The sequence below is a fragment of the Chiloscyllium punctatum genome, chromosome 2, assembly GCF_047496795.1.
Source record: "Chiloscyllium punctatum isolate Juve2018m chromosome 2, sChiPun1.3, whole genome shotgun sequence".
Classification (NCBI taxonomy): domain Eukaryota; kingdom Metazoa; phylum Chordata; class Chondrichthyes; order Orectolobiformes; family Hemiscylliidae; genus Chiloscyllium; species Chiloscyllium punctatum.
In genome coordinates this window covers 118082097-119235529 of record NC_092740.1, presented here as the reverse complement: position 1 = coordinate 119235529, position 1153433 = coordinate 118082097, and the positions used below count along the sequence as shown (strand labels likewise).

Genomic DNA, 1153433 nt, shown 5'->3' with positions numbered 1-1153433 from the left:
AAAATCCTTCATTCAGATAATGATAAAATGTGAAACTCTCTACCACATAAGGCAGTAGGAGACAAATTACAGAATATACTTGGGAATGAAATCGCTAAGTACCTAGTCATTACAAATGTCTAGGGTGTGGGGCGAGTGCATTTGTATGATATGATGTATGATGGAGAAACAGTCATGATTATGCTGAAGGTGAAGCAGACTTGATCTACTGAATGATCTACTCCTGCTCCTATTTTCGATTTCTAATCAAACATAAAATAAAGTCTCCAATATGTTTCCACACAACTGATTTTCGTTATAAAAATTCTTCATCCTTGGTGTGGCTTCACAAATTACTTCTGTTCAGTGTCGCTGAAAGGAAAGTACATTTTGTTGAAGCTTTTCATTTTGCTTTCATCAGGATATTTGCAAGAATGTACTGTGGAAGATATTGTATCTGGTATCTAATGAGAGAGGAAAATGATCAACTAGTCATGAGACGTTGCACCTATAATGTAAAAGAACATACCAGAAGATGAAGCAACCATGTATATCCAGTGGTACCAAATTAGTGTCCTTAAAGGCAACAAAAGGGGTTTCATTTAAAATGAAAGGATAAAGCTGGCAATTAACTGGTAGGAGTACTTGACTGTTAGACTTTCTACTGTCTATAGGCAATTATTTATAATAGCTAACTGAATAAAAGTACAGAAAGTTTTGAATAGTATTATTTCCTTTTACAATTGTATTCTTGCAAAACCACCAGGGAGCAGCTCTTTTTGCATTAGCTTGGCACATGATTGATTTTCACATGTGAGCTCAATAATGGATTGTACCTGAATTTTCTTTAGAAGATCACAGATGCTCACACCCTTTAAGATCTCTTCACATCTATAATTGTTTGAGCATTTTTGTTTTTAATCACAACACCATTAGTGATAATTCAACTATTTAGCTAGTTCATCATCAGCTAATAAGCTCTGGAAATTCCTCCTTAAACCTCTTTGCCTCTCTATTATCTTTTAAGACGCTGCTTAAAACTTGCTTCTTTGACAAAATGTTTGGTCATCCGCCCCCTAATATCAGAGAGTAGTAGGGGCATTAAACACATTGCTTGCAATAGTTGTAGACTCACCAACTTTATGGGTCATTTGATAGGCATATGGACGAGAATGGAATAGTTAGGTTAGATGGGCTTCAGATTGGTTTCACAGGGCAGTGCAGCATCATGGGGCGAAGGGTCTATACTGAACTGCAATGTTCTATGTTTTATATTCCATCTCTTTATGTAACTTGGTGTCGTAGTGCTCCACTGAAGGGAAGTTTCATTATGTTAAAGGTGCTGTGTAAACACAGGATGCCATTGAGAGTGGAGACAATTCTCACTTTCTAAATGAAATATTTGTCTAAATCAGAGAGGAGAAAACACAAATAAGGCTCAGATTTACCATTTATTACAGAGCTGAAAGTTACAAAAAGTATCTCTAGCCACTTTATCTTGTGTCTTCTATTTTCCTGTAATCAATAATATTTAACTTTAATCATTGCAGCATTGAGGATGTACTTGTAAATATTTATTCTCTATATCTCTTATTATTCAGTACTTAACCCAAAGCTTGTCTGATCACAGTTTCTTGTATAGTGCTTGACTGCTTTAGGTTGTAGTTACATTTAGCAAGTCAATTTTCTGACTATGATCATTCAGAAAAATAATTATAGAGAGGGACTAGACATGTTGCTCCTAGATATAATCTAGTTGGTGTATTGAAAATTATTTAGAATTCTAAGATGCTTCACGTAAATAAACTTATTGAATTTAGAACTTTTGTTGAATTAATCTGAGATAAATGAAAAATAACTCAATTAAAACATAATACTGGGCCTGTCTATATCCATCGTTCTCAGAATCTTTTGGAAAATGGCATTAGAACTGACTTTGCAGGCTTCAGGAGGGCTGTTAAGCAATTAGCTGATCAGAGCCATCTCCTCAAAAGACAACTATGGCCAACTTGCTTCATGAGGATCACATTGCCAATAACAGGCAAGGTCATCCAACAATCACCCTTCTTTCCATCATGTTCTTCTAGACACCTTTGTAATCTAGGGTGGGTGTCCTGGAGTGCCAACAGGGGATGCCATGTACTATATTGTGACATCTTCACTTTGCAAATGATAAAGTAGAGAGTTTGGGTGTTGTATTACTCTAACACTTGCTTCCAGTCACTACTACCTACCTCTGTTTATTTTGGACAAGCCAGGCAAAATCAGGAAGTGGAGAAGTCAACATTTCGGGTATAACCCTTCTTCAGGAATCAGAGTGGGGGTTGGTGGGGGGGAGGTATTGCAGATAAAGAGAGGGAGAAGAAGGGTTATTTTGCCAGTCATTCATTTTAATTAGCTACTTATCCTTTCTTCCATTGAAACTATGTTTTGAAAAGCTGAATTGGAAATTTTTTCCACCTTTCTAAAAGCAAATTTGTTTTGGTCCTCACATGTGGACAGTTACCTTGAAGTAATTGTGCACCTTTGAGTTTTTTTCAAGTTGCTTTTCCAGCTCACCTTCACCATTTTCCATTTCCCTGTCATCACGTTTTCACCTACACTTTGTATAACTTCCAGGACTGAATTCATATGTAATAGGTACTTTTTGGAATACTTAATTAGACATTGATACAAAGGGATAGCACAGCTTGAATTAATGTGTGTTAAACTTACCTATCTAGTAGATGGTTGCATCTTGTAAATTAGATTACTTACAGTGTGGAAACAGGCCCTTCGGCCCAACAAGTCCACACCGACCCGCCGAAGCGCAACCCACCCATTCCCCTACATTTATCCCTTTCACCTAACACTACGGGCAATTTAGCATGGTCAATTCACCTGACCTGCACATTTTTGAACTGTGGGAGGAAACCTGAGCACCCGGAGGAAACCCACGCAGACACGGGGAGAATGTGCAAACATCACACAGTCAGTTGCCTGAGTCAGGAATTGAACCCAGGTCTCTGGCGCTGTGAGGCAGCAGTGCTAACTACTGTGCCACCGTACTGCACTTAAATAGCCTCAAAGAATCTAGGGAGTGAAGTAAATCTTTTCTTACAAATTCACGTCCACTTTAGATTTCGGTTCTCCACTCAAAGGCCATTTTATCAATGTTCGTACTTGGATAGATATAAGGAAATTTAACTAGTCCTATGGACTCCTACAAAAAAAAGTACTTGCTTCAAAAAAAAAAGTTCAAATCTAGGTTGGCAGGAGTGTCATTCATCCAAGAGAGTGAACGGAAGACAAATGTGATTATAGATAAAATTTGTTCTATATGATGCCCTGGTTTCATTTTGATTGTTTGATGCCAGGTCAGAAATAATTTTCAAGAATATTTTCTTCCTTACTGGTTCTGGGCTTTGGCCTCTCCATGGAGTTTATTTGGCTGCACGGTGGGTGTATGATGATTGAGGAAGGAGGGGAAGGGAATATATCTTTACATATAATGTTCAAAGTTTGTGAGAAGATCTGAACTGACAGCCAGACTACTGCGACCACTAGGACTCATAACAGCACACAAACCAACAGCCATTCTCAGACAACAACTCACCAGGACGAAGGACCCGATACCCAGCATGAGCAAAACCAATATAGTGTACAAAATCCCATGCAAGGACTGCACAAAACACTACATAGGACAACCAGGAAGACAGCTAACGATCCGCATCCATGAACACCAACTAGCCACGAAACGACACGACCAGCTATCCTTAGTAGTCACACACTCAGATGACAAGCAACATGAATTTGACTGGGACAACACTACTATTATAGGACAAGCCAAACAGAGAACAGCCAGGGAATTCCTAGAGGCATGGCATTCATCCACAGATTCAATCAATAAGCACATCCACCTGGACCCAATATACCGGCCACTGCAGCGGACAGCTGGAACTGACAACCGGAAGCAGCAGATACAAATCACTCTAAATGCTGGAGGAAACATCACAGGAGCGTTTCACAGGAGGCTCCCAAGCACTGAGGATGTCACCTAGACAGGGAACGAATCGTCTGCAACACAAATTCCCAGCTCGGCGAACAGAACCACCAACAATTACATATAATGTCCTAACCAACTTGCGCTGGGGTCTACTTAATTTACCAGCTTTATTTTTCTGTTCATCAATCATGTGTACTGTATTTATCTATTGAGATCTAAGGCATTTCAATCCATTTGTCTGGTCAGGGGTGATGTAATGATTTAGCGGTTAGCACTGCTGTATCACAGCACCAGGAACTTGGGTTCAATTCCAGCCTGGAATGACTGCATTATGTGGTGTTTGCACATTCTCTGTGTGGGTTTCCTCCAGATACTCTGGTTCCTCCCATGGTACAAAGATGAGCAGGTTAGGTGGATTGGTCATGCTAAATTGCCCATCATGTCCATGGATGTGCAGGCTAGGTGGATTAGCCATAAGAAATACAGGGGTGGATCTGGAACGGATGCTCTTTAGAGGGTTTTGTACTGAGGGTTGTCATTTACTTATTTATTAGGGACTTCATATAAAAGCATGAGGGAAAATGGAATCTTTGTAACTCAGTAGCTGTAAAGGACATTTGTGAATATATTACAGAGATGCTTTACAATGGTACAGAGGGATGGTTTCAACATTAAATCTTTATTATCACCATATGTGAAAACAATGACAACAGCCATTTGTTTCACTGAAATTGAATGAAGGCACATCAATATCAGGTCAGATATTTGTGCTGTTGCTAGAGCATATTGGGAGACTGCAATACGGAGAGTTTCAGGTGATATCAAAGAGCAAAAATCAAGAGACTTTACAACAGTTTCTGGAGCTCAAGATGAATTTAACTTTAAGAATACACATGTTGACCTATATAATAGAAATAAAATAGAAATTTGATAGAGTATAGTAATTTTATGCGATTTTTCATGACTTTTTTCATTGGAAGTGAATGTCACAGTGGATAATCATGGATTACAGAATTTGAATCACACAAAATCTTTCATGTTTGCTTTTATCTGCTTTGTTGTTGTTATTTGTGCAAGTTATACCTGATAAAATTGAGTTATTGTACTCAAACAGAGATCAGGTGGAATCCGTGACTTTGCAAGTCAGTGGAAAAAAGATCATGCAACTATTCACTACATTTCACCATAGTAACATGTCACTTAGAAGTCACATAGCATTAGTTATCTGTGCAGCTGGTTTTGGTGTCCCAAAATCCCTGGAAGTTGATAGAAATATTTTATGGCAGCCACAAAATAATTAGATGGAAGCCAGGTGGGAAAATGCGAATGCGGTCACCACATGTGCTGTGTACAATGGGTTGGTTGTCACATCCAGCAGGACAATGCACATGGTGACCAACTATAAATTGTGGCAAAGATCACAGATAGACCTCTACCTTCTCACCCTTCTCCCCATCCCACCTCCCTCACCAGTTCCTAAGGCTGAGAGACAGATGTCTGGCTTTGTGGTCACATGATCAAACTGCTTCTGTTATTAGAGTTGTCAGATGGCTTTGTTATGAATGCTTGGTTGTGCTCCAAGAACAAAAAATAGACTTAGTTCTTTAAGGAATAAGGGAGTGCTACCTTTGTTGGCTGACTGACACTTTTATGAGGTTGCAAGGACAGCTTTGTTTTTCAAGGGAACGTTTCAAAAGCTCTTTACTTGATGTGGCAAGTTGAGGAATATTTCAAAGAATTATCAGTCTTACGAATGATTCATTAGCTTTTAGCAAAGTGAATAAAGAGAAAATGGCCATGGAAAATTTGCATGAGCAATGGAGCAAATAGAAGGAAGATAGTAAGGAATGGGAGAGTTGAAGGAACACGGAGAGATTTTAAGGGATCAACAAAGAATGATTGAATGTGGAGGAAGCTTCAGAAAATATTTTAAAATTGCTTGTTAACATGTTCCTATCAACATGGCCAACATTCATGACCTGCTTTACCTGATTCCATGTCACTTCCATTCAACAAAAGCAGCAAGATGGATGGACTTCAAGTTTCCCCAAGGCCTTTATAGAGATAGCGCTGACACCAGAGGATGTGTGTATAAGATTGCAACCTGACATCATGGGCACATGAAGACATACGATAGAGTAGTGAGATTGAAATTCCAGCTTAATGTGCCTGAGTTTACCCATTCCCAACTTCATTTCAGGAAAGTGCAGGAGGGAAAATTCCCACCCCAGCTTTTTACTTTTACATTTTAAAAACCAAATTAGCTGAATGCTGTGATAGTTTTGGAGCATGTGTAGATTATTAACCAAAGCCTCTGATTTGCTAGTTCAGTGATGTAATTGTTATATCACATGAAGTGTTAGAGATTTATTTGGTAGTTCTAGGTGATATACAAACTCCTGCACATACCACTATGTGTGATATGCTCTCATGGTCTTTTTTTTAGGAGGAGGATTGTTCAGTGCAAGGATCCAAATGAGCAGCAAGTTCACAAGTGGAGACCTAGAAATAATTTATCTCCAGGCTCCATTTTAATATGCAGGCCAAGGTCTCCATCTGAACCCATCAGTGAAAATCAGGTGGTTACAAGCTCCAGTTAAAATGGCAGCTCAGTTCCTATACATAATAATAATGTCACTGGAGCCTGATTTGCACAGTCTTGGCAACTTGGGATTGCTATTCTTTCTATTTGTACTATAAAATTGCAGTTGGTTAGATTGCATTGGATAATTAATGTGTAAGTCCCAAGTCTCTTCTAATTGCCTGGCTTCTGACTGGCAGGGAGTGTTAAAGTTGGAATGCTGGATTTTGGTTATTGTTGCATAATATAATCCAGTCATGAAAGTCTAAGGCTTACATCAAATATTTAGCTTTTATGCTCACCATTACTCTTTCTTTTACAGTTCATATTCATTGCATGTACCAAATTAGTTTTGAAGACAGTTTCAGGTCTGGAAGAGAATATACAGTTCATACAGTTTATACACATGATACCCTGCAGGCAATTTTCACGCTGTAGAACATTGTGTGGGACTAAGCAGATAATTATATAACGTCAAAAGCTAAAGACAAAATTCATTGTACACCTTCATATGCAGATTTGAGGGACAGATAAAGATAAAGAGCGGAATAATAAATGTGAAACTAAACAGAGTGCCTAAACAGAAGCTACCCCAAAGCTGAGAGCTGATTCTTAGTTGATGATTGTTATGTTCAGATGAGGAGAGATGAATCGACTCCCTTCTTTCTTGCCCCTTCAGTTGGCCACAGCAATTATTTTTCACCCTTTTGTCAAGCGGATATATCCCTTCTTAAGACGATTTATTTATTTACCAATCCTGTGAAAAATAATGAGATACAGCATTTAACACAAATCCAAGTATAAAGTTTGAAAGGAGGAGAGCATCTAGTACAAAAAAAAAGAAAAAAACTGTATTCTTAAAACGTCATTAGGCTACTTGGGGTGTTAAGTTTTGCCTGCGACCATGGTTAATTAACTAATAATGTATATCCTCCGCAGTAGCTAACTTAGTAGATATCTTTAAACTGCTGGTGAATGGATGTTTGCCTGATTCGCTTTTCACCAGGAATTGTCATCTGAGCTGCTGAGAGAAGTAGGATAAGGAGAAGAGGCTTTTCAAGTCTGCTGCAAAAAATCCATTATTTTTCACTCTTTGTCCAGAAGTAGTTACCTGAAGTACAGTTCCTTTGTGTATTTAAATATGAGACAATTGTCCATTACTAAATGAGTTCCAAACTAACACCTTGCCAAGCCAGGTCAAAACTTATAGTGTCTTTTTAAAGGAAAATAACCATTCAGTGAAGTCTTCTGGATTGGATTTTCATTGGCAAAACTTTGTCAACTATTGATTCCTTAGATCTTCTAAGGCTTTGTCTATTTTGTTTCTTTTTCTTTTTGCACTGGAAATTAACCTGACAAGCATCTACCTGGTTAATAACAACAAACACCCATTCACTACTTCTCCACAGCATTATTTTCTTTGTTCTTTTTCAGTGAAATGATTGAAAAGGTATCATTATTAATATTATCCTCTATCCATAGCACCAAGATCATACAAGCATGTCTCTGAGCCAAGGTATTCCCAGAAGCTTCTATTCTACCTGATTTGAGAGGGGATGTTTAAACATAAGCTTTATGTAAAGTCCAGTATTTGTATCAAGAAAAGTTTACAAAACCAAAATCATGTAACAGACAAAATGAACAGAATTTTAAGTGTAATATGTATTGGTGCATCTCAAGTTGATCTATTGAAGTCGTTTTAAAAACATTGCTAGGTCCCATCTACAAAATTAACTATTCTAATTCACGAGCCTTCTGGCATGGTTTTAAATTAAAGCAATTCATAGATAATATTGGAAATATTTTAAATTTATTTGATTCCTTTTTTAATTCACTGAGAAACTGAATACTGAAATAAGGGCTTATATTTATGAGAACCCTTTAATGATCTCAGGTTGACCAAAACCATTTTCAACTGATTAAGTAATTTTAAAGGCTAGTCACCGTTGTGGTAGAAGAAATGTGGAAACAAGTAGACACAACAAGTTCTCATAAACATTATTATTTCTTCTTGTCAGATGTATCTAGGTACAGTGAAATATCTTGTTTTGCGTGCCGTAATAGTAGATTGTGCCATGCAAAGTGCTTTAAGGTAATAGAACAGAACAAAGAAGAAAATGTTATGGCTGCAGAGAAGTGCACAAAGAGCGAGAGCAACATTAAATTTAAAATTTGAGAGGTCCATTCAAAAATCTCATCACAGCAGGAAAGAAGCTGTTGTTGAATCTGTTGCTATGTGTTGCAGAGGGTTATAACTCTATGGAATTCCTTGCTCAGTGAAGTAGTTGACACTTCTTCAGTAAACATTTTTAAAGCTAAGATAGATATTTTTGTGAACAATAAAGGGATTAAGGCATATGGAGAGAGTGCACGTAATTGGACCTGAGTCCACAAAAAGATCAGCCATGATCCTATTGAGTGACAGTGCAGGCTCGAAGGGCCCAATGGCCTATTCCAGCTCCTACTTCTTATGTTCTTATGTTTAATCTTATGTATCTTCTGTCTTATGGTGCAGGTTGGAAGAGAGTATAACTGGGGTGGGAAGGGTCTTTCATTTTGTTGACTGCCTTTCCAGGGCAACACGAGGTATAGATGAAGTCAATGGATAGATGGTTGGCTTGCTTGATGAACTGGGCTGTGTTCACAATTCTCTGTAGTTTCTTGCGGTCCTGGACAGATGCATCCAGGTAGAATGCTTTCCATGGTGCATCTATAAAAATTGATATGAGTCTTTATGGACATGCTGAATTTCCTTTGTCTCTTGAGGAAGGAGAGGCATTGTTGTGCTTTCTTGACTGTTGCTCAACATGAGTGGATGAAGACAGCTCATTGTTGATCATCACTCCTAAGAACTTGACGCCCTCGACCATCTCCACCCCAACACCATTGATGTAGATAGGGGCATGCCTTCCTTCTTGTTTCTTGAAGTTAATGACCAGCTCTTTAGTTTTGTTGGCATTGAGGGAGAGTTTGTTATCTTTACATTATGCCAGCAAGCACTATTTCTATTCTATCTTGTCCTTGTTTGAGATCTGGCAACAGTGGTGTCATTAGCAAGCATGTAGATGGAGTCAAATTGAAATTTGGCCACAGAGTCATGAATGTACAAGGTCTATAATAAAGCATTGAGTACACAACCTTGAGGGGCACCAGTATTGGGGATTATCATGGAGGAGGTGTTGTTGCTTATTCTCACTTATTGTCATCTGTGGATCAGGAAGTTGAGGCTCTAGTTACAGAAGGCAGAGCAGAGACCAAGGTCCTGGAGGTTGAAGATTAATTTGGTTGTAATTATGGTTTTGAATGTGGAGCTGTAGTCAATAAGTAGAAGCCTGATGTAGGTACCCTTGTTATTCAGGTGTTCCAGAGATGAATGCAGAGATGGTGCCTGCATGGACCTGTTATGACGGTTGACAAATTACAAGGGATTGAGGCAGGCTGGGAAGCCAGAGTTGATATGAGCCATGACTAAATTCATAATTATGGAGGTCAGAGCCACTGGGCAGTAGTCATTGATGTACTCTGCATGGGATTTCTTTGGTACTGGGATAATGGTAGTCTTCTTGAAGCAGGCAGAAATTTCAGATTGTAGCAAGAAGTTAAAGATGTCAGCAAATACTCCCGCCAGGTGGACAACACAGTATCTGAGTACACGGCCAGGGACTCCATCTGGGTCAATCACTTTCCTCGAGTTTACTCTCAAGAAGGCCAATCTGACATCTGCAGCGGTGACTGAGGGAACAGGTGTGTCCAAGGATGTCAGGCAAGTGACATCATTTCACTGACCTACTGTTCGAAATGAGCATAAAATGCATTGACCACATCAGGGAGGGATGTATTTTTGTCTGCTATTCTGTTCTGCCTCATTTTGTAGCTCATCATATTGTGTTTTAATGACCAGTTATTTTCTTTAAAGCCAAGTTGATCAAGAAATAAATATTTACGAGGGCACTGGTGTAGGCCCCCTTTGAGACAGAGCCATGGAATATTTCCTACCCACCGGAAAGGACAATCTTAACCAGAAGTGCAACATAACCTCATTATTGCATTGGAAGTAATAGACTACATTTTTAAGGTCTGGAGTGTGATTTGAACTAACAACGTTTTGATTCATAGACTAGAGTGCTGGTAACTGAGTCAATGCTGACACTGCAGACCCTGTCACCTGCTGGCAGTGCAGTTGAATTGTGCCCAATTTTCCCTAATGTCTGACATGTACCCTCGTCTAGGATATAGTATTGATTCCCCTTCAGGTATAAAATTATAGTGAAAGACCAGGCACTTCGGGATTTTCTTAGCAAAACTCAACCTGAACCTATGTCTGTAATGTAAAAGTAAATGTTAGATTTTATCTAATTCTGTTATGACATTTTATTTTAATTTAGAATGTCCATAGGAGACTAAACAGCTGGGAGCATCCTTCCTGATATTTACTTGGTCTGTGCTTTGAAACTGGGAAACAGACCAACAACTACATTGGTTATAGTTGAGTGAAACTTAAATTGAAGCGATATTTCCTTGAATGCTGACTGTTAAAGCCAAATTTGTACCTTAAATTGATTGTTTTTGGACAAAGCAAGCAGCCTGTGTTAAGTAGTTTCAATTTGCCCTCTATTTAAATTTATTTGCATATAAATTATGCATTTGCACATGAATAATGTCTTTTCTCTCATGTGGTTTTGAAACCCATGAATATTGTCTGCATGCATATTTCAGCTCAACTGCTATCAGTACAAGTGTTACTGAAGTACTACATCTCATAACTTCATTATCAAGAATATATAGACATTATGAATTGAAATGCGAACCATCTCCCTACAGGACAATCCACTATCCTGTCCTTGACACAAACTGTACCTTCCAAAACCTCTCTTTGATGGCCTCTCCTTATGGTTAGTGCTCCTGTACTATTGCATGTGGTTCCTATTGATGACAGTTTATTGTTCCCCTGTGATGTCTCCTTTAAGTGGATCAATGGATTCTTCTTTATTTGCATAACTTCATGACCAGGTTCACCTTATGACATATCAAACTTGTAATTATGATGCGTTGCCTTCTTTAGAAAAAGAGATAGATCCAAGAATGCAGATGTAGGTACAATGACTGTCTGGAGAGAAATTTTGGAATCTTGCAACAGTGCAGAGTCATGGAAACTTCAAACAAAAAGACTAAAAAGACAAGATAATGAGAAGCTGATTATCAAATGGAAGCTATCTCCTGCAGAAATGTTTTTGTTGTACACTTCTAGGGTCAGAATAAAAGGATTTAAAAATGACAGCTACAAATCTGTTTGGGGTAGTGGCTTGACATCCAAGTATATGGACTTCTTCCTTGGTCTCTTCATACATAATTGGTGTGCTGTACATTGGTCTGAGTTCTGCTGTTCCTTCACAGTGTAATACCATAATCAGTGGCTTCACATAAATTGACTGCCTGCAGATTTTAGAAAACATTGTTGGCATTCTCATATCTTTGAGAACCATCATTAAACATACTTGTACTTTGGGTAAAGTAAGGAGAAAAATTCTCTCTAACTTTGAATAGTGCCATTGAAGAGGACTCAAAACATTAACTCTTTGTTTCTGCCAAATGTATCAAGTTTCTCCAGCATTCTTCTTGTTTGTTCCAAATTTCCAGCATCTGCAATATTTTGCTTTTATTCAACCTTTTTCCAGATGCATATTTAATAAGTAACAAATATCCGCAAGCTTCAGAGCATATAAGGTCTTCTCTGCACATCCTCACAATCTCCAAATATTGTGACAACATTTGTTATATGACAGATATAAAGGCAAACTTTTAGGTGAAGAAGTTCCATTTTGATGTTACACCATCGTCATTGCAAATGTGCAAATAGGTTTTCAGTTGGTGTCAGGAAGCAGAGTGTTAAAATTGTTAAGGAGTAATGTTCCACTCGCTGAAGTGTTGAGAATAATGTGGAGCATGTGACTTTATCAGCCTAGACTCCAAAAATTAGATTCTCGCTGTTGAGATAAATCTGTGCAATTAAGTTTTTATCCCTAGAGGATGAAATTTTGTTTTCACCATCAGATGGAAAGAAGCCTAAGTTGCACAAGAAAGACAAAGTTTTCAAGATTAACAGTTCAAACTTAAGTTTAATATTTCTGAGATTTGACAACTCATCCTCGTCCAGTGATTTATATTTGCCTGGAGAAGTGTATGTGGCTGTCTGTTGCATTTTTTGACAAGTTGATGATCTTGCTTTTCATTGCTGTCAGTTAGTTTTAATACACCAGCATCATTGGAGTGTTCTTCCTTGGTCTCTTCATACATAATTGGTGTGCTGTACATTGGTCTGAGTTCTGCTGTTCCTTCACAGTGTAATACCATAATCAGTGGCTTCACATAAGTTGACTGCCTGCAGATTTAAAAAAAAATTGTTGGCATTCTAATACTTGTATTTCTTACACACACTCTGACTCATGCTCAGTTTTGGTTATTCCTCACCTGCTCTCTTATCATATATCCTTTTCCTTTACTTCCTCTCTTTACCACTACCCCTGGGCCCCAAGGTCTGAGATCAGAATCAATTGTCATAACATCTATTAAGAGATTGTTTAAAAAATGAGGCTTTTGTGTTGCAGTATTAGTAACCATAATTCTGACTTAGAAGGTATGGGTTCAAGACCCACCTGCCATGGATGTGTATACACAGACAGACAGACACACAATTCTTGTTCAAATCATTGCAAAAGCTTTGTAAGGGTCTTTTCATGTAGTGACAACAATATCCTTACCAATGATTGCAAAAACATTGTAAGGGTCTTTTCATGTAGTGACAATAATATCCTTACAAATGGACTGGAAGGTCCATGTTCAAATTATGTTATGATAGCCCTGGAGTGTGTCATAATATGCATGAACAAATGGATTAAAAGGATACTTTACCTCATAATAACCCAAGGACTTGTGGTGCTGTGGTGCACTCCCTAAATTTAGGCCAAAAGGCTCTAGTTTAAACTCTCACTTCAGGATGCAACAACTCTGAAGGTAAGTCATAATTGGTTCATCATTCCTTTTTTAATGTCATAACATCTACCAGAGGGCTCTTTTGGCACTGCTGAAGTGTCCCTAGCTCTGGACCAGAAGTTATGGGTTCATGTTCCACCTCCCACAGTGATGTATCAGTACATATCCAAACAGGTTGATTGGAAGTTAACTAAGTCTCCAGTTATTCAGCCGCAATGATACTTGCATTCAGGGGAAGCAGCCAATTACTGTAAATTAACCTCACAAGCAGCAAACCAGGAAATAAAACCACTAAAACCCTTTAACTTAAATTTTACTGATTATGAAGTAACTGAGTATGATTGAATTAATGTAGAAGGTAAAATATTTCTTTAAAATATTTTAAATAAATTTTAAAAGGATTATTTTAAAACCCATGGATTGCATATAAATTTTCATGTAAACACAACGTTGCACAAATAAAAAAACCTAGTTTTTTCAGGTTAGTAAATACCTTTAGCAGTATTTATGAGCTCAATTTACTGTTAAAACTTCAGTTACACCTTATTTAACAAGCTGGCAATTTCTCAAGCATTTTCAAAGCAAGAATACAACGTTAAAATTGATCAATCCATTGATCATTTGGGGATTCTACCCAAAAGGAGCTCAGCGGTGCACACTTTGGCAGAGAGTAGAATCACTGACAGGATTTTTACATTATTCTGCACATATTCCGAATCTTTCAAAATTGCTGTGAATTTTAGTAGAGTAATGATGGCAAGTGCCGACAGTTTTTCATCATCACCTCCACAAGACTTCCATTATGTAACAATTTTCCATTCACTTCAATTTGCTGGAGAAATTGGTTTGCTTTTATCAGGAAATGGTGCTGCATTTTCAGTTGTGACTTGTGCTAGCTGTAGTTTCTAGTGAATCTGCTGAGCAAATAGGTTGCCTGATTTCAATAGACTCTGTTACAAAGTGGACTAATTGGTGTGACTCTTCCCGACAGAGTGGGGATGGGGTGGGGGAAATGCAGTTGTAGCTTAACCACTCTGCAAGGAATAGAGAGGGGGATATTTTGAGGAAAAAAGGCCGGTTAGATGTATTGAACCTGGAAATCAGGGCTTCTTCATGCAATAGAACGTAGAATCGTACTGCACAGGAACAGGTCCCTTAACTCACACATGTTGTGTGGAACATGACACCAAGTTAAACTAATCCCTTCTGCCTGCCCTTGATCCATATCCCTCCATTCCTTGCATATTCATGTGCGTACTTAAAAACCCTTTAAAAGCCCCTATTGTTGTGGTTCTGTTCGCCGAGCTGGGAATTTGTCATGCAAACGTTTCGTCCCCTGTCTAGGTGATATCCTCAGTGCTTGGGACCCTCCTGTGAAGCGCTTCTGTGATGTTTTCTCCGGCATTTATAGTGGCCTGTCTCTGCCGCTTCCGGTTGTCAGTTCGAGCTGTCCACTGTAGTGGCCGGTATATTGGGTCCAGGTCGATGTGTTTGTTGATAGAATCTGTGGATGAATGCCATGCCTCTAGGAATTCCCTAGCTGTTCTCTGTTTGGCTTGCCCTATAATGGTAGTGTTGTCCCAGTCGAATTCATGTTGCTTGTCGTCTGTGTGTGCGGCTACTAAGGATAGCTGGTCGTGTCGTTTCGTGGCTAGTTGGTGTTCATGTATATGGATCGTTAACTGTCTTCCTGTTTGTCCGATGTAGTGTTTTGTGCAGTCCTTGCATGGGATTTTCTACACTACATTGGTTTTGCTCATGTTGGGTATCAGGTCCTTCGTTCTGGTGAGTTGTTGTCTGAGTGTGGCTGTTGGTTTGTGTGCTGTTATTAGTCCTAGTGGTCGCAGTAGTCTGGCTGTCAGTTCCGACATGAGCAAAACTAATTTAGTGTACAAAATCCCATGCAAGGACTGCACATAACACTACATCGGACAAACAGGAAGACAGTTAACGATCCGTATCCATGAACACCAACTAGCCACGAAACGACACGACCAGCTATCCTTAGTAGCCACACACACAGACGACAAGCAACATCAATTCGACTGGGACAACACTACCATTATAGGGCAAGCCAAACAGAAAACAGCCAGGGAATTCCTAGAGGCATGGCACTCATCCACGGATTCTATCAACAAACACATCGACCTGGACCCAATATACCGGCCACTACAGCGGACAGCTCGAACTGACAACCGGAAGCGGCAGAGACAGGCCACTATAAATGCCGGAGAAAACAGCACAGAAGCGCTTCACAGGAGGCTCCCAAGCACTGAGGATGTCACCTAGACAGGGGACGAAACGTTTGCAAGACAAATTCCCAGCTCGGCGAACAGAACTACAACAACAAGCACCCGAGCTACAAATCTTCTCCCAAACTTTGAGCCCCTATTGTAGCTGCCCCCCCGACAGTGCATTCCAGATATGTACAACTTTCTGTGTAAAATTGAACCCCTTCACATCTCCTTTGAACTTTCTTTCTCTCACTTTAAGTACATGCCCTGTAGTATTAGACATTTCAACTCTGGGAAAAAAGATTTTGACTGTTATCCCTATCTATGCATCTCATAATTTTATCAACTTCTATCATGTCTACCCTTAACCTCTGCCGCTGCAGAGAAAACAACCCAGGTCTTTCTAGTCTCTCCTTATAGCTCACACCCTCTAATCCAGGCAGCATCCCAATCAACCTCTTCTGCATCCTCTCCAAAGCCTACACATCCTTCCTGTAATACTGTAAGAGCAGATTAACCAAAACCTTATAAAGCTGCAACATAACATCCTGACTCTTGTATTCAATGCTCTGACTAGTAAAGGTAAGGATTCTATATGCGTTCTTTACTACCCCATCTGTGGGCACTTTCAGATAGCTATAGACTTTAACGCCAACATCTCTTGTTGCATCAATGCATGTTCAGAATCCTGCTAATGTAACGTTTTCAGTGCCACAATGAGTATGACACTACAAGTACTTGTCACACTTGACAGGCTGCCTAATTGAAAGACTTAGCATGCTATCGAATAGCATGGAGGCTGCTAGAACCGTGGGGGGACTATAAACTCGCCAAGTTCTTGAGAAATTCAATAAAGGTTCAATCTAGAATGTAAAAGTCTAATGTGGTGTTTTTATTGTTGTTTGGCCTTCAAGGAAAAGGTCCCATCCTATTCAGTTTTTCCTTGTAACTCAAACCCTCCAGTCTGGTCAATAGCCTTGCAAATTTTGTTCTGTACCCTTTCTAGTTTAACAACGTCCTTCTGTAGGAGAGCAACCAGACTTGTGCACAGTATTCCAAAAGTGTCCTCACAAATCTAGCCATCAGAATTTCTGGGCCAATACTTATTAAAGGAGTTGTGACTGACTAATGTTGAAAATGAAGACATTTGACAAAACTTCTTGTCTTGCAGTCATCAGAATAAATGCAGGAAAGCCAAATTGATCTATCCATGGAAGACGCAATAGAAACAGTTGGATGTCCCAGGTCCCAAGTAATTCAAAAAGGTTCCAAGCCTTGAATACATTCCTTTTGATTGCAGAGAATGGGTTGCATATGTTTATGTATTTTGGGCCAAACAACAATAAAAACACCACATTCGGCTTTTACATTCTAGCCTTGAAGTGACAGAGGCTGAAGAGTGACTTTATAGAAGTTTATAAAATCATGAAGGGCATAGATGAGCTGAATAGCCAAAGCCTTTTTTCAAAGGTAGTGGAAGCCAAAATTATAGGGCATACATTAAAGGGAGAGGGGAAAGATTTCAAAGACACTTGTGGGGTATCTTTTTCATAGAGACAATGGTGCGTGTATGGAATGACCTGCCAGAGGAAGTGGTAGAGGGTACAATTACAACATGTAAAAGACATTTGGATAGGTACTTGAATAAGAAAGGTTTAGAGGGATATAGGCCAAATGCAGGCAAATGGGACTAGTTTAGTTTGGGAAACTTTGTCGACAGGAACAAGTTGGATCAAAGGGTCTGTTTCTGTGCTGTATGATGCTAAAACTGTAAGACTCCAAACTCTATGACTTCTTTTGCAGGTAGATTAGGATTGCACAGCAGGAGTATGTGGAAATCCCAATGAGCTGACTCCATGGGAATTATCTGGGAAACCAACATTTCCTTGAAACAATTACCCTGCATCTGGAAACCTCCAAATAGGTTCCACACTGTTGGAGATTTTACACGTGTTATGGACCAGGCCCAACCCCTCAAAACTTTTAAGCAGGTAGCCCAGACCGTAACTTTGCTATTTGTTTCAGGTAAGTGTACTGTGGATACTCCTGGAGTGAATCACTTGCCGCCTGCAGAGTTTTAAACAAACACAATTGATTTACAATGTCATGGAATTAAACACAATGAACCAAAAATATAATACCCAAATAATTTATCCTATCCAAACCTGACAGGCTATTCTAACTTAATGATGCTGTTCCAAAATACTTGCAATAGTCTGAATAAACAGACCCCTTAGCACAAAGAGTAAAAATGACACAAACAGCTTACGGGGTTATGATGTCAGAAGGGCAGAAGGAGGGGGAGAACATTCAGTTTCAACTGTGACTGACTCAACTAACTCCTGAACTAAAGTGACCTGCCCAGCTAGAGAGGTGGCCACGCTGCCTTGACTATACCAGTTTTCTTAAAAAGACTTTAAAGCTTTCAGCCTGAAGCATTATTTGTTAGGTTTAAACAAAAGTGAACCAATGAACCATTCAGACTTCAGACATGTTGGAACCTTGGATCATTAAGAACTCTCTGAAAAAAAATCAAGGACAACATAACCTTGCAAAAGGACCAGCTTTGGGAGACAGGGTTCTGATTCATTTAAGTCTAATAGTCACCCATCAAAATTTAGAGGATTAAAATCCTACTCTACCTCTTGCACAACTGTTAAACTAAACCCCATGACTCACCACTGACCTCTTCCAATTTTCCTAACCCCTGATAATCCACACCACTGATCCAACCCAACACCCTGATCTGACTCCCCCCCCATCTGATATTCCCTGACCCCCACCCATGGCCTGAATTACCCCAGAACTTGCTAAACTTGACATTGCCTCAATTCAAACCAAAATCCCCCCCTCCAGAACCCCCCCATGCCCCTTAACCCATCTCTTCCTCTCACCAGCCACTTGATTCCTCTACTCTAAGCACCCATGCCCTTACTTAATGGCCTACTCTCCTGACTTGCCTGGCACTATTCCCTAACCTGTTTGTTGACCTCACCCATCAACCAGCAGCCACCCTACTGATCTACCTGCCATTGTAACCCCCATCTGTTACCCTAACTTCTTACCCACCTCCCTCCTTTACCTGCTCACCTACCTTTACACATATTGAACTTACTGACTTTGCTGGTTGACACTTAAATTGCAGAGTATGATGCATTTACTGTTTCAAAATAGGGCATGATTTCCCGAATTGCCCTCAGTCCCTTCACAACAGGAGCCTCCAGCCCAGATCATTCCAGGGCAGAACTGATCAAAAGCTAAGTGTATTTTTAAAAAGTCTGACCAGTGTTGGAAGTAAGATTTATGACCCCAATCGGTAAAGCTGCACCAGTGAATATTTAATTTCCCATCTGGTGGATTGTTCACCTGGTTACTTCATAATCTGCAGACTGTGTTGCTGAAAAACAGATCCAAATTAATATGTTTTCATCAATGGGTCAGATAGAGGTTGGTTTTACCATGTAACACAAATGAATGTGAAAACTAAGGGCAGCCTGGTACATTGCCAAAGTTCCAATGTTGCAATTTCAACAATGTTCGTGATACAGGATTGACTCTGAATTAGTTGCCAATAAAAATAGACCGACAGCATTATTCAGTGAACAAATAATTGTTAGATCTAGGGGCAGACCCAGCAATAAAAATGGCTCAACACTCACAGCAAAAACATTTTAGCAGCACATCAAACACACTGGTAGTGCTGTATAATTGCTTTCCATTTTTCAATGGTGTGCACTGATGTTAAAATAAGTTCCACAGCAGGGAGCCAGTTATTGGTTTCACACTTAACCCTCAAGTTTGGATTAACTGAGCTGTGCGCCTTGCACTGTCTTGTCTTGTTAAAATAAAATCATTGAACACTTTCGAAGTTATGTAACACGGAAGGATAAAAGGACACTTGTGGACTGAATTTAAAAGAAATGCCAATGACCCCAATGAATTGCCAACAACCCTGCCATGAACATTCCTGCAGCTTCCATGGAATGAATCTCAATCAAGGTCTTGCATTCCTGCCATCAGGATTCTAGGGGTCTTCAGCTTGAGGAGTGCACCGCCTCTCCCCTTATCATAGGGCTGGTAACGTTTAGATCTGGCAGCACTAGCAGGAAGAGTAGCCACTGTGAGAAATTATAGCTATTCGGGGACTAGGAACAGGTGTAGAGGGCCCAGAGTGCAGCAAGGTGGTGTTGTCTCATTGGGGCTATCTAGGCTGATCCAGGTGAGTGGAGAGGGTTGTGAGTGGGACAAGTGAGCAGTATCAGCTATTGCTCATAGGAAGGACCTTCATAGGGCACAGGATACCTGAACAACATGTCCACTTGACACTTGGCTGCACTTGTTCCCAAGAGGACCGGTTCCATCACAGAATATGACCGACTCAACACAGACATCTTCTACAAACCCACCGACTCCCACAGCTACCTGTGACCCTTCCTCCTGTAAAAACGCTATCCCTTATTCCCAATTCCTTGGCTTCTGCCACGTCTGCTCCCAGTTCCACCACAGAACACCTCCCTCCCCTTTTTGGACCTCTCCATCTCCATCAGTGGTGACCGACTCAACACAGGCATCTTCTATAAACCCACTGACTCCGACAGTTACCTGGATGACACCCCGTCCCACCATGCCTCCTGTGAAAAAAACACTATTCCTTTTTCCAAATTCCTCCCCCACTGCCGCATCTGCTCCCTGGAGGACCAGTTACACCACAGGCTACCTTCCTCCCCTTCCTGGACCTCTCCATCTACATCAGCGGTGACCAACTGACATCTTCTATTAACCCACTAACTCCCACAATGACCTGGACTACTCCTCCTCCCACCCTGCCTCCTGTAAAAATACTATCCCTTATTCCCAATTCCTCCGTCTCCTCTGCATCTGCTCCCAGGAGGACCAGTTCCACCACAGAACACACCAGATGGCCTCCTTCTTCAAAGACCACAATTTTCCCTCCCACGTGGTTGATGATGATATCCTCCAGCGCACCTCATCTATGTCCCACACCCCAGCCCTCAAACCCCATCCCTCCAACTGCAACAAGGACAGAATGCCCCTGATCCTCACCTTTCACCCCAACAACCTCTGTATACATCCCATCATCCACTGCCATTTCCTCCAACTATGAATGGACCCCACCACTAAAGATATATTCCCCCCCCGCCCCTATCCACATTCCTTTTGTAACTCCTTTGTCAGGTCCACGGCCCTCATCAACCCACCCTCTCCTCCTGGCACTTTACCAAGCTATTGCAAGAAATGCAACACCTGCACTCACACCTCCTGCCAAAAGGAGCCTTCCGCATTCATCAGATTTTACCTGCACTTCCTCACATGCCTTTACTGTATATGTTGCTCTCCTTATGGTCTCTGCTACATTGGGGTAACTACTCACCTACACCAACCAACTCCACTGCCCCATGGCTGAACTCTTCAATTCCACACCCCCACTCCGCCAAGGACATGCAGGTCCTGGGCCTCCACCATCACTACTCCCTTACCACTCGATGCCTGGAGGAAGAATGCCTCATCTTCCGCCTCGAGACTCTCCAACCTCATGGCTTCAATGTGGATTTTATCAATATTTTCATTTCCCCTTTCCCCACTATATTCCAGTTCCAAACTTCCAACTCAGCACTGTCCTCATGACCTGTCCTACTTGCCCATCTTCCTTCCCACCTCTCCAATCCACCCTCCTCTCTGACCTATCACCTTTACCCCCACCTCCATCTACTTATCGCATTCTTAGTTACCTTCCCAACAGTCCCAATCCACTCACATTTATCTCTCCACCCCCTTGACTCATAGCCTCATTCCTGATGAAACTCTTTTGCCCGAAATGTCAATTCTCCTGCTCCTTGGATGCTGCCTGACCTGCTGTGCTTTTTTGGTACCACACTGTCGACTCTGAACTCCAGCATCTGCAGAACTTACTTTCTCCAGAGGGACCCCTGCCCTGAGCCACAGACCGAAAAGCACTTTATTGGTCTCCGTGCAGGAAGGCTGCCCTCAGCCATCCCTGTTCGTGACCTCATCGGGTGAGATAGGAAGGTGACAAGCTCCACTCTGCACTGATTAGTCAGTAGCCAATTCTTCCTAGCCAACTCCAAGAACTGTGATAGTATTGAACACCCCGCATCAGATTTGAATTCTGAAGGCAGAACCTAAAGAAATAACAAAATCACAATTCATTGGAAAAACTCAGCAGGTCTGGCAGTCTCTGTGGAAAAAAATTCTAGATTAGAGTGGTGCTGGGAAAGCACAGCAGGTCAGGCAGCATCCGAGGAGCAGGAAAATCAATGTTTTGGGTAAAAGCCCTTCATTCATCAGGAATATTCCTGATGAAGGGCTTTTGCCCAAAGCATCAATTTCCCTGCTCCTCGGATGCTGCCTGACCTGCTGTGCTTTTCCAGCACCACTCTAATCTAGACTCTGGTTTCCAGCATCTGCAGTCCTTGTTTTTACCCTCTGTGGAAAAAAGCTGAGTTAATGTTTTGGGTCCAGTTGACCCTTCTTCAGAACTGATTGTAGCTCGGAAAAGGTTGATATACATTCTAGAGAAGAGGTTGGGAAGAGGGTGAAGGAGTAAATGATAAGTGGAAATGGAGCCCAGCGAGAGAGAGATAAACCTTGAGCAGACAAAAGAATGGGCAAAGGTCAGCTTGAGAGAATGAATGGCTAATGGGTCCATTAGTGACTGAAAATGGATTGTTTATGGAAGTAACCCATGTGATGATAAGGCCTGGTGTGTGTGGCCATTGGGTGTGGACGTAGGAGAAGATGCTCAGGCCCTAAAATTATTGAACTCCCTGCTGAGGCCCTCAATTGCATAGTAATTTATTGTTACATGTGTTTATGAAAATGCAGTAAAATATGTATAAATTGCCGTAATCCAACACTACTTTAATTACATGAATCACAAAAAGGCATATAAATTACATTTCGGACAAATTAGACTTTTTTTGTTCCATTCACAGTTTCTTGATTTCCTGAGTGGCTATTGAATGTTTCCACACTCCACAGCCACCAAAGCCATCTCTGAAGAGGCAACAACAAGGAGGGACCACGCTGAAGCAGCCCTCACTGCCACTGATCAGGCCCAGAACGGCACCTCTGCCAACGCTGCCTCATCGCCACTGATACTCCAGCGGTCACCATTACCATGAGACTGTTCCCAACTCTCAAAGACTGAGGCCCATTTCAACTTTCGAGAATCAAATGATTGTCTAAATTACTTCCTGAGAACCAACTGATCATTCACTCCACTGCCATTGCAGATGCTGCCAAAACATCAGAGAGAAAAAGAACAGACTCATCAACACAGGAACAATCCCTCAAGCCATGACAACCATGGCCATTAGGAATGGACCGGATCCCTCTCTCAACAGCTCCCTGCAACTTGTCTGCAATATCGCAGCTGCAGAAGAGAGAAAAGATGAAGTTATTCAAAAGTTAAATGAAGAAATTGAATTGCCACTTGAGTGAATGGATAGTTACTAATGGAGATTATTTGCAGAGTTCCAAAATGGAACATGAGGTGTTATTCTTCCAGCTTGCGCTCAGCGTCACTGGAGAACTGCAGCAAGCCCGAGGCTGAGATGTTGTCCAGGCAACACTGTAGTGTGTTGATGTGGCAGGCAACAGGAAGCTCAGGGTCTTTTTTGCAGACAGATCAAAGATGCTCTGCAAAGTGGTCACCCAGTCTGTGCTCCGTCTCCCCACCTCAGAGGAGACTACATTGTCAATAGTGAAAATTGTGGATTAAATTGAGTGGAATACAGTTAAATTACAGTGTTCACCTGGAAGGTGTATCTGGAGCTTTAAGTACTGAGGAGGTAAGAAATAAACAGGCAGGTATTACACCTTCTATGATTGCATAAGAAAGCGTCATGAGGCTGTGAGGAGATATTGGGAATGGAAGAGGAGTGGATCAGGGTGTCCCAGAGGGAACATCCTCACAGATGGGTAACAAAGGAGAGGAGGGAAATATGTATGTGTCTCATGGTAGAATCCTTCTGGAGGTGGGATAAATGGTGGCTAATGACCCTTTGGATGTGGATGCTGGTGGGATGGTAGGTGAAGATGAAGGGAACCTTACCACTGTTGTGGAAGGAAAGAGAAAAGGTAAGGGCCAAAGTTCGGGAGATTGATCAGACATGGCTGAGGGCCTTGTCAACCATTGTGGTAGGGAAGCCTTGTTTGAGGAAGAAGGTGGATATTTCATAGCCCCATTGTCAAAGTTGGCATTATTAGAACAGATGCTACTGAGACGGAAAAGCTAAGAGAATAGAATACAGTCTTTACAGGAAGCATGGTATGAGGATGTATAGTCAAGGTAACTGTGGAAGTACTATAGGATATTGGTGGCCAGCGTATCCTCAGAAATGGAAACAGATATCAAGGAAAGGAAAGGAGGAGTCAAAGGTGGACCAGGTGAAGGTGAAAGCAGGGTGGAAATTGGAAGTGAATTTTTCCAACGTGGGACAAGAGAGGGAAGGAGCACCGATGATGTTATTGATGTACCAGAGAAAAAATTATGGGTGGGGTGCAGATTAGGACTGGAACAATGAATGTCTCATATACCCTAGCAATTTCTCATTTTGTTTGTGATTTCCAGCATCTGCCGTTCCTTGGGTCTTTTTTTAAGCTAAGGGGTTGTTGAGGTGGACCTTACAAGTGGAAACCAGTGCTGGGATAATACTGTATCCTGCACACAGGCTGAACTGGAGCAGTTCATTGACTTTGCTCACAACTTCCATTCCGCCCTCCAAGTCACTTGATCCGTCTTGAACATCTTCCTACCATTTCTTGACCTCCCCATTTCCATCTCTGACAACAGTCTCCAGATGGACGTTTACGATAAACTCACAGACACCCATAATTACCTGGACTACACTTCCTCCAACCCAGTATCCTGCAAGAACTCCATCCCGTTCCCCCAATTCCTCCGCCTCTGCTGCATCTGCTCAGATGAGGAGACATTCCAATCAGGAGCTTCCCAGATGTCCACCTATTTTGAACAATGTGCTTTACCCCCTCTGCCATCCAGACTGCCCTCCACCACACCTCTTCCATTCCCTGCTCCACTGGTCTAAACCCATCCCCTCTAACTGCAATAAAGACAGGGTCCCCCTTGTCCTCACCTACAACCCTACCAGTCTCCACATGCAACGTATTATCCTTAAACACTTTTGCCAACTTCAATTACACTCCACCACCAAGAACATCTTGTAGTCCCCACCTCTCTCTGCATTCTGCAAGGACCACTCCCTTCGCCATTTCTCGGTTCCTGCCACTCTCCCCACCAACACCCCATGAATCCCCAAGTACCTTCCCCTGCAAGCGTAAAAATGAAAAATCTGCCAGTATGCCACTGCCCGTCACCTCCATCCAGGGTTCCAAACAGTTCTTCCAGGTAAGACAGAGGCTCACCTGCCTCTCCTCTAACCTAGTTTACTGTATCTGGTGTTCCCAATATGGTCTTCTCTATATTGGGAAGACCAAACATAAACTCAGGGCACATTTCGTTGAGCATCTCAGTTGGGTCCACAGGGGTCAACCTGACCTTTTAATCACCACCCATTTTAATTCCCCTTCCCACTCCCTTTCTGACATGACCATTCTTGGCCTCCTAAATTGCCACACTGAATCAGACTGCAAATTGGAGGGACAGCACCTCATCTTCTGCCTGGGCAGCCTACAGCCTGGAGGATGCAACACTGAGTTCTCCAATTTCAAAAACCTCCCTTCCCATCCCCAGACTCCACCCTCCTCTGATCGACCCTTCCTTCCAGCTACCAATCAGATTCAGTCCTCCCATCGGCAAACCAGGTCGTACCCTTTATCTGTATTCACCTATCCCCACCTCACCACCCCAATCCCCCCTCAACCAGACCCTCTCCCCCACTTTTTCTGCAGCTTCTCTTACACCCACCCCCAGTTCTGAAGAAAGGTTACACCTGAAACATTGACTTCTCCACCTCCTGATGCTGCCTATCTTACTGTGTTCTTCCAGCTCCTGCTTGCCTACCTGGGATAATACAGCAAAGAAGAATAATTTTGGAAGGTTTTACCTGGTGTGGCAATGAGAAATGAGCTTCAGGGAGCTCAGTGTACCTTGAGACTTAAATTTATATTGTTCCTCATCTGTCAGAAATACAATGCACAGCAAAAAAGCAGTTGAAAGATGCTTGTTGATTAAGTAAAATCATTAATATGAAAGTATTATTTTTAAAATGTGATATATTGACTGCTTGCAACATTGTTAAGTAATATTTAACCTGTATTGATTTTTATTTGCTAAGGTATAAGTATGAAGACTCTGAAATTCCTACCTTTAATTATTTCTGCTGGATGCTAAGAAATTCATCTCTTTTTGGAAAAAAATATTAGTCTCTACGTCAATCATAACAAACCATACAGAATTACCAATTTGCAAGTGCTGTCTGTGCTTAGCAGGTGCTGGGGCAGGATACTGAGAAACATAATTCACTCTGGAGGCAAAATGGGCAAACCTCTGGACCCATGTGACCACAAAGTCACATTGACTTATTTCTTCCACCTTCAGGAGAGTGGCAGCATTGAGTGCCATATATCTTTCTTAACCTGAAATCAGTAGCAGCATAGCAAAGGCAAGGAAAATAACAGACTGGCCTGTCTCCCTTTTCTTCCTCAGTCACTCTGGGCAGTATCACATTCTTTGATTCTTAAAGCAACATCTACTGGACTAAACTTCCATGAGTATACGAAAGTACCAAGCCTTCAGGAATATGCTAAAGTACTAACTAGGAGAAAGCCAACACATCTGTCAAGCCAGTTGGTTACAGTCAGGAAGCAAGATATTGTGATATTCCCTAACATCACTCCAATCCCCCAGCTTGTCAGGGATCTCCTGTGGGACAAAGAAGCTGAATAGATCCTTGGCCACAGGGAAACAGTGGAGAAATTACCTTCCGACCTGCAAAAGGTGATTGGAACGTGTTCAAGATATGTCGCTGAGCAGGAATCCATTAACAAATCTGTGTTATATTAGTGATATATCTATAATATAAACATAGTTAGGAAATTATCCAACTCTCTGACTGGAGTCATGCGGAATAGATGGTTGACATTCTATAGTAACATTCAATAAGGCATTGGATAAATACTTGAAGAACAATATTTGGGATAGTAGGGCTTTAGCAAAAGAGTAGGGCATTGGAGCAAAATGGATAGCTGTTTCAGAGCTATTAAAGTCATAATAGCCAAATGGAGTCAATGAGTATTGGTTTGGATGCAAGCTTTCATTATTTGAAAGACCTTATTCTGATCTTCCTGAGGTTTTGAATTGCAAAAAGGGGAAAAAAAAGAACAATGTTCTAAGCATTATTTGATAACCAAAGGCTTTTAACTTTATTAGTAGATGACATTTGAATCTTTCCCAAAATTTTTGCGTTAACCGATATAAAGAAAAAAGTAGGCAATGTATTCCAAATGATGTCTAACCAGTAATGATTTTTGATTTGTATTGAATTATTCGAACAATATACCCTGTTTGCTCTGTAGTTGCGAATTTTCCAGGAATCATTTGCCATAACAGAAATACCATAACAGCTAGATCTCTCTTCTGCTCACTGGACACTGCATGGCATGTACATAGCATTACATAGAGTTGCATGGAATTTTATAACTCAGAAATTAGGCATTAATCTCAACATGTTAAGTTGGCCTTTATTCTCCACATTTATCTCACACCTTGCTTCATCTTACCCTACTTTATTTGGATGAAAAAGTGCCCATGAATTTGTTCTTTAATATTTGAATCTAAATAACATTAGTTTTTTCCTCATCCAAAGTTCTAATACTTGCACAAGTTTTTTCAACATTTGAGAGCAGTTCTCCCAAAATCTTCATCTATATTATTAATGAAAATTTTCAACTGGAAGGATCCTAACAATAATCCTCAGACTGAATCTTGTGAGATTCCAGCAGTAACCATTTTCAATGCTACCATTAGGAACAATCCTTTCCCTGCAAAATACGAGCAAACCTTTATCTAATTCATGATCTCAACTCTAATTTCATTTGACACCAGCATCTTCTCAAATATCCAAATAATTAATATTGATTGAGGTACCTTCATCCCCCCAATATAATAACTTACTCAAAAATACCAACCCAATTCGTAAGATGTCCTTTTCTGAAAACAATGTTGAGAATCTCTAACAATCTCCTCCTATCCAGGTAACCTTGCAGAATATCTGTAAATAGTCCTTTCATCAAACAGCAGCAAGACAACTGAACAGTAATATTCCAACCCTGATTTGCAGCCAGTTTTGAGTAATTTAATTGTTGAGAGTTATCCCTTCTTCCTCATGATGCTTAAAAATTTATACTCAGTAATAAAAATAGCATCACCTTTAGATGAAATGTTAAACTGAGCCCATTTAGCTCTCTCAGGTGAACGTAAAAGATCCCATGGCGTTATTTCAGAAAAGAGCAGGGGAGCTCTTCTCTATGCTCTAGTTAACCAATGAGCTAGTTAACCAAATAAATAACAGTTGATCTTGTTGTGGGAGCTTGCTGTATGAAAATTGACATCTTGTTCACTCTGAGAACTGGCTGTGAGCAAGCTGGATCAATGACAAGGACTGTCCGCGTGTCATTAAAGGATGACTTGGTGATGGGATACCAGCATCTGTGAGGTTATTTCATTAACAATTCTGTGTTTTGTGAGTACAATACATGGTTCCAATACAGAATGGCATGGCATATATGGCAAGGAAATTTGCTATTTGGCTGAACTTGCAGTGGTGTTTATACTCTACACAAGCTTCACTACATTCCGTCTCTCTCATCTCAGCCTTTCAGTAAATATCTTTCTATTTCCTTTGCTTTCATATCCTATCCAATTTCCCTTTGAAAGCATGTAAGTAATTTGTGTCTGTCATTTCCTTTGGTAGTAAGTTTCACATTCTAACCACTCTCTGAGTAAAGAAATTTATCTTTGTTTCCCTAATGGATTTATTGGTAATTTGATACTCTATATTTACTAATGTTTAGCAAGTAACTGATTTGTTCATAAAGTGAAAGACAAGAATTACAATTGATACAGTCCCATTCATTTTACTTGAGGTTTCCTGAAAGCATAAATCATTTTGATTTAATGGAGCACGCAATACAATTTCCATAATTGCTACAAATATAAAATGCTGTCTTACAAATACAGTGCCATTATCGAAACAATCTTTATCATATATCTAAATATGTTTCAAGACACTATGGATTGTGCCTCCACCAATATTTTGGTGAGTTTCTCCCCCAAATAGTTGAATCTTGCAGATTTGAATGTGCTATGGTGAGTTCCACACTTGACCTAGTTTTAGAAGTTACTGCTTTGTATTGGTAAGATCACTAAATATGGCCTTGTTGTCATTGGATTAGAAAGGGGCAAAGAAATTGTGTCCATCCAACACCAAATCCAGCTGACAATTCTTTCTCGAGAAATTATACATAGGTGTCAACAATGGCTTGCATTTGTATAGTGCCTTTAACATGGATAAAGTTGATTCACAGGTACATGCCCAAACAAAATTTGACCCAGAACATCGTGAGATCAAGTAGGCAACTGATTCCTTGGAAAATCAACTAAAGGGGGCAGAGAAGCAAGGGATCTAGGACAATGCATACATGAATTACAAAAATAAATGAAATTTGATAAGGTTATAAACAGCATAAACAAAGTACAAGTTAGAGGTCTAGAATTTAATATTCATCCATGTTTGGAGTGCTGGGGCAGTTCCACTGTCTGTGCTACAACAAGGATATAGAAGCATTTGAAAGCATGAAAACAGTTCCAAGATGTTAACTTGAATTGCAAGCATGCAACAATATGTGAAATGATTAACAGGCTGGTATATAGATTTACAAAAAAGAAGACTAAATAGATCTGCACTCATTGTGAAATGATCTTACTAAACGAATTCTTTGAAACATAAAAGCAACAATATGGTAGTTAGAAATTGATAGCTAAAGTGTAGAGAATCCAACATTCCCTGATGTTTGCAATGAAATCAGCTTGATCTAAAATAGGGTTTGTGGATTGCCAAAGGAATTGTTTCTAGTGAGTTGTAAATCCTACTTGGAAAATAATGAAGCAGGCAGGAAATGTGGAGCTTCTCCAAGGAGCAGAAGCACAGTTTCTATTACTCTGAGGCTTTCCTGGAGGAGTATGAGTTCTACCTTTGTACTTGGAGAGCTGTCTCTGAGGATTGCTGTTGTAATAATTTCTTTTTGCTTTGTCGGAAACCAGTGCATTGGGACCTCAGTGGAAGTGAAGCTTAATTGGCTTTTCAGCTTGCAGGAGTGCATTGTGAGCAGCTGTGAATCTACCTGACTGGTGAACCTAATAAAACTGAGGATCTGCTGCATTTATCTTGACCTTCATTAGAAGCTAACATAAGGAGAAGCTCTGGGAGTTTCTAAGTATCAGTGTCTTCAGCTGGGACAATATATAATTTTTGTTTATTAGAGTCTTAAGACCTCATAAATGTTACCAATAGACCTGAAGCTTCTCCAACTTTTTTTAAAAAACACATTTTAAACCTACTTTCATTCTAACATGTTCATGTGAACACTGTCCATTTAAATCAAATCCTTTCCTTACAATTAAACAAGTGGAATATTTATTAAAGCAGGCCGAACAAATATCTGTATAAGGAAAGTTTTACTTGGTTTCAGGGCACTGTTTGGAGCCAATGAAGCATATAGTCCATTGTCCTTATAAATTAAAAAAAGTTTATTGAGCAGTGGAAGCCATTTAACTCTTCAATAAGGAACATTTAACTCTGAACTAGCCATAGAAATATACCTTAAATGAATCAAAATAATGCAAGGTTTCAATTTATTTTTGAAATAACTCAGGTAACTCACTGAGCTTGTTCTTTTCGGGAGCAGCCTCATTTGCCAGAATTGCTCATCAGACCTTCAACTTCAGATGCCTAATTTCGTGATCAACCAATTGTACCATGCACAGCTCCACCATGCCAACTGTGCAAAAGACCAGATAACTGCATAAAATTGCTTTATGTTTTGTCATGTGGGAGTGCAGAAACAGAGAGACTTGGGAGGATATGTACATGAAAGTAGTAAGGCTGGTTGATAAAGTGGGTAATAAGATGCATAGGCTTAATTAGTACAGGCATAGATTATAACCACAAGGTTGTTATGGTGAACTTTGAAAAGACACCAGTTCGGCATCACCTGGTATATTGTATCTTGTGACTGCAGTAAAGCTTTATGAGAATAGTTTCTGTGATGAGGGATTTCAGGAACATGGAAAGATTGGAGAAACTGGGTCTGTTCTTCATGAAGAAGAGGAGGCTAAGAAGAGATTTAATGTAGATGGTCAAAATCATGAATGATCTGGAAAGTCTCGAAAGAGAGAAAATGTTTCCATTGTTACAAAGGTCAAGAGTCAGAACATCAACATTGAATAGAGGGCAAAGGCACCATAAAGAAAATACTTTTTGGACAACACGTCATTTTGATCTAAAATGTACTCACCAGTGTGGTGGCAGCAAATTTATTATGTTTTCCTAAGTGGGATAGTCTAATTAAATGAAGAGAAAAATAAGTTAAGAATTATTCGAAAAGATGGGGTTTGAAACTAGCTAATTTGCTCATGCAGTGAGACAGCATAGACATGGCCAACCAAATAGCCTAATCTGCTGTAACCATTCTATAATTCTATTTTAGTAGCATTAAAATTAACTAGTTGGAAATAATTGGTTTATGTCTCTGCTAAATTAGTAAGGAAATTAATTTAGCAATGCTCACAATAATGTCATAAACTTCATTTAAAGATTTTGCAAAATATTTTAAAACTGCCTGTGAAATTCATAGTTTATATTAAATTCTCATAATTTCATGGATCCATTACTTGTGCCTTGTTTTTGCTGATTGAAACATTCACATAAAGACAGTTATGTGTAACTTTTTATTCATAGTTGGTTATTTCATTGGTTAAATTGTTTTCACAGATGGTGGGTTTACTTCACCACTCACAATTATTAAATTCTGCTTTTGCTTCACTGTTTCACAAGATGCAAGTTAACTATATGGAGTGAAGGTAACATTGCCATTGTTCGAGAGGACCATAGAGTTTCTCTCTCGTGAGAGTGAGAGATAATTGATGGTGAGTTTAGCTTCAGAATCACCATACTTCAAGCAAGGGTTAGTTGAGAAGATTATGGTGACCTCAGCTAGAGTGTGAATTCAACCTGTGTTGTTGATGTTACTGTGCATCGCAAAACTGCTATTCAGCCAATTGAGCTAAACAAATCTTATTACATACAAAAACTCTTCATTAGAAGTAGGCAAAACCTCAACACCAGACAAAAGGCTAGATCTATTGTTAGGGATGCTCTAATGAGGAATTTAGAAAAATCATAGAATAATGAAATAAATTCAATAATGACTCATGAATAAGAAATAATGTTTGATAAATTGTTTAGAGATTTATTGACAATGTCACTAGTTGATTGGATAACAGGGAACCAGTTGCTGTGGTGTATTTACATTTTTACCAATGCTGTTGTTGCAAACTCCATGTGGGTCTGACTGTATCTACGCTCCCTTTTGCATGTTGATGGGTGTGTATGTGTGTGTGTGTGTGGGGGGGGGGGGGGGAGGAAATGAGTCCTCCCCAGATAACAAGTACTTCTGAGGTAGAATCAGAAAGCCTAGGAAGCAACCTACCTCACCTTACTGTTATTTTCTTTGACCTTCAGTGCTCTGAATCTATTGTCTGAGAGTACTGCAGTTTTAATGAAACCAAAGAAAGCAACACAGTCAGATTACAAATTGAGATCCCTGTACCCAAAACCAAAGCAGTGCAACATTGAGTACAAAGCATGCTATAATGTATTATTTCCATATTATTGGCATTTCTCCTATCGCCTAGCTCACAGTTGCTCAGAGATATGCCATTGCAAGGGATTGTATTTCCCGGAAGAGAACTTACAAACTGTGTACGTTAAATTTGGCCAGAGACAGAGAAACAGCACTTTTGTAAGATTGCTGTGCTCAGACAATGGAGTTAGATAAAAATGTAAAAGCTTATTTTGATACAAAAATAAAGCTTAATGTGAGCAAGTATTCTTTTAGAATTTGTGATGTGACCAAACATGAGGTGCACTAATCATTCCATTTTCATATTATTTTCCTCTCTTTATGATTTAGCAGCCTTGTTTTCTGTCATTGCGAAAATATGGTCTTCCTGTCAAACTATATTTTTAAGCAGTTGTTTTGAAATTATTCCTCCACTTTTTAAAAAATTATTTGATGAGAAGCCATGTTTATTCTGTCACAGCTGAATGACATTTTGGTCATAACATTTGCACTATCAGAAAAGAAAAACTCACATTGATAGAAAACACTTCACAATGCCCAATGTCTTGAAGTGTTTTATAGTATGTGTTGAAGTCTAAAAATTGTTGAAACAGAACAAACATGATAGACTGAGTAGTCCATGCCCAAATTCAGCAAGATCCCAATTTGGGCTGACATGTGGCAAGTAACATTCATATCACACAACTGTTGGGTAATAGCCACCTCTGACAAGATGAATTATAACTATCACCCCTTGACTTTCAAAAATATTTCCATCATTGAATCCTCCTCTATTAACATCCTGGGGTAATCATTGACAGAAATTGAAATGGACTAGCCAAATAAAGACTGTGGCTACAAGAGCAGGTGATAAGCTGGGAATCCTCCAATAAATAACTAATGTCTCCCCAGCTTTTCCAGCACCACACTCTCAACTCATGACTCCTCAGAGCCTATCCACCACCTACAAGGCACACCTATTATGAACAATGTGCTTTTCCTCCCACTGTCATCCAGACAGCCCTCTACCGCACTACCTCCATTCCTCATTCCACTGCTCTAACCCTCCCAATGTGATAAACACAGACTCCCCCTTGTCCTCACCACCAAAGCCATCAGTCTCAACATCCAACGCATCATCCTTAAACATTTCCGCCACCACCAAGAATATCTTCCCCTCCCCACCCCTATTTGTCTTCCACAAGGACTGTTCCCTTTGACAGTCCTTGGTTTGCGCCACTCTCCCCACCGACCCCTGAACCCCCAGGTACCTTCCCCTGCAACTGGAAAAAATGCAAAACCTGCTAGTACAATACCCCCCCTCACCTCCATCCAGGATCCCAAACAGTCCTTCCAGGTGAAACAGAAGTTCACCTACCTCTCTTTCAAACTAATTTACTGCATCAGGTGCCACCGATGTGATTTTCTCTAAATTGGGGAGACCAAATGTAAATTTAGGGAACAGTTCACCAAGCATCACAACCGGGCCCACAGGGGCCAATCAGACTTCCCAGTCACTGGTCATTTCAATTCCCCTAATGACTCTCTCACCGATATGACCATCCTTGGCCTCCTCCATTGCCACAACAAATTTCACACTGCAAATTGAAGGACCAACACCTTACCTTTCTTCTGGGCAGACTACAGCCCAGAGGACTCAACATTGAGTTCTCCAATTTCAAATAACCTCCCTTCCCATCCCCCGACTCCCTTTCCAGCCCCTCCCCATCCCTTCCACTGCTCCCTGCCATCAACCAGATTCATTCCTTCCATTGACCAATCTCATCGTACCCTTTACCTATCTTCACCTGTCCCCATTTCACCACCATGCATCTGTGAGCCCCTTTATGTGCAGCTCCCCTATATCCAACCCAAGTACTGAAGAAGGGTTACAACCGAAACATTGATTTCTCCACCTTCTGATGCTGTCTGGATTGCTGTGTCCCTTCAGCCTCCTGGTTGTCTATTTTGGATTCCAGCATCTGCAGTTTTTTTTTGTCTCTATATAACTGAGCCATTCACACAACATGAAGACAGACAAACTTGTGATTACACTGGTAGATTTGCTTTGTTCAGAAATTCACCACAGTGTACAGGTCAATTTCCCACAACTTGAAGCTTATGGCTGATAATTCTTCTAGTGATAGGAAAGGAGACCCTCATGTTAATAATAATGCCAGTGTTTAAAGTGCGAAAGATAATTAAGCATGAATTGTTGATCATGTTATTGTGAAATACAGATTTAATATGTTTTACTATTAATAGAAACTTACTTTGAATCTGGAAGGAAAATGAAAATTAATGTTTTTTTTACATGTCAAGTGACTTGATTGGATCAGTTCTTATTTCTTTAAAGATGATTTCATTTTTTTTATTGAATCGCACTTGATTGCTGAACATGAAATTTGAATGATTGAAATGAATGTCTGGCACAAAGATCTGGCTCAATTTCAGGATGATGCTCAAATTTAACGAGTAACTTGTACTTAACAACAGGAGGTAAGAGGTGTATCATTTATAATGGATTGATGGATATAAGTAAATGCTTTAAGCTGGGTCCTTTGAATTTCTGAGACATATAAGGACAATCTAGTTAAAAACAGGTCAGTTGAAAACCTATGTGAGTTTACAACATGTAATAAGATTGAACTGGATCCATAGTGTGTCCTTGGGAGCCATTTGGTCAATACGACTAAATTAGTTTGACAATGAAAAGTGTACACATCATGTAAATAATATGCGTGCAATATGTCCACAGATTAACTGGTATATACTGTAATCACTTACTAGATTTATATACGTTTTACCTGAAATTCTGTTCTAAAATGTTAATTAAATGGTGATGTATAAATTAATAATGAGTCACTAAAGATTTGAAAATGTCACTTATCTGCCACTTGAACACGCCAGATGGAATTTAATGAAAGGAGCACAGCTCCTGGCTATGAGCACTGTTTCCACTCAGATGGTGAAAGCTATCACACACAATTGTAAATGTGAATAGAAACTTTGGGTGCCATGTGCAATTACATGGCTGAGGCAGACAGCAAATGTCTGTCCCTGCAGTCACCAGGTTCAAAATAGTTCAGGCATTACTATAAAAGAGCAATCCAACGGGCTACCAAAGTATTGATTTTGCAATCATAGGATGAAGCTTTTGCAGATTTTGATAATTTAACCTCATCACTCCCCAACCACCCTTCCCACAAAGCATGCTCTGGAATATCCATCCATACTGTAATCCAAGATGGAGGGTGGGAAAAAATTGTGGCTGTAAGAGCTGCTCCTTTTTTGAGAAATTTTAATTGTTCGAGGTGATTTCCTCAAATTCCAGTAGCAGTAATTACTGTTTTATAAGCTGTTGCATTGTTTTGGAATTTTTGGGGAAAAATACTCAAAATGATGATGCTCTAAAGAGAAGGAAGACAGCCCACATCATCAGGGAAAAGGCAAAGACCACATTGTCAGAGAAAGAAAGCTACACAGATGTCTGACACAGCAGTGAATCTGCATAGCTACTGTCTTTGCTGTTTGAGTTCAAGTGTCTCTGACCATTGAAATGTGTCGAAGAAAAAATGAACAGTGAAACTCACAGCTGACCTTGGAGAAACCTGTACGGGAGAGCTCACAGCACTGCAAAAGCTGAGTGCATAGTGTTTAAGTGTAATCTTGCTGCAAATCTACAATACTGGGTAGAGTAGGTTCTTTTTTGATTGTATGTTTTATTAAGATCTGTCTCTTGATTAAAATTTACAAATATAAAACATAGGTACTAAGTTAACCTGGAGCAGTGTTTGTTAGATCAGTAAGATAGTGCTATTTTCTGGGTCTGTTTATTGTTAACTTGCAAAGATGACCTGTAGTAGAGTGACGAGGTCTTCCTATCGGATGTGGGATATTAGGGAGTATTTCCATGCTACTGATGATTATGTCTATCGTAAGTCTTTGTTGTGAATCCTGTCAGATCGCATGGATCAGTTGGAGTGGCAGATAGAGGCAATGAGGAATTACAGCGGCTAGGGGATTTGATGGATGGCAGTTTTAGGAAGGGAGCAAAAACGTTCGCGAACCTTCAGTCTTCTGGCACCTCACCCGTGACTATCAATGACACAAATATCTCAGCAAGGGGCCCAGCAATCACTTCCCTAGCTTCCCACAGAGTTCTTGGGTACACCTGATCAGCTCCTGGGGATTTATCCACCTTTATGCATTTTAAGAAATCCAGCACCTTCTCCTGTGTAAAATGGAAATTTGTCAATATGCCACCATCTATTTCCCTACATTCTATATCTTCCATGTCCTTCTCTAAGTAAACACTGATGCAAAATACTTGTTTAATCTCTCACACTTCCAGCCATCACCCTTGATCCAGTGCGAGTGATCCCAAAACTTGCAACTCATTCTCTTGACCCACATTGGGTAATTGGGAGAAAATGGCATGCTGGTATTATCACTGAACTGTTAACCCAGAGACCCAGGTAACATTTTGGGGCCTGAGTTTGAATCACTGCCAAGGCAGATGGTTGCATTTGCATTCAATAAATATCTGGAATCAAGAGACCAACGGCCATGTCATTTGTCAGAAAAGAAAACATCTGATTCCCTAATGCCATTTAGGGAAGGAAACTGCCATCCTTACCTGGTCTGGCCTTTATGCAATTCCAAACCCTCAGCAATGTGTTTGAGCCTTACCTGTCCTCTGGGCAATTCAGGGTGGGCACTAAATGCTGGTCTAGCCAGCAATGCCTTCATCCCATGAATGATGTTTTTAAAAATCACCTTTGATGTATTAGACCTCATCCTGGGGCCTCCATGCAACAGCCTTGACCCGTACTTGGTATCCCTCAATCCTCCGTCTGAGAACCCTGACCTGACCTGACCTGTCCTCCCTCTGGATGCACTAAACTTGATTCTGGTCTCTTGGGTGTCAACCTGTCATTTGTAGTTAAGCTGCCTCCTTTGGGCACAAAAGACCAGCACTCACAAGTGCCAGACTCTAGCCTATAGACCAGAGCTTGTTTCTGTTCCTTTCCTCACGGACCCCAAACATGCCACTGCCTTTCTGCACTACCATTTAGTGTCCCAACTATAAGTGTCCACCCTATACTTGCCATTACCAAACTGTCCAGCTTCTCCTGCTTCATTCATCTGTACCACTTGGTTGTTTAAGGCAATGGTTCTGAAAAAGCCAAATGTTGGAAATGACATGTAACTCCACTTAATCAAATGTTGTCACATAGACTGGGATGGAAAAAATGAAATTGAAAGTAAAGACATATCTTCTTGGTCTCTTCGTAGTCTTGGTAATAATGTCTAACTTACTAATAAGTCATAAACAGTGCATCCTATTTAAGATAAGAAACTCTTCTCATTAAAGCTTGCCTATGGTTTTCCTCTCCCATGTTGAAGCAAGTAAGCCTTTAAACACTGTAAAGAGGGTAGTGGCAGCATGCAAGCCTAACCACAACTGGTAGTGATTGGCATCACAGCAAATACAATACAGTGCCAACAGTGAGCATCATTGCTTGAGACCACTTGTTAATAATGGAGACAATTCCAGAAGACCTAGGAGCATACAGCTTTAAAGACTTCAAGGCTTTAAGAGTTATGATTAGATGGTAGCTACAGCAGGTGATCAATGAAGCAACTGAATGGAGAAATCAGCCTGCAGAGAAACTTATGAAGGTCATTAAATGAAAAATAGCACTTAATGGTTAAGCCTTTTACTTCAAATCTGGTAAGAAGAAGGGCAGAAACAACTGTAAGCTACAAGTTTGTCATACCAGCAGTTAGAAATTTGTCAGAAAGTGAGTATCTGCAGGAGCAGTCCCAAATACAGACTTAGCGAGGAGCAAACAGGCATTGGATCTCCTTGAGTCCAAGCGGAAATCTTTAAATTAAAAGCACACAATGGACTGAGAAGGCAAGAAATTAAAACTGAGTACTTCGAGGGTCACTATGAGCCTTGCTGCCATAGTAAGCAGACACTATGAGGCACATTCACAAAATGTAAACTAGAGGCCAATTCTTTTACATTCATTCGTGGGATGTTGGCTAGGTCAGCATTTATTGTGCAGAGGGCAGTTAAAGTTTAACCACATTGCTATGGGTCTGGAGCCAGGTAAGGATGACAGATTTCCTTCCCTGAAGGACATAGTGAATAACATTTTCCTTTTAATAGCACTGATTACATGGTCTCATTGACAAAGTTTTTAAAATAAAATTCAGATTTCACCATTGTAGGCTTTGAACATACACATTCAGCTTGGAAGAGTACTAGTCATGTGACATGACCAATACACCACTGCTTCCTCATTGAAGTAACTGGAACCAAAGTCAAAACAATGGTAAATTTGCAAAGTTAGAACAAAAGTGAAAAGGGGGAATTTAGAACAGACGAAATCTAGCAGATGAAGAAAGTAAAAAGAGGATTTAAGGTGATTTATGACACTAAGGTCGGTGGAGTTGTGGATAGTGACGAAGGATGTAGTAGGTTGCAGAAAGACATAGATAGCATGCAGAGCTGGTCTGAGAAGTTGCAAATGGAGTTTAATGTGGACAAGTGTGAGGTGATACACTTTGGATGGAGTAATCAGAATGCAAAGTACTGGGCTAATGGTAAGATTCTTGGGAGTGCAGATGAACAGAGAGATCTCGGTGTCCATGTACACAGATCCCTGAAAGTTACCACCCAGATTGACAGGGTTGTTAAGAAGGCATACAGTGTTTTGGCCTTTATTAATAGAGGGATTGAGTTCTGGAACCAGGAGCTTATGCTGCAGCTGTACAAAGCTCTGGTACGGCCACACTTGGAGTATTGTGTACAGTTCTGGTCACCGCATTATAAGAAGGATGTGGAAGCTTTGGAAAGGGTGCAGAGGAGATTTACTAGGATGTTGCGTGCTATGGAAAGAATGTCTTACGAGGAAAGGCTGAGGACCTTGAGGCTGTTCTTATTAGAGAGAAGAAGGTTGAGAGGTGATTTAATCGAGACATATAAGATAATCAGAGAGTTAGATAGGGTGGACAGGGAGAGCCTTTTTCTAAGTATGGAGACGGCAAACACGAGGGGACACAACTTTAAAGCGAGGGGAGATAGGTATAAGACAGATGTCAGAGGTACTTTCTTTACTCAGAGAGTAGTAAGGGTATGGAATGCTTTGCCTGCAATGTTAGTAGATTCGCCAAGTTTAAGTGTATTTAAGTCGTCATTGGACAGGTTTATGGACGTACATGGAATAGTGTAGGTGGGATGGGCTTCAGATTAGTAAGACAGGGCGGTGCAACATCGAGGGCCGAAGGGCCTGTACTGCACTGTAAATGTTCTATGTTTTATGATTGAGGCTATGATAAGAGTGGCAGCTCCATAATTCAAACTATAGTCCAGGTGGGAAAAATGCAGAAGGAGTTCAACCAGTTACAATGGACAACAGTCAGGTCTAGAGAGTTGGTCCACTTATACACAACAGTCAGGTCCACTTATACCAAGCCAGTCACAGAACAATGGATCCAAGAAGAAACAATTCTTTAATAATCAGCTAAGAGACAACCAGTAAATTAATTTTTTGGGCTTAGAGTCATAGAGTCATAGAGATGTACAGCATGGAAACAGAGCCTTTGGTCCAACCCGTCCATGCCGACCAGACATCCCAACCCAATCCAGTCCCACCTGCCAGCACCTGGCCCATATCCCTCCAAACCCTTCCTATTCATATACCCATCCAAATGCCTTTTAAAGGTTGCAGTTGGACCAGCCTCCACCACTTCCTCTGGCAGCTTAGTCCATATATGTACCACCCTCTATGTGAAGAAGTTGCCCCTTAGGTCTCTTTTATATCTTTCCCCTCTTACCCGAAACCTATGCCCTCTAGTTCTGGACTCCCTGACCCCAGGAAAAAGACTTTGCCTATTTATCCTATCCATGACCCTCATAATTTTGTAAACCTCTATAAGGTCACCTCCTCAGCCTCCGACACTCCAGGGAAAACAGCCCCAGCCTGTTCAGCCTCTCCTTATAGCTCAAATCCTCCAACCCTGGCAACATTCTTGTAAATCTTTTCTGACCCCTTTTAAGTTTCACAACATCTTTCCGATAGGAAGGAGACCAGAATTGTACACAATATTCCAACAGTAGCCTAACCAATGTCCTGTACAGCCACTCAATACTCTGACCAATAAAAGAAAGCATACAAACACCTTCTTCACTATGCTATTTCCCTATGACTCCACTTTCAAGGAGCTATGAACCTGCACTCCAAGGTCTCTGTGTTCAGCAACACTCCCTTGGACCTTATCATTAAGTGTATATTCCTGCTAAGATTTGCTTTCCCAAAATGCAGCACCTCACATTTATCTGAATTAAACTCCATCTGCCACTTCTCAGCCCATTGGCCCATCTGATCAAGATCCTTTTATAAGTTGAGGTAAACTTCTTCACTGTCCACTACACCTCCAATTTTGTTGCCATTTGTTAACTTACTAACTGTACCTCTTATGCTCGCTTCATGTTCTCAAGGCAGAACCCAAGAGAAGATGGAACTGTGGAATGTTCTAGGGGCTTGAGTGATATGGGCATGGTGTGATTTGTGGCAGAATTGTGCAAGAAGTCCAGTGAGGTCTATCTTGACATCAGAAGCAACTTGTTGCATCTTTTATTTATCTGTTGAGCGGTACAGCGAGTTTCTCACTGGGCGGCAGTGAGTTGCCGATTAAGGGGGATTATTACTTTTTTTAGTAGCACAATTGCCTCATTAGTATGTTGTTTTCCAGCTTGCAAAACGTAATTAATATTCTGGAATTCTTGACATGTAAGGCAGATTGGATATCAGAAGACTTCAGCTGGCCGCAAGGATACTCTATATTGACCATCTCACATCAGATGGGATATAAGTGAGGACAGGTAAATTGTGTGGCCTGATGGTTGGAATGTGACTAGGATGAGACACTCTGGTCCTATGTGTGATGCAATGTCAACCAAGACAGCTATGTGCCATTAACAACATGGTTTTGGTGGCTGATATGCCTTGACATTGTCAGCAAGGAGTGCTGCTGGATTCTTAATATTTCTCTGGGCACACGGTGGTATTTTAAAGATGGTCAGGGAATATCAGTCTTTCAACTGATATTTGCTGAATGATCAGTCATTCCAGGGATGACACGTGGTAAGATTCAAATAGAATTGGAAAAGTGGGATACCACTGGGTAAAGGTCATTAGCTGATAAAGTGAGTTTGCTTAGATAAAGTGAGAAACCTAGCTAGGCTCTTTGGTACAAAAGCTCCAAAATAACTGAATGCAAGTTGCATTCATCTCTGCAGTGTGTCTCTAGAAACCAGCCACCAGTTCAACAAACAGCCTTCAACTACCACTCTCTGTCTTCTACCACTAAGCCAATTTTGGACTTAACTCACCAAATTACCCTGGATCTCATGTACTTTTAACTTTATTATTAATCTCCCATGTGGAAACTTGTCATACTGTCAACAAGATAATAATCTGTGACTACACAGGATTATCAAAAATGTTTTCAACTCCAATCATCACCAAAGAAATTCAGATGACAGAAATCAGCAACAGATACTGTTAATCAAAATTAATGAGTGTTACAACCATTTGAGCTCATCAATAAATCTTTAACTGAAATTGTTGAGGCATCAACACAGTCTGATGAACAAAGTGTACAGCAGATTTTCATTTGTTATTAGATGATGAAACCAACACAAGTTTAACAGATTTATTTCAAATCTTAATCCTGCAAGGAAGCATTATCAGCTTCAGTGACAGAGTTAAGCCAGAAACAATCTTAAAGTAGCATGACTGAGGATGTGAACACATTGGACTCAGTAGTACGGCAATCACCTGCGGGTGAATGGGACATTCAACATAATCAACAAGTGAAGTGAAGTGTTTCCATACTTCAACACAGATGTATCAGCAGGTCAAGAATGAAGATGGACTGTATAAGATTCCAAGGAAACCAAAACTGAGGTGGGAGGACCAATGTCCACAGATTCAGAACATGGTCAAGAAAATGAAACTATTGGTTCAGAAATACAAGATACTAAAGAAAAGCAAATCACAATCATCATCAAAGAAGGAGATTCAAAAGATCCTTCAGGTGATGTCATGGGTCAACGTTCTGATTCAAAAGCTAAGAATTACACTGCATACAAAATTCAGTAGATTAAGGATCTTCCAGATGAAGTAATTTACTGACTACCTGGTTTATCAGAAACAATGTTTTCTATAAAGAAATTCCAAGAGATCAATTGACCACCAATATTCAAAGACTTGACAGATCATTCAGGGTCATGAACAGACTCAAGGTCAATGGTCCTCAAGTCATAAAAAGCCAACTGGTGGATGCTCTGCCACTGACTTTATTTCAAGAACTCCATCCCAAGTTGGGTAACCAAATTTTCAGCTCCTACCTATGTACATCATCCCAATCACCATGTTCCTGCTCTCAGGGATCCTATTAAATTCCACTCTTCAATTGTTATTGTCTTGTAAACTATAGTATGGAATTAAAATAATTAATATTATGTAATATCAACTTCTGAGTTCAGAAAGTTTCTATTTCAGTTTTGCAGGACATCACAATTTTGATCAAATACTCGATTCATAATTTGATTCCCCTGACCGCCAACGTATCACAGTTACTTCAAGACAAAAGTTCATCCATGCAGTGAATAAATCCATGGAGCCAGGAAACAGACCCTTTGGTCCAACTCATCCATGCTGACCAGACATCCCAACTGACCTAGTCCATTTGCCAGCATTTGACCCATATCCCATTCAATTCTTTATACTCATATACCCATCCAGATGCCTTTTAAATATTGTAATTGTACCTGTCTCCACCACTTCCTCTGGCGGTTCTCTCCATACACGCATCACACTCTGCATGGAAAAGTTACCTCTCAGACCCTATTTAAATCTTCAACCTATGACCTCTAGTTTTGGACTCTTCTTTCCTGGGACAAAGACCTTGGCTGTTCACTCTTTCCATGTTCCTCGAGATTTTATAAACTTCTATATGGTCACCCCTCAACCTCCAATGTTCTAAGGAAAGATGTCCCAGCCTATTCAACCTCTCCCTATAATTCAAATCCTCTAGTTTTGGCCACATCTTTATCAATCTTTTCTACATCCTCTCAGGTTTGACAACATCTTTCCTCCAGAAGGGCAACCAGAATTCTATGTGGTATTCTAGAAGTGGCCTCACCAATATCCTGTACAGGCTTAACATACATCCCAATTCCTATATTCTTGTTCCAACTAATGAAGGCAAGCGTTTTTATCTTCTTCATTACCCTGTCTACCTGTGACTCCAAAATTCAAGGAACTATGCACCTGTACTTTTGGGCCCTGCCCTGGTTTACCTTACCAAAATGCAACATTGAGCCTTCAAGATTATTTCATAACAGATAAAAAGAATTCTAACAAAATAATAGACTTCTCACCTCTCAGTCAATCGGTCATGGATTTGTAGTTCCATGCTTGAGACTTGAGCACATAATCCAGACTGACACCATAATCCAATATTGAGTGAGTACTGTGCTATAGGAGGTGCCGTCGTTTGGACACTTTATGCCAAGTTACTACAGGTTCATGTGAAACATGGAAAGATAGAAAATAGGAGCAGGAGTAGATTACTCTGCTCTTTGAGCCTACTCCATCATTCAATATGATCGCGACTCATCAACCAAATCAGAACTAAGAACAGACTCCTTCTTAAAAACATTCCATGCTTTGGCCTCAATTGCTTTCTGTGGCAAAGAATTCTACAGGCTGATCATTTCTGGATGAAGAAATTTCTCTTCTTCTCTGTCCTAAGTGATCTACCTCATTTCCTTAGTCTGTGATCCTCGGTCTGGCTTTCCTGTCATCGGGAACACTCTTCCTGTTGAATACTGTTAGAACTTTATAGAATTTTATCAGATTTCCTCTCATTCTTCAAAACTCCAGTTAAAATATTCTGTAGCACTATTTGAAGGAGAATATAGATCTCACTTGTGTCTTAGTCAACATGTATCCTTCAATAAACATCTAATTCAATGGTGTGAAACTATTGTATGCTAATTGTCAGACAGATTGTCTACATTACATAACTTTCATTGGTTGTGATTGTCTTGCACATCTTTGTGTCATGAAAACTGCTTCACAAATGTTCTTTCTTTCGTTTCTTTTTTGCTTCTTAGTGAATTGCGGTAACAGGGTTCGAAAACATTGGAAGCAATTACTGCCTCATCTGTTGGGTGTGTCTGGTATCTTCTGTTTTTATTTCGGATTTCCAACATCTTCAATTTTGTGCTATTGCCTCCTGTAATCTGCGAGATTTCCACTGTGAAAGGTTAAATTGATCTTTGTGCAACATTCAGAACTCATTCTATGCTACTGCCTTTGGATCATTATTTCCATTTCAAATGTTTTTCTACAGAATAGTTGGAAACATATGGAGAAAGTTACTTGATTTGAAAAATATACTACACAATCTAATACAAATTTTTGAACCTATTGTATTCAAACATTCAAACATAAACAATATTTACATTTGTAAGCATATTTATGAATGCTGAAGGAAATAGAAATGGTGTTAAATGGAAAATGAAAATAATGTAATAGGTAGTGAGAAAGTGGGGTGGTACACAAAAAACAGCCCAAATACTCGAAGAGGAAATAACCTAAAGTTATTGAGATTCACTGCCTCATATAAATCAATGAGATTATGGACATATATTCCTCAATATTGATTCAAAAGCTTACTGAGGAGGAAAATAATGTGCTTTGTCACGTTAACTACATTGCAACATACATAGCTTTGTTAATTGACATTATAAAGCTATTATTCATGGCAAAATAGTCCCTACTGAATAAACCTTAGAGATCAATGGATGCCCTGGAAATATTTCAATGTGTTAGTGTTATCTAGAGGTTCAGTTAGATTTCTAAGTTCTCTTGAAGATAAATTAGGCACAAATTAACCTCATGATATACCCATTTAAATTTAATAGCAATGTTAACATGGGGTTTCATCTCAGATACCAATGCTAATTACCTGATAAAATACTTCTTACATTGTGTATCATAGAGTCATAGAGATATACAGATTGGAAACAGACCCTTCAATCCAACTAGTCCATGCTGAACATAATCCCAAACTAAAGTAATCCCACCTGCCTGTTCCAGGCCCATATCCCTCCAAACCTTTCCTATTCATGTACTTATCCAAATGTCTTTTAAACATTGTAAGTGTGTCTACATCTACCACTTCCTCAGGAAGTTCATTGCACTTGGGAACCACCCTGTGTGTAAATAATTTGCCAATGTGACTTTTTAAAATGTCTCTCTTCTCACCTTGAAAATGTGTCCCCTGGTCTTGAAATCCCCTACTCCAGGAAAATGACAACGATTATTAATCCTATTTATACCCCTCATGATTTTATAAACTTCTATAAGGTCACCTCTCAACGTCTTATACTCCAATAAAATAAGTCCCAGCCTACCCAGCCTTTTATTTTATAACTCAAACCTTTCATACCGACCAACATCCTGGTAAATCTGTTCTGAACCCTCTCCAATGTAATGAAATCCTTCCTGTAACTGAATGACCAGAACTCGACACAGAAACCCAGAACAGGCCTTACCACTTTCCAACCTATTGTCAACCTGAATTAAGTTGTTATGAACCTTTCATGTGCCATGAACCTTCAGAGCCAATAGGTGTTGGGTGATTTTCAATAATATTTGTGATAGATTTGTTCTGATTTTAATTAGTGGAACTCTGCTAAAATTGCAGGAATTTCTGAATTAATGAGTTTAACAGTGCAAGAAATTAATGTGGAGTTCAAAGTTTGGTAGAAGATTTGTAGCTCGGGTGCTCGTTGTTGTGGTTCTGTTCGCCGAGCTGGGAATTTGTCTTGCAAACGTTTCGTCCCCTGTCCAGGTGACATCCTCAGTGCTTGGGAGTCTTCTGTTAAGTGCTTCTGTGATGTTTTCTCAGTGGCCACTATAAATACTGGAGAAAACATCACAGAAGCACTTCACAAGAGGCTCCCAAGCACTGAGGATGTCACCTAGACAGGGGACGAAACGTTTGCAAGACAAATTCCCAGCTCGGCGAACAGAACCACAACATTAATGTGGAGTGTAACAATTAAGTTTCAACTCAACACAACATTCAAATTTCCCTCTAATGGAGCTCTGCAATCATTTAAATAAACAAAGTTGAACATAATTCTTAAGCACTGTCCCCATGACTCGTCCGGACTTGTCCTACCTATCTCCTTTTGCACCTATCCACTCCACCCTCTCCTCCCTGACCTATCACCTTCATCCCCTCCCCCACTCACCCATTGTACTCTATGCTACTTTCTACCCACCCCCACCCTCCAGTAGCTTATCTCTCCACGCTTCAGGCTCACTGCCTTTATTCCTGATGAAGGGCTTTTGCCCGAAATGTCGATTTCGAAGCTCCTTGGATGCTGCCTGAACTGCTGTGCTCTTCCAGCACCACTAATCCAGAACATAATTCTTAATTATTGCTTGCTTTTCATATTAGGCAGGAAGGCTGCAACATCACCTTTGAAATAAAATTAATGTTATCCAAGTCAATTTTCTCCATTGTAATTCTAATTTATTTATCCCTTTCGAATTTAACAATATACCCCTTATGATTAATGCATGGTGTCTTCAGTTTTGGCTTTGGATAGTTGGCATGACAACTTGAAAGGAACTTTTGAAGTGACAGATGAGTGGCCTTAGCAGAAATGTTCTCTGGCGATGATCTTGTCAGTTTCAATTTGAGTGACTGCAGAATATCAGTGATGATGCTGAAATTCAAGCTCTGGAAAAGATTAGAGTGGTTTAACAATATTTTGCGGAGGGCAATGTATTTCATATAATAACAATAACATGATTTTATTTTCAAGCTGCCAACAGTATGGGAATTTTGAGGTCAAAAGCCCTAAGAACAATATTGCACTAGCTCAAAATGTGCTCGAATGGAATATTTCAAAGAATACCCAGGAATTAAATCTTCCCTCAACTTTCAGCTTGAACAGATTTTGTGTCAAACATTGCATGAACTTTGTAAACATCTAGGCATCTGGAACTTCAATGAATAATGAGACAACAAATTGACCTCCTTAAGCATTAAGATAAAAGAATTGAGAAAGAAACAGTAGGGGAAAAGGGAGAGTAAAAGATAAATCAAGTACAGAAAATGAACTAAAGAGAAAGAAAGAGAGTAAAACTGAGAGGCAGAACTGATTAGCAAGTTTAAAAACAAATGCAGTAAGATGACTCCATTTTTCCCATTCTGGGCCAATGGGGCTGGAAGGTATCGCAAGACAATTAGTCACGGAGGCGTAGAGCGAGTTTTGAGAAGATTTGTAGCTCAGGTTGAGGTTCTGGATGTAGGTTTGCTCACTGAGCTGGGAGGTTCATTTCCAGATGTTTCGTCACCCTACTAGGTAACATCTTCAGTGAGCCTCAGGCGAAGCAGTGTACGTGATTTCTGCTTTCTATTTATATGTTTGGGTTTCGTTGGGTTGGTGATGTCATTTCCCGTGGTGATGTCATCTCCTATGGTGATGTCATTTCCTGTTCTTTTTCTCAGGGGTGATAGATGGGGTCTAACTAGATGTGTTTGTTGATAAGAGTTCGGTTGAAATGCCATGCTTCTAGGAATTCTCGTGCATGTCTCTGTTTGGCTTGTCCTAAGATGGATGTCTTGTCCTTCCTTATCTGTGTATAAGGATACTAGTGATAGAGGCATAGAGCTGCACAGCTCAGAAACAGACTCTTCAGTGTAACTCTTCTATACTGACCACATTTCCCAAACAAAAGTGGTCCCATTTGACAAAATTTGACCCATATCCCTCTAAAGCCTTCTTATTCATTTACCAATCCATATGCATTTTAAATGTTGCAATTGTACCAGACTTCATGACTTCCTCTGGCAGCTCATTCCATACAAACACAACCCTCTGCATGAAAAAGTTACCTCTTTGGTCCCTTTTAAATCTTTCCCCTCTCACCTTAAACTTATGCCCTCTCATTTTGGACTCCCTTACTCTGAAGAAAAGATCTTAACTATGTACCCTATCCATGACCCTCCTAATTTTATAAACCTCTATAAGGTCACTTCTCAGCCTCTGAAGCTCCAGGGAAAATAGGCTCAGTCTATTCAGCCTTTCCCTGAAGCTCAATCCCTCCAACTCTGGCAACATCCTTGTAAATCATTTCTGACCCATTTCAGGTTTCACAATATCTTTCCTATAGCAGGACACCAGAAGTAAATACAATATTCCAAAAGTGGCCTAACCAATATCCTGTATATCTGCAACACGATCTCCCAACTCTTATACTCAAATGCACTGATCAATAAAAGCAAGTGTACCAACAGCCTTCTTTACCATATTGTCTATCTGCGATTCTACTTTCAAGAAAAAAATAACCTGCTCCCCAAGGTGTTTCATTCAACATCACTCCCCATGACCTTACCATAAAGTGTATAAGTCCTGTTCTTATTTAGAGCTGAAAATGTGTTGCTGGAAAAGCGCAGCAGGTCAGGCAGCATCCAAGGAACAGGAGAATCGACGTTTCGGGCATAAGCCCTTCTTCAGGAATGAGGAAAGTGTGTCCAGCAGGCTAAGATAAAAGGTAGGGAGGAGGGACTTGGGGGAGGGGCGTTGGAAATGCGATAGGTGGAAGGAGGTCAAGGTGAGGGTGATAGGCCGGAGTGGGGTGGGGGCAGAGAGGTCAGGAAGAAGATTGCAGGTTAGGAAGGCGGTGCTGAGTTCAAGGAATTTGACTGAGACAAGGTGGGGGAGGGGAAATGAGGAAACTGGAGAAATCTGAGTTCATCCCTTGCAGTTGGAGGGTTCCTAGGTGGAAGATGAGGCACTCTTCCTCCAACCATCGTGTTGCTATGGTCTGGTGATGGAGGAGTCCAAGGACCTGCATGTCCTTGGTGGAGTGGGAGGGGGAGTTGAAGTGTTGAGCTACGGGGTGGTTGGGTTGGTTGGTCTGGGTGTTCCAAGGTGTTCTCTGAAACATTCCGCAAGTAGATAGCTCAACACTTCAACTTCCACCTAGGAACCCTCCAACCACAAGGGATGAACTCAGATTTCTCCAGTTTCCTCATTTCCCCTCCCCCCACCTTGTCTCAGTCAAATCCCTCGAACTCCGCACCACCTTCCTAACCTGCAATCTTCTTCCTGACCTCTCCGCCACCACCCCACTCCAGCCTATCACCCTCACCTTGACCTCCTTCCACCTATCGCATTTCCAACGCCCCTCCCCCAAGTCCCTCCTCCCTACCTTTTATCTTAGCCTGCTGGACACACTTTCCTCATTCCTGAAGAAGGGCTTATGCCCGAAACGTTGATTCTCCTGTTCCTTGGATGCTGCCTGACCTGCTGAGCTTTTCCAGCAACACATTTTCAGCTCTGATCTCCAGCATCTGCAGTCCTCACTTTCTCCTGTTCTTATTTACCCTATCAAAATGCAGTACCTCGCATTTATATAAGTTAAACTCCACTTACTACTCCTCAGCCCATTTGCCCATGGTCCCATTGTACTCTGAGGTAACCTACTTTGCTGTCCATTACACTACCAACTTGCTGCCATCTGCAACTTGCTAATGATACCTCCTATATTCACATTATAAGCATTTATGGAAATGACAAGACCCCTCAGTAAAAATCTATTGAAGCCTCATACTAGCAGTCTATGTTGAGTTTAATGGCTATTTGATGGGCAAATGCAATATTTGATAAAACACACATGAAGGTTCATGGAGGCCTACCACTTTTCAGCAACTTGTGACAGTTAGCAATTCATGAGTATGTTTTCTCTCAATTACGTGTTGCTTGGTAACATAGATTATAATAATGGAGACACCTAAAAACGCACCATTAATTTAACAGCAACATCTAGGTCATAAAACTGTTTGATCAAAATTTGTTTTGTATGTATTTGGAAGACAAAGAAAATGTATTGATTACAGGCTTGTAATCCCTAAGAGTATCTATCTTTCAGCATGCATTCTTGTTTTTTTTCTGGGAATGAACTTCTTGAGTCCTCGTGCCAAATTTAACAATGACTTCAAATCATATTTTGGATGAGTACTTTGTTTTTTTTTATGTGTCTTTTTCTAATGCCTAAATGCTGCAACAGCCTTTCAAATGAGTAAAGCAATATTTATCCAGAGGTGCAGGAGAATAATGAAATATGACATTCAGGCACACTACCAAGGTGGTGCTGTTCTCTCTGAAGTGGTAAAGTGTTAACCCTGTTTGTTCACTCAGGTAATGTAAAGGAATTATAGAGTCATGGAGTAATACAGCATGGAAACAAGCCATTCAGCCCAAACTGGTCCATGCTGACCATGGTGCCCACTCAACTAGTTCCAATTGCCCGCATTTGGTCCAAATCCCTCTAAACTCTTTCCATCCATGTACCTACCTATCCAGATGTTTTTAAAATGTTGCTATTTTATCTGCCTCAATTGCTTTCTCTGGCAGGCCGTTCCATATACATACCACTCTCTGCCTGAAGAAGTTGCTCCTCAGGTCTTTCTTAAATTTTTCCTCTCTCACCTTAAACCTTTGCCCTCTAGTTTTCAATTCCCCATCCCTGGAAAAAAAAACATATGCATTCATCCCATCCACGCCCCTTATGATTTTATACACCTCAATAAAGTCACACGTCATTCACCTATGCTCCAAGGAATGAAGTCCTATCCTGGCCAACCTCTCCCTTTAACTCAGGTCTACTAGTCCTGGCAACAACCTCACAAATCTTCTTTGCACTCTTTCCAGTTTAACTATGTCTTTCCTATAACAGGGTGACCAAAACTGTACACAATATTCCAATTGTGGCCTCACCAATTACTTATGTAACTGTAACATAATGGCCCAATTCCTGTATTCAATGCCTCAACCATTGAAGGCCAGCATTCCTGAAGAAGGGCTTATGCCTGAAACGTCGATTCTCCTGCTCCTTGGATGCTGCCTGACCTGCTGCGCTTTTCCAGCAACACATTTTTCAGCTCTGATCTCCAGCATCTGCAGTCCTCACTTTCTCCCAGCATGGTAAATGCGTTCTTCATCACCCTCTCTATTGTGATGTTCTTTTCAACAAATTATGTACTGTACTCTTAGGTCTCTCTGTTCCACAACACTCCTCAGGACCTTACCATTTGCTGTAAAAGTCCTACCTGGGTTTTACTTTCCAATGTTACCACCTCACACTTATCTGTATTGAATTGCATTTGCCAATCCTCAGCCCACTGATCATGATCCCTCTGTAATTTTTAATAACCTTCCTCACTATCAATGATATCTCCTAATTTTGTATCATCTGGAAACTTACTATTTATGCCTTGTATGATCATATCCAGATCAGTTATAGAAATAACAAATAACAAAAGTCCCAAAACTGACCCCTGTAGTACACCACTAGTCAAAGGCCTCCAGTCTGAGAAACAACCTTTAACCATCACCCTATGTGTTCCACCATCGAGCCAATTTTGAATCCAATTAGCCAGCTCTCCCTGGATCACATGCGACTGAACCTTCATGACTAGCCTGCCATATGGGATCTTGTCAAAGGCATTAGTAAAGTCCATGTAAACAATATCTATTGCCTTACTCTCATCTATCCTCTTGGTTACCTCATCGAAAAAATGTATAAGATTTGTCAGACATGACTTTCCACACACAAATCCATGCTGACTATGCCTAATCATACCTTGACCATCCAAACGTTGTTTGATCCTTTCCCTCTGCATCCTCTCCAACAACTTGCCTATCACTGATGTCAGGCACACTGACCTGTAGTTCCCTGGCTTGTCTTTGCTACCTTTCTCAAACAATGGAACAATATCAGCCTCCATCCAGTCTTCCAGAACTTCACCAGTGGCTAAAGATGAAGCAAAAATCTCTGCAAGGGCCTCTTCCCTAACTTCCCACAACATCCGAGGATGGACTTGATTATGCCCAGGGGATTTATCCACCTTAATGTGCTTTAAGGCTCCTCTCTGGTAATATGTATTTGGTCCAAAACATCCCCACTTGTTTCCCTTATTTCCTTAGCATGCATGATTCTCTCCCCAGTAAACAGGGAGGAGAAATATTCATTAAAAATCTCCCCCATTTCCTTTGTCTCCACAATAGTTGGCCACGCTGATCTTTAAGGGACCTATTATTTTCCTTTTGTTCTTAATATAGCTATAGAACATCTTTGGATCATCTTTAACCTTATCTGCCAGATTCATCTCATACCCTCTTTTAGCTGTTCTGATATCCCTCTTAAGTGTGCTCCTACAGATTTTATAGTCATCCAGGTATTCACTTGAGCCTGATAGCTTCAACCCAATGTATGCCTTCTTTTTTCTGGCCAGAACCTCAATATCCCTCGTCCGCCATGGATTCCTAAACCTGCCAACTTCTCCCTTCACCCTAGCAGGGACAGCACTTTGATATCACACATTTAAAAGCCTCCCATTTGCCAGTCATTCCTTTTCCTTCAAACAAACTCAGCCAATCGACCCCTGCTAGATCCTGATTAATGGCCCCAAAATTGATCCTGCTCCAGTTTAGCACGTTAATCTGTAGACCTCTCCTCTCTTTTTCCATAACAATGTTAGAACTAAGACAGTTATTGTCACCAGACACAAAGTGCTCTCGCATGACAGTTCAGACACTTGCCTGACCGTGTTTCCTATGAGGAGGTCCAGTGTTGTACCCACCTGAGTAGGGCCCACTACATATTGATTGAGGGAACTTTCTTGGACACCTTTGACAAATACCACTCCATATGAGCAGCCCAGTCAATACAGGGGAAATTAAAATCTCCAACCAATGCTGTAGCACAACTTCAAAGATGAGCAGGGCCATTCTCTTCAGTGTGTTGATTATTTTTCAGTGAACATCACTAACCTAGTTAATCTGATGCTTATCATTTTCTTGTTCCTGGGACCTTGCATGTTTCCTATGTTTAATGGAGTTGCTACATTTTATCATCTGTAAAACTACTTTGTGTTTGTTAACTTCACGAAAGATACTATATGAATGCTAAAGTATAAAAGTAAAAATCACACAAGACCAGGTTGTTCAGGTGAACCAGCTGATGAAGGAGCAGAGCTCCAAAAGCTAGTGCCTCCAAATAAACCTGTTGGACTATAATCTGGTGTTATGTGATTTTTAACTTTGTTCAGCCCAGTCCAACACTCCACATCAAAACTTTTAAAACATTTTTCTAACCTACTAGATGCTTATAATCTGCCTGATGTTCACAGTATTGTTTAGTACAATGCTATTTTAAAAAATATATTATAAGACTTGCAAAAAATTATTTAATGGAATGTGGTGTCACTTGCAAGGCCAAACTTTAATAGCCATCCCTACTTAGATTAGCTTAGATTACTTACAGTGTGGAAACAGGCCCTTCGGCCCAACAAGTCCACACTGATCCTCCGAAGAGCAACCCACCCAGACCCATCCCCCTACATTTACCCCTTCACCTAACACTACGGTCAATTTAGCATGGCCAATTCACCTAAGCTTGCCCTTGAGAAGTTGGCTTTCTTAAACTGCTGCAACTGGCATTATAGAAAAATTGCGTTTTAGAAACAACACTTAAAGTGTTGGCAATGTAATCACTTTGCAGCCAACAGATGTTTTCAAAGATCATGCTTTAGGAACAATGTCCACATTTCATCAATCGTGTTACAGTGATTTTCATTAACAAAGCACATGTTATACATGTTATCCTATGGATGCTGGATATCTGAAATACAAACAAAAAGTGCTGGAGAAACTCAGCAGGTCTGGCAGCAACTGTGGATAGATCAACAGAGTCAATGTTTTGAGTACCATTGTTCTTTTTAAAAATTATGCTGGTGAGTGATTTGATGAGGAATTTCATAAATATGTATCAACTATATAGTACAAAATATATAAATATGTATTAATACATGATAGCAAAATATGTGTTACCAATGCTTTGGAGTTAAGAGCAGAATTCACTTAGGCAAATGTAAGATAAATGGTACTGTAATTTTTTTCGAACAAGCTTGCCAAGATAACAAATTTGATTAACTTGTTTAAATAACTACCACTTAATCACCTTTAATCCCTACTACAGCGCAATGTATTTCACAATACATTTACGGTATTTTGCTTGGAATGATGCTTCAGGTAACTGAACAAAAGAGTTGATATCTAATTAAAATGAGTTGGTGTCATTGCAAAGGAGACAGGTCCTAAATGTTAGAATTCACTCATTCCTAGTCAGCAACTTAACAGATTGCACTGCTTACTTTAAAATTAGAACACTTAAATAACGCATGAAAACTTATCAGTGACAACATTTAACAGAGAAGGTTAGCATCAGCACAAAATCAACTTTCCCCGAATGTGTGTGTGTATGTGTGTGTGTGTGTATGTGTGTGTGTGTGTGTGTGTGTGTATGTGTGAAAGAGATTTGTTTTTCTTCTGGTGCACACTAGCAATGGACCCACAGCTAACAAAAGAGGAAGGGTAACTTTGGGTGATTTCCCACTTACAAATCTAGAAGGGGAAGTTGCCAATCATAATAAATTAATTCAGTATATGAGATTCATTTTTGGATATGATACTTCAGATTCTTTGGAATATTTAATCTAAAACATTTCATGCATGATTATATTCAATTCAATTAAATGGTCCCTTTTTATTTAATATTTATACCCAAGGGTTTACGCATCACGAGTTCTTTGAAATATGCTGCATTTGTAATAGAACAGATGGCTCTTTGAAATATTAACTTGTCAATGAATTTAAATGTTGTTACTTAAAAAGGCCAAAAACACAATAGATTCAGGTTCTAAATTTAGAAAGCACTTCAACTTCATTTAACTACACAAGAAGTGGTGATTATTTTCCCCCGCCAGGTAATTTTTTCCCTAATCTGTACTTTCAGTTATTCAGAGTCAAGTAAATGCTAACTATTTAAAGTTAATAATTGATTGTCTTATGTAAAATAAGTTTAAATGTCACGCTGATTTTTATTTTGTTCCTGTTGTTTCTCTACCAGATTTGGGTTCCCTTCACGATAAAAACTTTAATCATACTGGGATGGGAATCATATCCCACAAGCAACATATTTCAGAGGACTTGTCAAATAGCTCATTCTTAGCATCTTCGTTTAGATTAAGGCTGCTTCTCTTTGGAATACATTACATGTAAGTTGGATATCGTACTCAACAAATGTCTTCCTAGATGGACTTACCAGCAAAGAGGCTTCATCGAATATTATTTAGGACTAGGAATCTTTACCAACTTTTCTCCTTAGAGAGATGGACTGTGTCTATTAGTACTGTCCCTAGTATTGCATTAGGTCCTATTGGTGAACTCACCACAGAGTGAAATTCTCTGGTCTCTATAGTTTCAGTATGGTATGACACTGAAGTGGATCAACTTCTGTCAGATATGACTTCCCATCCCTGATAAGTTACTCTATCATTTGGACATGAGAATTACAAGAAATGAAATGGCTACTCACAAGGCTCAAATTGAACATCAATGTCTTTACTAGGTTTGAGCAATGCAACACCCCATTTTACTATACCCATTTTAAAAACTTCAATAAAACACACTCAATACTGCATATGTGTTCGTCACAAATACATTATCATAAATCATACAAGCAATCAGCTGGCAAGTGGGCAACTGCTCTGGCTCTTAAACTTTATCTTTATGACTAAGCTGTTTAACTTAAGAATCAAATTTCTTCTTGACATGATTTTAAAAACTTTCTTTCCAAATTGAACAGGATTTTCATGGAGAGTGTCATATAGTGCTATCAAATGCCCATTGTTTATTGAAGCATCTAATTTATTTTTGTAAGTCTACAATATTCAAGTTTTTTTTACCATGTCTAAGGATGGAATTTTCCCCTCCCCACTGCAGTGAGAATAAAAATAGAATGAAAAATAAGTTGAGGATGAACAAATCAGATTTTCAATGATAAGAAAATTTCCCTGATTTTCCCCTCAAGTCTTCAAACTATCAGCCAGATAGGAATTGGCAACTCAATGTTATGGAAATGTCAGGCATGCAGCATGTGCCAGCAATTTACACAACAAACACATTGTATGTGCTTTGAGCAAATGGCAGTGTGTGACAGCTAAAAGGCAAGTGTACTTATGTGGGTGAACAGAGACTACAGCCAGTGAGAGGGGTACTACTACAGTCAATCAAGAGCTTGTTCTATTCCAGTCAGGCAGTTGGTCCTACCCATGTCCTTGCAGTACAGAAATTGGATCACAGTAGATACGGGAGGACAAGTGCAAGTAGTCCCAGAATAGAGGTAGGTCAGATGGGGTGTTATTGAAACATCAGTCTGATGAAGTGGGTTTCTGGTTCAAACCGGTGGTGGAGCAGCAGTGCAATGTCTGCTTTTACTCTTTTTTTTCTCTTCCTTCATTGTTTTATTTTCTTATTTTAACCTACTTACCTTCTGTGGAGAGCTAAGTGATTTCAGCATGTTTGGCGTCAGGTCTCTTCCTGATGGTAGCAGCAGAGGGAATTGAGTTTATACTCTGAGTGTCGGCAGTAGTGGAAGAGAGAGATGAGGTTGGGCCTAGTGCTCGCTGCGGGACCCAACAGCTTCAGCAGCAACTGCATTGTTGATATTAGCTCAGTGCGGACTCATGGCGGCGAAGTCATCGGTACAGGCAAGATGGCGCTGAGGAATGGCCACACGGTTCTGCATTGGTAATGCGGTGAAAGGACTCAAAATTGGTCTACTTACTCTTCCTGGTGATAGTCTCAGCATTGGGGTGAAAGAGCCCAGATCCAGTCCCCTGAGCAAGCTCTTCAGAAGGACTGCAAGGTCGAACTTTTAACTTACTTCTTTATTTTTCTGCTTGCTACCCAAGATTTTGTACCTATGTACTTTTGTACCTAAGATGGTGCCAGGAATGGCAACTTTGTACACTTTTCAATGTATTCCAGTATCCCCATACTTGAGTACACATGACAATCAATTCTAATTCTAATCCTAATTCTAAATCTAATAATTCTAACACAACAAAAACAGAAGCTGTTGGAGAAGCTCAGCAGGTCTACAGCATCTGTGAAGAGAACTCAAAGTTAACATTTGGGGTCCAGTGACCTCTCCTCAGAACATTCATAATTCGAAGTCATGGCTTTCCACCAAGACACTCCTTGGGTGGACCATAATAAATCATGTTGGTTTGATCAGTAATGGTTGGGGGTACTTCATGAAGTCCTGGAGAAAGTGGGTAGCTCATGTCTGGGGATGTGCTTCAGCATACTATGTTTCTGAGGGAGGGGTCACTCTGAGAAGGGGAAGTTGCAGATAGTAGCATGAGGCCTGACAGTGATTTGGAGGAGGCACTGGCACTCTTACAGAAGAGGATCAAACAAGTTGTTGAGTCTCTGGCCACTACATGGGGAGGGTACAGGGTGAACAAGGGCACAGGAAGTTCCAAAATCATGGACTTTGGTATTAAAGCAATCACATTAACAATTATGTAAAAGGGCTCAACCAAAATGGAGGGAAGCTGAAAGATCACAGGGGCCACAGGCAAGATTCTGTGTGCAAAGAACATGAAATTCATTTATACCAGTTTGAATCACACCATACCAAAATCAAAAGTCAAATGCACAATAATGTCACAAAATGTCTGTGACCATGTGCAAAGGGAACAGAGTAAATTACAGATATTTTTCTTCTAGGGTGCAGTAAAAAGGGCACACTGACTCAGTGGTTACAAATGCTGCCTCATGTTGTCAGAGACCTGGGTTTGATTCTAGCCTTGGGCTACTGCCTGTATGGAGTTTGCAAGTTCTCCTGGTGCTCTTGTTTCTCCCACAATTGAAAGATATGCAGATCTGGGAATGTAGAGTTAATTGAATGGGTTTGGTGGGGTAGCTGCTAAGTTGACAAGAACCCTAAAGAAACTTCTTTTGACCCTGTCATCTTCAGTAAACCTCTGGTATTCCAGAGTGTGCACACACAATTAAGTTGCCTTGAAAGGTTTGAGCATTATTCATGACAGTGTAAACTGTTGAGAGGCAGCATTTTGTGCAGCTTTTCTGTACAGACCAATATGCTACAGGGAAGAGTGAATATATAACTGTCCATTGTACATCTCCCAGCCTTGAATCCAAGTGAGACATCTTGATAAGCTAAATGAATGTTTGCCAAAAGAGGTGTAAACCATCACTGATTCTGTACTCTCGCTCACAAGGTATATGTAAATATAGAACAATGTGTGCACAGCCAGCTTCAGTGTTGATCACATTAAAGTGTCAAAGCCTTGGCTATGGTCTTCAAAATCAAGGTCCAAGGATCCCTCTTTTCTGAAGTTACCTGAAGTTCAGGAGTTAGTTGCTTGTGAGAGGTGAACAATGCTTAGCCGTTGCAAGTCCTGCTATCTGAAGAGGGTTCTCATCTATCATATGGGTGTGATTTGACCCGTCCAACAACAAAAGTTTTGCAATAATAGACATTTTAATTATGCAAGCAAAAGTAGTAGAGGTAAGAGTGAAAGGTTATTTCCAATGATGCTACGCTTGTGCTACTTATGTGCCTCAATGTGTTTTTTTCATCCTTTCTCTCCCACTATATCTCAATATCTGACTTCCAATGCTTTGGTGAAGAGAGACTACTCTCTGTGGTTGCTTGTAGACTTGAAAGTTTTAAGTAGTCCTCCCATCATGCCTTTGGAGCTAGAGGTCCCTGAAGAAAGAGGATTCTGTGTAATCTAAGATGGAGGATGGGAAAAATTTCTGTCTGTAAAGCTGCTCCTTTTTTGAGGTATTTTAAGTGTTGGAGGTGATTTCCTTGAACTCCAGGAGCATCAATTACTGTTTTATATGCTGTTGTATTGTTTTGGAATTTTGGAGAAAAAAAAGTCAAAACAACATCGCTTTTAAAAACAAGAAGAACAGACAAAGGAAGCACGTGGTGGGGTCAGTGCAGGAGAGAGAGCAAGAAACCCACATTGCAACTGACAGAGTTAGCAGTCACTGCCTTTGCTGTTGAATTCATGTATCACTGGACATTAGAGTGCGTCTGGGAAAATTAAAAAAACAGTCAACTTCACAACTAATCTTATAGGAACCTGTCTGGGAACGGTCACAACACAGAAGCAGATAAGTGGATTTTAAGCGCGGCCTTAAAATAGGTCTGCAGTAGTGAGTAGAATGGGTTCTTTCTTGATTATATGTTTCATTGAGACAGTTGGAGGGGAAAGATGAAAGGGAACCTGAGGGTCAACGTTTTTACAAGAGGGTGGTATGCATATAGAATGAACTGCCAGTGGAAGTAGATGAGACAGTTGCATTAACAACATTTAAAAGATATTTGGACAAATACATAGATAGGAAAGGATTAGAAGGATATGGACCAAGTTCAGGGAAATAGGGTTAGCATAGATGGACATTTTGGTTGGCATGGACCAGTTTGACCCAAAGGGCCTGTCTCCATGTTGTAGAACTCTATGATTCTATAATCTGTTGAGAGTCCCCTGTCTAGATACACGTTCACTCTTTGGCTTGAACTACTGCAGGCTTCAGAATCACAGGCATGAAGGAGGCGTGCACTGCTGGAGTGTCCCCAGTGGAAACTTTGAGAGGAGTCTGAGTGGAACTCCTCCTCCTGCTAGACACTCACTAGAACCATTCTGTCTTCCTGAGAGGAAGTGTCATCTGAACTAAGCTCAAGGTTGCATGCCTACTTTTCACTTTGTCCTTGACATTAAGTGTCCATGGCTAAAGTGATAGGGCATGTTTCTGTGCAGATCCAGAAAATTCTGAATATTCCACAGGTCTACAATTGACAATTTTCCCACAAAGGCAACTTGGCGCATCCATATTAGGGGCAGAACATTCTAGCACAGCACTACTTAAGGGAGTGAGAACATGATATCTATCACTTCTGTCCCAACACCCTGGGCCAGTCTTGGACCTCTCAAGTGGTGATAGGCTAACATGTCCTGCAACAAGACAAAAGGAAGTAACGAGTTTGTTAGAAATGGATGCAAAAGCAATTAGAGACCATACTTGAGCAGGAGGGGTAGTGAGGTGTCACCGGTGAATGAGGAGGAAATGACAGAGGACGAGACATAATTTGAGACAGCAACTTTGGTGAGATATTTTATGCATGCAATACTGAGGGTTGCAGTCCATCAGACTTGGTGAGATGTGTGTGCAATGGCAAAGTTAGATTGAAAGCTGACCCTGGGAGTGTGAGGAGAGTGAAGATGGTGGAACTTAAACTTATGAAACACAGGAAATCATTGACGTTCTTTCTGCACTGCTGGTCATCCCTTTTACCTCAGGGCACAGTATTAACTCATGCAGATATTTGTGTCCGAGGTGGCTAGATCTATCAAGATGATCTCTTTTGGCAATGAGCAGGAGAAAGGACTACCCTTTCTACCCCATCCACTAGCCTTCTTTTCTGATGTTTTCAGGCCCAAGCACTGCTGTAAGGTGGTGCCTAGCTTGCAGCATCTGAATTGCTGTATAGCTGGGCATTATGTATGGCACCTGAGATGTTTGAACCAGGCAGACCCAGCAGTGGCAAGCACTTATGCCCTACTTGCCACTCAATTCTTTGGGTACTGTACCCAACGTCTCTGCTGCACAATAAATGAGGTGAAAAGTGGAAAATTGTGCCTCAGGCCAAGACTGACCAGGTGCCATGGCAATTACATGGGGCCACATTGGAAATGGAACAATCAGACCAGAGCTTACAAAACATATAACCTAAATATATCTCCAGACATTAGGTTTTCCTTTTTTTGGAAGTGTAAAACTTTTTCAAAGTTCTAACTTGGCATCAAAGTGGAATGTAAACTTAAACAAAATGGGTCTATTCATTTCAACTCATTTATTGATTTTTCTTTGAACATGCTACAGCCTGAAAGCCCATTTTGTCAATGAATGTCTATCTGTTCTGTCTCTGCTAAACCCTGCCACCACTACTGCCATCGGGCTGAAGAGCATCAAAACATCTCAACCATAAACTTTTATTAAATGTAAAACTAAGTCAGCCAAAAATAATACAGCTTCTCACGCTTTGGAGCAAACGCAGGATTCTGTAGTACAGTGGTGGAGTCTTGGGTAACTATGGAATTCTGTGGCATGAGCAGCAGGACTTGGCCTCAGTAATTATAATTATGTTTAATGTGGTTTTGCCTCCAGTAGGTTGTTTTAGCTGATGCAGCAGTCCTTTATGATATCTCCTGTAACTAAGAAACTGGGCATGGATATTGTGGTATTCAAGAATCCAACAGCTAGTTATTATATACAAACATTACATCCACAGGTAATGAACTGTTTAAACTAATGTTAAGCTGTTAGATTGCAACAGGGCAGCCTATTTTTCAATCGTGTGCCATGCCTTAAGAAGCTCTGGAGCAAGACAAGTAAGATATATTTATACCCTCATGTCACAAGCTTTGATGCAGAAATAGTATCATAAGTATGTCTCTAAAGGCATGCTGGCATGTTGACATGAGGCTTTACCCAACAGTAGCGTCAAGATATATAAACAATCCCTAATTGGTACTAATAATGTGAAGGACTACATGAAAATATAAGAAAACATAAAAAGGCTGGCATCACATTTACCTAAATGGCAAATAGTATTCAATATATTACAATATGAGGTGACTTGATTTTCCTTTTATGCTTAATGAGAGGAGAAACTAAATGGAGCAAAGAGATCTGTGAATGCAGATAGACTAACCACCAAAAATAATTAAGTAAGTTGATAAGGCCATATAAATTCCAACAAACTACAAACTGGAGGAATAGAAGCCAAGCACAGGGAAGTAACAGGAAATTTAGGTATAGCCTTGGCTCGACTGCACTGGAGATACTGGAGAACTTGCAGACAGAAGTGAAAGGGTATAATTGTGAAGAAAGATTGAACAGAGTGCAACATTTCCTTTGATGAAAAAAAAGAAGTCAAACAGGAGCAAAAACAGAAATTCCTGGAAAATCTCAGTGTGTATGGAGAGAAATCAGAGTTAACATTTCAGGTCCAGTGATTCTTCTTCAGAACTGAAGGTAGTTGGGAAAAAGTGGGTTTTTATGCTGGAGTGGGGAGGTGAGGGTTAAATGATAGGTGGAGATAGAGCCAAGATAAAGAGAATAGTTGGACAAAGGAGTGGATAACAGTCAGTTTAGGAGAGTGAATAGCTGCTAAAATGGACTATTAATGGCTAACAATGGGCAGTGTGTAATAGCAGGTCATGTGATAATAAGACATAATGTGTAGGGGGTTGGGGTAAGGACATGGGAGAAGGTACTTTAAGCCCTAAAATTATTGAACTCAGCATTGAATCTAGAAGGCTGTAGAGCTCCCAAGCAAAAAATGGGGTGCTGTTCTTCCAGTGCAATGGACTTCATTGGAACACTGCAGTAAGCCTGAGATAGAGATAAAAACAGAGGCTGTTGAAAAAGCTCAGCATGTCTGTGCATCTGTGAACAGAAATCAGTGTTAACGTTTCGAGTCCAGTGACCCTTCCTCAGAATGGAGAGATAGAGATGTTGGCTAGGGAACAAGGTGGTGTGTTGAAGTGGTAGGCCACTGGAAGCTCAGAGGCTTTTTTGTGGGCAGAACCTACTGCATAGTGTCACTCAGACTGGTGACCCACCTTATTCCCATTTTTTTATTGTCAAACAGATGAATGATGGAGTTCTTCAAAAGTATAAAAGGATTCTATAAGGTACGTTTGGAGAAATGTTTCACTTTGGGTGAGTCCAGAATATGAATGCAAATGTCTATTAACAAATGAAATAAAGATATTAGGATGAATTTATTTTTGCAGAATGGTCAATGTGGGACTCAGTGCTGTATGAAGCAAGTGGTTCTGATGGACCTAACTGCTCAATTGAACGATCAGTTTGTATATTGTGGATTTTGTTATTTCACAAAAAACAAACATTTATTTCCCTTTCCACCTTTATCACAGAACTCACATTGATCTTTCGTGTTATTTCATAATCAGTTGATTTTTGAGTCAATTGCTTTTTTGTTCATGGGCACTAAGGTTGAAAATGTGTAATTTTCCAATCAGTTCATAGCTTTGCACTGCTGCTAATGCAGACCAATCAGTGACAAGCTATTTAATGTTATTAAAATTTATTTGAAATTAGCTCATTACTGAGGCAAATGAGATCCATTACTCAAGCTTTTAACAGCTCTGACAGTAAGATTACAAAACAGCAATTAAACACATTTTTATATTCCTAAACTGGACTCCAGTAAACTGCTTAAACCCAGATGCATCTCCATATATACACTAGTTTACTTGGTACAATTGTGCTGGTCAATCCACAAGTATTATATACTTACTTGGAAAGCTTTTGGTCATTTCATAAAACTGCAAAAAACTGAGATTTTTGAAATATTCTCTAGAATCCTTGAGATACCATGGGCAACGTGAATACAGAGTGCCTATAGCTGATAGGAAATTGAAAGCTAGAAAACAATTCCAAATGCAGCCTGTATTCCATCGAGCTGAGTTATATATGTTAGTGAAAATATATACAAAGAGCTTTCTGTCATTGTTGGCACAATATCAAAAAGACATTTTGTTGACAGCTGGTAGAAATTCTGGACTACTATAGATCAATAAATGAACAAATTTGCAAATTTTAATTAAGATTCAGAGAACTGCAGAAGGCACATCAATAGACTTAAATGTGTTATTTACATAAAAATAAAACCAATCAAGGACTTAGAACACGGTTACACAGTGACACTTGATGAGCAGATAGTTCATAGGCTGATTATAGCTCTGCTTTTGTGTTGATATGAAGTTGATTCAGATGCACATCAATACATGACCATTGGGATATTTTACCAGCTATGCTGACAATCTTGGCTGCAGATATTCATAAGGATGGTTGGAAATTTTGCCTCTCAAGCCATTGCACCTTCACAACAAAAGCTTACATTTATGTAACACTTTAATGTAGAATATCCCTTCGAGTGTCACAGAAGTGAGATCGAAGACTGTTAACATCAAGTCGCACAGAAGGGATGTTGTATCAGGACAGGTTACTAGATGCACCATAAGCAAGGAGACAATGTAAGAGAGACATTTAGGGAGAGAATTTCAGAGCTTTCAGAGCTTTATTAACTAGAGGCATAGCCATCAATGCTGTATCAAGTATAATATCAGATGCACAGAGGCTAGAATGAGAACATAAGAACTAAGACCAGGAGTAGGCCGTCCACCCCTTTGAGCGTGCTCCACCATTCAACCCCCCCTCAACTCCTGAATCAGCCTATGGCCAGCACAGTGGCTCAGAGGTTAGCACTGCCGGCTCGCAGCACCAGGGACCCAGGTTCAATTCCAGCCTCAGGCAACTATCTGTGTGGAGTTTGCACATTCTCTGTGTCTGTGTGGGTTTGCTCCAGTTTCCTCCCACAATCTAAAGATATGCAGGTCAGGTGAATTGGCCATGCTAAATTGCCCATTGTGATAGGTGCATTAGTAGGGAGTAGGGGAATGGATCTGGGTGGGTTACTCTTCAGCAGGTGCACTTGTTGGGCCAAAGGGCCTGTTTCCATGCTGTAGGGAATCTAATCTAAAAGATCATGACTGATAGTTTCAGATCCACTAACCTGTGTTCTCACCATAATCCTTAATTCCTTTATTGTTCAAAAAATCCTATTTTAGCTTTAAAATGTTTACTGAAGTAGTGTCAATTACTTCACCGGGCAAGGAATTCCATGGATTAACAACCCGCTGAGTGAAGAAGTTCCTTCTCAATTCAGTCCTAAATCTGCTCCCTCTAATCTTGAGGCTATTCCTTCTTGTCCTAGCCTCACCTGCCAGTGGAAACGTTCTCTCTACTTCTATCTTATCTACTCCCTTCCTAGTTTTATATGCTTCTGTAAGATGCCCCCTCATTCTTCTGAATTCCAATGAATATAATCCCAATCTACTCAGCCTCTCCTCATAAGCCAACCCCCTCAACTCAGGAATCAGCCTAGTGAACCTCCTCTGCACCTCTTCTAGTACCAGTACATCCTTTCTCAAGTAAGGAGACCAAAACTGCACACATAACTCCAGGTGTGGCCTCCTCAGCACCCTGTACAGCTGCAACACAACCTCCCTGCTTTTAAACTCAACCCCTTCAACAATGAAGGACAAAATTCCATTTGCCTTCCTCATTACCTTTTGTACCTACAGACCTAACCTCTGTGATTCATGCTCAAGGACACCCAGGACCCTCTGCATAGCAGCATGCTGTAATGTTTTACCATTCAAGTAATAACCCTTTTTACTATTACTCCTACCAAAATGTATAATTTCACATTTATTAACACTGTATTCCATATGGCAGACCTTTGCCCACTCACTCAATGTATCTAAGTTCCTGTGCAAAGTTTCACTGTCCTCTACACACTTTGCTCTGCTACACATCTCAGAGTGTCATCTACAAACTTTGACACCATACAGGTGATCCCCAACTCCAAATCATCTATATAAATTGTAAATAATTGCAGTCCCAACACCGTTCCCTGAGGCACACCACTAGTCACTGATTGCAAGCCAGAATAACACTCATTTATCCCCACTCTTTGCTTCCTGTTAGTCAATCAATCCTCTATCCATGCTAATATTCTGCCCATAATGCTATGCATCCTTATCTTATGCAGGAGCCTCTGTGCGGCACCTTGTCAAAGGCCTTTTGGAAATCTAGGAATACCATATCCACTGGGTCCCTGTTGCCTACCGTGCTCGTAATGTCTTTATAGAATTCCAAAAGATTTGTTAAGCACAACTTGCCCTTCAAGAACTCATGCTGCGTCTGCCCAATGGGACAATTTCTATCGAGATGCTTTGCTATTTCTTCCTTGATGACAGACTCGAGAATCTTCCCCACTGCAGAGATTAAGCTAACTAGTCTATAATTCCCCACCTTTTGTCTACCTCCCTTTTTAAACAGTGGCGTCACATTTGTTGTTTTCCAATCTGCTGGGACTGCCCCAGAGTCTAGCAAATTTTGAGAAAATTACTGCCAGTGCACTTGCTATTTCTCCTGCCATCTCCTTTAGTACCCTGGGATGCATTCCATCAGGGCCAGGAGACATATCTTTCTTTAACTCCATTAGATTGCAAAACACTACCTCTTCTGTAATAATGATTGCTTCCAGGTCCTCACTGACCTTCATCTCTTTGTCACTTACTGACATGTTATTAGTGTCCTCCACTGTGGACACCGATACAAAATACCTGTTCAATGCCTCGGCCATTTCATCATATCCCATGACTAAATGCCTCTTCTCATCCTCTAAAGGACCAACATTTACTTTAGCCACTCTTTTTCATTTTATATAGAAAGGAAAAGGGTGGTCATTATAGGGACCTTTAACTTCCCCAACATTGACTGGAAATGCTATAAGTCTCATATGTCAGATAGATCAGTTTTTGTCTAATGTGTGCAGGAGGGTTTTCTGACATACTTTGTTGAAGGGCTGACAAGAGGGGAGGCCACACTAGATCTGGTACTTGGTAATGAACCAGGCCAGGTGTTTGATTTAGTGGTAGGTGAGCCCTTTGGACAGAGTGACCATAATTCAGTTACGTTTAGTTTAGCAATGGAAAGGAATAGATATGTGCCAAAGGACAAGAGTTATAGATGGGAGGAAGGACAATTATAATGCAATCAGGCAAGAATTAGGAGGCATAGAATGGGGTAACAAAATGCAGGGGATGGGGGCAATCAAAATATGAAGCTGATTTAAGTATCAAATATTTCTGTCCTTGATAGGTATGCCCCTGTCAGGCAGGGAGGAAGTGATCAGGTAAGGGAACCATGGTTTACTAAAGAAATCATGTCTCTTGTTAAGTGGAAGAGCGAGGTTTATGTGACGTTGTGACGAGATGATTCAGATGAGGGGATGGAGAGTTACAGATTAACTAGGAAGAATTTAAAGAGAGAGTTAAGAAGAGCAAGGAGGGGACATAAGCAGTCTTTAGCAGGTAGAATAAAGGAGAACCCTGAAGCTTTCTATAGGAATGTGAGGAATAAAAGAATGACTAGGGTAGGAATAAGGCCAGTCAAAGACAGACGAGGGAAGTTGTGTGCGGACTCAGTGGAGATCAGAGAGATACTAAATGAATATTTCTCTTCTGTTTTCTCTCAGGAAAATGAGAGTATTGTAGAGAAGAAAATTGAGATACAGGCTATTAAATTAGAAAAGATTGAGGTTAGTAAGGAAGAGGTGTTATCAATTCTAGAAGGAGTGCAAGTCAATTAGTCCCCTGGACCAGATCAGATTTATCTGAGGATTCTCTGGGAAGCTAGGGAGGAGATGGTCATTGAGTTATCATTGTCTACAGGTTTAGTATCAGATGACTAGAGGACTGCAAATGTTGTGCCCTTGTTCAAGAAGGGCAGTAGAGATGATCAGTTAATTACAGACCAGTGAGCCTTACGTCTGTTGTAGGAAAAGTTTTGGAAAGAATTATAAGAGATAGGATTTACAATCATCTAGCAAGCAACAAGGTGATTGGAGATAGTAAACATGGTTTCGTCAAGGGCAGGTTGTGTCTCACAAACCTCATTGAGTTTTTTTGAGTAGGTGACCAAGCATGTGGATGAGGGTCAGACAGTTGATGTGGTGTGTTTGGACGTTAGTAAAGCCTTTGATAAGGTCCAACATGATAGGCTTTTGGAGAAAATGCAGAGGCATGGGATTGAGGGTGATTTAGCCATTTGGATTATAAACCAGCTTTCTGTAAGAAGACAATGAGTGTTGGTTGTTGGAAAATATTCAGCCTGGAGTCCAGTTAATAAAGGCGTGCCATAAACATCTGTTTTGGGACTACTTCTTTTTGTCATTTTTATCAATGACTTAGACACAGGCATAGGTGGATGGGTTAGTAAGTTTGCAGATGACGCTAAAGTCGGTGGAGTGATGGACAGTGTGGAAGAATGTTGTACGTTGCAGGGAGATTTGGATAAACTACAGAATTGGGTTGAGAGGTGGCAAATGGAGGTCAATACAGCTAAATGTGAGGTGATTCACTTTGGGAAGAATAGCAGGAAGGCAGAATACTGGGTCAATGGAAAGATTCTTGGTAGTGTGGATGTGCAGAGGGATCTTGGTGTCCATGTACATAGATCCCTGAAAGTTGCCACTCAGGTTGATAGTGCTGTTAAGAAGACATACGGTGTATTTAGGTTTTATTGGTAGAAGGATTGAGTTTTGGAGCCGTGAAGTCATGCTGCAATTGTACAAAACACTAGTGCGGCCTCACTTGGAATATTGTGTACAGTTCTGGTCGCCCCATTACAGGAAGGATGTGGAAGCATTAGAAAAGGTGCAGAGGAGATTTACCAGGATGTTGCCTGGTCTGGAGGGAAGGTCTTGTGAGGAAAGGCTGAGGGACTTGGGTCTGTTCTCATCGGAAAGAAGAAGGCTTAGAGAGTATTTAATGGAGACATACAGGATGATCAGAGGCTTAGATAGGGTGGACAGTAAGAGTCTTTTTTTTCCTAGGATGAAGATGTTGGCTTGTACAAGGGGGCATAGTTGCAAATTGAGGAGTGATAGATTTAAGACAGATATCAAAGGCAGGCTCTTTACTCATAGAGTGGTAAGGGTGTGGAATGCCTTGCCTGCCAAAGTAGTTAACTTAGCCACATTAAGGACATTTAGAGAGTCCTTGGATAAGCGTATGGATGATGATGGGATTGTATAGGGGATGGGCTTAGATTAGTTCACAAGTCGGCACAACATTGAGGGCTGAAGGACTTGTTTTGTGCTGTATTGTTCTATGTTCTATATATTTATAGAAAGTTTAGTTATCTGTCTTTATATTCTGTGCTAGGTTTTTCTCATGTTCTATGTTACTTTTCTTTATAGTTCTTCTTGTGGCTTTCTGTTGACCTTTAAAGTCTTCCCAATCTTCTAGTTTCATGCTATTTTTGGCCGCTTTGTATGCCTTCTCTTTCAATTTGATAGCCTCTCTTATTTCCTCAGACACTCATGGCAGATTACCCTTTTTCTTACAGTCCTTCCTTTTCTCTGGAATATACTTTTGCTGAGCATTTGGAAAAATTGCTTTATAAGTACTCCACTGCTCATCAGCTGTCCCACCACAAAATCACATTTTCCAGTTTACTTTTGCCAAGTCCTCCCTCAGCCTATTGTAGTCTCCCCCTGTTTAAGCACAAGATCCTACTATTGAACTTTATCTTCAAACTCTCCATTTGTATTCTAAATTCGACCATACTGTGATCACTCCTTCCAAGAGGATCCCTAGCTATGAGGTCATTAATTATTCCTGTCTCATTACACAGGCCCAGATCTAGGATAGCTTTCTCCCATGTCCTTTCCATTACATACTGTTCAAGAAAACTATCGTGGATACACTCAACAAACTCCTCCTCAAAGCTACCCTGACTGAGATGGTTCCACCAAACTATATGTAGATTAAAATCCCCCATGATAATTGCCATACCATTTTTACAGGCATTAGTTATTTCCTTGATTATTGCCTGTCCCAATATGATGTTACTATTTGGTGGCCAATAGACTACACCTAGTAGTGACTTCTTCCTTTAAGTATTTCTAATTCCTACCCAAATGGATTCAACTTTATTCTCCATAGAATCTATATCATCTCTCAGGACCATCCTGATGTCATCCTTGCATATCAGAGCTACACCACCTCCCTTACCTTCCAGTCTGTCCTTCTGAGTAGTCTGGTACCCCTGGATATTTAACTCCCAGTTGTGACCATCCTGTAACAATGTCTCCATAATGGCTACCAAATCATATTCATTCACAATGATTTGTGTTATTAACTCATCAACCTTGTTACCAATATCATGAACATTCAGGTAAAGTGCCTTTATGCTAACTTCCTTATCCTTATGATTTCCAACATGTCTAATAATATCTCCTGAGTCATCCTTCTTTTTTGCCCCTATCATAGTCTGCCTTGAAGTTAAACCCTTCTGCACACATGCTAACCTGCTGCTTACCTTTTTATTTACCATCATACTCCCTGTCATTTTCCCTTTCCTTCCCCCTGACTCACTAGTTTAAAGTCCTAGTGACCACCCTATTTATCCCTTTCATTAGAACACTGGTTCCAGATCGGTTCAGGTAGAGACCATCCCATCGGTACAGAACCCCCCAATTTCAAAAGTGATGCCAGTGCCCCATGAAATGGAATCCTTCTTTCCCACACCGCTCCCTTAGCTACATGTTTACTTCCCTAATTTTCTTATCCCTAAACCAATTTGCACACTGCTCAGGCAGTAATCCAGAGATTATAACCCTTGAGGACCTGTTCCTTAATTTTGTTCCTAATGCTCGATAATCCCCAAACAGGTCCTCCATCCTAGTCTTGCCTATGTCGTTAATCCCAACATGGGCCACAACAAATGGATCCTCCCCCACCCGCTCCAATATCCGGTCAAGCCTGTCAAAGATGTCCTGCACCCTGGCACCGGGCAGGCAACACACCATGTGGGACTCCCGAATGTAGAATATTAGGAACATGGAATTCTCAGAGGGGCTGAGATGAATTAAAATAGAAAAAAGTGAGGACTGCAGATGCTGGAGATCAGAGTCGATGAAGGGCTTATGTCAATTCTCCTGCTCCTAGGATGCTGCCTGACCAGCTGTGCTTTTCCAGCCCCACACTCTTGACAAGTTAACATAGAACAGAACAAGGGATTTGAATGACGTAGCAATTAAAACTGATGCATAGTCAAATTAAGAAAACATTTGTGAATTTTGGCTTTGCATGAATATGGCTGAGAACTTGTGTTCCAATTGATTTAAGGTTTTACAGGCATTCAGAAGCTGACGTGAGACTCGACTTGGTTATGTACACATATATCTGCGGTGCCTTGTTGCCATGAACTGAAGCAACATGGGTTGACAGAATAAATCAACCTGGCAAATTGTAACACTGCTCTGAGAATGTTATCTGTAATGTAGTCGCTGCTTTGTGCCAGATTGCATTTTGTTTATTTTCCTCTATTTTTCCAATATTACTGACTCAAATTCTGATCCGATTCCATGGCTGCTAGTCATCAATTGACATCTCACACCAGTATCTAGTCTTGGTTTCGGAATCTGGATAGTGAGAAGCAACATTATTTCACCACTATACCTTAGATTGAAAAGATGTTTAAGGATAGGGTCACAGCATTTTAGAGCTACAGGGCAGATAATGTCCAGCTTCTGAATGATATGGGCACTGGCCAGTTGGGAAATAATGGTGAGGATGAAAAATATGTTTCTTGGCCAGACAAAGGAAACTAAAGAAAAATTTAGAGGGGCACAGGATGCATTCCTGCTTAGATTGTTATTAAAATCACACTCATGGCCCACTGATCACCTCATGAAGACCCATTAACCCATTTGATTTAGGTCTCAGGCTTAGGATGGAGTTTTATAGTCCCACCTCAACAAATCGAGCAAACATCTCTATTGAGGTTAAGCAGTTCATAGAATTTTAGCTACTTATTTGTATATATTTTCTGGGCTCGGGTAGGGTTTAAATCCTCTTCCAAGGAGTTGTGGATCTTTCTCAGAATAACATAAGGATCCCAATAATTTTCATATGTTGAGGAAATTAGATTGATGCAACTGTTTGAAGTGATTCATAACTTAACTAATTAATCTGGAATAAAAGGCAACATTGATCTTGAAGAGCTGCTTTAAAAAATCCATATCAAAGAATCTTGGGGCATTTTGTGTAATTTAGATTCTTCTCCCAGAGAACCAATTGAATGGAAAATGGAATAAAAGGGGAAGAAATTAGGAACTGAAATAAAGCCACCAGTGGCCTTCAAGATGGGATTCTGGAAAATTACATAAAGGAATGCCCTGACAATACACTGTGGTCTCTTCAACACAATTGTATTAACATACTGATAATTCCAAGTCATGTTCTGTTGATGGAGTGCAAGTCTTTTGAGAAGGCAATGGTTCATCACTTTTTGTATAATTGGTGAATGCTCTGATAGGAGAAATCTGTGGGAGACTCGCTTTATGCTTGAATCCCCTGTTTCATTAACATTGCAGTTTTAATTAGCTGCAAGGCAGTTGGGAATTTATTCTGATTACATAAGGTGGAGATTTGATAGTTGTGTCAGCTGCACTGGAACTGGATTGATTGTTTCTTATTAGGTTTTTGGGGTTACTTTATAAATATGAGCAATAAAATAAATTAGCCGTAGACATATCCTGGTTTTATTTTTTAATAAGCTTGTACTTTGGCTGTTTAATTTGTAAGCTGTGATTTGATCAAATTAAAATCCTTCCTCTGTACAAAGTAACATGAGATGAAAATGTATGATGGAAGACTTTAGAGCACTTTCTATGAAATGTCTGTCACTTACACTATTTTTCTAAAGTATTTGAAATAAAATAAATGTGTTATGCCTACAATCTGAAATTATTATTGCATGCTAGCAATACAGAATGGAGCTTTGCATGAAAATCATGTCTTGTTTTATTTGTTCTTAGGATGTCAGCATCACCGGCAAGGCCAACATTTATTCCCTTGAAGAGCATTGTAGCAAGTTGCCTTCATGAACTGCAACAGGTACAACATTGGTATCTACCTGACAATGTGGAAAATTGTCCAGATATGTCCTGTACACTAAAAGCAGGAAAAAACCAACCTGACCAAATTCTGCCCCATCAGTTTACTCTTGATCATCAATAAAGTTATGGAAGATGTCATCAACAATGCTATCGAGCAGCATCTACTCAGCAATAACCTGCACAGTAACAGCCAGTATGGGTTCCGCCAGAGCCACTCAGTCCTGACCTCATTACAGCCTTGGTTCAAACATGGGCAAAAGCACTGAATTCCAGAGGTGAGGTGAGATGAGGCCAGAGTGACAGCCCTTGACATCAAGGCTGCATTCGATGGAGTGTGAAACCAAGGAGGCGAAAGTGAGGACTGCAGATGCTGGAGATTAGAGTCGAGAGTGTGGTGCTGGAAAAGCACAGCAGGTCAGGCAGCATCCTAGGAACAGGAGAAGGGCTGATGTAAGGCTTTTGCCCTAAACATCACACAGACCCTGTCTCATACACAAGCTCTCTCTCATACACTCACACATACACTCCCACACTCACCCTCTCACAGATACTCAGAACCCCCCCTCCCATACATACACATACACATACGCACACACATGCACACACACATCACACACCTAAGTTTGTGGGGTGAGTTTGTACTTGCTGACTTACATTTTATTTTGCTCAAAAACTGCATGAATCCATGTAAGATTCTGTAAATCTGTTTCTTAGATTAGAATCAGTTTGAACATTGTGGCACTGACAGCCTCACACAGGGCACCTCACACCTTCAATGCATTATCTGGGCCGACACAACATCAATTGTTAAAGTTCTCTGGGGGATGTAACTTTAAAAAGGTTTTGTGATTTATATATGAAAGAGCCGAAACCAACATGGTCATTCTAACAGATGAGAGACTTAACAAACAATCCAGGTCTTTTTCAATATATAATTTCAGCTACATCACATTGTAAATATTTGCTATAAATTCCAAGTCTTATGATCTTATACTCCCCAACCACCTGATGAAGGAGCAGCAGTTTGAAAGCTAGTGCTTTCAAATAAACCTGTTGGATGATAACCTGGTGTTGTGTGATTTTTAGCTAGGTAGCTAAACACACACACTGAAATTGCGGCATTTTTTGGTTGTAATTCAGTTCAGGTTGTTTTGCCAGGTTCCAGTTGTTGTGAATGGCACTACCAGATCGAGCAATGAGTGCACTCGTACAGGACCTCAGCAATGCAGTGCTATCTCACAAGTATGGCCCTGGCATATGACCCATTCTGATTAGACACACTGGGATCTTAGCTAATCAAGGCTTCTCTTCCTTAAAGACATCAAATGGTATAGGGAGAACAGCGTATTGATTTGGATGATCAGCCATGATTATATTGAATGCTAGTTCAGGCGCAAAAAACCAAATGGTCTATGTCTACTCCTATTTCCTATTTTTCTAAACAGCAACGTTTATTATAGAACATAGAACATTACAGCGCAGTACAGGCCTTTCGGCTATCGATGTTGCGCCGACCTGTCATACCAATCTGAAGCCCATCTAAACAACACAATTCCATGTACGTCCATGTGCTTGTCCAATGACGACTTAAATATACTTAAAGTTGGTTAATCTACTACCGTTGCAGGCAAAGCATTCCATACCCTTACTACAATCTGAGTAAAGAAACTACCTCTGACATCTGTCCTATATCTATCACCCCTCAATTTAAAGCTATGCTCACCGTCACCATTCTTGGAAAAAGGCTCTCCCTGTCCACCCTATCTAACCCTCTGATTATCTTATATGTCTCTATTAAGTCACCTCTCAACCTTCTTCTCTCCAACGAAAATAGCCTCAAGTCCCTCAGCCTTTCCTCATAAGACCTTCCCTCCATACCAGGCAAATCCTAGTAAATCTCCTCTGCACCCTTTCCAAAGCTTCCACATCCTTCTTATAATGTGGTGACCAGAACTGTACACAATACTCCAAGTGTGGCCGCAGCAGAGTTTTGTCCAGCTGTAGCATAATCTCATGGTTCCGGAACTCGATCCCTCTATTCATAAAGGCCAAAACACTGTATGCCTTCTTAACAATCCTGTCAACCTGGGTGGCAACTTTCAAGGATCTGTGTACCTGGACACCGAGATCTCTTTGCTCATCTACACTACCAAGAATCTTACCATTAGCCCAGTACTTTGCATTCCAGTTACTCTGACCAAAGTGAATCACCTCACACTTCTCCACATTAAACTCCATTTGCCACCTCTCAGTCCAGCTCTGCAGCTTATCTATGTATTCCTCTGCCTGTCCACCTGCCAATCTCAACTGGAAAGAAAATTTGAAAGGGACAGCAAGAAGCAGCTGAGACAGCATGGTAGATTGGCCTGGCTTTTAAAGGCTAAAAGGTAGTCTGTCTGATGATCACCAGACTCTGTTTCTGTATGTTCTGATGGACCTTTTGATGTTCATTGTAATTATTCCATTTTTGCACGTGCAATCTACTCATTATATTTTTACCAGAATGTACCTACTTGCTAAAAATAAATGTAGCATAAAAATGTGGTGCATCTATCAGCATGTTTATTTTAAAAATTAAATATTAGCTATGAATTATTCAGATTTCCTGTTCAAAACAAGACAAGAAAGAAGTTAAAGTAGTTAAAGAGCATATGATCTGGATTGCAAAATCCATATTCCATTAAAAACATGGCTTGAAAGTATAATTGATGTACTGTATTTTCCAACAAAGAAAGATGAAAGACCATGGACTTATGTAGCACCTTTCATGGCTCATGATATTCTAAAATCAACAGCTAATCAATTAATTTTGAAGCATACCAATTGTAAGATAGACATTGTGGCAACTACTTTGTTCATGGCAAACTTTCTCAAATAGTGTTGTTCTCATGGCCAGATAATTGCTTTCAGGCATTGATTAAGGCATAAATATTGGCTAGGTCACTGGAACAGTCTCACGTACTCATTTTCAAATTAATGACATAAGTTTAAAGTCTCATCTGAATATCCACTCACTCACTCAAGGTCGCACTGGAACACCATGTGCTCAGAATCTTGAACTGGGTTGTGAGGTCATAATCGTTTTTTGTCAGAGATGCCAAAGTCACCCACTGAGCCAAAAACTGGGTGAGCAATATAATTTTCACAGATATTTCTCAGCCTTTGCTTTTCTCATGTTCTGAATAGCTTTCCCTAGTATTGGGTCTTCTTTGGACGGTAATATCTCTGATACAGTCTCCTCAGTAATGCCTACAATGATCTGGTCTCTTGTGAAATTGACCTTAAGCATCTCTCCGTTAGTCTGAGAAGATTATAAAGACATCCTTTATGAATTCTCCTGGGTGCTGTTAAATCTTGCTCTATCATGAACTTAATTTGTTCTCAGTTTTAAATAATTGTGAAATGCTTTCAGCACCTTCTTGAGCTACTGAGGGGGAAGGGGTGGGTAGAACCCACAGTTAATCAGGGAAAGTCAGTATAATTCAGGACAGGTGGGTCATGCCTGACAGACCCTACTGAATTTTTGAAGAGGTAGACGGGAGAATGTTTATGCATATTATTCGTATGGACTTCCAGAAGACATTTGATAAAATCCCCCATAAGACACTGTTATTCAAGGTAGAAAGCAACAGAATTGAGGGCAGGGTGTGACCAGTGATCTCTCAAAATGAACTGTGCTAGGCTTTCAATTTAGTCACAACTTGAATATTGACATAGAAAGTTATACGTCCAAATTTGCTGATGACACAAAGTTAGTCAGCTTATAGACCAGGTAGAAGACAGCATAAAATTAGAAGGGGATATTGATACACTAAGTGAATGAGCAAGACTGTGGCAGATGGCTTTCAATGTAAGCAAATTTGACGTCATCCATTTTGGACTGAAAAAAAATTTAGATGAGGGTACTTTATGGATAATATGCAATTAAATTCAGGGGATGCCCAAAGACACTTGAGGGTTCAGGTGCATAGATCTTTGAAATGTCATAACAGGTGCAGAAATTAATCAAGAAGGTGAATAGAATGCTGATCTTTATATCTAGAGGACTGAAATGTAGGGTGCAGAAGTTATGCTGCAGCTATATAGAAACCTGGTCAGATCCTGCTTGTAGTTCTGTGAGAAGATCTGGGCATTACACCTGAGGAAGGATACATTAGACTTGGAGAGCATGCAATATAGGTTCATATGATACCTGGACTTCAAGGGTTAAGTTATGAGGAGAGATTATAAACCGAGGCCTGTTTTCTCTAAAAGTTAGAAGATTAAGGTGCTGATCAAAAGTTTCAAGTGATTAAAAGGAAAACACATAATAAATATGATTCCGGATAATCCAAGATGGAGGACGGGAAAAGTCTTTGGCTGTAACATGTAAGGGTAGTTATGGTAGAGGATTTTAACTTTCCAAACATTGACTGGGACTGCCACAGTGTTAAAGGTTTAGATGGAGAGGAATTTCTTAAGTGTGTACAAGACAATTTTCTGATTCAGTATGTGGATGTACTTACTAGAGAAGGTGCAAAACTTGACCTACTCTTGGGAAATAAGGCAGGGCAGTGACTGAGGTGTCAGTGGGGGAGCACTTTGGGGCCAGTGACCATAATTCTATTCGTTTTAAAATAGTGATGGAAAAGGATAGACCAGATCTAAAAGTTGAAGTTCTAAATTGGAGAATGGCCAATTTTGACGGTGTTAGGCAAGAACTTTTGAAAGCTGATTGGAGGCAGGTGTTCACAGGTAAAGGGACGGCTGGAAAATGGGAAGCTTTCAGAAATGAGATAACAAGAATCCAGAGAAAGTTTTTTCCTGTCAGGGTGAAAGGGAAGGCTGGTAGGTATAGGAAATGCTGGATGACTAAAGAAATTGAGGGTTTGGTTAAGAAAAAGAAGGAAGCATATGTCAGAAAGAGACAGGATAGATTGTGTGAATCCTTAGAAGAGTATCAAAAAAGTAGGAGTATACTTAAGAGGGAAATCAGGAGGGCAAAATGGGGACATGAGATAGCTTTGGCAAATAGAATTAAGGAGAATCCAAAGGGTTTTTACAAATATATTAAGGACAAAAGGGTAACTAGGGAGAGAAAGGGCCCCTCAAAGATTAGCAAGGCGGCCTTTGTGTGGAGCCACAGAAAATGGGGGAGATACTAAATGAAAATTTTGCATCAGTATTTACTGTGGAAAAGGATTTGGAAGATATAGACTGTAGGGAAATCAATGGTGATATCTTGCAAAATGTCCAGATAACAGAGGAGGAAGTGCTGGATGTCTTGAAACGGTTAAAGTGGATAAATCCCCAGGACTTGGTCAGGTGTATCCTAGAACTCTGTGGGAAGCTAGAGAAGTGATTGCTGGGCCTCTTGCTGAGATATTTGTATCATCGATAGTCACAGGTGAGGTGCCAGAAGACTGGAGGTTGGCAAACGTGGTGCCACTGTTTAAGAAGGGCGGTAAAGACAATCCAGGGAACTATAGATTGGTGAGCCTGACCTCGGTGGTGGGCAAGTTGTTGGAGGGAATCCTGAGGAACAGGATGTACATGTATTTGGAAAGGCAAGGACAGATTCGGGATAGTCAACATGGCTTTGTACGTGGGAAATCATGTCTCACAAACTTGAATGAGTTTTTTGAAGAAGTAACAAAAGAGATTGATGAGGGCAGAGCAGAAGATGTGATCTATATGGACTTCAGTAAGGCGTTCGACAAGGTTCCCCATGGGAGACTGATTAACAAGGTTAGATCTCATGGAATACAGGGAGATCTAGTTATTTGGATACAGAACTGGCTCAAAAGTAGAAGACAGAGGGTGGTGGTGGAGGGTTGTTTTTCAGGCTGGAGGCCTGTGACCAGTGGAGTGCCACAAGGATCGGTGCTGGGCCCTCTACGTTTTGTCATTTACATAAATGATTCGGATGTGTGCATCAGAGGTACAGTTAGTAAGTTTGCAGATGACACCAAAATTGGAGGTGTAGTGGACAGCGAAGAGGGTTACCTCAGATCACAACAGGATCTGGACCAGATGGGCCAATGGGCTGAGAAGTGGCAGGTGGAGTTTAATTCAGATAAGTGCGAGGTGCTACATTTTGGGAAAGCAAATCTTAGCAGGACTTATACACTTAATAATAAGGTCCTAGGGAGTGTTGCTGAACAAAGAGACCTTGGAGAATAAGTTCATATCTCCTTGAAAGTGGACTCGCAGGTGGTTAGGATAGTGAAGAAAGGGTTTGGTATGCTTTCTTTTATTGGTCAGAGTATTGAGTACAGGAATTTGGAGGTCATGTTGTGGCTGTACAGGACTTTGATTAGGCCACTGTTTGAATATTGTGTGCAATTCTGGTCTCCTTCTTATCAAAAAGATGTTTTGAAACTTGAAAGTATTCAGAAAAGATTTACAATGATGTTGCCAGGTTTGGAGGATTTAATCTATCGGGAGAGGTTGAAAAGGCTGGAGCTGTTTTCCCTGGAGCGTTGGAGGCTGAGGGGTGACCTTATAGAGGTTTATAAAATCATGAGGGGCATGGATAGACTAAATAGACAAAGTATTTTCCCTGAGGTGGGGGGGGTCCAGAACTAGAGGGCACAGGTTTCGGGTGAGGGGGAAAAATATAAAAGAGACCTAAAGGTCACCTTTTTCACACAGAGGGTGGTACGTGTATGGAATGAGCTGCCAGAGGAAGTGGTGGAGGCTAGTACAATTGCAACATTTAAAAGGCACCTGGATGGGTATATGAATAGGAAGGGTTTGGAGGAATATGGGGCAGGTGTTGGCAGGTGGAACTAGATTGGCTTAGGATTACTGGTCGGCATGGGTGAGTTGGACCAAAGTGTAGATTAGAGTGGTGCTGGAAAAGCACAGCAGGTCAGGCAGCATCCGAGGAGCAGAAAAAGTACTTGATGAAGTACTTTTGCCTGAAATTGTAATTATCCTCCTTCTCAGATGCTGCTTGACCTGCTGTCCTTTTCCAGCACCACTCTAATCTAGACTCTGATTTCCAGCATCTGCAGTACCCACTTCGGCCGAGTTGGACCGAAGGGAATGTTTCCATGCTGTACATCTCGATGACTCTAAGATTCTATCAATATAAACTATTTTCAGCAATTGGGAATTCTAGAATTATGGGACATAGTCTCAAGATTAGTGTCAGACTGTTGAGGAGAGATGTTCGGAAGCACTTCTACACACAAAGGTTGGTAGATGTTTGGAATTCTCTTCCACAAATGGTAATTAATGGTCGATTAGTTGTTAACTTAAAATGTGAGATCGATAAACTTTTGTTAAGCAAAGACATTAAAGGATATGAGCCTAAGTTGGTATATGGAGTTAAGCCACAGATAAGCCTGTATGTCATTGAAAAGCAGGACCTGCCTAAGGGGCTGAATGGCCTACTCCTGTTCCTATGTATGCTGTTTTTTACTCCCATTTTTCAAATAATAATGTCATCCTCTATACTACCAATTGTGTAATAAAGCATACTTATTTGCTCAGATTTAAACCTCGTATTCAGTTAAGAATATTTTATACTTTATACCTTAAAAGTAGTTTTTCCCAGGATGTCATGCATTATGTGAGTCCTCTCTTGTCCCTGTCAATTCATTTATTTTCTTTCTAGCTATGCCTGATGACATCTACATGCTGTATGGCGATGTCTGATCTGACCTTCATAAGAACATAAGAAATATGAGTAGGCCATCTGGTCCCTCGAGCCTGCTTCACCATTCAATAAGATCATGGCTGATCTTTTCATGGATTCACTTACCCTTCAGCTCACCTTTATCTTTAATTCCTTTACTGTTCAAAAATCTATCTTTGCTTTAAAAAACATTCAAAGAGTTATCGTCAACTGCTTCACTGGGCAGGGAATTGTAGGTTCACAACCCTTTGGGTGCAGAAGTTCTTCCTCAACTCAGTCCTAGATCTGCTCCCCCTTATTGTGAGGCTATGACCCTATTCTAGTTTTATCTGCCAGTGGAAACAACTTCTCTGCTTCCATCTTATCTATTCCCTTCATCATTTTATATGTTTTTATAAAATTCCCCCTCATTCTTCCAAATTCTAATGAACATAGTCCTAGACTATTCTATCTCTCCTCATAAGCCAACCATCTCAATTCCAGAATCAACCTAGTGAACCTCCTCTGAACCTCCATCAGTGCCAGTACATCCTTTCTCAAGTAAGGAAACCAAAATTGTATACAGTATTCCAAGTGTGGCCTCACCAGCACCTATATAGCTACAGCATAACTCCCCCTGTTTTTGACTCCATCCTTCTAGCAATGAAGGGCCTTATTCCATTTGCTTCCTTAATTACCTCCTGTACTAGCAAGCCAACTCCTTGTAATTCATACTTCAACTAATTTTAAAATATTCTTGCATTTTCAGGCTGCAACATTTAAAGTTTCCCCTTTCTCACAGGCATTAGTAATATTAGCTCACCCAATCTCTGATGTTTATTTGTGCAGTGGCTAAACTTGGATTTGGAACCACTCTCAAAAGCACACTGACTTTCAATATTCCTTGTCTATTTGGTTTGAACCCACAGATATCTTATTTGCCAGAACTGAAATGCTTTCTGTGTCACCCATTGAAGAATTTTTCAGTGTTAAGTATTGCCTGAAGGTATATTGTGGCAAGTTTTCCTGAGTAATCAGCAATGAGTAACTCTAACCATAAGCCTATCTATTTCCTTCTGAATTAGCAGCAGTTTTGCCTCATCAGGGCTGGGGTACTGCCAAATTTCATCTTCAGATCCCACAATCATGATCATGATGATCATCATCTTGTGTGGGCTGTCTGCCATGTTATGTAAGGATGTGGTTTCATTTGGGAGTGACATGTTCTAGTGTGTATGGGGATTGTCACCTTTTGGTCTAACCGTCAGTTTTGCACAGCAAAGAAGATGTTGTTTATTGCATATCTACAACTATTTACAAGTTATAAGAATGTGTGCTATGTTACTGCAAAAACTATTGAAAGGACATCGCCTTAGAACATAGAACATAGACCATAGAAAAATACAGCGCAGTACAGGCCCTTTGGCCCTCGATGTTGCACCGATCATAGCCCACGTAACCTACACTAGCCCACTATCCTCCATATGCCTATCCAATGCCCGTTTAAATGCCCATAAAGAGGGAGAGTCCACCACTGCTACTGGCAGGGCATTCCATGAACTCACGACTCGCTGAGTAAAGAATCTACCCCTAACATCTGTCCTATACCTACCACCCTTAATTTAAAGCTATGCCCCCTCGTAATAGCTGACTCCATACGTGGAAAAAGGTTCTCATGGTCAACCCTATCTAAACCCCTAATCAACTTGTACACCTCTATCAAGTCACCCCTAAACTTCTTTTCTCCAATGAAAACAGCCCCAAGTGCCTCAGCCTTTCCTCATATGATCTTCCTACCATACCAGGCAACATCCTGGTAAACCTCCTCTGCACCCGTTCCAGTGCCTCCACATCCTTCCTATAGTATGGCGACCAAATCTGCACACAATACTCCAGATGCAGCCGCACCAGAGTCTTATACAACTGCAACATGACCTCAGGACTCCGGAACTCAATTCCTCTACCAATAAAAGCCAGTACGCCATATGCCTTCTTCACCACACTATTTACCTGGGTGGCAACTTTCAGAGTTGTTTATGTCTGTTTCCCTTGAGATCCTATTTTATTCTATCCAAATCCTCGTAACATTATCATTGTGAATAATGTTATTGCTTTCAGTCAAGTACAAATCACTTCAGACATCTTCCAGATCCATAGAAAACACTTTCTGTTCATGAATACTGAGGATTCCATGTCACTATCGATACTGCTTTTGGCCAGAAGCCAGAATGTGTCTTAATGTTGTCATGGACTTTGCATAAAATCTTCCAGTTATTTCAGATAAAACAAGGCATAATAATTTTCTAATGAACTGTGCAGTGACCAGTAGATACAATTGCTTTTGCAAAAATACATGTTGTGAAACTTACTACATATATTCTCCCCTTCCTTCATCTTATCCCAGATCCAACCCTCCAACTTGGGACAACTCTCTTGAATGTCTCCCACCTGCCCATCTTCCTTCCTCACCTATCCACTCCACCCTCTGCTCCAACTTATCACCATCACTCCTTACTTGCATCCATCTATCACCTTCTTAGATACCTACACCCTCAGCCCCAACCCCTCCTGTTTATCTCAGTCCCCCTTCCCACCCACATTCCTGAAGAAGGGCTTATGCCCGAAAGGTCAACTCTCCTGCTCCTTAGATGCTGTCTGATCTGCTGTGCTTTTCCATTGGCACACTTGTTGACTCCACATATGTACAGATAGTTAATCAAAGGTAAGATCAGGAACTTTTTAAATAAGCAATCAGCTAACATGGTCTGCAAGTAGATAAATGAACTAATTAAACATCTCTTTCAGAGCTGGCTTAATTACAATGGCCTTGTTGCTTTTTGTCTGCGTGTTAGAATGCTGCAGACATATACCCTCATTGTTGCTAAAATATCTTTGACTCAAGGAAACTCAAAACTTGAAATTCCATCTACCTCAATTATTTTAACAAAGCCATACCACGACTACAGTATCCATTTTAAGTTCCCAGTAAAGTTCAATTTTCGTGCTGTTCCTCACAGGTTGTCATTGATAGTAATTTCAATGTTCATGTGGACAAAAGGAATTAAGTCTTGATAATTTACTTTCCCGTTCACTTCTTTCAGGTGCAACATTTTGTTATGTGAACAAGAACTATTTCCCATCACTCTGTTTCCAGATCAAGCTCCATCATAATGCATTGTTTGAATACTCTTCCACATCTTCATCTTAAGGTCCAAAAATATCATTTAACTTGTAGCTCATTACAATCCAATGAATAACTCCTGCTGTCTTTCTAACTCACACATGTGGTCTTCACAATGCCAAGTGAATATACATTAACAGCTAATAAAGTGGTTCAGTTTGGAAGGACAGCAAAATACCTGCAGGTTACAGCAATGTGTAACCAATGTGCTGTAAAGTCACAAGTGAATTAACCTTTGAATCTCAAACTAATTATTATTTGCTAATAATATTTCTGTTGTCATCAAGTTGTGTGCAACAGTGTACAGAGTTAATCCAATTTTGCTGAAAACAAACCATGACCTCGACTGGAGCTGTTTTAAGATAAATAAATATCTGCTACATTCAAAACAAATCCTTAAATCATATACATTGCAAATGCTTGTATCAATGAAGCCTTAAGAAAATAACTTCTAATAGACACAGCGCCTCAGAGATTTGAACTGCCTGTATTTCAGTCCTGCAAAAGGGTTACACCCGAAAGGTTGACTTCTCCACCTCCTGATGCTGCCTGGCTTGCTGTGTTCTTCCAGCCTCCTGCTTGTCTACCTTGGATTCCAGCATCTGCAGTTTTTTTTGTCTCTAATCTAAATTTCTGCCTCTAAAAAGACAGGGCCTTTGCAAGGGCAGTGAAAATGATCTTGTTGTGAAGAAGAAAAATTTCTTATCTATGTACTGAAGAATGTCCTCAAACTTGGGACAGGAGTTTGACTGCAACATGCCATCAAGAACCTAGGTAAACAAAAGTGGAGCTTCCCAATGTCTGCCAAGTTCTCCTTCTTGATCTCAACTACTAAGGTGGGTTTGTTAGTGGAATTGTTACTTTTAGCATACAATAGGGAAACTGAAAGGCTAATTCAGGCCATTGATCAGAGCTTGGCTGACAGGAATTTTCACTTGGCTTGTTTATCCTCAAGGAAACATCACTTTTATGTTTTTATGGACTGTGGACTAAAATGAGACCAGATACCACTTTAAATAAAGAAACTGTATGAGAAAGTGTTTGCAGTTTTGAAGAAACAAGGCACTGTGGCATATTCAAAATTATATTTCTAATATTGCTTGTTTCAGTAGTGAGAAGTAAAATTCTAAATCATGTGGTGCGCTTTCGGGGCAATTTTGCCCAGAGACAGTCTTTAGATTGGCTTTTCAATTATCAACAGTTGTCTTGGGCTCCAGTGATCTCAAGATATTAACAACCATTGGATGAGTTCCCATGCAAGTGGCTCCAACCTTATATGTGCACAAGACAGCAGAAACATCCACCTACGAAGAGAAAACATCCATTTCATTCTGTTCCTTCCTTGTCGGAATGCAAAAGAAAATCTCTAATTGATTTCCCTTACCCTTCTCTGTTAGATGCCTATCTGTAAATCTTGTATTGAAAGCAAAAGGCTAGTAACCACCTTCAGAGGCACTAAAAGGTTCAGTCCTCAACCAGAGAATGAAAGACTAAGAAGTGAGATAGCCACAACCTCAGGTTATTGGCAAAGAGATGGAAAGAGTTCAAAGAAAAAATAAATTCAATGATGTCCATAACTGAAAAAAACTATGCTCCACTGATTATAATTTTCTTCTTCCACATATGTTTTCCTCTTCTGCATCTGTAGTATTTGTGTCTTGCCTTGATTTTTTGTGTTTCTGATTATGAGTGGAAAATTTATAAAGAGATGTGGTTATAAATTGACAGTTTTTCTTATGGCATTGGTTAAAAAAAAAGTTTATTTACAATAAATCATCCCTGTTCCAACATTTGATTCCAATTTTGGGGGTCTCAGAAGATCCTGCCCAAAATCTCTTGAGTCCAATATAACACAAATATCTTCCCTCCTAGAAGTATTCAGCAAAATAATGATGCCTTCAAATAAAATATATTTACATTGTATATTATATCAGAATGAATTCTGACAGCAGAACTTGCTGGAGAAACACAGCAGATCTGGCAACATGTGCAGACAGAGAAACAGAGGACAAATGACCCTTCTTCAGGACTGTCAGAGCCAGAGACAGTCACTTGGAATGAAATGTGGCTGTGGAATCCAATTTTCGCAAATACTTTGTTAAACACTGGGAGTGAAAACAAAAGTAAGGACAATGAACAATAACAAATATGTAACTGGGATTTCTGTTGAAAGAGGAGCAGGAGTTCTTTAAGGTGGGCAGACCTGGCAGAGATATGACGGTTAAAATAAAATGACAAACCGCAAATGCTGGAAATCTGGAACAGACTAATAAGAAATTGCTGGGGAAACTCTGCAGGTCTGGTGACATCTTTGGACAGAAAACAGCATTGACACTTGAAGTTCAATGACCCCTCTTTAGAACTGAAGATATCAATGACAATCATACATTCAGTGTCAGAAAGCAAACAGCTGCTACTGTGTTTCTCCAGTTATTTCTATTATTATATAGTTCAGATCTCCAACATTTGCATTTCTTTGTTGTATTTGTCTGTGTTAACCATGTAATTCTACAGAGGTTAGGGTCTTGAAGTATACAGAGTTTGTTTTACAATTTTTTATAATTATTATTTAATAATATTTTAATATAAGAATGAATACCAATTATATTTTAGTAATGATTTCTGTATTATAAATGGAAAAACAATTAGATTAGCTAATTCATTTAACCAAATTCATTTAGTAATAAATATAGGATAACAAGTTTACCTGGAAATAAACATAGCCTATTCAAATTCATATATAAATAAAGATAGTTGAATAAGATTTTAAGCTTATAGAGTCATAGAGATATACAGCACGGAAACAGGCTCTTTGGTCCAACTCGTCCACACCAACCAGCTGTCCTAAGTTAATCGAGTCCCATTTTCCAGCACTTGGCCCATGTCCTTTTAAACTCTTCCTACTCAAATACCCATCCAGTTGCCTTTTAAGTGTTGTAATTGAACTTGCCTCCACCACTTCCTCTGGCAGCTTATTCCATACATACGACTCTCTCAGTATGAAAAAATTGCCCCATAGATCCCTTTTAAATCAATCCCCTCTCACCTTAAACTTTTACTCTTTAGTTCAGGACTTCATCACCCCAGGGAAAAGACCTTGTCAATTTACCCTATCTATGCCCTCATGATCTTATAAACCTCTAGAAAGTCACCCCTTTGCCTTCGATGTTCCAGAGAAAACAGCCACAGCCTGTTCAGCCTCTCCATATAGCTCAAACCCTCCAACCCTGGCAACATCCATGTAAATCTTTTCTGAACCCTTTAAGTTTCACAATATCCTTCCTGTAGCATGAAGACCAGAATTGCACACAATATTCCAAAAGTGACCTAACTAATGTCCTGTACAGCCACAACATGATCTCTCAACTCATATTCAATGCTCTGACCAAAAAAGGAAAGCATACTGAATGCCTTCTTCACTATCCTATTTACCTGCGACTCCACTTTCAAGGAACAATAAACCTACACTCCAAGGTCTCTTTGTTCAGCAACACTTCCCAGGATCTTACCACTAAGTCTATTTGACCTCCTCTGATTTACTTTTCCAAATTGCAGCACCTCACATCTATAAAAATTAAACTCCATCTGCCACTCCTCAGCACATTGGCCTATCTGATCAGGACCCCGTTGTATTTTGAGATAAACTTTTTCGCTGTCCACTACACCTCCAATTTTGGTGTTAGAATTATATTCACATCCAAACCTTTTTTATGAATGATCAAAAGCAATGGCACACCACTGGTCACAGGCCTCCAGTCTGAAAGGCAACCCTCCACTACCACCCTCTGTGTTCTTCCTTCGAACCAATTCTGTATCCAAATGGCTAGTTCTTCCTGTATTCCATGCGATTTAAACTTGTTAACCAGTCTACCATGAGGAATCTTGTCAAACGCCTTACTGAAGTCTATATAGATCATGTCCACCGCTTTGCCCTAATCAATCCTCTTTGTTACTTCTTCAAAACACTCAATCAAGTTCTTGAGACGTGATTTCCCATGGACAAAGCCATGTTGATACCCCAAATCAGTCCTTGCCTTTCCAAATACATGTATATCCTTTCCCTCAGGATTTCCTCCAACAACTTGTTCACCACTGATGTCAGTCTCAGTGATCTATAGTTCCCTGGCTTTTCCTAACCACCTTTCTTAAATAGTGGCACCATGTTAGTGAACCTCCAGTCTTCCAACAGCTCACCTTTGACTATTGATGATCCAAATATCTCAGCAAGGGGCCCTGTAATCACTTCTCTAGCTTCCCACAGAGTTTGAGAGTACAGCTGATCAAATCCTGGGGATTTATCCACCTTTTTTGCATTTTAAGACATCCAGCACCTTCTCCTCTCTAACGTGGACATTTTTCAAGATGTCACCATCTATTTCCCCACATTCTCTATCTTCCATGTCCTTCTCCACAGTACGAACTGATGCAAAATACTCATTTAGTAGCTCCCCCATCTCCTGTGGTTCCACACATCAGCTGCCTTGATGATCTTTGAGGGGCCCTATTCTCTCCATAGTTAGCCTTATTTTCCGTAATGTATTTATAAAATTCCTTTGGATTCTCTTTAACCCTTTTGCCGAAGCTATCTCATGTCGCCTTTAGTTTAGATTAGATTAGGATATCTGGTTGGCATGGACAAGTTGGAGAGAAGAGTCTGTTTCTGTGCTGTACATATATATGCGGCATTCGACAAAGTTCCCCATGGGAGACTACTTAGCAAGGTTAGATCTCATGGAATACAGGGAGAACTAGCCATTTGGATACAGAACTAGCTCAAAGGTAGAAGACAGAGGGTGGTGTTGGAGGTTGTTTGTCAGACTGGAGGCCTGTGACCAGTGGAGTGCCACAAGGATCAGTGCTGGGTCCACTACTTTTCATCATTTATGTAAATGATTCAGTTATGAGCATAAGAGGTGTAGTAAGTAAGCTTGCAGATGACACCAAAATTGGAGGTGTCATGGACAGTGAAGAAGGTTACCTCAGATTACAATGGGATCTTGATCAGATTGGCCAATGGGCTGAGAAGTGGCAGTTGGAGTTTAATTTGGATAAACGTGAGGTGCTGCATTTTGGGAAAGCAAATCTTAGCAGGACTTATACACTTAATGGTAAGGTCTTGGGGAGTGTTGCTGAACAAAGAGACCTTGGAGTGCAGATTCATCGCTCCTTGAAAGTGGAGTCGCAGGTAGATAAGATTGGGAAGAAGGAATTTAGAATGCTTTCCTTTATTGGTCAGAAGATTGAGTACAGGAGTTGGGAGGTCATGTTGCGGCTGTTCAGGATATTGGTTAGGCCACATTTGGAATATTGTGTGCAAATCTGGGCTCCTTCCTATCAGAAGGATATTGTGAAACTTGAAAGGGTTCAGAAAAGATTTACAAGGATGTTGCCAGGGTTGGAGGATTTGAGCTATAGGGAGAAGCTGAACAGGCTGTGGCTGTTTTCCCTTGAGCGTCGGAGACTGAGGGGTGACCTTGTAGAGGTTTATAAAATCATGAGGGGCATGGACGGGATAAATAGACAAAGTTTCTTCCCTGAGGTGGGGGAGTCCAGAACTAAAGGGCATAGGTTTCGGGTGAGACGTGAAAGATATACACTTTCTCTAGTAGGTATATTCATATACTGAAACAAAAACATTTCTTGTACATACTTTACAAATTCCTCTCCATCTAAATCTCTAATACTATGGCAGTCCCAGTCCATGTTTGGAAAGTTAAAATCCCCTATCATCACCACCTATTATTCTTACAGATAACTAAGATCTCCTTATAAATTTGTTACTCAATTTCCCACTGACTATTAGGGCTTCTGTAATACAATCCCAATAAAGTGATCATTCCTTTCTTACTTCTCAGTTCCACTTGAATAACTTCCCTGGATGTATTCCAAGGAATGTCCTCCCTAAGTATAGCAGTAATGTTATCCCTTATCAAAAACACCACTCCCCCTCTTGCCTTGCTCCTCTTTTCTATCCTTCCTATCAAATTTGTATCCTGGAACATTAAGTTGCCAGTCCTGTCTATCCTTGAGCTATGTCTCTGTAATTGCTATGATAGCCCAGTCCCAGATTCCTAACCATTCCCTGAGTTCATCTGCCTTCCCTGTTAGTCCTCCTGCATCGAAATAAATTCATCAGTCCTATCATGTTTTCTGCTTTGTTCTTGTCTGCCCTGACTGTTTCACTTGCTCCTTTTCCCAAATGTACCAGTCTCAGATTGATCTCTCTCCTCACTTTCCCTGCTGCACCCCTGCCCGCCCCATGTGTGTACTTGTGTGAGTGTGTGTGAGAGAGTGTTTTTGTAGTGGGGTGTGACATGAACACAAGATCCCAGTTGGGGCCATCCTCATGGGTACTGAACTTAGCTATCAGTCTCTGCTCAGAAACTCTGTTGGTGAGTATCCTGAAGTCTGTCTCAACACAATCAGACATTTTGGAACCTGACGTACCCCTCATTACATTACAGCCAGTCCTGGTACCAGAAACTTGGCTGTTCATGATACATTCCCCTGAGAGTCCATCGCCCCTACATTTTCCAAAACAGCATACTTGTTTGAGATGGGGATAATCACAGGAGACTCCTACATTACCTGCCTCTCTCTCCTACCTTTTCTAGTGACTGTATCTGTGGCTTTTCTCCCTTCCTATAACTGTCAACCGTTATATCCCCTAACTCCTGCAAATTCCTCATTGTCCTGAACTACTGCTCCAGCTGATCCATGTGATCTGATAGCATTTGCAACCAAATCCATTGACTGCAGACATAATCACCAGTTGCGTGGAGACTCTCCGTAATCTGCCACATCCCACAGGAAGAACACATGACTCTACTAAAAGCCATCTTTGCACCTTCAGAATCTACAGACCCAGAAAATAGCAGTGCTCTAAAAAAATACTGCTCCAGGTTTATTTCGTACCTATGTTTTCTATTTTAAAATTTTAATCAGGAGACAAGTTTCAATAAAACATATAACCAAAAAGAACCCACACTATTCATTATTATAGATTTACAAAAAAAGACAGCAAAGTTACACTTAAAAACCAATCACTTCACTGCTTCCATGCTATGAGTTCCCCCATAGAGGTTCCTCCAAGATCAGCTGTGATTTTCGTTGTTGTTAATTTTTCTTCGATGCACTCTGATGTATAGAAATACTTAAACAGCAAAGGCAGTAGCTGTGCAGATTCACTGATGTGTCAGACAACAGTGTAGGTTTCTCTCTTCCTCGCTGTCTCTCTTGCTGATCATGTGATCCATGCCTTTGTCTCTCTTCCTTATTTTTAAAGTGCTATTGTTTTGACTTTTTTCCCCCCCCAAAGTTTCAAAACAATGCAACAGCTTATAAAACAGTAATTACTAGTCCTGGAATTTAAGAAAATCAGCTCTAACACCTACAATACCTCAAAAATGGAGCAGTTCTAAATCCACAACTTTCTCTTGTCTTCCATCTTGGATTACCCAGAATCCAAAACCTGAAATTTCACCATCTTCCCTGCTCAGATTTGAACCCGCATCAACAGATGATTAATCCAGATTTTGATTGATAATCCTAGTGACATTACTACGCCACAATTCAAGTATGATTGTCAGATATGAGATGATCTAATTTTAAGACTTCTACTGACTGCTCAGTTAGTGATGGCATGGTCTGACCTTGATGTTTACCTGGAAGCCAATTTAACAGAAATCCCTTGCTTTGAGAATAACATTCCTATTGTGTTTTGTCTGAGTGTGTTTTTCAGCTTGCAATAAGCATTCTCTGTCTACTAGTTTGCTCTCTATATTTTTGGTAAAGATTCAAAATTAGTATGAATTGCATTAAAACTATAACATTCTACCCTGGACAATTCTGTCTTTATGTTAGGCGCATCTGATTTTCCTGTTGAGGATATTTTGTTGCAATTGAAACTTAATCCAGACATGCTCTTCATTTAAAACATCATTATTCCATGAAGGTTGTCTAGTATACATTTAGAGTGTTTGTGGATTTTCGTTATTTTGCCCTACCCTGAATTTTTCATACTTGGCTAAGTGTAAATCACGGGGAGTTTCATGGAGGGCTTCCCCTGTGACTTTCCTCATGCAATTTTCCACAGTCCGCATTGTTAGTTATGCCTCCATCATGCCATTCTCATGCCAGCTTGCCAGTCATTAGAGGTGGAAGTTCTCACTGCTGCTAGGATCATCTGAAGTTCATGCTGTGGGCACCAAAATTTTAACCCTAACTCTGCATCATTCCAAATTTACAAATCAGGAACTGCCCCTATTGTGATGTTGTGCTATTTTGAAATGATATAGCTATGAACTGAAAATTGGCACACCAGTTCACAGTACAGGATGTGAAGGTCCTGGTGCAGTAGAAAGGGTGTCTGCATTCTTTCCTCAGGATTAACCCAGGACACTAGGGCTTGCCAGGCTCAATTAAAGAAGCCATTCAGGGACGTGTAGTTTCCATGTCTCTGTGCACTAGCAAGGCTGAATCCTACACCCTCAAGCAGTTTAGGTACTGACATATCATTGAGTTCTCTTCCAAGGTTGGGTCAGGAACATATATTGGCAAACACACCATGGGCATCTCTACAAAGCTGGCCAAAGAAGAAAATCCCCAAGCCGTTGGAACTCAGGACTGTCGGAGGCCAGGCACCTGTTCAATTCAGGCTGATTATATCCTTGTGTTGTTGGCTATCAATTTCTTTGCACACAATGCACAGACACTCGCCAGTTTGGTTCAAAGGCTGGTGGTGTCCATCAACAAACATCATGCTGGCTTTAGCACATGGGCAACTCGGTATCTCCATATTTCTGTTCCATTGATGGTTGCCATGGCATAGTCCAGCAGAAATTTCAATGGCTGCTGGAAATGGACAGAGACACACACTCTAATGCTGCAGCCATCAGTGTTCTGCACCAATGGCAAGGCAACAGGGCGGAGCTAGGGCTGCCTCTTCGTCTCAAGAAGTCACAGTGGTGCTAGCAGGCACCAACAAAGTGAAAGATTTGCATTACAGGCTCCCAGAATTCTTCTCTCAGGGTATTTCAGATGTTTCCAGTTCCTCCACATGCTGCCTTCGTCTCCAACCTAGTGTTCATTGAGGTCAAGAAGGTTGTACCTCCCTCTGGGCAGGACACACTCAGCATGTCCAAGCCCTCTGGCTACAAAAGCCCCTAGAATCATAAGATCTTACAACCATAAAACATAGGAACAAAAGTAGGCTATTCAGCCCATTGAGTTTGCTCCATCATTCAATGCAATCATGGCTGATCTGAAGATCCTCAACTCCACTTTCCTGAAGTTTTCCTCATAACCCTTGATTCCCATGGTGATTAGGAGCCTGAAACAAGCACAGAGAATGCTAACGAAATTCAATAGGTCTGGCAGCATCTGTAGAGAAAGAAACAGAGTTAATATTCCATGTCTTATGTGACTCTACTTCAGGTCGGAAAGAGTTTGGAAAATGATGGATTTTATAACTTTGACAGTTGCAGAGGGGGTGAAAGGGGAGCAAATAGTTTGGAAGCCCAATACAAAAGGAAAAGGTGTTGCTAATTGGGGTGAAAGAGAAATACAGGCATAAAATGGATGTAAATTAAAGTGTGAAGTGGTGAAACTGGGTGCTCTCTCAGCTGGAAGCAACGAAAATGAAACAAAATCAAGGCAGGCTTGTTTGTTGGACAAGGGGGGAATAGAAGGAGAAGAATGTAAGAATAATGGGGGAAAAACATCATGAGGTCATGATCTGAAGTTATTGAATAGAATACCAACTGCTCAAGGCTATAGAATACCTCAGTGAAAAATTAGGTGTTGTCCCTTGAGCTTGTGTTGAGTTTCATCGGAGCATAGTAACAAGCTCATGACAGAAATGTTAATATGAGAGCAAAATGTTTTACTGAAATGACAAGCATGTGGAAGGTCAAGATTAGTCCTCAGGCAGAATGGAGGTGTCCTGCAGAGTAGTCGCCCAATCTCTGTTTGGTCTCACCAATGTACAGGAGACCACACTGTGTGCAGCGTTCCCTTTAATTTTCTATCTGGTTGCTTGAGCCTACTAGGCCTAAGCATGGCAGCAACTTCCAGGGTAGATTGATAGAATAATAGTAAATTATTCCAGCTAATATTCCAGCTTTACCTGGAATATGTGTTTGGTGCTTTGGACAGTCAAGGAGGGAGAAGGTAATTGGGCATGCGATACAAGAGTAACATGGGGGAGTGAGGAGGTGTTAGGAATAACAGAAGAGTGGACCAGGTTGTCATAGAAGGAATGGTCTCTGCAGAAGGCTGATAGTGGAGAGGTAGGGAAGGTGCATTTGGATGTGATATTCTTTTGGAATTAGAAATCTGTCTGTCTCAGCCTTGAATATACCTAACTACCCAGCCATGACAGCCTTCGCTCTAAAATGTTTCACAGATCCCTTACCCTGAGATGAGATATTTTTCTTCATCTGTGTCTTAAATGGGTCACCCCTTACTCTGAAATGATGCCTTCTGGTTATAGACAAACTAAGATGAGGAAACAATCTTGCAGTATTTACCCTGTAAAGCCCCTAAAAATTCTATATATTGTTATAAGGTGTCCTCTCGTTCTTCTAAACTACAATGAGTACAGGTCCAAATAACTCAATCGCTCCTCAGAAGTCAACTTAGTGAACTTTCTCTGTTCTGCCTTCAACACCATTATATCTGATAAGGGGACTATAACTGTTCATGGTATTCCAACTGTGGTCTAATTAGCTCCTTACTTGTTTTAGCATACTGTCTATATTTTTATACTCTACTCCCTTTCAAATAAAGTCCAAGTATTTTACTTGCCATCCCAATTATCAGCTGAATTTGGATACTAGCTGTTAATGATGCATGCATAATTACCCCATCTCTCTCTGTGCTGCATCTTTCTTCAGTCTCCCCCCATTTAAATAATATTCAGCAATTCCATTCTTCCCACCAAAGTGCAGAATCTCGTATTTTCCCACATTATACTCTGTCAATTTTTTTTGCCCACTCGGTTAACCTGTCAATATCCCTTTGTAGATTCCGCTGTCATCCTCAGCATTTGCATTCACATCCCCCCCCCACCCCCCACCCCCCCCGCCCCCCACTTATTTTTGTGTCATCCTCAAACTTGGTGATAATATCTTTAACTTCTTACCCAGGTCATTAATATATATTGTAAATAAATGTGCCCTGACAATTAATCCTGTTGGCACTCCACGTGTTACATAGCTTTTCATTCTGCAAATGCCCTCTTCCTCCCAACTCTGTCTTCATTTAGCTAACTAATCTTTTACCCATGCTAATATAAAACTCTAATACCATTGACTCTCATTTTATTAAGTCGTCTTATATGTTGTACCTTATTGAATAACTTTTGGAAGTCCAAATATATTATATCTACTAGTGCCTTTTTATCAATCCAACCTGTTGCCTCCAAAGGGAATTGTAAAATAAAAAAATTGCCAGGCATGATTTCTTCATGAAATCTAAACCTCCATTATGACATCCGTCATCTAGCAAAACCTCAAGATCAGCAGACTCTACTATGAAAAAGATTTCTTCTTCCCCAGCCATAGATTGCATAGACATGGTAGAAAGGCAAGAAAAACAAGCACCTTTTGAGTGCATATAGGTAGCACAGGTGAGAAGTTGTTATAAACTGAATTTCCCATCTGTAAATGTATTGGCACTTTATATCTTCCCTGTCAGATTGATTGTCATTTTAGTTGTTTGTCCAAGAGTGAAGTGAAAGAAACTAACTTTACTTAGCACCATGCAATTATAGAACTCTGAAGCACAAGCAGAAATTACTGGAGAAACTCAGCAAGTCTCAAGGAACGAAGTTCTGAATTAGGGTTACGGGACCTAAAACTTTAACTGTGTTTTTCTTCATAGGTGCTGCCAGTTCTGCTAAGTTTCTTCAGCATTTTCTATTTTCGTTTCAGATTCCCAGCATCTGCAGTTCTTTGTTTTGTTTTAATAATAGAATTATATCTGAAGGAGTGTTGCTCTTTCACTAACACTCGTTGAGACGTAACATGCTGTCGTTGTTGAATCTGGGCACATCAGATATCACGAAGGCTTCAAACAGTTGAATTAAACAATAGTCAAAGCTAAGAAAGAGCAAACAAAACCTGCATTTGCATTTGTGGCTAAACAGTGGCTGTTTACCATTGGAGCAATAACAAACTTAATGACAATGAGTGATATCTTTGCCTAAGTCAGATTGACGCTAGCTTTATGAAAACTATTACTACAAATAGCTTTCAGGAGTTGAATTTAAATTCTAGCAGTTATCATAACTGATTCATATTTTTTTGGTTACTGGTCCAGTGACACTGCTAGTGAAAATGAGGTTTTTTCTTTCATTTGGAGGTAGCTGGCACCTTTCCCTGCCACCGCAGCAAGTGAAAAACCTGTGCCCACACCATTCCCCTCACCTCTGTCCAAGACCCCAGGGAATCCTTCCACATCCATCAGAAATTTATCTGTACCTCTACCAATGTCATCTACTGCATCCGTTGTATGTAGTGTGGTCTCCTCTACATCGGGGAGACAGGACGCTTTCTTGTGGATTGCTTCAGAATACATCTCTGGGACACCCGCACTCACCAATCTCAATGCCCCATGGCTGAACACTTCAACTACCCCTCCCACTCCATCAAGGACATGCAGGTCCTGGGCCTCCTCCATTGCCAAACGGTTACCACGCGATGCCTGGAGGAGGAACACCTCATATTTCGCCTTGGTACCCTGCAACCACATAGGATAAATGTAGATTTCAACAGCTTCCTCATTTTCCTTCCCCCAAATTATCCGAGTTCCAAGCCTCCAACTCGACACCACTGTCCTGACCTGTCCATCACCTTTTATATGCATTCGCTCCATTCCCCCCTCTGACCTATCACCTTCACCCTCACGTTCATCCACCTATCATTTTCTCAGCTACCTTCCCCCCAGCCCCAACCCATCCCATCTATCTCTCAGCCCTCGGCTCACAAGCCTCATTCCTGATCTTATTCCCGAAAGGTCAATTCTCCTGCTCCTTGGATGCTGTCTGACCTGCTGTGCTTTTCCAGCAATAGACTCTTGACACCACTAGTGATACTACCATCTCCTGAAACTTAACTATTAATACCCCAAGCCTCCACCAAGCCCCAAACATAAGGCATAGTAATTCTCAAAACCATTATCCACTGTTCCTACATTTAAGCCAAGTCTAAAAATCACACAACACCAGGTTATAACCCAACAGTTTTAATTGGAAGCACAGCAAGTGCTTTTCAACTTTGTCCACCTCAATCCAACACCGGCACCTCCAAATTGTTAAGCCAAGGTGGTAGTGAAGACTATCTATAGAATCCAATGCCCTCCCATGCTATATCAGCTCCCACTCCCATATCTAGGGTTGACCCTCTTCACAATGATCAAACCATCCTCATCTCAGCATATTGGCTGTCAGCCCCAAATTTAGATTGTTCCAATTTCCCTAATACTATGCAACCCACTGATAACTTCCCTTGATGTTTAGTGCCCAACTTCCCAGGACTTACCAAAGTCCACTTCTGGACTGACTTGGGAGGGCAATGTCAACTAAGGACGGATCAACCCTGACTGTCAGTTCACCCATCAGTTTGCCAGGTTTGTTGCACTTGGCTGGTAAGACTGACAACAGTTTGATCGCTGACCTATAAGGACATGTGATGCCTGATATCAGACTAAGTGCCCAACAACCATGATCAACCCCTTACTGAGACTGGATGAAGCTTTGACAGATTGTGGCAGCAGCCCTGACTGGCCATAATTGTCCCTTGACTGAAGTAAGGACTATTCCCCTTAGGCTTTCAGATATGGATATTTGGTTAAAGTGCATGCACTGTGTTTGCAATGTTAACTCCTGGTGAAATGCTGTAGTTGTAACATTTATGTAGCATGTCATCTGTATCCTTCTATATTCTGTACTGACAAGCAGCTTGGCTTTGTGTGTGCATTAAAACACAAGTTAAAGCAAAATTACTGTTAGACTATAATTACTGAATGAAGCAACAATGAACAGAATGGCAGGGTAAATCAGAGATGCTGTGGTCATCCACATAATTGCAAAACATGCTCAAAAACCAAGGTAAAAACTGTGAGATACATCCTGCTTTGATGCATAACGGGAATACCTGTCAATGCATAAAGTGGCTTTGCAGCAGTATGGAGAAAGTGAGGACTGCAGATGCTGGAGATCAGAGCTGAAAAATAAGCCCGAAACGTCAATTCTCCTGCTCCTTGGGTGCTGCCTGACCTGCTGTGCTTTTCCAGCAACACGTTTTTCAGCTTTGCAGCAGTATTGCAATGTAGGGTGTTAGTCCGCTCCAGAGTACAGTATTAAAGTGCGGAACTGTGTGATTATTTAGTCCAACGTATGCCTTGATAATGTGGTGAGGCTGGCCCTTTGCTGATGCAAACCTCTGTGGACAGAGGACACAGGTTGTCACTACCCATAGAGAGAGTCTTGAGATGTTGAGGAAATCTGGCCAAGGTGGGTGCCCAGAAAGGATGCCAGTGAGCAGAATGTCATTATGAATTCCTTGGGGAAATGGCACCTCACATTGATATGAGGTACGATTAGCTAATAATGAGATGTTAATGCATATAAACAATAATAAGATGTCAATGCATATAATTAGATATTTGCCACTTCATTTGTGAGATTCATCTCGTTGTCGAAATTTTAAGGGGAAACCCTGACATTTTTTTATTAATGCTGAGTAATTTGCTTTGTTATTCTTGCATATCCTCCTGGTTTATTTGCCAATATTCTCATCAGTCAGACACTGGGAAAATTCCACCTCAAGTGTTTCCTGAAACTCTTAGGATAACTTGCTTTGAAAGCTCTACTAAAATATTTCTGTATTGGCAAGGGATAGACACTGTGAAAATTCCACCTCAAGAGTTTCCTGAAACTTTTGGAATAAATTGCTTTGAAAACTCTCCTGAAAAGTTTCTGTATTGGCAAGTGCACTAAGTCTGTGTTTATGTTGGTTATTTTTCTGTTTCTGCACAGAATTTTATGATGCCTGTTTGCATTTCAATTTTTTTTATGCTCCTTTTCCTTCAGGCTACTTTTCACCCATTTTTCTTTTTCTATCATTAAAGGTCCCAGAAAATCTTATTTATAAGGAATTTTCCTGCTTTTCAGTGCCATGTTAACCTTATCACAATAAGCATGAATATAATTATTTCCATTTCAAAATAATGACAGACTATATTGGATTAGGTTATTGGAAACATTTGAATGACATGTCTCCGGTGCACATCAATGGATTTGGGTGAACATAGTAGAAATTTGCACACAAAATGTTTAAGCATTAATAATACATCAGACTTTGAGAATGCTATATGCTTTAAATTTCCTGTAATCCTGTCTGAAAATTGATCCATTCATCATTAGCCAAATGAGTATGAGTGGAATTTGATGCGTGACATACAGGTCTTGATGGCAGCAACATACGTGAGTGACATTTCTGCAAGTACGTCACGTGCTCATGCTCATGCATTTACATATAAGCATCAATATCTCATTGAATGATCCACCAAACTCAAGGGATTGAATAGACTATTTTGTTTACATGTATTTGTCCCTCTTTTAGAGCATGAACACCTCTTTCTACCTGTATTACCTCACACCTCATGCCCTGTTATGAAAGAGATTGGATTTAGCACAGCCAACCTATTTTCAACTTTTCATATTCCCCATTATCACCTATCTAGCTTTTCTTCTTCCCTGGCTTACTATCAGCAATCTCTTTGTCTTCCTACCATCTTTTCTCGCTCTTTCTGGGCTCCCTCCCTCTCTATTAATTCTATCCACTCACGCCCTTCATCACCACAAATGCCATCTTTTCCTAGCTGCTAACAGTTCTGAAGAAGGGTCACTGAAACTGAGATGTTAACTTTGACTTCTCTGCCCAGATGCAGCTAGACCTGCTGAGATTCTCCAGCAATTTCTATTTTTGTTTGTCTCAATTTTGTTCCCGCTTAAAATGAATTTTTTCAAGGAGTTGCTGGTGGCCCAGCAAAACCTAGACTAATAAAATTCAATACAACTACATCAAGTAGATTAGGGCAAACATGGTTCTAAGAATTTGAAACCATTATTTTCTAATTGATCAACTGCAGTGGGAATAGAACAGTTGATGGAAATAGATTTAACTCCTCCAGCCTTGTAATGTTTAGTCAGCAGTTTTTTTTACAGATCTTAATTCAAACTCCTGCTGCTGATGTTAGAATGCTACTTATTTATCTTGCCGACTGTCTCCAGCTTCAAAATCTGAAATGAAAGTTAGGTGTTTGAAACGAGATTGCCATTTAAGTACAATGTCATTGAAAGATATAATGAAAATATCTTTCCTTGTTATTGTCAGAACATTAAACAGAAAATAACAGTTCAACTTTTATTTCAATCTAAATTATATGACAAGTTTATCCAAGTGCATTTACTGTTCTATTAGCAATTTGCAGCCTCTTTCCCCTACAAACATATATATCACCTGCCTATCTTCCTCCAATATCAAATATGGATGTTTTTCATTTTCTAAATCAAGCAACCTATGAGCTGAACCTTGTCTTCATGATAAGTAGATTCCCACATGTGCATTTTCTAAAAGGAATCATTAGAGAGTGATTATATATGAGGTTCATGCCTTTATTTCTTTCCAGTTCTTAGCCCAAGACCATTGAATACTGACATATCCTGACTGAGATCAGCTAATTGATAAGCATAGGAATAACAGTTGAAGCTTAGATCTATGCAACATATTCCATTGTATCTATGCTGACGTTTTGGAAAAACTATCTAATCAGCCTTTTCCTTCAACTATACATCCAATTCTCTATTACAAGCTACTATTTAATCTGCTTCCACAGTCTTTTCTGCTTCAATTTCACACTTCTAACAGTTCTGAAGAAGGATCACTGCACCTGAGACGTTAACTTTGACTTTTCCGTGCAGATGCATCCAGATCTGTTGAGATTCTCCAGCAATTTCTATTAGCAATTAGCTTTGTATTTTTTAAATGAATTGGCATAACAGAATGAGTAGCTGCTACATTGTTAGTGAGGGAGTGGGTCTAGGAGTTTTCAGCATTCAGCCATGAAGTATCCATGAAGTATCATGACTTTAGGTAATCCATGGTTAAGTAAACTACCTTGCAATGATCACCTACCAATCTCCCTTGTCTGATAAAACAATTGTCCTCATGTTAAACATCACTTGATGAAAAATCAAGGATAGCAAGGGCACAAAAAATATGCTGTTAGGAGAATTTCCATCACCATGAGATGCTCAGTAGCACCATTATACACCAAGTTGAATGACTTTTCTGCTCCACTTAGTATGTGGTAGAAAGAGAAATAACAAAAGAGAGAATATGCTTGACTGTGTCCTTATCAATCTACCTGTCATGGTGTATTTATGCCAAATAGCATTGGTAGGAGAGACCAGCATACTGTTGATATGGAACTTAAGTCCTGAATTCACAATGAGGTCACCTTTCATTATGCCTCCTGGCCTTATCATTATGCTAAATAGTTTAAAATAAAAGGATGTTAAAAGTGGGCATCCATAAGATGTTGGAAGATGTCAGTAGCAGAATTGCATATCACCACAACATATACGTTCATGGACTCCCATATCCCCTCATTAACATCAAGCCAAATGACTTATCTAGGGTGAATGAGAAATGTAGAAGAGCACAAACATCTCCAACAAGCAAGGTACTAAACATTTTTGTTTTGTATTTTATTCTGTCATTGCAGAGACCCTACGATTAGTAGTCTGGAGTCACCATTGACTGGAAAATCAAATGAATTAACCACATACATTCTGCAAATACAGAGCTGGTCAGAGTCTGCAGAGGGTGCCTGATCTTTTGATTCCCCAGAGTCAAGAATATGATTAACTATTGTCAACTTACCTGAGCTGACCTGTTAAAATGACATTCAAAACACTTGTTGCCATTCAGGACCAATGATCAATGTTTCATCCATTAATTGAACAATCAACTATCTTCACCATTGCTCTGTGTCTGCATTTTCTATGGAATGCATTGCAGCAACCCATCAAGGATTCTTTGGCAGCACACTCCGAACCACATAAAGCTCTGTGGCTAATCTCTGAACAGCCTCTAGAAATTGGAATGTGTTCTTCATGTTGTAGCAAGCAGTGCTGGACATATTACTCAAGAAATGATCACAGCGATTACAAGTTTGATCACGACTTTGTCAGATTTATATTTTGTTGGTCAGGTGATATAATTCACTATTTTGTTGTTATTATTGAGTCGCATCTCAGTTTGCCTCAAAATGTTAAGCCTTGACTCTACTAAATTGCCTCAGTTTTTCAAAACTTTGATTTTTCCTTGGATTTCCAGTTGTATAGGGTGGGCTGAAGGGCTAGACTTGGTGATATTTGATAGCTGCATGACCCTGAGTTAATGCTCTGAACATTCCTGTACATGTTGTAGATGTCATGATTGAAACTTGTTTTCTAAAGTTGCAAGCAGCTTGATTTGTGTATCTGCTTTTCTATGCTGGCTGTTTGTTATACCATATCAGAGAGAGAGATTCGTTTTGAGTTTTTGGACTTCACCTCAGACCAGGATCGCAAATGGTACCAGGAACAAACCTAAGCCTCCAGACCAGCCTTCGCTGGAGGGCTCCCTGACAGTCAGGAGGGTGTGGAGCTCATTCCTTTCTTTTGCTTCCTTTTTCATCTTCATTTATTACTTAATAAATGTTCATGATTCAATCTTATATTTTCCTTCCTTTTCAGTCTTTTATTACTCAAGAAATGTTCATATTGAAGCAAATTGCAGCTGTCAAGTCTTCTCATAGCTACATTTAACTGAAACCGAAAAGATCCACTTATATACACCCTGTGATCCAAGACATTTTTGGCAACAAGAATGGGTTTTGGGGAAATGTTTAAGAGAAGGGAAAAGCAACCTGATCATTTGGACACCTTCTGTATTCCAGAGTGGAATGTGGCAGACTCTGGATTTGGGTCTGTAGCTAGTATGTTAGCACAATTAGAACCCCTGACAAAGAGAGAACTGGAGGCAAGGTTTCTGCACTGTACAAGTACACTGAAGCTTGTAGAAGTGTTGACTCTCTGTGGTCTGGTTTGATTGCACCTTTTGTTTATTGGTTGCTAAATGCTGTCTTGTACAATCCATGTGTTTTTTTTCTGGAACTTGAGGTCAGGGGATACTTTGACGTTAGTTTGCATTTTGGGAACGTATAATGATTTGAAAGAATGTTGTGTGCCTGTATCAGTGTGAGATATATACTATTAATATAATGCCCTTTTAAGAAACTATCAGTGGTTGTGTAAAGCAAAAATCTGCGAAATGTTGATTAAAAAAATTGGTTTGTAAAGCTTAGTAAACAATTTACCTTTTGGAATTAGCTCCGCACCGTGTTTGGGCTTGGGTAAATTTTAATTCCAGAAATTACCATGTTTGGAATTTCACTTTCTGGCCAGAGTGAACATCCAAAAGCTATTTAACATATGATTGAATCTTTAATTCCAGATGATAAGATTGACTCATTATTAATTTCCAAATGATAGGGACATTGGAAAGTGGAAAATGCAACCCTCTGTGTTGGGGAAGTACTGTGGAAATATTAATTATAGTGAGTGTCAGGAATCTCGAAACCACTGAGCCTGGGTACACTTAAGCATATCATCACAAATGTTACATGTATACTCACATTCTAAAACACTTAAATGAAATAGTTACCTGAAGTGCATGCACACAGTACATGAAAATGGTTAATGATTTGAAGAGTGTGGACAGAATATTGCATTTGGACAAATTTACATAGGAATATATCAAATATCTAGAATGAGTTATCAGATAGCTTTAAATTGTGCCTGAATCAAACAGAAATGTTTGACTTCTGTTTAAAATATTATAAGATTATGTTCATCGACTACAAATGTCTGTGGATTAGAAATTATGGTAATAGTCAAGTTGAAAAATTGGATGAGACAAAGTAATTAGGGATGGATACTCATGACAGAAGAAAAAAAAATTAGAACGATAGGTTGAAATGACAATTAAAGTTAAAATGCATTTTAATGAAAGGAAGTTTATATGAGGGCACTGAGCTAATAGTGTTCTCTTGATGATGTTTGCGTCCTTGTCTTTCTTTTTAAGCAAGATTGAACTGGTGATCAAGCCGCTAACTGAGCATTCTGACCAGATGTGGAGAGATAAGCAGAACCTCATAGATCATTTGATAACATCATGTGAAGGTCAAGAATGCATGACATGGTCTTAGGACACCCGATGTAAGTGTGCAAAAATGAATGTTACCTTGGAGGTAACAAACATGAGATGGTACACAGCATGCACTGAAGAACAGGCCTCAGACATGTACACCTACTTGACAAAAAAATAGTGTGGCTTAGAAGAGCACAAAAACATAGTTTAAACGATAAGACACTGACACAAAATCCATTCAGAAACTGAGTTTAAAACAACAAAAGTTGAATTGGTTAAAGGGATGTAAGAAGAAGTACAATCAAAATAGAAAATGTGGCTAGCTATTATATCAAAATGTTACAGAAATGAAAGAATATGGATTCTGGGAGGTGTAATTGTGTGCTGAATGAAAGGGTCCATCAGCTGTCACACAGCTTCCCCCATCTTGAACATTTGTATGACTAAATTAGTAGGTGAAATTGTAATGTGTTAGAACAGTGAGTGTATGTGAAAGAAGGCTGAGCTAAGACTCAAGTGTTGTAGGAGTCTGTAGTAAGGGAATCCTGGGGAAAATACAAGGTGGAAAGTATAAGCTGAAGCTGAAGCCTGGTAAATGTTAGGGCTGTATTTTTTGATACAGGTCATTCTGCTATAATATGTGTTTCACCAGCGCGAATTGGCTATATTGTGATTGATGAATTGTGGATGTTATTTGGATAACACAACTATCACATTATAGCAGAATGATCTGTACCATGTATACCGTAGCTCAAAGGGGGTACTTGCATGTGGAGGTAGTTACCATTCAATTATACAATTGTTCATAAAATTGGCAAGGGAGGAAACATATATTGAAGAATTATCTTCAAGATGGATACAGATGAAGAGAGCTGGAGAAAATTTGAGACCATGTAGGATGTTATTTTACTCTTATTGGGTGATCTGCAAGTAAAGAACTGGAGGATTAAAAAAATCCCCAACAAATTAAGGATCCTGAATCTGGAATACACTGAAGTTTGAAGCAAATTATGTAAATGGATTAACTGAAAAAAAAATGTAGACAATATTCTGGTTGCCTCAGTCAGCTGGCAATATCGGAAATGAGAAAGCAGCTACAGGTAAAGGGAAAAGGCAAGTGTTAGGACTATTTAAATATTGCAGGAATTTTGTAGAAAACTACAGTTAACTAGCCAGATCCCTGCAAGACCTTATGGTGGCAAAGGGTGAGGGGGGATGGGTTGGTGGAGATGGGTGGTGCTAGCTGGGAAAATTGAGTGCTGACCTGAACAAGAGAACATTTTTGTCAAAATCAAACAGACACTGGCCTTCACATCTGCATCAGGACTCTCTGACCTGAAAAAACCTTTTCACCTCTTTTGCAGTGAAAGGAAGGACAATCAATCCACAGTAATGCTACAGAGACACAGAGACAACTTTCAGCCTATGGGATACTACTCAGACAAAATGGATCCAGTTATGATGGGACAACACCTCGTATATTTGAGCCGTCCAATGCACTTTTTGACCACAAACAATATTCTCCCCTTGACACAACTTGGGGAGGCTGACCACTCCCCACGTAGCATAGTCTAGCTATTGAAAGCTGGCAAACTGCGATGTGTGCAGACAATTAGCAAGCCAAATGGGAAGCTCCATTGTTGCCAGGAGACAAGCATGTGGAAGTGATTAAAGACATTACTGAGAACCCAACTAGCTATGTGAATCAGGAAGGAGAGACACATTATCACGAGGCAGGGGAAAGAGTCAACTTAAGGAGGAGCCATTAGAGGGGCTGGATGTGAAATGTGTGTTTGTAGATGGGACATGGAAGTCCTATGATGGTGATACCTGATGGATGGGCCATGGTTAATTTGAAAGGGGAACTTTTGGCAGGAGAGAGGTTAGAAGGATACCACTCTGCATAAATAGCTGAACTAAAAGCACTGACTGCTGCCCTCCAGCCAGGAAAAGGACAAAGACTTAACTTCTACACAGACAGCAAAACTACCCTTGGTGTAGTCCATGACTACATGATGGCATGGATAAGATGAGGTTAGATTACAATTCAACATGGTAGTACAATTCAACATGAAACCCTCGTCAGGTACCCAGTAGCAGCAGTAATTAAACCTAAAGCGTATAGAAAGATCCAAATGCCAGAAAAGAAAGGAATTGACTAACAGCTGGCTAGTCTGGGGTACTCTCCGCTTTTTGCTCTCTCCTTCCTGCAGGTTTTGAGGACCCTCAGCTGGAACAGGATCCTCGACCCCAGAACAGGTGCTAGAATATATTAAATTGCGTGTATATATGTGGCACGATTGTATGGCAACTGTAATAAGGATATTACTGTCATTAGCGTAAGCATGAAAACACTAATCCTTGATGGGCTCTTTTCAACTTCGACCCCACTGGAGGCAGACAGGCAAATGGCACGATTTGCTGGCTCCATCATGGCCTTGACCGTACATCAGGGGTAGGATACATATAAGGGCTGGTCTCCAAAAGCCACTGTTATTGTTAATTTGGTGATACACTCTATTGTTGTATTATTTGTATTAGTGATGGTTTATTTTCATTGTAGTTTTAATTTTCTGGTGTAGGTTACATACTCTTAATGTATGTTATTGTGTGGCTGTCGTTGATTTGCATCTGCACCTGCAATTGTAACATGCAATAACAAATATCTTCGGGGTGGATTGTAGAGGATGGGCTGAAGGGCTAGACTTGTTGATGATATTCAAGAGCTACATGATCCTGAATGAATCTTGTGGACATTCCTGTATGTGCCGCAGACAGCACAATCAAAACTTGTTTTCTGTACCTGCTTTCCTGTGCTGGCTGTTTGTTACACTGTATAAGAGAGAGAGATTCATTATGAATTTTTGGACTTCACCTCGGACCAGGATCACGAACAGTGACAGGAACAAACTTAAGCCTCCAGACCAGCTTCAAACAAGGGGACTCCGACGTGCAGGAGGATGTGAGGCTCATTGCTTTATTTTCCTTCCATATTTATCTTCATTTATTAATAATAAATGTTCATAATTGAGTCTTTCAGTTTTCCTTCCTTTTCTGTTTTTTATTATTACTCAATAAATGTTCATATTTAAGTAAATTGCTGTTGTTGAATCTTCTCTTAACTGCCTTTAACCGAATTCGAAAAGAACCGCTTGGATATTCCCTGCAATCTCAGACACCAGCACATTTAACTCTTCTGCCATTTGCCATCACTCTAGCCACATAATTCTTGGAGTTCACTGTAATCATTGAATCCAAGTCACTGGTACAAAGTGGAATACCTACTGGTCCCAATACTGAGGTCAGATCAGTTAAGTCAGCATGGACAAGTGCTGTCAGTGACCAATGTTACTTTTTGTCTTAGTTAACTGTCAATAATGAATATCCTAAACAGCACTACAGAAATAACTGAAATCTAATTCTGCATTACATTACTTCACAAATAATATTAGCAGTCAAGATCACCAACGAGAAGATATGAAAGCATTAATGTTTTAACTGTACTGGTGTATGGGGAGGCTGAAGTATATTGAGAAAGGCATCAGATTCAACATTAATATTGGAAAGAGAATGGGATAAATATTTAAAGGGAAAGATTTATGAGGAGAGGGCATTGGATCAGTATTAATAGGACATCTCTTTCAATGAGTGAAGACAGATGTCTGAACATCTCTTTTTATGCTTTGCCATTTTATTTTTTCATAATAAATCTGAACTGGGACAAATGTACTGTTGAAGTTAGGACTGTACTTGTTCATGTTTTTTTGTGAAAGCCATTTGTTGAATGATCTGTGTAGCTAATGAAGTTTCTGATGTTTTCAAACACCATCCAAGTGAGAAAAAGAAATATGCAGTAGCAACAGGAGAGAGCATGGTTAGGAGCATAGATACTTAAACTCTGCAGCAGAGATAAATAGAACAAAGGCAGTGTTGTGCTGACCAAAACTCTGCTGCTTGATCTATTTGGGAATATTAACTCACTAACTCCAACTTCATTCAATAAAAATCAATCTTTATTCAACAAAATGCAAGTGACTGCCTCCTGTTGTAAAGTGCTGTAGTTTATTCCCCAAAAGTAAGCAATACTCATCTTCCCAAGTAGGATTAGTGAGTCAAGTCTGAGTCACACTGACCAGGTACTAACATGGTCAACTAGCAGTCTTTATGGTCTCTGGGACCTAAACTCACTACCTTTGGGGATTCAAGCTCAAGGTTCTTCTTTCTTCTTCTTGAGAACATTGTCCCTAAGTGTTCGCTCCCATTTTCTGTTTGCCAGTATATTCGTGCCTTATTTCTTAAGGAAATAACATGACATCTGCTTTCCTGCATGTAACAAACCACCAAATCCTATCATTTCAGCAAACATGATCTCATTATTCCAGTTGATCAGGTTATCTCATGGAGTTTATCTCATCCGACAAGATCTCATTACTTCAGTTAATTAAGTTATCTTCTACTGTTGAGCCTGTAGCTTGCTATGCCTATATTTGGTAAGAGCTATCGACTCTTCAGAATTGGCCATTTTCACTTGTATGCAATTTGGTCTTGCTACAGTTGCTTATGTGGTAGCAAACTTCAGGACCTCTTTTCTCAGTTAGATAGGAAGTTGGAGTAGAAGAGGGAGAATCCAGTTGCTGTGGATAGGAAGTACTAGAAAAAATGTTCAGCTGTGGGGTTATGAGGTACTCATAAATAGCAATGCCTTTTACTAAATTTAAAAGCAGAACCATGAAGATAATAATCTCTAGATTTACTACCTGAGGTACAAGCAATTTGACGATAGATAAATTAGATTAGAGTGGTGAGCAAGCAATTCAAAGAATGGTGTTGCAGAAAAGGGTTCTGATTTATGGGGCACTGGCACCAATACTGTGGATAGAGAGAACTGTTCTTTTGGGATGGCTTTAATTTGAATATGCTGTGACCACTATCCTAGTGAGTATGGGAACTAGGGTTGTAGATAGGACTTTAAACAAATTAGTTGTGGGTGGTTAATTGGAGGGAAGTTTAAAAAAATGAAAAAGAAACAAAATAGCAGATTGGCAAGGTAGCTAATAGGCGAAAGATAATCACAATGTGATAGGAAGGGGTAGAAACTATAAGCAAGAGAATGCAGAAGAAATTAGAACTGTGTAAGTAATAATGGCAAAGAGTCAAAGCTTAAGTTTCTACCTGAATACATGTTGCATTTGTAACCAGATACAGAAGTAGATGCCACAAATAGAAATAAATGAGTATAACTTGATAGCTATTATAGAAATGTGGTCACAGGGTGTCCAAGACTATCAACTCAATATTCAATGGTATTCAACATTCCAGAAAAAAATAGGCACAAAGGAAAAGGAGGTGGCAAAGCGTTGCTAATAAAGGAGAGTGTCTGTGGAGTGCAATGATGTGTAATTTGCATATTGGCTGGATAAATCAGATGAGCAAGGATAACGTGGAAGAATTAGTTGCGGAGTGCATCAGAGATTGTTTCTTAGGGCTATACATTGCAAAAACTTCCCAGTAACAGATTACCAATCTAGGAATTTGCTTTGAGGTAGGATTAATAAGAGATCTTATAGTTAAAGATCCTCTAGCGAGTAGTGATCACAACATGGTAGAATTACAAATTCACTTTGAGGGGGACAAACTTCATCTCAAACCAATGTCTTCAACTTAAGTAAGGACAATTACAGAAGTATAAAGAAAGAACTGTCTGACATAAGGTTGGAAAACTGACTAAGAGGAAAATCATTGGATGAGTAGTAGCTGACATGATGCAGATACTTCATACCATTCAGCAAATATTTATTTTGTTCTACACATAATTTAAACTGACCTTTTGTAATTGTTCTTATGATGAAATGCATTACAAATATCACAAATGTAGCAGATAAACAAAACGCTAATGGGAAGAAAAATCTTGTAACACTCTCTATCGGAAAGGACAAAGTACTTGACAAATTAATGGGACTAAAGGCAAGTAAGTTGTCAGGATTTGATGGCCTGCACTATTAGCAATTTGCCATGGCCAATCCATCTAACCTGCACATCTGTGGACTGTCACCTGAGTCACATAGACAGTTGCCTGAGGCTGGAATCGAACCTGGATCCCAGTGCTGTGAGGCAGCAGTACTAACCATGGACTGAATTAATTAGGCTGAAGACTGGCATCTGTGATGCTGGTGACATCTGAGGGAGTCCAAGATGGATTATTTAACCAACCCTGCTGTCTAAAGACTGTTGTAATTGCTTCAAACACACCTTTTCGGTTGATATTTTCAGCTCTCCCTTCACAGAGAATTGGGATACTCCTTCTCCAATGAGTTTTTTTTTTAATTGTCTAGCAACATTCACGACAGGATTTAGCAGAACTGCAGAACATTGATTTGATCTGCTCATTGTGGAAGTGCTTAGTCCTACCATTTGTTGCTGCCTGTTTGTCCTGTTTGGTAGTTTTACCAGGTTGGCGGTTCATTTTTAGGCATGCCTGGTGATGTTCCTTGCTGCTTTCGGGCAGGCATCATCGAACCAAAGTCGAATCTGGTCGAAATCAACTAGGAGAAAGTGAGGACTGCCAATGCTGAAGATCAGAATCGACAGTATGTTGCTGGAAAAGCACAGCAGGTCAGGCAGCATCTGAGGAGCAGGAGAATCGACATTTCAAGCATAAGCCCTTCATCAGGAATGAGGCTTAGGGGCCAGGGATGAGAGATAAATGGGAGGGGGGGTGAGGTTGGGGGAAAGTAGCTGGGAAAGTGATAGGTAGATGAAGGTGAGGGAGATGATAATAAGTTAGAGGGGGGAGTGACGGACAGGTCAGGAGGGCGGTGCCGAGTTGGAGGCTTAGTACTGGGGTAATGTGGGGGGGGTGGTGGGGGGGGTAAATGAGAAAGCTGTTGAAATCCACATTTATCCCATGTGGTTGCAGGGTCCCAAGGTGGAATATGAGCTGTGCTTCCTCCCGGCTTCGGGTGGTAAGGGTTTGGTGATTGAGGAGGCCCAGGACCTGCATGTCCTTGATGGAGTGGGAAGTGTTCAGCCACAGGGTGGTGGAGTTGATGGGTGCAGGTGTCCCAGTGATGTTCTCTGAAATGATCCGCAAGAATACAGGGAAATTTTTGATGGATTCTTCCACGTCCGTCAAATAATTACCTGTAATCCTTCCACATCCGTCAAAAATTTACCTGTACCTCTACCAATGTCACCTACTGTATCTGTTGCACCCAATGTGGTCTCCTCTATATCGGGGAGACAGGACACCTTCTTGCGGATCATGCAGGTCCTGGGCCTCCTCTACCACCAAACCGTTATCACCCGATGCCTTGAGAAAGAACGCCTTATATTCTGCCTTGGGACCCTGCAACCACACGGGATAAATGTGGATTTCAACAGCTTTTTCATTTCCCCTGCCCCCACATTATCACAGTCCCAAGCCTCAAACTCAGCACCACCCTCCAGACTTGTCCATCACTCTCCCCTCTGACTTATCACCTTCTCCCTCACCTTCATCCACCTACCATCCCCCCAACCCCACTCCCCTCTCATTTACCTCTCAGCCCCAGCCCACAAGCCTCATTCCTGATGGAGGGCTTCTGCCCGAAAGGTTGATTCTCCTGCTCCTTGGATGCTGGCTGACCTGTTATGCTTTCCCAGCAACACACTCTCAACCCTTGATTCTGGTTGAATTCAATTCTACTGCTACTGGTGGTCCACATCACCTCATGGATATTCAGTCTGGAGTTGCAAGATTTGTTTGTAATCTGCCAGTGGGACATACCTAACTTGGATGATGATGTTGCATGGGACATTGTAAATATGACTGTGTTAGGCATTTTGCTCAAGTAGTCTGTATGACAGATTATCAAATTTTGGCATCATCCCCAGCCGTAAGAGGGATTTTGCAATGTCGACAGGGTCATGTTTGTCGTCATAATTTCTAATGCCTGAATCAATGTTAAGTAGTGTGGACCATTTTGTTCCTTTGATACTGTTACCATAGCACCTTTCTAGGCCATTTCAAAGGATTCTAGGAGGATTCGAGAGGATTCAAAAGCTACTAATGTGATCTCCTGTTCAAGAAGGGAGAGAGATAGAAAACAATAAACAATAGATCGGTTAACCTCACATCTTGTATTGGGAAAATGCAAGAGTTGATCATTAAAAAAGAAATAGGAGACATTTATAAAAGCTGAGCATAATCAAATAGAGTCAAAGTAGCTTTGTGAAAGGAAAGATGTAAGCATTTGTAAGAGTTCTTTGAGGATGTAAGATGTAGAATTGATAAATCTGAATTTGGAGCTGTACAGTACGTGTACATTTCCAGAAGGCATTCCATGAGATCACTGCTGAACTGATAAACTTCACCTCCACTTTTCTGTCCCTTTAACTCTTGATTCCCATATTGATTAAAAATCTACCTCAGCCTCAAACATGTTGAATGACCAATGTCCAGCCCTCTGTGGGAAAGAATTCCACAGATTCACTTTGTTGTGAGAGAAGCAATTTCTTCTTCCTTTCTCCATCTTATCTGGATGAACCCTGTACTTTGAAATTGCATCCTCAAGTTCGATATTCCCCATAAGGGGAAAAAAAACTTTTCTGCCTCTACCCTGTAAAAGCCCTTAGAATCTAGTATATTTCAACAAGGTTCATATTCTTCTAAATGCTCAAGGGTACAAGCCCAACTTACTCAACCTCCCTCATTAAATAATACTCTCTATACTAAGCATTAGCCTAGTGAATCTTCTCTGGACAGACTGCAATGCCAGTATATTTTTCCTTAGATAAAGAGGCCAAGACTGTTCACAGTATTCTAGATGTGGCCTAACCATTAACCTTGGTGGAGTTTTAGCAGGATTTCCTTCTTTGTATGCTCCATTCACTTTGAAATAGAAACCGACAATCGACTCGCCTTCCCTACTACCTGCTGAAGTTGTTTGCTAGCTTTTTGTGGCTTAAGCTGAAGGACCTCAAGGTCTTTCTATCCTGCAAATCCCGCAGCCTTTGCTCATTTAAATAATATTTAGTTCCGCTATTCTTCCTGCCAAGATGTATGAATCTCACATTTTCCTACATTATATTCTATTTGTCAAATGTTTGCCCATTCATTTCATCTGTCCATATTCCTTTGCAGACCCTGTGAATCATCCTCACCATTTGCCTTCCCATCTATTTTTTTTTTGTGACAGTATTATATTCATTTCTCTCACCCAAATCATTAATATGTACAGAAAATAATGTGGCCCCAATACAGATCATAGTGGCACAGCACTAGATGTGGTTGCCTTGCTGAAAATGCTTCCCTCATTGCTTTTCTATTAGTAAGCCAATTCTCCATCTATATGCTATTTTAATACCATTGGCTGTTATCTAATTAAAAAGCCTTATGTGCAGTAGATTATTGAATTGAAAGAACAGAATTGAAAAGCAAACTGAGCACCGCACCCCAATAATGGTTCTAAATTGTTTTAAGAAGTAAGTGTTCATTGATTTAAAATTAGTTTACACCGATATTGGACTAGACACTTTGATTAAAAACAATGAAAAATTCTTATTGTATAGTGCCATATAACCCAAACCCATGCCTCTTCCCCTGGAGGTGCAGGCAGCAATATCATTGAAGAAAGCAATTTCTCCTGTGGAACAAAAACATTCTACATACCACTGAACAATTTCTTTCCCAGCATCGTTTTTGCTGTCAACAAATTTTCAGCTGTGTTAATCAAACTTCAGCAAGATGTTACATATATTAAAATATATTGTTACCTTTGCAGGCACCATTTCAGAGTCCAGGTTCATGAAAGGACACAGATAATCAGAAATGCAGGAATGAGATTTCGGTTAAAAACATACATATTCAGCATTCTCCCCGAAGATTGCAAGGGAGGCTAAACTAGTCTGAGTAATTGCAGCTGTCATTTTTAAAAACTCACTCATGAGATGAGGGTGTCACTGCCCTGACTAGCATTTATTGCCCATTTCCCTAATTGTGCTGGGGAAAGTGCTGGTGAGCTGCTTCTTGCACGAGAGCAGCCCATGTGCTCTAGTTAGACACAATGCTGTTAGGGAAGAAATTGCAGAATTTTGACCCAATGACAGTGAAGGAAAGGCAATTGAGTGGCTAAGAGTTGATCGTGTTATTGGTGGCGTTCCCTTCCACCTGCTGCCTCCTATATGGTAAAGTTTGTGGGTTAGAAGGTGCTGTCTAAGGTACCTTGGTGAGTTGTGGCAGTGTATTTTGCAGATGGCATGTACCTTTGTCACTGTGTGGTCGGTGTGGATGATGAAATTATTAGATAGCTGTGTCTCAAACAGAGTAGACAGGCAGGAGGCTGGAAGAACAAATGTTTGCCCATTCATTTCATCTGGCCATATCCCTCTGCAGACTGTTTAATTCATCATCACCATTTGCCTTCCCATCTACTTTTGTGTCATTCACAAAGGTAGTGACAGCAAATAACTTCAGCAGGTAATAGGGAAGGCGAGTGAAATGTTGGTTTCTATTTCAGTCCTGAAGAAAGATTGTTGACTTCTCCACCTCCTGATCCTGCCTGGCTTACTGTGTTCTTCCAGCCTCCTGCCTGTCTACTTTGTATTCCAGCATCTGCAGTTTTTTTTTTGTCTCTAACCCAATTGCACCAAACAAAAACAACAACAGAAATTGCTGGAAAAGCACACATCTGGCAGCATCTATAGAGAGAATTCAGAGTTAACATTTTGAATCCAATGATCCTTCCTCAGTTCAGAGGAAGGGTCTCTACATCCAAAATGTTAACTCTGATTTCTCTCCATTGATGCTGCTAACCTGCTGAGCTTTTCCAGCAATTTTGTGATTTGGTTTCTGATTTCCAGCATCCGCCGTTCTTTCAGTTTTTATTGTGAATCAAGCAGGGTCCCTTGTCCTGGATGATGTCAAACTTTTTGATTATAGTTGGAGCTGCACCCATCCAAGCAAGTATTCCATCAGACCCCTGACTTGTGCCTGGACAGTCTTTGGAGAGCCAGAAGTGAAATACTTGCCACAGAGTTCCCGGCTGAGTTTTAGAATTATTTTGTCAGTGATAACCTCACCATAATGTGCTCCTGACTCTAATGTAGAAAGAGAATCCACTGAAGCGAATGTCTCTGAGTTAGTAGAAGGTACAGAAGTTTCAGTGTTTTTTCTCCGCAGAGGATGTAGGTTGAGCTGAGCCTCTCCGGTGCTGAGTTTCTTGTTATTCAAGGCTGTTGGATCCTACTAGTAACTGCATAAAAGAAGAAAAAGAATTAGTTATGAGAAAGAGTTGAAAAAATTTTTCAGCTAAGAATGAGGTCACACTGATGTTAATGGGACAGTGGCAGAGACAGTAAAGTGTATATGGTTGGATGGTAATTGAGTCAAGAAGTGTGGCGCTGGAAAAGCACATTAGGTCAGGCAGCACCCGAGGAGCAGGAGAATCGATGTTTCAAGCATGAGCTCTTCATCAGGAATGTGGGGGAGGTCCAAGGGAGCTGAGAGATAAATCGGGGTGGGGGGTGGGGGAAGGGGAGGTGGTAGGTAGATGAAGGTGGGGAGTGATGGTGATAGTTCAGAATGGAGAGTGGAGCAGATAGGTGGGAAAGAAGATGGACAGGTAGGACAGTTCACGATGGCAGTGCTAAGTTGGAGGGTTGGATCTGGAATAAGGTGGGGGGAAGGGAGATGAGGGTACTGGTGAAATCGATGATGGTATTGGCACCACCTTGTGCTCCCGTGAGGAGGTTGAAAGGTCATCAACTTCGCAAATACTTTCCACCCTGACCTCAAGTTCACCTAGACCATCTCAGACACCTCCCTCCCCTTCCTGGACCACTCTATCTCCGTTTCTGGTGAACAACTCAACACAGACATCAACTTCAAACCCAGCGACGCCCACAGCTACCTGGACTACACCTCCTCCCATCCTACCTCCTGTAAAAGCGTGGTCAATAAGGCCCTCCAGTGCATCTCCTCCACTTTCCGCACCTCCACCTTCAAATCCCACCCCTCCAATTGCAACAAGGACAGGAACCCCCTGGTCCTCACCTTCCACCCACCAACCTCCGGACCCAACGCATCATCCTCCTCTATTTCTGCCACAGACAAACAGACCTCACCATCAGAGATATGTTTCCCTCCCCACACCTATCTGCATTCCACAGAGACCATTCCCTCTGCAACTCCCTTGTTAGATCCATGACCCCCAGAAATCCACCTTCCACTCCCAGCATCCTCCCCTTACCACTGTAAGAGGTGTAAAACCTGCGACAACACCTCCCCCCTCACCTTCATCCAAGGTCACAAACACACGAAATCAATATTGATTTCACCAGTTTCCTCATCTCCCTTCCCCCCACCTTATCCCAGATCCAACTTGGCACCATCGTCTTGAACTGTCCTACCTGTCCATCTTCTTTCCCACCTATCCACTCCACCCTCCTCTCCGACCTATTACCATCACCCCCCACCTTCATCTATATATCTTATTCCCAGCTACCTTCTCCTCAGCCCGACCCCTCTCCCATTTATGTCTCAGCCCCCTTGGGCCCTGCACCCCACATTTGTGATGAAGAGCTTTTGCTCGAAACATCAACTCTCCTGCCCCTCTGATGCTGCCTGACTCGCTGTGCTTTTCCAGCACCATACTCTTCGACTCTGATTTCCAGCATCTGTAGTGCTCACTTTCTCCTGAGTGGTAAGTGAGGTCTGAATTTCCAAGTGAACAGTCATGCTGTTCTCTAGCCACGTGTAATATTTTCTTCTGATATGGGGTGAGAAGCCTAACATCATCATCTCACCCCTAGTCTTGGCACTCTTGGCACTGTTGTGAGAGAATTCTTCTTGCAATGATAGGGAAATGTGCAGGTTGAGTTAATAGTTTGTGAGGATGAGATGGCTGTGCGATGTTGCATTCCCGAATGAGAGTTGTCAAAGAGCCATCTGCAAAATATACTGCAGTTACTCTCCAACGCTCCTTGGGCAGCACCTTCTAATCCACAACCTCTACTATCTAGGAGGACAGAGTCTGCAGATACAAGGGAATACCACCGCCTGCACGATCCACTCCAAACAATTCCACTCCTGATTTAGACGGATTCCTTCAGTGTCACTGAATCAAAATCCCAGAACTCGCTCCCTAGTGGTATTGAGGGTCTAGCTACAGCACATGAACTTCAGTAGTTAAAGATGGCAGCTCACCACCACCTTCTCCAGGTCAATTAGGAATGGGCAATAAATGATAGCCTGGCAGTGACACCCACATCCCATGACGGAAAAAAGCAGCAAACCCAATTTCTCAGATGAGGTCAGCCTCATCTTACTGGTGGTTACAGAAAACGTACATTTTTACAAATCATTCTGTCATTTGTGCATTTCTGATTCACTGTGTCCATTCATAAACCTGGACTTTGAAGTGTTGTCTGCAAAGGTAATAATATATTATTTAATATATGTAGCATCTTGCTGCAGTTTGATTAACACAGCTGAAAATTTGTTGACAACAATAACTATGCTCGGAGGGAAATTGCTCAGCGGTATGTCGAATATTTTAGTTCCACAGGAGAGATATTCTTCAATATTATTGCTGCCAGCCCCACCAGGGAAAGAAGCATTGGTTTGTGTTGTATGGTGCCATGCAGTATGAATTTTCCACTCCTTATGTTTACTCAAAGTGTCTAGTCCAATATCTGTGTGTAACCTGATTTTAAATCACTGCAGAATTACTTCTAAAGACAATACAGAACCATTACTAATTATTTTGGGGTGCAGGGGTCAGTATGCTTTTCTATTCTGTCCATTAGCATCCTATGCACAAAGTATTCACCTTAATTTTAGCATGTGCAAATGAACACAATTAGCTCAACAGTGATTAATTCAATCTGGGATGAAACCAATTTATTTTAGGGGCTGGTTTCTTGTGTCATTATTTTTATAATTAAAATTGTTGCCAAAACTAGCGCTGCATTGGTTGTAATTTCTGCCTAAACTCAGCAAAACTCTGCATGGTTCACTTTGGTTTTAAGCAAATTTTGCCAAAAATAAACCGTGTAGCTCAATAGAAATTGCATTCCATTGCACAGACTCCAGGCATTTGAATTTGCACTATTTCCCTGGCTTAATCATCATTATCTGTTTTGTCTTGGCACCAACTACCAATTATATCATTAGATACAATTACCAGCCTGTGTGTAAAACATCACATTAAGCATCTTCTTGCCTCGGATTTATGTTTTACTCTCTTGGAATTAACTTAACACTTTCACACACACCAGCCATACTTTCGCAACATACCTTAATTTCTTCCATCCTTAAAAATTCTACATCTAATAAAGCTTTTGTTGAGTACAAATTGAAACAAATGCTTCAGATTACTAAAGTAACTTCATAACAATTTAATTAATAGCGAGATTTATTGTGTTGCATTATCATGATAGAAAACTTATGTATGAACAGTATCAGCCATTAGCCATGGTAGGATACTGTGGAATTGATCATTCGGATACTGTAGATCACATCATTGTCCTCAGCAGTATTTTTAAGAGAGCAGGTTTCACAAAATGTCCATCAGATTTGAATATTGTGTCTTGGACATTTGGTTTTTGCCCTTCACTATAACATTTGCCATGGTTTTGATCTTGTGACAAAAAAAGATAGAGATGTGCATTCCTGGATGCACAGATGCTATGGGAGGAGGAGAGGCGTTGACCTGATGCAGATAATCAAGGGAGAAGAGCTGAGGATTTTTGTTTGTCTTTCAAGATGCAGGTGATCGTATTCATCATCTGGCATATTCAGTAGGATCTGATGGATGCATATCCATCGGAGAGGCAAGGAGGTCTTCCATTAATGTCTGACTCCCGAAGCTTGTGGCATAATTACTTAACAGCTTGTCTCCCAGCAGAGGGGCATCAGCTGCTGCCTGTTTTCTTACCATCTGTTGATCATCAGAGCCATGGCAGCTTGTTTTTGGAATGTGGTGCTCTGCTGCTCATTTTACATAAGAACAAGGAGCTAGAGTCAGCCATCTGGCCCTTCGAGCCCACTCCACCATTCAACAAGACCATGACTGATCTTTCCATGGCCTCAACCCAACCTACCCGCCCTCTCACCATAAACCTTAATTCGTTTCCTGTTCAAAAAATTATCTCTCTTTTGTCTTTAAAAACATTCAATGAGGAAGACTCAACTACTTCACAGGACAGGGAAGTCCACAGATTCACAAACCTCTGGGTGAAGAGGTTCCTTCTCACTTTGGTCCTCATTCAAATAACCATTTGAAGAAGGGCGGTGTATAAGATTAAGCAATTTCTTGTTCTGTGCTTGGACTACCCCTACAAGCAGGCTACAGCCTACCCCATCCTGTTGAAAGGCACAAATAGTACTGATATAGCATTAATTTTCTTTTGGACGGTAGAGATGAGCTTGAACATCCAAAATGACATGCACACAGTGTGCTGACAGTTCTAGTGTGCCCTACACAACACATCATTTTGGTAAAGGTATTCATATACACAGTGAATGTCTATCAGTTGTGTGCAGAGTAGACGGATCATGATGAAATGTATATAATACTGAATTTGATACCAGCTCTTCCATTTTGGAACTCAAAATTCCAGGGAATGCTGTCACTCATTCACGCTAATTCTTATTCACTGCCCTCATGCAGATGAAAGGACCCCCACTAGTATTATTAACAGGAATCACCCTTATGTTCAATTCAAATGGTTTTCTTTTGGCTGATGCTGTAATTGTAGGACCGTTCTTATGGAAGAAGAAGAATAGTGGAGCTTGATTTCCAGTGTACTCTCCTAGTGAGTCATTACAAATATTTATAACATTGTTTGTTTTTTTTCTGTTTTCTGTATTAAATTTATGTTCTGTTGCTAAAGGATGGGTGGCATGGTGGCTCAGTGGTTAGCACTGTTGCCTCAGAGTGCCAAGGATCCTGGGTTCAATTCTAGCCTTGAGTGACTGTCAAGAGAGAGTTTGCATGTTCTCCTTGAATCTGCATGGCTTTCTGCCTGGTGCTCTGGTTTCCTCCCACAGTCCAAACATGTGCAGGTTGGGTGGATTGGCCTTGATAAATTGCCCTGGGCTGTGCAGGCTAGGTGGAATGGCCATGGGAAATATGGGCTTACAGAGATGAGGAGAAACCTCTTCACCCATAGAGTGGTGGGTGTGTGGAATGCTCTGCCCCAGAAAGCAGTGGAGGCCCAGTCTCTGGATTCGTTTAAGAAAGAGTTGGATAGAGGTCTCAAGAATACTGGAATCAAGGGTTATGGAAATAAGGCAGGAGCAGATATTGATTGAGGATGATCAACCATAATCATAATGAATGGTGGTCAGGCTCGAAGGACAAAATGGCCTACTCCTGCACCTATTGTCTATTGTCTATTGGCTCTGGATGGATGCCTCACCTCTTTAAAGGTGTTGACTGAGTCAAATAGACTGTAATAGCAGTCATTGAAATTTACAGCACAGAAAAGGGTCCTTTAGCACATCTAGTCTATGCTCATCAAAAGCTAATATCTAAATATTCTAATCCCATTTTTCAGAACTTGGCTGATAGCCTTGTATGCCTTGATAACACAAGTGCACACCTAAAAACTTCTTAAACATTATGAGGTTTACTGCCTCTCCCGCCCATCCATCTAAAGCTCATGCCCCTTACTTGAATATATGCTTCCTGGTCATTGATCTCTCCACCAAGGGAAAATGTTTCTTTCAGTCTACCCTATATGGCAGAGCATAGTTTTAACACTCATTAGCCTATCACAATGGTGCACTTCCTGCATTGTGATGCAGCCCTTCAACAGTCTTTTATTACTGGCAATGGTACCTGGATGAGACCGGTACAATAAAGTACCTAGATTATTTCATTCATATCATGAGATGAGCTCCACCCATCAGGATGTAGGGATCTATTCCTGGGAGAAGCTAACCAGTTCCAATTTCTAAATTATCCAGTTCTTTAGGTACAACACCTTGAGAATGTACAACATAACCATTTCTGAGAGTTATTAGTTTAAGAGATGTATTGCTTTAAAAACAGCTTATGCCAATAAGCCAAAGATCAGGATGTAGACACATGACTAAGTGCCATGCTCACTCCAGTAGGAGCAAGCTAAAGTCCGGAGACATATACATTATCAGATTCTGTAAGTTGTAGTCTAAGCTGCTAAATAACTCTGCATGAGTTTTTCAAGTAAACTGAATCTGCACTACTTAGTCTGTGTTACTTACAAATGACACAAGAAGTACAGCATTTGGCTAATTGAATTTGAGCAAAGTTTAATTACTTAACCACCTGTAGTGTAGTGAATTAACCCCATGCTGCCTTAAATTTTGTATACATTGGTATTTCTAAGCAGCAATTGAGCTCTTGCTTGTTTGACATTTCTCTTCCCATTTTGTATTAACTCTTCAATTGCATACCACTGAGATCATTTCCTATTTTTTTCCAAATGTAATCACACCTCATACAATTTCCCTTTTTTTTGCTCATCTTTGTCCTGTTTTTATTTTCTTAAGCTATTGAAAGTATGCATTGATTTAACAAGCTATAAATTTATCAGGGAAAGGACTCAAAATGTTAACTTTTATTTCTCTCTACAGGTGCTGCCAGACCTGCTGAGCTTTTCCAGCAACTTCTGTTTTTTTTTGTTTTATAGCATCCTCAGTTCATTCATTTTTTAAAATAAATTTGTCAAGTTAGTTTGCAATTCATTACATCTAAACCAGGTCAGTGGTCACAAAAGAAATTATTATAATAATTCATCAAGTTAGTTAACAATTTATAGAAGTGAATATATATGACTGCAAATCTCTTTAGCAAGAAAATTAAAAAGGATTAATGTAGTCATAAACTTGTTGCTATTGATGTTGTTGATGACTGAAATCTTTTAACAATGTTTGATTTGGGCATGTTGATCAAATGTTAATGCATCTTGAAATGAGTATATTTCCTCTATGTCATTCCATTAGCGCATCATCATTTACTTACGTATTTCTAAGCCCTTGATGGACTGCAAGACATTTTCATTGCTCAAATTGCACATCTCTTTTTAGTCCCAAAAGGTGAAGTTAATTACTGTTTTCAAGCAATAAAGTAAAATTGAAAAATGTAATGAAAGTAATGGAGTCTGAGTTTCTGTCAATCAATTTTAGCAAAAGTAATGTCACCCTGACTGCAATAAGAATCATCTATTATTCTTGAGCTGACATTTATTTCTGGTGGTAATCGTGCATACACAATGTAAAATTAGAATGAAGGCAAGTGTCTTGGTTGGTAGCACATTTAGAAAGTTATGTGTTCAAACTCCATAGCAGAGATTTAAAAATTAAAATCTGGACTAATGCATCAGTGCAGTACTGAGGGAAAGTTGTACACTTTTTCAGATGAAGTGTTAAGTTAAGGCCCTATCCATTGCCCCAGATGGATGTTAAAGATTCCGTGGGATTATTTTAGTGAGAAATGGTGGAGTAATCCATGATGACTGGTCCAGTACTTATCCTTCATTTAATAGCATACAACTGGGTCATCATTGTTGTATTGTTGCTTGTAAGAGTTCACTAAGTGCAAATCGACAGTTGTATTTCTGGAATTACAATACTAATTGCATTTTAAAATAGTTTTGGTCATGAATTTGGTTCTACGGTCACGTAAAGTGTTATATAAATGCAAGTCTTTTCTAAAAATAACGCTATTAAATGCTAAAAAGAAAAAAAGATAAGTATGCAGAACTTTTATAACAGTTGTCATTCTTGTTTTGAAGAATGTGACGTTCCTTTAATTTTTCAGCTGCTTTACGTGAAGGGTTATCTTGTTTGGGGAGCCAGGCTATGCAGTAATATGCGGCTCAATGGTTAGTGCTACTTTCTCACAGCACCAGGGACCTGGGTTTGATTCCATCCTCGGGGGACTGTCTGTGTGGAATTTGCATGTTCTCCCCTCTGTCTGTGTGGGTTTTCTCTGGGACCTCCAGTTTCCTGCCACCGTCTAAATCCATCTGACCTAGACACCCCTTGACATTGTGGGCAATTTAGCATGTCGATCTACCTAACCTGCACATCTTTGGACTGTGGGAGGAAACCGGAGTACCCGGAGGAAACCCATGCAAACGTGGGGAGAATGTCCAAACTCCACACAGACAGTCACCTGAGTCTGGAATTGAACCCAGTCCCTGATGCTGTGAGGCAGCAGTGCCAACCACTGAGTCACATGCCAACTATGAACAATAAAATTAAAAGGCTCACAACATTTTGGCAGTCTTAATCCCATCATTGCAAAGTCGCAATTAACTAAACAAACAGGCTGTTGAAATATTGGCCCTGACCAAGAAGTGATTGATGAAGCAGAGTTGGAAGTTCCAAGCAATGACTTGTTAAGGAAAATAAGCTGAATGGTAAAATTAATATCAGGCCAAAATAGCAATATACAGCTCATGATAATTTAAGGATATGCTGTTTTATAATTTTGAAGGTATTATGCCATATAAAGAAGAATGAGTCATGAAAGCTATTTTGTCACTTTTGGTTCATAAAATAAATGAAACATAGGTGACTTGCAAGACAATGAATTACATTTTTACTTGGTGTTTCTTGACTTGTGTGCTTTCTGATGTATTGGAGGTACAAAGCCTGTCCACTACAAGCCACATTAAGCACAAGTTTTAAATTTTTTCATTTGCATATTGTTGTTCATTATCTGTATCTTGGACCCTGTGTGTGGATTAAGTTGTCTGGATGCTGTGATACTACACAAGTGGTTAATTCCAATCCATCTTAAGCAATGATCAATAACTGTAAGGAAGACATTTCTCTTGAACTCAAATGAATACATTCCCAGGTGCGCTCACTGTATTGATTGAAAGAAGAATGTAATAATGGTTCATTTTCTGCCCAGCTGTTTATGGCACAAGAAATGCATTTAGTAAGCACTTCTTCCACAGAATGACTGATACCTAGCCACCAGACCTCTTGTCGTACCTTCTCACAACACTTTCTAATCCCCAAATGTCTTTGGTGACATTTTAGAAGAACACCAAGCCAAAGTGCACTCGGTATGACTAATCTCTTTGTGAAGACAATATAGTCATCAATGACAGTCAGGTGTTTGTGCCACAGCTCTCTGTGGCAAGGAGTTCCAAAGACACTCAACCCTCTGAGAGAAAAAAAATTATCCTCATCTCGGGTTAATTAGTACCCCTAATTCTGAATCTATGCTATTTGATCCAAGAATCTCTCATGAGGAGAAGTGTCCTTTCAGCATTTACCATGAAAAACCCCTTAAGAGTCCTACATGTCTCAATGAGGTTTAATCTAATTCTTCTGAACTGCAGTGAGTGCAGTCTCAACCTGTTTAGCCTTTGCTCATTAGGCACTCGCTCCATTTTATTTCAATTCACTTTTGGAACATGGGCATTGCTGGCTGATCAGCATTTATTGCCTGTCCCTAGTTGCCCTTGAGGAGGTGATAGTGAGCTGCATTTTCAAATTTCTGCCGTCCATATGTTGTGAATTCCCACAATGCTGTTCGGAAGGGAATTCCAGGATTTTGAGCTAGTGACAGTGAAGAAATGGTGATATATTTCCAACTCAGGATGGCGAGTGGCTTGGAGGGAAACTTGCAGGTAATGGTATTCCCATGTATCTGCTGCCCTTATCTTTTTGGATGGAAGTGGTCAATGGTATGTAAGGTGCTAGCTGAAGATTTTTTGTGAATTTGTGCAGTGCATCTTGTAGATAGTATGGACTGCTGCTATTGAGCATCAGTGGTGGAGGGCTTGTGTGTTTGTGGATGTGATGTCAATCAAGCAGGCTGCTTTATCGTGGATGGTGTCAAGCTTCAAGAGTGTTGTTGGATCTGCACCCAAGATGCAAGTTGGGTATATTCCATCACACTCCAGACTTGTACCTTGTAAATAGTGGACAGGCTTTGTCGAGTCAGCAGGTGAGTTACCTGACACAGTAACAAGCCTCTGGCCTGCTCCTGTAGCTACTGTGTTTATATGGTGAGTCCAGTTGATTTTCTGGTCAATGGTAACCCCAAGGATGTTGATTCAGTAATGGTAACATAATTGAAGAAGCGGTGGTTAGATTGTCTCTTATTGGAGATGGTAATAGCTTGGAATTTGTCTGGTGTTGTCCCCTCTTTCTGTGCTGGTTGAAACTTCCTCAAAACATTCCAATAAGTTAGTCAGACACGGTTTCCCTTTCACGAAGCTATTCTGACTCTGCTTAATTAGATTATGAATTCCAAATGTTTTGCTATTACTTCCTTAATGACTGATTACTTTTCCAACAGTAGAAGTTAGGCTAATTAGCTTATAGTTATCCACTTTTTGCTTCCTTCCCTTTTTGAATAGGTGATGTCACAAAGGCAGTTTTCCAAATTTCTGGTACTTCTCAAGTATCCAACGATTTTTGGAAAATGACAATCAATATACACACTCTCTCTGTAGCTACCCCTTTTAGGATCCTAGTTTGCAAGCTATTAAGGATACTTATCTGCCTTTAGCCCCATTAGCTATGTCGAATGCTATGACTCTAGTGATGGCCATGGTACTTAATTCCTCCTTTGTATTCTTTAGTATTAAAGGGAAGTTCAAAGTATCTTCCAGCGTAGACTGATGTAAAATATCAATTTAACTCCTCTGCCATTTCCCCATTCCCCATAACTATCCCCCCAGATTTATTTTCTAAGTGACCTATCTTCACATTGAACTCTCCCTCTTCATATATTTAAAGAAGCTCATATTATCAGATTTTATATTCCTTGCTAGTCTACCCTCCTAGTTTACTTTTCCTGTCTTTATTGTCTTTTCATCCTCCTTTGCTCGATTCTGAATTTATCCCAGTTTTCAGGGCTATCATTTTTGCCTCCTTATGTGTTTTTCTTTCAATGTTATACTCTTATTAGATTTTTTGGTTAGCTAAGGTTGGTTTCTTTCTGTCATAAACTGTTTCCTCCTCAATAAAATGTTTTTTTTGCTGTCAGTCATGAATTACCTCCTTAAATATCTGCCACTGCTTGATTACTTCATTCCTGCTAAACTATCTGCCCAGTTCACTTTAGCTAACATTATCCTTCAACTAGTTTACATATTAAAAACACTCTACTCAGGCGTTCTTGTCAGTGAGGTGGACAAAGGGACCTAGAATTCATTTTGTGGTTAACTTGATTTTATTAAGAAAATATTCCTGATTTAAAACACCATATCAGCATTTCCCAAATTGAATTAGCTTTATTATCACATGTACTCAGATGATTATAGTGAAAGGTTTACAAGCCACAACTTACAGCACCTTCTTAGGTACAAGGTACCTATGTTCAGATTCTTCAGTTCAAGTTCTTAGGCAAAAAAAAATTAGAAAAATAAAGAAATAAAAAGTCCAGCATACAGATTGCAGGAATGAATTAGAAAATAGAAAAATAGAGAAATAAAAAGTTCAGATCAACAGTTCTTCCAACCCAGTCTCTGCTAGCACCTAGCATTCAGTTAATGCCGGGCCTTGACTCCAGACCCTGCTTGGCTTCACTTTGAGGCTGTTGAAGCTGGGAGACCGCTCTGGAATCACCTCAAAGTCAGAAGTCCATGCTGAACCCACACAAGCCTAAAGCCTGCCACGGGTCGCCGAAAGAGCTCCACGCTGCACCGCGAGACCACCACATGCTGTTGGGAGTCCACTACGTCTGGCTGTTGAGAGTCCGTGATGCCAGGTAGAGATACTATGGCTCCAAGCGGAAAGATCACTTTGCCGGGCTGAGAGACCACCACATGCCACCGAAAGACCGCCACGCCAGTCAGGGTGACTGTCATGCTGGGCTGAGAGGACGCACTGAGACTGAGAGTCCGAGACTGCTCTGATGCCAGGAATTCAAGAGATTAATGAAAAGAAAAGTAGAGAGATGAGAAAGAAAAACAGTAAAGAGAAAAATAATGAAGCAAAAGAAAAAGAAATGGATGGAGTAGACGAGCTCCAGCTGAAGCATCCTACTCCGCCACCGAGTTGGAAAAAGTTAACAATATCTGCTTACTATCCAGCTCTATCCTTATTACCTGCAACAATCGTTTTGTTTGAGGTGTGCTGTTGGAATCTCTTTCTCTCTGATATAGGATTGGCTGTCTTTCACAAAGGTGGGTCTCGCAGGTTAGGCTGGATCTTCTCCTGGGTCTTCTCAGGTTGCCACATGGTCTGACTGTGGATCTCCAGTAAGGGCATAGCCTTCAGGTGTGTGTTTTTATCCCCCACACCTCAGACCTTTCCAAGTGATCTGTGGCCTTTAGCTAATGGGAACATGAGTTGGATTCAAAACATTCAAAAGGGTGACACCATCACTGTTCCCTATTACCATGCCAGGGACGTGTTTTGTGCATGTTGTCAGGCACTGGCTGGAAGTCAAGGTGCCAGAAAATCTAACTGATACTTCTCTAATACAAACCATCGAGCTAGTTATAACTTATTCCTCCTGGGCCTTTGCAAACTTTTCAACCCTGGTTTCCATTGTCCTCTATAGCCAATAAATGCTGGCTGTTGTTTATTTGAGTTTGGCAAATTTTTTTGTCAGGCCCAATTTCTCTGTTTGTGGGTAAATTTAGAGTGTCCAATTTTAGGCCCATGGTCATTTGGCCACAATCTTCACTTCATTGCAATACCATTACTTATGTTAAACATTGTTGTTTCCATCCTGATTTTCTCTCTCAAACTAAATATTAAATTCTATCATGTTACGATCACTACTTCCAAGGGGATCTTTACTGTGAGGGGGTCTTTTATTAAACCTGCCTTATTACACATTACCAGATCCAAGATACTGCTGAGTGGTTCCATCACATATTGCTAAAGGAAACTATCTCTCATACACTCTATGAATTCATTGTCATAGCTACTCTGTCCAATTTGATTAACCCAATCAATATGAAAATTACAGCCACCCATAATTATTGTTATTTCCTAATTACATACTCCTATTATTTGTTGATGTATTGCCTTTCCTATAGAATGGTTACTGTTTGGGGTCTGTACATTACTCTTACCAATGCATTTTTTCCCTTGCTGTTTTTCACCTCCATCCAGATGGACTCTACATCATATGAGTCTAAATTGTCTCTCACAACTGGCTTCTTTAAACAGTAGTACACTTCTACTTTTCCAAACCTTCTGTCTTTCTGAAAAGTCAAATACCCCTGAATATTAAATTCCCAACTTTAATCTCCTTGTAACCAGGTTTCTGTTAATGCTAGGAGGTCATATTCATTTCAATCAATTTGTATCGTTGGTTTATCTACCTTCTTCTGAATGTTTTGTACATGAAGTTACAAAGCCTTTACAATTATTCTATTAACACATTTCCCTACAATTCTATGTTTCTTAGGTGCAATATGATACTCTGTCCCTTCCTTTTATTTTCTGATAACAATCAGCCTTATCAGTAACCTTGAATCCTATCATATTCATTACCTTACCCACATTATGCTAACTTGGATACCCACAGCATCTTTGTATTTTTGTGCTTTGCTACTTCATTCAGAAATAACAAGCTCACAGTGCTACTATTTTGCCTTGTTATTTAGTCAAGACACGAACCAAACAATTTGTCATGATTGTCAGCAATGATCAATCAAGGAGCTGGATATGTTACTTTATAGTACTATGTTCCATCAGTGTCAAATCTACAGCACGTACCTCACACAGCAAACACATTGCATGCGCTTCAGCGATATGGCCATGACTCAAAGTTAAAGACAGCATTCCATCATCAAGAGGGATTGTGGTCACACAGAGGAGGCTGACATAGTCAAAAGTAGCGCCCAATCTCAGTCCAAGGGTTTAGACCTGGTTAGTTCTGCTTGAGGTAGTCAGAGTAGGAGGCTCCATATCTCTGCAGTATGACCCATGGTCAGTCCTGCAGATCCAGTGCAACCCTTTTTGGAGCTAATGGTATGTCAGTCAGGGAGCTGCACAAATGGTGGGAACTCAGTCACTCATCTGGCTGAGTCATCCTAAATCAATCAAAGGGTGAGTTATGATCAGACTTGGATCAATGAAAGTCAAGGAGGTCAGTAGTTATCGGGGACAGTGTGGTGGGGTAGTTAGGCAATTCAATTGTAGGGATTGGAGACAACATACTGGGATGCAGAGGACCAACTGAGAGGGGAAACTCAACATATAAATATGGGAGAAGGTTATGCATTGGAGGACAGGAGTTACCATGGGAGGGGAGATCATCAGTGATAACCATCGAGTTTCCTTTAAAAGTGGAACAATGCAGCAAACTGGTTGGCATGACTAAGCTGGAGGACGGGTAATGTTGGAAGTTGAAACTTAAATGAAAGAATTGGTTGGAAATGTGTAGAAACTCAGAACTGATGGGGTCAATAGAGTACAAGCAAGAAAGCAACGTGATTTTTTGGGGGGGGGGGGGTGCGCGGTGAGGATCCCCTACATTGCTGGGATGAGCCTGTAACTCTCTCTGTGACAAGCACAATCAGTGTTGCCTTCCATCTTCATCCAAATTGCAAATGTGTAATAGAATGTGAAGTGCAATGGTGTCCAAATAAGTGAGATACAAGTCCTGGCTACATGTCACTGATCATTACAAATTATCATAGATATTGCTGTAAGGTAGATATAAAAGCGGCACTTGTGGAGCACAATTCCCAAAGACATTCCTCAGTCTCATAGGGTGCACAAGGACAAGGCAGTAACTTCCTTTCACCCTGAACTGCAAGTATATATCAACATACTCTTTCTTAGATGATGTAGGTCAGTGGTTGTGGGAGTGGGGAGAGCAAAGTTTCATTAATTTTACTGTACTTACAATCTCCTGCTGCACTTGCAGTGCATGGTTTGTGCTGCAGGCATTTGAATATGGTCCAGTCTACTAATAGTCCATGGAAAAGCATTCCACAAGCCTTCTTGTTGGAGTTCTCTATGTCTTAGTGCATGGACAACAAAACTAGCCTATCATTTGTGTGTGATGTAAATGATGACTATTCATATTACTGAAGCCTTTTTCTGTTTCTGATGGTCCCCACAAGGTCATTGGAATCACAACTAAAAGATCTAGCCACTGTGGTCATGATACTACAAAGATAAAGAGAAATTGGAGGAAGAGATGCATCAATCCTAGATGGCTGCCAAACTGACTCCACATCAAGAATTCATAGCTGAAAAGCATTTCAGACCTGAAAGGAAGAGCAACGGAGGCTCTGAGTCTACTGATCCAAATGCTATTTCTTCCATTGAATGTGGGGCATGGAAAAGGAGAAATTCTTTCATTGTGCGCAGGAGAACCCCCTGGAACAGTATGATCACCTTCCTACATTGGAGAGAGCTGTGCTGGATATGGTCCTAGGAAATGAGGCAGGCCATGTGGGGAATGTCAGAGTAGGGGAGCCTTTGGGAAATAGTGATCACAACATAAGGTTCAATATTCATTTGGAAAACGATAAAATCAGTCAATGATTAAGATCCCAGACTTGAAATGGGTAGATTTTAGGGGTCTAAAAGTTGAATTTGAAAAGGTTGCTTGGAAATGCATTTGGTTGGATCAAACAGTGAGTAGAAAATGGGAGAATTACAAAAGTGAGATGAATGAGATATCCATAAGAAATAAATATGGAGTATCCAAAGCTAGAAAACCCTGGATGACTAAGGATATTGATGAGAAACATAGGGGAGAGAAAGGAGGCATATGATGCATACCGGATTAACAATAGCAATAAAAATTAGGAAGAGTATCTCAAATGCAGGAGAGAGTTTTATGTTGAAATAAAGAAGGCCAAGAGGTAGTATGAAGAAAGGATAGCAGGCTGCACTAAAACAAACAAACAAACAATTCTTCAAACATATCAATATTAAAAGATTAGTCAAGGATAGAGTGGGGCCCATAAGGAACCAACAGGGAAAGCTGTGCACTGAAGCAAGTGATATGGCAGAAATAATAAATGAATTATTTGCTTCTGTCCTTTCCAAATCAGAAGGAGGTGACAATGGCTCCAATGAGTGTTCAGCAACTGAACAGTGTAATGATACATAAAGAAGAAGTGCTAAAAAGGCTGATAGCACTCCAGGTAGAGAAGCCATCAAGTCCAGATGGGATACATCCTAGTTTGCTGACAGAGTAAAGGGAGCAAATTGCAGAGATGTGACAGAAATTTTCCAAACCTGTCTGAACACAGGAATAATCCCAGGGTACTGGAGGATTGTAAATATGACATCGTTGTTTAAGAAAGGGTAAAAGGATAACCCAGGAAACAACAGACCTGCCACCTTTATATCAGAAGTGGGAAACTGATAGAGGCCATAACAAAGAATAAGGTAAATATACACTTACAGAAAATAAATTAATACTAGTTAACATGGCTTCCTCAAGGATAGGTCAGGTCTGACAAATTTAATTGAGCTGTTTGACAAGGTGGCATAGGCAGTAGATGAGGGTAGTGCTGTGGATGTTGTACCTTTGGACTTTTAGAAAGTATTTAAAACATTACCCCATGGCAGGTTGCTTAGCAAATTAGAAATGCTTGGGACTGATGAGCCTTGGCAGCATTGATTAGAAGTTGGCTAAAGGATAGGAAACAGAGGGTAGATATGGATGGCATTTCTCAGTGTAGAGACAGTTGAAAGTAATGATTGGTGCTGGGTGTCTTGCTTTTTCTGATTTCTATAAATGATTTGGAGATGAGCGTTGTGAGCAAAATCTCTAAATTTGCAGATGATACTCAACTAGGGTGAATAGTGAATTTAAGGATAATGCTGAGTAACTTCAGAGGGATATTGACAAGTTGGCCCAAATGGGCAGGCACCCGGCAGATGAAATCCATTGCAGAGAAATGTGAGCTAATGCATTTTGATAGAAGAAAGACCAAGTGACAATGCAAACTCAATGGTACAAAGTTGAGGGGAGTACAGGAACAGAGGGACCTCAGGGTTCACTTACTTGTCTCTCTGAGGGTGGCCAAGTAAGTTGAAACAGTTGTCAGGAAGGCTAATCAGATCCTTCAGTTTATAAATACAGGCATACAGTTTAAAAGCAAGGAAGTATTGCTACACCTCTCCAAATCATTGTCAAGCTAACTTTGGAGTATTGTGTTCAGTTCTGGACACCATATTTAAGGAAGGATGTTAAAGCCCTGGAGAGAATTCAAAGGAGATTTTCTAGAATGATATCAGGAATGAGGGACTTTAGACGCAAGGAAAGATTAGGGAGATTGTGCTTGATTTCCTTGAATTGAATTGATTCGAATTGAATTGAGTTTATTGTTACGTGTACTGAGGCACAGTGAAAAGCTTTGACTTGAGAGCAATACAGGCAGATCACAGAGTTAAGTAGCATAGATAAGTAAATAGGTAAGCAATGGCAAAAATAAAAACACAGGTACAGGTGAATGTTAAGAGTTTGTGAGTCCATTCAGTATTCTAACAAGTGTTTTGAAACTGGCTGGAGTGTGTGTTCAGGCTTCTGTACCTTCTCCCCGTTGGTAGAGGTTGTAGAAAAACATTGCCATGGTGGGTTGGATCTTTGAGAATGCTGGTGGCTTTTCCTTGACAGCAGGCCTGGTTTTTGGATTCTATAGATGGGAGGTTGGCCTTTGTGATTGTCCAGGCTGTGTTCACCACTCTCTGTAACTGTCTCTGATCTTGAATGGTACAGTTGCCATACCAGGTAGTGCTACATCCAGACAAAATGCTCTCGATAGTGCACCTACAAAAGTTGGCAAGGGTATTCGCCGTCATGCCAATTTCCCCAGTTGCCTGAGGAAGAAGAGACATTGTTGGGCCTCTGTAACAAGTGCATCCACAGGAAAAGTCCAAGAAAGCTTGTTTTGAATGACCACTCCCAGGAGCTTGACGCTCTCCACTCGTTCCACCTCTGTTCTGGTAATGCGTAGAGGGTCATGAGTAACATCCCGCCGAAAGTCAATAATGAGTTTCTTGGTTTTGCCATTATTGAGACCTAGGTTTTTCTCAGTGCACCATTTTTCCAGGTCTTCCACCTCCCGTCTGTAGTCTGTTTCATCGCCATCTGAGATACAATCGACTATGGTGGTGTCATCAGTGAACCTGTAAATGGCAGTAGTCTGGTATTTGGCTACACAGTCATGGGTATACAGTGAGTACAGTAGGGGGCTGAGCCCTGGGGGGCTCCAGTGTTGAGTGCTCGTGAGGATGAAATATTATCCCCAATCTTCACTGACTGTGGCCTGTGGATCAGGAAACTGAAGATCCAGTTGCAGACAGTGGGGATTATTCCGAGATCACAAGCTTTAGCAATCAGAGCAGGGCAGAGAACATTAAAAGGTGACCTTTTTGAGCTGTTCAAAATTATGAACAATTTTGACAGGTTAAGGAAGGATATTCTATTTCCATTCGTCAGTCATATCTTCATGATTGTCAGTAAGATAGAGAGGAGTGAGATGAGGATAAACTTCTTTACTCAGAAAATCTTTAGGATTTGGAATGCACTGCTTGGGAGAGTGGTGGAGGTAGATTCCATAGGAGGTTTCGAAACAGCTGAATATATATTCCAAAGGGATGAATTTAGAAGGCTGCAGAGAGAAGGACTAGAGAGTGGGACCAGCTGGGTGGCTCTTTCTGGACCCAGTTTATACACAATGTGTCAAATGGCCTCCTTCTGTACTGTAAAATTCTACGATTCTATAATAATGTATCCTATTCTTCTAGTAGGACCATTATGGAAAAAACGACAGACCTCCTAAAGATGTGATTATAATGTTTGGATTAGTCTGGGGGTCCTTCCAGTGTAGTTTAGGTAGAATATATTGCATAATCCTTACATGATTGCCTTGCACTACTGAAGCAGACAAAGAGGGGGTATAACAGATGATGAACATCTTGAAGAGTAACAGTAGTCTTCTGAAGAGGAGAATGAGGACACTGAGCAGGAAAAACATCATTTTCAACTGAATAGCACAATGCAACATCAAGTGCAAAAAGCCAGACAAGGACATAATTGACACCCGGTTGTAATGGATGTGATTTGAGTGAAGCGATCATTCATTGACTGGAAATTTGCTGACAAGGCAAGTGACTTCTTTTTGTTCCCTGAAGAAATTACAGCTGCATTTGTTTGTTTCTTCTCCACTAGCCTGTTCAATAAAAGTCAATATTTCCAACTGTTTGAAAGCTTTTCAGCATGTAATGCTCACACACTCATAATAAAAAGATGTAATGCTACACTGGACATTAGTTACAATCTCTTAAACAGAAATATGACATGGTATTGCACGAAGGCTTGTAGCCTGGATAGCTTGATTCTTGCAGCTGCAGTTTCAATGACCATTGATCAGACAGGTGATGATGTAATATAACATTGCATTTATAATAGTGAGCTTATATTTGCAATGATATGGCAGCCATACCACCTTTGTGCTCTCAGAAGTATTCTTTTTATTTCCGTCCCAATATATATGCTGGGAAGGGCAATTCGGGCTGACAGCAATTGACCAAATGCAGAGCTGGACTTTGAATAGGTCCCTAATGGTACGAATCCCAGAAGATTCCAGCAGTGATGAGCACTTCCACCACTGGTGAGCACATAATAGTGTGAGTGTGGGATCATAGCAGAGTTGTGCAAATATAATGAGCTGAACATGTAAAATTATTAAAGCTCATGGAAACCCTCCATGAAACTCCCCAAAGCTGACACTTAACTGATTATTGGTAAAATTCAGCTATTTCTGGATTAAAGGACATTCTGAGCTTGCCCTATCTCTTCCAGCTTTCTTTTAGTAGCTGGTAAGGGCTAAGCGATTGGGAATGTGTAGACTTTGACCCCTTTGATAAAGTCTAAATCATCCTGTTTAGTTAATTTGATGAACTTCTTGAGAGTGTGTCTCCTGTTGTTTGGTACCTTTCCTGTGCATATTTGGTTATTGAGTTGCAAGTAATGAGTCTTCACCTAAGCTGTTGAGTGCTAAATGGCTTCTTGCTATTTATTTCATGTTCAGGAGAGTAGCCAGTGGTTTGCAGTCTGTTCTGGTTTTGGTCTGTATTCTAATTACATAATCTGATGATTTTTCACATGCTCACATTACTACTAAATAATAGGGCCTCAAAGTCACACAAGGTTTTTGTGGTTTAGTTTGTTCAGGCTTAGATTACACCCATTACTTAAAGAGATTTTTTTTTAGTTTTGCATTGAGTTTTAAATAGTTTTGTGAAATCCTTTGATGAAGATGCCTGTATAAACTAGCACTCCTAAGTATACAGTGAAACTAGATTAGAGTAATGCGATAGTCTTAGTCTCAGACCAATAGAATTAGTACAAAACCCTGACAAGGGTTACCTGAATCTGAGTACATTTAAACCCAAGTGTACAATAGTTCCAGGAAGAAATTATCTGCAGTTCCAGTCTAAAAGTTAAAGTCACAAGTAACTTAAACTTACTGAGGTGTAGTGACAGGAACATGAGTCTGAGTTGAGAGTGTGGTGCTGGAAAAGCACAGCAGGTCAGGCAGCATCCAAGGAGGGGGAGAATCAGCGTTTCAGGCATAGGCCCTTCATCAGGAATGAGGCTTATGGGCCAGGGGCTGAGAGATAAATGGGAGGGGTTGCGGTTGAGGGGAAGTCACGCTCCACACTAGTATGAGTATTGTACAACTGGTGTTTTTGGTACTGTACAAGGAATTTGTTCTGATTTTTTATAACTTATATGGAAGTGTTTTGGAATTGATGGGATTGCACTTTTACTCTGTTTAAAACTCTTTTCATTTATGTTCTAAGTCAATAACTTGGCTTATTCTATTTTATCTTTATTTATTTTGTGATTAGATTTCTGTTTTATTCCTAAAATAACTCAGCTAAATTGTATGTTTCACTGAGACATCACTTGGTTAACGTTAAGATTAGTGTGGTGCTGGAAATGCACAGTAGGTCAGGCAGCATCCGAGGAGCAGGAAAATTACCGTTTCGGGCAAAAGCCCTTCATCTGGAATGAGGCTGGAGAGATAAATGGGAGAGAAGTGGGGCTAGGGAGAAGTTAGCTGAGAGTGCAGTAGTTGGATGGAGGTGGGGTAAAGGTGAAATGTCAGAGAGGAGGGTGGAGCGGATAGGTGGGAAAGAAGATTGACAGGTGGGACAGGACATGACAATGGTGCTGAGCTGGAAGGTTGGAACTGGGGTAAGGGGGGAAGAGGGGAAATGAGGAAACTGGTGAAGTCCACATTGATACCATGGGGTTGAAGGGTCCCGAGCTGAGCAGGTCTGGCAACATCTGTGGAGAGAGAAACAGAGTAAATCTTTCAAGTTCAGTTTGACTCCTCTTGATCCTCATTTTGGCAAAGTAACATTTTTCATTTACATAAACCTGTATTCCATAGAATTACGAAGACAATTACTCTTTTATGGATTCATATATTAGTGTATCATTCATGAAGCATATCACACCATGTATTTCTTATAACGTGATGGACATCATTCTCTGAAAGATTTCAAGAGTGATTAAATTCCAAAAGATATTATGTTAAAACAATAGTAATCAAGTGATATGAGAAATATAGACAGCAATCTGAAAATTTGCATTCTTCATCCAGTGGCAAAATCCACTGTACCAACCAGTTTTGAAAACAGGATGTTTTTGATTAGTTTTGTTCTGCACACATCCATTATTCATGGAGTTCAAATTTCACTGATTTGTTTAACTGTGCTAAGTTCACACAAATTCTCCTAGAGCTATTTCATTTTGGCACCATAACCATACCCGAATGCCTTTTAGTTAGTGTGATAACTGTGGCAATTGTGGTAACAATATCTTGTTCATGAACCTACTCTGTTTTGTTATTAGTTTTGTCAAAGAATAGATGAGTCTTTCTTCAGCATTAATACACTGATCGGTTTAGCAGCATTTTGAACAATGTTGTGACGTTTGTTCCTTAATTTGCCCAATTCTGAAAATCATTTTGGGAACTTACTTTGAAATGTATTTGTATGTTCAGCATTAGCAGTTCAATCAACCTTAGAGACCAAATCTTAGCTTTAAGCATGCCTTTCCACTCAACAGAGAACATTCTTGAATCTGAACGATATAGAGATGTTTAGGATTTCTCATCCTTTCAATTTGAACTTGACCATGAGCCAGCCTTAACCTTGTAATTACATTTCTGCAGAACCTTGTAATTTAATTGATGAATTTAATTTGTTTGAGCCATTTTACTTAATGTGATAATGTCAAAACAATGGCTCCTGTATCTAATTTAAACTCTGGCATGTACATCCATTTCCAGTTTAACACTCCAATAACTGTTACCAGTGTCATTTATCCCCTAGGAAGGATTTTGACTGCTCTTGTGGTTTTCAAACTGTCATATATGGCGTTCCTTTAAGAATTCAATTTCTTTGTTTGGAGGTTGTTTACATTTTCAAATGAAAGACTGCTTTAAAATGAAAGCAAACAATTGTGGAGGCTAGAAATCTGAAATAAAACAGAAAGTGCTGTAGAATCTCAGTAGTCAATTCTTCACTTCTGAAGAAGTCATGTTGAACTCAACATACTAACTTTGTTCCTCTCTCCACAGATGCTGCTAGAACTGCTGAGTTTTTCCAGCACTTTCTGCCTTATAGTGATTTTAAAGCTGTGGTGCTGTGATGCTGTCCTCCCACTGTGGATAATTTTCATATTTGTGTAGCCTGTTTTCACTAAACCAGATATATTTTAAAGTGATGCTTACTGCGCTTTATCCTGTTTCAGTGGATTAAAGATTTTGCACATTTGCTCTTTTCAAGTCAACAAATTCAAACATCCCAATTAATTTCCTCCAGGGAGGTATCACTTTTTTTTAAGAAAAACATGATTCTGTTTCCTGAGTTCTGTCTACCAGATGATTTGAACTACTTTCTCCAGTGTTAAATTGTCCGTAGCCTGCAAAATGCCTGGTGACATCTCATTTGCAAACTCGACAATGGTCCAGCTGCAAATCAACACTGTCTTCCAATCTTCATAAGCACAGTTCTCTGTTAGACTATAATGATCATCAATTAATGAATCTATACTTTCCTTTGGCCCTTATTTCATTTATTCACCTTTGCTGGTGGAATAATTAAACTCTGATGAGAATTGAAAAATGAGTTGAATGCCTGTGGTAGCACTCCTTAAGATATTATAGCTTCATTAATGCTTTGTCTTGCTCATGCTTCATGAGTGATGATACCAACAGTGTAAAGTAAAGCACTGACCTGATATGTCTAGCCTTTCTTATTCAAACCTGAAGAAGCTCAGTGCCTGTTTTTCTAACTTTCCTTTTCCTGGACCTATGTGACCCTTTAGTACCAAGAATGTTTCCAGGAATGATCACCTGGATTCTATGTTTCTTCCAAGGCCACTTAGTGTTCCTTGTCAGCCCACCTAGTGTCTGTCCAGTCTGTCCTGCTGCTCTTGGCTTTGGATCTTGCTCACTGCTGTCTGCTGGATGAGTCTTTGTTACTAATCCTGTGAAGTTCCTGACATCTTGGGTAAGTCAACATTTCACTTTTTCTCTTCTAAACCTCAAGATTCACCACAATAGTTTTAACCTTTTTTAAAATCATCTTCCGCCATGATTTGTTGTGTATTCTGGATTTTGGGACTATTATGGCGACCAAATGTTTGATAGAGATCATGGTCCTTACAACTTAACCTTTCCATAAATTTTCCTTACATGATATTAAAGCTTCTGCCTCTGTTCAGACACTTTTATGGACTCATATGACTCTAACATCAGCAGTGTTTGCAATCACCAGATTCAGAGAACATCTCCAGGATACCTGTACCAACCAACCCCACTATCCCGTGGCCGAACACTTCAACTCCCCCTCCCACTCTGCCAACGTCTTGTAGGTCCTGGGCCTCCTCCATTGCCACTCCCTAACCACCTGATGCCTGGAGGAAGAACATCTCATCTTCTGCCTTGGGACCCTCCAACTCCATGGCATCAACGTGGATTTCACCAGTTTCCTCATTTCCCCTCCCTCACCTTATCCCAGATCCAACCTTACAACTTGGCACTGCCCTCATGACCTATCCTATCATCCTTCCCACCTATCCGCTTCACCCTCCTCTCTGACCTATCACCTTCACCCCCACCTCCATCTACCTATCGCACTCTCAACTACCTTCCCCTCAGCCCCAGCCCCCTCCCATTTATCTCACCACCCCATTGGCTCACAGCCTCATTCCTGATGAAGAGCTTATGCTTGAAACGTTGATTCTCCAGCACCACATTTTCAACTTTTGTAATCACCATACATGTTACTGATATTAACCCCACTACTCTAAAATCCATATGCACCAATGGGAAGGTTTTCTAGGAACAGGTTCAATGTTAATTTTAAAACTGAATTGGAAATATGAAGAGAAATATAATGCACATCGAGGGAGAAAGTGTAGATTTGTGGACCTAATTTGACAGGTCATAGAGAGATCATTCACAGACATGGTGAGCTGAATGGCCATATTCTCTACTGTGTGACTTTCCAATACGATGCAGCTGAGAAGTGTTAGTCTGCTTGGAACCTCTTCCAGGAAAATTCAGGGTTCCATGCTTCCTGGAAGTGTAGTGAAAGCAGAGTCAATTGAGGCACTCAAGCCTTAGATGATTATTTGAATAAAAATCACGTGCAAGGGTACGAAAAAAAAAGCAGGCTATTGGCGCTAGGTATTGAAATGCATTTAAAGAGCTGGCGCAGGCACAATAAACAGAACAGCTTCCTACTACGTCACAAGACTTCTGTAATTCTAAGAATCTTACATCCCTGTCTTTTCCAACTCTAGTTGAGGAGGTGTCTCATGATCTATCTCTCTGCGTTGTCCCAATTGCTCTGTTTATACTTCTGCCTCCCCTGTCCCAAAGAGTCTGTGTCTCCTTTCCAAAGGTTATATTTCACTTCCCTCACTGACACTGTCTTTCTGCTGTCCTACTTCCCTGTTGAAAACTATGAAACTAAATCACAGGGAATGAAAGCTATTGTTCTGAAAATAAATGCCTTCTCATGGAGACAGAAGCAAGCTGTCAACAGCCTTTGTCGAAATGGAGATGGCGCTGATTTTATACAATGCAAGAAGCCTGTTCCTTCCCAGCTGGATTTCCTTAACTTTGGTGTAAACGTCACTACAATTCAGGTCTACTGACTACAGCAAATCAAAATAACACAAACGCATTTCTCCTAACATTGCTCTTTTAATTTAAAAAAAAGCATTAAAAAGGTCACAAACTATCACTTACATCTGAATGTTACCCAATTATAAAAAAAATTACTCATAAACAAAATGTATTGTTCATTCTAGTTTGTTTTACTTTTATCTGTCCCTGGACAAACATTTCACACAGATTCCTTAGATTGTTCTGGTATTTTAAGGGCATGCACTTAAGTTTGTGGTGGCAGTTCATCTGATATGTGCTCATTCCTGGACTAACATTCTTTGATATCAATGAATACAGTTTGTTTGTGTTGATGTCCTTTCTGCCTGAAAGTTTTCCAAGTCCTGTCTTGCTGGCACTACACTGTGGAATGTCTCCATTGACACATGATACCTCAGCACTAGCATTTGGTGTGAGTGAAAGCTGAGTTTTGCTCTGCGCTTTTAGCAGTGAGCTAGCGTGGAAGTTTACACCCTGATGATAAATTTGGCAGGAACATCATTAGATAGTTCACAAATCAAATGAATTATTGCAAATTTATACATCTGTTAGTTCCATGATAATGGCAAGAATTTACTTGTTGCAGTGGTGAACAGGGTGAGTGGTGAACAATAATCACTCAATTGAATGGATTATAACAGAAGAAATGATGGGAGATTGTCAAAAAGGTCTGGTAAAAATAATGGAAGATTTTAATCTGCATAAAGACTGGAAACATCAGATAGGCAAAGGTGGCCTCGAAGAGGAGTTTATAGAATATTTTGAGTGTAAAAGCTATGCCATTTTAGTTTTCTGTATTTTTAATTTTGATTTGATGTGGGAAAAGAACTGTTTTAATATCAAGAATTGATGAAGGATAATTGCATATTTCTTGAAAGTAAATAATCTAACATTAATTTTAAGTATTGTTCAAAAAGCTACTGGTTCAAGAATTCATCGGAGAAGCTGCAGCTGAGCTGGAGCCACATAGGGATTCAGCCAACAGCAAGTAGTTACCCGTCTATTAACTAGTGACCAGTTATTGATACCAAAAACTATGTGATTGGTTCTCCAGCTGTCAAACAGCTCATCAACGATGATTGAATGGAATCCCTACAGCGTGGAAACAAGCCATTCGACCCGACAAGTCCACACCGACCCTCTGAAAAGTATGTCACCCAGACCCATTACCCCACATTTCCCCTGACTAATGCACCTAGCCTACACATCCCTAAACACTATGGGGCAATTTAGCATGGGCAATCCATCTAGCCTACACATCTTTGGACTGTGGAGGAAACCAGAGTACCCATAGGAAACCCACACAGACATGGGAAGAATGCACAAAATCAACACAGATAGTGACCTGAGGCTGGAGTTGAACCCAGGTCCCTGGCAGTCAGAAGAATTTATTTTATTCTTTTTTTAACAAATTTATTTTCATTTCAGTAGTGGCTGTAAAATAATACATTGAGACCTTTTATAAGCATGAACCAGTTACTTTGCATCTGCTGTGAACCAGTGAAAGCATCCAGAGAAGGAAGATTGAGAAGCAGCATTCTGATCAGCTCAAAAACCATCTGTAGCTAGATGTTATTTACTTGTAATAAATAATAATTTAAGTACAGAATCCTGGTTTAAACTTTCTGTCAGCCTGGGTGTGAAAATCAGGTAAAAGTGGGAACTCTGCATACTCAGTAAAATCTTGAATCTGTGTCATGACTCTAGGAACAATGGGCTTGACTTCCAGTGAAGCGTACACAAGATAGTTTCTTAGGACATATATGAGCTGACCAGAAATGACACAATACTAGACCACATATCGTGCAATAAGGTAGGATTGATTAATTACCTCATTGTGAAGGGATTTCTAGTTAGCAGTTATTATTATGGGATTGAATTTTACATTCTGTTTGAGGGAGAAAATACTAGGTCCAAATTTTAGATTTAAGAAACGAATTGTGATGGTATTCAAGTAGAGCTGGCTAAAGTGACTGAGCAAGTTAGGTTATGTTAATAGCGGTGCAGTGGCAGACACTTAAAGGGAATTTCAAACTCCAGAAAATAAATATATTCCAACCAGAAGTAAAATTTCAAGCGGAGGATGTGGCATCCATGGTTTACTAAAAAAAAAGTTAAAGATTGTATCAAACTTAAAAATATCATATCATTACACAAAGTTGCAAGACAGGTCAGAAGTTCAGACAGAATGTACAAAAAAGCAGAGTGACAGAAAAAAGTAAAACATGAGAAAAAATTACTTGAAATGTAAAATCATCTAGTAAGATTAAATATAGATATTTAAAGTGGAAAATAATTAACATAGTAATTGTTGGCCCTGTGGAAAGTGAGTCTGGGGAATTAATGATTAGATTCCCTACAGTGTGGAAACAGGCCCTTCGGCCCAACAAAACCACACCGACCCACCTAGATCCATTCCCCTACATTTACCCCTGCACCTAATGCTACAGGCAATTTAGTATGGCCAATCCATGCAGACAGAGGGCGAATGTGCGAACTCCACACAGACAGTTGCCCGAGGCGGGAATTGAACCCCAGTCCCTGGCGCTGTGAGGCAGCAGTGCTAACGACTGTGCCACCGTGCCACCCAAAATGAATAATAAGGACATGGTAGATGAATTGAGCAGATATTTTGCATCGGCCTTCACTTTATAGGATAAATATAACATCTTAGAAATATATCTACATCAGAAATGGAAACAGGGAAGAACTCAAGAAAATTACAATCATCAAGGAAGTGGCTGTAAGCAAGTGTTTGGATTTGGGGGATGACAAGTGCCCAGGCACTGATGGGCTTCATCCTTGATTCATAATAGAAGTGGCTTGTGACATAATTGATGCTTGTGACATAATTGATAAATGTAAATTTAACTCACCAAAATCCTATGGACTTGAGGATGGTTTTATCCATTAGAATGTAAAATATTGAAGAGAAATTGGATCATTAGGATTATATTAATTAGAGTTAGTGAATGAGAGATAATTTCATAGAAATCTATAAAATTCTAAAAGGGCTAGGCAGGGTAAACACAGGAAGGGTGTTGCCAATGACAGGGGAGTCCAGAAACAGCCATCACAATTGAAGGATACAGAGTAAGCCATTTAGGACTTAGACAAAGAGAAATGTCTTCACCAGAGAATGGTGAGCCTTTGGAATTCTCTTCAATGCAAAGTGGTTGAGATCAAGTCATCGAGTCATGCGACATGGAAACAGGTCTTTCTGCCTAACTTGACCATGCCATTTCTTAACTGAATAAGTTGTATTTGCCTGCATTTGGCCCATATCCCTCTTAATCCTTCTTATCCATACACCTATAAAAAAAATCTTTTAAATGTTATAGTTGTACCCACCACTTCCACTTCCACTGATATTTTGTTTTATATATGCACCACCCACTGTGTAAAAAAGCTGTCCCTCAAATCCTTTTAAATCTTTCCCCTCACACATTAAACCCATGATCCCTATTTTTTGACTCCCCTGCCATGGGAATAAGATCTTGGTCATTCAACTTATCTGTGCTCCTCATGATTTTATAAACCTATATAAGGTCACCCTTCAGCCTCCTATGCATCAAGGAAAAAATCTTCAAGCCTATCCAGCCTCTCCTTATAACTCAAACCTTCCAGACTCAGTAATATTATTGTTAATTTTTTTTGCACCCTTTCCAGTTTAATAACATCTTTCTTGTAGCATGGTGACCAGAATCCAAATTAGGCCTTACCAATGTCGTGTACAGCTGTAACATGATGTCCCAAGTCACTCAATGTTTTTGAAAAGGAGTTATATAGAGTTTTTAGGGCTAAAGTGATCAAGTGGGAGAAAGTTGGAAATGGGCTACTGAGTTGAATGATCAGCCATGATCCTGCTGAATGGTAAATGCCCGACAGTTTTTTCTATTTTCTATGTTTTTGACATCAATCTTTTCTTATATGTAAAATTGCTCAGTTTTGATAGCCTGTTTATAGATAACAAACTGGTTAATTTATACTAGGTAATTCAGAATTTATGTGTGTGATATGATACATGCCATTTCTAAAGATAGAGTGTTATTCACACGGAACTAATGTTGTCCTTTATGAGAATCTGTCTTATTTGTGTTGTGGGGCTGAACTACATTCTCTTCATTTCCTGCAGGGATGAGAGTTCATGATAATTTAAATTTTTATTTTGTATTTAAACTGGGGTGGAGCCTTTGAATTTCATAACTGCTTGTAGCTGAAACCTGATTTATGTGTGCTCATCTCTCGTCCTCTAGAGAGCATGCTTTGTACTGTTGCTTAATGTAGGTGATTCCACCTACTCTAAAAATAATTCAGAATTGCACAATGCTTTCTTTCATTCCTTTCTACTTATTCCTCTGATTTAATCAGTTTCTGAATGATTTGCTCTAGTGGTTTGAACATTAAATCAACATATTTTGATTGGAGTGGGAATTAGTGTGTAGTAAGACTCAAAGAAGATCAACAAAACACAAACAGAATTAATTGGTATCAAATTCTGAACATAATAACCTCTGTAATGAGGAAATGGAAAGTAAAATAAAATCGATTGATACAATTTTTTTATTGGAATATCAGGAAATATCTGGCACTGGTTGACATGCTATTTTCTCTGAGTCAGTTTATTTTTCAACCTGGTCACTGACTGATGAATTTTGAGCATATCCCAACAAATACTTACAGTTATGTGATCTGCATTCATTTGATTGAAATTAATTCACTCATCAATTCATTTATTCAATTGCTAGGATGGATATATGGTTTCAATCCTGTCTGTCAAATGTGAAAGATGTTCAGGAGCTCCTTTCTTTGAGGAAGTAACAAGTAAGATAGATAAATGAGAACCTGAAATGGTTCCATTCCATCTCAGATGTGGCATACCAGGACTTTTAGCAGGCCTTCAATAAGGTGCCACATGAAGGGTACTTTATAAAATAAGAACTTGTGGTTTCAAATAGGCAACATATTTAACACTGAAATGTTAAATCAATTAGCCAAAAGGAGGCAGAGAATACAGATTAATGTATTTTTAGCTGGCAAACTGTAGCTAGTGGAGTGTGGGATGGAGCTGCTCCTTTAACAAGGTTATGCAGTCCTTGACTTTTTTTTTCAGAGAGGTCATAAACAATACAGACTCCAAAATGTCTGGGGGTTGAAGGATTTTAGGGCCAATTTGATAATAGCTAACAGATACTGCCTCAGGCAGAAGGTTTTCAAGTTTTAGAAAGGAACACTTACACAATGAAAGGGGAGTAGCCAGTTCTCCCAGCTTAGCTTTTCTCTGGTTTGGTCTTTAGCAGCAGTGGGGAAAAATGCTGCTGGACCCAAAGAATCAAGTCCAGGCTGGTACTCTCTCTCTGACTTCTCTCCTGTATTTGATTTTACCTTTTATGCCAAGGGGTGTTTATAGGGTTTAATGCAAATATTTGGAACAGCATCATTACGTTGGGATGATTTGTTGGGTTTTCAGAGAGGTTAAGTTATTCGGTATTCTGATTTCTGTTGTTTGTGTTTCATTCAGTAATCTTGTAAATAAATTCTGTTTTGATTAAAACTAAGTGTTTTTTTTTTCTGGGTGTTGAATTCAGTTGGTTTAAACCGTGTTTGGAATAGCAATGCATCTTTCAGTCATCAAGAGTTTTCTGGTGATGGAAGAAGTGACCTTGGGGGTTTTACAACAGGTAATTAAGGTCAAACTGCTGCTCTTCCAGCACCACTAATTCAGAATCTGGTTTCCAGCATCTGCAGTCATTGTTTTTACCTTGCTGCAATTAGCAGGCAATTTGGATTGGGAGCTGACTCTTTCTGTGAGGAAAGGAGATATAATTACAGCAATAGCTCACCATTTACATTTGCTGGTAAGGCCATCAGAATCTTTAGAGATGGCTAAAATTCAATTGAAAATGAAGCAGCTTGAGTGAGAGGCAAAAGACAAGGAAAGGGCAACAGAAATGAAAGAGTTTGAATTACAATTAAAAGCAGAGGAAAGAGATAAGGAGAGAGAAAGAAGGAGAGAGAAGACAGAAAAAAGGAAAGAGAGAGAGAAGAGAGAAAAGGAAAAAGAGAGAAGAGAGAGAAAAGGAGAGAGAGGAAAGGAAGAAAGACAGGGAATTTGAGTTTCAGAAATTGGCACTTAGACAGGAAAGTCAGTTTAAAAGTATGAAGATGAAGGCTGAAGGTAATCTTAGTGAGGAAGAGGGTGAGGATGAGCAAACCATGGTAGCCAAAGGCCTGGTGAGGATCTGTTTAAATATTCACGTGTTGCCTAAATTTGATGAGAAGGATGTGGAAGCCTTTTTCATCTCATTTAAAAAGTGGCTAAGTAAATGTGGTGGCCAGTGACCATGTGGGTTTTGTTGATCCAAACAAAAGTTGGAGGGAGAGCTAGTGCGGTATTCACTTCACTATCAGAGGAGGTATCTGCGGCGTATGGGGAGGTGAAGAAAGCAATTTGCTATGCTAAGTGCATATGAGCTTGCACCAGAAGCCTTACAGACAACATTTCAGGAAACAAAGGAGGGACCCTTGTCAAATCTATATTGAGTTTGAAATGATCAAACAAAGTAATTTTGATAGGTGGAGAAGGGCATTAAAAATAGAGCAAACCTACAATGCTCTTAGAGAAATAATTATTTTGGAGGAGTTCAAAAGTTCACTTCCTGAAATAGTGAGAATTCATGTGGAAGAGCAGAGAGTTAAAATGGCAAGATTTGCAGCTGAAATGGCTGATGATTATGAGTTGGTCCATAAAGCCAAGTCTGACTTCCAGAATCAATTTCAATCCACTAGGGATAGATATTTGGGCAAAGAGAAATCTTCACGTGGAAAGGGAAGGCAGATCTCAGTGAAGATCATAAGGATAACTTACCACAGGGTAAAAAGGAAACCTGTGAAGGGGACAGAGAAGTTAAAAAGCTCCGGAGTTTTCATTGCAATAAAGTAGGCCATACGAAATCACAGTGTTGGTGGTTAGGAGAAGCAGGAGGAAGTTAGATGTAGGAAAACAGGATAAGCCAGTGAATATTGTTGGAGTGGTAATAGAAAACAAAGTGGAGGCTAGAAAGGTGCACCAGAATGTACAAACTGGTTGGAGGTTGGTTAAGGAGGAAGTGCCAGATCTTCATAAACCATATGCCTGTGAAGGTGAAGTTTACTTGCAGGAGCAGCAGATAAGGAGGTTATGATATTAAGAGACACAGTGAGAGATCCATTAAGCTTGATTAAGGAGAAATTGGTAAGGCAGAATTCAGAGACCACATATTTGGACACTGTCAAGTTTTAGGGAACGATTGAACAGAGTTGGGTAATTGGCTAAAGTTAAAAGTATCACAGCATACAATGAAACAAGAAGCAGACAAGAAATCAGGGATAAGGTATTAGTGTTAGTTCCAGTGATAGGTGAACATTTAAAAGCAAGGTTTAGTGAATCTTATCAAGTTGAAAGGAAATTGAATGAGGTGAACTACTTGTGGTAAAATTATTAAAGTTTGGGCAAACTTTTGGGTGGAAATAATTGTTATTTCTTTGAATCATAGATAGAGTCCGAGAGATATACAGCAAGTAAACAGACCCTTTGATTCAACTTGTCCATGCCAATCAGATACCTTAATCTAATCTAATATCATTCATCAGCACTTGGTCCATATCCCTCCAAACCCTTCCCATTCATATACCTATTCAGATGCCTTTTAAATGTTATAATTATACCAGTCTGAACCACTTCCTCTAGCAGCTCATTTCATACAGACACCACCCTGTGTGTGTAAACATTGCCCCTTAGATCCCTTTTAAATTTTTCCCCTTTCACCCCAAACCTATGCCTTCTAGTTCTAGACTTGCCTGCCCCAGGGAAAATACCTTGTCTATTTACCTTATCTATGCCCCTCAGGATTTTAGAAACCCCCTCTAAGTCTATGATATATTGCCCCAAAACTTTGATTTGATTTAAAAAATGGGATAACTTGGAAAAAAACATTCAACACCAATTACTTAAGCCATTTACATTTTCTTCATCAAATCAAAAACCAATAATAGTACAAGATTAAGCAATTGAATTGCTCAAAGGAGTTAGCAAATTGTCCTGCTTGGGAAACGTTACAGAGCTAGGGAGATATAAGGCCAATTGCAAATGAAAATGAGAAGCTTGAAATCAAGACAGGAAGGATTCTGGGTAATCCGAGATAGAGAATGGGGAAAAAGTTGTGGTTGTAAGAGCTGCTCCTTTTTTGAGGAGCTGATTTCCTTGCATTCAAGAAGCAGTAATTACTGTTATATAAGTTGTTGCATTGTTTTGGAACTTTTGGAAAAAATAAATTAAAAAAAAACACTTTAAAATGCAGGAAGAGAGATAAGGGTAGTGACCATGTGGAATAATGGGCAGTGAACGTGCACAGCTGTCTTCCTAAGCAGTTAACTTGTACAACAGTGTGTCCCAACTGTAACCTGCACAGCTAACTGAATCTGTTCTCTAGTTTCAAGTATCTCTGGACATGGAAGTTTGTTCTAAGAAAAATAAATTTAAATTTACAGCTGACCTTGGAGAAACCTGTGTGGGGGAGCTCCCAGCAAGGGAGCAGGTAAGTGGTATTTTTACAGTGTAACCTTTACAGTGTTTGTTTTTGTAAATCTACAATAGTGAGTAGTTTTTTTAAAAAATTGTGTTGTATTGAGATCTGTCTCTTGATTAAACTTTAAAAATATAAAACATAGGTATTAAGTTAGCACGGATCTGTGTTTTAGAGAAGTATAACTGGATTATTTTCTGGGTCTGTGGATTGTTAAGCTGCAAAGGTGTCCTTAGGGCAATATGCTCTTAGAGTTATAGCGACGTATAGCACATAAACAGACCCTTTGATCCAACTTGTCCATGTTGACCAGGTATCCTAAATAAATCTAGTTCCACTTGTCAGCATTTGGTCCATATCCCTCTAAATCTTTCCTATTCATATACCCATCCTTTTAAATGTTGTAATTGTACCAGACTGTTATCACTACTCTGGCACCTCATTCCACATATTGCCCCTTAGGTCCCTTTGCAATCTTTCCCTTTTCACCTTAAACCAATGCCCCACCCTGGGGAAAAGACCATGTCTATTTACCCTAACTATGTCCCTCATGATTTTATAAACTTCTATAAAGTCACCCCTCAACCTCTGATGCTCCAAGGAAAATAGCCCAGCACCTAGACAGCATCTCCCTATCGCTTAAACCCTCCAAACTCGTAATATCCTTGTAAATCTTTACTGAACCCTTTCAAGTTTCACAACATCCTTCCTATTGCAGGGAGACCAGAATTGCACACAATATTATAAGTACAGTCTTCACTTGATGGATGTGGAAAGGCCATTCAAAACTGGGAGGCATTGTTTTAAAAATTAGTGGTTTCCCTTTAAGAACAGGGAAGAGAAGAAATATTATCTCAGGGGATGTGCAACTTTAGAACTGCCTCAGAAAGCAGTGGAAGTAGAGTCATTAAATATTTTCAAGGTGAAAGTGTATTGATTCCCTTACTGAACAAGCACTAAGATTATTGAGGGTAGATGGGCAAGTGGAATTCAAAGCAAAAACAAATCAATCACGATCTTATTGAGTTGGGGAGCATACACAAAATGGGCCCTCTTCCTGTCATATTTAGGGAGATGAGGGAGAGTTTCCACGTTACTGATCATTATGTCTGCAGAGGCACAGGCAGACCTTTGTGCGGCTGACAACGAGCTATCAAAATGGTGTGTTGCCTCCCTGGGTCATTGGCGCAGCAGTTCGTGAAATGAGGAATTTACATGAGCCAGTGGATGTGATGGATGGCAGTTGCAAGAAGGGAAATAAACCAAAGAGACCTCCAGAAAAGGTAGGAGAGGGAGGCAGTTAGTGCAGGAGTCTCTTGTTGCTATGCCCATGTCAAAAAAGTATGCTGTTGTGGAAAATATCAGGGATGAGGGACTCTCAGGGGAATGTAGCACTGATAGAGCCAGTCTTGGTAACAGAAACTTGGCTAATGTAATGACAGGGGACTCTCTGGTCAGATGCACAGACAGATGTTTCTACAGTCGACAGTGAGAAATCAGAATGGGGTGTTGCCCCCCTAGTACCAGGATCAAGGATATCTTGGAGAGAGTGCAGAATATTCTCAAAAGGGAGTCGGACAAGCAGGAGGTAGTTGTACACATTGGAAATAACAACATAAGAAGAGAAAAGGAGGAAATTCTCTGGAGATAATATAGGAAGTTAGGCAAGAGGTTAAAAAGCAGACCTCCAGTTTAGCAATATCTGGATTACTCCCAGTGGCATGAGCTAATAAGAGTAGGAATAGGAGGATAGAATTCTTAGTTGAGGAGCTGGTGTAGGGGAGAAAGATTCACATTTTGGATCATTGGAATCTCTTCTGCAACAGAATTGACTTGTATAAGAAGAACAGATTACACCTAACTTGGAAGAGGATTAATATACTGGTGGGGAGATTTACTGAAGCTGCTCGAGAGGATTTAAGTTAGTAAGGGGGTTGGGAGGAGTGGGACCCATGGAGATAATGAGACTGGTTGGGAAAAGGACCAAATCAGACAATCAGGGAAATTTGGAATGAAGCTGAGAACAAGATAACTGATAAATTAAACTGCTTTTATTTCAATGCAAGAGGCCGAACAGGGAAGGCCGATGAACCCAGGGCATGGTTATGAACATGGGACTGGGATATCATAGCAATTACAGAAATGTGGCTCAGGAATGGACAGGACTGGCAGTTAAATGTACAGGGTATCAATGCTAAAGGAAGGGTAGAAAAGGGAACAAGAGAGGAGGGGAAGTGGTGTTTTTGATTAGAGATAACATAACATGCAGCTGTACTTAGGGAGGATGTTCCTCGGAGTACAGAGAGGTTACTTGAGTGGAACTGAGAAATAAGAAAGGGATGATCAGCTTTTTGGGCTTGTACTATAGACCCCCAACAGACAGTGGGAAATTGAGAAGCAAATTTCTAAGGAAATCTGTTATCTGGTAGGAGACTTTAACTTTTCAAACATAGACTGGAACTGCCATAATGTTAAGAGCTTGGATGGAGAAGAATTTAAGTGTTCACAAGAAAATTTTCTGACTTAGTATGTGGATATACCTTCTTAGAAGGAGCAAAACTTGATCTACCATGTGTCTGATGTGTCAGTGGGGGAGCACTTTGAGGTTTGTGACCATAATTCTGGTAGTTTTAAAATAGTGATGGAAAATGATAGAATGGATCTAAAAGTTAAAGTTCTAAATTGGAGGCAGACCTTTCTGGACAGCATTAGACAAAACTTTCAAAAGTTAATTGGGAGCAGGTAAAAGGATGGCTGGAAAATGGGGAAACCTTCAAAAATGAGATAACGAGAGTACAGAGACAGTATGAACATGTTATGGTGGAAGGCAAGGCTGGTGGATGTAGGGAATGCTGAATGTCTACAGAAATTGAGCTTTTGGTCAAGAAAAAGAAAGAAGCATATGTGAAATGTAGATAGCAGCAATTGAGTGAATCCCTAGAAGAGTATAAAGGAATATCATCACGTTTCTGATGAAGAGGTCATGCTTGAAACATCAACTCTATTGGTCCTCAGATGTGCCCGGCTGTGCTTTTCCAGTACCACACTTTGCACCCCTCAAAGATCAGCAAGGCAACCCGTGTGTGGAACCGCAGGAGATGGGGGGAATACTAAATTAGTATTTTGCATCTATGCTTAATGTAGAGAAGGACATAGAAGATATAGAATGTGGGGAAATATTTGGAAACATCTTGAGAGATGTCCATGTTACAGAGGAGAAGGTGCTGGATGTTTTAAACTCACAAAGGTGGATAAATCCCAGAACTTGATCAGGTGTACCTTAGAACACTGTGGGAAGCTAGGGAAGTGATTGTCCCCCTTGCTGAGAAATTTGGATCATTGAAAGTCACGGATGAGGTGCTGGAAGGCTGGAGGTTGGCTTTCGTGGTGCCACTGTTTAAGAAAAAGACTAAGGAAAAGCCAGTGAGCCTGACATCAGTGATGGGAAATGTGTTGGAGGAAATCCTAAGGGACAGGGTTTACATGTTTTTGGAAAGGCAAGGATTGATTCTGGACAGTCAACATGGCTTTGTGTGTGTCTCACAAACTTGATTGAGTTTTTTGAAAAAGTAACAAAGTGGATTGATGAGGGCAGAGAGGTGGACATGATCTACATGGACTTCAGTAAGTTGTTTGACAAGATTCTTCATGATAGAATGATTAGTAAGGTTAGATCATATGGAATACAGGGAGAACTAGCCATTTGGATACATAACTTGTTCGAAGGTAGAAGACAGAGGGTGGTGGTGGAGGGTTGCCTTTCAGACTGGAGGTCTGTGACCAGTGGAGTGCCACAAGAATTGGTGCTGGATCCATTGTTTTTTGTCATTTATATAAATGATTTGGATGTGAACATTGGAGCTATAGTTAATAAGTTTGCAGCTGACTCCAAAATTGAATCTGTTGTGGATAGCGAAGAAGGTTACCTCAGAAAGTACAAATGGAGACTAGAGAAGGATATGGAAGTTTGAGAACTTGGGAAATTAAATAGCTACTTCATGAAAAATGTCTGTATTTTGGAGGAGGAGGTGTTCTATGTTTTAAAATGCATAAAGATGGATAAATCTCCAGGACCTGATTAGATGTACCCTAAAACTCTGTGAGAAGTTAGGGAACTGATTGCTGGGTCTCTTTCTGATAGCCACAGAGAGACTCTGGAAGACTAGAGGTTGGCTAACATGGTGCCACTATTTAAGAAAGTGGTAAGGAAAAGTCAGGGAACTTTAGACAGGTGAGCCTGACATTGGTGGTGGGTAAAGTTTTGAAGGGGATCCTGACGGATAGGATTTACATTATTTAGAAAGGCAAGAACTGATTAGGGATAGTCAATATGGCTTTGTTTGTTGGAAACCATGTCTCTTTAACTTGACTGTGGTTTTCTTTTGAAGAAGTAACAAAGAGGATTGATGAGGGCAGAGTGGTTGATGTGATATATATGGACTTTAGCAAAGCATTCAACAAGGTTCTTCATGGTAGACTGGCTAGCAAGGTTAGATCACATGGAATACAAGGACAATTAGCCATTTGGATTCAGAAACTGCTTAAAGATAGAAGACCAGAGAATGGTGGTAGAGGATTGCTTTTCAGACTGGATGCCTGTGACTGGTGGTATACTGCAAAATCGGTGCTGGGCCCACTGCTTTTCATCATTTATATAAATATTGTGAACGTTGTAGGTATGGCTAGTAAGTTTGCAGATGACACCAAAATTATACATGTAACTCCCTTTGTCCACTATCTTGGAGTATAGAGGGACCTTGTTCAGAAGGGCTAATGAGCCAAGGAGTGGCAAATGGAGTTTAATTTAGATAAATGTGAGATGTTGCATTTTGGAAAGGCAGATCAGGATAGGACCTAATGGTAATGTCCTAGGGAGTTCTGCTGAACAAAGAGACCTTGGAGTATAGTTTCATATTTTCTTGAGAATGGAGTCTCAGAAATACAAGTTAGTGATGAATGTATTTTGTATCCTTGTCTTTATGGTCAGTGCATTGAGTATGGCAGTTGGGATGTCATGTTGGTGCTGTACAGGGTATTGGTTAGGCTATTTTTGGAATACTGTCTTCAGTTCTGGTCTCCCTGCTATCGGAAAGATGTTATAAAACTTGAAAGGGTTCAGAAAAGATTTACAAGGATGTTACCAGGGTTGGAGGATTTGAGGTATAGGGAGAGGCTGTAAAGACTGGAGCTATTTTCCTTGAAGCATCAACGACTGACGGATGACCTTTATAGAGGTTTATAAAATCATGAGGAGCATGGATAGGTGAAAACCCAAGGTCTTTTCCACAGGTTGGGGGGAGTCCAAACCCAAAGGTCATAGGTTTAAGGTAAAATTTAAATGGGAGCTAAAGGGGCAACTTTTTCATGCAGAAGGTGGTGTGCGCGTGGAATGAGCTGCCAGAGGAAGTGGTGGAGCCTGGTACAATTACACCATTTAAAAGGCATTTGAATAGGAATGTTTAGAGGGATATGGGCCAAATGCTGGCAATAGGACTAGGTTTATTGAGGGTATCTGGTCAGCATGGACGAGTTGGATCAAAGGGTTTGTTTCCATGCTATACAACTCTGACTACATGACATACTTGACTGAGAGCAAATGTAGCTCGTTCTGCATCTGTGTGGGCTTCACCCAGTTGAACAAAAGAATTTTAAAAATGCATTTTACACTGAGTTGGATGCTAGAAGCGACTTCTGATTGTTACCATTAGATGAGTAATCAAAATTACTGACAATATTTATCATGCCCTTTGGCGATTGTTTTAATTGACAAACGTTAGGAATTGCTCCAGGCCAATATTGAACAACGTTTTGGATGGGCTTAAAGGGTTACCTTTTAATAAGGTGGTAATCAATGTTGTCAGATGATGCTGGATCACATGAGACTGGGCGTGAAGGAGAAAGGATTCAGTGAAATTCCTGCTCTGCTAACTTTGTGTACAATTACTAGTCTGCACCAATAAGATATTGGGTCATCATTTGTCAACAGTTCCCAGAACTTGCTTCTGATGTTCCTAGAAAAATCATTTATAGTTCTTATACCATATCTGCAATAAATTGAAGATCTTTTTTTATAATTCTAATTTATCATGTGTTGAATGTCAAACAGCTCAGTAGGTATTTTGAACAATTATATAGTGAAAACTGCAGTTATTTTATACTCAACTGTGGCTTGAACACCAAATTAAATCAATTTGTAAATCATGAAAGTACAGCATTTGTGTAATGTATAAATGATTTCTGTTACACACTTATAACTTTTGTACAAAAATGTGCTTGTGTACAACACATTAGCAATGGCAATGGTCTAAGATGCACAAGGTAAAAATATCAAGAGTTTCCCATACCTTGAATCTGGTTTTGAACTTTTCACTTGACCACTGACTACTGTTCAGAATTCTTTATTTTTTAATGTGCATTTTCTTCTACTGTTTCAATTATAGCATTTTCTATTTATATCCAGAGGACTCTTTAGATATTGAGGTACTTGAGCATTATTTGGCCAAAGTACCAGCTGGCTACACACAAAACATTCAGGGATTTTAATTACCTCTGCATGCTGATGAAAAACTGCACACAATTATTTCAATCTGCCCAGCTTTGTAATAGTTAATTTGTAACAATGACCTTGTAGAATCTGCACTTAAATGCTGGCCCAGTTGCCAATTTTCACAAGAGCAGTTTATATCCTTGCCTGCTAATAATATGTCAAGACAAATATAAAGTAGTGAACTACAATAATTATTTTTCAGTGAATAAAGTTCTTGCTTATCTTACAGAATGATATTGTACAATTTTAACTACCATTTTCATTTTCAAACACACATTTAACTTTGTTACTTTGTTGACCATTTAATGTGAATATACCCCTCAATTAAATTACAGCTTAATTATTAAGCAGCAGTGAGGCTCAGTTGCTAGATTAGAATGGTGCTGGAAAAGCACAGCAGATCAGGCAGCATCCGAGGTGCAGGAAAATTGACGTTTCAGGCAAAAGCCTTTCATCAGCAATTGAATTCCTAATGAAAGGATTTTGCCTGAAACATCAATTTTCCTGCTCCTCCGATGCTGCCTGACCTGCTGTGCTTTTCCAGCACCACTAATCTAGACTCCAGTTTCCAGCATCTGCAGTCCTCACTGTTGCTTGGTTAGCATTGCTGCCTCACAGCACCCGGGATCTGGGTTTGATTCCAGCCTTGGAGTTTGCACATTCTCCCCATGTCTGCGTGGATTTCCTCCGGGTGCTCCAGTTTCCTCCCACAGTCCAAAGATGTGCAGGTCAGGTGGATAAGCCGTGGGAAATGCTGGGTTACAGAGATGGAGTGGGTCTGTGTGGGAATGCTCTTCAGAGGTTGGTGAGGTCTCTGGGCCAAATGATCTGCTTCCACGCTGCCAGGATTCTATGATTATATCTCACATATGTATGTAAAGTAGATATTGTATATTAATTTTGATTCAAATATTTTAAACTATATTCTTCACTGCAGAGACTTGAGTAGTTTTTGATGCTTATTAAATTGGAATCACAAGATGGGTGTCAATAACCTGTAGCAAAACTTTGAAGAAGGGCAGCAGATATTCTCCCATATCTTGACCAATATTTACTTCTCAATTAACATCACAAAACAACTTACCTGGTCATTATCACATTGCTGCCTGTGAGGTTTTGTTGTATGCAAGTTGACATTTATGTTTCCTACATTCAAACAGTAACTACATTTCAAACAAAAAACCTTATTAGCTGTGGAGTATGTTGAGACATCTTGAGGTCATGAAAGATTCTGTGAAATACAAGTTCTGTAATAGCATAACCTCAAGGTGCAACTTAAATTGAGACCCTTAATAGCTTTTTTTTTGCTTGTACATACACTGAAAAATAAAATGACAGTTCTTCATTAAAATCACATCATTTATGAAACAGTGCCAGATAAGTGATGGAACCTCAAAATCTGTTCACTGTATTATTTCCTTTCTGGCTTTTTGGATGAATTTATTCATCATATAGATCACTGATTGGTAATCAGCATTAATCTGCTGCTTTTATACAGTAGCTAATCGGACAGTGGAATGATCATCAACACTTGACAGCAAGAAATAATTTTAAATTTAGAACTTCTTTTTGGCTACAACGTGTTTTATTATCTTCACTTCTTTTAGGCCATCCTATAGTTGGACAGTTTGAAAAAGAGAAACCGACTGCATGCCTAAAATTACAAAGCTGAGCTACGTGTGAGTTTTCACATGGGCTGGTACAGATGCTCAGAGGTTAGCACTACTGCCTCACAGTGCCAAGGACCTGGGATTGATTCCTGCCTCGGGTGACTGTCCGCGTGGGTTTCCTTCTGGTCCTCCAATTTCCCTCAATCCAAAGATGTGCAGGTCAGATGAACTGGCCATGCTAAATTGCCCATGGTGTTAGGTACATTAGTCAGGGGTAAATCTCGAGTAGGGAAATGGGTCTGGTTGGGTTACTCTTTGGAGGGTCAGTATGAACTTGTTGGGCCAAAGGGTCTGTTTCCATACTGTAGGGAATCTAATCACCTATGGTGTCCTATAAGATTTGGGCAACAGAAAAGCTGTGTGGATTGGGATCTTCTGATTTTTATTCAAAGTGGAGATGGATAATATCACATCTGAGGTGCGCCCCATCATTAGCAATAAGCAAGTTCGACGATCAAACAATATTTAGATGCTTGATTGCTGACCTATTGGACTTTATAATGGATCATTTCTGGGGACAGCTTCCTTTGCCTGAAGCTATGGACCAAATAAACCACTGAGATTCATCTTTGTTTATCTGAGTCAAGAAAGTAGTCAACTTAAAAGATAAATTAGTTAAACTGCATAAGCATGTTCAGATGTTGATGTAGACTTTCTTTGTAAGTAGGATATAGCTGATCCAGCATTAATCCTGTGGCCTTATTTGGAAATTGAATGACCCCATACCACAGAAAAGTAAGAGACTTTAGTCAAGGATGGGAATGAAGCACAAGCTTTGGAGTGGTGACAGAATAGTACCTGGGAAGATAGGGAGTGATGAGACCAAGGTAACAGGCACACTTTTGGAATGTGTGAAAAACAAGGTGTTTGACTAAAACAGACCACTTAGGAATGCACTGTCTATGTGACTTACAATGTATTGATATCTGATGAATCCACATTGAGTTAGAGTGCTACCTCAAAATCTTTTCTGGGGTGAACTTTCCAAACATTGGCTCAATAAATGATTGTTGACCTGCACCTCAAGGTTCCTGAAATTATTTCATAAAATAATCTACCACTACAATAGAAATAGTTGGTAATAATATGTAACAAACAGAGTTCACAGAAACTTAAGCCCAAAGACCGTTGTCTTCTCCTCAACTAGCCTGTCTTAAACCAAATATTTAGATAGAATAATTAAATCCTTACAGAGTGCAAGCAAGCCATTCAGCCCATCAAGTTGGCTCAGGCCCACCCCTCTACCTTACCCTGAAACCCTGCATTTCCCATGTTCAATCCATCTATCCTGCACATCTTTGGACTGTGGGAAGAAACCAGAGCACCTGGGGAAAAAAAAACCCGCACAGGGAAACTGTGCAAGTACCACACAGTTACCTAAGGGTGGACTTGCATCTGGGTAGGGCGTAAAACCACATGACAAAAGAGCAATCATTCTCAGACTCATACAGATCAAGGTCACCCGACACTCATAAGCAGCAGGCAGGCTACTCTGTGGAACAGGTCAGGGCAGGTACCAGAACACTCATCTGCTGGGAATAGGATTACTGGTAGACCAGCAAGAGGCTGGAAGAACAGAGTAAGCTAGGCAGCATCAGGAGATGGAGAAGTCACCGTTAGGAGTTGTCTCTCAAAACACTGATTTCTCCACTTCCTGATGTTGCCTGGCTTGTTGTATTCTTCCAGCCTCCTGCTTGTCTACCTTTTGATTCCAGCATTTGTAGTTTCTTTGTCGAGAACAGAACTATTAGCAGCAGTAGTGTCAAGAGGTCAATAAATGCTGCATCAATAGACCACTTAAGGGCCTTTAAATAGTGGTAGGTCAGGAAGGTTGACTTTGGGTCTGCCCTCTGTTTCACAATGAGTGATGGGTCACTTCTGAGTATCACCTTTGTGAATTAGACAGGATCCTAAATGAACTACACTGCCAACTCATAAACAGTTTGGAGTCTCTAGTCCTCCTTCAATCATAACACATCATAATTATGATAATCTAGGCCCTGAATAATACAGAAATGCATGATCTATAGCCTATGCAATCTGTGTTAGAAACCTATCTCTTTTACTCATGGCTCATTGGTGAATCTGGGTTGCACCTTCTCAACAGTCAACATATCCTTCCTGGGGTGTGATGCCTTGAAATGAATACAGTATTTCAGACATGGTCTAATCAGAGCTTTAATATAATTGTGACAAAAGTTGCATCTTTTTCCATTTCAGCTTCCTTTTTAGTCATTGTGTTTATGACCAACTGCATTTTGAGAGATGGAAGAGTTCCAAATGTGAATTTTTGTTTTAGTACAAAGTATTTGTCATGATTGTAGCTTTATGGAAACGAAAAAGAAATTAAACCATATTGTTAACTCTTTGCAGGTTTTTTAATAATTTCTACGAAGACTTGATACTCAATAAAACAGTAACAGTAAATGGCATTAAATCATAGAATCCTACACTGTAGATAGAGGTCATTCAGCCCATCAACGAGGTTAAAAACAATGACTGCAGATGCTGGAAACCAGATTCTGGATTAGTGGTGCTGGAAGAGCACAGCAGTTCAGGTAGCATCCAAGAAGCAGCGAAATCGACGTTTTGGGCAAAAGCCCTTCATCAGTAATAAAGGCAGTGAGCCTGAAGCGTGGAGAGATAAGCTAGAGGAGGGTGGGAGTGGGGAGAAAGTAGCATAGAGTACAATAGGTGAGTGGGGGAGGGGATGAAGGTGATAGGTCAGGGAGGAGAGTGTGGCGTAGATAGGTGGAAAAAGAGATAGGCAGGTAGGACAAGTCTGGACAAGTCATGAGGACAGTGCTGAGCGGGAAGTTTGGAACTAGGGTGAGGTGGGGGAAGGGGAAATGAGGAAATTGTTGAAGTCCACGTTGATGCCCATCAAGTCTGCACTGACCCTCCAAACAGCATTCGTCAAGGCCTATTCCTCACCTTATCGCCATAGCCCGGTACTTACCATTGCTAATTTGCCAATCCATCTAACCCGCACATCCCTGGACACTCCAGGACAATTTAGCACAGCCAATCCACCTAACCTGCATACAATGGACTGTGGGACAAAACTAGAGTGCCTGGTGGAAACACACACAGACACGAGCAGAACATGCAAACTTCATACAGGCAATCACCCAAGACTGGAATTGAACCTGGGTCCCTGGAGCTGTGAGGCCATAGTGCTAATCCCTGACCTACCATGCTGCCCATATTTTCTTTCTAAAGTGCCTCCCATCCAATACCACTACATTCCTGTAACTCCATGTAAGGTTTTTACCATGGTTAACCCATATAGCCTACACATTCCTGGACATTACTGGACAATGTTTAGCCTGGCCATTCTATCTAACTTGTGCATCTTTGGACTGCAGGCGAAAACTAAGGGCACCCAAAAGAAACCCACACAGATACAAGAACAACATGTGAACACCACAAAGCCACAATGTTGAGAGAAATTTGGTGTCAAGAATCTGTACACTTGTAGTCTATAAACAGAAACACCTGTAATAATTAATTGGTGTTACACCAGAAGCTATATAATTTGTTGAATGCTGTGGTGTATTGTGTGAGAGATGCAAAATACTGGAAATCTGAAATCAAACCAGAACATTCTGGAAATATTCAGCATGTCGGACAACAATTTCTTACACTTTTTTTTAATCTTCGCTTTTTTTTTAGAGCCTCTAGAAGAAAGAAAGAAAAATATTTAAACTGACAGTCACTTTTGTATGTAAGAAACTAACCTGCACACCGCAAGGTCTATCAAACATGCTTTATTTTTGCATTGCTGTTAAAGTGTTGGTTGATACTAGGCTTTGAATAGCAGCACAGGTTCTTTTACCTCTACCGAAGTGGAAAGATAGAACTTTGATTTCTAAAAGTTGCCTTCTCCAATAGCATAACACTCCCTAAGTGCTGTATTATGGATTATGTGTCCAACTAGGGAAACCAGAACACTTGATGGAAACCCAGGGAGACATGGGAGAATATGGAAACTCCATACAGAGCTTGTGCGACAAGGTACCAACCCAACTAGGTACCTACTCACAATCAAGAGTGCTATCTGAGCACTGATTTAATACAATTTAATCAAGCAGAGTCAGCGAGGCTTCATGGAAAGGAAATCATGTCAGACTAATTTATTAGAGATTCTCAAGGAAGTCTCAATAAGAATGTTGGGAACCTTGAGATGTTTTCTATTTGGACTTCAAGAAGATGTTTAACAAGGTACTTCATAAAAGTCATAAATGTCCATGGTTTTGGAAATAGTAAATTGGCATTGTTGGAGAGGGATTTTAAAGAGGAATCCTGAGTCCAGTGTTCATCAGCACAAATCATTTTTTATTCAGAGCTCCTTAAAATGCACCATAGAAAGGTCTCTGAGGTACTCAATAAAGCACAGGATATTTACACATTGCACATTACATTCAACATTGACATCAACGCATGCTGTATCCCCTCTGACCTACACATCCAAACCTGTATTTTACACAATCCATGATGGACAACTTCATGGACAAACCTGGTCTTCCAGTGATCTCATGACATTTGGTAGACATCCTTATCACTTATCCTTGGACTCTCACAATACATCTTACCCAACAACATTCCAATTCTGATATGTACCCCCATTATTCAATCTTTCTGCTGTTCAGCATCCCTAATATCATGTCTCCCTGCTTTCAGGAACACTCCAGTACTGATGTTATTCAACCCATTCTGTTGGCAGGCTGGAGGCTTCTCTATACTCCCTAAGGTTGCCTATCCATCCGAATTTAGTGAAATCTTATGATGTGAGTTTGAGAGCTGTAATTACAATTTCAATATACACATATCAACTTATTTTAAAAATCTCAGATTATTTCGGCATTGATCTTCTCTTTTCCAACTGTTGAACTAACTGTTAAAAGAGCCCCTTTCAACATTTTTTCTAGAGAGTTTCTTATCAGAACTAGTCTCTCTATCCAAGGCTACAGGAGTCCAGCTAAATTCTCAATGTTTAATACAGTAAGAAACTGTTGCAAATTTAAACTACCACTATTATCACATGAATATGTGAATATGGGTGTCTGTACTTAAAGGTTCTTAGTTAATGTTAGCCCAATTTCCCTTTCTGTCCATGTCAAATAACAACTTTTAAATTAGCTTGCTAAAAGCTTTTCATGAAAGGTTTTCTTATCAGAAATGTTTTTGATACTTAGATTCCTTCACTTCTTTTTACTAAGATTTCTATGAGGCACTTCATTATCTTACCTGGTTGCCATGAGAAAGAGGTTTGATTATAAGGGGAAGGTCATGGTACTGACTGCAGAAGCTGCTGTGTTCAACAACAACTCTTTTCAAAATAAAAACCTAAAGAATTAGAGTTCTGAGGAAGGTTTATTGGACCTGAAGCATTAACTCTGATTTCTCTTCACAAATGGTGCAAGACCAGCTGAGCATTGCCAGCAACCTCTGTTTTTGTAACAAGTCTCTTCAGCCATCTTATGTTAATATTAAAATGGCTGCCTGTAGTTTTAGCTAACTTCAACCACAGTCTCCAACAGCGTGGATGGAGAAGTGATGAAAGCACAGGGAACAATGAGTGGGGATAAAGGTTTACTTTTCAGATTTGTGATCTGTAATGAGTTTTCACAGTAATCAGTGCTGGGACTGCAACTCTTGACATATATATTGATGACTTGGAGGAAGGAAGCATATGTACTGTATTCAAATTTGCACATGACATTGAGCTAGGTAGAAAGGCAAGTTACAAGAGGGATAGAAACAGTTTATGGCGAGATATTGAAAGGTTAGTTGAGTGGGCAAGAAGTTGGCAAATAAAGTACATTGTGAGAAAATGTGAAGATGTTCATTTTGAAAGGTAGAGCAAAAGGACAGAGAATTATTTTAACTGAGAAAAACTGTGGAAAGAAACTTGCTGCACAATTGTAGCAGTAGTCAGGATGGCTTATTTCAAGGAGATTTGATTATAAGAAGAAAGAAGTCAAAAGTGTAGCGCCAGAAAAACATAGCCAGTCAGACAGCATCTGAAAAGCAGCAGAATTGATGTTTCGGGCATAAGCCCTTCATCAGGAATGCGGGGGTGGTGGGGAAAGGTAAGGGGGCTGGGAGATAAATAGAAGGTGGGGCTTGGAGCAAGTTGGCTGGGAAGGCGATAGGTGGATGCAGGTAGGAGGTGATTGTGAAAGATCTGTGGGGAGGGTGGAGTGGCAGTCTTCATTTTCTTTTATAAGAGGAAGGATAACTTACAGCAACTGTACAAAGTGCTGGTGAGATCACTTCTAGAGTACTGTAAGCAATTTTGTTCCCTTTATTTGAAGGAAAGATCTTTAATTGGAGATGTTTTATTAGGATGATTCCAAATATGGAGCGATTTTCTTCTGAGTAAAAGTTGAATTCTACTCACTGGAGTTTAGAGAATGAGTGTGATCACCTTGAAATGTAACATTCTTAATGGGCTGGACAGGGTAAATACTAGGAGAATACTTCCCCTCATGGGGGAGGCTAAAACCAGATGGCATAATCTCTGAATAAGGGGGTGCCAATTTAAGATGAGAAAGAGTTTCCTTTCAGGAAATTTGGAAGTCATTGTTACAGAGAGCTATGAGGGCTCAGTCCTTTCGTACGTTGAAGGCTGATCTTTGATAAGGGTTACAGGGAAAAGGAAAGCAAATGGATGCAAGGAATGTCAGATCAGCCACTATCCTATTGATTGGAGAGAAGGCTCGAGGGGCCGAACAATATACTCCTGTTCCTATTTGTTATGGCCTTTACATCACATAGCATGGGATGTGACTTGAATGCTTTTTTTTAAATTCACTGTTTGTAATGGTTTACGTTGTGAGGCAATTGATACGTCAGTAACCTTGTTTGCCATATTGTCAATCACGTATTGGATCAAAATGTATTGTATTAATTTGCAAAATTAAAATGGAAACACAAAGTTCAATTCTATATTACACATATATTTTGTTATTAAGTCAGTATGTTAGATTGCAAAAGAATAATGAGTGGTAGTCAAGTGGCAAATAAACAAGTATCCAAAGCTTGAGTCTTTTACTGATATTCCAAACTATTGTACCACACTAGTATTTCATTCTTAGAACATAATTTCTGGTACAAAGTGGATAGCATTGTGTGTGGAAAGTGATCACCTAAGGTTGGACACTACTTACACATTTTATTTTCATATTGTACATACTTACAGTTATGAAACTAATTTCAATATATTGACAAACCAGCTCCCACGACCCACCTATGCAGCTAGTTCAGTCAGATTACATATTACAAACTCATAGATGATTTTCATCTGATCTGTTCATAATTATATTCTTATCTATGTAGCAAAGCTTTAAAGGATTCTGCCTAAGGCAATGACAACTCCACTCATAAATATTCATCTATCTATCCATCTTATTATAAAACTGATATAAACATGTCTTCATCCTAATGCCCAGAACAAGTTCCAACTCACATTTGAGCCTTATCCTCTAATTCAGTTGATCGATGTAGCAAACATTCACTTCTGTCATTCAAATTTCATATTCATCAAACAGCAATCAAGCAGAATTTAGTAGAAATGAGAAATGAAGAATGCAAGTTGAACAAGATAGGAACAGATCCAATCAAATAATTCAAAATGTTAAGAATCATTTTAACTTCCATTCCTCTTTCTCCCAGTCTCTACATAATGACAGCAAAGTATTTAATATAGTGTGTATAATTTATTGATTGCAAATCTCATTCAATTATCATAGTTCATTAAATATTTTCATGAGCAATTTTATTTGGAGACCCAGAGTTTGAAATACAAGAGCATTATTGACTGCAAATCCCAGGATACGATAAGGTAATGAATCTCCCAGCATGCATTATGATATAGTCACCTGGTCTGTCCACATGTGTATCTGGCTTCAGGTCTTGAGAGAGCCCAGCAAACCACTCCATTGTATCAATTGCTACAAAGTCTCAACAAGGAAATAAAACCAGACCAATCCACCTACTATCGACCTAGGCACCAGAAAAGACAGGCCTGTGAACCCTGTAGAGTCCTCCATACTTACAATCTGGAGGCTAGTGCCAAAGTTAGGAGAGCTGTCTCACACACTATGCAAGCAATAACCTGATATAGTCATGCTCACAGAATCATATTTTACAGATATAATGTCAGAGATACCACCACCATTATCCCTGATACATCCCCTGAGCCGTTGGCAGGACAGACACAGTAAAGTTTGTAGCATAGTGATATCCAGTCAGGAGGGAATTGCCCAGGGAGTCCTCCACGTCGACTCTGAATCTCATGAAGTCTCATAGCCTCAGGTTGAGTGTGAGCAAGGAAACCTCCTGCTAATTATCACATACCGTCCTTCCTTGGCTGATGAATCTCTACCCTTTCATGTTGAACAGCACTTGGAGGAAGCACTGAGGGTGGCAAGGGTGCAAAATGTACTCTGACTGGAGGACTTCATATTAGCAGCAGCACTAATGATCAAGCTGGTCAGATCCTAAGAAACATAGCTGCTAGACTGAGTTTGCAGCAGGGGGGGTGAAGGAACCAGCATGAGGGGGAAATACATACTACACCAAACTTATACTCAGCTGCCAGCTGCTGATGCATGCATCCATTACAGTATTGATAAAAGTAACCAATGCACAGTACATGTGGAGACAAAGTTTTGTTTTCATCTTAAGAATGGTCTTTGTTTTGTTATGTGACTCTATCACTATGCTAAATGAGGCAGAATTCAAACAAATGTATCAATCAACTGACTATCCATGCGGCACTGCGGCAGCCGAGGCTTCCTCCGCAGTCACAATAAGGTTACACACTAAGCTGGGAGGTAGAACACCTCCTCATCTTCTGCCTCAAGAGCTTACAACCATATGGCCTTAACATAGAATTCACCAGCTTTCAAATCTCCCCAACCCCCACCTCATCCTAGGCCCAGTCCACCCAGTCCATACCACTCCTTGACCTGACCTAGCTGTCCGTCTTCCTTCCCACCCTTCCAATTTACAGATCACCATCACTGCCTACCTGCATCCACCTATCCCCATCACACCTATCTTCCCCCAGCCCCAACCCCTCCCTTTATTTATTTCTCACCTCCCTTCACCTCCTCTCTAGTCCTGATGAAGGGTCCTGCTCGAAATGTTGACTCTCCTGGTCCTCAGATGTTGCCTGATCTGTGTGCTTTTTCCAGTTCTACACTTTATCAACTCTGATCTCCAGCATCTGCAGTCCTCACTATCTCCAGGATTACTTGCATGTCTGGCCTAGGACTCAGCGCAGACTTAGTAAGGCAACTTCCCAACTTGTTGTGACGACCTCCTGACTCAGTGAGGTGGACCTTTGACCCAGCATGGTAGTCTTTCAGTGTGGTGGACTTTTGGCCCAGCATGGCTGTCTCTTGATTTGGTGTGACGATCTCTCAGTAGCCCAGCATGGTAGTCTTTTGGCAGTATGTGACAGTCTCTCAGTCCTGTGTCGCCTCTGTGTGGACTTCTAGCATTGGTGTTTCCTTGAATTGCAGTCCCATGGTGGCTACGCACATATGAAAGCCTAATGTTTGAACTTCCAGCTTTATTTCTTTTTTTCTACTTAAAAAAAAGTCTGCAGTGTTTAACTTTGAACTTTGTTCTTTCTTTCTACCTTGTTCTAAGATTCTGTACCTAAGTACTTGTACCTAAGATGGTGTCTTGTGTGGTGACATTACACAGTTTCACAGTACTCCAGTACTTTTGTTCTTGAGTATGTGTGACATAAAAATCAAAATCAAATCAAATGTCAAACAGCATAAACAGCAAGTGATAGTCAGAGCTAAGCAATCCCACAACCAAGCACTAAGCTCTGTAATCCTGACACATCCAGCCATGAATAGTGGTGAAAAATTAAACTTCTCACTTGAGAAGGACGGTGCACAAATATCTGCATTGTCAATGATGGAAGAGATTAACACATCAATGCAAAAGTTAAGGCTTAAACATTTGCAGCAATCTTCAGCCAGAAGTACCAAGTGGATGTTTCATCTTGGTCTCCTCCCAACATCACTGATACCAGTCTTCAGCCAGTTCAGTTCACTCCATATGATATCAAGAAAAGACTGGAGGTTCTGGAAACTGCTAAATCTATGGGCGCTGACAACATTCCAGCAATAGTACTGAAAAGGTGGGCTCAGGAATTTGCTGCTCCTGTAGCCAAGTTCTTAAGGTATAGTTACAAACTGGCATCTACTTGACAATGTGGAAAATTGCCCAGGTATGTCCATACATAAAAAGCTAGACAAATCCAACCCAGCCAATTGCTGTCCTAAGTGTCTCGTTCATCAGTAACCTGCTCAGTTACATCGCTTTCCTGTTCTGTCAGAGTCACTTAGCTCCTGACCTCATGACTGCCTTTATTCAAACATGGACATAAGATCTGAATTTGAGCGGTGGGGTAAAAGTAACAGCCTTTGACATATCGGCCACTTTTGATCAAGGGAGGCATCAAGGAGCCCTAGCTAAACTGGAATCGGTGGGAATCGGGGAGTAAAGTCTCCATTGGATATGTGACACAGAAATTTGCCAAAAATCCTTAGTGCCTTTCAAACCCATAACCATTTCAATCAAGAAGGACAAGGGCAGAAAATACATGGGAGCACCAACACCTGCAAATTCCCCTCCAAGCCACTCCCCATCCTGACTTGGAAATACATCACAGTTCCTTCATTATGGCTGGGTTAAAGTCCTGAAATTCCCTCCCTGAAGCCATTGTGTTATCCCTACAGCATATGTTTCAAGGAGGCACTTCACCATCGCTTTCTCAAGGGTACCTAGGGACGGACAATAATGTGGATCAGCCAGGCCCATGAATGAGTAAAGAGAAAGAACCCCCAAGGCTGCCAATCAAATGAGCAGAAAGTAAGTTGAAGGAAGAATTTTAAACCATTTACATAAAGCCAATGTTTCAGAGAATGGCATTTTGAAGCTTTTACTTTTCATTGGCACACCAAAAGTGAAAAGTATCAGAAAAGGAAATGGTTACAACAACTCAGTTTTATTTGCTTTGCAGGATCAATTCAAAAAGAGAATGATTGATTGTTACGTAAAGCTTTGATTTTGCAGAACTGCCACTAATTTATCCGGTTCCATTGTTTAAGAACAAATAGCAGTCATTCATTCCCTGCAAGTGTTGTTTCTTTGCCACTGATGAGAATTACCATAAAGTTATTTTCAAATTCTTTCAAAGGAGATGTCACTGCTTCACTACTTCCATCAATGTACAACACCACCAGCCTCCACACCATTGTCTTTTGTATGAACAGGTCCACTGACTCATTGTAAGCAATTATACAGCCAAACGAATTATAATTTAAATATGTTTTCCACTCAAGTTTCAAGATCAGGAATGCTCTACCAGAAAGATAGTGGGAGCTGCCTCCATGAATAATTGTTAAATGGAGCTGGGCACATTCTTGATGATAAGGAATTTACAAGTTTATAGATCAAGAACAGGGGCTGGGAGTCAAAGTATGATAGGCTGAATGGCTCCTTCTCTGCTATAGCTTTATGGATAGAGATAAAAGAAAGGTTGAGAGATATTGAGCTGAATTTTCCTAGGCCCTGAAAAATGTGAGCAATGAGACAGTTGGGAAAATATTGTGAGAATGGAGGAGACGTTATTCAGAGTGCCAGGTCTCTCATGGGTGGAGGTTGGTATCTGCAGAAGATAAGAAAGAGAGGGTGTTGCAAAATAGGGAAGAATTTTGAACATACTAAATATACATTTTCTGTGGTGGTCATAGGAGAGCAGTGCAGCATTTGACAATGAATCTTACTTAGTTGATAGGACATGGAGGTCTTGGCATCACCATGAGCAGTCATGCTTCTCTCTCATTAAGACATGGATTCTCTCCTCCGGATGGGTAACAAGATAGATGTTGGGCACACCACCATTTATCTAAGTTCATTCAGCCTTATTGTGGGCCATTTTCTCCTGCAATACCTCAAAGGGATGGATTAAGCAAGATGACAGAAAACTGGCCCAGCTATCAGTGTTGGTGCAGATAGAGGAATTAATAAAATGTAAAAATAGCAGGAAGGATTAATAGTTTGGCAGGATAGGGTAGTTGAGAGCCACTGAGGGAAGATGCTACATGCAACAGTGGGAATGGTAGACCAGAGATATTGGCTGGAGGTGGTGGGCAATAGAAGAGATAAGGTGAATGTGAGATTCTAAAGAGAAATGGTGGCACTTACCCTTGCAGTGCACAAAAGGCACTTTCTTCCTGGTCTGCTGGGCATTTCTCCAGATCATGGATACTGTACTGAGCCGGTGGGTAATGTCAGACCAGGCTGGCAGGTTCAAGGCCTGTGGCCTCCTCTGCTAGTCTTGAGGAAAAAAGGTAGGCCTCTTGTCCATTACCCTGACAACCAGGTCCTCCAGCTCCCTGTCAACAAATCCAACAAACCAATTTGCTTGTATTTTGCTAACTCTGGAGCAATTTCACATTCTGCATCTGTAAAGGTCTATTCCTGACTAATAGTATTTGAACTACTGCAGAGCTGAGCTTTAAATATGGTGCCCACAGAAGTTAATCCAGAAAGTCCCAGTAATAATGAGTATTTCTGCTGCTGGTGAGTGTGAGATATCTTGAGGGGAATATCATGGTGTACCTTTAAGAAAGTGAGCAGTGTAAAACTGAGATAAGTCTCTGAAACAGACAGAAACCTTCCACAAAATTCCACAAAATTGAAAATTTTGGGAAGATACAGTCCATTTAACTGGTGAAGTAGAATAATGAAGTCAGGGTAAAAAGCTGAGAGAACGTAACAAAACAAAGATTATTGACTTGCCAAAGAAGGGTGTCAGAATGAAGCCAATGGTGCAGGTCATCCTGTTGTCCATGGCTATTTCACCCATGCAGTTCCAGCATAGGGATCTGAATTGGATTGATCTATTGCCTCTTTTCATAGTTGCAATCTCATGTCCCTAAAAAATCTACCCAGAGGCAGGATAGCATCGGGGTGCTGCCCATAGCAGGAGTTTCCAAAACTTCCTCAACCTTTCCAATTGCAAAGCCGAGTTGGGAAATTTCCTCTATAAAAGCAAATCTTCATTGATTTTATTGACCGTTCGTGCTAAGTAGAATATCCTAAGATGTAAACATTTCATTCACTGAGCTACAAATGCAGAGCTAATAGACACTAACAAAATCATTTTTCTTACAACATTCACCTCTGATTCACTTAATGGACATTACAATTTCACTGCTCATTACTCAGTATTCTTAAATTGACTACTCACTTCCAAAATAATCTCAATGTTTTTCTTTCACAAATATGGACAAAAATTATTTCAGTCAATACTAACTATTTAAAAGATTGAATTGATCTGTCATGTGAGGATAAGAAAGAAATTGCACAGAGCGCCTTCAGGATTATTTATTTATATTAATCATACGAACATGAAAACATACAGATTAGGAGGGGAGGTATGCCATTTGGTACCAGAGGAAATAATAGTCTTCATGTTTTTCAAAGGGTTTAAAGGCATTGGACATTGTGCAAAAAGATTGCTAAGGTTGATATGAGAATCATTGAGATTCTGTGTGGAATTGAGGGTATTATAAATTCAATGAGTAAATTTAGAGTTTCAAATTGCTCTCTGGAGAGTACCTGCACAGTATTCGGGGAGTGTACATCCTACCCAAGCCATAGTGAAAATCTGCTGTTGGAGTTCCTTTTATAATGTGGCAGCATGGTGGCACAGCAGTTACCATTGTTAACTCTCAGTACCAGGGACCTGGGTTCGATCCCAGTCTTGGATGGATGCCTATACGGGTTTCCTTCAGGCGCTCTGGTTTTCTCCCACAGTCAAAGATGTGCAGGCTAGGTGTATTGGTTGTGTGGAATGCAAGATTACAGGGATGGTGATAGGTCTGGGTGGGTGCTCCTCGGAGGAGTGGTGTGGACTTGATAGGCTGAATGGCCTGCCCCTGCACTGTAGAGATTCTATACAGTAAAGTGACCAAATCAGCACACCAGGAATGCTTCATCATTATATAGGATTTTAAGCCTTTTAGTTACTTTTACGCCAATCCCTTTGTAATAAGAGTTAACATGCTTTTTACTTTCCTAATTGCTGATTGTATCAACATGCTAACTTTGCGATTCATTTTTAACAACGGCAAGGTTCCTTAGAACTGAAATGTTTTCCAGATCATCATGTTATGAATCAGGCCAGACCCCCACAAAACATTTCAAGAAGGCAGCCCAGACCCTAACTTTGCTGTTTTAAGCAGGTGTATCATGGCTATTCCAGAAGGGATGCAGCTGGTCAAACCATATAGTTTTAAACAAAACAGATTTTATTTACAAGATTACCAAATGAAACATGAACAGAACACCAAATAACTTAACCTGTCTGAAGACCCAACAGATTATCCCAACTTTATAATGCCATTCCAAATATTTGCAACAATCCCCATAAACACCTCTTGGCACAAAAGGTAAAATCAAGCGCAGGGTCTTACAGGAGAGAAGTCAGAGAGAGAGGAGAATCAGCCTGGACCTGATTCTTTGGGTCCAGCAGCTTCAGAACTGCCTGACTGCTGTTGGTGAATGGCCAGACCGCCAATAAAACCAAACCAGAGAAAGGATAAGCTGAGAGAACTGGCCACTCCCCTTTTATTGCACAGTTGTGTTTTTTTTTAAACTTAAAAACCTTTTGCCCGAGGCAGTAGCTATAATCAAATTGGTCCTAAAACCCTTCAACTTAGACATTTGGAGTCTATGTCGTTTACGGACTCTCTGGGAAAAAAAGAGGACAGCATAACCTTGTTAAAGGAGCAACATCATCACAATCTCCACTCCAAAAACATTTAACATTATGATTTTTCCCAGCAGATTGAAAACTTCACACTTTGCCGTGTCGTCTTCCATCCAGCATGTTCTTGTCCACATTCCTCTGTAACTAATTTGAATTCCCTGCATCATTCACTCTGCCACCTTTATCTGAACATACAAATTAGGAGCAGGAGTAGGCCATTCAGCTCTCAAGCCCAATCCACCATTCAATTCGGTTCATGACAAATCTGATTCTTTCCTCAATTCATATTTCTCCTGACCACTACTAGCTCCCTTTGGCTTCCTTTTTGCTGGTCAAGAATTTATGTACCACTGCCTCAAAAATATTCTGCAGCCAACCTCAACTGGTCTCTTGGGTAAAGAATTATAAACTCTCTGAGTGAAAAGTACTCTGCCTCATCTCTGCATCAAAGGGAGATCCCTGATTTTTACTTTATTCATTCCTTTTATTCTACATAAAAGCCAACTCCTACAACTCTTTGCCTAACCCTGTCAGCATATCTTATCCCTGATTTTTATGCTGGTTCCTCAGTATGGCCTTCCTCACTGGGGAAAACATACACTTTCAGCATCTATCTTGTCAAATCCATTTAAGATCTAATGTGTAACTGTACCAACAACACATTTGGACATGCTACACAGTTCCTTCATCTAAGTCATTAATATTGGTAAAGATGTTAGATATATTTAAGGGAAAGCAATATAAATATGAGGAAGAAAGCAATCAAAAGATATGTTGATAGGGTGAAGCAAAGAGAGGTAGGAGGAGAGTTTTATGTGGAATGAATCAGATGTCCTGTTTATTCTAAGAGTAAAAATGTAAATCTAGATTCTGATCAAAACTATAGGAAGGAGTACAATAGACACCCAAAAAAACCCAGGCATAGAAGTGACTCATGCCTTATAGTACAATAAAGATACCACTTCAACCCTTTTGTATGCATCAAAAATAGTAGTTAAAGCTGACACTCTTTCTTTTCTCTTTAATATTTGTTTTTCTTTTGGAGGGAAGATATTTTGAAAACTGATTAAACACTGCTTTCAATGGGTGGCATGATGGCTCAGTGGTTAGCACTGCTGCCTCACAATGCCAGGGACCTGGGTTCCATTCCAGCTTCAGGTGGCTGTCTGTATAGAGTTTGCACCTTCTCCCCGTATCTGTGTGGGTTTCCTGCAGGTCTTCCCAGTTTCCTCGAATAATCCAAAAATGTGCAGAATAGGTGAATTGGCCATGGTAAGTTACCCTTGGTGTTCAGGGATATGTAGGTTAGGTGCATCAGTCAGGGGTAAATATAGTGGATTGGGTTTGGGTGGGATGCTCTTCAGAGGGTCAGTATGGACTTGTTGGGCCTAAGGGCCTGTTTCCACACTATAGGGTTTCTATAATTAAAAACAAAATGATGATAATATACTCCTTGATACTCTCTTTCTCAGCAGGAATTATAGCTTATGATCTCAAATGAAAGGCATGGTATATGTTCTGTTAACTCCTCAAGGCTAATTATCTCTTTCAAAATGTAAAATCTAACTCCTGAAGATCACGCGGTTTCTTCCAAAAAATTGTATATCTCTGAATACTACAGGGGTCTGATCAACTCTTGAATAAAAATGAAAATTGTTCTTGTAGTTTGGTTGTAGCTTGAATGTCAATTGTGGCTCAGTGAGTTGCACTCTGGCTTGATCTTAATCATAAGATTCTGGATTCAAATCCCACTACAGGGCTTGAGCACAAAAATCAATGCTGACTCTCTGTCAGAGATGCTATTTCTGAGATGAGATGATAAATCAAGGCCACATCCACCTCGTTTCGTAGATTTTAAAGAAGCAATGGTGTTATTTTGAACAAAAACAGATAAGTTATTCTCAGTGTCTTGGCCAATATTTATCCCTCAACCAACATCACTAAAAAGACAATTATCTGGCCATTATCATATTGCTGTTTACGTCATGTTTTTGGCTGCCATGTTTCCCCAGTACAACAACAAATAAGGACTCTTGTGAAGCAATGGCAGTATCCCTTTAGGAAAGCCTGGTTTTAAGTCCCATCTGTTCCAGGTTGAATGGAAAATAGCTGCAACAGTAACTAACCTTCAAGAGTAAATAAGGTTTCTGGCATTGGCAACATAGTAGCCTATCAATGAAAGTCTTTGCTTATAGTTTGTCATTCTTGGAAAACAACTTTAGGAGAAAACACCTCGTTCATTTAAGAAATAGTTACATGTGCATAAGCACCTTTTTGATCTCAGTTTGGCCCAAAGCATTTTTGAGCCCCACAAATACTTTTCCTGCAAATATAGTAAAATACTGCGAATGCTGGAGATCTGAAATAAAAGTAGAAAATACTCAAGAGACTCAGTATTTCCAGCAGCAATGTGGGGGAAAAAAAGCAAAACCTGAAAAAAGTCACATTGGACTAAAACTGTTAACTCTTTGTCCCTCTCTGCAAGCATGTTTATTGTAATTACTGTTGTGTCCAGTTTGGAGATAACAAAGACTCATAAACAGCAATAAGTTAATGACAAGACAATCTGGCTGAGGACTGGTAGATGGAGTCAATTTAGATAAAAGTGATGTGCTGCATTTTGGAAAGGGAAATCGGGGCAGGACTTACACATTTAATAGTAAGCACCTGGGGAGTGTTGCTGAACAAAGAGACCAAAGAGTACAAGTTCATAGTTCCTTGAAAGTAGAGTTCCAGGTAGACAGGATCGTGAAGAAGGGGTTTGGTATGCTTGTCTTTACTGATCGGTGCATTGAGTATAGGAGTTGGGAGGTCATGTTGCAGCTGTACAGGATGTTGATTAAGCCACTTTTGGAATATTGTGTCCAATTCTGATCTCCTTGCTATAGGAAGGATGTTGTGAACCTCAAAAGGGTTCAGAAAACATTTACAAGGATGTTGCCGGCTTTGAAAGGTTTGATCTATAGGGAGAGGCTGAATAGGCTGAGGCTATTTTCCTTGGAACATCGGGAACTGAGGGGTGACCTTATAGAGTTTTATAAAATCAAGAGGGGCACAGGTAAAGTGAATAGCCAAGGACTTTTTCCTGTGGTGGATGAGGCCAAAACTAGAGGGCATAGGTTTAAGGTGAGATTTAAAAGGGACCTAAGGGGCAAGGTTTTCACATAGAGGGGTGGTGCAAATATGGAATGAGCTGCCAGTAGAAATGATGGAGGCAGATACAATTACAATATTTAAAAGGTATCTGGATGGGTATATGAACAAGAAGGGTTTAGAGGGACATGGGCCAAATGCTGGCAAATGGAACTAGATTATTTGGATATCTAGTCGGCATGGACAAGTTGGACAAGTTACAGCTCTATGACTTTATGACACTATAAATATTAACCAAGACAACAGAAGATTCATGAATAGTGCCAAAGTATCTTTTTCATTAACCTGAAAAGCCAGATAGTGCCTTGATTCAATGTCTCATCTGAAAGACCACATCACCAACTCCTTCAGTGGGTCTTGAACCTCCAAATATCCTGAGTCAGGGATCAAAGTTTCCCTCCCCGATCATGGCTTAACACTGACTCTGATGTTGCAGCTCTCTTCTGAAAGTGATGTTCCAAAGTTCCAAAAACTCTATCAAATTTTAAATTCCCGTGAGCATTGGATAGTTAATGGAAGCTGTGATCATGCCATTTGTTTGATGTTTTCTCAAGCATTTGTTTTAATGTTTGAATCACACTTCATTATTTCTGGTCAACAGCTCTGAATCACTGTTAACAGGCAGTTACCACACTGCCTTACTGGGATATCCAATGCAGAGCCAAGGTTGAGGTTTATTGCGGGCTAGGTGGAGTGGTCGAGTGAGGGATCAGTGACGGTGAAGCTTCCAGGGAAATAAAAGATGTTTTGTCAGGTCAGATGACAACAATTGTCCCAGTGTCAAAGCCTGACTCGGTTATGTCGGTGATATAAAGTTGTTGATCCTCAGATTCTGGGTATTTGAGAGCTAGGACTGTGTATTTTTAAAGTATCTGATCAGCTCCCACACAACACTGAAGAATGAAAGAAAGTGACATCGTATTGCTTTAAAAAATTCAAGGGAGAAAATAATGTTAGAGCAATATTCTACGAATGAAGAGCATTAAATTCAAAATGAGAAAAAATAGTAGGGAAGGACACGAGAATTGGATAAATGCTGGTAAAGTTGTTTTGCTTTAATAGCTTAGCGATAGGAATAAATCTATTTCTGATGTATAAATAGATGTTGAATAAATTGATTTGTTTCTGTCACAGCAATTCAGGTGCAAACAAGATCAAGCCATCGTTTTGTGCATTTTTTTGCCTTTCAATGATAAAAAAATCAACCACAAACAATTTGAATTAGATGCAGTTATTTTAAGCAATATATGAGTAAAACCAACACTAGCTGAGACTGATCATGACATTTTTAGAAGGTAATTAACAACTCCATTTAAAATGGAAAGAAAAACAGAAATTGCTTAAAAAATACCTCGGCAGGTCTGGCAGCTCCAAAGCCATAGCTCTGAAGAAGGAACACTGGACCTGAAATGTTAACTCTTCTTTCTGTCTATTGATACTGCCAGACCTGCTGAGTTTTTCTAGCAATTACTGATTTTGTTTCTGGTTTCCATCATCCACAGGTGTTTTTCCATTTAAAATAGATCCTAATTTAAATAGATATGTAGATTTTGTTTTTCTACTGGATAAAGCAGCACAGAAACTGTCTTAACCTGACATAGCTGCAGCTGCAGAATTAAAGTCAGGTTTACGGTTTCTCTTCTAAAGAATTGAAACTCACTGAATATATTTTGTGAATTTCTGTCAATGGGCAAAAACTTGGATTCTGGGAGTGACTTTGTGGCTTTTGAATTGCATCGGCAAATATCAGAAGGGGGAAAATACAGGAAAAGTGTAAACATCTGGTCTTGACCTCAAAGGAATGAATTTTGATTTATCCTAAATGTGTAAATGGTAAATTCCCAATGTCACTAATGAACAGGAAATACTTTATTTCCATGCACATCATTACTACTCATTTCACCTCAGTGCTAAGCAGATCCCAATTCTTCCTGCTACTGAAACAAAGAACTGTGAATGCTGAAGATCTTAAACAAACAAAAGCAGAAATTGCGGGAGAAAACTAATAAATCTGGCAACATCTATGAAGAGAAAACAAAATCAACATTTCAAGTCCAGTGACACTCGCCCCCCCCCCCCCACCCCCACCCCCCCAATCCCCAACCCTCCACCACCTCATCGCCCATCATTATCACTAGCAAGCCTTGTAATTAGCATAAATACCATCTTTTTCTGGCTACAATCAGTTCTATTTCTCAACACCACCGACTGGTTCTCCTACAAGCCATTCACCATCCTGACTTGGAAATAAATAAACACAACGTATATATAGTTTTAACTGGGTCAAAATTCTGGAACTGTCTCTTTATTAACATTGAGGATCTATTAGGCCAGCTTTTTATTCCAAAATACTATTAAATTTGATTTTCATATCTACCATGGTGGAATTCAAACATTTGTCCCAGAACCTTGTTGTAGAGTAATGAATTATCAGTGCTATGCCACTGACTCCCCTTATTGTGAATACCCACAATTGTCAACGTACTAGGGGCTCCCAAAAACCAGTAACTGAACTGAAATAACCATATAAATACAGTGGCTACAAGACCAGGCCAGAGGCTAGAATCCCACAGCGAGTAGCAGATTTTCTGACTCCCCAAATCCTGTTCTCTATCTATAAAACACAAGTCAGGAGTGTGGTGGAATAATCTTCACTCTCCTGGATGAGTGTAACTCCAAAAGCACTCGAGGAGCTCGACACCATCCAGGGCAAAACCGTCTACTTGCTTGGTACCACATGCACAAATATTCACTCCCTTCATACCAACATGCAGTGACAACAGTGAATTCCATCTATATGATACACTGTAGAAATTCAACAGGACTCCTAGGGCAGCACTTTAAATACCCATGATCACTATCAACTAGAAGGATAATGGCAGCTGATCCATGGGAACACCACCACCTGCAAGTTTCCCTTCAAGACACTCACCATCCTGATTTGGAAATATATGGCCATTCCTTCAGTGTCACCAAGTTAACCACCTGGAACTCCCTCTCTAAAGGCACTATATGTGTATCTACATCACAGGGACTCAAGAGCAACTAGGAATGGGCAATAAATTCTGATTGAGCTAGTAATGCTAACATCCTGTGAATTAATAGAAAGAAAACAGCCTTAAAAACATTCAATAACCCTGCTTCCGTCACTCTGTGGGGAAGAGAATTTCATAGACATACACCACTCTTCGAGAAATAAATACTCCCTTCATCTCCATTCTCAATGCAGGGGGGGGGGGACATTTATTTTTAAATTGTTACCCTTGGTGTTAGTTTCTCCAAAACACAGAGGTTATCCTTTCATCATCTTCATCCTTGTCACAAGTAGCAAGGAGGTTAACCTTCCCCTAGAGAAACAAAGTATTGAACTTGGAAAAATGAGCCTAACAGGCTTTATTTTAGACCATTTAATACCATAGGAGCAGAAATTAGGCCAATCAGCCCATCGAATATGCTCTGCAATTTAATCATAGCTGATAAGTTTCTCAACCCCATTTTTCCACTTTCCCCGTAACCCTTGATCCCCTTGATACTCAGGAACCTATCTATGTTGTCTTAAATATACTCAATGACCTGGCCTCCATAGCCCTCTGTGACAGTGAATTCTATAGATTCACCAGTCTCTTGCTGAAGAAGTTTGTCCTCGTCGCCATTCTAAAAGGTCTTCCCTTTACTCTAAGGCTGTCCTACCAATTCAAAATATCTTCCCAACATCTACACTGTCCAGGTCATTCATTATTTGTGTGTTTCAATTAGATCCCCCTTCGTCCTTCTAAACCCCATTGAGTATAGAGCTGAAAATGTGTTGCAGGAAAAGCGCAGCAGGTCAGACAGCATCCAGGACAACCAGTACATACAACAAATCCGAAGATCATCTCCCATTGAGTATAGACCCAGACTCCTCAAACGTTCCTCATATATTAAGCTTTTCATTCCTGGAACTATTCTTGTGAACCTCCTTTGAACACGCTCCAGGGTCAGTACATCCTTCCTGAGATATGGGGCCAAAAACAGTGCACAATACTCCGTGTGGTCTGATCAGAGCCTTCTAGAGCCTCATAAGTATATTCCTGCTTTTATAAATGAACGCCATAATTGTATTTGTCTTCATAACTACTGACACAACCTGCAAATTTACCTTGACAGAATCCTGGACTAGAATTAGATTACTTACAATGTGGAAACAGGCCCTTCGGTCCAACAAGTCCACACCGCCCTGCCGAAGCGCAACCCACCCATACCCCTACATCTACCTAACACTACGGGCAATTTAGCATGGCCAATTCACCTGATCTGCACATCTTTGGACTGTGGGAGGAAACCAGAGCACCCAGAGGAAACCCACGCAGACACGGGGGGGGGGGGGAATGTGCAAACTCCACACAGTCAGTCGCCTGAGGCGGGAATTGAACCTGGGTCTCTGGTGCTGTGAGGCAGCAGTGCTAACCACTGTGCCACCATGCCACCCTAAGTCTCTTTGTGCTTCAGACTTATGAATTTCCTCCCCATTTAGAAAATAGTCCACACCTCTATTCTTCCTACCAAAGTACTCTCCTAAACTGTCCAAATTATTCTGTAGCCTCCCCGTCTTCTCAATACTACCTGCCCCTCTACCTATCTATCTTTCTTTTGTTTGCAATCTTAGCCAGATTGCCCTCAGTTCCTTTATCCAGATCATTAATATATAGTAAAAAGTTGTGGTCCCAACACTGAGCCTTACAGAACATCACTTGTCACCAGCTGCCACCCATAGAAGAACCCTTTTATCCCCACTCCCTGCTTTCTGCCAGACAGCCAAGCTTCTATCCATTCTGATGCCTTGCCTTTAATGCCATGGACCCTTATCTTACTCAGTAGACTCTTGTGCAGCACTTTGTCAAAGGCCTTCTTGAAATCCAGGTAGATAACATCTATTGGCTCTCTTTGATCTAACCTGCTCAGTATGTCCACAAAGAATTCTAGCAGATTTGTCAGACATAACCTCCCCTTGACGAAACCATGCTCACTTTGCCCTATATTACCATACACTTCCTTCAGAAATCTCATACTTCACAAGAGATTTTCTGATCTTATCCGTGACTGAGGTTAGGCTAATTGGTCTGTAATTTTCAGACTTTTGCCTTACTCCCTTTTTAACCAGAGGTGTCACGTTAGCAATTTTCCAGTCCTCTGGGACTCTCCCTGATTCTAGCAATTCCTGGAAGATCACGACCAATGCCTCCACTATCTCTTCAGCTATCTTCCTTAGAATTCTGGGGTGTAGTCCATCTGGTCCTGGTTATTTATCCTCTTCAGGCCATTCAGTCTTTCTAATACTTTCTCCTTGGTGGTGGCCACCATACTTAGCTCTGTCCCCTCATACTCTTGAAATTTTGAGATATAACTTGTGTTTTCCACTGTGAAGACTGATGCCAAATATTTATTCAGTTCCTCAGCCTTTTCCTTGTTTCCCACTACTATCTCTCCAGCATCATTGTCCAGTGGCCCAATGTCCACTTTGCCTCTCTTTTACTCTTTTTATATCTAAAGAATCTCTTACAGACTTCCTTTATATTACTGGCTAACACAACCTTGTATTTAATCTTTTCCCTCCTTAGTTTTTTTTTATTGCCCTCTGCTGATATTTGTAAGCCTCTCAATCCTGGTGGCACAGTGGTTAGCACTGCTGCATCACAGCGCCAGAGACTCGGGTTCAATTCCTGCCTCAGGCGACTGACTGTGGAGTTTGCACATTGTCCCCGTGTCTGTGTGGGTTTCCTTTGGGTGCTCCGGTTTCCTCCCACACTCCAAAAATGTGCACGTTATGTTGCTAAATTTTCTGTAGTGTTAGGGGCAGGGATAAATGTAGGAGAATGGGTTTGGGTGTGTTGCGCTTGTTGGGCCGAAGGGCCTGTTTCCACTCTGTAAGTAATCTAATCTAAAATCCTGTGGTTTCCCACTGGCATTTACCACATTATATGCTTTCTCTTTTGCTTTTATGTTGTCCCTGACTTCCCTAGTCAGCCATAGTTGCCTCATCCTCATTGTACCATGCTTCTTTTTCCTCGGGATGAATCTCTGCTGTGTGTCCTGAAATACTCTCAGAAACTCCTGCTATTGCTGTTCCATTGTCTTTCCTGCTGGGCTCCTCTCCCAGATAATTCTACCCAGCTCCTCCCTCATGCCTCTGTAGTTGCCTTTATTCAGCTGTAATACCATTACCTGTGATTCTATCTTCTCCTTTTCAAATTGCAGATTAAATTCCATCATATTATGATCACAGCCTCCTAAGGGCTCTTTCACCTTGAAAATCCCTTAGCTGCCTCATTGCACAACACTAAATCCAGTATTGCCTGTTCCCTAGTGGGCTCCACCTCAAGCTGCTCCAAAATGCCACTGCGTAGACATTCCACAAATTCCTTTTCTTGCAATCCTCTCCAAACCTGATTTTCCCAGTCCACCTGCATATTGAAATCCCTCACCATCACTGTAACTTTGTCATTCCTACACATCTTTTCTATCTCCTGGTGTATCTTGTACCCCAGCTCCTGACTACTGTTTGCAAGCCTATACTTCCTCATTTCAAACACATGGATTCTACACAATCAGACCCTACTTCATTTCTTATTATTGATTTAATTTAATTTCTTACGAATAAGGCAAACCCACTTCCCCGCCCATCTGCCTATCTTTTTGATGGGATATAAATCCTTGAATATTCAGCTCCCAATCATGATACCAACCACGTCATTCCTGCCATTTTCATGTTCTTTTCCCTTATCCCTTATACTGCATGCATTGGATATAACATCTTCAGTTCTATATGAAATCGTTCCTCTTCTCACTGTCACCCATTTGTCCAGTGTGCTTGAAGTTTGATTCCTAACCCCTTCCATACACTTGATCCTATTTGTGTCAGTGCTGGAGATTTTAATAACCTCTCCTGAGTTTGGCACTCTTACCTCCTCCTTCAATTCAAGTTTTCTAACTTCCCCTATAACTGAACCCTCCCATTTAGTTTAAAGCCCTGTTTACAGTCCTATTTATGTGACTCACTGGGACTCTGGTCCTGGCACAGTTCAGGTGAAGACCATCCTATCGGAAGAGGTCCCTTCTTTCCCAGTACTGGTACCAATGCCCCATGAATTCAAACCCATTTCTCCCACGCCAATCTTTGAGCCATGCATTTACCTGATTAACCTTATTGACCATGTGGCAATTAGCTTGTAGTTTAGGTAGTAATCCAGGGATTATTTGGTTCTGCTTTTTGATTTAGCTCCTAGCCATTCAGACTGCCTTAGCAGAACCTCTGCCTTAGTTTTATCTATGTCATTGGTACCTACGTGGACCATGACCACTGGATCATTACCCTCTCACTCCAAGTTCCTCTGCAATCCAGATGAGACATCCCAAACCTGAACACCAGGCAGGCAACACAACCTTCTCCTGGTCACAGAGAACAATGTCTATGCCTCTAACTATACCAGCCCCAATTAGACAACATTTCTCTTCTCTCTCTCCACTTGAATGCCTCCTTGAACCAACACAGCATCCAGGTAACTCTCCTCCTCCCTGATGTGTTACAATGTTTGAAACTCAGACTCCAGCACCTCAACTCTGAGCTGGAGTTCTTCCAGCAACCAACATTTAGTACAGATATGGTCACTGGGAAGCTCAATGGAGTCCCTAGCTCCCACATCATGCAGAAACAACATAACACATGACCCTCCATCCTTATTTTATTTTGTTAGTTTTTAATTTTTTAAATTTTTAACTGTTTTTGTATCTCTGCTCATGCAAGTTGTAACCAATAAATTAACAAACTTCAATTTAACACCGATTCAACTTTAGCAGACCACTTATTAGCCAATCAAATCACAGCCCTCCTGTGATGTCACTTTTCAGTTTCCCCTTCAGAATCTAGAATTCTTACCTTCCCACTAACCATTTACTCCTGCTCAGCTCCGGTCACAAAGCAAAGGCACCAAATCTGCAAGATAAGTTTTGTATAATCTCTCACCTTCCTAGTCTGCTCTTCATTCGCTCCTGCGCAGCTTCAACTGCACAGATTTGGAAATTTGGGCATCACAGAGTATGTCTATAAAAGGAACTTTATTCTACACTGTGTCAGCTATCTATTGCAAGATACAAAACTCTTAGGTTGAGTTAAGTTGTTGTTCAATTTTACAAAAAAGCAGGTCTGCCCAATTTACACAAAGGCATCTCCCACAGAGGCCAATGAATATGGATTAGGTTATCTGCTTCAGTGATATTGGTACAAAAATACGGAATGGTAAGACACTGAGGAAAATTCTATTGCTTTTTTTAAATAGTCTGGGGGGGATCTTTTGCCTATCCAAAAAAAGCAGACAGGGCATTCATCTAAAAAAGTGACACCTTTGGCACTGCAGTACTACCCCATTGGGAGTAGAAGACTATGAGGACCATAAGAAAAAGGAACAGAAGGAGGTGTTCAGCCCCTTGAGCTTGCTCCACCATTCATTGGGATGCTGACTGATCTGACATTCCTCATGTCATGCCTCACATTGAGCTAAATCTCTTATGTCTGTTTTGCTACCCACAAGCTGCTAGCTGAGGGGCAAAAGTGCTATCACAGCTGACAAGGCTGTCCAAAGCACTTCACTGCACAAGTAAGCAGGTGGAGAAGCCACACTGCAGCCTGCTCTTTACCGTAAAGCAAGAACTTACCTCTGAACTATGATCTACTGTGGAACAGATATGAACTCAAAAGGCAGTCCCTGTGATAGCTCATCTCCCAAGTTCAGTTGTATGTCTTTCATGAATGCTAATGATAATATTTATGGTAACTGTGATACTTTGGAGTATTTCTGCCTTTCTAGTTCTGGTGATTTTTTTTTGCTCCCATCATTGTATAATTTAGAATTTTTAAGTTCTCAAATTCTCAACAACACCTTCCCTTTTTGATAAAACTGAGATTTTGGTTATGTGCCCAGCGTGACAAACCTTGTGAAAAAAAATCCTTTTAACACTGAATCTATCCCACCTCTCCATGGGATAATTTGAGGAGCAACAGGTCAGCTATTGAGTTATTTTTTTTTAAATGATTGCTATTCATTCACTTGTTTATCTATGATATAATGCATGTGCATTTAAAACAGATATACTTCAAAAGAAAAAGAAGAATGTTCATAATCTGTAAGCTAAGGTATCATTTTATATGCAGCCTTAATTTATATTTTCCTTTTGATGTTACCGACTGTTGAAGTGAACTAGCCTGACTGCCCTCTTTGAACATGATAAACTAAACTGATCAAATGAGGGTGATTTTCAATGGTACCGCATCCATTTCTCACATGAGAAATGAAACCAAGGCACTTGATCTATCAATGGGATTTTCAAATCTCCCGGTAGATTTGCAAAAATCGATTCCCTCGAAAAGGGCTAAAGGTTATATATCATGGATTCAAGGCAAGCTACAGAACCATATTTTCAAATTTCCCTTCCAAGTGGGCAGACTGTTCAAGGCACCACTCTGCCAATTCATAACTGATGATGTTTTCTAAGCAATTTTTTTGTGCCACTGTTCATAATGTCATAATAGCTCTCTGAATTATTGCTCACAATAAGATTGATTTGCTACCTCTCTCTGAGTAGGAATCTACAGGGCCTACTTGGTCAAATGTGATGGGAGAAAGTTACTTCATTGGCCAATGAGACAGGGTCTCAAATAAGATGTAGTTTATTAGATGACAACAACTAGGTGCACGTTACATTGATGTGATACATATTGTTACAGATACTACAAAAAACTCAAATGATAGGTCTTACTCCTTTTGAGATCATAAATTATTTTCCCACTGATTTGATACAACATCATTATAGTTGATTCTACTTAAGGCATTGTTCAGTATTAATCCTTTCAGATACTTATACCTTTAAATAAAAACTTCCCCATGTTCTTTTTCATTATGAGCATCTGTATATTTACATAATTGCTTTCATAATTACCTCAAATCCCAGCAAGTCCAACATGTTGCTAAATTTGGTAGATTGACTATTCTACCAGAATCAGTTATTTTTGGAACTGAAAGATTCAGTACTGTTGACTTTGATTCAGTTCCTAGTGTAGTGAGCCTTGAAAGTCCCTTTAGACTAGGGACCTTTTTATATTTTGGATTTCTTAACTGTAGGCATCTTTCCTGCTGATACACAGGGCTAAATTTTCAGATTCCTTTTGCAAAATCTTGTGTCAAGTCAGGTTCATGGTGGCCTTGCCACTATACTATTTTGAATCTTCCATTTTCAAAACGATAGAACCACATAGCCGTATTCTGTCGCATTACATCTATTTATCTCATTGTGTCTGTACTAGTAGAATATACGAGCCACTGATTTTGATCCCATTTTCCAGCACCTGTTCTATAAGTTTTACAATTTATAGTGGCTCATATGTGGATTCTATTTCCTTTTAAATGAGTCAATAGTTTTCACTTCAAGCATTAAACAAGATGACAAATTCCAGACAAGCATCTACTTTGGGTGAAAAAAGGTTTTTCCTCATATTCCCCCTAAATTTTCCACCAATCATGTTAAATCTGTGCTTTCCTATAACTGAACTTTCTGCTGAGGTCTTTCCTGTCCACCATATCCAAGCTTCTTCATTTTTTTTTGTATAGCTCAATTTTAAAAAAAACTCAGTCTCCTCTGTTCTGAGGAAAATAACCCTCGCCTGTTCAACCTTGCTGCATTTTTAAGCCCTGATAAAATTCCTGTAAACCTTCCCTGTACTCTATCTAGAATAATTATATTAAGAATCAGACAACACCAGGTTATAGTCCAACAGGTCTATTTGGAAGCACTAGCTTTCAGAGTGCTACTCCTTCATCAGGTAGTAGTGGAGCAGGACAATAAGACTATAGCAATAGATTACAATGTCATACAACTGAAATGATATATTGTACAAACATAGATTGTTGTTAAGTCTTTCATCTTTTAGAATGGGTTGCAGGTTTCTGTTCATTAATATGTAAATCCCTGAACTTAACTTTTAAGTCTCATTCTCGAGATAACTAAAGGTTTTTTTTAAAAAAGGTGACATCTCAAGACAGACAATGCAGTAAATGAGTGAAGCTAGAGTCTGTCTTATCCTAGTCTCGATTCAGACTGGTTCTATTTCCAGGAGAAAGTGAGGACTGCAGATGCTGGAGATCAGAATTGAGAGTGTGGTGCTGGAAAAGCACAGCAGGTCAGGCAGCATCCGAGGAGCAGGAGAATCGACGTTTCTGGCATAAGACTTTCATCAGGAATGGGGCTTGTGGGTTGGGGCGGCGAGATAAATGGGATGGGGTGGGGTTGGGGGGAAGGTAGCTGGGAAAGCGATAGGTGGGTGAAGGTGAGGGAGAAGGTGATAGGTCAGAGGGGGCAGTGATGGAAGGGTCTGCAGGGCGGTGCTGAGTTGGAGGCTTGGGACTGGGATAATGTGGGTGGATGGGAAATGAGGAAACTGTTGAAATCCACATTTATCCCATGTGGTGTGTGAGTGTGATGGAGTATAAGCCTGTGAGTGGGTGCACATGTGGAGGGTGTATGTGAGTGTGTATGAGAGAGAACATGTGTATGAGAGAGGGTCTGCCTGAGTGTGTGAGTAAGTAAAAGTGTCACACACACACAAGCACACATATACACAGTTGAAAATTGCACAACACCAGGTTATAGTCCAACAGGTTTAATTGGAAGCACTAGCTTTCGGAGCGCCACTCCTTCATCACCACAACCACCTGATGATAGAGCGGCGCTCCAAAAGCTAGTGCTTCCAATTAAACCTGTTGGACTAGAACCTGGTGTTGTGTGATTTTTAACTTTGTACACCCCAGTCCAACACCAGCATCTCCAAATCATGACACATATACACATACTCTTACATACTCACACAGACCCTCTCTCATACACATGCTTCTCTCATACACATACAATTCCCACACTCACACCCACACCCACAGGCTTATACTCCATCACACTCAGACACACACACCCACACCCAGCCCCATCCGCACTCCCACCCCCACATGGGATAAACAGCTTCCTTATTTCCCCCCGATGAAGGGCTTATGCCCGAAACATCAATTCTCCTGCTCCTCGAATGCTGCCTGTCCTGCTGCGCTTTTCCAGCATCACACTCTCGACTCTGATCTCCAGCATCTGTAGTCCTCGCATACTCCTGGAAATAGAACCAGTCTGAATGGAGACTGGGATAAGACAGACTCTAACTTCACACCTTTACTGCATTGTCTGACCTGAGATGTCACCTTTTTTTTAATTAAAACCTTTAGTTATCTTGAGAATGAGACTTAAACGAAATTTGCATATTAATGAACAGAAACCTGTAACCCATTCTAAAAGATGAAAGGCTTAACAACAATTTAGGTTTGTACAATATATCATTTTAGTTGCATGACACTGTAATCTTTTTGCTATAGTCTTGTTGTCCTGCTCCACTACTACCTGAAAAAGGAGTAGCACTCTGAAAGCTAGTGCTTCCAAATAAACCTGTTGGACTATAACTTGGTGTTGTATGATTCTTAACATAATTATTCTAGGTAGAGTACAGAGAAGATTTACAGGAATTTTGTCAGGGCTTAAAAAATGCAGCAAGGTTGAACAGGCGAGGGTTATTTTACTCAGAACAGAGGAGATTGCGTTTTTTCAAAATTGAGCTATACAAAAAAAAATGAAGAAGCTTGGATATGGTGGACAGGAAAGACCTCAGCAGAAAGTTCAGTTATTGGAAAGCACAGATTTAACATGATTGGTGGAAAATTTAGGGGGAATATGAGGAAAAACCTTTTTTCACCCAAAGTAGATGCTTGTCTGGAATTTGTCATCTAGTTTGATGCTTGAAGTGAAAACTATTGACTCATTTTAAAAGGAACTAGAATCCACATATGAGCCACTAGAAACTGTAAAACGTATAGAACAGGTGCTGGAAAATGGGATCAAAATCAGTGGCTCGTATATTCTACTAGTACAGACACAATGAGATAAATAGCTGTATTCTGTCGCATTACATCTATGTGGTTCTATCATTTTGAAAATGGAAGATTCAAAATAGTATAGTGGCAAGGCCACCATGAACCTGACTTGACACAAGATTTTGCAAAAGGAATCTAAAACTTCAGCCCTGTGTATCAGCAGGAAAGATGCCTACAGTTAAGAAATTCAAAATATAAAACGTGAGAGAGAGAGTGTATAGTGTAATGGGGTCACCTGTAGTGTGACATGAATCCAAGATCCCGGTTGAGGCCATCTGTTGGCTCTGGCAGGGACATTCGTCTTTGGATCTTCGGGTGACCGTCTTTCAAGGTGGACTCTCGGACAGGCAACAATGCCAAGTGGCTGAGCAGAGGGCTGATAGCCAAGTTTGATACCTGTGAGGATGCCCTGAAGTGGTACTTTGGATATATGTCACACTACAGGTGACCCCATTACTCTCTGGACTCTCACACACATACATGCACACTCTTATATGCTCACACAGACCCTCTCTCATACATAGCTCTCTCTCACACATGCACGCACGCACTCATGCACGCACACACACACTCCCCATACTCTCACACACACCCACATCCTCTCACAGGCTATAGCCCATTTCACTCCCACACACTTTTACCAAGCTTGCACACATGCAAAAACACACTCCCTCACGCGCACACTCACATGTACACACTCTCTCTCTCATGCATGCACGCACACACACAAGTCTAAGGGGTGAATTTGCATTTGCAGAATTATATTTCCTGATACGGTCTATTTTGCTCAAAAAAATACACAATCTGCAGGCAGTCAATCCATGTAATATTTTGTAAATTCTCCTTTGGAAATAGAACCAGTCTGACTCAAGATTGAGATACAGACGGACTCTAACCTCACACCTTTAATGCATTGTCTGAGCTGAGATGTCATCTTTTTTTTTAAATCTTAAGTTATCTCGAGAATTTGACTTAAAAGAAGTTCAGGGATTTACATATTAATGAACCGAAACCTGCAACCCATTCTAAAAATGAAAGACTTAACAACAATCTAGGTTTGTTCAATATATCATTACATTTACATGACACTGTAATCTTTTTCTACAAATTCTGTGTCTTATGGTCCTATTTCACAACGACCTGATGAAGGAGCAGTGCTCCAAAAGCTAGTATTTCCAATAAACCTGTTGGACTATAACCTGATGTTGTGTGATTTTTAACTTGGTCCACTCCAGTCCAACACTGGCTCCTCCACATCATAGAATAATTGTCTTTTCTGTAATTTGGTGGCAGAACATTGCACAAAATGCCAGCTGTGGCCTAACCAGTCTCTTATATCATTCCATCATTTATATCCCTCCACCTGTGTTCAATATCTTGCCCAATGAACAAAGCATCTCAAATGCCTTCTTTACCACCTTAGCTACTTGTTTTGCTACCTTCAGAGACCAACAAAGTCTCTCACTTCCTCTACCTCTCTCAATATCCTCCCATTTATTATGGATTCTCTTGTTTCGTTGGCCTTTCCAAATGCTGAACCTTATACTTCTCTAAATTGGATTCTATTAGTTACTTTTTTGTCCTTTCAACCAAACCATTGATATCACTGTGCAGTTAATAGTTATTCTCTTTATGATCAATTATGCGGCCAAGTTTTATGCAATCTTTACATTTCCTCACCATGAGCCTTACACTTGCGTCTAAATCATTAATTATATATGACAATCGGTAAGGATCCAAAATGGAGTCCCGTGGTACATCACTTGAAATCACTTTCCGTTTGTACAACAACTGTCAACCATTACTGTTTGATTTCTGTCCGTGAGCCAGTTTGTATCCTTGGGATTTTTCAAATACCTTAAGATTCATACAGACAATATCCAATGTACTACCTTATCAATTCTCCTTATTTCTTCCTCTCAAAATCCAATTACGTTAGCAAATTATGACCTTCCATTTACAAAACCATGATGACTATATTAGATTAATCTGAGCCTTTCTAAATTGATTCTTGTAATTAGCCACCATAGAGGTTGGACTGAGGGAGTTCAGCAGCAAAGGGTTCAGGTCTGGTGGGTGTATGTTACCAGTATGGAGCAATTTGGATAGATACACATGAAGACAACTATATATTGAATTGTTTAACTTTGCCTGAGTATTTTCTTATTTTGATTGAAGCCATCCAAAGTCTCCAATTTAAAGAGAGATTTTCTAAGGGTTCTAAGCATAATGGAATTACCCAGAGGAAAATGCAAATTCCTTTGGAGTCTGCTACAACGGGGATTCAGCAGGGTCCCATGCACAACTCTTATCTATGCTGGAATAACGTCTCACTACATTCTACAGAGGGTTCATTGAGAGTACCCTGAGCTGCTGCGTCACTGCCCTGTTCGGGAATTGCACCATCTCGGATCATAAGACCCTACAATGGATAGTGAGGACAGCTGAGAAGATCATCAGGGTCTCTCTTCCCTCCATTACAGGCATTCAATCCACATGCTGCATCCGAAAGGCTAAGAGTGTTGTGCAAGACCATACACCCCTCACTCAAATTCTTCTCCCTCCTGCCATTTGGCAGGAGACACTGGAACATACAGTCTCTCATGGCCAGACAGTGCAACAGTTTCTTCCCCCAAGCCATCAAGCTTCTTAACACTGTATTGTTGGACTCTTTCTCATTTAAATTCTTTTGTATTGCTGCTAGAAACATGTCTATTATTCATCATTCTTCTGTTACACTGTAACTTGCATGTTTTGCACTTCTTATGTACTTTTGCCATGTATAATTGTGTAGTTTGTGCTGTCCATGTAGCACCCTTGGTCCTGGAAGACACTGTCTCATTTTTACTGTATCAGTTGTATATGGTAGAAATGACAAATAAAAGCTAATCTACTCTCTACTCTACTGGTCAACAGAAACCCACCTTTCTTGAGTCTAGGAGGAAGAGACTGATATTTAGTGTTATTCCTTCGAGATCCTGAGCTGATCTCAAGCCAAATGCATGGAATAGCATCACAATGGGTGGTGTTATGACGTTTCTTGGTATTAACAGTTTTGGACCAGAACACTGTTCCAAAAGTGGCCTAACAACGACCGTTAAAGGATACCCTTGAAGGCCATACACTTCTGGGAGAGTTTTCTTGTACCAAATGTAGCAGGATCTCTTCTACTCAAATCAGTAAAATGATGTGGCCTGTGATCTCCTATCTTACCTTCCACCACATTCACCATCAATACCTCTTTGCTACTCATTTCTGGCTCCATGGGGCTACCAAATTTCTTATCTCTTCGCACAACAAGCTAGCCAATTGTATTCATGGAGTAGGGGACCCTTTACTCAGATTAGGCTGATGAGGTCCAAATATTAAAACATTAAAAAAATGTTTCAACAAATGCTTTGAATGGCTGCTTCCAGCAGGTTCACAGCCATTTTGGGTAGAATATAAATATATAGAAATATACACACAATCTGCTGTGATGTAAATGTCGGTTAAGTTGCTTAATCCCATGGGGCTGTACTCTCATTAGAGTTTCACCACATCTCAGGTGAGGGGCAAGATTGAAGAAGGACCTTCATGGGAACCTTAGCATTTTGGAAATTGAACCCATACTGTTGCTATCGCTCTGCTCTGCAGATCAGCTGTCCAACTAACTGAATGAACCTACATTAAATATGGCAAAATGTTCATATCTTTCTATCAAACATTTATCAAAACTCAATAGACAGATCTCATCATATTTGGATTTGTAAAGAAATGCAAAGGCTGCTGAATACATGTTGTTTATTAATCATAGCATTTGATAACACATTTGTACTTTATGTAAGTGACAAGATATTGTTCACAGTTGGATAGTTAAATGAATAGTTTCCAGGCAGCTGTTGTAATTTTGAATTACTGAAAAAAGAATTGCTTGTTCACAAGTGAATAGTACTTGAATCAACATCCAGCAGCACTGATCTGAATTCTTCATCTCTCATAGCACATTGGAAGTAAATAGAATTCCATTAATTTTTCAAACCTGGACATTTCTTATTAAACAAGATGACATTGAAAATCTGTATTGCAAACAGTTTTATTTATTGTTGAATATACGACACAAACCATTCAGCTTGTCACAATAGTGGTAAAACGCAGGCTCCTAATTTTCAAGTTGCATCATTTTTCATTGCTGGAACTTTCACGAACATAAATAGTTTTAACAAGGGGACAAAACATCACTTTAAAATGGCCACAACAATCAAGTGACCACACACATTAGCCAAGCTTCATGAAACCAATGTGGAATAAAGAAATTCATCTCACTGAAACTAACACAGTACCTTCATCAAAAGATGCACAAACCCTAGACCAACTAGTCAGGTATTAAAAACTTTCACCTTTTTTTTATTTGCATTCGTAAGAAAAGTTTCACATATTTCACATTTGGTACTTGCTTAATATGTTGAGGTTCTGAGTAAAGCCCTTGTTTTGGGAGTCTTGTGCTTGGCATGCAGACTACAGTACGCAGATGAACTTTCACCTGCCTGGGTGAGCACCCAAGCTGATTGAGCATAATCAATGATTTGATGCTGGCTTTAGCAAAAACACTGTTGGTAATGCGTCTGGCACGGGCAGCAATGATGGTACCTCTCAGAGTTTTGAGATGTCTGTTGTTCACAGTCCACAGTTCTGAGCCATAGAAGAGGGTGGGTATTATTACTCTGCAGACCATGGGTTTCGTGCCAGTTTGAGATATCAGTTTTCAAACACTTTGTTTCTCAGGTGACTGAAGTCTGTCCGCACTGGCACATTAATCTTCTCATTAATTTCTGTCCTTATTGACTGTATGCTCCCATGATACAGAAAGTGGTCCACATTGTCCATGGATTTGATAACTCCTGAAAGGATGGAGAGGTTGGCATAGTGTGGTGGGGGTAGGTTGTAGAGGAACTTTGTCTTACAAAAGTTAAACGTAAGGCCTTTGTTCTTGTATGCCATGAAGGCACTGACAATGGCTGACCTCTGACTATGCTCAAACACAAGGGTCATCTGCAGAGTGCAGTTCATTGTCAGAGGATGAGACACCATCAGAATTGGGGTACAATTGATGGAAGTTGGTCAACTTGCTGTCTGTTCTCTAGATTAGCTGCACTAACACTGCTTTGCTAGACTCTGGTATGAAATTGAATTGAGTCTGTGTTGCATCCCTTGCCGAAGATCATGGCTTGCATATTATTGTGGAGCAGGCAAATTAGCGAGTTTTGAGAAGATTTATAGCTCAGGTTGAGATTCTGGATGTAGGCTTACTCACTGACCTGAAAGGTTCATTTTCAGACATTTTGTCACCATACTAGGTAACATCTTCAGTGAGCCTCCAGATGGCTTTGTCTGGAGGTCCACTGAAGATGTTACCTAGTATGGTGACAAAACATCTGAAAATGAACCTTGCAGCTCAGCGAGCAAACCTACAACCATAGAGGCAAATCTTTGAGTAGTTGAATTAGAGAAAGATGCTCCGTAATTCCTCACAATGGACAATGTTAAATACCTTTGTGAGGACAATGCAGGTCACATACAAAGGCTAATGCTTGTCTACTGTGGTTGATCATGTCCAACTTAAAGGGCAATCTCCACATGCCAATTATGGAACGAGCTCTTGGAATAACTTTCTCCGTGATCACCAGTAGAGAAATTCCTTTGTAGTTACTGCAGTCAGACATGTCACCTTTCTTGAAGACAATCATGACTTCAGCCTTCTGAGAACTCCTGGTTTGCTTTCCTCATTCTAGATATGGGAAATGAAGTCATACAATGTATTAATTGTACTTCTACATCATTTGTAGTGTTTTGGTAGGGATTCCCTCTGCATCTGATGCCTTGCTTCTCTTTCCCTGTTGAATATTCTTTTCTAACTTGTACATGTTTGGGTTGTGCTGAGATGGTGGATGGGTTGAATGCTGCAGGAGAACACTTGTGCTGAGAATTGAGTATTTGTTAAAGAAATATTCATAGTGCTCCTTGCAGCAGGTGCTGATTGTCTCTCTGTCCTCAATAAACACTTCTCAGCTCTTGGCCAGCAGCTGAGTGTGTCCTTTGGTGGGTGAGCTGCAGGTAATCTTATCTGCACTAAAAAAGGATACACTCTATGGTTATCAGCTAACTCTTGGATTTTCTACGCTGCCTTCACACATCACCTGTTGTTACGGTCACAGGGTCTTTGCTGGAACTCAGCCTTCAACTGTTTGGCGAGCTGCTCAAGTTGGGTTTTAGTTTCACATTCACAAGTGCCTTGTGCTTGTAGCTTATCAGCTCATGAACCTCCTTGTCAACCTTATTGAACAAGCCTTGGTGTTTTCTTGATCGAGTGACTGAGTATCCCTTCATAAATGCTGATCATGGACACTGTGGGCACAGTAAATCTAAGTCACTGGGAGTCATCAGATTGGTTGAGAGATACTGGCTAAGTCAGGCTCTGTTATCAGAATCTTTCTCATCCTAGATAAGGGAAATAAAATCATACAATGCATTAACTGTACTTCTACATCATTTGTAGTGTTGTGGTCGGGATTCCATCTGTGTGGAATCAGTGTTGATTCTCCTGTAGCACTGTTCCTGGTGCTACTTTGGGGTAACATTGATGCTGGTAACAGAACAATGCAGCACTCATTGGCTCCCATCACTAAACCAATGCTACATTTAAATAATAATGTGGTTGAGGAGGTGTATTGAGTCATAGAGTCATACAGCATGCAAACAGTGCAACAGTCCAACTTGTCCATGCCGACCAAGTTTCTCAAAACTAGTCCCATTTCCCACCATTTGGCCCACATCCCGTTAAAGCTTTCCTAGTCATGTATCTGGCCGCTTTACTTTTAAATGTTGTCAGTGTACCTGCATCTACCACTTCCTCAGGTAGTTCATTCCTCATATCAGCCATTTTCTGTGTGAAAACATTGCCCCTCAGGTCCCTTTTAAATCTTTCTCTTCTCACTTTAATGTATGCCCTCCAGTTTTGAACACCCCCCACCAAAGGAAAAAGACCTTTACTATTCACATCATCTATGCCCCTCATGATTTTGTAAACTTCCTATGCTCCAGTGAAAAATGTCCCAGCCTATCCAGCATCTCCTTATAACTCAAAGCCTCCAGTCCTAGCAACATCCTTGTAAATCTTTTCTGAGCCCTCTCCAATTTAATAATATCCTTCCTTTGGCAACATGACCAGAACTGTACACAATACTCTAAAAGTGGCCTCAACAATGTTTTATACAGCCGTATTATGACATCCCAGCTATTATACTCAGTTGTCTGAGCAATGAAGACAAGCATGCTGAATGCGTTCTTAACCATATTGTGTATTTGTGGTACAACTTAAAGAACTATGAACTTGAACCCCCTCAGTCTCTCTGTTCAACAACACTACCTATTGCCAAAAGAACTTGCACTTATCTCTCAGCAAAGCATTGGTTATGAAGCTAAATTATTGGCATTTTCTGAGAAGAAAGCACCATTGTGCATCAGTTATTTCCTACATTGTTTTGCTCTAGTTTCCTTTTGAAAACATCTCAGCTGTCTGCTATAATCTTTTGCTATGATTGCGAATTCAACATTCTCATCAGTCCCTGAGAACTGAGATTTCTCTTCAGTTCTCTATTTGATTTGTGAATAACTACCTTATGCTTAAAGTCCCTTGATTTGGTTTCTTTCATGTTTACCCTATCCAACAAATTTTTAATTTTATAGAAAATACACAAATATTTTTAGTTAATTTTTGTAACAGGCCTCCTTTGAGACTTCTCAAATCATAAAAAATAAAAGATCTCACTTAAGTTTTTACAGTAGTGATAATCTCTCCATTCTGATGCCATCCTTGCAATCAGTTTTTGCACATCCTGAATTGGTGCTGTACTGTTTAAATGGGATAACACTTATATGTGGTAGCGTATGTAGTCTTTATTTTCTATGAATGGTTAAGTTTGAATGGCATTAATATTACTATTATACTGTCGGGGCTGGTGCAATTGCTAAACAAACTGGCTGCACCAATATTTAACATAATTTGACTTGTTAATGTCCATTCTTTCACTGAAAACAGCATGCCTGCTGTTTAGTTTCAAAACAAACCTAACTCCCTGCTCTGCAATTAAAATATTGCTGTATAATTACAGAGCTCTTCTCTAGTGAAAGATCTACTTCCTCCTTTGCAATCAAAGTTCCAGTAATTATCCATTTTTAAAACCCTGCTCTGTATCTTTGTGGCAAAGCCCACTCTATCTTCTGATCTGCCTGATATTAATCATTGAAATGCACAAGTAATGTACAACTCTCAACTCTGTAGCTGAATCTTCCCTTCCCTCTTCTTAAAGAACCCATTATCTTATCTAAAGACTCTATTCCATTCTCCTGCTTCCTCCATCACTGTCATGTCTGTTCTGATGATGCCAGCTTCATAAGGGGGCCTATGAAATTTCTACGTTCTTCCTCATCTGAGGATTCCCCTGCACTGCGGATGACAGGGCCCTCGGCTGATTCCAACCCATCTGCTGAACTACGGCTTTCATCCCCTCTTTTCCCTCCCACATCAGCAGTAGTGACCTCCTTGTCCTCAACTACTATTTCACCAGCTTCCATATCCAAGGGATCATTAGCCAACATTTCCACAACCACCAGCAACATATTCCTCTCACTTCCCTTGGCAGCCTTCTGCTAGGACTATTCCCTTTGAAACACAGTGGTCCACTCCTCAGTCACTCCCAATACCCCATCCACCAACAGCCCCATAGCACCTTCCCTTGATATCACAGAAGTTGTAACATCTGCCCATTTACTTTCTCCCACCTCACTATCCAAGGACCCAAACTTACCATCCAGATGAAGCAGTGCTTTACCTGCACTTCCCTCAATCTAGGCTGCCGTATTCACTGCTCACACTCCTGTACACTGAGGAAACAAAGTGCAGACTGGATGACCGCTGCACAGAACGTCTACAATTCTATCTACAAACAAAACCCCAAGTTTCCAGGTGCCTGCCACTTCAACACACCACCCTGCTGCCTGGCCAACATCTCTGTCTCAGGCTTGCTGCAGTGCTTCAATGAAGTTCAGCATAAACTGGAAGAACAGCACCTCATTTTCCCCTGGGGAGCCCTGCTACTTTCTGGATGTAATATCGAGTTCAACAATTTTAGGGCTTCAGCATCTTTCCCCATGCTTTCTCTCACCCCCACACACCAGGCCTTTTCGCTAACATGGGCTGCTATATCACAACCCATTGTCAGCTGTTAATTGTCCACATTAGCAGCTATTAATTCTCCTAAAATGACCTTTAACCATTCCTTTTTCTGTTCAATCATTTTTCTCTCTTTGGGCTCTATCTATGCTTATTGTTTGTTCTTGCACCCTTCCCCTGTCCCCATCTTCTGTATAAAAATCACCCTTTTCCTAGCTGACATCGGTTCTGAAGAAGAGACACTTGACCCAAAATATTAACGATGATTTCTCTCCACAGAATCTGCCAGACCTGCTGAGATTTTGCAGTAATTTCTGACTTTGTGACCCATTATCCTCTGTTAGCTACACACTTTTTCAAGTTGAGAAGAGCCATTATCTGGTTCACTTGTCTCGTCTAAGCTAAGTTCTCAGCAGAATATTATGAATGAAAGAATGAAGGAAAACTGGTGTGTGGGTTTTTCATGGGGTGTCTCCAATTACCCCCCTAGATTGAGACAATTGGTGAGTGCCTCTAACCTGGCAGAGAGGTAGCCTTGGTTTCCCAATTGGGAATCGAACAGCCTTTCTTGTCTGCCTTGAGGCAGGTGAACATAGATATGGAGGCTTGAGAGTCTTAAGTGACCATGAATTGATCCTATAAGGGCTTTAATGGGGACAAGCTGTGAAATTCCACAATGGACCTTTACACCTAGTCTTGGTACTTAAGTGCTATGTGAATAAGGTAATCCAGAGCCAACGTGTTTATTATTTCCTCTTCTCATCACCTTGAGGGAGGGGAAATAGTGCTTAACCCTAATTCTATTCTTTAACAACGGAATGATGAGGCCTGCTGTTGCATCAAATATATCAAATAATTAACATGTTGTATCTTAGAACTCCAAGCTAAACACCAACTATGTCCGAATATTTATTGGTTGTAAGCCCTTTTAACTTGTTTACCATTTCCGCCCGTAATATAACCAGATGTTAAAGTCTGAGAGGGATTATTCACTTTGGGATTAAATTTTATTTATATGTCCTCCCTTGCCAATACTTGAGGGACACAAGTATTAAAGTTATTTATAGTCTCATGTTTTGGATGTAGGTTTGCTCACTGAGTTGGAAGGTTCATTTCCAGGCGTTTCATTACCCTACGAGGTAACATCTTCAGTAGGCCTCAGGAGAAGCAATGCTGAAAATTTCTGCTTTCTATTTATATGTTTGGGTTTCTTTGGGTTGGTGATGTCATTTCCTGTAGTGATGTTATTTCTTGTGGTGAAGTCACTTCTGGTTCCTTTTCTCAGGGGGTGGTAAATGGGGTCTAACTCAATGCCATGCTTCTAGGAATTCTCGTGCACGTCTTTGTTTGGCTTGTCCTAGGATAGATGTGTTGTCCCAGTCGAAGTGGTGTCCTTCCTCATCCGTATGTGAGGATACTAATGAGAGAGGGTCATGTCTTTTTGTGGCTAGTTGGTGTTCATGTATCCCGATGGCTAGTTTTCTACCTGTTTGTCCAATGTAGTGTTTGCTACAGTCTTTGCATGGTATTTTGTAAATGAGTTAGTTTTGCTTATTGTCTGTATAGGGTCTTTCAAGTTTATTAGCTGCTGTTTTAGTGTATTGGTGGGTTTGTGGACTACCATGATGCCAAGGGGTCTGAGACCCCCTGAGAAAAGGAACAGTAAGTGACCCTTATAGGATCAATTCAGTAAGTGACTACAGGAAATGACATCACCAACCCAAAGAAAACCAAACATATAAATAGAAAGCATGAATTTTCAGCATTGCTTCGCCTGAGGCCCTTTGAAAATGTTACCTAGCAGGGTAACGAAACATCTGGAAATGAACCTTGCAGCTCAGCGAGCAAACCTACATCCAAAACCTCAACCTGAGCTACCAATCTTCTCATAAACTCATGTTGATCTTCTAAATGTGATCCTTTGCATATTTTAATTCCCTCATTTTATTTGTATTAAATAACCTCTCCTCTAACTATTTGCTCCTTCTGTAATCTTTAACATATTATTGTTTTTCTTACTTTACTCAGAGGTCATTTTTAATAAAAATGTATTTATTAATCTACTCAGAGCCAACATATATGGTTTTTAGATAGATATTTATTTCTGCTCAACATTGTCTTTTGAAGATATTCCTCATAACCCCAATGATGTAATAATCATAGACTCCAGATTGACTCACTAAGGCTGTTGCCTCATATTAGTTTAGAAACCTGCTCTTCTGAACTAATATAGAGACCTTCCTTCCCTTCTTTGCCTCCTGTATGACAATATATGAATGTAATCAGCTTGATCCCCACTATTATTTAATAATAATGACCATTATCTCTGGTGGTTTCTATAAGGTACTGGATTATGAGGCAGGTGTACAGACTAGATCCTTGCCCATGCAGTATGTGGAATGGCATAAAGGGGCATTGTGCACTGGGGTGAATAGAAAGCAGAAGACCTTATTGCATGTCAGGGGTCCTGGGCCTCGCCATACTTTCCATCTATAAGGAAAGGTTGGAAATGGCCAGTGCAGAGTAATCACTGTGATTTCAGGTCCCTCTTCTTCAGCATTCCCACTCCAGCCTGGAAAAGGAGGAAGTGGTGCCTGTGGTGCCTCTTGAAGCATTCTACAAAGTGTGGGAACCACTTTGCTTTACTTTTATTTAGTTTCTTATTTATGATACTCCTGCAAAAAGCTAAAGGGTGGGGCATACTTAAAGGAGTAGCCCATTTAGCCCATCGAGCATGCTCTGCCATTTACTGAAATCGTGTCTGATCAAACACTTTAATGCCTTTTACCCACACTTTTTACACCATTGTTAATGAAAAATACTTCAACCTCTATTTTAAATTTACTCAAAGGCTGAGTTCCACAGCCCCCTAAAATGGAGAAATCAAAATATTTACCACTCTCTGGTTAAAAAACAATTACTCTCCAGTTCTTCAAAATTGTGGCCCGGTTCTAGACTCTCCATCCAAGGGAAATGTTTTAGCTGTAGTCACCCCATCTATCCCCTAAGATTTTGTACTTTTCACTATGATCTTCAGTTTTCAAAAGTCGAAAGAATACAGGCACAATTTGCCTAATCCTCCTTCATAGGACAATGTCAGCATCTCAGGGCCAAGACTGGTGAATGTTTGTTGCACTTCCTCCATAACAATAATATATTTCTTGAGATAAGGAGACTAGTTCTCTTGCATTATAGGCTAACATTCCATTCTATAATATTCCAAAGGCTAATAGCTTGCTACACCTGCATACTTGTGGGCGGCACGGTGACACAGTGGTTAGCACTGCTGCCTCACAGCACCAGAGACCAGGGTTCAATTCCCGCCTCAGGCGACTGACTGTGTGGAGTTTGCACGTTCTCCCCGTGTCTGCGTGGGTTTCCTCCGGGTGCTCCGGTTTCCTCCTACAGTCCAAAGATGTGTGGGTCAGGTGAATTGGCCATCCTAAATTGCCCGTAGTGTAGGTAAGGAGTAGATGTAGGGGTATGGGTGGGTTGCGCTTCGGCGGGGCGGTGTGGACTTGTTGGGCCGAAGGGCCTGTTTCCACACTGTAAGTAATCTAATCTAATCTAATCTAATCTAATCTAATCTTGTCTTCAAAGGCTTATTGCTGAAAATGTGTTGCTGGAAAAGCGCAGCAGGTCAGGCAGCATCCAAGGAACAGGAGAATCGACATTTCAAGCATGAGCCCTTCTTCAAAGGCTTCTTGACAAGGACACCAAAGGCCCATTACCCAGCTGTACTTTCCAATCTCACAGTATTCTTTCCTGTTCTTCATCTCAAAATGGAAAATCTCACATTTTTCCACATTATACTCTCTCTGCCAAACTTTTGCCCAATCACTAAGCCTGTAAACAGTCTCCTGAAAATACTTTACATTTTCTTCACAACACACATTCCTGCTTAACATTTGGTCCTAATGTCCAAATTAACGATAAATATTGTGAATAGCTGGGGCTCCAAGTATTGACCCTTGCGGTATTTCACTAGTCAACAATGCAAGATCCATTTATTCCTACACTTTCATTTTCTGCCTGTTAGTTAATGCTTTACCCATGTCTGCACATGATTTCCTATGACATGTGCTTTAATTTTGCTAACTAATGCCAGTGGGGGGTGGGGTAGGATCCTTATTAAAAAAAACTTCTGAAAATCCAAATATTCTACATCCATCAACTCCCTCTTTATCAATTTTGTCAAACAGGATTTTATATTTGCAAATCCACTATTCTCATTATTTTTTATTCACAAAATGTTCATTATCATATCCTTTATCTTAGATTCTTGCATTTTATTACTACTAACAAATGGCTGACTAGTCTGTAGTTTCCTGTTTTGTCTTCTCTTGCTCCTTTCTTAAATAGCGGGGTGGCATTTGCAAACTTCCAAGCTGCAGAATTCTATTGAATTTTGAAAGATGAATATCAATACATCAATTATTTTCCATTTGTAGTTAATGTATGCTGAAAAACACATGAAGACAGAGAGTGCAACTCATAATCGGCACTGCCAGCACTGGACTTTGTCTGGTTACCAGTACTTCCACCTCCACCTTACCCTGTTCATCCAGGTCATTTTTACCCTGCACGATTGTAACAGCCCATTTCCTCCCAATCTCCAATGTGTGGACCCATCACATTGAACTTTGCCTCCAATTGTGTTTCTTGTCCCCGAGCTCCAACATTAAACCTTAATGCTGCCTACCCTGGTCCTCTATTCTCTCTGTGTGGAGGCCAAGGTGGTGATCATGGTCAATAATCCTGTTCCAATAGCCAAGCATGCCCTTCAATGCTTACTACATATGCTTCTTATACCTTGACTTTCCCACATCACTATCCTTGTACCCATCTCGAGAGCTTTCACCCCCAAGCTTCGATACCCTAACTCTTTTTGACAATGAGTTAACCTTTTACCCCTACAGCTTCCCCCTTGCACCCTTTTCAACGTTCAGTGCATGGACCCTGAGGACTGTATTCATCCCAGACCTCCAATCGACTTTGATGAACAGTTCCTCATAATTCCCCTTAATAGGCAAGTCACTGTTCCCTAGCAAGAGTCTCACCTTAATGCATGTAATGTTGTTAAAAGATGCAGCAAGTTGCTTCTGACATTGAGGTGGGTCTCTTCGGACTTCTAATGTGGTGGTCAAAGTGCATATCATTCAGGCTCCTCATAAAATTCTGCCCTTCAACACTTTTCACCCTAATAGGACATTGTACCTCAAAACTATTCATTTCATTGAGCCAGTGAGCAATTTGCATAATTCAAATTCATAAACATTTGTTCAATCATTCTAAATAATATCCATTACTTTGTTCTTTCCATCATTAAGGGTATGTTAAAAGTACATAAAAAATGAATTTGAAGTTGATCACAATTATTCTTGATAAGCATCTTTATTAGATTTTTAAGGAGAGTCTTCATCATTGACAATTGAAATCAGCAGTGCCAAAAAATAATTGAAGGGTATGGCTTTGGGATCATTCAGAAGGGTTATTGAAACTAAATGGAAGTTAAGTATTCTTGATGCTTTGGCTAATATTGCAAGACCCTATAAATTGACTAGGTGAAATACAAAAGGTTAAATTGGCTAGAAGTTTTCATTTCGACCAATGCTATACTAGTAAGCTTTTTTTTATATTTACAGACCGCATGATGAAGCCTCCATTTTTTTCTGGAGGGGTATCAGTAATTGCCTGAGGGAAGTTATATACAATCCTTCCAAGCTTTTAGCTGTGGGGATTCTGAGAAAGCAGAAAACGTTTGAAGAGGTTTTCAGAAATATTATTCAACAGGGTTACAGTAATGTTAACAACATAGACTTCTATTTTAAATTTAACATCTGCATTTAGTTACCCGTCATGTTTCTTCTCCTAAAGAACCCTCTGTTGTTTGCAATCAGATTGGATGAATGATTTGTGGCTGTTGTCAGGGAAACCATGGTACACATTGGCAATGTTACAGGCTGTAAATTAATGTTAGATTTTTCTTGTATTAAATATGCATTCTTGGTAAAGACATACCTATAGTTTTATCACTCAAGATTATGCAAAAGACATCTGGAAAAGATGAAGGAAGCTTGGTTGTTTGACTTTTTTTTATGTGGGGTATATCAAAGCTGATTCAGCATCACTGACCTGCAGATTAATAAGTGACTTGAGAAATACCTTCAGAGGCTGCTTACTGACTGCTAGCAGTTTTTGCAATATTCACATGGAATACAATCCACAAAAATAGCAGGGAGATTATTCCCTTTGTAATAGTAAGGCACAAGCAATATGTATTTTTTTTTTCTAAACACAGGTCACTGATACAAAGATTTCATATTACATTACCTAAAGTATCCAGTACAGAAGAAAAATAATCAGCCCATTTACCCATACTAATGTTTACTCTCCATATGAGCCTTCTCTCGCCTTTCCTCAGCTAACAATTTTTTTTAAAAAATCATTCATAGGATGTAGGTGTTGCTGGCTGGGCCAGCATTTATCACTATATAGAGGAACCTCGGTTATCCGAATTTCAGATTATCAAAACAAGATTGCAAGGTCCTGATGTTTGTTTGGCTAAACTGTGTTATCTGGCAATTGATTATCTGAGCATTCAATTATCTGAACAAAATACTCCCCACCCATGTCTGTTGCATCATCAAGGTTCCTCTGTAGTTGTCTTTGAGGAAGTGGTGGTGAGCTATCCTCTTGAACTGCAGCAGTCTATGTGCTGTAGGTAGACCAACAATGATATTAAAGTCAGAGTTCCAGGATCTTGACCCAGCTATAGTGAAGGAACAGGTAGCTTGGAGGGATAATTGTAGATGATGATTTTCCCATGTATCTACTCACCTTGTACTTCTAGTTGGAAGTGGTCATATCTTTTGAAGGTGCTGTTTAAGAAGTTTTGGTGAATATCTGGATTCTGCTACCGAGCATTCATGGTTGAGGGAGTGAGTATTTGCAGATATGGTGCCAAGAAAGCAAACTGCTTGGATCTAGCTGGTGTCAAGCAATGTAAACATAATATCTGCTCACCACCACCTCATCTGCACATTTAGCCTTTCCTCCATTGGATCTGAACTTTTGCTGACAACTCTGTGGTAGCAAATTGCACATTCTCATCACTCAATGGTAAATGCATTTCTTCTAAATCCTTTGTATGTTTTTTAGTGTTTATGTTGATGACCTTTTAGTAAGTTCTTCCTCGTAAGTGGAAACATGCTCTCTGTGTCTCATCTATCATAAAGTGTTCATAAATCCACAATCAGATTGCCTTTGACCTCCGTCTTCTATCAAAAGTAAAGAGACCCAGCAGAGTTTGAATTTTAAAGTAGTGGCATAAGGATGATTGTTAATTTAGTGAAATGGTTTTCTGTTTATAAAGAATGTTAAAGTCAGAGTTTTTGCAGAACAGTGAATCATACAAGTATCTATCAAAGATCAAGTATTAAGAGAAAAAAACGTTTATACTCTGACATTTATGGCAGATAGAGTAAACATTTAACATTAGCTTTGTTTTCAGTTCAGAATAAACTAGGATGACCATTTATTAAAAATTCGGCTCAAATGCATGTTTTTCAGCTCGGTTCAAAGTCACCAATGTTGAGTTTAGAAGCAAATTTCACTTGTCTCCCAGAAGCAGTTAATATGCAGATTATTAAAATCGAGAATGTTTAGGTTTTCAGAGTTGTGAAGAATTTATGTTAGCAGCTTTGGAAAGGACTCATCAAATTATCCCACAGTCCAGGGAGAAGAAGTCAGTTAAATAATATCCTAAAGGGCTATGATTCTTGGAAGTTTACGGATCATAAGGACGCCATTCAGCTTATTGTGTCATTAATAGTCAACAAAGATCTGAATACACTAATTCCATTTTCCACTTCTTAGCTCATCACTATGGCAATGTAATTGAATACCTAAATACTACTTAAATGTTTCCACAGCTTCTGACTCAACAACCCTTTTAGCATCAAGGCTGAAAAGATCTCTCTTCAACTCATCTCTTAGCTTTCTTAAGACTTCAGAGTTTCTGTAAGAGTTAGATTTTGTACAAAAAAACCCCCTTGTTTCCCTGAAGATGGCCTTATGCCACAACATCGACTCTCCTGTTCCTCAGATGCTGCCTGATCGGTTGTGCTTTTCCAATGCTGCACTTTTCAACTCTGATCTCCAGCATCTGGAGTCCTCATTTTCTCCTCGTGATCAAATGTGCCAAATTTAATTCTGGAATTTGATTTGTCTAGGAGCACTGCTGCATCTCTGCCTTCTGACATTGTCTTTGTAATCCTTTTTGTCCCTTCTCCCTGTTAGAGTCATAGAGATGTACAGCATGGAAACAGACCCTTCGGTCCAACTGACCATGTCCACCAGATATCACAACCTAATCTAGTCCAACTTGCCAGCACCTGGCCTATATCCCTCCAAACCTTTCCTATTCATATACCCATCCAGATGCCTTTTAAATATTTCAAATGTACCAGCCTCCACCACTTCTTCTGACAGCTCATTCTATACAAACACCACCCTCTGCGTGAAAAAGTTGCCCCTTTATATCTTCCCAAGAAGCTTGTGAATATTTAAGATTGAGAAAGACAGATTTTTGGTCTATCAGAAAATCAGTACATAATGGGAACCAGTGGGGAAGTGGAGTTGTGGAAGATCAACTTTAATCTTACATTTCCCTGCTCCCATTTCTTGTTACTAGATGCTTGAAGCATCAATTAATGTTTTAATATCCAATATAAAGAAACTTTAACTTTTCCCACCCATTCTCAAATTAACACTTAACTCAATGACTGATCACATCAGCATATACAATTTTAAGGACATATCAATTATTAAAGTTCCCATGCTTCAAATGTTATTACCTCTTTTGAAACTTACAAATGTAAGATAAACAGGAATTGCACTTTTGTCTTCACCCCCAAGGAGACTAGAGTATCCAGCTTACATACACTGATGTTCTGTTGAATTAAAGGGAATGAAAATTAGTCAATTCTGTAAAAAATGAGATGTGAATTAAATCCAAATATTCCCCGGGACTATCAGGGATCAAAATCTAACCCATTGTTCATTTGTTGGCCTATAAAAATATTTTTAAAATGTTTATCTGGTGAATATCTTATTGTTGCCTTTGATTTCAGTATCACACTGTAGACTATTGTTGATATTGTTTTGAAACTGATTTGTGATTTAGTGGCCAAATTGGCCATAATATCGAAAGATAATGTGGCATGATGTTGTAGTTCAGTTTTTAGACTGTGTCAATAACATTTGTAATAAACCAAAATAACTCTTGCAGTTCACAACATGACATTTAATAGCATTTGCACTGATACACATGGTCACAACATTGTGTGTTTTGAAGCAATTGACAGGGTAGATAATTTGCCACAGTTTTTCATTGTTCTTAATTCCGGTAATTAGATCCTTTCATGTCCTTACCATTTTGTTATCTCTTTAACTGCTTGCCCTTAAACAGTTACCAGTGCTCTCTCACTTGTGATCTCTTGCACATCCCTGATTTTCATTTGCCTACACACTTGGTAACTGGATTTTGAACTGCCTGGGCCCTAGTTTAGACTTCTCTCTCTAAACCTTTCTGTTTCTCTTGCATCTGATTTTTTAAATGCTCATTACATATAACCTCTTTGATCAAGTTTATGGTGTCCGGTACTGAGATTCAATTTTATTGGTGAGTGACAAATTCTGTTTGAAAATGTCACTAGAAACCACCTTGGGATGTTTAATTATGTTGAAGGCACAATTTGGATGAAAACTGTTTCTGTTATTGTCTTAGTGGATCATTGTAAGTTTGGTAATTCTTTAAGTTATTCCTGATTGAAGTGAAAGACAATGAAAAATAGTAAGGTCACCTAATATACCTCAAAAAGTGATCCATTATTAACTATTATTGTCAAGTATGTTATAAAATATCCCTCACCACATATCATGGAGATCATAATGGTAGCAAAGCAGCAAACTTGAATCAAAAATGCCTTATTAAATAAATTGCATCTCTCACAAGATGGCAAAGGAGAAAATAGCAATTTAAATGGAATGTAATGCATTTTGACGACCACAGCACTATTTGTTGGAACAATATTGTTCTGTTTTGAGTCTCCTAGAAATGGCAATGAGATTAATTGGATGTTGTCAGTAAACTCCATATGGCTATTCTTTATGATCTATATTTAATTGGTTTCCTCAGAAAGGGATGAGATATTTGTTACATCTGTGCTAACAAGTTTAAATCTGTTCTCGTGCATTCTATTACATTTACACATTCTATAGGTTTAATAGCATGCATAACAATATTGTTTCAAATTCAGAGATTTAAGATTCCAAATTCTTAAAATCCACCACCTTCCATTTAGCTATGGTGGGTCACAAAATCAAGTGGCATTTTTTCTCTCTGCTGACCACAGTGAACCCACACTGTCTGCCTTGTAGTGAGACTCATTTCTTCTGTCCCTGACCATCACTTTGTCCTTTTTCTGATAATTCAAAAACAAAAGCCGCTTGAAAAATGCACACTTCAATCCAAATGCATGAAGCAAGCTGAGGTAGCATGCATTGAAAAATAGCCTGATCACACTATTGTATTCCGTTAATACTTAAACTCCATGTAATGTTGCTTTGCCTAATGGTCTGAAAAGGTGCCTTTACAGAGGCTGCAGGATGTCCAAATGAAGGCTCTGTCCTTCCATTCAGAATCCACAAGTGGCTTAGCAAAGTGACCCTGAAAAGCCCTGGGTCTAAAAAGTCTTGCTTCAGACGGCACCAGCTTAGCAGGCTGGTTGATTGGTAAAGTGAAGGTGCCATGTGAATGCTGTCATCCTCATTGGAGACAACAGGCAGCTGTTACTTGGAACCATTGCCACTCCCTGTCAACAATATTCTCAATTTGAACTGCAAGAAGCCACCACAGGCATATTGCTGATGTGACCATTTGTTCCATGTTGGAAAATATAGGCTCCAAGTTCTGTGAAAAGCCCTGTGCCAAGCTAAGTATTTCCATACTCCTTGGTATTAAATATAAGCTTTCTGGCAGTCTTCAAGCCACAAGCTTTTGAGCCTGTGCCTACTTCTGTACCTGGCTAATTGAAATCCTTATCTGATATTTCTGCAATAGGAATAGTATGCAACCCTGCATGAACATTACATTATGTTTTCCCCTTAGCTTGGGTCCAGCACGTTAGTAACCATTGTCTCACCACATGCAGATCACTTCCCTATCTGAGTCTGATGCACAATATCAGTCTCGGAGCTGGCTTTTGTGGCTGTAGGTTCAAGGGACAGTGTTTCTTCAGCTTTGCTGTCTTTCTTTTCCTCTTCCTTCTCTGACTGGGCAAGGTCTGACTCATGGGGCATCTGAAATATAAGAAAGAAGTGTTGGCTTGTGGTGAGGGAAGAGAAGAATGCAATGAGTGCATTCTTACACCATCTGTAGGTTGAGTCAGGAGTGAAGGAGAAGTAGGCTGAAGAACAAGGATTAGATATGTGTGCACCACCGGCAGCAATTTCTTCAGCAATATTATTGGCCTTTGCTTCATTGATATCCATTCTCATGATGGTCAGCACAGTTTCCTTCATTGATGTTGGGCTGCTTGTTTTCCTTCAGTTCTTTTCTGGCTATGCACTAGTCAATATGAAAGAAGCTTATAACAATGCTTAGGGTATAAGAGTGAGGTAAAGCTTATGTAATTTAATGATTGATTGCTGAAAATTGTTGCTAGGTGGATGTTACGGGTGTAATGAATTGAATAGTTGAAGAGGTTATTGGTGAACTTGATGGGATATACTATTTGAAGATAAATGTGCTCACCTTAATCTTTCTTAAATCATTAATTCTTTTACTACACTGCATCATTTCAACAAGCAATAATCATAACATTGTCACCTATCTCTATTTATTCCTATTCTCTTTTAAGCATGCTTCTTTTGGACCTCTTGCACTGCTATTCCTCCTCTATTCCATCTTGTCCACAAAAATACATTATCAGGAAACTTAGGAGCATACTCGTTACTTGTCAGCTATCCCTCATTCTTCAATTGGACTATCAACACTTGCTGTCACAATGCAGCTTCCCTTGAAGAGGGTCAAGCAGTCAATAAGAAGTGCTAGCTACCTGCTGGTGTGTATAAGCAGTGAACAGCAGAGGCAATGCTAGCTGCAAGCAAGAATCATTTGAAACAGTGGGGAATACAAATTTACCTGCATCGCTTGTGGCTTCCATTGCAGTGAGTGTGCAAGGAGTAATCAAGTCATGTAATTTTGTGCTGTTTTCTAGTCTTAACCAAGATCTCCCCCGTTATATCTAGCTTTGATTGAAGGGTACTAATCACTTCAGGTTTCTTCAGACAAACAAAAGCTCTTGTGTTTCATTTCCAAGATCTGGCATCTACAATATTTTTTCTATTGAATGGAATCTCTCAGAATGAAAAACACAGCAAATAGTCACTTGGCTGAACAGGTACAGTGCACACGTATCTCCCCTCACCGTACCTTGTCTAACCTTTTCAATGTAAATCTCTGTTCTTTTCTCTCTCGTACTTTTTTTTATATAAAAGCTTTCCCTTCAATACCTCTATGCTTCAAAAATATAATAATGCAACAAGTTCCACATTTTAACCAATCTCTGATCAGAGTATCTTCCACTAAATTTATTACTGTATTTATCAGGGACTATTTAATGTTTATGATTGTCATTTCTGTTTTCCTTTCTAATTCCTGGCTAATTTTACATTTTATGAGTTCATGGTGGTATGAGGGGTGAATGTCTGTAAAAGTTAATACTGAAAATTGCCCAGAATTTTGGCATTTATTAATAAAAGAACAGAGTATAATTTTAAGGAAGTTTTGTAGCAACTGTACACGCATTAATGAGACCACATCTGGAGTATGGCATACAGTTTTAGCCCTCTTACTTGAGCAGGGATGTAATTACATTGGAGGCAGTTCAGAAAAGATTCATTAGATTGATTCCAGAGATGAGGGATTTGTTACATTAAAAGGGATTGTACATCTAAACTGCTCAATTACTAGTGTTTAGAATGAGAAGAGACCTAATTGAGGTACATAAGATGCTAAAACAGATTGACAAAGTAGACACAAAGAGAATATTTCCTCTTATGGGACAATCTAGAGTGTGTGGTTATAGTTCCAGGACAAAAGATTACAGATTTAAAACAGAGATGAGGAGAAATTATTCTTCTCAGCTCGTTATCAATCTGTGGAATTCACTACCCCAGAGTACAATGGACACTAATAAATTGAGTAAATTTAAGGAGGAGATAGACAGAGTTTTAATTATTAACTGATTGAAGAGCAATGGGGAATGGGTAAGAAAGTGGAACTGAGGCTGAGATAAGATCTGCTAGAATCATATTGCATGGTGGAACAAGCTGAAAGGGCTGATTTGTCTATTCTTGCTCTACTTCTTAGTTAAAAAGTAACATTGCAAATGATGTCAAATGTGCTTAGTAGAAAACAACTTAGGATCTTAAAAGATTAACTCCTTCCAGTTGCCTTTCTTCATAGTCTCTGTAACAATGTTCATCACATCATTGTAAAATGTATAGAGTTGCTATCATGTAATAAGTTTATTTTGCTTAAAACAAGGACCTCTTCTCACCACATCAGACCCTGAAAATCCTGCCCCTGAAAGAGGGTGATGACAGAAAATCCACCAATACCAACAGTGTTCATACAACGTGGACAGTAGTGATACTGATTTCTCAACTCCTCAGATTACTCCTTTCTAAGTTGAATCAAGGTTCTTGTTTAAAATCGAGCACTGCTCAAAAGGCTGCAACTGGCATTTTGTAGAAAATTGAAAACAGTTATAAATTGCAAAGATATTGTGGGAGTATTTCCACAATGCCAAGTGTTTGAGCACTTGGAAGCATTAAAATAACAAAAGAAAAGTGAAGTAGAGTCATATTGGACTCAAAAAAAATTAAATAAAAACCGAAAGAACTGCGGATGCTGTAAATCAGAATCAAAAATAGAAGTTGCTGGAAAAGTTCAGCAGGTCTAGCAGTATCTGTGGAGAGAAATCAGAAGTAGGAAATGTTCACTCTGATTTCTCTGCTTAGGTGCTGCCAGACCTATTGAGCTTTTCCAGCCGCTTCTGTTTTTTTTCAAAAAATGTTAACTCTGTTTCTCTCTCCCAAATGTTGTCAAATCAGTTAAATTTCTTCAGCACTTCCTGTTCTTATTGGAGTTGAATCTGTCCATCATTTTCTAAAATGTAATCAAGATGTAAAGTAATAGTACTGTTGAAATCAGCATAAACTATAGTTTCTAAAGTTTTTTGAGGAAGTAACAAAAAAGATTGAGGGCAAAGTGTTAGAAGTTGTTTACTTGGACTTTAGTAAAGCTTTTAATACATTTCTGCATGGTAGACTAATTAGTAAAGTTTTAGATCACATGGCATTCAGGGTGGGCTTGCTAATTGGATACAAAATTAGCTTGCTGGTCGGAGACAGAGAGAGGTGCTTGAGGATTGTTTTTTGGACTGAAAGCCTGTGACCAGCAATGTTCAACAGGGATCATTACTGTGTCCACTTTTGTTAGTCATTTATATATATGATTTGGATGAGAATGTAGGTGGCATGGTCAGTAAGTTTGTGGATGACATCGAAATAGGTGGTATACTGGATAGTGAAGAAGGTTATCTAAGATTACAAAGAGATCTTGATTAATTGGATCAATGGGCTAAGGAGTGGCAGGTGGACTATAATTTGGATAAATATGAAGTAGAACAAACAAAGGTATGACTTATACAATTAATGGTAGGGCCTTGGGTAGTGTTGTAGAAGAGACACCTGGGGGTTCAAATGCATAATTATTCAAAATTTGTATCACAGGGAGACAAGGTGGTCAAGAAGGCACCCAGCACACTTTGACCTTTGAGTATAGGAGTTGGGATGCCTTGTTGAGGTTGTATAGGATGGTGGTGAGGCCTCTTCTGGAAAACTGTGTACAGTTCTGGTTACCCTGTTTTTGGAAGGATATTATTAAACTGGAGAAGTGTTGGTGGGAAAGGTGGGTTTGAATAACAAACATAGGCTGGGATTTATTTCACTGTATTGTATGAGGTTGTGGGATGACCTTATAGAGGTTTATAAAATCATGTGGTGTGTAGATAAGGTGAATGGCAAGTATCCTTTCCCTAAGATGTGGGAGTCAAACTTGGGCATAGTTTTAAGGTGAGAGGAGAAAGAACATGAGGGGCAACTTTTTTACACAGCGTGGTTAGTGTGTGGAATGAACTGCCAGAGGAATTGATGGATGCAGGTACAGTTCCAATGTTTAAAAGACATTTGGATAAGTACATGAATACAAAAGGCTTAGAGGGATATGGACCAAATGCAGGCATGTGGACCTATTTGAGTTTGGGAACATGGTTAGCGTGGACTGAAGTGTCTGCTTCCATGCTGTATGGCTCAATTACTCTATAAATATTTTTGAAGATCAGCTGAAAGATTTTTGCCATCTGTAGAAAATTGCATTTGAGAAGATCAGCAAAGATCTTTCTGAATAGGGACCCACATTGAGGGGAACTGGGAATTCTGTCACACTGGATTGGATTGAAACTGACTGTGAGAAAAAAAAGATTCATTATTGGACTAACTTGGTTGTTAAGAGTGAATTCTATTTTTCGCAGACAAACAACTTCTCACTACTTGGATGCTTTAAGTAGTAAACTAGATCTTTTATCATGAGGCTTTTTCTCCTGACTGCAAAAAGAACAATTTACAGTAGTTCTAACAAACAATAATAGAATAGGAAACTGAAAGTAAAAGATCAGCTTTCCATTAATTTATTCTGCTGAATAAGTTGTCCACTGTAATTCCACAAATTGTCCATGTGTGGTGATTTATTGGGTTGTCTTTAGTGTCATATTTTCTTTCTCACAAAATTTTCATGACAAAAAAGGAGATTGAGAGTTAGAAAAACAACACAACCAATCTTATCACAGAATGGATCAACATTTGAGAAGTACAAATGAAGAGATTATGCTCAAAATGGCGACTCTCCTGCTCCTCGGATGCTGCCTGACTGGCTGTGCTTTTCCAGCACCACACTTTCTCACTCTGATCTCCAGCATCTTCAATCCCCACTTTCTTTTAGACAAAAGTATGAGTAAAGGTCAGCCTGGGAGAATCAGTACCTGCAAATAGGGACTACTAGTGACTGACAATGGATTGTTGGTTGGAGCAGCCCATGTGATGACAAGGCCTGCTGTGTGGCTTTGGGATAAAGATATGGGAGAAGGTGCTCAAGCCCTAAAATTGTTGAACTCGATATTGAGTCCAGAATGTTGCAGAGTTCCAAAAGGTAAAATGAGGTGCGGTACTTCCAGCTTGTGCTGAGCTTTACTGGAGCACTGTAGCAAACCTGAGACAGAGATATTGGCCAGGGAAGACGGTAGTGTGTCAAAGCAGCAGGCAACTGGAAGTCAGGGTCATTTTTGCAGGCAGAACATGGTATTCTACAAAGTGGTCACCCAGTCTGTGCTACATTTCCTCAGTGTATGGGAGATCACAGTGAATACAGAGGACTGGATTGAGTGAAGTGCAGGTAAATTATTACTTCACCTGGTAGCGGTGTCTGGAGCCTTGGATAGTGAGGAGGGAGGAAGTAAATGGGCAGACATTAGACCTTGTGCGATTGAATGGAAAGGTGCCATAGGGATTTAGGGAAGTACTGGGAGAGGAGGAGGAAAGAACAAGATATCCCAGTGGGTATGGTCCTTGAGGAAGATTAACAAGGGAGTTAGGGAGGTGAATGTGTATCTGATGGTGGCATCCTTACTAGAGGTGTCGGAAAGGGTAGCTAATGATCCTTTGAATGTGGGTGCTGGTGGGATGGTAGTTGAGGATAAGGGGGTGCCTATTGCCGTTGTGGGAGGGAAGAGAGTGGGTAAGGGCCGAAGTGTGGGAGATCGGTTGGACACAACTGAAGGCCCTGTCAACCACAGTGTAGGGAATCCTTGGTTGACGAAGAAGGTGGACATTTTTGGAGATCCCCTTGTCAAAGTTGTCAACATCAGAATAGATGCAATGGAGATGGAGGAAATGGAAGAATGCAATAGACTCTTTACAGGAAGCAGGCTGTGAGGATATATAGTCAAGGTAACTGTGGGATTCAGTGGGTTTATACTGGATATTGATGTTCAGCTTATTCCCAGAAGTGGAAACAGATGTCAAGAAAGGGAAGGAAGGAGTTATAAAAGGACCAGATGAAGGTGGAAGTGGGGTGGAAATTGGAAGGGGAATAGATAAACTTTCCCAATTTTTCACAAGGGAGGGAAGCAACACTGATGTCATCAATGTACCAAAGAAAGAGTTGTGCGAAGGTGTCGGAATATGACTGGAATAAAGAATGTTCCATGTTCCCCACAAACAAACAGATATCACTGGCACACATCCAGGTAACCCATGGCCAGTCTTTTGAGTTGAAGAAAGCAAGAGGAGCTGAAGGGGAAGTTTTTTAAGCTGAGGACAAGTTTGACCAGGTGGAGCTAGGTGGTGGTTAATGGGACTATTCAGACCTTTTCTAGTAAGAAGCAGAGTGCTCTGAGACCATCCTGATTGGGGATGGACATGTAAAGGAACAGCATATCCATAGTAAAGGGAAGGTGACTGGTGCCTGCAATTTGAAAATTCTGAAGCTCACGTAAAGCATCAGAAGGATTATGAATAATAATCTGTTGTCTTGTTTCTGCTACCAATGTGGATAACCTCCATTAACTACATTATATTTGATCTATCATTTGTTTACGCACTAACTCAACTTGTACAAATCACACTGATGCATGTCTGCATTTTTCTCACAGCTCACCCTCCTCACCAGTTTTGTGACATCTGAAAACTTAGAGATATTAAATTTTATTCCCTTTTCTAAATCATTAATATACACATGAATAGTTGGGTTCCAAGCACTAATCCCTGTGATATCTCCTGAGTTACTGACTGCCACTCTATAACAGACTGTTTATTCTTATTCATTGGTTTTTGCTTGTCCACTAGCTCTCTAACCTTGTCAATACACGACCCCAAGCCCAAATTTTAATATAACTGAAAATGGGTTTATCACCAAACATAGGTATTTTATTCTGTGTCGAATTCACGACCTGTGAGATTTTTAAAATAACTTCAATTAACCTTTGAAGACCATACAGAATAATTTGCTGACAATGGGAACAGAAGACATAGTAACTGGAAGAGGCCATTTAGCCCTTTGAGCTTGGTCCAGCATTTAATTTTCTGAATTTCTTCCTTAACTCCATATCCATTAGTCAGCGTCAGCATAAATTCATTGTAACATCGTACTCGAAAGCTTCTAACAAAGCCTGTTAGTGCTCTTGAGACCCAAATTGTCAGTTTTATTTCAAGAGCCTCCAAAAAGACTTGCCTGTGATTGCAATTAACATAATGATTAATTCACCAGGGGGTTGTGAGAAAGTCCAGCTTCTAGCACAACGTGTTTTGAATGCACAAAACATGCAGATACTTGGGTGGATTCAATTTAAATTTCAAAATGTGTAATTTTTTTTCTCTCTGGTTCAGTTAATTTCAGATGAATCACAATGAAAACACCAAGGCTGATGAACTCAAAGAACAATTGGTCTATTTTTACCCAGTATATTTAAATTCCAGATGTGTGATTTAACATAGGCAAGCCTTTTTGAAACCTCTTTCTTGCAGGGGTTAACTAAAATACTATTTACATCCAGTGAGGCTCCCCTCATCTATTGCATCAAGGTAATAGAATCTCTCCAAATTATTAATTTCCAATGGGTTAACTAATTCAAATACCCACTGTATTATTTGAGTTGTGATACACATTATAATTAACAGTTGAAAATTAAGATCACTCTGAAAGCAGTGGAGGCTGTTTTTGGGAATTATATGTGACAGTCATTTTCAGCTGGGTGAAGTTAGTAGGTGTACAGTAACCAAACACAAAATAACTTCTATATCCCTTGTGACTCCATTGACCTCATGATGGCAGTTGTGCAAGTTGTAAACCAAAGGAGCCCAACAGACATTGAACACTGAAGCATTATTTTGTGCTGAAAAATATTGTGGCAATGAAATAAAGTTCATTTTGGTTTTGAAACTCTGCAAATACCTTTCAAATAGGACCACAGAAAACTTTGTTTGGTTAAAGAAATTTGTCTCCATTTCAAGTTGAATGTTTCTAAAATTTGTTGCTCAACTCAATAGTGCCCATAATGCAGGACATTACAAGCAGTTCCAGCAAGAACAAACAAGGAGATCATGACGTAGTGTAGTGGTACTGTTGCTTCTTTTAGTTAGTCAGAGACCTAGGTATTTGTAGTCTGAACACAGATTTGAATCTTGTTACTGCACATGATGGAATTTTAATTCAATACAAGTGTGGGATTAATGTTGACTACGCAGCTGTTTTTGACTGTCATAAAAAGTCATCTGATCCACAAATGTGCTTGAGGGAAGCAAAACCTCGAGTATTACCTGATCTGGCCTACACATGACTCCATAGCAATATGCTTGAATTTTAACAGTTGTAATTCTCCTTATCAACGTCTTGGGAGAGTTGCCTCATACACTAGTTAGGCAACAGTTTGACAGAACCATACTCACAGAATAATATCTTACATAAAATGTCCCACTCAACACTATTACCAGCTCATGGTATGTCCAGAAGGAATGACCCAACAGAGGTAGTGGCACAGTGGCATTCAGTTGGGAGGGAGTTGGCCTGTGGTTGGATGCATACCAGGCACAAAGAAATATGACTTGGTTTGTTGGTGATCAGTTGTCTCAGTTCCAGGCAGTCTCTAGGATGATATCCTAGGCCCAACCATCTTCAGCTGCTTCATCAATGATATTCCCTCCCCTAGAGGGAATTAGCACCATTTGTGACTCCTCAAATCCTGAATCAGTCTATGTCCAAATGTGCAGGACTTAGAAAATATCCAGGTTTGAGCTGACAAGTGGCATAAGAACAAGTAACATTTGTACAACACAAGTGTCAGTCAATGATTATCTCCAAACAGAGATAAAAAAGAGAGAATGATTGCCCCTTGCTATTTAAAGGCACCACAATCGATGAACAACCTCCACCCCCATTACCAAGATCCTGATTGACCAGAATCTGAACTCAAACAGCCTTTTAAACAGTGGCTACAAGAGCAGATGAGAGACTAGGAATTCTGAAGTGAATAATTCCGAAGCATGTCCAACTACTCCAAGCTATGAAATACAATTATGATGGAGTCCTCCCCAGTTGCCTAGACGAGTGTAGCTTGATAAAGTCCAGAACCAGACAGTCGATTTGATGCTCGTACTTGGCACTACAACTATAAACATTCACCATTGACACTCAGTAGCAGCAGTGTGTATCATCTACAAAGATACATCACAGAAATTCTCCAAGGTTCCTGAGGCAGCATTTTCCAAACCCACAACCACTACCACCTGGAATGACAAAGGCTATATTTATCACTTGCAGATATCCTGCCAGATACTCACCATCCCGAATGTATTGCCATTCTTTCAATATTGCTGCATCAAACTCCTGGAATTCCTTTCCTCATGATGCTGTGGGTCTATGTACATAAAGTGGGCTGTGATGGTTCAAGAAAGCAGCTCCCCACCTCCTTCTCAAAAGCAACAATATATGCTGGCTCAGTCAGTGATGTTCACATCACACGAATGAGTAAAAAAAGCTTTACATTGATCCAAAATATTAAGAAATAAAGGTTGTGGTATTTAATTATTTTCCTATGTTACAGGAAAGTAAATTTCTCCTCATTATTTCTACAATGTTTTGTTTTCCTTTCCTTTCTCTCCACTGGCTTCTTCTCTCAGCTGTATCTAAGGTCACCAAACAGACTGCCTAACAGACAAGATTACTCTTTGCCTGCCTTTTCACTGTGGTTGGAAGCAAATTGGATGTCATGTATTGGGACAGAAAATCAAAGGACAAATTATAGCAGTCTAGTTTTCTGTACTTCTTAGTGGTGGGTTAGTGGCATGAGCAGAAGTTTTAAAACAAGATTTAAACAAAATTCGATTTGATTATGCATCAAGTATTGAATTCAGAGCCTCAGAAGGACCATTATATTTTCTTTTCAAGTAATTTATGGGACACACAGAAACAAGGCATTTGTTTGAACATGACAAATTTTATGCTCTGCATTTTATTGTACCCCACCCTCCCACCTTTCCCCATAACGTATTCTTAGCCTAATGATGAGCACCTGAAACGTACAATGTTAGGAGATAATTTTGTTTAAATTACATAATTTTGCCATGGACATTTTAATCACATTATCCGAGATATCCTTGAAGTTGACAAAACCACCAATTTGCTTTTAGCAGTCTTCCAAAGCCACCAATTTTCCAGTTCCCCTTTAAAACCTGATGATGCAATTGATATTCCTAAACAATTTTGTTCCTTTGGAACAGGTAAATGTTAGGCTCGCGAGTGTAATAATTAAATTGAATATACTTACAGTAAGGATACAGGGCTGAAATTTAGGTTCATGTGGATAAATAAGAGAATGCACACTAAATTTTGTGCAACTGATAAACCATTTTGCTGAAGGTAGCTAAAGTCTGGTTACTAATATGCAAATATGCGGAACATCATAGCCAAGTGACTGTACCTCACATACAGCAAGCTTCTGAAGCCCTTTTGAGTTTGGTGACAGACCCAACAAGGCAAAAATAAAACTGATTCATAACCTCTGTTCTCTTTAATACGAGGCCTAGGTGTTCCATGTTTTAGCTGGGTGCACCCTTCATTGCTCTTCTGTACGTTACACTAAATAAACAAAATTATATACTAATTAGATTCTGTGACCTGCTGATTCATGTCTGATTTATTGATGACCAACGTAAATCCACTTTGAATTATAGATTACTACTAAACATTACTCATTAAAGTCTGATGGGAGATGGTAGTTCCAAGTAGCTCAGGAATGTTGACGTTGATTCTTCAGACAAGCACGACAGGAACTGAAGCCACAATATAGTGAGAGAAGCTGACAAATTTAGAATTGCAAAAGACTGGTGGAGCTAGGAGGTAAACAATGGAATTAATGCAGACGCAAAGATAAAATTTGTTGGTCGGTTCACCGAGCTGGTTGATTTTCTTGCAAACATTTTGTCTCCCTCTTGGCTGACAGCTTCAGTGCCGTGTAGCCTCTGGATAAAGTGCTGTCATTGTAATCTTGCCCGAATTTTTACGGTTCTGTCTGCTTGTGGCAGATGGTTCTACTTTTGGTTTTGTGCTGTTGTGGTCTGTAAATGGGATCTACTTCAACTTGTTTGTTTATGGAACCAGTAGATGAATACCATGCCTCAAGGAATTCCTGAATTTGTCTTTGTTTAGCCTGTCTCAGTATGATAACATTGTCGCAGTTGAATTGGTGTCCTTCATTGTCAGTGTGTATTGATATGAAGGAGGACTGGTCGTGTTGTTTTGTTGCAAGCTGATGCTCGTGTATGCTGGTGATGGGTTTCCTGCCCGTTTGTCTGAAGTAATATTTCTCACAGTTGCTGCGTGGTATTTTATATTATCACATTCGTCCTTCATGTTGTGGGTATGGGGTATTTTGTCCTGGACAGTAGCTGGTGAAGTGTGGTTGTTGGTTTATATGCTGTCAATATTTCCAGAAGATGTTTTGGGCTGAAGGGCCTGTTTCCACCCTGTAGGGAATCTAAGCTATTTAATCATGTTTATAAACATCCATAAACAAGCACTTTGAAATAGACCCCATCTACAGGCCACAATAGTACAAAACTGGAAGTAGAGCCACTTGCCCCAACAGACAGAGCCGTATAAATCCAGGGCAGATCAGAACGACAGCGCTTCATCTGTCAGCCAATCATTTTTCTAGTTTTTTTGTTGGAATAGTACACTATCTTTACTCACATAATCCCTGGTTAAATATCTCTATCACTTTTGAATCTTTGAAATAATTTATCATTTTAATTTTTCATATTTTGAGGTTAACTTATTTATGTGTCCAGTAAAGGAGGCTCAATCATGGAACTATTTGTTTCATGATCACGTAGATTGATTACTGTCAGCGCCACTATTTGTATGAAAGGATAAAAAGAGCATGAAGGCTGGAGTTACGTAGCTATCTGATTTGAGGTTCTATGACATGCTGATTTTTGTAGTTAAGTTGTTATTCAAAATAGCACCATTTCTGGTATGCTGTAAGTTTAATGCTAACCTGTTGCTTATATTACCTCTGCTTATCCTGCTTTACTTATTCAAGTTGACTTCAAGAATGTTTCCCTTCCGTAAATGTGATCTTCTTTTGCCTTTTCAGATGTGCACCTTGTGTCATTATGTCTATCTTCTTTCTGTCTAAATCATTTCTAGTGAGAAAAGAAATTGTAAGTTTTAAAAATACTTTTGGAAACAGTTATTCAGAATGATTATCTTTAATTGTCTTGTTGTGTTACTTTGTATTATTCTTCATTCTGTGGTACCCCAAAGTCACCAATCATTTGATTTGTTTTTTTTTAGAGAACAGGAAAATCTAAACTCTTGCAAGACTGTTAATATCATTCATCAGCTGTTACAATGTTCTTGCAAATGTGCCTGGCTCTTTTAATTATTAATTTTCATGCAAATATAATTATTCACAATTGTAGAATGTTCTCTCAAATCACCTGTGATGCACATGATATGACATATCTTGATGTTTTGTGCTCCGTAAGTTGGTGTAACACATGCCCTGCTGTTGCTGAATAAAATATGTCCACCTGAGGTCTTAAAATCTTTCTTCTCCCCAAATTTACTTCAGTTGAATCTGTCAAATCATGCATCTACTTACATGGTCAACTCTTAGCTTTTAGAATAGACTATCTTGTTCTGTGGAAGGGTCATTGGACACAAAATGTTAATTCTGCTTTCTTTCCACAGATGTTGTAAAACTTGTTGAGGTTTTCCAGCAATTTTTCTTTTTGTTTTCAACATTTTCCAGATTTATTTCAGATTTCGTGCATCTACAGTGTTTTGCTTTGTTTGTTAAGCCTCATTTATGGCCTGTGACACTCTAAAGTGGGACAAATCACATCCATATGTGCAATAGCTCCTCCTTGTTGTAATGTATTTTCAATTACACCAGGTGAAGTTCCTTGTGAAGTGTTGAAGTGTTTGTAAGTGTCTTTATTATTTTTGCATTTTTGATTTTCTTACCATTGTGACTTTGGCAGATATGCTATAGACAGAATAGACAGCTTTCATTTTTTAATCACTGAAAATAAATTAATGAAAATGTATGACCTAGTGTGGTACAGTGTTTATCCTTGAAAATAATTGCATTGTTAACATGAATTTGGTGTCAAGTAACACTTAATGACTCAAAATTCAGCTACATTTTTGCACCTTAAGAGCCTTCTGGCTTTATTTTTACATGGACAGAAAATCGGAACTAGTGTGATGTCATGGTGCACTGAAAAATCTCAGTGCCGTATTTGCGCTTTGAAAATACACTTTCAATACAAGTTATTCTACTATAACGCAACACAAATTGGCTGTAACGTAATTGAATAGGTGAACGATCTTTTTAAAATGCAAACATCCTCATGCGTGTGTTGGCTATTACGCGATTCCATCCCCAGCTCTCGGTGTTGCTGTGCACTGAGGTATACAATGCTTATATTAAGAGTCTCTGCATTGACATAACGTGGTCAGTTGGCTCACGTGCTTTGTTATGACATGCTTTCTGAGAGGTACAGTACTCTGTAATTTTTCTTGCTTTTGAAGTCCAGTTGTGTTTTCCATAAATATGGAGTGTTGTCCGTTTCCCTATCCCTATATCAGTCAAAGCAAACACTCTTACACAGTATAACTTTACCTCCTTCACCTTTATTCCACGCCCTGAAGGGAGAGAGAACGATCACCCATTTGCTCAGAGACATGAGACCTTGGTCTTCTCTCGAACATCAGATTCTTAAGGAATTACATTGCATTGTCACTTATACAGAACAGCATCCAAATATGGCAACATCTATATTAATTGGGTGACTGTTGCAATCAGTGAGCATCAACAGTAAATATTAAACTATCTGGTATTATACAATGGATGTTCTTAACCTTGTTAACTAGCTACACAAATGAATGTTTTTCACCTTGTTAATTGACTTTACATAATGAATGCTTTTTCATCTTGTTAAATGGTTTTACATAAAGAATGCTTTTTCATCTTGGCAACCCACTACTCTTGCCTCCAGCACCTCATTGTTTACTACAAGTTCTTATCTGATCTTTGTCTCATACAACCCAAACCTTAACTCTTTGCCTACCTGTTCATATCTTTTACACTTTCTCAGGAGGACAAAGTAACAAGAATGTCTACAGGAAGCATCCAGGTGAAACAAATGGCAGGTGGTGACAGTATAACACCTGAAGAGAATCTAGACGTTATAAAGTGGTTTGAGCATAATGAAAGAATGTGAGATATTGTTCATGTGACAGGAATAAAGGAGTCTACGTTCTGCACCATTAGAGACAATGCAGAAAGAATTAAAGTAAGCTGTAATTCTGGAACAAGTCTGAGTGATAGCAAATCTGAGAGATCACGGACAAAGGAACATAAGGAGATGGAGTAGCTTCTAAGTATGTGGACAGAAGATCAAAGGAGAAAGTGATCTGGGAGCAGCATCCTCACCATAAAACAGGAAGCCTTATCAATATATGAAGACCTAAAGAAAAAAGCTGAAAGTCCTGTAGGTATGACTGCCTTCAGTGCTAGTTGTAGCTGGTTTGCTTGATTTAAGAATTGTTATGCTTTTCACAACATAAAGTTTTGTGGCAAAGCTGCCAGTGCAGATGAGAAACGTGTGATGATATTTCCTCCCACGGTAAAAAAATATTGATTGAGGAAGAAGGCTACAACTTAGATCAAATTTTCAATTTGAATGAGTCACATTTATACTGGAAGCAAGTGCCAGTAAGAACCTACATTTCTAAGACTAAAGCATGCACTCCAGGTTTTAATGTCACAGAGGATTATATGACTGTGCTGTTGGGTGCCAAGGCTAGTGTAGACTTAAAGCTCAACCCTGTGGTGGTGTTCCACTCTGCCAATCTGCGAGCCTTGAAGGATTACCTTAGGTCCACTCTAGATTAAGTCCAGGATGCAGCACTATGAGAGCTTTCCAATTCTCTCTCTTCTATCCTGAGCGAAGTTGAGAATCAACTCTTCGAAGTCAATTACTACATTGCAGAACGCAGCAGGATAGCAGTTCGTGGCATAAGGTCTTATTTGGCACCCTATGAAAAGCTTCTTCATGAAAGAAGAAAGATGGAAAGCAGCAAAAACTAGCTGTCTTTTTTTAAGTCAAACCTCCAAGAAACTGTCTGAGGACAATGAACCACAGCCATTCACTTCTAGACTAAGTATTTCTCATCCTAACCATGCACCCACAGCTGCACCTGCAAGTGGTGATTATGATGATGATGCTCAGCCTTTGTCTTCAGCAAACAGAAAAACTCCATCAAATATTCTTCAATTCTTTTCAAGGTAAAGTGTTAAATTTACTGTTTTATTTCATTAAAATATTTGAATTTAACATTTACTTAAACTGTGCAATCCTTTTGTGTTAGGCTAACTATTACATTTGTTTCGACTTTGAGTGATATTTTTGACGGTGTGCCCCAATCCTATTTTTTCCCCATAGGCCCTGTTATTTCTATTGCGTGATTTTCTATAGCGCAATGTCGCACAAGAAGACTGCTATCGCGTTATAGCAGAACCGACTGTATCGTTGTTATTTTAAGGTAGACATCACCCAACTTAAAATTTATGATATCTCACTTCCATTAATATCAAAGAATGGAAGTCTAATATGCATTTATGTTTATTCTCATCAGTAATTTCCAGAATTAGGGTATCAAGGTGAATTAATAAGATTTTGAAAAAAAAGTGAAACGTAAGGAAATTCTTACTTCAAAACTGTTGTTCACTCTTTAGATCACAAACTATCTGCCTTTTTTTTTGGTATTGTTCTGCTGGTTCAGCATTGTCTTTTTTTTCCCCTTTATCTGCATTCAAACTTGCCATTCATTTCAACAACAAATGCTGACCTAATCAATGACGACCATGACTGTTTCCTCCTCATCTGGACACATCATTTAATTCTTGTCCCATTACCATTCACTTTGAACTTGAACCATGAAATCTTTCATGGGTCAAACTCTTCTGATTTTATCTACTTTTTTGTTTTTCTCTGCAGCCTCAACTTTCCCTTGTCCAATACTGATTACATTCCTAACTTTTCCCAGTCCTGACCAAAGATCACAGATCAGAAACGCTAACTTGGCATTTTTCTAAACAGATGATGCGTGTGCAATCTCTTAATTTCTTTGTCTCATATCTGCTTTGCTAAAACTTGTGAGGCAACTTCTGGTGGCATTCTTTGGAATTTTGAATTCATTGAATGTGTTCTTAGCTGTTTTTTATTCACTCATGAGTTGTGGGCATCCAAGGTTTGCCTGCATTACTCTAGTTGTCCTTGAGAAAGCAGTAGTGAGCTGCCTTTTTGAACCACTATAGTCCACATGCTGTAGGTTGACTCAATACCCTGAGGGAGGAAATTCTAGGAGTTTGACCCTTTGACAGCAAGGAATGCATTTATATTTAAGGTTTTTTTTAAGGAGCTCATAAAGATAGAGAGGTGGAGGGATGAAGGACAGGAATTCTAATGGTGGAATGAATAGATGGTGTGAAGCAAACAATCAGAATTAGAGGAACACAATCTGTGTAGGTGTGTGTGGCTGAAGGAGATTAGATGGAGAGAAAGAGAGAGGGGAAGGAGGCCATAGAGAGAACTTAAAACTAAGAAGAAAAGTTTAAAAGCAATGTATTAGTTATCAAGGACACAATGAAGCTAAATGAATATCAGGGTGATGGGTGGATGGGTTTTGATGTCAATTGGGTGAGATGCTGCATCAAATTAAGATTATGGAAGATAGGAAATCAGACATGAGCCTGCAATAAGATTTTGAAGCCTGAAAGGGAGAGCCATCAGCAGAAATATCCAATGGTGATTCAACTACGCTGGGTGTTTGGGCAGTTGTGTTTGCAATGGCAATGCCTAATGCAATGTCATTAAACTAGTGCAAAAGAACTGCACAATTTCAGTTGACACTGAATCCAATTTCTACTTAAAATGCAGTGATTCTTTATAGCCTGATCATATCTGGGATCACTCGGATTTGACAATCAGTCTCTTCAATGGAAAAAGCAAAATTTGAACCCCTGGATCTTATATAAGTATTCCTAGCTGACTTGCCTCCTGTCTCTAATGCTAAACGTATGTACAGCGTGGAAACCTGCTGAGCAGTTCAGTTTGCAGACTGTTCCACAGATTTCACTGTACCAGGAGTGTCATTACATTTAAATTGTGGCAATGTGAGTGTAACTTAAAGTTTCCTTCCATACCATGGATGAGAAGGACTTGTCTGGTGGGAATCTCTCTGTCATGAACAGCTCAAACATCTCGTGTGAATTTATTTTCGGTTGCTCCTTCAAGATTGGCAATGTAACCTTTGCAATATGCAACATTTTGTCATACATTCAGTTGCTGGTCTCATTTGAGCTGTAGACTTTTTAAAATTAATTGGAGCAAAGAAGTGAAGCTTCATTCACAGATATTTCACTCACATAAAATATGCATCTCTATGTCTGTTTATTCTTAGCTGCCTGGGAAAAGCAACATCTGTGCTCTCTGTGGAACATGTGCTTGCAAAATTTATTTGCATAATGTGTAATCTATAATATATAACACTAGCATTTTTGTTTTCTTTAATAATGACTCAATGCAGTAACTATCTGTGCAGAAAGAGACTGAGCTATTCAAAATATTGGAAAATGAGATAACAGTGGAAATGTATCATAAGTTAAACATTTCCGCCGCCGCTGTCCCTTTAAAGACTTATAGAGTCATTACACATGTAATTCTCATTTTTGTCTGCTCATTGCTGATCGGTGTGACTGGATTTTAGAATTTGGTATTCTACCTCAATTTCAGCGTCAAGGCTTGGTTTGGTGGTGATGCTGTCAGGTACATCAAATGGTAGTGAATTTTAATTCTGCTCTGAGACCTAAACTGACACCAAAGCACTCCTGAAGTAGTTCCGCAGAATCAGAGTTACTGCCTTTTGGGTAATATTTTAATTAAGTCGCCTATTTCTACATGTATCCCACAAAGATATTCAACTGAAAACAGGTGACTGACTGTTCTTCTTGACATGGATTGTGTTTAACCCTTTCTCAAAATAATCAAAACAGATTAATTAATTTTAGACTGCGGAGCTCTTCTGTGTACAGGTTAACTGCTATGCCTGCCTGTAAATTTACTGTAAATTTGCACATGTACTGTTAATTGCATTGAAATCTTGGGGGTGCAAAAATATTTAAACTCGGTGCAAGTTTTTTTCTTGAAATGAGAGAAAGCTCTATGAAAGAAATATGACTTTTTATAAGAAAGCTTCTGTTTTACAATGTGAAGTAATTAGTGCACTGTTTCACAGGCTTAATTTAAATATCTCTCAGCCATTCTGTGCATCTTTACTCCTGACAAGTCTTTGCATTCACTACACATATGACAGTGTACAGTTTGCATTTTTTTCAACATTTTGAAAATTAAAATAATAAGTCTGCAGGCACTGGAAATTTGAAACAATAACAGTGATGGAGAAATAGAGCTGATCTGTCAGGTCTGTAAACAGGAAAAGGTTATGGTATTTCATTCTGGTGAAGGGTTTCCACTTGAAGTGTCAAAAATGATTCTTTTTCTTGAACGATGCTGACCCTCATGCTACACATTTTAATTTTTTTTTGCTTTCCTAAATAATTGTTCTGTTGGGTTCAAGTAGAATTTCATATTATACATCAATACATTTTACATAATTGTGGGAGTATTTCTTTAAACAAAGGCAAGTTGGAATCAAGAATTCTTTCAAGCCCTGAACCCAGAGGTCAATTCTGGGACAACTGAAATGCTCAAAATTAAATGGACAGGTTTTTGAGAGGTAGGAACATTGATCAGTGTTGGGACCACAACTATCAACGTTATGCATTTAACAAACTGGACAAAGGAACTGAGGGCATTGTTGCTATCTTTGCAGATGATGCAAAGACAAGTAGGAGCAACAGATATTGTTTAGGAGGTGGTGGAGGTTGCAGAAGGACTTGGACATGCTAGGAATGTGGGCAAAGAAGTGTCATATGGAGTATAATGTGGGAAACTGAGAGGTTATGCACTTTGGTAGGAAGAATAGAAATTTAGACATTTTTCTATATGAGGAAAGCTTTGCCACAACACAAAGGGATTTAGGATTCCTAATACAAGATTCTCTTCAGGTTAACATGCAGGTTCAGTGGGCAGTTAAGAAGGCAAATGCAATGTCAGCACTAATTTTGAGAAAGTTAGAATACAAGAACAGAAATGCAACTGCTGCATCCATATAATGCTTTGGTCAGACCACATTGGGAATATTGTGAGCAGTTTTGGGTCCCATATCTAAGAGAGGATCTGCTGGCATTGGAGGGGATCCAGAGGAGATTCACAAGAATGATCCTGGGTATGGAGAATTTGTCATATGAGGAGTGGTTGAGGACTCTGGGGTTTGTATTTAGTAGAGTTTAGAAGGATGAGGAGGAATCTCAATGAAACTTACAGAATACTGAGAGGCCTGGATAGAGTGGACATGGAGAAGATGTTTCCACTAGTAGGAAAGACTAGAACCCAAGATCGCAGCCTCCGATTGAAGGCACAGCCAATTGGAACTGAGTTGAGGATGCATTTCTCCTCATCACCTCAGGAGATCTCCCACCCACAGCTTCCAATCTCATAGTCCGGGAATGCCACACTGCCCGGTTCTACCTCCTTCCCAAGATCTACAAGCCTGACCACCCTGGCAGACCCATTGTCTCAGCATGCTCCTGCCCCACTGAACTCATTTCTACTTACCTCGACACTGTCCTATCCCCCAGTCCAGGAACTCCCCACATACGTTCGAGACACCACCCACACCCTCCACCTCCTCCAAGACTTCAGTTTCCCCAGTCCCCAATGCCTCATCTTTACCATGGATATCCAATCCCTCTACACCTCCATCCACCATGACCAGGGCCTCCAAGCCCTCTGTTTCTTCCTCTCCTGATGTCCCCAACAGTACACTTCCACTGACACACATTCGTCGGGCCAAACTGGTCCTCACCCTTAACAATTTCTCCTTCGAATCCTTCCACTTCCTCCAGACCAAAGGGGTAGCCATGAGCACCTGTATGGGCCCCAGCTATGCCTGTCTCTTTGTTGGCTATGTAGAACAGTCCATCTTTCATAATTATACTGGCACCACTCCCCACCTCTTCTTCCGCTACATTTATGACTGCATTGGCGCCACCTCATGCTCCCACGAGGAGGTTGAGCAATTCATCAACTTCACCAACACATTCCACCCTGACCTTAAATTTACCTGGATCATCTCTGACACCTCCCTCCCCTTCCTGGACCTCTCCATCTCCATTAATGATGACCGACTTGACACCGATATTTTTTACAAACCCACCGACTCCCACAGCTACCTGGATTACACCTCTTTCCACCCTACCTCCTGTAAAAATGCCATCCCGTATTCCCAATTCCTCCGCTTCTGCCGTATCCGCTCCCAGGAGGACCAGTTCCATCCAGAACACACCAGATGGCCTCCTTCTTTAGAGACCACAATTTCCCTTCCCACGTGGTTAAAGATGTCCTCCAACGCATCTTGTCCACATCCCGCACCTCCGCCCTCAGACCCCACCCCTCCAACCGTAACAAGGACAGAACGCCCCTGGTGCTCACCTTCCACCCTACCAACCTTCGCATAAACCAAATCATCCACCGACATTTCCGCCACCTCCAAAAAGACCCCACCACCAGGGATATATTTCCCTCACCACCCCTTTCTGCCTTCAGCAAAGACCATTCCCTCCGTGACTACCTGGTCAGGTCCCCCCAGCCCCCCACCCCACAACCCACCCTCCCATCCTGAGACCTTCCCCTGCCACTGCAGGAATTGCAAAACCTGCGCCCACACCTCCTCCCTCACCTCCATCCAAGGCCCTAAAGGAGCCTTCCACATCCATCAAAGTTTTACCTGTACATTCACCAATATCATTTATTGTGTCCGTTGCTCCCGATGCGGTCTCCGCTACATTGGGGATACTGGATGCCTCCTAGCAGAGCGCTTTAGGGAACATCTCTGGGACACCCGCACCAATCAACCACACCGCCCTGTGGCCCAACATTTCAACTCCCCCTCCCATTTTGCCGAGGACATGGAGATCCTGGGCCTCCTTCATCGCTGCTCCCTCACCACCAGACGCTTGGAGGAAGAACGCCTCATCTTCCGCCTCGGAACACTTCAACCCCAGGGCATCAATGTGGACTTCAACAGTTTCCTCATTTCCCCTTCCTCCACCTCACCCCAGTTCTAAACTTCCAGCTCAGCACTGTCCCCATGATTTGTCCTATCTGCCTATCTTCTTTTCCACCTATCCACTCCACCCTCCCCCCGGCCCCGACCTATCACTTTCATCCCCTCCCCCACTCACCTATTGTACTCTATGCTACTTTCTCCCCCCCCACCCCCCCACTCCCACCACCATCCCCCCCCCCCCCCCCCCTCTCCCCCCCCCCCCCCCCCCAATCCTCCTCTCACTTATCTCTCCACCCTTCAGGCTCTCTGCCTGTATTCCTGATGAAGGGCTTTTGCCCGAAACGTCGATCTTACTGCTCCTTGGATGCTGCCTGAACTGCTGTGCTTTTCCAGCACCACTCTAATCCAGAATCTGGTTTCCAGCATCTGCAGTCATTGTATTTACCTTTAAGCAGAGGGTGGTGAATCTGTGGAACACATTGCCACAGAAGGTTGTGGAGCCAAGACATTGAATGTCTTTGAGTCACTGGTAGATAGGCTTTTGATTAGTAAGGAGAGAAGCCAGGAGAATGAAGTTGAGACATATCAGGCATAATTGAATGATGGAGTAATTTGATGGGCTGAATGGCCTAATTCTGCTTCTATATTTTATGGTCTTATGACAGATATGGAGCAAAGATGGATAAATGGGGCAAGATATTTGACAGATATGAGGGGTAATAGGGAGGTGGATGGATGCTGAATTTCACAGTGCTAGCTTGTACCATCTCGCACCCAAAATATTTTGCTGGAAACCTGATTGTGGATGGGGAATGCAAGCAGTGGGCCACCTATTAAGCCAATAAAAAGCTCAGTTAAGACCCTAGATCAAACTGTGGCTGGAATGTTCCAATCCGCTGCAGGACCCCATAATGTTGGCAGCATTGCAGCTGATGGGCTATAACAACCACGTGCCCATGGAACCAGTACTCCAGAAGGTTCAAGGCCTACACATTCCCCCTACCCTCAATCAATCTGGCTAGTGCTTTGGTTGCTTTGCAGTTAAAGGCTCACAGTTGACCAACATGGCAAACATTGTAACAAGTCAAAGTTTAGTTGCAAATCAAACCATTCTCTGAGATGTCACCAATATAAAAATTGATTGAACTGCTGAATTACCAAATTCTACCTCACTGTCTAACTCAGGTAAAAAGAATATACACAACAAAAGAAAATAGCCTTTAATTGTAATCAAACTGTTTCCAACCAATGGCAAAAATAAATGCTAACTTACTAATATGTAACTTCATAAATTTAAGAAGAACACTAAAGTTGCAGAATTTGTAATCGAGGTAACTTAAGTTTTACCCCTTTCAAAACTCCCACATACATGTACAGTTGGACACAAAAAGATATAAAAAGAAAATAAACAAAAATATATGAATGCAGGTGGAAAAAAGAGTAATCATCATCAACAGCTATGCATTGTTCAGTCCAAAATCATAAAACCAGACAGTTTGGCTTCTAATCCTTTTCATTTCTTCGCTCATACCTCACTATTTGAAATCAAAGATTAGTCTTTAGTTTACCAGTTGCTTGGTGAGACCCAGGAGTCTCATTTCCAAAGTTTCCCTTTCCATGTGCTAAATGCAGTTTATTCCCCCTCTTTTGACAGATTTTGAGAGGGCAATTTTTTAGAGGAATAGAACAGACAGAAATGTGGATCCTGCCAGCTTTTGGGGCTCTGTCTTCTCCTGTTTTAATTCCTCCACCCAACCGAGTTGGTATTGGATTTAGATTTGGACATGGAGCTTTTGACTCAGAGATCGATACACTACCCACTGCTCTACAAAACCTCTTCCCTTTCTGCAACTGCAGGAATTGTAACTGTAGTCACAATAAGAAATGAATGGGTTGACACACTGCATGATAAATGTCTGATACAACATATAAAGTTGAGACCAGCTTGCTAACTTTCATTAAGCTATAGCACCTTGCTTATACACCACAGCAGGTTACAGTGTGTATGCATGCTGAGAAATAGCAGGCATCATTTCTTTGACCTTGTTGCAGACTTAACAACCATCAATTTTGTCACTTCATTGTATACACTTTTAACTTGTAAGCAGTACAATCCATTTTTCAAAAGTCCACAGTATCCATGGACCTTGGATGATTTTTATTGCATTGTTACAGCTCCCTCAGTAAAACTGTCATTAATTTTGAACTTTCTTTACATCCTGCAGAAAAAATGATAGTGTAATGTCTTGTTACTGTACTTTCCACATATTCAAACCATTAGTTCAGATAGGTAGCTGGCTTTTCTTTCTTTTCCTCACCCACACTGTTGCCCTATTACTTCCCACCAGTTTCTGGTTAATGCTTTAATCTTGGAGTGTGGAGCTTGTCTTTTTGCTGCTTCTGCAGCTGTTGCTAATTCTCTACATCAGTAACTGTTTCAGCTGCTGACTGACTATACTCTTATAATACTTCATGTAGTGAAACACTTCCCTGAAACATTTAATTTCTTCTCAGTCTTCTGAATTGTGTCTCTTTGTGGTGGGGGTCAGATCTGCACCACTGCAACCATGTGATATGTTCCCAGATGGCCACTCCTGGTAGGTTGTGATATTTGTCATCTCTACCACCCTGTGGTACTGGGTAAGGATTGTTTGATGTAGTTCACAGCACTATCTCCTTTAAAATTGCTTTGTTTTGGACCAACCCTGTGGTAGAAGAATTATCTAAGGAAGAGACACCGTTCTTACGTAATAAGGTTTACTGCATGATAGCATTATGTATAACTATGTTATATCAATCATAATTAGTGGGACCTCAAGGAACTAGTACAGATACATCTCATTCCTCTTAAAGCTTGAGTGGACCTCCTTCTCCTTCATATTAGAGACTGTGAGACTGTCATCAGTACTATAGGTGAAGCCTAAATAACAGTAATATTAACCCCTTCAAGGACTATTACCTTTGACAAAACTGACTACCACCCTGACAATCAGACTACTTTAATCTGCCTACACCCCTAGCCATGCAATTACACTCTGGATCACTTAAATACTGCTCCCCCCCACCTCATTATCTGACTAGTCTCCTAAGATTGCTTGATTCTGCCAATCACCCCAATTAATGCTTAAACCTGACTCAATCTGATTTCTCCAATGTGCAGGCCTGACCCACCTGCCTCTGCACCTGATCAGGCGCCAACACAACTATCCACCCCATCCACATTGAGTCCAACCTCAAGCTGACCTAAATGTGATGAACCCAGCCAAGCAAAACTACTCTACAACACTTCCAACTTGCTGCAACGTGACTGGTCACTCACCCACCTACACCCCTCTCACCGATTTCATTAAGCTACTCAACCTACAAACTTAAAAACCTACTTATCTACCAGCTCATACATGTGCTTGTGCTACTCAGCTCACCCAGTCACCTTCAACCTTTTTACCCACTAAGACACAATCTTTCCCATCCACTAACCAACCTATCTGGTACTCACTTACCCATTTATTAATGTTCAGACTGAAATTTTAAAATTATTATTTAGTAATCAGTGTTGTAAAAACAAGATGTGTGCTCTATTCCACTGATCCTACTCCACTCTGAATGTGTTCTGTCAGGTATGATTCATTTTATAGAGGTTTACAAAATCATGAGGGGCATAGATAAGGTGAACACCTCAGGTGGGGGAGTCCAAAACTAGAGAGCATAGATTTGAAGTGAGAGGGTAAAGATTTAAAAGGGAACTGAAGTGCAACGTTTTCACAAAGGGGGTGGTATGTGTATGGAATGAACTGCCAGAGGAAGTGATGGCGGTGGGTACAATTACAATGTTTAAAAGACATTTGAATAGATACATGATTGGGAAACGTTTTGAAGGATATGGACCGAATGCAGGCAAATGGGACTAGTTCAGTTTAGGATGTCTGGTCAGCATGGATGAGTTGGACTGAAGGGTCAGTTTTCATGCCGTGTGACTCTGTGTATTTCAATGGAGACAACATTGCTGGTAGGAAAACAGCAACATCTAGCCACAGAAATATTGGAGTTCACTGGCAATCCAGTGATAATTGCCATAAATATTTGAATGAGCAAACAAATGTTTGGTCTGAGTCAAAAGCAGGGATATGTAATTAACCGGTTTGATTTTTTAAAAATAGAAACAATTGACATCCTTTTGTCGTAGACTGGGTCCTATACAATTGTGCTATGGTTAGTTTTTTGTTAGAGAGAATAAGATTCTACACTTCAAAGTTTAATTTTCAGGACTGGAGCAGATGTTTATTAGTAATTATTTCTTAATACCCATTAAATGTTGAGTAACACTTCATTACACTAGTATTCACTTTTTCACCCCCATTTTTGTTTTGGCGCTAGTGGGTAATTATGCATTGGGATTCATTTTAGTTTCAATTCTATCAGCCAGGACTGCAATAAATAATGCACCCTGGAGATGAACCAGGTATCCCTAACAGCAACCTCGGAATACACAGATTTTGCTGTGCACATGTGGGTGGCAGAAGTCATTTTGAGAGTTATCTTGTAATAATGGTAAGTACTGTTAGTCTTACTATTATTGTTAGAGAAAAATCTAACCAATTGTGAATCTCTGAATAACAGCAGCAATTGGAAAACATTATCACTCCAACATAATTACTTCCAAAAATCAACTAGAGATTTAGGAATGGAAATACAAATGATTTCAATTATTATAAAATGTTGTCCACAAGAGTTCATTCTTCATGTAGAACACGTTCAATAATTAACTATTTGTCAAAGTCTCCATTGAATATTATGATGACAAATCAAATTAAATGCAGGCTGTTCTCTTCTGTTGAATGGTTTAGCTTGCCATGTTTTAAAAGTCTCAAGGAAAGCTTATTTTCCAGAGCAGACTTCGGTTCAGTAGATTATAAATTTTAATTAAATATATTGCTCAATGCAAGAATTGTCAGAGAAGGCAACCCTAATATTAATAGACACAGAGTAATGTATATGAGATGTAATAAGGTTTATGGAATCAATAGCAGATGTAGTATTCTAATGGCCAAAATACCTCATGCAGGCCACCAGAAGATACAGTTTACAGGGTTCAAAAAACATCAATCATTTAACAACAATTTGAGGTAAGAGCAGGTCATTTCAAAGCTGCAGTAATTTATGTGTGGAATATCTGAAGACTTTCAATTATACCAAAGTGTCATTCTTGACAGTGTTGTGCTCATTGGAGAGCCCTCATTCCTCATTAACTTCTGTCAGTGTTTATGAGAGATTATGGGAGAAAATGGAAATTAGCAGCTGTCAAGTGGCTTAGGTTGGTCTTGTCAAAAGTTGTGAGTAAGATTCAACCCAACCCTTCTGCAGAGTTGGAAAATGCAGTTGGGAAACTATGTCTAGCATGGAGAACATAATTCAATGCATCTTTTGTTTCTAAGTACAAAAACCAATAGGTATTTTGAAATAGTGAGATTCAGTGCAAAACGTCTGTCTAGGTTAAGCGTTAAAGGACAAGGACAGCATGAACATTGATGGGATGTCTTTGAATACCATATCACCTTTGGTGCAGTTAAATTGGTGAATAATCAGCTGCCTTTTATTATTGCACTTATTTGTCCTCAGGGAGATCTCTGGTAGTCCTGTTGCATTTTGGGCTAATGCCAGTTTTGATGTTTGTGTGTTCCTGCTTCAAGTAAAGATTTTCAGACATTGGAAGATTGTACAATTGATTCCTGAAGTTAAAGAGATGGTACATTAGGAAAGATTGGCAGCCATGGATATTTTGTCTCCTGGAGAAAGAAGAGTGAAAAAGTTCATAATAGAATATTATAAATTTATGAAATGTTTGAACAGTGAGTGAGATTTTCTAAGGTGGGCGGAGTTTGGGAATGGTCCAGAATTTCATGGTTTGACCAGTAGAATTCACTTGAAAATGAGTTAATTATCATAAAGGGTTGAGGAATTTTAAGCATAAGTTATCTTAACCAGTTTGTTCAATATCAAAGAATTGTGAAGAATACTGGCTGTTTCAGAGTGGCATAATGCACAGACCATGTTTCCACTTATTGCACTTGTTGGTGAACATTCGAGAAGGTTCTTCAAATGAAACAGATGTTAAGGGCAAAAACGTGAGTTGGCAGGCTTTACAAATTTTGAATCTTAAACAATATTTAATTTACTAAGTTACTGAGCAGTAAAACCAGAAAAGGATTCAATATAATTTTTAATAGATAAATTACAAAATATGCAGATGACTCCATAATAGTAAATATAATACAGAGAATGATAAGGGCTATATATTGTATTATAACAAATGGGCAGACAACTGGTCGACACAGTGCGTTACAATGATCACAAAGCAATCTACTCAGGGGACAATGAACGTATTGACAGATTTTAGGATTAGTAGGTTAATAGTGATGAAAAGAGGGATCTTGGGACCATTATAAATAAGATATCAAGTCAATTTTCAGTACTGTCAAAACATCAGATAAAATGTCAGCTGAATATAAAGGTCAAATCAAAGGAAGGTTTGACCATAATCGTGCATTGATAAGACCTTGCAAAAATGACTCAGCAGGCTAGAACTCATACCAGAGAGTTTTGAGAAGATTTGTAACTCAGCTTGAGGTTCTGCATGTAAGTTTGCTCGCTGAGCTGGAAGGTTTCATCACCATTATAGGTAACATCATCAGTGAGTCACCAGTGACGCACTGGTGTTATGTCCCGCTTTTTATGTTTAGGTTTCCTTGGGTTGGTGATGTCATTTCCTGTGTTGAGGTCATCTCCTGTTCTTTTTCTCAGAAGGTGGTAGATGGGATCCAAGTCTTTGTGTTTGTTGATAGAGTTCCAATTGGAATGCCATGCTTCTAGGAATTCTCGTGTGATGCCTTTCCTCATCTGTATGTAAGGATATTAGTGATAGTGAGTCATGTCTTTTTTGGCTCGTTGATGTTCATATATCCTGGTGGCTAGCTCACTGCCTGTTAGTCCAATATAGTGTTTGTTGCAATTCTTGAAAAGTATTTTGTAAATTACATTAGTTTTGCTTATTGCTTGTACAGGGTCTTTCAAGTTCATTAGCTGCTGTTTTAGGGGGCTATCATGATACCAAGAAGTCTCAATGGTAATTTCTGAGATGCCTTTGATGAAGAGGAGAGTGGCTAGGGTTTCTGGGTGCATTTTGTCTGCTTGTTTGGGTTTATTGTTGAGAAATCGGCAGACTGTTTTGATTGGGTACTCATTCTTTTTTGAATATGCTGTACGGGTGATTTTCCTCTGCTCTTTGTAGTTTCTCTGTACTGCAGTGTGTGGTACTTTGTTGAAATAATATTCAAATGCAGCTTTGTTTGTGGATGTTGCAATGATTGCTTCTATAGTTCAGTATTTGGTCCATATATGTTGTTTTTCTATAGAAGCTGGTTTGAAGTTCTCCATTGACTGTTTGCTCTACTGTGACATTTAGGCATGACAATTTGTTGTTGTTTTCCACCTGTTTTGTGAATTTTATGCCAATAAGGATATTATTGATGGTCTTGAATGTTTCCTCTAATTTGTTTTGTGTCGTGCTGACAAAGGTGTCATCAACGTAGTGGATACAAAGTTTGGCTTGAATGGTTGGCAAAACTGTTTGTTCAAGTCTCTGCATTACTGTCTCTGCTAAGAGCTCTGATATTGGAGATCCCATGGGTGTTCTGCTGGTTTGTCAGTAGGTTTTGATATTGAATATGAAGTGGGTGGGTGGGTGGGTGCACTAGCTTGATGATGTCCTTACTAATGAAGTTGTTGGTGTCTAGTGTATGTATCTTTGGTTCTCCTAATAGTGTAGTCAATGTTTCCTTGGTCAGGTTGGTGTTGGATATGAACATGGCTGTTATATCAAAGGAGACCATTATTTCATCCTCATCTATTTTGACATCTTTGATGGTGTTCAGAAATTCTTGGGTGGAGTGGATAGAGTGGCATAAGTCTTCGACTAAGTGTTTTATCTTTGGTGTAGTTCTTTGGCTAATCTGTACATTGATATTCCAGGTAGCGAGACTTTGGGTCAGAGGAGGGCTCCTGATTTGTGAAGTTTGGGTCATCTGTAGAAGTGTAGTGTGTTGGATCCATCTGGTTTCATTTTTTGGAAGTCAGCCTTGTATAATTCTCCAGATTTTTGAAGTGTTTTGAGTAAGGCTGTGATTTTGTTCTCTAGTTATAGGATTGGGTCTATCCCCACCTCTTGGTAAGTGCCCGTATCAATAACAAAACAAACAGACAAACCAATGGAACACCCTTAGGATCTCTGATATCACGGTTCTTAGCAGAGGCAGTAATGCAGAGACTCAAAAAGTTCTGCCAACCATCCAACCCAAACTTTGCGTCCACTATGTGGATGACACCTTTGTCATCACTACACTAAACAAATTAGAGGAAACCTTCAAGACCATCAGTAATATCATTACTGGCATAAAGTGCACAAGACAGGTGGAAAACAATAACAAACTGCCATTCCTGGATGTCACAGTAGAGCGAACAGTCAATGGAGAACTTCAAACCAGTGTTGACAGGAAAACAACATGTACGGACCAAGTACTGAACTACAGAATCAACCATTCCAACACCCACAAACAAAGTTGCATTTGAACATTATTTCAATGAGCCACCACACGTTGCAGTGCAGAGGAAAATCACCTATACCATGTATTCAAAACAAACAGGTACCCAATGAACACAGTCTGCTGATTTCTTAGCAACAAACCTAAACATGCAGACACAATGTGCCCAGAAATGTGAGCCACTCTCCCCTACATCAAAGACATCTCTGAAATGACTGCCAGACTACTCAGACCCCTTGGCATCATGATAGCCACAAACCCGCCAACGCACTAAATCAGTAGCTAATGAACTTAAAAGACCCCATATATACAATAAGCAAAACAAATGTCATTTACAGAATACCTTCTGAATACAAGAACTGTAACAAACACTACATCGGGCAAACAGGTAGCAAGCTAGCCACCAAGGTACATGAACATCAACTAGGCACAAAAAGACATGACCCACTATCACTAGTATCCTTACATACAGATAAGGAAGGGCACCACTTTGACTGGGACAACATATCCATCCTAGGACAAGCCAAACAGAGACATGCAAGAGAATTCTGAGAAGTATGGCATTCCAAATGCTACTCTGTCAATAAACACATTGACTTCGACCCCATCTACCATCCTCTGAGAAAAAGAACAGGAAATGATATCACCAACACAGGACATGACATCAACACAAGATTGCTTCACCGGAGGCTAACGGATAATGTTACCTAGTATGGTGATGAAATGTCTGAAACCGAACGTTCCAGCTCACTGAGCAAACTTGCATCTAGAACCCATACTGTTTTTTAAAAAAAGTCCTGTTGAGCAGAGACAAAAGTGTTAAAGATTGAGAAGTGAGTTTGAGAAAGACAAATACAGAGAACTTGAACAAGGGAATGAAGGATAAATGTTGGCCAGGACATAAGTCTCCTCCTGTGCTTCCAAATAATGGCATGAGATTATTTCTGTGCTCCTGAGAGGACAGATGGGTTTTAGTTTTATTTCTGGATATGATGTTATCATCCAAAGCCATGGACTTGATTGTTAAATTGTTAAGTTGTCAAAAATAATCCATTGTCCAAACTTGCTTAACCATTTCATTATCAGTGGGACTCATTGCTGCAATTGATTTGTTCATATCTTTCCTTTGACAAAGTTATAAGCCAGATTTTAAAGTATATGTGGCTGAATATAAGCTACAATGCATATTGAAATAATTTAAACAAATAGTTTGCCAGACTAATGGTTTTGCAAATTGAGAGTTGAAGAATATGTACAGAAGCTTAACAAAACTTTTGAGCATGTTCAGGTATGGCAGCAGAGTTTGGATAAATTCAAATTTATAGAGTTTTGATGATTGGAGGCTGACAGGAGAGGTACAGAAGCATATCCATACTGAAGTGGAATCAGCTTTTAATAATTATAGAACTGTTCTTAATGTATCCATACTGTCACCTTATACTGTTCTTTTAAAGCCAATGCATTTCAAAAATCTATGCATGGACCTTGCAGTGAGATGCATTGTCAAAAGAAAACAAAAATATATGACATGTAACACAGCATGAAACAGAGGATCAGCATTTAAGGTATTTGAGAAAAATGTGGAGAGAAGGATCAAGAAACAGGCAGTGAAGCAAAAGGAAGGACAACCCTGTTTATTTCTAAGAAAGATGGAACTGAACAAAATCAATAGCATTGCAGAAGTGTGGTGAGCTATAAAATAATCAACATCTATAAATAAAATGGATGTTGGAAAACTGCAATTATGTGACTCAGATGGCCTACTTTATATTGTGTAGCAGTTTGCAGAAGGTTGACAAGGCACTGTGAAGTGCACATGTGCATATTAGATTAGATTAGATTACTTACAGTGTGGAAACAGGCCCTCCGGCCCAACAAGTCCACACCGCCCCGCCGAAGCGTAACCCACCCATACCCCTACATCTACATCTACCCCTTACCTAACACTACGGGCAATTTAGCATGGCCAATTCACCTAACCTGCACATCTTTGGACTGTGGGAGGAAACCGGAGCACCCGGAGGAAACCCACGCAGACACGGGGAGAACGTGCAAACTCCACACAGTCAGTCGCCTGAGGCGGGAATTGAACCCGGGTCTCCGGCGCTGCGAGGCAGCAGTGCTAACCACTGTGCCACCGTGCCTGATGACTGCTGGTAAATGTATATGAACAACATTGTCTTCCTTTTCCATCTTAGGCATCAGACAAATTAACTGCCCTAGGCCTCCGTAGTATTTAAAGCGATTACCTTTTCCAAAAAACTGGCACCTTTTTCAGACAAAACAAACCGTGCATGCCTGCCCTGCAATAACACGATTCAAAAATCTCTTGCAGTTCTCTTTCTTCTTGGAGGTAACTTAATTAATGCAGATTCTTGATTTTCAAACAGAAGCGTTAATGACCTGCAGAGTGTAGCTTTTGAAAATTATAGGTCCCCTCTGGATTTTGGATGACAGACACTTGGTTTTTGATTAAACTGAGTTAAAACTGTTGAAAATGGAAATGCATCAATTAATTGTGCCATGAAGACAAAGTCAAATTCATGCACAGCGGCTATGGCACGCAAAATTATTTATTACCTACAGCCTAATATTTTTTCTTCATTTCAGAAAAATTGGATTGTCTGAGAACTGCTTAAAGCTTCATCTATTTTGCAGTCCTGATACGCTATCTCAGGAAGGTTTACTTTTGTTAGAGAGGATGCAAGGCAAACCAGCAAGACACTGACTGCAGAATGTAATATTATGAGGTTACATAAACTTGATTAATCTTCCCTTGATTTTATGAGATTGAAGAGTACTCTGAATGAGGTGAAAATTAAAGTTATAAAAGATTTGATTGTATAGATGCAGAAGGGGGAATCATTCCAGCTCCTGAACATTGCAGGCATTGGGGAGGAAGTTGGAAAAATAAGCAGAAATAATAAGAATAATAAGAAATTCTTGAAGTGAGAACAAGAAGTCTGATTCTCCACAAGTGTTGAATGGTGAGTTGAAATCTCATTACTGAGTGTTGAGAGATATATTTGCATTCATTCGCACGTAATAACAATTCATTTTAGCTAACCTTTCAGTCTATATATGCAAGTCCCCATTCTTCTGCTCATCTGACAGACACTAGATGGTAACAATTCCTGACATGTAAGTTACAGTTGTTACCTCACGACTTCAATTGACTGCTTGCACCTCTGGGTCTCCATCTTGGTCATCAGTCACTAATTCTCAGGGCACACTCCTGGAGCAGTGACTGCTGTGATCCCCCATCCAGAGATATTGGCATCATACATGTACCATCCTCATCACATCATCATGGCACATTTCTAATTTGTTTACAGTGTGACTCTACACCTCAAAGCTGCACTCTAGGGTTTCCTGACACCTTTCATTGTAATGCTGCTGCCAGGACACTGTGGTGGTGGGACAGATACCCATCTGCAGATTGGACCAGGGAGCATCTCCGGTTTCTCACTTGCACTCTTAGTACTCACTCACCTTGGATGCTCACAGCAGCTCTGCCTTGCCTTTATATGCTTTGTTACCTCAGCCAGAGCTTAAAGGTTTACAGTACTTCTGTCTTACCATTGCACATAGAGACAAAGTCAGGCAGCTTGTCATGGATGTAAGCAGTCATAAGTCAAAGGAGTGGGACATGTTGCTGAACAGCATGGTGATACGTCAATCTCACACCTGCACTATATGCAAGTAGCTTACGCAGCAAACACACTGTACATTCTTCAACCAAATGGCCATGTCTTAATGTCTAAGGCAAGTATCCTCAGTCAAGGGAAACAACCTTCAATCAAGAGGTCCCTGCACAGCATGTCAATGGTGTTGTCTGACACCAGTCCAGGGGTTTGGACATGGTCAGTTGACCGCTTGTGGTGTCCAGGGTCAGGTGTTGTGGGAAAATGGGGAATATGTAATGAGATGTCTCGAGTGAGTAGGCAGAACAGAGGTCATGCTGATTTAGCAGTGTGTGGGGGGGTTTAGGCTGGGTGCAATTGAATAAAGGAGGGAAGAAAGAGTGCAAGAAAGAAAGAGTGTGGTGGACATTGAGCCTGGTGAGACGTGATGCAATAGCAGAAATAGAGTGGGAGTGAGGTAGCAGAGAGAAGGGACATTTTACCTACTGACTTTCTTGTTTGTCAATTCTCTAGAATGTGAAGAATATAGTGACCTGGGTTTCAAACCCGGCTGGCAGAGTCTGGTACTGGTGGTCTACTTAAGGTCCAGGTTGACAAGGCAAGGTGCCAATCCAGGGCAAGAGACTGGGCTCATTAGGACCTCTCTTTTTGCGGTTACAAGTATTTATAAATCTCCAGAGTGGCATCTGCAGTGACCATTGAAATATACTGCACTGGGTAAAATATTTGTTGAGGCATTAAGCTATGCAATAACATCCAGCTGAAGAATGCAGAGCAGAAAGATTATGGTATTAGCAATAGTTATTTCAAGCACAATGTTTCAGATAAGGGTTTTTCTTAAACTTGCATAGCTGAAGACAGTTTTAGCAACCAGAAATACACTTCCACCAAGATAATTTAGATGGATCATTAAGTACACACAAGTTAGTTGCCAATTGCTTTTTTCTTTCCCTACAGTTGCTATGATTGTACATTTCTATTTGGCATTTTGAAGCTGAAAAGGAAGGCAGATTGTGGCATTTGATGGTCAATTTCAAAGTTGCTGCAGAAATGAGTCACTGTCAGACAATGGCAGATTCTGCCATTTAAAATACAGAATGATTTGGAGAAGAAACAGACACCCAGCAGAACAGGATAAGCGGATAAGGTAAGAATTAGGAATGGGGATTGAGTAGGACATACAACTGGAGGCCAGCCATGGTGTTCGGGCAGTAGTTTTGCTACCTGAGCCTCAAGAAGGGATAATATTTGAGACAGCTGCCCTCTGCCTAAGGCATCCTGACTGAAATATACCATCTGCTGCACTCACAAGTAAAACCTTAGAATAGGACAAGGATAGCACGATATCTGGTCATGATGGTGATTATTGCAATGAAATTTGAAACATCTGGCTCATTCCAGCCTGGAGTTTAAGATGTTGGCAACATCACCTAGCTTGCTGTCTCTGATCGCAGAAGGAATTGAGGATCTCTGCCAATGAGACTGAACTGCATTTCATTTATTCTTGCAACAAGCAACTGTCCAGAGGGAGTGCGTGGCTTCAGTATTTCAGGGATTCCCAAGGTGAGAACCAAAAGAGCTTTACTTCCCTCAATGTTCATTTTATGTATTTGTAGGCCACAAATCATGCAGATTAATTTCCAATATCCTGACATTAGTCTTGTTGTCATTAGCCTGTGGAGAGTGGAATGTTGAGTAGCAATTGCATTTGAGCTAACACTGAAAAGCTTTTGGTTGTCTAGTTTCGTGACTGACAAAACGGTTCATCACTCTAGTGAAAAACCCACACACGTGTATACAATGTAAAGCATACACTCAAATGAAAAGTAATAGAGCACACTAGTTGAATGTTGAAACAAAGGTTCCCCAGTCTAAACTGTTTAGCAGGGGTTCTGCAGTATACACCAAAGTGCATGTTAAGATTTGTGCTAGTATGCTGCAGTACTGGTAACTGTACTTATGAAAGGATGTTAATGTACTGGAAGCAATTTTGACAGTATTTACTTATGATGGTATGTGTCTTTAAGAAGGATTTGTTCTGAACTGTTTCTCTTGAAGAGATTGTCAACCTGGTGCGATGTGTCTATTCCATGGAAAACAGACTAAATAGCTTTTTTAAAAACAAATTAGACAAAAGAAGCATGAATGGGTCGAGTTAGGCTCACACAGACCCAGTGTTCTGGTTTTGCTTTCAGTTGCTGAAGTTGGGGTTTTTGAAGCTGAAACTGCTAGATACAGCTCTCTCTCAGCTGCCACAAAAAGCTTGAGTTCTCACTCTGCTGCTTGAATCATTCTGTCAGTGTTCTTTCTCCTGGACTGGAGAAGATAGCAAATGAAGGAAATCTGTTTTGCTGAATTTGCTTTGCCAATGATGCTGCTATATTAGAACAGTTAATGAGTAATAGTTAAACAATATATTATTTTGATAAGTATTTTGATAGTCAAAATTATGGCAATTCTTATTTTTTTGTTTCTATTTGAACCATGGATCAAGAATACAGTGTGTTTTGTTTGAAACCAAGTAGTTTGACTCACCAAATCACATCTGAAATGCAGCAACTTATAGTTGCCTCTAAATAAGATAAAAGTTGTGACTAGGCTATTTCCTTAACATGTTTTGAGGGGTTTGGTCTGGTCCATAACAAATTGGGGGCTTGTTTGAGATCAAGGTCTCCAGAGAGTGTTGGTTTTGGTTGGTTTAAATAGGGTGTGCCTTGTGTAATAATGGCTTTTCAGAGGCCAAGAGGTTTCTGCATGTTGAAGAAGTCACTTGCGGTGGATCACGAAAGATGAGTAAGGCAAAGCTTTTGAAATTGGCAGACAAGCTGAAGGTGAGTTTGCCTCTGCCAGGGAGGAAAGGGGAGATAATTGCAGCAATAGCTCAGCATTTGGAATAGCTGTGGGTGCAGTCAGAATCTTTGGAAATAGCTAACATTCAATTGCAAATGCATCAGTTTGAATTAGAGGATTAAAGAAAAAAGAGAGGCAGAAGCAAAAGAGAGAGTGATAATTGCAGTGGAACAAAGAGCAAAAGAATTAAAACAGCTTGAATATGAAAAGGAAATGAAACCATCTGAATTATGATAAAAGCAGAAGAAAAGGAGAAAGAGAGAGTTTTTGAACTTCAGAAATTTAACTATGTGATCTGCCTGTATTGCTCGCAAGACAAAGCTTTCACTGTGCCTAGGTACACGTGACAATAAAATCATTTCAATTCAATGCAATTCAATTCATGAAAAGTGAAAGTTGACTTAAAATGGTGGAGGTAGAGGTGAAGGAGGTAATTAGTGATGAGGAAAGTGATGAAGAGCAAACCCACTGTAGCCAATTGCCTGGTGAAAATCTGTTTAAATATGTCCGAGCATTACTAAGTAATAGCAACAAGGATAGAGAAGTCTTTTTCATTTCATTTGAGAAAGTGACAAAAAAAAGGAAATGGCCACCACCATGTGGGTATTATTGATTCAAACAAAGTTGGTATGTAGAGTTATTGAGGAGTTTGCATCACTATCAGTAATGTTATCTGGGAAATATGATGATGTGAAAAAAGCCATCTGAAATGCATATGAACGAGTGCCAGAAACCTGCAGACAACGTTTCAGGAATCTAAGGATGGAACCTCGTCAAAAAAGTACATTGAAGTTGAAAAGACCAAACAAAGTACCTTTGATAGGTGGAAAACAGCATTGAGAAGAGATCAAACATATGATGCTTAGACAGACTGTTATTTTGGAGGAGTTTAAATATTTACCTCTTGAGGTAGTGAGAACTAATGTGGAAGTGCAGAGAAAAAGCTAGGGTCTAGGTTATCTTAATATATTTTGGGAAAGTTTGTTCTGGTCCATAACAAATTGGTGGCTTGTCAGGATCAAAACCTCTAATTCCAGGTTGAGTTTAGGACTTTGGACTCGAAGGCAATGAATGGTGAGTGTTGTTTTTTTTTGAGTGTTGAATTAAGTTGCTTAATATAGGGTGTGGCTTGTTTAGTGTCAAAGAGTTTCTTGGGGCTGGAAAAGTCACTTTAGGAGTTTTACAGAAAGTGAGCAAGGCAAAGCTCTTGGAATTGGCAGACAGACTGGAGTTGGATTTGTCTTTGTCTAGGAAGGTAATTGCAGCCATAGCTCCAGATTACGAGAGATGCTATCAGAATTTTTGGAAATGGCTAAAATTCAATTGCAAATTTAGCAGCTGGAACATTAAAAGGAAATGAAATAGTGTGAATTATGATTAAAAGCAGAAGAAAAACAGAGAGAATAGCTCTATCAGAGGAAAAGGAAATAATAGCCCTGGAGAACAAAAAAAAAACAAAAGGATGACTTCAGCAGAAGGAAGGGAGAAAAAGAGAGAAGAAAGGGAGAAATAATGTTTTTGAACTCCAGAAGTTGGAACTGAAAACTCAAAGTTGACTTCAAATGGCAGAAGTAGAGGTGAAAGGTCACAGTAGTGATGAAGACAGCAATGGAGACCAAGCATATTGTATCCATAGGCATAATTCCCACCTATGATCCAGTTATATTATTATCGAGTATTTCTAGAGCCAAGAATTTCTCTATTATTCCCATCACCACTTCACCACTTTTCATCAGACTTCCAATCTCACCTTTTATATAATGAAACACTGCTCTTTTCACCATGAATTCCACATATTAACAACTTTTCTGGCAATACTTATTCTGAATACCATATCTCATCACTCATCATCAAAGAGCATCAGAAGTGTGATCTATTTTCAATGTCCTTCTCTATCAGGAAAATCAGGTAACTGAGGTATTACAGAAAGTACATCCTTGGACTTTTCATGACTGTGTTATATAAAAAAAACACAGACACATGTTGAAACAGGAGGAGGAATTAACAGGCAAAGGTAAGGAAGTTGAAGTTCAATTATTAGAAACTATCACTAATCAAATGTTGAAGAAATAAAAAAAAGGTGGAGGATAAAGTGGATACTTTTAGTTCAGAGATTTACAACAGAAAAATGAAAAAAAAAGCAGTTGTGTCAAAAGATTTATACAGAAGAATAATTGGAGTGTATCCCAGAATGTTATTATCTTAAAAAAGAAGTCTTGATAAGGAAATGGTGGATGAGAAATAGGGAGAAATTCATCAAAATGTATTACCAGTACATTATAGAAAGGTGGTATCAGAAGTACCACATAAGTTACCAATAGGAGATCATTTGGGAGTAAAGAAAACTCAAGCAAAGTACGAAAACATTTTTACTGGCCTGGACTGCATGGAGATGTAGTGGAATTTTGCCAGACATCTCACTCAAGACTATCCAGAGGAAAATCAAAATGACTTTAAAGAGTTATTGCAATCACATGGAGAAAGATGTGGAAATAAGCTGGGAAGTACTAAACTGAGTAGACATGGTGTAGATATAAGAAAAGCTGTTCCAATTAAACAACAACCTTATAGGCTTAAACCTCAAAATTTGGCTCAGGTTCAAAAAAGGATTGAAAGCATGCTCAAAGATGACATGATCAACAGGCAGTGAATGGAGCTCACCCATAGTGATGGTCCCAAAACCAGATGATACCCAATGATTATTGTCAAGTCAATGCCATCACAAAATCTGTTTCATAACCTATTTCACCTTTGAAAGGCTATATTAGGAAGGCAAAACAAACAACTCATATTCCTAAGTTAGACTTACTCCAAGGATATTGGCAAATAAAAATACAAGACTGTTTAAATGGAGTTTATTGTTGTAGCCATTCAATTGGAAAATTATACACGTGGCAGGATGAGCGAATGTAATTACCGATGCATTGATACGAATTTGATGAAGGAAGTCTAAGGTTTTTTTTGGCAGAAGAAACTGATTTAGATGGACTATAGTATTGAATGTTTGCATGCTTATGTTTAATGAATGCCTATATGTATATGTATATAAAGGTAGCATACTAATATTGTGAGACCAAAGCCTTTGGAAATGAAACCATTTTTGTAAATTGATAGTAATTTCTTTTTAAGGGGGAGGTGTGATGATATGTGCCTTTAAGAGGAACTGTTGTGTCCTGATTTTCTTGAAGAGTTTGTCAACCTGGTAGTGATGTCTCTGCTCTTTGGAAAACAGACTAAATAGCTTTGGGTTTTTTTAACATTAGGCAAAACGGGCATGTTGGGTGGAGTCAGGGTCATGTAGATCCAGAATTTTTGTTTTATTTTCAGTTGTTGAAGTTAGAGTTTTTAGGGTTGAAACTGCTTGATACAGTTCTTGTGGCAAAGGCAAATTCAGCAAAATAATTTCTCTCAACTGCTGTCTCCTCACATCTAAAACATTGAAGAATTTCTGCCCATTTCTCATCCACCATTTCCTTACCAAGACTTTTTTAAGATAATATTTGGGGATACACTCCGATTATTCTTCTGTATAAAAGCTTAAGAACTGCCTCTGCTGCTAGGTTCATTCTGTCAATCTTTAAACGTGAGGAGACAACAGTTGAGGGAAATCGTTTTGCTGAATTTGTCTTTGCCAAGCATGTGTTTGTGGGATGCTTCTATATTGGAACAGTTGATGAATTGTAGTTAAATAATGTATTATTTTGCTAAGTATTTCAATAGAGTTAAAGTTATGCCAATTCTTTTTTTGTTTATATTTTAACTGTAGTGCAAGATCTTACTGGGCGGCACGGTGGCACAGTGGTTAGCACTGCTGCCTCACAGCACCAGACACCCGGGTACAATCCCCACCTCAGGTGACTGACTGTGTGGAGTTTGCATATTCTCCCCGTGTCTGTGGGTTTCCTCTGGGTGCTCCGGTTTCCTCTCTCAGTCCAAAAATGTGCAGGTTAGGTGAATTGGCCATGCTAAATTGCCCGTAGTGTTAGGTGAAGGGGTAAATGTAGGGGAATGGGTTTGGGTGGGTTGCGCTTTGGTGGGTTGAAGGGCCTGTTTCCACACTGCAAGCAATCTAATCTAAAAATGTGTTTTGTTTAAAGCCTTGTAGTTTGACCAATTGAATCGCATCTGGAACACAGTATCTTACAATTGCCTCAATAAATAGGGGTGGCATGGTGGCTCAGTGGTTAGCACTGCTGACCCTCAGAGCCAGGGACCCAGGTTCGATTTTAGCCTCTGGTGACTCTGTGTGGAGTTCGCACATTCGCCATGTGTCTGCATGGGTTTTCTCTAGGTGCTCTGGTTTCCTCCCACAGTCCACAGTTGGGACCACAAAGCAGACTTGAAGGTCATGCAAAATTGCCCACATTGTTAGGTGTATTAGTCAGAGGGAATGGGTCTGGGTGGGTTACTCTCCAAAAGGTCAGTGTGGACTTGTTGGCTGAATGGCCTGTTTCTACACTGTAGGGAAATCTAATAAAATATCTAATAATTAAAGTTAGAATTCAAGCTATCTCTATGATATGTTTTGAGGGAGTTTGGTCTGATCCATAACATAATAGCCTAATATTTGGATTGAGCAAATCGCCTTTTGAAGATACACTAGACAGAATAGGCTTATATCCTCTCAAGTTTGAAAGAGTTAGAGGTGACTTAATTGAAACACGTAAGATCTTGAGTGGGCTTGACCAGGTGGATGTTGAATGGATGTTTCCTCTTATGGGAAAATCTAAAACTAAGGGGGGTCACAGTTTTAAAAATAAGATGGTACCTATTGAAAATAGAAATGTGGAAACATTCTTTTTCTCTCAGTAGGTTGAGAATCTTTGAAATTCCCTTCCTCAAAAGGCAATAAATGTAGAATCCTTTGATATGTTTAAGGCAGATGGAATCTTATTTAGAAAGGAAATGAAAAAGTATCTGAGAAATACACAGAGGTACAGTTGAGGTTAAAACCAAATCAAACATGATCTTATTGATTGACAAAGCAGACTTGAAGGGCAGAAGGCCTCTCTTGCTCCTTGTTTGTATGTTTGCACAATCTTGCCACCAGCTATACATTGAGCCACAGAAGAGGAGGAATGGGGGATACTTGGTCATAGCTTCTCTATTCAGAATGATCTCAACAAACTTTCCTGGTGATCTCAGCAACAATTTCTCATCCACCAACAGTCCTACATCTTCTTGCATGAGAAAAACAAATTTGGACATATCATCCACACTGCATCAATCTAATGCATTCTTGTAGTGTCTGGCTTATGAGATATACAGAAAATGACATTGGAGAGATAGTAGTGGGGAACAAGGAAATGGCTGAGGAACTGAATAATTACTTCATATCAGTCTTCGTGGTGGAAGGCATGAGTAATATCCCAATATTCAAGAGTGAGGGGGCAGAGCTGAGCATGGTGGCCATTACCAAGGAGAAGGGTGCTGAAAACACTATGGCCTGAAGGTGGATAAATCACCTGGACCAGATGGACTACACCCCAGAGTTCTAAGGGAAATAGCTGAAGAGATAGTGGAGGTGTTAGTGGTGATCTTTCTGGAATCGTTAGAATCAGGGAGGGTCCCAGATGACTGGAACATTCCTAAGTGACACCCCTGTTTAAAAAGGGAGTAAGGCAAAGAATGGAAAATTACAGACCAATTAGTCTAACCTTGGTCGTGGGTAAGATCCTTGAATCCATTGTGAAGGATAAGATTTCTGAATACTTGGAAGTGTATGGTAAAATAGGGCAAAGACAGCATGGTTTCATCAAGGGGCAATCATGCCTGACAAATCTGCTAGAATTCTTTGAGGAAGTAACAAAGAGGCTAGACCAAGGAGAGCCAATGGATGTTATCTACCTGGACTTCAAGAAGGTCTTTGACAAGGTGTTGCACAGGAGGCGACTGAGAAACATAAGGGCCTGTGGTGTCAGAGGCAAGCTGCTAGCATGGATAGAAGCTTGGCTGTCTAGCAGAAAGCAGAGAGTGGGGATAAAAGGGTCCTTCTCAGGATGGCAGCTTGTGACAAGGGTGTCCTGCAAAGCTCAGTGTTGGGACCACAAACTCTTCACTTTATACATTAACGATCTAGATGAAGGAACTGAAGGCATTCTGGTTAAGTTTTCAGATGATACAAAGATAGGTAGAGGGACAGGCAGCATTGAGGGAGGAGACGGGGAGACTGCAGAGGATTTGGGCAGGTTAGGAGAGTTAGCAAAGAATTGGCAGATGGAGTACAAAGTGGGAAAGTGTGAGGTCATGCAAATTGGTAGGAAGAATAGTGGTGTGGAATATTTTCTAAATGGGGAGAAAATTCAGAAGTTTGAAGTGCAAAGAGACTTGGGAGTTCTCATCCAGTATTCTCTCAAGGTAAACATGCAGGTTGTGTCAGTAGTTAAGAAGGCATTTATTTTGAGAGGACTTGAATATAAAAGCAGGGATGTACTTCTTCAGGCTCTATAAGGCTCTGTTCAGACCATATTTGGAGTATTGTGTGCAGTTTCGGGCGCCATATCTCAGGAAGGATGTACTGCCCCTGGAGTGGATTCAGAGGAGATTCACGAGAATAGTCCCAGGAATGTAAAGCTTAATATATATGAGGAATGTTTGAGAACTTTGGATTTACACTCGATAGAGTTTAAAAGGATGAAGGGGGATCTAATTGAAACATACAGAATACTGAATGATCTGGACAGAGTAGGTGTTGGAAAGATGTTTCCGTTGATAGGAGAAACTAGGACCTGAGGGCACAGCCTTAGAGTAAAGGGAAGACCTTTTAGAACAGAGATACAGAGAAACTTCTTCAGCCAGACAGTGGTGAATCTACTGACTTAAGCATCATAGAAGGCTGTGGAGGCCAGGTCACTGAATAAATTAAAGACTGAGGTTTTTGAGTTTCAAGGGGAGAAAATGGAAGAATGGGGTTGAGAAACTTATCAGCCATGATTGAATGGGAGAGCAAACTCGATGGTCTAATTTATGTTCCTTTCAGCCCAATGTCCTGTATTCTTATGAGTGCCTTTGCCTGTTCCAATGCAGCATGGCTGTGGGAAAGCTCTGATTTCCAGTGAAAGAGACAGCAGTTCCACCTTACAGGCTGATCTTGAGCACTGTGCACTTGGAAAGCCAAGTTGCATACAGCAAAACATCTATATGGGTAACAGCAATCAAGGTAACATAGGAACAGGACTAGGCAATTCAGACCATGATAGTCAGCTCTGCCATTTAATATGATTATGGCTCATTGAACACTTCAGGTCTTCTTACAAAATCACAGATGCAGGAGGAGACTATTTGGCCCATCAAGCCTGCCCTGGCTATTTAAATAAGAATTGTTAATTAGAGCCAATCTCCAGTTTTTCTCCATACCCTTGCACACTATTTTTACCCAAAGAATCCTCCAGTGTCCTCTTGAATGCCTCAATTGAACCTACCTCCAGCACACTTCCAAGCAGTTCAGTCTATACCCTAATTACTCACTGACTGAAAAGGTATTTCCTCACTTCACCCTTAGTTCTTTTGTAGATCACTTTAAATTTATGTCCTCTCATTCTTGTTCCTTTTACAAGTGATAATAGTTGATCTAAGTCTACTCTATCCAGACCCCTTATGGTTTTGAAAAGTCTATCAGATGTTCTCTTAAACTTCTCTCCAAAGGCAACATTTTCAACTTCTTCAATCTATCCTCATACCCGAAGTTCTTCATGCCTGCAACCATTCTCATAAAGTGGGCTTGCATTTTACATTTTACCCACATTGTCACCATAACCCTTTATTTCATTAGTAATCAAAAAAAGAACATCAACTACTACTTTAAAGATATTCAAAGACTGAACTCCCACACCCCAGTGGAGTAGAAAACTCCAAAGATTTACCACCTTATGAGTAAAACAAAATTCCTCACTCACGGTCTGAGATGGCACCCCTTTATTTTTAGAATTGTTCTCCCTGTATCTGGACTTCCCAATGTTGGTGTTGGAGAATGACAGAACCATTTTACCTGCATCCACCATGTCTAACACTTTGTATCTCGTAGAAATCTACAAAATAATATTCTTTAAAACTCTAAGAATACATGCCCAGTTTACCTCCTCTCTCTTCATAGTACAGTCTCGCTATCCCAAGAGCAAGTCTTGTGAACTTCTGTTGCATCCCTATAGCAATAAGGAGATAAGTAGGCCAAATCTGCACACAGTATTCCAGGTATAGACTAACTAAGCTCCTTTACAATTGAAGCAAGACTTCACTACTTCTGAACTCAAATCATTTTTGCAATAAAGATTATAATTCTGTTAACCCTATTGAGAGCTTGACATACCTGCGTGTTAGCCTCAGTGACTTGTTGACAAGAACACCAAAATCCCAATGCACATTTAAACATGTTAATGACTCGCCATTTAAAAAGCACATCTGTTCTTCCTATTAAAGTAGATAATCCCATATTCTTCCACATTATATTCCATCTGTCATGTTATAGCCCAATTATTATGCCTGTCCAAATCCTCTTGAGTACATTTTACATCTTCCTCATAATATACATTCCTTCTTGGTTTTGTATCATCTGCAAATTTGGAAGTATTGTATTTTATCACAGCATACAAATCATTGAGATATATTGAGAACGGCTGGGCCAAAGTACTGATCCTTGTGAGTCCTCACAATTTAAAGCCTGCTAAACGTGAAGGTAGCACATTATTCCTCCTGTTCATTGTCTGTTAGCCAATCCTTAATACATACTAGGATCTATCATCCACACTACAAGCTTTATTTTTGTTAAACAATTTCTTATCAGGGATCTTATCAAAAACTTTCTGAAAATCAAAATGTACTACATCCATCAATATTATCAATTGTCATAACAGCCTCAAAAATCTCCAACATGTTTGTCAAACACAATTTTCCATTCATAATTCCATGCAGAATATGTATAATCAGACCATTTTTAGCTTGGTTTCCATTCATTGTGAACTTTATGATAGATTCTAGCATTCTTCCTACTACAGATATGAGACTGGTGGGGTTGTAGTGCCTTTTTTCTTCTCTTGCTCCTTTCTTAACCAACGAGCTGACATGTGCAAACTTCCGATCTGTGGGGGTCATTCCAGGACCTGTGGAATTTTGGAAGATCGTTACCTAATGCAGCAGCTTTCTCTATAGCCTGGTCTGTCTGACTGGCAGCAGTAGGGCAAAATGGCATTTTTAGGAAGATGGATGCTATCTTCTTGTGAAAAGACAGTTAGTTAATGTCCTACAGCTGCCACCTACCTAAATCAGCACCTCAACAATTTTAATTTTCATAAGGAGGACAGGTTTATTGGAATTAAATAAGACACGTTCCGAACTGCATCCCATAGCTATGATGGCAGCTGTCTGCTCTCTAATGGCTACAAACTGCACTGACAGGATTTCAGTCTGAGCTTCCATTAGAATGTACAACCAAGGAGTAGTAATAGGCCATTTGGCCCCTTATGCCTGCTCCACCATTAAAGAAAACGGATCATGACTGATTTCATTGTAACTTCAAATCCCCATTCCCACCTACTGATAACACTTCACTATTTTTTAATGGTTGAGTTTCCAGCATTAATCCCTGTGGAACACCACTCATTACATGCTGGGGAAAAAATCAATTTCTGTCCATTTCCTGCTTCCTGCTAGCTAGCCATCTATCCATGTCAATATATCACTTCCTATGCCATGAACTTTACTATCCACAATAACCTTTGATATTAGACTTTATCAAATGCCTTCTGGGCATCGAGTTGCAATGCACCTATCTATAGTATATGTACCTTCCACAAAAAAAAACTCCAACACAATATTGACTCGACACAATTGCCTTGAATTTATCTAACTCCCCTGTAATGACTTATTTAATAATAGCTTCTAACATTTTTTTGTGTGGCAGATGTTAAGCTAACTGGACTGCTGATTCCTACTTTCAACCTCCTTTTTTGAAAGAAGAGTTACATTTGACATTTTTCAACACAATGGAACTTTTTGAAAATTAAGACCAATGCACCAACTATCTCCCTAGTTATATTGTCTTCAAGGGAACTAGATTGAAGTCCATCAGGAATTGAGCACTTGTCTGCGAACAGCTTCAACAATTTGCTCAACTCCACCTTTCTGAATTCCTGCCTTCTTGATTTATAGCTGCTTCTAGGATAGTACTTGCCTTCTCTATACTAAAAATTGATGCAAAATACCTGTTCAATTTATCTGCCAACTCTTATTTACCATTGCTAATTTTCCAAACTACTTTCCTATCGCACTAAAGATCACTGAATAATCATTTTATTTGTTTAAATATTCACTAACTAATTTGATATTTTTGAAAATCTTTCTCTTGCATTATAATTTTTCCAACTTCATGAATTTTTTTTTAAAAGTTCTGTCTAATTTGCAAACCTGCCACCTGTCTTATTAGAATTCTATGCCTTTTTCTTTAAGTTTGATATTGTCTTTAACATTTCCAAGTAAACACGGATGGTGGGTTTGTCACTTGAAAATTTTCACATTCGATGTAGCTGTAGTGTGCATTCTAAGATATCATTCCAAGATATCACATAAAATGCCTGTCAGTATATTTCCATTGAACAATCCTTTAACCTAGTTTTACAATTCACATTAGACAGTTCTGCTTTCATGCTCTCTTAATTGTCCTTAAGTTTAAAAATTATAATTTCAGACCTGCTCCTCATTCCTTCAAATTGAATGTAAAATTTGTTCATATTATGGTTGCTGCTACCTCGGGGTGCCTTCACTATACGATGATTAATGAATCCCTCTCATTGTACAATGAGGTCAATTATAGCCTGCTATCTGGTTGATTCCAGGACATATTTTTCTAAGTAGCTGTCTAAGACTCTCGATGAACTGCTCATCAAGGCTCCCTTTGTCCATCTGACATTTCCATTCAATACTTAAACCAAAATCTCCCAAGATTATTACTGTACTTTTCTGATCTAGCTCTTATTATTTCTTCCTTTGTGTCCAATTTTTACAATTACTATTCAAGGCCTCGACTCCAGTCCCTTAAGCAATTTTTACCTTTACTTTTATCATTTCACATCTCTGTGCAAACTGCTTTCACATCCTAGATTCCTCAACACAAGCCATCCCCCTATATTGTGCTAATACCATTATTAACTAACAGAGCCACTTGTTCATCTTTTTCTACTTTCCTATCATTTCTAAGTGTCCTTCAAGGTTTTGATGGCAATCCATTTTGATCTCCAGTCATGCCTCTAATGACTACTGGATATTACATATTTATCTCTATTTGTGTTCTCCATTCATGTTTTGTTTTGTATGCCATGCAACATTAGATATAGAATCTTTAGTTATATTATTTTGTTCTTTCTGTATCTTCTGACTTTTTAAATTATTTACTCTTGCATTATGTGTTCTCCGTCTCTTTTGTCATGATCTGTTTATCATTTTTCATGTTAATACATTTCCACTTTGCCTTGCCTCTACTTTTTGATTTCCACATTTTCCCAAATTTGATCTTTGCCACCATTATTTAGTTTTAAGTCATCTTTACTTTTTATTTGTGTAGTTTGCAAGAACACTAGCCCCACTAGGTCCAGGTGGAGACTGTACCAACAGTACAGATCCTGCTTTCCCTAATACTGGAATTCACATCTACCACACTACACTTGCATTTCTAAGCAATGACCATATCCAACAAGAGGATCTAACCATGTCCTCTTGGCTTTCAATGTCATTACCATTGATGAATCTCCCATTACCAACATCCAGGGGTAACTATTGACCAGAAACTTAATTGGACTAGCTATAGAAATTCTATGGCTACAAGAGTAGGTCAGAGGTTAGAATCCTAAAATGAGTAACTCAACTCCTGACTCCCCAAAATCTGTTCATCATCTACAAGGCATAAGTCAGGAGTGTTACGGAATACTACACATTTGCCTGAATGAGCTCAGCTCCAACACTACTCAAGATACTTGACACAATCTAGGACAAAGCAGCCTACCTGACTGGCAACACATCCACAATCACTCACCCCCTCCATGACTATGCTCAGGAGCAGCATTGCATACTATGTACCAGGATGCACTGCAGAAATTCACCAAGGATTCTTTGACACTATCTTCCAGGTTGCATCCATAAATTCTCAAAGGGTAGGGCAACAGTTGTGTGGAATACCACCGCCTGCAAAATTCCCTCAAAATATATTACTATTTTGTCAGTGTCATTGGGTCACAATACTGGAACTCCATCCTTATTGGCAAATGTCCTGGGCCAATTGGACTGCAGTGTTTCAAGATGGCAGCTCATCACAACCTTAGAGGCAACTAAAGTTGGGCAATAAATGCTAGCCCAGCCAGTAATGCCAAACATTCATCCCATGTTGAATAAATTATGATAGCCCTACTGCTTGTTGCTATACTATTTTGAATCTTAGGAATAGAATACACCTTAATCACTTAAAATATGCTTACCAAACAACTAGCCTCATTCCCCACAGCTGATTAAAAACCAATTATTTAAAACTGAAAAATAAATTAAAAGCAAAAGCAAAAACAAGTGAGTTATACCATCTTTTCCTTGCTGTTCAAATCCCAGCACTTTCTTCCGATAATTTGTTCAAGTGGGAGTACAGTAGAGTAGAGTAGCTTTTGAGTAGAATTTATTTGTCATTTCTACCATATACAATTGATACAGTAAAACCGAGACAGTGTTCCTCCAGAACAGAGGGAGCTACATGGACAGGACAAACTACACAATCACACACAGCATAGAGTACATAAGAAGTGCAAAACATTCAAGTTACAGTGTAACAGAAGAATGATGAATAATAGGCATTTTTATAAAAGCAATTCGAAGTCGAGCAAAGAATTTCAGATGAGAAAGAGTCTGATCATACTGTGTTAAGGAGCCTGTGTTAAGACACTATGTTAAGTTGCACCAAGTCATATTAAGTCCAACTGCTTCACACTTGGAGATAGTTCGTATATAGCTAATATTTTTAGAGCTAAACTGTAGGCTTCACTGTCAATTACAAACAAAATCAGTTTTGTAGAAAAGGATTTAGACTCTCTTAACCACTAATTGCCAGAATTCAGACCTCCCCTCACTCACTTCTCTGGGTGTTACTGGTTGGTAATCTCAGGATCCTCCACTCATTTGTTTCTTTAGGAGTTGCTGACTGCCTGTTTCATGGTCCACCACTCTCTTTTTCTCTTCATGTATTGCTGGCTGCCTATCCTGGTGTTACCCTTTGGCCAGTTCCTGCTTATACTACAGTAGAATCCGTGACATCAGCATCCGATGCTACATAATGGTTTGAATGGGACATGCTCAAACAGAGTTGGTCAGAAATGATGGAGAAAACACTGTTTAGTTATTTGATTCTTCCATGTTCCTCAACATTGAGCACAGGAATTCTGGCAGTTTTCCCAATGCATCAGCACTCTTTTGTGGTCTGCTGTATCAAAGCCCTCAGCAGTGGAATACCTGTGCAAACTTCCTTTGTCACAAGCTGGTAGTTGCAATATCCTTGCCCCGAGCACTAACCAATGTGTACCTAGTGTCTCACCACCTGCAGATCAATGATCTATGCTCTCCTTTAAGATAGGAGGTACAGTGGCATAGGGATAATGTCATGAATAAGTAATCTGGATGCCTATGAAAGCTGTATCGTCTTGAATTCAAATGACAGCTGGTGGAGTTGAAATTTAATTAATAAATCAGTAACTGAAAAACAGTGATGGTGACTGGGACAACCTCGTTCACTGAAGCCATTTAGAGGAGAACTATATGTGACTCTAGGTCCACAACAATGGTTAAATATCCATTCCACGCCCAGCAAACCCCTCAGCTCAGATGCAGTTAATGACAAGAAACAGATCCTGTCAGTGATACCAACAGCCCATAAAAGAATGATGCTTAGTTTTCACCAGCACCATCTACTTTCCATTCCCAAAGTGGCAGGTCATGTTGTAATATTATGATATCTGAAAGGACAAAATACCATAAGAAGAAATGGAGGGGAGAAAGAGCTGATTACATCAGGTGTAGCTTGTGAAACTGAAAAGTGTGTGACTGGATGGGAAAGTGAGATATGCGAAGGAGAATTCGGCAAGAAGGATATGATTTTCTTTGATAATCACAGCCTCATTGCTGGACACAGCCTCATCAAAGAATGCCCCAATAAAGGTTAGCACTGTCTCCTCTATGGGTGCCAGGGCATGCAGGTGCATCTGTCCCTTTCTTGTCGGGTTGTCATTCTTCCTGCTATTTGCAAGAAAGAGAGAAGTGTCAGTGAGCATGATGACATTTGGTTGAGGGGTATGCTTATTATTTTTGGACAGCAAACAGAGTGCTATGTGGGTGTGATATTTACAACAGTGATGAGTGTGTGAGGATGCAGTGAAATATTGAATGAGGGCTGATTGAGTTTGTTGGTAGATGAGTGACCAGGCATGGTGGTTTGAATAGTGACTGAGGATACTAGCTCAAACATTTAAAAATACATTCACTGGCCTTGACTAATCCACTGAGCTCACTGAGTTTCTTCCAGTGCTGCATTTAGTTCCTCATGATTGATTCTCAGCATTAGCTTCTCCAGCTATCTGACTTTTCAATCATGTCAGAAGGGCCTCATTCCTCTCATGCAGCTCCAAGGCATCTCTCCACCATCTCCACAAAAAATACCTGTACAACAAACTGAAAAACATGGAACATCTTCTTTCTTCTTTTGCACCACTCCTCTTTTTTTTAACTTTTGTGGTATAGTTTTGCATGACTTATTGCAGAGATGTACTGGATGGAACATCAAATTAAATCCTGGATTTTAGGTATTACTTATTCTCGAAAGATTGCTTTGATCTTCTCATTGAACAACATGACTGTTTGTTTGATATTTTATTTGGTGCCGTTTTCAATGTTGTGGAGTAGTCTGTAATTACTTTATGGTTAAAAGTCATGGTATTGTAACCAGATGGATATGTTTGACATTTTAATCAACTAAACCTTTTGTTTTCTGATAGCTATTTATGGAATTATCCTTTTAAACCAGACCAAAAGAACATTACATTAGGAGGTGTTATAACATCAATTGAAGCTTGCTAAGAGTGACTGAAGCACAACACTTCAAATTCCTATTCACTATGTAGCGTTGTTTGCACTGCAATACAAATGAAAATAACAGGTATGAAGCAATTCCCAATATTCAACACAAAATTTAATTCTAAAAACTATAATTTTGATAAAGAAAGAACACAGCCAATATTTACCCCTCAACCCAACATTACTCAAGAAAGACTACTTGATTGCTATTCCATTGCTTTATTGCAGAGGGGCTTTTAGGGACATTGGGGGTGGGGAGCTCAGGGTTTTAAGGTTTGATTTGTATTATTAATCAGGAAGTGTATTTGGTCTTAACCTTTCAAACAGTTTTGGGTATTTTTTTTTAAACAAAATAATAGAATTGTATGAAATCTGTAGCTCTCAGAGTAAGGTGGTGAGATCATCCTATGCCTTAAATGACATGGGCTAGCTGAAATCTAGAAGAATTGTGAGAAGAATCGAAGAGAGTTTGCTCAATGTTAAGACTGACATGTTGTGTTTTTCCAAATAAGTTCTGGGTGTCGAGATCAGGATCTCATTGGTGAGCAGCAACAAGCCTACAGAAGGGTATTACCACTCATTGTCAATCTCATTATTACTTAAACTCACCATATTAAGATGCACTCTTCTATTGCACCATCTACCAATAGAAATTAGAAATTGAGAATGCCCAGCATTGATTCCAGAATAGGTATTTGATGGCTCTAGTTTGCTGCTTGCTTCTGTGAATTTCTACAATGGACATATAGCTCCAACATCTCAGCATACACCCCATAGCAATAGCTACATGCACCCATGCCAATCCATCTTGGCATCTGACACATGCCAGCAACTCTGCATCATCATGGTTCCTCTCTGATCTACTTACAGTAGCATTCTGCCCTTGAATAATGCTCTCTGGAGCATACTGGCAATGATCATTGGAATGCTGCTGCAAGGACACTTTGCCTGCAGGATTGGGCACCCAGCCGATGACTGAATCAGGTTTGGCCTCTGAGTTCACTTACGTGTCACCTACCTGAATGCTCACAGGATCCTCAGCCAGACCTTAAATGTTTGCAGAATGCCTGCTTTGCCTTGCAGTTTAGCACAAAGCCAGACATCTTGTCATATGTTCAGCACTCATCATTCAAAGATTGGACATATTGTAAAGCATCCCAATGCCAACCTCATATACGCTCAATATGCCAGTGATGAGCACACTGCATGTGCAGTCAGTCAATGCGATGTTTCAAATCTAAGGGAAGTCAGCCAAATCCAGGAAGACACTCTTTAGTCAGTGGGTCTTCACAAGGGCAGCCTTTGATATCAGTTCAGGGGTTTGAGAAAGTCAGGATTATAGTTAGGGTCAGGATATCTGTATCTCGATAGTCCGGGAGTATATAAATACTGTATCTTTTCATTTTTTTTTCCCATTTTTGATTGTGGGCTGAAATGAGAACAGGACTGTTACAAAAGCCAAGGATTGTTGAAAGAATTGCTATAGCTTTTAAAAATAAGTTACCCAGCATTTGTTTTAAGTGCTATTTACATAGCTACTTGTACAAGCAGTAGTGGAAGTCCAGTTACAGATGAGCTGGAGCCAAGGGTGTGTACAAATGGGGATTCAGCCAGCAAACAGTAATCATTTATCAATGGACTCGTGTCTGGTTATTGATGACAGTGGCCTCTGCCTTCCAACAACCATGTGATTAGCACACACGTAGCTAAACAGGTTCGGTACGTGAGTGTTTTAGAGCAAACTTGGATTTCTGAGACAGCAAGAGCTGTGTCTCTATTTTCTGCAGTAAAGGCCAACTTAAGCCTGAAGAAAGCCACTTTATTTTACATGCCTAAAGTGCAGTAAGCTGTGATTCTAAACCAGTTGGTCAGAGATTTTAATATTGCCAACCAGCTATCCTGTATTGTCTGCAATTGAGTGAAATACTTAGAGAAGGAGAATCTGCAGGCAAGCCAAAAGAACTATCCCAGCAAACTCTGTGAACAGTGATCATTGAATTTCCTTCCAGTCATTCCTCCATTTTTAAGTTGGGGGGAGGGGAGACTGTATAGGAAAAAAGATCATGCGGGTGGGAGGTCTTTGACACTGTGCAGCACCCTCACTGATATGGAAGGAGGGGGTGTGGAGATAGTGTAGGACCAGACATAGATGCTTACTTGATTTGCCTGGCACTGTGGTTATAAAGTGGGCAAACAAAAACTGAAATAAATAGTTTAGGTAGAGACTTGGAGGAAGTATGAAGACTAGGGAGAGATACCAGTGAGGGAACCCCACAAATGCCTATGATGCCATAACAATGATTGTCTACCTGGAAATAAGGAGCTTAGTTACCAGCATCATAGGAACCTGTGATTTACCCATTGCCTGGATGTGGTGTAGGAGCTGCTCAGTTCACACTTTGGACCAGGAAACATCCAGCAACATGAAGGATGGGTGGCCTCTGTAGCTTTAATGTTGCAGTTGCAGCTCCTCACAGACTTGCACACATTGATGACTGCAAAACAGAATGTATTTTTACAAAGTTGGGACCTCACTTATAGTTATATCTCACCTCTGCCATTTCTGTGCCTTTAGAAGGTGATCATTGTTTTTACCTCCTATTAGGGCTCAGTGCCGTCCTGGGGTCCACAGCTGGGGAGGATGGAGTGTGGAATCCGTTGGTTCTGGGGTTTTGGTTGGGTAACCCTGGGGGCATTTTCATTTTGAAGGTGCAGACATGCTGAGTCTGTCCTGATGTAGGTAAGTTGTTTTCACTGGTTTGGGAGCCTGGAAACAGGGGGAAAAATTAAAAAAATAAGGGCATTGTCATTTATCTCTAAGAGGAGGAGAAATGTCTTTTTGCTCAGAAGGTCGTGAAACTTTTGAATTCTCTATCACAGAGAGCTAGGAACCCCAGACTGTCAGCATGTTTAAGGTTGAGATTGATTACCAGTGGTGCCCGGGGATGGCTAAAGGACATTGAAGTGTTTGATCAGCCATGATCATATTGAATGGCTGGGCAAATTCAATGGACAGAATAATCTACCCCTGTTCTTATGTTCTTCTCCAAGGTGAGTGCATCTTCCCTGGCATGACATCCCACAGGACTGAGGAGGGTAGGAAGGGTGGAGTGCAAAGTCTCAGATACCTCTGAAGTATTCTGGGAGGAGACTTCTTGATGCTTCTGTATGGTTCCATCTCTGGTTGGGTGCTTTTGGCACTACCCTGTTTCGTTGTGAAAAAAGGGTATAGGCAGTAAGGTCAGGGTCCCTCATCCACTCGTCACCTTGCTGTTGGCACTGTGTATGAATGGTTAGGGTCATGGAGTGTTGGTCTGTGTACATATTCAGCAAATCCCAGTGTGCTGGACCTGATTCTGTACTGCCTGCAGTAGACAGGCAGGAGGCTGGAAGAATACAGCAAGCCAGGCAGCATCAGGAGGTGGATAAGTCAATGTTTTGAGTGTAGCCCTCGGTTGAACAGGTACCTGGTTTCCGATAATTCTCAGAGTGCCAGCAATCTAGGGCATTTCATCTCAACTAGTTGTGGAAATGGGGCAGTGTTGGTGCTCCTAACTGTAATCTAGAGAAAATACTGATGGAGGTGTCAGGATCTAAGTTGGCGGCGGTGGTGGGGGGAGAAGGCGTTGCAGGAAGTGGTCTCACCATAGTTCTTCTAAGGCATCATGCTGTCTTCCTCTGAAGTGAGCAAAGGTATGTCTTTCAGGGCAGGCCTCTTCACAGTGGCTACTGTGAACATGCCAGCAAGACCTGCAGAATACAAGAGAGAAGAGTAAGAAGTTGTGGCATGTTAGCATTAAATGCTTAGTGGGGATAATGGGAGGGGTGCACAACAATGAATAGTGTTTCTCATTTGGTTGCAGTGCCATGGAGGTTTGCACGTCCTCACATGAACGGTTCTAGTCTTTGTCAGCCAGGGCCAGGATCCTCTCCTTGTTGGGGTGAGGAGATGAATATCTGGCAGCTCACCAGTGTCCTGGCCCTTTCAGCACTGTTATAGTCAGCTTTGTTCTGGAAGAGGAGAAAGGGAGATCGAATGAAATGAAAGTGGGTGGCACAGCTGTTAGTGCTTGTGTAGATGGGGTAAAGGTGGTGAGGTGAGTAGAGTTTGAGGAGACTGTTGAGTGAGTGAGTGCACGCATGACCTTGGTCAGGTATATGTGAGATAGAGTGAGTGTGAAGGAGCAGAGAGATAATGGTGGCATTTACCCACAGTAGAGAAGGTGATTCACTTCTACACTGTACAGCTGGGTGTATCTCTCGACCATGGAGACCACACTGACTTTGTTGATGAGCTTGGACTAGTCTGGCAGAGTCTGGGGGTGTGACTTGCCTTGGCAGTCCTCTGGGAAGAGGACAGGTCTTTTCAGTACCATTCTGAGCATCAGGCCTCTGATAGCCCAGCAGTTTGCCAATTTCTTCACTAGACTTGGAACTGTACGGGGAAATTCAAGACTGCTAGTGCTTGTCTGGCTGTGCAATGGCCTTTTGAGTATGGTGCCAGCACCAGGATGCCAATAGTAAGTAAGAGAGTGGTAGAATTGGGCTAGCATCAGATGGAAGGGACACAATGGAAACTTGGTAAGTAGCTAATGAAGTGAGTTTGAGGTAAAAGCATGAGAAAACTCTCGTGGACAGAATCCCACTATTAGTCCCCAAATAAAATCTGCCAAAATATGTAAATCTACAGCTGGAGTGTTCTTGTGAGGGTCCTTGGGAGCAGGAGAATGGCCTTTCAGGTATTCAAACTTTCCAAGGTCATGGGATTTCCCATGGACTCAGTGCAAGGGATCCTGACAGGTATCTCCAGTCATAGGCCCAGTCTCTGGATATCTGGAGACCAGAAGATCTACTCCATTACATTGTCATAGTGGCATAAGACATATCAGCTAGAGTTGGCCATTAGCCCTTTTCAATCCTGTTCTGCCATGTGACAAAATTCCATCACACACCAGACCTGTAGCTTATAAAACAGTAGACATGAGAGGCGGGTTTCAGATTGAGTTACTTGTTGCAGAATTCGGAGCCTCTAAACTACTCTTATAAACACAATATTTCTTTGGCAATGTTCAGTTCAGTTTTGTGATGTCTACATGGAATGAGCTGCCAGAGGAAGTGGTGGAGGCTGGTTCAATTACAACCTTTAAAAGGCATCTGGATGAGTATATGAATAGGAAAGATTTAGGGGATATGGACCAAGTGTTGTCAAGTGAGACTAGATTAGATTAGGTTATCTGGTTGGCATGGGTGAGTTGGATCAAAGGGTCTGTTTCCATGCTGGACATCTCTATGACTTTATGACTCTCGTCAATGGTAAACCTCTTTTGAAGATTCAGTGAGAGTCTTTCCCTTGAATGTCAAGAAACAATGATTAATTTTCTTTTGTTGGAGATGGTTATTGCCTGCACTTGTGGAATTAGCATGCATGTAACTTGCCAGTTCTCGCTCAAACTTGGATATTATCTATGCCTTGCTGCATCTGAGGAGTTGCGAATGGCACTGAACGTTGCGTATTCATTGGTGAACATTCCCACTTATGATGGAGAAAATGTCTTTGCTGATGCAGAAGTCATGTGGGCTGAGGACACGATCCTGAGGGACTTCTTCAGAGAAGAGAATAATAATTTTAAAGCAATATTTCCTCAGTTTTTGAAATCAAAAGTTCTTAACTGAAGGGTAGTTCTCATCCTAACTATTTGAATCGTTCAAAACAGGCTTATTTCCTAACTGATTTGAGAGTTAAGTTTGTAATCAGTCAACCTGCAATGTTTTATGGAAGAATGTTCCAGATCTTGCAATGGGAAGACAGCCATTGCTGAAGCGTAAATTGGAATTTATTATTGGGACTATTTGGAAGCCCAAATTATAGCTGACCTTGTGAAAAGTTCTCAGGAAGTTGAAACTTATGGTGGGAAATTATTCCCACTATTTGGCAGTCTCCAAAATATTCCAAACTCTAAGTTTCAGTTGCAGACCTTGAAGGTTCAGAGAGACTTTGTGCATTAGTCAGGAAAAGTTAGATAGTTTAAAGCCTGATCTAACTCCTAGCTGGTTATAAACTGAACACCCTCCAACTCACCAGTGATTCCCTCCCATCCAGATAACCAGATTCCCAACCCCCAGACATGAACCAATTCCCCCCTTCAATGCACAGACATTCAATTCTTTCTAGCTGAGCAGGACACCCCTCCCAAGTACACCTCTTGCCCAGTCTAACCAGATCCAAAATACCCTGAACAGCACCCCCAAATTAGTGTCTGAGCACAACAGACCTGACCATCAGCAAATGCCACCTGCCTCACACCTAAATACATCTGACTGCCTTATGAATCCCAACAGAACCTTCGAGGAGAAAGTGAGGACTGCAGATGCTGGAAATCAGAGCTGAAAATGTGTTGCTGGAAAAGCGCAGCAGGTCAGGCAGCATCCAAGGAGCAGGAGAATCGACGTTTTGGGCATGAGCCCTTCTTCAGGATTCTCCTGCTCCTTGAATGTTGCCTGACCTGCTGCGCTGTTCCAGCAACACATTTTCAGCCCCAACAGAACCTTCCCAAGACCCAACATTTTGTCCTCAGAACTTCCCAAAACCTCCTCATATTAGACATTCTACTGAGATAACATCTTGACATAAACTGACAAGATTCATCCACCAGTCCCCACGAACACACACTCCTGACTGGTCACCCCTTAAACTACCCGAAGCCATCAATCACTTGTAAAATTTTGTGTTTCACTTTAATTCTAAGATTTAGACTAAGTTGATAAAGTCAATTCTAAACATTTGTTAGTCCTGATTAATTACAAGACCTGTTCAATGTCCAACTATGTTTTCAAAGGTTTTATAAAATTCATTAAATTTATCATCACAGGCACAGATGAATAGACGCAGTGGTTTTCAGTTGATCCAATGTGAGACACTGGCTCATTGGACATATCCCTTTTTCTCTTTAGTTGACTGAAGTTCTCCTTCTGTTTTCAATCTTATATTATGTACTGAACTACAAAGTGTCACCGCTTATTAATCCTTGCTAGACACTATCCCCAGAGCATGACCAGAGGCAATTCAAACTTGAATTGGTTTGCTAATTCATGAACAGCACACGATCAATCTCAGATTAGTGAAGCAGTAAGTGCCCAACACATAATTGGCTTCTTGAAAAGTGATGATTATCTAACTGACAGCATCTCCTACCAAATCCTGATTTGTTCCTTGAACTGTCAAATGTCCTTAGAATATTACTCCCCGGTGATTTAATACCATCCCAAATTCCCCAACTGGAACATTTTGGAATACTTGAAAAATCCAAAGTATATCAACCTCCTTTAATGACAAAAACCAGATGTGAATTCACAATAGCAACTGTTCTCTGACTCAATTTCAAGCTCAACATATTCATAAACAAAAGTGTGTTACATCGACTCATTGAATAATACAGTACGTCAAGTCTGTATCAACTAAAATAAGCTACTACCTTTATTAGTACCAGTTTTCCACGTTAAGCCCATTGTCTTGAATGTTATGATTCTTCAATGCTCATCCAAGCACTTTTTAAGGTAGTGAGGTTTCATGCCACAACTCCCCTCCCTGACAGTGCATTCTGAACTACCCCCAACCTCAGGGCGAAATAACTTTTCCTCAAATCCCCTCTAGATCTTCTGCTTTTCACCTTTCATGTCACAAAATGAACACAGGTTAAAACATGACCGTTTATTCAGGTAAAAAAATACTTTTGAGTTTACATTAGCCTGCACCATAATAACAGCCAACAAAACATATCTCCATAACCTTGCTTTTGAACTGGACAATGTAGTTTTTCTTCCTGGTTGTAGCTAAGCAAAGAGATCTTAGAGTGCAAGTTCATATTTCCTTGAAAGTGGGGTTGATAAAGTGTGGCGCTGGAAAAAGCACAGCAGGTCAGGCAGCATCCGAGGACCAAGGGATTTGGCATTTCGAAGAGGACACTTAATCAGGACTGGAGAGGGAAAGAATGCTAAGAAATAAATAGAGGGAGAGGGGTGGGGCTGGGGGAAAGGTTAGTGGGATAAAGGTAGGATGTGAATATGATAGGTCGTTGGGAAGTGTGGAACGGATAGGTGGGAAGGAAGATGGACAGGTAGGTCAGGTCAAGAGGGCAGTGCCGAGTTGAATGTTGGAATCTATGGTCTATATGTACCAACCAACCCCACCATTGGATGGCCAACCATTTCAACCCCCCCTCCCACTTCCCCCATGACATTTCTATTCTGGGCATCTTCCACTGCCTACTCAAGGCCACCTGCAAACTGGAGGAAGAATACCTCATAATCTGCCTCTGGAGGATACAACCACACAGCCTCAACATTGAATTCAGCAGTTTCCAAATCTCCCCACTCTGTCCTAGATCCAACCCTCTGACTTGGCAGCGTCCTCTTGACCTGACTTATCTGTTCCATCTACCTTTCTACCTATCCACTCCACCCTTCCCACTGATCTATCACAATCACCTCCTACTTGCATCAACCTATTGCCATCCCACCTACTTTCCACCCAGCTCCCCCCCGCCTCCATTTATTCTTCAGCCCCCTTTCCCCTCCCCAGTCCTGATGAAGTATCCTGCCCAAAATGTCGACTCTTCTGCTCCTCAGACGCTGCCAGACCTGCTGTGCTTTTTTCCTCTCTGCACTTTTTCAACTCTGACTCTCCAGTATTTGCAGATCTCACTAGCTTCTTGAAAATGGAGTCCCAGGTAGACAGGATAGTGAAGATTGCCTTCATTGTTCAGTGCATTAAGTATAAGAGTTGGGAGGTCATGTTGCAGCTGTACAGGACATTGGTTGGGTGACTTTTGGAATATTGAGTGCAATTCTCATCTCCCTGCTATAAGAAGGATTTGTGAAACTTGAAAGAATTCAGAAAAGCTTTACAAGGATGTTGCCAGGGTTGAAGGTTTTGAGCTATAGGGACAGGCTGAATAGACTGGGGATATTTTCCCTGAAGTGTCAGTGGCTGAGGGGTGACCTGATAGAGGTTTATAAAATCATGAGGGGAATGGATATGGGGAATAGATAAGGTTTTTTTCCCTGGTGTGGGAGAATCCAAAACTAGAGGGCATAGATTAATGTGTACAAAGTTAAAAATCACACACCACCAGGTTATAGTCCAAGAGGTATAATTGGAAGCACACTAGCTTTCGGAGCGTCGCTCCTTCATCAGGTGGTAGTGGAGGGCTCAATCCTAACACACAGAATTTATAGCAAAAATTTACAGTGTGATGTAACTGAAATTGTACATTGAAAAATTGATTGTTAAGCCTTTCATCTGTTAGAATAACCTGATAGTTTCACTTCTTTCATGTGTAAATCACAAAACTTTTTTATATCAAAGTTGCATTCTCGGGTTAGCTGTTAACAATGGTGATAGCTAGACAATATGTTGAAGGTGTTGGTCCCCTGTGTTCTCTGTCTATGCCATGATGTTTAGATTGATTCTAATCTAAAAAGTGCAATAATGGAGTTTTACATGAATTCATGCAGTTTTTGAGCTCAGAGTTCGACATGAATGCACGCAGTTTTTGAGTAAAGTACAATGTAACCCTGAAAGTACAAATTCACCTCACAAAATATATGTGTGCATGTGGGTCTTTGTCTGTGTGTGTGTGTGTCTGTCTAGGTTGAGGGTTGTGAGTGTGAGAAAGTGTGTGTGTGTAGTGAGGGCAGAGTGTCTTAAGTCTGTGAGGGGATGCATGTGTGAGTGTGGGAGTGTGGGTGTCTGTAAGGGTGTGTGTGGGCATCTGTGTGCGTGTCTGCTAATATGTGTGTCCGTGTGTATAGGAGTGCCAGTGTGTGTGTGTGTGTGTGTGTGTGTAGGAGTGTCTGTGTGTATGTATAGTGCAATGGTGGTCACCTGTAATGTGACGTGAACCCAAGGTCCCAGTTGAGGCCCTCCCTATGGGTACCGAATTTAATTATCAGCCTCTGCTCGGCCACTTTTCGCAGCTGCCTGTCCCGAAGTCCACCTTGGAGGATGGTCACCTGAAGGTCTGAGGTCGAATGTCCTGGACCACTGAAGTGTTCCCCAACTGGGAGGGAACCCTCCTGTCTGTTGATTGTTGTGCGGTGCCCATTCATCCGTTGTCATAGCCTTTGCTCGGTTTCCCCAATGTACCATGCCTCCGGGCATCCTTGCCTGCAATGTATAAGATAGACAACGTTAGCTGAGGCACATGAGTACCTGCCATTAATGTGAGAAGGGAACGATTTAAAAGGAATTTAAGGGGCAACTTTTTCATGCAGAATGTGGTGCGTGTATGGAATGAGCTACCAGAGAAAGTGGTGGCGGCTGGTATAATTACAACATTGAAAGGGCATCTGGATGGGTATATGAATAGAAAGGGTTTAGAGGGATTATGGAACAAATACTGGCAAATGGGACTAGATTACTTTAGGATATCTGGTCGGCATGAACGAGTTGGATTGAAAGGTCTGTTTCATACTGTACAACTCTATGACAAAGCAGCCTTCTCTCAGTCACTGCCAAAGTGACTTTGAAATCATGGATTGAAGTGGCTATTGCTGTAAAAAGAGAGCACGGTTTCAGATGTTGCCTGGGCTAAACTGGACTACTTTAAATCTGTTCCCTCAGGGAATTTAGTCATAAAATTTTCAGAATCATGAGTGGGCAAGATTTTGTCTGAGATGAGTCAGAAATAGATGAAAAGTTTTGGATTTCATTCTCATGTTCTCAACCCTGGGAAACAACGAGTTCAAATAGTTACATTTTAACAAAGCCATTAAAATTATATATTACCTAGAAATAATAATGTTGCAATTTAGAATGTATAAGTATTGTAACATATCTCAATGTTTACACTGGCACTTGGAAGAATTTGAGAGAAGTCTTCAGCATTGTATCCTCATTTAAAATCAGTTATATTCCTTTTTGAAGCGACTGTCTGAAAATGACAATGACTGACTTAAGTGAATGAGAATGAGCAACAATGTATGAAGCAGTTATTTACAATTTGCTATTTCTTTGGTAGTTTGATTCTAATGAAGCATGAACCTTATTGTCTTATGTACATAATAATAAGGCAACATGTCAAAAGACTGAAAGAATTAAAATTTCACAAACTAAAACATTGGGAGTATCAAATATCTTTTGATAATATATTAGACTATGATCTACAAATTTGTGAATATTTTCTTGCCTTTGCCGCACTATGTTCAAGAAACTTTCTTCAAATAAGTGTGATTCTGATCGCTTTCTATAAAATGGTATTTGTAATGGTTATGGATAAATCAATTTTGGTCAGGAAATTATGTTTAATCCTAGAAAATATTCTTTTGACCTTAAAAATAAACCTTTGAGGAGTAGTCCAATTATTTAGAGGTTTTAATGATTTAAAATAATTGACACAAAGAACCAGGTGCAAAATGAAGAGGTTTATTTTAAAAGCACTGAGTCCAAAAGGGCAATGGAATAAGATTTAACAAAGTTACTTTGGGTATTGGATAGATAGCTGTGAAGCAAAAGGTGCAGAATGGTAGAGAAAGAATAAGGAGTGGATAAGTTTGATAGTTAATCCAATGAGCACAATGAATTGAACTACTGCCTTCTGTGCTTCACCAGTCTATGATTTCAGTGAGTTAAAAGGAACTTTGTTTCCAGAAAACATTTTCTTTTCCCCCTTTACAAACGTACAACATAATTTAACAGGTTGAATTTTATTGCTTTATTTCTACTGAGCTGCTGATGACAAAATTGTCTAAATTTTTACTTCCAAAATATAAGAATTTACAAACTATGTTGATGATTGAATCAGCCCATTAAGACTTTAAATGTTTGCAAATTCACTTTTATGACTCAGAAGTTCAATCTTTAAAAACTGATTTGACATCATAACAAAATTGAGGACATTCTGGCATGAGAACTTTAAAGTGAAAGATGAATGGATCTGGCAGAAAAGTTTAGAGTTACCTTATGTGTGTGAGGGGGTGTGGTGAAAGGCAAATTTTAAAAAAACTTGTATTCTCTCTGCTAATGCTCCTTCAGGCTGCTGTTATTTTCCTTCTGATGACCAGCCTGGGCACAATTGTGAATGCAGGGAGGTCGCTGATTCCATGTGAAAGGAACACTTGCTTTGCTATGACTTCAGGACTTCCAAAACTGTTGTAAAACCAATTGTGTTTGAATTGATTGGAAATGAAGGCCAGGTGGCACTTACTGAGTATGATCCTGATTGGGGTTCTTAACCTAGGCCAATAAGGGAGCGCTGGCTGACAGGAGGGCAGCACAGTGCTCAGTGGTTAGCACTGGTGCCTCACAGTGCCAGGGACCCGAGTTTGATTCCTGCCTCGGGTGACTGTTTGGGTGGTGTTTGCACATTTTCCCCGTGTCTGCATGGGTTTCCTCCGGGGGCTCTGGTTTCCTCCCACAGTCCAAAAATGTGCAGGTCAGGTGAATTAGCTGTGTAAAAATGCCCATAGTGTAAGGTGCATTAATCAGAGTGAAATGGGTCTGGCTAGGTTACTACTTGGAGGGTCAGCATGGACATGTTGGGCTAAATGGCCTGTTCCACACTTGGGAATCCAATTTGATCTAAATCCCTGGGACCTGATCAGTTGTATTCCAGACCATTGTGGGAAGTTAGAGACGTGATTGCTAAACCCTTTTCTGATAGAAAGGAAATGAAAAAGAATACATAGGAGTGGGTTGCCAAGAGTGTCTCTATAATATGTCCTGTTTTATTGTTCAGTTTGTTGGATTGTCTGTATGTAACTGTGTTTACTGTTTCTTATTTGATGATGTAATGTGGGATTCGAGGTTTGTCTTCGTTTTATGTCTTCGTCTTCGTCTTGTTCATGTTAATTGTTTGTAATTTATACTGATAATAAAATATAAATATTAAAAAAAGGAGTATCAGAGATTCTCCTCATTCTAGGGACTGTCTCTGAGCAAGCTAGTCACAGTCTATATACAATATACATGAAAATAAAGGGTTTTTGGTGACGGGATACCGGCCTCATGTGTAGCCATTAAAAGAACTGCTGAAAAGTAGGACACATTGCAGGCCAATCTAGGCACTGCAACAGTCTCTCACCATCAATGAGATAATAACAAGTAATCAGCTGTTGTCATGTTGATTGAAGGCTGAAAATTGATCAATTTAACTAGGAAAAGTATCTAGCAGTATCCTGATCTTCACTGAAATCTTGGTATTACATTCACTAAACCAGAACAAATGGGACCTTGCATTCAAAAGGGACACTTGCAACAATTTAATGCTCTTCATTTCTGACCAGGACTGTCAGTCTAGACATTATACTAAGTCTCTGGACATGGAGGAGCCAGTGTTTGACTGGGGCGGACAAAGTTAAAAATCAACTAGGCAAAAGTGAAGACTGCAGATGCTGGAGATTAGCGTCAAGATTAGTATGGTGCTGGAAAAGCATAGCAGGTCAGGCAGCATCCAAGGAGCAGGAAAATCGACGTTTTGGGTAGGAGCCCTTCATCAGGAATGCTGATGAAAGGCTCCTGCCCAAAACGTCTATTTTCCTGCTCCTCGGATGCTCTGGTTTTGACTCTAAAGTTAAAAATTACACAAGACCATAAGACTTTTGGTCCTGTTCCACAGCTACCTGATGAAGGAGCAGCACTCCGAAAGCTACTGCTTCCAAATAAACCTGTTAGACTATAACCAGGTGTTTTGTGATTTTTAACTAAGTCTCTGGAGTGATTCATGAACTTTCATTTTCTTGATACTTCCATGTTGTGGTGCTGGTATGATCAGTATTTGTTGCTCATTCCTTGAAATTGAAAGGCCATTTCATGCAGAATTTTAAAAATCTACCACATTGTTGGGCATTTAGAATTGCATGCAGGCCCAACTAGGTGAGGATAGCATATTTCCTTCCATAAAAGCATGAAAGTTTTGTTTTTCATGGGAATTGACGCACCTTTATTGAATCTACTTTTATATTTCAGATTTATTAATTGAATTTAAATTTCGCCAACTGCCATGATGGGATTGGAATCTATACTCCCAGAGCATTAAGTTTCCCGTTTGTTTTCCCGTTACACCAGTCCTTCTACCTTCTGACTCAAAGAACGACATCACACTTAAAATGTTAGTGTGTGTGTTCATCCTTTATTCTTTAAATTTCAGCATGAGGCTGAGTATTTTTTATTCTATGATTCCATTTGAACTCCCACGATCAGACACTATATAAAATATCAGAATTTACCTTGTAGGGAGCAATTGATGAACCAAGGTATTCACTAATGAAGTTTGATTTATTTTAATCAATATGTTTGGACACAACTCTGGGTAGGTGGGAATTGAACCCCAACTTTCAGGGCCTAAGACTGGGGCAATGCAGTTGACTCACAACACCCTTAATCTACACTGCTGTCAGCTGCCCCATAGCAGATCCTCAAAAATGGCTTCGGGCCCATTATATGCACTTGCAAAGCTCCCAATGCCCATCTCTCGTATGGGTACTAGACTTTCTTTGCCTCTATTCACTTCCAGCCATAAATGAGTGTGCTTCTCGACACCATTTTTGACGTCATGTAGTGGGTGGTTACCAAGGCAAAATTCTACTTCATATTCTTTGCTCCCATTGAACATTCTCGACATTGTTTGTCCACAGCACTCCGCTTTCGCCCCCTACAAATTATCATCACAATGTGAGCACTAGTATCTGCAATGAAACACCTGTATCGTGCCCAAATGCCATTTTAATGGTATTCCTCCAATCAGGCAGAGGTGAAAATCAGTTCCCTCTCTTTCAATTTAATGTCGGTGATAAGATTAAGAATAGATTAACTAACCTAGTCAAAAACTTGTTTGGAGTAGTACAGTAGTACATTGTAGTACAGAAGCATCCTGCCAATCAAAAGGTGACATAACTCTTTTCCTACCCTTAAAACACCTATACCAAACATAGATGTTTTAGTCATGAAGGCATGGTTATGATGTGGTATGAATATCTGATGTATATCCATGGGCAGTGAATTACAATCCACAAAATTGAGTGACACCAGTAGTTGCCCCATCAAGTCTGCCATCTATCACAGTAGCTGGAGCATTATCTTTCATCACTCAATCCTCTCCCCAAGACACTTCTTCTCACAACCCACATATTAGCCAAGCAATCTCCTGAGAAAGCTGGAAAATCCAACATCAATAAGAGATCTAACCATTATTCAGATAGAAGCAGCCTGAGTCGTCTTCCTCTTAGGAGCCCTCAACTATGAGCTTGAGGGCAGCAAAGAGCTTTATCCTATCTATTGGATTGGATTCAACACAGAGGCTGTTAAATCAGAAAACAAGTTAGAAGCTTTATGATAAAATACTATCACTTTATTTCATCATGCAATGAACATAATGATTCCAAAATGTTAAAAGCCCAAACACATCTGAGATTAATTTAACTTTTGATTTTTACAATTTCAACATTGATTTAATCTGGCCTGGCATCTCACTAAAAGTGATGTATGCTTCAATGAGAATGAAATTCCTCCAAATTTAATTAGGTTACAAAAATAATCAACTGTATAATAGCTTCAGTACAATTGACAGCCGGAAAAATAAGGTGAATTGTTTTTGCTGTAGTCTATGTTCATAGCTTCACTTAATTTTGTAGCAACTGTCAAACCCACATAATCCATAGATTTATTTTCTTTAAAAAGTTGCTGTTCATCTGCTTGCGATATATGGAGTTCATTGATAAATCATCAGTTAGAGGTACACAACCTCTTCTTGGAAACACACAGGTCATTATTAAAGTAACCCTTTCACGTGGATTTGTTTACTTTCATGGGATTTTCTTTGAATAAGCGAGGGAAGTAAAATAATAGATCAATTATGTGAAGGATTTTTTGCATAATTACAAAATTATATTTGGCTAGGGACATACTCAGATCTTCACTGCAAAATTTCAGATCATCTGCATCATTTAAAAACTTTCAGTGAAAGCAACTCATTTCCACCTATCCATTATTCTTGTACAATATTCCTTAACACAAAGTCCTTTGGTGGTCAAAGCTTTGGTAACCTGACCTAATACCTTTTTTATTGTGAGAGTCAACATTTTGTTAAGATGATCGTGCCACTTAATGTTGGGACATATTTGACTTGGAAAATGTTATATGATTTCAAGTAGTAGTTCTTGTAATGCCGTATGTATGGAGTGACTTTGCAGTGTTGTGTTGCTAGCGTCTATTGTTTTCATCAAGGAACAGATTTGTCATCCATGTTCTGTGGTGGTTAATTTGGCATGATGGATGTGCATCTCTTATCAAGATTTGTCATATGTGACAATATAATTTGTGTGGATCAGTCTTTCTTTTCAAAGATCAGTGTAAACCTACAATGACCAATTAACAAAAAGGTCACTGTATAAGAAAAACCCCATTAGCTGTGTTTTTGCACATAGTAGTGAGGACTGTTTTCTGCAGGCTATCTATTGATTGTACACCTTCTCTGGTTCCCTCTTGCAGTGGGCCAAAGTTTCACTGTTTTGTCTAATTTCTCCAATACTTACATGTGGCCTGCTGACCTGGTGTGGCACTCCACCATTTTACATCTCACCTTCAAGCACAGCTAAATATAACATCAGCTCAGCCTGGACTTCCTATTCATTTTGCGGACCAAGGCAATTCAAGATTCTAAGGAAATTTGAAAAGGTAAAGGACTTTAAAATGATGGAACACAGTTTCAAAATAAAGCATCTCTCATTTAAGAATGAGATAAGCTGGAATTTCTTCGCTCAGATCTCCGATGGCCATTGGTGTTATTCCCCAACAACAGAGGAGTCTGAGTCACTGACTGTATTCAAGGCTGAGTCAGACAGTCTTCTGGTTGACAGGGGGCAGCAGAAAAGTCAAGACCACATGAGATCAGTATAATCTATTTGGCTGGTTGAGCAGGTTCAGGGCTTGAATGGCCTACTCCTGCTTACTTCTCATCTTCTTAATTACAGTAATGGGTGAAAGGAGTGTGAGAATGGTAGTACTTTCAAACTCAAATCTGACTTCAATGTTACACTTCTGTTTTCACTTGATGTGTTGACGTCAAGAACTATGTTACTGGTTTGAGCTCCTAATGTCCCTAAGCAATAATCCATTTGGTTTCCTTTTTTGATTGTATGCTGCACTTAACCAGAACAGGAGGAGTTGACAACATTCATGTAGGTTCAAAATACAATAGATGAGCAATGTATTCCTCTCAGAATATTGAGATCTAAATTATGTTCCATATCTAGACTTTCTAGTCGATATTCAGACTTTAATTAATCCATAAAGGAATACAAGAATAGTTTTTAAAATGTGTTTTATATTTTGTTTTCAAGTTTGCTTAATTTCTTGTCAGATTATTTTATAATATGAGGCACCATGAGAAAGCATTTTTCAAATTCATTGGTTTGGCATAAATTTCAATCATAATTAAATTTTCTTCCAACTGATAGAACCACATATCTTTATTGTACAAGAATAATGGCAATGTTTCAATGGTTTTACTAGCAATTTGTTTTGTTTGCATTTTAACTAAGTTTAAAAATCTTGACTGGATATGGTACTTTATTTGTGGTGATCTCCAAAGAAAAGGGATGCCACAAAAACAGATCCCTAACAGAAACAACATTATTTCAATTTGCTCATGGAATAAAAATCTCAGGTTTTCCAATAAGGCCCCAACTTAGATAAGAAATCATTTTGTAATTTTATCAGAGGAAATGAATGGCTCAATATGAAATAACCCAGTATAAATATTTGCAATTAGAATTTGCATTTATGGAGCACCTTTTTACATAAAACATCCCAAAGGATGTCACAAACATATTGGCGAAAACAATTCCACTCTAAGACACATAGGAGGTATTAGGAAATGTTACCTAGTACTAGTTAATGAGGTAGGTTTCAAATGAATTACTAAAGGAAGAGAATGTGATGGAGAGATTGATGGAGAAATTGCAGAGTTCAGGACCTAGACAGCCGAAGGCACTGTAGCCAATAGTGGGGAAGAGTAAATTGCAAATGCAAAAGTTGTCATTGTACTATTGGAGGACAAGTCCCTGCTTTGTTTTTACTTCATTCTCAAGATAAAAATAAATGCCGTGGCTGATCTTTATTATTCATTCATCAGCTGTAGGTGTTGATGATGTGACCAGCATTTATCACCATTCTCAATTGCCCTTGAAAAGTTGGATGGCGAGCTGCCTTGTTGAACTGCTGCAGTGCATGTGGTGTGGATACATCCACAGCACTGTTAGGAAAAGATTTCCAAGATTTTGACCCAGCAATAATGAAGGACAACAATATATTCCCAAGTTGCAAACTAAGTGTGAATTGGAGGGGAATTTGCAGGGGGTGGTGCTTCTATGTATCTGCTGTCCCTTGTTCCTCTAATCAAGAGAGGTCAGAGGTTTGGAAAGTGCTTTTAGAGGAGGCTTGACAAATAGTTGCAGCGCACATTATGCGCACCACTACCAGTGTAAAGAAATTAATATTTAAGGTGGTAGATGGGTTGCCAATCAAATGAGCTGCATTGGCTTCTCCTCTGATTACACAAAAAAGCGATTTGTTCATTATGATTAGGAATGTAAAAGTGGAGCATGAGGCAAACTGAAGAATGTTAAGAAAGTCTTTAGACTGAATGGCATTGAATTCCCATTATCTTCATTGTGATAAATTCTTTTACATGTTACCCATTAATCAAAAAAAATTAAAAAGGAGTATTGCAGCTTGTGTCAGCTGTGGCTTAATAGCTAATACACTCTGACTTGAAAGGTATTGGGTTCAAATTGTACTCCAGAGATTTTAGAACACATAATTCAGGTAACATCAGTGCTACATGAGGATGCTAACCTTTCACCTCATTTTTCCTCTCATGCAGACACGTAACATCCTATTAAGCCCTGTTTAAAAGAGCAGAGGGCATCTCCCAAGTAGAATGGACATTTAGCCATTATTACTTTACTATGTGTACATTTGTTGTCATGGTTGCAACACTTGGAAGAAAAAAAAGTTAATTAACTATTATGTGTGATAGGGTGTTCAAATCTTGTGAAAGATGCCCTAAAAATGCAAATTATTATTTTTTTCATTATGCATTGCCACATAAATTATTTCATATTAAATCTCAAATGGACCCAAGTCCATAATGCAAACAATCATAATGTAAATTTTGGAATGCAATATGGAGTAGCTGGATTAGTCTTTACAAAGATTAAATTCAACTTAGAATAATGCAAAACCAATCAAAATATCAACAACTGACTGAATTCTGGAATGTCCCATTGGAGTCGCAGATTCTCGCGTTATACAATATTGAAGCTTGCAATAATGTTACAGCAACAAAAAATATGATTTCATCTCACATCTTATAAAGAATGAAACAAAATGTCAGAAATCTTTGTAAAATAAGTTTGTAGCATAAAAGCACAGCCAGTGAACTACATTCATGTTTTGGCACAGTTACTTGCAGTCCCCTCCAGTTGAGATAATCTGTTTGATGGTAATCTTTAATGGATGTTACTCATCATTAATTGCCTTAGAGAATACTCTGTGACATGTCTTGTCAGTGTAAAGATGGTTCAACATTTGCCTGAAAAATAAGCTGTGTGCACTTTTGGAGTAATGTTTTTTAAAAAAATGAAGACTCAATGGAGTCTAATTTCAAGAATGAGTTAATTGGATTTATATAGCATCAATGATGTGGTTGGAAATGCATAACCAGTTTCTGATGTGCAAGTATCCATGGTCACTGGTCACATAACAGTGCTCTACAACTAGCAATGAAAACAAATGGATAATTAATCTGCTTTTATTGATCTGTGTTAAGTCAAAGAGACCAGCTGTGGACGAGGAGTACTGTTGGCCATTGCTAAAACTTTTTGTTCTTCAAAGAGTGTCAGAGGAATTTTCAGTTTCCATCAGAACCTTTGGCATGGAGGGATACCCACCAACAGTACAATATTCTCACAGATCTACACTGGGGCAGAAGTCAAACGTTCATCTCCTTGAATGGGATCTGAGTAGCTGACATGGGGAGTTACATGTTTCATCAGTGCAATGAAGGGAATGTTAATACTTCCATTGCAACAAATCATTATGATGGGCCTTGGTTACATCAGCATTGTTGAGCATGGAAGGATAGGATTGGCTGAGACCATTTGGAGAGACATGGTTGTGTCTAAGAGGGTCGAGTGGAGGATGCGAAGAAGTATATAACTTAAATGTAGATGGAAGTCAATGTCTGGAAGAATTCTTGGAGTTAGATCTTAAATATAACTGAAGTTTAGCAGTAAGGATGTTGCTTGAGGGACAACACAGTGTCTCAGTGGTTAGCACTGTTGCCTCACAGCACCAGGATACCCAGGTTCAATTCCAGTCTTAGGTGACTGTCTGTGTAGAGTTTGTATGTTCTTCCTGTATCTGTGCAGGTTTCCTCAAAGGTGGTCTGGTTTCCTCCCACAGTGCAGGTGGATTGGCTATGCTAAATTGTCTGTAATGTCTAGGGTTGCACAGGCTAGGTTGACAAGCTATGGTAAATATGAGATGGGGTGCAGGAGTGCTCAGCTCTTTAGAGGGTTGGTGTGGACTTTATGGGCTGCAAGTCCTCTCTCTGCACTGTAGGGACTCTGATTCTCAAGATTCCTGGTAATTCATCTGAGTCCCTGATAATGGACATCTTAAATATACCCAAGCAAAATTTCTGGGGTCATCAATCTTCCACAGTTTTATTATGATGCTTTCGAGCCATAATATTTCAATAATGTTTTTGGCTCATTTATATCATTTCTGTATTGTTTAGGTTATAACTGGAGATTATAGTTTCATAGAGAGAGTTTATAAACAACTTGTTTATTTCTTCTATATTGCATCTGTCCTCTGCCATGATGACATTTGGTCTTGGGTCATCTGCAAATTGAAAATGCTAGCAATGCATGGGCAGTTGGTGATTTGGTCTCAATGATTTGCGAGCAATTATGGACACAGCATTCCAAATCTGAACTGCATTTTGAAAGCCTTTTTTTTTAAACAGTAATTGAAAGAGACATGAAATGATGTTTAATTTTGCCCATTATTTAATGCAAATATAGAGATTTAGAAAGTCAGCAACATGAGAAAATGGGCTTACCAGTGATTATACATTTCTTCACAGCAAGTGGTGCACAATTTGAACAGGTGTGAAACTGTAGTGTTGAACTGGTATCTTCTTTTGCAAGACTTCCAATTTATATTACGCAAAATCACATCAAATGTGTTTATCTACGGATTACCTAAGGCTTGTCTCCATTTGTGGTGAACCTGTCTCTACCTAAATTGAACAGCTTATGAACGTTTTTTTACGGAATTCTCTTATTCCCTGTGATTTAAACTTCTTGTTTTAAGGAATTTAGGGAATGAAGTTATTCAATGTGTGTAAGGTTGCCCAGGTAAGTGGGGTGAGGCCACAATCAGGTCAACTATCATCTTATCAAACATCAAAGCAGGTTCTTGAAGCTAAACGGCCCATTCCTTCACCTAATTCTTGTGTTCTCATAGAATCATAGAACCCCTACAGTGTGAAAGCAGGCCATTCGGCCCACTGAGGTTACAAGACCCACCCCATAGCCTATCCCTGTAATCCTACATTATTCAGAGCCAATCCACATAATTTACACATCCCTGGACACTGTGGGCAATTTAGAGTCAAGATTAGAGTGGTGCTGGAAATGCACAGGTCACGCAGCATCTGAGGAGCAGGAAAATCAACATTTCAGGCAGGAGCCCTTCATCAGGGCCCTTGATTTTCCTGCTCCTCAGATGCTGCCTGACCTGCTGTGCATTTCCAGCACCACTCTCGTCTTGACTCTAATCTGCAGTCCTCACTTTCGCCTATTATGGGCAATTTAGCATGGCCAATCCAATTGACTCGTACCTCTTTGAACTTTGGGAGGAAACTAGAGCACCCGGTGGAAGCCCACACAGATACTGGGAGAATGTGCAAACTCCACACAGAGGAGGGAATCAAACCTGTGTCCCTTATGCTGTGAGATACCAGTGCTCACCACTGAGCCACTACTGTGCTGCCCCTGCAGTTAGCTATTTCGCTGCTGCAGTTGTATCTGATGGCCAACAGGGTGTTTTTTTCTGAGCAGAAATGTGTGCAAGCACATAGTATTCAATGCAACACAAATAAAGTCGTCTTTTATGGCTTATGCTCTTATCTAATTAAAATGTTAAACATGATTTTTAAAATGGATTCAATGGACTAAATCAAGATAAGCTATTTGCTCTGACTGGAGAAACTGAAGTAGGAGAACATGATTTTAATATTATAAGTCATTCAGGAGTGAAACGTAGAAATACTTTTTCTGACAAAGTAGTACAAATTTAGAACTCCAAGGGAGGAATGCTGAGTCAATTCCAATCATTAAGACCGAGGTGGGTAGATCTTTTATTGTGGTAAAGTATCAAGGAATGTAGAACAAAGTTTAGAATGGGTTAAAGTATAGATCAGCCAAGATATCTATGGTCCTTTGCTGACATTGAATAATTAATTTATTATTTGCCATTCAAAATTTATACTTCATTACCTAATTTATTAATAATTACATTAATCTTTTTTCTGTTGTTTTCATTGTTTATATTCAGCAATTGTTCCTTAATTCCTTATTTTTAGCAACCTTCACTGAAAATTTACTGCTTTTGCTTTTAGGTTGAATTACCTTTTCTAGAATTAAGTTATGATTTTTTTCCTGCTTCCAGTATCATCCTCAACATGTTTCCAGACAGTTAAATGCAACTCAACATAATGTAGTTCCATATTTCTGCATTGCAAGGAGGTAGAATTCAGAATAGTTAACCAATCCTTTAGCATTATCTGTCTTATATTAAACCTTGTGAGGTGAAGCCAAAAGAACATTTCCAGTCACAATCACACAATCATGATTTGTCTGATTGGAGAGTGGAGGAAATATAACATGTGTGGTTTCCATGGGGATATTGGCTTTGGGCTGAGATGTATTTGGAAAAGTGGAAAGTGCACACTTTCCGACTCTGAAATCTAAAATAGCTGATGGCCAACACTTACCAAGTTCCAATTATCGTTTTCTACCCAGTAGCCCATCGTCTTTACAAAATGCTAAAGGACATAGATTCAATGGGCACTAATAAGCTTTTAGTAACTTTTCCAGTAGACCAATCTTCGTGCTGAAGTCTGGACACCAAGTTTTGGCAGACTACTGTTGATCATGGATGTGGGAAAATTTAAAGTCAGGGGAGAAATTACTTCTCCAGAAATGGGGCTCTGATAGGATGGAGATAGCAGAGCTATGGAATTATCAACAACATTAACCACTTTAGAATTATGTAGATTTTGGAATTTTTCTCATTCAGATACTTAGATAATCTTGATACCACATGATTTGTACCCCTCATCAATGCAAAAAATAAACCAATGTATGTATAAAATTCCAATTGTTTTAAAATTTCTTCACCAATTTTTGAAGTTTATTTTGCATTTAGATCTGATGGAGAAGTTAAGTTTTCACATTGAAATATTGTCATTGTACGATAGCCTTATGAACCTGTAGGTATACAAAGCATATAGCTTGGGCCTGTGTTTCAGCACTGCTTATTCTGCCCAAGTCCAATGCTGGCATGTCATGTACACCAAGAAACACTCCATTCATATTGCTTAAAAAAATGACTTCCATTAAAAAGTACAGCCCTACCACCTTCCCTCCCTCCCTCCCTCCCTCCCTCCCTTTATCTTTTATCATCTCCAGCCACCCACTCCAATCAATCCCCTCAGTGTTTTGCAATACAATCCACACTGATTTGGGGGCTCATCAACATTAATTTGTCCATGTGGAAATCCACTGATGCTTTACTGAAGATCTTCACCTTCCATTTCTTCTGAATTAGTACAGTTTTATACAAAATGTCAAATGATTTCCTCATTCACTTGAACAAGCAGTTTCCCAGTAAGATTAGTTATTACAGATGTGCAACATGGGCTGTCACTTAAACCAGGTTAGTGAAAGAATTCCAGTATTCACTGGTACTTCCTTCATTTCAATTCAAGGCACGGGCACTAGAAAAGCAACCCCAAATCCCCAGTTGCCGTGATGAACCATTTGTTGTACCATCAGAGGATACCAGCTCCCTAGTTGTGAGACATTCCAGGAAGCATTCTCTAAGGGAACATTTGGCCCCATAATGAGTGGACAGCATAAAGGTTTCTTGCATTTATTTTTTAAAAAGTGTAGCCTTTTGCTGTTGGTTCTATATCATCTTCATGTTGAACCTCCTTGTGCCTCCTTGCTCGGTATCAGCTGTGGCTCCGTTAGTCTTACGAGGAATGTATTCAATATCGATGTTGTTCTTGTGCTTGCCCTTCCCCCGACTCCACACAAAGAGAAGTAGGAAACAGAACAACACCACGCCAAGGAACGTGAAGCAACCCATGGCCGTGGATACCAATATAGTCTTGAGGTCCAGTGAAACTGTCATGAACACATGTGTCCCATTGGATTGGGTGTCATTTACCTCTGTCATGTACAGAGAGCTCCTGTTCCCATGCAGATTCTCAGAATGTCCCTTCACAACTAAGGTTGCTGAGAAGCTGTCATTCCCAGCAGCATTACTTGCAATACACATGTAGACTCCGCTATCCTGAACCTGGGTGAACTTGAGTTCCAGTGTGCCGTCTCCTAGCACTGTCGCCCTCCCGTTGGACTTGGGGGTGATTAGCCTTCTGTGAGGAGACTGCCAGGAGATAACTGGGAGAGGGTCACCATCGGCACGGCAAATCAATTGGGCCACTTGACCTTCATTGATCACTATATGCTGTGGACCTTTGTCACGTATTTGGGGCTTTTGGCAAGTGAAGTAGCTGGGCAGGTAAAGGTCATTGAAATCTTTAAATCGCATTCCTTTGATGTTTTCTGGTGAGGCACAAATTGGCTGCTCTTCTGAAAACCTCAGCATCTTTTTCCTTTGTAGGATCCACAGAAGCCGGCAATCACATGCCAGTGGGTTATGGTCTATACAGAGCACTTGGACGCTTTTCACAGATTGGAAAACGCTTTCCTCCAGAGTGTCCAACAGGTTATGAGACACATTTAAAACCCGCAAGATATGCAGCCCCTTAAAGGAACGAGGCTCAATGGTGAGTAACTGTGCGCTAACCAGGTGCAGTTCTTGAAGACGTATTAAGTCCTGCAACATGCCCGATTCAATGATGCTGATTGGGTTGTAGGACAGATTCAGGTATGCAAGGTAAATTAGATGCTTGAATGCCCCATAGGGTATTGCAGATAGGTTTGTATTGGTGATGGACAGATAGGTGAGATTGAGACCATGAAGACTGTTGGCAGGCAATACATCGAGCAGAGGCCAGTGATCAATCTCCAAGTATCTCAATCGATACAGCTTTTTAAAAGAATATGCATGGATGGCATTGATGTGGAGGTGGCACAGCCGGAGACGGATGAGATTGTGAAGGTGAGACAGTGCTTCTGTTGGCACTGCTGTAAGGTTACATTTCTCGAGGGTTAGCTGTTCAAGTGCAACCAGTCCACTGAAGGCTCGGTGTGAAATGTAAACCAAATCATTATCCCCCACTTCAAGAGACTTTAAGTTGTGTAAGTCCTGAAAGGTGTAGTCCAGCAAAATGACTATTTTGTTCTCGCTGATGTCCAGCATTGTCAAGTTAGACAGTCCAGCAAAAACGCCAAGGGGGATGAGTTTTAGACGGTTACTTCTGAGGCGTAGGGAGCGCAAGTTAAAAAGATTACTAAAAGATCCAGGTTCCAAGATTGTTATTATATTTTCACTAAGATCTATTACTTCCAGTAAGGTATATGATGAGAACTCATCCGGATTGATGTTTTTCAGTTTATTCTTGCTCAGGTCTAATATTTTGGTCTCAATAGGAATACCCTCAGGGATTACAGTCAAGCGTTTGCGATGGCAGGTGACGGATTTATTCTGTGCAGAACATTCACATCGGGCTGGACATCCCATTGTAGACCCAGTGAGAACAATGATGAGAGCCAGGCCTAGAAAGGGCTGCCAACACGATATCACTGTGTGAAGCATGACTTTGCTGATGCAGTCGACCATTCTGTCAATGGCCTAGGCCAGAGGAGAGAAAAGAATAAAAAAACTTTAGTTATTGAAACAAGATGTTGCCTGTTAGCACTATTAAATGATTCTGATGCAGCTTATGAACAATACGAATTAACATCTGCCATCAATAACTTGTCAGTTCAGCGATAGTAATCTGTACCATAAGCCAGATGAGTCTCTTACTTTTATGAGGTTGACTCATATAACTACTTGTAGAATAGCAGGATCTACCAATGTTACAATTAAACTTTCCTGTGATTTGGAATGGATGTTTCTTGCATTCTTTTCTTTTTAATCTCTTTGAATCAACGCAAGAGACTTAATTCAATAGACTAAGACATTCCATAGTTATAAGGATGCACAAAACAAAACAAAATGTGCTCAGAAACATTTTGGTCCATTGGTAAAATTTATTTTTGTATGTGAAACTACAAAATCAAAACACTGCTCCACATTGGTGGGTAGTCTTATTTTACATTAACAAATAAATCTTTTGACTTTTAAAAAATTTGGCTGTGCTAATGTCCTTTCACCATTGTGATCCATGTCTAAAGTGGAATTGCCTCACTGTAAAGTTTCAGTCTTTTGCTACCTGACTACCTGTAAATTGAGCTTCTTTCTTTGCATCAAAAAGTGTCTCTGTATCTAATCTCTTTCTTCATAGTCAGAAATTGCGATGGTTAAGCAAGGATTACCAGTTGCTCAAAACAGCTAATGAATAAGCATGAGGAAAATCAACTTCTGATTGTCTTGTTTGTCATCTGGCTCCTGACCCACAAGGCCTGGAATCTAACTGCATCAGACCTTCAGACTAATTAATTCCCCCTTAATTCTGCCCCCTTAATTCTGCAGTCCTTTACAGTTTTATTTTCCAAGACAAATGAACCCCATTGAAAAATATGGAATAGAATGATTCAGTGCAATTATTTTCTCATCTAGTATTAAGTAAAAGCTGCCTTCAAAGAAGCTGATGAAATGCACATGCAAAAGACACAAGGATCCAGTCCAGACTACACAGTGGCTTTCTTGCTGCAGATCTGATGCAATCAACAAGTGAATATAAACAATTGCTTCAATCAAACACTTTTTGTGCTGCTAAGTTAAAGCTTAGGAGGCTGAGGTGTAACTTGATAGAGGTTTATAAAGTCATGAGGGGCATGCATAAGGTGACAGGCAAGAGGTTTAAGAGGGACCTAAGGGTCAACGTTTTCAAGCAGAAGGTGGTGCAAATATGGAATCAGGTATCAGAGTAAGTGTCAGAGGTGAGTAAAGTTGCAACATTTAAAAGCCATTTGGACAGGTACATGGAAAGGAAAGGTATAGAACGATATGGGCTTCATGCAAGCAAGTGGGACTAATTCAGTTTAGGAAACTTAATTGACATGGATGAGTTGAGCCAAAGGGTCTGTTTCCAAGCTCGGAGACTCTGAAAATGCGAAGAAATACATAAAAGGCTAAAATTATCATCTGCTTGTGAATAATGTAAAGTAATATTGATTTTGGTTTGTTCTTATGTCACAATTTATATGCATTTCCAGCATCGCTTACGATTAGATTACTTACAGTGTAGAAACAGGCCCTTCGGCCCAACAAGTCCACACCAACCCGCCGAAGCACACCCACCCATACCCATTCCCCTACATCTAACACTACGGGCAATTTAGCATGGCCAATTCACCTAACCTGCACATTTTTGGACTTTGGGAGGAAACCCACACAGGAATTGAACCCCAGTCTCTGGCGCTGTGAGGCAGCAGTGCTAACCATTGCGCCACCATGCTGCCCACGCTGACACAGTACAGTTTCCATTGTAGACATGTGTCACCTATGATTATTAATCAATGCATGGAATAACTGGGTTAGCTTTTTTCAGAAATAGGTTAAAAACAATAACTTTACCACTTTGAGTTAGTCATATCAAACCTGAATTTCACATAAGTTTCCCATAACATGCTAATGTCTTACTTTTGTGAAGTCAACTCGCATATTAGAGATATCATTGAGATTAAATAATCAGACAAATTCATTGTACAAATTAGTTCACATGGAAGCAAATTAAATGGAGCAAAACATGTTTGCTACAGATCTTGGCTTAAAAGACCACTTATCATCAGCTGCAGCACTGAAGTAGCTTGGGACTATTAAGTTTCTAACAAATTGAAGCAAATTCAGGCCTGGGCAAGAGATCGTAAGCAGTTGGGAGAATTCAATAAATTGGAGAGGATTTTAAGATAATTTTTAAAAAATACTAAAAGCAATGTCCATTGTATTGTTATTTTTATGTACTTCATAGTAAAGCAAAAATAAATCTTTTGACTTTTTTAAAATTTGGGGCTGTGCTAATATCCATTCAAACCTACTGGTCTTGTTGAAATGACAGACAATATAGCCATGGGCTCTTGGAAGTGCTGCATGAGTGAATGTGTTCCATAATAAATCAACATTGCCTCACTTATTTGTGCTTGTGTAAGACTGACAAGGCATACTTATTGTCCATTCCTACTTGCCTATAAGGCATTTGGAACCATCTGCATAGCGTAGCAATAGAATCAAAGTAGGAAAGAAAGACTAGGTGTCAAGTTCTCCCCTCAAGCAGTTTGGTAAGTCAATTGATTCAATCAGCAGGTTTTCCTTAGTTTCTTTTATATTTTTCTATTGCTTGTCCCCAAATATTTTGAATTGAATTCAATTTCATTTCTTGCTACAGTCTGACCTGAACTTGCAACCTTTGTGCAACTAATCTAGTACTTGATACTGGAACACTTATTGGATTAACAATTACTTCTTCATTGTTAAGATAAACAAAAAACTGTCAAGCTGTGAACTTCTAATTAGAATTGATTAATATTACTACCCAATGTATATGCACATACAAAAGGCGCAACATGTGTGCAATAAGAATTAAGCATGTTTGCTTCAAAATAAAAAAAAATAGAATTTCAAGTCATCCTGGTATTGATTTTTCTCACATTTTGTTACCTGTCTTGTGTGCGCCAAGGCAAATCATTTTCCTGCTGTTCTGGTCCCTTGCTGACCTGAAAAGTTCTACCTATATAGACGTTTCAGTCCAGAAATAGGCCATGTAGCCTGATTGGTCTGTGCCTGGATTTATGATCTCTCACTCAACATTTCATCTATCCTTATCAAAGCAGTCTTCAGTTCTTTTCTCCCTTGTGCATACTATAACAGCATCTTCTTAAATATATTTTTACCATACTTCTCAATTATTCTTTGTCATAGCAAGTTCCAAATCTAATATTATCTAGGTAAATAAGTTATTTCTGAACTCTTCATGTGGTTTTTTTTGTAAATATCGAAAATTTATGGTTCTTTAGTTATGGATTCCTTATGAATAGAACCATTTCCTTCAAGTCTATCATTTGAAACCTCTTCATTTCTAATATTGAATTTTCTAAACAGAGCCTCAATATTTTCAGTTTTATTTGGTTATTATAAGCTCTGTTGCAGTATCACCTTTGGAAATATTTTTGTCACCTGTTTCAGAGCCCCCAAATGCAATTTTATAATGTGGCACTAGAAACATGCATAATACTGTAGGTTTAGTCTAACAAAGATGCTACATAAGTCTAACTTCTTTCCTTTTCAATTCTCTTGAGATGGGAATAAATGTCTGTGCTTTATCTATGTTGTATTGCCTTGCTTACCTGTATTGCTATTTTTAATAAAAACAAAACACTCTGGATGCTGGAGTTCCAAAATAAAAAAAAAGTGTGGAAAATCTTAGCAGATTGTGCACCAATTGCAGAGACAGAAAGATATTGTTTTGAGTCTAACATGACTACTCTTCCAAACCTAATCAAAAAATAGGAGTGCAGTGGCATGCTAATTGTGATTTCTACTCCTCAGAATGTCCAGCCTAGAATAATTGGACTGGACTTTCATTCTCAAGGCAGGGAGCACAAGTCATGAATTATCCTGAATGGAAAGGTGCTTGCTCCAGGTGCATGAGTATGGAATAAAGTCAGGCAGAATCCTCTGGATGAATATCAGGCTATAGGATCTGCTGGCTAAAGTAAACAATTTCAAGGCCCATCTTGGTTCATTGTGACTTTCCCAGTTTTTACTTCAATTTTAGACCCTCAAAGTCTCAGAGGTCAAAATTCATCACACATTGAAAATACCATTCTCTTTCCCACGCCCACTATGCCAACCTAGGCTTGACACATACCCCAATCACCCTTTATACCCTCCATGCTAGATTATTACCAACCCATTCCCTTCACCCACACAGCTCATAAAAATCTACACACTAATTTATTGACAACCTATACAAACCTATTTATCCTGCCCAAGCCCATTCATCCCTCTGTTCAAACTGACTCATATCCACCATGATCACACTTCAGGAGAAAATATTATGATTAAATTAAATAGGGGTCAAATATGTATTATAGCATTTGTTGTGATAGGAAAAAATAATGAAAAGCCTGAAATCTCATGAAGTTCTTAATACCTGTCAAAAGAAACAGACTTTTAGTCATAACCCAATACTGAAGACAACTATTAGTAAAGTACTTCTTTGAATTGGCAATAAAACTGTGAAGCTAGGACTCCCTACTGAGGCAATAATGTTGTAGAAATCAGCCAAGCATTAATAAAGACATTGTGTTAGCCCTGGGGTGGGGTTGGTGGTGGAATAGATCAGAATTTTTCTAACCAGGTTGTCACACATAACTCTTTTTAAACAATAATTGAAAAGCCTGCGAATTTAAATGACAGTTTGAGATCTTGTTTACTTTTCACTGATAAAGGTTAGACTGTTTCTAAATTAGTTCTAAATTGCCAATGCCCTCCGTTCTTCAAAAGCTTTTCAATCATTATAAATGCTTACAACTCCCACATTGCAGGTTAGAGTCCTTACCACACCAAGTGCAATCTGTTTAAACTCAGCACTGACTTTCGATAGCACTGCTAATTTTTGATCTCTTACTTGTATCATTCCCCTTAATTAAGAGTATATTTTTTTTGTTCACTTGTGGGATCCAGACATTGCTGGGTGGGCCAGCATTTCATTGCCTGTCCCTTGTTGCCTTTAAGATAATGATAGATCAGCTACCTTATAGAACTGCTGCAGTCCACTTGGTGTGGGTGGATGCACAACATGATTTGCCTGCTTCCTTCCCTCTCCTGGCGAAAGCAGAATTAATTATTGGGCATTTTGAGCAGGACCTCAAGATTGAAGTCTCACTTAGCAACTTCATGGGTTCTCACAATCTCCTTGACTCTCCAAAAGTGCTGTTTAATATTTCAGGACAATGACCCTCATTGGAACTTCACCACAGTTCTGTTGAATGGTCATCATCAACACCATCACAAATGCTGCCTGGCCTTCTGAATGTTTCCAGTATTTTTCACCAATCTCAGTTTTCCAACAGCTGTGGTATTTTGATTTTGAAAATGTAAGAATGGTTGGGTGAAGAATAATTGCTAGATTGCCCTACCTAGATTCAACGCAGTTCATTCATTGTCATCTGCCATAGGAGGAGGAGAAGGAAATCCTAAATAATTTTGCTGTACCCTATTACCACCATACACATGATAAAATGGGCATTGGATGAGGGAGAGGTGGAAAGAGGCTTAGTTTGATGAGAGATTATAATTCCTTGGTTTCCTCAACTATGTTACTGAGCAGGGCAGACCCCTCAAAACATTTTAAGAAGGTAGCCCAGACCATAATCTTTTTAGTTGTTTTAGGAAGATGTAATGTGAATATTCCAGGAGTGATGCAGCTGGTCAAACTGCTCATTTTTAAACAAACATAATTTATTTACAGACTACTGATTGTTCTGTCTTGTTTGTGTTTCAGAGTATAGAATAGCTGAACCTATCTGTAAACCCAACTGACTCTATCGCAACTTAATGATGCTGTTCCAATTTCCTGCAACATCCTCATAAACACAGTCCTTAGCAAAAGAGATAAATTCAAACACAGGTTCTTACAGGAGAGATGTTAGATGATGGCAAAGGGAATCAACCAAAGATTCCATCATCTAACAACCAAAGGCTGAAGCATGGAACCTCTTTTCACTGCAGCAATTTTCTTTTGCCCCCACAGTTTCTAACTGCTAAAACTAAACCAAACTGGAAAGAACTCTGAACTGGGAGAATCGGCCACTCCCCTTTCATTGTACAAGTGTTTAAATAAAACCTAAAAGTCCTTTTCCCTGTCTGTTGCCTTAAGCAGTATCTGTTAGCCGTAATAAAGTGGCCTTATCCCAGACAAATCAGAACCTCTGCCTCTTACAACCCCTTTTGAAAAAAAAATCAAGTGCAACATAACCTTGTTAAAGGAACAGCATTATCACAGGTATAATATTGTGTAAGCTGCTCTTATAGAGTTTAGTCACTAGCTTCAGTTAGAACTATGTCTTTGCTTCATCAATTCAAATTTTGTAAGCATGTGTGAGCTGTCTCCAATGATTGAGGGACAAACCACAGATTCACTCAAACATATACACAACTGACAATCCTTAAACGTAAACTGTAGTCACTACTTACATATCCATGAGTACATATAGAGCAGTGTAGATGGAGTTAGAACACATGACACTACACTGCACTCTCAAAAACACCACCAGACTGCATTAAGCTAGACTAGAAGACTCACATAAGGACACAGACATAAGCAAATGTAACTACAAGTCAGAGCCAGGTGTACCAATGGATACCAAAGTAAATTTAGCATTAATGTATAATAAATAGAGTTACTTTGAAGCCTAAGCCTGAAGACGGTTCTTGAGGTTTCTCCTCATCCAGTCTATCCCAAATGCAAACTCATAGGGCTGAATCTTACATTTTTTTTGACTAAGTTGAAGTCACACTGAGTTTGGCAGAGTGATTTTCACTCTGAGATCGAGCGAGTTTTCTCACTAAATTTTACCAAGCTTGCCATACTAATCACTGTTCCTGCTCCTATGGAAAGCATCATAGCTGATTTCCATCTTATCATACACTTTTCCCTAAGCAACTTGACATTCACTGGATATGACAGAAGTGACTGGTGTCCCTGGTGCTGGCAACTTCTTTAAAAGGAACCTTGAAAAACACCCATTTTGGACCCAAAATGTTTCGCTGTTTCTCTCTCCACAGATGCTGTCAGGGCTACTGAAATTCTCCAGTACTTCCTCTTTATGTTTTGGATATCCAGCAACTACAGTATTGGGCACTTTTCTAATTTTCTCCTACTGGAACTTCCCAGGGGAAATAGGATTCTAGTGTACAAATGCAATCATCTTTGTTCAATATTCATTTCCTTCCATTTTTTGCAGCCCAGAAAATCAAATGGCTTAAATTATAACAGCAGCTTTCCAGAAGGTTGTGAATTGAAATCTTCTGCTGTTAGAAGATAAAGCTTTGAAAAATAAATTCAAATCATTCTATTGAGGTATTGGTCAAGAAAGGATTGCCTTATATGTCAGTATATAGCATAGATATTTGCACATAAAGTACATAAAACATTTAGTAGTATGTATTAATTATTTATCAAAACAGCATTGCAGATGCCAGGGCGATAAAGAAGAAATATTGCAGATGCTACATATCTGAAATAAAAACAGAAAATGTTCGTCAATTGGCACTTTAAAAATTCTAGAGACTTTATGAGCTCATAGTCTCTGGTGCAATCCATCCTGTAGCTGCTGACAAGTATGTAGGATGCCTCCTTCATTGTCCTTTCAACAAAGTTCTTAAGCAGCATTACAGAGAGGCTTAACAGTATTGCGTTGCCTGAAGATGCCTGTGTGGAATGCTCTGTCCCAGAGGGAAGTGGAGGCCCAGTCTCTGGATTCATTTAAGAAAGAGTTGGATAGAGCTCTCAAGGATAGTGGAATCAAGGGTTATAGAGATAAGGCAGGAACAGGATACTGATTAAAGATGATCAGCCATGATCATATTGAATGGTGGTGCAAGCTCGAAGGGCAGAATGGCCTACTCTTGCACCTATTGTCTATTGAGAAATACTCATTTAGTCAGCGATGCCTTACTTCTGATATTTGGTGAATATGAAGTGCTTATAACAATTATACAGAATAATGTGGTGATAGATTGACTCATGGAATCATACCAAAGGGTATGTTATTTTAAAATGAAGTCTGCTTCGTAAATCTACCAGTCACTGCACTACACACAAAGCATGAAAGGTGCCGAGCAATCTATTTGCATTCTAAGCATTCTATTTCACTTAAATACCAATTTTAGGGAAGCTCAATCAACTGCAGTTGAGCATTCCTGAGCCACAGAAATACTTGGAGCATATCATTAAAACAGAATAAAAATTGAATTTGTGTAGAAACAATGACCTCTTCCGTTTTTAGAGATAGTATAGTGTCTGCAGGGTGATACACAATAGAAAGGAGATTTGTAGCTTCAATGCTGGCTTAACTGAAATCTGACTCTCAACCATGTAGTCTTCACCTCAAAAACTAATAAGGAAGGCTAGACAATAGTGAAGTTCTGAGAGCTCATTAAACACAAGTCTTCAGCTTGTGATGATGCTACTCCTTTAACAAGGTGATGTTGTCCTTGGTATTTTTTTCAGGAGGTTATAAAGACACGGGTTCTGAAATGTCTGGGGTTGATCTACTTGAAGAAACCTTTAAGCTTTAAAAAAAACTTGTACAATGAAAGGGGAGTGGCCAGTTCTCCTGGCTCAGTTTTTCTCTGGTTTGGGTTTTCTTTGGTTTGAGCAAGCAATCATTTGTGAAGTTGCTGGTCCCAAAGAATTAGGTATATGCTGATCCTCTCTCTCTCTGTCATCTCTCTCCTGTAAGACCTTGTGTTTGATTTTTCTTTTTTTTTTGCCAAGGGGTGTTTATGGGGATTGTTGCAAGTATTTGGAACAACATTATTAAATTTGGATAACTTGTTGGATTTTCGGATAGATTAAGTTATTCTCTTTTGTTTGTGTTTCATTCGGTAATCTTGCAAATAAATTCTGTTTTGTTTAAAACAGTGAGTGGGCCAGCTGCATCACTCCTGGAATATCTACTGTACACCTGCTTAAAACAACCAGCAAAAGTAGGGTCCGGGCTCCTTCCTTGAAATGTCTTGAGGGGGTCTGGCCTGGTTCATAACAGACTGGGGATTCTTTCCAAGATTTATTCTATAGTTCCAAATTGGGTTAGGGTTGTTGGACACAAAGGCTGCAAGTGGCAGGTGTTAGTGTCTTTTTCTCTGGGTGTTGATTTCAGTTGGTTAAACAGTGGTTGGGTTAGCAATGGCTCTTTCTGTCTCTGGTGCAAGGAGTCAAGGACGTCACAGAGCAGCTGTAGGACATTGTTCTGGGCAAGGGAGAACAGTCTGAGATTGTGGTCCATGTTCATATCAATGATAGAGTCATACAGTACAGAAACTGACCCTTCAGTCCAACTCCTCCATGCTGACCAAGTTTTCCAAACTAAACTCATCCCATTTGCCTGTGTTTAGCCCATATCTCTCTGAACCTTTCCTATTCATGTACCTGTCCAAATGAATTTAAATGTTGTAATTGTACCTGCCTTTACTACATCCTCTGCCAGTTCATTCCACACACGAGCCATCCTCGGTGTGAAAAGTTGCCCCTCATGATCCTTTTAAATCTTTCCCCTCTCACCTTAAACCTATGCCCTCTAGTTTTGGACTCCCCAACCCTTGGGAAAAGAACTTGACTACTCACCTTATCTGTGACCCTAATGATTTTATAAAGCTCTATAAGGGCACCCCTCAATCTCTTACACCCCAGTGAAAAAGGTCCCAGCTTATCCAGCCTCTCCTTATAAATCAAACACTCAAATCCTAGTAACATCTTTGTAAATCTTTTTGTAGCCTCTCCAATTTAATGACATCCTTCCTACAGTAGAGTGATCATAATTGTACCTGGACTCCAAAAGTGGCCTCAGCAACATTCCGTACAATCTCAACATAATGTCCCAACTCTTATACTCAGTGGCTTAAGTAAGGAAGGACAGCATGCCAAATGCCTTCATTAACACTTCATCTACCTGTGATGCAACTTGAAATGAACTACATACCTGAACCCTTATATTTGTGTTCTGTAACACTCCCCATGAATTATGTAAGTCCTGCCCTTGATTGTCTTACCAAAATGGAACACCTTGCATTTATCTTAATTAAACTGCATTTGCCACTCCTTGGCCTATTGGCCCAAATAATCAAGACTCCATTGAATTCTGAGATAAACTTCTTCACTGTCTACTATATCACCAATTTTGGTGTCATCTGCAAACTTACTAATCATGCTTCCTACATTCTCATCCAAATTGTTTAAATAGATACAAACAACGGTGGACCCAGCTCCGATCCCTATGGAACTCTATTGTTCACACATCTCTGAAAAACAACCCTCCACCATCACGCTCTATCTCCTACTGTCAAGCCAATTTTGTATCCATTTGGTAATTTGTCATTGAATCCCATTGATCTAACTTTACTAACCATACAGAACCTTGTCAAAAGCCTTACTAAAGTTCATGTAGGCAACATCTACCACTCTGCCCTCGTCTATCTTCTGTGACAAAAACCAAAAGGCACACTTCATTTTAATGAAGTTAAAATGAAACACTTAATCATAAAATCAGAAGTATATATTTCACTGTGATCAAGATCAGAAGAAGCATAAGCCTTGATGAAGTTGGATGAATTAAGAATGTGACTGAAAAGCATGACCTCTAAAGCTGTAATCTCAGGACTATTCCTAGTCTGACATGCTAGTGAGCATATAAACAGGAGAATTGAGCAACTCAACTGGCATAAGAGGCAAGTCATCAGATTTCTGAGGCATTGAGACCAGTTCTGAGGCAGGTGGCAACTGTAGAAGATGGACAGGATGCATCTTGGCAGAACCAGGGCTAAGATTCTCACAGGGAGGCTCACTAACATTGTTGGCAGAAGTTTTCAATTAGATTGATAGAGTGATGGGAAAATAAGAAAGAGCAAAACTCACAGAGAGAAACAAAACTGATAAAAAGTAGAAAAGTGTCAAGCGACAAAGCAAAAGCAAGTGTCAATGAGGATCAGATTAATTTAAAAAATGCTAAATTAAAAGAACATTATCTAAATTCATGTAGCCTTCAGAAAAGGTTCAAGGATTTGAATGCACAAATTGAAGTAAGCAGGTATAGTTTGCTTACCATTGTAGAGAAATGGTTACAGCATGGACAAGATTGGATACAGAGGAATAAGTTAAAAATACAAGCAGATAAGGTATCACTCTGAACCAGGGATGAGATCAACACATTAATAGAAAAGAATTTTAGAGCAAAGGATTAAGATGTTGAATCTTAGGTGATGATCTTACGTGACGATAAATGACAACCTGTCCTGGATTTCCCACATGGATGCAACAGTCAAAAAGGCTTAATGATGCCTCTTCTTCCTCAGGTGGCTGAGGAAATTCGGCATGTACACAAGGACCCCAGCAGCACCCATAGAAAGCATGCTATTGGGTGCATAATGGCCTGATATGGCAACTGCTCTGCCCAGGACTGTAGGAAACTACAGATGGTTGTGTGCATGTTCCAGACCATTACAGAAGCCAACCTTACATTCATAAACTCCACTTACACTTTTTGTTGCCACGGAAAGAACTGCCAACATCATCAAAGACCCCTCCCACTCTAGTAATGCTCTCCTACAGCCTATTCCATCAGGCAGAAGATACAGAAGCTTGAACACATACACCAATAGGCTCAAGGACAGCTTCTTCCCTACCATTATTAGACTCATGAATGGACTCTCTAGCCTCAAATAATGTTCATCTTGCTAATGTCGATGTTGCCTTGCGTACCTACTGTGCAGCATAACCTGTATGCCTCATTCTGTCTTAGCACCCTTCAACCTCAATGTCCCTGTTTGCTATGTTCTGCCTGCTTTTCACTGTATTTAGATACATGTGATAACAATAAATCAAATTGAATCAGTTTGGATCAGAGCTAAAAAACAAAAATGGCAGCAGTCATTGTTGGGAACTGTTAATTGGTCACCAAATTATAGTGCGAATGTTGGGCAGAACAAAATTCAAAAAATGAGAGATACAAATAATGTGTATAATATAGTAAAAATGGCATCTTTAACTTACACACAAACTGTTTTAACCAAATCAACACAAATACTGTTCAGGGTGAATTTTTGGAGTGTGTAAAGAGGTGGATTTCTTGAGTATTACATTGAGGAACCAACTAAGGATTGGGCTATTTTGGATTGAAGAAGGCACAATTAATAACTTCCTTGTAAAGTTTTGGGAAATAGTGATTATAATATGGTAGAATTTTATATTATGTTTCAATGCTATATAGTTCATTCTGAAAACAGAGTCTTACAGCCAAGGAAAGGAAATTGTGAAAGCAATGGAGATATTTTGACTGTGATGGATTGGGAAAATACAGTACAAGACTGTCCTGTGGATGGATAATCATTGTTATTTTCTTTAAACCAAGAGCTCAATTTCGGTTTTAAATGGCTTCATCTTATCTTGAAATGAGAAGGAATTTCTTCACTCAGTGCGTGGTGAATTGTTGGAATTCATTATCCAAGAATGTCATGGTAGCTCAATCATTAAACAGATTGAAGGCAGATACTGACAGATTTCTAGATACAAATGACATCAAGCAATACACAGATAATGGGGGGGAAATGGCATTAAGATAATGATCACCTATGATCTAACTGAATGGCCTACTCTTGTTTCCATTTTTCTATGTTTCGGACCAAGGTGGAATTTTATTAATTTTGATTGTGGAATCAAGTTGGATCGATGGCGTTAAGAGATGGATGGAGCACAAATTACTTGAATGGAGGAATAAGCTCACAATTTATGGCCACTTTAATTTTTCTGTTCCGACATTGTTAGATCCAATATAAAGTAAACTGCAACTTTCTCAATCAGCAAACACCCAGAGAAGACAATTAGGAAAGCATGGAGGATTTGGTCCTCATTTAGGGCACTGCAATGCCCTAAGATGCAATCATCACCATCTATGATCAATGTGACAGACAAATTACTTTTTTAATCATGATGTGGGCTTTTAAAGGAAAGAACCTTGACTGAATTTGAGAGGAAAAGGAAAATAAGTTCTGCTCTGTAGGCTGGTAATAATGGTCCAAGATAGGGGTGAGGAACCTGCAGCCTTAAGGCCGCATGCGGCATTCTAGGCCATTGAGGGTGGCCTTTTAAATGAATCCAAATTTTGCAGAACAAATCTTTTATTTTTTATTAATATGCTTTTTTCGTCCTTCATCATTTTTATGTTAATCTTAAAATTAATGTATTTAAAATACCAGAGAGTAAAAGAAAATTCAACAAAATAATCCTCACAGACTTTGAAATGTGTTGCTGGAAAAGCGCAGCAGGTCAGGCAGCATCAAAGGAACAGGAGAATCGACGTTTCGGGCATAAGCCCTTCTTCAGGAATGATTCCTGAAGAAGGGCTTATGCCCAAAACGTCAATTCTCCTGTTCTTTTGATGCTGCCTGACCTGCTGCGCTTTTCCAGCAACACATTTTTAAGCTCTGATCTCCAGCATCTGCAGTCCTCACTCAATCCTCACAGACTGACCGCCACAAATAAAAAAATGTGAATTTTGAAGAATCTATAATTGAAGTTTTTTGGATGAGGCCCTATTAGATTACAACTAACATAATGCAGCCTTCCAACATGAAAAGGTTCCCCACCTCTGTCCAAGAGGATGTAAAATAAGTTGTTTCAGTTGTTACAGTTTATTGGCTAGTAGACTGAAAACAGTTCCTATTTCCATCACTAATACCAATCTCACAGAAAGATGACAAGGCATTGAGTATGGCGATTAAACATTGGTGCATAGAGGGACACTTGGCTGAGGTTGGAGTTGACGCACATTGTTGGGATAAATAATAAATAGAAAACGTTATTTTGTTCTGTATTTATTTCAGCCAAGACAGGTCTAAGATTTCTTAATATTTATGGCAGGTATTTGCAACATCTCCTATTTCCCAGTACAAAATTCACATGAAAAATACCAACCAATGAAAGAAACACACATTTGGTAAAATAACCCTTCCTTCCACAAAGGCTTAATTCATAAATGTCCCCCGTCATATGATACTGAATGATGCACATCTCGAAGCCTCCAAAATTTATCCCTGGTCTATGATGAGTAGGTCAATGTCGACACTAAAAAAGATATATTGCTTAAGTTCCTGCTGCAACTGAGATATTGTCTATTATCTAGGAAACCTTCTCTGAGTACAGACATAACATGGCTGCAACAAAGCAAAGAAACAAACAGACTATTGTTACACTACTGAATGAAGCTCAATCTGGACAAAAGCCTTGCTTTTTAGCAATGCTAAATATTTTCATATGCAAAAACACAAGTGTTGAAGGAAAGTGAGAACAGAACAGACAATTCTTCTGCTTAACTGAATTTTCCACCCTGCCCCTGTTACCTCTTTTTCTGCATCGCCCCTTTATACCAACCCCCCAGGCCTGAAGAAGGGTTACACCTGAAACGTTGACTTCTCCACATCCTGCTACTGCCTGGCTTGTTGTGTTCTTCCAGCCTCCTGCCTGTCTACTTTGGATTCCAGCATCTGCAGTTTTCTTTTGTCTCTACCCTAGTTACTTGTCGCAGTGTTCTCGAGATTCATGATCAATTGCTGGAGACTCCAGGACCATTCTAGAATGTTGTCAATTCTACACAAAACATAAACATAATCCAGTTTGGTGATACTCCCCATTTGAAGCTTGCATTGAAGAATGTGTTGCGATTCAGTGACTTAGTCTTAGGCATTGTATAATTCACACTGCGATTGTGCATCATTGCTTCCCTGAATAGTCTATGCATTTACCCAGATGGAACAACATGGTTTTATGGATTTTCACATCATTTGTCCTGCTGCCGTAGCAACAGAAGGTTTTGAAGATTTTTGTTGCAAAAATAAACATGCCCAATCTTGTTGGGTGACTTGCAATTTATATTTAAAAATTACCTTTTCAATCTGTAATAAATTAGTCTGCACTTTTAAAACAGCTGCTGCCACTGTGACTGTCTGTCACAAACAGTCTTATCGAGCTGTTTTGTTTCTGCCTGGTGTTTAATAACAATTTATTTATCACCTTGTAAAACACAAGTGGGCTAAATCATGCAATTAAAAATTAATTCTTCTCAGTGTCAAACCCAGTTACATTCATTCAGCACACTGGTCTGAGTTTGAAATGTACAGCCATTTAACTGTACTTTATTAGCAGAAATTAAGTGATGCTGATGATACCTAGAAGAGTATTTAGTCAAGGACTTGGCTGACATCACTTGCAGATTTCTTTGTAATGAGCTATTATTGAGGCTGAAGGAAGACTGAGATATGATAATGCACCATGGCTGTTGTAAAATTCTCCTCGTTTTCAAAAACATTCATGGCCTTGACCTTCCGTTTCTTGTTACTTCGTCATACTCTCCTCGAAAATTTCAGTTCTCTTCCAATTTATGGTCTCTTGCACATCTCATTTCAATTGTCTCACCCTTGCTGCCCATACTCTCAGCTGTCAAAGTTCTGAGCTCTGTAATTCTCTCCCTAAACCTTTAAAATGCTCGACGTCTCTCTATCCTTTGGGATACATGTTAAAAGTTTCTTTCACCTTATCATAATAGCTCCGTGTGTAACTTAGATCCAAATGTTCATGTGCCAAACATTCACATTGGAATTCCTTTATGCAAATTTGTTGACAAACCAAGAGAGTTGAAAGCATTAAAACCTTCTGTGGCAAATGGCCATCTATTGCACAGCTTCAAAGATTCAGTACGTGGCGAGATTGTCAGTCCAAGAAATCAGCCTTCTTTTAATTTATTTTAAAGGGTCAACATTTTAAAGAAATTATGAAACCACAGGAGAAAATTGACACATTAAAATCTGAAACTCAGTACTGTCGAATGCAGAAAAATACTTTATCCACTGAAGAAATTACTCAAATGTTTTGCAAAACTTCCATCATGCTGGATGATTAAATGGTAACTTATCTTTCCTAAACAAAAGTTTTGTATTATTCACTTAAAATATCTTTAATGCTTCAGTCATTACTATATTATGCCTTAATAAACTGTCAACAACTTTTGCATGCACCTATCAAAAGGTTACTCTATCTAGACTTGGTTGTACCAGAATCCATGGCAACTCCAAGGTGCAATGAACCACTTCTGCTACAAGAACAGGCCCAGTAATATAGAAGCAGGGGTCTAAAACGTCTTCTCCTGTAAGGGAGTAGTCATGGCCACAATTGCTGTGTATAGCCTTTATTACCATTTTCCTTCATGTGTTGAAAATAGGGGTGTCCACCATGTCTAAAACATTCCAATTTCAGTTTAGACATAAACTGAGGCGTTACAATCCAGTCCTATGTCTCTATTCATAAAACTCAGGACCTGATATATTACTTGATAAGCTGCCAGTAACGACATAACAAAAAAAGGCATCCAATGTGACTAATTAGGTAATGGTTAACGAGGCAATGGTTAATTGTCCATTACAATACCTTGAAGGTCCTGTGGTGCAATGATAGTAACTCTAACTCAGGTCCAGACACTCGGGATCCAAGTTCCACCACTGGGACCTGATCACCGCAGAAGAGGTGTCATAATATGGGCAACTATCAACCTCAAAATTCTTTCTTATACTTACAGCAGGCAATAAGAGAGGAGCAATGTCGTGGTCAGCCATAACTGAGTAGTTAGTGGCAGGACAATGGCCATATTAAAAGACTCTCACACTGTTTCATAAAATGAACAAGCATTGTCACCATTCACCACACACTCCATGACACCACTTTATGGTAATCAAATGGGATCATATAGAATAGCTCCACTTTGGTGAGACTTAATATTTTGTGAAAGCATAGGAATTTGCAGCACAGAAACAGACCATTACACAGCTCTCTGTCTCTCTCTTTTCTCTCTTTGGCTTTATGAAAGAGTGGTTCCACTTAGTTTCACACGAGTACTTCATCTCCAAAATCCTGTAAGTTCTTTATCCTTAAGGATCTTTCTAACTCCTTTTCAAAATTATTTATGAAATACACTTCCACAGACTGTTTTTTTCACTCAAACTATTGCCAGGACTAGGAATGCTCAACCAGAACAAAGTGTTTTCATCTTCCTCTAGATAACTGGCCAATCGATTTAAATCTGTAACTTACAGTTATTGACCAACTTGCCAAAGGTAATATTTATCACCATTATTCAATTACTCCATTTTTAACTCAGGTTCTTATCTTATATTTTTCCATTTTCTTTCCAAATACTTGATTGTGGTCATAGACTCAAGATTAATGGTCAACTACTTAAGACAGAGATGCAGATAAATGTCTTCTTGGAAAGGGCAAAGGGATTATTAATTTACTCAACTTTAGAAAACTGTGGATACTTGGTCAAGAAATATCTTCAAGACAGATATTTATTGATTTATGGACACTGAGAGAACAAAAGGTTATGGGGAACAGTTTGGAAAGCAACTGACATAGAAGAGAAACGATTATTGCTCTGAGTGACAGAGCAGGCTCAAAAGGCTGAATTACCTATTCCTGTTTCTATCTTGTATGCTTCTGGTCTTCATATTTCTCTCCATCTCTCTATTTCAAGAGTTGTATGAATACTTTTGAGCTAAAATTACATTTCAAGGGATAACTGAGAACAACATTATTTTATTGCAATTTTATCTCAACTTCAGGAGACAAGTTTTCTGCAGCGAGATCTTACAGCTTCCAAAAACACTGCCAAGCCAATACTTGTTTCAGTGAAGACTTTTTAAAAAGTGGTATGCTACACCACAAAAGCATTTGATTTTCTCTGAAGGTTATTTTTAGTGTATTGGTTAGTGCATTCACAGATAACTATTGGTGCTATTTCTTGACAGGTGTTAAATGTTAATACATGGGTACTGAAATACAAGGCAACACCCCAGTGCAGCCAAGCAACAAGAATTGGGATCAGAGCCAGGATCAGCCCCAGGATGCCATAAAGTGCACACACCCTATCTTATTTTTTTGTGGAAAATAGGGAGAACTGCAGATGCTGTAAATGAGAAACAAAAATAGAGATTGCTGGAAAAGCTCAGCAGGTCTGCCAGCTTCGGTGGAGAGAAATCAGAATTAATGATTTGGGTTGAGTGACCCCTCCTCAGAATTTTTTAGGGCCTGATTTGTAAGGAGGAGAACAGAGAGTACCTTCAAATGGCTCCACACATCACAGGGTCACATAACTTCAGAACACCGAATGGAACATCAGTGAATACATGAGGGAGGTCCTGGTACAATTAAAGGGTTGGTGAGAGGACGTGGGGTTTTGAAGGAAACCCTATGCATTAACGTGGTGGCTTCTTTATTCTGAACCTGAACAGTTAAGCAAGAGTGTATTATAATTCACAAAATAGTTTATAAATATAGCTATTCATATGTATGAGATGTTGTAGATTTATCTTTCTTAAGGGTCACTGGACTCAAAACATTAACTATGCTTTCTCTCCACAGATGCTGTCAGACCTGCTGAGCTTTTCCAGCAATTTCTGTTCTTGTGTCTTTAATAATTAAATATTGATATAGTCATTTAATAGTGCAGAATTTGAGAATTGCTGGATACACACGTATTTCGTTGAAGGTTTTCATTCTGCACTCTTCAGGACAATTCACCAAAGTAAAGAAATACAATATTTGTACTGAAGGAGAGTAGGCTGACAAGCAGACTCTGATTGACAGAGGCACAGGGCAGTAGGTGAACATCAGCAATCACAAACACATCCTGGAAAGATTTGTTTTTTTTTGTTTTCAAATAACTCTTCAAAATCATTTCGGTGTCTCCTTGAGACATATCAGTTCTTCATTCATTCTGTTTTTTGAGGGATATCCATTGAAACTGCAAAAACGCAGATAGAACAGAACATTGAAACCTGTTTATTGTATTCCTCAAAACGAGCAGGTAAATGACACTATACTTATAAATATTTTATTTTAAAGTTTGTCATAATATTCACTACCATTTACCATCTCTTCAAATTGTCATTTTAAATAGCATTCCTTGCTTAATCTTCAGTTTGTCTGATTTCCAAGTCAGCTCAGCACTGCTGCCTTTAACAACAAGCAGCTTCTGAGACTTTTCAACAGTTTTAAAATTGAATAGTATATTGGTTACTGCTGGAGATCAATGGGCCCATCATGTCTGTGTCAACTCTTTTAAGAGCTGGTCTCAATTGTTTTTATATTAGACTCAATTGCTGATAAACCAAAAGTGAATTTCCAACCACATGAATCTCTAATTTTTCTCTGGCCAGAAGTTTGCAAGCTTTGAAGGGAAATATAGGCTTGAACTCATACCCTGCAAACATATTGTTAGGATAACCTATAATATAGGTCACCATGTCACCAACAGGTCATTAAACAGTTGAGAGCACCCTTGAGTCAAAACCAACAGGAAATAATGCAACTCTATTACACTATTGTTCAAAAATAGAGAAGGTAATTTCAGGTCTAGCCTAATGTCAGTCGTTGGGAAATTTAGAAATAGTGACCGTTGAAAATATTAATTGCCACGTGGAAAGCAGTTCAAAATTTATTTTCCCTCTTATGCTGCAGCCAAGAAAATCTGCAACTAAACCTGCCAAGACTGGAAATAAGGGGAGAGCCAAAGTCTGCGTTTTCACAAATGCTGTGCAGTTTTAACTGTGAACTACTTAAATTAATTCTATAATTGTCCTGGAATAAAAATGCCAATACATTATTTTGTTTTCCCAAAGGGTAGTAAGGAAACTTTGGACAATGAGCCTAGGGCAACCACTGAGAACATATAACTGAATATAATAAAAGTTGCATGTGCTCGCATAGTCACTGCAGTAAGCAAATCCAAACCAGCACAGAAGGAGGGATCTTCATGTCCTCAGTGTTGGTGAGAGTATTGTGAGCATTTTTAGATGTTGAGGCTGGCAGATTAGCATCAAGTCATAATCATAAATAAGTCATTCTAGATATACCATCTTGCAGTTCAAAAGATTCTCGGCCTTAACATCAAATGCCATGTGGTAGATAAGAATGTTGTTTTATCCTGGCTAAAAGTAATTTCTTCATTCTCTTTCTTTTCATTATGGTATTAATTCTTTTTTTGGAAGAAACAACACAATCAGCAGCACCATTATAGTTTGGTTGAGTGATTTTTAACCTAAGGGCATTGTATGGAATATTAAAAAAGAAGCTTCAGAGTGGTGGTGAAAGCCCTTACCATTGCCTAACAGAAAGGTACACTGAAAAATGACTGCTCTTTACCCAATTTGTGTACAAAAAAAATGATTAAGCATTGATCGTTTCCCCAAGCACCTTGGCTGAGCTATAAACCACTGAAGCCCCTGAAACTATAAAGCCACTGCTTACTTTGATAAGCAATTACTGCTTTGAAGGCACTGAAGATTGCGATGGCGCAGAGCAATGAAACTGAAGATATTTTTCAACAACAAAGCAATAAAAAAGTGAGTCCAATAAAATGCAGATGAGGCATGACAGAGGCAAAGGAGATGATTTGGCCAGATGCTTTAAGTGATAAGAAGCTTTCAAGTTATTCACAATGCAGCCTTGTTCGGAAAGGTTTAACCCACATTGAACAAGAAATGCTACGTTAATAAAGGATGGTTAATTGTTTGTCACTTAAATTGTCTATTCAAATAATGTGACTGCACAGCATTTTGATGGTCAGTATGGACTTAAAGCTTTTCCCGATAGAAGTCAGCTATTTAAGAATCATTGCAGAAGATCTTGAGCACAACTTCTGTTTTCTTCATTTGTCTGGCACACAAGGCAGTTATAGTTCAATGTCTAGGCTAATAATCATAACACCTTCAGCTAATCTAGTGTGAACAGTTGTGATGACATCAGCAATGGATCTCTTAAGGCAGGAGTTTAACGTCTGGATGATAGTCTATAGGGATGGCTACATTCACAATTCAAAATGCCTTTCATGTTCCTGTTGTGCAGTAAGTGATAAAAATATGCCCAGCTCCATCCCTCAGGTGGTTGAAGCTTGTCCATGTTACATTTGAAACCTGGGACTTGTTATGTCCATACCTCAGGTGAGGTTCCCCAATTTGTTACTGTTCCCGAGGGATACCCCAAATGATTAAGCTCTCGAGTGAGGAGGTATGAATCAGTTTCCCTTCTTTATTCACCCACTACCCTCTCGGTTGGTTGCAACAAGGTTAATTTTAAAAGGATCCCTTCCCTTCTGAATACCTTTTACCGAGGCCCAAATGAATTCATCTTTTAAAAGGAAACAACTTAACCAAGCTTTTTTATAGTCATAGAGTCATAGAGATGTACAGCATGGAAACAGACCCTTTGGTCCAACCCATCCATGCCGACCAGATATCCCAACGCAATCTAGACCCACCTGCCAGCACCCAGCCCATATCCCTCCAAAGCCTTCCTATTCATATACCCATCCAAATGCCTCTTAAATGTTGTAGTTGTACCAGCCTCTGCTAATCCTCTGGCAGCTCATTCCATACACGTACCGCCCTCTGCGTGAAAAAGTTGCCCCTTAGGTCTCTTTTATATCTTTCCCCTCTCACCCTAAACTTATACCCTCTAGTTCTGGACTCCCCGACCCCAGGGAAAAGACTTTGTCTATTTATCCTATCCATGCCCCTCATAATTTTGTAAACTTCTATAAGGTTCACCCCTCAGCCTCCGACGCTCCTGGGAAAATAGCCCCAGCCTGTTCAACCTCTCCCTGTAGCTCAGATCCTCCAACCCTGGCAACATCCTTGTAAATCTTTTCTGAACCCTTTCAAGTTTCACACCATCTTTCCAATAGGAAGGAGACCAGAATTACATGTAATATTCCAGCAGTGGCCTAACCAATGTCCTGTACAGCCGCAATATGACCTCCCAACTCCTGTACTCAATACTCTGACCAATAAAGGAAAGCATACCAAACACCTTCTACACTATCCTATCTACCTGCGACTCCACTTTCAAGGAGCTGTGAACCGGCACTCCAAGGTCTCTTTGTTCAGCAACACGCCCCAGGACCTTACCATTAAGAGTATAAGTCCTGCTAAGATTTGCTTTCCCAAAATGCAGCTCCTTGCATTTATCTGAATTAAACTCCATCTGCCACTTCTCAGCCCATTGGCCCATCTGGTCCAGATCCTGTTGTAATCTGAGGTAACCTACTTCAACCTCGACTTCACTGGTTTCCAACTCTCCCCTCCCCCAACCTCATCTCAGATCCAACCCTCCAACTTGGCAATGCCCTCTTGAAGTCCCAACCTGTCCATCTTCCTTCCCACCTATCCACTCCACCTTCCCCACCAACCTATCACAGTCACTCTCCCACCTGCATCCACCTATCACCTTCCCAGCTACTTTCCCCCAGCCCCAGCCCAACCCAACCTCCTATTTATCTCTCAGCCCCCTTCACCCCCATCACATTCCTGATGAAGGGATTATGCCCGAAATGTCAACTCTCCTGCTCCTAGAATGGTACCTGATCTGCTGTGCTTTTCCAGTGCCAAACCTTTCAACTCTGACTCTCCAGCATCTGCAGTCCTCAGTTTCCCCTTTGCTAGCTCTCGATCTATAGGGCCCATTTCTGCAGACCCAATGTCAAAATATCTTGGCGTCACTCCTGACAATATACTGCATTACCAGGAACATATTCAGAACACCAGGGACAAGACTGATGTGAGAGTGAATCTTATACATAAACTGATAGGTACCACCAGGGCAGTAGAATCAGCACCTGAAGAACTGCTTCACTTGCCCTGGTCTACCCAAAAGCAAAGTTCTGCTGTGCAAACTGTTTCAGGAGCTGCCACACGAACATGATAGATATTCACATCCAGGAAGACATAAACATTGCTTCTGGAATGTTGAGACCAACACAATGTGTGTAATTTCCAGGGTTAGGACAAAACTGGAGACATTCAAGAGGGCATTGGATGGCCATTTAAATAAAGATAATGTGCAAACATATGGAAGAAAAGCAGTAGATTGGCATGAGGTTATGATACTCATTTAATGAGCTGGTGCAGGCACAATGAGCTCACTGGCCTCCTTCTGCATCATAACATAGAGTGACAGAGATGTACAGCACGGAAACAGACCCTTCAGTCAAACCTGTCTGTGCCGACCAGATATCCCAACACAATCTAGTCCCATCTGCCAGTACATATCCCTCCAAATGCTCCCTATTCATATATCCATCCAGATGCCTTTTAAATGTTGCAATTGTACCAGCCTTCACCACTTCCTCTGGCAGCTCATTCTAAACAAGTACCACCCTCTGCATGAAAACTTTGCCCCTTAGGTCTCTTTTATATCTTTTCCCTCTCACCCTAAACATATCCCCTCTAGTTCTGGACTCCCCCACCCGGGGAAAAGCCTTTGTCTATTTATCCTATCCATGCCCCTCATGATTTTATAAACCTCTATGAGGTCACCCCTCAGCCTCCGACGCTCCAGGGAAAACAGCTCCAGCCTATTCAAAGTCTCCTTCGAGCTCAAATCCTCAAACCTGGCAACATGCTTGTAAATCTTTTCTGAACCCTTTCAAGTTTCACAACATCCTTCCGATAGGAAGGAGACCAGAATTGCACGCAATATTCCAAAAATGGCCGAAGCAATGTCCTGTACAGTCATAACTTGGCCTCCCAACTCATGTACTCAACGCTCTGATCAATAAAGGAAAGCATACCAAACACTTCCTTCACTATCCTATGTACCTGCAACTCTACTTTCAAGGAGCTATGAATCTGCACTCCAAGGCCTCTTTGTTCAGCAACACTCCCCAGGTCCTTACCATTAAGCATATAAGTCCTGCTAAGATTTGCTTTTCCAAATTGCAGCACCTTTGCATTTATCTAAATTAAACTCCATCTGCCATAGCCCGTTGGCCCATCTCATCAAAATCCCATTGTAATCTGAGGTAACCTACTTCGTTATACATTACACCTCCAATTTTGGTGTCATCTGCAAAGTTACTAACTATATCTCTTATGCTCACATCCAAATCATTTATATGAATAACAAAAAGCAGTGGACCCAGCACCGATCCTTGTGGCACTCCATTGGTCACAGGCATCCAGTTTGAGAAACAACTCTCCACCACCACCCTCTGTCTTCTATCTTCAAGCTAGTTCTGTATCCAAATGGCTACTTCTCCCTGTATTCCATGTGATCTAATCTTGCTAACCAGTCTCCCATGGAAGCCTTGTTGAACGCTTTACTCAAGTCTACTGCTCTGCCCTCATCAATCCTCTTTGTTACTTCTTCAAAAAACTCAATCAAGTTTGTGAGACATGATTTCCCATGCACAAAGCCATGTTGACTATCCCTAATCAGTCCTTGCCTTTCCAAATACATGTACATCCTGTCACTTTGATGATTCTGTGAAATGGAACCTTCTGATGTCTGCATGGCAAATGTTCTCCTCAAAAAACACAACCTGTTGAGTTAAAGGCTGATCACCTTCAACTGTTCACTTCGTGGTGAATGAGTTGTAATTTTAAAACATTTAGAAACCTTCCATACCAACTTTAGAAAAAACACTTCAGCAACATGACTAACATGTATTCTTAAAATCTGCTGACGATGTCACCTACAAAGACTAAGTTAGTTTATTGAGCACCTTATAGGAGTCACTAGGAGAATGTTTGGGTATGGGCATTTAGCCATGGGTTCCCCTTGATTCACAGGAGAAATTGGAGGTGGCTATGAGGGCCAGACAGAGCAATATCAGATGCAACAAGAGTGCAAGGTGGAAATCTGCCCATATGAATGTACTGGACATCCAGCCCCCACCTGGATCTCCTTTGACCAAGACTCCCATTGCAACATCTGATAAGCTGTTCATTCACTAACTCTGAACCATCTGAAACCTACAGTCGTGTGTGAGCCAGCATTTTCCACTCATTTGTGCTGGAGAACTAAATCCATAAGTGCCCAGTTTAGCATTTCCAGACAAGTTCAAATTATGGTAGTTGTGGCATATGATTCTTGAATATCATGATTAAACAACTGATCACCTGACTTTGATATCTGTAGGGGAGAAGACACCAGCCTAAATTGTACATGTGAATCATTGGGGTAGGGGGTTATTTTTGATAAAAGATTATGGACTGATATAAATAAAGGAGTGTTACAGTACATAGGGAGGTGAAGGTACATAAAGAGTGAGCAACCTCAAGGACAATTTGTGTGCACACACTCCACAACCGAGAGATACTCTAGGTTGGATATCTCAACATACTGGTTGAAACTAATTGGCTGAAGAGCCAGAGGGGGTGCAACTGTAGTTCACCTCTCTCATCCCTGAACCTGCATTCTCTAGGTAATCATTTTGAAATTTACAAATTTCTTATAGTGCATAGCAGGGTAGATGTAGATAGGATGATTCCCCCAGCTAGTGCATCTAAAATCAGGCAACATAGTCTCAGAATAGAGGCATGCCATTTAAGGCAGAGTTGTTAAATGTTGTCACTTGGAGCATGAAGAATTTTTGGAATTCTGTAGAGGGCTGTGGAATTTCAGCCATTAAGCATGTTCAAGATAGAATTTGATCTATTCCTGGGTACTAATTTCATCAAAGATTATGACATAGAATGAGAGAATAGTGCTGAGGTAAATGATCTGCCACGAACAGCAGAGTCGAACCAAATTATCTCATCCTACTCCCTATGTTCTGAGGTGAAATTAGCAAATTTTACATAGTTGATTGTTATGTACCATTTAAAATGGAATTTAATAATAATGTAAAGGATAAACATGTACAGAGCAACAGGAAAATAACAGGAAATGAGGAACTGAATGGCCCTATGGAGATTGGCATGGATATAATGGGCCAAATAGCCTCCTTCCATGCTGCACCAATATATGGTTCTACAATTTCAGTTACCACCTGAAATAAAAAATATCTTCAGATATTTTACTTGGGAATTAGCTTTGATATATTACCTTTTAATTGGCAGATTCTTACCGGCAACATTATAATTTTAACACTTCTACTGCCATGCTAATTAATGAAAAACACATCCTTTTAAAAAAATCTCCAATTAAACAATGTCATAACTCCTCTGGCAGGTTGAAAGCTCATTTTCTAAATTATTCCACTTTCTTTCTTACTCATTTACAACACCAATGTGTTGAAAGTTGGTTGGTTCTTTTACTCCAAATATCTGAGCTCAAATGCATTTCAACATATTAGATTGCAACAAATGTCACCTTTTCATCAGTGCTTTCACTCAACTGGATATTTAAAGGTCACATCTTTCCAGCTTGCAATCAGAGAATGAGGGGTTGACAGTATACTTCACTGATGTTTGGTGAAACAATCTATAACTTTCCCTTCTGACATTGCTTTTGCCTCACATCACACCTCTAATGCTAAGTAAATATCAATAGACAAAGATTTATTGCTGACCAGCTTGGGTGCCTTAATTAAAAAGAAGTAGGAGATTCAGGGATCTATACAACTTCATGTTAATGAGAAATATAAAGCAGCATTTCATTGGAACTCGCAAGGATTGATAACAGTATGATTTTCACAGCACTTACAGAAAAAAGTGAGAGCAGCGAAGAAGAAAAAGAAAGGAAAGTTAAGATAAGGCAACAAAAGTTCCTTTAATAGGATTAAGCACAACAAAGAAGTTGAAGATTTTGTTACTCCAGATTTGATTATTACAATGATCTCTGGTCATTCCGTCCCTTCACAAACTTGAGTTCATCCAAAATTTTGTTGCCTTAACACACACCAAGTTCCGTCATCCACTGTTAATATTCTCTCTCCACTGCATTGATTCATGGTCACAATGTTAAAATTTCCCTCATTGTGATCAAGTTCCTTTATTGTCTTGGCAGTGCTAATTCTGCCGCTTCCTCTAGCCCTGCAACAACTCTGCATCCCTTTAATTCTGGTTCCTTGTGCACCCCAGATTTCTAGTTTCCCATCATTGGTGGCTAGGCCAGCTGGGTTTGATCTCATGCTAAAAGGGAATTCCTGTTCAAATCAAATGATGCATCTGTAGGGGTTGATCACGCAGTTATTGATGTCTTACTAAAGTCAATATGGATCACAGCTACTGCTCTGCCCTCATCAATCCTCTTTGTTACTTCTTCAAAAAACTTAATCTAGTTTGTGAGACATGATTTCCCATGCACAAAGTCATGAGGACTATCCCTAATCAGTCTTTGCCTTTCCAAATACGGGATGTAAATGTATTTGGAAAGGTAACGACTGATTAGGGATAATCAATGTGACTTTGTGCATGGGAAATCATGTCTCACAAACTTGATTGAGTTTTTTGAAGAAGTAACAAAGAGGATTGATGAGTGCAGAGTGATAGATGTGATCTATATGGCGTTCAGTAAGGCGTTTGACAAGGTTCCCCATGGGAGACTGGTTAGCAAGCTTAGATCTCATGGAATGCAGGAAGAAGTAGCCATTTGGATATAGAACTAGTTCAAAGGTAGAAGATAGAGGGTGGTAGTGGAGGGTTGTTTTTCAGACTGGAGGCCAGTGACCAGTGGAGTGCCACAAGGATTGGTGCTGGGTCCTCTACTTTTTGTCATTTATATAAATGATTTGGATGCGAGCATAAGAGGTATGATTAGTAAGTTTGCAGATGACACCAAAATTGGAGGTGTTGTGGACAGCCAAGAAGGTTACCTCAAATTACAACAGGATCTTGATCAGATGGGCTAATGGGCTAAGAAGTGGCAGATGGAGTTTAATTCAGATAAATGCGAGGTGCTGCATTTTGGGAAAGCAAATCTTAGCAGGACTTATGCACTTAATGGTAAGGTCCTAGGGAGTGTTGCTAAACAAAGAGACATTGGAGAGCAGGTTCATAGCTCCTTGAAAGTGGAGTCGCAGGTAGATATGATAGTGAAGAAGGCATTTGGTATGCTTTCCTTTACTGGTCAGAGTATTGAGTACAGGAGTTGGGAGGTCATGTTGCGGCTGTACAGGACATTAGTTCGGTCACTGTTGGAATATTGCATGCAATTCTGGTCTCCTTCCTATTGGAAAGATGGTGTGAAACTTGAAAGGGTTCAGAAATGATTTACAAGAATGTTGCCAGGGTTGGAGGATTTGAGCTATAGGGCGAGGTTGAATAGGCGGGGGCTGTTTTCTCTGGAGCATCGGAGGCTGAGGGGTAAACCTGTGGCACAGTGGTTAGCACTGCTGCCTCACAGCGCCAGAGACCTGGGTTCAATTCCCACCTCAGGCGACTGTCTGTGTGGAGTTTGCACATTCTCCCCGTGTCTGCGTGGGTTTCCTCCGGGTGCTCCGGTTTCCTCCCACAGTCCAAAGAGGTGCAGGTCAGGTGAATTGGCCAATCTAAATTGCCCGTAGTGTTAGGTAAGGGGTAAATGTAGGGGTATGGGTGGGTTGCGCTTCAGCGGGGCGGTGTGGACTTGTTGGGCCGAAGGGCCTGTTTCCACACTGTAAGTAATCTAATCTAATCTAATCTAAAAAAAGTTTATAAAATTACGAGGGGCAAGGATAGGATAAATAGACAGTCTTTTCCTTGAGGTCAGAGATTCCAAAACTAGCGGGCTTAGGTTTGGGATGAGAGAGGAAAGATATAAAAGAGACCTCGGGGGAAACTTTTTCACACAGAGGGTGGTACGTGTATGGAATGAGCTGCCAGAGGAAGTGGTGGAGGCTAGTACAATTACAACATTTAAAAGGCACTTGGATGAGTATATGAATTAGAAGGGTTTGGAGGGATATGGGCCGGGTGCTGGCAGGTGGGACTAAATTGGGTTGGGATATCTGGTCGGCATGGGCAAGTTGGACCGAAGGGTCTGTTTCCGTGCTGCACATCTCTATGACTCTATTCTCAGTGGCAACATTTGTCCATTACAAAATGAAGCAATAAGAAAATCAGGTTCTGTTTGCTCAAATCAAGTAGACTCTTGCGAGTAGTTTGAGTGTGTTTGAAGGACTTGGATTTGCACTATGCATCTCTCTAGGATGAGTTTCAAAAAAATTTCCTCATTTATTAACTCCAAATGAAGTGCATCTTTCAATTAGGATATACCAACTAAGCAGTCTTTCCATGTACATAGTGGTGGTAATTCCAATTAATCCTATTTGGAGTTCAGAGTTTTCATCATATGCTCAAACTGCTCCACCCCCACAGTCCCAACAAGAGTTGCTCTACATGTTGCTTTTGCAGTATATCACCATGCCACACCAAATGGAAACCACAGAGACTTGAGATGAAGAATGATTGCCAAGCAACAATTCCCTACACCCAAATCTAATACTTTTAGCATTGAAATGTCTGAAGAAAATGGCCATTAAACCCACCACTTTTCTTTTAAATTCTGCCATGAATTTTCTTCCTATGTGTAATCCATATCAGCAACCTTGCAATTAATCTTTAAGTCGTGGAGTCAGTGTGTAAACTCACATTCTAATGATCAAGCATCTACTTAATAGATAAGGCCAATAGAGCAGTAGGGCATCAAGTCATTTAAAGTCCAGTCTTTATGGCCTCTAAGACAATGACTCAACAAACAAAGAGGAATGATTAGAAAATGGAGAGTAATGTGTCTGTCTCTCTATTTGCCTTCCGTGTTGTTTCTTCTACTTCTAGATCATTTTTACATTCACTTAATACTCTAAAGCTAAGGAATAGTCATATTTTTAGCATCTATGAAAAAGAAGTGAAAATGATTATCTGCTTTTAAAATTTCCATCAAAATTTCCATCATTTGTTTCTGAACTGGAATAATTTTCACAATCCAATGGTTAAGAAGGTGGTTAACATGCTTCCTTCATTGCTCAGATCTTTGGGAATATGAGTTGGGACTTCATGTTAAGGTTGTATAGGACATTGGTGAGGCATCCTCTGCAGTACTGAGCCCAGTTCTGGTCCCTCTGTTATAGGAAGGATTTTATTAAGCTGGAAAGAGTTCAGAAGAATTTACCAGGATGTTGCCTGGAATGAAGAGTTTGAGTTCTAAAGAGAGGTTGGATAGGTTGGGACTTGTTTCACTGAAGCATAGAGGGTTGAAAGGTGACCTTATAGGAGTTTATAAAATAATGAGGGGTATAGATAAGGTGAATAGCAAGTGTCTTTTCCCTTGGGTAAGAGTTTCAAGACTATCAGGCATATTTTTAAGATGAGTTTTGAGAAGATTTGTAACTCAGGTTGAGGTTTTGTAACTCAGATTTGCTCACTGAGCTGGAAGGTTCATTTCTGGACATTTTGTCACCCTACTATATAACATCTTCAGTGGGCCTCCAGGCGAAGCACAACTGATAATTCCGGCTTTCTATTTATATGCTTGGGTTTCTTTGGGTTGGTGAAGAGGTGGATGAGAGTACAGTTACAGCATTTAGTAGACATTAGTAGATAAGTATACGAATAACAAATGTTTGGAGGGATATGGGCCAAGCGCAAGCAGGTGGGACTAGTCTAGTTTGGGATTATGGTCAGCATGATTGGTTGGATTGTGTTTCACTGTTCTACAAATTAAAATGTGATACTTTGGTATTAGTAACTCTGATACTATACAGTTGTTATGATCCCAGCTAATGCTAATATTTGATAAGTCAGATCTCAGAATGAAACCTAGCTTGTTTGATCCAAATTTTATTAGTTTATTTAATAACAGTGATGGTCAGTTACTGAACACATGAACAAGAGTCCACCAGTGTACTCTTAACACAATGAATGAAAGGTTTTAAACAAGAAAGTTCATGAATTATATTTTTTAAAGTTTGTAAAGATTTTATTACAAACACCAGAAAAGAATTCTACCTCACTTTATTCCTTTCATCCAGCAATATCCTACCAAACACCATACCCTGGTGAAGATTTACTACTCTCTCCACATTAAAGACTTCCTGCTCACACTGGCACAACTGCAATCAGTGCCCTTCCAATGAATTTTTACTCATACGTAGTCCCATTTTCTTCAGCTGATATCTCTTCCCAAGATACTTAAAACAAAATTGCAAACTAAACACACAATTACTCAAACTTCAGAGCAACCACAAATGTCCTAAATTCAGTTTTCAGCAGGTTTGTAAGATTTTTACCATGGAGATTGAACTGTTAGGCCCACACACATTGATCAACTGACTGACTTCTTTCTGGATTTTTGTGTCCCTGTTTGCCCTGCTATTTGTTAACTGTACATTTTTTTTACTAGTCTTTATCATGCAGTAACTTACTTTTTCATTTCAAGGGTTGTAAAACCTCATTAAAATATATGTGAACAACCATGCCTCCTGATTTATCAGCAGAAGGCTCACAGGGACAAATTATAAAATCAACTTGACCATGTCTCCCCTGACATGTAAAACACAAGACATGTAATACATCTTAATATATATATATCATAGCAACTTAAAGTTGTACATTGTCCCAAACGCTATTAATGCATAAATAAGTTTACTTCCCTTCAATTGAATCTACATTGAAGAAAATTTTGTAAAACATACAGCAGATAAACTGCCCATTCAATCCAACTAGTCCATGCTGGTGTTTACGTATTATATAAAGGTCCTCCCACCTCTTATCACATAAAACTGTGAGTTCATTGTTTTTTCCACTCCTTATCATGCATTTATCTACCTTTCCCTAAATACATCAGGCTTCCCTTTAAATACCTAGGTATGTGCCATAGAATAGATCCACAAATGTGAGCAGGGACCATAACCCCACCCAGCTCGTTAGTGTTCATGCTTAACTGTGTCTCAAAACTGAAAGCTGCTCCCAGGAATCTTAGATTAGATTCCTTACAGTGTGGAAACAGGCCCTTTGGCCCAACAAATCCACATCGACCCTCCGAAGAGTAACCCACCCAGACCCATTTCCCTCTAACTAATGCGCCTAACACTATGGGCAATTTAGCATGGTCAATTCACCTAACCTGCACATCTTTGGACTGTGGGAGGAAACCAGAGCACCCGGAGGAAACCCACACAGGCATGGGGAGAAGGTGCAAACTCCACACAGTTGCCTGACGCTGGAATCAAACCTGGATCCCCGGTGCTGTGAGGCAGCTGTGCTAACCACTGAGCCACCATGCTACCCTTCTATGGCTAAGGCTAACCAGATCTTCACATAATTAAAATTTTCAGCACAGGTTACTGATAATGGCTAGTAATAAGAACCTGACTTATTTTCACCTCCATACGTGTCAACTGTAAGTATTTGGAAGCACTAGCTTTCAGAGCGCTATTCCTTCATCAGGTGGTTGGAGGGATATGAGCCATCATCAACCATCTGACGAAGGAGCAGCACTCCGAAAGCTAGTGCTTCCAAATAAACCTGTTGGACTATAACCTGATGTTGTGTGATTTTCAACTTTGTACACCCCAGTCCAACATTGGCATTTCCAAATCACAACTGTATTTATGGTTGAGTCTGAGTCAGGTGCACATCCAAGACTTGATCACAAAGGTCAAAGTTTTCTCTCCAGTGTTGTACTGAGAGACTCCGACAATATTTGGAAGAGGCATTAAAAATTGAGGTATTGTATGCTATTGCAGCTGTAGGTAAAAGATTCCATGATACTAATTCAAGGAAGAGAGGGTAAGTCACATAGTCACCCCGCCCCTCAATCCTATCAAATCGCCTAGTTAACTTTATCTCTCAATCAACATGACAAAACTGATTATCTGGTCATCATCACATTGTTGTGAGTGGGCATTTTCTGTGCACAAATTGGTTGAAGTGTTTCTTACAGCAACAATTATGTTTCCAATACACTTCATTGGCTTTAAAGCATTTGCAATGTCCAGTGGTCATGAAAGGCTCTAAATAAATCTCCTTGGGAAACATGACAGAACTCATACTGCTGCTGTATAAAGATTTGTTGACTCATAGAAAAGAATTCTTGATTTGTCTGACTTAGCAGCTTAAAGGTTAGTCTACTTTTTCCAATTTTCATTGAAGGGTTGCATGATTTTCAATGTATTAAAATACATTCAATCTTCAGCTCATGGGATTCCCCATAATGAAATGTCTTTATACAAACACCTGCTACCAATATGATTTACTTGATAGTTGGCTCACTAAAACAGCAATGACAGCTTAAAGCCAATATGTGGATACTGACTGCTTTGAACACTGGTAAAACAATTGACTCATTCACACTAACTGTGGATTGTAGAGAGTTATCATAAAAATAAATATGATTCCATTCAAACCATAGCTAACAGCAAGGGAGGAAAACTTATAGCTGAATAGAATATTGGACTGCAGAACTTATTGCATTAAAATGCAATACATGCTCATAATTAATTTGCCATCATTTTTTTCAAAAATACATCAATACAATATTGTATAGTCCAGCATGGGAACAGACCTTTCGATCCATCAAGCCTGTGCCAATTCCTAATCCTTGTTTATACCAGCTACTTATTGCCCATATGTGGTTTCTGTCTCTCTGTTCGGTTCCAATTCAAGTGTCTATCAAGATCTTAAAAGCTGCTTAACGTGCCTGCTCTCAACACCTCCAATGGTGTGTTTCCAGGCACTCACTACCCTCTGTGTGAAAAATTTTCCTCACACTTCTCCCCTAAACTTTCCCCCTCTCACTGTAGCGACCAGAACTGCATGCAATATTCCAAAATTTGCCTAACTAAAGTTTTGTACAACTGTAACATAATTTACCAACTTTAATATTCAATACTCTGGCCAATGAAGGCTTGCATGCTGCATGCCTTATTGATCAGCTTATCCACCCGCATTGCCACTTTCAAGGATCTCTCAATGAGCTAATTTGGAATGAATCCTTTAAATAACACAAACTGTGGGTGAATTTGTAGTAGAAATCCAATCATGTTGTTTGAGCCCATACTGACAAGCTAGCTAAAATGAGACCTTATTAACAGTATTTTATGAAGAACAGGAGAAGACGACAACTAATGTGTTAACAATGACACTTTCCTGACTAGTTCACCAGTTGTTACTTTGAGAAGACAAGTTAGTTTTTTTTTAATTGCAAAATGGACATATCAGCCATGATTTTGTTTACTATTAACAATTTTCTAGCAGCCATCCATGTAACTGTCACAGCTCTCAAAAACAAGCACAGTTAAACAGATTGAAAGTTATGCATTGCACTGTGCAGTTGACATATACATATTAAATGATATTGAGCAAAGCAATCACATTCGAGAAAGTGAAGGAAACAGCAATTATGATCACTCTGGGAGGAGTGGTAATGGGAATAGCTTGCAGTGCTGCATTTTGCTAACAACCAACATAACTACAGTCACAAAAGATTTTAATTGTGCAAAATGCTTCTAGACACATCACTATGAGCTATTATTTCAATGAAAGGATGTATTGTCATCAATTAAAGTTTGAAGAAAAACATGAGCAACGTTGTAATTGATGTGTGAAGAAAGTGAGAAGATCAGAGTTGAGAGTGTGGTGCTAGAAAAGCACACCAGGGGGGTTCGGCAGCATCCGAGGAGCAGGAGAATCAATGTTTTGGGCAAATGCCCTTCATAAAGAGTGAGGTTTGTTGACCAAGGGGACTAAAGATAAATGGGAGTGGGGGTGGAGTTGGGGGGAGTGGCGGTGGGGGAAGGTAGCTGAAAAATTGATAGATAGATGAAGGTAAGGAGGAAAGTGATAGGTCGCAGAGGAGGGTGGAGCGGATAGATGGGAAATGTGATGGACACGTCAGGAGGACGAGGACTCCCTTGTCAGGTCCATGCACCCACCCCCACCCCCAGCAGCCCACACCCCACTCCCGGCACCTTCCTCTGCCACCACAGGAAGTGCAAAATCTGCGCCCACACCACTCCCCTCACCTCCATCCAAAACCCATAAGGATCCTTCCACAGTTGACAGAAACTTACCTGTACCTCCACCAATGTCATCCAGTTTATCTGTTGCACCTGATGTGGTCTCCTCTACATTGGGGAGACAGGACGCCTACTCGCAGATCATTTCAAATCCATGACTACTTCCATCTAGAAGGACCAGAGCTGCAGATATATGGGAACACCATCATATAAACTTTGAAACTTACCTCTCTGGCCAAGCTGTTGGTGACTATTCCTAATTCCTCCATTTACAGCTTAAGTGGCTTGTTTGCTTTTTAAAAATTCACTTTTGGGATGTTGGAGCATCGCTGGCTGGCCAGTGTTTATTGCCTGTCCCCAGTTGCCCTTGAGAGGGTGCTGGTGAGCTGCCTTCTTGGACTGCTGCAGGCCATTTGCTGTAAGTTGACTCACACTGCCAATATGGAAGGAGTTGTAGAATTATGACCCAGTGACAGTAGAGGAATGGTGATATATTTCAAAGTCAGAATGGCAACTGGTTTGGAGGGGAACTTGCAGCTGGTGGTGTTCCCATATGTCTGCAGCTCTCATGGATTTGGAATGTGCTATTTCAGGTCCCTTGGTGAATTTCTGAAATACATCTTGTAACTAGTACACACTGCTGCTGTTGAGCATCAGCAGTGAAGGGAATACTCCTGTGAAGTATCTTAAGTATGTTTAAAGACATTAGATAAGTGTAAAGTGTTGTTGGTGATGTTGGTCTGAAAGGGTAAATCCTGAAGAGTTCCATAATTACCAACCACAATGACAATGTCATATAGATCTGTAGGCCGAATAGCATAGTATCTTGAAGTCACAAGACCTAACATCTTGGTCCTCCTTCAAATCCCTGGAACAATATCTATCTATGTATATTCACAACAGGTAACAAGAAATTACGAAAATCCTCTACTAAGATTTCTAACCTTCACTTTAACCACAGTACAGAGAGCACACTTATCGTACTCTTTTAGACAGTAGTAGTAACAAACGTCATCATGAACAACATCTAATAAAGTGAGTGGGTATGCCTCTATTTTTATTTTAATTTCACCAATTTTCTAATCAACCAGTTCAGAGATGTTAATATACACATCTGCAGCATGTAAGACTTGAACTCATGCCACTCAGTCCAGGGGTAGGAACACTGCCACTGCATCACAATAGAGCACAGATACAACAGACTTTCTCCTTTCTGTTCAATACCTCAAAATAAAAGGAATTAAATTAAAAGATTAAAATACAACCATAAATGAACATGGTTCCAACAAGTGTCAGAACTCAACCCCTCAGGTGTGTGAACATTTTAATTTTTCTTTCCTCTCTTCCCTCACTTTATAATGCCCCTGCTGACAGTGGATTCCCTACATTTGTCATTCCTTGATATTCCTTTCACCATTGGGGAGTTTAATAATGGATTATAGCTTGAGGCATTCACTAATCAACATTTGCAACTTGTGAAAATAGGGGCAAAGACATCAGTAAAGCTGAAATGAAAGACCTGTCAACTCGGCATAGCATGTACATTGGAAAAAAAAACAGGAGAGGACGAGAGAGAGTCAATGATCACTGGGTGCTTGTTTACAGCATGATAAATTCAGTGTGAGAGTGGGAATTTCTCACTGGTTTTTGATCCCAACCTTGTGAACAAATGACAGCTGCCAGAAGCCTGAAAGACAGAGTTATTTCCCTCAAGGACCTTATTAATTAACTGCCTCTATGCTCACCACGTGATTTCAGTAGAGCAACTAGCTCCTAATGCTTCCAGATCTTCTGGACCTCAGGCAACACCCACTTGGAGAGGCAGGCAGGAGACTGAAATTGCACCTCAACTTTAAGTCATGGAAAAGCAAATAAATATTTGAAATAGTGGTTAGCTCCTGTGATTGAAAGTAGATCAGATCCAATCATTAGGATGATGGGATGCCTTTGCTGTCAGAACTCCTTGATTTGGGAGGTGGAACCTCACTGCTGCAGAATCGCAGTCTCCATCATGGAAGTGGTTATATCTGACTGTGATCTATGCTATTGAGACTGCAAATGATGCAATATCACAGGATCTTGCTCTCTCCTGTACCATTTCAATATGATTTCACAGTAAGATGTTTCTTAAATGAATGTAATGCTTTTCTTACTGCAACAGATATTAAAAACTCTCTTAAGCAGCAAAACAGGACCAAGAACATTATAGGCCCTTTTGAGCTGACACACCACAATTGTGGTGGTGGGTAGGCAGTTCTTCAACTCGCAATATGTTTGAGAGATGGGAGCATTGCCTCTAATGGAAGCCTTCAGTAAGTAAACTCACTGCCTGGCTCTATGGTGTGGGTAGCTGCTTTTCATTATAGAGAAAGTGGCCAAGGGGAGATTTGAGAGAGGTTTTCAAATCATGAATAGGCTGGAGAGAGTAGTTAAGGAAAAGTTATTCCCATTTGTAAAAGAAGTAACAATGAAAGGGAATAGATTTAAAGTGACATGTGAATGAAACAAAGGGTGATAGGAGAGAAACAAAAAACTTATTCAAAACCCTGGAAATATGGTTGAGGCAGGTTCAATTTAGACAGTCAAGAGGGCATTAAATGGTTATTTGATAGAAGTAGCATGCAGGCATATAAGAAAAAGGCAGGAAATTGGCCTTTGGCAACGGAACCGGTATAGATAAGACAGGCTGAACGGCCTCCTTCAGTGCCCTATCAGTTCTGTGCTTCCTGTCTACCTATGGGACATTTCCTGCAAGCAGGAAATGTGGTAGGGCCCTGTCTTGATATGCCAACCCAACTACATTCCTCCCTTTGACACTGCCACTCTGAGATCAAGAAGATTTGCTGAGGTTCTCTTCCTGGATTTTACAAAAAGAAAGTAACATTAAATTGAATGACATTGATGAATTTCCCAGGTAAATGGGTCATTATGAGTCATTTTGAAATAGATGCTATGGGCCCCTGGGAACAGCTGATAGAAGTCAATCATTTCTGTGACAGCTGTTCCCTTAAATTTAAATGAATTTATCCTTTTTCACAATACATTTTGAAGATAATGCCTTTTCATTCTCTCCCTGCATAATTCAATGTTGATATAGAATCATAACAAAATGTCCTTTACTATCATTCTATCCGAACATGTTGGATTGATGCTGAATGCTTCCAAAGGTAAGTAGGAAAGAAAAGTTGTAAGGAGGCTACAAATCAATCCCAATAGACAAAGTGAATAGTCAACAATCTTACAAATTGTGAAAAGGGGTAAGTGTCCATTCTGACAGAAAGAACAATGAAGAAGCATATAATCTAAATGGTGAGAAACTGCACAGCATTGAGTTGCAGAGGGATCTCAGGCTCTTAGTGCAGGAATTGCAAAAGGTTAGTGCACAGGTATAGCAAGTAATTAGGAAAGCTAATGGAACATAGAGTTTATTGCAAGGGGAGTTGAATATAAGTGTTATACTTGAGTTATGCAGGGCATTGATGAGACCACATCAAAAGTATTGTGTACAGTATCAGGTTCCTTATTGTTTTCAGAAAAGGTTTCATACACAAATGCCTGGAATGTACATGTGGAAATATTGGACAAGCTACTTTAGGAGAAACAACTTGATTGTAACTTGTATAATCATAATTTATTTTTACAGAGTGGATGTGGAAAGAATGTTTCCCCTTATGGGAGATCCTAAAACAAAAGGTCAATGTTTAAAAATTAAGGTTTGCTCATTTAAGACAAAGTTAAAGAGATTATTTTTTCCAGAGAAGGTTGAGTGTCTTTTGAACTCCCCTCCACATCCCACCTCTCTCCCCACCCCACCACCCCACTGTTCTGTCAAAACATGGTGGGGGCAGAGATACTAGATACTTTTACAGCAGAACCAGATAGATTCATGAGAAGCAAGGCTGCGAAATGTTATCAGTGACAGTTGAGAATGTGGAGTAATCTGATCAGTGCTGATTTTATGAAATGGCAGATCAGACTTCAGGGGCCAAGTGGACTACTCCTGCTTCTAGTTCATATGTTTGTAGCTAGTCATGTGCTAAATATATCCTACTGATTATCACACACAAATCAGATGCTCAGCAGTTTTCTTTGAATGTTCAGAATGAAAAGCTTCCACTGCATGCATGATGTGTATTTATATGATTGGTATTTGAAGATTGAGCCAATTATTCATGTTTTACAGGTAACAAATCAATTTAGATTGTATTTGTGCATCACTTGAGGATACTGGGAATTTAAAGTCAAAGCAAGGTCATTCTAAAACACCTTCAATTCCCGTAAACCCTTTGCATCAGCCTTTCATAGTCTCCCGTATTAATCCACAGTTTGCTTGTTTAGTCAAGAACACTTTGGAGATGTACAGTACATCCCATAAGTGGCATCATCACCTCCAGGCGATGACGGTTAGCAGTTGGTTGAGTTCCATTATTCTCTGAACTCTTGAAATGTACAACGGAATGATTAAGTACGGTAGTTTATGTCTTGTACTGCTGGTGGAGTGCTTGCATGCTGGGGTTCAGTCAACAGCTGCAGGGCAAGGATGGATCCCTATGGTCCTTGTAAGAAATCATTACAGCTGGTGCTTGCAGTTGCAATAGCACTACAGATATTTGAGAGGAGTTAACTTTAAAAAACTCTCAAACCAAGTACAGGAGAGTGTTTATGTCTCCATTAAACAGCTGGATCACATACAATCCCTTTTGTAGGACAGCCAGCATCACTTGGTCAGCAATGTATCAACTTAAGACAGGGGGTTTCTGGAGGTGCAGGCCTATTTAAAAAATAAACTCAGTAAACATAATCACACACTTCTGTGGAAACCCAGAGATGGGGACACCACCATAGCATCCCAAGAGCACCAAAGAAGTACAGGTTGATTTTAACTATTCGTCTCACATGCAACTGGGCTCTCTCATGAGTGTGTAACCACAATCATGGCAATTGTTTGTTGCCCACCTTTCATCTTTAGCATGTGTGGAATTAAACATGCATTAAGCCTGTAACTGGAACTATCCAGACTTGAACCACTCATTTAGTCGATATGCTCCTTAGATCACCTGCAAGTTCCCCTCCAGGCCATTCACCATCCTGACTTGGAAATATATCACTGCTCCTTCAGTGTTGCTGAGTCAAAATCCTGGAACTCTATTCTTAACAGCATTCTGGGGCATGTAGCTCATGACTAATTTCTCAAAGATAACTCTGGAAGGGCAATAAATAATAGTCTATCCCATGAATGAGTTTAAAATAAACACCTGGATGCACCTGTGGAATCTTTTCTTTTAATGTTTAAATATTAGCATAAGGGAGGTTCATTGGGAGAAACAGTTGAGTTAGATGACCAGGGGCACAAAAGCCATAAGGAAGAAATAGTGAAAACAGAAAATGGAGAAATTCAGCTCTGCCCAAGATGGCAAGAACTTACAGAGAGTTGTGAACATAGCCCAGTCTATCACAAAACCAGCCTTCCTTCCATTGACTCCATCTATACTTCCCATTGCTTTGGGAAAGCAGCCAACATAATCAAAGACCCCTCCCACCCTGTTATACTCTCTTGCACTCTCTTCCATCGGGCAGAAGACACAAAAGTTTGAAAACATGGACCAACAGAATAAAGAACAGCTTCTTCTCGGTTATTTTCAGACTTATGAATGGACCTCTCATGTATTACAGTTTATTTTTCTCTGCATCTTTTCTGTAGCTGTATCACTATATTCTGCATTCTGTTCTGTTACCCTGTTGTACTTATATATTGAGTCATTTGTCTGGATAGCTTGCAAAACAGTACTTTTCACTGTATCTCGGTAAAAGTGACAATAATAATTAAAATCAAATCAAATATCAAACTTCCTGAGTATTTCCAGCACTTTGTCTTCATTTTGATTTTTTTTAGCATCTGCAGGGTTTGTTTTTTATTTAAGGATTATTTTTAGTTTGTATGATGTGGACTTGTAGCAGAGAGTGGAGAACGCTTTTAAAGCATAAGTCATCACTCCCGGGGTGAAAGCAAACATTGCAGATGCTCATAGGTTCTCATTGTCTTTGTACTGCAATTTGTTTACTTCTTTTTGTAGCTCCCCATAAATCTGTAGTGGAAACTTGCTCCAGTCTTCGAGTACCAAGGATCAAAGCTAAAATAAATCATTGACCTGTTCTCAGCTAAAATCCTATTTACTGTTTGGCAATCAGGAGTAGGAATCCTGGGTAATTTATTAATCAATGGAATGATAGTGCCTCAGCTGGTATAAGATTTAACTGATTAGCAAGGTTAACAGCACAATTAAAATCATTTGAGAACGTAGCGGCAGGCCTTATTTACAGTTTGCTGTTCCTTTGCAGTCTGTCCTGATTTGCAGAGATCAGAAGAAAAAGCAAATAATGAACATATGTCAGAAAAGCAGAAAGCGCTAGAAAAAAAGCAGGGAGCCTATCTTCAACCTGGGATGATCTATTGGGTAAAGAGTTCAGATTTGACAAATACTTTGTGCATATCCTTGTTGTTTTACTTCGAACACATGGCACGATATTACTTCTTTTTATGTGCAGTGACTCAATAACGAAAACAGTGAGGTTTGAAAATCATTCAGGTATGGGACATTAACAGGAATAACATTTATGTTGCACATGTACCTGTATCATCTCCAATAAGAGAAAGTTTAATCATTTTCACCTGAAATTCAGTTGTATTACCATGGCTGAATTGCTTACTGTCAACAGTCTTCAAGCTTTCTATTGACCAGAAACTTAACTGGACCAGCCACTAAAATAGTGCAACAGCAAATCAAAGATTAAGCATTCTGCAATGAGTGACTCACCTCCTGAACTCCCGAATCTTGCTCATTATCTACAAGGGACAGGTCAAGAGTGTGATCAAATATTCCCTGCTTGCCTGGCAGTTCTAACAACACTAAAATAGCTTCAAGCATCCAGGACAAAACAGCCATCATCCTCAACCTCCATCCCCTCCATCACCTGCATACAGTGCGTAGCATATACATGACAAAATGCAGGAAGTTCTTCATTGAAACCTCCCAATCTCGTGACCTGTGCCGGCTAGAAGGTCAACACACCTGAACAAGTTGATCTGAAAAGATAAAATAATTTTTCAGATAAAATTTAATGCATTTAAGTGTGAGATGATGCACTTTGGAGGGAAGTAACAAGTCAAGGGAGTACTCAGTTAATAGCAGGACACTAGGAAGCTCAGAGGAACAGAACAACCTTGGGAGTCGTGTTCACAGGTCCCTGAAGATGGTAGGACAGATTAATAGGGTAGGTGAGAAGGTATTTGGAATATGTTATGTGTTATGGGTTACATTGGAGCTGTACAAAACTTTGATGAGGCCACAGCTGGAGTATTGTGTAGTTCTGGTCAACACACAATAGGAAGGATGCCATTGTACTGGAGGGAGTACAGAGGAGATTCACTAGGATGTTACCTGGGGTAGAGCAATTTAGCTTTGAAGAGAGGCTGCATAAGGTTGGGTTAGAACAGTATAGCCCAGGAACAGGCCCTCCAGCACTAACCAGGGGTTGTTTTCGTTAGATTAGAGAAGACAGAGAGGGGACCCTGATTGAGGTGCATAAAATTATGAGGGGCACGGACAGAGTGGATAGAAAGCAGCTGTTCCATTACCTGAGAAGTTAACAATAGGGGGCATAATATTAAGGTGGAAGGCAGGAGGTCAAGAGGGGATTTAAGCAAAGAAAAAAATAATCCAGAGGGTGTTACAAAAATGAAACGCAGTACCTTGGACGATTGTTGAGGAAGAACACCTCATAACCTCAATATAGTATTTGGATGAGCACTTGAAATGGAATAACATTTAAGACAATGGGCCAAGTGCTGGCAAGTGTGACTATCGTAGATTTAGATTAAGTTTTTTTTATTAGGGAAGACTAGATGGGTCAAATGGCCTCTTCTTTACTATATGATTCTACACCATTCTACATCCAAAAAGGCACTGTGGATCAAAGACATCTATGTTGCTCTGTGGTTATGTTTGGCAAGGCACCGTAGTACTTTGATGTTCCTCCTGCACAGGAAATTGACCAGTTAACTTAGCTCTGTTTCTCTATCCACAGCTACTGTCTGTCCTGCTCACTCCTCCAGCGTTTCCATGTGCCAATAATTTGCATTTCAGGTTTCAAGTGCCTGAATCAAATACACTGCCAATTTCTTACTATTGTAGTCTCTTGTAAGCAAAGCTAACAAAAATGTCACCAAATGGAATCAAACTTCCCTTAATTTCCAGCAGCTATACAGAAAATAATACAAGCTGGGTGCTGTTTGGGCTATCCATGACTGGATGGCACAAAATGGCTGACAACTGTTCCTAACAAGTTTGCAGAACATGGTTGACAGTAGTTAGAGCATGTGGGAAAACATTTGCTTACTGTAGCTTCAGCAAATAAGCAGCTTTGTACAAATTAAGGTTACTGGATGAGAAAGAATGTGCAGCTGAAATTACTTACATAGATAAAAACATTTTACACTAAGTAGGTGTTTCTCTTGAATTATTTAATCAATCTTTTACAATATTAAAAGTAGGTTTTAGTTTAGAATCTTCAGATTATCATAGATATGGATTCAGAGGTAGTTATAGATCCACATCTATACAAAAAAAAAACACCAAAAGAAAATATTCAATCCAGTTCCAAGCACTAGATGTGGCCCGCCTCTTATCATTAAAGTCTGTGAAAACATCATGATGGGGGCTGGACCATCAGCCTGTCCATCTGTTTAAGATGCTGTAACAGACAGCCAATCACAGAGGGATAACCCAGAGCCGCTGACCAGTAGTATCAAAGGGCGGCATGTGAGCCCTAAGTTTTAACTGCATACAATCTGAATCTTTTGTCTGTCTTACTTAAAAGAAAATCTGAACCTGTAATGAAGCTGTACCACAATAATAGCTGAATCTACCACCGGACTTTGACTTCTGATTGGAAAATATGAGATTTAACAGGTGTGTTTGAAGGAAGTAGCACATTGCAAGTTTGGAATGACATTGATAAATTACTCAGATGCTGTTCTAACAATGCAAGTTATGATCTGAAGCCTTTGAAATGTTATTGTGTTGCACTAGCTTTTCATTTAAATGAAGAAAGAAGTCTTAGCAAAACATTTATTTCTATTCTTTAGTGGAATGTGATTGTCTCTGGCCAGGCAGGCATTATTGTTCATTCCCAAATGCCGTTGGGAATGGGATGATAAATTGCCTTCTTGAATTATTGAAGACTGTCTGCTATAGAAAAAAATCATAGTGATGTGAGGAAGGGAGTTTCAGGAATTTGACCCAATAACAGCAAAGGAATGGTGATAGAGTTTCATGTTCGGATAGTGTGTGGCATGGAGACAAACTTACTGGTGGTATCCCTGTGTTTCTGCTGCCCTTTTCCTTTGAAGTGGTAGAGGTTGTGCATTGGAAAGCATGGTCAAAAGAGGTTTATACATAATACTACGGCAATTATGCATGGGTAGTGGAAGGGAATAAATACTTAAAGTAATAGATGATGAAGTTCTGAAATAGTGTTTTGGTTTATCCTGATTGGTGTTGAGTTTTTTGAGTATTGTTGGAGGTGCACACATTCAGGCAAATGAGATTAGACATCCAATTCCTGACTTGCTCCTTGTAGACAGCGGACAAATTTTAAAAAGTTAGCGAGTAAGTTACTCATGCAGAATTCCTAGTCTCTGAAAGATGCTTGAAGTTACATCATCATCGATGGTCCCTCATAGACACGGATGACCCTCTTTCACTTTCAGGTTGAACCTGTAGGTGGCTGTACAGGCTGACACAGGTATCACAGGTTCTGTTACACTTGGGGCAGGTGGTGGTCGCGGGAAGGGATGGGTGGGGCATTATTGTGATAGTGCCCTGTTTTTGTCTTTTTGGCTTCCACTTTCTCCTGACAGCAAGTCTCAGGGTGTTCGACACCTTCCCTGATGCTCCCCGTCCAATTTGGACCATCTTGGGTAAGTGATTCCCAGTATCTGTGGGAATGCCACACTTCACCAGCAAGGCTTTGAGGCACTCCTGAAGCACTTCCTCTGTCCACCCGGGTTCACCCACCATAATGATATGGCTGGTTCAGTTAAGTTTCTGATTAATGGTAATACCTAGAATGTTGGTAGTAGGGGAAACAGACTGCTGAGAAGGTGCGAATGGTACAGTGTTCTGTCACCACCTTAAGAGGTAATCAATGCTGGTGACTTTTCTAATAAGCAAGGCAATGATGCAAGCCCAAGGAGAATAATGGAAGTATTTTATTTGTGACCCTGTTAACTGCTGATGAAACAGAACAGGATAGATTTTCTTTTAAGTAAAAAGCTGAAAAAAGCATTGTAGCAGCATGGTGAACTTCTCCAGAGTTATCTCATAATAGTAAGACATGTATATACCAGCTTGAGGTGCAAGTGGCAAGTAACCTTTGTGCCACACAATTACAGTCAATGACTATCTCCATTAAGAGACAATCTACAAATCACCCCCTGACATTCAATAGTGTTACCGTCACTGAATCCCCCATAGTCAGCATCATTTGAGTTCACATTGATCTGAAACTCAACTGGACTTGCCACATAAACAGAATGGCGACTAGGGAGGGTCAGAAACTAGGAATACTCTAGTGAGGACTCACCTCCTGAATCCCCACAGCTTGTCCACCACCTGCAAGTCACAAGTCAGAGATCCACACATAGCTAGATGAGTGCAGCTCCAGCAACACTCAAAAACTTGACACCATCCAAGGCAAAGCAGCCCATTTGATTGTCACCCCATCCACAAGCACCCACTCCATCCACCACAGGCACTTAGTAGATTCAACAAAGATCTTCACGCAGCACCTTCCAAACTCACAACCACTTGTATCTAAAAGGACAAGGGGAGCAAATACATGGGAACAACACCATCTGAAAGTTCCCCTCTAACTCATTCATCATCCTGACAATATATTACCTTTCCTTTATTATCGCTAGGTCAAAACCTAGAATTCCCTCCCCAAGGGCATTGAGAGTGAAGGTTATGACATTGACATGCCGCTTAAAGTCAGCTGAAAAGATGAAAGTCAGTGTAGCAAGGCACAAATCTCCAAGTAATAGGTGCTATTACCAGTACTGGCATGGTTACCAGAACACAAAGTATCTAGCTGTATAAGTCTATTGAACTCGTTGTGAAACCACCTTGCATTCCAAGATCTTCAAAAGCCATGCTGTACTGAAGGACACAAGGCTCAGAAATGCAAAAAAATCTGGTTCCAAACCCAGGACCCAGAGTCCAATAAGATTCAACTAAACAAAAAACATGTGCAGCACACCCTTAGCAACGACAGAGAGTGCATCAGAGTCCTGTATCACACAGTTATGTACATGACGTTAGCAGCAAGACTGACTAGCATTGATTCAGACTGGAAGAAGCTTCAATGAGAGTGCAAACCTGCATTCGATGTCGTCCAAATAGGGGGGGTCACATTCACAAATTCAAACAGTTAGAAGCTTTTGTCACTATTAAAACCATGAGCCTGATGAAAATTGGCAAACGTACACTCAAGAACAAAATTACCTAGTTCAAACATGCTCTCACTAAATGTCAAAGGATATTCACTCGGACTATTGAACATCAATGATGCAACCTATGACAGCAAAGTCAACCACAAATAATGGGACACCATCCCTTGCATTGACCTATTGATAACTAAAAGCACCTATGACAATTCTGCTTGGAAACCACAGGCATTTTAACTGATGAAGCCAGTAGGAACAGGATTACCAGTGTACAGGGATGTCAATACTATGACCATTCATGAAATCACCAAAATATGTAGCTGATGAGACCAAAATTACTCATGTTGAGTCAGTCCAGGACCTTCAACAGTTGCACCTTGACATATGTGATGCTATAGCAAATTTCAAAGTTGATTTTTGTTATTTGTTCATGGGAGGTGAGCAATGCTGGCCAGCAATTGTTGCCTATCTTCAAACTCCCTTGAACTGTGTGACTTGCTTGGCTATTTCAATGGGCAGTTATGAGTCCACTGCATTACTATTGGCTTGGAATCACATGTAGGCTGGATTAGGTAAGGATGCAGACTTCCTTCCCTACGGTGGCACAGTGGTTAGCACTGCTGCCTCACAGTGCCAGAGACCCAGGTTCAATTCCCGCCTCAGGTGACTGACTGTGTGGAGTTTGCACATTCTCCCCGTGTCTGCTTGGGTTTCCTCCCAAAGTCCAAAATATGCAGGTTAGATGAATTGGCCATGCTAAATTGCCCGTAGTGTTAGGTGAAGGGGTAAATGTAGGGGAATGGGTCTGGGTGTTGCGCTTTGGCGGGTCAGTGTGGACTTGTTGGGCCGAAGGGCCTGTTTCTACACTGTAAGTAATCTAATCTAAAAGAGACTCATGAAACAGATGTACTTTAATAAAAATTGACATAAGTTGCTATTAGACAAGTGATTTTGTTTAATTCCTTTTTGCTCAATTCAAATTACATCATCTGCCATGGTGGGAATTGACCCATGTGCTCAAAATATTTGTCTCATATTCTAGAATACTAATCCAGTGATGTTACAACTATGTGATCTCAGAGAAGACACAATTCCATCATTCAAGTACTTTCATCAAACGCAATGTTCACATCCAAGAGAAGCTAATGACTGAGTTGGACAGCATGCAGCATAATGGTAACATTTATTGCATACATCAACACACAGATTAGTATAGTTCTATTATATGAATATTAAAGAAAAGTGTCACAGTCAGGGTATGTTTAACATAAATCTTCCCCAAATCACAGGAGTTAACATCCTCTCCAAGCTGGTTGCCAAAAAACAGATATTGTTTGGTTCACTTAGCAAAAGAATCAGAAGAAATCACAACTTTCCGAATAATATTTGGAAAATATTGCTTCTCGAGACAACTTTTCAATCCATCAGTCAAGCTACGCTCCTGCAGCGTATGGACAGGATTACAGAAAGTATCCATGGATGTGTTGCCAATGTTATTCCAATGAAGAGCAAGACAAAAGTAGAGCACAATCAAAATCTACATTCTGCAATGGCGACAGCTTATTCCAGAGAGGATGGTCTTCAACAACAAATGGTGCCAGGTAAATGTAGGTCAGATCAACCCAATGGCTTTATCTTATCGGATCCATCTTGATCCTAGCAAATTTGAAAATGTACAATATATGTCTAGTTCCATGGCAATGAAAACCTGCAGAGGTGTCTGGGAATTTGTAACTTACCAGCAGCACATGTACCATACATTTCCAAGAAAACATTGTTGTTAAGAGATAACTAAAGGAAAGACATACCATACATATGGAAGTAGGACCATCAAGCAGCATCAGAAGAGAAGGAGAGTCGACGTTTTGGGTCAGGATCCTTCATCAACATAAAGGTCCTGGTGAAGGGTCCTGCCCAAAACATTGACCCTCCTGCTCCTCTGATGCTGCTTGACCTACTGTACTTTTTTCAGCTCTATACTTTATTGACTCTGACTTTCCAGCATCTGCAGTCCTCACGAACTCCAAGTAGGACTGTCAATGCATGCTCACTATGCCAAACGATAATTACATTGAGTATAAGAACAGGCATATCATGTCTGTAACAAACCTGGTAGCAAAATGGCTCATCTCTGGATAAGGGCTTAATGTTACTCACAGAGATCATGAGTTCTCAGAAACAAGCTTCTCAAAACACAAGAATGAGAGAAGATAGTTCTTGGCCACCATACAATTGCAAGACTGCCTAATCTGTACTTAGAAGGAAAGGTCAGAACCTTATAGCTTACAAATGGAACATCGGTACTTATAGAGGTATTCAAAATATACAACGTTATGATCTGCATTTTGAATATCAGAGAAAAATGTAGTTTTATCGTCATTTTAATCTTTTCACTTATATTATTTGAATGACTGTTTCTCATAGGTAAGAAGGAAATCTATATTTAATGACCAGCTCATTTTATATTGTGTTGCAGCAGACCAATTAAAGTTCAGTACAGTTGTAGAATAGAACTCTGGACATATGACATCCTGTGCATCAAACCACAGAAGTGCTTTAATTTCCAAATAGATGACATCGATTTAGGATTCATAGGCAGTTAAATGCCTACTTGTTCAGTAATTCCTAATTCTTCAGAAATATTTGACATTTAGAGCTATTCAAGGATGTTATTACACAGTCCTGGAGCAGGTGGGACTTCAACCCAGACCTCCCAGTCCAAGGGTAGGAACACTACCACAGCACCACAAGTGGGCCCATTTATCTATTTTGAATTGCAGCTATCTTAATTTAAATCAGCTCTGTGCCTGGCACATCACAAAGATGCTTCATTTAGGCAGAGGTTATTAAACAGACAACTATATTTTGTGTTTGTATGGCACCTTTCGCATACTAAAAAATACCACTATGCTCCACAAGAGCATGATCAGACTAAAATTGACACCAAGACACACCAAGGACTTAATCAAGCACAAAAACTTAGTCAAAGAGGTAGGTTTTAAAGACCATCTGAAAGGAGGAATGAAGAGAAAGCTGCCGACACGCAGGAATGGTTCAGAAATAAAAATTCAGAAGCTACAGCCCAGTCAACTGAAGATATGTTTGTCAATTATGGAGTGAAGATCCTGAAACTGAAGATCAGTCAGATGGCAGAATTGGATAAGGGCAAAGGTTGATGTCTTGCAAATATAATAATTGGAGATTCATGGACATTTTAGTCCTTGCATGTGGAAGAACAATGATACCTAATTTTACATGGATCAAAGTTTCAGGGTACCAATGGTACTGCAGCATATACTATAATTTGTCAATTTTCCATTGGCTGCCTCTTTCCATTTGAGAAATTGCTGCTTTCAGTCAGAACCAGACCAAAATACTGAAATGAGTTTTACTCCTTTTCAAACTCAATGTGGAGCTATAAATCATATTGCAGCCAGGTCACCAAAGGTATATCAGTATCACTATTTTACAGGCTGGTGCTGTCAAATATGAGTACAAAATATTTCTGTTGAATTTAAAGAGAGAGAGAGAGAGAGCATGTGCGTGCGTGCATGTATATGTGTGTATGTTGAAAGAGGGGGCGGGGGGGGGGGGGGGGGGGGAGCTGTACAGTAATAAGAAAGGACATGGTAATGAGATGCAGCTTGACATTATGATGGAACAGTAGCATTACCAGTTATGTGAAAGAGGCTGTGAAGAATAAATGGAACAGTCTGTGCTGGTGAGGGCTGTATGTAAAGTGAACAAGATTGTGTATGATAGTGTAAATAAAAAGAGTTTGCAAAAATCTACCAGAGACAGACAGCAGTCATTCTTAGGAAAGAGCAAACCATTCCAACTACAAATTACCAGAAGAAAGAAGGTGGTCATCTCTCCCATGTGAAAAATAGGATCCCAAGTCACAAGCCTCATGGTTACACAAACCTGGTCAATAGTCAAGAACTGTATTTCTTTCACCAAGGGTGACAGCAGAGAGGTATAATGATGTGGCATAAGAAATGATGTAAGGCATAATTTCACACAGCATTTGGATTGTAAAACAATGTCACTGTCATTGATGTACAAATGTCAATAGTGACAACAGCACAGGAAATTTCAGCCTCTTTCATTCAGAGAAGTATCTGGATGCAATAATGGCCATGCAGTTGTGCACTTATAGCAAATTACAGAAAAGACTGCGAAAACACTGATAAAACACGAAAATAGATGTGGATAATACTTTTGTAATACTAATTAGATTTCATTAAAGGAGATACCAAGGATACATTTTTCAACATTAATGCACATTTTATTTAAGCATACAGCACTGAATAAGGCCACTCATTTGAAAGAATTATCAAATCAGTCCACCTGATTGACTCTTTCCTTTTGATTCTACCACATCTCCTTTGCAAGTATATATCCAATTCCTCTTTGAAAGTTATTGAATCTGTAGCCACCATCCATTCAGGCAATATATTCCAGATCATAAAAGCTTGTTATCTTAAAAAAAGACTTCTTTTCACTCATTTGCAATTTTGCCAATTAGCTTAATCTCTGTTATGTATACGACTTACTAGTGCAACTATGAGATCTTTTACTTGGATAAGCACACATTTTGCCCAGTTTCCAGGACCCTTGTTGCTTGATACCTGCAGTAACCTGTGTTAATGAACTAGCTGTTTTAGCAAAATTCCTGTCCCATAGTCCACTTTGTGCAGAACACTATATTAAGGGGGAGGTGATAACCTAGCCATTATTGCTAGACTATTAATTCAGAAACTCAACTAACATTGTAAGGATTCAGATTTTAATCCCACGTGGTAAATCTTGGAATTTGAATTTAATTTTAAAAAGACATCTGAAATTATGAATCGATTGAAGACTGTTGATTGTTGGAAAAACCCATCAGGCTAACTAATGTCCTTCAGGAAAAGAAATCTTCCATCCTCACATGGTCTGACCTACATGTGACTCCAGACCCACAGCAATGTGGTTGACTCTTAACTACACTCTGAAATAAACGAGCAAGCCACTCAGCTGTATCACTCGCTACAAAGTCTCAAGAAAGAAATGAAACTAACAGGACCACCCAACATCAAACAAGGCACCAGAACTGACAACAGCAGAAACAGCACTGCCAACCCTGCAAAGTCCTCTGGGAGTTTGTGCCAAAATTGGGAGAGCTGTTTCACAGATTAGACAAGCAATAGCCTGAAGTAGTTACGCTCACGGAATCTTACCTGATAATGTCGCATACATCACCATCATCATCCCTGGTTATGTCCCCTCGCATCAGCAGGACAGGCCTTGCAGAGTCATAGTCATAGAGTCATAGAGATGTACAGCATGTAAACAGACCCTTATGTCCAACCCATCCATGCTGATCAGATATCCCAACCCAATCTAGTCCCACCTGCCAGCACCTGGGCCAAATCCCTCCAAACCCTTCCTATTCATATATCCATCCAAATGCCTCTTAAATGTTGTAATTGTGCCAGCCTCCACCACTTCCTCTGGCAGCTCATTCCGTATACATAACACCCTCTGTGTGAAAAGGTTGCCCGGTAGGTCTCTTTTATATCTTTTCCCTCTCACCCTAAACCTATGCCCTATAGTTCCAGACTCCCCCATCCCAGGGAAAATGCTTTGTCTATTTATCCTATCCATGCCCCTCATAACTTTGTAAACCTCTATAAGGTTACCCCTCAGCCTCTGACGCTCCAGGGAAAACAACTCCAGCCTGTTCAGCCTCTCCCTATAGCTCAAATCCTCCAACAACTCTGGCAAAATCCTTGTAGATCTTTTCTGAACCCTTTCAAGTTTCACAACAACTTTCCGATAGGAAGGAGACCAGAATTGCACGCAATATTCCAATAGTGACCGAACCAATGTCCTGTACAGCCGCAACATGACTTCCCAACTCCTGTACTCAATACTCTGACCAATAAAGGAAAGCATACTAAACACCTTCATCATTATCCTATCTACCTGCGACTCCACTTTCAAGGAGCTATGAACCTGAACTCCAAGGTCTCTTTGTTCAGCAACACTCCTTAGGACCTTACCAGAGGTGGTTGCACAGTAGTGTACAGTTGGGAGGGAGTTGCCCTCTGAGTCCTTAACATTGATTCCAGACCCTATAAGGTCTCATGGCTTTAGGTTATATATGGGCAAGGAAACCTCCTGCTGATTACCAAGCACCATCCTCCCTTACCTGATGAATCAATACTCTGCCATGTTGAACAATGCTTGGAGAAAGCAATGAGGGTTGCAAGTGTGCAAATTATACCCTGGGTGGGGGATTTCAATATCTACCACCTAGTGTGTTTCGGCAGCAGGATTACAGATTGAGCTGGTTGAGTCCTAAATAACACAGTTGCTAAGCTGGGTCGGCACCAAACAGTGAAGGAATAAATAAGAGGTAAAAACATACTTGACCTCATCCTTATCAATCTGATGGCTGCAGATGTATCTGTCCATGACAGTATTGCTCAGTGACCATTACACAGTCCTTATGGAGATGAAGTTCTGCCTTCACATTAAGATTGCTCTCCATTGTGTTGTGTTTCACTCTCACCGTGCGAAATGAGACAGATTTTGAACAGATCTAGCAACTCAAGACTGGGCATCCATGAGGCACTGTGGGCCTTCAGCATCAGCAGAATTATGCTCCAGCACAATCTGTAACCTCAGCATATCCCCCACTCAACCATTACCACGAAGCCAGGAGATCAACACTGGTTCAATGGAGAGTCCAGAGTGCCATGCAAGGAGCAGCACCAAGCATTCCTAAAAATGAAGTATAACCTGATGAAGCTACCAAATAGGACTATTCACACACCAAACAGCAGAAGCAGCATGTGATAGACAGAGCTAAGTGATTCCACAACCAAAAGATCACATCTACGCTCTGTAGTCTCACCATATCCAGTTGTGAATGGTCATGGATGATTGAACAACTCAATGGAGGAGGTGGCTCCACAAATATCCCTACCCTCAAATGATGGAAGAACCCAACACACAAGGGCAAAAGAGAAGGCTGAAGAGTTCGCAGCAATCTTCAGCCAGAAGTGCCAATCGGATGATCCAGCTCAGCCTCCTCCAGTGCTCCCGAGCATCACAGATACCTGTCTTCAGCCAATTCAATTCACTCCACGATATCGAGAAAAGATCAGAGACACTGGATACGGCAAAGTCTATGGGTCCTTACAAGATTCCGACAATAGTACTGAAGACTATTGTGCTCCAGAACGTGCTACTCCCCTAGCCAAGTTGTTCCAATACAGTTACAACACTGGGATCTACCCGACAATGTGGAAAATTGCCCAGGTATGTCCTGTACGCTAAAAGCAGGATAAATCCAACTTGGCAAATTACTACCCCAGCACACTTTCAATCATCAGTAAAGCTATGGAAGGTGTCATCAACAGGGCTATTACACAGCATCTGCTCAGAGACGCCCACTTTGGGTTTCACCAGAGCTACTCAGCTCTTGACCTCATTCCGGTCTTGGTTCAAATACGGACAAAAGAACGGAATTCCAGAGGTGAGTAAAGAAAGAGTGACGGCCCTTGACATCAGGCAATATTTGACAGAGTGGGGCATCAAGACGTCCGAACAAAACTGACATCAATGGGTACTAGGAGACAAAATCTCTGCTGGTTAGAGTCCTACCTGGCACATAGGAAGATGGTTGAGGTCGTTGGAGATCAATTATCTCAGCTCTATCATGTCTCTGCAGAGGTCCCTAGGCCCAGCCATCTTCAGCTGCTTCATCAATGACTTTCCCTCTAACATGGGGTCAAAAGTGGAGTTGTTTATCAATGATTGCACAATGTTCAGTGTCATTTGCGATTCCTCAGATACTGAAGCAGTCCATGTTCAAATGCAACAAGATCTGGACAATATACAGGCTTGGGCTAACAAGTATCAAGTAATATTCACATCACACAAATATCAGACAAGGACCATCTCTAATAGGAGATAATCTTAATCACTGTCCCTTGACATTTGATGGAAGTACCATTACTGAGTTCTCCACTATCAAATTCCTTGGCATTACCATTGACCAGAAACTCACTAGACTCATCGTATAAACACAGAGGCTACAAGAGCATGTCAGAGGCTAGGAATACAGTGGTACGTAGCTCACCTCCTGACTCTCCAAAGCCTTACCACCATATGCAAGACACAAGTCAGGAATATAATGGAATACTCCCCATTTGCCTCTGGACAACACCCAAGAAGCTTAACACCATGCAGGACAAAGAAATCCACTTTATTGGTACCATATCCCCAAGCATTCATTCTCTCCAGCACTGCCGCTCAGTAGCAGCTCTGTGTACCATCTATAAGATGTTTTGTAGAAATTCAAAGATCTTTGGACAACACTTTCCAAACCCACAACCACATGCATCTAGAAGGGCAACGGCAGCAGATACATGTAAGTTCCTCTCCAAGCCACTCAGCATCCTGACTTTGAAATATGTTATCATTCCTTCACTGTCTCTCAGTCAAAATCCTGGAATTCTCTCCTTAAGGGCATTGTGGGTCAACCTAGAGCATGTGGGTTGCAGTGGTTCAAGAAGACAGCTCACTATTACCTTCTCAAGGATATCTCAGGATGGAAAATTTTTAAAAAAGTTGGCCAACCAGTGATGCCCACATCCCACAATGAATTAAGAAAAAATAACCACTGCATCTCACTCAATAATGGAGGTAATATCGGCTTTGTAAAGTAGGTTCTAATGAATTCGCAGGGTATTTTACATCTCTGATTCTCTTTCATTTTACTCAAAAGTATCTTAAAAGAGAAATGACTGTTGGACATGCATTCAGCTACAGCAAGTAATTAGGAAGGCAAATGAAAATTTAGTCTTTATTGTGAGGAGGATGGAGTCTAAATATAATGAAGGCTTGGTACAAGTTTAAAGTAAGTTTCTGAGATCACATCTAATGTACTGCATAATGCATGGTCCCCTATAGAAGAGGTGTACTGACCTTGGAAACAGTTCAAGGATTCTCTAGAGGGGCACCTGAGCTATCCCAAAGAAAGCCACTGAGAACTGAGTCGCTCTTACCTAGTCTTATTTTTTAATTCATTCATGGGCTGTGGGCATTGCTGGCAGAGCTACTATTTATTGCACAACCCTAATTGCGCTACTACTACAAAAAGTATAAGTGAGCTACATTATTGAACCATTGCTAGACATTTGGTGTAGGTAGACCCACAATTATCTAATGTTTCTCAACCCCATTCTCCAGTTTTTACCCTGCAACTTTTCATCCCCTTACCAATCAAGAACTGCTGTGATGGGGATTCAATGATGGAAATGCCTCCAAGTGTCGAGGCTCATTTGTTGCAGGTGGTCAATACCTGGCATTCAAAGGGTACAAATATAATTTTCCATTGGTCAACCTAAACCTGGATATTGCCCAGGTCTTATTGCATTTGGACATAGATTGCTTCAGAATCTGAGGAGTCATAATAGCTTCTGAACATTGGTTTATGGATGAATGTATATCGCCACTTCTGACCTTATATGAACCGATGGTCACTGATGAAGCAGCTGAAGATGGATGATTCTAGAATATGACTCTGAGGGACTCCTGCAGTGACGTTCTGGAGCTCAGCTGACTGATCTTGAACTACCAAACTGACATCCTTCATGCCAGGTATGACTCCAACCAGTGGAGAGTGACTTCAGTTTTGCCAGAGCTCCTTGATGCCACACTCAATCAAATAAAGCCTTGATGATAAGGGCTGTCATTCTCACCTCACCTTTGCAATTTAGCACTTTTGTCCATGTTTGAACCAAGGCTGTAATGAGATCATGAGTTGAGTGGCCCTGGTGGACTCCTGTTCTGCACACTCTAGATTTCTTTTATGGTGAGTTACCAAAATTAGGATTTAAGTGGAATCAGCTGATCATCTAAATGTTTATCTGTGTCTGAAAACCATGCCTCAGTGAAACCTGAGCTAGTTTCATACTTGCCTCTGCAGAAATGGAAAATGCTGCTTCTGGGATTACAACAGGATCTTGACCAGATGGGCCAATGGGCTGAAAAGTGGCAGATGAAGTTTAATTCAGATAAATGTAAGGTGCTGCATTTTGGGAAAGCAAATCTTAGCAGGACATATACACTTAATGGTAAGGTCCTAGGGAGTGTTGCTGAACAAAGAGACCTTGGAGTGCAGGTTCATAGCTCTTTGAAAGTGGAGTTGCAGGTGGATAGGATAGTGAAGAAGGCGTTTGGTATGCTTTCCTTTATTGGTCAGAGTACTGAGTACAGGAGTTGGGAAGTCATGTTGCGGCTGTACAGGACATTGGTTAGGCCACTGTTGGAATATTACATGCAATTCTGATCTCCTTCCTATCGGAAAGATGTTGTGAAACTTGAAAGGGTTCAGAAAAGATTTACAAGGATGTTGCCAGGGTTGGAGGCTGAGGCGTGACCTTATAGAGGTTTACAAAATTATGAGGGGCATGGATAGGATAAATAGGCAAAGAATTTTCCCTGGGGTGGGGGAGTCCAGAACTAGAGGGCATAGGTTTAGGGTGAGAGGGGAAAGATATAAAAGAGGCCTATTGGGCAACCTTTTCACACAGAGGGTGGTACAGATATGGAATGAGCTGCCAGAGGAAGTGGTGGAGGCTGGTACAATTGCAACATTTAAGAGGCATTTGGATAGGTACCTGAATAGAAAAGGTTTGGATGGATATGGGCTGGGTGGGTTGGGATATCTGGTCAGCATGGACGGGTTGGACCGAAGGGTCTGTTTCCATGCTGTACATCTCTATGACTCTATGACTATGAAAGATGTGGTGAAAATTTGGATTTGCATAGTACAAATCAAGGGTTACTGCGGAAGCAAACAAGAAAGTGAAGTTGTAGCTATGAGCAGTTGAATCACAACCATATTGAATAGGAGTAGGACCAGGCTCAATGGTCTGAATGGCCTCCTCCTGATCCTTATGTTCCTCCATTATCATACTCCTTAGCACTTACCTATCTGGCCAAGTTTTTGGTCACCCGTCCTTATATCATGCAATATCTTTGTAATCAAATAATATTTGGCAGTGCTCTAGCAAAGATGTTTTACAACATAAAATGTGATTATATAAATGCAGGTTGTTATTAGTGACACAGGTGTTGCAAGTTTGATTAAAGTCAACTAATTCTGAATGGACTGGGGTCAAACTTGACTTCTATCTGATCTTTTGGCCAATCTCAGAAAAAATTGATTTGGAAGTTTTTTTTTAACTCCTGAAAAACAAATTTGAAAATACTTCTTGAGGAATAAACTTTGTTTTAAAAGAAATTAGCTTTGTGCCACATTAGGAGTCTATAACAAAATTGAAATTAGATTAAGCCAATAAAGGACAGCCCACTTAAAATGGAAACTATCAAAAACTGTTTGGTGATATCTCTCTGCTTTCCCTGTCATGTTCATCTCTAGCATATATTTTAATTAAGCTGTTATATTTAGACTAATTATGTGTTCTATAATAATTATACCTCTCAAAGATTTTTAATTTAAGCCTATTAACGCAGTGTTAGTCAAATATTAATTCACAGTTTGTCCAAATCCCTGCTGATTTCCACCACCTGCTCTCTTTTCAAACCCTCCTCCAACACACCCCCTCCTCAACTTTTGCTTTCTTCAAATATCAGTCATTTCAGTTGCTACTTTTCTTCATCTGTAAGCATACCAGTCTTCGCACAGTCTAATGGCTGAGAGAGACCAGGAAAATTGGAGACAATGAAAGGCTGAGGAAAAGAGATGAAGGTGAATGCGTAAGAAGAAACACAGTTGTAATTGATGCGAAGGAAAACTAGAAATACTAGACTCTGAGAAACTTTGAAATGACCTTTCTTGAGCTAAATTTCACCGTTAGGGCTACTGGGCATCTGTGCAGTATTCTATTTCTTTGTTTTTGTGAAATATTATGAATTCTCAACCTAACATATGAAGAAGGATAGGACCTTTATCAACTTGAGCCTGTTTTGTCCATCAGTGAGGTTTTGAATGACCAGCAATCCAACTCTACATTCACACCTCAAATGCCTTAACACTTCAATTTAAAAAAAAACATACTTCTAAAATAAATGCAAGTAAACTGGCAACAAGTGCCACTGATGGAAGAAAAATTGAAAAGAGTACGACCCTTTATGTGTTTCTTAAGTTCCTACAAGTTCAATTTTAGACCATGCCCTCCACAACTGGTAAACGTAATTTCCTTTCTTGATAATGGCAATCACATCACCCTTTAGCCTTTTAACATCCCAGGAATACAACCTTAGTTTCTATAATCACTTCTTACAGTTGGAGTTTGAATATCATTCTGGTCTTTTATGGAACTATCATGGTTAGTCAGGTAAGTTCCCCAAAACCTCTCAACTGTCATCCATTGCCTTCAGATACATGGGATCCTCCAACTTTGATGGGTAGCTCTCTCAACAGTTTTCTGGTGTGAAGGCCCTTCTGCTGCATAATACTGTAGAACATGTGGCAAATGTCCTGGATGCAATGGCAAATAAGTACTGGAATGTTCCTCCACAATATCCTCAGCAACCCAATAACTGAGTCAATGATGTTCCTTGTCTGCACATGGCTGCTCTTGCATTGAAGTAAAGCGAGTCAGCCACCATCTCCCTAAAGGGTACCCCTTGTTCTCCAGCTGTCAACCACTGACTGGTAGTATGGACTCAAAGAGCTGAGGCAGCTATGAAAGCTTCAGGATGAAAATGTCAACTAGTCTGGAAGACAGGCAGCACAGTGGCACAGTGGTTAGCACTGCTGTCTCACAGCACCAGAGACCTGGGTTCAATTCCCACCTCAGGCGACTGACTGTGTGGAGTTTGCACATTCTCCCCATGTCTGCGTGGGTTTCCTCCGGGTGCTCCAGTTTCCTCCCACAGTCCAAAAATGTGCAGATTAGGTGAATTGGCTATGCTAAATTGCCCATAGTGTTAGGTAAGGGGTAGATGTAGGGGTATGGGTGGGTTGCGCTTCGGTGGGGCGGTGTGGACTTGTTGGGCCGAAGGGCCTGTTTCCACACTGTAAGTAATCTAATCTAATCTAATCAAAACAGGCAAAAAGGCATTATTGTGATCACACACAATCTAGATGCTGACTGAGTGGAAAGCTTTCTGTTCACAAAGGGTTGCTTAATCAGGGTTAGTATGCCCTGGCTCTTGGCCCTCTACATCTCTCACTTCACATCTGTTGGAAATTGCTGTGATTCCCTTTCCTGAGCAAAGAGTGCATCTGTGACGCTGGAGATACTCTGCGGGTGAGCGATTGGAAAATGACGTAGAGATCTTTGGCAGATTCCCCCTCAGCCTCACTCCCATCAATTGTCACCACAAAGAGACTGGGTATTACAGAAAGTGAGGACAACAGTAATCTTCATCGAAACTGGCAGGACATGGGATCGAGTGTAGTGCCATATCTTGCTTCCAAGGTGCATCTCTATCTATCAAAGCTCTCTTTTGAGATTTTGTCACTTGAATCTTATCATCTTGCTTCTATCTTTTACCATATCTCAGTCTTGTTGAAATAGGATCAGTTGAGATGTCGGCACTTAAAAATGAACATAGAATAGTACCGCACAGGAAAATGCTTATTGGCCCATGATGTTGTGCCAAACATATCACCAAATGAAACTAATCCCTACTGCCTGCCCTCAGTCCATATCCCTCCATTCCTTGTATATTCATAGGCTTAGCTAAAAGTACCTTAAATGCCCTCATTGTATTTGCCTCAACCACCACTCCTGGCAGTGTGATCCAGACTTCTAACATCTGTGTAAAATAAAAACTTGACTCTTCATCTCCATCGAACTTTCCCCCCTTCTCACCTTAAATGCATGCCCCTTAGTAATAGACATTTCAACTCTAGGGAAAAAAAATTCTGACAGTTAATCCTATCCATGCAGCTTGTAATTTTGGAGACTTCTATCAAATCACCTCACAGCCTCCACCACTAAAGAGAAAACAGCGCGACTATTTCTCACCTCTCCTTATAGGTCATACCCTCTAATCCAGACAACATCTTGGTAAACCTCTTTTGCCTTCTCTCCAAAGCCTCCAAAATCATTCCTGTAATGTGGTGACCAGAATTGAATGCAATACTCTAAGTGTGGCCTAACCAAAGTTTTAAAAAGCTGCAACATGACATCCTGACTATTTTCTCTGACCAATAAAGGCAAGCATGCCAAACACCTTCTTTACAACCCTATTTACTTTTGTAGCCACTTTCAGGGAGCTATAGATTTGAACCCCAAAATCCCTCTGCACATCGATGCTGTTCAGAGTCCTTGCATTAACTGGGTACCTTTCCTTAATATTTGAACTCCCAAAATTAAGCATTCTCACTTACCCAGAATAAACTGCATCCGCCATTTCTCCACCCATATCTGCAACAGATCTATATCCTGCTGTGTCCTTCAACAATCTTCTACACTATCCACAACTCCACTGATCTTTGTATCAGCTGCAAACTTACTAACCCACCTATCTGCATTTTCATCTAAGTCACTTGTGTATGTATCACAAACTGCAGAGGTCCCTGCATGGATCCCTGTGGAACACCACTAATCATGGACCTCCAGTCTGAAAAATATCCTTCTACCACTAGCCTCTGTCTTCTATGGCCAAGCCAATTCTGAATCCATGTGGCTAAGTCTCTGTGGCTTGCATGCATCTTAATCTTCTGTATGAGCCTACCATGAGGGACCTTGTCAAAACTTCACCAAAATCCATGTAGACAACATTCACTACTCTATCTTCACCTATCACCTTTGCCACCTTCTCGAAAAATTCAATCAAGTTAGTAAGACATGACCCACTCTGTGCAAAGCCATGCTGACGGTCCCTAATTAGGCCATGCTTTTCCAAATGTGAGTAAATCCTATCGCTAAGAATTCTTTCCAATAGCTTCCCAATCACTGATATGAGACTCACTGGTCTATAGTTTCCTGGATTATCCTCCCTATTTCCCCTCTTGAATAAAAGAACAACATTAGCTACTTGCCAGTCATCCAGGACCTCTCCAGTGGCTAGCGAGGATATAAAAATCTTGGTCAAAGCTTTAGCCATCTCCCCTCTTACAGCTCTCAATAACCTGGGGTAGGTACCATTGGGTCCTGGCGACTTATCTATCTTAACACTCTTCAAGAGATCCAACACCTTTTATTTCTTGATCTCAAATTGCCCTAGAATATTAGCATGCTCCACATAAATCTCACTATTCTCCATATTCTTCTCCTGAGTGAATACTGATGTAAAGTACTCACCCACATCCTCTGCCAGCAAGCACAAATTCCCTCGTTTATTCATGAGTGGACCTACCTTCTCCCTAGTTATCTTTTTATTTTCAATGTATCTATAGAATAGCTTGGGGTTCCCTTTAACCTACTTCCCAGGGTAATTTCATGGCCCCCTCTTGCTCTCCTAATTTGCTATTTGTGTACATTCCTGCTTTCCTTATATTTCTCACGGGCTTTGTCCGATTTTAGCTTCCTAAACCTTACAAATGTTTCTTTTACCCTTTTGTCTAAATTCAAAACCTCCCTCATTATCCAAGGGTCCCTAACCTTGCCATCCTTGTCTTTTCTCTTTATTGGAACATGCTGGTCTTGAACTTTTATCAGCAGGGCTTTAAACAATTCTCACATGCCAAATATGGACTTGCCAGATAACAGGTCCTCCTAATGAACACTCCTTAGCTCCCACCTAATACTGATGTAATTTGCCTTCCCCCGAATTAGTATTTTCCTGCAAGGTCCTGACTTGTCCTTGGTCATAGCTATCTTAAAAGTTATGGAGTTTCCAAAATGCTCTCTAAATGAAAGATATCACCTGGCCAGGTTCGTTAGGTAATACAAAGTCCAGTATTGCCCCTCCTCTAGTTGTACTATCCATATACTGTTTCAAGAAAACCTCTTGTATGCACTTAATAAATTCTGCACCATCTAGGCATCTTGCCCTCATGGAGTCCTATTCAGTATTGGAGAAATTAAAGTCACCACATTGACAACTTTGTTTTTTTTTGCATCTTTCCATTATCTACCTACATATTTGTTCTTTGCTGTCTCAATTGCGGGGCTAATTGTATAATTCTATCAGAATGATTGCACCCATCTTATGTTTGAGTTCTACCCATATTGCCTCAGTGGATGAGTCCTCCAGTATGTCCGCTCCGAGTGCAGATTCAACACTCTCCCTGATTAATAATGCAACTCCTCCATCTTTTTCACTTTCCTCTCTATCTTGTCTAAAACAACAAAACCTTGGAAGATTGAGCAGCCAGTCCTGTCCCTCTTTCAACCAAATCTCTGTAATAGCCACAACATCATAGTCCCATGTACCAATCCATGCTCCAAGCTCATCTGCCTTACCTATAATACTTATTGCATTGAAATAAACACAGTTCAGCTCATTAGTACCATCGTGTTTATTTACCTGTCTCTGCCTGTCCTTTCTCTCTGATTTCCTCGTCCTAGCATCTACTTTCCCCTCAAACCATCTTCTTGCTGATCTGCTGTTCTTGTTCCCAGCCCCTGCCACTCTAATTTAAACCTTCCCGAGTAGCACTAGCGAATGTCCCTGCAAGGATAATGGTTCCCCTCCAGGTTAGGTGCAATTCATCCCTCTTATATAGGTCAAGTGCTATCTTATGTTCCTCTCTCTCTGCTGTTCTTCATGTTAGCTCTTCTCACTCTTGGCCTCATTCCATTGCTCAGAGTGATATCCCACTTCACAGGTTTATATATGGGATGATGTCATGCTCATTTCTCTTCTACTGCTTTGGGGTTTGCTGTATTTTTTCTCCCATCATCCTGGCAGTCTAAACAACCTCCAACCTGACTGCCTAAAACAAGGAATTATCCTAATGAGACAGAAGAACCCTCCATTTCCACAAGCCTCACTTACCCAATTTCTTTTGGATTAGCCACACATCTCTATCGTAAGAAACCTTCTGTGGTCAAATTCTCTGTGCTTGAGTCACAAGTGACATACTGGATAGTCAGTCATTTAAGTGATGAAAAATTGATTTGTTTGAAATCTGAAACAATATCATGGTGAATTTGGGGTCCACAAATTTGTGAAGTACATCCCATCCCCTTTCCCTTCCCAGAGAAAATAGTTCCAAAGAAAGCAGGCAGGATTAATGAATCCAGGTCCAGGTCACCATTATAAATATTCCACTTAGTCTCTGTGATTCCCCAAAAAATCCAGCCCATAGCTTCTCTTTCTCCCTTTTCAGGAAACACAAATGCTCTTGAGACACTCCTTACCAAACAGTTAATTTAATCATTCAACCTACCCCAAATCCAACCTCCACCTTAGTTTTTGCTTCGGTACTTTGCAGCCTTCAGGACCCAATACTCAGTTGAACATCTTCAAAACATGATCACAGTTCTCCATTTTGATTGTAACCCTTCCTTGCATTCTGACCACACCCATCTTTGTTTGCACCCCTCTCCAATTTTGCGTGTTTTTTTTTGCAAAACCATCTTATTTATAACTATTCACAGCTTTCATTAACACCTATTTTATCTAACAATAACTCCTTTACTGCCATTATCACCCTTTGTCTTTTGCTCGGATCATTTCCATCATGTGTACCATTCATTTCTCCACTCCCTTTGTTAACAACATAGCAGTTATGAAGAAGAATTTTTGGACTTAAATCATTAACGCTGTTTTTCTCTCTCCTGAGACGTTACCAGGCCAGTTGAGTTTTTCCAGATTTTTCTGTTTTATTAACATTATCTTTTCCCTTTGCCTAAAACAGAAACATCTTTTAGTGATCTATAGCTATCTCTGACTTACTGTGCCTTGTTTCGGGACCATGGCAACTTTTTTCGTTTCTATGACATTCTCTTCCAGAACTCTCTGTTAAAGTCCCTGCAGTCTGTTTTTTTTTTGCCTTTCTTAGTACTAAACAATTCTAACTAAAGTTAAAAACAGTATCTTTTGTGTGTTTGCTCACTTATATATTTGCCCCAAACCACGATTTCAATAAAGATGGAAACAGTCTCATCAAGCTCATATATATAGTTGCTGAGCTTCATACTTTGAGAACTTCCTCCAATTCTAAAAGTTTGCCTTCTTGTGATAATTTGCAGAAATTACTGTTAGATTATTAATGTTAGTTGGAGCTAGTTTGAATCCCTTGCATTCATAAACATTTCAGATTAAGAGTCTAATAATGACCATGAATCCATTGTCAATTGTCAGAAAAATGCATCTAATTCATTCATATCCTTTAGGAAAGGAAAACTGCCATCCTTACCATGTCTGGCCGATGCATGATCTAGGCCCACAGCAATGTGGTTAATTTTCAACTGCCTTCTGGGCAGTTAGAGATGGGCAATGACTATTGGCCTAGGTAGGGACACCACATCCTCTCAAAGAATAATCTCTCTAACACTTTTCATGTTTCAACTGTGGAGACAAATCCCTCACAGAATTTAAATCTGTGACTGATCAATCAACTGAATAGCCCTGGGTGATGGCTGGGTTCTCCCTGCATTCTGCTCAATCCTCACAGTTACATTTATTCCCATCCTCTCCTCTCACTCTTCTTAAGACTTGATACTTGCTTTCAGCCTTTCAGTCTTGTCTTGCTGTTGTGGCCTTTCTTTCTCATGGTCCCTCCTCCTTAAACTCTCAGCCTTATTCCTAATCTTTTTCACATTCACTACTATGCTTACATTCAGACTCAGACTCTTGTCTCACACTTTCTTTTGCTCTTTCTCATATACTTTCTCTTGCCTCTTGCTTATTTTTGTGCATTCTTTTACACATTCTTTTGTTCTCTTTGGTGCACTGTACTCAATTGATAAAGGTCATACTCCCTTTTATACTCAGTGTCTTATTCTCTCGTGTGTTTTATAAAGTATTGAAACCACGTACTGTCACCTTAAATATGATAAATATAATAGATGTCACAGCATTTCCAAAAATAAAATCAGGTTACACTTAGGTAATTGGTGACTGAAGAAAAGCGTCCTCAGAGGATAGAAAAGCTCATTGCGAATATATAGCCTCTGGTGACAGCTCTTTGTTTGCAGTTTCTCCTGTCAATTTCTAGATAATGGATATGATCCATGATGAACCATCTGGCATTTTTACAGATCTGTAAAAAATATTTCAGCATCTTTCCTTCTCTCTCCCGCTAACTTTATAACAGCATGTACCTTTTTGCTTCACGTCCCTCTTTAATCTCAGTTTTCATGCTTGCAGGTCCATGCTGTATCTGTTCTGCAATCTGATTTGTTGTTCTGTTTTTTTTAACTGGTTCCACATTAACTGGAAGGTTGATCTCATTGAAACATACAAAATTCTTCTGGGGTGTGACAATCATGTAAATGTTTCCTCTGGCTGATGAGTATGAAGCATAGAGCTAATTAAAATAAAACAGAACTGTGGGTGCGGGAGATCTGAAACAAAAACAGATTTCTTGCAAAGTTCAACAGGTCTAGCAACATCTGTGGGAAGAAAAGCAGAATCAACGTTTAAGTCTGGTGACTCTTCATCAAAACTGTTCGCAACTGGGAAAAAGATATTTATGCTGAAGATGAAGTTAAGTTTCTTTTTGGGGGGAGGGGGCAGGGGCTAGGTGGAAAGGGGGCAGTTGGTGGAAATGGAGCCCAGAGAAAGAGAAAGGGATATGAAAGGTAAACAAGGTTATTGTGGACAACAAGTCAGGACAGAAGCAAAGCTGAATAATTAATAATAAAAGCTAACAGTACAGGTCATTCTCCTATAACACATGTTTCATCAATGCCATTTGGCTGTAATGAGACTGGTGAATTGGGGAACTTTTTATTTACAACGTGCACTCCCGTTGGCTATTACACGATTCCATGCCCGGCACTAGTAGTTGCATGCGTGGAGGATTGGACTCCTCGTTGATATCACAGTCAGACAGCTTGCATGCTTCCTGAAAGGTACCGTGCTGTACTCTGTAATTCTCGGTCCTGTTTTATTTGCAAATCTTGCTGTGTTTTCCATGAATATAGAAGGACAAAGTTGCAAGAATGTTGACAGGAAGCATTCAGGTGAAAACATCGTGGGTGGTGACCATAAAAGAAAGGCTGTGACACTTGAACAGAAGCTGGAGGTTATAAAAGCATTTTGAGCATAATGAAAGTGCATGTGATGTTGTTCGTGCAACAGGAATAAAGAATCTATGTTCCATACTATAAGAGACAATGCAGAAAGAATTACAGTAAGCTGCATTGGATCAAGTTTGAGTGCTAACAAGTATGTGGGACCATGAACAAGGGAACTTGAGGAGATAGAGCACCTTCAATGTGTGTGCATAGAAGATCAATCAAATAAAACGATCACCTTTCTCACCATAAAACAGAGAGCCTTATAAATGGATGAAGACCTAAGGGAAAAAAGCTGAAAATCCTGCAGATGTGCCTGTCTTCAGTGCTAGTAATGGCTGGCTTGCTGGATCTAAGAACTGCTACGCTTTTCATAATATGAAGTTATGTGCTGAGCTGCCAGTACAGACAAGGAACATGCACAGTCATTTCCTACCGTGGTGAATAAAATTGATTGAGGAAGAAGGCTACATCTCAGATCAAATCATCCATATGGATGAGACAGGTTTATTCCAGAAGTGAATGGTATCAAGAACCTACATTTCTAAGAATGAAGCATACACTCCAGGTTTTAAGATCGCAAAGGATCGTAAGACTGTGCTGTTGGGCGCCAATGCTAGTGTAGACTTAAAGCTTAAGCCTCTGGTGGTGTACCACTCTGTCAATGCGCGAGCCTTGTAGAGTTACCTTAAGTCCACTCTGGGTCATTAGTTCAGGTCAAGCAAAAGTGGTTGGCTGATGGGACAATGTTTTTCTGACCTTATTGTTGATATTTTCGAGGATGTTTTTAGCAATTATTGCAGGAGAAAAAAATTGGGATTTCAAGATTCTCCTCATTCTGGATAATGCACCAAGCCATCCTCCCACCACTGTGAGCTTTCTGACAACATCAAAATGCTATTTCTATCTCTCTCATTCAACCCATGGACCAGGGTGCAATAGCAGCTTTTAAAGCTTATTATTTATAGCGCACATTCAGGAAGCTGATTGCAGCTGGTGAAGGGGATAATGAGGACAGTGTTCTTCAGTTTTGGAAGAGCTTTAACAATAAGAATGCCATTGATATCACTGTGGAAGCCTGAGGCAATGTCAGTAAGGACTGCTTGCATGCAGTTTGGTGGAAGCTTCTCGAGATCGTCTTCCTGATTTTAAAGGCACTGAACCACCAGAGGTGCTTCTAGCAATCAAAGAACACTATGTCACTCTTGCAAAACAAGTTGGATTTGAATTAGTGGAGAGTGATCTACAACTTGTCGCTGTGGGGGGGGGATTGAAGCTCAATCTGAAGATAAATGAAGTCCAGCATGCATCACCACGAGAACTTTTCACTTCCCTTGTGTCTTCTATCCTGAGGGAAGTTGAGAAGCAGTTGCAGCTCTGAGAAAACAATGACGACAATGCAGAATGCAGCAGGATAGCAGTTTGTAGCATAAAGTTTTATCTCGCACCCTATGAACAGTTTCTTTGTGAAAGAAGAAAGATGGCAAACCAGCAAAAACCAAATGCATTTTATAAACCAACCCCCAAGAATCAGTTTGAGGACAACGAACCAAAGCAATCCACTTCTCAACTAAATATTTTCTTTCATCGTAACCCCGTACCCAGAACTGCACCTGAAAGTAATGATGATGCTGATAATGATCCTCAGTCCCTGTCTTAATACCGTACTCTAACTCAGAAACCCCTCACAGCGTTAACTTTATTGTAGTATTTCATTGAAGTATATGACTTTAGCATTTACTTAGATTGTGCTATCATTGTGTTAGAGTAGCGATTATTTTTGTTTCAATTTTTACTGATAATTTTGGTGGTTCACCTTTAACCTTGTGTTTTCCACAGGGCCCGTTATTTCTCTTGCGTGATTTTCTTTAACCCTGGGTCGCACAGGAATACAACCACAACGTTATAGTAGAACAGATGTAAGAGCTGTAATTGGGTGAGCTGTAATGAAAGCAACCAATATATTGTGACAATGGGGTTAGGAGCACATAAGAAATGGTGACTATGCTGCGAGGAACTCATGTTATAACAGGACCAGGTGTGAGTGGGTAAAAGAACATGAAAGGATGGAATCAGGCTCTGAAGTAATTCAACTTGATGCTGAGTCCTAGATGCTATAAGGTCTGTTATGAAGATGTGAGTGTACTGTACTTTCAAGAGAGTTATAAGCCAGCAGAACTACCTAACACAGCACCAAGTGTTCTCAACAAGATAACAATGTAATACTTGGTCAAAAGCTAGATTAGCTTGGTTGCCTGGAGACAAAATAGATTCAAATTAGCTCAATCAGTTTAAATTATAACCCAAAAAATACCAAATTCCAAACAAGTTCGAATTTGCTATACTGACAATGTTAAAAGTCAATGACACAATCCGACGCTTTGGGGATATAAGATCAGGGAAAATTGAATAATTGAGAGGAGAACTGCCAAGCCACCGGCACGTAAAGTCTGTCCAAAAATAGCTCTCTTAAAGGTACTTCATCAATCAGTAACCTGTGAAACAGATTCCCCAAGAAGAAGAATATAAGACGAGAATACAGAGACAAATCAAAAGCTGCCAGGTTTTGAGATAAGAAGTTTTGTTTTGTAAATCTTAATCGGGATTTTTATCAGACTAGTATTGGAGAGGGGAAAGTAAAAGACAGGTTAGAGGAAGGAATTGTAAATAGTTAGTTAATTATTCTCTGTTATACTTTAAGAAATAAAGTTGTTAATTTTTACTTTAAATAGTTCTTGGCCTCCTGAATTTTCACAGATTACTGCATGGGATAAATCTTTTCTGCGTTGTTGGTTTAAATTAAGCAGGTAGGTTTACCCGGTGTCATAACTGCTTAAGGGCTCATCATTGGGATTTGAACTGGTTTATAGAGATGTGAAAAGATTTAGGGGCACGAAAAATCCCAGTAGATTTAAACACCTGCAGGTTCATGTCCTAGATTTTTAAATAAAACGTAGGTGAGGCAACTTGTTACTTTTGGAAACCTGTGGTCAATTAAATTAAAAGTGAGAGAAACAGCTCTTAAAATTGCTAAAGAGTTTCTGGGATTTGAAGATGATTTCAAAATTTGCCAAGAAAGTTTAGAAGAAAAGAAAAATGCAATACTTTTAAAATGAGCAAATAAATTAGGTTTGGGTGTAACCAAGGACGAAAATAAAGCTGAAATTGTAAGGGAGTTTCTCAAACACTTAGATGTGTCAGAGAAACAGACAAGTGCAATAGAGAGGTAGAAAAACTTAAATTACAATTAAGGAAAATGGAGTTAGAAGATAAATAAAGAGAGTGAGGAAAGAGAGAAGCGAAGAGAAAGAGAGAGAGAGAGAAGAGAAAAAGAGGAAAAAGAGACGAAGAGAGGGCTCTTGGCTGAGTAAAGAGAGAGAAGAAAGGGAGAGAGAAAGGCAAAGAGAGAGAGAAAAGAGAGTGGAAAAAGAGAGAAAAAAAGAGACAGAGAAGGTTCTTAGCTGAGTAAAGAGAGAGAAAAGAAAGTGAAAGACAAAAAGAGAATTTGAACTTGAGAAATTGAGACTTAGTTGGCAAAGTCAAATTAACAGAATGGAGATTAAAAGAGAAGGTAGTGATATATACAAATATGTCAAAGCTCTGCCACATTTTGAGAAAGATGACGAAGCCTTCTTTATTTCATTCAAAAAACTGGCTAGGCAGATGGAGTGGTCCGAGGATGTATGGGTAATGCTAGTTCATACTAAAATGGTCGGCAAAACTAGTGAGGTATTTGCTGCACTGTCAGATGAGGGGTCAAGAAATTATGAAGAGAATAAACATGCTATTTTAAGTGCTTATGAATTGGTCCCAGAAGCATATAGGCAGTGGTTCAGAAACACAAAGAAGGAACCAGGTCAGGCTTATGTTGAGTTCAAAAGAATTAAACATAGTCAATTTGATCGATGGATGCGTGCTTTGAAAATAGATAGAACATTTGAGGCTAAGAGAGATTATTTTGCTAGAGGAGTTTAAAAACTTGATTCCAGAGATGGTACGAATTCATGTGGAGGAACAGAAAGTTCAGGAAGTGAGAAGGGCAGCAGAATTAGCAGATGAATACCTGTTGGTGCATAGGACAAGCTTACAGCCAGAATTCCATCCTCTGAGGGACAGAAGTTGGGAGAAGGTGAGATCCTATATGATGAAACGAAGAGGACAGAGCATTGGGTAAGAGTTTACCACAGGTTAAAGAAGCCCAAGCGGCTCAGGTATTTTCACTGAAATGGAGTAGGACACAGAAAATTACAGAGCCGATGGTTTCAGAAGGACACTGGGAAAAGCTATTTTCACTGCCAGAAGACTGGACACGTAAAGGCACAGTGCTGGTCATTAAAGAAAGGCACTGTGGGAAAAGATGTGGAAAAAGAAGTTATGTCAGTGACGTTAGTGAAGGTAGTAAAGGAGACCCCAAAAAGAGCCGAGGAGCTGAAAGAGAGTGCACGGCCAAGGCAGGGACTGGGTATGGAATTAGTACCTGATCTCTAAAATGAATTCACCTCCATGGGTAAAGTTTACTCAGAAAGAACAGTGGGAGAAGGACAAGAAGTCATAATTTTGAGAGATACAAGATCTAACCAGTCACTGATAGTAAGGGATGAGTGAATATGAACTTTTTCTGATCTCTTACCCCGAGAGTGTGGTAATTTGTGGGATAGATTGACAAAAAAATAGCATTCCCGTATGTAAGATCAGGTTGGAGTACCAACTCAGGATAGAGGAAGTTACAATGGAAGTGATTGACAGTTCCAAGAATTCAGTTTGAGAATGATTTGGTAGGATCCAAGGTGGGAGTGATACCCCATGTTGTGGAGAAGTCCAAGGAAGACCAAGAAACTGAGGAGTTAAAACAGAAATATCCTGGTATTTTCCCAGTCTGTGTGGTAACCAAATTCCACTATTGTTAAGGTACAGCATGAAGCAAAATGTGAAGAGAAAGATGAAGGAGTTGAGGTTCAGTTAGTGGTTACCCTGTTTGACGTAATGGTGCAGGAAAAACCTCAACAGGCAGAGGATCAGACAAAAGTCTTTAATCCTGAAAGACTAAGAGACTTGCAACAGCAAGATGATAAAACATTTATGTGTGAATGTGTACTCTGGAAAGGAAGCAGAGAATATTCAATAGAGTTATTATCTGAAAGATAGAATCCACAGGTGGAAATGGAGACTACAGCAGGTTAGTGCAGAGACGAAATAGGCCGAAGAGCACCAAATTGTGTTGCCGGTAGCATACAGACAGGAGGTGTTACGGATAGCACATGAACCACCTGTAAGAGGTCACCTAGGGGTAAGAAAGACTCAGGCTAAGGTACAAATACATTTTTATTGGCCTAGAATGTACAAGGATGTGGTTAACTTTTGCCGTACATGTCATACATGCCAAATGGTAGGTAAGCCACAGGCGGTAATAAAACCAGCAATTCCCACATTTGAAGAACCTTTCATGTGGGTGATAATTGATTGCGTGGGCCCCTCCCAAGAACTAAAAGTTGGAACCAGTAATTATTAACCATAATGAATGTGCCTACCAGATATCTGGAGGCAATTCCATTACGGAGTATCAATGCAAAATGGGTAGTGGAGGTGTTAGTAGCTTTCTTCACATGGTATGGGCTACCCAGAGAAATTCAGTTGGTCCAAGGGTCAAATTTTACTGCTAGGCTGTTTAAAGTGGTTATGGATAGCTCAGGTATACAACACTTTAAATCCAGTGCATATCATCCTGAATCCCAGGGAGCTTTAGAAAGGTGACATCAGACCTTGAAGACCACGTAAAGAGCATACTGTCAGGATTACCCGAATGATTGGGATAAAGTTATCCCATTTGTATTGTTGCCATTAGAGATGCCCCAAAATGAATCTACTCAATTCACTCTGAGTTAATGTTCGGGCATGAAGTGAGAAGCCCTTTGAAAATAATTAAAGAAAAGTTGACAGGACCAAAGTCGGAGATATCACACTTAGATTATGTATCGGAGATGAGGGAGAGATTAACTCGAGTAGGTGATTTAGCTCAACAGCACCTAAAGGGGCACAGTATAGAATGAAGTAGATGGCACATAAAAGCTCTGAGACTCAGACATTTTCCCAAGGGGGTGACATGTTAGTACTGTTACCAGTGATAGATCCCTTCAAAGCCAGGTTTAGTGGTCCCTATCAAATTGAGAAAAAGTAGGTTCAGGAGAACCATCCAATAAAGACGCCAGATAGAAAGATAAGGTATCAGGTAATGTCATGTGTACATGTTGAATCCATATTACATGAGAGAGTAAGAACTGGAGACACAGATGTCAGTTACTGCCCCGCAGAGTGAGGAATCAAATCCAGATGATGTGGATTTTGATGTGCCTCAAAACAGATTAAAAAATAAAGAAGTACTTGAGGAGTGGGATAGGTTAGTAAGCTATCTGTCTCAGAAGCATAGAACACAGTTGAAAGATTTGTTACTACAGTATAAGGACATATGAAAGAATCAGATAGGGAGGACTAGTGCTATTGTACATGATGTAGACGCAGGGAATACTGCTCCAATAAAACAACATCCCTATCAGCTTAATCCTTTCACAGCCAGAAAGATCCAGGAGAAGGTGGAGGCTATGCTCGACAAGGACATCTTCGAACCAAGCCACAGCCAGTGGAGTTCGCCAATTGTCTTAGTTCCGAAACTGGACGGGACTCAATGATTCTGTGTGGATTATTGGAATATCAAAATCAGACTCATAGCCAATTCCTAGATTAGAGGACTGTATTGAGAAGATTGAACAAGCCGATTACATGGTTACATCACCAAGTTGGACTTAATGCGTGGTTACTGGCATGTACCTTTATTGGAGTTGGCGAAAGAAACTTCTGCATTTGTAACCCCAAATGGGCTACGTCAGTTTAAAGTGATGCCCTTTGGAATGAAGAATGCACCCACCACATTCCAAAGGCTCTTGAACAAGTTGTGGATGGGTTAACAAAGTGTGCAGTCTATTTGGACGATATAGTGATCTTAAGTTTAAGTCCTGAAAAGATCACATGGTACAGTTAGCAGAATTCTTTGAATGACTACAAGAAGCAAAGCTGGTGATAAATTTAAATAAAACTGAATTCGCAAAAGTAGTAGTGATGTTCTTGGGACATAACATCGGCCATGGAAGATTGACCACACGGAATGCAAAGACCAAGGCCATCAAGGAATTTCCACGACGAACCTCGAAGAAAGAGGTGCTTTGATTCTTCACACTCAGTGGATTCTATTGGAAGTTTGTTCCAAACTTCGGCAGCGTAATGGCACTGTTAACCGAATTGCTGAAGAAGAACACAAAGTTTTGGTGGACAGAACCATGCCAGGAGGCATTCGACCATTTGAAAGTAATATTAACCACCAAACCAGTTTTAGCTACACCAAACTTTTCAAAACCTTTTTAAAGTCGCCATTGATGCTAGTAACATTGGAGTTAGAGCTGTACTCCTATAGGAAGATGAGTATGGGATTGAACTGCCAGTTGGTTACTTTTTGAAGAAGAACAACATTTACCAGAGAAAATACTCCACGAACAAAAAAGAACTATTGAGTTTGATACTGACCTTACAGCAATTTTAACGGGTATGTCATGAACAATGTGTCGGAGACGGATGTGTACACGGGTCACAATCTGCTTACATTCTTAGAATGCTTTATAGGCAAGAATATGAGACTATTTTGTTTCAGAAATTAGATTACTTTCAATGTGGAAACAGGCCCTTCGGCCCAACAAGTCCACACTGACCCTCCGAAGGGCAACCCACCCAGACCTATTCCTCTACATTTACCCCTTCACCTAACACTATTGGCAATTTAGCATGGCCAGTTCACCTAACCTACACATCTTTTGACTGTGGGAGGAAACTGGAGCACTCGGAGGAAACCCACGCAGACACAGGGAGAATGTGCAAATTCCACACAGACAGTTGCCGAGACAGGAATTGAACCTGGGTGTCTGGCGCTGTGAGGCAGCAGTGCTAACCACTGTGCCACCGTGGTATGTTACAGAATTTTAATTTTAAATTTATACATGCTGTGGTTCATAAAAATGTAATTGCAGATGCATTATCACCGATTTAACTGATAAAGTTTAGATGAGATTTGCAATTATTTAATGTTATATATATGTATACAGGTATATGGGAAGAGGTTAACGTGAACTTCTATTAAACTTATCTGTATGTTAAGATAATGTGTTTGAAAATAGAAAAACAAGCCATCTTCTCATGATGATGTTCATTTTTTCTTAAGGGGGGGAGGCGCTATGAAGATGTGGGTGCACTGTAACTTAAAGAGAATTAGAAGCTAGCAGAACTACCTGACACAACACCAAGTATTCTCAATAAGGTAACAATGTAACATTTGGTCGAGAGCTAGATTAGATGGGTTGCCTGGAATCAAAAACAGATTCAAATTAGGCCAATCAATTTAAATTATACCTCAAAAAATACCAAATTCCAATCAAGTTTGAATTTAGTATGCTGACAGTCTTTTAAGCCAATGACACAATCCAATGCTTTGGGGGGGGGGGGCATAAGACTGGAGAAAATTGAACAGTTGAGAGGAGAACTGCCAAGCCACCAGCATGTAAAGTCTGCTGAAAAAATAGTTCTCTTAAAGGTACATTTATCAATCAGCAACCTGTGAAACAGAATCCCCAAGAAGAAGAAAAAGACAGGAATGCAGAGAAGAACCGAGAGCTGCCTGGTTTTGAGATAATAAGTTTTGTTTTATAAATCTTAATTGGGATTTTTATCAGACCAGTATTGTAGAGGGGAAAGTAAAAGATAGGTTAGAGGAAGGAGTTGTAAACAGTTGTTAATTAATTATTCTTTGTAATACTTTAAGAAATAAAATTGTTAATTTTTACCTTAAATATTTCTTGGCATCTCAAATTTTCACAGATTACTGCATGGAATAAATCTTTTCTGTGTTACTGGTTTAAATTAAGCAGGGGTGGGGTGGGGGGTGGGGATTTACCTTGTGTCTTACGAGGTCCACAAATGTAAAATGAGATGTTTTTCTTCAATATTATACTGTGGCTCTCTGAAACACTATAGCAGACCTGTGACAGAAATGTTGCCGCGGGAACATGATGGTGTGTTGAAGTGGCAGGCAACTGAACCAGAGTACCTTGGAACAAATAGTAATGGTGGTCTCCAACACTTTGTATTCTGAGGTTGGTGGGGTAGTAACCAGGCCACTCCTCTTACATTCCCAACATCTCCTCAGGCTCCCATAGCACCTTCCTGTGCAATCTTAGAAGGTGTAACACCTGCCTGTTTATTTCCTTCCTCCTCACCATCCAACACCCCTGACATGGTTTGATATTTAATTCAAGGAACCAAGTCAAATGTTAGCCCTATTTCCATTTTTATTTCCAAATGATTTTTACAATAATGATTTTCTTCATCTCAATTTTTATTTTCCAAGTAAAAAAGAAATGACATTATCATTTTGTGGCAGTCTTGATTCTGAAATCTTAACACATGCTCAGCAGCAGAATGCCAGTGAGCAGACAGAACTGTGCCACTCTGAAGATTATGATTGGGAATACTGACAGCACTACATGACAATAAATTAGACTGAACTAGCAATGGGAAAAATTGATGAGGTTGAGCCTTTTCCTGATGTGCATAAAGCAATTATTGTACAGAGGATATGAAAATGTTAAATCATTCAATCTGCAGACAACGCCAATGCTACTGTCATGTACTGCATCAAACAGCAAGTATCCAAAATGATGAAATCTGGTAAACTCATATAGAGCTTTGAAGCACGTTCATTGGAGAACCTGGAATTTCTTAGAAATGCAATTTCTTCAGAACTAAAATCTGGAAAAATTATATTTTGCCAACTTCTGGAATCAAATTCAAGTTTTCAGATTTTCATTCACAAGGTTATAACTTTGAGTCAAGAAATCTCCAGGTTCATGCTGTCACCTTGCAGAAGTGCTCCAAGAGTTGAGATATTCGGTCTGCGAGCAGGATATAGTCAGGCTTATCACCCCAGAGGCAGAAGTGGAGATGGACACAGGCACTATCAACAGTTGAGCTGGTCTGTTTAAAAGCCTGTCTTAATTCTCTGGGATTCAGTTAAATATTAGGCCATCAAGCCCTTACCCCTCAAACCCAGCACAACATTTATGCACTGTATTTAGTTCAGTTATAATCTCCCCATTGCTACCCAATGGCCCTTTATATCCTTCAGAGTCAACTTAATGTCAATTCATGCTAATCCATGCCCACCACACTTTGCACTTAAAAACTCCATGCCAAATTACTTAGTGTGCACTATGGGCAGAGTTCAGCAGACATGTTGATACTAATTAAAGTAATACTCCAAATATGAATTACAGCTTTCACTACAAGAAAAGACAATTTGGAGGAGGTGGCATAATGGTAATGGCACACACTTATAAACCATAAACTCAGGTGAATGTCTGGGCGACTTGGGTTCAAAATGTACTACAGCAGATAATGAAGTTCAATTTAAATCATCTAGGGCACTTAGTTTGCAATGGCTTTGTCCCTACCTCTGGGCTCAGAGGCCTGGGTTAAAGTGCCACTGACTCCAGGTGTGTGTAATAATATTTCTGAACAGATTGATTGAGAATATCTATATCAATGATGCCCTGAATGGAATTGCATGGGATGAACTGCACATTTCAAATCTTATGGGGAAGAAGTGAAAACAGACTACTGAGTTAGATGATCAGCCATGATTATATTGAATGATGAAGCAGACTTGAATGGCTGAAAGTGAAGAAGGTATTTGGTGTGTTTTCCTTTATTGGTCAGAGTATTCAGTATTGGAATTGGGAGGTTATGTTGTGGCTGTACAGAATGTTAGTTAGGCAACTTTCGGAATATTGCACTCAATCCTGGTCTCTTTCCTATCGGAAGGATGTTGTGAAACTTGAAAGGGTTCAGAAAAAAATTACAAGGACGTTGCCAGGGTTGCAGGATTTGAGCTATAGGGAGAGGTTGAATGTGCTGGGGCTGACTTCCCTGGAGCATTGGAGGGGGTGACCTTATAGAGGTTTATAAAATCATGAGGGGCATGGATAGTGTAAATAGACAAAGTCTTTTCCCTGGGGTGGGGGAGTCCAGAACTAGAGGGCATAGGTTTAGGATGACAGAGGAAAGATATAAAAGGGACCTAAGGGACAACTTTTTCACGCAGATGGTGATCCATGTATGGAATGAGCTGCCAGAAGAAGTGGTGGAGGCTAGTACAATTGCAACATTTAAAAGGGTTTGGAGGGATGTGCCCCAGGTGCTGGTAGGTGGGACTAGACCAGGTTGGGATATCTGGTCAGCATGGATGAGTTGGGCTGAAGGGTCTATTTCTGTGCTGTACATCTCTATGACTCTATGACTGCTCTAACAACTGCTTAGTCTCCATTTTCTTTCCCTTTTTCTCCTTCAAGCCTGGTCTTTTTCTACTTTCTGCTACAATGACTGGTTTTCTTTTTGCCCGATTCACAGTAGAGCACAATTGCTAGCATTTATTTCTGAAACAATTATCTTATGAGTAATTCGCAGTTCCTTATGTGTGCTGTGCAGCTTCACCTGTTTTTACCAACAAGTCATTTTCCACAGCATTGCTTTCAACTTGATGTTTCTGCAGCTACTTCTGCTGAGCTGTTAATCTGTTTTTTTTTAATTGGGTTGAGGCTATAGAACTTTTAGGAGAAAGTGAGGACTGCAGATGCTGGAGATCAGAGTGGAGATTGCGGTGCTGGAAAAGCACAGCAAGTTAGGCAGCATCCGAGGCACTCATTCCTGATGAAGGGCTTATGCCCGAAACGTCACTTCTCCTGCACCTCAGGTGCTGCCTGACTTGCTATGCTTTTCCAGCACCACACTCTAGATATAGAGCTTCTGATTCATTCTGTTTCTTTTCTTTCCCTTCCAGCTTACCATTTATCTTTGTTTGCTGAGCTGGAAGCTGGAATTCCTAAAGGATTTCACCTTTAGGTGAAATACCAGAGATGGTATTTGCAAGTTTGGATTTTGAGCTAGGCATTCACCTTCTTGTCTAGAATGTTCATTTTTCTCTTTATAATAGAGAACTGAGATTTTAGCTTCACTAATGTGAAGTGCTCCATTCTTCTTTCATTTTCAGTTCTCCAAGTGTCTCATGATATGTCTGTTGCGTAATTGACTCTACTAATTGAGTACTGTGAGATCACTATGTGCACTTTCACTTGCAATTGCAGGCAATTGTAGTGTCTACAATTCAGTCCAAGAAGTCCACACTGACCCTCCGAAGACAGACCGTCCAAAGAATAACCCCCCCCCCCCCTTCTGACTAATGCACCTAACCGCTATGGACAATTTAGCACAGCCAATTCACCTAACCTGCACACCTTTGGAATGTGGAAGGAAACCAGAGTACCCAAAGGAAACTCATGCAGACACAGGGAGAATGTGCAAACTCTGCACAATTGCCCCAGGCTGGAATCGAACCTGGGACTCTGGCACTGTGAGGCAGCAGTGCTAACCACTGAGCCACCACTGTTGTATCAAATGTTTTCCATTTGTAGGTTTCATTATGATTTCCAATGTCTGTGGGTACATGCTATTTTGTCTAGAATTTACAGGGTTAGTGTCTTAACACTTGCTCCTGTGACAAGGTTAGCTAATAACAAATAGTCAGCAGTTTTATGAAGGCATATAATTTGAATTTTTGCAAACATGTTCGGAGGTGTTAATGCTTTCCATGAGATTGACAATATGAAATATATGTTCACTAGACTTTGTCCTGTGGTGTATGCCATCAGATATTGATATATGGATCACTTAGTGTATACTACTTTGGTGACAAGCCAGATGATCAAGATTGTAGCTTAAAAGTTTTCCTTGGACAGAGTCTATTTGGATTTTTATAACTGAATTAATTGTTGTTCTCAGGTACAGCCTCTGTGGCCTTGTTATGTAAAATACCTTTTGAAATTAATTGAAAGGTAGGTGTTTACCTTGTTTCATGCAGAAGACCACACCTTCCTCATAACTTGCTGCATTGAGTTTTAGTGACTGTGTCAACTGCCGAGTTTATAATTTGCATCCATAAATTTCATTGACCTGTAACAATAGTTTCAAACTTATATCCATCATAACAAATCTTTCTGGAAAGCTTCCATGGGCATGGTTATAATTATCAATCTAACAAATCTGTTTAATTCATATCTCATCACAAAAAAAAACACAAGGGACAACTCTGCCCCTGCTCACTAAGTAGTCTGTGGATCCGAGAGGCTTCTATCTAACTAACACAAATTCTCATCAAAGAATATGGAAATTTAATCTGACTATGAATGGGCTTCTAATGTGGTCTGTATTGTTTGGGAATCTTTTAACTGTTTATCTGTTAATCCTGATACGTTACATCTGTATAGTCCTTCATCCTTAATCACTAAGCAAATATTAATGACTTATTTTCCCCTGGATCAGACACACCTGAATCTGGAAACTGTAACTTTGAACACTAGTTAAACATTTGAAATCCTGTTAGGAAGTCTGCTGTAATCCAATTTAAGCTGGAAATTTTTATGGACATTGTAACAAACCGTCGTTGACTTTTTCTTGCTGGCTATCAATCCAGCAAACACCTTGGTCATTTGCTTTTGTCATGTGAATTACATTGACCTCTCGATAGGAAATAGCTTGTTTACTAGCAGGTTTTCAACAATTTCTAAAGCTGTAATGGACAAAACCTTAAGGGTTGTCTCATGTACTTTAGCGTGACTTAAGCCCATTGATGTGTCTCGCCTATAGATTAACTTGCTTGCTGATTAAGCAAGCAACACAGACCTCAATGACAAAATGCCTTCCATCGCTGCTCATGTTAACGAGAATGATCTCATAATCAATCACATGTTAGGTCCTGATTAACTCTGTGGATTAGTTTACTTAAAACAGTCAAACACTTAAGTTGTAAAGCAGATGTTACAGTAAGCCAAGGGGCTCATAGCAGACTGACTGACCTCCAGGCTGAGTCACACAGCGGCTGGAGTCCTTAAAGGTGAACTGTTTTAAAGGCAAGGTATGCATACAAAATTCTTAGGCTTTTATCAAACCATAATGCAAGCCTTGATTGCTCTCTGCTTATCTGTCCTCACTCATTCATTTTAGCCGACCTCTTGAGACAATCTATTTTGCTCAGACCATCAGTCATCCATCACTCAGTGAATGCTTCACCTCTACTCACCCCACTCACCCGAAGTTAATAGTCACATTCCTGTACTTCCACTGTTCATGTGGCCAGCTTCATTTGCCCTGTCCTCCCTGGCTAGAAGCCTACTTGACACAGCTGGCCATTGACCACTTCAACTGACAAATTCTCAACAATTAAACTTGTTTGACCCTTTGTTCCACAATTAACTAAGGGACATTGCAATGGTAATGGAGATGCAATCCCCAATCACACTTAGATGGACAAAATGCCAGTAGTTATCCAAAGCCTGCCACTTGATGGAAAGGAGACTTGAGGATCAATGTAGGGAGACTTTCTGCTCAAGCATTATGGATGGTAATCTTTGACCAAAACAAATGTGCCTAAACTTCTAAGGTATTATGTTGTCTGTGCAATCTACATAGTTCAGGTTTGTTATGAAAGATGGGGTTTTATAATTAATACACAGTAGGCTGCTGAACTGTTGATCCTGCAGATTATTACTCACTAAGCTCCAAATAATGGCATCTTTGCATTAATAAGTTTAGATAGAAAACTCTCACTTAACATTGTGGCTTTTTTCCAATAACTGATATTTCTTCCAGTTTGAGATTGAGCTGGAAATAGTAATATTGTTTAGCACATGGGGACAGTCAACCCGGGACCAACCAACAATCTGGAAATTAGTCATCTTTTGTGAAACATTCAGGGCTTCTAAGAACAAGAATAGGGCTGCCTGCTAGCTATTGCAGTGAGCTCATCTCTCTCGTCTAAAAGGTTGGATCAAACATGCAACAGACCTCTGCTGAAAATGTGTGTTGGAACAGGATATTGTATTTGTTTCAGTGATTCAGCTCGGTATATGACATAACCTAAACTATTTTGTTTGGATTGCGGCACTACAATCAGTCCAGTGTTTTTAATATTTAATAATAAATGAGTGGGTAGGAGTGATTACAAGAACTGGTTTCAATGGGGGATTTGGATGCCATCAGAAATGAGGAAAGCAATGTTATGTACGTGGAGATAAAATAATGTTTTGATTGTAATTTGTCCCACAATTCAAGGTTTTGGTTTAGAACACAGTTTTGTTGTGGGAGTCAGAAATATCAAATCTGATGCTGTATGGCAGGTTTATGTCATTCTTAGCATTCTGCTCAGCTGATATCTGATGATATCATCACTAAAAGATTAAATCTCACTGCAAATTTAATCTGTGACTAACAATGATTCATATATCATGCTGTACTTTTGGGGGGAGTGGTACAGAACAACTCGTTCAATTTGATCTTTCCATTCACTCATTTGGCATCATTGATTCATTTGATTTGAAAGGGTGTGTTTTATATATGTCCTGAGAAATGCTTATCGTGACCTTGTATCTCTTAATCCTGACTCTCAAATGTTACTCCAATCAACCAAATGCTCAACCAAAAATAATTATTGGCATATTTATCGCTAATGTGCCCATAATGTGAGTAGGTGCAAACTTAACACTATGGATATCAAAAAGCATTTCTGTTCAGGATTTCAGAAAAGACTGTTGGCATGTAACTTTGGTGAGAATACTAGTGAAGACAGTTGTTATAGCATTAATCATAATCTTGGCTTTGGTTTAGTATTAGTGATCTTACCACTGAGTTAGAAGGTTATGGGTTCAAATCCACCACCAGGCATTTGAGATGGAGTTGAAACTCAGTCTCCAGTGCTGGACAGAAGGACTGCAGCACTGTCAGAGTGCCCTCTTATATAAGAGATTCCACAGAATTGTTTCCACAAACGGAAAATGGGGTACTTCATGGTGTCCCAGTTAATATTTATTATGAGTGCTCATGACGATGTCACTAATTCCTTGGATGGTAGTGACTGCCTATGAATAGGGGATCAGCAGGTAACAGTCATAGTCTGAAAACTGGCAGTAGAAAATATGTTCTCAGCTAGGCTTTAAAGTACAAGGATGTTTAATATTTTTTTGAAGCAAATTGGACCGTTGGAAACATTGGGCCTTACTGCAATTGTAATCTGGAGTAAGATAATAGAAACATGCTAATATTTATATTTTATTCTTATTATCAATGTGTAGCTCTTTGATGCAATGGAAGTAAAATGTAAGGAAATTGTAAAAAGTACTGGCAATTAACTCATTCATTGTATAAAATCACACAATATCAAAATTACCTCCAATTTTGTTTGACCATTGAAAACCATTTTTTGATAAACCTTTATTAAAGTACTTAAGATATTCTGATTCTGAAGACCAGAATATCTCATTGCATTGTTTTGGCAATTTTCAGCTTCTTCGTTAAATTGTCATTCTAGCATCCAAATCATCACGAAACAGTGTCTATGCTTTTCAAAGAATAATGCTTTCAATTAAAGCAATATTAAATGTGAAAACTACAATATAAGATAATATCAGTTTGGTGGCACATTGGGTAGTACTGTTGCCTTATAGAACCAGGGACTTGGGTTCAATTCCAGCCTTCGGTGACTGTGGATTTTTCACATTCTCCCCATGTCTGCATTTCTGTACAGTCTGGAGAAATGCAGGTTAGATGGATTACTCGTGGTGAGGATGGGCTTCTATTCAGAGGGTTTGTGCAGATTCAATGGGCCAAATGGTCTATTTCTGTACAGTAGGCTTTCTTTGATTCAGTAGAAGTTGGAAATGACTAGTGTGGGTTGAATCTGGGTCCAATTTGAGCTGAACAAGTTCAGATCAGTGCCAGTCATTTTCAGTTTTACTGCTTCTCTTGGAAAATGTGCTTAAATGAACATCGTGTGAGACAAGGTTGGATCTCAGCAGTAACACACTTCACTATTAAAGAAAATGTGCCTTCAGAAGGAAGTTGGCTTAAAATTTTCAGTTGACTGAGAAAAGAGATTTTTATCCTGCAGTTGAATTCTCTTGATTGCATATCACATGCTGATGGCTGTACTTGTATTTTGCTATCCCTGACTTCTTTATGCTCTTATTTCTTTCCTAAATGTGGACAATAGAACAGAAAAGTCACACTAAGCCTGTAGATGATTAACTTTGCTCAGATTTGTATTTGCGTGAGCTCAAGACACAAAATCACCCTGTGTTTTTTTGTACCACAACAGTTAATTAACATCTATAATTTTGAGGGAAACATACATGCGGTTATGATCTACCTGATCATTTATCATATACCAGTTGCATTCAGCCACATTTTTAAAAAATCCACATATTTAAAGTGACACAAAGTATGGACTCATTTAATATAGACAATAAACAATAGTTTACAGATTCTCATCGTCTTCTTGTGCGTAACACTCCCATATTTTCTTCAAGCAAAACTTCAAATTGGTATTACTTTTTCCTATTAAACAATCCTCACAGTGCAATAATCTTTGAAATTTCTGGTTTTCAGAAAACTTATATTTCCAATTTCAAGCTGCACCACAATTTCCCCCTTAGCTCCATTGCCCCCCAAAAAAGAATCCCTGTTTGATTAAACAAGGAGGAGTACCTTTTAAAAGTTCCTTGTCTTTTGTTCTAATTGTCTGTTTGTTCATCGGCTGTTCAGCATATCAGCTCCTTTTTCAGCTTTATATTCCTTTTTTTCTACTAAGCAAATGAACTGTGTAGTTTTCACAAGTCAGGCACTTTTCTCCACTATTTCCTCTGGTGGAAGCCTCCTGTAACATTGAATCCAGTAAAACGCACATTGCTCCTGTCATATTGAAGGCTGTTTGCAGAGACCTATGTCTCTGCCAACATCAGCACATCTAACTGTGCTGTGCATGACATTGTTTAATTAATACAGTGCCCAGCATTTCTCTCTTCCACAGAACTTAGTAGCTTAATAAACAATAGCATTGGTAAAACACACCACAAACACTGAGCATTTGATCATGCGACAGAACAATAGAATGCTGCAGGATTGGTGAAAAATTAAAGCGTTCTGTCTGACACACAGATTTGGGTGCTGCTTCATCCCTTAATTAACCCCCTGAGAACTGATCTGGGATGTTCAGATTCTGCAGTTTAATGGGTCTGTGTGGATACGATTGTCAACAGAATGCATTGCAAATAAAACAACTGCAGTGAATGGAACAATTTCAAGTCCTGATGGGACATTTTAATTAATAACTGAACGATTACTATAACTTACACAGGGCTAGTAGTTGTTGATTTAAGCAAATTATAAACACAGAAATGTGCATTAAGTTAAGATTAATGCAAGTCACTAGGCATCAAGCCATACAGCGAAAGCCAAAACTATGATGCATTATTAATTTCATATGGATCACTTAACTGTACCTCAATGAAAATTGCTTGTATTTGTTTTCCTGTCAGGAAATGGTCAAGATAACATTGTCAATGCATTACTGAACAGGAAAGTAATTAATTGGACTCTTTATTTTGCTGCTGAGGCACAGTTAATCTGTGCTATCTCATTGAAACCATTATCAATATATCCTTCTTTTATAGATTAATGGGTAAATACACCACACTCTGCGGGACTGACCCAGATAGAGCACAGGTGTTGCAAAAATAATTCATGTTTAGTTGATCTCAGAAAAACTCTGAATAAGGAAACCCCAGTTGGATCCCAAGCAATAGATCTTGATTTTGTGCAATTGAGTCAACTAGATACTAGTGAATCTGCATCCAATTTTACATCTCTCCTCATTTTGTATTTCCAATGTCCTGAAAGGGAACAGATGTAAACCAGATTGCTGACTCAGAGTCATAAACCACGAGATCCTTCAGTCCAACCAGTCCATGCCAAATATAATCCCAAACTAAACTAGTCCCACCTGCCTGCTCCTGGCCCATATCCCTCCAAACCTTTCCTATTCATATAACTATACAAATGTCTTTTAAATGGTGTAATTGTACCCGCATCAACCACTTGCTGAGGAAGTCATTCCATATGTGAACCAACCTCTATGTAAAAGATTTGCCTCTTGTGTCTTATTTAAATCTCCTCTCAAGTTAAAAAATGTGCCCCCTTGTCTTGAAATTCCCCATCCTAAGGAAAAGACAACTTCCATTAACTCTAACAATACCTCTCATTATTTTAAAAACTTGTATCAGATTGCTTCTCAACCTCATTCGCACCAGTAAAAAAAGTCCCAGTCTATCTACCCTTCTTTATAACGTGAACCTTGCATACCTGTCACTATTCTGGTAATCAACCATTTTAGTAGGACAGGATTTCCCATGGTCCAAAAAATAATTGGTTTCAAATATTTTCATTATTTACCCCAAGCAACTTATGTCATGCCCTTCATTTCTTGCCATCCTTTAAGATCTCTGCACACCTTTAAATGTGCCTTCTTGTGCATCCATAATTTTCTTTTTACCATTCATGGCTGGATGCTCAGCCTAGAATTCCATCAATAAGCTCCTTGTTTGTCCAACTCTACCTCTCTCACCCTTCTGTTTTAAGATGCTCCATAAAACACACAGCTTTTGCTAAGATTTTGCTCGCCTGTCCTATCAGCTCAGGTGACTCAGTTCAAATTTTGCTTGGTAATGCTCCTGTAAAGTATCTTTCAATGTGTTACTGCTGCTCTATTAATTAAAGTTGCTATAGGAATACAAATTAAAGTTGATCAGGGAGATTAAAACTGTTCAAGGTGTTTGTTCACAATCAATGTCCAATTTGTATGTTTGGGACATTGGGTTTGGTTAGGATTGGACTGAGCAGTAATGGATCCTGAATGTCTATCTACAGTTATATATTGGGTTCTCCTATTGGGAAAAGGATTGGAGCCCTAGGAAGATCCATTATCCAGCATAAATCAATGCCATAAGAGACAAGAGGAGGAATTGTTTCAAATGTTAATTCACACTGGACATAGTTGCTTCACACTATTCCAATTTTCAAGTATGTTCAAGTATAGTGTAGGAACATCTTTAAAGGAGAAAATAAAATTAAGTGAGTGAGCTACATCATATCCAAAATTTAAAATATGCACCCTAACATGCAAACACAATTTGAAAGGCACCAGTTCATCTTAAGACCACTATCTTTTTATGACCTCAGGCGCATTTTTACTTTTGAAATTATGAAAGTTGTGCTAAATTCACAGTCATTTTTTTCTTTCCACTCCAGGGATGTGGGTGTAGCGGGTTGGGCCGGCATTTTTTGGCAATATTTAGTTATACTTGAGGAGATAGAGGTAAGCTGCTTTCTTGAACTGCTTTAGTCCATTGGTATAGGTACAGCCATAATATCATGAGGGAGAGAGTTCCAGGATTTTGATCAGTATACTGAAGAAATATTGATATATTTCCAAGTCAGGATGGTGAGTGGTTTGGAAAGAACTTTCAGGTGCTGGTGTTCCATCTATCTACTGTCCTGTCCTTCTAGAAGGCAGTTGTGAAGTGGTTGGGAGATGTTGTCTAATGTGATTTAGTGAACTTCTCTAGTGCATCTTGCACATGGTACACACTGCTGCTACTGAGTACCAGCGTTGGAGGGAATAAAGTTTGTGGATGTGATACCAATTAAGTGGGATGCTTTCTTTTCAACGGTGTGAAGTTTCTTGAGTGTTGTTGGACCTGTACTCATCCAGGAAAATGGAGGGTATTTCATCATACTCCTGACCTGTGCCTTGAAGATAGTGGACAAAGTTTAAGAAGTCAGGAATCGAGTTATTCAATGCAGACTTCTGAGCCTCTGACCTGCTCTTGTAGCCATGGTATCTACATGGTTAATCCAGTTCAGTTTCTGGTCAATGATAACTCCCCAACTGTTGATAATAGGATCCCTGGATAAGGAAATGTGGTTATTAAGTGGTAAAGTCACTGGGTTGATAATCCAGATTCCCAACCAAATGTTCTGGGAACATGGATTTGAATCCCACCATAGCAGTGAGTAAAATATACATTCAGTAAAAGAACTGGAATAAAAGCTCAGTGAACTACAACTGTGTAACTCCTGTCAGTTATTTTAAATACCCACGGGCTTCGTTAATATTCTTTAGGGAAGGATATCTGCCATCCTTACCTGATTTGGTCTACATCTGATTCCAGATGCAAAGCAATGGGTTTGAATTATAAATGACTGTGGTCAATTAGGGATGGGCAATGAATGGTGTTTACCCAGTAACAAACATAAATTAATAGAGAAGAAATTCAGTTTTGGTGACGTCTCAACAGGCAATGGCTATATTCTTCCTCTTGTTAGAGATAGTCATTAGTTGGTAGTTGTGTGGCATAAATGTCACTTGCCACTAGTCAGCTCAAACCAAGATACATTCCAGGTATTGCTGTATTTGGCCATGGATTGCTCTGGTGTCTGAGAAATTGCAAATGGTGCTGAATATTGTGCAATTGTCAACTAACATCTCCACTTCTTACTTTAAAATAGACGGATGGTGACTGATGCAGCAGCTGAAGGTGGTTGAGTCAAGGATACTCCCTGAGGAACTCCTGCAGAGATATTGTGCAGCTGAAATGACTGACCTCCAAACTCCATTCTTCTTTTGTACCATGCAGAACTTCAACATGCATAGAGTCTTCCTGATTCCCATTGTGTTTGTTAGGAGTCCTTGATGTTATACTTAGTCAAATATGAACTTGATGTTAAGGGCAGTTTCTCCTGCCTCACCTCTGGAACTCAGCTTTTTTTCCATGTTTCAACCAAGGCTGCAATGAGGTCAGCAGCTAAGTAGCCTGGTAGAACTAAATCTGGGCATCACCGATCAGGCTATTCGAAGCAAGTGATGTTGATGATAAATGCCATTACATCATTGACAATAGAGAGTAGATTAAGGCATGGTAATCACTAGGTTGAAGCTGTCCTCTTTCATGTGTACAGGACTTATCTGGGCTGTTTTCCACATTGTCAGGTAGATGCCAAAGTTGTAGCTATACTGGAATTTAAGAAGAAGGAACTGTGGATGCTGAAGATCTGAAACAACCAAAAACAGAAATTGCTGGAGAAACTCAGAAGGTTAGATAACATTTGCAGAGACAGAGTAGAATTGCCATTTTGAGTTCATTAATCCTTCTTAGAACTAAGTTTCTGAAGAAGTGTCATTGCATTCAAAATGTTAACTCTCTTTTCTTTCCAAAGATGCTGTCAGGCCAGTTGAGTTTCTCCAATCATTTCTGTTTTTGCTTTTAGCTATATTGGAACAGTTCAGTTAGGGGCACAACAATTCTGGGGCACATGTCTTCAGTGCTATTGCTGGAATGCTGTTAGGGACTATATCCTTTGAATTATCCAGTACTTTCAGTCATTTAAATGAATCAAATTGACTTGATGATGGGAACCTCTGGAGAAGGATGAAATCAATTATCCATTTGGCATTTGTGGTTGAAGATTGTCGAAAATTCTTCAGCCTTACTCTGCACTAACATGCTGGCCTCTCACATCATTTAGGATGGGGATATTTGTGGAGCTTCCTTTTCCAATATGCTGTTTAGTTGTCCACCACCACTCCACTCAATAAGGTCGGACTGCAGAGTTTAGATTTGATCTGTGTTGTGAAATCACTTGGCCCTGTCTATTACTTGCTATGACATTGATGAGCATGCATGTAGCTTTACTAGGTTGACACCTATTTTTAGGTATGCCTAATGAGATATGTTTACATTTAGGATCCTGACATGCTCTCCTGCACACTTCAGTGAACCAGAATTGATTCCCTGGCTTGATGGCAATGGTAAAGTTAGGATATGCCAGTCTGCGAGGTGGCAGATTGTATTGGAATATGATTCTGCTGCGGGTGATGGCCTACAGTACCATATGTAAGTCCAGTTTTGAGTCGCTACATCTGTACAAAATCTATTCTGTTTAGTATGATGATAGTGCCACACAACTCAATGGTGGGTATCCGCAATGTGGAGATTTTTTTCTCCATAAGAACTATGTCATGGCTAGTCTTACTGATGCTATGAAGGACAAATCCATCTGCACATGGAGTTTGATGAGGTCATCTATATTTTCCCTTCAGTTTGTCCCTTCCACATGCTGCACACTTGCTCTATGCTTTTTAGTATTCAGTTAGTTCAGTCAGAAGTGATGCTGCTGAGCTATTCTTGGTCATGGACATTGAAATCTCACCAACCAGAGAACATTCTGCACCATAGAGAAAGTGAGGACTGCAGATGCTGGAGATCTGAGTCAAGAGAGTGGTGCTGGAAAAGCACAGTTGGTCAGGCAGCATCCGAGGAGCAGGAGAATCATTGTTTTGAGCATAAGCTCTTCATCATGGAGATGTTCGGAATGCTGATTCTCCTGCTCCTTGGATGCTACCTGACTGGCCGTGCCTTTCTGGCACCACACACCAACATTCTGCACCATGGCCACCCTTACTGCTTCTTTCGATAAGTGTTTGATATGGAGAACAGATTCATGAAATTGGTGAGGTGGGGAGCAAAGGAGGGTAACCAACAAGTAATTAATTTGCACATGTTTAGCTGTTGCAATCAACCATCATGGAGTCAAGAGTCAATGTTGAGGACTCCCAGGGTAATTCTCTTTGGACTTTATAATGCCATGCCAACCAACATGGCTATATCAGTCCTGCCTATAGGACATGGCAGTGTTGCCTGAGACATTGCAAGGTTTGAATTTTAACTGTATCCATGTCAGGCTGTTGCTTGAATAGTCTGTGTGAGAGCTCTCCCAGTGTTGGCACCAATATTGAATTTCACAGTGTCAACTTTGCATACTTTGCTGTTATTTCCAGTAACTAGGTCAGTGCCAGGTAGTCCATCATCAAGTTTTACATGGGTTTATTGCAATTAGTTGTTAAAAAGCTGACATTTTTTCTACTTTAGATGGAATAGTTGCCTTTGTATTAGATTTACTTGTTGGATTAAAAAAGCTAAATATAAATATCAGGTCCTGAGTTGTGAAAGAGTTCATGGTATTTTCTTATACAAAATGGCATCACAAATGACGGATTGTGGCCTCTAAAATGTTTATTAAATTAAAATTTTCAGTATCTGTTCTGTCATTAACACTTGATGGGTTATCTTCAAAAGTTTAGATAAACATGTCAAAGAATCTATTCTATCCACGGATGTCAGAATCTCGTTGTTATTCTGAATATAATTAATTTGATCAGCATTTGTCTATCAGAAGTAGATTTAGTGTGTGAAGAGGCTAATGAAAATTCTAATAAGCTATGTCCTATCTGAGGATAGAAAGTTAAGAATTTTGATTTTCCAACTGAGACATCCCATTGAAGTTAACGGAAATGGCTGCTTATGATCCTTCGGATGCAGATGTGGGGGTTGAAAAATGAGAACTCGAGGAACTTTATCAGTGTTATGGGAGGGAAGAGAAGAGCTGAGGGTGGAAGTGTAGGAAATCGATCATGCAAAGCTAGGGGCACTATCAACCATAGTTGTGTGGTATCCTCGGTTGATGGAAAAAGGTGGACATTTTTGAGACACCCCTGTAGAAGGTGGAATGTCAGAAGCTGCATAACAAAATGTGGATTTAAATATAGGGCTGGATGCTGTCCCACACAAGCTTGTCCTATTGTTTGATTATAGCATGGCTAGTCCATTTAATTACCTTGGCTTCATCATGCATTATACAACTGTATATCAAAAACAAAACATCGAACTTAGTTTTGAAATTTCAATTTGAATCAGCATTTAAAGTAACAGCTTGGAGGAGAGAACCATCACATTCAAAATCCTTCAAATAGTGAGCTCTGATTCACTCATGCTGCTGATGCAGAAAACTTCACAGGGAAGGTCATCCCCAGAAGGCCCTGATGGCCAGCTTTCAGAGTAAGGGTATTGGAAGCTGAGATCATAGAAGCCTTACAGTGTGGAGACAAAATAAAAGTGCAGATGGTGGAATCCAAGGTAGACAAACAGGACGCTGGAGGAACAGAGCAAGCCAGGCAGCATCAGAAGGTGGAGAAGTCAGTGTTTCGGGTATAATCCTTTTTCAGGACTGGGGGTGAGGAAGTCACCCAGCCTCATTCCCCTATTCTATATTTATCCCTAACTAATGCACCTAACACTATGGGCAATTTAGCATGACCAATTCATCTGACCTGCGCATCTTTGGATTGTGGGAGGAAAGAGCTGAAAATGTGTTGCTGGAAAAGAGAGCTGAAAATGTGTTGCGGGAGGAAACCAGAGCACCCAGAGGAGATCCACACAAGACATGGGGATAATTTGCAAACTCCTCACAGACAGCCACCTGAAGCAGGAATCAAATCTGGGTCCCTGGTAATGGGAGGCAGCAACACTAACCACTGAACCATCGTGCTTCCCATAAGGCTTAACTTACTGAGTGTTGTTTTATGTTTGATTGCAGTGTAGATCACATGTTTTTAAGATTATTTTGTCAATAATATCACTTTGTTAACCTTTTCACTCGCTGGACGACATACTGGAACAAGAATGATCCTTCACTTCCTAAACATATTTATAAGTTGTCAATGACAACCAATTTTAAAACTTTGCCATATACCTATGCAGGGCTCTTCTGAAGACTAATGCACACAAGCTATTTAAGGTTATATTTTTTCTTAGTAATTATTTCTTCCAAAAGCCAAATGACTTCATATCAAAGTTTTTCTGCCAACTGATAATCAGTTATAACTTTCTATCTGGGAGGAACAAGGAAGAGAATGGGCTTTCTGGAAATATGGGTTTAATTCATTTTCAAGCTTTGTCTCTCCAATGAATGTGGCTGATTTGCCTTAGCGTGTCCACTGCAGTCATCACCTGGATGTTGATTGTCTTTTCCTTCATATGAGAAGTTGGCTGCGTTTATGAACTGAATCATAATAACTCAAGCTGTCAAATACACCTGGTGGGGAAAGGCTGAATTCAAGTTTAATTCTGTTTCCATGGTCACATTAAAAAGGCTGAATGCTGCAGACAAGCATTGTGATTCAACAAATCAAATGCATTGTGTTCAGTGCTGAAATATGCTCCAGAAATATCTGAACTGTTAGCATCCGTACCTTTTCACCTTATACTAAAGGAACAAAATGCTACTGGTCTGTATAGATGAAACTTGGTCATAAATGTTAAAGGTGAAATCATTAGTGATGTCGTTCATTGTGCTTCATTAGCTCTTGTGAAGAAGCAGTAATTTCAAGATCTTTAACTGTGGGCTTTTCAGGTTCATTTTCTCATACAATGATTATTTTTCTAAAACAGTTCTTTGTCTAAAGGTTTCAAAATCCAATGCTTGTTGGAACTTTCCCATTTTCAGTTCATGTTTTGAAGACAGATTCATAGCACCTGTTCTGCTACAGCTCATGGCAATATTACTCACATAATCTTCCTCTCTTCACCATACTACGTAAATGGTCCCCCTCATCTCCTTTCTCATAGAATGGTAGAACAGCAACAGCAGGGTCCAATGTGCATGCCACCATCAGGACTTTGCAGTATATGTTGTGCTGGCTTCACACTTAAAACCCAGCTTAGATTGTGAGGGACTTTTCCTGGCTTGCACAATGTGACTCCAGAGCAATATTACACAGAAAGGAACCTTGCACCCTGCTTTGTGGGCAAGAACTCAGAGATGGAATAACTATTGCAAATGCGGGATTTCGGGGATGGGGGTGGGTATTGCTGGACGCTCTTCAAAAGGTTGGTATGGACTCAATGGACAGAATGGCATCTATCTGCATTGGAGGAACTATTTTTAAAAAACTCACCAAGGCTCACTCTGTAACTCAGAGTATTGCTTGCATCATGTCCCACTCACCTGCTTTCACCCACCTCATCCTCCCAAACTATGAATCCTCCCTGCCCTCCTTTCTTCCTATTCAGTTGATGGGGACAACTTGGTACCTCTCCTGCTCAGTCTTTACAATTAACTCTTCTGGAATCCATTTCCAGTATATTGTATCCCTCCTTCAGCACAATACAGGAAAATTTAGCCCATAACCAGGCCAAAACCGATGGGTTTGATGGATGTAAGGCTCCTCACTCCCTCCGAGGACAAAGTGCCAGAATTAGCCAGACAAAGCAGGACAGCTCATGTCAGGGATGTGGAAAACTCAATGGAGAACCAAAGCAGTAAGCTCCAGGGTGCTACACTGCTTTCCCATTAACAGTCCTAACCCATTATTATTTGGCACAAATGTTTATCTTTCTTTGACAATTAATTCCCTCGCTTCTCTTTTGCAGCCACTCACGGACCCAGCAAACTTCCAATAAGAAGAGACCAGTACCAGAGACCCTCAGCTCCATCTTCACCTCTGAGCAGGAAGCACTGAACCCTAAGAGGTTGCAGCAGCAAGGCACTGACCTGCATCTTCTGTCAGCTCAAAGACCGACAACCATCTGATGAAGGAGCGGCACTCCGAGAGCTACTGTGCTTCCAATTAAACCTGTTGGACCATAACTTGGTGTTGTGTGATTTTAACTTTGTTCATCTTCCCTGCCCATTTTCCCAAATCAAGCAGAAGTTGAAGCTTAGGAGGACAAGCTTGCATCTGTGCAAAACCCTCTCAGTAACCTGGGCTCATTGGGTCTAATCACAGGGATACTATTCTTGTCTTCCCATAAGGCCACCCACAGTGCAGGCTACCGCAATCCCAGCTACAAAGGTTGGGACTGCATCTGAACATAACAGAAGACAGAAGAAGAAAATAAACTTACTAGGCTGTTATGACACCTCTGCCAAATCATTGTACATAACATTTTACTTTTGTAACAGAATGTCACTCGCAAAATGTCTGTTAGAGTGTAACTTTTTGCTGTCAGACCTGATGAAGGCACATCCATACAAGAGATGAGCAGTGTCTTCAAACACCCCACAGTTGAAAGAAGTTGCACTGACACCTTGACTGTAGATAGATACCAGGAATTCTTAAACAGTAACATTCAGGAATCCAGACATAGTAACTGCCTGTGAGATCTATGATCTGATAATCTGTGGGAAATATCAGCACAATAACACAATTTCACTGAAGATACTCTGAGCTATGTTCTGTTTATATTTTACTGCTGCTACATGGACCTACGAGGTCCAGAGATGGAAGTTAATGTATTCCATATACCGGTTGGCATGTGCAGACCCTTCAAGTGACTGCGCAGCTGTTTAGAGGGCATATTGCTCCTGATCCTTCACATTCATCACAATAAAGCCTCATACTGTTCCCCCACATTGCATGGCAATGGAGGATTGCCAAGGAGGTCATTGTCATGCATACATAAGGAGCTATGCTGCTCGCATACATAAGGGAGAAACTACTCCTGCTTGTAGAACAACTGAGAATCAGAGGGTATAGTTATATATAGTGATTTTGTAAACAAGCAAATTTACAGTGAGAAAATTTGTTTTCACATATTTAGTGTATGGGATTGGAACGTATTGACTGAAAGTGTGGTGAACGCAGGTTCAATCGAGGCAGTAGATGATTAGTTAATATAAAACAATGTGTGACATTACAGGGAAAAGCAAGAGTTTGGCATTAGGTCAAACTGATCAGAGTGTTCGTACAGACATTATAGACAAAATGGCTTCCTTCTGTACCACGGCAATTGTATAGGTTCTGTGATATTTAGATTTCAGTGAGAGAATTTGGTAGCCGCAGAGACTATAGTGTTCCATTGCTAAGTACGAAATCTCAGAGTTTTACAGTGTAGAAAGAGGCCCTTTGCCCCATTGTGTCCATGTCAGTCATCAAGCATCTACCTATTGTAATATCATTTTACAGTACTTGGCCCACAGCCATATTATGACATGCCATTTCAAATCCTCACAAAAAGACTTCTTAAATGTTTTAATAGTTCCTACCTCTACCACACTTTCACCATCCTCTAGATTTTAAAAAAAATCCTCAAACCCCTCCAAACCTCCCACTCCTTACCTTAAAGCCAACCTGCCTAGTTATCCAACCTTCTATTAAAAGGGAAATATTTCTCCCTATTTACCTCCCCTTGGGTCTTCTCTGTTCTCATGAAAAATACATTTCTTGAAATGGGAAATATAGTCTCCACTTTTAAGTAGCCTTGGTTGACTGCAATCATTTTACTGACCTGACAAGGAGGGAATTAGTCCACACAAGTGGGTTGCTCCTGTTTGCTGGAAGCCAACATTTGGAATGTGATTTCCGGTTCAATGAATGTTAAGTCAATGCAGTGTAAATTGAAGTGAAATGGATGGTACTGTTAAATCAGTAGAGTCATTATTGTAATTTCCTCTGGTAGACCTCTAACTCCAAGAATCCTTTTTCTACCCCAAAGAAAAAAAAGCGCGCACTCTTTGAGTTGTCAGCCATTTTGTGCAATTATTGCGCAGTTGATATTTCAGCCAATATGGCATCATTCAAACTTTGGGTTCTTGTGAGCTGCTGGCTTTGCAAGATTTTCCCTTCATTCTTTATGCGTCCCATTTATATTGCTGTCCTTGGAGCTTCGATGACATATAGGATCCACCTCCCTAAACATTTCCATTGAACTCTTTCATATCATTATTTATGTGACCATTTTACAACCAGAGCCTATGTTTTTGGAAATTCCTATGTCCTTGATAGCTCTACACTTCCCAAAACAGAGGTTGGTGTGGCTATAACCTGTAAACACCCCGTTCCATCTTCCTGAAATTCCTTGTCTCTTCTGATTGTCCATGAGATCCCATTCTCCTATTGAGAATTACTCCCTAATACTGTCCATTCCCTCAGTGACCCAATGCAACAAATCCCATCCACAGATGTCAGCTGTCCACTTTTTCCCAGATCTCCATAGATTAGTCACTGATAAGAACATAGAACACAGGACATAGAACAATACAGTGCAGAACAGGCCCTTTGGCCCTTGATGTTGTGCCGACCCGTGAACGATTCTCATCTCATCTCCCGACACCATCCCACCATGTTCCATGTGCTCATCCAAGGATTGTTTAAATCTCCCTAATGTGGCTGAGTTAACTACATTGGCAGTTAGGGCATTCCATGCCCTTACCACTTTCTGAATAAAGAATCTGCCTCTGACATTTGTCTTAAGGGCAGCACGGTGGCTCAGTGGTTAGCACTGCTGCCTCATAGCGGCAGGGTCCCAGGTTCAATTCCAGCCTCGGGGAATTATCTATATGGAGTTTGTACATTCTCCCCATCTCTGTGCAGGTTTCCTCCCATAGTCCAAAGATGTGCAGGTCAGATGAATTGGCCATGCTAAATTGCCCATAGTGTTAGGTGCATTAGTTAGTGGGTTACTCTTTGGAGGGTCGATGTGGACTGGTTGGGCCAAGGGGCCTGTTTCCACACTGTAGAGAATCTAATCTTAACAAATTTATCATCCCTCAATTTGTAGTTACGCCCCCTCATACAAGCTGACGTCATCATCCTAGGAAAGAAATTTTCCCTGTCTACCCTATCTAATCCTCTGATCATCTTGTATGTCTCTATCAAATCTCCTCTTAGCCTTCTTCTTTGCAATGAGAACAGACCCAAGTCTCTTAGCCTTTTCTCATAAGACCTTCCCTCCAGACCAAGCAACATCCTCGTAAATCTCCTCTGCACCTTTTCAATGCTTCCATATCCTTCCCTAAATATTGTGACCAGAACTGTACACAATATTCCAAGTGTGGCTGCACTAACGCTTTGTATAGTTGTAGGATAATATTGTGGCTCTGGAACTCAGTCCCTCTACGAATGAAGCTGAAAATATATTGCTGGAAAAGCGCAGCAGGTCAGGCAGCATCCAAGGAGCAAGAGAATCGACGTTTCGGGCATGAGCTCCTTGGATGCTGCCTGACCTGCTGCGCTTTTCCAACAACACATTTTCAGCTCTGATCTCCAGCATCTGCAGTCCTCACTTTCTCCTAGAAGATTTTTCTCCCTCTACGAATGAAACCTAACACACTGTATGCCTTCTTAACAGCACTGTCCACCTGGGTGGCAACTTTCAGGGATCTATGTACATGGAATCCAAGATCCCTCTGTACATCCATGCTACCAAGAATCTTTCCATTGACTCAGTACTCTGCCTTCCTGTTATTCTTCCCAAAGTTAGCTGCATTGAATTCCATTTGCCACCTCTCAGCACAATTCTGCAGTTTATCCAAGTCCCCCTGCAATCCATAACATTCTTCTAAACTGTCCACTACTCCACCGACTTTAGTGTCCTCTGCAAATTTACTAATCCATTCACCTATGCCTGTGTCTAAGTCATTTATAAAAATGACAAACAGTAGTGGTCCTAAAACAGATACTTGAGCCACACCACTAGTAACCGGACTTCAGGCTGAATATTTTCCATCATTCAAACGGATAAATTACCCCCAATCCCATGCCTCTGCATCTTCTCCAACAGCCTACCATGTGGAACCTTATCAAAGGCTTTAATGAATACTACATCTATGTATACCACGTCAAATACCCTACCCTCAGCTACATGCTTGGTCACCTTTTCAAAAGCCTCAATGAGGTTTGTGAGACACAACCTGCCCTTGATAAACCATGTTGACTATCTGAAATCAAATTGTTGCTTGCTAGATGTTTATAAATCCTATTTCTTATCATCCTTTCCAGAACCTTTCCTACAACAGACATAGGGCTCACTGGTCTATAATTACCTAGATCATTTCTACTGCCCTTCTTGAACAAGAGCACAACATTTGCAATCCTCCAGCCCTCTGGTACTAAACCTGTAGACAATGATGACTCAAATATCAAAGCCAAAGGCTCTGCTATCTCCTCACTAGCTTCCCAGAGAATCCTCGGATAGATCCCATCCAGTCCAGGGGACTTGTTTACTTTCACTCCTTCTAGAATTGATAACACATGTGCGTAACTAACCTCGATCCTTTCTAGTCTGATATCTCGTACTTCATTCTTCTCCTATACAATATTCACCTTTTCCTGAAAGAAAACTGATGAAAAATGTTCATTTAGCATCTTTTGGATCTCCACAGGGTCCACCTTCAACTTCCCACTTCTGTCTTTGACTGGCCCTATTCCTACCCTAGTCATCCTCTTACTCCTCACACACCTATGGAAAGCTTTAGGGTTCTCCTTTATTCTGTCTGCTAAAGACTGCTCATGTCCTCTCTTGCTCTTCTTAACTCTCTCTTTAAGTCCTTCCTAGCTGATCTGTAACTCTTCACCATCTCATCTGAACCATCTTGCCTCATCAACAGATCAACTTCCTTCTTCCGCTTAATAAGAGATGCAATTTCTGTAATAAACTACGGTTCTCTTACCTTATCGCTTCCTCCCTGCCTGATAGGGACACGCAATATCTGTTCCTTAAACCAGCTCCACATTTCCATTGTCTGTATCCCCCACATTTTGCACCATCATTCTATGCATCCTAATTCTTGCCTAATCGCATTATAATTGCCCTTGCCCCATTGGTAACTCTTGACTTGTGGCCTTTCCAACACTAAACTGAACATAACTGCATTATGGTCACTCTCTCCAAAGTGCTCACCTACAACTAAATCAAACACCTGGCCTGGTTCATTACCAGCACCAGATCTAGTGTGGCCTCTCCTCTTGTCGGCCCTTTGATATATTGTGTCAGGAAACCCTCCTGCACACATTGGACAAAAACTGATTCATCTGACGTACTAGAGTTATAGCATTTCCAGTCAAGGTTTGGGGAAGTTAAAGTCCCTCATAATGACCATCCTGTTCCTTTCACTCCTGTCCAGAGTAATTTTGCCAATCCTCTCTTCCACCTCCCTGAAACTCTGTGAAGGCCTATAAAAAACTCCAAGCAGTGTGACCTCTCCTCTCCTGTTTCTAACCTCAGCCCACACTACCTCAGTAGACAAGTCCTCGTCAAAAGTTCTTTCAGCCACTGTTATATTATCCTTGACTAACAAGGCCACACCTCTCCCTCTTTTACTGCCTTGCCTGTTCTTATTGAAAGATCTAAACCCTGGAACCTGCAACATCCATTCCTCACCCTGCTCTATCCATGTCTCCAAAATAGCCACAACATAAAAGTCCCAGGTACCTGCTGCAAGCGCACCTACCCTATTTCGGATACTCCTGGCATTGAAAAGACACAATTCAAACCAGCTTGCTGTTTGCCCAACATTCCTGTGAACCTGAAATCCTGTCCCTGTTCTCCTTACTCTCATTCCCCTCCGCACTGCAACCTACACCTCAGATTCCCATCCCCCTGCTGAACGAGTTTAAACCCACCCAATCGTAAGTCCCTTGATAATTATTGAGCAAACCCCTGGACCTAACTGTGATCCAACTCCCTGGATTGAATTAGCAGAACAGGTCTGAATAAGTAAGTATAGGTAAAACCAAGGGCTGCAGATGCTGAAAACCAGAGTCTAGATTAGAGTGGTGCTGGAAAAGCACAGCAGGTCAGGCAGCATCCGAGGAGTAGGAAAATCAACGTTTCAGGCAAAAGTCCTTCATCAGGAATAGAGGCAGGGTGCCTGCAGAGTGGAGAGGTAAATTAGAGGGGGGTGGAGGTGGGGAGAAAGTAGTATAGAGTACAATAGGTGAATGGGGGTGGGGATGAAGGTGATAGGTCAGAGAGGAGGGTGTGGGGGTAGTAAAGAGTATGATGGGTGAATGGGGGTGGGGATGAAGGTGATAGGTCAGAGAGGAGGGTGGAGTGAATCGGTAGAAAGGAAGATAGGCAGGTAGGACAGGTCATGAGGGCGGTGCTGAGCTGAAAGGTTGGAACTAGGGTGAGGTGGGGAAGGGGAAATGAGTAAATTGGTGAAATCACATTGATGCTATGAGGTTGAAGTGTTCCGAGGCGGAAGATGAGGCATTCTTCCTCCAGGCATCGGGTGGTGAGGGAGTGGCAGTGGAGGAGGCCCAGTGGAGGAGAGAGTGACCATAATGCATGTCCTCGGCAGAGTGGGAGGGGGAGTTGAAATGTTGGGCCACAGGGCGGGGGGGTTGATTGGTGCAGGTGTCCCAGAGATGTTCCCTAAAGCGCTCTGCTAGGAGGCGTCTTGTCTCCCCAATGTAGAGGAGACCGCATCGGGAGCAACGGATACAATAAATTATATTGGTGAATGTGCAGGTAAAACTTTGATGGATGTGGAAGGCTCCTTTGGGGCCTTGGATGGAGGTGAGGGAGGAGATGTGGGTGCAGGTTTTGCAATTCCTGCGGTGGCAGGGGAAGGTGCCAGGACGGGAGGGTAGGTTGTGGGGGGGGCGTGGACCTGACCAGGTAGTCACGGAGGGAATGGTCTTTGCGGAAAGCGGAAATGGGTGGGGAGGGAAATATATGCCTGGCGGTGGGGTCCGTCTGGAGGTGGCAGGAATGTCGTCGGATGATGTGGTTTATGCGAAGGTTGGTAGGGTGGAAGGTGAGCACCAGGGAGGTTCTGTCCTTGTTACGGTTGGAAGGATGGGGTTTGAGGGCGAAGGGGTGGGATGTGGATGAGATGTGTTGGAGGGAGTATGTCCAATACCCAGACTGACGTCTCCACAGCATCTCTGTGACCTACTTGCAGTCCCAAACTACTTTCATTTAGCAGAACAGGCCTGCGGGATTAACTGTGGTTCACAACCCAGACGGCAAGGATACAGGTCCCTAGATTCTGGCAGGACACACATCTGATTGACTGCATCTAACACCTTGGACTGGAATCAAACTAGCTCTTGGAGCTACTATGGCAGTATCTCCTGATTGATTGTTGTCACCCTTGACTCTGATAAGGATTTGGACTTTCACAGACTGCTTTGATTGAAGCACATGCAGTTTACTTGCTGTGAAAGCTATTAGCATATGCTCTAGGTATGACTTGGCAGAGCATGAGTGCCATTCAGCAATATGTCCACCCTACTGATTGTACAATTCTCTATCTGTACCAAAAAGACTATTGTGTTTCAAGAAGGCAGTTTATCACCATCTTCTAAGGGCAGTTATGGATGGGCAATAAATGTTGGTCAAGCATCAATGCCCACATACCATGAATGAATTTTTTTAAAAAACTCTCATTCTTCAATATGTGTAGCCTAGCTGGCTCAACTTTCTGTCTGGTGAACCTGCTCTTAACTGCCTCCAATCAAAATTTTCCCTCCTTCAGAGACCAAACACTATACACAGTACTTTTGGTAAGGTACCTCTAATAGTACAGGTGTAGCAGGACATCTACATTCCTCACAATAAAGTCCAAATTTAGTCCATGCACATATTCTCAATGCAACATATTCATAGGTCACTCCCTCTTCAACCACTGCAATAAGCAACTTCTCATCGAACCTCAGTGTCAACTCATCATGCTCTCTCTCCCTTCTGACTCATTCCTGTCTCATCCTTGTTTAATTTCTTTCTCTATGTAAATTCCCCACCCATATTCGTGGGTTGTCCTCTCATATGGCATCATCAATCCCTCTGTCTCGATCTTTGATCACAGTACACCCACACCCCTTTCCACAACCAGATTCTACTTCTGGTCATGGAAATGAGCAGATGTACTTTCAAAATCTCAATCCACTAGCCTTTAAGCCTTCTGACCACTACAACACTGTGTAAGTTTTGTTTATTCAACTGAACCATTTCTCCTACATTTGATTCTGCAAGCTAATGAAAAACATTACATTCTCTCACTCTGACTGTTTCCCCAGGTCTGAGACTCATTTCAACTCTCTTAAGGCGAAGGGATGCAGACTTGAAAGTATATGGCGCATAGCTGGTTTGGATATTTACTGCCAGACCTAACTGGATAACATAAAGCAAGATGGATGTATTTCTGTAGTCTGCCAAATCTGATTACTATTCCACAGTCCTCCTTGAATGCAAATACACATTCTGGCTACTTTTTTTTCACCTTCCTAAAACCTTCTCTCTTGTCTCCTCCATCTGAGTGTTCAACAATAAGTGTGAGGATCCCTTGACTTAACCAACATTAATATTGAGATAACTCATTCAACTGTCTCTGTCACTTCCCTACGCTCCTCGAACTCAATGGTCCAAATGTCCTCTATGTTTCCCTCCTGCTCTAGCTCTGTACTCATATCTTTCTTCAGTTTGTGTCCCATCTACCCTGTACCTATCTAAGGTCAAGTTCTCACCTTTTTGGGGGGGCAGTGGCTCAGTGGTTAGCACTGCTGCCTCAGAGCGCCAGGGACCCATGTTCAAGTCCAGCCTTATGCGATTGTCAGTGTGGAGTTTGCATATTCTCCTCATGTCTGCGTGATCTTCCTCCAGGTTTCCTCCCATAATCCAAAAATATGCAAATTAGGTGAACTGGCCGCGTTAAATTGCTCATAGTGTAGGTTATTTATTAGTCAGTGATAAATCTCGGATAGGGGAATGGGTCTGGATGGGTTACTCTTCGGAGGGTCGGTGTGCACTTGTTGGGCTGAAGGGCCTGTTTCCACACTGCAGGAATTATAATTCTAATTTCTAATTCTTCTGATCACTCAACCAGTCCTGTTGCCCACATGTTAATTGGCACTATTCATGGCACTGGGCCTCTCTCCTTCAAATCTGCTGTCGTCACCTTCTCCACAAACAAATCTATCACCCCCATCCTCTGAATGTATTGCTCCCTCCCAAATCCATGCCCTTCACTTTTGGAAATCCACTTTTAAATCACTCCTTTCACATTTCCATTCTGCCACAGTAACAAATTAGGTCTTTCGTTGTGACAGTGACTAAAATAAGAATTCCACACTTTTCTTGATCAGTTTGCTGACTTTGACCTAGTTAACCACAGGTCCTTCTCCACTGCCTCTATACTGTTGTCCAACTGCATAAGACTACACCCATCTGAGGTCATTCCAATCTATCTTGTGATAGCCAGAGTTTCAGCTGAATAACTTCACTTCTTGCTCTCATGCTGTTACTCACTGCATCACATGGATCACTTCTGACCATTTCATGTGCATCACACCATTTAAAAGCATTGTGCTAATTTTGATACCCAAGTCTTCCTAACCTCTGTTCTGATATCCTATAATGCTTGAACAGGAAATGACTCCAGTTAAAAAAAATAGGAAATTTTGGTCCATGCTACGAAACCTGCTTCTTAGTTAATGAGGAGATGGTGAGGACTGCCAACTCTGGAGAAGTCAGAGTCGATAAAGTGTGGTGCTGGAAAAAAAGCACAGCAGGTCAGGCATTACCTGAGGAGCAACAGAGTCGATGTTTTGGGCATAACCCTTCATCAGTCCTGTCCTGCTGTGCTTTTTCCAGCACCACATTTTATCAACTCTGAGTTAATGACTCCATCTCTCTCCCTGGCAGCTATCTGAGTTTGTATTCAAGTGCGACACTGAAGTGAGCTGAATGACCATGGAGTCTGGACAGCATATTATACTTCTGTGGTAATATTAGAATATATATTTATATTAAGTGCATTCAATAACCAACATTATTATTGTTGTTTGTGTCCTGGAATGCTCGTGGACAATAACTGGGGACGATGCAGAGCTGAAATATTTAGTTTCCATTCATCTTCATATTACATACTTACCATCATATTAGAGTACTGCTGGGTGATATTCATGTAAATCTTTGAAGGAAAGCAAAATTTCCCGAGCACTAAGTTCAAACAGTGCTCTCAAATCCAAGCTTCCCTCATGGGTGAAACATGCTTCACACCTCCTCTTTCACTCCATGCCCCTGGAAAAAACGGGGTCTGTCACAAAATTATTTAAAGGTCTGCCACACAACTCCACAATATTCTAGCCCATAGTCACTGCTGTCATGTCAAATTCCAGTAGCTAAGTTACAGTGAACAAGCTTCCTCAAACAGTGATTTAATAGTCATCAGATAATCTGCTTTTACCAATGTCAGCTGAATGACAAATATTGGTGTGGGAGAACACTTACGCTCTTCTTTGAAACAGTGCCATAGGATATTTTATGTGCACTTGTGTGAGAAGGTGAGGCCTTGGTTCAAGGTCACCTCTAAAAGATGACATCTCTGATAGTGTAGCACTCTCTCAGTACTACTTCTGGAATATCAGTCCATCTTCTGATGCTCAAGACTCTGGAGTGGGACTGGAATCCACAACTTTCAGAGGACAGAGACAATATACTCCCTAAGCTGAAGCATATCTCATATTGCAGACCATGTGACTGTGTCAGTTGTCTCACTTTGAAAGTAAGCTTCTTGTGCCCAGTATAGAAGCAGCTTGGTTGAAACACAACTCCGCTGCCTTCTATTTTCTCAGCCACCCTCATTTTGCCAATTTATATTCACTGCCTGTAAGGAGGACAGTCTGCTTGCACAGAATTCCCCCATGCCTTTGTTCAGTGCTGTTAGAAGAATCTATATAGCAGCCCACTTAATTGGCATCTACAGTTTGCTCAATGAACTTGGATAAAGGTACAAGGATCTATTTTTCATCCCGAAAGGAAGCACAGCCTATTTAAAGCAGTGTAAATCTGATTAAGTAAACAACAAAAACAAAAGTCTAATAATAATTGCTACTTAACAAAGGATTTGTAATGCTAACACAGTATCAGGTTGATTTTAGAACACAGTTGCAATATCCCTAGGAGAAAGTGAGGACTGCAGATGCTGGCGATCAGAGCTGAAAATGTGTTGCTGGAAAAGTGCAGCAGGTCAGGCAGCATCCAAGGAACAGGAGAATCGACGTTTCGGGCATCAGCCTGAAGAAGGGCTGGTGCCCGAAATGTCAATTTTCCTGTTCCTTGCATGCTGCCTGACCTGCTGCGCTTTTCCAGCAACACATTTTCAGCTCTGGCATATTCCTACCTCTGGTCCAAGTCCCACCTGCCCCCGAGGTATGTCATGATATCTCTGACATGGTTGATTAAAAATCTCTCACCCATCTCCTCGGACTGCTCCAGTTGTGGTCAGCTATGTTCTACATTTTAACAGGCAGTAAATAAAATTGTTTTAAAAACTCACATACAGTTTGACTATACTTCATACTCTCACTGGAACACTGGAAAGCACATGGTTATCACTAGGCTGTAACTGACGGTTCTACTGATATTTGCTGTCCATAAACATTGTAGCAAAGCTAAGATAAAAAAAGGCTTTTGGGTTGTTTTAGTGAAAAAGAATGAATAAGCATTAAATGGATGAGTGCTAATAACAGAAAATAACATTTTGAGCATACAATTTTTCTCATTATTGCTAATTTCCTAAATGTGGAGGTCTGGAGGTGCTAAACAGATATTGAACAACAGATGATCAGATGCAACTTTCATGGAGCTGTGTAGATGCCACATTGTCACCAGAAACAAAAACAAAAATTGCTAGAAAAGCTCAGAAGGTCTGGCAGCATCTGTGTAGTGAAACCAGAGATAATGTTTCAGGTTCATTGACCCTTCCTCAGAACTGACAGGGTGGATGGAGGGAGAAGGAAGTAAATGATAGGTGGAGATAGAGCCCAAAGAGAAAGAAGAAGAATTGGACTGACAAGAGTGAATAATGATCAGCCTAGGAGAATGCATAGCTACTAATGGGGAATATTTCAATTTCTGAGGATAGGCTGGCCACCAATATATTTTACCAACTGACTCCTACAGTTACCCTGTCTAGGTATGGTCACGTCCTGCTTCCTGTAAATACTCTATTCCATTCTTTCAGTTCATTCATCTTTGTCGCATCTGTTCTGACGATGCCAACTTCAACCAGGGGCCTCCAAAATGTTTACCTTTGCCCTCAATTGAGTATTTCCCAGCATCATAGTTGACAGGGCCCTCAGCCAGGTCTGGCCCATACCCCGCGGTTCAGCCCTCATCTCTTTTCCTCCCCAAAACAGTGATTTAAGTGTTGGTGAAATCCAGATGAAGGGTTCCAGAGAGTTTCAGCAGCAAATGAATGTTAAAAAAAATTAGTATCCCTTTAGGTAATGTGTAGCCTTATAATTAGCATTTGCAGTCAACAGCAAGATGCTTTAATCTCTGAAATGGTTGGTCAATGATATGAGAGGACGTTACTTGAAACACTGGCCACAAAAATGTCATATAGCCTCTTTAATGAGTCTTAGCAGGCATTTTATGTTGAAATCTTAATTTTTAACAGCTACTTAACAAACCTGTGGCTGTGTCTACAGCAAGTTTCAATTCCTTTACCAAGACTCTGTCCTGTATGCAACCTGTGAGCAATCAACATTTCAGCTCAAGCACCCGATATCCTCCACCAGTTCCTGCCTACAGAATCCAGAGAGAAAACCACCGCCTTCATATTCTCTTCCCCTTTCAGATTTTACTTTTATAGTTTCAGTAGCTGAACCAAACCAATGGACAACCTATTTGATCAGCTAAGATATCTTATTTTTCATGAAGCCACTGCTCGTTCTTTATTAGTTCAGTCACCGTTGTTCCAACACCAATCATCCTTTCATCCCTAAAGCCCTCAATAAACTGGAAAATTCCTTATATTCTGTCCCATTACCCAGCAACTGCAGAAATAAAGAAGTAGCTGTAGAAAATATTGTTTAAGGTAATGGATCTGAAAATGTTAATCTTGGATATTGCATTAAGCTCTGCGCAATGATGTTGATGATGTTATATTGACTTGGGTGGTGATAAGGCAGCACAGTCTAGGGTCCAAAGACCTGGCCATAACTTACTAACAATGAATAACAAATTAATGTAACTTGTACCTATTTGGTTTATGTAATAACTGCATCTTGTTAAAACAAAAACCCCTTTTCATTAAGACTCAATCGTACTTTATCCTCTGCATAATAAACTCTTGGTCTTTCGACTCAGTCAAGGTTTTGAGGACTTGTGACAGCTTTCTTTTATCCACAAAGATCAAAGAAATAACCATTTCAAATAACATCTTTCTATACATGCACCTAATACCCAATTATCAATAGTAAACCAAACAAAGGATGCAAATGACTCACACATGATTCTGTTTAAGCCTCAACCTTTCACTTGCAATATCATTTGAATTGTGTGTCTCATGGACCAATCCTCCCACCATTGGTAATAAAAAGGTTGCACATCTGTAGCATCATTCATGACACTCAAAGCATTTTATTTAAAGGGTAATCTGCATTCATTGCAATGCTGGTATTTGTTACCCATTCCTAATTTCCCTTGAGTGGATTGGTGATGTCAGAAATTTCAAAGGTCAGTTACAAATCAACCACACCGGAGTGTGGAGTGACACACTGGCTGCAAGGATGTCAGACTTCCTTCTCTCAAACATGTCAGTGAACCAGATGGCGAACATTAACTGCGCCTGGAGGATCATCAACTCGGTGAAGGACGCTCTCTGGGCGGTCCGAAACCTGTTGATCTTCCAGCTGAAGGAGTTGACCCCGACCGAGTGTTGCAGACTGGCACATTCCAAGGTCCAAGACTACGTGTTGAGGGACGCGCTGAAGCTTGGGGCAGCTGCCGCCAAGGCGCGGTGGGGAAAGACCACCGTGTAAGATCGGCCTGCCTAAAGAAGAACAGGGGGCCCATGCGGATGTTTTTTTTGGGCTCTGCTGATGCCTCAGCCAAATATATGTATATGTACAAGATTGAAAAATGCACAGGATTGTAAATGCGAATGACAAGGATAAAGTCGAATCTGTGTTTGTAAATATGGACATATGTATGGCATGATCAAATGTACAGACCATAAAATCATTCTATGAATAAAGTATATTTTTGAAATAAAAAAAAAGTCAGTGAACCAGATGGGTTTCTAAAACAAACATGGTTGCCATTGTGCTTTTTTAAAAATTAATTTGAGATGTAATTAAATTCAAATTTCACCCTCTACCAGTTTGCCATGCCCCAAGACTTTTAGTCCGAGGGATGTGAATTACCTGTCTAGTGACATTACTTCCCCCTTGATAACCAACAGTTGATAGCCAAACAAATGCTATTGAAGCATGACTATTGTTATGCTGAGAGGAATCTGACACAGCATGATCTCGCTACCAGAATGTGAAAATAAGCTTGCAATCTGTTCTGATGATATCAGTTGAGGGATAAATATTAGACAAGACAGCACTTGCCTGTTCATCATCAAACTAGTGTCCTATGGGATTTCTTACATTCACTTGAAGTAATATACAGAAACTACATTGTATAAACCATCTGAAAGGTGATACATTCAACAATATTGCCAACTTTGGCAGCCCAGTGCAGCCTCAGCCTCGATTATCTGTTCAGATCTCTGGATTAATAATCTCCTGACACTGAGCCACAGCCGAAACCTAAAAGGATCAATATAAAGACCACAGTGTTGGCTACCTGAAATAAAATGAAACAGAATATGCTGGGACTGCACAATAGTTTGCTCAGCATCTTAACAAAACTAACATTTGTATCTTGATTACATGTGAAATGTTGGTCTATCATTATCTTTCAGACACAAGCAGATTTGTGCAGGTCAGGTGAATACACTAAAACACCTAATAGCTGGCTTACCTATGCACCACTTTATATGTGGAGGTGGACCAATTATCAGTACCTTTGTAAATCTATCCATATCTCTGCAACCACCTCTGCCTAAAACGCTGCAAAACTCTCTGTTCATCCTACTCTGGATCATTTTATTTCCATTTGTTCAAGGAATGTCAGCATCACTGGCTAGGCTAGTATTTATTGCCCATCCCTATTTAACTTTGAGAAAGGCACATTCATGGGTTTCTTTGACTTTCCAGTGGTGGCCAGGTCTTAGGTTACTCAAGCCATGAGCTTGAGAACTTCCTCCTTAAATTTTAGACAAGTATAAAACCTACATCTTTATCTGAGGTTTTGGCCATCTGCTTTTGTATCATTACTGTGGTCCCTTTTCAAAGTTTGTTTAATTATGTTCGGCATTTTTTAACTACGTTCATGGTACTGTATAAGTCCAAGTCATTGGTGTGGCTGCTGTACTTTAGTGGAAATGAAACCAATCTTTTTCAGCAGTTGAAAAATAGTTTATTGCAAATTGGCAGCCAATTTTTTCACTCTGCCTATTTTTATTTCCCACTGACTTGGAAAATGACGCTAAGATTTTTAATTTCAAACAAAGTGAAATGATAGTGAGACTAAATCAGACTCCAAAAAAGTGTTTGAACCACATCAGACAGGAAGAATATCAGATGTGCTGGAAATACGATTCTCTATTTGCAATGAATTCATTGCAGACTGCTGCCCTGGATGTATACACAAACTATAAGGTATTCTGTGCATTGGCTGCAAAGTCTTAAACTGAAAATCTGATAAGCAAGCATCTCCTTTAATGGGAAACATGGCCTGATGGATTTCTTAATACCATCAGTGATCTATCATTGGTTCTTCTCCCATAAACCACTGAGTTTACATGGTTGTTGCATTATAACCTGGAGCTTTGTTGGCTTGATGATAAAGATATGCTGCATTACCATCTATACCAGCACTGACAGTCCATAACTCCTGATGCTCCTGGGTGTCAAATTATGGGCAATAATTACAGACCTCAGATTGCTCAAACTGCTATAGATGGTCAAACCAGCAGCAATTAAATCTGGTGATAGACATGTAAGTTCTCCTATCATATTATCCAGAGTTCATTTCAAGAACACAATACACTATGTGCTAGGAAGATGTTGATAAATTTCTTTGCCTTTCACTTGTGATTTATGAAAGCACATCTGATTTCTTCATTACCTCATCATGTTCCATTGTGCATTTCTCTCATCTAATATTGATTTATCATGTGACTTTTTTTTAACCTATGTTGTTCATTTCAAGCATATATAGCAATAATCAATGGCATATAACAGACCAGCTTTCACAATAGATTTCATAGGAAAAAACACTTGTAAGACATTCCAAAATGATTTCCACCAATGAATTATGTTAACAAGTTGTAAGTGCTCTATTGAGACAAACAACTGCAGCCAATTTGCTCACAGCTAGTCCCCAAATAACAGCAAAAGAGTTAATAATCAGATTCTCAATGTTTGGTGTTGGTACTTGAAGAACAAATATTTTCATAGCATCGTCAAATCCCTAAAGTTTGGAAACAGGCCATTCGGCCCACCTAGTCCAGACTGAACATCTCTAGAATATCCCACCCCCTACCCTATCCCTATAAGGCTGCATCTCCATGTCTAATCTACATGGCCTGCACACTATGGGCAATTACCATTGGGCACTATGGGCAATTAACCTGCACAAATTTTGGATTATGGGAGGAAACCAGAGCACCTGGAGGAACCCACACAGTCACAGGGAGAATGTACAAACGTCAGGCAGTCACCCAAAGCTGGAACTGAACCTGAGTCCCTGGCGCTGTGAGGCAGCAGTGCTAACCACTGAGCTGCTGCCATTCCCAAGACAGTAATAGAGCTTGCTGCTCACTTTCAAGAACCTTTGTTGCACATTTTTACCACCATGTGAACTGGTATATGAGGCTTCAGGATTTCAGTGAAACAGTACTGAAACCGACACTATGATCTCTTAAGTTTTGCAAAACAGGAGCACCACTTTCTGTGACCCATCAGTCAGCACTGCTGAGACAATTATGTCAGGTATCTCCAAATAGAATCCCAACATCAAAACCAAAACAATATTACTACAGATGCTATAAATCTGAAATGAAACAGTGTTAGAGAAACTCAGCAGATCTGACAGCATCTGTGGAGAGGGAAAAACAGGATGGAATCTTCCGCTCCCTGGCATGGCATACACAATGTCAAGAAAGGTGGGAAGATACAGTAAGAATACAAAAATCAGGTTCTTGATGTTGAAAAAATTTGAACTCATTTTCCCCTCAAGCCTTAAATGGACACATCAGAATCTCGTCATTGAGTGGCGATTATATCATTTCCAGGAATTTGCATATTACAGGGAGCAAGCTGTGTGTGCTGGACCAGGTCCTGAGTGTTTCGGCTCAAGCATCACAATGCGAGAGCTTATTCTTGGTTTTCATATGTGAAGCGGTGTGCAGCTCGACTTTAACTATGATCCCAGTGTCATGAACACCAGAAAGTCCAAGCAGTGGTGAACACCTTCCTCCTCTCCTGCCACACGATTCCCTGAGGGAGGCATCCAAGGGCCAGTTTGCATCATTAATGAGGTGATGAGCAGAAGATCTTTTGTCAAGAGTCACTCAGGGCCAAGGCAAACCAGGTGCCATGCAGCTCCCTCAACAAAACAGCAACCCAAAACAGGAGACTTCCACCTTCTCATTTCAAGTTCAAGAGATGTTTTGTTTGGAAATAAGGCGAGGAGAAATTTGACAGGGTTTATACAATTGAAGAAAATAGGGAGAGGGACAAACAGAACCAAAGAAAAGGTCAGACAAACTTTAGAGTCTGTGGAAGGTTAGAGATCAAAGTTGTCAAGGAAGGTGGTCAAAGCCAGTGGTAATGTGGTGATAGTTTTATTGGAAAACAAAGTAATGGCCAAGATTAGTGGGGTGGAAATGTTAACATAATTTCTATCTCCATGTTGCTAGACCTCTGAAGTTCCATCAGCATTTTTTTTTATATCCAAATTTTCAAAAGTTTGTTTTCAGGAATGCTTACATATGTACAGCTTTTTTGCAGGACTTTTCTGCTTGTTGGTTAGGTACTCAATACTAATGTTCATACTTGTTGAACAGATGCTCCAAGATACAGTCACTAGTCAACTGAAAAGGGATGTTGTGTTTCTACAACTCCAGAAGAGAGGAGGAGTGGAAAGTTTGCATAGCCATGACAAGTAGACCATTGTAATCAACGACCAAATTCTCTTTTCTTTGTCGAAGTCAATAAAAGTTCACCTGCAGGGAAAAGGAAGCATTATTAAATCTTGACTCTGTAAGGTTCACTGATGCTGTTGTTGTTTATTTGTGGGCTTTGCCTGAAACCTGGTTCTATTGCATGTATTTTGTGATCCAAAATTATGTCAATAGCATGTTATACACACATGTCATAATGTGCATCAAGCACCATCTTTGTGAAGACATTAATGAGGGTCTACTTAATACTCAAGACTAGAATTCAAAAGTAGAAATGTACTGCTGAAGCTCTCTGGTCAGAGTGCATTTGTAATATTATGAACATTTTTTAACATCGTATCTAAGGAAGAAGGAATGTGTTAGATTTGAAAGGGGTCCAGAGGAGGTTTATAAGAATGATCCTGGGGATGAATGATTATCATGAAGGATGAAGAGCAGTTGAGGACTCAGGGTCTGCATGTGATGAAGTTTAGAAGGATGGGGGTTGGCGGGGGTGGTGAATCTCATTTAAGCTTACAGAATATTGAGAGGCCAGGATAGAGTGGATGTGGAGAAGATGTTTCCAGTAGTAGGAACGACTAGTACTCAAGAGCACTGCCTCAGAGTCATGCAACAGCCCTTTAGAACTGAGGTAAGAAGGAATTTCTTCAGACAGACAGTGGTTAATATGTAGAACTCATTGCCACAGAGGGCTGTGAAAGCCAAGTCATTGAGTGTATTTAAGAGAGAGATAGGTAGGTTCTTGATTGTTAAAGGGATCAAGGGTTAAGGGGAGAAGACAGATGAATTGGTTGAGAAACATATTAGCCATGATCAAATAGTGAAGCAGACTCAATGGGCCAAATGGACTAATTCTGCTCCAACTCAAAAAATGCGGCATTGGAAAAGCACAGCCGGTCCTGATGATCTCCAGCATCTTTTGTCCTCACTTTCTCCTAATTCTGCTCCAGGTTCTTCGGCCCACATAAGTATATTGAGCAAATGAACAAGCCACGCTGATGACATGATATTGCTGCTATTAAGGAGCTCAGGTGCCCACCATACATGCTCTTAACACTTTACACAGATAAATATGCACTCAGCAATAAAGGATGTCAAACACCACTACTATTAGTAAGCACATATTACTCGCTGACTCTATTGCTGCTTCAATTGGAAACATTTTTAATTTTCTCCATTTTTGTTTCAAGTTTCAAAGATCTGCTGGAAATGAAATCCATGCCCACAAACACTTTTCAATGTATGCCAAACTTCAGCAAAAATCTATTGCTCTAGGCAAAGGTCATTCTTCATCTGCAAGAAGCAAGACTGAGATATTGTGCAGAGGTCACACAGAGAGGACGAGCTGCTGGAAAAGAGATGTTTTTGAGTCCTTCCACATAAAGTCATGTGGATTGAGCTATCTAAGCCGTAGTGTTAACCAATGTCTGAAACTCCTGCTCTTCACAAAGTGGGTGATCAGTGAAATCTGTCAGTACTTGCTGCAGCCACAGCCACAACCTCAAAAAAGGGCAAGGATAGCACTGAAAGCAACTGTAATTCATGAAATTTCCTTTCACAGGGCTTATGCTGTAGATTGGGGCTGCTGTTAAATAGAGATCACTGTGCAGCTCTGTATTCAAAGAGAACTCATTTACATACCTAGTCCCACTATCATCCCATCAGGTACTTGACTGACTTTTTGCCCCATGAAATTTATTTAGCACATCTGTCTCCTTTCTAGCTCCACCATCATCAGAGCAGCATCATATCCCTTCAGTACACACACTCTCTAAAGTGTAGCTATTACTATGTGCTGTGCAGCACTGTGTTAAATGATTGCAGCAATTTCTAGAAGCCATAATGCATCTTCTCTTTAGGAGTTGGAGGGTAGCTTGAAACAGAGCAGGCTAGTTTATAAGGTAACAATATTGTACATTCTGGTCAAACAGCATCATATGATTAGATGGGTTAGTGTCATCTGTACATAGCAACCATTGAAATGAGAGGCACCATAAATAAAGTCAGTGCAGTATCTGTATTACATTGAATGAACATGGGGTAATTAGACATCACAATCTCCATGCCCAGTTTCAGGGTCTAAAATCCAAGTTGTCTACTCAAGCACTAGTGATAAGTGAAAAATTATTGGTCAAAATTTTAGTATATGGCCATATGCAAATGATAATGATGTAACTTATGATGCGCCTCTGCTCTCAGTAAGCAAGATTGAGAGAAGTCATACAATACATCAGAAGTAGCAAAACCAAAAGGATAAACCTCAGATGGTAGATGTATACACAGCCGCAACACAGAGATAAAGAGAAGTGTCCAAGTATGCTAACAGCAACAATAGCCCCAAGCATGGAATGAAGTGTAAATCATTCCATTATTAATATAAAAATTCTCTGATACTTGGTCTGCCAACACATTTATTGCCCCTGAATTCATAATTCTTATTCTGAGTCACTTACATCATTGTACTCTCACTGCCATGGTCAGCATACTATTATTTTGTACAGAATTGAGCACAGAGGTTATACACAGAAATCATAGAAACCCTACAGTGTGGAAGCAGGACATTTGGCCCAACAGGTCCACACCGACCCCCCAAAGAGTAATCACCCAAATCCAGTCCCCTAACCTATTGCTCTAGATTTAACCCTTACTAATGCACCCACCCTACATGTCCCCGAATACCATGGACAATTTAGTATGGCCAATCCACCTAACCTGCATATCTTTGGATTGTGGGAAGAAACCAGAGCACCCGGAGGAAACCCATGCAGAACATGGGGAGAATGTGCAAATTTCACACAGACAGTTGCCTGAGACTGGAATCAAACCAGGTCCCTGGTGCTGTGAAGCAACAGGGCTATCCACTGAGCCACTGTGCCATGATGGTTAGTACATTTTAAGATGACATCAAAATTGGAGATGTAGCGGACAGTGAAGGAGGTTACCTCAGAGTACAATGGGATCTTGGTCAGATGGGCCAATGGGCCGAGGATTGGCAGATGGAGTTTAATTTAGATAAATGTGAGCTGCTGCATTTTGGAGGGACAAATCAGGGCAGGACTTATACATCTAATGGTAAGGTCCTGGGGGAGTGTTACCTTGGAGTGCAGGTTCATAGTTCCTTGAAAGTGGAGTCACAGGTCGATAGGATAGTGAAGGGGGCGTTTGGTATGCTTTCCTTTATTGATTAGTGCATTGAGTATAGGAGCTCGGAGGTCATATTGCAGCTGAACAGGGCATTGGCTAGGCCACTTTTGGAAGGCTGTGTGCAATTCCTTCATCCCTGCTTTGGGAGGGATGTTGTGAAACTTGTAAAGGTTTAAAAAAGATTTACAAGAATATTGCCAGGGTTGGAGGATTAGATCTATAGGGAGAGGCTGAATAGGCTGGGGCTGTTTTCCCTGGAGTGTCTGAGGCTGAGGGGTGATTTTATAAAGGTTTATAAAATCATGACGGGCATGGATAAGGTAAATAGACAAGGTCTTTTCCTGGGGTGGGAGAGTCCTAAACTAGAGATAATAGGTTAAAGGTGAGAAGAGAAAAATTTAAAGGGTTTATAGGGATATGGGCCAAATGCTGGTAAATGGGTCTAGCTTAATTTAGGATATTTGGTCGGTATGGATGTGTTGGACCGAAGGGCCTGCTTCCGTGCTGCATATCTCTACAACTCAGATTATTTGACGAGCAATGACATTTCAACATTTACTTCAAAGTCCTTCAGCACTCTGATTCCTGCTAGCCTCACAAGTATTTAACTTTTAAAAAAGACAAGCATTTTGATTTGTATCAATAAAAACTTGAAGCGCTTTACTTGACTTCTTGAAACTCAGTTATGGTGTCACTTTAAAGAAATCCTGTGTATTTGTGTTTGTTCAGGCAGTTCTTCAAGTTATTGCAGCTGGATATAGTCATGGAATCATTACAGTGTGGGAGCAGGCCATTCAGTCCATTGGGTCCACATTAACCCTCTAAAGAGCATCTTACCGATACCCACTCCCTTAGTCCTGCATTTCCCAGAGCTAATCTACCAAACCTGTACATCCCTAGATACTATGGGCAATTTAGCATGATCAATCCACCTAACCTGCTCATCTTTGGACTGTAGGAAGAAACTGGAACACCGAAAGGAAAGCCACGCAGACACGGGGAGAATATGCAAACTCCACACACAGAGTTTCCTGAGGGTGGCAGCAGTGCTAATCACTGAGTGACTGTGCTGCCTAAGTTCACAGCTATGCATGGATCAGTGAAGCAGAGGGAGTCCGTCTGATATTTCGGTTGCTGTTTTTGAAATAAAGTCATTGTTATTTATTGATGTTGATCAAAAATTGCTGAAAAATGCTAACTAGTTGTCTATGAAGGAAATCAAAATGGGGAGAGATATAAAACTAGCTGCTGATTCACTGAAACCCATCTCACAATAGTACACAATATCTGCTGCCCTCAAGGAAAGCTCCTCACTAAGGTATGGCAATCTCTATGCATAGAGATCCCCTTTCTCACTATCAGTTTGAATGTGACACCAAATCAAAGGGATCTGAGTGGTGACCTAAAGCAGCCGATCACACTGAAGTATTTTCAGCGCCAGCTAACCAAACAGCAAAATTCAGTAATGTTTTCACTTCTAATTAATGTTTTATCAAGTGTAAAATAAATGATTAGGATATACATCTGGGAGTAAGGCAGAAGCATGTATACCTATAAATATCTATACACATACATATCTAAAAAAGGACTATTTGCCATCACAATGAAGAATTCTGACAGTTCACTACTTAAGCGACTGTGTAAACCGAATGGATTCTTAAAAGTCCACTTGTGCCTCCTGGAACAAGGTCTACTTTTTCCAAGATCTGTTACAGTTTGACTGATCGCATTAAAGGGCAAAAAAAATCCTGGAGAATTCCAGCAGATCTGGCAGCATCTGACATGTTGGCCTTAAAACATTCATTCTCCTTCTCTTTCCACTGATGCTGTCAAATGTGTGCAGCTCCACCTGCACTTTTCATTTTAATTTCACATCTCCATCATCTTCAATCTTTTACTTAAATATTAGCATTTAAGACCAAGTTCCTGTCAATACAGTGACATCTAATTGATTGTCATCCAATGGCCTTCAAGAGCACATCAATGGCAAAGCATTGAATCACTCACGCCAGCTTCTAGATTCCAAATTTAGTTACATGCAGAGAGGTTCTGTATTTATTTCAAACATGTTATGCCAGCAAATATTGGCAGTTGTGTCATCATTACTACAGTACAATCCAATTCATTGGTTCTTGAAGTGTGTGGCTATTTGGGTAGGGTATCCAAAAATGGACAAGCTCAAAAGAAACATAGCCCAGCAACAGTCAGCATCTTTTTGAGATTAAAGTAAAAATAAAGCAAAGCCTTCCTTTTCCCAAATCAATTACAAGATTTAGGCAATACTGACATTATTGTCTGTTCCTAGTAGCCCTTGCAAAGACAATGCTCAGTTGTCTTCTGAGCTACTGCAGTCTGTGTGCTGGTTACTCTTGGAAAGATGAAGATCAAAGTATATCTGCTGTTTGATGACATGTCACTGGCCTTTGAAAACAAATATTAAATATAACTCTTTGTTGTAGAACAGCAGAGTACAGCCAATAGAGTAGCATTCTTTCATGCTAATGCAAATACAATCGTGTTAGGGACGTGGGGTTCAGGAATTGCCTTTCTGAACCTTTTCGCATCTCGACCTTTATCTGCCCCTTTGGAAAAAGAATAATACCCATCTCGCTGATTGAGGTTTTGATTACCTGTGTTAATATCTCATTCTGTAGGTCAGTATCCATTTTGTTCGAGAACACACCTGTGGAGCACCTTGGGATCAGTGTTCTTTGCAAGCTATAGTGCCACACAACCAAAACTCCCATGGAGTCTACGGGCAAGTCAGTCCCCTTAAACTGTAGCCTGTTCACGACCACAATAAAAAAGGGTTAAGCTGTCAATGCTTAAAACAAATTGATCGCACAATCCAAAATCATAATTAAAGAGAACATTGACTGGAATTGTTTTACTACATCAAAGACACAATGCAAATTATAGATTTTTATTATTCAGTAGTTCATGAATGGTGCACAAGTTAAATATAACTCACAGCGTCAGTTCTCTATTTGTAAAATAAAACTAAATTTACTGGGGAAACACAGATGGATCTTTTTTGCTATTTTGCTCTTTGAAGAAAGTATGTCAGCTATTTATAAGAAATCATTTAGTGAGTCAAACAACCCAAAAAAGTCTCCACATTGTAAGTGGAAACCTTTGGGGACTTGCACTTGATTTTCTACACTGTGCCAGAGCCAAGTTATTGTCAGTGGTTGATACCATTTCTATTGGGTTAATTGGAAAACTTGTGTCAGTCATCAACATTCATAGCTCCTTGATGGTAGACCAAACCAAGCCTTTATTTCAGACCCTTTCAGTTGTTCTACTTTCTCCTTCAGGGAATTAAAGGCCAATGTCAAACTCTATGATGCTCCAAGTTAAATTTCAAGTTAAATCGATGTTCTTTCTCTTCCTTTTGTTGAAAAGCATCGTTTAATTTAATCAAAAGGAACACCAAAACATGTTATTTTATAACCTGTATGGTGATAGGTAGTTCCATTTCCAGGCTGTGGATTACATCTACGAGCTAGCTGTTTGGGACTTGAACCTGAAACATCTGATTAGAAGCAAGGGTATACAAGAATTAAATAATTTTACAAGTGTCCTAAGAAGCATTCATTTCTATTCTGACAGCTGGCATATTAAGCAATCGCACAGCTATTTCTGCCCAAATAAATAAATGAAGTAAGACACTATGTTTGTTAACTTTTGGAATTGGGCTTAATTTAAATTGCTCATGATCAACCCTTCTTGTTGAGATATGTTCCTGGCCATTTTAACCAGTGCGGTTTTAAGTAGTAGGAGACAATAGTTTTGCAGTCATGGCCACTGATTTTGAAATATTTTAAGTAAATTTATGTAGTGCATAATAAAATGACCAAGAAAGGTGAACAATGAAGACTGCTACTGTATTGGAAAATATCAGACTGGTGCAGCATGGTCACTAGTTCCGAGGTTGAGATTAAGATACAATTTTTGATCAGGAAAGTTTATTTTTAAAGTTTAGTTATACCATATCTGGCTTTGAAGTGGTTGATGGTGATTTTCAATACCACATGTTTCCTAAGTCACAACAGTAAGTTCAATGAAACAAGATGGAAAATGAAATGTTGTGGGTTCATGAGTCAAAGGTTTGTCTTCTTAATCTACTGGGGGAGTGGTTTCGTATTATGTCACTTATTTAAGTGTTTGCTTTTTAATTACTTTGCCCCTTATCAAGCTCAGATCTGAAGGCAATACTGATTAATTGCACGTTAAGGAAAACAAACACAGCACTGTTTCCAGTTCTGCTGATATTTTGGAAACAAACGTAAATCAGCCATTCTGGCCTTCCGAATGGACAAACCCTAGAGAGGAAATAGTTAGCATATCTCTGATGGTAAATAATTAATAAATCTCAACAGCCCTGACCAATCTCAGTTTCATTGCAATGAAATACTGCTTTAATACACCTACGGGTTAAAATCATTTCACATGTACCATGTATCTACATTTTATGATGTCAATACCTCTCCCTAGCCATTTCTAAATCACAGTAAATGCATCTCTACTATTCTATTGCAACAATAAATATTAAAAGACGAGAATTGGAAAGAATTTGCATTTTGGATCAGTAGAGATTACAATGGTCCAATTTCACATCATTGACACGAACAAAAGCAGAAGTTTGCTGTGGAAAGCGATAAGAGTTGTTGAGGTTCTGACTGCATAGCTTCAAGTAATCAGAAGGAAACTCAGTAAGATATCAGCCCCTCACATTACTCTCTCCTACACCCATCAACCAACACAAGGAAAATCAAGTACAATTCCATGTCTTTTTTTAAAGGAATTGAATATATCCGCCCTCTCATTCATCCAGGAGATTTAAGTAAATACACAAGTACGTCACCAAAAGAAATACTAGCACGTTAGTTTTACAGAATGATGGAACACCACAAATCTAAATTTTGATTAACTTTCCTTTACAATTAATGTATGAGTAGATATCAATCTTGTGTGTTATACTCCAGAAACCAAGTAGTGAAGAACAGAACTGGACCCAATTTTTGCATGCTTTTCTCAGTACTTTGCAACACATACTTCCGGACCCCATAACTAAGTTGCAGTCTATTCCTATTTATAGGGGTCCAAGTGAATCCTTAGTTAATGCCCATCAGCTGCATACAATTAAATTCATGTTCTGTGCGCAATTTTCACAGTAGGTGGTTACTAATTTCTTGATCATTTTAGGATACAACTCTGCCTCTGTACATTTCATTTTTTTCACTCTTTTGAATCAGCTTGTGTCAATTTTAAATGAGGTAACTTATTGAAGACATTTCAGTAGAGTTTAAGCCAAGAAAAAAAACCCAGAAAATAGCAAGCTTATGAATTCTATTATCTGAGATGAATAGCTCACAGAATCATACAGAGCATTCAGCCATTGTGTCTGTGCTGGTTCCTTGAAAGAGATAGCTAATTAATCCCCTTCTCTTGTTCTTTTCCCGTAACCCTGCATTACTTTTCCATTTTAATATATTTTCCTAATTTCCTTTTGAATGTTAATAATGGATCTGTCTCAACCATTCTGTCAGGCACAGCATTCTAAATCACTAGAGCTAACTACACAAAAAAAACTCCACTCATTTCTCCAGAAGATCTTTCATCATTTACTAAAAAAATTGCACCCTCTAGATATTGATCCTTCTGTCTGCATAATCGATGAAGCAAGTGTTTTTACAACACTGCTTGTGAGTTGTCAGGACCAGGAATACATTCTCAGGTCTAACAAGCTAATTAGTAAAATGCCACATCTGCCAACCTTTCAAACCCCTATGATTTGGATTCTCCCTACCCTGCAACCTTCAATCAATATCACATCTCTAATCAACATCAGCAATCCAACAAGACACCTACTGCAACCCATGGGTTCAATTTTGAGCCTTTTTGCTCTCTCTCCAAGCACCCCCTTTCCCAATACAGAAATGTTACTCCAACAGATTTTGGCCCTGTGAATCAGGTTTCCCACTACAGAAAGGCTTTAAATCCGTCAGCTCATCAGCCTGGAAGCTCAGCGAAATATTATTAAAATGGCTTGACCCTCACAACATTCCTTCACTTGACCCCTGTTAGATTCCTTAAAAATAAGGAACGAGTCCTCAATCTTTTTAAATATCCGGCGTTATTTCTTCTTAGATGTTGACCTGACAGTTAAAAGTGAGACCTCCATAGCAACAGCCTTTCTTCGTGCTTTTATGCATTTTGCTTTACGTCGTCCTCCCCAAAACCATAAACTGTTCTTCGTACCCTAACCATGAGATCGAGGTAGTCTGCGTCATTTGTTGCATACACTTGTAAGGGGTTTGCTATACTCTAACCACAAGGTCTAGGCCACAATCTATTTTTGACATACATTCATGTCTGCTTCAAACCAATTTCAACTACACCTGCAAGTTCCGTTTTTGCATTGGCATCTGCAGTTTGACCCTCGTTATGCTGTAGCTTGATCACCCAATTTCCAACAAACTCCACACCTCCAAATTTCAAGCCATGGGAGCAGATCCTCAGAACGTCTTGAGAGAATGTTAGGAAATTCAATTTCATTTTCAGCTCTGCTTACTAATAATGGGTTTTGTACGTAATCCTTCAATCGGTACTCTGTGATGTTCCAATTTAAAATTAATCAAATTTTGTTCAAATGTGCAGAAACCAAAGAATTTTGTTTTCTAGAGTATTTATGTGTTAATTTGAAGTAACTGAGCTTTACATTTTCAACTGGCCTGAAATTTAAATATCCAGATAAAAGATTTTAAAGGCAACTGGGTTATGTAAACAGTATTTTATTCCAATCATTTTTAATGGCCTCCCCATGCCACAATACTTGATTAGATTAAATTCTTTACAGCATGGAAACAGGTCTTTTGGCCCAACCAGTCCACACCGACCCTCTGAAGAGTAACCCCCTCAGACCCATTTCCCTCTGACTAATGCACCTAACAGTATGGGCAACTTAACATGGCCACTTCTCTGACTTGATATAGTATGACTCAGACTCTACCAACTAAATATACATGTACAAATCTTGTAACATCATTGGCTAAAAACTGGAGTTCTCCAAGTCCTAGACATTTTCACAACGTGCCATGTTTCATTTAAAACAAAATTGTTCTACTGTAATTAACTTACTTGGAAACTTCAGTTAGATATTGCACAGTGTTAGTGAAAACTTGTATATTGATTTCTCCGTATGCTTCAAGTGACCCAACTGTATCCATATTAACCCAAGCTGCCCATTGCCCAAAGTGCTCAATTCAAAATTTAGCAGAATCCAAGATCTGGCATGGTCTCAATGCTGAGGTTGCCATTTTTGAAAGTTTGTACTTGTACAAGTAATAGACTGGATGATTCCTTCTCCAGGTTTTCCACCCTTTCCATGGAAAGGCGGACTTTCAGTAAGTTGTTATAACAGCTCAGAGACTTGGGTCATGCCCTCAATGAATTTAACTGGTTCATCTCTGGTAAATTCCAGGGGTACATTTAACCTAATCTTTCTGACAAGCAACTGAAACGTTAGATGTACAACTCATCAAATTTTATTGCCAATTGAGGTCAACAGATGGTAATATGAGGATGTAAAACTGATGATCCATTTGATCCTCTAGGAGAGTCACCTAGTTAATTAGGTTAGCATTATCCAGCTATCTTCTCAAATATAAGTATGTTATATTATGTGTTTGAAACTTAATCACACCATTTCATGTTACTTATGTGAAAAGATTGTTGATGTTTCCTGTGCTATTAGACCACTATTGTGACACTCTGCAGTGGTCTTCTCAATTTTAATTGCATTTATTCCTCTATGTCTCATTATTTTACTTGTTGGAGCTGTCAAGACTGAAGTAGATAAATAGTTGTTGGGGAAATGAATCAAGGGAAGTGAACAAGTACAGGAATATGGAGCAAAATGAAGATAAACTGTGATCTGATTCAAAGACACAGGAAATCCAAGTAGCTGTACAGCCTCATCCTCTTCATAAGGTTCCTACATTCTTGGAGCTTGTGTTGCCCTGATGTGTTTTATTGTAAAAGCTCTGCTCTCAGTACTAGAGCTGCCAGTACAGTGAAAACCTCAGAGGGGATTAAAAGAATTAAACAAAATCAAAATGATCTCTTATGCCTTTCTTTCTCTGTGCCCCTGCAATCTTTGTATTGATTATTCTTACTGTGTATTATTCATTCCATTTTTTTTCCCCTCTATCTCCTTTCTTTTTCCATTTGTTTGGCTTCTGTATCATTTACTTCTCTATTAATCCTCTTTTTTTTGTTCAGGTGCAGATGGCATATACTGAGAGGACAGGAAAGGAGACACTAACGGCTGAAATTTGTATTTTTGCTGTGTTTATGCAAAGGTATGGTGCCTGTTGAATCCTTTCCTATTTCTTCTTCAACGATCTGTGAGTGTCTTCATCTCTGCTTCCTCAGCCCTTCCCTTTTCAATTGGTTTTGCATTCTCCCCCAACTCCCTTATAATCTGTCTCTCTTGACTTTTCAATACACATGCTTTATGTTTATATTCCCTCTGCTCACCCTTCTCTTCATCCCTGTTCCCACACTCATGTGGACAGTGTGATGGTACTGTGCCTTTAAGAGATGTGTTCTGTCCTTCTTTTTGCAGAAGGGTGCTAGCTCAGTAGCACTGAAATGTCTCCTTCACATAGGCAGTTGGTAAATAGTCTTGAGTTCTCCTTGCATGTTTTTTGTTTGAATTACGACAAAAGAATCATGAATGGGTGGGATCAGGCTTCACACAAACCCAGGAAGGGTTTTAGTTTTGCTTTTAGTGAGTTGAGAATGTCTCTGCTGGCTGCTGGAGCTGAATGTTTGCATTTTCAGCTATTTGTGTGAAGTCTTAGACAGTGAGGCTTCCTCTTAAAAACCAAAAAAGGGCAGAGTGTTTCTTTCTTCTGGACTAGAGAGGGACAGCATGTGAGAATCATAATTGTTTTGCTGAATTGCATTTTTGCCAAAGGGTGTGTTTATCGGGTCCTGCCGACATTGGAACAGTTGATAATTAGTGTTAAACAATGCACTAGCTTGTTAAGTATTTCTATAGTGTAAAGTTATGCCAATTCTTCTTTTTTGATGTATTTTAATCATTTTGTAGGAATAAAAGGTGTTTTGATTAAAGCTTAGTAGCGGACTAATGGAATTACATGTGAAACATAGCATCTTACACTTGCCTTTTAAAAATATATAAAAGTTAATGTCTAGTCTATCTCTACAATACACTTTAGGAGGTCCATAATTGACAGACCCTGAGATGCGAAAAACATCCTTCATGCTTCCTTCTCCTCTTCCTACTTCCTGCCCTAACATTTCCATTTCTCACCCACATATATTTTGCTTCAACATGTTATGAAGAATTTGTTTTCTCTGTATTTACATCATTTGATACCTTTTAGTTTATTCAAATCAAAATTAATAAGTAAAGCTACTGAACAGGAATTGTTAGAACCTAATTAAATGAAAATCCCACCAGAAGGCACACAGCACACAGACTGATACAATCTCAGAAATTATGGATGCTCCAGATGCTCAGACCACATAATGCTTTAGCCAAAAGTATCAATTTGACTGCAAGCTGTTGAGACAACTATAAACTTCAACAAAGGGAGTAGAATTCAAAAGGCAATCCAGCACTTAAGCATAATAATGTTACTGTGAAGTGAATAATTCACATTTTATTTAAGTATATATTATGTACATTTGAAATTTCAATTAAAGAGAGGAGTGCTGGATGTTTTCTGCCTTTTCCTCCTTTGTAACCATCTACTGTTTACCCATTCCTTCTCTCTCTCTGCATTTCCTTAAACTGTGATGTGACCACATGTTAACATTCGATCCACAAAGCTCTCAACAGCCTGATGTGCCACAGTAATGCCTATAGTTGCTCAAGTTCCAAAATCCATTGTGAATATGATAGTGGGGAAGTCTATATCCAGGAGTCATAGTCTGAAGATAAGGGGCAAACATTTTAGAACTGAGATGAGGAAAATTTCTTCATCAAGACAGTGGTGGGCTTGTGGATTTCATTACCACAATAAGTGGCAATATCAAAAACATTGTGGGTTTTCAAGAAGGAGGTACCTCCTGTGGCGAAAGAGATCAAGGCAGATGGGGGAAGAGGGAGATTTGGTACTGAGCTCAATGATCAACAATGATCATGCTGAATGGTGGAGCAGGCTTGAGTGGTCAAATACCCTTCTCCAGCACTTGGAATCATAGAATACCTACAGTATGGAAACAGGTTCTTCAGCCCAACAAGTCTACATTAACCCTCTGAAGAGTATCCCACCCATACTGCAACCCTATTACTCTACATTTACCCCTGACTAATGCACCTAACCTACACATCCCTAAACACTATGGGCAATTTAGCATGACCAATTCACCTAACCTGCATATCTTCGGATTATGGGAGGAAACTGGAACATCTGGAGGAAACCCACACAGACACGGAGAGAATGTGCAAACTCAACATAGATAGACCTCCAAGGCTGGAATCGAATCTGGGTCTCTAGTGCTGTCAGGGAGCAATGCTAACCACTGGGCCACTGTTATCTTCTATGTTTCTGTACTGCTGCAGCTGATGAGGCTTCCTGTACACATGGTTACCCACAATATAGGAAATACCTTGGAATTTCCACCTAGCACAGGATATGTACACACGATAGACTAATGTAGTCCTGCCATCCTGCAATTTATTTATCATTAAGCTTATTACTGTTAATGAGCATGTTTATTGTGAATTAAACTACATCAATACTCACTGTCATTTATACATTAATAAGTCATACTAATAAGCCTTACGGACAGTGATAAACCTAACAAATCCACTGTACTAATGAGAATAAGCTTTGGTTTAAAAAGATATTAAGATGCATCAGTTTATTCTGGAGTTTATATAAAATGAATAGGAAATACCAGTCGATTGCCTGCTTCATTGCTCAAGATGCTACACCTTGACTTTTTTCTTTCTGAATCTGAGATCTGACGAGCTCCAAGTTGATTAGCTTTTTCTTATCTCTGCTGCTGGTTTCGCCCATTCCCACTGCTCCAGTTGAACTTTGTCACTGTACACTGCTTCATGTGCCTGTTCCTGCTCTTGCCTGATACTCTGACAGAACTCTTGCCTTCTTCAACTGCTTTTTATGTTGGCTCATGGACTCTACATGCTTCCATACTGAGTTATATCTACGCTGCTATTCTCCACCCCATTTCCACTTATCCAAGTGAACTTTCACTTTTTCCATGCTGCTTTATATTCTTTGTATTTCATGGAATTTCATGCTGCTCCAGCTCCCCAGTTAGTGCATGTACTACTGAATGCAATGCATGGCAGAAATATGAGGATAAAGCCAGAGCCAAGCATGTGTTAGTCTTACTCATTGCAATTCATGACAAACAGTAGTGTGTCAGTGCAATATGAGGTGAGGAGTATTTTCCCTTCACATCAATACTCATTTGTGCAAGTGTGGCTTAAATAAGCTCCAGCAAAACTGGCGTTAATGGGAATCAGGGGGAAAACTGCCCATTGGTTGGAGTCACATGTGGCACAATGAATTATCATTGTTGGAGGTCAGTCAATTCAGCTGCAGGACATTTCTGCAGGAGTTCCTCACAGAGTTTCCTTGGCCCAACATCTTCAGTGGATTCATCAATGACTTCACTCCATCATCAGGTCAGAGGTGGGAATGTTTGCTAATATCTACACAATGTTCAGTACTATTTATTAATCCTCAGATACTGAAGCATTCTATGTCCAAATGCAGGAAGATCTGGACAATATTCAGGTTTGTGCAGATTAGTCGCAAGTAACAATTGCACCCCAAATCCCAGGCAATAACCATCTTCAACAAGACAGGATGTTTCAATCATCCCTTGACATTCAATGGTATTACCAACACTGAAACCCCCACTATCAATATCTGGGAGTTACCATTGACCAGAAACTAAACTGGATGAGCCATATAAGTACTGTGGCTACAAGAGCAGGTCAGAGGTCAGGATCTTGCCAAAATCTGTCCACCATTTACAAGGTACAAGGAAGGCATGTTTTGGAATTCTCCCATATGCCTACAGAAGTGCAGCTCCAACAACACTCAAAAAGCTGGACACCATCCAGGATACAAGAGCACATTTGATTGGTCTACATCTACAAAATTCACTTCCTCCACCATTGAGGTTCAATAACACCAGTGTGTACTATTCACAAGATATACTGATGACATTCTCCGAGGGTCCTTAGATAGCATCTTCCAAACTCTGTCCAATACCATCAAGAAGGACAAGTGCTACGGATATACTATTACCTGCAAGGTCCCCTCCAAATCTTCATCCTGACTTGGAAATATATTGTCATCGCTTCAGCGCTGATGCTTCAACATCCTGGAACTCCCTCCCTAATGGCACTGTCGGATTAGTTACAGCAAATGGACTGCAATGTTTCAAGAATGAAGCTTACCAGCACTTTCTCAGGGGGAACTAGGGATTAGCAGTAAATACTGTCTCAGCCAGCAATGCCCATATTCCATTAACAAAAAAATGAAAAGCTATTGTTTCTAAAAAAGGTGCTTTTCATTTTAAATCCCTCTCACACTGCCAATGTCGGAATTAGAACATATACTGTGGGTGCAGGAAATCATAAATTTCCATTGAAAATATGAATTTAATTATCCAAATCATGTTAAAGGCTTGTTACAAATGTATACATCAGCCATTTCACAAATTATGAGGTAACAAAACAAAGGGACCAAAACTGCATGTAAGTATCCACGCCTTGGTGAGACCACACCTGCAGTTCTGGTCTCCTTGGCTAAGGAAAGACATACTTGCCATAGAAGGAGTGCAGCAAAGTGCACCCAACTGATCCCTGGGATGGGAAGCTAATCTAATACTGTGAGACTGGGTCGACAGGGTATGTGTTCATGGTGTTTAGAAGAATTAGAAGGAATCTCATTAAAACACATTAAATTCTGACAGGGCTGGACTGACTGGATGCAGGGTGATGTTTCACCTTCCAGCCAGTCCAGAACACTGGGTCACAATCTCAGGATATTTGTGAGGCCATTGATATGAGGAGAAATTTCTTTACTCAGAGAATGGAATTCTCTATTACACAATGCTGTGTATGTGAAATCACTGAATATATTTTAATAAAGAAATATGTAGGAGTCTCAATGCTAAATGGGTAAGGGAAATGAGTGGGTAGAAAACATTGAGACAGAGGATCACCTATGATAGCAGTGAATTGTAGAGTAGGCTCAATGGGGTGAGTAGCCTACTCTTAATTCTATTTTTTATGTTTTTAAATTTAAGAGATATTCGATGAGGTTATGAATCTTCCCAGCTCAGGAAGAAGGGTATTATGGACTACAGCAGAAACATCTAACTTTACTTTCATTTTGCCTATCTCACTCTTAAAGTAATCTCTTTTTCCATCTCTTGAGGTCTGTTTTTCTGTATCTGTATTACTATGGACATTGGAACATTATAGTTATGATTTTGGAATAGTAATTCAGAGGCCCTGTCTAATGATTTGGGAGCACAGGTTCAAATCCCCCTGAAGCAGCTATGGAATCTAAATTTAATTAAGTAAGTCTGTTTCAATCATAACCGACAGACAACTACCATTGCCGAAATGGTTATGGAAAGAAATCAACAATATTATCTGGTCACGTCTATATATGACTCCACACCCATTGCAAGGTGGCTGACTCTAAACTGCCCAATGAATGCAATTGGGCTGGTGTAATGGTCTTTTTGATTACACACTTGTGAAGTGGCTTGAATGTCTTACAATGCTTGCAGTGTGATATAAATGCAATTTTGTTGTTGAATTTTCCAGGATTGCAAAAGTGGACTGTTATGAATCTCTCCTCCCTAATCTCATTTTCTCAGCTCTTGTGCTTGGGGGTAGATGATCAGATTCAGCTTGGCTACTCCCCACCAGAACTCAATTGAGTGTGCTCCAGGTGACTCCACAAAACAGCATATTTTCTCCTGAAACACTGCCTCTATTAAGAAAATTTAATGGCACAACAGTTTATTTTGCACGATACTTGACAGGTTATCAAACGGCACTACTAAAACATTTATTAAAACAATTGTCCCAAATCACCTTTTAAACCTGTGTGTTTTTGTTGAATAAGGTTACTTGCTGATAAACTTCATGACTTCATGAGTTAGTGTTGCTTTAATTATATAATAAACTATTGCAGTAACCCGTGGTGAATTAACTAGTCCCTCTAGTAATGCTTATCTGCCAGCTGCATTATTACAACACATAAAACATACTCTGCAGGAAGACAGACAAAAATTATAGAACATTGTTAGAAAGAGCTCGAAGCATGCTCCTTAAGTCATTAGCTTTTACATCACATTTAATAAATTTTAAAACTCTGTTGGACTGAAAAATTTATGTGTAGGAAATGCTTCTACTCATAAAAATAAGGTGCATTTATGATTTTGTTTTCATCTATCATCTCAGGTATATGCAATAGATTCTGTGGTACTACTATGTTATATTTAACTAACATCATTGAAATAGGTTATTATCACAAGGGTGTTTAAAGGACACCACTTATTTGCTGTTGCAGTTCTTACATTTCAACAGTGACACCACATAAACAGGCATTCATTGGAGATAAAGTGCTTTAAGAACCTTCCAAAAAGACATTCTTCTTTCTTTTGTACAAGCTCATTTTGCAAGTTTTTGTCGCTGACACCTTATTTCATAAATTTCCTGATTTGTATATGTGCCAAGCATCACATTAACACTTCAACAGAGAAACACTCACCAACATATTGCCAGACAATTGTAATGTTCTCGCATCTGCTTACTAATTAAATATTGCTATTTTTATTGTCTTCTGCTCACAATTTTCCCTCTTACCATCAACTCCCCACAAAAACCTTAGATTTAGTGCTTTTTGCATTCAGTGCATGGCAGACATCTTGAACAGCAACTAACCCCCTACCCACCAATGTGAAAGATGGCTGGAGCAACTACTAAACAGACATTGCTCACCAGTGAGCCTCTAAGCCTATCAGGCAACTGAGCAATGAAACCCTCCCCTGTCTGAAGTTGTTAGCTATTCGACAGGAAGCTGGAAAGCATCATTGGAGACCCAGGTTGTGTAGCCATGAAGACATGCACTGGTGGGATGACAATTTCTTTTTCTGGAGGGGGGATTCTTGGCATGACCAAAGTCAAGTCAGAGGCAAGAGGAGGAAGGTGGTTTTTGGAGGTCAGCCCTCTATCCTCCAACTGTTCCCTCAGTTGTCTCAAGACTGGGGAAAATGGAAACCACACCCACCCACCAATCTGAGAGACAGGCTGCCATTTTCTACCTGTTGAGAAGGCAGCCACTTTTCTTACAAGCCAGGAAGGCAGGCAATCAGGCCTGTGGCAGGTTAAGGCCACTCAGAAGCTGGTACTTGGCCACTTAAGGTTCTTAACTGGCGGCAGATCGGGCAAGTCACCTATGGAACTTCCCACCCAGAACTTGATCGCTGAAATGGCCGGAAGGGTATGGGTATTTTTCTAGTGCCAACCTGCCCCTTCATCTGTGCAGAACAGAAATTTCCATCTCATGTGGTTAATTTGGATTGAGTTTATATGAAAATAATGCATCTTTGTCAGTGAATATAATTTTTTTTATTGGACTGCAACATTAGCAACTAAAGTACAAAAACATCCCAAAACACATATCAGAAACAAAGTTAAAATTGGTCCATTTAATTCCTAAGAGCATTTTAATCTATTATTTTGATTGAACAAGTTATGAAAAATTGAAATAATACATTTTACTAATTATGGTGTAAAGAATGAGCTCCTCAGTGAATTTCTGCAGTTGTCTTGACATATATGTACCCATGAGAGTGCATCTCCATTATCCAGCAGTAAATCAGATTATTTAAAAGTGGATCTCAAAAAATGTTTTTGATCTTTCACCTATTAAGGGGCTAACTAAACTAATTTATGACAAGTGCTCCCTGTTAGAACCACTCTCCAATTGGAGCTCTGTGTTTTGTAACACCTCTACAATTTCTTCCTTTTCGATCATCCAACCTCTAAATGCAGATCACATTTATAATATATGCTTAATGGTCTGAAAAGACTTGTAAACCCAAAACATTTACATGGCACTAGGGAAGAAGGGAAGATATTCTTACATTTTCAGTTAGAGTGGTGCAATGAGTCATATTTTGAAATAATACCTACCCTTTTAAGAACTGAACATTGGAGATAGAAATGCCTTCAGCTTACAAAGCTAAGCAAAGACACAGTGAGTTTATGTAGAAATAAAATAATGGAAAGGCAGGTTTAATCTGAATAGCTTTGAAACTGTCCAAGAACAAGGAACAAAATAAGGACAGATGCATGACAATGCTTCACAATTGAACTGTAATGAATTGTTTTGTAGGTAAGCATGGCAGCTCAGTTATACAGCATAACGAATCACAAACAGCAATGAAATTAATGATCTGTTTTGGTGATGTTGTCTGAGCAATCAATGATAACAAGTATGAATTGGCCTAGATTAAGAAAAAGTCAAAGAGTTACAGAAAGGACCTATCACTAATTCCGTAGGATCTATCTTCTGAGATTTTTGGGTTTGCCCAGATGTTCCAATTGTACAGAATTCCAAATGCATTGATAACTATTTCTAGTATTAGCTTAGGAGAAGCATCATTCAGGACAGAGCAGCCCACTTGATCTGCAACTCATCTAGCTCCTTAACCATTTTCTCCCTCCATGACTGAGGAAGGCAGTATGTACTATCTACAAGATACGCGTCAGCAACTTGGCAAAGCTCCTCTGACAACACCTTCAACCATAACCTCTACCAGCTAGAAGAACCAGGAGAGCAATAAGATACCATCACCTGCAAGATCCCATCAAAGCCTCCTAATATCTTGCCTTAGTAGTATATCACTACTCCTTCACTGTCACTGGGTTAAAATCCTGAAACTCTATTCCTAACAATACTGAAAGTGTGCTTACATCACATGAACTGAGTGGTTCAACGTAATGGCTAACCGTCACTTCTTATGGGCAGTTAGAGATGGACAATAAATGCTGAAGTTGTCAGTGATGGTCAAATGTTGGGAAATAACACAAAAAACTGCATACCTTCAAGTTTTTACATGCATCCAGTAACTTCAGAGTCAATTTTATAACATCCCAGTTCTTATTAGAATTGCCTATCATTGTAGTCTATTTTTGCAATTTTATATGTGCAAGCAAAAGAGAACAGCTCACCTTCATCATGATACTTTTACATTCAAGCTGTAAGATGTTTACTGTCCTGGTTGATGCTTTTTCCTTATAATAGAATGCTCTCACTGGTACTGAGAAGCATGGTTAAGCCTCAATGCAACTCCGACTCGGTCTTACTTAGGAAGTGAACAAAAGTTGAGAGAAGATTCTGATGAGAAGCTGTTGGACAAAAGAAAATGTATTTTACATTGTGCCTTTCAGAACTGCAGAATGGTCCAAAACCTCTTAGAATCAATTCAGTTATTTTGAAGCACAGTCACTTGTTGCTGAAAACAAAAGAAGAAAAATGCCAACAAATTGGCAACAGCAAGCTCCAAAAAAACAGCAATGTGACAAGAATCAGATGATTCTTTTTAAAGTCAGCTGAAGAGGAATGAGTGGCCAAGACTGCAAAAAGACCTCTCATGCTCTCCTCTGACATATCATCATGAGGTGTCTCAGGTTCACTCCCGGAGACATACATGATCTTATTTCAATACATCATCCTAGATGTTTGTGCATAACTCTCTGGAATTGGACTTATACCCAAAACCTTCAAAAATGCAGAGGAGTGAGTATTACCAATTTGACCAGAAGTGAAATGCAAATAATAAAGTTTAAGAATTAGTGAAATCAACAGTAGAACAATTAGACCAGGACAACCAAACTTGTGCTGAAAACTTTTGGGATAAGTGCGTTAAATGATAATAGAAATAAGTGATTCAGAATGAGATGGCAACATTTTATTAAAGTAACATTTATCTGCACCGCAAGATGCTCAATTGAATCTTGCAAAAATGTAATATTTTCACGCACAAATCACAACAAACACATTTATTAATCATTCAAAGGAACAGAATACTCTACTAAGTAAAACAAGTTGAAATTGTCCTTTAACATGACTACAGAGGCTCAAATTAAGGCAAACACCATTCAAATATGCACCGAGTATATCACAACAAGGAGAGCATCAAAATTAACATCAATTAACAAAAATGTTTTCTGCTATTTATTATTTCTTACTGCTTTTTTACAATGACAGTACTTGCTGTTCTTTCTGAACTAAAAGGTAGATCAGCATTTATTGTAATTAGAAAAAAAAAGATGACCTTGCTAATTCTGCCCACATCCCTTGAATGAAAAATAAGAACAAATAATTTATTAGCCACTGGTCCCTCAGTGTTGACATAAGGACAATGGTGAGAATAATCTTGGCTCAGAAGACCTGGAAGTTCAATCATTAAAGATGGTGGTTAGAAATGATAAAGTGTAGAAACCACTTGTGGAACTATACCCCAAGCAGCTAAAGATGGGCAGAAAAATAGAAGGCTCTTATAGCAAGATAACCTTCCCATGGACTAGGCAAATCAAATTAGCAAAAGAGGTTGGAAGGCCAAGTTTATGGAATGCACTTGAGGCAGTTTCCTAGAACACTATATCATGGAATTAATTAACCAGGAGGCAAGTTATTTTCAACTTCGTCTCATGTAATTGGAGAGGATTAATTAATAATCTCTAAGTGAAGGAACTTCTGAGGATGAATGATTATAATACGATAGCAATTCATGTTGATTTTGACAGTAATGTACTCAGGTCAGAAATTAGAATCTTGAAATTAAAGGTAAGGCCCATTACATAAATAGAGTATGAGGTACAGATTTGGGACAATAGATTAGATTACTTACAGTGTGGAAACAGGCCCTTCGGCCCAAGTCCACACTGACCCGCTGAAGCACAATCCACCCAGACCCATTCCCCTACACCTAACACTAGAGGCAATTGCCAATTCACTTAACCTGCACATTCTTGGACTGTGGGAGGAAACCCACACAGACACAGGGAGAATGTGCAAACTCCACACAGATAGTCGCCTGAGGCGGGAATTGAACCCGGGTCTCTGGCATGGTGAGGCAGCAGTGCTAACCACTGTGCCACCGTGCTGCCCTAATAGATGAGAAAGTATTAAAGGAGCTCAGTAACAGCTAACACAAAGAAAGATTTCGTATTGCCAACCCTAGATTAATTCAGCTGAGAAATAACAATACTGCAAGAAATGTGATCCATCACTGTCTAACAAAAAGTATTGGAATGGTATCAGATTAAAAGAAGAGTCACTAAGGTTGTCAAGAATAGTATTCTGCTTGAGGCTTCCAAGAATCAGCAAGATTATGGAATGAATAAACAAAATTGTAGAGAAAGAAAACAAAAGAGCGTAAATAAACAACAAAGGTAAAAATGGATTGTAAGAGCTTCTATGATACAGAGGAAGAATGCACAGAGTCCCTTAAAAGCTGAGACAGGAGAAATGAGTCATTTTGTAACTGTCTATAGAGTAGAAGACATAAAAAGCATGTCTCAAATCATGGTAAGCAGGGGTCTAGTGAGAATGATGAATCTAAAGTAATTGATATTAGCATATTATGGAACACTGGGACTGAAGGTTGACAACAAATCCCTGGCACTGATGATCTACATTCTTAGTTTAGAAGAAGGAGCTTTTTACAATGGATACTTTGCTCATTTCTATTATATTTTATCACTTGTGTTTTTGCAAAATCTGCTAGCTTCTGAATGGTTCAAGGAGATTAGGAGGTAGCAAAGGCAACACTACAGTTCAAGGAAAGAGACAGAGAAGCAAAACAGGGAATTACTAGACAAAATGGATAGGTTAAGTGAGTGAACAAGAGGAGGCCAGATGGGGAAAATGTTGGGAGAAATGTAAGATTATTTATTTCTGTCAGTTTAGCATACTTTAAATATTGAGTACTACTAAATGTTTCCACATAGAGAGATTCATGTACCCTTTTATATGAATGGTAGAATGCTAAAATGCAAGTGCAGTAAATAATTAAGAAGGCAAATGGAATATAACAATACGGCATTCTTGCTACAATTGCACAATTTCTTTTTAGAAAATGCAGATAGCCAGTGATGTGTACTTTCCCTGCATAAGTGACTGAAAACAAATGTGTGCTGAGTATGCTTTCCAGAGTACATAGAGAGATACGTAAGAGGCAACATTTTGTGATAAGGGAATAGCCACTTAGAAATGAGACTGTAAATTCCTTAACTCAGTGGTTTATTAATCTTCACCGTTTTCAACCATGGAGAGCTTTTGATGATGAGCCATTATATATACTCAAGGGAGAGGTTAACAAACTCTTGGAAGACAAGAGAATTGAAGAAGGTGGTGATAAGGGGTGATGGAGTATCACCACATAGGAAGTAGAAATGAATAAACATTCATAATCTTCTGGAATAGATGAGCAGGCCTGAGGGGCTGTTTGATTGAGTCCTGGTCCTTCTTCAAATATTTTGTGTCAAGAATATAAAGTTTAGAATGAACCGACTGCTATATTTTTGATACATCGTTTTTATCCATATGGGGTACTTTAAAAAAAAAACTAGAAAATAAAACTTCACATTTTCATAAGTGGCACTGATATCTGTGTAGTTAGGAAGTATCCAGTCCCACTCCTAAAATGGTGTGTTTCACAGTCATTTAATACCGCAATAGTGGGCTCAAATTTCAGCTATTCACTGTCAATTGCTAAAACATTTGCTTGATTGAAATTAAATAAGTCATGAAAGAAAATATTAAGTATAAGTTCTGATCTTGATTAAGTCCTTCCTGTCATCCCAACAGAAGGGAAAAGGTCATCCTACTGGGGGACTACTCTACTCTGCTTCACAATGATGATGTGACTCAAACCATGGTGTGACTTGCTGGACAAGTTGCTGTAATTTGTACAATTAATAACGGGCTACTCCCACTCATTAATGTCAATGTTACATGCTTTATGGAAAACCTCAAAGTGTCTTTGCATTGATTTATTTGGCTTTGGCATTACATATTGGCAATTAAAACATTGAGAAAACAGGACCTGATCGGGACAAATGTTTCTCAGCCATCTGGACTCAAGTGTCCATTTTGTCAGTGTTAAGTTTTGCAGATGCTTTGCCTGAATGTTTTTGGAAATGGCTTCAAGAAACACCGTAGCATTTGTTCCATGATTTATCAACATGTAAGGAGAGATCGAGTGTTTTGCATGCAGAATTGACGAGATTAAGAGTGACTTTCAAAGTCATCGTATGTACCGAGGAAAGAAAAGAAAGCAAATCATGGATATCAGCACCAAGTGCCCAAAGATATTGAGAATCAACCTGTTCAGTCACAGGAAGACCCAAGGCAGAAACCTGCAAGCCTGAGTAGACACTATTTTTGAACTGAGATGCAGATGATGATGACAATTACATAATTGCTTAAAGTTAACTCCACAAAAACAACCAATATATTTCCAGTTCATTTACTCAGCTATGCAACATTCTGCATTGAGACTGGAAACACAACTGTTGGAGATCACAACGGGTCAGACAGCATCCTTGGAGAGAAAGCAAGCCAACATGGTAAAGTGCAGATGACTTTTCATCAGAACTAAAGTGAAGTATGGAGGGAGAAGCATTTATGCTATAATTGGAGGGGGGGTGGTGGGATCACAGTATGGGGGTGGTCGGTTGTAGGGTGCTGGTGGAGAAAAGATGTTGATGATTCAGATTGTGATCGGAATGTAAGAATGGCAGAACAACAGTGTGTCTAATTGCAAACCTTCAAAGAACAGACAGGCCCACTTGGGTGGGAGGAGGAGAGAGAGGACATAGTGCAGAGAATATAACAAGTAAAGCTAAAAGGGAAGGAATGGGAGTTCATTCACAATTTGAACATGTTGAACTCATTAAGTCTAGAAGGCTGTAAAGTTCCAAGTCTGAAGATGAGATGTTGTTGCTCCAGTTTGCGATGTCTTTGACTGGAGCATTGCAGCACGCCGAGAACAAACATGTGGGCGTGTGAGCAGGATGCTGTGCTAAAATGACCAGCTATGGGAAGATTGGGATCATGCTTGTGCTCAGACATTGAAGTGTTCTGCAAAGCAGGCACTCAGTCTGAGTTTGGTTTCTCCAATGTAGAGTAGGTAACATTGGATGCAGTGAATAAAATACACAAGATTGGAGGAGGTACAGGTGAAATACTGCTTCACCTGAAAAGAGTGTTTAGGTCCTTGGATGGTGAGCAGGGAGGAAGTGAAGGGGTAGGTGTGGCACCTTCTGTGATTAAATGGGAAGGTCTTGTGGGAAGGGGGAGTGGTGTTGGTGGTTATGGAATGGTCTAGGGTGTTCTGGAGTGAACAATCCCTGTGAAATGCAGACGGAGGAGTGAGGGCAAGATGTATTTGGTGGTGGCATTCTGTTGGAGTTGTCTTAAATTGCAGAGAATGATCAATTGAATGCGGAGGCTGGTGGGCCTGATCATGCTTTATGAGTGATGGGAAGGGGCAAGGTTGGAAACATGAGTGATAGGTCAGATACAGTTGAGGGCCCTGTTAACTACAGTGGGTGGGAAATCATGGTTATGGAAGAAGTAAGCAGCGCTGTTTTGAAAAGTGGCATCATCTGAACAGATGTGACATTAATCAAGGAACTGGGCGAATGGGTTTGAGTCCTTGCAGGATGTGGGGTGTGGCAAGCTCTAGTGAAAGCAGCTATGGGAGTCCGTGGCTTTGTAGTGGATGGCAGTGAACAGTTTATTCCCCAAAATAGAGACAGAGAGGTCAAAGGAAGGAAGGGAAGTGTCGGAAATGGATGATGACTCTTAGAGCTACCATCAGTGCAGCTCGTCATACTCCACTTGCAGCAAGGACTCTATCCCATTCTTCCAGTTCCTTCACCTACATTGCATCTGTTTGGATGATGCCACCTTCCAAAACAGCCCTGCTGACATGAAGACAAATGGGAGCTCAGATTAATGCTGCATGAATGCAGACAGCATGGGTGACTGGTGGAGTTTTTCCACAAATAGATGTACAGACCCTGAGAAAACACAAGAAATTAGGCAATGATGCTCTGGGAAGGTCATAGGGAGGAACTATAGAAATGGGCTGAAAAATGTCTGAAGTGCACCCTTAAGTTTGTCTAAGGACTACGCCTGGACCACAAAAATGGGGTGGTTTTAAAACACAAAGGCAAACCCTGTATGACAACATACACCATGAATGGGTACTGAAGGTGTTACATGTATTAGGAACTCAGCTGCCAGAATGGTACCCTTCCCAATTTCAGAGATTATACTTGTATTTGACCCATCAGTTCTTAGGATGGAAACCAGGGTTTGACATAGACAAAAGCCAGACCCAGGACAGAGATATGTTGAATGAGTTGATGACAAATCAGGAGTGTCCAGAGTCAATATCCTTATTTTAGCTAACTTAGATATTAAATTCAGACTTTTAACACAGTAAGTTAAATATACAGTGGTTACAGTTATTCTGGACAGTCAGTAAGATGCCAAAGTGGGAAATGAAAGAATCTCATGCAGACCACCACCTGATAATGATACTAGATTAGTGGTGCTGGAAGAGCACAGCAGTTCAGGCAGCATCCAACGAGCAGCGAACTCGACATTTCGGAGAAAAGCCCTTCATCAGGAATAAAGGCAGTGAGCCTGAAGCTTGGAGAGATAAGCTAGAGGAGGGTGGGGGTGGGGAGAGAGTAGCATAGAGTACAATGGGTGAGTGGGGGAGGAGATGAAGGTGATAGGTCAAGGAGGAGAGGGTGGAGTGGATAGGTGGAAAAGAAGATAGGCAGGTCGGACAAGTCCGGACAAGTCAAGGAGACAATGCTGAACTGGAAGTTTGAAACTAGGATGAGGTGGGGGAAGGGGAAATGAGGAAGCTGTTGAAGTCCACATTGATGCCCTGGGGTTGAAGTGTTCCGAGGCGGAAGATGAGGCGTTCTTCCTCCAGGCGTCTGGTGGTGAGGGAGCGGCGGTGAAGGAGGCCCAGGACCTCCATGTCCTCGGCAGAGTGGGAGAGGAGTTGAAATGTTGGGCCACGGGGCGGTTTGGTTGATTGGTGCGGGTGTCTCGGAGATGTTCCCTAATGATACTAGGAAGACACATCAGGACCTTAACCAAAATCATATGGGGAAAGATGGGTGTTAACAGTAGACAGCAGAATAGGGCTGTGTACAGGATCAATGGCCAGTGGATGATTGATCAGTTGAGGGTGAACCTTGAGCAGGCTCAGCAAGGACAGATCCCACCTTTGATGAGAGATGAACATATACAGCATTTATTCTATGAGAAGAGACACCCCAATATTTCAAATTGTCGATTATAGCAACTGACCAAATTCTATTTAATCCCAGTTGTAAGGAGACACCAGCAAAGGCCATGGGGATGCAATTCTGATCATAACATCAATCAAAATGGGTTACAAGTCTTTGAGGTGGAAAGTGTTGGAATTATCCAAAAGGGAGTACAATTAGAATACAATGACACCTTTCCATATGCTGTTCAGGAAAAAAGGAAAGGCTAGTAGGTACCACTCTGGATAAATATCAGCAGACAAAATAAGTCATTATGAGTCCCTATCCTGTATATTCAAGTAAACATGCCTTGTGTGGCTTTCAAACAAACACCATGCAAAATTGCACTGTAGAAATCAAGAGTCTGAACACTGACATCCCCACGGTAGCTCAAGGGGGAAGGCAGGATACTGCATAACAACTCTTATCAGTGGAGGACCTTCACATGTAACATTCAAAACACCACCTTGTCCATCAGGCCACATACCAGCCAGGATAGACCTAATCAAACTCACAAACATCCACAGGAGGAGTGAGATTTTTTTCTCAATGTCAGTGATGAATTCAGACAAACGTTAGAGGATCAGTGGGAGAAGTGTGACACCGCCTTTGACCAGAAAAAAAAAAGAGGTCTGGACACAATTGACAAATGCACATAAAGTTTTTCCTACTGTTATTCAGTAGACAGAGCAAATTCAAAAGTGCATCAGCAAAATCAGAGACAAACTGGTGGGAAGACATGGTTCTGGGACTCAAATATTGAGTTACATAGCTGGGTACATCTCCTCTCATACCTGACTATGTTGTTCATCTTGTTTACTTTAATCTGCTCATCATCCTGATGGTTAAGTTCACTTGCTAGAATAAGGAACTTGTCCAGAAACTAACTCTGGACACTAAGCTCCAACGGAGGAAGATAATAAATTAATAACTCAAACTGCATTGTGAAAGGACTATGTAAATTATTGTGCAGTTTGAATTTTACTCCATTGAGTGCTGCTAATTGCCAAAGAGGCTTGAGGGTGAGCCAGTGTGTGTAAATATTGGCTAATCCTCAATTTATGAATTAAATTATTGTATACAGCACTGTTAAGCTTATTAATATAAGAAGACAGTTCACATTTGGGTTTTGTTGCCTATGTATAATGTGGAAGCCACATACTCGGAATTAGGCTATCCATCTGAGACACAATATGTGTTGGAATGACAGCTAGTCACTTCAAGAGATCAACAGGAGGGACTCCTGTAGTCAAGCGACCATGAGTCCAAAGTTCGATATTCTAAATTGACCCACAGCCAGAGAAATCAGGTCTTACAGAAAATTGGTCAAATCAAATGCGAGAGCCAGCAGCTATTGACTGGAACCATGGAACTAAGATCCAAGAGGTGATAAAGTTTCAAGAGGAACGAGTTAGAACCAGCCTGAGGGTTGTGCATTAGAGAAATTACAATCAGACTTCATGGCACTTTGACTTCCAGCCAGTGCCTGAGAATGTGCACTTTGTCTCTCCCTGACATGGCAACATTGAAGGGTGTTGGCACAACCCCATTGGATGCTTTGAACCCACTCATGATCCCATTGGAAGGTCCCAGGTAAGGGGGGATAAAAACAGACATGCTTCAGCGAAGACCCACAGCAAGATACATGGCAGGAGACTATGTGACAATTCAAGATGACCCAGGAGAAGATCCAGCCTGACCTGCAAGACCCAACTTCATGGAACAGAGTCAGCCCTCTGTTGGAGAGGAAGGAGATTCCAACAATCCAGCACAAATACATGGATCATTTTGGGTAACGTCCTTTCTTAGTCGGATATAGCTAGATATAGGGTAAATACTGCTGGAATTGGGAAATGCTCACATGGTGCTTTTAATCAGGAATATTTTGTTAATAAAATAAAGTTGAACCACAAACTGAATTCTGTGTTCCTTTGTCTGCCTCACTGACAACAGTGCTTGGTAAAGTGTTTTTAAGATATAAACTGGTCAAAGTGTCCAAAGCATGGACAAATACTTCTCTGAGAAATTTAAATGCACCTCACTGGCATCATGCTTCCAAATGAGTTTCAAAGGTCACATTTAAATTTTCAAAACCTGAGGCAGGAAAGAATTTGCACTTGTGGGTGTCTACAGATGTTTTTCTTTGTTTACTGTATCTTTGAAAGGTTAGGAAAATATCAGGGGTTAGCTGTAGTTCCATTAATGTGAAACAAGAAACAAATTAACAACATGCCTTAGAAGTGCTCTGCTTTAACCTTAGTCAGCTGGCACAAAAGCACACTAATTGGTTGATTCCCGTAAAGTATTTATCTTCCTCTTTGCAAATACCTTTTGTGTCATTCTTACTTACTTAAAAGGTAATTGCACGCAGTATTCTTTCTTTTCTCCCAATTTCATGTCTAAATGAAGTGACTGATTCTGAGTGGTGTTGAATAAAGCCTTTCCATATTTTATCCCAATGGCTATTAAACCTGAGGCTGACAGGTGGTGATTAGCGTGAATCTACCAAGGCACATCCTCTACATACCCTGTGTATTTTATTACGTCTTTCTCCTTCCTTGCCCTGGAGAGGAAAATCAAGGTAACAGTCCATTCTATTTAGCTCTTGTATTCTGAAGAAGTCACATTGAAATTAAAACAATTACTCTGTTTTTCTCTCCATTGTCCTGATGAGTTTCTCCATCACTTTATGGTTGTATTCCACTTCTGCCATTACTGGCATCAAGCTTAATGGTTGTGTGCAGACACAGAATGAAAGCTGGATTTTTCTTGTGTGTACAGTTTGTGAGCAGGTTTTGATTTTAAGATTCATTGTCTCCATCTATTGAAAGGAAAGGACAGCGGGTGCATAGGAATATGTTCAAAAGTCACCCTCGAACTTAAAAGTCACATCCTGACTTGGAAATATATTGTAGTCTGTTCATTATATCCAAGTCCAAACCCTGGAACCTTTTGTCTAATAGGACTATGAAAATACCTAGATCACGCCAATCATAACATTCAAAAGAAGACTCATTACTGCCTTTTCAAAGGCAACTGTAAATGAACAAAGTTAAAAATCACACAGCACCAGGTTATAGTCCAACAGGTTTAATTGGAAGCACACTAGCTTTCGGAGCGACGCTTCTTCATCAGGTGATTCATCAGACAATCACCTGATGAAGGAGCGTCACTCTGAAAGCTAGTGTGCTTCCAATTAAACCTGTTGGACTATAACCTGGAGCTGTGTGAGTTTTAACTTTGTACACCCCAGTCCAACACCGGCATCTCCAAATCGTAAATGAACAATGAATGCTGGTCTAAACAACTCGACGCAACTAAAGCATGACAAACAAAAACCTATTAATCTGTCCTTAAGATAATTTAGATGTGGTTTTGTGTTGATCTCTTGCCAAATTTCAACACAAGATATTGTTCCATAAATACTGCAGTAGAAACTTATAAACTTTCAGGAATTTGATCCAATTTTTAAGGTGGCCTTGAAATGGATCTCCAAGCCACAATAGTGTGTGTCGTGGAAGGAGAGCATGCAGGTGGTGGTATTTCAATTTATCTGCTACTCTTGCTTTTCTATGTGCCTGAGGTAATCAGTTTTACATGTGCTGTTGAAGAAAGCTCGGCCAATGTGGGGTACAGACCATTGCTGGTGAAGGAAGTGAATTCTTCGGTCGTAGATGGAGTGCTGATCAACTGAGCTATTTTGTGCTAGATGGTACTGGATTAGTGGTGCTGGAAGAGCACAGCAGTTCAGGCATCATCCAATGAGCAGCGAAGCCCGAAACATCGATTTCGCTGCTCGTTGGATGTTGCCTGAACTGCTGTGCTCTTCCAGCACCACTAATCCAGTATTTGCTTTCCAGCATCTGCAGTCATTGTTTTTACCTTTGTGCTAGATGGTGTCAAGCTTCTGGAAGTACACTCATCCAAGCATGTGGAGAATATTCCAACACATTCCTGACTCGTGCCTTTTAGATGGGGTGCCTAGGCATTGGGGAATAACGCTAGTTACTCATCATAGAGTTCTTAGACTCTGACCTGAGTTTTTGTTTTAGGCACAGTGCTCATGTTAGGTTTAATTTGCTGGATCATTGTGCATTAAGCTCAACAATCACTTACCAACTTTTTTTTATGAACCGCTGGTCTGCTTTAGAAAGATAAGAAGCAAAAAATAAAATGGAAGCATTTTGTGCAACAAATGGTGAAGGGAATGGGTAGTTGCAGTTTGTCCAACGATTATCATAACCTATTCAAGTCTGACATGAATGAGTTCCTTTTGAATAGGCAGAAAGTAAAATCAATGGTATCAAGTCCAGGCAACCCTGGATGTCAAGAGATAGTTTAACAAAGAAAAAGAAGGAAGCATATATCAGGTCTACTGGGAAGGTTCTTCAAAAGTATAGCATGTAGAGAGTTCCTTAAAAAAAAGAAGTTGGGAAGGCAAAGAAGAGCCACAAAATACCTTTGGTAGATAGTGTTAAGAAAAACCCCAAGGTATTTAAGAGTACATTAAGAGTAAGAGGATTATCAGAGGCAGACATTGGCCTTTCAACCAGAGGATGAAAGCTAAAGATTTCAGCCAGGATTCAGAAGTTCTAAGGAGGTATCAGATGTTTCAGCAGGCATAAGGATTCAGAAAACCTTAGGGTCTAATAAGCTGTGTCCCAGGATGCTATGCATGGCAAAGGAGGGGATTGTTGGGGCTCTCGAGGATATTCTTAACACTTTGTTGGTCTCAGGTTAAGTGCCAGATGACTGAGGGATGGCTCATGTGGTTACTTTGTTCAAGAAGGGCAGCGAGGATACACTAGGTAATTACTGACTAGTAGATCTGACAACAGTGGTTGAGAAATAATTGAGAAAAGGTTCTGAGGGACAGGTTTAATCAATACTTGGAAATACATAGATTGATCAGGGATTGTCAGCATGGATCAGTTCGAGTGAGACTCTCTTTGACAAATTTAATTGAGAATTTTGAAAAGGTGACTAAATATATGAATGAAGTTAATTGGTGTGGTTACGTAGACTTCAGTAATGCCTTTGACAAGGTCCCACATGAAAGACTAATCCAAAAAATAAGAATTGATGGGATCCATGGCAAGTTAACACACTGGATCCAGAAGTGGCTTGCAAGTAGGAGGCAAGCATGATATTGGAGGGTTTTTTGCACCACAGTGACCGGTGCAGGGACCTTTCCTCTTTATTATGTATGTTAACGACTTGGATATCAATGTAGAAGGTGTGATTAGCACGTTTGCAGAAGATACAAAAATTTATGTTGTTGTTGATAGTGAGGAGAATGGTCCAAGACTGATATGGATCAGCTGGTAAGTTGGGAAGAGCAATAGCTGATGGAATCTAATCCTGATAAGTGTGATGTGATACATTTTGGGAGGTTTAATATGGAATGGATACATACAATGAATGGTAGGGTCCCTGGGAGTATTGAGGCACAAAGGAATCTTGGTGTACTAGTCTAAAGATCCCTGAAGGTGTCGGCGCAAGTAGATAGGGTAGCAAAGGTGGTAAAAGGGATACTTCCCTTCATTAGCCAGAGTGTCGAATATAGGAGCAGGGAAGCCTTGTCTCAATTTTATAAAAAATTGCTCAGGCCATAGATGGAATAATGCGTGCAGTTCTGTTTGCCACACTATCAGAAGGATGTAATTGTACTGAAGAGTGTGTAGAGGAGATTCACTGGGATGTTGCCTTGGATGGAAAGTTTCAGTTATGAAGAGAAACTGGATAGACTAGGATTGTTTTCCCTGAAGCACCTTATTTGATGGAGAAGTGGGTGGAGGGGAGGCAGGATGAAATTTTGATTAAGACATACAAAATTGTGAGAGGCATAGACACTGTTGATCATGAGAATCTTTTCACCATGGCAGATGTGTTTAGGACCAGATCGCACAAGTTTAAGGTGAGAAGTAAGAGGTTTATAGGAGATCTGAGGAAATATATTTTCACCTAGAGGGTGGTACAAAATGAAACACGCTGCCCGAGAGGGTAGTGGAGGAGTCAGCGAGGTAAAAACAATGACTGCAGATGCTGGAAACCAGATTCTGGATTAGTGGTGCTGGAAGAGCACAGCAGTTCAGGCAGCATCCAAGTAGCTTCGAAATCGACGTTTTGGGCAAAAACCCTTCAGGCCTTTATTTCTGATGAAGGGCTTTTGCCCAAAACGTCGATTTCGAAGCTACTTGGATGCTGCCTGAACTGCTGTGCTCTTCCAGCACCACTAATCCAGATAGTGGAGGAGTCAGGTACTCTCCCAATATATAAGAAGTTTCTGGATGAGTACTTTAAAATATCTGGGCATTGTAGGCTGTGAATCATCTGGAGGTGAATGGGATTAGTGTAGTCTGGTGTTTGTTGGTCAGCACAGGCATGGTGGGCCAAAGGGCCTGTTTCTATGCTGTATGACTCTGTGACTCTAAGAATTTGCATTTATATGATGCCTTTAATCTTCTCAGGTATATCAAATTTCATTACAGGAACAGGTTAATTTTGAGGATAAGTGCTGTTGCTATTTCCTAAACCATCTCCACAGCTGTTCCTATGCTTGGACATCCTTCCTCATATGGGAAGCCCAGAAAAATATTGCAGTAAATGAGTAATCTGTGATTTATAATTATTTAGTATAACCTCCCTAACCTTTGAATGTTACACATCTATACATAAAGACAAAGAGCCGAATTATCCAATCTTCTTTGGCTTATGCAGCAGATGTGAAAAAACATTGGAAATGGAAAGCCCACCATACCTTGTACCTATCAGGTATCTAAGTTATCACCAACATTTTACCGGGCCACCTCCTGGGACAGTGGTGTCCCATCCTGCCTGAGGCTATCAGATAATCGGGGCTAGTAGCCACAACAAACTGGAATGCCGCTGCAGAGGCTGAGGCTGCTGGCAGTCCAGCAATACTGACACCCAGGTATGCTAAGCCACTCCTGACTTCTCAGATGGATTTGTGGTCTAGAGGGTGAGGCAGAGGGGGCAAAGAGGGTCAATAGAAGAGCATTGAATTTCTGTGGCCACCCTCCTAGCTTCCATCTGTGTACCCAATCATCCCAAGAACTGTGCCATCTCTAACCTTGCAAGCAGGTTGCTTCATTTTTTCCCATTCACAAGCTGCCACTGTTCTCGTCTGTTAGGAACATGGTTCATCACGGCATGATTGGGCACTGAAGGCCCTCAATTGGTGATAGGGTGGGAAGGTGGTCTCTGAGACTTCTCAATGTCAAGCCACCTAATTATCTCTACACTCATCACCTTCCAATTGCTTCCCAGAAGGGGGACATTCTGCTTAAGGATACTGCATGCTTTCTTTTATATGTGAATGCATATGAACACTGCAGGAGTGATTGACAGGTTACAAAGAGCAGGAGCCCCTACAAATTGTCTTAATGTTAAAGACAAGTTTTGAGACCGTGAGATTATTATGGATGTTGCAGCTTAATTTAAGACATCAAACATGGAATTTTCCACAATTTGCTCAGATTTTTGGAACTAAACATCACTGAACTAGCTGATAAAACATTGCTTCATTCTGCAATATTTTGATATACTCAAACTAAATACCAAAGATCGTTTGCAACAAACATACACCCTTTTCTTTAAACTTTGCCCTAATTGAAGAAATTAAGCATTTTTTTTCAAAATGTGTAACCCTGTGTCACTCTCTATTTAGTGACCTGACCCCATCTATGCAATGAGCAGGAAGTAAATTGGTGCGAATCTGTACAATTAGGTCAAGTTATTTCGCCTGGTGCAGCAGCCCAACAAGATTTCAGCAATTGTTCGCATGCAACCAATCTGCAGTACGATGTGGAATAAGCCCTGGAGGAAGAAAATGCCAGTGTCTGAGAAATAAGGTAATGCACACCAAATTGGAGGGACACCTTCACAATTGTTTTATGCAAATAATGGTTGCAATTGCTTGTTTTACATCTTAAATTTGGTCATGCTCAGCCAGAATTGCAGTTTCATTAGCTGGCTGGTACAATTATCCCTTGTGGGTATTTTCTGTTCAAGTTATTTCTGAACCTATTTTCCGAACCTCCCTGCATAGCTAAAAATATCCTACAGGACACTTTTCTGATTTATCATAGATTCACTTAATGGTTCCCCAGAGTTGTAAGCGAGATGATGCAAGTCTTTACAAGCCAATATTTAACAGGCATATTATTTGAAAATATTTATGCCTTTCAACATTTTTCATCCTGTTAAAAGTATCCTTCATTTGTTCTGAAGTTTTGGATGTCCAAAGAATATCTAATAAAAAGCCTTGTTGGTCTTGCATTTGCTATGTACGATTGCTGCATTGATCATGTAATTAATGTTCTATATTGATGACTCTGAATAAAGTGCTCAATAATCATATCGCACCCCTCCTGGGGCATGATGACAATAAAAACCTGTAAATCAAATCAAATCAAATCATACTATCAACAAGTACTTTACACTGAGGGTGGTAGGTGCCTGGAATGAGTTGCCAGCAGAGGTAGTAGAGACAGGCATGGTAAATTCATGTAAGATGCATCTGGACATATGCATGATTGGTGGGGAGCAGAGGGATACAGATGCTTAGGAATTGGGCGACAGGTTTAGACAGAGGATTTGGATCAGCTCAGGCTTGGAGGGCCGAAGGGTCTGTTCTTGGGCTGTAAATTTTTTTTGTTCTTTGTTCTTTGTTCAAGTGTGACAACCAATGGTGTTAACTATCAATATTTAATATGTTTATTGTTTGGCTAACCTGAAATCACTCCTTAGCTGTTGAAAAAACTAGTAAACCGTAGATGACTGATACCAAATAACCCTGACTTGGATGTGGCATCAGCATTTGTCAAGTGTCCAATGGTGGACTCTAAATGTCTGAAATTCAGTTGTCTGGTTAAAACAAAATGACATTGTCTGCTGTTAACAACAATCACAAAGATGAACCATTTCTTAAATTACAATTTTCAACCATTATTAATACAGAAAACAAACAGTCATTCTCCGATTCAAAAGGGAAAAGAAAACACAGTTGATTCTATATATTGTTGCTACTTTTGGGAACTAATCTCTTGGACAAGGAAATAGCCATAAATGAGCATTGATTGAATAGAGTCATTCCAGTGGATTATGTAAAAGGATTCCTCCATGAATTCATTTTCTAAGAGGAAGCAAATAAGTGCAGATGAAACTTTAAAGTTTAGGGAGTTTATACATAAACTATTCATGAACTACAAGACTCTAATTATCATTTTTAAAATACAAACAAGAGAATATGAATCTGATACCTTTTGGTGGCTTAATGTGCTGCTTTTTTTCTGCGACAGTCAAGAAGTGAGGATAGATGATTAGGAAACTTTAATTACAAATTACATTCAGCACGAGCTTTTGTGATCCTTTGAAAAGAACTGCATTCACATACCGGTAACTGGCAATCACCTCAGAGTGAATCATTAAGCATCGAGATTTTCTTCTGACTTTGCTCATTTTTGAGCTTTGGAAAAACTCCAAATATCTTTTTCTTTTGTTAATGCACTTGATGTAGATGTTGCTGATGACAGCAGAATTTTTTTAGCCAAGCCTAATTGCCCTTGAGAAGGTGGTGGTGAGCCAATTTCTTGAACAGCTACAGTCCACCTGCTGTACGTACATTGATATTATTGTGAGGAAGGGAGATGCAAGATTTTGACGAAGCAACAATTAAGGAACAGTAATGTATTTTCAAGTCACCATAATGCATTGCTTGGAGAAAAATGACAAAGTTATGGTCCTTCCATGTATCAGAGAATGCTATCAGGGAACGTGGCCTTTGCAGCGTGTCCCCCCATTTCTTGATGTCACAAGGAGTGAATCAAATTGCTTAAAGACTGCTATCTAAGAGAGTCTGGACCTCTAGACAAAACCGAGATGAATCATCCACTCAGCACTTTTGGTTGAAGATGAATGTAAATATTTCAGCCTTACCTTTTGCACTAATGTTCTGGGCTCCATAGCCATTAAGATGGATAGTAATTGTGTTCATTAAAACTCCTATTTGTTTGTTTAATTGTTGACCAACATTTACCATGATGTGTCCCCAGAATGTTAGGCTAAGGTTGTGAGTTACTAATCCAATAATATTACTACTCCATCACCAGCTTCTTGTGCAAAGATATTAACTTGGAATCTTTGGGATTAAGGACACTAATGGGCATGTCTTAAAGGCTTTTGAGTTTTATTTTTAATTTGCTAAGAAATCTATGGTAGACGTGGAAAGGATGTTTCCTTTTGTGGGTGAGTCCAGATCGAGAAGGTACTGTTTTAAAAATTAATGTACGCCCATTCAGGACAGAGTTGAGAATTTTGGTTTTGGGAGCTGAGAAACTTTGGATCTCTGTGCCTCAGAAGGCTGTGTAGACAGGGTCATTGAATATTCTTAAGACAGGTAGGTAGATTCTTCTTAGGTAGAGAATCAATAGTTATCAGAGGTAGATGGGAATGCGGAATTCCAAGCTAACAGTAGCCAAGATCTTATTGAATGGTGAAGCAGAATCAAGGGGCCGCATGGTTTACTTCTGCTCCTTTATCACATTCTATATGCACATGGCACCATTGCACCTCAATATGACTAATAAATACAACATCAGGAGAAGGCTGATAGCACTGAATACAGCAAAGGTTTATGAATCCTGACAATATTCCAGCTGTAGTAATCAAAATGTTCATTCCAGAACTAACTGCGCCCTGAGGTATAATATTCCAGTTAAACACAACACCAGCATCTACCCAGCAATGCAGGAAATTGTTCAGGTGGTTCCTGCCCACCAAAAACAGGATCCAGTCAATCCAGTCAATTGATTGTTTACTCTCAATTATCAGCAAACCACCGAAAGATAGAACAAAGAAAATTACAGCTCAGGAACAGGCCCTTCAGCCCTCCAAGTCTGTGCCAATCCAGATCCTCTATCCAAACCTGTTGCCTATTTTTTAAGGTTCTGTATCCCTCTGCTCTCTGCCCATTCATGTATCTGTCTACATCATAAGTGATGCTACTCTGTCTACCTCTATCACTTCTGCTGGCAACGCAGTCTAGGCATCCACCACCCTCTGCATTAAGAACTTCCCATGCATATCTCCCTTAAAACTTTCCCACTCTCTCCTTGAACTCATGAGCCTAGTATCTGAGTCCCCCACTCTGGGAAAAAGCTTCTTGCTATCCACCCTGTCTACACCTCTCATGATTTTGCAGACCTCAGTCAGGTTCCCCCCTCAACCTCCAGCTTTCTAATGAAAATAATTCCAATCCACTCAATCTGTCTTCATAGCGAGTGCCCTCCATACCAGGCAACATCCTGGTAAGCCTCGACTGCACCCTCTCCAAAGCATCCACATCCTTTTGGTAATGTAGTGACCAGACGTCATTGATAGTGCCATTAAATGACATTGGTGCTGCAGCGGGAGGCATGATTGGCAAAGATGCAGATGACACAAAAATTGACGACGTAATTGATAATGAAGTGTATGGCTGGTGATGATATTTGAAAGATTAATGAAGGATAGAGTGGGGGCAATAAGGAACAGGCAGGATAAGCTATAACAGGGGTACAAAATGAATATTTTGCTTTTGTCTTTACCAAATTAGAAGATGGTGTCAATGGCTTATTTGCAAGTGAGGGTGTTGAATACCTGAGCAGTACAGTTAAAAAAAAAAGGATGTTAAAATGGCTGGCAGCACCCAGGTTGAGAAGTTGCCAGGTTCAGATGGGCTGAATCATAGTTTGCTGAGAGAAGTAAGGGAGCAAATTGTGGAGTGATTTACAGCAATTTTCCAGGCCTCTCTGAAGACAGGATTAGTCCCGGGAGACTGGAAGTTTGCAAATATGACACCATTGTAGAAGAAAGGGGAAATGGATAACTCAAAGCTACAGACTTGGCAGTTTGATACCAAAAGTGGGAAAACTGATAGAGGCCATAATGCAAGGTAAAATAGATATACACTTAGAGAAAAATAAGTTAACACTATGCAGTCAAGATGGATTTGTGAAGGGCAGGTCATGTCTAATAAATTTGACTGAGTTATTTAATAAGGTGACACAGGCAGTGGATGAGGGCAATGTTGTGAATGTTGGATGTTGGATGTTTGGACTTTTAGAAAGCATTTGATAATGCGCCTCATGATAGGTTGGTTTACAAATTAAAATTGTTTGGAACTGATGGTTCCTTGGCAGCATGGATTAGAAGTTGGCTAAACGATAGAAAACAGAGGGTAACATAGTTGGTCATGTTTCAGATTGGAGATGAGTTGAAAATAGGGCTTTCCAGGAATCGGTTTTGGGACCCTTACATTTTCTGATTTATTTAAATGATTTGGATAAGGCTGTTGAGGGCAAAATCTCTAAATTTGTAGATGACACTAAGCTAGGCAGAATTGTGAAGATGACACTGAACAACCTCAGGGGGATATTGACAAATTGGCTGATGGATAGACATTTGGCAGATAAATTTCAATGCAGAGAAGTATGATGTTATGCATTTTAGTTGAAGAAACACAGAAACATTATGGGTTTAATGGTACAACTTTGAGGGAATAGACTTTGGGGTTCACATGCATGATTCTCTGAAGGTGGCCAGGCAAGTTGAGACAGTTGTTAAGAAGGCTCATAGGATCCCTGGATTAATTGATAGGGGCATAGAGTATAAAGGCAAGGAAGTAATGCCATACCTTGACAAATCATCACTCAGACAACACTTGTGTATTGTGTTCAGTTCTGGGTACCTTATTTAAGGAAAGCTGTTAAAGCTCTTGAGAGTTTAAGGGAAATTTACTGGAATTATACCAGGAATGAAGGACTTTAGATACAAGGAAACATTAGAGAAATTGAGATTTTTTTCCCCTGGACCAGAGAAGGTTAAGAAGTAACCCTAGTGAGGCAATTTTGACAGGGTAAAGAATCTTTGTCTACACTAGTTGGTATGTCAGTAACTAGGGATCACAATCTCACAACTGTCAGCAAGCGAGCAGGGAGTGAGCTGAAGAGAAACTTCTTTACTCAGAAAGTTGTTAGGATTTGGAAAATGCTGAGAGTGGTGGAGATCAACTCCATAGGAGGTTTCAAAAGAGAGCTAAAAATATATTTGAAAATGATGAATTTGGAGGGCTACGGAGATGGAGCTGGAGATTGGGACTAGCTGGGTACCTCTTTCGGTAACTGGTACAGGCCTGATGGGTCAAATGATCTCTTTCTCCACTGTAAAATTCAAAATTTTTGTGACATCAATGGATTGGTGGAATGACAGAAATTTGGTAAATGAAACTGAATCCAGAGACGTGCAAGGTTATGCATTTAGGAAGGGCAAACAAAGCAAGGGAATAAATAGTAAACAGGAGTGCATTGAGAGGGTTCGTGAAGTGATAGACCTCAGAATGCAGGCCCAATGGTTCCTAAAGGTGGGAGGAGAGAAAGGTAAGGTGGTAAATGCAGAAAATGGAATGTTTTTCTTGATTGGTTCAGGTACTACATACAAACCAGGGATGTAATGCTAGAAATATATAAGACACTGGTTAAGACATGGTTGGGGTTTTGTGTTCAGTTCTGGTTACCTCATTACAAGAAGGACACAACTATTCCAGAGAGAGTATTTACAATAATATTGCCAAGGTTTCAAATTGTAGTTATAAGGAAAGATTGGGTAGGCTAGGATTGTTTAGTTTCAGAACAGTGGAGATTGAAGTACACCAGTGGAGATTGAAGAATAATTGAGTACACCAAAATAGTAAGGGACTTTGATACAGTGGACAAGGAAAACCTGTTTCCTGCAACTGAGAGGTTACTTATCAGTGGGCACAGGTTTAAGGAGATCTGAAGAAGGATCACGAGGGATATGAGGAAAAGCATTTTCACCCAGATGGGTGTTGAATTCAATAGTCAATTTAATGGTTGAGGCAGAAACCCTCAGTGTTTTTAAAATGACTTGGATCCGCACTGAAGGGCTGTAATTTACAAGGTTAAGGGCCAAATTTGAAGGTGGGTTTAGAATGGGTGGGCCACTCTACCCAGCTGATGCAAGCATGATTAGCTAAATGGCATTTTTCTGTGTTGTAACTTTTCTATGTTACCTCAGTTCCACTAACCTGTTCACTGATGGCATACTTAAGTGTCAGCCTGGCCAGTCAGTTTCAGTCCTCATTAAAATCTTTGCCCAAACAGGGACCAACGAGCTCAACTCAACAAGTGAGGTGAGAGAGACTGGTCCTGATTTCTAAGGAACGTTTGGCCAAAGGTGGTATCGAGGAGTCTAGACAAAATTGAAGTCAATGGGAATTGTGGAGACAAACCTCCACTCAGTTTGGCTCATAATAACACAAAGGATGTTTGTTGTGACTGCCTGAGGCTAATCAGCTCAGCCTCAGGACATTGTTGCAGAGATTCCTCATGGTAATGTCATAGGCCTGAACCATCTACCATTGCTTCATCAGTGAGTTTCTCTCCATTTTAAAGTCAGAAACAAGAAGAATCACGATGATTGCACAATGTACCATTCATCATTCGGCAGACACTGAAACAATTTGCACCTGCATGCAGCATAACCTGACCAATCTTTAGAATTGGACTGATAAGTAACATTTGCATTTGTCACCACCACCTTCCCAAGGGCAACTAGTGACAGGTAATAAATGCTGACCAGCCAGCGATGCTCACATCCTACAAGTGAATAAAAAAGATTGCACCACTCAAGTGGCGGGTAATGACTATCTTTCAACAAGAAAGAATCTAACCATCACCCTTGACATTCAATAATATTAACATTGCTGACTTCCCATATTAGCAACAACCTGGGGATTACCATTGATCAAAGACTGGTGTGACTATGAAAACAGGTCAGAGGCTAGGAATCTTGTACTGAGTAACGTATCTCTGACTCTCCAAAACCTGCCCATGGCACAAGCTAGAAGTGTGATGCCATTTCTTCTACTTGCTTTGATGATTGCTGCTCAAGAAGTTTGACACCATTCAAGACAAGGCAACCCATTTGATTGGCACTCCATCCATCAACTTAAGAGTTCTTTTTGTACATACTAGTACAGAGAGGTAGCAGTATATCCCGACTACATCATGCACGACAATGACTCATCAAGGTTTCATTGCCAACAGCTTCCAAATTGTGATCTCTAGCACCCAGAAACAGAAAGGCAACAGAAACATGGGAGCAGATCACACACAATCTTGACTTAGCACTTTATTTTTCCCAGTTTCTCACTGCCTTGGCCGAAATCTTGTATCTTACTCCATAAAAGTACTATGTGCACACTCATGCCACATGAACTACAACATTCAAAGTGAATTAATACTAAGAATACATTCAAAAATTTCTTTATAAGTTTGCTTAAATAACATTGAAAAAAACACTGTTCAAAATGAATTGCAGGTGAAGCAGTTTAACATGGTTGTGCACATGCCTTGGAAACATGCAGATGGTTCAAGACTCATGTATGGGTAGTCACATAACCATTTGCAAAAACAATAAGGTCTTGAAATAATTAGTCAGAAGTCCAGAGATCCTACTGCTTCTCAATTACGTGTGGGAGTGTTACATGAGAAAACAAATGATATGGACTAAATCTAGAGGGCCATGAATCAATCAAAGATTGATCATATTTCCCAGAGATAAATCAAGTGGTTCAAAAGGATGAGACCTGAGGGCAGCTGCTCTGTAACTGAAGTATGAAATCAAGTTCAAAACCATCATTGATATATGGTCATAGGGACTGAGATCATCAATGGGAGAGTTCCGACTGGAAATGGACCAGTCCAAGTCAGATCAAATCCAATCGACCTGCGGTCTGATTAACAACAGCTAACAGTAATTTGAAGTCACTGAATTGCCTTCAAGCTTAGGCTTTTGGGAATAAAGCTGGCAGATTTGCAGTTACATTGTGTTAGTTGTGAATTCTTATCTCAGAGAATACACCCCTAACATCTAAAGTATGCTCAGGGTGTCCAATAATTGCTGGCCTTGCCATCAGCACACTCATCCCAAGACTGATTATTAAAAGAAAAATTGATTTTTAAACTCTCTGTCAATCATTTAAAGTTGGGTTACTCACAATGATGGATTGACATTGTGATTAAGAATGTTGGTTAATCTACATTAAACCCATTTTTGCTTTTACTCATTGACCTGTGCCAACTTACCCTTATATATATGATGGAAATTTTTAAAAACAAATTTCTTTTTGTTTTAAAAGCTCTGTTTTGAAATGTATAATTCCATAAGCTCCTGGCAGATATGTATTGGGGATTTATAAATGAATTTAAGAAAATTAAGGGGTTAAAAACTTTTCATAAAGCTTATGTAAATATGGGTGTTATTTGTGCCAAGAACCTGCCCAAGGCTAAAATTCCATCCTGATGTGTTTACCTCCCAACACTTCCCATTTTTCTGGATTTGTCTCCAGCCTCATCTGATGAACTCAGTGGGCTGAATCATACTTTAGCTTTGGTTAAGTCCCACTTGGGTCAAGTTTTATGGACGATTTACGCTGTGGGGCCCAGTGAGGTTTTTTTATTGCATCTTTCTAAATGTACCTCATTATCCATCTACCTACCCTAATAGCATTCTTCTTGCCTGATCCTAGTCCTACCTTATCATTTGCAAATTCCAGAAAAAAAAACACCACTGAGTGGGTATCCACTGAATGGTCAGTAGCCTTTGCCTCAGCTGGCTGCTGTGTACCCAGACAACTTGGCAATCCGACATTGCCTCTCACCGACAATGGAATGGCACAGCAGCCACAAAGAGGTAAAAACAATGACTGCAGATGCTGGAAACCAGATTCTGGATTAGTGGTGCTGGAAGAGCACAGCAATTCAGGCAGCATCCAAGGAACTTCGAAATCAATGTTTCGGGCAAAAGCCCTTCATCAGGAATCAGGAATCCCGATGAAGGGCTTTTGCCCGAAACGTCGATTTCGAAGCTCCTTGGATGCTGCCTGAACTGCAGTGCTCTTCCAGCACCACTAATCCAGAAACAGCAGCCACAAAGCCATGTTGTCCATGGCATGTAGATGGCATGGTTGATGCTCCCTCACACAAAACTCCATTTGCTCACCTTTGTCTCTATTTAACTGCCTGACCACACACTTTAACTATCTTAATCTACATTCTATCGAAACAATTAGCATACTCTGTGTCTAATGCCCACTGCAGATTACAGCTTGCCCCTGTCCAGTACAGGACATCACACTCAGGCAAGTAATTGTACAATTCCAAATATGAGCTTGTGTTGACAATTAGCACAAGAAAAAGCAAAACCAAAAGCAAACATGAACAACATGAGTACAGGCAGCAGTTCGCAGTGCCAGTGCAAACCAAATACTGGCATCATGATCAAGAACTATTCTACAGTCATTGATGGTCTGCTGCCATCAGCTCTCAAATACTGGACTAGAGCATTAATCAGGTTCTCCCTGGCTTGTCGTGCCGAAAGCAGCTGAGTTCTGTCTGTCGTGCACAGTCTCCACCTCCTCAGTGTCCTCATCCTTCTTCCAGGTCTTCCACCTCAATTACATCACTTTGTTGCCTGCTCCAATGATGCAGACCAAAGCACACCAGGATGGTGCAGTACGCACTGTCCAGACTATATTGGAGAGCCCCCCACATGACAGTTCAAATTGTAGAATTGCATCCTCAGCGACCCATTATTCTGCTCCACCATAGATCTTGTTGCAGCAAATGCACCAATTTGGTGAAGGTGCCACACTGGTTGAGCAATCAACACATTACATCAGAAAAGGGGTGCCTTGTATGTGCCAAACCCCTTCCCATTCCACATCCACTTCAACTGTCAAACTTGTTATTGAAGTCAGTCAAGTCCATCATCACACTTACGCAAAACATGACACAATAACGCTCCCCTCCTCACATAGTACCCTTGGAAGGGTCTTAAATAATGGGATGCTTTTAGTCAGAATTTACCTCTTTATCAATCACTTTTGTCAATTTCTGTTGCCAAGGTTACAATCGCAAGCACCAATATCATGGTACAAATTGTTTTTGAAATGCACTGGATCCCTAAGCACTCACTTCACATGTACTTCAAATGTTTGGAGAAGCAATTGCAAAGTGGCTGAAGTACCAATGCATGAACAAAGCATGACACAGCTTGAGTTGAAAAGTGTGGCGATGAAAAAGCACAGCAGGTCAGGAGGAGCAGGAGAATCACATTTCAGGCATTTACCTTAGGGCAGCACAGTGCCTCAGGGTTTAATACTGTTGCCTCAGAGCACCAGCGACTCAAGTTCGATTTTCATCTTGGATGACCATATGTGTGGTGTTTGCACATTCTCCCCTTGTCTGTGTGGGTTTCCTCCGGGTGCTCTGGTTTCCTCCCACAATCCAAAGGTGTGCAGGTTAGGTGAATTGGCCGTGTCAAATTGCCCATAGTGTTCAGGGGTGTGTAGATTAGGTGCATTAGTCAGGGGTAAATATAGAGTAGTAGAGGAATGGGTCTCAACAAATTACTCCTTGGAGGGTCAGTATGGACTTGTTGGGCCAAAGGGCCTGTTTCCACACTGTACAGATTCTATGAAACATTTTAGGAATTTGAAAATGCCTATTTCATGTAGTCACTCATTAAATGCCCTTTTGCCCATATAACTAACACTGATCTCACCCACCCTGTATGCAGTTCCAGCCATTTTCCAGTTGCACGCAGCATCTGGAGAATGGAAAATGACAGTGGGAAACACAACTCGTGTTGGATACCATCAATGCTGGGTTCCAAGTGGTTGCCAAGGTCCACAGCAGAGGCTTAATGTCCCCTTTTATCAGCCATTTTCACTCCTCCCTCACTCGCCTGTGGACTCCCACCACATTGAACTTTGTCTCCAAGTGTTCTCCTTTCCCCCAAGCTCTGACATTCCACCTTAATGGCCGCTGATGATGGTCCAACAGAAATGATCATTGCTTACTCCCTGGATTGTGGTCAGACTGACCCTCTTGAGTTTGGGGAGGGGAGGATGGTGGGACAGGGGAAGGGGGCTGAGACATGAATAGAAGGGTTGGGGTGGGGTGCGGCTGGGGGTGAGGTAGCTGGGAAGGGTGATAGATAGATACAGGTGGGGGGTGATGGTGATAGGTTGGAGGTGAGGGTGGAGCAGATAGGTGGGAAGAAAGATGGATAGTTCAAGAGGGCGATGCTGAATTGGAGTCTGGGATAAGATGGGGGAGGGGAGATGAGGAAACTGGTGAAGTCAAAGTTGATGCAGAATGGTTGGAGGGTCCTAAGGCAGAAAATGAAGTATTCTTCCTCCAGGTGTCAGGTGTCTTGGATTTGGCAGTGGACATGCATGTCCTTGGCGGAGTGGGAGGGGAGTTGAAGTGGTTGGCCACAGGGTGGTGGGGTTGTTTGGTGTGCACATTTCCTGAAACGTTCTGTGGGTTACATCCAGTCTCCCCAATGTAGAGGAAACTACATCGAGAGCAATGGATAGTGTAGATGAGGTGTTTGGATGTGCAGGAAAATTTCTTCCGGATGCGGAAGGAGCTTTTGGGGCCTTGGATGGAGGTGAGGGGGGAGATGTGGGCACAGGTTTTACACCTCTCACGGTGGGAAGGGAAGGTGCCGGGAGTGGAGAGTAGGTTGGTTTTTTTTTTGGGGGGGGGGGGGGAGCGCGTGGATCTAATGAGGGAGTTGCGGAGAGAATGGTCTCTGTGGAAAGCTGATAGAGGCGGGGAGGGAAATATATCTCTGGTTTTGGGTGGCAGTAATGGCCGGGGATAATGCACTGTATCTGGAGATTAATGGGGTGGAAGGTGAGGATAAGGGGGTTTCTGTCCTTGTTGAGGTTGGAGGAGTGGGGTTCAGGGGCGGAGGTGCAGTAAGTGAAGGATATGTGCTGGAGAGCATTATTGATCACATGTGAGGGGAAATTACAGTTCTTGAAATAGCTGTCCTTGAAATTGGAGACCATCTGGGATGTCCTGGAGTGGAATTGTTCCTCCTGGGAGCATATACAGTGGAGAAGAAGGAATTGGGAGGAAGTGATAGCCTTTTTACGGGGGTGAGGGGAGGGGTGAGAGATGGTGTTGTCCAGGCAGCTGGGGGAGTTAGTGGGTTTGAAGTGGATGTCCAAGTTGAGACAGTTACCCGAGATGGAGATGGAGAGGTCCAGAAAGGAGAGGGAGATGTCCGAGATTGTCCATATCAACTTGAAGTCAGGTTGGGAGATGCTAGTGAAGTTGATGAATTGTTCAACCTCCCTGTGGGAGCACGAGTGGTGCTGATACAGTCATCAATGTAGCGGGGGAAAAGGTGGGGGATCATGTCAGAGTAACTGCGGAAAATGGACTATTCCATGTATCCAATGAAGAGGTAGGTGCAGCTGGGACCCATGCAGGTGCCCACAGCTACCCTCTTGGTCACCAACAATGTCACCTGCATGTACCTATCATCTTCCCAGCAATCTCACCCTCACCCTCCTATCTATCTCTCAGATCCCAATCCAGCCACCCCCACATTCATGATGAGGGGTTTATGCCCAAAACATGATTCTCCTCCTCCTCGGACGCTGCCTGACCTGCTGTGCTTTTTCAGCACCACTCTTTTCAATTCTGATCTCCAGCAACTGCTATGTTTCTTCATAACATAGCTTAACAAGGTAAGACAAGGCATGGATGCTGCCAACATGCACATGCGCTCAATGAAGTGAGAAAACAGTCCTTGTGCAATCCATGAGTTTGGTGCATATCCCTGCATTCAAAGTGGCTTTTCAGCAGTCTTTCAATGCTAGTTGCTGGTGTGCACTGCAACACAAGCCTGTACTTCCTAAGCATCCTGCAAGGGATTGACAGTGGTGTCACGAGACCTTGAGGGATTGGAAAATTTCAGATACCACGTCTCAGATTAGGAATGAGTTGACAGATGCCTATGGATTGTGCCGAGCGATACTGTTTGATGCCCAGCAACATGGGAGCTCTTCACAACCAGCAGTGAGCTGAGTCATAAATTACCTCCACACTGAGAATTCTCAACCTCTATTTCCCAAGTATATGTGATGAGGTGGGAGGCTGAATATTAATGAGACAACTTGAGCTTTTAACAAGCTAAAATCCCCTTTTACAGTCAACGTACCACTGCTGAGCAAGAAATTCACCTCACAACCTGCCAGATGCATAGAAGGTGCAGTGGCTTGCTCCTTAAGTCAAGGTAGGCCTCGCTGGATTTCCTGCACAGTTCCGTCACAAATTTGAGCATCACCTCATTCAGACTCCTATCAGGCTCCGCTGAAGATTTCTCTTCCCCAGCGATTCCACGAAATATACTCTCTTGCAATTCAGTTTCTAGGACAAGACACTGGTAAGGCCACAACTGGAGTATTGCGTGCAGTTCTGGTCACCGCATTATAGAAAGGATGTGGAAGTTTTGGAAAGGTTTCAGAGGAGATTTACTAGGATGTTGCCTGTTTTGGAAGGAAGGTCTTACAAGGAAAGGCTGAGGGAACTAAGGCTGCTTTCATTGGAGAGAAGAAGGTTGAGAGGTGACTTAATCGAGATGTATAAGATAATCAGAGGGTTAGATAGGATAGACAGTGAGAGCCTTTTTCCTCAGATGGTGAGGCTAACATGAGGAGACATAACTTTAAATTAAGGGGTGATAGATTTAGGGGACAGATATGATGGGTAGTTTCTTCACTCAGAGAGTAGTAGGGGTGTAGAACGGCATGCCTGCAACAGTAGTAGACTCGCTGATGTTAAGGGCATTTAAATGGGCATTGGACATGCATATGGATAATAATGGAACGGTGTAGGTCAGATGGGCATCCGATTATTTTCACAGGTTGGTGCAATATCGAGGGCCGAAGGGCCTGCACTGCGCTGCAATGTTCTATGTTATATGACTTCCATTCCATAATAATACGGTTTCTGGGTAAACAAAACAAAGCACTACCATCTCAAATAGATGCACAGGACAGTTTCTATGCTTACTGATCACAAAGAACAAACATGCACAACTGCATGCAGGCTGTTATTACAATTACTGCTGATATCACAACAACAATGGCTACTGAAGGTGAGGTGGGTACTACCACACTGGAGTATCATGTTATGATGCTATCGAACTGCCTTAAATGTGCACTGTTTGGTCTGAAGTCTGTATAAACAAAACTACACACACTCCAATAAAAAGACTGCTATTAAACACAACTGTACAGAAGTCGTTTGAGCTGTAAACTCATTCTCAATTCAGATCCTTGAATTGTATCCACGGCTATTCATCATATATTCTGTTTATAAAATATTTGGTAAAAAGACAGAATTGAATTAAGTGCAAATTTTAAGTGGAAAATAAGCATACATTTTTGAATACTTCCATTTACACCTTGATTCTTTCAAATTTTAGGCAATTGTTTTAATGGAAATTAATGCTCTATGTTGTATAGTATATACACATAGATAGACATTTTACATATTTCAAGTCCACCAAGCTTAACTGTAGCACTCCACTGATCTTATAATTACCTATCTTTCCAGTGATGTAGGTGAGAAAGTGAATAAGGGTAAAGGAAAATGTGGTTTTGATGTCACAAAGGGTCACATACTGACTTTACCTGATCCTATTCTTTATATTGTTATACGCTATGAGCTGAAACATCTCTGACTGCATCTGATACAAAAGGTGTTTAATTGGAGTAGAAATTCCAAACCTCCACTATGGCTTTTAATTTCTCTACAAATATTTTGACATGCATTTTCAGACACCTTGTCAACTGGTGAGAAAGTGATTATCAGACTCGGAGCGTTTTATGATAGAAGTTCTAAAGCTGTTTATCAAATGTAATCAGACTCTTTGCTCACCACCATTGGTAGATGTTAAAGTTTTTTTTGGCAAGATTGTTTGGCAATTTCTAGTGAAAGGTTTTGGATGTGTTTGACTTGAAACCTTTACATTAACTTCAATATAATGGAAAAGGGAAACTTTTACCTAATGAATTTTGGGAATAACTTTGCAAAGGTTTCAAATCTCCAAGTCTGGAGAGCATATATTCTATAATCTATAGAGGAGGGTATTCTCAAGGTCATTAATTGCTGGCTCAGCAGTGTTTATTATAATGTGAATTAATAACATGGTAGAGTGTATTTAAAACTGAAGTTTGCTGAAAACAGATAGGAAGTAGAGTACAATTTATTGAACCAACATGTTCTACTGGAAGGTAGAAATGTTTCCCATTTTAGCTGAAGAGCCATGATGTCTTACAACAAAAAATAAATCTTGCCAATGTTGTACAGAGTCCACGATATTAATTTCCCATTTTAAAGATATTTCACGTGAAGTGGTTTCTTTTTTATTTCCCCTCATATCAATTATGCAGCTATTTTTCCATTTTAAAGTCCCTTCCTTTCTGTAGTTGCATCTAAGGTTTCTGCACATTTCTTGTTATTATGTGAGTCGTGATATCTAATCAGGCTCAGGGTTGAGGTCCCCTGATTGCCCTGCTAGAGCTAGCATCATTGTGTGTGTGTGTGTGTGTGTGTGTGTGTGTGTGTGTGTGTGTGTCTAATAGTTAACAATTTTATTTCTAAACAGTTCTCTGCTCAGGTACCAGAATAAACTTGATTTTTAATCCTTGCCTGTTAACAGCTATTTGTACCTGTACCTGTAAAGGAACTTTCTGCTGTACTGTACAGTTTTCTTTTCAGCACAATAGCACTGCTGCCTCACAGCACTAGGGTCCAAAGTTAGATTCCAGCCTCGGGCGGCTGTCTATGTGGAGGTTGCACAGTCTCCCCATGTCTGCGTGGGTTTCCTCTAGGTGCTCCGGTTTCCTCGCAAGTCCAAAGATGTGCAGGTCAAGTGAATTGGCCATGCTAAATTGCCCATAGTGTTAGGTGCATTAGTCAGAGGGAAATGGGGCAGGGTGGGTTACTCTTCAAAGGGTTGGTGTGGACTTGTTGGGCTGAAGGGCCTGTTTCCACACTGTAGGGAATCTAATAAAATCTAATGAATATTGAGGAAACTACTGCACCATAAATTTCCTTAAAGACTTCTCTGCAAGCTATAAGCCTTCTTTCTTCACTGAGATTTTCTGAGTTTTGCTTTGCAAGCTATTTTGTTGAGGAATGCAAAGCATTTCAACTTTTAAATTGGCTTTGTTGGGAAAAAATGTCTTCAGGAACTTAACTCTAGCTTTAATATTGATAGTTATGAGAAACTATGCTTCACATAAAGTTGTGATTTTCAAGAATATACAGTGAGGTACAGTGAGGGCTCCCTGTACCATAATCCACAAACTTCATATGATATTTTGAAGTGAATTCAGCACTCTCCATGTTAGCCAACACTTTATTGAGCATTACTGAATGCATTTAGCCAGGAGAAATATTGATTATCTTTAGTAATCGTGGATGGCTAACAGAAATAAAGGATGTCTGCTTATAGATCAAACAACCAGCTTCTCAGTTTATACTTCCTGATACTTTTAGCTATAGAAGCATGTTGGTTATGTTACCGTGGAACTGGTAATCCAGAGAGGCATGAGTTCAAATCTCACCACAGCAACTAGGAAAGTTGCAATTAATTAATTGACCAAAAACATTAACCTTATAACGAAAAACTAGCTGTGGCAGTGAGCATGAAACTATCTACCGTTCTTACCCTATCTGGCTTAGCTAGTTAGTTACTGAACTCTTAACTGTCTTTCTGAAATTGCCTAGCAAGCCACTCACTTGTAATTAAGAATGGTCAATAAATGCAGTCAAAGCCTTGGAATTCACTAAGCGTCTCTCATTTATTATGTAATGCAGTGAATTAGTCAACAGCAAATAACCTATGTCAAACTGCATTTCTGAAAATATGATTAATAAACCTGCTTGAGGCATTCTTCAGAAGTTTATTTTTAAATCAAAAAGCAAAGTTAAAACTTATCTCTGATACTGGAGTAACGCCTCAGCCTAGATTTTGCAATGACCTGATGAGTTTCCCCAGCACTTACTATTTTTATTTCAAAAATTATCTTTATGTTCATCTTAAAGGTGGCAGATCACACTATGTCAGCTTCTCATCAAGCATTAATAAACTTATTAGATTAGATTCCCTACAGTGTGGAAACAGGCCCTTCGGCCCAACAAGTCCACACCGACCCTCCGAAGAGCAACCCGCCCAGAACCATTCCCCTAACGAATGCATCTAACTCTACAGGCAATTTAGCATGGCAAATTCACCTGACCTGCACATCTTTGGGAGGAAACCAGAGCACCCGGAGGAAACTCATGCAGACATGGGGAGAATGTGCAAACTCCACACAGACAGCTGCCCAAGGCGATAATTGAACCCAGGTCCCTGGTGCTGTGAGGCAGCAGTGCTAACCACTGAACCACAATGCTACCCCAAATTTACTGGGATTTGGTTTGGAAAAACATGCATCGTCTGTTTCTCATTGTGGTTGATTTTACCCTGGAGCTAAACTGCAGACAGTGAAAGGAGGTGGGAGGGTGGCTATGAGACTGGGAAACTTGAAAAATGGGTTTTCCAAACATCCTGCAGAACGTAACTTCAGGTCTCCTTCTCACAGGGTCATATCAAATGGGCAGCCTCATCGACAGGATGGTAGGCCTTTCATGTTAGAAACCTGCTCTTCATAAATTTTTCGATGGCAAAATAAGTATTTGTAATAGGCGAACTGAATAAGATTGGTATGGGATTCTGCATTAAAATGGAAGGAATTGGATTGGGAGTGCATCCTGATCACTGGTGAGTTTTGTGGAGGTGGTTGTTTTGATTGCTTTCGCAGCAGGGAAGGCATGGAATAGGTAGATTGTGGATATACAGTGTGTGGAGGCCTAAATGGCACTCACAAACAGTTCTAAAAAGGTTCTTTGCCTTAATGCATACAACTCTCTTTCTTCTAGCCAGAAGGAAGAAGACATCAAACTGGTGAATGAGATACACTAATGTGACTCATCTCAGATATGTCAAAATGGAGGACCAGTAAACTTCCCAATATTATTCCCTTTTACCCTTTTACTTCCTAGTGCCCCCTAATGAGTTTCTCAGTCTGGGTAAATAAAAACTGGTTCATTGTAAAAATGAAAGCATGCAGTCTCATTGCAACATTTAATTTCCAACTAACTTGCTGCAAATGTGTCAGTTTCTTGATGCCCCCTCATTCCACCTCAAGTAAAATTACAAGTGACATTTTCAAGACAGTTTGGGTTTCCTAACAAAATGATTTGTATTTTAACCTCTGACACATCAGCAATCTAACTGCTTTGAGAGCTAATATTAGTCCTTCCATTTGTAAAATAATCTTAACCCTTGTTTTGTGGTTGGTCATCACCATCCCATTGGGAGATTGACAGAATTATCACCTGTAATAACTTCCTTGAAAAGAAAGACAGACAGAAACAGAATTGCATTAGTCTTGCAACTTTCTCAACTACCCTAAAGCACTTCACAAGCATTGAAATCTCCTTGAAGTAAAGCCACAGTTATGTGGGAAATGCATTAGCCAATTTGTGCACTGGAAGCTCCTACAAACAACATTGCAACAATTACCAGATAATCAGTTTTCTACAGTGATTTTATTTGGGAGACAAGTGTTGGTCCAAACATGTATAATTTGTATCCCCTCTAATTTCACAAGCCATTGTGCAGACCTCCAATTTCCATATGTAGAAGTGGTTGAGAAACCAGAAGTGAATGCATTGACAGGGCATCAGCATGTGTAGACTCTCTGAGCTTTGCAAAACTTCACAGTTTAGAAGGAACATTCATTATAATGTTAAATAGCTATGCTATTCCAATCTACACTATTACTCTACTAAGCTGCAAATAGATCATAGAAAGACCCTCAGTAATCTTAACTACATTTGTCTGAAGGCACCATTTGTTCTTGATGACACCTCAGAGACAACATATTATGAAAATATGTATGTTTGCAAAAAACACGTTTATGAGAGCATGCACATTTTGGCGGTGTGCACAACATTGCAGCCTCACACAAATCATTTTGTATTTCCAATGGACTTTCCACTGGCAATGAAAGTTTTAAGTCATAATAAGTATTATAATTTGCAAGATTCATAACCTCTATGCATGATGTTTGGCTTATTACATAATAAAACTCCCTCGAGCCAATTTGGAGATACTGATTAGACAAATTGGTAAAGCTTAAATTTATATTAGCAGATATGTCCGATTGCTGGTGGAAACATAAATTGCCTGGTCTAATGATAACATACAAATAGTGGTCACAGTTATCTTCATATAGAAAGATCCAGGGACTTGGTAAAGCTCCTAATACTTTCAATTCACTAAAGTCTGTAAATGAGATTTAGAATATGGAAATAAACAGCAAATCACATTTACAGCAAGTGGCTCAACCAACTCGGGATGCAGCCAATTCTCCTAGACAACCTCTTGATTGAAGTTTAATAGATTAAAAACTTAGAAATATACTAATCCAGGTCAATATATGCAGGAAATGCCGTTATTCTTTGAAATTAATAAAATCAAACTCTTGATAAGACAACTGCCTAAGGACACAGAAGTATTGGGCATGAGTGTGCCCACTCTTTCCCCATATATTGAGCACTGGAGACTATGTGCAAAGGAAACTGATTTCCTAATGTCCCTGAAATTGCAGAAATCAGTTGAGTAGTGTGTTAGTCAACTAATGAATGAGGAAAAAAGCTTCTAAGTAAAATGCCACTGAAGGGCTAACTGACATGAAAAGCCAATTACTTCTCCAGGCTTCAGTTATTGTTTCAAAATTAACTGGATTTGCAGTCAAAGTATAGGACATCTTCAGAACTACAGCACAAGTGCAGTAATTATTCCCTGATACACACCATTTTCTATTGTTGTAAAGTAATTAAAAATTCTTATCCTTCAATGCTCATTCGTGATCAGTGAGAAATACGGAAGATTACATTCCATATCTTTTTGGAAAATTTTACACACATTTATTAGGTCCACCGTTTAATGAGATCATGTCTGATCTGTTTGTGTTCCAAATACAACATTCCCATTTATCTTCAATGACCTTTAATTCCCTTGTGCAGCAAGAATTGGTCAACCACCGACCCAAAAATATTCAATGATCTCATTTCCACTGTCTTCTGAAGCAAGAGTTCTAAAGCCCCACAACCTTCAGAGGAAACATCCCTTTTAAAAGACAGGCTCCTAATTTTAAAAGGGTGTTCCCTAGTTCTGGATGCATCCACAAGGGTAAACATGCTTTCATTGTCACATCATTTAGGATCTTTTCAAACGTCATCTATATCACTCCTCCTTAACCAACCTCAGCAAGTCCTATCTTTTCTCAGAAGACAGCCTACCTACTCCAGATCTGGGGAAGTTTAGGAGTGATGTCAAATGGTCATCAATTCTTAGTACTTGAACAAATGAAAGGTCTGTAACGAAAGCTTAATTCAGATATTTTCTGATTTCCAATAGTTGCATTTTGTAAAGCCCACACGTTTTTGCATCATCTTCATTCACCTTCCCGACTACCTCATTCTTTATATTGATCACTCTTCACGTGAAATTTGTAAACATTTGTCAGTAATTTGTTTATTGTCCTTTTGTATGGAAGGAATAAGTTTTATTTGTTAAAGTACTTCAGTATTTAAATCATTCATTGGTGGACCAGGAGTCACTGTAGACCAGCAAGAAAATAGCAATGAATTGTTTGGACTCTATTTGTCATCACGGAGTTAGATCATTTGAACTAATTATATAATGCTCCACATGTTTCTTGTTTGCCCCAAGGATTTAATCCTGTATTCTATTTTGCTTTTCGTTTGACATAGATGCATGCCATTTATCTACGCCCAGTTAATTTAGATTTTGTTTGCCCAGAGCAAAAGCTCTGAGTTCTTTGCTTTGATGTTTAGAGCATGGGTGGTGTTTTACCAGCTAAAAAGGAACCACTGAATAGTATAGATTACCATTAACCTGCCCACCATTTTTCAAGCTGTGATTAAGACATCCAATGGAGCACCAACTCAGAAAATTATCTTGACCTCAGTGGGAAGAATCCAATTCTTGGGCTGGTTCAATAAGTGACATTTGTTAAGCAAGATTGCCAAATTAACATCTGACTATTATATCAGTTTGCTGACTCTGTCAAAGAAAATGGACTTGATACCAGTCTCCTCATGTTGGAATACAATTTGATTCTAAGGTACTACTTGCCTCATTCTCTAGCCAGATTACAGTGGTGCTGGAAAAGCACAGCAAGTCAGGCAGCATCCGAGGAGCAGGAAAATCGACGTTTCGGGCAAAAGCCCTTCATTAGGAATGAAGGCAGGGAGCCTTCCGGGTGGAGAGATAAATGGGAGGGGGGTGGGGTTGGGGAGAAGGTAGCCAAGAGTACAGCAGGTGGATGAAGGTGATAGGTGAGAGAGGAAGGTGGAGTGGATAGGTGGGAAGGAAGATTGGCAGGTAGGACAGGTCACGAGGATGGTGCTGAGCTGGAAGTTTGGAACTGGAGTAAGGTGGGGTGGGGGGGGGGGGAGTGGAAATGAAGAAACTGGTGAAGTCCACATTGATGCCCTGGGGTTGAAGTGTTCCAAGGCGGAAGATGAAGCGTTCTTCCTCCAGCATCGAGTGGTGAGGGAGCAGCGGTGGAGGAGGCCCAGAACCTGCATGTCCTCGGCAGAGTGGGAGGGGGAGTTGAAATGCTGGGCCACAGGGTGGTGGGGTTGACTTTTGCCTCATTCTCTGACCAACAGAGTTCAGCTGTCCCTAACGAGCACACAAGATAAATACTGTGCATAGGTTTGAACACTCGTTAGATATCAGGAATGGCCAAACATTATGAAATGAAATGTGCAAGCAGATTCAACAATCTAATCAATTTAAACCCACACCATATTCTGTCAGCTGGAACTATATGGTTCTTCACAATATACTCGAAATACCTGTTCAGTTATCGCCTTGAGTGTTTATTTTCACTTTGTTTGTTCTTTGATGTGAAGGTGACCATGTTAATCATCTGAACTGTATGACAAGATTGTGGTATGTAATTGGGGGCTGCTAAACTTGATCGGCAACTGGTGGTGTGTGTGCAGCTAAATCGAGTCTGCACTTCTTCATGGGGTAGGTTTGCTGCCACCATCCTCTTTAGGTGTAGGGGACTTAAGTAGCTACTTCGTATGATGATTTATCTCAAACTGTCTCTTATGGTTAACAAGATGTAGTTAATTGCATGTACAAGTCGCTACAGGTTACATAAACAGAATTGAGTTTGAGGAAGATCTGAAGGTCTAACCCCTTTGAGCATCTGAAATATTCTGCCCACAGTCTATAGGACATCGTCATAGTAGAATATGCTTAAGACATTCCTCAGTATTAAGCCCTTCAGATCCTTACACTATTATCCCAGAGAAGCAAACAGGACAGAATATTGCTGAGAGTTTAATTTTGAATGAGTTGCTGGTTTTGAATTTGCTCTCCTGTGTCTTTGTTCTGCCTCTTTTATGCTTTGATTTTAAAGGAGGCTGCACTAAGTAAGTACCTTGGTGGTTGATATTTTGTCCTGCCAACTGAACTTCAGAAGCTTCTGGAGGCAGCTAAGCTATTCCACATGGTTTTACTACATAGTCCAAGCCTCGCAAGGGTTAAGCAGAGTGGGTAAGATTATTGCAGGGTGGTCTTTCAGTTCACTAGGCAGACTGACTTCTCTGTACTTTCAGAATGATGTTCAAATTCTGCCAAAGGCTATTTACATTGATAATTCTGGCTCCTGTCTTGTCCTCAATACGGGCAGCTTGAGAGGCTCTGCCCATGACGCTAGTGAACTTCTCTACTCCTTCCAGGTTCTGATTACAAAGTGAAACCACAGCTCGAGATACAACTTTCCTGGAGCAGGCTGGTATAAAACTTTCAGGCTGAATGTTAGAACAAAATTATTATGTATTGAGAAGATAGGCCATGTGATGTGATATTTCTAATTCTGAACTAGGTAGCTAGTGTTATTGGTGAACAGAAGACATGCACTTGGAGACCTTCTGAAATTATCTCTGAATGAGCAGCTACCTGCCCATGTAATATCTGAATACAGTTCCAGGTTCACCACCTTGAAAGCTATTAGACAGCAAATAGAAAAAAAAGCATGTTGAGTAAGGTTAGTGCTCACAGGCAGCCCTTTTTAATGCCACTAGTGACTGGGGATGGTTCCAAGATACATGCCTTCATGGAGCTATTGACCCATTGTGATGACTTACCTAGACTAGACAAACTTTTGTATTCTTATTAAAAGGCTGACCATACCAAAAGCTTTGGTTTGTCCAAAAACAGTGCTCTATGCCACATAGTTTTCTTAGCATTTCTCTTGGAGCTGTCTAGCCACAGATGCCATATCAGTGACTCCTTGACCTTTCTGAATTTTGGGCAACACATCCTGATCATGATCTTACACTGACTGGCACAGAAGGATCCTGGGGAACATTTTCCTTCTGATGGAGGGGTGTGAGATTGCCCAAGAATGACGAGTTCCTTTCTACTTGAATAGGTTGATAATCAAGGCATTTTTGTACTTGTGCGTGATGCATCCTTGCTCCCACATAGACTGAAAGAGTTTGGTGAGGTTGTTGATGAAGCATTGACCTCCACCCTTGTACATCTCAGCTGTAATTACATTGTTTTCTATACACCCCATACCCTATGTTTTAATATAAAATCTTCTGATAACATTGCTATTAAATGCCATTTCAAATCTCACATCAGTTTTCATCAACCATTTCTTAGACCTTCAGTGCAGTCACAGAATCTAACATGGACCACTTGTACTGCACCAGGTACAATGGCCTTCTAGATATACAGTTTCAATGCTCACTGCCATGCTTGAGCTTGTTGAACCATAGGAATTTGAGATTTCAATGATCTTTACCCATTCCTAATATCCAGGGAAAATGCAATTGCTCCTAATACCAAAGCAGTAAATAATTGCAGTATTTGCAAAGCAACAAAAGTTATGACACATAAGCTCAGAAAAAAAAATGACCAGCTCAGGAAAATGTTCTGTGATGTAAACCATATACCAGAATAGTTTTCCTGACATGGAACAAATCGAGAGTGTTTGCAAGTAATGTCAGTTCCTGACAGGCTGCATCACTTACATGCTGCATATTAGGTCTTTACTCAAGTTCAAAATTAATTTTGTCAGAAATTCTTTTCACCTACTCAATTTTCATTTAATGATATTGTCCAGCTCTGATTTTTTCATTAATTGTCATTTTTTTTCTGTTTTCACATGTAGTCCGGACTAATACATTAACTTTTCCTATTTTGAGGTTCTAATAGAACAGGCATAAGTTTCACCAAATACAATAAATTACAATTTTTTCTTTTCTTTTTTCTGATAAACTCACTTAGTCCTTATGGTCAAACCTAGACCCTGTTTCAATTCCTTTCATATTTGCTCAACTTTCATATAGATTACTGTTCCACTACAATACACATTATTATAAGATGGAGACAAATAGCTGAACCAAATCAGCCTTTCTACTTCAATATTCTCAATGCAATAAGATTAAACTGATAACCCCCAAATAGTCACTCCAATGGTTCCTAATCAAAATTTTGAATAACCAATCCCAGACTTTTCAAATAATTAATTTTCAGAACCAGCTTTGTATCCTAAAAAATGACATAACTATGTATTAAGTACACAATAACTTTATCAAAGAGAAAATTAAACAACGTGATAAATGTACAAATCTATGCTTTAAACTCTCATTCACACAGATAAGCAAACAACTCAGTTACAGGATAAGTAGAAAATACAAAACTGGCCAGGCTGCTTCAATGGCTTGCACATTGCATTGTTTCACACATACAAATGTGGATCCCTTGGCTGCTTTTCTGAAATATTGATCAAGGCCAACTTGTCAGTTCGTCCAGGCAAAGGCAACAATATTTCTGACTCAGTTTTCAACTCTTGGTGCTTCTGGAAGCTGCTGGAGCTTTATGTTGTTTCAGTAGCAGCAGCCCAGAATAATCTCTCAGAACATCATTTAAAAAAAAACTGCTTCCAGTCTGATAGAATGATCAAGTCTTCCTGATGCCTCAATCACCATTCAACAACTGCCATCTGCTTGAGCATAGGGTCTTTTCCAAAATTGTTGGAACCAATTCTTAGGTACTGTTTTAAGTGTTTTAATCAAGGCTCAGCCTTCAATTAGCCTCCAGGCCTGACCTCAGAAGCAAACAAAGCTTGTTTGGTCTACTCTTTTCCTTTTAGCACAAGTTGTCCCAAAGTCCTCAGGAAAGATCTACAAGGGTGTTCCCAGGGTCAGTGTTTGAGCTATAGGGAGATGATGAATAGGCTGGGGATGTTTTCCCTGGAGTGTCAGAGGCCGAGGGGTGACCTTATAGAGGTTCATAAAATCATGAGGAGCATGGATAGGGTAAATAGACAAAGTCTTTTCCCTGGGGTGGAGGAGTTCAGAATTAGGGACATAAATTTAGGGCGAGAGGGGAAACATTTAAAAGGGACCTAAGTGGTAACTTTTTCATGCAGGGTGTGGTACACGCATGGAATGAGCTGCCAGAGGAAGTGGTGCAGACTGATACAATTACAACATTTAACAGGCATCTGGATTGGTACATGAATAGGAAGGGTTTTGAGGGATATGGGCCAAGTGCTGGCAAATAAGATGAGATTAAATTAGGATATATCTACTTGGCATGGAAAAGTTGCACCGGAGGATCTGTTTCTGTGCTGTACATCTCTATGACTCTAAGTCATTTCCAGCCCGCAATTCACAATTGACAAAAGAATGAACATAAAAATTATGGAAAATCAGCAAATATTCAAACAAGATATTTTGTGATAACATACACATTATACCGATGAGCCAAATGAAATATTTGTGTATTTAAATCATAGTCACAGATAACCCCAAATAAAGTCATGTGACAATAACTGAAAAAATAGGGAGCACTGCGTATGCAAAAAAAAGGTTGAGCATGATAATTTAGCCAATAAGAATGGTGAATCTTTGCCTGTTGTTAGGATTATTGCAGTGGATCAAAATGCCAAAGGCTGCTGTGGTTCAGATATCACAAGTATTTAGTAGGGGCATCTGATAGCAGTGTTTTTTCTTTCACATTGGCAGATATTGTCTTCAATGTAACTCAGATCTATTGTTGGAAAGTGTCTATTGCTGACTATATAAGGTATCAAAATTAAGTGATATTTAGCAGTTTCACAAAGCTTCTTAACAGACAAGATTTTACAGTGCAGGTCTATGAATAATCATCATAACACTGGAAAGGGAGTCCACAAAAGTTGTGGAAGCTATGATTCAGGCTGATGCAGAATACAAGCAGCAGTAATTAATCTTTAGTTGAAAGTATCAATACTAACAATAAACATGAGGCATTTCAATTTCGTCAAAGAATGAAGACCATATGCAAACCACATTCATTAAGGAATTTGCATATCTGACTGCCAATGAGTGGGGATGCCTGGAACTTTAAAAGAAACCAAAAATACTTACTTAGATCATGTTAGCAAACTGGATGACATGTTATGCCAACTTACCAGTATTATAATGGTCACCCAAAAGTGATAATCTTTGTACGCACAAAACAAAAAGTATGTATGGTGGCACGTGTACATGAAGTCAAGAGCTTTGTTTCAGCTCTTTTTGCTACACAGCAACCAATAAAACATTTCTGCACCTTGTTCAGGCATGCAAAGAAACGTAAAAAGAGGTAAAGATTAATCAGGCCTCCAGCCTATTCTGTAGCACAATATAACATGGCTGATAAACATTATGATTCATATTGAGGCTGAACAAAAAGACAAAATCTTAGTCTTAATTCTGAAATGTTGAACTAACTTGCTATTTGACACTCTTCCATGGTAAAAGAATTCCAGACTTGTGTTATCCTTTGTATGAAAAGGTTTTTCTTGAAGTTGTCCCTGTACAGTTTAAATTTCCTCGAAACTGCATTTAAAAATAATATACAAAATCTGGAAAAGAACCCCATTTCTGGCAGATGCCATTTTTACCAGTCGTGGGAGGGATAGGGCAAAAACCTCACACAGGGGAACCCCAAACTCAACAGGGTCCTTCAGTATTAGTTTGGAGTTCAGGCAGGCCATTTCGGCTGGTCCAAGTGAATTACCTTGCAGTGGAGACTGTGCGTAAATGCTATTAACAGATGGATAAGGTCTCTACGTGACATTATTTGATGTTATTTAAATCCAAAGCCCTTTAAAGATGAAAAAGGCAGCAGATATTATCTGGAATAAAAAAAAACAGACATCTGCTGTTGTAGAGCACAGATTAATGACTCACCTAGTGCAAATTAGAAATAAAAATCGGTATGTTTGATCAATTGCAAGAAATTACATTCATTAACATTTTCCAGGTTTGAGCAAAGGAGTCAAAGTCACTTTGATTGACTGTCTTAAGAAACTGCCTTTGGTACAGTTCATGATTAAAAAGGTGTTTGATTTTCGAAAACTTATCATTTGAAATTTGAAATTCTTCAATGGCTTTCATGAAAGTCTTCATTTACTATCTCAGATGCACATGAGTGAGAGCATTCTGAGATTGTTCAAAGTTCATTTAGTTTCCATTTTCACAAGGTGCATGAAGTCTGGTTAAGTGACTATGAACATGTTATCATGGGTATAGCAGGAGACAAGGAATGAGAGCATGGAGCTTACATAGGGCTATGTAGGCAAGCAGCGTGTGGGGAGTATCAACAGGTATAGTGGTGCCAAAGGATTATGACAGCACATGGGACTGCACTGGTGTTTAAGAACAGTCTGGGAGATATAGCAGACATGGACGTGGCATGGACACGTGAAGTCCATGCGGTGTGTGGGAGGTGAGGGATAGTGGGGTTATCAGACTTTTGCACAACTGGGCTAAGGCTTCAAAGAACTTAGGCTTGAGATCCAGACAAAGTGGGGAACATGGTTCTGGAGTTGGAACCAAAAGCCCCAGGAATCAAATTTCATTATTTTTAAATGTTGCTTCCAGCCTGACTGCTGGCCAGCTCAACACATTGGTTCATTGCTGGGTGGGAAAATCTGTGGTCCAAGAACATAGCCCAGGCTGTTCGACAATGATATCTCACAAAGATAAATAATTGTCATGTAATGGTGGTATCAGGACAACAATGGTGAGGAGGAAAGGAGAAAGGCATGGATCTTGATGTACTGGGACAAGGAACAGGACTAGATGTTCACAGAGGCAAAAAATTCACCTATAGGGTGGGGCAAAAGGAGAAGCATTCCTACTCCCTTAGCTCATATTCAATGTTTTGAAACAAAACATTCAACCTGTCAGCTTCAGTTGCTCCTGTTCATTTAGTTGCTTTGTTCCTGAGGCCCTGGGAAAGCCAGTTGGTGTTAAATTTAAACCAAAATCCCAATTGCATTATGGGAATCTAACTCAAATATCATGATGAGGGTTCCTACCTCTCGAGAGTGAGTCACAGATTAGATTAGATTACATTACATTACAGCGTGGAAACAGGCCCTTCGGCCCAACAAGTCCATACCGACCCGCCGAAGCGTAGCTTCACCCATACCCCTACATTTAACCCTTCACTTAACACTCTGGACAATTTAGCATAGCCAATTCACCTGGCCTGCACATCTTTGGAGTGTGGGAGGAAACCAGAGCACCCGGAGGAAACCCATGCAGACACGGGGAGAACGTGCAAACTCCACACAGTCAATCATCTGAGGCGGGAATTGAACCCGGGTCTCTGGCGCTGTGAGGCAACAGTGCTAACCACTGTGCCACCGTGCCGCCCACTAGGTGCAACTCAACCTGTAGCTTCAGCGTGTGGATTGGATTGTGCTAAAATTTTAACCTCCCTTCACTTTTACCATCCTGTTGTGGGGTTTGAGTTTAGTGGTGTGTTCATTCAGTGTCAGACTTCCTCTGCCAACATAAACTTTTACTTAGCTGAAAATGTGTTGCTGGAAAAGCGCAGCAGGTCAGGCAGCATCCAATAACAGGAGAATCAACGTTTCGGGCATCAGCCCTTCTTCAGGAATGAGGAAAGTGGGTCCAGCAGGCTAAGATAAAAGGTAGGGAGGAGGGAGTTGGGGGAGGGACATTGGGAATGCAATAGGTGGAGGGAGGTCAAGGTGAGGGTGATAGGCCGGAGTGGGGTGGGGCGGAGAGGTCAGGAAGAAGGCTGCCGGTTAGGAAGGCGGTGCTGAGTTCGAGGGATTTGACTGAGACAAGATGGGGGGAGGGGAAATCAGGAAACTGGAGAAATCTGAGTTCATCCCTTGTGGTTGGAGGGTTCCCAGGCGGAAGATGAGGCGCTCTTCCTCCAACCGTCGGTCTGGCGATGGAGGAGTCCAAGGACCTACATGTCTTTGGTGGAGTGGGAGGGGGAGTTGAAGTGTTGGGCTATGGGGTGGTTGGGTTGGTTGGTCCAGGTGTCCCAGAGGTGTTCTCTGAAACGTTCACAAGTAGGCGGCCTGTCTCCCCAATACAGAGGAGGCCACATCGGGTGCAGCGGATGCAATCGATGATGGGTGTGGAGGTGCAGGTGAATTTGTGGTGGATATGGAAGTGTCCCTTGGGCCTTGGAGGGAAGTAAGGGGGGAGGTGTGGGCGCAAGTTTTGCATTTCTTATGGTTGCAGGGGAAGGTGCCGGGAGTGGAGGTTGGGTTGGTGGGGGGTGTGGACCTGACGAGGGAGTCACGGAGGGAGTGGTCTTTTCGGAACACTGATAGGGGAGGGGAGGGAAATATGTCCCTGGTGGTGGGGTCCGTTTGGAGGTGGACCCGAGGAGGTGGAGGTGGAGGTACACTTTTACATACATTATACCTGTTGGAACTATGGATAATGGCGACAGCTGCTCCACTTTCCTTCTGTCACATGGCTGACCAGGAATCTCTTCCCTTTTTACCTCCTGAAAATGGCACATGGTGGAAAGATTGCCTTGTTGATACGCAACTTGTTTGACTACACTGTCTATGCACCTTACACAGCTGCCAGATCCTGAGGTGGGACTTGAACCCAGATCGAGATCAGAAGAGAAATTCTAATCATGGTGTCACATGGATTCTGGAGTGGTGAAGAGACAGTATTTCACATTAATTTAATTAATTAAAACATTCATATTGGTGTTACTCAAGATTCCTATCTGGTGACCTTCTACTTGAACCCCTAAAATATGCTTCTGTATGGATGTATGGTTGGGATGAAATCTGACTTCATTGCAAGTGTATTCCTCCCTTGCATGATAAAGAAGACTAGGTAGGCAGACAGGTACAAATTTATCAATGGACACGTTGACAATTTTTGGACTTTTTCACGTGACTGGAATACAAAAAGGTGGAAGCTATGCCAGAGTTATATAAAGATCTAGTCAGATATTATTTTCAGTACCATATTCAATTTTGAAGCTACAGCTTCTGATGGGGTGTATTTCAGGTTCATCGCAATCATACCAGAGCCAAAAGAGTTAGATTTAGAAGATGGCTTCCACAGGGTTTGCATTCCCTTGAGTATTGAAGACTATGATGTGATCTAAAGGTGTTAAAAGTCGATGAAAAGATTTGATAAAACAGCGAATGACAAATGATTTCCTCTAGTGAAGTGGTTCAGAATCAGTCTATTACCTTTAAACTAGAGCTAAGGTGTTTAGGAATGACAACGGAGCAAGTTTGATGGGATAAATAGCCAATTTCTGCTCTTTGGTCTTATAGTCCAAGGACTTCTTCACACAAAGGAGAATGGAAATTCAGAGCCTGGTTACCCAACAGGCTATTGAGAGTCAATTGAACATTTCAAAACTGAGATTATTAGATTTATTTGGCAAAGGGTACAGAACCATGGTTTGAGCAGGTGAATGACCAACTCCCCTTACTATGTTGCTTTAAACAATGTTATAGGTCTATGGGACCAAATTCTTGCAGGTCAAAGGAGACAGGGGTGAGGAAAAATAAAGGATCTCAGTCACATGCGCATTAAGTTCCGATTATCATCTTATGCCTAGAAATCGAGTCCCACTCATAGACATAATTCTCCTTACACAATATAATTTACTTTTCAAATTCAAGAACCTGCACTGCATCTACAGTTAACTGTTGAAGTTCGGTCAATTTATATTTGAAGTGACTGAGAATACGGTGTGCATGCATTGAATTTCAGTGCAGTCAAACTATATAATCATTTGGCACTCGATAACTATGGCAGATTTTAATAATAGAATCAAAGAAACTTTTCGCACAGGAGGAGGCAATTAAACTCATTGTGCTCATGTTGGTTTTATAAAGAGCTACCTAATTATCCTACTTCGGAGAACTAGGAAGAAGGCTGAAAAGCAGGACGTCCAGGGTAGTTATCTCTGGTTTGCTTCCAGTTCCTCGGGCTGGAGAGGCCAGGAACCGGGAGATGATGGACTTGAATGTGTGGCTGGGGAACTGGTGCAGGAAACAAGGATTTAAATTCTTGGATCACTGGGGTATATATTGTAGTAAGCATAAATTATACAAAAGAGTCGGTTTGCACCTTAATAGGTTGGGGACCAGCATTCTGGCAGGCAGGTTTGCTACTGCAACACAGCTGCGTTTAAACTAAACAGCTGGGGGAAAGGGACAAACTGGAAGTTTAAGCAGGAAATTGAAGGGAAAGTTAGAACAAGGGAAGTCAAGAAAGACAATGGTATCAATGAAGCAGAAAACTCAAAAAGGGATCATGCTGTAAGGTTAAGTGAAATAGGGGTTGATAGGAAGGGTGAGGGCAGTAACAAATTAAAATTACTAGATATGAATGCACAAAGTATTAGAAATAAGATGGATGAGCTTGAGGCTCTTTTGGAAATTGGCAGCTGCTATATTGTGGGGATAACTGAGATTTGGCTTCAAGTGGACAGGGCCTGAGAAATGAATATTCAAGGCTATAGGTGCTATCGTAAGGACAGACTGATGGGCAGAGGGGGTGGAATGGCCCTGTTGGTAAAGGATGATATTCAGTCCCTTGCGCGGGGGACCTAGAATCAGGGGATGTAGAGTCAGTATGGACAGACTTGAGAAATTCTAAGGGTAGAAAGACCCTCTTGGGAGTTACCTACAGGCCCCCAAACAGTAGTCTGGATGTAGGGTGCAAGTTGAATCAGGAGCTGAAATTGGCCTGTCACAAAGATGTTACTATAGTTGTTATGGAGGATTTCAACATGCAGGTAGACTGGGAGAATCAGGATGGTATTGGACCTCAAGAAAGAGAGTTTGTGGAGTGCCTCCGAAATGGATTCTTAGAACAGCTGGTGCTGGAGCCTACCAGGGAGAAGGCAATTCTGGATCTGGTATTGTGCAACCAACCAGAATTGATCATGGACCTCGAAGTGAAGGAGCCATTAGGAGGTAGTGACCATAATACAATAAGCTTCAATCTGTAATTTGAAAGGGAGAGAGTACAATCGATAGTGACAATATTTCAGTTGAATAAAGGGAACTATGGAGCTCTGAGGGAGGAGCTGGCCAAAGTTCAATGGTGCAATACCTTAGTAGGGATGACAGTGGAGGAACAATGGCAAATATTTCTGGGTATAATGCAGAAAATGCAGGATCAGTTCATTCCAAAAAGGAAAAAAGATCCTATGAGGAGGCAGGGGTGGCCGTGGCTAACGAGGGAAGTTAAGGAACATACAAAGTCAAAAGAGAAAAAGTATAACATAGCAAAGATGAGTGGGAAAACAGAGGACTGGGAAGCTTTTAAAGAACAACAGAGGATTACTAACAAGGAAATACGCAGTGAAAAAATGAGGTACGAAGGTAAACTGGCCAAAAATATAAAGGAGGATAGTAAAAGCTTTTTAGTTATGTGAAAGGGAAAAAAATGGTTAAGACTAAAATTTGGCCCTTGAAAACAGAAACAGGTGAATATATTACGGGGAACAAAGAAATGGCAGAAGAGTTGAATTGGTACTTCAGATCTGTGTTCACTGGGGAAGACACAAGCAATCTCCCAGAGGTAACAGTGGCTGAAGGACCTGAACTTACGGGAATTTATATTTGCCAGGATTCGGTGTTGGAGAGACTATTAGGTCTGAAGGTTGATAAGTCCCCGGAGCCTGATGGTCTACATCACAGGGTACTGAAGGAAGTGGCTCTAGAAATCGTGGATGCGTTGGTGATTATTTTCCAGAGTTCGATAGATTCAGGATCAATTCCTGCGGATTGGAGGGTGGCTAATGTCGTATCACTTTTTAAGAAAGGTGGGAGAGAGAAAGCAGGAAATTATAGACCAGTTAGTCTGACCTCAGTGGTGGGAAAGATGCTGGAGTCAATTATAAAGGATGAAATTACGACACAACTGGATAGCAGTAACAGGATAGGTAAGAGGCAGCATGGATTTATGAAGGGGAAATCATGCTTGACTAATCTTCTGGAATTTTTTGAGGATGTAACTCTGAAGATGGATGAGGGAGATCCAGTGGATATAGTGTACCTGGACTTTCAGAAAGCCTTTGATAAAGTCCCACATAGGAGGTTAGTGAGCAAAATTAGGGCGCATGGTATTGGGGGCAAAGTACTAACTTGGATTGAAAATTGGTTGGCAGACAGGAAAGAAAGAGTAGTGATAAATGGCTCCCTTTCGGAATGGCAGGTGGTGACCAGTGAGGTACCACAGGGATCAGTGCTAGGACTGCAGCTTTTTACAATATATATTAATGATATAGAAGTTGGTATTAATAGTAACATTAGCAAATTTGCTGATGATACAAAGCTAGGTAGCAGGGTGAAATGTGAGCAGGATGTTAGGAGATTACAGGGTGACCTGGACAGGTTAGGTGAGTGGACAGATGAATGCAGATGCAGTTTAATGTGGATAAATGTATGGTTATCCACTTTGGTGGCAAGAACAGGAAGGCAGATTACTACCTAAATGGAGTCAAGTTAGGTAAAGGGGCAGTACAGAGAGATCTGGGTGTTCTTGTACACCAGTCAATGAAGGTAAGCATGCAGGTACAGCAGGTAGTGAAGAAAGCTAATATCATGTTGGCCTTCATAACAAGAGGGATTGAGTATAGAAACAAAGAGGTTCTTCTGCAGCTGTACAGGGCCCTGGTGAGACCGCACCTGGAATATTTTGTGTAGTTCTGGTCTCCAAATTTGAGGAAAGACATTCTGGCTATTGAGGGAGTGCAGCGTAGGTTCACAAGGTCAATTCCTGGAATGGCGGGACTATCTTATGTTGAAAGATTGGAGCGACTGGGCTTGTATACCCTTGAGTTTAGAAGACTGAGAGGGGATCTGATTGAGACGTATAAGATTATTAAAGATTGGACACTCTGGAGGCAGGAAACATGGTTCCGCTGATGGGTGAGTCCCGAACCAGAGGACACAGCTTAAAAATAAGGGGTAGGCCATTTAGGACAGAGATGAGGAGAAACTTCTTCACACAGAGAGTGGTGGGTGTGTGGAATGCTCTGCCCCAGAAGGCAGTGGAGGCCCAGTCTCTGGATTCGTTTAAGAAAGAGTTGGATAGAGCTCTCAAGGATAGTGGAATCAAGGGTTATGGAGATAAGGTAGGAACAGGATACTGATTGAGGATGATCAGCCATGATCATAATGAATGGTGGTGCAGGCTCGAAGGGCAGAATGGCCTACTCAAGCACCGATTGTCTATTGCACATCTTCCATAGCCCTATACTCCTCTTTTAAAATTCTGAAGTGTTTAATCAATTATTTTTCTCAAAGTTACAATTGAAACTTAATATCCTTTCAACAGTGAATTCCAAATAATAACAACTTGCTGCATAACAAATATTTTCTGCTCTCCCATCTTGGCTCCTTTGCCAAGTACCTGATACTGCTATTTTTACATATCACACACACCAACAACTCAATCTCTCACTACTCCTACAAGATATCCAAATTTTGCTAGATATTACTGCAATCTTTGTCCTTGTTATGATACTACAATTCAGCTGGGACAGGACAATCATAGTGGTGTAAATCACCAGCTTCTTTGGAGTTACTCCTATTCTGAATTCTTTCTCATGTTAATAATTCACCTGAGTGTCTCATCATTGCACACTCGGTAATCTTCCTGCACTGGTTCAGGTTCCTTAGAGATCTCCAATTTCAGACAGCTACCTCATAGAGGTCACAATTCCATTTTGTGGAGATCCTTCTTCCTCCTCACAAGGTCATCTGACCTTTTGATCAAACCCATTAAAAGATTCCAGTCTGGTTTTCTGTACTGGAGGGGTTTATAGGAGACACAAACTGATATCCCCTCCAACAATTTTCGGGCAAATTAATCATTAGATCAATTTTCTCTTTGATCATTACGCTGCACAATTCCAAGCATAATTATGGAAGATTATCTTGAAAATTACCTCTGCCCTGGACACAAACTCAATTTTTTAACAGCTTTTTTTCATCCACCCAATTCATCATCAGTTCTAATTGCGACACTGTTCCATCCACTTTAACCAATGAACCCAAACAATCAATGTCACTAAAGTGATTTGCCTCTCCGAAGGCTTCTATTCATTTGAACTCTGTTCAGCCAAACAATAATCCACATTCTCTTCTTTTGATCACTCCTCATCCATAGCCCCTCCATTGCAAGATCAATTAGTGACTATTATTAATAAATACAAGACAAATTTTGTTCCTCTACAGAATTAGGTTGAGAGTTGAAATCACACTCTATAGCCTTCAGTTCAAAGAAGTATTGCAATGCAGTATTGAGGGAATGGATGTTCACTCTCTGACGACCCTTTCTCCCACCTCCAACACACCCCATCCACTTGGAAACCCCATGCTGGCCTCTTACCTGCCCTCGATCTCTTCATAGCCAACTGCCGCCGCGACATTAACCACCTCAACCTGTCCACCCCTCTTACCCACTCCAACCTCTCACCCTCGGAACATGCAGCCTTCCATTCCCTCCATTCCAACCCCAACCTCACTATCAAACTGGCAGACAAGGGAGGCGTGGTGGTAGTTTAGCGCACCGATCTTTATATTGCTGAGGCTAAATGCCAGCTCGCGGACACCTCCTCCTACTGCCCCCTTGACCATGACCCCACCTTCCACCACCAAACCATCATCTCCCAGACCATCCATAACCTCATCACCTCAGGGGATCTCCCATCCACTGCCTCCAACCTCATAGTCCCACAACCCCGCACCACCTGTTTCTACCTCCTGCCCAAAATCCACAAACCTGACTGCCCCAGCCAACCCATTGTCTCAGCCTGCTCCTGCCCCACCGAACTCATCTCTGCATACCTCGACACGGTCCTGTCCTCCTTAGTCCAAGAACTCCCCACTTACGTTCAGGACACCACCCAGGCCCCCCACCTCCTCCATTATTTTCGCTTCCCTGGCCCCCAACGCCTTATCTTCACCATGGACATCCAGTCCCTATACACCTCCATCCCCCATCACGGAGGGCTCAAAGCTCTCCGTTTCTTCCTTTCCCGCCGACCCAACCAGTACCTTTCCACTGACACCCTCCTTCGACTGACTGAACTGGTCCTCACCCTGAACAACTTCTTTTTCCAATCCTCCCACTTCCTCCAAACCAAAGGAGTAGCCATGGGCACCCGCATGGGCCCCAACTATGCCTGCCTCTTCATCAGATATGTGGAACAGTCCATCTTCCGCAGCTACACAGGCACCACCCCCCACCTTTTCCTCCACTACATCGATGACTGTGTCAGTGCTACCTCGTGCTCCCACGAGGAGGTTGAACAGTTCATCCACTTTACTAACACCTTCCACCCCGACCTCAAATTTACCTGGACCATCTCAGACTCCTCCCTCCCGTTCCTAGACCTCTCCATTTCTATCTCGGGCGACCAACTCAACATGGATATTTACTATAAACCGACCGACTCCCACAGCTACCTAGATTACACCTCCTCCCATCGGCCCCCTGTAAGAACGCCATACCATATTCCCAATTCCTTCGCCTCCGCCGCATCTGCACCCAGGAGGACCAATTCCAATACCGAACAACCCAGAAGGCCTCCTTTTTCAAAGACCGCAATTTCCCCTCAGACGTGGTTGACGATGCTCTCCACCGCATCTCCACTTCCCGCTCCTCCGCCCTTGAACTCTGCCCCTCCAATCGCCACCAGGACAGAGCCCCACTGGTCCTCACCTACCACCCCACCAACCTCCAGGTACATCGTATCATCCTTCGTCATTTCCGCCACCTCCAAACAGACCCCACCACCAAGGATATATTTCCCTCCCCTCCCCATCAGCGTTTCGGAAAGACCACTCCCTCCGCGACTCCCTCGTCAGGTCCACACCCCCCACCAACCCAACCTCCACTCCCGGCACCTTCCCCTGCAATCGCAAGAAATGCAAAACGTGCGCCCACACCTCCCCCCTCACTTCGCTGCAAGAGATCCTTCCATATCCGTCACAAATTCACCTGCACCTCGACACATATCATTTACTGCATTCGCTGCACCTGATGTGGCCTCCTCCACACTGGGGAGACAGGCCGCCTACTTGCGGAACATTTCAGAGAACACCTCTGGGACACCCGCACCACCAACCCAACCATCCCATGGCTGAACACTTTAACTCCCCCTCCCATTCCACCAAGGACATGCAGGTCCTTGGCCTCCTCCATCACCAGACCATGGCAACATGATGCCTGGAGGAAGAGTACCTCATCTTCTGCCTAGGAACCCTCCAACTACAAGGGATGAATGCAGATTTCTCCAGCTTCATCATTTCCCCTCCCCCCACCTTATCTCAATCCCAACCCTCAGACTCAGCACCGCCTTCTTGATGTGTAATCTTCTTCCCGACCTCTCTGCCCCAACCCCCTCTCTGACCTATCACCCTCACCTTAACCTCCTTCCACCTATCGCATTCCCAATGCCCCTCCCCCAAATCCTTCCTCCCTACCTTTTATCTTAGCCTGCTTGGCACATCCTCCTCATTCCTGAAGAAGGGCTTATGCCCGAAAAGTCGATTCCCCTGCTCCTTGGATGCTGCCTGACCTGCTGCGCTTTTCCAGCAAAAGATTTTTCAGCTTTTGTGACTTGTGCAATTTACAAATGAAGGAATATTTTAGCTAGGTACAACTTACTGAAATATATCCTTTCACTCCATGTTATGTAGATTTGAGTGAGGAATGTCAGCTATGTCTTTCTTGCCTTGGTCTGTTCTTTTGAGTATCTTTTTTGTATTTGTATTTATCTTTGCTGTGGATTGGTTTGGAAGGTTGTCAATCAAAGTTAACACCTCGAATAAAATGTCACACATCTTGATGTGGAAACTTACAGCTAAAACACTCAAATAAGTGGAACAGAATTATTTTTTGTTATTTTGTTAGAATACGTCCATATTACTTTTTTAACTTGAATCCTTGAGATGTAGAAAAGGCCATGTCTGTTACTTTGGTCAATAAGTGTTGAAAACCACTAGTAAGTTAACACAGCAGGATTAACAAGACATAAGATGTGGGTGTAAAATATGGCATGGTATTAGGTTGGCATGAAGGGCTTGAGAAGCTATTTGGAGACAGGAGTGAGTGTTGGAGCATGGAGAGAGAGAGTGTGTTAGACAGCCTAACAATATACAAGACAAGTGGATGAAATACAGGGAACCAAGGCAGGTCTTTTAAACAGCAATTCTTGGTATTTACATGACACCTAGATCATCTACATTCTACTTCCATGGTCAGCAGTTATGACACTGTCACTCACCACTCTCGAAGTGAAAACTTCATTTTCTTTCTTTACTAAGGCTGGTCCAGTAGATTGGAAAATCTCCTGACTTGAACTCGTTGTCCTACAGCGAGTGTGGATCATAATATTGATACGGGATGCAGAACACAGGCTGTTTGGTTGGCAGGATGGGGGCTTGGTGGTGGAGTGGTCAGGCATTGACATTAGTGATTGTTGAACTGCAGGTGAGGGGTGTCAGCAGCAAGGAGAGAGAGGGGGTTGTTGGTGTGCATCATTTATTAAACACCCACTTAACGGACTCAACTGTCAGTGAGTCAGAAAGACCACCAAAGGCCAACCTTCCACCAGTTTAACTGGGGTGAAGTTAGAAGCTAGTGGGGTCCCAAACGCTCTTGTTACCACCAAACCTGCTACCGCAAAGGAGACGAGGTATTTCCCTTAGTACTGATTGGCTCATTTTGGTTTGCATGCAGTTCTCCAGCGAGCTGTGCTAACAAGTGTTAAGAGGCCCTGCGGCAAATACTAATATTTGTCAAGTGTTGGATTTTTGAATAGGTTCTATGTCGTGAACACTATACTTTAAAAGCACCTTTCCCTCTCTTTTATAGAACACAGAGCATAGAACATTACAGTGCAGTACAGGCCCTTTGGCCCTGGATGCTGCACCAACCTGTGGAACCAGTCTGAAGCTCACTATCCCATTATCATCCATATGTTTATCCAATGACTATTTAAATGCCCTTAAAGTTGGTGAGTCTACTACTGTTGCAAGCAGTGCGTTCCACATCCTTAATACTCTCTGACTAAAGAAACTACCTCTGACATCTAACCTACATCCATCACCTCTCAATTTAAAGCCATGTCCCTCATGCTAACCATCGCCATCCGAGGAAAAAGGCACTCATTGTCCACCCTAACCCTCTGATTATCTTGTCTGTCTCAATTAAGTCACCTCCCAACTTTCTTCTCTCTAATGAAAACAGCCTCAAGTCCCTCAGCCTTTCCTTGTAAGACCTTCCCTCCATACCAGGCACATCTTAGTAAATCTCTTCTGTACCCTTTCCAAAGCTCCCACATATGGATTATGTATATATTGACCTGGGAAGCTGTCATTTCTTAATAACCAAACACATTTTATAATTCATAACATTATAGCACAGAAATAAGTCCATCAACGTAGCAGATCTATGTTGGTTTTTTATGTTCACATAAGGCTTCTCTCACCTTACTTTATACCTCCTTATCAAATTATCAGATGAAGGACATTTTGGAAGTCTGGTTAGTGAAAATTTCTGAACATCGGAAAAACTTGCCCCATCCTGTTGATCAGTGACCAATAAAAAGTGTTTGTCTACATGGCCCCTATTTAAAGGGGCATTGGAAATGGGTTTTGTCTCCTTCAGGCTGTTTGCCTACCTTTCAAAATCATCAGTGTGACTATCGATATGAGTAAGGAAAGGATTCTCCATCAGTTTGTCAATCACACAATGCAGCTCTGGTGCATCCTCATCAAGAATTTTCAAAATACAAAATTTCTTCCTGTATCAATAAGGCCTCTGACAGCTGTCCTCTGCTTGAATAACTGACCCAATCTAATATAAAGGAACAATTCTGTGTCCATTTCAGAGATAGAGTACAACTTGGAAGGAACGTGAAGGTGATGGATTATCTATTTAAGTTCCCCTGCCCTTGTTGTGACCATTCCACCCCTCACAATCCCACACACATCTCCATTACTGCCTCAGATTTCCTTGTGTCTTTGTTTGCACAGGAGCCACCTTTTTCTTATCATTTTCCACCTATGAAAGACTATCAACTTGAAACATGGACTCTTTTCCTGAATGTGGTCTGACTTGTAAGGCATTTCCAACATTTTCTGTTCTTACACCAAAATCAGGTGAATGGGTTGTCTGTAGATGGCACAAAAGTTGGAGTTGGGGAACAGTAAAGATGGTTATCACAGGGTATGGCAGGATAGAGTTCAGTTGTAAAATTGGGCAGAGAAATGGTAGGAGGAGTTTATTCTGGACAACTGTGAAATTATACATTTTGGGAGACAAATGCAAGAGGAAAGCATACGGTAAATGGCAGAACCCTTAGGAGCATTGATATACATGGGGTTGAAGTCCATTGTTCCCTGAAAGTAGCAACACAAGTGGATATGGTATAAAGAAGGCATATAGCATGCTTGCCTCCATTAGTCATGATATTACATGTCATGTTGCAGCTGCATGAGATTTTAGTTAAGCCACATTTGAAATACTGTGTGCAGTTCTGACTACCACATTATTGGAAGGATGTGAAGGGTTTGGAGTGAAAAAGAGGTTTTGGATCATGTATAGGCAGATTGGAAGAGTTCAGAATGGCAATTTGGTTGGCACCAAAGGGCCTATTCCTAAGCTTTACCATTCTATGTTCTATGTCTGCTGTGCTGCTTGTGGGATCTTGCTTCTTGCAGAGCAGCTAGCCATGCTTGTCTACAAAGCAACAGTCAAGACACTTCAAAGCAATTTGTTGTGCAATTCTTTGGAGAGGCTTCTGAAGGATGCGATAAGGAAGCATATAAACACAAGCTTCCTTTTTCTCATTATTGAGATTAATATCTTTGGTGAAGAACAGTACGCAGAAAGAAATAAAAGACTACAATTTAGTCATGGGACGTAAATGAAATTCGGTGAACCCCTTGTGCTTCTGCCTTAGTGCTTCTGAGTCCACTCAATCCCTACGGGGATAAAAAGATTTATTTCCATTCTCCCTAATATGTATAATTGTTTCTATTTTACTGCAGTCCTTGATGGGTTAAGGAATTTATTTGTGAACATCTCAAGGTTGAATATGTGGCAATGTTGAACATGCCACTGAGGCTTTTCAAAGCTGTGTTGAGATAAAACTGATTCTGTGCTTTTGTCATTTTACTTCTCTTCAGAAGGTACAATAGGAAAATTCAGCAGAACAGAAGCACACAACACACAAACAGAGAAATGAATGGCTGAAGGAAATTAATTCCTTCTCATTATTTTGTCAGAATGCACTCTTATAGTCACTTCTCAACTCAAGCTCTTGACATAGAGGTGAGCTGTAGTAAAATACCGTGCTCACTCTTGGCCTGATGAAAATCATTGGTCACGCTGTCTTTTATTGGCTAAATTCAATCCTAATAATTCTCAGGAACAAGAAGCAGCAATGTTTGTTTCAATAACAAAACTGCTGCTCCACAATTCATAAAGCATCAAATCTGCAGGTCCCAGATTTCTTTGGCAATTTTGTTGAATTGGTTGATGTTGGTGATGTTGATGTTGAATTGGTCAGTTTTCACAGTGGAAGACATGAGTAATATCCCAAAAATTAAAGGGTGTCACGGGGCTGAGTTGAGTATGGTTGCCATTACAAAAGAGATAGTGCTAGAAAAGTTAAAAAGTCTTAAAATTGATAAATCTCCTGGCCCCGATGGGATACACCCTAGAGTTCTGAGAGAGGTTGCTGAGGAAATAGCAGAGGCATTGGTTGAGATCTTTCAAGAGTCACTGGAGTCAGGAAAGGTCCCAGATGATTGGAAGATGGCTGTAGTAACCCCCTTGTTCAAGAAAGGATCAAGGCAAAAGATGGAAAATTATAGGCCAATCAGCTTAACCTCGGTTGTTGGTAAAATTCTAGAATCCATCATTAAGGATGAGGTTTCTAAATTCTTGGAAGAGCAGAGTCTGATTAGAACAAGTCAACATGGATTTAGTAAAGGGAGGTCATGCCTGACAAACCTGTTGGAATTTTTTGAAGAGGTAACAAGTAGGTTAGACCAGGGGAACCCAGTGGATGTGGTCTATCTGGACTTTCAAAAGGCCTTTGATAAGGTGCCACACGGGAGACTGCTGAGCAAGGTGAGGGCCCATGGTGTTCGAGGTGAGCTGCTGGGATGGATTGAGGATTGGCTATCTAACAGAAGGCAGAAAGTTGGGATAAAAGGTTCTTTTTCAGAATGGCAGCCGGTGACGAGCGGTGTCCCGCAGGGTTCGGTGCTGGGGCCACAGCTGTTCGCATTATATATTAATGATTTGGATGAGGGAACCGGGGGCATTCTAGCGAAGTTTGCCGATGATACAAAGTTAGGTAGACAGGCAGATAGTACTGAAGAAGTGGGGAGGCTACAGAAGGATCTAGACAGGTTGGGAGAGTGGTCCAGGAAATGGCTGATGGAATTTAACGTAAGCAAGTGCGAGGTCTTGCACTTTGGCAAAAAGAATATAGGAATGGACTACTTTCTAAATGGTGAGAAACTTAATAAAGCCAAAGCACAAAGGGATCTGGGAGTGCTAGTCGAGGATTCTCTAAGGGTAAACATGCAGGTTGAGTCTGTGATTAAGAAAGCGAATGCAATGTTGTCTCTTATCTCAAGAGGGTTGGAATATAAAAGCAGAGATGTAGTACTAAGACTTTATAAAGCTCTGGTTAGGCCCCATTTGGAGTACTGTGTCCAGTTTTGGTCCCCACACCTCAGGAAGGACATACTGGCACTGGAACGTGTCCAGCGGAGATTCACACGGATGATCCCTGGAATGACAGGTCTAGCATATGAGGAACGGCTGAGGATACTGGGATTGTATTCGTTGGAGTTTAGAAGATTAAGGGGAGATCTAATAGAAACGTACAAAATAATACATGGCTTTGAAAAGGTGGATGCTAGAAAATTGTTTCTGTTAGGCGAGGAGACTAGGACCCGTGGACACAGCCTTAGAATTAGAGGGGGTCATTTCAGAACGGAAATGCGGAGACATTTCTTCAGCCGGAGAGTGGTGGGCCTGTGGAATTCATTGCCACGGAGTGCAGTGGAAGCCGGGACGCTAAATGTCTTCAAGGCCGAGATTGATAGGTTCTTGTTGTCTAGAGGAATTAAGGGCTACGGGGAGAACGCTGGCAAGTGGAGCTGAAATGCGCATCAGCCATGATTGAATGGCGGAGTAGACTCGATGGGCCGAATGGCCTTACTTCCACTCCTATGTCTTATGGTCTTATGGTCTTATGTCAGTCAGAGTCTGCATGTTGTCTATGTCATCCTTGGCACAGAGATTTTCCCAACATGCTTCTGATTGTTTTCCTTTTGCCCTTTCTCAGAACGCTGTGTGTGTATGAATGAATAATATTGGCCAAGGGTATAATGAATATCACCAGCATGATCCTCCCATCCAGCCAAAATATTTATGTTTTTTAGACGTGTTTAATAAAAAAAGGTATAAAATCTGGAGCCCGTTGTTATGACACACCTCAAAACAAGCACTCATAGAGTGCATTGGGAAAAAAATTGTTTCCACTGGTAGGAAAGTCAGAAATCAGAGGATAAATGTTTAAGGTGATTGGCTAGAAAGTCAAAGGGGAGGTGACAAGAAAGAGTTTTTCTCAGAGTTATGCTATGGAATCTATTGTCTGAAAGTCTGGTGGAAGCAGATTTAGCAATATTTTGTTTAAATAAAGGAAACCAGTTCCTTCGAGATGGAACAGGTCAGTGTGACTAAATGATAGCTCAAAAAGCTGGACAAGTACGACTGTCTGAATTACTGCTTCAGTGCCAATGTGAGGCCAGGTGTACAGGCTGCACATTCCAACAAGCGGCTGATGAAATCAAACTGTGCATTTCTTTGGTTGTTCCTTATAGGTAGAGTACTGATGTTTGTAAAACCGCCCTCACTGGAAAACCCAACCAAACCAAACGTTAAAGTTATTGGTTTGGCAGTGATGGAATTAGTATGTTCCAGGGCCATAGAACTGGTGATCTAATCCAACCCAGAGCTGCTGAAGGTACACTCAAGGTAAAATCAGTTCAGTTTTGTTTTTAATCTCCTGTGTAACCTATACTGTTCGAGTCTCCGTCTTATAGAGGAGTATGTTAGATTACTAGACTTACAGATTAATGTTCTCTGGCAGGTTGTTGGTGTTACTCAGCTTGGACATATCTGCAGCAGCTTTTGCAATGTGTGCTTACTTCAGCCGCAAGTGACAGATTGCTGATGACTATACAAGCTACAACTGTGAATCTAGCAATAACCTCTAGTGTTATATCTTTCTGTATTCATTCATGCAATATATGCATTGCTGGATAGGCCAGCATATCCTTCCCATCCTTAATTGCCTTGTAGAAGGTGGTAGTGAGCTGTGTTTCTGAACTGCTGCAGTTCATTTGGTGTCAATACATATATAATGCTGTCAGGGAGGGAGTTACAGAAGTTTGACCAAGCATGGTGTATTTGTGTTTCTGTGAAAAGATGACCTTATTAAAACCAAAAAAAATCTATCAAGTCAGATCTCAATCTGGGATTTGACTTGCTTAGTAATACTATCAGCTGGGATTGTAACCCTGCATATTGCTATTGCTGCATCAGTGGTGGATGGTGTGAATGGTGAAGGATTTAGCTGAGGTGCCAATCAAGCTGGTTGATTTGTCCATCTTTATTGAGCTTCATGAGTGCTGTTGGAGCTGTTGTCAAGTGGGGCATATTCCATATACTCCTGACTAGTACCTTGTAGAGTTGAGAAGTGTGGTGCTGGAAAAACACAGCAGGCCAGGCAGCATCCGAGGAGCAGGAGAATCAACATTTCGGGCATAAGCCCTTCTTCAGGAATGCCCGAAGAAGGACTTATGCCCGAAACGTCGATTCTTCTGTTGTGAGACCATTTACCCCATTTGTTGTGAGACCATTTACCCTGTCTATCACTTGCTGCTTCCACTGTTTAGCACACAGGAAGTTCTATTTTGTATCTTAGCTATCGTAAATGTGGGGTTGTGGGGTTATGGGAATAGGGTTGGAGGGTTGGTGAAGACTTGATGGGTGAAATGGCCTCTATCTGCAACGTAAGGCTTCAATAATTCTAAAGAACATTAATGAATCAGGTAAGTTTTAAGACAATCAACAATGATTTTATATAACCACTGGTCTACTTTTAATTCCAAATTATTTTACTAAGTCAACTTTTACTATCTACCATGAGCCCAGTTATAATATCCATCATCCAGCTTTGGTTCTGGATTACTGTTCCAGTAGCAAATACTATGCCATTACCTCCTCTACAGCAAAGAGAACAATATGCCATTGTGCTAGCTCCCCTGGCCAACTCCACTGTGATATCATAGATTACCTTAACCATCATTTTGGTATAACCATAATGAGCAACTTCAGACGCCAGCCTCAGTGCTCATGTTCAAATGGATTGGTGAGATCAATGGTGCAATACATAAGTCTTCTTTGTTCAGGACATTTCTCTTGAAGCCTTTGAATTGAGAAGAATATTAGCTAGTTTTGAGAAGAATATATCACTTACGGATCTTCCAGTTTGAATTCACACTGTGTTTTGAAATAAATGCATTTAGTCAAGAGTTGTAAGCTGACAAGAGAAACAAGGACAAAAATAAACTACTGGGTTTTAATACAACTGTATATATTATATCAGTTGCATTATTGGGATTTAAAAAGAAAATACATATTGCAAAGTGACAATTTTTTGACGTCATTTTAAAAAAAAATCCTTGTTTACTAATCTCACAACGTTCACTTGAGTTTCTTTATAACCCTGGCTGCCTCCCTGTCATTGGCATTTGAAGAAGTGTGGATGCAATGGTTCAACATTTTGAAAAGGAAAAATATTTCAAAACAATAGTTTGAATCTTTGAGCCCTGTGAGATGGGAGCAGTGATCAAACTGATCATGGATGTGCTCCTTTGATCAATTATGTGATGCAAAAATGCAGATAGATGAAACTCACACTGGATGAATTATTAGTCTGTGGTAAAATATTAAATTTGTCAGATCCAGGATGCAGTTGAAAAACAGTATCGGGCAAACTTGAATATAGCTCATATAAGCTTGTCTCTCACTGTCTTCCATGATCTGTTACACACTGGTCTGCCTAATTTGCTTCAGTAATCACATTACTCTGAAATGACTGGTCTCCTCCCTGCTAGTTAATGTCCAAAATGGCAGTTTTCACTTCACAAGATTGGGGTTTCTGATTATATGACACTTGTTGAAGGGTAGAGACCAATGGCAGATTATGCTACCCTAAACTACCACATGCCAGAAACTACTTTATACATGATGTTGAGGTGCCAGTGTTGGACAAAGCTAAAAATCATACAACACCAAATTATAGACCAACAGGTTTACTTGGAAGTACAAGTTTTTGGAGCACTGCTCCTTCGTCAGGCAACTAGTGGAGTAGGATCATAGGACACAGACTTTATAGCAAAAATTCATAGTGTGAAACACTGATGCGATATTTTGAACAAACCTAGATTGCTGTTAAGAATTTGATACAATGAATCGAAACTTGCAACCTATCCTAAAAAATGGAAGACTTAACAGCAATCTAGATTTGTTCAAAATATCGCATCAGTGTTTCATACTATGAATTTTTGCTATAAAGTCTGTGTCCTATGATCCTACTCCACTAGTTGCCTGACGAAGGAGCAGTGCTCCAAAAACTTGTACTTCCACATAAAACTGTTTGACTATAATCTGGTGTTGTATGATTTTTACTTTATACATGACAGTCAGACAGAACATGAACACTGGTTTAACAGCTCCCACGAAAGCAAGTGAGTAAGCTGTTCTGCCTTAAGCTTTGCCATAATTTTTGCAATGGGTTTTCTACCTTCAGCAGGGTAATGATTCCTGCTGTACTGATACATATGCTAGCTCCTATAACTTAAGAATTAGACATGATTAACGGGGTATTGAAAGATTCAATAGATCTTTAGTGGATACCAGGAACTGGTAACTTGTTTACAAAATAGTTCACATTTCCTGCAACATGACATACTACAGTAGGATGAGAACCAAGACTTTTATGCCATCAAATTACATGCCATGATTTGGAATGATGTAATGAGTAGGTCTCTTAAATGCATATTGAATACTAGCTGTGAAAAATACGATAAAATCCCCTTTTCTCCCCCAAAGAAAAAATCTCAAAGAGATGCACAAAATATAATTATTTAATTAACAAAACATACTTAACAGTAAAACATAGAATTAATCAGGTTTTGCAAGTTTGACAACTTGTCCTGATCTGATGATCATACATCCAATGGAAAGTAACATTTTATTCTCAGTTGCTGTTGGTTGACAAATTTGCCATGTTGCTCTTGGTTGCTGTCATTTAGCCTCATTGCACAATCATTATTAGAGTTTTCTTCTTCACTTTCTTTGAGTGACATGTTATACATTAGTATGAGTTGACTTCTGGTCCTTCAGCACAATCAGAAATGACTTTGTACTATCTGGACTCATCACATATTTCAGAAACCTTTACTTGTGTTCAGGTATTTCTAACTGGATTCCTGATGCACACTCTCTTCAGTGTATAGTTATTGAGTGATGGAGTCATATGGCACGGAAACAGATTGTTCAGTCAAACTCATCAATGCTGAAAATAATCCCAAACTAAACTAGCCCCATCTATCTGTTCCTGGCCCACATCCCTCCAAATCTTTCCTATTCATGTTCTTAGCCAAATGTTTTTTAAACAGTGTAGCTGTGCCCACATCTACGACTGCCTGAGGAAGTTCATTCCACACGTGAATCACCCTGTACGTAAAAAAATTATCCCTCATGTATTTTTAAATCCCTCTCCTCTCAACTTAAAAATATGCCCCCTTGTTTTGAATTCCCTATCCTAGGGAAAAGACACCTACTATTAACACCATTTATCACCCTCACGATTTTATAAATCTCTATAAGGTCACCCCTCAACCTCCTATGTTCCAGTGATAAAAGTCTCAGCCTATCCAGCTTTTCTTTATAACTCAAACCCTCCATGTCTGGCAACATTCTGGTAAATGTCTTGTGAACCCTCTCTAGCTTAATAAAATACTTCCTATAACTGAGTGACCAGAACCAGACACAGTATTCCATTAGAGGCCTCATCAATGTCTTGTACAACTGACTTCCCAATCCCTACGCTCAAAGGACTGAGCAATGAAGGCTTGTGGTAGTCCTCTGCCTGCTTGTTGGTTATGTATCTCTTTCATTCTCTTCTATCAGCGAAGTAGAAAGTCCTGTGTCTCAGGATGATTTAGACAATTGCTTGCAAGGCAATATTGTTTACACTTGTCTTCTGAGCACAGGTTGCGCTGGAGATGATGATTCCTTCTCCCAAATGTGCACATTCTACTCCTGTGTAGGACTGTTTAATGGAGTTGCATTATTTTTCAGATATAATATCACATAAACCTCAAGAGTGCTGATTATATCAAATCCATCTGGGTATAACTGTTTCAGATCACTGGCTGATTTAATAGTATTACACCTGGACTATTCAATGTATGTGGTTGTGTGTGGCTTAGATCTCATATATTGTTACTTGCTGTTGCACTTGGCTGAATGTGGCACAGTGTTGGTTTCATCTAAAGCATGTAATTTATGTTAGTATGTCACTATGGCTTCATGCTAGTGTCATCTCCTAATATCAATGATATGACCTTTTCCCTTAAGACAGAAGATCTTTACTGTAGCCTTTAATGGCAGCAGAGGTGATTATCAATTCAATTACTCTCTACATGAGATTTTCTTCACAGAAATTAACTCATGACTTTTGTGGCTTCAAGAGACAAAATCATCAATAGACTTGAAATTTCCATCAATTCTGATTTTTTAAAAAAATCTTAAGCCATTTATCAAGTACTTTCCTGATCTTCTCTCAGATATTCTCTCCATTCATCATCCTCTGAAAGACCACATTATATTCTACAAAGTCTTTCCTACCTGATATCAAGAAGGATTTTCAGGGATCTCTCCTTAGAATCCTTTATCCCTTGATCCATGAAGTTAAGAGATACACATTTTGTTTGCCTAGCTGTATTTCAGTGAAGATGTAATTTGCTCCAATCCTTAATTAAATGTTTGCCTTCCATGTGTTGTTGAAGGTTTTTTTAATTGAAGTGGATTGCAGGGATTATTTGTTGCTTTCTTTTACTTGTTTGTTGATCTGTCTTTTCTTTTTCCTTCTTTGGCTTCCACCTTAATTTCTCACTGTTGTAGCCTCTTTAATGAATGTTGATGCCTTTGCAATGGTATCGTTATGAAGTATATGCCTGAATTTCAGGCACAAGACAATACATGATAACATCACAAGATTTCTCTCACAATGCCAAATTCAAGAGACAAAATGGCAAAACCAATAGAATTCTTCTTTGTAACCAATAGAAGCTTACAAAGGTAAGCTTCCTCTGTTCAGAAAATCACATTTAAGACTTAGGAATCCATTTATTTATTTATGAACAGAAGGGCCTTGTGTTTAAAGTGAATGTGGCATTTCACTGCACCTTTTGCTTTTAAGCCTGTGTCAGGGCTTCCAGCTGGATAGAGTTGAAATTTGAAGAAGAAAAGGATTAGTCTGCCTCCTGGTCATTTAATTTGTAGAATTATACCCTCATAAATTTCTTGTTGTTAGCTTTCTAAATACTTTGATGTCCAAGAATGCTTCATCTTGAGTGATGTTTCGAATGGTCTGTAAATGTGATCTTGGATTCTTAGACCAGCAGTGACTGCTGCTTACCACCAAACTGTCACCATGATCTGTTGTATACACAGTAATGGGCTTTTAACCTTTAACAGGGAAATTTTACCTTATCAGGTACAAATAATGTTTGCTCCCACAGGATGGGCACTAGACATGGGTAAAATAATACTGAAAGATTTAATAGACTTTTATCACTGCTCCTGGTATTGACGTAAGTGTATCAAAAACATTGCCCTTTCTGGGCTAGAACTGGCCAATAGGTTTACAAACTGTTGCACACTTGCCTCAATCTCTGTCATGCTGCATGTGGCCATAATAAGACAGAGACTGTGACCTAACATGTCATGATAAAATGATGTTAACGCGAGCATGTCGCTTGAAGGTACATCTCATATTAGCTGTGGGACATAACTGAGTGTTGAGCAAGTGTGAGATTTTCTGATCAAAATTTGAGTTGTTTGCAATTTTGTAAATTCTTTGCCATTTTAATTGGATCATTTTTTTATAATATTAGTTCTGTTTTCAACTCTGGATGAAGTCATTTTAAGTGAGAGACTGGGAAATGATGAAACAGAAATGAAAAAAAATTCCAATGCAGAGACCCCAAACCACTCAGTAACTTAAGGAGACATTAAATCGTGATTAGACAGATTACTCTGAACTTCAGTAGTCGAAAGCAATAAATGATAATGTCAAACAGACTTGAAAGAATTAGCCTGACCTACTAAAAGATAAGTAAGGATCAGTGCTTGGTAAGAAAGTGCAATTTAACTTAGAAATGGGGAAAATATATATTTAGAAAGTGCAAATATTTCACAACAACTTTTGAGTTAAAGGTTTATGGGTTCTAGGCTGACATTTCTACCCACTAAAGGAGTACTGTGCTGTTAATCTGAGCAATGTTAAAATGAGATCCTGTCTGCCCTCTCATCCATACATAAGTAGTTTGGTGGCACTTTGTGAACAACGCAGGAGCCTTCCCAGAGCTACACAGTGATTACAGGCCCAGCACTTACAACCACTCTTCATATGACAAGCCCAGCAGTATCTTCTTTACCACTTCACCCAAGTTTCCCACTACCTTAAGGGTTTGGGGAAGACACACACCAAGGTCCCTCTGATTCTCAATGGCTACCATTCATCAGCTTGCTTGTTTGTCTTGCTCAAATATCCAATCACCTTATCCAATTGAAGGTGATTTGCCATTGACCTGCTCATCGACATCCCCTTGTAATCTAAGGCAACTGGGCTCACAATTACCATTGTGACAATTTTCATATCATCCACAAACATACTCATCAATCCTCCTAAATTTAAGTCTGAATCATTTATGTATAACACAACATTGATCTCTATGGAACTCCACTGGATACAGATTTGCAGACACAAATATACCCCTCAAACATTACCCTCTGCTTCCTGCCAGTCGGACAATTCATTTTCCAGACTTTTCAGTGACGACTCCTGCTATCTTGTGGTATTTGTCAACTCTGCAGTTTTTGAGAAGATTTGTAGCTCAGGGTGAGGTTCCGGTTGTAAGTTCACTCGCTGAGCTGAAGGCCTGTTTTCAGATGTTTTGTCACCATACTAGGTAACATCATCACACCTCCAGTGAAGCTGATGATGTTACCTAGTATGGCAACAAAACATCTGAAAACAACCCTTCCAGCTCAGCGAGAAAACTTATAACCTGATTTTGTCAACTCTACAAGTACGTGGTACTGGGTAAGTGTTATTTATAAGTAGCTCACTGCCACCAATCGTTTTTTTCGTCTTTGCAATGTTTTAGGCTGACTGCATGGTTAATGGCAGTATATAAACCACTGTGTAGCATCTATAGAAGGGGCACAGTTATGAAATAACAAAATAAAATTGCTGCAAAGTAGTAAGTACAACTACATTGGGTCAGGCATAAGTACTGAGACCTTAGAAGGTTATTACTGATGTATCTGCTTCCTCTGACACGCAGCTAGGAAAGTGACATGCACACCCTGTCAATTACATGACTGGGATGGACTGTTTTGCTGCTCTCATTGATAATGATGTCTCTGGTACCTGTCAATGCGTCCCTCAGCATTGCTTCATATGTTTCAAACAGTGTGTTCTCCATTGAAAAGGATGAAGACTAAGTTATAATTTTAATTAAGGTACAACATTAATCTTGTTCCATGGAAACATGGTGCAGGATTATTCTTAATAAAGAAAAGGTATGTGATTATATTGCATGATGCAAACTTCTGCTGCTCTTGATCATTTTTGTGGTATTGCATATTCCTCACAACCAAATATGAAATAGAGTTGTACTGAGATTAATGACAAAATTTCTCTTTGGCTTCATAATAATTGTATTGTGTTTAACTATTGCACCAAACCCTCTCCTTCCAACTGAGCCTTTAGAATCTCCCACTCTAATCTGCACCTCTCAGGTTGTAACCTTGTAAACAAGTTGCAGCACACTATACAAATGTGGTCTCACCAATGTCCTATAATATTGTCACTAGACTTTTTTTTATTCTTGTACTCAAATCATCTTGCAATAAAATCCAGCATGTCATTTGCCTTCCTGACTATTTGCTGTAGCTACATGCTAACTTTTTGATCTTTGTATAAAGTAAACCAAAATCTCTCTAACATCAACATTTAAAAGTTTTGTCCCTCTTAAAAAAGTTCTATTTTTCTTTCTATTGTGGTAACCCCTACAAGGATTATGGAGATCAATAATTAATCTTCCTTTAGAGGTTGTAGAGTGTGAATTCCCTTGGTAACATGCAATGGCCTGCCCAGCTAGAATACATCAATCCTTTATAAAGTGACCCAGGGATGGATCTTTAGATCTGTCTAACCCAGATTGGGACTAGTCTATGTATGCCATGTTCCTTTCCAGTTGGGCTGCCTGTGTTATTACACCTAATAAAATAAATAATCTCCCATTTAAACCAGTCTAATCTTCAACTGATACCTTCTTGCCTACTCACAGCTTGCACCGCCATATAACTTGTTTGATCATCAAATCTAAAAACCTTATCTGCATTTCCTTGTCTGTCATTATTATGGTTGGAAATAGATTAGGCCCCAGCACTGTTCTTTTAGTGTGTAATGAGTGAAAACAGCAAAATACTGCAGACAGTGGAAATCTGAATTAGAAACCAAACTGTTGGAAGAACGCAGGAATTTTAGCAGCAGCCCTACAGATTCTCCTCACTGGGCTTTTCAGCATTTTCTGTTTTTATTCAATTAGTTACAGCCTTACAACTTGAAAATAATTTCTTTTTATGCTGTCTGATGTTTGGTCAATAACTATTTTCCATTCACACTAATACATTACCCCTGTACCATTAACTCTTAATTTGATTAAACATACCTTATCCACTGCCTTTTGTAGAACAGTTACCAGTTACCCTGTAGCTACTATGCTAGTTATATTCACAAAGAATCGGAATAAACCTGTCAAATATCGCTTTCCTTGTATAAAGACATACTGACTCTACCTGCTCTTACTTTGCATTACTACAAGCTCTATAATAATAGATTGCAAGAATTTCACAATGACTGACGTCAGGTTAGTTGACCTCTTATTACATGCATCCTCTCTTCTTCCCTTGAATAATGGTTTAACATTTATAAACTTGAGATCCTCTCAGAATGTCTGAGAAGGTTAATCCTGATGTGCACTTCACTATCAGACCATTGGAAGCAGCAGCTCTAATCAGCAAGTAAGGAAAGATCTTTCTAAGTCCTAAAACGCAATTCCCAACTTCACTCATCCTGCCCCTGATAAAGCAGCTGGAAGCAAGGGGAAATATTTATTGAGGCTCAATTTTACTGAATGAACGAACTTACTTGCAAAATGAATTGGACAAATGTTCAGTGTCAACTGGAGCATGGTGAAATTGAATTTGATACTCAGCCATTAAAAGAGATGGAACTTCAGTTACTATGTGAACAGAAATGGGTATACTTTGGAGAATGCCCAGGATATTTCCACCTCCCTCCTCCCTCCCATAAATCCCTACCCACCCAACACCTTGCAAATCATCAAGATGAACTGGCAATGAAACAAAATGTAAACACATCTGATCCTAGCAACCGCAAATGGAACACTTCCAATCATAGAAATTACTTAAATAATCCATGAATTTAACAATTCTCCAACTGCTTCTGTGGAGACCTTCATCTGCTTTATGTTCCTCTTCAACAACTCGACATGTGATGTTCTGACCCTGTGCAGCGTTTACCTCTGAAATGATCTGATGCAAAGAATACTGTAACAGTGTGGCCTCATATGGTATTCATTTTGTTTATTTTCTTAGAACGGTGAACCCAGTTTGAGGATGAGGTGCCTCAGGATCAAGACTCAGCTGCTCCTGTAATAACAAGTCTGAATAGTTTTATTAAGAAGCTATCTCCTACTGTTAATGGCATGTCATACAGGTACCAAGTTGCTGTTCCTTGCTGGTATAGCAAAGTGTTTAACGTCAAAAATAGCTCTGCTCTACTTGAAAGGCTGATACTTTTAAAAAGAGTCAAGATAAAACTGAGGAATTAATAACGTTTTGTAGAATGATAGAAGCAAGTGGCTTTTTTTTTGGGGGGGAGGGAGGAAGGGACATCAGGATGGAAGAAGTGCTGAAATCATGTTTCTTGGGGATTACCATTAAACCTCCCACAAGTTATGTTACAGAAGCTCAAGCCAAAATGGCCAACTGTGAATAGAATAATACATTAGGGAACAAATGAATCAGAAAAGAGTCAAGAACTTAAACAGGTTATTCCAAAATATTGTAATATGCATATGATGAGCATTACAGCGTATAAAATGAAATAAGGAAGATATGAATTTATATTACACTTTTCATGACTGCAGATTGCCCCCAAAGCTCTGCTTAGCCATGAGATTAGTCACAGTTGTTGAGTGAAAATATGTAAGCCAGTAAGAAGAAAATGTCATGAGTATTCACTAAATGTTAAAGTCACTGAGAGAAGGTGAGAAAAAGATTGAGGTGTTTCTTTCCAGACTTGGTACTTGACATGTTTGATCAAAGATGATATTGTGTTGCTAATAAATATCAAGGGAATTAATCAACTTTATTCATCAATTTGAGAAAGGTTGAATAAGTGAGCTATGGTGGTATGTATTCCCAGGTGTGACATTATGACTTTGCCTTAATTCAAGGAGATACCTTGAACATAATGGTAAATATAAGTCAGTACAGGTTAATCTTCTGGAAAATCAAGTATGTGTCCACACAACTTAGGACAATGGGTGCACACTTTCAAAATGCATCTACTGTGTGCCGAATCTGGAGTTGAGCTGTTGGCAAGAGGGAATGTGGCTATTATAAATATCAAGACATCCATCAACAACTCTATGAGACTTTAATTAAAAATCATGTATGAGAATGTCACTTTGACATCCAACCCACAGCTATCTATCACATTTATAGTGCTTAACCAGTGATTATAGTCCTTTCCAAACCAATCTGTCTTCATTTTTCAATCCTGTCATTCCAGGAATCAGTTTGGTAAATGCTCATTGCATTGCCTCAGGACATCTTTGTCAGATAATGAGACCAAGACTGCACGCAATACAGCGTGGTCTCACCACAGCCCTATACGATTCCTGCAAGACATCTCTATCCCTATATTTGAAATGTCTTGCTATGAAGACCAACATACCATTTGTCTTCTTCACCACTTTCTACATCTGTATTCTTATTTTCAATAACTTGCATACAAGGACATCAAGTCATTGTCCCCCTTTCCCAATTTACTGCCATTCAGATAGTAATCTGCCTTCTAGATTTTGCTACCCAAGTAGATAATTTCAAATTTATCCAGATTATATTTAATCTTCCATGCACTTATCCACTCACTTAATTTGAAGATATTACAGTTATTTTCCTCATCTAAAATCATTAATATACGTTGTCTTCACTGAGGCCCAAGCATTAATCCCTGTGGTACTCTACTAGTTACTGCCTGGCACTCAGAAAAAGATTCATTTATTCCTGTTATTGTCTTCTGTCTGCTAACCAATTCTCTCTCCATGTCAGTACATTATCCCCAATCCCATGTGCTTTACTGTTATATGTTAATCGCTAACATGAGACTTGATCAAAGATCTTATGAAAATCCAAGTAAACCATATCCACAGGCTCCTCTTTATCAACTCTACTAGTTACATCCTCAAACAATTCCAGTAGATTTGTCAAGGAAAATTTCCATTTTGTAAATCTATATTGACTCTGTCTGATCCGGTCATTACTTTCCAAGTGGTCTGCGACTAAATCTTTTATCATGAACTCTAGCATTTTTCCCACTACCGATGTCAGGCTAACTAATCTCTAATTACCTGTTTTCTCTCCATCTCCTGTTTGTATTCCAATGTCATGAACTAGCTATCAACTATCTGAACCATGCAGGACTGCAATATTTCTGGTCGTTTATTATAGTTGAACCAGTCAGCATGATGTGCTTATCTAAAGTTAATAGAAGATTAGGGGTCAGCTCTCCAGTTCCAGGCACACCAGCAAAGGAATTGGACTCTGTACTGTTGAGATATGCAGTTGTAATTAGCTGAACACAAGTAACATAACTTCACACGAACTCTTGAAAAATTGCTCTATAGTATATATGGAGAGTGTGATAACTCCAAATTTAGGAAATAAATACTTACCAGGTAGGTGTGGATTTCTCGACACTCTGATTTGAAGATGACTAAAACATAGTGACGGATTTGAACTGAGTCAGACACCCATCTGATCAAACAAAATGTGCAATCACTTCAAAGCAAAAGGAATGTTCATTGTACTGTCAAAGCAGCAAGGCATAAATCTCAGTAATGCATGTCAAACTGTTTTATATTCTCATCATCACACCGCTCAAATATCAAGCTCTGCTCATCAAGATCTAACAAGTTTTGGAATTGGGATGGGGGAGGTGGTGAAGCATGGAAAAGACAAGATTTAATCCCTGCATCAGTGAACGGGATTATAAAGACTGACTGGAGTAATCAGGGCTGTTCATTTTTGAAAATAAGTGATTGAGTGGGGAATCTCAGAAATGATGTGCAATAGCAAATGGTATAAAGGGTGATATTTATTCAAATTAAAAGAAAGTCTTTCATGACATTCCAAAGCACTTTATATTTAATGAAAAGTGTTTGAAACATTGCTGTTATTAAAAGTACAGCAGACAATTTACATACTGCAAAATTTCACAAATAGCATGAAATAATGTTCAAAACATTGATTTATTTCAGTGATACTGTTGGCAAGATAGTGCCATGGGCTCTGTTACATCTATCTGAGGGAACAGACAGCGCATTAAGTTTCGTATTATCTCATCTGATGGGTAGCACTTCTGACAATACAGGATGCCTTCAGTACTGCACTGGAGTATCAATGTGCTCAAGTCTAGAGGGGGCCTTGAAGCCACCAATATTCTAAGTCAGAAGTGTCACAACAATCAGGGACACTTGGTAGCAGAGGGAAAAACATCCATGTCACTTAAAGAAAACGATGGATCCTATGATGGATCAGCTTGTTTTGTTTTCCTTGATTGAATATTTGAAGTGATGATATCTCGTGAAATCAGTTTTTCTTGGATTATGCAGATTCCTTAAGGAATCAAAAATGCAACATAGCTCAGCTTAATTGGAATCCACCCACTTTATAAATCTCTTAATTGGTGTTCTTTTTTTCTCTGCCTTGCAAACTCTGTCATAACTTGGGAGTTGCTGTCATTATAGACAGTTGCATCAGAATGCAAAGTGGTTCGGCATGTTGCCAGATTGTCAGCAGCAGCTCACAGTTCATTCCCAATGCCTTTTCAGATGAATGTTGCAGAAGAGGTCAAGGAATAGATGCTCCTATCAATTTTTCCTCTCCTAACATTGGGAAAGTAATGACCATTGTAGAGTCAATCTGTTCAATGTTTGAGACACAGGATGACTGGAAATGAAATATATTTCATTATGTTTTTAGTTGAAAGCGGTATAGTGTGGAAGCAGGTCATTCAGTCCATTGAGTCCACACTGACTCTGCAAACAGTATCCCAACAATACACTTTCACTCCCACAACCCCCCCTCCTCCACTGTAACCTTACATTTCCCATGCCTAATCCCATACCCAATCTACGCATCCCTGGACACCATGGGCAACTTATCATTGCCAATCTACCGAATCTGCACATCTTTGGATTGTGGGAGGAAACCCACGCAGACATGGGGAGAATGTGCAAACTCCACACAGAGTGGAGAGTTAGAATCAAAGTAGGCTTAAGGTAATTAGCAATAATTTTGATGCTACCTATGGAGTTTATTACTGGACAACTATCCACATTAAATGTGCCAAAAGGTTGACTGGCGTATACTTTTGTGTTTTTAATTGCTGAAAATGCTGAAAATAGTAGTTGTTCAATCTTCATACAATCAATAAGAAACAAAATCAGGTTGGGTTCTTAATAATCTAGTGATCTAAGAGAAGATGCAAAGCACAATGTGATTTATTTCACACTCAGGTAGATGCTATGCGGTGGCTTGGACATGCAGAGATTGGGGACATTGACATTTTACAGAACACATACCACTAAACGCATAAATGATGTCCAAGTGACAAGTAGGTAGGAATTTGCTGGCTCTGGTGGTACACTGGGAGGAGGCCAGGGGGAGAATGCAAGACCAAGTAGGGACGACTCTGTAATAAAGATCCACTGCCCATGAATTATCCCGGTAGTGAGACCGAGTGTATGTCAATTGCCAGATGAACGGAAGTGGGCTGCCGATTTGAACATTTAATGTGACTTTTTCAGTCAATGCTTCAGCATGTTAGCTAGCAGTGGAGAGGCTGCTCATTGCAGTAGGAAGGTCTCTAATTTCATGCATACCCCTGCGCTTGACCAGGAGAGGTTTCTCTAGAGTCAGACGGGTCTGCCTTCTTGGTCCCTTTGAAATGATTATCTACAGTATCTGCTCCACCTCTGTGTGGATGTGACCTTGCATTGTCTTCACTTTCCTGAGCAGTACTCCCCTCTCTCTGTGGATTACCAAGATTCTGGAGTTCATCAGGATCCTGCCCACCATTTTTAATTGGACAGTGAGTCTAAAAAATGGCCAAAATTGCCGTGGGCTTTTTCATCTTGAAGTCCGTCTGCTATCCTACCTCACTGCAGTCGAGTTGGAACCTCTTCTTCAAATGAAAACCTGAATGCATTGAAAAATTATTGAAGCTGGTCCATCTGCCGTTCCTTCCAAGCAGCAGCTTTGACATTGACTCCAAACTATTTTGTTTCTCACTGATTGAAGTTTTCACATTTCTAAACTGACATCTCATTTCCTGAAGTTTGGATGTTTTGATGCAACAACTCAGCTCTGTTCAGAGAATTGACTGAAATGCTTATTTTTTATTAAATTTTGATGTCAATCTGTAGTGTTCTTCTGGACCAAGCAAATTGGAAAGCAGAAGGAAAGGAAATCATGGTTGAAGAGATAATAACAACACACAGATATCCTACAGTGAAATATCTATGTTTCACATTTCCAAATGTCTTTCTACCCGCAGACTTGGGATGGTGTTTAAAGACTCACGTTAGGGAGGCAAGTAAATGGTTAATTGTACTTTTACTTGAGAATAATTATTGATCATCTGAAAGAAGCTATGGCACAGTGATAATAATTCATTTGGAACTGGACACTGATCCTGTAAGATGTCCAGTCTTGAATTCCCTGTATTTGGTTATGTTAAATAAAATCAGTTAACGTTCACTTATGAGAGTGACCACCTTATCTTACTTCATGACACTTTAATGGTTATAGACTCATTGAGTCAGAGTCAAACAGCACGGTGAGCCTGAAATGCAGCACAGTGATAGTGAGCAATGAACTCTGTGCTAACTTATCCACAAAATTTCTTATTGGTTGGGCCTCACATACAATGGACAAGGGCAGAATTGTTATAAAGGGTCCAAAGCCAATGGCACACAGCAATAGGGGAACCATGTTGAAAAGGTGCCATCTATCATTTAACAGTACTCCGGAATGGTGCAAAGAAACAGAACTGGAGAAACCATACATTGCAATCACAGCACCTCCCTTTCATTACATAAATCTATATTAAGAAAACAACAAGGCAGCCATCTTTAAATGCAAAGTTTCACACCGCTATTTTCTTACTGGGAAAATCATGGATCAGGTTGGTGAATAATAGAAGGCCAATACTGCCGTCAATCATCACCACAGCCACAACGGCTGAAATCATTGACCTATCAGGTCAATGACAATGGAAGTTTACCCTCAATGGTCATCAATCCAATTGCATAGTCCAGGAGAAACCAACCTCATAGTCAAAGGCAACACTAAAACACAAAGATAAATATACTATTGAAATACTCTTATCAGTGCTCAGCCATTTTCACTTCTCAGTAAAAGTTATACCGCTGGCATTCATCTAAGGCATCTATTCTTAAATCAAGCAGATCCATTAGAATGCATCAACTTAACAGTACAAAGGCAGTACACAAGCGATGTGTCCATTAATGTCTATGAATAAGTGGTAAGCTAAAGTGGTAAGCAGAACAATGTTCAAGTTGGATACAAACAATAGCATGCGAGACAACACCCTATTGGTCTTATTGTTTTAACTGCCTGCCTTTTAACATCACATTCACATCCAAACATTCCCAGTGGTCAATGTCCAACAAATAAGAAGCTATGGAAAGCATCATATGCGCATGGATGACATTGTCAGTGATGGGTCCACTAAAACTGCATGATGAAAAAGTAAGGGAAGCTTTTGGATGCTGAGTTGACAGTTAATAGCAAGTGTAAATTCCCAAAGCATTCGTGTGCCATAGTATTAAGGTAACAGGAGTCATGGCAGACAGAAAACATAAGCCCTCAAAACATTTTCACCAGCATTAATATGTGGAAATCCAATGGTTCATGGGGATAGTGAACCAGGTGGAAAAATCTTTACGCAACTCGGCCCGAGTCTGGTTACTTTATGCGACTCTGGTTACTTTTGAAACAAGATGAGGCATTGGGCTTGACGCCAACATCATTTAGCCAAATCAAGGACATGGGCTTTTCCTCCAAGGTCAGACAAACATGAACATATGAAATACAAGGAAAGCATTGCTTTTGTCCCCTCCAGCCTGTTCTGCTGTTCACCATGGTTATGGCTGATGCATCTGTACTTTGCTTTGCACTTTCACATTTAACCCTTGACTAATATAAATCTAATATACTAATGTGGAGAAGGTTAGGGGAAGCCAGAAGATTCGGAAGCTTTTAAAACCCAACAGAGGAAAGCAATTGGCGGTGGGTGGCAGGGAGAAAGATGAAATATAAAGGATAAGCAAGCTACTAATATAAAATAAGATTGTAAGAGGTTTTTAGATATGTAAGAGAGAAACAGGAGTGGACATTAAACCACTGGAAAATGAGGCTGGAGAAGGAATAATGGGGAACAAAGTAATGCTGGAGGAACTGAATAAGTACTTTGCATCAATTTTGACCGTGGAAGACACCAGCAGCATACCAGAACTTCAAGAGAGTCAAGGAGCAGAGGAGAGTGTATTGGTCATTACTCAGGAGAAGGTCCCAGAAGCTGAAAGATCTGAAGGTGACTAAATTACCCTAACCAGATGGACTACACCACAGAGTTTAGAAGGAAATAGCTGAGGAAACTGTGGAGGCATTGGATGATCTTTCAGGAATCACTGGAGTAAGGGAGAGCCCCAGAAGACTGGAAAATGGCTATTGTAACACTCCTGTTTAAGGAGGATGGGAGACAGAAGGCAGGCACTTAGTACCTGGTTAGCCTGGCCTTGATTGTTAGTAAGATTTGAGAGTCCATTATTAAGGATGCGATTGCAGACTACTTGCAAGCGCATGGTAAAATAGAGCAGAGTCAGCATAGCTTCATTAAGGGGGGTATCATTTTTGAAAAATCTGGTACAATTCTTTGAGGAAATAATGAGCAAGTTAGACAAAGGAGAGACAGTGGATATGATCTATTTGGATTTCCAGAAGGCGCACAGGAGGCTGAAAGTAAGATAAGAGCCCATGGTACAAGGTGCAAGGCTCCCTGGCAGAAGGCAGAGTGGTAGGATAGCATCTGGTGACTAGTGGAGCTCTGTAATGATCAGTGTTGGGACCACAACGATTCAGGTTATATATCAACAATCTGCATAAAGGTACAGAGGGTATTGTTTGTGAAGTTTACAAAGATAGGTGGAGGGACAGGACATATTGAGGAAGACAGGAGGCTGCAGAAGAACTTGGACAGACTATGTGAATAGGCAAAGAAGTGGCAGATAAAATACAATGCGGGAAAGTATGAGGTAATACATGTTAGTAGCAAGGTTAGAGACGTAGCCTATTTTCGAAGTGGGGACAGGCTTTGGAAATCTGAAGCACAAAGGGACTTGGGAATTTGAGTTCAGGATTCTCTTAAGATTGACATTTAGTAGGAAAAATGGAAGGCATTCATTTCAAGAGGGCTAGAATACTCGAGAAGGTTGTACTGTTGAGTTTGTATAAAGTTCTGATCAGAGCACATTTGGAATATTGAGAGTAATTTTTGGGCCCCATTTCTAAGGAATAGGATGTGCTGCCACTAGAGGTCCAGAGGAAATTCACAAAAATGATCCTGGGGATGAAGAACTTGTCATATGAAGAGTGATTGAGGAATCTTGATCTATACTTGATTTTGTTTAGAAGGATGAGGGGTACCTCACTGAAACTTACAGAATAGTGAGAGGTCTGGATAGTCTTGTCGCACAGATGTTTCTACAAGTATGAGAGACTAGGACCTGAGGGCACAGCCTCAGAGTGAAGGAATGACTGTTCAGAATTGAGATGAGGTGGAATTGTTTCAGCTGGAGGGTGAATCTGTGGACCTTATAACTGCAGAAGGCTGCGGGGGCCAAATTCTTGAGTGTACTTAAAACAGTGATAGATAGGTTCTTAATTAGTAAAGGGATCAAAGGTTACAGGGAGAAGGCAGGAGAATAGCATAAAGAAACATATCAGCCATAATCAAATGGCAGAGCAGACTCAATTGGTTGAATGGCCTAATTCTGTTCCTAGAACTTATGGTCTTATCCACCTTATCCAGAAAGAACAACTTGTAATTTTAGAACAGTACACTCTAGTCCACAAGTCTCACAGAAGTTCTGACTGACAAGAGAAAATGTCCTTTCCATTTCCATCTTGGAAGTGTCACAACTGAACTTGAAATGTTAACTCTTTCTCTCTTCTCAGATGCTGCCGGACCTGTTGAATTTGTCGAGAATTTTATTCTTATGCTGTCTGGTCTAGATGTGATTCCAGTCTCAGATAAGTGCAGTTGGCACTCAACAACTGTTGAAAGTGACGAGCACATCATAGAGTTGTATCTAGTCTGCAGTTGCACAAGAAGCAGATACATCTTTTCAGAGAAACCTGGGATAGGCTATAAGTGCCAATCTTGCTAGTGATGCCTGGATATCAAAAGTTTTTTTTTAAAAGTCCACAACTTGTTTCTGGATTGATTCAAAATGTCTTTTTTTGTTATAGTTTAATGAACAGCAAGTCAGAGCTTGTATCATGTTTCAAAGGTAGTGTACAGTACTCAAAAGATAAGAGCTCAGAAAGAATATATGTTCTAATCCTAAACATTTTAGCATTCGATGTCTCACTACAGAGGTTTGGAATACAGTTATCTTGCATAATGGAAGATAGCATGCAGAAGCAGCTCCAATGGGCCGAATGGCCAAGTCTACTCCTACATCTTATGGTCTTCGGTGTATTCCTCGCTAAATGAAGAAACCAAAATAAGATACTTTCCCTGGTTTATTCTTACCATTGACCTGTGAAGGCATTTCTACTTCTAATTTCCAGACTCCTCACAACAAAGGCAAGCTTTTGTTTTGTCTTTCACTTGTATTTTCTGAATCACTAATTTTCTGCTTATTGTAACACGACTCTCCGCACCACAGTATTTTGGGCACTCTCTCCTTTTCAAAAATATTTTGTTTTGTTATTTTTCCTATCAAAGTGGCCAACCTCACATTTCCTACATGATACTCATACCACAGAGCAGACAGTTACTTCTTCCAAATGCGCCCAAATACATAACTCCTATTGGAAATTAAATCCAACCTATTTCTTTTTGTCTAAGTAAAGATATCCCTTGTGTAATTAGAAAAAAGGTTACAAAAGGCTTTCCATTTTCCTTCATGAAGCTGTTCTCTTCTAACCAGTTTTCACCAAGTGTCCGAGAATCTGGTGAGTTCAGATTTAATGCAGAATGCCTTTAATTTTTACCATAGTGCGTGCACCCAGGAGATAGGCCGGGAAATGTGTTGTGTGAAAATAATGCAGCAAGGCTATGTTAACCTTTAGTGATTTACTTCTCTCTCAAGGCCATTGTACATTTGACTATGCAGTTATAAATAAATGTAGTGTGCTTTCTTCATACCCCAATATTCATTTCTATGGAATTATTTCAAGCTATTTAAGCTTCACACATTACAGCAACTCTCTATTAACCTTTAGGGCAATAAATATGAGCAACCAAACAACATGTGTAACCTAGATATTCAGCAGTAATCTTCAGCAGCTAAGATATGCTCATTAAAATTCAATGTGATACATTAACAGATACAGGTGTGATGGTTGTAAATCATTTTCCAAATGAAATTTAATTTGTTTTTTTTCATAGGATGTGGGTGTCACTGGCTAAGCCAGCATCTGTTGTCCAACGTCAATAACCCTTGAGAAGGTGATCATAGAGTCATAGAGCATAGAAGCAGATCTATCGGTCCAACAAATCCACGCTGACCATAATCTCAAACTAAATTAGTCCCACACACCAGCCCTTGGTTCAAATGCCTCCAAATATTTGTTGTTCACATACTTAAACACTGTAGCTGTTCCCATATCCACCATTTCCTCATGAAGTTCATTCCACACAAAAATTACTGTCTGTGTAAACGTATTTTTTACGTCCTTGTCAAGACTCATTCTAGGTATCAATCTAGGAAAATTCCTTTGAACTGCCTCCAAGCATTTATATTGTCCCTTAAATAAAGAGACCAATTCTGCACATAGTATTTGAAAATGAATGAGTTTTACTGATCAGGTAATGTCTTTCTTGAGTTCGAAAAATCTAAAGATCACAAGCCAAATTGCTCAGTTTTGAGGTTCTGGAAGAAAAAAGATTGAGGGGAAGACTCTGTGACGATCTTAGAATTCAGTACATTGGGTTATAATGATTCCACTAACCACTCTTTGTAATTGTGAGCTTCTCATTCTTATCACTCTATAAGGAATGACTTGGTGGTGGACAGGGTGGACAAAGTTAAAAATCACACAACACTAGATTATAGTCCAACAGGTTTATTTGGAAACACACTAGCTTTTGGAGTGCTGCTCCTTTATCAGGTCATTGTAAAGATTAAAATCATGCTCACAGAATTTATAGCCAAAGGAGTCCAGTGACATGGAGATGTGATACAGTAAACAATTTTAGATTAAAACTTTCATCTTTCTTATGGGATAAGCTGGTTTCTGTTGTTTGATACATAAATCCCAGAACATTCTCAAGACAGCTCAGGTTTTTAGATAATAGGTGTGTAGTCTGTCTGTGTCCCATGCTATGTCTGTCACACAACAATCACCAGGCAGGAGTGTTCGCCCCAGTCTGGGAACACTTCAGCAGTCCAAGACATTCTGCCTCAGACCTTTGGATGACCATCCTCCAAGGCGGACTTTGGGACAAGCAACATCGCAGAGTGGCTGAGCAGAAGCTGATAGCAAAGTTCTGGGATGGTCATGGAATGGTCTCAAACAGGACCTTAGGTTCATGTCACACTACAGGTGATCCCACTACATGATTCTCTCTCTCTCTCACACACACACACACTCCATTATACACAAGCTCTCATATGGACAAACATACAACACCACACTCACACCGACACACGTGCTCTCTCACACACACCCCATCACACTCTCACACACACACTTAGTCAAGCTCACCCACACTATATAATATATATAACACTATCACATGCACAGACAATCACATGCGCATTCAATTGTCACTCCTACATGCGCGCATATATAAACTTATGGGGTGAATCTCGTTTTGCAGAATTACATATTATTTTGCTGCATGAATCCATGTAAAACTCTGTAAAACTATACAAAGGGTTTGTCAGTCTGACATAGCATTGGGATAGAAACAGACTTCATACCTATTGCTTAAAAACCTGAGCTATCTCAAAAATGTAATTTAAATCATTCTCAAACTGGAGGCCGTACAGTGTAGAGAAAGTTTAGACATCAGAGGGAAGATGGATATACTATGAAATGAAAAACCTTCTAGACTGTGGACACAGCAAATTTCAGCTTGTGCAGCAACAAAATCCAACCTGACAGCAAGTCAGGATTCAAAATGAAACATTCACCAAGGAAGTGCACAGCAGCTCATATACCATATATGATGACTGACAAAGTAATTAATTTTATATGTAATGAAGCTGTGTTTTGCAATACATTAGCTGTCCAAGTGAAATTGTAAAATTCCCTTATTCCAATCCTTTACAAGCCTTTCTTCAAATGCATTTTTTTTAAAGAAGGAAATAAACTATTTTGTTCAGCATTATATTTGGTACAATACACATTTCCATTTACACTCCTGCATTAGACGACAAAGGCTGATTATCAGGATCAAAAGTGGGAGAAACAGACATTTAGAGCATTATGCTTTCGGGCAGGGGAAGAGTGACCTTGATGGGCACATAGCATGCTCCAAAAGATGGCTTCCTCCTCTTCACCACAAAATGAGGCAGCCTTTTGAATCCGCCTGTGCAAACTGTTTTATCGTGGGTAGCATGTTAACAATTGACTTGTTAACAAGCTCAACTGCTTCATATTTATTTTTTCCCCCAAATGGAAGTTGGGCCACTCGTCACATTTCACATAACTGCTCTTCTCCCTACTGTCACTGAAACCAGAGAGTCATAAAATCTAGCCCCATGCCACTCAAGTCTCGATGGGTTATCTTTTCTATGTTCGAACACTGCAGCATGTAAACCATTTTAGTTTATTTGAGATTATTTTATCTTACTGCTATACACCCTGCATGATCAGGAATGTGACCATCTCTCTACACCTTCTAAGTTAGATATTATGGGTCTTCGCTGAAGTATTTTGTGCTGGACTCTTCTCTGAAATTTCTTTGATGTTTCTGACCTTCTTTTGGCATTGAGGTTGCATGGCAGAAAATGGGAAGGAAATCATATGGTACATTCTGAAGCATAAACATTGTTTTGTTGGTACATACTATGTTTGTTACATTAAATAATTCAAACAGAGTGTCAGTTGACAGGTAGGAAGGATGTCAAGAAAAACGGGTTGAAGTGATCTACTGCAGAGGTCAGTACTGGGTCCATCTAATTTCTCAGGCTGTTTCTGTGACCTGAGGAGTCCTGTGGTAGTGTCTTTGCCTTTTGGCCAGAAGGTATGGGCTTGAGCCCCATTCGTCCCGGAGTGGTGTCATACCATGCCTGATCACTTACAAACAACTTGAACAGGTATTTCGTTGATGATTCAAGAGAAGCATGTTTGGCAGTGAGGAAGACTTTAAGAAAACTTAGGGTAAACATAATCTAATGTGAACATAATTCACTGGCACAATCCTAGGAGGTGAGAAAGGGAAAGTTCAAAGGAGATCTAAGGTTTTTTTTACACAGAGTGCAGTAGGTGACTCTCTCTAGTTCTCAACTAAGTTCATGAGACATGATTTCCCATGCACAAAGCCATGTTGACTATCCCTAATCAGTCCTTGCTTTTCCAAATACATGTAAATCCTGTCCCTCAGGATTCCCTCCAACAACTTGCCCACCACCAATGTCTGGCTCACTGGTCTTTTTCACGCAGAGGGTGGTATGTGTATGGAATGAGCTACCAGAGTATGGTGGAGGAGGCTGGCACAATTACAACATTTAAAAGGCATCTGGATGGATATATGAATAAAACGGTTGAGAGGGATGTAGGCGAAGTTCTCATAAATGGGTCTAGATTAGGTTAGGATATCTAGTTAACATGGATGAGTTGGACCGAAGGGCCTGTTTCCATACTGTACATCTTTATGACTATGGCATGAACAACGTTGATCTTCTTGATGCATTTGTTAATCATGATACAGTCTTTTCCTATTCTCTCCTTGCTTTATTGTGAACGCTATGGTAGTTAGGAAACTGTATAATTAATGCCTCTTATTTATATACAAACATATGCAGCCATTGTATTTGAAACATAAAAGAGCAAAAATGTGTAATATTCAAAATAATTAGGTTTTGAATCATCAATCTTCTGACTCAAAAGCAATCCATTGAGACACAATGTAAGGTGCACACAAAGAAGTCTATATCAGGTCTTTGAATACCACACCCAGTCTTATTTTTCTTTTCAATGTTCCAAAGGAATTCTTTCAGGTAGTATGTTTGAGATTTTCATAACACACTGCAAAAACAATACCCTCATTTTCTTTATCAGTCTTTTGGTAATTATTTTAAATTTATAACTTTGATTTACTGATTCATTTCCCAGAGGAAACTATTTCTGTGTATCAACTCCATCAAAATTCCTCAAAACTTTTCGTACCTCAGGTATTATTATGTCTATGAAGATCTACTGAGCTTCTTCAATTTCTATGTAATTAAAGTTCCCTGATCCTTGATATCATATTGATAAATCTCCTTCCTAAATGTGGAGCCCAGAATTGTACACAATCAACCAGCTAAGGTCTAACTATTGCCACATACAGCATCCCCTCTATTTACAAAGCCAATTATCCCATAAAATTTCCACATATAACATAGATTCCACCCTCTCAAAATTATACAATTTCATTCATTCTGCACATTTTGTACACCAGAAGAACATCACTTTGCATGTATCCACATTAAATGGTCTACCAGCTGATCATCCATTTCACCAGATTAATTCCTCCTGAAAGCTGTAGTTTTTTTCTCTTCATGAATTAATTGCCATGGCTTGTATTATATGCAGACTTCAAAATCATACTCCCTATGCATAAGTCCTTGTCCATTATGGACAAGAAAGACATTATCTGAAAACTGACCAGACACTAACCCACTGTATACATCCCGACAGTCAGACAACTGTCCATTCCCTACAGTGTCTGCATCCTATCCCTCAAGCAGTTAAGTGGCCAAATTACCAGAATCGTCTTAATCCGATGCACTTTAATATTCTTAATGAAACTATTACATGACACTCCATTGATGGTATTTAATAATTTATAAATACAGCAACAAATTAAGAACAATCATCTCTCTTTTATTATATCGTCATAAAACTTATTCAGTGTACAATTTGCTATTAAGAAATCTGTGCTGTCCATCTTGAATTGGCCAAAAATATTTTCTCTTTGGCAACAGTCTTCCATTGCTGATGCAAGAGCACTTGACCTCAAGTTATCATGCTTAAGCCTGTTGCTTATTTTCTGCAGTTTAGAGTCATCGAATCATAGTGATGTACAGCACGGAAACAGACCCTTCGGTCCGACTCATCCATGCTGACCAGATATCCCAACCCAACCTAGTTCCACCTGCCAGCACCCAGCCCATATCCCTCCAAACCCTTCCCATTCATATACCCATCCAAATGCCTTTTAAATGTTGTAATCATACAAGCCTCCACCACTTCCTCTGGCAGCTCGTTCCATATACATACCACCCTCTGCGTGAAAAAGTTGAAAATCAGGTCTCTTTTATATCTTTCGCCTCTCACACTAAACCTATGCTCTCTAGTTCTGGACTCTCCCACCCCAGGGACTTTGTCTATTTTCCTATCCATTTCTCTTATGATTTTATAGACCTCTATAATGACACCCCTCAGCCTCCGACACTACAGTAAAAACAGGCCTAGACTATTCAACGTCTCCCTATAGCTCAAATCCTCCAACCCTGACAACATCCTTGTAAATCTTTTCTAAACCTTTCAAGTTTCAGAACATCCTTCTGATAGGAAGGAGACCAGACTTGCATGAAATATTCCAACAGTGGCTGAACCCATATCTTGTGCAGCAGCAACATGACCTCCCAACTCCTGTAGTCAGTATTATGACCAATAAAGGAAAGCATACTAAATGCCTTCTTCACTATCCTATCCACCTGTGACTCTAATTTCAAAGAGCTCTGAACCCGCACTACAAGGTCTCTTTGATCAGTAACACTCCCCAGGACCATTAGTGTATTATTCCTGTTAAGAGTTACTTTCCCAAAACGGAGCACCTCAGAATTATCTGAATTAAACTCCATCTGCCACTTCTCAGCCCTTTGGCCCATCTGATCAAGATCCCATTGTGATCTGAGATAACCTTCTTCACCGTCCACTACACCTCCAATTTTGGTGTCACCTGCAAACTTACTGTACCTCTTATGCTCACATCCAAATAATTTATGTAAATGACAAGAAGTAGTGGACCGCGCACTGATCCTTGTGGTACCCCACTAGTCACAGGCCTTCAGTCTGAAAAACAACCTTCCACCACCACCCTCTGTCTTCTGCCTTTGAGCCAGTTCGGTATCCAAATGGCTAGTTCTCCCTGTATTCCATGATAGCTGACCTTGTTAACCAGTCTCCCATAGGGAACCTTGTTGACCACCTTACTGAAGTCCATATAGATCACGTCCATCGTTCTGCCCTCATCAATCCTCTTTTATACTTCTTCAAAAGACTCAATCAAGTTTGTGAGACATTATTTCCGATGAGCAAAGCCATGTTTACAATTCTTAATCAGTCCTTGCCTTTCCAAATACGTGTACATCCTGCCCCTCTGGATTCCCTCCAACAACTTGCCCACCACCGATGTCAGGCTCACTGGTGTATAGTTCCCTGGCTTGTCCTTACCACCCTTCTTAAAACAGTGGCACCACGTTAGCCAACCTTCAATTTTCCGGCACCTCACCTGTGACTATCGACGATACAAATATCTCAGCAACAGGTCTAGCAATCACTTTCCTAGCTTCCCACAGAGTTCTAGGGTACACCTAATGAGGTCCTGAGGATTTATCTACTTTTGTGTATTTCAAGACATCCAGGACCTCCTCCACTGTAATCACCATCTATTTCCCCACATTCTATACTTTCCATGTCCTTTTCCACAGTAAACACTGATGCAAAATACCCGTTTAGTATCTCCCCCATCTCCTGCAGTTCTAAACAAAGACTGCTATGCTGATCTTTGAGGGGCCCTGTTCTCTCCCTAGTTACCCTTTTGCCTTAATGTATTTGTAATACCCCTTTGGAATCTCTTTAACTATTTGCCAAAGCTATCGCACGTCCCCTTTTTGCCCTCCTGATTTCCCTCTTAAGTATACTCCTACTGCCTTTCTACTCTTCTAAGGATTCATTTGATCTATCTTGTTTATACCTGACACATGCTTTCTCTTTTTCTTACCCAAACCCTAAATTTTTTTAGTCATCCAACATTCCCTACACCTACCAGTCTTTCCTTTCACCCTAACAGGAATATACTGGGTCTGGACTCTCATTACCTCCTTTCTGAAGGATTCCCATTTTCCAGCCACCCCATTCACTGCGAATATCTGCCCCCAATCAGCTTTTGGGACTTCTTGACTAATACCATCAAAATTAGCCTTCCTCCAATTTAGAACTTCAACTTTTAGATCTGATCTATCCTTTTCCATCACTATATTAAAACTAATAGAATTATGGTCGCTGACCCCAAAGTGCTTCCCTACTGACATCTCAGTCACCTGCCCTGCCCTATTTCCCAAGAGTAAGTCAAGTTTTGCACCTTCTCCAGTTGATACATCCACATAATAAGTCAGAAGATTTTCTTGTACACACTTAAACTAATCTAAACCCTTAACATTATGGCAGTCCCAGTCTATGTTTGGAAAGTTAAATTACCCTACCATAACCACCCTATTATTCGTACAGATAACTGAGATCTCCTTACAAATCTGTTTCTCAATTTCCTGCTGATATTAGGGAGTCTATAATATAATCCCAATAAGGTGATCATCCTTTCTTATTTCTCAGTTCAATCCAAATAACTCCCCTGAATGTATTTCCGGGAATATCCTCCCTCAGTATACCTGTAACACTATCCCTTATCAAACACGCCACTCCCCCTCCTTTCTTGCCTCCCTTTCTGTCCTTCCTGTAGCATTTGTATCCTGGAACATTCAGCTGCCAGTCCTGTCCATCCCTGAGCCATGTTTCTCTAATTGTTATGATATCCCAGTCCCATGTTCCTAACCATGCCCTGAGTTCATCTGTCTTCCCTGTTAGGCCTCTTTCATTGAAATAAATGCAGTTTATTTATCAGTCCTACCTTGTTCTCTGCTTCCTCCCTGCCTGCCCTGACTGTTTGGCTGATTTTTTTTCTCAACTGTACCAGTCACAGATTGATCTCTTTCCTCGCTATCTCTCTGGGTCCCATCACCACCACCCTCCCCCAACCTTAATAATTTAAATTCTCCTGAGCAGCTCTAGCAAAACTCCCTGCCAGTATATTAGTCCCCTTCAAATTCAAGTGCAATCCATCCTTCTTGTCCCAGAAGGGTTTCCAATGATCCAAAAATGTGAATGCTTCTCCCATACACCAGCTCCACAGCCATGCATTCATCTGCTCTATCCTTTTATTCCTACCCTCACTAACTCGCAGCACTGTGAGTAATCCAGATATTATTACTCTCAAGGATCTCCTTTTCAAATTCCTGCCTAACTCTCTATATTCTCCCTTCAGAATTTCAACCTATGTCATTGGTTCCAATGTGTACAATGACTTCCTGCTGGTCCCTCTCCCCCTCAAGAACATTCTGCACCCTCTCTGAGACATCCTTGATCCTGGCATCAGGGAAGCCACATGCCATGCTGATTTTTTGCTGCTGGCCACAGAAACGTCTATCTGTGCCTCGGACTAGAGAGTCCCCCTAACACAATGGATCTCACATTGCATTAGAGCCAGTCTCGACACCAGAAACTTGGCTGTCTGTGTGACATGTGATTTAACCTTGCTAACCATCTACCATCAAGAACCTTGTCGAATGCCTTACTGAAGTCCACATAGATCACGTCCACTGCTTTGCTGTTATCAATCCTCTTCATTACTTCTTCAGAAAATTGAATGAAGTTAGTAAGACACAATTTCTCATGTACAAAGCCATGTTGACTATCCCTAATTAGTCCTTGTCTTGCCAAATGCATGTAAATCCTGTCCCTCAGCTTTCCCCCCAACATCTTGCCCACCACTGATATGAGGCCCCCTGATCTATAGCATCCTGTCTTTTCCACACCACCTTTCTTAAATAGTAGAACCACGTTAGCCAACCTCCAGAGCTCCGGCACCTTGTCTGTGGCTATCAATGATGCAAGGGGCCCAACAATCATTTCCCTGGCTTACCACAAATTTCTAGGGTACACCCGATCGGTTCCAGGAGTATTTATCCACCTTTATGCATTAAAGGCCATCCAGCATCTCCTTCTTTACAATATTAACATATTTCAAGATGTTACTATCTATTTCCCCACGTTCTATATCTTCCATATTTTCACTTTCTCTTGGGAAACTCAGAGGAGGTATACAGACAAAATCTATATAAATGAAATTACCAAGGTGCACAGTAGTCTGCCTTCTAACACATCTTGTATTAACCAAGTTGTTCAACCCTTGGTAGACCATCAAGCATCAAAGTGGCAGGACATAAATCAGAAAAGTTGGTGCAAAAGTGGCCAATGTAGCTAATGTATCAGACTGTATTTACAGGAGTCTGTCGTATATCCTTCATTTGCCATTGTGCATTTACAATATCTCAAACATTTCACCAAATCTGACATGGTTGCTTCACCAAAGAACGTAATCAGGCTAATCAAGGACTTGTTTTCAATAAGTCCTTCTTGGCTATTATTTATTACCCCATGGTCCTCTCAGGGAGAACTAATTTTGGCCTGGACAATAGACATTAATAATTTTCCTGTTCAAAATACAGGAAGCAAACATCAACGACAGAGTTCCCATTGGTCAGCTCAGAAACAGCTATTGACAAGGCAGGACTCTAATTATCAGCCTTTCCCCTTGACTGTGGATCACCAAGCAAAGGAAGACAGAACAAATTTTAACAAAAAAATTTCCAATAAATTTCACTTGGACAGGATTCTAGTTTGCTAAGGATATGAGCTAACGAATTGACGTATTTCATTATTTCTCCTTCTACTGTAGTGTCAGTTATTTTAATTTCAATATGAGGTAAATCTGATATTTTCAGTCTATTATTAATTGATGCAGCAGCAAACTATCAAGGTTCATTTGGCATCACAATTCTTATTCACTCAAAATCAATATTGGAACAGAACAGTTGCTTTCTACAGTGTGTTAAGGGTAAGGATAGCCTTCGTAGAAAACATTTTATTCTTACAGTCATGTACGTACATTCACAATAAGATCAAGACACCTCATTCAAGTGAGACATGACATTTTTGGTTCATGTGGGAATTAAAGATTTTGATTCAAGACTTTTCCTGAAGGCAGCATTGTTTTAAGTTGGGCATATAAGAACTACACTCCTGCAATTTGGCAAGTGTGAAAGAGGGAGGATAATTGGTGGCTGGAGTTGAGCTATGAGGCAGTAATTCAATCAAGGAATGCTGGTAATCTCATAAATCACATCAGCAAAGCCTGAGCAGCTATTGAATGCCAGCAGAGCAATGAGGCTGAATTGCTGCTTACATTCACAGCCAGAAATTTGTTTCAACACAGATGTAATAAAGAGTAAAAATGATATTTTCATTTTTCATTTTCATCCTGATATGACTGATGAGAACTGCACTGAAAATCAAGCCCCATTATCTTACAAGCTATACCAAACATCTGAATATCTTATTTATGATCAAAACTGTGAACTTACTTCTATTTCTTCCATTATCTAAAATAAAGGAGACTTTCATCATGCTTCTTCAATAAACTCACCAACGACTCATTTATTAAGAATAAATTTATTGTTTAAGCAAATGGCAAAATGGTTATTGGCTACATTACTATGCAGACTGAAACAATACGTTCCTTAAAAAAAAACACTGGAGAAACTCAGATCTTGCAGCATCTGTGGTGAGAGAAACAGAGTTACTTTGCAGAATCTGTACACAAACGTTGCCATACCTGTTAAGTTTCTCTGGATTTTCTGTATTTGTATCAAATTTCTAGTATTTGCAGTATTTTTTCTTTTATATGTCCTCCTTAATCCTATCACAAACATACATTCATACAATTATACAAAGACAGGGCAACAGTCAGCTTTTCAATGGTGTTCTGGTGGGAAAAATGCAGTAAATAAAATACCTTTGTAAATCAAGCACTCAAAATCAGAGAATAGAATGGGTTGACTTCACTTTTGATTTCTTGCCAATAAGATCCAATTTCTCAGAGATGCAGAATTATAGAAACTTACAGTTTAGGTTTGGCTAAAATTCTACACACTGGTGTTTCTCTCCATATTCCCTTGAATTCTACTAAGTAATCTCATTCGATTATTGCCCATGCTTTGGACACTTTGACCAGTTTTTGTATTAAAAACACTACCCAAGCGCTCTTGACAGTGAGGTGGACAAAGAGACACAGGATTAAGTTTGTAGTTCAATTTAATTTTATTGACAAAATATTTCTCATTAAGTACACCATGTCAGCATTTCCCAAATGCCCACAACATTTACTCTCTACCTAGTGTTATCCATCTAAGATATTCGTCGTATCCAGTTTCCTCCCACAGTCCAAAGATGAGCAGGTCAGGTGGATTGGCTGTGCTAAAATTGCCCATGCTAAAATTGCCCAAGGTGTCCAGGGATGTGCAGGCTAGGTGGATTAGTGATGGTAAACATGAGGTTACAGGGATAAGGTAGAGGGGTAGGATGCTCTTCAAAAGCTTGGTAAGAAACTTGATGGGCTGAATGGCCTCTTTCCTCGCTGTAGGGATACAATGATTCTATGAGGAAGGATATTACCCACAAGGATAATTATGTTTGAGCTAGGTTGTTGGTATCTCCTTCTTCTTTGGTGTAGGGCTGGTTCTCTTCTACGAAGTCAGGTCTTGCAAGTCAGGGTGGACGGTCTCTCTCTCTCCAGGTGGTCCAAGCTCTGCTGCTGGCTGAGGTTGAGGCTTCACTGAGGGGGTAACTTCCAGGTGCGTGTTCTTATCCCCTCACCTGGCCAATGGGGTCAGGATGTGGATTTAAAGCATGCCAAAACATTTCATTGTTGCTATAGTGTGTGTGGGAGAGGGAGGTGGAAAAGAGAGAGACAAAGTGAGAGAAGAGAGAGAGAATGTGAGATAGAGAGGGGAGAGATCTTTCCTTCCTGCCAGCCTGTGGCATAACAGACACCAAAATCCCAGAGACAGTTGAATTGAACATTTGCTTGGCAATCTGTAGTACAATGCCAAAGTTCAGGGTTTGTCTATCAATTAAGGTGAAATTAATTCCTTATACTTATTTTAACAAGCTCCGGCAGTTACTTTCTTTTGCAAATTTATTTGCCTTTTCATTAAATAGTGAATAACTCTCTTTTATTCCAAAAATACTTAACACATTATAAAGCTTCATCAAACCAGGAAAGTCCAAAGTGTTTCGTTTTCCACTTTTTTCATAGTCCATCAGTATATACATGTTTTTGATAATGTAGAAGTTAAAAACAATATAGATGATATGAAATAAAAAAGAAAGAAATAGTAAAGTAGACACTCAAGTTAGAGTTTCTTCTTTGGTTGCAACCAGAATGTTACATTTTAAAACACACTCAAAATAGTGTTGCTTAGTTTCCTTTGATAATTGATTTGTATAAACACAACCATTAAATCTTCCATCGTTTGGAGCAATCAAGGACCATTATAGTTGTAAATATTTCTTTGCTTCCTTTCAAGTAAGTTTAATTTCTTTATGTATTTAAAAAAAATGTTAACAACGTTACGGTTTAAATATGGATGAAAATGTGCACATCACAAAGGATGGCCAGCCCTCCAACATTGGGTAAACCAATCTAAAATCATTGAAAATGATATTAATACAAGTTATACTGAACTATTTAATAGACTCACTGGTGCATGCTAGTGCCACCTTTCTTGTTCTTAATATTTTTTTCATATCAGTAAGCATATAAAGTGTCTTCAGCCAGTGAGTGCAGGGGCAGGGGCATCCAATTTACAAATGTTCATACTTACCAATGCAATCCCACACAAAATTCAACACATGAATGTTTCCTAATACTTACGAAAGCCTCTTTTATATTGTACTGCATTGAATTCTGACTTGTGTACAAGTAGCCTTACAAACAGGCTCAAGAACAGAACATGTTTCTACCCAGTGACTGCCTATACAATTTGAAGAGATTTTCTGGCTAACACAATCTGTAGAATCTCACAAGTTTCACCTGGACAGATGGCCAATTTTGCTATCAGGCAAATCGAATCTCAAACAGTTGAAAATGTTTGCTGAAACTTGACTCAAGTGTTTTTAAGTGTGTGCCACTTAAAGTTCCCCGTTTTTATGTTGGTGTGTTGAATAGCTGGGCTATCAGCAGAAACAAGAGGAAACGCAATTACTTATGTCCACAGCACGATCACAGTGCAGCCTTATCTCGCACAGTACAACTCAGGAGTTCAAAGGTTTCAAAAGGCAACAGCTTAGAATATCACCAACAGTGGAAATGAAAAGAACAGAAGACGCTGGAAATGGACATTGACAGATTGATAGATATTCCCTATCCAACACATTTCAGTGAGTGCGTGTGTGCTGATCGAACAGATGTGCGTTTTCAGCAATTGCTTTTGCTACTTCAGGATCAGATCACTTATAATGTACAGCGTGTTGCAGGGAATTTACTGCTTGGATAAGTGTCCAGTGATCTTTTCATTGTGTTGTATGCCCTAAGGCAACCCATGTTACCACAATCCCCACCACACCAGGAAGGGGAAGAAGGAGTTTCCTAAATCCAGTCCAGCCACAACAGGGATTGTATCCCATGCTGAGATCAATTTGATCCACACCAGACATCAGGCAAACATCTTTCCCAAGGAATCCAAATTTCTGAGGCAACATGTTCTAGCTTAGAGCTATGAATAATGAGTCTAGAGGCTCAAATTTCTGTCCATCATATTACTGACCAGGAGACTTTCGCACTCTTATCACACGCCATTGACATGTGTTTGTAGGGTTTACAGGATGATAATAAGTAATCTGTTTGGTTGATAAGTAACATTACTCAATGACTTGGTCATGAAGTCTTAGAGTGGGAACTGAACCCAGAGCTTCTGGCTCAGAACTATCCAGTGAGTTGCCAGGTCTCTTCAGTGAAGCTGTAGCATGCCTAATCACTGGTCCTTATGTGTTTATGTCACTATACATTTGCATCAAACAGCAAATCTTCACTCTATGGGTGGAAATTCCTGAGTTTGCTCAGACCATCTCCAAACAAGATAGCATTTATGTGGCATGCTTCCGGCAGAGTAGACTTCATCCTGGATGTTTTGATGAACACTCACTTCTGCATAGTGTAGGACCTTCATAAAGAAGGTGCTTTTTGCTTAAGGTACAGATTGCCTGGTTAACCCAGCTTATGAGGAGTCTCATCATAACTGGTCATACAAGGCCAAAATTATAAGGGGTGCAGACAGTGCAGCTCATTTGTCCTGCCTCAGTGAAGTAGCCACATTGGCTACTACCAGCAGACATACCTGACATACCAGCTGGCTAGTCAGCAAACCTGACCAGGGCCGGTAGGTGGCATAACACAAAGAGAAAGCTCACAAGAAAAGTTAGAGACAAAGGTGAGAATGTATAGCAGAGAGTTAATCTTAAAAGGCCAGGTTATTGGAAGAGATGTTGGATCCTATGGAATAAAGGTAGGCAATGAGAGACAGAAGGGAGAGTCACAGCAGTGGGGCAAAGGGAGGCAAGGAAGAGTGGTAACTGTATATTGAGAGTGGGAAACACAATGGGGGAATGGAATCTGCTGGGGATTAGTGAAGGAGCAAGTGAATTGTGTAAGGGCCATTGTAAAGCGAAGGATGGGCATGCAGAGCTGGATGGGCATAGGTATAGGAAGAAACAGGAGGGTCAATGGGTAAGGAGTGCTCGAGGATGGAAAAGATTGATATTGTTATGAGAGGAAGAGTATAGGTTAGAGTGGGAGAATTCACTATGGAGGAATTAAAAGAAAAAAACATTACAATCTCAATTCTTTTCTCCAGTTGGGTCAATAAGGACATATAAAAGGAAAGTACAGTGGATGCTGGAGTTCTTAAGTAAAAACAAAGTGCTGGGGGATGAACTCAGCAGTCATGAAAGCATCTGCATAGGGATAAACAGTCAATATTTCAAATTCAACATGACACTCCTTTGGGTTTGAACTAACAACTTGCTGCTATCTAATCTCAACTAGGTCGTTTCAAGGATGCATAAAACACCTTCTGAGAAAAGGATGCAAGTGAACAGAGGCAATCCAATTTAAATTCTATTGCAAGTCTTTGAGGTCTGACTTGGAATTTGATTCCCTGAGCTCAGAAATTGGTCATCCAACTTGACTGTTACATAGTACGATTGTAAGGCTAAGAACATGAATATCTTAAGACTTAAACAACTATGTTATAGTAATCAAAATCTCACTTAAGCTTTGATGTACTACTACCTAGGGATGCAACCTGAGCGTAATTTGTAGTATGTTTCAGATGTAATTAGTCTTGTGTACAGTCTGTGAGAGGCATGGATGAGTGAATTCTGCTACAGTTGTATTGTACTTATAATTACTGTGGCTAAAAATATTTCAGAAAGGTTAAAGGCTAGTAGAAGATTCCCTTGAATATAATTTTCCATGCATCATCCTTTCTTCAACAGCTGTACTAATTAACATTATAACATTTTAAATGAATGATAATACATTTTGAAATAGATTTCTGCATGGACCTTGTAGTGATTCTTGAAAATTGAGTGGTTTACAAAAGTGCATACATGTGAATCAAAATAGTGTAATTATTAAATACAAAAATCTCCTTTACATTGGGGAGACTGGCCGCCTACTTGCGGAACATTTCAGGGAACACCTCTGGGACACCCACACCAACCAACCCAACCGCCTCCGTGGCTGAACACTTTAACTCCCCCTCCCACTCCGACAAGGACATGCAGGATATATTTCCCTCCCCTCCCCTATCAGCATTCCGGAAAGACCACTCCCTCCGCGACTCCCTCGTCAGGTCCACACCCCCCACCAACCCAACATCCACTCCCAGCACCTTCCCCTGCAACCGCAAGAAATGCAAAACTTGTGCCCACTCCTCCCTCCTCATTTCCCTCCAAGGTGCCAAGGGATCCTTCCATATCCGTCACAAATTCACCTGCACCTCCACACACATCATTTACTGCATCTGCTGCACCAGATGTAGCCTCCTCTACATTGGGGAGACAGGCTGCCTACTGGCGGAATGTTTCAGAGAACACCTCTGGGACACCCGCACCAACCAACCCAACCGTCCCGTGGCTGAACACTTTAACTCCCCCTCCCACCCCGCCAAGGACATGCAGGTCCTTGGCTTCCTCCATCGCCAGACCATGGCAACAATGACGCCTGGAGGAAGAGCACCTCACCTTCCGCCTAGGAACCCTCCAACCACAAGGGATGAGTGCAGATTTCTCCAGCTTCCTCAGTTTCCCTTCCCCCACCTTATCTCTGTCCCAATCCCCAGATTCAGCACCACCCTCTTGACCTGCAATCTTATTCTTGACCTCTCCACCCCCACCCCCTCTCTGGCCTATCACCCTCCCCCTCACCTCCTTCCATCTATTGTATTCCCAGCGCCCCTCCCCAAAATTCCCCCCCCCCACCTTTTATCTCAGCCGACTTGGCACATCAGCCTCAGTCCTGAAGAAGAGCTTATGCCCGAAACCTCAATTCTCCTGCTCCTTAGATGCTGCCTGGCCTGCTGCGCTTTTCCAGCACCATACTTTTCAACTAATTATTAAATAGCAAAATCTTAAAAGATGAAGTCATGTCAACTTTGGCTCATTTGTTAGTACTCTTGCCTTTTGAGTCACAGGATAGAGATTTCAAATTCCATTCCCAGATGGGAACACATGTTCAGTTATGAGGGAGTGTTGCTTTACCAGAGATGTCATCTTTCAGCTGAGATGCTAAATTTAGTCACTGCTTGTCCCTTCAGCTGACAGAAGGGAAACATCCATTTATACTATTGTACATTAAAACAGGGGACTTATTGTCAATGTCCTGTCCAATATTCATTGATCACATGAATAGATTTGCTGATCCTTATTGCTAATTGTGGAAGTCAGCAATGGACAATTTGACTCTCCTACATCAGGACAGTGACTACACCTTGAAAGTTCTTCATTGACTGCTTCACAGTGAGATATCTGATGGTCAAGAAATAATGTCAAATAAATGCAAGTCTTTCACTTTTGCATTCTATTTTTGGAAAAATGTGCATATATATCCAGTTCATAAACTACCTCCACGTCAGCCTGGGGTGATAGAATTGTTGTGATAGCTTCAGGGACTGCATTTGAAAAGATTCTTTTCCTTCAAAAAAACAAAAATTAAAGGGCCAAGACTTACAACATACGGCAACAGCTGGATTAAAACAGCATAACTGTCTGACAATGATTTATGCTGCAAAAATCTGCAGATTGGAGAAGGAAGAAATCTTAGCAGTGGAGGAATTGTGCCATATTTTAAGATTTCTTTCCCCCCACAGTCAGAGAAGTTGCTCAGTGATGTTCACCATATGGAATTCTATTTAAAACTCACTTGCACCTGAATATATCAGCCTATTCAACTCGCAGCCTCAATATCCTCAAGGTGAAACCTGTCGCAATCTGGAGCCAGGGCCCGGTGCGGACTGGAAGCTAGGTGCCAGCATGGTCTGGTTTGGAAGATCATCTTTCTGAACTTTTATTTTTGCAAGGGTGAGCGTTTTGTTTCTCTATTTTCTAAGATCTCGTAACTAAAGAAGCTATACCTTTGCACCTAAGATGGTGCTCTAAGCGGCAAAGCATCAACTTTTCACTATACTCATTGAGTATATGTGGCAATAAAAGCTAATTCTATTTTCTTAATATGAGAGTGAGTCACTGAGTAGCAACTTTTACACTGCTCCAATTGTTTCAGCATGAAATCATTGAAGAGGGCTGCAGCAGTGAAGCCTGTGGAAGTGCAGTTCATCACCAACAATGACATTTACATGTTGCTATAACATGTGCACATTCCAGGAGTTGCTGTCAAATTATAGAGCGAGAACTAATACCTTTATTATGTTGATCACAAATTTCAGGTGCTAGGTTTTGTGCAATATTGTAAAACGGCTAATATCAAGTTAGCAGCCCACTATACATCCCTTCAGAAATGGCAACAAACATGACTAAATCAGTAAAGCCTTTCTGACATTTGATTATCGTCCTTAATTCCCTTAAATAACACGACGCTATCAATCTTAGCTTTCAAATTATTTATCAAATTAGCATCTGCTAATATTTTTGATTGGGAAAAAGAGTTCTATATGACTGAAGAAGTAACTCTTCATAGCTAGGCTCTGATTTTAAAGTGTTGTCTTCTTGTCCTAGACATGTAAACAGCAAAAAGTAGTTTCTCTATCTAATCCTAACTTTTTTGATATGTAGGAAAGAATTAAAAGTCAATATTTCTTCATTTTTATTTCTATCATAGTTAGCAGAAATCAGGCAGATGGCGAATGTTTACAGTTATCTTTTATTGCATTCCTGTTTTAGATCTTAAAGGCATAGTATGGCTGCTGCATTAGTTTAACAACAGAAGTCGTTAAAATTGGTGTGTAATTCATAGTATTAAATACTTAGAGGTTAGGCATGTCTTTCAACATTTATTTCCTTCTTCATTCACTCAACGCTTTGTTGTGACAAAATATCATCAAGCTAAGGGATGGTCCAGTTAACTTGCACAAACACCATTGTCAATGCCAATTTGTAACTGGTTGCTGGAGGCTTTGGTTCAACACTCTGACAAGACTCTCTTTCTAATTATTTCCTCCTGACTTGTGACAGTGCTTCTTAATGTGGACCAGCCATGTTCCCCATGAAGAGGCAGATGATGCCTGGGACTTGCTGCCCAGAAATCGTATCTAGAAAAATACATCCATAACTTGCTGAATGAGGCACTGATTATCATATTAACTCTGCAAGACTAGAACTTTCACAACCAAATAATTATCCGACTTATAATAATAATATTTAACATTCAATTGCTTTCACTAACTGATTATAGTCAGATCATCATCCCCGAAATATATCACAATCCCAGAGTTGAAAATAAGCCTTCCATTAATGCCATCTTCCTTTATAAATTATTATGGGTTATTACTGTGGGTCAGCTGGGTGTCAAAAATATAGGCAGGGAAAAAAATGTAAAGTAAATTTTAATGAAGTCAACACTAAGACAGAATCAGAATTTGGTAAGCATTCCTCCATTTTGCTGCCACACAAATGTCAATTCTAATCCTCCCTATAATTGGAAACATAAGATTGATGTGAGTCAGCTGCTGACCCCAAAGGCATCAACTGAAGTATAAGATTCAATATGTGCCTTGCCTTTTCTGTCTTGTATTTAATTCAGCAAAGTGCTACAGCAATGAACTTTCTAGTGCAACAGAAGCAGGCAAACATTGGCAGGGGCCCTTGTGCATCCATGCTGTTACTGTAACCCAATAGGATTTCATTTTATGTCATGCTTGAATAATTTTTTTAAAAATGTCAAGGGCTTCTTTTTTAAACATGCTTCCCTATTGCAGCTCTTCAAATAGCTTTTTTAAAAAATAAAGAACATTTCACCTCAATGCAGACCTACCTATCAGTTTACCAGGCAACTTCAACTTGGGCATACTGGAATTACTATTTTAATTGCAATGTAGTTGTGAAATCAGAGTGGCCTGGGAACTAATGAGGGACCACCTGATACCTGGACTCTCTTTCCTGTTTAGTAACCAGAATACATTACAAGATACAGAAAATAAAGGCTGCAATGGAAACCTGTGCTGCAGAACACAGCAGCCTGTTTTGATTGCAGAAGAAAAAGACATGCAAGCAATCATGTGTATATTAATTAAATGTTTGCACAGAAACACTATTGCTTGAAAACTACACCCCATAATATCAACTTTATTGTTGTCTTAAACAAAAAGGCCTTCAATAGAATGTATACTTAGACTCGGATAAAATTGACACTGAACAAAGTAATTAGGAACAGATTAACAACATTAAGAAATTAAGAAATTCTAGAATGGAATGCTATGTTAAAGTAGAGGATAGAAGGACAAAGAGATTTGAAATAAAGACTTGCGTCTGACAGGAACGCTCCTTATCTCACCTGTCACTTGAGCAGGACATGAGCAAAGCGAAGGATGTCAACAATGGACCCAGATGGCAATGACAACAAATACTTGGCAATCTCGACTTTTTGAATGAGACAGCAGTAACAGCACAAGGAAAAGGAGGAATGCAAATATGAACAAGCTTTTTGTGCATCACAACTAAAGTCTTTGGTGATGTGATACCCATATTCTGCACCCCCAACCATCTGAAGTGATTTAAGTGGAATAATATCACATAACAGAAGAATTAAGGATATTCACTGAGCATTTTGGCTGCAGTCATTTAGTAACTTAACTGGCCAAAACAGGTAATGAATCTAAAGGACGCAACTACTCAGTGAACAGATGGTGAGCAATTCTGACTCAAAATGGAAGCAATAACTACTTTTATTTGCATTCAGTTCACCAAACAGTACAAAGTAGTTGGAGTTTAAGAAACATTTTACAAAATTATGAATGAACAGGTACCACTGAAGTTAAAAATACAGCAACACAGGCTAATTAGCACAATCAATATGAACAGAAGCTGACCATATTGTCCCTCAAGCCTTCTCTACCATTCAAAAAGGTTACAGCCTTAATCCCACTTTCTGCCATTCCCCACAGCCATAGATTCCCCTATACTTCAAGAATCTAAATAACTCCACCTTGAATATATTCAATGACTCAGCCTTCACAGTTCTCTGGGATAGCCCTTTCCACACATTTATGACATTTAAAAGAAGAACTCCTCTTCATCTCCAACTTAAATGACCAACTATATACTCTGAAACAATATTGCCACACTTTATATTTAATGCTGTTTGGAAGACTCAAGTTCTAAAGGATTGTGAGGTAAGGAATCAACTTCAAGTTTTACGGACACATTTGCCGTGCTTTCCTTTTGAAAAGACATCAGTCAAAGTCCACAGTCAATACTGGAGTTTATTTAAGAGAGCTTCCAGAAATCACATGACTGATGATAACTATTAACTACGCTATAGGCTCTGTTGGGTCATGGCTGAATAGTGATTGACTTGGAGAGGTTCTTCTTTTATCCAGCTGAATTAGAGGAATGCCCGCTAAGAACAAGCTGAAGTAGAGGAAAGCTTGCAATGAACAAGTTGCCCAACTGATGTCTCCTACACTGAAAAGAAAATACTGTACATCAGTTGTGGGTGAAATATGTTTGGCCTTTTGAAACTGTGATTTAAAAAAATGTCAAGGTTATTTGACTTACCAAGATGTGGCTGTGAGATCTCAGAGACAACCAACCATGCACCATTACTGATTGGATTATATGTGCCAGAACATCAGACACTTTATCCTTTTGCATTCAAGAATAACTTATGGGCTAAGTTTTTTTTTAAGAATGCCAATCTCTGCTGAGAACTTTTCTTCTTTTTAGGATCACAAAATTCCTACAATGTTGAAAGAAACCAGCCAGCCCATTTAGTCTACACCGAGCCTCTGCAATCCATCCCACCAAGACCCAGACTCTATCCCTGTAAGACTGCATGTAACATGGCCAGTCCACCATCCCTGGACAATGGGAGGAAACCATAGTGCCTGGAGGAAACCCTCACATACACACGGGGAGAATGTACGAACTCCACACAGACAGTCATCCATGGCGAGGATCAAATCCAATCCTCGACCTGTGAGGCAGCAGAGCTAACCACCCATGTGGCTGAATAGTGCCACCCATATTCAGTTGAAAAGTGTGCATGTCCGTGGGACATTTATCGGCATAATTATTTAAGTGTCTATATTACGGCTACTTATGGTAACAAGTTAATATATCTGTATTAAAATTTTGTTTTGATACAAACACACATTTTTGATCAATGCAAAATCTGGTTGATAGCTTTTATGTTATTAACAACATATTTAATTAGACTTTTTGGTATCTAGGAAAAAACAATTTTATTATGTGTTGTCATGGAAAGAGAGCAACAAAGTGTTCCACCAGCCTGATTCATAACAATATACCCCAGTGCTGGATTTTCTATAAGGTGAATGTAGCAAAAGTGAAGCCCATTTGTTTACACTGATAGTAACACCATGGATATAAGATTGGAAAGGAGACAGCGAGAAGAGAGTAGTAATGAATGGTTGATATTCATGCTAGAAGGTGATAAAAAGTGGCACTGCTCCTTTTGATATAGTGTTTATGATAATGCATCAGATCCCCAAAGTATTTATTGATATTTTTACTTTTAATTCCAATAAAGGATTGTTACAGAAAAATAAAAACTACAGGTATAAATTCATTAACTGCTTAGCAAGGTCCTGTGTGAAGTCCATGGAATGTCATATCTGTCAAGTATCAAAGACACTTCAAATAGGAAGACACCTATTAAGTAGTAGTAAGAACAGGGCTGACAATTCCCATTCCTTCTGAGCAGAAAGCCACCTCTTACAGACAATTCTGTTTTACCATCCTGGAATATACAAGAAAAGGGGTTAAAAAATGACTGCAACATTGGTCTGCTTATGCAATTGGCCAGACGTGTAAGCTTGCAGCCTGGAATGTCGAGGGTTCCACATCATTGAGAATTATAAACACCCATGTATTACAGATGAAATAAAGAAACTCTCACTCTGAATACTGTAATTCAGGAACTGTTGAAAGGAATCAGAACAAGAGAGTTTCTACCAACCTGCAAAATATAAAATCTTAAAATAGACTACTCAATTGCCAACATCATGCTACTGGTGCCATTCAATAATTATCATAACAAAATCTTATTTATTCTTCATAAACAATTCAGAAACTGATCCATACTTTGTTTTACTGTAATCATTTTGGACTCTTATTTTTCTATTATGTGTTGTGTAACTTTTACTAATTATGTTTTGTACTTAATGAAGTTACTCTCTAATTTATGAAAATCTGGTTAAATTTGCTTCTTTTAAAATGAAAGTTCACTTGGGTTAGGTGAGATATCCATAAGGGAGGGATCTTTTCAAAATTTGCCTTGTTGTGAACAACTGAGGGGGTGAGTGAATAGTCAAGGAAAGCCACTTCATTCCTCTTCATCTGGGAGATTAATGATGTGGACTACTCCATCTGGAGGTCTAAAAAACGCAGGCACCTTGCCTGGGGTCTGTTTGTAATTATATCAAAAGCCGAGATTTGTGTGTGCAATTACAAAGTATGCAGAACAGAAATATAATAAGCAATGAGAAAATAATAACAGAGTTCAGGAAAACAGTAACTAATAACAGGGAAAGAGATATGGATGATGAAATTCCATACAGACTTGTGTGAATAGAGTGCTGAGAAGAATTAGCTGGAACATTATTGATTCAATGGTACAAAAACAGAATTTGCCAGAGAGATTTGGCAGATTTGGTAGCATCAATGGAGAGAAAGCAGCGTAAATATTTCAGGTCCAGTGACTCTTCAGAGATTCAATACTGTAATTTTAAATTGGGTTCAGGAGAGAGATCTGGAAGTACATGTACAGTCATGATTTGGACATGTTGGTGTTGGACTGGGGTGTACAAAGTTAAAAATCACACAACACTAGGTTATAGTCCAACAGGTTTATTTGGAAGCACTAGCTTTTGGAGCGCTGCTCCTTCGTCAGTGACAACCACCTGATGAAGGAGCAGCGCTCTGAAAGCTAGTGCTTCCAAATAAATCTGTTGGACTATAATCTGGTGTGTGATTTTTAACTTTGCACATGTACAGTGTTTTTGAAGGTGGCAGGAAAGGTTTAGCAAGCTATTAACACATGCATATGGGATCTTTAGCTTTATTAATATGGGTATAGAGCATGAAAGCAACAAGGTTATGCTAAATGTTTATCAAAATTAAGTTTCAACCTCAACTGAAGTGCTGTGTCCATGTTTTGGATACCACACCTTAGAAAGGATGCCAGGGCTAAACAACAATTTCTGAAGTGACTCACTAGAATGGTCCCAGAGATTAGGAACTTCAATAATTTAGAAAGACTGGAGATTCTGGGGTTGTTTTCAGCAGAGCAGGGAATGTTAAGGGCAGATTTGATAAAGGTGTTCAAACTAATGAATGGTGCTGATAGATTAAATAAGTAAGTATTGTTTCCAGGTAAACGCAGCACTGTAACCAGAAGAGACAAGTTAACAACTCAGCTAAAAGCCAGATGCAGCAAGTGGGAACATTTTCTACACAGGACATTATAAGTTCCAATGCAACAACATAAAGCAAATGACTACAGATGTTGGAGCTTTAAAAGAAAAACAGAAAGTTCTGGAGAAACTCAGGAGTCTGTCTGCACCTGTGGTTAGAAAAGCAGAGTTAATATTTTGAGTCCAGTGACCCTTCTTCAGAACTGAAAGAAGGTGGGAAATGTGGTATCTATGCAGATGATGAGGGATTGGTTTGGGAGAGGTTGTGGGGGGAGTGGGGAGAAAATAATGAGACATATACATGGTGACAGAAAGAGTAAAGGGAAGTGAGTAAAGGGAAGCAAGCAAAGGAATTGCTGATAGTAAGCTGTGGCAGGAACTAATGCTGAAAAGGTGAATCACAGGAACTGTGAAGAGTTGCAAATGGGTTGGCTGTGTTCAGAGTAACCTCTACAGAACAGGACCGATGGGTGTTGGGCAGATAATGAACATGGAAGAAGGTAGTTGTGTTCTGAAATTAGGGACTTAATTTTAATTTGGAAAGACTGGAGATTGGGGGGTTGTTATCATCAGACCAACTTCATGTTGAGTCCTGAGAGCTGTAAGGTATCTAGACATTTGCTGGAGCACTGCAGCAGGCCTGAGACAGGAATGCTGGCATGGAAACACATCTGCAGGTGATATCCAAATTCCAAATTCCTCATGTTATAATGAGAAACTGCCTTTCTCTCCAACTTTTAGTCAGTCCTCCTAATTTGTCTTCCTTGTTTTGCATCCAATGTCCTTGCGATTCTTTATGAAACACTGGGCATTTTTTCATAGAAATGTGAGACATTGTTCTTGGAGGCAGTTTAGAAAATACAAAATAGATTACAAAACAGAAAATACAAAACACCTACGTCAATTGAACAGCAGGCAAAATCAAAATGAATAAGTGCAAAGTATTGCAATTAGGAACAAACATTTTAAACGTGTATGTTCTCCAAGAATGGTTTTAAAATAACTAAGGATGAAATTGGAACCAAGAGGTTTTCATAGACTCATTATTCAACATGTCTGGCTGCTGTACAGCAATGATCAGCAAAGCTATGTTAAACTATATAACTAATAAGCATTCATCAGTGTAGATTTCGGATCAGATTATACCTTGATTGAGTACAGTATCTGGTCAGTATGAATAAGAAAGACCCCTGAGACCAATCTTTAGTGTTTCAAGTCAGGAAAAACCTAAACATTTCTGTTTTAAGTTTTCTGATTACACCTTTTAATTTTTGAATTGTGAACTGAAAATTAAGAAAATAGACCTGGCTTTTAAAAGGGGAGAAGGTCTAAGGAATTGCTCATCATTTAGAAAAAGCAAGTGAAGCTAATTGATACATATGGAACAATATAACTTTTAGCAACAGAGTCCAGACAATTTGATACCATCTATTGTGGGTCCAGAAGGCCTCAGTACAATAACCTATTTTGCACTTATTCAGATCCAAGATGGCAGTAGAATAGGACTCCTCAGCTCGTGCTCATTCTTTCTCTCTTTCATTCTTATTCCCATGTTTTTTCCTCATCTGTGTTGTTTTTCCATCTGTCTTCTTGCAATATCCAGAACTCCCGACTTCAGCATTGTCATCTCTCAGCCCATTGTGGCAGTCTCTTGGACGACACGGCTGTCTTCTGGCCCAGCGAGGGGGTCTCTTGGTGGCCTAGTATAGTAATCTCTCAGCTTGGCATGGCTGTGTCTTAGCCAAGTATGGCAGTCCCTTGGTGGCCTGATCTGGTGTTTGTTTAGCCCGGCCTGGCCTCAGCATGGATTTCCGTCCTCGAGAGGATTCTAGAGTGGTCTCCCAGCCTTGAGAGCTTCAAGGTGAAGCCCAGTATGGTCTGGAGTCAAGGCCCAACATGGAAGGACTGTTATTCTGAACCTTACATTTCTTTATTCCTATGTTCTGAAATGCTGAACTTTTTATTTCTTAATTTTTACTAATATTTCTTCCCATTAAGAATTTACACTTAGGAATGGGTACCTAGGTATCTTTATACCTGTGATGATGCTGTAAATTGTGAATTGTAAACTTTCTACTTTCTACTTATTTGAGTAAGTGTGACAATTAAGCTAATTCCAATTCTAATTCGACAGTAACAAACTTGCTAATGGTTTAACCCAGACAATGTGAGGAAAAGACAAACATGAGCAAGGCAAAAACTCCAGTAGCTAGCTTAGTCAAGATTGCTCGCTCTCATGGATTCAAACAGTCTTACTGCACAGGAAGAAATCTTTGTGTCCTTCATGTCCATTTCAGTCAGAGCAAATTACTGCAGATGTTGGAACTTGCATTGAAAGAAAAATGCTGGACATCACAGTGGGTCAGGCAGCATCCATGGAGAGAGAGAGTAAGCTAACATTTAGAGCCTGGATGACTCTTCATCTGTATTCCAGCTGTAGCTTAACTAATTTTTTATACAGTTCCATCTTAACAATCCCACTCTTGTATTCAATGCCTAACTAGTAAATCTCCAATATGCCATCGTAGTCATCTTATCTACTTGTCCTGTTGCCTTAAAAGATCAATGGACATGAACATCATGATCCCGCTAATATTTTGTTCCTTCTAGAGTCCTACGTTTCAATGTTTATTCCTTGACCTCTCACTTTTCAGGATTAAATATCATTTACCATTGTTCTGAACATCTGACCAGCCATCTATATTGTTCAGCACTCTAAGGCTTTCTTCCTTGAAATTTATCACATCACCAATTTTCATGTCATTTGGCAAACCTAACAATCAAACTTCCTACATTTATGTTTAAGTCATTACTGTAGACTACATAATTTAAGGCACCCAGAACTGTAAACTGTGGTACACCACTGAACACAGGATTTCATAGAACATGGAACATAGAACAATACAGTTCAGAACAGGCCCTTCGGCCCTCGATGTTGTGCTGACCTGTGAACTAATCTAAGCTCATCCCCCTACACTACCCCATCATCAGCCATGTGTTTATCCAAGGATTGTTTAAATCTCCCTAATGTGGGTGAGTTAATTACATTGGCAGGCAGGGCATTCCACGCCTTTACCACTCTCTATGTAAAGAATCTAACTCTGATATCTGTCTTAAATCTTTTACCCCTCAATTTGTAGTTATGCCCCTCATACAAGCTGACATCATCATCCTAGGAAAAAGACTTTCACTGTCTACCCTATCTAATCCTCTGGTCATCTTGTATGTCTCTATCAAATCCCCTCTTAGCCTTCTTCTTTCCAATGACAACAGACCCAGGTCACTCAGCCTTTTCTAATATGACCTTCCCTCCAGACCAGGCAATATCCTGGTAAATCTCCTCTGCGCCTTTTTTAATGCTTCCATGTCCTTCCTATAATGGGACGACCAGAACTGTACACAATAATTCAAGTGCAGCCACACAAGCATTTTGTATTGTTCCAGCATGACATTGCAGCTCTGGAACTCAATCCCTTTTCCACTGAAACCTAACACACCATATGCCTTCTTAACAGCATTATCAACTTGGTTGTCAACTTTCAGGGATCTATGTACATAGACTCCAAGATCTCTCTGCACATCCACACTACTAAGAATCTTTCCATTGACTCAGTACTCTGCTTTCCTGTTATTCTTCCCAAAGTAAATTACCTCACATTTAGCTGCATTGAACTCCATTTGCCACTTCTCAGCCCAATTCTGCAGTTTATCAAAGTCGCCCTGCAACCTGTAACATTCTTTCGCACTGTCCACTACTCCACTGACTTTAGTATCATCTGCAAACTTACTAACCCATCCACCTATGCCTGCATCCAAGTCATTTATAAAAATGACAAACAGCAGTGGTCCCAAAACAGACCCTTGTGGCAAACCACTAGCAACCAGATGCCAGGCTGAATATTTTCCATCAACCACCACTCGCTGCCTTCTTTCAGGAATCCAGTTTCAAATCCAAATTGCTAAATCACTCTCAATCTCAGCCTCTCCTTTTTCTCCAACAGCCTAATATGTGGAACCTTATCAAAGGCTTTACTGAAGACCATGTACGCCACATCAACTGCCCTACCCTCATCTACATGCTTGGTCACCTTCTCAAAAAACTGAATGAGGTTTGCGAGACAAGACCTGACCTTGATTTCAGTCAAAGAAAAAGCCTTCAACAATCATTCTTTGTCTCATGTCACGAAGTCAATTTTCAATCCAATTTGCCAAATTTCCCTGTGTTTGAAGGACTCCCACCTTCTTGACCAATCTCCCAGACAAGACATTGTCAAACGCCTTAGTGAAGTCTATTCAGACCACATGAGCATCAACAACACACCTAGGTACCTCCTTGAAAATCTCAAAACAAATCTATCAGACACGATCTCCCCCGATAAAGCTAGGCTGACTATATTTGATTAATCCTTGAATCTCCAAGTGGATATAATTTTGTCTCTCAGAAGTTTTTTTTAAGATTAGATTAGATTAGATTCCCTACAGTGTGGAAACAGGCCCTTCAGCCCAACAAGTCCACACCGATCCTCTGAAGAGCAACCCAGCCAAACCCCTTTTCCCTCTGACTAATGCACCTAACATTATGAGCAATTTAGCATGGCTAATTCACCTAACATGCAGATCTTTGCCAGAAGCTTTAATAGCATTTATTTTCAGCTCACTGGCTTGTAGTTCTCTCTTTATGCTTACCGCCTTTCTTGAATAATGATACCACATTAGCAGTCTTCTAGTCTTTTGATACCTCTCCTGTGGTTGGAGAGGATTTGAAAATTAATGTTTGAGCTCCTTGCAAACTCCTCACTTGCACTGCACAAGATCCCAAGATAATTTTCACCTGTACCTTGAGATTTATCTAATTTTAGGATCACAAAAAGTGCTAACACCTCTTCCCTCACAATATTAAATGTATTCAAGTATATCACCATTCCCATTCTTGATTTTTACATTCTTCTTCTTTATCATGAATACACTGTAAACCTCTGCCCCCTTGCCCAGTAAATTTGCTCTCTGCAATTCTCAGTTGAGAGAACAGGAAAACTACTACAAAAAAACTGAAGAAAATAATTCTAAAACACAAAGGAAATGGAAAGACCTAGATCCACCCAAACAACTCATGGACTAATGATTGATGATCAAACATATGTAACACCATGTTCGGAGCATAGGAACAGGATCAGGCCACTCAGACCATTGAGCCTATTCCAATTTAATATCATGGCTGTTCAAACACTTCAATGCTTTACCCACATTATACTCATAACCCTTTACACCATTGGTTATCAGAAATCGACCAACCTCCACCTCTCATTTTTTCACATTATATTCCAATTGTCATGTTCTTGTCCACTCATTAAATCTGTCCAAATCCTCCTGAAGATGCTTTACATCTTCCTTACAACACATATTCCCACTTAACTTTGTAATATCCATAAATTTACAAATATTATACCTCAAAATCCCCAGCTCCAAATCATTGATTCAGACCGTGAACAGTTGGTCCTAAATACTGATCCTTGTGGTATTCCACAAATCTCAATCTGCCAAAACAATAATGAACAATCTATTCCTACTCTTACTTTTCTGCTGTTAGCCAACCCTTAAAACCAAGCCAGTACATTATGTTCTATTCCATTTTTTTTTAACTTTGCAAACTAACCTTCTGTTTGGCACCTTGTCACAAGCCTTCTGAAAATCCAGATTTACAACACTGACTGACTCTTGATCAATTTTGTTAGTAATATTTTCAAAATAATACCTGAGTTCCTCAACATAAATTCCCATTTGGAAACCCACACTGTCTATGCTCAATCAATTTATTACTAGTCTACTTCTCTCATCCTCCATAATAGATTCTCACATTTTCCCAACTACTGATGTAAGATTAACAAAATTATAGCTCCTTGTTTTAGATTAGATTAGATTACTTACAGTGTGGAAACAGGCCCTTCAGCCCAACAAGTCCACACCTCCCCGCCGAAGCGCAACCCACCCATACCCCTACATTTACCCCTTACCTAACACTACGGGCAATTTAGTATGGCCAATTTACCTGACCTGTACATCTTTGGAGTGTGGGAGGAAACCGGAGCACCCAGAGGAAACCCACGCCGACACGGGGAGAACGTGCAAACTCCACACAGTCAGTCGCCTGAGGTGGGAATTGAACCAAGGTCTCTGGCGCTGTGAGGCAGCAGTGCTAACCACTGTGCCACCGTGCCGCCCACCGTTTCTCTCTCACTCTCTTCTTAAATAGTGGGGTGACTTTTGTTAGCTTTTAAGCTGGACTATTCTGGAATCTATAGAAATTTAAAAGATGATTACCAATGCATTGAGTATCTCTGTCGCCACATGCTTTAAACTTCTGGTGCTGGGGACTCTGCAGCCACCTCCTTCAACAGTCTGGTGCTGGGGACTCTGCAGCCACCTCCTTCAACAGTCTGGTGCTGGGGACTCTGCAGCCACCTCCTTCAACACTCTGGTGCTGGGGACTCTGCAGCCACCTCCTTCAACACTCTGGTGCTGGGGACTCTGCAGCCACCTCCTTCAACACTCTGGTGCTGGGGACTCTGCAGCCACCTCCTTCAACACTCTGGTGCTGGGGACTCTGCAGCCACCTCCTTCAACACTCTGGTGCTGGGGACTCTGCAGTCACCTCCTTCAACACTCTGGTGCTGGGGACTCTGCAGCCACCTCCTTCAACACTCTGGTGCTGGGGACTCTGCAGTCACCTCCTTCAACACTCTGGTGCTGGGGACTCTGCAGCCACCTCCTTCAACACTCTGGTGCTGGGGACTCTGCAGCCACCTCCTTCAACACTCTGGTGCTGGGGACTCTGCAGTCACCTCCTTCAACACTCTGGTGCTGGGGACTCTGCAGCCACCTCCTTCAACACTCTGGTGCTGGGGACTCTGCAGCCACCTCCTTCAACACTCTGGTGCTGGGGACTCATCAACGTTTAGCCCCATTAATTTCTCCAGTACAACCTCTTTGTTCTACTAATTTTCATCAACTTCTCATTCTTCCAAATTATTTGGATCTCTGTTTCTGAGAAATTTCTTACACCTTCCTCAGTGAAAACAAGCACAAACTAATCATTTAGATTCACTGCCATTTTCCCAATCCCCATTACACATTCTCCAGACTCTGTCTGTAATGGGGCCACATTTGTCTTAGTGAAGCATTTTATTGTTGTGTACCCTCGGTGCTTCTACATTCTGTTTTAATGTTTTGTCCTTGCTTACATTCATATTCTATTCTCGTTTTCTTTATCAGTTTCATGGTCATCCTTTACTGCATTCCAGAAACCTCCCAATCATAATAGGTTTACTACTACTTCTGGTAACTTTACAAACCTTCCTGTTTACAGATGGATATGGATAGCCTAGGTGAATGGCAACAATTTGGCAGATGGATTATTGTGAGATTATCTATTTTGTTTGGAAGAATAAAAAGGCAGCTTACTATCTAAATGGAAAGAATCTTAACAATGCTTTGCCACAGAGGGCTCTGAGTGCCCTTGTGTGAAAGTCGCAAAAAAGCTAATATGCAGGTACAACAGGTAATAAAGGAGAACAAACAGGATTTTGGCATTTACTGCTAAAGGAGTGGAGTATAAAAGTAGGGAAGTGTTGTTGTAATTGTTCAAGGCATTGGTGAGACCACACCTGTTGGCCCCCTTACTTGAGGAAGGATGAAACTTCCTTGGAGATAGTTCAGAGAAAATTTGCAGATTAATTCCAGAGACATTGATGTGTAGAACCACAAGGGATGCTTGATATACTAAACAAATCTTTCATGTTAGTATTTACGGTGAATAAGGACATAAAAGTTAGGAACTTGCAGAAGTAAATAGTTATGTCTTGAAAACAGCTCATATTGTGAAAGAGGTGCTGGCGATCTTAAAATACAAGATATGTTAGTCTCCTGACCTGATCGGGTATTTCCCAGAACTTTATGGAAAGCTAGAGAAGTAATTGCAGGGTCCCTTACTGAGATAGTTGCATCATCAACAGCCACAGGCAAGGTGCCAGAAGATTGCAGGGTGGCTAATGTGGTGCCATTATTTTTAAAATGCTGTAAGGAAAGGCCAGGGAACTGTAGACCGGTGAGCCTGACATCAGTGGTGGGTAAGTTACTGCAGGGGATTCTGAGCGACATGCATTTGGAATGGCAAAGACAGATTAGGGATCGTCAACATGACTTTGTGTGTGGGAAATTGTGTCTCACTAACTTGACTGAGTTTTTTGAAGAGAAGAAAAAGAAGGTTGATGAGGGTAGAGTGGTAGACAATGTTCTATATGGACTTCAGCAAAGCATTTGAGAAGATTCTGCAGACTGTAGACTCGTTAGTAAGGTTAGATTGTATGGTATCCAGCAGGGAGCTAGCCAGTTGGATACAAAATTGACTTAAAAGTAAAGTTACTTTTAAAGGTTATTTTTTGGATGGGAGACCTGCGACCACAAAAATTGTCACTGGTTCCACTGCTTTTTTTTCTATTTATATAAATGGATTGGATGTGAATATAGGAGGCATGGTTAGTAAGTTTGCAGATGGTATAGTGAACAGTGAAGAAGATTATCTCAAGAGTACAATGGAACCTTGATCAGATGGGTCAAGGGGCTGAGGAATGGCAGATGGAGTTTAATTTAGATAAAGGTGAGGTGTTACACTTTGGTATGGTAGACAAGGACAGTTAGTGGCAGGCCCCTGGGGAGTGTTGCCAAACACAAGAGTGCAGGTGCATAGTTCCTTAAAAGTAGAGTCACAGGTAGACAGCATGGTGAAGCGCACTGGAACACTGCTTTTGTTGGTCAGACCATTGAGAGTAAGAGTTGGGATGTCATGTTGCACTGTATAAGACATTGGTAAGGCCATGTTTAGAATACTGTATACAATTCTGATCACCCTTCGATAGGAAGGATGTTGTGAAACTTAAGAAGGTGCAGAAAAGATTTATAAGGATGTTGTGGGAACTGGAAGGTTTGAATTATAGGGGGCAGACTGTGCTGGGTCTTTTTTCCCCTGGAGTGTAGGAGGCTGAGGGGTGACCTTATTAATGTTTATAAAAATATGAGGGGCATGGATAGTGTAAATAGTCAAGGTCTTTTACCTAGGGTGGTGGTGACCAAAAATGGAGGGCATAATTTTAAGGAGAGAGGGGTGAGATTTAAAAAGGACTGAAGGGTAACCTTTTCACTCAGAGGGTGGTGTGTTTATGGAACAAACTGTCAAAGGAAGTAGCGCAGGCAAGTAAGTTACAATATTTAAAAGGCACCTGAATGGACATTATTAACATGAAGGATTGAGATGGATATGGACCAAATGCTAGCAAATGGGACTAGCTCAAATTGGGATGTCTGGTCAGTATGGGCCGAATTGAACAGAGGATGTGATAGATATAGGACAGATGTCAGAGGTAGTTTCTTTACTCAGGGAGTAGTAAGGGTATGGAATACTATGCCTGAAACAGTAGTAGATTTGCCAACTTTAAGTGCATTTAAGTCGTCATTGGACAAACATATGGAAGTACATGGGATAGTGTAGGTTAGATGGGCTTCAGATTGGTATGACTGGTCACGCAACATCGAGGGCCGAAGGGCCTGTACTGCGCTGTAATGTTCTATGTTCTATGATCTATTTCTGTGCTGTATGACTGACTTATCTTATGAGAAGAGATCAAGCAGTTTAGGCTTATATTTGCTAGAGTTTAGAGGAATGGGAGAATTTCTAATTGCTGTTTATGAGATGCTAGATGAGTTGTCAGTCTGTAGAAATCACTATCCCAGAGTGCGGTAGATGATGAAACATTGAATAAATTTAAGGATAAGACAAAAGGATTTTTAATTAGTAATGGGTTAAAGAGATTTGGAGAATGGGCAGGAAAATGGAGTTGAGGCCAAAATGAGCTCAGTCGTAATTGTATTGAATAATGCAGCAGTCTGAAACGGCTGAATTACATTATCCTGCTCCTAGTTCTTATATTTACTCGTACACATTCTTTAACTTTCTTTGTCAAGCACAGATGGTGGATCTTTTTATTGAGTGTTTGCATCTTTAAGGAATTTACAGTTGCTCTAAATTATGTAATAGTCCTGCAAAGACGATCCATTGTCTATGTATATTCAATATTTTTATTGTATTTCCCAAAGCACCTGAAATTTTCATGACTTCCCTTATTAATTTTGAATATTCTTGCTTCAGATTGAAATGACTTATTTTCATACTAATGCAAAGTTCTATCAGATTATGGTCATTCGTCCCTAAGTGTTCTTTTATAACAATTGCTAATTAACCCTTTTTCATTACACAATAGTAGATCTAAAATAGCCTGTCAATTAGTCAACTCCTCAAAACATTGCTGTAGAAAACCATTCCTGTTGCACTCTAGAAACACATCCTTCAGAGTTTTTTGCTCAATTGGTTTACCAGGTATTATGGTGAAAGTGGGTACTGCAGATGCTGGAGATTAAAGTCAAGATTAGAGTGGTGCTGGAAAAGCACAGCAGGTCAGGCAGCATCCGAGGAGAAGGGAAATCAATGTTTCGGGCAAAAGCCCTTCATAAGGAATGAATGGAAGTACATGGGATTTTGCATACCAGGCATTATGCAGATTAAAGTCACCCATAATGACTGCATTGCCCTGGATATACGCTTCTCTCATCTTCTGACTGATACCAAGCACCACACCACCCCTGTTATTTGGTGGCATATAAATAACTGCAATAACATCTGCTGTGCCTTGTTATTTCTTAGATCCAACCAAACAGATTCCACATACAGTTCTTTCAAATTGATATCTTCCTCTAACTCTGTACTGACTCCACACTGCATAATACTCTGCATCACAGGCATACAATGTAGAATCTAGCCACTGCTCAAGTTGCAAAACCTGGAGCATAAGCTTGAGTAGCCAGTGACACATCTTCTGAATGTGTTTGTCTGGGATACATTGTATATCCAGGACTTCACACACATCACAGCATGCAGTCTCAACTTGGATCAGTCATCCTGTAACTCTACATATATCTGTTGCCCTTAGAATACATAAAAACTTACTTTAAAAACATAAATTTTTCTCCCTACTCCTTTATTATTTTATTTCAATTTGACATGATTTAAACATCTCTATCGTTTGATAGTGTTTCTTCTGAAATCCATGTCGCTTCTACTTCTTTATAAACTGTACTTTTTTCTAATTTTAATCTATTTAATCTCACTTCCTAACAGCAGCATCTCAAAAATCCAGACACACAAAGAGAAACAGACAAGACAAATATTATGGGTGCAGAAAAATATAAACACATATGCAAGGAAACAACATTCTGTATTGGCATGTGCAAAATGCAAGATCAAACCTCTCAGAAGCACCTTAAATGCGGAAATGGGAAAAGATCAAAAGAAAGAACTTCAGAGATTACTATCCAGATGGCTGAAAGCATGACTGTCAACTGGTGAATTGTGAGTAAATAAAGTTGACAGAAACACAAGTTAGAAAAAAGGAGTCAGCCATTTGGTCCCTCAGGACTGCTCCATAATTTCATCATGATTGATCTGATTGTGGCTTCAATCTACTTTCCAGGCTACCCTATGTTTTTGATTCCTAGCCAAGGTCTTTGTCTTGTAATGATGCTGTCACTTTAAAAAGGTTATATTATCCTACTTTTATTTGAAGTGAGGTTGTAAAGGCAGAAGTACTGATGTCACTAGGGTGCAGGCTTAAGTCAATAATATGTGAGGCCTTTCGGTTTTTTTTGAAAACAGTTGTACAATGGAAGGAGAGTGGCCAATTCTTACAGTTCAGGCTTTTTAGTTTTTTTTAGTTGTAGCAGTCATGAGACGTTTAAGTACCAGAAAGGGGTGCAAGCTTCAGTAAATGATTCTGAAATCTCTCTTGTTGTTGTTCTCTCCTGCATTGGAATCCTGCCTGTAAGAACCTGTGTTTGAATTTACTTTTTTGCCAAGGGTTGTGTTTATGGCATGATATCATATAGGAACAGTTAATTAGTAATAGTTGTTGTATCGAGTATTCAGTTGAATTTTCCAATTGTTAAGTTATCCTAAATTCCACTTTCTTTTGTTCATGTTTCAACTATAATGCTTAAAGCTAAGTAGTTTGATCAATTGCATCACAATTGGAACTTCATATCCACCTGTAAAATAAGAAAAAGTTAGGGCCTAGGCTACCTTCTTAAAATATTTTGAGGAGGTTTGGTCTGGTCCATAACAGTCTTTTTTGAAAAAAAAACCTGCCTCTTTTGCTCACAAGGGAAGAAAATGTCATCTAATTGTGTCTCTCAGAAATAATGTTTTTTTCTCTTCCATGTTTCCTGAGTAGAGTTATAGGGTCTTACAGCAAAGAAACTGGCCCAACTTGTCCATGCTAACCAGGTTTCTTAAATGAACTACTCCGATTTATCTACATTTGACCCATATCCCTCTAAATCTTTCCTATCCATGTACTGGTCCAAATGTCTTTCAAATGCTGTAATTTTACCCACATTTCCCACTTCCTCTGGCGTACCATCAATAAACGTACCATCCTATGTGAAAAAACCTACCCGTCAGCTCCCTTTTAAATCTTTCCACTCTTACTTTAAACCAATGCCCTATAGTTTTAGAGTCCCTTACCTGGAGAAAAGACTTTGGTTATTCACCTTACTTATGCCTCTTATGATTTTATAACCCTCTGTAAGGTCTCTCCCCCCCACCAAGGCACCTATGCTCCAGGGAGAAAGGCCCCAGCTTATCCAGCTTCTCCTTGTAACTCAAGCTTTCCAGTCTCAGCAACGTAGGTGTAAAGGCTCTTTGTACCTTTTCCAGTGTAATAACACCCTTCCTATAGCAGGGTGACCAGAATTGTACGTAGTACTCCAAATGTGGTCTCACTAATATCGTATACAACTGTAACATGATGTACCAGCTTCTATACTCAATGCTCTGACTGATAAAGGCAAGCGTGCCAAATGTTTTCTTAACCACCCTGTCAATCTGTGACTCCACTTTCAAAGGACTATGTATCTGCACCCTGAGGTGTCTGTTTGACAACAGTCCCCAGGACCCTCCTATTAACTTTATGAGTCTTATCCTGGTTTGTCTTACTAAAGTGCAACACCAAGCATTTCTCTACATTAAACTCCATCTGCCATTCCTTAGGCCCAGTTAGAGAGTTACAGACATGGAAACAGAGCCTTTGGATCAGTCGAGGCTCACTATGTTCCCAAATTAAACTAGTCCCATCTGCCTGCACTTGGCCCATATTCCACCAAACTTTCATATTCGTGAACTTATCCAAATTTTTTAAACGTTGTAACTGTACCTACATCCACTATTTTCTCTGCCAGTTCATTCCACACAGGAACCACTCTGAATAATGTGTCCTTTTAAATTTTTCTCCTCTCACCTAAAAACTGCCCCTAGTTTTGAACTCTCCTACCCTAGGGAAAAGACCCTTGTCATTCACCTTATCTGTACCCTTCATGATTGTATAAACTTCAATAAGGTCACTCCTCAACCTCCTATGTTCCAGTGAATAAAAACTCCCAGTTTTTCCAGTCTATTTTTATATCCGGGAGAAGAACAGTTGGGCAACCCCATGCATACCTCTTGTTTACTCCTTTCCCCCTTATCTTCTGTATATAAACCTACATTTTCCTAGCTACCATCAGTTCTGAAGAAGGGTCACTGGACCCGAAATGTTAACTCCGATTTCTCTTCACAGATCCTGCCAGACCTGCTGAGCTTTTCAAACAACTTCTGGTTTTGTTTCTGATTTACATCATCTGCAGTTCTTTCAGTTTTTATCTGGTATTTTTGGACTTAAATGTTCACAGAAACTTTAAGTGTTTATGATTAGTTTATACAATTGTCTCAAACATATTACTGGCAATATAAATTTTGAGATGCTGCAACACCAACACCAAGCACAAGGCCTCCTTCTCAATCGTGTATTATTTTTGTTGATGAGTATTCAACTTCCTGGAAAATTACTCGATAGGCTTTCTATCTTCTCATTGCCTTCTTGTAAGCATATAGCACGGACACTCGCATTGATAGCCACCCTGAATAGCTTTGGGTAATTAGGTGAGGCTAATACTGGGACAGGGGTTAACACAGCTTTCAGAGTGTTGAATGCCTTCTGACAGGCCACTGTCCACTGAACTTTTCTGCACTTCTTCAATAAGTCAGTCAGTGGAGCAACCACACTGCTAAAATTCGGTATGCACTTTGGATGAAACCACTCAGTCTCAGGAATTGTAGTACTTCCTTCTTTGTTGATGGTATGGGAAAGTCCCAATAACCTGTTTTCCCATTTCGTCAGGCCATTTGTCTATGTTCAATGACATGACCTGGAATGTATTGTGGACTTTTGCAGACTCACTCTTAGCCAATGTTATCACCAAGCCTGCCTCCTGAAGTTGATCAAACAATTCCAATAGATGCTCCAAATCTTCCTTCTTTGTATGACTAAAAAAATGACCAGATCAGCGACAAATATCACACAATTGGGTAATCCTGAAATAACATTATTGGTAAGTCTCTGGTGGTTGCTGCCCTTTTCATACCAAATGACATGACTTTAAATATTCAGTGTCACGCAAACAGAAATTTCCTTCGCTCTTTTGGATGAAGGTACCTGCCAGTATCCTCTGAGGATGACCAACTTTTAAATATAAAATTGCTTGTTCCACATTCTCAATATAGTCTTCTAAACATAGAATACGATATGAATCAGATTTTGTAACTGCATTAACTGAGCAATACTCCACATATAATCACTGGCTAGCATCTGGTTCTGGCACCATTAATATGGGTGAGGTCCAGTCACTGCAACCCACTTTGATTGTCTTTGAGCATGCATTCAATTTTTTTCCTGAACCTGTACCAACTTGAGAGTGTTACATCGATAAGGATGTTGCTTAATTAGAACAGCATCTCCTATATCTACATCATGCATAATCAGATTAGTATGTTCCAGCTTATTCCCATGTATCTCGCCATGGGATTGTGATATCTCTTTCAGATTACTTCCAATTTGCTCAATAATTTATCTGCATTTTTGAGAACTTCATCATTTTCCAATTTAATTTTAAAAATTGCTCAATTCAGAATCCTCTGAACTTAGTTCTTCCCTCTGTGTTGTAACCAGTACTATATTCTCCTTTTGCTTTCCTTCCCTATCATAATTCCTTTGAACTATTCACACGTCAAACTCTGAGATTTCTTTCTACCTGGAGTTCTTACCAAATAGTTTACCTTACTCAATTTCCTTTCCCTTTGGTAAGGCCCACTAAACCTTGCCTTTAAAGGTTCACCTACCACTGGGAGTAACACTGACACCTATTCTCCACAGCAAAATTATGAATTTTTGAATGCTTGTTTGCTTCCTGCTTTATCACATGATGTGCGACTTTCAAATTCTATTGAGCCAACTTATCCGCTGTATTTAATCTTTCCCAAAAATTTGACATACAGTCCAAATGTGTGTTCTCTGAACTCTGACTCACCATTTCTCCTTAGTTATGTTCAGTGGTTCGCTCATCTCGTGCTCAAAAACTAATTCAAATATACTGAATTTAGTTGAGTCATTAGGTGATCCCTAAATGCCAAAAAAATGTACAAATTTGATTCTTTATCCTAATCCTCTGGAGTGTTTTAACTATAAGCCCTCAACTTGGTCTTTGAAGTTGGACGCCACCATTCTAATGCTCCCTGCTTTCTGAATGGTATGCAGTGGTTTTGAATTGTTTTACTGCTAAGCTATCCACGATTTCCTTGAATAGTTCTGATGTAAAATTTGACTCTTGATGTAATTATATTTCTGTGGGTAGTCTATATCTAGTAAAAAAAATGAGTAACTTTTCTAACAATCCTTTTAGCTGTGATACTGTATAATGGAATGGCCTCTGGAAATCTTGTGGATGCATCTATTATGGTCAACAAATACTGATTCCCACTTTTTGTTTTAGGTAGGGGTCTTACCTAAATTAAAAACCTTGTAAAATGGTCCCTCAAATACAAGAATAGGTATTAAGGATGCTGGTTGTATCACTGCCTGAAGTTTTCAAATTATGTGATAAACACGATATGATTGGCAACATTCAACCACATCTCTAGGCAATGCAGGCCATTAAAAACGTTTTTGCATTTTGGCTTAAGTTTTCCTTATTCCCAAATGGCCACCTACTGATAATTCATGTGCTACCCGTAACACATCCTCTCTATAGCCCACTGGTATTAGAACTTAATGAACTTCTGCCATTTTGCATTCACTTGAAGATGTGATGGTCTCTATCTCCTCATTAAGACTTTATTTTTAAGATAGTAACTTTCTGGGATAAACTCAGATTCTTCTTCTGTGTATGCTTTTTGTTACAAGTGCTTTAGCTTTTCTTCTTTCTGTTGTAATTCAGCTAATTTCTCTGAACTAGAAATATACACTTTGTCCTCCAGCTGTTCTTGTATTTTTTTTCTCAAACATTTGCACATAAATGATCTCTGATAACTGTACTTCAACTTGCTTATCTTTACTCCTTGATTTCTCCTCCTACTTCAACTTGTGGCTTTGTGACCTTGTTACCATATAGTTAGGCAAAATCCCAGGATGCACTTTCTGTAGCACCTCAGCTGCCTGATTTTCCACTGGCTTTTCAACGACAGTAGGTATCGCTCCTATCTGTGATTCAGCTTTTTTTTTTAAATCAAGGATAAAATAATATTTCTGGAACTGAGAATTTCTCTATTACTCCCACCACCACTTCACCACTTTTTATGGACCCTTCAACCTCACTTTATGGAAGGGAACATTCCTCTTCTCACCATTAATTCCACATATGATCACTGTCTGGCGATACTCCTTTTGAAGTACAAATCTCCTCAGCTCTCACCATCAAACATTGACTTGCTCCCGTATTCTTAAAATCTTATATTTCTTTGCCAATTCTTCCTGGCTTACATCAGTAAATCTTACCCACACACGTAAATTCTTGAACTTTCTGGCACTTCCTGCTCAACCAACCTCTGACCAGTTTGTACATTGTTTTGTAGTTTTTAAGTTTCTACTGTGCTTTCCATTACAACTTCAACAAAACTCACTAGCTTCTCTTATTTTCCCACATCTGTATCCTCAATTCTTTTTCTCGGAGAAAGTGAGGACTGCAGATGCTGGAAATCAGTGTCGAGAAGTGCAGTGCTGGAAAAGCACAGCAGGCCAGGCGGCATCCAATGGCCTTTCTAAATGCTTTTTCCAGACCACCTACATTGCCTACTTTATTACAGTGAAAATATTTGAGTTCTAATTAACTTTTCTTTCTGCCTCATGAGTTTCTTGTTTTACCCTGTGGTAAACTATCTTTATTATCTTCAATGAGATCTCCTTTTCCTTTACAAGGTGAGGACTTTTCTTTTCCCCAATTTCTATTCCTCATAGATTGAAATGGATGTTGCAAGCCCAACGCTATGAACCAAAGCATTATCATGCGCCGTTTCCATCTTACAGTCTTAATTCTCTGCTCTTCCACAAGTCCTCACTACTTCAGAAGTGAATTTTTGAACTTCTCCAAAATGACTATCTAAAAGCATCATATGTTTGGTCTATTTTCAATGCCCTTATCCACCTATCAAAATTATTTTGTTTGATACTGTCAAACTCCCTGTGCATTTGAGGATGGACCCTTCTTAGATTCTGAAAACATTGTCTGTAGATTTCTTGTACTAGCTCATTTGCACTTAAAATGGCTTTTTTCACCTCATCATACTCCCCAGATACTTCCTATGATAGTGATGCAATTAACTTACAAGCTTTTTACTTTATTGTCCTTAAGCTGTCCCCTCTACACCTCTGTCTCAACCTTTCTTCATTAAAAAACACAAGATACACACTGTGGTTAGTGTGTTAAAGCCATAGTACTGACACACTAGAGTAATGCTAGATTACAGTCAGTTCTGATAGAACCCAATAGTTCCATTCTCATGTGATCTTGTGTTATAAGAAGAGTGCACAATAGTTTCATTATTTAAATTAATGGAGCCAAAATCATGTTATGGCCAAAACCAGTAAGGAAAGTTCATATTCTACAAGTAATGGTCTAAATTCTTCAATTGTGTTAAAGACAATTCACTTTGAAGAAACACATTATAGCAGAATCTACTGTAGTTGATTCTGGAGGTGACAAAGACAGAGGTGAGTAAAGCAAGTGACATTGCAGAGATGGAAAGTGGAAAGTGTATATAGTCACAAGTTCAAATCAAGGTCAAATCGGACACCAAATTTGAAAGAAGATCTGTTTAACCAGAGATAGCAATCAGGTCGGGAATGGAATGTATGCAAAAAAGCCACGAAAATGGTCACATGATTTCAAATTGACTTAAAGTAATAGGACAAAGGACAGAATTTTAAAGTTCATTGTTAGGAATTATAAAATCAATTTACTGTGCATCAGCCTGTGCTATGTATGAAATCTAGGACTGGCTGAAATGAGGGGCAAAACCGGAAAGGATTTCTCTTTTAAAGCTATTGTTGATGTTTGTCATTTTGATAAGCTTAACATGCAAATGGTTTGGTGACAACAATCATTCCCACAGAAATTATAATCATAAAAAAGGATAATCTCTCTCATGCTCTATTTTTCTATGCATAAAATATGCTAAATGAATTGTTAACATTCAACTTTTGCAAAACTGTAATGTGCTGTTAATAGTACACAACACAATTCCAATACAATAAATCTCCATGATTGCAAAGGAGAAGTCAATGATTTCTGCATCACTCCAATATGTTTCAGTGAATGGTTCAAAGGAACGTTGTTTCCACAGACCTAGGAAGTGACTGACAGATTCTATCCTCCAACCTCCATCGGTTAGAGGTAGCATGTGGCTTGAAAAAGGGAAGTAAGGGTTAAAACAAAAGAAAAATGAAAAATGTCAGTGTCTGGGGAGGTGGCAAAATCATGTTTTTGTATAATCACAGTTTTTTTAAAGCAATATGTAACTTCCCAATGCTATAGTCATTTGGAAACTAGGTAAAAAAGTGAACCTAAAAGAACCATATTTGTAATAAAACCAAAAACTGCAGATGTAGGAAATGGCTTGCGTCTACTTAAAGCATGATGTAACAAAAGGAAGGAGGAAGGAAGATATTTAACACTACAGTTAGAAATAATGCTTTCTATCTGGTTCGGATGGTTACAGATATCTTCCTGAAACCAAAACAGAAATTGCTGGAGAATCTGTATAAGTCTGGCAGCATCTGTAGAGAGAAAATAGAATTAATGTTTTGAGTCCAGTTGTAAAGTTAATGCTGTTTTCTCTTCATCAATGCTGCCAGACCTGCTAAGTTTCTCCAGCAATTTCTGTTTTCGTTTCAGGAAGATATTTGTACCATCTGAACCAGATAGAAAGCATTATTTCTAACTGTGATGTTATATATCTTTCTTCGTTCTTCCTTTTGCTGCATCATGCTTTAAGTGAGCACAAGCCAGCTGAGTACACAAAACAGACTATTTGCAGATACAGTGTAAGTGATTAACCCATTCAATGCGAATGTGGAAATTTGGGTTTCCATCTCTAGGCACTTTGCACCTTCAGCCCTATACTTACATCAGAACAAATTGAAAGAGAAGAATGCCTGGGCTAGTAACTCACGCAAAACATACTTGTCTGAAGTACCATCTTCCATTTGGAGGAGAATCTTCCAGGCAGTGATTCATGCACTTACTAGATTGCTACAAAGCACCCCAGATCTATAACATGGCCATTTTCACCTTGAAGGACAAACAAGGATCAGTAAAATGGTAAATCATGTGCAGGTAGATCTTCATGCTCCTAGCTACATTAGGAGGTTATATTCCTTGATTATTTTTTTTTAAATCTATGCTGTAGATCAGGTTTACATTAAACCCTTATTGTCAATGTGCACACTAGCCAGCATCTCCTTTGCATGTTAGTTGATAAGCAGGCATCCAGTGCAGAACAGAACAAGCACATTGCCTCATATTCTCTTTTGGTCTCCCGGGCAACCAATTCATCCATCGGCCAATGTGGCCGCTTGAGGGCATAATGCTGATTATGGTTCAGTTCTGTTATTAATTTACAACTTATCATCATGCCCAACGTGAGCCATGAACCCTTGTTATTGTCAACAAAGAAAACCATTGCTGTCTGTGCCACATGCACGCAGGAATTCAAACTTCAAAATTAATCATCGACTTAACAGGGAAGATAATAAATTGAATGATGGACAAGTTTTCTCACATTGTTTGTTCTCTTTCGACTTTTTGTTTTTCAGAACATCTGTTTTTGACTCAATATGGTATAAAGTTGAAATAATAAAGATTCTGCTCTGAGCATATATAAGAAACATAGGACAGGAAACATATTTATTTACATTCTATTTCAATTTGTGAAGTAATCTCATCTGAGCAGATTATTGTCTAAAGCACAGACCAGTGATTTATTGGAAATGCATAAAAGGGAGCAGCAGTATGTGCTACTGCATTGGAGATACCTGCCATCTTTAAAATTTAGCAGGCATACAGAGTTTGACAAATTTAACACAGAATCTGTTTGGTATATTGACTGCAAATAGCATCTCAGAGTGGGTTTTAATTATAGCAGAATGTAAGGAATCTTAAATGGGAATTGATTTTTGAATCTCCAAATTTCATAATGCTTCCATTTTACTTCTGACATGTTTATATCTATTGAACAGGACATAAAAATATTTGATTCGAGATCAGTAGAAAACCGTTTAAGCTCTTGTTAGCCTGTTTCCCAATTTGAACAGATTGTGGCTGATCTGGTTATTGTGTCAATTTCATTTTCTTGTCTGTTCCTGCATAATACTTAACTGCCTAAGCTATCAATACATACAATCAGTTCTACTATAATGCGTGTTTCTTCAACGTGAGCTGACTTTAACATGATTGAAGAATTTAGACCATTATTTGCAGACTGCAAACCTTCCTTACCTGCATCGGCTATAATGTGATTCCACCCCATTAGTTAAATGGCGTAGCTATTGCACACTTTTCTTATAATGCAAGATCGCATGAGAACGGAACTATCATGTTATATCAGAAGCAACCATATCTAAGTGAATGTTGAATAAATCCAGAGATTCCGTCTTCACTGGTTCAGGGGAAGAAAATTCAACAAGTCAAATGGGTGCCCTAGTTCTCGTCTCCCCTACAAGTTTCAAGCCTCCTCCAGGATCACTTCAGGATCTTGTATATTTCAATAAGGCTTCCTCTCATTCTTCTTAACTCCACTGGGTATCAGCCCAGCCTATATATTTATACCCAGTGGAAATGAGAGAAGCCAATACCTTCAATACCTAAAAAGCAGGATATATCAGAATCTCAAACTGATCCTGCAAAATTATCTGCAAGGCAATTATTCCCATCCCATGCTGCAATCATTCTAAACTCTATTAAATCACCTGCCTGTTATTCAAACCAAAGAGACAAACCATTCTCCTGAGTGTTAGCAATTGTCTACTATCCAGCACTCATGCATATATTTGTTACTATCTCAGAGAAGGAGAAACCTAAAATTGCTTATCATGAGCTGTCATTCTAATGGTATTCCTGACATTACAAATAGTGTAATTATGTAAAAAACTTATGTAATTAGGTTGCTCAGAGATTTTATACCTAATAATAGTAATAATATACAATAAGCCATAGTCTCTTCAACTGCTTTGTCTTTGAACCTAAGTTTTCTGGTGAAAAATCTCCTTGAGTTAACTGTGCCCTGTAGTCCAACAGCAAGGGTGTCAATTGCATTTATATGACTGTATTAACTCATGGAGAAGGCGGCAAAGAAATTTCAGATATAGCTCTTTGAGATCAGCAGGAATAGGAACCGTTTGCGTTTTACCGATATCTAAGCTGAAGATGGCTAACTTGTTGCCAATTTCCATGTTTCTATCATTCTGTACAAGGTTCCAGCTGGGATAGCACACTTTGCTGAGAGTTTGCACCATGATTGGTTCCAGTATTGAGGAACATCTATAGGTGCAAATGCAACTTAAATAGAAGAGACCACTTTGAAGTAAGCCATCAGCTGTGACAGAAAAACATGCACAGGTGAACTAATTAGTCACGAGCTATGCAAGTGTGTAAGTATAAAATCAAGTGCTCCTGTAAAGACAACAGAAGGAAAGGGATGTGGAAAGATGACCTTCAAAGTCCCTTCTCCTTTTTGAACAATAAAAAAATTGGCAATGCTACAGTATGAGGTGGAATGCCCCAGTTGGCTTTCTGTAAAAGCGCAGTGAGGTTTGCCAGGCAGATGATGGCAGCCAAGTTCAATGCTGTAAAACTTAAGCAAAAATGGTGGTAAATTTATTTAGTCGAAGGTAAGTCTGTCCAGCAGAAATATAGGCTGGGTACTTGGCATAGCCCTTCAAAGTGTGTACAAGTGCTCCCTAAAAACTTGTTATACAACTGCAAACGTACATGAATCATAGAAATATGATTCCTACAGTGTCCTACAATGAAGAAAGAGACCACTTGGCCCGTTGAAACTACACCAACCTCTGAAGAGCATACTACTCAGACACAACACCCCATTCAATCTCCATAAATCTTAATTTGCCAAAGCCAATTCATTTAACCTGCACATCTTTGTACTGTGGGAGGAAACTCATCTAGTGAAAACTCACAGGAAGAATTTGCTTGCTGGACATGATAGTCACCCAAGGCTGCAATCAAACCTGTGTTCCTGGTGCTGTGAAGCAGGGCTAACCATTTAGTCACTGTGCTGCCTAATTCATCAACCTACCTGCCTTTGAGATTTTTCATTGCTCACCATGCTTTTCCACAGTTCAGTAAGGCACATAATCAAACTGAAATTAATGTCCCTGGAAAACTAACATCTTGGAGGATGACTATATACAGCAAATTATTCTGAAACAGCCTAGTCCTTCTGCTTGCTAAAGGTGCACAGAATGGATGCACCTGAAAGTACATTCTCATAACATTTAATTTCTGATTAGTTACAGATAATCTAACATCCTAATTATACACAAGTACACATTATATACTTTTAAAATTTACAATGTCAACTGTACTCTCTGCTTTTACAGCCAATATGAGAACAGATGTGAACTGAGATACCCTAGCAGTGACAAGACACTGATTCATTTAGATGAAGCCACAATGGGTATCTCTGCCATTTTGAGGGCTGAGGAAAGATGACACCTCAGAATTACCTAGAATTGGGGGTTACCCCATCCTGCTCTTTCATAATCTTAGTATGTGATTAATGCACACAGCATGCTACACAAGTACAAAATTATCAACTGCATTGTCAACACTGCCAAAGGAGAGAACAAGAAAAAGAGCAGTCCACAGTTCTCTGTACGCTTCTCACCACATATTGACACCTAGCACCACATTCCTTGCAGGACGTAGATCGTGATGTTGAATGCTTAGTGCTGCATGAGGCATGATGGTACCAAGGGCTATTAGCAGCTGGCTGTCTAGATGGCAACAAGACTGGCATCACTGATTCATCCATTTTGCCTAACTTCCTTGTTATCTCTTTTTGAGAACCTCTTTGCAGATTTTGGGGAGAATATTGAGAAATTTTCTATTAAGATAAAGATTTTCTCCATATCTTGATTAGTAAAAAACAAATCACATAAGAAATCCATTTACACAAAAGTAAACCAGTACGAGGAAAAAAATCATCACAAATTCTTTCTGTGTTTAAGAACTTCTTCCTGAATGATATTTCCCTTATCCCTTGCTGCAAATGAGCAACTTCTATACATGTTGCAATTCCAACAAAAGGAATGGTAACTTGTGTGAAGAAAATTAAGCAGGTTCCACACCACAGACAAGGGCACAACATATAGGCTGATACTTTTGTGCAAGACTCAGCACATGACACATTGACTGAACTGCAGTCTTTCAACTGAGGTGTTAAACCAATCTGTCCTCTCCAAGTGCGTGTAAAAATTCCAATGGGACCAATTTGAAGAACAGCAGGAGAACTCTGATAAATACTTAACCCTGAAACAACTTTGCTCAAACATTATCAAATCTCTATTACAATGTATGTGACTTTCAAAGCTTTCCATGTGTAAATCAATTACATTATAAAAACAAATAAATGTCAATTGTGCTTCATTGGCTGTCAAGTACTTTGGGATGTCTTGAGATCATGAAAGGCACTATATAACTTCAAGCATTTTATGTTGGTGTAAAATTACATTAATAAGGCTCCCACACATGAAGTATGAAAGCACTTTCCATTGACCTGACAGATATAAAATCCCATTTTTATCAGACTTTAAATGCTCTGAGTTTCCAAAAAGGAAGCACATGATTGCCCAACTTTTGCACCGCAACGTAGTATTTCCACTGACTGGGCATGTACCTTTTTATTGTATCTTCCTGCTTTTTAATTTATCAAATGCCACTCCACAGTATATTAATTGCAGACATTGTTTCATTCTCTCCATCACGTTGCATTTTATCGAACACTGTTACAGCATGTCTATGTTTAAGTCTCAAGCTTATTTGGAGCACTTTGTTTATTTTTATAGCTATTCTCAACGTGAATCTGGATGCTCAATACTTATCTTTTATTGAGGATAATAAATGGGCTTGAAACTTTAGCAAATTGAAATGCTGGGTAATTAGGCAACTGATATTTCTTACATAGGATCAGAGATACATTTACCTTAGCATTGGAAAGATTCAGCATTGCAGTAGCATTAGTTGGGCTATATCAGCAAGAAGATCTTTGAAGGAAGCAACAATTCTAGCAAGTGCAAAAACAGAAAACAAGACTCGAACCCGACAAGAGATTAGAGTTACAATTGGAAACCAATCTAAATATGGACAATAGCCAGCAGCAGACTAGGTGTGTAAGATGTGTGGAAGTGTTGCTTCTGTAGAAGTCACGTACTCAGGAGTTTGTGGGCTATCAGGGGAGGAAGCGTTGCTTTAGCAAAAGCCATAATGCAGAAGTCACGTACGCAGAAGTCATAAAACTCAGCTAGCAGTGAAGGGGGATGCATGCTAACGGTTGACCACTGAGGGATGTGGTAAAACAGTTAGACTAAACAGCTGCACTTTGTCATGAACAAGGAACTGGATAGGATAAGGGGACCAATAAGGCCAGAAATAAATATGGGTAAGGGGCGCTGAAGAAAGTGTAATTGGAGAAGTAAACAAGGGCACAGAGTTACGAATATTTGTGATAGGTTTGAAGCTTTGCATGCTAAGCCAATAAAGTAAAAGGGGAAGAACCGAGAGACTCAAAGAAACTGTATAAAAATGTGCTAATCTTATTCTGGGGTGTGCTGACTTTGAGTTACCCAGTCTTGCAAGAATGTATGAATAAAAGCTGCTTCAGAATTTGACTCTGACTAAAATTATTTGGCAGTGAGCTTCATTTCTCACATATGGAAGAAAACTATGTACATTGTACATACATTTCAAGAGACATTTGTGCAACCTCAGGACAAAATGACATAGGAGATGATTTTTTTTATTCTCCCAAGAACATGCAACTGATTAATCTTTTATCACGAATTGTACTTATGAAGGGGAAAAATATGTGAATGAGAAACTACATATGAAAAAAAAATCTATCTAGCATCTAAGGTCTTTGCAGTTAGGAAACAATGTGTCTTGTTTGAATCTTAGTTTATTGTATTCTGAGCAAGAGAGAAAACCTCCAGATTTAAGGTTACTGGAAGGCTGGCTTTTTGAAATTGATTACTTACTTCACAGATTTTAAATACTACTTTGAAATCCTCCACAGTGTTTATTTTGAAGAGTAAACTGATGGCAAAACATGAAAGTTGTTGCATTTGGTAGGAGAATGCAATAATGCTTATGTATCAAAAACTTTCTGCCTGTTACTTGCTCTAATAACCCATTGGTCCTGGATAACTATCACTCTTCCCAATTGCATCACAGGTTAATGCTTGTAGTTGACTATAGTGCGGTTCATGGACAGCACACTGAAAAATAGTTTGAACCAATGTTTTGCTGCCTTTTTCTATTCACCAATTCCTCCAGTTGTGTCAAATACAATGCACAATGGAATGCATTAAAATGGTTTGTAAGTCATGGATTGTGAAAAATTGAACAACAGCAATTATCATGATGTGCATCACTTATAGTTGTTAAGAGTTTAGAAAGCAAATAGATTGATGCATCTCCTCGATTCTGAAAGTCTTTTCACCCAATACATATTCAGTTTATGCTTTATGAATTTTGCTTGCCCTCAAGTGAACAGGCTGAAAACACTGTCAAATAGTCAGGTTAATTCTACAGCATTTTTAGTTTCACTTTCATGGATCTTCAGATCATTGAATAACATTACAGGTGTGATAGTGTTTGTTATTTTCACCTCATAAAATCATTTCTGAAAGAACAGTAACACCACAGCTTTCAGTAAAACTAACAGACAGCAAGCACATCTAGTATCCAAAGCGCATCTGCACCCTTTATGTCTACTCTTATAGAAACTATTAAGGCTATTTTGTGAGTACGCTGTGAAGGTTTTACTATTAATGAGTTTGAACTGCTGTTGGAATCATAGTGAAAGCAAAGTTTAGAAATATTACAAGACAGAGCAGATGTTGGCATGTGAGTTGAATACAAAGTATTTGTCTTGTTGCTGCAAAATTTGTTCTGCTCAGATGTCAGAAGGAATGGCAGCAGATTTCCCCCCTTGATAGGGATGCAATAGCGTTTGTCAAAGTATTTGTCAGAGTTTTGATGTTGTTTGAGATGAATAAAATCCACAGATAATATTCTAAGCTGACATGAGTTCACAAAAGAATCCCAAAATGTTGCGGTGCAGTAGGAGACCATTCAGTCTGTCATGACATCCTCTGACCTTTGAATTGGCATTATGACAAAATGCAATCGATTGCTTTTTTTCCCACATTCTTGCACATCCAAATTAATTGTCCAATGCCCTCTTGAATGTCTTAAGTGAACTTGCCTCCAGCCAATTTCAAGCAATGCATTCCATATTCCAATTATTTGATGCGAGAAGTGTTTGCTCTCTTATCACTTGTTCCATTTGCCACACATGGCTCTGGGCTATATCTCTTAGTACCTTTGCTGAACAAAAAAAAGTATCAATCTTAGGTTCAAAATTAACAACTGATCTAGCATAAACTATCATTTGTGGAAGAGAGTTTCAAATGTAGAGAAGTGCTTCCTAATGTGTTGCCTGAATGGCCAAGCCCTAACTTGGAGACCACGTCCCCAGTTCTAGAATCTCCAAACAGTTTAAACAGTTTATATTTATCTACCCTGTTTGCATTGACTGTAACAAAGTCAGCCAGATGGACCTCATAGAATATCAGTTCCCTTTTTGGGGCTGTTAATCTGGATCAATCAGGGAGCCCAGGTGACAGATTAAAAAAAAGTGTCAGATCTTCTGATGTGCTGAGTTGGCTCTGAGGGAGTTGGACCAGTGTCAAGGACATTCCACATGTAATTAAAGAATCACTTTGTCATAGAATCATAGAGATGTACAGCATGGAAACAGACCCTTTGGTCCAACCCATCCATGCCGACCAGATATTCCAACCCAATCTAGTCCCACCTGCCAGTACCTGGCCCATATCCCTCCAAACGCTTCCTATTCATATATCCATCCAAATGCCTCTTAAATGTTACAATTGTACCAGCATCCACCACTCCCTCATGCAGCTCATTCCATACACGTACCACCACCTGTGTGAAAATGTTGCCCCCTAGGTCTCTTTTATATCTTTCCCCTCCCACCCTAAACCTATGCCCTCTAGTTCTGGACTCCATGACCCCAGGGAAAAGACTTTGTTTATTTATCCTATCCATGCACCTCATGATTTTGTAAACCGCTATAAGGTCACCCCTCAATCTTCAACACTCCAGGGAAAACAGCCCCAGCCTGTTCAGCCTCTCCCTATAGCTCAAATCCTCCAACCCTCGCAACATCCTTGTAAATCTTTTCTGAACCCTTTCAAGTTTCATGACATATTTCTGATAGTAAGGAGACCAGAATTGCATGCAATATTCCAACAGTGGCCTAACCAATGTCCTGTACAGCCGCAACATGACCTCCCAGCTCCTGTACTCAATACTCTGACCAATAAAAGAAACCACATCAAACGCCTTCTTCACTATCCTATTTACCTGCAACTCCACTTTCAAGAAGGTATGAACCTGCACTCCAAGGTCTCTTTGTTCAGCAACACTTCCTAGGACCTTACCATAAAGTGTATAAGTCCTGCTAAGATTTGCTTTCCCAAAATGCAGCACCTCACATTTATCTGAATTAACCTCCATCTGCCACTTCTTAGCCCATTGGCCCATCTGGTCAAGATCCTGTTGTAATCAGAGGTAACCCTCTTCGCTGTCCACTACACCTCCAATTTTGGTGTCATCCGCAAACTTACTAATTGTACCTCTTATGCTCGCATCCAAATCATTTATGTAAATGAGATAAAGTACTGGACCCAGCACCGATCTTTGTGGCACTCCACTGGTCACAGGCCTCCAGTCTGAAAAACAACCCTTCACCACCACCCTCTGTTTTCTATCTTTGAGCCAGTTCTGTTTCCAAATGGCTAGTTTGCCCTGCATTCCGTGAGATCTAACCTTGCTAACCATCTCCTATGGGAAACTTTGTCAAACGCCTTACTGAGGTCCATGTAGATCACATCTACTGCTCTGCTCTCATTAATCCTCTTTGTTCCTTCTTCAAAAAACTCAGTCAAGTTTGTGAGACATGATTTCCCATGCCCGAAGCCATATTGACTATCCATAATCAGTCCTTGCCTTTCCAAATACATGTACATCTTGCCCCTCAGGATTCCTTCTAACAACTTGTCCACCACTGACATCAGGCTCACTGGTCTAGAGTTCCCTGGCTTGTCCTCATCATCCTTCTTAAACAGTGGCACCACGTTAGCCAACCTCCAGTCTTCCTGCACCTCACCTGCGACTATCGATGATACAAATATCTCAGCAAGAATCCCATCAATCACTTCTCAAGCTTCCCAGAGTCCTACAGTACACCTGATCAGGTCCTGGGGATTTATCCATCGTTATGCATTTCAAGACACCAGCACTTCCTCCTTTGTAATATGGACATTTTGCAATGTGTCACCATCTATTTCCCTACATTCTGTATCTTCCATATCCTTTTCCACAGTAAATACTGATGCAAACTACTCGCTTAGTATCTCCCCCATTTTCTGCAGCTCCACACAAAGGCCGCCTTGCTGCTCTTTGAGGGGCCCTATTCTCTCCCTAGTTACCCTTTTGTCCTTAATGTATTTGGAAAAACCCTTTGGATTCTCCTTAAAGCTATCTCATGTCCCCTTTTTGCCCTGCTGATCTCCCTCTTAAGTGTACTCCTACTACCTTTATACTTTTCTAAGGATTCACTCGATCTATCCTGTCTATACATTACATAAGCTTCCTTCTTTTTCTTAACCAAACCCTCAATTTCTTTAGTCATCCAGCATTCCCTACACCTACCAGCCTTTCCTTTCACCCTAACAGGAATATATTTTCTCTGGATTCTCGTTACCTCATTCCTGAAGGCTTCCCATTTTCCAGTAGTCCCTTTACCTGTGAACATCTGCCCCCAATCAGCTTTTGAATGTTCTTGCCTAATACCATCAAAATTAGCCTTTCCCCAATTTAGAACTTCAACTTTTAGATCTGTGACAGGATAATTTCTATAATCTAGCTTCATAACTTAAAATAATGCTGGACTTTAGGGGTTATGTTGTACTCCCTCCAAGGCCAATATATCATTCCTAAAAGTACTGTGCCCAGACCTGCTCATAGAGCACCAAATGAGGTCTATCTAGGTTTTGTATAGTGGCAGCATAACCTCTGCATCCTGATAATCCAATCCTCTTGATATAAAGACCAGCATTCCATTAGCCTTCTCAATTATTTTCTGTTCTTGTTCATGACATTTTTAAGATCTTTGCACTTGAACCCTAAGTCTCTATAGATAACCTTTGTAGTTAACTTCATACCATCTGGAAAGTGCCCTGATCTATCCTCTTTCAGTCCAAAATGGATAACCTCATTCCTGCTTATATTAAAATCCATTTGACACAGTTTTGCCCATTCACCTAGATTCCCAATATTCCTTTGTAATTTTATGCTAATCTCTATGCTGTTGATAATCCTGCCCAACATTGATGTCATCAGCAAATTTGCCTATATGACTTTGTATGCCATTAAGTTGCTAATAAATAATGCAATTAATTGAGGCCCTAACACAGTTCCTTATGGGACACCACAAGTCACATTGTGTTCCTTGTAAAACATGAATGGTTTCATCGTCAAAATTTCTATTTTTGCTTGACATTGTTAAATGATGCAACAACCAGTAGTGACTACCATTGTATTTAATATAATTGGAGACATGAAGCTTTTGTCAAAAATATGTTGTATGCAAACAAAGAAAAATGCATTCCTTTTAACTAACATTTACATTTACAGTTATTAATGGGAACTTGTATTCATACATACAGCACTTTTATCTTTATAAAACATCCCTCAAATCCTAATGGTGGACCAATTGAACTACACTGGAACACAGTGCCTGACACTTAACTTCAGATAAAGTAATAAGATACGGTCTAGGCTATCTCATTGATATATTTTAAGGGGGTTTTGTTTGGTCCATATTAGTTACCGCAACAATTAACAATGTTAATTATCTTGTGACAGAATTCCTATTTTGATCTTGTAAAACTCGAGTTCACCCTAAATTTGGCTGCCCATATTCTAACCTGCACTAAGTCCCTTTCACTCACATCACAGTAATGTTCACAGTCTAAATTTGACATAACCCATAAGAAGAGATTACAACAGTGAGATAACTGTGTGTCAAAATAGGGAAACAAAAACAAGAGGCTAGAATTGGAGAATTGTGCAGATTTCAGAACGTTTGTGGAGCACCTGGAAATCCCAGGGATAGGGATGAGCAAGGCCAAGGAAAGACTTGAAAGTGAGGCATTACTGGACTGGAAGGCAAGGTAGGTGAGTGAATAGAAGGGACTTGGTGCTAGTTAGAATTTGGCAGTAGAGTTTAGGATGGGGTCAGATTATACAAGATTGAAAATGGGAGGCCTGCTACAGGATTTTTAGAATTGTTAATTCTCAAGGTAATTGTTCTGGACCAGACCAAACATCCTCAAAATATATCAAGGAGATATCTTTAAATAAAATAAAAAGACACACTCTATGCTAGGTAAAAGACCCTGTCTCCCGGTATGATTCCATTAGTCCACCACTAGGTTTTAAGCAAAGCACACTTCATTCTTACAACACAATTAAAATATAAACAAAAATTATGAACTGACATAGCTTTAACTCTATTGAGATACTTAATAAATTAATATACTTTTTAATAATGAATTATCATTTGTTCCAAAACAGCAGCATCCCATAAAGATAAATTCAGTAAAACAGATTGTCCTTATGCGCCAACTCCCTTCCAGTCAAGGAGAAAGGTAGACCAAAAGATATAATCTAGCAGCAGAGGGAGAAAACTCAATGTTTTTGGTGCAGTGAAGAGACAGAGCTGTATCTATCAGCTTCAATTGAAAACTCCAAACACCAACTGAAAGCACAATTAAAACCCTGAGTCTGAGATAGCCTAACTCCACCCACTCATGCTTCCTTAATTTACTTCAATAAAACACAGAAAGCTCAAAGCTGTTTACTCAGTGCTTCTGAAGCAAACATATTTCATCACCAGCAGCAATACCTTTCTGCAAGAGAAGCAGCACACAACAAATCTGTCTTAAAGGCACAGTACAATTACAGGAACAAAGACACAGATAAGGGCTTCAAATGACTGAGTCATGGATAGAGTTCGGTAATTAAATGGATTTAGAAGTTGGCAGATTTCCAACATGATGCGTATGTGCTTATTCACTGACCCAGGAATAAAATACTGTACTGAAGTTGCAAAGTGTCTCCTTCAGCATCAGACAATTACAAAAAAAGCTGGATGGAGTTTGTGACTCAGAAATGGGGACTGACAATTCTGCTGTACTAATATCAAGAGAAGGTCGTTTATGCTTATCCAGAGCTAGATATCAAACAACCAGTCTGACTACTTAGAGATAGTATAACAGTCAAGAGAGGTAGTGATGAGGCAGAGCTGCTTGTTATGTATATATATGGAACCTGACATTTGTGGTTTTGGATGATGTCACAGAAGGCTATGAGAAATGGATGGGTCACTAAGAGATGACAGTTCTCAATAACTAACATCAAAACACACACACTAGATTTAAAGCCAATAAAAGCTGAAAACATCAAAAACTGTAAAATTTAATTCTGTTTTAATGCAACCATTTTTACAGTTTTCCACCAGACAATTTAATGCAGCGTTTACCACTAATTATCTATGCCAAACTCTAGTCACTGAAAAAAGTGCCTTGGGACAGGATGCATTTACACTGGCTCTAATTATCTGCCTTGGTGTTGTGGTAGAATTCTTATTTTTGAGTTAGAAGGTCATGAGTTCAAAACCAATTCCAGGTAGCTAAGCATGTAATCTGGGTTTGCATTTTCACAAAGTCTTGAGGGAATGCTACACTGTTAGAAATACCATCTTTTTCTAAAATACCGTAAGACAATAACAATGGTAGTCAGAAGGAATACATTAGAATGTACTAAAGATTGAAATGGAAGCTATCATACTGGAGCGAATAGATCAGTTAGTTTACTAAGAACAAATGACGACAAAATATGGTAGGTTCAATGCCAAAATCAAAAGGATGGAAAAAACAAATATTTGTGAGGATAAAGAGCATATTATGAAGAAAATTCAAGATTATAATAAGGAAAGCACTCATACGTTGCTACATTCCATTCATTTACCTGTGTGCTTCAGAAATTAAAGAATAGTGAGTCATCAAGTCATCGAGTCATATAGCACAAATCATTTGGCCCATTATGCCTATGCCAACAAACAATCACCAAACTATACCAATCCCATTTACCTGCACCGGATCCTTATCCTACTATGCCTTGGCATTTTAAATGCTTGTCCAGATGCTTCTTAGATGTTGCAAGAGTACTTGCCTCTCAAGCTGCAATATTACATATTTCTACCATTCTCTAAGTGAATGTTTCCTCAGATCTCCAATAAATTACTTAATCTTCACCTTAAATATACGTGCTCTGGTCTTAGACATAACTGCCAGAGGAAAAAGATTCTTACAGATAACTCCATATGTGCCTCTCATAATTTTGTAGACCTCAATCTGATTCCCCACCCTTCAGCTTCCTCTGCTCCAGGGAAATCAAACCCAATCTATCCAGTCTCTCCCGAATCTCTCCTGCACCATCTCCAGAGCAACCATGTCCTTCCAATAGTATGGCAACCAGAATTGCATCTGTAGCCTAACTAATGCTCTATAAAGTTGCAAAAAGACTTCCCTGCTCCTATATTCTATGCTACAGCTAATGAAGGCCTATATACCTGTGCTGACACCTTCAGGGGTCTCTAGACTTATACACCAAGGTCACTTTGTTCCTAAATACTCCCTAGATCCAACCATTCATTGTGTAAATCCTTCAGTTATTATGCATCACCTCACACTGAGTAAGGATCTATGTAAGAAAGGTGGATACTAAGGCATTCTTGCAAACTCATGTAGAAACCATCGGATAATTGAAGTGGTTGTAAAATTGCAGAAGCAAAAATAACTCTTAAAAAGAGACATACAGAGAAGAAAATGCCAGTATTGCAGCCATTTGATCATAGCTAAACACCTACAAAGATCTCCTGTAAAGGCCAAAGTGGAGTACAGCAGAAAGAGGGGTCAACCATGGTGTAGTTGGATGTTGGGTCTCACAAAGAAGTTGCAAAGAAGGTATAGTGGATATGAGGATGGTGTAAGACTGACAAGCATGACATACAATGACAGCAGCAGTTAAAACAAATCCTTGCTCCTGCTCGAGTAGACATCCAAGGTTCTACTTCATTGTTCAAAGCAAAGAAGGGGACATCTGAATCGGCCAGTATTTGTTTCTCAACCACATCGATAAAGCAGACTCATGAACACAAAATAGTGCAGTACTGACAGAATGCTGCCATGGTGAAGTTTTCATCTTTAGCTGATGTTCAGTTCGACATAGAAGGTCCCATTGCATCCTTCAAAACAAGACTTTCAGCACAGGCAATATTTCATCCTCATCCAGCATAATTAGAACACATTTACTGATGATTCATATCATTGCTGTTTTTGAGATTCTGCTACATGCTAACTGGTTGCCGCGGTTCTCTGCATAACAATACTAGTATCTCTTCAAAATTAAAAGGCTGTTGAGTGTTTTAATGTATCTTGGAGTGTTATATTCTATGCTTTGGAGAATCACAAAGCTGATACCTCCCCCTTGAAGTGTGGGGGAGATCTTGTTTTGCTTTGAAAATGTGTGTTGATTAACCTAATTTCAAGGCCAGAGTTCAATCAATCCAACCATTTCTGCATTATTTCTTAGTGCTCATCTGTCAGTGCCCCCCAAAAAAGTCAATTCTGACCAAAGAAAGTTCACCTCAAGTTAATGAACTGTTTCCACAAGCAAACTAAAGTTGAATTTGGCCAGTTGTCCCAGTTGCTGTGGAAATTGCAACATATTGTGAACATTTACCTTACATTACCTTAAATTGAAAACAAACTGCATATTTGACACTTGATACAGACTATTGATGGGGTGGGAGTGATTATGAAAGAATGGCCTTATTAAAATGCTCAGATGTTAATCAATGCCAAAGCAGCCAATCTCTAAAGCTCAGAGGTGAGATTTTACACATTCTCAGTCAGCCATAATTCAGATTTTAGCACTTTTAGTGCCGAGTGTTAAAATTGTGGGTTCAAATCCCACACCAGTGTAAAAATCAAAGTTGCTACTTCTGTGCAGTGTAGGAAAAAGTGCTACACTGTTGCAGTTGCCATCGTTTGGATGTAAAATTACTCTGAGACTCTGTCTGCTTTCTCAGATGGCTACATAGGAACCCATGGCACTATTTTGAAAGAGAAGGAGCTCTTTTTGGTTTCTTCACCGATATGTATCCTTCAATCTATATCTCAAAAACAGATTACCTGGTCACTGCCACAAGGTAGAAGACAGAAGGTGGCGGTGGAGGGTTGCTTTTCAGACTGGAGACCTGTAACGAGTGGTGTGCTGCAAGGATCAGTGCTGGGTCCACTGCTTTTCTTCATATATATATAAATGATTTGGATTTGAACATAAGTGAACATATAATTAGTCAGCTTGCAGTTGACACGAGAATTGGAGATGTAGTGAACAGCAAACAAGGTTACCCCAGAGTACAACTGGATCTTGATCAGATGGGCCAATGGGCTGAGGAGTGGCAGGTGGAGTTTAATTTAGATAAATGTGAGGTGCTGCATGTTGAAAAGACAAATCAGGGCAGGACTTATACACTTTATGCTAAGGTCCTGGGGAGTGCCGCTGAACAAAGCAACCTTGGAGTGCAGGTTCATAGTTCCTTCAAAGTGGAGTCGCAGGTAGATAGGACAGTGAAGAAGGTATTTAGTATGCTTTCCTGTAAAGGTCAGAACATTTAGTATAGGAGTTAAGAGGTCATGTTGCGGCTGTACAGGACATTGGTTAGGCCACTATTGGAATACTCTTTGCAATTCTGGTCTCCCTACTTTTGGAAGGATGTTGTGAAACTTGAAAGAGTTCAGAAAAGATTTAGAAGGATGTTGTCAGGGTTGAAAGATTTGAGGCATAGGGAGAGGCTGAACAGGCTGGGGCTGTAACCTCTGGAGCGTCAGTGGCTGAGGGTGACCTGAAAGAGGTTTTAAGATCATGAGGGGCATGGATAGAGTAAATAGACAAGGTGTTTTCCCGGGGGTGAGGAGCCCAGAACCAGAGGGCATTGGTTTAGGGTGAGAGGGGAAAAATTCCAAAGGGACCTAAGGGACACCTTTTTCACACAAAGGGTGGTGCGTGTATGGAATGAGCTGCCAGAGTGGTGAAGACTGATACAATCACAAACTTAAAAGGTATCTGGATGGGCATATGAAGAGGAAGAGTTTAGAGGGAAATGGGCCAAGTGCTGGCAAATGGGACTAGATTAATTTATGATATCTGGTTGGCATGGCCAAGTTGGACCAAAGCGTCTGTTTCTGTTCGGTGCATCTCCATGACTGTCATGGGAAGAGGATGTTAGGGGAAGGCAGAGCATAGCTTTCAGAAGTAATCCACTTGTCCTCTTTCCCTACACCTCTGACTATTTCAAGCTTTGGTAATTAGAAAGATGGTGAGTTGAGTCCCTTAAGGGACAATAAGTAGAGCAGTTAAGGGCATTAACTGCGGACAATTTGAGAATTTTTCAAATGGTCCAACTCATCCAATTGATGAAATGTTGAGAAGCAGGTCTGTATATCTCTGGGACAACCTGCCCAATTGTTCACTTATCTTATCATATCCAGGAGGGGGAAATAGGGCAATTAATCTTTCCTGGTCTCCCACTTCTTCTCCTTTTGTTCATTTCTTCCTACACTCTCATCCTTTCACCATCTATCTTAAACTTTCTCTGTACTTGCTTAAAACATTTTAGTGAATTCTAGTGAAAAGTAATCAACCTAAAAAGTTAACTTTCACTGCAGATTCCACTTTCTGCTTTTATTTTAGATTTCCACTCTCTAAAACAGTTTGCTTTTGATGTTGAGTATTATTGCCGAATTCAGTATCCTCAGGTCAAGGGTGAAATATAAGCTTGAATTCCCACTATGCAAGTGATGATAACTGCTCAGCGATTCCTGTTACATGCCTACATGCGTGGGTGTTCATCAAGAGCAGAATCAGATTTGTATGTGATGGCTCCTTAAGGCAATGAAAGAAAGGCTCCCCTATGATCTCAGGACAAATTCAAACTGTTTATTGTCCATCAAATTCTTTCAATGTGCATGCTGCACTGAAGGAAACACGGGAGCCAATTTGCACGGAGTCACAGTAACAGCAATGTGATCATAACCAGATATGATTATGTGTTATGTGATATGTGTTGAGAGATTAATATTGTTTCAATTAAATATCCTCAACATAGCACCTGAGATTTTTGTGCCCACATTTGACAGCAGGTAGGATTTTAAACTATCTCTCCGAAAAGACTTTGTAAACTCCTGGACACCCCTCAGGCACTATTATCAAGAATGTTATGGCCATATCTGTTTTAATTCAGAAGCAACAGAGTTACCACTGAGCTAAAATTCAGACTCAAGCTGAAGCTAGAGCTGCCTTTGACAAGTGGGCCACATCTGCGATATCTTCATTCTAGCCAGGTGGAAGCATGCTGGAGTCAGGCCATCTACCTCCAGAGGCAGGTCAGACGTGGATGTAGAGCTAGATGAGTGCTGAGGAAGATTGGTTAGAAGGCCCACTTCAATTAAGACACTTTGGCCCAGTTATATGAAAGTCTCAAACACCATGTAGTCCCCATAAAGTCTCCATGTTTTCACACCTCCAAGTCTCCATGTTTTCACACCTCCAAGTTTTCTCAGATCTCCATGTTGCCTCCAAGCTATGTCAATAATCACCCACCCAGAATTAATTATGGGAAGAATTCAAGAGCCATGTGCCTGTAAATTGTTAGGTGATAAATTCTCCTGAGAGAATGATCACTCCAGAATCTTGATACAGAAAAGAAAGAAAAAAATCATTAAACCCAATTAAAAATTAAGTTCCTCAGACTGTTCATCTGATGGTTAAAGAAAAAAAAACTATCTTTTATTCACTAAACAGATTAAAGACAACTGGCAGTTTTAAAAGGTTATTAAACAATCAATTGAAATGTGAACCTTGTTCCCTCCCAAGCTAAGTACTTTTGGAGCTTTTGAAACTCAGCCAAGCATTCATCATTGAATGCTGTGTAATATGAACTCTTGGGAAAAGTCCCCAACAACGCTTCAGATGGCTAATCAATTAACTGTAGCGATCTTTGTCTGTTTTTTCAATCTAACAAAACTAAAAAGACTGTTATTTTGTTATATTTAATGAGTCAGTGATCTAATTTACTTCAGATCAAGACACTTAATTATATTTCATCAATCGTTGAAGAGCGGTTTTACCTATTCCATAAGATTGTGGTTCCTACACTGCAGCCCTTGGAACAGTGAAAAGGAGCTCTTTTTAAACTCAGTGTTAAGTTTAAGGGCACTGCTGAGTTCAGATGTACCACCCACATGATTTACATCCCGTGTTCTTTGGACTGCCAACATCAGTGGGATACATTCGAAATATGAGTGAGATTTCCATAACCAGGTCCCACCTGCAATTTTGAAAGTCAGCCTGACGCCTCAAAAGTCTCATCCTCCGAGTCAATACTCACACATACAAAACTGTCTTTTAAGGGACAATCACATTCCTTGTGAATATACCACCAGGTGCCATACAGAGCCTGAATGTCATTATTCACGGCCTGACATCAAGGAAACAATAAAAGGAATTAGTGTTGTCCGATGCTGCCCAAAATGTCTTATGAATAACTGCATTTATGGTGATTTATGGAGTCCAAAAAGGTGGAAAGAGCAGGTCCAGCAGCAGACCCTTCCACAATCTGTTGATTCTAGTTTGTCCCCAAACCCCATCCAGAAATCGGTGGTAAGGTGGCTAGAGATAAAGTTGGCATCTCCTCCACCCTCTTACCGCTGGCCTCCCTCCTCCCCTGCCTCACCTCCCTGGGCCATCATCAGTGGTGCATGCATTTATAGTGGCTTTACCACACATGGAACACAGTGATGTAATTGCCAGATGTGAGGTCACCTCCTCTAGCACATTCTGTCACTGCCAGGTAGCATTACTGACTGCATTAGTGTATGCATGGCACCTTTACTTCATTATAAAGAATCACTCTGTTAGAGTATAGAGCCTGAAAGTGACTCACATCTTTGGAGTTGTGCTTCAAAGGTGAGTCAATGTGTGTCATGGGCCAAAAATAGGGAGTGGGATTAATTGGATACTCCTTTGAAGAAACCAGTGTAGTCACATTGGCCTCCATCTCCATTGTCTTCCATCTGTACTGAAGGATTTTTTGATTCTATGAATCCTAGTTACTTGACATTGGTGTAGTGTAGGAAGTGCAAATGACCCAGGTCCTAAGATGTAGAAGCTACTGGTTTGCAAACATTAGCATCGGCTTTGTTAAAGATGCTCATAATTTATATTGGCTAGCCTCTGCAATCTATTAAGTTATTCTGATTTAATTCATAATCAAGTGATTATACCAACTTATAAACTGTATACCTTGTAACAAGGATACTTGCTCATATTCAATACAGAAACTGCACACTGCTAATTAATTTGAAGAAAATCATATTGTACCAATGGTATCATATGCAAATACAGCTATATAAATATCCAAAGTATCAAATACAATCCATCTACTGTAGATTCCCTTCATGCAATTTTATTTCCTAGCTGTAACAAAAAAAAATTGCTGGAGAAACTCAGCAGGTCTGGCAGCAATCTGGGGAGAGAAAGCATTCAAGCATTTCAAGCTCTGTGACGCTTTTTCAGGACTAAAGTTTCTCCAGTAATTTCTGCTTCTCAGATTTTCAGCATCCACAGTTCTTTGCTTTTTGTTTGCTATTTCCTCGCTAACTGCTGATAAAATCATGCATAGTCACCGGTATATCATAAAATGCTCAATCTCCTTTCTCACAGATATCCAGCGCCCATTCAAAAGTCCAATTTGCTGGTCAAGGACGATATCATGGCTGTGTTAAAGGAGCACACTATGGAGGTCTTGGGTGGTGAGGCATTGTGGGTGGAGCTGAGAAATAAAAAGGGTGCAGTTATATTGTTGGGGCTGTATTACAGACCTCCCAACAATGAGCGTGAGGCAGAAGAAAAAATAGGTAAACAGATTATGGAAAAATGTAGAGGCAATAGGGTAGTGGTGATGGGAGATTTTAATTTTCCCAACATTGACTGGGATACACTTAACGTCAAAGGTCTGGAAGGGGTAGAATTTGTAAGAAGCTTCCAGGAGAGTTTTCTAGAGCAGTATGTCAATAGTCTGACAAGGGAAGGGGCCATATTGGACCTGGTACTGGGGAACGAGGCAGGACAAGTGGTAGAAGTTGCGGTGGGGGATTTCTTTGGGAACAGTGACCACAAGTCTGTAAGTAGATAAAGAAAGAGAGTGGTCCTAAGGGAAGAGGACTAAACTGGGCCAAGGCCAATTATATCAAAATTAGGCTGGAGCTGGGAAATGTGGATTGGACACAGCTATCTGAAGGGAAGTCCACATTTGAAATGTGGGAGGCTTTCAAAGATAGGTTAAAGATAGTGCAGGATAGGCATGTCCCGTTGAAGGCAAAGGATAGGAAGGGCAAGATTCGTGAACCGTAGATGACAGGAGAAATTGTACGACTAGCCAAGCGGAAAAGGAAAGCATACATAAGGTCTAGGCAGCTAAGAACAGAACAGGCCCTGGAGGAATATTGCAAGAGTAGGACAAGTCTTAAACGAGGAACCAAGCGGGCTGAAGGGGGTCATGAAATAGCTTTAGCAAGCAGAATTAAGAAGAATAAAATGTTTTGGGATTCTCATGTAAGAAACAAGTGGGTAACTAGAGAAAGGATTGGTCCACTAAAGGATAATGAAGGAAGACAGTGTGTTGAACCTGAGAGAATGGGTGAGATTCTGAGTGACTACTTTGCATCAGTGTTCACCAAGGAGAGGAACATGATCAATGTTGAGATGATAAGTAGGGAAGATGTGTTGGGTAGACTAAAGGTTATTAGGGTGGACAAATCCCCAGGACCAGATGGGATCTATCCCAGGTTGCTGAGGGAGGCAAGAGAGGAAATAGCTGGGGCCCTGTGAGATATCTTTGTGGTATCCTTAAATACAGATGAAGTGCCGGAGGATTGGAGGGTTGCTCATGTTGTCCCCCTGTACAAGAAGAGTAGTAGGGATATTCCGGGTAACTACAGACCAGTGAACCCGACGTCGGTGGTGGGAAAGTTGCTGGAGAAGATACTGAGGGATCGGATCTATCTATATTTAGAAAAGAATGGGCTTATCAGTGATAGACAACATGGTTTTGTGCGGGGGAGATCATGCCTTACCAACTTAATAGAATTCTTCGAGGAAGTGACCAAGTTGATAGATGAAGGAAGGGCTGTTAATCTCATATTCATGGACTTCAGTAAGGTGTTTGATAAGGTTCCCCATGGTAGACTAATGGAGAAAGTGAAGTCACATGGTGTGCAGGGTGTTCTAGCTAGGTGGATAAAGAACTGGTTGATCAGCAGGAGACAGAGAGTAGTAGCTGAAGGGAGTTTCTCGAAATGGAGAAAGGTGACTACAGTGGTGTTCCACAGGGGTCAGTGTTGGGGCCACTGTTGTTTTGTAATATCCATAAATGATCTGGAAGAGGGCACTGTTGGTATGATCAGCAAGTTTGCAGATTGCAAGAAGATTGGTGGAGTAGCAGAAAGCATAAAGGGCTGTCAGAGAACACAGGAGGATATAGATAGATTGGAGAGTTGGCCGAAAAAATGGCAGACGGATTTCAATTCAGACAAATGTGAGGTGATGCATTTAGGCAAGACTAATTCTAGAGCGAATTATACAATGAATGGAAGAGCCTTGGGAAAAGTTGATGGGCAGAGAGATCTGGGAGTGCAGGTCCATTGTAACCTGAAGGTTGCTGCACAGGTGGATAGAGTGGTCAAGAAGCGTATAGTATGCTTGCCTTCATTGGACGGGGTATTGAGTATAGGAGCTGGCAAGTGATGTTAACATTGTACAAGACATTGGTTCAGCCACATTTAGAATATTGTGTACAGTTCTGGTCGCCACATTACCAAAAGGATGTGAACACTTTGGAGAGGGTGCAGAGAAGTTTTACGAGGATGTTGCCTGGTATGGAAGGTGCTAGCTATGAAGAAAGGTTGAGTAGGTTAGGTTTATTTTCATTAGAAAAAAGGAGATTGAGGGGGCACCTGATTGAGGTTTATAAAATCATGAAGGCTATAGACAGGGTGGATAGAATCAAGCTTTTTCCCAGGGTGAAGGATTCAATAACAAGAGGCCACTCTTTCAAGGTGAGAGGTGGAAAGTTTAAGGGGGATACATGTGGCAAGGACTTCACACAGAGGGTGGTGGGCATTTGGAACGCGTTGCCAGCAGAGGTGGTAGATTCATTTAAGATGCATCTGGATAAATGCATGAGTAGGTGGGGAGTAGAGGGATACAGATGCTTATGAATTGACCGAAAGGTTTAGACCGTGCATTTGGATCAGCTCAGGCTTGGACGGCCGTAAATTTTCTTTGTTCTTTATAAATGACACTCTGTTGGAATTTATTCTAAATACTCACTGATCAATACAAGAAATATTCTTCTGAGTCTCTATACTTAGTTGGGACTTGCTTACATTGCTCGTGTTCTCATCCACAGCTCCTTTATTAAAGTAATTGCTTTTTAAAAGTAGTATACATGTTTCATTACATTAAAAATCTATTTAGAAATACAATATAATTTTTCGCTCCATTTCTTCGTTTCATCTTCCCGCAATTCAGCAATGGTTCTGAATTTGAAATGCTTTCTAACTCTCACAAGTGGATGGAAAAAATTGAATCCAGCCTCTAAAGTCTAAATTCCAAACATTTCTACCTCTCAACCTTCAAAAGAAAGTTGTATATATAGCAAACATAAAATATTTTCCAAGTGTTTACTCCTTAGGAACTTCTTATAAGATGTACTGGCAGGAGAAAAAGTAGTTGGCAGATTAAGGAGGGATACTATCATTGGTTTAGCAAATGCCACACTTTAGCACCAGATTATAAATGCCCTCAAACTGCTGGTTCTGGTTGTGTCCCCACTAAAAGACATTTTACCTCAATCATGAGCTTCGAAATCTTTTGCACTGCAATTTGTTGAAGTGTATCTTGATTATCTAGGAAATCAGCGCAGTTGGGGATCTTAAGTATCAGCCCTACTCACATGCAACATTAAAATAGAACAAATAACTGCAAATGGTGGAAATTTGAAATATATAAAACAGAAATCGCTAGGGAAGTTTTGATTTTCCTAATCAACATGACTGAAATGGCAATTATTATGCAAATCTAGCAATGGATTTGATGACACAAAAATAAAAGTTGACATGAAACATTGGTAAATATCTATCACATGAATTCACCCTGATGCTGTGAATTTTCCAAAATTATTCTTCATGCTTTACAATGCAAAATCACACTACAGGAGGATATGTGGAACTCATGTCTAATACTGGGAGTTATTACATGAAGCTTTGAAAATATGTGAATCATCAATAAAAAAAATTAACCACTTTCACTAGCCAAGAATCTGTGTCAGATATGAGAACTAAATTATGCTTTCAAAGAAAATATGCACAGAGGAGTTATGTATTCCTACAGGTCAGTCATTACCAAATCATACACTTCAAAAAAACACTTCCTATTTGCCACTTGAAATGTTTTTTATTCATTCATGAGGTGTGGGTGTCACTGGCTAGGCAGCATTTATTACCCACCCCTAATTGCCGAGAAGGCAGTTGAGAGTCAACCACATTGCTGCGGATCGGTAGGCCAGACCAGGTAGGGATGATGGTTTCCTTTTCTAAAGGTCATTAGTGAGCCTGATGAGCTTTTCCAATAAATCAACAATGGATCCATGGTCACCATTAGATTATTAATTCCAGATATTTACTGAATTCAAATTCCACCATCTGCTGTGGCAGGATTTGAACCCAGGTCTCCAGAAATCCAGGCCTCTGAATTAACAGTCAGCGACAATACCACTAAGCAATTAGCTACTCCTAATATATCAGTTTCAATTTTAGATTTGACTCAGTGAGGATTTGAAGTTAATTTTATTGATGTTAGCCTTCATTACTGCTTGTTAATGTATTCCATATCATTTTTATCAACTTATATTTATTAGTTTTGCTGGAGTTACATGAAGAAGGATGAACAGATGCTTACATGGAGTATGTTTCTGTGGTGAAAACCTTAATTGTCCCAATCATTGGAGATAAAATTAATAATGCCAAATCAGAAAGTGTTCAAAAAAGTAAGTTCAACCAAATTGTTTTTACCCTGAAGTTTCAAAATACAAAACAAAAGCATACAAAAAATTGAGTTCAAAAGGATGGTAAAATTGGCCTCGTTGGATTGAATCTGACATCGAGAAGACTATTTACATTATTTTTATAACAATTATACTCAGCAAGCCTTCCAGCTGGGAGTACAGAAGCAATAAACAAAACCTACAGTTTTATGCCAATTCGTTCTTCCACTCTCTCCCTCCCTCTCTTTCAAACATGCACACAGATGGACAAACAAGGCCTATCAGACATCCTACCTTTGTAATATGCCAGAGAAATGGCATTTTTAAATGGTAACAGCTCACAATTATGGTATTTACTTAGGGATTTTTTAAAATGACACCGGGGAGAAATATGGGCAACTTTGTTTTTTTCAGATTCCTGTGCTAACTCAGTGTTGCCAACTGAACTCCATGTGCACTTCCAGCTAACTTGCTTTTTCCTGATTTGTTCTGCTTCTTTTTCATTTTCTTCTGGTTGCAGCTGCTTCTTTACCTCCTTTTATTTTCCTCTGTTGTGCTAAGTCTCTTAACAGACATGTCTATGATATCATCACCACACTGTAGAATGTGGCAACAAGTGTAAAGGTATCATTATACATCTTACTGTAGATAACTTGAAGCATGAAACTCTTCAGTAAGCACAGTTTTTCTGTGTAAATCTGAAAGTGACTCATCAGAGCTCGATATAAGAAAGGGATTTTTAAATCCTACAGTCAGTAAGGAACATGGTTGATGTGCTGCCGACTTTGGCTGGGTGATACAGAGGCCAAGTGTGGGTATCTGAGAACTGGGATACTTTGCTTTAGGGGGTGGTCACACCTGTCAGGTTAGGTAATTCAAATCTTTGGTCTGTAGTCTGCAAGAGAACTTTGTGACTACAAGCGAGGCTGCAAAAGGGATCTAGGGAGCAGCAAACAAAGACCCTCAGCCCAGCAATTACCCAACAGCTACAAGTTGTGTGGATGAATCCCTGAAAATGGGAGAAATTTCAAACAAACTTGTTTATCTGGAAACTTTCAGTTATGGTAATATACTTTTTTTTTGCTAAATGGAATTTAACTTGCCACTGAAATCAACAATAAGCAATATTGAGAAGATTGCAAGATTAGAGTCCCACCCTTGATACTCAAGTGAGAAAGTTTGGTTAAAACATATATATCCACTATTTTGAGCCTTCAGTACATACCATAAGTGTCCTTTTTTCCTCCATCTCCAATCCTGTATATCCCTTGATCCTCCATAATTTTCTGGATTTGTTGTTTTCACCTTTCAAGGAACATACTGATCCTGCACTCTCTCTAGTCATTGAATGTCTCACAATCCTCTTCTCCTATGTCTGCTTGACTTGACACAAACTTTGGCAGAGGACAGGAGAATTGATGGTAGGGGTTTCTTTTGTAATCACCATATGATTTTTAGGGAAAGGGTTAATAAACATATAGCTTGACCCCTTTCTATGGAATAATTAACCACATGATTCCTGAACTTGGAACAGTTTTAGAGTCACTCTGTCAGATAGGGCAAGGGGTAAGAATGTGCGCATCCATCCATCCTGCTGATATATTAATCCCATAACATTCTAGTTCATAACTTCAGCAATGGATATCATTCCATTAAAATGTTATCACAGAAGTCACATCTTTCCCAACAATAAAAGTTTTAAGCTCTAGCAAACCTAAAAGGTTTTGTGAGCAAGGTTTCTTGTACAAATTGCAATTTCACTTTTCTTGATTTGCTTTTACAAACATTGAGCAATTCATTCAAATAAACTGGATGAAAAGAAGGCAGCTGAAATAAAGACAAATGAACAATGTCCCAGGTTTGTTCAGTTGATCTAATTGGAAGATGTCACACTTCAATAAGTGTAGCATCTTTATCTGTTATGATCTCCCAAAATAACACAATGACAACACCATTAGGTTGAATCGGTACTTTTAAATCTATTCTATGTTGGCCCTACTTAAATTGGATTCCAGGAGCAGGTGTACAGACGGAAAGCCAGGATGGGGAGGGGTAAAGAAGGAAAGGGTGGGAAGGTGTCACAGCTGTAAAAGAGGGAAGGAAGAATGGAAGGGCAGTGCTGATTGGGGATTTTTCAGTTAGTGGAATAGACAGATATTTCTGCTGCCATGAACCCAACCCCAGGATGGTATGTTACCTTCTTAGTGCAAGGATCAAGGATATCACAAAACAGCAGCAGGACATTCTCCCTGGCGACACAGAGCAGCCAGAGGTTGTGGTCCACATTCACGCTAATGACATAGGTAGTGACGGCGATAAGGTCCTGTAATCAGGTTGTAAGGAACCAGGTAGAAAATCAGCAAGCTTGACATTGAAAGTAGTGAACTGTGGAATACTTTCAAGAGTGTGGTGCTGGAAAAGCACAGCAGGTCAGGTAGCATCTGAGGAGCAGGAGAATCGACATTTCGGGCAAAGCCCTTCATCAAGAATTCCTGATGAAGGGCTTTTGCCTGAAACGTCGATTCTCCTGCTCCTCAGATGCTGCCTGACCTGCTGTGCTTTTCCAGCACCACACTCTTGACTCTAATCTCCAGTATCTGCAGTACTCACTTTTGCCAACTCTGGAATTCTACCAATGCTATGTAAAAGTGAGTCTAGAAAAAGAAAGATAAGCCAGACGAATGTGCTGCTACAAAGACGGTGCAGAAGGGAGGCTTTGAAATTCTGGGGACATATACCAGGGAGATAGCACCCTATACAAGTCAGAAGGGTTACACCTGAACAGAACTGGGATGTAGGTGCTTGTGGGATACTTTGCCAGTGCTGTTGGGAGGGCTTTAAATAATTATGCAGGTGAGTGGAAACCAAAGACAGGTATTTTGGGCGGCACAGTGGCACAGTGGTTAGCACTGTTGCCGCAGCATCAGAGACCTGGGTTCAGTTCCCGCCTCAATCGACTGTGTGGAGTTTGCACATTCTCCCTGTGTCTGCGTGGGTTTCCTCCGGGTGCTCCGGTTTCCTCCCACAGTCCAAAAACGTGCAGGTTAGGTGAATTGGCCATGCTAAATTGCCCATAGTGTTAGGTGAAGGGGTAAATGTAGGGGAATGGGTCTGGGTGGGTTGTGCTTAGGCGGGTCGGTGTGGACATGTTGGGCCGAAGGGCCTGTTTCCACACTGTAAGTAATCTAATCTAATCATATTCAACAGGAATATTATGGTGTACATGATACTTGCAGAGACAGACAGCACTAGTATAGAGAATAATAAGGTAAAAGGTAAAGTTGGAGTAAAGGAGAAAGTAATGAAGCCTAAATCAGTGTATATACGTGTGTGAATATATGAAGAACAGCAAAAAAGGATTTGGAGTTATAAGTGCAGATTGGTATATAGGATTATGATGCTGTGGCAATAATACAGATGTGGTCCAATGAAGGACAGGTCTGGATATTAAATATGAAACAAAAACAGAAATAGCTAGAGAAACACGGTAAGTCTGGCAGCATCTGTGGAGAGAAAGCAGAGTTAATGTTTTGGGTCTAGTGACCCTTATTCAGAACAGATATTAAATATTCTTGTTTACACGGCATTCAGAAAAATTTGGAAAGCATCAAAGAGGAGGAGGATTTGTGGCCATATTGATTAAGGACAGCATTACTGTACTGGAGAGAAAGGACTGTTTTATCAGGTTCAAGAACAGAATCATATTGGCTAGAGCTAAGGAACACATGGGGTGCAGTTACTTTCCCTCTGTAGTCTAACAAGTGGAAAGAATACAGGAACAGATCTGCAAGAAATTTGCAGAGATATGCAAATGTGGTTATAATGGGAGACTTGAATTACCCAAATATAGACTGGGTCAGTGTTAATTTAAGAGTGGGGAGGGGCAAATGTCTTTCAATTGTCTCAAGGAGAACTGCATCCGAAATGTGCCCAGTCCTCCAAGAAAGGAGGCGCTGTTGGAACTAGTTCCTGGGAATGAGATTCACCAAGTAGAGCAAGTGACAGTCGGGGAACCTTTAGGAGAAAGTGATCACTATATCATAAAATTAAGGATGCTGCTATAAAATGGCAATGATCAATCAAGAATAAGAATAATTAAATGAAGGAGAATGGGGAAAGAATGGAATTTGGCTACATAGACTGGACCCAGAGGTTGACAGGAAAAACGATAAATGAACAATGTGGAGGTGATTCAGGTAGAATCAAGGCATTTTCCTCAATAGGTAAAAGTAGGACCATCAAATGCAAAGGAGACAGAGAATAAGATTAAAGAATAAATATCTCTATTTGTCCAGTGTCAGGTAGTAAATACAACTGAAAATCAAGCTGAATACTGAAGCTTTAGAAGGGAACAAAGAACCGGTTTGGCAGCATCTGTGAACAGAAAGCAGAGTTACGGTTTCAAGTCCAGTGATTGTTCCTCAGAGCAGTTCTCCAGCACTTTTTTTTTTGTTTGTTTTAGATCTCCAGCATCCACAGTTCTTTGTTTTATTGTAGGTTGAGAAGGGAAATGGGGAAATGTAAGTTAGAGAAGCAACCAAGGATTATTAAAAAAAACTTGAGACTAATAAAGGAAAATCCTGAAGTGTTCTATCAGCACATAAATAGGCAGAAGAGTGTAAGAAGAGGAATAAGCCCAATTAGGGATCAAAAAAAGATTTATACATGGAGGGAAGAGGCATGGCTGAGGTGTTAAATTAATACTTTGCATCCGTCTTTAACTGTGGGGCAGTAGCTGCCTAGGACATGGTGACAGAGCAGGAAACTCAGGCACTGGAAGGATTTAAATTTGACAAGGATGTATTGGATAAGCTGTTGGGACATAAATTTGAAATGATACTGCATCCCAGTGAGATGTCATCCAAGGTTATTGAAGGAAATGAGATTTGAATGTGCAGAAGCACGAGCAATAACCTTTCAATCTTCCAGGATATAGACTGGTTCAGAGGACTGCAGAATTATAGATGTTATGTTTCTGTTCAAAAAATGAAGGATAGACCCAGCAATTATAGGCCTGTAGGTTTAACTTTGGTGTTGTAGAATCTGTTAAAAAACAATTATTTGGTATGGAATTAATAGTCTCATGAAAAATAGTGCATCACTGAGGAAGTATGGATTTCTTAAGGGAAAGTAATATCTCACAAACCTGGGAGTTTTTTTGAAGAGGTATCAGAAAAGTGAATAAGGGCAAAATTTAAAAGTCTGAAAATGACAACATTTGGGAGTTCTCCAATTTCAAAAAACCTCCCTTCCCATCTCCCAATTCCCTTCCCAGCCCCTCCCCTTCCCTTCCACCCCACCCAGCCACCTACGGGATTCATTCCTCTCATTGACCAACCACGTTGTACCCTATGCCTGTCCTCACATATCCCCACTTCATCACCCTGCTCCCATCACCCCCTTTATCTGCAGCTCTCCCAACATCTACCCCCAGTGGTGAAGCAGGGTTAGACCTGAAACGTTGGCTTCTCCACCTCCTGATGTTGCCTGGCTTGCTGTGTTCTTCCAGCCTTCTGTCTACTTGTGAAAAAGTTATAATTCATGGAGTAGAAGGGTAATAGCAACATGGATACAAAATTAGCTGAGGAATAGGAAAAAGACAGTGATAGCTGAAACTATGCAAGGTATTAGTCAGATGACAACTGAACAAGTGAACAGTTTGGTACATGAATCAAGGGAAATATATAATGGCTATGGAGGCAGTTCAGAGAATTTTCATTAGGTTAATCCCAGATATAGAGGGTTGGTCTGAGGTGGAAAGGTTGAGTAGATTCTGCCTATAATTGGAGTTTTGAAGAATGAGAGGTGGGCTTATGGAAACAGAAGTTTGTTAGGGGACTTCATAGGGTAGATATGGCAAGACTGTTTTCCCTTGTAGGACAGTCTTCAACCAGAGAGCATAAACTCAGAGTAAAGAGCTGCACATTTAAGACAATGGTGAAGAGGAATTGCTTTTCTCAGAGAGTTGCAAATTCTGAGAATTCTTCACGACAGAGTGCTGTTGAGGCTGGGTCATTAAGGATATTGAAGGTTAAAATAGATTAGATAGATTAGATGGATTAGATGGATAAGATGGATAAGATGGATAAAGATAGATAGAAAAGATAGATAATATAGATAAATAGATAGATAATATAGATAGATAGATAAGATGGAGAGATAAAACAGAGAGAGAAGACAGAGAGATAGATATTTAATTAGTGAGGGAACCAAGGGTTATGGAAACCGGAAGAAGAAAGGGATCTGAAGAAAAGACACTGGACCTGAAAATGTTAATTCTGCTTTCTCTCCAAAGATGCTGCTTGACCTACTAAGTTTTTACAACAATTTCTATGTTTGTTTCTGATTTCCAGCAACCACAGTTTTTTTTGTCGGGTGTGAGAGTGGTTTCCTTGTGTATTGTCACCAAATTTAGAGGATGTTTGGAGGTCCAATAAGATAGCAGGTCTGCAGTACTATTCAAATAATCCTAAATGTCATAGAATCCCTACAGTGTAGATAGAGGTAATTTGGCCCATCAAGTCCATACCAACTCTCTGAACAGCATCCCACCCTGCATCTCTCTAATCCCATATTTACAATAGTTAACTGAACTAGCCTACATAAACCAAATACTATGGAGCAATTTAGCATGGCCAATCCATCTAACCTGTACATCTTTGGAAGGTGGGAGGAAACTGGAGCCTGGCATGATATACACAGATACAGGGAGAATGTGTAAACTCCACAGAGACAGTCACCCAAGGCTGGAATCAAACTTGGGTCCTGAGCGAGTGAGGCAGCAGTGTTAACCACTGAGCCAGTGTACTATTTCTAGGCATGACTAAGGGATTAAAAGAGGAAGATTGTTGTAAAATTAATTTGGTGAAGATATTGATTACCCCTTTGACTAAAAAAAATAATAGTGAGTAATAATGTTCTACCTCAAGGTTTTGTACAGAGAACTGTAGAAAAATATGAGAATTTCTGAATGAAAGGAAATTTGGAATGCTAGAACTGTAGTTTGTGTGAATGTATGTGAGAATTCATGAACATGTCTTTCACTAAAGCATTATGCTTTTTGAAGCATTTAATCCTACATCTTTCATTTCGGAGTTTGTCTTCAAAAATGAGATTGTTTTGATTGACAGTGCCACCCACTGTGCTCTGCACAGAATTAAAACTTCCAATCCTCCATATTCCTGGCTTTTAACATTAGAAATATACAGTCATAGAATCATACAGCAGGTCATAGAGTCAGAGATGTACAGCATGGAAACAGACCCTTCGGTCCAACCCGTCCATGCCGACCAGATATCCCAACCCAATCCAGTCCACCTGCCAGCACCCGGACCATATCCCTCCAAACCCTTCCTATTCATATACCCATCCAGATGCCTCTTAAATGTTGCAATTGTACCAGCCTCCACCACTTCCTCTGGCAGCTCATTCCATACACGTACCATCCTCTGTTCATGTAAACAGACTCTTCAGTCCAAATTGTTATGCCAACCAAATTTTGAAACCAAACTAGTCCCACTTGCCTGAGTTTGGTCCATATCCCTCTAACCCTTTCCTATTCAAACACGTGTCCAAATGTTTTTTAAATGTTGTAACTGTATCTGCATCTGACAGTTCATTCACATACAAACCTACCTCTATGTGAAAAAGTTGCCCCTTAGGTCCATTTAAATCTTTCTCATCTCACCTTAAAAATATACCTTCTAGTTTTAAAATTCCCCACCTAAGTGAAAAGAGGGTGAAATGGTATCAGAAGCGCCAATGCGAGACACAAGACTCCTCTAAGTGAGACAGGTAGCTTACTTCAAATGAGGTTTGGTATCAAAACCATGGAAATGGCCCTGCATAAGTAAGAGGCATGGTTAACATGAGGTCAGGATCCATGATGTACAAGTTTGGGTATGAGAGACAGAATTGAACAAGCACGTGGATCACACGTAATGTTACAGCAAAGGGTAAACCCTTCTGCTAATGTAACCAGACAAACAGAAAAGCTCACCTCGCCTTGTAATATATAAAAGTATAAGTGACAAAGAACTACCAAATCCCATTATTTAAAGAAAAAAAAACAATTTATTCTTTAACTCCAAGAAAAAAAAACTTAAAAACAACAATTATCTACACTGCAATCTTCCTTTGTCTGATCAATTTATCTATCTCCCACTCTACAACAATATACTGATCCAATAATCGGGGTGGGGGAGGTTGTTTGAGAGTTACAAAAAATTCAAATTTAAAAACTAGTCAGCTGGGTGATTCTCCTCTGAATCTTCATCTGTAGAAGTTTCCGGGTCTTTTCTTGATTCTTCTGCTGCACAGATTTCATATGAACAGGTTCCTTTCAGAGAGCGATTCTGTGAGTTGTCTGTGTTTGTTGGTGCTCTTTGCTACTCTGTCTAACTGTTCAAAATGCCTGATTTTTATACCCCAAAGCATCGGACTGTCTCATTGATTTGATGTCATCAAAACAGTAACATTCAAGTTCAACTGGATTTTGGTACCTTGGGGCATAATTTAAACGAATTAGCCAAATATGAATTTGTTGTGTATCATAGCTACCATAGATACCATACCATTGTTGTCCACCCCAGTCCAACACAGGTACCTCCATTAAATATTAGATCAGACACTGAAATGCCTATGACAGTAATACACATTTTAATCAGGAGCTGTAATAATATCTGACGAATCTTTTAGTTCCACGTTGCTCACATCTGGTTATAATCTTACAGGAGTTAATATAAACACTGCCATATCATGTACAAATACTCTGCTAGAGGCAAACCTTAGTGACTGTTAACTAACCTCATCAATTCTTCTTGATTCTTCCTCAAAAATATATATTTATTAAGATCTGCCATTTCCTTAACAAAACTATGCTGATTGTTTTTGATAAATCTGTGTCTGTGGGACAGTTTATCATATCACCAGGGATTGATTCTAATTTCTTGCCCACCAAAGGTGGTCTGACCCATCAACAATTATTTAGCATTCCTCTCACACCCTTTAAAAGAATCTGCAGACCTCCAAAGCTCTGGTATCTGAAGAGCATTGGAAAATGATCCTCAAAAGCATTGATTATATCTGGCTTTGTTTACCAAACTAAATCATAATCCAACCAGCTCTGGTAATTTAACCATCTTCAAAGGTATCAGTCCTTCTGGTACTTATTTTCAAAATTTCACACTCTTCCAACTGGGATATCTGCATCATTCCTTTTCTTTGTCCCATGTAGAGGTGAGGACTCATGAAGGACCAGACCTGCTTCTTGTACAACCATGCATAACTAACTTGGTAGATCTCTGAGAGGCTCTACCTTTACCTTTATTATCATCTCGCTGTTGGTATGCTGGTAAAACAGCTTTGGGTTTCCCTAATTTTATGAGCATATTCAATTTTGTGTATGACAATCACCAATTAAGATATTAAGGAAATCTCCTCTATTCTTTGAAAGAATACCATGGGATCTTAACTCCAGCTCAAAGAACAGAACAAAGCTCCTGTTTAATGTCTCACCTGCAAGGCGATATTCTGACAGTGCAGCACTCAGTCAGTGCTTAACTTGAATGTCAGTTTAGATCCAAAGTTCTAAAATGGAATTCGAACACAAAACTTTCTGAATCATCAAAAGTGCTGTCGACTGAGCCACAGCTGTTTCTTAAAGTACATTTAAAGGTTTGTGTGAAAACTAGACAGTAAACATTTCATTTCATTAGATGCTCCTTTCCAGCTGACAGTTTTCCTTTCATTTAAATTTACATAAATGTTAAATATCCCAGTCAAGAAGGATTAATATTGTGGAAAATTATAAACTTTTGTAAGTTTTCCAATATTTGTTGTGGTCATTGCATGACTTGGAAATGTGGGTACTCTACTTACATGGAAATCTGGTCCTAGCACATTGTATTATCTAAATCTTTTGCACACAATGAATAAAGCCTGAAAGATGTGTTTATATAAGAGATAGGCACAGAATGTGAATAATAAATTGTGTATAATACAGGAAAGCTGGGTAAACTACAGAATTGGAATTATAACAGCAGGGGAGGATTTGGATAATGCCCTGATGTTTAAATAAGTAATCCAAACGCCATTCTGGGATTGTAATATGTCAAGGGTGTGAACAATATATAGATTGTTAAAATTTCGAGATGAGCAAAAACAAAAATGAATAATGCACAAAAGAAAGAAGTGTGTACAAACTAGATAATGTAATATCAATAATCTAAGTCATCACATTTGCTAATGCATGTAAGATCAATAATGCATAGGGTAAGCAGAAAAGTTGAGGAAGTGGTACAGTAGGCAGAATGTGGACAATGCGAAAAATATAATGGATTTGAATTCATGTATGAAACAGGATATATTTTACTGGATTTATATGATTTATATGCAAATACGGACAATGTGTTGGATTGTATGCAAGCTCTGACAAATAAAACACTAGATGTGAGAAATGTCAGAATTATGTTTGATATATTGTGCAGATCTTTATGAAATGGATGTTACAATCTTTAATGGTGTTTTTGACTAAACCTGGATCTCGAGTAATAATACACTGCAGTCTCAGGTCATTGAGCTTGTAGCCTAACTGGGTGGCATGAAATCGATCTGCACACCTTTGCTTATGAAACATATTGAGCAGTTCTCTGCTCTGAACCTGTCCTCCAACCTTAAAGGAAACAATGGTGGCATTAAAGTAATCTCCATTGTAACTGCTTTCCTTCTGCGCAAACATGTAAAATTGTTTCTGTTCCCTCGTGATTCCAGACATTAGAATCTGACTGGGTTGCAACCCCAGTACAATAAAGGCAGAACTATGATATCACAGAAGCATTTCTTGAGAGATGGGACTTTATGTGAGCTTGATTATAGATTTAATAATGGCTTGGTTGGTAACACCTTCACCTCTGACTCAGAGTTGCCAGCTCTTAACTCCCAGAAATTTGAGCATATAGTCTAGGCTGACACTTCAGTGTGAAACTGCCATAATTGGATTGGACATTAAACCAAGAGGGATACAAAAGATACCCTCACATTATTTTGAAGAAAACATGAAAGCGAGTAGCAGCAAATCTGCTGGCCACATTTATCACTAAGAAGCAAATGATCTGGTAATGACCGTATTTCTGTTTTGGGACCACTTCCTACACTACTACTAGGAAAATATTTCAAAAATACTTGATATGCTGCAAAGCACTTGGGAAATCCTGTAGTACTGAAAGCTGTAATCAAAAAACAATTATTTACTTCTTAATGTATAGTATTGAAGCCATGCCCGACAAACTTTTCAGCAACTTCCTCACAGTAATATAACGAGTGTGAGGAATATAATTTTACAAGACCTTTCAGGGACCACACTAATGAACAATATAATGTTGATCAAAGCAAGGATATACTTGCATTAGAGGAATGTAACAGACTAAGTCTCAATGTAAATCTTAAAGATGGGGCAGTGAACAGATTAGGCTTGTATTTTGTATAGTCTAGAAATATGAAAGATAATCTCACTGAAACACAGAACTCTTAAAGGGCTTGATAAAGTACATGTCCTGGCTGGGGAGTCCAGAAGTTGGAGTGAGAATCTTATGTTTGGGGTTGATTATTTAGGCCATGGATTTGGTTAAACTCAAAAAAAATTACGAATCTTTGAAATTCTCTACCCAAGAGACGCATGATTGCTGCACTGAGCGTAATCAAGCCAGAGAAGTACCGACTTTTTGATAAAAGTGAATCTAAGGATATAGAGATAGTGCAGAAAGGTGAAACAAAAGCAGAAGACCAACCTTAATCTTATTTAAAAGTAATTTTGAGGTACCAGCTGTGCTCCTTGGATCTTATGTTTAAATTGATAAAATTGCTGACTAATAAAGTTGAATTTCTACTGGCTTAAATCTGTACGACGCAGAAATTTCTATTTTTAGATATCTGTATATATCATTACCACAGTCTAGCTAATTAAACAGGCCCCACAATCTTCAAATATCTTTGTCAATGCTGCTATGCCTTGTAGATGCCTTGATCTCCTACAGCATGGGTTCAGCTAAAGGCAGTGGCACCTATGCCACACCACCTATGCCACAAACAGGATGTGATAGACTGATATATTACAGATCTGAAAATGTGTTGCTGGAAAAGCGCAGCAGGTCAGGCAGCATCCAAGGAACAGGAGAATCGACGTTTCGGGCATAAGCCCTTCTTCCTGAAGGGCTTATGCCAGCAACACATTTTCAGCTCTGATCTCCAGCATCTGCAGTGCTCACTTTCCCTCCTGATATATTATAGGTGCTTTACAACATTCAATTGTAGAAGGTGATGTCTCTTTGCATTTGAACTTTGAAAGCTGCATTTGAATTTGATTATTTATACTTTCTTTCATTCAAACCAAGTAAGCACCCAGGTTTATTGGAGCACATTTTGGTTTATCATAGACTTGGTCAACATTAGGTTAAATCATATACATAATGCACCAGTGTGTTTGAATACCATATTCCCATCGACACTCATGAACCTACAGTGCAAGATGGGGCTTTCATTCCCCTCTAGGGAAGAAGTCCTCACTCTCTGGACTTGATGGTCAGCAGTTTCAGCAACAAATTCAACACCAGACGTCTGAGTGGGTGCTACAGTCAAGGCCCCAATAAAGCATAATAACAGACACTAGGGAGATTTAGTAACCAGAATGAAGGGGAAAGATGGATGGAGGGGTGGATATATTCCTCAGGGGTATATTCACAGAGGAGAGGAAGGTAAAAGTTTATGATCTTCCTGAAGTGAGATGTAATAAGTTGATGGATAGAGGACATCCTCCAAGTCACACCTTCTTCCTACATTTTTAAACCATTTGAAGATAAACAGGATACTGACTCCCATCTGGCTGCTAAGTCTAACCATTTTCTGCTTTTAATATGCTCAATTTAACCTTAATTATTGACATACAAACAGTGAGCAGGCTGCTGTTTTCAGTATCCCCTATCCTTCATAATATAAGGCGAGCTTGGGAATGGATGGGCAGGTGACCACCCAATATATTTTTCTTGTCCTCTGACAGGAAGGTAAATGATCCTGTGGAACTATTCTAGTATCCTCACCATTATTGGCTATTGAAACACATCACAAAAAGCAATAGGTTATCTGATCATGATATGTTACTTTTGTGGAAGCTTGGCTGTATCAGCATTACTGTCATATTTGCTACATTACAGCAATGACAACAACTCAGTCTGCAGGCTTCTGACTCCTTGCTACTTAGCCACAGCAGGGGCTTTCTATGTTCCTTCTTTGGTACTCTGGAAGCCCACCCATCTCACAGCAGCATGGTGGCTCAGTGGTTAGCACTGCTGCCTCATAGTGCTAGGGACTCATGTTTGATTCCACCCTTGGCTGAATGTCTGTGTGGAGTTTTCATACTGTCTCTGTGCCTGCGTGCGCTTCTTCTGTGTGCTCTGGTTTCCTCCCATAGTACAAAGATACATGGGTTAGGTAGATTGACCATGCCAAATTGCCCATAGTGTCCTGGAATGTGCAGTTTACGTGAATTAGCCATGGGAGGCTGACTTTAGAATAAGTTCTTGCTTATCTGGGAAGTATGTGCTTGATTTTTGACCATTTAAAAAAAAATCCTATTTCCTTATCAGTGCCACATTATGGCATAGATTAGATTAGATTAGATTTCCTACACTGTGGAAACAGTGGGCGGCACGGTGGCACAGTGGTTAGCACTGCTGCCTCACAGCACCAGAGACCCGGGTTCAATTCCCGCCTCAGGCGACTGACTGTGTGGAGTTTGTACGTTCTCCCTGTGTCTGCGTTGGTTTCCTCCAGGTGCTCCGGTTTCCTCCCAGAGTCCAAAGATGTGCAGGTCAGGTGAATTGGCCATGCTAAATTGCCCGTAGTGTTAGGTAAGGGGTAAATGTGGGTTGCGCTTCGGCGGGGCGGTGTGGACTTGTTGAGCGGAAGGGCCTGTTTCCACACTGTAAGTAATCTAATCTAATCTAATCTAAGGCCCTTTGTCCCAAACAGTCCACACCGACCCTCCAAAGAGCAACCCACCCAGACCCATTTCCGTCTGACTAATGCACCTAACCTACACATCCCTGAACATTACAGGTAACTTAGCCAATTCACCTGACCTGCACATCTTTGGACTGTGGGAGGAAACTTTCTGGCATTTCCATAACTAAGCCCTCACCACGTGCCCTGGAGGAAACCCACGCAGACACGGGAAAAATGTGCAAACACCACACATGGACAAATGTAGGCTAATTAAAAAGAACCAGCAAGGGAGAATCATCTTTATCTACATTATTGAAGAATTTTGATAAGGTAACAGAAAGGTTTGATGAGGGCAATTATCTTCGTGTGTGTACATGGTCTTTCTAAAGGGAGTAAATGTAATGCTGCAAAACAGACTAAGTAAAATTGGAGGTAAAGGAATATTGATACGAACTTGGCTGAAACAGACCATGGAAACATCTGAACATCTGACTCTGAGACTGTGGATTTGGCTGCTGTGGCGTAGACCTCACTGAAAGCTGGTGAAGCTCACCTGCTAATTAAGGAATTTTCAATGAACAACAACAACTTTCTGGCATTTCCATAACTAAGCCCTCACCACATGCCCTCATTTTTTTGGCAGCCAGTTCCCTGAAATCAGTTTTCCTTACTTTCTTTCAATTTCCTAAGAGGTGTCTCTAAGTTTGATTTCAATTTTGTGTTAGCCCCATAGTAGCAATAAATTTTCTATAGTTTAAAGCTATAATCCTTGACAGACTCACTTGACAACTCTTTCCTTTGAGAAATGCAGCTTCATTCTCAGTCATGCTGTGATAGGATGCTGGAATCTCATTTATTTTAGCATATTTTTCAGCACTGGACTCTGCTGGGCAGTACTACTTAAAAGCATCTGACCTTATTGCAATGAGGAAAATACTAACTTTATCCTCATTACCAAATTCAATTGCTTTTATTCAAATGTTTGGCCTTCATTCATAATTATTACACTCATTTTTTGAACCCATTATGTTCCCACAAGTCTTCTGTGCCATTATGACAGGAAACAGAAGGTGGTGGTTAATGTCTATTTTTCAGGTTAATGGAAGCTTTGGAGTGGAGTTCTTTAGGGATCAGTGTTAGGACCATGCTTTTCCTGAAATATATTAATGTAGACTTTGGGTCACAAGGCACAAATTCAAATTGTTTGCATAACACAAAACTTGGAAGCATTATGAACTGAGAAGACAATACAGTAAAATTTGAAGAAGGACAAGTAGGGGAATAAGTGGCAGATGACTTTCAATCCAGAAGAGTGGGAGGTGATCCATTTTGTTACAAGGAACAAAATGTGTAACATCAAGTACATCACTCTCAAAGAGCATGTAAAAACAAAGTGATCTAGGTGTATACATTTGCATGAAATCATTGATAGTGGCAGCACAAATTGAGAGAACAGTTAATAAAACACATTGCATCTCAGGCTTTCTGAACAGGGGCACAGAATACAAGAGAAAGAAGTTAAATTGAATTTGTGTGGGACACTAGCCTCAGCTGGAGTACTGCGTCTGGTTGAAGGAGAATGTGTACATATTGCTTCCATGGATGGAGGATTTCAGTTATGAAGATAGATTGCACAAATTAGTACAGTTTACCTTGTAAAAGAGAAGGTCATGATCAAGTATTCAAAGTCATGAGAGGTCTGCACATAGTAAACAATGAGAAAATGTTCCCAATCAGAGGATGGGAAAAATTTCTGGCTGTAACAGCTGCTCCTTTTCTGAGGTATTTTAGGTGCTGGAGGTGATTTCCTCGAATTCCAAGAGCAACAATTACTGTTTTATATGCTGTTGGAATGTTTTGGAACTTTGGGGAAAAAAAGTCAAAACAACAGCAGTTTTAAAAGGGAGAAGAACAGACAAAGGAAGCACATGGTGAGGTCAGTGCAGGAGAGAGGGAGAAAGAAATTGACACAGCAGTGAATCTGTATCGTACTGCCTTTGCTATTTGAACTCATGTATTGCCGGACATCCGAGTGTGTCTGGGAAAATTAACAAACAGTGAAATTTGCAACTAATCTTGGAGGAACTGCTGGGTGAAGTTCACAGCACAGAAGCAAATAAGTGTATTGTTTTTAAGTGGGACCTACGGTAAATCTGCAGTAGTTAATAGAGTGGGTTCTTTTTGGATGATATGTTTTTTGAGATATGTCTCTTGATTAAACTAAAATATAAGCCATTACTATTAATTTAACCTGGGACAGTGTTTTGTACAGGAAAAGGTGGTTATTTTCTGTGTCTGTAGATTGTAAAGGAACAAAAATTGCCTTTAGTAGAGTGATATGCGCTTCTTGTCAGATGTGGGACTTTAAAGAGAGGTTAAGGGTTACTATGGATTACATATGCAATAAATTGTGTTGGTTGCAAAACTTATCAGATCAAATGGATCGGTTGGAGAGACAGTTAGATGCAATGAGGAATTTGCAACGGCAACAGTATGTGATGGATGGCAGTTATAGGAAGGGGGGGAGGTGGAAGTCTCAGATACAGTCACATAGATGGGTTAACTCCAGGAAAGGTAAGAGAGGTAGACAGGTAGTGCAAGAGCCTTCTGTGGATACACCCATTTCAAACAAGAATGCTGTTTTGGAAAATGTAGGGGGCGATGGATTCTCAGGGGAATGTAACATGAACAGTCAAGCTTCTGGCATTGAGTCTGGCTCTAATGCAACGAGGGGTACATCGGGTTCCAAGAGATCAATTGTGCTTGGGGACTCTCTAGTCCGAGGAAGTGCTGGATGTCTTGAAATGCATAAAGACGTTTCTGTGGCCAGCAGTGAAAAATCAGAATTGTGTTGCTTCCCTGATGTCAGCATCAAGGATGTTTTAGAGAGGATGCACAATATTCTGAAGGGGGAGAGGGGCCAGCAAGAGGTCATTGTCCGCATTGGAACCAACGACATAGGTAGGGAAAGGTTGAGATTCTGAAGGGAGATTATAGAGAGTTAGTCAAGAATTTAAAAAGGAGGTCCTCAAGAGTAGTAATATCTGGACTACTCCCAGTGCTACGAGCTAGTGAAGGCAAGAAGGATAGTGCAGATGAATGCATGGCTGAGGAGCTGGTGTATGGGAGAAGGATTCACATTTTGGGGTCGAAGTGACTGTAAAAGAAGGACAGTTTGCACCTAAATTGGAAGGAGACTAATATACTGGCGGGGAGATTTGCTAGAGCTGCTCAGGAGGATTTAAATTAGTAAGGTTGTGGATGTACCTACTAGAGAAGGTGCAAAACTTGACCTACTCTTGGGAAATAAGGCAGGGCAGGTGGCTGAGTGTTAGTGGGGTAGCACTTTGGGGCCAGCAACCATAATTCTATTAGTTTTAAAAGAGTAATGGCAAAGGAGAGACCAGATCTAAAAGTTGAACTTCTAAATTGGAGAAAGGCTAATTTTGATGGTATTAGGCAAGAACTTTCAAAAGCTGATTGGGGGCAGATGTTCGCAGGTAAAGGGACAGCTTGAAAATGGGAAGCCTTCAGGAATGAGATAACGAGAATCCAGAGAAAGTATATTCCTGTTAGGGTGAAAGGAAAGACTGGTAGGTGTAGGGAATGCCAGATGACTAAAGAAATTGAGGGTTTAGTTAAGAAAAAGAAGGAATCATATATCAGGTATAGACAGGATAGATCGAGTGAATTCTTGGAAGAGTATAAAAACAATAGGAGTATACTTAAGAGGGAAATCAGGAGGGCAAAAAGGAGACATGAAATAGTTTTGGCAAATAGAGTCAAGGAGAATCCAAAGAGGTTTTACAAATATATTAAGGACAAAAGGATAACTAGGGAGAGAATAGGGCCCCTCAAAGATCAGCAAGGCGGCCTTTGTGGGGAGCCCCAGAAAATTGAGGAGATTATAAATGAATATTTTGCATCAGTATTTGCTGTGGAAAAGGACATGGAAGATATAGGAAGTAGAGAAATAGATGGTGACACCTTGCAAAATGTCCATATTGCAGAGGAGGAAGTGCTGGATGTCTTGAAATGCATAAAGGTTGATAAATCCCCAGAAACTGATCAGGTGTACCTGAGAACTCTGGGAGAAGCTAGAGAAGTGATTGCTGGGCCCTTTGCTGAGATATTTGTATCATCGATAGTCACAGGTGAGGTGCCGGAAGACTGGATGTTGGCTAACGTGGTGCCACTGTTTAAGAAAGTGGTAAGGACATGCCAGGAAACTATAGACCGGTGAGCCTGACGTCAGTAGTGGGCAAGTTGTTGGAGGGAATCCTGAGGAACAGTATGTACGTGTATTTGGAAAGGCAAGGACTGATTAGAGATAGTCAGCATGCTTTATGCGCAGGAAATCATTTCTCACAAACCTGATTGAGTTTTTTGAAGGAGTAACAAAGAGGATTGAAGAGGGCAGAGCGGTAGATGTGATCTATATGGACTTCAGTAAGGCATTCGACAAGGTTCCCCATGGGAAATTGGTTAGCAAGGTTAGATCTCATGGAATAAAGGGAGAACTAGCCATTTGGATACAGAACTGGCTCAAAGGTAGAAGACAGAGAGTAGTGGTGGTGGGGTGTTGGGTCCTCTACTGTTTGTCATTTACATAAATGATTTGGATATGAGCATAAGAGGTACAGTTAGTAAGTTTGCAGATGACACCAAAATTGGAGGTGTAGTGGACAGCAAAGAAGGTGACCTCAGATTACAAAAGGATCTTGACCAGATGGGCCAATGGGCTGAGAAGTGGCAGAAGGAGGTTAATTCAGATAAATGCGAAGTGCTGCATTTTGGGAAAGCAAATCTTAGCAGGACTTATACACTTTATGGCAAGGTCCGAGGGAGTGTTGCTGAACAAAGAGACCTTGGAGTGCAGGTTCATAGCTCCTTGAAAGTGGAGTCGCAGGTAGATAGGATAGTGAAGAAGGCGCTTGGTATGCTTTCCTTTATTGGTCAGAGTATTGAGTACAGGAGTTGGGAGGTCATGTTGCGGCTGTACAGGACATTGGTTAGGCCACTGTTGGAATATTGTGTGCAATTCTGGTCTCCTTCCTATCGGAAAGATGTTGTGAAACTTGAAAGGGTTCAGAAAAGATTTGCAAGCATATTGCAAGGGTTGGAGGATTTGAGCTACAGGGAAAGGCTGAACAGGCTGGGGCTGTTGTTTTGGAGCGTCGAAGGCTAAGGGGAGACCTTATAGATGTTTACAAAATCATGAGGGGCATGGATAGGGTAAATAGGCAAAGTCTTTTCCCTGGGGTCAGGGAGTGCAGAACTAGAGGGCATAGGTTTAGGGTGAGGATGGCAAGATATATAAGAGACCTAAGGGGCAACCTTTTCATGCAGAGGGTGGTACTGTGTATGGAATGAGCTGCCAGAGGAAGTGGTGGAGGCTGGTACAATTGGAATATTTAAAAGGCATTTGGATGGGTATATGAATAGGAAGGGTTCGGAGGGATATAGGCCAGGTACTGGTGGTGGGACTAGATTGGGTTGGGATATCTGGTCGATATGGACCGAAAGGTATGTTTCCATGCTCATCTCTATGACTCCATGGCTCTATGATTGAGGTTGAGAAAGTGATTCATAAAAAAAGCATTGTGTAACCAATTTTTACCACTGACCACCATGCTGTATGGAACCATCTATAGTATTGCTCCGCAGAGTGTGGTTTTGATGTCACAATCCTCTTTTGGGGTAGGGATCCATTGTTAGAAGAAAACCACTCAGCAATCTCATGAGAGGATGTTACATCTTAAACAGAATGTACTTATTTCATGTTGGAAAGTCCAAGTTGATAGAGGAGGAGACCTATTCTCTCATTGTCTGAGAGTTCCTAAACTGTTCTCCACCAAGTCTGTATGACAATACTATTGCAAATGGTGCTCAAGGCATTCCTCAGTATTAGCCCTTTTAGACTATTATACCATTATTCAAGTAGAAACAAAGGTGAGGTGGAATAAAAATCACGCAGCAAGGAGTTAGGACCTAGAAGCCACTTTTTACAAGTGACATGGAGCCAGGTTCAAAGCACTCAAAAGGGATTAAGATGGTTATTTGAAAATTAAGAAGTTGCAGGTTGACACAGAGAAGGCTGTGGGATGGTACAAGGTGAGATATTCCTTTCAGCTAGTGCAGACATGATAGACTGAATGGCCTCCTTCTGTGCTACAACAATTTTGTGAAATTGGTGACATAACAATGAAATTCTGCAAGCAAGATTTTTGGATGTTTGCACAATCTCAGTTATGAAAATTCAAAACATATTTGTAATGTACTGTAAGGATTAATCATATTGTCAGATGGCCTTTTCAGATGGAAGAGCGAATATAATGTACAGCAACATGGACAGTTAAAGCAGTTATTTTCAGTTTGAAACACCACAGGAATATGGCAACAAGGAAGGGATGATTTTTTTCATTTGAATAATCAAGAACTTGAGAATATTGTGACACATGCTTGGAACCCCTGTAGATATATTTGTTTGTGTCTTGAAAGTCTCAAAAGATTGCTTCCTGTGTGTGCTGCATTCACAAGCAGTGAGGTAGCATAAACTAGGCAGTGTGGATGATATTGCACTTCAGCAGCATTTATGTGCATGAACTATGAATAGGTGTAAGTTAGTGTTGAATGGTATATGTAATTGAATGGAAAAATGGCACAGAAGGCATTGCAGGAACAATGGGGAGGGGGGGGGTTCAAAAACAAATGGAATAATTAGGAATGAAGGTCTAACATTTGAATGAAAGCAAATGAATTTGGTAATGAGGATAAAGTTAGTATTTTCCACATTGCAATAAGGTCAGATACTTTCAAGGTAGTGCCACCCAGCAGACTCCAGTGCTGTAAAATACACTCCATTAAATGAGATCCCAGCATCCTATCAAAGCATGACTGAGAATGAAACTGCATTGAGTGCTTCATTCTCTCAACGGAAAGAGTTGTCAAGTGAGACTGTCAAGGAATAAAGCTTTAAACTATAGAAACTTTATTGCTAGTATGGGGCTAACACAAAATTGAAATCAAACTTAGAGACACATCTTAGGAAATCTAAAGGAATTAAGTAAAACTGCTGATTTCAGGGAACCAGCTGCCAAACAAAATGAGGGCACGTGGTGAGGGCTTAGTTATGGAAATGCCAGAAAATTGTTGTTGTCCATTGGAAATTAATCCTTCATTCCGAGATTAGCAGGTGAGCTTCATCAGCTTTCAATGAGGTCTACGCCACAGCAGCCAAACCCACAGTCTCAGAGTCAGAAGCTCAGATGTTTCCATGGTCACCACCCACCAGCTAAATTCCTTAACTTCCAATGAAAATGCTTCACCAGTGGTAGTAGAGGAAACAGTGAAGTACCAGATCATGGTCATGCTCCATTCAATCAGACAAAGAGTTGTATTAGGGCAAAATTTTATTGTTTGGGATATTTACTACTACCACAGTGTACAAGAATATGATGGAACAGGTACGAAGTTAAATGGAAAGAGGGTGCTGCCTTTGGGGTAACATTCTAATTAGCAGAGAGACAGAGAAAGAGCACAGCTTAAATTTAATGAAATTCTAAATCAACTGCAAGAGTATGGAAAAGCTAAAAAGCCCAAATTATACTTCATAAAGTTAAATATAATGAATCTCATTCACCAAGTAGATAGTGATGGTATCCACTCAATATATGAGAAGCTTGAGGGGATTTTGAAAGCAAAGTGACTAGAGTACAATGAAGACTTTATAGTATTACAGAACTATCATTGTGAACATGTGAAATTCATTCCTGTTAATAAATTCGATCTACTGAATCAACAGCCGAAAGATGAAATAGATTGGGAGCAGTCAATGGAGTGCCAGAGACATTTGAAGTAGTTGAGAAAGTACTGACCACTGATACTGCTTTGACCTACTATAATCTGAAGAATAGCTAGTTTTACTATGTGCGTGATGATGAAGTGAAATGGTGGGTGAGAAGTGATAGTATGTCAATGGTAAAACTAAACTCATTTGCTACTGAAAACCACCTCACATCTTTTCACCTCTAGCCTTGTCTATTATAACACATTTTTGGCTGGAATTTTCTAATGCTTCTGTTAAATGCTCAACATAAGTTGTAAGATAATGTGACAAAGCTTATAGCATGTGCTTCATGGACATTGACAAAATCAGAACAAATTGAGAACCAGGTTTTAGCCATCAGATATGGTGTGACAAGATTCTATAAATAAATATAAAGTAAGAAATTTACATTGTTAACTTACCACCAAATCCTTCTGATCTTATTTAGTTCAAATAAGGGTCACCAACTGCAGTGCAGCTCAGCCTCAGAGGTAAGCATTGATTTTGATGGCCTATCAATATAATATTAAATACAGTAAGCCAAATTATGCAAATGCAAACATCTTTAAGGTTCATTAAGAGAACATGGAGATGTTCCTTGTGAAAACAGTAGCAAGAAGCTATTTCTGGTCTCCAATAGGGGGACAGATTTTTGGAGAACTGTCTTCAAATGAGAAATTACACACCATTTCATGGTAAAACAGGAAAAAATCATGAGAATTAGTATGTATCTATTCTTCCAAATGGAAGGGAAAGAATACCTAGCTTTGGTCAACAGCTCTAAGAAAATGGATAAGTGTTGAATCTATGTCTACTATCACAGATGGAAAAAACTGAAAAGATTTTGAGAACTTGGTTTACAATTTAGAGTACCAGAAGTGTTGGCATTAGACAATGGCATGCAGTTTACATCAGAAGGTTTAGAAATATTTCTGATTAAGACTGAAGTCAAAAATAAGCTAGCACCACCATATTACATGGAGTGGAATGATATTATGGAAACACAGCTTGCAATAAATATTTCCAGAGATATGCACTAGATGTGTGTGTTTCCCTCTAACACAGGACACTTTTTGTTCTCTTACAAAACACTTGTACCATCTTCAGCAGGTTGCTCACAATTCATGTTTCAACATGCACCAAGAAAGAAAGTTAGTTTGTCTGAAGGCTATAGAAACATGAGAGAAAAGCAACACAAAATGAAGATGAGTCATGATGCACGAGACCTGAAACTTAGAGCTCAGTGCTGGTCAAATGTTTATGGTGTAAGACCATCAAGGTGATAAGCAGTTTGCCCCTGGAGCTGTAAAGAAACTAAGTGCACTCACTTGTTCAGTGAATCTTACAGAGAGACTATATTGGTACTAGGTAGATCATTAGCTTGAATGAAGAAATCTGATGACTGGATTGCATGATAACCCTTTTACAGCACAAAGCCCTGTTGTTTCAAAGTGAAAGTGAGAATGACAGTGAAAGTCACAAAGAAACCGAACATTTGCAAATATTAAAGAATCTGCTGTTGCAACAAAGTGGGTTGGCCTTTTTGGTGAGAACAATCAGCAAATATTACATTCCCAACTATTAAATGGAACTGGTAGTCAAACATCAAAATTGATGGTTGACAGGCAAAGAATATTGAGAGCATAATGATTTTTTACTCTAATGAGGGCTGAATTTTTGTGAGGCTGCCCTCTGTGTTCAAAGTGTGACTACATTGCACAAAAAGGTTTGACAATACTATGGCTTTGAGAGGTGTATTTTATCCTAATTAGTTTTTTAAAGACAGGTTTTAAGGCAGAGGTAGCAAACTGTTTATTGAAAGCTAACAAACTGAACATCTTTTGAGGCCTTTTTTTTAACAAATTATGAAAAGAAGAAACGTGAATGGATGGGGTAAGCTCTCTCAGAAGCAGGATTTTTAGTTTTTAGCCAGTTGTTGCTGGGTCTTGACACTGATTAAAAGCTGCAGTACACCTCTCCCTGCTATTCTCTCTCAGAGTTTTCTCTTGCTGCAGAATCCCAAGTTTTCATGGGATTCCTGCATTTAACTTCTCACTTCTACACTTCTTTGCCATGCCTTAAAATGAAAAGACTAACTCATGGTGCCATTATTCCATTATCTTCAAACACACCCCTAGCCTTTACCAGTGCAAGACACAGGACTATAATCATAGTATTTTCAAACTTGATTATTCTGTCTCTGTGAGTAGACATAGATTTTTTTTCTCTCCCTAACACCTTAATGTTCCATTCCAATGAGTTCTGAAGAAAGGTCACTTGACCCGAAATGTTAATTATGCTTTCTCTCCATGGATGTTGCCAGAGTTATTGAATTTCTCTAGCAATTTCTGTTTTCATTTCAGATTTCCAGCATCCATAGTTCTTTGATCTTTTTCACTCCCAATGTTCCACGTTCCTCAACTCAACCCTAACCATAGTTGCCATGCTAAAATACTGGATCCAAAGTACGCATGGCATTAATAGATATACCTACTCAGAATATTACAAAAACACTGGCTCCTCTTTCTCAGAAGTAAAATTATTTAGTACATTATTAAAATAAAATTCAATGTATTCAATCCACTAAAAATAAAAATTGAAAAACATTTTGACCTATTCAATCACAGTGAACCATTGGCCTGACAACATATTGTGCACTAGAATCAAGTAATCATATAATACAGCCCACTGTGTGTGATGCATCAGCTCTATTGTTCAAAGACTTCTCTTCTCCCTACTCAGTACAGCTCAAGAGATTGGCCTTCAAATCAAAAATGTTGCATCAATGAGCACAGGTATCATTCTCTTGCCATCACACGATTACAATCTTGCAACCTAATGCAGGCAGTGTCTCAAAACTAGCGACCCAAGGACCAAGTCAATGCCTGATTTCAGATCTTACCAGATTTGAAAAAAATACTGAAATTGAATTCAATGAATCAGAGACTCAAAAAAAATCGAGAGAATACACTTATTATTTCAGTAAATTTTGAAAAATAGCACAATTTTGAAGAATTAATGCTTTCAACAAAATAAAGTAGGTAAAGCTAACTTGCAGACTGTGCTCGATTCAAAGTGCTTGCGTAAAGCAGGATTGGATGGAATGTCAAAGATCACTTGGACCACTCAGAGCAGGAAAAGATCAGAGTTGATAACTAGTATGGCGCACCACTACATCAACACCTAGATGAATTGTTCTAGTAAGTTACTTTACCCATTTATAAACGATCAAAATTGATGTACAACAGCTTATTTAAATGACTGGGTATTGGACAACTCAGTGTTTGGATAGCTAGATCTGACACACTGTGCCTATAAACTCATCACCTTAATGCTAGTAGCATTTGACCTGCACTACTTAATGCCAATGCATTACTTTATAGTCCGCAAAGTTGCCTCATTTTATCTTTTGTTTGCTTCCCAATAAGAACTGTGACCTGAAATTTGAATGCAAGAAAAATGGAGGTTGAAAACCATCTGCGATCACCACCTGACCTGGGATAATATAGAGCAATTTCACTAATAGACTTGTGTTCCTGCAAAAACATCACAACAATAACAGATTACAACAGAGATTATGCTTAATGCAATTTATGATATCCTGAGGTTGTGAAAGGCTGTATATAAATTCCAGTCTTTATTTCTTAAAGGATGGTGTCACATTCAGATTTACTGTTATACCAGATCCATCAGTAAGATCATTCATAATACAGATCTAATGCAATTTCTGTTAAATGTCATGTTCAAAGCTATTGTATTTTTTTAAATTTGGAGGTTTAATTGATTTGTATATTTTTAGAAAATTGTACATTAACAACAATAAAGGGAAAGATACTTGTATAGAAATAACAAAATAAAATAATATGCCCATATAACAAGTTACATCCTGCCAGCTCAGCATAACAAATCTATCCATATTCAAGAGTTTAAGATTTGAGGATTCTTTATGCTGTTGTTGTATTAGTTTCCATTCACATTGTCACTTGATGTGTTACGCATGGAATCAATGACATTTGTGTATCATAGTTTCAAAAGGTTATTTATGAGGTTTTAATGTGCCAGTGATCATTAGGATTCCAAAATAGTGGCTACATTTCAGAAGTCCTTCATTGAGCCTAAAATGCATAATAATATACTGAGGTTGCTGGAGGCATTACAAAAAAACAACCTTTTTTCGCTGTACTTTCTCAATTGGCATATAGACAGAAAACAATGGAAATATGCAAGTGATTACAAATATAATCTCAAACAACACCAATTGAAACTTTAAATATGAGTTGGAGTTCAAGCTGTTCATTATTATTTGCAAGTTGAAATGAGTTCACCTTAGGACTGAGTTATCTATTATTTTATATTACATTTAGAAGAATGAATTTTGTTTTCTAATTGATTACTTTCTTGGTGGTTGAAATAGTGAAGGCAATACTGTATGCAGATGATACACAAAACATTCTAAATATCAGAAATTAATTTAATGTTGATAACTGGGAACAGCTAATTTCATCCTGCAAAAATAATCCATTTCCAGCAGCAGTCCTCCGTTAGATGATAAGAGAGGGTATCAATTGACTAATGGTCTGTACTGCAGGGGATTATACAGCAAGTGTTTAAACAGTCATACCAGCTTACTCCTCTTTAATGTTAAAGATGATATTAGCACTCTTCATACAAACAAATCTCCATTGTTTCTTGCTGTTGCTTTTTATCAAAAGAAATTTACATCGGAATGCCAATATCATGAAGAAGCAGCTGTAACAATATTATGGAACCTCAGCTAAAACATATTAAGGCCCAATTTAAGAAAATGAAATTGCCTTGTGCAATACTGGTAGAAATGCATTAACAAATTTGTCAGTAATAGCATTCAGCACGATTTCAATCTATGAGTTTTTTCTTTGGATGTCTCCCATTTGAAGTGTATGGAGGCTACAAGAGAAAAATATTACCTTACATGAACATTATCACCAGAGATTTAAAATCAGAGCTTTTTTATAGATTTAAACTTATTTATGAAAAGTCAAACTGATGATTCAAGAAATAAAAATTCAATTTCGGAAAAAGTGAACATTTGGATTCATCAAGACGAGAAATGCCAATGTTCAAACAAAAAAGAGATTTTGACTTTTGACATCTACTGTCACAACTCCCAGTCTAAATAGCACATTGATTCACAAAGCTTATTCCACTGTGCTTCAAACAATGTCACAGAACAGCAATGATACAAAGACGAGTTTCAAAAGGTTGAAAGCCTGACATAAAACAGCGCTTGCTCAATACAAACATGCACATTAGGAGCAGGAATAGGCCAATCAGCCCTTCAAGTCAGATCCACCTTTCAATAAGATGGTGGCTGATTATCTATTTCACATTCCATCTACCTCTGATAACCTCCACTGAGCTGCCCTCTATCCTTCCGCAACATCACCAACCCCCACCTTGCACCCCCCACCCCCATCATCACCATTAGCGCACTAAAGGAACGGAGGAATTCAAATGATTCGGGTTGTCCTGCACGAACAAGTGCAAATGGTAATGCAAAGCTCTCTCCCAAAAAGACTTTCTCTCAATATCCTCAAAATAATGGATTCAAATAGATCATCTTAAAGCCAACCTTGTACATGCAAGCCTGGCTATGTTGTGATTTTAAGCCCTTCAAAACAGAGGCTCAACTTAAACTGCATTGAGAAATCATATACAAATTCTTAATTTTAAAAATCATAGTACATTACCTCTTGGGCTTCTGTTTTCTGAAGAACAGACTACTGACCTACTTAATTGTTTATGGTAATTACATTCCCTTTATTTTGAATTCTAATTCAAAAAATTATCACAAATGCTGAATTAGATGAAGAATTTCTAATGGTTACAGTTATCAATAAGAGCTGATTACCAGTGTTTTAGTTAAGATTTGAAATTAAGTTCCAGGAGTTCAACTCACCAACTCACTGTTGAACATGGATCATGAGAATCTGTGGTGTTACTTAAGATTGTAGTTATTCATTTACATGATACTACAATGTTAAGAAATGAAGTCACATTGTGAGGTGATATGCTATTTTCCTTTAATGGGAAACCAGGCTGAGTTATTTATTATCCATTCTGAAATAAGATTTTATTATATTTGTTCATGGGATGTGGTAGTCAGTAGTTAGGTTAAAATTAATTGTCCATCCCTAGTGGACGGTTAATATTCAACTATATTCAGAGTCTGGAGTTCCACACGGGCAAGTATGACAGATTTGCTTCCCTAAAGGACATTCATGAATCAGATGGGGGTTTACAACAATTCATAGTGGTTCATAGTCACTATTAGACCATTTATTTAATCAAATGAAAATAGTTCAATTCATTCTTTTGGGAACATAACAATACATAACAATAGATGAAGATTTTCATTTATTTTCCAACACAATCCAATGTCTTCCAGTTAATACAACAGCCAGTACTTTGGTTGTAAATGAACATTTCTTGACAACAATTCTCTGACTTGATGTGATCCCTCACTCCTCCACAAACCTTGAAGAATTTCTACCTCCTCTTTGATATGCCCATGTATGCCTTTTATATGAAAACCTATCCTTCACAATCACATTGCTGAATTGAGTGCCTGTGATTTATAGGTTGTTGTATATTGTGACTTAACTCAGCTTCTTTCTAAGCAGAACTCGCATAGCTGTCAGAGAATGAAGATGTTCATCCCATCTGTATGCAATGGATCTGAGCGCATGTGTCACACATGAATGAGCAATGCTGTGATAATTATATACCACCCACTCTCTGATTATTAATTCAGTGAATTCTTTTCAATGTATTCCTTGACTGTGGTGTGACTGAATCAAGTACAAAGTCAGTATCTATCGTTGTCAATCAATCAGTCTCATAAAGACCTCAGTTTTGAACTTTTCTCCAAGGGATAAAAAGAGAAAAATACTGCTTGAAATACTCAGCAGGTCAAAAAGCATCTGATCAGATACAAAAAAAAGACTTAAAGATTCAAGATCAGTTTTCATTAAAAACCATTAGCCTGTAATGTTAACACCACTCCTCTTACCACAAAAGTTACAACTTTGCTGAGTATTTATATTCATGCCCCCGTAAGAATGGTCTCGGGCTTTCCATTTCTTCCTGGAAAAATCGGCCTGAACCATCCCCCATCCATCATCACCATCCTCTACCTGGCTGAGCTCATTCTCACCCTGAACTACTTCTCTTTTAACTCTTTTCACTTTCTTCAGGGTCAGAAGTCACACGACACCAGGTTATAGTCCAACAGGTTTATTTGAAATCACAAGTTTTTGGAGCTCTGCTCCTTTGTCGGGTGACGTTGTGATGTCAAATATACCTGCTGGACTATAACCTGGTGTTGAGTGAATTCTCACCTTGTCAATCCCAGTCCAATATTGGTATCTCTACATCATCACTTTCTTCAGGTCAGAGGGGTAGCAACGGGTACCCGCATGGGCCCCAGTTATGCCTGTTCCTCTGGGACAATCTGGTCATTCCTCCTTCACTTCCAAAAACCACCCCCTCCCCCTCAGCTCTAAGGCACCTTCCCCTCAACCACAGAAGGTGTAACACCTGCCTGTTTACTTGCTCCCTCCTCAGTTTCAAAGGGCCAAAAGTACCTTCAAAGAGAAGCTATGCTTCACCTGCAATTCACTCAATCTAGTCTACTGCATTCGCTGCTCATAATGTGGTCTTCTCCGCATTAGGAAAATTAAGGGTTGACTGGGTGACCACTTCACAGAACACATACCTTCTGTCTGCGAAGGACATCCTGAGCTTCCAGTTGCCTGCCACTTCAACACACTACAGTGTTCCCTGGCCAAGATCTCTACCTCAGGCTTGCTGCATTGCTCCATGCAGCTCTGTGCAAGCAGGAGCAACAGCATCTCATTTTCCACTGGGAACTCTACAGCCTTCTGGAGTCAATATGGAGTTCAACAATTTTAGGGCTTAAGGCACTTTCTCCCATGTCCTTACCCAATCCCCCACACATTAAGCCTTGTTATCACATGGTCTGCTATTACACATAACCACCTGTGAGCCTCTACATGTCTCCATTAACAGCTATTCATTCTCCCAGACTGATTGTTATTCACTCCTTTATCTGCCCAACTAGTCGCTCTCCTTGGGCTGTATCTCTACCTACCATTTACTCCTTGCCCCCTACCGTCCAACCTGTCTTCTGCATAAAAAAAATCAAATTTCTTCCAAGCTACCATCAGTTCTGATGAAGGGTCATTGGACCTGAAACATGAACTCTAATTTCTTTCCACAGATGCTGCCAGACCTGTTGAGCTTTTCCAGTAATTTCCACTTCAGTTTCTTGTTCTCATTTTATTTCCAATTTCCAGGATTCACACGATTTTGCTTTTACCATGTTTTAATCCAGCTAACATGAATAAGAGGTGTATCTGCTCCAAATATTAAAATTTGAATGTACAGAACTACTTCCCAATGTTGTCCTTTATAAACAATTCCTGATATTAGATTAATATACAATTAAGATGACATGTCATTCAGTATGGTAAATATATTCAGCTCATCTACCAAACAGCATCTAAAGACCTTAATAAATTGATCTGAACAGAAATGCAAAATGCTTTGGTGCCCATTTTCACAATCTCCACCAACATATGCCACAATCCCCATACATTCTGCTTGGCAGGGGAATATTGCTTTTTTACAAATATACAAAAGAAATACCTACTTCAAGCTCTCAACCTTTGGTACAAAAGATGCATCATCTGTGCTCACTTTAATCACATCACTAATCCAACAGTTAAGTTGATTATTGGTGCAAATAAAAATAAGCAAATGTACTTTTTACCAATGGCAGAGTTGCTTTAAACGGTTCTAACCACATCTGTACCCTCTTTGTTTCTGAGATAAGAACCCACATTCTTGCTTTTGTTATCATCAGGGAATGCCATCTAGAAATGCAACATGTTGACACTCAAAGTCATTATGTCAGTTGAGCACTGTGGAAATATTTAAAATCGTATTTTGTGGTTATAATTCTGAGGTGCCACTACTGATAAAGCTATTGGCATCCTAAAAAAACATAGCTGTCAGACTGGGCACATAGCTGGTGATAAAAGAAGCAACACAATAATAAAAAAAGGACTACTTAACCAGCCTACCTGTTTGCAGATGCATTGGTCACAGACCTTGTTATTAGAAGTTATGATCTTGTGGCTTTGTGAAGACAAAGTCTTCATTGAGAACATGCTTTGTTATGTTTTTTGTAACATCATGCAAAATAGAACAGATTCAAAACATATCTAGGAGCTCAAAATTTGGCATCCATAAGGTGCTGGAGGGCACCAGCAGCAATGTAACCAAATTCCGTCACTATATGTTAAGTTAATCTTGGTACATCTCACTCTACCATTGAGTTCTGAGGGGAGTTGATGGTAATGTGGTAATAGCACAGAACTCTAGGCAAATACTCTGAGAACATGGATTTGAACCCCCCCAGGGTAGATGGTGAAATTTAAATGCAGTTTTAAAGGAAGTCTTGAATAAAAAACAAGTCTTATGAGGACTATATAACCATTGTTGATTTTCGTAAAATCCCATTGAGTTCAGTAATGTCCTTCAAAGAATAAAATCTTCCATCCTTACTTGGTCACTGGACCCAAAACATTAACTCTGATTTCTCGCCACAGATGCTGCCAGACCGATTGAGCTTTTCCAGCAATTTCTGTTTGATTATCAAATCCTCATTTTATTTTCAATGTCTAGGGTTGCCTGCATGAGCCTTTAGACCCAAAGCAATCTCGAAAACTCTGAACTTCCATCTAGGCAATAAATGCTAAACTAACCAGTGACAATTTCTTAAAAATTACTATCAAGCCAGGAAATCAACCCTGGGTCAATAAACATAGTCACGGGATGTGGTAAAGCTCATTTATAAAAAAAGAATGTGCCAACATGTTGAAGCTACAACTGAGAACCAGGTGCTTTAAACAGACTGAAGTGATTCCCCTTCAATTTCACAAGCCATAAATAATTACCAACATTCAGCAATTAGGCTGTAAAGTACTTTAGAAATGTGTATCATTTGTTAAACATGATTTAACACAGAGCTCTCAACTCTGAGGCAGAAACTTGTGGATTCATGCCCCAACTCATACACCTTGACTCCTAAAACCTAGGAGTGGAACTGTCAATGTCCTGTTCTTTGGATGAGACACTAAACTGAGGCACTACGTGCCCTTTCAGATGAATCTTAAAGACACCATTCAAAGAAGAACAGTATCATTTTCCTTTATGCCCTCGTCAATATATATCCACAAACCCAGCATCATTAAAACAGATTATTGAGTCATTGATACTTTGTTGCTTGTTAGCGTTTGCTGCATGTTTTTGACTGCTGCGTTATTTACATTACAACATTGACTCCATTTCTAATGTAGTTCATTGGCTGCAAGGTACTTTAGGTGCCCTATACTTAAAAAAAAATATCTCCACAAAGATTCATTCATTCTTTAGAAATGGACTCTTAGTTTACATATTAAGATTTTTCAGATGTGACTTGTATTCATGCTGAAGCACTTATGTGATAGGCTGAACCAAATGGGGAAATGGGGTAGAAAACCATGGGTAAATCCAGGAATCTACAGACAGGTGGAGGCCATTCAGCCCCTCAAGCTTGTTCAACCATTCAATGAGATCCTGCAAGATCTATGGCTTACCTTCCTACATGTGTCTTTAGTTCATATCCCTCAATGCCTTTGCTTAGCAAACATTTATCTATCTCAGATTTAAAACTGACAACTGATCCAGCATCAATTGTCATTTATGGAATAGAGTTCTAAACATCTACCAACTTGTGCGTGTAGAAGTACTTAACATCTCTCCTGAACAGTCTGGTCCTATTTCGCAGACCTTGTCCCTCATTCTAGAATCTCCAACAGCAGAAATAGTTTATCTTTATTTACTCTATCTTTTCCTGTCAATACCTTTAAGGTTTGAATCAGATTGCCTCTTAACCTTCAAAATTCTTGAGAAAGAAAGCCTAATTTGTATAACGTCTCCTTGTAACTTAACCTCTGAAATTCAGGTTTCATTCTTGAAAACCAACACTGTACTCCCTCCAAGGCCAATATGTCCTTCCTAAAGTGTGGTGTCCAGATCTGCTCTAAGTGGCACCTAAATCAGGATTTTGTAGAGTTGTAGCATAACTTCTGCATCCTTGTAGTCCAGTTCTCTAGATTTAAAGGCCAGCATTCTGCGAGTTTTCTTGATTACTGACCGGTTTGTGATATTTTAAAACTTAATGTACCTTAATCCGACCCCAAGTCTCTTTGAACATCCATTGTGTTTAACTTCATACCATGATCTATCCATTTTCAGTCCAAAATGGATAACCACACATGTGCTTGCAATGAACTCTATCTACCACAGTTTTGTCTATTCACTCAGTCTGCCAATAACCTTTTATAATTTAATACTATCATCTACACTGTCTACAATTCCACCTAAATCTGTATCAGCTGGTAGGAACAGATAGCAGACACATTTTGTTTAAGAGGAACTCTTAAATAGCCTCTGAAAATATTCATGCATGGCAAATAAATGTGGTACTTCTATCAGCCAACAGAAATGGAACAAAAGCAAGGCCAAACTGGCAAACTATCATTTGCCACTGTCCTGCACAGCACCCACTAGCAATTTAAAGTGGGCATAGATATAGGTGACCATCATTCCCACGAGGTGGTGGAATTTTGGATTCCTAAGTAGAACCTTGGAGCCAGATGCCTTTTTATTCTGTAACCATGGCAGGGTCTAGTAAAAAATACAACTGCCATGACTGTCCCTCAACACTATGTTGGAGGATTGGATTTTTGTTTTGAATATCGTTAAATTTGTGACAATCATTAAGCCTAAATACCTACCATTACTCCTCACATCATCACCCAACCATATCCTAGCAACTGACTGAGTGCATTCAACAATTGATATCTGTCTGTAAGTACTCGTCCTGTTCCTGTAGTTCACCTTCTCCATTCATAATGATCCTGACCACCAAAATGGCTGAGATCCTGACTGCTGCATCAGGTGGACATTTCAACTCAATATACACTGCAGTTCATAACTAACATATATTAAACATAACATGTATCACCATGCAATGCAATGGAGATTTAAACATATTTCACAACAATCCATTTCTTAGCTCATTTTAATCACACCATTAGTAAATATCTCTCATTTGAAATTTCTATCATGTCATTAAGAAATTTCTTTCTGTAAACATTGTTACATTTGCAGAGTCTGATGTTATTTATCAGATTCTGATCAGCTGTCTCTCAGTGAGAAATTTGCAGTTTCATCATGACTACCAACTGATAAAACTTACATCAGAGTAAGGAAACTGAACATTAACTGGAGGCCATGAAGGTATAGAATAGTCCATCAAAGACAGAGTGCCAATGATCTTTTCTCATTTAAATGGTGGACTGCACCCCTCCTGTATATACAAAATAAAGATTCACTCAAAACTATAATTAATTATTTTCTTCTTTGAAGGAACTGATTTAATGACAGCTCTTTATAATTACAGAACTGCCACATACCCCTAGCTCATTTTAAATGCGCTTAAGTCTGCAGTTTTATACCTGGGAAAATCTGTTTTCCAAGGTACAAGGCCCCAGCGACAATGCTCATGACCTAAAACCTGACTCAGCTCACAAAACCTTAGTTCAACTGACACGACTCCGTTATCAATGTGGAGCCCAAGGAGATTGTTAACTACTTTTCCTTTCTTAACACAAGGTTCTGAAATACCTTAACAAATTAGACCTTTGGAGAGCGTTTCTAACCCCAAATGGGAAAGGAGAAGGGTGGCGGAGTCTGGAGGGTGCAGGTATGCAATTTTGTGCCAATGACTGCTATACCAGTTTATCAGCTCCAAGACTCGCCTCCCACAAGCCATTTTCCTGAAGGTGGAGTGGAGGCATCAGGGTTACCCATTCACAAGCACCACAACCCTCAATCATACATTCACATCTCCATAATACTGGCCAAACTTCTGACTCTACTATTTATATTTTTAATAAGTTTAAAAAATCAGGAGGGCGCCTCCATCTAACAATTTCCTCTATCTTACCCAAGACAACATTCTACAACTTATTCACTTTTGGAGAATTTCCTCTTGACACTCCAACATCAACACCCCTCACCTGCCATCATTTATTCAAGAGCGAGCTACTCTATGGCTACTAATCAGCCAAGCTGGGAACACCACTGCCAATTTATTGCTTTCCATGCATTACTGCGTTGTAATCCCCATTTGATTCTCACTTTGAAGAGATGGTGCAGAGAGTAGGGGAGGTAATAAAGCATTTCAAAGAAATTAAAGGCTGAAACCAACATGGACACACAGTTCATGGTTTGTTGGGTGCCATAAAAGGTAACAGACTCATATAATAATAGAAAGAATGTGCAGAATCACATCTAATGTAAACTGACGCAATCACATTCTTCACTCCTTTTTGTATGCAAGATAATTCCCACCTGTTTCAAGAGGGTATTCAATAAACAAAGAGTCCACAGCACAAAACTGCCCTTTGTTTAGCACAATCGGGGCATGTTTAAGAAGCGCATGGGGAATAAAGGAATGCAAGGATGTGCTGATAGGTTAATGCGAAAGGAGGAGGCAACTATGGAGCATGTACAACAGAATGAATTAGTCAGAGTAAATAGCTATAAAATTCCAGGGATAGCATTTTGATGAAAGGATAAAACATTCACTAAATGGATGGACTGTGGGAGAATGGTCAGAACGGTAGTATGGCTTTAGATTTCTGAAGTAGGGCTGATCAGAATCTCCTTTCAGAAATGTGGAGCTTTCTTATGACGTAATGAAAAAGCTGAGTGGCAACCAGCAGGAGATCCTTAACCTCTAAGAATCAAACTATATTTGAAGACGGGAGCATGTACATAGTGAGAAAAATAAATTTAATACATTAAGCATAAAGTAACCTGATTTCTACTTGATAGCCATTAAATCTAATGACTATGTTTGCAATTTGTACAATTATGTGAAATTTCCAAAATCATAAAATGGTAGCCTGTGTAAGATTATACTTTGGTCTTTGTGACCCATCAGTGTAAATGTTTTATCACCTTAACTTAGAAGAAAAAGGGCATCTATTGAATGGGAACATCACTTTGTGCAAGTTCCCTTCCAAGTCTCACAAGATGTGGGCTTGGAAATACATCAGTAGAACATAGAACACAGAACATTACAGCGTAGTACAGGCCCTTCGGCCCTCGATGTTGCGCCACCCTGTCATACTGATCTGAAGCCCATCCCACCTACACTATTCCATGTATGTCCATAAGCCTGTCCAATGACAACTTAAATGCACTTAAACTTGGTGAATCTACTACCGATGCAGGCAAAGCATTCCATACCCTTACTACTCTCTGAGTAAAGAAACTACCTCTGACATCTGTCTTATACCTATCTCCCCTCACTTTAAAGTTGTGTCCCCCCGTGTTTGCCATCCCCATACTTGGAAAAAGGCTCTCCCTGTCCACCCTATCTAACCCTCTGATTATCTTGTATGTCTCTATTAAGTCACCTCTCAACCTTCTTCTCTCTAATGAGAACAGCCTCAAGGTCCTCAGCCTTTCCTCGTAAGACATTCCTTCCATACCAGGCAACATCCTAGTAAATCTCCTCTGCACCCTTTCCAAAGCTTCCACATCCTTCTTATAATGCAGTGACCAGAACTGTACACAATACTCCAAGTGTGGCCGTACCAGAGCTTTGTACAGCTGCAGCATAACCTCCTGGTTCCAGAACTCAATCCCTCTACTAATAAAGGCCAAAACACTGTATGCCTTCTTAACACCCCTGTCAATCTGGGTGGCAACTTTCAGGGATCTGTGTACATGGACACCGAGATCTCTCTACTCATCTGCACTCCCAAGAATCCTACCATTAGCCCAGTACTTTGCATTCTGATTACTCCAGCCAAAGTGTATCACCTCACACTTGTCTACATTAAACTCCATTTGCCACCTCTCAGCCCAGCTCTGCATCCTATCTATGTCTCTCTGCAACCTACTACATCCTTCGTCACTATTCACAACTCCACCGACCTTAATGTCATCCGCAAATTTACTAACCCACCCTTCTAAGCCCTCATCCAGGTCATTTGTAAAAATGACGAACAGCAGTGGACCCAACACCGACCCTTGCAGTACGCCGCTAGTAATTGGATACCAAGACGAACATGTTCCATCAACTACAACCCTCTGTTTTCTTTCAGCAAGCCAATTACTGATCCAAACTGCTATGTCTCCCACTATCCCATTCCTCCACATTTTGTATAATAGCCTACTGTGGGGGAACCTTATCGAACGCCTTGTTGAAATCCATATACACCATATCAACCGGTTTACTCTCTTCTACCTGTTTGGTCACTTTGTCAAAAAACACAATAAGATTTGTTAGGCATGACCTACCCTTCACAAAACCGTGCTGACTGTCCCTGATCAAATTATTCTTTTCTAGATGGTTATAAATTCTATCTCTTATAACCTTTTCCAACACTTTACCAACAACTGAAGTGAGACCCACTGGTCTGTAATTACCAGGGTTGTCTCTACTACCCTTTTTGAACAAAGCAACCACATTTGCTATCCTCCAATCCTCAGGCACTATTCCTGTAGACAATGATGATTTAAAAATCAATGCCAAAGGCTCGGCAATCTCTTCCCTTGCTTCCCAGAGGATCCTAGGATAGATCCCATCCAGCCCAGGGGACTTGTCTATTTTCACACTCTGCAGTATTTCTAATACCTCTTCCTTGTGAACCTCAACCTCTTCTAGTCTAGATGCAAGTATCTCTGTACCTTCCTTGCCAACATTTTCATTTTCTATAGTGAACACTGTCGAAAAATATTTATTTAGTGCTTCCCCTATCTCCTCTGACTCCACACACAACTTCCCACTATTATCCTTGACTGGCCCTAATTTAACTCTCGTCATTCTTTTATTCCTGACATACCTATGGAAAGCCTTCGGGTTAACCCTGATCCTATCCGCCAACAACCTCTCATGTCCTCTCCTGGCTCTTCTGACCTCTCTTTTCAGGTCTTTCCTGACTCCCTTGTAACCCTCAAGTGCCCTAACTGAGTTTTCACATTTTGTCCTAACATAAGCCGTCTTCTTCTTCTTCTTCTTGACCAGGGATTCCATTTCCTGAGTAAACCACGGCTCACGCGTTCTATATCTTCCTCCCTGCCTGACAGGTACTATTTATCTAGGACACACAGGAGCTTTTCCTTGAATAAGTTCCACATTTTTAATGTGCTCATCTCCTGCAGTTTCCTTCTCCATTCTACGCTTCCTAAATCTTTCCTAATTGCATCGTAATTTCCCTTGCTCGGTGGAGTACACCTATCCCTTTCCATCACTAAAGTAAACCTGACAGAATTGTGATCGCTTTCTCCAAAGTGCTCACCTACTTCCAAATCGAACACCTGGCCAGGCTCGTTACCCAGTACTAAATCTAAAGTGGCTTCGCCCCTTGTAGGCCTGTCCATATGCTGTGTCAAGAAGCCTTCCTGCACACACTGGACAAAAACTGACCCATCTATAGTACTCGTACTGTAGTGATCCCAGTTAATATTTGGATAGTTGTAGTCTCCCATGACAACTACCCTGCCTCTCTCACTCCTATTGAGAATCATCTTTGCTATCCTTTCCTCTACATCTCTGGAACTATTCGGAGGCCTATAGAAAACTCCCAGCATGGTGACTTCTCCTTTCCTGTTTCTAGCTTCAATCCATTCTACCTCAGTTAACGAGTCCCCAAACATCCTTTCTAAAACTGTAATATTGTCCCTGATCAACAATGCCACACCTCCCCCTCTTTTACCATCTGTTCTTACTGAAACATCTGAATCCCGGAACTTGCAACAGCCATTCCTATCGCTGGTCTATCCATGTCTCTGTAATGGCCACAACATCGAAGTCCCAGGCACCAACCCACGCTGCCAATTCACCCACTTTATTTTGGATCCTCCTCGCGTTGAAGTACACACACTTCAAACCAGGTTCTCGCTTGCCAGTGTCAGACACTTGATTTGGGAACTCATCCTCTTCTGTACCTGTCCTATAATTTTGGTTCCCATCCCCCTGCTGTATTAGTTTAAATCCACCTTAATAGCTTTAGTGAATTTCCCACCCAGGATATTGGTACCCCTCTGGTTTAGATGAAGACCAAACTGCTTGTAGAGGTCCCCACTTACCCCAGAAAGAGCTCCAATTATCCAAAAACCTGAAACCCTCCCTCCTGCACTATCTCTGTAGCCACATGTTCAACTCCTTTCTCTCCCTATTCCTCACCTCACTATCACGTGGCACGGCAGCAAACTGGAGAAAACAACTCTGTTTGTCCTAGCTCTAAGCTTCCATCCTAGCTCCCTGAATTTCTGCCTCAAGTCCCCATCTCTCTTCCGACCTATGTCACTGGTGCCAATGTGAACCACGATTTGGGGCTGCTCTCCCTCCCCCCAAAGGATCCCAAAAGCAAGTTCATTGTCCTTTCTTTGTTTCTAGTTCAAAAACCAGGATACCTAGCCCATAGCATTATGCAAGTATCAACAAAAGCTACATGCATTGTAATGGTTGAAGAAGATTGCTCACTATCAGCACCCAAAGGAGGATTAATAAAAAGGTGACATCCATGTCTCAAACATGAGCAACAGCATGTATAAACAGAAGCTCTCTTGGAGTATTCAATAATTCCAATATAATGCTCGCTGTGCACAGTCAGTTAAATCTGGGTATGGACTCAAGGAAACTTAGAGTAGCGAATTTTGAGAAGATTTGTAGCTCAGGTTGATGTTCTGGATCTATGTTTGCTTGCTGAGCTGGAAAGTTCATTTTCGTTAGAATTTTCATCAAACTTAGGATAAACAAAGCTGTAGAATGTGTTGAAAGCATGGGGTAGATATTATAAGTACAGTGAACAAAACCTGCTACTTGCAAAGAAACTAGCATGATCTCTACATATATGTAAGATATAAAATATGCAACAGACATCTTCCCAATCACAAAAGGATTCTGTCTTGATACCAAACTGCCTTTCCATCTTCTCCTTGTCCTTTAAGACTCTTTCTTTGGCCAGGTCATGATCTTCCACCATAACATTACCTTCTTTCACATGTGCAATCTTTTGCCTGGTTTATATCCCTGTTAAGGTCTGGGGATGTTTCTCAACATGAAGGACACTTGAAGTATTGAGCAATTTTAGATCAGATATAATACTGTTGTTTGTAAAGTATTGGCTACTCCTACTAAATTACATACCTCCACTCCATCTTCAAAGAAAGATTACAATGTTTGTAAGTAAACAAGTTGAGTAGGATTTTGAAAGCTGCTCAAAGATATATTGCCTTTTGATTTTTCAGTAGCAAGTGAATAGTAAGAGTATTTTTTTAAACAAATCAACGGACTGTCTGTACTTGGATAGGGTATGTCAATTCCTACAGGTCTAAGGGAGTGATGTTTGGTTATAGGGTGGGGGGTGGGGGGGTGGGGGTAAGGCAGATTGGCCCCACAAAGAGGAAACAAGTTTTATTTGGTCAGTAGTAGATCCAGAGCAATGGGATGTGTGGGGTACAGTGTTCAAGTCCAGAGCAGGGTAACAGAAAGGATGTTGGATCCCAGGCACGGAGGGTGTTATGGTTGTGTCTGGGAGGGTTTTTTTTGGAGGGGGGTGGAAATTAGGCCGGGGGAAGAGTTGTCACTTTATTAGTTATTCAAGAGTTAGACTATGTATTTAACTGTAATATTTTTCTTGAGTAACAATTTATGTATTTTAATATGAACCCTCCTAATTTTCTAATTTAAATGGAGCCTTCTGGAGGTTTCCAGATATAAAGAATTGCTCAGTGAAAAATTAAATTTCTCAGATAATTGTGTGAGAGTCTGCTACAATGGGGATTCCTCAGTCTTAACTTCCATCTATACTTGAATAATCAGTCTGGCCATTAGAAAATCCAGACCATGGATGCTGAGCAATGCATTTCTGCGGAAGACAGAACACAATCCTGCCGGATTTAAATTGTTACACTTATTGATTTAGAGAGACATCAGAGGTTACCTGAGAAACGGTTTAAAATTGAGCGATCAGAGGATCTTTTCATTTTGGGCCAATGTTCATTGGAAAACAATGCATTAGCTAGTAAATGACAATCAGTACGGGCGGCTCCTGACTTACAAACAAGATCCCTTGTTAATAGTAATTTTAAGTACTTGACAAGTGAACCTTATGGAAGTATTGTGCTCCGACTTACGTACATATTCAGGACCAAAACCCAAGGATAGCGTGTAGTATCAGGTCAAAGTTCAACCAATAGCTGCAGCAATTGTGATGACCTCTAACTACTTCCTGAGGCACTAAGATAGTTCCAGAGGAAAGCCTTTCATCAGTGAAGGGATGTGATAGACCCATTTCTGGTTTTCACTCCTGTTTATGCCCCCCATGCTGTTTCTGGAGTTAGCAGCTCTGACTCCAGCCAGTCCCTAACTTTATAGGATGCTAGTACGTGGCTGGAATCTGCAATCATGATGTCCAGAAATGGTAGATATGAAACGCTCTGCTGAACCAAATGTGACCTGTGGGCCATATGTTGGGCACCACTATTCTAACTGGTAAAGATCACAAGACAGCGGGGTGCAGTAAAATAAAATGGGGCTGCCCACTTTCGGCTGAGCTGAGGAAAAGTATCTTCTCTCAAAGGAGAGTAATCCTGTGCAATTCTCTACCACAGAAGGTTGACAGAGGACAAATCACATAATATATTCAAGAAAGAGACAGATACAGTTGTCGATTTTAAAGGTCTCAAAATGTATGGAGAGCAAGTGGAAATACAGCAGTGAGATCCAAGATCAGTCCAGGTATGTGGCATCCAAATCAGATGATCCTGACCTTGACAGGAAATCCAGATATGGCCATTAGAGACTGCAAGTGGCAATACCAGAGACTCAGCTAGAGACCCAAACTAACCACACGGACGTCTGTAATTTGTTGCTGACATATGGGCTATGAAGTGAAGTAGAATGGAACAGCAGATAAAAATACATCCATCCTTGTTGCACTCAATGCATTTTATGCTCTTTTCAAACAAAAAGTCAGCAAATCAAAGTTATCTGTCCCAACAGCCTTGGATGCACCTGCTCCTTCTGTCACCGCTACGGACATCAGATCGGCCTTTTTGAAAATGAATCTACAGAAAACGATTGACCCAGGTGGAAATGCCAGTCGTGCACTCAGATCCCACGTGTACCAGCTAGTGGGAGTACTTGCTGACATCTTTGACCTCTCCTTGCCACGATCTGAAGTGTCTACCTGCTTCAAGAAGACCACCATCATTCCAGCACCAAAGAAAACTCATGCAGAGTACCTCAATGACTACCACCTGATGACTCTGATCTCCATAGATATGAAATGCTTTGAGGGGTTAGTCATGGCTCACATTAGCTCTAGCCTCCCAGCTTGCCTACCATCACAACAGGTGCACAGCAGACACAATCTCCCTGGACCTACACTCATCCCTGGAACATCTGGATAACAAGGATACCTGCATCAGGCTCCTAATCATTGACTACAGCTCCACCTCCAACACCATAATTCCAACCAAACTAATCGCCAAACTCCGAGACCAAAGTCTCCATTCCACCCTTTGCAACTGAATCCTTGACTTCCTGACCCACAGACTACACTCAGTGAGAATAGGCAACAACACTTCTTCCACAACAATTCTCAACACCAGCATTCACAAGGCTGTGTACTCAGTCTGTTATTAGACTTCCTCACAATCATGAGAGTGTGGCCAAAGTTTGTCCTAACCCCATCTTCAAGTTTGTTAAGGACACCACCATTGTAGGCCAGATCTCAAACAATGGTGAGACAGAATGCTTGGTGGTGTGGTGGAAAGAGAATAATCTCGCCCTCAACGTCAGTAAAATGAAAGGGTGGCCATTGATTTCAAGAAGGGGGAGGGCACACCCCTATTTGCATCATGGATCTGAGATGGAGATGGTCGAGAGTACAAAGTTCCAATGCGTGATAATCACCAACAATCTGCCCTGGCCCACCTACATTGATGTGACGGTCAATAAAGCACAACAACACCTCTATGCCTCAGGAGACTAAGGAAATTCAGCTTGTCCATCAAGACACTTACTAGTTTTTATCAAAGCATCATAGAAAGCATTCTATCCAGATGCCTCACGGCTTGGTACGGCAACTGCTCTGTCTCGGATCATAAGAAACTACAGAGAGTTGTGATCACAACCCAGTCCATCATGCAAGAGAACCTTCCATCCAATGACTCCATCCATACTTCCTTCAGAAAGGCAGCCAACATAATCAAAGACCTCTCCCATCCTGGTTATAATCTCTTCTATCCTCTTCTGTTAGCAGAAGATACAAACACACATACCAACAGGTTTGAGAACAGCTTCTTCCCCACTGTTATTTGACTTCTGAATGAACCCCTGAAATTGCAAATTTAATGTTGATCTTGCACAGTGAAGGTACACCTTCTCTGCAGCTGTAACATTGTATTATTTGCTCTGTTCTATTACCCGTGTGCACTTTGCATGCTATGATCTGCCTGTACTGCACATAAAACAAAACTTTTCACTGTACCTGGGTACATGTGGCAACAATAAATCAAATCAGCCATGATCACATTGAATGGCATAGCAGACATGATGGGCCAAATAACCAGTTGTGCTCCTGGCTTTTGTGTTTCGACCTCGTGGAGAATTGTTGCAGTGCATCTTGAAGATGGACCTACATTGGAGTTACAATGCATCAGTGGTGGAGGGCGTGACTGTTGAAGGAGGTGGATGAGGTTTAGTCAATTTGACTGCTTTGTCCTAGATGCTGTTAAGCTTCTAAGTGTCATTTGGAATTGCACTCATCCAGGCAAGTGAAGAATATCCCACAACATTTCTGAACTTCTCCCTTGTAGACAGAATGAATGACAAGATGGGATATTTTCACTTGTGACCTTGTTGAGCGTTTTAGTGCTACTGCCAGATACTTTTAATGTTAATAGGAACAAAAATATGCAACACCCTTAAAACATGTAAATTCCACATCAAGATTATGTTTGAGTTGGTCAAAAACTAAAACAAATGACACAAGAAAAAGCATTTAAGTGGATAGTTCAAAATGAAATACATTATAAAGGAACATCACTCTGCATTCTATGATATATATATATATATATATATATATATTATATATATGAAGAGAGAACCGTCGTGTTATTTGAGAGAAAGATTGCTTAGGAGGAAATTAGGAGATGTATTTCAGAATATTTGGATGAACAGTAGAGTCCTTTCCTGGTTTTCTCTTCCTCCATACTCAGAAATTAATTTGGGGTGGCATGGTGGCTCAGTGGTTAGTACTGCTGCCTCACAGTGCTAAGGACCCAGGTTCAATTCCAGCCACAGGTAACTGTGTGGAGTTTGCAAATTCTCCCTGTATCAGTGCGGATTTCCTCTTGGTACTCTGGTTTCCTCCCACAGTCCAAAGATGTGCATGTCAGGTGAATTGGCCATGCTAAATCGCCCAAAGTGTTAGATGCATTAGTCAGAGGGAAATGGGTCAAGTGGGTTACTCTTTAGAGGGTCAGTGTGAACTTGTTGGGCCTAAGGGCCCGTTTCCACACTGTAGGGACTCTAATCTAATCTAATTTGCCACGAGTCCTTATAAATAAATGTAAATGCAAGGTAGACTACTGCTAAAATCCAAAGAAACAAGAAGGAGCTCAAAGTAAGTTAAACAGTGTGGGTTAAACACTGGGCCTTTAAAAAATCCAAAGATTGTAGAGGAAAGGATTGCAAGTATCTCAATTGTTTACACTATACATGTATCCTTTATCCTTGAGAATGCATATGGTTATCTTTCCTTCAATTACTGTGTCTCTTTCAATATAACCTAATGTTCCATAGCTTAGAGCTCCTTTCACTTTCGCAAATTGTGCCCGTCTTCAAACTGATTTGTTTTGCTAAGATTTTCAATTCACAGTTACACATCCAAATGAATTTATTCACCTCCTGCTAGGTGCAATTTCCTTTATGATAGAGACGAATGAACACCTGTTTTTTTTTGGCATATTATAGTCCTATAATTTTACCTGAATAAAGTCTAATCTCTTCAAACAAAATAAAATTGCCATTTGACTTAGAACTGAAAAGACTGGATGCAAACATACTTTTTGATCTTTTTGATAATGTCATCATAAGTATGCCAATTCAGGCTAAAATTTGCACCTGTCATGCAGAATCATAAGACAGATTAAAAGTGTTCCCTTTACCAAATCCCAATAACATTGTGGATGGGGGAGGGAGGCCTCTCAAGGGTCCCAAGTGAGACACTGCCCTTTTTGACATTCTCCAGATCAAGTCTGCTATTCCTTCTTACATACTTTTGGAGCAGGCGTTACTTGAACTCAGGTCTCCTGGCTCAGACACAGGGTCATTATAACTGCATCACAACATCACCAAACAAGCTGTTCAGGTATGTTATAGCCCACCATTGGAGTAAGTGGGACTTGAACTCAGGACTTCTGGCTTAGAAGGAGGGACACTATTGCTGCACTACAGCAGCCTTAGGTGGGAAGACAATTAATGCCAATTAAAAGCCTCATTATGCTGCCAGTGGTTATCAAACAAACAGCAGCAGCTTGGGAATCACCACAAAACACCTGGAATTGCTTGAATGCTGCTGAGTTGAATGGGTGGGCAGGGGATCTGGGTTGAGTACGTGTTGCTGGAAAAGCATAGCAGATCAGGCAGCATCCAAGGAGCAGGAAAATCGATGTTTCAGGTTGGAGCTCTTCATCAGGAAGTCTGGGCTCTGGCCCGAAATGTTGATTCTCCTGCTCCTCAGATGCTGCCTGACTTGCTGTGTTTTTCCAGCAACACACTCTCACCTCTGATCTGCAAACCTCAATGTCTCCTTGGGGATTCTGGGTGTTGGGTGCACTGCTTCTTTGTTCAAAGTCATTCAGTGCATGATGAGAGGTCTAGATCAAGGGGCGATCTGAGGGAGTGAAGTTTAAATCCACAACCTTTTGTGTTAGATGCAAAAGTGTGACCCATGAAGTTAATAATCAGCAATTTAACTCATGTCAGCAATAAGGCACTTCATTTTGAACTTGATTAGCTGGGGAGTTCTGAAATCTAAATTACTGCAAAGTAACTCGCAATAGCAGAATCTTTTGATATAATATTTCACAAACTAAATTATAAATGAGGTATTTCTTCAAGATCTTGTATATAATTTAACGTTATTTAATATAAAGTTGTGATTTATGTGAATGCAGTGTACAAACACCTCATTCTGTTCACATATAATTCCTTTAACTCCTGGATTAAAATAATTTGGAACAGCTCCACAAATTAAATCAAAGAATTTTACACAAACCATTGTATGCTAACACTTACAAACCAAGAGCAGTATGCTAATATTTTATCTCATGCAATTACACTAATGCATTCATTATTATTGTCATAAAAATATCAACAAGTCAAAGCATTTGTAACTTCCATGGAGAGCTGGAATAAAAAGTGTATTATTATTAACAACATACATCATTAACCAATGCTTTGAATTAAGTCTTAGTATGTATGTTCAACAGGGGAATGTTGACATTTTGTCAGATCTTACAACAAGCATTAAAAAAAACAAAGAAAATCAAACTATTACATCGAGGCAATTCCAGAAGTTATATGACAAAGTGCCTTTGAATGTAGGCAGCAATTTTAAAGTTAAAAATCACACAACACCAGATTATAGTCCAACAGATTTAACTGGAAGCACACTAGCTTTCGGAGTGTCACTCCTTCATCAGGTGATTATCTATCACCTGATGAAGGAGCGACACTCCAAAAGCTAGTGTGCTTCCAGTTAAACCTGTTGGACTATAACCTGGTGTTGTGTGATTTTTAACTTTATACACCCCAGTCCAACACCGGCACCTCCAAATTAGCAATTTTAAAAGTCTGGAATCCAGAAATCCAAGCAAAACTGAACTAAGCTGAAATCAGATGGAATAGTCCATAGGCTGGGGGTCACAGCTAGCCTAAAGGAAGATGGTTTTGAGGTCAATCATCTCAGCTCTATGACATCACTGTGAGAACTCCTTAGGGGAGTGTTTAAATCAGATCAGCAACTGCTTTAACTTCTCTCCATTAAAAGGGACACCCACACCAATCAACCCCACTGCCCCGGGGCCAAACATTTCAAGCTCTCTCTCCCACTCTGCTGAGGACATGCAGGTCCTGGGCCTCCACCACCTCCACTCCCTCACCACTCAACGCCTGGAGGAAGAACACCTCATCTTCCACCTCTGAACCCTTCAACCCCAGGACATCAATGTGGACTTCACTTATTTCCTCATTTCCCCTCTCCCCACTGTACACCAGTTCAAACTGTCAGCTCAGTACCATTGTCATGACCTGTCCCACCTGTCATTTTTCCTTCCCATCTATCTGCTCCACCCCTCTCCAACCTATCACCTTTACCCCTTCCTCCATCCACCTATTGCACTTTCAACTATCTTCTCCCCAGCCCCACTCCCTCCCATTTATCTCTCCACTCCCAAAGCTTCCAGCCTTATTCCTGATGAAGGGCTCCTGCCTGAAACATCGATTTTCCTACGCCTCGGATGCTGCCTGATCTGCTGTGCTTTTCCAGTACCACACTAATCTTGACTCTAATCTCCAGCAATTGCAGTCCTCACTTTTGCCTGAATGATAATGTGGTCAGTCTGATATTAGATTTTGGGTTATGAGTACATCCATACATTTTGGTAATTTAACTTCTGCATAAAGATTATCTTGGTTTTTGACAGGTATATAGAATCAAGAGAAATGTGCCATTATAGCTGAATTTCCACCAACCTTGATTGGCTAGGACAAACCTGATAACTAGCTCCAAGCCTTGCAGCAAAAAAATCTGCCTTTAAAATGAACTCCTGTGGAAGTTTTGCAACAGATCAGCTCAGGTTGTCAGAGAATTCAAAAACAAATTGCTGGAAAAACTCAGCAGGTCTGGCAGCATCTGTAGAGAGAAATGAGAGTTAACGTTTCGGGTTGAGTGACCCTTCCTCAGAATGGTTCCAAGAAAGGGTCACAGGACCTGAAACATTAACTCTGATTTCTCTCCACTGATGCTGCCAGACCTGCTGAGCTTTTCCAGAAATTTCAGTTTTTGTTTCTGATTTATAGCATCTGCAGTTCTTTTGGGTTTATTTTTCCTCAGATAATTCATCCTTATTAAATTTGGAATTAGTCATTATTGAGATATACATACTGATGACTGTTGCATGCTTGCTGTTTGCTTGAGGTAGGTGCAGAGACATGAACCATAATGCATGGCCCAATGGGGAGCATTCAGACTTTTGCGATATCGAGCTGGACCGCATAGCCGATACCTGTTTCTCTTCTCTCATGTAACAACTTGCCTATCCAAAAGAATATGTAGCCTGTTGGTTAATACTTTCTGCCAACCAGAGTAGTTTATTGCTGGGATGTGACCCAAGTACAGCACAGTTGCGTAGACAGCTTTGAAGTGGTGCAGAAGCAGTTTATATGAAACATTACAGTCTATATCTGCAGTTTTCTCAATTTTTCAGGGCACCAGGAACAAATAAGCAAAACTGAACTAAGCTGAAATCAGATGGAATAGTCCATTGGCTGGGGGTCACAGCTAGCCTAAAGGAAGATGGTTTTGAGGTCAATCATCTCAGCTCTATGACATCACTGTGAGAAATCCTTAGGGGAGTGTTTAAATCAGATCAGCAACTGCTTTAATTTCTCTCCATTAAAAGGGACACCCACACCAATCAACCCCACTGCCCCGGGGCCAAACATTTTAAGCTCCCTCTCCCACTCTGCTGAGGACATGCAGGTCCTGGGCCTCCACCACCGCCACTCCCTCACCACTCAACGAGCAAGATCAGAACATTTGATAAAGTTTAGAGGAGTTCTCCTTTGTTCTTCAATTGTCCAATCAATGATCTACTGCACAGGTTGTTCTGCTATAATGCACATTTCGTAAACGCAAATTCGCTGTAACACGATTGACAAATTGAGGACACTGTTTTTAAAGCGCTAACAGTAACATGATGACATCACCAACACTAAGTGCTGTTTTGAAAGCACGATTTTTATATAACATGGGGTTGCACAAAAACATAACCATCGCATTACAGAAGAATTACCTTGCCAATATTTACAGGTGCACCATCGAGAGCATTCTGTCTGGATCTATCACTATCTGGTATGGCACTATCTGGTATGTACCATTCAAGATCAAGATCGGAGGCGATTATAGAGAGTGGTGAACTCGGCCCAGACAATCACAAAGACCAACCTCCCATCTGTAGAATCCATCTACCAGGCCCGCTGCCAAGGAAAGGCCACCAGCATTCTTAAAGATCCATCCCACCCTAGCAACGCTTTTCTACAACCTTTACCATCAGGGAGAAGGTACAGAAGCCTAAACACACACGCACCAGCCGGTTTCAAAACAATTTCTACCCTACTGTTAGAATACTGAATGGACTCAAACTTCTAACATTCACCTGTACCTATTTTTTTGTTTTTGTCGCTGTTTACCAATTATGTACTTATCTATGCTACTTAATTCTATGATCTACCTGTATTGCTCGCAAGACAAAGCTTTTCACTGTGCCTCAGTACACATGACAATAAATTAAATTCGATTCAATTCAGAACTGACTGCAGTGTGTGAGTTAGTAAAAAGGAGTATATTTCAGGATATAACAGTGTAAGAGACAGTAAGGCATGCACACAAGAAACATTAACACAGAAGCTATTGCTGTGGGGATGGATTGTACTTGGCCTGCCCCATTCTCTTGCTCTTGAACATTTGATCTCAGTGGCTTGACAAGTGAAGACAACCAGCGACTTTGGTGACTGCAATGGATGATCTGCAACGCTTTTTGCACCTATGTATTTCATAGCTATCCACACACGTGTTTCTAGTACCAGCAAAGAAACACGATTTCCTCTGCCAAACCTGTCAATATTGGCTTTGTTTGCATGTAGGAAGGATATTGGTAATAGGTATTCTCATTCACAAAGTGTCACATTAGATAAACAATGTCTAGTACTTAATGAATTAATGCATGCTTTTCAAAACAAAAAATATCAATGAATGTTAAAGATAATATTAGGTCAAATGAGGAGACTTATAAAGCTCTAAATTGGTTGGAAACATGAAAATTGGAAGAATTTTAGAATTTAGCAAAGGAGGACCAAAAAAAGGGTAAAGAAAGAGAACAGAGCATGAATGTAAAGGAAGAAAATAAGAACAAACTGTAAAAGCTACTACAAGTATATAAAAAGGAAAAGATTCACAAAGAAAGGAAAATTAATAATAAGAAACAGAAAAATAGAAGAGAAACTAACTTAGTACTTTGTGTCTGTCTTAATAGAGGAGGACATAAAGTCTCACTGAAAGAATTAAAATCCCAAGGTCTAGTGAAAGTGGACAGCTTAAAGAAATTAGAATTGACACAAACATACTGCCCTGTACTGACGTTCTTGTGATATATCACCATTCCTTCATCACAGGGGAAAAGAAATCCATCAACATACTCCCACACAGCATAGTGAGAGTACTGAGCCACATAGACAGCAATGGTTGACCTTACCCTGGTGGTCAATGGTTAGAATTCAGTGCTCTCACTGCCATGGCCTGAGTTGAATTCCTGGTCAGGGAATTTCATTTTAGAAGAATGTTGTTGTCTTTAACTTCAGTGTGGACTTTTTGGGCCAAATCGCCTGTTTCTACACAGTCGGGATTCTATGAAAGCAGTTTTTACCATCTTCTCAAGGCAAGTAGGAATGGGCAATAACTGTGAGCCTGATATTATAGCCGATATCTCATGGATGAATAAATACTAAAAGAAAATCTGCTGCATTTTCAACACTATAACGATGTTTACATTTCTGGAACACTTTACTAGTCATAATACACATTGGGACACATCAAAAGAAGGATTCTGTTTAATCTATGATGGAGGATGGGAAAAATTTGTGGCCATAAGAGCTGCATCTTTTTGAGGTATTTTAGATGTGGGAGCTGATTTCCTTGAATTCTAGGAGCAGTAATTACTGTTTTATAAGCTTCTGCATTGTTTTGGAACTTTGGAGGAGAAAAGATCAAAACAACTAGACTTTAAAATGGAGGAAGAAAAACAAAGGCAGAGACCACATGGTTAGTGTGAGAGAGGGAGAGAGAAAAAGAAACCTATATTTCTGTATGACACAGCAGTGAATCTGCACAGCTACTGCCTTTGCTGTTTAGTTCAAGTATTTTCTGAGTGCATCTCAGAAAAATTAGCCATTGGTGAAAATCATAGCTGACTTTGGAGAAACTTGCATGGAGGGCACTCACAGCACAGGAGCAGATGAGGTCTTAGTTCTTAAATAAAACGTTGCTTTTCTTTTGGTAAGCTTCTCTTTTTTACGTTCTGATTAGGGGAGTAGCAGAGATGGCAGTGCAGGGAGAAGAATGTTCCTCCTGCATGATGTTTGAGGTGAGAGATGGCATTAGTGTCCCATCCAAGTACATCTGCAAGAAGTGCACCCAACATTTGCTCCTCCAAGACCGCTTTAGGGAAATGGAGCAAGAACTGGTTGAACTTTGGATCATTCGGGAGGCAGAGGCTGTGATAGATAAGAGTTACAGGGAAGTAGTTACTCCTAGGCACGAAGAAAGGTGGGTGACTGTTCGAAGGGGGAAAAAAAACAGTGGAGGGATCCCCTGTGGTTGTTCTCCTGAAAAAACATGTCTATCATTTAGGATACTGCTGGGGGGGATGACTTACCAGGGACATGCATTGGGGTGCAGGTTTCTGGCACAGAGTCTGTCCCTGTTGCCCAGAAGGGAAGGAGGGAAAGGAGGAGAGTGTTAGTCATTGGGGACTCAACAGTGAGAGGGTCAGATAGAAGATTTGTTGGGAACAAACGAGACTCACAGTTGGTGTGTTGCCTCCCAGGTGCCAGGGTCCATGATGTCTCAGATTGTGTCTTTGGGGTCCTGAAAGGAGAGGGTGACTAACCCCAAGTCATGGTCCATGTATGTACCAACGACATAGGTAGAAAGAGGGATAGGGATGCAAGGCATGATTTCAGGGAGCTAGGGTTGAAGCTGAGAGCTAGAACAAACAGAGTTCTTATGTGGTTTGTTAGCCATGCCACATGATAGTGAGGCAAGGAATAGGGAGAGATATCAACTGAACACGTGGCTGCAGGGATGGTTCAGGAGGGAGTGTTTCAGGTACATGGATAATTGGGGGTCATTCTGAGGAAGGTGGGACCTCTACAAGCAGAACAGTCTTCACTTGAACCAGAGCAGTACTAATATCCTGGGTGGGAAATTTGCTGGTGCTATTTGGGTGGGTTTAAACTAGCTCAGCAGGGGGATGGGAACCTGAGGTGTTGTTCCAGTGCATGGGAGAATGAGAGTAGGGAGGGCATGGACAGGATTTCACGGTCTCAGGACAATGCTGGCAGACAGCAAGCTGGTTTGAAGTGCGTCTACTTCAATGCCAGGAGTATCTGGAATAAGGTTGAAGAGCTTGCAGCATGGATAGGTACCTGGGACTTCGATGTTGTGGCCATTTTGGAGACATGGATAGAACAGGGTGAGGAATGGATGTTGCAGGTTCCAAGGTTTAGATCTTTAATTAAGAACAGGCAAGGTGGTAAAAGAGGGGGGTGCGTGGCCTTGTTAGTCAAGGACAATATAATGGTGGCTGAGAAAACTTATGATGAGGACTCGTCTACTGAGGTAGTATGGGCTGAGGTTAGAAACAGGAGAGGAGAGGTCACATTGCTGAGAGTTTTTTATAGGCTTCCGCAGATTCCCAGGGATGAGGAGGAGAGGATTGACAAAACGATTCTAGGTAGGAATGAAAGGAACAGGGTGGTTGTTATGGGGGACTTTAACTTCCCCAACATTGACTGGAAATGTCATCATTCTAGTACGTTGGATGGATCAGGTTTGTCTCATGTATGCAGGAGGGTTTCCTGACACAGTATGTGGAAGGGCTGACAAGAGGGGAGGCCACACTGGATCTGGTGTTTGGTAATGAATCAGGCCAGTTGTTTGATTTAGTGATAGGTGAGCACTTTGGAGAGAGTGACCATAATCCGTTTATGTTTAGTTTAGGGATGGAAAGGGATAGGTACATGCCACAGGGCAAGAGTTATCGATGGGTGAAGGGCAATTATAATGCAATTAGGCAGGAATTAGGATGCATTGAATGGTGTTGCAAAATATAGGGGATGGGGACAATCTAAATGTGGAGCTAGTTTAAGGGAATGATAATGCGTGTCCTTGATAGGTATGTCCCTGTCAGGCAGGAATGAGCTGATAGGTTAAGGGAACCGTGGTTTACTACAGAAATTGCATTTCTTGTTAAGCGGAAGAAGGAAGCTTATGTGACGAGATGGTTCAGATAAGGTGATGGAGAGTTACAGATTAGCTAAGAAGGATTTAAAAAGAGAGTTAAGAAGAGCAAACAGGGGGCATGAGCTCTGTTTAGCAGGTAGAATAAAGGAGAACTCTAAAGTTTTCTATAGGTCTGTGAGGAATAAAAGGATGACTAGGGTAGGAATAGAGTCAAAGACAGAAGTGGGAAGCTAGTGTGGATGCTGTGGAGATCAGAGGGATGCTAAATGAATATTTCTCATTGGTTTTCACTCAGGAAAAGGAGAATATTGTAGAGGAGAAGAATGAGATAAGAGATATTAGACTAGATAGGATCGAGGTTAGTAAGGAAGAGGTGTTATGAGTTCTAGAAGGTGTGAAAGTAGACAAATCCCCTGGACGGAATGGGATTTATCCGAGGATTCTGTGAGAAGCTTAGGAGGTGCTGTTCGAGACTTTGGCATTGATCTTTAAGTTGTCATTGTCCACAGGTTTAGTATCACAGGACTGGAGGGTTGTAAATGTTGTGCCCTTGTTCAAGAAGGGCAGTAGAGACGACCCAAGTGATGATATAACCAGTGAGCCTTACTTCCACTGTTGGAAAAGTTTTGGAAAGGATTATAAGAGATAGGATTTATAATCATCTGGCAAGCCACAATTTGATTGGAGATAGTCAACATGGTTTCATCAAGGGCAGGTCATGTCTCACAAACCTCTGAGTTTTTTGAGGTGACCAAACATGTGGATGAGGGTAGGGCAGTTGACGTGGTGTACATGGACTTCAATGAAGCCTTTGATAAGATTCCACATGGTAGGCTGATGGAGAAAATGCAGAGGCATGGGATTGAGGATTATTTAGCAGTTTGGATTAGGAACTGGCTTTCTGTAAGAAGGCAGCGAGTGGTGGTTGATGGAAAATATTCAGCCTGGAGTCCAGTTACTGGTGGTGTGCCTCAAGAATCTGTTTTGGGACCACTGCTGTTTGTGGATGCATGCATTGTTGGATGGGTTAGTAAGTTTGCAGAGATGCTAAAGTCAGTGGAGTGGTGGACAGTGTGGAAGAATGTTGCAGGTTGCAGGGGGACTTGGATAAACTGCTGAATTGGGCTGAAAGGTGGCAGATGGAGTTCAATGCAGATAAATGTGAGGTGATGCACATTGGGAAGAATAACAGGAAGGCAGAATACTGAGTCAATGGAAGGATTCTTGGTAGTGTGGATGTGCAGAGGGATCTCGGAGTCCATCTACATAGATCCCTGAAAGTTGCCTTCCTAGTTGATAATGCTGTTAAAAAGACATACGGTGTGTTAGCTTTTATTGGTAGGGGGATTGAGTTCCGGAGCTGTAATGTCATACTGCAACTATACAAAATGCTTGTGCGGCTGCACTTGGAATATTGTGTACAGTTCTGGTCGTCCTATTATAGGAAGGATGTGGAAATATTGGAAAAAGTGCAGAGGAGATTTACCAGAATGTTGCCTGGTCTGAATGGAAGGTCTTATGAGGAAAGGCTGAGACACTTGGGTCTGTTCTCATTGGCAAGAAGAAGGCTAAGAGGGGATTTGATAGAGACATACAAGATGATCAGAGGATTAGATAGGGTAGACAGTCAAAGTCTTTTTCCTAGAATGATGACATCAGCTTGCACAAGGGGGCATAGCTACAAATTGAGGGGTGATAGATTTAAGACAGATGTCAGAGGCAGGCTCTTTACTCAGAGAGTGGTAAGGGTGTGGAATGCCCCGCCTGCCAATGTAGTTAACTCAGCCACATTAGGGAGATTTAAACAACCCTTGGATAAGCACATGGATGATGATGGGATAGTGTAGGGGGATGAGCTTAGATTAGTTCATAGGCCAGTGCAACATTGAGGGCCGAAGGGCCTGTTCTGCGCTGTATTGTTCTATGTTTTAAATCTACAATTGTGAGTAGAGTCAGTTCTTTTTGGTTATATGTTTTATTGAGGTCTGTCTCGAGTAAAATTTTAAAATATAAAACACAGGCATTAAGTTAGCCTGCAGCAACGTTTTTTCGAGCAGTAAGACTGTGCTATTTTCTGGGTCTGTAGATTGTGAAGGAGCACTAAAGAGGCCATTAGTAGAGTGATGTGCTCTTCCTCTCAGATGTGGGAGTTCAGGGAGAATTTCCATGTTACTGATGATAATGTCTGCAGGAAATGTCTTTGGTTCTGAATCCTGTCAGATCGGTTGGAGTGGCAGTTAGAGGCAATGAGGAATTTACAAGATTGAGGGGGTATGATAGATGGCAGTGATAGGAGGGGAGAAAAACTGCAGATTCAGTCAGGTTAACTCCAGGAAAGGTAGGAGGGGCAGGCAGGTAGTACAGGAGTCTCCTGTGGTAATCCCCATTTTAAACAAGTATGCTGGTTTTGAAAATGTAGAGGGTGGTGGACTCTCAGCCGATTGTAGCACAAATAGCCAAGTTTCCGATACCAAGACTGACTCATATGCAATGGGATCTTGATCAGATGGGCCAATAGGCTGAGGAGTGGCAGATGGGGTTGAATTCAGACAAATGTGAGGTGCTGCATTATGGAAAGGCAAATCAGGACAGGGCTTATACACTTAATGGTAAGGTCCGGGGGAGTGTTGCTGAACAAAGAGACTTTGGAATGGAGATTCACAGTTCCTTGAAAGTGGAGTTGCAGGTAAATAGGACAGTGAAAAAGGTGTTTCGTAAGCCTTCCTTCATTGGTCAGTACATTGAGTTTAGGAGTTGGAAGGTCATGTTGCAGCTGTACAGGACGTTGGTTTGTCTACTTTTGGAATATTGTGTGCTATTCAGTCTCCCTTCTATAGGAAGGATGTTGTGAAACTTGAAAGGGTTCAAAAAAGATTTACAAGGATTTTGCCAAGTTTGGAGGTTTTGAGCTAAAGGGAGAGGCTACATAGGCTGGGGCTGTTTTCCCTGGAGTGTCGGAGGTTGCGGGGTGTTCTTATAAAGGTTTATAAATCATGAAGGCCATGGATAGGATAAATAGACAAGGTCTTTTCCCTGGGGTGGAGGAGTCCAGAAGCAGAGTGCATGGATTTAGGGTGAGAAGGAAAAGATTTAAAAGAGATCTAAGAGGCAACGTTTTCACATAAAGAATGATGCATGTATGGAATGAGCTGCCAGATGAGCCAGTACAATTACAGCATTTAAAAGGCATCTGGATGGGTATATGAAGAGCAAGGGTTGAGAGGGATATGGGCCAAGTGCTGACAAATGGGACTAAACTTATTTAGGATACCTGGTCGACATGGATGAGTTGGACTGAAGGGTCCGTTTCCATGCTGTACATCTCTATGACTCTACCTCATTTTGCAAAGGCCCTACGTAAATTTCTTTTTTGAGGATGAGAAAGAATGTCTTCAAAACTGCTACTCACAGTAGTTCTTTGCTAATCAGGTATTGATTTGCTCAAATGGGTAGGTGAACCAGGATGAAGGGCCTCCTTAGATATTAGTAATGGGGAAAATGTTCACTCTGCTCAGGCTTTTCAGTGATTAAAAGCCATCAAGGAAAACTGTGGTCATATTCAGGTAAGTGTCCAATGCTGAAGTACTTCCCTCAATAAAAATATTTTCCAAAAATTATAGTTGATATGCTGCCATGGAGAGAGATGGTGATTGCATTAATATCTCAATTCAAAATGTACCTGGATTTTTTTTAGCATGTTCAGGAACCACACATTGACTGGCTGTCACTTTTAACATAGAAGAACTATGCTAGTTGTGCACACAAGCTTGATTTGACATTCATGATCACTACTAATCTGTGTCTTAGCTCTTTAGTACCTTTTAACAGACAAAAATCTACTTATTTCAAGCTTGGTCCAACATCTGTGCATTTTTGAGATAAATGGTTTAGGATTTGCATTCTGCTGTATGTACAAATGCTTTTTGACCTGATTCCAAGCTGGTCAGCCTTTGAGGTAATCCTGACCACTTTGTTGCTATTTATATTACATTAATAAAGAACACAATTTTTTAAAATATCATCTTTCAAAACCTTGGTACATCTTTGCAGTAATTAAGTACTTCTAAAATGTAATCACTGTTATCATGTAGGGAAACGTAGAAAATATTATATCAAATTGATAAAATGTCATGACCATGGATCAGAATGCTTAAGTATTATGGACATTTTAAACATATAATTCCAATATATGTTTTATTTAAAATAGACAGCAGAGACAAAATAATTGCAGGTGTAAATTAAGTGAATGTCTGGAGAATGGGTAGGGGAGGGAGAGAGGTGGGGGAAGGGCGAGGGAGAGAGAAAGAACCTGTGGATGCGAAGGGAACTTCAAACAACAGCCCTTGAAGGGGAAAGAGGCAAATCAAGCATTCTGAATGGTGAACTCTTGTAACTACAAAGATAGAGAAGCCTACGACCCACTGCTCAAGAGAAAGGCACGCCTGAGGATTATGTTCCGAAATGCAGACACATTTTATTTTTCCTTTGATTCGCAATGACAGGGGTTAAAAAGGCAATTTCAACTCGACTGGTGTATACGGAATGATCTTTTGTCCATCATCCTAGGTTTAAGCATGCTGTGAATTAACTAATAAATTCACTCACTTGTTAGTCAAGAAAACCTGGTTAAATTGGCTCCTTTCAAAACACAAGATAATTTGAGTGTGGAGAAAGTTATTTGTAGAGAAAGGGATCTTTTCTCAAAGTAAATTTGTTGCAATTGACCGAGAGAGCAGGAGATGAAGACAGGGAAGCAATTCATTCCTCCTCCCTTAGGAGCTTAACGGTTTCAGATATTCAGCTTGGAATTGTAATAAATTGGGGATCTTCTCCTGGGGTCTGGACATAACAATACTATACTGTAAGAAATTAGTTATTTATGGATTTGGATAGAGGTTATATATATATTATGCTGGAGTTTCTTTGTTTCAAAGAAAGAAGTGTTCCTTTGTTGGAGCATGATAATTTCAACATTAGCGCAAGGTTGTGTTTTAGCAAGTGGAGATTGATGGATATTAAAACTGAAAGAATTACAGATGCTGGAAATCTAAAACAAAAAGAAAGACCTACTGAATAGGTCTGGCAGCAACTGTGGAGAGAGGTTCTGATTAAACCTGGTCATCAGACCCAAAATGTTAACTCTGATTTCTCTCCACAGATGTTGTCAGAGCTGCTGAGATTTTCCAACAATTTGTGTTTTTGTTTGTGACTGAGGGAAAAAAAACTTCCTTAAGGCTCTATTTCTAGTCAAACCTCTTGGTGATACTGCCTTCTCAACTTCAGCGTTACTGTCTTTGTGCCCAGACATACCATGGGCAGTGATCATAACATGATCGAATTTACTCTGCAATTTGAGAGAGGAAAGATAGAGCCAGAGATAATGGCACTTCAGCTGAATAAAAGCAATACAGGAGGAGCAGGTTAGAATTGACTGGGAGAGGAGCCTAGCAGGAAAGACAGTGGAACACTAATGGCAGGAGTTTCTGGGAGTAATTCAGGAGTCACAGCAGAGACTCATCCCAAGGAAAAGGTAGCATGGTACAGGGAGCATGATTAGACTCCCTACAGTATGGAAACAGGCCTTTAAGCCCAGCTAGTCCACACCAACCTTCCAAAGGGTAAACCACCCAGATCAATGCCCCGACCCTATATTTACCCTTGACTAATGCACCTAACACTATGGACAATTTAGCATGGACAATTCACCTGACCTACACATCTTTGGATTGTGGGAGCAAACCCACACAGACACAGGGAGAATGTGGAAACGCCACACAGACAGTCACCTGAGGCAGGAATCGAACCCAAGTCTTTGGCACTGTGAGGCAGCAGTGCTAACCACTGAGCCACTGTGCTGCCCAGTGAGGCAACCATGGGTAAACAGCAAAGTCAGGGATAGCATAAAAGCAAAAGCAAAAGCATATGAAGTCATAAAGAAAACCCAGAGGATTGCAAAGCTTACAAAGACCAACAGAGGGCAGCAAAAAATAGAAATAATGAGGGAGGAGCATAAAAAACGAGGGTAAGCTCACCAGTAATATTAAGGAAGATTGTAAGAGTAAAGGGGAAAAGAGAGGCAAAAGTGGACATTGGGAATTTGGAAAATGATACAGGAGAGATAGTAGAGGGGAACAAAGAAATGGTTGAGGAACTGATTAATTACTTCGTGTCAATCTTCACAGTAGAAGACACAAGTAGTTTCCCAAATATTCAAGAGTGTGAGGGGACAGAGCTGAGTATGGTGGCCATCACCAAGGCAAAGGTGCTAGAAAGACTGCATGGCCTGAAGGTGGATAAATCACTTGGACCAGATGGACTACACCCCAGAGTTCTAAGCTGAAGAGATAGTGGAAGTGTTAATGTTAATCTTTCAGGAATCACTAGAATCAGGAAGGGTCCCAGGTGGCTCAGTGGTTAGCACTGCTGCTTCACAGCACCAAGGAACCAGTTTCAATTCCAGCCTTAGCTGACTGTGTGGAGTTTGCACATTCTCCCTGTGACTGCGTGGATTTCCTCCGGGTGTTCCAGTTTTCTCCCACAGTCCAAAGATGTGCAGATTAGGTGAATTGGCCATGCTAATTTGCCCGTAGTATTTAGGGATGTGTAGGTTAGGTGTGTTAGGTGGGGAAAATATTGAGTAATAGGGTAGGGGAATGGATTTGGGTGGGATACCCTTTGGAGGATCAGTGTGGACTTACTGGGCCAAATGGCCTGTTTCCACACTGGAGGGATTCTATGACTGGAAAATCACTAACGTAATACCCCTGTTTACAAATGAGTAAGGCAGAAGATGGAAAATTACAGATCAATGAGCCTAACTTTTGTCATGGATAACATTTTGGAATCCATCACTAAGGATGAGATTTCTGAACACTTTGAAGTGCATGATAAAACAGGGCAGAGTCAGCATAGTTTCATCAAGGGTAGATCATGCTTGACGGATCTGCTTGAATTCTTTGAGCAAGTGGCAAGCAGATTAGACCAAGGATAACCAGTGGATGTTATCTATCTGGACTTCAAGAAGGCCTTTGACAAGATGCCACACAGGACATTATTGAGTAAGATAATGGCACATGGTGTTGGAGGCAAGGTGTTAGCATGGATAGAAGCTTGGCTGTCTGGCAGAAAGCAAGGATAAAAGGGTCCTTCTCAGGGTGGCGGTCAGTGACAAGTTGTGCTCATGGAGTCAGAGAGATGAACAGCACAGAAACAGACCCTTCGGTCCAACCCTCCCATGCCGACCAGATATCCCAACCCAAACTAGTCCCACCTGTCCATATCCCTCCAAACCATTCCTATTCATATCCCCATCCAGATGCCTTTTAAATGTTGCAATTGTATTAGCCTCCACCACTTCCTCTGGCAGCTCAATCCATACACGCACCACCCTCTGCGTGAAAAGGTTGCCCTTTAGGTCTCTTTTATATCTTTCCTCTCTCACCCTAAACCTATGCCCTCTAGTTCTGGACTCCCCAACCCCAGCGAAAAGACTATATTTATCCTAGCCATGCCCCTCATAATTTTGTAAACGTCTATAAGGTCACCCCTACCCTCCGAATCTCCAAGGAAAACAGCCCCAGCCTGTTCAGCCTCTCCCTATAGCTCAAATCCTCTAACTCAGTTAACATCCTTGTAAATCTTTTCTGAACCCTTTCAAGATTCATAACATCCCTCCAATAGGAAGGAGACTAGAATTGCACGTAATATTCCAATAGTGGCCTAACGAATGTCCTGTACAGCCCCAACATTACCTCCCAACTCCTGTACTCAATACTCTGACCAATAAAGGAAAGCATACCAAATGCCTTCTTCACTATCCTATCTATTTGCGACTCCACTTTGAAGGAGCTATAAACCTGCACTCCAAGGTCTCTTTGTTCTGCAACACTCCCTAGGACCTTACCATTAAGTGTATAAGTCCTGCCCTGATTTCCTTTCCCAAAATGTAGCACCTTGCATTTATCTGAATATCTGCCACTTCTCAGCCCATTGGCCCACCTGATCAAGATCCCATTGTAATCTGAGGTAACCTTCTTCACTGTCCACTACACCTCCAATTGTGGTGTCATCTGCAAGCTTACTAACTATACCTCTTATGCTCACATCCAAATCATTTATATAAATGATGAAAAGCAGTGGACTCAGCACTGATCCTTGTGGCACTCCACTGATCACAGGCCTCCAGTCTGACAAACAACCCTCCACCACCACCCTCTGTCTTCTACCTTTGAGCCAGTTCTGTATCCAAATAGCTTGTTCTCCCTGTATTCCATGAGATCTAACTTTGCTAACCAGTCTCCCATGGGGAACCTTGTCAAACGCCTTACTGAAGTCCATATAGATCACATCTACTGCTCTGTCGTTATCAATCCTCTTTGTTACTTCTTCATAAAACTCAATCAAGTTTGTGAGACATGATTTCCCATGCACAAAGCATGTTGACAATTTGCAAGGCTCAGTGTTGGGACTACAGACTTCTTACTTTTAAAGATCTAGATGAAGGAAGTGAGGGCATTCTGGCTAAGTTTGCAGACAATATAAAGATAGGTAGAGGAAGCATTGAGGAGGAAGGGAGGCAGCAGAAGGATTTGGACAGGTTGGGAGAGTCAGTAAAGAAGTGGCAGATGGAGTACAATGTGGGAAAGTGTGAGGTCATGCACTTTGGTAGGAAGAATAGAGGCGTGAACTATTTTCTAACTGGGGAGAAAATTCAGAAGTATGAAGTGCAAAGAGACTTGAGAGTTCTAGTCCAGGCTTCTCTCAAAGTAAACTTGCAGGCTATGTCCGTAGTTAGGAAGGCAAATGTAATGATGGCATTTATTTCGAGAGGGCTTGAATATAAAAGTAGGGATGGACTTTGGAGGCTCTATAAGGCTTGAGTCAGTCCACATTTGGAGTACTGCGTGCAGTTTTGGGCCTGATATCTCAGGAAGGAGGTATTGGCCCTGGAGTGTACTCAGAGGAGATTAGCGAGCATGGTCCCAGAAATGAACAGCCTATCATGAGGAACATTTGACGACTCTAGGTCTATAATCAGTGGAGTTTAGAAGGATGGGGGAGGGGGAGGGGTTTGAAACTTATAGAATACTGAATGGCCTTGACAGAGTGGATGTTGGGAAGATGTTTTCATTGGTAGGAGAGACTAGGGCACAAAGGCACAGCCGTAGAGTAAAGGGAAGACCTTTTAGAACAGAGATAAGGAAAACCTTCTTCAGCCAGAGAGTGGTGAATCCATGGAATTCATTACCACAGAAGGCTGTGCAGGCCTGGTCATTGAGTGTATTTAAGATGGAGATAGCTAGGTTCTTGATTGTCAAGGAGATCCAGGGATATGGGGAGAAAGCGGGAGAATGGGGGTTGAGAAATTTATCAGCCAGGATTGAATGGTGGAGCAGACTCGATGGGCTGAATGGCCTAATTTCTGCTCCTGTGTCTTATGGGCTGCACCTCAAAGTTCTATACTCTTTCTCCCTTTCTTCTGCAGTGTTACAAGCCCTGCAGTGGTCGATAACTTTCAAACATAACGTGAATTTCACAGCAAACATAAATTAGCAGATGTATAATACATCAAATTAAAGAAAAATAATTTTTGTCAACAATCATTCCAGTCAGTCCAAATATTCCTGGTTACAATTATCACCAAGATAAACTTCAATAATGTCTTTTCCTTAAATGCACAGGCGTCTGGCTTGTTCAGTTCTCTCTTCTTTTGAAACAAAAAATAATTTCTCATAGTATCCTGCTTGGCTACGAATACAAAAACTACTTCACTTAATTTCCCACCTTTGGTTTACTGCATCTTAAAACAATATTTACCATGAAAAGATTTCAAACTGTCATCATTGCCATGATTATACACACAAGTTTTTCTCCCCAGGGTAACTGGATCGCACAGGCATGCTTCCAATGCAGTGTTCTCCTCCAGAATTCGCTGCTCAAGTTAAAAGTACATTTGAAAACATAGCCATCTTGTAAATTTCAGTATTCAAGACAACAGCAAAACCTTGTGACATAAACTCCAAATTGGTGCATAATTCTGCACACTCTCTTTCTGTGACACACTAGTATCCCACATGTTCCAGTAAAGGTCTACTTCCTATTTATTTTTTCTTCCCATTACAAGCTGACATGTACTTCCATTAAATTCTCTATGGAACGCTTGATATATGGAGCTCTCAGTAAAAAAAAAGATCAATCTTGTGATCCTATCCAAACCTGGTGCATTCTGGATTTTTTCCTGTGCTGTTAGACCACAACAATGGATCCAATATTTATTAATCAGTTATTAACACAGTATCTGTAATAATGTTTTATGACTTACCATGACTGTTGCAACATAATAAGGTAAAAACAATGACTGCAGATGCTGAAAATCAAATACTGGATTAGTGGTGCTGGAAGAGCACAGCAGTTCAGGCAGCATCCAACGAGCAGCGAAATCAACGTTTCGGGCAAAAGCCCTTCATCAGGAATAAAGGCAGTGAGCCTGAAGCATGGAGAGATAAACTAGAGGAGGGTGGGGGTGGGGAGAGAGTAGCATAGAGTACAATGAGTGAGTGGGGGAGGAGATGAAGGTGATAGGTCAAGGAGAAGAGGGTGGAGTGGATAGGTGGAAAAGAAGATAGGCAGGTCGGACAAGTCAAGGAGACAGTAACTGAGCTGGAAGTTTGAAACTAGGATGAGGTGTTGCAACATAATGTCAACTAACACTAGTCTATTTGCAACACACACAAATTCATTGCATTTTGAGAAAGCAAATAATCTTACAGGCACATGATATTTACACACTTCAACAAACCTTAGCAATTATATCTGAATAAAGAAACAATCAATGAATCATTTCTCCATAGATTCTAGCATTTACAGGAAGTTGTCAACTTGCAAATGTGTCTCAACAAAACCAAGGAATTCTATTTGGATTTCCTGTGTGTACTTCTCAGCAATTAGACTACTGAGCCTTTAAAAGAATGCATTCATAATGTTATCCACAAAATAGTGCAAAACTCCATTCTTACAGAAGAGGTCATTATCTAACTTGACTGTCAGCCATGGATCAGTGCAAAAACAAACCTACTGTGAGTCAGATGTTTGTGGGGTCAATCTAACTCCAGGTCTTAAGAGAAAATCTAGGCTGACACTCCAGTGAAGCACTGAAAATACTGCACTGTTTGACATGATGTCGTTCAGATGAGATCCTATACCATGACCTCATCTATCCTCATCAAAAGATGTCAAGTCATTATTTTGAAGAGAGGGCAATATTTTGTGTGTCCTGTCCAATAATTATAGCTTAACCAACTACTAAAAGCAAATCAAATCTGAAAGAACTCCAGATGCTGTGAATTAGAAACAAGAACACACATTGTTAGAAAAGCTCAGCAGGTCTGGCAGCATCTGTGGAGGGAAATCAGAGTTACTGTTTCAAGTCAAGGGATCCTTCCTCAGACCTAATGGTAGGTAGGAAAATGTTGTTTTATATACAGAAGATAGGGTAGGGGGAGGGAGGAAGGAGTAAATGATAGGTGGTGATAGAGACTGAATGGAAAGAAGAACAGTTGGACTGATGAAGGTGTGGTAACAATCTGGCTAGAAGGGTGAATTGCTTTTAATGGGGGACTATTTGTGACTTACAACGGAAGCTAATGAAAAGCAAATCACCCGGCCAATATCACACTGCTGTTTGTGGGAACTTGCAGTGTGCAAATTAGATGCATGCTTCGCACCTTACAACAGTCTGTTTGCTTCAAAAAACAGTACTTAATTGGCAAAATGAAATTGTGATTATGACAGATACCAAAATAATGCAAACCTCACTTTTCTAAGCACAATGTATAAAGATACCTGACTTTCTTATCTGCCATTGTGCATTTTGTGTGTAACCTCACACTTCACACAATTGTTTCGCACCAACTGTTTGATCCAAGATCAGGTTTGTAAAAGGTAACTGGCACAATTGAGCAGGCAGGCAATGAAATAATTGTCGATCCCAAGTAGGAATGAAATCGACAACTACAAGAGGGCTTAAAAGTCCTAAATGGACCATCTAGCAAGGAACAAAAGGACAAAGTTCATCCCTTAAGATTGTTAAAAAAAATTCTTTTAACTATTATTGTAATCTCTAAAAGACCAAGGATTGGAAGTGATATTTGTAGGTTGTAAATCTTAAGTATTATAGAATCTATACAAAAAAAGTTGATGTACATATAAAATATCACTGTGTGTTCAAAAATTTCTCAACATGAAAATAGAGCACCTGTGTAAAACGTAGGCCTGGAGTTCATGGTTTCTCTGGAGCTAGTAGAAAAGGCAACAAACACAATTTTTAACATGCAACAGGACCTACCAGTCTGCTGCACCAGAACTGTTGCCATATCCTTTAGCATTCATTAGTAATTTTACATTTTGAAGAATCTGTACAATACAAATGCAGTTTTGTTATGATCAGAGTTGGTAGTACTACTGGACAAATTGTATTACAGAATGAAAAACTACCTTGTGAGATTTTAAGTTAGTTAATGTGGCAGTTTGACATGGAAAAATATTCACAGGATCACAGACTATGAACGTTATTTTTTTAGAAAGTCAAAACAAGCTATTCGAATATAGGAGACTATTAGAATGGTCTTAAAACACAGCAAAACAAAATTTCCATCTGTTTCCTGATACTAAGTATTACAGATATTCAAGTCCAGAGAAATAGCACACTTCAATTCTTTAGTATCTACTTAACTGATTCATTACAAGCTTTTTTGCCATGTACTGTAAAGATGATTCAAAGAGATCTTTCCAAGTCTGCTGATATGGATTTTTTTCATAAATCTTAAAGCCTACACTTTTTTTAGTTCTGATAAGGTGCAGAGTTCTAACCAAACCCTTCTTATTTGGACATTTGCAAACCAAACATGATTCACTGACATGACTTGTTCCTTGAACTGTTTTGAACATTTTTTTAAGAAGATATACTAAACTTATGAACTCAACTCTGATGTCTTCTGAACTGAAATTTAGAAAAAAATCTTGCTCAACCCTAGCTTCTTCTGAAATGAAAACCAAGCATACACTTAATGGTAAGGTCCGAGGGAGTGTTGCTGAACAAAGAGACCTTGGAGGACAGGTTCATAGCTCCTTGAAAGTGGAGTTGCAGGTAGTTAGGATAGTGAAAAAGGCATTTGGTATGCTTTCCTTTATTGGTTAGAGTATTGAGTACAGGAGTTGGGAGGTCATATTGCGGCTGTACAGGAAATTGGTTAGGCCACTGTTGGAATATTGCGTGCAATTCTGGTCTCCTTCCTTTCAGAAAGATGTTGTGAAACTTGAAAGAGTTCAGAAAAGATTTACAAGGATGTTGCCTGGGTTGGAGGATTTGAGCTATAGGGAGAGGTTGAATAGGCTAGGGCTGTTTTCCCTGGAGCATCGGAGGCTGAGGGGTAACCTTATAGAGGTTTATAAAATCATGACGGGCATGGATAGAATTAATAGGCAAAGTCTTTTTCGCTGGGGTCGGGGAGTCCAGAACTAGAGGGCATAGGTTTAGGATGGGAGGGGATGATATAAAAGAGAACTAAGGGGCAACGTTTTCAGTCAGAGGGTTGTATGTGTATGGAATGAGCTGCCAGAGGAAGTGGTGGAGGCCGGTACAATTGCAACATTTAAAAGCATCTGGATGGGTATATGAATAGGAAGGGCTTGGAGGGATATGGGCCGGGTTCTAGCAGGTGGGACTAGATTGGGTTGGGATATCTGGTTGACATGGACGAGTTGGACCAAATGGTCTGTTTCTGTGCTGTACATCTCTCTGACTCAAATATTTGCCTTACCTATAATAAACTTGACAATGTAAATTTTGTTTACATTAGCATCACAGGAGTCTGCAATTACCTGCTTTCTGGCAAATGCTCACTCTTCCCTGACCATTTATAAAATATGACCCTTCACACAAGTAGGAGAAAGTGAGGACTGCAGATGCTAGAGATCAGAGTCGAGCGTGTGGTGCTGGAAAAGCATAGCAGGTCAGGCAACATTGGAGGAGCATCCTTCACACAAGTAACCATACCCATCTGCCACGGTTTTAAGATTGAAATTCCAATAAGATATTAACACACCATTGGTCATACCTTACAGCAACGGCTTATAACAATACTTTGAAATATCTTGCTGAAAGTGCACTGCAGGTCAGTCAGCATCCGAGGAGCAGGAAATCAACATTTCAGGCCAAAATCCTGACAGTGATTTTCCTGCTCCTCAGATGACTTGCTGTGCTCGTCCAGCTTCACATCTATTAACTCCAGCATTTGCAGTCCATACTGTTTGCAAGTCAATTCTAAATACGCCATCATGGAAGACTTCATAAAAAGTCAAAGCAACTGAGTTTGCAGCCATTATATATTACGGCTGATATTTGTTTTCATTATGTAGAATACGTTTACCGTCGGGTACATTATGTGACAAGCAAAGTGTGCTTCTAACTCTTTTACATCTCTAACCATTTCCAACTTCACTACTATGTTTTGAGCTATGTTTTGAAAGGGACAGTACTTATGCAGATACAGGCTCTGATTGTATAGTGAGTTGATTGTCAGGTTAAGTACTACTACATGTTGATTATAAGACCATAAGAAAGAGGAGCAGAATTAGGCCATTAGGCCCATCAAGTCTGCTCTGGCATGCATTCATGGCTGATATGTTTCTCAACTCCATCCTCCTGCCTTCTCCACATAACCTTTGATAGGCTCTTGATTAGTGAAGGGATCAATCTCTGTCCTAAATACACTCAATGACTTGGCCTCCACAGCCTTCTGTGGCCATGAATTCCACAGATTGACCACTCTCAAGCGGAATAAATTTCTCACATAAATTCTAAAGGGTCGTCTCTTCACTCTGAGGATGTGACCTCAGGTTCTAGTCTCTTCTATTCGTGGAAAGATCTTCTCCACGTCCACTCTCTCCAGGCCTCTCCGTCTACTCTTGCCTTCCATTTACCTTTAATATATCTAAAAACCTCTTGCAATTTTCTTTTATATTGAGTGAGCTTACCCTCATATTTCAGCTTCTCCCCACTTCTTGCTCATTTGGTTATCCTCTGCTGGTTTTTAAAGGCTTCCCAATTCTCTTGCTTCCCACTAACCTTCACCACATTGAATGTTTTTTTTCCTTTTGCTTTTCTGCTGTCCCTGACTACACTTGTCAGTCAAGGTTGTCTTGTCCTTCCCTTAGCATGTTTCTTTATGCTTGAGATGAATTTCTGTTCTGCCTCTTCAATTACCTGTCATTACTGCTCCAGCATCTTCCCTGCAAGGCTCTCCTTCAAATCAATTCTGGCCAGCTACTCCCTCATGTCTTCATCGTTATCTTTGCTCAACTAGAATACTATTACTTTTGATTCCAGCTTCTCCCTCTCAAACCGCAGGGTGCATTCTATCACATTATTGTCACTGCCCCTTTGGAAGTCCTTCACCTTATTTCCCTAATCAAGTCTGCTTTATTATACATCACCAAATCCAGAATTGCCGGTTCCCTCGTGAGCTCTACCACAAGCTGCTCCAAATATTAAATCCTGTAGGCATTCCACAGATTTCAAGAAAAGGAATTTGTTACTAACCTGATTTTACCAATCCACGTGCATATTAAAATCCCTCATAGTTAATTTATTCGTACCTTTCTTACATGTCTTTCATATCTCCTGAGTTATCTTCTTCCCATATCCTGACTACTGCTGGGAGGCCTGTATCTAACTTCAATCAGTGTCTTTTTTCCTTTGTGGTTCCTCAAGTCTACCCATACAGCTTCTATTGACTCTATGTCACTTTTTGATATTGATTTAATTTCATTTCTTACTAACAAGGCCACCTCACCAGCTCTGACCATCTGCCTGTCCTTTCAGCAGGATGTGTATCCTTGGGTATTTAGGAGCCAGACATGAATCTATTTTAGCTACGTCTCAGTGATACTAACATCATACCTACCAATTTCAATCTGCGCTACAAGCTCATTCATGTTTCATACACTGTGTGTATTTAAGTACAATTCCCTCAGTCCTGCACTGACTGACCCCTTCTCATAATTGTCCCTTTCTTTACTGTGCTTGAAGTTAGATTCCTAGAACTTTCCATATCTGTCTTGTTACTTACTCTGGAAACTTTAATAAATTCTGCTCCCTCCTTTAACTTTTTTCATAATTTTCCATACAACTAAAACCAACCCTTGACTATTTAGTCAAGTAAATAGGGCTTAAAATAATTATAACTGCAATTGCATGACTCCTGAAGGTTTATATTCAATGCTTACATATGAGTGGCTATAGAGGATAGGTAGAGATGCCCTGGAAAATCTGAGGTGGCAAGGGCAGAGGGAAGAGAGTTTGAGTTTTATGTTGGGAGAAGGACTGCGGTGATGGAAACTAATACAAGCCTCATAACCAAATCCACCTCCGCATCCACACACCTCAGACGTCCACCACATATGCACTACAATCGTAACTAGTGTAAAAAGAAAACAATCCATGGAAACCTCAGACTGGTCACATGTGCATTTCAGGTTTCTCTGAGTCTAAAGGAAAATGTGGCCCCGTGTTTTAAGATAAAGCCTTTTTATTGTTTTCATGACCCCTGGCATTCAAAGAATTAAATGATGATTTAACCATTGAAATTGTAACCATTTTTTATAAATAAGCATGGGCTGGTCCAAAGTTTACATTTTGTCTTAGTGCAGTCAGACCAGTATACTTTCCAGACAGAAGAATTTACAGCCTGTTATGATACTAGGAACAAGCAGAAATGTGCCTAATTATTTGGAAGAGCAATTGCAACTCAGATCATATTCTAATTATTTACAGGAGTAATAAACAAGGCTGACTTTAAAAAGATATCAAATATTAAAGTCAACGATATCAATTCTGTTTCCCTGCAGGCAATTATCATGTTGCAAGAATAAGTTCATTGGCAGTTTGCTTGTATTGTAGAGCCCTTTTAATTTTTGAGTTAAGCATTTCAAGTAGGTTGGTGCAATGGTGTTGCAAGCTTACACTCTGCCTGTCCTTTCCAAATCCTCACATGGCCTCAACCATCCCTCATCCTAGCTTGACCTTCAATCCTACAATACAAAAGAGCTCTACATTCTCCAATTTCAAACTCTTGCACATCTCCAACTTTTACAGTTCCATTGCTGCTGTTATGCCTTCAGCTGACAGAGCCAGGCACTTCAGAAATGCATCCATAAAACTTTCCAGCCCGTTAGTTTATATATCTTTAAGGCACTGCTTGAAGTGTACAACTTAAACCAATCTTTTAACCACCTGACTGACAATTTTATTATGACTCAGTGTCACATTTTTGTTTGATATCATCTGGCAAGTGAAAGATCCTGCTGATAGAGTGTTACAGATGGTAGTCTGACTTGCTGTGGCACTCTCACTTTTGCACATATGTTGTAGGCTGTAGTCATGGACAGTGATAATTGAGGCTCCAACATTCATTCCATCACACTCCTACTCATATATCTTTCCTCAGACTTATAAGCTGCAATCAGCATGTATTAGATGGATTTGCATACTGATAATTATTGTGTTTTGCTGCCTTACAAATGCACCTTGCTTAGTCAAGTCCTGCAGGAGGGACTGGAATGTGAAACTTCAGAATCAGGGGGCTGAACACTGCCTACAGTGCTACAATGCATCCTTCGTGAAGAAAGTTACATACATGTAAGTATAGTTGTCATTGTTGCTACAATCTCTTGTGTTTCTCCTAGTATCAGATAACAGTCTTAGAAAATGTCTTCCTGCAGGTAAGCAGAATAAAACAATCCCATCAGATATGATTCTTCAAGGCCAATGTAGCTACCAATTGTGTGCCCACTTTCATTTGATTTCTTTCAAAAGGAATTTTCGTGCTTGGGTCTGTTAAAGAGGTTCATTCCACGACATAAATGCTGAATTCAACTGCAATTTGCTGAATAGACATCTACCTTTGCCTTTGCAGAATTATTTATGTTGTGCACCTGTCTGCTAATTGCAGTTTGTGGCTCATTAAACAGATTAAAGCTTGCTTCCTTTACATCACATGGGAGATAAGTCTGCAATTTAACTGAAAGCAGCCACATTGAGAGTAAACCGCATGCTGAAAAACCTCTCCATGAGCCACAATGAATCTTTGAATAGCCGGCCAATAGCAATTCCTCAGTGGAGATGTGTGTGTGTTTGTTTTGAAAAACTGTTTTAAAGTGAATTGACGGGAAGATGGACTACAGAATGCAACCAGTGAAAGGAAGAACAAATGTATATTTATGTCACTCCCTTCACAACCTAAGGCTGATCCCAGAGCTCTTTACAGTTAGTGAGGTTCTTCCTGAAGTGTCGTTATTATTGTGATTTAGGAAGCAGGCAGTCAACGTTGTGCCCAGCAAGCTCCGATGCAACAACAGGCATTTAATCGACTTTTGATATGTTGGACAGTGATAAGTATTGTCCAGGATATGAATGAATGTAAAACAGAGAATGTTACACTGTAAGCAAACAATTAAGTTTACTCATAAAATACATTACATGCCAGTGTGTTTAAAACAGTGATACAAGAGCCTTGTTACTAACTCGTGGTATTAAGATATAATTATACACAATTATATTAAACCAGTGCTGTGGAAGGACTCATTCATTGTTATTTAACGTCAGTGGAAAGTTCCATGTTTACTTTGCAGTAGTATTAAAAATCTATTCCTTTAGAACAATTTTGAGATGTTTATTTTCGAAATTATCATTCCATTCCCCCCTTACATTTCCAACCTTAGCAGAATGTCCCTCTATTTAATTTTTCATTGAGTGCTTATGTAGTTTCTCTATAGATAAATTTGTGCTGTTTGCCTCAACGACTACATGTCACAGTGAATTCTAACCAATCTGTAGGAAAATAAGTTTCTCGTGAATCCCCTTTTGGATTTATAAGTGACTTCAAGTGCCCTGTCTCTAACAACCTCAGAACCCAAGCTGTTACACATTGTGGAATTTGCTTGTTTTCAGGAAATAAAATGGATCGTGTTAATTCAAGTTGAAATACCTCAATCCACTGCAGAAAATGTCAAGTGCACAAGGTTGATCAGCACTCAGCGATTTCTCAGATATTGGGTTAATATTGGTTAATATTCAGTGCAGTACAGCCAAAAAAATGATCACTTTTCAGTTAACAGTTTTTTGAGTATCCAGATTTGAGAGAATGTAACTGTAGCATATACTTAATGCTCCTAGATTTAATCTCTTCCACAAGTGGAAGCATTCTCTTTATACCTACTCTATTGAACCCTTTCATAATATTAAAGATCTCTATTAGGTCAATCAACTTTCTCTCATCAGTAGCAAATGGAATAGTCACAGTATGCTCACAAAAAATTGGGCCTGATGGATTCCAGCTTAGCCAATGTTGCCTAATTCAGCATGACTGTTAATCTCACCGAATAAAAAAAATCTGTTCTCAGAGCAAAGATGCTGATACTGTACTGTGTATAACATGCTCACTGGGGGATGGAACCAATCTAAAGACACAAAACTCATTTCAGTTCTAACCCTTCATAGCTAACAGAGAGAGATTAATTTGTGACTGTATTACTCAAAGATAGAATCAAACCTGATTTCCCACAAGGGTGAGGCACAAAGCAAAGACACAGAATATACATGATCTTTCCTAAAATACTCACTCCTCTGATGTGAGACAGGGGGTAATATATCTCTACTTCTTGGAATTTAGATTCATTGGAGTTAGCATCGAGACAAGCACCAGGTGCATGCTCTCAGCTGCCCTTAAATTGTCAACATATCACCCAATGTTCTGTACCTAAACTGTTTAATTATTGAATAGTAGTAACTAATGTGGAATGCGCATCACAGAAGTCAGCAATAAAACACTTCCTCTTCATCCATATTCATTGAAATGACAGAAATTTCCAAATTTCACATTTATTAAAAACCTCCTTCACTTAACAGCAAAAATTTCAGGTAGACACAGGAATAATTTATTTTGGAAGCCTCTCACCTGAAGAATACCTTTTCTTTTGCTTCAGAATAGTCAAGAAATGATTTGACCTCCTAATAAAATACAAGCTGACAGCTGTTCTGAATGAAATTGAACTCATGGGTCCTGCCTGCCACTCACAGGGTGAGGAAATGTCAATGTTAATGCTTTGGTACCTGGCCTGTGAAGACACTGAAATGTCCCACTGCTAGTTAGTCACACAAAGCAGCAGCTTCAGCTTACTATCTGAGGTGAGTGAAGTCAGGCCTATGATTTCAAAGTCCTGGACTTGGATTTTGCCGTCAGAGGCAAATTAACAGTCGTCAATGCTCAGTGTGCTTGCAATTTATTGCTAACACTTTTTTATGTAACAACCTATGGTTATTAACCATAGCACACTGGTTATAGTATATTCCAGTACTATACCGCACACTCCAGAGAGCACCTTGCGCATATGTCCTAAGCCAGGCAAATTGAAAGATCCCTCACTGAGCGCAGAGCTTAAACCAGGAATGTTTTTGGAAGTTAGAATATTGAATAAGATAAAGGCACAAAGACAGACTTCAAAAACATCCAGGGGCTGCATTAGGACACACCAATCAGTCAGCTGCTCTTGAGATTCACCAGGTGATTTGTTAACAGATTGACTGGGATTTCAAAGCAACCAGTATCACTGGGAGATACTTTCAGAATTGTCATGTCCTATTACACTGCACCACCCTTGCATTTTAAGTAGCCATTGTTGCTTAAAATTTGAATAATGGTATACCACATTTATGTATTAAATTTAGTGGAATGATATCCAAGTAATGATGTAGAGATGCTGGTGTTGGACTGGGCTATACAAAGTTAAAAATCACACAACACCAGGATAAGTTGTTGTCTGCATTTTAAATCTGGGGCAGAGCTGTTAGACTAAATAAAGATGCTTCAAAATGAAGGTAGCCCCTCTACAATATTTTTTAAATTTGGAAGTAAAAGATGGACCCTAAAGCCTGGGGTGGAGGAAGGGGACATAATGGCGGTGGGAGGAATCACATCTATGTGGTTGTCTGGGACTCCTCTTACACTTAAGACTGGAGTCATGCTAGAAAAGCACAGCAGCTCAGGAAGCATCCAAGGAGCAGGAAAAATCGACGTTTCGGGCAAAAGCCCTTCATCAGGAACAGACTGCAGCCGTGCCTGGAACCACTGATCCTCTGGTATGTTGTTGGGAGGTTGCTGGGCCCTAAACTGGAACCAGAATTATTAAAGGACATCTTCTGCTCTGGACTGTAGGTTTCCAACATGAGTTAACTCATTCATTTTTTTCCTGAAACCCAGCAAGTTTCACATCTCATCATGGCCTGGATTGTGAGATTAATAGAATGGGGGGGGGGGGGGGGGGGGCGTGTACATTTTGTCACTTATAAATCCAAAATGGAAATCATGAGAAACTTATTTTCCTATGGATTGATTAGAAGATGGAACTCACTATGACATGGAGAAGTTGAGGTGAACAGCACAATCCTCCTTGGGTCCCTCCCCAAAACTCTTTCTCCAATACATCAATGGCATCATTGGTGCTGCTTCCCTCTCCAGTTTTAACCCGAAAAAAATGATCAATTTTGCCTTCAATTTCTACCTTGCCCTCACCCTCACCTGATCCCTCTCTGAATCCTCACTTTCCTTTCTCAACATTTTTGTTTCCATTTCTGGAGATTGGCTAGCCATCAATATTCCTTTCAAATCTATCAACTCCCACAGTTACGGAAACTAAACATCCCTGCTTCCTGGAAGTACTCATTTTCACAGTTTCTCAGTCTCAGTCACATCTGTTTTGATGCTGCCACCTTCAGCAAGGGGTGGCCTCAGAAATATTCATCTTTTTCTCAACCCCACTATTGTGGTCAACAGGGCATTTAGATGTGTTCAACTTGGGCACTTAGATGTGCTTCTACTCTGACCCCTTCCTTCTCTCCCCCAACAATGATAGTGTCCCCCAGCCCTCATGTACCACCCCATCAGCCTCTACACCCAAAGGATTTGAAGTTGCTCTATCTGTCACCTCCAAAGGGATGCCATGACCAGAAACATAATCAGTATTCTGTAGCGATCATTCCCTATGGAACACTCTTGTCTACTCCTCCTCCATCCTGAAAATCTCCTCACACTCCCATGGCAGTTTCCCAAACAATCGCAGAAGGTGTAACTTGCTCATTTACTTCCTCGCTATCCAAGGCCCCAGACACACCTTCCAGGTAAAGCAGCAATTTATCTTCACTTCACACAATCTAGTCTACTGTATTCACTCTTCATAGTGTGGTGTCTTCTAGACTAGTGAGATGAAATGCAGATTGGTGCTGGCTTTGCAGTACACTGACATTCTGTCTGCAAAAATAACCCTGAGCTTCCAGTCACCTGCCACTTCAACACACCATTGTGTTCCCATGCCAGAACTTCTGTCACAGGCTTGCTACAATGTGCCACAGAGCTCAAAGAACAACATCTCATTTTCTATTTGGGGACCTACAGCTTCAAGGACTCAACATCAATTTCTTGAGCCTGATTCCATCCTCCCACGTATTTTTTAACTCACCCCACATTTGGTCCAGTTTTGAAATGGGTTACTTTTAACACAGTCATCCATTCTCACCACATCCTCGGCCTATTATCACATGAGCTGGATTATGTTCAGTTTAGTTCACTCATTCCCTCCAATTCTTAGATCTTATTGTTACTCATTCAGTTTTTCTCCTGTCCTGGTCTGCTATCCATAATCTCATTGTTGACTTACTCCTTTCATCTCTCTCTGGGCTCTATCTCCACGTATCCATTCACCTCTTCATCTTCAGTATTAATCCTACTTTTTCCCAGCTGCTAACAGTTCTGAAGAAGTTACTGGACTCAAAACTTTCTTCCCATTGATGCTGACAGACCTGCTGAGTTTCTCCAACAATATCTTTTTTTTGTTTCAGATCTTCAGCATTCACAGTTCTTTGCTCAGAACTAAGGAGACATTTAAATGTCTCATTAATGCATGTAATTAGCCAGTTATCGATTCCCACCAATCATGAGAGTGCACTTTCCCACTGGTGGTAAATGAATGGTGGATGCACAAGGTTTGAGCACAATGAGATTGAAATGCACCAGTTTGCACTCCCCCCTCTGAAACTTGCCAATAATAGCAAGGACTATCACCCATTTAAAATATGCTATCTTCATGGGAAAGGGAGTGAGCAGAGTGGTTCAGAAGTTCCCAACAGCTTATACACACATAAACAAACCAACTGTCCTTAAATTGACACAGCTAATTGATATATTTATTTGAATATAAAGCCCAGAGGAGCACAAAGTGTTTTTAAGATGGTCTACTGCAATAACAAAGGCTATAACCAGCTCTACACTCTCTCTTCCTAGTCATTCCCTTTCCTCCTTATTAGCAATCTGTCTTCCACAATCTCCTAATCATCTTCCTCCTTACCTTCCAAATGGTTTCAATGCTCATTCGAAATGACTATGAGCACTACTATTGTATGTGCATACTATATATTTTGCATGGCATGGTAACAAGTAGCCATATTTCAAGATTTGATTAATTTAAACAAATTATAATTAGAGGATGATATGCATTCTGTTATTAATGAAGCGAGCGAATACTTAACGGAAAGGCATTTGCTAAACAAGTTGTCTCTGAGCTCTGACTTTCTCTTAAAACTCTGGGGGTTGGGAGGGGAGCAATGGGAGGAAGTTAAATCAAGTACAACGTTTTATGATCAACATCAATTTTTCCTGTCAGCTGGAAGCTGATGAGCTGAGTTTCAGCATTTCAGCAGGAAAGAGCTTGCAACTCAAACTAAATGAGGCATTTGGGAAATCCAGATTAGGAGATGTTTAAAGGGTGTCGTCAATGATACCTCACTGACCATAAGAAGTTGTAGGTCAATCCTGAGGCTGACAGCTGAATATTGATGTGGCACATTTATTGGCGAAATGTTAAAATCTTGGCAGCCTTTACCTTCATAAGCAAAGGCTCTTCCTGGTACAGACAGACATACACACACACACACACACACACACACACACACACACATTCACTTCAGATTCATGCAGCAACCAAACGAAATATAAATTTGCACCAAACTTAAAAATGTTTATCATGCATTTTGAGTCTTCATTCCATTTAACATCTTTTCCTTTCGAAAGTTGTGTGTACGCGTGCATGTAAAGCTGTGTATGAATAATGTGGCTGGGATGCGGAGAGAGGTGCTTGTGGGTGGGAATGTGTTGGTGTGTGTGGGTGTAGATGAGTGTAGGTGTGGGTATGTGAGTGAGTGTGTGAGTGTGAGAGAGAGAGAGAGTGAGAGTGTATGTGGGTGTCTGTGGCTTCAGGTTCAGTTAAAACTTATCAGTCATAAACCTGCAGATGTTTTAACGTAGCCTGCCCACACAGGCAGAAGCAATTCTTCTCCCAACCAGTGAAATGATAATAGTCGAAGCAGATGTCACGTCGGCACTTTACATCCATAATGTATTTTACTACACAGACAGGCAACTTGATAGCAATTATGTGGAATTATTGTACTGTGGAATGACAGACTGCCACCTGTGCACACATTTCTGTGCTGTTAAACATGGATTATGAAAGATGCATGTTAGGATACAGCGTATAGAGTACTGAAGACTTCGGATATAGAATAAGATAACCTGTTTAAAAGTGTACAAAAATGTCATTGTACACATATGTTCAACATGTGTAAGTAAGTGTGACAGACATATCTGGAATTTATCTTGTGGAGCATACACAATATGAATGATACATTGATCACATACAATGGAAATCATGTGTATTGATGTTATATTAATGGACAATTACAAAACAATTATGATGTAAGCTTACTATTGCCTGTGAAGTATCTCTCAATCAGGAAACATTTTGACTGTTCACCCTAATTTATAATGGACTCTCCTCTTCCTTTAATTGGCACACTTGAATAGAGTTTAGAAGGATTAACAGAAGCATTTTGTCATAATGCTGGGACATGTAAATACTTTGCATGGTGCGGAACCACCAATCAGCCTAACATCATCACAGTTCGCACTCTGAGCACTTCAGAAACTGTTCTTCATCAAGTTCAATTCACTGATTTCACATGCATTCTGAAAATAAAACTGAGAATCTGAATTGGATTTGTTTACATAAGGCAATATATGACTGAAACCCATTACTACTTGTGTGTTTTTAACTCCAGAGAATTAAATCGTCTCAAGAAAACATGTGAATTAGGGAAATTTCCTTATAGAATCCACAGTGTCAGCTCCCTCAGGATATTCAATGTTCAACACATTCCTCCAAAGCCTGCCGAACCTTTGCTCAAAAGTGAACCTACCATCCCTGGTATCACTCTCCTTCAGTATGCATGATTACAGTAACTTGTTTTCATATAGGCACATCAGGTGCCCAGAATGTCCCAAAATGCTTTACAACAATTCAAGTATTGTGGAACCATAACTGCATTGTAGAAAATACAGTAGGCAGTTAGCTTTCAGCAAGTCCCACAAACCAGATAATCTGCTTCCCCAAACAATGCAAGTTGGGAGATAAATATTGGCCAGCACACTGAGGGAGGGGGAGGGTAGAGGGGGAGCAAGAGAGGGATGGGATGGGGTTCAAGGTAAGGGGAGTTGGGGGGGGGGGAGGTGAGGGGCAGGAGGAGGGGGAGGAGCCTCCCCTGCTCTTCAGTCTTGCAATGGGACCTATTACATCCACCTGAGAGAGTGGACAGGGCCTCAGTTTAACCATGCTGCCTTCCCTTGGTATTCTGTGGCAGATGTTATGCTCAAATCTGTGGTGTAGTCTGAATTCTCTGATTCAGAGGTGAGAATGAGTAATCTGAGCTACAGCTACAATCTCTAGATTACTGAAAGATACTAAAATGGTGTAAACTAACTAAGTTTAACTTAGAACTTCTCAAAATCTTTGGCTGCATGCAAGTTCAGTTGTTCAGATAGAATGATTGAAAAAACATCAATATCTTAATCACAAACATGTGACATGACTGATATATTTCCTCAATCATACTTAATTCCTCTTACATTACCCATTTATACACCAGGCAATATCAATCTCAACTATTTTCCTTAGTAAAAAGGATTTTTGCTGTACCAAAACTACAATAATGAACCAATATCCTGTGGTTAACAAGCTTTCGGTAACAACCTGATTTTCAGGTCATCAATAAAATAGTTCAAAGTTACATAGTAAAGGGCTGATTTCAAGTTGGGCAGCAAGGATGAGTTACATTAGAGGTAGCAGCATGCCAGCTAAATTGGCATCGTGTTCATGTGGACTGTTTTTTGAGTTCCCACAATGGTTATGAAGGTTTTTAAGGTCTTCATCACAGGCAGGCAATGATCTCATATTTATGTAAACAGCTAAATTTAATCACGTACCTCAGACAATGACACAATTATGTACTGTGTTCACTATTGGAATCACTTTACCCTTGCCTAACATATTGGGCCTTAGAATGCACAGAAACACAAGGAGGTGAATTTAACAACATTAGTCTTTTCCTGTGACCCACAATCAACAGCAGTGGCCCCAGAAGGAGACCTTGGGTCTCTAAGGGTATTCTCCCCCTCTACAACAATCTATCCACTTGGTATTTCCATCATACGCACTTACACTCTGGATATAGTGGAAACTGCTATGAAGTAAGTCTAAAAGAAACGGGACAGACAACAGGTAGGTTGGTGTAAAAATTGCCTTTGGAAAATGGGGTCAAATATTCATTGATACCTAACTTTGACAAGGAGCAACTGAACTTGTATGACCATGCAAAACCAAAATTATGCAGAAGTGGGTATTGCAGATCCTGGAAATCACAGTCTAGATTAGAGTGGTGCTGGAAAAGCACAGCAGGTCAGGCACCATCCGAGAAGCAGGAAAACTGACATTTCGGGCAAAAGCCCTTCATTAGGAAGGCTAAAATTATGGCATGCAAGTAAAATATCATCTACAACCATGTTCTCTCATGCACAAACTTGAGTTCTTCATTCACTATTGAGTTGATACTTCCAGACAGGCGATACATACCTCTACAATTAGATCAATATGAACAATGATAGACTCGTGAGTTTACTCATTTTTGTCACCTTGGCTAATTTACACCCAGTTACTTTTTCTGCCCTCTCAGTTTCCCTATTTTGTCTTTTGCCAAGTCATTTTCCTATGCATTGAGGAGACTTTGTTGATTGTATTCTTTTTGCCCACATTTAAAATGAAACTTTTGGTATATGTTTGACGGAGTAGCTATTGGTTTTCAGACTCAAACACTTCTATGATATCACCCACGTACCAGAATGTTTTTGTAAATCAGTCACAACTTAAATTATATTTTCTTAAATCTTTCTTTTGGTGAATTCTGTGCTCATCAGTTGAAGGTAGGGAATCTTAAGTGAATGAATCACAGATACAGTGTGGAAGCAGGCCACTCAGCCCATCAAGTCCACACTGACTGTCCAAAAAGCATCCCTCCCAGACCCAACCCAATCTCTGTAACCTTGCATTTTCCATGGCTAATCCACCTAATGTTCCCATTCCTGAATACCATGGGCAATTTTGCATGGCCATTTCACCTACCCAGCGCATCTTTAGACTGTGGGAGGAAACCGGAGCACTGAGAGGAAACCAACAAATGAAATATTTTTCTCATTTGTCACGCAGCGTTGCCATTGAAAACTGTCATGCCAACATCAATACTATATGGGTTGATTTTTTTAAAGATTAAGAATAAAGTACATTAGAGAGAAGTCACTCTGCTCCTACTGCAAATGCAATAAACATACCTCAGTTTGTAACGTGACATTTTCATTTTTCTAAGAACACACCCCAATGATTGAAATTAATACTTAAGGGCCAATCTAGTGTAGTGACACAATGATCTGAGATAGTGAAGTCTTACCACGACTGCCCTGAGGCATGAAAGATTCAATTATGTGGAGAGACTAGAGATGCTGGTACTGTTCTTGATCCTTACAACAGAGATTGTTAGATGATGACTAAATTGAAACATTCAAAATTACAAAGGATTTTGCTAAAACAAATATAGAGAAACTTTCAGTGTTTGGATTTGATGATTCTGTAAATATACATTTGATATAAGCAGTGATGTTACTGCGACCTCAGTGATCATATGTTCGTGCTCCAGCAAAAGCAGGAAACCATAAACCTGTCTCCAATTCCGTGGCATCACTTAGAGTATAACAATAATCAGACATTAACAGTTATTAACAAGTAATTAATGAGTTTCTAACAGTACCTAAAGGAGCAACATGAAAACATGCTCAAAGAAAACTGTTTCCATCGGCAAGAGTGTCAGTAACAAAGTGACAGAGGTGAGAGGCAGAAAAACTAGGGGAAGAAGATAGCTTTTTATTTTTATTAATTACACGAGTTGTAATGATCTGAAATACCCTCCCTGAAAAAAAGAAAAGTAACTGAAATTGAATATTTATTTCAAAAGGAAAAGTAAGCAGGGCCACCGAAAAGGCATGATGGGTTCAGACTATTTAGATAGTTCTCTCAAAAGAGGCTGCTTTTCAATAGTTTTTGGCTCTATGAATCTATGAATCCCATAAGGTGCCTGTAATTGCAGATGAATCAATTTTCTTTTATACCTCTGAATAACATTTAATCACAGGTCACGTAACACAATTGCTTCACAATGTGTTCACAATGCATTGGGGAGCCAAAAGCTGAATTCCTACAAAAGGCAGAACCAAAAATTTGAAAACTTTTCTTTTAAATTCTAATAGAACATAGTATGATGGAAGCCATTCAGCCTATTGTTCCTGTGCCAGCCTTTAGAAAGAAATTTACAATCAATTCCGCTGCCCTCTACTTTCCACATAGCATGACAATTTTTTTCCACCTTTAAATATTTATCTATTTTCTTTTAGAAACTTACTAGTGAAACTTCTTCCATGATTGTCTTAGATAGTGATTTGCAAATTACGATAGTTGACCATTAATTACAAATTTACTGATAGAGTCTAATACAATTTCCCACACACATTTCAGAATCTTAGCTGGGAAACCATTTTTCAAGTATGTAGAGCATCGTAGCATGATTTTGTTCTCACTCAACTGCAGTTTCAAGCAGTTCATAAGCATCTGGGACAGCTAACTTAGTGTTTCCTTTGCCGAACCTGAAGCATAAAAAGGCAGTTAAACTACCCCCAACTGGACTCTAGTTAAGCTCACCTAAACCCGTACAGACCTGCAATAACACTGCATCATAATGTAATCAGTTCAGATCACTAGAACATACTGAGTATTGGCAATTTTGTTCCATGGTGAAACAAGTTGGCATTGTTGTCAGATTTTATTATGTTCTTTAAGTGGAATTGGAATGCAATTTAAGTGGATAATTCTATTGAATGTGTATATGCCACCACTCAGTAGTAAACAATAAATATTGACAATGGTAATCAATTGTGACATTTGCTTTCAAGCTTAATATCATGTAATTCTATTAATTTGCTGTACACATTGGAAGTGCTACTGAGATGCTTTATACACTATCTGAATGTTGTATACAATTGAAATGTTAATACAGTGGCATTTCATGGATGTGTTAATGGAAATTGACACACAATGAAGAAAAGAAAGACCATTTTCCTTTCACAACCTCATGACATCCCAAAGTGCTTTTGAACTGTACAATTAACTACTTTTGAAGTGCAGTCACTAAATAAAAACAGCAGTCAATTTGCAAAAAAATAAGTTTCCACAAACAGCAATGGAATCATGCATAGATAATCTTTCCTTTCATGCTGTTGGTTGAAAGATATACATTAACTAAGCCATAAGGGAAAATTCCATATTGAAAATGTTCATGGGATTGTTTACATCTAAAATAAAGGACAAACCAGGCTTTGGTTTGATGTCTTATCGCAACATTGGCACCTTCAAAACTGTGTCATAACAGTTCATAACAGCAATGTAATAAGACAGCTTTACGTATCACTTTGCATAATATACATATAAAACAATGCAGTTCTAATGTTCATAAAGAGTGGTATATACAACAATAATATTCAAAAGTGCTAAATACTGCTGAGCTATTAATAGGCATCATTTCACTGGAACATGACTTATATCAGCAAAATAAATCAGAACATTACATAAATATGTGGCATACTATGTCATTATAGCATTACATACACTTTCAATGCTCCAATAATGTGACTTAAGTGGACATTAGAATCTTATATGTGGTATAAAATGTTCCAATGTATATTTGCTATGCTTTTGGATTCGGGCATATATTGTTAATGTTATTAGAATGTGATACCTATTGACAATATGTTTGGAACATGCTATGTAATCAAAATCTTACACAGTATGTAATTGTATTAATCAACTATACCCATTGAAAGCACTACTGAGATGCTTTATACACTATCTGAATGTTGTATACAATTGAAATGTTAATACAGTGGCATTTCATGGATGTGTTAATGGAAATTGGCATATAATGAAGAAAAGAAAGACCATTTTCCTTTCACAACCTCATGACATCAATAATACATACTGACAATGTCATTACACGTTTGTTGGCAATGTAATTAGACAATGTGATTATGTTATGTGGAAATGTTATCAGAGGATTGGAAGGAGGCAAATGTTGTTTCTCTTTTCAAGAAGGGTAATAGGGAAATCCCTGGCAAATTACAGACCAATCAGTCTTACGTCTGTGGTCAGCAAAGTTTTGGAAAGAATTCGGAGGGATAGGATTTATGAATATTTGGAAAAGCAAAGTGTGATTAAAGGCAGTCAGCATGGCTTTGTGAGGGGCAGACCATGCCTCACAAATCTTATTGAGTTCTTGGAGGAGGTGACAAGATAGGTTGACAAAAGTTGAGCAGTGGATGTGGTATACATGGACTTCAGCAAGGCAATTGATAAGGTTCCCCATGGTCGGCTCATTCATAAAGTCAGGAAATATGGGATACAGGACATTTTGGCTATCTGGATTCAGAATTGGTTGGCTGACAGAAGGCAGAGAGTGGTTGTCAATGGAAAGTATTCTGTCTGGAGGTCAGTCTTGAATGGGGTCCTGCAGGGCTCTATTCTTGAGCCTCTGCTCTTTGTAGTTTTTATAAATGACTTGGATGAGAAGGTTGAGGGGTGGGTTAGTAAATTTGCAGATGACACAAAGGTTGGAGGTGCCGTTGATAGTATTGAAGGCTATTGCAGGCTGCAGCGCGACATTGGCAGGATGCAGAGCTGGGCTGACAAATGGCAGATGGAGTTCATCCTGGATAAATGCAAAGTGATGCATTTTGGAAGGTCGAACTCAAATGCTGAATATAGGATTAAAGACAGGATTCTTGGCAGTGTGGTGGAACAGAGGGATTTGGTGTTCAAGTACATAGATCCCTCAAAGGTGCCACCCAAGTGGATAGGATTGTTAAGAAAGCATATGGTGTTTTGGCTTTCATTAGCAGGGGGATCAAGTTTAAGAGCCGTGAAGCTTTGTTACAGTTCTACAAGTCCCTGTTGAGACCACACTTGAAATATTGTGTCCAGTTCTGGCCACTCGACTATAGGAAGGATACAGAGGATTTGGGGAGAGTGCAAAGAAGGTTTACCAGGATGCTGCCTGCACTGGAGGGTTGCCTTCTGAAGAAAGGTTGACTTCTCTCTCTGGAGAGGAGGAGGAAGAGAGGTGACCTAATCGAGGTATACAAGAGGCATAGATAGAGTCAATAGCCAGAGACTTTTCCCCAGGGCAGGATTGACTGGCATGAGGGGTCATAGTTTTAAGGTATTAGGAAAAGGGTATAGAGGGGATGTCAGAGGAAGGATCTTTATGCAGAGAGTTGTGAATGCACGGAATGCGTTGTCGTTGGTGGTGGTAGAATCAGAGTCATTAGAGACATTTAAGCGACTGTTGGACATGCACATGGATAGCAGTGAATTGAGGGGTGTGTAGGTTAAGTTATTTTATTTTACATCAGGATTAATGCTAAGCACAACATCGTGGGACAAAGGGCCTGTTCTGCACTGTACTTTTCTACGTTGTATATTATTAATATCCAATATTTGCAATTAAACTTGTACATATGCTCCCACCAGAAGTATGATGTAATAAAAATTGATAATGTTAATCGAATGAGATCAACACTTGCTATTGCATCAAGTGTAATTCTATGAGAATGATATGCACATGGGCAGCACTATTGAAATATTACACACAATATTTAAATAGATCATATAATGGCAGTGCAGTTCAACTTTGCAATATTTAGACTTGTGCATTTTGTTTTAAATGGTTACCTTTTGAACTTATAAAACCTCAGAAGAGAGAAAGAGGATAACTGGAATTTAAATCAACTGACCAAGTAATTGTGTATTTCCATATCCAGCCTAATTGAAAGCTTAGGAAATTAACCACCAAAGGAATGAAAAGGAAGTGTAAATTAGAGTGGGCAATATGCCCAAACAGCTACTTAAAGAAAAACAAAGCAAGGGTAAAACAGACTAGACCATATGAGAGAGAAACAGGAAGAATTTAAAAATAAAGTTGATGAAACTTTACAACTAAAACCTGAAGGAATGAGACACCACACTTGAAATACTTAATTTCCAGTCTCAGAGATTCTGACTGTTAGTAATTCAATCAACTTATCAACAGATTCCCTTGGATTTGAAAGCTAACTTACTCTTTTGTTTATACTTATTATACAAATAAAGCAAATGCAAGTTTCTCAATGCATTTCAATAATGAGATGGGCAAAATTGCTATTCTCACAAATCAACAGCTTCTACATTCCACATAAATTCCACGTTCACTGAAACAGCTGGCCTCAGATGACATTGCTGTGCAATTGGTGCATCCATAACAGCGAATTCCACTACCAACACTTTTGTTTTGAAGCTCATTATGAAGTTAATATAACCAAGAGGCCTGTGCCAATAATTTCAAGACCAGCATTAAAATCTCACCTTAGTAACTGGGGAATACAAATTAAATTAAATTAAACTTAATTAATTACATTTCATTAAATAAAACTTATTAAATTAATCCAGAATGAAAAGCCTCTGCAGGTTGTCCTTCCCTAATCTGACAGTCTTGGGACTGGGCCTGGGCAAGATAAGATCATTTGTCGAATCATGTTATGTTTGTTACGTGTGACAGTTAGAATATGAATATATTAAATATGAACAATCTGCATGAGAATCATTAGATCTCCTCTGGGCTGTTCTGAGTCACAGCGAACCTCTGCAAATGGCTGCCAATGTACAAGCATGAGGATGTAGCTGGTCACGGAGGCAAAAAGTTCGAAGAGGCTGCTCCTCACATCTTCTCCATTTTTAGCAATGCCCATTAGTTCACATTGACAGGTAAATTGCATGTTTTACAAGTCTTTTCAGTGTGGAATTGTTTTTATTCTTCTTGAACTCAGCACCAGGAATACATGTATGCAACATTGTCTGAACTTTGAGCATTGATCTTGCCTAATTTATGGAATGTGAAAACCATCCAGCAATAGTGCGTGTTCTTTGGAAAACTTGGCGCAGAACCCCGGAGATTTCCAGACCAGAGAATACCAGATTAGGCACTTCAAACCGTAAATAATATTCCTTGTGGAATATTATGTGGGAAAATGTGTTTGTTGCATATTGCCTGGAATTATGGAAATGCAGTGTATTATTTAAATAGAGAAAGATTGCAGAAACAAAAATAAAAGAAATTTCTGGAGAAACTCAGTAGTCTAGCAGCATCTGTGGAGAAAAAGCAGAGTTAATGCTTTGAATCCTTGTTTTACAGAGGTATCTGGGAATCCTCATCCATGAATCACTTGAGATAAGCATGTAGATTTAGTAAAGTGATTACAAAGGCAAATGAATGTAGGGATTTATTGCAAAAAGAATGGAACATAAGAACTGGAAAGTCTTACTGCAGCTATAAAGGACTTTGGTGTGACTGTTGTCAGTGTGACAACAGTGAACTGTTTTTGTATCCTTTGAAAGAGAAATACAATTGCATTAGGAGTTCAGAGAAGGTTCATTTGTCTGAATTCAATGATGGGGAGGGCAGAGATAGAAGAGAAGGTATCATTGTCATGAAATATTGGGTCTGCATCCATTGGAGTTTGGAAGAATGAGAGGCAAACATCATAAAATATACAAGATTTTTCTCTAACAGTGAGTTGTTAGGCTGTGAAATTCTATTGTCCAGAAAACAATGGATGTTTGGTGATTGGATTTAATCATGGCAGACTTATTTTTGATTGACAAGGGAGGCAAGGGTCAAGGGTTATGGGGACTAACAAGAAACTGGGGTTGAGAACATAATCAGATCAGTCATGGTCTTATTAAAATGGGCAGTGGTGGGGGTGGGGGCACAGGCATGAATCTTCCTGCTCCTAAATCCTACTTATTGATAAAGTATTGGGGAACAATGATTGAATGCCTCAATTTTAAATCTCCATCTTGCAATAATAATTTTTCTTACAAGTTTAAAATGGAAGTCACAGGGACCATGAGAAAAAATTAAGGAATGAGAGATTCTTGGCACAACTTTGTAGTTCTGCTTTCCCAGGCACAGCAAATGAATAGAATACTGATAAATATTTCGCTTTATCTGTTTTGACACAAGACGACAAAGAAATATTTTAAAATCAATAGCTTTGTTTAAGATCTTGAGAACCAGATTAAAATGTACTAATCATCTAACTTTAATTATGGGAACATTAATTAGAGGTGGGAACATTAATTAGAGGTGGAAACATTATGTAGTGGGAAATGAAAAAAAAAGTTGTACACATAAGGACTATAAAATATGCTGCCTTTTTGATAAAAATTAGGGACCTCTCATTAGTCCATCTAGGGATATCTTGATTGATACTCTGGACTATAGACTATTGATCTCTTGCTGGCTTAATCAAAATAAAGTAAGATTTAATTTTGAAATTTTTGTGTGGTCCGAGACTTTCTTTTAGAGTCAGTGTCTATGGTGACTATGCAACTCTTACATTATCATTCACATCCATTTGGTTCACTGATGCGTTTCAAAGCTGGAAATCTACTATCTTTATTCACTATGAACTTTATGTGACTCCAACCAACAATGAACACTCAGGTATGTTCAAGCTGCCACCTCAGCAGTACCTTCTTGTGGACAAATTTGAATAAATAGGGAATACATGCCAGCCTTTCCAGCAAATCCCTCATACTGTAAATGAATATAAAAAATTGTGAATGCTCACAACACAATGGCAGTATGTCTATTTTGGCAGAACAGGGAATTAATGTGGACATCATTTTCCCTTCAATCGGCCTGCATATTGCTCAGAGATTGTATGGAATCATGAGAAATGAGCACTCATTCAATGGAAGGGACTAAGATGCTAAATCAGAGCAGAAATTTAAACTCATAAATGCTATTTAACATTAATATTGATCCACAGGAGGACAAGCACAAAGGAGCTTCACAAAGCACTGGAATCCCTCAGTATATTACAGCAGCCAAAACTCCTGGTATTATTCTTGTTTTCTATCTCATTCGTCTAATTAGCTTGGCAAAGAATAATATTTGATGTGCTATAAATTTGTAAACTCTTCCTTCTTTGCCTTCCCAATATTAATAAAACATTGGTGCCCAAACTACTTCAGAGTGCTCTGTGCAGTAATTATTTTGGGAGTTATTGAACTGCCACTGTTTAGTTTGTAATGTTTCTGATAGAACTCCATCGAAATAGGGAATGGTGATTGTAAAATGATGATGCACAGCAAGGCAAAACTTGAAGAGGAGGGAAACGTTGGTAAAAAGATTACTAGCAACAAAACAGGAAAGAAAATAGTTCCAAAAATTGTTCTATTTTCACCTGACCTCCTAAAAAAACAGTGCCAACAGTGAACAGTAAAGTGTTTAAATAAAAAAGTGTTACAACATCATTATGGTGGTTTGACTGGGGCAGTTACTGTATGAGCAAGAGTGAGTGAGACTGAGATGAATTAATTTACTGTAAATTTACATAACTGCTAACATATGACATTCATAGCTTTAACCACTAATGTTAACTCTCCCTCAACTCTGTGACATACTTAAGATGAGCTCTACCACTTAGCGTTAGCACTTGCTGTAAAGAGAGGTATGCTTAAGAGCCTGGCTGTTTCCAGCACATTAACTTTTGTTTTCTTTCCTCATCTTTACTCCCTTCAGAGTGTTGAAATATTAGAACAGAGGCACAGCATACACTCTGCTATCTCACCTGAGTAACTGCTTTTAAGCAGGAACTGTTGGAAAGCTAATTGTTCATGAAAGCATCACAGCCTGAAGTTCAGCTGACCTAATTTGATATTTTAAAAAGATACACAGTCTCCTGCATGAGTCGGCTGGAAGTAGAAATCCCAACTGCTTCCCCCCTCCTCTAGTTGGTCCTGTTAACAGCCATTCCAACTCAATGGTTAATTCATCACATTGTATGCAGAAAACATTTCTTCAATTACAAAATATGAAGCATGGTTACTAACATAGCCATTCTCATTTTTAAAATTCTCAACCCCCTTCTTTGACATGGTAAGTAGCATGTACTAGTTCGGATTTAGCAAACAGCACTTCTTGGTACCTCAACACATACATGCTTATGAAGGGTTGATAATAAAAAGAAAGAACATTTCCCTAATGAAAGAAAGAAAAGCAGATACATACCATTGCAATTCAGATCATTCACGCTTCAAATGTTGTTCAGTATTCTCAGAGTGGACACCATCTTCTATCTGTTCTGGCCAAAACAGAGAGAATTGAAGAATAAATCTCTGTCGTTGAAATCATCCAATTAATCCCTGCTTCAGTCATCAGCATTCTTTGGAGTGCAAGCTTTCTTTCTCCTTTAAAACACAATGCTTGCTGTTCATTCCATCTGACACTCTTCTATGACAGATTCTCCAGCCTGTGAGCATTGCCTGACAGTGCTTTATACTTGTTAAATTATAACAATTGGCAGTCTGTTTTCCGAACCCATTCTATTAACTTGAGGTATAGATTATTTTTCACAGCACATGGTGTCTACTGTTTTATTTATCTCGCCCTCTGTACAAATTGGCAGCTTCAGATTGTACATAGACAGAAAAGTCTCTCATTACACAGCAAAGTGCAGCTTTTAGTCAAGCATCCATTTGAATGTTTTCCTGTTAATCAGATTAACAGAGTAGTGTTCAATATGAGCAAACATGTTTTGGGCAGGCATGCTGCAAAAAGAAAATACTAAACAAACGTTTATACCCAAGGTGTTTTTGGATCAAGTATAATTCCAGAAGCTACAACCTCTGATACTCTTGTAATTAACGGTCTTTGTAGACGGAAAGAAAAAGATACAGAATTCTGTGTTTTTGCTCCCTGAAGATCTTGAAAAACTATATATACATTTGAATCTTGGGTTATGTTGCCTATTGTGGTTAATAGTTGCCATAGCAACAATCATAGCAGCAGCTGCTGATTTAAGTATACAAAAATGTTGACTCTAATCCAACAGGCTGCTTTGTGTATCTGTGACATTTATTAAAAGGTAGGGGTAAAAATATGATGCTATCTCACATTTTTCATTTTGGGTATTGCCAACATTGCTCAGTAAAGACATCTAATAGCAATGGATATTCTGTAGTAGTAACCCATTTACTTATACACATCACCTCCCCTCAGTGCCTTTGGAATGTCAGTTCATAACTTCTCCAAATGGTGGTATCTTTGTATTCATTAATTTTTAAAAAAATTATGAATTGCTAACCTATTGGCTAGTTTCCTATCAGATATTCCATGTGGTGGCATCACCACCTCAGCAACTCTCTCCAAAGAATTAGCTGCAGTCATGGTATTACTGTAATCTTTTGTAAATTAAAATCTGAAGTTAAGAAGGAAGAAGCAGAATGTGTTGGAATATGTTTGGTAGCTATCTTTTTCATCATCCTCATCATAAGAAATAAATATTTATATATAATTTAAAATACAAACAGTCCATTTGGCCAATGAAGGTATTTATGTTCCACAAGGGTCCTCCAGTCTGTTAATTCAGTGTTACGAGGCAAAAAATGTTGGAACTCCCATGCAAATGGCATTGTGGGTGTGCCTGAACTCAATGGATTGCAATAGTTCAAGATAGCAGATTGTCACCAACTTCTCAAGGGCAACTGAAAACAAGCAATAATTGCTGACCCAGCCAGCATTGAATACATCTCAAGTGAATTATAAATCTTTTCTAACCCTACCAAATTAAACAATTTCGTTCTACATCAGTGTTTATTGAATAAAATCCGAAAGAACTGTGAATGCTGGAAATCAGAAACAAAGACAGAAATTGCTGGAAAAGTTCTGAGGAAGGGTCACTCAATCTGAAACGTTAACACTAATTTCTCTCCACAGGTGCTGCCAAACGTACGAAGCTTTTCCAGCAATTTCTGATTTTGTGTGTGTTTACCGATCTATTCCTTAAAGTGTTATGACATGGGTTAAACTCCCTCTGTTAATTTAAACCAGCAACACAGAAAAGATCTATCCCATGCAGTAATCTGTGAAAATGTGAGTGGCCAAGAACTAATTAAAATAAAAAATAACAACTTTATTCATTAAATTATAACAGAGAATAATTAGCTAATAATTATTTCTAACTCCTAACTTTACTTTCCCTTCTCTAATACTAGTCCAATAAAACCCCTGATTAATATTTATCAAATTTCAAATTTCAAAACCAGCCAGCTGTTTAATCTTCTCTTTGTATCCTCCTCTGGAGAATTCCTCTCCGGATTGGTGTTGATGGTTTTCTCTGTGTAAACTCCTTCTCTAGACAGGTACCTCCTAGACAGTTGTGACTAGCAGCCTACAGCAGTTGGTCTTTTGGCAGTTCTCTCTCAGGTGTTCAATTTTTCCCGGTCTTGTACCCCCAACTCATCGGATTGTGTCATTGGCTTTTAATATTGTCAATATACTAAATTCAAACTGGATTGGAGTTTGGTATTTTTTGCCGGATAATTTAAACTGATTGGCTGAATTTAAATTTGCTTTTGTCTCCAGATAGCCAACTACTTTAGTTGCTGGATCAAAAGATTACATTGTATCTTGTTCAGAACTATTGGTGCTGTCAGGTAGTTCTGCTAGCTTTTAACTCTCTTAAAAGGTACAGTACACTTTTATACCTTCATAACAAAAGGTATACATCTCAACTACCTAAAACTAGCTCCACATTAATACCATTCTCTGGGAAAAGATGTTTCCCCTGAATTCCTGATTGGATTATTTAGTGACCATCTTATATTGATGATGCCCAGTTACAAATTCTGCATAAGGGGAAGTGTGTATGCTGTGTCCATACTATCAAGTCTCTTCATAGCCAATGGTTGTGGGAGTGTATAATACAATTAACTTGAATCATGATGAATATTATTATCTCCTCAGATTCAGTTATTGATTCTGGTTCATTGGCCAATTTGTACTCGTGAAAAGGTAGATTACCCAGTGAGCAGTGGTCATTAGCATTCTCTCTAAAGATTGCTGAAGGTAATAGAAGAAGCCAAACAAAATAAAACACTTTCCAAACCCTGACAGCACATATTTTAATAAACAAAATAGCAATATAGACATGTTTTCAATCCTATCATTAAACTTTGAATTTCAAAATTGAGTACAAAAATCACTCAAATTGTTCATGCTTTCTTATTTTTTGAAAGTGCTTGTAATTATACCCCATTCACATTCATTAGGAACAAGTGATATATTTCTTTACAAAAATCATTACCACTCCCTTTGACATCTTCATTATTTAATCTCTCCTGCCCTCTCAGACATTCGCCCTTCATTCTTCCTCTCCTCCGTCCATTCAACAGCATAAAACCCATCACATTTCTGCTTTCTTTCTGTTCTGAACAACTATATTGTGATCAAAATGGTAATTCTATTTTTCTCTCTACAGATGCTGTCAGACTTGTCAAGTATTGCCAGAAGCTTCCTTTTTTTTTAAATTTCAAAATAACAAGCCTTTGTTGTTACTTTTTTAAAAATCAAATGTGAATATTGCTGACAAGGCCTGTATTTGGTGCCATCTCTGATTGCTGTTGAACTATTTCACAGCAAAGTTCATTGGCAACAACATGTAGGCCCGATTAGTTGAGGACAGATTTCCTTCCTGAAGAATTTAATAAAATTATTGTTAGAATGGATAGTTTCATGGTCGCCATTCACTACTTCCCATGCTTCTTGTAATGAATAAGTACACTTTACTTAAATAGCTCTTTTTTAAAAAAAATGTTAATTGTTGGAAAAACATTTTGAGAGTTTTAGCACAAAACTGTTAAGAGTCTCCATTAATCAGTCATTTGTGCATGCAGAAAAAAATTTCAGTGACAGAATCTTGTTAAAAAGAGGAACATTTCTGTTGTGGAATGCATTATGTCCCTAGCCACTTGGCTTATGATTCACTGGCATCTGTATTATTTTTAGCATTTCTGTTGACATACTTTTTGTGATTTCCCATCCTCTAAACTTGCTCTGCATGTTGAGAGATAATGGTATACACAATTCGAATACATGAGAGTCGGATGTACAGCAGGACTGATTCTTATAAGGAAGGATTTCATTCCTGTATATTGAAGTTAGTTACAAATCAAGAAAATTCTGTTTTATATTTGCATGAATTGACTGATTTTTATATGGTTAACAAACTCCATGTTTTATTCTCATTAGAAGCGCTTCTATTATACAGATTAACATAAACTGACCTTTTATTGAATGGTGTCATTTCAAATTGTGTCTTGAGTGTGACACTCATGAAGGTTAAAGCAAACAATATTACATAGTAATAGGACATTCCACTCCATCGTACTGATTATAGAATAGAAAGCAATGAACAAATTTAAATGTTTAAAATTATTAAAGCAAAGAAAGGGGTAGAGAAAGAGAGAAAGAAACAATTTCCTCTGCCTGGGGACTGCAGAAAGATGCAACATGTTGAAAAAAACACTCAAATCTGAACTGGATCATGGGCGTCTGGCACTCTTCCCCAAAAAGACTGGGATGGAGGAGGATGGGATCAACGCAGGGTGGGAGTGCAGGAAGTGGAAAATTTCTATATTAAGGCTTTGGCAGGAAACCAAGTGTTGCAAAAACAAGATGGGTAAATGGACTAAGGATGCATATCCCAGTAACATTTTGTAACTCCTTCCCAGTGACACTACTGCTGCAAGTCAACAAGAGTCAATGGGAGTGTGGTTTGCGAGTGGCTAGTGGCAAGTTAATCAAGGCTGCTCCACAGAATGGGAGACCAGCCAGGACAGTATTGGAGTATTTCATTGTGAAGCTGACAAAGGCATGGACGTGGTAGATGGGCTGAGGACGTATTTGAAGAAGGGGTTATTACTGAGCTGGGAGGTGGATTTTGTTTTTTGATGACCGTCTTTGTGATATTGGAATCTCAGTTCAGAATTTTGGGATCACTCCACAGATTCTATCCACCCTATTGACTTCTGCATTTGTATTGGGCCCTTTGATTCAGAATACAACCTCAATTTGACCTATTATATACTCCCTAAACTCATCTCTAGAGCCAACACTCCCTTTATAGTATCATTATCAGTAAAAGCATCTAGCAATGCAATCTGCGATTTCTGGGTCTGTACGACCTCAACAACAAATCTCATCTCCAAAAGGTCCCTTTTAAACTTGTTTAGTTGTTCAGGATTTTAGTGACTACATTTGATAACATGCCTACTTGCTGTTTGATGTTGCTATCGCCTTTGAAATGAATCTTGGCATAACATATGGGCTTAGACAGCAATGATTGAAATATAAATTACCAGTTACTGCAATAAATGTATTGAACAACAAGTTATCAAAAGAGGATAACATACTAATTAATATAAAGAGAATATTTCTATGATCTGGAATGGAACATTGAAATGGATATAATGAATTTGTCCACAACATCATAATGACAATTCAGATTCAGTGAGCAGCAAAACAGGAAGAATAATTTCAAACATCAATTGTCAGCAGCATAGGTCATGTACCGCTATGGTTCTGCTACTGAACAATGAGTCCAGAGACCTGGGCAAACAATCGAAGTTCAAATCCATATTAGGGCAGATGATGTGCTTAACTACAGTTTATTAATGCATTTGAAATTTAAGAAAACCAGTATAAGTAATGGTGATCTTGAAGCTTTGGGATTGTTCACTAATGTCCTGTAAGGAAGGAGCTTTGCTATCCTTACTCAATCTTGCCTCAGTGTCACAGCGGATTCCCAACAATGTGGGGGTCTGAAGTGTTCTTTGAAAATGGCCTAACAAGGAAATCACTAAGTTGAATCAGGATTACCATTAAAAGCAAGAACAAGCTGAACAATCAATCCAGTAGCATTGGTTGCAGACACAGCAAAGATGAAACCATCACTGTATAATTGATCCCACTTGCTAACAACTGCAGACTTTCACTTCAGGAGTTGCTATGTAGACTCATCAAGCAACAGCTGTACTCATTAAAATCATGCATTTAAGGCAATGCCAAACCACAATGCTACAGGCCAGAGTTGTGATGAGCATATCCCTTATTCTATCATTACCAAGCCATGGTGCAATGAAGAATCAGATGAGCATGTTAGCAGCAGCACCTGCTGTGTCTAACAAGAGATGCCAACTCGGTGAAGTCTACATGCATTCCAAGCAACAGAAACAGCATGCTGTAGGCATACTCCACAGTTGCCAGAATAGGTCAAATCTTGTCATCATCCTGAATGATGAAAGTGAGCAATTAACAAGTGTACAGGAAGTGACTCCATGAATACCCCCATATTCGAAAGCGTTTGGGAATACCTTCAGCTAGGAAGCGGAAACTCTATCTACCTTCATCCTGAGATTCCGCACTTTCACAGAGGTCAACTCAATTCACTTCAGGTGGCATTAAGAAATGACACAGCAAAAAGCATAGCTCCCAAAACATCCCAGTTTTGGTGCAGAAGACAACACAACACAATTAGCAGAGTCTCAAGCAAGGATTTTCCAGGACATCTATAACACAATGTCAGCTCTGTGGCAATATGGTTAAATATTCAAGTTTTGTCCTGTTCACAAATAGGACAAATCCAACCTAACCAATTATCATTCCACCAACTTTTGTCATCAATCATCTGCTAAAGGATAGAAGGAGTTGTTAAGAGTGCTATCAGGCAACATGTAGTTATCACTGTCCCATTCAGTTTGGATTCTGCCAGGACTGCTCAGCTCTACGTTTCATCACATCTGTGATGAAAACACGGATAAAAGAACAGAATTCTAGGGGTAAGGAAAAAAAAAGATGGTCCTTGATATTAAGGAAGTATTTGACCAGACGGAAAATACTGGAGAAACTCAGCAGGTCTGACAGCATCCGTGGAAAGCAAAACAGTCTCAACATTTAGAAATTCTGAAGAGGAGTCACAATGAACTCAAAATGTTCACACAGTTTCTCTCTTCACAGATGCTTCCAAACCTGCTGCATTTCTCCAGCAATTTTTATGTTCCTTTCAAATTTCCAGCACCCACAGAATTTTGTTTTTATTCCAGTGTTTGACCAACATTGACTATCTGCCCACTGCTAACTAAAAAGCCAGTGGTAAGCTTGCACACAGTCCTCACTTCTGCCCTGCATCAATTTAATGTGGGGTCTATATTAACAACTTCTATAAGACTAAGAACTAGGAACAGAAATAGGCTATTCTGCCCCTCAAGCTTATTCTGCCAATTAATAGTATTGTGGCTGTTCCAACATTCCTCACATCCGTTTTCCTGTGTTTCCCAGGAAACTGGAATTTCTTCTAATAGTCAAGGATCTTTCTATCTCAGCCTTTAATATGCTCAAAGACTCACCTCACAGTTTTCTGTGGGAAGGCATTTCAAAGAATTTCATCCATCCCAGAAGGAATCCCTCTTCATTCCAGTTGAAATGTGTGACCCTTTATTCTGAGACTATGTCCTCTGATCCTAGACTCTCTCATGAAGGGCAACATCCACTCAATAATTACACTGTCAGGCCCCTTCAGAATCCTCTATGTTTAATGAGATTACCACTCATTCTTCCAAATACTAAAGAGTAAATTCCAGCTTGTTTACTGTTTTACTCATAAGATGATCCCACCATACCAGGAGTCATCCTAGTGAACTTCCTCAAAACTAAAAAAGAATCTTTCCTTGAATAAGGCAACCAAAACTGCTCTCAGTACTCCAGATGTGGTCTCACCAGCACCTTGTACAGCTGTTATAAGACTTCCCTACACTTAAACTCTAACATCCTTGAAGTAAGGATTAACATTCTATTCGCCTTCCTGATTACCTGCTGCACCTATGTGCTGGCTTTCTAGATGAGACTTCTGGTCCAATCTTCGAAGAAAATCTCTCCTGAGAAAGCTGTTGTCTCATCAAATGGTTGGCAACTCTGTAGTCTCACCAGCACTGGGCAGGAGTGGTGGCCATCATCGGGACTACAAGTAGACTTGAAGAGGTGTAGTCTGGACACTTCTGTACTTCTGTGGAATTTGCTGCCATCAGGCTAGGAGACAGTGGGAAACTTGGTTTAAGATGGTGGAGAGAGGTTAAAGGAGGAAATATAACTTGGGTAGTTGCGGGAAGGTGGTTTTGGTGAGAAGGGGTGTTTCCAATGGACACAGGTAATTGATAAAGTGGACCAACCCCAGCCCCAAATGTGTCTGACACCAAAATGTACAGCTATAACTGAGGTTTTCTGCATGCTGTGGTTAGATTAATGAGGAGAGATGTGATGAGGACCTTTTTTTACAGTCGTTTGGTGAACTGCACTATCCTTTTGATGTCACCTTCCAGCTCAGCACCGTCCTCATGACCTGTCCTCCCTGCTAATCTTCCTTCCTACCTCTCCGCTCCACCCTCCTTTCTGACCTATCACCTTCATCCCCACCTCCATCCACCCATTGTACTCTTGGCTACCTTCTCCCCAGCCCCACCATCCTCCCATTTATCTCTCCACCCCAGAGGCTCCCTGCCTTCATTCCTGATGAAGGGCTTTGGCCTGAAACATCAATTTTCCTGCTACTCAAATGCTGCCTGACCTGCTGTGCTTTTCCAGCACCACTCTAATCTAGACACTGCTCCATGAATCACAATATAAAATAAAAGTATTATACTGCAATACTTGCATGACCATTTAAATATTTCCTCTGTATTCGACTTGAATGAAAGATCCAACCATCCAATAAGACTGAAATAAGATTACTTTATTCAACCCATTCAATGAAGATGCAGAATTGGTTAACACGCACAATTTGTAATAAGAAAATATAAATGCTTACCCTTCTAAATAGCCCAAAACACATTATGTTCATATACTTCAGGTAGAGTGAAAAGAAACAGATTTCTCTCTGCAGTTAAACAAAGAAAATAAAACATTTTCTGGCCAATAGCAATTATTCTTGAGGGCAAAAATGTCATGGCAAATGTTCCAATGTGGGTCACATGTTGTCAAGTCTCTCATCATGCATGGTCATGTCAACATCTTGGCCAACACAGCTTGCTGTGAAAATCCACACTAAGAAGTTCATTCAGTTACTCTTCCAGAAGAATAGTCAGGTTTCACAATGAATTGACCACAAATGTACTTCAGAAACTGAGACATCAGTTGAGCAGCTGGTTTTGCAGCAGGCTTGCTGCAACTGGAAAAATGCAAACACAAGGTCCAAGCTTGCAAGTGCTATTCAAACAGAATAGTCATAAAACCCAATTATAAAACCCAGTCAAGTGCTTTCCCTAAAGTGAGTTCAAATCAAGACCAGCAACTATCTAAAACCATGTGATTTCTGAGAAATGTTTCGTTGATTTAAAAAAAAGTCTAATCCATCTTTTCACTGAACTTTAAAAAAACCATGCAGATATTTCTGCAACCCTTCAAACCAAGGCTAACAAAAATGAAGAGTCTTAATAACAACCTAAAAAGGCCCAAACTGTCCAAAAAGCCTCCCTCCCCTACCCCCGTTTACATTTCAAACATTTGGGGGCAAGTGGGTAGGAAGTTGAAACCCCAACTGATGGCTATTATGAGTTTTGCTTACCTTTACACCTGCTAGTAGGGAACTGTACAAATCAGTTTAAACATTAGAATTGAAATTGAAGTCATTGTGAAATGGGTCAGAACGTGCAGGGGAGACCCTTGGCTGGTTGGAGTATATTCACACACAGAAAGGCAGTATTGTACAGCTATCAGCACAGTGCAGGAGTTGAAGCAAAAGCCTCTCTGGTATTATTCCAGGTCCAAATATTTTCAATCACTTAGAGTCAGAGAGTCACACAACACGGAAATAGACCCTTTGGTCCAACTCATCCAGGCCAACCAAGTATCCCAAACTAAACTAGTCCTATCTGCCTCTGTTTGGTCCATATTTCTCTAAACTTTTCCTATTCATGTACTGCAACACCAATGCACTATGCCTGCGATAATTTCGCACCTAAAAGATGCATTGCACTGACACATCAAAATTCCTTCAGCACCACATTGAAAACCTGCAACATCTGCCACCAAGAAGGAAAATGATATTAAGCCCATTGGTATACAATCATTTCCCATGCTCTCCTCAAAGTCACACCTGATCCTCACTTGAAAATATACCAGCAATCCTCAACTGTGACTCAGGTAAAACCATGGAGTTCCAACCGAACAGCACTATGGGAGTATCTTCACCACATGAATTTAGTGTTTGGAATGTGTGGTTAATCACCATCTTCTCAAGAAGAAGTCATTAAAGAATTACCTTGCCAGTGTCACCCACATTCTGTGAAGGAATAATGCAAAAATCATGGCATTATTTAACTCATTCTGTAATTATTGTGTGAGATATGAGGGAAGGACCCACTGTTGAATGTATCCTGTATTGATTGTAGATCAGGTAATGGCTTGATTTTAACATTTTCAGCCAGGATTTCAATTCCAACATTGCCACATTCCCCTGTAGCTGTGTGACCTTCTCAAGTCCAAGACACTGTGCTCTTCACATTCTTCCAATTCTGGCTTCTTACATAATCAGCTTCAACTGTTTAGATTACTGGATCTGGAAATCACACACTAAACCTCTCTTTTCTCCTTTAATATCTTTTTAATCTTTCTCTTTCACCAACGTTTTGATTCTCTATCTTGATATTTATTTATGTGGTTTGGGGTTCATTCTCTTTGATATTGCTCCTATTAAGGGCATTGGGATTGTTTTATTGCATCATTCCACCACAAGCTTTTAAGATGAATGGTTGTACAATCTGAGTAAGAGTGCTTTCGAAATGAAAATTATAATTGTAGGCTATCACATTTAGCATCATGGGCTGCTTTTGAAGTAATATCTTTCACAAGGATGCACATTGTATCCTTATATTATCCAATTGATTTATGCCTGGAACTGCCTGTTTTACAATGTGCAATATTGCCAATTGGATACATAATTGGCTTAGCAGCAGGAGACCGTGGTGGTACAGTATTCCTTTTCAGACTGGAGGCCTATCATCAGTGGTGTTTCACAGGTATCAGTTCTGGGACCGCTTTTGTTTGTCATTTATATAAATGATTTAGATGAGAATATAGAAGACATGGTTAGCAAATTAGTGGATGACACCAAAATTGGTGGCATAGTAGACAGTAAAGAAGTTTTTTAAAAAAATATTCAAAAGGGATCTTGGTTAAATGGGCCAATGTTATGAAAAATGGCAGATGAAGTTCAATCTGCATAAATGCAAGGTATTGCATTTGGGTGCAACAAACAAAGGTAGGGCTTGTATAATTAATGGTAGGGCCTTGGATAGTGCTGTATAACAGAAGGACCTAGGAGTTCAGTTACATAATTATTTGAAGTTGTGTTATATATAGACAGGCTGGTTAAAAAGACATTTGTTATGCTTGCCGTCATTGCTCAGTCCTTTGAGTATAAGAGTTAGGAAGTCATGTTGAGGTTGTACCGAACATTGGTAAGGCCTCTTCTGAAATAGTGTGTCCAGTTGTGGTCACCCAGTTATAGGAAGGATATTATTAAGCTGGAGAGAGTTTAGAACAAACCTAACCAAGATGCTGGCGGTTATGGAGAAAGTTTGAGTTATCGAGAAAGGCTGACAACGCTGGGACGTTTTTCACTAGAGTAGAATGTTGAGAGGCAGCCTTATAAAAGTTTAAAAAGTAATGAGGGGGATTGATAGAGTTAATGGTAGTTGTCTTTTCCCTAGGATAGGGGATTTCAAGACTAGAGGGCACATTAAGGTGACAAAGGAGAGATTTTTTTTAAAAAATGAGAGGCTTATTTTAAAACACAGAGGGTGGTTCAAATGTGAAATGAACTTCCTGAGGAAGTGGTGGATGTGTGTACAATTACAATGTTAAAAGACAATTGGATAAGTACATGAATAGGATAGGTTTGGAGGGACTAGGGCCAGGAGCAGGCAGGTGGGACTATTTAGTTTGGGATTATGTTCAGCATGGACTGGTTGGACCGAAGAGTCTGTTTCCATTCTGTATGACTCTATAACTCTATTTCACACTTCATTGGTGAGACTAACACTTCCAATAACAAGACCTTTCATTTGTTAATTGCATGCACTTATCATACAATGTGATCACACCTAATTTGCCTGCGTAAAGTATTTATTTGTTTGTGTTCCCACCATTTCAGAAATATCTACTCTGGTTGTAAATACCCTGAGGTTTTGACACATGACCTAATGCATCCAACTAGCCCTAGATCAGTCACATAACATCTTTCCCAGCTTCAATATTGCATAATTTAAAAATTAAAACGCTCTATAATTAAAACGAACATTTGTTAAACATCCCTTATGATTTTCTCTTGGGATTGCTAGCAGCAGTGATCAGAAAATTAAAGTTTAATTCCCAATGTCTATAATCTCCTTAACTCCAGCAATTCCCTTGGATCTCTGTCCTCTGCAAATTCTGAACTCCTGTGATTTCTTGACTTTAACTGCTCAACAATTGGTGGTTATTCTTTTAACTGCTTAGGCCTTAAACTTTAGAATTCCCTCCTGAAATCTCTGTCTTTCTCTCCTCCTTTAAGTCCCTTTTTAAAAGAAATCTCACTCACAAAATGTTTGATAGTGATATCCTTGCAAAAGGCTCGGTGCTCTATAATGTTCTGTAATGTTCCTATGAAGCATTTTGGCACTTTCAAAAGCATGTGGTTTTCGCTCAAATGATTCTGGGACAATCCCATTCCCATCCCATCGTGAGAGGCTAAGAATGAGAGTAGGCAGCCTGCTTCTCTCAACAGTCCTTACTCCTTTTTAGGATGTTTAAACTACATGCATTGTGGCGATCCTATATACTTCTAACTTTAATTTCACCTTCAGTGCTGAATGAAAACTGCAACAAATTTAATCTGGGTTTCCTCTTTACCTTAGCAAGAACATATTTCCCCTTGCCCCACTGTCCTTGTATTGTTCTGTATCTAGCCACTTACCTCCTGGCTACCATACCCCTTGAATTTCTAATATGAAGAACACACTGCAATCCGTCTACTTTTAAACTCAATCTTGAGTCAGTAGACATATTTAATTGTTTTAAGGTATATTTGGTACAAGAGCTAACCTTTATTGCTCTTATGCTCTACCATACCCACATCATGACATGCCCATCCTTAGTTATTCCCAAAGTCAAAGGAAGTTAAGTCAGTGACCAGATTGAATCTGCCCTGTGTATCATACACTCAGATAACACAAGCCTGTGCTAGCTAATTAGCCACAGTCCTCTGTTCGCTAGAAACATGCCACGGCATCTATCATAACATTAAAAAAAGCACTTCCAACAGCTGGTTGTTCAATGCCATTCTTTTTACCCAAAACAAATATTACAGCCAGGTGGCCAAGACCTTTATTAAGCAACACATGACCTTTTCTGTGAGAGCACAATTTGTAAAACGTTGTAAAAGCTCCCATCTACTGCAAAACTTGCATCAAAATGCAACGTGAGTGTGAAATCTGGCAGATCTGGTTGAAATTTTGCTTTCAATTACCTGGGATATTTTCTCTGTGGCTCAGTGGGTAGCAATCTTGCCTCTGAGTCACAGGGTTCAAGTCCTATTCCAAGATGTATCCACAAAAATCAATGTTCGAACTCCAGTGCTGTAATGAGTGTAGAAGTCAGAAGTCCTGTCTTTCAGATGAGAAATCAAACTAAGGCCACATCTGTATTCTCTGGTAGCTGTAAAACATTGTATGGTGTTATTTTGAAGAATAGTGTGGGAGTTATCGCACTGCCCTGGTAAATATTTACCACTCAATCACAAAAACAGATTATCTGGTCATTATCAAACTACTGCTTGTGGGAAATTGCTTGTGTGCAAAATTGGCTGCTCCATTTCGTAGTTGACAACATTCACTGTGTTTCAAAATTACTGAATGAACAGTAAAATGTTTTAAAGTGGTTTAAAGTGGGTCATGTGGTCATGGAAGTTCTATATTTGTAACTCTTTCTTTTCTTGTTACAGATCAATGGAGCATAACCATACGAACAGGGCCATCTTGCCTCTCAAATAGTGCAAGTTCAAAGCCCTATACAAGCTGCCTAGTTAAATATCACTGATATTCTTCTGTAGGATCTACAGCACTGAAAGGAGCTATACTTGAGCATGAAATTCATATTTAGCCATATGTTGACCAACGCAGAGGAAACTAGTTCAATAGAAGATGCTTGCAGTCAAAAATGCCAAGAAACGGCGACATCCATTTGTGGCCACAAAACTTTGTGAACCGACAATCAACTTGAAATCTCCAGTCATTTCTGTTTTTCAAAATTTCAGTTAAATGTCAGCAAGATATTGCAACATTGAGCAGTTTCTTTAGAGAATTGGCCACTCTCCATGAGTTGCAAGTATACCTTGGCAGATCCACAGGCTGTGCAGGGTATTACAGCTGAGATCAATGTTGCTTTTACTGCACAGCCACAAATTCAATCTCCAGCAGATGTGAAGGATTTGAAGATTTCCTATTCCAACACGTACCCAATTGTGAGGCCCCTCCACCACTGCTCCTGATTGAGATCAGAGAAGACAGTTCAGCTCAGGGACTTTCTCAATCTATATAGATTAGTTTCACATAAGAAGGTGTGTTTAAATACTAAAGGTTAAAAAAAAACTGACATTTCTATCCTCCCAATCTCAAGATGTTTCCATAAACTAATGGTGGAGATAGCAGCCAGTTTGAGGACAACTAAATCCCACAAATAGCAATGACCATATCATTTGTTTTGGAGATTCTGCTTGAGGGATTTATATTGGTCTTGTTGTACTCCAAACCAACACTCTTTACAGCCAGCTGAAAGGGAAATAAGGTCTTGTTTTAATGCCTCATGTGAGAATTTCTCTGCCAACATTACATTCTTTCACTAATGTACTACAATATCAGCCTAAATCTTCTGTTCAAGTCGATAGAGTGAGAATAGCACTGACAGACATCGGACTCAGATAAACAACTGCATCCCATTGACACAAAGTTGACATTTGACACTGAGCAGGCATTTACATTGGATTTTCAATGAGTGAAATGTAGGTAACAACCACAATAATGAACTAATTGGCCCTGTCACTTGCCTAGGTCTGTGCAGTGCATGAGTCACAGAGCACACACTCTATTCATTTCATACAATAGTGCAAAATCTGGTAGCAGGATCTTCAGTTCATGCATTATTGTGCTGTATGGTTGGGATTCTAAGAGTCAACGGTATTTTGAGGGTTTCTTCAGTGACTGCAATTAAGGTCACTTTGAGGACTTAGATAAGCATGAACCTGAAATGAAGTGCATATCCCTAAACAAATATGGTGCTGTGATCCATCTGCACAAGCATAGTTGCACCTAAGATATCACACTTGCTCCTGCTTTCTGCCCATGTAAGCTTTTAACTCAGAATATTCTGAGAAAGAAAAGTAATCTTTAAAGGAAAGTGGACTGTTTACCAGAAGCACAGATATTACTCAACCAATAAGAAAATATAAAATTCTGTCCTTGTACAAACAGCAAGAACCTCATTCAGAAACACTGACATGATTGGTGTTTCATACTTTTCATTCCTGTTATATTTTCACTTTTAGAATGGATGTTCAGAATCTCAGTGACTTCTTTGCACAAAAAAAAGCAAAACTTTGTAAAACAGTTTAAACACTGCAAATATGCCAAGGAACATCACATAAACTGAATTATTTAGGGAAAAAAAGCAGGACAAATCAAACTCAGTCAGTTATCACCCCATCAGTCAACTCTTGATCATTAATGACGTGATGAAAGGTGTCATCAAAAGCGCTTTCAGGTAGCACTTGCTCAGCAATAACCTACTTGGTGATGCCCAGTTTGGGTTCTGCCAGGACTACTCAGTTCCTGACCTCATTACAGCCTTAGTTTAAAATTGGACAAAGGAGCTGAGTTCCAGTGGAGAGGTGAGAGTGACAGCCCTTGTCATCAAGGTTGCATTTGATGGAGTGCAGAATCAAGGAACCCAAATAAAACTGGAATCAACGGATATCGGAGGGCAAACTCTCCAATAGTTGCAGTCATCTCTCGCACAAAGGAAGATGGTTGGAGCTTTTTGGAGATCAGTCATCTCAGCTCCAGGATGTCTCTGCAGGAGTTCCTCAGGATAGTGTTCTGGGCCCAACCATCTTCAGCCACTTCACCAACGACCTTCCATTCATCATAAGGTCAGAAGTGGGGATTGTCACAGATGATTGTACAATGTTCAGCACCATTTGCAATTCCTCAGATACTGAACATGTCCATGTTCAAATGCAACAAGATCTGGACAATATCCAGGCTTGGGCTGACAAGTAGCAAGTAACATTCGTATCACACAAATGCCAGGCAATGACCATCTCCAAGAAGAGACAACCTAACCACTGCCCTTGACACTCAGTTGTGTTACCATTACCGAGTCCCATACCATCGACATCTTTGAGGTTATCATTGACTAGGAAATCAAATGGACTCAACACATAAACACAGTGACTACAAGATCAGGTCAGGAATGTGATGGAATATTTCCCACTTGTCTGGATGGATGCACCTCTAACAACACTCAAGAAACTTGACACCATCCAGGACAAAACAGCCCATTTGATTGGCACCACATCTACAAGCATCCACTCCCTCAATCACTAACACTCAGTAGCAGCAGTGAGTATTATCTACAAGATGCACTGCAGAAATTCAAAGATCCTCACACAGCATGTTCAAAAACCATGACTACTTACATCCAGAAGGACAAGGGCAGCAGATACATGGAAGAGAGTTTGCAGGTGGAGATGTTCCCAAGCTACTCACCTCTCTTAGAAATACATCACTATTCCTTCACTGTTGCTTGGTCAAAATCATGGAATTCCTGCCCTAATGGCATTGAGAGTCAGTACGGAACTTCAGCAGTTCAAGAAGGCAGTCACCATTAACTTCTCAAGAGCAATAGGGACGGCCAATAAATGCTGGCCAGCCATCCCATGAGTGAATTAAAAAATTGTAAATAAACATAAATACATAGGTCTTTCAAACCAAGTCTGCTCTGCTTTTCAATATGATCACGACTGATCAAGCTCAATACCCTAATTCTATCTTTCCCACATCCTTTGATTCCTTTATCCACAAGAGCTTTAGCTATCTCCTTCCTGAAAATACAATGTCTTGGTCTCAACCACTTTCTAAGGTAGTGAATTCTACAAGCTCACTGCTTGCTGGGTGAAGAAATTTCTCCTCATTTCAGTCCTAAAATATTTCCCATTTATCCTTAAGCTATGACCCTTGCTTCTGGAACTTAACAGGGGTGATGATTACAGAAGCAGCCAACACTTAGCAATCTAAAACTTAAATATTTCAACACCAAACTTGCAATTCAGACTTTCAGGTCACTCCATCAAATGACTAGTGTGATATAAACTTAAAAGTCAGTTGTTACCCATTTTCTCTGCTACTTGCTGCTATAAATGTGGCATTCCTCAGATTACTATTCTTGGTACGGTGTTGCATTTGTCTCCTCAACCAGTATGTGGTACTTGGTAAGTATTGTTTGAGGTAGTTTGCTGACACCAATCCATTGTCTTTGGCCTATCTAGTGATCAGTGTTAGAGGGTACACCACTGTACAGTATCAACTGAAGAAGTGCTATTCTTACATAATAAGGCGATTTATTGCATGATCACAATATGTTCACCTACATTTAATCAGGCATAATTACCGAGACATCAGAGAGCTAGAACAGATTCATCAGTTCCCTCTGAAACCAAAGTAGACCACCTATGTATGCCTCCATCCACACAGAGTCAAATTGATACATCAAAGGTAACATAACATTAACCCTTTTCAGAACCTTATAAAATGACAACGTTGATGGAATTTCTGAAGAAAACATCCTCTGCATATAAAGTGAATTTCTGATACAGTTGCATTGGCAGAGACAAGGTCATTTCCAGAGCATAGATTGTACACTGGGTTCATCCACACTGGTTAGCAGCACGCACTGAAATAGAAATCCTTGTGAGGACAGTGTACCATGTTGTAAAATGTTATTAAACTTATTCTGATTCTTGAGTACGTCCAAAAAGGACACATTTTCTCAAACTCATCAGCACAATTCACAGGAATTCCAAATGGAAAAGGAAAACATTTATACTTTTGTGTGTGGACAAGTGTTAATTGGTTGCTAAGTGTACCCTGATTAATGGAGGCATTGTCATGGAGAATGCACCAGTAAGATGCTGACTGACAGTCAATCGCAATCTTTGTTGAAATGTTCTGATAAAGAGGTGACAAAAGTTCTCTGGTTCAACTTTCTGTGCAATGCCTCAATCAGAATCAACTGACCCCGTTGTGGGGATAAATCCATCTAACGTTTAATTAGACCATGGCTGATCTGATGTGGCCTTAGCACCATTTTCCTGCCGGTCTTCATGACTCCCACGCCTGTTCTCAATCAAAAATCTGTACAACTCAGCTTTAAAATATTAAATTACCCAGCCTCCACCATGCCCCCCACCCCTCCTAACAGTTCGCTGGTGGAGAAAATTCCAACATTAATGTCTCTCTGAGAGGCAGATACTCCTCATTATCTAGGCCTTAAATGGAAGATGCCTTGCTATGAATATTCAGAATAAACAAAAACGAACATCAACCATGACAGTCAGAGTGAGCTCTTGGTTCCATCTGCCACGAACAGGACAGATGATGATCATATTTGCTTCCTGGGCACGGATGAGTATTGGTGTCCTACCATTTGATTGTTTAGAGTAGATATTTGTTGTAAATGTCAATTATATTTATGTTTCAGTAGGTCAACATCAGTCTTATTCAGTGGTCAAGTTCATTACTAAATCAATAATGAAAAACCAAGAAATTTCAAACTGCTATGTTTTTTTTTCTAATCAGTGCATCTCCTTCATATAATAACATGATGTTGATTTGATATGTTCCTTCATCACTAAATCAGTTGAGGTTAGGGTAATTAAAACATGGCTAAAAATTGCTTGTTACCTATATTTCTAGAATATTTCTTCTGTCCTTCACGAGACATTAAACCAAAACTCTGGCTCTCCTTCCAGCAGACAAAGGCCCTATGATACTATTCAAAAGGAAAATAGATCACCTTCATGGCCTGAATGTTTGGCTTTCACCCAGTAAGTAACAAAGAAAACTTGTCATTATATCAATGTTGTTTGTTGGAGGTGATTTTGTTCAAGGCGAAAGGGAGGACTGCAGATGCTGGAAATTAGAGTTGAGAGTGTGGTGCTGGAAAAGCACAGCGAGTCAGGCAGCATCCGAGGAGCAGGAAAACTGACTAAGGTGAAGGGCTTTTGCCCAAAACATCAATTTTCCTGCCCTGAGGATGCTGCCCGACCTGCTGTGCTTTTCCAGCACCACAATCCCGACTCTTATTTTGTTCATGTCAGTCATATGATTTCCTTCATTAAAGTAGTGACCATACTTCTGGAAATACTACATTGACTACAAAGCATTTTGGGGCATCTCAAGATCAGGAAAGGTGCTACTTAAATACTGATCACAATTTTGCTCCCGAATCATATACTTCAAAATAATTACAGTATTTGCCCAACATTATTTCAGGATTGAAACTGGTCAAATTCAGGTGTATTGTGGATCTGGTCACTTTCAGCTTGATGGGATTAATTCCTAATGTAGATGTTAAAGTTTTAATGATCACTCCCTTTCCTGAGGCATCCTTTTCTCAGGATTCCCCCAGCATTCCAAATTTTGCAATATAGTCTCCCATTTAATTTTCACCGATGTCCAGTGTTATTATGATGGAAACACATTATTTACATAATATCACTATTACATTTTAGCCAGACTCTCATTATTTTGGTGTCATTCTGTTTGTTGCCTGTAGCTAATACCTTGCCCTTTCCCAAGTTTGCAATTCCTCCAATGGTCTTGTTGATTCCCATTCAACCATTTCCCCACAATTAACTGTCAGTTTGACAGAGAAGCTGTTTCTCAGATAGGTGACATGACTTCCATCTAAATAACTTGGCATCACAGAATTCTATGTCTGAGCTCTTCCATATGGCTTTCCTCATGCCCTCAAATTAATTTTGTCTATTAATAAATAAATTATGAATTTGTCTATATTCAATGATCAGCATCATTGATCCCATAACATTTCCTTTTTTTCCTCTTGCGAATTCAATCAATGTCGGATTGGGTTTCTTTCTTATAACATTAAACTTAATTCATAAGCTCAGGAACAAGCTTATAAACATTGAATATTGATTTTTTTTTTGGAACAAATGTGTACACATTCATAGTTGTACCTGTTAAGGCACAATGTAATATTAAGGTCTAAACTGCGTTTTAGTTAATTTCATCTTGTCACTACCTTTTCAAGTGAAAGATGCCAACCGCTCCATTCCCCCCACCTCATTTCGGGAACTCTGACCACAATGTTGTGTTTCTTCTCCCAGTTTACATGCAAAAGATCCAACAGGAGAGCCCCTCGCAGATACAGGTCCAGTGCTGGGCGGAGAAGGCAGAGGATCAACTCCGGTGCTGTCTGGAATCAGCTGATTGGGCCAGGTTCAAACAGCCCGCAGGCACCTTGGACAAGTTCGCTACCACCCTCACAGCAAGTGTGCGCAGAACTGCATACCGAGGAACTCAATCCGGGTGTTCCCGAACAGGAAACCCTGGATGCATCTGGACATATAGAACCTGCTAAAACCCAGGTGGGAGGCCTTCAGATCAGGAGACCCATTCAAATATAAGGAATCCAAGTATAACCTTCACAGAGCCATTAAGACAGCCAAGGACCAATACCGATCCAAGCTAGAGACCCAGACAGACACCTGCCGACTATGGCAATAACTGAATGACATCACAGGTTCTAAAAAGAGACAGTGCAAGATAGCAGACAATAACACATCCCACTCAGATCATCTCAATACCTTCTATGCTCGCTTTGAGCAGAACTTCAGCGAAGAGGTAACACCTATTCTGACAAGTCCTGACAAACCTATCCCAACAGTCACTGCATCAGAGGTCAGATCAGTTTTCCTTCGTGTGAATCCAAGGAAAGCGATGGGACCAGACGGAGTATCAGGTCACGCACTCAGAGCACGCGCAGATCAACTGGCAGAGGTTTTCTCAGACATCTTCAACCTCTCCCTGCAGCAGGCCACTGTTCCTGCCTGTTTCAACAGGGCCAACATCATCCCTGTGCCTAAGAAGGCTCATACAGCATGTCTCAATGACTACTGCCCAGTGGCCCTACCTTCGATGGTCATGAAGTGCTTTGAAAGACTGGTCATGGCATTAATCAACTCCAGCCTCCGCACTACTCTTGACCCACTCCAATTTGCCTATCGGACCAACAGAGCCACGTCAGATGCCATATCACTTGCCCTTCACTCCTCCTGAGAACATCTTGACACCAAGAACAGCTCCGTAAGAATCCTACTCATTGACTACAGTTCAGCCTTCAACACTATTACACCCTCGGGACTGATTACTAATCTTAGTGATCTCAGACTAAGTCCCACTCTCTGCAACTGGATCTTCGGTTTGCTGACCCACAGGCCATAATCAGTGAAGATAGGGGACAATATTTCATTCTCACTAACACTCAAAACTGGAGACCCCAAGAGGTGCGTACTCAGCCCTCTATTGTACTCGCTGTGTACTCATGACTGCGTCGCCAAATACCAGATTAATGTCATTTATAAGCTCGCTGATGACGTCACCATAGTCGGTCAAGTCTCAGATGGAGATGAAACAGACAACAGATAGGAGGTGGAAGATCTGGAAAAATGGTGCACTGAGAACAACCTAGCTGTCAATGCTGGCAAAACCTAGGAACTCATTATTTGCTTTCGGCGGGATGTTACTCATGCCTCCCTACACATCAATAGCACGGAGGTGGAACGAATGGACAGTGTCAAACCCAGGGACTGGTCATCAACAAGAAGCTTTCTTGGACTCTTCAGGTGAATGGACTGGTTACAAAGACCCAACTAAGTCTCTTCTTCCTCAGACAGCTGAGAAAATTTGGCATGACGGCAAATACCCTTGCCAACTCTTATAGGTATATTATTGAGAACATTCTGTCTAGATGTCTCACTACCTGGTATGGCAACTGTGGCATTCAAGATCGGAGACGGTTACAGCGAGTGGTGAACTTGGCCCAGACAATCACAAAGGCCAACCTCCCATCTACAGAACCATCGATCAGGCCCGCTGTCAAGGAAAAGCCACCAGCATTCTCAAAGATCCATTCCACCCTGCCAATGTTTTTCTACAACCTCTACTATCAGGGAGAAGGTACAGAAGCCTGAACACACGCACCCAGCTGGTTTCGAAACAGTTTCTACCCTACTGTTGTTAGAATACTAAATGGACTCTCAAACTCTTAGCATTCGCCTGTACCTGTGTTTTTGTTTTGCTGCTGTTTATCTATTATTTACTATCTATGCTATTTAACTATGTGACCTGCCTGTATTGCTCACAAGACAAAGCTTTTCACTGTGCCTCGGTATACGTGACAATAAATTCAATTCAATTCAATTCAAGTGAGGTGAAATATCTGTCAACTTCTTTCTCTAAATTTAGGCACTACATGTAGATTTAAAATAAAATAAAATACATCATTTTAACCAGAATCGTCCTCTGAGCTACTAATTCCAATTTCTTTCTGTATTCTAAGCTTTTCTCTGGCCAAATCATGTTATCAATTTACCACTCCCTTTCAATGTTTTAAAAACTTAACTTACCTTTTTTTAACTCTCACTTTCTAATTCAAACTTTATTTCCAGTTCTCTTTTCCATAATTTCTCTTGCCTTACTGTTATTCTTCCAATTTTCTTCCAATTAAGTAGTTCTCATTTCCAACTGAATCTTAGCTAATTCTGGAAGTTACAACTTCATTTCAGGTTTCCTTCCTTTTATTTATGGATGATGGGTAATTGTTTTAAGGCTACAAAAAAAAAATGCCCCTTTTACTCTCACCTTCATTTTACCTGTTAAATTTGAGTGTAGCTTTAGTCAAAGATTTTAAATATTCTACTGTAATGTTTTTCACTTCCATAAAAATCTTAGCAAAAGTCAAAGTTGTTCTAAAATTCCAATACACATAACATACTTCACAACAGCTCTCTCTTCTCAATGTCTAGTGCCTTCCAATATATTAATTTATTTTGAAGCTTAAACTAACTTTTACGCCAGATGAGCCCTCGTTTTGTTATGATTCCAGCTGATGGTCAAACTGAGCAACTCTAATTTCAGAGTGAAGGTTGACTTGATTGCAGTTTAGTTATCCTAATGGGTTATCAGTGGAAATATTTACATAGGATTTCGAATGCTCTTTTAACAAAAGAAAACTTAAAAATAAACCAACACACAAAGACAACTTAGAAAGATCTGAACATAAACAGCAAAAAGAAAAATACAACTATTTTCCCTTTACATACATTCAATTCCAGAAAAGCTACAATCTTAACTTTTTAATTGCTTAGTTAACTGATAAGGTTGCAAGGATTTATTTTGGTGATTTTCTTTACATTCATCATATGCCATTGTCATTATCGATATCTCTCCCCAATACCAGCTACTTTGCTGATTTTCTTAACAAATCTTTAAGAAAAGTCCTGTCTACTAAAACTGCTAAGACAGTTTTAAGATTTCTTTCCAGCTCTCAAGGCCTGGGTTGCCATCAACTAAATGATCTTTCCACTGATACAAAACAACTTTTCTCAACAGAAACCTGACTTGGGACCCTGTTATATCTTTCTTTATGTCATATAACTTCAACTTTGTAAATGTTTCCCCAATTAATTCTGCCATTAGTTTATCTAGTCATTTATCTTATGTCACTTGCTGCGTTGGAAAAAATGTCCAAACACACTGTTCAAAAATGACATCTGACTTCATGAGATTAGATTAGATTACTTACAGTGTGGAAACAGGCCCTTCAGCCCAACAAGTCCACACCGCCCCGCCGAAGCACAACCCACCCATACACCTAAATTTTACCCCTTACCTAACAATAGACAATAGACAATAGATGCAGGAGTAGGCCATTCTGCCCTTCGAGCCTGCACCGCCATTCAATATGATCACGGCTGATCATTCCTAATCAGTATCCTGTTCCAGCCTTATCTCCATACCCCTTGACTCCACTATCTTTAAGAGCTCTATCCAATTCTTTCTTAAATGAATCCAGAGACTGGGCCTCCACTGCCCTCTGGGGCAGAGCATTCCACACAGCCACCACTCTCTGGGTGAAGTAGTTTCTCCTCATCTCTGTCCTAAATGGTCTACCCCGTATTTTTAAGTTGTGTCCTCTGGTTCGGCACTCCCCCATCAACGGAAATATGTTCCCTCCTGCCAGAGTGTCCAGTCCTTTCATAATCCTATACGTTTCAATCAAATCCCCTCTCAGTCTTCTAAACTCAAGGGTATACAAGCCCAGTCGCTTCAGTCTTTCCGTGTAAGGCAATCCTGCCATTCCAGGAATTGACCTCGTGAACCTACGCTGCACTCCCTCAATAGCCAGAATGTCTTTCCTCAAATTTGGAGACCAGAACTGTACACAGTACTCCAGGTGTGGTCTCACCAGGGCCCTGTACAGCTGCAGAAGCACCTCTTTGCTTCTATACTCAATCCCTCTTGTTATGAAGGCCAGCATGCTATTAGCCTTCTTCACGACCTGCTGTACCTGCATGCTTGCCTTCATTGACTGGTGGACAAGAACACCCAGATCTCTCTGAACAGCCCCTTTACCTAATTTGATACCATTGAGGTAGTAATCTGCCTTCCTGTTCTTGCCACCAAAGTGGATAACCAGACATTTATCCACATTAAACTGCATCTGCCATGCATCTGCCCACTCACCTAACTTGTCCAGGTCACCCTGTAATCCCCTAACATCCTCATCACATTTCACCCTACCACCTAGCTTTGTGTCATCAGCAAATTTGCTAATGTTATTGCTGATACCATCTTCTATATCATTTACATATATTGTAAAAAGCTGCGGTCCCAGCACGGATCCCTGCGGTACCCCACTGGTCACTGCCTGCCATTTCGAAATGGAGCCGTTAATCACTACCCTTTGTTTCCTATTAGCCAACCAATTCTCTATCCAATCTAGTACTTTGCCCCCAATCCCGTGCGCCCTAATTTTACTCACTAACCTCTTATGTGGGACTTTATCAAAAGCTTTCTGAAAGTCCAGGTACACTACATCCACTGGATCTCCCTCGTCCATCTTCTGAGTTACATCCTCAAAAAATTCAAGAAGATTAGTCAAGCATGATTTCCCCTTCATAAATCCATGCTGACTCTGTCCTATCCTGTTACTATTATCCAGATGTGCCGTAATTTCATCCTTTATAATAGACTCCAGCATCTTTCCCACCACTGAGGTCAGACTAACTGGTCAGACTAACAGTACGGACAATTTAGCATGGCCAATTCACCTGGCCTGCACATCTATGAACTGTGGGAGGAAACCGGAGCATCCGGAGGAAACCCACGCAGACACGGGGAGAATGTGCAACCTCCACAACAGACACAGTCGCCTGAGGTGGGAATTGAACCCAGGACTCTGGCGCTGTGAGGCAGCAGTTGCTAACCACTGTGCCACCGTGCCGCCCTTCATAATACAGTCACCTTCACAGAGCTAAAATCAAAAACCCATTTAACTTAACTACAAGTCCAAATTGATTATATATTGTAAACCTTTCTCACTACATCAACAAATGTAGATAGAAATTTGCAAGCAATTGAGGTATAAATAACTCTTGTCCAGTTGAAAGATCAGGAAGTGATACCCTAATGTGCATTGAAAAAGTGCATATCTTTACAAGATTGGAGATAAAAGATATTTCCTGACCAGAGTATTTAACCAAAATTATGAATGATCTATAGCTGTGCCAGGCACCAGCTGTGGGTAAGTTATTGGACAGTTTTTAGAGAGACAGGATTGACATGCATTTGGAAAGAAAAGGACGGATTAGGGATAGTCAGCATGGCTTTGTACATGGGAAACTGTGTCTCACAAACTTGATTGAATTGTCTGAAGAGGTGACCAAGACGATAAATGAAGGCAGAGCAGTAGAAAATGCCTACGTGGACTTTAGCAAGGCCTTCAACAGTCCGCATTGTAGACTGGTTAGTAAGATCAAATCACATGGGATCCAAGAAGAACTAGCCAATTTTATACAAAACTGGCTTGACAGGAGGAGACACTGGGTGGTGGCAAAGGGTTGTTGATCAGACTAGAGGCCTGTAACCAGTGGTCTGCCACGAGGATCCGTGCTTGGTCCCTGTTGTTTATCATTTCCATAAATAATTTAGAAGAGAACATAAGAGGCAGAGTCAGTAGGTTTATGGATGACACCAAAAGTGATGGTATAGTGGACAGTGAATAAGGTTACTCAAGAGTATATCAGCATCTTGGTCAACTCAGCCAGTGGGGATAAATGTGAGGTGTTGCATTTGGTAAGACAAACCAGGCAGGACTTACACAGTTAATGGTAGGGCCCTGGGAAGTGTTGTAGAACAGAGTGATCTCGGGGTGTAAGTATATAGCTCCTTCAAAGTCGTGTCACAGCTAGATAGGGTGGTAAAGGGAGCATTATGCAATGCTTGGCTTCATCAGTCAGAGCATTGAGTATAGAAGTTGGGATGTTGTGTTTCAGCTGTACAAGACATTGGTCAGATCACATTTGGAGTACTGCATACAATTCTGCTCACCTTGCTGCAGGAAGGATGTTATTAAACTGGAACGGGTGCAAAAAAGATTTACAAGGATGTTACCAAGACTGGAGGGTTTGAGTTATAAAGAAAGCCTGGATAGGCTGGTACTCTTATCCTTAGCATTTGGGCAGCTAAGAAGTGACCTTGAAGAGGTTTATAAAACCAAGAGGGGCATATATAAGGTTAATTGCCAAGGCCTTTTCCCCAAAGCAAGGTAGAAAGTACCGCACATGCTGGAAATCTGAAACAAAATAAGCAATTGCTGGAAAATCTCAGATTTTGTAGCATCAGTGGAGAGAAATCAGAGCTAACGTTTTAAGTCCAGTGACCCTTCCTCAGAACTGAGGGTAGCCAGGAAAAAGATTTCTTTTTATACAGAAGGTTGGGTGGGTGGTGTGGAGAGAATAAATGATAGGTGGAGATAGAGTCCAGAGAGAGAAAAAAACAAATGGACAGACAAAGGAGTGATTAAAGGTCAGTCTGGAAGGAATAAGTAGCTGCTAATGGGGACTATCAGTGACTGACAATGGGTAGCGTGTGGTAGCAGCCCATGTGATGCCAAAGCTTGATGTGTGGACATGGGGTAAAACACATGTTTAAGGTGAGACAGGAAAGATTTAAAAGGAACCTCAGGGGCAACTTTTCCACACAGAAGATGGTGCATAAATGGAATAAGCTGCCAGAGGAAGTGGTAGAGGCAAGTACAATTACAATATTTAGAAGACATTTGGCTAGATACATGGATAGGAGAGGTTTGGAAGGATATGGGCCAATTGTAGGCAAATGGGGCTAGTTCACTTTAAGAAACCTGATTAGCATGGACAAGTTGGGCTGAGGAGCCGGTGTCCATGCTACATTATTCTATGACTTTATGACTATGAGTAACATTGTTCCATATCAGGTGAATAAACAAAGGTTGTAATGATCTTCTTGCGCTCAATTATCGTTAATCAAATAGCTAAGCTACAACAGGAAATATAGTTTTAGGGTAACAATGTTACAGCATTTTCTTTTGTAGGTAAGTTTAGGCGAGAATGGACAAGAACCAAGATTAACCATCAGTGCATTTCAAAGTTTAAATCCAAAGTGCAAGGTACAGATATGCTAAATTCCAGTAACTTGTACTGTTTTAAAACTGTGATTTCATTGCATATCATCGCTCCTTTGCTGTCATTCAATATTTTACTTGTTTGTTGATTTATTTTTGATAACATCAAATATTTTCAGAGTGCCTACGCTTCTATACAGCATGGTCTGATAAAATTATGCCTCCTCGATACTAAAAGGTGCTTAAAAATAACTACTGTATTTGATTTGCATTGTTTTTAAACTAATCCTGATTGCTTGAGAGGTAAGTAGAGGCTAATCTAATTTGACAAATGCCTGTTTGTTAATTCTTTTTACAACCACATTGTCAGACCGATGGCCGTCAATCATGGAATTCCCCTGACAGCCTTCCAATTGGCAACACAGCTGGCAATTCATAAATTATACTTAACAGAAATATTATACTTTGCGCTAAGTTCTGCGCGAATTTAAAAAAAGAATTCTAGATAAGATGATACTTGTACTGTTGTTTGATATTTGTTTCCTCACCTTTTCGAAAAGAAGTAACAGTTTGGAACACAATGCATGAGTAATTTGAGATTTGACAGATGCTTAGCACAGCATGTTTGCTAACAGGTGTCTCTGAACCTGTGGTTTCTCCAAGCTAATAGTTTTCCCACAGTTTTCCTGGGTCTGTTCAAAGCTAATTGATAAATTACAATGATTAGTCTACAAGTCACTTATTATTGTATCTTATGACTAACAGACTTAAAGCAAACAAAATGAACTATTGTTTTCTTTTGCAATTCAATATCAATTATGCAATCATTTCATTCAATCTGCAAGAAACAAGACACTGAACTTTTTGCTCCATCATTACAAACAAGTGATATCAAATAGCCTACAACATGACTTAATTCTCATATTTCTAACATAGAAATAATTTTAGCAAGTTTCTACACTGATAATAAGTTACTAATTTCTTTGGTAAATTTTCTGTTAGAATTATAGAAATGATGGCTCTGTGGTTAGCACTGCTGAGTCACAGCACCAGAGACCTAGGTTCAATTTCAGCCTTGGATAACAGTCTGTGTGGAGTTTCTCCCCGTGTCTGCGTGGGTTTCCTCCAGGTGTTCCGGTTTCCCCTCTCAGTCCAAAGATATGCAGGTTAGATGGATTGGCCATGCTAAGTTGCCCACAATGTCCAAGGATGTATAAGGTCAAGTAGATTAGCCATGGGATAGGTTGGGTGGGGCGTAGGTCTGGGTGGGATGCTCTTCAGAGAGTCAGTGTGGACTTGATGGGCTGAATGGCCTGTTTCCACACCATAGGGGTTCTATTCTATTCCATTCTAAATACAACAATGATGGAGGCCATGCAGCTCAGCATGACTACATTAGCTGCCCGAAAGATCTATGTTGTTTCATCGCAAATCCCCATTTATTGTCCATAACACGAAGCCTCCATTCTCAAGTGCTAACATCCTTTTATAATTATGAATGAAATGAGTCCCACCACCTTTTCTGTTGGAGTATTCCAAAACCTGATAAATCCATGAGTTAGAAACAAGTCTCATTTTATCCTCTAGATTTTTTGCTGATGACTTTAGACTGTAACTGTTACTTACTGACCCAAATCCAATTAGTTTCCTAATTACCTATCAAAACCTTATCATCTTCAAAATTCTGTGAAGCCATCTCTTAGACTTCTCTGTTCCAAGGAGAACAATCCTATCAAGCAGGTAATTAAGGTGGTAATTGTAATATTGTGCTTCATTATTAGAGCGATGGATTTAAAAACTGGGGAAGTTATGTTGCAGCTGAATAAGGTGCTGTTGATACCACACTTAGAGTAGAGTATTGTGGCAAGTTTTCATCTCCTTACTTGAGAAAGGATGTACTAGCAGTGGAAAGAGTGCAGAAGATGTTCACTAGGGTTGATTCCAGGGTTGGCTTATGGAGAGAGATTGCATAGACTAGGACAATACTCAATGGAATTTAGAAAAATGAGGGGTGATTTTATAGACATATATAAAATAATGAAGGAAATAAATAAAATAAAAGTAGGCAGGTTGTTTTCAATAGTGAGTGAAACCAGAACAAGGGGACCTTAAAATAATGGGGAGCAGATTGAGGACAGAGTGGAGGAGGAATGCCTTCACCCAAAGGAGGAACCCCTTCACCCATCTGTGGAATTCCCTGCCCAGTGAAGTAGTTGAGGGTACCTCCTTGAACGTTTCTAAGACAAAGATTGATAGGTTTTTGAACAGTAAAGGAATTACGGGTTATGGTGAGCATAAGTGGAGCTCAGGCCACAAAAAGATCAGCCATGAATGGCAGAGCAAGTTCAATGGGCCAGATGACCTATTCCTGCTCCTATTTCTGATGTGCTTATGTTCAATCATCCCGGCAAACCTCCTCTACATCATTTCAAAGGCCCTCAATTATTCTGGAAGTGCACTTCCAGAATTATTGCCCAAAATACTCCAGCTGAACGCTAAGCAATAACAAATAATGCTCCAGCTTGGTCTGTTTGCTTTTGTATTTAACTTGTGTTCATAAACCCGCATAAATCCATATTCTTTTGTTAATCATCTTATGAACTAGTCCTGTCATGTTTCAGGATTTGTGTGTATGTTTGTCTGCTCTGTACATTATTAAAAAATTACACCAGCATGTACTGTCTGAACAAAGGACAAAATGTTTGTGCTAATATGCTTTCTGTAATAGACATCGATTTTCTGTGTCAGACACACCTACCTTGGTATCTTTAAAGACAGATAAAACTATTTCCACTTTAGCCCAGTAATTGCCTTCTATTTCCCTTGTGGTGGGGATATAAAAAGTGAGGACTTGCTTCATTGACAATATACTTTTCGCTTTTGGTTGCAAATGAAAACAAAATGAAACCATCCGTGTTTCCTTCTGGGAACAATACTTTGGCGTTAACTGGAAATTTTGTCACTCCTCGCTTACCTGTGATGATGCTGGCTATATATGTCTCAAGTGGATAAGCAGTCAGATAAGCTGGTCTGTGTATCATCTGGTAACATCAAACCAGCTGCAGGTCTGGGACTGCTATTCTCAGCTGCACGTCAAGACGATGAATTTGCAGGAGTCCAGGGAATGGAGAGAGAATCTTCTTGAAATATCAAGAGTTTGTAGTTCTCTCTCACAATTCTCACACTTCAGGTGGTTTATCATCATCGCATAATTTCTGTAGCATGGGAGGAGGCTATTTGACCAGTCAAGTCTGTGCTAGCTCTTCAAATAAGCAATATATATGAAGGAGCATTTCCACAGCACCTCCACGTAACCCTGCACATTCTTCCTAAAAAGGAATCAATTTCTTATTGTATACCTAGATTGACCACATCGTCACCACAATCTCAAGTTGTGCATTCCAGATCCTTAACCATTTCTCCATTGTTTTATTTGCTAGTTATCTTAAATCTGTGCTCTTTCATTCTCAATCCTTCCATCAGTGGGGATAGCTCCTCCCCATCTGTTCTGTCCAGATGCTTCAGGAAGTTCCTCATCCCCAGAAAGATGTTGGTGAACCTTTCTGACATGCTTTCTAACACACCCACATATTTCCTGAAATGTGATGCTCAGAACTGGGCACTCTAGTCGTGGCTGAACCAGCCTTATACAATGACCAACTGCTTCCTTTGCCACCTACAGTCACAATTCTCTGACCCATGACTAACCTGGGATGGCATATTTAATGTTTGTACTTGCATCCTCTAGAATATGATGGCGCTGATTCCCAAAACTGCTTTACTGTCAAGGCCCAGTGAAAATGTAGGTAAGAATCTGCTCTCGGGCTACAGTGACAGAAAAATGGATTTCACAATGGGATCTTTGACAAATACCATTCAACAGAGAATTGCAAGATAGTAACTGTGTCGGCTTTCTATGCAGTTGTGAAAGATAATACCAAAACAAGGAATAAACCAATGACAAGAAGTGATTCTCATGACAGACTTCAGGATGAGAAAGGTCGAAAGAAGGCATTACCAGAAAAGCAGCAATGAATTGCAAAGGAGGTGAAGGAAAGTGCAATCCCAACTCTGTAAAATTGGATGCAGTGAAGGAGTCAATGCATCTCAGCTCCAAAACAGCAAGTGGATTTAAATTTCCAGTACATCTCAGCTCCAGGAATCCAGGAGCAGCAGTGCCCTTGAGGAGGAATGGAAAGGAAGTGACAGACTAAGCAGAGACAGTTTAGATAATGCACCCAGCCCGATCAACGTTGCGCTAACTGAACAGACTTCCTGCAGATGACTGGAACAATTCTTTGGTGATAGAGGAGGAGTTCATGAATGTTAACTCTAGACTGAATATAAGGAAGTACTGGAATTGTCCTCAACGGACAGGTGACCTATATAGAGTTTATATTTGATCAAAAATTGCTTCAATTAACGTAAGCAATTTGGAGTTCACGACAGGATGTATTTCCACCTTAGGATGTCTTCCCAACGTCAAATCTATTATGTCATTGCTGCTGAAGTGAGGAATATTTCTGTGTGCTGCTGCCTCAACCTATGTATCCAACTTTAACATGCAAAAACAATGAGAGAGAGAGAAAAAGAGAAAGAAAGAAAGAAAGAAAGAGAGAGAGAGTGTATGTGTGTGTGTGTGTGTCAAGTTACAACAGATTGAACTGTGATCTCTTGGGACTAGAGAGATATGGGGAGCTGATGATTCCCTGCTCAACAGCAATCCATCCCAAAGATTATCTCAAAACTGTAGACGCATCTTCTGTTGACCCCTGTGAAGAATACACAAGGACAAGAGTTGAAAATCCACTTTGTAAGACTGAAAGATCTTGGTTCAAACCCCAGCCTGGGTTTGAGTGTTAGTGTGAAGGTCACAGTCAGGAGCTATGCACTAATCACCTGTGCTGTAGGTAAAGGAAGACCATCTCTCACTCAGGGTTACAAACCAGACAAAAGGAAACAGGGCAACAAAAGGATTCACTCTCACTCTGAATGCTAATAGCTATCATGGCTGAAAAGAAGGAGTACTACAGAATGTCAATCGATCTGGAAAATCTGTGGACTGTTAAGCTGGCTGTTCAACAGTCAGCCATGATTTCTAATTAGTTTCCTTCTGCAAGCACTTTTACAGCATGTCCTGTACAGGAGAGGAAAATCATTGATAACAACTTCTGGATTTTTGTAATCAGTTGCACATGTATGAATAACAGAAGATGCTGTTCGCTCATATGGTGAATGCTAACAATTTAGTCACTATTCCAAGTAAGCTCTTACTCACATTATGTTGGTACATAAAATAACCACTTATATTTTATGATTTCATAAGATTCAAGTAAATCATGATCTTGGAACTAAGCACATGACTCTGACATCAGAAAGAGGGAAGACACCAATCTAGAAAGAGGATATGATGAGGGAGCTCGTTGACACTACACTACAGATTTACATTTAATAATCTACTATATACAGATATAAATAAGGAGGTAAAGAGCCTTAGTTATAGATAAAGATCATGCAGCATCAAGAACAGTATGTGCACATACACCCACAGCTGAATTACTCCAGAATGTACCTCAATGTGCAGCTAACAGTACTGGTTTAAAGCACCAGGTTAAACACAGCAAGAGCTCAAAACAAACCTGCAGAGCCAGGAATCTGAGTTTCTACCAGAACCTAAAGGGACTCAGTTGAAAAAGGAAGATGCCAAAAACAGGATAGAAACTCAGAAAACTTTGAAGATGCTGCCGAGTCAAAAGCAGAAAGAGTCCAGAAGCAAATCAAGACCTTGGAAGTCACCGAGAAAATAACAGTTGGAAAAAGAAGACTCCAAAGACAGGAAAAGTCCTTGAAGGACTTCAATGTCTTGGCTACAGGAAAGGAAAACTCAAAATGCCGGATAAAGCATTTGAAAGACTTTGAAGCCTAGCCACAAGTTGGCAATACAGGAGAAACACAAGATTAGACTACTTGGACAGTGAGAAGGAAAAGCCATTTACTTACACGGGTCAGTTAGGCTGACTAGCCCATAGGTTCAGCAGTTCAGGTATAGGCCTTGCTATTATTTCAACCACTTGATAATGCAGAAGGTCCACATGCAGGCCAGAGGTGGGATCTCTGGAAGAGACAGTTCATATATTATAGAATGGTTTCAGACTTACAAGTGAGCATATTTCTATATGATGTAAGTCTAACAGCTGATAATGTTCTGGGGGAAAAAAAAGACAACTACAGCAAATGATGTAAAGCACTCAATACATACTTTAGCCCTGAAAGAAATGCAGTGATAAAATGGGTGAGATTTTACCCAGCGATCTGAATGTTTAGGAAAAACAACAGAAGCCTTTGTAACTAACATATATTGGTTAGCAGAACGTTATACAACAGAACTTGGGATGATGGATTAATGAGAGACTTTGCCATAGTCAGAGACAGATGAAAGTTGTCAAAGAGCCTTTAATTCAAACAGGATGTGACATAGAACATAGAACATAGACCATAGAAAAATACAGCGCAGTACAGGCCCTTTGAACCTCGATGTTGCGCCGATCCAAGCCCACCTAACCTACACTAGCCCACTATCCTCCATATGCCTATCCAATGCCCATTTAAATGCCCATAAAGAGGGAGAGTCCACCACTGCTACTGGCAGGGTATTCCATGAACTCACGACTTGCTGAGTAAAGAATCTACCCTTAACATCTGTCCTATACCTACCACCCCTTAATTTAAAACTATGCCCCCTTGTAATAGCTGACTCCATACGTGGAAAAAGGTTCTCATGGTCAACCCTATCTAAACCCCTAATCATCTTGTACACCTCCATCAAGTCACCCCAAACCTTCTTTTCTCTAATGAAAACAGCCCCAAGTGCCTCAGCCTTTCCTCATACGATCTTCCTACCATACCAGGCAACATCCTGGTAAACCTCTTCTGCACCCGTTCCAGTGCCTCCACATCCTTCCTATAGTATGGCAACCAAAACTGCACACAATACTCCAGATGCGGCCGCATCAGAGTCTTATACAACTGCAACATGACCTCAGGACTCCAGAACTCAATTCCTCTACCAGTAAAAGCCAGTACGCCATATGCCTTCTTCATAGCACTATTTACGTGGGTGGCAACTTTCAGAGATCTGTGTACATGGACACCAAGATCCCTCTGCTCATCCACACTACCAGGTATCCGACCATGAGCCCAGTACCCCATCTTTTTGTTACTCATACCAAAGTGAATCACCTCACACTTACCCACATTGAACTCCATTTGGCACCTTTCTGCCCAACTCTGCAGTGTATCTATATCCCGCTGTAACCTGACACATCCTTCCTCACTGTCAACAACACCATCGACTTTCGTATCATCCACAAACTTACTCACCCAACCTTCTAGCCCCTCCTCCAGGTCATTTATAAAAATGACAAACAGCAATGGTCCCCAAAACAGATCCTTGTGGAACACCGCTAGTAACCGCACCTCCAAAATGAACCTTTACCATCAACTACTACCCTCTGTCTTCTTCCAGCCAGCCAATTCCTAATCCAAACCTCCACCTCACCCTCAATGCCATACCTCCATATTTCCCCTACCATGGGGAACCTTATCAAACGCCTTACTAAAATCCATATACACCACATCTACCGCTTTACCCTCGTCCACCTCCTTAGCCACCTTCTCAAAGAATTCAATAAGGTTTGAGAGGCACGACCTGCCCTTCACAAAACCTTGCTGACTATCCTTGATCACATTATTCCTATCCAGATGTTCATAAATCCTATCCCTTACAATTCTCTCTAAGACTTTGCCCACAACAGAAGTGAGGCTCACCGGCCTATAGTTACGAGGGTTATCCCTACTCCCCTTCTTGAATAAGGGAACACATTTGCTATCCTCCAGTCTTCTGGCACTATTCTTGAAGACAACGAGGACATAAAAATCAGGGCCAATGGCTCTGCAATCTCCTCCCTTGCTTCCCAGAGAATCCTAGGATAAATGCCATCAGGCCCAGAGGACCTATCTATTTTCACCCTTTCCAGAATTTCCAACAACTCTTCCCTACATACCTCAATGCCATCCATTCTAATTAATTGTGACTCAATATTCACATCGGCAACAATGTCCTGTTCCTGAGTGAATACTGAAGAAAAGTATTCATTCAGTGTCTCCCCAATCTCTCAGTCTCCACACGCAACTTCCCACTGCTATCCTTGACTGGACCTATTCCTACCCTAGTCATTCTTTTATTCCTAACATACCTATAGAAAGCCTTTGGGTTTTCCCTAATCCTACCAACTAAGGACTTTTCATGTCCCCTCCTTGCTGCTCTTAGCTCTCTCTTCAGATCCTTCCTGGCTACCTTATAACTCTCAATCGCCCCAGTTGAACCTTCACGCCTCATCTTTACATAGGCCGCCCTCTTCCCTTTAACAAGGGATTCAAATTCCTTATTAAACCACGGCTCCCTCACACAACTCTTTCCTCCCTGCCTGACGGGTACATACTTATCAAGGACACTCAATAGTTGCTCCTTGAACAAGCTCCACATATCGATTGCGCCCTTCCCTTGAAGCCTACTTTTCTAAGCCACGCATCCTAAGTCATGCCTCACCGCATCATAATTTCCCTGTCCCCAGCTATAACTCTTGCCCTGCAGTGCACACTTATCCCTCTCCATCACTAGAGTAAAAGTCACCGAATTGTGGTCTCTGTCCCCAAAGTGCTCACCTACCTCCAATTCTAACCACTGGCCTGGCTCGTTACCCAGAACTAAATCGAGTATGGCCTCACCTCTTGTTGGCCCGTCTACATATTGTGTCAGGAAACCCTCTTGCACACATTGCACAAACACCGACCCATCTAACGAACTCGAGCTATAGCTTTCCCAGTCAATATCAGGAATGTTAAAGGCCCCCATAACAAACACCCTATTACTTTCACTCTTCTCCTGAATCATCCTCACAATCCTTTCTTCTACGTCTCTAGGACTATTAGGAGGCCTGTAGAAAACTCCTAACAGGGTGACCTCACCTTTCCTATTCCTAACCTCAGCCCAAACTACCTCAGATGGCGAGTCTTCATCCATCGTCCTTTCCACCGCTGTAATTCTATCTTTGACAAGCAATGCCACCCCTCCCCCTCTTTTACCCCCACTTCTGACCCTACTAAAACATTTAAACCCATTGGAACCAGCATTCTGATTTAAGAAACCAGAAGAGAGCAAGGCTCAAAATCAATCAGTACTGTGAGGAAACATTAGAAATTCTTCAGACACTGTCACAAGATCATATTATCTCTCTCCAAATAACCCACACAATGCCAAAAGTGTGGGAATCAATGTGATTGACCTTATTAGGTTGCACAAATTGTGACTTCAAACAGGATCACAAGGACAGCAAACATCCAGCTGGGAGAGCCGAATGTTATGAGTGGGGCCACTTGCGCCACTTTATTATCATTTCCCAGAACTTTCATCATCTTAAAAACACAGAAAGGGCCTGAAAAAAGAAAGCTTTCAGCGAAATTGAAATCATGTAATGAGGAAAAAGTTCAAGTCGTTAATAATACAGAACAAAAACAAATACAACATTCATATTAACAGAGAAAATGGGAGTAGGAATAGACTACTCAACTCACCATATAGTTCAGTTCTATTCAATGCTTGCGTAAAGATTTGTAGCGCGGGTGCCAGTTGCAGTAGATGGGTATGTTCGCCGAGCTGGGACGTTGGTTTACAGATGTTTTGTCCCATTTCTAGGTGACATCCTCAGTGTTACGGAGCCCCCTGTGAAGTGCTGCTGTCTTGTGTCAGTTGGAATTTACATAATTTAGCTTTGTTCCTGCTGCTTCCGGTTGTTCTTTGCAGTAGGTCCAGGTCAATGTGTTCATTGATGGAGTCCGTGGAAGAGTGTCACATTTCTAGAAATTCTCTGGCTGTCCTCGGTTAGCTTGTCCTATTATTATTGTGCTGTCCCAGTTGAAATTGTAGTCTTTGTTGTCTGTGTGTATGGCTACTAGGGACAGCTGGTTATAGCATTTAGTGGCAACTTGATGTTAAAAAGGACTCCAACACACTGTAGCACTCCTGACCGATGAAGAGAGGAAGAACAACACCTCTACAAAGTCTTTGACAAGAATGGGTTTCTCCGCAACTTCAGCCACAAATGCCTGTCAGAAAAACAACCTAACACTAACCGCTCTACATACAGGACAAACGTGGTGTCCAAGATTCTATGCAGGGACTGCATGAAACACTATATTGGACAAACAGGCAGTCAACTGGCAATCTACTTTCATGAACATCAACTAGCCACTAAATGCCACAACCAGCTGTATCTCGTAGCCATACACACAAATGACAAGGACTACAAATTTGACTGGGACAAACAACACAACTACAATAGGACAAGCTAAAAAGAGAGGACAACCATAAAAGCGTGGTACTCATCTATGGACTCGATTAATAAACACATTGACCTAGACCCAATATGTCGACCGTTGTAATGAACATCTGAAACTGGCAACCGGAAACAGCAGGAACAAAACCAAAGATTCCAACTGATAGCAGCGGTACACAGGAGACTCCACAGCACTGAGGACCTCACCTAGAAAGGGGATAAAACATCTACAAACCAACTTCCCAGCTCGGTGAACATACCGAAATTACTATTTCATTTCTATGTCTCCCACCCAGGGAGATTAAAGGATCACGGATCATGAACTTGAAATCAAAAGGCTTTGAAACAGAATTCAATCTCAATACAGGAGCTGCTTTTTCATTACAGACAGACAGATTACCATGATTGAAGTTTGTGAGATTCAAACTAGCTGACATAAACCTCAAATTCCAGGATGCTGAGATCTTCAGCTGCAAGGGCAAATTACCATGAAGTTTAGTCACACATGGCGAAACACTACATATATGCAGAAATTTGAATACCTCATTGTTGAGCAGAAATGCATGTATTTAACCCGGTCTCTTAGATACAAGAACAACATCGGTTTACAGCTTTAGAGAAAGCACCCCTTAACTTGATAGTACAGTGCCTCCAGGTCTGGAATGCGACATGTTGCACCACACTTCAGTCATGACCTGAAGGGGCATCATGAATACCACTTGCTTTTCTTAGAGATAGCGGCTGGTCCAGCCTCTAATAAAACTCCCGGAAGCGACGGCTTACCGGTCGAGGTTTATTCCGCTCTTTGGGACTTGATCGGCCAGGACCTGCTGGAGGTGTATGTCAGTATGCTTCGGGCAGGTACCATGAGTGAATCCATGAGGAAAGGCATCATCACCCTCGTCTACAAGCGGAAGGGGGAGAGGGAGGAAATTAGAAATTGGAGACTGATCTCACTGTTAAATGCAGACTACAAAATCTTGTCAAAGGTCATCGCCAACCGGGTCAGGTCTGCTCTGGGATCGGTGATCCACCCGGACCAAACCTGTGCTGTACCGGGCAGGAAGATCTCTGAGAGTCTCGCACTCCTCAGGGATACAATCGCCTACGTGCAGGACAGGGGGGTGGACACCTGCCTCATCAGCCTGGACCAGGAGAAAGCCTTTGACAGGATATCGCATACATATATGAGGGATGTCCTCTCCAAAATGGGCTTTGGGGAGGGAATCGGAAATTGGATCAGACTGCTCTACACCAACATTGTCAGTGCAGTCTCAATCAATGGGTGGGAATCAGATAGCTTCCCTGTAAGATCTGGAGTCAGGCAGGGATGCCTCCTCTCACCCGCCTTGTTTGTGTGCTGCATAGAGCCATTTGCCGAATCCATCAGGAAGGATGCGAGTCTGAGAGGGGTGACTATTCCTGGCAGCGAGGGCCTGCAGGTTAAGGCCTCCCTGTACATGGATGACGTCGCTGTTTTCTGCTCGGATCCGCTGTCCGTGCACAGACTCGTGTGCATCTGTGACCTGTTCGAACGGGCCTCGGGGGCCAAGGTAAACCGAGGCAAGAGCGAGGCCATGCTCTTCGGGAACTGGGCCGACCAATCCTCTATCCTCTTCACCGTCAGGACTGACCACCTGAAGGTGCTGGGTATTTGATTCGGGGGGGCTGGGGCGTGCGCCAAGACCTGGGAGGAGCGGATCAGGAAGATGAGACAGAAACTAGGCAGATGGGGGCAACGGTCGCTCTCCATCGCGGGAAAAAACCTGGTCATCAGGTGTGAGGTACTCTCAGTATTGCTATATGTGGCACAGGTCTGGCCTATCCCCAGGACCTGTGCCGCCGCAGTCACCCGGGCCATCTTCCAATTCATTTGGAGATCAAAGATGGACCGGGTCCGAAGAGACTCTATGTACAAAGAGCGGTGCAATGGGGGAAAAAACACGCCCAATGCCACCCTCACCCTGATGGCCACCTTTGTGTGTGGCTGCATCAAGCTGTGCGTGGATCCCCGGTACGCAAACACCAAGTGTCACTACGTACTGAGGTTCTACCTGTCCCCGGTGTTGCGAAGGATGGGCCTGGCCTCGCTGCCGCGGAACGCTCCGAGTAGTTGGACCGTTCCGTATCACCTGTCCTTCGTGGAGAAATTTATGAGGAAAAACACCTTTGACCACAAGTCCATCAGGAAGTGGTCAGCACGTAGCGTCCTTGAGACCCTTCGGGAAAAGGAGAGGGCGGATCCTGTCGAGCGGTTCCCTGAGCAGACTGTAAAAGCCATTTGGCAGAATGCCTCATCGCCAGAACTTTCCAACAAGCACCAAGACGTGGCTTGGCTGGTGGTGAGAAGGGCTCTGCCTGTGAGATCCTTTATGCACGCCCGGACTCTCTGCCGCACCGCACGCTGCCCTCGAAGTGGCTGCGGGGGGGACGAGACTGTCACACACCTCCTTCTGGAATGTGCCTATGCAGAGGAAGTCTGGAGAGGAATGCAGTGGTGCTTGTCGAGGTTCGTCCCGAGCAGCGCCGTGACGCGGGACTCCGTGCTCTACGGCCTGTTCCCCGGGACTCACACCGAGACGAACATTAACTGCGCCTGGAGGATCATCAACTCGGTGAAGGACGCTCTCTGGGCGGTCTGAAACCTGTTGATCTTCCAGCTGAAGGAGTTGACCCCGACCGAGTGTTGCAGACTGGCACATTCCAAGGTCCAAGACTACGTGTTGAGGGACACGCTGAAGTTTGGGGCAGCTGCCACCAAGGCGCGGTGGGGCAAGACCACCGTGTAAGATCGGCCTGCCTAAAGAAGAACAGGGGGCCCATGCGGACGTTTTTTTGGGCTCTGCTGATGCCTCAGCCAAATATATGTACAAGATTGAAAAATGCACAGGATTGTAAATGACATTGATAAATTCGAATCTGTGTTTGTAAATGTGGACATATGTATGGCATGATCAAATGTACAGACCATCAAATCTTTTTATGAATAAAGTATATTTTTGAAATAAAAAAAAACTTGCTTTTCTTAGACTACCTTTGAAACTTCTCACCTTAAAAGGACTTGGCAAGGTAAAATTATTGCTCCTTCCAGCATATCTAATCTTAAAAACCTGTGGCCACCGAAATCTACATATGGTCATTATTTTAATAAGTAATTTATTTTCCCTTTCACATTTGTCAATATCTTAGCAGCAATATTTCTAGTTTAATTGCTCTCTAAATGCAAGCTCATAGCAGTTTTGACTGGGTTGGATACTACTCCCAACTAAAACTGCTGTTGCTCATGACTGTGAATAGAATTAAGATGCTTTGTAGGGAAGTAGTTGCATTTTTATGGTGTCTTTTACAATCTTAATCTAGCATACTTACAACTTATTATATACTTTCAAAGTGTAGTTGCCATAGTAATCTTAGAAAACTAACAACCGATTTACAAACAGTGAGGTGCCACAAACAACAATGTAATAATGTTCAGATGACCTATTTTACTGATGATGCTTGAAGGATATGTATTGATCAGGAAATCAAGAGGAGCTCCACTGCTTTTCTGCTACTACTACGCTGCAACCTTAGAAGTTCACTGGAGGGTCATCAAGCCTCAGTTTAATGGTTCATCTAAAAGACTGCACATCTAACACGGTGGTCCTTCCTGGATACTACACCAAAGAACCAACCAATCTACCATCCAGAACAATACTGGAATCTATGACCTTTTAACATATGGAGGAGAAGCCTACCAACTGAGTAAACAGTTTGGCACGTTCAAAACCTTTGCCCACACATCCACCTGATCTGTTGCAGGTTATTAGATATTTTGTTGTAAAGTTCACATCTCTTCAAGAATTCCCTAATTGTCTTCTGCAACTTCACCGGAACCCATGGAAAACAAACACAAGTACCATGTTTGTGAACTAGTTGTTTTGTTTGTGAACTTATGAACCAGCGTTTGGAGTAAGAACTTCAGACAGCTTCTTTCATTGACTAAAGGATTCAACTAAAATGCTTCAACATTTACAATAACAGTGTAAAACTCATTATGTGCATACAATCACTTAGCCTTCCTGTTGGTGCATGTTGTTTTATTTGTAACAACAGGCACCCCTTTAAAGGGCCCCAATCTCTGTAACCTCCTCTAGACCTACAACCATCTGAGATTTATGTTCTTGCAACTTTAGCCTCTTGCTTCTCCAGTTTATATTGCTCCACCATTGGCATTCAACTGGATGGCTATAAATGTGCTCCTTAAACCTCTTCACCTCCCTTTCTCTTACTCCTGCACTCTCCCTCTCTTTTTAGTCATTCCGTAACACTTCTTTTAATCAAGTACTTGTAAAGCCAATCACTGATGCCTGCCCTGACCTACCAGCCAAAAAAGCAAGTGATGGCACACTGCTCAAATTGTAGAGATAGTCTACTTAAACATCAACTGAAAATCTTCAAGTTCTTCAACTTGCTGCTCCTCATGGAAACCAATGCTTTCCTTATTCAAATGCACATATCTACACACCAAGGAGATGTCACTGGATAGCAAAGACCTTGAGATGATGTTGAGACCACAGATGAAACCAAACTCTTGTTCCAGATGAATTTACTTAACTCAGAAACAAGCTAAAAGATGAAGTTTTCTAGCCTGCATGGTTTATAGCTGTATGAACATTTAGACAGATCTAAGAAAAAATTCTAAGAGAAAATTTCGTTTTATCTTGTGTGTATACACATAAGAGGGGAATTGAAATCAAGGTTTCAATCAACACCAAGATCAAATTTTCACGGCTGCAATGGCTCCAAGTTAGTTAATTACAATCATTGGATCCAGTCTTCCTTGAAGATTTTAGTTTAAGTCACATGAAAGACAGATGGCATTATGCACCCCTCTCACTTTATAACTGAGAAACTAGAAAACATTATGAATTATAGTGATCAATATTGCATATTAATTTTCCTTTACAGAGCCAACACATCTGTAATAATCTCCACGCAAGTTGTCACGTAGAGCCGATAAAGACCTTTGGAACATATTTGGAAGCCAACTGTGAGTGTGGTTGGCATTTGTAAGAGCCGGGCTACTGCACTCTGGAGCCAATTGTGGCACCTGTTTGGCATCAGGAACACTCCTGTTTACCCAACGCAGCATGTTGCACGTAATTAATCCTTTAATTTCTACAATAAACGTTGGGATAAGCTGTCAGCGAGTCCGAAGTACACAGCACAGCTGTGGGATCAGTAAGGAAGGAAGGAAGGAAGGAAGGAAGGTATGTTGCCATTGCAAGCAAAAGAAAAGATTAAGTAAAGCAAATCCTCAGCTTCATGAGGTGCATTGTTTAGTAAGTTGTTGGTTAGTAATAAATACAAGAGGTTTTTTTAAATTGTGAATGTAATCACCCCTGCTCTTGAGGCAAGAAGTTTATTTTGGACTTACAGCTACTGCAGGAATCTGAGGAAGACACTATCACAAAATTGTTAAATCAGTCATGTAAAAATGATAGATAGTAATACTACAAATAAAAAAGCTTTGGTACATTAAAAATAGTGCTAATTAATGCATTAATAAATAAATTAATGCTGCTCATTCTTTACTTGCTTTCTAAAATTACTTAGTCCTGGGGAATTTATTTTTAAAATTGAAAATCTTAACTATCTCCACAGAATGGAATAAGCTACAGAAATATAGGTGTAAATAAACTGGGCAAAAATGTTTGTAAATCTGAAATATAAAATGCTGGCAATGAATAACAGATCCGGTAACGTCCAACTGATTTTGCCTCATTTATTATTTAATATACCTTACAAAAATATCTTCCAACATCAAAACAGACCATATTCTTTATTGAGATGTTTAAGCAGAATAACTAAGGAACAATGAAAGTCTTACATCTGTATACCACCAATCATGACCACAGAACATTGCAAAGCTTTTCTTAATGGATAATTTAAACACTTCTGAAGGTAGCCCACATTGCAGAATATTTTTGATGTGATTTTCATTAGAAACGGTGAGGAATAATGAAAGTCAGAACAAACAAAGCATCAATAAATCTTCCCAAATTTGTTGGGAAATTTGCTGAGTTCTATTTTTCTCAGATAAATCTGATAAATATGTAAGATTTTTGTAAGCAGTTCAGTATCTGATAGACTGAGGTAAATTAAGAAATGGTTCATCTGCATTATACATGCCTCCAATTCCTTATTCACTCATATCACAAATAAGTATCAGTACTAAAAGCAGGAGCTACAGATACAGGAAGAGGGATGTGCCTGAAATGTTAATTTCTCACTTCTCTCCATAGATAATATGCATTAATTGCTAAATGTGTCCAGGATTTTCTAATTCTAGTGTAGATCCATGCAATACAGATCAAAAGCCATTTACCATGAATGAAAAAGGTGCAATTTCATGATGATGACTTGGATGTGCCTATAAACAAAGAATTTAGGACTAATTCAGGTGGTAGCTTTGGGTCAGTATGTAGCATTCTCGCTTGAGACCAATGCTTGTGCACAAAGATACAATGAATCGATGAAGTGTGGCACTGGATAAAGCACAATATGTCAGGCAGCATTCAAGGAGCAGGTGAGTCAACATTTCGTGTAGAACCCTTCGGCCCTTTGCTGACTCTGACTCTCCAGCATCTGCAGTCCTCACTATCTCCACAAAGATATAATGATGTAGTAACAGGACTTATTTTGTGTCTCCTGTGCTTCTGACCTTAAAGTCATCAACAGATTGAGAGATTTTGGACAGCACTATGCAAATGCAATTCAATCGTAAGGTGAGAAAACTAAGTTTTAAGAGTTGTTACCAATATGTTTTTAATTGGACACAGAGAATAAAAAGCAATACTGAGCGATTACAAAGTCACATATCTGAGTGGCAAGCATTTCATTTAGCAAAAATTCTAAGTTCTGCATGAAACCCAGCGACGCTCTCCTATGTATGCAATGTAAATTCCAGTTTCCATTTGCAAGCTTGCAGACAAAGCTGATTTAATACTCCTGCATAATATCTGCTTATGTCTAAAATGGCTGGTTTTAAAGAACAATGGAAAAGGCAGAGAATACATCAAAAGCTATAACAAATTAGTAAATTCTTAATTACATTTTAAATCATGTATGAAAAATAAAAATGCAATATCAAAAATGTGTATAAACCCAAGTACATTCAAGTAATTCAAACATAATAAAATTCAAGTTCTAATATTTTGCCACCTTGCTACCATTTCAGAGAGGTGAATAGAGCTACAAAGTTGCAGCATTTAACTGGGGTTTGTTAAATGTTTGTGAAGAGTCAAATTTTAATTTGCATATCAAAAGACCCACTCTCTCACCAATATTATTTTAAATGCATAACCTGAGTATTTGTAGGCAGACTGGCTAACTCATCTCACACATTCGGCATTACAAGGCCATAGTTGGACTTGGAGCAAAATTCCTTTTTTGTCAAATCTGACACAGACAGAAATAAGCAGATGTTCACTTGGCTAGAGACATAAATTTAATATCCAAAAAAATCAAATAGATAACATTTCTACTTTCTTCAAAAAACTTACTAAGGGCCATTTATTGACAACATGGACATGTTTTCAATAGCATCTTGGTACAAATCCACTCCCTCATCTCACCACTGCATCACCTCCCTCAAACCAAATATGTAATTGTTGCAAGCTATTTTCAAGATCTACTGAAATATCTCATAGGCTGGTTAATTAATACAGGTCATTCTGTTATAATACACTTTCCATTAACTTGAATTCGCTGTAACGTGATTAACGAATGTGGGATGTGATTACAGTGCTAAGACTTTAAGCGTTATTTCTAAAGCGTGATTCTTCTATAATGGAGTGTTGCACAAAAACACAACCATTGTGTTATAAAAGAATTGACTATATAGACTTTCTCAATGACACTCAACTTGATCATATGTGTAAAAATAGTAGCAATGGCCTCAGAAAAGAAGATGGTGAGCTACAGAAAAAAATAGTCACTGTGTTGCTTTGGACAGGATGGTAAATCACACACACAATGTTGGCACCTTCATTATTCTGCATACCCGATTGCAGATATTTCCATTTTCTGTTGCACCAGATATCATATCTTAAAATAACCTAATAATACATACTTTTTTATGTCTAGCATGATTGTACAACTATCATTTTGATACTTTTGAATTCTTAAGTGTCCTTTGATTGCCTCTAGAAATGCAGAAAGTTAAAAAGAACTGATTTTTGTGCTAATTTGCAATCACTTTGCCATTTGAGTCAATATAACGAGAACAAAAGTGATGCCAAAATCAGGGGTGGCAGGAACAGTATTAATTGAGAGGGTAAAGTACTTAACATGGCTATAATAACATGTGTTTTCTTTAATTATTACCTAGAGGTGAAAAATATTGATCAAAAGATAAGCATAAGGATGAAGACACAATACATGCATAACAGTTCCTTGGGGGGAGGAGGAATAGTTGGAAGGGATGAGACACCAGAGTTAAATTTGATAATATAACCATTAAAATCTTGCAATCAAATCATAAATCATGATTGATTTGAAATTAAAGCTGAAGCATTAACCTAGTATTTCTTTACAAAACTGTTGCACTGGTAATGGCAGCTAAAGCAAAATGACTAATTGTTGGTGACCAGTTTAGCTTCACACTGAAGTTTTTTAAAAAAATGCAATGTTGGTCAGTGCCTATCATAAACCTCTATTTTGTTTTTGCATTGAAGTTATCCATATGATCCTATCATCAGAAATCAATAATTACTGGAGGACAAAAAGCACCTCAATGTTTAATTTGCATGTATGCATAATACCCCAACGATCAGTAGGCAGACAAGAAATGAACAAGTTTGGTTACCAGCACAAAGCAGACAAAGAATGATTGAATCATGTAATCTAGCAACATTAAAGGAGATCATTCTGCTCTTTGTGCTTATGCAAGCTTTCCAAATTATCCTCACAAGCTAAGGTATTCTATATGGTCCAGTCTTTAATCACCTTCAAGCACATAGGTTTTGCCCATGCATTCAATAGACAAAGATTGATGAGATCAATGTTGTACATTTGTACTTCCAGAAGTTGAAAATGAGATAACACCAGATTCCACTGCTAAAATCTCACGTCTAAGCCTAATGTAGATAAAAACTGTGCAATTAATGCTCATTGGGACATAACTGGAAATACTGCATATTAGCCATGCTGGTAGCTGACAAAGGTTGTGGCAATTGTGTTAGTCGCTCCCCCAAAGCACCTTAATGGTATCTCTTCCAAATAGTCACATCATTGAACAAGCAATGAAAACCATAAAGTAAAAAATTAATAAAATGTATTAACTAAATGATTGGTTGGTTTGTTTATGGTTAGTTCAGCTAATGGGTGGACCTTGGCCTGATCATCAGAAGATTTCCAGATCTACAGGATTTCAAATAATGTTTCCACATATATAGATTCCAAAAATTAACCTGAACCTTTCCAGAATGAGAAAACAAATCTCTCTGTAAATGACAGCACTTTAAACTTGGTTGCATTTCCTTATGAGTACTATGCTAAAGTTGGCCTGGAATATAGCATCAGCAAATTAAGGTGAAATTTATTGAAAAATAAAAGTGCAAAAAACGCTACTAAGTGAGGCATGCTGATACAAGATATTAAAAAAGTGCCTTGACAGGATTCCTTAATGCTTAATACATTTGAAAACAACAGAGGCAGAAAGTAATTTAGCTTCTCAGATGCTACAATAAGTGGAATCTAAAACATTCTGACAGTTCTCCCAGAGAAAAAAAAGAACTTATCGTAAAAACACAGCACAGCTACTTTTAGGGACTGACTTCATACTTTATTGTGAACCTACTTCCAACGCAAGATGAGGACACAGTGGACAAAAAGTTAGAAACATGGAAATGCAAAATGCATATCCAGGCCATGAAAATTATTCAATCTACAAACCCTGTACAGAGAGTCTATTCTGTTCATGTTTTGGTAGGATTGGCCCAAAACTCTGACTCCAAAGGAATGCTCTGCTAAATTTCACTGACTCCAACAGACTGAAAGAATTAAGTGTTCAGAACATCTGATCTTTTTTATTGTGTTTGGGACTGGTGGTCATACTTCTACTAATAATTTGAACCATGTCTTTATATGTAAGCCATTCAAAATTCATGGGAATGGCAATAAACTAATGATTGTTACCTTGCTTAAAGATGTAAATGCTTGTTCAAAAATGCAAGGTGTTCTTATGCCCCAGGGTATTAGGAACTTCAGTCAACACTGGATACAAGCAGACTATTAAAATGTTTAGATTAGAGTGGTGCTGGAAAAGCACAGCAAGTCAGGCAGCATCCGAGGAGCAGGAAAAACTTAAAATCATAGGGTCTTTGGCACTTGAGCTTCAGACAGTCCCAAGTCTGAAGTGAATGCTTCATTAAGTATGATCATTCACAGTGAACTGGGGAATTCATACATTCCTATGTTTAAGAATAGATCAACATAAAAGAACTGGAAAATTCTCAGACTGTTTTTCCATTTTACCCTGAATAAGAAAGGAATATTTGAAATTCAATTTGGGCAAGATAGGTGTGATACATTGTATCAGCATTACAGTCTCCAATAATGGATTCAGGTATCCAAATGAATGAACTGCAATATGTCAAACAACAGGATGATTGGACTCAATGGACCCATCATGTTTTCTGTGCGGTGTAACTCAATGACAATAACAACTGCCGGGGGAGTGTAATACTGTCTGGAGTGTGTGTGTGAGAGAGAGTGTGAGAGTGTGTGTGTGTGTGTGTGTGTGAGAGGGAGAGAGAGTGAGAGAGTGAGTGTGTGTGTGTGTGTGTGTGTGTTGGGGGGGTGGGTGGGGGCGGGTACTGCTGGAGGATATTGGGACCTGAGGGAAGGACAGATGGATCAGCACTGGTGGAATGGGGGTGGGGGATAAGAGATTGGGAGAACCCAGGAGGGGAGAGACAGCTAAAAACATGTGAAAGGGAGACAGAAGGGGGGAAGAGCCTCCCAACTCTGGGCTGTCCTTGTCACCACCCCCTTCCCCAAACTTCTGGGCCTCTTCCTTTCTCACGCCAGGGATTACCCCCCCCCCCCCCCCCCCCCCAGCATAACCTTCCCCTCCCCACCCTGTCTCCCCACTGAAGCTCAGTTCAAAATCACACACTTCCCTGCGCATGCACAATAACGCACAAAGTCTACGAGTTAATGTCAGTGCTTGGAACAGTGTGTTCCTGAATGAGCATGTGTGTGTAGTTGCCTGCAGCTGTTGGTGTCAGAAAAAACTGCCTTTGGAAAAAAGACTCTGAACGTATTTAAGCCATATGATAAAGGAACCATTTTGTTGTTTGCTTTTAAAATCAACAAGAAGCTGCTTGCAGAGGGAGTTCCACTTGAAAGCATCAAACTAGCAGCAAGTTAGTTATCTAAGCATGAAGTCATTGATAATAAATATAAATGCAGTGGCAGTGGGGGATCCTAACCAGCAGAAGGACATCCCACATCCTGTTTCAACTTCAAGTTCACCAAAGAATGAACCAACTGGAAATTCAACGAGAAGAAACATCACAGATTACTGCATTTCTGTGCTTTACCAGACCTTTATTTGAATTTTAAGCATCAATATCATCTAAGAAGTTGCAAGCCTTACACAAGAGAGACTGAGGTAAAAATAAGGTGTAACAGGTTTTACCTTCGTCTGTATTTAAATTTGCATGCAAAAGATGAGGAAATGAAGCATTGTATTTTTAGGATGAATGAATAGGAATAAATAACCTTCATTTTAAAACTCACTAAAAGTTTGCTGCTAGACTTATTATATTGAATATCTGACAAACTAACCTTATAATAGAAACTCAGCACAATCATTTCATTTTTGACTTCCAAACAAAAACTGATTCCTATAAAAGTTCCTGTCATGTATTCACAGTACCGAAAATTATTTTTTCCACTGATTTTGAAAGATGATTTGCAGCTAGCCATCACATTACAATTCTATTTTGCCTTTTTATTCATTTTTGAATATTTGCCAGTCCTCTGATATAAAATACTGATTGAGGACTTTCCCCTTTGAAATGATTTTGTTACTAGCTATTCAAAGGCAGGTGCATTGTATAAACTAGATCTATTTAGCTGATGGTCTCTCATCAGTGCTGCATATTGTGAGATGGTAATGCAGGGATGGAGAGAGAACAGCATTGATTATCATTTCGGATTCCCATTTCTGATGCAGAGCAGTTAGATTTAAAGTCATCTCTGGGCTTTATTTGCTACATTGCAATCTGCAACAAAGAATATGGATAGAAATATCATCTTAAATTATAAATGAAATGAATTTGATGATTTCAATGGATTCATTTTACATTAGTCCAGAAACATTTAGAGTTTGAAGGCCATATTGAAGGCTGGAACATCCTGTGTTTGTGTTCTCTCTGCTTCCAAATGGGATCTAAACCCATAGGCTCAGGTGTCCTGACTTAACTTAATTCTAATAGCCTTGCTGATGATGATCACTCTTCAAGGTTCATCCTGTCTGATCCTGATTCTGTCCATCTAACTCAACATTCAGTTACTGCAGTTGGCTGGGTGCCTGGTTTGTGATGCAGAATGAAACCAACAGTATGGGTTCAATTCCCACACTGACTGAGGTTACCATGAAGATCCAGACTTCTCAACCTTGTCCCTCAGTTGGAATGTACCTCCAGTGGTCTTTCTCTACTGAAAGATCTGCCTTATGATCCTCTGGAACTGTGGCAATTTTACCTTTTGGGGGTCATATAGTTATACAGCACGGAAACAGACCCTTCGGTCCAAATCACCCGCATTGATCAGTTATCCTAAACTGATCTGGCCCCATTTGCCAGCATTTGACCCATATCTCTCTCAACCTTTCCTATTCATATATCCATCCAATACCTTTTAAATGTTGTAATTGTCCCTGCCTTCACCAACTCATTTGATCACCCTCTGTGAAAAGTTTGTCCCTTTTATCCCCTTTTAGCCCTTTTAAATCTTTCTCCTCTCACCTTAAACCTATGCCCTCTAAGTTTTGACTCCCCTACCCCAGGGAAAAGATCTTGGCTATTCATCCTAACCATGCCCCTCATGATTTTATAAACTTCTATAAGGTCACCCCTCAGCCTCCGATGCTCCAGAGAAAACAGCCCCAGCCTATTCAGCCTCTCCCTAAAGCTCAAACACTCTAATCCCAGTAGAGTAAAACCTTTTTGAGTCCTCTCAAGTTTAAAAATATCTTTCCTGCTGCAGTGAGATCAGGATTGAATGCAGAATTCTAAAAGTGGCCTCACTAATGTTGTGTAAAACTGCAACATGACATCCTAACTCCTATACTCAATGCACTGACCAATGAAGGCAAGCATGTCAAACATAATCCAAACCATCCTGTCTAACTGCGACTCCAATTTCAAGGAACTATGCACCTGCACCCCAAGACTTCTTTGTTTTGGCAATCCTCCCCAGGGCCCTACCATTAACATTTAAGTCCTGCTCTGGTTTGCCTTACCAAAATGCAACACCTCACATTTATTTAAATTTAATTCCATCTATCATTTCTAAGCCCATTGGCCCATGTGATCAAAGTCCTATTGCACTCTGAGATAACCTTATTCGCTGTCCACTACACAACCGATTTTGATGTCATCTACAAACTTACTAACCATACCTTCTACATTCACATCCAAATCATTGATATGAATGAAGAAAAGTAGTGAACCCAACATCTATCATAGAGCCATAGAGATATACAGCATAGAAACAGACCCTTTGGTCCAATTCATCCATGCTAACCAGATATCCTAACCTAATCTAGTCCCATTTGCCAGCACTTGGCCCATATCCATCTAAACCCTTCCTATTCATACATCCAATCAGATGGCTCTTAAATGTTGTAATTGTACCAGCCTCCACTACCTTCTCTGGTAGCTCATTCCATACACGCACCACCCTCTGAAAAAGTTGCCCTTTAGGTCCCTTTCAAATAGTTCCCCTCTCACTAAATCTATGCCTTCTAGTTCTGGACTTCCCCACCCTCTACATGCCTCCTCATAATTTTTATAAACCTCAGCCTCCAATGCTCCAGGGAGAATAGCCCTAGCCTATTCAGCTTCTCCCTGTAGCTCAAACCATCCAACTCTGGCAACATCCTTGCAAATCTTTTCTGAACCTTTTCAAGCTCCACAACACCCTTCCAATATTAGGGAGACCAGAAATGCACACAATATTCCAAAAGTGGTCTAACCAATGTCCTGTACAGCCATATCATGAACTCCCAACTCTGATATACAATGCTCTGACTGATAAAGGAAAGCAAACTAAATGCCTTCTTCACTATCCTATCTACCTGCAACTTCCTTGCAGCACACCATTGGTCACAGGCCTCCAGAGTGAAGCAGCAGCCCCATGACTGGCAGGACTTTGGTGACTTTACATTTACTATTTTCATCAGTCTTGACCCTAACTTGGTGGACAAAAACCTCATGGTCTTGGTCTATGACCAACTCTATAAAAGTAGTAATAAACTGAATAGACTTGGGCTCTTGCACTCAAGGAGCAAAGACCCTGGTGGAGGTCTTCAAGATAATGAAAGGGAGGTGTGGAGAACATGTTCCTATTTGAAGTGAGGCCTACGTTACACAAACAAACATAAGACAGTCACAGCTAATCTCATAGAACATTCATTGGCCATTTCTTTACCCAGAGACAGGGTAGAATGTGGAATACACTATTGGAAGACTTAGAGCAAATAGTGTAAAAGCATTTGAGGACAAACTAGATATAAACATGAACAAGTAAGGAATGAAAAAAACTTGGATTTTAGAAGGTGAGTGATCTGAATAGGTTGAATGTTGACCATCAGCATGGGCATAGATCTGATTGCGCCAGTTCTTTCAGATGAGCAATAATTTGAATGAAACTAATCAATATAGAACATAGAACATAGAAAATACAGCGCAGTGCAGGCCCTTTGGCCCTCGATGTTGCGCCGATCCAAGCCCACCTAACCTACACTAGCCAATATCCTCCATATGCCTATCCAATGCCCGGTTAAATGCCCATAAAGAGGGAGAGTCCACCACTGCTACTGGCAGGGCATTCCATGAACTCACGACTCTTTACTCATTGAGTAAAGAATCTACCCCTAACATCTGTCCTATACCTACCACCCCTTAATTTAAAGCTATGCCCCCTCGTAATAGCTGACTCCATACGTGGAAAAAGGTTCTCATGGTCAACCCTATCTAAACCCCTAAACATCTTGAACACCTCTATCAAGTCACCCCTAAACCTTCTTTTCTCCAATGAAAACAGCCCCAAGTGCCTCAGCCATTCCTCATACGATCTTCCTACCATACCAGGCAACATCCTGGTAAACCTCTTCTGCACCCGTTCCAGTACCTCCACATCCTTCCTATAGTATGGCGACCAAAACTGCACACAATACTCCAGATGCGGCCGCACCAGAGTCTTATACAACTGCAACATGACCTCAGGACTCCAGAACTCAATTCCTCTACCAATAAAAGCCAGTACGCCATATGCCTTCTTCACCGCACAATTTACCTGGGTGGCAACTTTCAGAGATCTGTGTACATGGACACAAAGATCCCTCTGCTCATCCACACTACCAAGTATCCGACCATTAGCCCAGTACCCCATCTTTTTGTTACTCATACCAAAGTGAATCACCTCACACTTACCCACATTGAACTCCATTTGTCACCTTTCTGCCCAGCTCTGCAGTGTATCTATATCCTGCTGTAACCTGACACATCCTTCCTCACTGTCAACAACTCCACCGACTTTCGTATCATCCACTAACTTGCTCACCCAACCTTCTAGCCCCTCCTCCAGGTCATTTATAAAAATGACAAACAGCAATGGTCCCAAAACAGATCCTTGCGGAACACCACTAGTAACTGCGCTCCAAGATGAACCTTTACCATCAACTACTACCCTCTGTCTTCTTCCAGCCAGCCAATTCCTAATCCAAACCTCCAACTCACCCTCAATGTCATACCTCCGTATTTTTTGCAGTAGCCTACCATGGGGAACCTTATCAAACGCCTTACTAAAATCCATATACACCACATCTACCGCTTTACCCTCGTCCACCTCCTTAGCCACCTTCTCAAAGAATTCAATAAGGTTTGAGAGGCACGACCTGCCTTTCACAAAACCATGCTGACTATCCTTGATCACATTATTCCTATCCAGATGTTCATAAATCCTGTCCCTTACAATTCTCTCTAAGACTTTGCCCACAACAGAAGTGAGGCTCACCGGCCTATAGTTACTAGGGTTATCCCTACTCCCCTTCCTGAACAAGGGAACCACATTTGCTATCCTCCAATCTTCTGGCACTATTCCTGTAGACATCGAGGCCAATGGCTCTGCAATCTCCTCCCTTGCTTCCCAGAGAATCCTAGGATAAATGCCATCAGGCCCAGGGGACTTTTCTATTTTCACCCTTTCCAGAATTTCCAACACCTCTTCCCAACATACCTCAAAGCCGTCCATTCTAATTTATTGTGACTCAATATTCACATCGGCAACAATGTCCTGTTCCTGAGTGAATACTGACGAAAAGTATTCATTCAGTGTCTCCCCAATCTCTCAGCCTCCACACGCAACTTCCCACTGCTATCCTTGACTGGACCTATTCCTACCCTAGTCATTCTTTTATTCCTGACATACCTATAGAAAGCCTTTGGGTTTTCCCTAATCCTACCAACTAAGGACTTTTCATGTCCCCTCCTTGCTGCTCTTAGCTCTCTCTTCAGATCCTTCCTGGCTACCTTATAACTCTCAATCACCCCAACTGAACCTTCGCGCCTCATCTTTACATAGGCCGCCCTCTTTCCTTTAACAAGGGATTCCAATTCCTTATTAAACCACGGCTCCCTCACACGACCCTTTCCTCCCTGCCTGACGGGTACATACTTATCAAGGACACTCAATAGTTGCTCCTTGAATAAGCTCCACATATCGATTGCGCCCTTCCCTTGAAGCCTACTTTTCTAAGCCACGCATCCTAAGTCATGCCTCACCGCATCATAATTTCCCTGCCCCCAGCTATAACTCTTGCCCTACAGTGCACACTTATCCCTCTCCATCACTCAAGTAAAAGTCACCGAATTGTGGTCTCTACCTCCAATTCTAACCCCTGGTCTAGCTCGTTACCCAGAACCAAATCCAGTATGGCCTCACCTCTTGTTGGCCTATCTACATATTGTGTCAGGAAACCCTCCTGCACAAATTGGACAAACACTGACCCATCTAACGAACTCAAGCTATAGCTTTCCCAGTAAATATCAGGAAAGTTAAAGACCCCATAACAACCACCCTGTTACTTTCACTCTTCTACTGAATCATCCTCGCAATCCTTTCTTCTACGTCTCTAGGACTATTAGGAGGCCTGTAGGAAACTCCTAACAGGGTGACCTTACCTTTCCTATTCCTAACCTCAGCCCAAACTATCTCAGATGGCGAGTCTTCATCCATTGTCCTTTCCACCGCTGCAATTCTATCTTTGACAAGCAATGCCACACCTCCCCCTCTTTTACCCGAACCTCTGACCCTATTAATACATTAAAACCCTGGAACCTGCAACAACCAATCCTGTCCCTGTTCTACCCATGTCTCCGTTTGAAAACAATTGCCTAATTTGCTTCCTTTCAATTGAAGGGCTGGTTTTCAAGTATATACAATGGTCTGAAATTTGCTAACAGCCAATGTGTGCATGTTTAGAACAGAACTAGAGAGTGAATGCCCCTAGTGAGCAAAACATGATTGTTCACTCTAATAGAATTAAGTGAGAGAACACTTATTAGATTTTTTACGCAAACTGCAAGTGATAATAGCACAGTTCATATATCATGTAATTAGAACCGCATTGTTCTTGGTATCAATTAATTACAGTGGCTTATTTGAATGTGCTTATTTATTTATCAGGCAGTTGCCATTTAAGATTGCACTTCGATTCAACTGATTGGCACTAGGGTTTCATGTGGATTCCTGCAAACAGGAAACCACTCAATTTCTTCAGTGCAGAGCCAGTGCTGGAGGGGAAATTGTATCTTGAAATTTTAACATTATCAGATCAGATTGGAACTAGTATGTATTCAGAAGAGATTAGATCAGCTGGTAAGCAGAGACAATGGGTTATGAGCTTGTCCTGTCTCCGTGAAATCAAATCCTTACAACTGCCTATAACGCTGATGATAAGACTTCTTCCCAGGAGCTGTACCCCCTGGGTTAAACTGACGTTAGGAAAGATTAGGAGATTTACACAGAGCACTGTATTTAAGAGATTTTCTTTTTGAACAGTTTTCAAAAAGGTGGAAGTATCTTAAATTCTCAAAAGTTCAATTATCAACAGTCAGGAGGAAAATGGGCATTGTCATGGAGAGCTAAAGAAAACTGCATTGAGTTTCAAGCCATTGTACCTTTTTGGAATTGGCAAAGGATGAGCTGTTTGTACAGGAATATCATCACAAGGTTTTGCTGCATTTAAATATTTGAAAACAGTCTATTTCTTTTCAAAATAAAGCTGCTTCATTTCTGAAAAACTAAAATGCTAAAGGAAACTCATACATAAAGAGGATGAAATACATCTGGAAGCTCCCTGATAAAATACAGCAGGTAGTGGTGGAACTGGACATTACAAACAATTGAAAATACATTTTCTCTCACTGGGATGTCATTCCAAATCTAATTGGAGGTGAAGAAAGCTTTGTGTTCCTGTTGGTTAAAAGGCTCTTGCAAATGAAAGAAATTTGGGAGTCTCAATCTGCTTACTGGTGAACATAAGTACCCAGGAGAGAGATACTTAATGTTGCACTGACTTCCCAGTTTCTATCATGAGACTATATGAATGAGGTTAAATCTCAGTGGGATAATATACATATATACGCATAGCGTTGTTCATATGAAAATAGGCTTGCTGGTTCAGGCAACAGTGATAATCTGAGACAAACTGTATTTATATTTCACTTTTAACATAACACAACATCCCAAGGCACTTCACAGAAGCATTATAAATAACGTATGGCCCCAAGCCCAAAGGAGATGTTAGATGAGGTGACTGAAAGCTTGGTCATAGAGGCTACTTTTAAGAAGTGTCTAGCAGGGTGGGAGAGTATGGCAGGGAGGACTTCATGAGCCTGGGGCATAGACAATTGAAAGAAGGGATACTTTTGGCAGAGCAGTTATGATTTATGACATAAACCTTTGGAGGTTTTTAAAGGTTTATATGATTAGATAAAATTATAGTGTTAGGGCAGGTGGTGGTTATGGAGGAATTTTGAGAACAAGAATGTGGATTCAAAACTCATGATGCTTCTTGATCAGGAGCCACCATATATTGACAAGCCCATGGGTGAGACAGTAACAGGACTTCCTGTGAGACAAAGCATGGGCAGCAGAATCTTTAATGACCTACTTTACAGAGGTACAAGGCAGAAGATTTGCCAGGAGCAAGGTGGGAATAGTTAAAGCAATAGGTAATGATGGCATGGATGAGTGCGTTGCGGCAGATGAACCTGAGATGGGGATTAAGTCAAGCAATGCCAAGCGGGTGCAAGAAGGTAGATTTAGGGAAATTGTGAATGAGGTCAGTAGTTAATCTCAGGATTAAATATGAAACCCAGGTTGTAAACAGGCTGGCAGTTGCAAATCTCCAGAACTTTTCGAGTCAAATCATTCCTGTTTGCTTGGCAAAAACAACATGCTTTGTCTCTATTATTTTTATGAACTTGCTGTATTTTCACATGAATTACCCATTAAATTTGTTCCAAAACGTTTTGGCCAGTAATCAAGAGCAGAAATACTGTGACATTGGATTAAATAGGATGTGATGACACAAACAGGCCATTTAACCAAACCAGTCTCACACAAATCTTGTGTCTTTACAATTTGCTTCAACCACTCCCTCTGATAGTGAGCCCCACACTGTTATCACTCCTCGGATTTAAATCTTCTGAAATCGCAATTGGATTGCTTATTGACTATCTTATATTTTTAGTCCCTAATTATGCTCTTCTTCACAACAGGAAACATTCTGTCCATATCCAATCTATCTAAATCATTCACAATTTTCAAGACATCTCAGACTACCATTCTTTTCTTCCCCAACAGGTAGGTTTTGGCAAATCTTTTCCCGATATCTACACTCGCACATTTCTGATGGCATTCTTGATGACCTTTTATGCACCACCTCAATATCCTTTTCATAATGACAAATTGTTTGTCATTTAATGAATATTAACAACAAGGTAAATGTTTATACAGTACAAATCTACAACTCTTGCCTCAAATTTGGATTGCAGTAATTTTTGCATGAGCCAAATTATTCTAAGCGATTGTAGACTTATTTCAATTTTGTTCTTTCCTGACTCTTTGTTTTCTCTCTCCTGTGCCTCTCGTTATTTCTCTTTTCTAATTGCATTGATTCCAATTACTCAACTTTAATTCAGAAATGGACATTTTGTTCATGACCCCTAACCCTTTAAACTTCTACATGATATATTATTACCAGGTCATTCAAACCCTCGAGAGCACTGGATAATCACAGTTAAAATTTCCAGGATAAATCCTGGTCAAATCTTGCCCTGACCCTCTAATGTAATCAAAAAAAACCTTACAGATGGTCAGCCTAACATTTCATTCAAAAATATCAAGCTGACCTGTTTGTTTTGTGTATATGACAGACATTGCAACATTGTCAAAAATGCAATAAAGTTCTACACAAAAGATTTGACCATCTGTGTCAGTCTTTATCCTTTCAGCATCAGTTCAGTTTCTTAACAAAACATTTATCCAAATTGTCTTTAAAGAACAGTTTGACATGCATCAACTGCCACTGCTGGGAAAGTGTTTCATATAAAGTATATGAAATATATTGTTGGAGAATAGTTGCTGCTTTTCTTTTTAAGTTTCATTTCAGGATTGTTGATTGTGTCTTTGTGATTGCAGTCAAATGCAATTTATTCTTGTTGAATATACTCATCATTTTAAAGATTGGAATCATATGGCCTCTTACGATTTCTTTTTCCCATAAAACTAATAATTTCTGTCAAACCTGCCTCAAATCATGAACACTGTAAGAGATTCCTGACCTTTTTGACTCCCTCTGAATCCAGACTCTAAGCACAATAAATTTACAGTGCAGAAGGCAGTTAATTACTTGAATTATCCTACTCAATGCAGTGCTTGCTAATACCAAACATCTCTGTCAAACTCTGATCACTCCTTCCTTGAAAAGCCACACCTTGACATCTTCCTCCTCACTAACTATCATCATCCCCACCTCTAATTTATCATTCTTCTTGTTGTCAGACAAGTCTTTGTTGACAATTTTCTGTTCAAATTCTGATAGACTGAATCAGTTCCACCCATTACACCAAGACTTCTAAAGGTCAAATTCAGCATTTCTCCCACTTTTGACTTAATTGCAGCTTTCAGTATAGTTAATCACCTAACTTTCTCCCAACTTTCCTCAATATGCAAGTATCATGGCACAACTACTTTGTGGTTTATTCCTACCTGTGCTGATGTATATTTCCTGCAATGATCACTTCCAAGCCTTGAGCATCTTCATTTCTATCACTTCAGCCACAGACCCCTCTTAGTTCATAGAATTCTCACAATGCAGAAAGAGTTCATTCATCTCATCAAGTCTACATCAACTCCATGAAGAGCATCCCACATAACCTATCACTTCCCCAATTCTATACCTCGTAAGACTGCATTTACCATAGCTAACCCACCTAGCCTGCACACTATGAGGCAATTTAGCATGGCCAATCCAGCTAATCTGCATATCTTTGGATTGTGAGAGGAAACTGAAGCACCCATAGGAAACCCATGCAGACACAGGAACACAAGGAGAATGTACAAACTCCACACAGACAGTCACCCAAGGCTGGAACCGAACTCAGTCCCTGATGCTACGAGACAGCAATGCGAATCACTGAGCCATTCTGCCACCCAGTACATCTGCTAGTTCTCAATACCTGCTACCCCTTGGCAACATTATCTGTGATTGTCTAGATAGTTACCATACGTTTATTTGTAGTAATAATCTCAAACACAGGAGGAATTTTAAAGAAAATCAGATTTGTAATCCAAAGCTGACTAAAATACATTCACTAATATAAAGCAAAGAACAGACCATGCTGCAAATCTGAAACAAAATCACAAATTGCTGGAGAAAGTAAACAGGTTTGGCAGCATCTATTGACAGAAAGCAGAGTTAACGTTAAGTCCCTTGATCCTTCTTCAGAACTCCACTGTCGCTAGCCTTGAAATATTAACTCTGTTTTCTCTCCACAAATTCTGCCAGACCTGCTGAGTTTCTCCAGCAATTTCTGTTTTTGCTTCAATCCATTCACTCCTGGCTTTAACTGAGATAAGGAGGTAGACGTGATTTATAGAAGGAGGCTAGTGCTTATATATGTTAAGGAGGCTTTGTGACACATCCTGTTTCAATTTCTCATCTTGAGCTCTGGTCGCTGAGATTCACAGCTCAGCTACTACATCCAGGAAAAAAGTCGCTGGACACAGGAGATGGGTATCTTTACACTTATGTGCTGGACCCTCCATGCCTGCAACCCCATGTGATTGCACATTCCAAATAACATTCCCGTCCTAGGCTTGTAATATCGTTCGACCTCCCACCGCTACATACATTCGACCTCTGAACTTTGACACGAAGGGAACTGTTCCATCACCTCTCATTCCACCAAGTCTCCAATCTCCCTGCACCCATAAACATCCCCTTACCTCACTGACCACAACACTACAAAAACCTGACACTCCCACTCCAACTCACCCAGATCACCACACTTGTAATTTTAACCGATACAAGGTCCCATTCAATTATCCCTGACCTTGCTAACCAGTACTGTGAAGACAAGTTGACATTAAACACAAAGTGAAGTGAAAGCATCTGAATTTCAACATGGTGTTACATTCCTGAACTTTGCTGAAGCATGGTTTTAAATTTGATTTGTATCATACCTTGGAATCTTACATTTTCACATAGATCCTCAAATGCTTCCAAAGTGGTTATTATTTAGACAATTTGTGGGTCTTATGGCAGGAAGATCACAGATGGATCAATCAGCCCAGAAGGTATATGAGCAGGTGGTGGTGTTTGGAAGGCAACCAATATCTGTCCCAACAACAACTCAGCTCATGTTTCAACCCTATTACACCGTTCCCACCCCTGCCCTCTCTGGCCTCGTTTCGACTTCCAGCAAGCCTTGCAGAATCTACCTACAGAACAGCAACTACACATTCAAATGGTCAATTTCATGCTGACTCGCTGGAAGAGCAGCTTCCCTGCACCATCCCAGTAACTCTAAAAACTTCTCTTTTCTGTTGAGATGATTATCCAATATTCTTTGAGAAGACAGGTCAGAATCTTCCTCCACTGCACCCTCAGGCAGGAATCCCAGATGCTAACCCCCACTGCATAACAAAATATTTGCTCATTTCCAGTTTGTATATTTTTCCACAAATAACCTGAAACATGTCCCCTTTGTTTCTTAATCCTTCCCAAGTTGGAACAGTTACATTTTCTCTGTTCATCTGTATTGAATTTTAGAATTTTCCAAAACTACACTGCTACAATAGCTTAGGCATAGCAACATATTTCACAAGTTATTCCTAAATGTGGTTGATGTTCTATCACCTACTATTCATATAATATATTCCATGTGTTTTTGTTGCGGTCCTTGATTTGGTAAACATCACCCGGTTTCAATAATTGAGGTCTGCCAGGCATTTGTTACATTGGTTCATTTACATTTACTTTTCTGAGAAGTTATTGTGAATGGCGTTTGGTAAAATACTGTCACAGACCCTGTCATTTCAGCCACTGTATCAAAGAATACCTAACACAGTAAGTAAAACATCATTACGTGTCCTACTAACCTGACATTTTTTTTCTCGCATTTTAATAAATCACCAAAGTAGTCCTACATATTGTTTAATCAGAGAGAGAGAGAAAGCCCAGAGTCACAAAGGCTTGTCACATCTTATTGTTTCATTAAAATCTGTGTGTATGCAAATCCTTGCTAGTACTTTCAACTTGGAACTGACAGGGTGTTTGCTGCAGGCAGTGAGGAGTACTCTTCCACCTCACTGGTTCAATGAGCTGCACATGGATTAGTAGGGAATCGTGGAGACTTACTGAAGACATGTTGTTTCAAAGACTCTGAACAGAAACACATCCTTAAATTATTTGTTTCCCAATAGAGGACAATGCAGGCTGGCACAGTGGCTCATGGGGTGGCACAGTGGCTCAGTGGTTAGCACTGCTGCTTCACAGCCCCAGGGACCCAAGTTCAATTCCAGCCTCAGGCGACTGCATGCATGGAGTTTGCATATTCTCCCATGTATGCATGTGTTTCCTCCGGGTGCTCTGGTTTCCTCCCATAGTCCAAAAATATGCAGATGTTAGGGGGTCCCCAAATGGTACTACTATAAGCAATGACATAGTAATATGATGTGGAATATCTTAATGTCAGAAATGGAAACTGCTGTGCAATATTTGTAGTAAACCAATTATTTATTTTGTGTAAACCTCTTGTTTATACTTTAACATCAGTATTAGTCCTCAAGTTTGTAGCTTTTCAAATAATTGATTCAGAAATTTCATAGAATGAAATTAGCATATTCATTATGGATAATGCACTGTGTGATTTAAATCTGTTTTAAACATTAAGTTAAACAAGAATCTAATAACTATTTCCCAAAATGATACTGCGGGCATGACATGTTAATTTTAGTCACATCTTGCTGTTGCCATGCAAGCATAAAGTGACTGCAATGCAATTCAGAGAGATCGCTGTTGTGTTGGAGATGACAAAAGTAAGGTCTTGGCTGTCTGTTCCATGAATACACAGAATCCTAATAATATCTCACAGCTGGAGTTCTGTTCTCCCAAATTAATGTGGATGTTGGCACAGTCAAAGTTTTCAAGATTATTCCATTGTTAAGGAAATATATTGAGGGATATCAAGCTACAATGGAGATCAAATATCGATGAACAATAACTGAAATTAATGGTAAAGGAAGCTTGAGAGTCTGAAGGGCCAGTTCAGTCTCCTAAGCTCTGAGCACCATTTGAAGGATATGGAAACTTATTCCTAGCGTCCTCAATTGCTTTTCTTCCCAATCAGTGCAACAGTTTGGAATGAAAATGTAACATACACATGTGCATCTCTTAGGTTGCAGTAGTCATGCAATGTCTACCACGAGCCAGCAGAGGGCAACTAACTTGCAGCCAATTTCAACAAAGTCACATATCAAGCCAAATGGTTGCTTGGAAAGCTCCAAAAAACAGCAGCTGTCTAAAGCTAAGTATGTCAAGTGTATTTTAGGATGCTGGGAGATAAAGATACCAAATGAGGAGGAGATTGAGTACAATGTCAGGGTACCAGTAAAGTAAGATGCCAGCTTGGTTGAGTAAGGTAGGGTAGGGAATCTGAAAGGTGGGATGCCATTGGAAGGGATAGAATGCCAAGTGGTTGTATTGCCAGGGCAGATGATGGCAAGGGGAAGGGTACGGGCAAGCCATGCAGTGTCAGGATGGATAGAGTCATAGAGACGTACAGCATAAAAACAGACACTTCGGTCCAACCCGTCCATGCAGACTAGATGTCCCAACCCAATCTAGTCCCACCTGCCAGCACCCGGCCCATATCACTCCAAACCCTCCCTATTCACATACCCATCCAAATGCCTCTTAAATGTTGTAGTTGTACCAGCCTCCACCATTTCCTCTGGCTGCTCATTTCATGGAACTGTTGCCCCTTAGGTCTCTTTTACATCCTTCCCCGCTCACCCTAAACCTATGCCCTCTAGTTCTGGACTCCCCGATCCCAGGGAAAAGACTTTGCCTATTTACCCCATCCATGCCCCTCATAATTTTGTAAACCTCTACAAGGTCACCCCTCAGCCTCCAACACTCCAGGGAAAACAGCTCCAGCCTATTCAGCCTCTCCCTATAGCTCAAATCATCCAACTTTGGCAACACGCTTGTAAATCTTTTCTGAACCCTTTCAAATTTCACAACATCTTTCTGATAGGAAGGAGACCAGAATTGCATGCAATATTCCAACAGTGGCCTAACCAATGACCTGTACAGCTGCAACATGACCTCCCAACTCCTGTAATCAATACTCTGACCAATAAAGGACAGCATACCAAACGCCTTATTCACTATCCTATCTACCAGCGACTCCACTTTCAAGGAGCTATGAACCTGCACTCAAAGGTCTCTTTGTTCAGCAACACTCCCTAGGACCTTACCATTAAGTGTACAAGTCTTGCTAAGATTTGCTTTCCCAAAATGCAGCACCTCGCATTTATCTGAATTAAGCCCCATCTGCTACTTCTCAGCCCATTGGCCCATCTGGTCCAGATCCTGTAGTAATCTGAGGTAACCCTCGTCACTGTCCTCTATACCCCCAAATTTGGTGTCATCTGCAAACTTACTAACTGTACCTCTTATGCTTGCATCCAAATCATTTATGTAAATGACAAAAAGTAGAGGACCCAGCACCAATCCTTGTGGCAGTCCATTGGTCACAGGCCTCCAGTCTGAAAGATAACCCTCCACCACCACCCTCTGTCTTCTATCTTTGAGCCAGTTCTGTATCCAAATGGCTAAGTTTCCCTGTATTCCATGAGATCTAACCTTGCTAATCAGTCTCTCATTGGGAACCTTGTCAAACGCCTTACTGAAGTCCATATAGATCACATCTACTGCTCTGCCCTCATCAATCCTCTTTGTTACTTCTTCAAAAAACTCAATCAAGTTTGTGAGACATGATTTCCCATGCACAAAGACATGTTGACTATCCCGAATCAGTCTTTGCCTTTCCAAATACATGTACATCCTGTTCCTCAGGATTCCCTCCAATAACTGGCCCACCACCAACGTCAGGCTCACAGTCTCTTGTTCCCTGGCTTGTCTTTACCAGCAAGGAGGTAAAAACAATGACTGCAGATGGTGGAAAGCAAATACTGGATTAGTGGTGCTGGAAGAGCACAGCAGTTCAGGGCAGCATCCAACGAGCAGCGAAATCGACGTTTTGGGCAAAAGCCCTTCATCAGGAATAAAGGCGGTGAGCCTGAAGCATGGAGAGATAAGCTAGAGGAGGGTGGGGGTGGGGAGAGAGTAGCATAGAGTACAATGGGTGAGTCGGGGAGGAGATGAAGGTGATAGGTCAAGGAGGAGAGGGTGGAGTGGATAGGAAATGACCTGGGAGTTGCAGTGGGAGAGGGACTCCCTGAGATTCTTGTAGAGAGAGGAGGAAAACTTCTTCATGGCAGGCATCCTTGCAAGAGGATTCGCAGTCGGGTTAAAATCAACGAGGTAAAAACTCTCTCTACAAGAATCTCAGGGAGTCCTTCTCCCACTGCAACTCCCAGGTCATTTCCTATCCACTCCACCCTCTCCTCCTTGACCTATCACCTTTGTCTTCTCCCCGACTCACCCATTGTACTCTATGCTACTTTCTCCCCACCCCCACCCTCCTCCTCTAGCTTATCTCTCCACGCTTCAGGCTCACTGCCTTTATTCCTGATGAAGGGCTTTTGCCCGAAACGTCGATTTCGCTGCTTGTTGGATGCTGCCTGAACTGCTGTGCTCTTCCAGCACCACTAATTCAGTATTGTCTTTACCACCACACATGCCAACCTCCAGTCTTCTGGCACCTCACCTGTGACTATCGATGATACAAATATCTCAGCAACAGGCTCAGCAATCACTTCTCTGGCTTCCCACAGAGTTCTTGGGTACACCTGATCAGGTCCCGGGGATTTATCCACCTTTACTCGTTTCAAGACATCCAGCACTTTCTCCACTGTAATATGGACATTTTGCAAGATGTCACCATCTATTTCCCTACTGTCTATGTCTTCCATATCCTTTTCCACAGTAAATACTGATGCAAAATATTCATTTAGTATCGCCCCCATTATCTGGAGGTTCACACAAAGGCCGCCTTGCTGATCTTTGAGGGGCCCTATTTTCTCCCTAGTTACCCTTTTGTCATTAATGTATTTGTAAAAACCCTTTGGATTCTCCTTAATTCTATTTGCCAAAGCTATCTCATGTCTCCATTTTGCCATCCTGATTTCCCTCAAGTATACTCCTACTTCCTTTATACTCTTCTAAGGATTCACTCGATCTATCCTATCTATACCTGACATATGCTTCCTTCTTTTTCTTAATCAAATCCTCAATTTCTTTAGTCACTCAGCATTCCCTACACCTGCCAGCCTTTCTTTTCACCCTAACAGGAATATATTTTCTCTGGATTCTCATCTCATTTCTGAAGGCTTCACATTTTCCAGCTGTCCCTTTACCAGCGAACATCTGCCTCCAGTCAGCTTTCGAAAGTTCTTGGCTAATACCGTCAAAGTTGGCCTTTCTCCAACTTAGAACTTCAACTTTTCGATCTGGTCTATCCTTTCCATTACTATTTTAAAATGAAGAGAATTATGGTCGCTGGGCCCAAAGTGCTCCCCCACTGACACCTCAGTCACTTGCCCTGCCTTATTTCCCAAGAGTTGGTCAAGTTTTGCACCTTCTCTAATAGGTACATCCACATACTGAATGAGAAAATTGTCTTGTACACACTTAAATTCCCCTCCATCTAACCCTTTAACATTATGACAGTCCCAGTCTATGTTTGGAAACTTAAAATCCCCTACTATAACTACCCTATTATTCTTACAGATAGCTGAGTTCTCCTTATAAGTTTGTTTCTCAAATTCCCTCTGATTATTAGGGGGTCTACAATACAATCCCAATAAGGTGATCATCCCTTTCTTATTTCTCAGTTCCACCCAAATAACTTCCCTGGATGTATTTCCGGGAATATCCTCCCTCAGCACAGCTGTAATGCTAACCCTTATCAAGGGATGGGAGTAATCAGATCCAGTAGGGATTAGGTAAGGTGGGTGATGGGCCAAATTCAGTGGAGAGGGGAGGATGAGTGGTAAGGTCAGGAAAAGGGGTGGCCTCGTCAGTGTTCAGGGCAGGGTTGGATCACAATTTGGGGATGTGGGAGGGGTGGATGTTAGGATTGGGTCAGGTCCAGCACGAGGAGGGGTATCATGTGGCTTAGTAGGTGAGAGATAGATCTGGAACCTGTGGGGGTCCAAGAACATGTATCAGGTCAGGATATAGGCATTGTATGGGTTGAGGATTCTATAGCATCCATATACGCACTACCTATCTACAATGGTAAAATGACTATCCGGCCAGCAGAAAAACTGCTCCAATGTCCATAATCTTTCTTTCCTCAGCTCAGGTTAAACTGAAAGCTGATATAAAGCCAAACTGACATTTTTTTTCCCACATGCAATGGAAAAATTGCAGAAAATCAGCTTCACTAGCCAGAGCAGGTATGTATAGCCATACTCATTGCAGACGGAAAGAATGTGTTCCAAATGTATTCAATGAAGAACCGAGAAAGCAGACTACAGACATGTTAATGCCTTGAAGGCACATTTTGTACTTCAAGTAAACATAACTTTGAATACTGTGTGTTCAGTATGAGGGTCCAAGGGAAAAATAAAAGCCCATTGACTAACATGCAACCTCAAGCTTAGCTTTTAGAATCTTGTGAACTTCAGCATCTAAAGGAGTATTTAATTAATAGCAGGATTATATTTGGCATATAAAGATCCTGCCATGAAAGCATATCTACTGATAAAGGAGAAACCTACTCTCAGGGAAGTGAGGGAAATGTTTAGAAATGATGTTAAAAATCAGTAGCTGGAGCACATTCCAGAGAATACACCAGGTTTTGATTCATGCTAATAGATCCTCCAGGTCTAAAGGATAGAACAAATAGCAGGGTGCAACACTACATACGACATCATGCAAAGCAAAAGGAAAGAAAGAAGCACATCAAGCAGGTACAGATTGCCAGTAGGTTCTGATAGGTCAGTCTATACCATACAACAGGTCGGCTCAATCAGATTGATAATTGAGAAATGGTTTCTAACTGTTGGAATGATGACTGCAGAAGTAAAATATTAGATCAATGTGAAGTGCCGGACAAACACTGGTGGATCAAGCAGCAACATGTCCTTTATAGTGCAAAATGGCTCAACGTATGAGTCACAAAATGAACACTTGTAAGTAAGATTAGTACCATATGCTGTCATCACACTCATGCCAAAAGGACTAGTAGCACTTGGAGATCAGTCTAAGAACAAGAATGATCTTCAGAGCTCCAGATCAGAGACAGTAAGCAAAACTACTAATCTCAACTGGAGCAAGTTTATAGCTTTGACTGGTAACCTTTAATGTGTGTAAGGGATTTACAACATGCCAACTACTGTCAGAACTTTGTCACCTTGCAAAGGCAAAAATTCTCACTACCCTAGACATGAACAATGATTACTGGCAAGAGAAGTTAAACGACAGCAGAAGCTTCCTAACTATATTCTGCATGTCATTACAGAGATACAGATGGTTGTGTATGCCATTTGGCATTGCCGAGGCTCCAGAGGAAAATCAAAGCAGACAATTATATAATTAGCGAATGCCCTGATCTACTAGTTTATAGAATGGAGATGCAATTTAAAAAAAACGCCATCCACAAAGTGTTCTACTACTATTAGGCAAAACCTACCAGATGATTCAGAACCTGAACTGGGCATGCTATTGACAGCAATGCTCCTGAAGATGTGAAGATATTATAAAAAAAATGAAATCACTCAGATCCAGTTTGAAGTAGCCACTCAGCTTGTTCTGAATGCACTGGACTCAGCAGAGAATTGAATGCAGCAGTCTTGCTTGAATCAAGTAAACTAAATCAAAATAATGCAATTCTCTAAATGTTGCAAATAATAGCACTGAAAGGATAACCAGAAAGCATCAAGGTCTCATGTGCTGGTGAAATAGCATATTGGGCGTAGAAATGAATTAACAGCCCATGGCAGCAAGTTGTATTAAGGAATTAACCCAAAGTTTCTGAGAAGAGAGATGTTAAAGCAAACCCATGCCAGAGACCACAGAATTGAGACCTGTCAGGAAAACAAGCAATGTGTTGACCAGACATCAACAACAAAATCAAGGATCACATCAACCCAAGCAGTACTTGCAATTAGTACCGAACTAAACAAGTTAGAGAACTGCTGATGAAACAGCATCCAGCTGGAACAAGAGCTGGCCTCTTCACACTTACAGTAACTGATTATTTTGCCATAATAAACTTTCATTCTGACTACTGCAAAGATGGACTAGCTCACTTCAATGATGACTGGCTGTCAAATGCCTCAGAATACACTTCAGTTGTTGAGCAATTCTGACTATGTGATGAGTTGCAATGGCACTCAGGTCACAAGTGAAGTGTTCAGCTACTTCATAAAGATTGGAAAATTCAACATCACACATCAGATTAGATTACTTAGTGTGTAAACAGGCCCTTCGGCCCAATAAGTCCATACTGACCCACCCAGACCCATTCCCCTACACCTAACATTACGGGCAATTTACCATGGCCAATTCACCTAACCGGCACATTTTTGGACTATGGGAGGAAACCAGAGCACCCGGAGGAAACCCACGCAGACAATGTGCCGACAACACACAGTCAGTCGCCTGAGGTGGGAATTGAACCCAGGTCTCTGTGAGGCAGCAGTGCTAACCACTGTGCCACCGTGCCGCCCACATCATTTCCACACTTTCCCTGGTCTAACAGATGAGGCAATGAAAATCACCAAAGTAATCAATAAGAAAGCATATAAAACTAGCAAAAATGTACAAGGCAATCCTAGAGTGGGGCTGAAAATGTGTTGCTGGAAAAGCACAGCAGGTCAGGCAGCATCCAAGGAGCAGGAGAATCGACGTTTTGGGTATAAGCCCTTCTTCAGGAATGAGGAAGGTGTACCAAGCAGGCTAAGATAAAAGGTAGGGAGGAGGGACTTGGGGGAGGGGCATTGGGAATGCGATAGGTGGAAAGAGGTTAAGGTGAGGGTGATAAGCCAGAGAGGGGGGTGGGTGGGGGCGGAGAGGTCGGGAAGAAGATTGCAGGTCAGGAAGGCGGTGCTGAGTCTGAGGGTTGGGACTGAGATAAGGTGGGGGGAGGGGAAATGAGGAAGCTGGAGAAATCTGCATTCATCCCTTGTGGTTGGAGGGATCCTAGGCAGAAGATGAGGCGCTCTTCCTCCAGGTGTTGTGTTGCCATGGTCTGGTGATGGAGGAGGCCAAGGACCTGCGTGTCCTTGGCGGAGTGGGAGGGGGAGTTAAAGTGCTCAGCCACCAGGCGGTTGGGTTGGTTGGTGCGGGTGTCCTAGAGGTGTTCTCTGAAACGTTCCGTAAGTTTCCCTGTCTCCCCAATGTAGAGGAGGCCACATTGGGTGCAGTGGATGCAGTAAATGATGTGTGTGGAGGTGCAGGTGAATTTGTGACAGATATGGAAGGATCCCTTGGGGCCTTGGAGGGAAGTGAGGGGGGAGGTGTGGGCACAAGTTTTGCATTTCTTGCGATTGCAGGGGAAGGTACCGGGAGTGGAGGTTGGGTTGGTAGGGGGTGTGGACCTGACGAGGGAGTCGCGGAGGGAGTGGTCTTTCCGGAACGCTGGTGGGGAGGGGAGGGGAGGGGAGGGAAATATATCCTTGGTGATGGGGTCTGTTTGGAGGTGGCTAAAATGACGAAGGATGATACGATGTATCTGGAGGTTGGTAGGGTGGTAGATGAGGACCAGTGGGGTTCTGTCCTGGTAGCAATTGGAGGGGCAGGGTTCAAGTGCGGAGGAGTGGGAAGTAGAGGAGATGCAGTGGAGAGCATCATCAACCACGTCTGAGGGGAAATTGCGGTCTTTGAAGAAGGAGGCCATCTGGGTTGCTCTGTATTGGAATTGGTCCTCCTGGGAGCAGATGCGGCAAAGGTGAAGAAATTGGGAATATGGGATGACGTTTTTACAGGGGACAGGGTGGGAGGAGGTGTAATCTAGGTAGCTGTGGGAGTCCGTCAGTTTACACTAAATGTCCGTGTTGAGTCGGTTGCCCAAGATAGAAATGGAGAGGTCTAGGAAGGGGAGGGAGGAGTTTGAGATGGTCCAGGTAAATTTGAGGTCGGGGTGGAAGGTGTTAGTAAAGTGGATGAACTGTTCAACCTCCTCATGGGAGCATGAGGTAGCGCCGATACAGTCATCGATGTAGCGGAGGAAAAGGTGGGGGGTGGTGCCAGTGTAGCTGCGGAAGATGGACTGTTCCACATATCCGACGAAGAGGCAGACATAGCTGGGGCCCATGCAGGTGCCCATGGCACCTAGTAACCAGATACAAAGACTAACGCCATGTTACATCCAAACTATTCTTTCCATAGCAGCAAAACTACTCAAGCCAAAAGTAATAAAGGGCATGAATGTCAAAATAAGATGGCTGGGGAGTTGAAAACTTCAGCCAGAACTCGTGTACTCTGCCCATTCTTTTATTTTCACTTCCCTTCTGTGATTTTCTCCTCTTCTGTCTTCTCGGATTCTTGGCCTTGGACACTGGGTCTCCAACTCCCAGCCTGTGAAGTAGGGTCAGCCAGTGACCAGCGCACCCGGATTGGGGACACCAGTGGCCAGCGCACCCGGAGTGGGGACACCAGTGGCCAGCGCACCCGGAGTGGGGACACCAGTGGCCAGCGCACCCGGAGTGGGGACACCAGTGGCCAGCGCACCCGGAGTGGAACACGAGTGACCAGCAGCCTAGTGCAGAGAGAGGGCAGTGGTCCAGTGAAGGGGCAGCAGCCAGCTGTGGGAGAGAGGCAGTTGCCCACTGAGGGGGCAGCAGCCAGGTGTGGGAGAGGGGGCAGTTGCCCAGTGAGGGGGCAGCAGCCAGGTGTGGGAGAGGGGGCAATGGCCCAGTGCAAAGTGCAACAGCAGTGATGATCAGACCACGTTGAGGTCATCTGCGCTAGTCTATAGAGGAAAGCCCTTGGCGACAGTCTGCGATGCTTTTAGATTTGCTTCTTGTTCTTCTGACCTATGGCTATACTGTGTATAGCTGTAATGTAACTTCTTTTCTTAATTTCTGTATTCTGTAACTAAGGATTTTACCTCAGGACTCTGTACTTAAGATGGCACCAGGTGTTGGTGGCATTGTTATAATGTGGTTAATCTTGTAACTGCAGAATTTGTACCTAGGTACCTTTGTACCTAAGACAGCGCTCTAAGCAGTGACTTTTCACAGTACTCATTTGAATACATGACAATAAAGCTAATTCAAAATCAGGGTGAAATAGATGAAAGACAAACGTCATGTTGGCAAAAGAGACATCAAAAGTTGAACACTGAAGTTTTGCACCTTGACCTGCTCTCCAACACACTCAAATAATCTTGGGATCTGCCTAGATCAGCTGTCACTTCATGATGTGTTGGACTGGGGTGGTCAAAGTTAGAAGTCACATAGCATCAGGTTATAGTCCAACACGTTTATTTGAAATTACAAGCCTTTGAAGCACTGCTCCTTCACTACATGATACTATCATCTGAATCATAAATCACAGGAATGAATGACCAGATAGAGGCACATTGAATGTAGACCTGCACAAATCATATTGACTGCTCACAATATGACTTGCTCGACACTGGTAAAGCCAAACATAGCTTGAGTGATCACTTGGTGGAACTTTTCTAGTCAGTCTGCAAACAGGTCCCCAAGGTTCTGGTGATCTGTCAATTTTCATTGTCCACCTTACTCTCGAGCTGACATCTCTCTCCTGGGCTTGCTGCACGATTGCAGACAAGTTCAATTTGAGCTCAAGGAAAAGCAACTCCATCTTTCCAAAAGGCAGTTTACAATCTTCAGCATTTTGACAGGGATGGATCCAATCTATATACCCAGCATTCATTATTTTTGCCAAGTGATACACTCATCTGTGGTTCATGGGAGTAACTGGACAGCATCTGCCTTCAAACAGATGAAGGCATCTGTTTGATAAACATAATTTAGATTTTTGAGAAATAGGTCTGAAGCTCTTAAATTACTTGGAGTGCTATGGTGGCTGTTGGATAAGTTTGGGTATGCCTTGGAAAGGTAAAAGATGCTTTAGGAAGGGTAAGATAACTTTTGAGTGTGGTCAGAGTAGTCATACATGTGCTTAAAAGTGGCTAAGTTCTGTGTACTATCAATCTTTCAAGACATTTCAAGCCAGGGAACTATGGACCGGTGAGCCTGACGTCGGTGGTGGGCAAGTTGTTGGACGGAATCCTGAGGGACAGGATGTACATGTATTTGGAAAGGCAAGGACTGATTCAGGATAGTCAACATGGCTTTGTGCGTGGGAAATCAAGTCTCACAAACTTTATTAAGTTTTTTGAAGAGGTAACAAAGAAGATTGATGAGGGCAGAGCAGTAGATGTGATCTATATGGACTACAGTAAGGCGTTTGACAAGGCTCCCCATGGGAAACTGATTAGCCAGGTTAGATCTCATGGAATACAGGGAGAATAGGCATTTGGATACAGAACTGGCTCAAAGGTAGAAGACAGAGGGTGGTGGTGGAGGGTTGTTTTTCAGACTGGAGGCCTGTGACCAGTGGACTGCCACAAAGATCGGTGCTGGGTCCTCTATTTTTTGTCATTTACATAAATGATTTGGATGCGAGCATAAGAGGTACAGTTAGTAAGTTTGCAGATGACACCAAAATTGGAGGTGTAGTGGACAGCGAAGAGGGTTACCTCAGATTACAACAGGATCTGGCCGAGATGGGCCAATGGGCTGAGAAGTGGTAGATGGAGTTTAAATCAGATAAATGCGAGGTGCTGCATTTTGGGAAAGCAAATCTTAGCAGGACTTATACACTTAATGGTAGGGTCCTAGGGAGTGTTGCTGAACAAAGAGACCTTGGAGTTCAGGTTCTTAGCTCCTTGAAAGTGGAGTCACAGGTAGATAGGATAGTGAAGGTGGCATTTGGTATGCTTTCCTTTATTGGTCAGAGTATTGAGTACAGGAGTTGGGAGGTCATGTTGCGGCTGTACAGGACATTGGTTAGGCCACTGTTGGAATATTGCGTGCAATTCTGACCTTCCTATCGGAAAGATGTTGTGAAACTTGAAACGGATCAGAAAAGATTTATGAGGATGTTGCCAGGGTTGGAGGATCTGAGCTACAGGGAGAGGCTGAAGAGGCTGGGGCTGTTTTCCCCGGAGCGTCGGAGGCTGAGGGGTGACCTTAGAGGTTTACAAAATTAGAGGGGCATGGATAGGATAAATAGGCAAAGTCTTTTCCCTGGGGTGGGGGAGTCCAGAACTAGAGGGCATAGGTTTAGGTTGAGGGGGGAAAGATATAAAAGAGATCTAAGGGGCAACTTTTTCACACAGAGGGTGGTACGTGTATGGAATGAGCTGCCAGAGGATGTGGTGGAGGCTGGTACAATTGCAACATTTAAGAGGCATTTGGATAGGTATATGAATAGGAAGGGTTTGGAGGGATATGGGCCGGGTGCTGGCAGGTGGGACTAGATTGGGTTGGAATCCTGGTCTGTATGGGTGGGTTGGACTGTGCTGTACATCTCTATGACTCAATAACATTTAAATATCTTGGCCTTTAAATTAGCTGAAAGCAAGCATACAATTTAAAAGCAATAAGTGCCTGAAATTTCATTCTGTCTATGGGCATATACTTGAGGAATGTTATTTTTGGATTTGTGTTGCATATTTGATTACACAACCTATCATCAGTGAGCTGCCCGTCATTCGCAGTTTGACTGACAACTCCAAGTGCTTATGAAATCTTTGACATCGGACAGAGTGAACACATATTTATTTTATATCCAATTAAGTATTCAAAGGAATTCCAACTTTTTTTCTAAATGGAATGAGATTCTTTTTAATCATCTACAATGGACACTTAGAACTTACTTTTCTTTCATCTCAGCATGACTCCTGAAGTATGCACAGTGAAGGGCTCTGGATGGAATTACTATGGAGGGCGTCAGGACAAAGGGAGCTGAATGGAAAGTATATGGGTAGCAATGAATTGACGCAGGGATAAAGAAGGGCCAGAGAGCAAGTGCAAAGTATGAGGTAACATGAATCAGCTTGCATATGATATAGGAAGCATGAAGGGTAAGGGCTGAGATGTGTTTTAGGCTTTTTTTCTTATAAGTCCTCTAGTACTAAAGCCATCAAATAGTGTGCCTCTGCAGATAACAGCCTTAGTGGCTCTGCTTCAGAACGATGTGTGTGTTGGTGGACCAGGCCCGTTACCCTATTACAGATTTTTGTTGGTCTTTTCCCTGCCCCCACCCTGGTGACTAATTCCATCTCCAACTCTTCCCAGTTCTAATGGAAGAACATTGATCAAAACAATGAACAGTTTTTCTCATCACAGATACTGCCTGAGCTGCTGAGTATTTCTGCTGAGCAATATTCTGCACACTCGCTTTCGAAAGAGGTCATTTCAACAGCTGAACTAAACAATGGACTCATCACTGCAGTAAAAGAACCGAAAGTAGACCTGTCACTATCTGACTTCATGTCAATATTGGCAAGCATTGTATTTTTTTATCTCTGAAGTTATTTTTAATTTGCAAGATGAAGGTGCTAAATTCAAACTAGCTTAATCCTGGGGTGTAATCACCATTCAGAAGAAAATGGATTGGATTTCTTTATCAGTAGCAGCTGACCAAGTCACGTAGGTCTTACATTGAATTGCCACTCGACCAAATTATTATTGTATTCTTCCTCAGTATGAGGGGAAAAAAAAGTGTCTTTTTATTTAAAAGCTTTATGATTCTTCATATGACCTATTAATGTGGAAAGAATTTTCCACAGAAGTTATTGTATTTTGGCTTTTTCGATCCCCAATTCTGCATGGACAAAGGGAGTATATTAAATGAAATGGAACAAATGGAATTTTAATATTTTGCCATCTCAAGAATAAAATAATGGTCATCAGACCAGCTCACAATTTCCTCCATAGAACAGTCTGTCATTTTGAAGAGAATTTCTCACAGCTTCAAAAAAATGACAAATATGAAATCTTTCATTTTGCACAAAACTTTGGAAGTGTTAATGGAACAGCTAGAAGATATTGCCTTAACATTGACGCAAATAACATAGATATCACTGAGGATTTCTTGTAATAAATCCACTATTAATACAACAGTCAAACATTGTGGAGTGTTTGCATTTGAAATTGTACTAGCCCTAAGCCACGATGAGGTCTGGAGGGATTCATCACCACCTTATTGCTGGAGGTGAAGTGTCAGCTACAAAAATTGCATGTGGAGCCCTTGAATTTTTGTCTCCTGTCCTTCTTAAGTTTTATATATACTGTCAGAAACATTTTCCTTCTGTTGTGTTTCCAAGCATGGCTCATACAGAGTATGGTACACCATTTATGATATTGAAAAATATTGCAGCTGTGGAATCCTATTAATTTCTTCCTTATGCTAATTTTGTACAATTCTTCCTTCCCAAAAGGCCTTTGTTTGCTCACCATTTCTGGGGCATTATTTGTTAGTTCTGTCTTCACAGAAGAAGAAAAGTCCTTGTTCAATTGAGCTGTCATTTTCTTGTTCTCCATTATCATTTCTCCTATTTCAGACTTTAAGGGCCCCACATTTATCTTCACTGTTCTTTTTCATTTTACATGCTTACAGAAGCCCCAAACGTCTGCTTTTATATTACTCGTAAGTGTACTTCCATAGTTTTTTTAAACCCTCTTAATCAACCTCTTGGTCCTACCTTGGCTGAAATCTAACCTGCTCCCAATCTTCAGGCTGCTTGTATTTTTCATCAACTTTGTGACTGCTCTTTGCATCTAATGCTTTCCTTAATTTCTGTTATAAACCATGGCTGTTCACTTTTCTTATTGAATTTGTTCACCTAAAAGGCATGTATAACTGCTGTAATGCATTCATATATTTCTTAAATATTATCTATGGCTTAGGTACTATCGTGGCTTTCAATTCAATTGCCCAGTCTATCACAACAAACTTACCTTTTATACTTTTATATCTTCCTTTGTTTAGATTTAAGACCCTAAGTTTTGACTGGACTGCTTCACTTTCTAACTCAATTAAGATTTTGAACATAATGATTTGCCTTACATACGGTAATCAGCTGAGGATCCTGGGATTGTATTCATTAGAATTTAGAGGTTAAGGGGAGATCTAATAGAAACTTACGAGATAATGCATGACTTAGAAAGGGTAGATACTGGGAAGTTGTTTCTGTTAGGTGGGAGATTACGACCCCTGGGCACAACTTTAAAATTAGAGGGGATCAATTTAGAATGTAAATGAGACATTTCTTCAGCCAGGAAGTGGTGGGCCTGTGAAATTCATTGCAACAGACTGCAGTGGAGCCTGGATCATTGGGTGTCTTCAAGGCAGAGATTGATAAATTCTTGATTTTGCAAGGAATTAAGGGCTACGAGAGAGTGTGGGTAAGTGGAATTGAAATGCCCATCAGCCACGATTAAATGGCAGAGTATACTCAATGGGCCAAATGGCCTTGCTTCCACTCCTATGTCTTATGGTCTTATAATATGTTGATGTTTTCCTAAAGAACCATGAACAACAAAATGATTAATTAACCCCCTCTCACTATACAAAATCAAATGCAAGATAGCCTGTTCCCAAGTTGATTCAACACACTAATCAAAAAGAAATTCTACACACTGCAGGAATTCATCCACCATAATTTTATTGCTAATGTAGTTTGCCTTGTCTACACAAATTAAAATTACCCAAGACTGCATTAGTAACATTCTTGAGTGTATCTCTTATTTTCAGTTTAATGCCACCTAGCACATCATTACTACTGTTTGGCGGACAATAGACAACTCCCAATAACATTTCCACCCATTGCTACTTCTTAGCACCACCCAAAACGATTCCACATCTAAATTTCCTGTGTCAAAATATGGTTCAATTTTGCTCTGATTTCACTATCACAAACAAAGTCACCCATCAACTTCTCTGTTTTGGGTTTCCTTTGTAAAGATAGAATACTCTGGGATGTTCAGTTCCAAATACTGATCACCAACAATCATGTCTCTGTCATTATAATCACATCAAACCCATTTAAAGAACAGCGCAGATAGTTATAATCTACCTTATTGTTCCATGCTTTCAGATACAATACCTTCAGACTTACCTTTTTAATGTTATTACACTTTTTTTTATACACCAGCAATGTGTGCTGCGAAGCCTCATTTCTTCTGCCTTCCACTTTTGCTTTCTACTTTTCTATTCTTCATGTCTATTTTATTTCCCTCAACCTTCAAGTTTCTATTCCCCTGCCATTCTAATTTAAACTCATCCCTGTGGGACGAGTGAAATACTGTGACGATATTGGTCACAGTACTGCTGGAGTGCAATCTGTGTAATTTGCATAAGTCTCATTTTCCCTAGATTTGGTCCCAATGCAAGAATTCAAATCCCTCCCTCCTATTCTATTGCTCCAGCCAGGAAATCATTTAGTTTATTCTACTATACTTGATCTTGCTAGAACGTTAGGAATTAGGAATAATCCCGAGATTAAAGGTGAAGTTGGCAAGGTTTTAACTTTATAATAGGGCGGCTTTTTAAATAAAGAAACAGAGATTACTGATGGTGGCTTAACCTAAAGCTCGCCATGCCTCAGGCAAGAGAAGAGGTTGAGGAGGAGTGTCCTTCAATGGTAACCTCAGCCTGTGCCTGAATTGAGCCCACACCACTGGCATCATTCTACATTTCAAATCAGCCATCCAGCCAATTGAGATGAACAAAGCCTTTGAGACTTTGCATCTTAATTTATTGCATAGCTCCCTATATTGTGTTTGCAAGACCTTTTTTCCTCTTTATTTTCCCTTGTTAGTGTTACTAGTATGCATCACAATTTCTGGCTGTTCTCCCTCACCCTTCAGAATGTTCTTCAGCTGCACAAGAGAAGCAAACTACTATCCTGGTGTCATATCTGCAGACATCTATCTATTTCACTTACCCCTCATTTCCATTGATGTCCCACTCTTTCTTCTTCACACCAAACTGCTCCGCCACCCACAGTTAACTCTTTCTGCATTCACCTGAGAAATATCTTAGCAGTAACCAAAGTGGAAATGTTAATGAGAGAGATGGCCTCAGGCAAGTCCTTCAATTTGTGCCTGGAGCTTTTACTCAGGCAACAAGGGAAATAGGTGACCACTAGACCACCAGTTCTTTATCTGTGTCATGACCACCTAATTGTGCATTTTAATCACATAGACCTCAGCCTTTTAGATATTTCAGTGACTTCAGCTACTGACCCAGGTCTGAGATGTGGATTTCCAACAGCTGCCACTGCACAAAAAAAAACTGTTTGATCTTAAAAACATTTAAGATTGGTATTGTGTTTAATCATTGCAAATAATTAAACTAACTTAATCTTCCCAGTAAACAGAATCAGAGTATGATGATTTATGTTTATCTTCCTCCCATCCAAATGGAATTTCAGGTTCAGACTAATGCTGGCAAAGAACTATCAATATTTTACAAATGGAAAAAAGATTAATTTAAAACTTCCATTTATTTGGGTTTGATCACTTGACCTTTAGGAAACACTGCAAGGCAAGAGGACGCACTGCACACATTTCCATTACTTAAGTCTGGGACTTCCCTGGTAATGGATGCAAATACGCAGCTTCCACTGCACACAGGTTTATCACACTCTGAGCCTGAATGAGAAGCATGAATTGGTTGTCAGAGTAATGATTTGCCCACTCTAGCATCCACTGTCTAACTCCAGAATATTGTAAGACATTTGGGCAAATAAAAGCAAATTTAAGCAGTTCTTTCAAATGGGGATTCACATTGGACAATAATCATAGAGAGGAAAGTTCAATGATCACCATCTTTCCATGATCAAAAACTATACAAGCTCCAAATAATGGGGAACCAATGCACTTGAACACAAAAATATTGAACTAAGAAAAAAAAACATCCTGGATGGTTGATTTGCTGAACTCAGAATTCAGTCTTGAATAAAACTTATAAGGCAAGAAGGTCCAAAGTTTGCATGGACTACTGTGTGATTTGTCCAAACATAACTGATACTCCTGGGTCAGAGAGTAAGAAATCAGCCAAAGTTCTTACTTTCTGGTAAATAACATACAAATCAAGATCAAGAGCAGGTCATTCAGCCCTTCAACCACTCTCCTGCAACTTTGTACAATTATGATTAGGTTCCCTACAGTGTGGAAACAGGCCCTTCAGCCCAACCAATCCACACTGACCCTCCGAAGAGCAACCCATCCAGACCCATTTCCCTCTGACTAATGCACCTAACACTATGGGCAATTTAGCATTGCCAATTCACCTTGTCTGCATATCTTTGGACTGTGGAAGGAAGCTGCAGCACCCGGAGTAAACCCACACAGACACTAGGAGAATGTGCAAACTCCACATTTTACGAATGTGCAAAGCTGTGAGGCTGCAGTGCTAACCACTGAGCCACCGTGAATAAATTAAGACATTAAGGACTTGAGGAATGCTCTCTTTTCACTTCTTGGGATGGAGGCTCAAGTTCATAGGTTGTGTGTGAAAAACAGCCTCATGGATAACATAAGCAAGATTGTTCGATGTTTGTGAATCTTACCTATTAGCATCATTTCAAATGAACAGTGGAAAACAAAGACAGACTTATAGGCATATTCATTTTTTTCACACCATCATTTGCTTCAAAACATTCTAAAGTAATTTTTAAAGTGCAGTCATCCTTGTTGTACAGCAAGCACAACAGCCTATACATAAATCTCCGACTAACAGCAATATGATAATGACCAAATATTTGGTTTGGAGATGCTGATACTAGAATAAACATTGCCCATGCCAACTACCATGCCTTTCTTCAAAATAATGTAATAGATTCTTTTACATTTGCACAAGAAGTAGATGGAACCTCAGTTTATCGTCTCATGCTAAAGAATTGGTGACAATGTAGCAATTCCTCCAGCTGCCACAATAGAGGGAGTCAATATTAGAGTGATACTGGAAAAACAGTAGGTCAGGCAGCATCCGAGAAGCAGGAAATCGACGTTTCAGGCAAAAGCCATTCCTGATGACTCTAATCTCCAGCATCTGCAGTACCCACTTCGGCCACAATAGAGGGAGTGTCAGACTGGATTATTGCGATCAAGCCATTAAGCCTTCTGATTTAGAGACATGAGGCTACCAACTGGGTCATGACAGACACTTAAAGCCAACTAATTGGGACCAAAATCTGCAAATCTGGTTGTGACTGTAAAGTGAAGAGGATAAAGAGTTATTTCAGTATCGTTTGAACAAATTGAGTGAATGGATAAACGCATGGCAGATGAAGTGTATTGTGGACGAATGAAAGATAGCAAAAACATGATGACAGGTTATCTGTGTAACAGTTCATTTGACCAGGGAAGATGTAGGAGACATGGCTGTCCTTGCACAGTCACTGAAAGTACTCATTCAGGTGCAGCAGATGAAGAAGAAAAATGGCATGTTGGCCTTCATGGTAAGAAGATTCAGGCATAGTTGCAGGGATGCTTTGCTGCAATCAGAGAGGGACGTGGTGAGGACCACACCTAGAGTACTGTATTTAATTTTGATTTGGAGATGCCAGTGTTGGACTGGGGTGTGTAGATTGTTGTGTTCATGTACATTGTACTTTGCTCAAAAACTGCATGAATTCATGTAAGACTCTGTTAACTCACTTTTTAGATTAGAGTCAGTCTAAACATTATGGCACAGACAGGGGACACAGGGGGCTAACACCTTCAACATCTTAACATCTCATCTATGCTGACACCAACTGTTACAGTTAACCTGAAAATGTAACTTTTAAAAAATAGTTTTGTGATTTACATATGTAAGAAGTGAAACTATCATGGTATTCGAACAGATGAGAGACTTAACAAACAATCAAGGTGTTTTTCAATGTATAATTTCAGTTACATCACACAGTAAACTTTTGCTATAAATTCTGTGTCTTGCAATTGTGCACTTCACAACCACCTGATGAAGGAGCAGTGCTCTGAAAGCTAGTGCTTCCAATTAAACCTATTGGACTATAAGCTGGTGTTGTGTGATTTGTAGTTTTGTATTTAACTTTGAAATTCTTCTCTGAGGAAAGCTGTTCTTGCTCTGGAGGCACTGCAATCAAGGGTTGGAAGATTGGTTACTTGGGTGGCAGGACTGACGTTTGAAAAGTGGCTGAATCAGTTAGGATTATATACATGGTATTTCTAAGAATGATGGGGGAATCACACAGAAACCTCTAAAATTCTAATGGGGCAGACACGGGAAGTGCAAGAAGGATGTTCCCAAAAGACTGGGGAGTTCAGAACCAGGGGCATAGTGTGAGGAAATGGGTTGGGCCATTCAGGACTGAGATGAGAAGAGATTATTTCACCAAAGTGTAGCGAGCTTGTGGAAACCTCTCACATGAAAAGAGGTTGAGGACAGAACATCAAATGTTTTCAAGAAGGAGTTAGATGTCATTTATAGGGCTAAAGGGACCAAATCTATGGTGTGAAAGTGGGAACAGGACTAATGAGTTGAGTGATCAGCCATGATCATATTGAATGTCTGAGCAGGCTTTAATAGCAAAATGGCACATTCAGGTTTGAATTTTCCACTGTTTCTGGGAAATTAGAATCATATTATTGTTTTCTTGAAGAATGTCACTATTGAATACATAATACTGACATCATACTATTTAGATCCTGGTCCCCTCCCCAACTAATTAAGAGTTAAGCATTGTGAATAAGTGATGGGAAAGGATATTTTGGATCTAAAAGTTAAAGTTCTAAATTGGAGGAAGACCAATTTTGACAGTGTTTGTCAAGAATTTTCAAAGGTTAGCTGGGAGCAGATGTTCACAGGCAAAAGGATATCTGGAAAACGGGAGGCCTTCAAAAATGAGATAACGCAAGTCCAGAGACAACATGTTCCTGTTATGGTGAAGGGCAAGGCTGGTGGGTATAGGAATGCTGGATGACTCCACACATTGAGGTTTTGGCCAAGAATAACCTAGAAGCAGGTCAGGTCTGGATAGCAGAAATCAAGTGATTCCCTAGAAGAGGACAAAAGCAGCAGGAGTATACTTGAGGGAAATCAGGAGGGCAAAAAGGGGACATGAGAAAGGGGACAAGGGGAACCCTTTGGCAAATAGGGTTAAGGAGAAGCCAAGGCATGCTACAAATACATTATGGACAAAAGGGTAACTAGGGAAAGAATAGGGCCCCTCAAAGATCAGCAAGGCAGCCTATGTGTGGAATCGCAGGAGATGGGGGAAGATATTAAACGAGTATTTTGCGTCAATGTTTACTGTGGAGAAAGATATGGAAGAGAGAGAATGTAGGGAAATAAATAGCGCCATCTTGCAAAAAGGCCACATTACAGCGGTGGTGGTGCTGGAAGTCTTAAAATGCATTGATGTGGATAAATCCCCAGGACCTGATCAGGAAATCTCTGTGGGAAGATAGGGACATGATTGCAGGGCCCCTTGCTAAGATATTTGTATCATAGATAGTTTGAAAGTTGAGATGCTGGAAGACTAAAGGTTGGCTAATATGATGCCACTATTTAAAAAAGGTGAGAAGAAAAAGTCAGGGAACTATAGACCGGTGATCCTGACCTCGACAGTGGACAAGTTGTTGGAAAGAATCCTAAGGAACAGGATTTACATATATTTGGAAAGGCAGGGACTGATTATAGATTCTCAACATGGCTTTGTGCATGGGAAATTATGTCTCACTGACTTGATTGAGTTATCTGAATAAGTAATGAAAAGACCGATGAGGGCAGAGCAGTGGATGTGATCTGTATGGACTTCAGTAAGGTATTGTACAAGGTTCCTCATGGTACTCTGGTTAGCAAGGCTAGATCAAATGGAACAGAGGGACTAGCTATCTGGATACAGAACTGGCTCAAAGGTAGAAGACAGAGGGTGGTGGTGGAGAGTTGCTTTTCAGATTAGAGGCCTGTGATCAGTACGTTCCACAAGGATCAGTGCTGGGTCCACTGATTTTCATTATTTATATAAATGCTTTGGAATGTGACCATAGGAGGTATAGTTAGTAAGTTTGCAGATGATACCAAACTTGGAGGTCTAGTGTGCAGTGAAGGAGGCTACCTCAGAGTACAATGAGATTTTGATCAGATGAGCCAATGGGCCGAAAAGTGGCAACTGAGAATTAATTTAGATATATGTGAGGTGCTATATTTTGAAAGGGCAAATCAAGACACAGCTTATGTAATAAATGGGAAGGTCCTGGCAAGTGTTGCTGAACAAAGAGACCTTGGAGTGCAGGTTCATAGTTCCTTAAACTTGGAGTCACAGGTGGATAGGATTGTGAAGGCGGCATTTGGTATGCTTGCCTTTATTAGTCAGTGCATTGAATTTAGAAGTTGGGAGATCATATTGCAGCTGTACAGGACATTGGTTCAACCAGTTTTGAAGTACAGAATTCAATTCTGGTCTTCCTGATAGAGGAAGGAAGTTGTGAAACTTGAAAGGGTTCAGAAAAGATTTACAACAATGTTGCCAGGGTTGGAGAGCTTGAGCTATAAGGAGAGACTGAATAGACAGAGGATATTTGCCTGGAGCGTCAGAGGCAGAGGGGTGACCTTATGGAGGTTTATAAAATCATGACAGGCATGGATATGGTAAATAGACAAGGTCTTTTCCACAGGATGTGGGAGTCCAAAGCTAGAAGGCATAAGTTTAAGGTGAGAGGGGAAAGATTGAAAAGAGATCACTTTATCACGCAGGGGGTGGTGCCTGTATGGAATGAGTTGCCGGAGGAAGTGATGGAGGCTGGTACGATTACAACATTTAAAAGGCATCTGGATGGGTACATGTACAGGAAGACTTTAGAGGGATATGGGCCAAATGCTGGCAAATAGGACTAGATTTACTTTGGATACCTGGTCGGTATGGAAGAGTTGGACTGAATGGTCTGTTTCCATGCTGTACTCTAAGACTCTATGTTTACTTTGTACAGAGATTTTAACAAGTACTGAATGAAATAGTCACTGTTAGACTGCTTTGCAGAATCATTGAACCTGTAAAAATATGCTAGCCTGCCTGCTCATCTATATAAAAATATAGTTATTTTTCTGATTAAAATAAAACTCATTTATAATTGATCATCATCTTCATTCCCATTCTACTTCAGTCGGAGTTATGATTTATTTAATATCTTGTTCAGATCTTTCACTGTGCACATCATCTGAAGGGCATTACATACCACTGGGAAAAGCCCCCAACAGGCTGTAAAAAAACTGATACCTATTTCTCAGGTTTTATTTAACTTCTGCCAAGACCTGAATTGAAGACGAGCCAGAAAGTCAACAAAATGAGAATTTGCCACCTTTTTCTTCCACTGCTTCTGTTCAACAAAGCATTTGTCATTCCATTGTGACCTAGATGCATGAAATACACTGCAGACCTACTTAAAGTACCATCAATAAATTCTTCTGCATAATGAATAGCATCCTTATTATTATTGACAAATGACGTGTAACTGAAGCCTTTCATCTTGTATTGATCAGGGCAAATGCAAGAACGTCAAATTTCAAACAGTCTCAAAAGTTTGCACTGTGGTAGAAAGGGGTGATGACTGGATGACAACTTGACTCTGAATGGCTGAGGCACTGCTACTGAAAAAGCAATGAGGAACGACATGTTCTTCAGGTTCCTGGCAATTTTTTTTAACAACTTGGCTTATATGCACTTACCAGAATTGAGATAAATTCATACAGAGGGACCCAATTTCTATGAACAAAGAGAATACTTCAGGGCTCACATCTTTACATTAAAATGCTTGTTTTCTTCATGACAACTCCTCAACCAACTAGGACCGACTTGTCAACCATCAGTAATTACAGTCATAGAGTCAGAGATGTATAGCATGGAAACAGACCCTTCAGCCCAACTCGTTCATGCCAACCAGATTTCCCAACCTAATCTAGACCCATTTGCCAGCACTTGGCCCACATCCCTCTAAACCCTTCCTAAACATATACCCATCCACACACCTTTTAAATGTTGCAATTGTACCAGCATCCACCACTTCCTCTGGCAGCTCTTTCCATACATGTACAACCCCCTGCTTGAAAAAGTTGCCCCTCTCACCCTAAACTTATGCCTTCTAGTTCTGGATTCCCCCACTCCAGGGAACAGACTTTGTCTTTTTATACTATCCATCCCCCTCATGATTCTATTGACCTCTGAGGTCACCCCTCAGTCTTCAGTGCTATAGGGAGAGCAGTTCCAGCCTATTCATCCCCTCCTTTTAGCTCAAATCCTCCAACCCTGGCAACAGGGTTCTTTTCTGAACCCTTTCAAGTTTCATGACATCCTTCTGATAGGAAGGAGACAAGAATTGCACACAATATTCCAGAAGTGGCCTAACCAATGTCCTATATAGCCGCAACGTGACCTCCCAACTACTATACTCAATGCTCTGACCAATAAAGGAAAGCATTCCAAACACCTTCTTCACCATTCTATCTACCTGCGACTATACTTTCAAGGAGCTATGATCCTGCACTCCTAAGTCTCTTTGTACAGCAACACTCCTAGGACCTTACCATTAAATGTTTTAGTCCTGCTATGATTTGCTTTCCCAAAATGCAGCACCTCGCATTTATCTAAATTAAACTCCATCTGCCACCCTTCAGCACATTGGCCCATCTGATTAAGATCCCATTGTAATCTGAGATAATTCTTCTCCTGCAGTATAAATCTTTGTGACTGCCTGAGAATTGGTGTTCTTCTTTTTGCCCTGATGAGTCAAGATGAGAATCTTTCTTTTCAGCAATATTCACATTTGTTTCAGCATGTTGTTGGTTAGCATTTTTAGCTTGAAGGCAGTTATTTTGTTTTCATAGATTTATGCTTATTGCTGACACAGATAATTCTCTTGACCACGTTACATGGGTTTTCAACTGGACTGGCTAAGTAGAAAAATAAATCAACATTTTGCAGCTAAAGAGCATCTTTAGCAAAGTGAAACTTTACAGGAAAACTCAGACAAAATTGAACATATTACATAAGGTGGCATTAGGACAATTGAGCAAAATCCTAAATTGTTGATCAAGATGTAAGAAGCGTTTTAAAGAAAGTGCAAAAAATAACCACAGGGATGTGGTGACATTTAGGACAGGAATTGTAGAATTTAGATCCCACATAACAGAAGGCACAGCCATCAATCGTGGAGCATTTAAAATTGGGGATGGACAAGACATCAGAATTAGAGGAGTTCAAAGGCCTTAAACGGTCATTAGGCTGGAGAACGTAAGAGTTAGACAAGGGAAGGCTGTTGGGGCATAGTGAAAGTGTCCTTACCTCTGAACAGGGGACCCAAGTTCGAGTCCTACCTGCTCCAGAGATAAGTAATAGCATCTCTGAACAGCTTGATTTGAAAATATCTACAGTTAGACATGCATTGCATTTAAATTAAAACACAGAAGACAATAGCAAAACCTTAACACCAGCATTAAACGTCTCCAGTGAATTTCAATCCATTCATTCACAAGCAGCACTGCAACGTGAGTGAGACATTTTCGTTGATTTAATAGGTATTTTCAATTACAGCAAGCAGCTTCATTTCCTTTAATCACTGGATGGTGCTAACTTAGATGAACTGGACAGAAAAAGGATGATGTGTGCGTCAAGTTCCATCTTCAATGGAATTTATTTTCAATTGTTTTCTTGCTACAAATTTTTCTTGCCCTTCACCTTTCCAAAAGGTATTGGCCCCAAGATTCCAAGTATGCAATGTGAATTAGAAGCATGATAGTGGAGAATAGGTGAGCCAGGATTTTTCAGGCTCTATTTCATTTGTAGTCAGAGTAGAACAATTTAGCTTACAACAGGCTTCAGACCCTCCCGCTTTGTACAAAGAAAGGACCAAGTGCATATTTTGAACATGAGATCCACAATGCTTATTTTTCTCCTTTATCAACACATTGGGCAATTCACCTTCAGTGCAAAAATTGTGTATGCTTATTATTACACCATCAATCCTTCTGCCTGACTCCCCCACATGCTTATACTTGGGTGCAGATTTCATGTCTGCACATCAGACACAACTTTCCCTAATTCGCGATTATAACTTCCACTTGCGGCTTCGCTCGAAAGAGAGAGAGAGACAGCATTAAAAATGAAAAATATTTAATTTCCAGCAGATTCAGAGTGTGGTCATGACCTCATTAATGGGTCAACGTGATGGACAGAAAAAAAAGATGGTGTTGTGTTTTTTAATCAATGCAGAGGGCTGTGTCACATTAATGACACTGTGGTGGCTACAGCTTGGGTTGTAGATGGCTCAAATGTATATTGTCAGTAGTAACATTTTCATTGGGATTCGATGTGCTATGAGTTTAGATTCTGGATTAGTGGTGCTGGAAGAGCACAGCAGTTCAGGCAGCATCCAAGTAGCTCCTTGGATGCTGCCTGAACTGCTGTGCTCTTCCAGCACCACTAATCCAGAATCTGGTTTCCAGCATCTGCAGTCATTGTTTTTACCTATGAGTTTAGATTGACAATCCACTACTAGTCCTAAAAAAATGTACAAGACTAATAAATCTTTTCTTAGCATTAATTCCAATTTAAACTTCAGGTACTTCACGATACATTTTGTCTTCTGTAGGAGAATGTAAAAAGGGCGATTGTGAGCAAACACTCTGTTGTGCATCTCTCTTGTTATTTGTCGCCATTGAGTTCAGTCATGAAAAATATAAAATTGGCTGACAAAATGTAACCTCATTTTATACTATCACACAACGTCAAAATGACTCTGGTGGAAAAATGCAGAAGGATTGATGGTACAGCAGAATGTATGCCCAAATTTTATACTGGAGGTAAATTCCCCAATGTATTAATAAAGGAAGAAAAATAGACATATGGAACTCATGCCCAAAACATAGATTTAATCCTTTCTTTGTACAAAGGGGGTGGGGTCTGAAGCCAAAGAGCCTGAAAAAATACTTTCTACGTTCATTTTTATCCTTATTTTCTCAGCCGAGTAAACTGTTCCTTGAAATACTATCGCACTGGTTGACAAGGACTGCCTTTCAGCTAATTAAAGGAAAACACATCTATCCTCGTTGTTGGAGTAAAAAAAATCCCTGTCATTTTTTGGAGAGCAGCAACATAATCCTTCATTGATCTTGGTTGACATGCACTTCTCAACAGTCATCATAAATTGAGCATAACCATTATCCCATTGCTGTTTTTGGAATCAAGTTGTGTACAATTGGACTAGCATGACGAATATGTTACAATCATAACTATATTTAAAAAAAAGACCTTGCAAAGTGCTTTGGATCATCCTGGGGATATTAAAAATATATCATTTCTTTAATATCCTGTGAAAATCACCAAACTTAGTGAAATGTTTGAAGACAAAAACATTTTAAAACAATGGAAATCACATGGATCACTCTATGTGCTATTTTTAAAGAGTTCATAATGAAAGGTTGCTGGTTAATTTTGCAATGCTAAGATTCATAGTGAAACTTGTCCATTGATCAGAAATTGGTCGGAGGATGAGGTTTTGAGATGGGTAATTCCTCTCCTGACTCTTCAAACCACCTACAGACTACAAATCAGGGTTGTAATGAAATACTCTGTTGTGTTTAGTCACAGAGCGAGTGCACAGTGTACTTTTAACAGACATGCTAATTGATATCATCACTGTATCATAGTGATGAGGGTTTATTAGCATCAGACTCCATTTAACAAGGGTCATTTGAAGCATGATATGCTGATAGAAGCATGTGGTATCTAAGTGTATTAGACTAGGCATTGCACTGTTTCTGACTGCAATATATGTATGCACCAGGAACTGTAATAAAAATACCTATTGAATCATTCAGTACTACTTTACCCATGTTTTGTTCCTATGTTAAACTGCAAATGTAACTATTACTTGATCAGGTACAAATACTGGATATCTGATGAAGGTCAAAGCCAGTGTAACTAACCCACTCCACTTGCCCAGATGAATGCCTAATGAAGCCCCCTTTCATTGGCTCTCTCTGTTTGCAAAGATCTGGGTAAGTTGCTGTCCACATCACAACAGAACTGCAATTGCTTTTGTCTGTCCCCCAAACGGCATTCCTTGCACCTGTCAGCAAATAGGCAAAGTTAAATTAAATAACCTTCCACTCCCATAGTTCATCTCTATGACAACATGACATGCTTTTGGATCTTTTCAAACAGAAATATTAACAAATTATTTACCTTCAATGCCACTAAGTTTCTGTAAGACATGCATAATCAATAGCTCTTATGGAGTCTTACACCTTTTTTAAAAAACTGACTTGCTGTGTCTACTATGAAATGCTGTATTTACAAAACTGGTTTCATATTCCTTTCATCTATAAACTACAGTCTTGGTTTACAAAAATTGAGGAGAAAAGAGCAGACTTCTTACTTTATTAAACTAAGATAGAAAATCCTCTATTGCCTATTTTGTTTGCAGTACCACCTATGACCACAAAGATAAACACATGGATTGTTTTTAATCCAAGATTGTTTGAATTGTTTGTACACCAGAGTTATTCCCAGTTTCTCAATCAAGATTGCCCATTCATCTTGGATTTAACACTAATTCCTAAAATTAAGAGCTATACTCTAGGACATTTAAACCATTAACAAGATTTTTGTAGCAATAAGCAGTGCAGTTTTTGTGCTGGCAGACCCACAGTGGACATGATCTCCTCCACACTCCAACTACAAGAGAAGTTTAGGAAACAAGACTCCTCCAGGCTGGCAATAATTTGCTGATTGCTCACACAGAAATGCAATTACACTGCCTATTTTGTTGTCTCGCCAATGTCCTTACTCAAAGGGAATTGTTAACAGAACTATGGTTATGGGACAAGGACTCACATCTTTACCACATAAAAACATTTTACAGGCAATGAAAGAAAATATGTCTACCTTGGCTCCAGGATGACAGACAATCCATTTAATGATGCAAAACCTAACATACACACATAGGAAGCACCACCTTTGACCAATGTAGTAGAAACAGCAAGGTCATCCTGAGACTCAAGTGAATTCTTACTAGGCCTTGTTCTCAGCGCCATGTTGTGCAGCTATGGAAAGTGGGTAACTTACAGCTGTCAGAACAAAAAGATGTTCTGCCACTTCCACCTTCAATTTCTGCAGCATATTCTTGGCATTTCATGGTAGGACATCACATATAAGAGATCCTCTCATTCAAAGGCAGATCTGTTGAATATGCAAGCATATGCCAAGCAAAGGTGACTTTGTTGGGTATGGCATATTTACAGGGCGAAAGATGAAAGTAATCCTAAGGGTATAATGGGAAGCAGCTGGTGTCAGGGAACCAGCAGGATACCCAAAGCTCTACTTCAAGGATATTTGCAAATATGATGTACAGGCATAAATATTAATTTTCACACGTGAGATACTAGTGAACAGTACAGGAAAATTGAAACAAAAACATAAATTGCTGAAAATTCTTGAGGATTGGTTCCAAAATTGTTCCATTTTCTGTCGACACTTTACACATTAACGATCTAGATGAAGGAACTGAGGGCATTCTGGCTAGGTTTGCAGATGATAAATAGATAGGTAGAGGGACAGGTAGTATTGAAGAGGCAGAGAGGCTGCAGAAGGATTTGGACAGTTTAAGAAAGTGGGCAAAGAAGTGACAGATGAAGTAAAACGTGGGAAAGTGAGAGGCCATGCACTTCCATTGGTAGGAGACACTAGGACCCAAGAGCACAGCCTTAGAGTAAAGGGAAGACCTCTTAACAAGGAGATACTGAGAAACTTCTTCAGCCAGAGTGTGGGGAATCTATGGAATTCACTGCCACAGAAGGTTGTGGAGGCCAGGTCATTGAGTTTCTTAAAGATGGAGATGGATAGGTTCTTGATTGTTAAGGGGATCAAGGGTTATAGGGAGAAAGCAGGAGAATGAGTTTGAGAAACTGATTAGCCATGATTGAATGGCAGAACAAACTCTATGGGCTGAATGGCCTAATCTCTGCTCTTATGTCTTATCGACATTTCCATATGTGCCACCACAGCCATCAATCTTGACAGCAGCTTGACAAGAGGCTACAGTCCAAACTCAACACCCCACAATGACACCCAGCAGTTCATATGCAGCACTGTATGACAGAATCTCTCTCTCATGGATCAGTCTTTTCAGTCATCAGCAAAAGTAACACCATGTGAAACTCTCTCATTGCCAGTGGATTTGCCACATATTCATCATCTCACATAGATAGAAGGATGAAAAGAATAAGTATTCTGTGAATGAGGGCCAAAATTGAAAGAGGTTCAAGAAATTCATTATAGTGCCCTGACTAATGCTTCTTTCTCTATCATTAAAACAAGGTCCGCTCATTTTATATTCTGGTTTGAACTTCCTTGCAAAATAACAGACAAGGAAGCTGCCGTATATCTCCATATAACATTACCAATCACATTTTAAACAATTGTCAATGGCTGTTGGCAATTTGGGATGTGTCGAGGTTATGAAACTGATTTATACAAGTAAATATTCTCTCTCACTACTAGCTAACTAGGTGTGCCAAATATCCAGTTGCTTGGACCAATCAGCAAAATGAATATGATGTGTCCATACTATGTAGCCAAAACAGCAGAGTCAGAATAAGGTACTCTGAAACTTTACAGTGCTCTGTTTAATCTGTGCTAAATAGAATTGACTCGGAATAGATCTATAAGTTACAAGCTAGACTCTCTGTAGGCCTTTCACAAATTGCTTTCAACTACAATCTGTGACCTCATTGCTCCAACAAATTCCTCACTCAGGCATTTCCATCCACTAACAGGACCAATCCCGATTCCACGAGGATTATACATGGGCATGCCAGGAACAGCACTAGTCATACTTCAAAAATGAGGTATCAACCAGATAACGATGTAACACAAATACATGCATGCTAAACAGTGGAAGCAGGTAGAACCAATGAATATAACTAATCAAACAATCAAAGAATCACATCAAGCAAAGTTGTGAATAGTGTTGGGCAATTAAACAACTCAATGTAGGGACAAGTTTGAAAAACAATCCCAGCATCAACTAAAAGCAAGCTTATTACTTACTACAAAAGACAAGGCTGAAGTACTTGCATCCACCTTCATCCATAAACTCCACTTCATTTGTTCATTTTGACTTCCTCCTGAGGTCCACAAAACACAGATGACTGAGTTCAGACAAATCATCTCAGTCCATAAGATATCAAGAAATGACTGAAAGCATTGGATACAGCAAAAGCTATAGGATTCTCAGCATTCCACAAACTATATTGAAGATTTATGCAGCAGAACTATCCGCAGGTGCCCTTAGCAAAGTTATTCCAGTCAAGCCACTATATGGCAACTACATAATAAAGTGGAAACTTTCCCTGTTTCATTCTGTCCACAAAATGCAAGACAAATCTAATATGGCCAACTATCACCCTGTCAGTCTACTCTTAATTCTTAGCAAAATGATGAAAATAATTTTATCAACAATGCTACCAAGGGGCATGATGCAGCAACAACTTGCTCGCTGGTGCACAGTTCAGGATCCCCACGGATTACTTTGCTCTAAGCACCTTTGCTTCAAGCATGGACAAAGGAGCTGAATTCCAGAGTAGAGGTGAGACTGACATCCTTGACAACAACTCAGTATCGTACTAAGCATAGTTATTATGAACCAAATCCCAGCAAAACTGAAGTCAATGGGAATCATGGATAACACATTCCATTGGTTGCCACATACTAGCACAAAGGAAAATGATTTGGAGGTGTTGATGTTGGACTGGGGTATACAAAGTTAAAAATCACACAACACCAGGTTATAGGCCAACAGGTTTATTTGGAAGCACTAGCTTTTGGTGCACTGCTCCTTCATCAGATGGTTGACAACCACGTGATGAAGGAGCAGTGCTCCGAAAGTTAGTGCTTCCAAATAAACCTGTTGGCTTATAACCTGGTGTTGAGTGATTTTTAACTTTGTACAAAGGAAAATAGTAGTCATTCTGGTCTTCAGTCTAGGACATTGCAGAGGCAGTTCCTTAGAAGATTGCACTGAGTCCAACCATCTTCACCTGTTTCATCAATGAACATCTTTCTGTTTTAGTATGATTCTTCACATAAACTCAGGCCAGATTTGTAGGTTTCTACTAAACAACATTCATTGAAGATATGTACATGATGATAAGGTAGCATTGATCCATGACATAACTACAAAGGTCACAGTGATATCACAGGATGCCTCAGAAACTCACCTGTATATGATTTAAACCCTATCTCTCCACCCTCCATCCTGAAGTCAGAAACTAAGATGTTTCTTGATGATGGGGTGATATCATTGAGAAACATGAGAACAAGGATTAGATTAAGTTTGGAAAATCCCTTATACAATTTACCCAATTTGAGAAGTGGTCAACAACATCATAACCAGTGCAATCAAGGTAACTGAGATCATTGTCTAAATTCAATCCTGCAGCATGCAGGATGGAAAGATGCCAATGTTATACCTGTTCCTTAAATGGTTCAAGTCTTTGATGAAGTTCTTAAATGATATAATCTACATGAATCTCACTGACTGTAATGTAGGAATGGTGTTATCACTTGCTCAGGTTAATTCATTTTGTATTAGCGTCATTGCGACTTTTGTTCATCTACTGAATTTGTTTGTCTAGTATTTGTTCCTAGATGATTATTATGGATTTTCAAGTTGATATTTTTAATTTTTTGATGCAAGGTGGTTACACTGTACTTCAGCCTTTGGTCTGCAGACATGTTTCTTGAAAAAAATACTATTATTACCTTAAATATCAGAAATGTTTGGATTGAGAATAAGTGCAGGTCAATGAGCATGCACCTTCATGAGTTTGGCAGGCATTATTTTAACTAAATCTGATTAAATTTACAATAATATAATTTGCCACGTTGTTATCCAATCAGCAGAAAATCAAATTTTAGTTTAATAAATAAATAAATATTACACAATTAGTAGCAGCTAAACCAATAATAATGGAAAATTGGTACTTATTGCTACATAATGAAATTACTTCAGTAAGCATCTAATGTAGTCTTCATTTCCTTTTTTTTAAACTCTAATTCAAAGTAGTATTTTGTTTCTGTTCAGCGCCCTGGACCAAATAATGTTCAACATACAAAATTGAATAAAATTGCAGCTTCACTAATAACTCGAGGAAAGACTCATTAACATATGCTTTTCAGATCATATATTTTTTAAGGATGAAGTCCTGTAGTACATTCCTAATTGCTGCAAATAGTACATGCGGGTGATTAGTTGAACAAGTGCCTGAATCAGCAGATACTCCATGCATGAGATCCTTTAGCATTTTGTAAGATGACATATTCAAAGAAAATTGGAGTAATATACTGCACTCTTCTGCTTTAGTGTATAGAATATTCAGACAGTGTCATTACTGTTAAGCACAGATAGGGAAAGGCCACAGCATTCCAAATCCAACAAACAAGTCATTGTGTACAATAATCAACACTAATCAACCTATGCGAAAGTGAGAACTGCAAATGCACAGCAGATCAGGCAGCATCTGAGGAGCAGGAAAATCGACGTTTCGGGCAGGGACCCTTCTTCTGGAATTCCTGTGCATTTCCAGCACCACTCTAATCTTGACTTTAACCAACCTATTCAATTATCTAATGCAGGTATTAATCCAAAGACAAGTATTTACAGGAGGCAAACATGAGAAATATCACATAGTGAATCATATTATTATATAGCAACTATAACCTATTATATTCTGTTGATATTACATGGTTTCAGAGCAGTATTACGCTTACAACACAATATAACTTTATTGGAATGTGTTATGCACAATCAAGTGGTGTCGAGGAAAAGGTGTTGCTGATGATTTTGATCAAGATGAATATATAATATTTGCAGAACAAATGGCAGTGGTGAACAGTGACAGCTGCGTTAGAATAGACACAGAGAAATCAGGCCTGCACTGATCATTAACTAGGGTGCTCAACACATGTCTGGATCCATGCTCTTACCTTCTTTTCCTAACTTGCCCATTTTTTAAGTACTGATCACAATTAAGTCATCAGAAGAAAGTGACTCAGGGATAAAACTGACAACTTATATAAAAATGATGAGAAGGAATTAGAACAACTTTTCACTTTTTTTTTGAGTTCAGCAACCACTCTCCACAACATTCCATGTCAAATCATTTGCAAATGTGAAAACTGCTGCCAATAACCTGACCTAATAATAAGCCTTCAGCACAAGATTGAATCATTGCAGATACATATTATGACATTCAATGACAAGCATCATCTGATTGGCACGATAATAATTTCACCTGCTTTGTTCTTGAAAGAGAAAAATGTTTTGGAAGATATCCCTAGCACAACAGAATCTGAATGTAGTAAATAATTTATTTCGAGAAACGTTTCTTCTTGAATATTGATATGTATTGAACTATATTGACACAAGTCACAAGACATCACAGTATTCCATGACTTCTTGTTACATCACTGGTAAGAGAAATTATACCTCATTGTTCTACTATTCTCTATCCCCAGCAGTGCAGATATGACAGCTATTTAAAAACAAATAGGTTGCACAAAAGACACAAACACCACTGGAGAAATGAATATAAAAAAAAGATGAAAGATTTGTTCGCTTTTCTGTGCCATGCCTATCTGAAACATCTGTTGGATCAGCATTTCTGGCCTGTGTGAGATTATTACATGCCAAAGGCAAAAACCTCTTTGCAGCAAGGCATTTGTTTCCTAGTTGTAATGAAGGTATTGTTAATGAATCAGGACTATCATTTTCATACAAACCAAAATGATCAGTCTCAGAAAATGAAAGACATTCAAACTCTGCCATCCAATGTTAAAAGAAACTCTGCATTTACATTGTCCCTTTCACAACGTTAACACATTTCAAAGTGCTCCACGGACATTAACACACTTTTGAATTGCAATCATAACTGCAAAGAAAATGCAGCAGGTAAATTGTGCACAGCAAAATTCCACAGCCAGTAATGAGACAATGATCAGATGGTCCGCTTCATTGAGTGATGGATATTACCAGGACATTGCTGAGAGGACTCAGGTATGCTTTACTTTCAAATTTGCACAATGGGATCTTTTACATCCATCTGAGAGGCAAGCTAGGGACTCTGCTTCCTTTACAGGCAGTAAATACCAAATCCCCACTGCTCTCTGGGTCAAAGTAATTCCCCTCAATTCACCCTAAGACTCTTTGCCATAAATATTCAGTGATAATAAATAGGAGCTTTTTATCAAAACCATCTAAACCTCTCATTTTTATACAATTCAATTAGACCTCTGTTTAGGCTCCTCTGCTACAAAGAAAATAACCGCAGTTTATCCAATCATTTCTCACAAAGAAAGTTCTCCAATCCAGGTAGTATCCCCACAAAATCTCCTCAGAGGTATGATTACATCTTTCATGTAGTGCATTGAGTAGAACTGTATGCAGTATTCCAACTACAGCTTAACCAGTTTTTTTAGGCTTCTGGCATCACCACGTAGATATTACTTTTAATAACTCAGCCAATTAAAAGTAAAAGTTGCATTTTAACTAGCTTATTTCCTTCTTCAGCCACTTCAGAGATTCCTTTGTTCCTTATCACTTCCCAATATGCAGTCATTTATTGATTTTCTTGTCCTGTTAATCTTCAGCAAATGCATCTCCCCATACCTCTCCAGACTGAACTCCATTTACCACTGTTTCACCTGATTAGTCTATTGATATCTTCCTGCAGTTCATAGATTACTTCCTTACTGTCAACCCCACAATCAACCTAAAGCATAATCAACATTCAACCCAAATCATTGATATTTGAGATGGAAAGCAGCTGGCCTCATACTGAGCCCTCTACAACCCTGCCAGAAATGTATATTTCCTCTCTTCACTTCCTCTCTTGTCCCAACTTTCTCTCTTTTGATACCATCTACACTGTATACCCTGGAACATTCAGCTGCCAGTGCTCTCCATTGCTGAACCATGTCTCTGTAATCACTATAATATCCTAGCCCCATGTTCCCAACCATGTCCTGAGTTCATCTATTTTACCTGGTAGGCCTCTTGCATTGAAATAAATAGTTTAATTTATCAGTTCTACATTGTTGTCTGCTATGTTTCTGCCTGCCCTGAATGTTTGACTTGCTCCTTTTCCCAACTGCACCAACCAGAGACTGATCTCTTCCCTCACTATCTCCCTGGGTCCCACCATTCTACCCCCTTACTAGTTTAAATCCTTCCGAGTAGCCCTTGCAAACCTCCCCATCAGTATATTAGTTCCCTTCCAATTCAGATTCTATCCATCCTTCTTATACAGGTCAATTCTGTCACAGAAGAGATTCCAATGATCCAAAAATGTGAATCCTTCTCCCCTGTATCAGCTTCTTAGTCATACATTCATCTGCTCTATCTTCCTATTCCTACCCTCACTAGCATGTGGTACTGGGAATAATCCAGATATTACTACCCTCGAGGACCTTCTTTTTAAATTCCTACCTAACTTTCTATATTCCCTCCTCAGAATCTCCACCATTTCCATTCCTATGCCATTAGTTCTAATGTGTACAATGACCTTTTGCTGGTCCCTCTCCCCTGAAGAGTATTCTGCATCCTCTCGGAGATATCCTTGAACCTGACACCACGGAGGCAACACACCATTCTGATGGCTTGTTGTTGGCGGCAGAAATGTCTGTCTATGCCTCTGTCCAGGGAGTGTCCTTTCACAATTGATCACTTGGAACCTGATGTACCCCTCATTACATTACAGCTAGTCTTGGTACCAGAAATCTGGCTGTCAGTGCTGCATTCCCCTGAGAGTCCATCACTCTCGACATTTTGCAAATAAGCATGCTCGTTTGGGATGGGGATAACCAGAGGAGACTCCTGCACTACCTGCCTTCCCTATAATACAGGTTTCTCCAAGAGCAGCTGTGAATTTCACTGTTTGTTTATTTTTCTTAGAATATACTCCAATATCTAGAGATACCTGGTTCTAAATAGCAGAGGCAGTCAGCATTGCGGGTTCACCGCTGGGTCACGCAGCGGTGCGGGTTCTCTGCTGGGTCGCACAGCTGTGTGGGTTCACTGCCAGGAGAAAATGAGGACAGCAGATGCTGGGGATCAGAGTCGAGAGCGTGGTGCTGGAAAAGCACAGCCGGTCAGGCAACATCCAAGGAGCAGGAGAATCAACGGTTTGAGCGTAAGCCCTTCATCAGGATTCCTGATGAAGCGCTTATGCCCGAAACGTCAATTCTCCTGCTCCTCAGATGCTGCCTGACTGGCTGTGCTTTTCCAGCACCACACTCTTCGACTCAGGTTCACTACTGGTTCACATTTCTGTACGGGTTTATTTCTCCCACAGTTTCACTTCCCATGAAGTCACTGCCTTTGTCTCTCTTCTTCATTTTTTTTAAAAAGTGTTGTTGTTTTGATTATTTTTACCCCGAAGTTCCAAAACAATGCAACAGCATTTAATACAGTAATTACTGCTCGTATAATTTGAGGAAATCAGCTCCAACACTGAATGTACCTCAAAAAAAAAGGAACAGCCACAGGGAACAATGCTGGCCTCACTATTATTCATCATTTATGTAAATGATTTGAATGAGAGCTTATGGTTAGTAAGTTTGGGGATGACAAAGATTGGTGTATAGTGGACACTGAAGAAGATTATCTAGGAATACCCCAAGATTGTGATCAACTGGGCCAGTGGACTGAGGAATAACAGATGGGAGTTTAATTTAGATAAATGTGAGGTTTTGCATTTTGGTAGGTCAAACCAGGGCAGGATTTACACAGTCAATGGTAGGGCTCTGGGGAGTGTTAAAGAATGAAGAGATCCAGGGGTACTATTCCTTGGAAGTGGAGTCACAGGTAAACAGGGTGGTGCAGATGGCTTTTGGCAGGCCTGCTTTCATCAGTCAGAGAATTGAGTATCGGAATTGGGCAGCTGTACAAGGTGTTGGTAAGGCCACATTTGGAGTACTGCACGTAGTTCTGGTCACCTACAATAGAAAGGATATTATTAAACTACAAAAAAAGAGTGGAGAAAAGATTTACTAGGATGCTACCTGGAGTGGAAGTTAGAATTAGAAGGAGAAGCTGGATGTTTTTTCGCCTGGAGCGTAGGAGACTGAGAGGTGACCTTGTAGAGGTGTACAAAATCATGACAGAATAGATAAGGTAGATAGCCAACAGCTTCTCCCCATGTTAGGGGAGTCTAAAACTAGCTAGTTTAGGTTTAAGGAGAGAGGGGATAGATATAAAAGCATTCAGAGGGGCAATTATTTTCATAAAGAGGGTAGTGAATATCTGGAATGGGCTGCCTAAGGTAGTGGTGGAAGTGGTTACAATTCAATCATTTAAGAAACATTTGGATAGGTACGTAGATGGGATAGCTATGGAGGGATATGGACCAAATGCAGGCAAATGGGATTAGGCTAACTTGTGAGAACTGGGCAGCATAGACAAGTCAGGTGGAATGGCCTGTTTCCATGATGTAAACCTCGATGACTCTATGTTGGTTACAATTCACAGAGCTCATACTGCGATTAGGTTCCTTTGTTCTCTTCCACATCAAGATGGGAGAATGAGATTGAAAAGAGTTAAAATTTAGGCCTGCATTTAATGTACAAGATCGGAGCTGATCTTTTGATCTGGCCAGCAGATTTTTAAAAAATATCCATCAGCCAGATGGTATCCTCAACTCTTCCAGAATCAATAAGTAGGGGTATTATCATCTCATTTGGCATTCCTCTACACCAGTTTGATGTGAATAATAGATTGCATTGGTTCAGCTTAATTGTTTGTGAGCATCATGTTTATTAACATTTAGAGAATGATTACTAATGTTTCAGCTTGTTATCCATGCAGAGCTCTGAAGAACTCAAGAGGAAATGTACTTTCAAATTTCACTGATGCCCATGGCCATCCACTTAGATCTGCTACCAAACACCGATGGTTTTCAAAGCAACAATGATCCAACTCACATGCTGAACATTTGGACAAACAATAGTGTCCGTATCTTCTCTACATGATAGAAAGAACTCCTTTCTTTATTTAAAAAAGGAGAAAAATCAGCTTAACTAAAAAGGTATTCTACATAAATGGAGGATATTCTTAGCAGTTCAGTAATTAGATTAGATTCCTCAGATTAGATTAGTTAGATTAGTTTCATTACAGTGTGGAAACAGGTCTATCAGCCCGACAAGTCTACACTGACCCTTCGAAGAGTAACCCACGCAGACTCATTTCCCTACTTTTACTCCTGATGAATGCATCTAACACAGATCTCTAGCACTGGGAGACAGCAGTGCTAACCACTGAGCAACCGTGCCACCTTAGAGAAAGATAACTTCTCTTTTCAGGTTGGCAATCTTGTCTGATGAGCTAACTCTCTTTCTCTCTCTCTCAACTGATGCTGCCCACTTTTCTAAGCACTTCCAGCAGGTCCACTGCTCTGCTTCCTGTCTTACCACATTTACCTCAACCTACTGAGATGCAGAGACAAAAATAGGAATTGCTGGTAAAGCTCAGCAGGTCTGGCAGTATCTGTGGAAAGAAATCAGAGTTAACGTTTCAAGTTAAGTAACCCTTCCTCGGAACTCCTACTAAAGTGCATATGTGAGAAATTAGTGGCCAAACTAAATTTGAGATCAATTCAGAAATAGCTCTTCTCTCGCATATGAAGCAATCAGCAATAAATCACTAGTGTAATGCTGTTGAGCGTCATCCACTCTCCCTTGCTTTAAGCAAAATTTAATGATTGACCCAGATGCAAAATACAGTTACCTTGCTAGAATTTGATGCAGACAGCAGCCTACATTTTTCAGTCAACTATACTTGATAATCATGAATAAAATGTGCACAGTCCAGGAAGGAAAAGATGTTCCACTGGACCAGCACTCAATTCAAAACTGTGTTCAATTGACAAATAGAACAGTTTGAGGTATCAACAAAGCTCTTCAGATTGCCAGCAGGTATAAAGCAATGATGAGATCACTTTATAGCACACAGAGTTTGTTAATGTTCATTCTGATATAACATTGACCTACCCAAACGTGATAAAGTGGGTACTCAGCATTACTCAAGTTTCTACAGTTTCCAGAAGTAACTTAGCAGCTTTTAACATAGTTCCTTTGACTTCAATTTTTTATTCTGCTACTTCTTCTTTGATGGTCAAGAATCATTGCAATTTTCTTTAAACTGAAACATCATAATTCAAAGCACAGTGTTTTCCTTTTACGAGAACAAAGACGACTGCTCTTCTGAAGATGAGCCAGATTGGACTTGAAATGTTAACTCTGATTCTCTCTCTCCTCAGGTGCTGTATTTCTCCAGCACTTTTTGTTTTTATTTCGGATTTCCAGCATTCACAGTATTCTGCTTTTATTTTGTAAGACAAGTTAATTTGTGGAGACACACTGTGCTCACTGTTATTAATCTCACTGCCACATCTACCAAAACAAGTACCTAATTTGTCAGAGCAGCATGCCTCAAACACATGCAGATAAGGGCTGTTGGGATAACCTATGCAAAAACTTCCAACCCATCTAGCTATGTCTCTGCATTTGGCCACTACTACAAGAGCGTTATTAAATGGAAAGCCAACAAACAAAAATGCGTCAATGAGATGGATGCAAATCTTTTAGTTTCTTGCCCTAATTCTGAAGGTAAAATGTATAGTCCATTTTACCCTGGGATTAAAAAAAACCCGATGTGGCAGCCATCTGTGTATTCACAGGAGATTCCATTGACTGGCATTGACCTCTGTTCCAGATGGATTATTAAGCAGTTCCATATTCCTTATTGGATGTTTTGTTTTGAAATTATCTTGAGTGACTCTGTCCATGTGGTTAGTGACTCCTCTTTGGGAGTGGCCATCACCAACACACTGTCTGACGAGTTCCCTAAAAACTGCAATGCCTGATATCTAGAAGGAATCTTCTTTCAAAAGACAGAAGAAAGGTTGCATTTTATGTAGTGCCCTATCACAGCCTCTGGTTATTTCAAAGTATCCTATCGACAGCAGAGTACATTTGAAGTGTAACCTCTGTCTAATTGGAGAAAATGTACCACATATTTGTACAGGCAAGCTCCCACAAACAGCAATGCCTTAACAGGCAGATAAACTCAATGATGTTGATAGGTATTGCAGGACTACTTTGTTGGTCTGCTTTGAAATAGTGCAACTGGTTCTTTTACATCCACTGGAGAGGTGGGGCTTCAGTTTTGACATCTAATTTTCAAAATGGAGCCATGAAATCTGAAAGTCCAAATCTTTAACCATTGATGCAGACGTGACTTGTCTCATCACGCAAATTCCTGCTTCTCTGCCAATCCCCTCTCACTTAATGACTTATCCATGACGGAATGCACTCCCATTCAGCTCACTCATTACATTCCGGAAGGTGAACAGATCTGAGCATGTGATCATGTGAGTACTGTAATAGCAAGTCTGCAATCAATGAAACTGCGTTATTGTGATAGATGTTTTACAGGACCCTGAATCAACTGCTTGCGATTCAGGCTTATGGTTAGTAGATTTGTTATAGGGTTTCTAACTTCAGTAAATGTCAATGAGGATATAATATGTGTCAATTAACAGAAAATAGCTTTCGCCCCATTCAAAGGAAGATAGAATCATTGAAAAATTACAGAATAGGAGGCAGCCATTTACCCAAAATCCCTGTGTCAGACCTTGGAAAGACAAACCAGTTTGTCCCAATCTCTTGCTCTTCAATATAGTCCTATCCCATGGTTTTATTTTTAATTGGTTATCCAATTCCCTTTTGAAAATTATTGCTTCCATCACCCCCTCAGTAGGAACATTCCAGATTGTAAAAGTGATGAGATAACAACCCAGTCTATAATTTTATTGTAACTGCCTACCAATTACGGTTTTCCCTGCCAATGAAAACAAGTCCATCTTGCATTCTCTCAAAGCACCTCAAAATTGTGAACCCCTTGACCAAAACAGCTTTTCACCTTGATCACTCTGAAGAAAGCAATCTGAGTTTCTCTAATTTCTCCACATAACTGAAGTTTTACATTTAATCGAACTTTTGCTTCACCTCCAAAGCCTCAGTTAATTAACTTTATTCATCCACTGTCACAAAACTGGCTCCTTTTTTTCTGAAAGCTATTCCTTTTCTCAAGGATACTATGTCCTTGTTTTTTTTCAGAAGGGTCGTAATGCTCCCAGTGCCAATTAGGTTAATTTGGTACAGAGATTAAAGGATATTGAGAGGCCTTTTTGTTTATATGTAAATAGATGAGACTTCAGGTCAAAGTGGTCATGTTTTAGAAGTGACCGGCATAATGAAGGGGAAATGGTTAGCTCTCTAGCTGAGCAGTTCAGTCCAGAACTAGTTGGAAATTCAGCTGTATGGAAACAGACTCTCTCTCTTTCTGCCCTTCTAACATCAGTCTGTAAGCATCCGTTCCATTTCTTTTAACTGTGTTTCAAGAGGGTTTACTTATTGGGATTGTTGTGTATATCCGGAACAGCATTAAAACGTCTAGTTTGAATAGACTAAGTTCAGTCAGGGTTCTTTATTCTGTTCTTTGTGTTTCATTGTGTAATTTTGTGAATAAATGTCTGTCTATTTTAAAACCTAGTAGCCAATCTCACTAGTTTACTCTGGGTAATCCTCACTGTACAAATTGCAAAGTTATGGTCTGGGTTGCCTGCTCAAGAATGTTTTGAGTGGTCTGGCCTAGTCCATAACACCACAGAATGAGTGGCAAGGCTAGCATTTGTTGGCCATCCCTGGTTACCATGGAGATGGTGGTGATGGTGAGCCACCTTCCTGAACAACTGCAGCCCATCTGGTTTAGATACATCCACATGTCTGTCATGGAGGGAGTTACAGGATTTTGACTTCAGACAGAGAAGGAACTATGATATACTTACAAGGCAGTATAATGTGAAGCTTGGAGCAGAATCAACTTCATATTACACTGCCTTGTAAGTGTGTCATAGCTTCAATATAGTCCTACCCCAGAGTTTTATTTTTAATTGGATATCCAATTCCCATTTGAAAATCATGGCTTCCATCACCCCCTCAGTAAGAATATTCCAGATTGTAAAAATGGACATGAGAGAATATCTTCATTTAAAGTGAAGCATTCCCATGGTACCCTTGTCCTTTTAGTTGGTAGAAGCTGCAGGTTTGGAAGGTGCTGCCAATGGTAGCTTGTCAAGTGGCTGTAGTGCATCCTACATACAGTACATACTGGGCACCATTGCAGGAGGAAACAAAGATGTACAGCATGGAAACAGACCCTTTGGTCCAACACGTCCAAGCCAACCAGATATTCTACCATTATCTAATTGTACCAGCCTCCATCACCTCCAGCTTATTCTACACATGCACTACCCTCTTTCCCCTCTCACCTTAAACTTCTGCCCTCTAGTTTTGGACTCCCCTATCCTGGGTAAAACATCTTGACTATTCACCTTCTCCATACTCCTCATCTTCCAACACTCTAGGGAAAATAGCCCCAGGCCTATTCAGCTTCTTCCTATAGCTCAACCAACATGATTGAGGCTGGAGTGCTGACCAATTGGGTTACTTTGCACTGGATATTATTCCCTCATGTCCACATTTACAATTTGGAATACTCTTACTGAGACTTGATAAAACCATTGATTACAATGTCAACACTGACTTCAGTGCAAAATATATGTTGGCACTCCCAGAGGTAGTACAGAGGAAGTGCTACTCTGTCAGAGGAGCACCTTTCAGATGAAACTTGAAATCAAACACACTATTTGTCCTTTCAGGTGATCTAAACAATGTTGTTTTCCTCTGTTAATAGCATGAAAAGATATCTTGTTATCACGTTGCACTTCAAAACTGTTGTCAATTTTAGCAACACACCTTATTTTTGTGGCTATAAGTCTATAGATTAGTCTTCAAATATGTGTCCTATTGGAATTTCCCGTGAAACCTGACTCATCACACTTTCAGGTAGTGCATCTGGTATCGTAACAACTCATTGTGAAGAATTTGATTTGATTTTCCCCATTAATCCTTTTGCCAATTATTTTATATCTCTGAACTCCAGTTACCAGCAGACTTGCGATAAGAGGTCTTTCTTTAATTGTGCCTGTCATAAATCTTTGACTATCAGTTAGGTCTCCCCTTACATTTCTCAAGTTTAGCGAGAATAAACTTTTCTAGATTCCACGCTGTGCTTAAATCTTTCATCTTTGGTGGCATTCTATTAAACTTCTTGCTCCTTCCCAGGACCTTGACATCTTCAGGTACGGTGCCCTATTGAGGCTGGAGATTTTAATAAAGTTTCGTATGACTTCCTTGTTTTTGCATTTAATACCCAATTAACAAAGTTAAGTGTCCCATAAACATTCTGAACAACTTTAGCAACTTACCCTGTCACTTTCGAAGATTTAACAAGTGCATTTTAAGATCCCATTGTTCCTGAACTCACGACTACTTTGACAATACTGTCTCTCCACATTGCTTCTCTCAACACGCATCACTTCATATTTATGCATATTAAATCACAAATGCAAAATGACTGTCGATTTCCTTGGCTTAAGTTCTCCTGAGGTCAGTTACCTACTTCTTCTTTACCTACTATTTATTTCTTCAAAAAGTTTTATGTTGCCCACAAACCTCAAATTTATATTCCTGTTAACAAGTTCCGATTACTTGTGTGATGGATTTCCAAAGGGAAACTCTATGCTCTGCTTCCTCCCAGTCATTTAAATATCTATTCACTACTATCCTCTGCTTCCTACCCATCAGTCAATCTTCTACCAAGGTTTATCACTAAACTCAATATTCTAAATAAGTCTACAAACTTTGCAAAGATTGTAATTTGGCATTGCCTTGAGACCAGGAATAGACATGTTTCCAATTCAATTTGAATGTTTTGGTTGAGATTAATTAGTTTATTTGTTGCTCTGCTCTTACTGACATTCATTGAGGTATTTTTCAGGGACAGGAAGGGGATTTGTCAGATTTGTCCAAATTGGAAGTAATTCATCTGGAGCACTGAATATGCTTTGAGCTTCTTTTCCTCGACATTTTATTGGAAGACAGCCAGAACTTTGAAAAGAATAAGGCAAGTTATATAAAAGAAACCATGCCAGCAACAGTGAAGTTGGAAAGATCTCAGAGATAGAGTCAGAGTCATCGAGATGTACAGCATGGAAGCAAACCCCTCGGTCCAACCCGTCCATGCCGATCAGATATCCCAACCCAATCTAGTCCCACCTGCCAGTACCCAGCCCATATCCCTCCAAACCCTTCCTATTCATATACCTATCCAAATGCCTCTTAAATGAAGCCTCTACCACTTCCTCTGGCAGCTCATTCCATACAGGTACCACCCTCTGTGAAAAATTGGCCCCTTAGGTCTCTTTTATGTCTTTCCCCTCTCACCCTGAACCTATGCCCTCTAGTTCAGGACTCCCCAACCCCAGGGAAAAGACTTTGTCTACTTATCCTATCCATGCCTCTCATAATTTTGTAAACCTCCATAAGGTCAGCCTCCGATGCTCCAGGAAAAACAGCCCCAGCCTGTTCAGCCTCTCCCTATTGCTCAAATCCTCCAACCCTGGCAACATCCTTGTAAATCTTTTCTGAACCCTTTCAAGTTTCACAACATCTTTCCGATAGGAACAAGACCAGAATTGCACGCAATATTCCAACAGTGGCCTAACCAATGTCCTGTACAGCCGCAACATGACCTCCCAACTCCTGTACTCAATACTCTTCACTATCCTATGTAACGAGCACCTCCCATAGTTCAATGTATGTCACAAATTGTTTGACTAGACGAATATAGATGCTGTCCTATTCAGACAGATTTTTTATTAAGGTTTTGTGTAATCAGAAATTGCTACACAATATTTAGCTGGATAATGACGTTGTTATTGGGTTAGCAGCGACTGAGGAATCAGATTAGAGACCAACAATCCTCAAATTTAATTTAAATCTGTGATATTAGACATTATAAGAAAAAAATTATTTGGGGAAATCCATAAAATACCTAGATATTCACGAGTATTGCGCCCATTTTAAATGATAGGCATTGATTTGAATTCTCTGAAGGTAACTTTTTTTTATAATGGTGTTAGGAAAAATGATCTTTATAAATCCATTCCAAGAAACTTAATTATGATTTAATCAGAAACCTGTGATGTTAATTGATGAAGTATTGTTACTGTGGAGTTAAAGGCAAACATTAATAACAAATGGAGAATGAGTAGTTCTGTTTGAGTTCAGTTTGCAAAATTCAGATTTAAGTTCCATCATAGCAGAAAAATAATTTTGTTTTCTGTTCAGAAAAGTTGTTTCATCTAAGCAGCAGGACAATTTATTAGATTTGTAGAATCCCCAGGTTGAGAGAACCTATAGAAGTTTATTGGTCGTCAGCACTTAAAAGGAATCCAGGTCTACAGGCTTTAGAGGTGTTTCAGGACATTCAAACTGACTGTCTCAACAGTCTAAGGAGGAAAACTGGCAAGAGTAATTTGAGAAATATATTAATGTTCACACTGGCACATTAATTGTAGACAAGAAGGCTGAAGGAACACAGTAAGCCAAGCAGCAGGAGGTGGAGAATTCAATGTTCTGGGTGTAAACTTTCTTCAGGACTGGGGTGGGTGTAAGGGGAGCTGCAGATAAGGGGGACGGAGATCCCAAGATTCACAAGTCCATGATGTCACTACCTCTGGTGATCTACCTTCCACTGTCTCCAACTTCATAGTTCCCCAGCCCAACGCTGCCTGGTTCTACCTGCTCTGCAAGATCCACAAACCCAACTACCTGGCCAACCCATCGTCTCCGCAAGCTCCTGCCCCACCAAACTTATTTTTTCCTATCTCGATTCCATCCTTTCCCCCTTGGTCAAGACACTTCCCACCTACATCCACAACATGAGCCATGCCCTTTACCTCTTCAGTAACTTCCAGTTTCCAGCCCCAGTGTCTTCTCTTCACTATGGATGTACAGTCCTTATACATGCCCACGAGAATGGCCTTCAGGCCCTCAGCTTCTTCCTCTCCAACAGACCCATCCAGACCCCTCCACCAATACCCTCCTCCTCACCGAACTAGTCCTCACCCTTAATAACTTTTCCTTTAACTATTCCCATTCCCTCCAAGTCCAAAGGGGTGGCCAGGGGAGCTCGGATAAGCCCCAGCTATGTCTGCCTCTTTGTTGGCTATATCGAACATTCCCTTTTCAGTACCTACACAGGCACTCTGCCCCAACTCTTCCGCTGTTACATGACTGCCTGCATTGGTGTAGCATCCTGGACCCAGGCTGAACTGGAGCAGTTCACCAACTTCGCCCACAACTTCCATTTTGCCCTCAAATTTACTTGATCCATCTTGGACACCTGCCTCCCCAAACTCAAATTCTTCATTTCCATCTCCATCCACAGTTCACAGACAGACATTTACTGTAAACACACAGACACCACCTCCCACCCAGTGTCCAACAAGAACTCCATCCCATTTTGCCAATTCCTCTGCCGCATCTACTTGGTCAAGGAAACATTCCAATCCCAAGCATCCCAGATGTCCACCTATGTTGAACAATGTGCTTTTCCTCCTTTGTCATCCAGACAGCCCTCCTCCATTCCCCACTCCACTTCTCTAAACCCCCCCCCTCAAACACAATAAAGATAGGGTCCCCCTTCTCCTCACCTTCTGTCCCACCAGTCTCTGCATCAGAATGTATCATCCTTAAACACTTCTGCCAACTCCAATTAGACCCCACCAAGAACATCCTCCTCTCCCCATCCCTCTCTGCCTTCCACAAGGGCCGTTCCCTTCACCAATCCTTGATTCACACTGCTCTCTCCACTAATCCCACCTGGTATATTCCCCTGCAACCATAAAAGGTGCAAAACCTGCAAGCACACCAACACCTCCCCCACCCCACTACTCACCTCCATCCAGGGCCCCAAATAGTTCTTCCAGGTGAGACAGAGATTCACTTGCCTCTCCTCCAACCTAGTTTATTATGATACAGTGCTCCCCATGTGATCTTCTCCACATCAGTGAGACCAAGTATAAACTCAAGATTCGTTTCGCCAAGTATCTCAGCTGGGGCCGACCTGACCTTCCAAGTCACCACCCATTTTAATTTCCCTTCCACTCCCTTTCCGACATGACTATCCTTGGCCTCCTCCATTGCCACAGTGAATCAGACTGCACATTGGAGGAACAACACCTCCTCTTTTGCCTGGGTAGCTTACAGCCAGAGGACTCAACTTATTGAGTTTTCCAATTTCAAGTAATCTCCCTTCACATCCCCCGATTCCTTGCCAGCCCCTCTTCCACTCTTCCATTCCTCTGACCAACCCTTCCTTCCAGTTACAAACTGGATTCATCCCTCTCATTGACCAACCAGGCGATAACCTCTAACTGTGTTCACCTATCGCTACTCACCTCTCAGCCCCACTCCCCACCCAAAACGCTCTCTCAACTCCCCCTCCCCCTTTATCTGCAGTTCCCTTACCTCCACAAGTCCTGAAGGAGGGTACACACAAAATATTGACCTCCACCTCCTGTTACTGCCTGGCTTATTGTCTTCTTTCAATGTCTTGCTTGTCTACTTTGACTCCAGCATCTGCAGTTTCTTTTCGTCTCTAAGTATGAGAGAATATGGCAACATTTTTGGCCATCTAATGACAGCCTTAATAAAATCTGTTATTTTATGGGATGTCAGTGTTACTGCTTAGGTCAACATTCATTACCAATGCCTTATTACCCACAGGATGGTAGTGTTGAGGTAGCTTCCTGAACCATTGCAGTCCATGTAGGTAGACATACACAGTGTTGTTAGGAAGGGAATTCCAGAAGTTTGAACCAGTGACACTGAAGGAACCAAGATAAAGTTTCAAGTCAGGATGACTAAAGACTTGGAGGAGATCTTGTAGGTGTTGGTGTTTTCATGTATTTGGCCCACTTCATCCTTCAAGATGATACAGTACATGAGTCCTGTGGCTTTCGTTTTTGGAAAGGTCTGTTGAAACAGCCTTGGTGAGTTGTTGCAGTGCATCTTGTAGCATGTACCATTAACAAAATGCAATGCAACTGCTCACTAATGTTCCTTCAATAGTACATTTCTACTGGAGATTTGCTACTGTTGTGTGACCAAAACAAAGAATTTTTTTAAAAATCTGCATTATATATGTATAAACTTAATATGTAATCTGTTTGGATTTCCCCTCTATCTTCTCGATCTCGCGCTGGCTTCAGACTCTTGTTATCATCCTCATTGACCAAGCTGGGAGAAAGTGAGGACTGCAGATGCTGGAGATCAGAGTTGAGAGTATGGTGCTGGAAAAGCACAGCAGGTCAGGCAGCATCTGAGAAGCGGGAGAATTGATGTTTTGGGCATAAGCCCTTCATCGGGATGCTCTTCCTGATGAAGGGCTTATGCCCCGAAACGTCGATTCTCCTGCTCCTCGAATGTTGCCTGACCTGCTGTGCTTTTCCAGCACCACACTCTCGACTGATTGGCAAGGCCTCCAGGCATCCTTCTAAAACATATTGGCTCTGTCTCAGTTAACCCAATTGTCCCTTAAACCTGTTAGAAGTTTCTTAAAGTTGTAAAATGAATGCAAATCGCTATTCCAGAGGTACTTGGGAAAAACGTGTGTAGATGCGAGAACTGGTTCCAATGGCTTGTCTCACAGATCGGGACAGCAGCTTTCTATAGAAATGAAAAGCCTTCTTGAAGGAATTATATGCAGAGTCTGTAGTAGTGACTTTAAATTATACTTTAAAGAAAGAATATAACAGAGCTTCATTTTGTGCAATGATGAGAGTTGATTAGTTTTTCATAAATATGTAAAGTAGAGCTGGTGTGAATGAGAGTAGATTAAACGGCTTTGCCTGAGCTCCTGCTATTGCTATACAAGAGCCTAGTTGCAAAGTTCTCTGTGGAGATACTTCATACACCTCACCTAGTAATGAGAATTTGATGTTTGGGCTGGTTTAATGACTGACTCACAGAATGATTTGGACTCAGACACACACTTAATTGTGTTTAACACAAAGTGCTTATTTTATTTGGAATGAGGTATTTCCATTAAGAAATGCCTACTGAATAACTATCATTAATGGAGGGTGTTGTGAGGGAGGGAGAATTGTTGGAGAAGCCGGATCTTGCTACAGAGGCTGTCGTCATCTTCAATGTTTCTCAGCATGTTATTCTTGGTTGCTATCTTAACACAAAGCTGTTAATTTAATATCGAAAAACTAGCTTGCAAGCTATAAATTCGAAACAACACAAGAGTGGGATAACTGTTTTCAAAGCTAGCTGAAGCACATGAATGGAGACCCTCCTGCAGCCAGAAAACATTAAAATTACATCAGTTTTATAATCAGTCAATCAAGTGCAGCCAGTCACCTTCAAACTGTAAGGATCTCATATACATTCACACACAACCAAATGTCCTTCTATTGTGACAATAATATGGCTCAAAGAGGTGTATTTTATCCTCATTTTTTTAATGAGGAAAAGCTGAGACAGAGGTGATGAGCAATCTGTTCCAAAGCCAAAGAAGTAAACAGCTTGTAAGGCCTTGGGGTTTTTTTTAAATTGGAAAAGTGGAAGTAGCCTGAATGGGTGGGGCCAAGGTCCAACAGAACCAATTTTGTTTTGTTAGTTTTAGCTTTCAGTAGTTGTTGCTGGGGTCCTGCTGCTAGAATTGCACGTAGTTACTGAATTTGCATTTTCCAAGGGTGTGTTCATTTGATGTAACTGCATTGGAACAGTTAATTAGTAGTAGTTGAAATATATATTATTTTTTAAGCATTTTAATACAGATAATTAAGCCAATTCTTTTGTTTTTTATTTTGTCTGAATTTTAACTGTAGTGTAAAATTAAAGTGTGTTTTGCCTAATGTCAAGTAGTTTTGATCAACTGAGTTGCATCTGGAACACCTTACATTTACATTAAAGTAAAAAAAGTTAAGGTCTAGACTATCTTCATAATATAATTTGAGAGGGTTTGTTTGGTCTATTGCACAACAGTTACACATTAATACTTTACATAAAATCATCCAAAGCTCTGCTGCGCATACCTTAACTTGTACCATGTTCAATTCACTCCTCATTGCTGTGCCTACTGACCTACACTATCTGCCAAAACAGTCACGCCTCAATCTTAAAATTCTTAACTGTACTTCAAATACCTCCCTGCCATTTCCATCATCTGAGATCTCCAAGTTCCCCTAGATTTGGACTCTTGCACAGACTTGATTTTCCAAATTCCATCATTGGTAGTTTTCTCTGATACCTCCATCCGAAAGTTTGAAGTTCACTCCCTCAATCTTCCCATTCTCTGCTCCTGAAAAGCCAGACAAGAGACCCATTTCTCATCCTTCAGCATTAACCCAGTGCCAGGTAGGCGTCTCAATACATGCCATGCACCACAGGTAAAACTGTGTCCGTTGTGTCTTAAACACAATTTCAAGATGGGAGCGCCCGTTGAGAGCCACCCCAATCTCCTTGATTCCAAACAATGCACCCATACCCCCAACTAATGCACACCTCTCCCCATGACCCACAAATCCCTTGATCAGCTCACCTACTGATTTCTCAATCCAAAGCCTTGGAATGATGTAATTCTAGCAGCAGCCACACAGTGGTGCTGCTGTTCAAAAGAGATGCTGGTCTTTGATAAGCCAATAGCTCCCAATTGGTGGGATTTTCACACCCGGGGTTCTTGATGAAGGAAAAACCCACCAGTGACTACTTAATTACTCGAATGCCACGTACCAGCAGGTTTTTCTGCAGGATGAGATGAGAGTCTCGTGTCCGATTCTTCAGCCAGTAGGTGAGAACACTGACACTTCCATAATATCTAGCCTAAGACCTCGTGGTCTTACCTGCAAGTTTCCTGCCATCCTCCCTAACGAGTGATTCCCTTGTTAGTCAAGTATCAATCAAAATCAGCCATAAAAATATTCCATTTTCACCCCTGCTTTCTGATAAGGAGAATTCCAATATCAGAGAAAAAACAAATCTGCTTATCACCATCTTAAATGGGAGGCCATTTCTTTTTAACCAGTGGTTGCTACTTCTATTCTCATATAAGGTGCATGCACCCTTTCAAATCCTCTCAGAGTTTCATAAAAGATCTTGTACATTTTTAAGTCTTTTACGGAACTAAAGAGTTGCACTAGATTTGAAAAACTAATGATGTTTCCCTCCACAGATGCCACCAGACCTGAGTTTCTCCAGTTTTTTTTTAAATTTCAGTTTTTCAGCATCTGCAGTATGTTGTTTTTATTTGATTGTTTTTGGCTGCTGTGTCTGACTAGCTGAAATATATGTACAGAGGCTGATATCCCGTGACCAAGCCACTGTTTGTTTACGCATGCACAGTATACTGTCTATTGCCAGCCAGTTCAGAGTCAGTCCCTGAAACAAAGAGATTCTGAATCTCATTCATATTTTTGCTTATCTTTTCCCCATACCAGGTGTGTCTCAGATCAGAGGGTCAAAGTTAAGGTATGGACTGGGTGGTTTAGAAGAGAATCTGAGGAAATGTTTTTGCACACAGAATATGTGTGAAATAACTGCGCAGACTCGATATCGTGTCACCAAGTCACTCTTTATTTACATTTGCTCAGTAACACAGGCTGTGGCCAGCAAGTTCAAAGTCAGTCGCTAAAGTGAGGAGATTCTGGATCTCCTGTTTTTTTTCTTTTTTTTCGTTTTATTTGGATCTCCTGTTTATACCGGTTTCACAGAGCTCCCTGGTTGGCCCAGGTTAATAACTTCAGTCAAGGATCTGAGTCAACGAGATCCAGCTGGCTCCAATCACTTACACTGACTAATTCTATATCCATGCTTATGTATTATTCCCTGCATCACATCATGAGCTTTTTTTTTGGAGTAACATTTATGTGACAACTTTTCAAATCCAACACAACCCATCTGAGTATCCCCTTTGTTAAAACTGCTTGTTACTTCTTCAAAAAATACAGACTGGTTAAATCAGTTGGTTGGATTACTGGTTTGTATCGCAGAGCGATGCCAGCAGTGTGGGTGTGAATCTTCCACTAGCTGAGATTACCACAAAGGACCTTCCTTCTCAACCACTCCCCTTACCTGACTCTCAGGTTAAACCATTAGTCACATCTCTAATCAGATAGCAGCTCTACAGTCCTCAGGAGTATGATGATTTTACCTTATTAATTGATTACCTTATTAATCAATTTTCCCTTGCAAAAACCATGTTGATGATGGTCAAGGGATGTTTTTTTAAAAAATGGGCAGCACAGTGGCTCAGTGGTTAGCACCGCTGCCTCACAGGCCAGAGACCCGTGTTCAATTCCCGCCTCAGGCGACTATCTGTGTGGAGTTTGCTCATTCTCCCCATGTCTGCGTGGGTTTCCTCTGGGTGCTCCAGTTTCCTCCCACAGTCCAAAATTGTGCAGGTTAGGTGAACTGGCCTTGCCCGTAGTGTTAGGTGAAGGGGTAAATGTAGGGGAATGGGTCTGGGTGGGTTTCGCTTTGTGGGTTAGTGTGGGCTTGTTGGGCCGAAGGGCCTGTTTCCATACTGTAAGTAAGTAATCTAATTTAAGTAATCTGACATGACTTAATTGGACCAATATTTTCTAAGTACCACGCTACAAAGTTAAAAATCTCACAATACCAGGTTATAGTCCAACCTGTTGTGTTGTGTGATTTTAAACTTTGTACACCCCAGTCAAACACCGACATCTCCAAATCATGACTAGTATCGACACGACCAACCACCGGCTTAAAGTGGAGTGGATATCACCTGATGAAGGAGCATCGTTCCGAAAGCTAGTGCACTTCCAATTAAACCTGTTGGACTATAACCTGGTGTTGTGTGATTTTTAACTCTGTACACCCCAGTCCAACACCAGCATCTCCAAATCATGTTTGAAGTGAAGTTGGCTGAATGGTAAATATTATGCATGGCAACAGGAAGAAATCCTGATGATGTGCAAACTAATACCACGAAAACTTTTACATCCATCTGAGAGGATCAATGGGCTTGCTGTTCAACATTGCATATAAAAGATGGCACCCCTCCAGTATGCACTCTCAGTACTATACTTAACACAAACCCAAAATTTTCTTACTACCAATAGGCATCTGTAATACAGATAATTAGATCATGAAATTCCCACTAGGCATTTCATTGATGTCTGTAGGTGTGAAAGTATCTTGACTAAGGACATGTGAGAAACTATATGCCAGAAAAATAAACAAAAGACACTTTTTAAAAATGAGTTTCAAAACAGCAAAATATAGCCTGTTACCATTTTAAAATAATGCAATGTAGTTAAAGGTTGAAAAATTCAGACTTCAGATCACCCCAGGAACCTTCTGTTGCCTGATATTGGAAAAGGATGAAGGAAGCTTAAAAGTTAAGTTGCCACATATACTGGTAAAGGTCTTACTTATTTCAAATGACATATTTGTCCTCCCATCCCACTGGAAAGTCTGATACTGCCAGAAGAGAGAGCTCATAATCAAACCTCAACGCAGTACTGTCTTTTCAAATCTCACAGAAATATTAGCTAATGAGGCATCATAATGAGAAGCAGGAGGACCAGTGTGTCCATCTGATGGCAATTAACTTTGTTTTGTTCAACCAAATGCAAATGGATTGCAAATTATTAAAATGAAATCTAAGACTTCATAAGTGCTCTTGGCAACCAATCAACTGAAAGTGATGTGTCTCACTAGGAGTGTGAGAAATAGATTTACTAGAGCTGATACAATAACTTTAAAGTTTAATGACCTGCTTTCTATAATCTCAAACCATTATTTAAAACTTAATTGACTGCCTCGGAACCTCAAGCAATTGGTATCACTACCTTGCCAATTCTCACCCAGTCTGGTTGGTCAGCCTTATGCTGTCAATCTCAATATCTTAACTCTCACCTTGAGCTTGAACATTACTTTAATTCTGATCCACCTTTTGTTCTACTTCTTGGATCCAACCTCAACCCCTCTTCATAGTTCCCGTCATGTGTCTGCCTAGGCAGCTTACATTCAGAAGACTGAAATCAGTCACTTACTAAGTTCATTTCTCACAAATTGTTAAATTGATAATATAACGTCAGCACCAGCTAGCAGTAGTTTGAAATATTTTAAAGAAAGCTTGAAAGGTAAAAGGCAGAGAGCTTTGTGGAGGGAGTTTTAATACTTTGAGTCAACATAGCTGAAGATACGATCACCAATGACGAAGCATAAAAATCAGGGATGTGCAAGGGGATAGAATTGGACATCATAGGATGATATGGATGGAGCAGGGAACTCTTTTCATTGAATGGTTATATTAAAAAAAATGAACTGTGAACGTTTGTTGATATTAACTAAGGATAGCCTGGGATAGACAAGAAGGTGAATAATAATCTTTCAAATGGTTTTGAATTCATGATGAATAGTCATGCCTGACCTGAATAACTACCACTTGAAGTTTGTATTTGATACCGTATTTCTTTACATTGTAGCATTGCTTTCGCATGCACATGAAAGAGATCATTCTCAAGACCTATGACTTGAATTTTGAGAAAACAAAGGCCCTTTTTAGGAGGTGAATATCCTGTCCAGTGAATTTTGAAAAATAAGATTAAATAGTTTTGAAATCAGAGGGGTTTTACAGCATGGAAGGCGGCCATTCAGCCCTTCATTTCTGTGATGGGTCTCTCCAAGGTCAACACGGTTCAATCCTTCCTCCTTTCCTTATAACCCTGCATATTATTGTCTTTTTAAATAATTATTAAATTCTTTTTCATAAGCTACCTTTATCACACTGTCAAGGCAGAGCTTTCCAGATCCCAACCACTCGCAATGAAAAAACATTTTCCTCATGCAGCTGATATTTTCCTTGTCCTACCAATCAGCTTAAAGCAGTGCCCTCTGGTTCTGAATACTTCCAACAATAAAAAAAAACTCCCTGTTACTCTGCCCAGACTCCTTATGATATTACAAAACACTATCTCAATCATCCACATATCTGAAATGTTCTTATAAATCTTTTCTACATCTCTTCAAAGACCTTAATACCCTTCCTAAAGTATGGTGTACAGGATTGAACACAAGACTCTAGTTGTGACTGAACTAGCACTTCACAAAGGTTAAACATATATTCCTAGCTTTTGCATTTGACTAAACTGTATCATTTCACACTTCTTTAATGGTAGAAAAACATTTGGTAGTCTCAGCTAGTCTCAACTACCATTAGTTGGTCAGCAAAACAACACAGATGTAAGCGCCGAATTCTGGAGTCATGAATCTCAGTATAACCAGTGATCGAATGCACATTCTATTTTCAAATATTGGTGTATCAATGATTACTGTCACATAAACACAATCTCTGTTTTGATAGATCTCTATATATTTGTCAGCGTCCTCATTTAAATTTTGAATTTGGATTCAACATGTGGAACTTAACTGGAATACTCTATGCAAAAGCATCAATTATAGCTTGTTAAAAGTAATGTCAACAGGGTGGCAATACATACAAAATGAAGTTTGATAGCCTTCCCACTTCATTCACCATAACATTGCAATTAATAAACTGGGTTTGTTCTCACTGAAAGAGAGAAGTTTGAGAGATTTGCAGTACGCCGCTTTTAGAGTTGTTAATGAAACATTCTACATAGATGCAGTATATATATGTATGCAGTAACTTGTCAAAATAAGTTAACATCCCTTAGAACTGCAGACAGTTTAAATTAAGGAATTAAGGGTTAATTAATTGAACTAAAGTAAAGCAAATTGAGCTGTTAAGTTGGTGAACATTTATCAGAATTCTACAAGACTCTGGAGTGGTCCTTGCGTTTTGGAAAGTGGCAAATATAAGTCCACTGAAAGGAAGAGAGAAAGCAGTGAACTACAGATCTGTTAGTCAAATATCAGTCAGAGGAATAACGATAGAATCTAGAAAAAAAAAACAACAACAGGACACTGAGTAACTGAAGGGTTGGACAGAGAAGTAGAGCACATAGGATTGGGGAAAACATACCTGCACAGACTGAGTACTGGTTAATTATCATAAAATGGAGTAAGAACAAATAGGGCATTTTCAGCTTGAATCTGTATACGCTGCAGAAGTCTGTGGTTGGATACCAACTGTTTATAATCTACATCAATTACATGGACATGTAGTTTAAATCATTATTTACACGTTTTGACATTAAAGTAGGTGAAAACGTACGTTTGAGGAAAGTCACTTCAAAGAGATTTGAAGAGGCTAAGTGAGAGACCAAAAATCGAGAGAATGATTTTCAACATGAAGAAATGAAAAGTTATTCACATTAGTATGAAAAATAAATATGATGCCCATCTCCACTTAAGAAATATTCTGTAAGAGTTGAAGTGGAATTGGGCACCCTTCTTCCTAAGTCACTTCAAGTTAAAATGCAAATTTTACAGCAAATGTAGCAAATAATTAAGAATGCAAATACTGTAGTATGTTGGCTTTAATTAACATAAAATAAGTAAGAGAGTAAAAATGACTTAGAGCAATTAAAGCCTTGATTTGACCAATTGGTGGTGAGTTATGCCATTTTTAGTCTTTTTCCCAAGGAAAAATATACTTGCCATAGAGGAAGTGCAACAAAAAAAGTTCACCAAACCAATTTTTGAGAGATTGCCCTTTGGAGTAAGAATGAAACAGACAGGGCCTATGCGCTCTGGATTTAAAACAATGAAACATTATCATATTCCACACAAATGGGGAACGGGGAGAGAGGGAGATGGCAGTGATCTATGGTATCCAGTAGACTTGCATTCTCATGTTTGAAGTAATGCTATGAGATTTCATGGAGTCAAGAAACAATGTCATGTACTCCCAGAGAAACTTCTTGGCTATATAACATTGTGCTGCTATTTCTAGTGAGTCTTTCTGCTGGTTGGACAGGAAATACCCAAGAATGGTGGAGATGTCACCTGTGATTCCATAAATGATGACGTTTTGCTGTTGGTCAACTATTCTGTGGAAGAAATCTCCTACGTTTGGGACAAACTTCAGATGCCACTAAGGTGGACTTGACACGGTCAGCAAGGCTGTGTTTGCAGTTGTCATTTTCAGTGCCTTGATCAATGCCCGTTGCTTTTATTTCTTTATTTAAGCTTGTAGAGGTTTAATACAACCCTGGCTTGCTGGACCATTTCTGAAGGTAATTAAGAGTCAACCATATTTCTGTGTAGGCAAAACAGACCAGGTAAAAAGGACATAGTGAACCAGATTTTTTTTAATGTCAATCAACAGTGTCAATGGTCATCATTTGGCCGGCTTTAATATGATTTTTTAAAAATTTAAGAATACAAATTCCCACTCTGCCATGTTGGGATTTGAACTCCTGATTGCAAGCATTAACCTTAAGTTCTGGATCTACATTAAAGTGGTGCTGGAAAAGCACAGCTGGTCAGGCAGCATCCGAGGAGCAGGAAAATCAACGTTTCAGGCAAAAACCCTTCATCAGGGAGGAAGACAGGGAGCCTCCAGAGTGGAGAGATAAATGGGAGGGGGCTGGGGGGGGAAGGTAGCAAAGAATTCAATAGGTGAATGGGGGTGGGGGTGGGGGTGGGGGTGGGGATGAAGGTGATAGGTCAGAGGGTGGTGGTGCGCATAGGTGGAAGTAAGATTGGCAGGTAGGACCGGTCATGAGGATGGTGCTGAGCTGGAAGTGGGGTAAGGTGGGGGGAGGGGTAATGAAGAAACTGGTGTAGTCCACATTGATTCCCTGGGGTTGAAGTGTTCTGAGGCAGAAGATGAGGCGTTCTTCCTCCAGGCATCGGGTGGTGAGGGAGTGGTGGTGGAGGAGGCCCAGGACCTGCATGTCCTCGGCAGAGTGGGAGGGGGAGTTGATATGTTGGGCCACAGGGCAGTGGGGTTGATTGGTGCGGGTGTTCCGGAGATGTTCCCAAAAGCGGTCTGTGAGAAGGTGTCCAGTCTCCCCAATGTAGAGGAGACCGCATCGGGAGCAACGGATACAATAAATGACTTTGGTGGATGTGTAGGTGGAACTATGGTGGATGTGGAAGGCTCCTTTGGGGCCTTGGATAGAGGTAAGGGAGGAGGTGTGGGTGCAGGTTTTGCAATTCCTGCAGTGGCAGGGGCAGGTGCCAGGAGGGGAGGGTGGGTTGTTTTGAGGGGAGGGCGTGGACCTGACCAGGTAGTCACGCAGGGAACGGTCTTTGTGGAACGGGGTGAGAAGGGAAATATATCCCTGGTGGGTGGCTTAAGTTCTGGATTGCTAGTCCAGTGACATTATCACAACATTATAGTGTAGACTGGTTAATCTGTATTTTTTCAGGCAGGAGTATTTTTGCAACGCTACAGAATGATTCAATTAATTCATGAATTAAATAAGAACTCCCTGTAAAATGCCTTAATTTATGCTACCTTTAATGTAAACATTGGAAAGGAAAGATGTGCTCAACATCTAAAGAGGTGTAAGATCAGTCCCTTAATTAAAGATGATGTTGAGCCTAAGAAAATATCTGACAGAAGAACCTGAGCAAAGGTCAATGTTTTTATTAAATAAACTCAGGTTTTTGGTTTAGAATGCAAGGGTAATGGAAGCAGATTCAATAGTCACTTTCAAAACAGAATTGAATATTACTTAAAGGGCTATGGGAAATTAGCAGGACTTAGGGCCCATGGGATAGCTCTTTAGAGGGGCAATATAGCTAAGATGGTGATCTTAAATTCGATTTTTAAAATTCCTAGCCAGTTTTCTCTTTGTTGTTTGTTCTTACCCCTTAACTCAGTCATCACTGCCCCAGAGGGCAGTGGAGGCCCAGTCTCTGGATTCATTTAAGAAAGAATTGGATAGAGCTCTTAAAGATAGTGGAGTCAAGGGTTATGGAGATAAGGCTGGAACAAGATACTGATTGGGAATGATCAGCCATGATCATATTGAATGGCGGTGCAGGCTCGAAGGGCTGAATGGCCTACTCCTGCATCTATTGTCTATTGTCTATTGTCTATCCTTCCTTTATAGAGCTATGAATTTCAGTCCATAAGATGAACATTGCAAAATGTAGCATTGGAGACTGGAGGCAAATTAACTTTTTAGGATTCTGCTGACATGAAAATTCCTTCTCTGTGCAAGAAGCAACATAAAGGCTCTCTGCTATGTGTGGAGAATCAGAGACTAATCAGGAACATCCTTTAGGTTACAAGCTATTAACAAGGAGTGGGATTCAATCAGAAATTGCGCAACGGGGTTCATGATATCAAAGGCTGTTTTATAGCAATTGAAAAACACAGCATTGAACACAGAGTAAATAATGGACCAGCACTTGCTAGATCAGGACATGTGGTCTGCATAGTTACTCAGGGTCATTTCTGTATCCTTCAGCACATTGTTTTTATCTTATATACTGCTGAAAGTGAGAGTTTCAAATATTCTGCAAGGGAAACGAGGCGCATGAACAATGAACAACAAGAGCAGTGGTCCATCAGACATGACCATTAGTGACTGAGATGAAAACAGAAATGATAGGGGAGGAGGTTGAAAAGCTGGATTAAAATGAGGAACTGGAAGAAAAGTAAAGGAAAGGAATATTGGGTTGAGAAATGAATGCTGCTTTTTCAAATCTCCAGCAAAATCCATTACTGGCAGGAATAAGACTTGACATTTCTAATTGTTCACTTTCTGAGTCTGACAGCATAATTGTTAATCAAACACAATGATCACATTGTTCAAAGTCCACTTACATATGAATTATTTGGCTTATGTGGCATGTTTAATAGGTCATTAATGTGTAAATACAGCAATTTCATGAAATTTTGTGGGAAGTTTATAGACAACGTACCTCTTCCACACAGGTTGCAGGACAGCAGAAAACAATCAGGAATTTGAAACTCTTCGTGGTGTTTTGAGTCTCTCTTCCTTGAGAGAAGTTTTGATTAACTTACATGTTAATTACCATGACCCATAACTTTCACACACAGCTGTCATTTTTCCACAAAACCTAGACCTTTTGTACAATGTGGTCTGAAACTGATTTAGGAATCATATTACATAGCGAGGATTTTTCAATGGAACTTTAAAATAGACTGATTGGATATTGTTGCTTAATGGTCACAGCATGAGATTCATAATCCTAACATCAAGAATTCAATGTCAAACATGGCAAGTTGAGGTGAAGTTTAGTTTGATAAACGACCTGGATGTTAGCATCTGAATGTAAATATAAAAATCTGACATCATGCAGAAAGGCAAATGGTCTGTCAATTGCAAATCCTGTCCACATCAGAATACCTATGATTACAATTCAACCAAATGTCAATTCAGAAGAACCATACCAGACTCAAAACATTAACTAGCTCTCTCTCTCCACAGATATTGCCACATTTGCTCAATTTCTCCAGCATTCTTTATGTTTATTTAGGCATTTAAGGTCCTTCCTTCCTATACAAAATCTTGCACTTGGATAGTACCCTTTGAGTCTGAAAGCACTTTAAAGTAATGTTGGAAAACCAACTACAGTCACAGTTGTACAGCATGAAAACAGACCCTTCAGTCTAACTCATCGATGCCGATCAAATATCCTAAATAAGTCTAGTTCCATTTGCCAGCATTTGGCCCATATCCCTCTCACCTCTTCCTGTTCATATACTCATCAGATGCCTTTTAAATGGTGTAATTGTACTAGCCTTTACAACTTCCTCTGGCAGCTCATTCCATATGCTCACCACCCTCTGCATGAAGACATTATCCCTCAGGTCCTTTTCAGATCTTTTCTCTCTCAACCTATGCCCTCTAGTTTTGGACTGTCCCACCCCAGGGAAAAGACCTTGGCTATTCACCCTATCTAGGTCCCTCATGATTTTATAAACCTCTATAAGGCCATCTCTCAACCTCCAATACTTCAAGGAAAATAGCCCCAGTTTATTCAGCCTCTCCCTACAGCCCAAATCCTCCAAACCTAACACATTCTTGTAAATCTTTTCTGCACCTTTTCAAGTATAGTAATGTCTTTCTTATAGCACGGAGACCGATACTGAACATTGCTGAACACAGAAATGCAAAAGTAGCCTAACCAATGTCCTATACAGTCATAACATGGCATCCCAACTCCTATACTTAATGCACTGACCAATAAAGGCAAGTGCACCAAACACCTTCTTCACAACCTGATAACCTATGAATCTACCTTTAAGGAACGGCAAATCTGCATCCCAAGATCTCTTTGCTCAGCAACTCTCCTGACTATTAAGTGTATGAGTATTTTCCAAAGTGCCACACCTCACATTTATCTAAATTAAACTTTATCTGCCACTCCTCTGCTCATCAATCCATTTGATCAAGGTCGTGTTGTACCCTGAGGTAACCTGCTTCATGGTCCACTACCCCACCAGTTTTAGTTAAGGAAATATTGGGATAGGTTTGAGAAGAGGTAGATTTTAAGTAGTTCTTAAATGATGGAAGAGAAAGGCACATTGGTGAAGAGGCTTTAGGAGAAGAACTTCAAATCTTAGGAATTTGGCAGCTGAAGGCACTTCCATCAAAATTAATGCAGTGAAGATTGAGGAGATGTGAGAGGCTAGACTTGAAGAGCGTAGAGATTTTGGGGTTTGTCAGACTTGCTGATATTACAGACAGGAGGAGGAGGAATCTCATGAGGAGACTGAAACATGGACGATAATTTTAAATTGAGGTGATGGTAAAGGCCCGAAATATATATATGTTTTAAATCACAGTTTTGATTGTGAGTGCCAAAGATGAGACAATTTAAATAAACAGTCAATTGATAAAGTAGATTTTCATACAAATCATAATTGTTGTCAAATCTGTGCCTATTAACTAGTGTTACAGGTAATAATAAAGTCAATGCAATTTTGTAATTAGTGCTAGTAATTTCACATAACTGCATGTCAGTTGAGTTGCAGGATGAATGGTTCTGGTGATGTTTGATTGGAACACATTTTGTGTCCCAACAATGTACCCTGACAATAACTGGAAATATCATTTTTGACAGAAATGAATAATGAATATTCTCCCCGTGTCTGCATGGTGCTCCTCAGGGTGCTACGGTTTCCTCCCACAATCCAAAGATATGCAGGGCAGGTGGATTAGCCGTTGGAAATGCAGGGTTACAAGGATAGGGTAGTGGGTTGGGTCTGGGTGCTGTGTTCTTTGGAGGGTTGGTGTGGCCTCGGTGGGCCGAATGGTCTGCTTCCATGCTGTAAGGTTTCTGATTCTATTGTGAAGTATTTTGAAATACCATTGTTTGTTGGAAGGATTATGACACCATAATTCTAAAAGAGGACTTGGTCTTTATTAAGCATGATTCATTTTCAATTAGACATGGCTGTGAAACTCTGCTTCAAAAGTTTCAATAGTGGCTCAGTGGCTACCATGCTCAAAACATTTATCTCAGGTATTTGAGCACCAAATCTAGATTAACACACACCAGAGCAGCATTGAAAGCACTGGTGGAGGTATCCTTTTTCAGATAAGGTGTTAAAATGAGACCCAAACTGCCCCTGGAGCTGGAATTGAAAAATGCCCTGGTTCTGTTTGGGAAGGATCAGGGGATTATTTTTCTTAGTGTCCAACTGACCATATCTGGCACATTGTGATATTATTTTTCACTTCTGCCAGTCTGAAGTTCTCAGTAAGGGTCGATGGAGACTGTTCATGGTCACCAATTTTCATTATTCTTGAGCCTAACTAGCACTGCTATAGAATACCCATATAAGGAGTACTATTCTAAAACACCCAGATGGTTTACTGCATGACTTCCAAATTGCAACTACTCAAGTTTAGATAAAGAAAGTCAATCTCAAAAACTTACAAAATTCTTCCAGGAATCAACAGAGTGGAAGCAGGAAGGATGTTTCTCTCAGTAGTGGGGTATTTAGAACCATGAAACACCATCTCAGAATAATTTTGGACTGAGATGAGGAGGGACTTCTTCACTCAGACTGGTGAAACTTTGGAATTCTTCATCCATGGGCTGTGTAAGCTCAGTCCTTAAGTAAGTTCAAGACAAATTGATGGATTTATAGTTATAAATGATATCAAAGGATATAGGGATAGCATAGGACATTAGTTTTGAGGCAGATGGACATCCATGATTGAGAATCAGGTTTGAGGGGCTGAATGGCCTACTTCTGCAATTCTCTGAATGCTAGCTCAGAACTCTATGTCCGTGCGCAGACTGTGGGAGACATTAGTGTACTGGGTTGAGCCAATGTAAGATGAGCATAAACCCTTTCTGAATCATGTAACAAATCCACCACAGTCCAACTCCAGCATCTCCACACGATGTCCTGATTGACATTAATCCCTCAACCAACAACAGTTTTCAGCTTTATCCCCTCATATCTTGGTTTCTCTATTATGAACAACAATGTTATAGAGTGTGCAGTGATTATTATTGGAGTCATATTTCTATGAAGTAACTGATAAAGTTTCACTAGAGGTGATGTTTTATTATGTGATACAGCCTACTCAAATTCCAAATGAGGCCTCATTTCAGAGCATTTTGGCACTGACACGTGTGGTATGGAAGTGTCATATGTTACATAGCCAGTTTGCTCAATTGCTTTTTCAAGCTTCCTTTCCCTGAAGATAGATTAGGAATAGAGCAGTGTGGATCAAGTATGATGTCCAATAAACAATCTAAAACATAATAATACACCAGGTTGCGCAATGCACCCAGAGATCCGACATTTCTTCCATTCCACAGAACATACAACATTACAGCATAGTACAGACCCTTCAGTCCTCGATGCTGTACCGACCTTTGGAACCAATCTGAAGCCGATCTATCCTACACTATTCTATCTTCATCCATATGTTTCTTCAATGACCATTTAAATGTACTTAAATATGGTGAGTCTACTACTGTTGCGAGCAGTGCGTTCCACACCTCGACTATTCTGAGTAAAGACGCTTCCTCTGACATCTGTGCTATATCTACAACCCCTCAACTTGAATCTGTCCCCTCATGCTAGCCATCACCATCTGAGGAAAAAGGCTCTCAGTTCACCCTATCTAGGCCTCTGATTATCTTATACGTTTCAATTAAGTCGCCTCTCAACCTTCTTTTCACAAAAAACAGCCTCAAGTCCCTCTGCCTTTCCTCATAAGACCTTCCCTCCATACCAGGCAACATCCTAGTAAATCTCCTCTGAACCAAAGCTTCCACGTCCTTCCTAATGATGCAGTGACCAGAACTGTAGGCAACACTCCAAGTGTGGCTGCACCAGAGTTTTGTACAGCAGCGGCATGACCTCATTGTTATGATTGTTTACCAATTCATACTTTTTCTCAACAACCGAAATTCTGATTTTCCAAAATAAGAGAATGACCAAAGTAGAATGTTTAAAAAAAAATTACAACAGGATTACAGTTATCAATTAAAGTCTCTTTAGGATCCTTCAACACATTGCAATTTTTCCGAATCCTGAACTTGCTGAGTTAATTTTTTTTTCCCCAGAGCTGGGACACCATGAACTGCATTTGGAGTTTTACACTCTGAGTATATGGAATATAATTAATTAGGAAGCATTAACACCAGTCAAATATGCAAAGGAACATAACAATAACACTTCTAGTAGTTTCTGCATAACTGCCCTTAAAAAAACTGAAGATGAACTTGAGGACAACATTTTAAAGCTTTATCCTGGTAGCGTTATGCTGTGTGTTTTTTGAAAAAGAATGAATATTTTTATGTGTGGGAGACAGAAAACATTACAGTGTTATGATTATGCACTTTGTGTATTCTACATATTGTACAAAAGGAGAAAACTGTGACAAGAAAGGTGAGAGGGAGGAAGATGATTTCTTTCTCCATGTAACATGACATCAAACTTCAAAAAAGTTCAAATTTTAAAGCTAGCTAATTACTTTATTCATGTTTTATTGACAGAAAAGGTCAATTCAAATTGTTTCATACCTGTGAGATACTGTGAAAGACTCAAATTGAAATAAATGTATGTAGTTTCCCTCCTCATTTTAATTCGATGTCTCAAAAGAAAAACTTAGAGAACTATGCCCCTTATGAAAAGGTGACAGTAACCCATCCCTACCAGCTGCTGGGGAAATGGATGGACATTAAAGGTGTATTTGCAGAGCAAAGCAATGGATCAAAATATTGGCTCAATTCATTTATAAAAAGAAGTAGTCATGGTGGTAATTGGGATAAGGCTGTGATTGAAAGGAAAATTAGGAAGAGACAGAACAGTAGTGAGGGAATGGTGAAAGAAGCCTAACTAAATGGTGAGAAGATAGAAAACAGGATCAGGTCTGCTCCAAAGACAACATAAAATCATTGATGAATGCTTTTTCTTTCACACTACACCATATAACTACTCATTTCCTAGTTAAAGGAAGAAATAAGAAAAAAGTCAGATACTGAAGGAAATAAGAATGAAGAGGTGAGAAGTGGAATACAATGTTAACAAATGAAGGAAAAAAAAACAGAGGGAAATAGAAAAATGGAGATAACAGGAACCTTTAAGAGAATCTATATGGTGGCAAATTCTTTTGGGTAGCTGCACTATTAGAAAAGAGAAATGAAAGTTGGTCATTGTGCACAATGGACAACTGTTTTGCCGATACCCACTTTACATACTAACTAAAATAACCTAACAGTGCAATATCCTCTGACTGTGTGCAATATCACCCGAGTGCTACTATTAGATACTAATAAGAATCACTAAATGTTGTTTTAATCATTTTCCCTTATGATATTGTGACACCCAACACACAACAACTTAGTGGTCTCACCAAAACAAAAAATAAATGAAACTTGGCCACAGTAAATGCACTCTCTGAACTAAACTTCACCTTTCTTGCTGGAGCATAAGGCACAAAAAGCATAATTCTGCTTGAAATAACAATCTGTGTTAAAGCTTTAAATAAAAAGGCAGTGTTCACTTGAACAGCTTGTTAGTTTTAACACACTGCAGATCAAATGGATGACTTAAAATCTTCAAAGTGCCTTTCTCTTGATTACAGCAGACACATTGATGGCAGAGCAAGTATTCCAGCGTATTTATTGTGCTAAATAGTCATTGCTCTGTGCATTTGTTAAATAATTCAAATTGAAAAGAAGCTGCAGTAATTATATTTGTCAGTCCAATGTGTTAATCATTTCAGAAAGCCTGTATTATATTCTTTTGTTTATAACCAAATGACACACCCATTGTGTACATGCTAGTAATTATCTGAACAGTCTTACAGGCTATTGATTGTTTCTTAATTGTGTTAAAGATCCATTTACATTGTGATAAAAGCTCCCCAGCCCCCACCCCCGCATCCCCCGCCCCCAACTTTTTAATCAAGCACAGGAAATCATTTCAAGAAAGATGAAATTGGGGGAAAAAAAGGAAGATTATGCTAATGCTAGGCAAAATCTTGGTGAGACTGCACTTTTAATATTTTATGCGTAGTTCTGCTCACCATGTTATAAAAAGCACAGAGGTAGCAGAGTGGATGTGTAGAAAATTTGAAAGGAATATGTCAGAATTGCAAGGGTATACATATCACCATTTTCCTTCTTCCCTTCGTGTGGTACAATGTTAGGTTCCAAATAAATTTGAATACCTCAATCGAACCAGCCTTAATCACATTACCAGGCAGTGTATTCCAGACATTAAACATTTATTACATCATTCGTGTTTCATATCCTTTGCTCTTTATAAGTCAGGCAGTGCCAGCCTTACTATGGGACTGAGGGCTATTGCCTACCTTTGTTGCTTGTACCAGGTAGGCAGCTTCATGCACTATGTAGAATGTCTCTACTTGGTTGAGGAGCTTGCCTTCTGGCCAATTAGATTATGTAGTCTTAAAAAAAAATCACAGAAAGCCTACAGTATGGAAAGAGGTCATTCAGCCCATCAAGACTGTACCAACTCTCCAAAGAACAACCCATCCAGCCTCAGCACCTTCTCCACCCTTTTCCCCTGAGCCCACATTCACCATGGCTAACCCATCTACCTTGCACGTGCCTGGACACTACTGGGCAATTTACTATTGCCAATCACCTAAACTGCACACTCTTGGATTGTGGGAAGAACGACAGCACCTGACGGAAAACTGCAGAGAAACAGGGAGAATGTGTAAACTCCAAATAGACTGGACCCAAGGCTGGAACCTGGATCCCTGACACTGAGGCAGCTGTGCCAACTACTGAACCATCATGAGAACTATGATATAAACAGAACTTGAATTTGTGGTCAGGACCCAGAATTCATTCTGCTGTCAGGTTCCCAATCACATTTTGAATTTTGTCCCTAAAGTTTTGAATATTTAGTACAAAAAAAAATTTACAAGTTATACATATTTCTCAAGCCACTAGCCATTTACAAAAAAACTAGACGAATTCTTAAAAGATTGTGAAGTTGCCTTCTGGCATAATTGTTTTCTGCATTAATTCTGATTTACTTTCCGATATCAGTCAATGCTAAATTATAGAACTCCTCTCAAAATTCATAATTCTAAGGTAAAGCCTCATAACACATAATAACAGAACAGAGCATTTTCAGCACCTTCAGTCTATTTCTCCCATTCAACTTGATCATGGCTGTTGAAGTATGGGAACAACAAAAACATTCTCATTTCCTCATCTTAATCAGAATCCCTTCCTGTTTATTTGTTTTAGCAATTTGTTGTCTGATATAAATAGATGCACCATCAAATCAAGTTCAATTATGAAGAACCATGAATTCTAACCTATCCACTGGCTGCATCACTTTCAGTTCATTGGTCAACACAATGAAGCATGTTCTACTTATTTTCCAGTTCATTGTGCTGTTAACTTAACATTGGAAGGACAAGGAGAATAATTGTTAAAGTCAATGGTATTGCTAGTGAATATATAAATAGATGGTTAGTCCACAGAACAAACACAGGTGGGAGGCCTTAGATTTTTGAGGGCAATGCAACATGTATAAGGTAGATAGGTTGCATCTGAACCCAACTGTACCAGCATCTTTACAGGGAGGTTAGTTAGTGCTGTTGGGGAGGGTTTAAACTAACTTGGAAGAGGTATGGGATCATAAGAAAAGGTGCAGCAAGGGAAGATGCACAGTCAAAATTAGAAGAGACAGCAAGTGAGTCTGGAAGGTTATAGTAATTATATGTCAGTTAATGCACAAGGGAGTTTGGTAAGGCAGAATAGTACTTATTTGAATGCAAGGCATGTGATGAACAAGAAATATGAGATGAGGGCACAAATTAAAACATGGGGGTACAATGACATTGCTGTCCCTGAGACATACTTGAGGGAAGGGCAGGATTGGCAGTTCAATATTCCAGGTCACAGGGTCCAAAGCCAAGATAGGGAAGGAGGTAAAAGAGAAAGTCACAATATTGATCAGGGAATCAATTAGAGTGGTAGAGAGGGATGACAGTCAGTGGGCTGTATAGCATGTGCACAGACTCTTCAGTCCTACTCGTCCATTCTGACCAGATATCTTAAATTAATCTAGTCCCATTTTCCAGCATTTGGCTCATGTCCCTGAATTCCTTCTTATTCATATACCCATCCAGATACTTTTAAAAATGTAATTGTACCAGCCTTCACCACTTCTCCCGATAGCACATTGCATACAGGCACCACCTTCTGCATGAAAAAGTTGCTGCTTAGGTCCCCATTAAATCCTTCCCCTCTCCCATTAACCCTATGCCCTTGAGTTTGGAATCCACGACCCAGGGGAAAACATTATTATGCCTCCCTCGATTTTATAAAGCTCTATAAGGTCATCGCACATCTTCCAACATTCTAGGAAAAATAGCTCTAGCCCATTCAGTTTCTCCCTTTAGGTCAGACCCTCTAACATCCTTGTAAATCTTTTTTGAACCCTTTCAAGTTTCATAACATCCTTCCTATAGGAGGGAGAGCAGAGTTGAATGTGGTATTCCAAAGTATGCAGTATGACCAATGTCCTGCATAGCTGCATAACGACCTCCCAACTCCTATACTCAATGCTCTGACCAATAAAGGCAAGCATACTAGAACACAGAACATGAAAGCACTGTCCTTCAGCCCTTGACGTTGCGCCAACCTGTGGAACCAATCTGAAGCCCATCTAACCTACAGTATTCCATTCTTGTCCATATACTTATCCAATGACCATTTAAATGCAATTAAAGTTGATGAGTCTACTACTGGTGCTGGGAGTGCATTCCATGCTCATACCACCCTGAGTTAAGAAACTATCTCTGACATCTCTCCATATGTATCATCCGTCAATTTAAAGCTAGCCATCGCCATCAGAGGAAAAAGGCTCTCACTGTCCAATCTATCTAACCCTCTGATTATCTTGTCTGTTTCAATTAAGTCACCTCAACCATCTTCTCTCTTACAATAACAGCCTCGAGTCCCTCAGCCTTTCCTCGTAAGACCTTCCCTCCATACCAGGCACATCCTAGTAAATCTCCTGAATCCTTTCTAAAGCTTCAACATCCTTCCTATAATGTGGTGACCAGAACTGTACGCAATACTCTAAATGTGACCACACCAGAGTTTTGTACAGCTGCAGCATGATCTCATGGTTCTGAAATTCAATCCTCCACCAATAAAAGCTAACACACCGTATTGCCTTCTTAACAACCATATTAATCTGGGTGGCAACTTTCAAGGATCTATGTACCCTGATACTAAGATCCCTCTATTCATCTACACTACCAAGAATCTTACCATTAGCCCAGCACTCTGCATTCCTATTACTCCTTCCAAAGTGAATCACCTCACAAACTCCATTTTCCACCTCTCAGCCCAGCTCTGCAGCTTATCTACTTCTCTCTGTAACCTATAACATTCTTTGTCACTATCCACAACTCTACCAACCTTAGTGTCATCCACAAATGTATTACCCCATCCTTCTATGCCCTCATCCAGGTCATCTATAAAAATGACAAACAATAATGGATCCAAAACAGATCCTTGCAGTACCCAATTGTAACTGAACTCCAGGATGAATATTAGCCTACTGTGGAGAACCTTACCAAACGCCTTACTGAAATCCATTACGCCTCATCAATTGCTTTACCCTCATCCACCTGCTTGGTCGCCTTCTCAAAGAACTCAATAAGGTTTGTGAGGCGCGACTCACCCTTCTCAAAACCATGTTGACTATCCCTCATCAACTTATTCCTTTTTAGATGATTTTAAATCCTCTCTCTTATAACCCTTTCCAACACTTTACCCACAACCGAAGTAAGGCTCACAGGTTTATAGTTTCCAGGGTTGTTTCTACTCCCCTTCTTGAACAAGGGAACATTTGTTATCCTCCAGTCTTTTGGCAGTATTCCTGTAGACAATAATGATAAAGATCAAAGGTGGCACAGTGGTTAGCACGGCTGCCTCACAGCACCAGAGACCCATGTTCAATTCCCGCCTCAGGCAACTGTCTGTGTGGAGTTTACACATTCTCCCCGTGTTTGCGTGGGTTTCCTCCGGTTTCCTGCCACAGTCCAAAAAATGTGTAGGTTAGGTGAATTGGCCATGCTAAATTGCCCGTAGTGTTAGGTAAAGGGGTAAATGTAGGGTAATGGGTCTGGGTGGGTTGGTCTTCAGAGGGTCGGTGTGGACTTGTTGGGCCGAAGAGCCTGTTTCCATACTGTAAGTAATCTAATCAAAGCCAAAGGCTCAGCAATCTCCAACCTGACTTCCCAAAGAATCCTGGGATAAATCCCATCCTGCCCAGGGGACTTATGTATTTTTACACTTTCCAGAATTGCTGACACTCCTTCTTATGCACTTCAATCCCATTTAGTTCAGTAGCCTGTATCTCAGTATTCTCCTCAACCATATTGTCTTTTTCTAGTGTGAATACTGACTAAAAGTATTCAATTAGCACTCTCCCTATCTCCTCTGACTCCACACACAACTTCCCACTGCTATGCTTGATTGGCCCTAATCTTACTCTAGTCATTCTTTTATTCCAGATAAACCTATAGAAACCTTTAGAGTTTTCCTTGATCCTATCTGCCAAAGACATCTCATGTCTCATCCTGGCTCTGCTTAGCTCTCTCTTTAGATCTTTTCTGGCTCACTTGTAACTCTGAAGTGCCCTAACTGAGCTGCAGTATCTGGTCCTTGAATAAGGTCCACATTTCAACTCTGCCCATCCCCTGCAGTTTCCTTCCCCATCCTATGCATCCTAAATCTTGCCTAATCACATCATATTTGCCTGTCCCGCAGCTATAACTTCGCCCTGAGGTATATAACTATCCCTTACCATCATGAAAGTAAACATAACCAAATTGTGGTCACTATCATCAAAGTGCTCACCTACCTCCAAATCTAACACCTGGCTGGGTTCATTACCCAGTACCAAGTCTAATGTGGCCTCGCCCCTTGTTGGCCTATCTACATACTGTGTCACAAAGCCCTCCTGCACACAATGGACAAAAACTGACCCATCTAACGTACTTAAATACAGTATTTCAAGTCAATATTTGGAAAGTTAAAGTCCCCCATAACAACTACCCTGTCATTCTCGCTCCTATTGAGAATCATCTTTGCTATCCTTTCCTCTACACTTCTGGAAATATTTGGAGGCTTATAGAAAACTCTTGACAGGGTAACCTCTCCTTTCCTGTTTCTAATCTCAGCCCATACTACCTCAGCAGCAAAGTCTTCAAACATCCTTCCTGCAGCCATAATACTGTCCTTGAGTAACAGTGCCATACCATCCCCTCTTCTACCATTTTCTCTGTTCTTACTGAAACATCCGAGTCCCAGAACCTGCAACAACTATTCCTGTTCCTGCTCTACCCGTGTCTCTGAAATGGCCACAAAATCGAAATCCCAGGTTCCAACCCATGCTACAAGTTCACCCACCTTATTCCCAATGCTCCTGGCATGGAATTAGATACACTTCAAACCAATTTCTTGCTTGCTGGTGCCTTCTGGTGATCTTGAAACCTTACTTCTGACCTCACTACTCTCAACTTTCCATATACTTGAACTATAATCTCGGTTCCATTCCCTCTGCTGAATTAGTTTAAACCCACCCAAACAGCATTAGCAAAAATTCCCCCACAGGATATTGGTAACCCTTTGGTTCAGGTGAAGACCATCCTGTTTGTAGAGGTCTCACCTACCCCAGAAAAAGCCCCACTAAATGCTTTCATCACTATTCTGTCTACCTGTAACTCCACTTTCAAGGAACTATGAACCTGTAACTCCACTTTCAAGGAACTATGAACCTGCACTCCAAGGTCACTTTGTTCAGCAACGTTCCCTGCAACCTTACCATTAAGTTTATAAGTCTTACCCAGATTTACCTTTCCAAAATGCAGCACTTTATATTTATCTAATTTAAACTCCATCTGTCACTCCTCGGCCCACTGGCCCATCTGATCAAGATCCCATTGTACCCTGAGGTAAACCTTTTTGCTGTCCACTACACCACCAATTTTGGTGTCATCTGCGAACTTAGTAACTGTATCTCCTATGTTCATAACCAAATCATTCATATCAATGATGAAAAGTAGTGGACCCAGCACCAGTCCTTGTGGCACACCACTGATCCAGTCTGAAAGGCAACCCTCCATCACCACTGTCTGTTTTCTACCTTTGATCCCATTCTGGATCCAGATGGCTAGTTCTCCCTGCATTCCATGTGATCCAACCAGTTTACCATCAGGAACCCTGTAGAACGTCTTACTGAAGTCCATATAGATCACGTCCACTGCTGTGCCCTCATCAATCGTCTTCATTACTTCTTCAAAAAACTCATCCAAGTTAGTGACACACAATTTCACATGCACAAAGCCATGCTGACTATTCCTAATCAGTCCTCACCTTTCCTGTCACTCAGGATTCCATCCAACAACTTGCCCATCACTAATGTCAGGCTCACTGGTCTGCAGTTCCCTGGCTTTTCCTCACCCCTTTCTTAAATAATGGCACCACGTTAGCAAATGTCCAGTCTTCTGGTACCTCACCTATGGCTATCGATGATACAAATACCTCAGCAAGGGGCCCAGCAAGCATTTGCCTAGCTTCCCACAGGGTACACCTGATCAGGTTCCAGGGATTTATCCACCTTCATGTATTATCACTACCTGGTACCATTCAAGATTGGATTCAAGAGAGTGGTGAACTCGGCCCAGATAATCGCAAAGGCCAACCTCCCATCTATAGAATCCATCTACCAGGCCCGCTGTCAAGGAAAGGCCGCCAGCATTCTTCAAGATCCATCCCACCCTAGCAATGTTTTTCTCCAACCTCTACCATCGGGGAGAAGGTACAGAAGCCCAAACACACGCATCAGCTGGTTCGTAACAATTTCTACCCTACTGTTGTTAGAATACTGAATGGACTCAAATTCTTAACATTCACCTGTACCTGTGTTTTAGTTTTTGCTGATGTTTACCTATTATTTACTTATCTATGCTACATAACTATGTGATCTGCCTGTATAGCTTGCACTGTGCCTCGGTTCACATGACAATAAATTCAATTCAATTCAATACCTCCCTCTCTGTAATAAGGATGCTTTGCAAGATGTTGCTATTTATTTCCCCAAGTTCCCTAGCTTCCATTACCTTCTCCTCTGATGCAAAATACTCAGTTAGTATTGCCCCTATCTCCTGTGAGTTTCATAAATAAACAGCCTAGCTATTCTTTAAGAGGCCCTATTCTCTCCCTAGTTACCCTTTTAGTTCTTAATGTATTTGTAAAATCCTTTTGGATTCTCCTTAACCCTATTTGCCAAAGCTATGTCCCCTTCCCCTCCTGATTTCCCTCAAGAATACTCCTACTGCCTTTATACTCTAAGGATTCACTCGATCTCTGCTGTCTATACCTAACATGTTTCCTTCTTTTTCTTGACCAAAAGCTCAATGTCTGTAATCATCGAGCATTCCCTACCCCTACCAGCCTTACCTTTCACCCTAACAGGAACATGCTGTCTCTGGACTCGCGTTATATCATTTTTGAATGTTACCCACTTCCCAGCCAAACCTTTACCCTGCAAACATCTGCCCCCACTCAACCTCTGAAAGTTATTGCCTAATACTGTCAAAATTGGCCTTTCTTCAACTTAGATCTTTAGCTTTTAGATCCAGTCTATCCTTTTCCATCACTATATCGAAACAAATAGAATTATGATTACCGGCTCCAAAGTGCTCCTTCAGTGACACCTGTCCTGTCTTATTTCCCAAGAGTAGTTCAAGTTTTGCACCTTCTCTATTAGGTACATCCACACACTGAATCAGGAAACTTGCTTGTATACACTTAAATTCCTCTCCATCTAAACCCTTAACCCTATGGCAGTCCCAGTCAACATTTCCAATGTTAAAATCCCCTACCACAACTGAGAACTCCTTGTAAATCTGCTTCTCAATTTTCCACTGACAACTGGTAGGTCGATAGCCCAATCCCAATAAGGTGATCATCTCTTTCTCATTTCTCAGTTCCACCCAAACAACTTCCCTGGGTGAAGTCCCAGGATTATCCGAAGTACAGCCATAATGCTATCCCTTATCAAAAGTGCCACATCCCTTGCTCTCTTGCCCCCTCCTTTTCAATGTTTCCTATAGCATCTATACCCTGGAAAATTAAGCTGCCAATCCTGTCCATCCCTGAGCTATGTCTTTGTAAATGCTATGATATCCTAGTCCCATGTTTCCAACCATACTCTAAGTTCATCTGCCTTGTCGGTCAGGCTTCTCAAATTGAAATAAATATAGTTTAATTGATCAGTCCTACGTTGATCTGTGCTTTGTTCTTGCCTGCCCTGATTGTTTGACTCTGTCCCTTTCCCAACTGCACCAGTCTCAGACTGATTCCTTTTCTCACTACCTCTCTGGTATTAAAGCCAGGCAAGTGGTTGAGTTATTAGTGGAGGAGCATTTTGCAGACAGTGATCATAATTCTACTAGATTTATGATTGTTATGGGCACAGACAAGGCTGGGCACAAAATCAAAGTTCTAAGCTGGGAGAAACTGATTTGAGTAAGATCAGATATGATTTGGCCAGAATGGATTGGGCACAGATACTTTTAGGGAAATTTGTGCCAGAACAAACAGACCACATTCAAGGAGGAATAAGGGAGAGCAAAGGGCCGACGTGTTCCAATAAAGACAAAAGGTGGGACTAACATATGCAATGAACTTTCGATATCGAGGGTATACAGGATTTGACACAGATAAAAGGAGGCTTATGGTACAGACCAAGTCTTCAAGAAAATAAAAGCTCTAATAGAATACAGAATGTGAAAGATTTACTTAAAAAGGAAATTAGGAGAGAAAAAAGGAGGCATGAAAGAATAATGGCACATAAATAAAGTCAAATCCTAAATCATTTCCCAAGTATATTAGATGATTAAAAGATAACTAGGGAAAGAGTAAAGTGCATAGAGAACGGTACGGTTGCACAGTGGTTAGCATTGCTGCCTCACAGCGCCAGAGACCCGGGTTCAATTCCCGCCTCAGGTGACTGACTATGCGGAGTTTGCACGTTCTCCCCGAGTCTGTTTGGGTTTCCTCCGGGTGCTCCGGTTTCCTCTCACAGTCCAAAAATGTGCAGGTTAGGTGAATTGGCCATGCTAAATTGCCCGTAATGTTAGGTGAAGGAGTAAATGTAGGGGAATGGGTCTGGGTGAGTTGCGCTTCAGCAGGTCGGTGTGGACTTGTTGGGTGGAAGGGCCTGTTTCCACACTGTAAGTAATCTTAAAAAAAAAGAACCACAGTAGTAATTTGTGCATGGAGCCAAAGGATGTGGATAGTGTTTTAAATTAATACTTTGTGCCAGTGTTCACATGTGAAGGGGGGCTGACATTGGTACAGAGATCAGGGAAAGGGACCCTGATAAAATTAAATGTTAGTATAGATAGAGAGGAAGTTCTGAATGGTCTGAGGTTCAAAACTACTTAAGTCTCTAGTACCTGGTGTAAATGTATTGTAGATTGTTGACTGAGGCAAGGAAGGAAACAGCAAAGTTGGGGATAATTTTCAATTCCTCTCTTTAATAATCTGGAGCTGACTGATTGAAAGGGTGGAAGAGGCAGAATCCCTCATTATCTTTTACATCTAAATACTTAAATGTAAAGTCAGCATGGTTTAACCAGGCCATAGGGTTGCTCTCTTGTTAGAGATAGACAACGGGTGATGGATTAAGCAGGTTCATCACATGCCTGACATGAGGGGAGAACATGGAAGCAAACCCTTCAGTCCAACTCATCTGCTCTGGCCAGACATCCCAATCTGACAGTCTCATTTGCCAGCATTTGGCCCATATCTCTTTGAACCCTTTCTATTCATATACCCATCCAGATGCCCTTTAAATGTTGTAATTATACCCACCTCCACCACTTCCTCTGGAAGCTCATTCTAAACACACACTATGCTCTGCATGAAAACTTTCCCCCTCAGATCCTTTATAAAATATTTCCACTCTCACCTTAAAATTATGCCCTCTAGTTTTGGACTCCCCCACCCCAGAAAAAAAAACTATTTCCTTATCCATGCCCCTCATGATTTTATAAACCTCTATAAAGGTCACCCCTCAGTCTCCAAAACTCTTATGGAAAAAACCCAGCCTCTCCCTATAGTTTATATCATCCAACCCTGCCAACATCCTTGTAAATCTTTTCCATATGCTCTCAAGTTTAAAACATCCTTTCTATAGAACGGCAACCAGAATTATACGCAGTATTCTAAAAGTGGCCTCATCAATGTCCTGTACAGCTGCAACGTGACCTCCCAACCTCTATATTCAAAGCACTGACCAGTGAAGATAAGTGTGCCAAACACCTTCACCACCCAGTCTACCTGCAACTCCACTTTCAAGGAACTATGAACCTGCATCCCTAGGTCTCTTTGTTCGGCTACATTCACAAGGCCCTACCATTAAGTGCATAAGTCCTGCTCTGGTTTGCCTGACCAAAATACAACACTTCACAATTGCCTAAATTAAACTCCATCTGCCACTCATTGGTCCATTGGCCCATCTGATCAAGGTCCCGTTGTACTTGAGTTAATATTCTTCACTCCACGATCCTACCATTTTGGTGTCATCTGCAAATTTACTAACCATGTCCTTTATGTAAAAGATTTTAACAAGAATACAGATGACAAAAAGCAGTCACAGTACCGGTCCTAAGCCTTCAGTCCAAAAAGCAATTCTCTACCAGCATCCTCTGACTCCTACCTTCAAGCTAATTTTGCATCCAATTGACTAGCTCCCTCTAGATCTCATGTGATCGAACCTTACGAATTAGTCTACCAAGTGGAACCTTATTGAACATTTTACTGAAGTTCATATAGACAATGTCTACTGCTCTGCCTTCATCTCTTCAAAAACCCCATCAAGTTAGTGAGAGACAAATTCCCATGCACAAAACTATATTGAATATCCCTAGTCAGTCCTAGCCTTTCCAAATGCACGTAAACCCTGTACCTCAGAATCCCCTCCAACAATACAGCCACCTCAGACCTAAGGCTCACCAGTCTACAGTTCCCTGCTTTTTCCTTACAGCCTTTGATATATAATGGCACAACCATACCCAACCTCCAGTTTTTGGGTGCTTCACCCATAGCTGTCAATGATACAAATATCTTATCGAAGGGCCCAGAAATCCATTCCCCAACTTTCCAAAACATTCTGGGAAATGTCTGATCATGTCCCAGCGATTTATCTATCCTTACGTATTTTAAGATATCCAGCATTACTACTTCTGAACTCTTCGAGACATTTCTAATTATTTTCCCAAGTTTCCTAGCTTCCATGTCCTTTTCCACAGTAAACACTGATGCAAAATATTTGTTCGATATCTCACCCATCTCTTGTGATTCCACTAATAGACAGCCTCTTTGATCGTTAAGGGGTCCTATTCTCTCGAGTTACTCTTTTGCCCTTGATGTACTTCTAGAATCTCTTTGAATTCTCCTTAATTCTGTTTCATAAAGCTATGTTACCTTTTTGCCCTCTTAATTTCCCTTGCGTATAATCCTAATGTCTTTAAAGTCCTCGAAGGATTCACTCTATCCCAAACTGTCTGTACTTGACACATACCTCTTCCTTTTTTCTTGACCAAGCCTCAATTTTGCTAGTCATCTGGCATTCCCTACACTGACTAGCCTTGCCCTTCACACCAATAAGGGACACACTGTACCTGAACACACGTTATTCTATTTTTAAAGGCCTCCCACTTCTCAACCACCCCTTTATCTGCAAATAGCCTCCCCAAATCAACTTTTGAAAGTTCTTGTCCAGTAGAGCTCAAGGAGGAGAATCCTTCATGGTAACTTCAGTCAGTGTGGGAATTGAATCATTCTGCATCCAACCAAGCCAACTGAGCTAAATCAACCTCCTCCTAGCAATGCCAAAACATACAATGTCAAATATTGGAAAATAGCTTGAGAATAGTTCAATGCTTGTCTTTGACCAGTGCTGTAGTCCTCTAGGACTACAACTCCAAAAGCATTTATCAGTAAGTTGACCATTGCTGTGTATTTTAATTCAATAATTGATTTTAGTTTTTCTACCCCTCCAACTATTTTCTTAATTTGTTTCTTTTGCTCCTTCTCCCACCACCATTCCCTCTCTCCGAAGCGATTATTCTCACCCACATGTTCCTTCTGCTGATTGTTGTCTCATACTTGCCTTGCCCAACACACCATTCATACACATACATGTTTTAATAAAAATGAATCAATAGCTGACAGCCTTAAATTCACAAGCCGGGCAATTTCTCTGTGATAGAGGTCCTATGCAGCAATGGGTGGGATTCTTGTCTCTGAGTATGAAGTTGCGAGTTGAAGTTCCACCCCAGAACTGATGACAAAGGAAGGTACATTCATAAAAGGGGTAAACAGGTCAAGTCGTAACCTACAAATCCTTGCAGTATTCACCAGTAACAGTTGGTTAGAGAGTGGCGAGAGGTTCCAAGTCAGCCACGTGATGGAAAACAAAGGTCAGAGCCTCCATCATCATTATCCGTGGCTCCAGTTTATGCCAGGCATGAAATCGAGCATGTTACAATACCAATGCATAGTGACTGATCTGTATTACACTACCACCACATTAAGGAGCTGCACCAATATGTAGGTGCCATCCTCTTCAGGTGAATCAATCTATTAAGAAGTCCCAAGTCATGAACAATGCTAATCCTTTAATGATAGATAAAAGTGATCAATTTCCATCTGTTATCAGTAAGATCTCACCATCCCCACTATGGTGGTTTTGTTTGGTTGCCAAACAGCTGCTCATCAAAGCAAGCCAAGAATGTGAACCAAAAAATGAAATAACATATACTTAGAGGGAATGGAATTTAACCTGCTCACAGAACAACATCATGAGCACACAATGTTACAGGGTTTCAGCAAGCCAGGGCAGTAATGGAGATAGATATGGGACTGACTGGATTGCTCCACAGGAAACCAACATGGACTGAGATGTTTGAATGATCACCTGCATCTTGATTCTGATCCAACAAGGAATGGAGCCAATCAGAAATGATCACCTCCATTCATCGAACCTGGCAACCATCATAGCCTGAACGTGACCTCATTCACATTGTTCAGCTGCTGTCCATAATTGAGGCAAGAGCTCAAGATCACAGCAGAGGTGTTTGGGCTAAAAACCAATCTCACTCCCATAGAAATGACCAGCAAATCCTTCACGAGTCAGTCCACACTTAATCATATTCCAGTGCTTTAGTGACGGAAAGACTTATCAACCATGATCACATGCTGATACACATTGCCAACTGGCTCTACTTTTCAGTGAACAGCAAAAGTGAACAGAGAGTCATAGTCATAGAGACAGGCCTTTTCACCCAAAAGATCCATGCCGACCAAAATGTCCATCCACGCTAATTCCATTTCCCTGCACTTCGCCCATATCCTTCCAAACCTTCCAATACATGTATTTGTCCAAATGCCCTTTAAATGTTGTTCATGCACCCACCTCAACCACTTTCATTGGCAGTTCATTCCATATGTGTACCATCCTCTGTGTAACAAAAGTTGACCCTCAGGTTTCCTTTTATTCTTTCCCCCTCACCATTAACTGATGCCCTCTAGTCCTTGATTCCCCAAGACCGAGTGCATTCACCCTAACTATGCTTCTCATGATCTTATACACTTCCATACGATCATCCCTCAGTCTCCTAAGCTCTAAAGAAAAATGTCCTAGCTTGTCCAATCACTCCCTACACCTCAGACCATTGAGTCCTGGTAACAATCTTGTAAGTTTCTTCTGCACTCTTTCCAGTTTAATAACATCCTTCCTACAGCAAGGTGACCATTACTCCAAGTGTGGCCTCACCGACAGCAACAAACCTTCCCAACTGCTATACTCAATGCCGCGACTGATGAAGGCCAGCATGCCAAAAGTCTTCTTCACTGTCCTGTCTACCTGTGACTCCACTTTCAGAGAACTATGCACATAAACTCCAAAGTAGCTCTGTTCAGCTATACTCCTTAAGGCCCTACTATTCACATGAAACTCCTACCTTGATTTAACTTTACAAAATGTAAGATCTCATACTTATCTATATTATGTTCCATTTACCATTTCTCAGTCCACTCCCCCACCTGATCAAGGTCCTGTTGCAATTTCTGATAACCTTCCTCACTGTCCACCTATTTTAGTATCATCTGCAAACTTAATAATCATGCCTTACACATTCTCATCATTGATATAGATAACAAACAGCAATGGGCCAAGCACCAACGCCTGAGCCACTCCACTCGTCACAGGTCTCCAACCCCACAAGCATCCTTCCACTATTACCCGGTACTTCCTGCCATCAAGCCAATTTTATATCCAATTTGTCAGCTCTCCCTGGATTCCATGTGATCTAACCTTCTAGAGCAGCCTATCATGTGGAACCTTATCAAAGGCCTTACTGAAATCCATACAGGCTATGTTTACTACCCTGCCTTCACCAACCTTCCTGGTTACTTCATCAAAGAACTCTAACAAATTGGTGAGGCATGATCTGCCAGGCACAAAGCCATGCTGACTAATCCTAATCGAACCCTGTCTTTCCAAATGCATGTATATCTGACCTGTCAGAATCTTCTCATGCAACTTACCTACCCACAAATGTTAGGCTTACTGGCCTATAATTCCCAGGTTTTTCTTTGCAGCTTTTCTTGAATAATACCACAACATTCACTACCCTGCATCTTCTGGAATCTCACCCATAGCTGACAATGACGCAAAATTATCAGCCAGGTCCCCCACAATTCCTTCTCTAATTTCTTAGTGTTCTTGGATATATCTGGTCAGGACCAGGAGATTTATCCATTTTGATATATTCTAATACATCTAACACCTCCACTACTGTGATATGGACTGTCTCCAAGACATGACCACTAAATTCCCAAAGTTCCCAAGTGTTCATGCTTTTCTCCACAGTAAACACCAAAGAGAAATATTTATTGACTGCCTGCGGTTTTACACATACATGTCCACTTTGGTCATTGAGAGGTCCTATTCTCTCTATAATTATTCTTTTTCTTTTAACATACAAAAATAATCTCTTTGGATTCACCGTAATCTTCTCACTCAAGGCTATCCCATGCCCCTTTTTCACCTTCCTGATTTCCAGCTTCAGTAAATTCCTGTATCCCCTGTATACCTCCAGGGATTCCCTTGATCCCAGCTGCCTGTACCTGAACCAAATCTCCGCCTTTTTTCTGGTCAAAGCCTCAATATCTCTCATTGTACAGGGTTCCCTATTCCTATCAACCTTGCCTTTCACCCTCACAGGTACGATTGGACCTTGATCTCCAGCTATCTCACTTTTAAATGCCTCCCATTTGCCAGAGGTCCCTTTGCCTGCAAACAAACTATTCCAATCAATCCCTGCAAGCTCCTGTCTAAGTCCATCAAAATTGATCTTGCCCCAAATTAGAACTTGAACCTGTAGACCAGTTTGGCCCCTCTCCATAACTATTTTAAAATTAGTAGAACTATAGTCACTGGTCCAAAGTGCTCCCCCACTGTCACCTCAGTCACCTGTCCTGCCCTACTTCAAGAGCAGGTTGATTTTTGCCCGTTCCCCAGTAGGACTCGCTACATAGTACTTGAGGAAACTTTCCTGAACATACTTAAGTTCCACCCCAGCTAATCCCTTAATGCTACGGCAGTCCCAGTCTATGTTAGGAAAACTAAAACCCCCGACTATTACAACCCTATTGCTCCTGCAAGTCTCCCCAGTCTCACTGCATATTTGTTCCTCTAGTTCCTATTGACTAATTGGGGACCTATAGTACAACCCGACTAATGTCACCATCTCCTTCTATTTCTTAGCTCCACCCACAAACCTCAATAATCTTTTCAATAAATCACTCCCAAAAAAGGAAAAGACAAACAAAGGTAGTCGTGTATTTATGTCAGGACCATTTACTCTCAAGCTCATTTCAAGCAGTGAAGTACTTTGGGAGGATAGTCTGTGTTGAAATCCACAGACAGCACCAGACAAATTTGCACTGCAAGATCCCACAAACAACAGCTGGTTATGACCAGATGATTTACTTTAGATATGCAATGATGGAGTGGTAAATATTGTCCAAGACATCAGGCAAGACATTTGCTTCTCTTCGAATAGTGCCATGGGATCTTTTTCCATTCTCTAAAAAAGGCAGATAGGGCATTGGTTCAACACTAACTAAACTAAATAGGGGTTTGTTCAATAGTTGTTGGTTTGCTTGAATATTACGTATTCTAAATTTCACGCAGCAGAGAAATGCTAAATATTTTGTTGGTTTCTTATATTCTGCACGATTTGAGAATAAATGAAAAATAGTCATTCCAATGGTTAGAAAGTTGCATGGTACAAGTTGCATGGTTGAGTCTTCTTTCCACAGTGAGAATTATAGACAATCAGCCTCGAGATAACAAGGCAGTGATCGAATTTAAGCCTAACAGAGGCATTAGAAGTCAAAAATTGAAGCAGTTTATGACCAGTTCAGTCCTGAAATGAGAGCACAGCTTTGAAATTACTCTCCTGTTTTCCATTAATTTTTATGTAATTTATTCATTATACTGTAAAATTGCTGAGTAGTTTGATTTTTGATTGTTAGCCTATTATTTTGAAGGGGGAATATATTGGATATTGGCTATAACATCTTTTGGTTAATGACTGATAATATCTTCACCCAGAATGTTAAAAAAAAACCCATAGAGTAAAGAATAAGGTACATCTATTTCCTCCAGATATCATGAATAATCTATTCCATTATGTAGTCTACCCAAACCTTAATCTCTCAAACTAAAAAAAAATTACAAGGAAAATTCTCTAAGTTTCCGAGCACAAATCAATAATGTTATCTTCCACCTTCACAACTATTCTATTCAAAACATCTGCGGCTCTAAGATAGCATGCTTCCCTTGGAGTCAAAAAGTTCAGGATTCACTCCAAAGACTTGAACATATGTAATCTTGGTTGTCACTGCTTTATAGTGTTGAATGAGTGCTGCACTATTGAAAATGCTATTAAGATTAAATGATAAACTGAGGCCCTGTCCACACCTTCAGGTGAATGCAAAAGATCCAGTCACGTTATTTGAAATAACAGGAGTGAACTCAGGTTGTGCCATCCAGTCTTATTGACTTACTTGCAATATTTTCTCGGAAAAACATCATTGAAAGTTCACATTGGCTGAGATGTTGACAACACAAAAGGAGGCTGTTCAACCCATCATGTCTCTTTGATCAACAACCTGACTATACTGATCATATTTTCCAGCTTTTAGTCAATAACTTTGGAAGCTATGACAATGCAAGTGAACTTGAAAAGACTGACTGGTCTGTAATTTCCCTATTACCCTTCTTGAAAAGAGGAACAACCTTCGCCTCCTTCTAATCCTCCGATACGACTCCCATGGAGAGTGAGGAAGCAAAGATCTTTGCCAACAGTTCAGCAACCTTCTTTCTCACTTCCTGGAGCAGCCTAGGAAAAGTCTGATCTGGCCCTGGGGACTTATCAACCTTAATGCTTGCCAAAACTTCCAGCACATCAACTTCATCAACCTTGATCTGTTTAAGCCTGTATTCCAGCTCCTCAAAGTTCTCATTCACAACAAGGTCCCTTTCCTTAGTGAAAACCAAAACAAAACACTCATTTAGGGCCTCCCCTATCTGCTCAGACTCCAGGCACAGGTTCCCCATGCTATCTCCGATCGGCTCTACCTTCTCCCTGATCATTCTCTTATTCCTCACGTATGAGTAAATTGCCTTTGGGTTCTCCCTAATCCTTCCTGCCAAGCCTTTCTTGTGCCCGCTCCTGGATCTCCTCAGTCCATTTCTGAGCTCCATTCTAGCAAGCTTGTAATTCTCTAAAGCTGTGCCAGATCCTTGCTTCCCCCACCTTACGTAAGCTGTCTTCTTCCTTTTGATGAGAAGCTCCTCTGTTCTCATCATCCAAGATTCCTTAATCTTACCCCTTTTTACTTTCTCAGAGGAACAAATTTGTTCATCACTCGCAACAACTGCTCCTTAAACAGTCTCCACATGTCTGCTGTGCCCTTTCTGTGGAACAAATGCTCCCAGTCTGTACTTCCCAACTCCTGTCTGATAATATCATCATTTCCTTTTCTCCAATTAAATATCCTCCCTTGGTAACTGTCCCTTTCCCTCTCCAAGGCTATAGTAAATGTGAGGCTGTTGTGGTCACAGTCACCAGTGTTCTCTCACAGTGAGATCTGACACCTGTCCTGTTTCATTGAGAAGCACCAAATTCAAAATGGCTTCTCCCCTCATCAGCCTGTTTACATACTGAGCAAGGAAACCCTCCTGAAGACCTGACAAAAATTGCTCCATCCAAACCATCTACATGAAGGAGGTTCAGTCGATATTGGGAAAGTTGAAATCACCCATAACAACATCTGCATTTTTCCAAAATCTGCTGGCCTATGAGTTCTTCAATCTCTCTACTGCTGTTAGGGGGTCTGTAGAAAGCCCCCAGTGAGGTGGCTGCTCCCTTGCTGTTCCTGACTTCCACCCATACTGATTCAGTAGACAAACCTTCCTCAACAACCTTCGTTTCTGTAGCTGTGATGCACTCTCTGATTAGCAATGCTATACCCCCTCCTCTTTTCCCACCCTCCCTGTTCTTTTTAAATGTTCTAAACCCTGGAACATCTCGCAACCATTCCTGACCCTGTGTCTCCATTACGGCCACAACATCATAGCTCAAGTATTGATCCATGCTCTAAATTCATCACTCTTATTTCTGATACTCCTTGCGATAAAGCAGACACACTTTAACTGACCCTTTTGTTTTTTCATATGAGAAATCTTCCCGATCGATTCACTATATCCTGTCACTGCCCCATCTACAACTGCCCCCCCTCTCAGATATGTAGCTCTGATTCCCACCCTTTGCCAAACTAGTTTTAACCCTCCCGAACCACAGGACATTTGTACCCCTCCAGTTCAGGTGCAACCCGTCCTTCATGTAAAGGTCCCACCTTCCCCAGAAGAGATCCCAATAGTCTAGGTATCTGAAGCTCTCCCTCCTGCACCAGCCTTGCAGCCACGTGTTAAGCTGCATTCGCTGACTGTTCCTCACCTCACTATTTTGTGGCACCGGTAGCAACCTAGAGATCACTACCCTACTCATCCTGCTTTTCAGCTTCCAACCTAGCTCTCTCTAGTCGCTTTTCAGATCTTTAATCCCTTTCCTGGCTATATCATTGGTGTCAGTATGTACCACAATTTCTGGCTGCTCACCCTCCCCCTTCAGAATCCTGTAAACCTGATCAGCGACATCCTGGACCCCGGTACCAGGGAGGCAACATACCTTCCGGGAGTTCCATTCCTGACCGCAAAATCTCCTGTCAATCCATCAGGATGTTGCCTGACTGGCTGTGCTCTTCCAGCATCACACTTTTTGACTCTGATCTCCAATATCTGCAGTCCCCACTTTCTCCTCTCACAATCTATCTTCGTTCCTCAAAGCTTAAATGCTCCAGCCCAGGCAGCATGCTGGTAAATCTCCCTTGCTACCCCTCCAGTGCAACTAATTCCTGCTTGGACTGAAGTTTTTTTTAAAAGGAATACAAGATATCCTACAAATCACACTGAGAACTGTTCACTTTACTATAGATCCTGCTGGGGCTGTTTTGAAAAACTTGGAAATCACAACTTATTGTTTTGTTTGTTTAAGTTCTGAGAATGCTTAAAAAGAACCAGCTGAGTTAGAGGAAAGTTCACTATGAAGAAGCTGCCCAGCTGATGTCTCAAGTTTCAGAAATATAAACCATCTACAACAATTCATGGTGAAGCTTATTTGTTCTTTTTGAAAGAGATTCTTTTTTTCCAGTGTCTGCAAGACTTGGAAGATTAGAACATCAGATCATAGGATTCCAAAACATCCCATGCTTTATTATTTTTCCTACAAGTTGAAGTTTTTGTGTTCCCCAAAAAAGTCAGAAAATTGTGTTCTCTTTCTTTATTCAGGAAGTGAGTGAGTGTGGGTGTGTCTGTGAACGCGTGTGTTTAAATGGAGTGCATGTGTTTTCTAGGGATATCTATCATTTTATGAATATTTAGAGGGAACAAGCATTTATACTTGTAAACTACTGACTGGATACATTTACTAATTATTACATTATTGAACAACCTTTATTTTCAAAATAAATTCATAATTGTGTATGTAAAGAAACCTGATAAACAGATCGTGCTGTTTAAGACTTGTTATGGGTAAGATATTTAATATGGTAAAAACAATGACTGCAGATGCTGAAAATCTTATACTGGATTAGTGGTGCTGGAAGAGCACAGCAGTTCAGGCAGCATCCAACGAGCAGCGAAATCAACGTTTCGGGCAAAAGCCCTTCATCAGGAATAAAGGCAGTGAGCCTGAAGCATGGAGAGACAAGCTAGAGGAGGGTGGGGGTGGGGAGAGAGTAGCATTGAGTACAATGGGTGAGTGGGGGAGGAGATGAAGGTGATAGGTCAAGGAGGAGAGGGTGGAGTGGATAGGTGGAAAAGAAGATAGGCAGGTCGGACAAGTCAAGGAGACAGTAACTGAGCTGGAAGTTTGAAACTAGGATGAGGTGGGGGAAGGGGAAATGAGGAAGCTGTTGAAGTCCACATTGATGCCCTGGAGTTGAAGTGTTCCGAGGCGGAAGATGAGGCGTTCTTCCTCCAGGCGTCGGATGGTGAGGGAGCGGCGGTGAAGGAGGCCCAGGACCTCCATGTCTTCGGCAGAGTGGGAGGGGGTGTTAAAATGTTGGGCCACGGGGCGGTTTGGTTGATTGGTGCGGGTGTCTCGGAGATGTTCCCTAAAGCGCTCTGCTAGGAGGCGCCCAGTCTCCCCAATGTAGAGGAGACCACATCGGGAGCAACGGATACAATAAATGATATTGGTGGATGTGCAGGTGAAACTTTGATGGATGTGGAAGGCTCCTTTAGGGCCTTGGATAGAGGTGAGGGAGGAGGTGTGGGCACAGGTTTTACAGTTCCTGCGGTGGCAGGGGAAAGTGCCAGAATGGGAGGGTGGGTCGTAGGGGGGTGTGGACCTGACCAGGTAGTCACGGAGGGAACGGTCTTTGCGGAAGGCGGAAAGGGGTGGGGAGGGGAATATATCCCTGGTGGTGGGGTCTTTTTGGAGGTGGCGGAAATGTCGGTGGATGATTTGGTTGATGCGAAGGTTTGTAGGGTGGAAGGTGAGCACCAGGGGCGTTCTGTCCTTGTTACGGTTGGACCTGTGCCCACACCTCCTCCCTCACCTCTATCCAAGGCCCTAAAGGAGCCTTCCACATCCATCAAAGTTTCACCTGCACATCCACCAATATCATTTATTGTATCCGTTGCTCCCGATGTGGTCTCCTCTACATTGGGGAGACTGGGCGCCTCCTAGCAGAGCGCTTTAGGGAACATCTTCGAGACACCCGCACCAATCAACCAAACCGCCCCGTGGCCCAACATTTTAACTCCCCCTCCCACTCTGCCGAAGACATGGAGGTCCTGGGCCTCCTTCACCGCCGCTCCCTCACCATCCGACGCCTGGAGGAAGAACGCCTCATCTTCCGCCTCGGAACACTTCAACCCCAGGGCATCAATGTGGACTTCAACAGCTTCCTCATTTCCCCTTCCCCCACCTCATCCTAGTTTCAAACTTCCAGCTCAGTTACTGTCTCCTTGACTTGTCCGACCTGCCTATCTTCTTTTCCACCTATCCACTCCACCCTCTCCTCCTTGACCTATCACCTTCATCTCCTCCCCCACTCACCCATTGTACTCAATGCTACTCTCTCCCCACCCCCACCCTCCTCTAGCTTGTCTCTCCATGCTTCAGGCTCACTGCCTTTATTCCTGATGAAGGGCTTTTGCCCGAAACGTTGATTTCGCTGCTCGTTGGATGCTGCCTGAACTGCTGTGTTCTTCCAGCACCACTAATCCAGTATAAGATATTTAATATGTCATCTTGGTAACTGAGATAACTGATTTTATTTTCTACTGTGACCAATGATGCAGTGAAACTAGAATGGTCGCACTTTCCTCCAACTTCAGTCATAATAGTGATCACTGTTTCATACTGTTTGTTAGAGTTTATTGTACACGCAATGTTGTAAGATAGCAGCCAATGTAACAGTGACTCCATTTAAAAAGTAGTTATTTCACTGTGAAACATGGGGTTGGGACAGGCATTAAATTTTTCAGCACAATTAGGGATAATATTACAATAGGAAAAAAGTTAAGAACACAAGATATCTGGATTAAAAGATTGGACATTTTGCTGATGCATCTAGGAATGAATTATTTCCACTTGTTATAATAACAAATAAAGTCATAAAATTATTTGAGCAATAAAATATTCAGTCTGGAGTCTGGTTACTAGTGGCATGCCACAAGGATCTGTTTTGGGACCACTGCTGTGTGTCATTTTTACAAATGACTTAGACACAGGCAGAGGTGGATGGATTAGTAAATTTGCAGACCACACTAAAGTCGGTGGAGTAGTGGACAGTTTGGAAGAATGTTACAGGTTGCAGGGGGGACTTGGATAAACTGCAGAATTGGGTTGAGAGGTGGCAAATGGAGTGCAATGCAGCTAAATGTGAGGCACTTTGGTAAGAATAACAGGAAGGCAGAGTACTGGGTCAATGGAAAGATTCTTGGTAGTGTGGATGTGCAGAGGGATCTTGGAGTCTGTGTGCATAGATTCCTGAAAGTTGCCACCTAGGTGGATAGTGCTGTTAAGGTGGTATACGGTGTGTTAGGTTTCATTGGTAGAGGGATTGAATTCCGGAACCGCAATATCATGCTGCAACTATACAAAACGCTAGTGTGGCTGCACTTGGAATATTGTGTACAGTTCTAGTTGCCCCATTACAGGAAGGATGTGGAAGCATTGGAAAAGGTGCAGAGGAGATTTACCAGGATGTTGCCTGTTCTAGGAAGGTCTTATGATGAAAGACTGAGGGACTTGGGTCTGTTCTCATTGGAAAGGCAGCAGCTAAGGGGGGTATTTGATATAGACATACATGATGATCAGAGGATTAGATAGGGTAGACAGTGAAAGACATTTTCCTAGGATGATGACGTCAGCTTGTACGAGAGGGCATAACTACAAATTGGGGGGTAGTAGATTTAACCTGAAAAATGTGTTGCTGGAAAAGCATAGCAGGTCAGGATTCTCCTGCTCCTTGGATGCTGCCTGACCTGCTGCGCTTTTCCAGCAACACATTTTTCAGCTCTGATCTCCAGAATCTGCAGTCCTCACTTTCTCCTGGATGATAGATTTAAGACAGATGTCAGAAGCAGGTTCTTTACTCAGAGTAGTAAGGGCTTGGAATTTCCTACCTGCTAATGTAGTCAACTCAGCCACATTAGGGAGATTTAAACAATCCTTAGATAAGCGCATGGATGATTTTGGGATAGTGTAGGGGGATGAGCTAAGAATAGTTCACAGGTCAGCGCAACATCGAGGGCTGAAGGGCCTGTTCTGCGCTGTATTGTTCTATGTTCAATAAGAAACTTAAAAACATTAGGACATGGCATTCCTGCTCAAAATTAATGGCTCTCTCTTTTCAATTGTGACAATGTATTAGAAAGAGAAACAATTTAAACACTGGGAAAAGGTGAAAAAGCAAAAGTATTATTGAAGATGCACTTCCATCATTTCACCATTGGCAGTTGTGACTTCAGTTGTCTTGGCTTGGAAATTCTCTTCCTAAACCTTTCTCCCTCCTCCTTGCTTAATGATGGTCTTTGAAACCTACCCTTCTGACCAAGATTTTTATCACCTGTCCTAAAATGTCTGCCTTTGCCTCAACAACCATTTTACAGTACTTAATACAGTCCTATAAAATAGCCTGGAATGTTATGTTACATTAGAAGTGCTGTATAAATAGAAACAGCTTGAGTTGACATTATTTACAGGAAACAGAGTTATTTTGCGAGTGGTTTAGTCATTAAACTCACTCAGAACAATTGATGAGGGAAAGTATTCTCCCTTGCCCTCATATCAACATTTAATTGGTTTGGAAGAGCCAAGATAGCCATACGTTGCTGCATACAAGAGTGTGGGCGTGATTGAAAAAGATGCATCAGCAAATTTGTTACCACTTGAAATGCTTTTAGCAGATTATGTTGGACTTGAGCAGAGTGATACAGAATTCTGCTCGAGGAGAAGTTGATTTAATTGGACAATTGAGGATGCAGTACACAAGGCATATCATATTGGGGTAGGAGTTATGCATTTCCTAATTGCTGATCACATTGTACATGTGCTCTTACAATCTGAACCAAGATTAATTTGAGTGGTTATCCAATGTCTGAATTAGTGCTTCATAGAAATCAACAAATTCTCTTACAAGAAGTGTGTATGATATGGAGGCATTGGTGTTGGACTGGGGTGGACAAAGTAAAAAAATCACATGACACCAGGTTATAGTTCAACAGGTTTATATGAAACGGCGAGCTTTTGGAGCCTCCCTAGCTTGCTGAGGAAGGAGTGGGGCTCCAAAAGCTTGCAATTTCACATAAACCTATTGGACTCTAACCTGGTGTCATGTGATTTTTGAAGAAGTGTGCAGTAAAGAGTTAAAGTTGGCAGAGTTACAGTTGGCTGTCATTGTATACAAGTTAGACTTCTAAGCAGTTGACTAGGGGTGCTCAATTTTTGGCTATCACAATTACTATATGAGATGGCGGCCAACACAGGAAAGCAAAAGGCTTTGCACACAAGTCCAAATCCCACCCTTGTCAATAATTTGCAAGAGCCTGAGGGGTCTTGACAAGGAGTGAATATGGAAAGGATGTTTCCCTTGTGAGAGGAGCTACAACTAGAGGTTATGATTTATAACTAAGGGGTTACTAATTTAAGATGTGGTCAAGGTGTCTTGGGCCCAAAACTGAACATTGTAAACTGACTCTCAACCACAGAATTTGGGTCTCTCGGAAAATTGGCTAAACTAAATCAAATAGCAGCCAGGAGCTATTGGCTGCAGAGACAGTGGAAACCAAGCTCCAAGAAGAACAAAGGTTCAGGGGAACCGGTTATAACCAGCCCGAGGGCTGTGTATTGGAGAAGTATCGATCAGGCTTTCTGGCACCTCATCTTCCAGCCAGTACCAATTGTACACTTTAAACTTCCCAGGTATGGCAACGGGAAAGTGTATTGGTGCGATCCAATTGGATGCTTTGAACCCCGTCCATGACCCCATTTGCCAAAGGCCACAGAATGTTTGGGAATGTTTGAGGTGAGGGAGTTAAAAACACACACACACACCCCTAACACCAACCTCAGTGAAGACTCACAGGAAGACTCGTGGCCATGCTGCAACCCAAGACAATCCAGGAGAAGACCCATCTCTGTGGAAGAGTGCAAACCCTAAATCAGAGAGGAAGGAGAATATAACAGCCCAGCTTTCATGCACCTGAATCATTGCAGGTATATCCTTTCTCAGACAGATAGAGCTAGATAGAGTGAATATTGTGGGAACTGACAAAATGCCCAGATGGTGTTTTTAATAAGTAATATTGTGTTAATAAAATTAAGTTGAACCACAAACCAATTTCTGAGACCCTATGTTCACCACATTGACAACAGCACTTGAGTAAAGTGTTTTTAATACATAAACTGGTCATAGTGTCCAAAGCATAGATAAAAGATGGGGGCATGGAATATAAAAAAAATTCTCTCAGATTGGTGAAGAACCTTTGAAACTCTCTTCAAAAAAGACAATGACAGCAGAGATTTTGACCATTTTAAGGCAGGGTTAGATAGACGTTTGGTGAAAGGTTATCAAAATTAGGCAGGAACATGTTGTAATCAGATCAACCATGAACTTGCTGAATAGCAGAGCATGTTTCAGAGGCTGAGAAACCTTCCCCAAAAGACAATGTGCTCCAGTGCAGTGACTGGGCTGAAAACACAACACTTTTACACTGAAGTAACCCGTTATTTGCTGAGTATTGATGAGAAGCATGAAGTAATTCTGGGTTACTTGATACAATGTGAAAATGATTTAATGTTTCAACTGAGCTCAGGCAACATTCTTTTAACAGTAGAATAAAGCTGTAAAATATAGAAAAATAACTATCAATAGAGAGTGCGACTTTGCTATGTCACTAAACCACCCTCGCTAACCGCAGTCTGCCACAGGAACAAAATTTAATGTTTGCAATGGATTTTCACCTATCAGCTAGAGAAGGGAAGAAAGCTTTTTGTACAGTGCTGGGAACTCAGCCTTGAATGCTGTGGTCAAGTGCTTTAGTGCATCCTGAGCCCTATAATCAAGCGAGGCTATGCCTGTTTTTCCAATCTCATGCAGATTGCCACTCTGCTCTTTCACTTTCCGTGCAACAAAATGGCTCTGCATTTTTGTCAGGAGATTTTGATGAGGACTGTTGGAAAAATGGAGCCATACCTCCAATCTGACAGGTCACAAAGAGTTGTTGGAGCTGGTGCAAGGTAAACCAAACCCCATCCCTTCCCCCAGTCAGCTGCCACATCGTGAAATACAGAGGTGGCAACTTTGATGGTAAGTGTCAAATGCTTCGTAACTAAACGAGTATTTTGCATCAGCGTTTACTGTGGAAAAGGACATGGAAGATATAAAATGTATGGAAATAGATGGTGATACCTTGAACAATGTTCATATTACAGAGGATGAAGTGCTGGATGTCTTGAACTGCATAAAAGTGAATAAATCCCCAGGACCACATCAGGTGAACCCAAGAACTCTGTGGGAAGCTAGGGACGAGATTGCCGGGCCCCTTGCTGAGATATTTGTATCGTTACAGGTGAGGTGCTGGAAGACTAGAGGTTGGCTAACGTGGTGGCACTATTTAAGAAAGGTGCTAAGGAAAAACTAGGGAACTAGACCAGAGAGCCTAACATCGGTGGTGGGCAAGTTGATGGAGGGAATCCTGAGGGACAGGATGTACATGTATTTGGAAAGGCAAGGACTGACCAGGGATTGTCAACATGGCTTTTTGCATGGGAAATCACGTCTCACAAACTTGATAGAGTCTTTTGAGGAAGTAACAAAGAGGATTGATGAGGGCAGAGTGGTAGATGTGATCTATATGGACTTCATTAAGGCATTCAACAAGGTTTCCCATGGGTGACTGATTAGCAAGGTTAGATTTCATGGAATACAGGGAGAACTAGCCATTTGGACACAGAACTGGCTCAAAGGTAGAAGACAAAGGGTGGTGGTGGAGGGTTGTTTTTCAGACTGAAGGCCTGTGACTAGTGGAGTGCCACAAGGATCGGTACTGAGTCCACTACTTATTGTCATTTATATAAATAATTTGAATGTGAGCATAAAAGGTACAGTTAGTAAGTTTGCAGATGACACCAAAATTGGAGGTGTAGTGGACAGCGAAGAAGGTTACCTCAGATTACAACAGGATCTTGAGCAGATGGGCCAATGGGCTGAGAAGTGGCAGATGGAGTTTAATTTAGGTAAATGTGAGGTACTGCATTTTGGAAAAGCAAATCTTAATGGTAAGGTCCTGGGGAGTGTTGTTAAACAAAGAGACCTTGGGGTGCAGGTTCACTGCTCCTTGAAAATGGAGTTGCAGATAGATAAGATTTTGAAGAAGACATTTGGTATGCTTTCCTTTATTGGTCAGAGTATTGAGTACAAGAGCTGGGAGGTCATGTTGCAGCTGTGCAAGACATCAGTCAGGCCACTTTTGCAATATTGCATGCAAATCAGGTCTCCTTCCTATCAGAAGGATATTGTAAAACTTGAAAGGGTTCAGAAAAGATTGACAAGGATGTTGTCAGGGTTGGAGGATTTGAGCTAGAGGGACAGGTTAAATAGGCTGGGGCTGTTTTCCCTGGAGCATCGGAGGCTGAGGGGTGACCTTATAGAGGTTTATAAAATCATGAGGGAAATTGATAGGATAAATAGACAAAGTCTCTTCCCTGGGGTGTGGGAGTCCAGAACTAGAGGGCATAGATTTAGGGTGAGAGGGCAAAGATAGGAAAGAGACATACCCAGGCAATTTTTTTAACACAACAGATGGAACATGTATGGAACGAGCTGCCAGAGGAAGTGGTGGAGGCTAATACAATTGCAGCATTCAAAAGGCATCTGGATGGGTATATGAATAGGAAGGGTTTAGAGGGATATGGGATGGGTGTTGGCAGGTGGGACTAGATTGGTTTGGGGTATCTTGTCGGCACGGACGGGTTGGACCGAAGGGTCTGTTTCCATGCTGTACACCTCTATGTCTCCAATTGATGTAGGTATGAGGTTTGTGTGCCAATGACGTGTGCCAGAAGATAATGTAACAAGGGCACCAGAACTGTGGACTGTTTATGACAGGTCAGAACAGATGTGAGAGACCTGCGCTGGTTGTGGTCAGTGGGGAGGGGGGTGGGGGGGGAGGGGGGGGGCATGGTGGTAGTGATGATGAGAGATGTCACGTCCTGGGGAAGTGGTGGTCCACACCTTGTCACATTGTCCTCTGGCACACTGTCATTGGCACCCAAATCTCATACCTCAATCAATTACTACGCGTTTGACACTTGCCATCAGAGTGGCAGTCTATGATTCAGAATCACCGTATTTCACAATGTGGCAGCTGACTGGGGTAAGGGATGGGCTGGGCTTGGTTTACCTTACACTTGCTCCACCAACTCTGTGACCTGTCAGAATGCAAGTATGGCTCCATATTTCCAACAGTCCTGATCAAAATCTCCTGACAAAAATGCACAGCCATTTTATTGCACAGAAAAGGGAAGAACTGAGTGGCAATCTGTATGAGATTGGAAAATCAGGCACAACCTTGCTGGTGGTGGTGGGAGGAACAGGTGTCAGGTCGGCTGGCAGGGCAAAATAAAAAAATGGGGTCAGCAGGTTCGGTGGGATTTTCAGGACTAACAGCAGGTCCTTTAGCGTGGTTCAGATTTTAGACTGGTGGCAGGGGAAGGAACGATAATGTCTGATGGAAGGGTGAGGTATTCAGGTCTGGGGGGTGTGAAGGTGGTGAGATTGGGTCCAGTCGTAGAGACAGAGAGGTTAGAGTGAGGGCTGAGGCATGATGTTGGGTCCACGACACAGAGGGTGGTGTTTTTAGGTCAGGGTCTGGTGAGGTGAGAGGGTTGCTGATGGTGCAGGCTGTACTTGGGTAATCATGAGCTCAGTTGTGAGTTTGCTCAATAATTACTCAGGAGTTGGATTACTATCCTGGGTAATTATTTGCTTAATTTCATTGGAATCCTTCAAATGCTGCAACTGAAAATGCTGCTTTCACAATGTTCCAGTTGTAGATAAATTGTCAAGCAGAATCTTCGATTTGCAGGGCCATTCCTTCAGAGTCTGCTATGGCAGCGCACACATTAAAATTGGAACAACACAGAAGATTAGCATGGCTCATGTTCAAGGGAGAAATGCGAATAAAGGCAGCACAGTGGCTCAGTGGTTAACACTGCTACCTCACCGTGCCAGGGACCCAGGTTCGATCCCACCCTTGGGCGACTGTGTGTGGAGTTTGCACATTCTCCCCATGTCTGCGTGGGTTTCCTCCAGGTGCTCTGGTTCCTCCTACACTCCAAAGATGTGCAGGTTAGGTGGATTGGCCATGGGAAATGTTGGGTTCCAGGGACAGGCTAAGTGGGTGGTTCTGGGTAGGGTAGTCTTTGGAGAGTTGGTGTAGACTTGCTGTTTCTACACTGTCAGGATTCTATGATGGGTATGCTACAAAGTCCCCACGCACAACTCCCGTCTATCTAAAATTATCTGACCACTGGAAAATCTGGGCCAAATGTGTTCCCAATTAAGACTCACACTCAAAACCCTGTGCAGACCCTCTTGTGGTACAGTAGGAGGAGTGTCCTTACCTCCGGAATTGGGGGTCTGGGCTCAAGTCCCACCTGCTCCAGTGATATGTAATAACCTCTGAACAGGTTGATTACAAAAATAGGTTCAATAAAAAAAAATCCCCAACTTCACAGTTTCTCAAATGTAGAGGTTCCACCTTTAGTATCTGCCATTATTACAGACACCTCACACTGATATTAACAACAGAAGGCATTCAATCTATTTTTAAACTGACAGCATTTCAATTTGAGAGTTCAAAAGCTGCAATGATATGCTGTTCCCTCAGTTGTTACCCTACTCTGAACTTAACTTCAAAGCTGACATATTCATTGTTACATATTTAAAGTATTAACTTTGTCAAAAGAATGGCAGTAAAACATTTTTTTTGCACTCGATTCTTGTAATGTGAAAATGTCATGACTTTTTATGTAATAATTTATTTGTAAGCTTATTTTTCTTGCAGTTTGAATCCATTTACTTTAATGCTAAAAGTGCTTTTGGGAAAATTCCAGTGTAAAAATGATTCAAATTAGTATTTGACCCAAAATAAGAAGTGATGAATTGAATAATGTGATGATATTATATTATAATTACAATATCTTAATTTTGAAATAAAAAAGGATACAAATGAAAATTGAATGAGGGCACCCAGAAGCAGCACCTACCATAGGTAGAACATAAATGTCAATAGGATTACTTGCATGCCAAACAGTCAGAACAGCATACAAGGCAAAGATATCCCACAATCAACAGATCAGACCTAAGCTCTTTTGGCCATGTCCACTCATGTATGGTATTGGACAATTACACAACTCATTGGACACGGAGGTTGCATAGCTATTTACTATTCTATATAATGGGAGAATACAGCACTACAGTGCAAAAGACAAGACTGCAACAATCTTCAACCATAGAGGGGATGACCCATCTTGGCCTCCACCCAAGGGCCACAGCATCATAGATGCCATTCTAGAACTGACTTGATTCATAGAGAATCACACAATCCCTACAGTGTGAAAGCAGGCCATTCAGCCCATCAAATCTGCAACGATCCTCGGAAGAACATCCCACCCAGACCCACCCTATCCCTGTAACCCTGCATTCCCTATGGCTATGGCTATGGCTATGGCTAGCCTGAACATCCCTGGACACTAAGTAATTTAGCACGGCCAATCCATCTAATCTGGACATTTTTGGATTGCGAGATGAAACCCACGCAGACAGGAGGAGAATGTTCAAAGATCCCTATGAGACAGTAGTGCTAACCACCGAGCCACCGTGCTGCCCACCAATTCACTCCAAGTGATGTCAAGAAATGGCTGAAGACTCTGGATACTGCAAAGGCTTTGGGCTCTAACAACATTCCACCAATAGTACTGAATATTTGTACTCTAGAACTAGCTGAGCCCTTAGCCAAGCTATCTGACTACAGTGGGTGTCTCTCTCTAGGTGGAAAAGTAGTCAGGTACCTCCGTGCACAAAGATAGAAAAGTCTACCTGGATTAATTGCCACTACATTTTGATCAAATAATAAGAGGAAGCATTGACAGTGCTACTCAGTGGCAATTGCAAAGGAATAACCTGCTCACTGATACTCACTTTAGATTCACCAAGAGCCACTCAGCTCCTGACCTCATTACAGCCTTCATCCAAACATAGATGAAAGCAATGAACCTGATGATGAGAGAGTGACTATCCTTGAAATCAAAGCAGCATTTGATGGACTGTGACAGCAAACAGTCTTAGCATAACTGGAGTCATTGGGAATTGAATGAAAACTCTTGGTTGCTACTCTTATCTAGCACAAAGAATAATGGTTGTTTTGTTGATGGTCAATCATCTCATATCCAGGACATCTCTACAGGAGTTCCTCTGAATAATCACCTTAAGCCCAAGCATCTTCAACTACTTCAATGACTTTCTCTCCATTACAAAATCAGAAGTGGAGATGTTTGATGCTGATTGTACAATGTTCAGCACCATTTTTGATACCTCACATCATGAAGCAGTTCATATCCAAATGCATCAGGACCTGAACAATATCCAGGCTTGGACATATAGATAGTGAGTAACATTCACTCTACACAAATGCTAGGCAATGACCTTCTCCAACAAGGGAGAATCTAGTCTTTGCCCCTTAATGTTTAATAACATTTTAATTACTGAATCTTCCATTATCAACTTGCTGGGTTGGGGGATCTCAATTGATTAACAACTGAACTGAACCAGAGTTGTTTGGCGACAAGTATAGGTCAAGAATAAGTAACTCATATCTTATTCTTCTAATGCTTGTTCACCATTTACAAGACAAATCATGAGGAGTATGATGGAATATTCTCCATTTAGCTGGATGATTGGAGCTCCAGCAACACTCAAGAACCTTGACACCATCCAGAACTGCGCAGAAAAGCATTGAGCAGGAGAAGTGATATTTTGGTCATAAACCCTTCATCCAGGATGTGATGAAAGGCTTGTGCTCAAAACATTGACTCTCCTGCTCCTTGGATGCGGTCTGACCTGCTGTGCTCTTCCAGCAGCACACTTTTCAACTCTGATCTCCAGCATCTGCAGTTCTCACTTTCTCCTACCATCCAGACCCGTCATAAAAGTCATATGCCTTTATTTTAAGATGCAACCTCTAAAGATAATGTGTATAGATATAAATATACAACTTTCATCATACTGCACTATTGTTTCTTACATTTTGTACCTTGGTCTCCGCCATTTGTGGCAAAGAATATTATCATTGTATTAAGCACAGAGACATAGATGATACGAGGAGTAGGCCATTAGACCCCTCAATCCTGCTCCGCCATTCAATGTAGTTATGACTCAATACCCTCATCCCAATTCCCCAGATCCCTTGAACCCTCTAACCACAATAGCTACATCTTGAAAACACAATGTTTTGGCCTCAACCACTTTCTGTGGTAATGAATTCTACAGGCTCACAGTCCTCTGGGTGAAGAAATTTCTCATCTCAGCCTTAAATGGTTTACCACTTATTCTTAAACTGGTGCTAGAATTCCCCAATATTGGGAACATCCTTTCTGCATCTAAACTGTCATTAATCCTGATAGAATTTTATAGGTTTCAATGAGATCACCTCTTATCTTCTCAACTCCAGTGAATACAATCCTAACTGATTCAATTTCTCCTCATATGACTGTTCTTCCATCCCGGGAATCAACTGGACTTCGCTGGACTCTCTTTAGAACAAGAACATTCTTCCTTAGATAAGGAGATCAAAACTGCACACAATATTCCAGGTGTGTCCTTACCAATGCCTTGCATAATTGCAGCAAGATATCCTTCTTTCTGTACTTGCATCCACTCACTGTGGTCCAACATACAGTTTACCTTCTTTATTGCCTGCTACACATAAACGAAGGAGAAAGTGAGGACTGCAGATGTTGGAGATAAGAGCTGAAAAATGTGTTGCTGGAAAAGTGCAGCAGGTCAGGCAGCATCCAAGGAGCAGGAGAATCAACGTTTCGGGCATTGAAGAAGGGCTTATGCCCGAAATATCGATTCTCCTGCTCCTTAGATGCTGCCTGACCTGCTGCACTTTTCCAGCAACACATTTTTCAGCTCTGCTACACCTGAACACTTACTTTCAGTGACTGGTGCACGAGGACACCCAGATCTCATTGAGAATTTTCCTCTCTCAATTTGCAGCCAAACAATAATCTGCCTTCCTATTTTTTTCCCCCAAAGTGGATAACCTCACATTAATCCAGATTATACAACATCTGTTATGTACATCTACCACTCACTCAGCCTGTCTAAATCACACTACAATATCTCTGCATTTGCCTCACAGCTCATCCTTCTACCCAGCTTTGTGTCATTTGCAAATTTTAAGACATTTCATTTAGTTCCTTCATCTAAATCATTAACTTTTATTGTAAATAGCTTGGTTCTAATGTTCCAATCCCTACAGTAGCCCACAGTCATTGCCTGCTATTCAGAAAGAGACACTCTTATTTCCTTATTTGCTTCTTGTCCAACCAAATTTCCATCTACTTTAATGCATTACCCACAATCCCACACATTTTAGTTTCATACATTCATCTTTGATGTGGAACTTTGCTAAAAATCTTTTGTAAGTCTAAATACATCACATCTATTGTCTCCCTCAATCAATTCTACTAGCTCCATCCTTGAAGAACTCCAACAGATTTGTCAAGCATGCTAACTGTGTTTGATTCTACCACTGTTTTCTAAGTGTTCTGCTGTAAAATCCTTGATAATGGACCCCTAGCATCTGCTCCATTACTGATGTCAGACTCACTGGTCTATAATTCCCAGTTTTCTCTCTACTTCCCTTTTCAAAGTAGTGGGGTTATGTTAGCTACCCTCCAATCTGTAGGAAGTGTTCCAAGGGCTAAAGAATCTTGGAAGAATACCAATGCACTCACCAATTGTATGGACACTTTCTTAAGTGGTTTGGGGCATGGAGATTTATCGGTCTTCAATCCTATCAATTTCTCCAACACTATTTCTCTACTAACCCAGTTCAAGTCCTCCCTCTCGATAAACTCTGTTTCCCATCATTTCTGGTATACTATTCATGCCCTTCACTGTGGAGGCAGAAGCAAAGAATGAATTCAGTTTATCGACCATTTCTTTGTGCCCTATTACAAACTCCCTCGTTTCTGACTGTAAGAAACCTTCATTAGCTTTCACTCATCTTGCTCTCTTTACATACTGATAGAATGTTTTACAGTCAGTTCTTACATCCCTGGCAAGCTTACTCTCATACTCTATTTTTCCTTCTTAATCAATCTCTTGGTCTTCTTTTGCTGACTTCTAGATGGTTCTCAATCCTCCGGTCTATTTTTCTTTCTTGTCAATTTGCATGCCTCTTTTTTGCATCTAATGCAGTCTCCAGCTTCTCTTGTATTTAAACAATTGTTTGCAAATCACCCATTCATTCTCTAAATGTTTGTCATCGACTGGCATTCCTTTCAGTAGGTTTTCCATAATAGCCAACACACACCGCGTACCACCACAGTTTCCCTTCTTAAGTTTCAGGACCCATAGTCTCAGAATCAACTACTGCATTCTCCATTTTGATGAAGAATTCTATCATCTTATATTCGCTCACCTCTAATGACTTTTCACAACTACATTACCAATTATTCCTTCCTCATTGCATTGAATCTAAAATGGCCTGTTCCCTAGTTGGTTCCTCAATGTATTGGTTCTGAAAACTATTGTCTACACACCCTAGGAATTCCTCCTCTACCGTATTATGATCAACTTATTTTTCCCAATGCACGTGCAGATTAAAGTCACCATAATTACAGATGCATATTTCCTGCATGCAGCTCTAATTTCCTGTTTAATGCCATTCCAAACATAACCACAACAGTTTGATGTTTTATATACCACCCCCACTACTTTTTTTGTCCCTTGGTATTTCTCAATTCTACCCACACAGATTCTGCATTGTTTGAGCTCGTATCTTTCCTCAATATTTATTTATATCTTCTTCAGGTAGTAATGCAACTCCACCACTTTTTCTTTTTGTCTATCCTTCCAAAACTACTGAATACCCTGGATGCTCAGTTCCCATCCTTGTAGCCATGTCTCCATAACCCTAATTATATCACGCATCTATTTGTATAATTAATTCATCTTTAATTCAAATGTTCCGTGCATTCAGGCACAAAGTCTCAAGGCTTATCTTTTTAACATTCCTTTTCCCATTCTCACCTTTTTTATAAAAAATTACTGTGGCCTTGTTTGTGTCTGATCGTGGCTTCCTCTACGTATCACTTGTCTTATTGTCTTTGTTGTCATTTGTTCTTATCTTTGATACCCCTTCCACTGACTCCTTGCTTAGGTTCTCATCGCCCTGCCAAATTGTTTTAAATGCTCCCCAACCACTCTAGCAAATGCTCCCCCCAGGGTCCTATCTAGATTTAACCCATCCAGTTTGTACTGGTCTCATCTCCATCAGAACCAGACGAAATGCCACAGAAATCTGAAACCCTCCCTCTTGCATATACATCCGGTATGTCCTGTCATTTCTACTTTAGCATGTTGCACTGGAAATAATACTGAGATCATGTCCTTTGAGATCCTTTTAAGCTTACTTCCTAACTCCCTAAACTGTGTTTTTAGGACTGCATCCCTTTTATTTTACCTACAAAAGGTGTACCATGACCACGAGCAATTCACCCTCTCCTTCCAGGATATCCTATAGTCACTCTGAGACCTCCTTTACCCAAGCACCAGCGAGGCAACATACCATCTTGCAGCCACACAAATGTCTATCTATTCCCATTACAGTTCACTATTACATTTCCATACTTTTTGCTCCTCTTCAGTGCAACAGAGCTAACTGTGTCATCATGAATTTACTGCTGCTGTTTCCCCCGAAAGGCCATTCCCCTCTACAGTATCCAAAGTGGTAAATCTGTTTTTCAGGAGAATGGTCACAGGGATCCTTAAACTGCCTGCCGAATCCTCTTACTTTGTCTGGTGGTCACCCATTCCCTTTCTGCCTGTTGAGTCTGCGTCAGTAGGGAATAACGATGATAACTGAAATTAAGTGCAGTTAAATGCAATCAGAATGCAGGAATGCACTTTAGATCCAAGAAAGACAAATCTTTCTGAAGGATGAGAAACTAGGAATGTAAAGTAGCAAATAGATTTTGGCATCCATGTAGACACTCACAGAAAGCAATTATTAAAGTTAATTGAATGTTGACATTTATCTAAGGGGCTAGAATACAAAGTGGTGTAATTTTTGCTTGTTGACAACAGTTCAGTACAGCATTCAGATCTGACCACCACATTTTCACTATAATTATTTCTAGGCTGAACAGTTAAATATGAGGATAGGTTACATAAACATGCTTCTATTTCCTAAATGGAAAAGATTGAAGGTTAATTTACGATGTTTGAAATGATAAATAATGCTCGCTAAGATAGGGAAAGAAAATTTATTTTCTCTGACGGAGGAATTAGAAACAAGTATAACATTTTATTTTTATTTATTGCCATGTGCAAATTAGCTGCATGTTTCCTAAATGCAGAACGTATTTAACTTAGATTGTAGACTGATTTTACCTTTTGTTATTCAAAGAGTGTTTACAGTTCAGCACAATACAACTCATCCCTGTCAACAATTTTCTAAAAAGTCAAAAGGAGCAACAATTCTCCATGTGAAGGAAAGAATGAATTTGCATTGATACAGTACACCACAGGGCATCCTTAAACACCTTACAACCAATGAATTATGTAGACCTGTGGTCATTTCTGTAAGATATTAAACTCAAAAGCCAATTTGTTATTTTGCAGGATCTGGGCACCACCAGCAAGTCTAGCATTTATTATCCATCCTTATGCCCTTGAACTGAGTTGCAAGGCCACTTCAGAAGGCAGTTAACTGTTAAATCGCTTGGCTGCGAAGCCATACAGGCAAGACCAGAAAAGGACAGCAATTTGTTTTCCCTGAAGTTCCAGTATATTGGGGATCCTGATGAGTTTTTATGACAATCGATGGTAGTTACATTCACAATATTATGGAAGCTAATCTTCAATTCCACAATGAGTAATTGATTTTCATTTGAGTTCTCCCAGCTGCCAAGACTATTGTGCTATCAGTTGGTACATAACCAGTTGCATCAAAGAAAATAATACATAATATAACTCTATGTTACATCCATCTAATGAGAAGATGTATTCATGATTTTCAAATTTATGGAATGAGCTATGATTACCTACGTGCAATGCAAACCTTGTCTCAACGGTATCTGCTTCTCCTCAACTCTCTCACCATCCCCCCGCCTCTCTCTCCACCCCCCGCAACTCCCGGAGGCTTGGATATTACACCCATTATATTCAGGTCAATCAACTTTTTTACTATTCATTTTTGAAATAGTTCATAATACATAGGCTAGAACCGCTCCATACAACATCTATTAACAAAGTTAACACTCCTACCTTTTGAACTACAAAATTTAAATCCTCCACATGCAAAAGACAACCACTGCCCTATGTCTGTCTATCATTGTAAACAGAATTTTCTTTCATCGAAACAGCAAAGTAGTAGTTACACTCAGGCAAAAGATCTTCTGATGACTTCTGAAGTTATTTTTAAAGACAAGAAACTGCTTACAACTCAAAAACTACTGACTCACCAATCAACCATCCCCACAAAGGAAGTTCAGACTGATAACTCCAATCTTTGAACATTTGGACACCATCTTCAAAGTAAGGACATTATTGAACTGGTGTCTCTCAATTGTTTCTTTTTGTATATGTTTTACTTATTCAATAAACTCTTTATCACCTCCAATGTTATATTTGTGTGTCTGTAGTGTACGACATTCTCTCACATTGAAGTATGTGAGAAATATCAATTCTGACTTATTTTATTCCTGCTGTTTTGTTGCAATGCTTGCAAATTCAGAGTCCACGAGAGTCAGAGAACTATGCCCACACTGTTCAAATAAAGAGGGGGATGGGGGGAGTACCAACTTACTTCAAAATGTGAAAACAGAGAGGGAGATTTGTTTTAATACTTCCAATCTGCTTGTAACAGAAATTAGGGATTCTGGTTTCTGAATGGAATAAGCAAAATGAGTCAAAAAATTGACAAAACGTGATACAAGTATCAGGATGGAAACATGACAAAATAAGCTAATTGTCATCTAAAAGGGGAAAATTTGATGACTCGGATGATCTATAAAATTAAAAATATGTAACTGCAACAAAACCTTCCTATGCTAACATTAGAAAATGGTACATTTTGATTAATTGCATTCATTGAACAGGATAGTTAGCGAGGCTGGCCACAAACCAGATAAAAATCTAAGTAGGGAATTACAGGTGAGACATCTCAGCAGGTTAAAAAGGCAGAAATCCTTGAAGTGTTGGCTGAGAACCAAGGTATCAGTTCACAATTAGAACAAGCAGATGAGGAACTAGAAACAAAAATCAATGTCCTGTCACTCACCTCCAGTCTTTCATACTAAAATCCAGCTAGAGGTTAGCAAGAGAGACAGAGACAGACACAGAGAAGCAGACAGAGACTGTGAAAAGAGATAGAGAGAGAGAGAGAGAGAGAGAGAGAGAGAGAGAGGCTGAAAGGAGATGTAAATCCTGAAAATGAGTGGAATAAATAAAGAAAAAAGGCATGAGCTGGATGGAAAGGGAGCCAGACCGGGTGGAAGGAAATACAAATGATGCTGTGAAACGTCCACCACAAGCCCATTAGGAGAACACCTGAAGAGTGGCAAGCTCCCATTTGCTACAAAACAGCCTGCTCCACACCCAAAAGCTAGAGTTCAAAACGGAGGCTGATAGGAATTGTGCACAAACGCTGGAATACCCCAAGCAAAAGATGCATCTGAACCCACAGGACACAATCTAACTCCTTGACAGAGCTTGCCCTTCGTGTGGCTCACCTTAGCAAATTCCCTGAAAACTGCGGGAATTTTATCCTTCCAAGAAAAATATCTCTATCCGCTTCACCCTTGCAGGCCAAACCCTAATGTCAGGAGGGTAGAAATCTCCGTCCTCAACTGGAGTCTGCTTTGAAAACTCAGATCAGGGGAATGGGTGGATGGTGTTCATCTGTTCCCCTAGGTTTATTTAGTGTATTTGAATCTCTGGACCCTTGATGGTACTAATGCCCCTGAGTTACTGATAGTGGGGATAGATTTCCAACTCAAGAATGGCCTGGTGAGCAAGGTAATAGCTGTGACCCCAAAAGGCTCAGGCCAGGTAAGTGCATAAAGCAGCTACAGATCATAAAGGAGGCCATGCTAGAGCTCAAACTAAAATAGGGTCAATGGAAGATTCTGAGGAAATAAGTGAGACAAGGAGAGATCCTCCAAGCAAAAAGGATTCCAGTGAGTTTTGAGAAGATTTGTAGTTCAGGTTGAGGTTCTGGTTATAAGTTTGCTCACTGGGCTGGAAGATTCATTTTCAGATCTTTCATCACCATACCAGGTAACATCATCAGTGAGCCTCTGGTGAAGTGCTGGGGTTATGTCCCACTTCCTATTTATGTGTTTAGGTTTCCCTTGGGTTGGTGATGCCATTTCTGTTTGTTTTTCTCAGACGGTGGTAGATGGGGTCCAAATTAATATGTTTGTTAATAGAGTTCTGGGTTGGAGTGTCATGCTTCTAGGAATTCTTATGTGTATCTTTGTTTGGCTTGTCCTCGTGGATGGATGTGATGTCCCAGTCGAAGTGGTGTCCTTCCTCATCTGTATGTCAGGATACTAATGATAGTGGGTCTTGTCGTTTTGTGGCTAGTCGATGTTTATGTATCCTGGTGGCTAGCTTTCTGCCTGCTTGTCCAACAGATCTTTGCAAGGTATTTTGTAGATGATGTTCGTTTTGCTAGTTGACTGTATAGGGTCTTTTAGGTTCATTACCTGCTGTTTTAGTGTGTTGGCGGGTTTGTGGGCTACCAAAACGCCTAGAGGTCTGAGCAGTTTGGCAGTCATTTCCGAGATATCTTTGAAGTAGGGGAGAATGGCTAGGGTTTGTTGTTGAGAAAATCCAGATTGTGTTCATTGAGCACCCAATCTTTTTGAATGTGCTGTATAGGTGATTTTCCTCTGCTCTTTGTAGTTCATCTGTGCTGCAGTGTGTGGTGGCTTGCTGGAATAATGTTCCAATGCAGTTTTGTTTGTGGGTGTTGGTATGATTGCTTCTGTAGTTCAGTATTTGGCCCATATTTGTTGTTTTCCTGTGGGCACTGATTTGAAGATCCCCATTGACTATTTGTTCTACTGTGACATCTAGGAATGGTAGTTTGTTGTTGTTTTCCTTCTGTTTTGTGAATTTAATGCCAGTGAGGATATTGTCGATGGTCCTGAAAGTTTCTTCTAGTTTGTTTCATTTTATGATGACAAAGGTGTCATTCACGTAGCAGACCCAAAGTTTGGCTTGGATGGTTGGCAGAGCTGTTTGTTCGAGTCTCTGCATTACTACCTCTGCTAAGAACCCTGATATCAGAGATCCCATAGGTGTTCCGTTGGTTTGTCTTTCAGTTTTGTTGTTGAAAATGAAGTGGGTGGTAAGGCATAGGTCCATTAGTTTGATGATGATGATGTATTTACTGAAGAAGTTGGTGGTGTCTGGTGTATGTCTTTGGTTCTTCTAATCGTCTTTGGTTTCATCTGACTCCAAAAGGTAAGAAGTGGGTGCCACAGAGATAGCCAAAACTATTTCAGACAGTTCACTCCAGTCACTGAAATTTTGGACTCCATGGTAAAAGCCCTTGAGTGTTTTTCTTTACAATAAAATCTTCTCCTGGTTTAAGTGCTCAAGGATCTTGAAAGTCAGGGTCCAGGGACTCCTTATTTTAAAATCTAATGCTGGAAAAGTAAATCACTTTCTACTTAAAGACTAGTGATAACAACACGGAGGGGGTTGGATTTAAAATTCACAATTTGTCTAGAACTTCCAGCCAAATTGATATGACACAAACATATTTGCATTATATTTGGATTATACTTCAGGCTGGCATTAGAGTGTAGGAATACACCATTACATGTTTCCTGAAAGGTGGTTCCTCCAAGGTTTCAGAGATTACAAGAGGAATTCCCTTATCTTCCCAACCTTCATCTCAAGGTTCCAGCACTGACTGGTTGCCTCCAGTAGTTCAAGCAGTGGTGAGAAAGGGTGCTGACAATTTTAAACTAACATGGACACAAAAATCAGACACATTCTAAAACTGCTGTATGTGCATTTCTGTCAATTTTATGACAAAAGACTGAAGTAAAAATGGGTCCTACTGAGTTTATTGGGCTAGTTTACTGGAGTTTTTCACACAGAGAAGAATCTCCATTTACATTTTTTTTAAATCAGAAGTTTCTAAATAATAATCAAATGTGGGAAATAAAGGTACCTTTTCCCATTTTTAACACAGAGGCATAGATTAATAATACCATTTATGCTGCCATCTAGCATGAAGACCTGCAATGAAACATGAAGCCTCCAGATCTACACAGGTCGATACCACATTATGCAAACCATTTTCATTGAGCTATCAGGAAACTTTAAAGATGCATTCTACCAGCATTTTTGTTTTGGCTCCAGTCTAGGAAATATATTTGTATTTTGGTTGCATATCAAAAGCAGAAATCAAATAGAAATGCATCTTTGTGTAATGTATGCCCATTCTGGTTTTATAGGTTAAACAGAAAATCAACTCCATCCACAGCGCAGATTCTATTTTATTCACCAATGTCATCACCACATATCACACTTTGCCTTTGAATCCCTGCATTTTGCATTCAACAGAAGCCAACTGAGCCACAGAACACTTTGATATACACCTACATCAGTAATAGAAAAATTCTGTTAGTGTATCCGAAAGCTGATAGCCTGCAGTGCTTGCACTTCCCCCTTCTCTCAGCAGCATTCACTCATTTGAGTTTAGCTTTTGATTGAAAAATTAAATACTTGACAAGAAAGGAGTTGAAACTTGCAAAGCATCCTGGGGGAAATTCACATCAGCTACATGGAAGTAGAATGCACTGATTGACAAGGTCATCACCTAATGTATATACAGGATTGTCTGTTGCTCAGTCAGAAATGACTCACGAATCATACTGGTGTTATATATTTTATGCTCTCTACTGAGTCAAATTTCTATAACAAAGGCAAGTTAACCTATCCATTTGTGTATGTTGAACAAGGGAACTCTGCAGCTGAGACATCCAAGTTTCCATATTATATTAAAATATTAATGAGAAGCAACAACGTTTATTATTGGTTTGTAAAATGCACTTTTGTTTTGCCCCATTTGGAAAAACATTTACCATTATTCCCCTTTTCTCCTAGACTACAGAACCTGGTGCTAAGGGCACAATTTACAAGCCCATTAGCAGAGTCAAACAGTAAGATTAACATGACAAGTCATTGAACTGAAATATGAATCTTGTTTCTCTCTCTGCAGATATCATCTGACCTGCTGAGTATTTGACTTTTTCAGTTCTTATTCCAGATTCCCAGCACATGAAGAATTTGTTTTAGTTTTTGGAAGACTTACGTCTGATTTGAAATTTTAAAAAGTATTCTTTTAGACCACTTAATTGACATTATGATCTTTCTGAATGGGTGTGGTGTTCATTCAAACTAGTTTAGATTTTGTACAGTTCTTCAACTTTACTCTTAACGAAACAGATTATGGAGGCAACAGCAAGGCTCTGGTGCTTGAATGATGTAAAACATTTCATCCACTCAGAACCATCCACTCTAGTAAGATTAGCTGGATTCATTCAGCCTCTTTTGACTGCAGATTGTGAACATCTCCCATTGTTAAAGTTCATCATTCTTGAAGCTGGGCCCTTATAAAGCACCAAGCATTGAAGAGAAAAAAAGAGATTAACTCTATTCTCTTTCTGGAACTCATAACCTGGAGATGCTGATGTTGGGACTGGGGTGTACAAAGTTAGAAATCTCACAACACCAGGTTAGTATCCAACAGGTTTATTTGGAAACACTAGCTTTTGGAGTGCTGCTCCTTCATCAGGTGGTTGTGAGGTATAAGGTTGTAGGACACAGAACTTATAGCAAAATTTTACAGTGTGATATAACTGAAATTATATATTGAAAAAGATGTGGATTGCTTGTTAAGTCTCTCATCTTTTAGAATAACCTTGCTGGTTTCAGTTCTTTTGTATGTAAATTCCAGAACTTTCTTAAAGTTATATTTGGCACCTCACATTTACAATGTTAGGTGCCAAATGGGAGGCTGCCTGTGCCCCAATGTTCAGACTGATTCTAATCTAAAAAAGGGATTACCGAATTTTACGTGGATTCATGCAGTTTTTGAGCAAAGTAAAATGTAATTCTGCAAGTACAAATTCAACCCACAATGCGTGTGTGTGTGTGTGCGTATGTGTGTGTGCGCGTGCGCGCGCATGGGGTTATGGGTGTCTGTCAGATAGTGTGTGTATGCGTATGTGTGTGAGTGTAAAGATGTATAAGTTTGTGAGACGGTCGTGGGAGTGTACGTGAGAGCATTTGAGAGGTGCTTGCCTATGAGAAAGTGAGTGAGTGTGTCTGTGTGTGTGTGTGCACGCCTGTACAAGTGTGTGCCTGTGTCTATGTAGTGCAGTGGGGTCACCTGTAGTGTGACATGAACCCAAGGTCCCAGTTGAGGCCATCCCCATGGATACCAAACTTGGCTATCAGCCTGTGCTCGGCCACTTTGCATTGTTGCCAGTCTCGAAGTCCGCCTTGGAGGACGGTCACCCGAAGGTCCGAGGTCAACCGCTGAAGTGTTCTCCAACTGGGAGGGAAATGCTCCTGTCTGTTGATTGTTGTGTGGTGTCCATTCATCCCTTGCCGTTCTGTTCTGTCTCAACAATGTACTATGCCGCAGGCTTCCTTGCCCATAGCATATGAGGGCATCTGAGTACTTCCAAGTGCCCGTCACATTCCTCCTCATCTGAACAGGTCCTGTGGCAGATCCAACGCGCCACTGAGAGAAACCTCCTCAGGAGGCAAACATGAGCTGGAACCGACAGGGTACCCTTCGTTGTCCAGTATTGCCCTGGAGCCGAAAAACTACCTTTCTCAGGCAGACACAGACACCCCCTCATGCACCCACATATTGTTTGTGGGGTGAATTTGCACTTGCAGAATTACATTTTATTTTGCTCAAAAACTGCATGAATCCATGTAAGATTAGATTCTCTATTCTCTAAATCCTTTTTTAGATTACAGTCAGTCTGAACATTGAGATACAGACAGCCTCATACAGGGTACCTCACACCTCAATGCATTATCTGGGCCAACATGGCACCTATTGTTAAAGTTCACTTGAGAATGTAACTTTAAGAAAGGTCTGGAATTTGTATATAAAACCAACATGCCCATTCTAAAAGATGGGAGACTTAAGTATTCCGGGTCTTTTTCAATATTTAATTTCAGTTACATCACACTGTAAACTTTTGCTATAAATTCTGTGTCCTACTATCTTACACTCCACAACCACCTGAAGGAGCAGCACTCCGAAAGCTAATGCTTCCCCGAAATGTCGATTTCGAAGCTACTTGGATGCTGCCTGAACTGCTGTGCTCTTCTAGCACCACTAATCCAGAATTCCAAGAAAACCTGTTGGACTCTAACCTGGTGTTGTGTGAATTTTAACTCTCTGGAACTGCACTGTAATGACAATTATGGATTGATATCAAGCAGTTTTCATAAGAGCCTAATGGGGAGTCTGAATTAAAATGCTCAAACAATCCATTAGGCAGACTGTGGCCAAACTGTCCTTTCCTCCTTTCAGTTGATGTCTCGCAAAGGGGGTCAATCTAACAATACAATGGGGAACTTGCCACAAAGTCCTTTACCACAAACAGATGAGTTGATCATTATCTTCAAAGCAGTTAGTGGCATCTTGTTTTGCTCAAATAAGCCACTCTACACTAGAAACTTAGAAACTAGAAGCAGGAGCCATTTGGGTCTTTAGCCTGCTCTGCTAATCATAATGATAATGGCTAATCCTCGATCACAAGGTCTTCATGCCTTTAATATCTATAAATTTATCAATCCCTTTCCTGCAAATGCTCAGTAAGCCAGCCTCCACAACCTTCTCTGGTAGCAAATTCCAAAAACTGACTACTTCCTGAGTGAAAAAAATGATTTCTCATCTCAGGCCGAAATGGCCTATCCTGTGACTGAGCCAATAACCTCTGGTCCTTGACTCCATGACCAGAGAAAACATCCTTCCTACATTTGCCCAGCACTGTTAGAATTGAATATGTTTCAATCAGATCTCTTCTCATTCTTCTGAACTCATGTGAATACAGGCCCAGTCAAACTAATCTGTCCTCATATGGCAGCCCTACCAACATATCAGTCTCATACACTGTCGATGTACTCCCTCTCTGGAAAGTATGTCCTCTCTTAGGTAGGGAGACCAAAGTTACACAGAATACTGTAGATGTAATCTTAACAGGGTTCAGTAACAGCAGTAAGACATCCCTCAATCTGAATTCAAATCTTCTTTCAATGGGGGTCAATATGCCCTCATTTCCCTTCCTAACTGCTTACTGCACTTGCCTGTTTACTTTCATTCACTGACAGAAGGGTACCCAGATCTCTCTGCGCATCGACATTTCACAATATATCACTATTTAAATTATACTTTGCTTTCACTTTTTCGCATCCATGTTAAAACTTTGCATTTATACATATCATACTGAATCAGCCATGCACACTCAGTACGGCTCGATCTCCCTAAAGCCTCCTTGTATCCTCAACTCTCAATTCCAGTTTTGTGCCATTAGCAAAACCTGAAAATGTTGTATTTGTGTCCCTAATCCAAGTCATTTATGCTTTTTAGCTAGAACATTTCAAAAAGTAGCTTAATTAAGCTTAAGCTCTTTGGGAAGTCCTGTGTTTTAAAATAGTAATATATAAATAGAAGTATTTATTTTTTGAAAAAAAAGAACTGAGTTGGGAGTTCAATGTTTATGCTCTGTGATTCCAGGGAATGCTTATGGCTCCAGACCAGGCCAAGGTTGAATTTTATGCTGTCAATTCATGAAAATCAAAAAGCAATTCTCATCCTTCGTATTAAAGAAAGAAAGCTTGGCATTGCATTAATACAATATCTGTCGGAACTACATCATGTCTTAAAGCACTTTAAAACCAGTGAAATACTGAAATGTACAATCATTGCTATAACGAAGGACATGCAGGAGCTCGTCTTCATATACATAGTTTCCCAAAAAGCAAGGTGATCTATCTCGAGAACCTGTTTTAGTGAAGTTGATTGAGATAAAACTATTGGCTAGGACACCAGAGAGAAGACACTCACTCAGGAAAGAGCTCCTGAGTTGCTTAATATGCTCAAAGTAAATCCTTTCAAGTAATGTTCAATCTACAATAAGCAAGAGGAATACATATTATAACAGCGCCATTGCAAAACATTTTCTATCATGATTCACAATTAGCCACTTCTGAAGAGTAGTCACTGTTGTTAAGTAGATCTAATAGACAGAGAGCATGCAAGGATTTTGATTAGTCAGAGGCTTAAGGGAAGGAGGTGAAATTAATATTTGTGCATTGAGTGTGTAGTAAATAAAGTTAATTATGACTCCTAAAGTGAAGACTTGTAAAAATTTTCAGTGTGCTCCCTAAAGTTTCTGCAAAGAGAAACCAAAACAGCCATTGACATTGCACACAGAATCACAGATTCACTTGTCAAGGCTGTTAAAGCTGAATTTAATGACTTTAAATTTGCCTGAGTTATTTAATATGCACTGCACCTGCCTCCAGTGTTTATTTTATTCTAATTGGCTCAGGTAAAAAGGTAAAAGGACAGGAACCCCAAATGCCCAAAGGACTGGATGTGCGTGCGCGAGAGACATTAACCATTCTGTACGTTAAACTATTTGAAAATACTGATCTGCGTTCTTTATATAGCAGTTAAGAGAATATTTAGGGGGTTTATTTATGGGTGAAATCATACAACTGGAATCAATAGGAGATTTGCGTTAGGAGTGGATTGTTTTCCTCTGTACGGATTAAAGTGCTTACAAAAAGGAAGGCGTTTCAAGTACTGGAAATCGGGAATGAAATCACAAAACACAGCAGACCAGGCTTATCAGTTTTTACAAGAGGAAAACAGATTAGCAATTAAGACTCAGGCTGAGAAAATGTGCTGATTGCTGGATCTTGTATGGTCAGTAGAATTCACCTCAGTGGAAGGCCTGGAGGCGTCATACACATTAGTACTGCACCCACTTTGCCCAGACTGCACCAAGTGCAGCGTATAAGTGATAGGCCTAGAAGGTGATGGCCAGCCCTGCGACAAAAATACTGACCATCGAGTCATTCCTCTTGAAGGTTTTGAGAGAGTAGCAACATTTGATATTCAGAGTCCTCCACCCCTTCTGTTGCTCAATTATAGCTTCCAATGCAACCAGCCCCACCCCTCCCCCACTGCCTCTTGCATCTATACCTTCTGAGTTGCAGGCAGAGGTTTCATCCATTGAGGTGCTGAAAAGATTTGTTGAAGGCATGGACCCGGTCCATCTGAATCCTGTTCTCCTTTCCAATCTGTTCTTCAATTCCTGCTGGAGTTACAGTGGGAGGGCACCAGAACAGCTGAGCACTCAAAGTCCCTCCCAATCCTTTATTTTGCATGTGTAAAAGATATACCACATGAGAGTGATTTCTATACTGTGCCAGCAGGTGCTGCACATTTCAACAATAATGCTAACAACAGGGCAAAAAGACGTTGAAGTTTTATAACGCTTTCATAGCCTGAAGTGCTTTATAACCCAAAAAACCTTTGTGTGATTACTGTTACTTATGGATAAAAATGTCAGGTTTTTTTTTCCTTTTAAAAAAGGAACAAAATGAGAAAAGATGCTTCCACTCGTGAGCAGTTTTGTGAGCCATATCTAAGAATGGACGTGTTGGTGTTGGAGGGGATCCAGAGGAGGATTACAAGAATGATCCCGGATGAAAGATTGTCATATGCGGAGCTTAGAAGGATGATGGAGGATCTCATTGAAACTTAGAGAATACTGAAAGGCCTGCTTACAGTGGATGTGAAGAAAATTTTTCCACTAGTAGGAGACATTCAAAGTGAAGGGACAACCCTTTAGGAATTGAGACGAGGAGGAATTTCTTCAGCCTAAGGGAGGCTAATCTGTGGAACTCATTGGTACAGAGGGCTGTGGAGGCCAAGTCATTGAGTGTCTTTAGAGATATAGGTTCTTGATTAGTAAGGGGATCAAAGGTTACAGGGGAGAAGGCAGGAGAATGGGGATGTGAAAACATATGACCGAATGGCAGAACAGACCTGATGGGCCAAATGGCCTAATTCTGCTCTTATATCTTATCATCTTATACAAAGCAAGTATTTAGGGGATGGAAAATACTGTCTGGAAGTGATGGAGATATATTCAATGGAGGTATTCAAGAGAACGTTAGGTAATTAGATGAAATGGAACAATGTGCCAGTTACGAAGAAACATGCAAGAGAATAGAACCAATTCATGATGCTCATTCGAAGAACTGGTGCAGAGATAATGGGCCAAATGCCCCACTTTGACACCGTAAGTCTCTGATTCATTGAGTTTTTGCATAGTCAGAAACAGCAAGAAAATGAAGATACAGTTGATCAGTTTTAACTGGTTAAAGAACAAATGTAGGTCTGGACTCTCGGGGCAGTCCTTTACTTTTCATTGATAGTGTCTTTAGATAGTGTCAAAGGATCTTTTCTGTCCCTCTACATATAGAGGAGGAATCAATTTAACACCTTATCAAAAGATGCTTCCTCTTCTGTCAGTGCTCCCTAATTGCAGAAGAGCTGATCGAAACTAATTGCTTACATCTCAGGGGTTTTGACCCTCAACTGTGCTTTGATGCATTTACAGGATCAATAATATCAAGTACTTTGGACAGAAGTCTAAACATTTTACATTTACAGGATATTGACCCTATTGCCTGCAATTTCTTCTATACTACAAAGCCTTGCAGACCAACTGCAGAACCACTTTACAATCTAAAAGTACATATCCAGGACCTCCTTCCTTACCTGTGATGTAAACATAAGATGAGCTGAAGTTTGGCTCTGTTTGCAAAATCTTTTATTCCACAACAACATACAATGCAAACAAATAAGTAACTCGTATACTGATTTAAAGTGTAACACAGGTTTGCATAATGATACAAAATAAAGAGTACGTGCTGATATCACACACTATTTGATCCCATTCAGATCTCTGAAACCTCCTCTAGCTCTGTAACCCTCAGACATTTGTGCTCCTTCAAGTGTAGAAGCTGTACTTTGTGGCCTACACTGTAAAATAGGGAATTCTTTTTCTCTCTAAACTTATTTGTTTTCCTAATTATTTTTCCTTCTTGAAGACACTGTTCAAAAAAAAGTTTTTGTCCTCATTTTTGGTCATCTAATCTTATATTAATTCATATGGATCAGTGTCAAAACTTGTTGATGGTGCTCTTGAAAGCACTTTACATATTTATCATGAAACATTTCGTTCTGATATGTATTTTGTTTCCTAAAAGGGTCATGTAGTTCAAACCTGAGCGCGAGTTCTATCACGAGCATGATCTTAACCTCCACAACCACCTGAAGGAGCAGCGCTCCAAAAGCTAGCGCTTCCAAATAAACCTGATGGACTATACCTGGTGTTGTGTGACTTTTAACTTTGTCTACCCCAGTCCAATACAGGCACCTCAAAGTCACAGAATTTATAGGCAGAGAGATAAAAAGATCTTACAAATTGTTAACAGGCTCAATAACAAATCTCTGCAGTTGATCAAAAGTGTCAGACAGTGTGAGTGTCAACAGCTGAATAGCAAGTGAAGAATGACCTGTGATCTGACTAAATGAGGCAGAGAGATAATTACAAAAAAAAAGATGGTGCTGGAACAGTATGATAGGTATAAGAGTCACATGTCAAGGATCTAACCAAAGTAATAAGTAATCCAAAACTGTACAAACTAATTAAGGTAGAGAGATCACAAGCTATCAGGGTGATGGTGTGAAAATAGGACAGTAAGGAAGATTTCACAAATACAGAAGTGTGGTGGGGTTATATGTAGCGTGACATGACCCCAAGAACACGGTTGAGACCATCTTCATGGGTAAGGAGCTTGGCTATCAGTTTCTGCTCAGGGATTCTGCATTGTTGTGTATCTCGAAGGTTGCCTAGGAGGATGTTTACCCAAAGATCAGAGGCTGAATGTCTTTGATCGCTGAAGTATTCCCCAACTGGGAGAGAACATTCCTGTCTGGTGACTGTGCGTCAGGACAACATTGACCACAACACCACACAACCCTGCCATGGCAAGCTCTACAGGACATGCCAGATCATTGACATGGACTCTACCATCACACACGGAAACAGCACATACATGGCAGATACTCATGTGACTCAGTGAATGCTGTCTACCTCATACACTGCAGGTAAGGATGCCCCAAGACATGACATTTTGGCCAGAAAGTGCAGGTGCTACACAATGGATGAATGGACTCTGCACAACAATCACCAGACAGCAATGTTCCCTCCCAGTCGGTGAACACTTCAGTGGTCAAGGACATTCAGCCTCCGAACTTCAAGTCAGCGTCCTGCAAGGTAGCCTTCGAGATACGCAGCAATGCAGAATCGCTAAGCAGAAACTGATAGCCAAGTGCTGTAAAATTAATTGAGACATCTGATTAAAACATATGCCTTAATTTGCATTGCACTGGGAATATGACAATGCTTGGATTCCTCAGGCACTTAGCTATCCCATCTAAATTCAGAATGGAAGAGCACTACTGCTTTGAATCAAACTCTGCTGAGGTTGAATACTCTTGGTTGGCCTTTCAAGAAGTGAATCAGCTGAACCTATAACCTGATTTTAAAAGTGTGAACCATTCATTTTATTCTTTCCTTATTCTATTCCGAGCATCTCTGACAAACCCAGCATTTGTTTCCTCTCTGTTTAAGTTTCTTGTTTAATGGCTAAATACTGTCAAGTCCAGCAGGTTTTGCCAAATATACTGTTGGCTTAAACTAGTTTGAGTAATGAAAGGAAGCCCAAAGTGCCAGTACAGAAATAAATTGTGGTAAAAACAATGACTGCAGATGCTGGAAAGCAAATACTGGATTAGTGGTGCTGGAAGAGCACAGCAGATCAGGCAGCATCCAACGAGCAGCGAAATTCCTGATGAAGGGCTTTTGCCCGAAACGTTGATTTCGCTGCTCGTTGGATGCTGCCTGAACTGCTGTGCTCTTCCAACACCACTAATCCAGAAATAAATTGGTCAATACAAGCCAAATATCAGATAAAACAGAAATTAAACATAAATTAAACTTGAATATAAGCGCGTTAAATCTTTATAAACCACTTGATCAGCCACAACTGGAATATTGCATTCGGATCTGGGCATTACATTTCAGGTAGGATGTGAAAACATGAGAGAAAGTGCAGAAAAGATCCACACAAATGGCTCTAGGGATGAGGAACTTCAGTTCTGGATGTAAATGAGAGAAATTGGGACTGCTAAGAGAGAAGGTTGAGAGAAACAGTTCCCATCTGTGGAAAATCCAGAATTAGAGGGCGCAGGTTTAAAGTAAAGTAATTTACATAAGAAGCAATATGATGAAAAATATGTCAGACAGCTAATGACTGGGATGTGGAACACTATCTCGGTGTGCTGAGGTCATTAAATATTAGTTTACTAACTATTTAAGGGCTTGATTAGCAGCAGATTAGGAAGGTCAACGGTCTGCTTTTCCTCCAGAACTAAATTCCAGATGGAAGGGAAAGGGGTTGAAACCTGTCTAATGATTCCCCTTCTTGCCACCTTTCTGCCATTTCCAAAGGGAAAATTCCAGACTATTATTTTTCTGTAAAGAACGCCATCAAAACGAATTAATTTTAAAAATCGGTAATATTTCTAATTAAATCAATTTGGACCAGTTTCCTCAATTTTAATTGAAAACGAAGTATGCTCGTGCTTAAAGTTGGCAAAACTGTGACTAAGGCAGTACCAAGGACACAAAGAAAAATGGTTTTGACACTCAGTTGATTGTGAGAAAGGTAATCACAGGATTAAAAAAAAAAGAGGAATCAACATTTGCTAGTTCACATGCTGCTGCTTATAGCCTCATATGTTGGACCCTTTGCAAATCAATAGAAAAGCCCAGATCATTTGCTGCTTGTGCACATCTCCAGCAGCCTGATCATGGCTGTCACATCTGATATCCCCCCAAATGATGTGCGGTTGACAGACCACGCAAGAGGATCAAACCACTATAGACTGCAGCACGTGCATGTCTTCCTCTATATGAAGATTAATTGCTTCTACCGCTAGTCCTAATAGGATTCTGGTGTGGCTGATGGCCTTTGGACCCCATGCTTTTGTAGTCTCCTTCATATCTGCTCAGAGACAGGCAGCAAAACATGGATAATTGAGTAACATTTCATTCCACCCTGCAGTTAATGCCTCAGGTTCACAGATGGGTATTGCTCATTGTGTTCCACTTAACACCAACATTTAAAATAATTATTTAAAGCATTATATGCAGCATATAAATATAATCAGATTGGCTGTTTTGAACAGTGCTGTTAGCAGCATGGAGAGCAGGAAAGTGGGTAATTGTTAGTTTGGATACAAGCTGCTCTAACAGCTGCCATTCTGAAGTTCTGTTTGAGAAACTCTATCAACAAAATCTTGCATCAGACTTTTTTGACAGTAAAATTTGAATAGCTGTTCTCTAGTTTAAAAAAAGTGCAGTCACTGAGAACTTTCAGGAAATGTTTTCCTCTTAAAGGGACCACACTTTTGGATTTCAGACAATCAATGAATTTCAGACAATCAAGCTTTATTTAGCAAAATGATTTAGCAAAAAACTCTTTATATTGCCTTTTGACTGGAAGTGCATGGTGAAGCAGATTTAAAGATTTTGTTAGCCTGCAGAATGTGATTGTGCACGTGAATGAACCCAGCCTCATGCTCCTCTCCTACCCCTGTATACATTCACCCTTGCCTCAAGGGTTTGACAACAGCAGATAGACTGTGTGCCCAGAACAAAGGAAAAATGATAAACCTTCCTTTATCCACAACCATGACAATAAAACAGTCAAGCAGTACTAACTGTTGATTGACAGAGCAAATTATAACATTTCACATCTGCAAAACAGGATTGCAAAATATTCACAAATACTTCATATTTCTTTCAATTTCTTTGCAGTAAACATGACAACATTCAACATTTGAATAGAATTTAAAACATGGTTCATTTGAACTGAATGAAAGATTGTTGTTGCTAAAGCTTAATTGATTGTAACAAATACTGAGAGGTTATTCAAATCAGGATAGACAGACATTCAAACAGATAAAAACAAAAATGCTGGTCAAACTCAGCAGGCCTGGCAGCATCCATGGGGAGAGAAGCATTTAACACTAAGTCCAAAATGATGTTTTTTAGACAAATATAACCTGAAATAACATATAATTATATATAGTCTGTAAAATTCACAAGAGGTTTTAGGTCATTCTGTGTTAGTTTCGGTTGCTTTAGGAACTCAGCCAGAAAGATTTAATTAATATAGATTGGGATAGGAGAATTCCATTCAATTGCATTCAAGACAGAATGGCCCTCCTAGGCTGCCACCTGGCTCAGAAGATAAAAATGATCAGGAATTCTTATGTTGTTGTAGGCTTTTTCCTTTTGTAAAACATTCTTCAGGGATGTTTGTAGCTATAAATTGCATTTACATTATATGTAGTAATTTTGGGTCTGGGAAAGCTCTTGTCCATAATTTATGCTTTGGACAAGAACCACAGGAGGATGCAAACCTGATATGACTTTTTTCCTGACGCCTTCCCCCAACCCATCATACCCTACAACCTCTCAATTCCAAATATTTTTCCACTGAGGACAGAAAATGGTTACATTTATACCCATCTTTATTTATCTGGACTATGAAGGTTGGCTAGGAGGTTCGAGGGCAGGTGAGAAGGGAAGAGAGGTGCCAGCGGATTCATGTTGGATCCTTGATACTCCCCCTCCATCCTTTTTCAGACACAGGCGAATCTACAACCTCAGAGGGAAAGGTCCTCATTCAAACAGCAGTGTTGTGTCCATGGGCTTGACTATGGTGCACCAGAAAAGCTGACAGCATCAAACCCAAACATACAAACCCAATTATGTAACTTCACCTAAAAGAAATCTCCAATATTGCATATGGGCCCAGGGGGAGCAGTTGAGCACTCCTCAACCTGCCCCATTGCTTCAACTCAGCTCCTCACATCGCTCACTTTGTCCAATTTATACTTATCTTGCCAGAGACAATTTCCATACAATCATCCACAAAGACATCCACTTACCCTAACATAATTTATAGAGAATGATACATTAAACAATACAGAAGGAAACTATTTGGCTTGCCATCTTTTCCAAGGAGCAATTCAGTCAGTTCCATTCCCTGGCTCTTTTGCCTGCTCTTCTTTTCACTTCAAATATTTATTCAATTCCCTTTCAATGGTTACTAATGAATTTCTTCATGCTTCAGGCAGTACATTGCAAAAACTAACCCCTAATCACATGACCATGTTTCTCTTCCTGTTGCCACTGGCTCTGCTAGTCACCTTAAACCTGATTATTGATCCCTATGTAACATATACCAGGGCTTGCCAAAGTGGAGGGTGGGAATCCAAGTGAGGGCTACAAGATGACATTTTGGTGTGCTCAGCTCTCAGGCAGCAATATCCACCGGAAACTCTAAATGAGTTATAACCGTTGTGCTCCCCCTTTATTAAGCTCCTGCTTTCACAGCCCTCTAATCTGTTCTCTCAGTTCTGACTAAAAGGTTGCAACAATTTTTAAGCTGGGACATGGATGTCAAAATAGGAACTAGTTTGGAAAGTACTGATCTGATCCTTCAATGATTTGAAATTCATCTATCAAATGTCTTCTTACACTTCACTGCTCAAAGGCAAAACAAAACAAGCTTCTAGTGAACTTCCAGGTTCCTATACAAAATAATCTTAAGGTTTTTTTTACAATCATCTGAAAGAATACATTGACTTAATGTCTCATACAACGAGCAGGCAGCATTCCCTCAGGACTACACTGGAGCAATAGTCCAGTTTTTTTGTGCTCCAGCTCTGCAGTGGGACTTGGAGTAAAACTTTTCAAAGTTTGAAGCAATAGTGCTACACTGAGCCACATCTGAAATCAATGCATGAAGCACCAAAATACAATGTCGGCCTTAGTTCATGAATTGAGGTTGGCATTTAATGTTACAGAAAGCGGGTCCCAAATAGGTGTGCCCTTTCTGGTCAATTTTGCGCTGTATTGCTGGCTAGCAGTCAAAAGCTGCAAGTATGTCAAGGAGACATTTTCCTGTTGTTCCCTACCAAAAATGAGAGGCTTTTCTGGATTGGAGCTCCGACTTATTCTAACCAAGATCAGAGAGAACGGACAGCACGGATCGGGGAAAGACCAGACTGGGAATTAGCACTTTTGCATCCTGATAGAACATGGTGGGCGGCACGGTGGCCTCACAGCGCCAGAGATCCGGGTTCAATTCCCGCCTCAGGCGACTCTGTGTGGAGTTTGCACGTTCTCCCCGTGTCTGCGTGGGTTTCCTCCGGGTGCTCCGGTTTCCTCCCACACTCCAAAGATGTGCAGGTCAGGTGAATTGGCCATGCTAAATTGCCCGTAGTTAGGTAGATGTAGGGGTATGGGTGGGTTGCGCTTCGACGGGTGCGGTGTGGACTTGTTGAGCCGAAGGGCCTGTTTCCACACTGTAAGTAATCTAATCTAATCTAATCTAAACATGCTCTGCTGTGTAAGAGGAAACACTGTGGTTGTGGAAGTGGGCCACAGTCTTGGAAAACATTTTTTAACAGTATTGTGGACATACCTGAAGCAGATGAGTGACAACATTTCAAGAAGGCAGCTCATCACCAAGGGTAATGAGAGATAAGCATTAAAGGCTGGTTTTGCCACTGATGCTCACCGGAAATAAAGAAAGGTTTAAATGAGGGAAAATGAATTTTCAGCTGCTGTAAAAAGAATCCAAGTAGGAGTAGGTGTGAGTAAGCAGGATGGTAGCTTGGTTTAGAAATCTGCCATCCAGTGCAAGTTGCACTTCACTACAATTTGCAGACATGTGACCAAACCATTATACTAGTGACATGACAAAAACAACTTTTCTTTAAAAAAGGGAAAGAAAGGCTTTCATGGAGATAACTTTCCATGACCACTGGATGCCTCTAAGTATTACTAACATTTTGTAATGTACCAAACACAAAAGCTATGTTTTGTACACAACAACCTCTGACAGACAACCAGATGTTTTTGGAGCTATAGGTATTGACCACTGAATGAGGATCACACTTGCTCTTGGCAAGAAGCTGCACATGGAGTATTCACATGGGGAGGTTGGTCCACTGCTGAGAAATTCTGGTTGACCAGACAACTCTCCCAATATTTAGTGCCTGCCATACGTGTATCACAAGGTTCCACCGATTGCGGCTGAAAATATTTGGTCATGTTATGACACTTATTAATGAGACATCAAAGCCTGAACTTCAGACCCAGAGGTAAATCTGCTATCACTACACCCACTCTTATGGACCCAGGATAACAAGGATTACTCCTGTGATTTTTCTAAATAGCATCATCGTATTTTTAACAAAGACGAGGCAGCAGATGGGGCCTCAGTTAAGCTCTCAATCAAAAGCTGGCAATTCCTACATTGTAGCACTACATTACTGCACTGGAGGGTCAGCCGGGACTTTTGGGCTCAATTTCCACAATGGGATTTGAACCTGATACCTGTGCTATGAGGGTAAAAGTGCTATCACCTGAGCCATAACGATTGAAATGTTGTTGAAATCGGGTGCTCTCTCCTCGCCATATTAGATTTCATATAGAAAATAATGCAAGCGTCTGTACAGTTGTGCAGATTTTGCACTGATTTTGTTTTTTGCAATCATAGTAAAATGCAGATTTACTATTCTAAACAACATTCACTGAATTTTCTGAGAACCAGTTCTGTAACATTGGTTAAAAATAAAAGACAAACCTGACTAGTAACTCTTTTGCTTTGGGTTAGAACAGTGGCTCAGTGGTTAGCACTGCTACCTCAGTGCCAGGGACCGGAGTTCAATTCCATCCTTGGGCAACTGTCTGTGTGGAGTTTGCATGCCCTCCCGGTGTCTGCGTGAGTTTCCTTCAGGTGCACTGGTTTCCTCCCACAATCTAAATCCAGAGATGTGCAGGTTAGGTGGACAGCCCATGCTAAATTGACCATACTGTCCAGGCCTCCATGAACTAGATGGATTAGCCATGGGAAGTACAGGGATAGGTGGGAAGCTCTTTCGAAGGTCTGTGTTGACTCAATGGACTGAATGGCCTGCTTCCATAATGTAGGGATTCTATGATTCTCTCTTGATAGATGATGCCTGACATGTTGAGTACTGTCAGCATTTTGTTTAGATATTTTACACTTACAAATCCTTTTTAGCATTGTAAAATACCCTGAGAAAATTCAGAACTGTATTTGAAAAAAGTGGATGCTGAATCATTGGAGATATTAAAGAGTACAACTAAAAACTTGGCCAAATTATTGGCCTTTCAAAAGATCAATTGAAAGGGAAGAAAGGGAGAATTTTTTTAAAATGTGGAATCCAGCGAACAGGACCACCAAACATATGTTAAAATAACACAAACAAGAAGCAGAAGGGTAGGGTTCAAGGAAGGGGAGCTGCCCCAGTGAAAGCCATTATTGAAACAAGCAGTTTATACAAATGGAAGGATCGAAACAGAAGAATGAGAATTTCACTGAAAGAGTATCATACTGATTTTGAAATGTTAAGTTTCTTTCTCCACAGCCACTACCTGACTCAAGTTTCTGCAGTACCTCCTGTTTTTATTTCAGATCCCAAGTTTTTATTCTTCAGTTAGAATTTCACAAGTCAGTAAAGCAAAAGTAGTTCAGCATGGACAGAGATAATAGGTCCATGGGACTTGGTGCAGTGTGCAACACAAGTACCAAAACTTTGAGTGAGTTGAAGTTTATTGAGGGTTGAACACAGGACTCTGACCAGGACAGCATTATAATATTCACGTGTGGAGATGGAAAGGTCACCAGCAAAGGGATCTAGCAGAAGGTGAACTTAGAGCACAGGCATGTAATGTTGTTGATGCAGTTTGGGAGGGTGTGATAATGGTGATGGAAGAACAGTTTGGACTTAAGTGGGATGTAGATATTACAACCATTCTGGTTCAGCCGAAGAAGGCTGTGGGGAAAAGAATCACTGTCTAAAGTACAAAGCATTAGCTAAGGACAGAGATTTGGTTTTCACAGTGCTTTACATGTAATAATCTGAACTGCTATGCAGCAAGTTCGTGTAGTTTTGCAAAAGAAGTCTCAACAAGATTGAAGCTAACAGCATCATTTAAACCACTTGCTGTGTTACAACATTATAAAACAATTCAACATCTGTTTTATCCTGCATGTAACCATTTACTGCTGTGCTGCTAATGAGTTATCGCATCTTCTGCATCCAGTGGTAGAATTGATTCTATCCCAGAGTTCCCCATTTGAAATGGCCCTATTTGCTGAAGGATGGCATGACTGAACCTCAGCATACAGTCAACCAGCTGAGAGACCCATTTGTGGGATACCTGTTTAAATACTCACCACAAGCCATTACACAAATACTTTGGAGACATTTTTAACCACTGACCGATCCAAGCAGACTTTAATGGAGCAAGCTATTTTCCAGTAAATGCATGGATTGCTCCAGTGAAGGGAAAATCACATTCAGTTGATTCTTTCCCTAAGGGTCATTGACCCCATGTAGAAGCTTATTTTATCAAACAGCAATGGCAAACAAAACATACAAAGACTTTTGTGTAGGAGCTCTATCAATGGTTTGAATTTGTGAAAATTCCAGTCCATTGTAGGAAATTGAGTTTGGTTGATGATGGGGCAGCTGAAAAAGAGTCATTGGCTAAGGGCAAGACCTAAAATCAAAGGTTATTTTCACTTTTTTCCCTCCACAGATTCAGTCTGACCTCAAATGTTTCCTGCATTTTCTGAATTTATTTCAGCATTTCAGCATCTGCAATAATTTACTTTGGTCTTAAAATCTATTCATTTTGAATATTTTAACTTTAAAACTATGAAACACAGATCAAGCAAGGTCGAAACTTCTGGACACTTCTCTCAGTCACATTCAAGTAGGAAAGTCTGTTTACCTTTGTTCAACTATCCTGGTCAATGTCACACTTGTAATTTGTACCACAAACAGGAAGTTATCTCTCACTTGCTTTTGCAAACTTGACGAAGGTACCTTGGTTCGAGTGACTACACGTTAATTCATTATTCACAAGCATACGATACCAAAATCATGGAAAATTTATATACGTGCAAGTTCTGTTTTTATCTTTGAACACTGAAGAACACCCTCAATCAGCTTGAAGTTCTTTTTTGATACATTACCTACAGTGTGGAAACAGGCCCTTCGGCCCAACAAGTCATGCTTGTTATGGAGCCCACAAGGGAGCAGGCTATTTTGGACCTAGTGCAATGTAATGAACCAGACTTTATAAAAGATCTTAAAGTAAGGGAACACTGAGGAAGCAGCTATCATAATATGGTGAGAGTTGAGTCTGCAGTTTGAAAGATAGAAGGCAAAATCGGTTGTAATGGTGTTACAATTAAACAAAGGTAGTTATGAGGGCATGAGAGAGGAACTGACGAAAAACAACTGGAAGCAGAGCCTAGCAGGGAAGACAGTAGAGCAAAAATGGCAGGAGTTTGTGGGTATAATTGAGGACACAGTACAGAGGTTCATCCCCAAGAAAAGAAAGATTATCCGGGGAGGGATTAGACAGCCATGGCTGACAAAGTAAGTCAGGAAATATATCAGAGAAAAAGAGAGATCCTATAAAGTGGCCAAGAGCACTGGGAAATTAGAAGATTGGGAAGGCTACAAAAACAAACAGAGGATAACAAAGAGAGAAATAAGAAAGGAGAGGATCAAATATGAAGGTAGGCCAGCCAGTAATATGAGAAATGATAGTAAAAGTTTCTTTTAATACATAAGAAACAAACGACAGGCAAAAGAAGACATTGGGCCACTTCAAACTGATGCTGGAAGGCTAGTGATGGGAGATAAGGAAATAGCTGGAGAACTTAATAAGTACTTTGCATCAGTCTTCACAGTGGAAGACAGGAGTTATATCCCAACAATTAAAGGGAGTCAGGGGCTGAATTGAGTATGGTTGCCATTACAAAAGAGATAGTGCTAGAAAAGCTAAAAGGTCTTAAAATTGACAACTCTCCTGGCCCCAATGGGCTACATCCTATAGTTCTGAGGGAGGTGGCTGAGGAAATAGTGGAGGTGTTGGTTGAGATCTTTCAAAAGTTACTGGAGTCAGGGAAAGTCCCGGATGATTGGAAGACCGCTGTTCTAGCTCCATTGTTCAGGAAAGGATCAAGACAAAAGATGGAAAGTTATAAGCCAATTAGCCTAACCTCAGTTGTTGGTAAAATTCCAGAATCCATTGTTAAGGATGAGGTTGCTAAATTCTTGGAAGAGCAGGGTCGGATTAGAACAAGTCAACATGGAATTAGTAAGGGGAGGTCGTGCCTGACAAACCTGTTAGAATTCTTTGAAGAGGTGACAAGTAGCTTAACCCAGGGAAACCCAGTGGATGTGGTCTATCTAGGCTTCCAAAAGGGTTTTGATAAGGTGCCACATGGGAGGCTGCTGAGTAAGGTGAGGGTCCATGGTGTTCGAAGTGAGCTACTGGCATGGATTGAGGATTGGCTGTCTGACAGAAGGCAGAGAGTTGGGATAAGAGATTTTTTTTGGAATGGCAGCTGGTGACAAGCGGTGTCCCACAGGGTTCAGTGTTGGGGCTGTTCACGTTATATATTAATGATCTGGATGAAGGGACTGGGGGCATTCTAGCGAAGTTTGCCGATGATACGCAGATAGGCGGACAGGCAGGTAGTACTGAGGAAGTGGGGAGGCTGCAGAAGGATCTAGACAGCTTGGGAGAGTGGTCCAGGAAATGGCTGAAGAAGTTCAATGTGAGCAAATGCGAGGTCTTGCACTTTGGAAAAAAGAATACAAGCATGGACTACTTTCTAAACGGTGAGAAAATTCATAAAGCCATAGTACAAAAGGATCTGGGAGTGCTAGTCGAGGATTCTCTAAAGGTAAACATGCAGGTTGAGTCTGTGATTAAGAAAGCGAATGCAGTGTTGTCATTTATCTCAAGAGGGTTGGAATATAAAAGCAGCGATGTGCTACTGAGACTTTACAAAGCTCTGGTTAGGCCCCATTTGGAGTACTGTGTCCAGTTTTGGTCCCCACACCTGAGGAGGGAGATACTGGCACTGGAGCGTGTCCAGCAGAGATTCACACGGATGATCCCTGGAATGGTAGGTCTAACATACGAGGAACGGCTGAGGATCCTGGGATTGTACTCATTGGAGTTTAGAAGGTTAAGGGGACATCTAATAGAAACTTACAAGATAATACATGGCTTGGAAAGGGTGGACGCTAAGAAATTGTTTCCGTTAGGCGAGGAGACTAGGACCCGTGGGCACAGCCTTAAAATTAGAGGGGGTCAATTAAGAACAGAAATGCGGAGACATTTCTTCAGCCAGAGAGTGGTGGGCCTGTGGAATTCATTGCCGCGGAGTGCAGTGGAGGCCTGGACACTAAATGTCTACAAGGCAGAGATTGATAAATTCTTGATGTCACAAGGAATTAAGGGCTACGGGGAGAATGCGGGTAAGTGGAGTTGAAATGCCTATCGGCCATGATTAAATGGCGGAATGGACTCGATGGGCTGAATGGCCTTACTTCCACTCCTATGTTTTATAGTCCACACCGGCCTGCCAAAGCGCAACCCACCCAGACCCATTGTCTAACACTACGGGCAATTTAGCATGGCCAATTCACCTAATCTGCACATTTTTGGACTGTGGGAGAAAACCGGAGCACCTGGAGGAAACCCACGCAGACATGAGGAGAATGTGCAAACTCCACAGAGTCAGTCGCCTGAGGCAGGAATTGAACCCAGGTCACTGGTGCTGTGAGGCAGCAGTGCTAACCACTGTGCCACCATGTTTTTTTAGGTTGGTCAATTCAACTTATGTGGCCATATTTGTTATAGACTTGAAATCCTGTGAGATTTTATTAAACTCATTAATAGCCACCTCCTCCTAAGCGCAATGGGTTGAAAAGGATTGGAGGTTAAAGAGTTAAACACAAGGGATATCTCTCCAATTCATCAATGCATCCATTGCTTTTCCTAAGTAGTGGAAAAGTGGATATTTTCATTCTGAAGAGCCAGGGCAGGACACTATTATTGATATGAATTGCCCTTCTAAATTGCAGTTTGGGACAAAATCTAGTCTGACTGATGTTGAAACCAATTGGGAATATCTACAATGAAAGGTATGTAGAAGTAACTGCATGGCTTTCTTTACCATGAAATCTTTGTGGGCCATCAGCATCAGGACTACATGCCAAATGTATCTCCAGGAAGCTTTTATCCACGCAACTGTCCTGATCATCAGCTTCCAGCCCCACAAGAACATGTGTACTGCCCCTGAGAGCAGCCTGTATCCCATTTCTGACTACCTTCACTTTCTGACTTTTCAGATGCCGGGTCTTTGCAATGTGGGTCCACATCTTGAAACACTCCTGATGCTCCATATTACCTGATTAGGAAAGTGAACTTAAAAATAAATAGGTAATACCTTCTCACTACATTCAGCAAGAACTCCATGGTTCTGACCTTGTTGGATGCTTTGCCATCACTGGCCTCTTCAATACAGGGGCCGATATAATTTAATCAACAATAACCCAGAATACGGTTTCTCTAATGACTAAGCAAACATGTCCACCGAGTATGAGAGCCACTTGGAGTATGAATATCCAGGTTTAATTCCAGTCTGTGCTATGCAGAGTAACTAAAAGAGGATTGCCATTCACCTCAGTACCCTTTTCTAATCAATTAGAGTGGATCTTGAAAGCGTTTTAAAAAACACTCCTTATTTGTTATGCGGTGGCCTGGATTGAAATGCAAACATTTCAAGGGCAGAACTCTCTCAGCTGTGCCACCCTCTGTGCTGCGTAAGCTTATATGGATTATATGCATAATGCTGCGTAAGCTTATATGCATTGCTGAAAAATGTGTTGCTGGAAAAGCAGAGCAGGTCAGGCAGCATCCAAGGAGCAGGAGAATCGACATTTCGGGCATAAGCCCTTCTTCAGGAATCTATGCATTGCTAAATATTCCCAGTATGTAAAAACGTATGGGGTAACATTTCACATTGCCTTACCATTGATTCACTATTGATTCTGAGGAGGGGATAATTTTAGCTGTAACTGACATTTTATGATTGCAGTAATCTCTGTGCACAAGTTTAAATAAAGTTTTGATCCCTTAAAAACTGCACTTACGGGTTTGTGGAAATATGAGAATGGGGTGAAATATGCTGGAATACAGTGATGTATAATTTGAAGTTCATCAAATTTTTAAAAATCAATTGGGAAAATGGTTGAATCATGATCCTGAGTTCAATGACAAGTCTGGCTGTAGGTTACAATTACTGGGTAAGCCGCGCCAATTGAATATATGTCGAGGTGGCAGAAGGTCATTCTTATTTCCCTCGGAGATTAAAATTAATAGCAGATGCATTTCAACACATCGACATCTTCCTTGCACGTTTATCACCGAAGCTCAGGACAATCTAACCAATGACATGCTTGGAGATAAATGGTTTCAAGACATTTTCTCCAGCAATCATCACAGAAATAAAAAGCCATAAGTTTCTCCTGCTCACTGGGTCCTAGTCTCTATTTTTAAGCCGACTCACCATAACAAAAAGACAAGACTTACGGTGAGAGCAGCACATTCTATTTTGAGAGGATCAGGGTAATTAAAACTTGAGGGATATAAAGTTAGTTGCTGGGAGTGCAGAATGGGGCTATTGGTGTGAGTAGGTGGAGTGGAGGCCTTTAATAATTACCACTCAATAAAGGAGTAAAATTCTATTCGCATCTTCAATCTTTCAATTCAGGTCTCTTGGGGCTCTTATTCCAAAGCTGTGGCTGACAGCAGCAATAGTGAAAACTATGAACATTCACATGCAGCAGATACAGGAGAACTCCAGCAGTCTCTCAGATTCCTGCACAAGAAACCCTGTAGAAATATAAGACAAACGCTAGCCAGGAATACAACAAAAAAAAGGTGCAAGACACATCCCCTAATTACAGAACGGCCAGCATCTTTGCAAGGATTGCTGCCTTAATAGAAGTGCATAATGACATTAACCACTCCACTATCTTGGCCAGTAGTCATCTCAACAAGACTCATTTTCCCCTTATGTTGGCAGCATATCGAAACTCCTGAATCTACACAGTTACCTTTCAATGTCAAACTGTTTCTTCTTTGGTTGTTTACTTTCTTTGTCAAGCGCTCTACCTATCTTTAGTCTGACTCTGAATATGTTACAGAATAGGACAGCAGAAATTAGTCTTGCCAAAGGGAGAGCAGAATTCTCCCTCAAGAATTTTAAGAAACAATATAACAAGTTGCATTTATACTATGCCTTTGATGTATTAGATTAGCTCAAAGCTTCAGGAGAAATTTACTAAAGAAAATCTGACAGATGATCACATGCTCTGTCAAAAAGGTACATTTTAAGGAGCAACTTAGAGTAAAAAGGCTAAGGTAGGGAGTTCCAGAGCAGAGAGCTATGACAGCTGATGTTAGCACCAATTGTAGGAGGAAAGTAAGTCACGGATGCTTGAAAGGACATGTTTGGAAAAACATAAAGGTTCCAGAAATATGGATGGGTGAGAGTATGGAGGAACATGAACACAAGCACAAGACTTTTAAATTCTCCCAAACTACATGATGTTAATTATACTTTCTACTTTTTTTTTGCAGTCAAAATAATTAACATTAGCAATGTATTTCCTTGTGAATTGAGACTTTTGTTAACTAATTAGAATGCAGAAAATGCTAGCACTTTGAGAATACAGTTGATGCCCAAAAATGGCCTCTATATCTGATCTGATTTAAATGGATTTGATTAGGCTTACGGGGTATCCTTCAATGGGTCAGTGAGGTTGCCTTGTAATTAGCTGAGGTGAGAGGAGCTCAAATGCCTTGCGCTTAATTTTTCGCTTTGTGCTCAGGTTTAGTGAGGTGACTGTAGGAGCTTTATAATTAGTCTAAGTTATGAAGCAAAAAAATAAACCAACAGAAGTCTGTTCCTGATCACTATCCCACAACCCTTGATTTCACACGACCAATGTAAATACTCAGATGACTCATTCATCAGCTTGGGCAACTGGAACTTGCAGAATTGTACTGTAGCCTGTGCCAACATCCTTAGGCGGACAGGGGTTGGGATGGAGATAAAAAAATCAATAAAGAAAAAAAAAATCAAAGCTAATTTCCAAATAAGATCATAGTTTATTGCAAATCTGTAATGCTTTGAGAAGTACACTGCAGACAATAATGGTGTCAGATGAAATATCTCTGCAATTATAAAATGTCTGCACTCATGCTCAAATAATCTTGAGCTTTTACTAAGCTTCTGTAGCGTCTGTTTCCCTTAGTTCTGAATCTGTGCCATGACTTAAGCAATCAAGTGCAGTCAGTGTAGATCCGTAACCTGACTCTCAATCAAAGATGGAAATCAATACTACAGTTATCAGGCAAGATCTCCCAGTGTAGTCTGATGTTAATTCCTGTGAATTCAATGGAACAGAAATCACATAACTTGTACCACACATGAAGAATTTACTCCAGATTATTAGACAGGAGATAAAGATAAAGATGGACACTGTAGTGAGCCCTCTGGTGATGAAATTACTGTCAACTGGAATGATGCAGTAATTAATTTACCAAATAAATTTCAAATCAGCAGAGAATTTACAGATATTAATGAGGTTCAGTAAGTCACTTGACTCCCCAAAGCTTATTCACTGTACATAATGTACACACCAGGAAGGTGCTGGAATACTCTCCACATGCCTGGATGGTTGCAACTCCAACAATATAAAAATCTTAGTCTCATTCAAAACAATAAACTCCACTTGATTGCCAGCCATATATCAGCTTAAACTTTCAGTCCCTCTAGCTACAGCACATAGTGACTGCCATGTATATTGCCTACAAGCAACACCTCATCAAGGCTCTTTCAGCAAAGACGCTCAAACCCATGATCTCTATCTAGAAAGAGAGTAGCAGATGCACACTAACTGTGCATAGTTTGGTTGCAGAGGAGAGTTATTGTCAGGTGTAAAGCAGATAGCCCTCATTGTCTGGCAGTTATCTTCTAGCTTGACAAGGTGCCTGAAACATTGTTGGAATAGCAGGCTGGCACAGACTAAAAATATCATGGTTGATAGGAGATTGAGAGAGATTGTGTAGCGGTCACCAGAGTGAAATGCTGAGAATGGTTGCATACTAACTACACGTTCAGCAAATGGTAAACTCAGTATTTTCAGCACATCACATCAAGATGATTTGCCCTATGGTATATATGCACTGTAGATGCCACTCTGTCCCAGGATGAAGAATGCTATCCTCACCAAGCCGCATGAACATGGCACCTATTTATTTGTATTCAGACAAGACAATGTAGTCCTATGATTTGATATATAGAACCTATAGCATCTTTTTAATGCAGTGATGGATGGTGATCTGGAGAAGATAACTACATTACCTGTTCCAAACTTGAAGGATCCAGTCGCAAAGCAACTGAAGTCAACAATCACCTTCACAGTCACCCTCACTTGTTTTGAGGCTGCAGATCTGGTGCCAGAAGTAGTACAGCTCTATGCTACCATCTCCTTCATGAATTGGAGGTGCTGAATACATTGTTCCTGGTTTGAGTGGAGTGGTCTCAGCAAATCCTGGATGTGCAAGGCTCTCAGTTGAAAGCCTTCGCCACCTCCTCAATCTCTAAGCAGTTTAATAGTTTGTTTGCTGTCTCTTCAGCATTTCTGCTGTGCTTTTCCCAAAGAGGTCACTACTAAAGCCAAAAGACAGATATCCCCAAATTCCTTGGAATCACAAACATTGGCTTCTCTACCAGCAACATCAGGTCTGCCATAGTTCAACTGTTAACAAAACAAGGCTTCTACATACTCAAACAGAGCCAGTAGAAAACATATCAGCCATGAGCCTGCAATTCAACAATGATCCTTTAAATAGCATTTGTGAGGTGAATTTTTTGTATTATATATGTTCAGCAATATGTAACTAAGACAGAGGACTAATTAGCAATGTACTGTACAATCTGGCATCAAATCTGCTTTAAACATGAACTGAAATCATGATTACCCACCCTGTACACTTCTGGTAAATGCCTACAATGCCTGCACGAAGTCAGATACTCTAAAACTAAGTGGAAGTAGTTCTTGTGTTCCTTTACACAAAGTCATCAATCACCCACACAAGAATAATAAAGGATTGATGGGTGAGATTTATTTGAAGACTCCAATTAATACATGTACACATTACAGGATAGTTCCACAAATGGGTATGACTCTAAGCATTTAGCAGCATAACATTACTCTCAGTAATATGTGCAGTCTGAGTTGGCTCTACTCTCACTATAACTGGCAGCCAATCAAATGTATCTTTACACCCCAATTCCATGACTATTCGCATATTCTAAGATTGTACAATGTGCTCAAGCTATTTTGATACTAAAACTGCATTTAAAAGAACTAAATATACCACTGCTGCAGAGGCATATTTTGTGACCAACGTATCTGAAATCTCACCAAATCTCTTTCAGCTTTGTGTTGATGACCTATATTGGCTCCTGGCAACGGTAACAGCACAATTTTAAAATTTCCAGCCTTTTTTTTTGAAATCTCTCCATCTCTGTCTCATCAACTTCCTCCTTTCTGACACAGAGTCTTCAATGCTCCTCTTTAAACGTCATTAATTTTTACGGCAAATCCACTGCTGGACGTGCATTGGCATAAAATCCCTTCCTAAATCTCTGCTTCTCTCTCCTCTACTTAAGAGACCTTAGAATAAACTCCTTTCACAGAGGTTTTGTTAGCTCTGCCAAACCTCCTTCCATGGCTCTGCATCAAATTCTATTTGAAGTGCTTGGGGACATTTTACCACATTGAAAATGCTATATCAATACAACTTGTTGTTCTGCACATTTCAGGTAATGGCATGGAATTTGTTAATTGCCAATGAATATTTGAGGCACAGCATGATCATTAGTAAAGCTTTCTGCTGTACCGAAATTTTTTGCTGTGTTACAATGAATATTAGTTGCACATTTAGATCCCTTCAGTACCTCTTAGTCGCAGCATTACTTTAGCGGCATCATAAAAAAAAGGTGTCACCAGAGACAGGCAATGGTGGTGTGGAAAACGGAGCATGGCTCTGTGGGTTCGTGACGCAGATTGCAGTTGTTGTCCGTATATACTTTCTGCAGCCACTGTGGAATAAAAATAGAGCCTTAAACGACAGCCGCAAAACAAGGCTGCATTCATATTTGTTTCCTCCTTGTTTACCTTTATTGAAAAAATATACTTTATTCGTACAAAGAAATCTTTGGTACCTGTGCAGTTAGTAGAGCCGTTCATGTCAATACACTCTTAACTTAATTTGTTCTCTAAGTCTTGGAGGATTTGAGCTATAGGGAGAGGCTGAACAGACTGGGGCTGTTTTCCCTGGAGGGTCAGAGGCTGAGCGTGGACCTTATAGAGGTTTACAAAATTATGAGGGGCATGGATAGGGTAAATAGGCAAAGTCTTTTCCCTGGGGTCAGGGAGTCCAGAACTAGAGGGCATAGGTTTAGGGTGAGAGGGGAAAGATAAAAAAAAAAGACCTATGGGGCAACATTTTCACGCAGAAGGTGGTACGTGTATGGAATGGGCTGCCAGAAAAAGTGGTGGAGGCTGGTACAATTGCAACATTTGAGGCATTTGGATGGGGATACGAATGAGAAGGGTTTGGAAGGATATGGGCCGGGTGCTGGCAGGTGGAACTAGATTGAGTTGGGATATCTGGTCGGCATGGATAGGTTGGGCCGAAGGGTCTGTTTCCATGCTGTACATCTCTATGACTCCAACTCTTTGATATTCACCATTCTCTGCATTTGCAATCAACATCTTGGCATTTAGCTGAGCCATCAGCAGGGCCCAATTACTGAATGGACCCCCCTTATTCTTCAGCAGAAGGACCTTAAACAGTGGCCTTTTCCTATTGTGCCTTAGTGGCAGCTGTCTCAAGCTTCAGCATGTATTCCTGGACCTTGGAAGGTGCCAGTCTGCAACACTCAGTCTTCCTTCAACTGGAAGACCAACAAGTTCCGGGCAGACCAAAGAGAGTCTTTCAACAAATTGATGGCCCTCCAGGCACGGTTGATGCTCGTCCCAGAACACATCCCAGGGACCAGACCATAGAGCTTCATGGAGCTGCTCAGGATGAACCTCAACAAAACCACTGCATTTCTCTCCAGATTTCCTTTGCATAGGCACATTCCAGAAGGAGGTGTGTGACTTTCTCATCCCCTCCACAGCCGCTTCGAGGGGGGTGTGTGGTGGCACAGAGAGTCCAGACGTGCAGAAAAGATCTCAGAAGCACAGCCCTTCTCACCACCAGCCAAGCAATATCCTAGTGCTTTGGCGATGGAAGTTCTGGCAATGAGGCATTCTGCCAAATGGCTTTGACAGTCGCTCAGGGAACTGCTTGTCGGGATCTGCCCTCTCCTGATCCTGCAAGGCCTCAAGGATGCTACATGCTGACCATTTCCTGATGGACTTATGCTCAAAAGGTGTTTTCCTTCACACATTTCTCCACGAAGCACAGGTGATATGGATTGATCCAACTACTTGCAGGGTGCCATGGCAGGGAGGCCAAGCCTGTCCTTCACAACACCGGGGACAGGTAGAAGTTCAGTACAGAGTAACATTTGATATTTGTGTACCGGTGATCCACGCACAGCTTGATGCAGCTGCACATAAAGGTGACCATCAGGATGAGGGTAGAGTTAACTGTGTGTTTTTTTTACCATTTATCATGATCTTTGTACATGGTGCTCCTTTGGACACAGTTGATCTTCGATCTCCACACAAAGTGAAAGATGGCCCAGGTGACTGGAGCGCTGCAGGTTCGGGAAATAAGATCATAAGACACAGGAGTGGATGGAGGCCATTAGGCCCATTGAGTCCATTCAGCCATTTAATCATGGCTGATGGGCATTTCAACTCCACTTACCCACACTCTCCCTGTAGCTCTTAATTCCTTGCGAGATCAAGAATTTATCAATCCAAGCCTTGAAGGCATTTAACATCCCAGCCTCCATTGCACTCCATGGCAATGAATTCCACAGGCCCACCACTCTCTGGCTGAAGAAATATGTCCTCATTTCCGTTCTAAATTGACCCCCTCTAATTCGAAGGCTGTACCCACAGGCCCCAGTATCCCTGCCTGATGGAAATAAATTCCCAGCATCCACCCTTTCTAGACCATGCATTATCTTGTAAATTTCTATTAGATCTCTCCTCAACCTTCTAAACTCTAATGAATACAATCCCAGGATCCTCAGCCATTCATCATATGTTAGGCTGACCATTCCAGGGATCATCTGTGTGAATCTCCACTGGACACGCTCCAGTGCCAATATGTCCTTCCTGAGGTGTGGGGCCCAAATATTGGATGCTGTTCTAAATGGGGCTGAACTAGAGCTTTATAAAGTCTCAGAAGCACATTGCTGCTTTTACATTCCAACCTGCTTGAGATAAGTGACAACATTACATTTGCTTCCTAGTCATGGACTCAACCTGCAAGTTAACCTTCACAGAATCCTGGGCTCGCACTCCCACATCTCTTTGTACTTGGGCTTTATGAATTTTCTCACTATTTAGAAAACAGTCCATGCCTGTATTCTTTTTTCCAAAGTGCAAGACCTTGCATTTGCTCATGTTGAATTTCATCAGCCATTTCCTGGACTACTCTCCTAAACTATCTAAATTTTTCTGTAGCCTCCCCACCTCCTCAGTACTACCTGCTGGTCAACCTAACTTCGTATCATCAGCAAACTTTGCTAGAATGCCCCCATTCCCTCATCCAGATCATTAATATATAAAGTGAACAGCTGCGGGACACCACTTGTCAACGGCTGCCATTCTGAAAAAGAATCTTTTATCCCAACTCTCTGCCTTTTGTCAGACAGTCAATTCGAAATCCATGCCAGTAGCTCACCTCAAACACAATGGGCCCTCACCTTACTTAGCAGCCTCCTGTGAGGCATCTTATCAAAAGCCTTTTCGAAGTCTAGATAACATCCACTGGGTTTCCCTGGTCTAAGAATTCTAACAGGATTGTCAGGCACGATCTCCCCTACTTATCCACTCTGAATTCTTCTAATCTGACCCTGCACTTCCAAGAATTTAGAAATCTCATCCTTAATGATGGATTCTTGAATTTTACCTACAACCGAGGTTAGGCTAATCGGCCTATAATTTTCCATATTTTGTCTTGATCCTTTCTTGAACAAGGGCGTTACAACAGTGATTTTCCAATCATCTGGGACTTTCCCTGCCTCCAGTGACTTTTGAAAGATCACAACCAATGCCTCCACTATTTCCTCAGCCACCTCCCTCAGAACTCTAGAATGTAGCCCAACCCGGCCAGGAGATTTATTAATTTTTAGACCTTTTAGCTTTCCTAGCACTCTTTTGTAATGCGTACCATATGCAACTCTGTTCCCCTCCCCCCCGACTGTCCTTAATTGTTGGGATATCACTCATGTCTTCCACTGTGAAGACTGACGCAAAGTACTTATTAAGTCATTCAGCTATTTCCTTATCTCCCATCACTAGCCTTCCAGCATCAATTTGGAACGGCCCAATGTCTACCTTTGCCTCTTGTTTGTTTCTTAAAATAAACGTTCACTATCATTTCTAATATTACTGACTAGCCTACCTTCATATTTTATCCTCTCCTTCCTTATTTCTCTTTGTTATCCTGTGTTTGTTTGTTGTAGTCTTCCCAATCTTCTGATTTCCCAGTGGACACTTTACAGGCTCTCTCCCTTTTTCTTTGATACATTTCCTGACTTCCTTTGTCAACCATGGCTGCATAATCCCCCCTGCCCACCCCCCTCTTTGGGATGAATCTCTGTACTGTGTCCTCAATTACACCCAGAAACTCCTGCCATTGTTGCTCTACTATCTTCCCCACTAGGCTTTGCTTCTAGTCAATTGTCGCCAGTTCCTCTCTCATGTCCCTGTAATTACCTTTATTTAACTGTAACACCCTTACATCCGATCTTGCCTTCTCTCTTTCAAACTGTAGACTGAACTCTACCATATGATCGCTGACTCCTAAGTGTTCCCTTACTCAAAGATCCAGAATAGCCTGCTCCCTTGTGGGTTCCATCACAAACCGTTCCAAAAAGACATCCTGTAAGCATTCCATGAATTCCCTTTCTTTGGATCCACCAGAATAGGCCAAACCTGCACCATGTACAACAACAGAGTACCTCAACCTGATGACTAGGTTTTTACCTGCGATTGAGAGCACCCAGTGCTCCCATCTACCCAATTTCTGCCTCACCTCAGTGACATGCTCCACCCAAGACTTGACACATGCCCCAGCCCCTCCTAATCAAATACCCAGCACCTTCAGGTGGTCTGTCCTGACAGTGAAGGGGATAGAGGATTGGTCAGCCCAGTTTCCAAAGAGCATGGCCTCGCTCTTGCCTTGATTTACATTGACCCCCGAGGCCCGTTCAAACTGGTCACAGATGCACATGAATCATGACACTGACAGTGGATCTGAGTAGTAAACGGCGATGTCATCCATACAGGAGGCCTTAACTTACAGGCCCCTGCTACCAGGATTCTGGCTATTGAGGGAGTGCAGCATACATTTACGAGGTCAATTCCTGGAATGGCAGGACTATCTTATTTTGAAAGATTGGGGCGACTGGGCTTGAATACCTTTCAGTTTAGAAGACTGAGAGGGGATCTGATTGAGACATATAAGATTATTAAAGGATTGGACACTCTGGAGGCAGGAAACATGTTTCCGCTGATGGGGGAGTCCCGAACCAGCGGAAACAGCTTAAAAATAAGGGGTAGGCCATTTAGGACAGAGATGAGGGAAAACTTCTTCACCCAGAGAGAATGGTGGGTGTGTGGAATGCTCTGCCCCAGAAGGCAGTGGAGGCCTAGTCTCTAGATTCGTTTAAGAAAGAGTTGGATAGAGCTCTCAAGGATAGTGGAATCAAGGGTTATGGAGATAAGGCAGGAACAGGATACTGATTGAGGATCATCAGCCATGAGCATAATGAATGGTGGTGCAGGCTCAAAGGACAGAATGGCCTACTCCTGCACCTATTGTCCTCTCAGGTTCACATCTTTCCTGACGGACTCGGTAAATGGCTCCATACAGCACACAAACAAAGCAGGAGAAAATGGGCAGCCCTGCCTGACTCCACATCTGATTGGAAAGCTTCCCGTTTCCCACTGGTTAACTGAGACTGCACTAACAATGTTGGGGTAAAGCAGTCGGATCAATGACAGATTCCCTCTCCAAAACACATTTTGGAGAGAACATCTCTCAGGTACATGTGCGATATCCTGTCAAAGGCTTTCTCCTGTCCCAGGCTGATGAGGCAAATGTCCATCCCTCTACCTGCACATAGATGATTGTACACCTGAGGAGCGCAAGACTCTCAGCAATCTTCCATGGATGACATTGCCAGCAGAGATGGTAGAGGCAGGCACGGTAGATTCTTTTAAGATGCATCTGGACAGATGCATGAGTAGGTGGGGAGCAGAGGGATACAGTTGCTAAGCAATTGGGCAACAGGTTAAGACAGTAGATTTGGATCAGCTCATTTGGAGGGCCGAAGAGCCTGTTCCTGGGCTGTAAATTTTCTTTGTTCTTTGTACAGCAGAGGTTTGGTTGTGTTGAATCACCAATCCCAGAGGAGACCTAACCCAGTTGGCAATGACTTTGACAAGATTTTGTAATCCACATGGGCGACCAATCTCATTGTTCAATTTCTGATGGTCTCCCTCTCCCCCTTGTGCTTGTAGATGAGGGCAATGATACCCTTCCTCATGGATTCACTCATGGTACCTGCTGAAGCATGCTGTCATACATCTCCAGCAGGTCTTCCCGATCAAGTTCCATAGAACATTTACTCCTTGTTACATTAGCACTAGAAAGGGGGTATTTTTCCATAGCACTGGAATTGCCAGGCACCACTTCAAAAAGACTTGTGTCATTCAAGACCCTTATTTTTACTACATGTGACAGTCTTGAGTCATGTTCCTTCCGGCACTTCACTCAAAGAAGAGTATTCTGCCCTGTCCAGTCAAAAACATCCGTCACTCCTCAACTGCACCAATGTGTACACTTATGATAGAAAGGAATAATGGAAGACATAAGCCATGAAGCCAGGATCTTACATGCACTCCCTTTCTTCACTCTTCCAAACCATTAATCAGAACCATTTTGATTCTGCATTTAACTAGTACCTGTGGCTTACCAGTAGACAACGTGATTATTACAAAACATTAAATGTCATTGACTAGTACAATCCCTGCTGTGATCATTTGATGGCATTTCAAATTATCTTATTTGTTCATGATTGCAGGCTTTGTTGGCAGCACCAATATTTATTAATAATCCCGAATTGTCTTCATAAGTAATAAATGGGACCACTGTAGTCTGAAAGGTAAAGCACAGTATCAGATTGCAAAGGCAAAACAAGTTAAGCAGTTACCTTTCAAACAACAATGTTATGGAGTAAGTCACAAAAGATTAACCAAGAGACGATTCAATTTTCAAGATTATTTAATTATTCAGAAGAATTTACCTTTCTTTAGCACATTGTAGGACATGCAGTTTACTGAGTAATTTTTATTTCACTCTAAAGCAAAATCCGGTCGCATAGAACTTGAATATTTTTGAAAAGACAGATGCCCTACTGAACCTTTTTACCATGTATGTAAAATGCAAGAGTACCAAATTTCAATCAATTACTTTAATTCACATAAAACAAAAGAACTGTAGATGCTGGACATCTGAAACAAAAACAGACAGACATCGCTCAAAAATAAAACTCAGCAGGCCTGGCAGCTAGGAGAAAGTGGTCTATACGGCTGAAGCCAAAATGTTTGGGGGTGGTCAGGTGTGGGGCAAGGAGAAAGGTGACCAAATGAGAATGAGAGAGAGACAGACACACACACAGATGGAGGGACACAGAGAGAAAGAGAGAGCAAGCATGAGAAATAGAAAAGGGATAGTTCAACAAGGAGATTACAGATAGCAGGCCAGGATAGAAGACAAGCTGAATAGAAAGTAATAATGAAAGCTAAGAATAGGAGAAAATGGGTGAGCTACACTGAATGCACCCCATATAATGTGATAACGGGCCCAGGAGTACCCAAGGAGTAACTGTCTAAAAGCAGTGCATGTCATAACAGGATCAGGTGTGGGTGGGTAAAACACATGGAAAGATAGAATTAGGCTCTAAAGTTATAGTTGTTTACCCATCTCACACTACTGTTAGGATATGGGTTGCTTTTAGCACAGTCACCATTCTCACGTACTCCTAGCCCCATTATCACATGACGTTGATTACATTCAGTACAGCTCACCATTTTCTCATGTTGTCAGCTCTATCCATAAATGTCTTGACTGCTTACCCCTTTCATCTCTTTCCCCAAGCTCCTCCTCTCCTGATCTGTTCACCTCTCCCCTTGCACCCTGCACCACTATCAGCTTCATCATGAATACCAATGTTTCTTAGCTGCTAACAGCTCTGCTGAAGAGTTGCCAGACTTTGGAAACATGAACTCTGCCTACTTCCCACATATGCTGTCAGACCTGAGTTTCTCCAACAATTTCTCTTTTACTTCAATTTATATGGCAGGTGAAAAGGGTGTTGATTGGTTGGGAAGTGGACAATGATCAGTCAGTGCAGCATCACGGAGAAACTAAAGGGTAATTCTAGGCTCAAGATGCAAGGTAAAAAGCTTGTCAACAAGTATCTCATTTTCAGCAATACAAGTACTTACAATAACAATAGCACAATTGTTCACGTACTTAAAGAAGCAAAGTACAAATCCCGTGTACTAAGATCACTTCTTCACTGACATTGTACTGAATTTGGAAAACCATGCTTAGAAATTAAATTCTCTGCAACATATTTCTATTCAGTTTTTAATGTCTGAAATCGAAGCATCTCTAGTGCGATTTCCCATTCAAAGACTGGAAATCATGTTTTTACAAAATACAAATTGCATTTCTACAGTCATGACCTCAGGATATTCTCAAGCATGTTTCAAGTAATCAAGCAAACATCTTTTGAAATGTCATATGCGGCATGCAGCAACCAATTTGCACACAGCAAGGTTCCACAAACAGCAATAGGGTTATGATAAAACAGCTTGCTTTAATGCTATCAGTTGATAAACACTGATTGAACATTGGAGAAAACTGTTCTTTGAATCATGTCATTGAATATTTTACATCAACCTGGAGAAGCAGACAGGGCCTTGGTTTAGTATCTTTTCCAAAAGATGACAGCTCTAACAATGCAGTGTTCTCTCGCTGAAGCAATGGTGTGTCAATCAAGATGTGATCAAGTTGTTGTAGTGGGACCTGAACTTTCAACTTTTGATGCAAAGGGCAGAATTGACATCAACTGAATTGACACATTATTCCATGCAGGGCATAAATCCAGTCATGCAAACAGCATCTGCAGTTATTTGGAATTGCATCAGCAGTATCATTTCTCTTGCACAGACTTATACTTTTGCAATGATGCAATTCACTCTGGGGAGACTTAGTGATGCTCAAGACAACTTTAGTAGAAATGATTATTATCTTTGAAACCTCCTGTCTGCAATGCCATGCATCTTAATATATCTGAATCGCTGATGCAATAAGTACAACACAACAGGGAGGAAAAACATATTCCTTAGCCTATAATAAATGCTTTTCACTCAATCCCATTATGTAACACCTTATTGCTTTAATTGCACTTTACAGCTGACGTAAAATCATCTCAACATTGAGAAAATGAGAAGCAACTTCTAGTGTTCCACTGGGATTGGTTTTGGAGTCTCAACTACTCACCACATTTATTAAGGATAGGGATAAGGCTATAGAAATCCATATATCCAAATTTGCTGACAACACACACTTAGGGCTATGAAAGTGACGTAACTAGAAGAATAACATTAGAAAGAGAACTAATTAGATTAAGTGAATGGGCAAAACTAATCACACATGAATTTCAATGCAGACAAATGAAGGTTCATCCTCAATCCTGTCATGTTTTGCAACTCTATAGGCATTACATTAATGTCACTGGCTGCTGTTGTTATTGTACACAGTACATCAAAAGTTGAGAATAAATGTTAAATGTTAATTAAATTGCTTTATGGAACAAAATGCATTGAAACAGACATATTTTTGAAATGTATCAGAAATAGTTGTTTCTGATTTCCAGAATCTGCAGTTATTTGATTATTTTGAAATAAACTTGCACTACCCACTGAAGTATCTTACTTGCGTGAAATATAAGAAATTCTACACTGTCTTGAGATACTAGTTCTCTGAAGATTCCTAATGAAGTATGGAAACAGAAACCTAATTCGAAGGCAAAAATAGTCAAGAAACTCCAGCAGCGCTCTTTATTCTAAAAAGAGAACTAATGCCCAATTCCAAGATCTTTTACAAATAAAAAAGTTGCAACTTATATTTCAGAGCTAATATGAGATCTGACTTTGAGAAAAATTCTCATGATTTCATCGCTGTATAGTGGCATGGTGACCTGATGTTATAAAGGTTGCCGTCTCAATCTTACTGAGACCACTTGCAGCAGGACACATTGAATGTTACCAAACTGTGTTGAATTAGCCCAAGACACTAATGACCACAAATGGAATATCAAGATAGATATTGATATTTAAGAAACATGCATTATAACACTTACATTCATTTCATACATTTCTGGAGCTGACATTATGTTATGGCATTCAAATTTTTCAGCACAATGTTACTGATGTCTAGTTCGTATGTTATGGGACCTGACATAAGTATCTCCTTATCTAGTACAAATACCCTGAAGATAAAGCATCAGCAGCAGACCATGAGGGCAGAATACATAATGAATGAACAAGATTAATTATCTGCTGCAAGAAAAAAATTATGCAGATGTAGTACAACTAGATTTCAAAGTGACCTTTGATTAGTGTGCCAGATAATAGAATAATAAATACAAGTTAGACCATAGAGAATCTGATGCCAAATGGGAGAATGAATAACTCAAAAGAAGAGGGTAGTTATTCTGATTAGCAAAGCTGGAATGTCAGATCCCATAAAGATCAATTCTGAATCACTCTTGTTCACAATTGCTATCACCAATCTAGACTTTGGAATCAAATACAAGTTTTAAACTTCTGGATGACACTAGATAGAGATGGTCAACTTAGACAGATTGAAACAAGGAGCAAGATTTTAAATGGAAGACCAGTGACTGTCTCAACTGAAGGCTGTCCATGCTACGGGTGGGCTAAATTGGCAGAGTAGGACTCCTGCCCCTTGAGGTGCCAGCCAATCAGATTGGCCAGTCACCCTGGCAGCACGAGAGCTGGGAAACATACACTGCTATGACTGTAACCAGCCCTAAAATGGCAGCATACCTGGATCTGTTTCCATTGATATTGGGGTACTAAGTAGGGAGCCAGAGCGTGAGACTGTGCTGCCAGGGTGTTATGAGGAAAGATTGGAGAATTGGATTTTAGAAATCAGAGGAATAAGAAAAGGTGACTTTACTAACTACTCAGGACATAGTTGATTTACAAAGGGTATCCTATGCTGAAGACTATTTCCCATTCTTCCCACCATTTTAAAAAGCTGTCTTCACAAAAAGCGATTTGGAGATGCCGGGGTTGGACTAGGATGGACAAAGAAAAAAATCACAGTACCAGGTTATAGTCCAACAGGTTTATTTGGAAACTCTACCTTTCGAAGTGCTGCTTCTTCATCAGGTGGTTGCAAGTGGTTTGAAAGCTAGTGCTTCCATATAAACCTGACGGACTACAATCTGGTGTTGTGTGATTTTTAACTTTCACAAAGAACAGACTGCTCACTGTCACTTACCTGCCCACTCCAACTAGATCATAACATGGGCAGAGTAATTTTGCGATTAAATTAACTTTTAACAAGCTTAAATGGAAATTTATTTAGGAACATGCTAATTTCACAGCAACGAGGAGAAAGTGAGGACTGCAGATGCTGGAGATCAGAGTCGAGAGAGTGTGTTGTTGGAAAAGCACAGCAGGTCAGGCAGCATTCGAGGAGCAGAAGAATCGACATTTCAGACAAAAACCCTTCATCAGGAAGTTGAGCATTTTCCCACTTTACATATTAGAGGGTTGACTTAGACGGTGTATCTTGTATTTTTTCCCACCAAGAAACAAACCCTGTGGTGGAGGAACTGAAGTCGCAGCCCAAAAGACATGAATAAACTTACAGAATCATTGTAGCTTTTCAAAATAAATTTCAAGGTAGATGGTTCACAAAAAATGTGGAAGTCACCCATAAGCAAAGAAATAAGAATTTAAATGGGAAAAGGCAATAAAGTAAACCTGAAGAGCATAAATCATTTGAAGTATTTACATAGGTCCATAATGCCAGAACAAAAACAACTCTTGTATCAAGGTTTATTCCTGGAGAGATACAATTGAAAAGTGAAGATATTATGTTCTATTTGTACAGAAACCTGGTTAGTCTAAACTTGAAGAATTGAGTACAATCTACTTCGCTATTATAAGAGGGTCATCAAGGTATTGAGGGGAGACAAAAGCATTTTGATGATGCCAGCACTGCAACGTTATTTCTATCAAGAAAAGTAGATAGATAATTCAAAACAAAGTTCTTTATCAAGTGTGTTGATAATACAGAACTATCACAGGGAAATATCAAACATTAGATTAGATTCCCTACAGTGTGGAAACAGGCCCTTCGGCCCAACCAGTCCACACTGACCCTCCGAACAGCAACCCACTCAGACTCATTTTCCTCTGACTAATGCACCAGCACTATGGATAATTTAGCATAGTCAATTCACCTGACCTGCGCATCTTTGGACTGTGGGAGGAAACAGGAGCACCCGGAGGAAACCCACGCAGACACGAGGATAATATGCAAACTCCACACAGTCACCCAAGGCTGGAATTGAACTTGGGACCCTGGTGCTGTGAGGCAACAGTGCTAACCACTGAACCACCATGCCACCCCAAGTTGTGGTTCTGTTGTGGTTCTGTTCACCGAGTTGGGCATTTGTGTTGCAGACCTGTCTAGGTGACATCCTCAGTGCTTGGGAGCCTCCTGTGAAGTGCTTCTGTGATCTTTCCTCCGCTATTTGTAGTGGTTTGAATCTGCTGCTTCCGGTTGTCAGTTCCAGCTGTCCGTTGCAGTGGTCGGTATATTGGGTCCAGGTCGATGTGCTTATTGATTGAATCTGTGGATGAGTGCCATGCCTCTAGGAATTCCCGGGCTGTTCTCTGTTTGGCTTGTCCTATAATAGTAGTGTTGTGCCAGTCGAATTCATGTTGCTTGTCATCTGCGTGTGTTGCTACTAAGGATAGCTGGTCGTGTCGATTCGTGGCTAGTTGGTGTTCATGGATGCGGATCGTGAGCTGTCTTCCTGTTTGTCTGATGTAGTGTTTTGTGAATTCACCACAAAGGTATACAGGAAAGCCACACACACAGACTAAACTACGAAAGCAACCACCCCAACACACACAAAAGAAGTTGCATCAAGACATTGTTCAAAAGAGCCACAATACACTGCAGTACACCAGAACTGCAAAAAGAGGAAGAAGAACACCTCTACAATGTATTCACCAAAAACGGATACCCCCGCAATTTCATCAACAGATGCCTAAGGGAAAGACAATGGAACGATCACATGTCACAACCCAAAGGACTAGCCACACTACCATACATCAAGAGCATTTCCGAACTGACAGCCAGACTACTGCGACCACTAGGACTCATAACAGCACACAAACCAACAGCCACTCTCAGACAACAACTCACCAGAACGAAGGACCCGATACTCAGCATGAGCAAAACCAATGTAGTGTACAAAATCCCATGCAAGGACTGCACAAAACACTACATCGGACAAACAGGAAGACAGCTAACGATCCGCATCCATGAACACCAACTAGCCACGAAACGACACGACCAGCTATCCTTGGTAGCCACACACGCAGATGACAAGCAACATGAATTCGACTGGGACAACACTACTATTATAGGACAAGCCAAACAGAACAGCCAGGGAATTCCTAGAGGCATGGCACTCATCCTCAGATTCAATAAATAAGCACATCGACCTGGACCCAATATACCGGCCACTGCAGCGGACAGCTGGAACTGACAACCGGAAACGGCAGATTCAAACCACTACAAATGCCAGAGGAAAGATCACAGAAGCGCTTCACAGGAGGATCCCAAGCACTGAGGATGTCACCTAGACAGGGGACGAAACGTCTGCAACACAAATTCCCAGCTCGGCGAACAGAACCACAACAACGAGCACCCGAGCTACAAATCTTCTCACAAACTTTGAAATATCAAACATACTTATAGGGAGGCTAAATAAGTGTAAAAGGGAAGAAAACAGTGATTTAATTGGAATGCTAATGTTGGCATACACTGGTATGGCTGAATGGTCTGTTTTCTTTGCTGGTTATTCTACGCAGTCCTTAATTAGTGTTCTAGTTAAATGTGTGCTGATAATGTAGTGAGAATCTGGTCATAGAGGAGTGATGAGAGGCAGACAAAGAAATCATTCATAAAGCATTTTGTGCATCACCTATTTTGTTTTTGCACTTTAGTCAGTATTTAGGAAACCCAGATATTTTGGTCTCAGAAGGAATAACTAATAAACTTTAAAGTGGAGGTAAGGGACAATGGTCACCTTATATTATCGCTGTCCCATGATCACTGGCCAAAAGAATCTGGCCAATTGATTGTCACAGCTTAACAGACTAGCCTTTAGAAATATAATAAAGCAACAAGTGTCTCAAGCAGGCATGTGTGGGGGAGCTTGGGGGTTGCTCATCAGGCTGCCTAGGCAGCAGATCTCATCAAAAAGCTGTCTTCTCCAGATGAAAGCTGCACCAGAAGGGAAGCAAAAGACTCATGGAAGAGACGCTAACCCTTCACAACTTTAATGGGATCAACAGATTTTACACCAACAATCTGTTCTCTGGTATCAGTGAACCATTGGGGAGACACTGTTCCCTCACAGCACCAGGGACACAGATTTAATTCCATCCCCGGGTGACTGTCAGTGTGGAGTTTGCACATTCTCTCCTGGTGTCTGCATGGGTTTCCTCCCACAGCCCAAAGATGTGCAGGTTAGGGTGGATTGGCCATGCTAAATTGCCCGGTTGTGTTTAGGAATGTGCAAGCTAGGTGGATTAGCCATAGGAAATGGAGGGTTACAACTATTTGGAGGTGGGGGGGGAGCGTAGAAGGGGTCTGGGTAGGATGCTCCGCTGTGGACATGGTCGGCCAAAATGACCCGAATCCATACTGTAGGATTCTACGAAAATTTCCAATTGTCATGGCTGCATACTTTCTTTGCCTAATTAACAAATGCATCAAATCTAAACTGCTTAAACTTAATAAAATATCACAAAATTGTTCACAAATTGTCAACTGCCTATACTAAGTAATGATGATCACAATAATCCATCATTTAACAGGTAGAGGTCATAGGTTTGGAAGGTGCTAATGAAGGAGTCTTTGCTGAGTTACTGCAATGCATTTTATAGGTCATACAGTTATAGAGATGTACAGCATTGAAACAGACCCTTCGGTCCAACCCATCCATGCCGACCAGATATCCCAACCCAATCTAGTTCCACCTGCCAGCACCCGGTCCATATTCCTCCAAACCCTTCCTATTCATAAACCCATCCAGATGACTTATAAATGTTGCAATTGTACCAACCTCCACCACTTCCTCTGACAGCTCATTCCATACACGTACCACCCTCTGCATGAAAAAGTTGCACCTTAGGTCTCTTTTATATCTTTTCCCTCTCACCCTAAACCTATGCCCTCTAGTTCTGTACTCCCAGACTTCAGGGAAAAGACTTTGTCTATTTATCCTATTCATGCCCTTCATGATTTTATAAACCTCTATAAGGTCACCCCTTAGCCTCCGACGCTCCAGGGAAAACAGCCCCAGCCTGTTTAGCCTCTCCCTATAGCTCAAATCCTCCAACCCTGGCAACATCCTTGTAAATCTTTTCTGAACCCTTTCAAGTTCACAACCTCTTTCCAATAGGAAGAAGACCAGAATTGCACGCAATATTCCAACAGTGGCCTAAACAATGTTCTGTACAGCCACAACATGACCTCCCAACTCCTGTCCTCAGTACTCTGACCAATAAAAGAAAGCATACCTGCCTCTTCCATTGGTGGTAGAGGTTGTTAATGTGGAATGTGCTAATTGGGGTACCACCAAGCAGGTCACTTTGTCCCAAATATTATTAAGTTTCTTGAGTGTTGTTGGATTTGCCCTTATCCAAGTATACAGACAGTATGCATTCAGGCTACTGGCTTGTGCCTTAAAAATGGTTTAGCAGCTTTTCAGGAGCAGAAATGACAGTAAATTTCCTCAGCATTGATCTCTGAGTGGTTGTTGCAGTCACAGTATTTATATGGCTGGTCCAGTTCTGTTTCTAGTTAATGGTAACTCCCAATATTACAATAGCCAATATCAAGCAAATATTTCAGAGAATAAAGAAATACAATGAGTCATTTCTTCACTGTGGAACATAAAGGGGATCACCATTATGTCTGACTACACAGAAATAAATTTCAAGACAACTTCTCAGACAAAGAAAAACTTGAGAAGGATTCTAGTCAATTAATATTTTCATTGCTTTTAGCATCAAGAATTGTTCAGAAGATATAGACAAAAGATATGATAGCAATCCCAATGATATCATGTAATACACAACCAGGACATTACAATTTTTATAAGTCTACCCACCGAACATGCTGGCAGGATCAAAGAGAATGGAATTTGCAAAACTGGACCTAGAGTCAAACGTGTGCCCATTTAAACTGATTTTTTTTTATTAATAAAAAATGGAGAGGACTATAAATCAGTCACATTACCTCTGCAATTGTTTCTCCACTTTATTTGACAAAGCACCATACTGAAGTCATGAACATGTGTTAATTTGCCATATTTCTTCACATCAGTGAATCATGTTGTTTGGCTTTAAGATGATACTTTCAAACTAACCTCCATCAATCTTTATCTCTTCACTTCAGCTTCTTTAACCAATCCGATCTTGTTTCAGAACATCAATTTTCCAATGTTCCTGGTTTTTTTTCTTTTTATCACACTCTACGCAAGACGACAAGGACCAAAAGGGTTTCCAAATACAATACTACAAAAGGTAATTTTCAGTATTCTTGCCAATGAATAAGTTGCCCAGCATTCTGCTTTGGAAAAAAAAACCTTCTGAAGCTGACTGTGGTGAAGTTGGTTTATGGCTGGAACTTGCAATTGGTGACCCAGTAGGTTCAATTTCCTTGTAAACCTGAGTATTTGAATGCATCAATCAGAGTTTATGCTCACCACTGATTGAAAATTCACAGATTGCTGTCCATAATGGATGAATTAAAGGTGAAATACATGATGCATTGCCTTGGAATTTAAAAAGTAGTTGGAGAATAGGGAAAGAAGGCAATTAAAATTCTTTACATAATAGAAATTATTTATTATTCTTCACTTAACTCACTCTGTTCACCTCTGTCAATAAATTAGAATAAATTATTATCGTATTTTGTCATGAAATATGCAATAGCACAGCTGTCTGCTGGAAGGATTGATATGGAATAAATTAAGTTGCTTGAAAAATGGTCTTATGTTGTCTGTCTATAGTATAAGGATTTCTCTGAGAAAAAAATGTTATTCAAATGTCAGGATTATCTTGAATAATGTAGAATATCCATTTGTATAAGCTTATTGTTTAAGAAAGTAGAAAAAAGGATAAACAGACAAGGTCAAATTGTCTGAAGTACTGACAGGGGTTTGTGCATGTATTGAGCTGATGAACATCTCTGGATAGTTTTAGGAAGTTGATGTTTAAATACCAGATACCTAACCAAAGCCAGCTTGAGGCAGCCACAACCACTTTCAGATTTGCAGCTATGCATCCACTGAACAGTTGGCACCCTACAGGCATTCTGCCACATCTTGATTTTGTGTGTGTGTGTGTGTGTGTGTGTGTGTGTGTGTGTGTGTGTGTGTGTGTGTGTGTGTGTGTGTGTGTGTGTGGTGGGGGGGGGACGGTTATCAACAAGTGCGATGGTGCAAGATTCTCTCCCCAACCCAGAGCACAAGCACAGGCCTCAACAAGCTGCAGTACTTCCCCTCTCTCTAAGCCTCTCTACTAACACTCCACCTGCTTCCCCCCACCTCCACCCACTCACCTCAAAAGTCAAGTTAATTCAGATGCAAAACCTACCATTGACTGCAGGAAACATCTCCAACTGCTTCATTTAGTTTCACCTGACAGGAGAGTACCATGTCTCAGTTAGTACGAAAATGGTATTGGGGTCTTAAGTGCAACACTGGACCACTATTGGCAAATATACAGCAAATATACTAGGCCTTGTTACTGGAACATCGTCAGGTAATGAGGACAAGTCAATACAGTGGTGTATAAGACCATAAGACCATACGACATAGGAGTGGAAGTAAGGTCATTCGGCCCATCGAGTCCACTCCGCCATTCAATCATGGCTGATGGACACTTCAACTCCACTTACCCACATTCTCCCCGTAGCCCTTAATTCCCCGAGACAACAAGAATCTATCAATCTCTGCCTTGAAGACATTTAGCGTCCTGACCTCCACTGCACTCTGCGGCAATGAATTCCACAGGCCCACCACTCTCTGGCTGAAGAAATGTCTCCGCATTTCTGTACTGAATTGACCCCCTCTAATTCTAAGGCTGTGTCCACGGGTCCTAGTCTCCTCACCTAAAAGAAACAATTTCCTAGCATCCACCCTTTCCAAGCCATGTATTATCTTGTACGTCTCTATTAAGTCTCCCCTTAATCTTCTAAACTCCAATGAATACAATCCCAGGATCCTCAGCCGTTCCTCATATGTTAGACCAACCATTCCAGGGATCATCCGTGTGAATCTCCGCTGGACACATTCCAGTGCCAGTATGTCCTTCCTGAGGTGTGGGGACCAAAACTGGACACAGTACTCCAAATGGGGCCTAACCAGAGCTTTACAAAGTCTCAGTAGCACAATGGTGCTTTTATATTCCAACCCTCTTGAGATAAGTGACAACATTGCATTCGCTTTCTGAATCACAGACTCAACCTGCATGTTGACCTTTAGAGTATCTGCACAATTAACTCCAGCATGCTTTGCATTTCACTCATGTTTATAATTTCAAGAAGGACAGTAGTGTGACGTAGATCACCTGCATATCATTTATGGTTTTGAAGCCATTTGTAACTGTATATTCTTTAGAATTACCTTTGAATAGAGAATGTTCAGAGGAAATTTAGAATCCCTACAGTGTGGAGGCCCTTTGGCCCAACCAGTCCACAGCGATTCTCTGAAGCGTAACCCACCCAGACCCATTTCCCTCTGACTAATGCACCTAATACTATGGGCAATTTAGCATGGCCAATTCACCTGACCTGCACATCTTTGGACTGTGGGAGGAAACCAGAACACTCGGAGGAACTCACGCAGACACGTGGAGAATGTGCAAACTCCACACAGGCAGTCACTCAAGGCTGGAATCAAACCTGGGACCCTGGTGCTATGAGGCAGCAGAGCTAACCCTTCCCTAACAAATCTGATGCAGTAAATAAGGAGAAACTGTTCAAGTGGTTGAATTGGTAATCAGAGATACATTTAATAAATCAAAAGGAGAGAGGAGCATATCTTGCTATATGGTAACTAGTTATGACATGGATTACATTGCCTGAAAAAGAGTCATAGAAGTAGATGGTTCAGTAAAAAATTTCAAATGAGAACTGAGCATACATTTAAAAGGATGGTTGAAGCAGCCAAAGTATCTGTTTCCAATCTCTACCCTCCAAACTACTGAGCCAGTTACCTACATAAATCAAATAGATTGTCTTTTCTGTTTATGCACTTTACTGAACCTGTTTTCTGACATGTTAGAGTAAGATTGTCAACCACATATACCAAGGATAAAGATGATGATCTGGAGGCAGGGCTTTATCAACCTGTGGTAGAACCAGATTCTATAATAGCTTTCAAAATTAACAGAATTATTACTGAAAGGAGGAAATTATCCTAGGTTGCAGGCAAGGAGCTGGGAAGTGGCACTAATTGAATAGTGGGCAGATGAATGACCAGCCTCTTCCTGTGCTGTATCAGTCTCCGATTCTACAAGATAAGGTGTTCATGCGGAATATATCTCAAACTGGCTCAAGTTTTGGTTGATAACATCCCGTGAAGCACCTTGGATCATTTATACAATATTAAGCACACTTTTTAAAAAGTTAATGGATGTTATTGAAAATCCCCGAGATCTCAATTTTGCTCATGACAGGCATGAACCACATGGCTCTTCTCTGCACTTGTTGCTTGGAACAAATTTTCCTTTGAGTGTCAGTGACCACAGCTCAGTGTGCTGCTCAATGTGCACTTTGAGGGGAGTATTTTTAGCAAACTGGGCAGATGCAATTAGCAACAGAGCAGAGAACTAGATAATCATGAGACTATAATACACAAAAGTACAATTAGGCTATTCTGCCCATTGAGTCTTCTCTGCCATTCTATCACAGTTGATAGGTTTCTCAATGCCTTCTCCCCTTAACCCTTGCTCCCTTTATCAATCAAGGACCTCTCGGTCTTAAATCCACTCAATGCTTGGCCTCCACATCCCTCTTCGGCAATGAGTTCCCCAAGTCCCCCACCTCTGGTTGAAGAAATTCCTCCTCAACTCAGTTCTAACAGGTTACCCCTTCACTGAGGCTGTGCCCCCAGGTCCTCACCTCTCTTACCAGTGGAAACATCATCTCCACATCCACTGTCCAGACCTTTCAATATTCTGACAGTTTTAATGTGATCCCCTCACATCCTTCTAAACTCTATTGAATACAGACTCAGCATCCTCAACCCACTCCCCCAAATACGAAACCTTTCATCCCTGGGATCATTTTTATCAGTCTCCAACACCGGCACATCTTCCCTTAGATATGGTTCACAAAACTGCTCACAAATGTTCCAAGTGCAGTCTGACCAGAACCTTATACAACCTCAATTGCACATTTCTGCTCTTGTTTTCTAGCCCTCTTAAAGATGAATGCTAACATTACATTTCCCTTTCTAACTGCCAAATGAACCATGTTAACCTTAAAAGAATTCTGAACAAGGACTTTTAAGTGCCTTTGAATTTCACAATTCTGAAACCTTTCCCCATTTTTAAAATAGTCTACGCCTCTATACTTCCTACCAAAATATATAACCTCATGCTTTGCCACGTTGTATTTTATCTGCCAAACCTTTGTCCACTTTCCTAGAATGTCCAAGACCTCAGCCTGTTCTTAACGCTACATGTCTCTTTACCTATTTTGCGTCATCTGTAAACTTAGCAACAATCCCCGCAGTTACTTTATCCAGATATACAGCTGTGCTCTCAACACTGGACTCTGCAGGACTCCACCAGTTACCAGTTGCCATCCTGAAAAAGACCCCTTGAACCCCACTCCCTGCCTTCTGCAGTCAGCCTATCCTTTGCCCATAAACAATCATTCAAACATATAACTCATCAATATGCTTAACAAATGAACAAAGTTATTAAAATGTCCCAGAGCAGGTGAGTTTGACAAATGAGGATGTAATATTTAAGAGAAAAGAAGAAACAATAAATTTGCAAAAAGCTATAGTTTGGCTGTAATCTAGAGCAGCTCCAGTCACCTGAGAAAAGATATAGGAAATGAGAGACAAAAATTAGGAGACTTGTTTCGTTCAGAAAATCCTTGAAACATATGGTCTTTTCCAGTGGCAATGACTGAAGTAATAGATCATTCAATCTTCAGAGAAAAGGTCAGTTGAAGATAGAACATTGGAATGAATTGCTGTTGCAAAGAACTTGTCCAGGTCTGAAGGACTGATTGATATCCTCTTGCCTTGTAAACCTCTATGTTCTATGAAATAGATTTGAGAAAGTTAAGAAAAAAAAAACCTATGTCTTACATTGGTGGTGCTAAATGAAAAAAATATTCAATCTAAAAGGGGAACAATAACAAGCATATGTTTAAAAATGAATCGTTTAAGTGAGTCTGAAGACTTTGGGGAACCACTTTGCCTCAGGTAATTTGGGTAAGCATTGACTGAAGACACTAAACTTTAGTTCAAATTCTTCAAGCTCTGTGTATCAGGTTGAAATTGGTCAGTGTGGACTGGAACAGGCATGAGTTAATTGAGCTGAGGAACAGGCAGGTTGCAGTGGCAGAAGGCATGACATTGAAGAATGGAGATGCTGGATGATGCACAGGATAAAGCATTGGTTGCTCACCTTTGGAAATGATATTTTTAAATGCTTCCTCATAAAGCTGCAGATCAAACACACAGAACCCTTTCAACTGACAATCTCATTTAGGGAGGTAATGCAAATGGAAAATGTTCTTGCTCCTCAGCAATGACTTGCATTATCTTAAGGGGCACAAATTTTCCATGAAAGACCATAATTCAAGGTGCTCTGTTTTATGTAACCATGGAAATGTAAAATCATAGATTTAATTAAAAAAAGAGAGGCTGCAATGATAGTCACGGATATTACCTTCGATGATGCCAACGGAAATGTATTATCTATAATTTTTGATATAGATAAGTCAATTTAAAGTAATCTAATATTTTTTCAATGCAATTTGCATGATTGCAAACAGATAAGAGCTAACCATATTTTCGGAGAGCTTTTTCCTTTTAAAATTCAGTGAACTCTTGCAATGACCCATTCTATAACAAAGGAACAATAAATTGCACTTCGAAAAAAGAATACAATTAATTATCTTCCTTCAGGATAACAGGGTCTGAATAGTGTGTTAATATTCTGTGGCTAATTGCCCACACATACAATTAGCATCAATTCTTATTACACTGTTTGGCAGTTGCAGTAACGGCTGCAAAGAGCACAAACCCTAAACCACCTAAGGAATTATTTTTCTGTCAGAAGCACAGAATATTTACAAGATTAGAGGAAAATTTACATTTTGAGTGAGAAGTTTTCCAGAACAGTTAAAACACACAAACCAGGATGAGACAAGAACCTGGTTGAGGTCATGGAAATGACAACACCATTGATTTCCAGGATAATAGGAAGCCTTTAAACTAAATACAAACTGACAGTAAGATATTTTTCTTGCCCAGTTACCTCACCTTCCATTGTAGTCAGACACAGCTGGCTGTCATTGCATTTCCTGCACTGATGCGTTTTTGCTGGTCAACATGGTAGCAATCCTTATTTCTCCAGCTGTCTTCAGTTTCTAAAATCATGAGTGATGCATATTGTTGGTCATCCACAACATATTTTGGAATGAAAACAACACGACCTTCAAAATAGGCACTTTACCTGTCTCCATGTGGTCAATTGTTCTACACTTTGGCATCTGCCATTCTTTAAGAGTGTTAAAGTTTTACAGAAGTTTGAAACTATAAATGGTCAATAGCAAAATTTGAGAATTCGTTATACAATTCTAATTACTCTATTTTTCCTATTTGCTGCAATGTCTTTATATACAACTGCCCACTTTAAACATTAAAGAGCACCAATCACTGACCACATGTACTAATAGAAATTTCAAAGCTGTTGGATATAGTGCTTTAAGCAATCTGTTTATTTCAGGAAGTGGAGCTGTGTGTGTTTACACAGTTATGAATAACAAAATGCCTTGATTCGTTGCCTTGGATCAAAGGCATCAACAATGCGCGAGCAGTTTAACAACTTGCATCACATTAGTTGTTTGAGAGAAATGCAACTGCTCTTGGTATGCTGGTTGGTTTACCATAATCATGTTCTGCCTACTTTTGCTGCAAGTGATTTTGTATGCAGTTACTGACAGCCAAACTCAGTTGAAAAAAAAACAAAATAACTGCAGATTTTTAAATTAATAAAAGCAGAGATTGTTGGAAAAGCTGAACAGGTCTGGCAGCATCTGTGAAGAAAAATCAGAGTTAACATTTCAGGTCTGGTAACCCTTGCTCAGTTCTGAGAGCCAGTGACTTAAAGAAACTACAGCAAATAAAAAAACACAGCAGTCTCCAACTTTTAATTTCTGCGCAAATCAAAATGACTATGAATTTTCCACTACCTGCTGCAATAGAAATTAACAATGAAGAGCCGGAATTGTAATCCACCTCCTCCCTCACTCAGTGGAAATCCAATGAAACAGCAACAGAATGAATTCAAACATTTGAACATTTAAGAGTTCAAACACTGCTATCAGTGCTTGGGAAACAAAGTGCTCAAAGATATATTACATCCTTGATATCAATGGGGAGCAGAAAAGCTGGACAGGAGAGATTTTGGAAGATTTGAAGATACACATTGGACCCCATACTGGTGTTATTCATGAACAGAATTTATCCAACATCAGATCTTGTGGTGGGAAGGGGAAAACTATTGTTCAGTATGCGATCACACTGGTATATGAGTCCTGCGAATTTGGACAACTGAATCAGAGATAGGATTGCCTTGGGCATAACATATCCTGCCCTGGCAACACAGCTACTGAGAGGGAGAAGTTTACTGTCAAGAAAACTATCAATATGTGCAGAAGTTGTCAGTAATCAGCCATAGCTCGTATTAATGGCAGCAGAGTTGAGACTTTGTATTTTGCTGGCACACAATACCAGATGAATGTGAATAGCAAAATGGACAAAACAAAAAAGGATGAAATAATTGTAGAAAAGACACCAAAAATACCAAGGCCAGAAGGTAAGATGCAAATATTGGAGGAGGACATAAGGAGAAAAAAAAAGGAAGCATGTCCAGTGTTGGGAAAGCAGTGTTCCCACTGAAAGAGCGGAATCACTTTGCACATGTTTAGCTACAAAGAAGCAAACCAAGGTGACAGAGGTGGCTGCTTGAAAGATGTTAGCTGATGTCTGAGGAATCATGAAATCATACTACAAATTGAAGCCATCAGGCTGAAAGGGATCAAGGACCGTGACTTAGAACGATAATGACGGCTGACTAGTGAATGTCAAGTCAGATGCTTCTTGCATTATCATGAGCTTCACAAATGTAAACGATTGCACTTTTTTAAAAAACTATAAACTGCCGTGGAAGTTGGAGTGCTTTAACTGGAGAAACAAGTGCCGGGCCATACAAATGCTGTTGCATGGAAAGAAGGACAGGCAGAAGTGAGGGCTGTACATCATTGAGAATCTTTCTCGTTCACAGGAATTCTGTCTGACAACCATTTGTTGATTGCTTGAGATGCAGAGTTTTAAAAGTTTAAGTGCCAAGAATAGTTAGAAGTGAAAACATCCAGCCTGCACACAGCATTCCTCTCTCTCTCTCTCTCTTCATGGGGGAGAAAGGCAGAAAAGCCCAGACGTCCCCAACAGTACCCTTCCACTGACACTCTCATTCGTTTGGCTGAACTGGTCCTCACCCTTAACAATTTCTCCTTTGAATCCTCCCACTTCCTCCAAACCAAAGGGGTAGCCATGGGCACACGTATGGGCCCCAGCTATGCCTGTCTCTTTGTTGGCTACATAGAGCAGTTGATCTTCCGTAATTACACCGGCACCACTCCCCACCTCTTCCTCCGCTACATTGATGACTGCATTGGCGTCACCTCGTGCACCCGCGAGGAGGTTGAGCAATTCATCAACTTCACCAACACATTCCACCCTGACTTTAAATTTACCTGAACCATCTCTGACACCTCCCTCCCCTTCCTGGACCTCTCCATCTCCATTCATGATGACCGACTTGACACTGACATTTTTTACAAACCCACCGACTCCCACAGCTACCTGGATTACACCTCTTCCCACCCTACCTCTTGCAAAAATACTATCCCGTATTCCCACTTCCTCCGCCTCCACCGGATCTGTTCCCAGGAGGACCAGTTCCACCACAGAACACACCAGATGGCCTCCTTCTTTAGAGACCGCAAATTCCCTTCCCACGTGGTTAAAGATGCCCTCCAACGCATGTCGTCCACATCCCGCACCTCCGCCCTCAGACCCCACTCTTCCAACCGTAACAAGGACAGAACGCCCCTGGTGCTCACCTTCCACCCTACTAACCTTCGCATAAACCAAATCATCCGCCGACATTTCCGCCACCTCCAAACAGACCCCACTACCAGGGATATATTTCCCTCCCCACCCCTTTCCGCTTCCGCAAAGACCGTTCCCTCCGTGACTACCTGGTCAGGTACACGCCCCCAAACAACCCACCCTCCAATCCTGGCACTTTCCCCTGCCACCGCAGGAACTGTAAAACCTGCGCCCACACCTCCTCCCTCACCTCTATCCAAGGCCCTAAAGGAGCCTTCCACATCCATCAAAGTTTACTTGCACATCCACTAATATCATTTATTGTATCCGTTGCTCCCGATGCGGTCTCCTCTACATTGGGGAGACTGGGCGCCTCCTAGCAGAGCGCTTTAGGGAACATCTCCGGGACACCCGCACCAATCAACCAAACCGCCCCGTGGCCCAACATTTCAACTCCCCCTCCCACTCTGCCGAGGACATGGAGGTTGTGGGCCTCCTTCACCGCCGCTCCCTCACCACCAGATGCCTGGAGGAAGAACGCCTCATCTTCCACCTCGGAACACTTCAACCCCAGGGCATCAATGTAGACTTCAACAGTTTCCTCATTTCCCTTTCCCCCACCTCACCCTAGTTCTAAACTTCCAGCTCAGTAACTGTCCCCTTGACTTGTCCGGACTTGTCCTACCTGCCTATCTTCTTTTCCACCTATCCACTCCACCCTCTCCTCCTTGACCTATCACCTTCATCCCCTCCCCCACTCACCCATTGTCCTCTATGCTGCTTTCTCCCCACCCCCACCCTCCTCTAGCTTATCTCTCCACGCTTCAGGCTCACTGCCTTTATTCCTGATGAAGGGCTTTTGCCCGAAACGTCGATTTCGAAGCTATTTGGATGCTGCCTGAACTGCTGTGCTCTTCCAGCACCACTAATCCAGAATCTGGTTTCCAGCATCTGCAGTCATTGTTTTTACCTGGAAAACCCCAGAGTACATGTGATCTACCATTTTCAGAAGATAGTCATTACTGTACTGAAAATGGTGTCTCATCATGGAAAAATTCAAAACATCAAAGGAAATAGGAACAGATATATTAATCTGTTTGGTCCCTCAAGCGTATTCTGCCACTCAGTAGGTTCATGGCTGATCAGACATTCCTCCTATCCACTTTCCTGTCCCTTCTCGATTCCCTTACTGATCAAGAACCTACCTCTGTCCTCATAGCTCTGTGGCATGGAATTCCAAAGACAATCAACCCTTGGAAGAAATTCCTTCTCATCACAGTTTTAAACTGGCACTGTTATTCTGAAACGATGATCTCTGGTCCTAAACCTTACCATGAGGGGAAACACCTTCTGAGCATTTCCCTTAAATCAAGACCATAAGAAGCCTATATGAATCCTATAAGAAGCCTATATGAATCCTATAAGAAGCCTATATGCTTCAATGAGATCATCTCTCATTCTTCTCAATTACAATGAGTAAAGTCCCAACCTGTTTCACAGAGGTTGGTTTGTATGTGGAATAAACTACCAGAGGAAGTGATAAATGCAAGTACATTTACAAAATTTAAAAGACATTTGGATAGAGATATTATTGGGAAAGGTTAAGAGGAATATAGGCCAAACACAGGCAAGTGGGACTATTTTAGCTTGGGAAACTTGGCTGGCATGGACAAGTTGGACCGAAAGATCTGCTTCTGTGTTCTATGACTCTGTAACCTTTGCGCATAAGATGATCCATCCATACCACAGATAATCCCTGTTTCCATCTTATCTGGATTCCTCATCTTGCAAACTTTGTGAACCTTGTCTCTATGCATTTCCATCTGTAGTATATGTACGAAAAAAGTGTGCACGCGCCTGTCTCTGTGTATCTGTGTGTGCTTGCAGCATGTGCATGTAATGCCAACATTTAATCTGATACTAGAGTGTAAACTTCTACACAAATTCACTGCTAGGATGTGCAGTGGTATTGGGTCACAGAACAAGAAGTTTTCACTAGCATCAAACAAATGACGAGAGTGCCAGTGCCAAGGCAGTACAATGACAATGAAATCTCTTTGTAGTTTGATGCCAGTGAGGCAGTTATGCAGCAAGGCCAGTCTTATTTGCATCCAGACTGTTAATCCAAATTTCAAACTGAGAAAGACTTTGCTGATGAGAGTTTTACTCATCATTCCTTTGGGAAAGACAAAGTACCACTGCAGTCCACCCAAATGACACTTTAATGCAGTTTGAGGAAGATGTTTTTAGCTGCTCCAAAGCATTTGCAATGTATTGTCACAAAGTTCATCCCCTTTTTTTTCCTAAAAGCTGTTCCTTCGCTCAATGAGACTCTGTCCTTGAATTTCTTCGGAGGGGCAATAAACGGGGCTGGGCTCCATTTAGTCTGGTTTGATACAGAGATGAAAAGGATTTTGAAAGGCCCTTTGTTTATATGTAAACAGATGAGACTTCAGGCCAAAGTGGTCATGTTTTAGATGTGACCTGTCCAATGAAAGGGGAATGGTCAGCTCTCTAGCTGAGCTGAGCAGAGCAGAGCAGTTTTAGTACAGTCTTAAACTGGGAAGTTCAACAGGGAGCTGTGTGGAAACTTACTCTCTTTTGCCCTTCAACTTCAACCTGTAAGCATGTGTTCCATTTAAACTGGCTTTTAAAGGGAGTTTGCTTATTGGGTCCGTTATGTATATTTGGAACAGCATAATTAAGTCTAGTTGGATGGTTCTTTATTCTGTTCTTTGTGTTTCATTGTGTAATTTTGTGAATAAGTGTTTGTCTGCTTTAAGACCTGGTAATCAACCTAGCTATCTTACTCTGGATAATTTTCAATGAACACTTACTGAATCAAATTGCAAAGTTATGGTCTGGGGCTGCCTGCTTAAGAATGTTTTGAATGGTCTGGCCTAGTCTATAACAGTACGTTACTGTTCTTTGCAGAATCATCATCTGAATGTGCATGCATTGCTTTTTATTACTATTTTATGAATAAGAGTGTGCTTGGAGAAACATAATTATACTTAGTTTATGAACTGGTTTGCCATGGTCACATGTCCTCTACCTCTGCTGAGAGCACCTTTATCTTGAGTTTGAGGCAGCCACTTGAAACACTGGCCGAGATATCACAATGACAACAAATCGGTCACAGTCATCTATAATTATCCAAGTAACATTAACATCAACAGTTAAAGTCCACACAAGCTCAGTTAAGTATAACAATCCTGGCACTTGGCGAAACTAATTCCATTTTTTCCTGGAGGTTATACTATTTAGACACTTTCATTCTCCAACATACATACAACACTTCTCTCTCGAGATTACTCAACCATGAGATGATAATCAACTGGCGTGTGAAAGCTGCTTAGAAAATTCTGCATTTTTAAACAAGGTGTAGCTGGTGTCTTAGCACCCAACAGTCAGATTAATAGCTGAGCTTGAGTTAGTTCACTTCTGTAGTACAGTGAAATTATAAATATAAGAAACAGGGCATATTGTAGATGGATTTCAGTGAGACCATGGGGAAAGAAAACATCCATTTTAAAACTTCTTGGCTCAGATAAAAGCCAAGAATATGAAGCTATTTGTGATGGCTAAAAAGCAGGAAGGTCAAAGTCTCCAAAATCAATGGGGAGCAGCAGCCTTGGGATAGAGGGGAAAATAAAACAATGGTGCATGCAGAAATATGTTCACATGAGGTATACCTGGACAGTTAAAAAGGAAATATCATTAGTGCATGTCGACTATTGACATGACTCTGAACGCAGATAGCAAGAGGCTAAAGAGCCAAAATAAATGTAAGCCAGCCCACAAAACCATGCCACTGAAAGAAAAAAACTGAACCAATATACTAGAAGAGTGCACACCAAAAGCTGCAAGATATGTTTGGCATACTTCCTTCCATCCAGAACTAATACAGGAAGTGCTTAGCCTGCATCAAGTTCTAAATCACTGCCTGAATTTATTACTGTAGTGCATATGAAATATCATAAACCTCTGACTTTAATCAGGGGTTTTATGATTTTATTGCCAGTCCATTCCCATAACTGGAAGTGGGCTTAGTAACTGCATAATTGCTGTTGAATTGGCCCCAAACAGTGTTGTTTCTTTTTATTCTTGGACTGTCATTTTTTTTCTTGACAATAGAAACCTGCCAACTGTTCTTTTTTAAAAAAATGTTTACAGTTTAGCTTGTGCCTTAATCCAAACAGGACTTCTCTTGCTTTCTGAAAACACTGGAAATACGAAATATATGAAATGGCTGTTCTTTCAAGTTTGCAATGAGAGAACACTTACAATATGATTTACTACTGGACTACAAACTGACATCACTGGTGCTGCACCCCTAGAGATCACCTTGACTTGGTTCAAACAAACATGTTCTGAAAGTCCAGGTGGAAAAATGTCTACTAGACTAGTTTCTTATGTTAATTTCATTGACTCGTACGGAGCAGAAAAGGTCCTCTGACCCATCGAGTCTGCACCAACATAACTGCCATTAAATGTGTGCTAATCCCAAATTTCCTACACTTGTCCCATAACCTTGAATGATATTTGAAGTACTCGTCCAATTTGTTTTCAGAAGGTTGTGAGGTTTCTAGCCTTTGCTACCTTTCCAAGCTAATCTGAAGACTTCACCAAAAATCTTCAATCATATTTGGAAGACTAGAGATTTTTCAGAATTTAAGTTGGGTGTTGTATCTGTATGTGGCGGTGATTAAATATAGCATCTGTTATGATCCCTTTGATAATTTTACCAAATTGAAAAAAAAGGCCACTTCCTGGTTCTGCCTTCTCTTTCTTTAAAAAAAATCAAGAATTGGAACTACACTGACATTTCCAGTCATTGATCCCATTGAGCCACTGAAGGCAAGAAAATGAATCACAGCATATGCTGCATCATTCTGAGCACTCTTAGTCTAGGAGCCTAATGACTCCTAGGTCTTTTTAATTTTTAGGTTTTTAATTCTGAGATGACATCTTTTGTAATATTTACAATGTTTCCACGAGCTGGTAACTTCCTGCTGGTAATTCAGCATGATCCTCAAGATTAAAGATTTATGTAATATCCATTAAACAAAGCAAGAGATTTTCCACAGCAAGATTGGAATTCCTTAGACAATATCATGCACAACAGAGCCAGAAAGTGACTGGCCTTACTGCCTCTAATCACAAGAGGTAACACAACCTCCTAGGAGACAGAATGACAATGATTAGAAATTCACCTTTTGGAGGTGTGATATCCACAGATTTAGAATTATAAAGGGCAGCACATCTTTGGCTGTCAAAGCATTGAAGGGGTTGGTTAACTTAAGACACTGCCTGAATGAAGCAATGAATTGCATATAATCCAGGATATGCTAGTTAAATCATAAAAGGTATTGGCGAAGAGATACATTGTTCTCATTGGTACACCACAGCAACCTCCAAAGCCAATTTCCCAGAAGTGAACAAAGCTGAGCATGTGGGAGGAAACAGCACCCAGAAACTCAGAATGAGTCCAGTTTCTACCTGCCTAGAGGCTCTGGACCTAAATGAAGTTGTTGAGAAACATGACCACCAATACCTTATATCAAGGTACATGACACAAGTTTCCTCCAAATTGCAAATGCTTAATTTAATTACATTCTGCAGCAGGACATACATTTCAGTTACAATTTACATCTTTTTTTCTCATTTCAAAATGGAAAATGGTTCACAAATATATTTACCTGTAAGATTCATGTATTGGATAGAATATGGTCATTGGGTATTGCTGTACATAAACACAATGTTTGCAGCACACAAATTGGTTTATTCAGATTATAATTACGCTGACCCATTGTTAGAGCAATTGAAAACTAATCCTAATCCCTGAATTCACAGATATCTTTGTATCTTTCTATAGTTTGAAGATTTATTTATTTTTTTCTTTCTAGATGGATGCCATCGTCCCTGTTTGAACTATTCACTTTTCCAAAGGATTTCATGCTTGGTTAACCTATCATACAAAGAAAATTCTGTCAATTATAAATCAGTGACCTTTTGATGCTCAGATTCTTTTCAGACAGTAATCGGTTCTCAGTCAAAACCTTTCATAATTTTTAAAGCCTCTCTTAAATCTTCTATTTGCTTCATTTCTCCATTTTAAACACAGTCTCCTGTCCTTCTTCATAAGCAGACTTTACATCTTGGCAACATGAAGAATTTTGACTGCAACTCAACTAGCTAGTGCAGGCTACTTGAAAGATAAGGCAGTAGGTGTTTTAGGACACCAGTGACACCATTTTCTCCTCCAAGTGGCACATCTTGACTTGAAATATACATCCACTGTTTTTTTTATTAACTCAGACAAATCCTGTAATTTCCTGCCGAACACATTGCAAGAGCACCTTCACAATAGGAGTTCAAGGTTACTCACATCCACCTTCTCCAGGACAATTAAGGATGGACAATAATTATTGACCTAGCCAGCACTGTGCCATAAATGATATTTTTAAAATGGCACTGCATACTGCGATTTCAAAACATTTTCCATAATGCTGCATCCACCTTTACAGACTACACTAGCTCTTCTCTAATCAATCCTGGCACATATTTAGCATTTCTTCTTGCTTTACAGATCATTTATTAAACACAAAATGCTGCAGGAGCTTTTCCATAGTGAAATCAACTTATGTTCAAAATTCAGAGTGATTATTTGAACGATTAAGGCTCCGATAGTTTATTCCTTTCATTTTTTCCCATTAAATACAGGCCATTGTTCCCAGTCTTACAATTTAATGTGGCTAACTACGAGGTATCAGTGGTCTGGCTGGCCACTTTACCACTTTTCAGTATTCTCTTTTGTTTCTAGGAAAGTCCATGACATTTGTATTGTCTCTATGCTTTATTTTGCTCCAGTGTTCAGATTAAAGCTCACATAATATCCAACCCATTTTCTTTTTAAGCAACACTCATACTCAAACTCTGTTTTCTACCCATCTATCAATATTTAATTCACTTATAAAGTCTGGATTTTCTGAATGCTCGATTTTCTTTTCCTATCAAGCTTAACATTGCATCCATAAACTTTCTTTATCCAAATGGCAAACAGTTTTATGAAACTGTCATTAATATTGGCAGCTCAATACAATCTTGAATTATGAATCTCATACTATTATCCACAACTGACACAAAGCTAACCGGTGAAGTTATTTGGTTTGTTCCACTGTGTCATCTTGAACAAAGTATTATGTTGGCTACTCTCAAGCATGCAAGCCTTGCTATGAAAATGAAGGATTACAGAATTGTGGTCAGAACTTTTACTATCTCCTCTCTGACATCCTTCAATGCCAAATGGGTGCTATTCAAGCTCTCATGATATATCCTACATATCTTTTTTTTAAAAAACATCCAATTACTTTGACAGTTATCCATAAAACTTGTCCTTTACATTCTCACCTCCACAAACACTACTAAAACAAGACATAAAATGTTTTATTTAATATCTCTGCCAAATAATCTCAACCTTTTTCATTCCAAAGTGATCCTCACCTCATCTTCCCTTCAATAAGCTTACACAAGCCCTCATTTTAATTAATATATATTTGCCTTTTCTCCCTCTAATTCACATTTAATCTTCCCCACCTTCCAATCACACACTTGATATTACTCAATTTTTTTCTGCATTCTTAGCCCTCATTTTATTACATGCTTCTTTGTAAGTTTTTGTCACATTTCCTTTTATAAACATGGAGTTATATTATTTGTTGCATCCTGTTGTGTTTAAATAAGAGTATGTAAGTACAGATGAGAACGAATTGACTTGTCCAATCAATTTTCGGCCTATTTAAACTCAGAACCTGGACAGGCAGAAATTCCTTAGGATAGTGTTCTAGTCTCAAACATCTATCTGATTTATCAATGACCTTCCCTCCATTATGAGGTCAGAAGTGGAGACATTCACTTAGGATTAAAGTTGTTCAGCAGCATTCTCAACATTTCAGATACTGAAGCAGTCCAAACCCATGTGCTGGAAAGGCTGTATAACATCCAGATTTGGGTTGATAAGTGGCAAGTAACATTCATGCTACACATACCAGACAATTGCTACCACCAAAGTGAATGACTACTAATATTCAGTAGTATTAACTATTGCTAAACACCACCCCCCCCCCACCCCCCAACCATTACCATTGAGCAGAAATGAACTGAATCAGCCATGCAGGTACAACAGCTGCTAGAGCAGGTTGGAGTTTAGGAACTCTGAGGTGAGGAATCCACCTCCTCCCTCCCCATCTAAAAATGTGCAAGTCAGAGTACTCGTCACTTGCCTGGATTATTGCAGCTCCAGAAGCACACAAGCAGCTTGACACCATCCAGAACAAATCATCCTGTTTTATTGACACCCTATCCACCACTTTAACACTTATTCCCATCACCTTAGACACATACTGCAGCACTGTGCATTTCACAAACTAACCAAATCTTCACCAACTGCCTGTACCATCTAGGAGAAGGGCAGCAGGTAAGCTGGGAACAGCACGAGTTGCAAGTTCCCTTGCAAGTAATTCACCACCCCAACTTGGAAATATATCGCTATTTTTTAATGGTCACTGGTTCAAATTCCTAAAACTCTTTTGCTAATAGCACTATGGGTATTTCTACAACTCAAGGACTGCAGCAGTTCAAGGCAACAGCTCACCTTCTGCAAGGCATTTAGAGTTGGGCAACGATTGCTGTTACAACTAGTTATACCCACATCACATGATTACATAGCTAAATGCAATTTCCCTTGCATATTTCAGATTGTTTTTATCTGTACAGTTACTTACATAAAAACATGTTATAGAAATCCTGTTTACCCACTACTCACAAACATTGACTCTCAGTCCAAAATATCTCAATTTCAAAATTCACATGTCATTTCCTATAACAGCTTTCACAACTTTAGTTCCCAATAGGTCAATTACATCCTCCTGCCTTATAACTAATAGAATATTGAGGCACTCCTATTTAAGGGGCAGCACGGTGGCTCAGTAGTTAGTACTGCTGCCTCACAGCACCAGAGTCCCTGTTTGATTCCAGCCTCGGGCGACTGTCTATGAGGAGTTTGCAATTCTCCCAGTGTCTGCGTGGGTTTCCTCTGGGTGCTCCAGTTTCCTCCCACAGTCACAAAGATGTGCTGGTTAGAAGAATTGGCTATCCTAAATTGTCCATATTGTTAGGTATTTTAGTCAGAGGGAAATAGGTCTGGGTGGGTTGCTCTGCGGAGGGTCGGTATGGACTGGTTGGGCCGATGGGCCTGTTTCCACACTGTAGGTAATCTAATCTAATCAGGTCACTCATGCATGCCCAGTTTTCTTTGGTCCAACCTTGACAGTGCACAGGCACTAACTTTTGCAGCTCCCTGCATCTCAAACTCTTTTTGCTACATTACAACATGACAAGATACACTTTTCACCAAGCTTTTGGACTTCTACCTTAATACTTCCTTACATGACTGTGTCAAATTGTGGTTGATAACTCTTTTGATGCTTCATGTTGTTTTAAATCATTTTATTTTAATATGCTTTGGACCCCTCTTTTTCCACCTTTAAAAATAATTAAATGGCTGTCACACCTCCAGCATGAAGTGAGCATGCAACCCGTCCACCCATATCCATTGCTTAGGTGTCCAGTCCGTGCCCAAAAATTGGGCATTGAATTTCGAGGGTTTGGTGTCTTTGCATTTTGTTCACGCTGATAAGAATAATGGTGAATTTCTCAAAAATGCTCAGCTATATATTGACACTGTAAAGTAACACACATGCTGAGAGGAAGGTCCACACAAAGTATTACTCGAGATTTCAACAGCTTCAATTTCAGCTTGGATACTCAATGTAAAAAGGAAGGACAAACTAAAAAGAGGATACATTGCTGTAGCTAGTTGAGGTTTCATCAGCGAACGACAGTAGCCCATAGAGCTTGTTCACCAGTGTGAAACAGTTAGGATGGATGATCTGTTACTATGCTGTTAGTTGCTAAAAAATCAAATGCTCCTCTCTGCCATCTAGCATCTAATTATGTAACTTTCCCTAATACAAAAAGGAAAAGATATAACAGTGAACACAGCAGATCAATTGCCTTCACAGTTAAATTACATTTCCCGACTTTCTTGTTTCCATTTAAGCTCTAATGCTGTCAAGTTCTATCTGTTTTTGATAAGACAATTTGCTTGCATCCCTAGTATGGGTGTTCGTAATGCATGCACATGGGGAAAGCCACTTTGATGAAAAGCTTTTTCCTTTGTAGCAGATTGCTTCTTAAATCCTGCTGCCTAAATCTCAGTCTTGCACAGATTTTGCCCTCCGGCTGTGATAAAACTGTTTAAGTAAAATTGAGGGCCATCTGTATCTGGAGCCCTACATTTCAAACTTAAAAGCACCATGTATTTTCTCCAAAGACTATGCTGATTTTAATTGGTATAATTCTTGCTGATGTATCTAACTAACATTTAATTTACTGTTCCCAGTATACACTACTTTTTACATACCAAAGACAAGGATTGGTAGATAATAGCAATAAGGAACATTTTTAAGATAGGTGGAGTGAGCAGCAATGTGATTGAGCTTGGATCCTGAATCGAACATAGAGTCAAAAATCTATCCCTGCTGGTATAAGTTATATCACAAGTTGAGGCATGTGTCCAGAATTGGTTATCTAGTAAATTAAGAGTGCCCAGTTTAATCAGCCAAGCATATATGAATCTTTAGGTACAGATTCATGACATGATCACAGCAACGCCTTCCTTTTGAATGATGTCTATTATTTTAGCACAGCTCAAAAAATTCAAAACAAACAATGCAATATGCAAATATGAAGTTAAAAGCCACACAACACCAGGTTATAGTTCAACAGGTTTATTTGGAAGCACTAGCTTTCGAGGTGCTGCCTCTTCATCATGCAGTTGTGGAGCAGGATGAGAAGACACTTCTGTGGACTTCAAACAAACCTGTTGGACTATAACCTAGTGTTGTGTGATTTTTAACTTTGTCCGTTCCAGTCCAACAGCTGCACCTCCAAATCATGACTACAAATATGAAGTCAGCTTTTGCTGAAATGCAATAAAATTGAATTTAATTTATGTTTTGCATATTCATTCTTGCACATGTAATTTGATAACTTCTTTCAAATATATTCTACATTTTTTTAAAATAGTAAATTTAGATGCACTTCCTTTTAAATTTTAACTTCTGCAGCAACTCACTGGAAATATATTAGTCAATAATTTTTCTCAATCTGATTTCCCAATAGTAGGCATCTGTTCAATGAGTATAGAAGTAGCATGGGCTCATTTGCTTGCCAGGAGCTCCCCATTCCACACCCTCCCTCCTCCCCCCCAGAACAGTGAACGTTTGGTATGTATCAGTAATTGATAAATTCTCTGCAGGTTTTCAACATAATTTAAACTGATTTTCAAACAGGGTAGAGATACATATAAAAGGTGAATAATTTTAGAGGTTACACCGATCTTCTGTTGCTGATAGTGTATTGGAGTTCACTTAGGTCATCAGGGTTGCTGTGACAACATGTAGTTTACATCTAGGTTGCAGTCAGAAACAATGAATGTTGATGGTAATGGCCCTAAGTATGAGCTTACAATTTGCTGAGTTAGCCAAAGTAAAATAGGAAATAAAGAAACATATGAAGTCTGCTCTACTGAAAAGTCAGTGGTCAGATGATGGCCTAATTATTAGAAAAACTAATGTTTAACTTATTAAACTTCACATTTGTGTCTTTCTGAAGGAATGTGTGTGTTTCATTAAGTGTTAGAACAACATTAATGTCATAGAATACCCAAAAGGTTGAAACTCTTAAAACAGATCAAGACATTTGATGAATGCTTGGCGCAGTAACTACTGTTTTATAAGCTGTTGCATTGTTTTGGAACTTTGGAAACAAATATCAAAACAGCAGGAAGAGAAACAAAGCAGAGTAGTAAACCTGCACAGCTGACTGCCACTGCTGCAGAGTCCAATACTAGAGAGTATAGGTTTATGATAAAAGGGACCTAAGGAGCAAATTTTTCACAGAGGGTGGCACGTGTATAGAATGAGCTGCCAGAGGAATATGGTGGAGACTGGTACAATTACAGCATTTAAAATATTAGAAAAATTAAGATCAACAAAGTCAGCATGGTGGAAAGAATAGAACCATTTTCTCAAATATGAAAGCAAAACTGCAAATGCCAGGAATCAGATATCAAAACAGCAAATGCTGGCAATACACAGATTAACCAGCATGAATGGAAAGAATCAGAGCTACAGTTTCAAGTTGATGTAAACTCTTCATGAGAACTATTTCCTGTATCATGGGAGTCCAGAATAAAATTTTAACCTTAGAATTAGGGGTAATTCAGCTGAGGCAAGTTGAAAACAACTTGATTTTCCTTGGTAACAATGTTAATGATTATGAAACCAAGGTAGATGGAACAGTTAAAACATAGATTAGCTATGAAGTAATTGAATAGTGCAATAGTCTCTGGGGCAGAAAAGCCTTCTAATTGCCCTGATACTCTCACTATGTGTTTTGGTCCGAGTGGACAGCAAGATGTGGCAGAATGTGGTTTGTCTGGTGCTTGCTCAGAGCAGGGTAATAGTGGTTTAGTTCCCAAGTCAGTTTGAAAAAGCAGCCATATGGAGAAATGAAACCATTACAGATACCAGTAGCAGCAATGGAGGAAAGAAAAAGTGCCCAAATGACCCCCATAAGACAAGACAAAAAAAAGTTACTTAAGACCCTGGTCTCCTGGTTTGTTCAAATAAGTTATATTGTAACTTCTGTCGCATCAAAACTTAAAAATATCTGAAAATTTTATTTGCAAAAAACAAGGCTTCCAATTTTGAATAATTTGCTGATATAATTTTATTCTGTTTGAACCTGTCTTCTAATAAAGACCTAATTGCAAGAAGATTTCCTTTACTGTAAGCCATTTTAAAAGTCAAACATTGGATTCTCAAAGCAACCAGGTATAATTCAATCTTCAGATTTAATTTTCTAACTTGTTTGTCATTGTTGGTCAAACTTCACATGCTTCTTTACTTATTGCTAAAGCATCACTCAGTGCTTGAAGCATCACAGTCAATGTGATATGGTTGTAATCCTCAGATGACACACATGTGAAACAAACTATTCATGACAGAAAGTCATATCAACCCAGAAGATCTAAACATCTAACCTCACTGACTGACGTAGCCAGGGTTTTATAAGCGATGGTGGTAATTGTATGGAAGCTGACCGCCACAGTCGAGACATATACTGGCTGAGGCTTTTGTTGCTGATCCATGTACAAATGTTGGTCATTTGCCAGAGTTTACAACAACTGACTTTATTCTTTCATGGAATATCTAGTCAATGGTAATGTACAGAATGTTGACAGTTGAGGATTCAGTAATGGTTATACAATTTAACATAAATAGGAGATATAAACTGAGACCTGATGGAACGACAGGGCACAAAATCCAAACAAAACTAGACAAAAACAATATCAGGCCTCATATTGACAATATTGGATAAAATAGTCACTTGGCAGTACAAAACTCATGTACTGCTAAAAAGAAATCACATTGTTTTTCTTGTGTTCTGTTCAGGATGGAGGCAAGAACACCATATTTCAAAAGCAACACATCAAACTGCATATGGACAGGTGCTGACTGGCTTGGTGGTTGACCTTGTTAGATCCCTTGCTGAGTTTTTATTATTTTAATTTTAGTCTTTTATCAATTTTAATTTGAAGTGGTGAATTGTGAGCTAAAGAAAATTTGTGGGTTGTGGGATGCCTGGCATTAAAATGAATTCAGACCCATCAAGCTCTGTTCAATTGAGGGGCCAGGGCTGGAAGTTAATTGCAGGGTAGTTACTAATAAAAAGATTCTGCAGATGCTTCGTAACTGGGAAGAGCATTATGTTTATACAAATAACAGAAGTTGGCTATTAACCAGGGACCTGGGTTTGATTCTACCCTCGGGCAACTGTTCTTTGAGGAGTTTGCACATACTCCATGTGTCTGTGTGGGTTTCCTCTGGATGCTCCAGTTTCATCCCACAGTCCAAATATATGCAGGTTAGGTAGATTGGCCATGCTAAATTGTCCGCAGTGTCCAGGGATTTTGTAGGCTAGGTGAATTAGCCAAGGGAGTTACAGGACTACAGGGATAGGGTAGGGGGTGGATCTGGGTGCGCTGCTCTGAGGGTTGGTATGGACTCGATGCACCAAATAGCCTGCTTCCACACTCTGGGTGATTCTATATGAATGAGATCATTAACTGAGAATTAGCTCCAGCAAGTCTGGAAAAGATAGCGTGCTCAAGCAGAAACTGGAACCTTATAGAAGAGACAGTCAGTCAGTCAGTCAGGGAGTGATCAGAGATTAATTTTCTTTTTCCTCTGGTGAATAGAAGAATGTGATTATTCACACTACAGCATAAGATTTGAAAGCTCCCTCCTATGAGCAGCTCTTGGAAGGCCAGAAAATTGAAAATTAAGTTTTAAGCATTACTGCCTTCATCTGAGTGGATTGTAAATGTGACTCTGATCAACATCTTCAGAAAATTGACCAAGAAACCATTTGTGCTTTTGGAACAATGATAAACACTTAAAGTAATCTGGGCCAGTTGTTATCTTCTTTTATTTATCCCTTAACAATGTATGCTGGCCTCTCTTTTGTGTGAGTAGGGCTGAAGACAAGTTTTTTGGTTTGAATTAGATTACGTTGCTGCTTTCTTTCACTCTGCTAAAGATACTGTACTGTTAATAAATTGTTTAGTCTTTTAAAGGTTCAAACTAGTGTTTGGAATTGATTATTCAGAGAGTCTGGGATTGGTTATTCAAAAGTCTGGTTATGAATCATTGGGGTCAGTTTTGAGCATCATAAAAGGTTTAGTTTTACAAAGGTAGAAAGTGTGATATGGGTTAACCGTCTGTCTCAGTGGCATAACATCTCACTGCTTGAGATGTTACGGTAGAGAATGCACCAGAATATTATCATCTCCTAGATTTTTCTTCAATTGCAGAAGTTGTCAACAATGAATTCAGAGTTATATAACCACAGATGTTGTGGTTGTGAAGATAGCAATTGTAAGTTCTTTTAGAATGGCTTCAATGCTCTGATCGACAAAATTCTGTAGAACATTTTAACTGTTCCAAAAAAAATTCAAATTGAGAATCATTCCGGCTAGGGCACTTTATACAAAGTAATTTACTTGATGATTCAAGAATTTAGTCCTCCCAAATTGAAACCCAAATTGTCTTTTGTACTGTGAGATAATCTTATTAGATTCTACAATTTGTTCCAGTTTTTCAGAAAATTTGAATTCTTTTTGGACAGGGAAAAGATTTTTAATCAAGACTTGGGTCAGAGAAAACTCAGAACAATAAAGGATGAATTTAAATTTGAGCTTTGTGTTGCTCAAGACAGGATAACAGAAAATGGAAATGCCTTCGTGTTGTTAGAATGGAAAAATAGCACTTATCAAACATGACATTTAAACCATTAAGGTCATTCCTCAGAATTCATGTACATTACAAAATCACTGAGCAGTTATCATTTGTTCAAAAAAAAAGCACCTTAAGTGCTTGTGTGTTTTATGAAGGAGATACTAACGAACAAGATACCATAGATAAAGAGCCATTATCATGTTACATGAACACGGTCACATTCAAAGGTTTGTTGTTCGGAGTGCATGAAAATTACTAAGTAATTTAAACCTTGGTTCTTGACCATTAATCTGAACATTCAATGTTCATGCTTTGGCAAACAGGATACAAAGAATGAAGATTAAAGTATGTACAGGACAAGATCTAATGATATGTTGACGAATTACATGTGTTAGAAAATGATCACTCAGAGGAAGAACTCAAAAGTGCAACAGGATGATCTGGCAGTAGTCCCAACAGACATGAAAGTACAAATAGGTATTATACTTAACTAAATTACACAATAACATGAAGGTCAGAGTAGAAGCTCTGGGGGCTGCCAATAAACATGAGAATAAACTAATATTAGAGGCAAAACTTGTGAAATCAAACAGTTGCAAAAAAATTGAGTTTATTTGGAGTATTCAGAGAAGTGGCAATCATGTTTGTGACATGGATATTGTTGTATTGTGAAAGCCCTTGCAGATGGAATTTCAAGTTAAAATTAGGTTAGTTGCTGGAGGCTTTGAAGAATGACATACATATTAGATTGAATACACCCACAGCTATAAAAGTTAATCTTGAAAATCTTTTGAGTTTGTTTTATGGCCACATTTTCAAGGAAGCATTAATTCACTCGCAGAGCAACACTTTTCAGAGAGAGTACCCAGAGGCAGATAATGTAGAAGGAAAACTATGGAAAGTATCATTTTCCTATTGCACAAATGATGTTTCCAAGGAGGAATCTTGTTCACTGAGGTCAGTTTTGCTCAAAATAGGCCACGCTCAATTAAAAGCAGTTACCACAAAGTTTTGTTGGTAACAAAGAAAAACTTCCAGGAATCTTCCTTATGGACATTTGTGAGGTCTTATGAGGTGTACTGAAGAACATGAAAATTGTGTTATTAATAACATCAGAGTAGAATTTAAAACATCAGAGCCAGACTAGTGTGGGTTGTAAATATATTGTTTGAAATGTTAAGCAGAGAGTAGAACTAGAATAAATTTTAAAATCAACAACCTATATATGAAATGATATCCCCATTTGAGGAAATTAAGTTCGTAACCAGAGAAATAAAATGTTATGTCTAGAGAGACAACAATTACAATGCTTGATGGATGAATTGAATTGGTGGGTACTCAGGCCATTTGCCAGTTTTGTTGTAATGGAGTTAATTACCATGATGAAGCATCTGAAAAAGTGGAGAATGTTTTAGGTAAAAACACTAGAAAAGAATTACATCTGGAAAGATACATTCTTTTTGAAACTAATCATTTTTAGCAATGCTTCATATGATAACCTTGCTGGAAGGATGTTTTAGCATAGATGGTTTCATACCATTTATCACAGATGAAAATGGGTAATGTCTTTTGGCTTGGCAAGTTAAGAAAATGAAAAGGGTTAGCAGTACTTTATCTGCTGAAAAACTGGCAATTTTGAGACCGATCTCACTGTTAAATGCAGACTACAAAATCTTGTCAAAGGTCATCGCCAACCGGGTCAGGTCTGCTCTGGGATCGGTGATCCACCCAGACCAAACCTGTGCTGTACCGGGCCGGAAAATCTCTGAGAGTCTCGCACTCCTCAGGGATACGATCGCCTACGTGCAGGACAGGGGGGTGGACACCTGCCTCATCAGCCTGGACCAGGAGAAAGCCTTTGAAAGGATATCGCATACATATATGAGGGATGTCCTCTCCAAAATGGGCTTTGGGGAGGGAATCGGAAATTGGATCAGACTGCTCTACACCAACATTGTCAGTGTAGTCTCAATCAATGGGTGGGAATCAGATAGCTTCCCAGTCAGATCTGGAGTCAGGCAGGGATGCCCCCTCTCACCCGCCTTGTTTGTGTGCTGCATAGAGCCATTTGCCGAATCCATCAGGAAGGATGCGAGCCTGAGAGGGGTGACTATTCCTGGCAGCGGGGGCCTGCAGGCTAAGGCCTCCCTGTACATGGATGACGTCGCTGTTTTCTGCTCGGATCCGCTGTCCGTGCACAGACTCGTGTGCATCTGTGACCAGTTCGAACGGGCCTCGGGGGCCAAGGTAAACCGAGGCAAGAGCGAGGCCATGCTTTTCGGGAACTGGGCTGACCAATCCTCTATCCCCTTCACCGTCAGGACTGGCCACCTGAAGGTGCTGGGTATTTGGTTCGGGGGGGCTGGGGCGTGCGCCAAGACCTGGGAGGAGCGGATCAGGAAGATGAGACAGAAACTAGGCAGATGGGGGCAACGGTCGCTCTCCATCGCGGGAAAAAACCTGGTCATCAGGTGTGAGGTACTCTCAGTATTGCTATATGTGGCACAGGTCTGGCCTATCCCCAGGACCTGTGCCGCCGCAGTCACCTGGGGCATCTTCCAATTCATTTGGAGATCAAAGATGGACCGGGTCCGAAGAGACTCAATGTACAAAGACCGGTGCAATGGGGGAAAAAACACGCCCAATGCCACCCTCACCCTGATGGCCACCTTTGTGTGTGGCTGCATCAAGCTGTGCATGGATCCCCGGTACGCAAACACCAAGTGTCACTACGTACTGAGGTTCTACCTGTCCCCGGTGTTGCGAAGGATGGGCCTGGCCTCGCTGCCGCGGAACGGTCCAAGTAGTTGGACCGTTCCGTATCACCTGTCCTTCGTGGAGAAATTTATGAGGAAAAACACCTTTGACCACAAGTCCATCAGGAAGTGGTCAGCACGTAGCGTCCTTGAGACCCTTCGGGAAAAGGAGAGGGCGGATCCTGTCGAGCGGTTCCCTGAGCAGACTGTCAAAGCCATTTGGCAGAATGCCTCATCGCCAGAACTTTCCAACAAGCACCAAGACGTGGCTTGGCTGGTGGTGAGAAGGGCTCTGCCTGTGAGATCCTTCATGCACGCCCGGACTCTCTGCCACACCGCACGCTGCCCTCGAAGTGGCTGCGGGGGGGACGAGACTGTCACACACCTCCTTCTGTTATATCGACATTCATTCACTGTAAGATGATCTCAATTCGACAAAAGGTGTGACTGAGAAAATATCACAGACTGACCATGTTGGCTGTTGGCATGGACTTTAAACAAATGCTGAGTGAAAGAAAATCTCGAAATTAATTGAGTGGATGAAAGTTTAAATTGTTTTACAAAACTAAATGCTTATACAAAGAAATTGCTGAGTCATTTTGCAATATAATGCTGTGCCAAGACTATTAATATTTTGTCTTATATTGTTGTTATTTTGATTAGTTAAAGATAAAGGAATCTGATTTGTACTGGAGTCATGCTCAATTGTATGCAATGGTGAACAACAACTGGAAATTCACTTAAGACTTGTGAATTGACACAAACTGATTGTTTAAGATCTAAGAACTAGGAGCAGGAGTAGGCATGTGTCCCTTTGAGCCCGCACTGTCATTCAATAAGATCATGGCTGATCTTTTCGTGGACTGAGCTCCACTTACCCGCCCTCACACCGTATCCCTTAACTCCTTCACTATTCAACAAATATCTCTAAGCTTTAAAAATATTTACTGAAGTAACATCAACTATTTCACTGGGCAGGGAATTCCATAGCTTTAATTCCTTTAGAACCCTCTGAGTGAAGAAGTTCCTTGTCAGTTCAGTTCTATATCTGCTCCCCCTAATTTTCAGGCTATGCGCTCTTGATCTAGTTTCACCTGCCAGTGGAAACATCCTCTCTACTTCTAATGCATCTATTCCCTTCATAAATTTTATACGCTTCTGTAAGATCCCCCCTCATTCTTCAAAATTCCAATGAATATAATCCCAGTCAACAGTATCTCATCATAAGCCAACCCCCTCAACTCCAAAGTTAATCTAGTAAACCTTCCTCTGCACCCCCTCTAGTGCCAGTACATCCTTTCTCAAGTAAGGAGACAAAAACTGCACGCAGTACTCCATGGCCTCACCAGCTGCAACATAATCTCCCGGCTTTTAAACTCTATCCTTTTAGCAATGGAGTAAAAAATTCCATTTGCCTTCCTAATTAGTCGTGATACCTATATACCGACCATGTGATTCATGCATAAGGACAAAGTCCCTCTGCAGCGCAGCATGTTGCAACTTTTTACCATTCAAGTAATCATCTCTTTTTTACTGTTACTCTTACCAAAATAGATGACTTCACATTCATTAACATTGTAGTCCACCTGCCAGACCTTTGCCCAAAGTGTTATGTTCCCCTGCAAAGTTTCAGAGTTTTCTGCACACTTTACTCTGCCACTCATCTTAGTGTCATCTACAAACTTTGACACACTACACGTCGACCCCAACTCCAAGTCATCTATGTAAATGGTAAATAATTGCAGTAACAACACTGATCCCTGAGGCACACCTCTAGTTACTGATTGCCAACCAGAATAACACTCATTTATCCCCACTCTTTGCTTCCTGTTAGTCAACCAATTTTCTATCCAAGCTAATGCTTTACTTGTAATGCCATGCATCTTTATCTTATGCCTCTTGTGCGGCACCTTGTCGAAGGCCCTTTGAAAACCCAGATACACCACATCTACTGGGTCCCCGTTGTCCACCTTGCTATAATGTCTTCATAGAATTCCAAAAGATTAGTTATGAATGCATGCTACATCTGCCCAATGGGACAATTTTTATCTAGATGCCTTGCTATTTCTTCCATGATTTTAGACTCAAGCATCTTCCCCACTATAGAAGTTAAGCTGACCAGTCTATAATTCCCCATCTTTTGTCTATCTCCCTTTTTAAACAGTGGTATAACATTTGCTGTTATCCAATCTGCTGCAACTGCCCCAAAGTCCAGTGAAGTTTAGAAAATTACCACAAGCGCACTGGCTATTTCTCCTGCCATCTCTTTTAGTACCCTGGGATACATTCCATCAGGGCCAGAAGACCCATCTGTTCTTAGCTCCATTAGTTTACCAAACACTACCTCTTCAGTAATAATGATTATTTCTAGGTCCTCACCTACCTTCATTTCTTTGTCAATTACTGGCATGTTATTAGTGTCCTCCACTGTGAAGACTGATACAAAATACCTGTTCAATGCCTCGGGCCATTTCATCATATCCCATAACTAAATATCCCTTCTCATCCTCTTAAGGACCAATGTTTACATTAGCCACTCTTTTTCATTTTATATATTTATAGAAACCTTTGTTATTTGTCTTCATATTCTGTGCTGGTTTTTTTCTCATATTCTATCTTACTTTTCTTCATAGCTCTTTTTGTGGCTTTCTGGTGATCTTTAAAGTTTTCCCAATCTTATCGTTTCCCGCTGTTCTTGGCCACTTTGTATGCCTTCTCTTTAAAATTTGTTAGCCTCCCTTATTTCCTTAGACACCAATGGCAGATTACCCATTTTATTATGGTCCTTCATTTTCACTGGAATATACTTTTGCTGAGCACCTTGAACAATTGGTTCAAAAGTCCTCCACTGCTCATCAACTGTCCCACCACAAAATCTTTGTTTTCAGTCTATTTTAGCCAAGTTGCCCCTCCTATTGTAGTCTCATGTTCAAGCACAGGACCCTGGTAATGGATTTTACCTTCAAACTCTCCATTTGTATTCTAAATTCAGCCATACTGTAATTGCTCCTTCCAAGAGTATCATAATTATGAGGTCATTAATTATTCCTGTCTCATTACACAGGACCAGATCTAGGATAGCATGCTCCCTCATCGGTTCCATTACATACTGTTCAAGAAAACTATCACAGATGCTCTCAATCTCGGGATGTAGGATTGCTTGGCGAGCAAACCTACATCCAGAACCTCAACCTGAGCTATAAATCTTCTCAAAACTCACATACACTCAATCTATTCCTCCTCAAGGCTACCCTGACCAACCAACATGTAAATCAAAATCCCCCATTATTGCCATGCAATTTTAACAGGCATTAGTTATTTCTTTGTTTATTGTCCACCCCAGTGCCATGTTATTATTTGGTGGCCTATAAACTACACCTCAGTGATGTTTTCTTTTTAGAATTTCTAATTTCCGCTAAAATGAATTCAACCTTATTCTCCATAGAACCTATATCATCTCTCAGCACCACGCAGATGTCATCCTTGAATATCAGAGCTACACCACCTCCCTTACCTTCTTGTTTGTCCTCCTGAATAGTCTGATAGCCCTGGATATCCAACTCCCAGCTGTGTCCACCCCGTAACCATGTCTCAGTAAGGGCTACTAAATCATATTCATTTGCGATGATTTGTGCTGTAACTCATCAACCTCGTTCAAAATGGTACGAGCAGTCAGGTAAATTGCCTTATGCTAGTTTTCATACTCTCATGATTTCCAACATCTCTATTAATATCTCCTGAGTTAGCTGTCATTTTTACTACTTTTATGGTCTACCTTGGACTTAAACCATCCTGCACGCGCTAACCTACTGATTTCCTGTTTATTTACCACCATACCTCCTGTCGCTTTCCCTTTCCTTTCCCCTGACTCACTAGTTTAAAGTACCAGTGACCACCTTATTTTTTTCACTAGAACACTGGTTCCAGATTGGGACAGTCTCCACTTGAACCATCGGTCCAGACCCACACCCCACCCCCCCACCCCGGTTCCAAAACTGATGTCAATGCCCCATGAAATGGAACTCCTCTTTCCCACAGCACTCCCTTGTTTAACTGGGAGATGTGTGCCTTTAATACTTAGCTGAACATAAATAGAAACTTTTGCAGAAACTTGCTCCAGTTGTCATTCACCATCTTCTTCTGGAATAAATTAAAAGGATGCCAACTTATTCTTCTTGTAGTGCTTTGTTTTGCCTCATGTCCTGCTCTCATTCCTCAAAACAGAACAATGTGGATCTTCAGTAAGATGTCAACAACCATCCTTTCTTCTGGTGAGCCCTATAAAGGTGGAGTGGCATAGATGAATACTATACTCCTCTAGCAATCTGCTTTCTGATTATTCATTCTGCATGTTGCTCCATGCAGTCACCTCCGGTCGTAATACCCTCCTCTGGAGAATGTGAATGCCTCTTTATAATGCAAGAAAGGCTACCATTGCAATTATCTGACATAAATTAACCTAAAATTATAAATGGTGGACTCTATCATATGAAAATGAAATAAACAATAAATAAAAAATTTCCTCCATTGACCTTGTACCCCTCAATTTGTAATTCAATCAACTTCACTCAACTTATCAAAATAAGAGTGTCAAAAAGTGTGGTACTGGAAAAGCACAGCAGGTCAGGCAGCATCTGAGGGGCAGGAAAGTCAATGTATTGGGCATCAGGAAGGGCTTATGTGCAAAACATAATTCTCCTGCTCCTTCGATGCTGCCTGACCTGCTGTGCTTTTCCAGCACCACACTTTTCAACTGACTCTCAAGCATCTGCAATCCTCACTTTGTCCTTATCAAAATGAGAGGGAAGATAAAGTTCAAAGATGGGAAAAATACTGAAATTTCTTTACTGAAGCAAAACTGAATATGCAGAATCCCGGACTGTTGCTCCAACACTTTACTCCTTTAATCGTGATCTGTTCTAATGGCATTATGAACAATGGCATGATAGTTCCAACCACAGAAGAGTCAGTTTACTCAGTTTTATCAGTTTAATTCACCATCATTTCTAATAATGTAATCAGGGATTGAAAAATGCAAAGTACTTGCCTAAATGTGTACAGCCCCAAGTACACACAACATGCTTGTTTAGCACCTTATCTACCACCTTCAACCTGAACAGACTTTATCACTAACTTAAAAGTAGTGTCAGTGTGAACCAGGCACACTGCACAACTCAGTAAGGCTCTGGAGGAATCATCTTCACCTCCAAACACTTGACATCCAACACCTAGAAGTAAAAGGAAATCATGGGATCACTACCATGTTGCCTTCCATGCCACACAGCATTGTGCCTTTGAAGTACTAGTCTTTCCTTCACTGTCAATGGGTCAAAATCCTGGACTGTAGCAGTTTTGACACTCACAACCACCTACTAAAGAATAATAAGGGTTGGACAATAAATGTTGGCCTAGTCAGTGAAGCCTATGGCTCATCAAAAAGCAAATTATATCTGAGTTAATTAGTATGACATTAAATAGTTTCCATTAGGAGCTATAGATTTCTAGACAAAGAGAGTGGGTAATAAAAGTTCCGATCTTCAGTTTCAATTTAGCTTGTTGAGTGTTTCATCAAGTTCGATTGCCATTTGGTGCGTCCCACCTTGAAGAAGCTCTGCTCTTCTTTCCATTGGCATTTCCATTTTAATGTTTTCGGTTATGATTCCAATGATGTCACGAATGGACCAGTCAGATGTCAGATTGGGAGGGCCATTTTGTTTTGCTATAGTTTTAACAAAATGGTCTCTCACTGAAACATACGCATGGAATACTCCAGACTTAAAGTGAAATAGGAATTTATAAACAAAAGAAAAAAGATAACATAGAATAAAAGAAACTATCATACAAATATTTTTTAAATGCACCAACTGAAGTATGATCTCATTAATTCTAAAACACTTGTAAATTGAAAACAAAAACCAGCTTTTATATAGTATGCAAAACACACTTGCAGTACTCATATCAGTCGCTATCTAAATTCTCTGTATTTTTAAACTACTTTAGTGTATATAGACTGGAATTGAATGTAGCTTCTTCTAGGAGATATAATATACTTGAACTTAAATGTATTCAACTTTTAGTAACGTCTCCATTGTTTACTCCCAACACTTCTGGTCTAGGAAGAAGTCTAACTCTCTACTCTAAGTTTAATCTAATTTACAATGACCTTCCCTTCTCAGAATCCCAGTTATTGAGGTCTCTTCATTTGTGAACTTGATCAGGCCTGATCAAAGCTCAAAGTGAAAATGAGCACAAAACATTCTCTCTCAAACTGAGTATTTCCCTTCATCTTAAAAAAAAGCCTTGTTCCAGAAATGTCTAATGAATCTTGAGGTCCCCTTATTTACTTTGCAGGGTCACAAAGCAACCCAAAGCAAACAACAATCCAATCATTCTAAAGTTCAACCCCAAATACATGTTTGCTTGCAATAAACTAGTTATTTATTTGTTACATCTTAAAAAGCAGGCTGAATTTTTTTTGAAAAGATAAGCAATCTGATTTGATATAATTAATAATTATTACATTTCAATTGTCTTGTGGTCAATGCAAGAGTGCGACAAGGAAAGTAATCAGTTCACCCTCCTAAGTGGATTGTAACAATTGTCTCCTCATTGGGCTAAAGACATGCGACTATGCCTGCCTCCCACTGCTGTCTGATTCTCTTCTGTCATGAAGGACAAGGTAGTGTATCATCGAGTGAGGTACAATAGCTTAAGGTGATGTAGTTGTTATAACTGAATAGCTGGAAGTATGTGCAGACTGGGAGCTGTGTGTGAGCCTTGCAGCAATGCTGTGATGGGGGATGTGGAGCTTTGAGTGTCAGATATCATTCATGATTCAGAGATAGTTGGCAGGTGAGTGATGGTGGGATGTGGGAGCAGAAAATACATTAAGCCATGCTTCAGGTCAGTGTCATCAGTCGGATATTAGATCAGATTACCTACAGTGTGGGAACAGGCCCTTCAGCCCAAAAAGTCCACTCCGACCCCCCAGAGAGTAACCCACCCAGACCCATTTCCCTCGGTCTAATGCACCTAACCTATGGGCAATTTAGCATGGCCAATTCACCTGACTTGCACACCTTTGTGACTACAGGAGGGAATCGGAGAACCGGGAGGAAACCCACGCAGACACGGGGAGAATGTGCAAACTCCACATAGACAGTTGCCTGAGGCTAGAATCGAACCTTGGACCCTGGTGCTGTGAGGCAGCGGTGCTAACCACTGAGCCACCGTGCCACCCCTAAATTCACTGCCTTTGACTGTATGGAAGGTACCTCTACTCTGCATTTAGATCCTCAATGCTAGACCTCTGGCATCAAATACAATGTCTATCTAGTCCCACTACCTTTGCAAGGTTTTTCTAGAGGACCTGCTAGCCTCTTGTGGATTGATGGCATCTCTGCTCCTCCTTTCCATCTCTTAGTGAAAGCAAAACTCATTGCCCACTCATTGCTTGTTGTGTCACTCTTCCATGTTTCCCAGATCAGAAAAAAACTCTAGTCATCAGACACCTCACCTTAAGAGTTAAATGCTTAATTAAGAGTCTGGAATGCATTAAAGAAAGACCTTGCTACCCCCCTCCCTGCTGTGAGGCCACTCAACATTTCACTTAATACCATCTGCAAGCTCGTATGTTTTGAATTTAGCAGAGCTCAATTTTTTTTTTAAAAAAAGCTCAATCTTTGAGTGTTACCTGCATTGTAAACACCAGGTAAAGGGTAATCATGTATGTTACAAACAACATCCCTTCTGCCCCAAGTAGTTTGGACTAGAGTCCATTTTTACAGCATCAATCCCTAACATGTTTTGAAGAATGTCATCAATGTTCACCCCACACTGTCTTGGCCAAAAGGATTTATCTTTTATTGTTCAATTATGACACTGCACATTGTGGGAGGTTAGTGTGTAAAAGTTAACTTATAAATTTTGGGAGTTGCAACAGCAACTATACTTCAAAAGGCTTTCTCCTCCTCCCTGTAAGAGTCTTAGGAACATTTTGAGACCATGATAGGTGCAATGAAATACATATTCTTTCTTGATTGATATCTGTAGTAGAAGCTACAAAAACCTCAAATTAAAATAATGTAAGTGCAATTTTCATGCGATTTTTGGCTTTAAAGTGCTGTTTGAAAATCCAGACAGATAAAGAGGCCAAGCTTAGTAAGACTATCTTTGAACACTGAACTTATGATGATCCCAGGCTGGACTGCCAACGTTATGTTTATAAGCTAGCTGGGGAATCACTAATCATTTTTAAAAACCAAAAAAACCTAGTTGAGAGAGATCCCAGAGAGTAAAAGAATGGATCCCCATGCTCACTCCAGATTTTTCACAAACAGCTAACTTGAACAAGTTAGTAACCATCTTTAAATTTGTCTGAATTCTAATCTTCCTCACCTACACAAAGCAAATAATGCTTGTGGGTTTCTTTTATCTACTCAATCCTTACTACACTTATTAATGGAACACAGCCCTCTTCCAAAATGCCAGTTTCCAGGATTCTAACCTCAATAGTTCACTAACCTATTACACCCAAGATCTGCAACTGACTCCTAACTACAGGAGCTAACAAACAACTCATGGGGCTTCCTCCTGAACCCAACTTACACACAGCCAGTCACTTCAGCCACCTTCATAGCAGCAAATGTCCTGGATATAGCCCATTCCTCAATCCCTCACTCAAATCTTTTTTACTATTTCCAGTGGATTTGAATCCTTGAACTGCTTTGTAGTAATGTTTGACAATTTACAATGCTTAATTGAAAACCTTGCAAAAAAAAAACTTTGCCCCTGTCACTCAGCAAAATTGAATGCAACTCATGTGGGAACTTCAAGTTCCCTGAATATTATAGTTTTCACACCTTTTTGGCTTTTAAATTTTGACAAATTAAGGTTACAATGATCACACTGAATGAGTATTTTACACTATGACAATTTTTAAACTGTGCTCCAGTTTAAAAGTAAGATTTTCTGATTCGCATTGTCCCACCATTTTTGGTAACTATTTTGTTAATGCTTTTAACTTCGTCATGCACATTCTGGGCAATTTCAGCTTCAGGCTTGCCGTCCAAGTTCCTCAGTGAGATAATTCACGGCTTTGCATTTTATATGTAATGTTCTTCTGTAAGGGGCTCATATGGAGCAGTATGAAAGGTGAGTTATAATACGTGACAAATTAAATTGTTCGAGTGTCATTAATAGGGCAAGAGCCTTAATCCACACTGATCTGCAAACTTGCATTGACTTTGCTGACAGCTGTTTGAGTTTAACTGCTCCACACCCTCCAGTCCAACGCCTTGGGCTCAGAAACAGCCAAAATCAGCCAAAATTCCCTAGCCTGATCATTACCAGTGACCCTTGCTGAAAACCATGCATCTGTGGCCATGAAGTAGGAGCATGAACAAGCTAGGCTGCAATCCACTGTCCGTCAGTCTAGTATGTGATGATGCACAGTCATTTGGGAGAGGCAACAGAAGGCTGTTGGCTCTTACCTCTGGCAAACTCATCAGCAAGTCTATCACTTTCAAGAGAGAAGAGACAAGAGAAGAAAAGAGACAGAAAAAAAGCATCTCTGTGCCTTTGGGCATTGAGAGCATGACATGGCTTGCATGCAATTACAATAAGATGGCTTCACTCTTTTTTTAATAGTTGAATAAATAGGACTCCTACACCTGCTCCAGCTAATGTGAAAGATGAAACTCAGGTAGCACACTAATCAGTGGAGTGCCACACAGATCAGTGTTCAAATATCCACAATCCTAATCCACGATTTGGAAGATGACTGTCTGTATTGTACCCAAGGTGACAAGACATAGGCAGGTAGGAAAACAAATTATGAAGACGATGACAGACACCTGAAAGCAATACAGTATAGATCAGCTTAAGCAGAGTCCAGGATTTGAGGGAAAAATTTCCACAGATCTCTATATTGTTATATAAACTGATCAGAATCTATTAGCTCTGCTGTTGTCTGAGAATTAAAGGATACTCATTATGGATTCAATGAGAATTCAAAGACAGGCTTTTTATTAACAGCTGATTAGCATTGTCAAAATTAAAGCCATTCAGGTGAACGCCAATGTAGATGACTTGTCCTGACTACCCATACATGGTTCCTCTTATTGCCAAAGTTTTGAGCATCAAGGAATTGTTCAATGAATTCATTTTGTATCAGGAGATCAGCAACCTATTTGACATTATTGTGTACAGCTCTTTCCTACTCTGTATAATGCACTGTGAATGACAAGTCCAGTGACTGAGTTTTGCCAGCAGAGAGTTAATGGAGTTAGAGGTCAAGATGAGTTGTTGACAAAGTGTTACTTAAAACCTATCACCCTAACCTATCATACCTCAGCAAGTAACTAGAATAGCTTCGCAGAACGTTTTGGATGATTAACCTATACACAATGTACACAGTTAACCAACTTCCAGGATGCTGTTCACTATTATTCTGATGTGAACTTTCAATCCTTCTAAATACCTTCTAAATACTTTCAATACCTTCTAAAATTGTGAATGGAGACAGTGTTTGAACCAAAGCTGAGAATTTCCAACAAATCCACATTTTATCGGCACTAGCTCAATCATTGTTAATCCTATTCAAAAGATTCAAAGATACCAACAAAGATCAAGAAAAGCTTCCAAACATTTTTAAATGTAGACTGGTGTGGGTTTCATACATTTTGTCACAGTTGCAATGTTGAAGTAATCATCTTTGATGCATATTAACAAGACAATGTTATTGTTTAAGTCACTATATTATTTGACATAGTTCCTGAATTTACTTAGTTACTTTAAAATCTAAATCTAAACTCATCCCTTTCACAACTAGTATACCTCAAGTAGATGTCCTCTCATTCTTCTGAACTTTAGCAAATATAGGGCTAAATTGCTCAATTGCTTCTTGTAAGACAAGCCTTTCATCTCTAGAATTAATTAGTAAATCTTCTCTAAAGTGCCTCTAATGCAATTGCATCCTTCAAGTAAGGGAATCAAACCTGTAGGCAGTACTTCTCATGGTCTCAGCAAAGCCTTGTATAACTGCAGCAATACTTCTCTACTTTTATAAGCTATTGCTTCAGCAATAAACGCCAAAATTCCATTGGCCCTTATTATTACCTGCTGTACCTTCATATTAGCTTTCAGTGAGTCATACAGAAGGATATCCACATTCCTTGCACCAAAACATTTTGAAGTTTTTCTCCACTGAGACAATAAGTTGCCTTTTTTTCTACTTCAGACCAATAAACTCTTCCATTTCCATATTAAACTCCATTATCCAAATTTTGGCTCATTCACCTAATCTATCCATATCCATTTGTAAATTTCTTATTTCTTCATTGCATAGATATTTACCTACTTGTTGTAGTAACATCAGCAAATTTGGCTGTAATATATTCTATCCCTGCATCCAAGTCATTAAAACGTCTGTAAATAATTGAGGCCCGAGAACCAAATACTGACAGTACATCTTACTAACGAGAAAAATACCCATTTATCCAGACTCTGCTTTCTGTCAGTTCGCCAATCACCTATCCAAGCTAATATATAACCCTTAACCCAGCATGACCTTACAGGTACAATCACACAGTCACAATACCACAGATTTGCACATTGATTTTTGTGCTTACTGATATTACTGTACATAACACACATACCTGACCGACTACACTGATTAGTGTGACTGATGAGGAATGTCATGCTAAAGCCTCAAAAGTACCAACCTGTCTTGTTAGAATCTATGCCAAAATACGCCAACAATGCAAAGGAACATGGATCATTTGAAGATCTGCAAAACTTTAAGACAACATTTGTACCAAGCTTTAAGGACATCAGAGTACTATGATAGAAAAGTATTAACAATTTGTTTCCAATGTAACCTACTCAGCTTAAAATAATGCAAGTCATATATTGTTGGGGATAATTTCTCATGCTCCTAACCGTAACTGAATGCAATAAAAGTGGATTTTAGGAGCCCTTTCTTTTGAAATATTCCTTTGATATTGCTACCTTGTCAGTATGCAACAGCAAGTGGGTTAGGATCAGCTAATTGCCAAGAATGGATAAAACAGTGGTTGCAATAGAGACTTGTTTGCAGTTCAGCAAACTATTAACTGATTAGAATCAATTTTATTCACTGCTTGTAACAAAGCACAAAAATTAAACTTCGAACTAATTTACCCACTGCGACCTTATTTACATCCAGTAATTTTCTTCTAAATGTCTTGAATGACCCTATTTACATTGACTCAATTCTACTGTTATATTCTCACTTGCACAATTTGTGTTTTAGACAATTATACCGAGTTGCTTGTCATTCATGCACACAGTCTTAAGTGATTTAATTTCCACAGAGGAAGAGTTAAGTGTGCTGACAACGGCTGTGTTCACGAATAAAATTGTAGACTAACATGAATAAAGCTAGCCTACAAATGACCTTGAGTCCATCACTTTCTGAACTTAGTAATCTGTCTTAAAAATTGCACAGCACCATCCCACAAATTCAGTGTGCAAGAGCATGTAGTGTTGTACTGGGCCACATAATCCACAGGAGAGCCAAATTTTCACCACTAAACATTGGCATTTTGGCTAATCTGAGCTAAGGTAGGACTCCGGGTTGATGGTGGGGGGAAGAGCATGGCTGTTGGCAATACGGAAAGAGTTATAATATCTCATTAGCTTCTGCATGGTGCAGAACAAATCGAGAAGGAAAGAAAATTTCTTGATAAGACTCCCAACATCATTACCCCCATCACCTCTGTAAGGTAAGCTCATGATGACTTGAGAGTGATGCTTAATATATTTCACAATGAACCTTGGCAAAGCATCAGAATATTGCTGTTGAACATTGTATTGATATAAATCGTAATAGATGAACTGATTGACCTGATTCTGAGCTGTATCATACCATGGTCATTTGTAACCAGAAGGAACACCAAAAGATCTTGACCTATTTTCTATCTTTTCATATATCAAATGACTTGGACCGTAAAATACTGAAGAGAAATCCCAAGGTTCAGATGTAGAAGGGACATTTAATTTTGCATCAAATTGAATTTAAATAACCTACCATTTTCAGGAAGCATATTACCTAGAATGTAATGTGAAGCTGGTGATCACAAGCTATTTTTTTTGAGGATTTGCTGAAGGCAAGAAGCCTCATTTACCAGTCACGTTCTGATGATGGACGATCATGCCAGCTCACCCAATTCCTAATCTGCCAGCCAGCACAGTGGAGCCATCAGAAACCAGAAATATAAAAGGAACCTTTGGCAAGATATTCAGTTGGTGTCACACAAATAAAAAGCTGTTCTTCAAAAGAATGAAGGGAATTTGTTAATTTTCATTCAAATGGGTCACAAGCTATAGTTAAACATGGGCCTGTTAAGTGGAACTGCACACTCTGTGGGAACTTTGTTGGGATAAGATTTTGTTATTTCATCAGTAAACAAACAGCTGTTTCTCCTCCTTCCCAGTCTGCTTCTTCTTCCTACAGTATTGCACTCAAATATGTACTCCCATGTAAATAGGATTAACTGACACACTGATTAAAAGGTCATATCTGCTGTTGGAAACATTAAGATTAATGAAAGCAAATCATTCAAATTATTGCAGAAAGCAGTTGCATGATAAAGACATGTCATCAGCTTGAGAAAATAAATAAATCAGATTATTGGCCACACTAATTGCTCAATTGTGAATTAGACAGTGAAGGAGCAGATCTTCTACTAGCCAGTTGTTATTACAGAGTAGATAGGAGTTGCTCTTGGGATCCTCTGGAACTCCCAATGTGGTAGATTCTAAAAGAATTGCTTTGGAAATTGAATTTTTCTCTGAACAATTTCTATACGGATGGAACCTACTGAAAGTCCCATGAAAATCAAAGACTTTGAATGGTTCTAATGAAATTAAGTGAAATAATTACTCAGGAAAGCTTAGACTATAATTATATATTGTAACTTAAATACGCCCCTTACTTATTTCACACACCCCAACTACACCATCCCTGAACCATTTATACCCTCCAGACCTTGACCTGATAACCCCAGTGACTAACACCTCTGACCTAGACCTGAACTTCCAAACCTGACACCCACCCTCGCACAACACCAGATTTACTCAGCCCACCCTGACCTACTTTAAACAGATCTGCCACTCACTTGCCATCTTGCAGCTTGGTACCCTACACCTATCCCAGCAGGCAGTGGAATAGCAAATTGATTAACCAGTTAATGCTCCAACATGCTTATGGCAGGCAGTAAGAGTGGGAGGAAATTTGCAAGGCAACTACGATTGATGTGGACAGGTATCCTCAAACTATAGCCTCTAGAGACAGGGTTGTGACCTGTTGCTGGGAAAACAAAAAGAGAATTATGAAAACAGATAAGCACATGCTTCACTGATTTTGTGTGTTCCTGGTCATGAGAAACAGGTGACACAGATGTGCCAAGAAAACAAACAGATGCAAAATGGGACACTTATTGGAGAATTCCAAATAAATAATGTTTCAAGATGTACTTAAAGCATTAAAACAACCAACTATCTCTCCAGACAGCCTTCCATTTTCAAGGCCTTCGAATTAGATAAAAGGGACAGTGTTATTGCAAATCTCCAGAATCTGCAACTTCGAATGAAATGGAACCACTGATGTTTGCCAATGGAGACCTAGTCACTTTTGCCCCCAAATTCTCAAAGTCATTATGAGGTGACAGAGTTTTGAAAAAAAACTTTGAAAAGCAAGTAATGACCACTATGACTGGCAGCAAGTATTTTTGGTCTATAGACCAGTGGCCAGTTATCAATAACAAAAGCCCTTTACCTGCCAAAAACTTTGCGACCGGTTCTAAGGCAACTGGACAGCTTAGAACTGCAAACTCAATACAACTGAGAAATGATTTGATCTCTAACAACTCTGAAGCTCTCTTTCTTTCCTGTCTTCAATCAAAACCACTTTAAACCTGCAGAAATCTAGTTTATCATTCTTTCAAAAGTTATAAGCTGTGAATGTTAATTAATAAATCAGAGAACTCTTCTCAATATCCCCTTTGCGACTCTTGGAAATCAACAGAAGCATCTGGAGAAAGACAACTGAAATGAAACATTCTGACCTGATAAGGATCTTTCTGCAACCCATGATTCAGGTCAAAAGGTGAAACATTGGAAAAGCACAGCAGGTCAGCCAGCATCTGAGGAGCAGAAGATTCGATGTTTTGGGCATAAGCACTTCATCAGGAATGATCCATGATTAGGAACCACTGACCTGGCTTCCCGGGATTTCTCCAACCTCTATTTCTCCCTGTCTGTCTATACTTGTGTGAATGTAGGGAAGCCTATAAAAGGAGATGCGTTTTAATTTGTAGTTTTATGTGATGATGAATTATAATAGCTAGTAGCTAACGTCTTACAATAAATAGTGATTCTTGTTAAGTACAGAAAACTGATCCACACATTTTAAACCTGAAAATTAGGAAAATTTGGGTCTTTGCGTACTTACTGTAACATTTTTATCTTTTGTGGCAAATCCAGAAGTAGCATGGCTTGATTTTCAGTGCATCACCTCAGTGAGTCACGACAATGCTCAGTGTGTATAGAACAGTCATTGTGAAATAAGAGCTATGCAATAAAAGGATCCCAGTTCAAAGGTTAAGCGATTGATTATGTTTATGACAAATCCCAACCCAAAATTCACAGGGCAATAACATGCTGACAGATTTCCACCAATATTCACTGCTTCTGCTAAAGTCAGAGTTCTTTTTACAAGTTGGAAGATCATCTCATCCTAATTTTGTCATTGTGCCCTTGCTATGCATAATACATGTAATCGGTCAGCAATTCCAGCAGAACTTCAGGTTGGAGAACGCACAATTACCTTGGCAATAATGATATTTTTAAGACTGTAGGTTTGAGGTCCCTTGTATCTGGAAGCAATCTATATTGTACAAGATAGTAGTACTGAAGGTGTTTATGGTTATGTTACATTGGCTCCAACCATTTGACTGAAGAGACACTCAACCTTTACCCATAGCCCATGAGCTCTGCTCTAGCTTTGGGAGGGAGCAGACATCTCTGTATCAGCTCTCCAAGAGTCAATTAATACTCCTGACCAAATGTAATTGAATCTATTACTGTTATGAAATAAACATCAGTTAAGAACAGTGCCTTTCTGTGGATATTCTATGGTTGTGTAGCTTTCACCACTAATCACTAGATTGGCCCAAACAAAGCAAAGACAAAAGGTGGATTGGCAGCAGTGAACTACCTTAGACAAGTCCACCCAAAAGACTATAAGACCATAAGACATAGGAGTGGAAGTAAGGCCATTTGGCCCATCGAGTCCACTCAGCCATTCAATCATGGCTGATGGGCACTTCAAATCCACTTACCCACATTCTCCCCGTAGCCCTTAATTCCCCGAGACAACAAGAATCTATCAATCTCTGCCTTGAAGACATTTAGCGTCCCGGCCTCCACTGCACTCTGCGGCAATGAATTCCACAGGCCCACCACTCTCTGGCTGAAGAAATGTTTCCGCATTTCTGTTCTGAATTTACCCCCTCTAATTCTAAGGCCGTGTCCACTGGTCCTAGTCTCCTCACCTAACGGAAACAATTTCCTAGCATCCACCCTTTCCAAGCCATGTATTATCTTGTACGTCTCTATTAAGTCTCCCCTTAATCTTCTAAACTCCAATGAATATAATCCCAGGATCCTCAGCTGTTCCTCATATGTCAGACCTACCATTCCAGGGATCATCCGTGTGAATCTCCGCTGGACACGTTCCAGTGCCAGTATGTCCTTCCTAAGGTGTGGGGACCAAAACTGGACGCAGTATTCCAACTGGGGCCTAACCAGAGCTTTATAAAGTCTCAGTAGCACAATGGTGCTTTTATATTCCAACCCTCTTGAGATTAGTGACAACATTGCATTCGCTTTCTTAATCACGGACTCAACCTGCATGTTGACCTTTACAGAATCCTCAACGAGCACTCCAGATCCCTTTGTACTTTGGCTTTACGAATTTTCTCACCGTTTAGAAAGTAGTCTGTGCTTTTATTCTTTTTGCCAAAGTGCAAGACCTCACATTTGTTCATGTTGAATTCCATCAGCCATTTCCTGGACCACTCTCCCAAACTGTCTAGATCCTTCGGCAGCCTCCCCACTTCCTCAGTACTACCTGCCTGTCCACCTAACTTCGTATCATCTGCAAACTTTGCTAGAATTTCCCCAGTCCCTTCATCCAGATCATTAATATATAATGCGAACAGCTGTGGCCCCAACACTGAACCCTGCGGGACACCACTCGTCACCGGCTGCCATTCTGAAAAAGAACCTTTTATACCAACTCTCTGCCTTCTGTCAGACACCCAATCCTCAATCCATCCCAGTAGCTCACCTCGAACACCATGGGCCCTCACCTTGCTCAGCAGTCTCCCGTGTGGCACCTTATCAAAGGCCTTTTGGAAGTCCAGATAGACCACATCCACTGGGTTTTCCTGATCTAACCTACTTGTCACCTCTTCAAAGAATACCAACAGGTTTGTCAGGCATGACCTCCCCTTACGAAATCCATGTTGACTTGTTCTAATCAGATTCTGCTCTTCTAAGAATTTAGAAACCTCATCCTTAATGATGGATTCTAGAATTTTACCAACAACCGAGGTTAGGCTAATTGACCTATAATTTTCCATCTTTTGTCTTGATCCTTTCTTGAACAAGGGGGTTACAACGGCCATCTTCCAATCATCCGGGACCTTTCCTGACTCCAGTGACTCTTGAAAGATCTCAACCAATGCCTCCGCTATTTCCTCAGCCACCACTCTCAGATCTCTAGGATGTAGCCCATTGGGGCCAGGAGATTTATCAATTTTAAGACTTTTTAGCTTTTCTAGAACTATCTCTTTTGTAATGACAACCATACTCAACTCAGCCCCCTGACTCCCTTTAATTGTTGGGATATTACTCATGTCTTCCACTGTGAAAACTGACGCAAAGTACTTGTTAAGTTCTCCTGCTATTTCCTTATCTCCCATCACGAGGCTTCCAGCATCAGTTTAAAGTGGCCCAATGTCTACTTTGTCTGTCGTTTGTTTCTTATGTATTGAAAGAAATATTACTGGCTAGCCTACCTTCATATTTGATCCTCTCCTTTCTTATTACTCTCTTTGTTATCCTCTGTTTGTTTTTGTAGCCTTCCCAATCTTCCGATTTCCCACTGCTCTTGGCCACTTTATAGGATCTCTCTTTTTCTTTAATACATTTCCTGACTTCCTTTGTCAGCCATGGCTGTCTAATCCATCCCTGGATAATCTTTCTTTTCTTGGGGATGAACCTCTGTACAGTGTCCTCAATTATACCCACAAACTCCTGCTATTTTTGCTCTACTGTCTTCCCGCAAGCCTCTGCTTCCAGTCTATTTTTGTCACGCATTTATGGGGGATATACCACAAAGTCCCAGGAGTGGTCATTTAGGAAGACACCCATATTTGTATAATTCCTTTCATTGGGTGAATTGAAGACACACCCAAGTAACTCCTGTCCCTTTTGTTACACCCTGACTTAATCATCATACCAGATTGCCTGTACCCTCCATTCCTCAACTCTCCTAGGTTAACCCCTGTATGATAGGCATTATCAAGCTATAATCGGTGTCCCTCTTTGGTTAGCAGCAATAGTTCCTCTGCCGCTACAAGCAGCTGGGTAACACATTTTGCATTTCACAATGTCAGTTCATTTCACAAAACCCACATGGGGAATGCTTTCTTTTGATAACTATGGGATAAAATAGCCTCCTTCATGGGAACATTGGCATGTTCAACATAAGCACTGACAACAAGGCCATTGTTCTTTGCGTGTCCTGTACTTCTTTGAAGCATAGCCTCCCACCAAGAGTACAGGCGAACTGACTGATTTCAGAACATGAAAACGTAATGAGAAGATTTACACTGATGATTTTTCTCTGTAACTGTTCATAGTCTTATTATCAAAATAACAAGAAAATATGTTTCTATTGGACAGGATCCTTAGGTGCTCAGGACAGGTATCATCCCTTGATCCAACCATAAATAAGGCTATGAACCATTTGTACCACGTTATTGAAATACATGTACAACTGTAATACCAGAATTCTATTTAAGCTTCAAAACTTGTACATGGTGAGTTTAGTAAATCTGCTGCTGTATGTTGGTGCTGCTGACTGAATCATTAAAATGGTTGCAGAACAAACATATGCAAATTGATCAATTCCATCCTGACCCTTGTAGAAATCTTCAAGCTAACATATTTGACGAATAAGTTAGTAACCATTTGTTCTGTACACAGAATTCTAGAATCCTAATATAATTATGGCATGAAAAGAGGCCATTAGATCCATTTTGTACATGATAATGATCTGTAAAATCAACTCAAATTATCCTACTTCCAAACAGCCTTCAATATTTATTTCCTCCTTCAGATAACTGTCTAAATTCCCTTTTGAAAGCCATAATTGAACGAGTCTCAACCACACTCCCGGGCAGTGCACTGGGGCTTCTAACCACGCACTGCACTTTCCTCTTGTGAGCTTTTGATCTTTTGTCATTCACCTTAAATCAAGACTTCTCATTGATATAAGACACTGATGAGGCCACACTGGAGTATTATGTGCAGTCCTAGTCACCACATTACAGAAAGTATGTAATTGCTCTGGGAAGACTGCAGAGAAGATTTACTCGAATGTTTCCAAGGCTGGAGAACTGTAGGCATGGAGGAGAGATTGGAGAAGTTGGGGTTAATTTCCTTGGAACAGAGAAGATGGAGGGGTGACATGATTTAGGTATTCAAAATTGTGAGGTGTAGAGATAGAGTAGACAGGAGGAACCGGTTTCCCTTGATAGAGTTCAAAAACCACAGGTCATAGATTCAAGCTAAGTGGCAGAAGGATTAGAGGGGGTGCGAGGAAAATCTTTCTTTTTATTAATGCAGACAGTGGTGGGTGTCTGGAATTTGCTGCTTGAGTCAGTGATGAAGGTAGAGACTCAACTTTTTTTTAAAAAGTACCTGGATCTGCATCTTCAGTGCTGTAAGCTGCAGGGCTGTGGGCTTTGTGCAGGAAGATGAGATTAGAAAGGGCGCCCGGGTGTCTTTGGGTCAGCCTGGACAAGATGGGCCAAGTGGCTCCTTTCAGTGCTATGTAATTTCAATGGTTATATGGCTCTTGTTTGTTCTACAAGTGGGAATTGTGTCTCACTATCTACATTGTCCAAGCCCCCCAACCTTCAAATAAAACCAAAATACCACGGAGACTGGAAATTCTAAATAAGTTCTGAAGAGTCACATTTGACTCAAAACTCCTATTTCTCTCTGAATGCTCCCAGGCCAGAGTCTTTCCAATACTTTATTCCCATTTCTTCTCTGAAACTTCTCTTTAGTTATGATAGCAACACTGCTTCTCCAATCTTATCACTTAACTGAAGCGCCTCATCCCTGCAACCATGCGTTTAAACATTTCTGTGCCTTCTCTAATGCCTTCCTGTCTTTCCTATAGTGAGGCATTCAGAATTACAGATACCCCTCTTGAGGCTGAACCAATGTTTTATACAAGGTTTGCCAAAATTTCCTTGGTTTCCTAATCATTGTCTCTATTTATAAAATAAGGCCTAACACACAGAAGTGTTCAATGGGAGGGTTATTTGACCTGTAACGTTAATTCTGATTTCTCTCCATAGGTGCTGCCAGACCTGCTGAACATTTGCAACAATTTCTATCTTTATAGTCAGATGAAGGAAGTTACTCAGAAATTAGTATTCTAACTATGTCCAGAGCTAGCAAAGTAATGTGCAACAGTTTTGATATCATTCCTCATTGAGCTTCTCAACTAAAATCTTAGCTTCGTGAAACTTACACAACGATGTATTTAAAAAAGCAGATCATTCAATAGTAGTCAACTTATCATGCATTTACCTTCACCCCCACAACTTACTTTAAATAATGGAGATGCAGAATATTTTTCTCAGCAAAATCATTGGTAGATATATAGAATACTACAAAACAGTTAGCCATTCAACAACTGCCATTAAATTAGACCCGTATCTCAACTTAATTTGCTTACCTCTGTTCCCTGTGCCTTGAAACACATTCCAAACCAAACTATTAGGTGACAGATTCCTAGTAAAATCATTGGATGCTGTACTTAACCAAGTCCTTCAAGAAGGACTTAAATAAATGTCAGAATGGGAGGTATGCTTTTTGGGAGAGACACAAGCTTCACTCATTGCTCACCCCATCAGTGTTCAAGGGCTGTGGTGCTGACAGCAATCTTAAAAGTAAATCAACTTGATCAACTAGCACCAGTTGCTCAGATCATAATTTCCACTCATTCTATTCAGGGTCCTATCTTGCTGAATGCAACACATTTACTTACAGGTTTACCTCCACTGCCCAGGAACTATACATTAGGAGCTAGCAGTCCACACTACAGATTTAAAATGTCAATAAACTAATTTAGTCAAATATGCATAAGCACAGGAACTGTTCTGCACGTCAACAACATTTTTATTTTCCCTGTCTTGATGTTATGGGGCATATTTTCATCTTTAGTGAACATGAGACAGTGAGGATAGTTGGTGCAGTAACAGGAAAGACCACAATGTTGTCTGTGAATCTCCAGCATGGCTCACCACTTGATGGCCTGACTATATGTTTAACAGGGAGCCATGACAAAGCAGAGCTTTCTTTTCAATTGTGTTTTTGAAATTTAAATTTGAGAAAACTCTGGGAAGTGTAACCCATTTTTGTGCTGACCCCAATGGAGATGACAACAGATAAGCTCAGAGCCTGGAAAGACAGCCACGGCCCTGTGGATTGGGGCTGGATTTTGAGGCAACGCTGGATTAACTATGAAAGAGGATGACTGAGTATCAGCAGTATTCCCAGGACCTGGCCAAGCACTGTAATAATATTTACATGACCTTACACAAGCAAAAATATTAGTGATTTCACTTTGTCTGAATGAAATCTTGCTACATCACACCTTCCCAAAATGTCTAATGCTTACAGCTCACATGGGGTAACTGGCTACACTCCTAGTAATTATATGCATCCAATAATTGGCACCCTGTATCTGGGTGCAGGTTGGATTTTTGCAAAGAGGATGAATGTGACAGCTTGATGCATATATAAATTACAGATTGATGATCATTTGTAGCCTGCAAGGCAAGAGATTCAAATCCATTAGGGCCTCTTGCTTTCAACATTGCCTGTGCCAATGTAGTACCAGTAGTGCTGGAGGCTGGCAGGTCTTTCTGTAAAAAGAGTCCGAAGAAATTCATGGCAGCCACTCTGGAAAAAGGAGTGTTCTTTTACACTATTATTTAGAAATCTGTTGAGGGAGGGATTCTGGGACTGCAGAACCTAGGAATAAAGCAAGAACATCAACAGACTATTGCCATCTTTTGGGAATTACTTGCAGCGACACTGTAACTAGAATGGAGTACCAATGATCCCAGTTAATGCTTGAGCTTTCTGAAGATGGCATAGCAATGCTAAATAAAATTAAAATGATTTCCCAGTCAACTAATGGAAGGGACTAATGGAAGGGACAAAATCTTGCAAAAGGCTCTAATTACAAATTTCAGGTCAGTGCTCCTTTAAACAGCTTTGGAAATAATGTCCAGTAAATAAGATAGAGCTGAAACAAAAGCAGAAATTAATGACAAAACTCATCAGGTCTGGCAGCATCTATGGATAGAAAGCATTATTCACATTTTGAATCCAGTGACCCTTCCTCAGAACTGATAATAGTTAGGAAAAGGTGGTATGCGTGCTAACAACAGGGTTGGGAGGGAAAGAAGTAAGCACATGGGTGGAGATGGATCACACAGAGATAAAGACAGGCAAAGGGATGGCTGAGAGTAAAGCAGAAAAGCCGATAATGGGGATAATGAGTAGGTGAAGTGGATTGTCTGTGTTGAATGCAGCTCATTTCATGATAGGGCTTGAGGTGTGTGGGTGAGTGAAGGACATAAAAGGAGTATTCAGGCCTTAAAATGATTGAACTCAATATTGAGTCTTGAAAGGCTGCAAGATCCCAAGTGGAAGATGAGTTGCTATTCTTCCAGCTGGTGCTGAGCCTCACCAGAGCACTGCAGCAGGTCTAAGAAAGAGCTGTTGGCCAGGTGTGTTGAAATGGCAGGCAAATGAAAGTTCAGAGTCATTTTTATGGACAGAATGTAGGTGCGCACTAAAAAGGTAACTAATCTGTGCTTCATCGCCTAGTGTAGAGGAGACCACACTGAACAGTGAATATAGTTTACCAGATCGAGTGACTTGCAGATAAATCACTGCTTCATCTGTGACTGCGTGGGAAGGTGCTGTGGGGTGTGAGGTGATGTTGGGAGTGGAGGAGGAGTGGACTAGGTGTCCTGGAGGGAACGGTCCCTGAAAATTTTAACAAGGGAGGGAAGGGAAATGTATGCCTGGTGATGGCATCCCACTAGAGATGGCAGAAATGGATGGGGATTCTGATGGGTGGAAAGTGAGGACCGAGGTATCGTATTAATGTTTTAGAAGGAAGGAGATGCAGATGTGTCGGAAATGGGTTAGACACTGATCAGGCCCACAGTGGCAGGGAATCCTTGGTTGAGAAGAAAGATGGACTTTTCTGAGGCTCCTTGTGGAAGGTGGCATCATCAGAATAGACATGACAGAGACAAAGAAACTGGGAGAATGGAATGGAGTCTTTAGCATAAGCAGGGTGTGAGCATGTATAGCCCAGGTATTGATGGGAGTCAGTGAGTTTGTTGTGGATATCAGTGGCCAACATATCTCTAGAAATGGAAGCAGAGAAAGGGAAGGGATGGGAAGGGAAGGGAGGAGTCAGAGATGGATCAGGTGGAGGCCAGAGCAGGGTGGAAATTGAAAGCAAAACTGATATTTTTTCCACAATTTTGAAAGAGAAAGGCAAATAGCACTAATGGTGTGATCAACGTACTGGGAAAGAGTTGTGGGGAGGGGTCCCAGTAGAATTGGAACAAAAAAATGTTCCATGTAACCCATAAAGCTTTAGGCATAACTGAACCCATGTGGGTACCCATTCCACACTTTTGATCCGAAGTAAGTAAAAAGGAGGAAAAGAAGAAGCTGTTCAAAGTGAGGTGGTGGTCAGCCAGGTGGATGAGGGTGGGTAATGTGTCATTTTTCAGTCTGTCTTCAGGTAGAAACTGAAATCTTTAAGACATTTTTTATGGGGAACATAGGCATGTAGAGGGGCTGGATGTCAATGGTGAAGAGAAAGTGGTTGGTGGTTCCATACATCAATTTCAAAAAAATTGAGTTAAGCATCAGAAGAATCACAGACGTAAGTGGGAAGGGACTGAACAAGGCAAGAAAAAAAATGGAATCAAAGTAGAAAGAAATAACTTCTGTTGGACAGAAACAGTGGGTCTGCCTGGGCAGTACTGCTGGTGGATTTTGGGAAGAAGGGAGAAGTGGGCTATATGGGGTTGGGGAATTATTGTGCTTGGAAGCTGTGATGGAAGATCCCCTGATAAGATGAGATCACTGAGCATGTGGACACAAAATAGCATGATGAATAGAGGTGGGGGGGGGTGGGGGGGGGTGGGGTGGGGGAGGGGTTCAGTCATCTCCCAGGGGAGACAGAGGCGGTATCTGAGAGTTGGCTATCAGCCTCCACAATGTACAGGTCATATGCTAGATAACAACAACACCCTTTTCAATAGGCTTGATTACAGGATGGGGTACTTTTCTCGAGAAAAAGACAACTGAGGTCTTTGAGACTGTGAAGGAGCTCGATAGGTAGACACAAAGTATTCTCACACTTGGGAAAATTCAAAAACAAAAAGTTAAAAATATCTCAGTCACTGCTGAATCTAATAAGCTATTTAGGATGAAATTCTTCGCTCAGTGATACGTGGCACTTGTTAGCATATGGCATAATTGAGGTGAATAGCATCGATGCATTTAAGGGGAACTAGATAAGTACATGAGGGACAAAGGGAATAGGTTATGCTGAAAGCTGTTGCATAAAGTCACCTGGGAGACATATGAAAAAGGAACAGCAGCAGTGGAAAAGAAAGCTACAGCTCTCTCTCTCTCTCTCTCTCTCTGTATCTCTCTCCTGGTTTAAAAAATATAGCTTTGGGAAAAACATCAAGATTCCACTCCTCAACATTTGGACTATACTTGTCAACCATTAAAATAAAATATCAATTAATCTCTCTTTGAAACTTTAGGTCTAACTGGACATTTATGTAAACTAAAGCTTGCTATGATAATGGGGATGAAGACTGTGGTATTTTGGGGAGATTAGCTTCACTGAACTTATATTCACAAGAACAATGAGGTTGGATCTGACTGAAATGTGTGAACTTCTTTCTGGGCTAGACAGATCATATACAGCAGGGATGTTTCACCCAGTTGAGTAAAGTAGAATCAGAGTCTCAAGATGCAGGGTGGGCCATTCAGGACTAGGACGAGGAAACATTTCTTTGCTCAGGATAGTCAACCTGTAGGGATTCATTACCACAACAAGCTGCAAACGTCAAGGAAGAACATATTCAAGAGATTGATAATCTTTTCTAGATATCAATTGTATCAAGTGGTGGGGAGAAAGTAGGAATATCACATTGAGATATAGGATCTGCCATGATCAGACTGAGTGGCAGAGCCAGCTGAAAGACTAAATATCCAACTGCTATTCTTGGTTTCTGTGTTTCTACTTTCTATCTGTCTACAGCTGTCAGTGATTTAGTTCTGTCGACAGGAATCTCAATTTGAGAGGATTCATCAAATCTCATCTTTTGTTTCATAGACCAGTGGACAATAAAAGGTTCTTTTTTCCTTTTGTTGATAGAGTTTCTGGTCCATTTGTATCATGTGCATGTCTGGGAGTAGTTCAAATTCTAGATTTAGCTTATATGGTAAGCAGTTTTCCAACTGTTTTATGTTTTGTTCATTATAACTGGATCGTTTTTGATTTCATTAAGGAAGCCCGGCTAACATTTCATCTATTCCAAATAGTAGTATATAAGGCAAACCATTAGGGTTTCAGAGATTGCATTATAATAATAATAATAATAATAATAATAATAATAATAATAATAATAATACAAATAATACTGGAGTAGTGAAGCTTGTTTAGCAGCACAACCTTCCAGACATTGTGCTAATAGCTTGTGTGTTTCCTTTTTCCAACTTGCACAATTATGGCCTGTCAGGCCATATCGAAGATATACAAAACAGGTAAATGGAGTTTTGAATGACTCTGTAGAGTTATTTGTCCGATCATAGGTTGTTTATTGCTGATTGTCTCACAGATAGGACAAAATTGCTTGTGATAGAATGAGCAGAGCAGTACAGCAAGGTATGCAGAAGCAACCAGTTGTGAGTTTCCAAAGCATGGTAAAAGGGTGGAGGGACCTGGGTTAAATGTGGAACTTGAAAGAGGACAAAACTGTTGCCCTGCCACTCCTATTTCCTCTCCAAACATCCACACACTAAGCCTGGACGGGAGGAATATCCAAATTAACAGGCAACATGCTTCCAAACCTAAGTCTCATATGAATTCTACTGAGGCAGCATGAAGTGTGCATTCCAGAGGTGAGTCAATGTGAGAGTTGGCTAAGCCCAACTCTTTAGTCAGCTCCAGTCCCATTCCCTTCCCTGTTGACCAGTACTTGGGACCCACTGTCTCCCTCTATCTCTGCATCTTACGTAAAAAGGCAAAAAACAAAAGTTTTATTTGTTGCTCTGCTATTCAACAGAATTTTTGATGGCCAGTTTTATTCATTGCTCATTTAGTTTAATTATCCATTTATGTTAATTATTAGAATTGTTTAATTTTGCTGAAATTTACATTTGCCAAAGCTTTTATTTCTGATAGTCCCTCAGTGGCCAAAATGAGAGAAAAATGTTAAATATGACCACCCTCCTCGTTGAACAACCTACATCTGGGAGAAGCATTTAGCAGTGAAGAGAAATATATATATATATCCAAGAGTAAATGAAGTATTTACAGCACAGAAGAGAGTCTTAGTCTCGAACATGGACAAACTAGGAATGTTAGAGACCAAGGACAGTGACACCTGATAAAAACAGAGCGGCTCCTCAAGAGTGCAACGCAACGCACAAAGAGCTTAAAATCCATGAAAGGTACCAACAGCCCACTCCATGGCAGTGTGCTCCCAGAATGCTGATAAATGATATTCTCAAAGCAGTACATATCTTGTGATGGCTTATAAGGATCTTGTAAAACAAAGGCTTTGTTTAGTGATAATATTTGCTTATAAAAGGAAGACCTTTGCACAGACTTGCATTAATACCACACTTTCCACAAACTCTCAACTTCCCAAAATTGGAAGTAGTCTTTTACAATTTCTGCAAACAAAAATAATCAACTTTCATTTGAACACATATTAGAACTATTTTAACATTAAATGAATTAACAGGTAAATAATACTTCCAAAAGTGATTAACTTGGGAAAGTGCATTACTCTAATCCCAGGTTTGTCACAAAACTTAAGGATTTATCAAATTTCTCAATTTCCCCAGTTTTCTTGTCTGTTGCACTTTGGTTAACAAAAAGAATATTGATCAGGTTTTTGTCTTTAATAAAAAAGAAAATCTATTTTCAGGTAGTTCTCTGAGAAAGGGTTTTTCGGCAGCACAATTCGGTTATAATGTCGAAGAATTAGGGAACGGTATTTTCGAGAACGCTTTTCTCTGTTTGCAATAGCACGATTCCAGCAGAGATTGTTTTGCATGCTCAGATCCATGCATGCACCAACATCAGCTGCTGTCAGAGCATGTGAGAGGCACTATACATTGAGCAGCTTCATCTCAAAAATGAAACTAATGAATGTTCATCGCTGTCCCTCCCAGACAAGAATATTCTTGAGGGGCAAGTGGAAGCTAGAGATGAAAAAAGAAGTCCGGAATGCAGCACCACAAGAGCTTTCCACTTCCCTTTTGACTTCTATCCTGAAGAAAACTGAGAGGCAGTTGCAGCTCTTAGAGGACAACGATTCCAACACAGATCACAGCAGGGTAGCAGTTTGTTCAATAAGGTATCATCTGGCACCCTATGAGTAGCTTCAAGACAGAAGGGCAAAGCAGCAAAAACTAGATGCCTTTTTTAAACCAATCCCCAGGAAACACAGTCTGAAGACAATGAACCGCAATGGCATCTGAAGGTGGGGATGATGATGATGATCTACTGTCCCTGCATTAACAAGATTTTTTCCAATGCCCTGTGTTAAATTTACTTTTGTTTTGTTAATAAATAAGATTTAAGCCTTCATTCAGGCTGTGCTATACTTTTGGGTGATTTTTGAGCAATCAAGAGTAATTTTTTTTTTGTTGATCTACTCCAAACTCACTTTTCCCATAGACCTAATTATTTCTATTATGTAATTTTTGATTAAGCAAGGTTTAACTGGAACACGACTATGGCATTACAGCAGAAATACCTACATTACAAGTAAATTAGCCCTAACCATAGGCAAATAAAATAAGACTGATCAACTTTTAATTCTCCAACTTACTCTCTGCAAACACATGCAACAGACATGGAAATCCTACAAGATAGATGTTACAGGTAGAGAAAAAAAATATTGGGGAAACAATTCAATAGCACCAGTCAACAGGATACAACATGGTATGCTTTGGCTTTTTCAAAGACCTTCCAACCTCTGATCATCTTTTTAAGTCATCCAAGTCATTCACTGCAGACAGAGCAATTGGCAAACCAATTGTTCAGTCCCTCAGTCTCTGATCCTAGGCAAATGGTGACTGTGAGTACTAACCAACTGTTACTTTTCTGCAAGAAGAAAAAAAATCACCTTTTTAGAGCCTGAAGCTTTTCTACCATAGCATTTTTCAGACAGCGGCTGTCCACTTGCCCAGGAGCCAGGAAATTGTCGAACTGAACACATTTGACCCATACAAAAAAAAATCAACAGACCATTTCTGAGCCATGCTGTCCTGAACACACACGTGTTGCCAACGAATCCAGCAACCTCCCACCACTGCTTGAACAATGCAATCATGTAAATACAGGATCAATAACTTGTATTTTAACTACAATATCTCTTTCTACAGTACCTTTGGTATAAAGCAGTATCCTTTTCACTCTTGGTCTACAAGTAAAACTAAAAATGTGTTATTCATACTTAAAATAGAAAAAAAGTTATTTTCACTTTAAGTAGTGAATGAAATACAACGATGTATGTTACACAACTCACCACAGTCTTACCAGAAAACAGGGCTGTTCTCTCCTTAGAGACGATTGGTGGTGATTTAACCTGAGGGCCATCACACATCAGGCAAGGAGAGGGGTTGAAAGGAGAGTTGTTCATAGTAACCTCAGCCAATGTGAAGATTGAACCCATGCTGTTGGCATCACACTGTTTCACAACCATCCATCTAACCAACTGAGCTAAATCAACTCCCACGTTCCACAAACGCAAGCACATACATCATTCTGTGCAAATAGATGGCATGAAACAGCTGTGCAGTTCCCCATAATCCTGCTCTTCATTTACATAGTAAACCATTAGTCTTATCCGAGAACACCATTCACCTCTAAGTGTCATATGTGAGATGATCACCAGCAAGGCACACTTCTGCAAGCATGTGTTATTGTGATAGACCTGGTCATGTAGTTTTTCAAAATATCTCATTTGACCAACAGTAACATCTCCATTTAGGATTTGACCACTTCCAGGGAAAATGCTTAGCTCCTTAACATTTTCAAGTGAGTTAAAAAGCCTTATACAAGCCTCTGGAGGCTCATTGATGTTACCTAGTATGGTGAGAAACATCTGAAAACAAACCTTCCAGCTCAGCTAGCAAACTTACATCCAGAATCTCAATGTGAGCTACAAATCTTCCCAAAACTCACGAGCTTTATATGTTTTAGAAGCATTTCAGTGAGCAGGCACAATCTTCTCAGAACCCCAGTCTCCTTCCTACCAAACGAAACAAAAAAACGATTCAGTATTTTGTACCCAACTGAATTGGGTATTGCTCGTCCTGCTTTCTCATGTGTCTTTACTTGTGTGCAGATTTCCTTCACCTACAGCTATCATCTTTGTGGCTCTCCTTTATGCCTACCAGCTATATTGCATTGGCATCACAAATTTCTTCCTAGCAGTACTACTTCCAGGTTAAGGGAGTCACCAGATTGTATGGACTACATGGACTTTTATTAAAAGACCATTCATTCTTTAAAGTCCTTTCCAAACATGCTTAAAATTAAAATCCATTAATTTTTTGAAATAAATTGACATTTTCCATATTGCACTATGTCCAAATCACAGATTATGACCACTTCAGCCTATTCTGTGTTTAAACAAGATCATGACTGAATGTTCTTCAACTCCCCTTCACTTACCCATCCCCAAAATCCCTAATTTCCATTCAGTTAAAAGGAAAGAAATGTCAATCTACCCAGCAAATGAATATTCAGACGACTGTAGCAGAGAATTTAACATCAAAAACTGTGTTACCTCGGAGAGCTGCTGAGTCTGAGTCATTAGAGCATTTAAAGGCTAAGATATACAGATTCTTAATTATTAGGGAAATTAAAGGGTTAAGGGGAAAAAGGTAGGAAAGTAGAGTTGCAGATCATCATTGAATGTCAGAGTAAGCACGATGGGTCAAATGGCTGACTTCTGCTCCTATGCCTCATGTATCAAATTCAGCCCTAAAATGTCCAATTCCCTAACCCCAAGAATATGGCCTGCTTTTGTGGATTATTGTCTTTGTCATAGACCTACATTTAGAATCCCAAAAATTATGTACTCAACACGTGACACATCAAGATTCCCTGCAGCTTTCTGATGAAACATAAGACACTATGCATGAATAATTTCGTCCAAGAACAGGCTCTACGAGACAAAGTTTTAACCTTTAGCTGCCAAAATTGTTCATAATTAACTGTCTGCAGATAAAGCTTTATTTTGTTAGATTTGGTTACTGTAAATTAGTAGAAAGCCCTTTTCTAAGTTGAGGCCTGTAACAGTACTCCTGTTGCACAAACATCTGCAGGTCATACTACTAGAGATAGAACAAAAAAAAAATGTGACAGTTGAATTTCTGAAGTGTAGGCAACAAATAGAGGTCTCCTCTGACAAATTCAGGAACTTGTCCAAGGATCTTGAAATGGGAGTTTTGAAGCAGTGTCAGATGTAGTCAAACCACCACAAGCTGGTGCATATGCAACCTGATGAAAAATAATCCTGCTGAATATTTTCTATCAAGTTTAATCATTGCCCATGGCAACAAAATATGTTTATAGTCTTGAAGGCTGCAAAAGAAAAAAAAGCCCAGACGTAAAAATAGCATAGTTCCCCACTATAAAGCACAGGGTAAAGTGCAAGAAGAATTGTTTGGGAAAGGCAACCAAAGAAAATCTCCCAACAGGACAGTTACTAATCTTCAAATGATTTGCTTTAGCTGACCAAACCAGAGATCCCCGATGCATCCATATTATAATATCAGCAGCATATCACTGGTTTGGGTTACCATTTCTTCAGGATTGTCTCAGAGTCTTGATGAATTAAGCATTAATCTCCTAGCCAATACTTTCTCCAAACTTGGGAAAAAAGGTGCGATGAAACAACAAGTTATTGTTTAATTTAATAACTGGAAAATCATTGGAGATGATTCACAAAAGGGTGGTCAATGGATAGTCAAACTTCTGCCAACCAGGTGACAAAAATTGTCTATTTACAAATTGCCATGGGAACGTGACGCCTTGAGAGGGTGCGGGTATCAGATGATCAATGGCAGAGTGTGGAGGTGGAACGACTGGAAGTAGCAAGGTCATGTGACAATACATCCAGGAACTATATGCAAACGTAAATGGGCGGTTTATCACCTCGTTCAAGGATTCTACAGAGGGGCCACATATACATGACAAGCCAAAACAGAGGCTCAGTTTCTGTGCTAAAACGATGAATTGAAATGTAATTATGGATCAGCCATATTTCACCCAGTCTCCGACAGACAGACAGACGGAGTCTCAAAACCAAGAATCCAGAGTCTACTTCTGAATAAAAAGTAATAATTTGCAATTGCTACTAGCTCTGGTTGGACACATGAGAAGTCATTGAATACTGCATTTTATCTCTGGCATAAAACCTGGTCATTCAGCCCACATCTCCAACGTAGGTTTTACACTTCATACTCCTCCTTTTACCCTTCTCCATCTCACTAACACATTCTTCTATCCTTCTCCTTCATGACCTTCCTTTTAAAAGAATCTATGCTATTCCTCTCAACCATGCCTTCTGGTAGCAAACTTTGCATTTTAACTCGAGTGAAATTCAGATAGGTACTAATGTATGTTTACAGTCATGAGCTTTGATCACTCCTACAATTGAAAATATCTCTATCTTGCTTGTTAAAACCTGTATTGTACAGGCTTTGGGAACCTGGATGAACCTTGCGATGATGTCAGAGAGCAGTTCCCCACTAGGCATAAATACCACAATGTGGTTGGAGTTAGGAGGGCAGCGTATATAGAGCCCATCAACTAGAATTAAATGAGTCTATGAAATAATCATCCAATAATATAACAAATTCTAGAGTCTATGTTAGATTACCACATATAATGACATTTAGTCTCAATACATAATAAACAGTGTCATAAAGTCACCCAAGCCATAAACAGTTCTTAACCTTTCCTTCTCCTCAACTAGTCTATTTTGACCACAAATTATTGGATAAAGGCATAAAACCACATTACAAAAGATAGTGGCAGGAACAAGATCCACTGCATAAAAGTCCATCCAATGAAGACCAAGAAATGGGCCGAAAATTGTTCAAAGAGATGAACTCCGAACATTATTGATACAACCTGCCAGTCATAAGAGAAAAATGAACAGCTGCTGTCAAGGCAAAAACCTCTAAATAGAAAATTCCTGCATAGATATCAAAAACTGTAGGCCAATAAAAGCTTTATGTGGCATGGACCTGTTGGACGTAAAGGAATGTTTTCGGTGCTGTACGACTCTATAGCCAGTGATAAGTGATACAAACTTTTAGGAGAAAGGAAAAAGCAGTGAAATCAGCCAAGAGAATAAATCTGGATTGAGCACCTCTAATAAAAGACCAATTACTGGACACCCAGAGTGGATTCAATCCATTAGAGGCAAAAGTTGAAAAACAAAGACTGGCAGACATTTAGCAGATTTGCCATCAAAAATTAATAAGAAAATTCTTCAGAAACCAACTTTAAAATGAATCAATTGAAAGAAAATGGGAATACACATTATTTCTTGCAATTCCAAGTTTCAAGATATTGACAATTAGTTAAATCTTTATTACCTTGATGCTTTAGTGACAAATGCATGTTTTATTCAATAAATAAGATGTTTATCAAATGTATTTGTTAAAACTTGGTATCAGAGACTAAGGAAAGAGTTCGATTTGATACTTAATCAGATTTAAGTGCGAAAGTATCTCTGATGTGGGGTTGGGTGGGGAGCGGCGGCAATGGGGCTCAAGAAACATTGCCACATTAATCAAATTTAATATATTCAAAAAAGGAAATCAAATTATATTGCCTGAAGCCATTTTGAGGAAGTTTCTACCCACAGATCTTATTGAAATCCTCAGCCATCTCAGAAAAGGAATGGTGAAGGAGAATACAACATTACGTTAAAATTGGCATTTACAATGAAGATTTCATTTTTCAGTTTCAGCACAGCAGTAACAAAGATTCAGCAATGACACAACAATAAGGAGAACAAATCAAGATCAAATTCCTGTAAAAATAAAAGAAAAATCAATGTCATGTTCCCAATCAGCTGACGTAGCAAAATTCATTGGTACTGATATTTCCAACTGAAAAAATTCAAACAGACAGATTAAAGCAGAAAATATGGAGACTATAATTTGTAAGATTATGAACTGCTTTAACAATGGACACCAAATCAAATGAAAAACAGGTTAATGCAATCTTGTTTGGGAAGCACACTGAATCATGCATTACATAGTCAACAGGTCAATGAGAAACAAATTATGTCGGACAATCTCATAATAGCTCTTGATAAATATTTCACTTTCAAGAACAAATAAGACATTGGTGAAACCACACTTCAATGGCAAATGCCTGCTCTCAAGGGCAGTCTGTAGATAGTTCATATGGGCCATTACTGAAGTTGTAAACCATGTATTTTTTATACAAAAAGCCACTTGCAACAGAATTGTCATTGGTCATTTAGACTTGCACCAACATGTTTTATTATCAAAAACAGGTCCGTTTTCAAAGGTGTGCTGCAGCCTAGTGACTACACCAACTCTCAAACCAAATAGTTCCAAGCTAACATGTACATTCATGCCTTCAAATAGAATCTTGAAGAATAGGTCAAAATGGCAGTGAAAATGTTTCATTATATGAGGGACAACAGCCCATGGACAAATAACATCTCCTTTCTGTTGACAAAGTAATACTTGCAGCTAATCCACTGGATACTGACAGAGAAGGTACATACACTATAAAAGAATAGTGTAGGTTAGATGGGCTTAAGATTGCTATGACAGGTCGGCACAACATTGAAGGCCAAAGGGCATGTACTGCACTGTAATATTCTATGTTCTAATGTTCTATGTTCTATATATTCCTGCAACTACATCAACCCATGACCTTTCTTCAAATGGTTCTTGTTCAGGGCAGATGGTCCAGTCACCAAATTGATTAAATACGGATCACTCAGAAGTCAGAAGAGAAAAACAGAATGCCCTCAACTTTACCTCATGTGTTTCTTTATCTTAATTGATTTACTTTACTCCCCAATCAACACAGATGAACCAGGTCAATGATTTGGAGAGGAGAGAGGTGCACAGAGGAAAGAAAGCGTCCAATAAATGTTATGGAAAAGTAATCAAGCTATTCAATTAATAATGTTAATCAGTTTTGCAATAGGGAAGAAAAAATTGGGGAGGAATATTGGGTAAGGGCTTTAAAGATCCTGGAGCAACCTTGTGATTATGTCATAGGTATAAATAGCTCTGCGGGTGGAGTTAAGACTGTTTGAAACAGGGACAGAGATTTATGTACAGAGGAGCATGTGAATTGACCAACTAGAACTAAGTGACAGTTATGGAGTAGTCTTTCAAGAAACTAACAGTAAGATTACAGCCTGGTAATCTCAGATTACCATACATCATATCTTTTAGTCTTATGATGGAATAAAGCATGTTAATAAAGAAGCCCAAAGTCCTTAACCTAGCCTTCTCCTTGATCAATCTGCATTGAACCTAAACTCTTGGATGTGAGCATAAAACCATATGACTAAAGAAAACCCTTTCATAAATCACCTTATGGCCTCTATTATATCACTTCATTATTGTTCCCTTTCTATAATAGGAAGGGATCTATCTAGCTCCTCATTTTCTGATAAATGTTGTCTCTCAGACTTGGAATTACTTCAGAAATCTCTTTTGTATGTTCTCCAGAGTCCCTATATCCTTTTCATGATCTGCCCTGCTTACAGTCTACCAAGTGCAGTCTAACCAAGGTTCTATACAAATTCAATATCGCTTTCCTCTATGTGTTCCTTCTTACTTGAAATGAACCAGTGAATTGTATTTTTAAAAATGGTGATAAATGGCATCAAGGCTTCACTCTTACTGGTTTATCCACACCTTCAGAACCTTCTATCCCTCAACTCAAATTAGTTGTCTTTTAAGTGGTACATGGCCTTTCCTACCTACCAAAATGCAATACCTCTCATTTATTTTGCTGTTCATTTGCTAGTATAGTCAAGAGATGTTCATAGGAGGTCCTCTCCCAAACAATCCACCCCTTACTCCAACAGCTGGTCCCCTACAACAGCAATACTCTCAAATTCCCACAATGAATTGGAAAAAAGTAATTTCTTCACTGCCTAATTGAATCTTGACTGTTAGCCATTGAGAAAACTTTTCCATTCCATCTGATATTTTTCTAATTAATAAGCAGGAGAGTCCAAAAAGATTAAATGAAGTACCATTTTTAATGCCATTGTAATTTTTTTTCTCATGGGTTGATCACAGCTTGTTCTTGAGACTAGATATGCATTCTTGGAGACTCCAGGGCAATGGTCGAGAGATTGACAATCCAAATTCTCTTTGAGAACTTTATCCTCCAGATGACAAGCACTGTGCCAAAGAATGTAACGTCAAACCCATAATGAGATGTGATTTTAACAATTAAAATGGTATTATTGTGAAATGTTGCCTCTACGAGCATTTTAATATTCATACAGTCACATCAATAATTCAAGCATACATCCTCATTATTCTACATTTGGTGATGGAAGTTAGATAAATCAAGATAATAACCCATGTAATTAACATGCTTCAGCTTTATAAAATTAACTTAATTATTGATAAAGGCAAAACTAGACTGGCACAAAGGAACGATCAATCAGTTGAGATGCACATATCAGGGAAACTAAGTTCTGAGAAGTTAACACCTGCTGTTTTTTTCCTCCTCTAAATCTAGATATATTCATTTGTGGATTTGGATGTGAAATTTTCCAGTTAAATGCTTTCACCAAAGCCTCACACTAACTTGGGAAACATTGCTTCTCACCAACACATACCATCGATCAATAAACTGGTCATCATTTGCAAATTGGCTGTATTTCTTGCTCACATTTCAGTCAGTCATTCATTTAGCATTAGACTCCTAAAAGGCATAAATAAAGTGTAGAAGAAATAAAAGCTTTCCTGTACTGCCCCATAGTGTTAGTTGTATTAGTTAGAGGGAAATACATCTGGGTGGGTTACTCTTCGGACGGTCGGTGTGGACTTGTTGGACCAGAAGGCCTGTTTCCATGCCATAGGGAATCGAATCTAAATCTATAGTACTATTCTGCAGTCATGTTTTAATGCTTGGACTGGTTTGCCCAGGGTTCAGCTGCGTTATTGACCATATTAGTTCACAGGTTTTCAGGATGAAAAATGTGCTTCAGCAAATAAGATTCCTTGCTCCACAAGTGGAATATGAAGATCCACTCAAAGTTTGACTCTGGCCATCCACTTGCTGAGACCTGATAGCATCACAGCCATTCACACTGTCAACTGAAGCTGATTTTTAACCGAAATATTGAACTGAAAAAAAAAGTTCCTGAGCTATTAAGAAAAACAAATTCTCAACAGTTGGAAGGAGAGATGGGATCTATCCTGAGTTTGTGATCAAGTGACCCCCAGACTTACTATTCAAGTCATAGACATAAATGAAAACGAAGCTCAGAGGTCCCATAGATTCGGGGTTCTTGGAAAAGATTATTTCAAGTAGGAATTGGTCTTCTGAGTATTCGGTCAACGTAGTCAGAATAAAAAGTGAAAGAACAATGTGTCAGCTTGTGTATCTGAAGCTCAAGATTCATTTTGTTCATCATCTACCTTCATTGTGGTTGCATGTTACAACAATAATGAGATTGACTACCTAGATTTCAGCATGAAGGGCAAATAAGCAATAGAACCTGAGGAATCTGGACCACAGTTAAGAGAGTATCACCTCCAAGAGTATGTTGTGGTCATGCAGTGACACGGTGGTTCCTCAAAATGGTGATGCAGAGAAGTAGTTACATCAAGAATAAGTGATATTAGTTCTCCATGTCTTCGCTAGACAGCACTGTAATTTTGATCAAATGCCAAAGCTAAATAGTTGCTGTCAATCTATAGCATATTTCACATTTCTGTTCACTTAGCCATTAGATTAGATTACAGTGTGGAAACAGGCCCTTCGGCCCAACAAGATCACACCGACCCGCTGAAGCGCAACCCACCCATACCCCTACATTTACCCCTTACCTAACACTACGGGCAATTTAGCATGGCCAATTCACCTGACCTGCACATCTTTGGACTGTGGGAGGAAACCGGAGCACCCGGAGGAAACCCATGCAGACAACGTGCAAACTCCACACAGTCAGTCGCCTGAGTCGGGAATTGAACCCAGGTCTCTGGCGCTGTGAGGCAGCAGTGCTAGCCACTGTGCCACCGTGCCAGCCATGTGGTGTTTCAATCATCAGATGGTTTAACATACAAAGCAAAAGTTCCTGTATCTCCAGGAAGATCATGATAGAATGAAGGATCATGGGTAGGCTAAGGTGTAGGTTGTAAGGACTGTTCTATCCAGTTTCTGAGCTTACCACAAACCAAATAGTCACTGGCCAGGTAAAAAGATCAACATTGTGAGATTGTGATCCCAGAGAAACAGGCATTTAGAGACAATGTCATCAATGTGGAGGAGAATGCATACTACAGAAATACCTCCAAGTGTGACAATGCCCTTCACAATATCGCTACGGATAGTGGTCTCTGCTATCCTTCCAACCGCCTATCATGAGACCAACTTTGCTTTGTTGCTGGAGCTGTCTTGCCTTCTGTGAAATTGCATTCCTGCACACAATAAAGGATTAATTGCTTTTTTAAAACCTTCATTGGCCACCCATGCAGAAGGGGAGGCACTGCCAAAGCCTAACCTCCATGGGTTGGGACAATTCCATTTAATTTGAAAGTACACTCTTCCACATGATCACTCACCAATTGCTACTTAATTCACAAGCCGCACTATACCTCATAAATGAACCACGTTAATGCTGATTAGAAATATTTATTTTCACATGCAAGTTTAAGAAGTTAAACTATAAATTGCAGCCTTTTAATTAGAATAAATCACAAGAATACCAGCCTCCTGTGAGATGTGCTTCTCACGTACAGAGTCTGACCATCATAAACCGGTCTGATCACAGTGTACACAATATTAAGGATACAGCACAGTGACACTGTCTGGTAGCTCAGCAGGTACAAGGTCATGACAAATCAGGAATTATGTTCAGAATAACAACTGGTTTTGGACAATGTTACAGGGCCAAAGCATAAACATGAGATTTTAGATGAGATCCTTCCTGAGGATGAAAAGTTCAAGTGATTTCTAAATGTCTTTCAAATCCTAAAAATATGTTAGTGCCTTGAATACATGGCTATAAGATATTTTAGTATGTTGTAAGAGCTTATCTTTTTCTTTTAAATATAAGCATTAAGGTTTCTGCATTTGAATTATTCTTTTGCTAATTATGTTTTTACATTCACAGGTGCAAATGAGTTTAGGTCACATGATCTTTAACAGCATTTAGGTGAATTGCCACGAGTGGGCCAAAAAATAAAAAAAAAGAGAAAGTTTTAGACAGAGTGGAGGGCAGGACAGATTAAAATGACAAAAATGAGCATAGTGCAAGGTAGAGAAAAAAAAAGTCCTTATGAGACAAGTATATTTTGGATTCAAGACAGACTTGGCAAGGAAAAAACAGGGTCAAGATTTATCTTCAGGCTTGGTTTTCTATGAAAGTCTATTTATATACAAAGATTAAGTATTATAGTACATGGTATTCATACATATACAGGCTCTAAAATTGTTGAAAGAATATTCCACGAACTCTACTGTCCAATTCCAGCCTCATGCTTCTCTTTATATTTCTACCATTCACATAGCTAGACTTCAGACTTTTGTCAAACTCTCCATTTTTTTGTCTTTTACCTGCTCAATGCCACCCATATTGTGCTATTTTCGCCCAGTGAAGAATAACTCCATAGCATCACCACAATTTTGCTCCAGGGTCCTAAAGCACTTTTCCAACAGTTAAGAGGTGCAAAGTGTCTCATCAAAAGATGAGGTGCTCTCCCTCCAGCTTTTGTTGTGGTGAACAGGAACACGGCAGGAGGCAAAGATCAGACAGAGAGGACAGAGAAAATAGCAGGCACCTAAAAACTTAGGGGTCACAGATGAAATGCTTTGTTGCATACTTCAAGTCACCTAATTTACATTTGGTCTCCATCTACATCATATGCGGCAAAGACAGCAAAAGTCAACACCACAGCTGTTCCATTTTCTGCACTTAACTCCATCCCATTCCTCTTTTTATCTCTACTCCTTCCAGAGATAGAGACACTTTTCCTCACCCACAGGAAGAAGTGAAGTATATGTCCTTCCATCTCTTCCCTGGTCACCAGCTACAGCCCTGACACTGTTTACAGGAGAAACATTGATTTACTTCTATTTGCACAGTGTGCATACCTACAAAAGCAAAATAATATTCAGCTATATGAAACAGAATAAGATTATTCCTCTAAATTTTTCTGGTGGATCCCATTTAAGCCCAGGGTATATCACGTTAACAGAATGATAGATTTCCATTAAAAGGGCTTGGTAAAATGATGGCCAGGATAATTGCAAATGGTAGCATTAAAGTTAAGTTAGAATGCCATCAAGAAAACTAATTAGAAGCCTCTTTAATGTAATGGAACAAAACTTGAATGCCGAGACAATACCTGTTGCTTTCCCACACCATTGTGAAGTATATTACATTTGATAACAACAATAACTGAAGTTCAAAATAATTTATATAGAAAAAGCACAAAGTCCCTATACACCACTTACTAGATAATGGTCTGTTAGTCTAATTTTGGTGACGGAGGTGGAATAAATGTGGTCAGGTCATTAAATGGGTTACCTGCATCACTATGAAGGGACTGCTGTGAGTTTATATATGGGCTAATGATTTCAGGCAGGAATAGATCTGCTGTTCATCAGCCTAGGAAATTGCAATATTGCGTGAAACATTTCTAAAGCCCACTACAATTGGAGATTGCCTAGACCCTTTTGGAAACCCATTATGTTGCCTTGTTCTACCATTGGGTAGACACACCATCCCTTTTCATAAAGTGAGACCTGCATCTATTTTCTTCCGATATTCTTAATTCATCATTATCTATCCTTGCGCTTAAATTCTGCACATGTTTCATTTGTTCAAAGCTTTCAAGATTTTCATCATTCTTGCCATTTCTCTCAATTTCGTTCGCGAGAAAAGGCCCAGTTTAGTCAATGCTTCATTTTCTATTCCTTTAAATAGGCCTCAGATTTCTCCTCTACAAAGATGGACGAATAAAATGACAGTGGGCAGGGATACCTCCTACCAATGCTCACTTCCAAGCACTTAAAAAATACATTTTAAGAAGCAATATGCAGCACGCGAGTAAAATCATCAAATTGAAACAGAGTTGCACCATTTTTCAGACATGCACAATGGCTACATACAGAATACATTAGATCTCTTCCTAATGTTGAGGGACATAAAGCTTGTTTCAGGATATTACCAGATGTAGGACAGTCATGACCAGACTAGCTTTTAGACCTCAAGTACTTGGGATATGGATATAGCCACCACTTAAAATGTAGAGTGAAGTTTTGTAGAACCAATAGCTGCAGAAACACATCTCACAGATCCACAGTACATAGTTTCTTGGTATTTTTCTCTCACACACACACACAGGCACTCCTGCACACATACACACGGACACGCATACACACAGACACCCACACACACACCCTTACAGACACCCACACTCCCACACTCTCAGACTTAAGACACTCTGCACTCACTACACACACACACACTTTCTCACACTCACAACCCCCAACCCAGACAGACACACACACACAGACAAAGACCCACATGCACACATATATTTAATGGGGGGAGTTTGTACTTTCAGGGTTAGATTGTACTTTGCTCAAAAACTGCATGCATTCATGTAGAACTCCATTATCTCACTTTTTAGATTAGAATCAATCTAAGCATCATGGCATAGACAGAGAACACAGGGGACCAACACCTTCAACATATTGTCTAGCTATCACCATTGTTAACAGCTAATCCAAGAATGCAACTTTTTAAAAAAATGTTTTGTGATTTACACATGAAAGAAGTGACACTATCACTGCATTCTAACAGGTGAAAGGCTTAACAGAATCAATTTTTCATGTATAATTTCAGTTATATTACACTGTAAAATTTTTGCTATAAATTCCGTGTGTTAGGATTGAGCCCTCCACTACCACCTGATGAAGGAGCGTCGCTCCGAAAGCTAGTGTGCTTCCAATTAGACCTGTTAGACTATAACCTGGTGTTGTGTGATTTTTAATAGAAAAGTAGTGGATAAAAAAAAATTGGTTTGAGAAAGCAAATAGAAGGATGATCAAAGTCATCATTGATTCACTACATTCGGCCCATCAATTTCACACCAATCCTCCAGAGAGCATCCCACCATCCTATCCCTGTTTCACGTGACTGCACATTCTTGGACACTGCAGGGCAATTTAGTATTGCCAATCCAGTTAAACTGCACATCGTTAGGCTGTGAGCATCTTTAGACTGTTGGAGGCAACCGGAGCACCTGGAGGAAACCCACGCAGACAGACAGTTCTCCAAGGGTGGAACCGAACTCAGGTCCCTGGTGCTGTGAGGCAGCAGTGCTAACTACTGAGCCACCGTGCTACCCTTCAATAAAAAGAGAAAGGATGGAGCCTATAAATTACAGCAAAAAAGTACTTTTGTATTAAGAGTAGATTTATTAAATCTAATTGCTCTAATCGGTGACCTATTACAGAAATAAAAACAGCCAAGAATTACTCAGAAATGTGTTAATGTGTAAGGAAATGGGTATTAAAACTAATTGCAGTACAAGTGGAGCATGTTCCTTCAGAAACTACTTGAGTTGGAAGGATGACTCAGAAGTCAAGAAAATTCTTCCTCAATTAGTGATAGAAAATCAGAGCACTGAAGGTTATGAATATTTTGTTTCAAAAAGGAAGCCATAATTCCACATGCTTCTGAGGTGGTAAACTGACAAAGGTATTGAGAGACACGGAAGCAAGTCAGCCATTGATGCTAGCTGACACAATTCATCTTCCAGAGCGACTAGTGAAGGGGAAAAAAAATGAATTGGACGTTAACCTGGAAATTACAATACAGTCCTATTGTACAGAGTTGGTTTAAAGAGCAATTCAGTAAATTGAAAAATTGCTCCTCGAGTCATGCAACAATTCAGTCTGAAAGGGATTGATTTTGTCTTGGAGAGTGTACCAGACCAAGTTAGAGGCCTAAATAAACCAAACAGACTCCTGCCATCTGTGGCAAGGCCTAACCAACATAATGGGACACAAAATGAAGCAGAACAATATAGCGGACAAAGACACATCCCTCCCTTGTGTGCTCAATGTTTTCTTTGCTCGGTTTCAGCGGAATGCCAATGTGCAGTGACGACTGCCCCAACAGCCCCTGATGCATCTGTGCTGACTGTCACCGCTACAAGCATTGGATTGGTCTTCCTGGGAGACAACAAGGAAAACAACTGGCCTGGATGGAGTACTTAGATCCTGTGCCGATCAGCTGGTGGAGGTATTCACCGACATCTCCAACCTCTCCCTCATACAAGCCAAAGTTCCCCATCTGCTTCAAGAAGATGACCATCTCAGTATCTAAGAAAGTACATACAAGATATCTTAATGATAACCAGGAGAAAGTGAGGACTGCAGATGCTGGAGATCAGAGCTGAAAAATGTGTTGCTGGAAAAGCGCAGGAGGTCAGGCAGCATCCAAGGAGCAGGAGAATCGACGTTTCGGGCATAAGCCCTTCTTCAGGAATGAGGAAGATGTGCCAAGCAGGCTAAGATAAAAGGTAGGGAGAAGCATTGGGAATGCGATAGGTGGAAGAGGTTAAGGTGAGGGTGATAGGCCAGAGAGGAGGTAGGGGGAGGAGAGATCGGGAAGAAGATTGCAGGTCAAGAAGGCGGTGCTGAGTCAGAGAGTTGGGACTGAGATAAGGTGGGGGGGAATGAGGAAGCTGGAGAAATCTGCATTCATCCCTTGTGGTTGGAGGGTTCCTAGGCAGAAGATGAGGCACTCTTCCTCCAGCCGTCGTGTTGCTCTGGTCTGGTGATGGAGGAGTCCAAGGACCTGCATGTCCTTGGCATGCAGTCCAAGTCCTTCCTCCCTACCTTTTATCTTAGCCTGCTTGGCACACCTTACTCATTCCTGAAGGGCTTATGCCTGAAACGTCGATTTTCCTGCTCCTTGGATGCTGCCTGACCTGCTGCGCTTTTCCAGCAACACATTTTTCAACCTTAATGACAACCGCCCAGTGGCTCTGACCGTCATAATTATGAAGTGCTTCAAGAGGCTGGTATTGGCCCACATCAACTGTAGCCTCCCAGTTTGCATCAATCCCATACAATTTGCCTACTGACATAACAGGTCCACAGCGGATACTATATCCCTAGCCCTACACTCATTCTTGGAACATTTGAACAAGGACACCTACATCAGACTCTTACTCATCAATGACAGCGCCACCTTCAACACCATCATCCCCTCCAGGCTGATCTCAAAACTCCAAGACGTGGGTCTCAGCTCCGCCCTCTGTAACTGGATCCTCAGCTTCCTTACCCACAGACTACAGTGAAGATAGACAACTGCATCTCCTCCACAATAACCGTCAACACTGGAGATCCCCAAGGATGCATTCTCAGCCCCCTTCTGTACTCCCACGACTGTGTTACCAATTCCAAATGAACACCATCTACATGTTTGCTGAATACACACCTGTAGTAGAATGGATATCAAACAACGATGAGTCAAAATACAGTAAGGAGACAGAGGGATTGGTGACATGGTGCAATGGTAACAACCTCAATGTCTTCAAAACAAAAGAGTTTACTTCAAAAAGAAAGGACAACACACTCCCATTTACATCTATGGTGTGAAGGTTGAGAAGGTTGACAGCATCAAGTTCCTCGGAGTGACAATAACCGACCACTGACCTGGACTTCCCATATAGATGGGATGGTTAAGGCAGCGAAACAATGCTGCCTCTTCTTCAAGCGGCTCATGAAATTTGGCATATCCATAAAGGTCCCTCAATAAATTTTACAGATCCACCATTGAAAACATACCATCCGGGTGCATAATGGTCTGACAACTGCTCTGCCCAGAACCATAAGCAACTACAGAAGGTTGTGTGCACAGCCTAGACCATCACGGAAACCGACCTTCCATCCATCCAGCTCGCTGCCAGGGAAAGGCTGCCAACATCAAAGACCCAGCCCACTCCAGTAATGCTTCCTACAACCTTTTCTGTTGGGCAGAACATACAGAAACCGGAATACATGCGCACACAAACCCAACAACTTCAAGAACTGTATTTTCAGAAGTAAAGACACTCCATGCATGGCCCAAGCTTCATTAGACTGATGGATGGACTCTAATTTCAAATAATATTGATCTTGTTAATATTGATCTTGCTTCCTGCACACCCTGTGTGGTGTAACCTGTATGCCTTTGTCCAAGTTTTTTTTCACTCTATGATCAGCCTGTACTGCTTGTGAACAAAGCTTTTCACTGTACTTAGGTTGACGTGACAATAACTCATATCAAATTGAATGACGTGGCACATTGATTTGTTTGTTCTAAAAGCCCTGGTGAAGCCAACTGAAAGAAACTGAGATACTGCAGTTGACATCTCAGATTGGTTCTTGATTCTGTCAAAACTAAATCTCATGCTCAGAATTAGAAATGACAGGTGGGGGGGGGGGGGGGGGGGGGGGGTGGTGGTGGTGGTGTTTGGGGTTTATGACAAAAGGAAGATATCTAGTTTAGTGATTCTTCTTGAGAACTGATTTTGGTAAGAAGTGGTTGGTACATATGCTGGACATGGAGCCCAGAGCGAGAAAAACAGTTGCATAAATGAAGAAACAGGTAAAAGTCAGCCTGGGAGAATCAGTAGCTGCTAATTGGAACTGTTAGTGGTGGACGATGGGCTGTTTGCAGTAGCAAACCATGTAATGTCAAGGTCTGATGTGGGAGGGTTGGGGGAAAGACATGAGAGAAGGTGCTCAGGCTCTAAGATTATTGAACTCTATTTTGAGTCTTAAAGGATGCAGATGCTCCAAGTAGAAAATGAGATGCTGTTCTTTCAGCTCGCACTGAGCTCACTGGAGCACTGTTTCAAGCTTGAGACAGATGTTGGCAAGGGAACACAGTGGTGTACTAACATGGCAGGCAACAGGAAGCTCAGGGTTAGTTTTGCAGACACAGTGCAAGTTCTGCAAAACATAGTCATCCAATCTGCATTTCACCTCCCCAATGTAGAGCAGACCACATTGTGAGCAGTGATCACAGTAGACGACATTGTGTGAAGTGCAGGTAAACTGCTGCTTCACCTGGAAGGTGCATCCTGAGCCTTAGATAGTCAGGAGGGAAGTAAAAGAATAGATGTAACATCTTTTGCTATCGCAAGGGAAGGTGCTGTGGGGATGTTTTGGGAGTGGGGGAGGAGTTGACCAAAGTATCCCGAGGAAACTGTCCCTGCCGAAGGCTAGCATGGGAGAGAACTATTTTCAAAAATGTAGAGACAAGATACAAAGGAAAAGAGAAGGAGATCGACATGATTAGACCACCTTAAATAGAAATGTAAGAAGCAGATCCTGAACTGAGTTATATCAAACAACCTATTCAGAAATGGAGACAAAACTAATACAGGGGGGTTATTTTATTTGAAAGGCAATGCAGCTCAGGAAATTGAGAACACTTTAAATACCAGCCAGTGAGAAACAGGCAGTAGTCCATGAAGTGATGATTCCATTTGACAAAAAATAATTGGAGTTGCTCACAAATTTCCAATGATAAGTCACTTGGCTCTTAAGAAAATACAGGCTAAAAAAAACTAACCTTTTATTAATTAGTGAACATTACATAAAAACATTATATTTTGCCAGATATGTCATATAGCAGCTAATAAGGAAACCTCAGCCAGTTAAACATGTGTTTTTAAATCCAGAACCATCTCTCAAAACACAAAATCATTTAGCATGGGTTTAATACAATGTTGGCTCGTATCTGCCACAAGAAACAATTATCTAAAACAATTATGGATGTCTGAATAAGCCCTCTTTTTTAAAAAAGGGCATTTCTTTGGTTCAACATCTGATTAGGATTCAAATTTTGTCAAATATGCCAAGCAAGATTTTATTCCCAAACTTTTCAATTTACATAATCTGCTTGTCATCCCGAAATCAAGGAGTATGTGACAGGACAACAAACTTTAGGTATTCCAATGAGACTATTTATGATAGGTATGTCCTAATAATTAGCAAAAATAAATTCCCATTAGTGTTTTCCATTAGGCATGTACCTAACATGTCAACCAGATTCAGCACTTCTGAAATCATTGTAAAGACATGAGATGAGAGGATCTCTTAAATTGACTAAAACACAATAAAAAATGCTCAGAGACTACTTGAGCTAACATGCATGGCCAAAGCTGTTGAATGGATTTAGACTTCATTCTCTTTGGAAGCGTAAGTTAAAATATTAGTGCTCATGGCATAAATGGAGTATCTTTACTTCTGAGCTTAGGGTTCCAGGTTCGATTCAGACCTGCTTCAGAAGCGTGTAATAACATTTCTGAATGGCTTGATGAGAAAATATCAACATTTCCAACCTATGTGTCACATTTCACAGAAAAGCTAATCAAAGCTTGTGTGTTATCCAAACAAATGTGAAGAATGCTCATCAGACATTGAAATGTAGAGTTCTAAATTTTGTAGCTGGATGCAAGGTATTAGTAAGTCTGCAGAACTAAAGTGAGTGAGGTTCACTGCACTTTATTGAATTAAAAACTCTTCTTGTTTTAATGACACGGTGAGTGCTGTAGACAGGAGGGAAAGTGAGCAAGTTTGTCATGTTAATATATTAAAGTGATACTATGACAGGAAAGAGAATCAGCAAATAAGATAATATATTGTGGTGAAAGAAAGAGAATGAAACAGAAATATCAGAATGGTTCAAGAATGAACCAAATGTAATTTTCAAAAGTTTGACTCCTCATTTATCAAAGTGGATAACATTGAGAAGCTCGAAAGTTTAGCATGAATATTATGGTCTCTCTCTCTCTCTCTCTCTGAAAACTGATCAAGGTGACCGAGAGGTTATATGACAGGTATATAATTTGACTTGCGAAAAACAGTCAACAGAAGTCAGTATACTTTTGACTACTGAACCATACTTAATTATGAGAAGCCATTTATACTGGATATTAGTGCCAATGATGTTGATATTGTTGACATACTGTCATAGGAAGAAGGGATTGGGATTGTGTGGCTCAGTTAATTTACACATGACTAAATGCACAACAGAAATATTCAACGGTGGAGATGAAAAAATGAGCTTTGTTATGGGCTTTTTGGAGAGATTCCATGGCAAAATTTATTGTTTCATTGGAGTTTAATGCTACACCATCAAAATTTTAAATTAATGTTTCTGCCAAAGTCAACATTAAAGAGATTATATTGTCAACAACAAACATGGAAGAAAACAATGCCATGATTAAAATGGACTTGTGTAGAAAATTATTAATGTCACTGTAAATAGCAGAAGTGACAAGAGATTGATAATGCCTCTTAAGTTTTAAGAACCTTTTTATTTTTCTTTGAAGGTGCATGATAAAAGGTCTATGATATATCATTGTCTGGCAAAGTGGATTTGTTAAAATATAGAGGCAAATGACTTCTGGTTTCAGTACTGTCAAAGTAATTACTTTTTTTGTTAAAAAAATGGGCCAGAGTGTCATTTGGAAATATGACACAAATACATTATTTCCGATTGAGCAAGTAAATTAGGATGTGCCGAGCAAGATACGTATGGTGTCAACTGAAGTGTTTATACTGTTCAGTTTGTGACAAAAAAAATGATCAGGAGCCATGGTAGTTTAATATCAGTTCAGTGCAAGAGAATCAGGTTTTATTTCACTCTCTCCCTCCTTCTGGCCCCATTCCCACCTATTGCTTACTCCTGTAAGTCTCCTGCCCCACAATCTGTTTACAGCATATGTGCCAACTTTTCCTAGCTACCACTGGTTCTGATGGGTCACTGAACAAAATGTTACCTCTGCTTTCTCTCTCCAAATGCTGCCAGAGCAGCTGAGTTTCTCCATGCTTTTTGATTTGTTTTATGCCCATCCTAATAGAAGAATTGGGTTTTTGAGGTCAGAAAAGCTGTTTACCCTAGCAGCAAGTGGTATGGCCAAGTTTTTATGACTCTCCAGATTCAGCCTACATAGAATTTACTTGACTGTCAGAACGGAAAGGAGTTTGGGACGAACAGGAAAGGCTTGAAATAGTCTCAGGTGATCCACGAAGGAAATGTTAACAGAGCCAGTTAATTCAGAAATTAAAGAGTTAACATAAGAACAAAATTTCTGTGATTGGATATCTGAAAAATATATTACTAGAAAGTTTGGATCAATTATTTTGCTGATTGTATTAAGTTCTTTACAAATTGATTATGTTATACACTTTGCTTGTTTTTTAAAAAATGTAATAAACTTATGTTTTCATGTTGAAGAAAACTGGCAGCCTTCTGTGAATGTCTTCAGTGACTAAACATTACAGTAACCAACTGCAAAAACAATCAAGCCACATTTCTCTTGAATCTACTCTGTCCAGTATTACCAGCAGGTTAGATCATAATATTATAGTCCTTGCAATGTTTGCCGACATTTGGAAACCTCAGATGTTTCCTTCGTGTTAGTGACATATCCATTAAAATTTCAAGATATCTCTGCTGCTCTAATATTTCAGGTACATTTGGTATATATACACATCAACACAATCTCTAAACATAACCTGGTATTTAGTTGTACTAAATTGTATCTGCTACTTCTTCACTTTCTTATCGACTCTGTTGAGATGATTTTACAATTGTGCAAGTTGTTATTTGTTACTTGACACTGGCTTGAATTCTGAAATGTATACAAATCAAATCCTTTAGATCCATCACACAAAAAAAAAACACTGTGCAAAGCAATTGCAAATCACTCAATTTTGTGGCCTTCCACTCATCTGGCAGCAACAAGATTACCATGAAAAACTTACCACCGCTTTGCCCAATGCTATGGCAGCCATTTTTAAGTCATGCAAGACAAATTCTAAGAAAACACATCCAGCTCTGCGTATGTAAAATATGAACCTTAAATATTTTTACAAACCCTTTAGAACGGGTTCATGATACATATGCCAAAGACATAAAATAATGTATTAACTTTTTGAATGGCTTTTCACAGGAAGCATAAAAGGAATACATCAGCTCCATCAGTGCTTCTGCAAAAATAAAAACATTTCTCAGCCATCTTCCTTGCCAATTTTGTTACTTATTGTATATATCTCAATGCAGACGTGATACTGGCTTTCAAGCGTAAAATGCTTTATGTACAGTTCTTTAATGTACTTCTGCAATCACAGAACATCTGCTTGCAGCTAAGCTTCATCCAGGTTCTGTTCACTTATCTCTGGGTGATGACCCATGCTCTACTAATGAAACACACTGATCACAACTCAGTTACTAAACACAGTCAAACACAGAACAGTCAAAACATAAGCATGCCCATGACTGGCATCAACTCTCCTGTTGTCCCTTCCCCATCACCTTGCTCTCTTGCAAGGACATCACCCTCTCTTTCAATTACCTTTTTTTCTCTCAGAAGTTCCAGAACTACAGCCAGTGTGCCATGACCATATCTACTTTACTGAGAAGTTGCCAAAGGTCACACTATTAGCATTCACGACTTGTCAGCCAAATATATATTAAAGGCTTGAAACTCAATTTTGATTGTGTCTCATACCTGAAAGTTCCAGAATAGGGATAGATCTCATGCTAGTTCTAAGCAACTACCATCTCCCTTGTAATTTTACAACTTGTTTAGTCAATATTCTGTTTTAAATTGCCCTCCCAATTTTGACATTCCTCCCCATTATGTGCGAGAGTACTATTTCACTGTAGTCGATAAAAACTAGAGCAAACTTTCCATCTTCAGAAACCTCTAGCCATCTTTTGTTTACACCTTTTGTTTTTGCCTCAGCAGATAGATGCCATTTTGCTTTAACATTTCAAATGAAAGACAGTACCTCCAACATTAGACAAGTTCAACATTGAATGAAACTATCAGCTTTGAGTAAGCAGTCATGCTTTGAAACAGCATGTGATGTGACAATCAGACTCGGAAGTCAGGAAGAGTGTTCATAATAATGCTTGTGTACATGCACAAGATTTGCAGACTCTAGATTGTTGAATAAGCAATCCTCACCACTAACCATTATGTTTCATGAAGTGGTCTGCACTAATACTCATCATCTTCTTTCCTAGAAGGGATTTACAGGGTTTGCCTAGTCTGGTGTAGTAGAGAAAAATGACTTGCCAATCTAAAAAGGTTCACATCTTAAAACTATAAGTACCTTACTGCATATTAGTAACTAAGTGCAAGATGCACTGACATGCCAATCATTGATACAGAAACTATGGGGAGGACATGGATGGTAGACCTTACTCCTTCAAAATCCTAAGCTATTCTACCACTAAATCTTTACAACATCTTAACGGCTTAAGGTGCTCCATAGTATTAACCCTTTCAAAACGCTGTACCTTAATACAGTAGATTATTATGAAGAAAGATCATGTTTTATATTAAGCAAACTCCAAGTTTAGTTGAAGGTTTTTGCACAAAAGCTTTACCCATTTTCCTGATTGACCCATTCAGTGTTATTGTTATCCAGTGATGATAATTTGGCAATAGTGTGAACTGAGAGGTAGCAATTCAGCCACAAATTACACATAGTTGCTGTGTTAAATTTTTATTTGGAAGTCCAATGATATTTTTTGAAAAATGGAGGAACTAGATAGTGACAGATACTGATATGGCCCAACTTACTCCGACAACAAAACTGCTTGCATTTGCGTGATGCCTTTAACCCATTACAGATACATAGCAAGAACCTCTCCTCACACTGTCACCAATGCGCGCGTGCGCGCACACACACACATACACACACACATCATAACTGTCCCTATGGATTACAGAACTATCAGCTCAAAAAACCACCCTCTACGCTGTGCCATTTTCCACTGGGACATGAAACAAAAGATAACCTCGCTATTGATTTCCTACTGAAAGCCTGTCCTATGACATTTTCACGTGAGAGATTATTAGGCTTTAAGCACTCCAGTTAAGGACAGTGAAGTGCAGCCTTCACTTTTTTTCCCCCCCTTGTGGAGGTGGAGGAGTATTGGTAATTTCATTGGACTAACAATCCAGAATGCTAGGGTAATCTTCTGGGGACAAGGGTTCAAATCCCACTATGACAGATGATGAAATTTGAATTTAATAAAAATCTGGAATAAAAAGATAACCTAGTGGCAAACATATAACTGCTGTCATATGTTATAAAAAAACCCAAGTAGCTGACTGATGTCCTTCAGGAAGGAAACCTCCCATCCTTACCTGATTTGGCCTACATGTGATTCCAGATCCAGAGAAATATGACTGACTCTTAAGTACCCTCTGGGCAATTAGGAATGGCTAGCCAGTGATGTCCAAATCTTGTGTATGAATGAAAATACTCAATAGAGAAAAGTAAAATCAACACAATCACCACTCGATGAAGCATCCATTGCAAGCAAAAGACAAAAAAAGGTTTGCACTCTTTTTGACTGCTCTAACTGCTAATAGTTGCCATTCTCCCTTTCAATAATGGCTTCCACAACCCCACTCATCCCAGAGTGTCAGTATATTCAGTCTACAGTAAAAGTAAACTGGAAAATTGCCGACCAGCAACAGATAACACTTAGTGAGTTTACCTAAGAAATAGGAACAGGAGTAGGCCCGTCGAGCCTGCTCTGCCATTCAATAAGATCATGGTTAATCTTTTCGTCGACTCAGCTCCACTTACCTGCCTGCTTACCATAAACCTTAATTCTTTTGTCATTTAAAAATTTATCTTTGCCTTAAAAACATTCAATGAGGTATCTTCAACAGCTCACTGAGCAGGGAATTCCAGAGATTCACAATCCTTTGGGTTAAGAAGTTCCTCCTCAACTCAGTCCCAAATCTGTATCCCTCTTATTTTGAGGTTGTTCTCCCTAGTTCTAGTTTCACCTGCTATTAGAAACAAACTCTCTGCTTCTATTTTATGTCTTCCATTCTTTATTTTTTATATTTCTATAAGATCCCCTCCTCCGTCTCCTAGATTCCAATGAATATCATCCTAGCTGACTCAATCTCTCCTCATAAGCCAAACCTCTCAAGTCCAGAATCAATTTAGTGAACCTCCTGCACAGGCCCTCCAGTGCCAGCACATCCTCTTTCAAGTAAGATGACTGAAAGTCATTATCGTTTACTCAGAGAGACCAAAACTGCATACATACCCCAGGTGTGGCCGCACCAGCGCCACAGAGCTAGCACAGCGATGCAGTGGCAGCAATGTGTATGGAGATGGAACAGAGATATTGACTGGATAAAAGAATTACTGGGACTACTAAACAGATTAGATTAGATTCCATACAATGTGGAAATAGGCCCTTCAGCCCAACAAGCCTATCCCGACCCGCCAAAGAGTACCTCACCCAGACCCATTTACCCCTGAATAATGTGGGCAATTTAGCATGGCCAATTCACCTGACCCGCACATCTTTGGACTGTGGGAGGAAACCCATGGGAGAATGTGCAAACTCCATACAGACAGTCGCCTGAGGCTGGAATCAAACCCGGGTCCCTGGCACTGTGAGGCAGCAGTGCTAACCACGTAGCCACCATGCTGCCCCTATGATACTGCCCAGTTACCCTTTAGAACTAGAATTCCTACAGTGTGGAAGCAGATTCTTTGGCCCAACAAGTCCACATCACCCCTCCCTAGAGTATCCCACTCAGATCCATTACACTACATTTCTCCTGACTAACGCACCTATCCCTGAACGCTATGGGGCAATTTAGCTTGGCCAATACCCCTAACCTACACATCTTTGGATTATGGGAGGAAACCACAGCACCTGGAGGAAACCCACGCAGACACAGGGACAATGTGCAAACTCCACGCAGACAGTCGCCTGAGGCTGGAATCAAACCCGGGTCCCTGGCACTATGAGGCAGCAGTGTTAATACTGAGCCACTGTGCTGCCCTACACCTTAAAGTGGCTAAAATGCTGCCTGTGATTTTGAGGCCTTATTTAGTTCTGGCATGTGAGGTACAGGATGGCAAATATGCGGCGAGATTGTCCATCAGTAATGAGAAGGGGCATAATGGGAGAAGGCAAGATCACAGTAGGGTGGAATTCTCCTTGAACAGCAGGGGTTCATATTATATTTGAAACCTTTTGTTGCCCAGAATCCCATAAGATTAATTCAATATTTATTACTAGTGTATTACTATGGGTCTTTTGACTATGGATCTATCTAAGCTCTAACTAGCCTCAGCCTTAACGGCTTTCAGAACTTGGGTTACCTCAATAGAGCCCATTTCCATTTTAAAAGGGGCCAACTATTTGAGCCAGGGACCATTTTAAACACACAGTGGACCCCTTTCAAAATGGGGTGGCCAAATTTGGTGTTAGTGTGACAACTGACTGCCAATTTGGAAACCATCTTTTTAAAATTGATTTTATTATGTTTTCACTGATGAACATAAATGGTGGTTATGCAATTAGAAATTCTAATGGTTCTCAGTCATCAACTAATTGCAATAATGAACTTTGATGCTGCAGTGGACATAAGGAAGTGGTGCTCCACAAGACTGTGCCATGCTGTTCACATTTCAAATCTGAATTCGCCCTTCATGTTTAAGCTACAGCACAAACAACAGGAAAAGGAGGAAACAAGGAAAAAACAACCCAAGAAGTGGATTCAAAATTAGAAAGAGGCAGAGATACACAGCAGCATTAAAAGATGTAATGGATTAGTGTTTCAGATCCATCCTCATCATCAGTAGACAGATAAAGGAAGAGGAATGTGTGGAGAGCACTTAGATTGTGTACTGCACTCTGTGGTTTCAAACGGTTGTGTAAAATCATGATTCCACTTTGGTTCGTGACTTCCCCAACCAACATTGGGCCTGCATTAGAAATTTGGTTGTTTGGAGGCCATTCACACAGGCCTCTGGGCATTTAGTCGCTTTCCAATGGGTTGGCGTTAAGAAGGAATGTCATGCAATAACAACAAAAAGGTAAAACAGATATCGATGGACAGAACTGAAGAACAGTTCGAAAGAAGGATCATTGGACTTAAAACATTAACTCCGACTTCTCTCCACAGATGCTCCCTGACCTGCAGAGATTTTCAAAGCAATTTCTGTTTTGCTTTTGTTTCGCTTTTGTTTCTGATTTCCAGCATCCACAATTGTTTTTGTTTAATACAATGGCAATGCAGGCAGCCACTTTGTCTCTTTCATTCACGCTTGCTGCCATTTTCCACAGAAAAAAAAACTTTCAACCACCATTACTTAAATGAATCAGCTGAAGAATAATCTGACCATAGTCCACCTCAATCCATACTGGTTCCAGAAAGTCCAATTAAAAATATTTTTTTTGTACCAGATGAGAGGAACAGTGATGTAAAAGCATTCAGTTTGCAGCTATGCAGACTGCAAATGCCTAATCATTTGGAGGCTAGACATGGTGACATTTGAAAACACAGATGCCAAATGTCAAGGGCTGTCAAGGCTAAAATGGGCCTCTTCAATCAAATACACCATGGAAGTTCTACTGCAACAATTGACACTTGCACTGATTTGCACTGCCATGGGGGGAAAGAGTGTTGTGTTCAACTGTCATACCTGTTAACATTGTACCTGTCGCTAAGCATTTTATTTGTGGTCACCTGACCTTTGTCAATGTTCTCTCACATACGTCTGGATAACCATAAGTCAAAAAGAAACAAAAACAGAAATTGCTGCCAAAATCTCAGCAGTTCTGTCAGTAGCTATGGAGAAGAATCAGAGTTAATGTTTTGGGTGCAGTGACGCATCTTTCAAACTGACTGTAGGTAGAAATCGGTTGGTCTATTATGTGTGTGGGCGCGTGCGTGTTGTGTGTGGGCGCATGCATGAGGGTGCGGGCAGATGTGAGTATGCACGCTTGTGTGCACGTGTAGGATGAAGATCTCAGACAGGGAGGCAGGGATAAAGAGGTCAGTCTAGGAGAATGAATAGTTACTACTGAGGACCATTAGTGATGACAATGTGTTGATTATGATGGTAGCCCAATGTGATGACAAGGCCTGGTATGTGGAGGTTGAAGGACATGGGAGAAGGTGCTCAACCCTATAATTATTGAACTCAATGCTGAATCCGGAGGGCTGCAGGGCCCCTAAGCCCCATAGATCAGATAGGCCCAATTATGTCTCATGTCTCCAAAGTGAATGATGATGAGATAAATGTATTGAGAGATATTTTTTAATTAAACTGAGGGAAGCATTGCTGACAAGCGAAGAGAAATTTACAAATTGGAAAACATTGCTAGCATTCCACTAGAGACTCTGCAGCTCTTTGTGTCACACACTTGGCCCTTCTTAGTGTACTGATCAACTGAAAATGGGACAGTTTAATTTGTCACACATAAAACCAAAGGGATTAGAACACCTCACCAGTAAACAGAAGGCTGATTGCATTCTCCTTTGAGACTACTATTACACACAGAAATTATATTAATCAGGACCTATATTTACTCCGAAATTATACTTGAAAACCGTTTCTAATTGCTATGTTTGTCTGCATTCACCACATGAAGAATTAAGTAAAATCTTGACATTTTGTGGTGTAAATGTATCAAACACCTTAATTAATCCAACATGTCACATTATCAGCTTGCATTATAAAGATCGGCATCTACCTTGCCCAGTAATGAAAAGAAACTTTGTAGAGTTCATTATTTTGAACACTCATTTGACTAATTAACTAACTGATTATGCTGGCACTACCATAGATATCATTAATACATTTCAACACTGAGTCATACATTATGAGCCAAGTTATAAGATGCGCATCATAATTCATCAAGGAAATGGCAGAAAGCGCATTATAGCTAATTTGACAATTTTTCCTCAGCTGTTAATTCATCTCAGTAGGATATGCTTTTCTTCACACATGTATGGATAATGCTGCATTGTGTACCATAGATTCTCAGGCACTGAAATCCTCTGCTTTCTCATCCAAAGATATTCCAAACCTGTGGGCCTACATAATGTACATCAGCATTATTGCTTGTAGAGAGACCAGGGTAGAAGATTGCAGACAAGAATTAGAGTGATTGAAAAGCTTCAAAAGCTGAGAAGACTTGATAAGATAGAGGGCTGAATTAACTGCAGATGATAGGGGTTTCACCCCAGAAAGATCCTTAAAGGACAATGACTGCTTGCCACTATAGCATATGCTTGAGGCCCAAGATTGTGTATTGATCCAGTCACACAGATCAGTGATGATTGGATTAGGGTTGCACTATGGCAGCAAAGGCAGAGGTCTGTGGGGTCCTTCCTCCCATGCAGCTCCCTTGGTGAGATACTAAATGATTTTAAATAAAACATTCTGTGTGGTTTGGTTGTTGTTTCTCAGGGTCCCCTTTCATTCCTGGGTAAAAGGCAGTGAAGTGAGGATTTTCATTGAGCATTTATTGCCTAATTTGTGGCCTGTTTTGGCAGAATGGTAGCAGGCCATCATGGGGTTTTCACCACGGATTTAATCAACCTGAAAGTGGGAAAGTTTCCCCATCTGACACACTCCCACCTGATTAAATACAACACCACTATCAAACTCAACAGAGGAGGGGCACAAGATTTCACCTTTTCAAACTTTTTCTACTAAATGGTGAAAATAAGAACAAGGGGAGCTTTCTCATTATCAGAAATAGGCCATTTAGAAGTATTTTTTACATTACCATTGCCCTTTGTGCAAAGTTCCATCCCCTCAAGTATGAGGTGCTCAGGCAAATTGTATTTAAAGACAAATTTCTGAAACATTAGCATGTCAGAGGATAGCAAACCAAGGTAATTCTTTACTCTTCTTGCAATGTGACTACGTTTCTGTGACTATCACCATGCCTAGGCACAAGACTTTACCTTCAATTATTAAGGATGAGATTACGGAATACTTGGAAGAGCATGGTTAAATTGGGCTGAACTAGCATGGCTTCAAGGGGAGGTCATGCCTGACTTAATTTAGGATTTTTTGAGGCAGTGATGAGTAAGTTAGACAAAGGAGAGTCAGTAGGGGTGATCAATTTGGATTTCCAGAAGCCCTTTGGCAAGGTATCGAACAGGAAGCTGCTAAGATAGATAAGAGCCCATGGAGGTAGAGGTAAGGTACCGGCATGGATAGAGGATTTGCTGACTGGCAGAAGGTAGAGGATGGGGATAAAGAGTTATCTCTCAGGATGGCAGTCAGTGATTAGTGGAGTTCCGCAGGGATCAGTGTTGGGTTGGCAACTATGTTTATTGTACATGATCAATTTGGACGAAGAAACTATGGGCAATGCTGCTAAGTTTGCAGATGATATAAAGATAGGTGAAGGAATGGTGTTGAGGAAGCAGGGAGGCTGCAGAAGAACTTGGACAGATTAGGAAAATATGCAAAGTACCAGATGGAATACAATGTGGGGAAAATGCGAGATTATGCACTTTAGTCAGAAGAGCAGAGGTGTAGACTATTTTTTAAATGGGGAAATCGGAGTTTGGAGGTTTAGAATGCAAATTAACATGAAGGTTCAGTTGACAATTAGGAAGTCAAATGCAATGTTAGCATTCAATTTGAAAGGGCAAGAATACAACAGCAGAGGGGTACTGCTGAGGCTGTACAAGTTTTTGGTCAGACCACATGTGGAATATTGCAAGCAGCTTTTGGTCTGATAGCTAAGGACTTGGGGGAGCGTCCAGAGGATGTTTACAATAATGAGCGTGGGATGAAGGATTGTCATATGAAGTGCTGTTGAGGACTCTGGGTCTCTGCTTGAAGTTTAGAAGGATTGAAACTTACAGAATACTTAGAGGCTTGGATAGAATGAATGTGGATAAGATTGTTTCATTTGTAGGAGAAACTAGGACCTATGGGCACAGCCTCAGAGCAAAGGCATGGTCCTTTAGAACTGAGATGAGGAGGAATTTCTTCAGCTTGAAGGGGGTGAATCTGTGAAACGCATTGCCACAGAAGTCTACGGAAGCAAAGACTGTATTTAAGATAGAAATAGATAGGTTCTGGATTAGTTAAGGGGTCAAGTGGTTCCGTGGAAAAGGCAGAAGGATTGGATTGAAAAATGTATCAGCCACTACTAAATGGCAGAGCAGACCCACTGGGTTAAATAGCCCAATTCTGCTCCTTTCTTGAATAAATAATATAAATGTGTGCACTTTCCCAGCAGAAGTTTGCAATTTCAAATCAGTAGTGGAAACCAAGCTGTTTTCAACCTGTGCCAAAATTGTAAAGGCTCATATTCTAACTCAGAGCAGACTGGAGATAAAACTTGGGTTTTTCTGAATTTCATAGGTTAGACCCATCTACGAAGTTGTAAGAGTACCTGCAAGATGACAGTAAACTACAACATATTAGTTAATTAAGCTTGGGTTAATTTTTATTGTTGATCGCACAAGTCAATGGGGTACAAATAAAGAGTAGTATCAACATTGAGACTGGACAGCAAGTCTTCCATCGGTCAAAATATTGTTCATCAGATGCAGACAGGTGATTTAGTATGCCTTGGGGCTATTATGACTTAAAAACAATTTTTTAACACGAGTAGTACGAAATCAAAGACTGCATGAAAGAATTTGTTTTATGCAGCGAGTTACGGTGCGGAGTTTGGTATTTGAAAAAGTATAATAGAAGCAAATCAAACACAAACTTCCAAAAGAATATTGCATGAAAACTTCAAGCCCCAGCTTTCTCAATGAGGCAAGAATCAGGGATTGGATGCCTTCTGCCTGGTATGGTCTACTCATGCTTGTTTCATGGAGGGCTGGTCCAGACAGGATAGACTCAGGGCCATTGGTTTCCAGAGGTAAAAAAGGAGGTGGGAGGATGCAGGTTAGAAAACTCCATTCACTGGGACATTGGACCTGCATCCACCCAATACCCTTCCATATATTTAATTTACACCATATCATTTCATATCCACACACCGACCCCTTCTCACACTGATGACAACCCCCACGTCCACCAAATATGGCCCCATGAGCACTCACCCAGTATTCACAGTGGAGAGAATGCGAGTCTGTTAACAACCTTGAGAAGTCTTTCAGATGTTCATAAACTGTCAAGACAAACAAACAACCATTCATTCAAAAATCTCTTCAAAAAGATCCTCTTGGTACGCCAATGTTGCCAAACAAAATGCTCTTCGCCATGTTGACAGCTCTATAAACAGTCCCTGTTGAGCTGAAACCATGAGTGGGGTTGAGAGCTCAATCATGAAGACATTCAATGATGCAACTGTGTCAACAAAGTCTCCAGAGCTGAATATGTAAGTCTTTGAACCATTGGAACAGATGCCATTTAATTTAAAGGCTCAAGAGATTGCTGAGCTCTCAAATGATAAAAATGCAGGGTCAACTGACATGCAAAAAATTAAATCTTAATACTATTCAATGCAGAAGACTACTTTTCCACAAGGTAATGCATCTTAAAACTGCAACTGAACTTAGTAATCATTTAATTTTAAGGGAAAAAAATAAGTCCTACCATTGTGTTAAAAAAATACTTCATATCATGTAGCGTTTAACACTAACAAAAACATGTTTCAAACTTGCCTGTCAAACTGTTCCAGAACAAGCTTCCCTGTATTCATGCCCACTGTAATCTATTGTGAAAATTGTGGGTGTTCTAAATTTACCAACCACACAATAGCTTCAAGTCCTTAGAGTGTGGATTCCCAACATGCACCATTATCCCACATTCTTGAAAAGAGCTAACGACATGACTGGGGTCAAGGATCAGGTTCCCTGTCTCTTTCTTCATCAGACCTGCACAGGTTTGCCCTGCATTAGGAGCCTAAAATCCACAAAATGGGCCACCTTCACCGGACAGTAAGTAGAGACAGGGGTGAAGATATGAAAGGCTGAATGGCCTCCTTCTAAGCTACATCATTTCATAATCCTAAGTAGATTCAGTTGTCCATATACACCATCACCCACATTACGTAGCCTATTTTTGAATATAATTTCATGTTAAATATAATAAAGATAAAAAGGTCCCTAGAATTTTCTTCAGTAATTATCTAAAACTTAGTTAGGTATGGAGTTTTCAATCCAATCATTGCTGTAAAGACAACCAACATGAAGTGAAAATGCCAACGTTATGGTTATCTTTCTCTCCAGTATCCTGCCAAGTTTATTCAAAATGAGCTGCAATTTTCATTTCAGACACATTTAAAGTTGATGTCCCAGCTCAGTAAAATAACGAATCATTGTTAAAAAAAAGTTCTTCCATGTAATTATACATCAGTTTTGTTCAGATGTCACCCATTGTTTGGGCTTTCTTTCACAGGCATCAACCAAATTCACTGTTCAGGTACAGGTGCATTGCTGAGTTTAGATTTGGCAGTCATACTCAGCAATCCAGGTTTTATTCTTCTGCCAGTCCAAAACCTAAATTACCTGCTTTACCAGTGCACACAGCCATTCAAAGGAGCCACTCAATTTCATATGGACATAATCTCTCTTCACTACTTACCATTAGTTAATCCTCGAACAATGCTATTAGGGTAGCAACACTAAGGGGGTGAATTTTATCCAGATACTTTAATATTAACCTTTTAACAAGCTTACTCATGTTCCATTTGGGAGAAAGCCATGTTCACGTATTGTTCTTACCTGCACAGTTTTTGTTTTGCTAACAAGTGTTAATGAATAAGGGAGAGCGAATCTGTATCACTTGGAAACTTAATGTAAGTAAGTTTATGCATTTCCAGAGTTTGGACTTAATACCAATTCAATAAATGTCAAATCATTTTAAACTGCTTTGCTTAAATACAGATCGTCCCTGTTCTATGAATGTAAGATATATTTGCCTGTAATCAGTGCCAAAAAAACGAATTAACACTCCACAGTTTAAATTCAACCTTGGAAGTAACTTCACACTGCAGGTAGAGAGTTGGATCATTCCCAGAAAATGTTAATTTTAGAAAAATTAAAAACATCTTCCTGATTGTTGCAGAAAAAAAGAGCAAGAACATCCAATAATTAATAACCAGAAAGCTTACACATACCTCAAAGCAGTTACTGATGTGAAACCTTCCCATATACGTTAGCATTTTCATAGAATCACAGAAATGATACAATACAAAAGGTGACCTCATGTTTGCACCAGTTCTGTAGATGAAAAGTTCCACAAACATGTTTCCTCCACCTTCTCCCCATAAGCCTTTGGATTCTTTTTTTTTCTTTTAAGTCTATTCCCCTTAAATGCTTTAATTGTGCCCATTTCCTTCAAATTCTTGGCAATGCCAAGAATTGACCTTTAACTCACTGTGAAAGTCTTTCCCCTTTTCCTTTTTGTTCTTTTTTACAATTACTTAAAGTCTTTAGCTTTGATTCTTCTTGTTCCCTTTGACTGGGAACAGTTTTTTCTCCACTATGCAGTCCAGATCCAGAATTTTGTTTACTTCCATCAAAACTCCCTTTCAAGGGTAATAACTCCAATTTCTCCAATCTATTTTCATAAGAGCTTTCTCATTGCTGGAACCATTCTTGCAAATCTTTTCTGCAATTTCTCCAACACCTTAATTAGTTCTAAAATGTGTTGCAGCCAGAACTGTGCACAATACTTCAGCTGATATTGAACAAATTCCTTACACAAGTTTAATATAACCTTTGTGGTTTTGTATTCTACAAGCCTATTAATAAAGCTCAGTCACTATACTCTAGGAACTGCTCTAGGAACCCTGTTCTGTTACCTTCAATGATTTATGCTCTTATACCCCGTTTAGAATTGTACCATAAATAAGTTAGGATGGAAACAAAATAAAATAGATGTTAGAAAGAAAACTCTTATTCCTAGAATTCTCAAAATTGTGAAAATTTGATTAAGCCATCAAATTGTCCGATTTTACCTAACTGTCTAATTCACTTAAAAGAACTCGCACAGCCGGTTTCCTTAAAAATATTTTGATTGTAACATGAATTGCTAACTTATAATACAAAGTTAAACAATGCTCTTATTAAAATTCTCTCACATAAACTTTCAAAGAAACAAGGATATGAAGAGTGGAAAAGTGCAGGTATGAGGGGAAAAAACAAAAAGAGGAAGATCAAGAGCACCAGCCCAGACCGTAGGAGCTGAGTTGTTTCCACTTGGTTCCTTCCACTGCTTTCTAATTCTTTGCTGATGAGGTGGACTCATTTACACACCAATGCTGCCCTTCTTTCACTGACTGAGAAGTTGCCCTTTTGAGTGTCTTTACAGATGGTTTCACCCATATTTAACTTTCAACAGGTAATTTATGAAGAACGCAACTTCCAGGGAAATGAGAGAACAGCTGTTAGGAGATTTTGTTTTACTACCTGTCCACACAGGGTATATATGGGAGCAGGGAGAGGAGAGAGACTGGGGTGCTTTCTGTTTGCTAGATAGATGTTTAAGCTCTAATGTCCATACAGAGGACACTTGCCCTATAACCAATCGAGTAGCTGTCACCAGGCTGAGCTCACAACATCTGGACCATTGAAAAACTAATCAAAAATAATGCAAACTGCCCTGAACATATATGGAACCAAGGGGTCAAGTATCCTTCCCCACTGCTTCAGTAAGGCAGCATTACAATTCAAACTTATTTCCAGTAAGTAAAAGCTCCAACTACAAGGAGGACTCCAGGTTAAACTCCAGGTTTAAAGCTCCAACTACAAGGAGGACATCATCCCACTTTTTAAAAGTCTGAAAAGTGGGTTTTTATACAGCTTGTCTTCCCTAAAATGAATCACTTCACATGTTGCCAGGTTGAATTTCATCTGCTTCTTGTCTACCTATCCTAACTTGTAAAATATCTTTTGAAGTACTGCACTATCCTTGTCGTAGTCCACAATGCATTTTTTTCTAAAGATCATTTGTAAATTTTGTCCTCTGCACCAAGGTTTCAGTTCATCATACAGTTGAAGCAGAGGAAAGAGTTCCAAAAAAAGTGACTTCTAGGTACTCCACTATAAAAATCTCCTCTGGCCCAAAGACCATCCATTACTCTTTTTCTTTGTATCCATTTTGGCTCCTTCCCTTTTATTTCATGAACTACAGTCTTGTCCAAAGCTCTTTTGCATGCATAATATCAAATGCCTTTGGAAGCCTATGCAAGCCACAACAGCATTGCTCTCAATGTCCGTTACCTCTTCAAAAACTCCAGCTAGCTAAACACAATTTTCCCTTCATTAAGTCCATGCTGGCCCAGATGAATTAAATTGCATTTGTCAATGAGACTATTCATTTTGTCCCAAACTGTTTAGGAAATTTCCCTGCCACTAAAATTAAACTGACTGGCTTGACTTATTTTAGACCTCTTTTTGAATAAGGATACAATATTTGCATTTCTCCAAAGCTTTGGCGCTGCCCCTAAATCCAAAGATGACTTAAAACACATTGCTAATACCTTCATTATTACCACCCTCACTTCCCTCAGTATCCATGGAAGCATGTCATCTCACTCTGATCTCATCCACTTAGTATGGGCATCATACCCAATACATTCTCCTCAATTCTGACCTGCCCGACTAAATTAATTACCTCTTTCATCGTGGCTTAGTCAACATCTGCCTTTGTAAAGACAGATAACAATACCTCAGCTATCTCCCCTGTATCATGGTGTAAATCATATCACTTTGCCATTCATTTTTTTCCTCAACTTCTGCACTAAAGTTTCAATATTCAGCCTGGTTCTCTATCTGACGTGTCTCAAAAGTACAGCCTCTCTTCATCATAATCTCTGTCACTTTTGACACCCAGGGAGGTTTAGATTGGTTTGCCCTATCTCCTATGAAGGAATATACTATGATAGGTTGTGCACAATTTATTTTTGGAAGATGGCTTTTGTTCAATGATTTTTTCCTGTCAACTTTTGACTCCAAAGCATTTGGTCTAAATCAATTTTTACTCCATTGAAGTTTGCTTTTCCCCAATTAATAATTCTTAATCTGAATTGTACTTTGTCCTTTTACACAGCAAATCTAAACCTCATGATACAATAGCATTATTATCCTTTGATCCACTTAGACTGCCTCATTCCCAAAAATCAGGTTTAGAAATGTTAGGAACTTTGAAGTACTTTGGTGCAGAAGGATCTGGATGTCCTCATGCATGAATTGCAGAAAACTAACATGCAGGAACAGATGAAGACTAATGGAAGTTTGACACTTATGCTAAAGGAACAGAATGTAAGAGTAGGGAATTGTTGCTGCAACTATACAAGGAATTTTGAAACTGGACCCGGAGTATGTACATGGTTTTGGTCTCCTTGAGAGATGCAGTTGCTTTGGAAGCTCACTAGCTTGATTCTGTGATGATACTGTAGCTTTAAGAGGCATGCTTTGTCCTGGTTTCTTTTAGAGAGATTGGGGACAAACAATCTATGAGAAGGTCAACAACTTGTGAGGCCTGAGTGGAAGCTGAATGGGTATGGTCAATCTCTGACAGATCCAGGATTGGTTTTAGTTAGCTTTCAGCAGTTGTTGCTGGGGTCTCAGCAGTATTGGAAGGCAGTGAGTCCCTCCCAACTGCTGCACACTCTCTCCCAGAATTGTCTTTTGATGATTTTTCCCCGTGGATTAGGCAACTGCATGCAAGACAATTTGTTTTATGAATTGGCTTATTTGCCAATGATGTGCTTATCAGATGTTACTGTATTGGAACAGTTAATTACTGCTAGGTACTGTATCGATTTTTGTTATATTTTCAAATAAAGTTGCGATTCCAAGTTCTTATTTCTGTCATTGTATTTTAAATATAGTGTTTGAATAAATTGTGTTTTGTTTAATGTCAAGTAGTTTGACCAATCAAATTGCATCTGGAACACCTGACATTTACCTTTAAATTAAGAAAAAGTTAGGGTTTAGGCTATCTTCTTAATATATTATTGGTGCCTGGTCTGGTCCAGAACAGTTCCAAAAATGAAGGCTTTTCCCTATGAAGGGAGATAAAGCACTTTAGATCTACACTCTCTGGAGCATAGAAGAATGAGATCAAATTGAGGTATAAAAAGTACTAAAGAGGATTAACAAACTGGATGTAGAGATGATGTTTCCTCTTGTAATACAATCTGGATGACAGATCATAGTTTTGGGATAAGGAGTAACAAATTTAAACCAGCGGTTAGAAAGAATTACTTCTCTAAGGATTGTGAATCTGTGGAAGTCACTACCCTACAGTGAGGTTGATGCTGGACACTGAATAAATTTGGGGAGGTAGACGGATTTGTTTTTAAAATAGTAACAAGTTGAAAGGTTATGTAGAGTGGGCAGGAAAGGAGGAATTGAGACAGAGATGAGTCATGCATGATCATTTGTGATGGAATAGACTAGAGGGGCGGAATTGCCTGCTCCTGCTCTTTGTACTTATGTCCGCATGTCTAGCACAACTTCCTTTCTCTTTTGACTGGAAACCTACTGATGGAGACAACTTTCCTCCACACTTGAGGAATTCTTGCCCCTTCTGGCCTTCGCCACTATCGTTAATGTATAGATAATTTAAGTGCTCCACTCTAAGTTCCATAATTCTTGCACCTCTCATTGTTTAAGAAACTTTAATTATGTGCTTTAATTCAGTCATTAAAGTCCACTTGATCCAAATCTGCCAAACTTCATTATGGTAAGAAAATTGGTCAGAAGAAAAAAATTCAGTTTTTTTTTATTTGTGCTGTGTAGTTAGAATTGGAAACACATAAAAATAATAAAATGGAAACACTGCACTCACTTCAGCCAGTGCATGATGCTGTTCTCCCTTCACACAGTTTTATTTACCCACTTTATTCCCAGATCCCTATCTGTTTTCCCCCATTCAGAATGACAACAAAAAACTTGAGTATCCAATGTTTGAAAGTACTATGTAAATTCAAGATAATCTTTTTCTTCAATATATTCAACCTAAAAGTTTAACATTAACAGTTTCTGCCTCTCAATTCAGCAAGTAACTTACACAGCCTCATGATCATGTAAAGAAACATCAAATGCATTTTGCACAAAACATTTTACGTTTTATTAACAAACTCTGACTGTCTAACCATTAACTGTCTTTGAACAACTTTAAATATTCTCTCATCTGACCCAATAATCTGTATTGGTTAAAACAGAAGAACTCCAACTTTTCAGTTCTTCATATCTGTATTCCTTCAGACCATGCAGCCTCTAATGATTCATGTACTTCCCAATATTGCACAGAATAAGCTATTCTAAATAAGTTTTTATTAAGATACTATCTACAAACCCAACATTATTTCCTGCTCTCTACATTCTATAACTCTTGAAAAAGTCTAGAATTCCATTTGCTATTATCAACTTATGGTATACTTTAAATTCCAGCAAACATGTTTAGCAACTCCGTCTATTCTTACACAACACCAACATAATTCCATTTAAACAATTGCTGTGTTGTAATTTATAGAACGGCATCAACTCAGATTTACTGAGATTGATTCCTTCTGGCTTATCTCTACCTTGGTAATATCCATTAGCAGCTTTATTAACCAAAGAGTTAACTTTCCTTTTAATATTTGCTACAAAATGTTGACACCACTCCTTCCAGGTCAGGTGCATTGCAAAGTTATTAATTCACAATGAACTAAGTTGGGCCCAGAATCAAACCCTGTGAGACCACCAGAGATTTTCAATTTTGCCCATAAAACTAAAAGGCCTTTACTCCTACTCCATGCTTCCTCCCTTCTCACTAATTATTAGACCAAATTGCTTCCTTAGTTTTAGTTACTTTTATTCAAGCCTCACTTGTGAAAAAAAACTCAATTTGCACATCCATTTTATTTCTCCTTGTACAGTATGTTACCGCCTTGAAGAATTCCATGACTTTTGTCATACTCAACCAATCCTTTACAAATCCACACTGGCTATTTCTAACCATCTTCTCCTCACCTAGAAATAATGGGTTGTTAAATTAAGGATTTGAATGGAGGTAGATGTTCTTTATCACTTGTTAAGCTGACCAATAAAATTGCCCAGATTCTAAAAATGAATAATACATTGACTACACTGAAATTCTCTAGCAGTCATCCACACTCAAGTGTTCTGAAATTCAATAGATAAACACTGTAGATGCTTGAAATAGGAAATGAAAACAAAATATGCTGGAACTATTCAAATGGTCAGACAGCATCCTTGAAGAGAAGGGACTGCTAATGGGCTGCAATTAATGCAGGGTAGAGAGGAGGATAATTGGAAGACAGATGACAGAACAGGGTCCTCACACCCCTGCATAGAAGATAAAGTGAATCTGCCTCAAGTTAGTCGCCAGAATCTGTACCCCAACCTGGAGAGGTTAACCAAAAAGAGATTTCTAGACAAGTCTACAGTGTTCACAGCCAAAACTACAGTCAGTCTTGAAGATGACATTGAAAAATAGGCCTCAGACTTTATGGTAAGATGGGGTCTTTCCAAGGCCATGATGGCAGGCCCCAGTGAAGAGCCAGAGGTATGTTGGAAGCTGAGGTAGAAGATAGGGTTAAATATCATGCGGTAAGACTTGAGGGGGAATTTTCAATGGACAAATGTATCTTGTAAACAGGGCAATCACATCATAACTAGCCCTTGACGAAGGAAATTTATTGGGCTACAAATTTGATGAGGGCCTTTCATGACACATGGTAAAATCCCTGTGGCAGAAAGTCCAGTAAATGCCCACCTGTTGATCATTTAAGTGCCTGAAATAACCCAAGAACACTGGGCATCCTAACACTAACTTGCTGATGGTTAACATAGAGTGGGACGGATGGTGGGCACTGGCAGCATCCATAGCACATCACCCAATTATGTATGGGTCAACTATCAATCCAGCTCTGGTGGAGCTGTAAACTCCAACCTAACTTTTCAGATCATTGATGAAAATTTAGCAAACTGAAATGTCAATTCAGTCTTTCTTCCTGAACAGATATTGCCTGGTCTGCTAAATATCTATTATTATCCCAGAAATACAATACCTGGAGTCAGCTCACTTTCCTTCCTTAGTATCCTTGATTTATCTCACCAAGCCATGGAGTTTTGCCTTTCATTTAACTTACCTAAGTTCTTTAAACGTTACTCACCATGGTTTAAAACACTTAATATTTCATCTCCTATATTTTCCACCTTACACACCAAGGTGAAGCCTTTACTAACTATCCCTTTCTTCTCAGAGGTTCCCACTTTAAATCAATTGTTTTTGTTAATGACACTTCCAAAATATTATGCTATAAACTTTCCTTTATATTCTATGAGTGGAAGTAGCAAATCACTGGAAAAGTCACAACCAGATTTAACATAAAATATGACCAAGTTGTTGCTCAGACACCTGCTATTTATGACCTTCACACATACCTAATGTGGAGCATAAAAACTGTACAATGAGGAGGAAAACAATAAACAAGCAAGTCACATACCTGTTATTATTGGATGTTGCAACTATATCAATAACAACGTATGACCAGTGTATTCAACTTGTCCCCCACGAGCTTGGCAGAAATTTATCCTCATTTCAATTTCTCTGAACTACAGACAAATGAAGTCATGGATTCATTCACCAAGCCAGTGTGTTTTTCTGCAAATGTTTTGTTGCCTTGCTAGGTGACATCAGTGCATCTTTGATAAGATGTTGGTGCTCTGTCCTGCCTGGTATTTATGTGTCTCAGTTTGTTGGTACGTCCGCTTCTGTATCTGAATGGTTTATATACAGGGTCCATTTCAATAGGTCTACCCCAGCACCCACAAACGGAGAAGCATTAGGACATTACTTAACGGGCAAGGACACAGGGCAGCAACCCAGGACTTCAGGAAGCAGAGTAGGAATGTCTATTCAAAGGATTTAAATAAAATGGGTACCATAAGAGCATTATCCTCCAGTACTTATGGGACAAACCCAAAAGAAGAAAACACTAAGTGACCAGACACGATAGCCACCATGCCATACAAAAAGCATATCAGAGATAACTACCCGACTACTCAGACCCCTAGGAATCTTCGTGGCCCACAAACCAGGGAACACTTTTCACCAGGTCCTCTCAAAGGTTAAAGACCCAACATCCACATCCAACAGGATGAACTTTATCTACAAGATACCCTGCAAAGACTTTGAAAAACACAGCATGGAACAGGAAGAAAACTGACCATAAGAGTGCACGGACATCAGCTCACCACTGCCAGTCATGACCAGCACACTAATTTCCAAACACACAAACAAAAGACACAAATTCAACTGGGATGATGTAACCATCCTAGCACAGGCAAAACAGTGACACCCCACAGAATTCCTTGAAGCCTGGCACTCCAACCGGATCTCAATCAGTACAAATCAATTTGTATATGGGGTCCAGTTCACTCAAATACTGGACCACAAGGACTAACAAGTAGACAAATAAATACCAGGCAGGACAGAGCACCAACATGTTATCAAAGATGCACTGACAATGTCAGCTAGTGAGGTGACAAAACTTTTGCAGAAAAACATACCTGCTTGGTGAAAGAATCCACTATTTAATCCATAACCTGAGCCACAAATCTTCAAGAACTCTACAGATAAGTGACAAAAGGATACTCTTTGAGCAGGATAAATGCACCACAGGACTCTCATTCCTAAGTTATTTCAAGAATTTAACTGAATTTATCAGTTTAGTGTAACAAACAGGTATTTTTTAACCTCAAAAGCAAGACTCAGATCCCCCATCCAATTTACAGGTGTGAATCACATGTGTATGGTGATTCCTGTAGGGGCCAAGGGCATTAGATAGATTGAGAATTTGAAGGAATGACTGAAAACTCATCTAGACATTCTGAAGTAGATTGGTGCTTGAGCAATTTGTATCGACAGGAAAACTGAGGTTACATTTTTGCTTTCAATTTGCTGCTCCTATATCCATGACTGGCAGTATAAATAAGAAGCATCTTTTCTCCCAAGCAATCTAATTTTCAAACTTCTACAATGTCACATTTTTGTTTCAAAACGTATGAGCAGAAACTTGATTGACTAGGTCTTAGGATTCACACAGCATTTTCCAGGGTAATCAATTGGTTAGGATTCAGCGCTCTCACGACCACAGTCAGAGTTGGTTTCATGGTTCGGGAGGTAAATTTAGGGGGATTGGTTAACTCTATTGGTCACACAGCTGATTTGCAATGTAGAGCAATGCCAAAACCATAGCTGCAATTCTTGCAGTGTCTGGAGGTAACCATGAAAGATTCTCCTTCACAACCTCACCCGTTGCCTGAGGGTGGTGACCCTCAGGCTAAACCACCAGTCAGTCATCTCTTTCTAATGAGAGAGCAGCCCAATGGTCTGGTAAGACTATGGTGACTTTACCTTAGAGCGTTTTGAACTTATGACATGTTGAAACTGAAGGAAGTGTGACATGGTGGCACAGCTCCATTGTTGCCAGGTTTAGCATGGCTATAAAGCTTAGGGAAAAATTCAACTATATCACTTCATAACATATGAAGCACTGGACTGTTCTAGATAACTCTGAGCAATCTGTAAAGATGTTGTCTGTTTATTTTTGTGCCTTTTATCACCGTGGATTGAAATGACAAAAAAGTATTTCCAAATTCAGGGATATAACAAGATGGCCAAACGTTTGAAAGCAAAGAATTTGAGACCTGTTGCAAATTCTGTTTGCAGCTATAGGTTGCAGCAATGTGCATATGAACTGGGACTGAGGGGTTGTTTTCAAGTCAAACTGACTGGATTGTGGATTAGGGACTAATAATCAATGACAAAAGCCCTCTGCCTACCAACATAATTGGTTGAAATTAACTGAACTGCTTCAGCTGTGAACAAGACAGAGAGAAGCTAGTCAAACCTGAAGAGAAAATCAGTAAGTCTGCAGCAGCCACAACAACTCTCAGTTCTCTGCAGTAAGCCATTTTAAACCTGCAGAAAACCAGTTTCTCTTCCCTTCAGCAGATGCTAAAAGTTGTGGTTTTGAATTGGATAAGCCAGAGTAAAACAGCCTTTGCAAACAAGTGGAAGTGTTCAGAGAAAAGGAAGATCATGGAGCAACCTTCAGACCAAGAACCACACCCAACAGATTATGAACAGTTTTCCTTGTGCCAATATATTTTCTCCCTTTATTTACCTTCATATGAATATATGCACATACATCTTCAGGATTAAGGAATTTATAGTCCTACTACATTTAAATTAAGTCAACTCTAATGACCTGTAATAAATAGTGATTTCTTGTCTAGTATAGAAACCTGATCCATACTTTCTTTCAACCTAAGTTTGAAAACAAGTTAGTTTGGGGACTTGTGCCTATTTCTTTTAACAACTTTAACATTGTGACAATTCCAAGAATAGCAGGGGTTGATTTGCAGTGCGCTACACCAGTGAGTTGTGCCAACCAAAGACACACTTTTTGTTCTATTTAATTAAAACAGGCAGAAAAAGCTGATTTGAATCACATCCTATTCAAGGTCAAGACCAATGGAAATGAAAATTATGGATATGAAGCAGTAACATTTTGACTCCTCACATAATGAAGGAAAGATTGTACTGTAGAATTTCCTTTCTACATTATGTCCTCTTAATGGACATATCCTGTCAGCACCTAGAGTGGAAATTTTCATATCAATTTGATAAATTGTAATCAAAAATAATGTTGTATAAGCAGTTGGTAAAATAGTTTTAAAAAGTTCAGCTCATTTACATTTTCATTGACATACTCACTTTGAAGTTGAAGTTAGCGAAACTCAGCTTTAATTGGAGTGCTGGAAAGTCAGGAGGCTATATTACAAGTTTTGTTCAATTATTAAAACACTGAATTGTTACAGCATGGTGAACCCCTCTGTTAATTAAACTAAACACCCAGAAAAGCTCACCTCGCCTCAAAATCTATTAAAACATGAGTGACAGAGGACTCCCAAATTCCACTATGAAAATAGTATTGATTTATTATTTAACTCTAAACCTGAATAATAAACAACTATTCACAACTCTAAGCTTCTCCCCCACCACAACCCCCCCACCACTTAACTGATTATCTGCCTCCAACTCTATAACAATATACTGTTCCAATAAAAACCCTTATTAAAATTATATCAACTTAATTTCAAAATCACACAGCGGCTGTCGTGCCTGGTGTCTTTCTCCTTTTCAGCTGGAGATCTCTCTGGATTGTCTTCTGTCTTTTACTGCAAAGATGTTTCATATGAAAAAGGCACCTTTGATATAGTGTTTTTAAATGACAGTCTTTCTCTATGGCAGTTACTTTCTGTCTAACTTTCAAAATGTCTGCTTTTTTTTAAACCCCAAACACATGCTTATCTCATCGATGTGATGCCAAATAAATTCAAACTCGATTGGGTTTTAGTAAATGGGGGCATATTTTAAACTGATTGGTCAGACTTGAATTATGGTCAAAAACAGCAACCAATTCAGGTACCTATTTCACAGCCAAACGTTACATATTTTCAATTTTCCATGCCACAGAGACTGCTAGTTAGTCATAACAGGTGCTTATAAACTCTGAGTGAAAAACAGCATTCATTTTCTCTTAAAAAGTACAGTGCACGTCTTCAACTTCATTACAAAATTGAATGTGATTTGCAACCAGTATTTGTCAACAGCTGACCCAAAATCTTAAGGTCGCACATTTCAATTCTTTGGCCATGAGTAGTAGTTTTCCCAGGGTATAAGGATTACGCTTTTACCATCATCTCCTGCTACTAGAATAGAATTTATTTGAATTTTCTGCTTCTGAAATGATAACAGGCAATGAATTCTCAGCCTGAAAATAAATAGCTTTTAATGTAATACAAATAATTTAGAAACACAGACTTGAAATAACTCTGAACATAACCACCAACCAATTCCTGGATGTCAGCAGAAATCTAGTATTAATCTGACAATCCACAATCTTGGGGAAAATAATCCAGAGAACAAGAATTCAAATCCCAGTATAGCTGTTTGGAGAACTTGAACTGAGTTTAATAGAGTTGGAAATAGTAAAATAATAAGTTGCTTTTGTGAAACTTTAAGACTGTCATATAAGCTCAATTGGTTCATAAGTGTGTTCTTACCCGTCCAGTGTATGTGTCACACAAGTCCCGAAAGAAACTAGTGGATTCTTAGCTGTCACCTGAAGTAATCTAGTAAGCCAAACAGTTGTATCAAACCGACATAAGCAGCAAATTGAAAGCACTGACAACAGTGATTCTGGAAGTTTTACTACTAATTTTTCAAAGCAGCCAGGGATAAGTAGTTAACACCAACATTGCTAGTTTCTGCCCAAGTCCAAAGAAAGAATAAAAGAAGAGTGGGACTGGGACATTCCCGAATCCACAGCCAGCCTAAACGACAGCCTACCTAATTACTGACTTTCTACCAAATTGATCCAATCTATTATGCCCAAATCATATTGAAATCTTCTACAGCAGTCTTCATTCCCTATTACCATGTTTGAATGACAGCACATGAGAAATTACAACTTCACCAATGCTCTGTAGTTGAAGCACTGCAATACTGTTATATAATTCCACCAAAGCACAAGATCATCATGTGAACAATGTACACATGGGAAAAAAAAAGGTGTTGAGTATTATTCATGTTACATGTGTCAATATCCTGACTATAGAGTTGTCTAGCACAGAAACAGGCCCTTTGGTCCAACTCATCCATGCCAACCAGATATTCTATATTAATCTAGTTCCATTTACCAGTCCTGGGCCATATCCCTCTAAAGTCTTCCTATTCAGGTATCCATCCAGATGCCTTTTAAATGTTCTAATTGTACCAGACTCCACTTCCTCTGGCAGCTCACTGGATACAGGCACCACCTGCTGCATTAAAAAGTTGCCCTTAGGTCCCTTTTTGATTGGTCCCCTCTCACCTTAAACTTATGCCCTCTAGTTTTGGACTTCCCTTCCCTGGAGAAAAAAACCCAGTCTATTCACGCTATCAATGCCCTTCATGATTTTCTCAACCTCTAAGATCACCCTGCAGCCTCCAATGCTCTCTCAAAATTAACAATGTATAATTTTCTTTATGACTTGTTTCATTGAATATGATAGTTCACTTACTGGGTGAGGGAGACCAGAGATTTCAATTGTCTGGTGAGCATCTCCACTTTAAGACATAGTTATCTGTTTAAATTTAAGAATTTTGATAATTTCTGCCAGAATATCTAACTTTGCACTCAAATTATACTTGACTGCTTCTGCTCTATGGCATGACTCTCAACTGATTGCAGAGACTGATAAATCATTGTGTTATACATGTTGTTCACTATTGACATGTACAATTATAACTTTCAAACCTATTAAAGAACCAATGTGAATTAAAGGTACAGGGATAAAGTTATCAACATTCTTCCCACTTTGAACAGAAACAGGATTTTCCTAAATAGATTCTTTCGCTTATGCTTGCTTACTTTTCACTCTTTATCATATGATTATTTGAAGCTCAATCTATTTATGTTATCATCAGAAAACATTAATTATGTCTAATCTTAGGTTTACTTATTTAGTTCTCTTCCGAATTTAAAGCCCTCAGTCACTGAAATACCTTTGTCATTCTATCAAGATTTCATTGTGTATCAACATCATTCAAACTGGGTTATGACAATAGTGTATGCAAATCTGTTTATAATCTATTTTGACTAATGTTCAAAACCCCTTGAAATGTATCAGGAAATATAATTAACCTCATTCATAACATATTCACGAGTACACAGATTTTACGCTTCACACTGTGCATGACTTTTCACTTATCCATATTAAAATCAATCTACCACAAGGCTGTCCATTTAGTTGTCAGACCACAATCAGTCTCTGAAACGTATTGACTAGGCACATATTGTGGTGTTAATTTGCATCAACTACTCATTCCCCAGAGAGACAGCTCCCTTACAATAGCAAACACAAATATGTATTGCAGCAATTTCCATTTCTACAGCTTTAGCAATCACCAATTTAGAAAACTCGTTGACATGTATTAACTGAACACTTTGACACAACTCCGTCATAGGCACTTCCAACAAATTTTGTAGTTAATTTAAAAATGGCACTGAACTGCAACTCCAAGAACATGTTGTTCCGTCTTTCAGATCAGACATTAAATCAACACTATCTCTGACCTTGCCAATGGATGTAAATTATCCCATAGTACTAAAAGTCAGAACTACCTTCCAACATTGTTAGAAAGCTTTTATTCTTCAATCCATATTTAATCATTCCATGACTGCTTGTGGAATCCTCTGTGCACAAATTGGCTGCCTGGTTCTGCATTAAAATTTCAAAACTGTACTCCTTGATTATAAATACTTTGGGCCATTCTGATGTACTGAAGCCATGTGGTTACAGAAGTCATTTAGAAGAGAAGAAGGTTTTTCTTATTTACTTTCAAAAGTGGTTTACGCTCTGTTCATCATGAGAAATATATGCGATTTTACCAAAAGTGATCTCACTTACAGGTCTAAGATTTGACAAGAGAGCTGCAATATGCTTCTCTCTTCTAGAGATTTCAGCCATTCATGCAATTAAGCTGCTGTGCTGCCATTTGAAGGAGGAACATTATGGAGAACTCAAGTGTTAATTTTGTCTACCAAGTCACCTTCATAGTTTCTGATTGCATTCTTACAAAGTTGGCTTTCATCAAATATTCACAAGGTAGATTGAAGATTACAATCAATTGTTCTTTTTCCTGCATAGAGATCCAGATATGGAAACATTATCCTCTATAGCCATGCGCAAATAGATCTGTTCTGAAAAACTAATAAAATGTATTCATTGTGGACTTCAGATAAGGAAATTAAATTCCCTCTTTACAATAGCAAAATACCAATGCAGAAAATCAAAGATGAGAAGCCCTACAAATACTCAGCAGCTCTGGCAGCACAAGGGAGACAGAACTGGAATCAAAACTTGTGCGTCCTCCTCCTCTTTTGTTATTCACTCTAACATACTTTTCTTTCGTTTCTCACCCTCCCTGCTTTCACCTACCCAAAACCTAAATTTTCCTAGTTCTGATGAAAGGTCACAGTGGAAATATCAACTCTCCCTTCTCGAAAGATGCTTTCAGACTTGATATTTCCAGTGCTGCGCATCCATTTCTAAAAATATCAAAATTACACCCCTGACCTCCAAGTCCTCACTCAAATTCCTTATTCTTGAAAACTTACCTTCATCATTTCAGTCTTTTATACCTGAGTTGTTGGTGTTTCTGGATTTGATAGCCACATTACTGAATGAATGACTTCACTGTTCTCAGCTTATAAGCTACTACAAATACATAGTTGAATAAATAAACACATTTTCAATGCTTTCCATGAAGAATAGGAGGATAAGAACTTTCATTTATACAATGTCTTCCACATCTTAGGATCAGCAAAGTGCTTTATTACTAATTTTGCTTACCATATTCTATAGTAGGAAATTCTAATATAGTGCCCAGTTTGTACACAAGATCCATGAAAGCACTATGAAATGGCCAGATGGCCCTTTCAATTATATTGAAGGAACACTATTGGGCAGGAGCCAAAAGAATTCTGTTTCTTTGAAATAGTGTCATGGAATCTATCACATTAACCCAACAAGACTTGGTTTAATGTCACACCTGAAAAGCCAACATTTCAGATGTTGCTGCACTGAAGTAATTTTCTGTATTCAGTATTTCTCGTATATGGACTGAGACTTAGACCCAAAGGTTTCTGACTCCAGGATACCACCAACTGAACCAAGGTGAGGCATACATTCTAAATAAGATATTTTCAAATCTCAAAGATGATATCTTCCAAAAGTTTTGATTTGAGCTATATTTTAAAAGGTGTTCATGAAGTGGAGGTGCCAGTGTTGGACCGGGGTTGACAAAGTCAGAAGTCACACAACAGGTATCAATACCTGAATAACTAGTAAAGGGATAACCTGTGAACCTATTTAATTAAGGCAGAAAGATAATTACAGATAGTCAAAAATAACATGGTGCTAGAGACAAACCAAATGGCTTGAAGGGTATTGTTGGTTATGTTTTCTTTGTTATTTTAAGAACATGAGAGCTACTTTGATATTTCCTAAGCATCCTGTTGAGAGATGAGATCATGGCACAAAATTGGTGAAAATACAAGGTGAACCTGGAGCAGGAAGGACTCGAACCTGGGTCCTGTGGTTCAAACGTAGGAATATTATAACTGTACCATAACAGCATGATCAGGACCCAGCTAGATTTTGTTTTGTTGAATTCAAATATTACCATCTGTTGTGGGATCTCATGACTCTAGTGCATCAGACTCGGGTTCTGAATTGTAAACTCATTGACATTTCCACTACACCACCAACTCTCTTTTAAGTGGGGGTGGGGGGGCTTGTCTTTAGAACTTAAAAAAAGTAAACCTGTTCTGAAATGTTTAGGCACACCCTACAACAGATAGGACTAGAATCCAAACCTTCTGGTTCAGAAGTAGGGACACTCCCACTGCATTGCAAGAGATCTGGAAGCCACTTACTTAGCCCACATTTTCACTACACCTCTGCCTCCTCAGTTTACAGCACTCACTGCAAATGAAGAAATGATAATTCTTGCATAAAGAGTTGCATGCTTCTAGGATCTAGGAGCCACTTTGATATTTTCTAACCTTCCTTTTCAGGGATGTTATTGCACACCTCTGAAGAGGTGGGATTTGAATCCAGGTGTCTTGATCCAGGGGCAGGGACACTATCACTGGGCCACAAGAGTCCTCTCGGAACCCCACATAAAAATTGAAGAGTTCATAACAAACAGCTGGAGGCAAAATTTGATGCCTGACTTTGAAATGATTTGATGCTGAACGCATTATGATGTTGCATGCCTTGTTTAGACTGTAGTGCTCTCACCTTGTACTTTCAGCAATTTTTCATACAAAAACATTTTAAAAATCTAAAATGCCCAAGGATAATTCAAAGTAAAGCAAAGACTGTTAGATGGCCTTGTTAAGCTGAATACAGCCCAAGGTAACTAATTGTGAAAACTTTGTAGCTTGACTTATTCCCAAGAGTGTAATGTTGATTATATCTTGTCTGACAGAAAATTTGGGCTGTTAGAGAATATGAAGACAAAGATGAATAAAGGAAACTTGGAGCTTTGTTTCATATCAGGGACAATTGCACAAGGTCACAAGGTAACCACATGAGGTCATACATTCTAAGTTAGGATGCGTCTTGTTCCAAATCATAAATTTTGTTGAGTTTAAACGATTCCATTTTTGAGCAGTTACTTTGCTTAAACTCTAAACAGGTAAAAACCTGGGACTAGGGACATGCAGATGATTTGGAAACTAATTTGGTCACAACTACTGATAACTGCTAGTATGAATGGAGAGTTTAAAATCGATCACTATTATTTATGCATAGTTAGTACAGCAACAATGAATGAGGAGTACATACACGATTTTAATATGGAACCTGAGAAGTTCCTATCTGCTTGGCACCACTTTGCTAGCTTTGCAAAATCACCACCTCACTGTCTCACCATTGAAATATAGCGAATGGCATGAAGTGGCTGGATTTGTGCAATTGATGGAAATTAAATTCTTTACCAACAATCATTTCAAGTCTAATGAAACTTTAAATGATGGGGATAATTGTCAACTAGTGCCAATCAACTTCTCACTTGAAATTAACTATTAAAAACAAGTCATAGATAGTCATAGAGATGTACAACATGGAAACTGAGTTTTGGTCCAACTCGTCCATGCCAACCAGATATCCCAACCTCATCTAGTCCCACCTGCCATCACCTGGTCCATATCCCTCCAAACCCTTCCTATTCATATACCCATCCAGATGCCTTTTAAATATTGCAATTGTACTAGTCCCCACCACTTCCTCTGGCAACTCATTCCATACTGTTCCACCCTCTGCATGAAAAAGTTGACCGTTAAGTTTCTTTAAGATTACTTAGTGTGGAAACAGGCCCTTCGGCCCAACAAGTCCACACTGACCCGCCAAAGCGCAACCCACCCAGACTCATTCCCTTACATTCACCCCTTCATCTAACACTACAGGCAATTTAGCATGGCCAATTCACCTAACATGCACATTTTTGGACTGTGGAAGGAAACGGGAGCACCCGGAGGAAACCCACGCAGGCACAGGGAGAATGTGCAAACTCCACACAGACAGTTGCCTGAGGCGGGAATTGAACCCAGGTCTCTGGTGCTGTGAGGCTGCAGTGCTAACCACTGTGCCTCTCACCCTAAACCTCTGCCCTCGAGTTCTGGACTCCCCCAACCCAGGGAGAAGACTTGTCTACTTATCCTATGATTTTATGAACTTCGAGAAGATCACCCCTCAGCCTCTAACACTCCATGGAAAACAGCCCAGCCTATTCAATCTCTCCCTATAGCTCAAATCCTCAAATGCCGGCAAAAGCCTTGTAAATCTTTTCTGAACCCTTTCAAGTTTCACAACATCCTTCTGATAGGAAGGAGACTAGAACTGCACGCAATATTCCAAAAGTGGCCTAACCAATATCCTGTACAGCTACCACATGACCTCCCAACTCCTGTACTCAATACTCTGACCAATAATGGAAAGCATACCAAATGCCTTCTTCACTACCCTATCTACCTGCAACTCCACTTTCAAGGATCTATGAACCTGCACTCCAAGGTCTCTTTGTTCATCAACACACCCTACGACCTTACCATTAAGTGTATAAGTCCTGCAAAGACTCGCTTTCCCAAAATGCAGCACCTCGCATTTATCTAAAGACTTATTCTTTAAATCTCTAATAACAATTAGTAATTCAAACAAGTGTCTTAATTTTTTTTTACTTCCTATTTTTCTCTTTATTCGATCAACCCGTATTTTTCTCCATTCCAATTCTGCACCACCAGGTTTCCGTTCCTGTATCCAATTTGCCATCTAATTTTCACTTCACCTACTGTCCTGACATTATTAATTTCTTGTTTTTAAATGAGATCAGTAAAAGAGACATGTAGTTGCAAGTCTTGTTCACACTGTATTGTTCTCTTGTACTTTCACTACTTTCTCAAAAAAAAATTTAACTAAAATGTCAAAGGATAATTCAATTTAAAGCAAACACTGTTAGATGGCTTTACTAAATAGAATACAGCCTGAGGTAACTGATGGTGAAAACTTTCTAGGTTGACCCATTTACAAGAGTGGAATGTTAATTCCATGATGGCTGAGAGGAAACTTGTTGGAGAATATGAAGGCACGTATGAATAAAGGAAACTTAGAGCTTTGTTTCTTTAAATTTCTGGCTCTGCTAGTTTGAAGATCTTTCCTAACAAAAGTGAAATATTGCCCATGATAATGGCATATAACACATTTATAATTTTTTATTGCTTTCTTATTGATTTGTTTTTCTTTAATTTTGCAATCTTTGCACATAACGGATCTGATTTCAACTCATTTGTTGACGTAGTTAAAGTCAGGTGCAGTTTATCAGGCAGTTATAGCTTAACTAGTTGTCTTCTTACCTTGAAGGCAAATGCATGTGGCTCATGTCCTACACTTAGATGAGTACAAAATCTAGGTTGACACTGCAGTGCAGAATTACAGGAGGGCTGTACTATCAGAGATGTAGATTGAGATGACAAATGAAGATCTCATCTACCTCATCAGGTGGTTGTAAAAGGATCTCACAACACTATTTCAAAGAGCAGAGAAATTATTCCTGGCCCATATTTCCATCTCTAACAATACCACAAAAGCATATGACCTAGTCATTGTTATTTTGCTGTGTGCAAATTGACTCGTGTTTTTCCTGGACTATGAAGGAGTGATACTTAAAAAGAACTTATTGAGTGTAGTGTTTTGAGGCATCTGGTGGTCATGAAAAGCACTACATAAGTACGAGCGTTTTTAAAAATGTAGTAGTTTCATAAGCAGTCAGATGAAAGTGACATCAAAAGGAGGTCAATATGAAATCCTTGTCTTTTTTAAAAAATAAACTGTAGAACATATCAAAAGATAATCTGACTTTCTCTAGGAAACTGATTTCTTAATAATAAATCTAATTAGGCTATTTCTTGAGAACCCATGATCCACGTGATTATTATTACTGCATTGCAACCAGACATGTCCCAATTTACCAGCTATCTCTCTAGTGACTAAACTGAAGCTTTCAATTACTACTATATAAAGAGCCAAGGTTTCGTTCAATCTAGTGAGGAAGGATTATTTTTCAGAGTTTTCATGCAATATTTCTGCAGAAATAGCATGAATAGCTATTTATGCTGTTTCTCCCAGGGTTTTGCTTTTGACCTTTGTTGAAGTTACAATAGACACAGACTTCTGCTGAAATTTCAGGCATATTTATCATATCAGAACAGGATGTCAAATTGTAGCAAAAATATTTCTCTCTACCCAACCCCACCACTTCCACTCTCCCTCCCAATTTACAATCAGGAGTTTGTCCTATATTACATTGCAAATAAAGTGAAGGAAATGCCATAAAATAATTACTTGAGTTTTTATTTTCTGGATGCTAAGGATAACATTAGTAATAACACAAAATAGACTACAGTCTTTCAGACAGCCTGTAGTGAAAGTTCAGTCATATGCACTTGAATATGAATTGATTGTCTTAAGTTATGCATAATTCCTAATAAATAATTCATCATTACAAAAATCATAAAATCACGGAAATCTCAAGGTGCAGGAGACTGCCATTTACTTATCATGGCTGTTCAAATGAGCATTTTGATTTATTTCCAACGTCCTGCTTTTTCTCCAGACCTGTGCACTTTATTTAAACAGAAACAAACAAATAAACTAATTACCTCAGATGCCTCAACTGAATCTGCTTTGACAACACTTCCAAACAGCACATTCCATACTCTAACTACTTGCTGAGTGTCAAATAATTCTCAACTTGCATTTGTTTCCTTTGCAAATTTCTCCAAACTGCATTTCCAGGTTCTCAATTCAAAGTGGAAACTATTTCTTCCTGTTTACTCTCTCCAGGCAACTCAATTTTGAAAACTTGGATCAAATTTAGCCTCTTAGCCTTCTCTCTAAGAAAACCCACAGTCTGACCTTCTCCAGTGTATCCTTATAACTAAATTTTCTCATCTTGCAAGCCATTCTTGTAAACCTCCTTTGCACTCTCTCCAATCATGCACCTAAATTAGGCATCCAAAACTGTGCACAAATCAACCAAGGTCTAACCATCCTAATCTTAGGGACATCTATAAGGCATATCAGCTCATTGAGCCTGAGTTTGTTATTCAGTTAACCTATAGTTGGATCTAAATTACAGTTCCATTTAATTGGCTCAATTCCATCAATTTTTGTCAGACAAGACCATTAAAAATTATCAAGTTAATCTTGCAATTCAGAATTAATGCCTAGCCACACCACCTTTTGGAACTGAGGAATTCATATTTGCAAAATGGTGTTCAAAGGAGTGCTTCCTTACATCAAATCCCCACAAGACAACAGAGCTCTAATTTTAGGTTCATATCACCTTTGTTACAGTTTTATTTTTGCTTAATGCAAACCTACAAATCCTGCACCAAAATTGGTAAGCCAAATATATATTCCCTTTGTCTGAAGCCATATCACAGCATTATTCAGCAACTACTGTGGTGCAATAAGAAAACATGGCTTCACCTCCAACATATTACAAATTGGATGCTGGTCACATGCTCCACATTCTGGTCAGTTGCTCATTAGCATATCACCCTTAAAAGGGACATATAACAAAGGCCTCATTCCGTGAGGATTTTTTCTCTGCATTTACCCAAGAAAATCCTTCAATCATTTTAAACACTTCAATAATATCATCCATTAAATTTCTGTGATTAAAGGAGTACAAACCATGGGGAAACTACTCCTTCATAATTTAAAACATCATAATAACGTTAGTGACTCAAATAAAATCCACAATTCTCCTGCACCTATATATAAAAATAATAGGACTTGATGATTGGAATTACAAATATTTTAAATGAATTTTGTTACAGGAATTAACCAAAATGTGCAAACATCTGATATTTGGTTTACATTCTATCTGAAAAGCAGGAAAAAAACACATTACCATTTGTTGTAAATGTTTTGAAGTTAAATGTAGTTCAAATTAAAAATATTCATCAATGTTCACAGTTGTGAATGTGTTGTTGTAATAATAAAAGCTACATATTGCTTTTGACTTCAAACTTTTCAAATCCTGTCATGGCCTTGCTTCTCCTTTTCTCAGTAGTTTCCTTTAGCTGTACAACCCTCCAACAATCAGAGGACATTAGTCATTCATTTTAAACCAAGGAATCAGAAAGATGATGAGGAAGAACTTTCCCATACAGAGTGACTTGGATCAGGATTGTGTTGTAGAAAGTAATGGAGCCAGAGTCATACAACACAGAAACCGACCCTTTTGCATGACAACCAAGTTTCCTAAATTAAACTAGTCCCACTTGCCTGCGTTTTGCCCATATCTCTCTAAGCCTTTCCCATTCATATGAAAGGGTTAACATTGGACACTGCATTAAACTCCACCCAATCTGTTGATGTCATGAGACAATTGATGAAAACCCAAAACAGCTTAGGAATTTGTAGAGTGAAGACCAAATCATCAGTCTCCTCAATCTTGCGAGCAATGTATAACTTATGAATAAAACGTGTACCTGACTGATTTCATGCAATAAGTTGAATTTTGAAGAAGACAAGAGCCACTTCTCTTTAAGCATTGCGAATGGATTTGCTCTATCACTGCAAATTAAATAGTAATCAGGCCCTGGGAAGAAAGTGGAGCAAGGTAAAAACAATGACTGCAGATGCTGAAAACCAAATACTGGATTAGTGGTGCTGGAAGAGCACAGCAGTTCAGGCAGCATCCTGCTCGTTGGATGCTGCCTGAACTGCTGTGCTCTTCCAGCACCACTAATCCAGTAAGAAAGTGGAGCAGCCAAGTAGCCCAAACAAAATCTTGCAATATAAAAACTGAAAGAAATGAGAATGCTGTAAATCAAAACAAAAAAACAGAAAATGCCTGAAAAGCTCAGCAGGTCTGGCAGCAACTGTCGAGAGAAATCAAAGGTAAAGTTTCAGGGTGAGTGACCCTTCTTCAGAAATTTCAGTGGTTGGCATTGCAGCACATACTTCAGAACGTATTGCCTGAGAGTCTGGTGCAGTCAGATTCAATCAAAGCTTTCAAAAGGGTGTTAGATAATTATCTAAAGAGAGAGAGAGAAAAAAATCAGGAGTAAGAGAAAATGGCAGGATAATATAACTACTGAGTGGATCTTAAAAGAGATGGTGCAGACGTGATGGGTCAAATGATTTGTCACAGTATAGAAGACATTCTTTGATTATTTGAGATCTGCGATCTTTTGATTAGAGCATCTTACACTTTGCTGTAAATTGTTCTCTTCATTAATAGCTATGCCTTCAGTTGTCTGGGGTCTCAGTACTGGAATTTCTTCTATAATCCTCATTAACACTCTACTTATCTCTCATTAAATACTTGTTGCTTTGACAATATTTTTAGACCTTTGTTTGTGAAGGGCAAAGCTGGTAGGCATAGGGAATGCTGGATGACAAGAGAAATTGATGCTCTCGTCAAGAAAATGGAGGCATATGTCAGGTACAGACAGCTGGGATAAAGTAAATCCCTAGGAGTATAAAGACAGTAGGCGTATACTTAAGAGGGAAATCAGTGGGAGAAAAAAGGGGACATGAGATAGCTTTGGCAAGTAGGGTTAAGAAGAATCCACAGGGATTTTATTAGTACGTCAAGGGAAGAACAATAACTGGGAAAAGAATAGGATTCCTTAAAGATAAGCATGGCTATCTATGTGTGGAACCACAAGAGATAAATGAGACATTGAATGAACATTTTACATCAGTAGTTACTGTGAAAAAGGGCACGGAAGATAGGAAATTTAGGCAAATATTTAGTGATGTCTTGAAAAAGAGTTCAAATTATGAAAAAGGGAGTTCTGGAGGTCTTAAAGTGCATACAGATAGATAAATCACTAAGACCTGATCAGGTGTTTCCAAGAATTTTGTGGAAAGCTGGGAAGAGATTGCGGGGCCCCTTGCTGAGGTATCATCAACAGCTATGGACGAGGTGCTGAAAGACTGGAAGTTCGCTATTGTGGTGCCATTATTTAAAAAAAGACTGTCAGGAAAAGCCTGGCATTACAAACTGGTGAGTCTTTGAATGGGTAAGTTATTGGAGGGCATTCTGAGGGACAAGATTTACATGTATTTGGAAAGACAAGGACTGATTAGGGATAGTCAACATGGCTTTGTGGATGGAAAATCATGTCTCACTTACTTGACTGAGTTTTTGAAGAGGTGAAAAAGATGATTGATGAAGGTAGAGCAGCAGGCGTGATCTATATGGACTTCAGCAAAGCATCTGACAAGCTCCCATGGGATCCAGGGCAGCCAGCCAATTGGACACAAAGTTGACTTGAAGATAGGAACAGAGGGTGTTAGTAGTGGGTTGCTGTTAGGACTGGATGCCTGTGACCAACAGTGTTCCACAAGGTTCAATGCTGGGTCCACTGGTTTTTCATCATTTATGTGAATAAATTGCATGTGAATACAGGAGGTAGGTTGGCATGTTTGCAGATGACACCAAAATGGACAGTGTAATAGACAGCGAATAAGATTATCTCAATGTACAATGGGACCTTGATCAGATGGGCCAATGGGCTGAGGAGTGGCAGATGGAGTTTAATTTAGATAAATGAGAGATGCTGCACGTTGCTAAGGTAAATCAGGGCAGGACTTATAAAATTAATAGCAGAACTCTGGGGACTGTTGCCGAACAAAGTGACTTATGGGTGCAGGTGCATAGTTCCTTGAAAGTGAAGTCACAGGTAGACAGGGTGATGAAAAAAAAACATTTGGTATACTTACCTTCATTGGTCAGACCACTGAGTATCAGAGTTGGGATGTCATGTTGCAGCAATATAGAACGTTGATGAGGCCAATTTAGGAATAAAGTGTTCAATTCTGCTGAACTTCTATAGGAAAGATGTTGTTCAATTTGAGACGGTCCAGAAAAGATTTACAAGGCTGTTGCTGGGATTGGAGGGTATGAATTATAATGGGAGGCTGAATAGACTGGGGCTTTTTTTCTCTGGACCATTGGAGGTTGGGGTGACTTTGGAGAGGATTATAAAATCATATGGGACATGAGTAGGGTGAATAGCCAATATCTTTTACCTAAGGTGGGGGAATCCAAAACTAGAGGGCATAGGTTTAAGGTGAGATGGGAAAGATTTAAAAAGGGCCTGAGGGGTAACTTTTTCATGCAGAGGGTGGTGCATGTATGGCATGAACTGCCAAAGGAAGAAGTGGAGGCAGATGCAGCTATCTGGGTATATATATAAATAGGAAGGGTTTGGAGGGATTTGGGCCAAATGCTGGAAAATGGGACTCGGTCAGATTGGAATGGCCAATCAACACAGACAAATTGGACCAAAAGATCTGTTTCCATGCTGTATGACTCTGCCCTAATCTCACTTATTGTGGCTCAGTGGTGAATTTAGTTCCTATGAAACTCCTTCAGACATTTTACTATGATTAAGTTGATATACATCCACAAATCCAATTTGTTATTTTATCTTTGAGAGCTAATGGCTAAATACTCATTTGCGTACACTTTTTGATATGGCAGACAGTCTGCCCACACCCATTCCCATCAACAAGAGAAGCATGCAGTTTCAGTGCTGCCACCTTCATTCCGTGACTTTTGTGCACAGCCCTGCGGAATCAATTTTGTTGGCTTGCTACAAATTAGGGAACCTTGCAATAGAAACTATAAGCATATGTTCAAGCCAGGCTGCAGTTCTTAAAGCATGGTGCTGGAAGAGCACAGCAGGTCCAGTGACAGCATCCGTGGAACAGGAGAACCGACGTTTCAGGCATAAGCTCTTCATCAGGAATGACTATGATCCTGCCCTAATCTTACCTGTTGTGGCTCAGTGGTCACCTCATTCCTGATGATGGGCTTATGCCCAAACCATCAATTCTCCTGCTCCTCGGATGCTGCCTGACCAGCTGTGCTTTTCCAGCACCACACTCTCGACTCTGATCTCCAGCACCTGCAGCCCTCACTTTCACCTCCCTACAGCTCTTAAAGGCAGCTTCCTCCTCGTAAATATGAGTAACAATGACTGAGTGGAAACTGCTGCTGAATATTGCTGCTGAAATTGGAAGAAAGAGAAAAAGTGCTTTTAGGACAGAGAAAGGCCTCCATAATCCATTTAAGTTGTTCTTGAGGCTTTTTTTTTAAATGGACGTTGACAAGAAAAGAGAAGCCATATTTCTGTATGGGGATAAGAGGCTCCTGAGGAATGTCACATCACAATGCCAGTCTTGGGGGGGAATGGGGACAGGTGGTCAAGGAGCTGAATGTCCAGAGCCTGTCTCAAAAGACCTTGCAACAGTATCGTAGGAAGTTTACTGATCTCACATTAGTGGTCAAGATCAATGAACATTGTCTTGACTCATTTCTGGGATGAAAGTATTTCTTTTGAAGAAAGGAGAACAGGTTGGGCCTGTATCCTTTCAAATTAGAAGAATGAAATGAGCAATGGTCTGATTTAAACAGGTAAGATCCTGTGGTGCAATTAAGACTCGAGCAATGCTCAGGAAGAACTTCACCCTTTAAGGCAGAGAAGGAGATTGTTTTTTTTCTCTGCCATTAAAATTTTGTTCCTTGAAAGGGAGTGGAGGCTGGAGTGTGTAAATTTAAGGCTGAGTTTGATAGATATTTGATAGACAAAGGAGTCAGGGTTCTGAGGTGCATACATGAAATAAGAGTTGAAGCCACAACCCATCAGTCATGATTTCATTGAAAGGTAAAGCAGACTCAAAGGACCAAATGGCCTTTTCCTCCTAAGTCCTATGTTCCCATAAATCCATCATAATATCACATCTCCTATCCAATGCTCTACCAACCTGTCATTCTGCATGGTGTTTCACACTATCACCACTCATCAACTGTCATCAGTATTAAATAAATCACAACTGAAATTCAGACATCTCACTCTTACACTCCTTCTGGTGATGTTAGACTCACCCCTACCTCTTGCTGCTTCTAAGTACGTTCAGCTTTTTAGCTATGGAGGGCAGGCACATCAAACAAAATGGAACACTATCACATACATTTTGCCATCTTCTGCCAGTAAAAAAAAGCCTCACTCAATAGAATTAAGAAAGCTGAAATCAGCAGGAGTGAGGCACAGCTTAATCCACTGATCCGAAGGAGGATGAGATATCCCTGGATATTCTATAGCTGATTGTTACAGAGCTCCTAGCATTTGGTATCATTGAAGACCACTTAGGGCAATTATAGAGTACTACTTCCTGCCTTTCTCAGCTGCAGTGCAGGTACTGGGCAGTCCTACGTAGGAGAAACCAGAAATGGAACGGATTAGGACAAAGTTTTGTTTGCATAAAGCGGTATGCTTTTGGGTAATGATGCATGGTATGGCAATTGTTTGAGGGTTGTAACCAAGGTGACACATATTAGAATGTCCTGTATGGATGGTAAGGTGGAAGACAGTGCATCAATGGCAATAATGGGATGCTCCCCTAAAGAAAGGGGACTCCGAGTGTCTCAGCCAGCCCATCCAAATGAACATGTCCTGAGTACCACTCCATGCCTTCACCTCCTCCTCATAAGGTGAGGTTCAGAGTCTTGGTCACAATGATGGCGGTTTCCTGGTGATAAAAAGGTGTTCTCTCCACCCTAAAACCACATACAAACAGACACGCAGCATTTAAAATACTGCTTCATCGGAATGCGAGACCTTTACTCAACGTCCTTTGTACAGTGACTCGGTATATTTCCACTGGAATCACATCATCAGGTGGAGGGTGTGTCATGTGTTCACTAGGGCTTAGGTAGTCACCCTCTGATTCAATCCATGGTGCACGCACTTGAAGTGTCACAGAACCCAACTTTGTGGCCTAATTAATGTTTTGAAAGAAATCCAAATTTTCTAGTATTCGCGAATTTAGAAAATAGTTTCCTCCATTGAGAACATCTCCAAATGAAAATCTTTACCACTGGCCTGTATCTGAGGAGAGGGCACCTGGGCTGTCTTCACTCACCTGTGAGCAGCCTTAAAAGCAGAGTTCATCAGAATAGCTCAAGCAGGGAACAAATATATGGTCAACAGAGGGTGCTGTTTTCAAGTTGAGATTGCCAAGTATTTCAGTCAGAGCAAAGAAAGCTTCAGTCAACTAATAGCTTATTCTGCAGCTGCAAGCAAAATAAATTTAAAGTAAATGAGAGAATAAATATGAAAAAGTAGAAACTATTTTAAAAATAAATTTATTTTCAAATAGGTAAATGGAGCGTAGGGATATATTATTTCATTAACCTTTTCCTATACTGTGAGATAACTAATTACTGAAAAATAATAGACAGAATATAGTTCAAAGAATGCCTTGATAAATTTTAGAATGGGTACTTTATTACTGATCACAGAAATTTGATTAAACTCTTATCCACATATCTCTAGCATAATTTATACCTGGCATTTAGCTTTTAACAATAACCACTGTGCATTCATTGAGCATTTTTAACATTGTAAAATATTCCAAGATTGCCTTAAGTTTTTCAAGCGCGTCAGACCATCTTCAGATTCTGGATTAGTGGTGCTGGTTAGAGCACAGCAGTTCAGGCAGCATCCGAGGAGCAGTAAAAACGATGTTTCAGGCAAAAGCCCTTCATCAGGAATAAAGGCAGTGAGCCTGAAGCATGGAGAGATAAGCTAGAGGAGGGTGGGGGTGAGGAGAAAGTAGCATAGAGTACAATAGGTGAGTGGGGGAGGGGATGAAGGTGATAGGTCAGGGAGGAGAGGGTGGAGTGGAGAGGTGTAAAAGGAGATAGGCAGATAGGACAAGTCATGGGAACAGTACTGAGCTGGAAGTTTGGAACTAGGGTGAGGTGGGGGAAGGGGAAATGAGGAAACTGTTGAAGTCCACATTGATGCCCTGGGATTGAAGTGTTCCGAGGCGGAAGATGAGGCGTTCTTCCTCCAGGCGTCTGGTGGTGAGGGAGCGGCGGTGAAGGAGGCCCAGGACCTTCATGTCCTCGGCAGAGTGGGAGGGGAGTTGAAATGTTGGGCCACAGGGCGGTGTGGTTGATTGGTGCGGGTGTCCTGGAGATGTTCCCTAAAGCGCTTTGCTAGGAGGCATCCAGTCTCCCCAATGTAGGGGAGACCGCATCGGGAGCAACGGATACAATAAATGACATTGATGTGCAGGTAAAACTTTGATGGATGTGAAAGGCTCCTTTAGGGCCTTGGATGGAGGTGAGGGAAGTGGTGTGGATGCAGGTTTTGCAGTTCCTGCGGTGGCAGGGGAAAGTGCCAGGATGGGAGGGTGCGTTGTAGGGGGAACTGACCAGGTAGTCACGAGGGAACGGTCTTTGCAGAATGCGGAAAGGGGTGGGGAGGGAAATATATCCCTGGTGGTGGGGTCTTTTTGGAGGTGGTGGAAATGTCGGCGGATGATTTGGTTTATGCAAAGGTTGGTAGGGTGGAAGGTGAGCACCAGGGGCGTTCTGTCCTTGTTACGGTTGGAGGGGTGGGGTCTGAGGGCAGAGGTGCGGGATGTGGACGACATGCGTTGGAGGCAATTTCAACCATGTGGGAAGGGAAATTGTGGTCTCTAAAGAAGGAGGCCATCTGGTGTGTTCTGAAGTGGAACTGGTCCTCCTGGGAGCAGATACGGCGGAGGCGGAGGAATTGGGAATACGGGATGGCATTTTTGCAAGAGGTAGGGTGGGAAGAGGTGTAATCCAGGTAGCTGTGGGAGTCGGTGGGTTTGTAAAAAATGTCAGTGTCAAGTCGGTAGTCATTAATGGAGATGGAGAGGTCCAGGAAGGGGAGAGAGGTGTCAGAGATGGTCCAGGTAAATTTAAGGTCAGGGTGAAATGTGTTGGTGAAGTTGATGAATTGCTCAACCTCCTCGCAGGAGCACGAAGTGGCGCCAATGCAGTCATCAATGTAGCGGAGGAAGAGGTGGGGAGTGGTGCCGGTGTAATTATGGAAGATCGACTGTTTTTACCAAGACCATTTTCAGGGTCTACTCTGGTGCTAATTGTCAACTTATGGTCTCCAACCTTTTAATCCTGCTGTAACATTGTCTTAGGAAAAACAAATTCAATCTGACCCTTTCAATTCTACATTGCAATCTGTTGGATGTTGTTAGAAATTATATTTGTAAATTGGAACAGGGTAAGGGATAGTTATAATGCATGTTGTGTTTGAACAAACAATGAGCCTCACTTAAGCTGTTTTGAAAAGACCCACAGTGACAAATCAATACACAGCAAGACTGGGACCTACAGACTTACAGCTTAGGGTCAGTGGTAGGAATTGTAGAGTATCTACTCAAAAGCTAGAATTGAACAATATATGGAAACAAAATAAAAATGAAAAGCAGTCAACACAGATTCTAAAAAAAAGGTTGTGCTTGGTCAGCCTTAATGACTTCTTTGAGGAAGTAACGAAGAAGATGAAAGGTAATTCAGTCACTACCAGAACTGAGAAACAATACCTATCAGAAAAGGGTGAATGGACTTTGGACTCTTGTCTCTGAAAAGACCAAGGGGTGACATGATAGATGTCTTCAAGCTTTTGGTAAGATTTGAAACTTCCTATCTATGATATTCAGATGAATAGCACAGACACATTGACGAGAACATGAGTTAAATAGATGGAAAATAATGAGCAGAGAGGCCATCCAGTGAGATATTTGTGCAGAGCATAAACACCAATTAGTTGATTGGCCTGTATATTCTGTGATAGTCTGAATAAAATATAGTTTAGGAATGGTGCTGCCAATTGATATGAACATACTTAAAACATTATAAAAAAGATTTCGGTAACACTATTATTCATTTTGTGTTCATTACTTGCAAAATGTTTTCTCAGAATAGTGAAGTGCCCTTGATGAACATGAATTTCACCGACCCCTGGCTAACTCCAACAGAAAAATGTGTGTATTCGCAGTTGAAAGTAAGGAATAGTTCTCAGAATAAGGTTGAAGATAAATGGAATGTGTAATTACAATCTATTAAGCAATCAGTGAAAAATAATTGCAAATGCATTTCTGATTCAAGATCACGTGCTGGTACATTAACAAATTGTACTGAACATTCTAATGCAATGGCAAAATGAGATATAGATTGATTGATATCTGTAAACACCAAAAATATAATAGAATATAATCGAGTCTTTGCTAGCACTTAGATTGTTGATTAAGCAGAGGTGAAATCAATTTAATTTCAATTGAGTCTACTCATGGTGGAATATTACTTTCACATAACCTAGAACCTCAAACAGTGCATTGTTCATTGTGAATTTAAGATACAAACATCAATAACAGGCCAAGTTTGATTCCTGGTCTCTGAAAGTGAGAGGGCTTAACAGAACAATGACAAGTACTACCACCAAAATGGCCTCAACATCCCAATGGTTATGGAGTCTACCAAATTAGCAATGGTTCCCAATCCAGTAATTGTCCAGTGACCCTCGGCTGAAAATTATGTACATGTGCATCAGGCTGGGAAAAAAGCAGCCTTCTCACTCCCCATCCTACCAAAATAACTAGGTGATTTAGGTTTTCATGGTTCTTGTTCTGATATTTGATTCAGGCTGCAAAGTCAAGGTTCATCCAAACATTTGTAAATAACATTCAGTGCTTTTTTTTAACCCATGTGTGGGGATGTGGGCATCACTGGTTCACTCCTAATTGACCAAAGGGTAGTTAACATTGCACCACATTATTGTGGATATGATGTTGCATGTATGCCATGCCAGATATTGATGTCAGATTTCCTTGCCTAAAGGACATTAATGGACCAGATTGGTATTTATGACAACAGACAGTGGTTACATGGTTACCATTAGACCAGCTTCTTTTTGTTGAATTGAACTTTCAGCACTAAGATGTTCTAGTTTATTTGTCTGTGATTTACTGGAATATCCTTCAAGTTATTATTTTTAATGGACTCTCAACTTGGAGACATCAACACTCGGAATCCAATCATTACAGCATTGACTACACCTTGAAATGGGGAAGAACACCATATAAATTTGTCTTTCATCAGATCAGAAACATGGCAGAGATCTCTTCTAGAAGGCAAAGTTGAGTGGAGCAGAAAGAGGGGCCAATCTAGGAACATTTGTATAATGGCTATCACAGAATGTTTGCAGATAAGCAATGGATGTGTGAAGATATCCAGTGCAAAAAAGGCAAGCATGGCATACTTTGACAGCAGATTGCTCGGTAGAGGTAGCTTTAAGCAGCAATGGGTAAAATGCTGAATATAGCATCCTCAGCACTGCCTCAACAAAATGACTTAACTCTAGACCAGCAAATAGTCATCTCTCTACCCTATTAGTGCAACAGTTCCAACTCCAGCCACCTTTGTGCCTGCTCTCAGAAAAAGATTGGACTATTCAGCAACTTTTTCCACACTGAACCTGGAATGGCCCCTTGCTGATATGTTTGCATCATCAATAATCACAAGTGAGGCGCTAGAAGGCTGGAGGTTAGCTAATGTGATGCCACTATTTAAGAAAAGAGTAAGGAAAAGCCAGAGAATTATAGACCAGTAAGTCTGACATTAGTGGTGGGCACATTGTTGGAGGGGATCCTGAGGGACAGGATTTACATGCATTTGAAAAGGCAACGACTCATATGGGAAAGTCAACATGCTTCGTGCATGGGAAATCATGTTTCACTATCTTTGAGTTTTTTGAAGAAGTGACAAAGAGGATTGATGAAGGTAGAGTGGTGGATGTGATCAATATGGACTTCATGATGTGCAGGTCCTGCTGTTGGACTGGAGTGGACAAAGTTAAAAAACACACAATGCTAGGTTATAGTCCAACAGGTTTATTTGCAAGTACGAGCTTTTAGAGCGCTGCTCCTTCGTCAGGTAGCTAGTAGAGCTGGATCATAGGACACAGAATTTATAGTAAAAGATCAAAATGATCTTTCAAGTTTTACAACATCCAGGAAGGATGTTGTAAAACTTGAAAGCGTTCGTGAAATGATTTAAAGATGTAAGACGTGGCCAGGGTTGGAGGGTTTGAACTATAGGAAGAGGCTGAATAGGCTGATGCTATTTTCCTTGGAGTGTTGGAGGCTGAAAGGTGACATTATAGAGGCTAATAAGGTCATGAGGGGCATGGTTAAGGTGAATAACCAAGGTATTTTCGCAGAGCAGGGGAGTCCAAAACTAGAGGGTATAGGTTTACAGTGAGAGTGGAAAGATTTGAAAGGGATCGAAAGGGCAATTGTTTTCACACAGAGGGTGCCGCGTGTATGGAGTGAGCTGCCAGAGGAAGTGGAGGAGGCTAGCACAATTACAGCATTGAAAAGGCATCTAGATAAGTATATGAAGAGGGAGGTTTTAGAGGGATATGAGCCATAATTTGGGATAACTGGTCAGCATGGACAAGTTGGACCAAAGGGTCTGTTTCCATGCTTAAAGCTCTATGACTAAATACTTCATCAGGTGTCCTCAAAACTTCAAAATTCAGGTCCCTTACAAACTGAGGATTTTAATCTGCAAATTTGGGTTATATTCAAATCCCTGATATGGAAATAGGGCATTTTAAATGAGTTGCGAATGAAGCAAGGGTGGTAGGAGGTGAAAAAAAAACTTTTAGCTTATGGAATGCTCTGCCTGGAAACGTGGTGAACGCAGGTGAATTGAGGCATCCAAGAGGAGACTGGATGAATACCAGGATAGAAATGACATGTAAGTATGTGGGGAAATGGCAGGAGATTTCCACTGGTTAATAGAACCAGTGTAGGCATGATGAGCTAAATGGCTTCTTTCCACAGCATAACAAGTCTGTAAGTCTGAGATTCATTTTCACATGCTGAGATAGGTGCTGGCTGGCCCTGCTGCTGGGTGGAAGCAAAGGGATGTTCATAAGATGATGCAGAGCAAGCACATTTTATTCATCCCATTTCTGCTCTCAATAGCCAGCAGCCATTATGCAAAGTTCTAACTAATGGATGTCCAGAGGCCATTCCTGAATCAGGCAGGAATTGATGTGTAAGATCAGTGCCCAACAACATTGCCCACCTATTGATGGTCAGTTTATGACACTCATTTCCTGCATGGTTTCAGTTGGTGGTGCAGTAAGAAAAAGCCCAGTGAATGGGTTTCTGTTCATGTTTTCTGAGGCTAGTGGACATGCACCACAGAAACAACTCAGGCCAGTGCCACTATTGGTCCCCTATAGATCTCGCATCTAAAAATCAGTTGGTGCTCCACAACTAACCAGATGAGCAAAACTTAACCTGACTTTCCAAAATGAGAAAGAATACCACTTGATGGTGTGGAAGATATAGATTGATAGGATGAACCAGGTTTTCAGCTTGGACCCAAAAGGTGAAACAGCAGAAAATTTCAGAACTTATAGTCAGAGAAATAAGAGAAACAAGACAAGATAGGGAAGAGAAGCAGATGGGGAAATGTTGAGTTTGTTGACTGAAAAGACAAACTGTGGGTTTAATTTTAACTCATCCAAAACTCTTCCACTTGTAGAGTTAAATTTTGTCCCATGAGAGTTGCCAAATTGAACTGTTGAGAAACCTATGTTCACCTGTGGAGTTTCTGTTTGCCTATTACAGGATGTACACTTATTCTTCCCTTTAGCATCCTAGCTACCGAAGCTCAGAACTTCCATGTAGGTGATAAACAAATGTTTAGGGACATTTTAGTAAGTGAATGGTAATTCAGCCAGCAAAATAATTTTTCCTGCTATCAACAGCCTATTCATGTATGCATTAACATACTAGGTAATGTGAAACTAAGTACGATGCTTTGCTGAGTCCGATAACAGGTATATCCCTCCAGGGATTTTATTTTAAGATTGGGTGAACAGTGATGAATTTGTGCTCCAGCTCACAATCAAAGTATTGAGTTCCAATCCAGTCAAAAAAGGATGGCATAGTTTTGAGATTTTGTGATTAACATTGGGATTGAATGTCCAAAGTGCCAAACAGAAGTCCTTTATCTCTTCCTCCCACGAAGGAGAATAGCCACTGGTTATTGTGAGGTAATGGCCAAGCAGAGATTTCAGTTCTTGCTGAGTGGAGAGCAGATGCCTGGGGCAGTTTGGTTAATAGCTTCTGTAATTGTGCAATATGTGTAAATAATTGCAAGACCATTGCCCAATGAAGAAATTGGAGAAAGCCAAGAAGCACAACAAGAATAGTGTAAATCAGAAAATCATCAGAAAAATTGAGCAAGGGGATAAGAAATAAAATTAAATATACAAAGCGTTGGAACTGAAGGATGAAAGATGGTTCAAACATATTGTCACATCAATATAGATAGACTACAGTAAGTGTTCACAAAACCTAAATCCAGAATAATATAAATCTCATCACAGGAATACAGGTGAGTCTCACTCAGATTTGGTAATATTGAATCAGATGGCCTTGCAAGCTCATGTCCGAATCAATATTAAAAAGGTGATCTAACTGAGGGGTCAAGGATTAAATTTGATATTACATGGGACGTAAGTATTTAGGAGCAGGAAAAGACCATTCAACCCTCCTGCCTGCTCAAGCAATCGATTAGGTTATAGTTGACTTGGTTTTGGTCTCTTCTCAACTTTCCTGTCTGACCCTATAACCCTCAACTCCCCTGCCATCAAAAATATATCAAACTCTGCCTTCAATATTCTGAGTTATTGACCTCTGCTTTCTAGGGAAGAGAATATCACAGACTAATGATACTGAAAACAAAATTTTCTTTCACCTGTTTTAAAAAGGGAGATCTCTTATTTTTAAACTATGTCCCCTCATTTCAGTATTCCCCACAAGAGGAAATGGCTTCTCCGTACCCACCCTATCAAGTCCCCTCAGGGTCTGATGTGTTTCAATAAGACCATCTTGCATCCTTGAAACATACAGATGGAAAGAAACTACTTAATTAGATTAAATTCCATATAGTGTGGAAACAGGCCCTTCAGCCCAACCAGTCCACACCAACCCTCTGAAGAGTAACCTACCCGGACCCATTTCCCTCTGACTAATGCACCTAACACTATGGGCAATTCAGCATGGCCATTCACCTGACCTGCATGTCTTTGGACTGTGGGAGGAAACCCACGCAGACACAGGGAGAATGTGCAAACTCCACAGAGACAGTCGCCCGAGGCTGAAATTGAACCTGGGACTCTGGTGCTGTGAGGCAGCAGTGCTAACCACTGAGCCACCGTGCCACCCCAATTCCTTAAAAGTGGGAAGTTCTGGACATTAAGACATAACCTTGATGTTAGAGGCAGGCTATTCAAGAATGATATCAAGATATATTTCCTCTCAAACTGTAACCAGAATCTGGAACTCTCCCAAGTTCCAAAGCTTCAATTTCAAGATTTTTGGTGGATTTTTGTTTAAGGATATTAAGGGAACAACAACGGGTAAATAGAGTTAAGATGCATGCATCACTAATGTAATTAGATGAAATGTGCTCAAGGGATGAATTGCCTACTGTCTTTTGTATGATTGGAAAAGTGTAGAACAGCCAATGAGATTTTATTTGCTTTTCTCATTTCATAGGATATATGATTGATAGCTGAGCCAACATTTATTCACAATCCCAAATTAATCTTGAACAACCACAGGGAGTGGATTGCTTTATTTCTCCCTCCAACTCTATTTTGATTTAATCCCTACCCTCTCTTCACTTTTTTCTTCGTGCAGCATTGCCCTTTGAGAAGGGCACTGCTTGTCACTGGCCACCCTTGTGTTTCCTTACTTCCTGCTGGTGGAAATTGAATAAAGATTGATACACCTGTCGTCTTTCACTGTGTCTCACACCTGCACACACAAAAAAAGATTACCCTTGAACTGAATATCTTGCTTAACCATTTCAGAAGGCAGCTAAGAGTTAACCACATTGCTGTGGACTTAGATGAACCAGGTCACGAATCAGATGAGTTTCAGCAACAATTGATACATGGTTGTAACAGGCTAGCTCTGATATACAGCAATCTGGGACTCATGTGGTTCAATGGTAGTGTCCCTACCTCTGAGCCAGGAAACTCAGGTGCAAGTCCTACCTCCTTCAAGGGTGTGTGCATTAACATTTGTGTAACAGGTTGACTAAGATAATTTCCAGAGCTTAATTTATTTTACTTTCACTAACTGCAATCGTAGGATTCAAACCAATGTCCATCTGTGCCTATGGATTACTGAATCAGTGGCATTGCCACACGTTCTCTATCCCCATGATAATTCTAGGACAAAACATCTGGCCTTTGCTGGGTGAGCTGCAGCAGTATCTTGCTTAAGTGGTGAAGAGATATTGGCTCAGAACCTGTAAAAAGCAGCCTAGAAGCTGCCACAGAGCCTTCTCTGACATTAGGTTACGCATTGAAGTTGTAAGTCTCATAACTTGGGTTGGCTCCAGTAGGTTCAGGTTTGAATGACCACCTACGCTGGACACCAAGATTTCCTGTGAGATACCAATGTCACGTCCATGAAAAACATGGCGTATCTATCAACGTCCACATGGATTGCAATTATAACCCAGCCCGAAGGCAGAGATCTCCCAATGGTTTGAACGGAGTAACAACGGAATATATAGCGCTATTTAAACCATCCAAAAAAATCATATATCAAGCAAATTGGCTGTTCATGAACCGAACACAGGGGAGTTGAGTTTCCAGGTGGTTAGTGCCCTTAGACACGGTGAAATGGGCGCTAACAAACGTTAAAGGTTGCTCGCAGCTTTGTTGATTAACAGTCTGAGTCAAGGAATTTGAGAACAAACACTTGAAGCGATTCCCTCAACAAGAATGACATCCTACCATCGATAACTCTTGCACAATAAGACGTACCTGCAGGTTTGAACATTCCCTCTGTGCAAGACATTCGGGACTCCCCCTAATAAGGTCAAACAACCTGAGACAGACTGACTCCCGCTGAGTCACTTTCCCTCCCATGTCTTATTTTTGAAAAGGCAGCCACTATGTCTCGCAAAGAATTGTCTCAATGGCATTTTCTTTTTGCGGGGAGGGGAGGTGATACTGCTAAAAGGCAGCCTGCTTTCTCCCTTTATTCTCTCTCCCGTAATCTGGTAAAATGCCGTAAACTCTGAACAATTGCAGTTCCTGCTGTCCACCCTGGAGATTAACATGGAAAATATCACAGCAACGGACTCCCTAGGAACACTCCTTCACAAGTATGACTCTTTGCCAAGCATCATGGCATGCTCAGGCATCAGAGCCGGGGACTGAATATGGGAGGAATCTGAATGGCAGAAGACGGTAAAGTGAGGTTAGAGTAATGATTTCTGCCATTTCAAAACCAAATCTTGAAAATGCAGTGCATCCAACAGTAATGCTTCCCTGGCGTTTCCCTATAGCTGTCGGCAGTGTATTAGACTGTAGCTAATCTCAGTTCCAATGACGGTTGCACTAAAGCGACAAAAAAAAGAACACGGTATTTGCACTTCTTGATATCGGCCCTGGCACCTGCAGATTTATGCTGGAGTGCAGTTTATTAAAATTCGCCAGAACTGATGGTCATTTAAAAAAAAAAGTAGTCTTGTCGCTTAGTAAGATACTTGTGCAGTCGATGGACAGTGAAGGACATCCAAATTCCCCAAATAAGTTGGCTAAGGTTTCTGATTGGCAACGTTCTCTCCATAAACTGACATGCACAAGACACGCACGATTACAAGATGCGGAGTTGTGAGGCACCTGTTCTGCAATATCCGAGCTCAGCAAGACGAGCTGAGATGTGTGTGCTGGAGTGTACCGCTTAGCAGAGGTCTGAAAGTTAACACAAAAAAAACTGTTTGGTGAACAGCACTCATTGTCCAGAATCACAACTGGATAGACCGGGTAAAAGCTGCCACCTGAACCTACGTGATTTAAATAGAGGAGTTGAGAACAGGGCTCGCTCTGGTGCTGGCAGGAAGAAGAAGGAATGCCGCTTTTCCTTCTCTGGCAGTCAAGTTGAATGAAGCCCTATCCATTCGCACGGCATGGGCGGGGCGATTAGCTCCCGTAGGTACAAGACGTGAATAGTGCATCTCCTAGCGTCGTCTTTTCTGCAAATGTCCTATAACTGGTATGTGTGTGTGCGTTTTTAAAGAAAAATCCATTCAGTACAATTAGTGATTAATTAGGGCCATTTCAATCATTCAGTTCTGCTACATCTTAATTTGGGATGAGAACCGAAAGTTGATTTAAAATCAAGCTTCATTTTCTTTTACAGGCTTGAGTTTCTCGGTAAACCAACCGATTTGTTAACTTGCGAAAATTCAAAAAAGAAATCTCTACTTACTCCGAATTTGCAATGTCGTCAATTGAGATTTCACCGCTTGGTTTTCTCAATCTCTGCTCCCCGCCCTCCAATCAGTTCGATGGATTGTGGTATCAGTTGTGGTCAGATATCCGAACTGAAAACGACTTGCTTACCTTATTTACAGCATGCAATTTGAAACGATCGGTTGTCAGCACATTTTAGAATACCGACCGAATCCTTGCTTGAAGTCCAGGCGTCATTTGTGAACTCTTTCCCGGCAGTAGGTGTCAAAATGTTAGCTCATTAACAGTGATGGACTTTATATTAAAACAAAATCACTACTGCTCTGGCATTAACATTACAGTTTTGGCAGCTCTGAACAGTTCTCAGCCTTACTCAACATTCTGACAGAAAGCTAGAGAGCTATAAGAATTTAGGAAACTAACCATGTCATTATATTCTGCGCATTAACATGTAAGGAACCAAATATTTATTTTCAAACAAGTTTCAGGAGGTTTTTATTTTGCAAGGCTGCTCTGATTATGTTGTGTGTTCATTGGACATCGGGCAGTGAAGACTGCTCAGCGTAAATGTGCACAAAAGGTTAGGATGGATTCAGAAGTGAACGCGCCCAGCAGCGATAGAATTCAATCCAGTTTGTTTTTAAATCTAAACACTGGCGAGAATTATGTCCATGTTGCTCACGGCGAGACAGTCGACAGTGCTGGAAATGTGACAGTAAAAGTAAGCTGGGTTTATTCTCTACATACTTTACATGGACCCATGGGTCGAATCGGTTTGCATGTACGAGCAAATGTCGAGCGTTTTCTATCACGAAAGGCATTTAGAAACCGTTTCGCTGTATTCATTTCCTATACTGCAACTTCCAAACTGGTTTACAATAGCAAAGGCAAGCTTAGGAGATGCATTTTCAGAGCGTTCTGTAGCAGTCGGTATTAATATCGACAATAACAGCGGCGACAGACACAGGCAAACACGCACACAGAATAGTTCTGTTTCACTACTTACCCAAAGATGCTGTTTATAATTCCACGGTCCCTGTGGTAATCACCCGGAGGTGGACACCAGTTCTGGGACTGTTCCCCCTGCGTCGCTGACAAACGAGGCAGGGCTGTGAGAGGAATAACGCCCTAAACTGAGCTTGGAGGACGCTTCCTTGGCTCCTTGCACTAGATGTTCCGCTGGCGCTTTCTACAGGCTCGCCACCAGAACTGAGCCCGGTGGAAGAGAAATCACACAGGAGGTTGCTTCCTCTTCCTGCTCCCTCTTTGTGAATGGACGGCGTGGAGCCGGCTGTAGCATTCCACATTGATAAATCATCCTTCAATTCATCCCACGGTTAATAAGCTTGTTTCCGAGGGCAAAAAAAAACTTTGAGGTAATGAGCTCTGAGACACCGAGAGAGAAGGAAAGCTGGTTGGGTGGGGGTGGCTACTTAGAGCGTTTTGTCAACTATATATGTTCTGCATCACAGGTACAAGTCTTGGGTTCTGGCAATTACTGGTACCGTGTATGAAGTTATCCCAGAGATTAACGTCTTGTATATTCCTTTGGGAACTGTTTTAATAGTATGACATTCTGTTTTGCTGGAGGATTTTACCACAGACAAGAATGGAACATTAAACCGACAAATCAGCCGCTTATTTTCTACCATATCATACATTTATTCCTGAATGTTTGAAAGGGAGGGGCAGCGTCTAGAGTTACACTATAGGTTGGAAAAGTGCTGCGTGTTTAGTGAAGGTAACTGTCCGCTACTGGTTCTTGAAATTCCCCCCGCCTTCGGCAAGCTATAGTCGTGGCAATTTGCACAGTGGAATGGAAACCGCTCCAAACCACCACAAGGGTTGGTGATTGTACAAGAAGCATTTGATGCATTCTGTTTTACCGTGGTTCAATGACGACACTAATACGACACTAAAGGAAGAGACGAACTGATCTTTGTGAAGTAATGGGGATTGAACACTGGCCCAGCTGGGCGACAACTTTCACTTGTAAAGGCAACCCGGGACTTGGAGAACCTGGGGAATCATTGAGACTGGGGGTGTTCCAGCTTCAGGATCTACTTCAACAAATCTGCAAATTAAACTCAACTCTCCTGAGCCTCTTCAGTTCCAGTGTTGTGTTTCTGTTTGTTGTTATCACTTGCAAAGCCAAGAAATGCTTCCTTATTCCTTGCAAGTCCCAAAGAAACTCTGTCCAAGAAACCACTAAACCACCGACCACCAAAAGCCACTGAGTCCTCATGTGAGGCAGAGAATATATCACAGGCATTATGGTTGCGCTGAAAGCAGACGGTCTTCAGCATCGGTATGGGCGGCTCTTTTTCTTGTGCTGTTAGGCTGTGCTGACATGATTCGGATTCCATAATCCACTGGGGAAAGAATAGGAGCTACAATTGCCCTGACTCTTTAGTCGGCCGGATACATGGGAATGGCCATATGTATCAGTAAGACCAACCAACCCAACCGTGGCTCAACACTTCAACTCCCCCTCCCACTCCACCAAGGACATGCAGGTCCTTAGACTCCTCCATCGCCAGACCATAGCAACATGACAGTTGGAGGAAGAGCGCCTCATCTTCCGCCTAGGAACCCTCCAACCACAAGGGATGAACTCAGATTTCTCCAGTTTCTTCATTTCCCCTCCCCCCACCTTGTCTCAGTCAAATCCCTCAAACTCAGCACCGCCTTCCTAACCTGCAATCTTCTTCCTGACCTCTCCACCCCCACCCCATTCTGGCCTATCACCCTCACCTTGACTTCCTTCCACCTATCACATTTCCAACGCCCTCCCCCAAGTCCCTTCTCCCTACCTTTTATGGACACACTTTTCCCATTCCTGAAGAAGGGCTTATGCCCGAAACGTCGATCCTCCTGCTCCTTGGATGCTGCCTGACCTGCTGCGCTTTTCCAGCAACACATTTTCAGCATTCGTATCAGTAAACCAACCATCAAGCTGGTTTGGAAGACAACCATTTGAATTGCTGACTCAAGCCAGCCAAATTAATTGTGAACAATTCACGGCATTAGAGTCATAGAGATGTACAGCATGGAAACAGATTCTTCAGTCCAACTGGGGGCCGACCCAATATCCTAAGTTAACCTAGTCCCATTTGCCAGCATTTGGCTCGTATCCTAATAAACCCTTCCTATTCATATATCCATTCAGATGCCTTTTAAATGTTGTAATTGTACCTCCACCACTTCCTCTGGTAGCTCATTCCATACAAGCGCCAGCACCTGTGTGAAACCCCTTAGATCCCTTTTAAATCTTTCTCCTCTCACCTTAAACCTCTGCCCCTCCTTTTGGACTCCACCACCCCGTGGAAAAGACCTTAATTATTCACCCTATCCATGTCCCTCATGATTTTATAAACCACTGTAAGGTCACCCCTCAGCCTCAGTCACTCAAGAGAAAATATCCCCAGCCTATCCGGCCTCTCCCTTCAGTTCAAACCCTCCAATCATGGCAACATTCTTATCAACCTTTCCTGAACCCTTTCAAGTTTAACAAATCTTATCTATAGTAGGTAGACCAGAATTGCATGCAGTATTCCAGAAGTAGCCTAACCAGTTTGCTATGAATACAACATATTGTAAGGTAATGATGTTTTGGATATCTTTGATTCGAGGTAAAATGGGGTATCTTCATCATCTTCTTCACAATCTTCCTCTAACAAGTTTGGGTGTCTTGATTACTATGAGGATAGTGAGGTCTTGGCTAAGACTGAGTGAGAGCAAAGGCAGATTCAATCAGGAAATAAAGTCAAGAGCAGCTCTGCTCAAAGACAACAGACTTTCAATTCCCACTTTTTTAGCAATAAGAGAGATATAGGGATGTTTTATAGAGAGACAAAGGCTGAATCTGGTGTGGATGGTAAAGGAATAAATGGGCTATCAAGAAGAAATGCAAAAGGGATGACTGTTGTTGATGAGACACATCCTGTAGAAATCTAAGGCCTCCACGTGCTTTGTCCAAGGTTGGATGGGGGAGCAGAGAATAATAAGCCGGAATAGGCCTTACTGCTGACGTTCCATTCATGATTTCTGTGAAAATTATTTGGTAATTGATTTTCTGGCTCAGTAGAACAGGGAGAAGTTGAGAAGCTGGGACATATTTTGGACTGGTACCTGTCAAACCTGCAATTCTGTGTAGAGTGACCATTGAAGTATAACTGTGCCATATGATTTTCCATCATGTTTGAAAGCTAAATGGGAAACATATTTTCTGTAGTTTAGTGAATTAATGGTTTACTAAGGATTATTTAGTGAATGAAAAACAAACACAAACTGTGGGTACTAGAGACCTGAAACACACAAAAAACTGAAATTATTGGAGAAAATCAACAGGTTTGGAAGCACCTGTAGATAGAAAACAGAGTTAAACATTTTGAGTCCAGTAAGAAAGGGTTACTGGACTTGAACCATTAACTGTTTTCTCCAATTGTTAGTATTGGTTTTAACTTGTTTGCTGCAGTAAAAATCTTAAGACTTGCAGATTGGATGCTCTACTGAAATTGTTAAAAATCACATAATACCAGGTCATAGTCCAACAGGTTTATTTAGAAGTGCTAGCTTCCAAACAAACCTGTTGGACTATAACCTGGTGTTGTGTGATTTTTAACTTTGTCCACCCCAGTCCAACGCTGGCACCTCCACATCATGGCTGTTGAAATTGATCACTGCAAATTCAAATCTCTTGTTTGAAGTCATTGGACTCTACAATGGATTCTAACAGGTTCACATGGGCGATCCCTGCATACTGAACAAGGAATTCATCAGGGAGGTGAGCATGGAAGCACACAGCATACTCAGATAAAAAGATATTTGGAAAGATAGCTGTAAAGTCTATAGTGTGGATTATGCCTCATGGAAAGAAAAACATAGCACCTGTGGATGGATACAGATCAATTGTCAAAACAACAGGACAAACAATCTTCACAGTACAACAATGGCTATACTTGAAAGTACTTCCATTGGCTATAAAACACCTTAAGATGTTAAAAGGTACAATGTACTTGCATGTCATTTTATTGAAAAGACAGCTTGGACCTCCATTTAATTATTCGTATGAATGAGGACCTCTGAAACTATACCATATCAACTACAACTGCACCAACCCTGTCACTCTAAGTTATGTATGTAAGTTATTGAATAGGCTTGAACCAGGAACTTTCCTAATCTCAAAGGCAAACATGTTGAAACAAATCCTAAGATGATATTGGAGACAGGAAATTTCTCTTACATTGATGATGTTTACCAATTCATGAAGATAATGAACTTTGGAAGTCAGGATAGGAGAAAATGTCAATTATCACAAAAAGTTCGAATGATGATGGGGCAAAAGGCCTAGGACAACACTGTACAGTAGCATTGAATGGGAATGAGAATACAATATCTGCTGTACTGATGGACATCTGGAGATGAAAGGTGTTGAAATGTATGGAAGAAAAATGGAATGTGCAATAATTCTACTGGTTACTTTTTTACAATTCTTGAATTTAATGTCTTTACACTGTTACATGTATGATTTGGTTCTTCATTATAGCTTGGTTCACCAATATAAACAATTTGGTTGCCCATAAATGTCCGTTCATAAGTCAGATGGCCACTTGAGCCACTCAGGAAAGGGATTTGTTTGAAATGTGGCATGTGCTAATTGGTTTAAATTTAATCAGCTCCAACATGGCAAAGAAAACATTTCCAATCCTCTGTTTATTCATGATCAAACCTAAATAGTTAATTAGCAGCAGATAGAGCTTTGGCTGAATAATTTATTTTGATTGTACATTGGTTTCTGCAAAATATTTAGTAAAGCATTGTTTTAACATAGTGGTTAATTCACTCTTGTTGGAAAAAGCAGAGCAGTGGGATTATTTGGATAGATCATTCAAAGAGCTGACACAGGCATTATGGACTGAATGGTCTCCTTCAGCATTGTATGATTTAATGACATGTGCTAACATGGAGTTCAATGGTATTTTAAGCAAAGATGTCAACCATAAATAAAAACTTAAATCTCTGCCATAAAGCAGTTGCATCTTGACTTCTGACACATGACCTGATAGATTATAGAGCAATTGCAAAATACTGAACTCTTGATGACTATTTCATAATGAAAATGATTTACTTTGTTGGAATAAATTTAGACACTAAAGAATGCAAAAAAAAAGGTCAGCACAGAGATAATCTTTTGAAATGTTTGAATGATTTTATAAATACTACTTTTGGAGTCATTCAAACAGACAATTGAAGATGATTCTAGCTATTTTATTTAAGCAACAACATGAATCAAATGTAGGAAGGTTCCCTCAGCTCATTTATTCAAAGAACAATTTGAAATTTACAAGAAGTAGGACCAGATAGATTATCTGTGCATTTGTTTCAGATGCCAACATACATAGTTGCCAGTTGAGATCACTTGAATTCTCATTCTAATCGTCCCAATGGCAGCATCGCTGCAGGAAAAAAAAGCTTGCATTTATTTAGTATCTATCACAATGCCATGACATTCCAAAGTGTTTCTTTGCCAAAGAAGCTTTCCCTGAAGTGTAGGAGCTGTTGTTGGAAGGGAGATTTGGAGGATTGTTCAGTACAGCTACTGAAATCTCAACAAAAGTGAGGTCCAAGTTGATTCCACAAACTGCAGTGTTAAATTTCACCTGTTCATAATAAGCCCGAGACACCAAGTTGCATTGTCATGTTGGATACCACAGACATAAAACCAGAAAGCTTATCTTAGTTGCTAGCAGTCTTAAGTCCATCCAGGAGTTCCAGCAGAGTAAGTCAAGGGCAGCCTCCACTGCCAGTCCAGGGGCTTGGATATGGTCAGTCAGCCACTCAGAGCAGTCAGAGTCAGGAACCTCTCCTTACATGGGTTGGGCAACCCACTTTGACTCTTTCTGTACTACTGGGATCTGCTTTCTCCTGGAATGAGAGAGAGGCAGTCATTAAGGAGATAAAATTGCTTGTCCAGCTGACACTTCATGCAGGTGGGATGTGTCCCAAGCATATAAGGATTAGTGGCATCAGGGGTTGTCATGATAGACAGTGAGTGGGGAAGATATTTTTGGCAACAGAGTGTGGTAGACCATGAGCCTTGGTGGGAGGTGGATACAGGAACAGAGTTAAAGTCAGCATGAGGTATTGGTTAGAAAACAGTGACACCACACGGGCAGAGTGGAAAAGGTGGTTAACCTTCTTCCTACAACATTGCATGGTCTTCCAGATGGCTGACACTGTATCCATCTGGGTCGCAACCTCAGATGAGACTGGCATGGTCTGGTGTTGTAGCTTCCCAGGTGGTCATGGGGGAAGATAAAATCTCACATCTACACCATCCCATTCACCAAGCCATTCAAGTCCTTGCCAGCAGAATGGGGTGCAAATTTGCCCTTGTCAGCCATATCTAAGGCTTCTGTCAGGAATTATGCTGGGCAGCTCTGGACAAATGGCGCCTGTCCAGATGCACAGTAGCCTTTTAAAGAAGGTGCTGTGCCAGTGATGCTGCTCTATTCTAGCCAAAAAGAAAACACAAATTAAGATTCAGGCCATGGTTACATACTGTAGGATTTGTAAGTTAATACCATACCAGAAGGAACTAGGTGCAAACATCTTTCTACACCAGATTAATCTGACATCTCCCTGAAAATAAAAATGCTATGTAGCTCCCTTGTCTAGTCACCATCATTGAAGTGACTGGGAAAGAGACCAAAAATAGCAACATAACATTCAGGGATCAGACTAATATTCAAGTTATTGGAATAGGAAAAGGACATCTGTGCTGCATATGTATCGAATCAAGATTGATCATTACCTCATATCCATTCACTGCTCTTTGCTCCATAATCACTTGCCAGCTAAAAATCTATTGATCGCTTTCTTGTAAACTCTAATTATTCTCACTTTCACAGCTTTCTCAGTGAGCAAACTCTTAATTCCAACTACCCTTTTTCTGCAGAAGAACATCCTGAATGTCCCTCCTGAGTGAACCTAGATCCAATTTTAAGAGGATGCCCTCTCATACTTCATCATCTGACAAAAGTAGTAGGTTAGTCGTACCTACCCTGTTGATTGCTTCAAACCAATTAAAACCACTCAATAGGTTCACTCACTCCATCTGCTAAACTCAAAGGAATAAAAAAATGCCTTATTTACCAACTTGTATTTATCTAGTACCTTTACTATTAATAACAGTTCCCTCAGTGGTGTGCAGAGTGGGAAACAAGAAACCCAAGCCAAAGTTAACAACAGTGTGCTTGAGGACATGCTAGGTTAGATGACCAAACACTTAGACAATTGATAATTTTTTGGAAAGTTTTGAAGAAGAAAATAAAAGTAGAGAGAGGTAGAGACATTTAGGGCCCAGGCAACTGAAGCCACAGCTGCTAATATTTCAGTGATTCGAATTCAGTATGTATTTTGCCTCTAATCTGTTGTGTGGAATATAGGATAGGGATGAGGCAAAGAATGAATGCTTGGCTGGAGTTTTGTTTTGTTTCAGGCAGAAATGTTGTTGTTTCGTTGCCATCACTGCAAACTTCATCCAGGAATCTAGGAGAGGAATAACATGTGGGATTTCTATTACCAAGTCAAAGGCTGACCAGCATTGTAGAGGAACAGATCTTAAGTGCTTCCCAAATCAAAATGACATTTATTTTCAAAAGAATAATCAAAAATGCTTGGAAACGTTAAGCAGTTCAAACAGCATCTGTGCAGATAGAAACATAGTTATTACCTCAGGACAATGATTGATTGCAGAACAAGTAGCTGTAAGGTATTGAACTGTTTTTAAAATTTATTTTGGATCTTAGCTCTTTTTACCACTTTTTGGTGTCTTTCCATTGTGATTGTGAGCCTATCGCTGCCTTCATAAAGTCAGTCCTGAAGTAGTAAGAGAGACAAATGGGAAATTGGGATTGGACATTGTGGGATAGGAATCTCCCCATCCAGAAACATATCCATGTGAAGGATGGGAAGAGAGAGTGGGACAATTGTTCTAGAGGTGGAACAGAGGAGCATTAGTACATAGAGGTGTGATGGTGATGTTGAAGCAGTGTTAGTTTCATTACCCTATTTTACCATCGATTTCTGCCTCCTGTTCCATTCAGTTTCAAGTGGGGCACAGTTCTGGATGTTTTAATGTTACAACAATGTTACACATCACAACACATTGCAGAAATCTTTGAGACTTAATTTTAAAACTCCAAGCTTTGGTGCCTCTTTTATAAACCAGAAATTTCCAGACAGTCCAATTAAATATAATGAATCACAAATGGTTACAACTCTTAAACAGTCTTCAATTCACTCTTCACCACAGCCTCACCATTATGAAATGGACTGTCAGACAAATTTTACAATTTTTTTATTATTTTGATTTTCAGCTCCACCCTTTCATTCCATTATAGAAAGTAACAGCAATGTGATTATACTTGGAGTAATCTATGTGTCCCACAAAATTTCATTTTAAAGGGAATTTAAATTCTCCTGAGTTGGGCAAGCTACAATCTTAAAATAGCTGTCTTGAATCTCCTTGAATTTGTTCTTGTGCTCAATCCTATGGCTTTTCGAACAAAGGATTATAATCAGGCAATTTAGTACTGCTGCCTCATGTGGACTGGACAGCAAGTTTACCTTATTTATTCAGGCTGAAGAAGTGTATCACATGAATGTAACTGAAACAAATTCACGGTAAATGGAAAACGTTTTCATTAAAATAAAAACACTGTCATGCAGTTAGTAAGATCGTTATTTTGCTTCATTTTAATGGGATGTGTTTTTCAGTTGGATTGTAATTTTAGCAAATGTAGAGCAAATGTAAGTAAAATATTCATTTCCATTAAATTTGTTGAGCTTTGATCTTATATAAAAGTTGATCTCATATAGAAGGCAACCACTGATATTTGGCAAAAAAAAATCATATTTTTATCTACCTCATATGTGTTTTGGGAGTAGGGGTGGTGACAGCATTCTAATGGGTCTTTTTTTTTCACAATGTCTCTATTCTCATTTAGTAGCCTGGGGCAGCATGGCCGTAGAGAAGCTCAAAAAGGTTTGGCAGCATCTGGGAAGGGAGAGACAGAGTTAATGCTTCGAGTATGGTATGACTCTTCCTCAAAACTCAATTGCAGCTAGACATGCTGAGTTTTTCCAACATTCTCTGTCTGTTTCAGACTTTCATCATCCAGAATATTTTGCTTTAGTCACAGCATGTCCCTGCTGAGTTTAGGACAATGGCCTGTGACCATGGTTTAGAAGGATGAGGGGAGATCTAATTGAAACTTTCAGAGTACTGAACGGCCTGACAGAGTGGATGTTGGGAAGATGTTTCCATTGGCAGGAGAGACAAGGACCCAAGGGCACAGTCTTAGAGAAAAAGGAAGACCTTTTAGAATGGAGATAAGAAGAAACTTCTTTAGCCAGAGAGTGGTGAATCTGTGGAATTCATTGGCACAGAAGGCTGTGGAGGCCACGTCATTGAGTATTTTTAAAATAGATTTAGACAAGTTCTTGATTGCCAAGGGGATGAAAGGTTATGGGGAGAAAGCAGGAAAATGGGATTGAAAAACCTATCAGGAGAAGGTGAGGACTATAGATGCTGGAGATCAGAGTTGAGAGTGTGGCGCTGGAAAAGCACAGCAGGTCAGGCAGCATCCGAGGAGCAGGAAAATCGACATTTTGGGCAAAAGCTCTTCATAAGGAATGATGCTGCCTGACCTGCTGTGCTTTTCTAGCACCACACTCTTTAAAAATCCATCAGCCGTGATTGAATAGCAGAGCAAACTTGATAGGCTGAATGGCCTCATTTCTACTCCTATGTCTTATGGTCTTATGGTCTGAACAGTTGGCATCAAGCACTTCCAGCTAATTGTGCTAAATATAAAGAAGTGAATGAATAAACTAAGGTAACAAATTAGAAAAAGAAAACAAAAAAGAGATATGTAAAAGAAGATAATCTCGATATTTAATTTCAGTTCATAATATCTGAGGCAATATTTAGGCTTCGTATCATCATAGAATCCCTACAGGTGGAAGCAAGCCATTCAGCCCATTGAGTCCACACCGACTCTCTGAAAAACATCCGCCCCCAAACCCACCCCATCCCTATAACCATATATTTCTCATGGTTAATCCACCCAGCCTGCATATCCCTGGACACTATGGGCAATTTAGCATGGCCAATCAATCTAACTTGCACATCTTTGACTGTAGTAGCAAACCAGAATACCTGGAGGAAACCCACACAGACTTGAGGAGAATGTGGAAGCTTCACACGGACAGTCCCCTGGGGGTGGAATCAAACCTGTGTCTCTAGCGTAATGCAGTAGCCGTGCTAACCACTGAGTCACCTTGCCGCCAGTGGCCCCTTGATAGAAGTCTAGAGATTGTGTATACTGTATGACCATCTGTATAACTAATGGATTTTATTAATATTGCCTCCACCTGAAATTTTAATAGCAGTTTTTAGCTTGTTTTTTCTCCTCGTTACTGCCTCCATTAAAGTAATAGCTGGATATTAGACAACTGGGAGAAATATTCAGACTAGATCATCATTAATATTCATTTCTCTATCACAGTTGTTCTTCGAGTATTTTAGCATAGCTTCAAAAATAAGTAGAAAAGGATTTAATGATTAGAAATTTACTGAGCAAAAAGATCTAAATGTAGAAATTATTAGTATATGCCTCTCTGGTAAATACGTGTAGAGTTTAATCATCATCACAGAGCTGTGTGACAGGAGGCCTATTCACTGACGTGCTAATAAGCTAACAACTAGATCAGGCTGTGCCTTTGCCCGTGGCTATAACAGCATTTCAAGTAAAAAGTGGTCCGCACCACTTTGTCAGAGCGAGGAGTCATGATTTGCAATGTTGCTGTGTCTATTGATGCAGAGAGAGGCAACAGAGATGTTGCCTCTTCATGTACCTGTTTCTAAACAAGACTGTCAATTTCTACTTCTGTAAGATCACCTGACTTGACCTGTCTTGTTCATCTGTTGCTGCAACTCTTATTCATCTCTTTGTTAAAATTTGACTATTTTAGTGCTCTCCTGACTAGTCTGCTATGTTTTATGCTCCAGAAGTGTGAGGTCATGTCAAACTCTATTGCTTGTGTCCTATTTCTCATCAAGGGCATTTTACTTAACATCAATACAACATCATTTTAAAAAGGAGGAAGAGAGACAAAGGCAGAGACCAGATGGGTAGTGATTCAAATGAGAAAGGAAGCTACACTGCTGTTTAACTCAGCAGTGAATCTGCACAGTTACTGCCTCTGCTGTTTGAATTCAAATATCTCTGGACATCAGAGTGCTTCTAACAAAAGTGAACGAACAGCGAAATTCACAGCTGACCTTGGAGAAACCTGTGTGGGAGAGCTCACAAATGGGTGAGCAGATTAGTGGATAGTTTTTAAGTATAATTTTACTCTTTTTTTGTAAACCTACAATAATGAGTAGAGTGGGTTCTTTATGTTTTATTGAGACTTGCCTCTTGATTAAACTTTAAAAATATAAAACCTTCCTTCCATCATAAGGTCAGAAGTGGAGATTTTGCTCTGATCATGCAATGTTCAACACCATTTGCGACTCCTCAGATTCTAAAATAGCTATGTTCAAATGTAGCAAGCCTTCAACTATATCCAGACTTGGACTGACAAGTGGCAAGAAACATTTGCACCACATAAGAGAGAAAGTAAACATTGTCCCTAGACATTCAATAGTGTATCATCGCTGAATATATCTTTGGGGGTTACCACTGACCAGAAACTGACTGGACTAGCCATGTAAATGCAATGGTTGGTTACAAGAGCAGGTAGGAGGTTCGAAATCCTGAGGTGAATAACTTACCTCCTTTAATGTATTTTTGCTGTGAGTAATAATAAATTACCTCTTTAAATCTCTGCCCCTGCTTACTTACTAGACAAGCAGGAGGCTGGAAGAACACAACAAGCCAGGCAGCATCAGGAGGTGGAGAAGTCGATGTTTTGGGTGTAACCCTTGTTGACTTCTCCACCTCCTGATACTGCCTGGCTTGCTGTATTCTTCCAGCCTCTTGCCTGTCAACAACTGCTACAAAATAATCTGCAGTTGTTTTGTCTGCTTACTGACTGTCATTCCTGCTAATGTTAGCAGGATTAGATTTATCCCCATTTCATTGTAATTCCCTTTATTTAAGTTAAACACAGTTGTTTGAGACTCAAATTACTCCTTTTGAACTGAATATTAAATTATATCATGTTGTGATCATTATTTCCTCAGAGATCTTTTACTTAAAGGTCACTTATTACATCTGTCCATTACCAGATCCAAGGTAGCCTGCTCCCTCATTGGCTTCATGATATATTCCACTCGGAAACTATCCTTACTGCACACTATGAAATCATTATTGTAGTTTCCCTTGCCAATTTGATTAAGCTAAACAAAATGAAGATTAAAGTCAGCCATTGTGGTCACTCTATTCCTTTTACATACTCCTATTATTTGTTGACTTACAGCCTTTCCCAGATTGGCCACTGTTTAGGAGTCTGTACACTGCTCCTACTGATGTATTTTTTTCTCTTGATGCTTTTTATCTTCATCCAAATGGACGTTACATCATCTGAACCTAGATTACTTCTCATAACTGTTCTCTTATTAACAGTGTTACCACCACTGTTTCTAGTTCTGCAGGGTTGCTGGATCCAAAATGTTGTCTCTGCTTTCTCTGCACAGCTGCTGTCAGACCTGCTGAGTTTCTCCATCTATTTCTGTTATTGTGTCTGAACTCTCATACTTCTCTAAAATTCTTAGCCCTAGTACTGTCTGTGTTATTTCAGCTGAAATGGCTCATAGCTCTAGTACTCTCTTTCTAATCCACTTCATTTTGCTGTCTCTGTCTGCCTATCTGTCTGTCTGTGTCTCTCATTTTTTTTAAGGTCATCTATTAGTCAAGGTTTTGGTAATGTAGCCTAAGATCACCGATGTGACTGAGGGAAAAAAAACATGACATTTGATCGTGTTTCCAAAAATTACCTTAAGACATTTCACAACAATAAATATTTTCAATAAATACCCACATCATATAAATAGAGTACTGATTTTTAAATAATGAATATTCAGTAATCAGGCAAAAATACCTTTAATTAATTTAAGACAATTAATTTTCTCCAAAAGAACAACAAATGGAGTTTAAATATTTTGCTTGCACTATTTGGTATTACCAAGCAGAACAATTAACTTGTACTAGTCTAGGATACGGATGTCTAATCTTTTCATATGAGGGATCATATTTCAACTATTTTCCCTTTCACAGGCAAGTGAGCAAATTTCAGAAAAATGAGACATGAGAAAATTATCTCACTATTAAAAAAAATAAAAGTTTTTTCTTTCTGAACAGGCTTCAAATTAGAAGACTAATTTATGTGGCTGCATCAAAGTGGCAGGTGATACACACACCTTCTCGCATGCATATCAACTCTCTTTCTTTCACACATACATACAAATGCACAACAAGCTCTCATTCTCCCTACACGTGTGCAAACTCTCATTCTCTTTCACACAGAATTGTACACAACATCCCATTCTCCCTTCTCTCTCTCTCTCTCTCTCTCTCTCTCACACACACACACACACACACAGGCCCACATTTTTTGTTTCCAGGTCTTGATGTCAATTTGCCTTCAAAGAGGTGTTTACCTGATGCAACAACACTTATGATATCTCCTGTCACATAAGAAACTGGGTGCTGATATCATGATATTGAAGAATCGAGTATATCTAATTATTACAAAAGTAATTACATGCATCAGGTCCATAATTATCTGAGCTAATTTTAAATTGTTCGATTATAATAGATGAGATCCAGATTGCTGTCTTGCAATTAGAGTCATAGAGTCATAGAGATGTACAGCATGGAAACAGACCCTTCAGTCCAACCCATCCATGCCGACCAGATATCCCAACCCAATCTAGTCCCACCTGCCAGCACCTGGCCCATATCCCTCCAAACCTTTCCTATTCATATACCCATCCAAATGCCTCTTAAATGTTGCAATTGTACCAGCCTCCACTACATCCTCTGGCAGCTCATTCTGTACATGTACCACCCTCTGCATGAAAAAATTGCCCCTTAGGTCTCTTTTATATCTTTCCCCTCTCACCCTAAACCTACGCCCTCTAGTTCTGGACTCCCTGACCCCAGGGAAAAGACTTTGTCTATTTATCCTATCCATGCCCCTCATAATTGAGTAAGCCTCTATAAGGTCACCCTTCAGCCTCTGACGCTCCAGTGAAAACAGCCCCAGCCTGTTCAGCCTCTCCCTGTAGCTCAGATCCTCCAACCCTGGCAACATCCTTGTAAATCTTTTCTGAATCCTTTCAAGTTTCACAACACCTTTCTGATAGGAAGGAGACCAGAATTGCACGCAATATTTCAACAGTGGCCTAACCAATGTCCTGTACAGCCGCAACATGACCTCCCAACTCCTGTACTCAGTACTCTGACCAATAAAGGAAAACATACCAAACGCCTTCTTCGCTATCCTATCTACCTGCGACTCCACTTTCAAGGAGCTATGAACCTGCACTTCAAGGTCTCTTTGTTTAGCAACACTCCCTAGGATCTTACCATTAAGTGTATAAGTCCTGCTAAGAGTTACTTTCCCAAAACAGTGCACCTCAGAATTATCTGAATTAAACTCCATCTGCCACTTCTCAGCCCATTGGCCCATCTGGTCCAGATCCCGTTGTAATTTGAGGTAACCCTCTTCGCTGTCCACTACACCTCCAATTTTGGTGTTATCTGCAAACTTACTAACTGTACCTCTTATGCTCACATCCAAATCATTTATGTAAATGACAAAAAGTAGAGGGCCCAGCACCAATCCTTGTGACACTCCACTGGTCACAGGCCTCCAGTCTGAAAAACAACCCCCCACCACTACCCTCTGTCTTTTACCTTTGAGCCAGTTCTGTATCCAAAAGGCTAGTTCTCCCTGTATTCCATGAGATCTAACCTTGCTAATCAGTCTCCCATAAGATAGAGGATGAAATCTTTCTACCCTTAGGTCACATGCTATGGTGCAGTGATGAGCTTGCTTCTTAAAGGCATACTGAAATGCTGACCATGGGATACAACACAAAATCCATCTTTTTCCAAATGTAAAATCTTTTTAAAACATCTTTATTTGCTTGATTATTGAAATATATTGTCAAGTTGATAATTATGCAAGACAAAGTTTACAAAATTAACACTTCAAAATATAGTGCAGTGCTTTTCGGATTGACAACATATCCGGATCTGATGATTATATACCCATCTAGAGAAGTATGTGTTGTTCTTTGTTGTAGTTGATTGACAGTTTGGTTGTCTTGCTGCTGATTCAACATTCACTTCAGAGTGTTCTTCCTCACCATTTTCACGTTTGACTGATGTGTCATACATTGGTCTGAACTGGTTTCTATTTCTTCATAAACTTGCAGCATGATCAATAATGGCATCATTTAATCTGTGCTGGTTTGAGGGATTGAGGGATTGAGTTTCGGAACCATGAGGTCATGCTGAAGCTGTACAAATCTCTGGTGCGGCTGCATTTGGAGTATTGCGTGCAGTTCTGGTCACTGCATTATAGGAAGGACGTGGAAGATTTGGAAAGAATTCAGAGGAGATTTACTGGGATGTTGTCTGGTATGGAGCAAAAGTCTTATGAGGAAAGGCTGAGGGACTTGAGGCTGTTTTCATTAAAGAGAAGGTTGAGAGGTGACTTAATTGAGACATGTAAATAATCAGAGAGTTAGATAGGTTGGACAGTGAGAGCCTTTTTCCTCAGATGGCAGTGGCTAGCATAAGGGGATGTAGCTTTAAATTAAGGGTTGATAGATATACATCAGACGTCAGAGGCAGTTTCTTTACTCAGAGAGTAGTAGGGGCGTGGAACACACTGCCTGCTACAGTAGTAAACTCACCAAATTTATGGGCATTTAAATGGACATTGGATTAGCATATGGGCGAGAATGTAGGTTAGATGGGCTTCAGATTGATTTCACAGGTCGGCGCAACATTGAGCGCCTCAGAGCCTGTAATGTTGTATGTTCTACGTTTCTATGTTCTACATTTTAGAAAGGTTTACTGGTACCCAAGTACTTCAATTTAGATTTCTAACAATCACGCTGTCCAGTGTGCAGTTTTTGGTCGTTCTCTATCTGCTAACTTGCTGAGTATCTGATTCAATCTCTGCTCTGAAGAAGTATATTCTATGCTTTGGAGTGGCATTTGATTGCCCGGAAAGGTCATTCACTCTTGCCTTCCAAGCATAAATTGCCCTTTTGATGGTCATTGATGTCACACAAAAATGCAGCATTGCAATGTGAAAATCTTGCAATGTTACTTGAAACATAATGATTTGATAGTACAATTATATGTTCTATTGGACCTTCTTAGCATGGATTGTGGGGTAACAACGTGACATGGGTCATGCTCTAGTTATAGATTCATACAGACATACAGCATGGAGATAGACTCTTTGATTCAACTAATCCACTTTGATCATGTTCCCAAAACAAACTAGTCCCACTTGCCTGCATTTGGTCCATAACCATCCAAACCTCTTCATGTACTTGTCCAAATATCTTTTAAATGTCGTAACTGTACCTGCATCCATCACTTCCTTTGTCAGCTCATTCCACATATGATCAACTCTCTGCGTAAAAATGTTGCCCCATGTCCTTCTTAAATCTGTCTTCTTTCACCGTAAAAATATGCCTCCTAGTTTTACTAAAATGGAATACCTCACATTTCACAACTCAAACTCCACCTGCCACTCTTCAGCTCATTGTCCCAATTTCTTGTAATCTCTTTGTAAACCTTTTTCACCATCTACTATACCAACAATTTTCGGTGTCATCCACACACTTACTAACCATTTCTCCTAAATTCTTATCCAACATGTTTACATGCATGACAAACAAAAGTAGACCCAGTGCCAATCCCTGCAGAATAACACAAGTCATAGGGCTCCAGTCTGAAAAACAACCCACCTCCACCACCCTCTATCTCAACCATCAAGCCAATTTTGTATCCAATTGGCAAGCTCTCCCTGAATCCTACATAATCTAACTTTACGAATTGGTCTACCATGCAGAACTTTGTCAAAGGCTTTACTAAAGACCATGTAAATAATGCCCTCATCAATCATTTTAGTTACTTGCCCAAAATACTCAATCAAGTTTGTGAGACATGGTTTCCCTCATACAAAGCCATGCTGACTAGCCTTAATCAGTCCTTGCCCTCTCCAAATGTATGTAACTCCTATCTTTCAGAATCACCTTCAGCAACGTACCCACCACCAATGTCAGACTCACAGCTTTATAGTTCCCAGGCTTTTCCTTACAGCCTTTCTTAAATAAAGGTATAACGTTAGCCACCCACCAGTCCTCCGGCAAGTCACCTGTGGTTATAGGTGATACAAATATCTGTGCTAGGGCCCCACAGTTTCTCTGCTAACTTCCCACAATGTCCTGGGATACATTTGACCAGGTCCTGGAGATTTATCTACCTTTATGTATTCTAACACCTCCAGCATTTCCTCTTCTGGACTGTGAACTGTTTTCAAAACATCAATATTTATTTCCCTGAGTTCTCTAGTCTCCATTTCTTTCTCCACAGTAAAAACTAATATGAAATATTCATTTAATACCTCCCCCATCTCTTGAGTTAGTACACATGTACTTAAATAGCTTGCCAGTGAACTGCTGCCCCTTATCAGACATTATTTAATCCAGGATACAAAATAACCTGAAAATATTGCTTTTCATGAAAATAATGGCTATGCTCGTAGTATTGTTACGTTTTTAAGTTATGGGAAATTTAGTAAAGTAATCCATTGCAAGGGTGCAATCCTCCTTTGTACTTTGAATAGGGCTCTTGCAATTTTCATTCAATAAGTAAGTGGGACATCATTGGATGTGGACACTTCCTCTGTTGCTGGGCTTGATACATTTGGCATGCCTCACATGCATTCACGAGTAATTATATCCTGATCTATCTCCATCCAGCACACTGACTCATGCACTCACCTTCATGTGGGTTCAATGTAACGTGTCCCTGGAAAAAATACACATGATGTTTTGGTGGAATGCTTTCGATGTTCATTCTTGTTTTTCTTTGTAAAATGCTTGGTGTGGTACAATAAGTATTGGTATTGAAGAATCCAATACTTTTTTTCCAACTAACTGTTATTTACAAACATTGCATTCCTTAGGCAGTAAGTATCTGGGCTAATGTTAAGCTATTAGTCTTAAATATCAAAGCATTTTTCCAGAAGAGTATTTTACATCAGGTGATCTGAAATAAAACAGGGTGTGAGAGCTTTACCTACGCACACTTCATGCTATGATGCAGTGATGGTATCTTGTGAACATAACACAATATGTTAGACGCGCAAAAGAAAGAGAAAGCGATCACTTCAGAGCCCAACATTTAATGATTGTCACCTATGGTTTGAATTTTTGGTCCAGGATAGGGATAGGGACCACAGCTTGGACTGGGTGTTGGATCACACAGTCCCTGAAAAAAAACTGCAAAGGCTGTTAGTTCCCAAGCTGTATTGGTTGGAATGCCTCAGGACTTCAACAGTGTTCAAAGTTAAAAGGATTAAAACAGAGATAAGCTTTAAGTTCTCACTCCCTCACTGTTTAAGCTCGACCTTATGGAGCCAAACTATGCCCTGACTCTCATCCCCCATGACTCCACACATCCACTGTGCAACCTTATGTCGTCAACCATTCCCCATAGCCCTCATATTCCTATGCTAACCTATGCCTTTGTGCTCGCCTCCATGACACCGAATTTCTCTGTGGCAACTTATGCCATCTTGCATGGCCCATCAGACCCACTATGTAAATTTCTCATGGCTCCTAGTATCCCCTTTGCCCCCAGTCATTCCAGTGTCCCTCTATAGTCACCAAGATGTGCTTACCACTTGCTTTGTTTTCAACATTTGATATCTGCGGTTTTGCTGCCTGCTCCTCTTGTTCTTTGTGGTTTCTCCGGCACAGTCCTCCATCTGGACTCCTTTAGTTGCTAGCACTTGAACATGTTGAAGATCTTGTGAATGGAGGAGGAGCTCCTGCAGGAACCTCTAGTAAATTACATTTGGAGCAACCAATCCACAGGCTGGATTGAAAGGCATGGGACACTCCATTCTGGGCTGAAGGCTGTATGTTGAAAATCCTGGGTTAGGGCCTTAGCACTATAATTGCAATCTTTTACTCTGCATCAAAGAGAAATTTAGTGTTTCCATCATTGGTGCAGGGCCTCTGAGTATTAAAGCTCTTTCGTTTCAGTATTTAAGTACAGAAATCCATGAAGATTTGCCAAATACGACCTTCTTCCCGATTCAATTCCATTGTGGCCTGTCATCTGACAAGCTCCAACCAAGCTTGTCCATATTTAATTCCTGATGTGTAGTAACAAGCTCCTAGAAGTGAGAAAAAAAGAAGCATTGCTGTCAATCTGGAAACTGGTGGCAGAAGCCATTGGGTAAAAGCCATTGTTGAAAAGCCATTTATTATATAACTGCATTACATGGAGGTTAAAGTAGGAAGAATATGCTGGATCTTAAAAGATTTTATCTAGCTGAGTTATTTCTGTTAACAAGAGGTTTGGAAATTGCTTCTTTTATTCATGGGCACTTTGCATTACAGTATATTATTGTGAAAGTTTCAAGTATGCTCTCCTACATTTTGTTTCTTGCTGTACCCTCATGATCCAGCCATTCATGCTGCTGTCAGCATTATTTAAAGGCAATGTTAGTGTGATCATTAATTGATGGGAAAAAATAATCCTGATAAAATCTGCTCTTGGCCTTTTGATGTCCCTGCTTTTATTCACTCCACTACTGACCACCACAAGTTCAGTTGCCAAGACATAAGGCTCTGAAATACCCTCACTATACCTCATTGCCTCCCTTCCCTTCTTTAGAATACAACTTAAGACTGACCCATTTGACCAAGACTTTAGTCATCTGCTCTAATATTTCCTTATGTGGCTCATTTTTAGTTTTGTGTCATATTACTCATGGGACAATGCAAAGGTGCAACACAAATACGAGTTGTTATTGAATTAGGTTTCTTACTACATCGTTATCACAATGTAGGGTTTTGTGATCAAATTGTGTTATTTTTCACATGGGGAATGATATGTTAATAGAAGTTGTAACAGGAGTAGGTCATCGGAAATGCCTGGCAGCTGAACTCAGTCTCTCCAGCTGAAAAGTACCATAAGCTAGGTTCAATACAAATTTGAAAACAAACAATTCAAACTGTATAATGTGTTGAGTTCTTTGCTGCAAACTTTAACTGTAGAAGTGTCTGCTGTCTCTCCATTCCCTGACTTTGGGTGTGAAACCACATAGACACCATTTATATCAAGTATATGCAAGAAGTGAGGAACATAGGACTGTGGGAATGGGATGAAGCTATTTAGCATCCTCAGCCTGTTCATCTTTATCGTGGCAGTTCTGTAAATTAAGAAAATCTATTTTTCTCAATACTGGAATACACAGTGTCCTTGCACAAGTTCAGTTTTGAAAGTTTCCAGTCATCTTGCCTCAATTTCCGCTAACTTTTGTGTGATGAAATTATTTTTGATATCACTTATGTACAACTCTAGTTTTAAGGTTCTGGATTCAACACTGGGAGACAATGATCCTACTTGCTTCTTTAATCATTATATTTTCAATTATTTCATGGAATGTGGCTTTTGCTGGCCGAGCCAGCACTTTTTGCCTCTCCGTATTTGCTCTTGAAAAGGCTGTGGTGAACTACCTTCTTAAACCATTGCAGTTCATCTGCCAGAGGTTAATGTACAATGGCATTAGAGAGGGAGTTCCAATGATTTTGACCTGGCGACGCTGAAGGAATAGCAACATATTCCAAGTTGGTATGACAAATGGCCTCTCTAATGGGATCACATCCTTCTTATAGTGTGGTGTACAGAATGCGCACAGCACTCCAGCTGTGTCCAATCATACTTCATGTAAAGCTCCATCATAACTTTCTTGCTCTTGTATTCAATACCTGAACTAATAAAGTCAAGTATTCCATATATTTTCTTAACCAACAAATCTGTCTATCCTACTGCTTTCTAGAATTTATGGATATACACACTGAGGTCCTTCTGATCCCTTGAATGTCCTCGGGTCCTACCATTCAATGTGTACACCCTCGTCTTGTTAGTTCACCCAAAATACATTACTTTACACTTTTCAAGGTTAAATCACTTTTGTTACTGTTCAGCACATCTGACCAGACCATCTGCATTGTCCCTTAGTCTAAAGCTTTCCTACTCACTGTTTAACACATTTTGAGTTACCTCTGAACCTCCTACATTAGTATCTGAATCATTAAGGTACACAACAAACAGCAAGCAACCTAGCCCCAAACAATTTTGTGCACCACAAGACTCAGGCTTCCAGTCACAAATACGCCCTTGATTATCATGCTCTGCTTCCTGCCACTCAGCCAATTTTGGAGCCAATTTACTAAACAGCACTGGATCCCTTAGCTGCTTAGCTTTTTAGCTAGCCTGCTATGCAAAAGCTTGTCAAAAGTATTACCAAAGTATGTCTAGACAACATCAACTGCACACCTGGAAACCTTGAAAAATTCAATCAAATTTCATAGACACGATCTTCTCCTGACAAAGTGATACTGACTACCCTTGATTGCCTCTCCAATTGGAAAGTTCTCTCATCACGGTTTCCAATGGTTTCCCTACCACTTGATGGTAGGCTCATTGGCCTGTAGTTTCATAGAACATAGAACATAGAAAAATACAGCGCAGTACAGGCCCTTTGGCCCTCGATGTTGTGCCGATCCAAGCCCACCTAACCTACACTAACCCACTATCCTCCATATGCCTATCCAATGCCCGTTTAAATGCACATAAAGAGGGAAAGTCGACCACTGCTACTGGCAGGGCATTCCATGAACTCACGACTCGCTGAGTAAAGAATCTACCCCTAACATCTGTCCTATACCTACCACCCCTTAATTTAAAGCTATGCCCTCTTGTAATAGCTGACTCCATAAGTGGAAAAAGGTTCTCATGGTCATGAACCAGTTTCCTGGTTCATACTGACCACCTTCCTGAATAATCGTACCACATTCTCCTGTCCTCTGGTACCTTCCCTGTGGCCAGAGAGATTTGAAAATTAATATCAAGGCTCCTGCAATCTCTTCCCTTGCATCCCACAACAGACTGGGATACATCTTATCTGGGCTTCAGGCTCTATTCACAATCAAGCCTCTTAAAACTCATACTTCATTTCTTTCAAGGCCATCACTGGTTGAGTCAACATTTATTGCTTGAAAAGGTGGTGGTGAGCTGCCTTCTTGAATGGCTGCATTCCATTTTCTGTAGGTACAGCCATCATACCATTAGGAGAAGTGTCAGGATTTTCACTCAGTGATTCTAAAGGATGAGAGATAAATTTCCAAGTCAGGATGGTAAATGGCTTGGAGAGGAACTTGCAGGTGATAGTGTTATGATCCATTTGCTACCTTTGATCTCCTAGATAGTAGTGGTCATGGGTTTGGTACATGCTGTCTAAGGACCCTTGGTAAAATTCTTTCGAGCACCTTGTAGATGGCACACAAAATTGCTACTGAGCATCAGTGTTGGAGGAAGTGAATGTTTGTGGGTATGGTGCCACTAAAATGGAATGCTTTTTGAGGTTTTTGATTGTTGTTGAAGCTACATCCATCTTGCCAAGTGAAGAATATTTCAATACACTCATGGCTTATGCCTTGTAGGTGGTAGAAAGGCTTTGGGCAGTCAGGAAGTAAGTTATTTTTTGTAGAATTCCTAGCCTCTGAGTTTCTGTTGTAACTACAGCATTCATAGGGGGAATTCAATGGGGAATTCAGTGATAGTAATGCCTTTGAGTGTCAAAGGGTAATGGAGTCCCTCTTGTTGGAGGTCGTCATTGCTTAGCACCTGTGTGACACAAATGTCACTTGGCAATTGTAAGCCAAAACCTGAATATTATTCAGGTTCTGCTGCATTTGAAGACGAACTGCATCAGTATCTGATGAGCCATTACTGGTGTTGACGTTGTGCAATCGTCAGTGAAGATCCCCACCTTCGAACTTATGATGGAGATGCAGTCACAGTTGGATGAAGTTTCAGAGAAGTAAGCAACAAGGTATCACTAAGCCAATTTGGAGCAAATTTACAAACTTGCCCTGGATCCAGTAGGTTCTTAATTCCTTAACCTACCTGCTATATGAGAACTTGTCCAAAGCATTACTAAAGTCCATGAAGACTACCTCAATTCACTACCCTCACCTACACTCCTTGAAATATTTAATCAAATTTGATAGACTAGATCTCCTACTGATAATGCTATACAGAGCATTCTTAATTAATCCTTGCCTCTCCAAGTTACTGCTTAAACTTTCATTTTGGGAGTTGGTGCTATCCAGTTTCTTGAGGAAAGGAGATTAGGGAGCTGAATAGAAATAATGAGAGTGTAGTTAATAATTAGATGCAAATGCATGAAAATGCACCAGTTGAGACTCATTAGTGAGATTCTGAATTTGCCATTTAAACTGGAAGAGGAACAACAGAAATATATTCCTTGATGCTGAGATGCAAATATTTTCCTTTTGCTGTATATTCCCAACTTTCTTGCCATTCCTCATGCCACTGAATGGAGCAGAAAATTTCATTTGGGGACAAATCCATTGCCACAGGATTCTAACCCTCTGTTATAGCTTTGATATTCATGTGAGTGATCCAGTTCAAGTTCTGGTTAATGGTACCCCCTGCATATTGATAATGAGATATTTTCACAATGATAATATCATTGAATATCAAGGTGAGATGGCTAGGTTCTCACTTTTTATGGATAGTCATTGTCTTTGTGTGGCATGAATGTTGTTTCCCAAAAAATTGGATGTTATCTAGGTCGTGCAGCATATGGCCACAGTCTGCTTCAGTACCTGAGATATTATGAATGCTGCTAAATATTGTGCAATTGTTAATGGACATCCCCAGCTTTGATCTAATGATAGGGGAAGTAGCTGAAGTTAATTGGGTCTAGAACTCTACACTGAAGAACTCCTGCCGAGATATTCTGGAATGTAGATGTCAGATCTCCAAAAACCACAAGTATTCTTCTATCTGTTCAGTATCTTGGCAACCAGCAGGTAGTTTTCTCCCGATTGACATTGATGTCAGTTTTGGGACAGTTCCTTGATGCTACACTCAGTTAACTGTCACCTTAGTTTCATGGACTGTCACTCACACCTCAGTTCATGAGTTCAGCCCTTTCATCCATGTTTGGACTAAGGCTAAGTGGCCAAGGCAGAAACCAACTGAACAGCAGTGAGCAAGTTATTTGTGAGTTACAGCTACACCATCATTTATTGGTGCCTTGCTGATGAAATATGAGGAAGCAGTCCTACTGCCAGAAATCTGGGAAACATAAAGGCAATGTAACCAATTTACTGAAATGAGTGACTAAGGCAACAGATTTATATTGTGCATCCAGGAAGACAAATATCTGAGTAATAGCTCTATGTTGATTCAATTTTAGTTTAAGACTCACACAAATTATATAATATGGTAAGAGGCTTGGCAACTGTTCAACTTTCTACTAGTCTGGATCTGAATGTAGAATTGAAACTGTGACATTGATTAGAATAACTTAAAGCTATCATGTTCACTTCTTTCCTAATTGTTGCATTGCACATTGTCTTCCAAATATTTATAACATTATACGTTAATTCTTTGAGCTAATAGATTGTCCTTCAAAATAAAGCTTGCTAAATGTGCCTTGGAAATAGAACTTAATGTCGCAAACTGTATACCCTCTATATTTCTTTATTATAGTGCCCACTCAATTTATTTAAATGTGTGACCTCTTCATTTTCTTTAGATTAACAGAATCCCTACAGTGTGGAAACAGGCCCTTCAGCCCAACAAGTCCATTCTGACTCTCTGAAGAGTAACCCAGACCCATTCCTCCATCCTATTATTCTAAATTTACCCCTGACTAATGCACCTAACCTACATATCCCTGAACACTATGGACAATTCAACATGGTCAATTTACCTAACCTGCACATCTTTGCATTTTATTCTACAGCTGCACATTGAGAGGGGGCGGGGAAGGTGGTTGCAGTCTACTTGGGAGCTTTCATTTTACTGCACAGATATGTGGCCGCACATATCAGAGATAACATTGGTTGTGACAATAATTATGGATTGAATTGATTGGATACACTCTGTTGTAAGCTAAACTCTGTCAGTTGGCTGATAGGATTTCCTAAGATTTCATTGAACTAGATATACGTGAGAGTGCCTGCAAGCATCTAAGAGAGAGAAAGAGAGGGAGTGTGTACATAGAGAGATAGAAGCTCCTTAACCTGCACATGAAGCATGAAAATACTGATCCACTGGTTCACTACATAGAACTCCAATGAAACTTCATGCTCATATTGAAGAGATGGAATATGTGATGAGTTAAATCAGGCTCAAGATCTAGTTTGGGCTGGAGAATAGGGATTGAGAATGGAAATCACAAATGGCTGTATACAGTCTTGTCGATGCAAAGAAATGTTAGTGTGGCCAACAATAATGTCCTTGATGGCTGTACAGAATGTTACCACAAATCTAAATTTGGACTGTGATTCGATATTTGGTGATATTAAGGTGTCCTTGATTTAGGTGTTAGAGAATATCAAATCTGAGGACTCTGCTATGACTGTTTTTTCATCATTTATCAATGAATCATCCATGTTAGTAAGGTGTGGAGGCTAATTGAAATGCCATTTGAAGATACAGACCTTGGGACTGTATATGACCAGATATTGAGGCAATATTAGGGTCCCAGGTTCGTTTCCAACCTCAGGTGACTACTTGTCTGGAGTTTGCACGTTCTCCATGTGTCTGTGTGGGTTTCTTCCGGATGCTCCGGTTTTCTCCCACAGTCCAAAGCTGTGCAGGTCAGGTGAATTGGTCATGCTAAATTGCCCATAGTGTTCAATGCATTAGTCAAAGGGAAATGGGTCTGGGTGGGTTACTCTTCGAAGGGTCAGTGTGGACTTGTTGGGCTGAAGGGCCTGTTTCCACACTGTAGGGAATCTAATCATTATTGCATTTGTATGCACTATGTATTCACTTTCTGTGCTGCTCAAACTTCCTTGAGCCTTTGCATTGTCTCAGGTACTGATTTGATGGCCCAAGAAATGCAAGATTCCATATCACAAGAAAATTAATGTCCTTTGCTGCTGGTGCATCTTCAGGAATTTTGGACAATGTGCCATCTGCACAGATATTTTGAAGTTTTCCTTGGACATCTGAGCAACAAAGTCCACAATTGGTAGGCAGAATCTCTGTGCTTGGGGCAGCATTTTTGCCAGTTCCTTAGTGTTGAGAGGTATGACCAATGGTTTATAGTGTTTCTAGGTTGTGAAGCTCAGTCTCCCTTTCTCCATGGCCATGCATGACTGCATTCCTCTGCCAATATTTTAGGTGTGTAATAAACAGACTTTGAGTACTATTTCTGTAAGTCTGGAGCAACGCATCTCCCAGACCAATGGACAATACACCTGTTATGATGATGATGGGAAATTTGGGTTGTAATGAGGTATTGTTTGTATCGAACTCAGCGTTTGCTTCATTTGTTTGAATGCTCACTGCTGGTGCTCATCCCAATAACAGTAATTGCCAGAATGACTCATTTGCCTGCACAACATTAAGAAGTAGCTTCCCTAGTTAATTCACAATGGCCATAAATTGTCAATGCATTGTAATGCTGTAAGCCAGAGAGAAATCTTTAATGGGCTTTGTCTTCTGGGGTCTGCTCAGATGCCAGATGCATCCCAAATGTTGATTGTTAATTCATAAATGTCACATTTGTAATTGAGCAAGGACCCTGTCTCCTGCATTCACTGAATGCCAAAACTTCAATGTTCAATATAGCCTCTGATAAAATCCTCAACTTTGTGGCAATGTCAGTGGAGTTCTGATTTACATCCATTGATAGATAAATTAATTAGGGGGTTCAATTGCAGGGAAGTTTCAAATATCAAAATGAAATGAAGGAGCAGAGCAGTTAAGGGGTGAATAATAATCAAAGGGTGACAAGAAAGGATAGAAAATATAAGCAGAAGAGTGCAGCAGGAAAGAATCAGAGAACGTAATGTTGGTTAAAAAATAAAAGCTTCAGGTTCCTTATCTAAATGCATGCAGCATTCCCACTAAGACAAGTGAGTTGATGGCAGAAATTGAAACAAAAGCAACATGGCTTGATAGCTATTACAGAGACAGTGTTGCACGCTGCATACTCAATATTCAAGGATGTTTAACATGAAAATGAGAAAGGAGGTGTAGTAGTGTTGTTAATAAGGGAAAATATTTGTGCAGCTGTAAGTATTGATACAGGTTCAATAGATTATGATGTGGAATCGGTATTGATAGAAATAAGGGAAAGAAGTCATGGGTAGGGGTCACTTATAGTTCCCTAAGAATAAGCCTCACAATGGGACAAAGTATAAATCAGGAAATAACTGAGGCAAGTTACAATTGTCGTATTTGATTTTAATCTGCACTTTGACTGGACAAATCAAATGAACAAGAGTACCGTGGAAGTTAAATTTGAAGTCAGCAACAAGAATTGTTTCTTACAGTAATATTTTGCAAATCTAGCTGGGAATGGGCTATTTTAGTAATGTGTAATAAGTAGGAATAATAAGAGATCTTGCAGTTAAGAATCATGTAGGAGGTAGTGATTACAGAATCATAGAATCATAAAATGTTACAGTACAAGAAGAGATAATTTGACCCATCTTGTCTGTACTGGCTTCCAAAAGAGCTATCCATCTTATCCCATTCTACAGCCCTATCACCTTAGCCCTCTAAGTTAATCACTTTCAAATATATATCCAGCTCTCACTTGAAACTTCCTATGGAGTCTGCCTCCATCATTCTCTCAGGCAGCGTATTCCAAATCCTAACAACCTTCTGAGTTAAAAAGTTTCTCTTCATCCCCCTCCTAGCTCTCTTGCTGACAGTCTTGAAATTGTGACCCGTACTAACATAGTGACTAGTGAAAAGAAAATATCCTTCTTTACCCTAACAAAATTGTTCATAATTTTGAGCACCTCAATAAGGTCACCTCTTAATCCTCTTGCTCCAAGGAGAATAAACCCAATCTCTCTAAGCTTTCCTTGTATCTAAGGTCCCTCAATCCTGGTATCATTATGGTAAATCTCCATTGCACTCTCTCTAGGGATTTAACATCCTCCCTTAAATAAGGTGTCCAGACCTGAATACAATACTCCAAATGTGGTCTGACTAATGATTTGTAGAGGTATAACATCATGTCCTTGCTTTCATATTCTATGCCATTATTTATAAACCCAAGGATCCTATAAATCTTCTGAACAACTGTTTCAACTTGCCTGGTCACCTTCAGAGAATTATGCACACGAACCCCACGGTCCCTCTGCTTCTCTACTCCCCTCAGCGTTGAATGTCATGTGCCAGGTGTCTACCCATTTGTAAGAACCTGTATTTTCTTTTGCCTTTTTTGCCAAGGGGGTGTTTATGAGATGTTGCAGGTATTTGGAACAGCATTATTAAGTTATGACAGAGGAGAGTGGGTTTTCAAATAGTTTAAAATATTCCAAATTTGGTTCTCTTTTGTTCGTGTTTCATTCAGTAGTCTGTAAATAAATTCTGTTTGGCTTAAAACTGAGTGGAATATTTATGTTACGCCTGCTTAAAACTACTAGAAACGTTAGGGTCTGGGCTACCTTCTTGGATTGTTTTGAAGGAATCTGGCCTGGTTTGGGGGCTCGTCCAGGATTTGTTCTCTACTTCCAATTTGGGATTAGGGTTGCTGGACCCAAATGTGGTGAGTGGTCTTTTATTCTATGTGTTGAATGCAATTGATTTTAAACAGTGCTTGGTGCGGTAATGGCTGTTTCAGTCACTAAGAGTTTTCTGGGGGTGGAAGAAGTGACTTTGGGGGCTTTACAAAAGGTGAACGATGTCAAAGCTGTTGGAATTGGCAGTCAAGCTGGAGTTGGAGTTACCTTCGTCTGTATGAAAACAGAAATAATTATGGTAATAGCTCTGCATTTAAAATTGCTGGAAAGACCATTAGAATTTTTTGGAGATGGCTAAAATTTAATTGAGAATGAAGCAGGTTGAGTTAGAGGCAAAAGAAAAGGAAAGAGAAAAAGAAATGAAACTGTTTGAATAATGGTTAAAAGCAGAGGAAATACAAAACGAAAGAGAGAGAGGAAAGGAAGAAAGAGAGGGAGTTTGAATTTCATAACATGGCGCTTAGAGAAGAAAGTTGGCTTAAAAGGATGGAGGTGAAGGCTGAAGGTAAGCTTAATGAGGAAGAGAGTGAAGATCTGTTTAAATATATTCAAGAATTGCCTAAATTTGATAAGAAGGATGTAGAAGCCTTTTTCATCTCATTTTAGAAGATGGCTAAACACATGAAGTGGCCTGTGACTATGTGGGATTTGTTGATCTTGTAAGTAGAGGTAGTGAGGTATTTGCATCCCTATCAGAGGAGGTATCTGGGGTATATGAGGAGGTGAAGAAAGCCATTTTAAGTGCATATGAGCTTGTGCCAAAAGCCTACAGGCAACATTTCAAAAATCTAAGGAGGGACCCTGGTCAAATCTATATTAAATTTGAAAGGATCAAACAAAATAATTTTGACAGGTGGATAAGGGTATTAAATATGGAGCAATCCTATGATGCTCTTAGAGAGATGATTATTTTGGAGGAGTTCAAAAATATACTTCCTGAGGTAGTGAGAACTGATGTAGAAGAGCAGAGAGTTAAAACAGCAAGATTAGCAACTGAAATGGCTGATGATTATGAGTAGGTTCATAAATCAAACTTTGGCTTCCAACATCAATTTCAATCCATGAGGGATAGACATTGGGGAAAAGAGAAATCCTCAGGTGGTATTGAAAAGATAGATCTCAGTGAAGATCATAAGGATAATTTACCACAGGTTAAGAAGGAAACCCTTGAGGGAAAAAGAGAGGTTAAAAAGCTCTAGTGTTTTCAATGCAATAAAGTAGGCCATGTGAAGTCACAGGTTAGAAAGACATTGGAAAACAGGATAAGCCAGTGAATTTTGTTAGAGTGGTAATGGAAAGCAGAGTGGAGACTAGAAAGCTGTACCATAATGTACAACCTGGTTGGAGGTTGGTTAAGGAGGAAGTGCCAGATCTTAAACCATGTACTTGCGAATATAAAGTTTATTTATATTGGCCTGAAGCAACAGGTAAGGAGGTTACCATATTAAGAGAGACGGGATCCTTTTAGACTGTGATATTGAAAGATGAGGAGATATGTACATCTGAAGGACTATTGCTAGAAAAGTACAGTAACGGGAATTCATGGTGAGACAAGAAGCACTCAATTAAAACGAGGTTAGAGTGTCCAGTGAAGAGTGGAGATGTCATGATACGAACACTGGACAAACTTTCAGCTCCAGGAATTCAATTTATCCTTGCCAATGATATTGCTGGTTCACAGATAGAAGTGCTGTCTACAGTGGTTGAAAAGTCAATGGAAACTCAGGCACCTGAGGTATTACAGGAAGCATACCCTGGGATTTTTCCTGACTGTGTGGTAACGAGGTCACAAAGTTGAAACAGGAGAGATCAAAGTGTGCAGATATGAATATGAATTAGCAGAGACCTTGTTTGATCAGATGTTTGAGACAAACAAGGAGCACATAGATAACAAAAGAGGCATCTTTAGCTCAGAGAAAATAACTGAGTAACAGCAGAAAGATGACAAATTGAATCAATTGTATCAAAAGAAGAATCTAGATGTATCCCAGTGTGCAACTATCTTAAAAATGATGTCTTAATGAGAAAATGGAGACTATCACATATTCAGGCAGATGAGATATGGGCAGAAGTTCGTCAAGTCTTATTACCAGTGGGTTTTAGAAAGGAGATATTAAGGGTGGCACATGAACTAGCAGTAGGAGGTCATTTAGGGGCAAGAAAAACTCAAGCTAAAATCCAAAAACAATTTCACTAGCCTGTACTGCACAAGGATGAAGATGAATTTTGGCAGGCATGTCACGTTTGTCAGGTAATTGGAAAACCACAGGCAATAATAAAACCCGCACCTTTAATACCTATTCCTGCATTTGAGGAACCTTTTACAAGAGTCTTAATTGATTGTGTAGGACCCTTACCTAAAACAACAAGTAGGAATCAGTATTTATTAACAATAATGGATGTGTCCACTAGATTTCCAGAGGCAATTACATTGTGCTCAATCACAGTTAAAATGATTGTAGAGGGGTTACTCAAATTTTTCATGAGATATGGACTACCCACAGAGATACAATCAGATCAAGGGTCAAACTTTAGATCAAAATTATTCAAGGAAGTTATGAACAGCTTTGGAATAAAACAATTCAAATCTACTGCTTACCACCCAGAATTGCAGGGAGGGCTAGAAAGGTGGCATCAAAATTTAAAGACCATGTTGAGGGCTTATAGTCAAGACTAGATGTTTGGGATAAAATAATTCTATTTATACTTTTTGCCATCAGAGATGCACCAAATGAATTGACTAAATTCAGTCCATTTGAATTAATTTTTGGACATGAAGTGAGAGGACCATTAAAATTGATTAAGGAGAAATTGGTGAGTCAGAATTCAGAGACCATATATTTGGAACTATGTGTCAGATTTTAGTGAATGATTAAATAGAGCGGGGGAGTAGGCTGGACAGCATTTAAAAGTATCACAGGATGCAATGAAACAGGACACAGCCAAGAAATCAAAAGCTCACAATTTCCTATCGGAGATAAAGTGTTAATTTTACTTCCAGTGGTGTGTGAACCTTTAAAAGTTAGATTGGACCTTATTAAGTTGAATGGAAATTGAGTGAGGTGAGCTATTTGATAAGGACTCTAGACAGAACGAAATCTCACAGAGTGAATATGCTCAAAAGGTATTTTGACAGGGAAGGAAAGCAAAAAGGAGAATGTGTTATTGGTTATAACACAGAGTGAAGAGCCAAGTTCAGAAGATTCTGAATTGGAAATTCCTCAAATTAAATTGAACAATGAGAATGTTGTCAACAATTAGGATAAATTGTTGAGTTACCTTCCAGAGGAAAATCAAAATGACCTGAAAGAGTTATAATGATCACACGGGGAGATATGTGGAAATAAGCTGGGAAGTGCTAAACTAATTATGCATGGTGTAGACATAGGAGATGCTGCTCCGATTAAGCAGCATCCATATTGGCGTAACCCTCTAAAGTTGGCACAGGTTCAGATGGAGATTGAACACTGGCTCCAAGACAACATAATCAAAGTGAATTACAGTGACTGGAGCTCACCCAGAGTAATGGTGCCAAAAGCAGATGGTACCCAACAATTATGTGTGGAATATCGCAAAGTCAATGCAGTTACAATGTCTGATTCATATCTGATTCCTCATTCGCAAGACAGTGTTGAAAAGGTGGGACAAACTACTTATATTTCTAAGTTGGACTTGTTCAGAGGATACTGGCAGGTACCTTTGTCCATAAGAGCAAAGCCAATTTTGGCTTTCCTAATGCAAAATGGACTGTATCAGTTTAAAGTCATGCTGCTTAGGAGAAAAAAATGCACCAGCCACATTTCAGAGACTAACCAATAAAGTCATTTCTGGATTTCCCAATTGTGTAGTTTATATTGATCACCTGATGATCTTTAGTCACGCATGGATGGAACATTTGGAACATTTATCAGAATCGTTCAATCGACTTTGGAAGGCAGACTCAGTGATAAACCTGGCTAAGAGGTGAGTTTCTGGGTGTGAATTTCTGGGTCATTTACTGGACGTGGACAAATGGCCCCACGGAATGAAAAACAAAGGTAATTGGGGAGCTGCCCATACCATCGACAAAAATAGCAGTATTAAGGTTCCTAGGATTGAATGGAATTTCTCAAAATTTCGTACCAAGTTTTAGCAGTGTGGTTGCTCCACTCACTGACTTACCAAAGTAAGGCAAGATGTTTCAGTGAACAGTGGACTGTCAGAAGGCATTTGACAGCCTGAAAGCTGTGTGAACCACTGCCCCAGTATTAGCTACGTGTAATTACGCAAAGCAATTCGAAGTGGCTATTGATGCAAGTGATGTGGGTGTCAGTGCTGTACTCTTACAGGAAGATGATGAGAAGATGGAAAGACCTATTGGGTATTTCTCCAGGAAACTGAACACTCATCAGCAGAAATATTCAACGGTTGAAAAAGAGCTTGGTGTTGAAATCGCAACATTTCAATGTTTATGTTACTAGTAATATATCTGAGACAATCATATACACTCACATTACCCATTGAAGTTTGTGGAGAAATTTAAGGACAAAAAATCCTGACTCTTTAGATGGTTACAGCCATTCAATTTGAAAATTGTACATGTGGCAGGTTGAGAAAATGTGATTGCCGACACATTGTCGAGACTTGGATGAAAAACTGAGGCATTCGGTGGCAGGAGTAAACAGACTGAAATAGAATGTAGTAGTGCATGTTTGCTTGGTTATAGTCAATGCATATATGTGTTGTAGTGTACTAAAAATGTAAGATTCAAGGGTTTTATAAGAAAGCTATCTTTGGAAATTGATGAGTTTTTTTAAGGGAGGAGTTGTGATGATGCTGCTCCTTTGAGAAGATTATGTTGTCCAGTTTTTTCTTAGAGGGGTTGTAAAGGCATAGATTCGGATATGTGTGGAAATAGCTACTTGAAAAGGCTTTTAAGTATTTTTTAAAAACACTTTTACAATGAAAGGGGTGCGACCAGTTCTCCCAGTTCAGGATTAGATTTGGTCCAGTTTTAGCAAGCAGTCTGTTTGAGGCTGCTCGTCAAAGAAATAGCTGCATGCTGATCCTCTCTCTCTTTCTGACATCTGTCCTGTCAGAACCTGTGTGTGATTTTACCTTTTTTGACAAGGGGTGTGTATGGGATATTGCAGGCATTTGGAACAGCGTCATTAAGTTGTGATAGAGTTGAGGAAGTTTTCACATCGGTTAAGTTATTCTAAATTCCATTTCCTTTTGTTCATGCTTCATTCAGTAGTCTGTAAATTCATTCTGTTTTGTTTAAAACTGAGTGGTTGGGCCAGCTACATCACTCCTGGAACATCCATGTTACACCTGCTTAAAACGACTAGAAAAGTTAGACAATAGACAATAGGTGCAGGAGTAGGCCATTCTGCCCTTCAAGCCTGCACCACCATACAATATGATCATGGCTGATCATCCTTAATCAGTATCCTGTTCTTGCCTTATCTCCATAACCCTTGATTCAACTATCCTTGAGAGCTCTATCCAACTCTTTCTTAAATGAATCCAGAGACTGGGTCTCCACTGCCCTATGGGGCAGAGCATTCCACACAGCCACCACTCTCTGGGTGAAGACGTTTCTCCTCATCTCTGTCCGAAATGGTCTACCCCATATTTTGAAGCTGTGTCCTCTGGTTCGGCACTCACCAATCAGCGGAAACTTGTTTCCTGCCGCCAGAGTATCAAATCCTTTAATAATCTTATATGTCTCAATCTGATGCTCTCTCAGTCTTCGAAACTCAAGGGTATACAAGCCCAGTCGCTCCAGTCTTTCAGTGTAAGGTAATCCCGCCATTCCAGGCATTGACCTCATGAACCTACACTGCACTCCCTCAATAGCCAGAATGTATTTCCTCAAATTTAGAGACCAGAACTGTACACAGTACTCCAGGTGTGGCCTCACCAGGGCCCTGTACAGCTGCAGAAGAACCTCTTTGCTTCTATACTCAATCCCTCTTGTTATGAAGGCCAGCATGCTATTAGCCTTCTTCACTACCTGCTGTACCTGCATGCTTACCTTCATTGACTGGTGTACAAGAACACCCAGATCTCTCTGTACTGCTCCCTTACCTAAATTGATTCCATTTAGGTAGTAATCTGCCTTCCTGTTCTTGCCACCAAAGTGGATAACCATACATTTATCCACATTAAACTGCATCTGCCATGCATCTGACCACTCACCTAACTTGTGCAGGTCACTCTGTAATCTCCTAATATCCTCATCACATTTCACCCTGCCACCCAGCTTAGTATCATCAGCAAATTTGCTAATGTTATTGCTAATACCATCTTCTATATCATTCATGTATATTGTAAAAAGCTGCGGTCCCAGTACTGATCCCTGCGGTACCTCACTGGTCACCGCCTGCCATTCCGAAATGGAGCCGTTTATCACTCCTCTTTGTTTCCTATCAGCCAACCAACTTTCAATCCAAGTTAGTACTTTGCCCCCAATACCATGCGTCCTAATTTTACTCACTAACCTCCTATGTGGGACTTTATCAAAAGCTTTCTGAAAGTCCAGGTACATTACATCTACTGGATCTCCCTCGTCCATCTTCAGAGTTATATCCTCAAAAAACTCCAGAAGATTAGTCAAGCATGATTTCCCCTTCATAAATCCATGCTGACTCTGACCTATCCTGTTACTACTATCCAGATGTGTCGCAATTTCATCCTTTATAATAGACTCCAGCATCTTTCCCACCACTGAGGTCAGACTAACTGGTCTATAATTTCCTGCTTTCTCTCTCGCTCCTTTCTTAAAAAGTGGTACAACATTAGACACCCTCCAATCTACAGGAATTGATCCTGAATCTATCGAACTCTGGAAAATAATCACCAATGCATCCACGATTTCTCGAGCCACTTCCTTCAGTACCCTGGGATGTAGACAATCAGGCCCCTGGGACTTATCAACCTTCAGACCTAACAGTCTCTCCAACATCAATTCCTGGCAAATATAAATTCCCTTAAGTTCAGGTCCTTCAGCCACTGTTACCTCAGGGAGATTGCTTGTGTCTTCCCCACTGAACACAGATCTAAAGTACCAATTCAATTCTTCTGCCATTTCTTTGTTCCCTGTAATATATTCCCCTGTTTCTGTCTTCAAGGGCCCAATTTTAGTCTTAACCATTTTTTTGCCTTTCACATACCTAAAAAAGCTTTTATTATCCTCCTTTATATTATTGGCCAGTTTACCTTCGTACCTAATTTTTTCTCTGTGTATTTCCTTCTTAGTAATCCTCTGTTGTTCTTTAAAAGCTTCCCAGTCCTCCGTTTTCCCACTTATCTTTGAAATGTTATACTTTTTCACTTATAACTTTATATGTTTCTTAACTTCCCTCATCAGCCATGGCCACCCTTGCCTCCTCCTAGGATCGTTCTTCCTTTATGGAATGAACTGATCCTGCAACTGCTGGAGTCTATTATAAAGGATGAAATTGCGACACATCTGGATAGTAGTAACAGGATAGGTCAGAGTCAGCATCGACTTATGAAGGGGAAATCATGCTTGACTAATCTTCTGCAATTTTTTGAGGACATAACTCTGAAGATGGACGAGGGAGATCCAGTAGATGTAGTGTACCTGGACTTTGAGAAAGCTTTTGATAAAGTCCCACATAAGAGGTTAGTGAGCAAAATTAGGGCACATGGCCCTATTGAACTTTGGCCAGCTCCTCCCTCATAGCTCTATAGTTCCCTTTATTCAACAGAAATATTGTCACTTCTGATTGTACTCTCTCCCTCTCAAATTGCAGATTGAAGCTTATTGTATTCTGCTTACTACTTCCCAATGGCTTCTTCACGTTGAGGTCCCTGACCAATTCTGGTTCGTTGCACAATACCAGATCCAGAATTTCCTTCTCCCTGGTCGGCTCCAGCACCAGCTGTTCTAAGAATCCATCCCTGAGGCACTCCACAAAGTCTCTTTCTTGAGGTCCAATACCATCCTGATTCTCCCAGTCTACCTGCATGTTGAAATCCCCCATAACAACTGGAGTAACATCATTGCAACAGGCCAATTTCAGCTCCTGATTCAACTTACATCCGACATCCAGACTACTGTTTGGGGGCCTGTAGATGACTCCCAAGAGGGTCTTTTTATCCTTCATATTTCTCAGCTCTCTCCACACTGACTCCACATCCCCTGATTCTAGGTCCCCCTGCGCAAGGGACTGTATATCATCCCTTACCAACATGGCCACCCCACCCCCTCTGCCCATCAGTCTGTCCTTACAATAGCATTTGTAGTCTTGAATATTCATTTCCCAGGCCCTGTCCACTTGAAGCCATGTCTCAGTTATCCCCACAATATCGTATCTGCCGATTTCCAAAAGACCCTGAAGCTCATCCATCTTATTTCTAATGCTTCATGCATTCATGTACAGTATTTTTAATTTGTTACTGCCCTCGCCCTTCCCATCAATTCTATTTCACTCAAGCTTACAGCATGATCCCTTTCTGAGTTTTCTGCCTCATTGATACAGTTGTCTTTCTTGACTTCCCTTGTTCTATCTTTCCCTTCAATTTCCTTCTTAAACAGGGTCTGGGCTACCTTCTTGAAATGTTTTCAGGGGTCTGGCCTGGTCTATAACAGGAGGTATTGGTCAAAATATTGCAGACTTTACTGGATTATGGGAGGATTCCAGCAAAATTAGAAGACCACTAATATGACACCCTTTTCAAGACAGGATGAACAAAGAAAACAGGAAACTAGTGTAACATCTATCATGAGAAAGTTGGTGGAATCCGTTATAAAGAAAGACATAGGAAGCCATTTAGAAAAGCTTATACAATCAAACACACTCAACATAACTTTATGCAAGGGAATTTTTTTTTAACAAATTTTTTGAGGGTGTAACAAGCAGCGTTCATGAGGTGGAACCGGTCGATACAGTGTACTTGAAATTCCAGAAGGTACTTTGCAAATGCTATATATGTGTTACAGTAAATATGACACAATATAGGAGTTCAATCTACTGGGGGTAATGTATTAGCATGAATTGAGGATTGGTTAATACATAGATGGCAGAGAGACCGAATTAATGGATCTTTGTCAGATTTGTAAGGCATAATTAGTGGAGTGCCACAAGTATAAAGCTTAATGCTTTATAATAACTTGGAGGAAGCAGCAAAGGGTAACATATTCAAATTTGCATTTGATACAAAAATGAATGCAAATAGTGATTAGGGCATAAGGAATTTGCAAGGAGATTATAGATATATGGACCAAATTGGCTCAAACTTGGCAGAAGGAGTTTTATGTTGGAAAGTGTGATGTAGTGCACGAATAATCAAAAGGAAGATTGATACTTAAACAGAGACACTCCATAGAAGTGCAGTGTAGATGGATGCGTGCATTCCAATGCATAACACACAAAACATTACCATGCAGATGCAACAAATACTTGAAGCAACAAATAGAATTTTGGCCATTATTGCTGATGGGTTGGAGTTTAAACGGAGGGAAATCTTTTATAACTGGACAGTCTGTAATTGGAATTTAGATTAGCTTCCCTACAGTGTAGAAAATGACCATTTGGCCCAACAAGTCCACATTTACCCTCATTCCTGAAGAAGGACTTATGCCCGAAACGTCGATTCTCCTGCTCCTCGGATGCTGCCTGGCCTGCTGTGTTTTTCCAGCACCACATTTTTCAACTCTGGTACTCCAGCATCTGCAGTCCTCACGTTCTCCACATCTACCCTCTAAAGAGTAACCCACACAGATCCATTATCCTACATTTAATCCTCACTAATGGACCTAACACTATAGTCAATTTAGCATGGCCAATTCACCTGATCTGCACATCTTTGGACTGTGGGAGGAAATCATAGCACGCAGAAGAAATCTACGCAGACACAGGGAGAATGTGCAACCACCACACAGACAGCCACCTGAGGCAGGAATTGAACCAGGCCCCTGGTGCTGTGAGGCCGAGTGCTAACCATTGAGCCTCCGTGCTGCTGAGACACCAAATGTTATGTACAGCTTCATTTCCGTATTTAAGAAAGGGTATATTTCAATTTAAGGTAGTTTAAAAGATATTCACTATTCCTGGAATAAAGGAAGTGATTTGTCAAGAAAGGCTAAACAGTGTAAGCTTTATTTATTAAAGTTTAAAAGAATGAATAATGATCTTATATAAAATACAAGATGCTGAGGAGGCCTGATAGTGTAGATATCATAAAGATGTTTCCACCAGTGGGGGATTCTCAAACTAGGGCATGTTGTTCCAGAGAAAAGGGAAAACTCATTTAAAACTGACATGCAAAAGAAATTCTTCTTCCAGAAACAGTGAACATCTGCAATTCTCTATCCTAGAGAGTAGTGGAGGCTAAATCACTCTAAATATATAGAGAGGAGATAGATAGGAAATATTTGAAGTAGTGAGGAGTTGTTAGGAGCTGACATGACAGAGTTGGGGCTTAGGATAGATCTGTCACAATCTTATTGAATGGGAGGATTGATTGACTTGTCCTACTCCTCTTTCTTATGTTCTTAGAATTTAATCCCTTTATGTCAGCAATTAGACAAGTGAATCTTTTCTAAGTGTACCCATCCTTAAATAAGGGGACAAAAACTGTATGTAGTATTCTAATTGTAGTCTCACTGACATCCTGTACAATTGCAGCAAGAAAAAACATGCTTTTATATTCCAACCCCAAATTCAATAAAAAGAAAATAATTTTGTCTTAGTAATTACTTGCCATACCCTGATATGTCAACTTTATCAGCTTCATGTTGGAAGACATCCGTATCCCTCTGTAGATAATAGTCAATAGTCTCTAACAATTTCAATCATGCTTTGTTTATTCTTACTCACAAAGGGGGCAATCTCACACTTCCCAAAATATACTTGGTTTGTCAAACATTTACCCATTCATTTAACATACCCATAACACTCTGCCAACTTTTTATGTCCTCTCATAACTTGTTTTTCTACTTATATTTGCAATGTCAGTAACTTTGCCACAATGCACTCAGATCCCTTCATCCATATCATTAACATGGATTGTCGATGGTTGAGGCCCCTACACTGATCCCTGTGGCACCCCGTTAGTTAGAGTTGGCCAACCTGGATCTGTCTTGATAGCCAATCCTCTATTTATGCTGATATATTGTCCTCAATACTCTGTGCTCTCATCTTGTATGATAAATTTTTGTGTGGCAAAATTTTTGTGTTCACAGATATTTTCCACAAATTCAAAAGTGCAAGATCTACTAGTTTCCCTTTATTCCCATTGTGTGTGACTTCATTCTGACTCAGAAATGAGTGAAGTACGTCTGAGTCCAGGCTGACCTGGATGAAAGCATGATGAGTGAGCAATGAGAACACTATACTGCACCTTTGGGCCTAATAAGTGGAAAATGATGATCTGAAATTTACAAAAAGCAAGTCAGAAGAGGGATTATTTACTCAAATTTTATTTATAGCATTGCAAGACTGAAGCCTGAAAATATAGTTCAGCTCTGGAAATCTTCAAATGGGAGAATTGAGTGAAGTTGTATTTTTGATTCTTATTCATTTTGTCTATTTTTTTGGAAAACATTGTGAATATTATAGTCAAGCAGTTAATTGCTGATCCTGATGGAGAGAATATTGAGTTGAATGAACATGCAGTATGCACAATTGAACTAACTGTGTACCAGCCATGGCTGAGCTGGTAGCACTCTCGCTTCAGGTTATACACTCAAGATGTGCTCCAGTGGCTGCAGCACAAGCAAAATCAAGGTTAGCACTCCAATGGACTGCTGAGGGGATGCGTACTTATCATTCGATTAATGTTAAAAAAAAGTGCCTAGTTTTCATGGTGCTGTTTGCAGATAATTGTTCGGAGCAACTTGGATGCTGTTCTTCCTATGTTGCAATAGTACCTACATAGTAATTCATTGACTGAAGTTTTCTGAGACATACTGTGATCATGAATGCAAGTATTTATTTTCTTTAGAATAATTTCTGGTATGCTTTGTGCTATGGATATAATACTTCGTGGGATGTGCATGTGTCACTGCCCAGGCCATAACTTGTTGCCAAAATGTAATTGCACCCAATGGTGGGAGTGAGTGACATTCTTGAACCTTTCATCATCATCAATGTTGGTAGTCTCTTTCAGATGAAGATGACTCTCTTCCACTCTAGGGGTGAGTCCATAGGTGGCTGTACAGGTCAATGCAGCTTTCACAGACTCTGTTACTCTTGGAGCAGCAGGTGGTTACAAGAATGGGGTCAGTGGGGCATTAGTGTGGCAATGTGCTTCTGTTGTTGCTTTTGTCTGGCTTCCACCTTTTCCCAACAGCAACTCAATGCCTTCCCATCTAACCTACATTATTCCATTCTTGTCCACACGCCTATCCAATGACCATTTAAAAGCCCTTAAAGTTGGCCAGTCTACTACTGTTGCAAGCAATGTGTTCCATACCCCTACTACTCTCTGAGTAAAGAAACTACCTCTGACAGCTGACCTATATATATCACCCCTCAATTTAAAGCTATGTCCCCTCATGGTAGTCATTGCCATCCAAAGAAAAAGGCTCTCACTGTCCAACCTATCTAACCCTCTGATTATCTTATATGTCTCAGTTAGGTCTCCTCTCAACCTTCTTCTCTCTGACAAAAACAGCCTCAAGTCCCTCATCCTTTCCACATAAGACCTTCCTTCCCATGCCAGGCAAGATCCTGATAAATTTCCTCTGAATCTTTTCCAAAGCTTCCACATCCTTCCTACAATGTGGTGACCTGAAATGTCACCAAATCTGGCTGCATCAGAGTTTTGTACAGCTGCAGCATGATGTCATGGTTCTGAAAGTCAATCCCTCTACCAATAAAAGCTAACACACCATATGCCTTCTCAACAATCATATCTCCTTAGATGGAAACTTTCAAGGATCTATATACTTGGCTCATCTACACTACATTAGCACGGTACTCTGCATTCCTGTTACTCTTTCCAAAGTGAATCAGCTCACACTTTTCTGCATTAAATTCCATTTGGCACTTCTCAGCCCAGCTCTGCAGCTTATTTTTGTGTCTCTGCAACCTACAATATTCTTAGTCACTATCCACAACACTACCAACCTTAGTGTCATCTGCAAATTTACTAACCAATCCTTCTATGTCCTCATCCAGGTTATTTATATAAACAGTGGACCCAAAACAGATTCTTGTGATACCCCAGTAGTAACTGAACTCCAGGATGATTATTTCCCATCAACTACTACCCTCTATCTTCTTTCAGCTAGCGAATTTCTCATCCAAACCACTAAATCACCCTCAATCCCATGCCTCTGTATTTTGTGCAAAAGCCAACCATGGGGAACCTTATCAAATGCCTTACTGAAATCTATATACACTACATCAACTGTTTTACCCTCATCCACCTGTTTGGTCACCTTCTCAAAGAATTAATAAGGTTTTGAGGCATGACCTACCCTTCACAAAACAGTATTATATTCTTAATCAATTTAGATTAAGATTGATTTAGGGGACTTAACTATTTTCACACTTTCCATAATTGTTAACACCTCCTCCTTATGCACCTCAATACTATCTAGATTAGAAGCCTGTATGTCAGTATTTGCCTCAATCACATTGTCGTTTCTAGTGTGATTACTGATAAAAAGTATTCATTTAATACTTCACCATCTCCTCTGACTCCGCGCACAACTTCCCACTACTATGCTTGATTGGCCCTATTCTTACTCTAGTCATTCTTTTATTCCTGACATATTACAGAAAGCATTAAAAATTTTCTTGATCCTATCCACCAATGATTTCTCATATCTACTCCTGGCTCTTCTTAGCGCTCTGTTCAGGTATTTCCTGGATAACTTATAACTCTCAAGTGCCCTAACTGAGCCATTACATCTCATCCTAATTTAAGCCTTCTTGTTCCTCCTGAAGAGAGTTGCAGCATCTTTCATATACCACAGCTCCCTCACTCAACAACTTCTTTCTGGCCTGACTGGTACATACTTAACAAGGACCGCAGTAGCTGGTCCTTGAATAAGTTCCACATTTCAATTGTGCCCATCCCTTGCAGTTTCCTTCCCCATCCTATGCATCCTAAATGTTGCCTAATCACATCATAATTGCCTTTCCCCCAGCTATTACTCTTGCACCGTGATACATACCTATCCATTTCCATCACTTAAGCACCATAACCGAATTGTGGTCACTATCACTCCAGTGCTCAGCTACCTCCAAATCTAACGCCTGGCCGGGTTCATTATCCAGTGCCAAATCTAATGTGGCCTCGTGCCTTGTTGGCCTATCTCCATACTGTGTCAGGAAACCCTCCTGCACACATTGGACAAAAACTGACCCATTTACAGTACTTGAACTATTGTATTTCCAGCCAATATTTGGAAAGTTAAAGTCCCCCATAACAACTACCGTGTCACTCTCACTCCTATCGATGATCATCTTTGCTATCCGATCCTCTACATCTCTGGAACTATTCGGAGGCCTTTTGAAAACTCCCAACAGTGTAACCTAGCCTTTCCTATCGAGATTATGTTCTAATTAAAGATACCTTTATTCAACGAATCTTATGCTAATTAAAGAAATTTAATCTCCAACAGTATCATGATAGCATGTCAACTTGTGTCCTGAGAGCATAAATTTAAAAAAATGCTCGAGAAATTCAGCAGATCTGGCAACACCGATGAATAGAGAAACAAGGTCAACCTTTTGAACTTGAAGGCCTTAGTTTGGAACTGAACCATTAAGCACCATCTGATGAGTTGGAGAAGGATACATCTCTGGGGTGGTTGCTGCTGTCTTAGCACTCATTCATTTTGCCCCTGTTTGGCTACCATGCCTTTTTGCGCTTTTCTGCCTGACCTCACTGCTTAAAGGATCACGATACCTCAGTTGTGCTATGCTATTCAATGAAGATGCAAAGCCAGGCAGCTTATTGTGGTTGTCAGTAGTGACAGTCAAGGGGTAAACAGGTTACTGAACCAGTTCAATGTACCAGTGGTTTATCCATAAAACCCACTGCATGTGCTTTCAGCCAAATTGCTGTGTTTCAGTCTGAGGGGATAGTCCTCAGTTAAGTCACAACACTCTTCCCTAAGGGGACGCTGGCACAGTTAGTCAACATTTGATCTGGATGTAGTTGGTTGGCTGCTTTTGATGGTCAAGGTCTAGAGTTTAGCATTACTACAGCCTGGGTAGTGAGTCACAGTCAGTTCTGAAAGTCTGGTTCAGACAGTCTGAAGAGTTTGAGGTAAGCCAGTCAGGGACCTACTCAATCATCAATTGGGCTGTCAATCAGGGGATAGGCCTTAAGTCAGTCTGCTCATTGGATGACCAGGGGATCATACGGGGCCACTGCTCTGATAGAGAAGCTGAGGAAGTTAATTGTGAGGATTGGAGGTAGCATGCTGGGATGCAGCAAGAACAATAATTATGAAAGTGGGGAGGCGCAACTCAACATATAGGAGGTTCCTACCTTTAGGTCAGAAGGCCTAGAATCAAGTCCCATCTGATCCAGTGGTATGTCAGAACATGCCTGACAGGTTGATAAAATACCTATAATAATGACAGACAACAATCTATTGGAAGACATGAGTTACAAGGGGCAGGGCGTGGGGTAGGTGGTGGATCAGTGCAACATGATGGGTAGCATCATTAATCTGTAAGGCAGGAATTTACAAGTAATGTTGGGAGAAGAAGACTTAAGTCAAAGAGTTCGTTGGGAACATGTTAAAGCTCAGTACTAATGAGGTCAACAAGGAGTGGTGGGAAAAAAGTAATGTGAAGGCTTTGAGCCCCTTAGTTATCAGGCTGTGAGCTTGCAACTCACTCTGCTAACTGCAATCTGCATTACCTTCCATCTTCATGTGACTGCTCATTGGAAAATAGAAATGAAAAATGATTACAACCACGTCTGTAGTGGGGAGTAAGTGTTCTGACTGAACATACAGGATTTGCTTCTAAGCAATGTAAAATTCTTCAAGGAACATTTCCAAAACACTTTCAAAGTGCAGGTTGATATTCCCATTCTGCTCTCTGTTGGCCTTAAGAGTTCAAACAATGACCTGTCAAGGACACATTCCCATCAGAGCTGCTCTTATATCAGCTGCAGGCAGGATGAGAAAATGTCAATCCACTCAATACTAAAACAATGCTGGTCGGTTGGCATTGCAGTGGGTACTGTAGGATTCCTTCTTCTGCTCTATATTAAGCAAGATGGCGGGATTGATTGAGAGCCAACCTCTTGCTTTCAACTTCCTATCCCTCTTTCCCTATGACTCCCAACTTCATAACTCATACTCCTGGTAGAAAGAATTTGCCTGAGCCCTTGGTGCTACAAATGTTAAGTGTGCTCCCATCAGCAGCCAGGGCTTCCTAGTGGCCATGATGCTAAGTGCGAGGGGAGCCAATCTAATTGGCCGGTTGGGGTCTTGATTTTGAAGGAAGGCCTGCTGCTGCACTCCACACTGCCTGATTGGAGAAACATGCAACAGGTTTTTCTCTAAAACGTCTTAGCACCTGTACAGCAAGCAAATGATTCATTTGATGAGACCACAACATCTTGACCCTTGACTCCCATCTTTATACAATCAACTTTGTTCAAGACACCAAATCCTTTCTACAGAAAATGGCGATCATAAATCAGATATTGAGTTACCTATAATTTGTTACAGTGTACTACTTTCACCTCTATCTAACCCTTGTGTATGAGAATGTGTTTAATTTGAGATAAATGTATGAGAATAAAAGCCCCTTATTTTCAAACTTGAAAACTGTTGCCGAAATTTTTCTAAAATGCACTCTTCTTAGATAAGAACAGCAGGTCTGGCAGCAGCTGTGGATGGAGCAATGAAGTTAATTTTGAGTCTGATGTTGATGTTCATCAGAACTGAAAAGGGTTGGAAAATGGTGATCTTTATGCTGCTAGTGGAGGAGGAGAAGGAACAAGTGGAACAGAAGGATGAGGGTTCCCAGAGAAAAAGGCAAGGGAGTGCTACTGGTGACAAAGGAGTGTTAGAAATGTAAAATTGATGTAAGTACAAGTTGTGGAAAGGAGAAAATTGGTCCACTCTGCTGAGAGAAAGTGAGGACTGCAGATGCTGGAGACCAGAGTTGAAAAGTGTGGTGCTGGAAAAACACAGCAGGCTAGGCAGCATCCGAGAAGCAGGAGAATTGACATTTTGGGCATAAGCCCTTCTTCAGGAATCTGAATTCCTGAAAAAGGGCTTATGGCCGAAATGTCGATTCTCCTGCTTCTCGGATGCTGCCTAGCCTGCTGTGTTTTTCCAGCACCACACTTCTCCACTCTGCTGAGAGCAAAGTAAAAATGATCTCGGGGGGGGGGGGGGGGAGTGTGGGTCATAAAAATGGAGGACATAGGTGGTGCTCTGAAGTTGGTCCAAGACATTTCTTTGCAGAAAAAACGCTTTCCCCACTTCAGGAAGTATATGACATATTAGGGTTCATTTGGTTGCAACAGAAAAACTTAAAATTGTAAAATTAGTAAATTAAGTAAATTAACAAATAATACGTTTGATTAGATAAACTATTCTTGAAACTATCAAAAGACGTAATACCAAATCCAGTAATTCAACTTAATGTTATTAAAGAATATCTAGGAATATCTAAGAATAAAATAACCATCAACATTTAAAGCAAAATGTTACCTTAAAGCCTTGAATGAGGTAAGATATCTTCTTGCAGTGAGAGATATTATCTGAGGGTTTCTGATAGTCTGAAAGTTTAGTGATTTCTTTTCTTGTTTATATGTTATTTTCATAGAATTCTTACAGTACAGATAGAAACCATTTAGTCCATCAAGTTTGCACCAGCCTTCTGAAGAACACTGTAAGCACCCCCCACACCCCCACCCCCATTTACCATGGCTAACCCACCTAGCCTGCACAATCCTGGACACTATGAGCAATGACACTTTGGGCCACTCCACCTAATCTGCACATCTTTGCATGGTAGAAGGAAGCCAAAGCACCCAAATGAAACCCACACAGACAGAGAGTGAACATATAGACTACAAGGCAGGAATCAAGCTCAGGTCCCTGGCACTGTGAGGCAACAGTGCTAACCACTGAGCTACTGTGCCACCCCAGTAATTTGGCTCCATGGCTTTGCAAATGTGAGTTATATATCTCCGTATAAGTTCCTCCTACCTTAATGTGATGCAGTATTATTTAATATTGTTACTTAATTTTTTATTAAATTCACTCGTGGAACTGGGCATTGCTGGCTTATCTGATGAAATTTTTTAATGAAGTTGTGAGCTTGCATCTAGTCAATGTTTTATACTCATTTTTTCTCTCATTGAGATTTCAATATTAAAATAATTCTTCATTAAATGTTTATCAATAAAAATGCTCCATTTTCATATCTGAACATTATTTTCATTGCTCCTTTATTCTTTTTATCTTAAAAATTTCTTTGTTAAAATGTATCAATAAATGTTTAACTTTTCATGTAAAAAGGATCTTTGCCATTCTTATCAGTTGTATGACCTTTGTATTTCAATGGAAATTACATTCATGCCCAGATGTGATGCTGTCAAATGAATTTTCAGACCTTCTTTTGAGTGCTTAAACTATTGTTTATACATTTTTGTTGTCTATGCTGAGCAACAATTTAACTGTTAGCCTATGTGTTGTTTCCATGTCCACTTCTAGGTATATCCCTTTCCTGCCAGCTGCGATGGAGTTTTTGTGTGCTCTACCTCATTAGGTGTCCGTCTTTCTCAATTATTTCTTATCAGTTACTGTTACATTGTGCCAGAGCATTAGACTATTTCATTTCATGAAGTGCCCATATCAACTAACTGATGCTCTGAAATCTCTGCTGAAGCATTTGATTTGGCCTATGCCTATAGACACAAGGTACTTCTGGCAATAATGAAACTATTGTGATCACTTGAGGATCCATTCAGATGGATTATCTAGACCAGGCCAATGGTTACTCTCTATTCTCATGACACACTTGTTCTTGGCCATCTTCTTCAGGGTAAATTCCTTCTCTCATTTTCATATCAGTTTTTTCAATAACACTAAATTCCATCACTGCAACACAATTATTTTTAAAGTTAGAAAAATGTTGTGACTTTTGGTTTGCACTTATAGGTTCATACATTTTGGTCTCTTGGAGGATTCATTTTCCTTTGTTGAGCTGTTCACCACAGGATGCCTGCTTCATGTAGGGCATCTTAACTTCCCTCCAACCTTCACAACACAGTCTTTTGCGCTTGCTTGGTCCCTTTACTCCAGTTAAGAAAATAAAATGTGCATTTCAGGGGTAGAAAACTGAAGCTGCCTACTAACATGAGCATAGCATGCCATGGCTGGAAAGGGTTGTCAATGTAAATAACCATCTTGACATATGCACTATGAACTACTGTGTGATGCTGTGTCCCACATCAGTATGTCATATACTTTTCAGAGACTTGCACATTATATCATTGTCACATCATCGCATGTGACCAGAAGATATAAAAGATATTTGACTTCATTTTAACTAGGGCAACTTGAAACATTACAGGTTTGTGAAAGCATACTACTCTTTATGTGGCTTAATGTTAGCCCACTCACTGAAGTACGTTTGACTAAAATATTTATATATGTCAGAATCTATAATAAATGCCTATTTAATGTTTTAATACCATGTTATCATGTATAGTTCTTAGATTATGGGAACTTATTATAAGCATTGTTACAACAGCTACAAGTACCCTGTTGAAGGTAAAGCCCACATTGCAGTGAAATTTCATATGATCAATCAGTTATATTGACAGACCTATGTTGCTTCTTCAAAACTTGATGCAAGTAAAAGGGACAAAAGGGGAGAAATTTAGCACCAGGAATATTCTTTAGTTCCATGAAAACCATTGGCTACCTTTGGCTTTTAGTTTTAACACTGAAATCAGAGCAGGTAGCAAGCACTGCTAAACTAAAATGAAAGGGAAAGTCACCACAGTCCCAATGATTGGTGGTGCTTTAACCTGGGGATCACCAAGGTGTGACCTTCATGGTAACCTCAACCAGTATAGGAATTGAACACGTTGTTAGCATCACACTGTATTAGAATCCAGCTGTCCAGCCAAATGAGCTGACTGGTTAATACATATGTATCAGAAGTATGGAGTCATTCAGCATAATATAGGAACTAAGCAGGGCCAATGGAACAATGAAAGATTTTCCACTGTAATTCATGGTAAATAGTTAATATTGGAAAGTTGTGCTGATGCTAAGCCCCCTTAAATTAAACTCTCCATTGTACTACAAGTTTGTTTTTGTTCAATTACAGCAAATTCAGTTTTAATTGCTGTTTTAGAGAAGGTTAGAAACATAGAAGGTAGAAGCAGGAACAGGCTAGTCAACCCCTTGAGTCTGCACCGCCATTCAATATGTTCATGGCTGATCATTGAGCTCAATACCCTAATCCTGCCCTGCCCCTGGATCCCTTAATTCTGTTAGCCACAAAATCTATAACTGCCTCCTTCTTGAAACTCATAACGTCCTGGCCTCAAACACTTTGTGCAGTAGTGAATTCCAAAGGCTCACCACTCTCTGGGTAAAAGAACATTCACCTCATCTCAGTCCTCAAAGGTTTACCGTTTTTTACTTAAATCATGACTCCTGGCTCTGGACTCCCTCACAATCAGGAATATCCTTTCTATACCTAACCTATCCAGTCCAAGCATAATTTTGTAGCTTTCTGTGACATCCCCCCACCCACCATCCCCCGCCGCATTGTTCTAAACTCCAGTGAATATGATCCTAACTGACTCAATTTCTCCTCATATGTCAATCCTGCCATTCCAGAATTCTATTTGATAAACCTTTGCTGCACTCCCTCCAAAGCAAGAACATCTTTCATCAGATACAGAGACCAAAACTGCACACAATATTCCAGGAATGACCTCTCTAATGTCCTGTGTAATTGCAGCTAGGCACCCTTGTTCCTATACTTGAATTCTTTCACAATGATAGCCACTGCACAGTTTGCCTTTTATCTGCCCTGTAACACCTGCAGGTTTACTTTCAGTGACTGGTGAACGAGGTCACGCAGGTCACATTGAATAGTCTCCTCTCTCAATTTACGGCTATTAAATAATAATAATCTGCCTCACAGTTTTTTTTAACCAAAGTGGATAACCTCACATTTATCCAGATTGTACGACATTTACTCACTGACTCAGCCTGCAACCTCTCTGCATTCTCCTCAAAGCTCACTGTTCCATTCAGCTTTGTGTCATCTGTGTACTTTGAGGTATTATATTTAGTTCCCTCATCTAAATCATTAAAATATATTGTGAATAGCTGGGGTCCTCGTATCAATTCTTGTGATAAGCCACTAGACACTGCCTGCCATTCAGAAAAATATTCTTTTATCCTTACTCTTTGTTTCCTGTCTGCCAACCAATTTTCTATCCATCTCTGTACATTAACACCAATCCCATGTGCCTTAATTTTACATATTTATCTCGTATGTGTGACTTTGTCAACAGCCTTCTGTAGGTCCAAATAAATCACATCAGTTGGCTCCTCCACAAGCCACATCCTCAAAGAATTCCAGTTGATTTGTCAAACATAATTTTCTTTTTATACATCCAAGCCGACTGTATTTGATTCTATTACTTTTCTAAGTGCTCTATAAAAATACTTGATAATGGGCTCCAGTATCTTCCCCACTTCTAACTTTAGATGTTCCTCCCTTTTAAAATAATGGGATGTTTCTTTCCATTAATCTTTTCATTTTATTATGTTCATCATCAAATTAATCTGGGCATACATGTCCAGTTATTTCAATGTTGTGGAACATTAATTCATCTTGGAATTAAAGTAAATTACATTTTTACCAGCCAAAAAGTGATGATACTTCAATTTATTTTTTAAAAAAATCACCTTCCAATGGCCATCACTGCATGTTTATTGTTCCACATCTATTCCACTGGCATATCATGTTTTTAAAGTGTAGGTTAGAAAACTGAGATTTCTAGATTGTTTAAATTTAGGGTAATCTAGGCAACAGAACATAGAGGGATTACTGTAACTGAAACACAGAATAGCCATGATATCATTGAAAGGCTGAATTAATAGAATACATTTGATGTAAATCTTTTATGTTTAGTGATTTAAGTGTCTTACAGCCAGTTAATGACAGACAGGACCTGAAGGCAATCCTTACTCAGTTTTAGATTTAGTCACAAAACAAGACATTGCAAATTTAAGGTTCCTGTAACTACAATTCACCAGTGTCAATGTGCATGTCTTTAAATCTGCCAAGTAATTAACCAATGATTGGCTCATTTTTATGTACGCTGTCTCACTTAAAACAATTAACAGTGCAGTTAAGAAAAACCACCACAATGAATAGAATTATAGCTGCCAGTGAATTAGTAGCATTGATATCAAGCATGAGGAAAATATTAAAGAATTATTTTTCTTTTTTACACCATTTATAAATATGCTCCCATTTACTTTTGCTGTCCTTCCAGCTGTCTTGACAGAAATTTGTTTAATAATTTAAGAATATTTAAACACCACTGTGGGAGGACTTTGAGTGCCAGATCTAGAATGGAGACCAATTGAAAAGCAAGAGAGAAAGTTTAAGAAACATGTTATCCAGTGATTTGTTAACACATCATTTCACAGAGTGAAAGTTGTTACATTAAACAAATGAAGCTGAAGAACTGGCACTACAATTCATTTATTTATTTATCGATATCTCAGAGCTAATTGTCAATTATATAATGGATAAAATAATGAAAAGAACTGAAATTTATTATGACACTGTGGTTTTATGAGGTGTGATTTGTCTTCTAGAGGGAGATTGGGGGATACGTGATGAGAGATCAATGAGAAGATAAGCAACTTGTGAAGACTTGGGGTTTTTTTATGAGTTGGAACAATAGAGGCAGCCTGAATGAGAGTGGTCAAGCTCCCAGCCACAGAAACAGGGATTTTAGGTTTAGCTTTCAGCAGTTGCTATTGGGGTCTTAAAGAAGTAAACACTTTTTTGTCCCTCTCAGTTCTAGCCAAAAGCAGGGGATTCTCTACCCACTGTGGGTGCTGCATGTGAGACAATCTGCGTTCTGAATTTACCTTTTGACAAGGGTATATTCATGGGATGTTGCTATATTGGAACAGTTATTGGTTAGGAGTAAAATAATCTATTATACTGTTCAGTTTTCCAATAGAGTTGTTTTTCCAAGTTCCTTTTTCTTTTGTTGTGTTTTAACTATGTGTTTGAATGAATTGTGTTTGGCTTAGCATCAAGTAGTTTGGCTAGTCAAATTGCATTGAAAACACAGCACCTTCCATTTACTTTTAAAATAAGAAGATGTTCGAATCTAGGCTACCTCCTCAATATATTTGGAGGGGGAGGGGTTTGGTCTAGTTCATACAGTAACATTCACAATGTTTCAAAATAATTCAATTATCATTAAGTGCAGTCACTCTTGTAGATAAGCATTGCATAATCAATCTTAGTGATAAGGTTCAAAAGGTGTGGTGCTGGAAAAGCACAGTAGGTCAGGCAGTATCCAAGGAGCAGGAGAATCAACGTTGTGGAGAGGGAAGGGGGCTAAGAGATAAATTGGAGGGTGGGAGTGGGGGTGAGGGAAAGGTAGTTGGGAAGGCGATGCAGGTGGGAATAATAGTGATAGGTTGGTGGGGAGAGTGGGGCGGATATGTGAGAAGGAAGATGGGCATGTTGGATAGTTCAAGAGAACGTGCTGAGTTTGAGGGTTGGATCTGGGATGAGATTGGTGAGGAGAGATTTGGAAACTAGTGAAGTTGATACTGATGCCCTGTGCTTGAAAGATCCCAAGGCAGAAGATGAAGCATTCTTCCTCCATTTATTGGTTGGCTTGGATTTGGCAGTAGAGGAGGCCCTGGACTTCCATGTCCTTTGCAGAATGGGAAGGGGACTGGAAGTGAAAGGAAGTGTCAGCCCCCTTTCCCCCTCCACATTCTTGATGAAGGGCTTATGCTTGAAACATCAACTCTCCTGCCCTTTAGATGGTGCCTAACTTGCTGTGCTTTTCCAGTGTGATGCTTTTTGATTCTGACTCTCCAGCATCTGCAGTTCCACTTTCTCCACTCTTAGTGATAAATAAAACAAAGAATTGCAGATGCTGCAAATCTGAAACAAAACCAGAAATTGGGGAAAAACTTAACAGTTCTGGCAGCATCTGGTAAATGAAAGTAGAGTGCAAGTTTTGAGTCTGGTGACCCTTTTTTTAGAACTTTAGTGACATTGGTTTAGATGAATATCAGCAAGGTCACCGAGGAGAATCCCAGCTCTTCCATAAATATTGCCTGAAAGAATAGACACGACTTCAGTTTAAAATTTCAGCCAGCACTTCCTCAGTATAGCACAGAGACTTTAGCCTAGGTTTTGTGTTCAATCTCCCAAAAGTTAACTTGAATCCTCAACCTCTGACTCAGAAGCATGGATGCTTATCACTGAGCCCCAGCTGACACCTACTGATATCAGTGAATGGTTGGGTTCCTGTGATAATTATAGTCTTGCATTCTGCATTGTGATGTAGACGATGCTAATAACAAAACCGAGATATCCAAACCAGAATTGCAAGTACCCAGGCTATGAATAAAGTTCCAGGAAATTCTGAAATGTAAATGTGACTAGAAAACTGATAAGTATTTAATATTGCTTAGCTAATAAGGTTTTAATAGGCAGGCTTCTTTCGGCAGTTATGTCATAAGCAGTTGCACCCAGTATGGTGCAGTTAAATAGTATATTCCTCATCAATTCATTAGTGGATAAGGTTTGTTTAGTTCTCTTACTACAAAGGAATCAAGTATAATTTTCTCCCTTGCTTTATTTTTGACCTTTTTGTCTTCTGCTCAATTCTCCCTTTGTGTTTTTCTCCATCTACCACAACTCTGCTGAAGACTGACACTATTAACTTTGGCTGTTGCCTTTATTACAAGCAGTCAGAAGTAAAGTATGCGGAAATATCTCCAAACCAATTACAATGCTGTCACTTTTCTGGGTCATGATTAAGATTTATGACTTTCTGCTGAATATGGTCTGAGAATGATTTTCATGTTGCTTTTGCAGAGCACACCTATGCTGACTGACTGACCTATATCAGTTACCTGGCTGGCAAAACATTGACTTTAAAATTTTCATCCTTATTTTGAAATCATCTTATGCCCTCAACTCTCACTAACTCTGTAACCTCAACCAGCCCAAAAATCCATTGAGATCTATGCTCCTCCAATTCTGGCTTCTGTCACACCCCAATTTTGACCCCACCACTGGCAGCTATGCCTTTAGCTGCTCTACCCCCATGCTCTGGACCTCTCCATCTTTCTATCATTTAACATAATTCTGAAAAAAAGAGCCCTGCACAGGCTTTATTAAATTTTGAAATCACTGCTGTTTGAGATTTTACTATGTTCAATGTGATGCAAATACATGTTGCTTGGATTTGTGAAAGAAACTTGAAACATAGCCACCTTGAATGGAAGAGAGGTTGAGTGACAATTTCTCCTTTACCAATATTAACTGAATTAAAGCATAGTTTTGTGTCTCAATTTTCTACAGAGTACATATGCAATCATGATGGGTTACATAATCTAGAACAGACCAACACTCCTTTTAGCAGAAGGAGGGAGGGGAAGGGAAGTGTCACATTGCTGGCTAACTACAGTTCAACCTGTAAGTTAAGGTCAAACAGGCTGGATTTTTATTACTTGAAAACATGTACTGAGAGCTGACTGAAGAGAGCTTTTTAACAATGTAAGGGGTTTCACAGGGTAGACAAAAAAAAAGTTTCTGCTGTTGAAGGTGTATAAAACTTAGGAGTCATAAATTTAAGGGAGTTATGAATAAAACTAAACATGAATTCAGCAGGAACCTCTTTGAGTGGGGAGGAGAGATAGAAAACAGGATATGACCATTCAGCTCATTGAGCTTGGTTTGTCATTCAACATGATCATGGCTGATGTTATTATCTCCATGTCATATTTCTTTATGCCTTCAGTCTCTAGAAATCTGTTTAGTGGTATCATCTCGAGAGCCTTCTATTGTAGAGAATTCCACAGATTCACTATCCTCTGAGTATACACATTTCTTGTTCTGGCCCTTTCAACAAGGGCAGGCATTATCCTTGGATCCAGTCTATCTATCCCTGTCAGAATGTTATGTTTCTATGAATTCCACTCGCATTTTTTAAAATTTCAGTAAATACAGTCCCATTCTCTCCTCATGTGACAAATGTGTCATCACAGAAATCCAGTGTGGTGAACATAAGCCACACTTCCTCTGTTAGCTACAATTTTTCTTAGATATGGAGACCAAAACTGCACATAATGCTACAGGTGTGATTTCACATAGGCTCTGTACATCTGAAGTAAGACTTTCTTACACATGGAATAAAACCCTCTTGTAGTGAAAGTCATCACAAAATTCACATTCCTAACTGCTTGCTGCATCTGCATGTTTGCTTTCAGTGACTGGTGTACAGGTGTTTTTATACAGCAACATTTCCCAATTTATCATCACTTAAATAATACTCTGCCTCTCTATTTTTCTAATTGTCTCACTTGTCTAATTGTCTTGAAGCCTCTTTACATTCTCCTTACCTCTTACGATTCTACCTGTTCTGTGTCATCAGCAGTGTTACATTTGGTTCTCTCATCCACATTGTGGATATATTGCAAATAGCTGGGTCATAAACACTAATCCGTGCAGTATCTTACTTGTCACTACCTTCCACTCCGAAAAAGACCCATTTTTTCCTACCATTCCTATCTGCTAAGCAGTTCTCAATCCATGCCAATATACTACCACAAAGTGGTAAAAACAATGACTGCAGATGCTGGAAACCAGATTCTGGATTAGTGGTGCTAGAAGAGCACAGCAGTTCAGGCAGCATCCGAGGAGCAGTAAAATCAATGTTTCGGGCAAAAGCCCTTCATCAGGAATACAGGCAGAGAGCCTGAAGCATGGGGAGATAAGTGAGAGGAGGGTGGGGGTGGGGAGTAGGTAGCATAGAGTACAATAAGTGAGTGGGGGAGGGGATGAAGGTGACCACAACAAATATTACTTTGATTTTGCACACTTAAATGAAGCATTCTGAAAAGGAAATAGATCATATCCACTGGTTTCCCCACCTCTATTCCACTAGTTATAGCCTCAAAAAAAAGATCTCCAGCAGATTTATAATAAATACACATAAATCCATGTTGACTTTGAAATTATCAATGGTATCCTGAAGTACATGAAGTATCCTGTAATCACATTCCTTATAATAGCCAGCAGCACTTCCCTGACTGATATTAGGTTAACCGGTCTGTAATTCCCAGTAGTCTTCCATTTTATTCAAAGTAAAAGACATTGTATTTACCTTCTTGCAATTTGCTGGGACTATTCAATAATCTACTGAAGATTGCAAGATGACAACCAATGCATTCATTATTTCCATAGCCTTATCCTTTAGTAACCCTGAGATTTTAAATTAATGGGTCATGAAATTTGGTCAGCTTTCAGTGTCATTAATTAAAACATTTCTGTGTTCAAGAACAATGCCTTAAATTCTTCCTTCCAAAACCTTGTTTACCATCCAAAACATTTACAGAAAGTTACTTTCTGTAAGTTATTTTCACCAAAGATAAAAGGTGGTTGTATCAATACTCTATTTCCTTGCTTTTTATTATAAATTCTCCTGTTTCAGATTGGATGACATGTACATTTGTCTTCACTTTTTTTTATTTTTACATACTTATAGAACCTGTTACGGTCTACTTTTATATCACTGCAACTTTAATCTCAAACTCTATTTTTCTCCTCAACCTCTAGGATTTTGATTTGGAGGTGCTGGTGTTGGACTGGGGTGTACTAAGTTAAAAATCACACAATGCCACGTTATAGTCCAACAAGTTTATTTGGAAGCACTAGCTTTCGAAGCACTGCCCCTTTATCAATGGTTGTGGTGTATAGGATCATAGAACACAGAATTTACAGCAAAAGTTTACAGTGTGATGTAACTGAAATTATATATTGAAAAAGACCTGGATTGTTTGTTAAGTCTCTCATCTTTTAAAATGGGCAGGTTGGTTTCAATTCTTTTATAAGTAAATTCCAGAATTTTCTTAAAGTTACATTCTCAAGTGAACTTTAACAATAGGTGCCATGTTGGCACAGATAATGAATTGAAGGTGTGAGGTGCTCCAATGTTTAGACTGATTCGAGTCTAAAATAGGGACTTACAGAATTTTGCATGGGTTCATGCAGTTTCTGAGCAAAGTAAAATGTAATTCTGCAAATAATAATTCAATCCACAAACTTTTATATATGTGTATGTGAGTGTGTGTGTGTGTGCATATGGGTGTGTGTGTGTGGGAGTATAGGTATCTGTGAGAGAATGTGTATATGTATATGTATATATGTATGAGTGTTAAGGGGTATAAGTCTGTGAGAGGGTATGTTTGTGAGAGTGGGAGCGTGTGTGTGAGTGTATGAGTGTATGAGGGAGAGTTTTGGACTTTCAGGTAGCCATCCTCCAAGGTGAACTTCGGGATGGGCAACAACACAAAGTGGCTGAACAGAGGCTGATTGCTAAACTCACTACCCATGGGGATGAACTTTAAGAAAGCTCTGGAATTTACATATGAAAGAACTGAAACCAACATGCCCATTCTAAAAGGTGAGAAATTTAACAAATAATCCAGGTCTTTTTAAATATATAATTTCAGTTACACCACACTGTAAAATGTTTGCTATAAATTCTGCGTCCTACAATCTTATACTCCAAAACCACCTGATAAAGAAGCAGCGCTCCGAAAGCTAATGCTTCCAAATAAACCTGTTGAACTGTAACCTGGTGTTGTGTAATCTAGGATTTTGTTTGCTGAATTCTAAAATGCAACCAGTCCTCAGGCTTGCTACCTTTTCTGGCAACTGCATACGACTCTTCTTTGAAATTAACATTATCCTTAATTTCTTTTCAGGTTGGGTCACTTTTTTCTGTTGTTTTCTTTCATCCAAAAGTTACATTTGGCTGCTGCAGCACATGCATTTCATCCTTAATTATTATTGTTCATGCTGAGGTATTGCCCTTTAATTAAGTTACATAGTCTGTCGCAACTAACTCACCTGTCAAACTTTGATTGATTTGTTTTGATCTGGACCCTAGTTTCAAGCTGGATTACTTCATTTTCTATCAGTGAAGAATTCAAACATGTTATTTTCACTTTTTCCTAAATGTTTCAGACTGGAGGCCTGTGACCAGTGGAGTGCCACAAGGATCGGTGCTGGGTCCTCTACTTTTTATCATTTACATAAATGATTTGGATGCGAGCATAAGAGGTACAGTTAGTAAGTTTGCAGATGACATCAAAATTGGAGGTGTAGTGGACAGCAAAGAAGGCTACCTCAGACTATAACAGGATCTTGAACAGATGGGCCAGTGGGCAGAGAAGTGGCAGATGGAGTTTAATTCAGATAAATGCGAGGTGCTGCATTTTGGGAAAACAAATCTTAGCAGGACTTATACACTTAATGGTAAGGTCCTAGAGAGTGTTGATGAACAAAGAGACCTTGGAGTGCAGGTTCATAGCTCCTTGAAAGTGGAGTCGCAGGTAGATAGGATAGTGAAGAAGGCATTTGGTATGTTTTCCTTTATTGGTCAGAGTACTGAGTACAGGAGTTGGGAGGTCATGTTGAGGCTGTACCGGACATTGGTTAGACCACTGTTGGAATATTGTGTGCAATTCTGGTCTCCTTCTGTTTGGAAAGATGTTGTGAAACTTGAAAGGGTTCAGAAAAGATTTACAAGGATGTTGCCAGGGTTGGAGGATTTGAACTATAGGGAGAGGCTGAACAGGCTTGGGCTATTTTCCGTGGAGCGTCGGAGGCTGAGGGGTGACCTTATAGAGGTTTACAAAATTATGAGGGGCATGGATAGGATAAATAGACAAAGTATTTTCCTTGGGGTTGGGGAGTCCAGAACTAGAGGGCATAGGTTTAGGTTGAGAGGGGCAAGATATAAAAGGGACCTAAGGGGCAACTTTTTCCCACAGAGGGTGGTACATGTATGGAATAAGCTGCCAGAAGAAGTAGTGGAGATTAGTACAATTGCAACATTTAAAAGGCATTTGGATGGGTATATGAATAGGAAGGGTTTGGAGGGATATGGGCTGGTTGCTGGCAGGTGGGACTAGATTGGGTGAGCATATCTGATCAGCATGGATGGGTTGGACTCTATGACCTCATACAATACAATGCAAAATTAACTTATTCTCATTTTATAAAACAGAATCTGCCTGGAATTGATGCTTCAATTTACTGAGAAAGTATCTTGAGGAATTCATCTGCCACAGTATTTTTGCTAATATGGTTCACCCAGTCCATATGTAGATTAATGTTACCAATGATCACTGTACCACCCTCATTCTATGCATCTCTAATTTCTTTTTTAATACTATCCTGTGTCTTACCACTACATATAGGAGGCCTATAGACAATTTTTGCTAAGGTTTTCTACTATTTAGTTCAACAAAGACTTATTCTACATCTAGATTTTCAAAACTATTGCACAGATTTCATCATTCACTAAAAATGCTTCCTCACATCCTTTTCATTTTCTTGATCTTCCTAAAGATTGCTCATGCTTAAATGTTCAAATCCTAACCTTGGTCACCCTGCATACATACCTCTGAAAGCACAACCACTTTGTATCCTTTTATAGCTACTCGCACTGTTAATTCATCTACCTCATTGTGAAAGCCACATGTATTCAGACAGAATAACATTAGGCATGTCTGTTTGACAGTTTTTTTTTCAAAGCATAATTTGTATTAAAGCCCCATTTGTGCTATCTTTATCTTTTCTCAATGTTCCTACTTTCGACCTTTCATTTCCATTTTTTGTTTCCTTCACTCATCTCCTTTCACAAGCTCCTGTTTTGTTGCCATTCTATTTTAAATCCTCCCATACTGTGCAAGTGAATGCTACTGTAAGGAGCATCTGGTACTGATGGGTTACAATTCCTGCATGGTTTCTTCCCCTCCTTCCTCTGCCATCCCTCCAGCCACTCATTCTTAATCTCACCAGCACATGACACTGAGAGAAATCAAGAGATTACTACATTTGGGGTCTGGTTTATGAATTTATTTCTTAGATTCTTATAGATTATTTTCTAATCAACCTGTTGGGATGCTATTACATACCTCTGAAGCAAGGGGGACTTAAACCTAGGCTTCCGGGTGGAGAAGTAGAGACACTACTACTGTGTTACAAGAGATCCTGCCAGCTTCCTAGATACTGCTTGCAGGACCTCATATTGTTTGCCCATATCGTTAGGACAGATGTGAACTATGACCTCTGGCTGTTCTCCCTTTTACTTCAGAGTATTGTGCAGCCACTTAATGACACCCTGTACCCTGGCAATAGGGAAGCAGCATACAATCCTGGTATCACGTCTGTGGTTTCAGAAACATATGTCCTCCACATGATAGAAAGCATCGAGAAGAGGGGTGTGGAAGGAAGGACATTGAGAGGGGAGGGAATGGAGAGGATAAGGACAGAAAGAGGACAGGAGAGAAGGGGATAAAAAGGGAGAGAGGAATGCAGGGAGAGAGGAATGAAGGGAGAGAGTGAAGGCAGATGTGAACAGTAGGTGAGGTGGATGAGAGTGAAAAGGGATGGAAAACAAAAGGGGTTAGGAGATAGAGGAGTTGTGGAGGAAGAAAGAAGAGGGAGTGAGGCAAGAGACAGAAGGAGGCAGAGGAAGAGAGGAGCAGCTTGGGAAAAGAGGGGATTGGGCAAGGGCAAAGAGAGTGGGGGCCATAGAGATAGAGTGGCAGCGGTGCAAGAAAAGAGCTAGAGATGTTCTTCCTTTTTGTACCATATTTGCAGGGTTTTTTTCCACTTTGTACCAGAGCATTCTGTGACAAATTATTAAACCCCTCTTATTAATATTACTAGGGTTCAGATCATTCTCCTAGCTGGCAGTTTAAAAAAAACACTTATTTAATATATTAATCTCATTTGCTTTGATTAGCCTCAGATCAAAGCAAAGAACCGTGGATTCTGGAAATATGAAAAAAAGCAGAACAATTCTGAAGAAGGATCATTGGACTTGAATATTAACTCTGTTTCTCCACAGATACTGCCAGACCTGCTGAGTTTCTCCAGCAATTTCTTTTTCTGCCTTGATTCGCCCTATCCCTATTCTCTGTCCCTATGCCTTTAAGAGTCTTAAGGCTTAAAAATATTAGCTTTAAGTAAAATGTTAAACTGTAGGTAAGCAGACCTTAATTTCAAACAAATCCAATCCTTAAAACTTTTAAGTTCCTCCTTTCGCCAATGCACAGCCTTTTTATTGTGCACTAGAGCATCAAGGACAGAATCCTTAGCCTCTCTTATTGATATTACTGGGATTCAGGTCAACATCCAAGCAGGCAAATACAAAAGCTAGTACTTAATTGGCTGACTTCACTTACTCTGCTTGGTTATGCGGAATTTGTTACTACATGGTGCTGAGAGCCTCAAGACATTTACAGGAAGGGCAAGTTGGTTCATGAAAAATAAATAAGTGTTGAATTGATCGGAAGGTTGACTGGATGGAGTGACACCAATAATGTGGGTTCAGTTTCCATGGTAGCAGAGGTCACCATGAAGGATTCTCCATCTCAAACTCTCCCCTCGCCTGAGGCATGATGACCCTCAGGTTAAACCACTATCCTCTGGGACAACAGCAACTTGGCTTTTATGTTGATGGGTGAGGTGAGAAGGAGATTCATGTAAAGTATCATAGACTAGTAGCATAGACTGGCATAGACTTGTTAGTCCAAATGCTTGTGCTGTAAAGACTTGTTAGTTTAGTTAGTGTCTGAATGAGATAAATGATTTGGGCTAGATTTTCCCATTTTTAGGCTAAATTTCATTTTCTGGGAATTTCATAATGAGTGTACTGGCATGGCTGACAGTAACATTTCTCACTCTGTAGTCCACTCCTCACCTCTTTGTTTATGCAACTGACCTTTTTGGCGTCTTTCTCAGGTGATCTTATCACACAAGAAGTGAAAATTCCATGTCTGTTGGGATCTCTTACCATATAGGGAAGGTGGAGTTAGGGAAGGAAGCCACAAATTACCTCACACACAGTTCTCTTAGGAAACTGAAATGGAAACTGAAGCTATCTCCCCCCTTTTTCAGATATGGAGCAGGAGGTCCTTGTGGATATTGTGGTCAAGACAAGGGCCATTCTCCATTCATAAAGAAACAGCTCCAAGATATAACATCATATTATATCAAAAGGTAGTAGGCCAATTTAACATGGGGAAATGTGATGTGACAAATTTTAGAAATGAGGTGAGGCAATACAAAATAAACATTACAAATTTGGAAGGGTAGGAAAAGAGTGAGCTGAAAGTTTGTATGTACAAATTGCTGAAGGGTAGAATAAGTTGAGAAAACTGTTAATTTTGGTGTTGAGCACAAAAACAGAGAAAAGCTAACGCTTTCTACAAAATACACTATTTAGATGTTTGTTGAAGTATTGGATTCAATTCTGAGGGCTACAGTTTGGAAGGGTGTCAAGGTTGTGGGGAGGAGGTTGGAAGTTGGTTGTGTACAGACAAAAAATATTGGAATGGTCCTGGGGTTGTGGGGCTTCAGTAATGTGGAGAGACTGGGGAAGCTAACATTTTTCTCCTTGGAGTTAGGAGTAAGTATAATAGAGCATTCAAAATGGTTGCATCTCAGTATTAGGTGGCACTGATTTAAGCTGACTGACAAAAGAACCAAACTTATGAGCCTGTTGTAGCACCGTGGTAGTGACCCTTAACCTGGACTGCAAGGTCCAGGTTCAAATCTCAAACTGCTCTAGAAGTGAGTAATATGGGTGGCACGGTGGCACAATGGGTGGCACGGTGGCACAGTGGTTAGCACTGCTGCCTCACAGCGCCAGAGACCCGGGTTCAATTCCCGCCTCAGGCGACTGACTGTGTGGAGTTTGCACGTTCTCCCCGTGTCTGCGTGGGTTTCCTCCGGGTGCTCCGGTTTCCTCCCACACTCCAAAGATGTGCAGGTCAGGTGAATTGGCCATGCTAAATTGCCCGTAGTGTTAGGTAAGGGGTAGATATAGATATAGATGTAGGGGTATGGGTGGGTTACGCTTCGGCGGGACGGTGTGGACTTGTTGGGCCAAAGGGCCTGTTTCCACACTGTAAGTAATCTAATCTAATCTAAAAAACATTTCTCCGTAGGTTGATTAGAAAAATAGGTCAGATTGGAAATAGAACCAAGGTCTCCAGTGGTACGGTGGTAGTGTTCCTGCCCCTGGACCTGAGGCCTGGGGTCAAGTCCAACCTACTCCAGAGGTGTGTAATGACATTTCTGACTCGGCTGATTAGAAAAATAGGTTAAGTAAAAGAGGGAAACAAAGAACCAAACTTGTTATGCAGGAACACTGTTTCTATGATTGTGCTATTTGTGGATAGATGGACACTGCCTTTTTTTTCCTTGACAAGGTCAAAGGGCCTATTTTGATGATAGTGGAATCATTGCCTGATAGCAATTACCTAAATGTTACTTTCGCTGGTCAGGTGTCGTTACTAAGACTAATAGGATGCAGAGATGACACATCTGATGCCAGAGATTTCCCCCCTATTTCCCCAACCACGATAAAGTGACATCATCATCAAATTGGCTGGAGCTTCTTGTATTCTCCAACATTAAACCTTTCAGAATCCTCACCTTATTCAACAGTAATTTACAATATACTGACTGAAAGGTTGATAGAAGCTGATTGAAATGTACATTTCAAAGAATATTTGGATGAACATTTAAAGGGAAAACTATTGAATGGCTGTGGGGAACAAGTGAGGAGAGTAGAACTAGTTGTACAGTTCTACCAAGGAGACAGTACAGGCATGATGGACTGAATTATCTACTTTTGCCATGATTCTGTAATGTAACTATTAATTTTCAACATGATTCATAAAAGATAAGGTAGGAGAAATAAATTGTGGGCTAGGTTATGAAGGTATACACAGTCTGCAAAAATATAAATTACAATAAGAAACATATTGGGGAAAATAGTAAATAAGTTTCCCTAGTCTTTAGTTTCCAGCATTCTGAAGTCACTTTAAACAACTATGAATCCCTTGCCCATATTTGTCAGAATTTATAAGACATAGCCTTAATCTCAGACAACTGCAAGGTCGAAAATGTGATTCGGATTTTCAGGGAAAGTGAGAGGGATGGAGCATTAGATTGCCAGACTGTTGAGAATGTGTTTGTAAGTATTAAGATGGAGACTAATTATGAACACTTTAGGGGTCTGAGACAGACAGCATGGTTTTAGGGTAAGTGCTGATAAAGTGTGATGCTGGAAAAGGTATAACAGGTCAGGCAGCATCTGAGGAGCAGGAAAGTTGATGTTTCAGGCATTACCCTTCTTCTGTAGGGTGAGTGCCTTCATGCTATATTTAGTGTGTAAATTTTATTTGATTTATTTGAGCAAAGGACAGACATGACACAAAGACTAGGGAGTGTGGATTTCACCTGGCATGCTTTCTGGAAGATATTTGCCACAGTACCACATAATGGGCTCCTCTATATAGCTCAAGCACACAAGCTTGATGGGAATGTATTCAAGTTTGATTGGAAAGTGATTGTTTGGTAAACAGCAATGAGCACTAGTTTCTGGGCAGTTGTCTGATTGACAGTTGGTTAGCATTAGAGTCCCACAAGATTCTGCATTGGAAACACTTTATTCAGACCATTTATGAATGATTTAAGGAAAAGAATTGTGTCCAAACTATCTACGCTTGCAGTTGATACTAAATTGGGAACAGTAGCAACTGATGAATATCAATGCGCACAAATTCAGAATGATCTTGACAAGCTTAAGCAGTGGGTAAAGAAGTAGCAGGTGCAATTTAGTACTGGGAAATGTATGGCGATAGGATTCAACAGAGAGAAGGTAATGGTGTAGTATGTGTTAAATGGGTACATAGCTTGAGATATCAAATTAATAAAGAAACCTTGGGTTTTGGGAAGGCTGGTCACCAAAAATCCATTGGCACGATGTTCACAGACTTTAAAAAAGCAAATGAAAATGTTGGGAGACATAGCAACATCTATTACATATGGATATAACGAAGTCATTTTAAACTTGTGATTCTTCCTGGTGAGACTACATCTGCAGTACTACAAGCAGGTTTAATCTGTATTTCAAAAATATTATGTTGCAAGAGCTTCAGAAAAGAGCAATCCAGAATGCTCAGTGGTAGGTCCTTCTACTGGTCACAGATCCAGTATTGGATATCTCAGCAATGAGCAGCGCCATTTCCTCCATATTGACTTTCCTCGCTACATGTCGATTAACTCTTGATGTTCTCATTTTTGACCACCTTTTCCTTTGAAAAAAATTCAAGTGTTTTACTACTTGTGTACAATATGATTGGATAGTGTGGGGATCCTGATTAGATAGTCTACTACATGCATGAATTGTGAGGCTTGCTGCAGTATTAGTTGAGTGAGGGTGAGATGTAAAGTCTAATTGATGAGCGATGGAGCCATGGTGATTTGAGTAGTGCCTAATGCAGTTGGATATAACATTTTAGTTGCATTCACTGACCTTGACCATGTGCATGCACTGCTTGAGACTGGACTGTTTGCATTGCAAAAACAGCTGTCAGCTTCCAATAAGTTTTTCAGGAACCTATGAATTCTTTTTGGGCAGAGGAGATTTTTCCTCTGCACCATCTTCTCTTTCAGTACCTTTCATAAAATGTCAAAGTTTGGAGAGTGCTGTCTTCCACATAGCACCATTCTTCCCTGTTTCCCAGATCAGGCTCACTTCCTACAGTACTGCTCTATCCACAACGGACCTGCCCTTTAAAAGATAGAGACTCGTTTCAAGTGTTGCTAATAAGTTACCATCTTGAGCTCATGCTGATGCTTAGCTAGCTTTGACCATTCTCACGCATCATACAAATGAATGCAAAATAAATCTTGGCCTATTGTCTGCTTTACAATCAAGGAGACCACATTACTTATGAATCATGATCCCTGCATACATTTTAAATTGGGGTTGGCATTCAGTTTAAGCCAGCAGATGTTCTACTGCCTGAAACATTTATATTTCACTAAGTATATACACTTCTTTGATTTATTTTTAATCTGAATGATTTCTCCCCTAGGTTATCCTATAATTTTTAAAATTGAAATTTGATTCAATTTAGCATTCAAGGTGAAAGTTTGTGAAAGACCCAAAGGCAAAACAGAGGGAATTTTATGTGTTTTTTTTAACAGTGATATGTTGATGTGGGATCAATAGTCCAAGTGAATGGTTGATCCATACCTGACAACTCTCAAGATGGAGTTGAATATATTTTCAAAGATGTAAAAGATCTGGAGCCAAGTGAGAAGGGAAAGGAAGTGGTACCAATTAAATAGATCTTTTGAGAAATCAGCACAGACACATGGGACCAAATGGCCTTCTCCTGTACTAAGATATTAGCTTCATATTAATTTAACATTGAAGGTAATTGAATCTACATATTTTGCTGATCTAGGCTAAGCTACTTCAAAAACTAAAAATTAGCCCTTTGATGAATTTACTCAGAATGCTAGGATAATAGCAGATTAGCAGGTCTTTCAGTTTTTTAGTTAATACCAAGGATCTAACCAACAGCTATAGTCAAGCACTCAATCATCCTCATTGTTGGATTTCCTTCAGATTAAAAGCAAGTTTCTATCTGGGTTACTTCTATTTCCTGGACTGTGGTTATTAATCGATTTGGACAACCTGAGGCTATCTGTAAATGAATTCGGGAGGCTGCCTGTTGGAAATTGAAAGCCCTGAGATTTCTTTAACCATTCATCAGTTGAACTCTCCTTCTCTTTGATCTGCAGCATGGTTGCAGAGTGTTTTTATCCCCCCTAAATTGTCTGGAAATATTGTTTTCTTCAGCTGTGAAGCACAGTGAAAGGTTCTATGGTGGTAAAATATGCTCCATAAATGCTTCACTTCATCCCGGCAAATGTATTGCTTTTGTGGAGAGCTCTGTGGCTATCTCTTCTTGGAGGTTATGACCTTGGATTGGGACTTTTTAATTGGTTTGAAAGTTCAGGCAGACGGTATATGTAATTCAAAACATTGCTCAACTAAACACTGCATGAAGTCCAGATTAAATAGAGCATGTCTTACAGCATTGACTAACTAACTGCTGTGTTTTATTAATGGCAAAAATCAGATACTTGAAAAGACAGAGACCCATGGCTCAGTGAGGACCTCTCAAGCTTTTGCAGATTATAGGTTGACATCTCACTCTTGAATACAAAATCTGTGCTGACAGAACAGTGCATTGCTGACAGGATGCTGCACAGTAGGAGATGTCATCTTTCAAATGAGTTGCTAAACCTTAGCCCCACTTGCTCTGAGACACATATCTAAGAGAAGAACAGGTGTACAAGGCTCTCATCCAACCCCCAACATCCCACATTTCTAACCTCCCTCTCCCTCACAGTCTTTGTGCTGCTTACTCACTCATTCTGAACACCTCATCACCTTTACCACATCTGTATCAGTAGTGACAGCTGTGTCACCCATTTGCACCTCACCCAATGCTTCCCTTTCTTTCTTTACAGGAGAGGACAGCCCACAGTAGGGCTGCCTGGATGGGTGAAGGCTGCCTGCCATTAGACTCAAACCCTAACCTGACAGAATGCTGGCCCTCACAGGGGGAGACCAGCTCTGCTCCTGGGGGAATGCTGAAATATCCATGTCCCATCAAACGGGTAAGTATTACTCTTCATTCTGTTGCAACTCCAACAGTAACTACCCTATCAGTATCATTCATTGCACACTACTTCTAATCATTACCCGATAATGCCTTCTCTCTCTTGTGTCTTGCAGGTACCTGTGGAGGATCTATCACCTCAGTGGTGAACAGCCTGCTGCTCTACAATGCGACTGGAAGAAGTATCAGGAAGGTTGCCTCTTGCACCCTCCAAATGTTCCAATGCTGACATCTCATTTGGAATATCAAGTTTAGAAAGTTTAAGAACACAAGTTGGCAAGTGCTTCAATGTGGCTGCCGTGGAAGAGATATCCCAGTCTGCTGGCAGTTAGAGTACTGTCGAAGACTGGGCGCCTTTTCAACTTCAGGCAGGGGAAGATCCTGTGGTGTTGGCAAGCAGGGACTTAGACTGCATGTACAGGGAGGAACAGGAGCAGCAGACAGGTATGTGGCACAATGTGACTCTTATTGTCCAGGAATGTGGCTGTCTTCACTGTCTGGCTGCCTCCAAGAATGTATTGGCAACTCCTATGATGAGCCAGGTCCTGCTCCCTCAGAGTCTGATGGAGAGATGTACACACCTATGCTCCCTATTGCCTCAGACAATGGTCCTCAGGACTGAAGTCATGGCACCAAGAGGTTCAGAAACTTGGTGAGCACTTCAGCTGCCTCCTCCTCACAAGGAGTCAAGTATTAAGGGGCAACAAGCCAGAGGATAAATCATGGATAGCCCCCTCAGACGATCCCCCTGCTTTCAACAATCTAATTCCAATAAAACTCATCTCCAAACTCCAAGATCTAGAAACTCCCCCTTCTGCAATTGAATCCTCGACTTACTGACACACAGATCACAAACTGTAAGAATAGGTGACAACATCTCCTCCATGATAATCATTAACACTAGCACCCTGCATGGCTGGGTATGCACCCTTAATATACTCCTTTTTCATTTACGACCGTGCAGCTTTAATTCCATTCATAAATGTGCTGTTGACACCACCATACTTGGTCGGATCTCAAACAATGATGAGACAGAGTACAGGAAAGAGTTAGCCAGCTTAGTGGAATGGTATAAAGGCAACAATCTCTCCCTTAATGTCAACAAAATGAAGGAGCTGGTCATTGACTTCAGCGAGTGGAGTGGAGGACACGTCCCTGTCTGTATCGATGGTGCTGAGGTGGAGATGGTTGATAGCTTTAAGTTCCTAGGAGTAAATGCCATCAACAATCTAACCTGGTGCATTCATTTTGATGCTCCAGTCAAAAAAGCATACCAAACGCCTCTACTTCCACAGAAGGCTAAGGAAATTTGACAGGTGCACAAGGACTCTGACCAAATTTTAGACATGAACCAAAGAAAGCATCCAATATTGATGCATCTCAGCTTGGTATGCCAACTAGTCTGTCCAAGAACAAAATAAATTATAGAGAGCTGTGAATGCAGCCCAGTCCAGCATAAAACCCAGCCTTGCTTCCATTGACTCCATTTCCACTTCCTGCTGCCTTGGATAAGCACAAAGCAACCAACATAATCATGACCCCTCCCCCTCCCCAACTCGTTATACTCTCTTTCACCCTCTATGATTGGGCAGAAGGTACAAAAGTTTAGAAAACAAATAGCAACAGATTTAAGAAAAGCTTCTTCTCCATTGTTAGCAGACTTATACAAAGAAGCCTCATATATTAGAGTTGATCTTTCTCTGCATCTTCTTTGTAGACGTAACACAATATTCTGCATTCTGTTCAATCATGCTGATGTACTTATGTAAGGTATGACTTGTCTCATTAGAATGTAAAATGATGCTGTTCACTGTATCTCAGTACATGATATATTACGAAATGAAAGCAAATCTCAGTGCACTACAGGAGTAGGTGTCTTCCCACCCTGCTTGCCTCTCTCCAATCGTTGGAAGTTTGATTTGCCAAGGGTTCATTTATCTTTGACAAAATGACACTCAAAATGTCTGGGCTGTCCAGACACTAATGCACAACCATGCCTACAAGGCCAAGGACTCCACTGTCAGACAGGCTCCTTCCACTCCCCCTGCAGAACCAATGACTGCACCAAGATGCATTGGGAAGGAAAAGAGAAAAAAAGAAAGCCTTATGATGCCACTTTGGTGAATCGGGAAAAATTGAATTGTAGGTGAGTTCTCACTTGTTATATATTTCTGTTTTGATATTACAACTGTTTATTTGATTCTCTGCATAGCCCCAAGCTCAAAGTAACTGTGTCAGCATGAAGCTTAACTCCAGGTCCACACAGGTTGCACCACATATTGATGTCTGTGTTAAGAGTTTGCTACAACATGTGGAAGCAAGAGAAACAAGGCAGAGACAAACCAATGAGTTTGGCTGTGGAATTGGTCCTTGTCTTTCAATATCCCTACATTTCCTCTGGCCTCTGTCTTCAAAATAGGTTGGTGTGAATGAGTTGATCAGCAATGTCTGGGACAGGGAGGGGTGCAACACATTACCTTAGAATCACCAGGAACTGGGAGTGCACAGGTTTGTGTCCTGTGCAGTGCATATGTCTCTGTGTAATATTGTTTTCTTTTAAAGGTACTCACATCAGTGGGTCTTGCTGCTTCCTCCCTCACAGGTTGAGACACATACTCCACCCACTCCTGAATGTTGTCTCAGCCATTTCCTTTCCAATAATGCACATTCAATTTCCACTGTGATGGAAGATGACAGTGAGTGCTATTTGGCCAGCAACTCCCATCTATCAGTCAGTGAACCCCAAATAGCCAAATCCCTTCCTGGTAGCTAATCCTGTGAATTCCGTAAGTTTTTCACTGGCCAAGGTCATCACCCAACCCCTCTTCATGAACCAACATTCGCCTACCTGTTCCCTTCTCAGCTCTTGATGCGTGAAGTAACCATGTGGCTATACATTGTAGCCCCCTTATAGCACAGATGTTACTGACTGTTGATGTGAGCATGTAGGTAGGCACTGAGAGAGCAAATGAATAGCTCTGAGATACAGCCTGGTCCGATCAATAACCTGGCTGCTTCTTTCAATGTGTCCTTGCAGTAGCCCTTCAATGCCAATATGCCTTGCAATGTAAGTCTGTTCTTCCTAAGTTTTTTGCAAGTAGATCAGAGAGATGTCATGATGGTCATCAGAGATTGGCAAATGATTAATGCCAAAGGATGTGTGGGGCTGGAGTCTGTGGGTGGTTGGACATTTTGAAACACAGCTCTTTGGAAAACAGTTAGAATGCACTTCTTCAAACACATCTTCACATTGCCCACATTTCTTTGTATTCTCTCATGGGTCCTGGGTGTCACTTCAGCCAGCATTCTGAGACACAAATGGAATTTGTAAAGATGGCATGTCAGACTGGAGCCAATTTGCAGGTAATCTGCCATCATTGTCACTTCTGAGATCTGTTTTTACTAGATGTACTGAAGGACATTGACTATGTTCACCCATGTGTAAGAAAGTATATTCAAGGTTATCTTTTATCACCCTCAGAGCAACATTCAATAGGTTGATCAGTGCTATTAAGCAAAGCAGCAAGTCATTTTTAGTATTGAGAAAGTCTCCTAAAGGAATATAGTGGATCATAGGACAATCCATTTTATCCATGATCCATAAAATCTTAACATTTTCTAACCACTGTTGTCATCCCCTTTAGCAGCATTCAGTTCTTGCAGGAAACTATGATATTTCTCTGCTAATGCACAGATTAATGCAACAATTTGCATTTAGGATGGGTGATCAATAGTTTAGACAAATATGTTTTCAAGGAGGGTTATAAAAGCAGAAAGGGTAGTAGAGAGGCTGAGGTATTTATATTTGTTCACAGCAATGTCTCAGAGATTGGTTTTTAACTCTTTGAAGCCTCTAGGATATACCTGGAGAGTTTTAAAATCAAGGACAAATGAATTATGATAGAATTGCATGACTGATAACAACAAGCCCACCTGTGAGAATTAAACTGTGGTGTACAGGAATGAGGATTACACTTCCAGAGTTTATGTGCTTGAATTTCAAGCACAAGTCACCTTAAAAAAATTTGGACGAATTTTACAAGTCTTTATAGTAGAATTGTAGGATCCCTACAGTGTGAAAGCAGGTCATTCAATCCATCGAGTTCACACTGAGCCTCCACAGAGTAGCCCACCCAGAGTCACCTCCTTCCACCTCCCTATCCCCACATTTCCTATGGATAGTCCACCTTAACGGGCACTATGGATAATTTAGCATGACCAAACCACCTAACCTGTACATCTTTGATTTGATTTATTGTAGTCAGATCTACCTAAGTATAGTGAAAAGCTTTGTTTGTGAGTAGTACAGATATACTGTAGTAAGCAAGGACATATAGGTCATAGGGTGCTTAGACAGAATAAGACATACAGGTTACACTACATAGGAGGTATATGAAGCAAGATCAATGTTAATAAGACCAACATTTTTTGAAGGTAGAGAGTCCATTCATCAGTCTAATGGTGGCAGGGAAGAAACTGTTGGTACGTATGGACAAGCTTCTGTATCTTCTTGGCAAAAGTGAGGACTGCAGATGCTAGAAACCAAAGTTTAGATTAGAGTGGTGCTCGAAAAGCACTCAGTGCTGCTAAAGGGGATGACAACAGTGGTTAGAAAATGTTCAGACTTTATGGATCAGGGATAAAATGGATTGTCCTATGATCCACTATATTCCTTTAGGAGACTTTCTCAATATTAAAAATGACTTGCTGCTTTGCTTAATAGCACTGATCAACCTATTGAATGTTGCTCTGAGGGTGATAAAAGATAACCTTGAATATTTTTTCTTACACATGGGTGAACATAGTCAATGTCCTTCAGCATCCGAGGAGCATGAAAATCAACTTTTTGGGCAAAAGCATTACCAGGGTGGGAGGGGGTCTTTGATGATGTTTGCAGCCTTTCCATGGCAACAAGAAATGTAAATGGACCCCATGGATGGAAGGTTGGTTTCTGAGATAGTCTGTGCTGTGCACGCAACCTTCTGCAGTTTCTTACGGTCCTGACCAGAGCAGTTGCTGTTCCAGGCCATTATGCACCTGGACAGTATGCTTATTATGGTGGATCTGTAAAAGTTGATGAGGGCCGTTATGGACATGCTGAATTTCCTGAGCCGCCTGAGGAAGAAGAGGCATTGTTGTGCCTTCTTGACCGTCGTATCTATGTAGGAGGTCCAGGACAGGTTGGTGATTATCGTCACTCCCAGGAGCTTGACATTCTCAACCCTTTCAATCACAGTTCCTTTGATGCAGATGAGGATGTGTTCTCTTCCTTTCTTTTTGAAGTCAATGATCAGTTAAACCATAAAAGACATATGAGCAAAGGTTAGGCCATTCAGCCAATAGAGCCTGCTCTGCTGTTCAATCATGGCTGATAAGTTTCTCATCCCCATTCTCCTGCCTTCTCACTTTAACCATTGATCCCCTTGATACTCAATAATCTATCCATTTCTGTCTTAAATCCACTCAATGACCTGACCTTCACAGCCTTCTGTGGCAGCGAATTCCATGGATTCACCACTGTTGTTGAAGAAGTTTCTCCTTAACTCCATTCAAAAAGGACTTGCCTTTACTCTAAGGTTGTGCCATCAGGTCCTAGTCTTTCCTACCAAAGGAAACATCTTCCCAGCATCCACCCTGTCTAGGCCATTCAGTTTTCAATTAGATCACCCCTTATCCTTCTAAACTCCACTGAGTATAGACCAAGAGGCCTCAAGCATTGCTCATATGTTAAGCTTTTCATTCCTGGGACCATGCTTGTGAACTTCCTCTGAAAGTGCTCTAGGGCCAGTTCATCCTTCCTAAGATATAGGGCCCAAAACTGTGCACAGTACTCCAAATCTGGCTTGACCAGAGCCTTATAGAATCTTAGAAGTACATTCCTATTTTTATATTCAAGTCATCTCAAAATAAATGCCATTATTGCATTTGCCTGCCTACTGATTCAACCTGCAATTTACCTTGAGAGAATCCTGGACTAGAACTCCCAAGTTCCTTTTCACTTCACATGTCTCAACTTTCTCCCCATTTCAAAAATAGTCCATGCCTCTATTCTTCCTACCAAAGGTCATGACCTCACACTTTCGCAAGTTGTTCTCCATCTGCCTTTATTCATCTGTAATATCGTTACCTCTGACTCTATCTTCTCCTCTCAAATTGCAGAGTAAATTCAATGGTCACAGCCTCCTAAGGGTTTCTTCACCTTTGGCTCCCTTATCAAGTTTGCCTCTTTGCCCACTCTCCTAATCTGTCCAGATCCTTCTGCAGCCTCCCCATCTCCTCAATGTTACCTTTCCCTCTACCTATCTCTATATTGTCTGGAAACTTAACCAGAGTGCCCTCAGTTCCTTCATCTAGATCGTTAATGTATAAAGTGAAAAGTTTGTGTTCCCAACACTGAGCCTTGTGGAACACCACTTGTCATTGGCTGCCATCCTGAGAAGGACTCTTTTATCCCCACTCTCAGCTTTCTGCCAGACAGCCAAGTTTCTATCTATCCTAGCATGTTACCTGTAACATCATGGGCCTTTATCTTACTCAGTAGCCTCCTGTGCAACACCTTGTCAAAAGCCTTCTTGACATCCAGGTAGATAATATCCATTGGCTCTCCTTCGTCTAATCAGCTCATTACTTCCTCCAAGAATTCTAGCAGATTTGTCAGGCATGACCTCTCCTTGATGAAATCATGCTGATGTTGCCCTATATTGCCAAACACTTCCAAGTATTAAGAAATCTCATCCTTCACAAAGGATTCAAGGATCTTAGCTACAGCCTCAGTCAGGCTAATTGGTCTGTAATTTCCATCTTTTGCCTTACTTCCTTTTTAAACTGAGGTGTCATATTAGTGATTTTCCAGTCCTCTGGGATCTTTCCTGATTCTAACAGTTCCAGAAAGATCATCACTAATGTGTCCACTATCTCTTCAGCTATCTCCCTTAGAACTCTGGGGTGTAGTCCATCTGGTCCAGGTGACTTATCCACCTTCAGGCTTTTCAAGCACCTTCTCCTTGCTGATGACAGCCATGCTCAGCTCTGCCCCTTCACTCTCACGGTGGAAGATACAAATAATATCCCAAGTGAAAACTGACATGAAGTAATTATTCTGTTCTTCAGCCATTTCCTTGTTCTACACTACTATCTTTCCAGCATCATTTTCCAGTGGCTCACTGTCCACTTTTGCCTCTCTATTACCCTTTATATATCTAAAGAAACTCTTGTTTTATATTACTGGCTAGCTTACTCTCATATTTAATCTTCTCCCTCCTTATTTCTATTTTTGTTGCCCTCTGTTGGTCTTTGTAAGCCTCCCAATCCTCTGGTTTCCCACTGCTCTTTGCCACATTATCTGCTTTGTCTTTTGCTTTTACGGTATCCCTGACTCCTGTAGTCAGCCATGGTTGCCTCATCCTCCCTGCACCATTTTCCTTGGGATGAAGCTCTGCTGTGTCTCCTGAATTACTCCCAGAAACCTCTGCCATTGCTGTTCCACTGCTTTTCCTGCTGGGCTCTCTTTCCAGTCAATTCTACCCAGCTCTTCTCTCATGCCTCTGTAGTTGCCTTTATTCAACTGTAATATCGTTACCTCAGAATCTATCTTCTCCTCTCAAATTGTAGAGTAAATTCAATGGTCACAGCCTCCTAAGGGTTTCTTCACCTTTGGCTCCCTGATCAAGTCTGCCTCATCGCACATCACTAAATCCAGTATTGTCTGTTCCCTAGTGGACTCCACCATAAACTGCTCCAAAAAACCATCTTGTAGACATTCCTCAAAATTCTTTTCTTGCAATCCACCATAAACCTGGTTTTCCTAGTCTAGCTGCTTATTCAAATCCCCCATGATCACTGCAACTTTGCCTTTCCTGCACATCTTTTCTATCTCCTAGTGTATCTTGTGCCCTAGCTTCTGACTTACTGTTTGCAAGCCTGTCCATTACTCCAACTATGTTTTTTTTTAACTTTTGCAGTTTCTCAATTCTACCCACGCAGATTCTACACCATCTGACCCCACTTCATTTCTTCCTATTTGTTTAATTTCATTTCTTACTGATAAGCCAATTCCACCCCCTCTGCCCACCTGCCTATATTTCCGACAGGGTGTATATCCTTTGATATTCAACTCCCAATCCTGATCCCCTTGCAGCCATATCTCTGTGATGCCCATTACGTCATACTTGCCAACTTTGATCTGCACCACAAGCTCATTTACCTTCTCCCATATACTGCATGCATTTAGACATAACACCTTCAGTCCTGTATTAACCGTCCCTCTTCCCATTGGCACCCATTTGTCCAGTGATGCTTGAAGTCTGATTCCTAACCCTTTCCATCCACTCAGTCCTGTTTATGGCTATGCTGTCTTTCCTCCTTTAATTTAGATTTTCTAATTTCCCCTATAACTTAATCCACTCCCCCACCTCCCCCATTTAGTTTAAAGCCCCGTCTACAGCTCTAGTTATGTGATTCACTAGGACTCTGATCTCAGCATGCTTGATGAAAAGTGTCTCATCCTTCTTCCCCAAGTACTGCTTCTTTTGTTTTACCGACATTGAGAGACAGGTTGTTGTCATTGCACCACGATATGAAACCCTCTAACTTCTTTCTGTATTCTGACTCTCATCATTGTTTGGTATCCATCATTCCACAGTGGTGGCATCAGCAAACTTGTAGATAGCATTCATCTGAAACTTGGCGACACAGTCGTGGGCATACAGTCGGGGGCTGAGAATGCATTCTTGGAGGAGCTCCAGTGCAAAGGGTTATCATGGAGGAGGTGCAGTTGTCTATCTTCACTGATTGTGGTCAATGGATCAGAAAGCTGAGACCTAGGTCTCAGAGTTTCTCAGACTGTGGGAGGAAATCGGAGCACCTGGAGGAAATCCATGTTGACATGGGGAGAATGTGCAAAGGTAGAATTGAACCCAGGTCCCTGGCACTGTGAGGCAGCAGTGCTAACCACTGAGTGACTGGAATGCCCAGTATATTATAGGAACTCAGGCAAATGTGAAGGCAACAGTGAACATAAGTACTAGGTATAGCTAACTGACTCAAAGGTTTAAGAGCATAATTCCCATACCAGTTGAGGATTTGCCACTTTCACTTATCCCAGTGTGATTTTACAGTATCATTGAATCTTGGTGAACAAAACTTGGATGGTGAGGGATGCTACAGGAAGAGAGAGAGAGAGAGAGAGTTGATAGTATCTTGTAGGCTGTTGGCCACCCTCTTATTCACTGAACTGGTCCCTCTTTTGGTGTAGATACTTCCTTTGCAGCTCCTTCCTCGAAGCACTAATTAAAGGAGTGTGCTTCAAGACTTGACCTGGTGTCTTACTACCTTTGAAGGAATCTGCTTTGCTGTACTGCTACTCTCGCTGTTCACATGAACAGCACTGTGATCATTCTTCAATTGCTACTGCTGGACATTAACATTTTACATATGCACTCTTAGAGACTGCTTCTTTTTTTCCAGCTACCACTCTTCTTGGACTCTATCATCCCTAATTTCTCATTTTTCTATTGTAAGACTCTCTGATTCTCTTCAATACTATAGCACATTTTACCTACATCTATATATTTACAGCTTACAGCTATTGTTTGCTTTTCTTCTCTTGTGGGATGCAAGCATCTCTGGCTAGTTGCGTATTTATTGCCTGTCCCTAATTTCTGTTACATTGAGTAATTTTTTAAGCTATTTCAAAGGACAGTAAAGAGTCAATCACATTCCTGTGGATCTAGGATCACATTTAAGTCAATCCGTGTAAGGATAGTAGATTTTCTTCCCTCAATGGCATTAGTGAATCCGAAGACTTTTTATGACAATGGTTATGCGGTCATCATTACTGGCACAAATTCCAGATTTGTTAATTAAATTTAAACTCCAACAATGGCCTTAATGGGATTCGAACCCATGTCTCCAGAGCATAAACATAATTATTAATCCGAGGACATTATCAGAGTGCCACTACTTCCTCCAGTGCAGCATTTGCATCATTTCCTGTTACATCTCACTCATCTCTCTTCTGTTTTACTCTGTGTTGCTCTGCTCATGTCAGAATGGTTTCCTCCGTTACATACCCCATCAAGAGGCACCTGCTCTCAGCACAGGAATCCAAATTGACTCCGCCACTTCTCTTCCATTTATTATCCTATGTTTTGGATCCATTGTATGATTAAAGAGATACACTTGTAAAAGTATTCCTTGCTTACACCTAGATTGTATACAGAACCAGACCAAAAAAATCTAGATAGGAAATAAAGTACTCAGGACTCTGGTACTTTGAATTTCAGTGATATTTATTTGAAATGCTGTCATTGTCATTTTTTTTTTATCAAGATGATCCTTGACAATCTCCTCCCCAAAGTATGAATTGAAGAAATATGTTCATGGATTGGGATGTAGCAATAAATCTCTTCAAGGTTACTTGTCATATTTAATGAAGCCTTGGGCCTCCTCTGCCCCAGCTTTCCCTCCCCTGACTTCACTGCTTAGCACCACACTGATCCACTTATTGAGCTTGCTCATGCCTAGCTTAGAGCATTCCTGAATTCTCTTCATTTTAAAGTCTCCCAGTAAAACCATAAATTACATAAATGAGAAAGCAGCAACTCTGATTAGACAGAGGACTATGACACCGTTCTGAATACCTAGAGTCAACCTTTACTTGCCGTTTGCTCTGCTCAGTTGAACACAAAGTGAAATTGACTTGAGCAAGAGCAACCTTTGAGCAAGTCAGAAAATGATAATTGACGTGGACTTGCAGCAGTCTGAACTGAGCAGACTGTGTGCTGGAATGAATCATTATTGTGTGTATGTTCATCTATGCATAGCTAATGTCTGGGGTGAACCATGAATTATTATAGCATAGTAATTGTTGGTCACTGTTAGGCAAGCACATAGTGCATTCATTATGAATGAGATATCAATTAACAGTTCATAATGCTCACAGTGATCTTCCCATTCCAACAGTCAAATGCAAATCAGACAACAGTGGAGTGAAAATGCCTCCTTTTTGTTATGCTTGGGTTATTTTAATATACTGCCTTATTGCACTGCATTATGTGCAGGCCTGCTTAAAAAAATTTCAAAGAACATAGCATATTCCTTCAAGATTCACAAAGAAATATTCAATTACTTTGGCGTTCATGTTTATTTCTTGCTTATTCTCAAAAAAATCTACTGTGGGATGTATTTGAGCAGAGTTTCTGCTTTTGTTGTAGTTAGGAAACAATAGCAAAAATGTGGTTGAAATTGCACTGGTTCAGTTAATCTTCAAAGGTGGAGTCTTATAATGGTCTGAATAATTTTCAAAATGTCTACAGTTTTATTACCCCCAACATCAGATCATTTCATTGGTTGGATGTTGGCAAAATAATAAATTCAAACTCGATTGGGTTTTAGTATCGTGAAGCATAATTCAAACTGATTGGTTAAATTTGAATTGTTGTCAAAACAGTCGCAAAAACTCAGGTATTTCACAGCCAAATGTTATATATTCTCAATTTTCAATTAACTCTGGGATTGTCACCTAGTAATATACACAGGTGCTTGTAATTTCTCAGTTCAGAACAGAATTCTTTCTCACTTAAAGTACATGCCTTCAACTTCATAAAAATACCTTATTAATGGCCCAACATACAATATTTGGCTTCCTGTATTACCAAACAAGCTAGATGTCAGGAAATCTTGACTGGAAAGCAGCACATGTGTTTGGAACTTGAGCTTTTCACTTGCTCTAAAGAATCTTCGGATTGAATAACAGGGAACAAACATCCTGAGGCACACTCATAAAGACAGAGAGTCATAGAGATGTTTAGTATGGAAACAGACCCTTCAGTCAAACTCGTCCATGCTGACCAGATATCCTAATCTAGTCCCATTTGCTAGTACTTGGACCATATCGCACCAAACACTTCCTATTCATACGCCCACCCAGATGCCTTTTAAATGTTGTAATTGTACCAGCCTCCACCACTTCCTCTGGTGGTTCATTCCATACATGTGCCACCACCTGCATGAGAAAGTTGCTCCTTTTAAATTTTTGCCCTCTCACCCTAAACCTATGCCCTCTGGTTCTGGACTCGCCCACCTCAGGGAAGAACTATTTACCTTATCCATGCCTCTCATGATTTTATAAGCCCCTATAAGGTTACCCCTCAGCCTCTGATGCTCTAGGGAAAACAGCCCCAGCCTATTCAGCCTCTCCCTGTAGCTCAAGTCCTCCAACCCTGGGCAACAGCCTTGTAAATCTTTTCTGAACCCGAAGTTTCTTTGTTCAGCAACACTCTGGACCTTATTATTAAGTGTATAAGTCCTGCTCTGATTTGCATTTTCACAATGCAGCACCTCACATTTACCTAAATTAAACTCCAGCTGCCACTCCTCAGCTCATTGGCCATCTGATCAAGATTCCATTCTACTCTGTGATAGCTTTCTTTGCTGTCCACTACACCTCCAGTTTTGGTGTCAGCTGCAACCTTACTAACTATACCTCTTACATTCACATCCAAATCATTTATATAAATGACAAAAGGCAGTAGACCCATCAGCGATCCTTGTGGCATGCCACTGGTCACAGTCCTCCAGTCTGAAAAGCAACCCTCCACTACCACCCTCTGTATGTCACCTTCAAGCCAGTTCTGTACTCAAGTGGCTAGTTCTCCCTGTATTCCATGAGATCTAACCTTGCTAACTAGTCCACCATGAGGAACCTTGTCGAATCCCTACTGAAGTCCACATAGATTATGCCCTCATCAATCCTCTTTGCTATTTCTTCAAATAATTCAATCAAGTTCACGAGACATGATTCCCATGCACAAAGCCATGTTGACTATCCCTAATCAGTCCTTGCTTTTCCAAATACGTGTAAATTCTGTCCCTCAGGATTCCCTCCAACAACATGCTCACAACCAATGTCAGGCTCACTAGTCTACAGTTCCCTGGCTTGTCCTTAACACCTTTCTTAAATAGTGGTACCACGTTAGACAGCCTCCAGTCTTCCAGTACCTCGCCTATGAATTTTGATGATACAAATATCCCAGTAAGAGGCCCAGCAATCACTTCCTAGCTTCCCACAGAGTTCTAGGGTACAACTGATCAGGTCCCCTGGGATTTATCCACGTTTATGCATTTCAAGCCATTCAGCATCTCCTCCTCTGTAATATGGATATTTTTCAAGATGTCACCATCTATTTCCCTATATTCTATATCTTCCATGTCCTTCGCCACAGTAAGCACTGATGCAGAATACTTGTTTAGTATCGTCCCCTGTGTTTCCACACATAAGCTACCTTGCTGATCTTTGGGACACCCTATTAGCACCCTATTTATCCTTTTGTCCTTAATGTATTTATAAAATTCCTGTGGATTACCCTTAATCCTATTTGCCAAAGATATCTCATGTTCCCTTTTTGCCCTCCTGATTTTCCTCTTATGTATATATTCCTACTGCCCTTATACTCTACTAAGGATTCATTTGATCTCTGCTGTTTACACATAATATATGTTTCCTTCTTTTTCTTAACCAAAACCTCATTTTCTTTAGTCATCCAGCATTCCCTATACCTACTAGCCTTGCCTTTCATCCTAACGGGAATATACTGTCTCTGAACTCCTGTTATCACATTTTTGAAGGCTTCCCATTTTCCAACCATACCTTTACCTGTAAATATCTGTCCCCAATCAACTTTTGAAAGTTCTTACCTATTACTGTCAAAAATAGCCTTCCTCCAATTTAGAACTTCACCTTTTAGATCTGATCTATCCTCTTCCATCATTATTTTAAAACTAATAGAATTATGGTCACTGGCCCCAAAGTGCTCCCCCAATGACACCTCAGTCACCTGCCCTGCCCTATTTCCCAAGAGTAGGTCAAGTTTTGCAGCTTCTCTAGAAAGTACATCCACACTCTGAATCAGAAAATTTTCTTGTTCACCTGTCTCCATCTAAACCCTTAACATTATGGCAATTCTAGTCTATGTTTGGAAACTTAAAATCCCCTATCATATTATTCTTACAGATAACTGAGATCTCTTACAAATTTGTTTCTCAATTTCCTGCTGACTGTTGAGGGTGGGGGGTGCTATAAAACAATCCATGGACACTGGCCACATGCAGTTCATATCCATGGAAACTGGCATCCACTGTGTGCCAAGACGCATCATGGCATATACCTGATCCACTTACAGAATGCTTCTGTACTTTGACGTTGCAGTAGTGATAGGTGCAACTGTCAGTGTAATGCTGCACAAGGACAATGTGAACTCAGGTGAATGCACCTAGCCTATGGACAGGACCAAGCTGCATCTTCAGGCTCTGTGCTGGCTGTCATCGTACTCATGCACTCATTCCAAGCATACTTGGTTGTTCATGGCATCCCTGCCTTGCCTTTGTGTGCTTTGTTCCCTCAGTCAAAGCTACCTGGCACATATTACTTCTGTCTTGACATCTCATTTAGTGTAGACACATGCCAGAAAACTTGTCAAGGCATCAGCAGATCTCAGCCGCGTCATTGAGAATTGCTTTCACTCAATAGCAACCGGCTCAGTAAGTCAAGGGCAGCCTAGTTATGGTATTTGGACCTGGTCAGTCATCTGCTGAGTGTAGTCAGAGTCAGGATACTTTCCACATAAGGCATAAAGAGCTGAATGCCCAGCATTCCATGTACCAATTTAATTCTCTCTGCCCTATGGTTGCTCTTTTTCTTCTAGTATGAGAGAGATGCAGGTATATTGGGAGATGAAAATAGGTGACTGGTACAAGTGAGGTGGCATCCTGGATGAGTGAGGAGGAAGTACAAAGGGCTTGTAGGGTTTGTGGTGTCAGGTGCTGGGGTGAGTGAGAGAATGTGGGGGACAATGTCACAGGCAAAAGAGAGAGTGGTAGAGCATGAAGCCTGGTGTGGGCAGGGTACAGTAGCAGAGGTAGAGTGAATGTGACATATCGGGGAAAGAACAGTGACACTTATCCTGCCAGAGTGGTGAAGGTTATTAACATTCTTCTTTGAGTGTTGGGCATTCCATGAGATGGCTGAAACTATGCTAACCCAAGTGGCAATATTAGACCAGCCTGGTATCGTCTAGTGTGGTGGTCTTCACCACTCCCACCTCTGCACCACCCCATCCAGCAGAATCTCCAGACTCTTGCTATTCAGTCGGGCTATTCAGTCTTGCTATTCATTTGCCATGTCACAGGAAATTGTCTGGTGCTTTGCAGGGAAGTTCCAGACTGACACTACTTGTCTTAAGTGCATGACAAGCTTTTAAAGTTGACACGGTGCAAAGTGTGTCAATTAATTCTGGGATATTCCAGCAGTAGCAAATTGTTTTGGTCACAACACATGATAAGATGGGGCTGGAAATGGATGTAAGGAATACTCTTGGAGTAGGGTAGGAAGTTAATGAGTCAAAGTTGGTCAGGAAAAGCAAAAAAGCCCTCTGGGTCTCATGGTGAAAAAGTCCCCAAGAACTCCCACGTACCCTAACTTAGTCAAAAGAAGTAGGATTCAGCCTTAAGTTTCACTTACAAATTACTTGCGTAAACACTTTCACAAAATCTTGAGCAACATATTACAATGCCTTTATTATTTTCTCTCAATTATAGACTATTTGTTGTTGTATTCATGAGTGGTTCCATTTTTATTTGCAGTTTCATTAATGCAACTGTGATTAGGGTTACCAAACATTTATCCTTTTAATCGGGGTTTTCAGTCCTCCATGTGTGAGAATCCCTGCTAAATGTGTTTGAAAAAATAAACTGACACAGTTAATATTTCTGTTGGACTGCATTTGTCAAGATTTTACAGAAGAATTTAACAATCTTCCTCCAATACGATTACGAGAAGGGGTAGCCACTCTACTACCCAAGCAGAGTTCCTGCTGATCTCCCTCTCACCTTGACCTGCCATTAATTTTAGAAGACTAGCTGCCTGGCCTCAAATATTAGGCCTGCATGAGGAAACTAAAGGCAGGGGGATGTCCAACAACAGATGCTGTCAACACTTTTGTCAGGAAATTGGCAGTGCATCTTTTATGACACCCCTATCCACAATGTACAAATCGCCACTCCTTAAAGGCTTGTCCTCCTCCTCCTTAAATGTTCCCTCCACCAAGATGCTCATCACCCCTCCTTGCATAACTCAGTGACTCCACCTGCACTCCTGACCACTTCATCTTCGGCACTTACCTGATTCTGGACTACGGGTCTTTGGGTGGCTTGGGGAGGTGGGTGGGGGTGGTGGGTGGGTGGGTGGGGTGGGAGGTATTGCTTGCAGTACCAGCAGTGGCCATTGTTCCAAGATGGTGCTGCTGGATACAAGATAAGATGATCAACGTAATTTAATTTCAACCAAAAGGTGCACTTGGTTTGTGAGTGGGGAAAATTGAATTTCAGGTCAACAGAAAAGATCACAAAAAACACAAACTTTTGAGGAAAGCATTGTTAGGTTTAGAATTTTTCCAATTTGCTTTATTAGTTCATCCAGTCTATTCCAGATTGGAATCTGAGCATAAGGCTAATGAAAATCTTATGTCAATTCTCTGATTAGCACGTTGAAAAAGATGAAAAAGATATTTGTTATTAGTGACTTATGAGGTTTGATTTACAGACACACAAAACAGATTATGTTTGTCTGTGTCAACCTGACTGAATAAATAAAACTCTTAACTCAGAGTCTGAAAGTTGTGTCTTTGAGTCTCTCTACAAGACTTCAGAACAAAATTCAAAGCTGAGGTTCCATTGCAGTACTGAGAATGTGTCATTTTGAAGCAATGTGAAATTGTTGCCTTGCTTGTCAGTGTTAGTGCAGAACATCCTGTGGCATTATTTTGAAAAGGGTCATCCCACTGTCTAAATTAATATTACCTAAAACCACCACAGGAAATGATCTGGTCACTTATCATTTTTGTGGTATCTTGCAGACTGACTGTGATTGCCCTTCACAAAGCAATTAGGACATTCTGTGGTCAGGTAAGATGCTTGCTAAAAATAATTCTTTCCTTTAAACCTACCAGTTTACCTGAGATTTTAAATACCTTCTCATATCTTGCCTTTATCTTGGTGTCAATTTCATCGTGGTGATGCTTTTTCAACTGGTTTAAGATGCTTTGCCATGATGATATCCCTGAAGTGGCAACAAATATTTCAGGAACCTTTTTTTGAGAGTGATGGTGAGTTGAATTTTGTGTTCATCAAAATGAAGGAAGTTATTACCAAGGAGGGGAAATAGCTTTTCGCTTTTGTCATCCAGTCTCAGAATTGGATTTCAAATTGCCTTCTAATAGAAAGTAGAAAGGTAATCGAAAGTCCGCAGCTTGGGACAATTTTACGGAATGCTGCAGGAATCAGTTCTGTTGCACAAGTTCCAATATAAAACATGAAGGATTATGCTTCCTGAGTGTGATCAATGTCATCAAACTGTGATATCACAGAAACTAATCACACCCAGAGGGATTTGACTCAAATTATAGATGGACTCCATATAGAAAGGATACAAACTGAAATGTTTAAAGATGTAACGTTGTGCTCATTGATGTAGGAAACATCATGCGATTATCATTCTAAACAACATCCATCATCATTTGGGGCGGCAAAGTGGCTCAGTGGTTAGCCCTCCTGCCTAACAGCACCGGGGTCCCAGGTTTGATTCCAGCCTTGGGTGACTGTCAGTGTGGTGTTTGTACATTTGCCCCCGTGTCTGTGTGGGTTTCCTCCCACAATCCACAGATGTGCAGTTCAGGTGAATTGGCCATGCTAAATTGCCCATAGTGTTAGGTGCATTAGTCAGAGGGAAATGGGTCTGGGTGGGTTACTCTTCGGAGGGTCGGTGTGGACTGGTTGGGCCAAAGGGCCTGTTTCCACACTGTAGGGAATCTAATCTAAACAAGGAAGCTGGTAGAATTCTGGACCAATGTGAAGTACTTCTTTGACTTAGACATTATGGGTAAGACCAGCATTTATTGCCCATTATACTTGCCCTGATAGGACAAGGGTGAGCATTCTTGCAGTTTGATTCACTTCAGAGAGAGCTAAAAATCAAATACTTTGGTGTGGGACAGGACTTACACATCAATAAGTAAAGACAGACAAGTTACATCTGTGAGCCAGTTGGGCCTTTTTTATGACAGTCCAATATGCTGTCACAGGCCATTTTATTGTTTTTAAATCAAGTCTAAATTCTTATTGCTACCACAAGGTTTGAACACATTCTCAGAATGCTATCTGATTCACATAACTATTGTCAACTTTGAATTTATGTAGTGGCAATTTATGGAAGGAATCCAATCAATCTGAAGGTGTTTTGATTAGATTACTTGGTTACTGGGGGAGTCAGTTATTTCATTGGAGCAGTTCAGAGGAGGTTCACGAGGATGATCCCCGCTGCGGAGGGATTTTCTTATGAGCAAAGGTTAAACAGATTGATACTCTACTCATTGGAATTTAGAAGAATGAGAGATGATTTCATTGAAACAGATAGGTTTCTTAATAAGCTTGACAGAGTAAATATTGTGGACATATTTCTCCTGATGGGAGAGTCTTGGATCAGAGAGCAGAGACTCAGAATTGAGCGATGCCAATTTGAGACTGAGCTGAGAAGGAATTTCTTCCCTCAGAGGATTGCGCAACTTTGGAACTCATTAGATTAGATTAGATTACTTACAGTGTGGAAACAGGCCCTTCGGCCCAACAAGTCCACACCGCCCCGCCGAAGCGTAACCCACCCATACCCCTACATCTACATTTACCCCTTACCTAACACTATGGGCAATTTAGCATGGCCAATTCACCTGGCCCTGCACATCTTTGGACTGTGGGAGGAAACCGGAGCACCCGGAGGAAACCCACGCAGACACGGGGAGAACGTGCAAACTCCACACAGTCAGTCGCCTGAGGCAGGAATTGAACCCGGGTCTCCGGCGCTGTGAGGCAGCAGTGCTAACCACTGTGCCACCGTGCCGCCCACAAAAGTGTGGGGACAGAGACCTTGTGAATATGGAAGGCTGAGATAGGTGGGTTCTTGATCAGTAGAGGATTCAAGGGTTGTGGGGAAAGAGCAGGAAAGTGAATATGAGGAATGTTGTCAAATAAGCCATGATCCTATTGAATGGCTAACAAGGCTCTCGGGCATGAATGATTGACTCCTGTTTCTCAATCTTAAGGTCTTATAGCCCTGTCAAAGGTATTAGAGAGAGCATATCAGAATACTATGGGCTAAAACTTAAAAATTGATGAGACCTACTAACAGGGATGTTGATCAAAATATATGGTTATTCTTTATCTACTCAGGTTGGTGAAGATAGCATGTATACTTGATACTGCTGCTCATGGCAATAAAAGTGATGTGCAACCCAAAATAATTAAAATTTGCTGGTCAACTGCAAGCTCAAATATGTACTTTTGCATTTGTATGGCGGGTCCAGTTGAATTTCTAGTCAATGATAACTCAAGATGTTGATAGTGGGTTATTCAGTGATGATAGCAGCATTGAATATCCAGGGGCTGTGACTAGATTGTCTCTTACTGGAGATACTCATTGCCTGGCATTTGTGTAGTGAGAATGTATCTGGCCACTTTTCAGCCTAAGTCATGTTGCATTTGAACATGGATTACTTCAGTATCTAAGGAGTTGTGAATAGTGCTGAACATTATGCACTCAGCGATTTTTGGGAAGATTTATATCTCAGGTTGAGGTTCTGGATGTAAGTTTGCTGGCTGAGCTTGAAGGCTTGTTTTCAGAGATTTCATCACCATACTAGGTAACATTATCAGGGAGCCTGCGGTGAAGCTATGTCCTGCTTTCTAGTTATGTGTCTTAGTTTCTTAGGGTGGGTGATATCATTTCCGGTTCTTTTTCTCAGAGGATGGTAAATGGAGTCCATGCTTCTAGGAATTCTCATGCATGTCTCCATTTAGCCTGTCCTAGGATGGATGTGTTGTCCCAGTCAAAGTGGTGTCCTTCTTCAACTGTATGTAAGGATACTAGTGATAGTGGGTCATGTCTTTTTGTAGGTAAAAACAATGACTGCAGATGCTGGAAACCAGATTCTGGATTAGTGGTGCTGGAAGAGCACAGCAGTTCAGGCAGCATCCAAGTAGCTTCGAAATTGACGTTTTGGGCAAAAGCCTGATGAAGGGCTTTTGCCCGAAACGTCGATTTTGAAGTTACTTGGATGCTGCCTGAACTGCTGTGCTCTTTTTGTAGCTAGTTGATGTTCATGTATCCTGGTGCTTAGTTTTCTGTCTGTTTGTCTGTTGTTACGGTCCTTGCATGGTATTTTGTAAATTACATTTGCTTTGCTGATTGTTTGTATAGGGTCTTTTAGGTTCAATAGCCACTGTTTAGGTGTGTTGGTGGGTGTGGGGTACCATGATGCCAAGAGGTTTGAGTAGTCTGGAGGTCATTTTAGAGATGTCTTTGATTTAAGGTATTGTGGCTAGAGTGTGTTGTGTCTGCCTGTTTGGGTTAGTTGTTGAGAAATTGGTGGACTGTGTTAATTGGGTATCCATTCTTTTTGAATACGCTGTATAGGCATTTTTCTTCTGCTCTTCATAGTTCCTGGGTGCTGCATTGTGTTGTGGCTCATTGAACTAATGTCCTGATGCAGCTCCATTGTGGGTGTTGGGATGATTGCTTCTGTTGTTAAGTATTTGGTCCATGTGTGTTGTTTTCCTGTAGACTCTGTTTTGAAGTTTTCCAATGACTGTTCACTCTACTGTCGCATCTAGGAATGGCAGTTTGTTGTCATTCTCCTCCTCTTTTGTGAATTTTATGCCAGTAAGGATATTGTTGTCGGTGTTGTAGGTTTCCTCTAATTTGTTCCGTTTTGCGATGACAAAGGAGTCATCCACATAGTGGACCCGAAGTTTGGGTTGGATAGTTGGGAGGGCTATTTATTTGAGTCTCTGCATTACTGTTTCTGCTAGGAGCCAAGTCAGGATGGTGAATGGCTTGGAGAGGACCCTGAAGATGTTAGTGTTCCCATATATCTGCTGCCCTTGCCCTTCTAGATGAAAGTGGTTATGGGTTTAGAAGGTGCTTTCTGAAGAGTTTTGGTGAATTTCTGTAGTGCATCTTATAGATACTACACACTACAAGTGGGGAGAATTCCATCACACTTCTGACTTGGTTACAAATTACACTACACCAGGTTATAGTCCATCAGGTTTATTTGGAAGCACTAGCTTTGGAGGCACTGCCTCTTTATCAGGTGGTTGTCCACACCAGTCCAACACTGGTACCTCCAAATCATGACTCCTGACTTGTGCCTTGTAGATGGTGAACAGGCTTATTGGACATACCTGGATAACTTTCCACATTGTCTGGTAAATGCCAGTGTTGTAGCTGCACTTGAACAGCTTGGCTAGGAGTGCAGTAACTTCTCAAATAAAAATCTTCAGTAATATTGCTGGAATGTTGTCAGGGCTACTGGACGTTGCAGTATCCAGTGCCTCCAATCATTTCTTAATATCACGTGGTGTGAATCAAGTTAGGTAAAGACTGACATTAATGATGCTGGAGAGCACTGGAAGAAGCCCTTTCCTGCCGATAGCAGTTCCCCACCTTCTCCCTTTCTCCTTAGTTTCTGTAATGGAGGTAATGGACTGACCACCCACTTGAGCAACTTAACTGGACAGCCCTGGACGAGAAGTACCCAGAACCTGACTGATGTCTGAAACAGAAACAGAAATTGCTGGAGGAACTCAGCTGGCTTGATAGCATCTGTGAAGAGAAAACAACATTATTGTTTCAAATCCAGTGACCCCTCTTCAGAACATAAAATAGCTCGAAAAAAAAATGGTGTATATGCTAAAGACAGCAGATGGTGGTGAAAACGAATGAGCACATAGTTGGAGAAGGAGCCCTGAAAGAGATAACGGTAATTCGGCAGACAAATTGATTAATAGTAGTATGTCATGGAGAAAGAAATAGCCAAAAATGGTCATTGGTGAAATTTTCATCTACTTATCCCCATTATCAGCTTTTCTTTCTCCCTGGCATATTATCATCCATTTATTTATCTGTCGTTTTCTCTCTCTCTCTCTTTCTCTCTCTGGACGTCATCTTTGCCTATCCCCTCAGTCAGTTCCCCCCCCACACCCCCAACCCCACTTCCTGTTCTGCATATATATACTACCTTCCCCGGCTGCTATTAGTTCTGAAGAAGTGTCAGTGGACTCAAAGTGATTGTTTTCTCTTCACTGATACTGCCAGATGTGTTGAGTTCCTACAGCAATTTCTGTTTCAGATCTTCAGCACCTGCAGTTCTTTGCTTTATTTTAAAGCTTGACTGATGTCTGTACATGTGTACAGAATAAACTTGATTATCCGAACAAGATCGATGGGGAGTTTTTTTTGGATAACTGATTATTTGGATAAACTAATCTGATCATAAACAAAGGAAGCCATACTGAACATAATTACATAAAATAGCATGTTTGCAGAGGTTTTATTTCATTCAAATGATAAAATGTGTACAAACACTGGATATTGCTTAAAAATTCATGATATTTTACAATAATATCACTTTTTGACTCAAGTTTGACTGAAGACTGTGAAATGTTTCACTGACATTTTCCTCGGCTTTATTGTGGTCCTCGACTGCAGCCAGCATCTCTCTTTTGGTGTTGTCCTGCCGTCCAGACTAACCAAGTGTTGTTCCCCCCACCCCCCCCCCTCTTCAGTGACAGCCGAACCCTTAGACAGAGAAAGAGAGAGAGAGAGCGATGCACAAAATACAGAGGGAGCTCAAGAGAAAGGGAAGATATTTTTGCTGACTTCAGTTTCCATCCTCTCATCAATTCTTTTTTAGGGGTGTAATGTTTTCCTCATGTTTCCATCCGTCAAGTTTTCCTCCTGTTTATTTTCACATGTACACGATTTGCTCTCCCCCATCAAAAAACAATTAAAATTTCTTGTCAGCTGCAAGATGTTGAACTACTTTTTGTTTGGAAAGAAAGAGTCATCATGGGATAACTGGAAGAAAAAGCAACGGAAATGAAAAGTGCGAGAGCATTTTTTGCTTTAACTCTCCAGAGAATGAGCTGAGGAGAAAAAATTGTTGGGTTTGTAAAATGGAACGAGTCAATGTTGAGAGCAAATCTTGCTGTTAGAGCGCACTGCTTGGGCTTGCACATATGTTGTTGTTGTGTGTTCACAGTCACAAACCTTTGTACTCATCGAGAGTAAGTATCGGAGAGCCTTTTTGTAGAAAGTGTAAGACTTAACTCTAACATCACGTCTTGAGTATATATTTGAAGTTAATTATTTATTAAAGCATATTTGCATCTATATTCCTGTTCAAATTTACAAAATGATGTATGAGGAAAATAATTTTCCTACTTCAGTTGAAATGCATGTACAGTACAGGGATCTTGAGGTCTTGTTCAGCCAATCTGACATTAGGATAATTGATGTTCAGATAACTAAGGTTGTCCTGTAAATCTCACTGACCATATCAGTCTTTCCACCCAGCCTGCCACTATGAAGTCACAAGATTAACAATGACTCATTCCATGGACTGTAGCAGCATGGACCACCTGACTGAGAGAAGCCTGATCATGGCCAATCCCTTAGACTTGGATTGGACTCTGCCCTTAGCTTATTGTGTTACTCCTTTACTGATGGGGGCCTCCATGGACTTTGGTGAGGACTACACCCCTCAGATCTTTAGACGGGGCTGCTTGATCACTCCGCGCAGTGTACTTGCCGCGTAAGCTGCTGACATGTGGTGAAAGTCTGAGATGGGCACAGCACACTGTTGTTCAGCAAGATGTCTACCTCTTGGCTGAAGACTGCTGACAGCAAAGCAAACAGCTTGGCTGTGTGACTTTTCTAATTGGCATGGTAAGGCAGGACAAGGCATAGATGCTACAGCATGAAGGTGGGTGCAAAGTGAGTGAGTGCCAAGTGAGTTTGTGAACAGTCCTGAGATGCAGCATGGCCCAGTCCTTGAGCTGGAGCTTGCCCCGGGTTCATTGTTTCCTTGCATAAGAATTTCATTGTTAACCCAGTAAGCATCCTGCAGATGGATCGGAGCAGTGATATGAGTAGAGTACGTTGACGAGGGGTGCATTTGGCTAGTGGCCATGGATTGTGCTTTGAGAGCATAGAAGCACTATAGTGTGGATAGAGGCCATGAATCCTCTGAAGAGCATCCCACCCAAACCCAGCCCCCATGTTATTCCTATAACCCCACATTTACTATGATTAATCCATCTAGTCTGCACATCACTGGATACTACAGAGCAATTTACCATGGCTAATTCACCTAATCCTTGGACTATGAGAGGGGAATCTATGCCGACAGGGGGAGAATGTGCAAACCACACACACACACATACACACAGTCACTAAGGTTGGAATTGAATTCTAGTCTCTGGTGCTGTGAGGCAGCAGTGCTAACCACTAAGCCACTGTGCCAATACAGATGCAGATGGTGCTAAGCAATATGAACACTGGTCACAGCAAGCAATGAGCTGAAGTCAACAGATATCCATTCTTACATCCATATTGAGAATTCCTGATGTTGAGCCCATTTGGTAAGTGAAGAAGCTGAACTTTAATGAGATGAGTTGTGTGACTAATAGGGCATTCAAAGCAATTACCCCCCTTAATTGGCAACTCGCTGCCGCCTTGCTGGAAATGTGCCTCATCACTTGGCAAAAGCATAAAAGATTGACCGAAATGGTCCTGACATCAAGATGGCTTTGCCAAACTCTCATCCCATTCTGCCACAAATCACAGCATGGCTTACTTTGCTCAGATCCCTGTAACGTTCAGGCCAAAGTACTTACAGACATTAAGAGATCCCACAGGTAATTTACTTACGTACTTTGAATTTGTGAATTTTTAAAATATCAGATGACTTGTTATGCATAAGGATAAAATGGACCCAAACAGGTTTGCATTTGAGGGTTCTGTGAGATGAGCAGAAGGATTCAAAGAAATTTTAAATAGTTATTCTCTGGAAATTTTACCTGTCTTTCCTCAGTTAGCTCAGGAAATGAATAATTCAGATAAACTCTATCTTGGGATAAATTGAAAGTATGTAAAGAGTGAAATTAAAGATTAAAACATCTCATACTATGGACTTCATCTACATTTAACCCAACACCTCATATATTTGTACCACACACACATATTCTAAAAAGTATATATATTTTAATATGCTATATCCATTACAGAAAAGCTGACTGCACAGCACTAAGATTATTTTTTGTTTTAAACTCTTCATTCACAGGATTTGGACATTTCCGGCCAAGTGTGACATTTAATGCCAGTTCCTAACTGAGAAGGTGAAGGTGCCCTGTTGCAAGCAGATACTTCAGTACATTTGAGAAATTTGCTTGGTCATTTAGAGGCCAGTTAAGGATCAACCACATTATTACGGGGCAGATCAGATAATGACAGCAGATATAGTTCCCTGAAATACATAAATCAACTAGTTTTTTTTTTAAAAATAGAGTAAGCCAGTTGTTTTGTGGGACTGAATCTTACAGGTGTCTGAATGACATGCTGTTGTGGTGAAGTGTCGGCAGAATCTGGTGAGGAATTATGGTGGTTCCATCTCAGTGTTGAAATTATTTCACTCCATTATTTGTGTTTTTCATAGGTGGTATGGTGAGATGCTGCAGTCAGGGGACCACAAACAGTGAAGTTCCTGAGTAGATTATCTTGAGGAAATGGCTAACAGATAAATGTTAATCAGAATCTCTAGAAGAGCCTCCTCTGCTCTTCTATAAAATGATATAGTGGGATCTCAGACAAGAGAGCAAACAAAGCCCTGGCTCAGAAACCCCTCCAAATGACTCCACCTAAAAAAATGCATTGTGCAAGCCAGACCATTGTACTGATCAATACTGCACTGAATCATCAGTGCGTTGTACCGATCAGTACAGCACTGATTAATCAGTATGTTTCACCAATCAATACTATGCTGAATCATCAGTGCTTATCACTGATCAATACTAAGCTGAATTATAAGTACGTTTCACCGATCAAAACTGTGCTGAATCGTCAGTATGTTTCACTGATCAATATGTGCTGAATCGTGAGTACGTTTCACTGATCAATACGGTGCTGAATCATTAGTACATTGCACCGATCAATACTGCACTGAATCATTATCCCGTTGTATCAATAAATACTGTGCTGAATTGTTAGTCTGTTGTACCAATCAATATTGTATTGAATAATCAATACGTTTCACAGATCAATATTATGCTGAATTGTCTGTCTGATTCACCAATCAATAGTGTGCTGAATTATCAATCCAGATCACCAATCAATACTGTGCTGAAACAGCAGTCTGTTGTACCAATCAATACAACACTGATATGTCAGCATGTTGCACTAATAAATATTGCCCTGAATGCTGTTCTTTTGCACTGAACAATGCTACACTGAATTATCAGTACATTGTATTGATCAATACTGCGCTGAATCACCAGTTTATTGTAACAATCAATATGTTGCTGAATTTTCAGTACGTTTCACTGATCAATACTGCACTGAATCATCAGTATGTTTCACCGATCAATACTACGCTGAATCGTCAGTACATTTCACCAATCAATAGAAAGCTGTGTCATCAGTGTGTTTTATAGAATCAATGCTGCGCTGAACTATGAGTGCATTTCACCGATCGGTACTGTGCTGAATTATCAATATGTTTCACTGATCAATGCTGCGCTGAATCATCAGTATGTTTCCCAATCAATACTGCACTCAATCGTCAGTACGTTTCACCGATCAATACTGCACTGAATCATCAGTACATTTCAATGATCAGTAGAGTGCTGTGTCATCAGTGTGTTTCATAGAATCAATGCTGCGCTGAACTATGAGTACGTTTCACCAATCAGTATTATGCTGAATTATCAGTATGTTTCATTGATCAATACTGTGATGAATTGTCAGTATGTTTTACTGATCAATGCTGCGATGAATCGTCAGTGTTGTTTCACCGATCAATCCTGTGCTGAATCGTCAATATGTTTCACTGATCAACACTGCACTAAATCATCAGTATGTTTCATCGATCAATACTGCGCTGAATTATCAGTATGTTTCACTGATCAATACTGCGCTGAATTGTCAGTATGTTTCACTGATCAATACTGCGCTGAATTGTCAGTATGTTTCACTGATCAATACTGTGCTGAATCATCAGTATTGTTTCACCGATCAATACTGTGCTGAATCATCAGTATTGTTTCACCAATCAATACTGTGCTGAATCATCATTATGTTTCACTGATCAATACTGTGCTGAATCATCATTATGTTTCACCGATCAATATTGCGCTGAATCGTCAGAATGTTTCACCGATCAATGCTGTGCTAAATCATCAGAATGTTTCACTGATAAATACTGAGCTGAATCATCAGTACATTTTAACGATCAATAGAGCGCTGTGTCATCAGTATGTTTCATAGAATCAATGCTGCACTGAACTATGAGTACGTTTCACCGATCAGTACTGTGCTGAATTATCAGTATGTTTCATTGATCAATACTGTGATGAATCGTCAGTATGTTTTACCGATCAATACTGCACAGAATCGTCAGTATGCTTCACCAATCAATACTGCACTGAATTGTCAGTATGTTTCACTGATCAATACTATGCTGAATCATCAGTATTGTTTCACCGATCAATATGCGCTGAATCGTCAGTATGTTTCACTGATCAACACTGCACTGAATTGTCAGAATGCTTCACCAATCAATACTGCACTGAATCGTCAGTCTGTTTCACCAATCGATACTACGCTGAATCGTCAGTATGTTTCACTGATAAATACTGCACTGAATTGACAGTACATTTCACTGGTCAATACTGCGCTGAGTCATCAGTGTTGTTTCACTGATCAATACTGCGCTGAATCATCAGTGTTGTTTCACCAATCAATACTGCACTGAATCATCAGTATGTTTGACTGATCAATATTGCGTTGAATCATCAATATGTTTCACAGATCAATACTGCACTGAATCGTCATTATGTTTTACTGATCAATACTGCACTGAATCATTATCCCATTGTACCAATCAGTGCTGCACTGAATTGTTAGTCCGTTGTACCAATCAATATTACGCTGAATCATCAATATGTTTCACCGATCAATACTGCGATGAATTGTCAGTATGTTTCACTGCTCAATACTGCGATGAATTGTCAGTATGCTTCACCAATCAATACTGCACTGAATCGTCAGTATGTTTCACTGATAAATACTGCACTGAATCATCAGTATTGTTTCACTGATCAATACTGCACTTAATTATCAGTATGTTTCACCAATCAATACTGCACTGAATCACCAGTTTCACCGATCAATACTGCACTGAATCGTCAGTATGTTTCACCGATCGATACTGCACTGAATCATAAGTACATTTCACCAATCAATACTGCACTGAATTATCAGTATGTTACACCGATCAATACTGCACTGAATTATCAGTATATTACACCGATCAATACTGCACTTAGTCATCAGTATGTTTCACCGATCAATACTGCATTAAATTGTCAGTACGTTTCACTGATCAATACTGCACTGAATCATCAGTACGTTTCACCGATCAGTACTGTGCTGAATTATCAGTATGTTTCACCGATCAATACTGGACTGAATCGTCAGTATGTTTCACCGATCAATACTGCGTTAAATCGTCAGTACGTTTCACTGATCAATACTGTGCTTAATCATCAGTATGTTTCACTGATCAATACTCTGCTGAATCGTCCATACATTTCACCAATCAATACTACGCTGAATCGTTCGTACATTTCACCAATCAATACTGCGCTGATTCGTCTGTATTGTTTCACTGATCAATACTGCACTGAATTATCAGTATGTTTCACCAATCAATACTGCGTTGAGTCATCAGGATGTTTCATCGCTCAGTAGTGCTCTGAATTGTCAATACGTTTCACTGATCAATACTGTGCTGAATCGTTCGTGTGTTTCACGATCAATACTGCGTTAAATCGTCAGTATGCTTCACCGATTACTACTGCACTGGTTGTCAGTATGTTACACCAATCAATACTGTACTGAATTATCAGTACGTTTCACCCATCAATACTGCACTGAATTATCAGTACGCTTCACCAATCAATACGTGCTGAGTCGTCAGTATGTTTCACTGATCAATATTGCGGCGAATCATCAATATGTTTCACAGATCAATACTGCACTGAATCCTCAGTATGTTTGACTGATCAATATTGTGTTGAATCATCAATATGTTTCACAGATCAATACTACACTGAATCATCATTATGTTTCACTGATCAATACTGCGCGGAATCATTATCCCATTGTACCAATCAGTACTGCACTGAATTGTTAGTCCGTTGTACCAATCAACATTGCGTTGAATCATCAATATGTTTCATCGATCAATACTGCAGTGAATTGTCAGTATGTTTCACCAATCAATACTGCACTGAATCGTCAGTATGTTTCACTGATAAATACTGCATTGAATCAGCAGTATTGTTTCACCGATCAATACTGCACTGAATTATCAGTATGTTTCACAGATCAATACTGCATTGAATCACCAATACTTTTCAACGATCAATACTGTGCTGAATCATCAGTATGTTTCACCGATTGATACCACGTTGAATCGTCATTACGTTTCACCAATCAATACTGCACTGAATTATCAGTACATTGCACTGATCAATATTGCACTGAATTATCAGTACGATTCACTGATCAATACTGTACTGAATCATCAGTATTGTTTCACCGATCAATACTGCACTGAATCATCAGTACAGTTCACCATTCAATACTGCACTGAGTCATCAGTATGTTTCACCGATCAATACTGTGTTAAACCATCGGTATGATTTACTGATCAATGCTGCGTTGAATCATCAGTACGTTTCACTGCTCAATGCTGTGCTGAATTGTCAGTACATTTCACCAATCAATACTGCACTGAATTATCAGTACGTTTCACCAATCAATACTGCACTGAATTATCAGTAAGCTTCACCAATTAATACTGCACTGAATTCTCAGTCTCTTTCACCGATCAATATTACGCTGAATCATCAGTACATTTCACCAATTAGTACTATACTGAATTATCAGTATGTTTCACTGATCAATACTACATTGAATTATCAGTGTATGTCACCAATCAATACTGCGTTGAATAATCAGTATGTTTCACCAATCAATACTGTGCTGAATTGTCAGTATATTTCACTGATCAATAATGTGCTGAATCCTCAGTATTTTTCACCAATCAATGTGGTGTTGAATTGTTAGGGTGTTTCACCGTTCAATACTGAGCTGTATTATTAGTCCATTGTATCAATCAATGCTGCAGTGAATTGTTAGTCCATTGTACTGATCAATATTGCATTGAATCATCAATATGTTTCACAAATCAATATTGTACTGAATTATCAGTCTCGTTCACCAATCAACAATGTGCTGAATTATCACTTCAGTTCACCTATCAATGTGCGCTGAATCAGCAGTCTATTGTACTGATGAATACTGCACTTAATTTTCAGCACGTTGCAATGATCAATATTGCACTGCATCATTCAGTCTGTTGCACCGATCAATGTTACACTGAATCATCAGTATATTGTACCAATCAATACTGCGCTGAATTATCAGTTCATTGTAGTGATCAATACTGCGCTGAATCATTAGTACATTGTAATAATCAATACTACGCTGAATCATCAGTCCATTGCACCGATCAATAATGTGCTGAATCGTCATTCCATTGCACTGATCAATAATGCACTAAATCGTTAGTCCATTTCACCTTTCATTTCTGCTCTGATTCGTCAGCCCAGACTTTGTACTGAGGTCACTGAAATGACACTTAAACCCATAACCTTCATCTGTGACTCAGAAGGGAGAGTGAGATCCTCTGAGTCAAAGAACAAAGAACAAAGAACATTTACAGTCCAGGAACAGGCCCTTCGGCCCTTCAAGCCTGACCCAATCCAAATGTACTGTCTAAACCTGTTGGTCAATTCCTTAGTATCTGTATCCCTCTGCTCCCCACCTACTCATGCATCTGTCCAGATGCATCTTAAATTAATCTACTGTGCCTGCCTCTACCACCTCTGCTGGCAATATGCTCCAGATGACCACCACCCTCTGTGTGAAGTACTTGCAATGTGTATCCCCCTTAAACTTTCCACCTCTCACCTTGAAAGCGTGACCTCTCGTTATTGAATCCTTCACCCTGGGAAAAAGCTTGTCTCTATCCACCCTGTCTATACCCTTCATGATTTTGTAAACCTCAATCAGGTCCCCCCTCAATCTCTTTTTTTTCTAATGAAAACAAACCTAACCTACTCAACCTTTCTTCATAGCTAGCACCTTCCATACCAGGCAACATCCTCGTAAACCTTCTTTGCATTCTCTCCAAAGCGTCCACATCCTTTTGGTAATATGGTGACCAGAACTGTACACAGTATTCTAAATGCGGCCGAACCAAGGTCTTGTACAATTTTAACATGACTTGCCAGCTCTTATACTCAATACCCCATCCAATAAAGGCAAGCATACTATATGCCTTCTTGACCACTCTGTCCAACTGTGCAGCAACCTTCAGGGTACAATGGACCTGCACTCCCAGATCTCTCTGCCCATCAACCTTTCCTAAGGCTCTTCCATTCATTGTATAATTCACTCTCGAATTAGTCTTTCCTCAATGCATCACCTCACATTTGTCTGGATTGAAATCCATCTGCCACATTTCTGCCCAACTCTCCAGTCTATCTATATTCTCCTGTATTCTTTGACAGTCCCCTATGCTTTCTGCTACTCCATCAATCTTTGTGTCATCTGCAAACTTGCTGATCATATTAACAATGCCCACTTCCAGATCATTTATGTATATTACGAAGAACAGTGGCCCCAACACTGACCCCTGTGGAACACCACTGGTCACCTTACTCCATTTCAAGAAACTTCTTTCAACTATTACTCTCTGTCTCCTGTTGCTGAACCAGTTCTTTATCCACCTAACTAGAACATCCTGCACACCATGTGACTTCATTTTCTCCATTAGTCTCCCTTGGGGAACCTTATCAAACGCCTTACTTAAGTCTATGTATATGACATCAACAGCCCTTCATCTATCAACTTGGTCACTTCCTTGAAGAAGTCTTAAGTTGGTAAGACACAATCTCCCATGCACAAAACCATGTTGCCTATCACTGATAAGCCCATTCTTTTCTAAATATAAATAGATCCTATCCCTCAGTACCTTCTCCAGCAACTTTCCCACCACCGACATCAGGCTCACTGGTCTGTAGTTACCCGAAATATCCCTACTACCCTTCTTGTGCAGGGGGACAACCTTCCAGTCCTCCTGCACTTCACCTGTGTTTAAGGATGCCACAAAGATATCTCTCAGGGCCCCAGCTTTTTCCTCTCTCGCCTCCCTCAGAGACCTGGGATAGATTCCATCCGGTCCTGGGGATTTTCCACCTTAAAAACCTCTAGTCTACCCAACACATCTTCCCTACTTATGTCAACGTGATCCAGATTAATCAAACTTCTATCTCTAATCTCAAGATTCATCATGTTCCTCTCCTCAGTGAACACTGATGCAAAGTAATCATTCAGAATCTCACCCTTCTCTCAGTTTTGACACACAGCCTTCCTTTATTATCCTTTAGTGGACCAATCCTTTCTCTAGTTACCTGCTTGCTTCTTATATAAGAATAAAATGCTTTGGGATTCTCCATAATTCTGCTTGCTAAATCTATTTCATTACCCCTTTTAGCCAGCTTCATTCCTTGTTTAAGACTTGTTCTACTCTTCCGATATTCCTCCAGGACCCTTTCTGTTCTTAGCTGCCTAGACATTATGTACGCTTTTCTTTTCCTCTTGGCTAGTCATACAATTTCTCCTGTCATCTACGGTTCACAAATCTTGCCCTTCCTATCCTTTGCCATCAACGGGACATGCCTATCCTGCACTATCTTTAACCTATCTTTGAAAGCCTCCCACATATCAAATGTGGACTTCCCTTCAAATAGTTGTGTCCAATCCATATTTCTGAGCTCCTGCCTAATTTTGATATAATTGGTCTTGGCCCAGTTTAGTACTCTTCCCTTAGGACCACTCTTGTCTTTATCTATGAGTATTCTAAAACTTACAGAACTGTGGTCACTGTTCCCAAAGAAATCCCCCACTGCAACTTCTACCACCTGTCCTGGCTCGTTCCCCAGTACCAGGTCCAATATGGCCCCTTCCCTCATGGGACTATTGACATACTGCTTTAGAAAGCGCTCCTGAACACTTCTTACAAATTCTACTCCATCCAGACCTCTGACGCTAAGTGTATCCCAGTCGATGTTGGGAAAATTAAAACCTCCTATCACCACTACCCTATTGCCTCTACATCTTTCCATAATCTGTTTACCTATTTGTTCTTCTACCTCATGCTCACTGTTGGGAGGTCTGTAATACAGCCCCAACAATGTAACTGCACCCTTCTTATTTCTCAGCTCCACCCATAATGCCTCACTGCCCAAGACCTCCATAGTGTCCTCCTTTAGCACAGCCGTAATATCATCCCTGACCAGCAATGCAACTCCAACCCCCTTTTACTTCCCTCCCTGTCCTGTCTGAAGAATCCAAATCCTGGAACATCTAGTTGCCAATCATCACGGCCTTCCTTCAACGAAGTCTCTGTGATTGCAATAACGTCATAATCCCAGGCACCAATTCAAGCCTTAAGTTCATCTGCCTTACACACTATACTCCTTGCATTAAAGTAGATGCTTTTCAGGCATCTACTTTAAGACATTGTTTGAGTCATTGTTAAGACGTGTGTGAATTGAAATAACTGCAAGATGAGCAGAGTACTTTCCAAGGGGAATAGCAGCACTACCTGACACCACATAACAAATTAATCCTATCCCCATGTCATACCCAAATGCCCTCTTGCTATTTGGAATTGAATATTCCAGGTCATCCTTCATTCCTTATTTGGTATTATCCGTCTGCATAGAAATTAAAAATCTGACAAGATGTAGAAGCTTACAAAATCTCAATAATTCTTTAACATCCTGCAAATGCTCGTGAATGAACACCTTCAATTCCTAATATTGTGAAATCATGACTTTGCATTTCAAATGTGAATAAAATGAATAAGCAATTATAGATTGAAAATTGAAAATCCAAACTGATGGAGAAATCATCCATTACTATCATTCTTTCCTTGAGAATGGACAACTTGATTGTAAAATTCGCATAGAAATCTGAATAGGAGTGGCCTTTTAACAACAGTGATATTCCTATCTCAGAAATCTATTAAACTATGCCATTTTTAAAATTCTCATTAATATGGTAATAAATTGCTGTTCACATTGCAGAATCCCAGATATTAGTATTGGCCTGTTTCACTACATAAGACTTGTACTTCAGAAACTGATAACACTATATTGTAAATGACTTCACCATGGGATATGTGTACAAATGCAATATTCCAATCCCCTAAAATAATCCCCGGGCCTTGGCAATCAATTTATGCTGACTCACTTTGCCTCTTTTATAAAACTATTAAGGACATCTAGTGATAATTTACAGAGAGAGTATTGATATTGCAGTGAGAGTCAAGGTGGAACTTAAACAAAATGGATTTTATTTGAAGCACAAAATAAAAACACTTTACTCAGAATATAGAGACAAATATATAAGTAGAATCTCTGCTCACTAACACAAGCAGAACTATTGCTTGACATTGCCACAATATTTCACACTAAAAGCAGGGTTACTTTTAGAGAATAAATTTTCATGCAGATTGGGTTTTTACCCACAGTCATTTGACAGGTTACAGTGACTGTGAGAAAGGGTAAGGACTTGAATTGGGGAATAATGTGTGTGTTTGTGTTTGTTTGTGTTGCATTGAATAGAACACAATGTGTGTGAGAAAAGGTGAGGAGTTGAATGGAGTATTGTGTAGATGTCAAAGTGTTGGGTGTGGGATAGGGTATAGTGTGTGTGTGAGATGGTGGAAGTTGGATGGGATATATTCTAAGTTTGAAAGGATGAGGATTTGGGTGGTGTACAGGTGTTTATGTGAATGAATGGGAAGCTAGAAATGTAAGTGTGAAAGTGTGGAGAGATGAATGGGATGCAATTTGACAGTGAAAGTGTTGGGATTTGGATGGAGTGTGTATGAAGTGGTGGAGAGTTGCATGGATCCAGTGTTTGTCAAATAGCATTGCAAAAGGAGAAAGATAAATCTTTTTTTCAACTCACTTGTAGGACATGAGTATCGCAGGCTGGGCATCATGTATTGCTCGCCTCGAGTTGCCTGACTCTAACTGCCTTTTGAAAAGGTGATGCTGAGTTGTCTTCTTGAACTGCCGCAGTCCATGTGTTGAAGGTTGACCCTCAGTGCCATTAGATGAAAATAGAATGAAAATGAAAATCTCAGAAAGTGAAAAATTGCAATAAAAGCACCAAAAAAGATGGTGACTTGCTACCAGGGGCTTTCTAGATAGTAGAATGTTTTTTTTTCCAGATTTAGTTACTGGGAGGAATCCAACACACAAGTTGTTTGTTAACTGGAATCTGAACCCAAGGCTTACTGGTACCTTAATGGCACTGATTCTGAACAGTCATCTGTCTCTTTTGAGGAAGTCAAAAATCACACAACACCAGGTTATAATCCAATAGGTTTATTTGAAATGGCAAGCTTTTGGAACCTCCCACTCCTTCCTTTGACAGCTAGTGAGAGAGAATACATTGGACACAAATTTATAAGTAAAATTCAAAAGTCATACAACATATGCAAATATATTGAACAAATCTAGATGGCTAAAAAGTGCTTAATCAGTTAGAATGGAGGTACAGGTTTCTTTGATTAATATGTAAATCCCATAATTTCTTTCAAGTCACTGCCCCAAGATAACTTCAGGTTTTATCAGAATGAAAGTGACACCTTTGGTCAGACAATGTATTTTCATTGTGAGGCCATGTTTCAAGCTTGCTTGAATGTGTCAGACTGATTTTCTTTTCCAAAGTAGGAATTTCTAAAATGCCACATTGATTGACTGTCTTCAGACAGTGTGCTTTTTGAACAAAATAGAATATGTCTGTAAATACGAATCTGCAAATGTAAATTCATCCCATAGAGTTATATATGTTTGTGTGTGTGTGTGGAGAAAGAGAGATAGTCTGTGTGAGAGGGTGTGTGTATGTGTGTATGTGTGAGGAGAGTGTGTGTGTGTATGTGCGTGTGCATGCTCTTGAGAGAGAGTGTGTACCAGTGTGAGGGAATATATTTGTGTGAGAGCATGTATGTGACTGTGTGTGAGAGTGTGTGTGCTTTAGAGAGAGTGTGCGGAAATGTGAATGGGTATATGCTGGTGAGAGAGTGAGTACAACGGGTGTGTGTGTGTGTGTGTGTGTGTGTGTGTGTGTGTGGTGGAATCACCTGCAATGTGATATCACCCCCAAGATCCTAGGGCAGCACGGTGGCTCAGTGGTTAGCACTGTTGCCTCACAGGGACCTGGGTTCAATTCCAGTCTTGGGTGACTGTCTGGAGTTTGCACATTCTCCTTGTGTCTGCGTGGGTTTCCTTTGGGTACTCCAGTTTCCTCCCACAGTCCAAAGATGTGCAGGTTAAGTGAATTCACCATGCTAAATTGCCCATAGTGTTCAGGGATGTGTAGGTTAGGTGCATTAATCAGGAGAAATGTAGAGGAATAGAGTAGAATAAAGGTTTTGGATGGATTACTCTTCTGGAGGGTCAGTGTGGACCTATTGGGCACATGGGTCTGTTTCCACACCTGTGGGAATTCTAATTCTAGTTCCAGTTCTTGGTTGAGACTGTCTTCATGGGTATTGAAAATGGGCATTGTTGCATGTCCCGAAGTCCACCTTGGAATTTACATATTAATCAAACAAAACCTGCACTTCAATTCTAACTGATTAAACACTTAAAAGTCATTTAGGTTTGTTCAAAACATTCACGTAAGTTATATGACCCTTTGATCTTTTACTTAGAAATTCTGTGTCTGATGTATTCTCTTTCACTAACTGCCTAAGGAAGGAGCAGGGGCTCAGAAAGCTTGTGGTTTCAAATAAACCTGTTGGACTAAAACCTGGTTTTGTGTGATTTTTGACTTTGTTCACCCCAGTCCAACACCGGTACCTCCACACCTTTTGAGGAAGATCGGTCCTTTATGGAAGAAGTATTTCAATGTGCACTTGTGATGCCAAGGCCAAGTACTGTTAAATGGAATTAGAACAGTTGGGTGCTTGTTGATGAGTGGTACTGGCTTGATGGGCTGAATGTACCTTTTCAGTACTGTGGACCTCTTTGACTCCAATTTAAAGAAGAATAAAGGTGTCTAAATTATTACCCAGAACCTGCCAAGGAGATGCATCAACAGCTATTGCAGTTCCAGATGGTTGAAATTTATCCCAAAGTAGAAAGCTGATCGACTGCTGGGAAGCAAGATCAAAACCTTGTGCTAGTTCAATCACTAATGAAAGCAAGAGAAGCTTCAAAACATTTCTACAGCCAATAAAGTGACCACAGAATTGGAGAGATGGATAGTTGTAGAATTCAACATAAATCTTCAATCATGCAAGATATAAGACTCAAAAAGTTTAAACAAATTCAGGACCACTGAAGCTGTAGTCAGGTTGGATGATGCCACGTCTATGCAGATGGAAGCTGCTTGTATGCAACATGTCTTTGCAATCAAGATATATCAACAACATGAATGTGATGTGTTTACAGAAAAAAATTAAATCCTCAAAAAAGGACCACCAAGAAGTACAACACTCCATGTAGCTAATAAAAACGTTATCCAGCAAAATCAAAGATCCTTAAGTCTAAATGGGTCATGTTCATACTCAATACACAGAATTTATTGATCTGCATAATTGGCAGTAAGAGGCCACCAGTTAAATCCATCATGAAGCCACAGAAAGACAAAAGACTCTCACAGCCAGAAACTACAAAAGCAGCCCTATAGAATTCCTAACAACATGTTGTGAAATTTTAACTTAAACATCAGAACTAGCTTGAACAGATCAAAGTTGGCATAGTTTACCTCAGTGAGATGACTGAAATGGAATTCCAGCTTTTGCAGTCAAGTTGCGCAAGTCTTGTGGGCTCAAAATGAGATGCTTACAGAAGATTTACAAATGTTGTCTTGCACTTAGACAACCAGTATATTCACCCAAGTTACACAACAAAGAGATTTATTGATGGAGGAAAAAAGTTCATCTGTTGCAAAGTTGTTCTGAACTTTAAGATTATGGTGAAAGATTAGATGAAATTTAAAAAAAAAACTATTAAAGTTAACGAGCGATGACCTAGTCTTTCAAAAAGGAAAACCTGAAGAGGGCACAAAGATCAACATGCATTATTAATTAAAAATATCGCCTGCATTATGAAGGTGTCCTTTCAAGTAACAGCGTGATCAGGTCCCCCTTGTTCTCACTTTTCATCCAACCAGACTTCGCATTCAAAGGATCATTCTTTGCCATTTCAGACAACTGCAGCAGAATGTCACCATCAAACACATCTTCCCCTCACTCTCCCTGTCTGCATTTTGAAGGGATCATTCCCTCTGTCTATTCCGCAAACACCAACACCGCTCCCCCTTCCCACAGCACTTTTCTATGTAACCTCACCTACTCCTTTACCTCCTCCATGCTCACCATCCAAGAATCTAAACCATTTGTCCAGGTGAAATGGCATTTCACCTGTACCTCCTCCAATCTTACGTATAGTATTTGCTGCACCTAAAGGGGCCTACTGCAAATTGGAGAAACCAAACGCAGACTGGATGATTATTTTTCAGAATACCTCTGGTTTGTGTGCAAGCCTGACCCAGACCTTCCCATAGCCAGTCATTTTAAGATAGTGTCCTGCTTACATACCCACATGTCTATCCTTGGCATGCTGCAATGTTCCAGCAAATCACAGCAAAAACTGGAAGAACAACATCTCATCCTCAAACTTTACAGTCTTTTTGGGTTCAATATTGAGTTTAACACCTTCAAATTGTGAACCCATTCCTTACCTTTCTTTTAGCTTTGCTTGTTACATTCTCTGTCACCGTGTCTCCGCCCCCCCCCATTCCAGTGGGACTGTCTGTTTTTTCCAGCCTAGCTGTTAGACGTACCATTGTTTTGCCATTCTCATATTTTGATCACTTAATGTGAACTATCAACACCCTTTCTCCCACAGCACTCCAAACTCACACCCCACTCCCATCCCTACTGTTGAATAAATGCTGCGCTCTCCACACTTCTGTTCTAATGAGGAGTCATCTACACTCGAAATGTTAGTTTGCTTTCTCTCCATGGATGCTGCATGGCGCGTTGCAATCTCCAGCACTTTTTGATTCCAGCACAGATTCCAGCATCTGCAATAATTTTCTCCTGCAATGATCCACAGTGTACAAGTGTATCCTTCCAAGGAGTGCAGAAAGCGGGGCAGCCAAGTCTTGACATATTCTTTTCTCTATCTCCCCAGTGAATGGCCTTATAGAAACCACTTCATATGGTAAAGTTCATGATAGTTAAGAGTAAAGCAACGTGTCAAGATTTTCTGACAACCATGCTATTTCTACATGCTACTCTTGAAGGTAATGGTCTATCCTTATCGGCAGTTTTCCTGTTTGGCAGACATATCCAGCCAAAGGGGAAATTCACTAAAACTAAATAACAAGTAATACTCAGCAATACAATTTTGCTGGTATACGGGAGTTCCATGCTGAAGAATACAAAATGCATCAGACTAGTATTTGTCATTTACAAGTTTTTTTCTGTTTTTTCTGGCCACCCCGTTGCCTTCCCACATTCTCACCACCCAATTATATGCATGCAATATGTCATTGGAAAAAGAGAAATAATGGTACATAAGCATGATCAATGAGCATGCAGATAAGTTATTCCAGCTTAAACCAAGACAAAACACAGGAGTTTGATGTATTCATATAGATTAGATTCCCTACAGTGTGGAAACAGGCCTTTTGGTCCAACAAGTCCACACCAATCCTCTGAAGAGTAACCCACCTAGACCCATTCCCCTACCCAATATTTACTCCTGACTAATGCACCTAACACTATGGACAATTTAGCATAGGCAATTCACCTGACCTGCACATCTTTGGATTGTGGAAGGAAACCAGAGCACTCAGAAGAAATCCACACAGACATAAGGAGACTGTACAAACTCCACACAGATCGTCACTTGAGGCAGGAATCAAACCCAGGTCCCAGTAGTAAAATCCTGCAAAGGAATAGATGGCATTGAAGTTGCATATCATCAATTTCTTTTTATTTCAAAAATATACTTTATTCATAAAAATATTTTGATATCTGTACAATTGGCGATGCCATTCATATTTATACATTGCATTTCTTTACATGCAGAGATCAGACTGAATCATTTGTATGTACAAGCCTTTACATTGACCATCCAGATGTTTAGCTGAGGCATCAGCGGAGCCCAATTACTGAGTAGGCCCCCTGTTCTTCTTCCGCAGGTAGACCTTACACGGTGGTCTTTCCTCACTGTGCCTTGGCGACAGCTGCCCTAAGCTTGAGTACGTCCCTCAACATATAGTCCTGGACCTTGGAATGTGCCAGTCTGCAACACTCAGTTGGGGTCAACTCCTTCAGCTGGAAGGCCAACAGGTTTTGGGCAGACCAAAGAGCGTCTTTCACCGAGTTGATGATCCTGCAGGCACAGTTGATGTTCGTCTTGATGTGCAGACCGTAGAGCATGGAGTCCTGCATTACAGAGCTGCTTGGGACGAACCTTGACAAACGCCACTGCATTCCTCTCCAGACTTCCTTTGCATAGGCACATTCCAGAAGGAGGTGTGTGACAGTCTTGTCCCCTCCACAGCATATTTATAACCCAGAATGATGACTTGATAAAAGTATTATGCTAGATAACAGCTACACCTACAGCACAGCACAGAGTAAGGTTACACAATCAAGTTGTCACGACTGTCTCAGGACTAGATCCAGTCACGTCAAAAAACTGCCAAAGATTATATTCATGTGTAGATAGTCTATCGGTATACATTGGAAAAGGCTTCCCATACCTTAAAGGGAAAAAAGGGGGGGGGGGGGGGGTTGATTTTATCACTTAGATCTAAGAAAGGTTGAATTCCTTTGAGACATTTAGATGACATTATGCCATGTGACATTCCAAAATAAAGGTGCTCACCTTAACTTCAGTGCAAGGGTGTCAGTGCACTGTGCAGTCATTGCAGTCAGGCATGTGCACTGCTAAAGAAATGTAATGTATTTATGAAGATTGAATTCAGACTAGGCCTGAGTCTGAGATTTTATAATACTATAAATAGTTGAAGTTGTTAACAAACTTCAAGACATAAATAACAACCTGGTCTTCGTGGTTTATTTTACATGGGCTAACATAAAGAGAAATTCTCTGACTATATCATTCTTACAGTGGTGTTTGAATGAAGAATTCATGTCATTACTTCATGGAAATCTTTATAATCATGAAGTAACATAGACATGGAGAAAGTGATTGTGTGTGACTGAAGAGATGGGGATGAAGAGCCATAATTATGAAGGATTCAGAGGAACTTTTTTGACCTAGAGTCATAGAGGTCTACAGCACAGGAAAAAAATCCTTCTGCAGTTTGTGTCTATGCCAGGCAAGAACAAACACATAACCATTCCAGTGCCATTTTCCACCATTTGGTCCAAAGCCTTGTATACCTTGGTATCACAATTGCACATCTATATAATTTTTCAATGTTATGAGGGTGTCTGCTTTCACCACCCGACACGTAGTAACTTCCAGTTTCTCACCACTGATTGGGTGAACGTATTTTCCTTAACATCCCCTCCAAATCTCTTGCCCCTTACTTTAAATATTTTCCTCTAATTATTGATCCTTCCACCAAGGAGGTAAGTTCCTTTCTATCTCGCCTATCTATGCCCCTCAAAATTTTATGCATCTTGATCATGTCTTCTCTCAATCTCCTTTGCTCCAAGGAAAATAACTACATGCCAGGCATCATCCTCTGCAGCATCTCCAGAGAAATCACCCCACCCCAGTCTATAATATGGATTCCAGAACATAATATTCTAGCTGACTTAACCAACATTTTATTCAGTTGCAGCATAGATTCCTTCCTCTTAAACTCTATGCCCTGCCTAATAAAGGAAAATATCCCATGTGATATCTTAGCCACTTTATCCATCTGTTCTGCGACCTTAAGGGACTAGTTGACAGGCACACCAAGATTCCTCTGATTCTTGGTGCTTCCCAGGGTCCATTCATTCATTATGGGTATTCCCTTGGTTTGTTGGTTAGAATTTCAGTCACGACCAAATGAAACGGTTAGGCTAATAGCCTAAATGTTTTTAAAGAGCAAGTCAGGTAAATACATGTAAAACTGAGGAATAAAAGATTTAGCTGATTGGATGAGATAAAATAAAGAGAATAAGCAGAGGCTTCTGTGGGGAACCAACATCAACATGGTCTCTTACTGTGCTGTAGTGGAAATGAAGGTTCTGACCCCAGACTGAAAGTAGGTGGTCAACCTGCCTTTCCATGGCTACGAAGTTATGACCAGGTCTAAGAGTCATAATTGTCTGAGGGTGCTGCCCCCTGCCTTACTTAGGAGGATGTCCCACCACCTGAAGCTGCTGGATGGCCAGTCGCAGGAGTGCTGCTAGGAGGGGTGGAAGGTGTTCATGATTTGGGAAGAAGACAGGGAGCAAATGGGGTGGGTGTGTGCCTTTGTGAACTAAGTGCTTGAACCAGAAGGTCACCCCTCACACAACGACTTTATAGATAGACACACTGGTGTTAAAATATCATGGGCCAGGAAGAGGCCTTTCTGGAGTCAGTAATTGTTCCTCATGTGGTGAGCCACTTGACACCCACTCCATCTTTAGCAAGATGCCAGAAGAGGCAGTAAGTGACAAGGCACTTATTGTGATGCTGCCCCTTCTCTCCCATAACCAGCACACGATCTCCTGGGGCTTTAGGTTCTATTTGTAAATCCCTTATAATCCATACTAACTGCATGGCAACTGATTATTAGAACTGTGGGGTATGCAAACGTTGTTAGAACACGAAAAGTGGAAGACAGAGAAGAGGAAAGTATCAGGAGGAGATACCTGCCAAACTGGAAGTGCAGTTGGACCATGAAGCAACTGCAAATGGTAATAAATAATTTCTCAACAGCTCCCATTACTTCTTCCTTTCATTCCCATGAGGCAATTACAAATTTCCAATCAGCCGCAGGAAATTCTAATCAAATTTTACTGAAGACAAATATGCATTTGGGATCTTGATCTCCCCTGTTTGAAAGTGGCCTTAATCTCTAGAGTCTAAATAAATTTATTAAGAGTCATATTATCATACTGCATGGAAATAGACCCTTCAGTCCGACTAATCCACGCCAACCATGTTCCCTTACTAAACTAGTCCTACCTACCTGAGTTTGGCCCATATCCCTCCACACCTTTCCTCTTCATGAACTTGTACAAACCTGCATCCACCACTTTCTGTGACAGTTCATTCCACACACGAACCATGCTGTTGAAAAGGTTGCTCCTCATGTCCTTTTCAAATGTTTCTCTTCTGATTTTAAAAATATGCACCGAGTTTTTAACTCTACCACCATATACTGTGCCTCTCATGATTTTATAAAGCTCAATAATGTCACCCCCTCAACCTCCTAAGCTCCAGTGAAAACAAATCTACACCTATCCAGTCTGTTTTTCTATCACAAACCCTTCATTCTTGACAAATCCTGGTAAATCTTTTCTGAACTCTCTCCAACTTTAAAATATCCTTTCTGTAATAGGGTGACCAGACTGTACACAGTACTCACCAATGTCCTGTACAATCTCAACATGACGTTCCAACTCCTATGTTTAAAATTCTGATCAATGAAGATAACTGTGCTAAGTGCTTTCTTAACAACCCTATCTACCAGTGACACAAATTTCAAAGAATTATTTACCTGAATCCTTTGGTCTCTCTGTTCTACAATATTACCCAGGGCCCTACCATTTATTGTCTCTTGTTTGTTTTACCAAAATGCAATACCTTGTATTTGTTCAAATTAAACATCATCTGCCACTCCTCAGCCCATTGACCCAATTTATCAAGATCTCTTTGTAATCTGAGATAGCCTTCTTCAGTGTTTACTATACCACCAATTATGGTGTCATCTGCAAAGTTACTAACTGTGCCACTACCCTCTGCCTCCTACTATGAAGCCAATTTTGTATCCAATAGGCAAGGTCACCTTGAATCCCATGTGATCAAACTTTACTGATTAGTCTACCATGTGGAACCTTGTCAAAGGCTTTACTAAAGTCCAAGTAAACAACGTCCACCTCTCTGCCCTCATCAATCTTTTTAGGTACTTCATTAAAAAATCTCAATCCAGTTAGTGAGTCATGATTTTCCTTGCACAAAACCATACTTGTATTCATTCCTTGCCTCTTCCTGTAAATCCTATCTTTCAGAATCATCTCCAACAACTTACCTACCACAAATGTCAGATGCACAGGTCGACAGTGTTATGGACCAGACCAGACACTCTTGAGATATTTAAGAAGGTAGCCTAGACCCTATCTTTCTCTTACTTCAAAGGCAAATATGGAGTGGTGTGTTCTGGATGCAATACGACTGGTCAAACTATTCAACATTAAGCAAAAACACATTTATTTAAACACTATATTTAAAATACAAACAAAAGAAAGGATAACTTAGAGTACCTTAACTCTATTGGAAGACTTATCTGAATAATAGGTATAGTAACTATTACTAATTAACTACTCCAATGTAGTAACATCCTAAAAACACACCCATTGGCAATAAGGCAAATTCAGGGACCTAGATTCTCACATGCAGTTCTCTAATCCTGAAGGAACAAACTTCAAGAGAAAATGCAGAGAGAGTAGCAGCCAGAAGGTATTTATGAAAGCTTCCAACTCTGTTTAGATTCCAATAGCTTCTGATGCTACTGAAAAACCAAAACCCAGAAATCCTGATCTGTGAGAGGTGGCGACACTCTTTCAGGCTGTTAAAAAAAGCTAGGCCTCCCAAGATGTTTACTCGAGTGCTCGTCAGTAGCCAGCTTGATATCTCTCATTAAATCTCTCTTAAAAGAAACCATGACAAAATAACCATTTAAAGCCACAGCATATGTACAATAGTTTCCAGGCTTGTTCTTACAGCCTTTCTTCAACAAGGCACATCATTAGCCACGACCTCCCCCACATCCCCCCCACCCCCACCCCAAAGTTTCTTTCCCTTCGTACAACCTGTATTTAGTGCGACTGAATCTGTGGCGTCTTCATTCTGTATTAGAGTCTGGCATTCGGTTAAAGATCAAGAATCTGAACAATTATTTAAAAGAATTTCTGTCCAACAGCTGTCAGAAACATCTTCGCGCGATCCAACGGAAATACAAAGAAAAAGGCCCACACGCCCTTTTATTCTGGTGCACAGTATTACAAAATGAAGCTGTCAATCACTATGTGCAGCAGAAAGGTTAGGATAAATTGTAAAATGCCAAACTTGATTAATGTTTAAAATGAATTTTTAACTCATACCATAAAACACTCAAAATAATCATTAATTTTTTTCGTGAAGTCACTAAAAATAGTCACTGAAATCCAATTTTATTTTACAGTTTTGAACCCAGGTGCAATGAACAGAAAGAAACAGCATTTATTCCAGCTATTTGAGCTTGGAGTTCACATCTTCCAACCACTCATGTTGATTTTGTTGTTTATAACAAGACTACTCAATGCCAATTGGCAATTGAGCACATCCGGGGAAGAAATGTATACAGCACCTTTCACAACCACAGGACATTCCGGAACACTTTAGATTCCGGAAATCTACAGATTATAAGAGTACATTGAAATGTGTACAATTCTGCGATACACAGCGCCAACTTAGGTACAAAATCATAGTTACCAACACAGAAAGATAAAGAACTATTAAGAAGTTCAGCACTACAGTCTTCTTACCATAAAAGTAGAAAAATAAATAAATAAAGTTAAAATATCAAATCTTGCAGTCCTTTCTTAAGATATGGGCCTGCAGACACTCCAGGCTGAGTTTTCCCCACGAGAGCTCGCTCTCTCCCACACTGGGCATGCGTTCCCCACGATGGGTAAAAATCTGCCCAAGGATGCCAGGCTTTGCTGCTGCTTGCAAGGCTTTGGCGCTGACATCCGCGTCGCTACTGATCACTGCTGTCATCATCCGTCACATCGGACCACCGCTTCTGCCATCCTTTGCAGCCGCCTATCCCCACCTCACCACTACCGCAATCCTTTACTGCTGCCTCTCCCAACCTCACCGCTACCACCATCCTTTACAGCTGCCTATCCCCACCTCACCGCTACCGCCATCCTATACTGCCGCCAATCCCCACCTCACCGCTACTGCCACCCTTTACTGCTGCTTATCCCCACCTCATCGAAACTGTCATCCTTTACTCCCGCCTCACCCCACCTCACCAGGACTGCCATCCTTTACACCACCAATCCCCACCTCACCGCTACCGCCATCCTTTACTGCTGCCTCTCCCCACCTCACTGCTACTGCCATCCTTTACTGCTGCCTCTCCCCACCTCACCGCTACCGCCATCGTTTACTGCTGCCTCTCCCCACCTCACCGCTACCGCCATCCTTTACTGCTGCCTCTCCCCACCTCACCGCTACTGCCATTCTTTACTCCTGCCTCTCCCCACCTCACCACTACTGCCATCCATTACTGCTGCCTCTCCCCACCTCACCGCTACTGCAATGCTTTACTGCTGCCTCTCCCCACCTCACCGCTACTGCCATCCTTTACTGCTGCCTATCAACACCTCACCGCTACTGCAATGCTTTACTGCTGCCTCTCCCCACCTCACCGCTACTGCCATCCTTTACTGCTGCCTATCAACACCTCACCGCTACTGCCATTCTTTACTGCTGCCTATCCCCATGTCACTGCACTTGCCATCCTTTGCTGCTGCCTCTTCCACTTCACCGCTACTGCCATCCTTTACTGCTGCCTCTCCCCACCTCACCGCTACTGCCATTCTTTACTCCTGCCTCTCCCCACCTCACCACTACTGCCATCCATTACTGCTGCCTCTCCCCACCTCACCGCTACTGCAATGCTTTACTGCTGCCTCTCCCCACCTCACCGCTGCTGCCATCCTTTACTGCTGCCTATCCCTACCTCACCGCTACTGCCATCCTCTACTGCTTCTTCTTCCCACCTCACCACTATCACCATCCTTTACTGCTGCCAATCCCCACCTCCTCGCTAGTGCCATCCTTTACTGCCGCCTATTCTCACCTCACCAGGACTGCCATCCTTTACTGCTGCCAATCCCCACCTCGCCGCTACTGCCATCCTTTGCTGCTGCCTCTCCCCACCTCACGGCTACCCCCATCCTTTGCTGCTGCCAATCGCCACCTCACAGCTACTGCTATCCTTTGCTGCCACCAATCCCCATCTCACCGCTACTGCCATCCTTTACTGCCGCCAATCCCTGCCTCACCGCCACTGCCATAATTTGCTGCTGCCTCTTCCCACCTCACCGCTACTGCCATCCTTTACTGCTGCCTCTCCCAACCTCACCGCTACCGCCATCCTTTACTGCTGCTAATCCCCACCTCACAACTACTGCCATCCATTACTGCTGCCTCTGCCCACCTCAGCGCTGCCACCATCCTTTACTGCCGCCTATCCCCACCTCACCGCTACTGCCATCCTTTACTGCCGCCTATCCCCACCTCACCGCTACTGCCATCCTTTACTGCCGCCTATCCCCACCTCACTGCTACTGCCATCCTTTACTGCTGCCTTTCCCCACCTCACCGCTACTGCCATCCTTTACTGCTGCCTTTCCCCACCTCACCGCTACTGCCATCCTTTACTGCTGCCTTTCCCCACCTCACCGCTACTGCCATCCTTTACTGCCGCCTATCCCCACCTCACCACTACTGCCATCCTTTACTGCTGCCTTTCCCCACCTCACCACTACTGCCATCCTTTACTGCTGCATTTCCCCACATCACCTCTACTGCCACCCTTTACTGCTGCTTATCCCCACCTCATCAAAACTGTCATCCTTTACTCCCGCCTCACCCCACCTCACCAGGACTGCCATCCTTTACACCACCAATCCCCACCTCACCGCTACCGCCATCCTTTACTGCTGCCTCTCCCCACCTCACCGCGACCGCCATCCTTTATTGCTGCCTCTCCCCACCTCACCGCTACTGCCATCCTTTACTGCTGCCTCTCCCACCTCACCGCTACTGCCATTCTTTACTGCTGCCTCTCCCAAACTCACCACTACTGCCATCATTTGCTGCTGCCTCTCACCACCTCACCGCTACTGTCGTCCTTTACTGCTGCCTATCCCCATGTCACTGCACTTGCCATCCTTTGCTGCTGCCTCTTCCACTTCACCGCATCTGCCATTCTTTGCTGCTGCCTCTTCCCAACTCACCGCTGCTGCCATCCTTTACTGCCGCCAATCCCCACCTCACCGCTACTGCCATCCTTTACTGCTGCCAATCCCCACCTCCTCGCTAATGCCATCCATTACTGCTGCTTATCCCCACCTCATCGCAACTGTCATCCTTTACTGCCGCCTATTCTCACCTCACCAGGACTACCAGCCTTTACTGCTGCCAATCCCCACCTCGTCGCTACTGCCATCCTTTGCTGCTGCCTCTACCCACCTCACGGCTACCCCCATCCTTTGCTGCTGCCAATCGCCACGTCACAGCTACTGCTATCCTTTGCTGCCACCAATCCCCATCTCACCGCTACTGCCATCCTTTACTGCCGCCAATCCCCACCTCACAGCTACTGCCATAATTTGCTGCTGCCTCTTCCCACCTCACCGCTACTGCCATCCTTTACAGCCGCCAATCCCCTCCTCACCGTTACTGCCATAATTTGCTGCTGCCTCTTCCCACCTCACCACTACTGCCATCCTTTACTGCCGCCAATCCCCTCCTCACCGCTGCTGCCATCCTTTACTGCTGCCTCTCCCCACCTCACTGCTACCGCCATCCTTTACTGCTGCTAATCCCCACCTCACAACTACTGCCATCCATTACTGCTGCCTCTGCCCACCTCAGCGATGCCACCATCCTTTACTGCCGCCTATCCCCACCTCACCGCTACTGCCAACCTTTACTGCCGCCTATCCCCACCTCACCGCTACTGCCATCCTTTACTGCTGCCTATCCCCACCTCACCGCTACTGCCATCCTTTACTGCTGCCTTTCCCCACCTCACCGCTACTGCCATCCTTTACTGTTGCCAATCCCCACATTACCGCTACCGCCATTCTTTACTCCCGCCAATCTATACCTCACCGCTACCACGATCCTTTACTGTTGCCTATCCCCACCACACGACTACTGCCATCCTTTACTGTTGCCTCTCCCCACCTCACCACTACTGCCATCCTTTACTGCTGCCTCTCCCCACCTCACCGCTACTGCCATCCTTTAATGCTGCCAATCCCCACCTCCTCGCTAGTGCCATCCTTTACTGCCGCCTATTCAAACCTCACCAGGACTGCCATCCTTTACTGCTGCCAATCCCCACCTCGTCGCTACCCCCATCCTTTGCTGCTGCCAATCGCCACCTCACAGCTACTGCCATCCTTTACTGCCGCCAATCCCCACATCACCACTACTGCCATAATTTGCTGCTGCCTATCCGCACATCTCCGCTACTGCCATCCTTTACTGCCGCCAGTCCCCACCTCACCGCTACTGCCATAATTTGCTGCTGCCTCTTCCCACCTCACCGCTACTGCCATCCTTTACTGCTGCCTCTCCCCACCTCACTGCTGCTGCCATCCTTTACTGCTGCCTCTCCCAACCTCACCGCTACCGCCATCCTTTACTGCTGCTAATCCCCACCTCACAACTACTGCCATCCATTACTGCTGCCTCTGCCCACCTCAGCGCTGCCACCATCCTTTACTGCCGCCTATCCCCACCTCACCGCTACTGCCATCCTTTACTGCCGCCTATCCCCACCTCACCGCTACTGCCATCCTTTACTGCTGCCTTTCCCCACCTCACCGCTACTGCCACCCTTTACTGCTGCTTATCCCCACCTCATCGAAACTGTCATCCTTTACTCCCGCCTCACCCCACCTCACCAGGACTGCCATCCTTTACACCACCAATCCCCACCTCACCGCTACCGCCATCCTTTACTGCTGCCTCTCCCCACCTCACCGCTACCGCCATCCTTTACTGCTGCCTCTCCCCACCTCACCGCTACTGCCATTCTTTACTGCTGCCTCTCCCCACCTCACCGCTACTGCCATCCTTTACTGCTGCCTCTCCCCACCTCACCGCTACCGCCATCCTTTACTCCTGCCTATCCCCACCTCACCGCTACTGCCATCCTTTACTGCCGCCTATCCCCACCTCACCGCTACTGCCTTCCTTTGCTGCTGCCATTCCCCACCTCACCGCTACTGCCATCCTTTACTGCTGCCTTTCCCCACCTCACCGCTACTGCCATCCTTTACAGCCGCCAATCCCCTCCTCACCGCTACTGCCATAATTTGCTGCTGCCTCTTCCCACCTCACCGCTACTGCCATCCTTTACTGCCGCCAATCCCCTCTTCACCGCTGCTGCCATCCTTTACTGCTGCCTCTCCCAACCTCACCGCTACCGCCATCCTTTACTGCTGCTAATCCCCACCTCACAACTACTGCCATCCTTTACTGCTGCCGATCCCCACTTCACCGCTACTGCAATGCTTTACTGCTGCCTCTCCCCACCTCACCGCTACTGCCATTCTTTACTCCTGCCTCTCCCCACCTCACCGCTACTGCCATTCTTTACTGCTGCCTCTCCCCACCTCACCGCTACTGCCATCCTTTACTGCTGCCTTTCCCCACCTCACCGCTACTGCCATCCTTTACTGCTGCCTTTCCCCACCTCACCGCTACTGCCATCCCTTACTGCCGCCTATCCCCACCTCACCGCTACTGCCACCCTTTACTGCTGCTTATCCCCACCTCATCGAAACTGTCATCCTTTACTCCCGCCTCACCCCACCTCACCAGGACTGCCATCCTTTACACCACCAATCCCCACCTCACCGCTACCGCCATCCTTTACTGCTGCCTCTCCCCACCTCACCGCTACCGCCATCCTTTACTGCTGCCTCTCCCCACCTCACCGCTACTGCCATTCTTTACTGCTGCCTCTCCCCACCTCACCGCTACTGCCATTCTTTACTGCTGCCTCACCCCACCTCACCGCTACTGCCATCCTTTACTGCTGCCTCTCCCCACCTCACCGCTACCGCCATCCTTTACTGCTGCCTATCCCGACCTCACCGCTACTGCCATCCTTTACTGCCACCTATCCCCACCTCACCGCTACTGCCATCCTTTACTGCTGCCTTTCCCCACCTCACCGCTACTGCCATTCTTTACTCCTGCCTCTCCCCACCTCACCACTACTGCCATCCATTACTGCTGCCTCTCCCCACCTCACCGCTACTGCCATTCTTTACTGCTGCATCTCCCAAACTCACCACTACTGCCATCATTTGCTGCTGCCTCTCACCACCTCACCGCTACTGCCATCCTTTACTGCTGCCTATCTGCACATCTCCGCTACTGCCATCCTTTACTGCTGCTAATCCCCACCTCACAACTACTGCCATCCATTACTGCTGCCTCTGCCCACCTCAGCGCTGCTACCATCCTTTACTGCCGCCTATCCCCACCTCACCGCTACTGCCATCCTTTACTGCCGCCTATCCCCACCTCACCGCTACGGCCATCCTTTACTGCTGCCTCTCCCCACCTCACCGCTACTGCCATTCTTTACTGCTGCCTCTCCCCACCTCACCGCTACTGCCATCCTTTACTGCTGCCTCTCCCCACCTCACCACTACTGCCATCCATTACTGCTGCCTCTCCCCACCTCACCACTACTGCCATCATTTACTGCTGCCTATCCCCATGTCACTGCACTTGCCATCCTTTGCTGCTGCCTCTTCCACTTCACCGCATCTGCCATTCTTTGCTACTGCCTATCCCCACCTCACCGCTACTGCCATCCTCTACTGCTTCTTCTTCCCACCTCACCACTATCACCATCCTTTACTGCTGCCAATCCCCACCTCCTCGCTAGTGCCATCCTTTACTGCCGCCTATTCTTACCTCACCAGGACTGCCATCCTTTACTGCTGCCAATCCCCACCTCGTTGCTTCTGCCATCCTTTGCTGCTCCCTCTCCCCACCTCACCGCTACTGCCATCCTTTGCTGCCGCCAATCCCCTCCTCACCGCATCTGCCATCCTTTACTGCTGCCTCTTCCCACCTCACCGCTGCTGCCATCCTTTACTGCTGCCTCTCCCAACCTCACTGCTATCGCCATCCTTTACTGCTGCTAATCCTCACCTCTCAACTAATGCCATCCATTACTGCTGCCTCTGCCCACCTCAGCGCTGCCACCATCCTTTACTGCCGCCCATCCCCACCTCACCGCTACTGCCATCCTTTACTGCCGCCTATCCCCACCTCACCGCTACGGCCATCCTTTGCTGCTGCCTATCCTAACCTCACCGCTACTGCCATCCTTTACTGTTGCCTTTCCCCACCTCACCGCTACTGCCATCCTTTACTGCTGCCTTTCCCCACCTCACCGCTACTGCCATCCTTTACTGCTGCCTTTCCCCACCTCACCGCTACTGCCATCCTTTACTGCTGCCTTTCCCCACCTCACCGCTACTGCCATCCTTTACTGCTGCCTTTCCCCACCTCACCGCTACTGCCATCCTTTACTGCCGCCTTTCCCCACATCACCTCTACTGCCATCCTTTACTGCCGCCTATCCCCACCTCACTGCTACTGCCATCCTTTGCTGCTGCCTATCCGCACCTCACCGCTCCTGCCATCCTTTACTGCTGCCTATCCGCTCATCTCCGCTACTGCCATCCTTTACTGCTGCCAATCCCCACATTACCGCTACCGCCATTCTTTACTCCCGCCAATCCATACCGCAACGCTACCACGATCCTTTACTGTTGCCTATCCCCACCACACGACTACTGCCATCCTTTACTGCTGCCTCTCCCCACCTCATCGCAACTGTCATCCTTTACTGCCGCCTATTCTCACCTCACCAGGACTGCCATCCTTTACTGCTGCCAATCGCCACCTCGTCGCTACTGCCATCCTTTGCTGCTGCCTCTCCCCACCTCACAGCTACCCCCATCCTTTGCTGCTGCAAATCGCCACCTCACAGCTACTGCCATTCTTTATTGCCGTCAATCCCCACATCACCGCTACTGCCATAATTTGCTGCTGCCTATCCGCACATCTCCGCTACTGCCATCCTTTACTGCTGCCAGTCCCCACCTCACCGCTACTGCCATAAATTGCTGCTGCCTCTTCCCACCTCACCGCTACTGCCATCCTTTACTGCCGTCAATCCCCACCTCACCGCTACGGCCATAATTTGCTGCTGCCCCTTCCCACCTCACCGCTACTGCCATCCTTTACTGCTGCCAATCACCTCCTCACCGCTGCTGCCATCCTTTAGTGCCGCCTATCCCCACCTCACCGCTACTGCCATCCTTTACTGCCGCCTGTCCCCACCTCACCGCTACGGCCATCCTTTGCTGCTGCCTATCCGCACCTCACCGCTACTGCCATCCTTTACTGCTGCCAGTCCCCACCTCACCGCTACTGCCATCCTTTACTGCTGCCTTTCCCCACCTCACCGCTACTGCCATCCTTTACTGCTGCTTTTCCCCACCTCACCGCTACTGCCATCCTTTACTGCTGCCTCTCCCCACCTCACTGCTACTGCCATCCTTTACTGCTGCCTATCCCCACGTCACCACTACTGCCATCCTTTACTGCTGCCTATCCACACCTCACCGCTACCGCCATCCTTTACTGCTGCCTATCCACACCTCACCGCTACCGCCATCCTTTACTGCTGCCTCTCCCCACCTCAACGCTACTGCCATCCTTTACTGCTGCCTATCCACACCTCACCGCTACCGCCTTCCTTTACACCCGCCAATCCATACCTCACCGCTACCACGATCCTTTACTGCTGCCTATCCACACCTCACCGCTACCGCCTTCCTTTACTCCCGCCAATCTATACCTCACCGCTACCACGATCCTTTACTGTTGCCTATCCCCACCTCACCGCTACTGCCATCCTTTACTGCTGCTTATCCCCACCTCACCGCTACTGCCATCCTTTACTGCTGCCAATCCCCACCCCCTCGCTACTGCCATCCTTTCCTGCTGCCTATCCCCACCTCACCGCTACTGCCATCCTTTACTGCTGCCTCTCCCCACCTCACCAGGACTACCAGCCTTTACTGCTGCCAATCCCCAACTCACCGCTACTGCCATCCTTTGCTGCTGCCTCTCCCCACATCACCGCTACTGCCATAATTTGCTGCTGCCTATCCGCACATCTCCACTACTGCCATCCTTTGCTGCTGCCTAGCCGCACATCTCCGCTAGTTCCATCCTTTACTGCTGCCTATCCCCACCTCACTGCTACTGCCATCCTTTACTGCCGCCTATCCCCACCTCACCGCTACGGCCATCCTTTGCTGCTGCCTATCCGCACATCTCCGATACTGCCATCCTTTACTACTGCCAGTCCCCACCTCACCGCTACTGCCATCCTTTACTGCTGCCTTTCCCCACTTCACCGCTATTGCCATCCTTTACTGCTGCCTTTCCCCACCTCACCGCTACTGCCATCCTTTACTGCGGCGTTTCCCCACCTCACCGCTAAGGCCATCCTTTACTGCGGCCTTTCCCCACTTCACCGCTACTGCCATCCTTTACTGCCGCCTATCCGCACCTCACCGCTACTGCCATTCTTTACTGCTGCCTATCCGCACATCTCCGCTACTGCCATCCTTTACTGCCGCCTATCCCCACCTCACTGCTACTGCCATCCTTTGCTACTGCCTATCCCCACCTCACTGCTACTGCCATCCTTTACTGATGGCTATCCCCATCTCACCGCTACTGCCATCCTTTACTGCTGCCTATCCACACCTCACCGCTACCACGATCTTTTACTGTTGCCTATCCCCACCTCACCGCTACTGCCATCCTTTACTGCTGCCTCTGCCCACCACACCACTACTGCCATCCTTTACTGCTGCCAATCCCCAACTCACCGCTACTGCCATCCTTTACTGCTGCCTATCCCCACCTCAATGCCACCGCCATCCTTTACTGCTGCCCAACCCCACCTCACCGCTACTGCCATCCTTTACTGCTGCCTCTCCCCACCTCACCGCTACTGCCATCCTTTACTGCTGCCTCTCCCCACCTCACCGCTCCTGCTATTCTTTACTGCTGCCTCTCCCCACCTCATCGCAACTGCCATCCTTTACTGCTGCCAATCCTGCCCCACCGCTACTGCCATCCTTTACTGCTGCCTATTCCCACCTCCACACTACTGCCATCCTTTACTGCAGCCAATCCCCACCTCACCGCTACTGCCATACCTACCGGTGCCTATCCCCTCCTCACTGCTACTGCCATCCTTTACTGCTGCCTATCCCCACCTCCACACTACTGCCATACTTTACTGCTACCAATCCCCACCTCACCGCTACTGCCATCCTTTACTGCTACCAGTCTCCACCTCACCGGTACTGCCATCCTTTACTGCTGCCTATCTGCACCTCACCGCTACCGCCATTCTATACTCCCGCCAATCCATACCTCACTGTTACCACGATCCTTTACTGTTGCCTCTCCCCACCTCACCGCTACTGCCATCCTTTACTGCTGCCTATCCCCATCTCACTGCTACCCCCATCCTTTGCTGCTGCTTCTCCCCACCTCACCGCTACTGCCATCCTTTACTGCTGCCAATCCCCACCTCACGGCTACTGCCATCCTTTGCTGCTGCCACTCCCCACCTCACCACTACTGCCATCCTTTACTGCTGCCTCTCCCCACCTTACCGCTGCTACAATCCTTTACTGCTGCCTCTCCCCACCTCACCGCTACTGCCATCCTTTACTGCTGCCTCTCCCCACCTCACCAGGACTACCAGCCTTTACTGCTGCCCATCCCCACCTCACCAGGACTACCAGCCTTTACTGCTGCCAATCCCCACCTCACCGCTACTGCCATCCTTTGCTGCTGCCTATCCGCACATCTCCGCTACTGCCATCCTTTACTACTGCCAGTCCCCACCTCACCGCTACTGCCATCCTTTACTGCTGCCTTTCCCCACTTCACCGCTATTGCCATCCTTTACTGCTGCCTTTCCCCACCTCACCGCTACTGCCATCCTTTACTGCGGCGTTTCCCCACCTCACCGCTACGGCCATCCTTTACTGCGGCCTTTCCCCACTTCACCGCTACTGCCATCCTTTACTGCCGCCTATCCCCACCTCACTGCTACTGCCATCCTTTGCTGCTGCCTATCCGCACCTCACCGCTACTGCCATTCTTTACTGCTGCCAATCCCCAACTCACCGCTACTGCCATCCTTTACTGCCGCCTATCCCCACCTCACTGCTACTGCCATCCTTTGCTGCTGCCTATCCGCACCTCACCACTACTGCCATCCTTTACTGCTGCCAATCCCCAACTCACCGCTACTGCCATCCTTTACTGCTGCCTCTCCCCACCTCACCGCTACCGCCATCCTTTACTGCTGCCTATCCCCACCTCAATGCCACCGCCATCCTTTACTGCTGCCCAACCCCACCTCACCGCTCCTGCTATTCTTTACTGCTGCCTCTCCCCACCTCATCGCAACTGCCATCCTTTACTGCTGCCAATCCCTGCCCCACCGCTACTGCCATCCTTTACTGCTGCCTATCCCCACCTCACCGCTACTGCCATACCTACCGGTGCCTATCCCCTCCTCACTGCTACTGCCATCCTTTACTGCTGCCTATCCCCACCTCCACACTACTGCCATACTTTACTGCTGCCTCTCCCGACCTCACCGCTACTGCCATACTTTACTGCTGCCTATCCCCACCTCCACACTACTGCCATCCTTTACTGCTGCCTATCCCCACCTCCACACTACTGCCATCCTTTACTGCTACCAATCCCCACCTCACCGCTACTGCCATCCTTTACTGCTACCAGTCTCCACCTCACCGGTACTGCCATCCTTTACTGCTGCCTATCCCCATGTCACTGCACTTGCCATCCTTTGCTGCTGCCTCTTCCACTTCACCGCTACTGCCATCCTTTACTGCTGCCTCTCCCCACCTCACCGCTACTGCCATTCTTTACTCCTGCCTCTCCCCACCTCACCACTACTGCCATCCATTACTGCTGCCTCTCCCCACCTCACCGCTACTGCAATGCTTTACTGCTGCCTCTCCCCACCTCACCGCTGCTGCCATCCTTTACTGCTGCCTATCCCTACCTCACCGCTACTGCCATCCTCTACTGCTTCTTCTTCCCACCTCACCACTATCACCATCCTTTACTGCTGCCAATCCCCACCTCCTCGCTAGTGCCATTGTTTACTGCTGCTTATCCCCACCTCATCGCAACTGTCATCCTTTACTGCCGCCTATTCTCACCTCACCAGGACTGCCATCCTTTACTGCTGCCAATCCCCACCTCGTCGCTACTGCCATCCTTTGCTGCTGCCTCTCCCCACCTCACGGCTACCTCCATCCTTTGCTGCTGCCAATCGCCACCTCACAGCTACTGCTATCCTTTGCTGCCACCAATCCCCATCTCACCGCTACTGCCATCCTTTACTGCCGCCAATCCCTGCCTCACCGCCACTGCCATAATTTGCTGCTGCCTCTTCCCACCTCACCGCTACTGCCATCCTTTACAGCCGCCAATCCCCTCCTCACCGCTACTGCCATAATTTGCTGCTGCCTCTTCCCACCTCACCGCTACTGCCATCCTTTACTGCTGCCTCTCCCAACCTCACCGCTACCGCCATCCTTTACTGCTGCTAATCCCCACCTCACAACTACTGCCATCCATTACTGCTGCCTCTGCCCACCTCAGCGCTGCCACCATCCTTTACTGCCGCCTATCCCCACCTCACCGCTACTGCCATCCTTTACTGCCGCCTATCCCCACCTCACCGCTACTGCCATCCTTTACTGCCGCCTATCCCCACCTCACTGCTACTGCCATCCTTTACTGCTGCCTATCCCCACCTCCACACTACTGCCATCCTTTACTGCTACCAATCCCCACCTCACCGCTACTGCCATCCTTTACTGCTACCAGTCTCCACCTCACCGGTACTGCCATCCTTTACTGCTGCCTATCTGCACCTCTATACCGACATTCTATACTCCCGCCAATCCATACCTCACTGTTACCACGATCCTTTACTGTTGCCTCTCCCCACCTCACCGCTACTGCCATCCTTTACTGCTGCATCTCCCCACCTCACAGCTAATGCCATCCTTTACTGCTGCCTATCCCCATCTCACTGCTACCCCCATCCTTTGCTGCTGCTTCTCCCCACCTCACCGCTACTGCCATCCTTTACTGCTGCCAATCCCCACGTCACCGCTACTGCCATTCTTTGCTGCTGCCTCTCCCCACCTCACCACTACTGCCATCCTTTACTGCTGCCTCTCCCCACCTCACCGCTACTGCCATCCTTTACTGCTGCCTCTCCCCACCTCATCACAACTGCCATCCTTTACTGCTGCCAATCCCTGCCTCACCGCTACTGCCATCCTTTACTGCAGCCAATCCCCACCTCACCGCTACTGCCATACTTACCGGTGCCTATCCCCTCCTCACCGTTACTGCCATACTTTACTGCTGCCTCTCCCGACCTCACCGCTACTGCCATACTTACCGGTGACTATCCCCTCCTTATCCCTACTGCCATCCTTTACTGCTGCCTATCCCCACCTCCACACTACTGCCATCCTTTACTGCTACCAATCCCCACCTCACCGCTACTGGCATCCTTTACTGCTGCCTATCCGCACATCTGCGCTACTGCCATCCTTTACCGCTACCAGTCCCCACCTCACCAGTACTGCCATCCTTTACTGCTGCCTATCTGCACCTCACCGCCTCCGCCATTCTATACTCCCGCCAATCCATACCTCACCGCTACCACGATCCTTTACTGTTGCCTATCCCCACCTCACAGCTAATGCCATCCTTTGCTGCAGCCTCTCCCCACCTCACCGCTACTGCCATCCTTTACTGCTGCCACTCCCCACCTCACCGCTACCGCCATACTTTGCTGCTGCCTATCCCCACCTCACCGCTGCTACAATCCTTTACTGCTGCCTCTCCCCACCTCACTGCTACTGCCATCCTTTACTGCTGCCTATCCCCACCTCACCGCTACTGCCATCCTTTACTGCTGCCAATCCCCAACTCACCGCTACTGCCATCCTTTACTGCTGCCTCTCCCCACCTCACCGCTACTGCCGTCCTTTACTGCTACCAAATCCCACCTCACCGCTACTGCCATCCTTTACTGCTGCCTCTCCCCACCTTACCGCTCCTGCTATTCTTTACTGCTGCCTCTCCCCACCTCATCGCAACTGCCATCCTTTACTGCTGCCAATCCCCACCTCACCGCTACTGCCATCCTTTACTGCTGCCTCTCCCCACCTCACCAGGACTACCAGCCTTTACTGCTGCCAATCCCCAACTCACCGCTACTGCCATCCTTTGCTGCTGCCTCTCCCCACCTCACGGCTACCCCCATCCTTTGCTTACCGCTACTGCCATACTTACCGGTGCCTATCCCCTCCTCACCGCTACTGCCATCCTTTACTGCTGCCTATCCCTACCTCCACACTACTGCCATCCTTTACTGCTGCCCTCCCCACCTCCACACTACTGCCATCCTTTACTGCTACCAATCCCCACCTCACCGCTACTGTCATCCTTTACTGCTGCCTATCCGCACATCTCCGCTACTGCCATCCTTTACTGCTACCAGTCCCCACCTCACCGGTACTGCCATCCTTTACTGCTGCCTATCTGCACCTCACCGCTACCGCCATTCTATACTCCCGCCAATCCATACCTCACCGCTACCACGATCCTTTACTGCTGCCAATCCACACCTCACAGCTAATGCCATCCTTTGCTGCAGCCTCTCCCCACCTCACCGCTACTGCCATCCTTTACTGCTGCATCTCCCAACCTCACCGCTACTGCCATCCTTTACTGCTGCCTATCCCCATCTCACTGCTACCCCCATCCTTTGCTGCTGCTTCTCCCCACCTCACCGCTACTGCCATCCTTTACTGCTGCCAATCCCCACGTCACCGCTACCGCCATCCTTTGCTACTACCAATGCCCACCTCACGGCTACCGCCATCCTTTGCTGCTGCCTATCCCCACCTCACCACTACTGCCATCCTTTACTGCTGCCTATCCCCACCTCACTGCTACTGCCATCCTTTACTGCTGCCTATCCCCACCTCACCGCTACTGCCATCATTTACTGCTGCCTATCCCCACATCAACGCTACTGCCATCCTTTGCTGCCGCCAATCCCCACCTCACCGCTACTGCCATCCTTTACTGCTGCCTATCCCCACGTCAACGTTACTGCCATCCTTTGCTGCTGCCAATCCCACCTCACCACTACTGCCATCCTTTGCTGCTGCCTCTTTGCCACCTCGCTGCTACTGCCATCCTTTACTGCTGCCAATCCCCACCTCACCGCTACCACCATCATTTACTGCTGACTCTCCCCACCTCACCGCTATTGCTATCCTTTACACTTGCCTATCCCCACCTCAGCACGACTGCCATCCTTTACTACTGCCTATCTCCACGTCAACGCTACTGCCATTCTTTACTGCTGCCTCTCCCTACCTCACAGCTAATGCCATCCTTTACTGCCACCAATCCCCACCTCACCGCTACTGCCATCCTTTACTGCCACCAATCCCCACCTCACCGCTACTGCCATCCTTTACTGCTGCCTCTCCCCACCTCACCGCTACAGCCATCCTTTACTGCCACCAATCCCCACCTCACCGCTACTGCCATCATTTACTGAAGCCTATCCACACCTCGCCACTACTGCCATCCTTTACTGCTGCCTATCCCCACCTCACCTCTACCCCATCTATTGCTACTGCCTCTCCCCACCTCACCGCTAGCCCCATCCTTTGCCTCTGCTTCTCCCCACCTGACGGCAACTGCTATCCTTTGCTGCCACCAATCCCCACCTCACCGCTACCACCATCCTTTACTGCTGCCAATCCACACCTCACAGCTACTGCCATCCTTTGCTGCCTATCCCCACCTCACCGCTCCTGCCATCCTTTGCTGCTGCCTCTCCACACCTCACCGCTACTGCCATCCTTTACTGCTGCCTCTCCCTTCCTCACCGCTACTGCCATTATTTACTGCTGCCAATCCCTACCTCACCACGACTGCCATCCTTTACTGCCACCTCTCCCGACCTCACCGCTACTGCCATCCTTTACTGCTGCCTATCCCCAAATCACCGCTACTGCCATCCTGTACTGCTGCCTTTCCCCACGTCAACGCTACTGCCATCCTTTGCTGCCGCCTCTCTCCACCTCGCCACTACTGCCATCCTTTACTGCTGCCTCTCCCCACTTCATCGCTACTGCCATCCTTTACTGCTGCCTATCCCCATCTCACCACTAGCCCCATCCTTTGCTGCTGCTTCTCCCCTCCTCACCGCAACTGCCATCCTTTACTGCTGCCTATCCCCACCTCACCGCTACCGCCATCCTTTGCTAACACCAATGCCCACCTCACAGCTACTGCTATCCTTTGCTGCCACCAATCCCCACCTCACTGCTACCGCCATCAATTGCTGCTGTCAATCCCCACCTCACCGCTACCGCCATCCTTTGCTGCTGCCTCTCCACCTCACCGCTACTGCCATCATTTACTGCTGCCTATCCCCACCTCACCGCTACTGCCATTCTTTACTGCTGCCTCTTCCTACCTCGCCTCTACTGCCATCCTTTACTGCTGCCAATCGCCACCTCACCGCTACCACCATCCTTTGCTGCTGCCTCTTCCCACCTCACCGCTACTTGCATTCTTCACTGCTGCCTCTCCCCACCTCATCGCTAATGCCATCCTTTGCTGCTCCCTCTTCCCACCTCACCGCTCGCACCATCCTTTACTGCTGCCTATCTCCACCTCACCGCTACTGCCATCCTTTACTGCTGCCTATCCCCACCTCACCACTACTGCTATCCTTTACTGCTGCCTATCCCCATCTCACCGCTACCGCCATCCTTTGCTAACACCAATGCCCACCTCACAGCTACTGCTATCCTTTGCTGCCACCAATCCCCACCTCACCGCTACCGCCATCAATTGCTGCTGTCAATCCCACCTCACCGCTACCACCATCCTTTGCTGCTGCCTATCCCCACCTCACCTCTTCTGCCATTCTTTACTGCTGCCTATCCCCACCTCACCGCTACTGCCATCCTTTACTGCTGCCTATCCCCATGTCAACGCTACTGCCATCCTTTTCTGCTGCCTATCCCCACCTCACCGCTACTGCCATTCTTTACTGCTGCCTCTTCTCACCTCACCGCTACTTGCATTCTTCACTGCTGCCTCTCCCCACCTCATCGCTCGCACCATCCTTTTCTACTGCCTCTCCTCACCTCACCGCTACTGCCATCATTTACTGCTGCCTATCCCCACCTCACCACTACACCATCCTTTACTGATGCCTATCCCCAAGTCAACGCTACTGCCATCGTTTGCTGCTGCCTCTCCTCACCTCACCGCTACTGCCATCCTTTTCTGCTGCCTATCTCCACCTCACCACTGCCACCATCCTTTACTGCTGTAAATCCCCACCTCACCGCTACTGCCATCCTTTGCTGCCACCTTTCCCCACCTCACCACTATGCCATCCTTTACTGCTGCCTATCCCCAAGTCAACGCTACTGCCATCGTTTGCTGTTGCCTCTCCTCACCTCATCGCTACTGCCATCCTTTTCTGCTGTCTATCTCCACCTCACCGCTACCACCATCCTTTGCTGCTGCCTATTACCACCTCACCGCTACCACCATCCTTTCCTGCTGCCTATCACCACCTCACCGCTACCACCATCCTTTGCTGCTGCCTCTCCCCACCTCACTGTTACTGCCATCCTTTACTGCTGCCTCTCCCCACCTCACCGCTACTGCCATCCTTTACTGCTGCCTATCAACACCTCACCGCTCCCGCCATCGAGGCTCATGCTGGGCCCAGCCACTGAAATGCTGCATTGCCGCTGCTAAACACTCAGAAAAGAATAAAAAATGTCATGTACAAAATGAAAACGTGTAGAATGGATGAGGTCATGGGTCAAGAGCCCGGGGCACTTGGAAGGATACATGATCCTTGCAAACAACCAAGTTCCTCACTCTCGTGATATGGGAAATGCAGCAGCTAACTTGCAAATTTAAAGCTCTTGCAAAGCTATACGATTATGGACAGGTAATTTATTTTTTAATGATCTCATTTCAGGGATAATTGATGAGATTGATACAGCTTAGAATTCATGCTGTTCTTGATAAATAGTGCTATAGGACCATTCATAGCCATGGGAAGGGAAGGCCTCCGTACAACATCTCACTTGACAAAAACAGCTCCAGCTCTCTGTATTGCTGTGGAGTTATCCAGTCAAGATTAGCAGCTTCTGGACTGACTTGTGAACCTACGACCTTGTGATTCCAAGATGAGCCAACATCAACATTCTACAGAGCCTTGTATCCCTCTCTTACAGCCCTCAGAAATGGTAATAGTATGAACACTTGGCATAGCCAAATACAATTCTTACTGCTTCCTATTGACAGGCTCTGCCAGTCTGCTGTCCTAAATATGTCATGTTTAATGTCCTCTGTATGAAGTCTTGATTAATGGAAAGTAGAACCATCCCAAGTGCCCAGAATGGGAAAACAGTGTTGGAAAGACTCTGCAGGTTTGAGAAGCATCTGTGCTAGAAAGACAGGTTAATGTTTTAGTAAGCGACTTCATCAGTTCTGATAAAATGTGCCAACTGAAATGTTACCCTACCTTTCTCTCTCTAATGATTATTGATCTCCTGTGCATTTTGAAGATTTGCTGCTATTATTTAAAGGTTTCCAGGATTCGTTAAAAAAATACCTTATCTCCTCAAGCACATGGGTAATGGGCTGCTGTAACTGTGCTTTATACCAGTCTTAGCCATAATATTAGTACTTTACAGATTTGATGTTGCAGTGTAGTTAATGCATATTTAATTCATATCCACATTAAAATATGTAAGTGCACTATTCTTTGTCATTTTCAGTCAGAAGTCAGAAGCAGATGGAGGAATACTTTTGACCATAATAAACTTAACTGCATGATCAAATGACCAACTGCTCACGTGCATTAAGAGCTGAATTTCCCCAGCAGTCATTTAAAATTTAAAAGTCATCTTAAAAATGTAAATTTCAAAAATTGTAGAATTATGCCTCTTTAGTCCAGAATCAAATTCTCTTATCATGTCAAATTAAGCTTGATGTAACTGAGCCTACGCGGAGGTCTGAGACCAGCGATGTTCAGCAAGGATCAATCTTGGGATCTGTATTTTTTGTAACATTTCTAAATGATTTGGATGGAAATGTCAGTAATCCATTTGCAGATGACACAAAAATTGGTGGAGTTGTTGACTGTGAAGAAGCATGTAAAAGGAAGCAACAAGATATAAATCAGCTGGAAAGTTGGGCAGAGAAATGCAGATGGAGTTTAATCCCGACAAGTGTGAAGTGATGCATTTTTGGCGGTCAAATGCAAGGGGAAGGTTTACTGTAAATGATTGGATCCTTAGAAGCATTGGGATCTTGAGGTCTAAGTCCAAATTGCAAGAAAGTAGCAACACAAGTGGATAAATTAGTAAGAAATACATATAGTGTGGTTGCCTTCATCATTTGGGGCATTGTTTGTTCCTGCCACTTTTAGAGTACTGTGTATGATTCTGGCCACCACGTTATAAGAAAGATGTGGAGACGGCGGAGAGGGTGATTAAGAGGCTTACCAGGATGTTAGCAGGTTAGGAGTATATTAAAAGCTTGGACAAATTGAATTGTTTTCGCTTGAGCATTGAAGGTTGAGGGGTGACCTGATAGAAGAATATATAAAACTATAAGAGGCTAAAAGCTAAAAGATGTTGTGCTAAAAAGCTAAAATATGTTGTGCGAATGTAGGAGGTGCCTGCAACATTTTGCCAGGGGAGGAGGTAGAAGCAGATACAATAGCAAAGTTTAAAATGTGCCCAGAATGGGCACTTAGACATGAACAGAAAGAGAGTAGAAGGATATGGATCATGTACAGGCAGATAGGATTAGTTTAGATTAGCATCATAGTCAGCACAGACATAGTGGGCCGAATGGCCTGTTCTGTGTTCCATAACTTAATATTGAAAACAAAATAAAAGCAAGTAAGTAGATTTTAAAATTAATGCTAAAATTGATTGAAGAGTCCAATTTGTTTCTGACAGTCAGACCTTTTTTAAAAGTGATTCCTTACATTTTTTCTCTCTCATGAACATACTTTTTATTTCACTCTGTTGTGAGTACCTTTGCTTATTCCTATATTTCTATGTCATCTCCCTATACTTTTGTTTGTCTGTCTCTTTATTTCTACTTACAGCAGCTGTCAGATACACACAGCTATGATCGCTAAGTTTGCTCTGAAACCATTAAAAGTACCTTCCCAGTCAGCTCATACATTTATGTCTAATCTTTCTGTCAAACCTAACTCCTGCACCTCCTTTCCACACTCACTGAGTTCTGATATCCTGTCTCAAATCTCTATCATCTTTCCTCTTGATTTCTGTTCACTTCTTCAATGAAAAGGATTGAAGGCAATTCTCGATCGATTGTAGAACACCCATCGAGATGTTTCGTACAGGTTTTATTTCATGTCGAGTGATACAAATGATCATTCATCCTGATCGGACTTCTGGACAGTGAGACAGTTTGAAACTGTTGAAAATCCATAGCAAAAAAATGATGAATCGATGAGAACATCATAATCGCAGTAAAAGAAAGTTCACATATTTATTTCATACCCTCAGGACATCCTAAAGTGCTTTATCCCCAAATGAATTTTTTGAAGTGGACTTATTATAGGAACAGCAGCCAATTTGCACATAGCATGCTTCCGTTTGTAGTAATATGATAACAATTAATCAACCTGCTTTTGTGATGTTGATTGTGGGTAAATTTGATCAGGACACCAATGATCACTCCCCTGCTTTTCTTCAAGGCAGTCTTGTTTATATTCAGCTTTGAGAGGTCTTTATTTAACATCCCATGTAAACAACACTCCCCACATTGCAGCATTTTTGTCACTGCTGTACCAGAGTGGTAGATGTGATGTTTTTACTCCTATCTCTGGAGCATGTTTTAAGTCCTGAACTTTCTGCCTCAGTGATGAAAGGGACCCACTCAGCTAAAGCTGATATATAAATAGGATAAAAACAAAACTCTTCCCAAATGAGAAAACATTTATTTAGTACATAAAGGTATCATCTTTGACTTCTATATAACATAAGTTGATCTCTATGATGTGTTTCTTTTAATATTCTGATACTCCTGTCCCAAGTAGCATGGTAGGATACTCATTACCTTCTACCACACTCCACATTAGATAATTCATTTTCTACTATTGCCACCAACCCTATTGTGATGCTGTGACTAAACACAGTTTTGTCTTGTTTTCCCTAGGGATTGTCCTCTCCAAATCATCTTAATTCAATCTCACATTTTCCTCTTCCTGTTAAACATTTGATTCTAAGCATAGGCATTTCGTTGAGGGTCACAAACATTTCTTCTGGTCTAAAGAATCATCTTCACTATTTCAAGTTATAAACTGCTCTCTTTGTTAGTCAGCTTTTGCATTGAAAGTACCTAATGGTTTCTTTAAGGCAATTTGTTCTTTATTCATAATGAACGCAAGACGTGCACTTTGATATAAATCAAATTTATTAGCTTACTCTATTTTAGATATATGCAAACTAATGAGTGAATCTATTAACTTAAACTACTTGAGACATTTTCAACAAGTGAGTCTCACTGCTTTCTACCCTTCAGGGACTCACGGGTGACAGCTGGCGCTTGGAGGTCTATCTCCGTTTCCATGGCACTAGTCCTTGAACCCCAGTCTGATGATGAAGGTCCATGGCCTTGGTCTCATGAACACAGTTCAATGAGGAACGTCTGTTCATTAGGACAGAGTCCCTCATAAAAAATACTATTATGGTTACATGCTGTATCACCACCTTGTACTACTTTCAGTACTTTTTCAGGCATTCCATTGTGCAGAAAATGAATTGAAAGCATCTCTGTTTGGATTTATGCTAACTACATAAGAAAATGGTTCCCACAGACAATCAAGGTTATGCAATTACCTCCCAACCAAAACAGGTTATTTCTTACACTATTTTTCACATATTTTTCCACTTTGCTTCAAGTACTCATTGTCATGTCCAGTTATGCCGTACCCATTAACCCTTAATTGTCTGGTGTGAAGATGTCATTTTTGAGCCTAACACTCCACCTTTTCATCAGAAAAAATGTAGATAATAGGGATAAATCCTTTGCTTTTCTTTGAATATTGCTATTTAAATATTTACATTTACCATACAGAGCAGATGGGGCCTAGTATTAACATCTCATCTGAAAGATAGCACCTCTGATGGTGCAGCACTCCCACAGAAATGCATTAGCGAGTCAGCATTACTTCAATGAAACCTTAGGAACAGAATAAGCGTAAAAAGAAAGAATAACCTGATAAAGATGTCAATTACCGAAAGCCAGTGCAGATCCCTGCTGAGCTAATAATTTAGTGAGCCTTTGAATTCAGCCAAGCATTCATAATGAAGCCATTTGTTTACTTTATTAATATAAACAGATAACAATGCATGTGCTTCTCCAGGTAGCCTTGTGAATACTTGCCGCGAGAGGGAATGAGAGTATGAGGACTCTGGGTAAGGCCTCTTCAATATATTTTTCCAAAAGATCTAAAATTCAGACCATGGTTCATGGTTCCTTACAGGAACCATATCATAAATCCAAACAGAGATGCTTTCAATTCATTTTCTGCACAATGGAATGTCTGAAAAAGTACTGAAAGTAGTACAAGGTGGTGATACAGCATGTAACCATAATAGTATTTTTTATGAGGGACTCTGTCCCAATGAACAGATGTTCCTCATTGAACTGTGTTCATGAGACCAAGGCCATGGACCTTCATCATCAGACTGGGGTTCATGTCCTTACATGTCCTCAAAAACCTGGCCTGTCTCCACAGTGTGTTTGGGTCATTATGGCACATTGAATCCAGCAGTGGATCTGGCCATATCATGAATGGTACCCACATCTCTGCCTACACTGAACCAGGGAAAAAATGGCTGTAATGGGAATCCCAGAATCATGACCCACACATAATACTTAGAGGCCACTGTGGTCAGCTCGAATCCACAAAAATTCAATCCAATAACTCTGTTTCTCACCATACATGCTCACTCACCTGCAAAGTATTTTCAGATTTATTGTGTATTTCCAGCATCCACAACATTTTATTTGTGTGTTATTGTGCTCAAAACATGAAGCAAGGCCCGATGCTATCCAAAATCAAAGGTAAGAATATTACCCACTGAACTGCAGCTGATACTGATGAGTGCATTCAATTTTATAATTTCCCCTTACACTCTACCTGCTTTTAAAAATGCTCTAATCTTTTACATTCTTGTCAAAATGGTTCTGTTTAAAATGTTAGTTCCCCAGTTCTCCTATGGATGTTGCCTGACCTGTTCAGTACTCAGCATTCAGTTCTGCTATTTCAAATTCAAAGTTTCTGTAGTATGTTGCTTTGTGTTGAAAGAAAAATAACATGACCTTATGGCTGCAGTGAATCATATTATAAATCTATAGAGTACTGGGACAAACTGAAGATTTTTGGGCTTCATAACATGTACAAGCTTGCAAAACAAGCACTGACCTGTAGAAAACATGGGCAAACTAATAATTATTTTTAAAGATTATTTCACTTATTGGAAACTGAATTAATTTACAGGCATCATTGACTGCAAAGTATGACAACAAGACGTTGGTGGCAGTAAGACACTAAGTGAAAAAAAAGGAAATTACCCAAACTTTGATAAGTAAGAGGTCATAAACAGACAAATAAAAGTAGGTCATTCATTCCACTGAACCTGTTTCCCAGCATGAATTTATTAACATATGGTCGATTCTGATATAATGTGCGTTTCTTCAACACGAATTGGCTACAACATGATTGAGGAATTTAGACGATTATTTGTAGAACGCAAACTTTCCTCACATGTATTGGTTAGAAAATGATTCCAGCCCCATTAGTTTAAATGGTTTTGCTATTATGAATTTTGCTTGTAACGAGGGGTAGCACGGGAACAGAACTGTTGCACTATATCAGCACTGGCTATATAACGTGACCTTAATTGATCAGTAAGTGAGAAAATAACATGCACTCTGCATCTGTAATTTGTTCCATTGTGTTTAATAGGAAAACTGACATGAACTGGTAGTTGAGTTCTGAAGAAGGACAGAAGTTATACTTCAATAACCTTCATTTGTATAGCACCTTTACCAAATAAAAGCATTCCAAGATCCTTGCAGGATAAACAGACAATTTGAGTCAGAATCACACATATAAAAGTAAGGCCACATACCTATTGACTAGATTAGAAAAGTCCAATTTAGGAAAAATCAATTTTTTAAAAAAGTGAGTGGGACAGAGGCACAGACATTAGACTAAGATTTGCAGGATAGGAAACCGAAGCAACTGAAGGTTCTACCATCAAAGGTAGAGTGATGAAAATTGAGGATACACAGAATGTCAGATTTAGAGATTTGCTGAAATCCTAGAGTGTTGTGGGGTCATAAAGGACACAATCCTGAAAAGCTTTGAATACAAAATTAAATTTTTAAAACTGAGGCATTGCTTGACTGAAAACCAATGAATAGAACTTGTTGTAACTTTGGATATGGGCAGTAGAATGGTTTTCGGAATTTTCATTTTGGAATGCTCATTTGATAAAGACAACATGTTACAGAAATGTATAGGCCTAAAGTTATCCAATTTTTGGATTCCCTATTTAGTGAACTTTGCTGATTTCCACAACATTGTTAAGGAGGCGTTTCAGATACCTTGTGTCATCTTTCCTAGATGAGGAAAGGGGAAAAATAAAATCAGCTAGGGCTGCTGCCCCGATTATGTCAGAAGGTAAATTTGTTAATCTCATGTAAGAACAGCTTTAAAGAATATAATTGAGCTCTGATTTCAGGACTTCTTTTGCCCTAAATTTAGAATGTCCTTTGCCTGTTAATCCATTGTAATGGCATTATTCAGATGCCCAAATAATAGATTGTGGAATCTTGATCAGTTGTACCAGGGTGTACTTTTGAAAGAGTCTTGATGAGTGGTACAGGCAGTTAGCAGCCAACTGGGCACTGCTTTCCAGCAGTCAGACTTATCGGACATTTCTAATGGGTACATCTAATGGGTGAAAAAAGTGCTACGAATGCTGTTGTTTCATTTACATTCTTTCACAGGTTATAGGCTAGGGCTAAATTTATTGTCCATCTATCACATGTTCTCAGCAGGTGGTGGTAAGCTAACTTCTTGAACTACTGCAATCCATATGATACAGATACTCCCCAAAAAGAGGGTTTCAAGCTGAATAATTAGGTGAAGTGACACATTTTCAATTTGTTCCCAAGCTGGTATATAAGTATTGAACCTGATCTGAAATTTGATACAATTATTTGAATGCCTTTTATTCCTCACATCATCCCCATATATCCTTAATTTGCTGGTTTTCAGAATTTTACTAATTTCTATTCCATACATGCATTGATTAGCTCCTTTAGCCCTTTGGGATAATGAATTCCAAAGATTCACAACTCACTGAGCAAACAGCTCTTTACCTGCATGTATTCTATCTTTCCTGTTGAGTATTTTGCTGGTTTCAAAGAGTTCACCTCCCATTCTTCAAAACACCAGAGAGTACAGTAGCAGTTTTCCCAAAATTTTGTTGCAGCGCAGTGGCACCAGGCATACCAGGTCTGGTGAATCTTCATTGCACTCCCTTTATCGAGCATAAATTCGCGCAATACTCTAGATGCGGTTCAATCATGATTCTTTTATTTATTTTTATTCATTACGTCAACTGTTTCACGCAGAGGTTGGTGTGTGTATGAAGTGAGCTGTCAAGTGGTAAATGCTGGTATAATTACAACATTTAAAAGACATCTGGAAGGTTATATTAACAGGAAGGGTTTAGAGGGATATGGACTAAATGCTGGCAAATGGGACTAGATTAATTTAGAGTATCTGGTCGGCATGAATGTGTTGGACAGATGGGTCTGTTTTTGTGCTGTACATCTCTATGGCTCTAATGAAGTTTGGATCTTGTGGCTCAGTGGTTAGCACTGCTGCCTCACAACACCAGGGTACCAGGTTCAATTCCAGCCTCGGGTGACTGTCTGTGTGGAGTTTGCACGTTCTCCCCGTGTCTGCGTGGGTTTCCTCCGGTTTCCTCCCACAGTCCAAAGGTGTGCAGATCAGGTGAATTGGTCATGCTAAATTGCCCATAGTGTTAGGTGCATTAGTCAGAGGGAAATAGGGCTGGGAGGGTTAATCTTCGGAGGGTTGGTATGGACTGGTTAGGCTGAAGGGTCTGTTTCCATACTGTAGGGAATCTAACCTAATCTAATTTATTGCTGATTCATTGTTGCCCTTGAGAAGGTGTTGATGAATTGCATTCTTGATTTGCTTCAGTTTGTTTTGTGTCATTAAATTCACAACAGTATTAGGAAGAGAATTCCAGCATTCTATTCATCATATTCTTGTAAATGGATTATTTCAATTCCCCTCCTGATAGAAGGCTATTCCATCTATACTCCTGTTTACTCTGTCCCTAACTTTCTCAAATCGTGAGTGATATTTGCTATCTTCCAATCTGCAGGAAGCATTTCAGAATCGAAAGAATTCTGTAAGATGGTTGCCAGTATAGCCATTATTTCCACAGAGACCTATTTTGACACTCTGCGATGTAGCATACCAGGCTCCAGGAAGGACCTAGGATAATGATATATGTCAGGGCCCAGTAATCTGGATCAAGGCCTTGTGCTCAATTTGAACATAAGACTACTGTGCTTAGTTTGAGGGCTGGGGAGTGTTGACAAGAGAGTGTTTGTATGTAAACTTACAGAAGTGGTTTTTTGAGCAGATTTTGAGGTTCGTGGTTAAGTTAGTAGCTCCCACACATTATTGAACTTCGCTGCATCCAAACTTGCGTGGTATGTCTCTTTGAGTTTCTGTCTTAAGGGCTTCCTAATGGACACGGGTGGGACATTAGAACATAAGAAATAGGAGCAGAGATTGACCACTCAAGCTTGCTCCATCTTTCAATGCAGTTGTGTCTGATTTCCATCTGTTCCTCAGATACCTGTCTGCACATTTTCTCCTCTGGCAATGACACATTATAATTCTTGAATCTATTTTCGGGGATTATCCAATGTTAGAGATAGAAAGGAATTAAATAGAGTAGAAAAGAAATTTATTGTCATGTGTACTTTGAGATGAAAAATACAGTGAAAGGTTTTATAAGTCACTCCACCATGTCACCTACATCAATAACAGATGCCAAAGGACACTGCCAAGCTGGGCCGAGACCATCACTCCTAAAGGAGACTGCCTGCTGGGCCACTGGAAAACATGGATGCCAAAGATGAAGAAGGTCTCCACAAAGGGACAAGACCTCCATGCCGGATAGGACTTCCACACAGGGCTGAAACCGCCTTCCTCCTCCTTCAGGCGCCGTGCCAATTGCAGATCTGAAGCCTCAGCTTAGCCTGTGAGTTCAGGCCCAGGGGAGTCAGCCTGGAAACTGTTACTCGCTCACAGGCAGAGCACGGACCGGGGGGGAGCTGTATCCAGATTGCCCAAGCTTTGTTGCTGCTGCTGCCAAAGGCATCCTCCTCCTTCACTTGTCACTTTCCATGCTTAAATGAAAGGAAAAAAAGCCAAAGAGCGAAAATAAGAAGAAAAGAAAGAAAGCTGACAGGAGATGATGAGCTGTATTAACCTGTATATCACATGCAAGTTTCTTTTTATATTTCTTGTCTGGAACAGCATTATATAAAGATAAATAAGTAGTGAACAGATCAATAAATGATTTGGAATTCTATTGAGGTATTTATGTTTTCTCCCATGATGTTAAGTCCTCCATTACAAGTTTTGTTTGTGCTTCAAAGGGTTAAACACTAGTGGTCACATTGTCCTGTAAATTGATGTAGCTTTCCATTGAACAACACAAAGTACATGTTAAGAAGCTGTGATGGACTATCCTGATTAGTTACAGTCTGTAGTGCTTTCAGCATGATCCTTCCGTCCTATAAGCTGCTATTTGAACATCCTAGTTTTCTAACAGGTTACTAAATTCAGGAATCTTGGCAAATATCCTTCCTGTCTTTCTTTTAAATCCTTGAAACCACATTTTTTATCCAAGATGTTTAAAAGAGAAAATGTGTCAGTCCTTGCGATAGTATTTTTTTCAAAATGGCTTTGAGAGAATGGATTTTCTTAAATAAATGCCATTATCCAACTTTATTCCCTATTTTCCTCCAAGTTTAACACTGTCATTTGGGAGATTTTTGTTTCGATTCAGTAGGCATTTGTGCTCATCATGTCTGCAGTGCTGTGTGCTGCAATGCATCTTTATATTATTTATTATCTTTTTTCCCCTCCCAACCTGTATCAAACAGTCTTGTTCATTTCATCACATTGGGGAGTCCATCTAACTTATTTATGAACTTTTCCTTTTTCCAAAAGTGATGGTGGCCCAATAGGGACAGCCTTATAGGCCAGGATGGATTGGAACAATTGTGGATCTATGACAGAATCCCATGCTACTGTGCACTTCATGTAAATGCAAGGATATTGCATACAGCTGAATTTAGAAGAGAGAACATGCCGGCAATTGGAAATAGCAGTGACATTCTCTTTGATGTTGTTCAGTTGAAGCAGCAGTTGGATAGATCTTATTAAGGATGCTCAGTTATAACTCTATATTTCCTTCTCTTGTCTATGAGTGTCAGTCATGATGACTGTCCTCAGCAGAATTTTTTCGTAGTTTCTGTTTCAAAATCTACACTCAGCTGCATTAACATCAGCCTCTTCCTTTGGGAGATCGTGATGTGAGCTGGTTAAAAATCCTTCCCATGTATAATCAGAGGTGCCAAAGGCCTGATTGCAGTTCTGATGGTGATTGCACTGGCAGTGTTGCTTGGCACCAAGGGAGGCACACACAGTCTATCAGCAGAATGCAGAGAGCAAGGAAAGAATAGCTTAATGATGATTCCATTGAATGGTGATAGACTGGGAAAGAGTTAGGGGGAGGTGAAGGGAGACCTGGGTGTCCCTGTTCACCAGTTATTGAAACTAAGCATGCAGTTAGTCGCAGCAGGTGGTGAAAAAGGCAAATGGTATGTTGGTCTCATGAGGAGAGTATTTGAGTACAGGAGCAGAAATATCTTGCTGCAATGATGTTAGAGCTGTGGTGAAACTACAGCTGGAATAATGTGTGCAGTTTTATCTGGCTGTGGAGGGAGTACAGTGAACATTTACCAGACTGATTCCTGGGCTGGCTGGCTGATGTATGAAGAGAGGTTGGATTGGTTAGGACTGTATTCACTTTGGAGTTTAGAACAATGAGGCGAGATCTCATAGAAATCGATAAAATTCTAACAGGAATAGACAGAGAAAATGCAGCAAGGATGTTCTCGAAGACGAGGGAGCCCAGAACTAGAGATCACAATTTAAGGATATTTGGTAAGCCAATTAGGACTGACATGAGGAGGTATTTTAGTGGTGAGCCTGTGGAATTCTCTGCCATTGAAAGTAGTTCAGGTCAAGAAGATTGAATGTTTTCTCGAAGGGGTTGGATATAGCTGTTGGAGCTGAATGAATCGAAGGGTATGGGTAGAAAGTGGAAACAAGGTACTGAGTTTTATGATTGACCATGATCATTGTGACTGGTGGAGCAGGCCTCAAGGACTGAATGGCCTACTTCTGGTCTTTTATTCTACATTTCTAGGATGCGGAATGAGTAGAGGAAGGAAAGAAAATATTCACAAACAAAAAAAACTGGAAGACATGAGGAACATAGATAGGGTAAGTAGACAACGTCTTTTCCCTGGGATGGGGGAGTCGAGAACTAGAGGGCATAGGTTTAGAGTGAAAGGGGAAAAGGTTAAAAGGGACCTAAGGGGCATCTATTTAATGCAGAAGGTGGTGCATGTATAGAATGAAATGCCGGAAGAAGTGGTGGAGTCTGGTGCAATTACAACATTTAAAACACCCATTTGGATGAGCACATGAATAAGAAGGGTTTAGAAGGATATGGACCAAGTGCTGGCAAATGGGACTGGATTAGTTTAGGATATCTGGTCAACATGGATGAGTAGGACCTAAGGGTCTCTTTCGGAGCTGTACACCTCTCTGATTCTTTGACTCTATGTGCACTTCCTACCCCACTAGCTCAGCCTTCCCATGTGTTGTGAGCAGTGATAATATCTATATCAATTGATAACATTAAATTGTTGGGTCCAACTCAGTAGCACCACTGGTGTCAGCTCAACGTAGTAATCAGTTTTGCTTAAAATAGCAAATGCAACCATTTCTGGCTAACTCAAACATTGAGTAGATTCTTATAACAACACAGGAATATTTCACATTGGGCACTTATCAACTTGGAATGTGCAAGTTCAGTTAAGACCATGCATTAAAATACTTCCAAATAAAAGTGTATTGACCCGCATGTGGGAGCATCAATTCTCAGCAACACCAGCATGCCATAAGAATTATTTAAAGAGCCCTTAAAGTAATTTTTTTCTTTTACCCCTTCGTAGGCTGTGGACACCATTGGCAAAACAATGGCTGGTCACTTAATAGTTTCATAAAGCTATGTATTTTCATTTTTACATTACACTTATTTTTGCTCACATTTGGTCATGTTTCAAGAAACAAGTTCAGCAAATAGAAGTTAGAAGGGATGAACACATGTGTTACATGCCATTATAGGATACTCTTATGGACAAAGAGCAGCAAACATACTTACTCCCAGCCAATAGGTTGAGCAGTGACATAGCAACCTCTTCTTAAGATTATTCTGCATCTTCTCCTCAACTCAAGTGATTAGGACCCCTTCTTGATTAAAGACCTTCGACCACCTAGAGACATCACTCAAGAACATTTGCACTGCCAGTGGCTTTCTTCTGCCCACTCTACCATCAGCTATCTTCTGTCAGGGTTAATTATTCCCTCAACTGTAATCTTAACCCTAAACCATCATAATTTCCTTCATACACTTTAAGGATGGCTAATAGCAGTTGCATTATTGCTAATTAAAGATGAAAGGTATTTGAGTGGTCAGGTGTTTCATGAGAAAGAAGTGATAGGTCTCAGATTACGTAGGAAGGAAGCCATAGGAAAAAGATGTCCAGTTGTACACTAAGGTTTTAAAAACCCTTGATTTGTTGGGAGATCCAGGTAACCACATGGAAATCCTTATCCTTGCGTGCTGTCAAGTGCATGGTTGGTTTTAAGGGTGATGGTGTTGAAGGTTTAATTGTCAGAGGAGTTTGATGGAAGCAAGGAATTGAAAGCTATTAATCTTTGCCCCGCCCATGATGCCTCCAGAATCTTGTGACCATTAATTGCAACAAAAATGCCAGACAAATGCAAGCTATTGTCTTTATGTGAGCACTAGGACCACAATTTTGTGTTTGATTTGACCTTATTCTCCTTTGGTGGATGCTCTGTCTACGACACTGAGACTATGTTTACTACTTAGACTAGACGGATGCTGGAAAAGCACAGCAGGTCAGGCAGCATCCGAGGACCAGGAAAATCAATGTTTCAGGCAAAAGCCCTTCATCAGGATGAAGCCATTCCTGATGAAGGGCTTTTGCCCAAAGCATCGGTTTCTTTGCTCCTCAGATGCTGTCTGACCTGCTGTGCTTTTCCAACGCCACTCTAATCTTGACTCTGGTCTCCAGCATCTGGGGTCCTCACTTTTGCCTACTACATAGACTGTCTACTACAATGAGACTCACTGGCAATCATCAATGGATGCAGTTTATCAACATGTTACCTCCATCCTGCATTGAAGAGTGAAGCGATAATCAGGAGAAGCTCTGGGCTGGTGACATCCTGATCAATTTCTGTCCGAACATCGAGTGAGGGTGAGCCACATGTCAATGAAAAGCCTCAGTTTTAGCTGCAGTATAATTGAAACTAATGGTGTCAATACATATAATGAGTTATTACAATGATACAACAGTGAGAGCTAGGTGTATATTTAATTTCAAAGGAGATGCAGGTGCATAGAAGTTTGCATTTAGATATATGAGTATAAAAGACTGAAATAATAGTGATAGGAATTCAAAAAGCAGTCAGGGAGCTACAGCTAGTGCAACAGCATTAGCTATATTCTAAACATTGCCTATTGCCCTATTATTGATCCATTGCAACTTGTTGCCTTTCTGTGTTTCCTGTTCTCTGGAAGTCAATTAAGCAGAAAATGACCCTTAGACATATGGCAACTGAAAAAGACCACACAAATGCTTTTTAATTCATCATGCTTCTGGCAGTAATTGATGCTGATGGCAAGGATCACACTAAAAACAATGACATTAATGAGAATTGCTCTGTTCAAGTATTCAAAACTTTTCAAGCTCAAATCTATCATTTGCCCATTTTAATTCACTTGTTTTTATTCTTTCATGACATCTGAACTTCGGTGATGCAGCCAACATATGCTAGCCCTCACTAATTGTCTATGAATTGAACATCTACCAGGTTGTTGCAGAGGACAATTGAGAATTAGTCACATAATAGTGGGTTTGAAGTCACATATTGGCCAGACTGGGCAAACTTTATTCTTAACAACAATCAATGACAGTTTCCTGGTCATAATTCTGAGATTAGCTTTTAATGCTGTAATTTTATCAATTGAATTGATAGGATTTGAACTCATGCCCTCAGAGCATTAGCATAGGCTTTAGATTACAATGACATTACCACGATGCTAGATCATGCTCCCGAATTGTAGATTCGTTTAAAGTGTTGATTGGCAATACAATGATTTAATGGTTGCTCTCTCATGCTTTTTATTACTTATTGAAGAACAGTTTGCAAAAGGGAAACTATGTTAAAATGTCTAAAATGGTATCTTTCAACATTATCTGATTACTTCGTTATTTCCAATACAAAGGGTTTTTTTTGTGTAGATTTATTTTAGAATGGAAAGGAAAAAACAAACATGTTTGGATTCAGTTGCAATAAAGTGAGAGTGATACCTGACCTAGGGCATAATAATCATGAAGAAAGTTGGGACAGAAATGGGGTTCTTTTCTCAAGATAAAAGATTAAGGGATGGACCCTTTAACAATATGAAAGGGCTTGATTGATTGAACTAGAGAAGATGATTCCACTTGTGGGCAGATTCATAGTTCCTTGAAAGTGGAGTCACAGGTAGAGAGGACAGTGAAGGAGGCATCTGGTGTGCTTGCCATTATTGGTCAGTACACTGAATATAGGAGTTAGGAGGTCATGTTGTGGCTGTACAGGATATTAGGTAGGCCACTTTTGGAATACTGCATTACATTCTAGTCTGTGCTCTCGGAAGAATGTTGTGAAACTTGCAAGGGTTTAGAAAGATTTGCAAAGATGTTCCTGGGACTAGAGGGCTTGAGCTAATGGGAAAAGACTGGGGCTTTTCTCCTTGGAGTATCGGAAGCTGAGGAGTGACTTCATAGAGGTTTATAAAATCATGAGTGGCATGGGATAGGAGGAACAGCCAAGGTCTTTTTCCTGGGGTAGGGAAATCCAGAATTAGAGGACCTATGTGTAAGCTGAGAGGGGAAATACTTAAAAGGGATGTCAGAGGCACTTTTGTTTCACACAGAATGTAGCATGTGTATGGAATATGCTGCCAGAGGAAGTAGTGGAGGCTGGTACAATTACAGCATTTTAAAGGCATCTGGATGGGTGTTTGAATAGGAAGGGTTAGAGAGATATGGGCCAAGTGCTGGCAAATGGGACTAAATTCATTTAAGGTATTTGGTCAGCATGGGTGAGTTGAACCAAAGGGTAATTTTTCCATCCTGTACTGCTCTTTGACTCTATCATATTCAGGAACCATAAATATGAGGCTTACAACAATAATCCAACAGAAATTCAAAGGAAACCTCCGAACCCACAGAGTAATAAAAATATCGAACATGTCACAAAGTGTAGTTGAGGTATTGAGTCAACATAAACAGTTTAACATATAAGGGAAAAAGATAGAAAACACAATGCAGGTAGAATGAGGTGATAATGTGTGGGAAGGGGTAAGTGCGTAAAAGCACTGACGTGGATCTAGTGGGGCAAATGATTTTTTTTCTGTGCTGTAAATGCTGTGCAATATGTTGTGAACTGTTGAACATTAAAAACATAGAATAGTTTTGTAGTGCGTACTTGCTAACATTTGTACATACTCACCCATCTCATTGGAAGGATTTGAAATTTATCATGACTGCTTACATTCAAAAATAAAATCAAAATTAAATCCAAGAGGAAATGTGCCCTAAATAGAAAAGCTGCATATTAAATGGTATTACCTCAATACCACTCCTTGTAGAAATGTAACTGTTATCATATCACATTTGGAGGGATCATGTTCATGAGCAAGGAACCAGGATGCAGAACTTGTGACTGGCAGCTATTATCAGTCTAGTTTGAAACATAAAGAAGTGTAGCTGTGTTTTGCTCTAACAATAGCTGCTGCATGTCTGCAATAAGCCTGCCTGCTGAGCAATCTAGTGTTGGATTTTCAAGTAAACAGAACCTCCAATCAATTACCAGTCCTGCTGCGAGATTAATAAATTTGTCTGAGTAGTCACAGAACCACAATAGTAACCTCTGTCAATTCTTTCATTCCTGACTATCTCTACAAATTGTGAAGGATAGCGCAAGATCTTTATAAACTTCTAGTGTTATGACTGAAACAGGAAGTATACATTAGCTGTCTCCAATTCTACTACTGCGTGGGTTACAATATTAATTTTGTTGCTTTATGTGATTCTTGATTTGGTTAATCATATACTTTCTTCATACAAGACTCAAAATAAAATGATCGTCCATGCAGGCTAACTGAATAAACACAAAATTACTGATTTATTGGAAAATAAAACCTATTCAGCAAAAATATAAAACAGCTTAATCAACTTAACATGTAATATGAAAATGTATATATTAAAACACAAGCGCACACATACACACACACTCATACACACAAAATCTCTGCAAAAATTCACGAAGGAAAAAAAACTCTTGACCAATAAATCTTAGCTCCCGAAGACTAAAGAGGATAAGGTTTGAGATGTTCAGACGCTGTTGGTCTAATGTTCTGAAATGTGCAAACAGCTGTTTCCACAGAAAGTTGTCTCTAGGATCTTGGCAGATACAGCTTGCTCGGGAAATACAATATTTCAAAGTCTTATTGTTGCTCTTCAAGGTTGCACGCTGCTTTTGCATAAAGGGAATTAAGTAATGGGAGACAGAAGCTGAGCAGCTCCAATCTTTCAGCAAACTTCCTCAAATGCAAGAAAAACATTCCCAGCCCAGCCTACAAAGCAGAGGAATCATCTATCAATAATTTATGTTATCTCAGTACAGAATTTGGAAAAATGTAAAGGAACTACCCTGGAAGCAAACAATACATAATTGAAGTGATATGATTTAGAGATGATTAACTTTCTTTTACACTCCTATCCTGTCCTCCCTCTTTGTGAGCTACTTCTGCATAATGATCTCTGTCTGAGTTGGAACATTATTATTAAATATCTATCAAGTGTTAAAAAGTAGGAATAATTATCTAGGTGTCGAAAACAACGTCAATCATGCCCAAATCTGATAGAATGATGCATTGGAAGGTTTCAAGCCATTTTCTTTAACTTTTGCGAATTCTATGCTTACTTTATTTAAAGTATTGATGGATCAACTTTACATTTTCTTCTGGAGTCAGTGAAAACTGCGTGAGAAAGGATCTCTGGAGCGTTCACAATGGTGGCAAAATATTGATCATCTATTTTCATTTTCTATTGTCTAACTTTCTTATCTGTGACCTTCACAGAGTGAAAGGGCTTTTTTTAAAAGGAAGAAATGTGCACCTAAAATGATTGCAATGACCACCTGACCACAGATTAAGGCATGATCAGGAAACCAGTTTGGAAGAAGTAAAATTATCTGAATTAAACATTATCATTTTATTTAATGACATTGAAACTCAGTCAACTTATCAAGGAACTCACACTTGCATGAAAAGATGCACAAATTGGAGATAAAAAGTGTCATGTGCAACTATGCAGCTTGAAAAGAAAATGGAGCCTGTTTCAGAAATGAAGCATATTCAACTGAGGCGCTGGCCTACTCGTATTGTCACTAGACTATTAAAGCAGAGCCCCAGGTAATGGAGGCTTGGGTTTGAATCCTGCCATGGCAAATGATGGAATTTGAACTCAGTAAAAATCTGGAATTCAGAGTCTTCTGATGACCATGAAACCAATACTGACAATTGGGAAAACCCATCTGCTTTACTAATGTCCTTTATGAATGGAAACTGCAGTTCGTACCCAGCCTAGCCTACATGTGATTCTAGACCCACAGTATCAGGTCGACTCTTAACTGCCCTCTGAGTAATTAAGGATGGGTACTGAATTCTGGAATAGCCAGCAATGCCCACATCCTGTGAATGAATAATGAGAAACAGTAGCTTCCTGGCAGAACGGCAGAAGTGAAAGAAGTTAAAATGAACTTGTAACACCAAGGACTGGAAAATACTGTTTCTGCTTTTCCCATCTATATATTTATATCCTGTTCATTTTTGCCACTTTACAGCCAGCACAGGTGATAAAATAAATCAGAGAAATGCCCACTTACTGAGAACTCAAGAATTCTGTAAATTTTGTTACTGCTGAGGATAGAAAACCAGCGACTGAACATCTGTGGTCTCAGGTTCAACAACAACAACTCAAGGACTGCAATAAATCCTTAGACCACATCTTCTTTATCTTCCCATTAGACTAGACTCCCTACCTTCCTTTACATTTCATACCTCTGTTAGTGCATATGTTTGAAAGAACATTTTATTATTTTTAGGGTGGTTAGTAGCCCTTTTCTATTCACTCAAGAAAAACTTGCAATTCGCTTCCTCATTTTAACTAGTACTACATTTAAGTGAAATGTAATATGGCTAAAAATAACAAAACATCTTTGCTCTGGTAGTTAAAAAAGCTGGGGGGTGGGTGGGTGGGGGGATGTTGCAAATCAGCCCTCATCACCAGATCATAGTAAATTTGAGGACTTGTCTGATATGTTTCCATAGTTGACTGAAAAAAATGGATTGGGGGGAATAGATTGTTCTTTTGAACGTTTGTTTAGAGATGGCAGCAAAGTTGTCTGCATGGTAATATCAAAGAATAGATTACACCTAGTTTCAAAATAACAGTAGATTTAAAATAAAAAGAAGTGTGAGAATCATTTCCTCAACTATTTGATGAGAAAAATGATTGAGACTTCAGGAAGCACATAATAACTGCAAAACAAACCTTCACAAAATATCAGACCTCTTTAGAAATATGGTGATGAAAAGCAGAACAAGATGATTAAAACATTATGTCTGATCAATATTACAATAAGGACGTGGGAGTTGGAATGGAAGATGAATTGAAGGTGACAGTGATTGTGGGTGGAATCTTTCCAGTCCCAGAATGACAGTGGCATTGGCCAGAAAGTTTGGAAAATAGTGTGAGATCGGTAATAATGAAATTCTCAATATTGGGAGCAGAGGTTCTGATTCTGCAACCAAGTGTTAAACTTTGAGATGAGAATCTTGCATGTAAGCAGCAAGAGCCTGACTTGCATTAATATTTATGCATTAGCATCTCATTAATACCCTAATCCTGCCTCTGTATGCCATTTCCCATTCTCCCATCCATTGGATAGAAACTAAATCGTGTCAATTCCTGACATGGAGACTAAAACACGTAGTCCTGATTGCTCAATGCACCTCTAGGCTTTAATCTCAGCCAGCAACATCTCAGGGTATACTCATGGACAGTAACTGCCCACAGCCCTCCCATTAATGGATGGCACCTGAAATGTACCAGCCTCACTGCATTTTCATGGCACATCTCTGATTAATTTGCAGTACAGTTTTATCGTTCAATACTGCACTTTGAAGAACACTTGCATCTTTCATTGGAATACTGGTGCAAGGAAATTTTGTGCGTAGGGACAGGCACCTAACTCGTGGATTGGACTTGGTGCATCTCAAGGCTCATCACTTTCGGTCTCTGCGTACTCACTTTGCATTTACTTACTTGCTTACAGCATCCGAGCCTTGCCTTGAATTGACTTGACTTTCAGCAGAGACGCAGAAAGCCCAGCACCTGTCATGGTTGTCAGCAGTGATCAGTCAAAGGAGTGAACATGACACTGTCACATCAATCTCACAACTGCACCACTTGTCCATCAACCAAAGGGCCATGTCTCAAAGCCTAATGAAGACAGTCTTCAAACAAAGGACCTGGCACAATAAGTCAAGGGCAGATCCTGATAACAGCCAATTGAACCAGGATCACAGATGTTATAAAACATGACACCTAAATATGCTTTCCCCTTTCATGTCAGCTACTTTTGTTTCCCTTCTACCATAGTCGTAAGTCTATAAAACTCGTGTTTATTCTGACTATTACTCACATAACTGCATATACACTTTTGACATAACTGTTAATCACAAATACAATGGAAAGATTAAAGGAAGGATGTCCAGGAGCTTCAGAGCTAGCTGACCGAAAGCATGGCTGCCAATAGTAGGATAACTGAATCAAAGATGCACAATATCCCAGAATTGGGGGAGTGAGGAGCTATGGGCCCTCACAAGACATGAGGAGGCTATGGGGATTATGAGAGGTGAGTCTACGGATGAATTTAAAAGCAGGAAGAACAGATAAAGAAAAGGTTTAGGCCATTCAGCCCCTTGAGCATGCCCCACCTTTCAATGAAATTATGGTTGAGCTATGGCCTAACTCCAGACATCGACTTTCGACTCATATCCCTTCATATATTTGCTTAACAAAATATTAATTATCTCAGATTTAAAATTAACAACTGATCCAGCATCTACTGCCACTTGTGGAAGTGTTTCAAACAACTACCATCTTTTGTGTATATAAAGCTTCCTAACATCTCTCCTGAATAGCCTGGCCCTAACTCTCAGACTGTGTGATCCTAGTTTTAGAATCCCCAACCAGTGGAAATAATTTGTCTTTACCCTGTGTTTTCTTGTTAATATCTTGAAGATTTCAATCAGATCACCCCTTAACCTTGCTAATTCTAGAGAAAAACAGACCTAATTTGTATAATGTTTCCTCAGGCACTAATGTAGGCCAGAGGAGACTTGACTGATGGGTGAATGCAAGTTGGCATTGGGTGGGGAATGGGCCACAGAGTCTTCATTGTTTTTAAGTTTATTCAGCATAATGTATACACATATTTTCAGCACATAAAATAAAAGAAAGAGAGAAATTTTATGTTGAAGTGTGGAGGGAGAATGCAGGAAGAAGAAAATGCTGGTTGTCATGCAGTGTGTGTATGATGAGCCTGACTGAAAAAGACAAGAAGAGGGTAAGAGTCTGAAGACACTGCTCAAGGAATACTCCAGTGTTGCCCTTATCCACAGCCATGACTTTCACAGCACCCGTGATGGACAGCATGCATTCTTCCACAAAGAACAGGATTTGTAGAAGGGTCACCAGACTCAAAATGTAATCTTTGCTTTCTCTGCACAGATACTGTTAGACTTGCTGAGTTCCTCCAGCAATTCTACGACTGTAGCTGAGTTTGATCTCCTCTGGTGGCAGCCTTCTGGCAGAGTTTGTGCTTGAGTTTCTCCTTTAGAGAAAATAAGTAAAGATAAACATTGTTTTGTAGTGTTTCCAGAATGTATCTGTCAGGATAGAATAAATCATGAGCATTGTATAATATATAAATTGTTCTTGGGGCTGCATATCTATATTTTTGTAATATGCAAAAATTGGAACTTATCAAACAGAATAGACACTTTATGAGTGAAACAACATTTTACCAAGGAATGAGATCAGGAGTTCAGTGTGGACTGCGAACAAATCTGCTGAATGCAGAAAGGCTATTGCCTTTGGCAAGACAGCTAAACAGAGATTCAAAGCAGATAAGTGACAATGTTCATTGCTGTTAATTGCTGAAAACCTTATTTGGAGAAAACTACAGAGCCTAATATAATCTTTAAAAAAATTATCATGTGGGACATGGTGTCACCGTCTGGCCAGTCCTTATTTCCCGTCCCTTGTTGTCCTTTAGATGGTGGTGGTGAACTGTCTTCTTGAACAGCTGCAGTCAATGTGCAGTGGTTAGATCCACATGTCTGTAAGGAGATAGTTCCAAGATTTTGACCATGCAGCAGTGAAGGAATTACTTTATATTACTAAGTTAGGGTGGCGAATGGCTTAGAGGAGAACCTGCAATTGGTGGTGTTCCCATGCATCCTCTGCCCATCTGAGA

General features: G+C 40.4%; 1 protein-coding gene across 6 annotated transcripts; it reads right to left on the bottom strand.

Annotated features, from left to right (window-relative positions):
- Positions 1 to 283764: 283764 nt before the first annotated feature.
- Positions 283765 to 1000772, bottom strand: lingo2 (leucine rich repeat and Ig domain containing 2). 6 transcript variants are annotated; one of them, XM_072587678.1, is made up of 6 exons: positions 1000054 to 1000772; positions 957835 to 957902; positions 690215 to 690328; positions 656615 to 656687; positions 418664 to 418840; positions 283765 to 286132 (listed from the first exon to the last, which is right to left on the bottom strand). In XM_072587678.1, the coding sequence occupies exons 5-6, from the start codon at positions 418670 to 418672 to the stop codon at positions 284279 to 284281; spliced, it is 1863 nt and encodes a 620-aa protein (XP_072443779.1). In that variant the 5' UTR covers positions 418673 to 418840; positions 656615 to 656687; positions 690215 to 690328; positions 957835 to 957902; positions 1000054 to 1000772; the 3' UTR covers positions 283765 to 284278. The 6 variants fall into 6 exon arrangements, with proteins under 6 accessions (XP_072443779.1, XP_072443760.1, XP_072443788.1 ...); XM_072587659.1 differs by having other exon boundaries at positions 656615 to 656682; XM_072587687.1 differs by lacking the exons at positions 690215 to 690328; positions 957835 to 957902.
- Between the last annotated feature and the right edge of the window lie 152661 nt (positions 1000773 to 1153433).